Raw genomic sequence first — 1,153,433 nt, 5'->3', positions numbered from 1 at the left:
ACTGGCCCCACCCTTCACCGGCAAAGCACTTCACCACAAGCATGCTATTAACTCTGCGTGGGAAATGGTTTTCCCATCCAGTGAGATTTTCCCAGCCAAGAATTTTTCCCATTCCCAGATCAGGACAAACACTCAAAAAAAAAAAATCTCAAAACTTTTCACAAACTGAAAACCTGAAAAAACCCTACAATCATTGCTAGAGACAAGGATTAAGCAGCTTCTTTGTGCTGAATAGAGAGCCAGGCCCCTTGGATCATCCACTCCAGATGCTGCTCCTAGATACAGGGACAGAACCCCAAACAGCTTAATCCTCCATCCCTCACTAGGAGAAGACAGACTAGGATCTATTCCTTGTGAATGCAACTGTGAAACTGCAGGCAGCGTTGTATGTACCCAGACGGATTAGACTGTGAGCAGCCTTTCCCCTTCTTGAAAGGAGAAGAAGTGTTCATTGTTGTAAGGCCCAACTCACCCACCCAAACCTAAGGTACAATCTGGTGACACATATTATAGTATCTTTCTTTCTTTTCTTTTCTTTTTTTTGGGGGCGTGGGGGGCAGGGGGGGATTATGGCATAAAGGATGGGAATGTAAACTCTCCCTAGGAGCAGATGAGTGCTCAGTTACTTTCCTTCGCTCAGTGACTGTATCAGGCCAGATCCTCAGCAGGTGTAAAGCAGTGGACCATCATTAATTGACTTCATTAGAGCGACGCAGACATGCCAATACTAAAATATCTGGTTCTTATATTTTCGTTAGCAGATCTTAAAGCACTTCAGTCTTTAGTGTACATCAACTGAGACTGACTCAGTCACAATAAAACAGACCCCAGTTTATTCCAACCACTCAAGATCATCTAAGAAGATAAAGGACTGGTTATAGACTGTTTATGTAGAAGACTGCCCTCTGGTTTCCTCAAACTCATTTGCAGAGGGTGGGGAAGACACCCATCCCTTTCTCTGCTTTGTGTCTCCCTCATTTGCCCTTCAATTCCTTCCTTTTTCTAACCCACCTAGTCCTCTAATCTTACTTGATGTACAAGCAATTCCATTTGTGTTCCACAGTTTACTTTCCTTTATGGAGTTTGCTCCAATGTGGCTAAGGTTAGGGACAAGGACAAAAAATGAGAGCTCTGGAAAATAAATGATTCATTTACATGTGGGCAGCTTAAGAATAATGTTTCATGATGGTACAATATGTCATCTACAGAGCTGCAAGGATGGTTATTACTGCTGTTTGTATTGCATTACACTATGCATTTGAATTAATGAAATACAGGCCTGTGCAAATCCACCTTCAGCACTAATACTTTGATCAATATGTTGAAAAAGCAATCCTCCAAAAGACAAGAAAGCAAAGGATCCAAATGAATCTGTGCTTCTCTGTGACATTCACTGAAATAGATAACAAATGACCAGATATAGCTTCAGGGCACATCTTAGCTAAACCACCTTTAAAAACAAGAAGGGATTTGGTTTACATTTAGAATCAGCTCTGAGGCCTCTAGCCATTCATATCTGAGAACGAACAATCAAATTCAATCGCAGGCAATTTCTTGATATTTTTTGCTTGTGTTACCAGTTAAGTGAACCTACCATTGCAAACAGCCAGATGGATGCAAACAGCCTAGTTAGAAAGGAGAGGTATAAATCACCAGGCCAGTTTAAGGCCATGGTTCAGCAAACCTCCCTGGTCAGCACAGCACGTAAACACAAGTAAAGCTAAGTGTATGCTTAAATGCTTTGTTGAATAGTGATGGACTTAAGCAGGTTTGCAAGTGTTTTGTGGAATGGGGCCCTGGCTTGGTGAAATCTATAATTAAATAGTTTCTGCTGTTTAATCAATCTAAAATACATCTGAAACTTTCATGCTAACAACTCTGATCTTGATTTTTTTACTTCAAGTTTAAGTTTGATTTATAAAAATGTTTGACTAAAAATGTGTGTGTGTCTCTCTCTCAAGAGAGTACTATAAAACTAAGTGAATGCTCAAAATCTAAGTGTTTGTGCTATTACATGTTGTGTGCATATACCCCACTTTCCCCTGACTCCCCCGCCGGTGCTGACTGCTAGACTAGAAGTCCACTGGGTTTGTCTTATGACCCAGTTCTCATTAAGCACTCCATGCCCTTAATAAAACCACAGTAACTCATTCAACTTCAGTTCTTTCACAAAAGCCACAGTCCCAGAAATGGATTTGTTTTGTGTTTCTTCCATAATACCCCTCAGATGGCATTCTGCAGTACTCCATAAAGTTTAATCGGTCAATAATTAGCCTCTACCTCCTCCTGCCATAAATGCTAGCCCGAACAATAGTAGCATTCTCCCATGGAAGTCCCTTGAGATCCTTCAATAATTTCATGCATCAATAATACTTCATTGAAAACAAACAGACTTAAAACAGCTCCAAAGTTTCATGCTCTTTTGTAGCCGGGGAACAGTCAAGGAGCCATACACGTACTGATTTATGGCCAGGCTGCCTAGCGACCCTTCTAATTACATCATTTCATTAGTGTATCCCCAGATGGCCCACATTTCCTTCAGGGTGACAGAGCATATGTGCTCAGCTAGTCCGACTGGAGAGGTGTGACTAAAGGAGGCAATGAAACCTAATGGTGTGGAACCTAGAGACTATAAATAAAGGCTAAGGTTCATTCAAGTGTTTTGGGTCAGAGGCATGGCCATCAGCTTGTGCTTCTGTATGAGGAGAATGGGATTTGTTTTGGTGAGGTTGCTCTGTTGCCTATCTTAGGGGGCTGTAGAGGACCTCTTTGGCTCCCAGTTATGGGCCAGATTCTGCCACTCCCCTTAGACACACTGAACAGTATTTGCCTCAACTGTTTGCTGTGAGTAGATTGTCCATTGTGAAGACAGGCCTCCTATCTGCCATCCTGCTTCCCTCAGGTCTCATGGAGACCATGTACATCTCAGGCAAGAAGAGGGCAAAGACCAGGCAAGCCTGGGGGAAGGGAGTCCAACTATATGTGCTTTGTCTCATCTCTGGCACTGTGAGGGCTACAGAGAAATCACAGACTATCAGGGTTGGAAGGGACCTCAAGAGGTCATCTAGTCCAACCCCCTGCTCAAAGCAGAACCAATCCCCAAATTGACCCCCTCAAGGATTGAACTCACAACTCTCAGTTTAGCAGGCCAATGCTCAAACCACTGAGCTATCCCTCTCCCCTGCTTATATTATCATCTACTGCAAAGTACTCTCTGCAGCTAGAATCCTCAGATTAAAGAAGGAAAGTGGGAATCCCTGGCAATCCAGCTTTTATTAGAGCCAGAGTCCTGAACTGAAATGGATGCATGGGTCTTTCAGGCTCCCCACTTCCCCGGTTCATGGGCAAGTCTTGCAGCTTATTCCTATCCCTCCAAATGGAACAATCTTCAATCTCCCCTGCTTCCCCTACCCTTAGCCTTACTGGTGACACCTCTCCATTGTTCCTAATGTACAAAGGGATAGAGAAAAACTGATACACGTCTCCTGCCTGTGTCGGGGTTATGAGCAGAGCTGTGTGAATAATTGGTTTGTTTGTATTTTTTGGCTGGAGCGGGTGTGTTCAGCCACCGGACCAGAAAAAAGTTGTTTTGGGTCAAATCAAACTGATATTTTATTTTCATTTTGTTGAGGAAAATGAAAATAAAATGTTTCATTCAACCCACAATAAGACATTTATTCTGTTTTCATGTGTTTTTACCTTTAAGTATAGCAAAGTTACATAACATTTTATCGTGAAAAACTTGAAATGTTTTATATTGAAAATGGCAAAATAAAATGTTTCAATTTTCAGAATTTGTTTCTCCTTTATTAGTCATCCAAAACCATTTTTTCCCCAGATTTGACTCAAATTCAGAGACTTTTCTTTAACTGAAAAATTTGTTTCTTCCCAGAAGAAAATCATTCACTTTTCACTTAGGGGGGGAACCACCCAATTATTCACCCAGTTATGAGGCCCTACTGAGTACAAATTGTTGTAGAGTGCATGACAGATCATTAGAATAAGCAAATCATAAACACCAGGCACCCAGCCCAGTGCAGCTTCCCTTAGGCTACAGTTCACTTTGACTTGGGAAAAATGCAGGACAAGCAGCCATTAGTACATGTAAATCTAAAGAATGGCAGCTTCAGGAGTCTAGGTGGACCAGGAACATGCTCAGTGGAGAGGGAGTGCTGAGATATTTTAGCAGCATACCTCTAACAAGTTCTGTTAAACATGTTGAAATGGTGATTCGTTTGTCTTAACATGAGAAAATGAGTATACTTTCACGATGACAGGAAAAAGACCTGACCTCAAGACTTTCCCCTTTCCCAATTTTGATTCCCTACTCCAAAGGGGACTCCAACATGTACACCTTACAACTCTTTAGAAAACTGGTTGGAAAAAGGGGTTAACATTGCAGTCACTTATTGGTTCCTAACTTCATTCTCAAAACAGCTGAACTGTTGTTGCTGAAACCAGAGGCAGAGACTAGGGAAGATTTCAGGCAGAACAGGTAAAATTTAACAAAGTTATAAACAACTGAACCCAGGGTTTATAAACGTGTGGCATCCTTAAATTTAGGTGTTGCCTTCAGTGCCCCATAAAATATAGATCTACACAGAATGTACTCTAGTTTTCCAGTGCACATATCTTAGGTTGTTTTTACATATATATTACACGCATTCCATTCATATGTATTTTGCCTTAAATTCAACTGCAATCATACTACTCAATAATAAAGAAGTTTTCCCGAAGTTTCTCATTAAACAAGAATGCAGAGGATTTTGTTTTTTAATAGCATGCCAAAAGAAACAGAAGAATGATAACATATTCCCATTATGATCCATTCTGCAATCACAGTGTAGACAGAATAGCAATCTTACTTCAAAATTTCTTAAACTGAAATCATTACATCTCATAATTTATTGAATTCTCAAAAACTCCAAATACTGAAATGTATATACTATCTGCAATTGCAAGATGACAAATACCATAAGATATACAAAAACTAAATTACCCGTGAAAACAATTATGCCATCCTTGGGTTGCAGGGGCCTTAGGTATTGGTGGCACCTTGATTTCTCCAATTCTTTGCCTATGGCATGCAGTTTAGTCACCCAAGGATTGAAATGCTTTGTTCTAAAGTCCTTGGGCTCAATACAGGATAAATTTAGTGATCTGTTTATACATGAACTTGTCTGACACTTTAGTCAGGATGATGCAAAAGGCTTAAGTGTATCAAAGAGCAAAGCCCAGCTCTGTGGCACCAGTCATAGGAACTGCCATAATGTAACAGACCTAATATCCACCTGGTCCAGGACTGTCTCCAACAGCAGCACCAGATGCTTCAGAGAAAGCTGCAAGAAATCATGCAATAGGCAGATGTGGGATAATTCACACGCATCCCCATAAAGATCTCATCCTAATTTCAATTAGATATTGGTTTCAACCCTTAAACATGAGGTTCTCTCTTCCCATACCCTTTTTGTTGTTAATTTTAACTCTGGATATGGTTATCCATCCAAATATTCTGTCCTTTGATTCTTGCTAATTTCATGAGGTCAGTGGAAGCCTGTGGCAAAGAGTTCAGCGGGAAAATAGTGTGTTGTGAAAAAGTCTTTGTTTTTATGGATTTTGAAATGTCCACCTTTCAGTTTAATTGAATGTCCCCTTGTGTTATCTGACATAATGCTCCTGATATACCTTCTCTATATCATTTATCATCCTATTTCTTTTTTTCCTTTGACTATAGTGGTTCAGTGAGCAGAGGTCTTCACTAAGTTGTCCATGATGATGCCCAGGTCCCTTTCCTGGGTAGACAGTTTATTTAAGGTAAATAAGTAGTTCAAATGTTTCCTTCCAACATGCACTACTTTGCATTTATCAACACAGAACTTCATATTTTGTTGTTTCAGAGTAGCAGCCGAGCTAGTCTCTATCAGCAAAAAGAACAGGAGGACTTGTGGCACCTTAGAGACGAACACATTTATTAAATAAATAAATAACAAATAAATAAATGTGTTCGTCTCTAAGGTGGCACAAGTACTCCTATATTTTGTTGTGTTGCCCATTCACCTACCTTTGTTAAGTCCCTGTAAAGTTCTTCAGTCTCTCTACATGACTAAGCTTAGTCTCATCTGATTATTTTGCTATCTTATTTCTTACCCCCTTCCTTACCAGACAGTTAATATATATTTTAAACCACACTGCATCTAATACAGGCTTTTGATGCACTCAGCTGTTAACCTTTTGCCATACTGAAAAAAAGAGCCAACCATTTAATCTCATTCTTGTCTTTTAGCGAGATCCCACAATTGGATCAATGCTTGTAGATCCTTGTGCCTGTGCAGAGTCCCATTGGTTTAGAGAGGATTCCATATACGCATAAGCACCAGTATCCAGACCCATACATTAAACTCTTAGGCTCTTGGTCACATGGCTGTGGATGTGAGTGGGCAATGTAAAGAAAAATAAAATTGAAAAGGACAAGTTAACAAAGATGTCCTTACCTTTGTTCCCAATGCAGCTGGGTGAACTGTTAATATTACATTGCAAAATAACTTGCAAATATATGTGTCCAGTTTGGTATGTTACAGGGGTGAGTTTGCTGGCCTGGCCCCATGGAGGCCTGGCCCCATGGAGACCTGTCTCTATTCCCTGCTCTGGCAGTGTGACCCTGAACAAGTGCTTCCACTGCTTGTTATCTTCCCCATCCTTTGCTCTATTTAGATTGTAAGCTTGTCAAGGGAGGACTATGTATTTGTCCAACATTTAGTACAAAGGACCCTGACTTTAGTTTGATCCTCTAGACGCCACTGTAATTAACACAATAAGAAGCAGCATGAATAATGATGGGGGATTGTCAAATAGTTAATTTGAAAAAGACATTGTTAAATGCATCAAGTAAGTTATTCGACTAACTCTAGCTAGTCTTCTGGTGTCTGGCTTTGGATGGCAGAAAGAGTGATAGATGCTGGGTAAGTGATATAGTCATTATCACGGAAAGAAAAGGAGTACTTGTGGCACCTTAGAGACTAACAAATTTATTTGAGCATAAGCTTTCGTGAGCTCACGAAAGCTTATGCTCAAATAAATTTGTTAGTCTCTAAGGTGCCACAAGTACTCCTTTTCTTTTTGCAAATACAGACTAACATGGCTGCTACTCTGAAAATTATCATGGAAGCATCCCCCAGAGGTCAAGCGCATCCATCCACCATCAAGGTGGTAAAGAGGGCAGTCCAGAACCATATGGCATGCTGCTTCTTCTTGAGCGCCATAGGGGGAGGGTGGGGAGCTCCAGAAGCCCAAACAGTAAGGACGTAAGTTAAACTGCCCATGACCACAACGAATCCTGTTGTAACAAAGGCGGCTCTTTCAGTTCAGAACAGCCATATGAGGGGCATGCCAGAGCTGACCCAGAGAGACTAGGAGATGCAGATCTGAGCTGTCTATCTGCCAAGAAGTGAACCATTGATCCAAGATCTAGTCCCACACCACCTGTTGCTGCAGTTCCTTAGAAAAGTCATGCCTGATATACTGAGACACGCAACTATTTCAGAAAAGAGGTGTCTTGACTTTAGTCGGCATTTGATGCTGCTTCAAGATAAAATTGTGAAGTCAGCTGTCTTATGAGTTGGCTGTGCACAGTAGTGTGCCCAGAGCCATGCCTTCATACCTAATCACGGGAAGCAACTGCCTGGCTGGTACTGGTCTAGTTATTGACAACCTTAGATTAACTAAACAGATACATTCATTTAACCATTTCTCGGTTTCCCTCACCTCATGTAGGTCAGTGACATTAGACAAGTCAGTTTAACTTTCTGGCTCTCACACGCTATACTCAGTATTCTATTTGGATATACAACACTGCAGGGGAACTATTCATTGCAATGATTTGCAACTTCATAAGAATATTTCTGTGTTCATATTAAATTTATATATGTTGGGTTTTTATTTCAAAACATAAATTTAGGGCCTAAATGACCTGACAGCCTACCTTAGCATAACTATGGGATTATTTAGTCAGCACCTAACTTGAAAAATTTTAACCCTTATTCAAATACATAAAAATGTAATATAGCATATGTCCAAAAAGAAACAATGCCAGAGCGATTTGCTCCTGTGCCAACCTGTGTATTGGCTGAACACAAGTTCACCTTTCATGCTGTAAAGATCATTGGTCCATGAGAGAAGATCACACCTCTATCAAATGTATGAATAATAATGTCCCCTTCAATGCCATTTCCGAATTGTCAAGACAGAAGTGTTTTCTGAAAGCTCTAAGTCATTCATTTTGCTCTCCAGAAATGTGTTACTTTCAATGATCTGTCTTTGTTTAGTCAGCTTTGCCATTGGCTACAATTCCTAAGACATTCCAGATCCTCAACCCCCTGCCAAGTTTACATGAGCAAATCTAAAGTGCTTCTAGACACTATTTACATATTGGTATATCATAACGGTGCAAGGGGTGCTTAGCATGTGGTTATTGATTGTGCAAAGAGCTCTTTATACTAGCTCTGAACAAAGGAAGCCAGTTGCAGGGCACAACAGCAAGATTTACTGGTCCTACAAGACACAGGAAATCAATGCTACAGTCATATTTATGGGCACCTCCTTTTTAATTCCCAACTCTACCAATGGCCTGCTATGTGACCTTTGGCAAGTCACTCCCCATGCCTGAGCTTATTCCCTCTATAAGATGGGGACAGTGATACCAACCTCTTTTGTAGAGCACTTTTGTATCTTCTGGTGAAAAGCACAAGATAACAGCTAGGGATTTCTGTATTATTACACAGTCATGTCTTGTTAACAAGGATCATGGGGTATAGCATCCAGCCCTTTGAAGAGGGAACTGTGTGCTCTTCTCTAACTTCTTGTGATGGGTTCGGTCACAGAGATCCCCTTGGGACTGTCACCTGATGTGCTGAAATTACCTCTGAGCCCATTTTCCCTGCCAGCTGGGGACTCCAGAACCCTGTCTTGTTGAGCCAGACATGCTAGCCTGCTGCAACACAGACTCAGGGTCTGGACCACGCACCCAAATCTGCAGACTTTAACCAAAAACAGCTCAGCAGGTCACCTCTCCAGCACCTGGACACCCAGTTCCCAATGGGATCCAAACCCCAAATACATTTGTTTTACTCTGTATAAAGCATACACAGGATAAACTCAAATTCTCCACCCTCTATAACACTGATAGAGAGATATGCCCAGCTGTTTGCTCACCTGGTATTAGTCACTTACTCTGGGTTTATTATCATGGAATAGCAGGGTTGGAAGGGACCTCAGGAGATCATCTAGCCCAACCCCCTGCTCAAAGCAGGACCAATCCCCAATTTTTGCCCCGGATCCCTAAATGGCCCCCTCAAGGATTGAGCTCATAACCCTGGGTTTAGCAGGCTAATGCTCAAACCACTGAGCTATCCCTCCCCCCTAACTAAACAAAAGTGATTGTATTAAGTATAAAAAGTAGGATTGAAGCGGTTTCAAGTAATAACAGACAAAACAAAGTAAGTCACCAAGCAAAATGAAGCAAAAACATGCAAGTCTAAGCCTAATACATTAAGAAACTGATTACAGGTAATCTCACCCTCAAAGATGTTCCAATAAGCTTCTTTCACAGACTAGTCTCCTTCCTAGTCTGGGCCCAATCCTTTCCCCTGGTACAATCTTTGTTAGATTCAGCAGACATCTCAGGTGGTAAGCAGGAGTTTTCTCATGACTGGCAGCACCTTTTGTCCTACTCCACCCCCTTTTATAGTTTTGGCAGAAGGCAGGAATCTTTTGTCTCTCTGGGTCCTCACCCGTCCTTCTAAATGGAAAAGTACCAGATTTAAGATGGATTTCATTATCAGGTAACATGATCACTTGTCACTGTAAGACCCCTAGTCTCCATTCCCAATGGGCTGGCCTACACATACACAGGAAGGCTTTCAAATAACTAAGGCCATTTACAACTGATTGTTTCTGGAGCACCCTTAATGGCCTCCACTTAATATGTTTACATCAGTGATACAAATTTATATCTTATTCTCCTAACTCCAGATATCGAATAATACATGCAAATAAATAGGATGAACACACTTAGTAGATCACAAGCTTTCTAATGTCACCATACAAGGGGTATTTAGCATAAAGCATATTCCAGTTATGTCATATTCATAAGCATATTTCCATAAAGCATATGGAGTGCATCATCACACTCCTCCTAATGGAAAGGAAGCTAGCAGATTCTCTCTTGTCTCAGAGCACTGCTGATGACTGCCAGGCTGAAATCAATCTTAAGGCCTGGCTGGACTCCAAAGATTTCAGGAGTTCCAAGAGCATGTTAAGACTCCAATTCTACAGACACTTATGCATATGTAGTGAAGGGTCAGGATTTAACTCCATGTGCTCAGTGTAACCATTCCTCTCGAAAAACCTCAGGATTAAAACTTCAAGCACTCTTGCTGACTGAAAGCTTCCCCCTCACCCCGTACTGCTGAGTTAGCTGGTCCACTGCTCCAGATAAAGTTGGTAAAGCACTGGTGTTAAAAGTTTCACACCAGATGCCAGTTGCAGTGAAAACCAACCAACAAAAACAACTTTAGAGAAATAAGGTGGGTGAGGTAACATTTTATTGGACTGACTTCTGTTGGTGAGAGACAAGCTTTTGAGTCACACAGAGCTCTTCCTTGCATCTACACAGAGGCCTTCAGTTCTGTGTAGCTCGTCTCTCCCCAGTCAGTCCAATTAAAGATATTACCTCACCCGCCTTGTCTCTAATACCCTGGGACCGACAACAACAACTGTATTGAACCTATTGATTTATGAACACCACACCCTATGGGCTAGATTCACAAAAGGACCTGTGGCAATTAGGCACCTAAATCCCAGAATCAGGCCCCTCTGGGATTCACAATGCGCCCACTCACCTGCCACCTAAATTTGCTTGGTGCCTAAATGTTTGCAATAAATGGTCCCTGGTTGCCTGTGTTTCTGCCTCTGCCCATGTGCACTGCAGCCCCGAGCCAGGCATCCAGATAAGCTCCAAAGTAATACATTAACTGAAGAAAGACAGGTATTCTTCCACATAACTTGCCTATGGGGTCTAATCCAGTAGGTAGGATCAGAGCTTGCCCACTGGCTAAGGTCCTCCTCTAGAGAAGCTTACACAGAATGGCCAGGGCAGGAGGAGTTGTCTCTTAGCCCAGCCATTAGGACACTCAGCTGGGATGTGGGAAACCCCCAAGTTTGAGTCCCCCCCTCCACACTGAGGGAGATTGGATTTGAACATGGACCTGCCCTCTGTCCAGTGAGTGCTTCACCACTTGGGCTAAGGGCTATGCTGATGTGGGGCCCCCTCAGTCTCATATCTAAGCTGTTCCATTGTGAAATAAATAATTTTAAAAAGAAGTAATGAGAGCCGAGGGACTTGCATCTGGGTCTCCCACCTCCCAGGTGTGGGCTCTAGCCACCAGGCTAGAGAGCCAGTCTTGTGGTTGCTTACTCTGGCCAATGATTCTTTCATTATTTACCCAAAGTGCAGAGACAGCTCAGTCACCTGATCTCGAGAGAGCGGGTTTGTATCTGACAATCCCAAGCAGAGGGAGGAGGCTCCCTGCAGCCTGGATTTAGGCACCTCTTTCAGAAGGGGGTGGAGTTACCGTACCCCTCGACTTGGCATATCGCATTGGCTACTTTAGGCAAGGAGCTGTTCAGTATGCTGGCTTCTATGAATCCCATTCTGAGTCCCCCAGCTTTCTGCATTCATTGTACCAGGAGCCAAGCTGCCAGGCTCAGGCTGTGTGAATCCCAGTGATTGTTCTTGGTGCCTACATTTGGGCGTGGCTAGACTCAGCATTACCCCCAGCTATTTTTTGTGACTCTAGCCCTGTGTGTCTGTAGATAGCATATTCTTTTAGCCAGCTGTCTACATACACATAGAGTGTTATATACAAGAGATGTCTGTCTCTAACAGTCTCTTTTAAAGGAATGGACAAGTCAGAAAAATCAGTAGTGTTTAAAATAGAAATGTAGGTCATGGTATACTTTTGCAGGTTTTTTACGAAGGGCTGAGATTCCTAGTAAAGAAATTAGATGCTTAAACTGGGGACACCTTTGAAAAAGCAGGCAGTCCAAATTTAGCTCTGATCAATGCTCTGTTCAAGCAATTTGGGTGGCCTATGCATTCAGATCATGAAAGAGGGAAGCAAATAAGAGAAACTTGTTCTCATTGATTCCTGGATAGAGGCTTGTTACCAATTACTGGCAATGAAAAGTGTTCAGAATTAATTCCAAGTAGATTTCTTTGGTGTTGATTTTTTTTCTGAGACTCCATTGTAACGATGCATGGCTGCCTACACCAAAACAGAAAAAACCTAGACACATCACAAGAATTTCCAGTGTTTGGAACAGGGACTTCAAATTGGATCGCAGGAGAGTCACGAGGGGTCTTTTGCTGTTGTCTTAGGACCCCTGCTTCATGTACAGCAGAGACTGGAAGACACGCAGTGAATGAAGTCGAGGGTTGGTACCCCTTACGAGATGGTAAGCAATTGAGTATGGTTCACTGCTTGTATGTTCCTCATTCTCTGGGTGCCCAGGGCATTGAGATACCCGATGTCTCACTTTCAGAAATGCTGCGTATTCACAACTAGAGCTCTGCAGATAACGGTTAGTTTGGTAACAATTCTGGGAACAAAAAATCAGCAACAGGTGGAACTGAACCTGAAAATTAAGAAAAGTTTCAGCAACTGAAATTGAAAAAAATCCATTTGGGGCTAAAAATACATGTCAAACCCAAAACATTTTGTTTTCATATTTTTAAAGGATTAGAGTCACAAAATGGCTGGACAAGGAGATGGTGGAAGAGGTCATGCTGAGTGTCAATACACAGTTATTCGTAATACCAAAGAAAGAGTGAGAACTTTAGCCTGGTGATTAAGGCATTCACCGAGCACATGAGCGTGCCTGGTCTACTACACTACATGCATCCGATGAAGTGAGCTGTAGCTCACAAAAGCTTATTCTCAAATAAATGTGATACTCTCTAAGGTGCCACAAGTCCTCCTTTTCTTTTGTGGTCTGGTTTACTTATAAAGAGTAGAACGGATTCAACATGAGAGAGAGAGAGAGAGAAGCCCAACAGCAGAATACCCAGAGCTGACCCAGGTACTAGTCTGTAATGTGGGAAATTAAAGTTCATCTCTCCTCCTCACCAGGTAAAGGGAAAAATTGAATCCATTCTCCCACATGCCAGAGGAATGCCCTAAGCATTGGGCTAATGATGGAGAGGAAAAGGGGAGAGAACATCCTCCAACCATCTGGTGAATACACATCAAAAGCCCTAAAAAATTGGGGCCACAATAATTTCACAAATTTGTGGAAAATTCAGTTTTGTGTTGACAGAAACTGCTTTTTTTTATAACTAAACTTTCAGAAAAAGATTTCATGTAGCTCTGCTCACCACTGCAAATGAAGATCTCTGGCCTGTGTTATACAGGAGGCCAGACTAGATGATCACAAGAGTCCCACTCATTGAAGCTCTTGAAATTAGTGGCCATGTGTGTCACTTTTGGCCTAAATACCTCCACGCTTCTGTTTCTCACCTATAGAATGGGGATAATACTCAGCCCCCTTGCAGCGGTGTTGTGAAGATAATTCATTAATGTTTGTGAAGAATCAGATGCTATGACACTCTTCATTGTCGTAATGGCCAGAAGGAAATAATAGTCCTTACTCCATGCAGGATTTGAATGGCATGCAGTAAATAAGGCCTGGACCACAGTGAATGAAAAGCATAAAAGGATATTGAATAGCTGTCCATTCAGTGAGCTCACTCCACCCCATTCTCCGCACGTTCCTGTGGAGAAAGTAGTATGTGATCACGTAATTAAAGCCTGTATTGGAAAGCATATGCACAAGGGGGACGCATTATGGATGCATGGGTAACCTTAATGCTAGCATTTCCTGATTTCAGTGCTTGATGTGGCAACTTTAAATTTCTTTTAACATAGCTTTTTGAGAATTGGGTCCTTAATTTATAAAGCACAGTTCTCATTCCTGCTGGCACCAACTGAGGACACTGCCAAAATACTTGGCAATACATTATTGTTAGAGACAGAACAGAAATAACAGGTGATCATCTTTTTTAAAAGCCAATCTATGTATTCAGTGGGTCCACTTAGATGTTCAAGCGAGACTTAGAGTAAGGAGGTCAGGCTAGATCACAAAGCTCCTCTTAAAAATGGGGAGAACGCCTAGGTTTGGCAATACATCTAGAACCAACATTAACTTAAATGGGACCACTGTGCAGAGAATTAAACAGATTTTTCCCCAAAAATCAATAGTGCTATACTGTAAAAATAAATCTTTATAGCATTTTTGGGCGCAGTTATGTTTGTCACTTGTAATCACTTAAGAATTGCATGCAAGCACTTTTCATTGAAGTAGCTAGTCTCTGATGGGGATTAATGTGTCATTTTAATAAAAAAAGAGCCACACCCAATCATAAATGTGTAAGTATATGTCATTGGAGGAGGTGTGGTTTAAAAGTCTGTGGCAGGATATAATGCTTTTGCTTGCTTGGGATATGGCACAGTGAATTACTGACACTGACAGTCCTGCTTCCACAAACCAATGTTCAAATCCTTTAAGGTTTTAAGTGACAAAAGTTAGATTCCTTTTGGGAGGCTCTGATTTATACATGCACAGTAGCTCCCATGCAGAATCCCCTCCTGCGCCACAATGCTAAATTATACAGTCCACTAATAAGACTCCCATTGAGTTCAGTGATAATTCTACATTTCCTTAGCTAGTCTAAACTTCAATGAGGCTTGCCAACTTCAGAGAAGAAATAAAGGCAGGTATATGGAACTCAAGCAAGGAAAAACTTGCCCATACACACACGCATTTGTATAACATAACTGATTCAAGGAAAGAAAAGTTATGGGGAGAATTTTCAAGTGCTCTCAAACTTTGGCCCAGCTCTGCTCGCACTGAGGTAAATGACAGGGTGGTCACCATTGCTTTCAATGGAAGCAGAGTTAAGCCAATGTGGAGCACTTTTGAAAAATCTCACTCTCAGTATATGTAAGAAATACTGTCAAAGCCAAAGACTTCCCTCCACTTCAAAAGGAGGCAGAGTTCTCAGAGGAGGTCTCCTCTCGAGGGTGTGGCCATTCTCTGGAGGATCTATAAATCAAGATTATACTCTGGAGGAAAGGGAGCAGTTTCTGATCCACGTGCCCTTTGGAATACCTACAGCTGTGTTTCTGGCGGTCTCCTAGGATGTGCATATGTAACAACCAGCAGTGTGTCATATGGATAACATGCATCACCAAGGCAAAGATGGAGCACTTTCATGACTTGTGCCCTAAGTGCCATTCAGGGCAGGTTTTGCACACCAGTGGTCTGTTCTTGCTACTGACATCCAGATTCTCTTTGCAGTTCAAGCAGTACTCAAGTAGGAGACAGCATGTGATTTGGAGGAGGTTGTTTGTCCAAAGGCACACATTGGGCTTGCCCAAGCATACTAAATTACTGCACAACACTCAGCAATGCTCATGCTAAGGAGGTCTCTGTAGAGTTTATTTCCCAAGCATAGACCCTGTTTTGCTTACACCAGGAGGCAAGCGGGCACAAACAGAAAGAGCATCAGAAAGGATGAGGTCCCCTTTTATCCTACCAACTATCAATGCCAGCAAGAAAGCAGTTCCTCCCTCAGGCAGGGCTGTTTGGAAAGGATTACTTTTATCCCAAAGCAAACCTGCATGGAACATGTGTTTCAAGGACACTTCTCATTGTCCGAACAGATAGCTCAGCTGTTAGCTCAGCTGAGTAATTCCAGCAGAATGGGGATTACTTTTTAAAAGCTATTTTAGGAGGAAGGATGGGCTTTGGATTCAGGCAACGTGGGTTCAATTCCCAGCTCTGCCACAGAAATCATTTTATCTCTCTGCCTCAGTTCCCCATCTGTAACATAAGACTAAAACTCCTTTCCTCCCCCTTTTTGTCTGACTTAGATTAATGATCTTCAGGGTCGCGATTGTTTATTGCAGCGGTTCTCAAACTTCATTGCATCATGACCCCCTTCTGACAACAAAAATTACTACACAACCCCAGGTGGGGGGACCGAAGACTGAGCCTGCCCGAGCCCCACCCCCAGAGGCCCGGGGCAAAGCTGAAGCCCAAGGGCTTCTGCCTTGGGTGGGGGACAAGTAACCTTAGCCCTGGGGCTTGGGCTTCAGACGAGCTGGGGCCCAGGGCCAACATCAGCCTTGGCAACCTCATTAAATGAGGTTACAACCCACTTTGAGGTCCCAACCTACGGTTTGAGAACCCCTGGTCTAGTGCTCTGGGTATGTATGGCACATAGCACAGGGGGCCTCTGATCACAGCTGGGACTTCCAGGAGCTATGTCATTGCTAATGATATTTTATTGACTTAATGTAGGACACAAGCTTGGCATCCTTACTCATTCCAAACTCCCTTTGGCTTCAGAGAGAGAAGACTGGACCCATTCCCCTCTGTGCAAAGAAAGCTATAAAATTAGAGCCATGACCAAAAGTTTAAGGGCCAGATTTCCAGAAGACCACAGCTTCCATGTAGGCACCTAATGAAATGGCCAGGTTTTCAACAGGGCTCCGCACCCACCAGTCCATAGATTTTAGAGTCAGAAGGGACCACCAGATGATCTAATTGGACCTCCTGCATATCTAGGCTTAGCAGAACTCGATTTTCTTTTCATTAATTCATTGATAATATCAATGTTTACTTTTAAACATTTTCCCCCTATTTTTATCTATTTAAATTTTCACAGTTGCAGGAAAATTATGGGGGCAGGGTCAGAAAAGAATTCAGTGTAGATGTTGAGATTCATAAAGTTAAAGTCTTATAATCGTCAACATCACATGGCAATAAAGAGTCAATATTCCTAAAGCAAACTAATCAGTTCCCAAGCTGCATTTTTCTTATTTTCCCTATCTGTAAACTTTGATCAATGGAAATATTTATCATTGTGTCTGTGTGGGGAAGCCACTATTTACCACTAAAAATCTAATCCTTCCAAGCCTATGCATAGCACAGGGCACACAATTTCATCCAGTTACTCCTATACTGGGCCCCAATAGCTTGTGTTTGACAAATACATCTCTTCCAGAAAGGCATTCAGTCTTGATATGAAAGTTTCGAGAGATGGAGAATTCATCACTTCCCTTGGTACTTTGTTCCAGTGGTTAACCATAACTGTTAGAAATGTGTACCTTATTTCTATCTTGAATTTATCCAACTTTATCTTCAAACACAATGGGATCTTCCAGCTGCTGAGCATATGAAAATCTGGCCACTTCTCATTTCAGTGCCTAAATGAGAGCTCTCGGCTCGTCAGACAGTCTGGCCTAAAGACATGGCAAAGCTAATAGATGCCACATGGTGGGAAACAAAGCAGTCATGGAAAGGAGTCATTTTATAAAAGTAAATAGACAAAAACCTAATATCAAGAATGTGACTATTATTTCAGATCTCTGTAGGATTTGGTTTTATTTCCAAGCATTGCTATTCCAATAAATCCTCCTTCTCTAAAGTTAGAGCATTGTATAGTATAGAAGAAATGACATATAAACAATCTCTGTTGACAAGAAGGCAATTTTGTGTTAGCGTGATATTTCCAGGCAACACTTAATCAGCTAGAAAGTGCGACGAGATGACTGTTTCATTCCCAAGTTTAGGGAGCTCAGTAGGCATGGTGTGAGGGGAAAGTCAAAGAGTAGAACCACCATTCTCCTCAGACTATAAACAAATGCACTGATTTTTTTTAAATTAAATTTTACAAGAAGAAATTAAGTTCCTCTTAAATGGTGCTGAAGGCAGAGGCCTAGAAACCAAAGGTGGGGTTGACAAAAGCATATAGTGTTGTCCAAATGATGCTCTGGAGGTCAAGGAGAGTTAGAGCAGCACTGAATCAGAGGGGAGTTTGTATACCAAGCCCAGCTGTAACACGACTGATGATTCTGCCAACAAACCCAGTGCCAGTGGATATGGTGGTTTCTATGTTGCAGGCACCTGGTCCACTTGGAACTGAGCAGACGTCTTTGATTCATTTTACACAGGCCAAACATTAGATGGTCATGACTTCTGATCATGGACTGGATTCAAAGCAGTGACTATGCTGGTGGCCACTGATGGGTTAGTCTGGAAGGTCTCACCATACCAGGAAGTGGTGCTGACTCACTGCCTGTAGTTAGGTACTTGCCCCTCAAGTCACAAACCAGTACGTGTGCCCTGCTCTCACCTGCCCCACAATGTGATAAGTGACCTCTTCCACAGCCAGATACTAACCTCACCTCCAATTTAAAAATCATTCCCTAACCCTTCCTTCCGCCTTACGCTTACACCTTACTCCAACATGCTTACAAAATCTGGACAAAGGATAACTGCTGGCTTCTTCTCCCTTCAGTAAAAATGCATTGAATATGGTTACAGTATTGTCAATTGTCTATTAGACTAGAGGCTCCATCACAATTCAAGAGCCTATTGTGATGGACCATGAGACAGGATCTGCCTGAGAGAATTTACAGTCATGACCTTAGGCAAGGCTGTCCCTTCTCTGTGCCTGTTTGCCCTCCCACACATTGGCCATCTTGTCTGTACAGAATGGAAACTCTTCAAGGCAGAGACTGTCTCTCACTAGGTGTTTGTATAATGCCCAATATAATGGGCCCTAGTGTTGGTTGGGGCCTGTGGGTGCTACTATCACACAAAAGTAGTATTATTAACCTTGCTTTCTTAAGGGGGAATAGAGGTACAGAGATCAACTGACTCATACTAAGTCATGCAGGAAGTCTATAGCAGAATTGGGGATTGAACCCGGAGCTCCCCATTGGTGCCTTCACCACAAGGCCACCCTTACTCTTTACCATTTGTTCCTGCTCCATTTGTGCCTGAAAATTCTTCAGGGCAAATTCTCCTTTCACTTTTACCCACGTAGACACTACTGACATTAGTTCACTGGTGTATGCAGGAAAAGAGCTTGCTCCTTGCTTTATATGATAATTTGTTAGGTTCTCATTTATGAAATTTGTCTAATATGTTCATTAAACACTGCTGTGGGGCATTTCAGAGCCTGCATTCCTTTTATCTTGCTCAGAACACACCACGATAACATAAATGGGAGGAAGTAAGTAATCTGATTGGTTAATCAGCATTCTCAGCTATGTCTCTAAGTAGCACAGCTCACTAGATCAGATGCATCCGTTTATATCATATTACTTCATCTATGAAAGAGAAAAATAAATTAGCAAGGAAAGATATGTATGCCTTCTCCTCCTCCCCTGTTATTGCATTTGATTCTAAATCATTTTAGAAGCCCTGCTGGGTTCAGGGTCCTGAAGTACCTGCAGCCAATGAGATTAATACCTCTGAGTCCAGCTCTCTATTCTCCTCTCTATTGGCAAGACCCCTTGTTGCTGCCCAGGAAATAGGAAGTACAGCTGTTTCAGAGCATCAGATTCCTCCCCCCATAACTAACTTCATTTTCTGATCACAGTTGATTTTTAAGATACTTTAAAACCCATGCTCCTGGCATCCGCATGTGGCTGCTTTGACATCACCAACACATGTAGCATGATAGAGGCTCAAAGTTCCTTCTCATTCCCCTTGTACAATTTTTTGTAATCTCCTCACTTTATACATAGAATCATAGATTATCAGGGTTGGAAGAGGACTCAGGAAGTCATCTAGCCCAACCCCCTGCTCAAAGCAGGACCAACACCAACTAAATCATCCCAGCCAGGGCTTTGTCAAGCTGGGCCTTAAAAGCCTCTAAGGATGGAGGTTCCACCACCTCCTTAGGTAACCCATTCCAGTGCTTCACCACCCTCCGAGTGAAATAGTGTTTCCTAATATCCAACCTAGACTTCCCCCACTGCAACTTGAGACCATTGCTTCTTGTTCTGTCATCTGCCACCACTGAGAACAGCCTAGCTCCATCCTTTTTGGAACCCCCCCTTCAGGTAGTTGAAGGCTGCTATCAAATCCCCCCTCACTCTTCTCTTCTGCAGACTAAATAACCCCAGTTCCCTCAGCCTCTCCTCATAAGTCATGTGCCCCAGCCCCCAATCATTTCCGTTGCCCTCCGCTGGACTCTCTCCAATTTGTTCACATCCCACCCAAAACTGGATGCAATACTCCAGGTGTGGCCTCACCAGTGCCGAATAGAGGGGAATAATCACTTCCCTAAATCTGCTGGCAATGCTCCTACTAATACAGCCCAATATGCTGTTGGCTTTCTTGGCAACAAGGGCACACTGCTGACTCATCTCCAGCTTCTCGTCCACTGTAATCCCTTGGTCCCTTTCTGCAGAACTGCCACTTAGCCAGTCGGTCCCCAGCCTGTAGCGGTGCATGGGTTTCTTCCTTCCTAAGTGCAGGACTCTGCACTTGTCCTTGTTGAACCTCATCAGATTTCTTTTGGCCCAATCCTCCAATTTGTCTAGGTCACTCTGGACCCTATCCCTACCCTCCAGTGTATCTACCTCTCCCCCCAGCTTAGTGTGATCTGCAAACTTGCTGAGGGTGCAATTCATCCCATCATCCAGATCATTAATAAAGATGTTGAACAAAATCGGCCCCAGGACCTACCCCTCTTTCTCTTTTAGAAGAGGGAAATAAAAACCCACCCAACCTTGACAACACCAGAGATACAGCTCATCTACAGAACAGAACTGCCACATGCTCTAGAGGGACCTAGAAGAGACAGAAGTCCTCTACATGTCTCTTTGGTCGATAGCACAGACCTCTAGTCAATCTATTGGACCACAATCAAGGTGCCTGTGGAAGTTTTTATCTGATCAACTTCAAAATGTGTTCCCATTTTGTGTGTGTGTGTGTTCATCTTGGGTGTCTCTAGTAATTTTTCCATTGGCCTAGAAGATTTGAGGGCTTGTGACCCTTTTAAATATCACTCAGAAGCCATGACAAGGATGGTCTGGCCCAAGGGTCAGAAGCAGAATCAGGAGTCCGGAGAAGGGCTGCAGCAAGAGCAAGAATTATGGAGTCTATCACCACTATCAGGCAGAGGAGAGCTCCAACCCACAAAGTGACATTGAGAAGACTGAGCTGTTGTTTCTTCTGTGAGGCTTATATACCTGCCCTGAGAGTCATCAGACCAGCTCCTGGCTTGCTGGAACCTGGCACGGGAATGACTCATCCCTGCATGTGGCTGAATCAGACTCTAGTTCAAGGATAACTCATCACCTTACCTCACCCTCTGGAACATGGAATGGGTGCTCTCTCCTCCATCTTATGCAGTCTAATTGCCCTTTAGGGGAAGTTAGAGATGTTGAATTAACAGCAGGAAGTCACCCTGTGAGCAGTAAAATCATACTGAGAATTACAAATTAACACAACCCTTTAAAGAGATTGAAAAAATTGGCAATAGAATTCAAACAACACCTATTAGCCACAGTAGCTTATGACAAAATCTAAGCAACTGCAGATCCATATGTGATGTAGGCTTTTAAACACAGGTCTGTGGTTTGCTTGTTGGAAAAACTGTTCTCATTGTTAATGTCCATTCTATTTAAGTTAATTTGCCATGGTCATTATAGTGATATTTGAACCTCTTGGATGAGATTTTTCAAAGCAGCATAAGTGGTTTGGACACCCAGTTCTAATTCATTATAATGGTGCACAAATCACATAGGCAGTGTAGAGTATCTTAGCACCAATGCTTTTAGTGTTCTTAGATGGTGATAATGGACCCAGTGCCACTCTCTGCTTCTGCAGCCTGTAAAATAGCAGTGTTTGATGTATCAGTCCAAAGGGGAGTGCAAACTCCTTTGCAGGCTCTGTCATAATCCACAAATACCCCTAAATGGGGGATCTGAAGGGTTAGGCCTCTGAAGCTTTGGCGGGAGTGAAGAAGACAGGCTAGTCTACAGCATCATTCCCCCCAGCAAGCCCATGGGGCATCCTGGCACACGTTGACATGTTGAGTCAGTAGAGAGACAAGGTTGGTGAGGTAATATATTGTATTGGGCCATCTTCTGTTGGTGAGTGAGGCAAGCTTTCGAGCCAACACAGAGCTCTTCCTCAGGTCTGGGAAAGGTACTCCCAGGGTCACAGCTAAATGCAAGGTGGAACAGCTAGTTTAGCATAAGGAGTTCATGTTGTAAGGGACCATTCAAGGTAGAGTAGCCTGTTAACTCCTCGGCAGTCAGAGGATAAAAAGAGGGAGTTAGTGGGTTACAAAATGTTTTAATCAACCAATAATCCAGGGTACCTGTACAGTCCATAACCAGAGTTATGAATTTAAGCTCCCAGGCTCATCTGTTGAAAGTGTTGTGCAGGTTTCCTTTGAGGATGAGGACTGACAGATCCGATATAGAGTGATTTCACCCACAGGTGACCGGGTGCTTCTGTCTTTTATCATTTTCTTGTGTGAGTTCATTTCAGAGTGTAGCAAATGTCTGGTTTCACCGACAGAGTTGTTGTTGGGCCATTCAGTGCACTGGATGAGGTACACCACATGTTGTGATAGGTATGTGTAGGGCCCATGGATCTTGAAAGCTGTGTTGTGGGGGGTGCTGATCATTGTAGCAGTGGAGATATGTGTGCAGGTTTCACATCTGTTGTTCTGGAAGCATCTAGTACTGCTTTGAGTTGGGGAGCTTGCTTCTGATGAGGAGCTTTGAGAGGGGTGGGGGGTGGGGGGGTATTTGAAGGCCAGAAGAGGGGTTCAGGAAAGATCTAGTTCAGGATGGGATCCCCATCGAGTATGAGTTGTAACTGGTTGATGATACCTGGTATGGGTTCCAGTGTGGGGTGGTAGGTGACAACTAGGGGTATGTGGTCAGAGGGGGTTATTTCAATATCAAAGTAGGTTGTCTCAGGGTATTTGGGTTGCCCATTCCACAATGCAATCTACTTCTGTCAAGGTTCCTTCCCCACTCTGAACGCTAGGGTACAGATGTGGGGACCTGCATGAAAAACCCCCAAGCTTATTTTTACCAGCTTAGGTTAAAACTTCCCCAAGGTACAAACTATTTAACCTTTTGTCCCTGGACTTTATTGCTGCCACCACCAAGCGTCTAACAAATATAACTGGGAAAGACCCCACTTGGAAACATCTTTCCCCCCAAAATCCCCCCAAGCCCTACACCCCCTTTCCTGGGGAAGGCTTGATAAAAATCCTCACCAATTTGCATTGGTGAGCACAGACCCAAACTCTTGGATCTTAAGAACAAGGAAAAAGCAATCAGGTTCTTAAAAGAAGAATTTTAATTAAAGAAAAGGTAAAAGAATCACCTCTGTAAAATCAGGATGGTAAATACCTTACAGGGTAATCAGATTCAAAACATAGAGAATCCCTCTAGGCAAAACCTTAAGTTACAAAAAGACACAAAAACCGGAATATACATTCCATTCAGCACAACTTATTTTATCAGCCATTTAAACAAAACAGAATCTAACACATATCTAACTAGATTGCTTATTAACCCTTTACAGGAGTTCTGACCTACATTCCTGCTCTGGTCCCAGTAAAAACCAACACACACCGACAGAGAGAACCTTTTGTTCCCCTCCCCCACCTCCAGCTTTGAAAGTATCTTGTCTCCTCATTGGTCATTTTGGTCAGGTGCCAGCGAGGTTATCCTAGCTTCTTAACCCTTTACAGGTGAAAGGGTTTTTCCTCTGGCCAGGAGAGATTTAAAGGTGGTTAGTCTTCCCTTTATATTTATGACAACTTCTCTGGTGGAGTGTCCTTGTCTGGTGAGGGTGGTTTCCAGTGTACTAAGTCCTGTATGGCTACAACCATACTGCACACAACAATGGAAGGTATCGAATGTAGCCGACTGAAATGGGACTGACACAGTTTCAGCTACCCCACATACAGCATGTAGTGTCAGTTGTGCAGGCTGCCCTGCGTCAGACTGAATGGAGGGAGGGGAAGCTTTGAGGCAGAGGACCACAGGGAAGAATGACTCACCATTGAAGAGGAAGGATTGTTCAGGGTTTAAGGTGCTTACTTGGGACTCAAAAGACCAGTGTTCAACTCCCTGCTCCACCACAGACTTCTTGTGTGACCTTGGGCAAGTCATTCAGTGTCCTTGTGCCTCAGTTTCCCACCTGTGCAATGGCGATAACAGCGGTGGCCTACCACACAGGGAGGTTGAGAGGAGAAATACATTATTGAGTGTGAGGTGCTCTGACACTTTGGTGATGAGGGCGCCACACAAATACCTCAGTCAGATCGGAAGGAAGTGCTTGAGCACAGAGAAGCCAATCTGATATGTGGGCACCAGAAAGAGATCCAGCAGTTCCAAGCAGGAGAAAGACTGAACCTCCCAGCTCCTCCCATCTAGGGCTCCAAGGCAGGGAGGCCCATGACATCCCTGAACAGGCAGTGTAACCCACATCCACTCAATGTGGTACTGTGTCCCTCTCTAGCAGCGGCTGGGCTACACCCAGCATTGATGATCCTGCTACAGCCTTGCTTTAACAGAGCTGAGGCTTTTGGCTCAGCCCGGAGAGGTTCATACTTTTATAACCAACAGTCCCAGATTCAGTCTTTACCCCCAGCAAACCACTCATGGCCATAGTATTCCAGTAACACTGTAGCGTAAGTGTTTCCATGGTTTCCAATATAGCATGCTTCTATTGTTAAATATGCCACTGGCAACTGAAGCTGCATGAGGAGCTGCTGTGTTCCTCAGAGGATTTCACTCTCATGGCATAACTAGGCCCATAAACCACTTCCCCTCCCATTTGAGCACACGGGAATGCAAAATACTAAACACCGCCATGCACAAAAGGGCATTCATTGCAATTATTGATTGCGTTTTGTCATCTGTCCCGATTAACAGAGCTGCTTCCCTGGTTGTGACGAATACAAAGGGCAAAGCTGATCATCGCTATTATTATGACAACACAGAAAGTCGGCTGTTGTTACTATGACAATACAACGGAAAAATAAAGGAGTGGTGTTCCAACTACGTATAAACCTACAGCCCAAAGGCCTCAATGCACAAAAGGCTTTGGGCACCCCTAACTGCCTGTTTTGGGACCACTATGATGCCCAGAACTTCTGCCAAACTCTGTAGGCATCTAAATTCACTTGGGGCCTACGTTTCTGCAGTACAAAGTTCCCGAGGTGCTTATGTTTCTGCCTGTGGGCATGCATACAGCTGCTCCACTCTAAGTGCCCGGGCACCTGTCTCCCACGGAAGACCCAGAGCTATTCATGAACCAGGGGAAGATTGGAGTTCAGCCACCCAAATCGTGTGCAGGGGTTGCTCAAAGGTTGCCTCCAAGTGAGTTCACACAAAATGTTCTTACCACTAGGCTAGCGGATAATCTGATGTGGGGCTCCCTCAGGAGTAGTGGAACTGAATCCTGGGTCTCCCAAGTGAGTGCTCTAACCACCTGGCTGCAGAGTCATTCTCATGCTCTCTCGCGCGCTCTGTGTGTGTGTGTGTCATTTGGGCCAGAGAGAGACAGAATGACTCTGTAGCTTGGATTTAGGTGCCTATCTCAGAGAGGGTTGGGGCTTAGCACACATCTCTCTCGTTGGCATCTCCCATTGGCTAGCTTAAGCAGCTTCCTGCCTAGCATCCTGGCTTTTGTGAATCCCATTCAAGGGTGCCCCTCTCTCTCCCCATTCACTGCCTGGGAGCTCAGACAGAAACGTCTGTGAATCAGTGATTATCTAAGTGCCTAAAATTCGGCCCAGGGGTGCTCAGCATCGCAAAGGCTAAGTTGCCCAGTTGCCTTACCATTTCTTCTGGTATTTTTTAATTAGCATGCAGCTGTACTCATGATGTCACTTAGGATCACAACTCAAGTCAATGTGACTTATGTTCCTAAATTAGTTAGGCATCTTTGACTATCCCAGCTTATATGTGCATTTGAATGTGGGTCATTTAAAAGCCCCCAGTTGACTGTGTCTTTTTCCTCCCTATTTATAGGTCAAAACCCCAACCTGCTCAGGTAAGATTGTACCCCATCACCATGGACGATGGCCATGTGGGGCCCCAAGACTGGAGAGAATTGGGTGGAGAAAGAAGCCCCTGTGACCTGCCCCATGCCCACTTCATGTCACCAGCTCTCGTAGTTTTATCATGAGTCTCACAGTATTTGATGTTTTATTTAATGCCCAGCTCCTGGAGCCAGGTGTTTGTGAGAGAATCTCACTTTCATTAAAAAAAATAAATTTCTAGCCATCCTAGTTGCAGAGACAATCTTTAAAAACATGGCCTATGTGCACCCAAAAGACTCCAAACCTATATGGCAAAAAAATAGAACTTCCAACTTCCAGCCGTATGACTGTTTTTAAATGCTTGGGATTAGCTCTCTCCTCCCCGCTCCCGGCAGAGCAACACCCCCATGTCCTGAGGCTTGTTACCCTGTCAAAGAAAGCTATCAGATTGGTTTGACACAATTTGTTCTTGACAAATCCATGTTAACTGTTATCACCTTATTATCTTCTAGGTGTTTGCAAATTGATTGCTTAATTATTTGCTCCATTATCCTTCTGGGTACAGAAGTTAAGCTGACTGGTCTGTAATTCTCCTTATTTCCCTTTTTTTAATAGATGGGCACTACGTTTGACCTTTTCCAGTCTGCTGGAATTTCTCCCATCTTCCATGACTTTTCAAAGATAATTGCTAATGGCTCAGATATCTCCTCAGTCAGCTCCTTGAGTATTCTAGAATGCATTTCATCAGGCCCTGGTGATTTCAAGACATCTAACTTGTCTACATAATTTTTTACTTGTTTTTTCCCTATTTTAGACTTTGATCCTATCTCATTTTCACTGGATTTCACTATGTTAGATGTCCAATTGCCACCAATCGTATTGTTGAAAACTGAAACAAAGAAGTCATTCAGCACCTCTGCCATTTCCACATTTTCTGTTATTGTTTTTCCCCCTCATTGAGTAATGGGCCTACTCTGTCCTTGGCTTTCTTCTTGCTTCTAATGTGTTCGTAGAATGTTTTCTTGTTTCCTTTTATGTCTGGAGCTAGTTTGATCTTCTTTTGTGCCTTGGCCTTTCTAATTTTGTCCCTACATTCTTGTGTTAATTGTTTGCATTCATCCTTTGTAATTTGACCTAGTTTCCACTTTTTGTAGGACTCTTTTTTGATTTTTAGATCATTGAAGATCTCCTGGTTAAGCCAGGGTGGTCTCTTGACATACCTCCTATCTTTCCTACAGAGTGGGATAGTTTGCTCTTGTGCCCTTATTAATGTCTTGAAAAATGTCTTTGAAAAACTGCCAACTGTCTTCAATTGTTTTTCCCTTTAGACTTGCTTCCCATGGGATTTTACCTACCAGCTCTTTGAGTTTGCCAAAGTCTGCCTTCTTGAAATCCATTGTCTTTATTGTGCTGTTTTCCCTCCCACCATTCCTTAGAATCATGAACCCTACCATTTCATGACCACTGTCACCAAGCTGCCTTCCACTTCCAAATTCTCAACCAGTTCCTCCCTATTTGTCAAAATCAAATCTAGAACAGCCTCCCCCCAGTAGCTTTCTCCACCTTCTGAAATAAAAAATTGTGTCAATACATTCCAAGAACTTGTTGGATAATCTGTGCCCTGCTGTGTTATTTTCCCAAGAGATGTCTGGGTAGCTGAAGTCCCCCATCGCCACCAAGTCCTGTGCTTTGGATGATTTTGTTAGTTGTTTAAAAAAAGCCTCACCCATGTGAATGTCTACACAGCAAGTAAACAGCCCTTTTGTCCAAGCCCCACAAGCCTGAGTCAGCCTACATGATCCAGCTGTGGGTATCTAATTGCAATGTAGACATATCCAGAGAGTGTTTAGTAGAACAAGAACTTGATCTTAGCTCTTCCACAGGCCCATGCTAGCAGACTAACCATTAAGCCGTCCTTCATCGCATATAGCTCCAGAAAGGGAAGAGGGACCTGGACATCCCTAAGTGTCCTTTAAGGCCCTGTTCCTGCTATTGGACCCATGTGAGGTCCCATTCAGATGAATAGGACTCTGCACAGGGGGTCTCCCCCATGGACCAAGGCCTAACGTTGGCCATTAACTCACTCACTGATGTCAGTAAAGCAATAAATCCAGTTACACATTGAGAGCCCACTCCTGCAACCACCCATACATGTGCCTCACTTTATACACCTGGCATGGCCCAAGTAGGTCCCTGCTTAGCTTTTAGTGCAGATCAGTTTCAGGCTTCTCCTTACTCAGAGTAGACTGCAAGATGACAAAGGAAGTAAGACTAGGGCAGATCTGATAATCACAGCAAAATATCCCCCAATAGCTGGGGCTGGAGCTTGAGAAAGAACCAGTTTATTTGGCCATGTTGTCATAGGGTATGTAAAGAAGGGGAGGTGTAATAGGGTACAGTGACCCACATAGTATTTATATAATGTTGCAGGCTGGAGGGGCACAGAGAGTTCTTTAGAAGGCAGTGTGGTTAAAAAAAAAAGAGAGAGAGATCAAATAGAAATTGATGGGGACAATCTTCTGCTATTCCCAGCACTACGTCCTGCTACACAGCAAAGATGGAAAGCATTGACCAGCATAAAAAGAGATTTAGCAGCTGGAGGAATTTCTGCCTCCTTTCTCTTCCTGGAATAGCACCGAGAAATTTACTTAGGGGAAGGAAAAGAGCCTATTTGTTTTCAGATGTTAATTCAGCCATACAGCTCCTATTGGCGAGCAAAACCGAAATTCTGCTGCAGACAGGCAGGTGAGACATGGGAATTGCCAGACAAAAGTAAATCAAAGGAGGTGTGGAGAAGAGCCAAGCTTCCAGCCATTAACTTGACAAAACACAGGGTTGGCTTGTGCCTGGTGCAGGACTCTTCCCTCACTCGCAGCCCCAACCACTCCTCCCTAGTGCCCTCATGGATGCGAGTCACCCCAAAAGGTGCAGCAGGTGATCTTGCAGGTAGGGCACAGGAGCTGGCATGCAACTCTTATGCACTGGGGAGCTCCAGAAGGGATTACGCCTTCCTATAGCATAACGCCTCCCTGTGGGGGGGTTAGCTCTGCTTTATTCTGTGCTGTGCTGTTAGGCACAACTGAGTCCACAACGTCCTCCATCCTGCAACTGGATGCACATGGACAGAGTCCACCCACATGGGTCCATTTGCAGGCTCAGGGCCTACACCAGTTATTATTAATTAACATTTCTATTTGCAGTACCACCTCGAGGCCTCAACCAGGTTGGCCAAACACAGAGACAAGGAAAGCCCCTACCCCAAAGAGCTCATAACTGTTTCAATATGTTATTTCTTGATGCTTTGAATTCCCTTTGCTTTTTTCTGTGGGCCGTTTTCCCTACTCTTCCCATCCAATTGCCTGACCAGCCCGTACAATTTCCTATTTGTTTGTTTAAAATGAAGCAAGCCTGGGGGATTACTATGTTTCTGCATATTCAGTGATCGCACCGGACACTGAAGTTTCAACTCCCGTCAATGATGTTAGTCTCAGTGGCTGTTCCCAGACCCACAAGAAGAACAGATTCATTTCTTTAAAGTGCTTTGCAAAGGAATTTTTTTTCTGTTCAAGCTTCCTGGGTTATTGTGGGTGTCATAAATATAAAGGGAAGGGTAAACCCCTTTGAAATCCCTCCTGGCCAGGGGAAAGCTCCTCTCACCTGTAAAGGGTTAAGAAGCTAAAGGTAACCTCGCTGGCACCTGACCAAAATGACCAATGAGGAGACAAGATACTTTCAAAAGCTGGGAGGAGGGAGAGAAACAAAGGGTTTGTGTGTCTGTCTGTAGTCGTCTTGGCCGGGGACAGAACAGGAATGGAGTCTTAGAACTTTTAGTAAGTAATCTAGCTAGGTATGTGTTAGATTATGATTTCTTTAAATGGCTGAGAAAAGAGTTGTGCTGAATAGAATAACTATTTCTGTCTGTGTATCTTTTTTGTAACTTAAGGTTTTGCCTAGAGGGGTTCTCTATGTTTTTTAATCTAATTACCCTGTAAGATATATACCATTCTGATTTTACAGGGGGGATTTCTTTATTTCTATTTACTTCTATTTTTTATTAAAAGTCTTCTTGTAAAACACTGAATGCTTTTTCATTGTTCTCAGATCCAAGGGTTTGGGTTTGTGGTCACCTATGCAAATTGGTGAGGCTTTTTATCCAACATTTCCCAGGAAAGGGGGGGTGCAAGTGTTGGGAGGATTGTTCATTGTTCTTAAGATCCAAGGGTCTGGGTCTGTGGTCACCTATGCAAATTGGTGAGGCTTTTTACCAAACCTTGTCCAGGAAGTGGGGTGCAAGGTTTTGGGAAGTATTTTGGGGGGAAGGACGCGTCCAAACAGCTCTTCCCCAGTAACCAGTATTAGTTTGGTGGTGGTAGCGGCCATTCCAAGGATAACGGGGGTAATATTTGTTACCTTGGGGAAGTTTTGACCTAAGCTGGTAAAGATAAGCTTAGGAGGTTTTTCATGCAGGTCCCCACATCTGTACCCTAGAGTTCAGAGTGGGGGAGGAACCTTGACAGTGGGTGAAAAATCCTTCATGGATTCCACAGAAATCTTTAATTACAAGTTTCCATGCTATAGTCAGCCACTGTATTGTACTACCAAGAGAGATGATACAGATTTCAAAGTATTTTGTACAGTTTTCCTATTGATTTAATAGTGTGGCTATAATGTCCTCTTCATGTAGTTTTTTGTATGGAATTTCCTAATGCCTTTTAGTAAAAAGAAATGAAGGAGGGGGAAAAAAGAGAAAATTTAGAAAGAAGAGGCATCCTTGGGTGAGGTCATCTCTGCACCCACCATGTAGGCACAAAAAAGTGGGATATTCTTTGTTCCTTCTCCCCTCCCTTGTAATTGGTGTAGGGCCAGACCCAATCTGGTTTGACCAAAGATTAAACAATAATCCAGCAGCAGAACATAAGAGCAGCCATACTGGGTCAAGCCAAAGGTCCATCTAGCAAGTATCCTGTCTTCTGACAGTGGCCAATGCCAGGTGTCCCAGAGGGAATGAACAGAACAGGTAATCATCAAGTGATCCATCCCCTGTTGCCCACAACTGTGGACTAAGATCCACAACTTGGAAGTAAGACCCAAGGTCTTTAGTCTTTCAGGCCTTTGTTGTAATCAAGAAACTTTCTTGCCTCTTCCAGAAGGATGCTACCACACTTCTGATAGCCATGGCTGGGTGACCAAGTTTTCATATATTGACATTTTTCTCTGCAAGACCTAGGTTGATCCTCCTGAATTTATCTGAGTCCTTTACCATGACTGAATTTTGGCAGTCAACTTCTGCTCCCAATGCAGAAGCTCCTGCATCTGTAACAGCAAACTGTGAGCCCATATCTTCAAGTGTGCCATCCATGGTGGATCATGTGACCTGCTATTGTTCTACTTGTGCTTGGGGGCCCTGTAGCAAAGTAAAAGCAGCAGCCTGGAAAGGATTAAGAGGTCCCAGCCTGCCACATGGCTGGACAGAGTATATAAAGAAGAGGAAGCAGGGTCCAGAAGGTCAGATGCGAAGGGTGTGTCATCCTTCCCTAGGTGCTGGAGGCAGGGAAGAGCCTCTGGGAGCTGTGGTCAGTGTTTTCAGTTGGACGGATTTATTTTGCTTTGAGGTTTTTTGGTGGGTATTATTGTAAACAATAAACAGTGCCCATAGGAAAGTGTCTTTAAGAGGACTTGGGCAGAGAGTTTGCTTCTCTTGTCTGTCTAGGGTAAGAGCCCACCAGCCTCCAGCCCAGACGGGGGCCCCACTGTGCTGGGTGCTGCTCATACACAGTAACATCTGGTCTACACTTAAACTTTTACTGGTAGAGATATGTTGATTTGGGGTGTGTTTTTTTTATTTGGCATCACCATGCCAGTATAAACCCTAGTCGGGATGAAGTTACACCAGCATAAGCACTTTTATACCAGTATAACTCTGCATCCACACTTTTGGTCTACACTAGCAAGTTAGGTCAACCCAGCTACATCGCTTGGAGTTGTGAAAAATATATTCACACCCCAGAGAGAAATAGTTAACCTGACCTAAGCCCTAGTATAGACAGTGCTAAAGCCTCTCAGAGAGGTGGATTTACTGCAGCAATGGAAGATCCCTTTTGTCACTGTAATATGTGTCTACACTACAGGGTTTTGCTGGTTCCACTACATCAGTATGGTTAAACTGGCAAACTGTTTCAGCATAGACAATACCTAAGAAATAGTTTCTACTCCAAAGATTTTAGTGTCTGAACAGAGACTCGCGGGAAACTGAGGCACAAAGAGAGGCAGTGACTTGCCCAAACTCACTGAGCAGATCAGCTGTAAGTAGTGTAGCTGTAGCCATGTTGGTCCCAGGATAGTAAAGAAACAAGGTGGGTGAGGTAATATCTTTTATTGGATTGATATAATCTCACTCGCTTTGTCACAGTGGATCAGCAATAGAACCCAGCGCTCCTGATTCCTATACACCACTGCCCAATATGCTAGCCCATGCTGCCTCCCTGTTATGTCTCTGGCTCTGGATAGATTACATTAACCCACGATACCCCATGCTTTCCCAGCTGTCAGGCAATGCTGTCATATCCACACCAGGGAGGGGGCAGTTTGACTGCAATGTTTGCCGTGTCCGAACACTTCATTTCCCTTTTGACACTGCAGATAAGCGCAGGAAACCAACAATAGCACAGTCACACTATGAAAAATTGTTCAACTGACTTAAAGTTAATCATGATAAAAGCAGCACTAAATGGAGCGGAAGCTCAGTTTATCAGCCCTTTTTCACAGCACAGAAACATCCCCTCCCACTGAAGTAAAAAAACAAGCCCTGTGAGATAAAGGCTAGGGCCGCTAGCTCCCCTTAATCACTTGATCGTAAAGCTTGTAAAGAAAAATGAATCAACAAATCAGAAATACAGCCAGGGCCAGAGACACAAATAACTTTAAATGTCAAGGCAGAATGCTGATAAGTTACTGGTAGCCATTGTAAGGATGCTGAAAGGAGGGGTGAGATAACACGCAAGCCTGATTTGGCTTGCAAGAGGAATGGACAGCCACATTTCGATAGAGAAATGGCAAGGGCGGAATTCAGGGCAGCAGCAGCAAATGAAAACATTATGTACTTCATTAGCATCCCCAGGGCATGCTTAGCACGGACGGGAAGGCTATAGAAGGAACTCTGGGAAAAGCTCCTGCAGGGAAAGCCCAGTCAGGACTGACACCCACTTGGATTTCACTTCTTTTTGGGAGCTCATTAAAATAATGAAGAACTCATGGTCAGAGACAGCTGTAGAGTGGGCAGGATGCCACATTTCATGGTGAGTGCAGGAGGAAGGGCCATGGAGTGGAGTCTGCTGGATGACATGGGAGGGCCATGGTTATCATAGCAACAGAGGCAGGAGGGCCTAGGAGGAGAAGATTGCAAAGCCAACTGCTGGCGAGTCAAGGGACTGGGCAGGAAACAATGGAGGCTGGTGACATCTGAAAGGCAAAAATGGCAGTTGACTTAGCTAGTAGAGATTATACTGAAGCCCTTGGAGGTTGCAGCCACCACATTGGCAGCCAAGGGATTAATTCTGAAGGGCCACCGTGAAAGCCAAATTTTGGAAACGGGAGCCCCCTTTTGGCAAGAGCAATTTGGGGGATGACAAGTCTGTGCCTGGAATTGTGTAGCACATGCAAATCTGAGCAGTCATGCTCCTCCTAATTCCCTGGGTGCAGGTGTAAACTCTGCATCTCGAGGCAGTGTGATCTAGTAGGTCGGTCAGCACATTGGAACTCAGGTGACATGGAATCTATTCTTGGTGCAACCACAGACTTGCTGCATCTCCAGGCAAGTCACTCCACCTTTTCATTTCCCCTTCCACTTTTTGTCTGCCTTCTCTGTTCTGACGGTGAGCTCTTCAGAGCAGGGACTGTCTCTCACTATGTGTTTGTACAGGGCCTCGTGCCATGGGCCTCAGATCTCTGTTGGGATCTTTGGACACGACTCTAACACAACTATTCAGACTTCCGCCATCATTTCTTGAAAAGACTGGCATAACAATACTGATGGGAATTACGCCCCTGTAAGAAAGTCCTTCTAAAAATCCGCTCCATTCATGTTTGTTAAATCTAGCAGCTCCTTGAACTGAATAAATGGATTTCTGCCAGAGGGAGATGTGGACAAGAGTGGTCTAGTTTTATGTGTGTCTTGTTTGTATAGAAATCAACTTTGCAGTCCCAAGCACTTGTAAAACTGAGAATTAAGGGGCCCAGGGCAGGTGTTCAAGAAATGTAAGGGCTGAAAGATTGCCTGAATTACCGTTAGACAGCACTTCAGCTAAAGAAATTAACAATGCAATCTGCAGACTCCTCATGACATCTTTTCCTACCCAGCAAGTCCTCAGCTTCCTTCTGCCAAAAGCCAACAATTGTTAATGGGGGATGGCTGACCTCTGAAAGATTGCAGAGGGATACTACTTGGGCATTCCTTAGACCTACATTGACAGGCAGCTTGAAGGCTTTAAGATAGCTAATTTGCAATCAGTAAAAGATTCTGCTGGTAACAGTAAGCGTGATTCTGATCCTTTTAGCTAAACTGCAGCACAGAGACCCCAGAGGCATTCTATACCTGTCTCATCACAAGGAATAGGGATGAAGTTCTTAATGTTAATGGCCAAAGATATCACACTACCCAGCAGCATGTGTTTGGAGAAATGACCTAATTAGAGAAAGGATTTTGACTGTCTGTAAGAGCAGAGACTAACACAGATTAGCTGTACAGTGGAACAGAAAGCTGCCTGCTTATATATCTGCTGAAAGCAGCTTTTTAGTGAACCCATAGATAAATGTGGGACATTCACTAAACAGACCGCCAAAAGCAGTGTATGTCCAAAAGGTAGCATGGGTGAATGGACATCACAACTTCTGGTTTCTGTTAACAGCCCTGCCATTAATCTGCCATACAACCATAAGCAAGTAATTTAAAGCGGTTAAGGCGAGGGCTCAGTGGACAACACTTTTCAGTTTGTTGGCGATTTCAAAGTTAAAAAGAAATTCATTTCTGATCGAGCTAAACATTTTTTTGACAAAATTGAAACATTTCATTTTGATTTCTAACATTTAACTTTTTTGCATTTCAAAGAAAAAAATAACATACATTTTGAAACAAAAAGTCATTTCACACCAAAAAAATCAAATTGTTTCATTTTGAAAATGCAAAACAAAACATGTTGCTTTGGTCAAAATTTGTCTTGCTCTCAAATGCACAATGTGATGAAACTGGCACAAATTTGTAAAATGTTTTGGTGTTGCCAAGTCTACGTTTTTTTCCAAACAAGTTTCAGATCAAAAGTTTCATCCAGCTCTAGTTAGAGCATTAGACTGCGCCCAGATCAGCTTGGTTTAGTTTGTGTTTCTTCCAGAGGTTTCTTCTATGACCTCAGTAAGTTATATGACTTCTCTGTGCCTCAGGTTCTCTTCTATAAAATGATGTGATAAGATTTGCCTACTACACAGGCATATTGTGAAACTTAGTAAATACTTCTAAAGTACTTTGAGGTCTGCAAATTATTTTGCTTGGTTGTGTCCAGTATATAGCCCAATAAGAATAAAAAATAGGGATCAGGCAATATGGTAGGGAATAAAGATAAAGCAAGTACACCAGGATTCAGAGATCACATTAAAAATAGTATTTCACCAACACTAATTAAAATTAATAACTGAGAGCATCAGTTACATAGTTTTCTGCCAAGGAGTGAAACTGAAACCTGACTCACATGGTAGATATAAAGCACTGAGCTGCTGTACAAACATATCCTCCCTGACAACAACAAAAAATCCCTCACTGAATCTCAGTGTGCTCAGGGACACTAGCTGACTGTGTGGAACACACAGAATTGTCAGTTTGGGAAGGATACACTATTTTTCATGCATAACAAAGTGGTGAGATCTCTGCTTTCAGGACAAAACCAAAAACTCAAGTGTTAGCCACCGCTGGTGCCTTCATACTAAAAGTAACATCTAGGAGGCCCCAAACATACGTCTGAGCACATCAGGATGTGGAGTGGGAGGGAAGGTTCATTTTTCTTCCACCTCCCTTTTATTTAATGATTTTAGTTTTGTGTATGTTGTTTATTTTAAATTATTCATAGATTGATTGATTTTATCTGTATTTATTCATTTTACTCCAGCCATTGACGGTGTCAAGGCTTTCTCCAAAGGGGAGCAGCTACCAGCATCCCTGAATTGCTGTCGGACTCTGGAAAAGGAGCGTTTCACATTCTGGAGTTCATTCTGACTCTGAAAGTCAAAATAAGATACCCGGGGTGTGGACCTGCCTGAATCTCTGTGACATAAAACCAGATTGTCAGACAGCACTGCTAGCCACACAAAATCCACTACACAATATTTTCCGTCACTGCTTTGGCTGGGGGGACGGATAGCTCAGTGGTTTGAGCATTGGCCTGCTAAACCCAGGGTTGTGAGTTCAATCCTTGAGGGGGCCATTTTGGGATCTGGGGCAAAAATTGGGGATTGGTCCTGCTTTGAGCAGGGGGTTGGACTAGATGACCTCCTGCGGTCCCTTCCAAGCCTGATATTCTATGATCTGTGTGGGTGTGAGCCACGTACACAGAGCTAGATATACAGATCAAAACTAGAAATGGTTCTCAGATCCAGTAGGACCACAGGAGCCTGGCCCCTCCTCTGCACTTTGCATACTGTGAAGTTCAGAGATGTTGGTGTAATCCACCATTCAGTGTGTGTTAAGTAAAATTCTTTGGGCCCAATCCAGAGGCTATGGATCTGTTACACGTGCCAGTCTGAAATTCTGTCTCTTTAGCTTGAACTGGGGTTTTCAACTCAGGATGTCCCTGGTTCAAACCCTCGTGATGCCCAAGATAACAGCATTACATTTCGTCTAGGGTCTTGGTTTGGAGCGAGAAGCCAGATCTAAAACCTTCTCCTGGATTCAGATATGAAGTCTCCTTATAAAGTTCAAACCTGAGATTTTTCAAAGTCAGCTGGAGGATTTCAGCTGAACTGAAATCAAGAATTTTGAAGCAAGTCAATCTCTACGGGAAACACCAAGGTAAAATGACTTTTGTTTGTTAGACTCTAGCCTGTAACGTTTAAAGGTGGTGTAATGCTGAACCATGTGCTTTAAGGCCTATCTCTCCATACCTCTAGCTAAAAGATGATGTGTTAAACAACCAAAGTGAGCAAATAATTGTGCCTCTTAAATCAAGAGTGAATGATTTTGATCTCAGGGGGAGCAGTTTGACAATAAATGAAATAGAGAACCTAGTGCCAAATGCTGCAATATTACCATGCGTTTTGAGGTCACAGTGTAACCTCTCTGAGTAATTATTTTCCACTCTTGGCTGGAGGAAAAGTAATTGATTTACCGTACATGATCAATAGGACTCTGCTTCTGCTCTTTCATATTGTAGAATGCTTAGCGAATCCACATGGCAGTCTGTGCCTTTTTGCTAGGCAGCTAAACCATCCCTGCATGTCTTTGCAAAACAGCACAATTATCTTTGAAAGCAGAAGAGAGATGTCATACAAAGCTAGTGAGCAGCTATTAGTTTTATGATTAAAAAAAAATAAAGCTTCCTTTAGCTACTACATTTGATTTTTCAATTAAGATTTGAAATTCCTTGCTGGAAACCTCTGCCCTCAGTGACTCTTTTAATTAGCCAGTAGCCAGGATCCCACCATTTCTGTTTTCTCCACTTTAGTCAGTGCAGCACTGCTTAAAACACTGAGAAATAAAGGACACATTTCCTGGGCAGTTGGTCACAGAATACTCAGAGAAGAGACTGATGACCCCGAGCAGTCAGGCTTCAAGCCCGTATATGGAATGGGTTTGGCACTCATTGTGTTAACAGATGACCTCCTCCTCTCCAGAGATTGGAGGACATCTATACTCATATGAATAGCTCTATTTATCTATTCTATTTAGGTTCTTACACAGGCTTTTAGGATGTGTGGATCTTTCTCCGGCATTCAGTATTGTTCAGCATCTATCTGAAGCCAATGGGGGAGGAAAGTGGAGGGGAACAAGACTTCATAGTCTCAAATGTCAACACTATGCAGGTAGTGCCCAGCTGTGTATCTGACTCACCTGCAGGGCTTAATGGAGTTTGAGCCAACTAGCTCATTGCCCAGCCAAGATCAGTAACTGGCTGAAAAGCTGAAACTGGACTCAGACAAGAAAGAGGCGAAAATAGCAAGGAGGTGGAGATATTTTGAAGAGCTGGCCACTAGCACAGCATCTCCCACTTGTGAGGGAATCTGGCCTGAAGGCTCAAGTCAGTTAATAGCCCCCCTGGCATTTAGTTTTACTTGTAGTCACTTGCTTACGGATTTCCACATTTTACCATCATCATGCACAGGAAGGGCTGCTGATTACTCACCCCTAAGACCAGCTCTTAAGCATGCACAAACCAATTTTTGTAATCTCCTCATTCTTGATTCCTTCCCAGCTACCCAAAATAAGGACACTTGCGACCAGAAGCAGCAGCTCTCTCTAGTTTCCAAAGATCTTAACTCAGTCAGTCCCATGACAACCAAAGAGAACTGGCCCCCAGAACCTGCCGATAAACTGTCTCCTGAGCTGCCAAATGGGCAGAAGAATTGACACTGCCCACGCTGCTCAAGCAGAGTTAGATGCTCAGCAGTTTCCTTTCCTCTGGCTAAGCCATTACATTAACAATGAAAAAAGAACAGGAGGAGTTGTGGCACCTTAGAGACTAACCAATGTATTTGAGCATAAGCTTTCGTGAGCTACGGCCCACTTCATCGGATGCATGCAGTGGAAAATATAGTGGGGAGATTTATAAGAGAACATGAAACAGTGGGTGTTTATATATGTATATAAATCTCCCCACTGTATTTTCCACTGCATGCATCCGATGAAGTGAGCTGTAGCTCACAAAAGCTTATGCCCAAATACATTGGTTAGTCTCTAAGGTGTCACAAGTCCTCCTTTTCTTTTTGCGAATACAGACTAACACGGCTGCTCCTCTGAAACCTGTCATTAAAAATGAAACTTCAGCTGCTGAGTCTCTTGCTGGTATTGAATCCAGACAGTCTGATGCTTCCAGACACACTGTTTCCAGCTCTCTCGACTTTATTGTGAGTCTTCTGCTGTTTGGGGTTTTTCTTAAAGTCCCAGCTCCTGGAATCAGGTGAAGAGATGAGAATCACACCTTTCATTTTTTTTTAAATAGTAAGCTCCGAGCCCTCATGGTTGCAGAGAAAAGCTGGAAAATGTGACCCAAACGCACACTCTAGAAGGTTTAGAGATCAGAAGACAATTAGAAATAACACACAATCAATTATTTTAAAACAATCTGGTGATTTTTTTTTTGTGTGACTCATGAGCTTTGAATGCTCAGGGCTGGCAGTATCACAGACCGTGTTACCAAATTGATGTAAGAAAAGAAAAACTTCACAAATTCAAAATAAAAACAAAAAGATTCAGAGATACTTCCTTCTGACACTTAAAATAATAATCCTGATTTTAGAAATTATGATACCTTCAAATAAAGGGTTTGCAACCAATTCCATAAAGGTTGCATTAGGGGGCATATTTTTAAAGGTATTTAAGTGGCTATGGATGCAGGTAGGTGGAACTGAAGGGTCTGGAGAGTGCTTCCACCAAGAGACAGGGGGCAGTTTCCATTCTTAGAGCTATTATGTCAAGCTGTCTACAGAGCCAGGCAGACATCTCTGTGTTTATTACACTTGGAACACGCTTTCAAGCTTTTCTTCATATCCATGAGAGCTAGAAGTGTACTGTTTTTTAAATGAAAGCTGAGAGTCTGACATAATCACATGACTCCAGGAGCTGAGATTCTGGGTCTGGCCCCTGGGGGTTGAACTTAGGTTTTTCCTCGGCTCTCGTCCACTCAAATGCAGAATTTTCACATGCCGTTTTATAGCAAATTTAGAATTAAGGAAAGCAAAGGGTAAAGGAGAAGATCCATATTTAGCACTGCCCAGCGGGGGAGCTACATTACTGCAGTGTGCAAACTCACTGGCAGTTCTTCAACACAACAGACATACCAGTGCTCCATTACCAGATATGGGACACAACCAAAGGATGACAAATGACACTGGGCAAAGCAACTGGACAAGTCAGACCATATAATGAATTATTACGGACGCAAAAGCCCTTTAAAGTTTTCTTTAAAAAAATCCCAGTTAAAACTAGGCACAATGGTCACTGACCAGATCAAAACTATAGGGATTAGAAGTCCTCGTTTATATCCAGGGATCACAGAAAGTATTAATTGTATATTACGAAGGAATAAGACATTGCTTCGCTCCCACCTTATCTTTTCTTCATATTGGGAGCTACTAAGAAAGAATCTGTGTTGCTCATCCCCCGCCCCCGTAGCTGTTCTTTGTTAAAGAGGCAGCATTCCCTGGATTGATGGTCATTTGCCATTGCGCAGCATGGGTTCACCTCGAGCAAATTAAAAAAAACTGTACACATTTTTACAAAGGTTTTTTGAAAGGTCAACAATTGGACCAACTCAGTGGATGGTCTAACAAAGCAGGGAGGAAATAAATTATTTTTTTTTAAATTTTACCAAGTATTTTTAATTGAAATTGTAATTTTTTAGCAAAAAAAAATCCCCCAAAATTAAAAATGGAAAAAGAGCGAGCTCTAGTTTTGCCATTGTCTCCAAAAAATCCTTAACCATTCCACTCCACAGCTGGGGTATTTCTCTTGACATGTCCGTGATGCTCCCTGGGCTGTGAGGCACTTTGCTCCAACCTGCCCTTAGCATGAGGGAGCCTTGTCTGTGCTTGCTGTGGATCAGCTCCCAGACACCACTGGCTGCTGGCAACACAAGCACGGCCTGCCAGGCCTCCACAGGCCTTACTCTCTCTTTCCTGGTTAACAATAGGCATACTCCAACCTATAAGTCCCACAAGCCTCCCCAGTAGTGTCAGCCCTGCTTCACTGGACAGGCACAGGCCTGCTGTTCCCAGAGAAACAGGACACCATCGTTTACTACTTCCAAAAGCTCAGTGTCTTTACTCAGAAACAGGATCGTCCTGATGGTTTTGTTTTCTTCCTACAGGACCTGCAATCTATTGATTAGCATTTTGCTCCAACTGTAAATGGGCGTCCATTCTGAACCATACAATCCTCAGTTTGCACATTACTGGCCAGCGTGGCGTCTCTCCCTCCACTTCCTAGCAGAAGTATTTGGATCACCTTTTCGTGATCTGTCTTGACTCACAGACCTAGAGAACACAGTTGTGTTCTCCATATGTACATCTCACAATGATTATGATAACCAGTGTGACACAGGCTTACATTAGAGATCTTACATGATATTCTTTGGCAAACTCAGGTGTAGATACCAGACCCAGAGGATCCCTGTAACCCTTATGTCTTCAGGATGTAGGAAATAGAAGGGTTGCTCAAATTGCGAACATCACTAACAGGCTACACTAAGCACTCACAATTCCAGTTGAAGTCAGTGGGAATTATAGGTATTTCTCACCTCTAAAAATCAAACCCTCATGTCAAGAGGAAGTAGATGCTCAGACTCTGGATTTGCCTGCTGTCCTCTGGCAGATGGTTCTGTAGTTGGATCCCCTAGATAGAGAATGCTTTGTCTCCAGCTCACACGTGCTCCATCCTCAGCATTCTGACCTGCTGTTCCAGAGGAGTGCAGCTTCCCCAGGGATTCATGGATTAAAATTTGGTCTCTGAGGTAGCCAGAGCTTGATCCATTAATTGCTTTGACAATTAGACCAAGGCCTTCAACTCGCCTTGGAAGATGACTGGGAGCCAGTGGAACCTAACCACTCCATAAAGCAATCAGATGCTGGTGTTGCAAAGTTTAACAATTCAACATTACAATATATTTTTCACCAGTCAGAAGACAGGTATCCACTCTTTCACTGGGGCACGGGGAGTTCCACAAGATTCTTTGAAAGGGAGAGTTGGGTTGGTTTGTCCTCATCGGTCTCTGCCTGTTTTTTGTTGGGTTTTTTTGTTTGTTTGTTTGTTTTTGCCATTTCCCATAGCCCTAGCAGGTGTATTAGTAGTCATAACAAATTTCAGAGAATTGTAGAAATGCAGGCCTGAAAGGGACCTCAAGATGTCATAAAGTGCAGCCCCCAGTGATGTGGCAGGAGCAAATAAAGCTAGACCATCCCTGACTGGTGTTTGTCCAACACATTCTTGAAAACCTCCAATGATGGGGATTCCACAATTTCCCTCGGAAGCCAGTTCCAGAGCTTAACTACCCTGATAGTTAAAGCGGGTTTCCCAATATCTAACCTAAATCTCCCTTGCTGCAGATTAAGACCATTACTTTTTGTCCTTCCTTCAGTGGACATGGAGAACAACTGCTCCCAGTCCTCTCTAAAACAGCCATTAACATATCTGAAGACTGTTCTCAGGTCCCCCCTTAGTCTTCTTTTCTCAAGACTAAACATGTCCAAGTTTTTTAACCTTTCCTCATAGGTCAGGTTTTCTAAATGTTTTATCCTTTTTTTTTGCTCTCCTCTGGGCTCTCTCCAGTTTGTCTACATCTTTCCTAAAGTGTGTCACTTGGAATTGGACACAGGACTCCAACTGAGGCCTCATCAGTACCAAATAGAGTGGGACAATTACCTCCCATGTGCTACATACAACACTCCTGTTAATACACCCCAGAATGAGATTAGCCTTTTTCACAGCTGCTTCACATTGTTGGCTCATATTCAATTTGTGACCCACTGTACTTCCAGATCTTCCCCAGCAGTACTGCCACCTACCCAGTTATTTCCTATTCTGCAGTTGTGCATTTGATTTTTCCTCCTTCAGTTAAGTACTTTGAACTTGTCTTTATTGAATTTCCTCTTGGTGATCTCAGACCAATTCTCCGATTTGTCAAGGTTTTTTTGAATTCTAACCCTCTCCTCCAAAATGCTTGCAGTCCCTCCCACCTTGGTGTCATCTGCAGTTTTTTAAGCATACTCTCCACTGTGCTACCCAAGTCATTAATGGAAATATTGACTAGTATCTGACCCAGGACTAATCCCATAGGAATCTACTAGATAGACCCTCCCAGTTTGACAGTAAATCATTGATAACTACTCTGAGCATGGTCTTTCAACCAGCTGTGCACTCACCTTGTCGTAATTTTATCGAGAGCGCATCTCCCTAGTTTACTTATGAGAATGTCATGTGGGACTGTGTCAAAAGTCTTACAAAAATCAAGATATATCATGATTATTGCTTCCCCACTATTCACTAGATGGGTAACCCTGTCAAAGAAGGAAATTAGGTTGGTTAGGCATGACTTGTTCTTGACAAATCAATACTGGCTATTCCTTATTAATCTACGGTACTTATAAATGGATTGTTTGTTCCAGTATCTTTCCAGATACCAAAGTTAAACTATAATTTCCTTTTCATTCCCCTTTTTAAAGACAGATACTATGTTTGCCCTTCCCCAGTCCTCTGGGAGCTCAGTCGTCCTCCAGGAGTTCTCAAAGATAATTGCTAACTGTTCCAAGATTGCTTCAGCTAGCTCTTTAAGTACCTTAGAATGAATGTCACCAGGCCCTGCTGACTTGAATACATCTAACTTTTCTAAATATTCTTTACCTGTTCTTTCCTTATTTTGGCTTCCATTAAACACCTCAGTTTTCGATGTCATCAGTTATTCGCTCTCCTTCCCCACAAAGTAGATCTACACTTTCCTTCATCTTTCTCTTGTTGATAATGTATTTAAAGACCTTCTTCTTGCCTCTTATGTCCCTTGCTAGGTGCAAAGCATTTTGTGCCTTAGCCTTTCTGATTTTGTCCCTACATGCTTGTGCTACTGTTTTGTACTCATCTTTAGCAATTTGGCTGTTTCCACATTTTGTAGGATTCCTTTTTGATTTTCAGGGTATTCCAGAGCCATATAGGAATAATAGTAAGAGGTCAATCTTTCCTTCACATTGGGAAGTTTGGTGTTGGGCCTTTAATATTGTCTCCCTTCGAAACTGCCAGCTCTCCTGAACTACTTTTTCCCTTAGATTTTCTTCCCACGGGACCTTACTTACCAGGTCTCAGTCCCTTGTCTTTATTCTGCTGCTCTCACTCCTTCCTTTGCTTAGGAATTATGAAAAAGTGATCATTTCATGATCGCTTTTACCCAAATTGCCTTCCACCTTCAGATTTGTTACCAATTCCTCCCTGTTGATCAGAATCAAGCCTAAAATGGCTGTCCCCCAGTTTACTACCTCCACTTTCTGAAACAGACTGTTGTCCCCAATACGTTCCAAGAACTTATTAGAAATATTGTGTTTTGCTGTATTGCTTTTCCAACAGATGTCTGGGTCTCAGATGTCTGAGAAGTTGTTAAAGTCCCACATCACTAAAAGGTCTTGTGTTTGGGATACATCTGTTATTTCTAGAAATGTCTCATCTTCCACTTCTTCCTTATTTGGTGGTCTATAGTAAACCCTACCATGACATCACCCATATTTTCCCCCCTTTCTTCATCACACACAGACTTTCAACTGATCTGCCCCTCACCTCCTGCTGGACCTCAGAAGAAGTGTGCATGTACAGTGCAACTTCTGAACTCTCTTTCCTGCCAATTGTTCCTGAACATTGTACCAAAATTCCAATCATGAGACTTATCCCACCAAGTCTCTGTGATGCCAGTGAAGTCATAATTTAGTTTATGTACTAATACTTCCAGTTCTTCTTGTTTATTTCCCATACTCCTTGTATTTGCATTGAAACTTGTACAGAACCTTGCATTCAGGAATCTCAAAGATTAATTAAAGGAAGGTTCAGAACACCCATGCCATGCAGGTGTTACTATCCCCACTTGGCAGGTGGTTAAACTGAGATGCAGAAGTTAAGATGTACATTTTCAAAATCATCCACTGATTATGAGTCCCTCAGTTCTTGGGTGCCCACATGCGAGAGATGTTGGTCACCATCACCTGGGCTGTGTATGGGAACACCCTTCCTGCATGTAAAATCTTCATGATACACTAGAGCTAGCTATACATTAGCTATAGTGCTGCTACCAAGCTAATGGGGAGCTCTAATCACCATGCTGAAGGATGTTCTTCAGATGCATAATAGTGCCTGGGAACTGTCTCTGCCTGCTCTTGATCCAGCCGAGCAATAGTCACGGAAATAGATTATTCATCATTAGAGATGGGCTTGAACCATAAAGCGGTTAATGAGACAACCATCAATGCTAGGGATTAAAGTGAGGATCTCTAGAGTTACTGGTATGAGCCATTACAGCTTGAGCTGAACAGCCGGGCTCACACGCTAAGAGCTTTAATAGACCATATCCTCTGTGGACTGGGCAGAGATGTTGACACATAATGCAAACCGAACTGCAGGTTACAACAAACATGTGCGACTCCAATTGAACTAAATTGGGAGTTCTGGGTATTTCTCACCCCTGAAAAGTCAAGCCCTAGTTGTCTCAAGCTGGACACTTGTAAACTACCACACCCAAAACAAGTCGACATTTTGGAAAACTCAGGCCTCAGTGACTTGCTCAGAGTCAGAAATGTGAGTCAGTGGCAGAACCTGGAACAGAATATATAGACGTTTTGACCACCACTTCACTGTTCTAAATGGGACACCAGATTGCCCTCGTGCCTCTCGTCATCTCCATTCAATACAATCCATTTTTATTTCTAGAGCCCATTGTCTGAATTCCTGCTGTGGTGTTTTGCTTTGATTTTATTTTTTTAAATACCCATTGAGGCAAAGAGGACATAAGTGCCTCCCACCCAATCAGCAGGTGTAAATGGGTCACCCTTCATTCAATTTAGGCTGCTCAGTTTGATCACCACCTCATTTACTTCAATGAAATCATCTTCTTGGAATAGGTTTGGCCAGGGCCTTTGAAAAGAAAGCATGATAATGAATGTCAGCCTTTGAATGAGACCTGAAATACACAACTGGAAAGAAAGAAGGCAGTGTAAAACTGAAAGATTTAAACCTCCTCACATGCCTTCTTAAAACTAAAGCGATGGATCCACAAAGGATCTTAGCAAACTTGTAAATACCATTTTATACAGATCTAGAAAAACAACCAATCTGATGCAATAGTTTTTCACAGCAGAAATGGAATTTCATGGGGCTTGTTAGTTTTATGACATCATATGGGCTCCTCGCTGTAAACAGAATAGTGTGGAAAGCTCCCCATTCAGAGCAGGCCACAGCAAACAGATCTACAGTTTATTCAAGGCTTGTATAAATTTACTGCGGTCAAAAGCTCACCAAAAGCTTATAAAAGAGGCACCTGTGGCTTCTAAATTAAGTCTATTTTCTGTAATTAGCATCTTTCTTTTTCACAAGTTTTCTCAGTCTCCCCGCATCTCTGCCCCAGTTCTTTCACACAGCAATGCTGAGAAGGCCATAAAACTCATGCACTTTTACTGGGAAGGGATTTTAGATTTTACAAGCCCAGTGGCAGAGAATTGAGGCCTCTTAGCTCAACCCCAAAATAAGAAAAAGAAACGGGGCATTTTGGTGGACTCAGACATGCTTGCCAGTAACGTAATCCTCATAAATTTGACTGGCATTAATTTCTTTCCATCTGGTTACATTCCTATCAGATTTGTCCTTTCCTTGGAGATTAATTCCCAACACAGTTCAAGATTTGCAAGCAAAATTTCTTTAACTCTTTCCAGCTGATAGAACAAAACCACATTTTTTAAAGAGAATTCTTACTTAAAGCAATGACTACCTAACCATTTTATCAACGCAAAGTAAGTATAAATAGCAGACCTGTTCAAGAACAAGTCTATGGCCGAGAAACTTTTAGCTAGACAATGTGACTGAGGTCATTTTTTTTTATTAGACCAAAAGATATTACCTCACCGACCTTGTCTTTCTAATATCCTGGGACCAACACAGCTACACCTACGCTGTGTACAACAATGGAACTTTTACCTAGTTAGTTGTTCTCATGCTATTTTAACAAATGGATTCTTTGGAGGACTGGATGGCTCTGATTTTTGGGAATGGACTCAAGATCCAATCCCTTCTGCAGTACAGAGCTCGGTTGTGGTTTTTTTAGCCCTATATTGTAGTCAGTGCATAACACCTCAGTTTCATAAAGTGCCCCAAGAATCATGATGCTCCCCACAGGAGTTTCCAGTTACGCAGCCACAGCGTGCCTGCTGATGAATCCTAGACAAGAATGAAGTATCTGACCAGCAGCCCACAGCCCTATTACAACCAGCAGAGCTGCTTGCCAATGCTTCACTCCCTTATTTTCAATGAAAACATTTCAGCCAGCTCTACTGGAAGCCAATGGCAGGCCTGAAGAAGACATGCAGACAAAGGCCTCATCTACACTTAAAATTCAGGTCCACATAACTACAGGGTTCAAGTGCTTGAAAAATCCACACCCCTGAGCACAGTAGCTATGCCAACCTAACCCCAAGTGTCGACCTAGCTACCATCACTCAGAGAGGTGCTGTTCGTACAGACATGGAAAGAAAAACCCTTCTGTTGCAGTAGGCTGCGTCTACACTATAGGGTTTTTCTGGGCTACCTCTGGCAACATAGGTATGCTGCTCTAGTGCTGATAGCATTGACAATGCCCGAGCCAACATGAACAAAGTTGAAGCCAGAGAGAGGCAGCCCCAGTGAGATAGAGACCGAGACAAATGGGAGCATGATTTGCAAAGAAAATTTCTTTCACCCTTGTAAGGGTTGCTTTGTAAGGAGTTGGCCACTTTTCAATTTCCAAACTCAAGGCCCTATGTTTTTTATATACTCCTTATGGTGATGCACTGGCCCAAGGGCCTACACCCATGAAGATTTATCCTGCTTCCAACGGAAATAATATGGTGAGAGGAACTGTCTTTTGTCCTCTTGCCAGACGGAAATGGGAACATGAATGCTCACATTTGCAATTTACATGTGCCATTATTTACACAGAAGTAGGTAAACTTGGCCCACTGGATTGTTCACAGTTGAAGGGCTTGTTTCAGAAGAGCAATAAAGGTACCATGTTCCCAGATATTTAGTCCTGCTTTCTTCTACTGGTAGCAGAGAAGACTAATTCCATCCATGAAATTCCATGGATGACCATAGTGGTCCTTTCTGGCCTTCCAATGAATCAGGCTCTTATTCTGTACTAAGAAACATCTCAGTCACTTCAGCCTTATGGTGCATCTACCACTTCTGTCGTTCCTACAAATGCAAAGAAAATGCCAATGAAAACACGAAGTGTCTTTCAATCAATGAAAACATCATTTAATTTAATACATGATCATCTGAAAATCTATGGTACCCAGTTGCCCATACAGACTATGCCATGGGTGCTATGAAGTCCAGTACGTTTTTTTTGTTTGTTTTTAGCAGAGACTGTTATCATCAAACTATGTTGAATTGTTGATGCTGTGAGATTTGGTTCCTTCACTATTTCTTTGTCATTCGGGAAGTAAGGTCACCTTTTTCCTTCATGCACAGATTTTGAATTATGCCTGCTTCTGAAGCTAATGAGGCTGCTCCTAAAATAATGTAATGAAGCTGCTTACTAGCAATCAATCCCCTCAGATATCTGCAGAAATTAAAAATAAATAAGCTACAAAAATGACAGATCAGCAAGGTTTCGAAATGATCACCTAGTACAGTAGCTGGTAAGTTTAATTTAAATACAGGAGTAGAACCTATCATCTCCTTCCCATCATAGAATTTAGGAGCTTCTGAAGTACTTGTTTATATCAAAAGTGTCACTGGCATATCTATCAGCACTGAAGAAATCAATTTAGCTACAACAAGCTGTGCAAGTTACTTTCAGGGTTTTCCCCCACAAATAACCTTAAGGAATCTAGATTTTTTTTTTTTTTTTTTTTTACATTTTATTTTTATCTTTCCTGCACTTTGGTCTGAAATCCTCTCTTAATTCAGTAGGAGATTTTTCAAAGCACCTAAGAGATTCAGGAGCACAAGTTCCATTGCGGACAAAGCTGGGCTTTGTGCTCTGAGTCACTTAAGTGTTTTTGAAAACCCTACCCACAAACACCATTGACATTCAGTGAGGCTTGTGCTTCTAAGTTCCCTGAAAATCTCCCTCTTTCATGCCACGTATCTCAGCTACCATGTAAGGGACTATAAAAATAGCCTCCACAAATTCCAGTCCTAATAGTGGGCTCAAGTCTGGCCTTGAATATGCATCAATATACTTGTTACAAGATCCTAATAATAGCGTAATGGTCTATCCAGACATTACTATTGTAAAATAAGCAAATCCTCCCTCAACCAGCTGTTCAGAGCCACACACATAGTATTCCCCATGGAAAGAACCCACAAGAGAGATGAAACACCCCTATTAATACACCCAGCTCTCCATTCAGATCACTTCTCATTTTAGAAAAAAAAACTCATTTATTTGGTTCACTTGGTGCTGAGAGGAGGACCAACAGGGCTTTATGGACTCACTACAGCAGAGCTGGAATGATGTGTGAAGTGGAAACAGCCAGCTCGCTGTCCAGAGAATATGGCCAACGAGCTAAATTCAGCTCTGGTGGAACTCCATGTGCTTCAATGGAGTTACAGCAGGGATAGGTTTGGTTCAGCAAACACAGTAGCTTCTTGATGCTGGCAGTACGGTGCGCTGCACAGACAATTCAGCTTTGGAGGATGAAATTCACCCCGGGCAGAGACATAACAAAAGGCCTACCCACCCCTTACATCCTTTTAAATGGGACGTACAGAGAGCTGTGCCAAAAATGCTTTTTTTCATTTCAAGGGGCATCCTGAAAATTGGGAAAGAAATCTTTTCTGGTGGACCAAAACCATATAATTTTTTTTTTCAGGAAACTAAAAAAAAAAAAAAAATCTACTTTGGGTCAGACAAAATGTTGTGTTTTGTTTTCAAGCTTTTTTAACTTTTTAAAAACCTTTTCAATAAAATTGAAGTGTATTTCCAGACAAGAAGTGCTCTTGAATCAACTATCAAAATGTTTTGTGCAAAAAATGCCAGAATAAAACATTTGTAATAATTTGGAATTTTTGGTTTTTAGCTTTTCTGCACCAGAACAGTTCAGCAAATTTGATAGAAGTCTACAAAATATTTTGGATGTGCGGAATCTGCCTTTTTCAGTGAATAAAGGTTCGGGCGAGAAATTTCACCCATCCCTAATTTTAAGTGTAGCATAGGAATCATGGCAGGGTGAATTTCATTCAAAATGAGATCTTACAAAAACAAAAGAATTTTTTTTAAACGTTTCTTCTTTTTAACTTAATTTCTATTAAGGGAAAAGTAATTTTCTCTCACACACAGGCAAATTCTCTCCTCAGGCAGCCATTTACTGTATGGAAAATATGCAAGGAGAAGTAAACCCATCACATGAGGACAAAACTATAGTTATTCCAGAAAACTAAAAAGCCTTTAAAAATCTGATCCATTCACTTCTAACTAATCAGTTAGGAGAACTCAGCCTGCGCGGAGTCCTCGCTCCTACCCCCTCCCTCCTGAATGCCGCAAACCAGCTGATTGCCACAGGAAGGAGGCAGAGGGGAGGAGGGAGAAGGCACTGATCCGCGGAGTCTGCTGGCGGGCGGGAGGCGCTGGGAGGGGGTATAGGGGAGCTGATGGGGGGCTGCCAGCTGTGGTCAAAGCGGGCAGCCAAACCACATTATAGCAGAGCATTGCACAACTTTAAACGAGCATTTCTGTAATGGAGCAGGGACATAAGATTGAAACAACGTTAAGCGAGAGGATGTTAAGTGGGGAGTTACTGTAATAAGTTTCTGAGTCACCTTTGGGGGGAACTGTCATCACAGCCAAGAGAGCATTATTTGTTAACATGGGTTATCAACATTAAGGCTGCATCTACAGTACAGTAGGAAACTCCTTAGCTGTTTCACAGCATCATTACAGATGCACCAGTGCTACCAATGGTGCAAGCTGTCCTGTTGTCTGGGTTCATATTCTTACAAGGATTAGAGAACACAATGACAAAACCACTGAGACGGGAATACTCAGTTTAGATCACTGGTAGTTGCAGTGCAGCTACACAACTGCTGAAAAAGAAGTAAGAAATGTCTTTGTGTAGACAAGGGCAAACAAGTAGGGCTAGTCAAAAAATGTCCATCAAAACTGTTGCTCAACAGAAAATTGGACTTTCAACTAAACAAATATTTCCCACAGAAAGTAACTGCATATCACAGAGATTTTCAATTTTTCATCAAAAAACCAAACACCCAAAAGATAAAATATTTGGGCCTAAATCAGAAATATTTCAGTCTGGCTGTACTGCTGCAGTGCCTCACGGGACCTGCAGTTTGGTTGACTCGTGTCCCTGTTTTCCTCTCTGGGCTGGATTTCCTGTGCAGACTACATCTCCCATGATGCAACTGCTTCCCCTCACCATGAGGTGAGACCATGGTTCATCATGTGAGATGTATTCCCACCAGAGATCTTGGCCTATAGAGGAGAGTGGAAACATGATGCGCACACCTGAACTACAACTCCCATGAATCACTGCACCAGCATTTCTAAATTGAAATATTTCAGGTATTTCAATTTACTCTGAAAAATAAAAATTGTCTCAGAGAAAAAAATCCTTTTTTCAACCAGCTCTAGTATCTGGCTTTGGGAACAGCTGTAAGCATGAAAAGGGTTCAATTTTTAATGAATTTTCCAGAGGGGCAGTTAGATTTTAAAACTGAAATCTAAAAAACAAAGTCTGTTAATTGGATATGTTTTATAATCAATACAGAATGCAATTTACTAGTATAACCCCTTGCTATTGAATCTAAGGAGCATTAGCTTACTAATTTTAAGAATGGGTTCTTCCCATGCTAACTTTTAACTTGGAATGTATTTCTCAAATCAGGACATTTACTTATTCTTAACCAACAACTTATTAATTCACCTAGAACCACATTAATATACAATCAACAGTTCACCACTCAAGTGTAGACACAACCAGTATTCTAGGTTTGTACTACACATACAATACAGTCTTGTAAGCAGTTATCACAGACTGGAGTTGAGGCTTAGCAGTTATATTAAGGAACAATGGAAATTATCAAGATTTTTATTACATTTACTGATGATCATCACTTCTCAATTCTTTAGGACCGAACACCTTTATCAAACTTTCAAGGATGCACTTGTCTTTAAGGCACGTTGAAGAGTGCAGTTAGTACAGTTTGAAAGGATAGGGACAAGTTTAGAATATTAAAAGCAATTGTTTAAAGTTATTGTTTTAAGTCTCTCTCAGGCCAATTTGTTTGGACTTATAAAGGAGTTAAAATCTAAAATAGTGTTACTCGAGGTTACACTAGAGAGTGTAGCCTTAGCAAGATAACCTACAGGTATTTATGTTAAAGAAATAGAAGGGGAAATATAATCTCCTCATTGAAATTTCACCACTTCTCATCCTCTTAACCCTGGGATGGGGGAGATCCCTTTCCACATGGCTGGTCTGGGTGTCGGTTGCACTTAGGATTCTGCAGCTTCTTCTTGGGTTCAGTCAACTTCTCTTGAACACATGGTGACTTCAGTATTGTATGCCTTAGTTTCAGAGCTTCCTATTAGACACATGTGGAGTGAGAGCTCAGATTTCAGCTTGATCCATTTCTCTGCTGCTTCCATCGGTATCCAGTAGATGGCAATAGTGTATACCAAATTTCTTCAATCTTTTTCTTATCGGAGGCTTTTTATGTTTGATTCATGTCAAGGATTGAATTTTGTTAGCCCCTACTAGCAATTGGGATCCGCCCTTTTAAGCAATTTCTCTTAATGTTCCAAAGTCATACGCTGGTTTATATCCTTCAACATTCCTCCTTTCTTGTGCCAGACAATTCCTATTACATCTAGTGTGCCACAATTGTTTACAGTGAAAATTAACAAAATCTCTTATACATTTTCTAAATTTGGAGGACATCCTCCACACATTCTTTGGCTGTACATAAGCATTTTATGTTACTTAGGATTTACAGTAGGACAAGACATTGTCTACATATAGAAGTATGTTGATCTGACTCACAAGGCAAAAACAGGTGCAGCTTCTAATCTGGGGTGGAAAACAAATGATCGCTGGTATATTTGATTTATAAGGAAAACAATGTATAGTTTATAATTTGGGGTGAAAACTTGCGGTTTCGATTTCTTGGGGATTACAGGCAGTTTGCCCAATTTGACCTTCGATCTTACAGCCAGTCATTTCTAGTTTGCTTAATTTGCAGCTTCCCCACCCATCTCTTGATCCACTCCCAATGTACAATGGGCCACTTTGCACATGAAAGCAGGCTGTGACCCTGCTTAGCAACTGGGAGTTCTTTTTAGCTAGGTTGAGAGGGAGAAAGACCTTTTACCCTTATGCAAATTATGATAGATTCTTGCCTAGGTATTTAACAATACTCTCACTTAGCCATTTTAGTTTCTATTCTTAGGGAGAACTCCAGACCCTGGCTGATCTGTGGGTCCTTAGACAAAGTGTCTTACAAGATGTGAACCATTTTCTTATTGTTTTTACTTCTCACATGGATCCTAATATGAGATAAAAAGAAGTAGAGAGCTTTTCTAATATTTGAAGGTCAGAAGGAATCAGTACTTATTAATCCTTATATCCCTTACAGAGCTGTCCCGTACCTAGAAGGGGCTGTATGATGTTTGGTCTTGGTCACATTTAGATAAAGGCAAACTCAAAAGATAATGATGAACTTTCTATCTATCAGAACCCCCATGCTGTAATTGTCTGTTCTTATCTGAAATAAAAAACTCGGACTCAGAAGAACAGTGTTCCATTTTTGATTCAATATCTCCAGACACTTGTGAGGAATAAAATGAACAACCAGAGCAAAAAAATAGTAAGTAATGCTGGCATCACTTTCCTGACAGAGGAGGAGCCAAGGACTCCTTCATTATGACCCTGCCTTGAAGTGTGTAGGCTCCCTGTTGAGAAAGCACTTGATAAATAAATATAAACAACATTTGTTCGGTTGCCGGGCTCCTGGCTTGTGAAAAAATGCTGCTTAATTAAAAAATAAAGGTCCTGTCATTTTCAGGAAGCCCTCAATCTTGGTTCTCTTTTACTCTTTTCCCCCTTTCCCCCTCCACCTCTTTAATAACAGATGAGCATATTGATGTTAATAGTCTCAGCATGCCCCAGCAGAATTCTGAACGGTTCTATTAACATTAGTTGGCAACATTGCCCCGATGGACAAGCTATTATCTTCCTGAGCCTTAGTTGTCTCATTCTGAATACTTATCTTTATCCAGTTGTTAAAGTCACACTCCCCCTCTGTTGTTTTCTCCTGCAGAGGGTGATCTATTTGATAATATGGTTTCAAACACAATTTCTTCCTGAATTATCCTAGCCATTCCATTATTCCCTTTCTATTAGACTGAGACTCCAGATGACTAAGTGAAAAATGAGGTGCCAAATTCACTGGCAGTTCAGAAACTCAGACTGACATCTCTAAGTTCTTTGGCGGAGATTCTGTGATATCCTTCTCTCCTTCCCATTAACTTTAAATGACACAGTCCTGATAAAAAGATCTGGTTGCTGTTATTCTTTGAAATTTCAGGTAAATACCCATGTATACATTTCATCTACATGTATCCATCATTGTTATTGTATTAACATGTCTTTTTATCCACTAAAGGTATTGCTCACTTGATACCCCTGCCTCAAAGATGTATGAAATGTAGCTGTAGCCATGTTGGCCCCAGGAAATTAGAGCGACAAGATGGGGGAGGTGATATCTTTTATGGGACCAACTTTTGTTGGTGAGAGACACGCTTTTGAGCTGTGCAGAGCCTGAGCCCCACAGAGCTGATCTGAAGAAAGAAAACGGCTTCTTGTCTCTCTATTTCCAAAACATTACATGGGACGTGATTAAATAAAGTGAATTGGAGAAGTTATTATCATGTGCTTCAAGGTGCTTTGTTTACAAAGATATGGCAAAACATCTTTATTTATTACTAGGATAGCCAAATCCTTAATGCATTATAGCATTTCAAACCTACATTATTTTGTAGATATTAAAATACCCTGGGAATTGGAAATTCAGTGCAGAGCGATTTCAGTACTTTAACTACCATCAGTCACTTAGATCCAGAATTTATATTCCCTTGTTATGCAGTTGGGCCGTTTCTAATTCAGTTATGTAGGTATTGGAAGCTCCCCTGTAGTTTTCTGTGAACAGAACAATTTTTTTGCACTGTTGTGTTTTTTCCCATTTATTCAAATTCAAATTGCCTTCCCCCCTCATGTTGTCAGTAGAGCCCTACATGGATACAAAATTTGTATCTGTAGCCAATCCATGAGCCGCAAAAAGATCTGAGGATATCGCAGATTTGCAGGGCTTTAAATATAAAATGTGGATCCGCATCCATCCGCAATCTGCAAAAATGGTCCATAGATATTTGCATCTGCAGATGTGGATATCTGTGGATATAAAGCAGATATCTGCAGATTTACAGGGCTCTAGTTGTCAACATTGTCTTCTGTTCAGAGAATGAGGAGTTCTTACCTCTAGTTGTGTATTTTAACTGACAGGCTGTCACTGAGGACATTCAAATGGCAAGGATGGGGGAGCAATCATTGCTCTTTCTCACCTTTGGGATCCTGAATGCAACACGGTCTAGAGACACCCCCCCCCAAAAAAATTGACCGATAAGAAGAACCCCAAAGTGTTCTGATTTTGGCTGGCTGACTTCGTTCATAGTGGCTTATGGTCCACATGCAGAAACGTTACATACTTGGCCTATTTCCCGAAATTTTGCTCAAGACAAGTAAATATAGAATGAGCATAGAGACTGGCAAATTAAGTCATTTAGGATTCATGAAAGTCTCAAAGGTCATCAAAACTAGGGTCCCCACCCCTCCTGCAAATACATAAGAGTAACTTTATAGACTTGAGTAGTCCCATGGAACTCGGTGGAAGCACCAACATGCAGAAAGTTACTCCTGTGTGTAAAGGGATCTTCATAAGGTTTATGAAGTTACTTTAGCCAGGTCCCCTCCTTCAACGTAAATTGCTTCAAGTGGCATGCCAATTTATTAGTCTCACTTGGGCAGTTGGTTTACAATTTATATACACAGGAACGCTCAGGGTAGGTATAGCATCAGTGAGGTGCCTGCTTCTTGCCCACCTTTCTATCTGAGTTGACTTAAAAAAAGGAGGGCAAGTAAACTGACCAAGGTCACACAGCAAGTCAATACCATAGGGTTAGAATGCAGGAAGGCCCAGCTCCTACTCAGCTGGTAGGTCTAACCCCCAGATCTAGAATCTACCACTGCTGGCAATTTGATGAAGTGTAGGAATCCCGTGCAGTTGACTCATCGAGGGTGGTACGTATAGATGCAGAGAACATGCAACTCCCACCAAAGTGAACCTCTCCATGGAAGTTGCTGGTGGCCCACACCTCCCACACCTCTTACCATTTGGCCCATATTTTATGAACAGAGAGTTGGAAAGAGCAGGTTTATTGGCAAGTGTCAATATCCACATACGCTCACAAACCAACAAAAAAAAATTTCCATTGATAATATTGCCTAGCTGCCAATTTCCAAGTAAGAAAAACGCTGCTTGACGACTTATTAGAGTTTGATTTAAGGATATTTACTTTGCATATTTTGACATGTGATGATTTTGTGTTTTAATAGTCTACAAAGCTTTATTTTTTAGAAACGCAGTGTCTACTGTCATTAAATAAATATTACCTGAGCCCCCCCATTGCCTACCCCCCATAATTATCCACAACTGTGCAAATTTTGATCGATAAAAATAAAAGCTTAAAATCCTTAATTTTGTGCAACTGTGAAAATTTAAATCAATAGCAGTTGAACAAAATGCTTAGACTGAACTTCAATATTACCCATCAAAATTATAAAAAAATAAAATAAAAATCAAATTGTGCCAAGCCTACATATAAAGTATTTGGGGAAGCTTTCGCATAAAAAGGAAAATTAAAACATAGCAATATTTGTATGGTCTTGTCGCCCAATATCTTCTCTTATCTAGATAATAATAAACTGTGTAGTATAGTGGTTATGGCACTTGAATATGAGTCAGAAGTTCTACACAAAGTTCGACAACCAACCTGTGTGACCTTATGAAAAAGTCTCTTCACCTCTCTGTACCTTTATTTCTCCTCTTAGCTTTTATTTAGATTCTAAGCAGTTTGGGGCATGGACTGTATCTGGCTATGTGTTTGTACAGCACCTAGCGCAGTGGGACCTGATCTCGACTGGGGCCTCTTTAGGACAATGAATATGTCTTACCTCTGTGCAGAATTATCATTGCTTTGTCAATCTGATAAATAATACAAATATTTACATTTCTATCATTTATGCAAATATGTGCAACCATTCACCCATGACTGAAGTAAGCACAGCTCCATTGACTTCAATGGATACGTCCTTCCCTGTACAGCATCAGCATTCCTCAGGCCCCGGCACACCGATGACTATTTGCGGTTACTCTATGAGATGGAAAGGGTATTCCACTGTCTGTGCTCAGGCAGCATTTGCCTTCAGTGGTTCAGCAGTTTGGACTACTTTACAGGCCAGTCTCCCATTCATTCCAACAAAGGTTGAAGCACAGATGCAAACTCTTCTCCTTATCATGTGTCTGGTTGGGGCCCTGGTGAAACTACTGCACATTTACTCCCATTGGGTACTGGAGGCCCAGCACCTCTCTATCTTCAAGTCATGGCTTCGCCCTTGGATGTCTCCCTGTCCAAACCATGTGGCCTTATAGAAGGCTCTATTAACAGGGATTCTCTATCCTCGTAAGGAGGAGAGGATGGAAGCTGATAAAGCACAGATAGGAACTGAACAGAAAAAGTCAAATACAAAAGAGTCCCAGTCATACATCACATAATGGCAGACAGCTAAAAGATGACAACTTTTACAAGTGCTTGTACACAAGTGCTAGAAGTCTAAATACTAAGATGGGTGAACTTGAGTGCCTGGTATTAAATGAGGATATTGATACAATAGGCATCACAGCAACTTGGTGGAACAATGATAATCAATGGGATACGGTAATACTAGGGTACAAAATATATAGGAATAAAAAGAGTAGGTCATGCTGATGGGAGAGTGGCACTAAATGTGAAAGAAAGCACAGAGTCAGATATGGTAGAAGTCAAATGAATCAAATTGTACCATAGAATCTCTATGGATAGTAATTCCATGTGCTAATAATAAGAATATGGCAGTAGGGATATACTACCAACTCCCTGACCAGGATGGTGATGGTGATTGTGACATGCTCAGGGACATTAGAGAGGCTATAAAATTAGAACACTCAATAATAATGTGGAGAGGTTCAACTATCCCCATATTGACTGAGTACATGTCACCTCAGGGCAGGATGCAGAGATAAAGTTTCCTGACACCATAAATGACTGCTTCTTGGAGCAGCTAGTCCTGAAACCCACAAGGAAAGAGGCAATTCTTGATTTAATCTTAAAAAGGGAGAATAGGACCTGGTCCAAGAAGTAAATAAAGCTGAATTGGTTGATAGTAGTGACCATAGTGTAATTAAATTTAACACCCTCACTCTGGGGAAGGGACACCAAAGAAGCCCATTTAAATTTCAGAAAGGGGAACTATACAAAAATAAGGACGCTAGTTAAATGGAAATTAAAAATGCAAATGCCTGTAAGCTGCATGGTATCTTTTTAAAAACACCATATTAGAGCCTCAAATTAAATATGTACCCCAAATTAGAAAACATAGTAAGAGGACCAGAAAAGTGCCACCATGGCAAAACAACAGAATAAACGAGGTGGTTAGAGGCAAAAAGGCATCCTTTAAAAATTGAAAGTTAAATCCTTGTCAAGGTTCCTTCCCCACTCTGAACTCTAGGGTACAGATGTGGGGACCTGCATTAAAGACCCCCTAAGCTTATTCTGACCAGCTTAGGTTAAAAGCTGCCACCACCAAAGTGTTACACAAAGAACAGGGGAAGCGCCCACTTGGAAACGTTCCCCCCACAAAATATCCCCCCCAAGCACTACACCCCCTTTCCTGGGGAAGGCTTGATAAAAATCCTCACCAATTTGCATAGGTGACCACAGACCCAAACCCTTGGATCTTAAGAACAATGAAAAAAGCAATCAGGTTCTTAAAAGAGGAATTTTAATTAAAGAAAAGGTAAAAAGAATCACCTCTGTAAAATCAGGATGCTAAATACCTTACAGGGTAATCAGATTCAAAACACAGAGAATCCCTCTAGGCAAAAAGTTACAAAAAGACACAAAAACAGGAATATACATTCCATTCAGCACAACTTATTTTATCAGCCATTTAAACAAAACAGAATCTAATGCATATCTAACAGGAGTTCTGACCTGCATTCCTGCTCTGGTCCCAGCAAAAACATCACACAGACAGAGAGGACACTTTGTTTCCCCCCGCTCCCAGCTTTCAAAGTATCTTGTCTCCTCATTGGTCATTTTGGTCAGGTGCCAGCGAGGTTATCTTAGCTTCTTAACCCTTTACAGGTGAAAGGGTTTTTCCTCTGGCCAGGACGGATTTAAAGGTGTTTACCCTTCCCTTTATATTTATGACATGAACATAGACCCAAACCCTTGGATCTTAAGAACAATGAAAAATTAAGCAGGTTCTTAAAAGAAGAATTTTATTTAAAGAAAAGGTAAACGCATTACCTCTGTAAAATCAGGATGGTAAATACTTTACAGGGTAATCAGATTCAAAACATGGAGAATCCCTCTAGGCAAAACCTTAAGTTACAAAAAGACACAAAAACAGGAATACACATTCCCTCCAGCACAGTGAATTTTACAAGCCATTAAACAAAAGAAAATCTAATGCATTTTCTAGCTAGATTACTTACTAATTTAACTAACCGCAATTTTTTTTAAGTACATCAGAAGCAGGAAGCCTGCCAAACAATCAGTGGGGTCACTAGAGGATTGAGATGCTAAAGGAGCACTCAAGGAAGATAAGGCCATTGCAGAGAAGCTAAATTCATTTTTTTGCATCAGTCTTCACTGCAGAGGATGTGACGGAGATCCCTACATATGATTCATTCTTTTTAAACTGACAAATCTGAGGCACTGTCCCAGATTGAGGTGTCAATAGGAGTTGGAATAAATTTGTAAATTAAACAGTAATAAAGTCCCCACAACCAGATGCCATTCACCAGGGCCACCCGGGGCGGGGGGGGGCAAGTGGGGCAATTTTTCCCAGGCCCCGGGCCACCCCCACAAGAGTTTTCAGGGGCCCCCACTAGAGTTTTCAGCAGCAATTCAGCAGCGGGGGGTCTTTCAGCGCCGCCAAACACAACCAGAGTGAAGGATCCGCCACCAATTCTTCCGCTCCAGGTCTTCGGCAGCGGGGGTCCTTCCACTCCATGTCTTCGACAAAGTGCCCCGAAGACCCGGAGCAAAAGTACCCCCACCACCGAAGACCCCAGGCCCCCTGAATCCTCTGGGCGGCCCTGGTATTCACCCAAGAATTCTGAAAGAGCTCAAATGTGAAATTGCAGAAATACTAACTGAGGTATGAAACTTGTCATTTAAATCAGCCTCTGTACCAGATGAGTGGAAGATAGCTAATGTGACAACAATTTTTTTAAAAGGCTCCAGAGGAGATCCTGGTAATTCCAGGCGGGTAAGCCTAACTGCAGTACCATGCAGACTACTTGAAAACAAAGGGTAGGAATAAATGTCCAGTTTTCAGAATGGAGAAAGGTAAACAGTGGTGTCCCCCAGGGATCTGTACTAGGACAAGTGCTGTTCAAGATATTCAAAAATGATCTTGAAAAAAGGGGACCCAGAGAATGAACAAAATCTGCAGATGATACAGAATTACTCAATATAGTTACACCCAGGGATCTCAAAAAATTGGGGGAGTGGGCAACAAAATGGCAGATGAAATTCAATGTTGATAAATGCAAAGTAATGCACATTGGAAAACATAATCCCAATTATACATACAAAATGATGAGGTCTGTATTAGCTGTTACCACTCAAGAAAGAGATCTTGGCGTCATTGCAGGGAGTTCTCTGAAAACATCCGCTCCATATATGGCAGAAGTAAAAAAAAAAAAAAAAAACTAGCGGAATGTTAGGCAAGTATTGGTTGATCATAGGATGACTATGAGCTGCCAATGTGATATGGCTGTAAAAAAAGCTAATGTTGTCTTGGGATGCATCAGGAGAGGTATTTCCAGTAGGGATAAGGAGGTTTTAGTACCGTTATATAAGGCACTGGTGAGACCTCACCTGGAATACTGTGTGCAGTTCTGGTCTCCCATGTTTAAGAAGGATGAATTCAAACTGGAACAGGTACAGAGAAGGGCTACTAGGATGATCCGAGGAATGGAAAACTTGTCTTATGAAAGGAGACTCAGGGAGCTTGGCTTGTTTAGCCTAACTAAAAGAAGGTTGAGGGGAGATATGATTGCTCTCTATAAATATATCAGAGGGATAAATACCAGAGAGGGGGAGGAATTATTTAAACTCAGTACCAATGTGGACACAAGAACAAATGGATATAAACTGGCCACTAGGAAATTCAGATTAGAAATTAGACAAAGGTTTCTAACCATCAGAGGAGTGAAGTTTTGGAATAGCCTTCCGAGGGAAGTAGTGGGGGCAAAAGATCTATCTTGCTTTAAGATTAAACTCGATAAGTTTATGGAGGAGATGGTATGATGGGATAACATGGTTTTGGTAATTAAATATTCATGGTAAATAGGCCTAATGGCCTGTGATGGGTTTTTAGATGGGGTAAGATCCAAGTTACCTGGGAAAGAATTTTCTGTAGTATCTGGCTGATGAATCTTGCCCATATGCTCAGGGTTTAGCTGATCGCCCTATTTGGGGTCGGGAAGGAATTTTCCTCCAGAGCAGATTGGAAGGCCCTGGAGGTTTTTCGCCTTCCTCTGTAGCATGGGGCACGGGTCACTTGCTGGAGGATTCTCTGCTCCTTGAGGTCTTCAAACTACAATTTGAGGACTTCAATAGCACAGATATAGGTGTGAGGTCTTTTTTAGGAGTGGTGGGTGAAATTCTGTGGCCTGCATTGTGCAGGAGGTCGGACTAAATGATCATAATGGTCCCTTCTGACCTAAATATCTATGAATCTATGAATCATGAGGAATGGGATCAATAATCATACAGAAAATATCATAATGCCACTATACAAATACCTGGTACGCTCATTGCTTGAATACTGCATGCAATTCCAGTCACACCATCTCAAAAACGATATATGAGAATTGGAAAGGTACAGAGAAGAGCAACAAAAATTATTAAGGGTACGGAAAGCTTCCGTCTGAGGAGAGATTAAAAAGACTGGGTCTCGTCGTTTGGAAAAGAGACGACTGAGGGGGGGATATGACAGAGGTTTGACTGCTGTGGAGAAAATAAATGAGGAAGTGTTATTTACTCCTTCATATAATACAGGAACTGGGGGGGTGTGTCATGAATGAAATTAACAGGCAGCCAGTTTAAAACAAACAAAATGAAGCACTTCTTCACACAACACAGTCAACCTGTGGAATTCGTTGCCAGAGAAAAGGCCAAAAGTATAAGGGGGTTCAAAAAAGAATTAGGTAAGTTCATGAAGGATAGGTCCATGAATGGCTATTAGCCATGGTCAGGGGCACAACCCCCTGCTCTGAGTGTTCCTAGTCTCTGTTTGCAAGAAGCTGGGAATGGGTGACAGGGGATGGATCCCTTGATCATTGCTTGTTCTGTTCATTCCCTTGGGGGCACCTAGCATTGGCCACTGTCAGAAGACAGGATACAGGTCTAGGTGGACCATTGGTATGACCCATTCTGGTTGGTCTTTTGTTCCTATATTCACTATCCTCACAATTCCTGTTGGTGAGCTGCAAGGAGGTGACTTGAGCCAAGGCAGAGCCCTCTTCATAGGATCTGGTATAGAACAGGTTTGCTTAATTAGGTACCTCTTCTTCCATCCATTGTTTCCAGGCTCACACAAAGCTCTATTAAATGGGATATGGACAGGAGCCAAAGCCACCCTCTTATCCATGAAATTGGGATGATGCCCCTTTGTAAAGTGCTTTGAGATCTGCTGATGAAAAACTCTATATAAAAGCGAGGTGTTGCTATTATTATTCACCATTACCACCACGTTGACTGATGCCATTTTAGACCTGCCCTGGCAAGAGCCAGCACACATCCCGACACTGTACCAGCACTCTCTGACAGGGCCATAGGGGCCAAAAATTGATGCAGGGTACGATTTTTTTAATGCTCTCAGGACTAGTCTAACACTTCTCCCGTTGGACTCAAGGGCACACAAGCATAGTGTGAACATCACACAATGTGAATAGTGAATATCTAAATTACCGGTCATGGCAAAAAGTTCATGGGCAGTCAACAGACTAAAGTATATTCACATGACATATTTGATGACCAACAGTTTTGAAAAATCAACACATTTGGGACAATCAAAATCTGATCTGGAATAAATGACAGGGAGGGGCTAAATTAGTTACATAAATTTCTCCCCATCATCATGGAACTCTGGTTGCATCAAGTTTCACAAAACCACAGGTTAAAATAGACACAGACCTGCATCCAGAGACTCCACCCAATGGGGAGAGAAGCAGTCAAAGCCAGGACTTCTGGACATTGCGGCTATGTCTACATTGCAATTAGACACCCATGGCTGGCCTGTACCAGCGGACTCAGGTTAAGGGGCTGTTTAAATGTTGTGTAGACGTTCTGACTCGGGCTGCACCCCAAGCTCTGGCATCCCCCCACTTCGCAGGGTTGTAGAGCCTGAGCCAGAACATCACTATTGCAATTAAACAGCCCCTTAGTCGGAGTCCCGCAAACCTGATACAGCTGACACAAGCCAGAGTTGGTTTTTAACTGCAGTGTAGACGTACCCTTGGTGCCCTTTCTACAGTTGTGATGGTACTTGCCCCACCCTGGGCTGACTGGCTGTTTGCTCGAACTCTCCCTCTCCCATCACATTCCCAGCTCACAGTGTAGACATGGCCACAATCTCTTCACCTCTGCTTCTCACCCCTCTTCTCTCCGATCTGTCTCCCTCACCCCTCCCCTTTTCTTTCCATTTAGCTGATCCTATCCTAATAAAACCCATCCAAAACCATGGAACTAACTTGCCGTTTGCTGCCATGCCAGTGTGCTTTCTGCTTGTGTATTCCACCCCTTCCTTCACCCAGTGTTTGGTCTATTTGGATTGTAAGCTCTTCAGGGGAGGGACCACCTACAACTCAGTGTTTGTACAGCACCTCGCACAATGGGACGCCATCCTTAATTGGGCTTTAGAGTGCAACTGTAAGAAACCCATTAAATCAATGAAAATATCTATTCACACTGATCAAAAAGCAAGAAAGGCTGTTGGCAGAAAATTTGGAAAATGTAGAAATAGCTGTTGTTCTCTGGGTTTCAAAAAGGAACCATTCTTCTTTGACTTGAAATCTCTCACGACTATTCTAACAAGCGTGCACGACTGGCACTGTGCAGTGGTGTGTTTTAGATAAGGAAATCTACTCCAGCCCACCTCTGGGAGGTTTGCATTCTCCTAGAAACCCCTAATTTGGGGGGGGGGGAATTTTCAAGAGCATTCATCATAACACTGATTCATCTCCCACTGAAGTTGCCAGGAGTTTTATCCTTGAGTCCAACGGGAGAAGTGTTAGACTAGTCCTGAGAGCATTAAAAAAATCGCACCCTGCATCACTTTTTGGCCCCTATGGCGCTCCAGGGAAATGGACCAAATGTGGATTTAATTCAGTTAAAAATATGGCCCAGATATGAACATTTGCCTGCAGTATGTGCACAGATCTGTTCGCAGCATCAGTGCCATTCAGGATTTAGTTCCTCATTGCAAAGTGTTTCACAGTTACTCTTCTTTGCACATAGCATTAGTACTAACGGGACAAAGAATTTATGAGAGGCAGAGTGGTTTAGAGCACAGGACGCAGAGGATGTGGGTTCTAGCCCTTGGCCTGCTGGATGTTTTGCAGCAAGTCAAGTCACTGCACCTCCCTGTTCCTCGGTTTCCCCATCTATAAAATAGGGATAATGATACTGACCCCCACTGTAAAGTGCTTTGAGATCTCCTAATGAAGCGTGCTATATAATATCTATGTGCTATTATTAATAAGACCAAGCCAAGAGGAACTCCCCAGAAGCGCTCCTAGTACAAAGCATTTAGAATACTGAAGACCTTTCAAAGAAAGCATTTTTTCTTCCAAAAAAAAGGGGGGGGGGACAAAAAACCCAAATTTTTCAGGATTTTCCCCCCCATCGCCCACAAATCTCCACAATGAAACATTCAGTTTTCAGTGGCAAAACAAAAGTAAGGAGATAGGAAGAAAAAGTGGGTGGGGTCTGAATAAACCCACCCCACAATTAACATTTTCTATACAAATGTTTGCCAAAAAAAATATCAAATAAATGAAAAATCCTTCTCTTTTAAACCCTGTGGAGTGAAAATTATTTTGGCATTTAAAAAAAAAAACTATAAACCAACTCTACAGTCACTCCTATAGAAATGAGATACTGCACCCTGCAATCAATGATCATATACTCTTTCATCTGAAATCCCCCAAATCCTTTTGTCATGCTGTCATGGGAATTATTGGCCAGAATTGCATGCACAGTCTTTCCACTGGGAACTTTGTCATTCCAGATCATTACTCAATTTGAAGAATCTCATTCAAATTAGAGAGGATTCCTGAAGATATTATTATATAGCATTGTAGCATCATAGCTCAGCCCTGATCTTGCAAACAGTTACTCTCGTGTGTAAGGCTTGGAACTGTCCCCAGTGCACCAAGTTAAGCATGTGTGTAAATATTTGCAGGATTGGGGTGCTAGGTGATTGCAAGACACTCCTCAATGCCCTGCAAATTCAAACCATGGCTTCTGAGCAATATATAAATAACCAATTTTCTGTTTCCTTTGGGGGGGGTGCATTTTTATTAATGTGTATAGATTTAAAATAAACACTAACAAAAACAATACATAAAAGAGGAGCCAAGTGGGAAAGAGAGAAATTAGTGCACAAACCTAGTTTAAAAGCTGACAAAGACTCAAGCAATGTTTTCCCATTTTAATACCGTGCAACCGCTATTTGCAGAGCATAGAGAAAAAAACTAGCTTTATGTTGGGTCTGTGGACCCCTGAGCTTTATCAGTGGAAGGGATTGTGCAGTTGGTACTTTTATTTTCCTGACTTGATTCTGCTTGATCATTTTCAAACAAGTTCTCTGTCTGACTTTCTTTCCTTTTCTGAGCAATGTTTGGTAAAATCCCCAAGACACTCCCCTGCACCTGTTCTGTGTCTTGCATTTCTTCCAGTTCTGGAAATCAATGGCTTTATTTGCTTTCATTCTACATGCACTGTTTTGTATTTTGCTGGGCAACAAGCCATGCTGGCAGTGGTGTTGAATTTGTTTTATTCAGCGATTTCCTTGTCATGCATGTATAAAAGTTATTTTCCCCCCACCTCTCATTCAAACGTATTCCCCTCTGTTTTTCTGCAGTTGTGCAGTTTCTGGGTTTGCTTTATGACCTGCTGCTCAGACTGGGAGCTGGCTGATGTTTGCCTTGGGCTGCTTTCTCATACAAAAGTTATGTTTCTCTTCGCTTCAGCAGAATTGGGATTGTGGGTGTTTTTTTTGTTTGTTTGTTTTAAATAATCGCAGCTTGCACCTGCTTTTGAGTATCTTTTGGTTTTGTAGATACCACTTGGAAATCTCGCTTTACAAAAAAGATCAGTCAGAAACCATGATAAAGAACAAAACCGATCGCAAAAACTATCATGGATAACACAGCAAGTAAAATAATGTAACTATTGTCTGGACGCTTCTGTTCTCTTCCTGAGCACAGGCTTGAGTCGTTCCCCCCCTCCCCCCGCCCCCAACTGAAGGCAATTGGCAGCTGAATTGGATTTCAAAGGAGCTTTAAAGGAAGTAGGTGCCTAATGCTATTGAATTTTGGCTCCTAACTGCCTTAGGCTCCCCCTTAAATCTTACCAAAGAAGGAACTGGGGTTTAAAGTCTCAGTTGCGAGGGCCACCCAGAGTGGTGTCAGAATAGGGCTCATTGGCTGTTTGGCTTGTAACTAAAAGATTTTTGAAAACCCGCCATGCGTTTGTGAGCTCTCCAACGCCTTTACACACCTGTTGTTATCACTCTCTCATCCTCCAGCATGTCCCTTCCTGGCATACAGACACACTGCATCATCCAGCACCCCCTGCAGCAATGGCGACTCATTGGGAGACACAGACCCCTCTGCTTTTTGTACTCGCTATAGGAGGCATTAGTTTCTTTCCACTGTAAAAGAAGACAAGACTTTTGCGGTAGCGGATCACAAGGAGCAGCAGGATTCACTGAGACCCTTCAGCGTGTGCAGCAGGAACGGCCGAGCCGCCTGCGGCTCTTTTACAGTTAAAGGGTGGCTCCCGGAGCGCCCCATGTCCCTGTCCCCACCATTCTCTGCGTACCAGACTGGGAGTGGGGAGCTCAGGGCTCCTGCCCTGAAGCAGGGTGATGGGGCTAGGGGCTTCTGCCAGAGATAACTGGTGCCTGCTGAGAGTGGGGGGGCACAATTTAAAGGTTTGCCCCCCCAACAGCTTGAGTCATGCCCCACCAAGCATGCCCCCCTCTTACCCTCAACCTTCCCCCCCCTGCAGCTCCCAGGCATTAGCGCCACATGGAGAGGCAGCGGCAAACAGCTGGGAGCTGCAGGGAGGGGCCGCTGCTTTACCTCCCTGGGAAGAGGCAGCACCAAAAGAAGCGGCTCTTCCTGCATCTCCCAGATGTTTGCCACTGCCTGTCCCCGGGGCCGCAGCTCCCAGCTGGCTCCAGCAGCTGCTGTGCAGGGAGGGATGACTCCAGATGACTCCAGATGACTGAGCAGCATAGGCGCCGACTCCATGCCTGGGGCACCTATGGAGAAAAATTAGCTGGTGCTTAGCACCCACCGGCAGCCAAGCTCCCCTCCCACCCCTACCCCCACCCCCAGTCCCGCCGGCCCCCACTGATCAACTCTTAACCCCTCCCTCCCAGTGCTTCCTGCAAGCTGCAGAACAGATGTTCCGTGGCATGTAGGAGGTGTTAGGAGGGAGGGGGAGGAGTGGGGACAGGGTGCACTTGGGGGAGGGGACAGAAAGAGGCAGAGTGGGGTGGAGCAGGGCGGGAAGAGGTGGGGCCTTGGGGTAGGGGTGGAGTGAGGGTGTGAAGAGGTGGGGCTTTGGGGGAAGTGGTGGAGTGGGGGTGGGGTCGCGGTTGAAGTGGGGGCGGGAAGAGGTGGGGCAGCAGAGAGAGGCTGGAGGAAGGGGTGGAATGGGTGCAGGGCTTGGGGCTGAGCAGGGGGTTGAGCACCCCCAGAGAAAATTAGAAGCCGGCGCCTGTGCAAAGCAGGGCAAAAATCTGGGGCAGCATGTGCCCCCACGCGCCCCCCCTACGCGTCACCTCTGGTTTCTGCCCAGTAGGGAGAGGAGAGTTGGGGCTTCAGCCCCGGCAGAACTTCTGAAGATGGTTGTATGCGGCTCAGAGGGTCAGTAAGGTTGGCCACCCCTAGTGTATCGCTACACATTTGGTATCTTCCTGCTGACCCATTACGTCTCTAAAGACTCTGGCGTCTGCTATTGTGTGTTCAGCAGAGATGCACACAGCGTGCTCTCTCACAGGCATTTCACTTCGGTCCTTGCTCACCGTGTTTTTCTCTCCATCTGCAAGAAACGTCGCCTCGACTGAAAGTGCGGATCTACACTTGTGAATGGAAAACACAACAGAAGCCAACTGGAGTGGCCTGCCAGAGGTCCAGTCTGCCAGTGCAGGATCCCTGGAGCTTGCTCTGGCTGCCCCCTACCCTGCGGGGCTATGAGCGGGTGGTATAGAGCCAGGTCCCCATGCAAGGGAATCCCTAGCTGACTGAGCCATCTGTCTGTCCCCTTTGCACTGCTGGATTATAAGAATTTGGCCAGTTGTAAGAACCAGAGAGATACATCTACAGCACTGTTCCTCTGCATTTTGAGAGGTCATTAGGGTACATTAGTAGTGCGCTCTGACCGTGGTTCCAGTTCAGGTGGAATCATCTCACTGACCAATCTTTAGTACGGTGGCTGGTGATTGGTCTGTTTCGCATTTTAGCACGACACTGATCAGGACCCCACCATGCTGGGCAATAACAGAACACAGAGACGGTCCCTGCCTCAGAGACCTTCTGCTCTCCACATTCGTTGTGCCACACATCAGGGGGTGAAGCTGAAAGGGGATTTACCTCATGCCTGGTTTGTTTGCCAAGAGCACACAGGATGGAAGCTAGAAGCTAAATTCTGACTCCACAAATAAATGCCCCCATGTCCTAGCCATGCTGCCACTATTGCATGTCCATAGCCCAGCCCCACACTAAACCCTCTCACACAGGCAGATTATCCCTCACAGCAGCATAAGTGATCTGTGGAAGTGGTTGCCCATAGTGACCACTGCTAGGGCGGAGAGCATACCAGCAAAAATATGCAGGCTGCACCATTCATCTGTTCTCCGGCTGGCGAGAGTCCCTCGTTGGCTCTTGTTGCAAAAAGCTTGCAAAATAGCCTCTCTTGCTTTTCAGGTGACCTTGTATGGGGGTGCTGTTTCATTAGCAATTGGTGATGCGACAGGCAGGCGGAGTTGTAGAAAGGAGCACTTTGGAACAAAGGCTGAGTGGCCAGCGCTGGGGCTCCAGTGTTTGAGAGCTAGCAGTCTGGACTCCACTCACATTTAAAAACTCCCTGATATCAATGAAACTAGATCCCTTCTGAAACCTGACCTTTTTTCTCCCAGGACAGGTGGTATGTTTCCTGGACATTCTCTCTTTGCTCTACCTGGGTTCCTCCCAAGCTTTAAAAAAGGGGCATGATCTAGCCGAAAGAGCCCCTGTGCAGTGCCTTAACCGCCTGGGTTCAACTCCGGCTTCTACCACACACTCCCTGACTTTGGGCAAATGGCTTAATCTCTCTGTGCCCTACCTGCAAAATGTGGGTACTCATCTCTGTCTTGCAGGGGCTGTGAGAGACTAAAACTCATGTGTGATGACAACACACTCAGACACAATGGTAAGGAGAAGTCAAAATTGCTATACCACTATTTAAATGTGAAAGTTGAAGCTTCATTTTCTACCAACTTTGCTAAATCTTACCCTGCTCGCCTTCCATTTTTAACGTTACCAGGAAGATTGTCCAGCTACCTATCCTATTCCTCAGGAAATGGCTGCATTATACTATCTCCAAAGGAGAGGCTGCCCACAGAGCTTTCTTGTCAAGTATCCATGCAGTGAAGGGGGAGGGGGAATTCCACTGAGGAAGTTTCAGAAAGGGAAATGGATATTTCTCCAGCAGAATCGGGTTTAAACAAAACTCTGCCCAAGATCACGGTGTTTAAGCTAACAAATTTCAGAGCTTTGTTAAAACTGCTTGTAACATACACTGCGAATAACACTTTGCTTATTCGCAAAAAGAAAAGGAGTACTTGTGGCACCTTAGCGACTAACAAATTTTACTTTGTTTATTAGTATTCATTTCAAGTTTTCAAGGAACAGAAATAATACTCACACTGAGTAGAGGTTTACCCCATGAGTAAGTCTATTGCTTTAATACCAATGCACAGCTATACCTAGCTACATTCCCCCATCTCTTTAAACGTGCATAATTTTCCAGTCTGTTTATGTACAGTATACGATTTGGAGATGATCAGAAGATCACAATTCGGTTTCACTGCAACTTTCAAGGTTTCAAAATTTGGTTTTGTTCTACACTGGCATGAAACCAAAACCTTCCAAGCATTTTTATGAAAATGGAATCACAAAAAATGTCTGGTGCTGGATTGAAACCAGAGCTTTGTATGTAATACCTGTTCATCAAGGCACTGCCTGGGGCATAGAGAACTCTGGTTCAAGTCCCTACGTTGCCTGATTCAGAGACAAGATTTTTTAATCCCAATCACTTTGAATCAGGGAGAGTGGGGACTGGAACCAGGGTCCCCCACCTCCCAGACCAGCATCCTAAACACCAGGCTATAGAGTATGGCTCTTTCCTCTTAAAAAGCCTTCCCGATGAAAATGTCTTCAAACCCAATACTTCTCCATGAAACCTTTCAGTTGCGGCCAAGGAGTCTATTTCAGTGAAATTTCAGTCAAATGGAAATGTTCCAACTAGCTATTGTATTGTTACAGTATTTCATCAGAAGTACTTCTTGCAAGCATCAGGGACCTTGACTGAATTACAGACTAGACTTTGTTAGGGATCCATAAACAAAGGCAGTCACCGCCAGCACAGAATGTGGGGTCCAGAGACTCGGCTGCTTCAACTCACTGTAACTCCATGGATTTATATCAGCTGTGAGTCCACCCCAAGATGTCCAAGTCTTGTTATTGCTTTCTAAGCCAGAAGATGGAACACAGATATGTGCAGAGGTGCTTCTGATATTATGTGCAGCTATCTAAGCATACAAACACATACTCATTTTCTTTTTCTTTTTTTCTTAGGTTATGCATTTGGAAAATTTATGGATGGACCCAATCCTGGGAATTTTGCCTGTGCATGAAATATAAAGAGGGCCCAAACTGTTAGCCAACAGCTATTAAAACAAACAAAAATAAACCAAATCTTGAAGGCTCCTTGGAAGTTATACAAGAGGAGGAAAATATCACAATTTGGTCTTTTAACCTTTCTTTATACTTATAAGACTCTAAAATTCTTATCATGCTGCAAAAGGGAACATGCACTTCAGGGAAAAGCTATTTTGCAAAGTCAGAGTAAATTGGAATGAAAATAGATAAAATCTTCTCATAGTTCAACATTAAAAATAATCACACAGCAATCTGCCATCTCGTCTATAGCGGCATTACAATGAAGGACATGCTCAACCTTTCAAATCGTTCATTTCTGGAGTGGCTTATCACCTCCTACCTCTCAAGCTGATCCTTCTCACTCATTTAACATGCTTTACCGTTGACTTTTCCCTTTCTTTCCTCTCCTCTTTGGAGCGTTTGATTACACTGACTGCTGTAGAACCCTAACATTAAGATCTTGGTCAGTGTGAGAGGGAAAAACTCATTTTCAAAATCTCTTTGCTTTGATGTGTATTATTATACACTGCAGAGAGGGATCAGTTTTGAGCAGCACCCACAATTGGAGCTAGATCCTGAAGAGAGCTCAGCTCCCACGTAAGCACCTGTAGTGGGGTACATCCCCTCCTCATGACCCAGGGTCGCTCTGTTTCGGTTTCCCCTTCCCTCAGGGCTCCTGAATAAACTCCAGCCCAGCTGCCTCATGGCCTGGGTCTGGTTTGATTCCAAACAGTTCAAAACAATCCTCAAAGTCCATCACCAAAAAACAAAAGCTCATACATAGCTCTGGTGCCCTCAGGCAGGCCTGGAGCTCCGCTTCTGACCCAGTCTCCTCCCCGCATCCGCTCCCTGCCCTTCCTAGATGGATTTTGACCTTCTTCATAGATTCATAGATATTTAGGTCAGAAGGGACCATTATGATCATCTAGTCTGACCTCCTGCACAACACAGGCCACAGAATTTCACCCACCACTCCTGCAAAAAACCTCACACCTATATCTGTGCTATTGAAGTCCTCAAATCGTAGTTTAAAGACTTCAAGGAGCAGAGAATCCTCCAGCAAGTGACCCGTGCCCCATGCTACAGAGGAAGGCGAAAAACCTCCAGGGCCTCTTCCAATCTGCCCTGGAGGAAAATTCCTTCCCGACCCCAAATAGGGTGATCAGCTAAACCCTGAGCATATGGGCAAGATTCATCAGCCAGATACTACAGAAAATTCTTTCCTGGGTAACTCGGATCCCACCCCATCTAATATCCCATCACAGGCCATTGGGCCTATTTACCATGAATATTTAATTACCAAAACCATGTTATCCCATCATACCATCTCCTCCATAAACTTATTGAGTTTAATCTTAAAACCAGATAGATCTTTTGCCCCCACTGCTTCCCTTGGAAGGCTATTCCAAAACTTCACTCCTCTGATGGTTAAAAACCTTCGTCTAATTTCTAGTCTAAATTTCCTGGTGGCCAGTTTATATCCATTTGTTCTTGTGTCCACACTGGTACTGAGCTTAAATAATGCCTCTCCCTCTCCAGTATTTATCCCTCTGATATATTTATAGAGAGGAATCATATCTCCCCTCAACCTTCTTTTAGTTAGGCTAAACAAGCCAAGCTCCTTGAGTCTCCTTTCGTAAGACAAGTTTTCCATTCCTCGGATCATCCTAGTAGCCCTTCTCTGTACCTGTTCCAGTTTGAATTCATCCTTCTTAAACATGGGAGACCAGAACTGCACACAGTATTCCAGGTGAGGTCTCACCAGTGCCTTGTATAACAGTACTAAAACCTCCTTATACCTACTGGAAATACCTTTCCTGGTGCATCCCAAGACTGCATTAGCTTTTTTCACGGCCATATCACATTGGCAGCTCATAGTTATCCTATGATCAACCAATACTCCAAGGTCCTTTTCCTCCTCCGTTACTTCTAATTGATGTGTCCCTAGCTTATAACTAAAATTCTTGTTATTAATCCCTAAATGCATGACCTTACACTTCTCACTATTAAATTTCATCCTATTACTATTACTCCAGTTTACAAGGTCATCCAGATCCTCCTGTAGGATATGCCTGTCCTTCTCTAAATTGGCAATACCTCCCAGCTTTGTACCATTCACAAACTTTATTAGCACACTCCCACTTTTTTTGCCAAGGTCAGTAATAAAAAGATTAAATAAGATTGGTCCCAAAACCGATCCTTGAGGAACTCCACTGGTAACCTCCCTCCAGCCTGACAGTTCACCTTTCAGTAGGACCCATTGTAGTCTCCCCTTTAACCAATTCCTTATCCACCTTTCAATTTTCCTATTGATCCCCATCTTATCCAATTTAACTAATAATTCCCCATGTGGCATGGTATCAAACGCCTTACTAAAATCTAGGTAAATTAGATCCACTGCATTTCCTTTGTCTAAAAAAATCTGTTACTTTCTCAAAGAAGGAGATCAGGTTGGTTTGGCATGATCTACCTTTTGTAAAACCATGTTGTATTTTGTCTCATTTACCGTTGACTTCAATGTCCTTAACTACCTTCTCCTTCAAAATTTTTTCCAAGACCTTGCATACTACAGATGTCAAACTAACAGGCCTATAATTACCCTGGTCACTTTTTTTCCCTTTCTTAAAAATAGGAACTATGTTAGCAATTCTCCAATCATACGGTACAACCCCTGAGTTTACAGATTCATTAAAAATTCTTGCTAATGGGCTTGCAATTTCATGTGCCAATTCCTTTAGTATTCTTAGATGAAGATTATCTGGGCCCCCCGATTTAGTATCATTAAGCTGTTTGAGTTTCGCTTCTACCTCAAATATGGTAATGTCTACCTCCATAGCCTCATTCCCATTTGTCATGCTACCATTATCCCTAAGATCCTCTTTAGTCTTATTAAAGACTGAGGCAAAGTATTTGTTTAGATATTGGGCCATGCCTAGATTATCCTTGACCTCCACTCCACCATCCTCAGTGTTTAGTGGTCCCACTTCTTCTTTCTTTGTTTTCTTCTTATTTACATGACTATAGAACCTTTTACTATTGGTTTTAATTCCCTTTGCAAGGTCCAACTCTACTTGACTTTTAGCCTGTCTCACTTTATCCCTACATGTTCTGACCTCAATAAGGTAGCTTTCCTTGCTGATCCCTCCCTTCTTTCACTCCCTGTATGCTTTCTGCTTTTTCTTAATCACCTCTCTGAGATGCTTGCTCATCCAGCTTGGTCTACAACTCCTGCCTATGAATTTTTTCCCCTTTCTTGGGATGCAGGCTTCCGATAGCTTCTGCAGCTTTGATTTAAAATAATCCCAGGCCTCCTCTACCTTTAGATCTATAAATTCTTCAGTCCAATCCACTTCCCTAACTAATTTCCTTAATTTTTGAAAGTCAGCCCTTTTGAAATCAAAAACCCTAGTTGCAGATTTATTTTTGTTAATCCTTCCGTTCAGTTTGAACTGAATTAGCTCATGATCACTTGAGCCAAGACTCTCCCCTACAACCATTTCTTCTATGAGGTCCTCACTACTCACCAAAACCAAATCTAAAATGGCATCCCCTCTAGTCGGTTCAGCAACTACGTGCTGAAGGAATCCATCAGCAATCGCATCTAGGAAAATCTGAGCCCTATTATTATTACTAGCACTCATCCTCCAGTCTATATCTGGGAAGTTAAAGTCTCCCATGATCACACAGTTTCCATTAGTATTTACTTTATTAAAAACATTAAAAAGGGCTCTACCCATATCCAAATTAGATCCCGGCGGTCTATAGCACACCCCAAGCACTATCCCAGGGGAGGCTCTAATAGTTTTCTTCCCCAATGTAATTTTTGCCCAGATGGACTCAGTCATATCCATTTCATTGCTTCTTATTTCTTTACATTCTACCTCATCATTGATATACAATGCTACTCCACCACCTTTACCTTTATTTCATCTCACTTGTACACTCTCAGACTCAGGGAGGTCGGCTGACAAAACCCCCTCTGGTTCATGAGGGTCTCCTGCTCTCTGCAGCCTCTGCCACAGCTTCTTTTAGCAGCACCCTGACCTCCCTGGATTGAGAAAGGTCAGCTTCCTCCTTTGTAAGGCCCAGCTGCCTTCCCATAAACCCAGCAGGACAGCAGTGCACTGGACCCCACTTAAAGCACCGCCTCCAACTGAAACGGCCAAGTTCTCAAAAGGACCCAGCACACAACAGCTGAGACAAATGGGAACCTCTGGGTTTTGAGCTCTTTTGACATCCTGCCCACTCATGTAGCTGCTTAAATAGAACTGTTGGGTTCTGAGTTCTTCTAAAAATCTACCTCTGCTTTAAGGGACTTTTTTTTAAAGTTTACCTTCTACCTCTCCTTTTACAGGCTCATCAGCAGGTACATATTCTGTCAAGTGGTTTTGTTTTTTCCACGTTAGTTTTTGGACCAATTGGTGCAGTGTATTTGTTCCTGGTTTCTTTTAAATAACACCTGGTGTCAGGGACGGCAGCTAACATGGCACAGTCCTAGATTTGATCATTATATCTCACCTCAGCTGCTTGATGATAATGTAATTTGAGAATCAACAGTACATATTCCTGGGCTTTCTTTTCCCTGGTGTTAGGCATTTGCTCCCTTCTTAGGGGTGTTGGAATTCTGTCTCATGGCTCTCATTCCAGCCTGATTTATACAGACACATTGGCTTACGATAAACAGCCGCGGTTTCCATAGGAACCTCCTACAGCTCCTGCGAATGTGATCGAGCGTGATCTGGATTACAGGGAAGATATTAGCTCACTGCTGTGAATATGCAAAACTGATTACATGAAAGCGCATGTGTTGCTAATCTATACACGTGTTCCTGCGTGAGATCTGTAGTATGAACACACAGTGATGGTTCTATGGAAATAGAAACTCAGCCAATCAATGTGTAGGGATGCAGTACTGTGGCGGACCCATAGCAATGCTTAGTTCTCACCGATGCAATTTCCTGCTCTCTGATTGGCTGGAAGTGTTTAGGGGTCAAAGTTAATTCTCAACAATTCCCAGAAAGAGTGGCAGAACTGGGCCCAAAGCAGTCTTGCTAATCTCTCTACTCTGATTGGCGGTAGCCTTTAGGTCACATTACTGGTCAGATGATTGTAATGGTTTCCCCTAATCCTGTTGGGCCCATCTGGGCAGCAGCAGAAGAGAGGGCATGAGAAACCCTTTACGTGCTGCTGCAGCAGCATCACTGCCCTCACTGTGCTGTGAGTGACAGTGCACCTCCCCAAGCTCTCCCTGAGGTGTGGCAGCTACACCTGGCCCCTCTGCAGGGCTGTGGTCTAAAGCCCAGAGCAGATCTCTGAGCTAAAACTGTTCTTTAAACAAGGGTTCTCACTTTGCAAAGCCGTCGGCTGACTCAGGTAGAAATGTGACTGAGAGGTGAAAGGTTTAAGGCTTTAGTAAATAAATGAAGAAGAAATATAAATTTTAAGATAAATTTCACAAGGAGGATGGGGAAGCACTGGAATGCGTTACCTAGGGAGGTGGTGGAATCTCCATCCTTAGAGGTTTTTAAGGTCAGGCTTGACAGAGCCCTGGCTGGGATGATTTAGTTGGGGTTGGGCCTGCTTTGAGCAGGGGGTTGGACTAGATGACCTCCTGAGGTCTCTTCCAACCCTAATCTTCTAGGATTCTATTAAAGAGCAGATGGGCAAAGAACAGGCTTTCTGCGAGAACTTGATTCAGGAAGCATTCTGATTCAGGTAAGCACTTAAGCATATGTTTATGTCCCATTGATGTCAGTGGGGGAGCTTTCCAGAGGTACATGTGAGAGTTGAAAGTGTTTAAATCCTATTCTTTAATTCAATGAGTCTTAAATGCTTTCCTGACTTGGGGCCTAAATGTTCCTGTTTGCAAAACTGGCCACAATCTCTCTGCATGGATTAGTAATAATATCCATATTACATTCATATTGAGCCTATAATAAGCTCCTCCTCAACAGCATGCCGAGGGAGTATGATATGCTCAATTTTTTATTCAAACACTTAGGAAATTATTTTGATTCCAAAACTAATTACCTGGACTGTATCTTAATCATTCCTGGTAGTCTTACACAGACTGTAGACGTGCTATCATATGAGTCCCTAACAGACTGATATATTTCAATTTAAACCTAACTTAATAATTGCTGTGCCAATTAGTTAAAATGTAAGTAGGAAAAAACATTGGATGGAAGCATCTTAATTTAAATATAACCCATTAAGTAAAAACTGCTATTCTGATTAGTGATAATGTAGCACAATTAGGAAATAAAATTTGATTGGTACATAGGAATTTAAACTTAAGTAGTAACTGCTATTCTAATTAGTGGATGCAATACATTTAGTGCAGAGTTTTATCTGGGAGAAGAGATGGCAGTTGAGATGGCAGTACAGGAGGATGCAAGAGAAGAGTTGGACTCTCTGCTGAAGATATCTGATGGCCAAAAGTATAAGGGTAAACTATAGAAGTGTCAGAAATCCATGCCTGAGTTTGTTTTATGGGTTCTGATTTTCTTTCAGCTGGCTGTTGTTAAAAATTTACACCTTATTTCCAGTCTGAATTTGTCTAGCTTCAACTTCCAGCCACTGGAGCATATTAGACCTTTCTCTGCTAGATTAAAGAACCCATTATTGAATATTTGTTCCCTATTTGTTAAAGACTGTAATCAAGTCACCATTTAACCTTGTCTGTGTTAGGCTCAAGGAGCTAAATCTACTGATCTTATCATCATAAAACATGTTTTCTAACCTTTTTATCATTCTCGTGGCTCTTCTCTGAACCCTCTGCAATTTATCAACATCCTTCTTGAACTGTGGACACCAGAACTGGACATAGGATTGCAGCAGCTGTCACACCAGTGTCAAATACAGAGGTAAAATAACCTCTCTACTCTTACTTTAGATTCCCCTGTTTATACACCTAAAGACGGCTTTAGCCCTTTTGGCAACAGTGTCGCAGTAGGAGTTTACTTCCAGCTGATTGTCAACCATGATTCCCCAAATCTTTTTCAGAGTCCCTGCTTCCCAAGATAGAGACTCCCTCCCTGTAAGTACAGCCTATACTCTTTGTTCCTAGGTGTATACATTTAGCCATATTAGAACACATATTGTTTGCTTGCACCCAGCTTACCTACGGATCCAGATCACTCTGTATCAGACACTTGTCCTCTTCATTATTTACCCCTCCCCCAATTTTTGCATCATCTGCAAACTTTATCAGGGATGATTTTGTTTTCTTCTAGATCATTAATAAAAATATGAAATAGCATCTGGCTAAGAATGAAATCCTGTAGGACCCAACTAGAAACACACCCATTGATGATAAACAGGGAATCAATTACATTTGGAGACTTATCAGTCAACCAGATTTTAATCCATTTAATGTGTGCCACGTTAATTTTTTATCTTCCTGGTTATTTAATTAAAATGTTATGTTGCACCAAGTCAAATTCCTTACAGAAGTCTTGTGATCTCTCCAAAAAAGGTATCAAATTAGTTTGACAGTATCTATTTGCCGAAAACCTATGTTGATTGGCATTAATTACATTACCAACTGTAATTCCAAGTTAATCAAGTCACATATGTGCCACTCCATTATCTTGCCCCAGGATCAATGTCAGCTGACTGGCCTATAATCACCTGGGTCATCCCATTTACCCTTTTTTAAATATTAGCACATTAGCTTTCTTCCAGTCTCCTGGAACTTCCCCAGTGTTCCAGACTTATTGAAAATCAACATCAATACCTGTGTTTGTTAAAAAGCCCTCCACTAGCGAAAATGTAGGTGTACGCCATCTTCACCCACCCCTAACTTGAAAGATGAACATGAGAATTGACCTTTTCTAATCCATCCAGCAATAAGCTACTGGTCCACCCTGCACCTCCACCAGCTGGCCAGACCCTCCCCAACCCAGGCTGCTGGCTATCTCTCTAGACACTTAACACATGCGTTTGAGTGCAGCACCTCAGTCCCAAGTACATCAGTCCCCACTCAGCTGGCAAAACTCTCTCCCACCCTGCTGGGACAAGAGTCTTCATCCACCCCTGGCAGGGCATGTCACCCCAAAATGTGCTACAATGAAATCTGCCAGAAGCCACCCAAAAGCATATAACGGAGTTCATCCAGGTTGCAAAATTCCTATTACCAGCCCATGCTTAGAATCGTAGAATCATAGAATCATAGAATATCAGGGTTGGAAGGGACCTCAGGAGGTCATCTAGTCCAACCCCCTGCTCAAAGCAAGACCAATCCCCAATTAAATCATCCCAGCCAGGGCTTTGTCAAGCCTGACCTTAAAAACTTCTAAGGAAGGAGATTCTACCACCTCCCTAGGTAACGCATTCCAGTGTTTCACCACCCTCCTAGTGAAAAAGTTTTTCCTAATATCCAACCTGAACCTCCCCCACTGCAACTTGAGACCATTACTCCTTGTCCTGTCCTCTTCTACCACTGAGAATAGTCTAGAACCATCCTCTCTGGAACCACCTCTCAGGTAGTTGAAAGCAGCTATCAAATCCTCCCTCATTCTTCTCTTCTGCAGACTAAACAATCCCAGTTCCCTCAGCCTCTCCTCATAAGTCATGTGTTCCAGACCCCTCATCATTTTTGTTGCCCTTCGCTGGACTCTCTCCAATTTATCCACATCCTTCTTGTAGTGTGGGGCCCAAAACTGGACACAGTACTCCAGATGAGGCCTCACCAAAGTCGAATAGAGGGGGACGATCACGTCCCTCGATATGCTCGCTATGCCCCTATTTATAATCCCAAAATGCCATTGGCCTTCTTGGCAACAAGGGCGCACTGCTGACTCATATCCAGCTTCTCGTCCACTGTCACCCCTAGGTCCTTTTCCGCAGAACTGCTGCCTAGCCATTCGGTCCCTAGTCTGTAGCTGTGCATTCGGTTCTTCTGTCCTAAGTGCAGGACCCTGCACTTCTCCTTGTTGAACCTCATCAGATTTCTTTTGGCCCAATCCTCCAATTTGTCTAGATCCCTCTGTATCCTATCCCTGCCCTCCAGCATATCTACCACTCCTCCCAGTTTAGTATCATCCGCAAATTTGCTGAGAGTGCAATCCACACCATCCTCCAGATCATTTATGAAGATATTGAACAAAACCGGCCCCAGGACCGACCCTTAGGGCACTCCACTTGACACCGGCTGCCAACTAGACATGGAGCCATTGATCACTACTCGTTGAGCCCGACAATCTGGCCAACTTTCTACCCACCTTATAGTGCGTTCATCCAGCCCATACTTCTTTAACTTGCTGACAAGAATACTGTGGGAGACCGTGTCAAAAGCTTTGCTAAAGTCAAGAAACAATACATCCACTGCTTTCCCTTCATCCACAGAACCAGTAATCTCATCATAGAAGGCGATTAGATTAGTCAGGCATGACCTTCCCTTGGTGAATCCATGCTGACTGTTCCTGATCACTTTCCTCTCATGTAAGTGCTTCAGGATTGATTCTTTGAGGACCTGCTCCATGATTTTTCTGGGGACTGAGGTGAGGCTGACTGGTCTGTAGTTCCCAGGATCCTCCTTCTTCCCTTTTTTTAAAGATTGGCACTACATAAGCCCTTTTCCAGTCATCCGGGACTTCCCCCGTTCGCCACGAGTTTTCAAAGATAATGGCCAATGGCTCTGCAATCAGAGCCGCCAATTCCTTTAGCACCCTCGGATGCAACTCGTCCGGCCCCATGGACTTGTGCACGTCCAGCTTTTCTAAACAGTCCCTAACCACCTCTTTCTCCACAGAGGGCTGGCCATCTATTCCCCATGGTGTGATGCCCAGCGCAGCTGTCTGGGAGCTGACCTTGTTAGTGAAGACAGAGGCAAAAAAAGCATTGAGTACATTAGCTTTTTCCACATCCTCTGTCACTAGGTTGCCTCCCTCATTCATTAAGGGGCCCACACTTTCCTTGGCTTTCTTCTTGTTGCCAACATACCTGAAGAAACCCTTCTTGTTACTCTTGACATCTCTCGCTAGCTAGAGCTCCAGGTACGATTTGGCCCTCCTGATTTCATTCCTACATGCCTGAGCAATATTTTTATACTCTTCCCTGGTCATATGTCCAACCTTCCACTTCTTGTAAGCTTCTTTTTTATGTTTAAGATCCGCTAGGATTTCACCGTTAAGCCAAGCTGGTCGCCTGCCATATTTACTATTCTTTCGACACCTTGTAAGTCACCAGAGCTGGAAGATTCTCTGGGTATGTCTACACTGCAAAGAAAAACCTGCAACACTAAGTCTCAGAGCCCGGGTGAACTATCTTGGGCTGCAGGGCTGAAAATTGGAGTGTGGACATTCAGGCTCAGGCTGGAGCCTGGACTCTGCGACCTTCCCCCTTGCTGGGCTTCAGAGCCTGGACTCCAGCTACAGTCCAAACACTTGCATTGCTATTTTTAGTCGCATGGCCCGAGCCCTACAAGCTTGAGTTAATTGACTTGGATTCTGAGACTTGATGCCACAGGTTTGTTTTTGCAGTGTAGACATCCTCTGCAGCCTGTCTTGCAATACTCATTCAGGTTTGAATGCAGGAAATCACTTAAGCATTTGCTTCAAATCAATCCATCCCTATGCAGCAAAACACTTAAGCACATGTGCTAAAGTCCCATTGACTTCAGTGAGGCTCCAGCATATGCTTAACTTTCAGCACATAAAGTGTTTGGCCAAACAGGGGTGCTTTCTTGAGCCTCACTCAAACAACACCTCGACAACCTGTCCAGTGAACCCAGAGTTCTAAGCTACTAGGCTCTTGCTATTGTGCATGTGGTTTAGAAAATGAATAAAACGCTGATGTCAATGACTGTAATATGGTTTTTAACAACAGTTTTTTGGCCAGTCTTGTGTGCAAGCTGCCCGGTTCCTTCTGCTCCCTTCGTTTTGCAAGAAACAATAATGCCGCTTGCTAAACAAGAAAGTCGCGGACCAGGGGGAGACCTCCTGAGAGAATAAAAGCAACGGCAGCAGGCCATCAGCTGCACAAATTGCTGTTAACAAACTGGAGTTGAGATAGAATCTCAGCCACTCTATTGAAAAGCTCCCCCTGACCTTGGTCTAACATTCCTGGAGCCCCTGGAGCTGTGTGCATCAGATTAAATGCACCTGCAGTTTTAAAAAGCAATTATATAGTTTTAGATTTCCACTGATAAGTTGGCATTAAACAAGGAAGGTAGCCCTACAGTTTATACCTGCTTCCATTTGTTGGTAGAAATAAGAGCAGCCTGTGTGGATAGAGGTTCTCCCCTTGTTCCCCACTTTCATTGCCTGTGACTTCAAAACAAAGCAGGGACTGATCTACATTTGAAATTAGGGGTCTCCCAGTTAGATGTCTGAGTAAAGGCACCCAGATAGCACAATGACAGGCATCGTATAAAAACCTACTAGAAAGCAAGAGATATAGCTGTGGCTGCCCACTGGTAGCCAAATGCTGGGCAAAATTCAGTTCTTTTACGTGCCTTGAGCCGCCATGGAGCTAATTTTGCATTTATATATGAGGCCTTCCATTCCTTCAGAGAGCTTCACAAGCTCTTTGGGACAGAGTCTGTCATTTTGTGCTGTGATTTGTGCTGGGTGCTGTACATAGAGCCCTGTCCAGGACTGGTGCCTGTAGGCATGACCAGAACACAAACTATTGATGATAATTATAATTAATAAATGAATAAGGCTCACAAAAGCCCTCTCTGATTGGTAAGTGTTGCTGTATGAACATCATGAGAAGCCGGAGACAAAGACTTGACTTGCCCAAGGTCACCTCACATAGAATTAGTGCCCAAGCAAAGACTAGGACCCAGCAGTCCTGGACGTTAGTAACACGCCTTCCTTGTGTTCACATACCTACATCCAAGAGCAGAATTTGGCTCCTACAGTGAACTTGAAATTAACATACCACTCACCTTTTTTGGAGTTCTACCATCATGCCTTAATTCTCCAGGGGGCTTTATCTTCTAAACACCTACCTCAGTTATTGATTTTTAAATGGAGCATCACAAAGAGGCCAACAATCAAGGATCAGAGTCTGTCCCCCCCACCCCGCAATGTGCTAGGCATTGTACACACATATAAATTGTTCGTGCCCTAAAGAGTTTACAATCTAAATGAATCTCCCCCCACTTTTAAATGACATTTGTAAATGACATTTTCTGTTCCAATCTCCAGTAAGCCATGGGTCAGTTGCCCCAATTTTAATGAAGCAATTTGGATTGCCTTAGGCATATTTTGTATGGAATGTATGTGATATTTTAATTGGTGCTGTTTGTTTAATTTAAAGGCGTAAATGATGACAAGGTAGGGAAAGGGAAACTTTAAAAATAAAGTTGTTAAATCTTAAAAGTATGCAAGGTGAGACACTGAGTTAAAAAACAGAGATAACAGCACATAAAATTGTCTAAATGTATTACAAAAGTCAAATACTGCTAGTCTTTTCTTTCTCTTATCACCAAAATGTCAAGCAGTAGAATTCATCAATGACTTACGTTTGCTCTTTACTCAGGAATTTTCTTGTGCCTCTAGGTCATACAGCCATCAGTTTAGCAAACATATGCATTGTTGTGGATTCCAGTTTTCCATTTCCTTATTCCACCCTTACAGTTACCACAGTTACCAGCCCAAGGAGGATGTGAGACAGAGCAGTGCTAGAGTTTAGTCTGCTCAGTTGGGAAATGGACAATGTCAGCTTTCTGAAGACAAAAAGAACAGGGAGATGGCAGCAACGTTCCCTATCCGTGACGGTGGAGAAGGTAGCATTGTGGCACGATATTGAGTGTTGATCAAAAACTTTCTCCTTTCAGTCATTTCAGATCTGCTAGCAGCTGTGTTTATGGCTTGTTTTCCCTAAATACTATATATGTATTATGCAAAGCCCATTAATAGGGGGAAAAAACCCACATAGTAGTGTCTGTTATCCAGAATGGTGGCTGTACTGCAAAGCACCTACACAAGAGGATTGGGTCTAGCTCACTTTAGTTCAGATAAACATTTAAACAGATTCATCAAGAAAGGCAGAATGCCCCAGGGAGTGCAAAACACTAAAAAGGAGAACAGAAGAGAAAAGTGAACAAGCTGCATGGGAGCGGGACGCTTCTGAATGTATTGTGCTAAGGAAGAGTTCCAAAACCTGTGTTTTGCTTTTGCACCAAGCAGTGCTTTCATCAGCCTTCACAGGGAAGAATGGGTTCCTCTATCTTTTGCTAGAGTTTCTTGCTCAACTTTAATATTCTCTCCTTGTGGGTATAAGCATAGGAAAGAGACTTGTGATTCAGATGGTTTGCTGCTGCAGGAATAATACACAGAGCCAGATTCAGTTTCCAGTTACACTGGCATAAATCTGGAATTACTCCAATGAAGTTACTCCAGATTTAAATGGTCCTGGAAGTCAGAGGAAATCCTGTGCGAAAATCCTGGTTCCATTCAGATATAGCAACTGCCCCCAGGTGTGGCTCAAGCTTCTTCCCCGTGGCTTGCTCCTTGCAGGGGTATCTCCCCTCTCCTAGCACAGGCTAGGTTCTTTTTTGTGACGCCTGGTGCCTCCACCCAAGGTGATTCCTAGTGTGCCTGGGACACATGGGGTGCTGTCCACAGGGAAAGTGATGAAGGCTACCATTGCTGACATCGTATAAAGGCCAATACTCACAAATCAATAAAGTACTTCAACACAAACTGCAGCAAAGAAGAGACAGACCCCAAAACGTCAGTGAGGGCTTTCTTGGGGGGCAGGAAAATAGGATCTGAGGAAGGAAAGGTTTAGGGTTAACTAGTAAGTACTAAAACATCAATAATTCAACTAATTCCCCACTTGCCAACACTCACAATTCTTCCCAGCCCCCAGCTCTTCCCAGGCATATGGGACACTGAGAATGGGTCCAGAGACAAGTGCTGTAGCACTGTGAATGGTAACCCGTTTAACCAAAATGGGTCCCCTTTCGGGTCTTCACCCCTGGATGGGGCAGAGTCCCCTCCTGGCTTCTTGGTCCAGAGTCCTGTGGAGGACTCAGAGGGCTCTCAGTAGTGGGCACAGGATGGGATCCCTGCCATTCTACAGGGTCGGAACTGCCTGACCCATGCACTAGATCCCACTGCAGTTCTCAGACTCCCTTTGTGGGGAGTGGGAGTTAATCAGGGACTCCCTGAGCTGTTTGGCTTCTCTCTCAGCTCACCATCTAAAAACCAAAACTTAGCACTAGTCTCTTGGGGCTGGTCTAGGCTTCAAAGTTAAATCGGCTTAACTACATCACTCAGGGCAGTGAAAAATGTCATGCCCTGTGCGATGTAATTATGCTGACCCAGTGTAGACGCTGCTGGGTTGATGGAAGAATTCTTCCCTTGACCTAGCTACCATCTCTTGGAGAGGAGGATTAAGTGTCTATGCTACAGTGGCGCAGCTGCAGCTATGCCATTGTTGCATTTCTAGTGTAGACATACTCTGTCTCTGTGTCAAGCTGTCCCCTTCCACTGAGGGGTCAAGCCGCCCTGGTTTATTATTGGCCCAGGAAACTGCTTGTCCACATCATCCCATGCAGAAACTCCCCATTAGCCACAGCAGGGGTTTCTAGTCCATTATGTGGCCACCCCTGACTCCAAGCATGCTGGGAAATGGGTCCAGGGGGCTCAGGTGGGCATTATTAGTGTCATGCATGAGGTAGGACCCCGCTAGAGGCACAGCCCAGAGTACCAGAAGCTGACAAACACAAGTGTGTGTTAAATATCAAAACTCCTTCTGACTTCAACAGAGACAGAGTTTCACCCCTTGCTTCCAGGCCTGGCTCTGCCATTGAGTTACTGTGTAACCCTGGGCAAGCCACTGCCTGTATTTGTGTGTCTGCTTCTCCACCCACCCACTGTCTGCCCTGCCTCTCTAGGCAGTGAGCTCTTCGGGATAGAGGCTGTCTCTTACTAGATGGTGACCCTTGACAAAGGGTCCCCTGTTCTTTGCAAACAACTCTCTCCTCAGACCTGACAAACTCACTATACCAAATGTGTCTTTCAGGATATTTATCCAGAAAGAGTAACACGTAAGGTATCTAAAGACAGCTTGTAACTTTGTCAAGACTCATAATCATTGTGAGATGCATGTCCAGCTAATATTTAAGGAATAATGTATCTATATTGAAAGTATGCTTTAGGGGCATGGTGTAAAACGTAACTATTAGTCACCAGGACATCTCCATAATGGCCCGTTCGGGCTAGGGGAAGTTGTCACCCTGCCCTGCTTGGCCAATGATGCAATGCCATGCTCCACTGTTCAGTCTTGACCAATATTAAGACTTTCAGTGGGAATCCATCAGAGGCAACGAGAAACAGGCAAAGCCACTTAAAGGTGAAAAAGAAACTTTACAAGACAGAGGTTTGCCCTATCTGTGAATAGAATCAAAAGGCTGTTTCAGTATTACACAGAGGACAAAGAAGCTCGCTCACCATTCACTGTGGGGACATCTTAAGGAATCTTTTGTGAATATTTGGATCCCTGATTCTTGTGAACCAGCCAGCTGTGCAATAGACTGAACTTTAGGGGGACCCTACTTTGGGACAGGAAAGGTGACTCTTGATAAGTGTAGACCCAGGTTCACGGCTTATGACTTTGTGTTGTAGCCAGTTATTTCCGCTGGTTTCTCTCACTTCTAGTTTAATCTTAATTCTTTCTTAAATAAACTTACTCCTGTCTGTGTTTTACAAGAGTGGCGGTTTAAGGTAAAATGGGGTACACTGCACCTTTGAGTGCAGAGGATCTGGGATTTCTCTGAGAAACCATCAGGGGCTGCATAGCACCAGGGAATGCTTCAGAAGGTCTTGGGTCATGCTTATTGTTAACCTGAAAGGCGGCATGGGGCTGGCATAACCTAAAGGAGAGGCTGGTGTCATAGAATCATAGAATATCAGGGTTGGAACGGACCTCAGGAGGTCATCTAGTCCAAACCCCTGCTCAAAGCAGGACCAATCCCCAATTAATTCATCCCAGCCAGGGCTTTGTCAAGCCTGACCTTAAAAAAGAAAGCTGTTAGGAAGCTGATAGGAAGGACGTGTTAGGAAGCTGATACCCAGACAGGTACAAGCAAGACTTTCTTGCCCTGGAGGCAGGGGTTAACAAGGTGACTCTCAGTCATGGATGTCCTGAGAACCATCAAATATGTGTCTCTATAGCACCTAGCACAAGAGGAACCTTATCTTGGTTGAGGTCTGTAGGTGCTACTTGAATATAAGAAACCAAAGAGCTATCCTGTGGTGGTGTTTAGCAAATAAAACTAGGAGGAGCTAGAATATCCTGCATGGCATAGAAAGGAGCTATCCAAGACTGGGTCTTTAAATTCTAGGTGGTTATTTTAGCGACGGATGAATGTTTTAAAAGTTTGGCTGGGCTTAAGTGCATAACCAAAGGCAGCTTATCCAAACTAAACCTGCCACTCTCATCTGCAGAACTGGGTGGAATGTCGGTGGCAGTGTGGGTATGCACACTTCCACCAGGAGATACCGCAGGAGCAGATTTTCCTCACATTGTCTCGGCCCTTTTGCTTCAAGAAAGGTTGTGAAAGGGACAAGGTGGCTGAGGAAAGATATTCTGTTGGCGGAAGAGACAAGCTTCACAGAGCTCTTCTTCAGGTCTGGGAAAGGTAACTAGAGTGTCACAGCTAAATATAAGGTGAGACAGCTTGTTACGCATAAGGGGTTAACACAGGTTGCAAGAAATCACGTAAAATGAAGTGAGCAATTAACATTTCCTCAGTCATAGGACAAAGGGTCCATAGGTTACAAATTGATATAATGAGCCGTGTGGTCTGCTAGAATCGTGATTTTTAGTGTCTAGAAGAATTTATGAATTTAAATGCCCAGACTCAACTTTTCAAGGTGTTGTGCAGGCTTCCTTTGAGGACAAGGACTGATATTTCTGATATGAACCGATAGCTCTATGAAAAGCATTTGCCCCCAGGTGATGGAGTGTTTTTGTCTTTAATCATGTTAAGGACAGGTTGTGTGGTTTGGGACTTGAGAGATCCCTTTTCTGCTATTGACTCACCGAGAGACCTTGAGCAAGTCATTTTGCTTTTCCGTGCCTCAGTTTCCTCATGTGAAATTGAGATAATATCTGTCTCACAGGAGCAGTATGAGGCAAAATGAACTAATATAACAAGGACTGTAAAGCTGGGGGAATTCATACATCTATATTTTAGACTCTCAAAAGAGGTTCATCATTGTGAGCATGGGTATAAAAATATGTGAACGTGGGGGGATTTGCTTTAGCTCAACTAGAATGTTAAGAGCCTTCCTGTTTCTTTCCATTTGCGTTTAGGTTGTTTACTCCAACTATTCATTTGTTTGCTTTGCTGCATTTCCACTCTCTGCATCTGTTCATTTGTTTAAGTAACATTCTCTTAGTTTTCCGCTTCTGTTTCCTCTCATTACAGTGCAGCAGCTTAGCTTAGCTTAGTTTAGCACTTTAAAAAAAATCAATTAAAAATAAAATCCTGATCCTATATTGAAGAGAAAAGTTTCTGAGAGTTTGGCTACAGAACGTTAGTGTTTGCATATTTCATTCATTATTACTTATTCAGGTGCCGGTCTGATGCAGTCTCCACTCCCAAGAATGCCCATCTGAAGCAGGGGGTGCCCTTAGTATACATTTTAAAAGAGAAGAAGATGGTAGATTCAAGGCCGGGGAGGGAGAAATCCACCTGCACATCAACACTTCTTCGCATCCTTCTAGCACCAGTCATGGGAGCAATATAGATTACAAAGCCCCATAGTTCTTTCCCACTGGACAGAAATCCAAAAAGAAAAGGCCTTCAGCCAATTATTTCTTTACATTCTGCACAGGGCTGAATTTCGCCCATTCAAACAGCCAGTGCAAGGTCTGGGCATCACAGTGGCTTTAAGTGGAACTTCACCGACACAGACTTTGTGGGACTTCAGTGGCGTATTTTTCACCCTGTATTGGAACAGCTGGCTGGAATCCCGCGAGGTTCAGAGCAGAGAGGGGTTCGGGCCACAACATTCCCCTCAGAGGCTGACTTTCTGCATAATCTGAGGATTGTGATTTTGGCCCAGCCCTAGTTCAAAGCTTTCGGTCACCTCAACAGGCCAAAATCTTGATTCTTTGGCGCAGTTGATCTAAAGTAGATGAACGTTTTCAGGCCTTGCCCCCATTTCTGTCAACCCTTGCACCTCACCATTACCCTCTAAAAGCTCGCTATCCCTTTTCTTGATCCCTGCCAACCCAAAATACAGAGCCTAGCTCACTATCCTCCTGTCTCAGACCTCCCTTTATACTACCCCCCACCTTTGATGAACTGGTCATTGTGGCCTTCCCCAGCTCCTGGAGGAATCATGGCTCTTCAGGACAACCTGGGGATGAGCCCCTGACAAAGGAAGAAAGGAGAGAGAAAGCCATGAATGTGTCTCTGCCGCTGAATATTAGGGACAGACACATATTCCTCTCCCTTCCGCAACTCTGAATGGAACAAATGGGTCTGTCCCCCCAGCCAGGTAGCAGGGTTTTACAATGGGAAGCCACCCACCCCTCTTCTACCATTCGGGGACAGGAATCTTCAGAGGAAACATCCTCACCAGCCACTTCCCAGGAGCTCTCATGGATTGTTCACAAAGATTAATCTCAGTCTGACCATGGGACATTTAGAGGAAAATGTTTTGCTGATTAAAGAAAAATTGAGGATCGGGTAAAAGTATATGGGGAGCACGTGAGAAGGACCCACAATGCCCTCTCCCAGCTAACCAATCTGGGCTAGAACCATTCGCTGCTGTAATCAGGTCAAGTGAAATGTCCGAGTTGCATTCAGCAGGCCGGCTTGGGTGATTACACTGAGTGGCAGAGAACAGCTCAACCGCATCTATCACCACGGGCTCCTGCTCCTCCAATAACCAGCCTTGCTGGCTCCCGGAGGGGAAATCATCATCATTTGGGTTGCAATTTCCCCCGATCACATTTAAGAAAATGTCCCCATTGTCGACACTCAATCACGGCTCCAGATTGTGCTTCTGTCTCTCACCCGTGTCCTCTCCTGCCGGCTCTGACCCTTCCCACTTACCACTTGAGTTCTGTATCTGCTGCTTTCAAGGTGTTCTGACAGCATCCCTCATTAGAGCTCCTTTAGCATAAGGATCCTGAGTTATTAAAGGCCACACAAATGAGGCTTCTAAAATACTTACTCTGCCCTGCCTGCACACAGAATCTGTTCACACTTTGTATTAACGTTCCATACATGAGTGGTTTATAATGGGTTAATATATGATTGATAGGCACCTTGCAGACTTGAGCACTATAATATCTAGGTGTTATAGATGACTGGAAACATAGTGGCAGCATGTGTTCCAGATGATTATAAGCCAGAGTTGCAAGCAACCTACTGACCTATTGATTAACGTTAACTGTCTATTAAAACATCTGTTCAACATGTATTAATTCTCTTTAAATGGAAGCTTAATACAAAGTGTGACTGAGGATCCATTAGTTGCCTGTAATAAGCTTACACTCCATACTGTGTCACTTCTGAACACACAGGGGAACACAGAGATTGCCAGACTGGGTTGGACCCACGGGCCACCCAGTGCAGCATCGGGTTGCCAAGAGCCGCCAGAACCAGTTGGGTCAGAGCAATGTGCAAAGCACCCTGTGGCAGATACCCTGCTCTTAAAAGAAGTCAGCTAAACAGGCTCAGCTGTTTCCATCGGAGCCCATTTTTAAGGCTAAATAAAGCAGTCCAACCACCGGAGAAGAACAGTGGAAAATTGCCTGCCCACTCCCGCCAACACACGCACACACACACCACTCTTCCATTTTGCAACCTCATGTTTTCTAAACAACCTTCACGAGAACGGTATTGCTATTTTTCAAGGACAGAATAAGGAATGACTCGTTGGCTCAGTTCAAAAGTAGGGGAAGTCATTCTCACAGCCCTCTGCTCCTAGACTTGCCACACTTGCTTCTGTTCATTTGGCCTTTTTTTTTTTTTTTTGGACACTCTCACACCATGGAAGAGGGAGAAGGGAGTTGCAGATTTTAACTGATACTTTGAGTTCACTGAAAAAGCATGCTGCAGCCATACCAAGGGCTTGTCTACATGGAAACGTTATACCAGTAGTAGCTAAATTATTAATTTAAACGGCTATAATTATACCTGCCTAACTCGCCATGTGGACACTTACTCTGGTATCAGAGTGCATTTTTCTGGTTTAGCTTATGTTGCGTAGATGATTGAAGATAAACTGAAAAAAGCCACTCTCTACTGGAATAAGTATGTCCACATGGGAGTTATATAGGTATAATGAGAGTGGTTTAACTATACCCTGTATAATTTAACCAGGGTAACTGGTTAAGTTTTGTCACGTACACAAACCCTCAAACATGGGCATACATCCTCATGAAAGGGTGGGATTTCTTTACTTCTTGGCAAGACTAGTGTGCTACGGCTGCAGTCCAAACAAACTGCCTTGGCATTCCCCAGATCCTGGGATCCCTGGCATGGAGTGGCCTCCGTGTTAGAGACAGGACAAGAACTCCGTCCTATGCACAGACCATTAGACCGAACCTCTCTCACTGAAAACTGGAGACCAAGACCAGCTGCTAGAGGAACACAACGGGACCTTGGTCTAGACAACCTGACATGGTGTTTTGGCAGGGAGCGCCCATGTCTGCGCAGCTCGTGGCACGGGACGTCACAGCGCTGCTGGGAAGTGACACCCACAGCTGCTGTGCACTGCTGAGCATTTCCGGAGCCCTCCAGCGCCGGCATTCAGGGCCAGCCCAGAACGCCTACAGCAACCCCCCTAGCTGGCGATGCAATGTGCTGGCAGCGGGGACTCTGGTTACACCAGCCTGTTCAGACGTGTCACCTACAGTGGAGTCCCTGGCTCCATCGCTCCGTGTTGCAACAGGCACCATCTACTGCACCCCGTGGCCTACACAGTGCTGCCACACCATCCACTGCCCACTCTGGGCTGATGGCATCAGTTGGCTCGCTACTGGCAAGGGAGAGGCCCCTGAGCATGGCTGTATCCTGCTGGCATCACCCAGGAGTCAAGGGGATCCTGGCAAGTACAAGAAAGGAAGAGATGCGACGGCAGTTCTGACACCGCTCCTCATCTGCGACTGGACATAACCACTCCCACTGGGCCAGAGCACAGAGCTAGGAGGGTGACAGAGCATGCATATGTAAGGGGACTGTTGCCCCCTTACTAACATTCAGTGAGGGTCTTTTGGTTGGCTAACTCCCAGTACTAAAAGGGGAAGGGTCTATGGGAAACCAGGACCCTGAGACTGATAGTCCCCAGGAACAATGGGGAGAGGCCAATGCTCCAGGTCAGCCTGAATGACAGGGTGGGCAGGCTAATCATGGAGTCAGGAGGCCAGGGAGGTCCCGTCCTCCATGTGAGCTGGATTTGCCTGGGTCAGACAGCGTGGGGCAGAGCTAAGGAGAAAGCAGGGGCTCAAGCTGAGCTGGGGAGCAGAGCTGGGCCAGATCCAGAGAGAGCAGACCCTGTCCTGGGAACAGAGCTGCAGCCCCAAAGCCAGAGGCACAGCCCAGAGAGAGCAGACTTGCCCTGGGAGCAGAGCTGCAGCAACCAGAGCCAGAGGGGCCAGAAAAGCAGCCCACGAAGCAGGTCAGCGCTGGGAGCAGAGTCACAGAAGCAGCCTGCAGAGCAGACCTGTCCTGGATGCAGAGTGCAGCAGCCAGAGGCAGAGGGGCCAGAAAAACAGCCCAGGGAGCTGGAGAAAGAGCAGCAGTGGTGCAGAGACCAAGTGGTGGAGCTGGGGCTGGAGCAGTCCGGAGCAGTGAGTAGCTGTGAGTGGTGAGCAGCGGTGGGGCTGGAGCAGTCAGCAGCAGTGAGCAGCTGGGGAGAGCGAGGGGGACCCTGGGCAGCAGGCCCAGCACAGGGAGACGCCTCAGCCAAGGGGCTCTGCAGGCCAGGCTTGGATCATAACCCCGACAGGGTCGGGGCAACACTGGGAAGAAGCGTCCTACCACTTAGAGCCTGAGAGCGTGTGGCCACCACCAGAGCAAATGTCCGACCCACAGCATCCCTGCAACACAGCCAGGGCCGGAGCAGGAGGTCTGGGACCTACAAGGAACAGACTGTGAACTGTCCGGACATTCCCGAGACGCTGTTTGTCATGTTCCCTGCCACAGAGCGGGGTGATGTGTTTCCTTTAACCTTTCCCATTTTTCCTTATTCTTTTTAAAATTAATTGTGGATTAAATAACTTGCATTTGCTTTAACTTGTATGTAGCGGTCAGTGGGTCAGAGAAGTGCCCATTGCAGAGAGAGTACCCCGTAGTGGGGACACCCTAGCCCCTGCCTCAGGTGACCGCAGCAGGGTTGGGGGTCGAGCCCCCCAGGAATCCTGGGCCCAGCCTTGTTGGGGTTACGAGGACTCTGCCAGACAGGAGAGTGGACGGGGAGTCCTCAAGGGCAGGGAGGCCACTGGGTAAAGGAAGTGGGAGCGAGGACTCAGATCTTTTCGCTAGCCCACTTCACCGGGGTAATGCAGAAGCCAGGAAAGTTCTCCACAATAGCGGGACTATTCCCCCGCTTACACATAGCACTCTCCAGCTTTTGGGTGCGTTTCTCCCCCCATCAGCCCAGCTCAGGAAGTGAGGGGTTGTGGCTTGTGCTCTCACTGTGATGGGGGTGCTGGGGTCCATCCGGGACCACACTGCTGGTTATGGCACTCCTGAGGCCTGCTCTAACTCACACACCGCATTGCTACACTCCTATGGGACCTGTGGCAGTGAGGAAATGCCAGGGCACAGAACCAGCCTGGCTGCACCTGCTCCCACCCTATCCAGCACTGATACTCCCCACCCCTCCTGCAAGCTTGTCCCTGTCCTGGAGGCTACTGGGAGGAGCAGCGCACCAGTGAGTGTCACCAGGGTGGCATTAGACCTTCCCACAACTCCTTTGTAGCAGCACAGCTTGTGCAGTGGTGCCTGACAGGGTACACAGACCCCACACCAGGCCTGAAGGGGGTGGGAGGCAATACTGGGCCCAGGTACCCCGTGCCTCCAGGTGTGCTTAGCGTGCTCTGGCTGGAGGAGTGGGTTAGAAGGGGCTCAGAAGCCCAGGCTGCAAGATGGAGGATCTCTTCTTCAGGAGGCCATACAGCCTGAGAGGGGACCACCAAGCAGGTAAGACCCACAGGCAACTCCTTCTCCAACCACCATTCTCTTTGAGCACCAGCAGATCCTGCAGGGCCCTGATCCTTTGGACGCTTTTTGTTAAGCGAATGACCGTTTGGACACAGAGGCCATGGCCCAAACTGAAGGGACATATAGATAGGAAGTAGCCCAGAACAGCGCATTTAGACTCTCTGCAGGAACGGTCTGCCCGTTGCTTCCCATAGAGCCCTGGGCTGGGAGAGGGAGAGCCCAGGTCTTCCTACCAGATCCCCTTAAGGGCCGAAGCCGAGAGGCAGCTGGAGGCCAGAACATTGCTAGCCTAGGATAAGGAATGAGGCACCTATACTGCTCAGACAGAGAGGCAAGGGGCCAGAGGCCAGGTGCATTAACCACTAGGCTGCCTGGCCCTCCAAACACCCTATCATGTGGTGCCACTGCGTAACATCGCACCGAGCCCTCAGCACTATTTTTTGTGCCTATCTTGTTCCTTGAGGGCTTTTTTACATGAAAGAGGATGATCTTGGCCCTCTTTGAAATTTACTAGCTTGTGCTTTCCAGCACAATGGCTCATCCATTGGATTATTCTGTCCTGTTCTGTAGTCCATGTGTAATCTGCCACTCATATGCTAGAAAACGTGTTCAATCATAGCTCCGCTATGCTTCAACAATCCAAAGGAGGATAGTAAGAGAGAAAAAATCTAGGCTCCATCGTGGGATGAACCTCTGCCTCATGAATAAAAAGACCCATTTGAGCATCTGTACTTATTCTAAGCTGTTTATTTAAACATTTCTTCCTCCATTAGCCTCTCTTCTTTTCCTTCCCCGAAATAAAACAGGAATTACGTTCTACAGTGTTAGATAATACTTCCTACATAAAAGTGTTGTTTCTCTAATTAGCTGAAATATTCAAAACAATGGGGGAGGGCGGGTGGAGGCTTTTTCATTCTGCGATAAGCATAGGATATCATTCACAACATCACTTAATTAAATACGAGAAATGAGCTCTCATGGAAATGAGGACATTTTGGAAATGAATAATTCTTTCCTTAAACAATTCTTCCCTATGTTCAAATTTTGGCAAGAGAAATTTAGCTTTGTCACCGTGATCTGGTATTTAATTGATTTTTTTCATTTTTGATTCAATATTAAAAGCATGAACTTTTGATGAAAAGGGAATGAATTCATTGGACCATTGGAAATGAATAATTGTTCAGTACGTTACCGAAGTAAAACCCCAACCTCCAGAAGTCCTTGTAATGTTTGATCTGCACTCCCCAATCTCAGCATCCCTTGTAAAGCGGACTCTGGAGGCATTTCTTTCACAAGATAGCATCAAGGGGAGGATTTTCAAAAGCACTCAGTGTGGCTCAAATTCTGCTCCCCCTGAAATCAATGGGAAATTGCCACATTCAAAGGGAGCAGAGTTAGACCAATGCTAATCACGTCTGAATATGTCACAGTCAGTCAATAAACGGCCAGTTTGTACAATTTATGTCAGTATATACAGGAGCACAGAATTCAATAACATCCTTACTTTAGTTCTTTTATGCAGCACATTAGGGCCCAGTCCTAAGCCTATTTAGAGCTGAGTGAATAATGGATTTTTTAGGAAAAAAAAAAAGAAAGAAAAAGAAATCTGGTTTCAACTAAGCTGATTTTGTTTCATGCCAAGATGAAAACCAAGCGGGGGTGAGGGATGAAACATGTTGGACCCAAAATGAAGTATTTTGTTTTTTTGTTTTGTTTTGGTCGGGGTATTTTTTTTGTGGGGTGCGGGAGTTATACTTTTAACATTCACTTCAAAATTTAGCTAAAAAACAGTTCTAAACAAAAAAGTCGAGATGTTTCATTTAGACATTGTCAAAATGAAACAGACGTGTTTTTTTTTGGGGGGGGGGGGTCACTTTTTTTTTCCAGGCAAAACTATTTGCCAGATTCAACCCACATTCACAAATAGTTTTGGTGACTTCAAAAATGCATTTGTCGGTAAATGTACTCTTTATCAATACACATTCACTCAGCTCTCCTCCCACTGCTATTCCCAATGGGAAATAGGCCCTTATTCACCTGATTGTGTACATTTTCTGTTGCAGAAAAACAGGAGCATGTAGTAGGAAGGAGGAGTGAAAATAGGGACAGTGAAGGAGCAGGGGAGCAAGAGAGATGAACCAAGGTGAGTGTTGTGCGTATTGATGATGGATTACAGCATGCAAAGCCTTATATACCTGGTAGCCAGCTGGACCTACTTGCTGAATAAAAGTCTCTGGATTCAGCAATGCATACTGGAAACTCAGTTTCACACAGTAAGAATACACCTTTTTCCGTAGTGAAGACAAGGAAAGGAGAGTCACATGAAAAGAAAATCACTCATTGGATGCTGGGTTTTGATAATCCGAAGCCTGTATTTCAGTCTATTATCGCTAAATAAAAGCCATTTTGCTTTGTCTTTCAGTACATAAAACACTTGCAGGTCCTTCGCTGCAGCATCTGTTTTAGCCTGTTAAATTCAGACATTAAATGTTTACTATTTCTGATCACTCCCTTAGGAAACTCTACCAATCATGTCTTCTATTTATTAAACAAATGGAAAGTTTGTAACCTATATCTGGTTTATTTTATCCATCTTATGATTTATTTGAATTGCAGCAGTGACTAGGAGTGCCAGCCATAGACCAGGAGCCCATTGTACTCGGTTCTGTATGACCACAGAACAAATAATGGTATTAATTATATAGCATTTTTCATCCACAGATCTCAAAGCATTTTACAAAGGAGGTTTCTTTACATTATTCCCATTTACTGATAAGGCAACTGAGACAGGAAGTGATTTGCCCCCCAATCACACAGTAGGCCGCTGGCTGAGCTGGGACTAGAACTCCTGAAACCCAGCCTAGTGCTTTTCCACTAAGCCACACGAGATAGTTTTTCCCTACTGCTAGGATAATCTGAGAAGAATTAATGTGGTACATCTGAACGGGAGCGCAAGGAAAGGAGGAGAGACTATTGGTCCGCATGATAGCTTTTTAGACGGCACCTGTCCCCCTAGTACCTAACAGCGAGGTACACTACACATGCCTAATTTTAAGCACACAAGTTGCATTGAGACTCCTCGTGTCACAAGCTTGACACCTTGCTGAGTTGGTGCTAAGGAGATTTTCAAATGCTGTTGGGCACATAATTGCTACTTGTGCCTTTGAAAATCAACCCCTAAATACTGAGCTTCTCACTCAATATACCTACCGACTCTTCCTCTCCTCTCCTTCGGCAGATTACATTAGATTAGTGACTTCAGAGTAGGCCCTGTCAAGACCAGTTCAGTGGTGAACTTAACTGATGACCGTCAGCTCTTTGTTCAGTTGTCCACATGGAATGAGTTCTTCCTCTCAGTCTAGGCCCTAGCACTCATAATTGGGAGTCTCCCTAGGAAACCCAAAGGATTAGGACCTCAGCCTGCTAAGTGCCAACTATTTGAAATTGTTGGTGAATCAAAGAGTGGGGTTTTTTTTAAATGTGTTTTAGGTGGAATGAAACAGTTTGTTCCACCCAAAATTAAACCTCTTGGTTCAGTTCCAATCATTTTTTTTTAAAGCTTGACTTTTTAAACAGGAGAAAAATTAAAGAAAGTTTTGAAATTAAAAAAAAATTGCTTTGAACTGAAAACTGAAATGTTTTGATTTTTAGGTGTTACTTGTTTTGTTTTGACTGAAACAATTCGGTGAAACCTACATGAATCCATGAAACGTTTCGGTACTGCCGAATCTGCATGTTTTGCCAAAAAAAGTTTCAGATGAAAAACTTCACCCAGCTGCAGTCTGAATAGCTAGAGCATAGGCAGGGGCACACAAAACACAGTACTATAGAAGTAGTGCACAAAACACAGTACTATAGAAGTAGTGGACAGGGGGGCCCTTGTATTTTCTGTGGCGCTGCAATTTCCCAGCAGACCCCAAATGCTGTGACAGAAACAACCTCAAAAGGACTTTGGCAACATCCTTTTAAGGCTTGGTTCTCACAGCAGTCGGCTAGGTGGACAGGGTAGTGTTCAGTGCTTAAAGTGCTTGCAGGAACTCTGCTTTATTTGATGTCTGGCTCCAACTGGCTGCGCACAGTAAGAGCTTCACCAGGCCCTGTCCAGACTCTTTGTCTGGGAAGCTCAGTCCTTAAAGGCACAGCCCCTGCCACCAAAGATACCAAAGATGCCTCCTGTGAAGGCGACTTTCTCTTCTTTATCTGCCAACAATAATACTATTGAACTTCATAGGTTCATCTGAAAAATGAACAGCCAACTGCTTCGCATTATGCCAGTTAAAGAAGAGCTAAAAATCAAAAGACCCTCCCTCAGCATGTGAAATCAGAGCAATGACCTACAGCTGCAATGTCTTCACAGGAATGGGTGTGGAATGGTCTATGGGCAGTCTGGCTTCATAACAGGTTAACATTGATACCAACAGAACAAGAGACGGCAGGACAGCAAGTCTCATTGGCCCCTTGCCTGAGACAGCTTTGCAGGGCCATATCCCTCAGCCATTCGGTCTGTATACATTTTCCCCACTCCTCTTGCATTTACCCTGGCCCTTTTTCTGAGCCTCACTGTTTCCAGTTATCAGAGTAGCAGCCGTGCTTATCCACAAAAAGAAAAGGAGGACTTGTGGCACCTTAGAGACTAACAATTTATTTGAGCATAAGCTTTCGTGAGCTACGGCTCACTTCATCAGATGCATGCAGTGGAAAAATACAGTGGGGAGATTTATATACATAGAGAACATGAAACAATGGGTGTTACCATACACACTGTAATGAGAGTGATCAGGTAAGGTGAGTTATTCTCACTCTCTCCCTAATACTCCCCATTACTGATTTCAACTTCCTCTGGGCTCCCTATATAAGGCATTCCTGTACTCCCAGCTTCTGCTGTCACTTCCCAGGGAAGTTTATCTGCAGGACTATGGAGAGATACTCAGTTCACTGCTGAAGCTATGTCAGACAGCATGCCATGGTACAGTGTGCCCACCTTGCTGGACAACAGATGGGAGTTGTGTTTGGGGAGGTTTTCAAAAAGTTTGGTTTTGAAAGGACAGTTCAGCTGCAAACAGCAGCAGTATTGTGCTTGCATTGTGCCCTTCAGCTGGCCAAAAGAAGCACTCTTAATGGCAGAGGACTGGGAATCCACCCTCTTGGATACACTCAGCTCTTCCACTTGGTGTGCAATCTTGGGTGATTGCCTCACTCCGTGCCTCAGTTTCCTCCTTTGTGCACTGAGTGTAAAAATAATGCTTCCCTCTCGCCTACGGCTATGGTGAGATTTCATTCATACCTGTGAAACCCTCCACCCCTCCTGTTCACTGGCCCAGTATTAGGTTCTGCAAGACAGGGTAAGTCTGCCTTGGGGCTTTTTTTTTACAGAGCTTTGAAAAACTGGGCCCCTCAAAGTGCTCTGCATTGCATGTCAGAGTGTGTTTCCCTCAGACCAGACCCACTCACACACTCCACCAGGAACAAGGTTGTATTCTGTAAGGAAACAGACCAGGATGACAGTCCAGCAGCCTCCTCCTATCAGCTGGCTTGCCCCATGCTCCTAGCTTCAGTCATTGCCGAAACCTCCAAGTGGGAGGGCAGAAGGGACCTGCTGGCAGGACCCCCAGGAAGTTCTCCCAGTGTACAGCAGTTTGGAGTACAGAACATGTAGTTCCCACTGCTGGAACACACTGGACCTTGGGCTATGCGTAAAGCACTGGGATCCATGGATAAAAGGTGAAACCTAGCTGCAAAGTATGTGTTTTAGTCTAAAAGAATTATAATTCTCCTACCCTCGCGTAAGCCCACACACCAGTAACACTGTTAGAGCCATCTGAGATATTAACAACCACAAAAACTGTGACGACCTAACTTGTTTCCATAATGATGCAAACACACACCAACAAAACATGAGATGGGTTCAGAGTCCAAATTTCTCATAATAGATGCAGCTCTTCACCTGTAATGAATAATCAGATCCTCCTGTTTTTCTGTTTTCAGAATTAACAAGGAGGCAGGGGGTGGGGGTGGGGAGGAGGCAGAAGAGAGACAAGGAGCTGGCTTGGCACCATGGTTAAAAGATTTTTTTTTAAAAATCACACATGCACACAGAGCAGGGAAATGCAGAAATGCCAAATGTAGAGTAAACAAGCTGTAGTGACCTTCTTGGGCTTTATCAAATATTCATGGGGAGTAGACTTGTGGGGATACAGAACTAATAATAATGAACTCATAGGCATTCTGGAGGCTCCAGTTCCCTGGCATTCCCCATGCACAGAGTGGCATCTCCATGTTACACTCACAGATGCCTCTTAGCAAACTAACTTGGGTTAGAACAATATTCGGGCTGAGGGCCGAATGCAGCCTTTTGTTTCTAACAAGCTAAAGCAAAGAAGGCAGGCAAATTGCTCGACGGGATTTTGTTGCATCTGCGCTTTGTTATCGGAGAGAAGTCTGGGACAGCGAATGATCCTGTGGACGAGTGACACTCAACCTTTAACAGTGAAAGAGCCGCTCTGCAATTGCACAGAGCAGCAGAGAGCCGCAAGGGAATTCAACGTATGTAGCATGTGAAAATGCACGTGACCGTCATCACAGCAGTTAAATAAAGTTTACAGTATGAGGACACATAGTTTAAGAACTCAAAGCTTCACCATTTTTGAAAAGTCAGCTTGACTATACATATAATGATACAGCACCATCTGGTGAAGACTCTCTATGCCGATGGGAGAGAGCTTGCGCATGGGCATGATAAAATCACCTCCGCGAGCAGCAGCAGCTGTGTTGGTGGGAGAATCTCTCCCGCCAACGTAACGATGTCCACACCAGCACTTAACTTATATCGCTCGGAGTGGGGTGGGGGCGGTATTCACACCTCTGAGCAACATATGTTATGCCAACATGAGCTGTAGTGTTGATATAGCTTCTGACTCTCTCTTCATTAGAGAAGCTCCTCAAGTGTTAGAAGCAAAGCAGCCAGGTAAAGGTCCCCGAGTTGTAAATCACTTAACTCCCTCCCCAAGATGGCTGTGGGCAATCAGAGATTGTTCCAGAACAAGCAACATATTCAAAAACCTTTTAGGAAAAGCAGCAGGAGCAACACCTTCGACTGTGTGTACCCCAGAGCCGAGATCACCTCACAACCCAACTGCCAATAGTGTCTGGAAGTGATCCCCAAAGGTTTACGAGTGAGATTCAGGCAGCTTTTGTCAGGGCCAGGATTAGACACTCTAGAACCTAGGCTCCAGCTACCTAGTGGAGGTCAACCTTTAAAGGGCCAGCTCTCCCCCTCCCGTCCCCACATTTGTTCCAATGGGTGTCCAAAATAAAGCCGCACCAGAGTCAGTGAATAAAAGTCCCAGAGCTCTCCTCTCATACCTTTCATTATAAGGATCTCCTTGATGTTGGCAACATGGATCTCATCACCCTTTTCAAGACCACTGGGGAGGTCTTGCCATCTCTGAACTGCGCATGACAGAATCATTGATGCAGAGAATCATTGAGGAAGATCCACAATGGCATAAGTAGTGTGTCAAGGCTGAGAACCTGAAAACATCGGCGGGAAATCTTTTAAGACTCATAATTTGAACTAGGGCCTTAGTTCCCCTGCTTCTGTGGAACGTGACCCCACTGGGCACCAGTTGGACCCAAGAGCAGCTAAGCTCTATGTTGGCCAAATTTCTGGCCTTTGACAAGAAAAACCCATCATAGGCCCATGGGCTGTTGTAGCAGGGAAAAAGGAGAGAGAAGAGAGGAGAAAAGGAGAGGTAGAGAGAATCAAATTAGTATCTTAGATGTCTGTATACTAATGCGAGAAGTATGGGGAATAAGCAGGAAGAACTCAAAATGCTAGTAAATAAACATAACTATAACACAGTTGGCATCGCAGAGACCTGGTGGGATAATACACATGACTGGAATATTGGTATAGAATGGTACAGCTCACTCAGGAAGGACAGGCAGGGGAAAAAGGGAGGAGGTGTTGCCTTATATATTAAAAATGTATACACTTGGACTGAGGTTGAGATGGAAATAGGAGACAGACTTGTTGAAAGTCTCTGGGTAAGGATAAAAGGGGTAAACAACAAGGGTGATGTCCTGGTAGGGGTCTACTACAGACCACCAAACCAGGAAGAAGAGGCGGATGAGGCTTTTTTAAACAACAAAATCATCCAAAGCGTGGGACTTGGTGGCGATGGGGGACTTCAACTACCCAGACATCGGTTGGGAAAATAACTCAGCAGGGCACAGATTATCCAACAACTTCTTGGAATGTATTGGACACAATTTTTTTTTATTTCAGAAGGTGGAGAAAGCTAGTAGGGGAGAGGCTGTTCTAAATTTGGAGTATTGTGTCCAGTTCTGGGTGCCACATCTCAGGAAAGATGTGGACAAATTGGAGAGAATCCAGAGAAGAGTAACAAAAATGATTAAAGGTCTAGAAAACATGACCTAGGAGGGAAGATTGAAAAAATTGGGTTTGTTAAGTCTGGAAAAAAGACTGAGGGGGCGATAACAGTTTTCAAGTACATAAAAAGTTGTTAAGGAGGAGGGAGAAAAATTGTTTTTTTTAATCTCTGAGGATAAGACAAGAAACAATGGGCTTAAATTGCAACAAGGGAGGTTTAGGTTGGATATTAGGAAAAACTTCCTAACTCTTAGGGTGGTTAAACCCTGGAATAAATTGCCTAGGGAGGTGGTGGAATCTCCATCACTGGAGATTTTTAAGAGCAGGTTGGACAAACACCTGTCAGGGATGGTCTAGACAATACTTAGTCCTGCCATGAGTGCAGGGGACTGGATTAGATGACCTCTCGAGGTCCCTTCCAATCCTATGATTCTATCATCTTGGAAAGCTCAAATTCAACAATAGCAAGATGCATTTCTTCCAAAGCTTCCGCCCTTAACTTCCATGCTATCAAGCATTTTCGGAAGGAGAACTTAGCTCAGAGATCATCTATGCACCTAAACTCACCATCCACTGGAGGAACGAGAAACTTTTCTTTACCATCCCAGCTGAGATGACTTTTGCAATGGACAATGATGTACCTGAAAGCAACACCGGAACGCTGAGAGGGAATGAGAAGAATTATATCAATGAGACTATTTTGTGAAGTCGAACAGGTGAACATGTCTTTGGAAAATTCAGGGCTTTGGCTTGGATCTCTTATGAAAAGTAGCAGTGCTGTAATTGCTTGCAAGGTACATGTAGTATCTTGATTTCCATATTCTTTGCCTTTTTTTAACTGCCTTTCTTTCTCCTACATATTTAAAATACCTATATTTAGCGAAAGGGGAGGTGGAAAGGAGAGAAGCAAAAAACAGGCAAAGACAAAGCAGTAGAAATAACCATAGAGAACATACAAAAAGCACCTGGTCTTCTAACTGAAAGGTCTTCAAACTTGTTAAAAAACATCCCAAATGGTGGAGTAAACAGCTTAGGAAAATTGCAGAAATAATCAGAAGCTCAATATTAAAAGCCATTTGTGATTTGTTGTTGGCTGAATACCATTTTTGCAGTGACCTAGGGCTTGATCCAAGCCCAGTGAATTCAATGGGAGTTTTTCCCATTGATTTCAATGGGCTTTCGATCAGGCTCCTTAATGAGTGAAATTCATTCCTCAAATTCCAAACGGCATTCTCAAAACATCACTTGCAGTATATTGGGGTAAGTGATATCCCCATTAGTTTCATTGCTCCTAATAAACAACACAATTGAAAGTTTGTGCTGCTTGCATATTGGAATCTTTCCAATGATTTAATCAGATCTTGAATATTAAAGAGTACGTCTCCTTCTGGGCAGACTCCTGTGGTGCCCGGCAGCTCAGCATATGCCCCTCTGATGTGGTTAGTCAGCTTCTGTAACTGTTCTCTTTCATTGCCGCAACAATTGCTGGTTAACCCCCAAGACGCCATCAGAGTCCTCTGATTTCCACTGTGTGATCCATGCTTGTGCTTCACTAATTGAACTTCTCCCCTTCAGAGGCAGTAATGAATCAATGCCCCCAAACAGAGTTGAGGGATATTGCTCGATGTGTGGAGTGAAATTACATGATAAACTGCAGAGCCATAGAATAAGCTGCATGTCTCATGCATCTTTAGCCACCAAAGCTGCACTCTGCCCATTAATTCAGTTCCCCTGGGACTATTTCTAATATTCCAAACCTCTGAACAGCGGCAGCTGACATTAAAAGAAGAAATAAAAGCCAGCTCGAATACACCAGATAAATATTGCGTTCTACCCTCCCCAAATGTGGCATTTCTGCCACAAAAGTCACACCAGCACGTTTTGTTTCTGAAAACCAAGTGACAAGATGTTTTTCTAAACAAGAGGAGTTGCATTCATTTTACAGGCTGAATTGCACTTCACATGATTTCATTGAAATCAGAGCAAAATTCAGCCCTTCAACTACAACAGATTTAAGGGGGGGGGGAACCTTTTAGTGGAAAAAGACAAAATGGGAGGGGGGGGAGTGAAAGAAGCGGAAGGTCCAGGGGGTGCTAGAGACAGACAAAACAACACAAGGGAAAAAATGTGCTGTGTGATCACAGTTACACAATCACATACCGTACGTGACACCACTTGTTGAGCTCATTAACTGGAGGATGGTGTGGATTGCACTCTCAGCAAATTTGCGGATGATACTAAACTGGGAGGAGTGGTAGATACGCTAGAGGGGAGGGATAGGATAGAGAAGGACCTAGACAAATTGGAGGATTGGGTCAAAAGAAATCTGATGAGGTTCAATAAGGATAAGTGCAGGGTCCTGCACTTAAGACGGAAGAACCCAATGCACAGCTACAGACTAGGGACCGAATGGCTAGGCAGCAGTTCTGCGGAAAAGGACCTAGGGGTGACAGTGGACGAGAAGCTGGATATGAGTCAGCAGTGTGCCCTTGTTGCCAAGAAGGCCAATGGCATTTTGGGATGTATAAGTAGGGGCATAGCGAGCATATCGAGGGACGTGATCGTTCCCCTCTATTCGACATTGGTGAGGCCTCATCTGGAGTACTGTGTCCAGTTTTGGGCCCCACACTTCAAGAAGGATGTGGATAAATTGGAGAGAGTCCAGCGAAGGGCAACAAAAATGATTAGGGGTCTGGAACACATGAGTTATGAGGAGAGGCTGAGGGAGCTGGGATTGTTTAGCCTGCAGAAGAGAAGAATGAGGGGGAATTTGATATCTGCTTTCAACTACCTGAAAGGGGGTTCCAAAGGGGATGGCTCTAAACTGTTCTCAATGGTAGTAGATGACAGAACGAGGAGTAATGGTCTCAAGTTGCAGTGGGGGAGATTTAGATTGGATATTAGGAAAAACTTTTTCACTAAGAGGGTGGTGAAACACTGGAATGCGTTACCTAGGGAGGTGGTAGAATCTCCTTCCTTAGAGGTTTTTAAGGTCAGGCTTGACAAAGCCCTGGCTGGGATGATTTAACTGGGAATTGGTCCTGCTTCGAGCAGGGGGTTGGACTAGATGACCTTCTGGGGTCCCTTCCAACCCTGATATTCTATGATTCTATGATTCTATGAACTCGGTTATCCCCCAAGTGAAGTTAGCATGTACACATGCACACCTTCTCTTTTGTATTAATGACATGCACGAGCTCTAAACCAACTACATCAGGGGTTCTCAAACTGGGAGTCAGGACCGCTCAGGGGGTTGCGAGGTTATTACATAGGGGGTCCCAAGCTGCCAGCCTCCACCCCAAACCCCGCTTCGCCTCCAGCATTATAGTGGTGTTAAATAGATCAGAAAGTGTTTTTAATTCATAATGGGGGGGGGTCGCACTCAGAGGCTTGCAGTACCAAAGTTTGAGAACCACTGAACTACATCGACCTCCTCAGAAGTAGCCTGTGACTTTCTGTGACCCCCATTTGTGACCCAAGGCCCAGGTGAAAAACAAATTTCAAACAGCTGCACAGAAACGAAGGCCCTTGGGGTATGTCTACATGGCAAAAAGCCACGAACTCACAGCAGCCAGTCTCAGATCCTGGGTCAACTGACTTGGACTCCTGTGGCTCTCTTGCCAAAAACACCAGGGCAGACATTCAGGCTCAGGCTAGAACCCACATTTCAAACCCCTCCGCCTTGCCAGGTTTCAGAGCCCGGGCTCCAGCCTGAGCCAGAGTGTCTGCACTGCTATTTGTAGCCCTGCAGCACAAGCCAGAGTCAGTGGAAACCTCTGAGAGGTTGGTGCCACAGGGGTTTTTTTTGCTCCTAGAAGCCAGAGACAACCTGTGGCTGCCAATAGTGGGGGGGAGAGGAGGACAGAGTGAGGGCAGCCGGCTTCAGCAGTTTTACTGAGCATGCTCAGTCCATGTGATCATGCTCAGTACAAGCCGAACAAGAAATCAGTAAGGGAGGGGCACATAACCCCCCCCCCCCCCATGCGTTGCCTCTGCTAGAAGCTGTGGCCACTTCTGAAAATGCTGGTCTTAATCTCTATATATTTGTTCTTTCCAATTCCAGTCCCCCAAACTCCCCCACCCCCTACAGGCAACTAATAAACGGAAAGGACCTGCAGTAATTCCATGACACTTCTGCCTCCTGTTCATCGTAATATCACAAAAGAAGCTGTATTGTAGCCACTCCCCCTATCCGATTGCTTCCTTAGGCTTGGGGGATGCTATTGTTTGTTTTGATGCAGCATTTATAGTGTGTCATGAGTAGGGAAAGGGGTGGTCTATTAGGCCTTGGAACATAATGCTATAATTCCTTATTTGTTCACACCAACACCCTTCTCTGGTTGCAACAATGGGTCCTAAACACTGTTCCGTATACCATCTGGCCTCTGGAAGTACTATATGCCTTAGTTTTAATTCAAGTTGCCCTTCCCTTCTCTTTGGTATTCTTTGTTCAAAGTCACAGCAAGAACAGATTCCTGATTGCCTCTCTACATGTTTATAATTAATCTATCTCAAGAGAATTAGAGCCAATATTACCACCAATGCATTTTCTAAGTATTGAATCAACAGCGGTTCCAAATATATATATATATATATGATTTATTCCCCCCCACCCCCCAGGAGCAGTCATTTGTAAGAAGCAGATTACAGACATTCTGTAGCTGGCAAGAAAAACATATTAGCAATTAATACAGTATTTTGAAAGGAATCTTGACAACTGTAGAAATCTCTTAATGGCAGGAATGGAATAATATTACAGCATTGTGAAATATGCTGCAGTGATCAAGATAATAAGCAAGACTAGGACTAGACATTTTGATTGCAAACTCTTTGGAGCAGAGCCCATTTTTTGTTCTTTGTACCTCATCTAGCACGGTAGGGTCCTAGTTCATGATTAGGGCTCTTGGCACTATGGCAATACAAATGATAATGCATAATAGATGCGTGAAGATGTTTGTTATTTTCAGATGGTTAGAAAGTGGTAAGTAGTTGATGTCAAATTCTGTGAAAAAAATATTTTTCAGCTTTTTCAAAATCTTTCATGGGATTTTTAGGGTGGGGGGCTCAGAGAAACTGTTGGTGCATTGCTTTTGAGTTTTGAACATTTTTCTTCAGGTTTTTCTTTTTGCAATCAAAAAATACAATGTGTCTAAGCAATACACATTTTCTGTAACAAATTCTTCTTTAGAAAAAGGCTATTTTTCTTTTTTTTTTTAAATCCCTAATTCCAAAGGAATAGTTTTGACCAGCTGTAGAAATGATAACGCAAATGGCCACAGACCGATCTAGTGGACCATATGAATCAGTAAACTCAGAATTATACGTAGGGCCCAAACCTTTACCCAACGCAGTTGAGTACTAGGGCTAGACTGTGCCTTTGCCTCACTTAGCCAAGCCAGGTGGTAAAGGGACATGGAGTCCTGCACCCACTTCTTGATCTTCCATCTAGGTCTGATGTGTCCTTGCTTCTCTAGATACCCTCCCCCTGGGAGCAAGTTGCCCTTGGCTCTATCCCTCCAGCCCACCTGCCACAGTTGCTAACCAGGTTTGAGGTGAGGGAGAAAGCTACACCCTTTCAATCCCTTGATTGTGGGACAAATTAAGTGAGACATTGCTAAGACAGCAGAGAAATAATTGATAGGGCTAGGGTGTCCTTTGCTAATGCGCTCTCTATCAGTTACTAAGCAGGCTGGAGATGGGTAAAGATTGCGTTAGTGGGTGATTTCAGGAGTCCATTAACCTCTATTTGCCCATCTGTAAAACTGGCATTATAGCCCTTACACACCTCACGAGGGGCTGGAAGAGTTAATTAATGAAGGTCTGTAAAGTCCTTCGAGAGCCTAGATGCAAGATATAAACAAATTACACACTATAAGTAAAGTATTATTTATTATTGTTATGATGAGACTCTTGCAGCTTTACAGATATTTCAAAAGGTCATACCCAGGCACCACAACAATCTGCAACTGCGAAAAGTCTGCAAATTCTGAGAAATTAGGGTCTCCCCAGGGATTTCCTGCTTTCTACAACCTCTAAGCTTTCCCTTAAGAAAACACTTTCTGGCTGTGAAGATAACTATCTAGTGTAAATTGCTGACTTTCTGAGTCTGCAGGGAGGTTGAAATAATCACACCAAGAGAAAAGAACAACCTTCCCCCTCCCGCTACCAGAGAGGTCTGCAAGATTTTCATACTTAATTATGAACATTTAAGGGGCAACACTCTTAACCTTTTCAGTACCAACCACTGCACCAAAACAGCCAGGTACTGTGCTGCTTTAGCCTGCATGGGTGTGAATCCTTGGATAAAGGATGGCCTGTTACAATTCACCCCACACGTCCGGACTACGAAAATAGCATTTGGGTTGTGGTGATGAATGAGGAGTTTGCTTCTCTCTTGAAAATTAGAATAAAAGGAAGGATTACCAGGATGCCAGCTTAAAAAAAAAACACACACAAAATGTTACTCTCATCCCTCATCCAAAGCCAATCAAAGTTAATGGGAGTCTTTCCGTCGACTTTAATGGGCTTTGAGTTGAGCCAACAGTAAAGTTTGCATAAAAGTTTCTCTCAAACTTGTGCATTAGCTAAGGCAATTCACTTTAATAAGCCAATTACTATTTTTCAATTATTCTGCTTGTCTCATATGGTATTACCTAGCATTAAAATATGAATAAAGGCAAATAGAATAGAAAATGAAAAGCATCATCCCTGCTTTAGGAAGCCTACAGATTTGGGGGTTGTGGAAATCCCTCCAGATTTTGCCAGAGTGCTTTGCAGATGTCTGTTGCTCTTGGTTTAATTAACTTAATGTATTTCCCAAATCATAACAGCTTGGTTTAGGCCATGTATGATCACTTTGTTCTGCACAAATATGGCTGTAGCATACAGACATAAATGAAAAGTTTCTTATATAGAGGATTTTATACAATCTATGGAGCAGAAGTTACTGAAGACTCCACAGTGCAATTAGAACAGTCACAAAATTTGTTTATTAACAGCTAAGTTCAACTGCTTAGTTGAAATTACTAGCAAGCTGAGTTAGTTGTTTTGTGGAGCAAGATGGAACAGGGGGCTTATATATAATTTGTTTGATTTTTCAGGAATTTGGTGTTTTTCATTTTATCTACGTGGGGGTGGAGATACCAGGTCTGGAAGGGAGGGGAGGACCACATGAGGAGTGTTGCAGAGCATACCTGCCTTGCAGTCACCTTGCAGCAGCAGCTCCTGTCCTGTGGGGCTGGGCTCAGCTCTCCACTCTGGGGATGGAGGGGCAGCCAAGCCAAATGGGAGTGAATGGCGCTGCAATGCTTTGCGGCAGGAAACATGGGAGAGGAGCTGCCACTGTTGGGCGATTGTGGGGCCAGGCCCCTGGTGGAAGAATATGCAGCTAACACCAAAGAGAGAAGCAGATTCTCCTTTTACTTACCCTGGTCTACATCAGGAGCAGCTGCCCTGAAGTCAAGGGAGCAAAACAGCTGGTGTCAAACTAGCCTAAACAAGTGGAGAATCAAGCACTGGGCATCAGGCATAACTGTCGCTCCCCTGGCTTTCCAGTTGGTTTGTGTATCCTACAGGCTCTGTCGGACTTGATTGCAGGCTGCATCCAGTCCAAGATCTGGCCTCTGCAAGTGGCCTATCCTTGGTGCTTCTGAGGGAAGGAAAAGCTCCCCACCAACTATCATAGTGGCTATCAACAATATATCTAAGCCCTCAACTGTCTGGAGCTGTATGTGATGTCATAGCCTGACTGATACACATCTCCAAGGCAACCTAGAGGAATGTTCTGGGTACCTTTCTCTGGGGAATGCTTGACCCTGAGCTGGGCACAGGTGTGCCCCTCAAGTTCAGTAAGAGGGCTGGCTCTAGCTCACTGGCTCCTGAAAGGGGCTGAGACTGCCTGGAATGCCTTGTGCAATGGCTGGAGTCCTCCACCAATGCCTCCTCTCAACCCAAGCAAGAGAGAAGGGAGGGGAAAATGGAAGGTTTTCCTGTTTCAGCTGGTGATGACATGCAGAAGAGAACTTCTGAGAGAGACATGCTGTGAGTTGCAGCTGGCACTCTGCTTGGTTTAGCTATCAGGTTTAAAGAACAGTACAAATATTTGTGTTAGGAGAGGCAGGAGGTGCAGTGCTTCATGGCTTTGGCAGGTCAGTAATAATGAGAGTTGCCACCTGAAGGTGCATTCAAAATGTTAACACTTGCATGAAAAAAAAAAAAACAGCAGCATTTCTCAGTCCTCCAAACAGGTTCAAGTCTGAGTTTTGAACAACAGCTGGAGTCAATTGTCATTTGAGCCAGACCAGTTTGCTCCTCCCAAACATAGACTTGATCCCACAATTTACTGACCTATAAATCAGAGCGATGGCCAAGGAGCCATGCTGACATGCCATCAAGGGCACCCCTGTGGTCTCCATTACTGTAGTGTCGGAGAACCTCGGTTGTTAACATGCTTATTCTCAAAACACCACTGTGAGGAAGGGAAGTGCTATTACCCCCATGTTACAGGTGGGCAACTGAGGCACAGACAGAACAAGACCCAGATCCTGGAAAGTACTTAGGAGCCTAACTTCTCCTGATTTCAAAGGGAGTTAAGTACCCAAATCTGTTTGAGGATCTGGCCTAAGCGACTTGCCCAAGCTCACACAAGAAGTCTATGGTCAAGCAAGGAATTGTTGACTCCTGAGTTCCAGCCTCGCCCCCAACAAACTAGACCAGCGACCACCCTTTTTCCCCAGCTAGGAGCACCGCATACAAAACATTGATCTTTACTAGGCAATAAGAACACATGCCGAGCAACAGTGACCTCTGAGTAGTTCACAGTCCCAGTTGCTTGCAATAATTCCTGCTGCCTTATTTCATCTCCAAAGTATGAATTCAAAGGATTAGCTCTTATCCCTCTTATCCCTTATAGCCCTGTCGTGCTGCTCTGGTGGACCAAAGAGGACATAAAGCTGGCTTAACCAGTTAACCAGGAATTCCTTCTGCATAAGGTGAGTCCTCACATAGCATAGCGCCAGCATCTTACCATACTGCCTTGCAGTTCCTAGGTAGAGTGCCACCGTTCCCAAAGTGGCTGCTTGGGGTCATAGGAAGCATGGCACAACCTAGAAGAATGGCTCTTACCTCCCTTAGTTGGGCCAGGATTCGGGTGGATATAAAAGTGGTCCTAGATTTGAGGGGTGGTCCACATCACGGGGTCCTTCCTTAGCCTTTTGCAGCGTGACATACTTGGGTATATCATAACCTGATTCTGAGACAGCTCTGGATCATTTGTATTCCCACAGTCCCACCTTTTCATTCAGTAACTAGTCAGAGTTTGGGCCACAAAGGATCACTCTAGCACTCAGGAACAGTCAGCATGGATTCACCAGGGGAAAGTCATGCCTGACTAATCTAATTGCCTTCTATGATGAGATAACTGGTTCTGTGGATGAAGGGAAAGCAGTGGACGTGTTATTCCTCGACTTTAGCAAAGCTTTTGACACGGTCTCCCACAGTATTCTTGTCAGCAAGTTAAAGAAGTATGGGCTGGATGGATGCACTACAAGGTGGGTAGAAAGTTGGCTAGATTATCGGGCTCAACGGGTAGCGATCAATGGCTCCATGTCTAATTGGCAGCCGGTATCTAGCGGAGTGCCCCAAGGGTTGGTCCTGGGGCCGATTTTGTTCAAGATCTTCATTAATGATCTGGAGGATGGTGTGGATTGCACCCTCAGCAAGTTTGCAGATGACACTAAACTGGGAGGAGTGGTAGATACGCTGGAGGGTAGGGATAGGATACAGAGGGACGTAGACAAACTGGAGGATTGGGCCAAAAGAAATCTGATGAGGTTCAACAAGGACAAGTGCAGAGTCCAGCACTTAGGATGGAAGAATCCAATGCACCGCTACAGACTAGGGACCGAATGGCTAGGCAGCAGTTCTGCAGAGAAGGACCTAGGGGTGACAGTGGATGAGAAGCTGGATATGAGTCAACAGTGTGCCCTTGTTGCCAAGAAGGCCAATGGCATTTTGGGGTGTATAAGTAGGGGCATTGCCAGCAGATCGAGGGACATGATCGTTCCCCTCTATTCGACTTTGGTGAGGCCTCATCTGGAGTACTGTGTCCAGTTTTGGGCCCCACACTACAAGAAGGATGTGGAGAAATTGGAGAGAGTCCAGCGAAGGGCAACAAAAATTATTAGGCGTCTGGAACACATGACTTATGAAGAGACGCTGAGGGAACTGGGATTGTTTAGTCTACGGAAGAGAAGAATGAGGGGGGATTTGAGAGCTGCTTTTAACTACCTGAAAGGTGGATCCAAAGAATCATAGAATCATAGAATATCAGGGTTGGAAGGGACCCCTGAAGGTCATCTAGTCCAACCCCCTGCTCAAAGCAGGACCAATTCCCAGTTAAATCATCCCAGCCAGGGCTTTGTCAAGCCTGACCTTAAAAACCTCTAAGGAAGGAGATTCTACCACCTCCCTAGGTAACGCATTCCAGTGTTTCACCACCCTCTTAGTGAAAAAGTTTTTCCTAATATCCAATCTAAACCTCCCCCACTGCAACTTGAGACCATTACTCCTCGTTCTGTCATCTGCTACCATTGAGAACAGTCTAGAGCCATCCTCTTTGGAACCCCTTTTCAGGTAGTTGAAAGCAGCTATCAAATCCAAAGAGGATGGATCTAGACTATTCTCAGTGATAGCAGATGACAGGACAAGAAGTAATGGTCTCAAGTTGCAGTGGGAGAGACTTAGGTTGGATATTAGGAAAAACTTTTTCACTAGGAGGGTGGTGAAACACTGGAATGCATTACCTAGGGAGGTGGTGGAATCCCCTTCCTTGGAAGTTTTTAAGGTCAGGCTTGACAAAGCCCTGGCTGGGATGATTTAGTTGGGGATTCGTCCTGCTTTGAGCAGGGGGTTGGACTAGATGACCTCTTGAGGTCCCTTCCAACTCTGTTATTCTATGATTCTAACACCTGCACACTAAACCCAACAACTGGAATGAGACTAAAATATTACATCACACACGAGACTAGACTTAGTATGTGCCACAGACAGAGAATAGAAGGGACCAAGGTGAACCAGCACCTGAGGTCCCCGTAATTGCAGGGAAGCGATTAACAATTGTTGCACTGCTTTCGAGTAGTTTCTTAAAACATTGTGATTAACATATGCACATGTCTCATGTTGGCTCAGTGTAATAAAGTCAATGGCAGTTAATATCATCCTGAAAGATTACTGCTAAAAGTTTCTCTCTAGGCATATTTTAAGAGGAGAAAACTTGGTAACAATTTTGGAGTTCTGCTGTAAAATAATCATGCCTTTTGTATCATGTCTCTTTTTCTTGTATTGATCTTCCAAACACCAGTTCTATCTAACTCCAAAGAGCCAGGTCACAGTCTGCAAGCCAGCGGCAATCTTAGATTGTGAAGGACATCAGTAGTCTTCGGTCAAAAAATATATTCTTAGAGAAGGCTGGGACAGGTTCCCTTCATCACAAGTGTTCATAGAAGTTACCTAGTAAATCAAAGCTCTTCTGCACATCAGTCTATGTCGCTGCTGGTTTCTCTATGTGAATAACTGTTTCCTGTTAATTTGTTATCTCCAGTATGCCTTTTAAAAAAAAATCTTCCTTTAGCATCCATCTACTTCTTGGTCAGTTATTTCAAAAGAGCTATTTCAAAATGGATGATGCTCTCTTTCAAGGTTCTGCGACACAGCCTCTTTTAAAGGGACAATATGGGGGTTGGGGGGGGGAAGGGGAAGAGGACCACTAAGCCCAGTTAGAAATATAAAGGGAACAACTACTAAAAACAGCAAGCAAGGGGGAAAAGCTGGTCATACAGTTTGTTCATTTCATACCTAGCTGCCTCTATTCCAATAAGCAATCATCCAGTGCTAGAGGCTAGCATAGACTACATAACTGTCCGAGAAAATAAAAAAGTATTTGTAAGAAGATGATTCCTAAGCAGCTGCAAGGCAGTGCAAGCAACATGGCTGAATGCACATGTAGAAATCTTTGCAGAAATGTTTTTTCCTAAATGAATTGGAGGCTAGTTTGATTAATCCCAGCTGCAGGACCTGTCTCTCTCTCCCTCCCTGCCTGCACGGGTTTTTTTTAATAGTTTCTTTTCCTCATCTGTTCACTTGGAAAGGATAGTAATCCATTGGACATGCCGCACTTCAGCAAGAACAAAGGTGCTTTAGAAAATGGTTTTCATACATCTGGGATATTTCATCTTTCCCCGTTTTGCACGTTTGTTTGCAATTGTTGGAAGCAGCAGAAAGCAGAGGGCTGCATTTGTGTCTTATTTTTAATCTTATTTCCATGGATCATAAAGGAAGGCAGCTCATCTAGTTCTGCTTACTGATGTACAAGCATTTTAAAGTATTTTGCATAAGAACCTCGACATTCTCACTTTGAATTGTGCTGTTCGTCAGATCTCACAAGCCAAATAAAGTGGGTCTCAGTCTGAGGGGTGTACCTAGAATACTACAGAAAGTCACGCTGCAGCCATAGGAAGTGGCAGTCTCTCTCTCTGTGTCAGGCTGTGTCTATACTGTGGAGATTATACAGGTGTAGCTATGTCAGCATAGTTATACCAGCATCACCCCATACTATAGGTACAGCCTTCACTGACGGAAGGGGTTTTTCCATCGGTATAGGAACATCACCTACTTGAACAAAGTTAGCTACATTCAATGGAGTGTTCTTCCATCAACAGAACTGTGTCTACACAGAGGTTAAGGCAGCATAGTCATGGGTGTTTCCCTGACCACCACCACCCTCCAGACCGACCTAGCACCATTGACCGAATTTAAGTGAAGAGCATGCCTCACTGTTGAATAAGTGCTCCAGCATAATGGGAGGGGAACTGTGTGGCAAGGGGGTGCTGCCTCCCATAAGAAAGGTAAAACCAAGTCCCTTTCCACTTACATTTGTTAAGGAGCACTTAGCAACTTTTGCAGGAGAGGGGATGCTAGCCTTTGTTTCCTGGCCAAATTCCACCTTGAGTAGTTGCCTTGCGACGACCTCAAATACCCCCTCCACTTTCAACTGGAGATGGCATTCCTCTTCATTGCCTGTCCCCAAATGCATGCTGTTGAGACAGCTACCACATTTCACCCATAAGGTAGCTGCAACTAAGTTCTGGATGCTGTTTTATATTTTCCGCTGACTGGAGTGACTCCTCGTTTGCACGGGTGTGAAGGGGAGAGAAACAGGCTCATGCTTTGAAAAGCACTTTGGAACCCTTCCGAACGAAAAGGTGCTGTGACAAACATGAGACATCTTAGAAACCCTAGTCACACAAATATAACCAGCTTCCAATTAAGTGGCTATTTTAGTATGTTTTTGCCCACCTAGATATATGCCATATAATCAGGAAAGCGATCAACTGAATTGCAGGTACGGAGGCATCAACTTGTTATTTATATGCACTGCATGACATTTAGATGGGAAACGGTAACTACCTGCATCACCTGAAGCCTCTTTCAGCTACAGCCTAGCAGCAGAGGAAAATTCTCCCACTGAAAATAATGTGCAAGAATCCACATTACCCATTACCACAATGTGCTGCATAGTTTCCTCCCCGTGCCTGGATCCTCTGCTCCTGGGGAAGGAGCACTTATCATCGGCAGTCATTGGATTTAACAGTGAGTGGACTATTGTGCGTTTCCCTCTTGCTTGTTTCTACCTCTTTCTTCCCCATTCTGTAGGTCTTTTTCCTTGGGTTGATTCCTTTTATTTGCTTGCCATAACTCCCACTGAAAATGCCACTACCCCGAAGCCACAAAAAGCTTCCCCTCCCCAGAAGAGAGGGGCAGATTGCTTTAATTTAATAATAAAATAAAGCCATTGTCCTGAGGTGAGGATGTATAATGTACTCGTATCTGGAGCACAGGGCAGCAAGAACAGCCTATAATTTCCTATGATCTTTCTCTGGTCAAGTCCCAAAAGAAAATCCTTTTAATCTTGAGATTCTGATTATAACAAGAGACCGAGCACTGGTGTATAACCCCTGATCAAAGAGTATGCAGCCCTCGTCTACAGAGCTCCTTACAGAAGCAGAAATCCTATTGACTTCTATTGGAGTTATACCTGTTCAAGTAGTAAGACCCCAGGTTGCGATTCTCAAAGCTAATGAAATTTACCCAGACAGCTCCCATGCTGTTCACTGAGCTATTTCCTCTAGTCAGCTTTGAGGCAAATCATTGATCTCCAGCCTCCTTTGACAGGGGAAAGGACTGAAAACCCAGCCAATTCCAAACCCCAGGGGAACCAAGGCACAAAATGAGGAATGTTTCTTTTGTGGCCTTGTTCTTCTGATCCAGGCCCTACAGAAGACCCTTTGTGGCTATGTGGGAATTGGGAAGGGTGGATGGCATCTTTACCCAGACAGCTCCACTGTTATTGCCTGGCTAAGATTAGCTTGAACACTTTTCCCCGTCTGTACTGTAGGTTGCAGGGAGATGGCTTCAGGGCCATCTGCTGGGTGGGGATTTCCTGCCAGAGAGCTGGGGCAGATGGGAGGGTGCACAGATGGCCAATGCTTTGCAGAGACCATTCTGGTGTCTGGGAGCTCCTTCACATGGAGTTGGCAGGCCAGGCCATCTCAGCCTTCCACACAGCAGAGGTAGTCCTTCCCTTGTGAGTGATGGGGTACAAACTATTGCTGAATTGAATTTCAGACAAATAGTTTATTTCCCAAAAAAGTGCAGTTTGGGTCAACCGGAAACTATTGGTGCATTTGACACGAAGTCACAATCATTTTGGCCAGAAAAAGAGGTCAGTGGCTGGAGGAAGAGGGGATACTGCCTCTTATAACCTTTAGCCCCATGGGCAGAGCACTCACCTGGGATATAGAAGAAACAGATTCAGTTCTCCCCTCTGCCTGGCAGGGAGACAGGATTTGAAATTGAGTCTCCTACCTCAGAGCAGCATGCCCTAACCACCAGACTATTGGCTATCCTTAACTGATGCTTGCTCTCACTCTCTCTCTCCCCCCTGTTGAAGCTGCTCTACGGGATTTAAAACATTTGAATAGTCAGTGGACCAGAGTGAGCAAATGCAAGAATAACTCTGCAGCCTGGTCTTTCTGTCATTCACATGAGAGCAGGGAGAGCCAAGTTGAACTCTGTTCTCCACATCAGGCAGAGAAGAGAACACAAGCCAGGTCTTCCGCAGCCCAGCTGAATGCTCTAATGTCTGGGCCCCTGGCTGAAGTTCCACCTTGTCTGGTTCCTTTGGCAGCCTAGCCCTTTGCTTTTATTTTAAAAATGCCCAGAAGCAAAGTCAACGAGGAGTCCTTGTGGACCTTAGAAACTAACAAATTTATTTAGGCATAAGCTTTCATGGGCTAGAACCCACTTCATCAGATGCATGGAGTGGAAAATACAGTAGCAGATATAAATACACAGCACATGAAAAGATGGGAGTTGCCTTACCAAGTGGGAGGTAGTCTAACGAGACAATTCAATTAATAGTAGGATACTAAGGGAGGAAAAATCACTTTTGTAGTGGTAATGAAAGTGGCCCATTTCAAACAGTTGACAAGAAGGTGGGAGTAACAGTAGGGGAAAATTAGTTTGCTGATACAGACTAACACAGCTACCACTCTGAAACCAGAAGCAAAGTGATTCTTTTGACCAAAACAAGTTGTGTCAACTTTTTCAATTCACCGACTTCTTTGGAATTTTCCACTGTGATTGAACCAAGTCCCAAATACGTTTTGTTTTTCAGAACTGCCAGCAAAACAACCAAAGTAGCTATTGACCCAGCTGTAGGAATGACCCAGTGAAAACACTGCAAGGTTCCCCTTGCAGAAACTCTCCCCCATACAGATTTCCCTCATGCAGGGGGTTAATCTTGCCATACATTAGTTTAGGGTCAGGCCTGCACTCACCAGCCAGGTTCAAGTGGTAGACTGTCACTTTAATCTCCCTCCAGGTATCTAGTAGCTGCCGTTAGGCTAAGGGAGAGGTCCTATACATTGAGGAGAGTTCAGAATAAAGATCTTTGTTCTGTTGTCCTCTAGCTACAAAAGGACAGGGTGACTGCAGTTTTAATTTAAGGCACAAGGATTGGAAGTGGCAGATGTGTCAAACTCTAGGCATCTGAAGAACATGTGGTGTTAGCAGGTCATGTTACCAGCTAGATCTTAGTGATTGAGACAGGCAGTAGCACCAGATTTCATTTCCGTATGTTTGAACAGGCCATATGTTTGAACAGGAAGTCTAGTTTCATCTTCTATTATCCCAGTTACCTGTCCAGCAAACAAGTCCCTGAGAAACCTGTGAGTTTCAGAGAGCTCTCGCATAACACATTCCACGCTAGTATCAAGCTGTGTTTTGGTTTTCTGTTCAGCATTTCAGACAAGCACAACAGTTACCCAGCTGCTGCAGCTCCTACGTCACAGCTCGGGGTGGCACAATGCCTGTATGATGTCAGTGCAGGACAGTGGCACTGAGCCACCTCTGAGGACACAATGTGCCATGCCACTGCTAGATTAACTTCTTACAAGGCATCCCTGCAGTATTTTCAGTAAGCCTCTTCAAAACACCTTGTTTTTCCCTGGGGAAAATTATCCCTCCTCCATTCCTGCAGCCCTTACACATCCAAAGCTAGCCCCAACCAGCCTGTCAAGGTTCTGCCTGGGATTCTGGAAGATGCCTATGGAAGTTGAGTGCCCAACTTCCTCGTAGTTCCAATGAGTTGGGTGCCTAACTCCCTTAGACTCCTTTGAAAATCCCACCCCTCACCTTTTTGCTAAACTCTCACTCTCATAAAAAAGATTCTAGCCAAGATTTTCAAAGATAGACCTTCCTCCACCAACAAGGCCACCTTTGGCTTCCCTTTTATTCCCTTTTCCCACTCATATCTACACCATCTTCCACACTCACCCTCCCTATGGAGCCCACGAGACTGATCTTCTCTGCAAGTCCCACTGTGTCCTGCATAGCATCGAGTGCTTAACTATTAAACAATAAATAATTCTGATAATGAAACACTTGTGAAAATCCCTAATAATGCCCCCAGATTACCCCATGCTCCTCTTAATAGCTTGTTTCATTGAGTTCTCCTAATATTGTCCTACTGGAGCTTGAAGTCTGCCCCCAGAAAAGCAGCATGGTGTACAGTCACTGTTCTGACAGGGCTTGGGGAGGAATGATACACATACCTCTAGCCTGCCGCCTCCCAACTCTTCCCTACACATGAATTGCTGGACCCATGGAATGGCCAGGGATAAAGCTAGTGGAAGAATGCTGCAGAGAGGACAATATGGCACTTGGCTGTCAGTGCTTCATTTGCTAGAAAGTTGTTTAGCTGGCACAGAAACTCCATCTCATAGGTCTTCCAGCTGGTTTCTCTAGGGCACAATTTATGTCCCATTCCCTCTGTATATGCCCTGATCTTTCCCTAGCCCTTGGGCTTAGAAACCACCCACAAGTTTCTTTTCAACTAATAAAGCATATGATAAGAGGCAGTGTGATCCAATGACTCCTGCACAGTCTGTCAGGCAGGAGTCAGTCTAGGACTCTGCTTCTGACCTGCTGTGTGACCTTTGGCAGGTCACTTCATCTTCATTTTCCCCTCCCAGGCTTTGTCTGTCTTGTCTATTGTGATTGGAAACTCTGCAGGAGAAAGATGGTCTCCTACTTTGTGCTTGTACAATGTCTGATGAAGTCCCAATCTCAGCTGAGGTTTCTGGGTACTCCTGTTACAGCCTGCTTGGGGATTATTTCTAGCTAGTGAAGGGTGGGGGTGTATGAACCTCACACTGACAAGGGTTAAGGGAAGCCAGTGAGCACAGTTAGTGTCCCTGATGGCACCTGGAGGCTGTGTATCAGGTTTAATTAAGGATGAAACCCAGATGAGAAGAGGGGGAGGCTGATTTAAGGCAGGGAGCTGAGGGAGGGAGTTGATACCCTGGGATTGGCCTTGACTGGAGAAGGTGACTCTTGAAGCACTGAGAATATAGGCTGCAGGGCAGGAGCCTGAGGAGCACTGGGCCTCCAGGGAGAAAGCCCTAGGAAATAGCCCACTGTATTAGAGCGGGAAAGAACGCTGCAGAGCATGGGATGGTGGCAGTTTGCTAAGGACTGGGGGCAGGAAGGGTGGAAGAGTGTGTGTCCCTTTGCATTAAGTTTGGACTTTGGGTAACTCAGAAGGGGTAGGACAGAATGTGACCAGGCCAGTGGCCCAAGTCACAGGACAAAGTGGAGCACTAGCAGGCCTGAATGGTGTTTGGTGGAGGCAATGGAGAAGGCCCTGCAAAAAACACATGCCTTAACAAAGAGAAGGTTAAGGGGTGACTTGATGAGTCTAAATATCTACATGGGGAACAGATATTTAGCAATGGGCTCTCCGGTCTAGCAGAGAAAGGTCTAACATGATCCAATGGCTGGAAGTTGAAGCTAGACAAATTCAGAGTGGAAAACAAGGTGCAACTTATTAAACTGGGAGAGTAATTAACCATTGGAACAACTTATTGAGGGTTGTGGTGGATTCTCCATCCTGGGCAATTTTTAAGTCCAGATTGGATGTTCTTCCAAGAGAATTATTTTGGAGAAGTTCTTTGCCCTGTGCAATTCAGGAGGTCAGACTAGATGATCAAAAGAATGGTCCCTTCTGTCCTTGGAATATATTGATGCTGTGCCTGGCCACATGGGGTGCTTTAGCTACTGAGCTGCTTTTCTAGAATTTAATAATCAAAGCAATCACTGTTTAAATTAGAGATAGACAAGCATAAGACAAAGATCTGCAGGAAAACTAAGTCACATGCTTGGTTTGTATCTTGCCCCATAAGCCTGCCCTTCTGGAGAAGGTTCCAGTATGTTCCTCAGGAGACGCAGTAGTGAAATAAAAAAATAGATATCAGAGAGATGCTTTTCATTCATGTTTGAGCATTTTCACTTGGTAAAACACAGTTATATCTCCCGTGCACTGAATATTCTCGACCTGAATCTGCTTTCACCGAGTCATGCTGCAAGTGGAAATGAGCCAGCATGCGAGTCAGCTATTTTTTTCCCTTATCCAGTCACTTTCTAAATATTCCAAAGTGTACCCTAAGGGGAGAATGCCAAGACACAGGTTGGGAACCCTATAGAGGTGGAGAGGGAAAGAGTAGAGAAGAGAGGATCTGAAATCACTCTCACACATACTGCACACTTCCAAAATTCAAAAAGGCTTGATCCAGTTCATTTCAAGTTGTTTAAGGGCCAGTATTAGGACTAATAATACTGAGAGGTCCCTACCAAGATCAGGGACTGATTGTGTGCTAGGCATTGTACATACAGAGATGCTGCCTGCCCCAAAGGGTTTACAGTCTAAATATACAAGACAGACAGCAGGTAGGAGAAGGGAAGAATTATCCCAGTTTTACAGATGGGGAACTGAGGCACAGAAGACTACACCCCTTGAAGTCAATAGAAAGGGTCCCATTGACTTCACTGGGCTTGGGACCAGGCCTAATGTCAGAGAGGTTCTTCTGTATAGGCCATCTGTTAATGAGTCAGATCCTGCAAGGGACAAAGCACCTGCTGAAGTTTGCTGTACACTTTCAGCTTCCACTGAAGTCAATGGGCCTGATTCCCACCCCTGTGTAGTCATTTAGGGATGGATCCAGAGCCCACTGAAGTCAAGGGGAGCCCTTCCACTGGGCTTTGGGATCAGGCCCACACACCAGTCTCGATTTCAGGGCATCTTCCACCCACTTTCCACTGGGGTAAGAGACTGCACACGGGCAAGGCAGTGGCGAATCAGACCCCAAGGTGGGAACTGAGAGCACAGAGTCACTTATCCCATTGATAGATTATAGGCCCTATGACGGAGTCCAGCCGGCCTTTTCATGGCTGAAAGTCTTCTCAGCAAGAGGCGGCTTTAATATTTACATAGCAAAGCTGGAGAAGAGATTTATGACACAATAAAATCCCAATTTCATAGTACATTTCATTACTAATAATTAATCACTTAGCTTAACATTTCATATTACGAGTCTTCCAGCCACCACTTCCCATCATCCCCTCCTCCAAGGCTGGCATAAGACAGTCCTGGCACTCTCCTTTTACTTGCTTGCACTCCACTATGTTTATTCCCATTTAAACTAAGAATAATTAAAAATGTGTCATTGCAAGAGCAGATAAAAAGCACTTCAAAGTCAATCCAGAGCTCATACCAGCTCAATAAAATCCTTTCATTTAGGCCATTTTTCAAATTCAGTCAACCAATTTTCCTAGGATATATTGGATATATTCCTACGGTTTCTGGGTTTTAAAAATCCATTGACGGCTCCTAGGGGTTTGTTAGCCTAAAGGAGGATGTTTTTGCTTTGGGTTAATGATATTCTATATTGGTTATGCATCGCGATCCATGGAACGGTTTTGCTTTCGGTGCACTGCACCGTTAAGACTCTGCTGGAGAAACTGCTGTTATATAAAACTGAATGACACAGCTTGGTACAGAGGAGACACCGGGCTTGTTCTCTTGCATGTACGTGTACTTTACTTTTGTTCTTTCTTGCTTGGTTTTATTTTCTGACTCTGAACTAAAAGTCTATCAATTTGGAAGTACACAGTTGCTCTTTGCAGATGGATAAACACAGCAATGCTCACTAACTTTTTTCAGCAAGAATTTGGGGAGGGTTGAGGTGATTGCTGGTGAGGGTTACGCAGGGAACTTGAGTGGGGAGGGAATTTTGACTTGTAACATGTTTGCTGCTTGGTGGTTGTGTGCATAGAGGAGAGGGATGGGTGTACAAATGCTATGCCATTTTGATTCGGTGTAGCAATTGTAGGCCTGTATTTTTAATTGAGGGTAAAAGCATCTAGGGCCTGGGATCAGGGTTGTTCTGGCTGTTTAGAGCCAAGTGAAGAATGGTGGGATTTTCAAAGATGCGTAAGGTCCAGACATTTAACAGGACTTGTGCTCCTAAACCCCGTAGTGTTTTGAAAACCATAAGGTATGGGCTTGATGCAGGAGTCACTGGGTAGAATTCTCTGGCCCGCCTCATGCGAGAGGTCAGACTAGATCATTATAATTGTCCCTTCCGGCGCTACAATCAAGGAAAAGCTTCTTCTAAGTCCATACATTTATGTCAATCCAGCCTCTCATTTAAAAACAAAAAAGATCTGTCTCAAATCCAGATCTTTCTTTGTCTCTAATTGGACAGAGCAAACAGTTTGCTTCCCATTTAGGGGACTGTTATCCTGTGTCCCTGAGACTAGATATACTACATAAATGCTTCATCAAGATGTTTTCACTACATGCCATACATACCCTGTAGGGCACAAGGCAGCTTATCGTAAACGCTCAATGTCTGCTTTGAATCAGCATACGCCAAGTTCCAATTTAAGAGAAAATATATCTTGCTTTAAAGATGACATAATTCCCCATTATACAGAGAACAGGCAGCAAAATAAATCAATAAATAAGTTGGGATAAGAAAAAAAATTTTCGGAATGGCATAAAACTGCAATAACTGCTACGGTAACTGTTTTAAAGATCTATACAGCCTGAAACGTTAGATGGATTTCAGATGGCTTTTCTTGATTTACTGAAAATGTTTAAGAGATTGCTAAATGCATATTTACTGAGCTGGCAAGCTTAAATTCATCATGCATAAGATTTCAGAATCTTCAGGCCATACTACATATGCCTAGTTAGTTATATTGCTACCCCTTGTAGCCCAGAGATATAGTTAACCAGTCGAGAACAGAAGATTTCTAGGTATAGAATCATAGAAGATTAGGGTTGGAAGAGACCTCCGGAGGTCATCTAGCCCAACCCCCTGCTCAAAGCAGGACCAACCCCAACTAAATCATTCAAGCTGGGCCTTAAAAACCTCTAAGGATTAAGATTCCACCACGTCTGTAGGTAACCCATTCCAGTGCTTCACCACCCTCTTAGTGAAAAAGTTTTTCCTAATATACAACCTAGACCTCTCCAACTGCAACTTGAGACCATTGTTTCTTGTTCTGTCATCTGCCACCACTGACAACAGCCTAGCTCCATTCTCTTTGTAACCCCGTTTCAGGTAGTTGAACGCTGCTGTCAAATCCCCCCCTCACTCTTCTCCTCTGCCTTTTTCCAGTTCCCTCAGCCTCTCCTCGTAAGTCATGTGCCCCAGCCCCGTGATCATTTTTGTTGCCCTCTGCTGGACTCTCTCCAATTTCTCCACATCCTTTCTGTAGTGGGGGGCCCCAAATAGCAAACAGTACTCCAGATGCCAAATAGAGGGTAATAATCACTTCCCTCTATCTGCTGGAAATGCTCCTACTAATGCAGCTCAATATGCCATTAACCTTCTTGGCAACAAGGGCACGCTGTTGACTCATATCCAGCTTCTTCTTCACTGTAATCCCCAGCTCCTTTTCTGCAGAACTGCTGCTTAGCCAATCGGTCCCCAGCCTGTAGCAGTGCATGGGAGTCTTCCTTCCTGAGTGGGAAACTCTGCACTTGTCCTTCTTGAACCTCATCAGATTTCTTTTGGCCCAATCCTCCAATTTGTCTAGGTCACTCTGGACCCTATCCCTGCCCTCCAGCGTATCTACCACTCCTCCCAGTTTAGTGTCATCTGCAAACTTGCGGAGGGTGCAATCCACACCATCCTCCAGATCATTTATGAAGATATTGAACAAAACCAGCCCGAGGACTGACCCTTGGGGCACTCCACTTGATACCGGCTGCCAACTAGACATGGAGCTATTGATCACTACCCATTGAGACTGACAATCTAGCCAACTTTCTATCCAACTTATAGTCCATTCATCCAGCCCATACTACTTTAACTTGCTGGCAAGAATACTGTGGGAGACCGTGTCAAAAGCTTTGCTAAAGTCAAGGAACAACACGTCCACTGCTTTCCCCTCATCCACAGAGCCAGTTATCTCATCATAGAAGGCAATTAGATTAGTCAGGCATGACTTGCCCTTGGTGAATCCATGCTGACTGTTCCTGATCACTTTCCTCTCCTCTAAGTGCTTCAGAATTGATTCCTTGAGGACCTGCTCCACGATTTTTCCAGGGACTGAGGTGAGGCTGATTGGCCTGTAGTTCCCAGGATCCTCCTTCTTCCCTATTTTAAAGATGGGGTCTACATTAGCCTTTATTCAGTCGTCCGGGACTTCCCCCGATCACCATGAGTTTTCAAAGATAATGGCCAGTGGCTCTGCAATCACATCCACCAACTCCTTTAGCACTCTCGGATGCAGTGCATCCGGCCCCATAGACTTGTGCTCGTCCAGCTTTTCTAAATAGTCCCGAACCACTTCTTTCTCCACAGAGGGCTGGTCACCTCCTCCCCATGCTGTGCTGCCCAGTGCAGTAGTCTGGGAGCTGACCTTGTTCGTGAAGACAGAGGCAAAAAAAGCATTGAGTACATTAGCTTTTTCCACATCCTCGGTCACTAGGTTGCCTCCCTCATTCAGTAAGGGTCCCATACTTTCCCTGACCACCTTCTTGTTGCTAATACACCTGTAGAAATCCTTCTTGTTACTCTTAACATCTTCTTGCTAGCTGCAACTCCAGGTGTGATTTGGCCTTCCTGATTTCACTCCTCCATGCCTGAGCAATATTTTTATACTCCTCCCTGGTCATTTCTCCAATCTTTCACTTCTTGGAAGCTTCTTTTTTGTGTTTAAGATCAGCAAGGATTTCATTGTTAAGTCAAGCTGGTCTCCTGCCATATTTACTATTCTTTCTACACATCGGGATGGTTTCTCCCTGTAACCTCAATAAGGATTCTTTAAGATACAGTCAGCTCTCCTGGACTCCTTTCCCCCTCATGTTATTCTCCCAGGGGATCATGCCCATCAGTTCCCTGAGGGAGTCAAACTCTTCTTTTCTGAAGTCCAGGGTCCGTATTCTGCTGCTCTCTTTTCTTCCCTGTGTCAGGATCCTGAACTCGACCATCTCATGGTCACTGCCTCCCAGGTTCCCATCCACTTTTGCTTCCCCTATTAATTCTTCCCGGTTTGTGAGCAGCAGGTCAAGATGAGCTCTGCCCCTAGTTGGTTCCTCCAGCACTAGCACCAGGAAATTGTCCACTACACTTTCCAAAAACTTCCTGGATTGTCTGTGCACCGCTGTATTGCTCTACCAGCAGATATCAGGGTGATTGAAGTCTCTCATGAGAACCAGGGCCTGCGATCTAGTAACTTCTGTGAGTTGCCGGAAGAAAGCCTTGTCCACCTCATCCCCCTGGTCTGGTGGTCTATAACAGACTCCCACCACGACATCACCCTTGTTGCTCACACTTCTAAACTTAATCAAGAGACACCCAGGTTTTTCTGCAGTTTCATACCGGAGCTCTGAGCAGTCATACTGCTCCCTTACATACAGTGCTACTCCCCCACCTTTTCTGCCCTCCCTGTCCTTCCTGAACAGTTTATATCCATCCATGACAGTACTCCAGTCATGTGAGTTATCCCACCAAGTCTCTGTTATTCCAATTACATCATAATTCCTTGATTGTGCCAGGACTTCCAGTTCTCCCTGCTTGTTTCCCAGGCTTCTTATCATGTTCTTTCTTCCCCCTTGGCTTTGCCTACCGCCACTTCAGAGTCAGGTGAGCATTACCTCATCGTAGTCCCAAATTGACCAAGGGAAGGGGGGTGCCTCACTCGAGAGTCCAACAGATCCTTTGTTGCTGCCTCGGCCAGTGTCCTTTGTTCCTGTGAGGCTGGGCTAGGTTTGTCCCATACATTCCCTGATGAGGTATGAGCTGCCCCTTTGCTTCTGGAGAGTTTTGCCTTGGCTTGTTTTAAGCCATGAGGACACATTTTCAGCCTCATAACTATATACATGAAATTACAACCTATAATATTACTATAACAACAATACTCAGTGCATCATGAGCCTTCTGAAGACACCTGACATGACAAACTTTGCATTGGATATCACACAATAATATAAGGATGAACACGGGTGTGCAGGGTGTCACACCCAGGTTCAAACGATAGCTCTGTCTGAAATGGTGCACCCATTCTGGTCAGGGCCTCTGATCTGAATCAGGTGGCAATGGGAGCTGAACCTCCTACATCCCAAGTAAGTGCCTTAGCTGAAGGGCTATTGCCCCCTGTGAAGTGGGTGGATATTTTGGGTGGGGAGTGAAAAATTGAAATGTTTCCATTTCATGACAATACAGAACAAACAAAAAACTCAAAGTTTGTTGTGAAACAGAATATTTTTTCTAGACCATCCCACTAATGACAAACAACTCTGATGGCCTTAGGCATGGCCTACACTACAAACTTCTCTCCGTGTTACTGTCACTCAGGGGTGTGGAAAATCCACAGTCCTGGGTGACATAGTTATACCAACTTAATCACCCTGGTGTACACAGCACTACATCAATGGAAGGGCTTGTCCTGCCCACATAGCTACCACCTCTTGGGGAGGTGGAGTACCGATGCTGTTGGGAGAAGCTGTCCCATCAGCATAGGTAGAGTCTTCACTAAGTGCTACAATGGTGCAGCTGCACCTGGGCATGGCTGTAAGTGTAGACAAGCCCTAAGCAATCTCTGATTTGCTGCACTAATGACTTAGCTATCTTAAGCTCGGCTCCTGCAATGGAATCAACCTTTGTAAACAGTGAATGAGGCTGTGGCCAGGCACCAAGGATCAACCTGTGCAGATCCAGTTCCAAGTTCAGGACCTAACTGATCCTCGTTTTCATTTAAGAACTATCCCACCCCAAAAAAAATGTAAGTTAGAACCTCCCCTGTTAAAGAAATTTCTCTATGGCTTCAGAAAAGAAGTCATATGATCCTGCACAAAATTTCCAAATACTGGTACATGAGGACAATGGAAGATGTAGGGCTTGACTTTTCTAAGATCTAACAGATGCTTGGCAGACTTCAGTGAATAAATTGCATTTGTTCTTTTAAAAATGTAGTTCTGTGAACAAATAGCACTGGGGTTAATGACTGCACTGCTGTCCTTGTAGAAAGCCTGCATTATTTATCTATAGGGGAATTTTAATGTACAGTGGGAATGGCTGTATTTGTTTTTTAAAATTTAACAACTCTATCATTAACTTTTTGATGGATCCACTCCGGAGTTGCACCATCAGCCTGGACACAGGGGTCCCCACTCCACTGAGGTTCAGAATTAGGGCCAAGACAAAGCAAGAAACGGAGTGTGCATGGAACTTTGAGTCAGGAGAGCTAGGTTCTAATCCCGGCAATGCTACTGCCCTGGCGCGTGACTTCGGGTGAATCATTTCACTTCTATGTTTCCCCTACTACTCCTTTGTCTGTTTGGGCTGTAAGCACATTGAGGCAGAGACGGTCTCTCACTATGTGTATGTAATTGTACCGAGCCCAATGGAGCCTTGATTTTGGTCAGGGCCTCCTCTTAGCATCACTGCAATACCAATAATGGGAATTGGTGCCAGTTCTGACTCACTTTCGTTTCGGCCATGTTCATAGCCCCTTTGTTTTCTAGGAGTGAGCCTTTGTTCACCTAACTCTGGGATATTCATTATTCATGCCAAAATCACTCATCCCTGTTTATAAAGCCAACCAGAACTGAGAGTAGAAACATCTGGGAGAAACAGAACAGAGGGGAAGGGGAGATATAATGAATGGCACAGAGAAGATACATGGAAAGCTCCTATTTACCCCTCTCAGTGCAAGAGCAACAGGCTGCTCAATGAAACCCGAGTCAGATTGGCTAGCAGAGTCTGGTAGTTAGCTATACACATTCACTTGACAGCTGATGGATGTGACTTCCTGTCCAAAAGATCCAGATATATACCTCCTTCTCCTCTGGAGTAGAGTGAGGACAGACTGCTTTGACCTCATATGGGCTACAGAGACAATGAGATTTCCTGGAGACTGGGTGTGCATCACTATCCTCTAATACCTTCTGCAGGATCTGCTAAATGTCTTGGAAGAGGATGGTTCAGAAGCAGGGAATTGATCCTTTGCTCTTTGCAGAATGCTCTTGTTAATGGGAAGAGCCCGCCTGCCTGGACTGGAGAATATCAAAAGGCAGTGGGATTTCTCCCTTGCCCCTGACAATTTCCAAATGCATCTGGTTAGGCATCTGCGCTGGCTTATTTACATATGAGAGCAGACACCCATACAGTTCACCACAGGATTTTGTTAAGTCACTTGCATTTGCTGTTGTGTTAGACAATGTCACTTTAGATTGGCTCCAGCCGTTTCTGTCTGTCTGAGTCTCTAAAGGGTGTGATCTCCCTTGTGGTGTTCTGAAAGGCTCTCAAAGTGTCTTCGAGGCTCCTACAGGATTTTCCAAGGTAACCTGGACACCCACATGCCGCTGACACACCAGTTTTATGGCTTGTCCTCAGCACACCTGACTGCTGCGGCACGTTGGATTTCTTGTGCCTAGCTGAGAGGGAGACTTAAATGAGAGGGAGATGGCTGAAGATGAAAGAAAAGGCACTAGGCTAGGGAGAGGCTCCTGAGAGTGCGGCAGGTCACTCTTTCCCCACTTCTGTGGGTGCTTGCTAAAGGGTTTGGCAGTAAAGTTTCTCTTGACTCTCTCTAGCTTCTGGCATCAGCCAAGGAGCAACAGGGTCCAAGCTGCCTTTATTCATCTGCACCACAGCTGAGCCCTTGGAGCAATGTCCCCCAGATTGAGAACTCAACACAGCAATCCCTGCCTCCGGGTAACCTCCAAACCAGACCGTGCCTTGCCCATGATGTACTCTTACTTGGGACTCCATTTGCAGAGAGTTTGGAAGTGGCAGCCCATGCAGCTGTCTGCCTGCTAGACGGTGTTGGGCAATGGGAAGATATAGTAATTCCTCAGTCACTGTACCGGGTTCCTAGTCAATTCCAATTGCAATTCAGTGTGTTGATTTGAGCTACACAGCTCTACTGGACTTTGGCCCCGGCTGCTTGGGAGGCAAAGTCTCTCCCTTTGATGATGTGATGACAACCAAGATCAGCTGAGACATTTAAATAAAAATCCCCAGATTTAAACATGAGGGGGATGATGACAGAGCCAATCTTGGTGGTGGAGTCTTACCTGCAGAACTCACTCTCCCTGGTGGCCTGAAGGAATCCCAGTTTATTGACCTTCCAGGGCCAGGGAATAGGCCAACTCCATTCTCAGACATTTGCTGAGAGATACAAGGGAGTGGAGCTGGCTCTTTGTAGGACATGGCTCTTTTTGCAGAGGTACACCATTTTGTCCATGTCCCCAAAGCTTTATGGAAGGGAGCAATAGAAACAGATCTGAAAAACAAAGAGGTTTCCTCTTTCTCTCAGTGTCTGCCTGCTGTTTTGCAAGAACCTGACCTTCCTTTAGCTGCTTGGAACTGATTCTTTATACGCCCTGGCTGTCCTAGAAATGTTCTGGGGGATAGTAACACCACTGACAAGCAGCCAGCCTTTATTTTTGGTTTTAGGTTGAATACGGCAGAAGTGCCCTGCTTCTGCAATGTGCACTGTCTACAATATTCATGTGTCAGCTGGACAGGAAATCAAGCCTTGCACATCTCCCAGGGAATCTTGAAAAAACAAGCTAGAAGCTATAGGCACCAGTCCTGTTATTAGGAAAAACCTGATAATAGTCACACTTGCCCTGAAGCTTCCGTCTCATCCTTCAGCTTGGCTTTTTTCTCTCTGCCTCTATTCAGTCAACTTCTGCACGGAGCCTTTTGAATCATTCCCGCAGAGAGCATATGCAGTACATTAGGGCCTTTCAACAGGCTGCCCATACCCTGGGAGACAAGAAGCAACATGAACCGTGGCACAACTCTTGGGGTCAGACTTGTGGAAGTGATGGGCTTGCTTCTCACCTGGAGAGGACTAAAAATGTGGAGATATTCCGCCTGCCCTCCCACTCAGCAAACAAATGCCTCCATTTGCCACGGTCTGACAGTTATTATAGGCTCCACAGCCTCCTACTAAGTAGCTCCCTGTCTTACTACTTGTTTCCTTCCAGGTTATGTTCAGCTTATTCCCCAGTGTCAGTTCAGAAAAGCACCTCCCAGGCATACAAACCCACAGCCATTGGGGACCAGTTTTCAGACTGGAGTGCTTAAATTCAGGCACCTAAATACAGATCTGGCTAAACACCTAAGACTGGTATTTAGCCAGATCTGTATTTAGGTGCCTGAATTTAGTCAGGCACCTTTAAAGTCAACATGTAGATGCTTAATTACTGAGTTAAGGGCCTAATTTTAGGCATCCAAAGTTGAATATTGCGATTCAGTCCCTGTGCTCTTAAAGCCACTTGATATATAAAAAAAACAAACAAAAATTTTTTCCTGTTAAGCTAATCTCTTATCATTCCAGACATGTAACACCTCTTCCCCTACATCTTTTTAAATATAGATTTCTACTACTGAAGCTATTTATGGGGCCAAATTCAGTTTCTATTTCCACCCATGAAGCACCATGGACTAAAACCCTGACTGCTCTGACTGTATTCCATCCTCCATTCAAACTGGACCCTGGGATAAGAGGGCTGCCTAAAGGCTGCTATAGCTTACACCACATGAAGCTGTCCCATAGGGACTGCTCTGCCCACTCCTGACCCTCCTTGCCTACACACAGGTTGGCAGAGTGGGCGACACTAAGCCAATGAGATCAGCTTCACATCACCCAAGGTGATTCCTGTACAGTGGGGAAATCCCTGGTTGACACTTTAGGAGAGTTTTCTGGTAAAATAAAACCAATTTATTAAAACATCCATAGGATTAAGTAAGTTGAAGCGTAAGGAATGAAGATAGACCCGTGTTTGGTTTTGTTTTACTTTTTCTAAAAGTCTGAAACTTGATCTGGCAAGGTACAGGCTTTGTTCAAGACAGTTTCTTTCACCAAGCTTCCTTTTGCCCAGCCACAGCAGACTTCCATTCAGTCAGGACATTCCAGACAAGTGCAAAGGGCTGGTTTCCCTTAGTGAAAGATCTTTGCCTAAGAAGGTTTCTCACCCTAGATTCAGTTTCCAGAGATGCCAACCTCCAGGTTTCTCAGCTTGAGAAAGCTTTGTTCCCTTGTGTCCGTCTAGTGATGAGTGCCAAAGATGGCTTCTGTCTTTGCTTAGATATCCTAAACTTCAATGACCTTGTTTCAAGAAGCAGAATGCTGCTTTTCCTTTCCTGTGGGCTTTCCATCCCACCATATGCAAATAGGGCTTTCATAGTTTTGATTACACCGTGCTTAATTTACATAGGAGACAAGTAAATAGCTTTGATGTTTCCTCCTTTCTGGGAGACCAGTTCCTCTTTCTGATCAGACTGTAAAGCATGATATTAATAAGTGTTCCTAATTCCTTATATAGTATTAGCATACATTTTATGCTATTATATTAATTGCAGTGTGTCAGAGGCTTTCATAAAACACATCTATACATATTTATAGAGCAATATTGTACACACCAAGTTGATTCAATAAAAACAAAACAGTAGTCATCACCAGGACCAGATGGCATTCATCCAAGAGTTCTGAAGGAATCCAAATACGAAATTACAGAACTACTAACTGTGGCAAGTAATCTTCCATTTAAATCGGCCTCTGTACCAGATAACTGGAGGATAGCTAATGTGACACCAATTTTTTAAAAAGGCTCCAGAGGCGATCCTGGCAATTACAGGGCAGTAAGCCCAGCTGCAGTACCAGACAAATTGGTTAAAACTATCGTAAAGAACAGAATTATCAGACACACAGATGTACACAATATGTTGGGGAAGAGTCAACATGTTTTTTGTAAAGGGAAATCCCGCCTCACCAATCTACTAGAGTTCTCTGAGGAAATCAACAAACATGTGGACAAGAGTAATTCAGTGGATATAGAGTACTTAGATTTTCAGAAAGCTTTTGACAAGCTCCCACACCAAAGGCTCTTCAGCAAAGTAAGCAGTCCTGGGATAAGAGTGACTCATTAAAAGACAGGAAACAAAGAATAGGAATAAACGGTCAGTTTTCAGGAAGGAAAGAGGTGAATAGTGGTCTAGACCCCGAGGGGTCTGTACTGGAACCACGGCTCTTCAACATATTCATAAATGATCTGGAAAAGGGGGAAACAGTGAGGTGGCAAAATCTGCAGATGATGCAAAATTACTCAAGATAGTTAACTCCAACGCAGACTGTGAAGAGTTACAAAAGGCTCTCACAAAACTGGGTGAGTGGGCAACAAAATAGCAGATGTAATTCAATACAGATAAATGCAAAGTAATGCATATTGGAAAACAATCTCAACTATACCTACAAAATGACGGTGTCTAAATTAGCTGTTACCACTCAAGACAGATCTTGAAGACATGGTAGGTATTTCTCTGAAAACGTCTGCTCAGTGTGCAGCAGCCAGGGCCGGCTCTAGGACTTTTGCCACCCCAAGCAAAAAAAATTTTGCCCGCTCCCACTTTTTTTCATGCTCCCCTGCCCCCCGGCTCCACCCCAACTCCACCCCTTCCCAACCCCTTCCCCAAATCCCCAGCCCCGCCTCCTGCCCGGGGTGTGCCGCATTTACCCCCCCCCACCATTGCTTCCTGTGGCTCCCCGCCCCCTACAGCCCCCCGCCTTAGCTCACCTCTGCTACGTCTGCTCCCCTGAACATGCCGCCGCTCCACTTCTGCCCCCTCCCTCCCAGGCTTGCCGCGCAAAACAGCTATCTCGCACACGGCAAGCCTGGAAGGAAGGGAGGGAGAAGCGGAGAGGTGGTGGCACGCTCAGGGGAGCTGGCGGAGCGGAGGGGAGCTGGGGCGGCGGGGGCACATTTCCAGGGGCAGCATGGCCAGCGCCAGAATGCCACCCCTAGAAATGTGCCACCCCAAGCACCTGCTTGTTTTGCTGGTGCCTAGAGCCGGCCCTAGCAGCAGCAGTCGAAAAAGCGAACAAAATATTAGGAACCATCAATAAAGGAATAGATAAGACAGAAAACATCATAATGCCACTATATAAATCTATGGCATGCCCATTCCTTGAATACTGCATGCAGTTCTGTTCGCCCCATCTCAAAAAAAGATACTTTAGAAATGGAAAAAAGTATAGAGAAGGGCAACAAAAGTGATTCAGGGTATAGAACAGCTTCCATAGGAGGAGCGATTAAAAAGACTAGGACTTTTCAGCTTGGAAAAGAGATGACAGGGATATGATAGAAGTCTATAAAAATCAAAAAGGAAACGTCATTTACTCCTTTACACAAGACAAGAAACAGAGGCACCCAATGAAATTACTAGGCAGCGGAGAAGTACATCATATAATGCACAGTCAACCTGTGGAATCCTTTGCCAGGGGATGTCATGAAGGCCAAAACTATAATGGTGTTCAAAAGAGAATGTGATAAGTTCATGGAGGATAGGTCCGTCAACAACTATTAGCCAATTCAGTGAGAGATGCAAACTCATGCTCTGGGTGTCCCTAGTCTTCGCCAGTAACTGGGAGTGGATGAATCACTTGATTACCGGTTCTGTTCATTCCCTCTGAAGCACCTGGCATTGGCCACTGTTGGAAGACAGGATACTAGGCTAAATGGACCATTGGTCTGAGTCATTATGGCCGTTCTTATGTAATTGCTTATCACTTGAGGTTTACACACACATTCCATCTTTATTGTCCAGCAGACATTTGCATGGTGTTCCTTGAAAAGTCAAGACCAGACCAAGCTTCTCTCTTCTGCTTGGGCAAAGGTGTTATGCTATCTCCTCCCCCAGTTAGTAGTTTAATAGCTTTGCTTACACAATATATAGAAGGACCTAACTCAGGGTTTATGCCATGATAAATACCCTATTTCATTATGCTCATAACACATGAAACCTGCAGGATCCATCTTACACACATTTGTACAAAAGAGGTTGACCACAAAACACCAACCCTCTACACCTCTTGATCGATTTATTCATCATAAACTGAGCTTCTATAGAAGGAAACTGACATCACACTCCATATTCTTCATAGAAATATTGCTATGATATGAATATGGCATAACTAAGATATATTTTATGGAAGAAGGGTCGTGTGAGGTATCATTGAAAAAAGTTATGATTTGCTGAATGTGATTATCCAATTTGTAGGCATGTATCATTTCTGTATCTGAGGTTAGGAATATTGCCTATGTAACAATTACAACTGCCTATGTATTTGGGGGAACGCCCACCAGACATTAGGCAATCACCCTGAATGAGCCATTTAAGAAGGACAATAGAACTTTGAAGATACTAATCTTCCACCCTCCTGAGGAGCTTCCTGGGTTGTTCCTGTGACACTGCAGGGTCATCTGATGATGTCACCTGGTACAGAGTACCACCTTGGATACTGCTGATATTTCTCCATTGTAAACAAAGAGTTCCTGCCTTATGTAAATTCTATTTATGGCTGGGGATTAAATCAATCAGCCTCTTCTCTATTGCCTAAGAAGGAGATTGCTAAAAACACCTGAAGGGAAAGGCAGAGGGTGAGTCCAGGCTGAGACAGGGGTCCAGTCTCTAAAGAGAAATAACTGGAACTCTAAGCTACAGAAACTCTGCAACTTTTCTAAAACATTTACGTGGTGAAATTATATTTTGTAACCTGTTTCTTGAGTGTATTAAGCTTTGTTTGCATGTTTTGTTTTATTTGCTCAGTAATCTGCTTTGTTCTGTTTTCTATCCCTTATAATCACTTAAAATTTACCTTTCGTAGTTAAATATTTTTTGTTTATTTCAAAACCCACATTGTGCAATTCATATGAGGACGGGGGGAAGCTGTGCATCTCTCTCTCTCCACATTGAGGGAGAGAGTGAATTTTTATGAGCTTGCGCTGTGCAGATCTTTCTATATAGTGCAAGACAATATTATTTTGAGTTTATACCCCAAAGGAGATGTGCACGTGAGTGCTGGACAGATCCAAGCTGACCCCCGCCCCCCGAGCTGATCTCAGTGTCTCTGTGTCCATTTGAAGCTGTGTGTGTGTGTGTGTGTGTGTACACTGGAGAAGGCTTGTGGGCCTAGCACAGCTAGGTCAGGGTGAGGAAACCCAGGCTGGTGGAATGGGTAGAATCAGTGGGAACTCAGCACATCAGGTAGCATCCTGGATGGGGAGATCCAACCCATCACAGAAACTTTTTTTTTAAATGGAAACTTGGAAAATATTTTCCAGCTGCCTTGACCTTTAAAAAACAAAAAAAGGAGAAAGTGCTACAAAAGAGTGAGGCTCTGGGTGGATAAGGGGGGCTTAGTTAGACAGGAGTTAACATGGTGAGCAACAGACAAGAGATATAAATAGCCAAACGTTTGAATAATGTCTCTTGCGAAGACTGAGGAGAGTGTTTCATATGCTCCTTCACCAGAAAGAGTCAGAATAGTTTTTTCTGACATTGTGTAAGAACATGTATCAGGGAAAAGAATGTCAGAAACATGAATTCAAATGTCAGAGGACTCAGACTCTCTGCAAATACCTGTTGGACTTGGGCAGGGACTCTGCCTAGCACAATGAGCTTGATCTTGGTTGGAGCCTCTAGAGTCTAGGTGCTACCATAAACATAATGCCTGAAAACTAGGGAGTTATCTATAGAACAGGCAGAACATGGGGAGCGGCAATAAGTGTTTCCCCACTGCTCACTGCAATTGGGCCACAACATCTTCTCCTCCAGGGACCAACTCTCAGCCTTAGAGTAAGTTGGTCTCTCCATGCCCACTCAGTGCCTGACCTCTGCTGGCTGAGAAGGTGTCATGTGTTGCCAGCCGCTAGTCTATGAGCAGCTGTATTAGGACTATCAATTCATTTCTCTCAGGCTAATGAATTGTTATGGGATATTTATTGGGAATGGCTGAGCATGAAAAGCTTTGGATTTCATATATTTTGGACTCCTACTCAAACCATATCCAAATTAGCCAAACCCTGTATTTTTAAGCCCTTAATCTTGTTGGCCCTAGCTATCTGAAATCTGTTTATCCAAAGGCCCAGAGTAACAAAGCACTTAAGCACACACTTGAATTTAAACATGTGAGTAGTCACATTAAGCTCATGGATAGGCCCACTGAAATCACAGTTAGGCACATGCTTAAATGCTTTGCTGAACAATGTATGTATTTATAGTTAAGCATGTGCTTAAATGTTTTGTTGTATCAAGGCCTTGTACTGCACTCATATCTGAGCATGTAACAAAATCTCAGAAATCTAAGATATTACAGCAAAACAGGAGACCAAACTCTGATCTCAACTACCTCTGTTTCATTATTTGGATTATGGTGGCATCTCGGCGTCCCAGTCACAGACTAGGACCCCTTTCTACTGGCGCTATACAAACAGAACAGAGACAGTCCCTGCCCCAAAGAGCTCAGTAAAGCTGGCGTGGCTTTGGTGAACTTACTTCAGATTTACCCAGGAGTGAACGAGATCAAACTCTAGCCTATGGTTTCATTTTTTCCCTTCTTGATAGCAAGTTTGATGGTTCCGTGAGCACCGTACTGACAGATACTTCACACCACACCTGACGTCAGCAGACATGACATTCACCTAATGTCTTCTCACTCTGCTTAAATCTTTTATTCACCTTAAAGGGGTTTTTTTAGACTGACCCAACTGGACCTATATTGATTCCCTTCACATCTCCCTTTTATATTGGGCTCCCTCCTTATTTTTATCAGCTTGCATTCTAAGATGGTGGCATTTGATGCAGTTTGAACCATGCTGTATTTAATGGCAAGGAGTGTTATTATGGAAACTTCCCAACAGCCCTTGCAACCTCCCCCAGTTGAGTTTTCCCATTCACTCAATACCCCCATGATAGGAGTATCTCTATATACAAGCTTGTCTCTCCAACTGACTACTGCTCACACCATCTGCTCATTTCTTCTCACACTGAAATGGAGGTCTCGTGGTTGGGCCAGAATGAAAAGTCCTTGAGAAGGCTCATGAGCAATGCCTTCTACACAAGCTGTACTTATTCTGTGGATAGAGAGAGGACTTAAGTCTCTGCGACCAGGTCTACATCCAGATTTCTTACCAGTATAGCTACTTTGGTTAAGGGTGTGATCTTTACCCAAATTGTTACAGTACAGCCTCTAATGGGGAGGCAGTTATACCAGTGTCAAAATGCTATATATCACTGTAGCTTATTCCCCTTCCCATATGGTAATAAGCTATAGTGATAAGCACATTTATATCTGGAACACTGTATTTCCACTAGGCATGGTTGTCCTGCTTTAACTAGAGCGATATATATGAAACCAGTACAACTTGTGTGTTTAGACAAGGCCACATGCTCTCATTCCATGAAGCTAAATTCACACCTCTTTTTAAAGAAAGCCCACAATTCCCTCCTCCCCCACACACAAGTTTTCTACAGCAATGCCTGCCCTTGGTAATATCTGAGCTTGGTGAAAATGTTTGCATATGTTTCCCAAATAAATAATGGTAACAAGACAGATGGAGGCCTTGTCTACACTACGGGGGGAGATCAATCTAAATTATGAAACTTCAGCTACGTGAATAACATAGCTGAAGTCGACGTACTTAGATCTACTTACTGCTAAGTCCACACTACACGATGTCGACAGAAGACGCTCTCCCGTAGACTCGCCTGGCACTTCTCATTCAGGTGGAGTACAGAAGTTGACGGGAGAGTGATCTGTGGTCAATTTAGCGGGTCTTCACTAGATACTCTAAATTGATCGCCGATGCATCGATTGCTGTGCATCAAAGCCCCGGTAAGTGTAGATAAGCCCTTAGTGTTTGCACATTACATTTCCAAATCTCTTGACTAATATATTAGTATTATTAATAACCAGAATATAAACATTACTAAACATGTATTCCAGTACTACCAAGTATAGAAATTATTCTGTTACACTTGATTTATTGCTACTTGCATCCTAGCAATGAGCTATAGAACAGATCATTGCTGTAAGTAACTCACACTTACTGTACAGTATTTCTTGCAGAGATTTAGCTCTAATCTGAGCTAAACTTTTCACAGAGTCCCCAAGCACAGTACTCCTGTCTATTACTTTTATTCCAACCACCAGATATACATCTCTCAGATCAGTTCACTGCAGACTCAAACAGTGAGGAATTCAACCGTCTAGGTCCTCTGGCAATTTGAAGTGTTGTCAGAGCACTGGGAAAGCCATGGCTAGATCTGAATTTGGTAAGGGATTTGATATCAAGCTTGAATGAAATAAATCAAATGGAAAAAACAATGGAATCAAATGCACAAGGCAAAGATCACAGGGGGTTAATTGGCAGCCTTTTTGTTTGATCATTGTCCAAGCATCATTGAAAGTAAAACCAAATGTTTGCTCCCCGAAAAAGGGGCAACTGGCCAGCTTAGACATTAAGAAAATAATTCATGATTTAAAAAAAATACATAAGAATGTTTACAACTTTCCATGCAAAAAGCCTTCCTAGAGGCCTTGAAATAAAGCGAGTTTGAGAGATTTTGCAGGAGCAACTTAATGGATCATTTGGATCCCGTAAAGGTTTTGTTCTATTTAAATTTGTCTTTAAAGCTTCAGAGGGATTGACTGCCTTTTCATTGGGTTTCTTTTCTCACCTTATAAATGGCTTTTACTGTTCCTCAGTAGAACAGTCAGTAAAGCACATGGCTAATTATGCACTCAGTACGGGTTTCTGGGAAGAAATAGTTTATTGTGTAGTGTCAGCAACATTTCTATGCATCATTCAGATTTGTGCAATGTACATTATTTTAAGTGATTCTCACATCACTTATTTATGTCCCCCCGTTTTTATTCTTGATAGACAGTTTAGTCATTTTATAATGTAATGTAAGTCATCACACTAAACATTTAGGATAGTAGGATAGGATCTAAATTACTGCTGCACATACAATCATATCTAATCCAATTAACTGAAATGCAGTGAAGCAGTATATGAGAGGTGTATCAGGCAACCAGCTTTGCTTTTTGAAATCTCTCTGAGAAGAAGCAGCTAAACAAGTTTGTCAGGCTAAATATAGGCAGATCAACACTCTTCTGCTTTTAATTTTAGATCCACAAATACTGTGCTTGCAGTGACGCTCCTGCAAGATTAGGCACTTCTTTTGTGGAAGTGCTTTTTGATTTTTACTTCCTTCCCCTCGTCCTATTACAACATGTGTACCTGTAACCGCTTGCTTGTGTCAGTTATAGTTTTCTTACCTACAGTGATGTCATTAATCAATGCAGTGGCAGCATACACCCGACACAGAGGACTTGTTAGCTTACAATTAAGGTCACTCTCTTCCAATCATTAAAAAGCAGGGAAATTGCCAGTGATGCCGAAATTTATGCCCCCATGTACCTTAATTCACATCTTACTACGCAAACATTTAAAGAAAATGCCCAAAGGTCCCTAGAATTCATAACAAATTCCCTTTCCATTCCAAAGTGTAACCCAGCACGCCGTACCTATCCAGTCCTCAGAATCATATTGCAAAGCAAATGTACCCTGCAAAGCTTTTCTGATCTTGGTCCCTTTTCCAACATGCAAGCCTCCACGTCAGCCATTTCTCCCCTCCTCCCACCAAACCCATTTTGTTATTTTTATAGACAAGGGTGCTTCTGAATGCCCTTCTCATGGAAAAACCCAAGAGAGTGTATCCCACCTACTGCTGACAATGCAGTGCAGATAAGGTCAGGGAGGTCAAAGCGGGGGCAGAGCCTGACCCAGGTGAGCAGCAGGAATCTGCTGAAGAGTGAGAAAGCTCATAGGGATTCCAGAAGGTGCTTCATTTGTGATCCCAGTTTGGGCACATTCCTCATTTCCCAAGTGCTGCTGGTCCCTTCTTACCCCACCCTCACCCCAAGACCTTGCTGGACCCCCTGCTCAACTGCCAAGCTGTGAAGAGTGGAGGAGAGAAGAGAAGAAACATCCTCTCCCTACAAACAAGGGAAGGAGGAAGGACAAACCAGTCCCAAGAGCTACAGGCCTAGGTCAGTATGTATGATGAGAGGCCTCTGCTACAGGGAGGATATGGTGTTGCTGCGTAAGGAGTTGTTTGTCTCAGCTGCCTGTTTGAATGTTAACGCCTCAGCTCTCCATTGTACCTCAGCAACATGACCATTGTGTTAATGGTAACGGTGCTAAGCTGTGGCTACCATGCTTGGTGTTAAAGGGTGGGTCTCAGGTCACGTTAACTTACTTCACTTTTAAAAGCTTCATTTTTCCAAGTCTAGGCAGAGCCTGAGAAGGGGGGAGGGCCTGACATCTGTCCCTGCCCCTAAGAGGTAAGGTGATGTAGAGTCAGAGGTGACTCTACTTCAACTATGGAAGCCAAAAAAAATGAGATTTAATCAACACCATTTTTAAAAGTGAATGATTTGTAATTGTTTTCTCGTGAAAACTTAGTTATGGATTTATCCCCAATGTGTCAAGGGAAATTCAATTATCCTCTGAACAGTAATTTCGTTACATTTCTAGACTAAATTCACTGAAGTGTGAAATAGAGGAATTTTAATCCTGCTTTTAGTGAAAGGCTCAATTCAGCCTCAGCTATGAAGTCACCAGCTTCAATGCTAGCTCGTCTCTTCTGCAGGGCTGCTTACTCCAGAGGAAAAATTCAGTCAATACCCTGAGAATTCAAAAGGTAATGTTTTTCAACAATCTTTTGCATGTTCGTTTGTTTAGAGATGTGGTGTAGACAACAGAACTAAATTCCTTATCTAGATATGGGTAAAATAGTTCTGATAAAAATAGAATGATAAACCCTTATTGTCCCTCCTCACCCTAAAAATAAACAAAGTCACCCAAACTTTTGGGGAGTTTGGAAATTGTTTAACTTGGGGTGGTAGGTCATTTAAAAATGCCATGCCCCTTTGCACTTCCAAGCTCCAGACAGACTCAAAGATCCCTAAACAGGGCCAAGGAGGCTGTTCTTAATGTAGATTCAGACAATTTGTCATGCTTGGATAAGGAGCTGAGCGTTTGGATGCTTGACTGAACCGAAGCTCCAAGCCCTTTGAAGTTTTCTCATCAGTAAATTATTTTAGTGTCTATGTTAATTGCCCACACAATGCATGCAAGTGATAGTATACCAAGTCAGCCTGGCTGTTCTGCATACTGCTATCGGGGCACATGTACTGGAGCCTTCTTATTACCATTCTCATCAGTCCAGAAATGAAAAAAGTGCAGTAATTTATTTTTAAACATGTCTGTTATGGGTATAAGTCAAATCAGATAGCTCCCAACAAGAGAGACAGTGGACTCAGACAACATCATGATAGAAATCCACAGGCACCATTTCTTCTTGTTAATTACTAGCTTCAAAAGAAACTCAGTGACATTATTACAAGCATAGAGGGGAGGCACAATACCTTCAGACAAGCGCTCTCCGCAGGAACCAATTTGCAAAATTTATACAAACTGGAGACAAAAACTAACACCTCTAAAACAAAAGTCTACTAAAACAAAGACAGTAACACTCTTCCTTCCATCCAAAGAAAATAAATGTATTAAAAATGAATCATGCCAAAAGTTGTTCAAACTAAGAAACTGACTAAGTCCAGCTGCTAATTATAAGCTAACCTAATGTGCAACATTTCTAGAATTATAGTTATAGAATCATGTAACCTTAAATGCCCCACTTTAAATGAGAAGCCAGCTTCGGGGTCTGCAAATTATTTTACAATCAAAATGGGGTTCCTTGGGTTGCTAAAGATTGAGAACTGCTGAAGTAGACCATCCCTGACAGGTGTTTGTCCAACCTGTTCTTAAAACCTCCAATGATGGAGATTCCACAACCTCTCTAGGGAATTTGTTCCAGTGCTTACCCAACCTGACAGTTAGGAAGCTTTTCCCAATGTCCAATCTAAACTTCCCTTGCTGCAATTTAAGCCCATTGCTTCTTGTCCTATCCCCAGAGGTTAATTAACCACCCTACTCCTTGTAACAACCTTTTATGTATTTTTAAACAGTTATGTTCTCTCCTCAGGCTTCCCTTCTCCAGACTAAACAAATTCATCCCGCCCCTCCGCCAAATCTTTCCTCATAGATCATGTTTCCTACAACTTTCATCATTTTTCTTGCTCTCCTCTGGACTTTCCCCAGTGTGTTAACATCTTGCCTGAACTGTGGCACCCAGAACTGGAGACAGTACTGCAGCTGAGGCCTAGTCAGTATGGAGTAGAGTGGAAGAATTACTTCTCGTGTCTTGCTTAAAACACTCCAGCTAATTCATTCCAGAATCATTGCTCTTTTTGCAACAGCGTTACACTGTGGATATATTTAGCTTGTGATCCACTATGACCCCCAGATCCCTTTCTGCAGTACTCCTTCCTAGGCAATCATTTCCCATTTCGCATGCGTGCAACTGATTGTTCCTTCCTAAGTGGAGTATTTTGCATTTGCCCTTATTGAATTTCATACTATTTACTTCAGACCATTTCTCCAGTTTGTCCAGATCATTTTGAATTTTAATCCTATCTTCCAAAGCACTTGCAAGCCCTCCCAGCTTGGTTTTGTCCACAAACTTTAAGTGTACTCTCTATGCCATTATCTAAATCATTGATGAAGATATTAAACTGGACACCAGGACCAATCTCTGTGGGACCCTACTCGATATGCCCTTCCAGCTTGACTGTGAACCATGGATAATTACTCTCTGGGAATGGTTTTCCAACCTGTTATGCACCCACCTTATATAATAGCTCCATCTAGGCTATATTTCCCCAATTTGTTTTAGAGAAGGTTATGCAAGACAGTATCAAAAACCTTACTCAAGTCAAGATATACCTCATCTACCACTTCCCCCCATCCAGAATGCTTGTTACCTTGTCAAAGAATGTACACATCACTTAAATATTCAGAATCCTACATACATTACACATCCTGATCATTGATGGTAAAACTATATACTAAGCAATATGCATTTGTAACCCACTGGGTGGTTTGTCCTATGTGTCTGCATCCATGTCCGATCCACAGAGGATATGGGTCTGTTACAGCTTTTGGCACAAGACCCCATCTGTGTGACTCAAGCTGTAAAGGCTTCTGCTTCCAACCCTGGAAGTCTCGAGTTCAGTGCCTCGTGTCAGCCGTATAAATTGAGATTTGAACTGCTGTGGGCCTCAGCTGCTTAGGGGGAACATTTTCTGTCGAACAGTCTTACGTAAACTACTGACCACTACATTATATGCCTTTGTCTGTAGCTGACCACAGGGGAGGTGAGCACAACAGCGTGTGACCCTTCAGCTCAAGTGGTAGAGACGCTTCCTTTTAGCTCTGGAAGCCCCTGGTTCAATCCCCAGTGTTGGTAGCTCTTACACCACTTTCATCCAACACAAATACACAGCCATATCCCATCAGGCATGGAGCACCTGCTTGTCAGCCACACATCTCACTGGATCAAGTCTTCAGGTCCTTCTACAGTCAATAGGAGTTTGTCTGAGTAATGAAAGGAGTGAAAAATGTAAGAAAGAAGTCATGATTTGGCCTATTTTCTTCAAGAGGCGCTGCAGATATTTGGCACTTCTCAGGTTTTAGCCCGCTATGAATAAAGATCTTAAAACTGCTTACACAAGATGATTCAAAAGACTAACGGAGGGAGGAGCCCAAGACCCACTGATTTTCACTGAAGGTCAATGGGACTTGGATGCCTAAATCCTTAAGACATACTTGAAATCTCCTCCAGAATCCACAGCAGGAGTATAAAGCTATCCTACCTGCCTGTCCTAGGAGACCAGAGCTCCATGACGGTGGGGACTACTGCTGAGAATTTACAAAATCTTCCCACGCTCCTGTGTTACTTAGCATACAGTATCTGATCCAACAACCCCTGAAGTCAATGGAAAGTCTCTGGGTGCCTTCAGTTCTCATTGCATCCGATCCACTAAGACTGAATTTCTGTAGCCTGTTGAAAGGAAGTCTGGTCAAGCAATAGTAAATATACCAGGAACATATCAGAGATCCCATTGTTCTATAGGCAGCCCTCTGTTTCATTGCTGCAAACAATTTTTATTGATGCTTCTTCTTGGGTTTGGCTTTATTGGTAATTCCTACAGTAATCACAGGACTACCTCAGACTCTGCTTTCTCTCCTGGGTCTTCCTAGGGTTCCATGCAGGATCTCCCTGTCTCTGCCCCTCCAATTGCCTCCGTTGAAAGGGAAATGTTCATCTCTCTCATACCCTTGTGCTGGGTAACAAGCCACACATGCCAGCACAATTAACTTAGCAGCTTTAAGCAGAGTTCTTCCTTGTGCTAACAGCAGGTGGGTCAGAGATGCCCTGCCTTCCTACGAGGTCCTCAGCCTTGATCTGAAGGATCACCCACAAGAAATGGTTCATTTACTGTGTCCAGCTGATCTTAGACCTCTGGTTGATAGTTTCAGCAGAGAGGTCAAGGTGGCAGTGGTTTTATGATGCAACTCCGAGTAAGTGGTCCAAGGCCACCATCTTATTTCAAATAGAGTAAGCCACCAGTCATCAGGCAGCAGTAATCCTATTTGGTTACCACTGGCGTAATTGGGCCAGATCGAACCAATACCCTAAAGTCACCAAAGCTCATTCAGAATTCCCATCTCCCCCAGTTGTCTAGTCCTCCCCTCCATTCTGTTTTGATATGCGCTACTTGGCAAATGCCAAATGCAGCGGAGTGGTGCTCTCACAATTTAATCCTAAAAGGCTTCCAAGAGACCTACAGATTAGCCTCCGATAATAGGAGGGTACACAATATGCATCCCACAAACACAGACAAAATAAGGTTCTGGTTACTCTAATGTCAGACAGATCTTACCATGATTGGCCATCCTCAGTTCTACATTGTAATTTATGAAGCTACCTTCTCCCACATCCATCATCATAATATGCAAGTACCTACCAGAGTTACTGATTGAATTTCGGGGGATAGCCCCATATTTAGATATATCCTAAAGGAACATTATTTCATTCCTTGGTGAAGGTTTTACTGATAGCTTTTGTCTTGTATTGGCTTTGGGTGTTAACACTACAATGCTGCTTAATTCTTCTGCCAACTATAATATGCTTCTTCTTGGCAGCAAACAAAGCGGGTGCTAATTTGACATGTTTACACTTGCTTCAGCGCCTGTACAGTATTTATATCACCCAAAGTCTAAGTCACAGTGTGGTTCCAGTTTCTCTCTCGTCCTTCGTTATGCATACACCTTTCACGAGCAACACACTAACAAATCAAAACCATAGCTATGCTGGAAGGCATACTTGGGCACGTTGGGTAGAACACACTTGTGTTCAGTTTCCTCAAAGGTTTGCACAACAGATTAGCACCTTCCATTCAACTCTGAAAAGGAATCAAAGTATTTTTAACCTACTCCTAGCTCTCCACAATTCAGCTCATTGGCTGGGATGTGAGTTTTGGTTTGCGCAGTGGTTGCTGACTCCGAGATACATTTGTTTGATTTCCCTCCCTCCACACCACACACAAAATGTGTGTGGGTGTGTAAGCAGTTCCACTGGCTGTCACGGCACCCCCTACTGTCAGAATGTGGCATTGCAGAGATATTTGTCTGTAGAGCCCTTGTCGACCATTTTTTGCCCCACGGTGGCCTGTCTCTGTCTACATCTTCCATGGCTCAGCCCTCTGTCCAGGTCACCTTTTAAGTTCAGTCTCTTCCGGAGGTACCAGAAGTCCAGACAGACAGACAGATAGACAGACAGTCTTTCTGACCTCCAAATTTCTCTGCTCTACACTCCTGCTCCCAAGCCCTGCAGAGCTTTTCTATGCTCCGCTGGCTGAACATTGCCTCCCAAGGCTTCTCCCCAGCAGGTGTCCAGTACCTCCTCTCAACAAGGACTCTGGCTATTTCTCCCAGGGACCTCCCTGCTTCTTGCTGGCCCTCCCACAGGAGCCTAGCCTACTTCATGTGGCCCCTTTTCAGCCTGCTTTCACGCAGTCCTTCCCAGAGAGGGCTATTCCCTTGCTCCTTTCTCCTGGGTCACCTTGCTCTGACGGAGGCCGAGATGCTCATAAAGTATTTAGGCTCCAAACTTCAGTTGATTTCACTGGACGTTAGGAGCCTAAATACTTTTGAGGATCTGGGCCCAAGTTTTCTTCCCTCTCCATGTAGTCCATCCTAGCCCTTCCACAGCTGGGATCAATAGCTGCGATTAAGTCACCAGAGCCAGATCAGCTGGGGGATAATTTCTACTTCACAGGAAAGGCTGAGTTCACTCTCTTGAAAGGGCCAGCCAACCTATGACAGGGTGCAGTGCAACATATTGCCTGTATGGATGACTCTAGGGCAGCAGTTCTCAAACTGGGGTCCGCGAGGGTACTCCAGTGGGTCTGCAAGCCATGTGCGGATCCAGGAGATCTGTGAGTCATGTCCAGGGCCACTGGCCCTGCTGATCAACCCCTCCCCCTCCCTCCCAGTGCCTCCTGCACGCCACGGACCAGCTGTTCAGTGGCATGCCGGAGGCACTGGGAGGGCAGGGGAGAAGTGGGAATGGGGCACACTCATAGGAGCAGGCAGAAAGAGGTGGGGAAGTGGTGGGGTGGGGGCAGGGCCTGTGGCTGAGCAGGGGTTGAGCACTCCCAGGGAAAATTAGAAGCTGGCTTGAGGGTCCACAAAAATTTTTACATCAAAATGGGGGTCCTCAGGTTGCTAACGTTTCAGAACCGCTGCTCTACAGTACAGTGATTATTCATTGTGCAGGATAGAGAGTAGGTACAAACTCACCTTCTTTTATGAGACAATGGCAAAGGCTATATTCCTTTGTTAGTTAAATTTGCATTAGGGTAGCACCTGGAAACCCATGCCCAAGCCCAGGGCCATCCCTAGGGGGGTGCGGGGCCTGGGGAGGAAGTGACAAATTCATCACTTCTGGGACTGACCCATCACTTCCAGGACCAACCACGCTGGCCAATCGCGCCAGCATCTGGGGCCTCCCAAAGTGCCAGGCCCAGAGTGGCCACCCTGATTCACCATATACTAGGGACAGCTCTGCCCAAGCCCCGCTGTGCTCGGCATCATACACGCACCTAGTAAGAAACAGTCCCTGCCCCAAAGGGCTTACAGCCTATGGGGCAGGTTGTGGGCCCATTGCTCACGTTAATTGAGGAATTAGACCCAACGAAGCCAGAGCGAGTCTCATCACATGAAGAACCACAACCAAGGTGAAGGCAGGCATTCATAACCTGGTCCTGAACAGCCAACAGCCAGAAGAGGAAACTGGTGAAGTGACTGCCCAGCATCACAGCCCAGCCCAGCAGCAGAGCTACGAGTAAGTCCCAGTCCAGGGCCCTACTCACTGGTCCCTTCTGCCTCTCTGGTTTGTACCAATAAGCCTGTACTGCCAACTGCAATCACAAGCGCCTCTGTACGCTCGGCAAAAGGTCTGATCTGGTCAATAAATCTAGTGGTGGATATGCCCCAGTCATATGAGAGTGAGAGATTCTGATGATTTTCAAATCATTCTTAATTCCTTGTATTATAGTAGCACCTAAAGGTGCCAAACAAAACTCAGGGCTTCCTTGTGTTAAGTGCTGTCCAGACACTCTGTAAGAGACAGCGCTGGCCACAGAGAGCTTAGAGGCTGAAATGACAGAACTGACACAGGGTGGGAGGGGAAGGGAGCACAGAGAGGTGACGTGACTTCCCTAAGGTCACACAGCAAGTCAGTGGAAGAGCCAGAGCCAGAAAGAGAACTCAGGTCTACACCACACTGCTTCTCAGCATGAGGAAATCTTCACAGGCCTGTTCATTTTGTCTGCTTCATTATGCCACAACAGTCCCACGCCATGTGCGGTGCCATGCAGAGAGAAGTGGCTTAGACCAACTCGACTCCTCTGCAGCGTAGCCCGGAATATACATCCGATCGGCTTCCTCAGCAGTGACTGCTGGGCTGTGGCGTGGTTAGGAGAACAGTTTACACTCCCGGGGCTATTACAGCAGCGATCTTCAGCTACACTGACACTGCAGCAGTGAGGACCAGCATGGTAGAGGGCATCCCATCGGTTAACCATGCTTGATGTCAGTCTAAAAGAGAGTGGTTGTAATCCCAGGCATTGTGTGAAAAGCACGTGTGTGTGTGTGTGTGTGTGTGTGTGTGTAGGCACAGGCATAACAAGAGGGACCACATGAGGGTGAGCATGCCATGTTGCTTTAGGATCAAGCCTCTGCATCTAGCCAGTAGACCACATTGCTTCTTCTGCAGTGGTCCAGCCCATCTTCTCAATTGCAAGGATGCGCTGATACCATATCAGCTGCATCACCCCCAAATGATCAGCTTCCCAACATTGTCTATTTACCACCCGATACAAGAACACTCTGGAGCCTCCCCTTTCCTGTTCTCTTCCAATTGCCTTTCATCTCTGTCTTCATCTGTACATCAGTGCATATCAGTTCAGTCTGTCAGCTTTCTTTCCTTCCCCTTTAGGGAGGACAGAGGCTCAAGAGCAGCCTCATTACACACCTGGGGTCCCACTGGGCAATGCTCTTTTAACACAGTTAAAATATTGCGTCTGAAAAGAAGTGGCGGGGCGGGAAATGACTAGCTTGGAGCACTCCTGCCAAACTGAGCAGGATGCAAAGATGCTGCATTTATGTGGCCTGGGAGATTTCATACGGAGATGTTCTTTCCTTCCTTCACACTCTACCGTCCCAGGGAAAAAAAACAGCTATCAGAGGATGCTCTTGTACTTTTTGCAGTGTCTTGACAGCTGGTTGATATCTTGATTTTGAACTCAAAGACTGTACTGAGCAGGACCTGAAGGTTTATATCATCATGAGCACATTTATTTTGAAGAAACTTGTGCAAATATACTGCAACCCTTGGACTAACACAGATTGTCCATGAGCGCTGCATTCATGTGTCTTGCTCTTACCCACCCGTCTAACACCGTTCCTTTGCTTCTCTCTTCTGTTAGGACTTCTTTTGCTGTGCTCAAATCATCCTCTTCCCTCCTGTGCCCACACTGGCACTGAAAGGGTCAAGGGGAGCGGGAGACCTCAATTAGGGTACCTGGTGGCCACTACAGAGTGTGTGTCAGGCCCAGTGATGGATGAGTCCCAGCTGAGGGAGGAACTGGGTGGTGCTAGAAAGAGGAAGCCCAGCATTGATGGGGTTGCAAGGAGAGTCTTGCAGTCCCTTTTTGGTTTTAGAGCTGTCTGCAGGGACAGGGAAGGAAATCAGCACAGCAAAGAGGAAGCCCATGGAAAAGTAGGTCTTGGGATCCTCCCCTGAGTTCAGAACGCTGACTTGGAAAAAGTCACTGGGGTGGAGGCTTTGGTGCTGAGCCTGGATCTGACCTTCCAAGAAAGAAGTCCAGGGAGGCATTCAGTTGAGCAATGGAGCACAGGGGAAACTTACAAGAGATGAAAGTTTCTGCCTGAGGAGGGCAGAAGTAGTTTACATTTACATTTTCAGCTGGGATTTGGCTGACATTGAGTGCTTTTGAAAGTATCACCCAAGGTCACAGCAGGTTCAGTACCACCCAAGGTCACAGGTGGTAGACCAGGACCAGAGTCTTAGTCAAGGGCCCAATCCATTAGACCACACTCCTTCATTTGAGGGGGAGACTCAAGAGATTGGACTGAATCAAATCTCTCAGATGAGCATCTAAATGTTCAAGGGACAGAGCTGCAGTGGGTGTAAGTCAGCACTGCTCTGCTGAAGTCACTGGGGCTATGCTGATTTACACCATTGATGATTTGGCCTCAGTTGTTTAGCCACAACTTTTCTAAGCTGTTCAGCCCTCACATCTGCAAACCCGGGGAGGAAGTTGCACGAGAACAGGATCTCTCCGGAGGTAGCTGGCACTTCTGCATCTGGTCATGGAGAGAATGGAGGTGAACAACGGCACCTAAGATACTTCAGTTCACCAAAAATACTTCATTCAACCTTTGATTAGGGTTGTCAACTTCCTAATTGCACAAAACTGAACACTCCTGCCCTGCTCCCTGCCCCACCCCTTCCCTGAGGCCACGCCCTTTCTCCAAGGCCCCACCCCCATTCGCTCTATCCCCCCTCCCTCCATCACTCACTCTCCCCCACCCTCACTTACTTTCACTGGGCTGGGGCAGGGGTGCAGGAGGGGGGTGAGGGCTCCTGCTGGGGTGCGGGCTCTGGCGTGGGGCCGGGGCTGAGATGTTTGGGGTGCAGGAGGGGGCTCTGGGTCAGGGGTGCAGGCTCCAGGTGGGGCCAGAAATGAGGGGTTCAGGGAGCAGGAGAGGGCTCTGAGCTGGGGCAGCACGTTGGTGTGGGGGTGAGGGCTCCAACTGGGGATGTGGGCCCTGGGGTGGGGCAGGGAATGCGGGGCTTGGGGTGTGGGATCCGGGAGGGAGTTTGGGTGTGGGAGGGGACTCTGGGCTGGGGAAAGGGGTTGGGGTGCAGGAGAGGGTGCGGGGTCTCAGCGATGCTTATCACGGCTCACAGGAAGTGGCCGATAGGTCCCTGCGGTCCCTAGGTGCATGGGCGGCCAGTGAGGCTCCCCACGCTGCCCTCGCATCTGCAGGTGCCACCCCCACAGCTCCCACTGGTCGTGGTTCTGCTTTCTGCAGACATTTAAATTGAATTACCAGTGTCACTGCTGTGGTAAGACTCCTCCTGCTGGGCATTGACCAGGCTACTGTGGCTGGGTCCCACATTAGGGCCCCTGTGCTTTCAAGCTACGTTTCAGCCTGAGTCTCTCTTTGGCACACTTCTAGGCCCCCAGGACTAGGGCACACATGAACTCTCTCTCTCTCACACTTCTTTAATCACACGCTTTCCCAGAGAGCCAGACTTGTGGGCACTCAATTAGAGTGTTTGCTTCTCCAGAGACATGTGAGACTTGGAGCACATAAGCAGAGTCTGCAAAAGGTTCCAGAACCAAACACTTTTTGCTTTAGATGGCAGAAGAAATGCACAGATCTCGGCAAAATAGTGAAACAAATACTCTTTCCTGCCTCAGTTTCCTCACCACTCAAGCAGCATATGCTATTAGAATCATATCAGGGTTGGAAGGGACCTCAGGAGGTCATCTAGTCCAAACCCCTGCTCAAAGCAGGACCAATCCCCAACTAAATCACCCCAGCCAGGGCTTTGTAAAGCCCGACCTTAAAAACCTCAAAGGAAGAAGATTCCACCACCTCCCAAGGTAACACATTCCAGTGTTTCACCACCCTCCTAGTGAAAAAGTTTTTCCTAAATCCAACCTGAACCTCCCTCACATTACTCCTTGTTCTATCATCTGGCACCACTGAGAACAGACTAGATCCATCCTCTTTGGAACCCCCTTTCAGGTAGTTCAAAGCAGCTATCAAATCCCCCCTCATTCTTCTCTTCCACAGACTAAACAATCCCAGTTCCCTCAGCCTCTCCTCATAAGTCATGTGTTCCAGTCCCCTAATCATTTTTCTTGCCCTCTGCTGAATGCTTTCCAATTTTTCCACATCCTTCTTGTCGTGTGGGGCCGAAACTGGACACAGTACTCCAGATGAGGCCTCACCGATGTCAAATAGAGGGGAACGATCACGTCCTTCAATCTGCTGGCAATGCCCCTACTAATACATCCCAAAATGCCATTGGCCTTCTTGGCAACAAGGGCACACAGTTGACTCATATCCAGCTTCTCGTCCACTGTCACCCCTAAGTCTTTTCTGCAGAACTGCTGCCTACCCATTCGATCCATAGTCTGTCACGGTGCATGGGATTCTTCCATCCTAAGTGCAGGACTCTGCACTTGTCCTTGTTGAACCTCATCAGATTTCTTTTGGCCCAATCCTCTAATTGGTCTAGGTCCCTCAGTATCCTATCTCTACCCTCCAGCATATCTACCACTCCTCCCAGTTGAGTGTCACCTACAAACTTGCTGAGGGTGCAGTCCATGCCATCCTCCAGATCATTTATGAAGATCTTGAACAAAACCGGCCCCAGGACAGACCCTTGGGGCACTCCGCTTGATACCGGCTGCCAACTAGACATGGAGCCATTGATCACTGTCCATTGAGCCTGACGATCTAGCCAGCTTTCTATGCACCTTATAGTCCATTCATCCAGCCCATAGTTCTTTAACTTGCTGGCAAGAATACTGTGGGAGATCATAACGGAAGCTTTGCTAAAGTCAAGGAATAACACGTCCACTGCTTTCCCCTCATCCACAGAGCCAGTTATCTCGTCATAGAAGGCAATTAGATTAGTCAGGCATGACTTGCCCTTGGTGAATCCATGCTGACTGTTCCTGATCACTTTCCTCTCTTCTAAGTGCTTCAGAATTGATTCCTTGAGGACCTGCTCCATGATTTTTCCAGGGACTGAGGTGAGGCTGACTGGTCTGGAGTTCCCTGGACCCTCCTTCTTCCCTTTTTTTAAAAATGTGCACTACATTTGCCTTTTTCCAGTCGTCCGGGACCTCCCCCGATCACCATGAGTTTTCAAAGATAATGGTCAATGGCTCTGCAATCACATCCACCAACTCCTTTAGCACTCTTGGATGCAGCACATCCGTCCCCATGGACTTGTGCTTTTCCAGCTTTTCTAAATAGTCCCGAACCACTTCTGTCTCCACAGAGGGCTGGTCACCTCCTCCCCATGCTGTGCTACCCAGTGCAGTAGTCTGGGAGCTGACCTTGTTCGTGAAGACAGAGGCAAAAAAAGCATTCAGTACATTAGCTTTTTCCACATCCTCTGTCACTTGGTTGCCTCCCTCATTCATTAAGGAACTTTCCTTGACTTTCTTCTTGTTGCTAACATAGCTGAACAAACCCTTCTTGTTACTCTTAACTTCTCTTGCTAGCTGCAATTCCAAGTGTTATTTGGCCTTCCTGATTTCATTCCTGCATGCCTGAGCAATATTTTTATACTCCTCCCTGGTCAGTTGTCCAATCTTCCACTTCTTGTAAGCTTCTTTTTTGTGTTTAAGATCAGGGTCCTCTAGGTGGTCCAGGATACTTCCTCTCTCCTGCTCACGGCTTCTCCTCCAGAACATAGACTCTCTTCTCACGCTTTCTGGTAGCTGTGATTAGACCATTTCTTTTGTTGCCCTCAGTCCACTTTCTCATGTGACTCCCAGTCTCATCAGGTGATCAGAGATCCCTCCAACTGATGATACATTGCTCAGTTACCACTCCCTGTGGCTCAGCCTTGAAGAGCTGATTTACCTTGGGAAGTAGTCATTTCCTCATCCAAAGGTGCTCCACTTAAGTGGGTGACTGAAGTTTTAGGACCCTCCTGTGATAACTGTGCCAGGTGCAATAATCATCCCATGGGTCTTAGCTCAACAGGGAGGCAAAAAAATAGAAAGCAAACAAGCCCTATATTAAAAATGGAGTCTGCCATCTGACAGATTGATACAGAGTACCCCGTATCAAACAAAACCATTCATAAGCTGCACAGAGATCCCCCCAACTCAAAATTGTTACAACCAGCATAAAGGCTTGTGGAAAGTGAATTGAGTTTGCATGTACAAATATCCCCCCTGGAAGTGTTGGTGTGTTCACCGAACCAGGAAACAGAAAAAATAATGTTATGCCATGGTGCACAATATTAACCGGTGATCCAGTGTGCAAGGCACTGAACTAGAACTCCGCTCCCTCAAGTTCTCTTCCTGGAAGCTTGATCTGCGCCCTGGGGCAAGTTGTGTCCCCTCTCTGTGCTCCTTCCTACCCTTTGTCTGTCTTGTCTATTTAGATTTCAAGTCAGGGCAGGGATAGTCTTACTGTTTGTGTGTACAGCACCGAGCATAATGGGGCCAACCTCAGCTGGGGCCTTGTCAGCATTTCTTCTGTGCTGAAATACAGAAGAAATAAAGGTAGTGTGAATTTGGGTTTAAAAAACCCAGCCTCTGGCCATCATAGCCCATTAATGTGAAGGGTTAGCTCAGAATGAAGTCACAGTCCAAGATACACAGATGCGAAGTGGTCTCATTGCACCAACTGATCTCTGCCCAATGTTTGGCAACGAATTGTGAAGTCTCTCTCCCTTCACATAATTGAGTACAAGAAAGGCATCTTTATCCGGTCCTTTGGAAAGTGAAGATAGTCCTCTGCCCTCTCCGGTTTCATTTTAATCATTTACACTCATGGCTGCCGAATTCAAAAGGCCGCATTAGCCTCAACTGAGTAACTTTTATCATCACTTAGCCTCATCTGGTCATTCAGCAGATGAAAATTTCCTTCAGAGCAACAGAGCTTTGCAAGTTTTTGTAATGCACAAAGCAACTCCAAATAAGGAAGTTGGAACAGGTCTTTAAAAATCCACCAGAATCTGATTCAGGAAAGAGTGATGGTCCATTTACATTTACAACCGCATTTGCTCCAACCCCTCAGACAGAGACAAACACCTAAAAGATCTCTATCAAGCATTCTTACAACTACAATACCCACCTGCTCACGTGAAGAAACAGATTGACAGAGCCAGAAGAGTACCGAGAAGTTACCTACTACAGGACAGGCCCAAAGAAAATAACACAACGCCACTAGCCATCACCTTCAGCCCCCAACTAAAACCTCTCCAGCTCATCATCAAGGATCTACAACCTATCCTGAAGGACAACCCATCACTCTCACAGATCTTGGGAGACAGGCCAGGCCTTGCCTACAGACAGCCCCCCAACCTGAAGCAAATACTCACCAGCAACCACACACCACACAACAGAACCACTAACCCAGGAACCTATCCTTGCAACAAAGCCCGTTGCCAACTGTGTCCACATATCTATTCAGGGGACACCATCATAGGGCCTAATCACATCAGACACACTATCAGAGGCTCGTTCACCTACACATCTACCTATGTGATATATGCTATCATGTGCCAGCAATGCTCTTCTGGCATGTACATTGGCCAAACCGGACAGTCTCTACGTAAAAGAATAAATGGACGCAAATCAGACATCAAGAATTAGAACATTCAAAAACCAGTCGGAGAACACTTCAATCTCTCTGGTCACTCGATTACAGACCTAAAAGGGGCAATTCTTCAACAAAAAAACTTCAAAAACAGACTCCAATGAGAGACTGCTGATTTGGAATTAATTTGCAAACTGGACACCATTAAATTAGGCTTGAATAAAGACTGGGAGTGGATGTGTCATTACACAAAATAAAACTATTCCACCATGTTTATTCCACCCCCCACTGTTCCTCACACGTTCTTGTCAACTGCTGGAAATGGCCCACCTTGATTATCACTATAAAAGTTTTTTTTTTCCTCTCCTGCTGGTAATAGTTCACCTTACCTGATCACTCTCGTTACAGTGTGTATGGTAACACCCATTGTTTCATGTTCTCTGTGTATATAAAATCTCCCCACTGTATTTTCCACTTTTATGCATCCGATGAAGTGAGCTGTAGCTCATGAAAGCTTATGCTCAAATAAATTTGTTAGTCTCTAAGGTGCCACAAGTACTCCTTTTCCATTTACATCATACAAGCCATGGAGACAACAGACCTAAAGGGCTTGCAGAACCTTCCTGGTTATCCTGCACTTGCTCCCATGTAAAGTGCAGATGTGGGACAGCAAGAACAGTTGTTCTATAAACAATCCCCTCAGTGACTTTCATTCCCCCCTCCCCCCATCTCAACACCACCGTTATAACTCAGCTGTTCCCTAATGCCCCTCTTTCACATCTTTTCCTGTGGACTATTTCCCATGGCTCTGGTTGGTTATGTAAACAATACTCTAAGAAAAATCCAGAGTATCCTATGCTACTTTGGCATATCTTTGGTCAGATCTCTCCTCTCCTATTTTATGTCCTCTGCTGTGCCCTTTTTGCTAATCATAGAATCATAGAATCATAGAATATCAGGGTTGGAAGGGACCCCAGAAGGTCATCTAGTCCAACCCCCTGCTCAAAGCAGGACCAATTCCCAGTTAAATCATCCCAGCCAGGGCTTTGTCAAGCCTGACCTTAAAAACCTCTAAGGAAGGAGATTCTACCACCTCCCTAGGTAACGCATTCCAGTGTTTCACCACCCTCTTAGTGAAAAAGTTTTTCCTAATATCCAATCTAAACCTCCCCTAATCAGATAACATTAGGGTAATGTAGCTGTCAGGGTTCCTTCCTCACTCTGAACTCTAGGGTACAGATGTGGGGACCCACATGAAAGACCCCCTAAGCTTATTTCTACCAGCTTAGGTTAAAACTTCCCCAAGGCACAAAGTCTTTGCCCTTGGATTAAGTAAACACTGCCACCACCAAGTGATTTAACAAACAACCAGGGAAAGGACCACTTGGAGTTCCTATTCCCCCAAAATATCTCCCCATGCCCTTACACCCCCTTTCCTGGGGAGGCTTGAGAATAAACAAGATGAGCACAGACCAGCCTTGGATTTTTAAGACCCAACAAACCCAATCAGATTCTTAAAAAACAGAACTTTATTAGAAGAACAAAAAAAGACAAGAGAACAACTCTGTAAGCTCAGAATGGAAGATAATCTTACAGACAGTCAGATTCAAAACATAGAGAATCCCTCTAGGCAAAACCTTAAGTTACAAAAAGACACAAAAACAGGAATACACATTCCCTCCAGCACAGTGAATTTTACAAGCCATTAAACAAAAGAAAATCTAACGTATTTTCTAGCTAGATTACTTACTAACTTTACAGGAGTTAGAGGGCTTGCATCCTTGATCTGTTCCTGGCAAGGGTATCACCCAGACAGACAAAAGCCTTCCCCCCCCCCACCCCGCTCCCAGATTTGAAAGTATCTTGTCCCCTCATTGGTCATTTTGGGTCAGGTGCCAGCCGGGTTATTTGAGCTTCTTAACCCTTTACAGGTAAAAGGACTTTGCCTCTGGCCAGGAAGGATTTTATAGCACTGTATACAGAAAGGTGGTTACCCTTCTTCCCTTTAGATTTATGAGAGTAACACTGCTGCCTGGCAACATTTTTGAAGCCAAATGGTCGATGACTAAAAGCTCAGCCCTGTTCTCTAATGTTTTGGGTGACAGACACAGGCAGAAATAGATTTACAGTTAACTATGTGTGATCTTTTGGACAAGATCTTAAAGGAAGTCCCCTCTGCCTGTCCTGAAAAACTAGGATCCAGATTTTCAGGAAAGAGCTTGATGCCCACAAGAGAAGCCAGATTTTCAGAGTTACTCAGCTCCCAGTTCAGTGCTTCCTTACTGTACGAACCACATTTTCAGAAAGGTCCTGGTGCCCAGCACCACCCACTGAGACAAATGGAGATGGTTGGTTTCTGAACTCTTGATTCCATGGCACTTTTCATAGGCCAAAATATCCCCTTCCCACACTGTAACGCAGCGTGCTCCTGTCATCCCTCCATCCACTTCAGTTGTGTGTCTGATGCTTGCTGTAATGTTGTAAAAGATCGTCCTGGAGCAGAACCCCAAAGCTGAACCCCACTGGGGGAGGGATAGCTCAGTGTTTGAGCATTGGCCTGCTAAATCCAGGGTTGTGAGTTCAACCCTTGTGGGGGCCATTTAGGGATCTGGGGCAAAAATTGGGGATTGGCCCTGCTTTGAGCAGGGGGTTGGACAAGATGACCTCCTGAGGTCCCTTCCAACCCTGATATTCTATGAATTTGGGGAAAGTTCTGTCTGGATCTGACCTTGACAGTTTAAGCCCATCTCTTTGTATTACCCTTCAGCAGAGGGAAGAGGAAATCAGACAAAGAGTTTGTGTGTGAAACGGACATAGTTTTATGCCCCAACTACCAAAACTTCAAGACAAAGAGAGGGAATTAAAGCCATTAGAGGTCCCCCTGCTACAGACCTCCCCCCCCCCACATAGTTCAAATTCTCATGCCTACATTCAGGAAGGTCTTTGCCAACAGAACCATAGAGTTTGGAAGGCACTCTGAGATCTTGTTGGGTGAAAGATGCTATACAAGTGCAAGTTACATTAATCCTTATGTAAGTCACACCAGCATGGTGTGGTGTTTGTCCCCCTCTGGTGGTGGCTAGGACACATAGGTTCAGGTTGATGAGCCTGCTGCAGGCTCAGCTATCAGAGCTGGCTCTCTTAGCTCGGACAGTAGACTAATGCTTTTAGATCTAGAGATGCCAGGTTTGAGCCCCAACGTTGATGACCCACCGAGGGGTGTAGCATTACAATTATGTAAATTCTAGTAGGTGTCTAGCTGCATCTTTAGGCACCTAAATGCCTTTAAACATCTGGCTGTAAAGGCTTTGTCTGATGCCCACTGAAATCTATAGAAAGACACCGATTGATTTCAGTGAGCACTGGCTTGGGCACTAAATTGACAGATAAATTGTTCGCTAATACTTAATCCAGCTCTAGTCCCAAAGTATATATCTAAATATTGAGAAAAGCAAATCGAATAAGGCATTCACATCACTTATTTTATTCCTCAAAGCAATTTTTTTTCCTGGCAGTATGTTGCATTTGGGGAATTATGTAAAGTAAGAGAAGTGGCATGGTAAATCTATGCTTGTATAAAATAAAAAAAATACAGCCAAATTGTGGTTACTGAACTGAAATATAGCTTTCCTATCAATGGTGTAAAGAAAAAGTACATCAATAGGTTTTAAACAATATTATAGTTCTTATACTGTGACTAGCTTTCCTGACATTTACTGCAGTTTTAAATCGACAGACCATAGCTGGAGCATAGTATTGTTGAAACTTTTATTCTAACTGTCACAGTTCAAATGATAGAAACTATAATTTTACTGTTGGATAAAATTTTTGTGGAATAAATAAAAATATCTTCTAAATTTCAGTTTTATCTGCAATTCCACTTAGAACATCACAAATTCACAACTGGTGGGCACAAGGGTCCAAGTTTTCAGATATTCCTGCAACAGGAAATTACATTGCTGTGTGTTTCGCCCCCCTCTTCCACTGCAGTTGTGGTGTGAGAGAGACGGGGAGAACGGAAAGCTAGATCAAGCGTTCTTTTTGGAGGTGGTGCTGTCTACTGCCCCCTACTGGGGAGTCTGAGAATGTTGGGTGGGATCTGGCTGCATATGTTATGTCACCGTACGGTCTAATTGTGGTGAGTAGCACAAACAGGCAGAGACCCTGGGTCCTAACCCTGGCTCTGCTCTGTGAGCTTCGGTAAGTTACGTACTCTTTGTTTCCCTCTCACTGTATTTGTCTAGCTCACCTAGTCAGATTGTGAGTTCTTCAGTGCAGGGAGTGCTGCTTACTCTGAATCTGGACAGTGCCTAACACAACAGGGCCCTGATCTCAGTTGGGGGCTCTGGATCCTACCATAATACAGATAATAAATGCTCTTTTAGATGCCATAATAAAGAATTGCTTTAAACTGTATAGGTGAAATCTGCTACTGCTGCAAAATGCCCAAATACTTGGTCTTTATATGTGTCCGTGCTATAGAAGGGATCAATCCAGGCACAGGATGCATGGCTGCAGCAAAGCCATTATTCTGGCCTATGAGCTGCAAATGTGGTCCCTGCCCCTATGTGAGGGCTCCTAGATGAAAGATCCATATAAAGATCCCTTCTGCATCCTGTCCCTAGGCCAGCCCTTCATGCCAGCAAATTCAGAGCCATCTCAGCGTGTGACACAACAGGATTCCAAAGGCCTTGCTCGGGATTGTTAACTCACGATTTTATCATGTCTCACAATACTACGTGTTTTTTTTCTTAAAGCGCCATTCATGTGATTAGGTGAGGATCTGAGGATCTCAGCTTTCATTTAAAAGAGAAAAAGTAAGTTCCTAGCTCCCATGGTAGTGGAGAAAGCCTTGAAAATGTGACCCCTGCAGTATTCAGTGCCAGAAAGCAAATAAGAAAACTCAAAAATAATTTTTTATCTCAGTCTCATGATCTTTGGTGGGGTGCCTGCCTCATGATAAAACCACACAGTTTGACAACTCTGCAATGTGACATGCTGTCCTCTGTATTGAATATTGACCTGTGTGATGCAGACCCAACTTCCTCTCAGCACAGTGTTTGTAGTTAACACAGCCTGAGAGTGGATTAAAATAATTTCCCAGCACACACTGGAAGTTTGCTCAAGTGGACATTTTTCATTAGAGGTTTTGTCACGGTCGCTTTCTTCAGCCTTTATTTTTTCCTTTTCTGCTATTGGGATTTCTTATCTTATATCCTGAGGCAAACCTGGAAGTGGTGGCTTTGCCACAGTCCATGCAATTCAGAACTTGGAGAACACAAGACACTGCAACCTTCATTTCACCACTGAAATGACCAGATAGAAAAACTTAGTGTTAGCTTTTTCTTGGCCACAATGCCTGGGTCTAGTATTATGATGCTGAGGTGTTCTGTAAGACTCCCAGTAGCTAGCATTACAACAGGCAGATTGAGGTCTTTGGAGCTTATATCATGGTTCATGTGCCAGATCTATTTTGCACCCAGCAAACTAGCTAAAACCATTCGTTCCAGCTCTCTTTGTTTTGCGACGTTTGAGGCCAACATCTTCCAAAGTGAGCAATTATTTTGGGTGCCTGGGTCCAATCTGGGACACTGTAAAGGAGCCAAGTTTTCTGAACACATTAAGCACCCACCCTCTGAAAAATCACGCTGTGTCATAAATATAAAGGGACGGGTAAACACCTTTAAAATCCCTCCTGGCCAAAGGAAAAACCCTTTCACTTGTAAAGGGTTAAGAAGCTAGGATAACCTTGCTCGCACCTGACCAAAATGACCAATGAGGAGACAAGATACTTTCAAAGCTGGAGCGGGAGAAAAACAAAGGTTCTCTCTGTGTGTTGTTTTTGCCAGGAACAGAAAAGGAACCAAAATTAAGGCACTCCAAATCACTAGTCGCTTTTGAAAATCACCGATCCATGATGAGTTTAGAGATCTTGCTTTGATTTTTTTTTTATCAGATTCAACTTCTCTGTTTTTAAAAAAAAATGTTAATAGAATTTGCTAGCCAATATTTCAAGGTTTGCCGAGAAAAAAAGATTTTTCTTTGTACCGCAGCTCTGAAGTCTATTACTTTGTCTTCATTTTTTATCCCTTCCAAGAATCTTCAGGTTATTATCTCAAACCTTTGCTGACAGAAATAAATTTATTATTAGATTCAGAAGGTCTCTTCATTATAACCTTCTTGGTTCCTAATGCACAAATCCAGCAATGAGCTTGTACTCTGTGCATAAGTTAATATAGACACTTATCAGTCTATCTAGCCATTTGTCTATCCATATGTCCTATATATCAGTGCAGAGTGGAGAAAAAGTTATGTCAAATCTCCCTTGCTTACACAAAAGTTCATACTGAATTTGATGTTTCAAATCACACTCTTGACAATTTTATTGTTGTCAGTGCTAAGGGAAAAGCTTGGATGAAACAAATGTCCTTTGCTGTCAGAGACAAGGGTATCTCCTGTCTCGAATGCCATCACAGGCAGGAAATTGCCTGGGCTGGTTTCAAAGACAGAAGAAGAAAGGAATGACTTCTTGACAAACTGCACCTTTTGAAAATTGTCTGTCGATCAGAGAAAATAAGCGTAGATTAGACTTTAACTCTTTAAGGATACCAGCCTAGATCAAGAGCTGTAGATGCAGAATGCTTAATTGTGTCCCTTACAACACTGGCTCTCAATATTTTTGGCCAATTATCTCAGTTTACTACTTGACTGTATCAGCCAGCATCATCACCTCTCTCTCATCTGCATTAGTTCCCACCGGCAGTGTATATTGGGCTGTGGGTTAGAACATACACAGGTGACTGGAGTTCAGAACCCACCAGGGAAATAAGGAACTGTCATGCACAGGGTCCCAAAGTTATTAAGGAAAGGAGGAGCCTAAGTCTGCTGTTCCAGTGACTTCCTGTGCAACAGTGGTTTTTACTCACTGCCAGAATACTTGACCTTATTACCACAATATACTAATCCAGTTGGAATCTACCAGAAGGAAAGAATGGGGACGATATATGTTTTTGCTAGAAATTAAAAAAAAAAGAATTCATTGAGTATGAATGATCCCAGAGGGAAATCAGAGATGTATTAAGAAGGCAAATTCAGCAGCACAAGAAGGCAAGAGAACTAGCCTGTTCACTCAGCTGCACAGAACCAGTTCAGACTAGTGTTTTACAGAACTCTAGTTCTTTAGCGGAAAAATAGTTCCAGCACTCAGTGAGGAGTCAGGTGATCTAGGTTTAATTTCTGGTGCTGCCAGAGGGAACTCCCTGTGACCTTGGGCTAGTCAGTGAAGGCAAGACTTTCAAAGTGTGTATCTCCCCCTCAGAACAACAGGAAACCTTTGGAAAATCCAGCCTTTAATTTCTCTCTGCTGCCTCAGTTTCCCATCTGCAACATGGGGATCACAACACTTCCTTTATGCCATCTTTTGTCTGGCCTGTCCATTTACACTAATTTTTGGGGGGCGGAGGGGGAAGCAGCTGTCTCTTGCTATGTGTTTGTACAGTACCTAGCACAATAGCGCTTGTGATCTCAGTTGGGGTGAAGGGGCCTCTGGCCACTGCTAATGGAATACAAAATAAATAATATCAACACATTTTTCCTTTCCCCCTTGTCCATCACGAATGCTAACATTTTCACATATTGCCAGTGCTATAAATTCTGGAGCTTATGCAAACAGAATGTGATAAATGGGGAAGCTCTTCCTTATTGACTGTAAAGCAATTCTTGAGTTGTAGATGGTAGGTATACTTGTATTGCAATGGGGCAGACAGGCCCCAGAGTGGCAAGAAGAGGGTTAATGAGAACCTGTGGACCCAAATGGCCCCATCACTAGACCCGCTTGTTGGTTGGGCGAGCCTCTGGGTGGAAGGGATAGCCAGACCCTGGGTCAAAGTACAGGTGATTGGCCGAAGGGTCCTGAAGAGAAGGTTTGTTGGATGACTCTGTTCTTAGTGTGGTTTTGCCTGATTTGGGGGACTTTAACACCCTGGAGGGGTGAGACTGAACTGTGCCTTGGCTGGAAGGCTAAAGCACTGCTACCGTTGGACCGCAGGAGAGGCAGAGGCCAACCAGCGAAGACCCTATTCCTGGGTAAGTTGTATCCTCATGGACCAGAAGGGGGTGCTGAAGAAGCAAGGTTGGTCAAAGGCAAACTGCTCAATTTATGATATTCTTGCAAAACCATAAAAAGCTAAGTTCATTCAATCAGGTCATGAGCTTTCTTGGTTCTCAATGACAGCAGGACTTCCTTGTTAGGCAGAAATGACTGGATTACATAGTCACGTATCAAACATTATTGAGGAGGAGCCAGCAACAGTCTTGTCATTGTATGGTGCCTCTCATAACCTGCACCAGCCCAGAATTTTCTGAGCTGAGGTCAGCTGGGAGATTTGGTGATCGGAAGTACAACTGTCAGGGGGTTCTAATTGCAGTCAATGGTCAAGAGACAGTAGATCAGGAGCTTCTTGTCTCCCTGTCTCACAAAAAGAACAAAGGGACAGTCAATGAAATTGAAAGGTGGCAAATTCCAAACCCCACACAAAGGGACTTGGGACACTTTAAACTATGGGGTGATTCAGTATGTGAGCGAGGAGTGCCAGCCCTGTGGAGACCAGCGATCAGGGGGGCAGAGAATCAACCTGGTCAACCAAGACCTCCCCAGAACTCCAGGCCAGGGAGCCAAGAGGGGACCCCACCCCAGTCCAAGGTGAATACACCGTACGGGAACCTCTCTCTTTCTGTGGAAGCCAGCCAACTTTCATAGTACTGTAGTACTCATCACAGGACTTATCCTCAGCATACCATCTGCCTGGAAAGATGCTAGTGAGGGTGCTGGAGGGGGCGGGGGGTGCATGTCTTGAGGAATGCAGGAAGATAGGGAATTTGTTATATTGTTGATCTTTTAGTATTTTAGTTAATTGTAATCCTTTCCTTCCCTAAAGCCTTTGTTTCCTGTCCTCAGTAAAGTTCCCTATGTTATATTGTTAGTTCTGAGTGTGGCATTTCATTTGTAGGGGTTTGTGACAGTGTATTTTATTGTTTGTGTGCTACATCTTACTCCTTGTTAACAGAAAGTAGTAGGATTAGTTATTTCCCCCAAAGACAGCGCCCCTTGTGTCCCAGGCACAGAGAGGAGTCTATCTAAAAATAGAGGCACCTGCTGCTGAAATAAGGAATCCAGCACTCAACACATGTGAGATTGGGGGAGAAGCCACTCCAATTAGCAAGCACCAGGGAGGAGGCATAAGTCACACATAGAGGAGGGGCTACTAGGGCGACCAGATGTCCCGATTTTATAGGGACAGTCCTGATATTTGGGGCGTTTTCCTTTTTCAGGTGCCAATTACCCCCCACCCCTGTCCTGATTTTTCACACTTGCTATCTGGTCACCCTAAGGGCTACACACGGCTCTGTTATCGCCAGGCATCAAAATGCCCCATTTCCATGATGGATAATCAAATTATCCATTACACTGCTCGATCTTGCACCCAGTCCAGCACACAGGCTAAAGCCCTCGTCATGTGAAACACACCCATAAAGCTGGAGAACCAAATGTGTTCCTCACTGAGACTATATTTCCTCTTGGGGGAAATGTAGGGTGAGAGGAGCTAAGCACGCAACTACTCTGACTTTCAAAATGTTGACAATCCCACTCTGAAATATTTATAAGTCATAGTCATACTGTAAAAGGGGCCTCATTAATAAATGAACAAAATCCACATGACTGTGTTGTATATCACAGCAGCGCCCCTGTCCTCAATCAGAGTCAAGGCCCTATTGTGCTAGGTGCTGTAACAGGCACCCAGAAGGGCCCACTCCTAAATTTCAAATGAAGGATTAGCTTGAAAAATACAGGGGTGAACACACGTTTCTACGACGGAGAAAGTGTACATATAATCTGTGTTGCAAGGCATGTCTGTATAAAGTTGGAATCCAATAACATGTAAGCCAAAAAAAAAACATAGGCTAACAGATCAACACGCTTTTAGAGGAAGAAATAGGGTGCCTAAATCCTTTGGGCTCTTTTGCAAATGCCAGCCAAATCATGATGGATTGGACACAGTGGTGACGCATCTGCGTCCTAATCCCTTTTGTTCTTTGCCATTAAGTCCATTAAGGATTCCCAGAAGAAGCCATGAGTGTGGGATTCTGCTAGCAATGTCTACAAAGTGAAGGCCTGCCAAGCATGATTCTGACAACTTTAAGAGCCAGAGGTCAACCTTTACGATAAAGGAATGATAACATAAAAACACCCAAAGATGTCCTTGGAAGTACAAAGCGATGAGGGTTCCCCCCCCCCTGTTCCTGCTTATTCTCTGTGGAGCTCTTTCATGTGCTTTGTAGAAGTACTGTACTTTGAGGGTTGCCTTTGTGAGTTTGGAGAGGGAAGGGCTTTCGTTCTAAACTGCAGCTGGCTACTGTTAAATATTGCAGGTGATGGCCCCAGAGTCACCTCCCTGACTTCAAGGCCCCAGGGCGGTAGCTCTCCTGTCCCAAATAATAGTGAGCAGGAGACGATACATGACCCGTTTGGAATTGGAAGTGTTGGGACAAAAGAGAAGTGCAAAAAGCAGTTGTAGACAAACCAGGCAATAACAGTGTAGGTGCCATTTGACACAGCCTGTCAGGAAGTGGAAAGCTTATCATTTTGTGGAAGGTAATGACTGAAAAGCATTATAATAATAATATATAATAAACAGTATTACAAGCTTCCTCACATTCCTAGCAGCAGATAGAGGGATGCTTCTCAATCAGCCATGGAAAGCACCCGAACCTTTTAAACTCTCTATCCCGCAGTGTTATCCACTGGGGCGTTACATACTGGCTAACAAAGAGACGACGTATTTAAAGCTGTTACTGAACTGGAAACAATATTGTCACTAATGGAAGACAAGGCAGAGGCTTAATGTGTTCCATCTTACGCAAGAGTCAGCCGGGCAAGAAATATAGGGCCAAAGTGAGACATTTAGCTACAGGCCTGAATAATGGAAAGTGCTGAGATACTCTGCCCATGGGGAGTTCAGGGAAGGACTGTAATCCAGATTATTAGAATTACATGAGCATCGAAGGTATGCCTACACTGTAAAGGAAGAGGTGATTGTAGTACAGGTAGGCATACCCATGCCCGCTTTAATCTAGCTAGCATGGGTAACAACAACAGTGTAGACATGGTGGCACAGACTAGCCATCCGCGTACATACCCATAGTCTGTGGCAGGCTTGTTACACTGCTGCTGTTACCTGTCCCAGTTCGAGATGGGAAAATATTTTGAACTCTTAAAAATATTTGCAAGATGGGAAAACCATTTCCCACACAGCTCAAGGATCTTTAAAAGGTGATGGTAGGGTTGCCAACTTTCTAATCACACAAAACCGAACACCCTAGCTCCACCCCTTCCCTGAGTCACCGTCCCAGCCCCACCCCTTCCCTGAGACCCCGCAGCCCACTCACTACATTCCCCCTCCCTCAAAGACATGCTCTCCCCCACCCTCACTCACTTTCACTGGGCTGGGGCTTGGGGTTGGGCTGTGGGAGGGGGTGAGGGCTCTAACTGGGGGTACGGGCACCAAGATGGGGCCAGAAATGAGGGGTTCAGGATGTGGGAGGGGGCTCTGGGCTGGGGTAGGAGGTTGGGGTGCAGGGGGGATGAGGGTTCTGGCTGGGGGTGCAGGCTCTGAGATGGGGCTGGGGATGAGGGGTTTGGGCGATAGGAGAGGGCTCTGGGTTGTGGGGGGGCTCAGGGCTGGGGCAGGGGGTTGGGGCAGCTCCTGGTCAGCAGCACAGCGGAGCTAAGGCAGGCTCCCTGCATATCCTTGCACTATGCTGTGCCCCAGAAGCAGCCAGCAGGTCTGGCTTCTAGACGTGGGCCCAGGAGGCTCCGCGCGCTGCTCTCACCCACAGGCACCGCACACACACACCCCCAAACACACACACACACCACCCCGCTCCCATTGGCTGCAGTTCCCGGCCAATGGGTGTGCGGAACTAGGTACCAGTCCTGCTGTCCTCTTCCAGGAAAGGTAGGGACCAGCCTGCCTTAGACCCACAGTACTGCCGACCAGACTTTTAACGGTCCTCTCAGTGGTGCTGCCCAGAGCTGCCAGGGTCCCTTTTCAACCGGGCGTTCTGGTCGAAAACCGGACGCCTCGCAACCCTTGGTGAGGGAAGAGGGTAGAGCCCTGATGGAGAGTCACAATCAGAAGAGACAGAAGCCTGGCTGGCTGTCAGAGAGGACTATCTAAGGATTGTGGAGAGAGCTGAAGAGATAGACCAGTTTCAGTTGGTTGGCGGAAAGGTCATGAAAAGGAAGGCAGGGGAATACGTGGAGCTGATATTGTTATGTAAAGATGTGGGGTGCGGCTGCAGAAACCAGATGTCAGCCTCCAGTTTGGAAGACTGGGTTCTGGACTGCAGGGGCAGAAAAGACAGTGGTTAGCTGAATCTTCTTGCTGCTGCGTTACATAATGTTTTAATAAAAATAATGTTGTTGTTAAATGCAAGCTCTCCATACCTTAACAACACAGCACAAGGCCTGACTGAGGAAGATGGCTTCCCAAATGAAGCAATCCTGAACCTAAAAATAGATTCAGTCTGGAGAAAGGGCTGAAATTTGAGCCAGTTACACTGCATGTAAAAATAATCAAAAACAAAATAGTTTCCCCATCTCCGGTTGAATCCATGAAAATGATCAAAGAGATGCAATGCAAACATCTCAATCATGATCAAAACCTTGCAAATGAATTTAATGAGAAGGTACGCAGAAATGCTCCATGAACCCAGAAATTCTGATGAGCCCATCCATCTCTGCTTTTGATGCTATGATATGCTGGATGGCATCTTAGCCTTTAGGAGTAGGAAAATAGATTTTTTTCCCCCCACCCAGGAGCAAAAGGTAAATCTCTTTTGAATTCAAACCACATTGCCAGCTAAACTACCACATGCAGTTTGGATGGACTAATCTACCTGTTTCTAATACTCGCTGTCCAATTCTCTCTCAGCCCAGGCTCTTATACAATAGTCTTCATCATTACGCTTTGAAAGTAAACAGTGCCTGTGTTTGTATTTCCTGTTTTACCAGAGCCCTTACCTATCACTGCTGGATACGATCGTGCTTTCATACAGGCAGGTGACTAAACCAGATACCATTGAAGCTGACATGCTCTCGTCCTGGATTGACCAGTAGAGGGGGTGCTAAGAGTAGCATGACTCCAATCTCTCCCTGAGCAGATTAGCATAGAACACCCATTACCCTCAGCACTATTTCTTGCAACCATTAACACTGAATGAACCATTTATACTTAATAGAAAATGGTGACTTCACCTTGCCATTGTGCTTGTTATTGTTTCCTTGTTACTACAGAATACAGAGAGAATTATTATTTCTTGAAAGCTTTTTCATACTCCAAGAAGTATTAAATTGGTAACAATGGATTCCTCTTGTCTAAATTGTTTCCCATATCAAGGTAAATTCTATACTTAGCTTTCCTCTAACTTACTCATTTCACTAAGCTTTAACAGATTGATTCCACCTTGCCAGCCAATTTTGCCCAATGTAACTTAAAGCCATCATCCATCAAGAGGTGCGGGCTTACATTTATTTATCAGAATCAGGAATGCTATAGATAATGGGTCATTAAGAACTATGCCTTCCAAGCCACAAGATATCATGAGCCTGACTGCCGAAGAATGAGCTTTGAGATAAGAAGGAACTCTTAAGAGGGTCAATTAGGTTGTAATTGGTTTGGATAGTTGCCCTATCATACACTGGTTTTATTAAAACCCTACAGTGGGAGACAATTGCTTATCTTTGCTTCAGCACAATTATTTTAAATTGGGGCTGCACAATTCTAGGATTGCTGACACATGATATATATTACTGACGAAACCCCAGATTAGCAAACCTCAGAGACTATCGGATTACAAAGCTAAAGTTCACCTCAGAGAGACGATTGCAGGGACAAAAGCTCTCTTCTTTGCAAAACTGAGCTCAAGCCTCTGCTAAATGTGACTGACTTCTAAAATAGGAGACCATTCCCCTCAGCAGAGTGAACATGCCAGGTATTACATGAGCTCTATAACTGAGATGTTCCTCCTGGAATTCAGATGAGGTTTCCACAGCCTGAAAATGCTAAATCAACTCAGAGAGCTGCTCTGAAATATTCTCTATGTGTCAAGGGTTAAAAAAAAAGACCAAACCCCTAGCTTTTTGGAATCTCTCTCAGCATTGTCTCTGGACATTTATTTAAGAGCTAATGAAAGAAAAAAGAGGCTCTGTAATGAAATAGCCCAGTTAGTAAAAAAAGCCCTTTTGCCACTGATGTTGTATGTCATCGTCGCCCCCCCCCCTCCCCCCGCAGACTCAAATTGTATTTCTCTGGCTGGACCTTCAGAATTGAGTTTCCTGGTCCATTTCCTAGGGCTAATCCTCTAGTTTCTGCAGCTACAGGAAGCTTGATCTGGGCTACCTACTCAAACAACTTGATGACTACAAATAAAAATTGACCAAATAAGAGTGATATAAACGTTAAAAAATAAATTTCCACCATAGCTATAGAGCTAGTACAATGCTACATAATCTGTGTTCAAGAACATTGTTTTATACTCTTATTGTGACATTGCTCATATAGCAAATTCCCTGAATGGCACAACTGGTCTCACTTGGACTTGTGCCCAAATTCACAAAAGGATTTAGCTGCATAACTCCCTGAGAGGGGCAGGGCTTCAGACCCACCCTTCTCCTTGGCATCTGTTATTGGCTATCTGAGGGGGCTTCCTGCCTAGTGTACTGTCTTTGTGGATCCTATTCTCCAGGATATGTGGATTCCATTGGGTGGCTCAGCCTCCATGCTGCAGAGGGGTCTAGAGAAAGAAGGACACGATTGGGGCTCAGGGACACTGTCTCGTCACAATCCTGTCTCTGCTACTGCCTTGCTGCATGACCTTGCGCAAGTTGCATCTCTGTAAACTGGGGCTAATTTTACTTATCTACACACTTCCCAGGAGTATTGTGAGGATAATCAGATCATGGCTGTAAATGGTTTAGAAGTGTAAAATCCTATATAATATCACATCCAGGACAATAATTATTATAAGGTAAACCAGCCCCACACCTTGGTCTTCACAACAGTGACAGAGCTTCTAACCAATCCAATATATATCCAGAAACGATACACACAGTGGTGGTTTGAGATAAGATTGAATGGATCACCGAGCTGAGGCCACCTTTCCACAGGACTCCCAAATTGTAAAGCACTTATAGAAGCCGAGTGGATTTGGGGGCGTTTTTTTTTTATCATCAGTCCAGGCCATATTTACCCCTGAATTACCCCAGGACCCATTTCAAGAATTCTGCCTCACCAGCCACACTTCTAGTCAATAGCGAACCCCCTTGACAAGAATTTCTTCTTTTGCAATTCTTTCTTCAATTGACAAAGGCATAACTAGACCAAATGGCTGGAAGTTGAAGTTAGAAACATTCAGCTTGGAAGTAAAGGTGTGGCTTTTTAACAGTTTGGGATATTGACCATTGGAATAGCTTACCAGGTAAATGTGTAACCACTTGGATGCTCTAAATCTAGATGGCAAATGTTTCACTGACACGCTAAGTACTGACCCTTAGTCTGTAAGACCCTGATTCATCAGAATGCTTAAGCATATGATCAACTTCATGCATATGAGTGGTCCCATTGACTTTAATTTGATTGCTTAAGTGTTTTGATGAATCAGGGCCTAAACCTCATGATAATATCCTTCCTCATGCTATTTTAGCACTTACAGTTCTTACCAGAATCCAAGGCACATGGATTGCAACCTTTTATTGCTTTTCCTTGAGGAGGGACAATTTTTATGATTTTCCCCTTGACTGTAGTCAAGATTCACCTCTGGCATTGAAATCAATGGAGTTGTGTCCATGTACAACACTGGTTAAGTTATCCCCTTTGCTGTATTTTTCTCCCACACATCTTCCATTCATATCCTTTCTTTCTTTTTTAATATTATGGATAATTATTCTATTATTTCTCTTCCTTTTAAATAATCTTAAGATATTTGATCATTTTGAGCCACAAAATGGTACAAGTCAGTTCTTATTTTCTCTCAGCTATTTCATCCATCCCTTACCTGTCGTGTATGTGACAACACTCAAAATAATGCAAAATTGGCCATCCTCCATTGATAGATGCTTGTAGGCTAAGCAGTCAATTTAGCCAACAAATGTATATTGAATTTAAAAAATGTTTTTAATAAGCAATCATGCCCATTTTCTATATAAAAAAGAAAAGGAGTACTTGTGGCACCTTAGAGACTGACAAATTTATTTGAGCATAAGTTTTCGTGAGCTACAGCTCACTTCATCGGATGCATTTCTATATGTTATATAACCTGCCAACTCCACTTTCCCTATATGAGCAATAGGCGTGCATTTAAATATAGAGGAACTGCATGAATTTTTTACCCGTGTTTGGCCTGAAGTGGATTCACAATTTATTACCTCAGTTTGCTGCTGCTTTGATTGAATGCTGGAGTAATGGAAGCCTCTAAGCAAGGATCATGGGAATAAAAAAGGAATTGGCACTTGCAAGGAGCTGAGAATGTCTCACGCTTGTGGCCTCATTTTGACTCATATCAATGCCAAGTGTAAAATAATAGTCTGACTCAGAGCTAAATGTCATCTAGATTTCCCACCGAGTCTATTAATTTTCTTTTTTATTGTTGCAGGAAGTATTAAATACCATACTCTAGAATCAGTTTCAAGCAGGATCCATATCTCAATTAAACAACTTTCCTTCCCAATTGTTAATACAAACCCTCTGCTCTCTTTTTTTTTAAAATCACATTTTTAATGAAAATGGACAAGTCACTCTCATTTTAGCCAAATGGCAGATGGCAGAATTTGTCACAAGCCCCCAGGTGTCAGAATCAGCCCTTTTGCGAGGGAAGTGGCGAGGTTACAAAGGGATATTTGTACACATTGACTTTATTATGTCTGATTAGATCATGTCGCTGCAATCTTTGGAATTCACAGTCGATTCTCATCTTCAAACTGACACCTGTCAGAGACGGACCAGATAATTATTCACAGGCTTCTCTGCTTCTGCAGGAGTTCTGGCAATGGGCGTGTAATGACTTGGGGCTGTGTTTCCACAAGAAAGCACATCTAGGTACTATATAAACTACTTTTTCCATCCAGCACAACTGAGATTTGCCTCTCTAGCACCAGGAAGGTGATATGAAACAGCTGTTCCACCGGTCTTATTCCAAAGCCACTTCTGCCAGTGACCAGCAGACTTAAATAATGTCTAAAGCTCTAATCCTAAACACCAGGGCTGAACTCTGTAATGGAGACTGAGCACATAGATCATGGTCTTGAACTCCCGGTTCCTCATACACAAGGGAACAGCTGGCGATATTCTGGGTGGAAATATTTAGCAGGAGCCAATGCCATTCATTGTTTAAAAAGGACAGTGGCAAATGATGGTTTATAGTTTAATTATTTTGCATACTTTGTGGGAATCAGTCACTTGGAAATATTAGAAATGAATTCCCATTGAGGGGCTTTTATTTTTCTTTTCACTTGGCAAACGCAGGGGAGCAGGGTTTATTTGTATTTGAAAGAAGGATGGAATGAAAATGGCTGTTTTGGCTTAAATGCCAAGCAACCTAACACCCTGTCAGTGATGGGAAAACATCTTTGGACATGAGCCTTGTCCGTGCACATCAACCTAGGTCTGGGAGCATTGGGGCTGATTCTCAACTATGCTAAGGCTTTTTTATACCATTCTGGCAGCATAAAGAGAGTGATATCCCTCCCCCACCCCATGGGATAGAGCTGGCTTACGGGCCCTACGTTGGCCCAGTCCAAGCCTATCAACTAGAGCTGGCTGAAAAATCTTCTGCAGGAATGTTTTTCCTTCTGAAAATGCCAATTCATGGAAATGGAAACGTTCGGCAGCACTGTCTCAATTCTCATGAAATTGCATTTAAAGAAAATGAAACAAAGCCTTTTGGTGAGGAAGAAAAGACTCAGCATCTTGAAGAGTGGAGTCAGCAGTCTGCCCTAAATCAATTGGCATATATTTCAGTAAAAAGTGGACAGTGCACTGTGCTGTTTCTGCAGAGGAGGGTACCAAACCGGCAGAATTTCTCGAAAGAGCATCCACAAGTAAATTATGTCTTCCTTTGAAATGCATGAAATCAAAGTCATATTACTGCAACTGAATAATCCACTCCTGCAGCCTCATATTCAGCAGATTAATAGCTTTATAATAGATGCCCAGAATAGGCAAGGGACCCACTTCTGAGGTGAAATGTCTTCTCACTCAGTAGAACTTGAAGCGTACAATGACAGAACTCATTGCCAAGAACTCTAGCTCTACCTTGGAATATGTCACTTCCTTCGGGGTGAGTGGACAGGATGCAAATATAATCGGCCATCTCTCCTGGAGCAGAACTGTGCCAGACCCCAATTGCCCATGTCAGTCTGAATTGCTACAGGATTCCATGGATCAAAGCATGGGACTGGATCCAACAAAGGGCTTGACACAGGGTTTCAAAAGCCTGCTTTCCTTCTTTAGTCCAGACCAACTGTCCCTCCCCCTGAGTTACATCCGACAATGGCTTGGCAAGGGTACTAAAATGGGACAGGGCACAGCCACCTATATGTTGAGCTAGGCCAAGGAACAAACAAGACCACTACAATTTGTGGGTAAACTTGCAAAGCAACACCTTGTAGCCTTTCACGTGTCGATTTCACCCCATTGGCCAACAGAGAATGCCCTGACAACTCTGCAGCATCTTTTTGCAAAACAGTACTTGGCTGCATTCAACTTTATGCCAGCCTGTTGCAGTCGGGTTAGCAACTGGTCCAGAATAGCATTATGCTTAGTAAGGGTCTTAGCAAAGACCAGAATGTCACCCAAATAGCAACATGCACCCTGGATATTATCCAAGAGTTGCAAGATCACTTTCTGAAATATCTTAGGAGCAGAGACTACACCAAAAGGGAGTCATTGATACGGTACCCAAATGGTGTGCTGACAGTCAATAAAAGCTGAAAACTGATTTAGTTGGGGATCGGTCCTGCTTTGAGCAGGGGGTTGGACTAGATGACCTCCTGAAGTCCCTTCCAACCCTGAGATTCTATGAAACTTTCAGCCACACAAATCTGCCAACAAACAGATCGGTAATCCACCAAAGAGAAAATCCGGGATCCACTTACACAGAAAATCACTTCCTCAAAGGTTGGCAAATGAAACTGCTCATGTTTTACATACTTATTAAGAGTAATAAAACCTGTGCTTACCCCCCTTTTCTTTTCTTTTCTTTTCTTTTCTTTTCTTTTGTGTTTGGGGTGGGGGAGCAACAACAAACCTTATTGCTGTAATTACAGCTGCTGTTTCTACTTGCTCTGAGTTGATATGGAAATATTCCCAGACAAGGTGGCAGTAGAGGGTCTTAGAATCATAGAATATCAGGGTTGGAAGGGACTTTAGGAGGTCATCTAGTCCAACCCCCTGCTCAAAGCAGGACCAACCCCCAGTTTTTGCCCCAGATCCCTAAATGGCCCCCTCAAGGATTGAACTCACATCCCTGCATTTAGCAGGCCAATGCTCAAACCACTATCCCTACCTCCCAATCTTGAGTGACAGCAAACAATTGTTATTTCAGCACAGTAGAGAGAGGAAAACATTGTGAACCATGCTCAGTAGAGGTTTTGAAGCCAGTGTGGAAGGCTTCATTCGCAGCAAACATTCCTGCCTGTACACACACAGCCCCATCATTAGAAGCTGGAACCTCCCGGCCAATCATAGTGAGTTCGGTCAAAGGTACAAAGCTGATAGCCATTTTGAGCATCAATCAGATCCAACCCAGCCCTGCTGGAGAGGGTAGCATGGCCAGAGGTAACCCAGACTGAATCTGTGGTCTGGATCTCAATACAGTTTCCTGTAGTTTTACAGAAGTCAGTGGGATTGAGATAGGGAAAACACCATAAAGGAGGAATCGCAGACTGGAGGTCAAATGTCTTTGTGAGAGGTATTACAGCAGTGAACCAAAAACAGCGTGTGAGCCTAACACCTACAATAATTGCCAGTTTTTTCTTATTTGAAATTGTGGGAGTGCTCAGTATTGTGGATGCTGAAACTACTGGTTATGTGGTATAGTCAAATGTTTTGTCTATTTATCAATATAATACTCAGGGTAAGTCTACGTGAAAGCAGAAGTTCTCCAATTGTCAGAATTCCCAATCCCTGTATTCATTTGATAAGATATAAAGGTATATTTTAGGTCCTGTGTTACGTTATTCATTTTAAAGGAAAATACCAAATCTCTAGTTAGTGATGTTAGTCTAGCTAGGGTGCCTGGGAACAGCTGTGCTGTAATGGTTTATCTTTGGAGTTTTATTCAGATTAAAAAAATGTAAATTGTTAAGTGTCTGTGTGTCTTATGGTAAAGACTGATACTGGATTCCTAAGAAGAGAAACAAAGTGAATCCTATTATAAATTTCCCCTTTTAGTATTTAGAGGATTTCTATAGGAAATCCAACTATAGTCTCTCGCAAGGATATGAATTCATGGTCTGTGCATCTATTTTAAGTCAGGTAGAGGAGTTCTGTAGCACAGAATTCATAAGTAAATCAAATTACCTCCCCTCCCCATAGGTTATATGTGCACAGTCAAATATTGCCATTCTTTTTGTATACAATCATAGTGGATGAGTTGCAGTCTATAGGCCCTTCCACTTCTCAGATGATAGCATTATCTTCCATGTGCTGCAGTTCTGCTCAGATCTTGTCCACAAGTGTTGGAGGTTACATGATATGCAGGCACTGCAAAGGGCATGGCATTCAAATCCAACCACAGAGAGTATGCATATCCCAAGGGCAGAGCACTGACACTGTTAAATAAATCATGGTGTTTCTGAATGACACTTTGGGTATCCCCTTCTATTCTAGCTGGCATAACCCCACCTGAGGTGTCCTCTGTGAGTTTATGCATAATATATAGCTGTACACCCAGGTCATAGGACCAATGATGGAAAAGCATTTGCAGCTACACCTTTAATAATGCAAAACTTTGCAGTCAAGACTCTGCTTTTGTAGAGCACAGAGCTTCACCTACTCTTTGCAAGGCGTACAAATTCCAGGCTTTTATAACCCCTGTAGTCGGACAAATGTCCAGACTGTGAACTAACCCAGAGAGGAGAATATTAACCTGAGCTCCTGTATCCACCGTGCACTTCAGTGGTGTGCCAGGAATTTCCACAACACAGAAGCCCAGCTCCAGCTTCTTGCCGCATGAGAAGATCATACTAAAGGAAATATCAGGTCCCTGGTAAAGGTGGGCTCATGCAGCTCCATATTCACAGTATGCACTTCAGGTCTCTCTGCTTTGTGAACTGTTGCACTACGGCACGCTAACTTAAAGTGCTCTTCATTCTCCCAAGCCCAGCATAAGAACATAAGAATGGCCATATTGAGTCAGACCAAAGGTCCATCTAGCCCAGTATCCTGTCTTCTGACAGTGGCCAATGCCAGGTGCTTCAGAGGGAATGAACAGAACAGGTAATCATCAAGTGATCCATCCTGTTGCTCATTCCCAGCTTCTGGCAAACAGGCTAGGGACACCATCCCTGACCATCCTGGCTAATAGCCATTGATGGACCAATCCTCCATGAACTTATCTAGTTCTCTAACACCACATAGCAGTTCTAGCTGAGCAGGCAGAGGAATCGCCCAAGTGATGTGTACTGCTACAGTGGAAACAGTGAGGAGCGGGCACCTTTGGCTGCTGTGGCCATGGAGCAGGAATAAGTAAAAAGAAAAGGAGGACTTGTGGCACCTTAGAGACTAACAAATTTATCTGAGCATAAGCTTTCGTGAGCTACAGCTCACTTCATCAGATGCATGTAGTGGAAAATACAGTGGGGAGATTTTATATACACAGAGAACATGAACAATGGGTGTTACCATACACACTGTAACGAGAGTGATCAGGTAAGGTGAGCTATTACCAGCAAGAGGGGGGGAACCTTTTGTAGTGAGAATGAAGGTGGGCCATTTCCAGCAGTTGATTATCACTACAAAATGTCATCCCCCATCCCTCCTCCTCCCCCCACCCTGTCCTGCTGGTAATAGCTCACCTTTCCTGTTCACTCTCATTACAGTGTGTATGGTAACACCCATTGTTTCATGTTCTCTGTGTATATAAATCTCCCCACTGTATTTTCCACTGCATGCATCCGATGAAGTGAGCTGAGGCTCACGGAAAGCTTATGCTCAAATAATTTTGTCAGTCTCTAAGGTGCCACAAGTCCTCTTTTCTTTTTGCGGATACAGACTAACACGGCTGCTACTCTGAAACCAGGAATAAGTAGTGTCATATGGGTGACAGAAGTAGGAGACACAGCTGACAGTTTAAGTGTAGACACAAAGGTAGCAGCAGTCTGAGACCCAGAACCTCTTTCAGCCCGAGCCCTCTCTCATGCCTCATACTTAGCCACCGCGGCATCAAAAGTTAGCGTTCTATCATCTTCAGCCAGTAACAGTTCATCCAGTCAGTCATCGGCTACACCAATCATAAAAACATCCCTGAGCACTATTATCATAACATCCCCAAATTCACAGTCCTGAGCCCCCTTAGATTCTGGGGTAGCCCCCCCAGCCGGCGGGAAGGGCCAGGGTAGGAAGAAGGGGAAGGGCCCTGCCAAAAAGTCCAGGCCCTCCATGGCAGGGACTGCCCTCACTGCCGCGGCCCCGCCACCGGCCGCGGCCTCCCACCCCGCTGCTCCCCCCACCAGCTCTGTGAGTGTCCCTCCCCCGGCCCCCAGGGCCTACGCCCAGGTGGCGGCAGCCCCCCCGCCTACCGCTACGTCATCTCTCCCGCCCAACGCCTCCATTACCAGCTATAGCGGCCGGGGCCCCTTTCCCACCATGACCAGGAAGCACGGCATCCGTTGCCTCCTGGTGCCCGCCTCGCCCCAGGTGGAGACGTGCTGGCATTGGCGAGGGTGGTGGGGCCCATGGCCATTGTGGCGGCCTCCAAAATGTACGGGAACGTGGTCTTCTTCCTGGCATCGGAGGTCGCCGCCCAGGAGGCGGTGGAGAAGGGCCTGGCGGTGTGGGACGTGTTCGTCCCCCTGGAGCCGCTGGACGACCTGGGCGTCCACCTGGTCCTGACTTCCGTCCCTCCCTTCCTTCCCAATGCCGCCCTGTTACCCGCCCTCTCTACCTTGGGGAAGCCCATCTCTGTCCTGAGCCCTCTCTCACTGGGCCGCCAGGACCCCGCCCTCCGTCACGTCCTCTCGTTCCACCGGCAAGTGCAGCTGCAACTGCCGCCGGCGGCACGTGACAGAGAGGCACTTGAGGGGTCCTTTTTGATCCCCTACCAGGGGGCCCATTACCGGGTGCATTATTCCACGGGGGAGGCCCGGTGTTACCTCTGCCAGGCGATGGGGCACGTCCAGAGGGAGTGCCCCTTGGCCCGGCACGAAGAGGCATCCGGGACCCCCGAGCCCCAGCAGGGCGCCGGCCCCATCATCGCTGACACCCCTGGCTGCCCGACGCCCGAAGCCACCCCTCCTCCTACTCAGTCCATCACTGCTACCGCTCGGGCCCAAGGGGCGCTCCCCCCAGCACACCCAGATGAGCGGGAGAGCCCTGCCTCTGCTGCCTACAATCCAGCGGGGCCCCTGGAGTAGGGTGCGGCAGGGATACCACTGAGCATGGGAGAGGGCCTGCCCCAGGGGGACTCTTCCCTCCCTTATTCTGCCCCACCGCTGCCTCTCACGGTCCCTGAGCCTTCGTCCTTGCCCCCCGACCCAATCCCTGTTAGCCACCCCCCCCGATGATGCCATGGAGGGCTGGGCCCTAGTCCAGGGGAAGCGGGGCAAGCGGAGGGCTCGAGCTCCACTCCTTTCCACCGGCTCAGGGAAGATCAGAAAGGGGGGCGCCAATGCCGAGCCCTCTGCCTTGCCCGTGGGCGTGTGCCACCCCCTGGTGCCGGCTGGGGAAAACGTGGCAGCACGGGAGGGCAGTACCATCCCTCCATTGGTGTCCCTCCCCTCCAAGGCCCCAGATGGAACCCCACCTGCCCTGTTACCATCCGGAACCCCTGTGAGCCCCGGGGCGAGCGTCGCTTCGGGCACTGGTGGGGAGACCTCCGGGGTGGTGGAAGGAGAGCTCCCCTCCATTTATGAGGAGATCGAGGCCCTGGGTCTGACCCCAGTCTCCCAGGGGGAGGACAACCCTCTGCTAGCGGGCCTCGATCTGAGCGACCTCACCCCGGCCCCGCCTTCCCCATGCTCCTTTCCCCTAACCGCTGTTTCTGCTCCTGTCTCTGAGGGTTTCCTGGGCTTCTCCATCTGCCTGTCCGTGGGTGGCACCCTGCTGTTGGCCGCCGAGCACACCGAGGCGACTGCTGGTGGCATGCGGCTGGTACCCGAGCCCTACAGGCTGCCCCTCGAGGGCGTGCGGCGACCGACCTCCCTCCCGGGCGGTGACCCCACTGACAATGCTGTAGCTACTCCGCCGGCCGTGGTGCCGGAGCCCAGCATTATGGAAGGCCCCCTGCCCCACCCACAGCTCCCTGAGCCGGATCAAGAGGGGCCATTTCCCAACGGCCTGGCTCCTGGGGCCCAGGATCCTGCCTTTGCCCCTCTCCCTGGCTCTGCAACCAACCCCAGCCTTGTCCCTACTCTGGATTCCTGCCCTGCCCCTGATGTCAACCCCGCCCCTGTCCCCCCGACCTCCCGTGCTATCATTGCCGCCCCTGGGGCTGTCATCTCCTCGTTCCTGGAGGATAGCCCCCAGGGAGCGGCTTCTGTATTTCCCAGTCCCGACTCACTAGGGGCTGCTACCTTCCCTCCGCCACCCCCTATCGAGCCAGGGTTTGAGGGGGCTGCGTGGCACCAGCCCATCGGGCGCCACATCGGGGGTCTGCCCCTTACCTGCCTGTTTCGGTGGGCCATGAGGCTGTGTCAGTGGTCCCTCCAGAGGACAGCCGGGGGCTAGTGACCCCGGCCCCCCATATGCTGCAAGAGGAGCTGCGGGAGTTACTTGAGGACATCCAGGGCTCCCGTAATAAGGGGCAGCTCACCCTGCAGCAATGGGGGGATTTCCATTTAATCCTCCGGACTGTGAGGGCCCTCATGGCAGAGGGTAAAAGGACCAGAAAGCAGGCCGCCGCGGCCTACCAGCGGGTCCGCCTCCTCCGTGACTCCCTACTTACCTATGGGGTAGGTCACGGACTGTTGCGCAGCCCGTTGGGAACTGCGAGCGTCCCTGCCGGCGAGGATCCCCCCCAGCCCTCCTCATGACACCTCTCACCATCACCACATTAAACACCTGAGGCTGTAGGATGGGAGCAGATGCCAGGTGCTCCCCTTCCTTCGGGAGGGGGGGTACTCTGTAATTTTTCTACAGGAGACCAATACGGATCCGGCCGCCGAAGCTAGCTGGCGGCTGGAATGGGGAGACAGGGTCTACTTTAGCCATCTCATAGTTGGTATGGCTGGAGTGGCGACCCTGTTCTCCCCCGACCTACGGCCCGAGGTGCTGGGGGTCGCCGAGGCTGTGCCGGGCCACCTGCTGCACCTCCGGGTCCGTTTGGAGGGGCTCGTGGTCAATCTTGTCAACATCTATGCCCCGACATTGGGCCCAGAGCGGCTGCGTTTCTTTCAGCAGGCGTCCGCCTTCCTCGGCACTTTGGATCCTCACAAGTGCCTGGTCGTGGGCGGGGACTTTAATACGACCCTTGAGGAGCGGGACCGCTCAGGGACCGAGCAGTGCCCGGCCGCCGCAGATGTCCTCCTGGAGATAGTCGACCATCACTCCCTGGTGGACGTCTGGTGTGACCACCACCCGGACGACGTCACGATGTTCACTTTTGTCCAGGTGGAGGCCCATCGGTCGCGCCACTCCTGGTTGGACTGCAACTATTTATCATGTTTCCATCTTTCACAGGCCCACTCCTCCAGCATCCGGCCAGCCCCATTCTCCGATCATCACTTGGCCACCGTGATGGTCTCTCTCTGCGCAGAGAGGCCGGGGCCAGCCTATTGGCATTTTAATAACAGCTTGTTGGAGGATGTGGGCTTCGTGACGTCCTTCCGGGAGTTTTGGCTGGCCTGGCGAGGGCAGCGGCATGCCTTTCCCTCGGCACGGTGGTGGTAGGACCTGGGGAAGGTGCGCGTCCGGCTCTTCTGCCGTGACTACACCCGGGGCGCCAGCCGACGGAGGGATGCAGCGATAGGGCAGTTGGAATGGGTGGTCTTAGAGCTGGAGAGGCATCTGGCCACCAGCCCCGAGGATCCATCCCTCTGCGGGGCATGCCGGGAGAAGCGGGAGGAGCTCCGGGCCCTCGAGGACCATCGGGCCCGAGGTGCTTTTGTTTGATCCCGCATCTGCCTCCTTCGGGAGATGGATCGCGGCTCCCGCTTCTTCTATGCCCTGGAGAAAAAGAGGGGGGCCAAGAAGCATGTCACCTGCCTCCTCGCAGAGGATGGCACCCCCCTCACGGATCTGGCGGAGATGTGTGGGAGGGTCAGGGCCTTCTATGCAGGCCTTTTCTCCCCGGATCCGACCAATCCTAACGCTTGCAGAGTGCTCTGGGACGAACTCCCAATGGTCACCACGGGTGACCGAGACCGGCTAGAGCTGCCTCTCACTCTGGCCAAGTTCTCGGAAGCCCTCCGCCACATGCCCACCAATAAATCTCCAGGCATGGATGGGCTGACCGTGGAGTTCTACCGTGTGTTTTGGGATATCCTCGGCCCAGACCTAGTCACCGTCTGGGCCGAGTCTTTGCAGAGTGGGGAACTCCCTCTTTCGCGCAGGTGAGCCATGCTCGCCTTATTGCCAAAGAAGGGGGACCTCTGCGATTTACAAAATTGGCATCCCGTCTTGCTCCTCAGCACGGACTACAAGATCGTAGCAAAAGCCATCTCGCTGCGGCTAGGGTCCGTGCTGGCGGACGTGACCCAACCAGACCTACACCGTCCCGGGCCGCATCATCTTTAACAACCTGTATCTGGTCCGGGACCTCTTGGAACTCGGGTGTAGGGATGGTCTGTCGTTCACCCTCCTGTCCCTGGATCAGGAGAAGGCATTCGACAGGGTGGATCACGGGTATCTCCTGAGACTCTGCGAGCGTTTGGCTTCGGACCCCAGTTTGTGGGTTTTCTCCAGGTGCTGTACGCCTCCACAGAGTGTCTGGTCAGGCTCAACTGGACCCTGACCGAACCGGTCAGCTTCGGGCGAGGAGTACGGCAGGGGTGCCCCCTCTTGGGCCAGCTGTACGCTCTGGCGATTGAGCCCTTCCTCTGTCTCCTCCGCAGGAGGTTGACAGGGTTGGTGCTGCAGGAGCCGGAGCTGCGGCTGGTCCTGTCAGCGTATGCCGACGATGTGCTCCTTGTGGTCCAGGACCCAGGCGACTTGGTGCGGGTGGAGGCTTGCCAGGCCATTTACTCGGCAGCCTCCTCCGCCCTGGTCAACTGGGTCAAGAGCTCTGGCTTGGTGGTAGGGGACTGGCGGCAGGCGAGCTCCCTCCCACCCGTGCTTCAGGCCATCCGGTGGAGCATGGGTCCACTGCTCTATCTGGGCATTCACCTTTCTGCCACGCATCCGTCTGTGCCGGAGAACTGGCACTGTTTAGAGGGCAGGGTGGTAGAGCGGCTCCGGAGATGGACAGGACTGCTCCGGTGTCTGTCTCTTCAAGGGCGGGCACTGGTGTTCAATCAACTAGTCCTGTCCATGCTCTGGTACCGGCTCAACACCCTGGTTCCAGCCCCGGATTTCCTGGCCAACCTCCGGAAGTTGATTCTGGAGTTCTTCTGGTCAGGACTGCACTGGGTCTCTGCAGGGGTTCTCAATCCTCCCCTGGAGGAGGGAGGGCAGGGCCTGAAGAGTCTCCGCACTCAGGTCCATGTCTTCCGCCTCCAGGCCCTGAAGAGGCTCCTTTATGGTGCAGGTAGTCTGGCATGGAGTGTACTGGCGCACGCCTTCCTGCACCCCTTCCAAGGGCTCCGATATGACCGGCAGCTCCTTTATCTCCACTCAAGAGGTCTTCCGCAAGACCTCTCCGGGCTGCCGGTCTTCTACCAGGACCTCCTCCGGACCTGGAAACTGTTCAGTGACCAGGTCCGTGGCAGTCTCCATGGGAGAAGATCTCCTCGCAGAGCCCCTGCTACACAACCCCCAGCTCCGTGTGCAGGTGGCGGAGTCCCACTCGGTGCGCCAGAGGTTGGTCCTGGCAGAAGTTACCAGAGTCAGAGACCTCCTGGACTATGACCGGGGAGATTGGCTGGATCCCCTGACGCTCGCTCAGCGCATGGGGCTCTCCAGACCTCATACTCCCCTGCGCGTACTCCAGGAGGTGAGGGCCACTTTGCCACCCGCTGCTCGGGTTTACCTCGCCCGGATCCTGCGAGAGGGTGTGCCCCACCCACCCTCCACCGCAGGCCCTTCAGACCTTTTCATCGGGCCCCTGCCCCATGGACCCGACCGACCCCCCTATCCCCCCGCCCCTTCACCATGAGCCGGCTACACGAGCTGCAGCCGGTCCAGTTCCAGACCGCGTCAAAGAAACATCTCTACACGCTCATGCTCCACGCCCTTCACATCCTCACCCTCGCGTCCCGCCCTGACACAAAGTGGTGAGACCTCCTGCCACCTCTAGAGGGTGAGGAGCCCCGGTGGGCCAGCCTGTATTCCACCTTAGTCCCGAGGCCCGCCGGGGATATCAGTTGGCGGCTCCTTCATGGGGCCGTGAGCACGGGCGTGTACTTGGCGCAGTTCACCCCAATCCCTGACACCTGCCCCTTTTGCGGCGTGAGGGAAACCCTGGCGCACGTCTACCTGGAGTGCACCAGGTTGAAGCCCCTATTCCGGCTCCTCACTAATATTAAGGTTTTGGTTGCACTTTTCCCCTCACCTCCTTATCTACGCACTCTGTCCGTGGCCCCACTATGTCATGGGACCTCCTATTCAACCTCCTCCTGGCCCTGGCTAACGTGGCCATCTATAAAACCAGGGTGAGGAGGTTGGCCGATGGAATCTCCTGCAACTGTGGGGCCTATTTCCACTCCTCTGTCCGTTCACGCCTCCGGCAGAGTTCCTCTGGGCGGCATCCACTGACTCCCTTGACACCTTTGAGGAGCAGTGGGCACTGTCCGGGGTTCTCTGCTCGGTGTCCCTGTCAGGTTCCCTTCGTTTAACCCTTTGACCACACTCCTGTCCCTGTTGTTCATTAGTTGTCCCCCACAATTAATTGGTTTTCCAGGTCCTGTGGACCCCCCCTTAAGCTGGGGGGATCCTTTAGCAGTGGGCGGGCTTTGCCCTCCCACTTCCTGGATCCCAATAAGGCTACTCTGCTGTACCCAACTGGCCTGAGTCTATCACAAAATATATATAGAGAGAGAGAGAGAGAGAGTGTGTGTATGTTAACTAAATGTATTATGTTCTTCCCACAATTCTGTTCAGCCATGTCAAGTATCCCACAACACTTTGCAAAACTGTCCCAGTTTCATCCAGTCCCAGTTTCAAGTAATCAATCTTAAGGACACCCAGAACATGATGTTGCATCCCTGACCATCTTGGCTAATAGCTATTGCTAGACCCATCCTCCATGAGCTTATCTAGTTTTTTTAACTCAGTTATACCTTTGTCCTTCAAAACATCCCCTGGCAACAAGTTCCACAGGTTGACCGTGCATTGTGTGAAGTACTTTTTTGTTTCTTTCCAACCCGCTGCCTATTAATTTCATTGGGTGACCCCTGGTTCTTGTGTTACGTGAAAGGGTAAATAAAACTTATGTAGTCACTTTTTCCACACCATTCTGTGCACTAATATCAAAGCAGGTTACATTATACATATATCAGGACACCAAGGCTCTGTTCCAGCTGTCACATGATGCAGCGGCAATTCGCGTTAGACCTGGTCATTTTAAATCTGTTTTAGGTGGATAAAAGGGAATAATTGAATTGTAGGTATTGAAATGAAAAGGATTAATCCCTTAATTTTGCATGTGGTAGCAAAGAATTCCAAGGGTTAAAAAGTAGAAGAGAATGTTGGAGATTAAAAGTCATTAAAAAGAAAAGGAGTACTTGTGGCACCTTAGAGACTAACCAAGCAGCCTCTTGTTCATATTCCGACCTGTTCATGACGACGACAGCACCTCCTTTGTCAGCCTTTTTGATTATGATGTCAGAGGTGTTTCTGAGGCTGTTTCAAGCATTCTTACAACTACAATACCCACCTGCTGAAGTGAAGAAACAAATTGACAGAGCCAGAAGAGTACCCAGAAGTCACCTAATACAAGACAAGCCCCACAAAGATAATAACAGAACGCCACTAGCCATCACCTTCAGCCCCCAACTAAAACCTCTGCAACGCATCATCAGGGATCTACAACCTATCTGAAGGATGACCCATCACTCTCACAGATCTTGGGAGACAGGCCAGTCCTTGCCTACAGACAGTCCCCCAACCTGAAGCAAATACTCACCAGGAACCACACAACAGAACCACTAACCCAGGAACCTATCCGTGCAACAAAGCCCATTGCCAACTGTGTCCACATATCTATTCAGGGGACACCATCACAGGACCTAATCACATCAGCCACACTATCAGAGGCTCATTCACCTGCAGATCTACCAATGTGATATATGCCATCATGTGCCAGCAATGCCCCTCTGCCATGTACATTGGTCAAACTGGACAGTCTCTATGTAAAAGAATAAATGGACACAAATCAGATGTCAAGAATTATAACATTCATAAACCAGTCGAACACTTCAATCTCTCTGGTCACTCGATTACAGACCTAAAGGTCACAATATTACAACAAAAAGACTTCAAAAACAGACTCCAATGAGAGACTGCTGAATTGGAATTAATTTGCAAACTGGATACAATTAACTTAAGCTTGAATAGAGACTGGGAGTGGATGTGTCATTACACAAAGTAAAACTATTTCCCCATGTTTATTTCCCCCCCCGCCCCCGGCCACTGTTCCTCAGAAGTTCCTGTTAACTGCTGGAAATGGCCCACCTTGATTATCACTACAAAAGGTTTTCTCACACACACACCCCACGCTCTCCTGCTGGTAATAGCTCATCTTAAGTGATCACTCTCCTTACAGTGTGTATGATAACACCCATTGTTTCATGTTCTCTGTGTATATAAATCTCCTCACTGTATTTTCCACTGAATGCATCCGATGAAGTGAGCTGTAGGTCACAAAAGCTTATGCTCAAATAAATTGGTTAGTCTCTAAGTTGCCACACGTACTCCTTTTCTTTTTGCGAATACAGACTAACACGGCTGCTACTCTAAAAAAAGTCATTAAGAGGCTAAACCTGCCCCCTCCACAGTAGCAGCTCCAAGAGGCAGCTGAACCCAATCTGAATGCTGATGTGGCTTTATAGGTTTTGCGGTGTTAGGCAAACCAGACAATACACACACTCTTACCCTCACCCTAAAATTTTGCTACCCAGTGGATTGTTGTGCGTGTCCTTTATTGTGAAGCTGGATCTGCCAGGGGGCTATGGCACCTGATACATAGATGCTCTGAGCAGATCCCCGTGCAAAGAAGTGCACATAGCATGCTTGGACAGTGACAGGGATTCAGAGAGAGGCGGTCAATCGGGGAGTGGATTTCTGCAGTGGAGAAAAATGTAACTTACTAGACCTGGCTGGGAATTTTCCACTGAAACGTTTTTGACAGAAAATGAAGCTTCTGCAAAATCAATATTTTCCTTGGGAATATTTTGATTTTGCCCATTTATTTCCCCTCCCCGAGTTTCCCACTGGGAAAATGCAAACTAATTATTTTGTCTCAGGTTGGGCCTATCCAACTTGAAACACTTTGGTATGTTGGACTGAATAGAAATGTTTCTTTTGGAGTCTCCTCAATATTAATCTGGGTCTGTCTTAGCTGCTACCATGCTCCAGGGATCACAGTACGCTCCTCTCCTAGCCTTTCCTCCCAAGCCTTTGGTGTCCACTCCCCAACGTGAGCTGAACAAAGGAGATACACCAGGTCCCAGGAGAGGGGTAGGGATGGTGAGCAGCTCTCCTCTGCCCTGCATTCTCCCGAGATGCAGTTCCACCCAATATTTGTCAATTAGCTCTGATTAGCTAAGAACAGGGGATGATCTGAGTCTAAACCTTTTCTGCTGGGTATTAATTCCCACCCATATCGATGGGAGCTGCTGAGGGCTCATTATGTTTGAAAACCAGGCCTCTTATTTAGGTGCCTATATATTGGCTGGGGAGCTTCACTTTAGGTACCTGGGGCTCTAGTCAGAAAGGTGAGGTAACACTCAACAGCCCCATGTCTACCTTTTAGGTGCCTCGACAGTCACTGGGATTCACAAGGCTTGAGTGCGGCACCTCGGCTCCCTGTACAGTGAATGCGGAGAGACAGGTGCCGCAGAATGGGATTCACAAACACCAGGACGCTAGGCAGGTCCTCACCTAAAACAGCCCCTGGGAGATGCCAAGCCGAAAGGTGTGTGCTAAGCTCCACCCCCTCTGCAGGGAGGCACCTCCCTCCAATTGGGATTTTCAGCTGAGGGCCCTCCCTTGGTATGAGTGGGGGAACTCCCTTATAACTTTACCCCACCAGTTAGGGTACTTGTCTGGTATGTGGGAGACACCTAGTTCCCTCTACCACCTCAGAGAGAGAAGGGATTTGAACTGGGCATTGCTACCTCTCAGGTGAGTGCCCAGCTACGGGCTATTCTGAGGCAGGGCTCCCTCATCTCTCCTATTGAAACGTTTCCACTGTGGATAAATAATTAAAAAGAGTTATTGGAGCAGAGGGACAGGATCCTGGGTCTCCTACCATGGGAACCACCAGGTTGCAGAGTCATGTGCATGGCCACGCCCTTTCTCTCCTAGCCCAAGATTCTGGGATTTAGGTGCCTAAAGTGGCAATTAGGTACTTAAATCTTGTTGTAAATACAGCCCCTGGTTTTGAAAACCTTGACCATCATTTTTAGGTAATTCACAGTAAACAGAAGGGGGGAAAGTAATTATTTTATTACATACCAATCATTAAAACGTCCTAAGTAATTTGGCTACAATAAGTAATTCTCAGTAATCACTCGTAAATCAAGAGTAATTATTTTCCTTGGTATTAGTAATTTAAAACTGCTAAGTAATTTCTAACAAGAATTCTAAAGAGTTTTAATAATTCTGGGCCAGGTCCTCAAGCTATTGTAAATTGGCTTAACTCTATTGTCTTCAACAAAGTTCTGCCAGGTTCCACCACCTGAGGATCTGATCTTCTAAGTTATCACTAGTAATTGAGAGGGAATTACTATTATGCTTGTTTTCAATAACCTGAAATTACTAATTATGTTGAGGACTTTTTGTCTCTGAGTTCATGAATGGACCAGGGCAGATATGTGCTCTGTGAATTTCTGATGTAGTGGGAGGGTGTTACTTTCTAAAAGATCAAGTTCCAGTTCATATACAAATCTCTGCACACCTGCTAAGCAAATAACAGATTTTTCAGCTCATTGGCAATTTTCAAAAGTTAAAAAAAAATTGTTTTAGGTCAGACTAACCCAAACATTTACAAAATTTTCAATTACTTGAAAAATTGAAAAAATAATAATTGTGAGTCAAGCAAAATACTTAGATTTTGACCATTTTAATATGTTTGAAAATTTCCTTTATTTTTTTTTAATTCAAATTGAAAACCATTTTAAACATAAAACAATGAGAAGAATTCATTTCAAAATGTCAAAACAAAACTTTGGAGGGTTTGGAATTTTTTTTTTTTAATTAACAATTCAATTGTAAAGAAGTCACAAAATATCATGTAGTCGCAACATATTTTGGTGTTGCCTGATCTGCATTCTTCCCTGGAAAAAACAATGCTGCCAAAAATTTCAGCCAGATCCACTCTCAACCCTTCCTTCAGCTGAAATAAAAAATCCAGCAAAGTCAGTTCACCAGCAGGCGATGTTCCTGGGACTGAGACTTGAAAGAAAGGAAATATGATGCATATTTCACTCTTTTTGAAAGGAAGGTTGGGATTATCACAGATGTAGACAATTCCACAGGTGTAGTCTAGTCGAATCATCGTGTATTGGGTAAAACCATAGCTATGGCACTATTTTATAATGTGCTGGGCTTTTTAAAAGGCTTTGCACATTTGGTACAATAAAAGAAAAGTTCCACAAGTGTAATGAGACAGACTGCTTAAGGGGAATTCTGCTATTAATTATCTGAGCTGTGTTCTGTATATCATTTGGCAACAAGTATATCTTTTAGTTTAGCTTTCATTGAGTGTGACTGATTATTTGTCTGATTCATTGTTTACTTAGCGATGTGTAGCAGCATAAGGTAACATATCCAAGGGCCTTGTGTTGTCTGAAATATTTTCTTTCCATACTGTAAAAATAGCATTTTATTTCTGTATGAATATGAATTTTCTAGGCCTAATCTTTATAAGATATTACTATAAAATGCTGTTATTACAAAGGAATGAGCAAATTTAATACTGATATGGATTGAAGCTATTAATTACCCGTACGGTATTTCTTTGACAGTGTCAGTGGCATGCCACAGCATTGCTGGATTTTAGGCCAAGCGTTTCAAAAATGGCTAGTTATTTGGGGTGCCTGTGAGGGGATGTATAAACCCCACATGGACCAGCAAAGGGTTAACAGAAGCCTAAGAGCCCAATTAGCTCACCTGGTTGCACCTACAATTCAGTATCAGGCCAAGTTGGGGAGGAGGTGGGCGGTTGCCATAAAGGAAGGGGTTCAGAGGGGTTCTGAGAAGAGAGTCAGTGGAGAGAAGATCCTGGGTGGAGAGTCTAGAGAAGGACCCAGACCTAAGGGGGAAGAGAGGCGTAAAGCTGCAGAATCCAGAATTAGCCTCTGAGGTCAGCTGGTAGGGAGGGGGCAGGACTGAGGGAAACAGCCCCACAGATCAGTGTTCTGACAATAGGACAGATGACACGGGAATCAGGAGACTGAAATCCCAAATCCGTTGGCTATTGTTTTGTTTGACATCGCTCTGTGAAGGGACAGGAGTTGAAGGAAGACCCCAGATCAGACAGAAGGACACTCTTTAGCATGGTAAGAACATTGATGACATGAAAGGGGCAGGACTCCAGAGGGACCTGGTGGGGTGGGGGGCAATGACCTCACTACGTGAGACTGACAATGCCACAAGAGGGAGCTCTGAGGCATCATGCGATGACAACAATACACAGTTGGTGAGGCTGTTACTGTTACTCCCCTTGAAACACCTTCCAGTTGCCTGGACTTTCAGAAAGGCAGGTCCCTTTAACCGTGTCTTGAGCTGCATACTCACAATGGAAAAATCCAAAGTCACTAGTCACTGCTTGAGAACATTGATCTTGGTATTTTGGGGCTCCCACTGCTAACACCATGCAATAGTTGGGACACATTGGCATGCAGGCCAGTTGCTGAGAGAGATGTCTCTTGCACGCACACATTTAATTCTTGGAGCTAACGATTCTATTATCACTGTTTCTTGGGGATGGGGAAGGGAGGGAAAGGTCATTAGCACACACAGGGAGGGAAGCCTTCCAGGTGACTTGGTCACTCTCATAGAAGGTTTAAATTATGGGGATCAAAACCTGGAATTAGCCTGGTCTTCAACAGGGAGACTGGGGTAACAGGCTCTCAGCAGTCTGGCCTGCTGTGTTCTGAACCAACGGTCGCTTTTCTCACACTGGTGGTTTCTTACTTCAGTTCAGAGAGTTGCAACAATCAAGCCTGGATGCAATGAATGCCTAGAATCACTAAGTCCGAATCCTACGGGGCATCATCTCTCTGCCAGGCATAAATGCTCAAGGATGTTTAATGTGGTCCTGGCTACAGCCTTTGATTCTGAACGACTTGAAGAGAACAGTTATTGAATGTCGTTACCGATTCAGTGGATTAGTGGTACGTGCATTTTACTCTCCCTATGCACACATGGCTGGTATTGACTCTAACAGAAGCTACAAGCACCTTGGCAGGGGGCAATAGACCTTGAGGGTCAGATTTTGAAGGGTGCATGCCTAAGCTAGCTACTGGTAACTGTGTTACATGACCTCGTCTCTGCTGCCCCCAAGATGATATGAGTTGCTGTAGCCTCTCGCTACAGAAGCTTGGATCCTTAGCCCAAGCTGTAGCAGCTTGTGCTTTTTAGCTGTGGAGGTGCCCGGTCCAATTCCCTGGGTGTGAGCCAAGAGAGCAGCCAACACACATTTCTGAGAGTATGTGTCCACAATGGCTGGAGTCCCCAAAGAGCAAATCTGGATTCATATATACGTGTTGTTATGAACACCTCAGAAACCAATTACCCCAGTTCAGGAAAGCATTTGAGCATGTGGTTAACTTTAAATATGTACTTAAGCTCCATTGGTTTCAATGGGAGATGCTTAAATGTAGTCCTGAATCAGGGCCACCGTTCACGTACATGCAAGTCAAACACATGCAGAAGCGTGCATGCACTTTGAAAAATCTGGATCAAAGAGCAGAGGAAAGTGAGATTATAGATTTTGGCCCCTGTGGCTAAAACGTACTTACTCTCCTGTAGTATCACTCCTTAAATAAATGCCAAGAAGTGTTACAGTCTGTGCTAAACAACAATGTTATTGGGAGAGAACAAACCCGATTAGAAAGATATGAAAATAATGTCTGACATGTAAAAGCATTTGTGCAAAACAATTTTTTCCTGTGACATTTCCCGTGTTCATAGCTGTAAAACATAGTGTGAGAGTAAAAAGAACTAGTTAGGGCAAAGTTTTCAGAGCTAAAATATGTCCATGAAATGCACATGCAGAGTGCAAATAAGCCATCATGCTCACAAAACATGGAGTTCCCGGCAAGTACCTCTTTAGGGCTTTAAGGACCATCTTTATATTCAGTATTTAAAAAACAAAGGTGTCAATTCTGCCCACAGATGTGCACATGCCTAGCTCCTATTCACTTATATGGATGTTCCATTGGCATATTTGTGACCATCACTGGCCTCAGCAGATCACCAATTCCTATCGTCCAGATTCTGATATCCTTACTCAATTTGAGTAGCACCTTGTTCCACCAGTAGGCCCATTGAACTCCATGGGGCTGTTCCTAGAGGTAGGGATTATTCAGAGTAAGGGTCTCAGAAGGGTCTCTCTATAATTTCTTGCAAAGAATTATGTGATCTCCTGCAATCAGGCACAGTGCTTTCAATTATCATTAATGCAGCTATTATTTTAGGACAAACGTTGTTCAGCTTTTTAAATGTACCAAATGTCACCCAGAGCACAACTAATGCACACTGATAGCTCTTGTGGCCCTGCCAGTGATGTGATAACAGACATGATAGTATTACCTTCAAGAATAACTTACTATTTCCTCCTCAATCTTTTCATCTCTCTTCTCTTTGTTTTGGTTAAAGAAGCAATATAAAACTGGGGGTGGGGAGACAACACTTTTCATGACTTAGTTAGGGAATAGATAACTGCTTTGGGGAAAAATATTTCTTACCACTCTTATTTGTATTCAATAACTGGTTTTCCTTTCTACATACATATATACAGTGCTAGAATAATTTCTCCTTTGTTTAGGATAGGGTTTTTATTTTAAAATAATCATTATCTAGGCATTTCATTTTAAACCGAGGTCATGTAGGAACTATAAAAGATGATGGGGTTTCTTTCCTTGTGATCTTAAAAACAAAAGTAAAATGTTCTGCTCTTGAGTTTCATTTTATGTGGAATGCAAACAAAAATAAATGATATTTTCTTTAAGAAGCAAAGGAACAGGGGATTAGAGGGAGTGAAGCAGCATGGAAAGTTTTGCTTTTAAAAAGCAAAACAATGGTTTTTTTTTTCTTTTTATAAAGATATCAGTGTGTTCCATCTACCTCAGTCAATTTCCCAGCACTCCTTCCAATTCTCTTCTGACTGTCCTATAATTTCACAGTGGTGACTTAGGTGAAGGGAGCTTCACTAAGTGTCATTTATTTTGTTCAGAAGGAATAAACTAAAATAAGTTTTGGAGGAATGTTTGGGGATTGTGTGTGTGGAGATTGAATCACTTTTTCTTTACAATCTTGCAGACCAAAAATAAATTTCAATTCTGGTTGGCTCAAGCTCTGTTTCACTGAGAAGACAAGAGGTCTGCTTTTCTCTCTGAGCTCTGAAGGGCAAGATTCTCAAATGTGGAAGCCTAACTTTAGGCCCCCAGGCCTTATCCAAAGCCCAGTGAAGTCAATAAGATCTTTCCATTGATTTTAATGGGCTTTGGACCAGATCCATAAGTAAGTGGCCTTATTGTCAACCATGCTGAGCATCCAGAAACTCCCACTGAAGCTTGATTGAATTTGGTGGCAGCTGCTGGATGCTCAACACTTTGAAATTATGGTCACATATTTAGATCCCTAAATACAAGTTAAGCAATTGAACTTTAGGCTTCTGTTTTTCAAAATGTTGGATGCAGTTTTAAGTTCAGCAGCATTTTAAGTCCAAAATGTTCATTTCCATGGTGCCCTGGTCAGGATAAACAGCCATTGGACCTGATTCTCCTCACACCAGCTTTACACTGGGATAACCCCATTGACTTGAGTGGAGCTGTTCCTATTTATCCTAGTGTAAGTGTGTATCCATGTAAGTGGTAATCCTCCCTGTCAGATTATGCCCACACAGTGCAGACATGGGAGGCAGGAGGGAAATATTAAATACATTGGGAAACAAAAGTTACAACCACCAGTTTTGAATTCAATAGTAGGGTTTTGTAACACCCATCTTCACTCCCCTCCTGTGCTACCAAGCTTGTATGTCCTTATTCACACAGTACGGCTGAGCCCTCCTCTCCTTTCTAACACTGTTTGCAGTGGAAGGTTCGCGGTGAGGAATTTATCCCTAAGAAAATGACTGGATCCCATTCTCTCACCTTATTGTTCTGTCCCCCAAAGTCATATCAGCCGGAGATTACACACGGCAGCCCCTGGACTGCTCAAAAAAGAGGTTACATACAGCTCGCCTGGTGGCCAATCTCTGTCTCTTCAGAATGACAATACTTACTGATGCTGTGCTTGCTCCATTTCTTTCTTTTAAGTGTTTCTCCAATTGCACTTCATCTCAGGAACTTTGGAAACTAAAGTCACGAAGCAGGTATTGATTTGTGCCAGTTGATTCTCCACTGCTGTAAATCCACAAAGCTCCACTGATTCCAAGTGATTTATACCAGCTGTGGATGCAGCCAGTAAAGCTGAATTCCTGGCTCTACTGTGCCTAACCACGTTTGGGTGTGTAAGGGGGAAGGGGGACTGGTCCCATCCCTGCTTGGCATCCAGTCACAGTCCTGGTCTCTGTGCTTCTGGGGCTCAGTGAATCTCCCACTGGGAACTTTTTCCATTGTCTTCAAAAGGGAACAATTGGATCTTTGGTGCACAAAGTCCAGGGAGTCTAGCAATGGTATGTTACATTCCCCAGCATGGTGGATGATGAGACCATAATGTCCCCATCATAGAATCATAGAATATTAGGGTTGGAAGAGACCTCAGGAGGTCATCTAGTCCCACCCTCTGGTCAAAGCAGGACCAACACCAAGTAAGTCATCTGGTGGAACTGAGCTGGCACGAGGGAAGCACTGAAATTCCCTCTGTAAAATGTTGCACCCGCTGTTATTGCTTCACGCACTCTTCCCATGCTCTTGGAAGTGAAGAAAGGTCTCAGGCATCAGGTGTCTTGGAGGCCCCCTTCCCTCCTCAAATTCAGTCAGTGGCTCAATGACGCAACCCTGCCCTCAGTACTGGGAAAGAATATGAGCAGGCCAGCATGACAATGTACCCACAATAGCTGCTCTGTGAGTATTATCTGAATGAAAAGAAGAAAGAAGGGTCAGACAAATGAAAATGATCTAATTCTCCAAGCAACTGTATGCTAATCAGCCATTCATGATGCTAAAAATGCCTTGTCCATGCTGTTTTAAAAAAAAATGAAATGAATTAGGTAATGGTGACAGAACGGGGGACTGGAGTGGCATGCAAATGTGGGTATCTTCAGGGCTGTGAGGCTGGTCCTCTGCAGGGAATAATTCAGTTGGAGATTTCGGGAGGAAATGGCAAATGATATTTGAGTTTATGGCCTTCCTGCCACTGGGAGGCATTGACTTGAACCAAGCAAGGCCAGGCTAGCCTTGACAGAGCCCTGAATGACATCTAGTGATATTCTCATCAGGCTCACCAAGACCCAGACCTGCCAAGGTATTTAGGCTCCAAACTTCCCTGGATCTGGGCCCTAGAGCTTGCTCACTTCCTAGAGAAGCCAATGGCACTGGCTGGCATATAATAAGGTGCTTGAAAAAGGAACCAGTCACAATTACTTACGCCAGTGTTGGGAACTGTGGAGGGGACCAATTTGGAGCATGGTGCCCAGCCAGAATCTCAGGGCTTCACAGATGCACAAAGTGGGCTGGACGTAAGGACTCACTCCCCAAGGGCACCAAATGGCTGCAGAGCCACTTTGAAGAGGGCACTCCAGGCAGACCATGTGCTCCCTACACGCCCTCCATCTCATCAAGCTGGGGGTGGGGGGTGGTGGTGAGACAATCTGTAGCTCTGAAGAGTAGTTTGGCCTCACTCCTCCCACCAGCCTACGAGGAAGCCCTCATAGAGAGAAGACTCTGAGTCCTCTCTTATACACTCACACACACATGCTGAATTACAGTATAGGACTATGGCCTAGAGCTGGTCCATCTCTAAGATGGAGAGAACTTGAGTCTTATCTCAGTCCAGTCCCACACCAACATAACTCCATTGCCTTCACCCAGAAATGGAGGCACCCAAAATTAGAGGTCACTATCAGAAATAGAAAAGGAGCACTTGTGGCACCTTAGAGACTAACAAATTTATTTGAGCATAAGCTTTCGTGAGCTACAGCTCACTTCATCGGAAAATGTGGACCTTAATTTCAGTGTACTCCAATTTCCTCATTTGCCACACAGGAACAACCACGACCTACCTCACAGGGGTAAAGTAATTCATGTTGGTGAAGTGGTGAGAGAGAAGGTTCCCTTGGAGAGAAGGTTACTTAACTGTTTTATAAAATTTTTCATACCTAGGCCTTTATCAGTATGATTATTTCCATTGTGGTAGCACCTAGGAGCCTTAGTCATGGATCATGACCCCATCATGTTAGGTGCTGTACAAATTCTCCGTAACAGCCAGCTCTCCTCCTACAGTTTCCTCCACAAAATGCTACTAAACAGTAGAAAACTGAACGTTTTCTATGAACACAGATTCTTTTAACAAAATTAAAATTTCCATTTAATTGAAAAGCCACTTTCTGTTGGAAATATATTTGGATGGAAAATTTTCCAGGAGCTCCATTGAGTTGCATCTCCATGTGCATCCATTGCGTAGCTGAGAACTGTGTTCTGGCACAGAATGGTTTGCACAACATTCCAAACTGTATCTACCCTGGGTCACTGAACCCCTCTCACACTCATAGCAAAATAAATCTGATCTAAAAAATACAAAATCTAGATTCTCTGTTTAGCTTCGAACATTCTCCTCTCATTTATATCTTAAGAGCCAGATAATAAGAACTGTACAGTTATATTGAAATGTATAATAAAGTAAAAACCTGTTTGGCCCTCCCTGAGTACAGTTATGTTGAAAATTGACAGTAGAAATCCATGATTCCAATTCCCTTTAATGTAAAATTCCCTTTTATATGAACCTGGTATGTTTTCTGGCATGGTGGATCACCAACCCAAGTACTCTCTCAATGATCCAGACCCCTTTTTCCCAAACAATTCAAGTAAAGGGGGCTCTGCATGAAAAGTACAGACATTAGAAAAGTATGCTTCCTTAAAAGATGTTCACTGTGGTTTTGCTAATATACCAAATGTTGACCAGGGTGTTTTCCCAGTCTGTGAAGTGATGAAGTAAGAGTTCATTCATTGAGGCTGGAGTGGAGCTGGGGTGACTGGGTTTTCCTGGCCTTCAAGGAGCACCTACCATATCAACCAGCCAGTGCCCCGCTCTTGGGGACAGAGCTCTTGGACAGGGTGCAGAGCGAGGGTGACAATATAAAATTTCCAAACCTAAAGCTTGGTGGTGGCCGCAGGTAACCAAGTTAGGGAGTAGGAAGCCTTGGGTCATGACACTCCTTTAGGGCAGCTTTCCAGCGGTTTTGTATGGCTGCCACATGCAGCCCAAAGCAGCTGGAGCCAGGGCCAAGGTGCTGGCCCAATGTGATTCAAGCCAGAAGAATTTTGCCACCATTTTGTGCAGGGCGGTTTCTCAGGCTGGGACTCTGTTAGGGCAGATTACAAGACACTGTCTCTTTTACAAGAAGGCAGGATAAGAACAGCCACCTGGAATGGTAGCTGGGGGGGGAGGGAGCGATTACCATGTGAGTTGCTGGAAGGATGAAGCAGAGAAACGAGCACAGCTGCAGCCAGCAAAGCTGTTTCAAGTGCCCATCTTGGAGGATTAACTCAGTTCAGTTTTCCCTGTCTGTGGAGCCTTTCCAAAGGCCTTGTCCCCCTCTCTGCCTGCCCCAACAAACAGTCCCAGGAAGCCAACACCCCTCCCCCAGCAACTCCAGGCACTCCATTGCTGCCCCACTACCCACCCACCCCAGACAGACACCAACTTTCCCCAATCCACCACTGCCAGGTTTTGTAGAGGTCCGTGCCCTATCTCCAGCACTGCTTGGGCTACGGTGTGTTGACTGTAAGCTGGTTTGTGTATGCAAATTTATAAATATGCAAATTATGCCATTAAGCAATTTGCATACACGATACACAAAAGTTGGCTGCTGGGTTTAAGCCTCTGAGTGCTCCTGTTGAAAGCAAGGGGACTACTCACAGGCTTAGAGTTAAGCCAACACTTAAGTGGTTTGCTGGATCAGATCCAGGGAGCAAGAGAGGACTGACTCTTGCTTTCGGTAGTTACAATCATCTCAGTCCCGTAACATCCCTGAAGGCCACACGCTCAGTTAAATCACACAGCACTGGTGGGAGTTTCAGAAACATGCAGTGGTGACCTACCTCCATTCATGCTGAAGTCAGGGGGAATTTGACCATTAACAACACTGGGGAAAGAGTTAGGCCACTCAAAATCCCACTCCATGCCACTGGGCACTAAGTTTAGGGGAAAATCCTGTTTGTCTTATTGGCACAAATGGTCCCACTGATTTCAAAGGGACTATTCAACACTTGTGTAAGAAGGGCGAGGGGTTGGCCCTGCATGCCTATTAAGAATTGGTATAACCTTTAAATCCAAGCAACAGGGCTAAGATGAATTGCAAAATGGCCAGCCCTGCTTAATTTGCTTCTATTGTACCCTGCTTCCCTTTCCCAGCACTCATGGCATTCAGAAAGAACGGAGCAAACTCTACCTTCCTGGCTCTCTTGCGTCAGTCACAGAGCTGCAAGTTCTCATGGCCGCTGCCCAATCCATCTAATGATCCTGGCACCCAGCCTCCTCTTAGCTACAGTGGCCTCTTTTGTCAGTTGTCAGCTAATTATGCCTAGCAGGCCCATTACCATCATGCACAGACAGCAAGGCCTAGAACACAATTATAGATTTTATTTTAAAAAGGCACCAGATGCTGCCTGCCTTTTGTCTTTATGGCGTACTTGGGGGCACCCCAACACAGCGGCATCTGCGAGCTTCCAAGCAGAAGGATTTTGTTAATTGTTTAATAGGCTCTGTTTGTATTCATCTCCCATATTTTACACTTTTCTCTTGGTACAACAGTGCATGGTAGGGTTGGATTTTCCTTGCACACCACTCGTCCTGCGTTTCAGAATATGCTGGGAATCTGACTGCTTAGCAAGGCTTTGGCGTAGAAATGACACACCTCTAAGTGGTCAAAAAGAATGATGCTATGGAATAGCTTGACGGATCTGTGCCCGTCAAGGAGTGAGGCCTCTAAATGAGTTCACTTGCACCTGCAAAAGTGGAGGCTAGTTTGAAACCTAGCTCAAAAGTAGGGTCTTGAAATCTGAAAAAGATATAGTGAGGTTTTTTTGGAAAGGGGGAAAGAGAGTGTACAAAATCCATTGCAGTACCATGATCTGTAGTCCAGATCATTTTCATGGCAGTCTATCTATCATGGTAAATTATTATCCATTAGTATTCAACAAGAGTAAATAATCAACAGAAGACAAAAAAAATTACATCTGATGGCAAAGCATAGTTATTACACAAACGAGCTATAATTTACCCGGCAACCAAGGAATTTAAAAGCGGCACCATGGAGATTTTCCCACTAGCTTAGCTATGCAGTAAACCCCAGACTCTCAGAGGGTACAATCTATGAGTGAAACACATTCACTTGGTTTTCAGGTATAGCCAGCCGGTCCTGAAATGAATCTAGTAACATGCATGTAGAATAACCAAGTGGCTATAGTCTTGACATTTTTTAAAAGAAAACACCTCACAAGAAGTCACTCACTCACATGTGCCTTGTTCTGTAGTCCATGGGGACAGGTGAGTTTTGACAGCATTTTCTCAGATTGTTGAAGACATATACATTATACACACATCCCGCCCCTTTCAAATTTGTCAACGGAGGGGTAAATCTAAGTTTGTTTAGGTGATCGCTATGCTGGGCCACCAGTTGTAATTTATTTGGAGTGACTCTTTTCCAGTCTCACAATGGGGCTCCCAAAGAAGTTTCCTGGGAATTTTCATGCCAGCTGCAGCAAAGGAGCAATTGCCCGTATAACAATGGCACGCGTTGCAGGTAGGATTTAACAAGTGGTTTTTTTTCTTAAAATAAAATGTGAGAGTTACTCATTCTGGTTCCACAGCATTTCAGCATCTGACCTGGTCTCTGCGCTCCCCCAACCTGAGTATTCCGGTCATCCCAACCACCTCGCCGAGCCTTGTTGCCGTGACTAATGGGGTGAGACTGTCTGCAGTTACCACTGTGTACATCTGCTAAGAATGTGACACTCTTTATTACAATGAGCCATAAACTGCCCAGTGACTGGACCCAGAGGTCTACTCCTGTGACTTGCAACAGAATCTATGCTCTGATTTTCAAAAGCACTCAGCATTGGTGTCAGTCTGCTCCCACTGCTGGCGCAATGAGAACATCCAGTGGCTTCAATGGGAGCTTTTGAAAATCCCACCTACACCTGGATGCAACTCGAAGGAGGTGGCTCAAGGCAGAACTCAGAGAAGCTGCTGTGAAGCACCGATACCTCAGTGTGACGGGGTGGCAGTTTCTCAAGTCATTGATTTCAGCGGGGCTGCGGCTGTGAGCAGCCGCTGACCAGCGTGAGCCTGTCAGGGGTGGACCGTGCAGAACTAAAGATAGTTTAACTCTGACTCCAATTAAACACCTCCCTCTGCAATTAGCCCCATTGAAAGGAGTGGGAGGGAATGCATAGTAAGCTACTAACTCGAAACAAGTACGGGCTGGCAGAATCTTTCCTCTAGATTAAACACAGTGGGTTAATTTTCCCCTCTCTATGATAATACCAATTTCTGCCAGGAGAAAAGAGCTACACAGTTACTTTGCGCATAACAAACTCAATCTGGGTCACAAACCCAAGGTGCTTGGGCTGCCAATATGTTGGGTGACAGGCAAAACTACCCTGCACGAGTTTGACGTTTCCCCAAGGTACTTTACTGAGATTAGGAATGTGTTGCTATTTGCCATCGACACAGCTGCGGCAGCCTGTGAGAAAGAGCTGCAGGTGGCTCTCCAGTCCAAATTCAGATGATTTAAGAAGTTCAACAAGCACCACCAGTGGGCATTACAAACATTAATGGCTCCTTTTCATGACACCGATTAGAATGAGAACGGAAAGTGGCACGGCATGGACTCACTCCCATTGCTCGATTAAGGCATACACTAACTAAGCTACAGTTCAAGGCCTCGCAATATGAGGGAGCCTCTAAAAAAGAAAAAAAACTGACTCCATTTCAAACTTTATCAAAATTTTGGGGGGAGGGATAGCTCAGTGGTTTGAGCATTGGCCTGCTAAACCCAGTGTTGTGAGTTCAATCCTTTTAATGATCAGGGCCATTTAGGGATCTGGGGCAAAAATTGGGGATTGGTCCTGCTTCAAGCAGGGGGTTGGACTAGATGACCTCCTGAGGTCCCTTCCAATCCTGATATTCTATGATTCTATGAAATAAAGGAGATATGGGAAAAAGAAGATTCTTTCTAAATATAGACATTTTTGTTCAAGTATGACAAAAATATACACATCAGGCTACACAAATACCTTTACCCTACCCTTTTACCACTCACAGATTGTTCATTATTGACAGGTGGGAGGCTAGGGCTCAGGGGAAAAAAAGATAATCGCTCTTCTAAAATGAGTATTTCTATGAGTAAGTCTGCTATCAGTCTCCTAAGGCAGGGTTTTGTTGGCCAGCTGATACTGGTAAAATTCTGACCATGCCTTCAGAACTTACTGAAATAAATAATTAATCTCACTGCTAATAAAAAAAATTGGGGAAAATGTGAGATCAGAGGCGGCCGTGTCGTGAAGCCATCCGGCCACGCTCCTACTCGTAGGGGACACCTCCTAGGAGTGACGTCATGTATAGCGTCCCCCTTGTCTGGTAATAGCCGGATAGCCACCATCTTTTGTTTATGGTCCAGCATGTTCAGTCATATAGTGCCTTCGCTCCCGTTTTTCTTTGTTTGCTTAAGTGTTGGTGGGGCCTTTCTTCTTTTGATCCGTTCAGACGTACAGCTGTGTATTTTAGTGTGCACGCCGCTTTCTGCTTCTTGTGATATCCCTGCTTCACATGATTGAGTTTGCAGGCGATCATCTTTTGGACTTGTGTTGGGTGGATCTTCAGGAGGATACATTTGTTTTGCCTTCCCTCTGTCAGTTTCGGGAACCTTCACAGTAAATAGCAGAGAATGCTGACAGAAGGATAAATAGAGGGTTTTGAGAGAAGTGAAGGAAGATATACATATATATATATGTATCAAAATATTCTGAGTACTTGGTGAGCAAGTTATTTCAAACTATATGCATATATGATTTATTGTCTATTAAAGCCTATAATATTCATTATATTTGCTTGAATATAGGCTAGTTTTTCTCACTTTCGCAATGCCTGTCTAGAGAGTACCAGTCTTTTTTCTGGTAAATTCTTTCTTTCTTTCTCTTTTACACATATAACTTGTTGTCACTCTGTGTGTCCGAGGTGTTTACTCAAGATTAATTAGTGGCCCTGGGGAAGACAGAGGATAGAGAGTGAATGCAAAGAGAGATGTCTGCTTAGAAAATGCTGCAAGAAAAGCTATCTGCCCTAAGCATTCTGTGCATCCAAAGTGACAAACTCCATATCTTATCATTTGAGGACATCATCAATGACTTTGCTCTCCAAAAATCACAAAAGAAAATGTTTTAAATTTTAGTGTTAAAATTAATGTGATGTGCAAACAGACATACTGCAGGTTGTCCTGCTTTCATTAAGTAAGCTGGTCTGTGTAACTGTAACTGCTTTTGTGTTGCTGTAGATATAAAGTTTCCATAACTACTAATTAAGAAATCAGACGAAAATATGTTAATTTGAAATGATTTTATAATGCAAACAGGCATGTTGCAAGACATGTTTTAGTTAGATCATTATTCCATTTTTACAACTTTGCTTTGTATATATGCAAATATAAAGCTTTCATGTTTAAATGTTAAATGGCCTTTCTGTGAAAATAATCAGTTGCTTTGTTTTTTATGGTAGGGGGGCCTCTTACACTTGGCATAGTTCAGGGCCTCCGAATGTCACAATCCAGCTCTGTGCACATTATAAAATTATCATTTTATATTAGAGTTAATCTGGAAGTATAGTTAATCTGGAACTAAACCATCTGGAAATAGTTAATCGGTTCATCTATGTGACATCACCAAGGGAGAGGAAGAGGCATATCAAGATGACCCACAGATCTATTGTACAGCTGATTGTTTCAGAACCATGACAAAGACAGATACTCTTGACCTCAACAGTAATTTAATATAGGTGAAAAAGATCAAGTAGTAGCTTCAGTAGAAACCTTACAAATATATATAGCACACATATGTAATAAGGAAACATGTTGCTAATCCCTAGTCCACATAATAGCAAGTTTACAGTAAATATAGTCTTCCTTCCCCCTTTTCCCCATTCCCCGTACATCATGAGAGCTGTCAGGATGGATTAGATTGACGAGGAGCAGCAGGAGAGAGCTGGATCTGGTAGCTTCCTTGAAATGGTCAAGAAATATGCATGTAAGATCAAAGAAATATGTAAATATGCACAACAAGACAGAGCTAAGTGGGTTACAGTTACAGAAAGAGATACAGTCAAGCTAAGAGAGTTCAATTTATAGGTTACTAGAACGAATCATAGAATCATAGAATATCAGGGTTGGAAGGGACCTCAGGAGGTCATCTAGTCCAACCCCCGGCTCAAAGCAGGACCAATCCCCAACTAAATCATCCCAGCCAGGGCTTTTTCAAGCCCGACCTTAAAAACTTCTAAGGAAGGAGATTCCACCACCTCCCTAGGTAATGCAATCCAGTGTTTCACCACCCCCTTAGTGAAAAAGTTTTTCCTAATATCCAACCTAAACCTCCCCCACTGCAACTTGAGACCATTACTCCTTCTTCTGTCATCAACTACCACTGAGAACAGTCTAGATCCATCCTCTTTGGCACCCCCTTTCAGGTAGTTGAAAGCAGCTATCAAATCCCCCCTCATTCTTCTCTTCTGCAGACTAAACAATCCCAGTTCCCTCAGCCTCTCCTCATAAGTCATGTGTTCCAGTCCCCTTATCTTTTTTGTTGCCCTCCGCTGGACGTTTTCCAATTTTTCCACCTCCTTCTTGTAGTGTGGGGCCCAAAACTGGACACAGTACTCCAGATGAGGCCTCACCAACGTTGAATAGAGGTGAACGATCACGTCCCTCAATCTGCTGGCAATGCCCCTACTTATACATCCCAAAATGCCCTTGGCCTTCTTGGCAACAAGGGCACACTGTTGACTCATATCCAGCTTTTTGTCCACTGTAATCCCCTAGGTCCTTTTCTGCAGAACTGCTGCTGAGCCATTCAGTCCCTAGTCTGTAGCAGTGCATGGGATTCTTCCATCCTAAGTGCAGGATTCTGCATTTGTCCTTGTTGAACCTCATCAGATTTCTTTTGGCCCAATCCTCTAATTTGTCTAGGGCACTCGGTATCCTATCCCTACCCTCCAGCGTATCTACCTCTCCTCCCAGTTTAGTGTCATCTGCAAACTTGCTAAGGGTGCAATCCACACCATCCTGCAGATCATTAATGAAGATATTGAACAAAACCGGCCCCAGGACCGACCCTTGGGGCACTCCACTTGATACAGGCTGCCAACTAGACATGGAGCCATTGATCACTGTCCGTTGAGCCTGACGATCTAGCCAGCTTTCTATGCACCTTACAGTCCATTCATCCAGCCCATACTTCTTTAACTTGCTGGCAAGAATACTGTGGGAGACCTTGTCAAAAGTCAAGGAACAACACGTCCACCGCTTTCCCCTCATCCACAGAGCCAGTTATCTCATCATAGAAGGCAATTAGATTAGTCAGGCATGACTTTTCTTTGGTGAATCCATGCTGACTGTTCCTGATCACTTTCCTCTCCACTAAGTGCTTCAGAATTGATTCCTTGAGGACCAGCTCTATGATTTTTCCAGGGACTGAGGTGAGGCTGACTGGCCTGTAGTTCCCAGGATCCTCCTTCTTCCCTTTTTTAAAGATGGGCGCTATATTAGCCTTTGTCCAGTCGTCCGGGACTTCCTCCGATCTCCATGAGTTTTCAAGGATAATGGCCAATGGCTCTGCAATCACATCCGCCAACTCCTTTAGCGCTCTCGGATGCAGCACATCCGGCCCCATGGACTTGTGCTCGTCCAGCTTTTCTAAATAGTCCTGAACCACTTCTTTCTCCACAGAGGGCTGGTCACCTCCTCCCCATGCTGTGCAGCCCAGTGCAGTAGTCTGGGAGCTGACCTTGTTCGTGAACACAGAGGCAAAAAAAAGCATTGAGTACATTAGCTTTTTCCACATCCTCTGTCACTAGGTTGCCTCCCTCATTCAGTAAGGGGCCCGCACTTTCCTTGACTTTCTTCTTGTTGCTAACATACCTGAAGAAACCCTTCTTGTTACTCTTAACATCTCTTGCTAGCTGCAACTCCAGGTGTGATTTGGCCTTCCTGATTTCACTCCTGCATGCCGGAGCAATATTTTTATACTCTTCCCTGGTCATTTGTCCAATCTTCCACTACTTGTAAGCTTCTTTTTTGTGTTTAAGATCAGCAAGGATTTCACTGTTAAGCCAAGCTGGTCGCCTGCCATATTTACTATTCTTTCTACACATTGGGATGGTTTGTCCCTGTAACCTCAATAAGGATTCTTTAAAATACAGCCAGCTCTCCTGGACTCTTTTCCCCCTCATGTTATTCTCCCAGGGGATCCTGCCCATCAGTTCCCTGAGGGAGTCAAAGTCTGCTTTTCTGAAGTCCAGATAGTGGCTTTCCTATGAGTTTACATTTTGGATTTAGCAGCCATTGTTCCCTCCAAACAGATTCATTTGGTAAAAATGAACTCGGCTGTGGGGAAGTTACTTCTTGTCCTGCTCACAGGTTTTGCCTGGTGTATTTGCTGCTTTGTGCACCTCACTTTGTTCATCTCCATGGTAAAAATAAAATGGTCCTTGAGAGGTAGAGTCCTCAATGTGCACTCCACCATTTTGTACTTTAACATGAAATAAGCTATACATTTGGAAAATCAGATCTTATGCCCAGTTCTGTGGCCAGTGGCAAAATTCCCTTTGAGCTCAGTGTGGACAGGGTTGAGATGTGCTTCTACAATAGCAAAATGTTATAAAAAAATTTAACGGGTCCAGCTTTCAAAGTTAGGAGCATAAATACCCATTTGCTGAGCCAAAGGACTGATTTTGGTGCCTGAATCAGAGCTTAGGTCCCTGCAATGGATATGTTGCTGCCTAAAGATGGATTTACGTGCTGAACTTTCAGCCCCCCAGTTTCAAGGCTGAGCCCTTTGTTTAGATGAATACTAATGCTGAAATGGTTCAGGAATCTTTTTTCTGAAACAGATGGGATGGAGGCACAGTGAAGGTGCCCTGCAGTGTGTGAGAGCCTCAAGGAAGGACATATGTCAAAGTGACCCTTTTTATGTTCCATCCATGTCACTGCCTCTTCCCTTTTCCACTGTCTGCCCAATGTTATCAGCCCAGCCATGAGCTCACTTTGCACACCTAGAGATAAGTCCTGTTCAGAAGACGATCACAACAGTCTCTCCTGCAGTGTTGCATCAGCTCCCGTTGTATGGGGAGACTTTGGCAAACCAGTAAAGTGCCTGAAACCACTATGGCTTATTGCTAAAAGCAGCTAAGTCAGCAGGCTGTAAATTGGCCATTTAGCAGACTCAGTTTAACCAAGGCGGGGGTGGGGGGGTTAGGTGCCACAGAGAGGACAGCTTGACCCCTCATCCTTCCTGATAAGAATTGTGTTGAAGTTGCTGATACGTGCATCTTAGAAGAGCAGGATTCAGGGGAGGGATAGCTCAGTGGTTTCAGCATTGGCCTGCTAAACCCAGTGTTGTGAGTTCAATCCTTGAGGGGGCCATTTAGGGATCTGGGGCAAAAATTGGGGATTGGTCCTGCTTCAAGCAGGGGGTTGGACTAGATGACCTCCTGAGGTCCCTTCCAACCCTGGTATTCTATGATTCTATGATTGGCCCCAGGAATGTCTATTGGGGCCTCAAGGCTGCAAACTCTGGAAAAACCCACACCTTGTTAATCGATAATCAGAAGGAACCTCTCGCTTGACCATTGAAACTGCTTATTTAACAAGTTTGCTTTAAGGGACATGTCATTCTATTACTAATGTATAAATAAGGGGGAAAGGTTTGAGGTGGGGGAACTCTTCAGGCCTGGACTCTCCCTCTGGATGCATCTTGTGTTCCCCACCGGCAGTGTCTGCCACTGTGCCACTCAAGAGCCATACTCAGCTTTGGTAATTATCAAGGGTTGGGGGTGTTTTACTTACCTGTTGCGGACGTGCGTATAAGTGCTTGAGACTAAGTAAAGTTTAGCTTTAAGTGGAAGCACTCTTGTGTTGTCCTGTTTTTGCCAGCCATCTATCGGTCGGACGGCCGTGTCTCCCCTGATAAATTTCCTGACACCACCTCGCACAGAATAAAAGTTACCAAGAGCTTTGGTTTGGAAGAACCCCAGGTAACACTGTTACTAACAAACCACCTCCATTAGACAACACACAGCAAGGGGCGTTGCAAAGGCTGGTTACTGTACGTTCAAACTAGAATTGACCAAGGTTTGTAAAGACCCTGTAGGAAGTTCTTTTCCACCCCTTCTGCTAGCAAAAGAAGATTGAATGCTATTTCTTTAATGGGGTCAAGGGAGTGCAGGGAATCAATGCCAACAGCTTGTTACTTATAAGCAACCCTACAGTAACAAACTGATGTAATTGGGGGAGGGATGGGACATTCACTAAGGACAAAATTCCAGCTCCGCTCTGCACATCAGGTTTCAGTTCCATTGGAGGGTAGGGATAGGGTTCAGAAGGACCTAGACAAATTGGAGGATTGGGCCAAAAGAAATCTGATGAGGTTCAACAAGGACAAGTGCAGAGTCCTGCACTTAGGATGGAAGAATCCCATGCACCACTACAGGCGGGGGACTGACTGGCTAAGCAGCAGTTCTACAAAAATGGACCTGGGGATTACAGTGGATGAGAAGCTGGATATGAGTCAGCAGTGTGCCCTTGTTGCCAAGAAGGCCAACGGCATATTGGGCTGTATTAGTGGAAGCATTGCCAGCAGATTGAGGGAAATGATCATTCCCCTCTATTCGGCACTGGTGAGGCCACACCTGGCGTATTGCATCCAGTTTTGGAGAGAGTCCAGTGGAGGGCAACAAAAATGATCAGTGGGCTGGGGCACATGACTTCCGAGGAGAGACTGAGGGAACTGGGGTTGTTTAGTCTGCAGAAGAGAAGAATGAGGGGGGATTTGATAGCAGCCTTCAACTACCTGAAGGGTAGGTTCCAAAGAGGATGGAGCTCAGCTGTTCTCAGTGGTGGCAGATGACAGAACAAGGAGCAATGGTCTAGGTTGCAGTGGGGGAGGTTTAGGTTGTATATTAGGAAAACTTATTTCACTAGGAGGATGGTGAAGCACTGGAATGGGTTACTTAGGGAAGTGGTGGAATATCCATCCTTAGAGGTTTTTAAGGCCCAGCATGACAAAGCCCTGGCTGGGATGATTTAGTTGGGGATTGGTCCTGCTTAGAGCAGGGGCTTGGACTAGATGACCTCCTGAGGTCTCTTCCAACCCTGATATTCTATGATTCTATGCTCGGCTCCCAGTATTCTGTTATTATTTGCACCTTACATGGTCAGTGGAGATAAAGGCCCCATTTTACTAAGTTCTGTACAGACATTCAGTGAGACAGTGCCTGCCCCAAAGAGATTACAGTCTAAGTGGACGAGATGTTTATATATTATTATTATTTGTATTACGGAAGTGCCTAAGGAGCCCCAGTCATGGACCAGGGCCCCATTGTGTGAGGCACTGTACAGACAGGCACAGAGAGGTGAAGTTACTTTCACACAAGTGACCAGGCAGAGCAAGCCGGGTCTCCTGAGCCCCACTCCAGAATTCTGAGCTATGGACCATGCTGCTTGCCACCGATTGCTGAGGCACAGTCCTGTCTACGGGGAAATCTGGGAGGACCTGAGAGGAGAATGGTAGGATTACATTTAATTTTGTGTAACTAATTTAAACCTCTGGGCAAAAAAAAAAAAACCAACCAACTCAAAAACCAAAGCCAAACAAGTTCATGGCCAAATCTCCATGGCTGTTGTGAATGTATCAGTAGAGCAGTGCAGTCAAGTGGAGATCTACCGAGTGGATCTAAGACCAGGATTTTGCCGTGAGGAAATACTTCAATTTCATGTTTCCAAATGGGTATTACCAGAGGAGAGCAGGAAAAATGGATTTTAAAAAACAATAAATATCATGACATGGTCCTTTTAATGAGGTGTGAGGAGCTAGCTCGCTAGACCCTGCCCCATAGGGCAAAAATGTTTTCCTGAGCTTTAGTGCTAACAACTTTTGCTTTGTTTCATTTTGGCTCCTGGAGGCATTTTCAAGAGCTGTTATGTAATCCAAGAGAGGGAGGAGAAGCCATCCAGGGAGGGACAGAGACCCTGATGTCACTTGCATACCTGGTTAACGTCACCAGAAATTGTCATTAGTAAAATATCTGCTGAATTTCCATAATCTTTTAGAGCTTTAGTATCATCTCAACAGGAAGGAAGCAGCTGCAGGCAGGGCCAATCAGAGCAGGGGGCAGGAGGGCCCTTTGGCCTGGAGCTCAAGCTCAAAGGGGGCCTCAAATTTAGACACTTGTTAATTTTTTGGCATTTGATAAGTTTTGCAACTTGTTTTTATGTACATCCATATCAGACCAAAATGTGATGCACACTCTCAGCTTAGAGCTGCACAGTTTAGAAAATAAGCGATGTGATTTGGTAAAAGACATAATTTTTTTGTTAACTGTGTAGCAGGGCAGTTGTCCTGCTCCTGAAAAAGGTAAGCTGATTGGGTGTGGCTGCAGCTGTGGCCACTTCACCAATCAGACCACAGCTGGCCCTGACAAAAGGACCGAGCGCAGAGCTGGGTCAGATTCTCTCTCTCTGGAGAGAGAGGGGCCTAGCCGCCTGAAGGAGCCAGGGTACCTGAGGCTGAGCAGTGCTCAGGAAGGGCAAAGGAGCTGGGGAGCTCCAGCCTGGCAACTCCCCAGGCTGAGGCCTTGGTTAAGGCCAAAGCAGGCACTGGGGTTGCAGAGCTGCAGCCAGGGGATCCGCAGAGGCAGCTGGTCCAGCCCCTTTGCCAGTGATGAGTGGCTATTATGGACTGCAGTTTGCCCCAGTAAGAGGGGACTAGATGATGACTGGCAGTAATCACTGAGGCAAGGTGGGGATAGATGGTTGGGGGCTCCCTGGGGACGGGAGGCCCAGAGCGGGGGTACTGTGCCGGGAGGGACTCGGAGGCCCTAAGGCAGGCGAGACACTGGCCTGTAGACGGTGCTCTGGGCTGGACAAGAGCTAATTCACAAGACGACCTGCAGGAGGTGCCGTGCTGGTGAGTCTTTGTGGCTACACATGGTGGAGAATGTGGGAATAGATACAAGGAGCAGGGCAAGGATTGTGGGACTATTGCCAGACAGAGTAAGGGGATGATAGATCCCGGCTACACTAGGGTTTTCTTGGCGGAGGCCCCAGTTGCCATCCCTGGTTGGGCCCTGGTGTCAGCACCCCAGCGGAAGGGGGCAGATGACCTGCAAAGGATCTGGGAGACTCAAGAGGGACTATGGGAGGTGCAGTGGGCCCTCCACAAACAGTTGGGAAAGTGGGCAAGGGAGCAGCGAGCCCCGGTACAACTCCTTCGGAGGAAATTCCAGTGGAGCCGCCAAGAGCATGAAGGAAAACCGAGCTCCAGGGCCAGGAGGCCTGGGGCAGAGTGCAGGGCTTGTTATGCCTGTGGGCAGTGGGGACATTTGAGAGGGGACTGTCCCTACTGGGTTGGGGGCAAGAAGCCTCACCCAGGACAGGGGAAGGGATAAGACCCTAGGAAGGCCCATTGCGTGAAAAAACTCAAGAGGGGACTGACATGTTGGACCTGTGGGCAGCGAGGGTACCTATGGAGGGATTGCCCAGGTCCAGGGAGGGCTAGACCCACGAAGGAGTGAAAAAGGCCCAAGGCAGCGAGGAGGTGGGGAGCCTGCTGGGGCTGCCAGAAACTGGGCCACATTAAGAGGCACTGCCCCCTCAAGGGAAGAGAGGGGCTGAAGACGACAGGCCACCAATGGTGGAGGCAGTAATGAGGACGGAGGGGACCCAGCGGGAGGTTGGGACCCAGGCCATCTCTGGGCATGTCTTGACCACAGGGACCCAGACAGAGTGAGGCCTGCAAGAGGCCAGGACCCAGGTGGTCATGGGACAGGCCACAAAATGAACTCAGACCCTGAGGGTGGAGGGTCTGGGAGATATGGACCTTCAGGCATGGCTGGAGGCCATGAAGCAGGCCCACTGGAAGGCGGAGGCACACACGTGGGAGATGGCCAGAGGCTGGGAGGCTTCAGAGATGAAGTGGGTGGGCCTGGAGGGGCAGCCCTGGAGGGGTGGCCTGGGGGAGCCCAGGCCAAGAGTCCCCCATACCCCCAGGGGTGAGGATTTTCAGTGGGGGAGGGTGTAGTGGGGCAGTTGCCCTGCTCCTGAAAAAGGTAGGCTGATTTGGTGTGGCTGCAGCTGTGGCCGCTTCACCAATCAGCTCACAGCTGGCCCTGATAAAAGGTCTGAGCACTGAGCTGGGTCAGATGAGAGAGAGAGAGAGAGAGAGAGAGAGAGAAGGGCCTAGCTGCCTGAAGGAGCCAGGGTACCTGAGGCTGAGCAGTGCTCAGGAATGGCAAAGGCATGTCTAGTTGGCAGCCGGTGTCAAGTGGAGTGCCCCAGGGGTCGCTCCTGGGGCCGGTTTTGTTCAATATCTTCATAAATGATCTGGAGGATGGTGTGGATTGCACTCTCAGCAAATTTGCGGATGATACTAAACTGGGAGAGTGGTAGACACGCTGGAGGGGAGTGATAGGATACAGAAGGACCTAGACAAATTGGAGGATTGGGCCAAAAGAAATCTGATGAGGTTCAATAAGGAGAAGTGCAGGGTCCTGCACTTAGGACGGAAGAACCCAATGCACAGCTACAAACTAGGGACCGAATGGCTAGGCAGCAGTTCTGCGGAAAAGGACCTAGGGGTGACAGTGGACGAAAAGCTGGATATGAGTCAGCAGTGTGCCCTTGTTGCCAAGAAGGCCAATGGCATTTTGGGATGTATAAGTAGGGGCATAGCGAGCAGATCGAGGGACGTGATCGTTCCCCTCTATTCGACATTGGTGAGGCCTCATCTGGAGTACTGTGTCCAGTTTTGGGCCCCACACTACAAGAAGGATGTGGAGAAATTGGAAAGAGTCCAGCGAAGGGCAACAAAAATGATTAGGGGTCTGGAACACATGACTTATGAGGAGAGGCTGAGGGAACTGGGATTGTTTAGTCTGAGGAAGAGAAGAATGAGGGGGGATTTGATAGCTGCTTTCAACTACCTGAGAGGTGGTTCCAGAGAGGATTAGACTATTCTAGACTATTCTCAGTGGTGGAAGAGGACAGGACAAGGAGTAATGGTCTCAAGTTGCAGTGGGGGAGGTTTAGGTTGGATATTAGGAAAAACTTTTTCACTAGGAGGGTGGTGAAACACTGGAATGCGTTGCCTAGGGAGGTGGTGGAATCTCCTTCCTTAGAAGTTTTTAAGGACAGGCTTGACAAAGCCCTGGCTGGGATGATTTAATTGGGGATGGGTCCTGCTTTTGAGCAGGGGGTTGGACTAGATGACCTCCTGAGGTCCCTTCCAACCCTGATATTCTATGATTCTAAGGAGCTGGGGAGCTCCAGCCTGGCAATTCCCCAGGCTGAAGCCTTGGTTAAGGCCAAAGCAGGCACTGGGGTTGCAGATGGGCAGTCCGGGGACAGGCAGAGGCAGCTGCTCCAACCCCCTTGCCAATGATGAGTGGCCATTACGGACTGAAGTTTGCCCCAGTGAGAGGGGGCTAGATGATGACTGGCAGTAGCCAATAAGGAAAGGTGGGGATAGAGGGTTAGGGGTTCCCTGTGGAGGGGAGACCCAGCAATGCCCCTCTGCCATGTACATTGGCCAAACCAGGCAGTCTCTATGCAAAAGAATAAATGGACACAAATCTGACATCAGGAATCATAACATTCAAAAACCGGGAGGAGAACACTTCAACCTATCTGGCCACTCCGTAACAGATTTAAAGGTGGCAATTTTGCAACAGAAAAGCTTCAAAAACAGACTCCGACGAGAAATTGCTGAGCTTGAATTAATATGCAAACTAGATACCATTAACTTGGGTTTGAATAGAGACTGGGAGTGGCTGGGTCATTACACATATTGAATCTGTTTCCCCATGTTAAGTATCCTCACACCTTCTTGTCAACTGTGTAAATGGGCCATCTTGATTATCACTACACAAGTTTTTTTTCTCCTGCTGATAATAGCTCATCTTAATTAATTAGCCTCTCGTTCCACCTTTTCATGTTCTCTGTATGTATGTATATATATATATACACAATCTTCTTACTATATGTTCCATTCTATACATCTGATGAAGTGAGCTCTAGCCCACGAAAGCTTATGTTCAGATAAATTTGTTAGTCTCTAAGGTGCCACAAGTACTCCTGTTCTTTTATCCCTCTGTCTGTATCCATGTCTGTGTTTGCTGTATATATGTCATCCCTTTATCTTCAGCTCAGCCTATTATATTATAACTGGTGTGCTTGAGTTTTGATTCAGTGAAAAGGCTAATAACCTGTCTGACTGTTTCATTTTGTATTCTTAATTAGTATTCCTTAGTTTTAAATCTTTTCAGCATTTGTGTACATGTTTACAGTAGAAGATTTCAAATGTAGATAAGCTACTTATTTACAGCAGAATATTTCAAGTGTATTCAGTATTCAGCAGAATATTTCAGATAGATCACTATGAAGAGGAGATTAGAAAGTGGTGCAAGCAAGAGACAGCGAAAACAACTGAGTGAAGCAGCAGCTAAGAGCTCAAAGCCAATAACTTCATTTCTCAAACCACTGGAAAACACACCTTACCCAACAAAAAATACAACAGATAATGAAAACTCCGCAACTGCAACAGGTGATATTTCAATGCCAATACCTGAACATGAGGACAGTAGTCAAGAAGGAGATGTGCCAATAGTAAAAGATGCAGCAGAAGATCCTTTGTACGATCAAGAAACTCAACAGCAACAGGAAGATGTAGATCTTACACAGCAAGAGCAATTCATGAATACCACATGACCGTGACTGATATTGGAATTATTGACAAGAACCATGCTGCCCAAATGCAATCTTTTCTTCAAATTAGTTGTTTTGAAATTCCAAGTAACATTCTATGAGATGCTGTTAATAATGCTTTCCTTACTCGTCTGCTGACAAAAACGCTTTCAAATGGTGAGACCTGCACAAGAGACTGGTTGCTGGAGTACGGAAAAATAATCTCTCTACTGTGCACCCTGCTTTATTTTGAACAAAAACAATGTGGAGTCTGGTGGCACCTTAAAGACTAACAGATTTATTTGGGTATAAAGAAGAAGTGGGTTTTTTACCCAGGAAAGCTTATGCCCAAATAACTCTGGCAGTCTTTAAGGTGCCACCAGACTCCTCATTGTTTTTGTGGATACAGACTAACAAGGGCTACCCCCTGATTTTGAACAAAAGTGCTGCAAATGCATCAGTTCTCTCTGATCAATCAGGATAGAACATAAACAGAGGTTGGAGGAAGTTGAAAGACTGAATACCATCACACGAGAGTTCAACGTCACACAAAGAAAATGATGTTGCTTGGAAATCAGCCAGTAGGACAGCATCAGCTGAAAGTTCAGTTGAGAATTTACTCTTGACTGAACTCTCTATAGAAACTAATAACTGGAAAAAACTTCTTGAGTGCATCCTGAATGTCATCCTTTCTCCTTCTGAGTGGGAATTGGCTTTCTTTGGTTCCAGTCAATGTATTGGTGATCGTGCAAATGGAAACTTTCTAGGCATAGTTGAGCTCCTCAGCAAATATGACCTACTTTTATCAGAGCATGTTAAATGTGATTGAGAACCGCAAGAGAGTCAAAAGTGCATTCATGCGAGTCCATTATCTCTCCACACGCATACAAAACGAGTTTATTGAGTTATGTGGGTCATTCGTACAAACAACAATTCTTGATGAGATTTGAAATGCCAAGTATTTTTCAATCATTGCTGATGCTACTCCAGATTGTTCTCACAAGGAACAGACTACTCTGGTTATTTGATATGTTAAGATTGTAGACAGCTCAAAATTTTCAATTGAAGAAAGGTTTATTTTCTTTGATAATTTCACAAGAAAAACTGGAAAAGAAATTGCTGCTCGAGTACTAGCAATTCTAGAAGGTTTAAAGTTAGATTTTCAAGTTTGCATTGGTCAAGCCTGTGACAAGGTATCTAACATGGCTGGGAAGTACAAAGGTGTACAAGCAGTTCTAACTGAGCATAATTCAAACTGTATTTTCTCCAGCTGTCGAAACCACGCACTAAACCTTGTAGGTGTTGGCTGTGCTGAATCATACAAGGAGGCAATTACTTACTTTGGAACTGTTCAGCAAATGTACAATCTCTTCAGTAGCAGTCCAAAAAGGTGGGAAATTCTGAAGAAATATCTTCCTGTTTCACTGCATGGGATGTCCAAAACTAAATAATCTGCATGGATTGATGGTGTTCAACCAGTTGCACAGCATTTGAATTCCATGAGAGAAGCTATAAATGAGCTTGAATCTCTCAATCTCACTGGACGGGCTTGAACTGAACTTCAGTCTGTTCAGAAGCACATGTCCAAATTTGAATGCATTCTGATGTCTTCTTTGTGGATGACGCTACTTACAATGATCCACCAAACTAATCTGGTAATTGAAGCATGTAATGCTACACTTGATGTGGAGAGGGATAACACTGAAGGTTTTATCAATGATCTTCAACATGTGTGTGAACCATGGGATGCGATCCTGACTGAGACCAAATTAGTAACACAGAATATTGGCGTTTCAACTGAGTTCTTCACCAACTGCAACTTACCTACTGAATCTGATGCCAAGCAGCATTATAGGGTCAGTGTCTCCCTTGTCATCATTGACTCCATTCAATCAGGTCTTACACATCGATCTGAGTCACTGTGACTAATTTGTACCCTTTTTGGGTTTCTTTGGCAGTTCAGCAGACTGAGTAATGAAGACATACTTTCTGCAGCTGAACAATTTCAGCAACAGACCAAAGAAATCTCAAAAGATCTCAGTGACGAGGTCATCTTCCTCAAACGAATATATTCCAAGAACTTTAAATTGGATTGCAAGCCAAAGGAATTGCTTCAAGAAATACTCGAACTTGGACTCTCTGGGGTGTTTCCTAATATCACAATTGCATTGCATATTTTTGTCAGTTTGCCTGCATCAGTGGGCTCAGGTGAACAGAGCTTCAATGTGTTGAAGCAGGTAAAGAACTATCACTGTTCAACTATGGGACAAGAGCATTTGAACGGGCTCGCCATGCTTAATATCAACTGTGACATTGCATGAAAGCTAGATTTTTTCCTCAATAATTAGTACACTTACACAGAAAAAGGCTAGAAAAGCATTTATTAAATAAAAAAATATTCAAATTATCTCTCACTCTTTTTTTGGTGCCTTATTTTGTTTTCATGTGCCATCCTATTTTATTTTTATTATGGCTCGGGGCCTCAAAAGCTGGAAGTCGCCCGGGCCTCTCTGGACCTCTGAGAGAGCGTGGCTGCGGGGAAGCCACCCACCTGGCCAGAGCAACTGTGACCCCTGGATGAGCAGGAGAGAGGCTGAAACTGGTGCTTTCACATGCTTCCCAGCTGGCTCTCCTGGTCTGAAAGCAATGAGTGGGGAGAGGAGCAAATATTAGGAGGGGACTTCTCAGAAACTCATGGGGAGCAGGGCCAGATCTTTATCCCCAACCCAACTTTGTGGGCACAATCACCTTCCTCTTGGAGGTTTTTACCCACATCAATTTCACTCTGAGGGCAGATGTCCCTGATACAAATGCTGCCTCTTCCTCTGATTGAATCAATCCAATCCCCCCATGTTAAGATCCCAACTCTAGTCCAGTGTTTTTGCTTTTAATAATTGTCACCTGTTGTATTTATGAACATATAAGTTACTTAACATGGTCTTAGTACAATGACGTCTAAATCCCTATGGACATTTATGGAGCAATCTTTATTTTAAAACCGCCATCAAGATGTAGAATAGGACTGTGAGGTTGCAGCTTCCCCTTTGTATGCATACGAAAAACAGCAAGAGTGCCTGCCGGAAATCTTTGTTAAATCGGGTTACACTGCAATTGTAGCAGTGGAGAGTTGGGCTGCAGAAACAGGTTATGAGCCCACTGTAAACTCCAACAGAAGAGGTTTTATTTTAAGATGCCATAAAAGGCACGTTATTAATCTGACTTGCAGAGTTCCAGTAAAAAGATCATCTCTTCATAAACTCCAGCTTTAATGGCAAGTCAGCATCTGATTGATTCCTTAATGCTTCAGTATAACAGGTCTAGATTGACCTCCTGGCCATTGGAAATGAGTTTTGTAACCTCTTTGCCTACCCCTTGTAAATGTTAGATAATTGGAGTCCTCCATCTGACGTTCCTGACTACCTCCCTGCTCCCCCTTTCTGGGTGTGTAGTTTTTCATTGTTATATGGAAAATTCAAAGCTTTCCACCTCACTTCCTCTGCCCAGAAGAAAGTAAAGGGCCCACCACCAGCAAACCAACTGTGTAACAAAGGAACCAGGATGAGAACCAACCAACGCCCCTGTCAAGCACTACCAGTTTCCCACTCTTCAATGGGAAGCTGCTGGGCACAGAGCTGTGCAAGTAACTGACTTTACCAACAACAACAAAAAAAATGGTTTTGCGGTTGACCTGAAACAAATTTTTCAACATTTTCAGGAAAAAACAGTGGAAAAAAATATCAAGGCAAACACCACATTTCATTCAGCACAAACCAAAACATTCCATTTCGGCTTTGAGGTCTTTTGAAAATATTTTTAAATTAAGTAAAATTTCAAAACTCAATGTTTTGTTTTGAAAATGTGGAAACACAGCTGGGATTTTTTTTTATTGAAACGATTCAGCGAATTGGACAGCAATTTCACAAAACGTTTCAGTCAGCCTCATTCTGTATTTTTCAGCCAAAAAATGTCACCTTTGCAATGCCACTTTCCTAACACAAGATGATGCTTTTAAAGGTATAAATAGCAGCACTGACAAGTTCCACCTAAGTTCATTTGACTAAAATGGAGTCCAGCAGCCTCCAGTTCTGTGGGTTTCTTGGTTCCAGATAAAACTCTGGCAAAAATATTGCATTGAGGTAGGAATGCTCCTCCCTAAGAGCAAGGCAATTAGAAGCCAACTCTGCAGTGCGCACCCTGCAATTGGATTTGCCGTCTGTATCTTCCCTTTGAGAATTTGCTCAGGAAAAGGTTAATTTAATAAGGGATTTTATAACTCCAATAGAGTTGTTTAATACCATTAACACTCCTTAAAAAAAAAAAACCAAAAAAAAAAAACCCTTTAATAGAACTAGCTCTTGGACTTCCAACATTGCCTATGGCAGCTTTTTCCATCACAAACTGTCTAATGTCACTGCAGTTTCCCTTTACAGTTTATTCCTTAGCTATATAGAGATTTTGTTAGTTGCAATTTGTCATGCAGCCTTCACATTGTTCTCAATGAGTGCTGAGCCCCTTTTGAAAATCTGGCTTTTAAGGACCTAAATGGAAGCTGAGCTCTATTGAAAAATCTGGCTTGTAAGGCAGATTTTGCTTTGTGGGTTTCTTTACATTTATGTTAAAAGTAATTTTAGTGGAAAGCCGTATTTATATAAGGGTGTCATTGCAGCCTTTAACTTTATTAGAGGGTATACAGAGCAAGTAATGGAATTAGAATTCATAAAAAAATGTATTCCATGTTGTGAAAAAAAAATTACCGCATGTTAGTCAATGAGATTAGCTCCCAGTATGGAATCAGCACTAATTTGGGGCCTGTCACACCAATTTTTACGCAGCCATTACTGAAGTAGAGAGAGTCTGGTGTCAGGCCAATAAAAAGAACAGAGTCAGGCCCTCTAATTTTACAGGACCCCAAATCCTTCTGAATTCTATATGCAAGGTAAAGTAGCAGGAAAATCCAACCTTTTGTTAGACACCAGATCATCCTTCCTTTTCTTATGTCTGAGTGGGAACAGATCCTTCAAAAAAAAAAAAAACATAACAAAGCACAAGCCAACAAGCAGTGCACCCCAAAAAGTAGGTCATGGGTGATTGAAATGGAAATTACTGCTTGGCCCTTAGAGGTGAAACAAATATTAAAAAATAAGAATGACGCTGCATCAAGAAAAGTGATACTTGCTTAACCCAGGTAAAGCCTGAATAATGGGTGTGGAAAGGCATCATGGGAGGGGAGTATGCACCCCAAGAGAAAAGACCCAGGAACTGAGTCTCATCTGAGGCTGTTTTTCTTTACCTTTGCCCCCCTCCCCAAGAAAACAAAAGAGCAAATGTGGGACGTAAATGACCTGGGTGGCCTAGTGCGTGCTTTCTGCATTAGGGAGCATATCACATAAAAGTAGGGCTGGAAGGGGCCTCAAGAGGACATGTTGTTCTTCTCACACTTGGGCAAGACTAAGTAAACCTAGACCATCTGGGACAGGTGGTTGTCTACCTGGTGACAGGATTCCACAACCTCCCTAGGTAACTTTTTCCAGTACCATAACAAAATCCAAACGAGCACATTGTGAAACTCCATTCCTCTCTTGGACTGAGTCCTGGCTTCTTTGTGTGACCCCTGGAAGAGTGGATGACATCTCCTCTGAATAAAGTTAGGCCGTGCCTATTCTAAAAAGCTCTTGACTGTCTGAGCACAGCAGCCAGCAATGGAATTGGATGACCTGCTGCTAAGCACAGTTTAACCGCTAGTGTCTAAGGGGACAAATCATGTCTCCTAATTTGATTCCTTAGAGCAGTGTGGAGACGAGGCAGCATTTTGTAATGCAGAACAGACTGAAGGGGGCAGGCTATGACGGTTTGAATTTCTAGCAATGCTGCCAATTGCTGCAGGTGAAACACAGCGCTGCAATCTCAGGTCTCGGTGAATCAAAATCCTTTCAACTCTTCTTCACTTTTGCCCAGCGTTGATATGATGTGCCACTAGCAAGTATACTTGAAAATCTAATTGTGGCCACAGAAGCTTTAAAATACACCATTTTGCTTTGCCTATAGGTAGGGTTGTTAGCATTTCTGTGGTGTGGTGTGTAGTTGCTGGTGAGTATTTGGGGGGCTGTCTGTAAGCGAGGACTGGCCGGCCTCCCAAGGTCTGTGAGAGTGAGGGATCATTTTCCAGGATAGGTTGTAGATCGTTGATGATGTGCTGGAGAGGTTTTAGCTGGGGGCTGTACGTGATGACCAGTGGTGTTCTGTTACTTTCCTTGTTGGGCCTGTCCTGTAGTAGATGATTTCTGGGTACCCATCTCGCTCTGTCAATCTGTTTCCTCACTTCCCCAGGTGGATATTGTAGTTTTAAGAATGCTTGATAAAGATCTTGTAGGTGTTCGTCTCTGTCTGAGGGATTGGAGCAAATTCGGTTGTATCTTAGGGCTTGGCTGTAGACAATGGATTGTGTGATGTGTCCTAGATGGAAGCTGTCGGTATGTAGGTAAGTATAGCGATCAGTAGGTTTCCGGTATAGGGTGGTGTTTATGTGACCATCACTTATTATCACCGTAGTGTCCGGGAAGTGGATCTCTTGAGTTGACTGGTCCAGGCTGAGGTTGACGGTGGGGTGGAAATTGTTGAAATCCAGGTAGAATTCTTCAAGGGCCTCCTTTCCGTGGGTCATTATGATGAAGATGTCAACAATGTAGCACAAGTAGAGGAGGGGTGCTAGGGGACGAGAGCTGAGGAAGCGTTGTTCTAAGTCAGCCATAAAAATGTTGGCATACTGTGGGGCCATGCGGGTACCCATAGCAGTGCCACTGACTTGAAGGTATAAGTCATCCCCAAATCTGAAATGGTTGTGAGTGAGGACAAAGTCACAAAGCTCAGCCACCAGGTGTGCCGTGGCCTCATCAGGGATACTGTTCTTGACAGCTTGTAGTCCATTCTCATGTGGAATCTCGGTGTAAAGAGCTCCTACATCCATGGTGGCTAGGATGGTGTTTTCTGGAAGATCATCAATGCATTGTAGTTTCCTCAGGAAGTCAGTGATGTCTCGAAGGTAGCTGGGAGTGCTGGTAGCATAGGGTCTGAGGAGAGAGTCCAAATAGCCAGATAATCCTGCTGTTAGAGTGCTGATGCCTGAGATGATGGGGCATCCAGGGTTTCCAGGTTTATGGGTCTTGGGTAGCAGATAGAATACCGCTAGTCGGGGCTCTGGGGGTGTGTCCATGTAGATTTGTTCCCATACTGTAGCAGAAAGTTTCTTGAGCAGATGGTGTCATTTATTTTGGTACTCCTCAGTGGGGTCAGAGGATTGTGGCCTGTATAATGTGGTGTTGGAGAGTTTCCTGGCAGCCTCCTGTTCATAATCTGACCTGTTCATGATGACTAGAGCACCTCCTTTGTCAGCCCCTTTGATTATAATATCAGAGTTGTTTCTGAGGCTGTGGATAGTGTTGCTTTCTGTATGGCTGAGTTTATGGGGCAAGTGATACTGTTTGTTCACAATTTCAGCCTGTGCACGTCTGCGGAAGCACTCTATGTTGAAGTCCAGTCTGTCATTTTGACCATCAGGAGTCCACGCATAATTCTTCTTTTTGTAGTGTTGGTAGGAGGTTTCCTGTGGGTCAGTGCACTGGTCAGTGGTGTGTTGAAAATATTCCTTGAGTCGGAGACGACGAAATTAGGCTTCCAGATCACTGCAGAACTGTATCGTGTTCATGGGGGCAGAGAGTCCCTGAGATAGGACAGACTCTTCCGCCAGGCTAAGTGTGTGGTTGGACAGATTAACAATATTGCTAGGTTAGTTGAGGTTACCACTGTTGTAGCCCCCTGTGGCATGTAAGAGTTTAGATAGTTTACTGTCCTTTTTCCTCTGTAGAGAAGTGAAGTGTGCGTTGTAAATGGCTTGTCTCATTTTTGTAAAGTCCAGCCATGTGGAAGTTTGTGTGGAAGGTTGGTTTTGTATGAGTGTCTCCAGTTTTGAGAGCTCATTCTTGATCTTCTCCTTTCTGCTGTACAGGATGCTGATCAGGTGGTTCCTCAGTTTCTTTGAGAGTGTGTGGCACAGTCTCTCACCATAGTCAGTGTAGTATGTCGATTGCAATGGATTTTTTACCTTCAGTCCATTTGGGATGATGTCCCTCTGTCTGCAGTTGTTTGCACTTCTAAAATCCAGGCACCACAGGGGAGGTGTACTTGTCATGAGCCAAACAGTGCATGACGGCACTTCATGATACCCCAGCAGGGCAGCAGTTATAAAGATAAGTGGAATGGTAAGGAGTGGGATTACCCATTGGTTCTTTGTTCATTTGAAATGATTGATAGCAATGCAGTTCACAAGTGGCTCCACTTAGAGTTGCCAAAGTGGGTTATATATTCATCCCAAACGTGTGGAAATTATTCCACTCTACTGCTCAGTGAACTGCTTTATGTACAACATTGAGATGTAGCAATGTTGCATTATAAGACCCTGTAGCTAGCTGCATGTGCATTGGTAGATCATTGTTAGTTTGTTTGTATGATAAAAAATGATGCCTATCGAAGGCTCTAGAGGCTAGATTTTTAACACATTTAGCAGCTAGATTTTTAGGTATCTAGGTGTGAAAAGATGCAGGTAGGTGCCTAGGGGGAATTTCAAAGGCACTAGGGGCTATTTTGCAAAGGGAGTTAGGAATCTAACTGCCACTTTAAGCATCTAAATCCCCAAATCAGGCCCCACTGGGATTCATAGAAACACCACTCAGCGGCCACCAAAACCTACAGATGCCTAGACTCACTTGGTGCCGAAATTTTTGCAGTAAAAATTGCTGGGTGCCTATGTTTCTGCCTCTGATCCCGTGCCGTGCAGCCCCAAGCCAAGCACCCAGGGTCCAAAGCCCCAGAGCGATGAACAGACCTGGAGAAGACAGGGGTTTGTCTGCCTGGTGTGGCTCAACCTGCACAGCTCACCTACTGGACCAGGCCTGTTAGGCGTGATAGTGCCAATGTAAGATCCAGGCCTATATTTTTGCCTGAGACAGTATTTTGAGTTTTCCCGCCTGTTTCATTTTATATATCTAGTTGGCAGCCGGTGTCAAGTGGAGTGCCCCAGGGGTCAGTCCTGGGGCCGGTTTTGTTCAATATCTTCATAAATGATCTGGAGGATGGTGTGGATTGCACTCTCAGCAAATTTGCGGATGATACTAAACTGGGAGGAGTGATAGATACGCTGGAGGGGAGGGATAGGATACAGAGGGACCTAGACAAATTGGAGGATTGGGCCAAAAGAAATCTGATGAGGTTCAATAAGGAGAAGTGCAGGGTCTTGCACTTAGGACGGAAGAACCCAATGCACCGCTACAGACTAGGGACCGAATGGCTAGGCAGCAGTTCTGCGGAAAAGGACCTAGGGGTGACAGTGGACGAGAAGCTGGATATGAGTCAGCAGTGTGCCCTTGTTGCCAAGAAGGCCAATGGCATTTTGGGATGTATAAGTAGGGGCATAGCGAGCAGATCGAGGGACGTGATCATTCCCCTCTATTCGACATTGGTGAGGCCTCATTGGGAGTACTGTGTCCAGTTTTGGGCCCCACACTACAAGAAGGATGTGGAGAAATTGGAAAGAGTCCAGCGAAGGGCAACAAAAATGATTAGGGGACTGGAACACATGACTTATGAGGAGAGGCTGAGGGAACTGGGATTGTTTAGTCTGCAGAAAAGAAGAATGAGGGGGGATTTGATAGCTGCTTTCAACTACCTGAGAGGTGGTTCCAGAGAGGATGGTTCTAGACTATTCTCAGTGGTAGAAGAGGACAGGACAAGGAGTAATGGTCTCAAGTTGCAGTGGGGGAGGTTTAGGTTGGATATTAGGAAAAACTTTTTCACTAGGAGGGTGGTGAAACACTGGAATGCGTTGCCTAGGGAGGTGGTGGAATCTCCCTCCTTAGAAGTTTTTAAGGTCAGGCTTGACAAAGCCCTGGCTGGGATGATTTAATTGGGGATTGGTCCTGCTTTTGAGCAGGGGGTTGGACTAGATGACCTCCTGAGGTCCCTTCCAACCCTGATATTCTATGATTCTATGATATATATATATATATACACACACACACATTTTCGACTAATATGGGTGAACAAAGGGATCCTTACTAAGAACAAAGACAGACACTGTGTATGTTGCTTTTGCCTAAGCCAAGTGGGTTTGTTAGTACATTGGGAACAAATAAGAGCAGTTAAAGTGTTACAGGGTATGGTGGGAGTGTAATATATGAGCATGCATTGGAAGGCTGCCTGGCTCCTCTTTCAAACCAAGGTTAAGCAACCAGTTGGGAGGGGCAAGGGGGCATGGGCGGGGGGAAGCATAAGAAACGCTAAAAGCCAAAGAAAGGCCTGGCTCTGGCCAGAACACAACCTCACTGCTTACCCCTCCCAATGGGGTACAAAAGAGGTGGGACAAAGACCCTAGATTCACAGCTCCCCAAAACGGAACATGACCATAAGTTGTGTGGGGTGGGACTGAAGGCGTGCACTTCAGGTATATTTGGGCCTGCTAAGGAGGAGGAGGAGGTGAGAAATGGGAATGGGGAGAGGGAAATGGGAACACAGGCAAGGCTCTGCGGCGTCAGAGCTGGGAAGGGGAACGCGGGGTAAATGCTTTGCGGCGTCAGAGCTGGGAAGGGAGACATGGGGTAAAGGCTCTGTGGTGTCAGAGCTGGGAATGGAACACTGGGAAACAGACTCGGCCGGGGTGCAGAGCTATGGACATGTTTGCTTGGAACTAACCCCAGTACACATCACATTACCTGCACTTTGGACTTCTGGTCTTCTGCTTTCTGTCTGCGTGACAAGAACCAGGAGAGAAGGTGAAGGGAAAGCCCTCTAACAAGGCCTTATAGAGAAGCTTAAATAAAACATTGTGGGGTGGCTGGAAGAAGGGGCCTTCCCTCCGAACTGTTAGTCCAGCAGTCGGGGCACTCACCTGAGATGTGGGAGACCCCCCAGCAGAAGTCCCCCTCTGCCTCAGAAAAAGAGATTTGAAATGGAGTCTGCCACCCCTCCAGTGAGCACTCTAACAGCTGGTCTATGGGCTAGGCTGATATGGGGCACCTTCAGTCTCTGGCGCTGAAGCTGCTCCGTTGTGGGTAAATGACTAACAAGCCATTGGAGCAAGTGACTTGGACTCTGGGTCACCCCCATCCCAGCTAAGTGCTCTAACTCCCATGCTGCAGTCAGAATGCACAACCGTGGGAATATCTCCCCTCCTCACCCCCAGTGATTATTTACCCACAGCCGAACAGCTTCAGCACCAGGCCCGAGAGAGACACAAATATCCATGGTTCAGAGGGGTAGCTGTGTTAGTCTGTATCAGCAAAAACAATGAGAAGTCCTTGTGGCACTTTAGAGATTAACAAATTTATTTGGGCATAAGCTTTCGTAGACTAAATCTGTAAGTCTCTAAGGTGCCACAAGTACTCCTCGATGATGCCAATGCCTGCTATAGTCGAGGTTGTCTAAGCATTTCCCATTCAACCCCATGCTCTGTTCCTCAGAACATTCCAAAGCTCTCAGCAATGGTGGGAGATTTTTGCCCCCGTACCCAGAGTGGAAGACCCTGCCTCTGTACGCTCCAAAAAGGTCAGGACTTGCTTTAATAAAGTTATCTTTCCAGAAAGCATGTCCCATTCTCAAAGGTGTGCCATTGCCACTTATGGGGAAGACATTGCTGATGGAGCTGCAGAACCTTTTCCTTTGAAATCCTGCCCGCTCAGTAAGGGTGGAAAGGTTGGTCCCATTTAATGGAAGTGTTGTAGTCTCTATAGGAAATGAATGTGGTGAGTCCCAGTTACATCTTCCACAACTGAAACCGACCACCGTGGTTTTTACTAGATTCTAAAAGGTTACGGTGAGGTTCACACAGTGCCTATGACAGTGGAGTGTACAAGATCAGTTGGTTCATCGATCCTTACTACAGAACTGTGACATTTGCAAGACTAATCGTCACATGCACACTGGGCATGAGCAGGGAGAGGTTAAAAAAAAACAGCAGACAGACCAATAACCACAATTTAGGCGTTAGCTCAAAAATCATGAGTTTGTTGTTTAAATCTCATGACAGTTTAGGGTCTGACGCATGATTTCTGAATTTTGGGGGCTGGCAATAATGTAGATACATTTCTTGTAAAATTTAAACAGCCAAACAGACTGGGGGCAGAATGTTGAAACTGACAACAGAAAAAGCTCTCATCGGGCAGAAGGGCCGTTGACTGTTCCAGTGAAGACGGGGCTGGATTGGGCTGCTGTCGAGCTGCTGCAGGTATCGGCTGTGCAGTAACTTCACTGACAAGAACGGTACTTTGAAAGACACATGCTGAGTGAATGCATGCTGTGCGGCTCACGAATGTGTAGCCAACTTTTAGCCAAGTTCGGCCACCCTTGCTGACACCGAGGGTTACCTTACTCGGTGTGTAGCGTCACGGAAATCAATGGGGGTTACTCATGTAGTCACAAAGTTTTCAACCCAATTAAGTTTAGCTCAGTCCGGCCCCTCACTACAAGCACAAACCTTAGATAATGGTGAGTGCCTTCCGCTCTGCAGCCCAGAAGACTGACGTGATGATGTGCTGTGTGACTGCCACTGCGGCCTACTAGATAGGCGGGGGTGCGGCAGGTTCTCTTCCTCTGTGACATCCGCCTTTTCCCCCCCACCATAGCTCCGCCGTGCGGTGGTGTGTCCCTTTTTTTGCAACTCAGCCCTCTAGCTGGGCTACATGTGCTACTCCACTCCTTTCAGAGTACGCACAAAGACATCCAATAATGGGGAAGTCTTGAGGCACCTTCCAGGGCTTTCTTGTAGGTCAGGGACTTGGAGCCTGGGCCCTTGTATGTTCAGGGCCTTCACCAACAAGGTCCCTGCCGAGGAATAGGCTCCTATTATTGTCCTCTCTTTAGGGGTTGGTGCGGAGTCTATGCCCACCATCTCCACCAAGCTCCAATCCAGGGCCCAATTGTAGGCAGCTAAGTCCTGCACCTAGGGGTGCTATGCGGATACCTTCCCAGATCACTTCTTCCAGAATCCCCTTTTCCTCACAGGGCAAATTAAAGAACCAAACACAAAATGAAGTTTCTGACCTTCACAATCAATCATCAGTCCCTCCTTTGCAGGCTTGGTCAGGTCAGTCTTGCCAGGCCTCAGGCAGTAAGAGCTCTTGGATACACCTTCCTATGAGCACAGGTCCGCTCCCTTCCAGTGTCTCCCTCCCTCTGAGCTGCTTGGCTTCCCTTTTTAAGCTCCTCCTCCAGCTTGTTCAGGCTTTACAGGTGTGGCCGGGCAGGGCCCGCCTGGGCCCAGAGCTGCTCCTTAAGCTCTTCTTCATTGTGGGGTTGTACTCTCCATCACACAGGCATATTGATAACAAGCTTCAAATGTGTCTACTAAGATCTTCCGTGGCTACATGAGTCTCCTGTGGAGCATGCACACTGATTACATACAATGAATGAGCGAGACTCCAGAGGATGCATCGCATGATGTATACGAACAAGTGAATGAGGTTCAGCTTTTGCAGCCTTACCTTTGGCAGTTCCACACTGTTAAGTGCTTTCCCATGCAAATCTAACAGTGTGATTTTTTAGGTGGATTACATGTTTGCATGTGGGTGCCTATATTCGTAAAATAGAGATGGAGGATTTAAACCAAACTTAACTGAAAAAAAAATGTGTTAGTGAGATATCTATATGTCTCCTGCATTGACCAGTAGTTAGTTCAAAGGCAGGTGCAAGAAACCCCATAATGAACAAAACCACACTAAGATATCAGCAGGGAATGTTTCTTCCTAACACTAGGCAGCTATTAGCCGCTTTAGGCCCTGAAGCAAGAGAGTGTACATGTACATTGACACTTTTATCCTAAAAAGAAAAGGAGTACTTGTGGCACCTTAGAGACTAACCAATTTATTTGAGCATGAGCTTTCGTGAGCTACAGCTCACTTCATCAGATGTTTACCGTGGAAACTCTAGTTACCCATAGAAATATGAGTTTTTTAAAAAAAATCTTACTAAATACTACCTCATTGGTGTCTTGTGGCAGTGAATTCCCTGGGTTAATTATGTGCTGGGTAAAAATGTATTTGCCTTAACGGCTTTTCTACTTGCTGCCTTTTCATTTCACTGAGTACCCTCATCTCTTGTATTATCCCAGTCGGTGTATTGGAGCATTCAATTCACCTGTTCTATGTCATTTGTTGTTTTGTGTACTTCTGTCATGTTACCCCTTGTCTGCACATTAAACTTCTCCTGATACAGGTGTCTTTTCATCCATTTAATCGTGTCCTTTGCCCTTCTCATTCCTGTATCATTTTTGGGACAGGAGGACCAGAATTTAATACAGCACCCAAAGTGAAGTTGTATCATCAATTTAGATTATGACTCAATCATATTTTGAGTCTTGTTCTTCTAAAACAGCCCAACATCCATTTGGTTTTTGACCTCTGCTGCACGATGAGCAAATGTTTTTGCTGAGCTCTTCAAAATGATGTCCAGGTCTCTCTTGAGTTGCTGCAGCTAATGTAAAATGCACAATCAGTCTATAGCTGATTGGAACAAAAAAAAAATTGACCTGTGTACATTGCCTTGTTATATGGAATTGGGTAGTGTCCCTTTTAATAGTTTGAGACCCTTCTAGCGGAAGTTAGTTAATTCGGCCTGTGCATTTATTTTTAATATTTTCAATATGATCCTCCACGTGAGCTTGTTATCAACTATCACACCTAAGACTCTAATTCTTCCCTACATTTAGCTGTTGGTCACCTAGATATAATTCAGATCTTTTTGGATTCTCCTTGACGTGAAGATTATTCCCTTTGTTTTTTCTGTGGAGAATTTGAAGCCCCATCTGTGTCCTCATTCTGCACTCCTTTTAAGTGCATTATTGATTCTTTTGGCAGCACTTTCCAGGTTTCTGCTTTTGGTCTACAAGGCACAGTCATCAGCAAATCGTGTAATATCTATTCCTGTGCTCATCTACTTACCGAGGTCATTTATCATGATGTTAAAGAGGATTGGGATAATTACATTCCTCCCCACCCAGTGGAGTTCCATTTGCAACTGAATATACATTGGAAAAAGCAGTCCCTATTTGGACTTGTATAGTTCTTTTGCTTAAGAAGTCCCTTATCCATTTGTACATTTGTCCTCTAATACCCATGCAGGCTACCTTATGAAGTAGTCCCTCTCTCCATAACACATTGTAGGCTTTTTCTGTGTCCAGGAAGGTTACTGTGGATATGGGGAAAGTGGTGGATGTGATATATCTTGACTTTAGTAAAGCTTTTGATACGGACTCCCACAGTATTCTTGCTCGTAAGTTAAAGACGTATGGGCTGGATGAATGGACTATAAGGTGGATAGAAAGTTGGCTAGATTGTCGGGCTCAACGGGTAGTGATCAATGGCTCCATGTCTAGTTGGCAGCCGGTATCAAGTGGAGTGCCCCAAGGGTCGGTCCTGGGGCCGGTTTTGTTTAATATCTTCATAAATGATCTGGAGGATGGTGTGGATTGCACCCTCAGCAAGTTTGCAGATAACACTAAACTGGGAGGAGAGGTAGATACGCTGGAGGGTAGAGATAGGATACAGAAAGACCTAAACAAATTAGAGGATTGGGCCAAAAGAAATCTGCTGAGTTTCAACAAGGACAAGTGCAGAGTCCTGCACTTAGGACGGAAGAACCCCATGCACCGCTACAGACTAGGGACCGAATGGCTCGGCGGCAGTCCTGCAGAAAAGGACCTAGGGGTTATAGTGGATGAGAAGCTGGATATGAGTCAACAGTGTGCCCTTGTTTCCAAAAAGGCCAATGGCATTTTGGGATGTATACATAGAGACATTGCCAGCAGATCGAGGGACGTGATCGTTCCCCTCTGTTCAACATTGGTGAGGCCTCATCTGGAGTACTGTGTCCAGTTTTGGGCCCCACACTACAAGAAGGATGTGGAAAAATTGGAAAACGTCCAGCGGAGGGCAACAAAAATGATTAGGGGACTGGAACACATGACTTATGAGGAGAGGCTGAGGAAAATGGGATTGTTTAGTCTACGGAAGAGAAGAATGAGGGGGGATTTGATAGCTGCTTTCAACTACCTGAAAGGAGGTTCCAAAGAGGATGGCTCTAGACTGTTCTCAGTGGTAGCAGATGACAGAACGAGGAGCAATGGTCTCAAGTTGCAGTGGGGGAGGTTTAGGTTGGATATTAGGAAAAACTTTTTCAGTAGGAGGGTGGTGAAACACTGGAATGCGTTACCTAGGGAGGTGGTGGAATCGCCTTCCTTAAGTATTTTTAAGGTCAGGCTTGACAAAGCCTTGGCTGGGATGATTTAGTTGGGGATTGGTCCTGCTTGGGCAGGGGGTTGGACTAGATGACCTCCTGAGGTCCCTTCCAACCCCGATATTCTATGATGATTCTCTGATCAATCGCTTAATGTCTAGTTGGCAGCCGGTATCAAGTGGAGTGCCCCAAGGGTCAGTCTTGGGACCGGTTTTTTCCAAAGTCTTTATTAATGATCTGGATGAAGGGATGAATTACACCCTCAGCAAGTTTGCAGATGACACTAAGCTGAGGGGAGAGGTAGATATGCTGGAGGGTAGGGATAGGGTCCAGCGTGACCTAGACAAATTGGAGGATTGGGCCAAAAGAAATCTGATGAGGTTCAACAAGGACAAGTGCAGAGTCCTGCACTTAGGAAGGAAGAATCCGATGCACCGCTACAGGCTGAGGACCGACTGGCTAAGCAGCAGTTCTTCAGAAAGGACCTGGAGATTACAGTGGATGAGAAGCTGGATATGAGTCAACAGTGTGCCCTTGTTCCCAAGAAGGCCAACGGCATATTGGGCTGTATTAGCAGGAGCGTTGCCAGCAGATCGAGGGAAGTAATTATTCCCCTTTATTCAGCACTGATAAGGCCAAACTTGAAGGACTGTGTCCAGTTTTGGTCCCCCCCCCCTCTACAGAAGGGATGTGGACAAATTGGAGAGAGTCCAGCGGAGGGCAAAGAAAATGATTAGGGGGCTGGGGCACATGACTTACGAGGAGAGGCTGAGGGAACTGGGGTTATTTAGTCTGCAGAAGAGAAGAGTGTGGGGGGGGGGATTTGAGAGCTGCTTTCAACTACCTGAAGGGTAGGTTCCAAAGAGGATGGAGCTCGGCTGTTCTCAGTGGTGGCAGATGACAGAACAAGGAGCAACGGTCCCAAGTTGCAGTGGGGGAGATCTAGGTTGGATATTAGAAAACACTGTTTCAGTAGGAGGGTGGTGAAGCACTGGAATGGGTTACCTCGGCAGGTGGTGGAATCTCCATCCTTAGAGGTTTTTAAGGCCTGGCTTGACAAAGCCCTGGCTGGGGTGATTTAGTTCAGGGGTGGCCAACCTGTGGCTCCAAAGCTGCATGCGGCTCTTCAGAGGTTAACATGCAGCTGTTTGCATAGGCGCTGACTCTGAGGCTGGAGCTACAGATGCTAACTTTCCAATGTGCTGTGGGGTGCTCACTGCTCAATCCCCTGCTCTGCCCCAGGTCCTGCCACCACTCCACCCCTTCCCCCAAGGCCTCTTCCCCTTTTCCCTGAGCATGCAATGCCCTCGCTCCTCCCCCCTCCCCACCAGAGCCTCCTGCGCACTGCAAAACAGCTGATTGCAGTGGGTGAGAGGCATGGGGAGGGAGGGGGAGGTGCTGATTGGCAGGGGTCCCAGTGGGCGGGAGGTGCTGGAGGCTGAAGTGGGGTAGCGGATGTGGGGGCTGCTGACATATTACTGTGGCTCTTTGGCAATGTACACTGGTCAATTCTGGCTCCTTCTCAGGCTCATGTTGGCCACCCCTGTCTTAGTTGGTGTTGGTCCTGCTTTGAGCAGGGGATTGGACTAGATGAAATTCTGAGGTCTCTTCCAGCCCTAATATTCTATGATTCTATCATGAATTCATTGGTGCTCATGGTTTGAGTGTTTTTGTTTCTTTTTGTACTTTTTTGCTCTATCCTTACAGTGTGGTCAATCACATTCCTACAGATTCTGAATCCACTTCACATTCCATCTATGAACCTATTTCTGTCTAGGTGAGCTACTAATCTCCCCATTATCAGTCTCTCCATGGTTTTACCTAAACATGCTGTGAAGGCAATTGGTCTGGATGCCTCAGGCCTCGAGTGCAACTTACTGGGTTTCCTCACTGCAACAATAATCACATGTTTCCAGTCCTTAGGTATTTCACCTTTTTGCCATATGTCATTATACAATTTTAGTATCATGCTCAAGCTTCCTTCACTTAGGTGTTTAAGTATTTCAAAGGTTATTTTGTTCTTGCCTGGTGCGGTGCTTTTGCTCCTTATTAGCCCTTTCTGGAGTTCTCTCAGACTAATGTTTAAACTTAAAACAATAACCACATCCTCCTCCCACCTTCTCAGCACCTCATAATTATCCTTAATGAATGTTTTCTTCCTCTTCCTAATTTCTGTCCTCTGATTCTCATCATTACTGATATTTTGAAACATGGAGGCCAAAATTTCCGCTTTTTCTTCGTTGGAGCTTGTCACTCCATTCCCTGCAATGTCAAGACTTGGCATTATGTGGTTCTTACTTGTTATTTCATTCATTTTCCTAATTTGTGTATATGCCTCTGCTATATTGTTAGCTTTATCTACTTTCCCGCAGTATGTTCTCCAGCTTTCTCTTTTTGCTCTTTTTATAGACCTTTGTGCAATGGCCTTGCCTTTTTTATGTTTAAGTCCTCGCTATTTAAGGAATCTTTTGCTGTCTTATACACCTTATTCCTTTCCCTAATTACCATTTCACATTCCTTGCTCCACCAGGGAACACTTTTCCTATCTTTAAGTAGTGTTGGTATCCTAGGAATAGCTAGGCTGGATGCCTTTATGATTTCCTTGGTAACATGATTACAGAATTCCAATATCTTCATTTACACATTGCTCATTCATATGTTCCTCATTTTTGCTTCTAAAGAGTTTCCAATTTGTTTTTGTTTTTTTTTAAATTCCAAGTGGGGAATCTTATCTTCGTCTTCAGTATTTCTTTTTCCTTGATATGTAATTAATGTGGGGAAGTGGTCCCCATGCATTCCCTGTTCTTTGTAAATTTCCCAGCTGCATTTACTTGCTATGATGCTAGAAGCTATTCCAGATCTAGGCATGTGAAGTTTCCATCAGCGATATTGAACCTGGCAGGTGCTCCATCATTTAATATTACTAAATTATTCTCACCAAAGAATTGCTCGAAACATTTTCCACTGTAATATTTTTCTTACTTCCCCACAATCTGTTGTTACTATTGAGATCACTGTAGATAATGAATGGGCATGCGACATCCACAATTAATGCTTTCTGGTCCATAGCCTCCAGTTTCTTGCATGGGTTATAGCCATTATAAGTCTTAGAAATGCAGAATTCCTTTGTACTGCTATCTCAATAGTATTATATTCAATATTTAGCTTTTTAACCTCTACGTCAAGGCAGTTCAGGTTCTCCATAATAAAGGTGCAGACCCCTCTGCACTCTCTTATTTCTCTATCATGTCTATATAAGATATGCACTATAAGGTAGGTAGAAAGCTGGCTAGATTGTCGGGCTCAACGGGTAGTGATCAATGGCTCCATGTCTTGTTGGCAGCCGGTATCAAGTGGAGTGCCCCAAGGGTCGGTCCTGGGGCCGGTTTTCTTCAATATCTTCATAAATGATCTGGAGAATGGTGTGGATTGCACTCTCAGCAAATTTGCGGATGATACTAAACTGGGAGGAGTGGTAGATACACTGGAGGGGAGGGATAGGATACAGAAGGACCTAGACCAATTGGAAGATTGGGCCAAAAGGAATCTGATGAGGTTCAATAAGGATAAGTGCAGGGTCCTGCACTTAGGACGGAAGAACCCAATGCACAGCTACAGACTAGGGACCGAATGGCTAGGCAGCAGTTCTGCGGAAAAGGACCTAGGGGTGACAGTGGACGAGAAGCTGGATATGAGTCAGCAGTGTGCCCTTGTTGCCAAGAAGGCCAATGGCATTTTGGGATGTATAAGTAGGGGCATAGCGAGCAGATCGAGGGACGTGATCGTTCCCCTCTATTCGACATTGGTGAGGCCTCATCTGGAATACTGTGTCCAGTTTTGGGCCCCACACTTCAAGAAGGATGTGGATAAATTGGAGAGAGTCCAGAGAAGGGCAACAAAAATGATTAGGGGACTGGAACACATGAGTTATGAGGAGAAGCTGAGGGAGCTGGGATTGTTTAGCCTGCAGAAGAGAAGAATGAGGGGGGATTTGATAGCTGCTTTCAACTACCTGAAAGGGGGTTCCAAAGAGGATGGCTCTAGACTGTTCTCAATGGTAGCAGATGACAGAACGAGGAGTAATGGTCTCAAGTTGCAGTGGGGGAGGTTTAGATTGGATATTAGGAAAAACTTTTTCACTAAGAGGGTGGTGAAACACTGGAATGCGTTACCTAGGGAGGTGGTAGAATCTCCTTCCTTAGAGGTTTTTAAGGTCAGGCTTGACAAAGCCCTGGCTGGGATGATTTAACTGGGAATTGGTCCTGCTTTGAGCAGGGGGTTGGACTAGATGACCTTCTGGGGTCCCTTCCAACCCTGATATTCTATGATTCTATGATTCTAAGCCATATGCCGGGATTTTATAGTCTACTTTTTCTATTAACCCAGTCTCTAGTATGCATATTATATCAGGCTTTGTTGTCATGTCAGTAATATTTTTCTTTCATTCCTGCCCATGCTCATTGGGCTATGGGCATTTCAGCTTTAAAGAGTCACCACCATTCTTTTAACCGTCAGTATTTCCTTCACTTAGGAAAGTATGAAGTGGCTTCACTGGCAGGATGCTGGCCCGTGGGTACTTAGCAGTAGCTTTAATTATAATTCTCATTTTCTCTGTTTTCTTTCCTGTTTGAGATGTACAATTGATTACTTCAATCACAAATGCAATGAATCCCACCATTTCTGTAAGTAATATGTCAGCTCCTTGTATTCCAGTGTCACTCACTAGTTCCTTCCCATTCATTTGTTGCTGGTTATTCCCTTTCTCCATATCCGCTTTCCTTCCCCGCCCCCCACCTTTTTTTTTAGATCCCTCCTCGCAGTTTCTGCATGTGAGATGTTATTGGTAATTTCCTTTTTTTTTTTTATTTCCCTAGCTGGCTTTGCCTCAGGTCTGGTCTACACTACAAACTTACATTGGTAGAGCTGTCTCTCGGAGGGGTGTGAAAAATCCGTGCCCCTCAGAGCTGTAGCTATACCAAACTAACTTCTTAGTGTCGACAATGCTAGGTCAAGGGAAGCATTTTCCTGTTGATCTTGCTGCCACCTCTCAGGAAGGTGGGTTACCTTTGCCAACAGGAGAAGCCCTCGCACTGGCACCGGTAGTGCCTACACTGAAGCACTACTGTGTTTTAAGTGTTTTCGTCCACAATTGCCAGGTGCTGCCAGGTATGTTAATTGGCTCCTCAGGCCCACATGAGCCTCTTCAGTTCCTGTGGGAGTTGCACAGCCCATCACATACCCACCCCCTCAAGACTATGGGAAGAGACGCCTTCTGCCACAGAGCTGGGCCCGCAGATTGTCTCACTCCTCTTCAAGCTCACCCTCCATGTTCGGCAGTCAGCCTTCTCTTCGGCAGTGTCCAGGTGCCTCTCTCACAGAAACTCTTGGTGCTGCAAAGCGACATGCCGGGCCTGCTCTGCAACCTTTACCTTCTCCTGAAGCCTTATGGTTTCTGCCTCTGCATCCTGTGAGTCAGGGTCTGCAGACCCACTGTGGTCTGCTTAGCTTCTGCGTTCATCCCTGTATCCATCCAGTTTCCCTTTCCGGGAGCCTTCCTCCCCTCTAGTTCCTTCCAACCCACTGCCAAACAGGTCTGTTGAGTAGGTGCCCCCATCATTACTGCCACCTGAGGTCCTCCTGCAGCCACTGTGCTCTACGCCACATGACACCTGGTCCTTCCGCCCCCCCGCCAAGTCCATCAACAGTTTATTAAGCAAAACAGAGTCAAAAAGCCCCAAACCCCCACAACATAGTCCGTCTGAACCCCGTGCATGTAGTCTTTAAAACTCAGCTCCGTTCTCTCCATTCTGGTGTTTTCCACCACACCTGGACTTGTCAGCAGGCCTCATCTAGCCCTTCCCTGGGACAGCCACCCCAGCCCGTCAGTGTGGGGCACAGCCCCACTCTTCCCAGTGGGAACGCTCTCATCTAGGAGCCGTTCATGGGACCCAGCTCTCCAGCAAGGTGACACCAGCAGGTAAGGCCTCTGCTGCTCCACTTCCTTCCACAACTTTCTGGCCCTGGGCTCTGGCTCTGGCTCAGGGCCAGCAGGCATCCTCCTCCGCTGCTGCTCCTCCTGCCTTCAGCCCTCTCCAGCCTTGGCTCTGCCGGCAAGCGAAACCCTTGCTGCTCTCCGGTCTGCAGGCCCCTCCCAGAAACCATCTTCTCTGTGTGACACCTCGCATCTCCTGCTCTCTCTCCCCAGCAGCCCCTTCTCACCAGGCCTCTTAGGGTATGTCGACACAGCAACTAAGACACTCGTGGCTGGCCCGTGCCAGCTGACTCAGGCTCACGGGGCTTGGGCTGTTTCACTGCTGTGTAGACATCTGGGCTCAGGCTGGAGCCCGGGCTCTAGGACTCTGCAAGGTGATTTTTCTTTGCTGTGTAGACGTACCCTTATAGCTCCCAGGTGCTGCCCCACCCTCTTAATTACATGTAACACTATCACAATGCAAAGACTAATAAGAATAGTGACTAGGATTCTTTTTCACAGAAGCCAGGCTGGGTTGTTTTTTTTTTAATCATATTTTGTTCCTCTGTACATAAGTATTATAAAATTCTGCCTTTAGCTATTGTATTCATCATAATACCAAACCTGACAGACTGGCGTCTATAGTAGCACTTCCGAGATCTATAACACAGACATTGACCTATGCACACATTCAGATCTCCTGTATTAGGGTTACATTTTTTATATGACGTATTGCAGAAGCTAACTGCTGTTCCCAGAAAGCATACACAAGAGAGCTTGCTGATTGCTGGTAGACAAAGGCACCTTGGACATCTTGACTTGTGCTATAGAGAAAAGTCAAAGAAAAACGCATTACCACTTATAATTTCTGTTCTCTAACAAATTTATCTAGACAAAAATCGGAGTCTGGTTAAGTAAACATTTATACATAAATTAGAGATGATCTCTTCAGTGATTGGTATGCAGACAGGTCAGTCTCTTGTAAATAATACAATGATGAATTCTATTGTTACAGTGCAAGATAAACCTTCCTACCCTAAACTCTTAAGCAAACTAATCCATACGCGTGAAACCAATCTGTTCATTTTTGTCATATGAGCATTACAGCAATGCCAGTAAAATCAATGCCTGAAAGAAATAACAGATTAATAACATTCTCATGCAGTGCATCTAACTGGGATAGAAACATACAGTATATAACTTCATACTGAACACAACTATACAAATAGTTTGAATAACTCACTTTAATAGAGAACTCAAAGGCAGGCCTATAATGAGCAGCATGTAAGAGAAAATCTAGTACATTATTAATTTCAGGCAATACCAAGTTTTTTCTTATAATTTACATTTTATTAATACTCTCTGTGATAGCTTTTCAGAGCATTGCATCAATTGGAGTACAGTAATTACAATGTATTAAGATTCACTCCATGCCTGAGGAGTGTGGAAGTTCAGCTAAAATGGTTTAAGTAAATGAAACGTAAATCACTATTGACTTGGAGCTGGATTAAATAAGAATTCTGCCCTGCGGGGACTGGATGGCTCAGGGATTCACTAATGGGATACAGAGCCTTTTGCCAATTAAAATTTTGGATCAGTTCAGTATTGGCTGGGTGTCTTGATTGTCTGAAGGCTGTGCTGATTGCCCTGGTGCAATGAAGTGGCAGTCTTCAGTCAATTTTCCAGTGGATAATATCTGCTTGAGTAACACTATCTCTGCACTGGGCACATGAAGCAGGCTCAACAAATAGGTAAAGGCATGAGAACAGATCTGAACTGGAGACTTCAGGTCCGGGCCTTCAGTCAGATCCACGGGAGTAGACTCTGGTGCCCACACTGATCCAAGAGCAGGATCGAGGCCTTCAGGCTGAAAGGTATCTGCTCCCATTGACTTACAAGGGCCAGGTTTTTGAAAGTGCTCAATACTCAATAATTCCAACTGTTCTCCATGGGGGCTGCTGGGAACTGCACTCGTTTGAAAGTCTCGGCCAGTGACCATTTGCTAGCTACTACACGTGTACACACACATGATATAAGGTATGAAAGGGTTTATCAGCATGTTTTTAAGACGACTTCATTATTTGTGAGTATGGAAGCCATGCATGGGTTATGCAGGTCTCCCCAAATGAGTGCTGAAACTGCACGACCCCATCATGTAACCTGTGCATGTCACGTATTCAACACACATGCACTGGATAGGACTTACACTTTTTATCAGGAATCTTTGGTTTGTCTTTAAAGCAGGCACCCTCAGTTACCATGCAGCCAGTTCTACAGGGCTGAATGAAGAGCATTATAAAGAATAAATTGTAAATGTCTGAAACAATAACTCTTCTAGACATAACATTCAGAGCTCAAGGGTCAAATATGATGGGAAGTTCCAGCACTAGAAACAAATGCTGTGTGTTGCAATGAAAAACTGGGACTGTCTGCTTTCCAGTGGAATAATGCTCCCATTTATACCCCTGCTGTTTCATCAGATATCAGACCTTAAACCTATCACTGGTCCATGACTAATTAACGCCTGTGTATGGTGTTCACTACTGCCAACCTCATGGATCCAAAATCATGAGTCAGGCCTGCAAAATTCAAAAGATTATTAAAAAAAAGAACATATTTGGGGTTGTTTGTATTTACCATCTGGTTTTTGAGCCTTTCGGGTAAAACTGGGGGTATGTTTTTTAACCTTTCTGCACAACCAGGAGGAGCAGAAGCTCTTTGTTATTTCCTAATTAAAGCTGAGATGTTCATGTAATCATACAGCCCCAGGAATTGCACCTTGCGGGAAAGCATCTAACATTGCGAAACTTGCGAAAAAACCATGAGAATTGGCAACACTGGAAGGAGGCAGGGACATCCATATACAGTGGGTAATAGGAAACATTTTCTGTTGGAATTGGATTATTAAGTGGCGGTTTTGAAGTCCAAAAGTTAGAATTGTTCCTGCAGAGATAGATTAGGGAGCAGGTAAGGCACTTGGAGAAATGATAAATAAATTCATCATATGGCTCTGCAGTTTGTCACTTGGATATCACCTTCTAGCATTTTAAATGTCTGAGCAGCTTCAGACAATGGCCAGTTTCAGTTAATCAACCTGTCCGAGAAATGTTTCCTTCTTTTTCCACAGGTAGGACTTAACTCCAAAAACTACACTAACCCAACGCTCAGCATGGGCAACACCTCATGGCACATCAGAGCTAGAAATGGCAACTTTATACCTCTGGAAAAAGGAGATTTCTGGTTTTCCAGTGGGGCCCACAGAACATGCTTTGTGCTCATGCTGAGATTCCAGGCTTTAAAACTGAGCTATTTTCATATATAGGAAAAGTTATTCTAGATAATTTAATTTTCTTCTTCCGCAAGAGTCTGTTCAGTGGGACTCACAGTTAATAAGGAAGTCTGGCTTTAATTAGGAAAGAATAATTAAAAAGAAAAAAGTTAATTAATGCTCTGTGGCCCCAGTCCTGCAAACCCTTATGCTTGAATGCAACCTCTGCTCAGTTAAGTATGTGCATAGTTGCAGGATTGGGGTCGAAATAATTTTGAATTATTTTTGTTGTTAAATATGTGGCATATGTAGAATATATGATGATGTGGTGTGGAGCAAAGATTTCCTTCGTTTGCATTCGTTAGTTGCATGCAGAGCTCGCTGGTGACTTTCCGTCTTAGTAGTATGGCAATCATTCCAAACTTATGCTGACCGAAACTTGATTCCACATCATTACATATGCTCTCTCTGTTATTATATATAGAGAGGTGAGTATAATATATAGTCCTATTCTCTCTCAGATGAGTCTTTCTCTCTCCCTTTCACACACACACGCAGGGGCATGTCTCTGTCTATCCATCTAGCCAGAGTTGGCTAAACACAAATGGAGAGCTGTGAGGTTTATTTAGATGACATTTGTCTTTCCTTCTTCACAGAGAATTCTGCCTTACCTGTGTGAATGTCATAGGCCAGAAGCTCAGAGGGTGAACATACAAACATAAGAATGACCATACTGGGTCAGACCAAAGATCCATCCAGCCCAGTATCCTGTCTGCCAACAGTGGCCAATGCCAGGTGCCCCAGAGGGAGTGAACCTAACAGGGTAATGATCTCTCCTGCCATCCATCTCCACCCTCTGAAAAACAGAGGCTAGGGACACCATTCCTTACCCATCCTGGCTAACAGCCATTAATGGACTTAACCTCCATGAATTTATCCAGTTCTCTTTTAAACCCTGTTATAGTCCTAGCCTTCACAACCTCCTCAGGCAAGGAGTTCCACAGGTTGACTGTGCGCTGTGTGAAGAAGAACTTCCTTTTATTTGTTTTAAACCTGCTACCCATTAATTTCATTTGGTGGCCCCTAGTTCTTATATTATGGGAACAAGTAAATAACTTTTCCTTATTCACTTTCTCCATACCACTCATGATTTTATATACCTCTATCATATCTCCCCTTAGTCTCCTAAGGGCCTTTTGTCTATGCAGGCTCTTTCACCGTTCACAGTAATTGCTGCAGGTTCATATAAGCTCTTTGTGGGGAAGCTCAGCCACATGATGCTTACGTGGACTTGGAGTCTGAGAAACCCCATGTGGCCATATGAAGGGGCCCGGATAATTAATGGGGTTCCAGGTTCATTTCACAACACTAAATGGAAAGAGGCAGCAGTACTCAAAGTGGGTTACTAATAGATTTTTCACTTCATTGGCCATTTTGAAAAGTAACAGAACAATTGTTTCGGTGTCACTGAATCTGCATTTTTTCCACCAGAAGAAGTTTTGGCTAAAACATTTCACACAGCTGTAATCATTGCCCTCAAGAGAATGAGGCTCACTCTAAAAAGAAAAACCAAAAAACCAGAAAAAAACCCAGCTGTATTTACACAGGAAAAGGAAATCTGATCAGCTTTCACTCAGAAGTGCTCTGTTTACAGAGCTGTCAGAGAAGTTGATGTTAAATGTTTTCTATTTACAAATGACAATTACACACTAAAGTACTGTGGTGACAGTTTAGCTCATTTTGGAATGATAAGGTATATTTCTTTCTCCCCCTGCCCCTCCCCCCCATATTAGATCTTTTTACACAGTGACCAATATTTACAGTAGCAACCAGTGACGCTGTGTGCCCCAATTTTATTGTGCCCAACTGGAGACTCCTTAATGAGCCCTAACTTTCAGAGGTGGGTGTTTCTACAAGTCAAGCCCATTTAAGGCATCTCAAGTTGGGAACCCAAATCTCAGGCCACCCAAAATCTCTAGCCACTCTTGAAAACGTAATCCATTAGCTGCCACTAAAAAAATAACTTCCCAGGGATGTGTTGTACGTCATGGTTCTGCTGGGCTAGAGAGCTCATACAACAAAGCCTTTCTAAAAATACTTCTCAGCCGAGCTACGCAGAGACTCCAGGATCCACAAGTGCTTTGCAGACATTAATTGACTGGGCCTCACAATACTTCCTGCACACTACAATTTACTATCTCATTTAGAGATGGGCAAACTGAGGCACAGAGAGGCTAACTCTGAGCAAATGTGTAAGCAAGCCAGGCAGTGCTTAATTTCTGCCAGGGCTTGCAAGGGTTTGCCAGGGCTGAATCCCGGCACCTCTAGGCTTGGCATTTGATAGCCAGGGCACCTCTGGGCTTGCAGCGTCAGTTATGAAAGTAAAAATATTGCTTGAGGCCCGGCACCTCTTTCATTACAAATTAAGCAGTGAAGCCAGGTATAGAACCCGGGAGTCCTGGGGCACTTCCTGTTGTTGCTAGATGACACTGTCTTCCATTGAGACTCTTCTAAAGCGTGGCTCCTGCTCTCGTGTTCCTCCACCTTCTGCTAAAAACAAGATCAGAGAAAGTAAACCAAGACCAAATAAAACCAACAGCCCTAAGGGCTAGCAGAGCCACCACCTGCCTCCTCCCACAATCCTGCTTTGTTAGGGTGTGTGGACCACCTGCAGTCTCGCTCCCCCAGCAGAATCGAATCAGGATTTTCCACAGCATGGTCAAGTGCCCTAGTCACTGGGCTACAAGTGAGACCCAACTTCCTTTGTGGATTTGGACCTATGTCCGTCTGGTGACTGCTGCGCTAAGTCTTCACAGCGGAGTTAACTCAGCGGGTCTACACTCCAAGTTACTCCTCTCGAGTGAGAGTGGCCACACCGTGAAATAGCACTCTATCTGCTGTGTCCGCATTGGCACTGCACTCACCCGTGGTGCGGTGCTAAGTCTTCCAGGGACACATCCCATAGTTCTTTGTGCCCCTGTGTACTGAGCCACTCTGGGAATTCCTTCCCCGTGAATTCTGGGAGAACTTGTCTGTCCTCTCTGGATATGAGGGGGATTGTGGGATGGCATTAGAGGACTAGCAGCATTGAAGTGGCGATAGCTTGCCTCTACATGAGAGGGTGGTTGTGTTAGCAGCTGACAAGCTGCACTCAGTAGGACTTGAGTTACGGAAGACAAGCCCTAAGAGGTGAAAAGCAATAGCGTTATAAGGTCTAAGTAGTACTAAGGTTCCACTTAAGCCCAATTTTAGAGAGTTTAAGTGGTGCATAGGCCTCTGCACCGAGGTGAAGTTTGCCCAGAGAGCCTAGTATCACAGCTTCATAGAGATTAAAGCCAGATCATCCAGTCTGACCTGTTGCACATCATAGGCCACCTCAACACCAAGTCCAACAACTGCAATTAGATCAAAGCATTACAGCCTGTAGGAAACTAAACTGTGACATGCTACAGACAGAGAACAGGAGGGACTGAGGTGCACCAATGTCCGAGATGCCTGCAAAGGCAGAGAAATGAGAATTAAGTTAGACATGATCCAGGTTATAAAGGGGAGGTGTGTACCTTGTGCACACACGATATTTCTCCTGCACACGGAGTCAGGAATACGTCCAGATGCTTCGTGCCAATGTTTTCAGCCACCCCAGGATGGACAGAATGGGCGTACCACTCCATAGACACTGATGCTGATTTTAATTGACACAATAATTCCTTTGTGCTTTAATTACGTCCTCTATCTGTCATTTGAGCTCCAGCTTTCTTCTCCATTGGGAAACCCCTATAATGCTTAACTGGATGAACATGCTTTACTTTCACCTCTGTTTATTTTACTATGGAACACTTCCCAGTAAGACTGTCATGCATGGTTTACTATCCCCATCTAATCTGGAGTTTGTTTAAGCAAGTTTTATTATAAATAGACCATTTGTATAAATCATTGCAAACTAAACAGATTTGTTTTGATATCAGGTATTAACTGAAGGGCGCTTCACAGACTTTTCTCTAAGTGCTGGATTTTACAGCTGTTTTTATAATAATTGCAACCTTGAGAGGAAAGCATCTCTTTTTATAGATGCAGTTTGGGAACTAGGGAGTCATGGTGTGTTAGTGGCAAAATGATATATGTAGGTTTCTTTATGAATAATATGGCACTCAAGAGGAGATTAGGAAAGGAAGAACTAGGTCAGGGAGAATTAGACTGTCATGGAGACATTCTTAAGGTTTACATTAGTTAACTTAATTTCCCCACATCCCTACAGGCCAGAGGACCTGTTTTACCGTCCATCACTGGATAGGAAATAGCACAAGGAAAACTATTCTCATGCTGTCTCCCACCTGGCCAAAATGAGGAAGCCAAGTGAAAGGAGTGATGTAGGTCATATTATGTGATAACATTCTTCCCATTCCCCTCGTATCTCAGGAGGACATTAAGCAAAAGCTACTAGAAGGTCCAGAAGGGATCATCTCAAACAAGAAATCACATACACGCATACTGGAAGGGAAAATATCAGGAAACCTACCAGGAGAGCATACAAGAAACCCAAAACAACTATTCTAAAAACTTGACGACAGCCAGTCAACAGAAAAAAACAAAAAGTGGAACCAACTACAACAACTCCACAGCCCATGGCACACCACCTTCGGGAGAAACCAGGGTGCCAGGACCCACCAGGTGGTCACTACACGACACACTAACATCATCAATTTACCAAGACTACCCCTCACTGGAGCTGAATATCTGTACTCTCCCAGGGTCTGGACTTCTGCCCTACCACAGAACCCAACACCATACTGACTTGTGGAGAACTGAAAAATTCTTTTGCTGACTCTGCCTCAAAGAATCTTTTCAGGACAATGACGAGACCACCCACAACTACCACATCCCCACCAACAGTCATACGGAAAAGGTGTCATCAGACTGGATACCCCACAGTGGACAAAACCACACTCTTGAAACATTACATTGATTGCTTCAGGAAAATAATTGACTGTGAAATTGTTAACAAATGTAACATCCATCACAATCTCATTGCCACCAAGAGGACACTTATACAGTCCCTGAAATCAAACCACCAGATAGTGATCAAAGCAACAGATAAGCGAGTGCGGGGGGGGGGCACAATAGTTTTCAACTGTGATGACTATGCCAGCAAGGCCAACTGACAACTCTTTGACAGCACCTATATAAAGAACTCAAAGAAGACCACACACCACAATTCACCCAGGAATTTAAGGATATCATGAAATCATTCCCCAGCCAACTCCAAGAGAAACTCAACAACCTCATCCCCCACGAACCCACCTCGGGGACCTTCTACATCTTTCCCAAGATATGCAAACAAGGGAACCCAGGCAGACCCATCATATCTGGCAATGGCACTGTAAGTGAAGGAATATCAGGACTCATGGAAACCATCCTCAAACCACTCACCACACAAAGGGCCAATTTCATCTGGGACTCAACCAACTTCCTCCAGAAACTCTGCAACATTAACAACTTCTCTCAGAACACCACCCTTTCCACCTTGGATATCACCTCCCTATACATCAAAATCCCTCACAAAGGCAGCATTGCTGCCTGCCTCAAATATCTACAAGACAATGGACAACACTCAGATACCCACCACAAACACATCACCAAAGTCATCCATTTGATCCTCACCCATAACAATTCTATATTCAACAATGAACACTTTTTTCAAACCATCGGAACAGCCATAGGTACCAGGCTGGCTCCCCAGTATGCCATTCTATTAATCGGCCATCTCAAGGAAGCATTTCTGGACAAATGCACCATGAAACTAGTGATATACCTGAGCTACATCGATAATATGTTCATGCTCTGGACAGATGAGCTAAATTCCCTCACAGATTTCCACCACAACTGCAACAGTCACCACCCATCCATTCAAACTCTCTCTAAAACACTCCCACACCTGCATCAACTTCCTGGACACCACAATCAGCTTCAGAAATGGACCCCTCCAGACAACTATGTACAAGAAACCCACAGATCACCACATTTACCTTCACAGATCCGGTAACCACCACAGACATACTAGGAAATCTGTTATCTACAGCCAGACACTCAGCTACCACAAAGTATGCTCTGAGGAGAAAGTCCAGGATGTACACCTTAATACCACCTTTACAAAACTAGGACGCTCCACCAGAAAGATAGATTGCATCATGAAACAGGCCACCCAAATGCCCAGATAGAACCTGCTTCAATACAGGAAAAAAACAACCCTTCAACCGCACACATCTGGTTGTCACCTACCATCCCATACAGGGAATCATTAAATAACTACAACCCATTGTGACATTCTATACCTTGGGGGATTGTGCTATAACCCCCATATTCCTCATTTTCATATAATCATGATCTTAGGTATAAAGCAAGCCTTCTAAGATATCGGGGAAAGGGTATGATCTGCTGAAAGTCATTTCTCTATCCACAGATGTGCATCATTAATGCATATGAGGTTATGAGAATTGTGTCGTATGGTTGTCACTAAAACATGCTGTAAATTGGGGGAATCAGCCAGATATTAGCTCCCCAGAGGCAACAGTAAGGAAAGTAACCAGTGTCGGGGCAGGATGTCAAACAACCCATCAACAAAATGAAAAAGTGAGCTGTAGCTCACAAAAGCTTATGCTCAAATAAATTGGTTAGTCTCTAAGGTGCCACTAGTACTCCTTTTCTTTTTGCAAATACAGACTAACATGGCTGCTACTCTGAAACCCATCAACAGTCATTGTCCAGCAAGGGAGCTACAATGCAATGACTCACCTGCATGAGGCCCCACCAGGGGAATTGCTCAGCTTTGCCTGGAGAGACTCAGAAATGCCCCCCAGACATGCCTGGACTTGTGCTCCCCTAGCACATAGACTGAGAGTATAAAACAGACAGAGTGGACACATACTGAGCCCTTTTCCTGCCCCCACCTATGCTGCAAGCAACCAAGACACTAAGAAGAAGACAAGACTCCAACACAGGAGGCTGGCCCATGTTTAAGGAACAAACCTGTATATTAAGGACTGCAATATCCAGTGGAGTGAGAAAAACTGCTTAATCTAGTTGCTGCCTAGTCTCACAGGTTTGAGAGTTTAGACTGCGTGCTTTTCTTTTCTTTTCTTTTGGTAACCACTCCAGCTTCTTATGCTTTGACTTATAATCACTTAAAATCTATCTTTATAGTTAATAAAGCTGTTTGTTTATTCTACCTGAAGCAGTGTGTTTGGTTTGAAGCATGTCAGACACTCTCCTTGAGATAACAAGCCTGGTACATATAAATTTCTTTGTTAAATTGACGAACTCATATAAGCTTGCAGTGTCCAGCAGGCATAATTGGACACTGCAAGATGGAGGTTCCTAGGGTTGTGTCTGGGACTGGAGATATTGGCTAGTGTCATTCAGTTGCAAGTAGCTGGGAGCAGCTTACATGCCAGAGGCTGTGTGTGAACAGTCCAGGAGAGGGGGTTCTCACAGCAGGTTAAGGCTGGCTCCTAGAGTCAAGGATTGGAGTGATCTAGCAGATCATCGGTCCATACAACACCAGAAAGGAACGTCAAACCCATATCAATGGGGACACCAAACTGAAAGAAATCTTTCCCAACCTCCCCACTTCTGCCTTTCAAACAACCCCCGATCTCACCAAGTCCATCATCAGAAGCAAGCTCCCCACAAACCAGGACACACCAACTCAAAGCAGCATCAAACCCTGCTAGAACAACAGATGCAAAATCTGAAGACATATCTCTATTGCTACAATGATCAATACACCCTCACAACACACCTTTCAAGATCCATGAGTCCTACACACGCCTAGCACAACATTTGGTGTACCTATCCAGTGCACTAAATCCCCCAATAAAAACTATGTGGGTGAAACCAGACAATCACTACATTCTTGAATGAATTCACACAGAAAAATAATAAAAGACAAAAATACCCTGTCACCTGTGGGCAAACACTTTTCACAACATAATCACTGCATAACTGACCCTCAGTCCTTGTCCTCAAAGGAAACTTGCACAAATACCTTCAAAAGGCAAGCTTAAATTCATATCCTTGCTAGACACTGAAAAACATGATCTTAATAAAGACACTGGATTTATGGCTTTTTACAACAATCTGTAAACTACTAACCCCTGCCCTCTTTTGGCCTATGACTGCAGAGGTGTTAACGAGCTACTTCACCTTGACTGGTCTCTTAGACTATGTGCTAACTACTTATGCTAAACAATCTGTTCCACCTTGTGTTTAGCTGTGACACTCTGAATACCTTTCCAGGCCAGAAGAAGAGCTCTGTGTATCTCAAAAGCTTGTTTCTTTCACCAGCAGAAGTTGGTCCAATAAAAGATATTACCTCACCCCTCTAGTCTTGCTAAGCAGCCACTAAGCAGACATTTTTATATCAGCAAGTGTGGACAACGTGCATCCAAGAGTTTTAAAAGAGTTAGCTGAGGAGCTTGCTGGACCATGAATGATGATTTTTCAATATGTCTTGAAGCACTGGGAAAATTTCACAAGCCTGGAAGAAAGCTTATGTTGTGCCAATATTTAAAAAGGGTACACAGGCTGACCCACGTAATTATAGGCCTGTTTGACATCAATTCTGGACAAGATAATGGAGCGGCTTATATGAGATGTAATATACGGGAATAAAGAATTAAACTAATTGGATGTATTTTCTGTGATTAGATTACAAGTTTGGTTGATAAAGGTACTAATGTTGATGTAATAGACTTCTGTAAGGCATTTGACTTGGTACTGCATGACATTTTGTTTAGAAAACTAGAAAGCTGTAAAGTTAACATGGCACACATTAAAAAGGATTAAAAGCTGGTTACGTGGCATTGTAAATGGGGAAACGTCAATGAGCAGGTGTGTTTTCAGTGATCTTCTTCAAGGATCAGTTCCTGGCCACACATTAGTTAACCTTTTTATTAATGACCTGGAGGAAAAAATAAAATTATCCCTGATGAAGTTTGCAGATGACACATAAATTGGAGGGTGGCAAAGAATGAAGAGGACAGGTCACTGAATCTGGATCACTTGGTAAGATGGGCACAAGCAAACAGTATGTGTTTTACCATGGTTAATAGAAAAATGTATACCTCTAGGAACAAAGAATGCAGGCCGTACTTACAGGATGGAGGATTGATCCTGAGAAGCAGTGACTCTGAAAAAGATTTGGGAGGGGGATCATGGCGGATAATCAGCTGAACATGAGCCCCCACTATGACACTGTGGCCAAAAGAGCTTGTAGCCCAGTGGGCTAGCTTGCCTTTATTATATTTACTGCTCTGCATTATATTCAGCAGTAACGCAAGAAACCTACAGGTCTGTATTCTGTAAGACATTAGCTTCATAGAATATCAGGGTTGGAAGGGACCTCAGGAGGTCATCTAATCCAACCCCCTGCTCAAAGCAGGACCAATCCCCAACTAAATCATCCCAGCCAGGGCTTTCTCAAGCCTGACTTTAAAAACTTCTAAGGAAGGAGATTCCACCACCTCCCTAGGTAACGCATTCCAGTGCTTCACCACCCTCCTAGTGAAATCCTAATATCCAACCTAAACCTCCCCCACTGCAATTTGAGACCATTACTCCTCATTCCGTCATCTGCTACCACTGAGAACAGTCTAGATCCATCCTCTTTGGAACCCCCTTTCAGGTAGTTGAAAGCAGCTATCAAATCCCCTCTCATTCTTCTCTTATGCAGACTAAACAATCCCAGTTCCCTCAGCCTCTCCTCATAAATCATGTGTTCCAGTCCCCTAATCATTTTTGTTGCCCTCCGCTGGGTGCTTTCCAATTTTTGCACATCCTTTTTGTAGTGTGGGGCCCAAAACTGGACACAGTACTCCAGATGAGGCCTCACAAATGTCAAATAGAGGGGAACGATTACGTCCCTCCATCTGCAAATGCCCCTACTTATACAGCCCAAAATGCCTTTAGCCTTCTTGGCAACAAAGGCACACTGTTGACTCATATCCAGTTTCTCGTCCACTGTAACCCCTAAGTCCTTTTCTGCAGAACTGCTACCCATTCGATCCCTAGTCTGTCGTGGTGAATGGGATTCTTCCGTCCTAAGTTGAACCTCATCAGATTTCTTTTGGCCCAATCCTCTAATTTGTCTAGTCCCTCTGTATCCCATCCCTACCCTCCAGTGTATCTACCACTCCTCCCAGTTTAGTGTCATCTGCAAACTTGCTGAGGGTGCAATCCACACCATCCTCCAGATCATTTATGAAGATATTGAACAAAACCGGCCAGCTTTCTATCCACCTTATAGTCCATTCATCCAGCCCATAGTTCTTTAACTTGCTGGCAAGGATACTGTGAGAGACCGTGTCAAAAGCTCTGCTATGATTCAATATCAGGCCCTGATATGATTCTATATCTATCATTCTACATCAGGCCCTGATCCTCAAAGGTGTTTAGGCACCTAACTCCCACTGATGGTGCTTAAATACCTGTGAGTATTTGGACCTCTGCTTACAGCCTCCTCTTCCCTCTATGTCTGTTCTTCTCCCTCCCGCAACACCCTGTGCCTCTCCCTCCCCTCCCCTGACACCCTGTGTCACTCCCGCCTCCACCCAACTCCCCTCCCCCCGACACCCTGTGCCTCTCCCTCCCCTCCCCAGCTCCCCTTGAGTAGGCCCATTGAGTTCAGTGGGATTGCCTGTAGGGGAAGATGCTATTCTCTATCAGCAAAAGTGGATGGGAACCTGGGAGGCAGTGAGCATGAGATGGTCGAGTTCAGGATCCTGATACAGGGAAGAAAGGAGAGCAGCAGAATACGGACCCTGGACTTCAGAAAAGCAGACTTTGATTCCCTCCGGGAACTGATGGGCAGGATCCCCTGGGAGAATAGCACGAGGGGGAAAGGAATCCAGGAGAGCTGGCTGTATTTTAAAGAATCCTTATTGAGGTTACAAGGACAAACCATCCCGATGTGTAGAAAGAATAGTAAATATGGCAGGCGACCAGCTTGGCTTAACAGTGAAATCCTTGCTGATCTTAAACACAGAAAAGGAGCTTACAAGAAGTGGAAGATTGGACAAATGACCAGGGAGGAGTATAAAAATATTGCTCAGGTATGCAGGAGTGAAATCAGGAAGGCCAAATCACACCTGGAGTTGCAGCTAGCAAGAGATGTTAAGAGTAACAAGAAGGGTTTCTTCAGGTATGTTGGCAACAAGAAGAAAGTCAAGGAAAGTGTGGGCCCCTTACTGAATGAGGGAGGCAACCTAGTGACAGAGGGTGTGGAAAAAACTAATGTACTCAATGCTTTTTTTGCCTCTGTCTTCATGACCAAGGTCATGTACTCGAAGGGGGATCAGAGCTGGGCAGTGGGTTGCGGCGCAGGAGGAGGTCAGGGATGCAGGCTCCAGGCTGCGTTTACCTCAGGCAGCTCCTGGAAGCAGCAGTGCGTCGCCCCTCCGGATCCTACGCAGAGGAGAGGCCAGGCAGCATGGTGAGCTGCCCTGTCCACAGGCGCTGTCCCCGCAGCTCCCATTGGCCACTGCAGAGCTGGGCGCTTGGGGCGGGGGCAGCACACGGAGCCCCTTGGCTGCCCCTACATGCAGAAGCTGGAGGGGGACATGCCACTGCTTCCGGGAGCCGTGCAGAGCCAAGGCAGGCAGGTAGCCTTCCTTAGCCCCTCTGTGCCACTGACTGGACTTTTAAAGGCTCGGTCAGCAGTGCTGACCGGAACCACCAGGGTCCATTTTTAACCGGGCGTTCTGGTAAAAAAAAACAGACACCTGGCAACCCTATGGGAGAGGCACAGGGTGTTGGGGGAGGGGAGTTGGGTGGAGGCGGGAGAGACACAGGGTGTTGGGGGGAGAGGAGTAGGGTGGAGGCGGGAGAGACACAGGGTGTTGGGGGAGGGGAGGGAGAGGCACAGGGTGTTGCGGGGAGGGGAGGGAGAGGCACAGGGCATAGAGGGAAGAGGAGGTTGTAAGCAGTATTGTAATGATTCAGTGCCCTTGCAAGACAAGACAGTTGGTAAATGACTGGAATTTAGTATATAGACCAAAACAGGGCTACTTTGGGCTCACTGGGTGCCTGACCTGAAACCCTAGGGTGTGAACTCTGCCCCTCTAGGAATGGGAGGTATGGGAGAAGTGATAAAAGACAGGGGGACCATTGCAATGATTTCACAGGAGGAAGGAGGAGAATGGGCTTGAGGCAAGGGAAGAGAGGGAGACGGAGGATGAGGGAGGGGGTGTTTGTGAAGTGAGGGGTGGGGTAGGAGAGGGCAGGATGAGGGGTTTGTGGGACAAGGGAGCAGTGTTTGGGGAGGGTGGGTTGAGCTTTACAGTGGTAGGAGGGAACTTACACTGTTCAAGGTCTTCAATGGGCTAGTGGTATTTCAAGAGAGAGTCTTTGTTGCCTGTCTAATGACTCCTTCAATGGCAGAGTGTCTCCAGTGGGGGTCACATTGCCTGAAGCTGAGGTGAGTGGCACATGTCCTTCATCCCTTCAGCTCTGCATCTGGCAGAGCCCCCCCAGATCCATCCAGATCTTGGCGCATCCCCAGGCTTTGGGGAAAGGACTGACCCCCTTTTCCTTTCCCTCCTTCCAAGCCTTCCCTGAGGTTTCCTCAGAGTTCTGCATGGCAGAAAACCTCAGTAACGTATCTGACTTCCTCAGGGGCATGAGAACAGAACTAGGCAAGAGACACATAAAAATCACTGCACACAACACACTAACTCCTCTCCCACCCTCCGGCTGCTGGCAAACCCAGAGCTCTAAGAGAGTCAAACATCCAGCCGGTTAAGGGTATCGCACCTTGGTTTAGGAAGCTAGATGTCACCTTGTTGCTACCTGTGGAGCCATGCTTCCCCATTTAGCTGCACCTGCATTCTTGGGATTTCTTTTTATAACAGGGGAATGCATTTTCTCATTTATTTCCCTCTCCCCTAGCACTGCAGGTTGCATTGTTCCCCCTTGTAGTGCTGTGCTTGTCAAGGCCAACTATAGCCCTGAACTGTTGTCAGCTAAAATGCCTAGGTGCAAAATGTCAATGCTGTTCAGTATGACACATTGTCTCCAGCTGGTATCAACAGCCACTTACAGAATGACCCTTTTATATAAATATATGAATTGTAGCAATGTGCCTCCATTGGGCCACACTTGCAGCTATTTTACATTGCAGTAGTCACTGCGCATCCTGATAAAGAAACAGTATGATTGCTACCCTTTTATCTTCCAGGGAAAATAGTTTTGTTCAATACCACTGATGGCCTCACTGGCTTTAATTATTTTTTCATGCTATTATGCAGCCTTTGAGATATGCTTGCTTCAGAATTTGAAATGCTAACTACTTAAGCAGTATTGTAATGATTCAGACTGCAAGCCAAGACAGTAGTTAAATGACTGAAATTTAGGATATAGCTCTGAAAACTGGGCTAGTTTGGGCTCAGTGAGTGCTTGACGTGAACCCCTAGGTAGTGAACTCTGTCCCTTCACTGAACAAAACTGTGACTGAAACAGAATGATCAAGCATTATGGGAAGTCACATGCTGAAAACCTTTCTATAATGCTAGAATACGAAAGACTATATTTTAATTCTAAGGTACTACGGTTTTACTTTGATCTAGTTGATTTCACTCAAAAGGGGTAAATCTCATTAGCTGAACTGGAGCAGCCAATATATTTTACATATTTTAATGTCTTCACAGAGAAATGCTGGTTGGTATTGAAGCCAGTGATTATGACTGATAATTAGGCAGCAAAAAAAAAAAAAGGCCAATTAATAACGCCAGGTGGGCCAACATTTTGTGGACGCTGATGTTCATAAACCATCCAAAATTTAGACAAATAAGTGTAAGAGCATATGCAGAAATACGTTTGCTCGAAAATGCACGTACTATGCAATATATGTGCACTAAGAAGTAAAAGCAATACATTTGGGAAGAATTTTTGAGATCTGTCATGTGGCAAGCATGTGGGACAAGGTAAGGGTTATTATAGCCCCATGATGCCTGCGCAATCGCCCTTTCGTCTCAGGGTAGTGTAGCCTAGGGGCCAAAGTCAATGTGGCTGCCCTCTCTCAGGGCTGTGTGGTCCAATGGCCAGTGTCAAATATAGCTGCCCTTTCTCTGCAGGTGGCCAGAGTTGATAAGGCTGCCCTCTTTCCGAGGGCTGTGTGGCCTAGTGGCCAATCAGGGTCGACGAAGTAGGGGGACCTGGGCCCTCCCTACTTCACCAGGTCCCAGCCCAGGGCCTTGTCAGTGGCAAGTGTGCTCACCACTAAGTCCCTGGGGATCTGACCGAAACACACTGACTTAATGCCTGGTTCTATAATTGGTCCACTGTCTAGTTCCCCTGGGCCACTTCCTACTGCATCTCCGGGTTCTTTGGCCTGTGCCGCTGCCAGTGGCTCTGACCTCTCTCGGGTGTCTACAGGTACCTGGATATCCACTGGTGTCTCCTAGCCTTTGGCTCCTGTGGTCTGGGGCTTCAGCAGCTCCCTGCAATGTATGTCCTACCTCCTTGGTGGTCAGTCTGAACTGAGCCCAGCTGTTCCCTTTTATACTTGGTTTGCAGCCGGAGCATGCCCAGCAGGGCCGGGTGGGTGTGGCCTCCTCGGCCCATAAGGTGGAGTTAACCCCTGCAGGATCAGTGAGGGGCAAGCATGCCCTGTCACAAGGCCAAACAAAAATGCTACTTACCTGGAATCTCTTCTCACTTTGACAGATGAATGTTCAGCTAGTGCTGACTTGACTTCTGGGTTTATTTGTTTTTATAGTTTCTCATATGAGAAGGGAGTTGGATCCTGGATGCAAAACACTACTAGGACCAAGATTTTCACAAATGGGTACCCAGAAGTAGGCTTCTATGGCCACATTTCAGCACCTAAATAAGTGGCCTGTTTTTTTTCCAGATGCACACCCAGCAGCTCCCTTTGAAGCCAATGGGAGCTGCTGGGGGCTCAGCACTTTTGAAAATCAGCCCATTTAAGTGCCTCAGTGTGGACTTAGAAGCCTAACTTTAGGCACCGAGTCTTGAGATTCTTCACCTAGATGACTCAGAACAGCTAAGTGTTCAACACTTTGACCCAGCTTCCACTTTGTTTTTTATCACACACATCCAAAGGAACTCCAGTGGAGTTATTCTAGATTTACACTAGTGTCACTGAAAGGTGATTGTTTTTCCTGTCTAGTTTTATTTATTTTTTCAATTCCTAGGAAAGAGTACACATGACTCACGCCATATGTCAGCAGTCTTCATGGCCAGCATTTCCAATGGCATAGGTTAGGACCCCATGCAGTCACATGTCCTAGACAATCTTCCCTCTGGGAAGCAGTGCCTTTTTGTCATCAGTGAGTCTACCGAAATGGACAGGAAGACCAATGGCAGTAAAGGTAGTATTGAAGCTGACAGAAGTGGTTAATAAGCTAGATCTACTATTAAATAGAAGAGAGGGAGGGAACACGAGAAAGGAAGTGATATAATTCTCTGATAACTTGCTGTCTTAAGCAAAGAAGAGGGAGAGCCCCGCAATAAATCACTTGTGATGTGGAACCAATGAAAATAAATGTATTTTTTTTAGAAAGAGAATACAGGTGTTGTCTAGAATCAGACTGGGGAGGCAACTGGAAACCTGAGAAGCTGCATGTTTGGCTCACACAGAAAACTGAATGATGATCCTTCAAACCATTGGTCATTCAGGAAGTCCTTACTTACTTCAGTATCTCATTGACATCAATGGCATTGCATACATGCATATGGTTTTGCAGATTGGGCCACAAATCTTATGAAGAATAATGCCAGGATTCTGTCCAACCAGGCTGGAAAGCTTGATGCTACCAAATGCTCCAAAACTCAAAGGAAGTCTTTTGATCCAGCAAGGTGTATTGAGGATTGTATTGGAATTGCAAGTTATCACTTTAAGAGCAGGGATTCCTGGTCCCTCACGCAGACTAAGGGACGTTGTAGTGAAGGGTACATTCAGTGGCAGTCTAGAAACAGCCAGGCTAACACAAGGTGTAGTGACTTGGGCTCTCTGCCTTAGGGAGCAGCCTGCTTTGTCTCTCTCTGTGTTTTGCTGACTGAGTATTTTAATTCTGAATTCTAAGAATATAAGCAGTGTTCTGGTGCAACCTTCCAACAAGAGTACTTGATGTTTTAATCTAACTTCTCTCTGTGTATAGCATGAACATAACAAAGGTGAATTCCCAGGTAAAGCTGACTGTAGACTAAGCTACCTGGATGGCTAGGTACAGGACATTGTTGTGGGTTCCTAAAACGCTGCTGTCCTCTTGCTGATGTTCACTAAATGAAATGTCTCTTTAGCACTCAGGAGGTATTGGGAGTGCTGCTTTAGTGAATCCATAATTCCTTCCATCTGCAAGCATCAAGATAAGAATTGATATAGCGATTCTCCATTTGATAAATATTTTATTGATTTCTTTCATTTTTATCCTGTTTAATTATAGGACAGTCATTAGAAAATCAGAAATAAGCATTCTAATAAGTCACTGGGTCATCCTCTTTAACAGTACTGAAGTATTAATTGAGCTTTCCATCTTTGGCAGGGTAAAAGGGGAACATGAGGGAATTACAGGCCAGTATGTTTAATTTCTATGCCCAGTCAATTGCTAGAGCAATTAGCAAAGCAGACATTTTGAAATTATTTAGAGCAAAAAGAGATAACCGGTAACATGGGAAGAAGGGGAAATTACCAGGGGAAAGAGGAGGATGTATAAGAAGATATTAAGGACCTGTAGGAGCAAAGGCAGTAAAAGGGAACAAGGACGTGTACAGGTACATGAGAGGCTGTGGAGATGACTAAACAAAATGTAGTTGTGTATTTAACAGGCAGGAAGAGCAAACAACAGATGTCAGGGAGACAGATGAAATGGCTCATAGCTACTTTGCTGCAGACTTCACTTAAGAAGCAACTCACAGCTTAATGCAATCGTAGTTAATGAGGAAACAGAGAGGTTACCAGGCAGCAAATAGGCTAAAGACGAACTACTGGAAAATATTCAGCTCATCAGACAGCCAGTGAAGTTCAGCCTAGAGTGCTAAAGCGCCCAACAGAATGAATATGGAAACACTGGCTCTCATAGGGGAGAGATGAGGTCCACAGAAGGCTGGAAAAGGGAAAACACGGAGCCTTTTTTTGAGAGAGAGAGAGAGAGAGAGAGAGAGGAAGCACAGAACGAGTGAACTGCACTCATTTCTGCTTAGCATCTGTCATAAATATAAAGGGAAGGGTAAACCCCTTTGAAATCCCTCCTGGCCAGGGGAAAGCTCCTCTCACCTGTAAAGGGTTAAGAAGCTAAAGGTAACCTCACTGGCACCTGACCAAAATGACCAATGAGGAGACAAGATACTTTCAAAAGCTGGGAGGAGGGAGAGAAACAAAGGGTCTGTGTGTCTGTCTATATGCTGGTTTCTGCCAGGAATGGAGTCTTAGAACTTTTAGTAAGTAATCTAGCTAGGTATGTGTTAGATTATGATTTCTTTAAATGGCTGAGAAAAGAATTGTGCTGAATAGAATAACTATTTCTGTCTGTGTATCTTTTTTGTAACTTAAGGTTTTGCCTAGAGGGGTTCTCTATGTTTTTTAATCTAATTACCCTGTAAGATATTTACCATCCTGATTTTACAGGGGGGATTTCTTTATTTCTATTTACTTCTATTTTTATTAAAAGTCTTCTTGTAAGAAAACTGAATGCTTTTTTCATTGATCTCAGATCCAAGGGTTTGGGTCTGTGGTCACCTATGCAAATTGGTGAGGCTTTTTATCCAACATTTCCCAGGAAAGGGGGGGTGCAAGTGTTGGGAGGATTGTTCATTGTTCTTAAGATCCAAGGGTCTGGGTCTGTAGTCACCTAGGCAAATTGGTGAGGCTTTTTACCAAACCTTGTCCAGGAAGTGGGGTGCAAGGTTTAGGGAAGTATTTTGGAGGGAAAGACGCATCCAAACAGCTCTTCCCCAATAACCAGTATTAGTTTGGTGGTGGTAGCGGCAAGGACAAAGGGTGGAATATTTTGTACCTTGGGGAAGTTTTGACCTAAGCTGGTAAAAGTAAGCTTAGGAGGTTTTTCATGCAGGTCCCCACATCTGTACCCTAGAGTTCAGAGTGGGGGAGGAACCTTGACAGCATCAATACTCAGTACACTTCTAGCACAATTAGAGCCTAATCCAACACCCACAGGTGCAACTGAGTCATTCCATTGAAGGCAGCGCTGCGGTATTGGGTCCTTAACACAGAAGTCGCATTGTAAGCATCCATGGGACAAGAAGGTGACGTAATCGATGAAATGGGTTTGCCAATAACAAATTATGGTGATTTAACCTGAATTATTTTTCTTCGCTAGGATAATAAGCTGAATGGATCAAGGAAATGCAGTGGGCCTAGTATATCATTATGACATTTCATTTAGTTCCTTGAGGCATTCTCTTAGGGAAACTACAGAAACACAGATTAGCTAGATCGCTTGTAATATGGATACAAAAACAGGTCAGAGATTAGATATTCAGTATCTGAATCTAAAGCTATTCAGCATACAGGCTTCACTAATTAACTTATGTGGAACCACTTTACCTTTGTCCTTATAAGAATCTCATTTGGTAAGTTTCAGATCATTTCTGCAGGCAATCAAGTCCATACTTTATATACTGCAAGTCTCCAAAAGAAAGCAGTATGGGTTTGCATAGCTGGGGATAGTCTGACCTGTATAAAAGGAGATTCAGTAAGGACCAAGATGATGGAGTAATCAAAGGCACAAATACAGAGCTGAGAACACATGTTGGGAAGTTGAACCCCAAAGGATGGTCTGGGGAATTTGAATGCAAACTGATTGGTTCAGCAGTGTGACATTGTCCCATACATACCCTACTCAGTACTGGCTAGGACTCCATTGGGATTCAGTTGTGGACATCCCCAACCTAAAAAGAGACAATTGGAGAAGCCAAAAGCTGGTAGGATGATGACCTCTGGGAACAGATGAAGTGAGCGCAGCATACTCAGGCCCAAGGAAGAACGTGCCTTTCATCAGTCCGCACTGTAGTAGCACAGGCATGTCACTGAAGAGTTATTGGGTTTCAAAGAGAGTCCCATTAGATATCCTTGGCCAAAGGGGCAAGGACAGTGCATCATAGATCTTTCTGGACATGGGGAAAATTTCTCATTGTTCTCAATAATGGTGTTGGACTCTTTTGAAAATCAGATCTAACTGATCCATTATCAGTAAAACTAACAAGGAGGGTGCACTGGTCTAGTGGTTATGGCACAGGACTCCTGAATCTGCCGTTGACATGCTTTGAACTTGGGAAGGTCACAACTTTCAGTGCATCAGTTTCCTGAGGGAATGCTGAATTCCTGAACATATGTAAAGTGTTTGGAGTTCATTGGGGAAAGGTTTTATGTAAGTGTCAATATTTGTATAAAATTTTTGACACATAAAGAACTGTGTGTGAATTCAACTAAGAATTCACTATGGTCACTAGGCTTCATTTAATTTACGTTTCTTTGTTACCCATTTAAAAATCTCAGCATCTGATAAGTGTTTCCACAGTACAGGCTCTGAGAGCACACAGTTATTTCCTAGTCCAACCATATGGGAATGCTGTGTGGCAACACGTGTTGGCAGTCGCAACCCTATAATAATTTCGCAATGGAGCGTGGAAACTGGAAGGGAAAAGCTAACAGCAGTTTTCTTTTTAGCTGCTTACCTCCTTTTTACAAGTATATCTCCATACAGAACATGCATTTGGGACCTGTATTCCCTGCTACAGTGGGACCTCCCTTTATGGAGGGGGAATCCTTCAAATGTCTAGGCTCACCACAGATTTCATTGCCCACTTTATTACGGTAAGAGCATCCAACATGTGGAACAAATAGCACTGTGAGAGTTGAGCAAATAATTGTGGGGTTTTTTTTGTTTGGGTGGGGCAGGACACAAAATCTGGGAAAAGAATTTAAAAATTCAAACTGAAATTGAATTTTTGGGGGTTTTCTCACCAAAATGAAAAACAAAACATATTTTTTGTTTTAGATCAAATAAAATGTTTTGTTTAACCCAAAAACATTTTTTGCTTCATGTTTGGATTTTTTTAACCATTTTTCTTTGATAAATAAATGTAGCTAAATTTCAAAACAAAATATCATTTTGAAACATGGTCAAAATGAACCACTTTGACTTTAAAAAAATCTTTCTTTTTTGGCTGAAACTATTCACTTAATTCAATTTAATTCACTCGATTCGTGATTAGTTTCAGTGGCTCCAAAATGCATTTTTCAGCCACTTTACTATTTGCTAAAAATAATTCACCGAGCCCTAGTCCCTCACTTTTTTCTCCCCAGAGAACTCATGTGCATGGACTCCAGCAGAAAGAAGCTGGGCCACTATTCTCCTGCTGCAAAGGTGGTGGAAAGCAGGGTGCTAGAGTCCTTATCCCATCCCATTTTATTTAAAATGAAGATTTGAGTTCGGTGCTGGCTCATAAAGCCTTATCTTGTTAATTCTCTCAGGCTAGCCTCTAGTGTGCACTCACTTCTTTATAGCTGGCCATTGAATGTGATGGAAAGGGCCGTGAAACTGAAGGCACCAGCAACAATGTTCTTGGCACATTCTAGCCAGACAAAGTAATAAGCGCAGCAAGAATCAGCTACAGTCAAGGGACTTATTTTCCCCCTACTCCTAGAAGAGGGAAAAAACCCTAAGTTTTAATTGATGTGCCAGGATTATTATTATTAACGTGTAAGGGATTTGTTCAAAATTCCCATTAGTCTTTTGTTGGATCAATTGATGAATGGTCTGGTTGTTATCTCTTGATGCTCTCCCCAAAAGCTTTCTCCAGTGAAACCAATGGTGTTTCACAGCCATCGAAGTAGGTGAGATCTTTGTTGTAACCATTATACAAGGCCTTCAGAGCATGTTAACATCTTGCTGCATTTGGAAGCAGACATTTAGATTTTCTGCCACTGGGATCCAAATTAAATGCTGAAGTAAATGCCTCAAAGGTAAGTGGCGGGAGACAGGTTGAAAACAGCTTTATTACAGCCATCATTTACCCATGGAGTGTCCTGCTGCTGGTAACAACCTTTTCAGAGTTGTAGGGTAACATGCAGTTGATTACAACTGGCATATGACGATATTGAGTAATCTATATATGTGATGGGCAGCATAATGTTACTCTCTTGGCATTCCTTAGCTTTTCTCGCAGCCATAGAACTGCATATAATAATACATTACCCCCACTGGACACGGACGTGAAGAAAGCTAGTGTTACCACCACCACATATTGGATCACAGAGAGACAACATAAATGCTGCACAGCATGAGGACAAAAATCCTGTCTCTTCCACTCTGCTTAGCAGGGAAAGCTTATTTGTAGGGGGGGACTTCAATTAGACCAAGTAGCAGATCATCAAGCAAAGGCAGATTATCTTGTGTTGGGGAAATAATAGGCCTTTTAACTAGTGACTTGGCTTTTAAGAAGTATGTTGTCAGCCAGATCTGTAACTCAGTGATTTGAATGGGCCTATTCAGATTTACACCAGCTGAGGAGTTAGCCTGCATATCAATTGAGCATGATGGTTGCTTCGTGAGTTTTCTGTTTTCTTTTTTAAAAAGCTCTGTCAAAATATCAACCCTTTGCTTCCAGCTCATAATAACTGCACTGTCCTACTGCTTCATCTTTATGGAGTTTTTTTATTGAGGTTTTTAGCTTGGGTGTTTTACATGTGATTGTACAGAGCATTTAAGGAATAGACACAAAAAAGAATATACACAGAGGAAAAGGAAACCAAGCAAACTGCTAGTAGTTAAGAAAATGTTTTGTTGGCAAGTTTTTGGGTAAGAATATCACCAGCTGAAATGTGTACATGAATTATATGACTGATAAGTAGCAGGCACCTGTAACAGCTATTTCAGTTTGGAAACAGAAGGTTTCCAAATTAAAACTAACTTGGCTAGTCTACAATGTTTCCATGTTAAATAGAATATGTCTCCTAGGACAGCGTATACATATTGTTTCATTTATCATCCATATGTTCTTACGACTGGCCAAAAATGAATAGCTTCTATAGATACCTTTTCCTTCCTGTTTTCTGTCTCAGTCTCCAGTGGTGGAGAAACCCATAAGATTTTGTTACATAAAAGCAGGAAGTTCTGACTCTTGATTAGTTAAAGACATTCGCTTGGCAAGTCTGTAGATCCAGCTGTTTGCCTGACCAGAGATCAGCAGTTTGGAAGTAACGTTAACCAAGAAGACTGTATATATAAGTTAGTTTATATCGACTCATTCCAACTGAGTAGTGAAAACAATTATTCACTTCTGATGAACCAATTAGAAGGCAGATGCAAAGTTCCTTCTGATTGGCTCCTCCTCAGAGGTGACTTGATGGTTCTTTTTTCTGAACTTCAGTCATCGTTTCCTGGTTAGTGCAGATGTTTGAAAGAAAAGCCATTTCACTTTATTAACCCATGGCTATTGTGCAACATTTTCCAACCTTGAAATTTCTGAGGAGAATGCTCCGAATGTACATAACAACACACACACTGGGTTCACGTTTTGTTGACTGATCCTCAAACTGTTTATTGTTCCTCCTCAGGGGACTAAATTTCCATGGACGTCTGCAACTGGCACCAGGGGCTGTTCAGACACCAGTACCAAACCTTCAGCTGAATAGGGCAGCCCATTGGATGGCCTAGTACAGCTAGAGTGATGGTTACTGTTCAGACACCAGCGCTGCACTGCAAGGCATATGAGCTGCTTTGTACTGACTGAGGCCTCTGGGTTTGTAACTCAAACCCTCTGGGGACCATGTGGTCTCCCCTTTGTCACAGCACCACCTGGGACAAATCATGGGTCCTCCTCTTCCTTTTCAACAGGTGAATATTATCCACTGTACCCCTAGCTACTCCCCAAACACACACACATGCATCACCCATTCTCTCCCTGTCCACCCCCACAGAGCTGGCATCACAGAGCAATTGAGGGCGGTGAGGAGGAGATAATTACCTCCCTTGTTGCCAGGCTGTGGGAGGAAGTCAATGGCTTTGGAAGAGGTCTCAGATGTGTTTGAACCAGCCCTAACAGCTGTTTATTGTGGCATTGGCTCTGTCCAGACGCTTTGTGCAACATCTTCTGAGTTGTGTACATTACACGTGTTATTCTACACTTACGTTGTATTCTCACTTGGGTTTGGCTTCTAGCTGGCTAGCTACTTTCTGGTCTACAATTGGGTCGAAGACAAGATGAAGACTATAGATGCATGCTGCTCTATCGGGCTATATTGGAAAGAAGAACCAAATGAACGATGACAAGACATGCAGGGAAACAAATACTGTTTTAAACTCCTCAGCTGATATTGGTGGGAGGGAGGAAAAAGGGAGAGGAGGAGAATGGAAAGTAAAATATTTATAAAAGCTCTTGACAGTGTGCTTTTAATTTTTTTCTCTATCATTCCAGATTTTCCTTATCCTACAAATAAAATGTTATATACAGGGAGTGATGCTTGGGTCTGACAGCTTAGAAGAGCACCTTTCCTGACCATGCTAGGAAGCTGTTTTCAGTGATTTTTACCCTTTTCCATATGACACACAATTACACAAAGCCATTTGAGAGTACTGCCTCTGATTCCAATCCTGTAATGACTGCACCCCAGAGCTCCTGAGTAGGTCACAGGGATATCCACATGTGTAGTGACTACTGTACCAGAAGGCCTACAGTGTACTCAGAGTGCATCACATTTTGTCCAAATCTTTGGAGTGGAGCAGTTTTGAAATAGATAACCAGCTAGTGTCAATCAATGGGACCTACATTGATTTCAGCAGTGTTAGGCTGACATATATCAGCTAGGGATCTGGCTCACTGACTGCTGCGGGAGTTTGCAAAACTCTGGTTGTTTTGATCCCAGACCAACTGCTCCTACAGATGAAAATACTATAAACTGACCTAACTTCAATGACGTATTAGGAATGGTCAACAGCTTCCCTGATCACAGAGCTATTGTTAATTTTGTCTCTGCTGATCTCCACTTCAAAGACTCAAAACAACAGTACAGAGGAAATAAAACTGAGTGCTTCACAAAACAAGGGAAGATTATCTGATTTCAATTTTGTGCCACGGGATGTTCAGAATTCTACACCACAAAGAAGACCCCGAGACTGCATTACACTTCTATGCTTATTAATATCTCATAACATTTCATCCCTGCAATAGTCACTAACCAAAATCAGCATTAAGTGAGGTTAAATAGCTAAAAGCAAATATGAGCTTGCCCCCTTTTCAGTTATTTTTCACGGAGGAGGGACACTAGCAGTGATCGCAGTTCAAGCTTGTGTGCTCTTAGGGTCTCCATAGCCAGTTTTTAGTACGGTAAGATATCTTTTCAGTCCTGTTGCTTGTGGAAGTCTGCAGGGTCTTCTGTTTTGTGTATGCTGTTCTGCGCAGGTGTGTGTGATGCAAAAACACGGTTTGACTGCTACGTTAAGGATGCACTATTACAATTGCAAAGCTTGGCAGTTGCAATTCAGTTTCCAGTAACAGTACATAGCGGTGCTATTTTTACATAAGCATCTGTACATTACATTATTTAGGGCCAGATCCTGGCCCCCAGCCCTCCTGCTTTGGACAGTTTAGGCAGCCGCCTGGGGTTTGGCCTGGTGGCATAGGCCCAGCACAGTAAATTCTACACCTCTGCCCCTTCCTGGCTGCAGTTTAGGGGTGCTCTGACAGGAAGAGGGGATGGAGCCATACTACTGCTGCATACTGCTGATCCCCAGCTGCAGAAGAGACATTTAGAAGCCAGTGCTGCCGGATGCTTTTTAGAGACAGCCCTGACAGAGAGGAGGAGAACAGACAGTAAAATATTTATAAAAGCTCTTGACAGCCTCTTTTAATTTTTCCTCTAGAGTTCCAGATTTTCACAATCTCTCTAATGCAAACTGTCCCTGCAGCAGCCTTGATGCCGAACAGGCCGGACAGAGACAATCTGCAGTCAGCCTATAGACAGAAGGGCTTCATAAAACTGCTGAAATCTTAGTGAGTGCCAGCGAGCTGTCACTGCAATTACCTATAGCTTAGCTGGCAACATGCCCACACAAAGAAGTACGTGGAAGTCATTGCTGTCTACACATTGCTTCCCTATCAGAGAAGTTTGGTTGGGAGGGATGGGAAATGGGTGGAGTCTTGGTTCAGTCCTCTAGCATGCAGCCTAGTAGAAAATTACAGGGAGCAAAGGAAACACTGGATCTTTGCGTCACAGCACCTCCTAGGCTATTCCTGGGGAATGCAGCTTACCCACTGCCTGTTGCAAGGGCTGTCTAAAATCACAAAGTAGACATCATATCATGCTTTTCATTCTTCCTCCATTCCAGGCAAAGTAAGCACTCCAGGGAAGGATTGTGAACAAGATTTTTCCAAAAAGGATGTCTGAAGTTAGGCACCTAAATAAGAGGTCTAGTTTCCAAAAGGTGCAGAGCCATCAGCAGCACCACTGAATTCAGCTACCGTTGAAAATCAGGCCACTTATTCAGATACCTAAAAGTGGATTTAGGAACCTAACTTCAGACCAAAATTTTCAAAAAGTGGAAGCGTCCATCCATTTATCCATTTTTTGTTGAAGCCTGAGCCCCTCCTTTTTTTCCTCTTTAAGTGTGATCAAGATATTTTTAGGTGGGAAAGATGTATTTATTTTTTCATTTCCCCGTAAATCAAAAAGGCAGATGACATATTTCAGAGCCTTGGGGAACAAAATTCCTTCCAGTATAGGCAAAGCATACACATTTCAGCCCTCAAAGCTTTCTGTTTTGGAAAGTTCTGAGCATGTTAAAATATAAACGAATTTATAGCTGTAACTATAGCATTCACTGCTGCTGACTGTGCTGTCTCTCTCATAGGCATGCTTGTGTGCACACCCCGCCCTAAACACACACTTCAGTTATTCTTATCTGCTGTGCTTTCCAGATGTTTTTTGTTTTCGAAATATTCTGATAAGCTTTGACTTTCTCACTGCTACATGCAGAAAATTTCAGACTTCAAGGACTAAATTCATGAACTTCAGAGTTCAATTTTATGTACTGCAGATTATGCAGATGACATCAATACATTGTAGCTCAGTTAAAATCGGTACTCATTGACACAGTAGAATCCACTGTCTTGCAACTACAGGTCAGCATACAGTAGCCTTCACCATGCCAGTGTCCAGATGGTTGACACAACATGGGACCATGCCTTAAAGTAAAGGGCGAGAAATAAAACCAAGCAACAAAGGCTTAAAACTGGGCACGTTCAGTCCTGAGAAAAGAAGTCTGAGGGGGGACCTCCTAACAGTTGTCAACTATATTAAGGGCTGTTACAAAGAGGATGGTGATCAGTTGTTCTCCATGATCACTGGAGGTAGGATTGGATGTAACGGGCTTAATCTGCAGCATGAGAGATACAGGTTAGATATTAGGAAAAACTTGCTAACTCTCAGGGTAGTTCAGCTCTGGAACAGGCTTCCAAGGGAGGTTGTGGAATCCCCATCAATGGAGGTTTTTAAGAACAGTTTGGACAAACACCCATCAGGGATGGTCTTGGTTTACTTAGTCCTGCCTAAGTGGTGGGGGAATGAAGGTCCCCTTCCAGCCTAAGTTTCTGTGATTCTGTGAAAACTACATTGGATTAATTTCATTAACATAAATAGCATTTTTATCCCCTCGGTTTTGTGAGTCAACCTTTTTGATGTCTGTATGTTGCAATAAGAATGGATATTGTAATGCAGGATTGGCATGGGATGAAAATAGACAGGTGTAAAATGAAGCGTCTCCTGCACCCAGAGAGTTCAGAAGTGAGGGAAGTTGGAGGAGAGAGCATGGATTGAGAAATGTAGGGAAAATAAGAGAGGTGAGGGGAAGGAAGCCTGTTGACTCCTCAATAAATGGGCAGTGGAATGGATAAGGTAGGGAGACCATGACCGTGCCAACACCACAAGGATAACTTTCACTAGGATACATTGATTCACCAATGTATCAACCATAAAAGAGCTCTTGTTCTACATCAGGCACACCGGTAAACGCCACCTTTATCAGTCACTGGCCTTTTATTATGACAACATTCACTGTGAAAGAACTTACCCTCTGTCTGGATTTAATTCTGCCATGTCCCTCTACAAGCATTTTGGGAGTCTACTGCTGTTGAAGGTTTTGTCCTTCTCAACAATATATATAATTAAAGTATAGTAGAACATCAGCAGTGTCCACTTGACTCGCTGCACTGAAGTTATGTCCATAGAGAATCTGAAATTGTCTTTGCTTTGCATGCGTAAATCTACAGCATGCCATTTGTCTCAATCACACTGACCCCATAATAATAAAAAGGGCAGGAAGTTTTAGGGCATCAGGCTGACAGCATCAAGACCAAGAGTTACAACCAAGGGTTGTAAGTGTTTCTCACAGTGCTACAAAGACAACTTGTTCCCAATGGCTAGGCATTGAAGTAGAATGCTGCGCGTTCTTGAGTGTAAAATCTAGCATCTGCAGCCAGCTCTCTGTGGCTACCTCCTACATTCAAAAATGGGGTTCCCTTCAACACATATTTCCAGTCTGAATAAGTGGCTAGCAGAATTCATCCAGATAACTAGCAGTGTGTGGTGTTCCGTTGTTTGTGATTTCTCGGGGCCAGATTCTAATACCCTTAAATGTTGATTAGTACTTTATTTCAGGAGTAATGCCACTGAAGTCAGGATGGCTGCCTGCAGAATAAAGTACCACTCAAGGTGAGTAACAGATAACAGAATGTGGCCTAAAGTCAATAACTGTGTAGCCAACGTATTTTGTTCTTCAAACGGGGAAAGCATGCAATAATAGAGACATCACCTACCCACCCCAAATCCTTCTTCTCTAACTAAAGTTAGTTGGAGTTTTGCCACTGACTTGCACGGAAGCAGGACCAGACCTTGACAGACCGAGGCACAAAGGCTCTATGAGAATTAGCATCTAAGTCACTTTATATCAGTATTGAGTGTGCCCTGAGGCACTTATTTTTGTTGTCAATCTTCCTGTTCTATTTTGTTGATTTTTCTAAACTGCACATTTTATCTCTGGGAAAGTTATATAATTGTGCTCTAGTAAAAAATGAACTTCAAGGAGAGTTTGGTATGGCAAACAACACATATAAAGGAGACACCCCAGATTAGGAAAGTAATTTATGTATGTCTTCCCGGTTAAATACTCGGAGGAACCATCAAGCTCCTGTTAGAAACTGGAGGTCTCTGTAAAGTGGCTTGAAATTGACCATGGAATAGTTGGGATGATCCAGTGGTTCTTTTTTAGACAACTTGTTTCTCACTGGTCCACACCATTAAAATATAAAGACCACAAATGGTGGCTAGGGAGACCTAATGTGGACTTGTTTTGCTCTTTGCCACGCTACCAATGGATTGTAACATCAGAAGAACTGAAGTACCAAAAAGATATAATGGATATTACAGTGCTAAAAAGGTACAACACATGAAATACTGCACTTAAATTATCTTCATGTCATAGGCTAGTTTATACAGTAGAAACCCACTAGACCTATGCAGTGACCTTCTAAAAAGCAAGTTCACTTCATTTCATCCCTACCCCAAGACAAAGTACACCTAGTTTGATTTTCTATATCCTTCCAGTCAGCCATAGCTATATAATTTTTGTGCTTAAGTTATCCATCTAAGGCTCCCTTCCTTGGCCCCTGCTCACCCGTGGCCTAAAGGAATCAAAACTCTTGCACTGAAGACAGGAAGGGAGAGAAAAATGAAGAGAAAGATTAGTCGTACAGTACATACAGTATCTTCTAAATCTTAATCAGTTGTTTATTGGTTGGCAAACAAGTTTCACTTTTACAACAAATATTAGTAATGAGGTCATTCAACTTTGAGACCATACAAAATGGATCATAAATTAAAAAAAAATTATAATCTGTGCTGCTAATTTACCTCCGGAAAGCCTACATTACTTCAAATCCTGTCAAATAAATAAATTCCCTGTTAGGAAAATAACGAACAGAGGATTTTTTTAATCACTTCAAAATAGTTGGTTTTCAAATTCTTGTTAAAAGACAGTCAAATTTCTTTTTTTTAACCACTGCAGTACAAGTGCCTAGATCGGGAACCAGACTGAGGCCTGAAGACTCTTAACTCCTACAGGGATATTGTTTTCACATGCAGAAGCCCAGCTATAACTATAAGAGATCTCTTGGCTTCTAGTACCGTGCCTACTGCCTGGGTGAGGGACGGCTTGCCAAATATGCTTCATATTATTATTATTATTATTATCAGTTGTGCACTGTAAACATAAAGTTTGCCCTGCTCTAATCTGCAAAATTTCTGTTGGCAATACACCGACTGAAGAAAGAGAAAGCATGAGAAAAGAAAATTCCATCGGTTGGAAAGAATTTGTGATCGTATTACTAGAATACGAGCCTTAGAGAGTGACTTTTTTTGTGTTTTTTTTTTTTTTTGCCCAGTGACATTTTTAAAGAATAAAATGGCAAAAAAGGATTTATGAAAAACCTTGCTCCTACTGGTAGACAAATTTGCAAGACCAGCACAACAGAAAAAGTTTTTTTTTTTCTTCCACTACATTAACAGGGACGCAAGTTCTGGAGGAACAAAAAGCAGACTATATGTGCAATGCTAGTATCTGTACATTACATAGAAATTGTTCAATTTTTTTTCTGCCATTAGTTTTTTTTATCAGTTAATACAGCAAAACATAAAATATGCGTGTAGCATATATAATTCTAGAATTCCCTTCCATTTCATTAGATTTTGTTTTGTTTGCTCCCACAGCTAAGCGCGCTGCAGTTAAATCAAGTTGTGAGTGACCAAAAACCATTATGTGATACAGATTCATAATAAACAGGTTTGCTATTTTTTGTTGTTGTTTGTTCTTTGTGCAGCACTCCCACCGAGATGCGTCATGACTACTAGTTTCAAATGCACGTTTTGGCCTTTTCTTTTTTTTTAAATCAGGTCCTCAGTAATAATAGCAACAGAGCATCAAGGATGTTTAAACAAACACAGCATAACTTGAGAAGGCCACGAAGTGTGCCATTATCTGTTGTATCTCTTTCATTAACATAATGAAGTCTGTCTGAGAGAGGGAGGGGAGGAAAGGGGTGGAATTTCATGAGTTATTCTTCTCCCCGGGCTGGCCTAAAAATTCCAGTAAAAAAAAAAGTCTGACCGTTTGTTTGTTTTTTAGAACAGCACGAAGATTTAGGAGTACACACAATATTACCACTGCTTGTATTAACTCAGAACAGTAAACCAGGTGTTAGGGACAAGAGGGAGGGGATGTTGGTTGTTTTACATTTTTGCTTAATCTTCTATAGACTAGTGACCAAGTGAGCAGGTCCTTTGGAACTCCCTTCAGGGGAAGTCCCGTCTTTGCTCGGTGGGACTATAAAACCATCACTGCTCCCTCGCCCCAGCTGGTAGTAAGTGTGTAGCTGATGGACGTGGTTCCTGGAGCCTAGATTTGGCATGCTTTTGTAGTACACATCGTCGGCATCACCAGTTTTGGCCGTGGGGGGGTCGGTCTGGGTGCTGGTGGTAACGCTTTCTGTGACGGGCATGCCAGCCAGTGCAGGCATGCTGGTATACAGAGAATCCCTGTTGGGTGACTGGTGGTCTTCTGTGTGCTCGTTGGTTAGCAAGGGGAAAAAGCTCTCACTGTTGTCTTGCGGGATCCGTCTCCTGGTATAGTGGTGCGGCTGGTGGTTCTCGGCGGAATAAACCCTTGGCGGCAGCAAGGGGGCGTCGGACTCTTCGTGGATGAGTTCCAGGCCCAGGCTCTCCTCGTGGTTGAAGGAGGTGGCGTCGTCGAGGACGATGGCGTTGTCCTCGGTCGCGCTGCCGATGTTGTTGACGAGTTTGTTCACCAGGTTCCTGTTCTGTTCGCTGGAGCGCTCGTGGTTGTTCAGATAGGAAGGGATGTAGTTGGAGGTGAGTTCCTTCAGGATCTTTTTCTCTAGGGCAGTCTCGGTGTGGTTATTATACCCACGGTCAATGATTTGCACACAGTTGCTCAGGTACTCGCCGCTGGCGATGCTGTAGCTGTTGCCGTGGTTACCATTCAGTGGTAGAGTATCCATGACACTTGTATCCCTGGCATTGTTCAGAAGCCCCTCTGAAAAACATCACACAAGAGAGGGTGACTTGGGCAAAACAGGACATTCGCGCAGGATTCGCACAAACATCACATTTTCTTAATCAATCAATGCTGTGCTGTGTTGCTACATTAACACAGCAGCTGTGTAAAAATAGATATCAAACAAAATCAAAAGTTAGATTGGGTTTGATAACAATCGTAGCGTTATGGAATAAACAAAAAAGCTTAATAATCTTTTACACGGGAACAAGAGCGCTAGCTAATAAGATTAAGGTTTTTCCACTGAAAATGATGTCTGGTATCAGGTATTGCACTTGATTTGTCAGTAGCTTATAAGAAGGAACAGCCCCTCTCCAAATAGCTCCTGTTCATATCACACATAGCTGCTCCCAAATGCTATCTCAGTTTCTTTTATATGTTCCTTAAAACTCAGGTGACCAGACAGCAACTGTGAAAAAACGGGACAAGGTGTGTGTGTGTGGGGAGGAAGGGGGGGGGGGAGGGGGAAATAGGCACCTATATAAGAAAAAGTCTCCAAAAATGGGACTGTCCCTTTAAAAATGGGACACAGGGTCACCCTACTTAAAACTAAGAAATCTATGGGGCAGATGTTCAACTGGTATAAATTGTCCTAGCCCCACTGATTTCATAATAGGAGGACCTGTATTTACAGTGTAGCTATCCCATTCCCAAATCATGGTTTAGGAAACCGATTGCATACATGAGCTCTTGGGGGGATATTCTTATCTTCCTTACACCTATGTGACTCCTCTTGATGCAATGGGGTTGTATGGATATAATTTATAATTTTTGCTTCATGGTGACTAGCTTGTGTATCGGTGTTTGATTTTTTATATCAGTTTCTATCTTTGAGACATGTTTGCAAAGAAATTATACATCACATCCCTTCTGTAACAAGGGCATGGCCAAAATTATTTGCATGATGCTGTGCTGTGAATTTTATATCATAGTCATATGCTAGGGATTACAGTTCTGTGAGTGTTGTTATTGCTAAGCTCCATATACTATATTCTTTCAAAAGCTGCTTCTGAGTTTCACTTTTTCATTAGGTAGCTTTGTTCAATAGCAGGGACAGTGCATGCTGTAGGGATTATGGGCACTGTAGATTTGATGGGGTGCATTTTCATCAAGGCTGCTTGGGTATTTAGTCACGTTTGCATGAGTCAGCCAGTTATAAGCTTGCCTGCCATTTTGAAAATGTATCCCTCTAATGTTAGGAATTCTGACCTACAACAGGAAAAAATACATATATAACTGCAGAAACGAGGCCAGTGCCTTCTAGGAATGAGCTGGTTTTGTTGAAACTATTTAATTAACAATACAAATTTTCATAAACCTACTAACACTGTAAAAAAAACCCAGGGGCTTGAATCTTCACTCACTTACACCAGCGTAGATAAAGAGTAACTGCTTTGAAGCCAGTGGAGTAAATCCAATTTCAGTGAGAGGAGAATCAGGTCCTGGCATGTTAAGCTATCATGCTAATGACTATTGTGGTCACTAGAATGAACACCCAATATGAGACTGTATGAAACTTTCCATGTGTTTTTTTAGTTAGTGCATTCAGATGCTGCCAAAAATCCCAGACAACACTGAACCAGCAGTGGTGGGTTAGAGCAGCTCTGTGTTGACAACAAAGATTAACGGTCATTCACATCAGCAAGAAAAACTCTTAATACACTGCTAGTCTACCTTCTGAAAATATCGGGTTCAGTCTATATCTGTGATGCAGTACTTACAATATAGTTATCTAAGACTGGAAAGTGCTACTGCAGACTGTGTTCTTTTTTTGAGTGAAATGTCCTGAATATGTCATCCCTATTTTGGATTTCTGGTGCATACGGTATATTGTTGTATCATGTATTTCCAAACAAACAAGGAAAGTTATGCATAAAATAAACTAGCCATCACAGACATAGAACAAAGCCATTTATTTTCATGTTAGAAGGTCTCCGTAAATGATCCACAACGTTTAAGGAAAATAAAAAGCAAATATTTTTAAAGGACTGTATGTAATGAGTGATTGTTACTACAGTGTCTCTTGATGGTCATGGCTGAGTAACTTATGCATTGAGACACTGCTTGTTATTTCTGCTGCCAATGCATAGAATTGGAGGCTGGAAGATTCTGTAGGAAAATAACATGGATGCATTGCATTTGAAATAGAGTAAGTTTCATAATGAAATATGCCATATAAACTGATAAAAGGTTTATGACTTTGCAAATAAAAATGTTTAATTTAAAACAATGTAACACACATGTAGTTACATGAGACTTAGAACCTATGTTGGGTAAATGACACAAAAAAGGAAATAGACAACAAAAGCATCTAATCTGTATCAATATATATAATATCTATATATATTAATCCATATGGTTTTAATTCTTTTGTTTTCAGAATTGTGAGAGATGAACTGTTTTTAAATAACTACATCATCTATATGTGATGCAATAAAAGTGAACTAAAAAAATTACATTTGATATGCAATGTTTAGCTTTACTCCCATACTTGTCTCTCTGTAGGGCTCTAAACGACAGCATGAAGAAAAGGAAAGAAAAAACAACAAGTAAGCTTACAGCGACAGTAGGAGAAACATGAGTAAAAAGCAAATTGATGATATGCAGAAAAAAGAGTTAACAGAAATAATTTCCACTGCCCAGAATACATGAATCTGTTACATGGTTTATTTCAGGTTAAAATACTGACATTTTAGACAAAAAAGAATGTTTTAAGCACAATAATAAACACGTTACTTTTAAAAAAGATCTCTTTTTGATTTTTTTTTATCTCAGTTTACATTTTTAGGGTGCAACACAAATCAAGAATAAACATCTGGAAATGTAAAGTTTAAACTGGCAATCCCAACTCAGAAAGGCAGACACCTTTAGTGTCATTAGAATGAATGTCTTTACTTACTGTTAGTTATAACCACCCCAGCAGTTAACACTGAAACCCATTTCCTTGTTAAACTGTTGTGTCTTCCATCTTTTGCACACTGTTTTGTTACTGTGGGGGTTTTGCTCAACCAAGGGGTGCTGGCATTTTAAAATCTTTTGCAATGAAGCATTTATTTATTTATTTGCTTTTGTTTTTAAACCAAACACACCAAAGATGAGGATGAAGTGTTAACTTTCAATTTCCCATTTTGTATTGGTTTGTGGCACACCTCATTTATGTTATCTTATTTCCTTCTTCTATTAAAATAATCTTTCACGAAAGCTGTTGTAAAACACCCATCATTTATCCAAGACTTGAATTGATTTCAGCCTATCCAGTGAAAACACCTCCTCTCTCAGGTCCAAATTGTGGCAACCTCTATGGTTCAGCAAACCCCACAATTTCTCAACTACTACCTTATTCACTCCTTATTGGCCAAACCCATCCCATCAAAGGAATCAAGCGTGTCACCACTGACTTCTAAGGCCTGACCTGAAGGGTCTTTCCATTGGTTTCAATGGGCTTTGGATCCTAATGGCAAACACCTGTTCTCAGACAAAACTGCCACAGTACAGAGCGCAAGTTGGGACCCTCAGGGCATGTGGTCTGCAAGTGGGCTATACACAGCTCCCCCTGAAGTCAAATAATTATGAAAACAGATTTCCACAAACAGTGCTGAATTCTGCTTTTGCAAGGGAGAGCAGCTGCAGAGATTCCCTGCCCAGAAATAGCAGATCCAAAGGGCTTATCTTAATTAAGATTTAGTGACATTTGGTTAGAATGTTTTAGCTAGCACATTATAAAAGTCTAGAGCAGAGAAGGTATCTTCAACCTGAACAGCGCTAACATACACTGGAACACAGAAATTGCTGCCCTGGATCGGACCCCAGGTCCGTTCAGCCCCAGGACCTTGTCTCTGACAATGGCCAATACCAGACATTTCAGAGGGAGGTGCAAGAAACCACTGCCTTGTCTACATTAGAGTTTTAGAACATGTTAGATAGAAGATGTTCTCTAGCGTGCTGTAACCATTAAATCCCAGTCAAGACAAACCCAAATGTGGTGACAATTCGTAGTGCGTGGGAAGCGCACAGAAGCCATGCTTAAGTGGCACCAAGTGTATATTTATAAAATGTGTTAATGACTCAATAGATTATCACAATGGCTCCGTTAGTTTGGCTATTGGGTCAGTATGCATGAATCCCAGGAGATTCATAAGGCCTTTTGTGGAATGTGTATTTACTAACTTGAGGCTGCAATATGGACTTCTGTAAAATTCATAGGGTCGTACGTCAAACAGTACGAAGAAACTCCTGCCCAGAGACAATCACCTAGTTTTGAAGGCAATACGTATTACATTTCTTACTTCCCAGGATATATGTATGATTAGCAATAAACTCGTAGTCTCCCAGAAATACTGACTCCAATTCTGCTCCCACTGAAGTCAATGGCAAATATCCAGTGGGTTAATTGGCATCAGTACTCGCGGAGTTCTCTTTAATTTCTATTGACTGAACCCTGAACAGATCTGCTTTTAGCATACTTATAACCTCTCTGGCCCCAGTTCTGCTCCCTTGTATTGAGTAGCACCTTAAAATGAAAGGGACTATTTGTGGCATGAGGTTCTACTCAGTGCAAATAACAGAATTAGCAGCTGGGCCTTAAAATTAGATGAACATTTTTTTTTAAATGCACTTTCTAGAAGAAACTTTTTGTCATATTTCAGCCCTGAGCACATTTGTAGAGCTGAGACACACAACCAGGAAAATTGGGGATTACAATAAGCCAAATGCTGACTCAACATTACCTGCTGCCATCCAGAAAGTACCTCTATAACCCAGTTTAAAACTTCCCCTGGCTAGTTTTGAAAGCAGATATAAAATGATGTTAATCTTAAAGCATAGCATCTTTTTAACAGTAACAACCTTAACACTTCTCCAGCAAGAAAATATAAATATTTACATGCCAAAACTGTACAGATTATCAAAACTTGCTTCAACAGTTGTGATATAACAAACTTAAAATTCAGAGCAATTCACGCTTAATGTTCATTCCTTTAACAAGAATTAGTGCAATCTAATTTATTGTGAAAAGTCAGTATGGTTCAAGAAATTTATGAACAGAAAAAAGGTCAAATGCATATGCTTTCCCCCTTGTTGTTGGAAATAAAAGACCCTAGTGATACAATTCAATATATAATTTTATCATAAACAATGCTGCATCTTACAACATATCTTTATTGCTTGCACTGTTGCTGTTATTTATTTACTTCCTATGAGACCCTTTACTGCAAAGGGACACCTAATTAGAAGAGGAGCAAATAAAGAGAGCTGACATTTTGGAAAGTATTTGTGTTTGAAAGCAGAGTTACTCTCCAATGATTCAGTTGCCTATGGGGGGGGAAAAAAAGGATAAAAGACTGAACTATTGAACTTAACAGATGCAACCTGATCAAGTGTCCAAATACCAGATTTATTCCCCAAATCATTTGTAAATAGACCTATCCATAACAAAAAGCATTGTGACATTCATTTACAAACATAGTCTACTCATGCAACCAGAGCAAATACAGAAGACAAATATATAGGTCACAAGGGAATGATTTTTTGCAGTAGAATCTTATAGAGCAGGTCCAGCTGACTCTTTGCAGCTATTTGATTCCCATGTACTAGAACAAGGTTACAAGAAGAGTTTCTAGTTTCCTGGAGCTCTTATTTGGTCTCTTTAGAGCACATGTAGTTTGTATTTATTTACATGACAATACATATATTACTCCACTCTAAAATCTGCTCTCTTTGGAATCGGTTTACATTTCTGCTTCCATATCCCTCTTAGAGCTCAAGGGTGTGGGTTTTTTTAATGCATAATCTCTGACAGACACATTGATGAGCTATTGACAATTTATTTTTCTATCTGCTATTTCAAAAGCAATAGTAACTTTGGTATCAAAGGCCATTTTGACCTCACTTACCTTGAAAGGTGCTCCTCTTTCTAAAATGAATGACAAAGAAACGAACTGACAACAAAGCGATAAATGGATACAGCAGACAAAACACACACTGATGACTAAAACAATACAAAACCAAAAGAATCAAAACCACCACACATATTTGAATGGATCTGATGAGCGGCTATCAAACTGAGGTCAGTCGTTTGGTAGGGCTAGTGAGAAAAAACCTAAGGAAAATGGAAAAATGTACTGAGATGAGACGAGAGATTATTTATACCCAGTTCCAAAAAAACAGGGAAGGGGGGAAAACAAAGGGAAAAAAGAAAAAATGGCCCTATATAAGCCACATAAAATGGGACTCTCACTAGAAAAATTAGAGAGAAACTCCTGCACACCTTGTGTGTTGTACATGCTGACAGAAGGGTTGTTATAGACCGCCGATTCCCCGAGCAATGTATTATAAGGGTTGTTAGTGCCATGAGGACGAAGCAGAGCATTGGTTATAAGATGATTAGCCATGGCTCCTGGAGCAGCCCGATAGAAAGACAGAGAAAAAAAAGGTCAATCAGGCAAACGTGGTATAAAAAAAAAAGGAAAAAAGAACATTCAGCATGACAACAGTTGAAATAGTCCTGATTACAAGCAGCCAGCTAATTAGACTTGAAAACTATATGCCACTAAAGCAGCACAGATGTTTCTGACAATGCACAAATCCAAGTCGATGCGAAAGAAAATGGATTGGAATGCTGATAAGCCACATTTATGGCGGTTTCCCTAGTTGCTCAAAGTATAAGCAAGGGTACGACAAAAGGTGACAGTCTACACAATGGGGGGGAGGAGGGGACCCTGTCCAGAAAGTGCCAAATGAACCAAACAATAACAATGACTCACATGAAAATACATTCACCTCTCACTGTTGACTCAGGTTTATTTACTGGTCGCTCGGAACATATATAAAAAAGTAAGGATGGAAAATGTTGGCTGCCTTAAGATTCTGGGCACTTATGAGAGAGCTCTTATTCAGGGAGCAGCTATTTACGTGCAATAGGGCAGGTACAATTCTATCCACTGTGCTTTAAATCCACTCAGTTAACACCCTAATGTGCAGCAGCAATGTGCCCTTACAAGCGTGAGCATCATCATTCTTTCAAGAGTTCCTACAGACAGGACGAGTGCAGCCCAAAGAGGTCTTGCTATTCCAAGGCTGTACGTTGCCTTTGCAAATACAATTGTTCACTCACGTCCTCGTTGGCTGTCGTTTTGGAAATTACAACCTAGAGGAAGCTGAGGGGACACAACTCCAGCCTGTTCTTTATGCTAAATTTCGGGAGGATGAGCTGCTGGATTCTTGCTCTTCAGCATGTGATCAGAGACACCTACCTTGTTGTCTAAGGGAAGGAAGTTGGCATGCATGGCGATGACTTCCCTCCCCTGCCTTAGCCAATTTGCAGCAGGCCAAAAGCCCCTTTTGAAGCGGAGGTATGGTATGATGGAGGTGGCTGGTAGGTCTGTGTGTGTGGAGAGCACCAGTGGCAAGGTGGAGAGTGGAGAAAGGGAGGATCCCAGCAGAAACACACACCCACGCAAAGGGATAGTTGAAAATCTGACAAGGATCACAGCATCGTTACCAAAGACCAACCTGCAGACTAGGAGCAGGGAGAAGGGACATTCCCTCAGTCACTGGCCAGAAGAGTCAAGCGCATACATATTCTTTACTACCTGGCCTAACCTGGTCTCTCACACTTCCCTGCCAGGTCAGCAGGCCCTGCCGGGGCAAGAGGTGCTACAGCGGGCAAGAGGGGGCTTGCAGGACAGTGGAGAAGAGAGTAGGGCTGAAGAAAACAGAATGACACCTCTGCTTCAACAACCTGCTGCAAATGGGCAGCCTTGGGTGTAGATGGCTCTTCAAAAGGCACCAACCTGCCCTCCCTGCTTCCACTGCAGTACCCAACACAGGCCGGCACCTCCGCTCCAGAGGTGCTCAGCTCATCTGTGGGGCATGCTAGGGGACACCCCCAGTCACAACAATATGCAGGCCTGCAGTGAGGGCGGGAGGCATGGGGAGTTGGGAGGGCAGGGGAGAGGAAGCAGAACATGACTTAGCAACAAAAGGGGAACAATGACAGAACAGAAGGGGTTTCAAAGAACATGTACGAGAGAGGGAGAGGACAGCAGCCATTTTGGGCCACGGCTTACGCAGACCCAGCACAGAAGGGTCTGTGTGTCACATGGGGCTGTTGTCCCAGGAGGTGGCTGCATGTCATTACCTGCCCAGATCATTTGTATCTTTCACTCTGTTACAAAGAGCTGGAAACTGCCCTGTGGTTATCTACTGAAACTCCTGCTTCCTGCTTAGCACGGGCTCTTCCAATGGTCCCCTGTCTGTACAGCACGCGCTGCCATGCCCTGGAGGCCCAGCCCTGGGCTTGGTGCAGTGCAGAGCTCTGCCACCCCACGGGAGGAGGAATTCTGCTCTTCAGGAGGTGTAATGTTACCTCCTTTGCTGGTTGGGGGGCAGGGAAGCCCATGGCTCTGGCCTTGCCCCTTGGGGGGCATCTTGCCTAGAGGGAGCAGTCTGCATGTCCCTGAGGACAGGGACTGTAGCTATGAGGTGTGAAGAGTGTGGGGTGCTTTCCTTGGGCACCAGAATGACAGCCAGGCACACACACATATATACATATTCTCATCTGGATTTACTGCTGATGGAAGGGGCTAGTTTGAGGAACCTGGAGACTCTCCCTCTCTCTATCTTAGAGCACTTCAGAGGCAGTGCACGTCTTACCTCACCACCAATGCACCTCACCAACCCCAGAAGGGTTGACAAGTACAATCAGCCTCTATGGGCTGGCCTCTCTGTTGAGATGTAATGGTGATTTTGTGACGCTGACACCTGCCCACCGGGGACTGGACTGAACCCCACCCCCACATTTCACATAGGATACACAGCCGCTGATAAAAACCTTGGGACTCTACCATGGAGGTGGATTTCCTGAAAAACTAAGTGAACTACCAGGCTGTGTACGTTAGGGCCTGCTACAGCATTTCATTTAAACGAACACCCGACCTCTGATGGGAAACTTAAAAAAAAAATACATAGTTGGTCAGACTTTGCAATTCTGACTCTTAATGAATAATATCTCTCCAGTACGACAAGGACAGAAACTGGCCTCACACAGACTGCGTATAAATATACTGAACAAGAATAACAGCCCCTTATTTTCTGTCTGTCTCTTTCTTACTCAGGTCAATTCCATTAAAATTATTTCATTGCATGGCTGGGGCCAAATTCTGCTCTTGGTTACAGCAGTGCCAATCTGGAGTAACTCACTCCGCTGAAGTCAGAGGGTTTAATCTGGATTTATAAAGTAACTGAGCACAGAATTTGGCCCTGCTTGTTTCCCCGCTGTAAAAGGCGGCTGGGATCATGGACCTTGCTTCTTTCAAAAATGGGACGGTCAAAGCAAATAGGACCTTGGTCTTTACAAGAAAATAATACATAATGTTATTATTAAAGAGTTTGGATCCAGCCCCTAATTTTGCCTTCAAGACCCTCCCTTCTGCTTACTGGTCTCTTTTGTAAAGCACTTTCAAGCCTGTGGATGAAAAGTGCTATGTAAGAGACAGATATAATTATGAATCAATCTCAGAAGCACAATCTTCCCAGCTCCAGTGACTGCTGCGGGGTGGGGGGAGGGGGAGCTCCAAATGACTGATCATTAAAGCTTTAATTAAAAAAATAATATTAAAAAATGACGGAGCTCTCTTTTCAAAAGGGAAGGTCAGTAATAAAAAAATCCAAACCCCTGACACTAGCTAGCCACACTTCTGACTTTCCATCCGGCTTTCTTTGTTAGACTTCAACATCACCATGGCAACCACCAGGGCTACTAGAAGGAGAGGATTAGGACTTCAGATGAGGAATGAACATCGGGGGCAGGTGAACTCACAAACAACCCTCCTGTTTGCATGAAAATGTCCTTGGTAATAAATAATGAGCAAAGCCAAATATAGGAGACATGTGATCCGAGCAGCAGGGTTTCTAAAAATATCAAAGGTTTCTATAAGACTCCAGCTCCTCTGTAACAAGTGGCTGGGAAGAAAAAGGAGTGAGAGAGAAGCGAATTATTTCCCCAAAGAAACAGCGTGCCAGACAAACTAGAGCACTTAGCAACAGAGCCTGTGGGAGATGTTACGGCAACAGAGTGCAGACTGCGATGATAGGGAAGTGTGTGGAATGGGGTGACAGGTTGGAAAGGAAAGGTGCTTTGAAAGTTGCTAGTGAAGGCCGGGGCACGTGAGTTTCAAAGTAGAAGGAAGCAGGCTGTGTATGTGAACTGACTGTTTGGATTCCACTCAGTGTGAGGAGCTTTTCTTGCTATGTGCTGTCTGACTTATCCCTGGCTGTCTGCCCAATATCCTCAGCCAGAAGCATCTGGTTCATAGTTTGTATTTTCTTATTTATTCACTTATAGCTGGATCCTAAGCTCCATTGCTTTCAATGGAGGAATGCCAATTTACACAAGCTGAGGATATGCCCCCAATATCTTCTTCATGTAGCTAGCATTTAATGATAGCCTTCCTTGCATAAAACCTCTCTGCTCAGTTTCTCATGGCACTTGCATATTGTGCGTATTCGGCAAACACATAATTTATTTGTTTAGTTACATGTGACTGGTTGTCAGCTTCTGTGAGTGGAAATTCCCGGGGTTCTGTAAGTTGAAGAGATGTTATCGATAGCACCTTAATTTTGCTTTCCAAAACATCGTTACACTCTACATGCTTGTAAGCGTGTGGCCATGGAGTCGGAAAGAATCGAGGATCATCCCAGACACATATCTTGGGGTTGCTCGTCTAATGAGAGGAGCCAACCAAAAACGGAGCCAGTAGCCAAAGGTGAGTAACCATAGCATACAAGGATCAGAAGTTGTAACTCTGAACAAAATAATACAAAGAGACAGCAACACTCAGGTTTCTGTTTCAACAACGCAAAAGTTCTGATCTAGGATTTGGTTCAATCCAACATATAGCTAAAAAGCAGCTGTGCAATTCAGATCTAGATCCTGGTTGAGATTCTAAGCACCTTCAAAGTTCATAGATACTCAGTTACAGGTTGCTGGTATGGGATTATCTCCAATAAAGCGTTTAAACACTATGATTATAAACAGAGATTTACTATGTGAGAATGGCACTCTCTTACTCAACATCAGAGTTGCTTGAGTAATTCGTAGCAAATAATTTTTTCAACTCATTTCGCCACTTTTTCTGTTCATGAGTTTTCAGCAGACAGATCACAATTTTCTCAGATTTGTTATTCAGAATTACTAGTTGGATATATTCAGTGACTTATTCTTGGTCTGTGAGAGAGTTTGATATTTTATAGATGAACTTTTTTGATTTGTCACAAGATCTCTTTTTGTTGAAGGACTGGATGAGTGTCACTTGTAAGGCCAGATTCTGATACCCTTACTTACGGTGAGTAGTCCTTTGCTTGGGGAGTAGTCCCACTGATTTCAGTGGGATCACTTCAGAGGCAAGTTTATTATTTAATGTGAGCAACTGTCATCTGCAACTGGTCCTTAGAATCAGATTTCCTCAATGAAAAGTCAACATGATGAATCTGAAATCTGCATTTCACAAATATTCTGCTTACATTTTCTGTTTTGGCAAAAGTTCCTGTTAGGAAAGTCATCTGCTAGAATATACACCAAAAACAAATAAAAAAAAAGGTGCAAACACAGTCCAAATGAATTATCCTATAATCCAAATAGTTGTGTGCCCTCCCCCCCCCTTTTTATTTTATTTAATTTATTTGCAATACTCACTCAGCTGTACTCAACATACCAACTCTGTGGGCATCTTCAAGTCATAGCTGCTTATTTTACTGACGAAGCCAACTTGAACTGTTGTTGACAATGCAGAACCAACACAGTTACTAAAGAGGGAACCAAGTTCTAGTTTTCTCCACGCATGGTTTTTACTAAGCTAAGTTCTGAACACAGAATCTTTATTATTGGTGGAGGTTTAAGAGGCATAATTTTTATATCCCAGGCAGCCGGGCTGTCAGTTCGAAAAATCATCTTTTGAACTGTAAACTCTGCAAATCCAATATAGAAGCCGAGGGAGAACAAATGACAAACACCATGATGTCAGTTTTTACAGTCACTCTTCTGACTATAACTGCACATAAAGGCTTTAAATTGTTAATTTATCTACTCTGTGTGTATATGAAAGTAGATACCATTTTTACTATAGCGTGCAATGTGAATTGTACCTTATTTCCCACTTTGTTAGACAGAAATTCACGTCCTTGATGCAGGAGGATATTGAATGAAGAAATAATTTTGGAAGAGTTCAATGTGATGCATTTAATAGAGAACTGCACATCCATTAATAGGTATGCTTTTAAACATTCAATGAAAGCAAAGAATGAAAGGGAAGATGACAGGTGGATGTCACTCGAGTCTAGACTATATCATTCAGGACCACAATTCAAATAACTTCTTGCTGACAGCTGGCTGACAAAGCAGTGTGGAAGGCCTTTAAATGAACTTGAATCGTCTGACTGGTCTACCCAGTAAACACCATAAAGGAAATGCATTCACGTGCTTCTTCAGACTTGGTGAAAAAGCATTACCTTTCAAAAGCAATTAACAAAGTTACTCAAGAGATGTGCCTTTCTCTAGGATCACATGCCTGTGCAATTAATACCATGCTCACATACCCAGTTTGAGGGAAACGGACCCAGTCTGTTATGCCTGGCTTCAACCTTTCTCCATTCCAGTCTAAAATTGTCCAGGCCTTAGCCAGCGTGCCCTTCAAAAAGAAGAAACCTCAACCCCTTTTCCACCCCAGTATGCTATAGTATTGTACAATTAAGTATCTACTCCCTGCAGCAGCTGGCACTGGCCAGTGTATCGTTCTATGATAATTATGTGGCCTACATGACCACAGTATCTCTGAGCCTCACAGTCTTAAATATATTTATCTTCACAACACCCCTGGGAGGTAGGAAGTACCACTGTACAGCTGCAGAACTCGGACCCAGACTAAAGGCAAGATCCACGAAGGGGATTTAGGGTTACAGTTGCAACACCTAGCGTTAGGCCCCCCTGCTGCCCAGTAAAATCCACAGCCCCTACTTAGGCACCAAGGTTCCCCATTGCAGTGCAGGGGGAGAATTAGGCACCTAAGACTCCGATTCACAGAAACCAGCATGCTGAGCAGGGAGCTGCCTAAACTAGCCAATACGAAATGCTGAGTGGAGGCTTAGGCACCTAACTCCGGGAGAGGGTTCAAAGGGACTTAGGAACCCGACTCTGGGCCTTTCTCTGCTCAGGATTCTCAGCCGTGAATCCTCCACTGGAGTGAGGCTCCTAAGTCAAGTCAGCCTTTTCTCGCCAAAAAAAAAAAACCCTGGAGGAGAAGGTGGCAGTGCCTGGCCCCCACCCCCCCCCGCCCAATAGCCCAGATGTTAGAGTTCTCGCTGAGATGTGGGAGACCTCACCCAGTCTGATTCGGAGCTGGAACCCAGCTCTCCAACCTCGGTACCCTGACCGCTGCGCTATGGAGGGTTCTGGGGTGAATCTCCATCTCTCCTGTTGAAGCTGTTCCGCTTGACATGAAAGACTTTAATAGCTGTTGGGCCAGACAAAGAGAGAGAGAGAATGACTATATAGCCTGGCGGCTAGCACGCTCTCCTGGAAGACCTGGGTTCAAGTTCCTCCCTCAAATCAGGCAACTCAGGGACTTTGCTTGCAGACAGTGAGATGCCTAGCGACTCCAGAGGCCTACAGCTGAGTGGGGATTTTAGGATCTAAATTTCGGATTTGGGTACCTGAAGTGGCAGTTAGGCACCTAAATCCTAGATCCTTTGTGGATCTAACCCCAGGTGGCTTGCATGAGGTGACAAAAGAAATTTGAGTCAGAGCAGGGAATACAGTCTGGTACCCTGACCACGGGATCATCCTTTCTTCAGCCGGGGTCAATGATATTGAACTAGACCGGGTCATGAGTCTCTTGTTGAAAGATTTCACTCGCTAACATTATTGGAGCATGGCTTTGAGGCAGGAAATTCTCATTCATTTTTGGAGACTGGTGAATGAGTCGAGAAACACAGGTTCACAGTACAAATGACTGATTTGAGAGGATTTCTTATTCCACATTCCTAAGGCTAAACTCTAGAAGAGAATTCAACTCTCTAATTCTGCTGGTACTGAAACAGCTGGGCTATGCTGATTGAAGTGTGTGAATTCTAGCCAGTTTTTATTAATTCTGGTATAAATGTATTTATTTGCATTCTCTGCAAATTGTCTGAAATTAAACATTCTTCATTTGCCTACATACAAAGCAGGAAAGAAAGCTTGTCTGAGCCAGACCTGGGGCTTTCCTTATCAGCGTTCAGTAATGTCCTTCACAGGCAGACTTTCCAAGTCCGTAAATGATTCTCTTATTCAAGTTCTCATTCTCATTTACTCAAACTGTTAATGCAATGATGAAGAGTCAAATGAGACATGTTCATTGGGCGAGGTGTGTGTATGTGTGTGGGGCGGGGACGACAAGTATTCCAGTATTTTGCTGGTACCCACAAACAAACGCTTGGACATTTAGATTTATCAAAAAAAGAAAAGGAGGACTTGTGGCACCTTAGAGACTAACCAATTTATTTGAGCATAAGCTTTCGTGAGCTACTTCTCACTTCTTCGGATGCATGAAAGCTTATGCTCAAATAAATTGGTTAGTCTCTAAGGTGCCACAAGTCCTCCTTTTCTTTTTGCAAATACAGACTAACATGGCTGCTACTCTGAAACCTTAGATTTATCAGGCTCTGTTCTTCTAATAGCCAACAAGATTGAGCTAATAAACTTCAATAAACTGGCCTATTAAATTTCTCTCAAATAGGTTTGTTGTCACTTGCAGCATCTAATCTATTCATTGAGAAGCTATTAATACTGACTGCAGTGAAACAGAGTTTCAACAAATGAGGTTCTAAAGCTCTGGGCCATCTTTGTCTGAAATTAAACATTCCATGCTTTAATGCAGAAATAAGAGATATATATGCATGCACGCACATATTTGCATTTGATATATTGAGACCAGAGTCCTGTGCAGGATTGTAACTTGCAGTTCATATTTCAATCATTTGGCCGTTTGAGTTTAACTGGCAAACACTGGAGCTTCCACCATTGCAATCTGGACTTTCCTCTGATATTCAGGAAGTACCCGAATAAACCTACATGTTTATTGTTTATATTTCCTTTTCCTTATACCTGCTGAGATCCCAGTGTCTGGGACTCCCTTTAACTGAAGCTCTGTGACTGGATCGGAAGACACACAGAGAGTCAGATTTTCAAAACTGCTCAGCACCCCCATCTGGAGACAGACTTCCACGGGCCCATCGGCCAGTCAGGCACCAAAGTGAGCGGCCAACTTTGCAAAACAGCTCAGTATGTTGAATGAGGAGCCCTTTGAAAATGTTCCAAAAATGGGTGCTGAGCCGTTGGAAAATGGGCCCTGAAAGCTTTTGAAAACCTGCCCCATGAAGTCTATATGCGGCATGTGACATTATTCACATGGTGCTCTCCAGCTTCTCGCCCAGCATGTGCTGAACTCTGCCAAACCTGGGAAGGGTTCTGGTGGGATGGTCTTCTCTTTGTTTCTTCCACAGTTCTGGCTGGGACCCTGGAGGGTTAAGGGGAAGGGTGTGTGTGTTCCCAAGACACAGCAATACCTCTTTCTACCATCATCATGCCTTCCTGCATGTGTACACCCTTCATATACTGGTACTGTGTGCTTTCATGTCATCTCAGATCCCTTCTAGTTGCATTTATTTCTTAAGGACACAGCTCCCCACTCCCCTCACAGGCTCTGAGTGCAGAACAGTGGGGTCGTTCTGCCATGCAGGGTGCCTTCCACCCTCTGTGTGTCTCCAAGCACAGTTGTAGGAGCGGGTGTCCCTGCGCCCTGCTTTGGAGGCATGCTCGGAGCAGGTCAGATCCCACTGCACGGGGTTGGGTTTTTTCCAGAGATACCAAGGCCAGAAGAGACCTTTGTGAGCATCTTGTCTAACTCCCTGTACAACAGAGGCCAGAGAACTGCCCCCAAAATAATTCCTACAGCAGATCTCTTAGAAAAACATCCAATCTTGATTTAAAAATTGCCAGTGACGGAGAATACACCACGATCCTGGGTAAATTGTTCCAGTGGTTAATTACTCTCGCCGTTAAAAAGTTATGCCTTGTTTCCAATCTGTTCTTGTTCTCGACTACTCCCCTGGGTCTGCAGTAGTCTCCATGGAGAAGCTCTCCTACTCTTCTAGGCTATGGAAAAAGATTCCATCCCCCTGACATCTGCAGATCTCCCTGGTGCACAGCCAGATTACTCAGTTTGTTCATTCCTCCTCCAAAGTCACTACCTTCAGACTGCTCTGCAGTAATACAGCACTGGGTCTAATACTCCCCAAAGCTTGCTCTGCTTTCAGAAACTGCCTTGCCCTCCATTTTCTTCTTTAAATTTGATCCACCTAATGACCGACTTCCAATTATACGTCTGTCAATCCTAAAATCACAGCAGCCTCGAGGATCTCCCAAAGGTAGGATGCCACATCATTGAAATGTCTGCAACAAATCTTGGCTAACATAGCTTCAGGCAGCAGAGAGGTCAAATAAACTAGAAGACAATCGGCACTGGGATTCATTTTGCACATCACTAGAAAAATGAGTAACTGTAAATTCCCCAAGTCTTTACCCTCGATGCTAGAAATCATAATTTTTCTGGCATGAAAGTATGTCTGGTAAAAAGTGCAGAGGCAATTGTTAGTGCAAAGGGGAATCTACATTTTACAAAGTGAAAATAAACTGGTAACAACCTATTTTGTCCCATCTACCAGAATTCTTTCCTACCATGTATTACAGGAATACACGGTTAAAATGTAAGCCCTTCATTGTCAAGTCAGCAGCTGAAATTCAGCCCATGTGCACAGACAATCCAGGAAGTTTTTGGAAAGGGTAGGGGACAATTTTGTGGTGCAAGTGCTGGAGGAACCAACTAGGGGTGGAGCTCTTCTTGACCTGCTGCTCACAGACCAGGAAGAATTAGTAGGGGAAGCTAAAGTGGATGGGAACCTGGGAGGCAGTGACCATGAGATGGTCGAGTTCAGCTTCCTGACACAAGAAAGAAAGGAGAGCAGCAGAATACGGACCCTGGACTTCAGAAAAGCAGACTTTAACTCCCTCAGGAAACTGATGGGCAGGATCCCCTGGGAGAATAACATGAGTGGGAAAGGAGTCCAGGAGAGCTGCCTGTATTTTAAAGAATCCTTATTGAGGTTACAGGGACAAACCGTCCCAATGTGTAGAAAGGATAGTAAATTCAGCAGGCGACCAGCTTGGCTAAACAGTGAAATCCTTGCTGACCTTAAACACGAAAAAGAAGCTTAAAAGAAAGGGAAGATTGGACAAATGACTAGGAAGGAGTATAAAAATATTGCTCAGGCATGCAGGAGTGAAATCAGGAAGGCCAAATCACACTTGGAGTTGCAGCTAGCAAGAGATGTTAAGAGTAACAAGAAGGGTTTCTTCAGGTATGTTAGCAACAAGAAGAAAGTTAAGGAAAATGTGGGCCCCTTACTGAATGAGGGAGGCAACCTAGTGAGAGAGGATGTGGAAAAAGCTAATGTACTCAATAGTTTTTTTGCCCCTGTCTTCACGAACAAGGTCAGCTCCCAGACTACGGCACTGGGCAGCACAGCATGGGGAGGAGATGACCAGCCCTCTGTGGAGAAAGAAGTGGTTCAGGACTATTTAGAAAAGCTGGACGAGCACAAGTCCATGGGGCCGGATGCGCTGAATCCAAGAGTGCTAAAGGAGTTGGCGGATGTGATTGCAGAGCCATTGGCCAGTATCTTTGAAAACTCATGGCAATCGGGGGAGGTCCCGGAGGACTGGAAAAAGGCTAATGTAGACCCCATCTTTAAAAAAAGGGAAGAAGGAGGATCCGGGGAACTATAGGACAGTCAGCCTCACCTCAGTCCCTGGAAAAATCATGGAGCAGGTCCTCAAGGAATCAATTCTGAAACACTTAGAGAGGAAAATGATCAGGAACAGTCAGCGTGGATTCACCAAGGGCAAGTAATGTCTGTCTAACCTAATTGCCTTCTATGATGAGATAACTGGCTATGTGGATGAGGGGAAAGCAGTGGATGTGTTATTCCTTGACTTTAGCAAAGCTTCTGATACTGTCTCCAACAGTATTCTTGCCAGCAAGTTAAAGAAGTATGGGCTGGATGAACAGACTATAAGGTGGATAGAAAGCTGGCTAGATCGTTGGGCTCATCAGGTAGTGATCAATGGCTCCATGTCTAGTTGGCAGCCGGTATCAAGCGGAGTGCCCCAAGGGGCCGGTTTTGTTCAATATCTTCATTAATGATCTGCAGGATGCTGTGGATTGCACCCTCAGCAAGTTTGCAGATGACACTAAACTGGGAGGAGTGGTAGATACACTGGGGGATAGGGATAGGATACAGAGGGCCCTAGACAAATTGGAGGATTGGGCCAAAAGAAATCTGATAAGGTTCAACAAGGACAAGTGCAGAGCCCGGCACTTAGGATGGAAGAATCCCATGAACTGCTACAGACTAGGGACCGAATGGCTAGGCAGCAGTTCTGCAGAAAAGGACCTAAAGATTACAGTGGATGAGAAGCTGGATATGAGTTAACAGTGTGCCCTTGTTGCCAAGAAGGCCAATGGCATTTTGGGATGTATAAGTAGGGGCACTGCCAGCAGATCGAGGGACATGATCGTTCCCCTCTATTCGACATTGGTGAGGCCTCATCTGGAGTACTGTGTCCAGTTTTGGGCCCCACACTACAAGGAGGTGGAAAAATTGGAAAGCATTCAGCAGAGGGCAACAAAAATGATTAGGGGACTGGAACACATGACTTATGAGGAGAGGCTGAAAGAACTGGGATTGTTTAGTCTACGTAAGAGAAGAATGAGGGGGGATTTGATAGCTGCTTTCAACCACCTGAAAGGGGGTTCCAGAGAGGATGGCTCTAGACTGTTCTCAGTGGTAGCAGATGACAGAACGAGGAGTAATGGTCTCAAGTTGCAGTGGGGGAGGTTTAGGTTGGATATTAGGAAAAACTTTTTCACTAGGAGGGTGGTGAAGCACTGGAATGTGTTACCTAGGGAGATGGTGGAATCTCCTTCCTTTGAGGTTTTTGAGGTCAGGCTTGACAAAGCCGTCGCTGGGATGATTTAGTTGGGGATTGGTCCTGCTTTGAGCAGGGGGTTGGACTAGATGACCTCCTGAGGTCCCTTCCAACCCTGATATTCTATGATTCTATGACAGCACCACCTGATGGCTGTTCCATAATTTATATGGGTTGCAGCGATATGGGCTTCATATCACAGAGCTTGGAAATGATAACCCCTTCTTAGGGAGTCCGATGTGACTACATCTGGAATAGTGCATCGAGTATTCCATGCCATTTGTGGTGAGGAGCTACTAGACAGATGTAGAGGAAATGGAGGGAGTCTGGAGAAGCGCTGCTAAAAGATCAGGGAGCTGGATGCATTTATGCAGCAGGAAAGATATATATATATTTACACACACACACATTGGCTAAGTGGAAAGGGAGAAAGGAAGTGAATTAGTGGGATGTTACTGGGAGTTTTGGCAATGAACTGAGAAATTAAAAAGCCAGTCTGCTTTATCAGGAAATATTGACTGGCAGTGTGATGAACAGGTCTGAGAAGTAATCCCCCAAGGGAAGGGCTAGAAGCCCCACTGCTTGTGATGTATAATCCTGTGCTGCACAAGATGCTAGAAAATATACCATAGCATTCAATTCTGAGCTGGCAGAGAGAAGGCATGGGGTGACCCACTAAGTCATTGCCAACTCTTACATCTATGGTTCCATCAGGGGACAGGTGCCCACTTCAGAATTCCCCTCCCCCGAGAAGGACTGGAGGCCAAACACACCTCTGACAGTCTAGAGACTGTCCCTTCAGGGCAGGCATGCTAGCAAGGCAGCAAGGGGGAAGCTTGTACTGCTGTGGAAACCCACCTCTTCCTCGGTCTGAGGACTAATAGAAGGCTTCAGTCTAAGATGATGTGCCCCTTTCGCAAGCATTGAACTTCCAGGGTCTTAAACTTAAAGGGTCTGTGTCTTCCTCTGTGTTTGTACAGCACTGAAGCATACTTTGGGCATGAAGAGCACTGAGGGATAGAGTACAGCAGCTTGGAATAGGCACAACAGCTTTCTTGCAGGGCTGTCAATCTCTTTTTGTGCAGGGGGGTTACATTAACCCTTAATAATGTCTCCTGGAACGAGGCTACACATTTCCAGTGACTTATCACTGCCCTTGATCCAGAACAGGCCCACTACTCCTAAGAATGGGAGGTTTGCACACAGACTGAGGGCAGCATTGAGGCCATTGTATAATAACAAAGCAGTATGTTTGCAGTATGTTCACAAATTCTGCATGCCCAATTTGAGATACCTGGGCCCACATTCTCAATGGTACAGTGCATTTAGGCACCTCCCACTGAAATCAATATTCAATGGGAGTTAAGGACCTAAATATCTTTGAGGATCAGGGGCTTTGTGCTTGATTTTCAGAGGTCCTGAGCATCTGTAGCTCCCCTACCAGAAGGACTCAGCACCTCTGAAAACTGGATACAAGGGATCTCAAGTGGGGTGCACAAATTCACTGAAAACTCCTGAAATATTTGGCTGGAAGCTCCCTAGTCCTTCAGTGGGATTACTCACATGCACAGAGGTAAGTGTCTGTAAAACCAAGTCCTTTCTTTGTAATGTTATTCCTATATTCATCATCATTAAATAAAAAAAAAATTGCAAGGCTTTTTTACTGCAACCAGTGTTCCTGCCACTTCTCTTTGGCTATTTGTGTGTGCAGTTATGAACAGGAATTTGACATGTAACTGTGTGTTCTTAGCATGTGTATTCTGGAAGTCTAATTTAGGAAAGCTAGCCTTTCAAATGCCATCATTAGGTTCCAGAGTCAAAGGGGCATCATCAGCTTGAAATATGGTCAGTTTAAAAATTTGAGTTAGAAGTGAATTCAGGATTACAACTGCCACTCAGTCTGTCTGCCTTTTTTTTTTTTTTCGGTCTCACAATCATATTTTCCGATTAAAAATTTGTTCTCAACTGTTGCTTGCTGTGTGGAAGGGTCACAATGGAGGAATCTGATGACCTAACTGGCTGTTCCAGGAGAAACAGTGATGATATTGTTTGCTGAAAATTGTACATGGGAAACAAATTGAAAAAAACCTGTGAAAATATTTTTTCTCTGATATTTTTTCAGCCACAAGAATACCCTTTGGTACCACTTGTAAAGCAGGTAAAAACACATTCAGACAGACTTGTGATATTTAAGTTGATGGTGTCCTTTCAACGCCCTATTGAGAGGAGTGGATCAGTTCACACCTCTCTCAGAACTGCACTATTATTTTTAAAAAAATACAAGGTGAATTCAGAAGAATCTCAGGTTGGCATGGTGGCCAGACAAATATATCCAGTGGGATACAATTTAGGAACTTGATACATCCCCATAGTAGCACTTAAAAGGGCCAGAGCTGCAAATGAACTCAGCTCCATTTAGGCAGCACCCATCAATTCCCATTAAGAATGAAGAACTCCTGGAAAATCTGTTCCCATATGTCTGTGAGAGGTGGTGTTATTTGATTTGGAATCCCCTGGGATCCCAAGAATACTGGATCTTAGACTTGGCTAGTGTCAAAATGATTTTCTTTTTTAACTCTCTATTTTCTGCCCTCCACTGTGTTTTTTTTTTTTAAACTCTCTTGATTTCTTCTTGTTCTGATAATTTATTATTGGTATTTTAGTAATGCCCAGGAGCCGAAGACACGGACCACAAACCCATTGTGCTGTACCAACTCTCCAGAACTGCCAGCCCCGCTCCTGCAGCTTCCTCCACAAAATGCCACTAAAAATTCCTGTGCATGCTCCTTCACCATGTGAAATGTCACGTCTGACTCTCCTGTAGCACTTCAAGAATGCTCACGATAGACATACCAGGAGACTGGCTCTCACGAGCTATTTCTAGTTTGTAGGGCTGGAAATACTAGGAAAATGGCAGCCCTGCTCCTCTATTCCTGTTGATTCTTACTTAGTCCATCTCTCCAGCATTTTTCAGAATGTACAGAACCAGTATTCATTTCTGTGCCCATTTACTGTTTTATACAACAAAGTACAAACTCTGGCTAATTATATTTGGACCTGAATGCCAAAAACTGATTACAACATGACATTAAACATCTTAATTTCTGGAAACTTGAGGAGGACATGTGCAATGTTGACTGTCTAACATCACAACAGACCCAGTCCACTTGCAGGAGTGCATATGACTAGCTGGATGCTTCAGATTACCAAATTTAGTTTAAGGCACTCTCATCCTCTGCACTCTGTTTAGTGGCTTTGTAAGCCAAACCATAAGGTCTCACGGGTTGTTGGAAATAATTTTCTTAATAAGATCATCAAGATTCACCATGTGTCAGTTTCCCCACACACATTCCTTTATTAGTCTCAAAGGCCACTAGCTGTTGGTTACATCCGAAACACAAATATAAATGTATACACCTATACGCTATACCCTAGCAACAATACAGTTAGAAGCATTGGCCAAAATACTTACAACAGGATCAGGTCCAGGAGACACCTTCCCGTCATGGCATGACTCCAGAGGGGTAAGGAAAAGCTCTGTCAAAGAACCCCTAGAATACACTATAACAAACGAGTGATGTCATTGCTGGTTATTAGACCTTAGCTAAAGCCCGATGAAACAGTTAATGGCTGAACAGTGTTAGGATATAGATATTCAGGCCTGTCTGCAAAGGCCTGTACTCTAAGAATTTAGGTGTATTCTTATCGCTTGGCTAGTGATAGAGGTATAAAAGAAAGAATCAAGATCACTGTCTGCTGGTGTAAGGGCCTTCTCTTACTGTGACAGTCTGAGGCCCTGTTCTTAGGCTAAGGCCTTTGGCTAAGCAGCAGAGGCAGCCATAAGCTGGGAAGCGACCGGTCACATCCTCACATTCCAAACTAGTCACATGGAAATAAGGTGCTATTGGGCTGTTAGGCAGTATCAGGACAGGATTGTATTCCTATCACCTCCAGAGAAAGGGAAGTGCCTAGAAAATTTAAAAGGAAACTTAGTTTGATAGCATCCTGTCTGGCAAGAACTCACTTATCAATAGCTGGGATGTGAAATCCTCACTTCTGTATTGGTTTGTCATTATAGTTCCCACTTTGCTGTTGTTTGTCTGTATAATCTCTGTCTGGTTCTGTGATTGTTCCTGTCTGCTGTATAATTAATTTTGCTGGGTGTAAACTAATTGAGGTGGTGGGATATAATTGGTTACATAATCATGTTACAATATGTTAGGATTGGTTAGTTAAATTTCAGGAAAATGATTGGTTAAGGTATAGCTAAGCAGAACTCAAGTTTTACTATATAATCTGTAGTCAATGAGGAAGTGACGGGGTGTGGGTGGGGGTGGGCATGTGGGTGTGTGAGATGGGAACAGGGAATGGGGGTAAGAAAATTGGAATCATGTTTTGCTAAAGGGGGAAATGGGAACAGGGAATGGGAGTAAGGAAGTTGGAATCATGTTTGGCTAAGGGCAGGAATGGGAACAGGGACACAGGTGTAAGGCTTTGTGGTGTTAGAGCTGGGAAGGAGGATACTAAGGAAGGAAACTGGAATCATGCTTGCTGGAAGTTCACCCCAATAAACATCGAATTGTTTGCACCTTTGGACTTCGGGTATTGTTGCTCTCTGTTCATGCGAGAAGGACCAGGGAAGTAAGTGGGTGAAGGAATAAGCCCCCTAACATACACTATAACAAACGAGTGATGTCATTGCTGGTTATTAGACCTTAGCTAAAGCCCGATGAAACAGTTAATGGCTGAACTCTCTTCAAAGTTGTCTTCTTATCTCACCTTGCTGTATTTTTTTCCCAAGCCATGGACTAAACACTCCTTTCTAAACAAACTTTTATAACTAATTATTTACTGGTACCCAACTAACCATGTTTTCTTCATTTCTATTATATATCTCAAACCTTAAATAAGGTAACACTGGTTTTCAACGGTCACTACAATTTGAACACAAACAATTCCTCTTTTTCATGATCGTACTCTTTTTGGTCACATGCTTTGGGCCTATTGCTCATGCTAATATCCAAACTCAATTTGAACCCATAGTTCACTCAGGCCTAATATGGGCCTATATTCCTATACATGTCTGGGAGTGGCTTTCTACTGCCCAGTGTCTGTCTGGCTTTGGTGCTCTGTGTTTACATGGCTCTCAGGCTGTATCACCTCACAACCCTCGCCGTAAGACAGGGAAGTGCTATCATCCTCATTTTACAGATGGGAAACTGAGGCATAAAAGGTTTTGTGCTTACATCAAGCCATTTTCCTTCTGAAGAAGTTTGAAAGCTCATTTCTCTCCCTGACAAAAGTTGGTCCAGTACATTAATTTCAGTGGAAGTCAGGAGCATAAATACCTTTGTGGATCTGGACCCAATTGACTTGCCCACGGTCACAAATGAAGTCTAGTTGCAGAGGAAGGATTTGAACCCAGGTTTCCTACGTCTTAGTCCAGTGACCCAACCATCAGACCATCCTTCCTGCCTACTGTAGTTTTTCCCCTTTCTTCATTTTTCTGTTTGGTTTTTCTTGGCCGGATTGGTGTGTTTTTTCCATCACTGGTAACGGTTTCATTTAATGAACTGATTTATTAATGTTGGTGTTGCTAACTATTTCTGAAAAGGGTGGAGTTTTTGTTTCATGGAGAGGGTTTTTCTTTCAACTGCTTAAGATAAAATGGAGAAGGGTCATCAGCCCTCATGCTTCAGAGTATTCATTGTTCACCTACTGGCCTCAGACAATAAATCCCCTCCCCTCATGGAGCAGTGCACAAATAGGACCACTCTGAGTCCTTCCTCTGAGGTATCAAGCATTGAGCACTGTCTGAAACAGATAACCAGACTAGCTGAACCATGACACGACCAGTTCCTGCACCGTCTTACAGAGTTCTGCAAAAAGAGTCACCTTGCTTGACAAAACACCATAGCAACAAGGAAGGTGAGGTAATATCTTTTATACTGGGACCTGCATGGCTACAACAACACAGCAAACAAAACACTATTAAGAAATTCATAATAGTGGAAAATCCTTCAGCACCTGCAATCCATTTTGAGAGAGTTGCAAGCCTTATCTCTTTGCCCAGGCTGTGCAGTAATTGTTGAGAAATTAAACACTGGGCACTTAGCTGACTGGACAGGTATTTCTAATGCTGGGGACTGAAGGGAAGTCTAGTGGGTTTGCTTCTCTTAACTGGAAATGTTAATGACCCAGCTTTGACTAGCACCCACATAACCACAAATAAATACATACCCAACTTCTCAAGAAAGACTCAAAGGAAAAGGCCAAAATGAGGAAGACCAAAGAACAAACACTAAAGAGAAACTGGAAAACTCATTTGATCCCTTGCCCAGGTCAACAAGATCTTCAAAGACCCAACTAATCAAGGGATACTGTGGCCTTTGCACTTGAAAGTCCTTGAAAGGTGTGGGAGGTATAAAAACAAGTGGAGGGCACATCTAAGGTGAAGTGCGAGGTGCAGTCCTCCTTACTGAGCAATATCCAGATCATGTCCCCAGTGCCTCGACTTCGCTAGTGGTGAACATGCCCGACAAAAAAGGGGCATTTGAAAACTATTCCGTGCAGGACCTATCTTGTACTCTGTTTGCACCGCGCCTGCACAACTGGGGTCTCGATCTTAGTTGAGCAATCCTGGAATAACAATAATCATCACCGAATCATAAAAAAGTACGGCTGGAAGCAAATCCAGCCTGATGGTCTGCAGCTGGACCAAATGAACTTAGACCATCTCTGAAAGGTGTTTGTCCAACCTGTTCTTTAAAATCTCCAAGGCTGGGGATTCCAGTGCTTAGCTACCCTGACAGCTAGAAAGCTTTCCTAATACCTAACCTAAATCTCCCTTGCTGACGAGTAAGCCCATTGCTTCATGCTCTACCTTCAGTGGACGTGCAAAACAACTGATCACTGTCTTCTTTATAACGTCCTTTAACAGACTTGACGTCTTCAGTCTTCTTTTCTCAAGACCAAACATGGTCTCACAGAATGGGTGGGTCTGATGGGACGTCAGCTGAAGTGCAAGCATTGTCATGCAAATGAGGTACTTAGTCATGGATTTCTTCTCAGGCCTCACAACTGCTGGCAGCTGCACAGTAACTCATTCAGACAGCTCGGGTTCCCTGGCACCCTGTCTTGCTCATTACTTTCCCCCCTGGATTTACACATGCAAGGCCCAGCACCCCTACTGCACAGGAACCCACCAGACACCCACTTCCAGGTCACGGTGGGAGGTGTTGCCCAGCACAAAGCCGTCAGTTGGGAAATCCGCTAATACATCCGCCTCGCCAGATGACACTTGCAATGCACATGCCCTTTAATGTCCAGTCCTTCAGAGCTACATGGTGCCATGCAGCCCTTATGTTAATCCTATTATTATTATTAATATTATTATTGCAGACTTAATCCCTGAACCAACAAAACTCTTAAACACTTTGTGCACAAGTAACCCCGCTGTGCCAGCTGGTGTCAATCAGCAAAGCGCTTTGATTGGAAGACTGATGCTGATCTATACCAGCTGAGAATCTGGCCCAGTGACTGCAATGGGCCTCCTCACTTGCTTAAGTGCTTTGCTATACAGAGGCTTTAATTCTCATCATTTGCAGTTTGCTTTCCTGTTTACATTACTTTCCCTTTGGCCTGCTCTTTGGGTTTTAATGCATTTGAAAACACTATGCTGTTTATAGCAAGGAAGCGAAGAGCCACAAGTTGGTGCCACCTACTTAGCAAAAACAGTTGACTTGTGGTTTCTGAAAGGTCTTGTAGAGACAGATGGAAGCTATATTAATTCTGTTCTGGTTATGAGTCACTGCAGTTAGGCCACAGATGAATGTGCAAATCATTTTTATTTGAGATGTTCTATTCTACTGATACTGTGCTTTGGAAAATTGCAACCCCTTTTATGAGAATGCTTTTAACAGCTTATATAAGGCTGAGTTCTGAAAGGTGGAGCATTCCCTTACGCTACACTGAGTACCCGCTAGCTCCCATTTTAGTTATTGGGAGTTGGGGATGCAGCCTGGAAACCCCATTAGAGATGAAAGCCAGAACTGGTTCAGATCTTGCCTGGAATTTACACACGCTATAAGCTTAGAAAGATACGTGCCAGACTGAGGCATTTCTGGAGTTCTTCTTATTTACCTTTGATAAAGTGATGACAGGCAGTCATTTCATAGACGCTACTCGAGATGGATGAAGCAGTTCAGTAATAATGGAGCCAGCTCAATCACTCCACAGGTCCTGAACTGAACTCAAGCATTTATTCAGGTCCAAAAAAAGTTCAAAAAAGGTTGAGATCCTCCTACCGTCCTCATTTCTCCTTTACTCCCTTTACTTCTCTATGGATCGGCAACAGTTCCTGGGTTCTTATTCCCTGCCAAAGGGACTCTATGTCCTCTCCTTTGCCAGCAGGCACCCAAGTGGCCCCCTGGCACCTCCTTTGAAGAACAGAAGATTCAGTAGCTCAGCCAGCCTTGGTTCTGTGCCCTGAGTCGTACTGAAATCAAAGCTTGGGCCCATAGCAGCGGGTGCACAGTGCCTGAGGACGTGAAATATGAAAGCAGCAGCAGCCACTGCTCACTGTAGGTGCTAGGCCACACCACAAACTCTCCCAAGGCAGAGGGGTAACTGTGCAGAAGAACACTTCACTGGAGAATCCAGGGCTGGGCAATACCATGGCAAGGCCTGCTCAAAGGTTGGAAGGAGACAGCCAGGATGCTACTAGAGTACAGCTCTGAGGTCTTACAGCAGGGTTACCGGCCCCTCCAGAAGTTCACATATGGGTATACATTTCTGGACGCAGAATGGGAACTTCCATTTAACACATAAGCTCTTGCTAGACTTATCATGAATTCTGATATACTGTGTTAACACTGTTTTGCTTGAGGGAGGAATGTGATATTATCACACAATGTCATGAGAAATCTTACATGATCTCACAGTAATTCCAAAGATGCCTACATACTGTGCATTGCCGGCACAATGCTTTTTAATGGTTGTGGCAAATGCATGATAAACCAACCCATACAGCTTAGTTTTATTGATCTGTTTACATGACTTTGTTTTACTCGCAGGTAAACTTTTGAGAAGTAACTCACCTTTCTGTATACTCTGAAGCACATTTCCTTGTTTAATAAATAATTGGTTAGAAAGCTATTTAATTCTATCCCAGTAAGTTTAATAATTATTGTAAATTACACTGAATATCAACAGTGTGATTAGATGTTTATAGCTTGTGTGTGACTAGTCTGTGTATGGACTATAAGAGTCAGTTAATCATCTTTTCAATTTTCAATTTTATTCACTCCGATTATATTACTAAGTATAATGGTTAGAATTTGTATAAAATCTTTTGCTGGAGCTATTAAGTAGCATTTTTAAGAGAGATGAATCAAAACAGAAATTCTTGAATTTGAACCCCTTAAAATTTAGGGTGCAGAAGTTGGATTTGAATACTAGACCCACTTTCACACTTGGTTCCAGGTCACATCCAAAGGGTATGTGTGGTGGGTGTAGGTTTATTTTGTGGTTTGGATGCCATCCAAACCTCATGAGAACCTACTCAAGGGAGCAGAAAATCTCACAAGATCATCTGATCATCAGCTGGCAATATTTCAGTGTTGCTAAATCCAAATCCTAGCCTTCCTTCCGCCTCAAACATGAATCCAGTCCCAGCCTAAACCAAATACAGAGCTGATCACTGCAATGTTGGCTAATCTCTGCTTTTCAGTTTAGCAGTGGAAATTCCCACAAGGCCATGCACTTCCACCACCATGCCTACGGGCAAAAAATGAATGACTGGGATGCCTTTTGGAGCCAGCCAAAGCTACTCTTTTATTTGACAAAAGTATGTTAAATAGAGAGCATTAGGGTTACATTTCAATTAATATGGCCAATTTCACAAAGCTGAAAATGGGGTAGGAATAAATGGTCAGTTTTCACAATGGAGAGAGGCAAATAGCAAGGTTCTCTAAGACTCTGCATTGGGACTTGTGCTGTTCAAAATGTTCATTAATGATCTGAAAAAGGAAGTGAACAGGGAAGTGGCAAAGTTTGCAGATGATACAAAATAATTCAAAATATTTAAGTCCAAAGCTGACTGCAAAGAATTTCAGGGGGATCTTACAAACTGGGTGATGGGGCAGCAAAATGGCAGATGAAATTCAGCATTGATAAATGCAAAGTAATGCACACTGGAAAAAATAATCTCATCTAAAACGATATAGTTACATAGATACATAGATATTAAGGTCAGAAGGGACCGTTATGATCATCTAGTCTGACCTCCTGCACAACGCAGGCCACAGAATCTCACCCACCCACTCCTGCAATAAACCTCTCACCTATGTCTGAGCTTACTGAAGTTCTCAAATCGTGGTTTAAAGACTTCAAGGAGCAGAGAATCCTCCAGCAAGTGACCCGTGCCCCATGCTACAGAGGAAGGCGAAAAACCTCCAGGGCCTCTTCCAATCTGCCCTGGAGGAAAATTCTTTCCTGACCGCAAATATGGCGATCAGCTGAAGACTGAGCATATGGGCAAGATTCACCAGCCAGATACCCAGGAAAGAATTCTCTGTAGTAACTCAGATCCCACCCCACCTAACATCCCATCACAGGCCATTGGGCCTATTTACCATGAATATTTAGAGATCAATTAATTGCCAAAATCATGTTATCCCATCATACCATCTTCTCCATAAACTTATCAAGTTTAATCTTAAAGCCAGATAGGTCATTTGCCCCCACTGCTTCCCTTGGAAGGCTATACCAAAACTTCACTCTGATGGTTAGAAACCTTCATCTAATTTCAAGTCTAAACTTCCTGATGACCAGTTTATATCCATTTGTTCTTGTGTCCACATTGGTACTAAGCTTAAATAATTCCTCTCCCTCTCCAGTATTTATCCCTCTGATATATTTATAGAGATGGGTTTCAGAGTAGTAGCCGTGTTAGTCTGTATTCGCAAAAAGAAAAGGAGTACTTGGGGCACCTTAGAGACTAACCAATTTATTTGAGCATAAGCTTTCGTGAGCTACAGCTCACTTCATCGGATGCATTCAGTGGAAAATAGTGATGGATTCTAAATTAGCTATTATCTCTGGATAGTTCTCTGAAAACTTCAGCTTAGCACACAGCAGTGGTCAAAAAGGCTAAGAAACTGTTAAGAACTATTAGTAAAGGGATAGAAAATAAGACAAAATATCATAATGCCACTATATAAATCCATGGTGTGCTGACACCTTGAAATTGCATCTTGTTTTGACCATCCCATCTCAAAAAAGATTGGAATTGGAAAGGTTCAGAGACAGGCAACAAAGACGAACCAGGATATGAAACAGCTTCCACGTGAGGAGAGACTAAAAAAATTAGGGCTGGTCCAGTTTCGAAAAGGGATGTGAGGGAGAGCTATAAAAATCATGGATGGTGTGGAACGGAACAGAGAAATATTATCTACCTTTTCCACAATACAAAACATCAGGAGTGACCCAGTTAAATTTATAGTCAGCAGGTTTAATACAAACACAAGAAAGTATTTTCCACACAACACACCATTAAACTGTGGAACTCATTGCCCTCCGATGTTGTGATGGCCAAAAGTATAACTTGGTCTGAAAAAGAACTAGATAAGTTCATGGAGGATAGATCCATCAACGGCTGCTGTTCTGTACACTTCCCCTGATGTTCTGGTACTGGACACAGTCAGAGACAGGATACTGGGCTAGACGGATCACAGGTCTGACCCATTATGGCAGTTCTCATGTTCTTAAAGGTCATAGGATAGTTGTTGGAGTGTTGGATCCCACATTAATTTTGAGACTGAGCCTTGAGAAATTCTGATTCAGTAAAGATGTGTTCCAAGAACATTCGTATTATTATCTCTATTAATTCAACAGAGAGGTTTGTTGGTGGGTCACATCAGACACTTCCAGTGATTGGGCATGCTGTCTCCACAGCAATCGCAGCCTCTGTCAGCCTGGGGAGAAGAGAGATGGGGACACAAAGTAGGTTCACCTGCATGACAGTGGTGTGAGGCTACTCCAAGGGCCTTCCCGCTCAGCGTACTTTAATGCCTCCCCCACTCCTTTAGAATTCCGCTCCTTCTCCGTCCCTTGTGCACCATCACTGCTCTGCGCTAAGTCTTCTAAAGTGCTGCTCGTTTCTTCGTCTTGCATACATAAGAAGCAGGTAAAAATGGAAAGAGCTATCCCTGCTTACATTGTGAAACAACATGGCTGCCACTGAATGGTCTGCATATTTCAGGGTGCAGAAGCAGGTATCTTCTTGGACCTGCCTGAATCTTGCAGAAAGCACCAGTTTGATGGCTATTTATTATTTGTATTACGGTAGCGTCAAGGATCAGGGTCCCACCACACCAGGCCCCAAAGAAACCACTTCAAGTTGGAGTCTTGCGTTGCTTTCCTGTGACATCTTGCAGCTGCCGCTGTGTGTGTGTGACATCCGTGGGTGGGTGGGCGTGCACCTGAGTTCAGGTGAAATGAAGACGCAAGCTGAAGCTTTGCTGAGAATCTGAACAGAACCCATCTCTGTCCTTGATACGTGCTTGGAAATTCTGGTTATGGCAAGCACTGGAAGTAGCAATATTTGGAGTACCAGGAATGTAACAGTGCCCCCTTACTGCCACCTAGGGCACTGGTGGAAGCACTGACAGAGGGGGCAAAGTCCCACATCAGACTTCTGCCGCATGGAATTTCAATGCGTTTTCTGAAAGCCTGCTGCCTAAAAATTCAGCATAACATGGCCACCTGGACCGAATGTTCAATTCCACCCACCCGCCTCGACATCCACTGAGAGCAGTCCCCGCTGAGTTCACTGCCCAGATACTGTTTCAGAATGGAAATCAGAATTTAATTATATTTTGGGGTGGGTGGGAGGGATTTGACAGGAGATTTCGTTCTGAGAACCATCAGGTCTCACTTGGGTTAGAAATCAGGATATTAATGTTACTTATTTTAATTTTCTCTCGGAGTCAGATTCCCACTGTTTGAGTTTGAGCTCAGTTTGTTCTGTTCATTATGATGGAATCGGCATGAATTTGACATTAAACTGATTATCTCGGAAAACAGTAGCAATCATTCCCCCTTCTCCTGTGTACACTTGAGATTATATCTTTGTGGCTGACATAAAAAATACAGAGCAGGAATAATAAGGCAGAGAGAAACAAAACATTTATTTCAAATGTTATGGATGGGGTTCTTAAGAAACGGGCAAATTCTGCCCTCGTTTACATGGGTACAAACCATACTTCAGTAGTTTTACATGGGGTGACTGGGGATTGAATGTGGCTCTGTGGTTTCTAACTAGGAAGAGAGTCTTTCCTTTCCAATCACAATCACCAACAACTTGGCATCCTGCGGCCTCTGGACTTCACAATGATCATAGTTTAATATGAGGCAATTCTGGCCCTAACTCTTGACCTGTCCTCCATGTACATGACCACACATACGCATCTCTGCACAGTCTCCCACACTCGCATGCCTCCTTGCTTGTCCATATTTAAACATTCCCTACTTCACACCAGCTCTCTGCCCCTAACAATTGCCGCTTCTGTCCCCTCACACAGCACCCCTACACATTTCTGCAACTGCAACTGGTTTGGATAGATGCCCATGTCTGGCACTTTTATATAAATGGCACTTTGGGGGTTTGTTGCCTAAAATTCAGACTTTGCCTAGGTTGTGAGAGGTCCTGGGTTCAATACCTGCCCAAGTCCTCTCGGAGAATGTGAAAATGAGGATTCCTTTATGTCCTCCTAAAAATGTGCTGTAGTTCAACTGGAAGTTATGATGCAGGCACCAGGGAATGAAATTCTCTGGCCGTTGTTATGGGGGAGGTCAGACAAGATTATCATAACGGTCCCTTCTGGCCTTAAAGTCTATGAAGTCCCAAAGATCTCGGACTGTCATAAGGGCACATACCTGCATGGATCCAATGGCAGGATTGGGGCCTGACATGGATTTGCAAGTCAGCTCACATATACAGGGAGTCAGACAAGAAGAGACTTTCTATGGTAATGAAATAATAACTTTTCTGCAGCATTCTTATGCCAACCATAGAATTCTAGAGTTGGGATATAGTTCTCTATTCAACTTGACAGGCTTTAAAGTTCATTTCTTTAGACCCCTGTTTAAATTCTGTAGAACTCTATTGGTATCATCTCTACCCCATTATTTTCCAAAAAGATAAAATATATTAAGACATGATTAACATTTGCAATCAGTGAATTGATAGTGAATTGACATCTCTTATGGACACACGCAGCACCTTCGCTGCACTTCGTGTTAAAAAATAGCATCTGATGACGACAACAAACTGTACTGCACAAGCCCTTTTCTCGGTGACTAAGAAAGAAGGAACATTAATATGTATAAACCATCAACAGCAGACAACCCCCATTTACATTTTTCCACTTGCATTTTCCTCCAAAACTATATTAAAAAAACCCCATCCCTAAAATATGGTTGGAAACCTGAATGCAAATAAGGTGCTGTACGATTTATTACAGAATTTCTTCTACTCTGACAGTCTGGTACCCTGAGAGAGACAATAATGGCTCTGACAAGATATGAGTGAAAAATGGATTGGAGTCACATCACTGCTTTGCTACATGACTGGTTATTGAGGGAGGCTGTCTGAACTGCACCAGCATTCTCATGGAGAGCTCTCTCAAAGACTGCATGGGACACCAGAAAAATTGAAAGGGCAGGGATGTTCAGATTAGTCATTGCTAGGTGGGAATAAACAGGGAAAGGCAACATGGCTCTCTCTGTGCCACATCACTAATCTGTAAGGGAGGAAGAGGAGAGAAATCTCTTCTGCACTTTGATTGCAGCACAAGGAAGGTTCAAATTTCTCTAAGCAAGTCCCCTGTTACTCTACACTGATCGTTCTGGATCTACTCAAAAGTTTTCTGCAGAACCATCAGACCCACACATGAGGTCTCTGTCACGCTGGCAATTTGCAAAGCATAAATCAATAACTGCTACTTTCAAGCAATCTAACTCAAAGCTGAGATGGAGATTGGAAGGTCTTTGCAGCAGGGCCCGTTTGCACAGAGCCTAGCACATTGGGGTGCTGAGCCGTCACTGTGGCCCCTAGGTCTTACTGCAATACAAATAATAATTAATAGCAACGTTAGCTTCCCTAGTCCTGTACCATGTGACATGCTATTACAAGAGAGCCGCTACTAAAAGGGTTCCTGCTCTACAATCCCCATGCCTGAGACAACCACACTGCAGAGCTCTTCCCCTCGCAATTCTTCCATACCTCCCACAGTTCAGCCTTCCAGAAGAAGAGGGGCTCCCAGATGTCAGTACTTCCCTCTGCATCCCATGACTGAAGGTCAGTTGCAGTTTATGAATAACACACACTTCAAATACAGCTGTGTCAGCGGGCTAAAAGGGGACACATACACAAGAGGGGGCTGACTTGGGAGACTGTTCAGTCAAAGGGGTGGCAGTGGGAAGGGGACCCAAGCAGGTGGTTACACTTCGATTTCGCAGTCCATGTAACACACCCGCTATTGCACGCTGTGACACTCTACCTTGCACTTGTATGCACATGCCCCAATGTGCCTTTGGTACAATTATCACCGAAAAAGATGCTTTACATGCTAGCCCTTCGTAACCCCCACACCTCCTGGGTGTGGTGTTTTGTCCCATTTAGTGGCACTGAGACCACTCTGCTCTACAGCCTTAGTTAAGGGCCTTGTGGCTTTTGGCTCATGCAGTAGAGGCTCATGCACTAAGCTCCAGAGGTCCCAGATTTGATCCTGTCTGCCGATGACCAGGGTCTGTCAGTGTTACACCTGTAAATCAAGAACTTTAGACCCTCTTGCCCCATGAACGTCATACAGACAAAGAGAGACTCGTTCCTCAACCCATGCTCTTACTAAGGACATTTTTTTCAGTTTGACTCTCATCGTTGTCACCTCTCAGATCTGGGACAGTGCAGCCCGCTATATGCAAAGGCATCTACTCCACGATAGCACTGATTGCAAGGCAGAGGAGGAGTACAACACAATACACTCCACAGCACCTTTCACAGAGAATGCTCCAGGGCAGATTAAAGCTCACTCCTGGATGATAGAGGTAAAGTACTGTGTGCAAGTTACTCTGTGTCACGCAAGAGAGATGTTACAGAGCAGGAATGCACAAGGAAGAGATGACAAGACTAGAGAAGAGGCATCATTATGGGGAGTTTGAAAGGCTCCAGAACTAAGATCTGATGCTTTTACTGCACAGAGCATTGGTGTTACAGGCAAGACAGGTTTGAAACTGCGACCTGGAAACAGTCACTTCACTAAGAGGTTTGATTGCTGGACGGAGAATCTCAGAGTGGAGAGAGAAGAATGGGGGACAGAAAGAGAAGAAGTCAGACTTGTGGAAGGAAAAGGGGAGAGAAAGATGTGGAGATTGAATACTAGAAAGACGCTGTCAACTTGGATCCTGAAACAAGCAGAGGGTCCATAGGGATTTCTGATTATGACAGTTATGTGCTCTTGCTTTTGGGAATGGAGGAGAACACAATAGATCAGATTCTCCACTCACTTCCTCCTGAGTTACAATGGTACAGTGCCACAGTAACCCCCACTGGAGTAAAGCAGGCATAAGTGAAAGGAGAACCAGGCCTGGTGTATTTTGGACTAATCTATAACTAAGTTGCCACCAAGAAATGACCAGTATGATTCTTAATGTCAATGCAATTTTGGAGGGGAAAGTCAGCACATTTTCAGTTAGCAAATGTGGCACAGAGAGAGGCCAGAGAGGAAGTTTGGGCCAAGCCTTAAGTTCTTGACAGGATAAATAGACTAGAGTAACACAGGAGGTGAAGGGGTGACGTTATAGTTGACAGGGCTCTTTCCCCAGTGAGTGGAATATCAGTTTGGATACACGGAGCTGAAAGAAGTAATGACAGAGCAAGTATTTCACGGCAGAAAACGAAGACCTGGTTATATCTGCAGAGGGGGATGCATTAGCGCAGATGGGATGCCTCAGGCTGATCCCAAACCAGAGACCCCCAGGAAGACAGAAGAGAGAAAAGAAGGGGACTAACAAGACTGGCAGGTGGACAACTCAGATGGTGGGCTGTTGTCCTCTGCAAATCACAATAGAGGGACAAGCATGGAGACAGAATTGAAACTGAGTGAGCAAGGTGCCTGGTTTGAGAAGGATGTGATGCGATGATTGGCAGCAGAACTGAGATTAAAGAGAGAATTATTTAATGATAGTAAGCCCCGAGATTCAAAAAATTAAAACTTTATAACCATTAATACACAAGTTGTCAACTTCACATGTCAAAATACACAATGTAAATATCCTTAAATCAAACTCTATTAAGTTCTCAAGCAGACTTTACTTACTTTGCCTATTGGTAAATTTCGATTATTACTGATCAAAATAATTTTCATCAGTTTGTGTGTGTATGGTGAAATCATTTATTGACATTTACAGATAAAAATCCAATCCTTCCAAGCCTAACGATAATCAAACGAGAGAGGTGATCCTCTGACAACAGAAGCAGCACTATGACGAGGGCCAATCCCAGACTGCAGATTGGCAAGGGGCTGTTTTGGCTGAGACAGATAAACACCTAAGAATAGGGTGACCATATTTCCCGATGCTGAATACAGGACAGCTGATAAAATTACTCGGATTCAAGCGAGTTCAATGGCAAATAATCAGAACTATGCAGTACAAACGTTAAAATTGACATCAAGTTGACGGGGCCCCCTTTAAAAAGAAATGCTATGTAGTTGGATTCTTTTTATTTACCTCCTTATCTTTCAGGCTTTAGGGTTCACACAGGGAGGGGTGACACACACACCCCTGCCCCCCCCCACATGGGGGAGGTGACACACACACAAGTACACCTCTCTCATATGGGGGGGGGGGGTGGGTGACCGACCAACCGACCCGACCCTCCCTGCACTCTCTGCCCTCCATGCCTGGCTGGGCCCCTGGGATGGACCCGCCTCTCCTGGTACCTGGCAAGCAGCAGCCTTTTGGCACTGTGCGAGAGGAAAGGGACAGGAGCTGCTTCCAGCTGCAGGGCTGGAGGTGGGGAGGGATGACCTGGCCCGTGTCTTTGCAGAGCTCATCTCTTCTTTTCCCTCCTCCCCTCTCTGTGGCTACAAGCAGCTGGTCCCTTCCTGCTCGCACAGTGTCGAAATGCAGCTAATACCTCCAGGGTGCTGCTGGACACCGACATAACCCAGCCGCCTCCTGTCCCCTGCCTACAGCGCAGGCAGGAAGGGATTAAGCCCTAGGGATGCATTGTGCACCAGGGCCCAGGAACCTGACTGCAGGGGCTTCAGTGAACCCGGCCAGAGAGGTGGCTCAGCAGGGAAGGGGGCTTAGGGGATTGAGCAGCCCCACGCTCCCTGGGGGCAGGACCCAGGGCTGAGGGGGTGAAGAGGTTGCTAAACCCCTGCCCTAGGGGCTGCTGTGGAGTCTTCAGGTTTGGGGCATGAATAGACTGGAAATCGCTTCCCCCCCCCTCACCACTCCAGAGCTCAGCTGAGGGACGGAGAGGCTTCCCCGTGCTAATGCTGTGCAGGGCTTTGGCACATGCAGGACTAGGCTCCTGGGCAGCGCCCTGGGCTGGAGGGTCATGGGCTTTCCCGGGGCACCAGCCCAGCCAGAGGCAGGGGGGAAAGGAAGGAGCCTGCTGGCCAGGCTGTTGGTGAGCTGAGCGCTCTGACCAGGGGTTGGTTCTCCACACAGCGCTGGGAGAGGGATGCGCCCTGCCGGCGGGGATATGGAGGAGCAGCGGGGCTAGGGTGGGTGAAGGGGCAAAGCAGGGTTGGTTTAGTGCGGGATCGGTCCTGCTTTGAGCAGGGGGTTGGACTAGATGACCTCCTGAGGTCTCTTCCAACCCTGATCTTCTATGATTCTATGAAAGTGACGGGGAGCCCGTAAAGGGCTGATAGGTGGCCAACAGAGGCAACATGTCACTGGCCACTGCCTGGCGCCAGCCTGCATTCACCAGTCACCGCAGCTTGCGGCGTGCAGCCAGCGCTGGCCGGAAATGGGACGGGGGGCAGGGCCCTGCTGGCCAAGAGCTAGCATGCAGCAGGAGCTGTGCTGACGGACCAGCTGGGGGAGCTGCAGCTTTGCCTTGCACACCCACCCCCATCATTGGCCACTGGACCCCCCCTACTCACTGCTGATGACAGGGCAGCTGGTGAACAGGGATCTGGCCAGCAGCAGGAGCTGCCGGTACTGATGGTGGGGACGGACAGAAAATATGGGACAGTTTGCCCGTTTTTAAGAAAAAATCAGGATACCTGCAGGAGGGCTTAAAAACAGGATGTCTGGTCACCCTACATAAAAAGATGGTTAAAAGGGGAACCGTGGAGGCAAGATAGTAGCCTGGGGGGGAGAGAGATTCTGGTGTGGGGAGAGTCTTTCTTTTTTTTTTTTTTTTTTTTTAAGAAAAGTGGTGAATGTGGCAAGCTGCTTGGAGGCTATGGGAAAGGACACCAATGAACAGAATGTGGTTAATTAGAAAGGAAACACAATGTATACAAATAGAGTTAAACAACATTGCTAAGACTTGGTCAAAAAATGTGAGAGGGGACATCCCTTCCAAATCCACAGGAATGAAGTTTCAGTCAATGAGTACTTTTTATAAACAGGTTTCAGAGTAACAGCCGTGTTAGTCTGTATTCGCAAAAAGAAAAGGAGTACTTGTGGCGCCTTAGAGACTAACCAATTTATTTGAGCATAAGCTTTCGTGAGCTACAGCTCACTTCATCGGACAGTATGCATCCGATGAAGTGAGCTGTAGCTCACGAAAGCTTATGCTCAAATAAATTGGTTAGTCTCTAAGGTGCCACAAGTACTCCTTTTCTTTTTATAAACAGGCTGCCTAATAATGAACTTACAGACGGGCTCAAGGAGTTGTGTTAATTTCAGACACGGTGTTCTTTCCTAGCGCCCTTTGTAACAAGAGGTCACGTGCTTCTTCAAAGGTGTTAACTCCCAAAGTGGTTTTATAGTCCCCATTTGTACAGATACTTTTGTCAGTAGAAAAGAAAATGTGGAATATGATATCCACCTCCACGGGTAGGTGCTAACCAAAGGCAGCACAATCAGGGCTGCGCAATCAGGACGTAATAATACGGCAGAGGTGGGCATCTCTCAACGTTGTCCTGGCAGACTTGGGAGGAAGCTGCAGAAGGTGACCACTTTGGAGCCATATCCCGATGTTCTCAGTTTAAGAAGCCATTTTCATCCTGGAACAAAACTGACTGAGCTGACAGAGGAAAGATGCCCTTCCTCCCTTCATGAACGTAAGACATTCTGCTTGCAAAAGCATTGTTTGCACTCTACTTGGATGTGAGGGCAAGTCAACCGCTGCATTATCTGAAGGGATTCACAGCTCATGCACTGGAGAGAGAACAGCTGAGACTGGGTGGTGGGGCAGGTTGGTTCTGGCTGCAAACTCCCTCATGCTGCAAAGCAAAACCCCCCTAATTAGCCCCACAAAAGCCATACTTCCCCTCTCCGCTCTGTGTTAGGGATAGAAAGAGGTGTAAATGGCAATCAGCTTGGACAAAACAAATTTAAAGGAAGTTTCTGTGATGGGGGTGCCCTTTATAAGACTGCATCTACCCTTTGCTTCAATTACTTAACTGCAAACAATTATATTAACAAGTCAAAACAACTGATGACAAGGGGGTGTAATGGGACAGCAACACACACTCATGTTTACTAACCTGCTCTCTTCTTCAAAAGGTTGTGGGGAATGTATCTGAAGAGTAAGGGAACTCAATCCAACCTTCTTGATCCCCAAAGCACTGTAGTGACCCATCACTAATTAGAGATTCAAAATCTTCACGCCCTCCCCACCTGGTCTTACTCAGGCAAAACTCAAAGTGAAGTCAATGGAAATTTTGCCTGAATAAGGACCGAGTAAGAACCAAAGCTCCGATTCTCCTCTCACGTTATCTTTACACGGAAGCAACTCTGTGGATTTTATTGGGATTACTTCTGACTTACATTGGTGTAAATGAGCGGTGAATCAGACCCTAAGGGCCGAATTCTGTCCTCTGTTTACACCAGTATTTATCTGGTTGATTTTTGTCTGTAAAACAAGGAGCAGAATTTGGCACCAAGTACAACCCTCAGGATTCGGAGTACAGCTCTTAGGATTCGGCCCACAGTTAGTTACCCACTCAAGGCAAACCATCAAAATAATTTAACTAGAGGTGAAACAGGGCAGCTTGTGAGGCTTAGTAGACCCAAAAATTCCATACGATCTTTTTTCCTGGAAAAAGCTCAACGGGAAACCTTTTTAAAAGGAGCCAAGATTTCACACTGCAATAGGTGCTGTATTTTGTTTAGCATTACTCCATTGCTACACGCTTCCGATAACGTTTCCCTCCCAGAGCTCTGAACAGCTCACATAAGTCAGGCACTCATTCTAGATATTAAGATCACTCTCAATTATTTTGTTCCAAGTGCACAGGTTTGTCTGAAGTGTGTGTTCTGCAGTATCTTGTTACTTCCACAGACACTATGAAATTGCTTTATATCTGGGACAGTGTGGCTTAACAGACTACACAGCCACATAACTGCCCATTTTTACTCCTAGCAATGAGGCCTGATGGCTCACCAGCTGATGGCTCTAGCTGTCGACAGTAGGACAAAAGTTTTTTTTTAAATTTCCTAACTTTTTCAGAAATTATATTCTTGAAAATGCAGGTGTAAAAATATGGAAAAAAAACCCAACCAATCAAACAACCCTTCCCCAACAATAAAAAACCCTTCCCAGTTAATGAACACTGGAATACACTGCATTCCAACTGCATTTCATTCTGTGATGTAACGTTCTTATCACAGGGAATAAGGTCGGAAACAATTTGAAGTTTGAGGAGAAGGAAGGGGGAATACATTTCAGACTACTTAAAAATAATCATAAAAGTTATAGATAAGAAAAACAGTTTATAATTACCTCTGTTGAGTGAAGCTGAACTGTTTATATCTCCGGTAATAAAGGAAGACTCGGACTGCTTTCGAACTGTGTCATTCCACATTCTACGGATCCGGCTCTGAAGAGGGATTGAACCACACAGGTAATGAATTTTTAGCAGCTGCAGATACATTTCTTTCTGCCTCACTAAAGCTGGCTTACTGGCATGTCTAGAGGATGATGCGTCTTCCTATCCAGTTGTAAGTAAGCAGTTTCTGATTGGCTATCACCCGCCTATTGCATACCAGACACTCGCTGCCTGGCTTCAGAACTTGAATTTCTATCTCAAATAAGAAGTGCATCATGGGATACCATATAGCTTCTAAATATTAATAAACAAGCAGAACAGACCATGCACAAAATAACCTCCATGCAAGATATTGTTCCAGCCGTGTAGTGTTGAATCACTAAAACTAACTCACAGAAAATAGCACGAATGCTTCTAAAATTCCCTTGTGGTATATTGATTTGTATCTGTTTTTTCAAGTATACTGGAATAGTTGTTTCATGTCTAGGCCTCTCTTTGGATGTGCTCAAGTTTTCTACAGGTTTATTATCCACTGTGGGGAATGTGAGAAATAAATAGAACCAGGAAACAAGAGAAGTTATATTCCCCTAATGAAAAACGGTGAAGATTTTGACATTTATGGTAGAGCATTTACTGAAGAGGTCTTGCTGTGTTATCCTGGATTTAGTGGTCTTCTCTGTTTTGTCTTTCAGATGGGTCATGGGCATTTACCTGTGTCACTCTCACCACACCACCTCCTCCCCAAGTCTGTGCTTTGGAAAATCTACTGACAGATTTCCAACAAGCTAGCAGCTGCAAGCAGGGGCAGTTTTTCAGAACAACTCATCTCCGAGTAGCGCCTGTGGTTCCTTGAAAATCTGGTCATTTCTTTTAGGTGCCTGAAGCTGAGAGCTGATCCCCTTTGGAAAACCCAGTCACTTATTTAGATGCCTAAATGGGAGGCGTTGGGTGCTGAGCTCTTTTGAAAATCTGGCTCCTGCTTGCTGGTTGGTTTTCTCCCCATTATTTGGAGGAAGGGTCCAAAGAGACATATTCCCCAGCTGCATTGCTGAATGTCACGATGAGAGGTGGCCAAGTGAACTTGCTGCAATGCTGTACAACTGGGACTGTCGTGGGCCTGCATACATGATCCGCCTTTGCTATGGGGAAACCCACTCTGGGGTTGTGGCTTCCGTCATCCCTCCTTGTCTCCTGATACAGGGAGAATGATTCAAGATGCACTAGCTGCAAGCTATGGTATAAAAATGCTATTACACTAATAATAAGGGGCCTGAATCACGCCTGCCCAGCTTCAGCACGAGGCTGGTGTTATTCCACTGGTTTCAGAGGAGTTACACCAGCATCACATTGGGGTATATGGCAGTGGGAGAATGAGGTACGAGGTACACATGGCTTGCACTGGAGTGTCGCCACGGGCAGCCTCATCTATCCTAGCTTGTGTGTCAAAGAGTCGGTGCTCCTCAGTGCATGGGAGCAAAGCCCCGGGAGAATTCCCAGAGCAGTAAGCATTATGCTTTTCCATGTAGCCAAACATGGAAGGTGTTCTTCACTTTGACGAGTTTGGACAGACCCAGCAGAGCAGGCTCAGAGAACAGCCACACACAAGGAGTTTGGGACGTGATAACCCCCGCCTGACGAGACAGGTTAGGCAGGGAAATGTGTGCAGTGTTGGCATATATGTGTGGCTATGCTTCACGCCTGCAAACTGCTGTGCTGAGCTACTTATCCCCAGATGCTGGCAGTGAATGGAAAGCAGATAGTTTTATTACCTGCCTCAATTTTTAACAGAGTCCTACCCCAGCAAAAGTATTCCTCCGGTACAGAGATTGTAAGGCCAACTCTCCTTTTCCCCAATGCAGAATGTCATTGGGGCTAATGGGGAGTACTGAACCTCAGCATGGCAGAGCTTTGGAAGTGCAGCCAAAATAAAGATAACTTAAGTGAGGCTAGCGTCACCTGTGCGACACTGCGAGTCAATAATTCTGCCACATGGGGGAAAATATCCATGTACCTCCAAGGACACTGAGAAACCCAGGGAGGAGCACAAGGGAGACACCTGCTCAGCCCTCCCTGGTGTCATGGGTAAGATGGCATCAGAGAGAAGCAGCGTTGTTCTGCACTATGGAAATGTGAACCGTGGAACTTCCAAGGCATTTTAAAGGAGTTAGGCAGGTGTCCACCACCCTTAGGGTTCTTGAAAATCCTAGCTGAAACCTCGACAATAACCCATTTTGGTCACACTTTATATTAAGTTTCCATCTATAAATGGTTTATAAAGCGTTAATAGACGTCATAAGCAGGTCACAGACACAAGCAGTGTGTGTTATAGTTGTAAATGTTTCAGCAGAAGGTGCAACAGATGGTTTGAGGAGAGCGGGTTGGGAATTTTCCAGCTAAATATTTTTTCATTGGAAAATGCCAATTTGTGGGGAAAACAAGAAGCTGTTCGCAAAACAGTGTTGGTTTTTATGAAACATGTGACTCAAAACATTTTTGGTTAATAAAGTTTTGAGATTGTTGAACAGGAAAGTTTCAGTGTTTTGAATAAAACAGACTTCTTGTTTCGAAATGTTTGTACGTGTACACTAAGAAAAGGTTAAAAAAACCCTGAAATGGAAACAAAATATTTCGGAATGATCAAAATGCAATTATTCGATTGAACTGAACTGATTTTTTTAATAAATTGATTTTTGGTTTTTGAAAATTTGTGAGATTTAGATCAGAAAAAAAATCAAATTCTCATGGGAAAACTGTTTCCCACTCCTATATATGAGTCACAGTGTAAATATCCATTGGACTCTATGACAATTGATTTACTCAGTATTAAATCATCTATTAATCACTTATTAATCTTTATAAACATTTTTATGAATGGAACTTTAATGTAAAGTGTGACCTTTTTAATATTTAATTATTAATGATGGAAAAGCTTGTTGAATGTCTTTGGCGTAATTGTGCCTGATCATTAATTATGATGTTTTGGAGTATCTTTACAGGGAAAAATATTTTATGTGGTTTATCTTTGCCTGCAGCTTGTATTTTGCTATTAAATAATAGAATGCTTCCAAGCAAATCCATGTCATTTCTCTGTAAAAGACTCCAAGACAATGCATCACAAATATTAAATAAATGGCATTAGATACTCTCTATAACTCAGCAGGATCATCGTCCATTTTCTGCTGTAATTTTATTTCTGTGTTGTACTCCTCGTGAAAAGTGCCCGATGGCCAGCCTCAGAGACTGGAGTCCTCTATTGACACAGAAAACAAGCACAGCACAGGAAGGTGTAGTAGAATCTTCCAAGCACAAACCTGCCAAAGTGTCTCAACCTTAATCTGGGGGGACAGCTAGAAGGTTATGTCCACACTGCAAAATTAACCTGGGTGATTGGCACCTAGTTCTGAACACCTGAGTTAACCTAGCCTGGGTGCAAGAATGAAATTCATTATAGGCTTCTTAAGGAACTAGCTGAAGCAATCTCAAAACCATTAGCAATGATCTTTGAGAACTCCTGGAGAACGGGTGAGATCCCGGAGGACTGGAGAAGGGCAAACATAGTATCTATCTTTAAAAAGGGCAAGAAAAAGAACCCAGGGAATTATAGACCAGTCAGCCTAACTTCAATACCTGGAAAGATACTGGAACAAATGATTAAACAATCAATGTGTAAGAACCTAGAGGCTAATAAGGAATAGTCAGCATAGATTTGTCAAAAAAAAATCATGCCAAACCACCGTAATTTCCTCCTTTGACAGGGGTTACTGGTCTAGTGAATGGGGGGAAGCAGTAGACATGATACATCTTGATTTTACTAAGGCTTTTGATACAGTCCCATATGATATTTGCATAAGTAAAGTAGGGAAATGTAGTCTAGATGAAATTAATATAAGGTGAGTGCACAACTGGTTGAAAGACCGTACTCAAAGAGAGCTATCAATGGTTTGCTGTCAAACTGAGAGACTGTATCAAGCAGAGGTCTTGCCTTGCACAATGGAGTGTTGAGTATGCTTATAAAATTTGTGGATGACACCAAGCTGGGAGAAGTTGCTAGCACTTTGGAGAACAGGATTAGAATTCAAAACAACCTTGACAAACTGGAGAATTAATCTGAAATCAACAAGATGAAATTCAATAAAGATAAGTGGTAAATACTACGCTTAAGAAGGAAAAATCAAATGCACAGCTGAAAAAAGGGATCAATTGGCTAGATGGTACTAATTCTGGAAAAGCTCTGAGAATTATAGTGCATCATATTGAATATGAGTCAACAATGTGAAGCAGTTGTGAAAAAGGTAAATATAATTCTGGGGTGTATTAACGGGAGTGTTGGGACACGCTAGATTGGGGTAGTCAATAGGCAGACCACTGGCCAAATCTGGACCACCAGACACTTTTGACCAAGAGGTGCAAGGCTCCATGTTCCATTGCCATATGTGCTGTGTGTGTGTAGTCCCTTGCAGATGTCAGAATGCAACTCTTGCATGACACCTTGGAAAAGTTAAAATAAATAACAATTTGCTTCCAAGACAACATAAATCATAAATTATGTTTTCCTGACAGGTTATAAACTGTTATTTCCTCATGTTTCTTTCATAATTTAATAGGTGAATTAGCAAATATAATTAGATCCTTCAGTAAAGTAGAATAAGTGTGTGTTTGGTTTCTCTTGATTAAGGAGTCAGCTACTTCATTTTATATGAACTGCTCTTCATAAATCAGCATCCTTACACAAGTTAGGGAGTAAAATACCAAACTCTCAAACAAAATAAAAATTAATTTTTTGGTTGACCAGAGCATAATAAAGTTTAGAAAATAAATAATATTATTTGAATCTCAGTTGATTCTTTCCAGAGATCCATAAACTATGGAAACTGAGTAAACCAACAAACAGATTAAAACAACTACTGCCAGAGAATGATAGGCCTCTGCACCCAGCCCATGCAAGATTTTTAGCTGCTGTTGGTTTTTTTAATCAGCAAAATATTTTGTTCGGATAGCACAGTAACCTTGTCATATAAAACACACATTTCTTAGCCTTCGGGAAAAACACCTTTGCTTTCATCTCAATTCATTTAAGGACTGCTTAAGGGATGCTAATGGTAATTACAACCTAAGGTCAACAAAGTATGCTCAATTCAGGGCTGTCACATCTGAAAGCATGGGGTCAAATTCTGTTTTGCATGACACTGGCATAATTCTGAAGCAGCTCCTTTGACTTCTAATGGAACTGCTACAGTTTACACTCCTATAACAAAGAGCAGAGTGTGCCCCATGATGTTCAGAAGTGAAAGAATGACAACAAACAGGAAGTCTTTGAGCTACCCATTTATCAGATCAGTTTTATCAGCAGTTTATTCCCCCATCAGTTTTACAAGCCTCCTCGACTGATGGATTGTTGCTGCACAAAGTGATGTACCTGTTCGAGAGGATGTCTCATTTCCAGAAATGAATCCTTTGCCTACAGATCACCCGATGCAAAGAACGATATTAGCAGGGAGGTAAGAAGCATTCCATGCCAGTGAACACACATGGCTTACCTGTGAGCCTGTGGAATACCGTCCTGGAGTCCGTGACCCAGATGTTTTTCCTGAGCCGATGGAGCTCTCTGTACTTTTCCCACTACAGCAATGTGTGCGCAGGCATTTTCCATATTCTTTACGTACCTAGCCAATTAAACAGTAATTTCCATTAGTGGGCAACTCCCTCTCCAGCCTGAGACTTAAGATTTCCAACAGTTTTTTTTCCTCCTCTGTGATTCATTAAAATTATAGCTGTTTCTGTGCATTTAGAAGAATTCCATTACAACTTTCAACAGTGTTCTCCTAACACATTAGCTCTACATTTATGATGTCATAAGGGACTGCTTTTATGTAGGAAAGCGGTTCACTGATATCAGTAGAATTTAGCTACCTCTGAGGCACATCAAAGCACTATGAGAGAAACTAAAGACATTCTATTTATGCCCAAAAATTAATATCTTCATAGATTTGATATGAACTGGCATATTGGCTCATCATGGTGCTACAAGTTATTGCTTCTGGCAGGGGACAAGGAAGAAAATTACAAAAAAAGTAACATGTAAGAGGAATTGATTTCATATATATATATTCAAACTCCAGAAAACTGTGAAACTGACAGTCTTTGAAATGAAGTCTTCTGTGTGCAGAACTGGTGGAAACGGTGCAAATGTCCCCCTAAAGCCCTATAATATAACAGACAAGACTGAGAAGGAGTTAATGGGGTAATTTCTCTAGCACAAAAAGTGAGCCAGATCCTCAGCTGGCAGAAATTGATGTTGTTCTCCTGACTTCAATGGAACTACACTGACATACCCCAACTGAGGCTCAAGGCACTGCAAAAGTTTGGAGTATATGTATAATTTAACCTGCGCATACATGGAGACCAGGGAGAAGCCAGAGTGAAAATGGGTCATCTGCTGAGCTGGGTGATCTCAGGCTGTGCCACAAATGTGAAAAAAAGGCCACTTTACTTCTCCACGTGAAATGTAAATGCAGTAGGAAACCAGCAGAGGTTAGTCTGCAAGCACATTGTGCTCACTGCTCTCTGATTAAATCTCTCTCCAGTCCTTCTATGGGCATTTCAGAAACCTATCTGTGAAACGATTATTTAAATAGCAGATTACAGGGTTTTTTTTTTTATTAGGCCTTTCCATAAACGCTTGAGACAAACACAATACCATGAGTGCCCAATGTGCTCTCGAGTGCCTAATCAGTCCTTTGCTGAGAGAAAATAATTCAATTCCTTTAATTAGCCACCGACTGCTTCCCACTGCAGCTATGTGCTGATTTCCCAGTCCATGACAGACAGAAAACGTTTTTTTTCCCTCTCCCAACCCCTTGGTTCAGGGAAAGAGATTCCCAAGATCCAGAGACTGGACTGGATTCTCCTCTCTCCTACCTTGGCGTAAATCAGGAGTAACCCCACTGAAATGAACGACAGCACACTGTCGTCAAACTGGCATGAGAGAGGAGAGATTCTGGCCAAAGCGTGTAAAATAGGCATCCAGAGCTGGAATGGTCACAATGCTATAATGCCATTAAGCAGTGCTCTGCTAGAAAACAAACATTTGCAAGAGGGCTGAGAGTTAGAGCAACGGGGTGTACAGGAAACACAGACTAGAAAGAAATCCAACTTCTTCATAAAAGGAAACACTGACTAGAATCATTAAAGAGTCAGAGAGCACAGCAAACCCAAAAGACTGAGAGCTGAAACGGGAAATGGAGAGCTGAAATGGAGAAATAAAGCCCCCATCTCCACAGAAATATACGAACACCGAAAGAGCACAACCCACACCTCAGCAGCCTCTGCTGAAATTAGCATTTAAGGGGCCAGATTCTGATATGGGCCTTCTGCTGAATACAGTACAGGCAGATCCACTGAAGTCAATGGCACTATGCATGGGATAAGTGCTACTGGACTGGGGTAAGAGCATCAGAATCTCCAGAGTAAGCAATGGGATGCCTAGGCTCACAAAAGAATCCCTCTTTAGGACAGCACATAAAGCTGTCAATGGCTACATCTACACTACCAAGCCTGGGCTCTGACTCAGGTTTGGAGGTTGGATCCAAGCCAAGTCCTGCTGAGACTCGGGTCAAAGCCCCGTCGTTTTGCAGTGTGGATGCAGCTCAAGCTGCGGACTTGAGTCAGGTCTCTCTACTGCAGTATGGCTGCATTAGCACTGCTCTGAGACCTGGGCAGGGGTGCTGGAACAATTTTTTAGCAACGGCGCTGATGATGGTAGCCATGGAAACCATGTATTTGGTGTTTGTTGTTGCTACTTCAAGCCAGGGGGTGTGGCAGAACCCACAGCACCCTTAATTCCAGCACTGTTGAACCTGGGTCCAGCAACTGTAACTCCGATTTATAATGCATGTGGATACCGAGGCATGGGCTTGGAAACGCCAAGTCCACAAGCCTGGGTCCCACAGATCCGGGTTTACAAGGCAGTGTAGACACACCCCATGGGACCTGAGCACGTGTTTAAGTGCTTTCCTTCTTTCCCAATCTGTGGTATATATAGACTAGTAAAGGCTCAGACAATTGTTAGAAATATAGAGCAGCGGTAACACACAACAAGATTTGCACTTCTATCAGATGCCCTCTCGTAGTCAGTGCTGGAAAGGCAGGCAGGCCTTTGACCTCAGGAGGCACTGAAGGTGTATAGGTACTCGGGGTATAACTGCATGCTTTTGTCGTCGTTATACAGCTTAGAGGATACTACAAACAACACTGAAACAGATGCACAGATCCAATGCCAATGCTTTTGAACAGGACAGCAGAGAATTGTTACAAGGGCATGGTCATGCCATCCCTGTTTGCTCTTTTTGACTGAGATTAGCAGGATTCCTTTCTATTTTATGGATTATGTATATAGATGGTAGAATTTACAAAGCCTAATATGCGACAGGCTGATTCCCCTTACTCAGGCTGAGTAGTGCCTGATGCCCCACGACAAAGCGACTGCCTGTGGAGTAAGGTGCTACGCAATGTGAATAAGGGAATTGCAATCTCGCCCTTAATGATTCATTTATTAAAAGGTCAAATGAACATTTCCCCACACATGCTGTAATAAAGAAGAATTGGCTCTCCTTAAGGCTCAGAAGCTCTGTAATTTTCTCCACATTTCAGTGAAAATGCCGTTGGTTCATTTCAGCCCATTTACAAGCAGAGTTTTCTTTTCTCCTCTAAACCCCAGTGGATTTGGTGGAGAATGTTGGTGTTTTTTGTTTTGTTTTTTAAACCTGGGTTGTAGCAATATGGCTGCTTAAAAGTGACTAAGTAACTACATTGCTCTTACTGAGTATACACCAGCAAAGCATTTAGGCATGCGCTTAACTTTAAGCATATAAATAATCCTCATCATGGAGCTACTCATGTACTTAAAATAAGGTATGTGCTGACGTGTTTTGCTGAATTGGGTCATTATCATTAAAACAGTAACAACACATCATGCGCCCGATGCCTGTACAGCCGAAGCATCAGTAAATGCTTGGCGTATGAATATACATACATATATAGGTCTGCTTAGTTTCTTACCTTCATGAAATGCTTGAAACCAATCTACACTGTGCAGTCCATGATGCTGCATTATGCTACCTGAGATGCTAAATAGCAGCTCTAAACTTTTAGGTCAAGATTTTCATAAACAGTAGCCTAAAGTTAGGTGGCAATCTCCAGAACATTTATGGCTCCTCAGCCAACTGCAGATACTGTAGGTGCCTTAAGATGTTTCTGACAGTATGTGCTCTGTTCAGCTGACCTGTCTCCTTAAGGTAGTCAGCATCTTCCTACGTTTTTATTATTATGCATGAAAGTTAAAAAGTTTTAGAATCATTATCACAAATTTGGATTTTAACTAAAGCATTCAAGTCTGTTATGATGATTGCTCTTGAGATGAAATGACATGGAACAAAAATCTGACTCCAAGTTTCTTTCTCCAGTTTTAAAGCACGATGATTTAGCACAGCTGGTTCTCAAACTGCTTCCAAACAGCTTGATGGCCAAGGCTTTACTTGTCAATCTACCAGTTGCAGTGCAGTGCACTGAGGGTCATCAAGGGCTTGTTCCTGTTCTCATTCAAGTCAATGGGAGGGTACCCATTCACTCGAATGGTGCAAGGTCAAGCCCCTACATCCTGGCATACTAAAGTCAATGGGAGTCTTTCAAGTGACTTCAATGGGCTTTGGATGTGGCCGGTAGGTGGAGAACAGGATCAAACTTCAGCAAGATCCCAATCCTACATTGTTATTGTCCAGCCACACAGGTCACGAGGCAGGATTGGAGCCTACATTTACAAGTGCTTACATTCTTTTCTATTTTAAGCTGAAAAGAGAAATTGGCCTTATTATTCCAGAAGTACATTTAACATTGGTAGAAGAAATTAATTTTTTTAAAGAGCTTTCATACTCCTGAATTTCCATGTTGTACAAAATGGATCTTAAAAAACTCTCCATGACTTTTTGGAACAGTTATTATATATATCGCACAATGCCATAGGACCTGTGTGCCTCAAATTTTTGAAAATCTTCCCCTTTAAAAAAATAAGTGAAGCAGTTCCTATTAAAACCAACACCTAATATGTGCATCTATATAGACAGGCAATTCTCAAGAGCTTTCTTCTATTAAATTAAGCCAAGATACATAGCCCCCTTCTTCTCTCATTTATACCCACGCAAATCAGAAGGAAATTCATTGATGTTACTGATGTCTCCATTGATGCCAATGAAGTTGTCTCAGTGAAACACTGGAGTAAGTGAATGGAGAATCAGGCCTCTGAAATCCAAACAACTCTCACGGGTATTACATTCTCCCTCCAAACTACATGCTAGCATTTTATACTGCATTCGATAATGTGATCTCCAACATCCTGATTGTTGATATGCCAGAGCCATGCATCTCATTTAGCATCTCATTCTCATGCATCTCTCCAATATCCAATCTAAATACAGTCCTTATTATGTAAACAGAAACAAGTCTGTTCAAGAAAAATACAAGGCACACTGGTAACATTATAGTGTGGTTTTTAGGCAACAAAATACCCTGCATCACTACCATGTAGCGTGGAATAATCTGTCTTACCTTTTTCTGGAGGACACAATGGAAAATGAATATAAACATTCCCTGCAGGGAATTGAAAATGGTGAAGAGATATGCCATGATGACTGTGCTTTCATTAATATACATAAGTCCAAAGGCCCAGGTCAGTCCTAAGAGGCAGAGTAGGGCTATTGCACCTATAACCCATGACCTGTGGAGAGAAAGAAAACAAATACAGAAAGGAATTGGTCTTTGATACATAGAGGAATTAGCACGTCTACTAGCAGTGATTACATTCCACTATCATTTTAGCAGAAGAAAAAATAATCAGATAGAGTTACAAAGAGGTGTTGGGTTTTTTGTTTATTTTTGACTAAAGCGCTTCTCAAATTCCATGCACTTTACTAATCTTTGAGCTTGAGGAGAGATACAAAAAATGAAAATGTTATGAGGACAGAAATTTCTCTTAACCAAAGCAGATTTGTACCATAAACATTTTTAATGCATTAGCAGTGAATATGCAAATGATATGTAGATGCCGTTTTTGCAAATGGCTGAGAAAAAAAAAAACACTTTTAAGGAGCTGTTTTGTTAGCCTCCACTGCTTTCACTCGTGAAGTTGGATTAGCTTCTTTAAATGCCCCCTATTTAACAGTCACTAAGGCACCTTTATTCCTGTTTTTTCCGCTTGTTTCTGATTTGTTGGTCAACTTTACCGCTGCCAGTTAAAACAAGGTAAAACTACTACACATGGCTGGGCAGGTGAGGGGAAGCTCTCTGTGCTTCTACTTCAGAGTTTCATTCTGAAGTGTAATGGTGGTGGGAGGAACATTCTCAATGTGTGGCTGCTTCCCCTCAAAAATGCATTTCACTTGGGTTGCTAGGATGGGCTGCAGGGGTAAGAAGTGACTCTAGACATCGGTTCACAGGCTTTTCCTTTTTGAGAAACCAAGATTGCTTAGAATCATAGAAGATTAGGGTTGGAAGAGACCCCAGGAGGTCATCTAGTCCAATCCCCTGCTCAAAGCAGGACCAACACCAACTAAATCAACCCAGCCAAGGCTTTGTCAAGCTGGGTGTTAAAAAGCTCTAAGGATGGAGATTCCAGAACCTCCCGAGGTAACCCATTCCAGTGCTTCACCACCCTCCTAGTGAACTAGTGTTTCCTAATATCCAACCTAGACCCCCGCCCCACTGCAACTTGAGTCCTCTGCTTCTTGTTCTGTCATCTACCACCACTGAGAACAGCCGAGCTGCATCCTCTTTGGAACCCCCCTTCAGGTAGTTGAATGCTGCTATCAAATCCCCCCTCACTCTTCTCTTCTACAGACTAAATAACCCCAGTTCCCTCAGCCTCTCCTCATAAGTCATGTGCTCCAGCCCCCTAATCGTTTTTGTTGCCCTTCGCTGGACTCTTTCCAATTTGTCCACATCCCTTCTGTAGTGGGGGGACCAAAACTGGACACAATACTCCAGATGTGGCCTCACCAGTGCCGAATAGAGGGGAATAATCACTTCCCTCGATCTGCAGGCAATGTTCCTACTAATACAGCCCAATATGCATTTGGCCTTCTTGGCAACAAGGGCACACTGCTGACTCATATCCAGCTTTTCATCCACTGTAATCCCCAGGTCCTTTTCTGCAGAACTGCTGCTTAGCCAGTTGGTCTCCAGTCTGTAGCGGTGTGTGGGATTCTTCCTTCCTAAGTGTAGGACTCTGCACTTGTCCTTGTTAAGGAAAGCGCTCTGAGCTTTGGACAAACAGGTCAGCTGGTGTGTTTTACTTTTGTTAACTCAGTGTAAGGAGAGCTGGAACCGCCAACCAGGAAGGGGCAAAGCTATCTTAAGCCACACTGAAACTTTAAATACTAAGTCACATGGAGGGGTTGATACCCTCCTCCATAGGGGTACCCAAAAGCCAAAGCGTGAAGAGCAGGACAGGGAGCAGAAGGGAACCCAGTCCTGACTTAGGCTCTGCTCTAGCACCCACTGAAATGAATGGGAGTCATCACACAAACTTCAGTGAACGCTGGACTGGACCTTAATCAGAGTGCTACTCTGCTGGCACCAATGAACTTCCACCCAGTGGCCAAAGTGGGGAGTGCAGGGCAAGCAGCCGCAGTTGAGGATCACTCTTAAGCCCAAGGTCCAGGTTTCCCTCTCGTTTATGCTGGTGTAAATCAGAAGTAACTCCACCAAAGTGAATGGAATTATAGTATGTAAACCCAGTTTAGGTATGAGGAGACTCAGGCCTAGAAGCCTGCCCAGACATGCTCATTCTCCACTCGCATCTCTCCTCTTTTTAACTCTTCTTCTTTGAGAGAGGCTTTGGATTGACTTCCCCTAAGCATGGAGGCCTACATCGTAACTCTTCACCACATCTGTGCCTCTGTTTACTTCAGACCTGGAGTGCAACAGCTTTGAGCTATCTGCTGGGAACAGCAGAAGGACTTGAAGGATCAAGGTCCTGATAGGGAGGAGTGAGCTTGAATTCTGCTTAATTTTCAACCTGCTCAGACATTGCAGGCTTGAAAAAAACTTGGCTTGAGATAGAATAGAGTTGGGTTTGCATTCTGCTAAGGGAAGGGGAGGAATGGGGGGGCGGGGAGAGAGAGGAGCTGGTGAAAAATCCTGTGAGAAACCCAAAACATTTGCAGCCGGGGATGCCAATCTTGTAGTCATGCTGCTAGGACAACATGTCAGCCTTCACTTTAAGTCCCTGTGCTTTTATAAGGGTTTGTCCTAAACAGAAACACACTCTTGTTGTGTTAATGTTTCTCACTGTTCTTCTTTAAATATTAGAAAGAAAATACAGTATTAGATCTTCCATGCGATTATGTATTATTTATCCATGCGACCAGAAGAGCTCCCCTGAGGTAACTACTTATTTAGACAGTTTTTTTAAAAAAATCCCTATTATCTATCTAGCAAACCAGAACCAACTCCTTTGAAGCATTTCCAGTCAATTCTGTGAATAAATATTTAGCACTATGCAAATTAAAAATGCAGTCTCAAAATCCTTCTGAAAAGCAGTCACTTGATAAAGTTTAATAGCTTGGCTGTTTTAAATATTTTTCCTGCCAAGATTCCACCAGCAAGGAGACCACATTATGATCTTAATTGCAAAATCAAGTCATTTTTACAAAAAAACTAATAATGCAGCAACAAAGATTTTTCCCTTGTGTACTTGTATATTTTGGTCGTTTAAAAATGACCCAAATGGTAATTGAAAATCGCCCTATCTCCAGTTTCAGCCAGTTCTTGAGTCTAAGGAGAGCGCCTCAGATGACAGAGATGCATAGGAAAGAGTGAACCGTTTATATGGTAGTAACAGAAATATGCTACCTTAGCAGCTGAAAGGAATCTTTGGGTTAGAGGAGCCACACAGCAAAAAGTGTGTAATATACAAAGTTCTGATGTAGAAAACAGACTTGGAGGTAAAGAGGGGGTGGAAACTGCATAAAATTGTTCCCTCCCCTACCCTTGAAAAAGGAACTGAAAAATGAAAGAGAATATGACAATGGTACTGGAAAAAATGAACACAAAGGACTCTTCACCAGAAGAACAAACTGAAAGTCTATTGCAAAGTTGTTATGCTTCCGTTATTCTACTTTTTCTCTTTTTTTTTCTTTTTTGGTTGCAGGACAAGAAATGTTGATATAAAGTGCATAATTTGTAAGTTTCTTGCTTCCTTTTGTTTTGAGCTCTTTGTACAGACTTGTGTTTCTGTTACAAGTTTTTCACAGTCTTTTTTTACAATTCAATTCTAAAGAAATGGAAAAACAAAACATAAAATGTTGGCATGATTGAAACCCTGAAATTGACAATTTGTGACAACTGTGCATTCTCATCTTTAAGGAGACATTTTTTCCAAGCCTTGCACAGAGATTTAGCCCCCATTAGCTTCAATAGGAGTTATACTGATTAATACCCATGCATCACTTTGAAAATTTACCGCTAAATTGCATTAGGAATCCCAAGCCAAAGCCCTCCTTACCAACACAACACACTTGATGCACAGAGAGACAGAGCGTAATGAAACAAGAAAGCTGCTATTGGTATAACAAGTCTGTACTACACAAGATTGCTTTAACATTTGCAGTGAATTCGGGTGATGTCCAATCAAGAATTGTGAAGCAGATAAAGTGACAATTGTTTGGCAATGCATATGCAGCATGTTTACTCTGCATAGAAGCTGTATGCCTGGCCATTTTCCTGCAGTTTGCTCTTCTGCCTCAAACGTGAATGACAGAAGCTTTAATGATTTTTCAATATTGATCTGCCAGCTGGTTCATGAGACCACACTGATAAATGGGATTTATCAGCCATTCAGGTCATTCTTACTTGATGAAGGGTCTGTTATCCTCATAGCTAAAGAATGCATAGACAAAGACAAGAACACCAACATTAGAATATAATGCCAGAAAGAATATTTTGTAAGAAATAACCAAAGCTTATTCCCAGCCTACCACAAACAATGCCACAGCCTCCTCCTCAGGTGTATCCCCCAGATACTGACCAGACTGGTTTACTTATCAGAGGATCTAAATTACAACAGCAATCATGGCATCACTTATGAAAGTAGCCATCATTCCCTGAGTTCTGTAGCTCCCCAGCTGCAGTCTTCTGTTGCTTATAAAATTTCAATTGACTTAGAAATCTATTTTTTAAAAAATCATTGCTGTCTATGGAGAACATTAATAGAGGAAATCTAATGTAGTCATCCTGGAAAGCTTTGATATGTTTAGATGGCAAGCTTCACTGTACCTCAGGCATTCTTTGTCCAGTGTATTAAGATGTACTATAGAAGACTTATCTTTTCATTATTAGTTTTTTTCATAATTGTAACTCCCAGGTTCCCTATTTATGAGTCAGACTGCGACATTACCCTCTTTTAAAGATAATGGCATTAGAATCGTCTAAAACTCTCTCCACTGATTGCAAGGAGACAGGAAAATGTTTACCTATTTACTTCCATTTTATGGAGAGCAGGGAGGGGGAACAATGTTGTTCACCAAACAAGATGGAGAAGCAACCTCACTTTAGCCAATTACAAATAATTTAAAACTGCCTGTTCGAAATAAGGTTCTGGAACACACGATTATTTGCAGCCATTTTCCTAGTGGAAGCACTTCAACCTCTTAGGACTAACTCTGCGCTTAGTTGCCCCGGTCTGTATCAGTGTGGCTTCATTGATGCCAACTGAGAGCAAGGCAGGTCCCAGGATTTCCCTCTTCTCCCCTTGGTGCCTTCCACTTTTGATACCATGACCTCTTGCAGCAGCTGGCATTGGTACAAGAGAGGGACCCGGGTTCAGCGTGTTCATCTCATGCCCAGTGACAGCTCTGCAAGTGTGCGTGTGTGCCTGTCCTGATGAGACGTCCCTCCGTTGATGTTGGTATCAGAAATCTGTCATGTCTGAAGGGACCAATTCATAGAATCATAGAAGATTAGGGTTGGAAAAGACCTCAGGAGGTCACTTAGTCCAATCCCCTGCTCAAAGCAGGACCAACACCAACTAAATCATCCCAGCCAAGGTTTTGATATTACCAATTCCATATTACCGGAGCTCAAAAAGAAATATCGCCATATTTCTTATCCTCCCTTATCCTTCCCATAATGGTCATGGTATGCAGCCTTTCAGGGTCAATTTTTGCTCTCATTTATACCCATAACTCCCTCTGGGCATCAATGGGGGTCAGAATTCGGCCCTTAGTGTGGGAATTTAGCCCTGCATTTCATGCAAACTGCTCCGTTCCATTTCTCCTGCACACAATACGTGGCTGAGTTAGTGTAATGTATGCAGAGACAGGGCTTAGTACCATGCCATGGCTGGCTAATGGCAGCTTTGTCCCTGTACTGGGCAGGTGAGCTGTGTTTGCCAGTGTGGGCATCGGGGGTCGCAGGGTGGGGGTGCAGGGAGGACACATAGAGCTAGCTGAGCTGGCCAGGCGCACAATATACGCCACTCCAAAGGGGACCATGCACCCTTCCATCACTGGCAGCCTCCACTCCCCCGTTCTTCTCCCTGTGTCCATTGGGAGTAATTCCAGGAAAGTCACTGGAATACCTGGATGTGAGATCAGGACTAGGCCCCGAGCGAGGTGGGAAAGCTGCCCCCAGTCCCGGTCCAGCAACCCCGCCCAACTCATTAGCCAGGCTGCCTGCGCCCCCGCTCACAGCTCCGCTAACTCCACCACACCCCACCCCACGCCAGAGTCGACTCCCGCCTCCGCACCATCACCAACACCACTGGGCTGGTGGATGCACCCCCCCCCCCCCCCACACACACACAGCTTGAGTGAATGCTCAAGCTGGAGGAGGAGGAGGCGGGGGTATGCCAGCCCAATGGTGATGGTGCTTTGTCATCTCCCCATTGCTTTTCTCTGGCCTCCCTCCACTACAGCCATGCTCTCACCCACGAGAGGATGGCCAGTTTCTCTACACCTGGCCTCTTTGCTGCTTGGCAGCATGCAGGCCCAGGCTGGGGGCAGAAGAAGCCACTGTCGTGGTTACCTGCAGATCTCTGCTGTGTTCGGATGCTTGGGAATAGCTTTTCATCCAGGGGCAAAGCCAATCTAACTGCTTCCCAGGGGGATGACACCTGACTTCATAATATGGACTTTTTTCTAGCAGAGAAGCCTTGGAGGCTGGGAAGGGAGGGCTCGGGGTAAAGGATGAGGGAGGTTTCTGACAGCTGGGACTCCTGGCTGGAGCGAGTCCCACCCTGAATCATCCTCCCAGGCCAGGAAACACCTGTGTCACTCCCCGGCCTATACTCTTGGTGTGGCTCCTCTCCTCACTACTGGGGGAGACGGGTCAAGTCAGGAGCAGAAGCAAAGGGTGAAGAAGGGAAGCAGTGAGCACCAATGCGAGGGTCTCACCACTGAGGTAGGGTGGTGGCTGGGAACTGGCCAGAGAGGAGGAATCAGCCTGAGGGTTGTTGGGTTGGGGCCCATGAGGGAGGCTATTGGTGGGTTGTTTCACTGGGGAAAGGAGTGGGAGTTGGGAATGGGGTAGGATTCCCGTTCGGAGGGCAGAGTAAAGGGAGCTTACCACTGGTACCAACAGTCTACAGAGCAAGCCCCTAGTCTGAGGGCCTGTTGGTTTCTGTCTCCCTCCATGAGCAGGGGCTCTGACTGTAACTTAGGGGAGGGTCTGAATTGGGGTTCCAGGCACTGCACCATCTCTGCCTCAAAGGGGCTGCGAGAGCAGCAGGGCAGCCAGCCAGCCAGCCCCCTCTCAGACCCCTGCTATTGCCTGTTGATGCTACAGCTGGGGACTTCGGTACCCGGGCAGAGGATAGGCAGCCTCCAGCACTGCCCAGCTGACAGCAACCCCTAGTGCAGACCACAGTGTGTCCTAGCAGAGGGCAGGGGGAGGGGAAAGCAGCAGGGAGCACACTTCAGCCAGCTACCCAGGAGGAAGAGCCACAAAAAGTATCACTGCAGAGGCAGTCAAGACAAGAAGGGCAAAAGGGACAGGACCAGTCCTTCTGTGTGGTCTTCTTCAGCAGCTGAGCTCCCTGGGGAAAGGAGAATGTCACTTAATGCAGCTGTTCCTGGCTGCTCCCCTGTCCCCATGGCCACACTGATGGGGCCAGGCAGATATTTTGCAGAAGGTGGAGCAGTGACTAGGTAGAGCAAGACACAATCTTTTCCCTCCACACGTCCCCAGCATGGTGCTGTCTGCAGGTCTGCTTCCCGCCTCGATAAGCCATGGGAAGTGAAGGAGAAGAGTGTGCAGGCTTCGGCCTCATAACCAGTTTTCTGTATTTTGTAAGTCAGTGTGAAGTTGGGTTTTCCCCCACTGCCTCCCCCCTCCAGAGTCTTTTCTCTTAACAGTGAAAGGCTCCGGCAGCGGGGAGCTGCGCCTCCTCCCCGGCCACACCCTTTCACTGACATGTGTAGCTACACAACGCAGTATGGATGCAGCAGGCTTTTCATTGCAGCGTGTAGCTATACATACCCTACACACCGCTGCCCATGGTGTATGGTGTAGACACAGCCTTACTGTCTTAGTTTCAGCTGTCACAGCCTTTTCTAAGTTTTTGAGTGAGTAGCAATGGCCTTTCTCCAAGGTATCTGGAGGGTCTGTTTTATCTTTGTGTAAACAAAATGTGTAATCGTTGGATTTGCCTTTTAGCTTAAAGTTTTCAAAAGCACATAAGGGTAAAATTTTCAAAACACTGAAGTGACTTACAAGCCTAAGACCTATTTTCCAAAGTGACTGAGGCACTTAGGAGCCTAAGTCCTATGGACCAGCTATTGAACGGTATTTAGGTGCCTAAAGATGCCAATAGGCCCTTAGTGGATTTTCAAAAGCACCCGAGAAGGTAAGTGCCTAACTCCAATTGATTTCATACTTCTGGCTCATGTCATGTAGGTTGCTAAGTACACATTTTTATTCTTCATTTTGATTTAAAAACCAAAGTAGCTTTATGAAGATTAGCTCACATGTAAATATCTGAACACCAGAGCAGACCCTGCTTCCTGGTAAAGTTCAGGGTGTTGTATGTTGTTATGATTGCTAGTGTAGCATTACTGCCTGTGTTGAACACAAGAAATTACAGGAAAGGGACTACAGCCTTGGAATGATATATTACCAAATCCTGACTGAGGGAGAATGTAGCTGATAGCTATAACATTTTGGCATGATACTTAGATACGATACAAGGAAGAAAAAATCGACCCCAAGTCTTGGTGAAATGAAATAAGATATCCCCAAAACTGTAACACATGTATAAGGAATCAGTAGAGAGTCCGTATTTAAAATACTGTGAACCCCCATCTGTTTCTTCCTAACCCCTGGCAACTAGTGATTAGCTTATGCCCCGAGACATGAGGATCTAAATCACCACACTTCTTTGCATCCTGTCTGACACCATGGTGGATGGCCTTATTATCCATATAAACAACTAGTCCATTTTTGAATCCAACAAAAGCCTCAACTGTAGCTTGGGGCAATGGATTTTATAGGTTAACTATGTGTTGTGTAAATCTCTTAAAATCCGATTTAAATTACATGTCTTTCAATTTCATTGGGTCCCCTTGTTCTTACATTGCGAGAAAGAAGTGTCCACTTTACCTCCAGTATTCCCTGCAATGTTTGCAGGACCAAACAGTGTCTAAAGTTAGGCTCCTACATCCCCATTTAGGCAGCTAACTAAATGGCCTGGTCTTCAAAGCAGAGAGCATCCAGCAGCTCTCCAGATACAGAAGGGATGGCGAGGGATTAAACAGGCATCTGTTTTTTAAAATCTTGGCCTACACTTCTGTGACTCTAATCCCTCAATGCCAACTGGCAAGGGCGTTACAAGAATATCCTGATTCCGATCTGTACATTCTGGTTCACCAAAGAATGATTTATGTGAGGTCTTAAATGAAAGCCAGGATCACATTGGTCATTGATACCACTGTGAAATATAGGCACAGATACTATGCAAGCAGTTATGTATGTCTACTAAAAACGTTTTTCCCAAAATCTGTATTACGGCACAGTTGACAGACAGGTTTTCTGCCAAACAAAAGATGTTAAGCCAACAAAGTGGAAGCCTCATTTACACACAAAGTCAATGGAGAGGGGAGAGTGAAGTCAACAGGGAGGCAACACACTGGAGAATAAGCTACAGGAGGTTATCCTGACTCTGGGTACAACCACTGAACTTTGGGGGATATAAGGAGAAGGCCAGGAAGACACCCCTTTATCCTTCCCTTAAGAAGTAATCAGGCAGAGCAGTTACGTTCATGGAAACAGGATCACAACCAGGCTTGGTTGAAAATGCTGCAGAAGACGTCTAAGGTGAGATAAATGTCTCTAGACCGAAGGATAGCTTGTTAAGTTTAGTCTCCAGAAATCATGTTATGATTTTGTTTTATATGTAACCTTTTGTTTCTGTTATCCTTTCTCAACATTTCGTGCCTCTTGAACCTTTGCTAATACATTTATTGTTGTTTTCACTGTAAACATATCTCACAGCTGTGAGATTAAGCTAGGTGCTGATCCTGAGTTGAACCGTACAAGCTGGTGTGTACACTCTTCCCTTGGGGACAGTAGACCTGGAATCTCTCTGAGTGTTCAGCAGAGAAGGGGCTGGGTACAGAGGAACACTTCAAAGGGGGTTGGGGACTGGGTCACACCAACTGTTAACTTGCAAGGCAAAGTAAGGGCTGGCATAGCCCAGAGCAGATTGCTTAGGTGGGTAACAGGCTGATAGTGTCAGGGAACTGACACGCAGTTAAGTACAAGCATTTCTGCCACTCACAGAAGGTGGGGGGTAAAAACTTGACTGAGTCATGAGTACCCTGAAAGGCATCACAACTTCTAACATTTCCCCTATTATTAATTATATATTTTTATCACACACACACACACACACACTGTATTACCATAATGCCTAGGACCCCGCCCATGGATGAGGATCCTTTTATTCATCCTCTCCCTTAAATAAACAGTGCCAACCTTTCCGTTCTCTAATTCACTCAGAAATCAACCTATGGTTCTAATCATTTTCATCTCCAGTCTCCTGACCCCTTCTATTTCTGTTCTATGTGGGATTTGCTGAAGCATTTATGTAACTTAGGAGCACAAATCCTATTGACTTAGGCTCTATTTAAAATCCCAATCGGTGTTTTTGGAGACAGAATGACCAGAAATGTGAGAGTGCAAGTGAACAGCACAGTCTTGCACTTCAAAGGGACATCGACAACCTCAAAGTAATATACTGTAGACAAACAGACTTCCTCATGTACGTGCTACTTGCAACCTACATTATTAAAATTTGAACAAACTTTTGAAATTCAATTACTTTAATGATTTATACTGTTTGCTTGCATTTTTTGCAGCTGGGACAAAAACAAATGAAGTAAGTCTGTATTTTAGTTTTTTGTTTTTGTTTTTTTACAAAATCTAACTTTTCAGCCAACTTTGAACGGAAAGCATCCCATTAATGTAAGACATAAATAACCAACAACAGACGCTATGATTTGTGCAGCTCAACACTTGATAGTTTAATCTTAGGTACCTCTACTTAAAAAATACCTATGACATTTCAAAGTGTTTCCCCTTATTCTTGAGACCAATAACAGGTTCAGGCTTGATAAACGTGGACAAAGGGTGCTGATACCAAATCCTTACTCATATGGGTAGTCACTATGAGCATAAATAGTCTGCTGAGCAAATATGGCAGAAATGAGCCCAAAGTGAGTAGGACCTTATTTGGCTTCCATGGGTGATCAATGCTCTGAAAAGCAGAAAGGTTATGCGTGCTCCTCAAAAATGATTTGAAATGATGTGTATAATTCATTTTCACAGCAAGTGATTAAACTGTAGCTTCCCTGAGATGGGAATTCCTGTAGTCAGATACGAGAAGGAACTAAAACAAAATGTGATGTTATTTTCCATTCGTATCTGCCATGGGATATGGTGCGTGTGTTTTTTTCTTCATTTTTTTTACATTTGTAACTGATGCAGTAAGTTATGGCAAGCCCTGGCAAACCCTGGCACTGCATCTGTGGAATAGCTTTTGCTAGATTAACATAGCCAGAATCAGCAGGAAGGCCCAGATGAGAGTTCAAGACCTTACTGCACATAAAAGAAAAAGAGAAACATTAGACTGCCTGCTTTTCGGCGATCCCTCTGGGTGTATTGTGGGGTAATCGGCCCATTCAGCCTTGTTCCCAGAAGATACAGCAGGCTAGCCAGCTGCTCTCAAATAGCTACAATGGTGCCTGCGCTATCTACCCAGTCACTGAAGATGTTTAAATTGGGTAGCAGGCTCCTTGCACTGTGAAGGATTTATTTCAGGTAGAAGGGATGGGTACTTTTGTTGGGGGAAAGGAGGTCAAGGAGCCTGCAAGGGGAAGAGAGAGTGGCCCTAGAAGAGGAGCAAAATAAGCCTTGGATAATTCAGGTAAATGCTGGGCAAGGATCTGGGGCCAGTTCATCACTCCCCTGCACCTGGGGCAGTCACCTATGCCAGTGAAAACTGATTGCCAGGTGGGTGCATGTCATGACCACATCAGAACGGGAGTGCCGTGTCACACTGGTGTCAATGAGGACACAAAGGGTAGGGCAATGGGGAAACACAGCCACAAACAGGATCAAGTCACTAGACAGCGGGATCCTTAAAAGTGCCTGTTGTTATCAGATAATCAATTCCCACTGACTTTCAATGAGAGTAGGACTCCTAACTCTCTTACACAGTCTTGCAAATCTCACCCACTTAATATCCACCACTCTAGGCCACCTTCTTCGGTCATTCAGGCGCAGGATTTGGAATTACTGCACCATTTGCCTGGTTATATCTTATAACATCAGGCCTCTTATTCCCTTTTGTTTCAACAGGAGGTTTTCTGTGATTTGTTCTTAATTATTGTAATTGAAAAGAGCAATTTTGTTAAGCTCATCTAATTTCTGTAAGTAATTAATTGCCCTTAAAATTGCTTACCCTGTTTATTTCCTTCCTTCTAACTTTGCAAAGACGTGCCATAATTATTCAAAACACAGTAAAGTATAACCATGTATCTGATTGTTTCCGCATGATACAGATTCGATAAGGACTTTGGCCACATTTGCATTTTTCAAGCAGGGCTTTGCAGATAAAATACTAAATCTGTGAATTTTTAAAACAATAATCTTGACGAATGGTTTCATAGCAAGACCTTGGGTATTTAATATCTTCCAGGACACTCTCTCAATCAGTAATTATTGATTGGCTTTTATTTTGGAAAGAAGACACCTATCAGTGGAAAGATTAGTGCTTCCTATTGCCATTCAACATTAATGTAGCCATCATGAAAACAATAGCTAAACAAGCAAAAAACCCGATAATCTATTATTAAAAAAACCCCTAAAACTCCGTCCAACAGGAATGGACAAAATATGATGTTGCAATGATGCAAAAAAATATGATGCAAAAATATGATGTTTACCATCTGGACAAAAATGTGCATCAAAATAAATGCAGTCCCAGGTGGTTTTCCATTTCAAAGACATAAAATATTAGCAATTTTCCTTTAAGGTGTTTGCAAACGCTGCACACTATTAAGAATAGAATATGTAGCACATTTGCTTGGTAGGACTCTTGTAAGCACTTAATTTTGTGTATGTGCAGCAGATGAATGTCTTTCTTCTGGTTTTGCATATTAGAAATTTGATCATGCAGGGATGCAGATGTGGGTTGTGTGACAGGAGTACTGACCAATCTATAGGGCTGCTGAGCATGATGCTTTGGTACATAAGATCCAAAAAGGTGTAGTAAACTGACTGCTAAGCTTGTGAGAGCACTGTGCCAACATGCATTAGAAATTATAGGGCCATAAGGAAACGTTATGATCACCCATTCTGACCTCCGGCACAACACAGGCCAGAGACCCTCACCCAGTAACTTCATCCATCTAGCCAAATAGTCTGTGGTTAAACTAAGTGAATAATATCACCCCTGATGTGGGGTAAGTGACATAGGATCTCAGACCCATTTTCAAAAGCACCTAAATCACCTAGGGTACGTCTACATGGCAAAAACCAAGGTGAGTCTCAGAGCCTGAGTCTACAACTTGTGCTTGTGCTATGGCGCTAAAAATAGCGGTTTAGATGTTCCATCTTGGGCTGGAGCTCAAGCTGTGAAACATGCCCCCTCCCCACCCCCCCAGTTCAGACCCCAGGCTCCAGCGCAAGCTGGAACATCTACAGCTACATGGCTACTGAGCCCAAGTCTGTAGATCCAGCCTCTGAGACTCGTTACTGTGGGTGGGTTTGGGTTTTTTTTGCCATGTGGATGTACCCCTAGACACTTGGAAATTTTTCAAGTGAAGCTGGAACTTTCTGTAAAGTTTCCAAGTGACAGAGAATCCCCCATGTCCTTTGGGAAGCTGCTCCACTGGCTATCTGTCCTCACTGTTAAACTTTTACACTTTATTTCCAGTCTGAATTGGTCTAGCTGCAACTTCCAGCCATTGGCTTTTGTTATGTATTTGTTCCTTAGTATGAGATATCTTTTCCCAGTGTAGATTCTCATATGCCTCTATATACTTCGGACGGAAGTACTGGAGGAAGTGAGATTTGAACCTATAGTTTCAAAAAGACTATAATTAGTCCAAACAGGCCAGTTAGACTCTTACATTGTCTGGGAAGGATAGAATTAGAAGCACTGCTGTGTCGTGGCTGGCCCTGCTCTCACTCTTCCTTCTCAATGATGTGCTCGCATAGCCCCTCCTCCTGGTTAGTCGAAGTAAATGGAAATCCTAACCATCACTGTTATTAATACACATTATGATGAATTCATCAGTAGGGCTTTGGGGTACAGGGTAACAGAAATATTCACTTCTACTACTGCAAATAATCATTTGCATTCACTGGCTTGCACATCAACACTTATCCCTGGGTGGTGCCCTGGCTCATCCCCATCGCACCCGCTTCCCGGATATACTCAGGAGGGCTTGGTGTGGGTGCACAAAATCCCCCATTATTTAGCACTGTGCACAGGTCTCGGAATAATGGGCCCGATCCTTAGTGATCATCCTCGCTTCCCCAGTGACAGGAATTGAGGGGTGCCGAATGCCTTGCCGGATTGGGCCTTACAACCAAGCCTTTCGGCTCAGGTGCTGGGCTGAGCAGACTCTGAGCACGAATACGTTTGTACTTTTTCTCCGCAGCCTTCAGCACCCTGTAGGATGAGCCACAGGCGGAAAGTTATACAGCATGATCTCTGCATGTTGATAGGCAACTGTCAGTGCAGAAGTCATGAAGGATTAAAATGTTTCTTTTCTGCAAGATGAGCCCCCATCTGAAGCTGGTACAATATTACTGCCAGAGCCTGCAGCACCACTAACCATTTCCAAGAATTGTGTCTTCAGGTGATCATACAAATTGCTACAGAAATTAACAAAGATTTAATATACAGATATGAAAAGTGATCTCTATTATCTTTGTATTGTCATTTGTTTTCAAAAACACACCTATACTACTGAAAAATTAATCTGGCTTTGGTAAAATGACATTCAACAGAAAAAACATTAAAAAAAATCCTTACCAACATTACTGACCTATTCTCTTATTATTAAAGTGGAAGGAAGCTTAAAAAATTAGAATCTAACTTACTTTTCACTGCCCTGAAAGCAATTTGTTTACTTTATCGCATTTCAATCCGATTGGTATATAAACTGGATCCATCAGTTTCACTTTCTGTTTTGCATGATACTGTGTCTGAGCACAGATTGTATTAAACATTTCTGTAGATTAATATTCATTTTTTCTTTTTAAATTTCATTATTTTTTCTTTTCAATTTCATTTCTATTTATTAAAGGTTTTCTAGGTACTTTTAAAAAACCTAATTTTGGGGCCTGAACTACTCACAACTGTGTCTTTAAATATGGTACATAACGAAAATATGAAAATGCGTTTATACTACCCCTATACCATATATATAATACATCACCGATGAAATGCACCGACTTCAATGGCAGTTACAGGTGCTCAACACATTCCAGGATTTGGGTCACTGTATTTTGGTTGGATCAGTTAATTTCAAAAGAAGTTGTTTCCCATGGCTGTAGTAATATGAACAGATGTGCCATCTACAGACTCATGAGTTAATCATAAGCTGTAGCTGCCTTGGCAATCAATGGAGAACAGGACATGAAAATGGGTAGCATAGTTAGATGGGCACTTTTTCAAAGTGGCTTGTCATTTTTAGTGGCTTCATTTCTGGGTGCCCAAATTTACACACCAGAATGTGATTTTCAGAAGTACAGATTGGTCTATCCCTAATGTTAAAAAATCATAAACCAGACCCAGCAAAAGACATAGGAGTGGCTTTAAAAAAAATCAAGAGATTTTTTAAACAATAAGAAATAGTGATTCTTTTCTTTGCCTCCTATCTTTGAGCCTTTAGGACCCACATTTCCAAGCATATTTTCTGCAAATATAGGAGACTAGAAACTTATTTTTAAATGAACGTTGCAATTCTCACATAAGCACATGACTCCAGAAGCTGGGGCTTTAAGAAAAAGATTAACTATTGCGAGACACTTGATTAAACCACAAGAATTCAACACATCCCAGGAGCTGATAAGAGTGAAAGTTGTAAGGAGCTTCAACTGGAGTTGTGGGTTATCAGCACCTCTGAAAATTAGGCCAGAGTTTTCTAAAATTGGGTGCCAAAAACGAGAGAATATGGGGGCGCAGTTTTCCTTCCCAAGCAATGAGTGCCACAGCTTGGAAAGTTGGCTGCTCTTGGTACCCCCCTATGGAAACAGGCAAACAGCCATTCTCCCTATCCCGCAATCGCATTTTGTGCTGCATTGCTTTATGTGACAGAATCTATTAGCGTGCACTAGGCTACCAGATGTCTCTCTTCAGATGACAATGGTGAGATGAGAAATATGGCTCTTGTTGTGGGACAAATGATTCAAGAGTGTGAAAAATAATTATTGTAGTTGGCTGAGAGAAATTGGTTTCCCTTAAATTAAATTCTGAAAGGACTATTTTTTTGGTCTGTAAAACTTTAGTGCTCGATCCATCCTCAACTCCCGTGGAATTCAATGGGAACTGAGGATGTTCATCATCCCATTGGATGCACTGTTGTATTAATTTAGATGGAATAAATAGGACAAAGGTGTTAACCTAACTCAGTTACTGCTTAACATTAAACAGTGTTAAACAAGGCCTGGGGTTTGGTATATAGAGACTTCAGCCTGCTTAGTACTATGGCAAACATCATTAATGTTTTTTAAAAAATTGTATGAAAGATACAGAAAAGAAGGAAAAACAGTTAAAACATTTGAAATGTAAAGTATTAAATAAGGCTTTCATTTTAACAACTTTTTTGTTTCTTTTCGTTTTAGCTGGAGAGAGTTTTAGAAGGAAAAGCCCTCTGTTTGATCGTCTCTTAGAGGGTATCAAAGGTAGTAACAACTGTCCTTTTGGGGAAGAGAGAAGAAGTTATCTGAGCTGGGATGGAGCTGTGGTTAAAATTCCATTTGATTTGATATTAGGTGGTATTTTGGATTTGGCTGGACTGAGATAGGTGGTGATATTATTCAGGTACCTTTCTTTGGCTTGGTTTGGTTAGGACATTTTTTACAATTAAGATGATGAAGGCCTGAGATCCCAGGAGATGATGTAGGTAGCAGCCATAATGGTGAAGCTTGCTTTACCAATAGCATCCATCTTCTGTTCCCTTTTTTTTAAATTTCATTTCTCCTTCCCTCCAAAAAAGGCTCTTTCTTGAAGGACCCACAAAGGGAATGGTGGGTGGAACAGACTACCCTTCATTATTTTGCCTCCAATTAGGCCTAACATTCAACACGGCAATTTCGATTCCTTAATTTTTTTACAATTATCACAAATTGGCCCAATTATTATAACAGGGCTCACAGTTGTGTGGGATCAGGTCCTCAGGATCTCGATTCAGGGAAGCACCTAAGTGTTGATTTCAATGGGATTTAAGCATATGTTTTCCTGAATTGGGGCCTCAGTAACTAACACCATTCTTTCTCGCTTAGAAAATAGCACAAATGGAATAAATAATGATCCAATGGAACTTGAGTTTGTTAATTCAGTGTTTGTTGTATTGCTAAAGAAAGAGGAATGCTAGAAGGTTGACACAGAGCAAGCAAGCTGCAACAACAATAAAATGTAGGTAAAAGGATTTAATGCTGGGATAAAACTATCTTGAGGTCCCTAATTAATTCTCTCTTTTAAAAAACGGAACTAACCAACAAGTGGAAAGTTTGGGTACCAATAACTAACATAATGGAAAATAAATTCCGAGGAGGATGCTTTTTGTATGTGCCGAGATTTCCTTTGATGGACATTTTCACTGAACACAACTCTCCAGTCCTACTTCTTATTCTTTGTGAAGGCCCACCCTAACTGTGTTTTAAAGGGCCTCCAACTGACTTCAAAGCGAACTTTGAGACGGGTTTTGTATACTATGTCTATAAAATGACAGTGGCACAAAATGCATGGAAAAAGGGAAGGAGAGTTAAAACAAATTGAAAACTCCTGATACACGGCTTCATTTTTTCATGGGTTTGTAACTGCACTTGGCTATAAAGGCATATATTTCACCCTTCCAAAATAGATAAAATAAAACCTCACAGCCACATACTGCACCATGGGAAAATGTCAGTGACAGCAGTTTGGCTAAATGGAATGCTAGCAAATCTAACCACAGATAGAAAGCAGGACAATTAAAAGTGTGGGAGTGGCAGGGGTGGGGGTAAGGGGGAGACAACACACTGAGATTTCAAAGAAAATGTTACCCTGTTTAAAAAATAAAATGCATGACTTATGGGCTCTCGTTTTCTGGAATGATGAAGCATGCTTCAATCCCTCCCCTCCAGCCATTCGGAAGCACATTAAGATTCCTGCATAACTTTAGGTATGGCAGGTGTCCAATATCATTGAGGAATTCTTTCAAACTAATTACAGAATCTGCCTTATATTAATCAAATAATCATTCCATCCCTGGAGCCAATACTTTCATAATAGGATCAGTTTTGGTTACTGTAACGGCCCCAAAATGATGTCATGCATAATTCCCAATGACACTAGACTACAAACAAAGTAATTCAAATGGCAGTAGGATGAGGAAAGCAATCCAAAGGGGAGAACATAAGCACCCTCCTCTTCTAACAGTACTGTGACCAGAATAACCATTATTTAAATATTTCTGATTAAGGAGCATGCCTCTTATCGACCTAATGTAATTGTGTTACAGCCATTGGGGAGGATGGGGGGCGGGGGTTATAGGAAATAACATTCTTTTTCACAAAGAACAGATATTAAACAAATAGGAAAATGTCTGAAAACATGAACAAGCCTTGGCAGGTCACAGTGTTTGCAACGGCCAGCGGAGAAGAGAATGCATCAAGGCCCTAGTGCAGTAAAATACTGACACATGTGGCTAACTCTGCGTGGTTCCATTGAAATCAGTGAGACTACCCCTGTGGTAAAGTACCTTGCTGGATCAGGGCCTAACTGCACAAAGAGATGCGATCCTTTGGTCTATAAGGCATTCTGGATTCATGTGAGTATCAAAAAATACACATGTGTACCAGGCCCCTGAAAATCTGGGCCACATTCTCTCTTGTGCCCAGCATCCAGTGGGCACAATGGGACAACTGCACAGCGACTAACTGTGGCTCCCTGATCCCATGGCTGGCTCTGCACTGGTTCAATCTACTTTAGAGCAGAGTCAGAGCTGTTCTAAAGTGTTCCAGGCAGCAATGCCTCCCTGCCAGGGACCATCTCCCAGCTGGAGATCTCTGGAATGCAATGTTGTTCTATACCATTCTCTCTAATCTCCATGCAAGAGGCTATGGGAGCGTGGCCATGGCATAAGAGGCAGACAGATTGGCTTTTCACCAGCTGGGCACTCCTCATGCTGCCACAATCCCCAGCTTGGAAGATCCATCCATCTACATGTAATACACTCTCCCAGTGAGTTTGGAAGGATAGTGGACAGCACTCATCTATGACGGAGCAGTGTATAACAGCAATACACCATTCCTTTGGTCCCTGAAAGTTAATTTCATTCTCATGCACAAGGTCTATGCACCACTCCAGCCCATTTAAACCCCCAAAATGGGCCCATGGCACAGAGGTGAATTTCGTCCTGACAGAACTAGTCGAGACATTCTCAGCTGGCTTTATCTTTCCTCTGCCTGTTGAGACTTCTTCATACTTTTCAATGGCAGCAATTTTGTGGGTGCAAGTTTATGGCCATGACTATCGAATCTACCCACCGCTCTACCTAATAATTTAGCGATCAGCACCTATAGAACACGTGTTATGGTAGTTCTTACTGGCAACACTGCACATGACTTAAACAACTTAAAGAGTGAGACTGCTGCAGGGAAGAGGGCTAAAACCCATTCCTGGCTAGAATCTCCTGAAGGACAAAGAGATGTGAGACGATTCCAAGATGGAGCCATTTTATTTCTTTATTACATTTCATAATATTCTATTCATTTAAAACCTTCTGAAGCAATCCTAGTTTTCACTGAGACTGAGCCCTAAATATCTGAAAACATAAAGAGGGTTTTTGTTTTGAAACTTACTGAGGAGGGGACGAGAGAGTTAAAACCAGCTTTATCAAAAGACCCCAGTTACAAACTTGTTTGTTATAATTACTTAATACATACATCATGATGGTGCCCAGATGCTCAGCTAGGGCACAGGTTTCAGAGTAACAGCCGTGTTAGTCTGTATTCGCAAAAAGAAAAGGAGTACTTGTGGCACCTTAGAGACTAACCAATTTATTAGAGCATAAGCTTTCGTGAGCTACAGCTCACTTCCTCAGATGCATATCGTGGAAACTGCAGCAGGCTTTATATATACACAGAGAATATGAAACAATACCTATTCCCACCCCACTGTCCTGCTGGTAATAGCTTATCTAAAGTGATTTCCAGCACAAATCCAGGTGAGAAAACCTGGATTTGTGCTGGAAATCACTTTAGATAAGCTATTACCAGCAGGACAGTGGGGTGGGAATAGGTATTGTTTCATATTCTCTGTGTATATATAAAGCCTGCTGCAGTTTCCACGATATGCATCTGAGGAAGTGAGCTGTAGCTCACGAAAGCTTATGCTCTAATAAATTGGTTAGTCTCTAAGCTAGGGCACAGTGTCCTATTGTGCTAGGCATGGTATAAACATAGGGTGAACCCTGGGTCTATGGAAGTCAATGGGAGTTCTGCCATGGACATCAGCAGAGTCAGGATTTCCCACACAGATGTAGACACTGGCCCTGCCCTAAAGTGCTTATGGGTTCTCCATGAAATCATAAATTTTCCCATACAAGATGAAAACTTTTCATTTGGAATTACAAGGCAGATCAAGACTGTCTTAGACCATGGCAAGGCTGCTACCCCTCCATACTAAACTACATGCCTGAAGAGCCAAGACAGAATGCTGGACTTATTTATTATTGGTAGCACGCACTCTGTGCTGGACTCTTTCCCAACACTTAAGGAGCGTGCCCCCTGTTCCAATGAGAACACAGACCAAGGACAAGCAAATGGACAGAGCTCAGGGGAAGGCTTTATACACTGACCTAAAGCTACAAACTAACAGATTATAGATTTATCTTTCTGAAAACTGCTTGTCAAGCTGGAAAAGGTAACATGGGTGAGAATGAGGCGGCTTCTGATCCATCTAAATGTCAAGGTGTTTCCTTGACTCTTTGAGCATAACTCATGGATGCTGAGCGTTAAATGGCTGGACTTTCAGATTCTGCCATGTTAGCCCAATAATAAAGCCACTGTACCTCATGGTTTAAGGCTCAGGATGTTTATTTCTGCAACTCTGCAGAAATCCTTCAGCCATATAGCACCTGGCTCAGATGCTGCCCTTTCAATGGCTCTTCTGTTGGCACAGTAATTCATGGTACCCCAGGGGACATCCCAGGGCTTATCAAGTTGATTCGCTTAAGTGGAGTTATTTGGCTATCCATTTTCTATGTCTCATAATGTATTTCCAACCTTAAAGTGACATAAGCAAGCACCAGATTGCCAAGGTGCTTATTAATTGCCTATTCAAATATTTTACAGCTTTTATTTTTACATCGCCACAGGGATTTGAATATTTTGGAGTTGTCAAGTTGGCTGAGGATTTATGTTGCGAGAACTTTGTCATAGCTTAATGCAGAACAGCAACAGGAAATGAAGTGGGAGAACAAACTTCGATTCAGTTCCCCTAATGCTGTAAAGCTGTCATACAAATATCACAGCCAAGCTCTTCATACAAAAGGCCTTATTTGTTTACAAAAATAAACAAAATAAAAACAATACTCATCAGCGATCTAACATTTTGGAACCACACTAAAGGCTCACAGAGGTCAGCCAAATTTTTTGGCACCTACAAGTTTTTGTTTTCATAGATTTAAGACAAAAAAGGACGATTCTAATTATATTGTTATATAATTCTTATACAATTTAGGCCATAGCATTTCACTTAGTGATTGCGGAATGAAGCACATATCTTGTAGTCGAGCTAGAGCATATCTTTCAGAAAGAAACAAGGAAACTTGATTTAAAGACTTCAAGTGATGGAAAATCTACCACCTCTCTAGATAAGATATTCCAATAGTTAATTACCTCCAGTGCTATAAATCTATATTTATTTCTAGCCTGAATCTAATTTCTAATTCCAGGTAGGTACTTATAGAATGTGATCAAGTAACCTCTTAATCTTTTCTCAGGCAAGTTAAATAGATTGAGTTTCTGTCTTTCACGTATTTTAAAATGAAGAATGTTACTGGTAATGAAGCAACAGGTTTGGAAAGATATCAGTAAGGTGTTTTAAAACATCTTTATTGCTTGTGTTTTCAAAGCATTTTAATTTAGTCAAATCAGGAACAGACATTCATCTGCCAAAGAACCTATAAAATATTTTACAATGACACTGTAATTGACATAACCTGTAACATAAATGCCTGGCATTTTAACAAAGGTACTAGAGATTAGCACAAGTAAAGATAACTCAGTAGATTATTGTTATCTTTGCCTTAATTATTATATTAGTTTATTATTAATTATTATTATTATTTTAATTTAGAAAAGTTCTGAGCTTTCTGGACAGGTGACCTTGAAAAGATTCTTCTCAGACAGCAAGTCTACACAGCTGATATAATATGAGTAGTAAAATTGCTAGTCCCGAGTGTTATTAAATGTATTGTTGATTTAAGATCTGATCCTTAGCTCACTGAAATGAATGGGAAGACTGCCACTGACTTGAGCTTTGGATCATCTACACTCTTAAAGTGGACTGATTGTTCCTAGTACCTAATATAGCCAAGAGTCTGAAATAGTGCTGACGGAAGAGGGGGCATTGTGGTACCTAGCAGCCTGCCACCAGATCAGGAATGGACAGTAATGACACATGGTCAAAGGGGATCACAGCTGAAACACAGAACATAATCATGTTCCCAGGCAGGCGGGGGAGGGAGGAGGGTTGTAACCTGTCACATACCTGAACGGAGTGGCTTTTTCTTACAGTGGCTTTGGCAACACTTGTTGTGGCAGTGAAGTGTCCCAGAACTGAATGGACAGCAGTAAGGGACTGGAAATGGATGTAAAAGATACCACCCGTAAAATCAAACTTTGCAAGCTTCTTTGTCGCGATATCACCTGTACATCCAAGTTCCCCATGCCAGAACACCTCACTTTCCCGGGGCACCATGCACCTTCTGCTTCTGTAAGCAAACAGGAGCCAAAACTGGTGGATCTGGCAGCTCCACAGTCTGCTCCCAACTTCCACCAGTCATTGGGAAATGTCCTGCATTTAGGAGCTCATGAGCAGGGGCTGAAAGGGGGATCTTAGAGAGCTCAGCCATTTCCCTGCACCCACAGCCTCTTCTATGGACAAGTAATTGTTTAGGCTGCCACAGTTTGTCAAAGGAATCTCCCTTTCCAAATAAACTCTTCTCTTATCCCAGAGATTTTCCATCTGCGTTGCAAAGTGGAGGCTGAGAATATGGAAAGAAACAGGCTTTGCTCAAAGAGATCTTTCTAATTGCCCAGGACATCTAAGGAAGCGCCAGCTGTATTAAGAGAAAATGAAATAAACCCAGCAGAGAGACATGTACTGCTGACCCTGAAATGAAAGTTCAGTATGGATAGGTGATCTACAAGAGAGATGGGGCATCATGGGAAAAAACTGAAAGGGAAAAACTACAATAAAAAATACAGTGTGAGGTTGAAGGGATACAAGACCCAACCTATTACTCCCTTGGGGAAGGGAGTTAGTGGAGGGGCAAAAGGGGCAGGGCACGTGGGCTTATTAACTGCACAGAGCCAGACAAAACACAGGGAATCTTAGGTGTAGTCTATGCTACAAAGCTTTGCTGACATAGCTATGTCGGCTAGCAGTGTGAAAAAAATCGCACCCAGTAGCCGCCATAGCTATGCCAGCAAAAGCCCTAGTGTAGGCACAGTTACACCAGAAACAAAATCCTTTTCCTAGAAAGCTGATCTCCTTACACCAGTATAGCTATGCTGGTAAAGCATATGTAGCTCAGACAAGCCCTTAGACTCAACCCCATGGGGCTCAGAGCATCCTAGCAGAATGCCCTCCTCTTCACATGTCAACCTAGGCTCCCCGCTCCCTAGCAGAGATGCCTCATGGCCATGCTGCTTGGTCTATGGTGAAGCACCACTCCGTTCCCCTCCTCTGCGGATTGCATGTTAATGCTTAGAGTCGCTGCTCTGTTGCACCACCTCTGCAGAATTACCGGGAACACCCACATCTCAGGGGTTACACTCAGGGGTCACTGGAGCTTTGTGGGGAAGGATGAGGGGCACTCTGCAAGGCTTTCGCTCCCCTTCTGCAATTTCCAGGGGCTCTCAGCACTGCCCTTCACCATGCCCGCCCCTGCTACAAACAACTGGTCTTTGGAATCGGAAAGCTGGGCTGGGGGTACTGCTGTTGCACGTCAAACCCCTGTCCAGCTTGAGAATTTTCCGGTGAGTTTAAAGGAAAGCACCGTCTGTGAGAGCAGATACAGCTGCAACAACAATAACCTCTTGGAGAAACGTGCTATTCAGTCATTATATAATGAGTTCCCTTCCCGTCCTCTCCCTCCCCCCACCTGTCAAAGAGGGGATGAGAGAGCCCTTTAGTGGAGTCAGATATTGTTCTGTCTTGCTCTCTACACAATGAAGTGCTGATGCCGACCATTTCCTCCCCACAAAGTTCATTAGATGGTCTTATTAATTAGTTGACTCCACATCCTACCACACACTGCCACCTGAAATCTCACTTGCATTTGTAAAGCGTGCAATTAAAGCCATAGGCATTGTCACAGGCAGGCACTGCCGGGCATTAATATTCTATTCAATCAATAGCTAGACAATATGATGCCGTGCCTTGGATGCTCACCAAAGTAAAGGACAATATACGTGCTGTGCAGAGAGCACACAATTTTGATCTTAGGAACTCCAGTGGCGCTCCACTAAAGCCATATGGGTTACTTTACGTTTGGACTGAGGGCAGAATTTGAGCCAATAAATCTACTGCAGAGAAACAAATCAGAAGTAGGCTGTGGCACTCAAAGCAGAGAGAAGTAATAGCAATCCACACTTCCACTCCTTTTCTGCACAGTACTGAAATAATAATTGCCAAATTGTAATTCCATCTGACATTGGCTGCAGTTCCATCTTACTTTAAAGAACCTGGCCGTTGTTCTTTTCAGTGCGGGCACACATAACTGTGCTATGCAAAACTGAATGAAAACGGCCACCACTCGTCTTAAACACACACTAATGCCGGGGCCCTTTACAGACAGGCCTTCATCCTCCTCCACCCGTTCTTGCTCATTATAAACCACTTCTGCAGTCAAAAACAGGATGACATGAGATAAAGACAATGCCTCACCCCTTCTTGTCATTTCTGTCAAGAGGGTTTGTTACAGTATACTCTGTTCAAAGAGTAAGGGAGCTGTAAACAGAGAGAGAACTGGGGGGAAAAGCCACTTACTTGATATTGTCGAGACAGCCGGATTCAGGTTTCAGGATGGCAGTATGATGGAACATTTTATAGAGAGCAATCCCCAGGAAGATTACATTAAGCTGGAATGAAAAAAAAAAAAAGAAAGAAAGAAAGGAAAAGGTTGTGTTACATGGCAGAAGTGGGTGGGGGGGGAGGAAGTGAGTCTTTTCTTTGTAACAGATGAGTTGCTCTGGGAAATTAGTTCTCACTACAGTTTTACAGAGACTAAATCATAGATGATTGCCTAGTATTCTATAAAGGCAAGGCAGCTTGCCGAATGAGAGAACAGCAATACAATAGACACTGGATGAAGCCAGCCCTTACACCAACAGCAGCGTTTCAAGTGATGTTACAGAAAATTAAAAATCTTTGCTGTAACTGCTCTTCTGTGGCTTTGTGGTGCATACTGATGACAAACCATTCCAGGTTTGTTGTTCACCTGCTCCCATGGAAAGGGCCACAAGGCCTGCCTTCATCTGGGGTAGGGGTGAGTATAAATTTTCAAATACAGAGTAACTTGGGAGATGGTGGGCAAGCGACTGTTAGAAAGACACACTGCAATATAATGACCGAGAAAAGGAGCTTGGTCTATGCTGTAAAAGATAGGCTGTGATTCACTAGCTCTATGCTAGAGAGGCTCCCAGTGATTGGAAATGAGTTACCAAAGACCCAGACAAGAGGTGGCAATCACAGAGGGAGAGGCCTTTTATAAATGTATTTAATAAAAATATAGATTAATGGTTCTGTACAGAAACATATAAAATACGCAAGCCACTACATCCTTCAAACGGCACGATCCCCTGATTTGCACACAACTGGGCTGTTTTTGTGTGTGACATATGATAGTCACTACAGATTTAGCAAGTGGCACAGGCCTCAACCTGGACGGCTAATGAAACACTCTGGATTGAAATAAAAACCAACTACAACATCTGCATTGAAATGAGTATGCTCATTCCTTGCTGTGTTGGCTGAACTATTTCATATTTAAAACAAAGCATGATTTATATAAGCCATATTGTAGTGATTTCAGTATGGGCAAACTCCAGCTGTCTCTAAAGTTTGGTTCTTTACCTTGTTGCTATGTTATCTGATATGGTGACAAAGCGTGTTAACTGTGAAATTACACTTATTTTGTTTTAACTTCTAAAGCGAGAGAAAAAAATCTTTTCCGTTTTTGACTTTGCTCCTATTTCAGATTTCCCTTTGTGCATAAACGATGTACTGCTTCATCCTGGAATTCAAAGGGATGAGCATACAGTGGTGTCAAAATAGAGACCAGCGCTTCTAAACGTCTGATAACATCAAACAAGCTTTGCAAGAGACTATTCTGAGCAAGTGTCCACAGCACAAACTCATACTGAAACATACTTTCCTTTCCCCAACAGGTTTTGATCAAGTATTTCAGAATGCACTCTCTTATAATGAGTGTCTAATTGCTTGTGTTAGGTGGGGCCAGATAAGAACATGCTTTTCCCAAATTAATCTATGTAAATTCAAGATACAGAGTGAAAGTTTTATTTCTTGACCTGGGAGATGGAGTAGTTAATTAGGAGTTCTTACCATAATTATCAAGGTCGCTGGTCCTATAAAGCTCCAAATGAAGTAGGTGTCAAGTCTGAGCCAACATCTGTAATGAAACACAAGGGATAGAAGGCATTCAAGGACTGAGCGCAGGACATACATCAAGATTGAGCGAGTGACAGAGAAGAATGTGAGCTGCAAAACATTCCACTGGGAGACAGGAAATATTACATTGCTTGTTCATTTAAATGCTGAATTATGTGCCCAATTTCTGACAGTGCTATTGATGGAGGAAGATAATTACTTCTGGAGGAAGCAGGGGGGAAAAAGGCACAGGGCCTAGTTGCTAAGGCCTTTCGCATCTGTCATAGAAAACCTTATATTAAAAAAAGAGTGGGGGGGTCAGGAGGAACTATGAGCAGCCATTAAATCTCTGCTCTTCTCTCCAATTATAATGCAACACAACCTGCCAGTCAACTGTCAAGCGAGCTGACATTTTTCTGTCAAGAAGATCTGAGCAAATTTGGTGCAAAAAGGAAATAAATTTTGGTACTGGAGAACTGAAGATTAGATTAATTAGATTCAGCAGCCTCACTTTAGAGGTTTTACTGCCCTGAACCTCCCGAGTACCTTGTTGCCCCCAGTGTTTCTAAGGTTGCAAATGATCTTCAGTATCACATAAAGCTGATTCATGACCTAAAACTAAATTATTAATCACTTAATTTCAGCTGCACTTAATACTTCCCCAATTTTTAAGGCCCCTGGGAAATTATATTTCCATTCCTAGTTCATTCAGGATGACAGGAAGATAAAATGGAAGTGACTAGTCACAAGACAGATGAATATAAATTCTGAGGAAGCTACATATGATGTTTAAAATAATGTCTTGTCGTGTTTGTCATGTTACTCATTAAAGATGTGTTTATAAGGGAAAAACTACTAAATTGTAAAAAAATACTTTTACCCTTGAAATTACGTGGATTTCCTAACTAAATAAAGTGACTAGAATTGTGCATATCAGTTTACCCTGAGAGTATATAGCATAAGACAGCAGTTCTGATCCTTGGGTCTGGGTTGGGTCCTAGCCAACTCAGCTGAATTCCACAAGGAATCCAAGAAACGTAGGGCTGCAAGGAACCTCAGGAAGTCATTTTGTCCATCATCTTGCACTGAGGCAGGGCAAAGTAAACCTAGAAAATATCTCTCAGGTGTTTGTCTAACCTGCTCTTAAAATCCTGTTCCACAACTTCGCTTGGCAACCTTTTCCTATACTTTGTTAGTTTCTATAGTTAGCAAGTTTTTTCTTTTATCTAGCCTAAACCTCCCTTCTGCAGATTAAGCCGATGAGCACAGGGGTCTGTGCTAGCAGATCCAGAGAAGGGGTCAAAGCCTGGAATTGAAATGCTACGGTGAAAACAACCCGTCTCTTTGTACACTGAAGAATTTCAGGATTCGCAAAATCAAAAATTAAACCATCAAACTGCAAAATTGTAGAAACAAGGCTTTTGTTCCCAACTTTACCAACCTAGGGCTCATCTATGCTGCTGGCTTCTTTCAGCAGCATGCGGGGTACAAATAGCAGCGCAGACTGCGAGGCACAGCTTAGGTGAGTAAAGACACTCCTGAAGAGGGAGGGTATGTCCCAGAGTACATACTTTATATGGCTCTCTACTCACCCAAGCAGTGCCTCCCTTTCCACACCACTATTCTTGGCAGTGGAGTGTCCTGCTGCCTTTGCTCTGTGGAGCCTTTCCCATCTGCTGGACAAGACTCTGGCACAGGGAAAGAGTCTGGCAGTAGGGAAAGACTCCACCAGCTCCCTGCTGCAGGGAAAGACTCTGGAAGCAGGGAAAGGCTCCGGCAGCCGTCAGATGCTGAAGCCTCTTTCCACGGCTTCCCCCCTGCCACAGCCTTTCATTGGCAGGTGTAGCTACACGACGCAACATGGACGCAGGCCACTTGTCACTGCGGCATGTAGCTACACATACCCTACATACTGCCACCAGCAGTGTGTCGTGCAGACGTAGCCTTAGGGTCTGAATGGCTATAAAAATCTAAACTGGTTATACACCAATATAATGATATTTGCACGGAGCCAAAACAGAAACCGGAGTGCGGAGAGATTAAAAAATATCTGCTACTTAGGATCTAACTCCTGAATTGGAACTGAAGCCGTGCATCAACATCCTAACGTGAGAGACATGCTGAAAAGGGTTTCTTAATGTCAAGACAGGAGTTCTGGATTTCTGCCGCCTTGGTGGACGCTAAAACTGCTTTAGATGTGTCTGGCAGTAGCTAAGCACAATGAGTGATTTCCAACTCTTTCTGTTTTAAAATGTCTTATTACTTGTATTGCAGCAGCTTCCAGAGGCTCTCGCTGAGATCAGGCCCCACCGTGCTAGGTGCTGTATAAACACACAGTCAGACCCAGCTCTGAAGACCTTACAGTAGAAATTGACTAGACAGACAAAGGAAGTATTATTACCCATATTTTACAGATGGAGAACTGAGGCAAAAAGACACAAAACGATTTGCACAAGGTCTCAGAGCAGGTGTGTTGGCAGAGGCAGGAACTGAACTCATGAATCATTGTCTGGTATCTTAACCTCAGGAGCATCCTTCCTTTCAAAGCATGTTTCCCTGGGGTGGGGCAGTGGGAGAGGGAGCAATAGCAAACCTATACAAAAAGTCCTGGGTGCTGATGAAGACCTTGATGAGGTTTTGGATCTTGAACTGTTCCATCCAGTCAGGCTACAATGTATGGCCCCACTGAAGGCGAAGGAGTTAAGCCAGCCAAAGATCTGGCCTTTTGGTCATTTTACTTGATAATTTTTTGGTTGACAGGTAATTATTTGGGGAAGCGTAGAATAACACCGAGACTCTAAATTCACTCAGGAACACGGGATCTGCCAAACCCATCACTGTACCTTATAACAATATTGTCCGTTAAGGATAGGGCATTTTTTGTGATTTTAAAATAAAAATTCTCCAAGTATTTCAAACTGTATCATACATTTAACAGGGAAACCATCTGCCAGCAGGCAAAATGACCACATCTCACTGTCTGCAAATCCTGCTCAGCAGGTTGAGGGAGCATGGTACATTTACAACTGCAAAGCAAATTGTTCCTCCTTGAGTACTTAGGGTTTTTACTAGCTCTTGGCGAGCAGGGTGGCAAAACTCCCCTTTTTTAGCTTAATAGCCATATGGCCACAGCTGCTGGTGCTGTTTTTGGCCACAGACTCTCTCATCATAGGTCTCTGACCCATACACTGTTCCTCAAGGCCAGCATTGTGCCCTTCCCATCCACTGGCAGCCCCGCAAATCATGCGTCTTGCCTGCTTATCTGCCTCACTTGTAAAACTGTGATGCAGTCCCGGAGCCTGATTCTCCACTGGTGTAAATTAGCACAGCTCCATTGACTTAAATGGACTGTGACTAATAATGGATCGTGAACAGTGAGGGGCATGAAGATGGCTGATTCCCACAGCTGATTAGAACCCGAAGGAATGTTTGAGAGTGGTGTTTTGCTGTATGCGCTGAGCTCTAGTTATCAGCACTACCATCACGAAATGAAAACAGGGCCTTCAACTGAATTCTGCAGAATCCAGAAAAGCATGTTGATGAACCATGCATTTCTCCTTCTCTGCTAGACGGCTACACCTGTTTACCTTTCCCACTCTGTCTTACATTACAGGGAAAAACACAACACTGCAAAAGGAGGAAAAGGGTAACTGAACTCAACGGAAGAACAAAGTGAGTGACTTCTTTTGTGAGCAGCCAAGTCATTAGTGGCTCAGACACTCAATGGGGAGTGTGCAGTTTTGAGCTCTTTAGAAAATCTGGCCCATAGATTCCAGAGCACAAATCTTGGTCATGGGGTGGATTCTGTGGCAAATTCTGTGGCTGTGGAATGGCCAAGATCCAAGTGTATTATTTTTTATTATTTGCATTTTGATAACACCTAGCCAAACCATGGCCCCATTGTGCTAGACATATACAAACACAGAGTAGGAGATAGCGCCCACCCTGACATGCTTACACTCCTCACAGACAAGACTGGAGCACGGACTGTCAAGATTAGCAAAGGTTCTTTTTGCATGCAAACCTTAAAGGTTGCATTGCAATTTTGCAGTTGTTCTAATGGAAAGGTCTCTTTCTAAGAAACCAAGTACCGCTCTTTTGAATGACAGATGGAACTCTGCAGTAATATGTCTAATCCATAAGGGGGTAAAAAGTCAGTCTTTTTGTGGTCAATTTATAATGATGTAACTATGAACCCATTTAGTCAGACCTCATTAAAAATGCAAATTAAGAACAAAACATCAAAACTTGGGCATCCTGCCAATTCATTCACAGAGATGTAAATCGCTAATCAGACAAGTACCACACTGAGCTTTTCTTTCCTTAAAAACAAAAGCACAAACCCAATGAGCTGAATAAATGAACTCCTTGAAAGAAGGAAGCAATCAGGCAACTCAGCTCCAAAAGTTGCTAATCTCAGGCTGCGGAACTACTTCTGACCATAGCACACAGCTGCAATCTGAACGCTGACTTGTAATATTGCAAGTTTACATTCCAACAGCCATTAAACAAACGAGATGCTTCTGCTTTTAGCACATGCATATCATATGATCTGACATTCCACGGATGCTGCGTGCACCATACATTTTACAAACAATAAAACCATTCCCTTCTTCTCCAAAGAGATGAACAGACACGTTCAGTGCTGTGCTATTAAGGTGGTGTGTGGCATTGCTTTTCTTCACTTTTTAATTTCCTCCCTCGCACAGTGACAAGTTAGCTATCTTCAACCAACACTTTTTTGCAAGTAATAAAGGCTACAAACGGTTTGCTCTGTTTTTTGCATGAAGAGAAATCAAACACTAAAGTATCCCTAGTGTGCATTAAATGGAACCAATAAACAATCATTAGCTGCCATTGGACCATAACATTTGAAGAGATCTAAGTAAGCGTACTCTTCATGGGAGTTTGGGAGTTTGCTTCATAGAGCTATAGAGCCTCCATCACGGTGTGTGGTAACAGTAATTGGATATGTATGTATAATACATGCCTTTGAAGGGTGGAAAATGCTTTCTCTTTTTACTACATTTCAGTGTTCAGTGTCCATTGCTCCCAAGGGCCTGAACAAGCAAGGAGTGGGCAGTGTAAAAACTGAAGATAAAACAAACATACCGCCCTATCAAAGGCATACCCTTTAGTTAGCAGTTATTTTTCAACAATATGATGCATAAAATATAGGAAGCTGGACACTGAAGTTAGCGGCTGTGACATCATGATAGATTTATCATTGTCAACTGATACCCAGCTTTATCGCATCCCAAAACCAAACCAAAACAAAAGGCAAACAAAGCCCTGGCATGATGCAGAAAGGACTTAGCTCGCCACAGGATGAGTTTACCCACAAGTATGTTGAATAAAAAATACTAAGATGGCCAATGCCTCATTCCTCTTCCGTGAGCTCTTTAATGGGCATCAGTATAGAATACATGAGGGGTTATGGTGATAGGACAGTTTGTTGATATCAGGTTTGGCTAGTCACATTACTTAAGTGAGTTATGCAGGTCGTCCCAAAAGAGAGCCAGTTAAGGCCCTGATCCAACAAAACATTCAAGAATCTTCCTAACTTTAAGCATGTAAGTAATTCCATTGAATTCAACAAGACAACTCACATGCTCAAAGTTAAGCACACACATTAATATTTCGCTGGATGGGGGCCATCATCTAAAATGGGAGCCAATCAAACCTTTCTGCCACACTGCATACCCTCAGGTATTTTGCTCACACTACGTTATAGGGAAAAATTATTGTCAAAGTTTTTTAAAAAACAGTTTAAACATTCCCCCTTCCTTTTGCAGATCCGCCCAGCACACAGCTTGACACTTGGTCTGGGGACTAGAAGGAAGGATTTGGCCATCAGAGAGGCCAAAACAAATGATACAGCATCATCAAACTCAATCTTATTTTGCAGCTAAACTAGAGACCAGTCCCAGGTGGTGATTTGTTTGTTGTTCATGACATTTGCTTTCAATTATCTGTAAGAGCTTCAGTTTTCTCACACTGCTAAGAAGGAGACCTAGACTGCACGAACTGTTCATGACCTAACAAGCCTGTTAGCTCGAGCACTAAAAATAACCATGTGGACGTTGGAACGCTATCACCTTGAGCTTGGGTGACTAGCCTGAGTCCCCACCGGAGCCACAACTTTCACACTGCTTTTTTTTAGCACACTAGCTCAAATCCTGGTAGGGTGAGTCTGGCTACCCATGCTGGGAAGCTCACTGTCTGCTGCAGTGTAGACACACCCACTGTCTGCAATGGGGTTCTATCTATTTCACCTTTACATACGAGACAACACAGAACCAGGGGAGAGATGCACACATTTTTTTGTTAATCTAGGTGCACTGTTAAATATCATGTATTAGGGACGATGGGTAAAAAAAGGCTAAATCCTGCTCAGCTAGCTGTCATGGATAGCCCGTTCAGCTCCAAATGGGGAAATCTTTTAAGGTAATCAACATGCAGCTGCCTAGTTGCAGATCATAAACCAAAGTAATTAGCCCCGCGTCTCATAATCTGGCTGGTGTGAACTACTCCTAAAAAGTCAATGCCAGCCCCTGATGTAATTAAGCTTAAAATAGTATCACTATTGAACAGCTACTACAGGATGTCAATATGAATACCAGAGCATGGGATGCTATGGAAAGCCATAAACAACACATGATGAATAAGGGAATAACACAGGAGCAAATGACCATTTTCTGACAGTATAATCTGGGCGTGTGTTATACTAGCAACAGATTAACAAACTAAGAAACCCCCAAATTCTACATTAGGCATCTAAATTGATCATTCGGAGACATATAATTATTGTGACCAAATGCTAGACAGAAAAAGATATTTTATGAATAATGTTAGAAACTCTATAAACTCTGTTTAAAACATATACAAAAAAGGGGGATACAAGAAATATATTCTGCAGATTGTCTCAGAAATAACCAAGCAACTTCTCACAATTAAATTATGTATGCCTGGCATATAGTTTACCACAAATTCTAATCAGTTCTACCCTTCTAATAACATTATACAGCAAAATACATCATCATCCATCAACCAGATGGAGCATGTTAGTTATACAAAACATCTAGTATGTTTTTATTTTCCACTGTTAGAACGTGATAAAATTGACCACACTGAAATTACAGATTATAAACAAATACTTTATGCTTTATAAGTGTCTGCATAATATTTTATGTGTGTGTGTATTAAATAACGAGAAAAAATTATGGTATAGCAAGGAAAGGAGATTTTTCTGGCTTGAATATACAATGGCTGTATTACTCACAGGTGGAAAATTTATGTAGTTCATCCCAGCTGAGGGTCAATAAAATTTCTGAATGTTCCTCAGATGATACAGAGAAATTACTGTAGGTAGAGGTGGTTGGAAAATGTTTTTCCTGTAGACAAATTTCTACTTTTCAGTGAAAATTTGAACATCAAAATATTTTGGTCCCAAACTGAAATATTTCAATATTGAAATGCCACCATGGTGTATTATGGGAGTTGTCGTTTGGGTGACTCATGCTCCCATTCTTCACTATAGTCCGAACTCCTTTGTTAGACGGTATCTCCTACAACCCGCTATGATATCATCTCATTATGAGGGGGAGATGTTGTCAGGATGATGAACCTAGTCCATTAAGGAGAATGGGGGGAGGGGAAAGAAGTCAACTGAACCACAACTCCCATGAGGCACTGCAGCAGCAGATCCAAATCAAAATATTTCAGGTTTGGGGCATCCAGTTTGTTCATGAAAAACTGAATTTTTTCTGAGCAATCTGTTTTTGTGAAAACATTCATAGAATCATAGAATATCAGAGTTGGAAGGGACCCCAGGAGGTCATCTAGTCCAACCCCCTGCTCGAAGCAGGACCAATTCCCAGTTAAATCATCCCAGCCAGGGCTTTGTCAAGCCTGACCTTAAAAACCTCTAAGGAAGGAGATTCTACCACCTCCCTAGGTAACGCATTCCAGTGTTTCACCACCCTCTTAGTGAAAAAGTTTTTCCTAATATCCAATCTAAACCTCCCCCACTGCAACTTGAGACCATTACTCCTCGTTCTGTCATCTGCTACCATTGAGAACAGTTTAGAGCCATCCTCTTTGGAACCCCCTTTCAGGTAGTTGAAAGCAGCTATCAAATCCCCCCTCATTCTTCTCTTCTGCAGGCTAAACAATCCCAGCTCCCTCAGCCTCTCCTCATAAGTCATGTGTTCCAGACCCCTAATCATTTTTGTTGCCCTTTGCTGGACTCTCTCCAATTTATCCACATCCTTCTTGAAGTGTGGGGCCCAAAACTGGACACAGTACTCCAGATGAGGCCTCACCAATGTTGAATAGAGGGGAACGATCACGTCCCTCGATCTGCTCGCTATGCCCCTACTTATACATCCCAAAATGCCATTGGCCTTCTTGGCAACAAGGGCACACTGCTGACTCATATCCAGCTTCTCGTCCACTGTCACCCCTAGGTCCTTTTCCGCAGAACTGCTGCCTAGCCATTCGGTCCCTAGTCTGTCGCGGTGCATTGGATTCTTCCATCCTAAGTGCAGGACCCTGCACTTATCCTTATTGAACCTCATCAGATTTCTTTTGGCCCAATCCTCCAATTTGTCTAGGTCCTTCTGTATCCTATCCCTCCCCTCCAGCGTATCTACCACTCCTCCCAGTTTAGTATCATCTGCAAATTTGCTGAGAGTGCAATCCACACCATCCTCCAGATCATTTATGAAGATATTGAACAAAACCGGCCCCAGGACCGACCCTTGGGGCACTCCACTTGATACCGGCTGCCAACTAGACATGGAGCCATTGATCACTACCCGTTGAGCCCGACAATCTAGCCAGCTTTCTACCCACCTTATAGTGCATTCATTTTGTCAAAAACCTAATTTTCTAAGGAAAAGCAATTTGGACAGAAAATTTTCAACCAGTCTTCATAAAAGGGTGTTTTCCTTAGTGTGACTGTTGCTATTTTTCATATCATCTCAGCTGTAAAGCCAGACACTATTAGTGCATGTATGGGGGAAAAATCAAAATAACAACTAATACACTTGAGAAAGCTCTCAAATTTTCCACATACAGTACTAAAATGTTACATTTTTAAGCTCTGATATTTCAAGAATCATCAAGGTAATAAGCATGTACTAAAACTGAAGGTGGAAATCAACAGCCAATTTTTCCACCTTTCAGGATTCAAGCAGAGATGGAAGACAATCTAGCTGTGATCTTGGATGGGTGGCATGAGTTTGGAGTGACAGTTTTACTGGATTTTACAAGCTAAATTCTCAGGTGTATACACCAGTGTAAACCTGAAGTAAATCTGCTGAAGCCAATACAAGTATTTCACATTTCTAACAACCTAACAGATTAAAATCTGGCCCTAGTTGTTACAAGTTTCCTAGCCCCTCACTGTTTATGTTTGTTACTGAAGTGTGGTGTAGTAACAATAACAGCTATAACTGGCCTGTACCCAGGTCGTACATGGAATATGTTGCTTTAAAATTCTACCCTGACCGTTTCTATTCTAATCCACGGTTTTTGCAGCTCACAGCTCTGAAATTTTCCAACTGCGGTATCTATACAGAGGTGACTTTTTATTTTGTTTAAAGTTGGAGGAAAATGGGTCAGTCATTCTCAGAGCACCAGAGGACAGGAATTATGACTTTCTGGAACATTATTATTAATTATTTCCATTATTAACAAAGTCCTTGTGATAATCTAAGTGGGTAGAAAGTTAAATTTTGGTGGGCAAATAATTCTCACTGAAGAGGGTCTTGCAATGTTCTGCTGACGTTTCCTTTCGATTCCCTCCAAATGACGACCCTTTGGGAACTGCCCCCCCAATGTGCTCTAAACATTTTGTGACACTTATTGTCTCTTCTATTCTTCAGACCTGAAGGCAGGTCTATGGTGAAACTCCTTTGATTAGGTTGATAGGGAGCTTGGCATCTACATACAAATTCTTGAAAATGTACTCTCCCCTATCTGATACTGTGCGCGCCACTCAAAGTTCCCCAAAATGTAAACCTTCTATAAAAGCCGGTAAGACTTCCACAAGCCCTTCTGTTAGAACAAATATGTTTGAAAAGATTTCTGAATGTTCAAAGAAGAATATTTTCTCAAAACTGAACTCACACCCACTGATGGCACACAAAGCAAATGTTCAGCTGCCATCTAAGTCCATCTCCTGATATTGTAACAGAACATAAGCAGCTCCGCTAGATTACAGAGTCACTCCAGCAAAGAACTAGAAGCATCTATGCTGCTATTATTTTGGGTGGAAATTTTGCAAATGGAACGAATGCGGAATTAGCTGTCACTGCGGCTGTGCCCTGAGCCGCTGCCCTGGAGAGCTCTGGGGCCCCACTGGCTCGCTGTTTTGTCTGCCTTCTCTTTCTGCCTGTATTGTTGCTAAAAAGAATGGGAAAATATAGGCCTCACAAAAGAAATTGAAATGATAATAAAATGCATTGCTACAGTCATTGTAAGGGAGCCTGCAGAGAAAATCAAAGGCTGAAATTTCCTTTTGCTTGCCATTAGACCGTGTTGCATGATAATCTAAAAAGTGCTTTGATACCAGTTTCAGCACTGATGAAAACACTTTAAAATGTTCATAATTATAAATGATGTAGCTGTCCCAACTTGCAAAGAGTCTCATACACTCTCTGGTCACTGCCTATTTTGCTTGACGGCCCTGGTAATTGTACAGAACACAGTTTTTAGACATGCAGCGGTTCATCATTTAAATGAGAAACACTCTTAGAGAAGAGGGACAGACTTGTGACTAAGGTACTGGACCGAGATTCAGGAGACTGGTGCCCTTGAGCAAGTCGCTTTGTCTCTCTCTGCTTCCATTCCTCATCTGCAAAATGAGGATAACAATCCTTCCTTCCCCCACCATTTGTCTGTCTTGACTATGTAGACTGTAAGCTCTTTGGGGCAGGGACTGTCTCTTACTATATGTTTGTACAGCACTTAGCACAATGGGACCTGGGTACAGCTGAGACCTCCAGGTGATAGCCTAATAGATACGAAGATAATAAGAGTGTGAAATGACAGGGTTTCTTCCCAGCTTCCAAGGATAGCCTGCCATGCCCAGTCTCCTTTAAACAGGCTTACCATCCAAATAAAAACAAACAAAACAGTCCCTCAGCTCACCCTGTGTCCTAGGATTTCATGGCTCCCCTTCCCAGGGATCTCTGGTGTCCCTACTTCTTGCAGCTTCCCAGCCCCAGCCAGCTCCCTTATCTTTCTGGAACACCAGAACCAGGCTTCCTCTCTGAGCACCAGGTCCCCTGTTCCAGGGACCCTCCACTCCCCTGTGGTTTCGCTCCCTCCGCACAGTCTGTCCCAGTCACTCCTCCCCTTCCTGCCCTCTGACAGGACTTTAGAGGCCAGGGATAGCCCTGCTCCCTTTAATTGACTCAGTTGGGTCCACCTGCTGTGACACAGGGGCAGTGGTCCTGATCCACTCACGGGGACCAGCTACCCCATGATAATGAGGCTTCATCAATATATCCAGCATGATACATTCATTTAAACTTAAATTTTCCAAAGAGGTGGAAAAACTGGTCATTTGTCCCTAAAACACAGGTCTGAGATTTGGGCGCCATGTTCTTTTTCTCATCTAAATGTGGAGGGGAGCCGGTGCCCCCAGAAAGGGTCGGGGGGAGGCTGCTTCTGTGGCATTCTGCTCTCTTCCTCCTGACTGTGTGAAAACTCCCCACCCTCCAGACACAAGGGAGGCGAGAGCAGGAGAGGCTTGGGGCAGAGGAGCTGGCTGAGCTGCTGTTGAATCTCACTCTCCCAAGCACTGGAAGCAGTGGCTGGAGGCTGCACTCTGTGGTTGGCCGCTCTGAGCTGCAGAACCTCCCTCTCTTTGGAGGGTGGCCAGAGGCAGCCCAAGGCTATAGAGTCATTAGCAGTGCAGCTCCAACGGAGCTCCAACCCGCCTCACACCCTCCTTAACGAAAATATCCCTGTGAATCTCTGCCAAGGGGGACAGCTGCCCTGTATGTCGCTGAGTGACGCGGTGTGGTTGGCAGTGGTCCATGAGACAAGGAGCCCTTTAACAGTTATGGGGCCCAGTCCTGCTATGGGTCATGGCTGCATAGCACCTGCAGACTTATGCCCAGCATATAGGTGAACAGAGGGCTTCAATGACTGTGCAGGGTCCAGAGATAGGTGTGGGAGAAGGGTTACTAGGATGAGCAGAAGAACGGAGAACCTGCCTCATGACAGGAGACTTAAGGAGCTTGGCTTGTTTAGCCTAACCAAATGAAGGCTGAGGGGAGATGGGACTGCTCTCTATGAATACATCAGAGGGACAAACACTAGGAAGGTTTCCCAGCCTGGTTCTCATCAGAGCCACAGGAACTGGTCGGGTCCTTCCCCAGAAAAGTTCCACAAACTCCCATTGCTTCTCTTCCACAGGTCCAAGGGTGGCAGAGTTCAACTCACACTTTATCTGTGCCATAGCTCCTGTAGTCGACGGCCGCTGAGACAGCCACGATGAGCGCGGGCATTCCGTAGCCAACCAGATAGAAGTACTTCCTTCGTGAGTGTTCACTCTCAAACACCTCCACCAGCATGATGTATAGCTGCACCCCCTCCAGGAACATCCAGGTGAATGCCGCCAGGAAAAAGAAGTGCAGGAGGGCAGCAAACACAGCACAGGCAATCTGGGAAAGTCCAAAAAAAAACAAAACAAAAAGAAAACAGGCAGAGGTTTGCTCCCAAACAAAATTATTATAATTATTGTAACAAAACCACTGATATCATTGGTTATTACACACGATATTAATCCTAGACTCTCTCTCTCTCTGTATGTGTATAAATATATATACGTGGCTGTAATTTACCCAAAGAAACTTATGTTCTATGCACATTATCCTAAGCATATCATTGGCTGAAACTCTGGTACCCAGCTCCTACACTCCCACAATATCAAACTGGATTTTTAGTAGGGAACATCTTCAGATTCAAATCATTGAAGCAATTGTTCCCTGTTTCTTACTATCAATATAAAACAGAAATAAGACAAAGAAATATTCTAACACCTTGGTTTAATAAACAGACATTATATGAGAACAAAAACTCAGATAACTTTAAATATTTTTTTAAAAATATATTATATATTTTTGTTGTATATTATTTATAAGTTATATATGTCTATAGTATATACATATGTATTATATACACGTATGTATATATTTATATATATGTGCATGTGTATAATTTTCTATATAATGTAGATTTGTGTAATATATGCCTTATACATGTATTATTATATATAGACACATATATTATTTACACATAGACACACACACATATATGCACATGTTTGGATTTGATGGCGAAGTGCCTCAATACATCAAGGGCTTGTGTTGAGGAATCATAAAGACCATGTTTCTATTTCTGATGCCTCTGTTGACTATTGTTGCGTGAGCAAGTTTCAATATGTTGACCTGCCATGTGAATGCTCTTGGGTGCTGTCAGCAGGGGTGGGCATATGCTGCGGGCTCCATTGCTCAGCAGTTTGGGTGAGGGGCTGAGATAAGAGAATTTAAAAAAAAAAAAAGGCAGGGAAGGGGAATGTGAAAAGACAGAATTCCAATGCAAGACTTTATTTCACACCCATCCACTGAGATCAAACTGGCCCTGAACAGATACAATGCTGGGAACAAGCCTGCACTGACAAAGGGATGGACAACAACATAACCTCAGTGATCTCTGCAGTCTTCAGCTTCTCCCCAGTGCCACGGGGCTCGAGCCCAGGATGTCTGTTGTATTGTACCTGGCCATGTGCTAGAGGTAGCCCATGATCCTACAAAGAGAGTGAGCACACTGGCATGTCACTGAAAAAAACTGTGAAAAGGTGAAAACTCCCTGCTGCAACAGGTTCCCAGTGAAAAAAATGTCAGTCATAATGAGAATACACTAGCCAGGAATGAAGGAGTGCCCCTGCGTTAGGGAAGGATCGCGTGGCTTTGAATATGGAGTATATGCAGTGGCTGTTTGGGGAAAATGAAGACTGGAACTCCGACAAAGCATATTTCTAGAGACACTCACCAAGGGGCGGGGATGCTTTGGCAGATGAGAATATCATTTCTAAATGGAGTTTAAAAACACAAAGAACATGCCATTTGTCTATTTTTACATGGACATGGAATTACTGAAATGATTATCCAAGTAGGGCATTGACACATGACTTGTGCTGCAGCTTTCCAAAGAACCTAAGGGAATAAGGCACCCAAACCATGTTAAAGGTCAATAGGAGTTGGACACCTAACTCCCTTAGGCACCTTGGAAAAGGCTAGAGTCAGGGCACAGTCTTGCTCCTATCGAGGTCAAAATTCATTTTGCCATTGATCAAGAGAGGAAGGTCAGCACTGCCCCTTTTGTACCCTAATGGATGGTTCTGGAGGAGTGAAAGGAAAACCTCCCTCTCCCACTGGCCACACCAGCAGCAGAGCATTGGGAAGCACGGCAGGTGACTGAAACCGTTAGGGCTTTTGGTTCAGCTGCCATCAGGCTTAACCATCCCCTCCTTCTCCACGAGTGGAAGGGACCAAAGGGAGGCAGATTTGGTGTGCGGCGATCTGCCTCCATGGTATTTTTCCCATCCTGTCCCTTATCACGGACAAGCCCCTTGCCCCAGATACACTCTGTGGGCTGGATGTTCCAGGTGGGAGGGGTGAGGTTGGGCTACTCTCCATGACATGGGCCCCTTCAACCCTGCCAGGGATTCCTCACGGCGGACCGAACTGACTGAGTCAGCATCGCCTTATGTGGGCTCCCAAGCCACCGTGTGCATCAAAGGAAGGAGGGAACAGCCGCCAGGGACTGTTTGGCATTGGTGCTGGCAAGCAGGGCATGGCTCCTTGTCCCTGCCCCAGCTCCAGGCAGGAGGGGACAGGAAGAAGTGGTTATGCATTAGGCTGTTGTACAGATGGCTCTGGCCTCCACAGGTTTCCCCAGATTGGAGCATATCTCAGGACATTCACTGGTTTTGGGGCTGAGTGTCCCACCTCTTCCACCAGGGGAGCACAAGACGTCCCAGCCTTCCCTTTCCTTTCTCCCTCCCCCCAAAACCGGACAGAACCTGTCAGGATGAATTTCTGGGAGCCAAAACTCACAATGTTTCCTGTCCATTAGGGCTCTCCTAAATCAGGGTTAGGCCAGCCCATGCCAGTTTTCCCCTCTGCAGTAAAATGTCAAAAAATACACATGTAAACGTGCTGCTTGGACAGTTTAAGAGACACTAGAAAAGTTTTCTTTTGATGTTGCAGTGGCTTAAAGTGAATGGCTGCAGAAGCAGCATAGCCTAGTGGATACAGCACAGGACTAGGACTCAGGAAAGCTAGGTTCTATTAACTGCTCTGCCACTGGCCTGCTGGGTGACCTTGGGCAAGACCCTTTCCTTGGCCTCAGTTTCCTCATGTGTAAAATGGGGAGAATGATACTGACCCTCATCTGTAAAGTTCTCTTAGATCTGCAGATGAAAAGTGCTGTGTAAGTGCTAGGTGATGGTTTGGTAAGTGATTCAGATTCTCCACTTAGCAGATGCGTAAGGGCAGCAACTATTGATACAGTCCCTAATGGCCACAGTTATACCATGCTCCAGCTTTGCTGCCTGCCCACGGTGTGTGGGTGTGAATCCCAAGTCCAACCTCCGTGGAGTACCCAGCACAAAGGTCACTTCCCTGGGCCTTGCGCGGACTGGACTAAAACTTCATGGGCTGTTGGGAACCCACAGCCCCGCCCCCTGCCCTTCCTGCCGGCAACCCACGGCCCTGACCCCTTCCTGCCACCAACCCACAGCCCCACCCCTCTGCCCTTCCTGCCACCAACCCACGGCCCTGACCCCTTCCTGCCACCAACCCACAGCTCAACCCCCCTGCCCTTTCTGCTGCCAACCCACGGCCCTGACCCCTTCCTGCCACCAACCCACAGCCCCGCCCCTCTGCCCTTCCTGCCACCAACACACGGCCCTGATCCCTTCCTGCCACCAACCCACAGCTCAACCCCCCTGCCCTTTCTGCTGCCAACCCACAGCCCTGACCCCTTCCTGCCACCAACCCACAGCCCCACCCCCCTGCCCTTCCTGCCTGCAACCCACGGCACAGAGCCACTGCAATGCAGAGCTCCACAGAGCTAGAGCACCCCCTGGATGGCTTTTCCTGGGTTTGGCTTCAGCAGGAATGCATCATTTCTGCTACATATCAGGCCGCAGCTGCCTATGGAGGGAGGACAGGATCTGTCCCTCCGTGCATTTCTCTGAACAATGGCACATTCAGAAAGGGAGCTGAGGTTCCAGTAATTGCTCTTTGAACTCAATCACTATGCAAGGTGCTGAGCACCCTCCACACCCACTGACTTCATTGGCAGCTGAGGGCAATGCACACATCACTGGGAGCCCAGCAATCAGCAGCATTGAGCCCCAGGAACAGCTGTTGGATTACTATGGCCACATAGGCTCAGCCATTCCGATGAAGGTGCCATCCCGAGTGGGACTGTGGGGATGAAAATGTCAAATGGTGAATGTGTAATCACAGCACTAATATTTCTGTCTGTCTGCAGAACTGCACACAGGTGACTGCTTGTATACGGTGTACGTTTCCCCTGCTATCTAGTGTGTCACAGACATTTATAGAGTCAGTAGAATACGGCAGATCGAACGTGCAGAATTTGTTCATTTCAAAGTTTAGAACCCTGTGATTTGTAAACCAAATTGCTTCACAGACGTCAAAGGTGCTAATCCTTAGTCTTTGCCAAGTTTGAAGGCTTTTTCTCTAAAAAGAGCCATTTTGATGTATGTGAGCACAAACAGAGCACCTGAAATAGTCTTGTGAAAAAGGCCTTTTTTCCCTTTGGATTTTTTTTGCTTAAGTTGAGGTTTTCTCAAAAACAGCCAGATGGAGTTTAACTCACTACTCAGAAACACTGAAGTGAAGAAGAAACAGTAGGAATTTCAGCCCCCAAGGATAATTTGTTCAGGAAATCATATGGGCTTGATTGGAAGCCTATAGGAGTAACTGGAAAGTTTCCTATTGACTTCAATCAGCTTTGGATCAGAAAGGAGGGCTTATAATAGAAAGCATCTTCTTGCGAATTACTGTGCTGTTGCCGGGGAAACATGAAACAACACACACCTTTGGTATATACGTTTTAAACGGACATCCAGGGTGACATCCTGGCCCCACTGATGTCAACGGGGATTTGGCCACTGGGCATAATGGACTAGGATTTCACCCTTGGTTACCAAGTAGGGCCCCAATCCTGCAATGAGATGAGCATGAGTGTAGGGTGTATCCACATTCATCTCAATCCAGGATCACGCCCAGCTACCTCCACTGGAAGGTGGGAGGAGATGCTTCCATATTTCTATGCCAAGTATCTTACTGGCTGATCCGTTCGATTGATCCCGATGAGGAAGAGGAGCTCGGCCACAAAGAGGCTGATGCACAAGTTCTTGTGAATTGTGTTCCTGTCACTCTGGAGTCCGCGGAAAAAGCAAAAGGTGAAGATGCAGATCAGGAGGCAGACGAGTGACAGCAGAATGCCGACCCACGTGATAACATCCAGGAGCAGGTCGTGGACCATGTCGCTGTGCTGGAGACACAACAGAAAAATAATCAGTCACACGCCGCACGTCAGCTAATCAATACTGAAAAAAGCCAGGTTGTTTAAGAACCTTTGATAGACTCCTGTATCCACTTCCCAAGAACTGGCACAAGGGACCAATAGCTAATGAAGGGTATTAGGAGTAAAACTACCCAGAATGGAGTTCTGCATTAATGTGGCCACAACCTGAAAGCCACGCTCTGTTCTCTCCCTCTCTCCTTGCTTGGGTTTGTTTGTGAATACAGCAGTAAGGCAGTGGGGAAGGTACCTGAACAAACTCAAATCCCAAGATTGGGTCCCAGGGACCATTAAGATAATGTATGTCTCAATGCCCAGCATGTGGCAAAAACAGGGATTATTTTCCTTTCTTTTTTTCACAAGGGAAGGCAAAAAATATTGATTTATCAAACCCGGGAGCTGGGAATCCAAAATGAATATTGGAACAATATCCTGGATAAACAGAGACCTTTTATTGATCACATTGTTTTTAAATCCACATTTAACCAGGATTTTAATGTGGCTCAGAAATTGTGTGTTCCCCCTTGTGATGTGGTCTAGTTTCTGCTTACCCAGAAGTAATGTCCACATGGTCACTACTGCAGGGATGTTTCCCTTTCAGGCTACCATATGCCCGAAGAACAGCAGCAGCAAACACTGGTCTAGGGGGTAGGCCATGAGCTCTCACGGTGGAAAGCAGGATGCTGAGGTCCACCAATAAAATGCCACTGGACCTATTCCTGTGTTTGTCCGTGCATTTGCTTCCCAAACCAGGGCACGGACGCTTGGCGCTCTCATCTTGGAAGAGAAAAACAGGGTGTTTTGCTATGGGGAAAAGTCTATGACAGATGGAGTGGAATGCTGATTCATTTACCCTTTTTGTTACCTCCGTGCCAATGACAAAGCTACATCAGTGTCAGGTACTTATTGATATAGACTCCTGCTATGTCAGCACCCATCAAAAACAACTCAAATCCTTTCAGCACTTTGGCTTTATCGGCACGATTGATAGGTATCAAATGAGAATGAAAGATGGTGAGTGAGTTTTTTCTTCCCCCTAGAGGCTGTTTATAAAGAGACTAGACAGAAATTACAGGAGGTTTTATTCCCACAGCACTCCTGCCATTTTTCTTGGGAATCTGGAAGGTTTAAGAGACTCTATGATTGCAGATGTACCACAAGGGCACAGATTTAACATATGCCTATCGCAACAGCAACAAAAATGTCTATTCCATCCCCACTGCACACAGAAGGTGGAAAGGAAGAAAGGGCATATTCTTTTCCTGACGGAGGTGCATTGTTTTATCTCTGGGTAATTCCATACTCATTAACTTTCCTCTTAACTTGGTGCAAAAACGTTAATATAAATCCCGATCCTTGCATTTGCTCTGCTTTGCACGAAGCTGCTTGGAAGCGGTGGATAGCATCTCCCCTAACAGCCCCGCTGTAAAGCAGGCCAGCTCACCTGATTAGAAGGCAGTGCGAGGCACAGCTTCAGCGACCTGCGAGACACAGACACAGGAACAACACAGCTGGCACAGGCAGATAAAGGGGAGAGACAATCAGGTGAACTTCGGAAAGCGTGGATCGATCGCCCAAGGCTATGAGCACAAACGCAGTAACACTCCAGACAAAAAGTCAGCCTTGTACGTGGGGAGCTTTCCGGAGCTCTCCTTCATCTGATAGCAGAGCACCCCAGCTTCAGGGGGAATGAGCAAGAACCCAGCCTGCTCCTTTTACACACTTGGCTCCATGCACACACCAAGCCTGTGTGGAATAAATGAAAGCCACAGATCTCACTTCTCCACTGCTCAGCTGCCTGCAGAGTTATTTACACCTCGGACTGCAAAGTGAGCATGAAAGGCTGTCCAATCAGATCCTTGGGCACACTCCCCACTGCTGCCCTATAGGGAGGAGGAGGTGAAAAAAGGTCCGACAGCTCCCCAGGACCATTCAGGAGAGGAGAAGAGGAGAGGTCAGAGGGATTCTGCCACCAGGGCCATGTATGATGCTGAGATAGGGGGTGGGGGGAAGAGACACCCCTGCTGAGATGATAGGGTGGGAAAGAAGAGATCTCTTATCGTTCACTGGTTCTGGACCACACAGGGGCTGAGCTGAGAAAGGGCTGGGTAGTTTGGAGCAGGAGAAAGAGACAATTCTTCTCTCAGGCAGCTAGCACCTCTGGGAGGATTAGCAAGGAGCTGTGCTGATGATCTCCAGTGCACAGCCCTCGAACAGAGGCATGGCCCCTTGTGCCTGCCAGCCCCCCGCTCTGTGCAAGCCAACAGGAGGTTGGGCACCACAGCCCCCGGAGACCACATTGGTCCAGCTTGCTTTCTATTGACCATCACTCTCACCTTCCAGTGCCCAAGTGCTACCACAGTCAGATCTGCTGTAGGTGACAGGGCAGAGCCACCATCCCACCCAGCAAACACCTAGGGTTGCATGCCCTGGGTTGGGAGCCAGGAGACCAAGGGATCTAGTTTCACTGCTCCTACTGACTGGAGTCGGTATTTCTGTGCCACTGTATAGCACCATAAATATGACACCCTCTTAAGTTAGGATGAGAACCCTGGGATAACGGTAACTGTTGGAATGAATGTATATTGCCAAACATGGAATGTAGAAGTGAGTTGGGATGTTGTGTTAATATCTGTATGATTGTTGTGCGTTTAATGCTGTCATTTTGGTGAATGGAACTGGGTGGGGCAGTTGATGGTAGAAGACTGAGAGCAGGAGGTGGGAGATTTTGCCCTTGTGCCAGGGAGTGGAAGGTTCTGTCTGTGCAGGCTCCAGGAAAGGTCAGAACTTGATTTGATAAATGCATCTTTCCAGGCAACAAGCCTCATTCTCAAAGGCATGACACTGGCACTTCCTGGGGGCCTGGATGCCTCAGTGCATTGCTACAGAGCCTTTCACCTGTAGGCCACTACAAGCTCTTGCCCAACAGAGGCCTGATGGCCCCTATGTGGGATGAGTTTGTGGGTGTTAATTCCAGCTCCCACAGCACAAACTCAGCATCACACTTTTCACTGACAGTCAGACTCAGCAGAGAGGCCAAAAACTGCATGGGCCATGGAGACTGTTACCCCAAGAGAGAACGTCCTCAAAGCCTCCAGCCCAAAGTTCACGCCTGGTGGTAAGGCAGTGTTTGCGGGAAGCTTGTCCAGCTTTTAAACCAGGACTTCACTGACCAGGGCTGTTAAGCTGGCCTTTCAAGAACACTAACCTGCACATTTATTACGCTGAAGTTTATGGTTATATATAAATTATTTTTAAAAACGTAAATTCACTCATTAAATAATTTGCATAAAATATCACACATAGAGCCTGGAACAGGGCAGCCATCCGTGGGCCCCTCCAAAACAGTCTTGGATGTCTCGATTGTCAACACCTCTGTGCGTTTGTACTGATGTGATCTCTGCCAAGCAGCCGTCACAATCCCCGTGCAGCACTTCCACCTGCAGTGTCCTTCAGTCCTCAGCACTTCCTTCAGGGAGAAGGAGAGGAAAAGGAAGCCATCTCACCAGCCAGAGAGCTGGCTGCCCCTGAGCTCCGCTAGCCCTCTCTCCTTCCCTTTGCACATCCTTCCTGAGCGACATTCTCTGGGAGTCTGTGGGGGAGCTAGTTAATGCCTAGCTACGACTACGCTGCAGTGTAAGACCAAGGTTGATAGAACTCTAGTCGAGTTTGTCAACCTAGAGCTTGAGCATCTACACTCATCTCTAACCCCAGGTTAGGAATTGTTGCAACCCAGGTCCCAAACTGGGACTCCAGCAGCTAAACTGCATTTTGCAGGCCGGAGTCCAACCAGACTTCCTAGCACCCTCCCAAAATGGGGCTGCGCTCGCCCTGTGCTTGTGGTGCAATCTGGGAAAACTCGACCATCCAGAGGACAAAGAAAGTCAGCCCCTGGGATACTTCTGGCAGACTCCCAGAGCACGAGTCCAGCAGGGCTGCATCTACACTGAAAAGCAACAGGACTTGAACCCTGGGTCCCAACTTGACTCGGGCTCGGTCCTCCACTCCTGGGTGGTCCTGGGACCCTGGGTAGGAGCCCTGGGTCAGAACAATTTGTGTGTTGGTGGATGGGGTGGGATTAGGCTTGAGGCTGAGTTCAAACCCTGGGTTTACACTGCAGTGTAGACATACCCTAATGTACCCAGCATGCTGGGTCAGTGGCTGGCTTTCAGTGCTCTCTCACCATACGGCTCAAAATCAGGCAGCTGTTCTTTTCTGGGTTCCAAATCTCTAAAAAAGGTGTATTTTACAGAAACAAAGAGCTTGATGAAATTCAGAGAACAAACCAATAAACCCAACAACTTTTGTATTTGTGACAAGTTTTATATCTAGGGTTGGCGTTCGGGGCCAGATCCTCGGCCACGCAAAGACTCCCCTTGACTCCCACAGCTTTTGGATTGGGTTCCGAGTTGCGTCGGTGGGAAGTAGACTGGCTGAAACAGATTGCTGCTTTGAAAACCGTTGTGTGTGTGTCACAGACATGGCTGCCAAGTCCACAGCAGGGTGAGTAGGCAGCCCAGAAATTGCTCAGGCTGTGAAATGTGTAAGAGATGAATGATGGTTCCAGCAGTGCACTGCCTGGGCTCAAGAGCAGAGTTAATAAAAAACAACTCCAGTGAATGTCAGTTTATGACAGAATGGCTTGTCCCTTAAATGAAGGGTCCTTTCTCTTTCCCTGTTAAAAAGCTCAGTAGAGGTAAACGGTGCTGAAACAGAGCTACTGGCTGCGGGGGGTGCTTTTGTTCAGCTAATCTTTGCCTTTAGGAAGGGAGATGGTAACATGCTTGTGGGTGGAGGAATGACACATGGTAACTAAAGAAAGTGTCATTGGCTTGCTGGAATATGGCTGTTGTGCGACCGGTGGGAGCTGGCTTGGAAGGCAGCAGCATGGGTCCAAGTGGGCCAGATTTAAGCCGGCAGTGGTGTATAGTTTACACTGCTCCTGAGATTTGTAGCTGCCCAGAATGGACTGGAATCCCGTTACTCCTTTTAAAACTATTATCAACCATAGTGTGTTATCGAGAGCTCATCGTTCTTATGTCCACGTTGCATTTCCTCACTACAGTATGTTACACTGATAGGGTGAGATCACAGGTGGCTTTAAATCAAGATTTGAGGACTTCACTAACTCAGCCAGAGGCAGGGGCCTATTACAGGAGTGGCTGGGTGAGGTTCTGTGGCCTGCAAAGTACAAGAGGTCAGATTAGATGATTACGGTGGCCCCTTCTGGCCTTAAAGTCTCTGAGTCTATGATACGCTAATAACTGAATCCGAAGAGCCAGAGGAAATGATGGGAAAGCCAGGGACGTGATCTACCGAACCAAACAACATCATTATAAGGAAAACGGGGGAAATCTTGTTGAATGTACAAAACTGCAAGTTTATGCTGAACCCTAAGGATCAACTCCCCCAAATGTGGCTACAATGGCATGCAGCTGGGGGAGGGATTAAGGAGCCTTTCCTCTCCCCCTTGCATAACCCAGGTAAGAACAGGTCAGGACCCCAGTCCTGCACTCAGAGGGAGCTCACGGGTTATTCTGCACCTGCTCCCCCAGGTACATGTGGCACCAGGGACAGGGTGGGAGGCGGACTATGATCTGAAGCTATGGTGTAATGCCACTGACTTTCACGGGATATGTTCTGATTTACAGCAGTTTGAAATCAGCTTCAGGCTCCAAATCTCTTATACACAATGGGAGATGTACCTCAGGGTACCTGGTTCATCCAGCCTCTACTTCCCTGAGACATTTCTTCCTAGCTGGTTTGGTGTCTCCTTATGACACACACTAAAACCTTCACTCCTCTTTATAGAAGGTCACTCAGCAAGTTCTAGCCCCCAAAACGTAGTCTCCCCACAATCCCTCCAGCTGTAGCTGACACACAACCTTCTCCAAGACACACCTGGCTTTTCCCCAGTCATTTTTAAAAACCTGCCAAAAGATGCAAGGACTTGTCACCCCGGAGTTACTGGCAGCAGCCATTGTGAAAAACAAGGGTGTAAGTACCAAAGCAGTTTGGTTGCTAGGTGCCGAATTACAAACCCATTGGCATCACTAATTTCAAGGTCCCAGGGCTCTCGGTAATCTTGATCACTGCAGGGGCCACAGAATACCAGAGACATTTTCCAGTGTCCCAGGTCAGCAAGGTTGTCTTCAGTAGGTCTACTCATGAGCTTAAAGGTAGGCACATGGTCTAGTGCCTTGCTGAACCAGGGCCCTAACTCCTCCTGGTGAGAGGGCCGATGGGATCTGTACCACCTGGTTTGGCTGTTGGGATGGGAGCTTAGGAGGTCTAGTTCACAGTTCACTGAAGTCAATGGAAGCTGAGGGAAGTCAGCACCTTGCCAGACTGGGCAGCTAGTGAGGATACTGGGATGAAAAGCGCTCTTTGGCGCTCTCTGTTAGTGGAGTCAATGTCGGAGCAGTAACAAGAGATACGGAGGGGATTTGCTAGTGTGGAGTTGCCCCGAAATCAGCCCGTCCTGTCCCTTATTATGAACAGCCAAAACACCAAACTGTAGAGAGGATATAAAGTTGTCATCTTCTTCTGTGTTACTAAGTGAAAAGTTGAACTGCAGGTTACCATGGATACAGTGTGTGTGGTGAACGCTATGGGGTCCCATTCTGGTCTCATTTACACAGGTGTCACTTCGCTGCTGTAAAATGAGTGCTACAAGGTGTGAGAGAGAGGTAATTCAGGCCCAGTGATTGCATCTTTCTTGTTCCTTCATTCTGGCTTTGTTTCATCAGTGGAGCGGCTCCGCTTACCCAGGACGAAGAGCTTTCGGCCAAGCGCCATCTCTGTTTTATTTGGAAAGACTAGCTACAGCAGCTGATCTAGCCTCCCACAGCCCTTGTGCTCTGGCCACATTGCTGCCAGCTATTGGGCCCAGCCCTTGGGCACCTATGCAAGATGGCAGGACACCTGACACTGTCTCCGCTTGCCTGCTCTCTATACCTGTCTGAGTTCCAAGGGAGAATCCTGCCCTATGATTTTCTTCAAAATACTCATCTTTTGGGGAAGTTCTCTGGCCTGTGTTACACAGGAGGTCAGGCTAGATAATCACTATGGTCCCTTCTGGCCTTGGAATCTATGAATCCAACTCTTATTAAAATGGTATCTATAACGGACAGCTTATTGCCACTCTGAGAGGTGAAAATAAGTCATGACTGAGAAATTCTGCCTCCATTCTTCTTAGGGACAACAATCTCCCTAGTTTAGTGTCTTTATTTAGTGGAGGGAACAGGATGAAACCGATCTTGGGCACATGGATCAAAGAGATTCCTCAATTACACACAGCAGAACTGCATGTTACAGAGAATACAGAATCTACTCAGAGAGGAAGTCACCCTGAACCTCGTTCTCCCCATGAGGAAGGCGTTGATTGGGAATGTGAAGGTAAGCAATAGGGGGAAGCTTAGTGCTATTTAAATTCCACGGAATAAGGAAGACTTCACAGAACCCAGGAGTACGAAGTGTTCCTACCCCTCTGGCCCCTTCCCATGGCTTTCTTCACAGATAACTGCCTGTAAAAAAGGGCAATGAGCAAACAATCTATTGGGTTTGGGGTAGAGGAAGCAGCTGCAAACAAAATGCTGTCAGAGCTGGTTTAATTTAACATCTACATCCATGCTTAGACTTGGGAGGATTCGATTTTTATTAGTAAATGTTGGTAAATGTTGATTTCACCGTACACCCAAACCAACCAAGAAATATTTCCATCAATAATAATCAAAATCCACTGTTAGGCAAAGTATGAAAAGTGCTGCTTGAGAACTTATTAGAGTTTGAGGTATGGATATTTATGTTGTAGATGTGGACATGAGATGTTGACAATTTGTGTTTGAATGGCTATAAAGCTTTAACTTTTTAAATCACAGAGTCTTTTGTCATTAAATAATTATTGTCTGACCATCCTCCTTCCCTACATAATTTCTCAAAACTGTGAACAGTTATATGGATACAAATAGAAAAAAATGCTTAAAAACAATAGTGTTGTGCAAGTGGGAAAATGTAAATAGATAAAAAATGAAAAAAAATGTAAAATAAACATTGATATTATCCATCATCATTATAAAATATAAAAGCTGAATTCTGCCAAGCCTGTCCATGCGCAAGGACTCTGGGACTAATGTTTCCAGTATTGAAGAGTGCACATAAATAATACAAAGTGACAGAGAGGTTAGAAATATAGAAAGGAAATAACAGCTCTCCCTGGAAAAAATACAAGCGAAGGCATCTGGAGAAACTACACAGAAACAGAGATGAAGTGAGAGGGATATACATGCAAAATAGCTATGCTGAAAAGGACATAGGGGAGAGAGAGTGCCTAGTAAGTAATTAGATATGAGCTTGCAATGTGATATAATAGCACAGAAAAGTCATTGTAATATTAGACAGTACCATTTCACAGGTTGGGGATACACAAGAGGCCTTGCTTGCCTTTGTGCAGCTGCAGTTGGAATAAATAATAATAATCCTACAATTATAAATAAGCAACAACAGCTGTTTCTAGAGCACAGGCAAGAGTGCATCTAGAACACTGCCTCTAGCTCTTTTGGGCACTCTAGTATTCAAAGGACATGGAGTATGCAAACAAGGAGTCCAGAGAAAGGCAACACACACAATGCTGGAGAGATTGATTTATAAAGAAAGATTAAAAGTGGTCAACATCTTCTATAATGGCTGCTGATTTTAGGATGCTGGCTCTATTTTTGGGTGCCCAACATAAGAACGAGCCCTTTGCAGATCTGCTTTTACTTCAGTTGGAATTGTGGGAGCTTAGCACTATTGCAATTCACTCTGGGACATCTTGAAGCACTGTGGTATGCCAACAAAAATAGTTAACAGCATCAAGGCTTTCTATCAATGTGCAGCATGTGAAAGTAAATGCAGGCCTGAGTGAATGGTTCAACACAGACACTTGTGTCCAGTGATGATGTGTTCTCTTCACCTCCACTGTTTGGCATTGCCATTGACTTCATTATGAGACAAAGTGTAGAAGGATACAAAGCAGCCATTGCATAGCTCACAGCAATACACTAACTATAAGGTCTAGATTTTGCTGATGACATAGCTTTTCTAAGTGGCAGCTCAACCAAAGTTCAAGCAAAGACCGAAAAACTATCCAGTACTCCAAAACAGATGGGATTAATAATCAGTCATGAAAAAAACCCCAAATCTAATGAGAAGCCTGGCAGTGCCCAACTCAAGCATTACTTTAGAAGGCAAAGCAGCACAAGAAGTGAGTCAATTCACATAACCTGGCAGTAATGCACAAGCCAATGGGGCTGTCCAGAAGGAAATATTGACACAAACTGGCAAGTTGGCAGCTGCATTCATCAGCTTACACAGGAATTGGTCACCAGAAATCTATAATTTGCAGACCAAACTACGACTCTTCAACTCAAATATTATTTCCATCTTAGCATATGGATGTGAAAACTGGAAATCCACCAAAGGGACAGATGACATCTCAATGCCTGTGACAGCAACTGCTCCAGAACAATACTAGGTATTATACTGAATGAATATATAACAAGTGCCAATACTTGTCAGAGTTCAACACCCTCTTATATCTGAAGTTATCCAGAAAAGAAGATGGAACTATCTGGGAGGTGTGCTAAGAATGAAGCCAGAGCATCTGCCATGCCAGTTGTATTATTGGGCAGCTGAAGGATCATACAAGGGGGCCAACTGAACAAATCCCTCCATTGAACAGTACTCAGAGAAGGAAAACTTATTCATAGATTGCAAGACCAGAAAGGGAGCTTTTGTAATCATCTTTGATGCCCTCCTGTAGAACACAGGCCAGAGAACTTTCCCCAAACAATTCCTAGAGCAGATCTTTTTTTAAAAGCACCCAATAGCTTATGGCTCTTCATAAAGTAGAGGGCATGCAAATAGTGGCCCAGGATATACACTGGGATGGTGGAGCCTTGTTCATACTCTAGGCATTATCTGACAGTATGGGAAGGACTAAGATTCAGAGCCTCTGAAATCAGGCCCAAAGTGTCTCCAGTTGGACACCCAAAAGGTGACTATGTGTGGGGATATGGGGTCTAAATGGTTCAAACACCCAGGAGGAAGAAAGAGGAGATATTTAGAGCAGTCCAATTAGACAGAAGCAGGAATAATAGGAACAAAGAAAAAATTGGGCTGAATATCTGGAAACTGTATGATCTTTCAGACTGAACATCGGGTACCCATGAGAACTGTTACAAGGACTATATCTGGAATGATTTAATGCTCACCTAAACAAAGGTCTCAAGGATATGCTATTGCATACAATTATGTCTTGACGCCGTAGGGATAGATTACATGACAATTTCAGTTTTTCCTGCCACAATTTCTGTGTTTCCATGAAAATGTAGTCAGGAGACTAGGCTGTATTTTCTTAACAATAAGGGTTGGGTAATTTTCCCAAGGGAAGATAGACCAATCACCCCACAATACTCTGTAAGTGACAATTCTTCACTGGCAAAGGAATGTAATGGATTACTGAATATGTCTCTTACATCTCTTAATTTGCTGATTCCATTAAGTTCCCTGGTTCCTGTTCTTGACACACGCTCAAATAGTCTTTTATTTTTCATTTAAAAAACCCAGTGAAGACAAGCTGATTTAATAACTTTTCTGCTTAATTGAAACACTCCTTGTTTAACACATTTTTGAATAAGTCAGCATAATAAAACTCTCTGCAGAGACTTAACCCTTTAGCAGGTGCAAAATCCCTTTGCCCTACTCAACTTATAATACAGCAGCTTTAGAATTTAGCTCGGATATTTTAACACGTTCTAGACCCTGGGCCTAATTCTGCTTTTTGATACTGCCATTCAATCCCACTCATGTTAATGTATGTCTAACTGAGGGATGAGTTTATCCTGTTCTTTAGATCTGAAATTCAGAGTGGTTCTAGGCAATGCACCCATACGTTCCACTTAGACTTTATAAATGTTTGTTCTTTTCTCTCCTCAACTCTCCTCGTTCCTCAATTTCCAAAATAATTGATGATGATGATGTAATTTATGTGTAGCATAGTATAACATTTTAAAGCTTCAGATTAATTGCTGTACTTAAAGCATCTTGTTGGAATAGCGATTTGTAGTGCACAGTAGATGTTGCTCAGCAATATCTGTCTACCTTAAGGTACTCTGACTCAAACAGTTGGGTCTTTTTAAATGGATTTTTCCCACCAGCACTGAACTAGTTTTCTGGTTGCCTGTTTTTCCTACGGTATGTTTAAGCTGCATCTGCTATGGCTATTGTGATGCAAAGTGCTCGCTTTTATGAAAATCAGCTTGTAAATTTTGAAGGATAATTCTTTAGCTGTTACCACACCGGTAGAATGGGTTATGTCCTTTAACCATGTGCTTTCTTCCAGGGCATAAGAAATAATGTAGTCTTATTGCATCTAAGGGTTGTATAAAACCATCCAAAGTTATTTGTAATCTGATGGAAAGGTGTTTCATTTATTTGAAAGTCTGAAGGCATCTAAATGAGAAATGAACATTTTAATTTTCAATGATACATTCTCTGAAAGACAGGAAATATTCCGACTCCATAAGGTAGACTGCACACTGTGTTATGTAGATGGAGAGTACAATAGTTAGATAACCAGGGATGGCAAACATCTTCTTTATACCTGACAAAGATATTATGAATCCGTGGAAGAGGTCTGAATAACAGCAGGCAATGTGGTCCGCAGATAGGGTGCTGGATTGGAACACGACAGACTTGAGCTCTATTCCTGTTCTGCCACTAATGTGCTGTGTGTCTCTGTCTCCCCTCCCAACATGGGCCTGTCTTGTCACTTTAGACTGTACACTCTTTGAGGCTCGGCCTGTCATTTATTGTGTTTGTACAGCACCAAGCACAATGGGGCCCTGATCTCTCAGTGATACTACCATATAAATGATAATTCATAACTAGCACATCATTATTTTGTACTTCTGTGCAGAGACACCACAATATTTCCAACTCTTATGTGACATGGGTTTTGTTTGAATTACAGCATGCATCTCTGGAATAGCCTGTGAATTTCCATTCACATCATGACTTGTCAGTGCATTTGCTGTAGGGGACTGCCTGACATGCCTGTCAAAAGATATCCTGCTGGGAATGAAGTCAGCTTGTGTGATTATCCTTACTCCATGTATTATGTTCCAGAGGCCTGGAGGAGATGGCCGAGCACAGGGTTATTCCTCAGTATTATGTATGGGAGAAAGGGCACCCAACTCAATGCCTTTTAAATTGAGGGGGCATCAGGGGAGACTCTACTGTTCCCAGAGTCCCAGGATCTTGGAAAGTCATGTAAACTTGGCAGGGAGCCCATTGAATTTGAGGAATAAAGCCATAGAATCATAGAATCATAGAATATCAGGGTTGGAAGGGACCCCAGAAGGTCATCTAGTCCAACCCCCTGCTCAAAGCAGGACCAATTCCCAGTTAAATCATCCCAGCCAGGGCTTTGTCAAGCCTGACCTTAAAAACCTCTAAGGAAGGAGATTCTACCACCTCCCTAGGTAACGCATTCCAGTGTTTCACCACCCTCTTAGTGAAAAAGTTTTTCCTAATATCCAATCTAAACCTCCCCCACTGCAACTTGAGACCATTACTCCTCGTTCTGTCATCTGCTACCATTGAGAACAGTCTAGAGCCATCCTCTTTGGAACCCCCTTTCAGGTAGTTGAAAGCAGCTATCAAATCCCCCCTCATTCTTCTCTTCTGCAGGCTAAACAATCCCAGCTCCCTCAGCCTCTCCTCATAACTCATGTGTTCCAGTCCCCTAATCATTTTTGTTGCCCTTCGCTGGACTCTCTCCAATTTATCCACATCCTTCTTGAAGTGTGGGGCCCAAAACTGGACACAGTACTCCAGATGAGGCCTCACCAATGTCGAATAGAGGGGAACGATCACGTCCCTCGATCTGCTCGCTATGCCCCTACTTATACATCCCAAAATGCCATTGGCCTTCTTGGCAACAAGGGCACACTGCTGACTCATATCCAGCTTCTCGTCCACTGTCACCCCTAGGTCCTTTTCTGCAGAACTGCTGCCTAGCCATTCGGTCCCTAGTCTGTAGCTGTGCATTGGGTTCTTCCGTCCTAAGTGCAGGACCCTGCACTTATCCTTATTGAACCTCATCAGATTCCTTTTGGCCCAATCTTCCAATTGGTCTAGGTCCTTCTGTATCCTATCCCTCCCCTCCAGCGTATCTACCACTCCTCCCAGTTTAGTATCATCCGCAAATTTGCTGAGAGTGCAATCCACACCATCCTCCAGATCATTTATGAAGATACTGAATAAAACCGGCCCCAGGACCGACCCTTGGGGCACTCCACTTGATACCGGCTGCCAACTAGACATGGAGCCATTGATCACTACCCGTTGAGCCCGACAATTTAGCCAGCTTTCTACCCACCTTATAGTGCATTCATCCAGCCCATACTTCCTTAACTTGCTGACAAGAATACTATGGGAGACCGTGTCAAAAGCTTTGCTAAAGTCAAGAAACAATACATCCACTGCTTTCCCTTCATCCACAGAACCAGTAATCTCATCATAAAAGGCGATTAGATTAGTCAGGCATGACCTTCCCTTGGTGAATCCATGCTGGCTGTTCCTGATCACTTTCCTCTCATGCAAGTGCTTCAGGATTGATTCTTTGAGGACCTGCTCCATGATTTTTCCAGGGACTGAGGTGAGGCTGACTGGCCTGTAGTTCCCAGGATCTTCCTTCTTCCCTTTTTTAAAGATTGGCACTACATTAGCCTTTTTCCAGTCATCCGGGACTTCCCCGGTTCGCCACGAGTTTTCAAAGATAATGGCCAGTGGCTCTGCAATCACAGCCGCCAATTCCTTCAGCACTCTCGGATGCAACTCGTCCGGCCCCATGGACTTGTGCACGTCCAGCTTTTCTAAATAGTCCCTAACCGCCTCTATCTCCACAGAGGGCTGGCCATCTCTTCCGCATTTTGTGATGCCCAGCGCAGCAGTCTGGGAGCTGACCTTGTTAGTGAAAACAGAGGCAAAAAAAGCATTGAGTACATTAGCTTTTTCCACATCCTCTGTCACTAGGTTGCCTCCCTCATTCAGTAAGGGGCCCACACATTCCTTGGCTTTCTTCTTGTTGCCAACATACCTGAAGAAACCCTTCTTGTTACTCTTGACATCTCTGGCTAGCTGCAGCTCCAGGTGCGATTTGGCCCTCCTGATAACATTCCTACATGCCCGAGCAATATTTTTATACTCTTCCCTGGTCATATGTCCAACCTTCCACTTCTTGTAAGCTTCTTTTTTATGTTTAAGATCCGCTAGGATTTCACCATTAAGCCAAGTTGGTCGCCTGCCATATTTACTATTCTTTCGACTCATCGGGATGGTTTGTCCCTGTAACCTCAACAGGGATTCCTTGAAATACAGCCAGCTCTCCTGGACTCCTTTCCCCTTCAAGTTAGTCCCCCAGGGGATCCTGGCCATCCGTTCCCTGAGGGAGTCGAAGTCTGCTTTCCTGAAGTCCAGGGTCCGTATCCTGCTGCTTACCTTTGTTCCCTGCGTCAGGATCCTGAACTCAACCAACTCATGGTCACTGCCTCCCAGATTCCCATCCACTTTTGCTTCCCCCACTAATTCTACCCGGTTTGTGAGCAGCAGGTCAAGAAAAGCACCCCCCCTAGTTGGCTCCTCTAGCACTTGCGCCAGGAAATTGTCCCCTACGCTTTCCAAAAACTTCCTGGATTGTCTATGCACCGCTGTATTGCTCTCCCAGCAGATATCAGGAAAATTAAAGTCACCCATGAGAATCAGGGCATGCGATCTAGTAGCTTCCGTGAGCTGCCGGAAGAAAGCCTCATCCACCTCATCCCCCTGGTCCGGTGGTCTATAGCAGACTCCCACCACTACATCACTCTTGTTGCACACACTTCTAAACTTAATCCAGAGACACTCAGGTTTTTCTGCAGTTTCGTACCGGAGCTCTGAGCAGTCATACTGCTCCCTTACATACAGTGCTACTCCCCCACCTTTTCTGCCCTGCCTGTCCTTCCTGAACAGTTTATAACCATCCATGACAGTACTCCAGTCATATGAGTTATCCCACCAAGTCTCTGTTATTCCGATCACGTCATAGTTCCTTGACATCACCAGGACCTCCAGTTCTCCCTGCTTGTTTCCAAGGCTTTGTGCATTTGTATATAAGCACTTGAGATAACCTGTTGATCGCCCCTCATTGCCAGTATGAGGCAGGAGCCCTCCCCTCACAGACATTCCTGCCTGTGCTTCCTCCCGGTATCCCGCTTTCCCACTTACCTCAGGGCTTTGGTCTCCTTCCCCCGGTGAACCTAGTTTAAAGCCCTCCTCACTAGGTTAGCCAGCCTGCTGGCAAAGATGCTCTTCCCTCTCTTCGTAAGATGGAGCCCGTCTCTACCCAGCACTCCTCCTTCATGGAACACCATCCCATGGTCAAAGAAACCAAAGCCTTCTCTCCGACACCATCTGCGTAGCCATTCGTTGACTTCCACGATTCGACGCTCCCTACCTAGGCCTTTTCCTTCCACGGGGAGGATGGACGAGAACACCACTTGCGCCTCCAACTCCTTTATTCTTCTTCCTAGAGCCACATAGTCCGCAGTGATCCGCTCAAGGTCATTCTTGGCAGTATCATTGGTGCCCACGTGGAGAAGCAGGAAGGGGCCATCTCCAGGCTCAACTAACTCTAATAGGCAGATAGCATCTTTTTTTAAAAAAAATCTTTCTTCTTAATTGAGTAGAGTCCTGTTAAGCCTGGAATTGATCCCATCAACTCCCAGTCTTAAGACACACAGATAAATCACAGCTCTAATGGTCAGCCATTGATATTTGTTTTTCCTTAAGATACAGACATATAGCTATTACTGAGTAGAGAAGCAGAAGGCTATCAATCATTTGCTGAATAAATCAGAGGCCCTACCTCTCCCCCACCCCAGTATGCTAATAATTAAAGCACAGCCCATAACTCAGGGAATGTCTGCAGAATTCTCCTTTAGAGGAACACACAGCATTACCATCTTACTAAGGAGGGAGCTAATTCATGGCCAGAAGTGACATTTGTCAAATCATAGTTCTGTCAACTTTAAACTAAGAAGAGGGGCTCAGGTGTCTGTTCCCCATGATATGTTGTATTCTCTATCATTAGGTAGGATATTTCAGGTAGCCAGGTGAGGATATAAGGAGTTGTTGATGGTATACTGAAAACTATAAAAATTATAAGCTGCTAATTCAAATCCTAAGGAGTTTCCTGGTCCTGCTTGCCGGGTAGGAGGCTCTCCAGGGAAGTGTGGAATCAGAGGAGTCAGTTTGTCAAAGGCCAGCCTAGAGTAAGGTGGAGTGACTTGTCTCTTTTGGTTTTTAGGGAGCAGCCTGCATTGTCTCTCTCTGGTTTAGGGTTCTTGTGTGTTAACATTCTAAATTCTAAGAAATGAAGCAGTGTTACACTGCAACCTTCCAGCAAGTGCATTTTATTTTTAATCTAACTTTTCTGTGTGTGTGCCATGAACATAACACCTGCCAACCCTAGCTTTCCTCCATAAGGACCAGGCTGAATCTCTGTGCTTCCAGGAGACCTGGGATCTCACTCTTCCTATTACCCTGAGCGCATGCAGTGGGGAAAGGGAGTCACATGTCTCCCTAGTGTTCTGGGTCAGAGTATGGGGAGTAAGCTGCATACAAGGGTACTAGCAGCAGTGTGCGTGCTGCCTGTGAACATTCTGCTGCCCCGAGGCAATGCTCCGTACTGCTCCCTTGCTAGAGGCTGTGCCTTAAAGGCACAGGGTAGCCAGATGGAATCTGGCATTCCCTTCTGATTCACATGTTCTGAAAAGTTATGCGTTGCCCACAAAATTATTCTGCACCAAACGCTCCCTTGTATTTTATCCTGAATCCTATTTAATGCATTGGGCTTGCTTCTCTGGAATCACGTGAAGCCATCAGACCAATTCCCTTTCACACTGCAGGCTAAACTTAGACTGTAATGATCTATGAAGCAGAGAGAGGCCAGCAAGCTGCCCTTCTAGGTTAGAGTCAACAAAATAGAGCTGACTTTACCATGGCAGCAGCGGTGTTTTGGCAGTAGCCAAATAAAAAATGAACAAGACTCTACAGCCATGAAAACAGACTAGTTAACATACAAGAGAGACTAACATGATGTGAATCAGTGCTGCCTAGTGGATAGGGCACTGGACTGGAACTCAGGAGATCTGGATTCTATTCCCAACTTGGCCGCTGGGTGAGTTTGGGCAAATCACTTCCACTCTCTGTGCTTCAGCTTCCCCGTCTGCAACATGTTGATAATGCTACAGATCTCCTTTATAGAGCAGTCTGAGATCTAGTGAAGAAAAGCTCTACATAAGATATTCAGGTATTATTATCTAAGACTCCATTATACTTATATGGCCCCATTATTGGGGTATCTGAGCCCCTTTAATGTATTTACCCTCATAACACCCCTGTGAGGTAATGATCCCCGAGTTACAGATGAGGAATGGAGAGACAGAGTGGGGAAGGGATTTGCCCTTGGCCACATGGGAAGTCTGTGCAGAGCAAGGACCTGAACTCCGGTCTCATGGTCCCATACTAGTGCCTTAATCACTGAGGCATCCTTCTTCCTCAATTAAACTCTAGTAGGATTCATTTTCCTTTTATGCCTGGTATACTTTTCCAGCTCCTGAGGGCCTTACTCTGTTTTTCTTTCGCCCTTATGGTTATTCAGTGAGAGCTGCCCTAGTAAAGACTGAGTGAAAACTGAACAAAGTCCTCAGAACCCATCCCTTTGTTAGTTGACTTATTTGGGGTCAGATATGTACCATACAATAACCACTTCACTGACATCTTTATTAGGAATAGGGCTGGACTCTGCACTTAGCAACACCATGTCAAGGGGCAGAAAAAGTCTAAAATGCTTTTCCCCTCTCAAACTCCTAATTTTGTTCCAAGCTGTTAGCTGCTGTCCAGATCCCCATCCAAGTTATCCACATTTCCCAGACATGACCTCTCACCTCTATGACATGGCATATTTATCATCTCCGGACAGGTGACAACCAGACAAACACACATTCTTTTGGTAAATCCAAACAATTCCAGACCCTCTACAAAAAACTAAACTTGATCAGCAGAACTGTGTTCTTCTGTTAAACATTTGCATTGAATATTCCCATTCTTCAGGCTAAAATCAGACCTTCGATTTGTCTTTAGCTGGCCAATCCCAGGCAGTCACTGAAGTCATGTAAAGCCAAATTCTGCTCTTCATTGCATGGCAGCAAGTCCCATGGAAGCCAATGGGCACTTTATCCATGTATCTGGCAGCACACTCTCCCCCTTTATCCTCAACCTATCCAGTTCTGCCCAGTTGCACTCTGTCACAACAAGTGTGCTACATGAGTGTTAAAAGAGCTGCAGGTCCCTTTTTTCAATTTTGCATGGCTTTTGTCATTCATAAGAGAGCCTTAATGCATATTGGAAGTCAGTGCTTTTAAATTCTCTTTAGAAAAATCATAAAAACGAGAGCAGACAAAGGAGTAATGTTGGAAAAATATTCAGAAGTTCCTGGGATACCATAAGAGCATATGCGGTTACATCTCCGTAGTTACGGCAGCAGCTCTGAACTGTTCTATCGGACTCTCTTGATAGAGTTTGTATGGAGGATGCTGAATGCAAAACAGAGCCCTAGCCCTGCAATTGGACCTGTGTGGACAGAACCCTGCATCCATGCAGAGCTCCACTGAAGCTGATGGGACTCCCTATACATCTAATTGCAGAAACAGGGCCTAATATGCTCAATACAAAATAGCACTGCAATGAGTAGTTAACATAAAAGATACCACCATTGGGGAAAAAAAAGAACAACGTCCAGTGTGATTGCTTGATGTGACAAACTCCTTCAGACCCAATACAATGTCAATGCAGTCATTATGATTCTTACATTACATTGGCAACATACCGGATCCATTAGTCACTTGGACAGTATTCAGTGTCAGAGGAACCAGTGCTATTCGATCATAACATTATCACTATGGGCTGGTGGCTCAATAGACCTGTTGTGAGAAGTAGCTACGGCACATGCACTGTAGTGGACTTGAAAATGAAGCTGAATTGTTTAATAAAGACCTACTAAATGCATCATTGGCCAGCCTACAGCTTGCAGAATGTATGCTTTTAAAAAAAAGTGTGAGCAAATGTTTAGTCACAAGAAGCAAAACAAAGACAAAAACTGGATTTTTCACTAAAACGATCTTTGAACCATGATTCACTTATCCCTAGAGAGAGAGACTATCATGAGGTACTCCCTTTTAAAGAATAATAATTGAAACTGGGCTAATAACTTGTTTTACAATCTCAGCTACAATGTTAGAAATAGCACACCTAGTCCAGTACAGATGGGCAAACCTGTTCAGATAATATAAGAACCAACTCAACCTTTCGCCTGTGTGTGCATCAAACCGAAGCGGACGTCTCCACCTTACAAGCCGTGAGCACACTGAGAAGCAGTTACAGACACAGGTAGTTCTACCATCATCAACGGGATGATTCACGTGAGTAAAAGTCCTTTTGGAGTGAGTAAGGGTTACACCATCTGGCTCAAAGCAAGTGATGCCACTGAAGTCAATGGGGCTAACCATGGACCACTTGGCCCTAACAGGAGTGTGCCATGTGGCAAGGAAGGTGTAAGGAACTTCTCCTTCCTTGCGCAGCCTGAAACAGAGCCAGGCTGAATTCCAAGCAGTGACTTACAGGAGCACCCAGGCTGCCATTGGGGAAGGGAGAGAGGCATAGTTCTGCCCCCATGCACTGGCCAGAGGTGCTGACTGGCTGCACAGGGGGCAGTAAGCCACAGCCCCAAAAGAGCTCTGTCAGCATCACAGGGATCTAGAGAGGCAGAAAGCCCCAGCAAGGCAGATCCCTCCTGCTATTCCCCACCAGCCACACTGCCAAGCTGGGCCTCCAGAGCACAGTCAGACCCCACATGAGCAAAGATGCAGCATCGAGCTCTCTGTCATCATGGGTTTGGATGCAGCATCCACAACCAGCCTTTTGAAGTTCATCGCTCCCTGTTCTTCATCTCATTTGGCAGCTGGTCACACTATGGGCCAGCCACAGCCATGGGATACTCGTGCTCAGCTCCCGCTGAAGTTAATAGGAGTGACACACAAACAACTTGGGCAGAGTTACATGTTCTATGATTGGAATCGCCTTCAGACAGCAACCTCACCGCATGTTTATCTCTTCCCAGCAACAAAGCAATATTGTATTAATCATGCAGCCCAGGGATGAGCAGTGCTTACCTTGACTTCCACATGTGCCATCAAGACTGCAAAGTTGGTGAGGTGATTACAGGAACATGTAGTGTGTGTCTTGTTTGTGGTCAGAAGCCGACACCCTTGCTTTGACCAATACCCTGTCATCGTGTGTTTTGAGTAGTTCCAGAATGAACAGTTAGGGTTGAAAATTTCTTCTGACTGCTGCAGAAAGAAATGAATAAATGCAATAAAAATTCTAATGGCTTCTGAGACTTCTAAATGCACTCTCTTTCCCCAGAGTCACTCTGTAACTCTTACCCTTTAATTTCATATAAACAATCAGCAACGGTTTATATGTCAAGTATTGCACATGCCGGAGAAAGTTAGATTGTTGCTGCTCTCTTTGTTCTGCCAACTTAGTTCTTTGTTCTTGATTAATTTCAACCACAGACTAAATTCAACTCTTCAGAACCAGATTGCTTCATTTGCATTGCAGAGCAGAGAAATTAATTGCTTTAAGCAATCAACTTTTGAAATTACAGTACTTGGCTAATGGAGGGCTCACTGTCCTCTTTCACTGAAATCCTGTTACCTCTAATATCCCCTGCCACCAGGATAAAATAATATTTTGGACTATTTTAATATATTGGTAACTTTTAATTATGGAATGGCATGCATTAGCAATTGAATGATGGGGCTTCTACATAATAGAGACCCTGATTAGGACAATGTAAAAGAGACATTATTTATAAAACATTAGATACAAAGTGACAAACACATAACTCAAAATTTAATCCAAGGCTACTGAGTGCTTGAGGTGCCCAAACTTGAGAACTTTTTCTGTGTTAGCTTCAGAAATAAAATTAAAACCTCTTTAAATTTGTGGTTTCCAGATGCCCCCGCGCTCCAGTACCTTGATGTGCTTGACTGTAAACACCACAGGATCAGCTAGATAAACCTTATTGCTGAACTCTTTGTTTATTGCTGCTGTAATGACGGGGGAGTTGACTATGACAGAGTGATTGGTTGACATGGCCTCTGTTCCCAACTTCATGCTGGCGTTCTCCGTGGAGAGATAGTGACCCAGGTTGTTATACAGCACAAAAGCCACCCTGATTTCACCTACAAAGTGCAGAGAGGAGTTAGAGATCAGACCAGTCCAGCCCAAAAGTTGTGTTAAGAGATAACAACTGTCCCTTCCAAGCAAAATGTTCTGTTAGCTATGACTTCCTCCCTCTTGTCTGCTCTGCCGAAACAAAGAGCTGTGTGCACTTTGGGAACGGTCCAGCCTACGTTGCTAAAGGGATAATGCATCATTGGCTCGCTCTGTGAATGCAACAAAAAGTCAGGAGTTAAAAGCATTGAGGCCTGGCGCAGAAAACTCAGCTTCCACTGTCACTGCAAATACCTGAACTCCATGTGGCCCATCAAGTTGTCCAAGGGTGGGGAGAGCTGCTTATTCGATACTCCTCTCTGTGAGCAAGTGGGCAGGAAGAAGGTGAAGGGAGATGGGGAACTGGAAGGGACTCCAGCTTCTGGCACACGCGGGAATAACCTGCTCCATGGAAAAGAGGTGAAGTAGCTTACTCCTCTCAGAGCAGGGAGGAGCAGGGAGGAGTTGGGTGTCTACAAATGACCCTTTGCTGTCTGCTCTGCTCCTTGGGCAGTGCCACTCCCATCCTTGGGACACACTGTAAAGTGACAAGCTAAGCCACAGGGAGCAACCTAACACTATTTCCATTCAAGACTGTGGGGTGAGGGAGAAGGGGGGTGGGGAGCGGGTCAGAAATTATCCATAAACCATCAGCAACAAAAGAGAAAAAAGAAACAATAGAAACAATTGTGAAATGTTTGTTATCACTAAATACATTTTTCAACCAGGTTTTCTCCCTTTCCATATAATTCCATTGCTAGGGATGTTGCCTAAAACCCACACTACCAGCAAATTGGTTCCTAACTAAAGCGATATACTTTATTGCTTTTTTTCCCCATCATTGCACAGACCCTAAAATAAGACGGCAGTGAGTTAATTTTCCTTTATGATTATTAGTATTATTAAAAACAAAAAAGTCCCTCCACTCCTGGATTGGGCCGTCACGACGGTACATTTCCCAGCTTGCGTGATTTCGAGGCAGACTATCACAATGACCTAATAACATGAGGATGACAATTGCCATGGAGAACAAAGTCTGATTGAAGACTTGAGGGAAAATTCCCCAGTGGGGCAATACTCCTCAGCACTTATACCGCATTTTTCACCAGTAGATCTCAAAGCACTTCACAAAGCAAGTCAGTATCATTATTCCCATTTTAAAGGTCGGGAAGAGCCAAGAATAAAATCCAGGTGCCCTATGCCCCCATCCAGTGATCTGTCCTCTAGGCCATGCAGTAATGACAATGAGGTATTTGCACCTGATTGTGCCAGAGGAGAAGATAGGTAGCCCTGAAATGGCAATATAATATGGTGATCTTATTTGAAGATTATTTATTGTAACTAAAATAAACTTTACAAAAATTGAAATGCCCCTTCTATATTAATTGTCTAGTTATTTTTCCAATGTCCTGTGCTCTGGGGAGACTTCAGGATGAACAGAAGTGCCTAAACATGAGAGAGAGATATTACTGGTTCCAAATGTATTTCATAGCTTTAGGCCAGATCCTCAGCTGGGGTAAACTGAGGCAGTTCCACTGACAACAGCAGGACTATATTGATCGACGGCAGATAAGGATCTAGCCCTTTGGTGAATCCCTTTGTTACCACTTCCAAAGTGGAGCTAACAATCGCAGACAAAATTCTGATATATCTGCCACACGGTAAACCAGCTGGTGGTATCAACTACCCTTCTCAACAGTTATCACTGTCTTCGCAACAGGAAAGCACAGTGCCATTTTGCCTTTTCGGAGCTACTCCTGTCTGCCGGGGGAAAAATTGCCAAGTAGTTTAAAGAGCAAATCTGGTCTTCTGAAAGAATATAAAATGTTCTCACAGTCCTGGGCTGTAACATCTGAGTGCAAGTCTATTCTGGTCACCAGGCTTAGTAGCATGTAATGCGGATTTCTCCTCTGTCTTCCAAAGCTTTTATAAAGAGTTTCTCTTTCCCTACAGAGTTCTAAAGTCCACTCACACATGGTGAAATACTAGCCCTGCTGAAGTCCACTGAAGTTCGGCCATTGACTTCATCAGGCCCAGGATTTCACCCGATTAAATATTCTCTTTTAATCCTACAATTTCGGAGATAATCTAGATGCCATCAAAGTGGCAAAACTCCCACTGATCTCTGCAAGACCAAGACTCAGAGTCTTCAGGATTCTTAATAGTTTAACCTCGGTTACCTAGCTTTATATTATCCTACTGCTTTATATTTTGCTTATTTTGCAATGATTAAAGTACTATAACATTTACAAACACACATGCAGGCTAATGTTTAAAAGCAACCCCCACAGAATACATGCTCATTACAGAACAATAAAATAAATGAGCAGAGTATTTACTTTAATGGATCTCATAAACAGAAATTTGTCAAGCCCTATAGTACAAACAGAGCCTGGCACTTCAAGGTTTGGGTTACGATGGATCTATACAGATAGATCAACAAATGCTTCTGCTCAAATTACTGAAGTAGAAATGAACAACTTGGCAGCTTAAAGACAGTTCCCATCTAACATCATCTTTAATTTATAGCATATCAAGAGGCTCATAAGCTTTAGAGATAGAGACACTGAGGATTTAGATTCATAACTTTTAATCATTTCTTTTTGGTGTGTTGGCTTTTCATGTTGTTATCATTTACTGGGCTTCCCTTTCCCCCATTCCCCCGCCATCTTTCAAATGTTTGTACAGTGCAGTACTTCAAAACAGTTTTTCTATGTAAGTTTCTCACCATAGGCAACAGATGCTAACTACCACTGAGGCGCGGCATCATTCCCCATTGGCTCACCTGCAGCATGATTTACGAAACCAGTGCACATTTACAGACCCTGGACACTTCCAAAGATTGACAGTCACTTGGCAGTAAAAGAGATTTCCAATCAGCTGATTTAGCATGCAGTCAAGGGCATGGGACAGTTCATTAATATTAAATATGTCTGGTGCACAACAGGTTTATAGATGCTCAAAAGTAAAAAAAAAAAAAAAAAAAGAAAGAAAGAAAGAAAGAAAGAAAGAAAGAAAGAAAGAAAGAAAGAAAACTGACTATTAGAGAAGCTCCAATCAAAGTAACAGAAAAGATCTGTAAGGTATTAGGACATCACAGAGTCGGGAAGAAAATGTAGTTACTATTATAACATTAATCCATTTGCACTAAAGCAAGATTTACAAGGCACCTTATGAAAGAACTCCAAGCGACTGACTATCAATATACCCACACAAGTGCAATGCTACTAGACTTGGCCTGGTCGGTTTTCTACAAGAGCCACTCCTGTTTCTGCTGCTGCACAGGGTTTGCCTGCATTGTTTCTAAGCAGAGGAAACAAATCTGAGGGCTGCAGAATGAATCACTAGATCTCGGTTTGCAATTCAAACACATAGATGTAGCGTTGAGTCTCTGGCAATCTGGTAAGGCCTGGCTGGCCACTAAGGAAATATCTATATGGCAGGGAGCAGACCACAGCAGCGATTCTCAGAGCCTTGGTCTACAGACTCGAGTGCTACAGTGTTAAAAATAGCCATTGTAGCTGTTCCGGCTCAGGGTCTGTAGGCTAGGGCAAGGGGTGGGCTTAACGCCCAAGCTCTTGCCTGAGTGTCTACACAGTTATTTTTAGCGCCTATGGTATGAGCCTCACAAGCCGGAGTTTGTAGACCTGGGGTCTGAGACTTGCTGCTGCTTGCTGTGTGAATGTACCCTCAGAAAAATTGCATCTGGCTTTGTAGGTTATTTGCCTTCCTCGGATATTAACAAGAACGAGTCAGGAGAGAAGGGGGATTTAAAAATGTGCACATCAGCGAAATAAGTTAAGGTCACACTTTATATCAAGGGTACATTCATTAAGGGTTTATACAGAGTTAACAAATGCTTAATAGATATTGTAATGAACAGTTAATCACTTGTTATAGAATCCAACAGGCGAATAGGTTACTTCTCACTGTTGCGAGTTTAGTTGATTTATCTGTATTATCAGAATGCCTAAAGTCCTAGTCACGGACCAGGGACTGTACAAATGCAGAGTTTGCTATGCCAAAGAGATTGTTGTAGCTCTACTTACACTACAAACTCTTTGGAGCAGGGACTGTCTTTTAGAACTGGTTTGTACAGTGCCTAGCACCACGGGGTCCTGGTCCATGACTAGGGCTCCTAGGTGCTACTGCAATCATCATCATCAATAACACCTTTTACTGAAATTATAACTATCTATAATACCTTCAGCAGATGTTCTTATAACGACGACAACTTCTACAGCTCATGTCTGCAACATGCTTATAAGAGTTATTCATTACTTATTCACCCTTTACAGGCTACTTTTAAAGGTAACCAAGTGGTGACCCAAATCAAAAGATGTGAAAGGACTCATAATTCAGCACCCACCATTTCGACCATTTTGTTTCAATGTATTTGCCGACAGCTGGATGGCGCTTCCGTGGCCCAAGTTCTGTGGAAATTTCAGGTCTTCCAAATTCCCATCGGTGCTTAGCCTTGCAACTTCCAGTTCTGTTAGCAAGAGAGAAGTGAGCTACTGAATTGTAAAACAGAGAAAAAAATCACAATTTAAAAATAATTATATACAGCTAAGTTACAAAACTGTTTTCCAAATAAAATGCAAACACTAGAATCCATGTACAGTGTTTCATGCTAGACTCTGCTTTGGACTTCTACTTATTTTTGCCCTGAAGAAGGTTTAAACATAATTTTAAAATAGCAAATAAAATGTAGTCTCTGTAGTAGACAAAGACAACCAGTTAATGTAAACAAGCAAACAAGTACCCAAGAATATAAAAGACAACAATTAACATGAAAATCTGAAAGTGTTGGTAGTTTGCCACTGTCTCTTGGTACGTTCTGTAGATTTTATCGACACTCGGCATCTGCATTCAAAGAAATGAAAAGAAAGGCTGTTCTCATTTTACGTGAGCATTGCAGGAGGCCTGGCACTTTCCATCTCACTTGTTTTTTAATTAAAACCAACCGTCAGCTAAATAAAGACAAAAACTTGAATTCAACTGAATATATTTGTATTAAGTAAGATCAAGGATCATAGCCTTGTAAGCTGGTTCCCTCACTGATATAACAGATGTAGATTATGGCTGTGATTTCCAAAAGAGAGGAATGTAAGTGTCCAAGTTCCGCTGAAATGCAATGGGAGTTGTGTGCCTAACTCCTTTAGGCTCTTTTGAAAAAATGTAGTCCATGCTCTTTAGGGCAGGGTCTGTCTCTTTGTTATATGTTTGTACATATACCACAGTGGGCCCCGGCCTGTAGGCACTAGTGAAACACAAATAATAGATAATCATAATACACCTAACCACACACAAGTAGACTCAGCGAAAACGTTTATAAAGTATTTTACCCCCATAGAATAGAGCAACTAGGAGTCAAAACCTGCAGTTCTTACTCAGACCTTAGTCAGCCAAATCTCTAAGATCCTAGGGACTGTCTTTTAATGTTATGCAGTCAACACAGAAGCTTAGCAAATAATGACTCAGAACAATAAAGGGAGTTTTGTTTGGGAAGGACTTGAGGCTTTGGCTGTACAAGAGGGGTTCTGTACCTGCTAAAATGTAATTTCTCCAGGGCAGTGCACTGAATCAGCCGGCAACTTTCATTCTGTTTCACTATAAATCACTAGATAAGAGTTTACTATCGATGGAGTCCTGCTATATGAGAGTTCATGATCAATGGAGCCCTGCTATACCCAAGTTTACTATCAATGGAGCCCTGCTATCTCAGAGTTCACTATCAATGGAGCTCTGCTATACCAGAGATCACTATCAGTGGAGTCTTGCTATTCTCAAATTCACTATCAATGGAGCCCTGCTATACCAGAGTTCACTATCAATGGAGCCCTGCTATACCAGAGTTCACTATCGATGGGTTCCACTGCCGAATCTGTCCATCCAGCTATTGCTCTCCCACTGCTTACAAAACTGACGTCTTTGAATCCTACTGGCTAAAAGGGAAGCCTTGTCTATGGACCATCAATACAGTTACACCCCACAAAAAATTGCAACTAATTTATTCATGGCTGGATCCTCTGATAGGGCCAAATCTTGAGAAAGTGCTGAGTGCCGGCAACTCCTAGATTCTACCATTAGTAAAGAGCGATAGGGAAGAATCCACATTACTGAAGGGAAGGTTTGGAAAGTTGCACTCGAGGGGAAGCAGACACCACCATTCAACCCCCATGTTCTATTCCACAGTTGTTGGTGACAGAGGGACACTCAAACAAGAGAGGAAGAGTCATCTACATAACACGTACGGAGAGAGGTTGAATTTCATTCAGACTAAGTGAGCTGTACTACATTAGAACTAGAGGGTGAAATCCTGGTCCCCCATTGACGTGAATGGGACCAGGGCTTCACTCAGGATTCCAAGCCCGTTTCCATTTCTTTTCCTCTCCCTGGCCACCTTTGGTGTTTCCAGTTGCTCCAGTCACTTACGGATATTGTCAGTGTTCTCCCTGACAATGTCCGACTTCAGGAGGTTATCGGCCAGCACAAAGGCACTTTCCTCCACTGTGTCCAGCAACATGGTGGCTGCGCGCAGCTGGTCGCTTGCGGTCAGGTCTCTCCATGCGTTCAGAGCCTGCGGCTGCAGGAGGTTATTAACTGTCTCGACCATGGCCTGCAAAGAAGAAAAGCAGAGTGAGAAAGGGCTTCAGGAAGTCTGCACGAGCTGTCAAGCTCTCTACAGATTCATCCTACCCAGTAAGTAGAGAACTGTCCCATCTCCTCACCCCTGCGGGCAATCTACAGTAGAGCTGCCCATTATTTCCCCTTTGGCCAGGGAACGTCAGCAAAAAGGTTCTTCTCATCAATAGCTCTGAATTCAGAGCAAGTGAGAATTTTTTTTCTCTGAACACACACAAAGGAAACTACATTTGAAACCACACATCCTTGTGAAGCAGGATGCTGGTAGTTACAGTGTCTACTGAATCCAGAATTAAGAATTAGACCTAGGACAGCAAACAGATCTGTTCCCAATAAGGTGCAAAACCTGCACTGCTTAGCCAACATGAACAGCGTCTAATGCATACCAAGGCTACTGTTTCTAGAAGAACACACCATCACCACCACCACTGTGCTGCTCTCTATGGTAAGGCAGCTAAGCAGTGGGGCCATGGTACCTATAATTCTCAGGTGTGCCTGCATCCAAAGGCACAGCAGATGCTGTCAGAGATTTACATAGGGCATCACATTTCAAATCTCTCCACTCAGTAAACAGTCTTCAATGTAGTAACAACTTATATCCTTCCTGCCACGTAGATTATGCCCTAGGTTGCAAAGTGAAACAGAGCACTCCCATCGTGAACTTCCCAAGGATTAATCTGGATGCATGTTAGGCTGAAAACTAAACCAAGCAATTCTTGTGGTTTATAAATTACAGTTCTCAGACCCTACTGACTGTGAAGATTTCACTTGACTAAAAAGAGCAGCTCAGTTGCTAACCATGGCTAGCCCCAAGGTGTGTGTAGTTAGCACGTTTTTAAATGGGAACCAGCAGTGCACTGGTTAGCAAAATTTACTGCTTGTGGGGAGAAAAAAAACAGCTAATGTTTTCTTCTGCTGGTTAGTGTTTTCATGGTTACTAGTTACTAGCTGCTAAAAAATCCTGCCTCATAATGAAACACCTCCACTGCCAATTAGCACCAGCCTCAGCAACTAATTTGCCTTTTGAGATAAAGTTGGCTTTTTTGATGTTTTTCCATGTGCTGAAAGCCCTGGCATCAAACCCACATCTACTGCTATTCTGTGCTGCAAGGACAACCCTGTGTGACTTTGGCAATTTGCAGCCCCAAGGAGCTCAGCACTCAGAGTAACTGCTGGGTCTTTTCTTTTTTCCCACCCAGGTTTAAAACATGACTTATCAAAGAGATAGAGCACGGTCTGTTTTTTAGGAAGTGATCTAGAGCCCTGGTACTAAAATGACGTGATCAGAAGGATGTGGCGCATGGATTAGAGGCCGGATTCACCACTGCCCTGCCCCTTCTGCAGTCATGCCCACCTGTGCAGGGGTAGGATAAAATACTACCTGATCAAAATTATAGCCTTTCACATCCATTTTGCACTGGTGCAAAAAAAATAGACGATGAAAGGCTATGGTGAATTGCTCCACACACGATTATCTTGCAGTAAAGCCCAGGGAAAAGCAAAGACCTCAGGACGTTCCAGGCCTGGGGACCAAGCAGATTTTATGATTATTATTTATTTATCATATCATGGCCCAGGACCCCAAACTGCTGGGCGCCTTACAAACAGAACAAAAAGAGAGTCCCTGCCCCAAGGAGCTGACAATATAAGCGTAAGACAAGAGACAACAGACGGATACACAGAGAAGGGGGAGTACAAGGAAACAATGAGACACTGCCGGTTAGCATGATAGGCTGTGCTCTCAACACACCTGCTACCTAACTATTGTCACATTTTGTGTAGTATTCACGGCGAAGGAGAGTTTTAAGGAGGGTTTTGAAGGACAATACATCCTAATGACACTTTAAATGAGATAATGCAATTATATTAATAACCACTGCAGGTACATAGTGCATTCTGGTGTCACCGGTCACTTTCATCAGCAGAGGACTGGTTGAAACTTCAGAATTTTCCTTTCACAGAACCCCATTATCCTGCACCCAGCTTTTACAGTACCGATAGAAGTTGCAGAAATTCAGCATTACATAGATACGAACGATGCAAAGATGTTCTCTGACTCTCTCAAAGCAGTCTACGGATCATCTAAATCCAGCACAGCTCCCCTGAAGTTGGCAGATGGCACAGCCCTCATCAAAGACAAGTAGCGAATTATACAGAGATGGGGTGAACACTTAATAGTCCACTCAATAGGCCATTCAAGGTCGATTGGAGTGCCCTTGATCAGTTACCTGAGAAACCCACCAAAGGGGACCTGAACCTCCCTCCATCAGTTGAAGAAATTACGAAAGCCATCAAACAATTGAACTCTGGTGGACCGACTGGAAAGGATGGTATTCCAGCAGAACCGTATAAAGTAGAATCATAGAATATCAGGGTTGGAAGGGACCTCAGGAGGTCATCTAGTCCAACCCCCTGCTCAAAGCAGGACCAATCCCCAACTAAATCATCCCAGACAGGCCTTTGTGAAGCATGACCTTAAAAACTTCTAAGGAAGGAGATTCCACCACCTCCCTAGGTAACGCATTCCAGTGCTTCACTACCCTCCTAGTGAAAAAGTTTTTCCTAATATCCAACCTAAACCTCCCCCACTGCAACTTGAGACCATTACTCCTCGTTCTGTCATCTGCTACCAATGAGAACAGTCTAGATCCACGCTCTTTGAACAGTCTAGATCCATCCTCTTTGGAATCCCCTTTCAGGTAGCTGAAAGCAGCTATCAAATCCCCCCTCATTCTTCTCTTCCGCAGACTAAACAATCCCAGTTCCCTCAGCCTCTCCTCATAAGTCATGTGTTCCAGTCCCCTAATCATTTTTGTTGCCCTTCGCTGGACTCTCTCCAATTTTTCCACATCCTTCTTGTAGTGTGGGGCCCAAAACTGGACACAGTACTCCAGATGAGGCCCCACCAATGTCGAATAGAGGGGAACGATCACATCCCTCGATCTGCTGGCAATGCCCCTACTTATACAGCCCAAAATACCATTGGCCTTCTTGAGGTGTTTCATGACATCTTGAGTAGTATTTGGAAGGAGGAAGAAATGCCAGAATACTTTAAAGATGCTCTTGTTGTATCACTGTTCGAAAACAAAGGCAGCAAAGCTGACTGCACAAATTACAGAGCCTTTGCTCTCCTCTGTATAGCAGGGAAAATATTAGCTCGTACTCTACTGAACAGACTCATTGCAAACATATCTGAGAAGAATCTGCCAGAAGCACAGTGTAGTTTCAGATCAGGTTGTAGCACTATGGACATGATTCTTGTAAGGCAGGTCCAGGAAAAATGTTTAGAGAAGAACATGGACCTGTATGCAGTTTTCATCGACTTGACCACAGCTTTTGATATAGTCAACAAAGAGGGTCTATTCTACCTAAACTGGGCTGCCCAAGAAGGTTCATACAAATCATCCATTTGTTCCATGACCCCATGACAGTGCAAGTGCTCTCCAATGGTGACTCTTCTGATGTGTTCAAAATCTCGAATGGAGTGAAGCAAGGCTGTGTATTTTGCTCCAATGCTGTTCAATTTATTCTTTGCCTTCGTGCTCAGCCATGTCACAAGGGACTTGGATCAGGGGATATAATATCCACTCCCCATTCGATGGCTTCCTCTTGGATCTTTGAAGACTCAATGCAAAGACCAAGACACTGGGGAGACTTTTCTTTCAGGCAATTTTTGCAGATGACTGCACCTTGATGGTCCAAAGACATGACAACCTTCAGGTCATGTTCAATAGGTTTTCTGAAGCATTCCAGCTCTTTGCCCTCACTCTCAGTCTTGGGAAGACAGAGGTCTTATTCCAACCAGCACCTCATTCCAATGCCCCAGTGCCAGCCATCTTACATCCAAGGCACACAGATGAAAAATGTGGATCAGCTCAAATATTTGGGCAGCGCCATCTTGAGCAATGGTTCCCTTGATAAGGAAATTGCCTCCAGAATTAGTAAAGCCAGGCAGGCTCTTGGCCAACTTCAAACAAAAGTCCTTAACCAACACAACATTCGTCTCTCCACCAAATTGAAGATCTACAGTGCAGTGGTCCTAACATCTTTCCTGTATTGATCAGAGACGTGGACTCTTTATAGACAGCACATTAAACAGCCTGAAAAATTTCACATGTACTCCCTCCGCTTAATAATGAGCATTCACTAGCAGGAGAGAGTGACCAATGTTAAGGTCCTTAAGAGAGCGAGCAAACACAGCCAGCATTGAGGAAATGCTATTGAGAGCACATCTTACATGGACCAGACATGTCATCAGAATGAAAGACCACCATCTCCCAAAACAGATCTTGTATGGGGAGCAGAGGCAAGGAAAAGGAAGAGGCGTTGTCCGTATAAGTGCTTCCAAGATAACCTGAAGAGCAGTCTCCAGTGGGCTGGGATGAATCTCCAAGAACTTGAGCAAATGATTCAGAACAGGACTTACTGACCGTCTCTTACAAGATCAGAATGTAACAGATTTGAGAGGGATTGACATAATCATCTCCAGGCTTCATGTGAAAGGCACCACAATGCTGCATCGTCAAACATCATAGATACGGACTTCCCATGCCCAGTGTGGTCAATTCTGTGCGTCAGGGTTTGGACTTCAGAGTCATATGTGTAGCCATTGATGAGAACTGAGACAATAACATCATCATTGTCAGCGATGGACTACCAACAACAGCAGTATGGAGTTCACGAACAGGAAATTTAGCTTCTAGACTTTTAAACTAATTTTTAAAATAAAATTAAATAAAATAATAATACAATAAAATAAAATAATAATAATAATAAAACTTTGAAAGTTTGGCAACTGCATCTAAAGTAAAATGACAAATTTATCAGTCAAAAAGACTCATTAAACTACACAGGGATAGGTATGTTTTCAATATTTTTAAATCTTAAAGTCCAATCTGAATAATGTTTCATACATTTTCGTAGCTTACATTGGTAGCTTTGTCTCCCGAAAGAGCAAAGAGAAGTGTTATTATTTTTGAGTGATCAAAGCCATGCCTATTTTGCTTTGCATGTCTATGCAACATGGCTGTGTTTTTCTTGCAAAGATCCCATATTCAAGGAAAGTAATCAGGCACTCCAGTCAGAAAATGATGATTCCTCACATCCACCCTCAACATTATTATGCAGAACACAATTTGCATTACTTTCATCTAGCTTGCTACTAATGGGCCCTTTAAATCTTTGCTAAAACAACATGTTGGATTTTATTTTTTTAAAATATTTGAATGGTAGAAAGAATTAGTCTTAACTACAGCTCTAGCTCCCGGGTTTGGGTGAGACGGTAATGCCTGCTTGACTAAACTTGAAACATGCTGAAACACTTGCATTAGTAGTAGTGCAACATCTGCTACAAAGATTCTGCTCTTAAAGAACTATTTTTTTTCTCACGTGTATTTGAATTTTTGTGTGCGTGCACATCTGTGAAAGACAGAACATGAACCAGACATTATACAAACTCTCTTGCGGAGTCAGCAGTCAAATCGGTTTGCTACACTGAAGCCAGCACATGTATGTCACCGATGAATTGGGATCTGATTCAAAACTTATTAAAATCAACAGAGAGATTCCCATAGACCTCAATGGGCTTTGAATCAGATTTGAACATACCCAGTAAAACTGCCTGTGCAGGAGTTACACCAGGGTTGAATATGGCCCATTGTTTTCCCCAAAGAAGCATTCCCTGACCCAGTCTAGTGCATTAACCTAACCTTCCCAGCACTTCATTTTTGAGCAAAGCACTTCATTATGGTGTAGCATAGCAGGCAAGGCCAGGGAGATTAAGTGTTAATGAAATGCTTGGGTTTGGAACGTGGACAGAGGTAGGTGTTGAAATGAAACCAAACAGCTGTTAAAGGAACAGCTTCTCCTGAGATAGAGATTGCAGGAAGAGGATAATGGAACAAATACGGACAAACAGGACAATTGACAGTGCTAGTCAAAGAACTGATCCAACAGCTGGGCTCTTAGCTTAACAGCAGAGCTCTGGCCCGTGCACGGATTATACAGATTTGACTCCTGCCCCCATCTGTCTTGCCCTGGTCAGTCAGGGTATGTCTACACAACAGCTGAGTGGTGTCTCCCAACCCTAAGCAGACAGGCTCGCTTTAGCTCTGCTCAAGCTAGTGTGCTAAAAATGGCAGTGTGGATGCTGTGGCAGGAGTGGCAGCCCCAGGTAGCCACCTGAGCAGTACCCAGTGGGTCAGGGAGGACGGTACTCAAGTGGGTAGCCGGGATTTCTGTCCATGCTGCAACATCCACACAGTTATTTTTAGTGATCCAGCTTAAGCAGAGCTTGGACAAGTTCAGTTACCTGGCACACTCCCAGCGGCAGTGTAGACATACCTGAGGGGCAGGGAAACCTGCAGAAACAGAATGCTCCTCCAAACACAGCGAGTGCCTTACAGCTAATCATCACATCCGTGGGGGTGGGGGGGTTAGCACTGCCAAACTCCGGACCCAGACATTCAACTCCTAGCCCTCCTCAGCCAGAAGGCTGAGAGCTGCAACACAGGGACTGAAACATGAAGAATGGGCGCAAGGTGGGTGTGTTTGGCGCGGGGGGAGGGGCTGAGTACCCCAAGAGACACTGATGATACTGATAAAGGTTGGGATTTTCAAAGGTGCCTAAGAGGCATTGTGCCCAACATCCATTAAAAGATTGTGGGTTCCTAACTTCCGTAGGCTCCTTTAAATGAATAAACAAATCAAAACTCCCACTGGTTCATACTATTATTCTGTGAGTTAGACATTTTCCATTTAAATTTCCCTGCCCCCATCCTCTTTTAAGCACTAACCAATACAGCTCATCTGATAAGAACTGTATACAAATGAGCAGGATTGGCCAAATAGCTTTTGTGAGGCCTCATGCAAAACGGAATTTGGGGACCTGGGTGTCTCATCCAGTTCTTCCCACAGCTACGAACAGCCTCCCCCACAATCTTTGCATGCCCACAACACTACACTGAGTACCCTGAGGTTGTGGGGATGTATGTAAGATAATTAATATACCAGGAGTGTAAACAAAGAGAGGGGAGACCTATGACAGCAGGAAACATCTTTTGTGCAAATGAGCAAGCAGTGTTTAGCTAGCCTGTAGCCCCAGGACATGGACAGACAGATAAACAGAGAGAAACATCAGGGTAGATGGGGCCCCAAGATACCAAGAAAGCAGACATTCCTACTGCAGTTCTACTACAGAAGATGTCTATTACCCACAGCCGCCTGGTAGCAAGGGTGTAGGGCCAGGGGTATCTTTATACGTGAGGCCAAGTGCAACAAATATAGATCCTAAATGTAGAAAGAATAGTAAATATGGCAGGCGGCCAGCTTGGCTTAACAGCAAAATCCTTGCTGATCATAAACACAAAAAAGAAGCTTACAAGAAGTGGAAGATTGGACAAATGACCAGGAAGGAGAATAAAAATATTACTCGGGCATGCAGGAGTGAAATCAGGAAGGCCAAATCACACCTGGAGTTGCAGCTAGCAAGAGATGTTAAGAGTAACAAGAAGGGTTTCTTCAGGTATGTTAGCAACAAGAAGAAAGTCAAGGAAAGCGTGGGCCCCTTACTGAATGAGGGAGGCAACCTAGTGACAGAGGATGTGGAAAAAGCTAATGTACTCAATGCTTTTTTTGCCTCTGTCTTCACAAACAAGGTCAGCTCCCAGACTACTGCACTGGGCAGCACAGCATGGGAGGAGGTGTCCAGCCCTCTTTGGAGAAAGAAGTGTTTCAGGACTTATTTAGAAAAGCTGGGCGAGCACAAGTCCATGGGGCCGGACGCGCTGGATCCGAGAGCGCTAAAGGAGTTGGCGGATGTGATTGCAGAGCCATTGGCCATTATCTTTGAAAACCCATGGCGATCGAGGGAAGTCCCAGATGACTGGAAAAAGGCTAATGTAGTGCCAATCTTTAAAAAAGGGAAGAAGGAGGATACTGGGAACTACAGGCCAGTCAGCCTCACCTCAGTCCTTGGAAAAATCATGGAGCAGGTCCTCAAGGAATCCATTCTGAAGCACTTAGAGCAGAGGAAAGTGATCAGGAAAAGTCAGCGTGGATTCACCAAGGGCAAGTCACGCCTGACTAATCTAATTGCCTTCTATGACGAGATAACTGGCTCTGTGGATGAGGTGAAAGCAGTGGACATGTTATTCCTTGACTTTAGCAAAGCTTTTGATACTGTCTCCCACAGTATTCTTGCCAGCAAGTTAAAGAAGTATGGGCTGGATGAATGGACTATAAGGTGGATAGAAAGCTGGCTAGATCGTCGGGCTCAACAGGTAGTGATCCATGGCTCCATGTCTAGTTGGCAGCCGGTATCAAGCGGAGTGCCCCAAGGGTCAGTCCTGGGGCCGGTTTTGTTCAATATCATCATTAATGATCTGGAGGATGGCGTAGACTGCAGCCTCAGCAAGTTTTTGCACATGACACTGAACTGGGAGGAGTGGAAGATATGCTGGAGGGATAGGATACATAGGGACCTAGACAAATTAGAGGATTGGGCCAAAAGAAATCTGATGAGGTTCAACAAGGACAAGTGCAGAGTCCTGCACTTAGGACAGAAGAATCCCATGCACCGCTACAGACTAGGGACTGAATGGCTAGGCAGCAGTTCCGCAGAAAAGGACCTAGGGGTGACAGTGGACGAGAAGCTGGATATGAGTCAACAGTGTGCCCTTGTTGCCAAGAAGGCCAATGGCATTTTGGGATGTATAAGTAGGGGCATTGCCAGCAGATCGAGGGATGTGATCGTTCCTCCTCTATTCGACATTGATGAGGCCTCATCTGGAGTACTGTGTCCAGTTTTGGGCCCCACACTACAAGAAGGATGTGGAAAAATTGGAAAACGTCCAGCGGAAGGCAACAAAAATGATTAGGGGACTGGAACACATGACTTATGAGGAGAGGCTGAGGGAATTGGGATTGTTTAGTCTGCGGAAGAGAAGAATGAGGGGGGATTTGATAGTTGCTTTCAACTACCTGAAAGGGGGTTCCGAAGAGGATGGCTCAAGACTGTTCTCAGTGGTAGCAGATGACAGAACAAGGAGCAATGGTCTCAAGTTGCAGTGGGGGAGGTCTAGGTTGGATATTAGGAAAAACTTTTTCACCAGGAGGGTGGTGAAGCACTGGAATGCGTTACCTAGGGAGGTGGTGGAATCTCCTTCCTTTGAGGTTTTTAAGGTCAGGCTTGACAAAGGCCTGGCTGGGATGATTTACTTGGGGATTGGTCCTGCTTTGAGCAGGGGCTTGGACTAGATGACCTCCAGAGGTCCCTTCCAACCCTGATATTCTATGATTCTATTATCCTGATCCTGCTCCCATAGAAGTTAATGCAGAACCCATTAACTTCAGTAGTGTCGGGTCAAGTTCATAGACGTGTGGTTGGGATTTTGGAAAGTGCCCAGGACAGACAGGTGCAAAGCTGCCACTGAAAATCTCTGTAGCCCAGGTGCCTTTGAAAATATCAGTAACCTTGCAGTCATTCCTGACAGTGACTAATGCAGAGACCAAGAAAATTGTCCCATTTCTTTGTGCTCCCCTCAATGAATCCACCTCTTGTCTCTTGTTGTATGCTTAGATTGTAAACTGCTTGGAGCAGGAACCATCTGTTTGTTCTGAATTTATACAGCACCTAACACAATGGGAGTCCCGGTCTGTAACTCCTAGGCACTGCCAGAATACATATCTTAACAACAACAACAAATGACAGAGGAGAAATCTTTTCCAAACAGGGCAAACACATTGTTCCCTGGCTTTGTCCTGGGATTACAATCAATCAATCCATCCGTCCATCCAAATATAATTCTTCCTTTTCATAAACTACAAATTGATATTAAAATACATTACTGTCAACAGGCAACTAGTCAACTAGTTAGGAGCTTTACAGTAATTATGCATTATTAAAAGATTGTTTTTACATATCCTGTTGATTTCCTTTGTGACAGTTGCTTTGTTCTGTAAAATTGCATTTTGCTTGTGTGTTTATTTTTATCTTCTCGCCTTTTAGAAATGTCTAGTGAGAGTTTCTGGATAAGTGACAGTCATTCAGTTTTAAATCTAGCAGTCTGCATATATATTGGTGCCATAGAAGTCTTGCTATCACTCCACCAAAGCTTTAAACTCTGCATTTTGAAAACAAATGTCTTTTCTACACTCAGAATCCCTGACTTTAACTGGGAATTGACACTGGAAAACACTGATGGCTGTAAAATCCATTCACCCCGGTCCTGATACAGCGCAGTCTGCGAGCAGATTGTGTGTCTTACAGTACCACAACATTTCAACCTTGACCTTAGAAAACTGGTGGCTTTCCTACAATTCTCAGCTCTTTAAACATATACTTTAGCCTCTTGAGAGAAGGCCATCAGCTGAAAAAACTGAAAAAACCAAACACAACTACTAAGGGATGCATCCTTCCTATCTTCCCATCAGTGAATGATGAAACCTTGGTCCAAACCAAAGTGGTGAGTGTCAGAGGGGCTCTACGGGAAAGAGGTCTGAATTCCTCTTTTGACCCTTCCAATTCTACAGGACATTTCAAACTGGCCTCTATTACAGAAGAGCGTATGTTTAAGGTAGACCTGAAAACATCATGCAGATAGCTTCCTATTGTGTTTCAGTCCTAACTTCCTGGGAGTTTTGCATGAGTGTGGACATTGGAACTGGGGCATTAATATACTGCTCTTGTTATGACCCTGCTGGTTAGAAAATATATAAACACAGAACTTTGACTTTTCTAACACACTTTCATGTTATTAGCAATTACATTCCTTGGCTGAACGTGGATTACATCATGCAACTCACATCACAGTATTAACCAATCAGGAACTAGCAATAGTACTGGACACAATGGGAGCAACAAGGCAAACACAACCTAGGATAGCTTCAACAGGTCCTGACACCCCTATAATGCAAGATGATTCCACCAGTCCCCCAGTGTAATGGCCATCTCCAAACGCCACACAAGCCAATGGAAAGATTCCCACAGATTGTTTAATTACAATTTGTTTTGGTTCTTGTTACGTTATTCTAGAGGTCCAAGTACCTTCCCCCAGGGACAAACCCAGAGAACATTTCCCAGTTTGGGCTCAGTCATTACTCAGCTAAATATGCTCAGTGGCTTCAATGGCAGCAGATCAGGCCCCCGCTCAGGCCGGAGGCCCACAGTCAGTACAGCACTTGCTTAACATTAAGGACTGAGCCAGGACTACAGACTCGGCCCTCAGTGCCATGTTCATATATGTAGCTTACCAGCTTTTACAGGGTAAATTTAACTCCCTGTGTCCTGAACAACAAAACCAAGTTCAGCTACAGAAAATTTTATTCTCTAGTTCCAGACAACTCACTGCAAACAAAGACTGATTCACCAAAGTCCACTCATGGACACGTCTGGCCATAGGGACTTTGTGTGTAAGAACACTAGCACACACACACGCAATCTCTCTCTCTGCTCCCCTCCCCACTGAGAGCCAGATTGTGTCTGGCCTCTGTGCTTGGCATGGGCCAGGGTGTCGATGGGCACAAGGAACTCCTAGCCCACCTCTGTGCAGGGGACAGTTGCACTCCTGGGGCTCAGGGAAGTACAGGGAGTGCACCCCAAAGGCACACACCACCCCAGGGTAAGTGAGGAGGAGGCATGGTGTGTTCTTGCCTTACCCTCCTGCACCAGCTGGCAGAGCTTTCCTGCTGCAGTCAGGGGAGTGTGCCGCCCCATCCTGGTTGGTGGTGCCGCATGCATATTCTTCTACACTTGCTGGAACGATTGTACCTGCTGAGCGAGGACCTTTCCCAGGGCTTCCCGTGAGCCTCCGCAGTGCCTACTCAGGGCTGTGACTACACACCACAATCTAGCCTTGCCCACTGCTCCTATGTACATCATCACCACTTTACACCACCACAGATGCATGATGATTAATATCAGGGCAACCTCACTGTATATGGCTTTAGAAATCTTTGTGCAACCCTGGTTATCATACCTGTGGCTCTACAGGGGGCATACAGTGTACTGCACAACACACAACTAAACCTTCACTGCCCTCCTGTTGCATGCAATCCAACTGCTGACTTGATCAGCCAGAAAAGGTGTCCATGCAGACACTGCCATCCTTGTTCGAAGAGACACAGCCCTCTCGGACAAAACGACCGTGCTGTAAAACGATCAGGTGCTTTCTTTAAGCTGCTCAAAACCAGGTCCAGATTCCTCTGGCCACCAGCAGCAGAATCAGCTGCCTGCAGGGCTGCTTCGGATGAAAACCAAATTAAACGGGAAACAGCTGATCGGTTTGTCTTGCAGCAATATTTATTTTAAGTAAATGGCAAGACAAGGGAGGATAATGAATCTCTCGGCTTTCTTGTGCCCGCTGGCTCAAAGAGGAAAGTACACCGCAGCAATGTGGTGACTAATCAGCTTTACAACGTTGTTCAATTATGGTCGGCTGCTCCAACAGCACTTGCCCTTGTTTCTTTGTTTATTAATCGTGAATTTAGAGCATGGTAGTAGCACAGCAGATTTGGGAGACAACATTCTCTCTTCCTCCAGGGATCACCGTCAGCAGAGACGGCAGCGAGGTGAGTTTCTCTGCTCTGTTGGAGGCAGCACAGTCCACTGGCCTGCGATTCAGGAAGCCTGGGTTTTATTCTTGGCTGTGCCTTTGGGAAAGTCACCTCATGTGTGTTTTCACTTCCACTTTTTGTTTGCCTTGTATGTTTCAACGATAAGCGCTTCAGGGCAGGAATGATCTTCCATCACATGTTTGTTGAGGGCCTATCACGGGGCCCTGATCTGATGGGTGCCACTCGGTGTTATTGTGAAGCACACTGGTCATAACGTATTTATTTATTAATTATTATTATTATTATTATTATTAGGAACATGCACATAAATATTAACCCATTTTTTATTTGCAGCTTGATGTTCTGTTGCAAATTGCTGGAAGAAACCACCCCTGAGTTTCACAACATCTAGCAAATACTGGTAATGGAAAAAGTTCCTTCTCCAAAGAAAACCCCCTCAACAAATGAGTATGCTTCATGGAATTCAGAGAGAAGAACAATGCTCTGTGAGTCAAACCCACAACATTTACGCTCTTCTAGTATTCACTGATTAAAGATAAATACCCTTTCCTCAGAGGTCATGTTTTCTAAACCTTTGATCTAAACCATTTTTTGTTGCTCTTCTCTGGACTTTCTCCAAGTAGTGCACAGGTTTCCTCAAGTGTTGTTCCCAGAACCAGACACAGTTACTCAGCTGAGGCCTCACCAGTGCTGAGTAGAGAGGAACAATTACCTCTTGTGTCTTATATATAACACTCCTGTTAATAAACCCCAGAATGCTATTAGCCTTTTTAGTAGCTATATCACATTGCTGACTTATATTCATTTTGTGATCCACGGTCACCCCCAGAACCTTTTCAGCAGTACTTCTGCCTAGCCAGTTATTTCCCATTGTGTAGTTAGTTGTGCATTTGCTTTTTTCTTCCTAAGGGAATTGCTTTGCACTTGTCTTTATTGAATTTCATCTCTTGCTTATGAATTTCCTATTATGTGTTATTTCCAATTATCATTTATATTGCTCTGAAAAACTCAGTGGAAAAATAAATCTTTTCTTAAAACAAAACACATCAGTATTGGCAAGCCCCCCAAACAAAATGAGCAAAAGCTACAACTGTTGAGTCAACAGTGTGCCCTTGTTTGAGTCAACAGTGTGCCCTTGTTGCCAAGAAGGCCAATGGCATTTTGGGGTGTATAAGTAGGGGCACTGCCAGCAGATCGAGGGACGTGATTGTTCCCCTCTATTCGACATTGGTGAGGCCTCATCTGGAGTACTGTGTCCAGTTTTGGGCCCCACACTACAAGAAGGATGTGGAAAAATTGGAGAGAGTCCAGCGAAGGGCAACAAAAATGATTAGGGGACTGGAACACATGACTTATGAGGAGAGGCTGAGGGAACTGGGATTGTTTAGTCTGCGGAAGAGAAGAATGAGGAGGAATTTGATAGCTGCTTTTAACTACCTGAAAGGTGGATCCAAAGAGGATGGATCTAGACTATTCTCAGTGATAGCAGATGACAGGACAAGGAATAATGGTCTCAAGTTGCAGTGGGGGAGGTTTAGGTTGGATATTAGGAAAAACTTTTTCCCTTGGAAGGTGGTGAAACATTGGAATGTGTTACCTAGGGAGGTGGTGGAATCCCCTTCCTGAGAAGTTTTTAAGGTCAGGCTTGACAAAGCCTTGGCTGGGATGATTTAGTTGGAATTGGTCCTGCTCTGGGCAGGGGGTTGGACTAGCTGGCCTCCAGAGGTCCCTTCCAACTCTGTTATTCTACGATTCTATGATTCTATGATCAATGACACTGCCAGAAACTTCTGCTGGAAGTTGTGTGATCATTGCCTCTGGGCATAAAGAGTGCCATCAGTGGAGGAGTACTCCCATTAACTGTAAATGTATGTTGTGCTGCTTGAAGAGACTTCATAGATTGGGGGGGGGGGGGGGGCAAACTGAAAGCTTGGATCTGGGTGCACAAGGAGACATGGGACTGGAAAGGTTAATGCACTGAAATAGACCAGCACAGCAAATGTCTGGCCCCTTTGGAATATCAAATGACGAGAACACTGTAATCTGTATAAAAGGGTCACAAGTCAAACTGAAGCAGTCATCAGCCTATGCTGGGACAGTAGATCTAAAATAGACAAGCATATTATTCTTTTAGCGATTGTTAAACAAGAAAAATGTCATTCTAGTTAAACAATGTTATTAAATTCTGTTTCTTAGGGGGGAGCTGCCTTCAAATGTATCCAATAAGGCTCTTCACTATCACACAACTCCTTTCCTCGTAAATTACTCTTTTAAATCCAGATTAAAACTTTTCTTTAGTCGAAGTTTTACACTAGAGACAATGTCACAAAGGGAGGCCAGACTGATCTCCAAGGCTGTCAATGCACTGTAATATGCGGTAAAATGGCATAACATGCACTTCACTTGAGTTTGGTTGAAGAGTGATTTTCTAAAAAATGCTTAAAATGTAGAAGCTAATTTCTCCCATCACCCTCTACACCTATCTGAAAAGTGCGTCTATGAATGAAGCACTGGTCTTCATTTAGTGCTATAGTAGGTGACTGGTGATTGATGGCATCAACGTTGATCTGAAGTTTGGGTCTAGGGAAAGCGTGTTCTTTCTCGAGGGAAAAACAAATGGAGAACATATCCTGATATTAAAGTGTGATTTTCCTATGGGCCTAATGGGCCCTTAATGACTAAAACTAACATGCTCATATTTAGTCTGGGCACCAAAATCTATAATTTAGGTATTGAAATAGAAGTGGCCTAGATATCAGATGTGCTGAGAGATCCAAGCTCACATTAAACTCAATGGGAGGGCTGAGATGCAATCAGGACACTTGCTGAGGCCCTTAATATGGATTTAAGGGCCTAGCTCTAGGCACCTCAGTTTCATAAGCTTGGCCTTGCACTACAGATAATCTTTTAATGGGAGATCACTAAAAAGTTGGAGACCTAATGCAAGAGAAGGAGGCTATAAATTGGAGACGGTGTTTTTTGCTTTTCACATGCAAAGGAATGTTCTAAGGTCAGCAGGCATTTGTGGGGCTAAAATGAAAGGAATTCACTAGGAAGAAGAAAATAACATATGATCATTTCATCTAATAAGATCTTCCATGTGGAATAGCTTTCTGAGGATTGCCTTTATGAATCACCTATATTTGCTGTTCTTCTGTTTGGGAACTGAGAGTATACAAACAGCAGATAGCTACTCACTTTGGGGAAGTAAGCAAAGCTGCAGAGAGAGAGAAAAATGCTCACATGCAACATGTGTTTCTCTGACAGATTTTCTGTATCCTTCAAGGGGACTCCCAGGGAATTGGAGACGTGCATTCTTCCAACTGTCCAAATAAAAGCAACATCTCCCAGTAGCATCTATGGCAGTTTGTCTTGAGACTTTTCCCAGTGTCAACAGATTTAAGGGCCAACTCCAACCAAAATCCCAGATAATCACACAGCAAGCTCTAAGAATATTTCAGTTTTGCTATAATTACTTGTGGACCTTTCTCCATATGGTATAGTTTAGTTAGAGTTATTTAGGCTATGTGTAACGCCAACAGCTAGGTCTGAGATTCCCAGCTCCCGTGGACTCGTGTTAACTCTCACCTGAGCTAGTGCGCTAAAATGAAGAGCATAGCAGCAGTAGCATGGGCAGTGGCAGCCCGGGTTAGTACAAATCTGCCTAAACCCTGCGGGTACGTACTCAGGGGGGCTAGGCCCTGCTGCCGCCCCTGACTACTGTGACTACACTGCTGTTTTTAGCGTGCTAGCTCTCATGACAAACAACAGGTCTACAGGAGCTGGAGATTACCCCTCTATCCTGCGTGTAGACGTTGCCCTGCTCACAGAAGTATGCACTCATGTTCCTTGTCCATATTTATGCAGATAAGGTTAGACTCCAAAGATAAACTAAAGTCTGTTTCTTTGATCCTGCTCTCTCCTAACAATAGGCTCAGCACAGTAGAAACACGCAGGGTATTTTCTCTCTTCCTGACACAAATCAAGTGCAGGTTGCTCAAGCTGTGAAATATATTAAGTTCACAGAGTTTTAACAAAGGTTACCAAACCACAAAATCCTGCTGCGAATCAAACTACTTTCAGATGTCCTTTTAATTATATTAAATGAAAGTTTGGGCTGCTTTGATGCTTATGGGCAAACATCTAGATCTCTTGAAAAGCTGCTAAAAGTACTCCCTGTTGCTATAGTTAATATACTACATTGTATGCACCCTGCTAGCCAATTTATTCCAGCCACTTTAACAAGGATACCCAACCTGACAGGCCACACAGAACAGCATCAGGAGTCAAGCAAAGCACAAATCATTAGAGGACTCCAAAAGTTGTTTAACACACACTCACCACAGAGCTCTTTGTCATACAGCCAATTAAGTGACCAAATAAGGAACTTGAGAATCTTCATTAATTTGTTTCTCACTCTATAAATGGAGGTTAAAATCTCTCTTGTCACGTGCACTGCAAGTACACAAGTAAATGTGGCATAATTCAATTTACACTCTGTCCTGAAGGTGCAAGATTCTTCTTTGGTTTAGACACAAGCAGGCATCAATAAGAAGTGGGACAGGAAGGATTACGCCACTTTAGATATCAACAGACTCAGTCCCAGATGTATCTTTTATCTGCCAAGAGATATTAGGTTTTCAAAAAAGACCTCTTCCTTTAATCAGTCGTGAACTTAATGCCTTGGATCCGCTGAGAAATGTCGATCATTTTTGCTTACTGCAATGATTCAGACTGCCCATATCTTCAGGGAGAAACACGTGAGAGTGATACCTGAGGATCAGAACTAACGGGACCGCTTTGATCAAAACAATAGCAATCTCCACAGACTGGAGATGTCAAGAACTGAAAGAACACAGGCCAGTATCGTAGCAATGAAGTTATTCGCTTCATGGAAGATCCTGTGTTCTTTACTGCATGGGTAGTACCTTCAGAACACTTTCACTATTGTCGCCGGTAAGGTAAAGGTAAAAGCCTCATCCAGCTTCTAACAGGCGAGAAAATGGCACTTGCAGGAGTGAAAAGCAGATATAGTTTTGGGGTGTGGCAACAGTATGGTTCTGACTTAGAATAAGAGAAGGAGGCTCTTCCAGGCATGCTGAGAGTATGTCTGCACAGCAGATAGGAGGCGTAAATCCCAGCTCAGGTAGACACAAATGTTAGCGCTGCTCAAACTGGTGCCCAAAAACACCTGTGTGGCTATAGTGGCACAGACTAGTGGCCAGAGTACAATCCTGGCCAAGCCCCGGGTACAGCCTTGGGTGGCTAGCCGGAAGTGCTGCCCATGCTCTTAGACTGAGCAGAGCCAACGGGCGTACATCTACCTGAGTTGAGAATGCCACCTCCGCACTGCTCTGCAGATGGACCCTAAGTAAAGAGTGGAGTGCTGGCCAAATTCTCGTAATCTGCGGAAGGAAAATGTCTCAGCTAGAACTGGACAAATACTGAGAAGGCTTGTTTTTCCCACCCAGATTAAAACCATTTGCTTTGGCTATTGTGTTCACATTCTATAAATGTTAAAGAATTAGGATTCACTGGCAAAAACACTTGCGGGAGGCTAAGGTGACACTCTCTCCTTTGAGCATTTGCCCTCCTTGTGGTTAATTTTATACATGAAGGGATCAGTGCGTGGCAAGACAGGGAGTCAGGGCAATGCACACTGTTCACCAGAGCCCTGGCACAAACTGCACAAGCAAGACAAGGATCCGATCTCACCCCTTGTAATGAGGCCCACACTTGCAGTAGAATCCCTGACTACTCACCCACAATATGGAGCAAGCGGTGCCAAGTGCCCCCTGAGTCCCTTGTGCATATTGTCAGTAGCCATGCGGGGGGAGGTGAGAACAGCCCAAGCAGAGCCAGGACTCTGCCTCCTGCACAGGTAGGCAGGGCAGGGCAGTGGCTGGCAGCAATTGGGAAGCAATCTGCCCCAGGGATAGGGCTGAGCAAGACCACGTACACCCTGGAGCAAAAGGGGGATGAATCAGAGACCCCATTGAAACTCTCAGAGTCACAATCCGGTTCCTGCTCTGTTCCGGGGGCGGCGCACCTACAGAGTCTGTTCCTTGGCATATGCAGCCAGGTTACCATTGAGCCCTGATTTTAAACTCTGCACACACTCAATAAAGCTTGCAGGAGACAAACTGTTTTTCAATGTACCTGAACTGCTTATATAGCCCCCTTTACTGTAGTAACTGAATAACTGTAACCTTTAGTGTATTTATGCTCCCCACGCCCACGAGAGACAGGCATGATCAGAATCACTCCCTGTTGTATACATGGGGAATGCAGGCACACAGAGGGTAAGGCCCAGATCCTCTGAGGTATCGAGATGCCTAATGTCCATTGATCTTCCTCGTGTGGATGCTCTCATTCAGAATTAAAGTAACATTAATTCAATTTAGTTGAATTCACCTTGGAGGTCAATCCTTAACTTTTAAACACGCGAGGAGCCCCACTGACTTAAAGGGAAATACTCACATGCTTAAAGTTAAGCATCTGCTTAAGTCTTTGCAGGATACGGGCCTTATTTTGCAACCTCCACTTTTTTTTAAAAGTATGTTAAATCCACTATGCATTATTGGCCACAGGAAAAAATAAAAGCAAATATAAGAGCTTGCTTTTTCTTTTTTACACAGCAAAATCTCGAAGACAGCAAAGAAGAAGAAGAAAACTGTGTTTGGCTACTCTCGCTGAAGAGTACCTAAGAGTACTCAGCCTGAGAAATGGGAAACATTTACTTATCTTTACTGATGAAAGCAAATCAGTGTACCGGTACAGTTAGCTGGGGTAAGGCTAGATACATCTCCCACACACCTCAGGATATCCACACCCAAAGGGATCAGACCGGGTAATGAAGAGGAATGCAATTTTATACACTTTTTACAGTCATAGAAATCCAAGCACTCTCACCCCAAGTGCTCAAGGATGCATTGGCAAAGTAAAGCATATCATAGCATAAAAGGTCATGTTTTGTAGGTGCAAAAACTAGAAATGTACAGATGTGCAGAGGAGACCTTAAACATAAATGTGGGTTTTGTTTTACTGTCTCTGTGAGCATTATATACATATAAATAATGGCAAATCCTGCATTACTGCAACATTAAGATTGCAAAATTAAATGCACAAAAATCAGGAGATTAAAAATAAAATGTTCCTTATTGCAAAGTTAACTCATTCACATTGCATGTACTGCTTTATAAGATTCACTGGATCTATAGTCAAGGTGACAGGACAAATTGTACTATCATCCCGATCCTGCAAGGACTGTGAGTAATAATAATATCTAGTGCTTTTCATCAGTAGATCTCAAAGCTCTTTACATCCCCATTTTACAGATGGAGAAACTGAGGAACATACAACGGGCATGACTTACCCAATGTCTCCCAGCAGGCTCGTGGTAGAGCCAGGAATGGAAGCCCAGTCCAGTACTCTATCCACCAATCACTAAGACAACTAGCAGTGCATAAAGTTAAACTGTCTTGTAAGTCTTTGCAGAATCAGGGCCACAGATTGCAACTGGTCATCACTTTATGACAAATGTCCCCTTTCATCTGAAGTTTTCCATGGTTGGTCTCAGCCACCAGGTGGATTTGGGGGGAAAGTTTGAAGAAAACCCTTTTCTTATTTCTGAGTTATCTGAGGAGCGTAAAATGTAACTGTTCCACTTTAAATGAGAATTCTGAAGATTGGGGGGGGGGGGAGGCGTTGTGTATGGAAACTCCAGATTAGCTGAACTCCCAAGGCACAATTTGGCATATTCTCTGTGCAGAGTCCTACTAAACTCCATGGATGCTCTACATGAGGAGGATTTACAGAGATGGGTTCCACAAAATTGAAACTTCACCTATGGCAAATCCTCCATGACAAATAGGTGCTGTGGGAGTTGGAAAAAAATATTTTTTAAAATTAAGAAAGGATAGACTCATAGAAGTGTAGGACTGAAAGGGACCTCGAGAGGTCATCTTGTCTCAGTCCCTGCACTCAAGGCAGGGCTAACTATTCTAAGTATTATCTAGACCATGCCTGACAAAGGTTTGTCTAACTTGCTCTGAAAAATCTCCCCATGACAAAGATTCTACAACCTCCATACGCAATTTATTCCAGTGCTTAACTACCCTGACAGAAGTTTTTCCTAATGGCCAACCTAAACCACCCTTGCTGCAATTTAAGCCCATTGCTTCCTGTCCTATACAACTTTTCTCCCTCCCCTTTGTAACAACCTTTTATGTACTTGAAAACTTTTTCAGGTCCACTCTGTCTTCTCTTCTCCAGACTAAACAAACCCAATTTTTTAATCTTTACTCATAGGTCACGTTTTCTAGACCTTTTATAATTGTTGTTGCCCTCCTCTGGGCTCTCTCCAATTTGTCCACATCTTTCCTGAAACATGGAGCCCAGAACTGGACACAGAACTCCAAGTGAAGCCTAATCAGCCTGGAATACAGCGGAAGAATTACTTCTCGTGTCTTGGTTACAACTCTCCTGCTAATACATCCCAGAATTATGTTTGCTTTTTTGCAACAGTGTTGCACTGCTGACTCATATTTAGCTTGTGAACCTCATTAAGGAATAATACCAGTGGGTGTAGCTCCTCCCCCATGGTATAGCTTCAACCCTCCCCCTTTTTCTCTTCTGCGTGTTTGCTCTTACCAATATTTGGAGCAGCTTGATTTAAGCAGGCACATTGCATGGTGGGAGAAGCTTCTGAATTGCCTGCTGCACTAGACAGCTGTACTCTATTTCAGGGCACACCACCTCACCTGCGCCATCTGCTTTGGTCAGTTGCCAGGCAGGGAGCTGGGTTTGGAGGAGTCTTGGAGAGATAGGAGGTGGGGATGTGGCTTAGTTATAAACTTTTGGTAATTATTAGTCAATCTTAACCCTTTCTTTCCTCAGCTCCCATCTTCCTGTTCTCAGTAAATCACCCTCCCTTATACTGTTACTTTGGGTACGCCATTCCTTTGCTGGGGTTAAGTTTATTGAATTTTATGGTCCTGGGAACTGGACTATACATTCCTTGCCAGCTTGTAGCATTAGCATTGATTTTCTCAAGGGAGACCACCCCTGGGGATCTGGCCCAGGGAGGAATCCCCTGAGTGGAGGCACCAGGAGCCAGAAATGAACACAAGTCCCAAACCACGAGAGGAGAAGCTGCTCCAAGTATTGGTGAAAGCAAATGCCCAGAAGAGAAAAAGAGGGTGGGCTTAAGCCACACGAAGGGGGACAGGCTACCCTCACATGGGATTATTCCTTAATGAGGATAAGCTGCATGTGACATTCAGTTGTTTTTGAGTGCACGATGTGCAGAGAAGCTTTACCTTCCTTTTCTAAAGTGAAAATACGTGTGCACAGGCAGAACAGATGCAGCCAAAACAGGGACTGCTCCACGTGGAGGAGGGGCTAAAATGGGACCCAGTGCAGCCACCCCTCTCCCAAATCCCACCCCAACCCAGATCTGTGCAAGGTAGACTCCTCACCTGAACTCTGGGGGCACCAGGTGGTGCTTCCCCGCCACCTCTCCATGTGGCCTAAGGAGGAGAACATCAGAGAGGAACTGACTGGAAATTCCAGCCAGTAGGGGCAGGAACAGCCAAAGCAGAGACCTCAGGATGCTCAGAGAACTTCCTAGGGTTCTGATGGGTGATTAGCCTGTGCTGATTGTCTGTTTGCTCCAACCCTCCCATGCCCTCCCAGTGTTCACCATGGCTTCACGTCACACCTGCCCCTCGTACTGTCTTCTCTCCTGCCTGCCATGTGCCCCTACCCCCTTGCCTTTGCATTTAGCTGATGCCCTCCTAATTAAAACCAAGCTCCCCCACCCCGAAAAGTGGAACCAACATGCCAATTGCCATCATCTCTTTATTCATGCTGCTGGTGTACTCCACCCCTACCCTTACTTTGTGTCTCTTGTCTATGTATATCGTAAGCTGTTCAGGGAAGGGACAATCACCTACCCTGAGTTTGTGCAGCACCTTGCACAGTGGGGCACCAGTCTTGGCTGGCCCTTAGGTACTATAGTAATAAACATGATTAATAAATAATAACAATATTAATAGTAATATATACAAAAAACTGCCTTCCCCATTTGGATAACTCAAAAAATGGCTAAAAGAATTTTCTCCAATCTTTCCCCCAATTTTCTAGTGAGTTTCTGCCCCAACCATTCCTGGAAGTTGTAAGCAATGGATTGTAACGTTATCCTGTAGCCCACAAAGGCTAGAGTGATCAGATACACAGACACAAGAACAGCACCAGACATTCAGTCAAACAACTTAACAGATTTATAAAAACACTAGAAATACCTGGACATAGGCCCTGCAAGAGCGCTCCCTTTTCTGAAGCTGAATCCATAAAGACAGCAGATTAAAGACGGAATAGAAAAAACAAGTTAGTGACAGAAGAAAACAAGGGAAAAAAATAAAGAAAACATCTACACAAAAACTATCATTTCTCTGTTGATGAGTTTCTAGGAGAACATGCAAGCTAAGCAGCAGTGGAATGCTGTTAAGTACTGACTCTAAAGACAGTTGGTTAGTTCTTTTCAGGAAAGCACAGGCTGGAAACTCTGCCACAGCAGCTGTTAGTTAGGGCCGCAGACCTTGAGGCAAACTGTAACTATTCTGTAAGCTAAATTTACCTTGCAAATTTGAAATCATACATTGCACATCATGTCAGACAATGCCAGAGATTTCGAGCCTTATTCTTGTTTGCACAAGGCTCCTTTACGTTGCTCTGACAGTGTAAAGGGCCCTTAAAGAGGTGTCAATTACAGTTAAATGAGAATCAGGCTGAATGTTTCAGGCTATTTTATCTTTGGGCTTGCCTACACAGTGCTGGGTGTTGTGAGCTAACTGGGCCATGAAGCTGCTGCTGGCACAAGCTAAAATCTCCCTGGTGTATGTTCACATCGTTAACGTTTTAACAAATGAAAAAGATGCCCCACCATCACCCCACTCCATTTCAATTCATTTTACTTCAACTTGTATGAAAAAAATAAGAGCCCAGGTGACTGGTTTCAGGCCAAGTATTGAGCGAAGTCCTTTCGGTGGACTTGAACGTTTCTCCTAAAGATTAGATGAATATTTGATGGTCGGTGCTTGCTTTCTTTTGCTCTCTCTGACAAAACAGAACAAAACACAAACTCTTTGCTAATTACTTTTTCTTTTCTTTTCAGCGCATTTTTCTTGATCAGCAAAGGGGATAATGGTGCAGTGACTCTGCTGCCTATTGTTTGCCCAATACTACTTCCAGCACTAATCCATGCATTCTTAAATGAACACAGAGCAAAAGAAGTAAGTGGGGAATGAGAGCAAGTAAATTACTGAGCCTGTCATTTGGATCACTGACTCGTATCACTGATTTGCAGGACTCCACACACTCCAGAATTTTAATGTGCAGCACAATTGATTTGTACTAGTTGACTGTGGAAACCTGGGGGGAGGGGGGGGACTGCTAGAGGGGATCACAGGGAGGTAAAGCAGAGTGAGAAACACACTGTCTTGATATGTTCTTTTCCCCTCTCGCTACAAGAAAATTTTCATAGAAATGGAGAAATGTCAGAAGGTGAAATAGACAAGGATTAAAAACATACGCTTTGCAAAGCAAAGGTGACTGGATGCTGTATGTAGCTAAGCAATATTCAAAGTAGCAAGCAAATTAGAATCATGTAACCAGTTAGTATGTGACAGTAATTGCCAGTTTTACACAATGTTGTCAGATATCAACATAATTTCATATCTAAAAGCTTTGCAGTAGGTCTGTAAGACACATTGTTGTGTCCCTGTAACAGTTAATGCCTGCACTGTTATAGGAGAGCGGGAAACAACATTAATTAATAGCATCAAGTTAACCCAGCTGACAGCACATGCAAAGCACAGGATGCACAGGTCTTTAACTCCTAGAGTTGTTTTTTGTTTTAAATATAACAATCCAAAAGATCCTTTGTGCTTAAAACAGCATAAATCAACAATAATAATGTACATCAAAGAGATAACTTTGCTTTTCATAGAATTATGTGGTTTTGCATCCCAAAATACAGTAAACACAGAAAATATCTGGTGTATCTGTGATTCCAACACCCCTCCCACCCCCCCGCACACACACACTCAATCTAACCTTGGAACCAAGTTCTGCTCTTAGTTACACAGATGCCTCTGCCATTAAAGCCAATGGTGTAACTCAGAGCCGAATTTGGGACCTTGTTTTACTAATACGGTCTACATAACTGTGTATGTCAAACTGGGGGATCTATTCTTTATCTTAAGAGCCACTGCAAGGTCTATATGAACCACCACTTTAATTCCATATAGGTCCTATTTTGTGGGCTTAACTGATACTTAAGTGATGTGTAAGCCCTGGGGTGACACTTTAAACAGGAGTGGATTTCACCTTAAAGGAGCACATTTATTTGTATGAACTCCACAGCTAAGAATTCAACTATCAACCGCTTTCTGATTTTTAACATTTAAATTGCCATCTACACCCAGCTCCCAAGATAACAATAATTTTCCATCTAGACATCACAGGAACTATACAGTAATCATATGATACTAAAGGTAGCCCTGGAAAAAGTTATACATAAAAAGAACTGTCCAATGTTAAGTTACCTTGCCAGGTTGTGCTATTTAAAATAAAAGTGTTTTACTAATTAACATTCACTTTGCCATTTCAAATACCTTTCCCCTCCTCCCATCAATGTAAATTCATTGGCTAGGATTTTTATAAACCCAGATCCCTCATTTTGTGGTTTAGAGTGCGAGGGTCGTTTCACAAGTAGATTCAGCAACAGACTCACTGGGCAAAATTCCACTACCAGTCACATAGGTGTAAATCCAGACTATTTCCAATTGCCTCAACAGAGTTTCTCTCGAGCTGCACTCAAGCATTCCAGTGTAGACATTTTCCAACACTACCAGCAAGCTAGGCATTAACAACTGTTCCACGACTCAACAGACTAAAAATACATTGCAAATTAAAAGAGCCATGTGCTCCCATCTACTTAGAAAGAATCACATCCCAACACTGGCAATAGTGAGGCCTTCTAACAGCTCTCTAGACAAAGCACAACTGTTCCTTATCCTCCTCACCCTTCCCAAGGCCTTTGCTTCTTACCTTGTTTAAACTGCGCGCAGCACTGTCTTTCCCACCTGGAGTCAGGTTTCGGAGCTGCACATCCAGCAAGCCCACCAGTTGGTCCATGGCTCGGACTGAATATGTGATGTCTCCGGCGTTCAAGTGATTTTTCGTCTGCTCTGCAAGCTCTCTGGCAATGTTGGCAGCTGTCTCCCCGGACTTCAGCTAGGAGTTAAAGGACAGGAGAAAACAGAAAGATGTTTCACTGTTCCTGGCTAAGTGGTAAAAAGCGTAGAAGGAAAAGGATCCTATTTTCTCCTATTAGATGCATACATAAGGATCATTGTACCATCAGCCTGGATCTTTGTTGTGAATGTAAATATCTTCAATTACCCCAACATTTTAATCTGATTCAGTTTGCAAGTATGCTGACCTAAATTACTCATTTTCTTGTGAAAGACACTGTGTGTCAGAGTGGGCAGAGCAGAAGAATTAAAAGGTGATGCAAACGTTTAACAATTCGATGCATTTTTTCCCTGCAGCAATGCAAGCATTTTGTATTTTATTTTAATCATTCTGCAGTCCCTCCTACGCACAGAAAGTTAAGACAGCAAAGTGTTTTGCAAAAGAAAGGTTCAAGCAGGGAATACACCACAGGAGAGTTCATCATTTAAAATCAGTGGAGCTGAATCTGATTAAACACACACTGCTTTCTTGCCAGTGTGGCGGCATTGACTTCAGTGGAGTTACTTCCCAATTTCCACCAGTGTAGTGAAAGCAGAATCAGGCCCTATAACTGCACAGTACTGGAATCTATCGGGCACGATATTTCTTTGTACTGTAAACTTGCCAGCAATTATTGTAACAAAAATAAAGATGTGGAGGTGGGAAAGTAGGAGCAGCTGCCTTAAGTGGAATTACACAATGGAATTCCTGTTTTCTTCAGCCATACGGTAACATCTCCATACCTTCCCTGGCACAATCAATGTATAAATATGCATGGGCTTATCATCAAAATAACAGCAGCTCTCAAACCCAGCAGATTACTTGATGATGAAGAAAAAGTTACATTTCAGCTACTGGTCTCCACAGCAAAACTGACTTCTCATAAAAAAGAACAAAATGAGACTGCTGTAACCCACATTAACTAGGAAACAAACAGCAATTTTCATAACTTTGATTTAATAATTAGAAGCGTATTCAGCCGTTCAAGGCACTGCTGAAAAGAAGAGCTGTTTAATATGTTGCCCACTGCTGCAATTTGGGAGCCATATTAAACAGTGGGAGTGCTTCACCTCAATCACTTTATTGTTTAATCTTAAAGCTTGAATTTAATGGCTTACTGCATCTTCTGACTGGCAGCATGAAAACACACAAAGTCAATGGGGAAAGAGTGTAAGCTTCAAACAAGGGACAAAGCTTTCCTGTGTCACCACAGAGGAGCCTCCAGTCGGGACCGGCAAATAGGCTATTTGGATTATACTGAAGTTTAGCGATTTTAATATCTGCATCATTAACAGACTCCTGAATCTCAATATCACCGAAACCAAACCTGAACCTGGCATTACCCTGGCATATTTGTTTCCTTTTTGGGCTTTCATGCTGAGCTGTTTTACCTTGCTGGCTTTGTACTTCCTTCCTCTCGGTAGGGGTGAAGGGAAAGTGCACAGAAGCAGGAATAGGCGAAGTAACAAATTCCCTCCAGGGTGAAAGGGTCACTATCAAATTATCGTCCAAGAGATAAAATCAGATATTTCTCTTGTTCCCTCATTTTGGGTGCCTATTTAAACGCTGGATTGTAGAAACATAGAAATAGCAGGGAGAGCTTCTGTATCCATGTACATCAATTAATTGGCTAATAAATGAATAACTACCACCAATTTAACAGCTACAGCTGTCTGATTTAATGAAACCAGAGTGAAGATGCTCATATACTCATCTTCAGAGAATTAAAGAGAGATATAAGCTGGTGTTCTTTCCATTATAGCGATGACAATTTATATTCAAGGATTAAATTATTTCAACCTTATTGTTCATGCATCCCGTACCACCGAGACCAGATTGTACTTTTAAAAGGTGCCTGCCACTCTCTGCGCTGATGAGCAGTCAAAGAGCTATGCATTCTACTATGGTGGCTGACCGCTTGTCCTCCTGAGATACCAACTAATAGCCTGGCAGAATGGTAACAGCTATTCCACACATTCTTCACTTTTGATCTAAAACAATTCATTTTAAACTTTTCTCTTTGATTTCCTCTAAGTCCTAAAATAACTGGTGACCTTCAATGCGTCACTGGGGCTTATAAAATTATTCTTCTGCGACCCGTTTTGCGTGTGCGCACGTGTGCGTGGAGGGAGAGTTGAGCCGAGTGGCAGAAATGCCACTGCTTTTTGCAGTTGTGTTGCTACGGCCATCATATTGTTAATGAGTGAGCCCAGTGGTTCCAGGCCACATGTGTTTGTATCCTTCCAGGTGCCACAGGTCACTGTGGTTAAAGTAGGTCCCTGGGTTGTAATGAAGATGAGTCCGCCAAATACAAAAGTCCTCTTCCTTTGCAGTCAGCATTTTGTTTTATTCCGTTTCAATGCACTGTCCCCAGCAGCCTATGGAATTTTATACAGGCCTGTCACTGGGTTCCTGTTCTGTGTTCTCCCAAATGATAAAAGCATCTGTGCAGCCCAGGAGCTGCTACACCATTCTATAGAATATAACAGAGGCTAACATACACCAAAATGGAGGCGTTGGAAATGATGCCTGTCAAAAGACATTAAAATGCCATCAAGAACTCTCTTGAGTTAGGAACATCTGCCAAAACTAATCTGAGTTTTTTCCAACCACTGCCAGCAGAATGCATCCATGGTCTGTAGGTTCCTCCACTGTTAAGTTGCTCCTCACAGCCACAGGAATGGTGCTGGCTGCACATATGGTAAAAAAGGTGCACAGACTTAAGGCTACTTGCCCTGTTACTGTTAATTTGCCTAAATCCTTTAAACATTTGTCATATATCAGAGTGATACGGCATCTTCCCACTGCAGAAACAGGGCAATGTGTGTTTTTAGGATATTTGCTTGCTGCATAAATTGGCATCTATCAGTCAGAATGTGTCACAATCATACCGGTAACACCTTGATTTCAGTACCTGCATCCACTTTATATGCAATTTCCATTCCCTGGGCTTTAAGGGTAATAGGCCAGTCTTTGCCAATGGCGATTGAGATATGGAATCGCTGTACAGAGTTCCACCATTGAAGTTATCAATGTATTCCTTCAAAGCATTTACATTTTCCTTTTGCCTGCATGGGTTTGCAAACTGGTTACACTCACAACAAATGCTGCTCTTTTGGCCAGATACTAGACAGTCTGTATGTGCATATTCACTTCCCGAATTCCTACACAGCCATCAGCCTGCCTTCTGGTTTTGTGCTCTTCCTTGTGCTGACTGCGTGCCCCATGGGTTTTCTTCTCATGTCTGTCCTTTGTATCCCTCTGAGCAATATCCTCATGTGTGCTTCCTTGACTATCCTCTTCATGGAAAGCTTGCAACTGAGTTTAGCTTGTTCCATTGCTTCGCAGATTTGTATGGCTGTTTTTAGGGTTAGCTCACCATCTCTCAGCAAACTTCCTTCCCCAAAGCTCACTGCCATCCTGTTTCTAATGGGGAAATCTGTCAGTGGAGCCAAAAATAAACATCACACACGTTTCTCTTGAGCTTCCAGTATATAAAACACTTCTCAACCACATCTTTGCTGTTCTCATTCTCATGCAGAAGAGGAGTCTTTTATGACTTACTTTCTTCCAGAGCAAACAACAATCTTCAAGCTGTGCTAGGACTCCATCAAAATTAGAACAATCCACAGGTAAGAACTGGAAACTATTACAACTACATAAGGCCTCTGCACAACATGAAGTTAACATTAGGGTCACTTTCCTGGCATCATTCGGGTCTCCATCCACAGTGGTCAGATATAGTCAAAACCTGTCTTTAAAATGCTTCAGTGAATCCACCTCTGTTTACAACTGTAATCAGCAACTACATTATCTAATGGTTACTTCACATATATCTTAACAGCAGGGAAACCAGAGCTTGCACTTAGGTGCAGCCTGAAACTAGCTACTATGCTGAGCAGTCACAAAGTCCAGCTTCAATGGAAGACAGTCACCTATTGACCACTACTGCCATCTCCCACAGCCTTACACAATAACAATCAGAACAAACAAATAACTTCGTAAGACAAACACCGTTGATCAGAGGTGTCAAACATCTAGCCTGTTTGATACACTCATGTGTCCTACACAAGCTTTCATTTTAAATACATTTCTAGCCCTCATGACCGCGAAGTTAACCTTCCAAATTAGAACCAAGTATTGTCTTCTTGGGTACCTCTGCACAGCAAAGAAAAACCCACGATACCGAGTCTCAGAGCCTAGGTCAACTGAGACAGGCTTGCAGGGCTTGGACTTTGGGGATAAAAATCACAGCACAGACATTCCCACTTCGGGCTGGAGCCCGGGCTCTGAGACCTTTTCCCTTTGCTGGGTTTGAGAGCCTGGGCTCCAGACTGAGTGGAAATGTCTACACTGTTAATTTTAGCTTCATGAGTGCGAGTCAATTGACCCATGCTCTGAGACTGAAAGCCGCAGGTTTTTCCTTGCAGTGCAGAAGTAACCTTGAGTCTGCAGACAGTCAAGTAATAGCTGAGGGAATGCTGACACCCCCACTCCTTGTTCATATAACTGGAGTGTGTGTTGACTCTAAAACCTAATGACAACACTCTCCATGTTATCATGGGAGGAGGGATAGCTCCGTGGTTTGAGCATTGGCTTGCTAAACCCAAGGTTGTGAGTTCAATCCTTGAGGGGACCATTTAGGGATCGGGGCAAAAATTGGGGATTGGTCTTGCTTTGAGCAGGATGAGGTCCCTTCCAACCCTGATATTCTATGATTAACCATTTAATCAGCAATCATTTTATCAGCTGGACCAGGGAACAGGCTGGATGAGAAGCCCATGCAGGTGGGGACTGGGAGCAGTTGCAGGGAAGGAGATGCAGAGAGAAGAAAATTAAGAGAGACAAACAAAGAGAGAGATGAGGGATGGAGACAGAGAAAGGAGGATGGAGAAAGGACAGAAACAGCTGTTGTCTTAAGGTGAGCGAGGCTGAATAGGCCATAACTCCTAATAATGAAGATGATAGTAAAGGTTTAGCTGGGATTTTCCAAACTAGGAACCTAAAGTTGAACTTGGAAATCTTCACTTAGGCTCCTAAGTCAGTAACAACATTTACAAGGTATTGAGCTTCCCACCAACTTTATTCAGAGCCACTGGCTGCTCAGCACTTTGGCCAAGATGCCTGAACATGGACTTAAGAGCCAACTTCAAACTCCTCCATGGCTTTACTTACCACATTAAGCAGGGGATTTTCAAAAGTAGCTAAGGAATTAAAAATTAATATGACATGGGCTCCAGCATCACTTAGGTGAATCTGAAAACCTTCCCCAGGGTCACAAGCTACTCTTTATCTTTGTGAAACCCCCTCTTGATACCTATGGGAGATCCTCTAAGGGTAGCAAAGGTGCCCAAGTTCAGACCTCAGCCCAGGTTACAAAATGGAATTTGGCCTTCTCCAAAAATGAGTTTGAAACCCTGGCATAGATAATGATAGATATGATATACCTACCCACCTACACACACACATGCAAACTGATTGATAGACTGACAAATACCACAGACAGACACTTTAGATTGGCCAGAGGTGAAGGAACAATGAAAATCAAATTGAAATATTTTATTCAAAAAATGTAATGAAATTTGTATAATTATGAAATGTATTGAGTACATTACATGACAAATAAAAATGCCTACCCCCAGTCCCTGCATGATCTCCCTTGCTCAGAAAAGTGCCTCTTTCTTGCTGCATTGGTCCCCTAGGCTTCTGCACTGATGTCACTGTTAAGGTGACACACAAATCTTTGTCTGTCTTCGTGTTTGGCACACAGTAATATGAACAAGCAAGCTGTGTACCGGGGGGGGGGGGGGGGAGGGTTAATTGTATTTAAATGTATTTTATTTATTCATTTTTTTGCTTCCTGCTTGTTTACTTCCCGCTCCTATCTAAGAGGAACGGCCCTGCATATTCTGATGCAAAGGAGGCTGTTTTTTCACAAGTCTAGAAGATGAGATAAGACGACAGTTGTTCTCCCAGGCAGCACCCACAACTAAAACGGCCGCCGGGACATCTTCAGAGAAATCACACACTGGGTGGAAAGGCTGTGACTGATGAAAGCAAGCGGTAAAACAAACAGCGTAAAGCTGATAACATGACCTCAAAATCAGGACAATGCAACGGATCCAAAGATGACCTTTTTGCTGCCTCTTACTACATGTAGCAGTGCATAACTCAATACACTTGGCAAGTTTATTCTCCTGCTGTGTTATGAGGGCACTGTAGGCACCAACAATCGAGTTACAGGAAATGTCAGGAGGCCAATGAATTGCTGAGGTGGATATCCATTCCGAATCCCCATCAAGCACAATGATTGTAATGGCAGCTAATACAGGATTGTAAAACTTTTAATACCATGCTCTGTGTGGGTGAATGGCTGGTGCATAGTAAGAGCAAATGCTCCTAAAAGAAGCATAAGGAGTCAATGATGCTTTTTTATTGTGTGGGTGCCAGCTTATTTTTAGGGACACAAAATTAAGAGTCCTGATCGACTAAAGCCCTTAACGGTTTCACTGAATGCTGTATGGGGGACTCCCGCCCTCTGCCTCTACAGCCCAGATCCTGGAGACAATAGTAGGAGGATCTCTGATGAGACAGGAGCCTGAGGGCTGGGAAGAGGAAGCATGCAGGCAGAGCCCCTCTATGCCAAAGGAGTATCTCTCCCAATGCTGCCACCTCCTCCAAGCAGTGCTGCTCCCCCCACGTCTCTGGCATGAGCAGCAGAGGGGAGAACAGAACTGTGGAGATCCATCTAGGTGAATGTAGGGAGGTGAGCCAGCTGTGCAATATGAAAGTCTCCCTGTCACTGCAGTGGAGTTTGCTTCAGTTCCCGTGGCCTGCTCCTCCCCTTGCCCATATCCCTGGGCTCCTAGAAAGGAGCTTAGACAGCAGCCGTGTTGGAAAGCAGGCAAAGGAAGGCCCTGGGTGGCCTCTGGAGATGAAATGCTCCTTTGCAGATTTGGAGACATGCAGCAGAAAGTTGGCAGTGGCTCCTCCCCATCCGCCCCTCACATCTAGCAAACAGCCCTTCTGGATTTTATCCCTGGAATTCTCTCTCTCTCTCTCTCTCACACACACACACACGCAAGCCATGAATAACTACGGCGAGGTTTATCCAAGAGGCTAAGGCATTCCGAGCAGCAAGGTGGCTGGGCCTTATAGCCAGGTTAGCAAAAGAGCCCAGCAGTGCCCTAAACTTAGACACCTAAACCAGGGCCACAGCCCTTTGGAGTCGATGGCAGTTTTTCCACGGACCGCAGTGGATTTCAGATCAGGGCCCTACATGGCTGGATTTTCAAAAGAGCTCAGCTCCCACTTAGGCACCCAATGAAGTCATCAAGTCTTCCAAAGCGCTAAGCTCCCATGAAGAAGAGTGGAGCTGCTTGGATGCAGGTGGCTTTGGGAAACCCAAGCCCAGTTGTCAGTGCTGAGGGCTTTTGAAAATCTGGCCCTTAATTTTCAGCCTGCTTTGAAAGCGCCTCACAAATGAAACGGAACAACTCTACTGCCCAAATGACATCTGGGGTGTGAAATAAAATAAGCCTAATCTTGAGGGGGATCTCATCAGTACAGGTTATTATTCCCCCCTTGCTAACGGCGAATGGCCCAGCCATCTTCAGCGAGCTGCAAGCGGTCTCCCAGCTGCCGAGATGAATTATGACTAGCATGAGTAATATTAACCCCTCTGGGATAAGTCAGTGGGTAATAAAATAAAAACCGCACAGCTGCTAATGGCAGCAAACAGAGTCTTTATTAATCAGCAAGTCTGATCATATCATGAGAGAGTTACCCAGCCTTCTGTACGGGCCGTGCTGCAATAAAGTCAAGGGGCACCATGCTCCCAATGTTTGCAGTGTACAGAGCAGTTTGGTGCTAATCATTATCCTGCCACGTTTTAAGGAGGGGATACAAATATATACAGCTTATCTGTCATGCCATCTATGGGGGTGGCTGTGTTAATAGTCTGGCCAGGTTACTGAACCTCAAGGTAGTTAAAAAAAGGGGGGTGGGGGGAGAGAGAGAGAGAGAGAGACAGACAGACAAATGCTGTTTCCTGCAGGGTCTCCCCATAGTGTTCATTTGCAAGGCCTACTCGAAAGAGCAACCTTTCAGACACACAGCAGCACAGCTAGTTGTCATACCAGGGCACTTTTACTTAGTCATAAGGAGTGAATAAATTCACATCAATTGCTATAAGAAGGATTCAGCTCGCAGACTCTGTGGTGTAAATGCACGTCTGGTCTCCATTTGTAATGCATTCAGCTGACAGCACCACTGAGCACTGGTAACAAAAAAGTTCGGTGTATTGCAGCCAAAGTGGGCCTGTTCATTTCTGAGTCAGAGAGCTTTTATTGTCACATGTTAATGTGCTTTTAACACTGATAAATGATGAAGAGCTACAAAACATTCAACAAATGACTTTGTCAAAAGATAGGGGTTAGGTTGTCCATTGGCTAATCCAATATACTCCGGTTCCTAGTTCCCTTTTCTCTGGGATGCTGGTTTTACATCCCCATTAACTATTCTCTCTGTAGTTTTCCATGCAGTGGAAAGTCTGATCAAAAGTAACAAAAGCCTTTGTTAGACTGCACTGGGGGCCAAAATGTAAGCACCAGAAACGTTCACAGGGACTAGGCTTTCCATGCTTTAAGAGAAATTAAAAATAGCAAGCCAGTCTACAATATGGAAACCCAATTGTACTGTGCAATTGTGTCATCGGGAAAGATTTCATTACAGGATTATTCTATGGTTACAAAGAACCAGAAAAATCTTTAGGAGACACGAGGGAAAAAGATCCCTTTCTTGATAATCTCATATTTTCAACATTCTTGAATCACTTTTCCCCCTCAAACTCAAGGTCTCTCCTCTCCCCTCCCTTTTCTAATTGGCTGTGTTAGTTTAAATCTTATTTCCAACTCTCTCTGTCTCTCCCCATCCTCCCAGTGCTACAGACACCAGGCCTTTAAAATTCCTGCTCCACCCCATTCCATGGCCCAAGGATGGCTTACATTTGCGCCAGGGCATCACAAGTTGTTGGCGTGGCCGCCACGTCTTTTGGTTATTGTTATGTTTTGGTTTAAGCACTGTTTCCTTTGTCACCTTTGGTATCAGAGGTGCCATATAAATATGATGCAATGTAATTGACAAAACCCCCGCATGCAGGCTCAATGAAGGTTCTTTGGAAGTAGAACTTTACCTTCTGTGTGATGTGGTTGACCCAAGGAGAAGAGCAGTTGCTGAGGTCCGGCCCTTGTGGGTCCCAGATCCCATCAGGAGCGAGACACAGGAAAGTTGAAACACCTAAAAAGACAACACAGGAAGGACAACTCAGGAAGGACAAAAGACAACTCTGTATTATCTGCTACCAAATGCATCAATAAGCCTGGGTCTATTTTCACAGGCTTCAATCATTTCATAATGAGAGAACATGTACCCAACATTTGCAACCCATGTAAGCTATGTTTTGAGGACCTCAATGGGACGATATGCCTGGCCCACATTACTATAGTATCCAAGCACCTCACAATCTTTAATGCATTTATCCTCACAATGCCTCTGGGAAGTAGGGAAGTACCATTATCTCCATTTCACAGATAAGGAACCGAGGCACAGACAGACTACGTGACTTGTCCAAGGTAACACAGGGAGCCTGTGACAGAGAAGGAAAGTGAACCTGGGTCCCACAAGTCCTAGGCTACTGCCCTAACCAACAGACAAGCCTTTATCTTTGCTTTGCACCCCCCCCCCCCGATCAGTCCCTCAGACTCACCATCCCCCTCCCCTGCCATTTTATGAAGATTCTGCTGCACTGTGAAGCCCTGGAACCACATGGATGGAAACACACCAAGTTTAATAGCTACAAATAAGATGCAATACAATTCAAATAAGATGCAATAACTCACACTCCCCCGATCCCCACCACCACACACATAGTGACAAAAGGGACTTTAGGGGAGAAGCTGCTTAGCAAATACTTCCTAAACACTCTCATGAAAAAGACAGCAAAATATACCAGGAGCTTACAGACAAAGAGAAACTCAGTTTCAATGGTTCAGCGAGACAGCTTTAGAAAGCAAGGAAGCAGAGATGTAGATTAAAGAGCCTGCATCCCATAAGGTGCTCTGCACTGAAGAGCCAAACTTTTCAATAGGGAAGTAAATGAGATATGGGGCCTGATGTTACTCCCATTAAAGTCAAAGAGTGTTTTGCTGATGTCTTCAAAGGGAGCAGGAACCAGTGTACTGACAACACATGGCAGCTTTAATGAATCATATGAATCACAGAAATTAGAGCTAGGAAAGGTCTATTGGCCTCTCTGGACCATCTCCTGCCTGCGGGGAATTTTTCCATATTCCAAAATACTTCATCCAATCTAGTTTTCTATAACTCATGCAATGGGGGCATACAGATTCCCTATAAAGACTATTCCACTGCCTCATAGATCTTGTTGTTAGGAAATGGCTCCTGATATTCAGCCTAACTTTTCTTTTGCTTCCTTTCTTTCCTTTATTTTATGACCAGGACTTTATAGATGATTATTGTATTCTCCCCTTGGTCATCATACAGCTGAGCAATGGGCCTGATCCTCCAATGACCTAAACTTTGCGTAATCATTTACATCTGCATAAAGTGCCTCTAAAAGGCACCAGAAGTACTATTTTATACCCGCTCTGCACTCACTGGGTCCAAGTCTCTTCTCACAAACACAGGGTTTATATGTATTTTATGCTATTGACTTCACCTGGTGTGAAAGAAGGCTCAGAAGCAGCGCATACGTATGTAAATGATGACACAAGATGCACGGCACTGGAAAATTAAGACCTAACGTATTTTGCGCCTTTAAATTTTTCTGCACTTCTTCCAAAGCTGTATTAATTTTTTGTTGCTCTTTAGTGAATTCCCTCCACCTTCCTCATATTTTATCGGTATACGGGTTCTCAAAACTGGATACTAGAACCAGTTCCAGATTTACAATGGCACCAAAGGAACTGTGGCGCTGGGGCAATGCTCAGAAGTGGCCCTGTCTACTCGCTCCACCTCCACTCGGCCTCTTCCTTGGTGAGGCCCCGCCTGCCGCTTGCTTCTCTAATAAGAACATAAGAAACGTCATAATGGGTCAGACCAAAGGTCCATCTAGCCCAGTATCTTGTCTTCCAACAGTGGCCAATGCCAGGTGCCCCAGGGGGAATGAACAGAACAGGTAATCATCAAGTGATCCATCCCCTGTTGCTCATTCCCTCCAAAAAAGAGAGTAGCTTTTCACCCCAGACAGGACTTGAACCCACAGTCTCTGGTTACAAGGCTAATGGCTAAAGCATACGGGGTATACTCCCACTCCCACTCCCTCTCTGCCCACTCCCCACTGTGTGAGCAGGGGCAGGGCCTCGAGGCAGAGCACAGGTGGGGTCTTTGGGCAAAGAGGTTGTAAAGGGGCGCGGCCTCAGGGTAGAGCGTGGGCAGGGCCTCGGGTAGGGGTGGGGCCATAGTCCGGGTACCAGGGCCCACAAAAGATTAATCCGGCCCTGACTAGAACTGGCTAAAAACCTCCTGAACATTTTCACCAAAAAACAGACACATTTTTCTTAAACATTTTGGCGGAAAAAAAAATCAAATCCAGTTGTTTGACATGTCGGAGAAAAAAATAATTTTGAATTTTGACTTTTCAAATTTTTCCCCCCATTTTTTGGCCAGCTCTCCTGTATGTATTTGACGGGAGAAATCTGCCTTTCCTTCCCCAGGAACTTCAGCGGGTGCTGGAATTGTGTGGTATTTCTGAAAAATCAGCCACTTCCAGTTAGGTGCCTAGCTATGGATCACGGAGCCCAACTTTCTGCACCCCAATTTGAGAATCTTGGCCACAATCTTTAAAATGATATCAATTGAAACAGCCGAAATCACACCACGGCAAACAATAAGACTTAGGATTAACTTCGAACAACCAAAACCTCGTCAATCAGCCCAGGCACTGCTCATCCATATACAGAACAAAGATAATACAGTGTATTGCATAATGTACTCAACAGGGCATTTCCCTTGGGGCACCAAGGCCTGATATTGCCAGATCCTGGGCAGCCTCCCCTCCCACTCTTTTCACTGGGAGTTGAAGGTGTTCAGAATCTTGCAGGGAGTGCTCGGCATATTCAGGAGCTGGTCCTTCATACAGCTGGGAATTCCTCAGCTGCCTGCCACACTTCCTACATAGCCATTAGCTGATTCCACTGATGCCAGGCCATGTGGGCCTGCCTGCCTGCCAGGAGACAGTGTGTATGTTATAAATGATAGTAGCAAGCAGATCTCTGACCAAGTCACTGAAAGAACCAGACAAATGGAGAAAGAGGCAGAGCGTCATAGAATTAAAGGCCAGAAGGAACCACCAGATAATTGATTATGACTTCCTATATATCACAGGCCAACATCACCACCCAGCATCCGCACATGGCTTGCTCAGGCCAATTCAATGGGGCTCACCTACTGTTCCCATAGGGCAGGGCTGCTTTGCCATCTGTCCTTGCCGGGTCCTAAACCACATGATCTCACGGGCTTCCACAGCATCACAGCTCTCTGCCCCTACAGCGGGGAGCTGGGAGGAGGCAGGTGGAAGGGGTGTAGTCATTTCACTGGGGACATCTACCACCAGGGAGGGCGTGCTTGTGCTCCTGTTCCTTCTGCCTGCGGCTGAGGTGGTGGTGGTGCGCCCGGTGCTTGTGGCAGTGAGGAGAAGAGGGGTGCTGGTGGTGGTGCTTCCCATGCCATGCGCCCCAGATGTCGATACTTCTGAAACCAAGCAAAAGTACATTAAAAAAATGCAATTGCGGATCTCTTTGGCTTTGAGATGTTCTATCATAGAGGACACATAAATATTCCATGATGCACTGTTTACTCTACAAAATTAGCAAGGACCATAGGAAGCGACTACATCAAAACTGTGCCCGAGTACCAAACAACTCATTAATTACAGCTTTGCGAAAGGTAGGCTTTCATAGTCCTTCCCAAAGCATAGCAAAGACACTCTCTTTACAGAGTGCAACTACATTACAAAACACATAAGAGGTGTTCAGCTTCTTCCAATCAAACATTAATTCCTTCTTAAACGTCCGCTGGTGACCACTGTAGGCAAGGAAGAATAGGCCTGGAAGAATTAGATTTTTATTGCTAAATCTCAGCCAATGTCGACTTCACCTACATACACAAACTGATGAAAAAATATTTCCATTGATAATCATTACAATTTATAGATCGGCAAAACAAGAGAAATGCCGCTTGAGAGCTTATTAGTGTCAAAAATCCAGAGATATACAATTTTGAATGAGGCTCATTACAAATGGACTAGCAAATGCATAGTAAAAACAGGCATAATCTGCTGATTTAAAGATATTTACTTTGAATATTTTGACATGTGAGGTTGACAATTTGTGTTTTAATGGTTCACAAAGCTTTAACTATCACAAATCTACTCTCTCTAAATAATTGCCAGACCTCCCCCCGCCCCAAAACCATGAATATTCAAATAGATAAAAATGGGGGGGAAATGCTTAAAACCTATAATTTTGCACAACTGAACATTTAAATTGATAGAAATCTAAAACGATTCTTACAAATAAACATCAATATGATCTGTCAAAATTATCAAGACATAAAAATTGAATTCTACCACACCTATGTATAAGTATGTAAAATTACAATAGAATAGAGTAGATCTTTCAAGCAAGCTCATGTCACTCAGTGGTATTAACTGATGGATGGCTAATTTTGGCTGACCTGGAAAAGCCTTCCCCAGGAACTGCTGCTCAAAGAGATTCCCAGTACCCTGCTCAATGTCAGCCACAGTGCAGAACTGCGCTAATGACTACCACCAATGACTGTGTGAAACATCCTTCCTGTATACATCACCCTCTTGCAGTGCCTGACAAGAGTACTGTCTTATGGAGAGTCATTCCAGCCACAAGTGCACACACAGGGATTAGCCCAGAGATGGTTTATGGAACTAATTCATTCACATTCCATAACAACTCCCGTGCTAATGCCTGATCCTACCAGTAATGCTGGCGCCCTCCCAATGGCGCACGTATGGTGGCCTTAAAGGAACACCTCACAGAAGGCACATTCCTTGATGGTTTAATCATTAAAAGGATGTTCCATTACAACTGTTGCTGACAAGATGGGCCTGGCAGCAGTGAGAGGTTAACTAATTTAAAACCACATTAACCTGCTCTATGTTGCATAATTGCTCTGCTAAGTATTGTGTGTGAAAATATGGAGAGACAGTTCCCCTGTAATTACATTATTTTGTCTGCTATTTAGACCCACATGTTGGCTCTGATTAGGACTTCCGAAAAGCTGACCAAATAGAGCACTCTTATTAGGTACTTCATTACAATGTGCACTTCAGGCTGAGACAGAGCTGTGGGTCCTGGCTCCCTACTGCCTTGTCTCTTGTGCATTCATTTAAAGTGCCTCCATGCTGCACAGAGGGGGAATGAGTACACAATGCACAAGGGTAGAGGAGAACTGGCTTCCTGTTATCGCCACCGTCGAAAAAATGGATGCCTTTTCCACCACCTTTTCCGCACTGAGCAGGGACCCACCCCCATGACAGTATATCATACATTTTTGGTAGGAGACTGAGGCCTTCCGATTTTTCACTTGGCGTAACATTTTGCTTCACTCTTGAAACTAGGGCTTGCCAAAGTGTCCAGTTTGGGGAGAAACAAGAGTCCCACAAGCCCAGTTTCATGGCAGGAGAGTCACTGCAGCCCATGACACTACACAACACCATTTAAAGATATGTTGGCTTTTTCTCCTTAAAAGCAAATATACCCCTTGAGGCCCTGGAGACATACACTTTACTTAGTACTCCCTTGAGTGCAGGGGACTGGACTAGATGACCTCTCGAGGTCCTTTTCCAGTCCTACATTTCTATGAGTCTATGAACGTAGTGTCTGAGCACCTCATAATTGTTAATGTATTGATCCTCACAGCACCTTGCATGGTAGGGATAGGTTATCATCCCCATTACACAGGTGGAAAACTGAGGCAAAGTAACATGGGGAATCCAACCCATGGATTCAAACCCAGATCTCAGACCAGTGCGCTCACCACTGGACAATCTCTCTCTTCTATATTGAGCACTATGACTAGCTAGCTAAATATTCTTGGAAGAATCTTAAGTTTTTAATGGGGAGATTTTTATCGGACTCAACTATCAATTTCTTGCCATTTACATTTTTTTTAAAAAATCACTGTTTCTGTGATAACATTATTAGTTCAATGTACTTGCTTTATGGCTTTCCTCAGTGACAACCATACTGGGCCCAACCCTGTGATCTGTTCATTCAGCATCAGTTGCATGTGTTTTGCCCCTTTTGGGATCAGGCCCTTTATTATTAACCTCCTGACCCTAACTTGCCAGCATTAAACACTGTGGTCTATATGTGTGCATACAAGAACTGGGTTTGTCAGGAGGCGGCTTTGAAAATCAGGGTCGTTTAATCTACCATGGGGCTGCTGATCATATTTTCTAGCATGTTCACACTGACTCACTTTCACTCTGTGTTCTGGGTTTGAATGAATCTCAAAAAAAGGCAAAGCAAAACTTCACAAAAATCACCAGGTTTCACCTTGTTTCTGTTCAAAGCTGCACTAAAACACCAAGCTACATATGCTCTCCATCTGAAGTTACTGCATGGCTAAAAGGTTCTTGAGAACTTCAGCAAATATGGTATAGTCAAATTTCACCTGCTTTTACTTTACAATGTGATTAGAAAGGAAGAAAGAAAGAAAGAAAGAAAATTGCCATAGGATGTTTCCAGTTGCCTTAGGTAACTATACTTTACCTTTAATTTTCAGAATAACATATACTAAGTAGTGTGAATATAGAGATGGTCATGTCTATATTAGTTAAGGCACCTAAGGCAAAACTGACCTGTAATTATGAGTGACCACTCAATTTTTACAAACATTTCTGAGTGTAGGTGGAAAAGACAAATTGTTTTTCAAGAGTCAGTGGAGAACAATACCAGAATTAATGCCCAAGTATACATAGCCAACATTTTAATTAATGGGTGTCAAAAATTAGGGGGTAAGTCCATATTCAGGCAACTCACTAAGTGACCTGGTTTTCAAAATGATGAGTGCTCAGCAGCTCCCATTGACTTGAACAGAAATCTCGGGTTGTTTGAAATGTTGAGCCTGCTTTTTAGAAATAGTTATTGTAAATCTTGGAGTATATTGGTTTTAGGTTGTAGCTCTGTAAGGTTTATTTTATCAGGTATGCATTGGGAATTTACAAATATGTTTCCTTAGTCATAAAATGGCAGTTATTTTATCTGCCTAGACCCCTGGGCATTGATGCAAGAAGCAGTTTCAAGGGTATTTTTCTCTTTCTTTTGTATGTGTGTGTGTGCTTCTCTATTACTGTTACAAATAAATAAATAAAAACAATCTCAGCACTGAATGCAGCTTCACATGAAGGACAAACAATAAGAAAGGATAAAACAACTGGTCTGAAGTCACCGAACAGAATTAGATGGACCGAATTCAGTTCAAAGTTCTAATTATTCAACAAGTCACCATGATAATGAGTTCCAAAAGACAAGACTGCCATATTAACAGCAGTGAGTTTTACAGAACACAGAAAGCTCCCACTGTAGATTTCACTCACACATCCATGTACTTTAAAACCAACTTAATTGGTTAGTTGGAAAAGAATAGATTGGAATCATTTACATATAAATAACTCTTAAATCCAAGTAAAACCACGAATAGACTGCAACTTGTGCAAATTTACTTGAATTTCTACAGTACAGAATACAGATGAGCTACCCAGATTTAGCCACATTGCCAATAAATGGTCAATTTGAAACTTGAAGAAAATCAGTGTTGCATGGGGCCATTTTAATAGAAGACACTACTTCATAATACAATGTTTTCTTACAGAAGAGCAGTAACCTTTAAAAATCATTAACTTTATTATAACTAGAAATGCGGATGTCTGGTTATTTTATTTTTATGGCTTGTTTTATTATGCTTTGCCATTTTGAGAGTTTAAGGTTAGATTTAGGGTAAATTTAGATTTCTATAACAAGCTTTAGATGCAGAACATTTGTGAGTCTCTACACTTGGATTCTATGGAGCATCGTTCTGGTGCTAAATGTAACCCACAGAGCTACTGGGAAAGTCTGAGCCCTGGTTTAGGCAACCGTCCCTTCCCCTAGATAACCTAAAGCAATACTTTATTTTTTCTCCCCATATCCTATACATATACGGAAAGTCTACATCAATAATATAAGACTAGCTTTTCCAGACATGCTCAGACTAGAGTGACAGCTACAAAAGGGCATTTCTAAGGTCCTCAGCAGGATAGCTGCAACTCACTAGGAAATATATAGACCTACCTAATGGGCTGACTGTGTGAGGAAAAGATATGACCCATCTTCCCTGCTCTTTCTATTTCTCAAATTTCACAGAGTTCAAGACTTCAAGATCCATGCTCAGGCAAAACTCCCATTAGGCTCAGTGGGAATTTTGCCAGAGTAACGACCAAGTAAGGACTATGCTCAAAACAAGCAGTGTTTTCAAGAACGTGGAATAACCACATCCTTTATTTTTTACTTCATTGCCTAAAGTGATAGCCCAGCTGTATTCAGTTAGGCTAAGATCACTGTATGGGTTCCTGACACAGGAAGAATCCCATATGTCATCTCATACTCAGTTATATTCACTCCTTTGTGGCATTGTCAGACACCGGATTGTGTTCACCAGTGACCATACACTAGACTCATAGACATTAAGACCAGAAGGGACTATCATGATCATCGAGTCTGGCCTCTTGCACATTGCAGGCCACAGAATCTCACCCGCCCACGTCTGCAATAGGCCCATAACCTCTGGCTGAGTTACTGAAGTCCTCACATCTTGATTTAAAAACTGCAAGACTAATCTTTTTATATTACAATACAAACTGCTTTGATTCTAGGCAAGAGTGCCTGTCATCACCAAATATTCATTTGCTCAGGTAATCTTTTAGCGTGTCTAAACATCAGGAAAATTACCCTGGGTAATTCATCTTTGGAACAACTTACCTAGGGACATGGTGGATTTTCCATCACTTGAGGCCTTTAAATCATTTCTCAAACTGGGGGGCCCGACCCAAAAGCGGGTCACAAGGCTGTTGTAGAGGGGGTCGTGAGATCACAAAAATACTGCCAGGAGGAAGAGGGAGCTGGAGGGGGAGCGGGGATACAGCAGCTGCCTCTCTCTGGCCAGCCAGTTCTGAAGGCAGTATTGCCACCAGCAGCAGTGCAGAAGGAAGGGTGGTGATACCTATGAGTACGTACACTAATTTGCTATCACTATTTGGGGGGGGGGGGAAGAGGGGTCGTCACTGCCTGAAATATTTTCAGAGGGGGGTCCCAGCAAAAAAGTTAAATCAAGGCTGGATATCTTTCTGAAAAGAGGTGATGCAGAAATTGCAGGATGAAGTTCTATGCCCTGCGTTAGGGAGGATGTCAGACTAGATGATCATCAAGATCCCTTCTGACTTTAAAACCTATGAATCTGTGGATCTAAAGGTTTGTTCTAGTATAAAGACACACAAAGAGTCAGTACTTCCTCATTTCAGAGGTGGGTGACGGAGTGCTTGCAGTTTCACAAAGGATGTTGTTAGTCTCTGTTCTTTTTGTGGATACAGACTAACATGGCTGCTACTCTGAAACCAGCTAAATGAAGTGATTCTATAAGGCTCTACAGAAAGCTTGGAGAAAGCATGACATTCTAACAGATGTTGATGGCCAAGAAACCATTCATGTTCATCAGTTTGGATGTTATGAACAGGTCTCCCACTGAAAACACTTGAACAAATATTTAGAATGAAATTGAACAGTTCAACTACCATTGAAATTTTAGAACAATCAAGTTATTTTCTCATACAAATCTTCTGTGTCTGCATTCACAATTATTCACATGTTGAGAAAATACAGCATTGCTAGTTTGTGAAAGGACGTTAGAAGCTCAAAACCTAAAAGTCTTTCTCTGCTGATTTTGTCCTTTTTCTATATGATAAATATTTATTTTGCTTAGATCATTTAATTCCTTTCCTTTCTTTTTCTATCAAACAAAATATATTTATATGCTTAATAGGAAGGTTTAGATACCTCTTGAAAGAAAAAAAAATTCTGGTTTGAAATTTTTTTAAAAATCAAAACAGCTGTTTTTCTCTCTTCCACTGTCTTGTAAACATATCTTGAGTGAATTAGTTTCCTATTGACATTGTTCAACACTTGTCACTGCATTTTTTTTAATCTTAGTAGAAAAAATATTTTTAATTGAAAACCAACCCTATTTCTTTTTCTTTCTTTATGGATTTGATCCAAAGTTCACTGAAATCAATGGGAAGATTCTCATCAACTTCAGTAAGCTTTGGGTCAAGCCTTGCAATGCATACTGGCATTATTAACAATGATATGAGCAAATATCTTGGAATATGACTTGTTGATTAACCACTAGAGTGAAATATCGTCTTTGGTACATGAGGCGAAGGGCAGCACCTTCCTGTGCTGTCCCATGTAATGTGTTTGTGTGTCGAGCTAGCTAGCTATATATCTCTGTACCCATTTGAATATTGTCTCCTGTATTCTACTGTCACATAGTAGCTATGGCATCAAAAATAGATTACCTTCCATTTCAAATAAAGAGAATTAACTATATATAACAGGAATAATTACTTGTGTTTACTAAAGAGGAAGGCCAAGTGTCTCTCATACCAAACCTATGGATTGCTCTCCACTATGCAAGGGCTCTCTTGCCAATCACAGATGAATCTGAACCAGAGACATATAGGAACACAAGAGTAAAATATGATTCTCCTGGACTCTTTCAGTAGCTGGGACTGCTGAAGGGATACATACAGGAAAAAGCCTGGGAGATGGGATTGGATGGAAAAAAGCCCAATGTGTCTCAATAGTCTGCTCAAGGTCTTCTATACCTGAACTCCTTGGAAATATGGGCCCAAACTAAGCCAAGTCAACTTGAAAGACATTCTTTAAGACAAGCTGTTCTTCCATCTCTGCCACAAAATCTAAGATGAGTGGGCAGTTGCTGGAACAAGCTGATTTTGACGTTGGTCCAAACATTCACAAACATTTTGACAAACATGGAAAGAGGTTCACATGGATCCAGACCAAATTTTAGGTGTATTCTGAATGCCAGGACAGGATTTACTGCAGTGGCCCAAACTCTGATGCAAACTCAATAGCTTTACCTGGATTCAACCTGAGGCCAGTTAAAACATTGTGATTTATCCAAACTTCACTTTGAGCTTTTAAAATGTATTTGAAAACCAGAATGAACATAAAATTCAAGGGTGTGAAACCAAAAAAACCACTGTGCTCCACTGCAGGATGCTAGACTCCTTCTCTCCCACGAACCCACATTGCCCCAGTGATTTAATTATTCAGATTCCAAATGCTAAACATGCAGAACCAGACTGTCCAAAGAGCTCAGCGTTACAGCTGGGAACATCTTTTCCCATCAAAACAGTTTCTTTCAATGGAAATTTAGGTTCTTGACTAAACTAAACTTATCACAAAAAAGTTCTGTCTTCCGTGGACATTTTTGAGTTTTTGTCAAAAACCTTCTGGCCAAATCCTGAAAATGTTCTGGTTTGGGCTGAAAATTTTTGGTTTTGGGTTTTTTTTTCCCTTCAATAAAAAGGTGACAATTTTATGTGGGAAAAATACTCATTTTCCAATCTGCATTATTGAGCACCCAGCAGCTCTCTTATCGGGCCCCTTCAATTTTTATCTGAGAAACAGATGTTCATTCTCATTCCAAAATACCCGTCACCTTTGATCTTTTCCAAAAAGTCACAGGACCTGACGTCTCAGTTTAAAATGTAAGCCTGTAGAGAGCCATTCAAAAAAGATGCGTTTCCTGGCCCAACTATGGGGCTACAGCAACCAGATTTAAATATTTAACTGCTGCATATTACATTTAACACAGGGAAATGTGAAGAATTTCCCCGGCTTTGGCACCAGGTAGTTAGGAAAGTGCTATATCACATCTGTGTTTACTATCATCACCCTTCTCAGCTTCTATCAGGCCATGGCTAGATAAAGACCTTACCCAGAATCTTACTTGCTCTCTCTTATTCAATGCCCAGGCTACCTCTGTGAATCTCTCTCACTCTTCAGAAGCCTTCTAGTAAGATCACTCATCACAAGCTTTTACTCTCACCTTTTGCAATTCCTTCTGAACATTTGGACAGAAATTAAAACTGGGCCATCATTCATAGTACAGGGGAAGGTAATGTCTCTTCACTATCATAGAATATCAGGGTTGGGAGGGACCTCAGGAGGTCATCTAGTCCAACCCCCTGCTTGAAGCAGGACCAATCCCCAATTTTTGCCCCAGATCCCTAAATGGCCCCCTCAAGGATTGAACTCACAACCCTGGGTTTAGCAGGCCAATGCTCAAACCACTGAGCTATCCCTCCCCCCCTCATGTCGTAATGCTTTTGGAAATGCAGACTAACTATGCCTATAGAAGCCCTGGTAAACAGGGAAACATTACAGAGGAGCTGATCTAATAGACAGTGCATCAGGATTTATTATAAATGCACTAATCTAACAGATCTGAGAGTTCAGTCGAAGAGCTATTTTTAGGCGATCTAGCTTTAAATCACTCCATTTATGTGCAAACACTGTCATATGTGGCTGCATTATTTTGAATTAACATATTTTAAAATATCAGATAGCCTTTTTTATGTCACATGTTATTTCAAAAAGGAAGATCATATCCCCACACCTTTTTCCATCCCCGGGGTACAACAGCTGCATATTATTACTGAAAGTATGTAGGGAACTTCTAACCTCCTAAACAATCTATGTTACCCAGTGTGATTCACATCCATCAGAGCCTTGGTTGCACGTCTGATACATAGAATCATAGATATTAAGGTCAGAAGGGACCATTATGATCGTCGAGTCTGACCTCTCGCACAACGCAGGCCACAGAATCTCACCCACCCACTCCTGTAACAAACCTCTAACCTATGTCTGAGCTATTGAAGTCCTCAAATTGTGGTTTAAAGACTTCGAGGTGCAGAGAATCCTCCAGCAAGTGCCCCACGCTGCAGAGGAAGATGAAAACCCCCCAGGGCCTCTGCCAATCTGCCCTGGAGGAAAATTCCTTCTCGACCCCAAATATGGCGGTCAGCTAAACCCTGAGCAAGTGGGTAAGACTCCCAAGCCAGTCATCCAGGAAAGAATTCTCTATAGTAACTCAGATCCCACCCCATCTAACATCCCATCACAGGCCACTGGGCATATCTACTGCTAACAGTTGAAGATCAATTAAATGCCAAAATTAGGCTATCCCATCATAGCATCCCTTCCATAAACTTATCAAGTTAGTCTTGAAGCCAGATATGTCTTTTGCCCCCACTGCTCCCCTTGGAAGGCTGTTCCAGAACTTCACTCCTCTGATGGTTTAAAAACCTTATCTAATTTCAAGTTTAAACTTCCTGATGGCCAGTTTATATCCATTTATTCTTGTGTCCACATTGGTACTGAGCTTAAATAATTCCTTTCCCTCCGTGGTGTTTATCCCTCTAATATATTTATAGAGAGCAATCATATCTCCCCTCTGTCTTCTTTTGGTTAGGCTAAACAAGCCAAGCTCTTTGAGTCTCCTTTCATAAGACACGTTTTCCATTCCTCGGATCATCCTAGTAGTCCTTCTCTGTACCTGTTCCAGTTTGATTTCATCTTTCTTAAACATGGGAGACCAGAACTGCACACAGTATTCCAGGTGAGGTCTCACCAGTGCCTTGTATAATGGTACTAACACCTCCATATCACTACTGGAAATACCTCGTCTGATGCATCCCAAGACTGCATTAGCTTTTTTCACGGCCATATCACACTGGCAGCTCATAGTCATCCTGCGATCAACCAATACTCAGAGGTCCTTCCCCTCCTCTGTTACTTTCAAGTGATGCGTTCCCAGCTTATAACAAAAATTCTTGTTATTAATCCTTAAATGTATAACCTTATACTTTCCACTAACCCTAAATTTCATCCTATTACTATTACTCCAGTTTACAAGGTCATCCGGATCTTCCTGTATGATATCCCGGTCGTTCTCTGTATTGGCAATACCTCCCACCCTTGTGTCATCTGCAAACTTTATTAGCACATTCCCGCTTTTTGTGCCAAGGTCAGTAATGAAAAGATTAAATAAGATTGGTCCCAAAACTGATCCCTGAGGAACTCCACTGGTAACCTCCCTCTAGCCTGACTGTTCATCTTTCAGTGTGACCCACTGTAGTCTCCCCTTTAACCAATTCCTTATCCACCTTTCAATTTTCATATTGATCCCCATCTTTTCCAATTTAACTAATAATTCCCCATGTGGCACCATATCAAATGACTTACTGAAATAGAGGTACATTAGATCCACTGTGTTCCCTTTGTCTAAAAAATCTGTTACTTTCTCAAAGAAGGAGATCAGGTTGGTTTGGCACGATCTACCTTTTACCTTTTATAAAGCCATGTTGTATTTGTCCCAATTACCATTGACCTCAATGTCCTTAACTACTTTCTCCTTCCAAATTTTTTCCAAGACCTTGCATACTACAGATGTCAAACTAACAGGCCTGTAGTTACCAGGATCACTTTTTTTCCCTTTCTTAAAAGTAGGAACTATATTAGCAATTCTCCAGTCATATGGTACTATCCCTGACTTTACAGATTCATTAAAAATTCTTACTAATGGGCTTGCAATTTCATGTGCCAGTTCCTTTAATATTCTTGGATGAAGATTATCTGGGCCCCCCGATTTAGTCCCATTAAGCTGTTAAAGTTTGGCTTCTACCTCGGATGTGGTAATATCTACCTCCATAACCTCCTTCCCATTTGTCGTCACACCATTATCCCTAAGCTCTTCATTAACCTCATTAAAGAATGAGGCAAAGTATTTGTTTAGATATTGGGCCATGCCTAGATTATCCTTAACCTCCACTCCATCCTCAGTGTTTCTTCTTTGTCTTCCAACTTGCATACCTCGAACTCCTTTAAAGAGAAAACCAGCAGGAATTCCCTAATACCTCATCGTTGCAGAAATCACTTTTGATTTCAACAACAGATACTGTCAGTTTTCATTCTAGCCACTTTCACGCATGCACACACACACACAAATAGCTTGAATAGATTTACAGGTCAAGATTTTCAGGGGGGGTTCTTGTTTTTTAATTACACTAGCTGTATTACACCCACAAGGGGAAAGATGGTTTTTTGTTTCTTGAGAGAAAGAGCAAATGTAAAAAAAAAAAAAATTGAATGTAGAAAACTATTTTTTCTTGGCAGTTTTGGAGAGAGATCGATGTATTTTTTATTGAGGAACTGTAATTTTATTGCATCTTACCTACGCTTTTTTGTATTTTCCTCTGTATTTTGAATTGCATACTTTATATCTAGTCAGTGCCATAAAATCCTTTTTATTTTCTGCCATTTGACAGCAGTAGTCTGTGTCTGTATTTGTTACCTTTCAGCATATGGAAACATGACCGAGTGCCAAAAAAACTGAAGGGTTATGACCAAGTGGCTTTAGGGGATGATAGTGACTGACCTAATCAATGCAGCCAAAGCTCACAATGAGTCCTTCCATTAGACAAAGATCTCAGCTACAGAATGTCCCCTTGCATTTTGACTACTGGCTACTATATTTGCTTTTTCAATTCAGGCTATAAATATAACTTTACTGAAAAATAACTATTTTTTGAACTTCTCTTCTTATCCTTGTGCGTAAAGTCTTTGATCTGGATTTATTCAATGAGATGGGCTATTGCCCACTGAGAAATGTCTTGGGATCTTTTAAACATATAATAATTTAAACATGGAATGGCTGGATGGTTGCTTTTCAATTTGCGAAATGGCTCAAAGTCTGTAAATAAAACGGAATTGGATGGCTTTCAAAAGCACAGATTATGTTTTTCAATTCTCAGTGACTCAATGCTTCCAAGATGCACTCCAGCAAGTCTCATATTAATATTTAAAAACGGATTGTGTTTTGCTGTTACGCTTGAGAAAGAGAGCGTGCACTACAAAACAAAACAAAAAAATAGCACTGGAACTACAGAGATGTAGCTCTCACCCTTTGCAGTACATGCATGTACAACGTGAGTGGGTGGGATGGAAGCAGGTTGTGGAGGCTTTCTTCCCCGTGCCTGATGATTTAGGAGATGAATATGGTCAAGAACGCTTTTCGCATACAACTTGTTTACTACATATCTGCCATGACAATATTTTCAGATTCTCTTGATTCCCAGGGGCTCGCAGGCTAGGGATTTGAGCAAACGTGCTTTGCCGATGTGTCAGCAAATTGAAATTAAAAAGAGGAGAGGGAGAGGAAAATGTCAGAAAAAGCAAAAGTCACAGGGAGACTGCTTAACCTTTTTTTCCCCCTTCAATCCAAGTGTGGATTAACTACATTAAGATGCAAATCAGACTGCACTACAGTGCACTGGACAAAGGACTGAACGCAGGGCTTCTTGTTTACATATTAGCTGTTGAATGGATACTTTTCTTTTATTATCCCCTAATAACGATTTTGCCTAGTCAAACAGCAGCAAGAATGATAACCCCCCACCTCCAACACACACATTAAAGTTTGTTTTACTTCTCTCATGAAAACCATGCATTTTCCCTAGTGTCGCAGGGCCACTGTTGTTCCAACACAGATAAAAAATTCCCACTGCTAAGGCAAATCTGAATGCTGCTGAGTGCTTTTCTCTAGAGGGCACTGTGCTCTGCCTAGTCTCTGCTTGTAGTGTGTTTTATTTCTTTTACTGTGTACTCCTTCATGAGTTGTCAATAGATTAAATTACAAAGAGAGTTGCTGATTTAAACCTCCAAAAGCAGGGAAATGCAGAGAAAAGGCAGCCTCTCCCCGCCCTCAAAGCTCACTCTCTTGTGCCTAGCTGTGGCAAGTATATGCAATGCTGTCATTGTCCAGAGACTTCTCCCGTAACTCGGCACTACAGAATGAAGAGCGGACAAAGGTTTCAGACTCTGACTCACTTCTGATTCTGAATTTCATTGCTTGGATAATTTCATACCCTTCATGTTACTTCATCAAACCCACCTGTGATTTAACTTCCTCCTTTGGGGACAGGGGGAAAGCAGACAGAAGGGCAGGGAATATGTTTGCATTAAACAAAACAAACCTCTCATGTGAACACATTACATTAACCTGACAAGAGTCTATTATGAGAACATCAATATTCAGATCTTTTTCAAAACAAAGCATGTTCCCTCACAGACCATAAGGCACTCTTTAGATCCCTTCCAGTATGCTTTATTATTTTGCATAGGTATTTAAATATTGTGTAAAGCTTGGTCCAGTATTGTTATCATTCATATTCAGGGATCTGCTTTCATGCCTCTGACTACAGGATTGAGGCCTAAATTGATTTCATGGAGGACTGATATTGTACAAAGGGCTTTCACACCAAATGAGGTATTAACATTGTGCACAAAAGTTGCTACAGTGTGGCAGATTTTTAATATGCACACACACACACACACAGTATATTTTCGATAGATGGATAGAATTAAAAAGCAAACAAAAAAAGACAAAGGGCAATCATTTAAAAAGTGCCCATGGCCCAGATCCTCAAAGGCACTGCACACCTAACTTCCATCCACATCCTCAAAGGTATTTAGATACACTACTAGAGCAGAGCTGAAAGAGGCTCCATACGGCTCCTACCCCAAGTGAAATCTTGGGAACTGGGGAATGTTGGCCAACCAACACCCACCCCACAACCTGGCTGGCCAATGAGTGCCAGAGACTCCAACAGATGGGACACCAGATATCCTTCCGCGAATGTCTCCTTCACTCACTGCTGAGGCCACCATCTTCACCACTGTCCACCACAAGTGTCTCCACCCATTGAGATGCGGGTGACACTTGACGTGGACACAGCAGTGAAATGAAGACAGAGCCATGGATGAATTGTGTCAGGAGGGGTGCTACCTGCCCATCACCCACACTCTCCTATGCCAGGCATTGAATTTGTTCCAGTTCAAGGGCTGCAGGTTTCCGACCATATAACCCATAAATTGCGGTAGACTCTCTTCAGCCTACCTCTCGCTGGGAGTCAGGCACCTAAACACCTTTGAGGCTCTGGGCCTAAGTAATTTATGACCCCAAGTCCCATTTTTTCCCCAAATCTAACCTTGGTGCTTTAAGGGCCTCAGTCTCATTAACTTTCCACGAAACATGCTACGACGTCACATAAGCACTTTTGAACGTGTTACCCAAAATCTTGATTTCAAAACAAATGTTAATAAGAATATGGCGAAAACCACGAATGCTAATTTCTAATCTTAAAACTCAGTACCTAAATTTTACTTTGCCAAAAGTTAATTGAGGCAAACACCTGGCACTGTCCACGGAGTTTAAGCCTGAAACAAATCTTGCAGTAAATGAGAAGATGCTCTGTTGACTTTGCTGGGCTTTGAATCAGGCCCATAAAAAGGAGAGACATCAATATTTGTAATGGGGAAATGAACATCGATATAATGACAAGAAACTGAACGTCAACACAGTTCGAAGAAAACGTAAGATGTTGAAGTAATGTAATCAGGTTAATAAAGTCCTCTGGAGTCATTTTAAAATGTTTAATCTTATTCTCCTTGAGTAACTCTAATAAGAACAAATAGGTTTCAGAGTAGCAGCCGTGTTAGTCTGTATTTGCAAAAAGAAAAGGAGTACTTGTGGCACCTTCATCGGATGAAGTGAGCTGTAGCTCACGAAAGCTTATGCTCAAATAAATTGGTTAGTCTCTAAGGTGGCACAAGTACTCCTTTTCTTTTTAAGAACAAATAGCTGCCAGGTGTATGGAACAAAAGTGACAGCTTAATCGAAAAAGGGGAATGTCTTCTAAACATACACACACAGTAAACTGGTGCATACCCAACTTGTCATTTAAAAAAAATCTATTAGTTGGCTAAACTTGCACACATTTCAAATGTTTTTATTAATGACATAAGATATGAACATCTATTAGAAAGCCAGAAGAAAAAAAAGCAAGAGAAGCATGCAATCTGGATCAGCTTCAAAAAAGGACATCAGAGACTCTTTGTTCAGATTTTAGCATAAGTGCAGGATAAAATTACTGGTTCAATAAATTGCTCAAGAAGCACACTATGTTTCTAACACATAGCCCAAGACTAATTTTATATTTCTTATGATTAAAACAAAACAATGAAATAATAGCAAGCTGTACTTTGATATTCTCCCCTTCAATTTCTAATCTACTAAAATTCATTTGCATTGTAAATATTTGCCAGAGAGATGTTCACCCCATCTGCCATTAATGATTTAGATAATGGCATAGAGTATACACTTATAAAGTTTGTGGATGATACCAAGCTGAGAGGGGTTGCAAGTGATTTGGAGATAGGATTAAAATTCAAAATGATCTGGACAAACCGGAGAAAAGGTCTGAAGTAAATAGGATGCAATTCAATAAGGAAAAATTCCAAGTATACCACTTAGGAAGGAAAAATCAGTTGCACACATACAAAATGGGAAATGACTGCCTAGAAAGGAGTACTGAGGAAAGGGATCTGGGGGTCATAGTGGATCACAAGCTAAATATGAGTCAACAGTGTAATAACGTTGTTGCAAAAAAAACAAACATTATTCTGGGATGTATTAGCAGAAGTGTTGTAAGCAAGACACGAGAAATAATCCTTCCACTCTACTCTGCACTGATTAGGCCTCAACTGGAGCATTGTGTCCAGTTCTGGGCACCACATTTCAAGAAAGATGTGGACAAATTGGAGAAAGTCCAGAAAAGAGCAACCAAAATGATTAATGATCTAGAAAACATGAGGGAAGATTGAAAAAACCTTGAGGGAAGGCTGAAAAAAATGGGTTTGTTTAGTCTGGAAAAGAGAAGACTGAGAGGGGACATGATAACAGTTTTCAAGTACAGAAAAGGTTGTTACAAGGAGGCGGGAGAAAAATTGTTCTCCTTAACCTCTAAGGATAGGACAAGAAGCAATGGGTTTAAATTGCAGCAGGGGAGGTTTAGGTTGGACACTAAGAAAAACTTCCTATCTGTCAGAGTAGTTAAGTGCTGGAATAAATTACCTAGGGAGGTTGTGGATCTCCATCATTAGAGATTTTTAAGAACGGGTTAGACAAACACCTGTCAGGGATGGTCTAGTTAATACAGGGCTGGACTAGATGAACTCTCGGGGTACCTTCCAGTCTTACTATTCTATAACCTGTAATGTTATTAGCTTTGGGCCTTTCACGTTCCATGCATGTGGCAACAGACAAGGAGCCCTTGATAAATTTAGTGGGCGTTAGGCAACCCAGTCTCCCTAAATTTTCTGTATACTAAAATGAAAACAGAGTCTTTGCAATGGTTTCCCTACACTGAACAACCTACCAGTCTCCAGCATATTTACATTACCTACACAGAACTGACATTATGTAATAATGATGACAACACTGTGAAAGCTCAGAACCTGGCTTACTCTGGTTACCAAAAGTGACTCGTCCTCCATTATGTTAAATCTAAGCGAGAAGAAGCACAAGGCTGAAGCTCAAGGGATAGTTTATAAGGAGAGAATGGTCTGCCAGGTCACAGGAGCTACAACATCAAAATCCCCTCAGAAACAAACTTAAATAACAAAATTCGTAGCCCAGCTATTTGGTTTCTTCCTCCAGCTGCTGTTACACTATTGGCAAAGAAACCAATGAACATGCTAGCTCCAAATGACGTTTAGATGAGTTTAAAAAGTGTGATTTCAGAAGCTAAGGCCTTGCGGAGCATTTGTCAAATCAGGCTAATTTTATTGGCCTAACAGCCTCGAACTGTCCTCACAAACAAAGTCTCAAAAATATGAGCATCAGGAAGCCAGGGGTCTGTATTTCGGGTGTTCTTTCATTTTGTACATCTACCATAAAAATTGATTCAATAAAGCAGAAGGTAAATACACATTTACAGTGAGAGGCAGAGGGGTCTGTCGTCTTTGGAAGATCAGGAAATGTCAGATATTAGCAATACAATGGAAGAGGTCAGTTAGGAAACCAGCATTTGCCAACAAATTCCACTGAAAGGTACCTGGGATACTACCCTTTTCTCTTATTCTTGAGACAGGAAATAACAGTAGCCCAGATCTTCAAATTTCCCATGGGAAGATTGAAAGAAGGCAGAGTGTTGCCTCTATGGCAATTAGCCCTCTTTCCCTGGTCAATGGGGATGTTCCACCACTGATCCTTCCCTCTGAAAGGATCCCGCATTGGATCGAGCACACCAGAGGTTGAACAGAGAACGAGCTGTTTTCCACAGCATCATCCCCCTGCTTTGCACCAGGATTTTCATGACTGATCAAAGGGGAAACCTTTTTCGCACAATCAGCAGGTGGAACTCACTGGCAAAAGACATGGAGGCCAAAAGTTTAGAAAAAGATTTAGACATTTACGTGGGCAACCAGAATACTAGAGTTATAATAGTAACTATTAATATGAACAAACAAGAGCTCTACAGGGAATCTAAACCCCATTTCAGGGCATACAACCTCTAAATTAACTGGGGTTCAAAGAAACTCTTCTCCAGGATCAGGTTATTCCATAAATGGTACTGCAGGGTTTTTTCCCCACTCTTCTGAAGCATTTGGTGCTGGCCACTCTGAGAGGCAGGATACTGGGCTAGATGGACCACTGCTCTGATCCATTATGGCAATCCCTATGTTCCTACTATGTATTTTCTCAATACGACCACTTAGTCCTCTTGGCATCAGTCAGTTGCGCAGGGCCAGGCCCTCTGACCTACAAGATACTATGCTGAGTTAAGCTGTTATTTTCCTTTATTAAGCCTCATATTATTTGAAAGCAGGGACACCAATTCACTTACAATCAACACACAGTCTCCAGCTCATTTCCAGGGCACAATACTCAGAAAATTCAGACACTGAGATGCCTGGGAACAGATTCCAAGAGAGCAACATACTAGAAGTAATCGAGAGGCAGCATTTGTTAAGCACTACTGGCTCCAGACAGATAACGGACTGCAATGGGAATTACATTTCCTGGGCCAGATTCTGCCTTTGGTTACATCTATGGAAATTCAGTTACCTCAGCAAGGTTCCAGTGGATAGAACCTGTCACCTCTAAGTCTAGGGATTTGTCTACACTGCAATCTGAGGTGTGGCTGCAGCTCGGGGAGACATTCCCACACTGGCATGGCTAACAATAGCTGTGTAGACACAGTGGCTCAGGCTTCAGCACTGGCTGTGTAAGCACACTGGGGACCGTGGGTACATATTGGTGTTGCCAGCCTGTGCTAAAGCCCATGACCCCACATCTACACTGCTATCTTTAGCCATGCTAGCTTGGGTATGCCTACCCGTGTTGTAACCACGCCTTGGACTGCAGTGTAGCCGTATCTTAAATCAAGGGTATCTACCAGAGCACTATGACCAGCTGTACAGTCCTCCCATGGAGCTTATAGGAGAGAGGTAGTGTCTTTCCTCTGAGTGACTGAATGGAACTTCTCCCACCCAGCAGAGGGTGTAGTCACACAGCCAGGCACAGAGAGTAGAGCCCCAAAAGAAACACACTTAGTTGCCTGACAGGTAAGAGCAGATCCTTCCTGAACTTTTCTTAACACCCTTTGGTGTTTGCCCTGGATGTGGGAATACTCTCTCAGCTAGGGAAAAAGGCAGGGCCATGTAAAAAGTGGAAAGGAGTGTCTCAAAGAAAAAGGGACCTTTTGCTATTCATCAGCTGAGAAAGTGACTCTCTGCTCCCCAGCTGAGAGAACAGAAACCTGTTTTCCTTCACTCTTTCCTAACAGGCGGCTGGGAGTGTCTCTGTGATAAAGGATCAGTGGGAACATTAAACACGCGTGCTGTCTTGTGTCATGCTTTCTTTGGTTTGGAGCGATGGAGCTGGCCTGCACTACTGGTGAAGCTGACCCAGTGCTCTCAGGCATAAAGGTTCACTATCCTCCCACGGAATCTGCAACAAAGGGGACTGGTGCTACTGGAAACTATTTAAAAACCAAACCAAACCACAGGATTTTATTTATATTTCAAAGTGCGCAGTGCTTTTTCGATAGTGCGTTGTCATGATAGCAGGCAGGGAGTTAGAAGGGGTTGAGCAAAGGGGAAAAAATAAAGCGTTGTCAGTTCCAGCAGAGTTTTTAAATGAGAGTGAGGAGGTCAACGAGTACCAAATTTGATGAGCCAGATTTTGCTGAGTGTGTTCTCACGGAAAACAAATGTTAACCACAACGACTACAAGCAAAAAAAAAAAAAAAAAAAAAAAAGGGGGGGGGGAGCAGCATAATCTAAAAATCAAATATTAGATTGTCTCTATTGCAACTATACAAATATTGTCCAAGGATGCTTGACAATCTGGTTGTCAGCTGAAGCATGCAGGGCTCTGCTAATGACATAACAGAACATTGTGTGTCCACTTTTATCTAGCTGAGGTGAGGCTGAGGCACGTCATTTGCTTAACAACCAGGTGGGAAGAATCAGCCCAGCTGGACATAGGAGTATGGTGAATGAGATGTCGATGTGCTGTGAGAGTTGAGACTGGAGACGAGGATAAGTAAAATGAGAACAAAGCAATGTTTAGACAGCACATTAGACTATGACACTTGCTTTCCTTATTCTTTTAACAAACACAAACTTTCCCCTTTCTCAGTTATAATGTTTTTTCTCTTTGTGCATCACATTGGGGGCTTAATATATTAAAACCCAGACTGTGAATATGAAAGCAGCCCAGCCCAGCTTGTGCACTGCCTCATCCAGCAACGAGAGAAAACGTTCTTGGGAGCAGCAACAGCAGCAGACCTGCTCCACAGGGGACCACGACAATCCCCCAGTGGGTAACGCTTGCTGCACGGCCTGCAGCAGCGGCAGAAACTTGGTTTACATTTCAGATCCACCCCCCTGACCAAACTCCCGCTGACCTGACTTCTCCTGTCAACAGAGCTACCTCCTCTCGGGGTACCTACACTGACAGGAGAAGCTCTCCCACCAGCATAGTTAACGTCTTCACTAAGGACTGCATCCGCGCTACTGTAGTGCTATGTGTAGACACACCAGTTCTGACACTTATCCCTAGGGTTCACAAATGACTTTTTGGTTCACTGGCAGTTATAAAAAATTGAAAAAAAGGGGGGGGGCAGGAGGGCTTTGGTCAAATGAGCACCCTCAGCTTTTACGAGTACCTGGGCCACGCTCAAGAAGAGACTCACGTATCCCATCCGAAGAACTTCTGAAGATCCACTAAACAATGCTCAATTGTAACTCAGCTAGGAGCTCAGCTGGCCAGATGTTATGGGGAGGGAGGCCATCCAAGTATCTAGACCTAGGACACACCTCCCACTTCAACTCTGCGATCCCCAGACCCTAGAGATGGGCCTGCCGCCAATAGTAGAGCAGTAACTCACCCCACCTTAGACAAGGATAGGGCAGGAGAGCACAGAGGGAGAATCTCTGCAGGACCCATGAGTTTTGGGCCCCAAGCCATGGCTTCTTGCATTCTGTTTCACTCTCTGCCCTAAACTCCAGTCAGTTCACATCTCCGCTTGTCCTTTGAACTCAGGGGAATTACAGAGGCTCCACTAGTCTGTCAGAGCCATAGGGTTTTTTAAATTACTTTGTTCCCCTTCAGGCGTTTCTGTGCAGGAGGGGAGCATACAGGCCTTTGTCTCTTACATTGCCTAGTCTATCCTCCTAAGTGCCTGCTTTGAGGTTCCCAGCACCCCCTTGTTAGATACTCAGGGTAGGGGGTCTAATGGACTAAAGAGAGCTCACCACACGAGGCATCCTGGTATTGAGATCAGATAAAGCCCACAACATTGCAGGCACTTCTTCATGTTTATCATCTTATTTCTGTCTGAAGAATCCCCCACTGTGGCCTTCTGCACAATAGGATCTAGGAAAAAGATTTCTTCCTGGCTGCTTTTGTCACATCCCAAAGATAATGTTTGTTACGTTTTACCCCTTATTCCTTTTTTGCAGAGACCAAACTACGATGGTGGTGCAAGGCTCAAATTGCAAGGCAGAGACAATGCTTCCACACAACATGTTGTTAGAATTATGAACTGCATGTATCTTCTTTCTTTCTTTTTTCCCCCACAAAACAGAATGCGATTAGAATTAATTGCACCTGATCAAATTGCACATGAAAAATGGTGCAATGGGGGATTGGCACTTGGAACTCCTGGTTTAATATAATTAGTGTCCTTTAAAGGTAGTTCTTTTGTGAGGATACGTTGGCACAAAACCAATATTTGTAAAGCATTATTTTTGTGATTCCAGCCTCCTTCAAATGTTCACTGAGTGTTAGAACTGGGGTTGTGTGACTATCTTTGCCAACAACAAATAAGCACATTAATAAAATTAAATTACAAGATAATCAAATCTGCTAATGACTGAACTTAGACCAAGAGCATCTTTCATTGACTAGAATGTGTTTTGTAAAATAAGGATGTTAAAATAATAATATTAACTAATAATAACAGATTTCACAGGACAATTTTCCAGTGTTGCCTATCTTTCACTATCACACTGCCATCTTCGGTGAGTTTAAACATGAAAAGGAAGCTAACAAGAAGTGGAAACTCAGACAGATGATGAGGGAGGAGTATAAAAATATTGCTCAAGCATGCAGGGGTGTAATCAGAAAGGCCAAAGCACAATTGGAGTTGCAGCTAGCAAGGGTTGTGAAGGTTAACAAGAAGGGTTTCTATAGGTACGTTAGCAACAAGAAGAATGTCAGGGAAAGTGTGGGACCCTTACTGAATGGGGAAGGCAACCTAATGACAGATGATGTGGAAAAAGCTTTTTTTGCCTCGGTCTTCACAGTCAAGGTCAGCTCACAGACTGCTGCACTGGGCAGAACAGTATGGGGAGGAGGTGAGCAGCCCCTGTGAAAGAACAGGTTAAAGACTATTTAGAAAAGCTGGATATGCACAAGTCCATGGGGCCGGATCTAATGCATCCGAGGGTGCTGAGGGAGTTGGCTGATGTGACTGTAGAGCCATTGGCTATTATCTTTGAAAACTTGTGGTGATTGGGGGAGGTCCTGGACGACTGGAAAAAAGCAAATATAGTGCCCATTTTTAAAAAAGGGACAAAGGGGAATCAGAGAAATGATAGACCGGTCAGCCTCACCTCAGTCCCCGGAAAAATCATGGAGCAGGTCCTCAAGGAGTCCATTTTGAAGCACTTGGAGGAGAGGAAGATGATCAGGAACAGTCAACATAGATTCACCAAGGGCAAGTCATGCCTGACCAAACTGATTGACTTCTATGATAAGATAACTGGCTCTGTGGATATGGGGAAAGTGGTGGACATGATATACCTTGACTTTAGCAAAGCTTTTGATACGGTCTCCCACAGTATTCTTGCCACCAAGTTAAAGTATGGATTGGATGAATGGACTATAAGGTGGATAGAAAGCTGGCTAGATCATCGAGCTCAACGCGTAGTGACCAATGGCTTCATGTTTACTTGGTAGCCGGAGTGCCCCAGGGGTCGGTCCAGAGACCGGTTTTGTTCAACATTTTCATTAATGATCTGGAGGATAGTGTGGACTGCACCCTCAGCAAGTTTGCAGATGATACTAAACTGGGAGGAGAGGTAGATACACTGGAGGGTAGGGGGACAGGGTCCAGAGTGACAAAGACAAATTGGAGGATTGAGCCAAAAGAAATCAGATGAGGTTCAACAAGGACAAGTGCAGAGTCCTGCACTTAGGATGGAAGAATCCCATGCCCCTCTACAGTATACGGACCAACTGGCTAAGCGATAGCTCTGCAGAAAAGGACCTGGGGATTACAGTGGACGAGAAGCTGGATATGAGTCAACAGTGTGTCCTTGTTGCTAAGAAGACTAATGGCATTTTGGGCTGTATAAGTAGAAGCACTGCAAGCAGATGGAGGGAAATGATTATTCCCCTCTATTCAGCACTGGTGACGCCACATCTGGAGTAATACATCCAGTTTTGGCCCCCCACTACAGAAAGGATGTGGACAAATTGGAGAGAGTCCAGCAACGGAAATGATTAGGGGGCTGGGGCACATGACTTATGAGGAGAGGCTGAGGGAACTGGGGTTATTTAGTCTGCAGAAGAGAAGAGTGAGGGGGGATTTGATAGCAGCCTTAAATTACCTGAGGGGGGTGGGAAGGTGTTCCAAAGAGAACGTAGCTAGGCTGTTCTCAGTGGTGGCAAAAGACAGAACAAGAAGCAATGGTCTCAAGTTGCAGTGGGGGAGGTCTAGGTTGGATATTAGGAAAAACTATTTCACTAAGAGGGTGATGAATCACTGGAATGGGTTACCTAGGGAGGTGGTGGAATCTCCATCCTTAGAGGTTTTTAAGGCCCAGATTGACAAAGCCCTGGCTGGGATGATTTAGTTGCAGATGGTCCTGCTTTGAGCAGGGGGATGGACTAAATGACCTCCTGAGGTCCCTTCCAACCCTAATCTTCTATGATTCTATGATTCATGTGAAGAGTGGGGATCAGAACTGTAAAGCACAGTTTGAGCCAGACCTGTGGGAAAGTCACCCTCATCTTGGTCTTTCAGACAAATTCATTTCATGTTGTCCTTCTCCATGCGCAAGGTGATGGGCAGTGTATTGCCAAAGAATACTAAGTGCTGTCTGTGACAAATATGGTTCTGTTGTGTGGTGAACCACTAACCCAGGAACCTATCCTTGCAACAAAGCCCGTTGCCAACTGTGCCCACATATCTATTCAGGGGACACCATCATAGGGCCTAATCACATCAGCCACACTATCAGAGGCTCGTTCACCTGCACATCTACCAATGTGACATATGTCATCATGTGCCAGCAATGCCCCTCTGCCATGTACATTGGTCAAACTGGACAGTCTCTACGTAAAAGAATAAATGGACACAAATTAGACGTCCAGAATTATAACATTCATAAACCAGTCGGAGAACACTTCAATCTCTCTGGCCACTTGATTTCTGATCTAAAAGTGACTATTCTTCAACAAAAAAACTTTGAAAACAGACTCCAATGAGAGACTGCTGAATTGGAATTAATTTGCAAATTGTATACAATTAACTTAGCCTTGAATAGAGACTGGGAGTGGTTGAGTCATTATACAAAGTAATGACAGGTTTCAGAGTAACAGCCGTGTTAGTCTGTATTCGCAAAAAGAAAAGGAGTACTTGTGGCACCTTAGAGACTAACCAATTTATTTGAGCATAAGCTTTCGTGAGCTACAGCTCACTTCATCGGGAGAGTGGGGTGGGAGGAGGTATGGTTTCATGGTCTCTGTGTATATAATATCTTCTGCAGTTTCCACAGCATGCAGCCGATGAAGTGAGCTGTAGCTCACAAAAGTTTATGCTCAAATAAATTGGTTAGTCTCTAAGGTGCCACAAGTACTCCTTTTCTTTATACTAAGTAAAACTATTTCCCCTTGTTTATTCCTCTGCCTCCCTCCCTCCCCTCACTGTTCCTCAGAAGTTCTTGTTAACTCCTGGAAATGTACTGGAAATGGCCCACCTTGATTATCACTTCAAAAGGTTTTCTCTCCTCCCACCCCACTCTCCTGCTGGTAACAGCTCATCTTAAGTGATCACTCTCCTTACAATGTGTATGGTAAACATCCATTTTTGCATGGTCTGTGTGTATATAAATCTCCTCACTGTATTTTCCACTTTATGCATCTGATGAAGTGGAATCAAGTGGAGTGCCCCAAGGGTCGGTCCTGGGGCCGGTTTTGTTCAATATCTTCATAAATGATCTGGAGGATGGTGTGGATTGCACTCTCAGCAAATTTGCGGATGATACTAAACTGGGAGGAGTGGTAGATACGCTGGAGGGGAGGGATAGGATACAGAAGAACCTAGACAAATTGGAGGATTGGGCCAAAAGAAATCTGATGAGGTTCAATAAGGATAAGTGCAGGGTCCTGCACTTAGGATGGAAGAATCCAATGCACCGCTACAGACTAGGGACCGAATGGCTAGGCAGCAGTTCTGCGGAAAAGGACCTAGGGGTGACAGTGGACGAGAAGCTGGATATGAGTCAGCAGTGTGCCCTTGTTGCCAAGAAGGCCAATGGCATTTTGGGATGTATAAGTAGGGGCATAGCGAGCAGATCAAGGGACGTGATCGTTCCCCTCTATTCAACATTGGTGAGGCCTCATCTGGAGTACTGTGTCCAGTTTTGGGCCCCACACTACAAGAAGGATGTGGATAAATTGGAGAGAGTCCAGCGAAGAGCAACAAAAATGATTAGGGGTCTAGAACACATGAGTTATGAGGAGAGGCTGAGGGAGCTGGGATTGTTTAGCCTGCAGAAGAGAAGAATGAGGGGGGATTTGATAGCTGCTTTCAACTACCTGAAAGGGGGTTCCAAAGAGGATGGCTCTAGACTGTTCTCAATGGTAGCAGATGACAGAACGAGGAGTAACGGTCTCAAGTTGCAGTGGGGGAGGTTTAGATTGGATATTAGGAAAAACTTTTTCACTAAGAGGGTGGTGAAACACTGGAATGCGTTACCTAGGGAGGTGGTAGAATCTCCTTCCTTAGAGGTTTTTAAGGTCAGGCTTGACAAAGCCCTGGCTGGGATGATTTAACTGGGAATTGGTCCTGCTTCGAGCAGGGGGTTGGACTAGATGACCTTCAGGGGTCCCTTCCAACCCTGATATTCTATGATTCTATGAAGTGAGCTGTAGCTCATGAAAGCTTATGCTCAAATAAATTGGTTAGTCTCTAAGGTGCCACAAGTCCTCCTTTTCTTTTTTCACAAAAAAATGCAGATTTGGGTCAGCTGTAACATTTGGCAAATTCACGTCAATTGCAGAGAATTATTTTCAGTCAAAGGGAAAAAACAGTGAACTGTTGAAAGGAATCATTCTGACATTTCAGAAACAAAAGGAACTTTTTAAACATTTCCACAATGAAGCAGTTTGATTTTTCAGCCTAGATCAGAGCAGGGGCTGACATATGGGAGCCAGTCCTACCACAGTACCTATGTGGAAGATGGTTTAACACCTGGTAAGCTAGATACGCATCTGTTTGATTGTTTTTGAGATGTGTTTTCTCTCAAATGTTTTGTTCTAAATAAATTATACTTTGCTCTAAGGAGGCTGTGTGGTCACTAATTTCCACTGTCGTTGCCGTGCAGGGAACAGATTCCAGGGTCTGGACATAAGTCAGACCTGCTGAGATAAATCAGGGTTGCTACACATGGGACCGCAGCCTGGGGACCGGTCAGAGAGTGAAAGTGTGTGATTCCACCGCCAGGAATAGGTGACAGCTTGAGGTCTGAGACCTATCGATGTTGTCCACCTGGTACCTGTGACACCGTTTGGAAGTCCTACATCCCTATGCCCTGACAACTATATAAACCAGAACCCTGCACAGTTTTATTTCTATTAATTTTAATTAAACATTTTTAATAAAATCAACACAAAACCCAAGACATTTCTGTCCAGATATTAAAAAACAGGAACTTAAAATTAGACTTCCAAATACATGGGTTGATTTCTAGAAGTGCTGAACAATCCCCACTGACTTCAAACTGGGTGCTCAGCCCTTTGGCAAAGCAGGTTACTCAGTTAGGAATCTAAACCTTGTTCTCTCTCAATATTTTGTCTTTAGACAGGAAAGGCTCAGCACAGCATGAGAGCAGTCTACATGAGTTACACAGATGAGGTGGCATTTTCAAAACACCTGAGGGAGTGAGGCACCCAACACCTCTAGACTTCTTTGGAAAATCCCACCGGTACGTTACAGAATGTCGCTGTGATGGAGTGCTGGGCAACAGGTGCTCTCCAGCACGCTGATCACTGCAACTTCAAGTCCCTGCCCCACGCCCATCTGAATACGGGAACTGTGCCAGACTGATAGACTGAGGACAGGCTGGGGAGAGTTAACAGGACCTCGGAAGGCACAAAGGCACATGAAGGATGTTTAAAGAGGGGAGAGAGACAGTGAGAGAGCTGTAGGGTAGAGCCATGGCCCCAGGAGGTCTCTCCCTTCCTGGGCTCAGGAGCTTGCACCACCTGTAAAGGCGGTGGGAACAGCCTTTGAAAATCAATCACTGGCTGTTTTGCCTGAAGGAGGTCTCCGGATAGTTTGTTTGTCTGGACAGAGACAGGGAGCGGAGCATCCCCCCGCCCACAGCTGCTTTTTGTAATCACACCATACGTGTAATACTACTTATTGCTAGATCAGAACCAGTTTAGTGCCTCTACATGACATCACATTTTAGTGTATTTTCCCCATTTTGTCAGCCATATACAATTATTTTCTGTACTAGCTGTGTCCAAGAATCTGACTGCAGTGGAGACGGGTTGGGTTTCCATTTTCTGCATATTACGTGTTTTGTGACATGTAGTGCCCATTTTTTGCTATTCATTGGACAAGGTTAGCAGCATGCTAGCATTTACCATGGTCAGCTAAATCTGCTTAAGTAGGTAGGTATTTCAATACCCAGGAATATCTGCTCAAGACTTGCTCTGGAAAAACTAGAGATGGCATTCTGCCATATTTCTCCCCAATCTTCTGACAAGAAGACATCTAACAGCTTCCACCAACTTTTTGCCTCCCATGTTGCGTTAAAGCATCAAGCCATTTGTCTCTATTGACTGTAAGGTGTCCTTTATGACCAGCTTCGTAACAAAATCCACAAATGGAGACATTTGTTTATTCTTCCAGGTAATAACTGACTGCACTGTGTAACCGGTAATCTGGAGAAAGTGCCACGTAAAATCGGGAGGTGATAGACTTTGCACAAGAATTGCAAGTGTTCTAAAACTTTACAAGATTTGAAGCATCTTTTCAGGAGCTTAGATTTCTTTTCTTTTTTTCCTGGGAGGTATATGGATTAATAAACAATAACAACAATAGCTAACACAACTGGGGCACTAGATCCAGTCAATATCATGACACCCCAGCTTCACTTCAGTGTGAAGTCCGTAATGAAACAAAGCACTTCAATCTATACTTAAAGTTAAGCACAGGCTTAAACGATTTGCAGAGTCAGGTTCTTGTCTTTCAAGCCAAACCTGCAAACACTTATCCACACAAAGGGTGTGTCTACACTGCACACAAACTTGGGCTCTGACTCAGATTTTAGCCCAAGCCAGGGGTGAAAGTAACATTGAAAATTTACCGGTCCGGGGGCCGGCTCCAGCTCCGCTCCCCCCTCCCCGGGAAGGGGCGGGGCCTCGGGCGGAAAGGGCAGGGCTGGGGGGCGGTCAGCGGCCCAGCCAGCCCTTCCACATTGACTGATCCGCGCCGCCCAGGGCTCCAGCAGCGATTTAAAGGGCCTGTGGCTCCGGCCGCTGTTGCCACTACCGCAGTGGCGTCCGGAGCCCCGGACCCTTTAAACCGCCGGCCCCAGGGCAGCGGCTCCTTTTGCTCTATGCCCCCCCCCGTGGGCAGCCTTTAAGCAGGGTCCTTAAATCGTTGCCGCAGCAGCGCTTTAAAGTAAGGTGGTAGGGGCCGGTACCAGTGGCCACTTTTTACCGGCCTGGCCCGCCTCACTTTCACCCCTGGCCCAAGCCCCCCTTCTGTGCACACACAAGTCATTATGAATCAGGTCAGCAAGCACCCAGGACCTTGGTCCTACGACCCTGCTAGGGGGGTTGGTCAGAGCCCTCAAGTCCTGCTGAGTCTCGGGTCCAAGCCCTGTCATTTTGTCGTGTGGACTCAGCTCAAGCCATAGACCCGAGTCAGAAGGTCTGTATAGAGCAGTATGGACTTGTTAGCATCGTGAGATCCAGCAATTGTAAGCCCATGTTTGTACAGTGTGGTGCGGATGCTCAAGCGCAGGCCTGGAAACACAGAGTCCCACAAGCCCTGAGTTTACAATGCAGTGTAGATATACTCACAAAGACAGATAGTCTAGCACCAAAATTAGCAACATAAGGTCATGCAGGTGACACATTCATCCAGTGCCTCTCCTGGACAGCTTCTACCAACAGGGACCCTACTGAGCCCTGGCTGTATTTTAATACTCTCCCCAAGGGCAGATATTCTTGTGGGAGAAGATATATCCAAGACCAAAATATCAATGATCAATGCTGAAATGAGGTAGATCTCCCTCTGTCTGCACTGTCAATAAGTTCAGTCTCACCAAGGAGTGAAGTGAGATTTAATCATCTTTCACACAAACTCCACCAAACAATCTTTTGATAGAAAAAAAAATCAACTTAAGGTTAGATCGTTTTCACACATTCTCCACACCATTACTGGTAAGACAGTAACAGGACAGATATTAAATCATAAAGAAGTTAGGCCTATTTTAAAATACACGTAGAGTTTATACTTGTGAACAGGCTGTCTCATGTTAAACTAAGCTGCAGTAGCAGTTAGAGAGGAAAATAAGTAAGGTAGATATAGGCTAAAAAATAATGATAATCCCATGTGCCGGAATTTCCATTACTGTAGATTCCCATACCCCATCCACATTTTGAAGTACCGGACTCTGCCAGCAGTCCCATTTACAGTGTGTATGGTGAAAAAATGGGTGTTACCATACACACTGTAAGGAGAGTGATCACTTAAGATGAGCTATTACCAGCAGGTTCTGTGTGTACATAAATCTTCTCACTGTATTTTCCACTAAATGCATCCGATGAAGTGAGCTGTAGCTCACGAAAGCTTATGCTCAAATAATTTGGTTAGTCTCTAAGGTGCCACAAGTACTCCTTTTCTTTTTGCGAATACAGACTAACATGGCTGCTACTCTGAAACAAAGATACTGACCTCTCTTTGTAATGAGCTTTGAGATCTACGGATGAAAGGCACCACATAAGAGCTATGAGGTGTTATTTATGAAAAGATAATGGACTTGTCTTCACTGCAAACTTCACTCTGTCACGTTGCAGCAATGTATATTTGAAGCCAATTTTTCTCATATCCTTTTTAACCGGGTAAGAAAGCTTCAGTCAAAGGAGAAGAGAAATGCAAACCAGGCGAAACATGAGTGTTGAACCCTGAAAACCAAACTCACTTTTATTTGCCAGCAGACCAGCTCATATCAGATTCAAATCATCTACCCGATAAAGGTGGTGATTTTTAAAAATAAACTATTAGAGGAAGAATATTTCCCCACTATTCATGCAACACTGATTGCTAGTGTTCTTCGTTCAGAAAGCTGCACATTTGACATATGACATACAGACGATACTACAAATAGACCCAACAGGAGGAACTACAGAGGAAATTCAAAATCTTGCATCTCCGCATCTTTTAAAGCTGATTTTGACGTGTTGTAGAAAACTCTGAAACACATCTTATTTACAAACAATTCTACTGACATGCCATTTTTCATCTTCTTTTTTTCACTACTCCAGGGACAAGAAAAATTAATCTTTGCTACTTAGAAGTCTGTCTGCTCCTGCTGTTTATCCCCTAGTTGTAGCTATGACCCTCTCTTGACAATATAAGAACCAGGTGGTGACAAGGATTACAATGTCATAGATTTCAGAGTAGCAGCCGTGTTAGTCTGTATCCACAAAATGAAAAGGGGTACTTGTGGCATCTTAGAGACTAACAAATGTATTTGAGCATAAGCTTTCGTGAGCTACAGCTCATTTCATCGGATGCAATTCAGTGGAAAATACAGTGGGGAGATTTTATATACACAGAAAACATGAAACTATGGGTTTTACCATACCCACTGTAACAAGAGTGATCAGGTAAGGTGAGCTATTATCAGCTGGGGGGGGGGGGGGGCGGAGGTGGAACCTTTTGCAGTGATAATCAAGGTGGGCCATTTCCAGCAGTTGACAAGAACGTCTGAGGAACAGCCTAAGTTAATTGTATCCAGTTTGCAAATTAATTCCAATTCAGCAGTCTCTCGTTGGAGTCTGTTTTTGAAGTTTTTTTTGTTGAAGAATTGCCACTTTTAGGTCTGTAATCGAGTGACCAAAGAGATTGAAGTGTTCTCCGACTGGTTTCTGAATGTTATAATTCTTGACGTCTGATTTGTGTACGTTGATTCTTTTACGTAGAGACTGTCCAGTTTGGCCAATGTACATGGCAGAGGGGCATTGCTGGCACATGATGGCTTATATCACATTGGTAGATGTGCAGGTGAACAAGCCTCTGATAGTGTGGCTGATGTGATTAGGCCCTATGATGGTGTCCCCTGAATAGATATATGGACACAGTTGGCAACGGGCTTTGTTGCAAGGATAGGTTCCTGGGTTAGTGGTTCTGTTGTGTGATATGTGGTTGCTGGTGAGTATTTGCTTTTGTTTCAGGGGCTGTCTGTAAGCAAGGACTGGCCTGTCTCCCAAGATCTGTGACAATGATGGGTCATCCTTCAGGATAGGTTGTAGATCCTTGATAATGCGTTGGAGAGGTTTTAGTTGGGGGCTGAAGGGATGGCTAGTGGCGTTCTGTTATTTTCTTTGTTGGGTCTGTCCTGTAGTAGGTAACTTCTGGGTACTCTTCTGGCTCTGTCAATCTGTTTCTTCACTTCCGCAGGTGGGTATTGTAGTTGTAAGAACGCTTGATAGAGATCTTGTAGGTGTTTGTCTTTGTCTGAAGGGTTGGAGCAAATGCGGTTGTATCGTAGAGCTTGGCTGTAGACAATGGATCATGTGGTGTGGTCTGGATGAAAGCTGGAGGCATGTAGGTAGTATAGCAGTCAGTAGGTTTCTGGTATAGGGTGGTGTTTATGTGACCGTCGTTTATTAGCACCGTAGTGTCCAGGAAGTGGATCTCTTGTGTGGACTGGTCCAAGCTGAGGTTGATAGTGGGATGGAAATTGTTGAAATCATGGTGGAAGCAAGGGCTTCTTTTCCATGGGTCCAGAGGATGAAGATGTCATCAATATAGCGCAAGTAGAGTAGGGGCATTAGCGGATGAGAGACGAGGAAGCCATAAGTTAGCCATAAAAATGTTGGCATAATGTCATAGAGAACACTGAGGGAATAAGCAGCAGGAGCAAATGATTTTCTAGAGAAGAATGATCCTGCTTTCAAGTAATGAAAACCTAGAACTTATGAGATACAAGACAAGTGCCAAATTGCCTCAGAATAGAATGTTTCTCAAGGTTTCCATGGAGGTATACACGTCCCTGAAGTAAAATACTATAAAAAAACCTAATAATACCATCTCCTGTTTTAACACTTCCATGAACCCGCGACAGACTTTGCATTTCTTAACCTGAACTTGTTTTCCAGGTGTTGGTTGCAATTTCTCAATGTTGTAACTTTTGCTCAGTGAGAAGAGGGTTGTATCCAGTTATTGCTATTTCCAGGTCTTCAATTTTTCTTTCAGCCGCCTACAAATTTTCAGACTTATTATACACTGCAACCCTTGTGGCCTGGATCATCTCCAGCATTTCGCTAACATCAGCTAAATTCCTCTTACACACAACATCGGCTGATGAGTGCTTTCTGATGGTGTGAAACTTAAAGCACGTAACTAGTGGAAACTTGGGAGCAATTAAAATTTAATCAGAACTAAGTTTACTTTCTGGCATTGTGAGTTGTCTCTAGCTTCTAAGTAGCTAATATATACTAACCTCCTCCCCCTTAATAATCAATGGCATCAAGCTGCAGAGGGCAAGAAAAGCAATAGATTCAAAGGCAGCATTTCCCATGAAAACCACCCACCATATAGTCACTTATGTAGCCTTTCCTCCTGACACACCTTTTGTATTTCAAATTGCTCATTCCTGTTTTCAATATGGAACCAAGAGCCAGATATTTATTTATATTAAGATGTCTCTGCAGGGCTCTGGCAGCATAAGGGACATTAAAGTGAATGTGAGTTATGTGCTTTTACACTGATTTAGTTAAGCCCATGCAAAGGGCTGTGGGAACACTCTTAATTCGGTTTAAGAGTGGCTTATTTCAATTAATTTAAGCTGATTAAGAACAGTTTTAAGCTAAACTGCAATAAGCCTCTCTTAAACTGATGTAAAAGTGCCCACACAGGGGTTTGCATTGCTTTAACAGAACCAGTTAACACTAACTTGCACCAGTTTAATTAAACAAGGACTAACTCAGCCTTTGATACGGTGAATATAAATAGGTGTATTTTTTTCTGTAAGGGGCAAAAAGAGGCTAAACCACCCAAGAGTCTCATAGACTCACCTCTGCATTTAGCCCTTAAAATTTCTGCTTCTGTTTGCTATGCTCACTCCTAGCACTGATTCAGTGATCAGAGAATCATAGAAATCATAGTAGGGGACTTGAATGGGAGCAGCATCTAGCCCAATGTCTTTTTATAACATTGCAACAGCAGAGCACTACTGAATATCCCAGCCACCGTCTACTCTTCATTTACACCATGCACAGGTGGGACCATACCCTTAGCTTAGAGTTGTTTCTACCTCTTTAGCTTGTTTTTGCCTTGTTTCTTTCCTTCCTCCGCGAGCCAGCTCTGGTGCACTGGGCCAGCCTTTCCTCTTTCTCCCCAGACCCTTCTCATCACTGACTACCAGTTAACATTGGACTCGCCCTACATAACCCCACCATTTCCCAGGAAGGGTTGACTAATCCTCTCCACCCCCAGTACTCGTAAATATGCAACAGGAGACAGACAATTCCCTATCAAAGAAAACACGCCATTCTTCATGTCTATAAATGATGGATACAATGCTGTGCCCATGAGGCCAGTAAGACACCAACATCTCCCAAGTTCAAAGTTCTTCCACTGCCAAGTTACAGATTTGGTTTATTTTTTTTAGTGCATATTACCAGATCCAGCCACTCCCAAGCCAGTCTTCGCTGAAAATATATTCCACAAAAGGTAACATTTGGGGCTAGTGCTCTGGGTACTGGGAACATAATAGATCACGCAGAGACTGAGCATGAGACTCTTAGTAGAAGCCACATTTTCAGTAAGGAACCTTTGCTGTAAGATAGACGTGTGATCAGCATGGGGTTTCAGAGAAGACACAACATGGCACTAGCTTGACTCTGGGGATCAGGTGGGAAGAGCAGAGAGGGGAGGAGCTGGGTTGTTTTTTTTAAATAACCCAATACCCACAGAGTACACTGCTGTGGGTGTTGGATGATCAGCTGCCCAGAATGGAACACTAAGGCTTCCATTTCACTTGTCGATAACAACATGGAACAACAGAAAATCAGTTGATGTGGAAAAGCCACGTATTTTAAGGATTTAGGGCCCCATACTCTGCTTCCCAGTGCAAAGTAGGGAAGAGTCAGTGTAAATTGCTACTAGATAAGAACAGTGGTGTGAATGACTACAAGTGCTGCAGGGCCAAAAAAATCAGTCCCTTAGCTTATTATTTTTGTTATTATTTATTTGTATTAGAGAAGGAACTCTCTTAGCAACTAGAAAACAACCCCCCAGATTTCATTTGTTATTATCACCAACATTCACAGACCACTGAAGGACATACATCGCTGAAACACAGCCATCTTTGGTGCTGACTATGGCAGCAGTTTAATCACACATGGAAGCAGTAACCAACAGTACTGGGGAGGAAATAAATAATATCATATCCAAAAGAAACTGGAGGGGGAATATAGTCAGGGAAAATGCCATTACAGTACCCACATCAGAGTGTGCTACCGCTCCCTTAGCAAGAAGAAGAGATGTCTTTGGATTATGCAGATTCATAGTTTCTAAGGCCAGGAGGGCGCATTAGATCATCTAGTCTGACCTGCTGTGTACTCTGGTATTGAGCTCAATCACTGGTTTCTGTGTTATTGTGAGACAGTTCTCACAGCAGGACTCCTGATTTTCGGAATCTGCCTGCTAAGAGACAAGTGCTAGAAGAAGAATGAAGATCCACCACGGGTATTATATACAGGTGCAAACTCTGAAGGTTACTACGTTATTTTGCCACCATAATTATAAACATATGAATGCCAACATCTTTAACCAGATTGCTACTGGTTGTCTTAGCAACTAATAATCTTCAGCATGGGCATGCATAGAAAGGAAACTGAAAGTAAGGTACAAACTGGCAAAAATGTTCACCTTTTTGTTAAAAAAAAAACAACAAAAAAGAATATTCAGTTACTTTTTCCAGGTAAAACAAATGTACTTCTAGACTTTGCGCATGGAATGCATTGAGCGCCATGGCAACCAATGAAGAATAATGATGTTCTACTGATTTTTCAAATGGTTGAGAGAATGGTTACAGTACTTAAAGTAAAAGTGCAGCACTCAATGCTGCTCTTTGTGGGCATGCTGGCAGGTGAGCTGAGTTTTATTTCGGGGCTTCGTGAGATATGACAGTAGCATTTCCCAGTCCTTCAAGTCAACTGCATCCAACCCAAGCCCTTCTCTGCACCACCGAACATCCACCACCTCCATCCAAGTGTGAATGCTTTAATCCTTGATGGAGCTTGATCTGCATCGAGCAATGCCTGTGTAACATGCAGTTCAAACACAATAATGCAATGTCTTTTGACTGACCCTCATTATCTTACAGTGCTCTATGGTACTCTTTTCCTCAGAAGTTTTCAGTTATTTATTGAAGACAAACAGCAGAATACTGTACAGTTAAAGCAAAGAAACCAGATTCCCTCAGAACCAATGGAGAATGGGGTGGGGGGAGAGAAAACCTTTTGTAGTGTTAAACACCCATTTTTTCATGCTTTGTGTGTATAAAAAGATCTTCTGTACTTTCCACAGTATGCATCCAATGAAGTGAGCTGTAGCTCACGAAAGCTTATGCTCAAATAAATTGGTTAGTCTCTAAGTTGCCACAAGTACTCCTTTTCTTTTTGCGAATACACACTAACACAGCTGTTACTCTGAAACCAATAGTAAGCAGTAACTTATAGCCACTGCTCTGGAGAGCTTGTAGATTATAACCATTTAAACCCACCTCCTAAATACCACCTAGCAATTTCTACCACTTCCTGTTACCTCACAGTCCAGGGGATAAAAATCCCCCCAAGAATCCATATCAGAGATATGATTTGAAAAGAGGATCATATCACCCTGCTTGGGAATTCCATCGTATTTGCGAACAACAGACATCTTGCTATGGACAAAATTAAGTTCACTCTCACAGAAATCCTCTCTGGCATTACTCAGACATGGCTAAACTCAAATAGAATGGAAAACCGCATGAAAAGCCCATGCACTAAAGTGATTTCATTCCTGTGGGCTGAAAATTCTCCTCTGATTTCTCTTCTCCCTACTCATGAAGGAGGCACTGCAGTGTATTATAATCTGCACTCTGTGTAAAGCTTGGAAGTCTTACTTTCAGCTGCCCTCATCATTTTAAGCAAATGATGTGCTTAACCCCTTCTTCTGTAGAGGTTAAATCCTGTCGCTAGATTATTTTCCCTCTAATAATCCACCTCCCAGCTTTTCGGAATAGCAGCACGTATACATTGGGAATACTGGCTGCCAACAGGAACAGAAGCATAAAACAAGTGTCAGGGTGATTATAGACTCAGGGCAAGCCAAGTCTTGCTCAGTGCCTCCACTGGAAATACCTTTGGTTCCCCTTTATCTTAAACTGCTGCTGTAACAAGGCAAACCACCTGACCCTTAAAGAGCTGCCCTCCATTGTCTACCATTCAGAATACTCTCAGCTATCCAATTAGTAATGTCAGCTTCCCTAAACAGCTCTGCTACACTGTCTTTGTTCCTAAATGGAGAGATCAATGACTCAATCTTTTCTGCAGACATCTCCACAGGGGAGTCCTTGGGAGACCTCCGTTTCCCTGTCTTTGCTCATCCCATCCTCTATAATGTATTACAAAACTCCGGAGTTGTCTCCTGAGGTCACTAGACAGTGGGTTGAGATGTCTTTTCCCTGCTGATCAGATTCTGACCTCTAGTCTCATACTCTGATCCCCTTAACATGTGACAGTGTATGGCGTGCCCATTCAGAACACACCTCAGCTGGCCTGAAACAGCCTTGGGGGAAAAAACCCATATGAAATGTATGCCACTTGTCTTTAAATGCAAGAATCGGGGTTAGGTGTACAATCCACTGCACAGAACATTAAACTTACACCCTGCCTCCTCCTCTTTCCTGTTAGCTAGCAAGGTGTGGAGATGCAATAGCTGCCCTACAACCATGAGGATACAAGGAACACAGGCCACCATACAACTTAAACCTGCTTGCAAATTGCAGTTCGTGTTCCCTTGCTGAGAACAAAGAGAAGATCAAAGCACTGGAGGTGGCTGGATGTTTTGCAGTCCCAGCTGGGGGCATGGCACAGGGGAGCCTGCAGCGGTTACTTGCCAACGTTGTGCTAGGCACTGTACAAACACAGAACAAAAAGATGAAGTCTGGCCCAAGGAGCATACAATCTCAGTACAATACAAGAGAGGGCTACAGACAGTAGGTTCTTCAGGGCAAGGACCATTCGTTCGTGTGTGTGTGTGTCCCTGATCTCTGAACCTCCCATTGACTTCACCACTGAAGTGGTGCTCACCGCCTCGCAGACTGGGACTCAATGTAATGGGCATGTTGGGGGGGGGGAGGGCGAGGAAGGGGACAGTTCAGAAACAGAGGCGCCGACTTTCTAATCTGCCAGGGGGTGCTTGACCCCACGCTCTGCCCCAGGCCCTGCCCTCACTTCGCCCCTTCCCCCATCCTGCCTCTTCCCACCCGTGCCCAGCCCCCTCTTCCAACCCCATTCATCCCCTTCGCCAAGTGCGCCCCATCCTCGCTCCTCCCCTCCCCCCCCCCAGAGCCTCCTGCACGCTGTGGAGCAGCTGATCACGGTGGGCGGGAGGTGCTGGGGGTAGAGATAGGGTTTTTGCCAGCCCTGGACCACCCACGGAGTTGGCGCCTATATTCAGAAAGATGAGTGAATAACACTTCTCCATTCCAGACTGACCGGGTTGGCTGTGGAGAAGGGCCTGAGGCTGTGACTGAATTAAGCCCTTTGCTTGAACGTGCCCTGTTGGACAGAGGCAGCCATGCAGGTTTGCTTCCCAGTGCCCTCCTTCTTCTCTCTCTCCATCCAGGAAGTGTAATATGGTTGCGAAAGTGCCAGGCTGACAGTGCTAGGTGCTGGGATCCTCTATTTATCCATCGGGTCACTTGCTGGAGGATTCTCTGCTCCTTGAAGTCTTTAAACCACGATTTGAGGACTTCAGTAGCTCAGACATAGGTGAGAGGTTTTTCGCAGGAGTGGGTGGGTGAAAGTCTGTGGCCTGCGTTGTGCAGGAGGTCGGACTAGATGCTCATAATGGTCCCTTCTGACCTTAGTATCTATGAATCACAGGAAGCATCCAATACACAGTCCTGCCATTGCACTTCCACCTGAACTGGGGAGTCAGCCTTGGAGTGGGGATGCGAGAGCCTCCAGGAAAAGGAGACAAAAGGGCCCCTGGCCCGGTTGAAAGCCAGTGGTGGTGTAACCCACTGCCGAGCGTGTGTTAACAGGCTCCACTATGCTAATTCACAGAGGATAGGAGTTGTGAGTGGGGTGAGCCTCTTCCCCCTTAAGATAAAGGAGGGATGACAGAATTGCTATCACGGTGTCATGCTGCGATTCTCTCTAGCAGGCCCCAAAGTCTCACTCATTGTTCTGTGGCGGGCCCTGCCCTCCTGCCATTGGCTGCCTCTCATGTTTGAATTTAGTAGGCCACCGTGCGGTGCCTCAGATCACGCCTCATAACATGCAATGCAGCAGCATACTCAATGCAAACACAAGAGGTAACACAGGGAACCTTGGCCAACCTCCCTCCTGCTAACCCCTCTCCCCCTATGCCTAACGGAGAGTTTTCCCTAACCCTCCAGGCATCTACTTTCTGCTGGGCTCCAGACATTCTACCAGGGAGGATTCAGATAGACACGACTGCTCAAAGGTGTCACAGGAGGGAGAGACATTTTCAGGTAGGCCAGTTTGACCCTATGTGTGTCCACTGTCCACTCAAGCCTGTGAATGGTGCAAACTGGGGCGGGGTTCCCTTTATGATGGGAACATTTGTCCATGTTACTAGAACTAACACCACCAAGCAGTTACAGCAGGGAATCAGCTTTCCTGTTAGGAAACATTCAAAGAGATATTTTGAGGGTGGGGGGACCCTACAGTTTTCAGTATATGAATCCACTTCAGCATCTCTGCTGTTTCCTAGATGATAAGGCCAGAAGGGACCGTTGTGATTATCTAGTCTGACCTCCTGTATAACACAGGCCATTGGACTTCCTTGAATTATTTTTTGTTCAAACTAATACATATCTTTCAGATTTTTTTTTTCCAAACTTGAGTTTAAAATTGCCAGTGATGAAGAATCCACCACGACCTTTGGGAAGCTGTTCCTAGACAAATTGGAGGATTGGGCCAAAAGAAATCTGATGAGGTTCAATAAGGATAAGTGCAGGATCCTGCACTTAGGACAGAAGAACCCAATGCACAGCTACAGACTAGGGACCGAATGGCTAGGCAGCAGTTCTGTGGAAAAGGACCTAGGGGTGACAGTGGACGAGAAGCTGGATATGAGTCAGCAGTGTGCCCTTGTTGCCAAGAAGGCCAATGGCATTTTGGGATGTATAAGTAGGGGCATAGTGAGCAGATCGAGGGACGTGATCGTCCCCCTCTATTCGACATTGGTGAGGCCTCATCTGGAGTACTGTGTCCAGTTTTGGGCCCCGCACTACAAGAAGGATGTGGAAAAACTGGAAAACGTCCAGCGGAGGGCAACAAAAATGATTTGGGGTCTGGAACACATGACTTATGAGGAGAGGCTGAGGGAACTGGGATTGTTTAGTCTGCAGAAGAGAAGAATGAGGGGGGATTTGATAGCTGCTTTCAACTACCTGAGAGGTGGTTCCAGAGAGGATGGTTCTAGACTATTCTCAGTGGTAGAAGAGGACAGGACAAGGAGTAATGGTCTCAAGTTGCAGTGGGGGAGGTTTAGGTTGGATATTAGGAAAAACTTTTTCACTAGGAGGGTGGTGAAACATTGGAATGCGTTACCTAGGGAGGTGGTAGAATCTCCTTCCTTAGAAGTTTTTAAGGTCAGGCTTGACAAAGCCCTGGCTGGGATGATTTAATTGGGGATTGGTCCTGCTTTGAGCAGGGGGTTGGACTAGATGACCTCCTGAGGTCCCTTCCAACCCTGATATTCTATGATTCTATGATTCAATAGCAGAACACCACTGCTTCCCTGCTTTTCTCCTTTGTGGCTGAATGGAATCTGCACTATTGAGTGGTTCATGCAACTCTTTGTTTTCCGGTATTTTACTTTTCCTTCCACATTATTCTTCTTTTCTTTTTGTTCTGAATTTCTGCAAGACTTCTACATTGGAGCCAGCTACATAGGCTACTACTGGGGCTGAAATGCTTTTTATTCACATAGTTCCACACCCTTGTATCAGTGTTCTCTAAAACCCCTCTGAGCATATTTTCAGGGTCTAATTTATAACTGCAAATAAGCAGAAGAAATATGCTAATATCTCCAGATATTGACTGCAAAAGCAAATTGCTCATGTGCCATTTTTCTATAGTATTTTTTTCTGAACATACACTCCAACAGGAAGTGCAAAAAAAAAATCTCATTCCTGTGTGTGGATAAATGACAATGGTGCCCAATAAATACAACAAAGGCATTACGTGTCCTATTTCACTGTTATGCATGCAAAATAAAGCATGCCTTTCTAGAAATTGTCTTTCTGTTTTAAAAACTACGACCTACATTTATTATGCTGTGTCAGCAACAAGAGGCCAGCTGAGATGATTAGATCCCCTCCCTCCCGCAACCTTCTAGAGCTTGTAAAGTTCCAACGAGAATATTTCCCATTACCTAGAGAAAGTATGCCAAATAAATAACCAGAAGGTTATAGGGTGCCATAATTGAAAATCACTTACCAAGGAACTTGGACGTATTCATGACAGCATGAAATAACTAATCATGTACCCAGACGAACAAAACAAAATAATAAAATCTGGTCTCTAAATGACAGAGAACAGCTTCTAGTTTATGCCAAATTTTTCCCTTTGTTTTCAAGAAGAGACCTTTTACTAATAACACAAAGTATCTGTAAACGGTTTTGTAGGCAGAGTTGGGAAACCTGGACTGACTTCAATCATATCACGACTACAAATGGCGATGGATGATGTTACTTATAATTTCTTAGGCTTTCTGTTGGCTGTCTGACAAGCTATAACCTCCTAATTTTGCCCACTGTTAATTAAGCCCATTTTCATCTACTAGTAAGGGCAAACTGCACATCCAAGAGAGTAGGGTTGATAATGTACAGAAATGTCTCCTCTTTAATAAACATCTGACTAGTTCACAAGGAAACTGACATTAGAGATGACTGTCATAATATATTACTGTTTGCAGTGTTGGTGTCGGTGTGTTGGCCCCAAGATATTATTAGAGAGACGAAGTTGGGGGAGGTAATATCTTTATTGGTCCAACTTCTGTTAGTGACAGAGACAAGCTTTTGAGCAAGAGAACCTTCTTCAGATCTGGAAAGGTACTCAGAGTCTCACAGCTAAATTCAAGATGAAACAGATGGTTAAGCGTAAGGAGTTAACACATTTTGCAAGAGAAGTGGGCATAATCATGTTTATTAATTATTAATTAATATTCTTATTATTTCAAACTGTTTCCAATCAAGAAGTGGACTTGATTCGGTATTTCTGTAGGTTCCCTTATCCTGGAATTTTACTTGTATTTTCATAGTTTTGATAATTAAGTGCTCCTGAAAGGGGATGGATTTGCAGGATTGGGTCATGAAGCTCTTCACTCCCAGCAGAGGTACAGCATGAATGGAGGAAGCATGCATTCACACCTTTAAAACACTGTACCTCAAACCCACTTTACAGGGACTGTGCTTAAAGACGAGTAGTTCAAACTCCAGGACCCACTGGGTATGTCTATACTGCAGTACAACACTATGTCAGCTGGCTCAGTCTCACGAGACATGGGCTGCAATGCTATAAAATTGCAGTGTAGATGTTGGAGCTCGGGCTGGAGCCCTACAGCTTGAGCCTCGCAAGCCCGAGTCAGCTGACACAGGCCAGTCACAGGTGTTTTATTGCAGTGTAGACATACAAGTCTATTGCCTCTCTGAAAAGACTACAACCCAGGATGACAATCAACAATGACTGTGAGGGCAGTTTTGTGATCTAAATACTTCCATGCCTTTAACAAGTCTGTGACCGACTTATTTCACACGTGCCTCTGAAAAGCACCATGGCTTTCAGTCACCCACTACAGTCCAGCATTTGATTTAGACTTGTGACCTAGAGATGACTGGTTACTAGAGCGGGCGGAAAATTTTTCAAAACAAATTTTTAATGAAAAATGCCATCTTCCTTGAAATAGAAACATTTTTTTTTAAAGAGTGTCAATTACAATAGACTTTCCGGTGGGAAAAAATATATTTCAAAATAAAAAAAAATCATTTGGGAAAATTTTCATTTTGAGGAATTCTGAGAATGTCTTTCAAGTTTTACTTTATGGCATTTTTTCATTTTTTGTATTTTTAAAATTATTTTTACATTATTTCTTAATATTATTTGCATCAAAGTGTCAAACTTTCATTCCAATATAAAGAGAAGACATTTTGGTCTAGAAAACAAGATAGCTTGTCTCATTCAGCAATGAGCAGCAGCTGCCCCTAATGATTTCAAAAGTAAAATAAAAATAATAGACTATTTAAACTATTATATATGTCATTAGTACTGCATATTACTGCTGGCATGACATGCTTTCCCGGAGGAAATGACTCCCTGTCAGCAGCTGTGTTGTTGCATATGTGAAGCCAAGTGGAGGAGAAGTCTGAGGTCAAACTATATTAAAACACCATGTGGTAAGGTAGCCTCTTGAACCGTAACTCAAAAGCAAGAATTCACCTACAAAATTATGCTCAGCGCCTACTGCCCTTCAGCCATGTCTCCATTTATTCCAAAAACATACAATAAATAACTCAAATCTGTAGTCTAAAAAAGGTTTAGTCTGAGAACAAAACAGAAGCTTGATTAAAAAGCTCACTGGAAAAAATAAAACAGGAAAGAGAAAATAAAAACGAAATAAAGTCAATTAATTGGCAAGACACCTGCATAGAATTACCTCTAAATTTCCTACTTGTAGACTATTTCATCCTGTGTTATTTGTTTTCATATACTTGGGGTAAGTTACATCACTACTAATCAAAAGAGGGATTTTTTGTTGTTTTTCACTCACTTGTGCATTTTAAACCCTTTGTATTACAAGCCCTCCAGTGTAGATGTTGGGAGTATGCCATTTCATAGACTTCTCCCCGAGGAGCTTCAGCTACTTAAAACGAATGATTGCAAAATACCTATAGTGTCAACCCTGGTGCTTATAGTCGGGGCATCGACACCAAACTGCAGTTATCCAACCAACAAAATGAAGAGCAACAATGTGTTTCAAAGATAAGAATGAAACTTAGGCCATTAGGGGGCACATGCTTTTAAGAATGAGCCTGAACTTGGTACATCACTGTCTGACTGTGACCTTATGAGTCACCAGGTGTTGTCATCAGGGTCTGCCTTGACAAGGAAGGGGTGAAAATGAAGACTTTGAGGTTGAGTCTTCCCATTATAATTCAATGGATTTAGCTAGGAGGACAATGAGTAATCTGATCTGGGCTTTTGGGATCCTTATTAGTTGTTGGGTGTAGTGTTAAAGTCTTCCCCGGATTGAAACCCTTGATTGTGCAAGGTGGGTAAATGGGGCAAGAAAGGTATTGCACTTCTCTCCATGATATTTAAAAACCCACCCAGAGAATGGACTCAAGGAGTGATGTAAACTTGTCTACAGAGTTGTGCCAGTTTAACTTAAAGTGTGGTTTAATAAACGACTGAGTTAATCCATTGCTGTGTGGAGGCTTTTATGTCAGTTTAAACCAGATTTTATTTCCATTTTAATTTAAGTTGATTGGGACCAGGTTGAAGCTAAACTAAATAAGAGCAAATTTGTGTGTAGCCTTTCTCTAAGCTAACAGGGCTGACTAGGAGTTCATAAAGGCTTCTGGGTCAGAGGTAGCAAAATGATTAATGCAAGAAAATAAAAGCTGCCTAAATGTGAAGGGAAGTTGCCATGCATGGACCAGTGGTAACTTGCTCTGAGTGGGTAATTTTGGTGAGTCAACACTGCTGTACATAGAATCATAGAATATAAGGGTTGTAAGGGACCTCAGGGGGTCATCTAGTTCAACCCCCTGCTCAAAGCAGGACCAATCCCCAACTAAATCATCCCAGCCAGGCCTTTGTCAAGCCTGACTTTAAAAACTTCGAAGGAAGGAGATTCCACCACCTCCCTAGGTAATGCATTCCAGTGTTTCACCACTCTCCTAGTGAAAAAGTTTCTCCTAATATCCAACCTAAACCTCCCCCACTGCAACTTGAGACCATTACTCCTTGTTCTGTCATCAGTTACCACTGAGAACAGTCTAGATCCATCCTCTTTGGAACCCCCTTTCAGGTAGTTGAAAGCAGCTATCAAATCCCCCCTCATTCTTCTCTTCCGCAGACTAAACAATCCCAGTTCCCTCAGCCTCTCCTCATAAGTCATGTGTTCCAGATCCCTAATAATTTTTGTTGCCCTCCGCTGGACGTTTTCCAATTTTTCCACCTCCTTCTTGTAGTGTGGGGCCCAAAACTGGACACAGTACTCCAGATGAGGCCTCACCGATGTCGAATAGAGGGGAACGATCACATCCCTCGATCTGCTGGCAATGCCCCTACTTATAAAGCCCAAAATGCCATTGGCCTTCTTTCAACAGGGGCAAACTGTTGACTCATATCCAGCTTCTCATCCACTGTAACCCCTAGGTCCTTTTCTGCAGAACTGCTGCCGAGCCAGTCGGTCCCTAGTCTGTAGCGGTGCATTGGATCCTTCTGTCCTAAGTGCAGGACTCTGCACTTGTCCTTGTTGAACCTCATTAGATTTCTTTTGGCCCAATCCTCTAATTTGTCTAGGGCCCTCTGTATCCTATCCCTACCCTCCAGCGTATCTACCTCTCCTCCCATATGTGATATTTCTGCAAAACATTTGGTGGCAAACCATGACAGACAGTTTCACTATCACAATTGTCCTCAGCCCGACCCCACCAGTACACGCTGGTATATGGGGATTTACCAACACATCCATTGGACCTTTCTCCTGATCCTGAAAGATGTTCTGACAGCGAGAGGAAACCAGCTGACACCAACGTTCATATAGCAGAGTCTTCAGCAGCTCCTGAGATGGGAAACTGAGGTTTCTTTCTGAATATGTTTATTTCCACGAAATGTCTTTCTCCTCCACCTCTCTCTGTTTCTTCTGTCTAATAAGAGTCTGGCTTAGTCAGCCCGGGCAATTGTAACCTTGCAACAGCCCTCTTCTTGCAGCCTTTTATTACATTTTTTAATGTCTTACTTCAGAATTGTGTATCTCTAGAATCCATCTCTTCCCCAAGTATTAAACCACTGATCCACTGTCACCTCTAACACAGCCACCTCCTCCATGCAGCTCATCTTTCCTGCTGCTCTGAGCCTATTAGTCCCTTCCCAGATTCCTTTAGTAGCTTCCTTTCTTTTCCTTATTAAGTCCAAGCTTCTCATCTCCACACGGTTCCAGTCCACACCTATATATCTGCTCCCGTTTCCTCCCACCCAATCCCCTTTCCTGCGCATGAAGACATTTCCCTCTCCTTTTTTCAATCCCTCCTTCACACCCATTTCTTTCACTTAGCATTTCACTGCTGACACTCATCCAGTTGCCAACTGCTGCTTTTTTCCATCTCATCTCTTCTCATATTGTATTGTTTTTGTCTGAATTAGAGGAAAAACACTCAGGTCAGGGACTGGTCCTTTTAACGCTTTATTAGTCATGTATACACACCCATGGCAGGCTATAAATATTTGTATTATTATCCATTAATATTGCGGTAGTGCTCTAAGGCACCACAAAGGATGAAAGGCCTCATCATACTGGACCCTGCAAAAATACCTATAAAGAGACAAGCCCTGTCCTAGAGAGCCTACAAGTTAAAAGGTAAGAAGACCCTAACAATAACGGAATAGAGTGACCACAAGCTGAAGTTAATGGTAAACAACATTTTACTCAGGTGTAATAGTCCTAAGCTCCTCACTGTTTTTGTGAACTCATCTCCTAACCTAGCGTATGGGAAAATGGAGCTAGTCCTAGTTGGGTAAACTGCTCCTTCAGTCCAGACTGGGGAACAGGTTTAGGAGATGATGCTGGTTGGTTGGTTCTGACCTTTGCTGTTCCAGGTGCTGAACTCAGCTATGGGTTCTTTCAGTTTCTGGCCCTTAGTAGTTACTCTTGGGAGGAACCCTGTTTAAATATAGCAGATTTGAATTTCTGCCCTCAGTGAGTGCCCACTGTTATTGAAGTTCCCAAGATTAGTGATTCTGTGAAATTCCAGGTGCCATGTCATGGCAACTCCTGCTTGTTTGCTAGTAATACTGAGAGTATCACAACCCAGTCAGCTATACAGAACACACATAATGTAACAAGGGATATATTGGATTTTAAGTGAAAGTTATGGCCAGTTCTTATTTTATCTGAATCACTTTCTTCATACCTGTTTGATGCAAAGGCAGTTCTGATACTGAAGACATATTTTAGAATATTCCTTTAAGAAGAATGCCAACATCCTTCCTTATTTATTTAATTTATAGGCATTTCTATAGTGTTTAATCTACACAAAAAAGTTATTTTATTGTAACTTGTTACTGTAACCAACCTAACGTTGAATGATTCAGAGAGCACTTAAAATGCTTTGTAGGTATCATTTGGTCAGGAAACAGCAGAATTAAAGACCAAGGTACTGCTTATATGCTCAACACATCTATTCATGAGAATGCTTAATGAGAGACAAATTCTTTACCTAGAATGTTTGGTAAGTGCTTTTTGTTTGCTCTTGCCAAATTTCTTTGCGAAGCCAATTCCAGATCCCTACTGTTAAGTAAATTTAAAGTGCTGTCAATAAATTCTTTAAATAGTTCTCTTTTCTCACTCTCATTTTCTGTATGGCTTTTTGATTTCAAACTTGCTTTCTCTCTTAAAATATAAGCTGCAGGAGATCAAGTCACCCATAAAAATGGTGCATTAACGTCACCCTTTTTTCCTAAACTTGTCCTGTGTGATAGAACCCAGCTTGCACAGTCATTATTACATAATATTAGCATAATGTCCCTTTTCCTTAGCAACTCTTATGGAGTCTGGACAATCCATAATAATACAGCCTGATAGAGAAGCACCATGAAATATAAATAAGCTTGTTACACTTCAGTGGTGTGTAGGATTTGCTGCTGTGGGCCCTCGTGAATTTAGAAACGATATATGTGTTTTATTCACAAATCAAAACATATGAAGTTTCAAATAACCTGATGATGCTCATTCTCATTTATACCTAAAATGCCACGGTATTGTTTAGTCAGTTACACCAGTGTTTTGCTTCATCTCTGTTAGTGCGTGTGTGTACACATAAGTTTGTAAAAAAATGTTTTCTATGCAAAACAGCACTTAAAATGAAATAAAGATGAAAGCAGGCCTGCAATGGAATTCTGATTGCAAACCCAAGATATGAAACTGCTAGTATCCATAATCAAAGCAATTTTTAATGAACACAGTTTGACCATTTTTCTCCATAAGAACTGGGTGCCATCCTGCCAGGGATCCACTGGTACAAATAAACAAATTCCACAGTCAATCTGGGATTATATAGATAGAGGACTCCCAACACTTTAGTCTATGAATCCCTCAAGAATATTATTTATAAAAGAAACATTTGCTATTGTCTCATTCTTCCTTCCTTCCCATCCTCTAGGAGAAACAATTTGATTCTTTTCTAGGATATGTTTGTCTGTAGCTGCGTGTAAACTCTTGCACATGCCTTTACCCCTGAGTAAGATTAAGGTCTCCAGTAGCTGCCAGCTGTAGAAAGAAAAGGAGTACTTGTGGCACCTTAGAGACTAACAAATTTATTTGAGCATAAGCTTTCGTGAGCTACAGAAAGACTCTTATGTTCTGCCTCTGTCAAAGATAGCCACCAGATGGCAGAATGCTCACTACAAACAGATGGAGTCCCCACGTCACTCCCCAGGCACCAACAATCACACAGTAGGGTCTTGTCCAAAACTTATCGCCCCTAGTTATGGTTTTTGATTCATTCTGCAGCTGTATAAATACAGCACAAAGCCCATATACAGGAAGGGATGCTATGATGGGATAGCCTAATTTTGGCAATTAATTGATCTTCAACTATTAGTGGCAGATATGCCCAATGGTCTGTGATGGGATGTCAGATGGGGTGAGATCTGAGTTACTACAGAGAATTCTTTCCTCGGTGTCTGGCTGGTGAGTCTTGCCCACATGCTCAGGGTTTAGCTCACAGCCATATTTGGGGTCGGGAAGGAATTTTTCTGCAGGGCAGATTGGCAGACGCCCTGGGGGGTTTTTGCCTTCCTTTGCAGCGTGGGACACGGATCACTTGCTGGAGGATTCTCTGCACCTCAAAGTCTTTAAACCACGATTTGAGGACTTCAATAGCTTAGACGTAGGTTAGAGGTTTGCTACAGGAGTGGGTGGGTGAGATTCTGTGGCCTGTGTTGTACAGGAGGTCAGACTAGATGATCATAATGGTCCCTTCTGACCTTAAAGTCTATGATTCCATGATTCTATGAACTGTGCCCTCAGTTCTCCACACACCATAGCCCAAATAGCCTCTTAGGTTGGTTTACTCCAAGGATTTCTCCATGCAGAGCATCCTCCCATTGTTCTTCATACTCCATGGAACTCCGCAACCTAAACTCACACTGTCAGCCACACTCCAACATGCCTACATGCACAGAATCACTACAATCACATTCAACCATTGCTAATACCTCTGTCGAGCAATATACCTGTTTCTTCAAATGCAGCCTTCACACTGGTTTTCAAGCAGATATAACTACATGGCTAATGTGAAGGCACTCACAAGCCATTTCTGAGCAAGAGGGACTCGCATGTCTTCTGAGTAAATACAGTCATTATCAAGCCAAATCAATTTTCCCAGCCAAAATGACAAGAGACGCATATAATAGAACTGTCAGGAATCAGGACTGGCACCTGAGCCTAGGACCAGCTAGCTCCACCTCCCTAGTGAGCAACAGAGGACCCACAGCTGAATCACAGCTGGCTTGCAGCTGAATCACCTGATTGGCCAGACCACCCTGCATGGTCTTAAGCTCAGCAGCAACATTAGGCAAATTAGGTGCTCAACACATAACCGTGTACCTGCAATTGCTCATGTGATGGTCTTGTTCCTAGCCCTGCTCCCCTGATCGGTTCCAGACTTCAGGTTTGGCCCTTGGTTCTAACTCCTAGTTCCTGACTCCAGTTCTGAGCTGTAGGCCTGGCCGCCCACTGCTCTGACCACGAGGCCTGACCACCCATGTCTTGGTCTGTGATGGGAACCAGGTAACAGCCTTAACTATGGAGCCATGACCAAGGTTCCATAACATGGATCAATCTGTGTATCCTTATTGAACAAATATTTATTAAGGATGGGATTTTCAAAAGGGCCTACAGCAGTTAGGCACTCTACTCCCAAAAGGCAATCTCCCCCTGAATCTATTATGCCAAACTGCTAGAATTTCCCTCTCCTCAACAACAGATGAAGGTAAGAGTGAAAACTTCAACAGCCAAAGAGCTGGGCTCAAAGAGGGAACATTTCAGAGGCAACTGTCTCCCTGATGCTCCAGTGAATATCTGTCCTTCTCCTCTCAAATCATTTTTTGATTTGATTCAAGACAAACACCAGCTGCCTGGCTTTAAAGCTCTGTTTACTCACAGATGAAAAGTTAAATCACATGGGGAGGCTCCTTGAGGGGCCACCTAATGAGCACGTTTTCTGTTTCGATGCAGCACAGTACCAGATGACAGCAGTAACAAGAAATGTGTGCCTCACACATTTTCTTGCAAAGGCACATGGGAAGTTGATTTTAATAATTCTTCAGTGTGTGATCACATCACGGCTAAATCTGATGAGCTCCAATTAGAACACATTAAACCAGCTCATCAACCATTAAGATACATCTAAACTGTATGAAGCACAGAAAGACAGATGGACTATGCTAAAGAGTGTCACTGCACTTTATTAACCTCCCTGACATCTCGTCAATGAGGCTTGATACTCACTAACTGGTGACCTAGTTGGCATGACCTAGGCACATGGTAATTCTGAGTCACTTGTTCACTTATTTTTCTACTATTTATACCAGGGAGACATTAGTTCATTAATGCTACTGGGCCAAATTTATCCCTGGACTTCAATGTAATTAGACGAGGGACGAATTTATGATTTATGTTATCATGGTGCCTAGGAATCCCAAGGATGGATCAGGACCCCACTGTGCAAGGCACTGCACAAACACAGAATGAAAAGGCAGTCCCTTTCCTGAAGAGCTTAGCCACTTAAAACTCTCTTTTAGGGGAAGCTGTCTTTACTAGGAAGTGGTCTGCATTAGTAAGGAAGTCTATCGAAAATGAATGTCCTAGCAGCTTTTTCTTGTTACCTAAGTCACACCATACTTGCTGTAACTGAGGAAGGGTACAAACAAAATTTTTCCAGGAGGAGACCCCCAAAACAGAAAGGACTGCAATATTTCTCCTAACGTAAGACCCATATGATGGATTTTGAATGATAAATCAAAGACTCAGGAGGCATTTATATTTCATTAGCTAAATATGTACATCTCAATCATGAGCTAATCCTAAAACCATTTCACAGAGACAGTGGGAAACGTTCATTAACTCTGCTAAAAAGTTAGCTGACTTTGCAAGGCTTGTTAAAGGGCAGCTGACATTACAATCCTTGTTAACTGTAGACTTTTTTCATCCATCAAATAATAATAAAAAAATTAAGATGACTAAAATAACTATTACCCTTATAATCATTATGGCATAAAGAGGGACAAACAGATTTCTTGTTTCCTACAAGGTAAGCTACAACCAACCGCTACATGAATTACCGTGTTAAAAAATAAACCTTGAAAAAGAAGGTTTGCTGTAACTTCGTAACTGCAGGTCACTAATAAGTACAGCAGAAGCTCAAAGATACGAACACCACAGTTACGGACTGACAGGTCAAATGGACACCAGGTGAAACTGGAAGTAACCAATCAGGCAGCAGCAGAGACCAAAAAAAGAAAAAAAAATACTGTACTGTGCCTGTATTGCATCTTAAAGCTGTAGGCGCATCTGAGCTACCTGTCCCCACCCCCACTCACAGGGCAGCCACTTACAGCTAGCTAGGAGGTGAAGGTGCTGGGGCTGCCAGCCCAAGGCAGCCAGAGTCAGCAGAGCAGGACCAGGGCTGGGGTCTGTGCAGCTTTCACTCCTCCCTCCTCCCCTTGCCAGGAGAGGGACGTGCTGGTTTCCTCCCCACCCGTGGGACACACTGTTTTCACACACACACCCTACCTGCCGGGAGGGGGACAAGCTTGCAAACTCATGGCGCGGAGTAAGGCGCTCAGCTGCTGCTGAAACCTGGCCTGGAGTGTCAGCTGCTGGATCTGGAGCCCAAACTATGCTTTGTTCAGAGTTCCGAACATTTAAGAGTTACTGACAACCTCCATTCCCGAGGTGTCCATAACTCTGAGGTTCTACTGTACAACCGTTCTGCCCAGAAACTGGGATCTGGATGCACTCTACCATTAAAGTTCTAACCCAAAGGATAGTCTAGATTCCAGTTTAAAAAAAACTGGGCCCTTAATCTAGATCTTCCTCATTGTTTCATATTTTAGCCACTGTTCCATTAGCAGATATCCATGATCCCTTCCTTTTTCCATGTCCAAGACAGCAAATGGATTTAATTGAGACTGAGGCTAATGCAGTTGTATAAAACAGTCAACAGGTGAGGCTCATACAACAGACAGTCATAAGTAAACCCAGCCTAAAGTAATAGTTATCCCAAGAAACATTGGCCAATGGGTTGCTTACACATTTGTGACTGCCATGTACAGGCTCAAATGAACTGTTAATAAAGTTCTATGTCAAGGTTAAATGCTTATGGGGCTTTGGTTGAATACAAAGAAGAATACAAAGAGATAGCATATGAAAATGTTCTCTCTGACTTTCACTATAGATTGCAAAATCTCCCAAAATACCAAAAGACCAGCCAGTTTTTCTCTGCATGAAAGCAGGACCAGGAGGAGACATCTCCCTCCACAGATGGATGAGTGAGTTCTGAGAAGAAAGGAATGAGTGGAGCACGGCAAAATGAAAGGAGGAACAGCAGAAGAGGAATGGGGACAGAAGTGAGTGACTTATTTACTCATCTGTCTCTCCCCTTTCTTTTCTCTACCCTCATCTCCTGTCTCCTTTCTTCTCCTGTACTCGGTGGTCTCCAAAGGCCCAAATCCTGCAGTCTTTGCTCCAGACTTACTCAAACAAAACTTCCATTGATTTCAAAGAGAATTTTGCCAAAGGATGTTTTCAGTAAGGACAGCAGGATGAGGCCTGCACCTTCTCACTAATATGAAAGTTTCTCTTAGCATCACTGCTGAACATCTGCCACTCTGCAGAGTCCTTTGTCCACCTCTCTTCCCTGTCTCACTGAGAAGAAGACTGCTGCTTGTGATGCTAATTCAACAGACCAGTGGAACAATGGCACAAGCAACTGGAGGGAATTCAGCACTTCAGTTCAACTGGCAAGAAGGAAACAGAACACATGCCTACTCACCACCCTGTTAGAATGCTTTAATGCCAAATTCCTCTGTTCCCCGTCGCCCTCCCTTCCCTACCTGCTGCTGTGAGGATGCCTGTCCTACATTGGACGGTATTGGCTAGTGCATTTTTTAAAGCAGCACAGCCCCATGGAGTAGCCCCCTCTCCCAGGTGATGCTGATTCAGCGCAGCAGAAAGGAAGACCCATTAGAATATAGTGTGTATGTGGGTTCTAAAAATAATCAAGACATGGGACAGGGTCTCGTCTGACAGCACAGGCTATATTCATGGCCCTTTGACTCAACCTGCACCTCCAGACCTTTGCCAAACAACGCTCAGATCACTGCTTGACTGGTCAGATTTCAGAAGAGTTCAGCGTCCAACGGCTTCCATTTAACCCTGAAATAAAATGTAGGGTACACAGCAACTTGACTCCTAAACACTTCACAATCTACAGTCCCTTGTGGGAGGCTGACAGGAGAGAAACCACTGGAGCTACCCACCCATGTGAATACATAATACTTAACACAAGCCAGGCTTGCAAAATCAGGCCCTTAAATGCCTACTAATGGAGCTTGCATGCACATTCAAAGGGATCTTCTAAATGAACAACAACAAAAAGCCCTTAATTTTTCCAGAGTTGACAACATATGTCAACACTCATGTCACTGTGCACTTCTACCAGTAGGTGTAGCCTAACATAATAGAAGCAAAGAAGTAAAATGTGGCTGAAGATTAAAATGGCTGCCATGACAGATGAAGTCTTTCCAGTAGCTAAGCTCTTCTTTGATCACATCAGAAGCCTCCCAAAGGAAGTGTTCACTAACATTCTAAGCCAGGAACCTTTTTAATGTCTCAAAAAGGGGTACAAGGAAGGCCATTTATGCTTCGCCATAAAATTACCACAGACATGTACTATTCTTTTTAAAACAGATGTACGCCATGGAAATCGTTGGACCTGAAATTTGATCTCATGTATGATTTATGTGCCCTCTTCTCTGATTACACAAATATAAATATAACAGGCCTTTTTTGCAGCACTGAATCAGTTCAGAATTAATACCAGATGACAAAATGGACCAGGTACCAGGAGAGAGAAAGTTACGGTAAAAGCTCCTTCCCATTAATGGGGCCATTCATTCATGTGGCCACTATTCCACAAGGGAGCCAGACATAAATTATGTATTTGACATCTAGTTATAGACGATTATTTCTGACATAATGAAGTTATAATGGAAGGAGTTTGCACGTTGTTTGGTTATTAAGTGCCCATTTATTGTCCCTGCACCAGGTGCAACGGTGATAGGCCATACAAATCATCTGGAAAAAATGCCAAAATGGGCTCCTTTACTGATGAAGTACCACACATGTTTATTAATTTAACAGCTTGACTTCTGCCTCCCCCATCTGCTCATTTAAAACAGTTATTTGCCCTATAAATATTCCACAAGAAAGTTTGGCCAAAAAATTAGTCTGGGGGTGGGGGATGTGATAGGATTGTTTGAGAAGGGGCTCATGTTGTATATAGAATGGCATTCTTCTTCCACCGTGGATTAGTTAACAGATTTTTGTTTGTTTGTTTGTTTGTGTTTTTAATAGGACATTCACTTTAGATTAGTGCTGCTTGAGTGTATGTCATCATGAATGGTTCCAATCTCCAGCTGTTGCCAGTGTCAGGTGGGAAAATGAAAAGTTCCATCGATGATGTCACGGTGCACAGTTCAGGAAAGTGTAAAATGAAGCACTCTAGTAAAGAAAATCTCTGGGGTAGAAGTCTATGTCTGTTTTAAGCTTAGCACATAATATTATAGCTCAAGGCAACTTATAAAGAATAAAATTTCTAGGGATCTTAAATTAGACTACGTGCTGATCTCCGAGGGAGAACTCCCTTACAATGTGAAGATTAATTGGTGTAAATATATACAAAAATCCCTTTTTAAGCAAGGACAATAAGAAAATATGTTGTTTAAAAGGAGTTAAAATCTCAAAGTGAAATGATGTTTTTCTTAGTTCATCAATATTTTCAAGTGTAAATGCAGGGTTACACCACTTTCCATCTGCATGCTGGATTTAGCGTGCCTGCTTGATAAAGTCTGTTAGCTCATGCTTTCTGCTAGAGAGAACACTGTTATCTTATAAATAAACAGCAATGCCCTGCGGTGCCCCTCTCAAATGGAAACACATATTCGAAGGAAGTAAGTGCAACAGTTCAACAGCATTTAAAAAAAAAAGTGAAAGGCACGCAACTAACAGTCTGTGACTATGGGTGTAGAGTGGACTGCATTCATTAAAACAAACAGAATCACTGCAGGCTTCCTGAAAAGCTTCCTGGAGATTTGTTTTTACAAGTCCAAGTCACCAATATTCACTTGCTATGCCTATTTTTTAAAATAAATAAAACATTCTGGTATGGGCCAAACTCAGGCAAACTGGTTTCAGTGTGGGCTTGTCAGGTGTCCACCAGGGCAGAAACTGGATCATGCAGCCAGATTTTCATAAAAGCTCAGGACTAGATTTTCAGGTGCTCAGCATCCACACTTGGAGACGGATTTTTCACAAGAGTTCCCCTCCCATTTAGGCACTTACACAAGGGTCAGACTTTTCAAAAGGGCTCAGCACCCAGCAGCACCCTCTGTACCACTTATGACCACATTTTCAGAAGAACTCCGCTTCCAACCAGCTAAGCTTTTGTGAAGAGCTGGCTCTGATTGTGGGTGTGGAGTGCTATAAAAAACACTGGCCACAGCGAAGAAGAGAGAAGTTCAGTAAAACAGCCATCTGACTTGTGAGGATTTTTCCAATCATCTCACTACGCTCACACCAACTGCAAAGCTGGCCTTCCTCACTGGCAGTGAAAGGCTTCTCATTGAACAGCTGTGATAAACGAAGGCAGGGTTAAGCTCCTTTTTATGGACACCAAGCCAGCCAGTTAGCTATAAATCCCTCTTGGTAGTTGTTCTCTACTTGCTTTACCTGTAAAGGGTTAAAAAGTCTCCCCGCATAGGTGAAAGGAAGGGATTGGGCACCTGACCAAAAGGGCCAAGGGGAAGGCTAGAACTTTTTAAAATTGGGAAAAAACTTCCCTTTGTCTGTCTGGTTGTTCTCACGGAGAGCAGAGGCAGGGCTGGAGCTACGCTGTAAAAAGCTTTGGGCCAGGTATGAAAATCACCAGTCATACCTAGAAACCACTCATCTGAAACCCCAGATATGTAAGTAGATCAGGAAATGTCTAGGAAGATGCGATGAGGTTTCTCTCTTTTATTTCTTTATGGCTTGTGGACTCTTCTGTGCTAACCCCAGGTGCTTTTGTTTTGCTTGTAACCTTTGAGCTGGACCTCAAGAAGCTATCTTGATGCTTAATCCTTGTAATTGTTGTTTTTTAAATCTAGCAAAAAGCCTAAGTTCCAAATGTATTTTCTTTCTTTTTGTTTTTAATAAAATTGACCTATTTTTAAGAACAGGATTGGATTTTTGTGTCCTAAGAGGTTTGTGCATATATTGTTTAATTAGCTGGTGGTAACAGCTGATTTCCTGTTTTCTTTCTCAGCTCTTTCCAGGAGGGAGGGTGAAAGGGCTTGAGGGTACCCCACAGGAAGGAATTCCCAAGTGCGCCTTCCTGGGTTCTCAAAGGGGTTTTTGCACTTGGGTGGTGGCAGCACCTACCCATCCAAGGTCAGAGAAAAGCTGTAACCTTGGGAGTTTAATACAAGCCCGGAGTGGCCAGTATTGATTTTCAGAGTCCTTGCAGGCCCCCACCTTCTGCACTCAAAGTGCCAGAGTGGGGAATCAGCCTTGATATGGTGGCAGAGCGGTGGGATCATTCTGAACCAGAAACACAGACCTCAGGATTTTAAAAGGACACATTTTTTTTCCTTTTGGCAGCCTGAAAAGCCAGGGAGGGGTTCTTTTCTTTTCTTTGCTGCCTGTGGGAGAACAAGCATGCAAAGGGTTCAGCATGCAAAGCCAGCGAGTCCAACAAGCAGTTTATTTCTTTTTCTAGCTTCATGGCAACAAAATAGCTAGGCTAGAGCTGTGCATGAGGTTGCGGTCGGGCACTGAAACCCTAGAGAAACCAGTCTTCCCAAAGCAGCACGTCAAGGAGAAAACAGACCCAGATCAAGCCCAGACATCCAGCTCCATGACAGAAATCCAGGGAGGGGGTGGGGGATCACAGACTTCCCAGAAGGGAAGGGTCAGCCCTCCCCCACCCGAGATCCAGGTGCCAGGATGGAGAGATGCCCTTAACCCAGGCCAAGTTCTAACGGTGGAAGAAAGGAATTTCTTCCTAGAGATGAAGCGCTTGGAGGTGGAAGCGGAGGCAAAGCGCTTGGAAATGGAGCTGAAGCGCTTAGAGCTGGAAAAGAATAAGCTGGATCAATCAGGTAGCCCTAACGTCCTTCTCCAGGTACTGCTCCCCATTCCAAGAAATTCCCCATATACAAGGTAAGCATTGATACAGAGGCCTTCTTAGGCAGTCAGTAAGCTATGGCCATAACTAACTAAAGGGAGGCTGGAGGAAAGATAAAGGAAGGGCCTCAGAGAGAAACAAGAGAATAGCCTAAAGAATAAAGAGCACTCTCTGCCAAGGGGGTGGCTATTGTGGTGCAGCTCAATCATGGAAAATGAAAAAACATGGGAAACATGGTTATGATCTGGCTGCCAACAATAAAGCCTGTGGGATTCTCACCAGCATCCCTCCCACAGGGCAATAAATATGGAGTGAGGGTAGAGGAGACACCAGAGAGTGACAGGGGGAGTGAATCTCTCAGCATCTTGTGACCAAAAGTGAATATGTCTAGGGTCGTCATCTGCTGTGGGGCAACGGGGGCCATTGCTCCTCGACCTTGGTTTGCCCCTCCTCCCATACTCTGCAGGTCTATAAGCTCCATTATGTCTTCCACTTTTAAAGAAACAGATTAAGGTTCAAAGAAGAGACCAAGGATCTGACTGGAGATCTAAACTGGATGGCTGCCTGGAGAAATCTTCACAGAAAGAGGGTGAGCCCACAGAATATCCCCTCTATTCAACTTACCTATCATTCCTTTGTAAAACCGGGACTCATAAGTAAGTTTGACTTGTGTATTAATATGTTTTGACACAGTTTCAGGTCAACTTTAACTATCCCCCTGAGCCACCCATCCCCCCACAGCCTTCACCCAAAGGAACATTTTGCAGAACAGTATCTCAGCAATGTAGGTTATTGCCTTTGTCTGTCTAGCTTTAATGCCAGGAATATATTTTATGCTTAAAATAATTCCAAGTATAGAGAAAAATCTGCTTCTATAAAGCTTTATAAATAGCTTTAGTATGTGGATTCGGTGAGTTTAATTCAGTTCATTCATTGTATTTTAGTGCCTGGCGGAATTTTAGTCCAAACGCTACAGTTCAGTTATTGCTATACACATGAATTCTGTAAAACTTCCTTTGAAGCCAGGACACCAGAGTCCTACTTATCTTTGAACTTCTTTACTATCGTCAGAAACAATCAAACCATTTTTGTAATGTAGGTTATAATCCTTAGTTTATGAGATCACAACCTGGAGATCCAGAAAGGGTTTGATGTCACAAATTAGTGATTAACATGTAATGCTCAGAACGAAGGAACTGTCTGAGTGAATGAAAGAGGCTTCTTAAAAATGAAAGGCTAACAGCTATCTCTCGAGGACAGGAACTAAAACTCAAAAGAGTAAACAGAGTTTCCCTTATCTTTACACATGAGCCCTCAGTCCAGACAGTTAACAAGTTCAGGACCATGCATAAAGAATAAGACAAAGCCACAGTTGTTGGAACACTACGTCTGAACCAACAGAACAATGCACTTATTTCTAGCAGTTCTAGGTCTCAGCTATAGAGAAAACTGCCTCAGCTACCTCTGGAATTAATTTGCATATTAACAAATATAAACAATCACATAAAAATAACTGCAACATAGTCCCACTTGTTTTACTAAAGGTAGATGTAAAAATAATGATTACGGGTGCTTCATATATGAAACTAACTGAAAACCATATTTTCTAATTAATGGGGGGTGTGGAAGGAGAAATAACTTTAAAAGTGAATGATGGTCTAGGACCTTATTTTTATTAAATGATTTGCAGTGCCATTACTAAGTTTCTATATAGAGTGGTGGCTCGAGGTAATTACCTTCTAATGTATGGTGACACTAATGTGCTAGTAAACTACTGGAGTTTACACTCTATTCAGTAAAGTGAAGGGTTGGAAAACTTCATTGCATACATCAATAATATAGGTAAACGTCACCAGTGATAAAATAAAAGCAATTAAAAAGATAGTTACAAATAAATCTATCAGCTGAAAGTAGCAATTGAATATAATCACAGCAGCAACCGCATTCAAAACGTACAATTTATTTTTGCTTACATATGCAAAATCAGAAGGATTTTATTTTTGTTGTCCAGCTTTCTTTACTTGCAGTGTGATTAAAGTTAAAACTGCAACCATGCTCTTAATTCTCTAAATGCAATAGCAACCTGTACCCAGTGGTTAATTAAGTGCTGAGATAACATGGAGGTGAAATTAAGGCAGCCAAAACAGTAGCAGGAGGTAAAGCAGCAGAGGCCAAAGAGAATAACAGTGTCAAAGAAACATGGTGTGGTGGGAGCAGGAGGAAGAGGAGGAGAAGAGAGGGAAGTGATAGTGATAATACCCAACCCTTTTTATCAGTAAGTCACAGCAGGTCTCTGGCCTGCGTTACACAGAAGGTCAGACTAGATGATAACAGTGGTCCCTTCTGGCCTTAAAACTTACGATTCTAGGAATCTTCTCAAAGCCTAAGATGCTGACAGAACAAGGAGTAATGGTCTCAAGTTGCAGTGGGGGAGATTTAGATTGGATATTTAGGAAAAACTTTTTCACTAGGAGGGTGGTGAAACACTGGAATGCGTTACCTAGGGAGGTTGTGGAATCTCCTTCCTTAGAAGTTTTTAAGTCAGGCCTGACGAAGCCCTGGCTGGGATGATTTAATTGGGGATTGGTCCTGCTTTGAGCAGGGGGTTGGACTAGATGACCTCCTGAGGTCCCTTCCAACCCTGATATTCTATGATTCTATGCTGCTAGCCTATATTGTGTGGCTGCTGAAGAGGACCACTTCTGGTATGGACCCAGCAAATGTTACTGTAATTGGCCTATGTTCTATTCCACAACTAAATTTCCTGTCGTGATAAATGAAAGGAGTTTATATTTTGTACCAGTTTTGTTTTATAATGTGATTAAAATAAAAGCAAAATTAAAATTACAGGATGTTTTAAAGGCAGAGCAAGTTTATCGTGTGAGATTACATCCAGGTGGCCTATAGCAGAGGAGGTAAACTTGCACCCCATTTTGTACTTTGAGCCTTGCATTAACAGTGATTCAAATGATGACAACAACTGTGGTCTTGGGAATGTGTTGCTGGGTAGTGAACTTAAAAAGAAGAAAGCACAGAAGGACAGGAATATGATGCAAATGAAATGTATGCTAATATAGAAAAGAAAAACATAAGCAGTGCAATGTAGGCCTGGCTTGACATGAATAACTGGAGATGGGTGAGGCCTCGTTTCTTGGAAGGCAGGATGAGAGAGGTCAATGGATCAGCAGGCTGGGAACAGAATGTCTGCACTAGTTAAGAAAAGGGGGGACCCCCATTGAACCATTGCCAATGGACAAGATAACAGTGGATAGGATAAGCCTGGAATGTAAGATTAGATAAAAGTAAGTCGTACATGGACAGTGCATGGGGTGAGCATGCTGCACAGGGATTGGTTCCTACTAAGTGCCCAAGCCAACCCCAAAGCATGTGACACAGTGTATAGTAAATACAATGTGATGTGTAAATGTATAAAAAGGAAGAGGCTTGCTGTGTAACTTTGGACGTGTGGTATACCCTGTATCCGCCCCCCTACGCTTGAGTCTGATCAACTCACCATAACTTAGCTCTCTGCCAAATAAAGGAACTTGAGTCATGAAACTGGAGCCAAACTGAGTTCTTGGGCAACGGAGTGGAAGAGGTCTTGGGGGAACCCCAACAATGGTGACTGAGGGCAGAACCACAGCCTCTTCTTCAGCGGCAAAGAGCCTCACTCCCCATCTGCTTAGCTTCCTACAGTGAGCACATCACCTGGGTTTCTGAGCCCCCTCCCCGTAACAGAATGATACAGAGGAGCCTCACAGACCCCTCTGGACCCCTGCCCTGGACAGCACAACACGAGGTGCAATCATGCCCACTGAATCCCAGCAGCATTAATCACCTATGCAATCCGAGTTACCGGGCAGTTCTATGAGAAGTGCCACACAAGTAAATAATGTACCATGGATCTTTGTGCAAGTATTACTTGAAAATCTTTTTACTGAGGCTCAGGAGAGGCCATGCCAGGGAGGCACGATTATAGCAGTGTGTTGGGTGTGCGCCATTTCCTGCTATTGCCAGTCTCTCAGCTGATCTGATTCTCGTCAGCATGTGGATGTGTCATTCTGGACCTAGCCTAGGGGATGAGTTATGCCCTCCTGAAAGCAAATTGCAGAGCACTATTCTAGGCCCAGGGCTGTTGCACCAGTGGCTAAGCCCATGACAGCACCATCTTTGCCTGCTGCTGACCTAGTCCCTCTTGATCTTCTGCAGCAAGCTATGGCGATGATTTAAGTGCAGCTATTGTATATAAGTTCTGAATCACCACAGCTGACATCAGAGAAAGCAAAGAGAGGCTGGATGTTTCAGTTGCCCAACCTGAGACATCATCTGCCTTGCTGGAGTCCTCTGTTAAAACAGGGCACATGGTTGACAAAAAGATTTTGAGAGAACTTAAAGGTTACAACCACTGTTTGGAGGCAGTGGAGAAACAGCTGAAGATCGAGACTATAAAGATAGTCTGGACTAAAGACAAACTCCGATGGGGAAGTGACAGAGACTGAACCAGGGGTTTAAAGCCATATGACAGCTTTCATAGTAGCAGCCGTGTTAGTCTGTATCCGCAAAAAGAAAAGGAGTACTTGTGGCACCTTAGAGACTAACAAATTTATTTGAGCATAAGCTTTCGTGAGCTACGGCTCACTTCATCAGATGCATGTAGTGGAAAATACAGTGGGGAGATTTTATATACACAGAGAACATGAAACAATGGGTGTTACCATACAGACTGTAACAAGAGTGATCAGGTAAGGTGAGCTATTACCAGCAGGAGAGCGGGGGACAGGGAGGCCGGGTGAAACCTTTTGTAGTGATAATCGAGGTGGGCCATTTCCAGCAGTTGACAAGAACGTGTGAGGAACAGTGGCGGGGCGGGGGAATAACATGGGGAAATAGGTTTACTTTGTGTAATGACACATCCACTCCCAGTCTTTATTCAAGCCTAAGTTTGTACATTGGCCAAACTGGACAGTCTCTACATAAAAGAATAAAAGGACACAAATCAGACGTCATGAATTATAACATTCAAGAACCAGTCGGAGAACACTTCAATCTCTTTGGTAACGCGATTACAGACCTAAAAGTGGCAATTCTTCAACAAAAAAAACTTCAAAAACAGACTCCAACGAGAGACTGCTGAATTGGAATTAATTTGCAAACTGGATACAATTAACTTAGGCTTGAATAAAGACTGGGAGTGGATGTGTCATTAGACAAAGTAAACCTATTTCCCCATGTTATTCCCCCCACCACTGTTCCTCACACGTTCTTGTCAACTGCTGGAAATAGCTCACCTTGAATATCACTACAAAAGGTTTCACACACACACACACACCCCCCCACTCTCCTGCTGGTAATAGCTCACCTTACCCGATCACTCTTGTTACAGTCTGTATGATAACACCCATTGTTTCATGTTCTCTGTGTATATAAAATCTCCCCACTGTATTTTCCGCTACATGCATCCAATGAAGTGAGCTGTAGCTCACGAAAGCTTAAGCTCAAATAAATTTGTTAGTCTCTGAGGTGCCACAAGTCCTCCTTTTCTTAAAGCCTTATGGGATTTTTAATAATCAGCCCACCTGTTTTGGAAGCAGTCCACTTTCTTCCATGAGAAAGATCAGCTTTGGTGAGAGATGTAGAACAGGTCACTGACCATCATGTCCTACCTGTTGGGAATGGAACTGCGTTCTCCAAGCAGGAAAAACGAAGAAACTGCTTACATATATAGTCAGACTCAATCAGTTGTTTGTGATCTTTACTGCTGCACTGCATAAGCATGCACTCACATTCACAGTGGAAGACAGCAGAAGCCTTACATTTTGAAGGTGAAATCCTGGCCCCATTGATATGAATGGCAAAATTCTCATGGACTTCAATGGGGCAGCACTGCACTGCTTGAATTTAGGCTGCAAAGTTCAGGGGTAACTTTTGGGGGCAAGGATATGTTTCAGGGCCCATGCACATGCTGAGACTTTCTCAATCTTCAAAAACTGGGGGCAATGGATGGGTAAGGCAAAAGAAGCCTTTCAAGGTCAGATTCTGATATACTTACTCACACCAAGTAGCACTGATGGGACTACTCACACAGTAAAATACTAATCTGCTGGGGTAAAGGTATCCAAACTTGCCCTATGACTTTACTGAGCTCCCATAGATACTGACGACATTAGGGCACCTCATGGGCCCAGCAGTCCACCCGTGCTGCGTTAGTTGCAGGATCAGAGCCTTAGAGTGTGAGCTTTTGGGGGCAGGGACTGATTTGCCCCCATGTTTTTGAAGCATTGAAAAGACTGTTTAGCACCAACAAATAAGAACAATCTGATAGGGGAAGAAGAAAGTCCCGACGTGATAGTAATCAACGAGCTGAGTCAGTGTAGAGACACAGCAACCGCCTGCCATTTGTGTCTTTCTGCTGAACCATCCCTTTGAATATCTAGCACGCCCCTATGTGCTAATGGAGTGCACTGGCTGAGGCAATTTAGGAACAGGTCCTACCCACATGGTCACATGTTAGCATACTCAACCTTGCACTTGCGTGTTGCATTTTAAACATGGTGCACTCAGAGAAACACACATCTGCATGTGAAATTACACACGTTGTATAGTTATGTGACGGGAATTCCCATACTGGATCAGATCCGAGGTCCTGGTGCCATGCCTTGTCTCAAGCACTCATCAGTACAAATTACTTCTGAGGAAGCTGCAAATTATACTGCAGTAGGTAGTTATGGAATAAGCTGCCTATAAGGAAATTCATCTCCATAAATTTCTTAACTACTCAAATGTATTTAAAGGGATTCCTAAACAATTTTCTAGGTGGCAATTAGTTTCTTAGTTTCTTCTTTCGTCTATAGATCATCATCGCTCGCTCCCTGATCAAATGTTACTCTCCACCCCAAAATGTAGCACCCTACTTTTAAAGTAAATATTCCTATGCATTCCCCTGGCTCAGCAAGAGATTTCTCCATATCCGTCTTTGGTTTTAACTTACAGATCTTACTACGATGCAGCCAAATACAGTTGACTTGGTATCTTAGAGCTCTCATATCTGAACACATACAGACTGAGCCCAAAGAAGCACAGAAAAAATCTAAGAACTCTGCAAACCATCTGAGTACATCTTTTAGGGGCAAATCTGCTTTCCCAAGCCAAGGCCAAAAACGTACTGTACTTTGCAGGAGTTGATGAGATGGGAGGAGAATTCTGCAAATCAAGCTGTGAAATGGAGTCACTCCATATCATTGGTGCAGCCTCACCACCCTTGAGTAGCTGCAGATCCATCAGATCCCCCTGATCCTTTACCACCTCTGCTCGCACCAGAGTGCAGGAAGAGTCCCCACCAAAACTGGCTATGCAGTGGAATCAGGGAGGGAGGTAGTGTTGTGCGAGGATTAAGGGTGACAGTTCTCCAGCACAAATGCATATTGTACTGTGTGGGAGAACGACATGGCCCTGGGATAACACAGTAATCTCAAATCTACACAAGAAATGGAGAGCATGAGCCAAATCTATGGTTGGTGTAACTCTATTTAAGTCAATGGAATTAATTTGCCCCAGTGCGTGCCACTGGATGGCACATCGTAACTCTCTTCATGGAGGCTCTTCTGCATAAACAAATCAAATACATTCATACCTATGGCTATCTGACTGCACAAATAGACACAGATTGTGTCACGGACTCACCCTTCGAAGGCGGTCTCTCCGGGTCTGAATCAAGATGAATTGGTGGAGCAACGTAGGAAACCTGCCCATGGTGGGCCTGTCCTGTGGACAAATCAAGGGTTTCAGTGTCTATTGTTTCACATTCAGATCTGTAAGGATTTTAGTTCAACACGCACATCACACCTCACGCTTAAAACATGACCAAAAAGAGGCGCAAACACATTCTACTTTATCAGGCATTTTTCTCGCACATAGAAATCAATGATGAAGATTAACCTTATGGAGGACATTTGACCTCTTAGTATGTATATCAAAAACAATTTGCTTCCTCCCAACAGATATTATTGTATGTTTAAATTTAGCCATATCTCCCATTGCCACACCACATGCTTGATCATCATCACGTTTCTCCTGGGATCCAATATTGCCTGTTATAGAGAAGGCTAGTTGCAGTTTCATAGTGAATTTTGCATTGCATTCACTTATGGGGCCTCATATCCTGTTTCGTTTGCAGATTCTGTGTTCCAAACTTGAGGGGGGGGGAAGAACATTCATTCTGTTAAGCTGACTCGAAATGGAAAATGAGCAGTTCCAGGTTATAGCAATCTTTGCACTTCATGCCTACAAGAGCTGTTACTGAAAGTATGGTGTAAATCACCACAAACAGTTGTTCGACATTTGGTCTGCAGTAGATGTAAAGTTTGGTGTGCAGAATTACAGTCACTTTCACATGAATGAAAGCTGTTTAATCATCAACCTTACAATGCAGTTCTTTAGTTGTTAAAGACTTCATTCTTCTCCAAAGAATCACTAGGTAGTGTAGATACAAGTCTAATAGGTTATACTGGTAGTAAAATAACCGTGCCTAATAGGGTACAGAATGTGAGTGAGGCCAAACAGCAAAAATTAAGATGTTTGTACACTAATGCAAGGAGCCTAGGTAACAAAATGGAGGAACTAGAGTTACTGGTGCAGGAAGTGAAACCAGATATTATAGGTATAACAGAGACCTGGTGGAATAGTAGTCATGACTGGGCTACAGGTATTGAAGGGTATGTGCTGTTTAGGAAAGACCGAAATAAAGGTAAAGGTGGTGGAGTAGCACTGTATATCAATGATGAGATAGAATGTAAAGAAATAAGAAGCGATGAAATGGATATGACTGAGTCTGTCTGGGCAATAATTAAATTGGGGAAGAAAACTATTAGAGCCTCCCCTAGGATAGTGCTTGGGGTGTGCTATAGACCACCGGGATCTAATTTGGATATGGATAGAGCCCTTTTTAATGTTTTTAATAAAGTAAATACTAATGGAAACTGTGTGATCATGGGAGACTTTAACTTCCCAGATATAGACTGGAGGATGAGTGCTAGTAATAATAATAGGGCTCAGATTTTCCTAGATGCGATAGCTGATGGATTCCTTCAACAAGTAGTTGCTGAACCGACTAGAGGGGATGCCATTTTAGATCTGGTCTTGGCGAGTAATGAGGATCTCATAGAGGAAATGGTTGTAGGGGATAATCTTGGCTCAAGTGATCATGAGCTAATTCAGTTCAAACTGAATGGAAGGATTAACAAAAATAAATCTGCAACTAGGGTTTTTGATTTCAAAAGGGCTGACTTTCAAAAATTAAGGAAATTAGTTAGGGAAGTGGATTGGAATGAAGAATTTATGGGTTTAAAGGTAGAGGAGGCCTGGGATTATTTTAAATTAAAGCTGCAGAAGCTATCGGAAGCCTGCATCCCAAGAAAGGGGAAAAAATTCATAGGCAGGAGTTGTAGACCAAGCTGGATGAGCAAGCATCTTAGAGAGGTAATTAAGAAAAAGCAGAAAGCATATAGGGAGTGGAAGAAGGGAGGGATCAGTAAGGAAAGCTACCTTATTGAGGTCAGAATATGTAGGGATAAAGTGAGACAGGCTAAAAGTCAAGTAGAGTTGGACCTTGCAAAGGGAATTAAAACCAATAGTAAAAGGTTCTATAGTCATATAAATAGGAAAAAAACAAAGAAAGAAGAAGTGGGACCGCTAAAAACTGAGGATGGAGTGGAGGTCAAGGATAATCTAGGCATGGCCCAATATCTAAACAAATACTTTGCCTCAGTCTTTAATAAGACTAAAGAGGATCTTAGGGATAATGGTAGCATGATAAATGGGAATGAGGATATGGAGGTAGACATCACCATATCTGAGGTAGAAGCGAAACTCAAACAGCTTAATGGGGCTAAATCGGGGGGCCCAGATAATCTTCATCCAAGAATATTAAAAGAATTGGCACACGAAATTGCAAGCCCATTAGCAAGAATTTTTAATGAATCTGTAAATTCAGGGGTTGTACCATATGATTGGAGAATTGCTAACATAGTTCCTATTTTTAAGAAAGGGAAAAAAAGTGATCCAAGTAATTATAGGCCTGTTAGTTTGACATCTGTAGTATGCAAGGTCTTGGAAAAAATTTTGAAGGAGAAGGTAGTTAAGGACATTGAAGTCAATGGTAAATGGGACAAAATACAACATGGTTTTACAAAAGGTAGATCGTGCCAAACCAACCTGATTTCCTTCTTTGAGAGAGTAACAGATTTTTTAGATAAAGGAAACGCAGTGGATCTAATTTATTTAGATTTTAGTAAGGCGTTTGATACTGTGCCACATGGGGAATTATTAGTTAAATTGGATAAGATGGGCATCAATAGGAAAATTGAAAGGTGGATAGGGAATTGGTTAAAGGGGAGACTACAACGGGTCCTACTGAAAGGTGAACTGTCAAGTTGGAGGGAGGTTACCAGTGGAGTTCCTCAAGGATCAGTTTTGGGACCAATCTTATTTAATCTTTTTATTACTGACCTGGGCACAAAAAGTGGGAGTGTGCTAATAAAGTTTGCAGATGATACAAAGCTGGGAGGTATTGCTAATTTAGAGAAGGACAGGGATACCCTACAGGAGGATCTGGATGACCTTGTAAACTGGAGTAATAGGAATAGGATGAAATTTAATAGTGAGAAGTGTAAGGTCATGCATTTAGGGATTAATAACAAGAATTTTAGTTATAAGCTAGGGACGCATCAACTAGAAGTAACGGAGGAGGAAAAGGACCTTGGAGTATTGGTTGATCATAGGTTGACTATGAGCTGCCAATGTGATATGGCTGTGAAAAAAGCTTATGTCGTCTTGGGATGCATCAGGAGAGGTATTTCCAGTAGGGATAAGGAGGTTTTAGTACCGTTATATAAGGCACTGGTGAGACCTCACCTGGAATACTGTGTGCAGTTCTGGTCTCCCATGTTTAAGAAGGATGAATTCAAACTGGAACAGGTACAGAGAAGGGCTACTAGGATGATCCGAGGAATGGAAAACTTGTCTTATGAAAGGAGACTCAGGGAGCTTGGCTTGTTTAGCCTAACTAAAAGAAGGTTGAGGGGAGATATGATTGCTCTCTATAAATATATCAGAGGGATAAATACCAGAGAGGGAGAGGAATTATTTAAACTCAATACCAATGTGGACACAAGAACAAATGGATATAAACTGGCCACTAGGAAATTTAGATTAGAAATTAGACGAAGGTTTCTAACCATCAGAGGAGTGAAGTTTTGGAATAGCCTTCCGAGGGAAGTAGTGGGGGCAAAAGATCTATCTTGCTTTAAGATTAAACTCGATAAGTTTATGGAGGAGATGGTATGATGGGATAACATGGTTTTGGTAATTAAATATTCATGGTAAATAGGCCCAATGGCCTGTGATGGGTTTTTAGATGGGGTAAGATCCAAGTTACCCGGGAAAGAATTTTCTGCAGTATCTGGCTGATGAATCTTGCCCATATGCTCAGGGTTTAGCTGATCGCCATATTTGGGGTCGGGAAGGAATTTTCCTCCAGGGCAGATTGGAAGGCCCTGGAGGTTTTTCGCCTTCCTCTGTAGCATGGGGCACGGGTCACTTGCTGGAGGATTCTCTGCTCCTTGAGGTCTTCAAACTACAATTTGAGGACTTCAATAGCACAGATATAGGTGTGAGGTCTTTTTTAGGAGTGGTGGGTGAAATTCTGTGGCCTGCATTGTGCAGGAGGTCAGACTAGATGATCATAATGGTCCCTTCTGACCTAAATATCTATGAATCTATGAATCTAGGTAACTGCTTATATTGAGAAACTTTTATTTATAATAAAAACATGTTATAATTCATCTATTTACTATAACAATTTTCTGGGCTGTTAATCTCTTTTTCTAAACAAGGAAAGTTAATGATACATAGATTATGATAACAGCTAGAATAACCTTCCTGTTTCAAGTAATATTCATGCTGTAATAAAAACAGTTGATTCCTCTTATGAGGCACATTCCAAATAATTAATATGGCTCCCTGTTGACAGTTGCTGTTGTTGCTCCAAGCAGTTCTCAAGCTAGCCTCATAGACAGTGGAGAATTGGTACAGTCTTCGGGGTTCTTCATAACGACATCCAAGAATACGGAGAGTGCACCATGCTGGTGTAAGCAATATACTGAAAACATCTCGTCAGGGGTGTAAAACATTAAATCGAAAAAAAGAGTGCCTGCATGAATGGGATACATTTACTGCTATGCACTGAGACTGACTCAGATAATTTGCGTTATTAGCCACTGCAATAATTGTATATTATTCAGCTTTAAAATCTGTTGGCAAGTCATAAACTCTACATTTGCTTTTAAGTGCTTTATCATGGGAAATGTGCTTCATGCAAATGTATGTTTGATAACACATTAAGAGGCCTTTCACTTCTCATTTGCATGTTCATATCCCATTCAATGTCAACAGTGAACAGAAGTCACCATCTGATAACTGTTCAGTCATGCAATAGACATTAATTCATTGGTCTCCCTACAGTTTGGTGTAGATCCATTGCAGGATCAAAGCCTTAATGACTTAGAGGTATGGCTCTCACTTATGGTGCCAGAGGTCATGGACCCAAACCCCAGGAAAGCACTGGAAGAGGAAGTAAAAATTATAAGAACGTTTAAAAGATCCAATGGCTGGAATTTGAGACAAATTCAGAGTGGTAAAAAGGCCCAATTTTTTAACTGTGAGTGTAATTACTGGAACAATTTATCAAGGATTGTGGTTTTTCCATCACCAGCGAATTTTTAAATCAAGAGTGGATATTTTTCTACAAGATATGCTCTAGTTGAGACAGGAATTATTTCAGGGAAGTCATTTGGCTTGTGTTATGTACCACAGACTCGACGATCACAATGTTTCCTTCTGGCCCTATCAAAGTAAATGGGAGTTTGGGAATTGATTTCATTATAACCAGGATTTCACCCTATGATCCTATGCTAGATTTGAAGGGTGATATATTGTCCCAGTTGAAGTCAGGGGGAGAACTTCCATCACTTTAAACCGGGTCAGGATTCCACTCTGAATTTTAATATCTTGTAATCTATTTTATTCCCTTCATCTTCCATATACCAGTCCAGATCCTCTTCTGATGTGAATTGATGTTGCTTCATGGAACTAAACAGAGTCATGCTGATTTATACCAGTGGAAGATCTGACCCAATCTTTTTTGTAAATGAGTAAAACAGTCCTCTCTCTCTCTCTCTGTGCATATGGTTAAAAGTTAATTCATCAGCTGTTCTCAGCTTTTTTCTCCTTTCAGATCTATGAGGTCTCTGTCAGAAAAAGCTGTCATTTTGTACTCCTGATGTCTTCAATCATGCCATCTTTTTGTTAGTTCAGTCCTCATACAGTGTGGTCAACTTTTGCAATTTTATTGCAAGTACTGTAACTGTGGCAGTATTTGGTGTTTACTTCAAGCAAGTCTCTACTACCTTCATGTGGCACACCCCCGCCCCCATCAGTAGCAAAAAGCAAAACAAAAGTAGATAAAATATGCAATTGGAGCTCAAGTTCTCATGGTCAAAAGAGAAAGACAAATACAGCTGAAAAGAATCATCCTCCAATGTGCTCCCTTTTATGGCCAGCATCAGAAATCCTAGCACTGGGGTCGGCTCTCAAGCTGCTGCCCTCAATAGCATTGGCATCTCAGTGGCCAAGAGGGGTATCCTTCTCTAGTTGATTGTAGAACATGAATCACATGTCATCTTGCTTCAGGAAACACACTCTAATGCTGCCACCTAACTATCAATTCCTGGCTTTGCTGCTGTGTCTCCCCTCCAGCACAGGGTGGCACCCTACATTATGGAGTAATTCCATCACTTTAGTCTCACCTTCAGGATTGCAGCATGGCAAAAGCCATGGAAACTACTGACAGCTCCAAACAGTGTTACCTATAAACCGATAGATAGCCAAATCCTGACGTGGATTAATGAGGGAGTCAATCCCCAGCTGCCTTAAGATCAGACTAGATTCAGGAGGGGACGGTGCACCCAAGATCAGGTACTTTGTCTGACTCAAGAGATAGAAAACACATCTGAGACAGGGAAGAAAGTCGGTGCTGTCCTCATCGCTCTGACAGCAGCCTACAACACCATGTGGCATGTTGGGCAGAGTGCCAAGTTGATGCAAGTTATTCTTGTAGGCTGATGGTACGGTTCATCCACAAAATGATTCGCGATTGAAACGTCATCCTGTGAGTCATGGAAAAATTCAGTCACCTTTTATGACTCCAAAATGGGCTTCCATAAGTGTCAGTTTTCGCCGCCTTTTGTTCAATTTATACACATACAACCATCTAAAAATGCAGGCCAAAGAGTATTGCTATGCTGATATCAGTATTGTTTACACTGGAAACAACTTCCATAGGATTGAAGAGAACCTCAGCCAAGACACGGCTACTTTGACCACTTCCAGCAATGGAGACTAATTCTCAGTGTGACAACTACTTTCTACCTAATCAGTTGTCTTGCCAATTAAACCATCTTGATCCATGTCCAAAGATAGCTACTGCTATTCCATCCAGGTGGCACATACTTGGGAGTAAAACTTAACGATAGCTTGGCTTACCAGCCTCACCTGGAACACCTGAAAATTAAGATCTCTTGCTGGGAAAATTATAGGAACCTTGATAGGAAAATGATTGGCAAACGCCTGGGGAGCAGTCCTCCTGCCGCCTGTATTGGCCCAGGTGTTTACTTCAGCTGAACACTGCTCTGTCGTCAGGAAGCACAGCCGCCACACTGAGCTTGTGACCACAGAGCTGACTTTGGCCACTCATATTATAAGTGGCTGCTTGAATTATACACTAACCTCCAGACAGTGTGTTCTACACTCTCAGCTCCACCAGACATCTGACAAGATGCCATTATTGTAGTCTGCCTGGCTGTGACAAGGTGAGACCAACCTACCACATTTCTGGTTGGCAGATGCCCCATTCTCAGACAGGAAACAACATGCAGAGCCAACTCAAAGGTCTGCTCACATTCGCACACTCCTGCAGACCAGGGACTAGCCTGCCTTAGCCCCAAAGCACCACCGAGGGGACTTTTAATGGCCTGATTGGTGGTGCTGAACAGAGCCACCAGGGTCACTTTTTGACTGGATGTTCTGGTTGAAAACTGGACACCTGGTCACCCTAACCCGCTCCCAGAGCCTGCAACCCCTTCTGCACCCCAAGCCCCTGCCCTGAGCCCCCTCCCACACCCAAACGCTCCCCCAGAGCCCACACCCCTCATCCCTTCCCGCACTCCAACCCCTGCCCCAGGCTCGGCCCGGAGCCCCCAGAGGGAGTGGGGATGGAGTGAGTGGGGGGTGGGGCCTCAGAGAAGGGGTGGGGCATGGGTGGGGCATTGGGAAAGGGGGAGGGGAAGGGTGTTTGGGTTTGTGTGATTAGACATTGGCAGCCCTAGTGGGAACCATGGCTGTGGGAGGCAAACACTGCTTGAGAAGTAAGGCAGACATTTTCCAAAGTATTTTGAGAATTCAAAAAATAGATGAAGCTCTTTAAACAAATGACCCAATTTCTCATTAAAAAAACAAAAAAACAAAAAGTAAAGTCTCTGCTACTGATGGAATACCAGAGGTCAAGATGTCTCTTTTGCTGATGAAAAGTTGGACATGCCTAGAATTATAACAGCTTGCACTGCCCTCTTCAAATCCCATTCTGTCTATAACCATCTGGTGTTTCTGAAGCTGGTTCTCAGGTAAAAATGTAAGCAGCAATCAAATGTAATCATCAGAGGAAACGAATGATAAAGTTGCCAATTTTGTATCTAATCTCTTCATTCGGGTTTCTTTTTCCCTCTCCCTCCCCCTTCATCTCATTTGTCATTGTTCTCCTCCGCCACATTAGCAATGTCTGAGGGAGCATCAAAGCAGCTGCATGCTTCACTTACTCAGGAAATGAAGTCAGTGATTGCGGATCAAAGGTCACTGATGGGCTTCTCCCCACTGACAGCAACAGGAACATGGGGAAAGATTAAAATGAAGGAGGCACACCACCCAACTTTCTTTTGTTTAAGGGTAGCGGTAAAAGTGATGGTCATTGATAGAAGCTGGGAGAATGTAACTCATTAAGCCTAATTGGACTTTATGATGTCAATGAATACTGAGAGTGAATGAGAGGAAAGCTTGAGAGCCAGGATGAATTACAGGCAGGCAGGTGCACAAATGGAGCGTGTGCGTGTGCACGCGTGCTACAGAATACAGGATGTGCCGTTTGTTTTCAGGTCTGACACGTGAAAAATAAACTCAGTGGCTGTGCAGTGAATTTTAGAGACAACACTGTACAAAAACATCAGACCGAAAAACATCCATTTTGTCAAGTGCCACAACAGGCCACCTCCAGACTCTGCTCCGTTGGCTGGTTCATAAAGTACAAAACACTACTGACAATTTTAGGGACCAGCAGAAACTGCAGATACAACAAACATTAATTTATCTAATCTATCTAGTTAAACACAATCTACCTAAAAAAATAATACGAATGGTGTGACAATGCTTATCTCCCACTGTTAGTGTAGCCAACTCCCATGATTCTATCACAGGGCTTGAAATATTTGGCATCCTTTTGGAAAGCCTTGGCTTCTGGAGTCATGTGATTATGAGGGAAACTCAGGAATTTAAAAAAAAAAAAAGATTTTAGCCTGCATGGTTGCAGAGACAAGATGGAAAACAAAGTCTTAAGGATAAAACAACAAAAACAAAACAAAACAGGAGGCAAATAAAGAAAAAAAATTTTTTTTCAAAAAGCTCATAATTCTTAAAGCCAACCTCTTGGTTTTAGAGGGCCTGGCTCATGATTTTTGAATGCTTGGGGTTGACATTATGGTTAGTGTAGCTGAAAGAGAGTGGAGCAAAAAAAATAAAAATATACAGTTCTCTATTTTTGTCCCCTTCGTTCACTCTGGGCATGTGGCATCATTCCATGTACTAGCAGTTTCACTGTTATCCCTGAATGGGCAACTTCTCCCCATCTTGTGTGTGTGACTCTTTCAGAGAGCAACATAAAAAATGTGATTGAAAAAACACACAAAGGGCAGGGAATTTAGGAGCAGGTGTAGTTATTACAGACTACTTTTAACTGTTAAACAAAGAAAACAAAAATTAAATTTCAAGTTGATAGTGTCCCGTTAAATTTTTCAAATGGTGGGAATTCTCTTTGGGGACTGCTTCCCAATCTATCAGTTGTCAGTCAGGAAGACTGTCTGCTCTGTCACTCTTCTCTGAACTCCCTCTAGTTTCTAGAGAAGAGATGGCCAGAACTAAGCTATTTCAGGCGTGTTTTCCTTATGAAATTGTCATCTATCTATCTAAGGTATTTATCTATCCCTCATTACTGTAGTATCTAAGCACCACCAGTCACTAATGGATTCTGTCCTCACAACACCCATGGCAGGTAGGGAAGCATTATTTCCAATTTCAGATAACACAGTAGATTAATTAATGTGGGCAAGGTCACACAGGAAGTTTGTGGTAGAACCAGAAACTGAACACGGGCTTTCAGCCCAAGTCCAGTGTTCTATCCGCTGGACTGGAGAAATTTTATTTCTTATTCTGCTACATGTTGCCTCTATGTATTAGGTGAGCATTGCTATCTGATATAATGTCAACAAAGTGAGGTGCAAACGCTTGTTCAGTTGTATATAGGTCTATTTTTGGCATCATATTTCACCTTCCCACTGGTCACCTGTGGTATTTGTCTCACTTTCTGAGGTATGCTAGCTTGCATTTCTGAAAATGGAATTTTATTTAATTTAATGCTCATATTCCTAACCACTCTTTTGTATTACTTCACTCCCCACTTTCTAACACCTCCCAATTTAGCATCATTTGTGAATTTAATTTAGACTGTTTGCCACCTCTCCCAGATCATTAATAGGAAGTTAAATAGCACTGAATCTAACACTGGTCCCTGCGGCTTTGTTTTCAGCCCATGTGACTAGTTTTCAATCCATGTGACATGCTCCTGGACAAGCCAATTTGAATCAATTGTGAGAAAGATTTTCTGAGACACTATATTAAATGCCAGGTTTCAGAGTAGCAGCCGTGTTAGTCTGTATCCGCAAAAAGAAAAGGAGTACTTGTGGCACCTTAGAGACTAACCAATTTATTTGAGCATAAGCTTTCGTGAGCTACAGCATGCATCCGATGAAGTGAGCTGCAGCTCACGAAAGCTTATGTTCAAATAAATTGGTTAGTCTCTAAGGTGCCACAAGTCCTCCTTTTCTTTTATATTAAATGCTTTACTAAAATCTACTATTGCACTATATTTACCGTGTCTGCTTCATCTTCTAATTTAATCCTTCCACTTCTAAAAGCAATCCAGTTTGTCTGGCATAGTTTGTTCTTTATAAACAAATGTTGGTCTTTGGTCATGGTTTTGTAATTCTTTAGATATTAACCAATTTTGATGTTAATATTTGATCTGTTATTTAACCAGCGATTTAATTTTGCTTTGCGGGATGGTAATTGCCAGGATCATTAGTTTTTCTCTGAAAGTTAGCACCATGTTTCTTTTTTTTACCAGTGATCTGGAAATCACCCAGTTCTTCATGACTTTTCAAGGAAAGGATTACTATCAATGGGCTGTAAATTTGTTAACAAATACGCCTAATGCACCATAGGATAAATTTCATCCAGGTCTGTTCATCTGTCTAGGTTCAAATTCTTCCAAGTACTCCGTGACTGGCTTTTCATCAATGACTATTTTTAAAACACTTCTTTCACTTCCCTATTGGCCAAACCTCTTTTCTTTCGCTTTCTTTTTACAGATACACCTTATAAAGCAGTTAATTAAGTCATGTTTAGAGTTTGCATTGATTTTGTCCACCTCCTCATTTATTAATGCAATTGTTACCAAGTTTATCTTTTTCTTCAGAAAAACAGGCTTTCTTCCCCTTAACTCTTTTGGTTAGCATGAATTCTCAGTTTTTCTCCCCTGGAGCTTATTTTCCCCCTGTAAGTCTTTAATGACTCCTATTAGAGGAAATCCAAGAATATTATCTATCTAAAGAGGGGAGCTAATAGTACAGTACTTCTGTTCTTTTGCTATTTTACTTCTTGCATTTTGTGTGGGGAATGACAGCAAGTATAAAATGTACGCCAGTATGGCTGGAAAGGTACAACATTAGCAACTAAAGCCACCTTGAGGCTATAGAGTTCATGTACATTATGTAGATGATAGACACAGGGCTGAAAGGAAAAGGATACTGTCTACTGCACTCTTCCAGTACAGTCTGATGACCGGATCTGTGATTAGTAATGTTTGCATGTAGTAAGACCCCTGCCCCTCTCCAGACATCTAGTAATGCTGGAATTGTATGAATAGGGTTACAGAAAATGGTTGCCTCAAAGGAACAAGTGTACAGAAAACCCACAGACCATGTTGTCAGGCTTACAGGACAAACTGCGCCTTTGATGCCTTTCAGTCTGTCTTTAGTGTACCCCTCGGGTAACGAGGCCTGGCTTCCCGCACCTCATTCTGAATGGAACCATGCGGGACAACCACGTTGGGACTGGATCTGTGGGATGCAGCCCCACCTCTGCTAATGCAACAGGCCCATATCGGTTTGATAGGTCAGCCCTTTCGCTCAGGGGACCTGTGACCAGCGAGGGTGGCTAATGAGACTCAAAAACAGCTTCTTCGAAACAAAGCACTATTTATTCATTCACCCACAGGTACAAAGCATGCAAAGCAAAGGGTAAAGCATTTCCCTTTCCCTAATCCTTATTCTTCCCTTGCAAGCTTTCATACATTTCAGCCTGACCACTCACCTCTATCACCACACTGTGAGAAGCTCACTGCTGCTGCTGCAGTTTCTATCTGTTTCTTCCTCACAGTGTTCATTGGCAATCCCTGGGCTGCCTTGGGCCACTCACTCAACCTCTCACCCCCTTTACTAGGCCTGGGTTTCTCTACAGTTTAGTATGTGCCTGGAGTCAGGCAGAAGGTATTCCCCAATAAACAGTTTCCCCAAGGACTCTTATCTGTGTCGTCATTTTATCTTTCCTGCTTGGATCCCTTAGCAACCCCTTTTGATCTAACTCCTTCGAAGGTAACCCATCATAACCCAACGCACAGAGTCATCCACCTTATTCACAAGAAATATTACAGGTCTGTTATAGTTCATCTCACATGGGTATACCAAAACTTCCCAGGCTAAAAAAGGCATAGGAAGCTAACATTTCTTATCTATGGCTATTATGCGTATGGCAGAGAGGAACAAAGCTGCAATACTGCACTGAATATGTTGGTTAGCTATATATTACACTTAATGCTGTCATACGCTGAGTATAAGTGAACACATTTGAAGCACAAGGTGTCGTTATTCATAGAAGTCATGTAGATTCCTTGGTTATGGGATCCAGGATGGTAGAGGCTCCTTGTTTCTTTAGGAAGCCAGTCTGATGATCTAGGGAACAGAACTAAGATTGGCTTCAAGCCGTGGCCTCCCAAGCAGATACAGAGTTACTATGATATTGGTCACTATCAGAGCAAGCGGCTGGCTTGGAACATTGCTGGGTGCTAAGGAGGAGCTGGGTCAGAGAAAGAAAGCACAATCATGGAAGGAGGAAGAGACGTGAGAGAGGGAGATAATTAGTTAAGCCTTCATAATGCACGCTTCTTGTTTTTGAAAACTAAATGGAAATATATAACCAGTATCTGGCTGTGGCTGTGTAAACAGACAGCACAATAAAATGAGCTAACCTGCTCTCAGAATGCATCATTCCTATTTTGAATTTCCATTCCACCTTTAGGCCTTGGTCATGCCATCGGATTTGCATGGGTGGACCTTGGCACTCATGCAAAACACCACTGTCTTCCAGGGAGCCCTATGAGGGTGCAGTGGGTCCGACTGTGCAGATCAGATAGCAGGACTGGAGCCTATGTCACCTAAATACGAGAGGCCCCATTTTCAAAACTACTGAGACAAAAATCAGTCTCCACTGACTTTGGTGGGAACAACTGCAGATATATATGTGTGTGTGTGTGTTTACTTATAATAAGAACTTAATATGTAATGCCTCCTATGAGAAAACCCTTCCCCCCATTATTTTAGCAATTAAATCTCAAATGAAAATTATCCTTCTAGATCTTGTGGAGCTGGAATATTTCAGCCTTGTCCTCCTGACCTGAGTCACAGCACCAAGGAATATGCTGCAGTTTGTGGAACAAAGCAGTCTCTTTACATCAGCCTTTCCCCAGACAACTGAGCCAGAGAGCTGACCTGCAGGGCTTTATGTTTTCTAAGTTCTGCTTCCAGAGCTTTCCCAGCATGCTAAAGGAAACATGACACATTAAATTATTCTTTCACTCCCAGACATGCTTGCTATGCTAGGAAATATCACTTCCCAGTCGCTTTAGCTGGGGAAAACAAACAAAGAAAAAAGTGGTACATGCAGAGGAGATGAAGGGAGAGTGGGATTTGGAGAGCAGCAGAAACAATCTGAACCCAGAAGGAGATGAGAACTCGTGAATGAGAACGGCACAGAGTAAGGTCAGCAGTGTGAAAGATAATTTAAGTTCATCTTGCTCTGAGATCTTGTAGCCGGCGGGGCCATGGATTGACAGGTCTAGTGATGGAAGTGAGAGTCTGGCCTGCCGGTTACAACTGGGTCTAGGGTGGGCAGAGTCCAGGAAACAAGCTGAGAGTCCATACCAGAGGGGAAGAAGACAAATGGCAGAGCCGAGGGGGGAGGGTATCCCAGAGTTGTAAGCCTGAGGCAGAGCCGGTGATCGAAACCAGAAGTCTGATGCTGGAGGAGAGCAGGGACTGGAAACAGGAACCTGAAGCAGGCTGGAGCAGGGATTGGACAAGGGTAGGAGCAGCTGCGGGTGTGGTAAGTGTTGAGCAGCCACTGATCTGCTGCAGAGGCCAGGCTTATAAACAGGGTTGCTAAGCCCTGACAGCCAGTCTGGGGCAGTGACCACTCTGTCAGTTCCAAAGCAGCGAGGCTCACTGCTTGCCAAGCAGTGAAGTTAGGACGCAGAGGCCAGCAGCTGGTCCTAGGCCATGTGGTGCCTGACAGATGTTGTCCTCAAAAACTGAACTTAACCTGAAAATCTTGGCACCGTGGCCTGCAGCCCTTTCTCAGGAGAATGGTCTTGATCTAAAAGTCCACTGGGACTCCAATGGGCTGTGGGTCAGGCTCCACTGCGAGTTTTCCTTCAAACAGGACTGTAAGATTGGGTCAGTGCGGGCTAGAGATAGAAAAAAGCCAACACTATTCAATGGCATCCGGTCCATGCAAGACTGTTGCCTTTGGTGCATGTAGTGTTTTGTCCAAACTAAGCTAAAATGTCCAAAATGACTGTTTATCCCTTCCTTCCGTGGGGACACTATACAATAGATCTCATTGTCAGGAAGATTTCCTTAATATTCCACCTGCACTTTTCCTTTCTTAATAAGATCCTATTTCTCCTAGTTACACCTCTGTGTATCAGCCTAAATAAATAATCTCAGTCTCTGCTGCTTACCCCTCAGTAATATTTCCATGCAGTTACAGACGCCCCCTTAACTGTGGCTTATCTCAGCTACACCGTAATCTCACTTTAAAAAACCCACTCTTGCGAGGTCCCCTAACCATTTCTGTTGCTCTTCTTTGAACTGCCTCTATTGATTTAAAACTGCAGTCCAGAATTGCATGCATTATTGTTGGTGTAGTCTCACACTACTCATTGGGCCAGACTCTGATATACCTACCCATTTTGAATAGTAACTTACTCCATGAACAGTCCTATTGCCTTTAACTACTGAGGAAGGGTGGTAGTAATGAGGCATAGAGAGGGGGAACAGTATCACCTCTCTGCTCTGCAATGTTATTCAACCCAAGCCAGTTAGTCTATTGTGCTGCCATATAGCAGTGCACATTCATGACTACTGTTAGGTTGTGACAGTCTGGATCCCTATGTTCACCCCTTTTACAAGACCATGATACATTTTGTACAAAGTATGCCATGTGAGGTATCATTTGAAAACTCATAATCTGCTGGTCATTATTGTCCTGGTAAAATATGTGTGGCAACATTGTACATAAAATTATAACATTCTATTATATTACTTTACTGAGACCTGTTCCCAGTTAAGAAAAACAAGCACAAACCAGTTCCTCAGATACAAAAGGCAACTGACTCGTCAGCCAGGTGTCAACAAAATCAAAGGGATTATCACTTGGTTAAGCGGTCATTCTTTGGCAGGAAAAAGGGTGTGAGAGAGAAATTTACATTTTGGCAAAGGAAGTTCCCATACCAACAGACTTTCTGACCCCTGAACCCCAGCTGGAGATCATTCCCAAAGAGGAGGAAAAGTATAAGAAATGGAAACAGACGCCCCCAAATATTCCTCCCTTTCTCTCGGCTCATGGCCTTAACAACACCTGGAAAAAAGGGACAGCTTTGAACTGGGGGAGGGTTCCCAGCTGAAAGGCATCCAGCCAGCAAGACTGCAAAAGCATGTGATGAGAGAGACACTTTTCTTTGATTTCACTTAGCCTGTTAAGTTAAATATTAGTTGCATTTTACCTTTTGTTTTCTTGTAACAAAATTCCAACTCTTCTGCCTCATTATCTGTAACCACTTAAAATCTTTCTTTCTGTAGTTAATAAACTTGTTTTATTGTTTTATCTAAGCCAGTGTGTTTGGATTGCAGTGTTTGGGGAACTCCATTTGAGATAACAGGATCTATGCATATGATTTTCTATTAATGAAACAACATACTTTCTATGACAGGGGTGGGCAAACTTTTTGGCCCGAGGGCCACATCTGGGAATAGAAATTGTATGGCGGGTCATGAATGCTCATGGAATTGGGGTTGGGGTGCAGGAGGGGTTGAGGGCTCTGGGGTGGGTCCAGAAATGAGTTCAGGGTGCAGGAGGGGGCTCTGGGCTGGGGCGGGAGAGTAGGGTGTGGGGGATGGCTCCGGCTGGGGGTGCAGGCTCTGGATGAGGAGTTTGGGGTGTAGGAGGGTGCTCCGGGCTGAGACCGAGGGGTTCAGAGGGCAGGAAGGGGATCAAGTCTGGGGCAGGGGCATGGGAGGGGGCTCAGGAGTGCAGGCTCTGGGGGGTCATTACCTCAATGGCTCTCAGAAGCAGCGGCATGTCCCTATGCAGAGGCGCAGCCAGGAGGCTCTGCGCACTGCACAGTCTGCAGGCACCGCCCCTTCTGCTCCCATTGGCTGCGGTTCCCAGCCAATGGGAGCTGTGGGGGCAGTGCTTGGGGCGGGGGCAGTGTGCAGAGCAGAGACCCCTGGCTGCCCCTACACGTAGGAGCTGGAGGGGGGCCATGCCATTGCTTCTGGAAGCCGCATAGAGCAGCACCCGACCCTGCTACAGCCACTATAGCTCTTAAGTGAAGACACTCCTATGCCAACAGGAGAGCTTCCTCTGTCAGCGTAGTCAATCCACCTCCCCCCAGACATGGTAGCTATGTCAATGGGAGAGGCCCTCCTGCTGACAAAGCACAGTCAACACCAGGGGTTAGGTCAGTATAACTATGTCACTATGGGGTGTGGATTTATCAAACCCCTGAGCAACCGATACAAATCTGTAGTGTAGACCTGGCATTTGTTTCCATAACACTTAGCCAAATGCATTATTAAAAGCCAGTTGCAGTATATCCACCCATTTCTCTTCTGGGCACTAAAAATCCAGTTCTGTTTACGCCTACCACTGGCCACAGTCCCTTTATTATTAAGGATGTCATTGTCAACACAGATGGAGCAGGTTTTGGGAGGAAAAGATCAGGATGTCAGTTTTGACCATTTTTCAGAGTAGCAGCCGTGTTAGTCTGTATTCGCAAAAAGAAAAGGATTACTTGTGGCACCTTAGAGACTAACCAATTTATTTGAGCATAAGATTTTGTGAGCTACAGCTTATGCTCAAATAAATTCGTTAATCTCTAAGGTGCCACAAGTACTCCTTTAGTTTTGACCATGTTAAGCTTAAATTGCAATGGCAAACCATTCACAAGGGGTTCTCAGTGAGACAGGCTGAGATGCTGTATTGGATGGCTAGACACAGATCACGAGTGGATAGGTGGCTCTGCGAGTCATTAGCACAGAAATGATAATGGAAGAGTCCCATAGTTTCAAACACTGAGATTTGATCCAGGAGTTTGTCATTCTCACTCTCTTTCCAACGTCATGGCCTGTAGCAGATGTCCATTCTAATTTCACTTTTATTTTCCTTTCTATGTGTCTTAACAAACAGGCTTCATTTACAAGCTGTACCTCACTGCCACTGTACATACTTGTGATGTAGAGTGCCCCTCTCCACCACCCCTTCCTTCCCTGTCCCTCCTAGGAAGACTGAACCCATCTGCACTGGCATTCCACTTGGGATATTCATTTTGCCAGTGGACCGTAATTGCAGTCCTTCATGTAACACATCCAGTGCTTCATTCCTTTTCCCAGGCTCTTTGCATTTGTGTACTTGCACTTCTAGCATGTTAACAGTAAAAGGGCTCAACGAAGCAAAGCAGTCACACTTAACAAATCAAGACAACCAGAAGGCACATAAAATTTTTAATGTATATCCACGAAAATGCACGTAAGTGTTCACCCTGAGAAAGCTGGGCAAACATCTGTGCAGTACACTGTTTGTCTCTGGGCAGTTCACACTTTCCATTACAGTGAGCTCATCAAGATTATTGTTGAGATGATGCAATACAAATGGGACTGCCAGATAAGAAGTCAAAGGAGACTTTTTAATTATGGGTATTTCTATGAACTACTCCCATTAAGAAAATGCAAGAAGAAATGTGTAATTTCTTTTCTAATTGGGTCACAGCACCCTCACTTCTTTTAATCAATTCTTTTGATCTTCTCCACAGTCTTGAAGCAGGCAATACAGCATGCCTGACAATACTTTTAGTTAGCTGGGTGAACTTTTCTGTGGTTCAGAGTCCTGGCATAAAGAAAGACACACTTAAGCTTAAAGGATGCAGTCGAGAGAGAGAGAGAAGATATGAACATTACATTTATGCAGTAAAGGTGTCACATGGGATCAGGAATGGGGATGGATGCTTTCTCCATGAACAAAAAAGAATGGTGATTCAAGCCACCTTATCTTTTTTAAGACACTATAAAGTTTGCTTTAGCATGAAGAACGTGGCTGCCTGTAGAGAAATTTTGACAACTCCCCTCTGAGTGCTAAAATGCTGTCTGCTGAAAAACTGCACTGTTTGAACAAACTGATCAAACTCTGACAGACATGCACAACGCATTCATATTTTCTCTCTCAATCAAAAGCCTTCTAAAAAGCCAGAATTTTAGGCTTCATGGGGGCAGGGTGGGGGGAAGAGAAGGAAATCCCATACTAACTAAGCTCTAAGACACTGCTTATCATGGCCTTATCTATATGGACAATTTTTCAAGACATAGAGAGCAAGATTTCAAAGATCCCAGGCTATTTCCTCCTCAGTGTCCCACAAAGGGAGTGAGGATTTGAATAAAAACAGATTCTCCAACCAACAAAGAGGAATAAAGATTATATCGAGAGTATGTTTATCAAGTGGGGTGATTCAACATTTTTGGGAGGAATGTTAAAAAATGCTAGGGGAAGCTTTTATTTCTGAATTTACTGGGGATGCCAATAACAGCGCTCATTAACTGGATCAATTACAGGAGTCTGTTGGACTCCTCTCAAAGGCTGAAAATCATTTCCTTCTCCCACCCCAGAGAAAATGAAATTAAAGCACTGGGTAGGGCAGTTCTTAATTCTTAAAGCTATAAACTCACTGTATCAATGAATAAGTATAACTGTAAAGCTAGAGTATCAATGATTATTATTAGGACAACTAGAAACTTATTGCTTCAATGACAATTTTTTAATATAACTGTTTGATGTTCAGATGCTGAAAGTACCATAAAGATTTATCGCAAGATTAGGCATGCCCATGTCATAACCATTGAGAGGGTTCTGTAGTCCTCCTTATATCATCCAATAATGTGCAGTACAAAGTTTTCCCCACTCCCAATAAGATGAGCAGGTACCAAATAGCTTGAACACGACTTTCAAAGACACTTCAGTATTGCTGAATTGCTTCAGTGCTTTTTTTCACCTGTGGTTTGCAATATACCTTTAAAACCTATCTACCATATTTTCATTTGCTAAACATTGGAGCTTTCTGCAGAGTTTTTCTAACCTGATGGTAGCCAGCATGTTTGTGGCACCTGGCAACAACACTGTCAAATCTCTGGGACTTGTCTTTTTTCCCTTCCTTATAGGCTGCAAAGCCAGCAGGGGGAGCCCACACTCTCCTTGCCAGTATGACCAACATTTCTAAGAACAAGGATCAGCATGGCTTAGTGGCGGATTTAAAAACTCAAAAGAACTTTAATACTCAGAGTGTAACAATTGGGTTTTTGGTGGAGTTGTGGGCTTTAGAAACTTCACAGGGTCCTTTCTCAGTACTTCATTCATCAATGAATAATACAGGAGGTTTTATGATTTGTTCTTTTTTTCTTCAGTTCTGCGCTCTTTCATTTCCATGTGGTACGAGACTGGCAAGAATACACTGGGCCTGATGCTGACTTGATCACACCTGTGCAGCCATCATGAACCCAAAGGAATTACACACCTGTAACTGAGAGCAGAACATAGCCCTTTATATTAAACTTCATCCCACACAGGACTGAATCCATGAATAAGTGAAATATCTAAGATCTTTTCAGGTGACCTGAAGAAGAGCTCTGTTGCAGCTCAAAAGCTTGTCTCTTCCACCAACAGATCTTGGTCCATTAAAATATATCACCTTCCCCCACCTTGTCTCTCTTCTACCCTGGGATCAACACGGCTACAACAACAAAGCAAAGAAATGTCACGGATTGTCAAATGCCATTTCCTAATATCAGAAATTCTCAATTTGGGACCCAAATCTCTTCCAATCTGTATATTTATAAAATAGAAATTCACCATATTACTGTAAACTCTTTGGGGCAGGGACTGTCTTTTTCGTAGTGTGCCTCACACAATGAGTTTATAATTTGTGCCTTCAGATGCTACCATAATAAGAAAAGAAAAGAAGAAGAAGAAGAAGTTGATTTCCTATGCATTGTATCACTCAAATTGCTGTTTGTAATCTGCATGAGGAAGTGCTGGTACTCCAACTGCACTGTTCTTGACAGTCAATATCAGACCGAAGAGGTAGAGGCCATGTCAGCATTCCTGACCCATATGATCCAGAAGGATGGATGCAGGCTGATGAGACCCATTATACTGTACAGCTTGCAGTGTATGTGCCTGGTTCCGAAAAAGATGACAGCAAACACTGAGAACGATGAAAGGCCATGGGGTCTACAAAGTATGCTCCAAATGAGAGTACATTTCAGCCCAATTTATAATTCTTTCAGCTCACTTTGCCTCAGGCTCCTGGTCCTTCCAAGAGAAAGATGTCACAACAAAATTAATACAGAGAGCTTTGGTTCTGAATAGTTTTTCCCTTTGTAGTAGACTTAATATTCAAATTAGCCTCAGTGACATGTTACATGACCTCTGAAACAGAATCAACCAATATTTCCATGCAGGATTAACAGGATTTGTTAAAAGTAAAATCTCATGGTAGTTTTAATTAATATATATATTTACACCTTGGTATGCCAAACACCCCTGCCATATCTTAAGCGATTTTCTCCAGTAGGCTAACCATTGATCTTGCATTCAGATCTCTTCATTATCCTCTTAATCAAAGAGTTAACATTCTCAGGTTTAAATTCTGTGCAAATACACATCTGTTAGTGACAGAAAAGTGGACAGGACCTACCTATACCCCTCCTGGGAATTGAACACAGTAGAACAAAACCCTGTAATCCAGGCTCATTATGGGAGGTGGGGTGAGACTTTATTTAAAACATTTTAAGGGCTAACACCAGTCTGAGGCGCAGCTAATGGCTCTCTCTTGTTCCTGAGGGACTAACCCCTTTGGGGTTTAGAGAGAGCACAGCCCCTTTAAATATGTTTCATGAGGGGGGAAAGTGCTGATTGTTCCAGAAGGAGGAAGTGCTATTGGTGGGAGAGGGAGGAAAGAGAGCAACAGAGAGGGGGTGTGTGTGTGTGTGGGTGTGTCAGAGCATGTTGAGCACTGTGCCAGCTGCCCAGAGCTATGAATACCAGGACTTGTGACTTTGCACTGGGAAGGAGGAGGGAGGCTGTAGCTAGTTAAGTGGGGAGATGGTCGCTCTGTGTGGCTTTGCAGAGCGTGGCAGAAGGCCGCACTGGAGGGGTTTGTTGGGGGAATTTTACTGGCGCCAAAGACGACCAGGAGAACCCAAGACTCACTGCCAGATTGGAACTTTGCCCAGGACTCCTGAACTGTGTGCACACATATTGCTCAGTTCTTTGCCCTGTCAGACTGTGCAACCACTGGACCTGTGAGGCCTTGAGTTGAATGCAACCCTGTTTTACCGCTCCCCTATCTTTCCCCCTGTTGTTTTCCCCCTCTCATCCCACTGTAAATAAACATTTCCATTCCCTATATTCATTGTTCTTTTCCGGTGTGTGTGTTTTCACTTTGGGGGGTTACAACAGGTCCCCCTGGGGTGAAAGGGACTTTCCCTGCTGCCTGCACGTGCCTTCTCTTAGCTAGAGCTGCCGGCAGTGCAGACTCCATCTCGGCCACAAGGGCGCTAAGGTTACATACAGATATAGGTTTCAGAGTAACAGCCGTGTTAGTCTGTATTCGCAAAAAGAAAAGGAGTACTTGTGGCACCTTAGAGACTAACCAATTTATTAGAGCATAAGCTTTCGTGAGCTACAGCTCAAGTGAGCTGTAGCTCACGAAAGCTTATGCTCTAATAAATTGGTTAGTCTCTAAGGTGCCACAAGTACTCCTTTTCTTTATACAGATATAGGCATGTCTTCTGTGGAACAGGAATCTGTCAGAGCAGCAAAAAACCAAGGGCCAAAAATTCACACTTCTCTAGCATAACGGAAAGGAGGGGCACAAAACTGCCATTCAGACCTCAGGACTCAGACCTGCTGGACTTCACCAACTGCACCTCTTCCTTTGCTCCCCCAGGCCCTGTCCATGGGTTCACTCTGCATGGATAGAACTGCAGAAGAGAGAGAGGGATGGTCCTTGTTGATTCACAGTGCAATCTACACCAAAACTTCCCAGTACTGCTAGAGAGGCAGCCAGTCATCCATTGTAAAGGTGATGCATGTGTATGGTAGCCCTGTAACGTCTCTATTTCCCTTTTTCTAATGGGCTGTTCTTGGAAAATGTCACCATGACAGCAGCTAACCAACACTAATATCAAGCAACAGAAAGAAAATACCCCAGTCCCAACAGTAAAGCATTTTTAAGTGATACTATTAAATCCCTCACCACACAAAATACACATTTGTAATGAAGATTCTTTGTGGAAAAAAAAAATATAAGCCCACCACATAAGTTTCCCATGGCCACTGTCAGAAGACAGGATACTGGGCTAGATGGAATCATAGAATCATAGAATATCAGGGTTGGAAGGGACCCCTGAAGGTCATCTAGTCCAACCCCCTGCTCGAACCAGGACCAATTCCCAGTTAAATCATCCCAGCCAGGGCTTTGTCAAGCCTGACCTTAAAAACCTCTAAGGAAGGAGATTCTACCACCTCCCTAGGTAACGCATTCCAGTGTTTCACCACCCTCTTAGTGAAAAAGTTTTTCCTAATATCCAATCTAAACCTCCCCCACTGCAACTTGAGACCATTACTCCTCGTTCTGTCATCTGCTACCATTGAGAACAGTCTAGAGCCATCCTCTTTGGAACCCCCTTTCAGGTAGTTGAAAGCAGCTATCAAACCCCGCCTCATTCTTCTCTTCTGCAGGCTAAACAATCCCAGTTCCCTCAGCCTCTCCTCATAAGTCATGTGTTCCAGACCCCTAATCATTTTTGTTGCCCTTCGCTGGACTCTCTCCAATTTTTCCACCTCCTTCTTGTAGTGTGGGGCCCAAAACTGGACACAGTACTGCAGATGAGGCCTCACCAATGTTGAATAGAGGGGAACGATCACGTCCCTCGATCTGCTCGCTATGCCCCTACTTATACATCCCAAAATGCCATTGGCCTTCTTGGCAACAAGGGCACACTGCTGACTCATATCCAGCTTCTCGTCCACTGTCACCCCTAGGTCCTTTTCCGCAGAACTGCTGCCTAGCCATTCGGTCCCTAGTCTGTAGCTGTGCATTGGGTTCTTCCGTCCTAAGTGCAGGACCCTGCACTTATCCTTATTGAACCTCATCAGATTTCTTTTGGCCCAATCCTCCAATTTGTCTAGGTCCTTCTGTATCCTATCCCTCCCCTCCAGCGTATCTACCACTCCTCCCAGTTTAGTATCATCCGCAAATTTGCTGAGAGTGCAATCCACACCATCCTCCAGATCATTTATGAAGATATTGAACAAAACCGGCCCCAGGACCGACCCTTGGGGCACTCCACTTGATACCGGCTGCCAACTAGACATGGAGCCATTGATCACTACCCGTTGAGCCCGACAATCTAGCCAGCTTTCTACCCACCTTATAGTGCATTCATCCAGCCCATACTTCCTTAACTTGCTGACAAGAATACTGTGGGAGACCGTGTCAAAAGCTTTGCTAAAGTCAAGACCCTTAGTCTGATCCAGTAGGGCCATTCTTATGTTCTTATGCTCTGTTCCAAAGTGAATCACAAACTTGGAAGCTGGCCTCCCGTGACATGCACTACAATGGAGGCTTGGGGACTCTTCTTATCCGGGCAGATTGCTGGGATTGTGTCCTCGTGGCTGATCCCTCCTTCCAGGATAGAGACCTAAGAAAGAGAGGGGGTCTCATACTAATCTTCACCAATAGAAGTGTAGACCACTAGAGGAGTCTTCCAATGGAGAAAGTCTTCTTCAGACTGTCCATTACCACTCTGATCACTGCTTAGATCCTACTGACACATATTCGGGGGGAGGGATAGCTCAGTGGTTTGAGCATTGGCCTGCCAAAGCCAGGGTTGTGAGTTCAATCCTTGAGAGGGCCACTTAGGGATCTGGGGCAAATATTCGGGATTGGTCCTGCTTTGAGCAGGGGGTTGGAGTAGATGACCTCCTGAGGTCCCTTCCAACCCTGATATTCTATGATTCTATGATATTCATCTCTGGGGTAAGTGCAGAGCTAATGGGCTTCAGTGCCATGTAGGGGCAGACGGGGCTTCCTTATTGGCCCCACAGGGTAGATGCATCCCATCTCAGGATTCTCATCAACAGTACTGATCACTATAACTTTGCATTATAAGAATAGCGAGTCCTCAGCTTTGCTCTGTTTTTCAAGGCAGCATCATTTTATTTAGATGCAGCTGGCTGTGGTGGCTATCTCTGCTAGAGGATTTGGAATACAGAGAGGACCCAGAAGAACCTGATATTGTGTGTTCAGAAGTCTACATTAAAAAGTACAGTGCACTTACTGTGAAGAAATTCTTTCAGCTGCATAAGCAGCTTAAGAAAAAAAATAGAGGTAAGAGATAAAAAGCCATTCATGTGGAAGTAATTAGTTGTGAACACACTGTGGCAATAAGTGGCATTCTTTAGAATAACACGCAGTTAGGATCTGCAGAAAACAGGCCTTGCTAAGAATGGTCATTAGTCCTTGGGCAAACATGACAAACCACACAGCGAGTGGTAAGCCAAAGGTCTATCTCATTTATATGCCACTGCTCGAGATGCCTGAAAGTGCCACTTATGTAGCAAGGTTACACTATTCTCTGAGGCAGTCAATCTTTTCCAAGTGTGTTCAAGGCACTCTTCACTGGGGATGTCTTTGTGTACAAGCCAAGCATCATTTGTTTCCTTTCAGACATATCTTAATTAGAAATCGATTTTGCTTTTTAAGAGGAACCATTACATTATCATCATCATCAGGTAAACTGAATATACGCAAGAAAAGAAAAGAAAACCACAGAGGCGATTCTGGGGTTTGGCTTTCATCTGGGGATGAAGGAAAAGCTTTACATCTTCAAGACTGCAGCATGGGGTTTTTGGAACTGGTACTTTCTGTTCAGGGTAAGCAGAGGTTTCAATGAGCACAAAACTCTGTTAGTGCAAGAGACCAGAAAAGGGGAGAGGCCTCAGAGAGGGGGAAATGTGGAAGGCTACAGAACACATGAGCTAGGGATAAATGGCTCAGTCCCTGAGTCAATGGGACTGATATCCATTAATAAGCTTCATGGTTAAAAAAGCCAGAGTTCCACACCAAGTCATTGTGACTGATTAAAATGATTACATATTAATGGGATAAACTTTGGTATCATACAACAACCACAAAAGGCATGTTTAAATGCAGGAGTTCCTGGGAGCCTTGAAGTGACAGTGCTTTGACAGCCAGCCCATAGTAAATTTCACTATTGTCAACTCCAAGCATTTATAAATCATGAATGAGGTCCCCAAAAATCCTGAAATTGACTTAAAAATCATGAACATTTAAAAATAATACTAATAATTGTTGGTTTCTTTTATCTGCTGACTGGTGTTTGAGGCTTTTGGGGTCATATTTTCAAGGTTTTCTCTGGAACCATAAGGATTAGAAACTTAAAAATAAAAACAAACCTGAGGTTCTCACATAATCACAGGATTCCAGGAGCTGAGTCTTTACGAAACACACCAAATACCACAAACCTTACAATACAATCCGAGAGTTGGCAACACTGAGTGGTTTACCTTAAAAGTCCAGAATTCAGAGCTGTTCTCACATTTTTCTCAGGGCTATGAGAACTTTGTGGGGGGAGCAAACATCTGAAGAAAGCCAAGCAGCCTTTCAGATGCCCGATCCTGCAGAATCACACTAGCATGTAGTTTCTTTAGCACAAAAAGGATATGGGGTCAGGAAGAGTGTCTGAGGAAGGGGTACCCTATGCAGCCTCAACTATTGGACAGACAGGTCAGCTGTTGGTACTTGTGATGATTTACTGCAACCTTCCCTTTAAAGGAAACCTCAGCACTGACTGTCCTCTATGTCTTGCTGTGAACCAATCCAAATGCCTGCAAAAGGGGTGCTGTGCTCCTGTTTGGGAGTCACATATTGCAGTGGTGACACAAAAAGGGTGTATGTTAAGCAACATGGTCCTTTAAATCGATTCACAGATTGCAAGGCCAGAAGATACCACTGTGATTATCTAGGTTGAGCTACTGTGTAACCCAGGCCAGAGAACTTCCCAAAAATAATTCCTAGGGCAGATCTTTTAGAAAAAAAACATCCACTCTGGATTTACGCATTGCCAAGGATGGAGAATCCACCACGCCCCTTGGTAAACTGGCCGACTGGTTAATTACCCTCACCAGTAAAAACTTACACCTTATTTCTAGTTTGGATTTGTCTAGCTTCAACTTCTAGCTTTGTGAGACAGTTCTCTGCTAGACTGAAGAATCCATTATCAAATATTTGTTCCCCATATAGGATTTATAAACTACGATCAAGTCACCTCTTAACAGTCTCTTTGTTAAGCTCCTTTGATTGAGCTCCTTGAGTCTACCACTATAAGGAAGGTCTTCTAATCTTTAATCATTTTCATGATTCTTGTTTGAACCCTCACCACTTTGTCAACATCCTTTTTGAATTGTGGGCTACAGAACAGCACACAATATTCCAGCAATGGTCGCACCAGTGCCAAATACAGAGGTAAAATAACCTCTCTACTCCTAGTCAAGATTCCTTTGTTTATGCATACCAGGAGTGCATTAGCACTGGGAGCTCATGTTCAGCTGAGTATCCATCATGACCTCCTAAATCGTTTTCATAGTCACTGCTTCCCAGGATAGAGTTCCCCATCCTTCAGCTATACATGTGTTTGTTCCTAAATTTTGCTGTATTAAAACACATATTGTTTGCTTGCAGCCAGTTTACCAGGTGATCCAGTTCACTCTCCATCAATGACCTGTCCTCTTCATTATTTACCACTCCCACAAACTGTGTCATCTGCAAACTTTGCCACTGATTATGTTATGTTTTATTCCAAGTAATTGTTAAAAATGGTAAAGAACATAGCCAAGAACCAATCCCTGCAGGACCCCACTGGAAACAGACCCGCTTGATGACAATTCCCCATTTACAGTTACATTTTCAGACCTATCAATTAGTCAATTTTTATCCATTTAATGTGTGCCATGTTAATTTTACACCTATATATATACACATACATACAATATATATACATACAATATATATATATATATATATATATATATATATATACACTAGATGCCATTAATATATAAGTTATTAATGGTATACAGTACACATATATTAATGTTGTGACAGTCTGACAGACAGACAGAGAGATTACAGATGATACAAATAAATAGCAAGGGGAGCGTAAAACATGTTGGTATATCATACTCTGATTTAACTGACAATTAGATAAGTGACAAGCAAGTTGCCCTCACAGGGAGGAGATGGCATAGCCCAGTCTGAAAGACAAAGGGCCAGGTACTCAGCTGGTGCAAACAGGTGCAACTTCACTAACTTCTGCTGAGCTGGACCCATTTAACCTAGCTGAGGATCTGCCTTATCAGGCCAGCCTGGGACAAGAACAGCTATATAAACGGTAAAAAGAAAAGGAGTACTTGTGGCACCTTAGAGACTAACCAATTTATTAGAGCATAAGCTTTCGTGAGCTACAGCTCACTTCATCAGATGCATATGATGCATATGATCTGATGAAGTGAGCTGTAGCTCACGAAAGCTTATGCTCTAATAAATTGGTTAGTCTCTAAGGTGCCACAAGTACTCCTTTTCTTTTTGCGAATACAGACTAACACGGCTGTTACTCTGAAACCTATATAAATGGTAATGAACTGTATTCAACTGGGAAGAAACCATTGTGTAGGGAATACATAAATTGACACTTTACAGTGGTTTCTGTAGAGGCTTGCAACACAGTGACTGACTGATTGTAACCATTCACTTTTGTGTTACCATTGACTCAGAATCTTGAAAGTTGGTCCAGTAGTGGATTATGGGGCACTGGGTGAATGGGGAGCTTATAAAGCGCAGGGGAGGAAATCCAAGGGTTAACCTGTGGCCTTTTCATCAGAAGTCAGCAAAGATCAGCAGTCTTATTTTTTTTAAATAGGATTTGATCGATTTAAATACTTTTCTGAGCTAAAATAATAAAACTGTTTAAATTTGTTCACTATGAATCACTGATTACAGAGGGGAAAAGAAATTAGACAATTCTGTCAGTCACCAAAAGGTAACGAGTTGAAACATTTATTAAAAAAATACATTAAATTTCTTCCAGGATGGGCCCCTACTGAATACGAAGTCTCTGACACAGAGAAATGGGTCATCTGAGGTCAGTAGTTCTAACTTATCAAATTTTAGCCAAGTAAACTGTTGTACATGAATGAGTGCACTGGAAGCATCAGTGCTGATATGTATGTCTAACCGAAGGGTAGGCTGCTGTCTAGCAGTAATTGTATCGGAACATTTTGATGTCAGTACACACCTTTTGATCATCTAGTCCTTGTCTCCCAGTTGCAGACCAGGGGTCTGGAATTCAATTTAAAATACAATCAATACAGTAGGAACATGGGCAGAAAGGAGCAGGCGATAAGGTGGAATGAAATAAGAAAAATATCACTGCCCCATGAGGATGCAAAATACGAGATTTTGGCTTGAACGATAATGCAAACGGTTCAGATCTGAACATTAAAATGACACAGCAGCACAACAGAGAAAATTCAGTGACAGTTGGGGAGCTGAGACTGTGATCCCACCAAAGCGCCCCCTTATTTCATTTCAGTGAGAATATTAACAGAGTAAGAGAGGCAGAATTAGACTCAGAGAGAGAAGCTGGAAGGACTGAGACATAACTGTAAGGACTAGTGGGATGCTTACTCAGACACTTTATTAGACTGGATTTTACACTAATTCCCTTTTATCTGTTTTGATTGTCTCTCAATTTTGTAATAAAAATTGCTTTATTATAAGTGGAGTTGGCAGCTCTGCCCATTGTTAAGGTTTCTTGGCACTTCCCATTATAAGACCTTGCTTACATTTGCTTATTAGATTGCCGAAATTTGACCATTTAGGCTGTAATTTTCCATGCTGGATGTTTGACTGAGGCTGACTTTGTCTTGAAAGTTTCGGTCAAAATGGCTTGGCCATTTCTGGGAATGAGGCGAAGGAAAAACACATTCTTTTGCCGTGTTAAAATAATTCTTACAATTGTTTAATTGAGACGTTCTAGCACCCCCATGCTTTGCAGCAGGAATTTGAAATTTGGCAGGATGAAAGCCATTGTTTCATTGATGTGACTTTTGCAGTTCCTGTGAAAATCTACACAAATTTGCCAATGTTATACGCCTTTGAAAAAATCTCAGCTTGCACATGCTCAGTAAATAGCATGGTTGGACCAATTGATGGAGCCAGACAATCATCCAATCAGGGCTCCTGTGGGTGGTGCCTTGGCTGAGGCTGTAGTCCTACTAGCATCTCAGCTCACCAGGTTTTAGCAGACATTGGGTATAGGCCAGGATGCAATGGCTGTCTGGGAAGTCATAGGCCTGGTATCAAGAAGTGGGACATCACATCAGCATCCTGAATGCATACCCCACTGCGTATCTGCTCAAGCTCAGCCTGTGATGGCTAACAGCTCACTGGGCTGACTTCCTGCAGCATTTTGGCTATTTCTTGGAGGTCCTTCCTCCAAACACTGACTAGGTCACAATCTGCTTAGCTTATAATTTATATTTAGCTCCGCTGGCTACCAAGATCTCATGCTTCCTTTCCCAGCATTTGACATATTCAACTGCAGCTTCTCTGATTACGTGTGTGTCGGCTCCCCTTGCTGGTTAATTGCTAGTGTGATGCACCCAGCCATCACAAAACCTGGCACATGATGCGTCTACTGTTAAATGCCAATCTTCCCATATGAGCATGAAGTGAAACGCTTGCCATATGTAGCACGGCTTTAGATTAGGCTGTAAATAAAGTCTGGACAATCACGGTTAGCTAACTCTGTTTCAAGTACGGTCCGAGTGAAACACAAAAGATCTGTTCCCACTACACAGCTAATGGGTTTGTTTTTACATTAATGACATGTGCCTAACACGCCACCTCTGGGCACAAGCACAGCACAAGATTTATAAAAACAGGGATTCCTTCCTTCCATGTCTCCCAGGTTTGGGGGTGGGAGGGTGCGCACCCACCAGTTCACCCTGTGTGCCTGCTTCCCCTTGCCCAAAGTCAAAGCTAGAGAAAAGTGAGGGATCTTGCACTACAGCTTAATGCTCAGCGAACTCAGGCGCTGCTTGATCAGCCGGGAAAGTAAATAGCATAGGGCCACATCCTGCTACCTTTCCTCACGTGGGGTAATACCTCCCACCTGAAACTACCTCACCGAGTGCCATGCTACTCTGCATGGTGCACTGATCTAACTGAGACTGTAACAGCATCACACACAGCACTGAGCAAGGGAAGGGACAGATTTTGGGAGGCCTAACAGGGTAGTACACTCCTTGCACACACAGAGGACTCCCCCCGCATCCCCCACAAGGTGCTATGCAGCACTGTTGCGTTAAGAGTACAGGAAGTGGTTTTACTGTTAGGTAGCTCCACCAGTCACTTGCCCCCCCCCCCCATATTAGAATTCAGGAGCGAAGGGAGCATCTAAAACCTCAAGTTTATGATAGAAGCCACAAAATGGCTCCATAGGCTGGTTGGGGGGTAGGGGGTGGGAAGAAAGTTTTTTGGCACTTGTCCATTTGCGCTAAGTGTACACTGGTTTTAGGATACAGGGCCTGAGTCTCATCTACATCAAGACCATTTTATACCTGTTTGGCAGCATAAAGGGTCCAGAAAATGGGTGTAAATTAGAGCTGGTTGGAAAACAGGAATTTCCGTCCCATGGGAAATTCTGACATTTCAACATTTGTTTTCATTCAGAATTGGAATGAAAAGTCAAAATTAAGTCTGGAAATTCCTGAAAAAAATGATTTAGAACCAACACCACATTCAATTTCAAGAATTACATTACATTACAATATAAAATATTGTAATGGCATTACAATATAAAATATTAAATATAATCTCACCTAACACATACATAAAATATTAAATTTTAATATAAAAGTCAAAACAAAATGATAAAGTTGAAACCAAGCATTTCAACATTATCAAAACTAAACAAGAAAGTCAAAACATTCAGTTTATACCCTTCCCATCCAAAAATGTGTTGAAATGGACACATGCCTGTAAAAACAAAATAGCAATTTTCGATAGAAATCTATGCCATCACATTTTGTTTTCAGTCAGCTCTTGTGTAAATGTAACATGTTCCTGCTTGAAGGTTCATTTAAAGTCCCCGAGCCGTGTAAACGTGCTTAGAAAAAGAGGTTCTACATCCTTAAAGCATGAAGATCATAACAGACTCATTATGTCAAGAGCAGAATGGCTTCTGGGCTCCACTGCAAAATGCAGCAAAAATGCCTGACTAGGACTTGCTTTTTCTGATGTTGCCGCTTCACAGCTGTTCTCAAACTTCATTGCACCACAACCCCCTTCTGACAACAAAAATTAGTTCACGACCCCAGGAGAGGGGACTGAAGCCTGAGCCCGCCCAAGCCCTGCTGCCCCGGGCAGCGAGGCCAAAGCCAAGGCCCAAGCCCCTCCACCATGGGTAGGGGGCCTAAAGCTGACGCCCATGGGCTTCCACCACAGGCAGGAAGCCTGTAACCTGAGCCCACTGCCCAAAGCTGAAGCCCTCAAGCTTACGGCTTCAGCCCCTGGGGGTGGGGCTTGGGCTTTGGCCCCAGGGGGTGGGGCTCTGGCTTCAGCTTCACTCCCGGGCCCCAGCAAGTCTAATGCCAGCCCTAGCAAGCCCATTTGGTGTCCCAACTGACAGTTTGAGAACCGCTGCGCCTAGCAAAAGCTATCCCAATATACTGCTCCTGATTTTCTATATACCTTCTGGGGAAGTCAGGGGATGCTTTCCAGATCTTTATGAGCTAAGAAGCAGCAGCCCAACATCATTCAACAAAGACAATGAACTTTACCTCCCTTCCACAGCTCTACTGTACAATAATCCTGCAAAGGGACCCTACAGAACAAAAAAGACATGGAGCAAGGGGTGGAAATGCATCTATCTCCCATAATATGACTGGAAGGATGCTGGGAAACAAAAAAAAAAATAGCATCAGACCTATCTCAATCTAAACATAGCAGTGGCAGGAAATACAAGGAATGAATAATGTTTGTATATGATATAATAGATACATTGTGCATGAATCTTTCATATATGGAAAAAGAAAATACTGCATCTGTAAAGCTGCCAAGTAGATACTTATCTGCCATAACAATAAATTAAATTGGACCACCATGGGAACTGACCAAACTTGCAAAGTCCATTTTTCCAAATGTATATTTACAGATTAATTCCCACAACTTGTTAGTTGATGGCAGTTCCTCCAATTTTACGAATTGCAGAGTAGTGTCTGATTTAACCTGTTAAAAGATGAGTTATCAGTGCTGAATAGGTCTGCTATTAAACTTTTCAGAGATGGAGTTATACCCTTTTTCTAGCATACAATCCTCTTATGAGCTTCAAGGCTGAGAGGTGATTTGATCACAGTCTATTCATAGGCTTGGTTTTAGATAGATAGATAGATAGATAAATTGAAAATTATGGGGATGGGGTCAGACAGGTATTTAATGAGAGCAGACACAGAGATTCAAAAAGTTAAAACTTAATAACCGGTAAAACAAAAATTGTGAATATCAACATCTCAAAATACACAAAGTAAATATTCTTACATCAAACTCTAATAAGTTGTCAACCAGCATTTTTCTTACATTTCCTATCTGTAAATTTCAATTATCATTGATGGATTTTTAGTTATTTATTTTTTGACTTGTGTGTATATGGTTAAATCAATGCTTACTGGCATTTACTGATAAAAAAATCTAATCCTTCCAAGCCTATCTATAAATATCTACATGGGGAACAGAAATTTAATAACAGAAGGGTCTTCAGTCGAACAGACAAATGTATTAACATGATCAAATGGCTGGAAATTGAAGCTAGTCAAATTCAAACTGGAAATAAAGTACCAATTTTTAACAATGAATCAAGAGGGAATATTTTTTCGCGAAAGATTTAGTTCAGGGAACTCCTGTGGCCTGTGCTATATACATTAGATCAGGGATCAGCAACCTTTGGCAAATGGCCCGTCAGGGAAATCCGCTGGCAGGCCAGGGCGGTTTGTTTACCTGCAGCGTCTGCAGGTTTGGCCAATCACAGCTCCCACTGGCCACAGTTCACCGTTCCAGGCCAATGGGGGCTGCAGGAAGCGGCGTGGGCCAAGGGATGTGCTGACTCCTGCTTCCCTCAGCTCCCATTGGTCAGGAATGGCGAACCGTAGCCAATGGGAGCTGCGATCAGTCAAACCTGCGGACACTGCAGGTAAACAAACTGGCCCAGCCCATCAGTGGTTTTTCCTGATGGGCCGCGTGCCAAAGGTTGCCGATTCCTGCATTAGATGATCACAATGGTCCCCTCTGACATTATAATCTAAGAATTTTTTTACAATAACATTATTTTTATTTAAACAAGGAAACCAGTCCACAACAATGAATTCTTGAGTTAAATGTTAAAAGTGTTCTTGAACTTTTCTCTCAAACTTCATAGGGAATTAAAACAGCCTTCCTGAGCAGAGGTGCTTCCCTGAATCAGGGCTGGTAACTTCAACCGCACCATTAAGATGTTTAAAGAGCATATGTCTCAGGACTTTCATAGACTGGGACTTTAGATCCTGATCCAATATTGACTGACAAGTGTTAGCTAAAAAGAAAAGGAGTACTTGTGGCACCTTAGAGACTAACCAATTTATTTGAGCATAAGCTTTCGTGAGCTACAGCTCACTTCATTGGATGTATACTGTGGAAAGTGTAGAAGATCTTTTTATACACACAGAACATGAAAAAATAGCTCTCTCCACCCCACTCTCCTGCTGGTAATATCTTATCTAAAGTGATCACTCTCCTTACAATGTGTATGATAATCAAGTTGGGCCATTTCCAGCACAAATCCAGGTTTTCTCCCCCCACCCCACACACACAAACCCACTCTCCTGCTGGTAATAGCTCATCCAAACTGACCACTCTCCTTACAATGTGTATGATAATCAAGGTGGGCCATTTCCAGCACAAATCCAGGGTTTAACAAGAACATCGGGGGGTAGGGGGGTAGGAAAAAACAAGGGGAAATAGGTTACCTTGCATAATGACTTAGCCACTCCTAGTCTCTATTCAAGCCTAAGTTAATTGTATCCAATTTGCAAATTAATTCCAATTCAACAGTCTCTCACTGGAGTCTGGATTTGAAGTTTTTTTGTTGCAACATCGCAACTTTCATGTCTGTAATCGCGTGACCAGAGAGATTGAAGTGTTCTCCGACCGGTTTATGAATGTTATAATTCTTGACATCTGATTTGTGTCCATTTATTCTTTTACGTAGAGACTGTCCAGTTTGACCAATGTACATGGCAGAGGGGCATTGCTGGCACATGATGGCATATATCACATTGGTGGATGTGCAGGTGAACGAGCCTCTGATAGTGTGGCTGATGTTATTAGGCCCTGTGATGGTGTCCCCTGAATAGATATGTGGGCACAGTTGGCAATGGGCTTTGTTGCAAGGATAGGTTCCTGGGTTAGTGGTTCTGTTGCGTGGTATGTGGTTGCTGGTGAGTATTTGCTTCAGGTTGGGGGGCTGTCTGTAGGCAAGGATTGGCCTGTCTCCCAGGATTTGTGAGAGTGTTGGGTCATCCTTTGGGATAGGTTGTAGATCTACTCTTGTCTATAATTCAGGAAACTTGAGCACAGCTGAGGTAAATGCTTAAATACTACAAAGCTCAAGTTAAAGAAAAATTGTCCATCTTAAATTTCAACATAAGGGCCACCAGAAATATTCAGGTTTCAGAGTAGCAGCCGTGTTAGTCTGTATTCGCAAAAAGAAAAGGAGGACTTGTGGCACCTTAGAGACTAACCAATTTATTTGAGCATGAGCTTTCGTGAGCTACAGCTCACTTCATCGGATGCATACCGTGGAAACTGCAGCAGACTTTATATACACACAGAGAATATGAAACAATACCTCCTCCCACCCCACTGTCCTGCTGGTAATAGCTTATCTAAAGTGATCATCAAGTTGGGCCATTTCCAGCACAAATCCAGGTTTTCTCACCCTCCACCCCCCCACACAAATTCACTCTCCTGCTGGTGATAGCCCATCCAAAGTGACAACTCTCTACACAATGTGCATGATAATCAAGTTGGGCCATTTCCTGCACAAATCCAGGTTCTCTCACCCCCTCACCCCCCTCCCAAAAACCACACACACAAACTCACTATCCTGCTGGTAATAGCTCATCCAAAGTGACCACTCTCCCTACAATGTGCATGATAATCAAGGTGGGCCATTTCCAGCACAAATCCAGGTTTTCTCACCCCCCCACCCCCCCCCACACACAAACTCACTCTCCTGCTGGTAATAGCTCATCCAAACTGACCACTCTCCAAGTTTAAATCCAAGTTAAACCAGAACATCTGGAGGGGGGGGGGAAACAAGGGGAAATAGGCTACCTTGCATAATGACTTAGCCACTCCTTCTCTGTGTGTATATAAAGTCTGCTGCAGTTTCCACAGTATGCATCCGATGAAGTGAGCTGTAGCTCACGAAAGCTCATGCTCAGAAATATTCAATAACTGAAATTCAATTAATCTTTAACTATTAAAGATGGAAGGACAAGGATCCTTTAGAATACCAGAAGGACAGCTGTGAAATATCTACTAGTTTAACCACATAGACCACTACTGCTGTGAGTTTCATTTCCATTTCCCTTTGACTTCCACAGGTTTTTTTTTAATTATATATATATATATATATATATACACACACACACACACACACATGCTTTTTTCAGAGACTAACTGGCAGAAGTGCTTGTCAAGGTTAAATAATTTAATTTGCACTTTGTGAAGATATTTGGGCAAAAGGGAAAATAATTTAAAATTAATTATGCTTTCTCCCCTTATAATGAAAAACTGGTGCATTCCTTGGAGACTGAGCTCAGAATGGAACATTTTTATTTTTATTCATTTTTATTAAGTACGCAATAACAGAATCAATGGTAAAACTCTTCTGTTAGCAGACTGACATATGCCCAGCACGCAGTAGGTAAAATATATGTTCTCTACTCAGTAAGGGATGAAGTATATTTGGAGATGTAAGGGATAAGCTGGCACATCAATTACCTTGTGTGGACATGTACATGCGTGTGAGAGGGGAGGGCTCCTGCCTCATACTGAGAAAGAGGGGCGATCAGCAGGTTACCTCAAGTGTCTATACACAAATGCACGAAGCCTGGGAAACAAGCAGGGAGAACTGGAAGTCCTGGCACAGTCAAGGAATTATGATGTGATTGAATAACAGAGACTTGGTGGGATAACTCACATGACTGGAGTACTGTCATGGATGGATATAAGCTGTTCAGGACAGGTAGGGCAGAAAAGGTGGGGGAGTTGCACTGTATGTAAGGGAGCAGTATGACTACTCAGAGCTCAAGTATGAAACTGCAGAAAAACCTGAGAGTCTCTGGATTAAGTTTAGAAGTGTGAGCAACAAGGGTGATGTCGTTGTGGGAGTCTACTATAGACCACCAGACCAGGGGGATGAGGTGGACGAGGCTTTCTTCTGGCAACTCGCAGAAGTTACAAGATTGCAGGCCATGATTCTCACGGGAGACTTCAATCACCCTGATATCTGCTGGGAGAGCAATACAGTGGTGCACAGGCAATACAAGAAGTTTTTCAAAAATGTAGGGGACAATTTCCTGGTGCAAGTGCTGGAGGAACCAACGAGGGGAAGAGCTCTTCTTGATCTGCTGCTCACAAACCGGGAAGAATTAGTAGGGGAAGCTAAAGTGGATGGGAACCTGAGAGGCAGTGACCATGAGATGGTCGAGTTCAGGATCCCGACACAGGGAAGAAAGGAGAGCAGCAGAATACGGTCCCCGGACTTCAGAAAAGCAGACTTTGACTCCCTCAGGGAACTGATGGGCAGGATCCCCTGGGAGAATAACATGAGGGGGAAAGGAGTCCAGGAGAGCTGGCTGTATTTTAAAGAATTCTTATTGAGGTTACAGGGACAAACCATCCCGATGTGTAGAACAAATAGTAAATATGGCAGGCGACCAGCTTGGCTTAACAGTGAAATCCTTGCTGCTCTTAAATACAAAAAAAGAAGCTTACAAGAAGTGGAAGATTGGACAAATGACCAGGGATGAGTATAAAAATATTGCTCGGGCTTGCAGGAGTGAAATCAGGAAGGCCAAATCACACCTGGAGTTGCAGTTAGCAAGAGATGTTAAGAGTAACAAGAAGGGTTTCTTCAGCTATGTTAGCAACAAGAAGAAAGTCAAGGAACGTGTGGGCCCCTTACTGAATGAGGGAGGCAACCTTATGACAGAGGATGTGGAAAAAGCTAATGTACTCAATGCTTTTTTTGTCCCTGTCTTCACGAACAAGGTCAGCTACCAGACTACTGCACTGGGCAGCACAGCATAGGGAAGAGGTGACCAGCCCTCTGTGGAGAAAAAGGTGGCTCGGGACTATTTAGAAAAGCTGGACGAGAACAAGTCCATGGGGCCGGATGCGCTGCATCTGAGAGTGCTAAAGGAGTTGGCGGATGTGATTGCAGAGCCATTGGCCATTATCTTTGAAAACTCATGGCAATCGGGGGAGGTCCCAGACGACTGGAAAAATGCTAATGTAGTGCCCATCTTTAAAAAAGGGAAGAAGGAGGATCCTGGGAACTACAGACCAGTCAGCCTCACCTCCATCCCTGGAAAAATCATGGAGCAGGTCCTCAAGGAATCAATTCTGAAGCACTTAGAGGAGAGGAAAGGGATCAGGAACAGTCAGCATGGATTCACCAAGGGCAAGTCATGCCTGACTAATCTAATTGCCTTCTATGACGAGATAACTGGCTCTGTGGATGAAGGGAAAGCAGTGGACGTGTTGTTCCTTGACTTTAGCAAAGCTTTTGACACGGTCTCCCACAGCATTCTTGCCAGGAAGTTAAAGAAGTATGGGCTGGATGAATGGACTATAAGGTGGATAGAAAGCTGGCTAGATTGTTGGGCTCAATGGGTAGTGATCAATGGCTCCATGTCTAGTTGGCAGCCGGTATCATGTGGAGTGCCCCAGGGGTCGGTCCTGGGGCCAGTTTTGTTCAATATCTTCATAAATGATGTGGAGGATGGTGTGGATTGCACCCTCAGGAAGTTTGCAGATGATACTAAACTGGGAGGAGTGGTAGATACGCTGGAGGGTAAAAACCACTGTGGAACTAACATACTATTTGCTGCTGTCCCATCAGTCATGTTCTACTTCTGCTGGTGTGTTCTACTTCTTCCCGCATCCTGCATCTGTCTTGTCTATTTAGACTGTAATCTGCCCAGGGCAGGGATACCTATGTTTGTATAGTGCCAAGCACAATGGGACTCCATTCTTGGTTGTCCCATAGACACTACCATAATAAACATGTTAAAATGTTTCAGGAGAAAGGAAAGTACCGATATATTGTTTAATTTATTTTGTCACGTTGTGGTGTACTTTCTACATTTCTAAGTATTATTTAATATTGTAATTGTATTACATATATTTATATTAAATCTTATATTGTGACATGCTGTATTCTTATTTTCACCCTTTTTACAAAAGCATGATAAATTCTGTACAAAGTAGGTCTCATTTGAATACTCATAATCTGCTGAACGTTATTGTCCTGGTAAAATATGTGTGGTAATATTATATGTAAAGTTATAATAGTCTACTGAATAGCATTACTAAATTTAGAAAAACGGGCACAGAACAGTTCTTCGGACACGAACGGCTAGCCAAAACCTCTGCCTGGCATCGACAAAGTTAAATGGACTTTCACCTAGTTAAGTGGCCATTCTTTGGCAGAAAGAAGGATGTAAGTGACATTGGCAATGGAACAGCTGGGGGCTCCCATGTAAACAGACTGGGTGTCACCTGAACCCCACCTGGAGATGACCCTCAAAGAGGGTAGAAAGATATAAAAATAGAGAAAACAAATTACCTCTCTCCTCCACTCCTCTCTGCTCACTGCAGCAATGCTGCATGAACAAACACTGAACTGGGGGAGGGGTCCTGGCCAGGAGGCTTCCAGCCAATAATTGATGACAACAACCCCTCATCAGTATACCCCCCTGTCAGAGGGTTATGGAGCACGGGCAGTGGGAAGACTAGCACATTCTAGACTTGCTCTCAGAAACCTCCATGGAAAGTGCCAGGTTGTATCCTTGTACCCTTTGGAATGGAAGAGTTCTAGAACAGAAGGAGGGGCTAGGGAGAGGGTTAAAATAGCAGAGGGGCAGGCTGACTGCTCGGCTCGGGTTTGCTACAAGACTGGAGCTCTAGGAAAAGGAGGATTGCGATAGGTGCACTTTCTGTCAAACACTCCTTGGGAAGAAGAAGTTTGAAAGCCTGGGATAGCTGTAACAAAGATACATACTACTAAAGATATATGCAAGACAGAGGGTCTGTCTACACTGCAATGTAAGCCAAGGGTTAGTGGGTCTCGACTCAGCTGACCCCTGTTAGGGAGTCCTGGGCCTGAGCATTTACATTGTATTTAAAGACTATGTTAATACTTTTCTAACCCATGCTCACAGCTAGGGCTCTGGCGTCCACACTACAGTGCATAGACCTGAGTCAAAGTAACCGTATCCCAGAGTCCCAAGAAATGTGGCCGCTCTAGCCCTAGGACCATGGTGCACTGTGGGAAAACTTTATTGCCTACCCTGCATGCTACCAGGAAGCAGCTTGCTTTGCAAAAGGCATGATCTGTTCGGGCTCCACTGCAAACCCAGGAGGCTCTCTGACAGTGTGCTTGCAGTGTGGTGATCAGAACAGAATGGGTTTACACTGACCTGAGCTGCTGCCATTTGCCAATGTGGGGAGGGGGCTTCCGTTTTCAATAGAATGGATTGCAGATTGCTGGGCTACAGAGGACCAAGGAGGTTGTCCTGTGGAATCGTCTGTAGATTTGACTGATCTAGTATTGATTTCTATATTTCTATTCATTCGCTTACAAAAGACTGGAACCCATATGTAAATGTGGGTGTAAACAATGCTCTTTTGTTTCATGTGACCCAGCTGGAGCATTAGGTGTAAGTACTTTGTCTGAAAGGAAACTCTGCTTGACAAATCATTTAGGAGGTCACTTGCCAGTCGATTTGTCCTGCTTGCCATCAGTGATGGAACTGTGCTCAGAGCCTGGTGAGGAGGACAGTTGACACATACACACATTGTGGCAGACAAAGAGAGGGATTATTCACTGCAGGGGTTCTGTTGGAGGACCCCAGGTTGTGGGTGCCAGTGACAGAAAATCTGTCTGTGACAACATACACTGTCTGCGTTTCCCACCCAAAGGTCTTGGAGCCAGCTGGGGCAAGACAGGACTAGCAGAGATATGACTGGACCAGGGCACCTGGTTGATACGCTGGTTCTTTACTCTCTCTTCTACAAAACATCTTTTAAATGAGCCAGTCTGAAATTCCTGCTTCTTGTGTGACTCAGAAATGAAACGCCTCTAACATAGCAGCTCGTGGGCCTTGAGCATTCTTCTGATTTGTCTGGTGCTCATTGTGTTCGTTCTGGGGATGAATACTTTTGAATGAATTAATATTTTTAACACTACTTATTAAAACTCATCTCTCGAAATCTTGTTCAATCTTGTTAATTAACATCTTCATTACCACCGGCATTCTGCAGCACTGCACCACAGATTTGCAAGCTTTTTTTTTTTTTAAACTAATGAACAAAGTTGAGAAGTATAAACATCTGATGCAGCTGGTTGTTGGTTAAAGAGCTCAGCGGATTAGTGAGCACTTCGGGCTGAGTCAGCGATCAGCACTCCTTCCCGGGAATGAAACACAAGGACTGTAGATAATTAGGTTGGGATAACGCTCTCTTTTGGGTAAAGCAGGGCACAGAAGTCAGCCTCCTGAATACTATTCCTGACTCTGCCAGTGACCTGCAGTCTGAGCTTAGGCAAGTCAATGTCTTTATACCTCAGATACCCCATCTGTAAAATGGGAATAATGCTACTTTACTAACTTTGCAGGGCTGCTGCAGAACTTCATTCACATTTGCAAAAGACATTCAAATCCCCAGAAGAAAGGTACCCCTCCAAGGCACCAGCTCCCAACGGATGCAGAGCTGCTTTGGAGATAAAACAGAGTCCAGAGGTCCCTTCCAACTCTGTTATTCTATGATTCTATGATTCTCAGTTTCTGATTTCACAGGAGAAGGGGTCCCAGGTCTCCACTTGCTATCTTCTGAGGACACCTGACTTGAATCCAGGCTCCAGGATTGATCTGAATAGCGTCTGGAATAGGCTTAGGACTTCATGCTCTATTGCCAACAGGTCACCATCTACAGCAAGTGATCCAACACTCATCCTACTTATCCTAACCATGCGAGAGAGTCAGTACCATACTCCTCATCCTAGGGATGCACCTCTTCCACTGCTCAGTCTAAGTAGTGACCTCCCAAGTGACAGACAAAGAGGAAGATGCAAGGAGGTATAGAAAAGCTCTGATCACATAAAAACTGCCCCTTCAACTTCTGCCTCTCCAAGTGTCCACGACTGCTGATTCCTCCTCCTCTACTGACAACTTTAAAGCCTTCCGAGAGAGGTGGGACCACGTAGCAAAGGATCTTGAAATGCCAAAGACCCCATAAGCTGTTTGAAAGGGAAAGACTGCCCTTCCTTTCAACATGGCAACCTAAAATGCACCTTCCTAATCTATTTGGCATGGCAGCTATGTGAAAACAAAGAACTTGGGATGTGAAATAACACTGGTAAAACATTGTTATAATGTGTTCATGCATATTGGAGGGTTGGTCTGTTGGCTGTGCATGTATGCAAACTGATAAAGTGAAATACTCTTACAGGACCAAAGCTTGAAGTCTTTGCACCATTTCCATTCAGCACTTACTCAGGCAAACTTTCTGAAGCCAGTGGAAGTTTTGCCTGATCACTTCAGGACTGAGTCCATGGTGAATTTCTGTTTGCTACAAAGCACATTTAATTTCATCGAAGGACAATCTAAGACATCAGAAAAGCAAAACATGATGCTACATGCTGGAATGGATAGCAAATATCCATACAAATTCAAATCACTTGCAATATCTGTCCTGCTTTTTTATGTTGAAATGACTTGTGTATTTGTGATTAAGGGGCAACACAGATGACAAAGGCTTAGTTAAAAGGGTTGTGTCCATTAAAACAACCCAGTGATTGCTCATAACAGGATTTCTTCACTATAACAGGATTTTTGCTGGATTAAAATACACCGAATGGAAATGAGACTTAAGGACAATTTCACTAACATGGGATTCAATATAAACAGACTTGCACTGTACAAGCAAACCGGGTATTTCATTTTAGGGAGTCACTTTTTTTCTGTATCCTCACAAAGCTATCAGCTGTTTGTGACTCAAAAGGGAAGAAGCACCAGACCTGAAAACCACAGAAACTAGGCAGAGGCCTTGACACAAGATGGGCAAGTCACCTGCCTTCATGCCCATTGGTGTTGGCATAGTAGGGTGCCATTCATGCGTGCCTTGAATAGGTGGAATAAATTAACACAGTCGGTGGAGCAAGTGGGCTTTAGGCAGCTATACAGGACTGAACAAGAGCTTTTCATCTGCTTATGTTTCGGGAAGACACTGAAAACAGACCAAGGAATGATGTGACCATTTGCTCCTGACTGAGCAGCTGTAATAGATTTAGCAAAAAAACAACCACCACCAAACAATGAACCTGTGAAGCAACAATCAGTGTCTCCCCTAATCAGGCCTGGGATGCGAGAATCTGTTCTTCACTTAAAATAATGGATTTCATAAGGTACAATGAGAGAAATTAAAAAGGACAAAGATTGTAGATATGCTAGGAGAAGAGCAAAGCCTCTATGAGCTTTTCACTCCCTGGGAAGTTATAAAAGTCTACTCTCAGTGTCTTTCCCAAACACCAGTTGATGATGAGCTGTTCTGAAGCAGTGTATAGCTAACTACCATTCAATTGCCCATCTAATAGTGTAAGTCAACTACAACTATTCAAGGCTCTCTAGTTTGCCAGGGCTGATCGGCTAGAATGCAGGTGACATGCCCACTCTGTGTCTGACCACTGTACCTTTGAGTCAAGCAACTAGCCCGTATCTTTGTGAGAACACAGGGCTGTGCGATTTCATAAGGGAAAAGCTGGAAGAGGTAAGTGGTGCCAAGGAGAAAAAAGCCGGAGTGTGGCTTGTGGGGGAAAGATAATACAATGTGTCTAGCTGGCTGGAGTGTGCCTAAACTCAGGATGAACAGTGACTAATGGCTATAGAAAAAAGGGACATATCTGGCTTGTCCTCTTACACTTTCTCTTTCCCCACTGAATAATATGAATAACTGCCAAATATTCGCTTGTTACAAGAGTGAGAGTTAGTTACACGTAAGTGACCTCACTGACTCTTTACCTAACTTTGACTGTTCATCTGAGGGATATTCTTGGAGCGACTGGATCAGAACCACCAAGGTGAAAGTGATGGACTCTTAAAAGTGAGAGTGACAGTACTACTACCGTCCGGTACCAGAACCCAAAGCTGGCAGAGCACAAGTCCCCAGGAACCAAGTGAGGGCGGAGAGGCAGGTGCTGGGCAGGTTCTGGCACTTTGTTTACGACTCAAAGCCTGGAAAAGGACTTCAGGGATTGAAATGTGTCCTAGAGACATACACAGCCTTGTAGCCTGAAGGAAAAAAATAACTGAACCTCATTCCCACCCCTCCTCCCTTTAGCCACACCCTGGAAGATGAATATTTATTTAATTTAGTGAGGCGCAAGTTCATTCTCCCATCAATAAGTCAGTTCCACCCTACCACCCCTTGCTCTTAACAAGACTCCTGCCACTGCTGCTCCCTCCTTGGCATGTCTAAGGCTCTGAACCTACCAGCTCTACCTCCTGAACCCGCTCCTTGGTTGCAAATTTAACCTCTCACTGAAGTCAATGAAAAAAAGACTCTCTCTGACTTCTGGATCAGGCCTTTAGGTAGCCTGTAAATGTAAATTTCAGCACATCTTCACTTCTACTCTGTGTTGCACACTCAATTAGATTATGTTGAGTGAGAAAAGTTTAATGTGTTCTCTTCATATAAATGACTAATTGCCTCTAGACAGACAAGGTGGGTGAAGCAATCTCCTTTCTTGGACCATTAGTTGGACCTGTTAGTGAAAGAAACCAGTTTTTGAGCTACACACAGCTCTTTTTCTGCCCTGGGAAAAATGCTCATTATGGCACAGAGAGTAGGAAGGACAGTGTACTAAACAGCACACACGGCTCAGTCCTAGATTCTCAGGCCAGAAGGGACCATTAGAACATCTAATCTGGCCTCCTGCATAACACAGGCCATACATTTCATACAGTTCCTTCCTTCCTTCATTCAGCCTACTAACTTGTGTTTTACTGAGGCGCGATGTCCAGAAAGACATCCAGTCTTAATCTGAAGACACCAAGAGATGGAGAATCCATCACTCCCCTGGGTAGTTTGTTCCAGCCCTCCCTGTTAAAAATATATGCCATATTTCTAATCTGAATTTGCTTGGCTCTAACTTCCAGATGTTGGTTCCTGTTCTGCCTTCCTCTGCTAGATTAAAGAGCCCTTTAATACCTAGTATTTTCTCCCTATGTATCTAAGGCTGTTGAAACACAGTATGTACATACAAAGGCATACAATCATGCAAAGACAGACAGTATTATAATGGGGCAAAGCTAAGGATGAGTGTATAACCTTAAATTTGGCATTCCCTGGCTTCAAGGTGCTCAACACTGCATCCTTAGCATCTCCTTAATGGAGGGACTTGGGGGGTGGGGGTTAAATCTAATTAAATACGGCTTTTGAAAGACTGAGCTTTCTTTCACTAAAAAGAGACAATGTGACTGACAGTATTAGTTCAAGGCATCATAGTTGTAACAGATTTTGAAAACATTCAGGGAAAGAAGGCGGGGAGGGAGCACAAACATGATGTTTGATTTGGCTTCTTTGAGCCACACACTGGTTTGAAGGTTACCTTCTGCAGGAGCCTTTGGTTAGTCTACATTTTTTGTTGTGTTTTGAAAAAAATATCAGAAGCTCGTTACTTTGAAAGGGAAATTTCAGAGTACAAAGAAAGGGCATATAATTAACTAGTAATTAAAGAGATATTTCTATACGGATAGAAAAAAAAACACCCTCCATTTTTAGGACATTTACTGTATGCTGAATATTAATGAACAGATTACCTAACCTATGTTTCTTTCTTACTTAGAGTAAACTTTCACTCTGCAAAGTGTACATATTGTTGTTCCCTGACTGGCACTTCTATTTGCATGAATTGCAGTGACATTTAACCCTTCACATTTTAGTTCCAATTTTATTGTTGATGAGAACATCGTTCCAATGCAAAAGACGTAAATCCATTCAAACAGACTCTGTGTTAGATGACAAAAGGTTTGAGTCATCACAGATCAGGGTTTTTTTATTTAGACTCCTGTGATTAAGTTAGGTACAGCAAGGTGAATATATAAATATTATATAAATATATAAAAACACAGTGGATATAAAAAGTTTGGAAGTGACCACTGCAGGACGTCAAGGAACTCATTGTATGAGGGTTCCAAAGCCGTAGCAAACAGATGTATTTTCTGGTGGAAAGGTGCACTAAAAATGCATGTACACAGCTTTGTTCTGCAATGAAAGAGTGCACATTTTCCCTTTAACTTAACACATTTTGTGTCACTTCTGATGCACTTTATTTCCCACCTCTTCCATTATTGCTATTATTTAACATTGGAAGTCGTGACATTAGAGCCCTCAACGAGAAAGGGGCTCCATTGTGCTAGGCACTGTACGAACATAGACAATCATATTGTCTTTTACATTGAGGTCCTTTTCCACTTCTCTGGCACTGTGAAAGTGCCAGACACTGGATGTAAATTTAGGCCCACTTTCAGTCCCCTTTAAAATGCCAGAGCAGCAAAAAGGTCTAAAGTTTTTTTTTCTCCTTTTAGTTCAAAACAATCTTGGTACTACCACTTTAAAATACTTCCCATATAAGTATGGTTGGCACATTTACAGGTGTCTAAGGCAGTTAGGGGCCTAAACCCCATTGATTTAAATGGGGATTTGGTCCCCTAACTCATTTAGGCTCTTGTGAAAACTGCAGCTCCTTGACAGCTGGTGTGTCAGCTACATTTGGAGAAAAATAGTTCTAGATTAGCAAGGCTATTTGCAAATTGTGTAGTGGGCAGTTTGGGGACACAAATCTGCTCCCATTGATGGTAATAGGAGTTCTCTACCATGACTTCAGAAGAAGCAGGGATGCCCATCACCACCCTGATTCACCAAGGCACTTAACGAAGTGCTTAATTGCATTGCTGAATCCTGGACTATCTGTGCATAAGTAAACTGCCATCTCTTGGTTGCTTGAAGCTTGGGGGGAAAAACACAAAAGTTTATTTCTACAACAAACAGAAATCAACCTTTAGGCCCAAGGTTTTTTTTAACCTAAAGGCCTTAAATTTCATAGTTCTGGGCCTTCAAGTGTGTGATACTGTTTTATTCTATATAGTTCATCTCCTCTCTGTAGCTAAAGTTGTGGCTACAGTCCAATTATAAAGAAGATTTTAAGCCCCTTTAGCAACAATAAACAAGTAAATAAATACATGTATTTATATTTTTGAGGGTTAAGTGTCATTGAAAACCAGACTATCTTCTGAAAATTCAGACTCAATCGGGTAAGTACCTCTGGAGATGGAAATATTGGCTCCTTTATGGTATTTTTTGCAAAATGTCTAATATTTCTAGATCTGGCCAACAAAAACCACACTGTGTCACAAAACTTGAAATATAGGTAGCTTTTGGCACTGTCTCATACCAGAGCCAGTTTTCAAGGGCAGCAAGAGTAAAATATTTAAGAAATTTACTCGATTCAACAATTAATCAGGATTCTTTGTCCTCGAAGCCAATGGAGGAAAATATACAGGGAAAAAATATTTTTGCTGTTGGTCTATTTCTCTGCCTACATTCATATAAGACACCTATCACCATTGTTATTTCAAACATAAAGTGCACATTAAAAGATATAGTTCTCTCTTTCTTTCTCTTCACTTTAGGCACCAGAGTTGGCCTCTGTTTATGTTCTTTTTAATTTTTTGGGGTATGTGATTAAATGTAGTGTTACAGTGGGATGCGTAGGTCAAACATGGGTTTTCCTCTGAACCAGCCAGAGCATGAATTGAAACTCAGGGATGACGGGTGAAATCAGAGCTCCCACTGACCTCAATGGAGCTAGGATTTCACCAGTTGTGTATTACTTTATTTCCTGAATTTTCCCCAAAATGCCTCCTCAGCCCAAGAGGGGATGGGCCAAGGAAGGTCCATCTTCTAGATCAGCAAGTGAGAAAGAGAGTTAAGTGACTTCCCAAAGGTCACACAGGCAGGCTGTAACAGAACTGGGAACAGAACCCTGGTCTCCAAGGTGATGGTGGATTTATCCACTATAACACAGTGCCTCTGCCAAAAAGTGTGTTAAATCTCTATCCTTAGGAAGGCAAGTTGTAAAAATGGGAAAATATCAGGGTGGATACAAATCATTTTTTTTAAATTAGGGATATTTTTATTTAAACGAAATATATTTTTCTCCGTAAACCTAAACCCATTCAAAATTAAATTTGGAATGTTGACAATCCATGTTACGGCCTAAACTTACTATGATTTATCAAAGCAATTTAAATTAAACAATAATAAAAAACAAGCAGCAGATGTTTGCTGTCTAAATTTTAAAGAAAGTCAGACCACTGAACTGGTGGAAGTCACTGTCTAAGCACCTGGAACCAGAGTCTGCTGGAGTGCTAAATTGCCTGAAGACAGCAGTAGGTTCTTCTTCAGGAGCAGAGAGAATATTTTCTTCATTTCAATTTATTCACCTAATTGAGTTCAATGACTAGTTCATTCGAAGCTGAGAAACTGAGGCAAAAAGCAGTAAAGCTTGTTTGCTTCTTCCAATCTATGAAAAAAATTAAATGCGGGCAGATGAGATCTAATACTTCTAAAATCTTGAAGGATACGGTGACCAGAAACAATCAGTTCAATTCATAAACTACAGCTAATACTTCCTTTCTTTAATAAATCAGTTAGTTTTAAATGCAAAACATGTTTTGATACATTTACTTTATATAAATATATATATAATCCCAGCACATTTAAGCTAGTTTTGTTTAAGTAATAATAAAATAAAGAATACTTTTAAAAAAGCTGATTTTGTACATTTTAATTTATTTCCAATTTTAATCCAAATGCAGCTTCACACAAATCATATTTAAACAATTAATTGTTGTCTAGTAAATAAGAAATGCATTATTCACCATTTTCCAACAATCAGAAATGTAAAAACAAAGATACAGAAAAAAGTATGTTAAACTATTATAACTGCTTACAGAAATGTGTGTAGATACAGTATATTCTATTGGTTAGCAAACAGAAGCCCCAGATTTAAAGTAAAGACTGTATTTAGTTGCAAGTCAATATTTGAATGGTTACTAGCCAGTGAGAATCAACTCCTCTTTAGGAAAAAAAATTAAAACATATACATAAAAATAAGATTAAAAGTGATTATTTAAATCAAGGTTTCTTGCTTGCTGATTGAAATCATGATTAAAATCTGTGATTTAAATCAAGCCATCCTGGATAACAACACTTATGGCTTGTCTACACTACCGCGCGGGGTCGATCTAAGATACGCAACTTCAGCTATGTGAATAGCATAACTGAAATCGACATACTTAGATCTACTTACCGGGGTGTCTTCACTGCGCTAAGTCGACAGCTGACGCTTTCCTGTCAACTCTGCTTGCGCTTCTTGTTCCGGTGGAGTACCAGAGTAGACGGGAGAGTGCTCAGTGGTTAGAATCATAGAATATCAGGGTTGGAAGGGACCTCAGGAGGTCATCTAGTCCAACCCCCTGCATTCCAGTGTTTCACCACCCTCCTAGTGAAAAAGTTTTTCCTAATATCCAACCTAAACCTCCCACACTGCAACTTGAGACCATTACTCCTTGTCCTGTCCTCTTCTACCACTGAGAATAGTCTAGAACCATCCTCTCTGGAACCACCAGATTTATCGTGTCTAGTATAGATAAATCGACCCTCTCTGGATCAATCACTGCCAGCCGATCTGGTGAGTAGTGTAGACAAGCCCTTAGTGACCATAGTGCTTTGAGCACTAAGGATGAGAAAGCACTATCAAGGTGAAATACAGTATTAGCCACAATCTCTGGAGGAGGCTAACTAGACAGCAAGAGGCTGAGTGACGTAGCTGGGAGGTGCTGCACAATCAAAAGACTTAGGCCTCTCCTTTGACTTCGGAGCCAGAGTGCATACAAATCAATGATTTTTTTAAAAAAAATCGGATTTTTTTTTTAATTTAAATCAGATTGTTTTGATAAAATGCGTTTTAAGGAAAAACCCTATCTAAAGATAGTTTTAATTAAGATACATTATAACTGAAAGATATCTCATCATGGAATAGGGATTATACATTCTAATTCTATAGTATGAGACAATATATTAATGTAATGTTTAAGAAAAGTTTTGTAAATGAGTTACAATAGTTCATGGATTAGGGACCCAATTTTATGGGGTTCCAGGGGCTTCTCTTTAGGTTATTTAGGTTAATCTTTCTATCTACCCTATGGGACTCAGTGCTCAGTCTAGAAGATACCATCGAGAGGCTTAGTTTTGCAGTTCTCAAATTGTGGATTTGTGTCTCCAGAAATAACATGCTTTTTAACAGCAAAATTGTGTTTAAATCAATCATTAATACATAGAGGTGAGAAATAACAGACCTCAACCCTATTGTCCCTCTGCAAATTTGTGTACACAGAGTCAATCCCTAACCTTTCTCTAAAAGTGCAAAATTTCAAAAAGTTCAATGAACAGAAGATTGTTGGGGCAGAATAGATCTAGACAAGGAGAAGAAGTCTGGAGATAAATGTGAGAAGGCAGAGACAGGCAGTAAAAGCAAAAGTGAAACTGTTTGAGCAGCATATTCCAGAAGTCTTGAGGTCTTTCAGAGTGTAGCCTTCATTGATTTGAGATCTACCATACCATTCTCTTATGAGAAGGGAAAACCTATAATGGCAGCAGGCCACAAAAGAGACCCAGTTTGGGAATATTTTAATGAAGTTCCTCTACCTGTGGGTAAGACAGGCATGTGTGCAAAATACAAACAGTTCCCGAATGAAACAACATCATGAGAAGTGTTCCTTCTCAGGAGGAAGCTGCGTTGAAGATGATGAAAGGAACAGGTCTGAAGATGCAGGATCTTCAGGTTGGTAAACTTTTTTTATTTCATACTTCTTTCTTAAGGACTGCCTGTCTTCCTTCTGGACTATTCTTTAATTCTCATGCTTGAGCAAAAAATACAGTTGTTACGCTCTGGTACTATCATTTTAGATGCAGTTGTGATAAAAAATAAATAGCTGAAATAGGCAGATCTTCCTTTTACAATTTCACCTTTAAAGTTGTACTGAGTGTCAGTGAATGCAATGAGTAATACTAAATGAGCAGTATGGTAATAATACTTAAATAACTGCACTGACTTATTTTGTTTAGGAAAATCCACCCTCAACATACAGGATTCTGAAGACTATATACCTTCAAGATCACCATCATTTTCTATAGTTTCAGAGTTATCTGCCAATGACAGTGTTTCAGTCACATTGTGTATGTCACATTGCCACAGTATATCACCTGTAGCAAAAAGAAAAAAAAATCTCCATCATCCAGAAACAACCATAGATAAGTTTGTGATAAAATCCAGCAGATTACAAAAAGAGGTAATTGATGAAAAAATTGCCCGGTTTGTTTATGCAACAAACTCTCCCTTCTGTAGGATTGAGAGCCCACAGTCATTAAGACCGGGATACAGTCCACCCAACGGAACAGATGTCACAGCAAATTGCTGGATAAAGTGTATGAAAGAGAAATTGAGCAGTGTGCAAAAGGTCTAGAGGGTGAAATTGTTAACCTGAGTCTTGATGGCTGAAGCAATGTCCACAATGATCCTGTTGTATGTGCTTGTATGACAACAGAAGAAGGGAATGTATTCCTTACAGTAACAACTGATACATCAGGAAATGCGCACAAAGCAGAATACTTACAAGAAGTAGCAGTAAAAGCTATAACAAACTGTGAAACAAATTGCAAACGTCTAGCATGCAGCTTGGTCACAGACAATGCTGCAAATGTATCCAAGATGAGAAGAAATTATTTAGAAGAGAGTCCCAAGCTAAGAACACACGGTTGCAGTGCTTGTTTGATACACCTCCTAGCCAAAGACTTCAGCGTTCCAGAAATAAAGCCTAAAGTTGTTGAAATTGCAAAATACTTCCACAACAACCACTTTGCAGCAGCTGCTCTGAAAAAAGTGGGAGGAACCAAGCCAACTCTCCCACAAGACGTGCGATGGAACTTGGTAGTGGACTGTTCTGAGCACTGTATCAAGAACTGGCCTAATCGGATGACAGTTTGTGAACAAAATCGTAAAAAAAATAGATGGCCCTGTCACAGCCAAAGTTCTCAGCATTGGGCTTAAGAGAAAGGTTGAACACGTGCTGAGTACCCTGAAGCCTATTTCTGTAGCCTTGAACATAATGCAGGGAAATAGCTGTTTTATTGCTGACGCTGTTGAAATTTGGAAGGAACTGAGTGAGATCTTAAAAAGAGAACTATGCAATGACAGCGTTAAATTACAAGCATTAAAAAAATGAATGGGACAAGCACTATCACAAGCTCATTTTCTTGCAAATGTTCTCAATACTCAGTACCAGGGTCACACCTTAACGGCTGAAGAAGAGGAGTTGGCTAGGACATGGACATTCAGCAATCATCCCTCCATAATCCCAACTATAATAAACTTCAGAGCTCAGGGTGAACCCTTCAAGAAATATGTTGGCTGATGATGTTTTAAAGAAAGTCACACCAGTGTACTGGTGGAAGTCACTGAAGCACTTGGATTCAGAGATTGTTGAAGTGATAATCTCACTTTTAACAGCAGTAGTTTCTTCTGCCAGTGTAGAAAGAATATTTTCTTTCTTTGGACTAATTCATTCCAAATTGCGAAATCATTTGAGATCTGAACAAGCAGGAAAGCTTGTTTGTCTTTTCCAGATTATGAGCAAACAGGAAAATGAAGGTGAAGACGACTGAGTTAGCTGCAGAAGCCAATATTGTAAGTTTCTCATGTTGACCTGCCTGACATAGTCAATTTAATTTTGGTTTTTTTTAAAAAATATTTCGTTTAACTATTTTGGTTAAAAACAATTTTAACAAAAACAAACCTGATTAAAAAAAAATTTGAATGTTTAACTCAATTCAAGTTTCAGAGTAACAGCCGTGTTAGTCTGTATTCGCAAAAAGAAAAGGAGTACTTGTGGCATCTTAGAGACTAACCAATTTATTTGAGCATAAGCTTTTGTGAGCTACAGCTCACTTCATCGGATGCATAAAAGTGGAAAATGCAGTGAGGATGTTTTTATACACACAGACCATGAAAAAATGGGTGTTTATCACTTCAAAAGGTGTTCTCTCCCCCCACCCCAGTCCCCCACTGGCAATAGCCCACCCAACGTGATCACTCTCCTCACAATGTGCACGACAATCAAGGTGGGCCATCCCCAGCACAAATCCAGGCCCACTCTCCCCCCACCCCACTCCCCCGCTGGCAACAGCCCATCCAAAGTGATCACTCTCCTCACAACGTGCATGACAATCAAGGTGGGCCATTTCCAGCACAAATCCAGGGTTTAACAAGAACGTCTGAGGAACGGGGGGGTAGGAAAAAACAAGGGGAAATAGGTTACCTTGCATAATGACTTAGCCGCTCCCAGTCTCTATTCAAGCCTGTGCTGGAAATGCCCCCCCCCCCCCCACACACACACACACACTGCAAGGAGAGCGACCACGACAGATAAGCCACTACCAGCAGGAGAGTGGGGTGAGGGAAGAGAAAACCCGGACCTACGCTGGAAATGGCCCACCCCAACCACCACACACATTGTAAGGAGAGCGATCACTCCAGATAAGCCACCACCAGCAGGAGAGTGGGGTGCAGGTGGGCCATTTCCAGTGCAGGTCCGGGTTTTCTTTCTCCCCACCCCACTCTCCTGCTGGTCGTGGCTTATCAGGGGTGGTCGCTCTCCTTGCAGTGTGTGTGGTGGTCGGGGTGTGGGGGGGGATTTCCAGCACAGGCTTGAATAGAGACTGGGAGTGGCTAAGTCATTATGCAAGGTAACCTATTTCCCCTTGTTCCCCCCCCCCCCCCGTTCCTCAGACGTTCTTGTTAAACCCTGGATTTGTGCTGGAAATGGCCCACCTTGATTGTCATGCACATTGTGAGGAGAGTGATCACTTTGGATGGGCTGTTGCCAGCGGGGGAGTGGGGTGGGGGGAGAGAGGGCCTGGATTTGTGCTGGGGATGGCCCACCTTGATTGTCATACACATTGTGAGGAGAGTGATCACGTTGGGTGGGCTATTGCCAGTGGGGGACTGGGGTGGGGGGAGAGAAAACCTTTTGAAGTGATAAACACCCATTTTTTCATGGTCTGTGTGTATAAAAACATCCTCACTGCATTTTCCACTTTTATGCATCCGATGAAGTGAGCTGTAGCTCACAAAAGCTTATGCTCAAATAAATTGGTTAGTCTCTAAGGTGCCACAAGTACCCCTTTTCTTTTAACTCAATTCAAAAATTCATATGCTTATTTTGTTAAAATATTCTATGTTTGCTGTTGAAGAAAAAATCCAGAATACGTAACGTTGTTTTAGTTAAATAAAACAATTTGAGTGTCTCTCTGGTGATGTTCTCCTCCTAATACAGCATGGCAAGAAAATCCTCCAAATTTTAATGATTAACCTGTTGAATTGGAGATAGTTCACCTCCCAATGACTTCATAAATATCTGCTTCAATTACCTTTGGTAAATGAAATAACCAAACAATCATTCATTTTCTGATATAGCTATAAAACTAATCTGAAAAGTTTTCAAAATAAATCACTTTAAAAATGTATAGTGTGTACCTTCTAAAAATGAAATACATCTATCTCGGAGTTGTGAAAAATATGTATTAAGGTTACAACAACCAACAAGAATGCACTTTTATGTAGAAATCCATGATTAAATTGAGTCTTTCTGACTAGTGATTTAAACCATGATTTAAATCAAATCCACCCTGTTGGGAGCAGGTATGAAAAAGTTATTCTGGGGGGAAATAAATGATCATCAAACCTCAGCCCTCACTAAAAGATACCATACTGCTGAGGTGTAGCATGTAGATATACACAAATGATCATAAGTAACCAGTGAAAGGAAAACACATTTAACTATTTCCTGTTTTTAGATGGTGAATTTACATTTCTTTACAATGGTGTTATTTAAACCCTAGAGAGATACAGCTGGGTCTTCGGAGCAGCAAAATATGTGTCCGGCTCTCTCACTGGCAGGGCTGCTGTGACATTTTCTTCAGGACGATGTGAATACGAGCACAGTGAGAAGAGTAGTGATTGAGGGAACACTATGAACCCTCTATTGTTGGATCACCCCTGCATTTATAAATAAGAAGCAGTGGTAGGCCTTAGTTTGATATACAGCAGAGAGGCTAACAGAGGGAGTTTGCCTGGGAGTTCTCCCGGGGAGAGCCCACTGAGGCTTACATCTTGCCGGCTTCTCTGAGTAGTTACTACAACTCCTGACGAAGCTCATAGAAGGAAAGTAATATGGATTGGGAGTGTTCAGCTGTTGTGACCGTCACTGGATGTGCCATGTTTGTCTTTCTTCCACAGTACAGAAGCGACTTTGTCTGGGGCACAGGTCACTTGCTGGAGGATTCTCTGCTCCTTAAAGTCTTTAAACCACGATTTGAGGACTTCAATAGCTCAGACATAGGTGAGAGGTTTTTCGCAGGAGTGGGTGGGTGACATTCTGTGGCCTGCATTCTGCAGGAGGTCAGACTAGATGCTCATAATGGATCCTTCTGACCTTAGCATCTATGAATCTATGAAAGTGCAAGCTGGTCTCCAAATTGGAAGAGAAGGTTCAAGGTCTGGAGCTACAGGTATCGGCCCTGCATTGCATAAGAGAAACTGAAGATTTCCTGGACAGATGTCAGGATATGCTTCTACGGACACAACGTACTGAAGATTCAGAGTAGGCTGCACTGCGGGGACAGGAGGACGGTGAAGAAATTTGGCAGCATGTGACCTCCAGAAGAAGAAAGGGGAGCGTCCATGTACCAGCAACGCAGACACAGGTAAGTAACTGTTTTCATGTTCTCTCCACAGGTACTAATGCGGAGAGTAGACTAGATGATACTTCTGAGGGAAGGGATCAGAAGGAGACTCCGCCGATTGGAAGGCATGAGATGCACTGTCCTAGGATTGCGGGTTCCACGACCACCGCTCCCAAGAGAAGGAGGCGGGTGGTGGTGTTTGGGGACTCTCTCCTAAGGGGGACTGAGACATCTATCTGCCGCCCTGACCGGGAAAACCAAGAAGTCTGCTGCTTGCCAGGAGCTAGGATTCACGATGTGATGGAGAGACTGCTGAGACTCATCAAGCCCTCGGATCGCCACCCCTCCTGCTTCTCCACGTGGGCACCAATGATACTGCCAAGAATGACCTTAAGTGGATCACTGCAGAGTATGTGGCTCTGGAAAGAAGGATAAAGGAGCTTGAGGTGCAAGTGGTGTTCTTGTCCATCCTCCCTGTTGAAGGAAAAAGCCTAGGTAAAGACCGTCGAATCGTGGAAGTCAACCAATGGCTACGCAGGTGGTGTCGGAGAGAAAGCTTTGGATTCTTTGACCATGGGATGGTGTTCCAAGAAGGAGGAGTGCTCAGCAGAGATGGGCTCCACTGAACGAAGAGAGGGAAGAGCATTTTCGCAAGCAGGCTGGCTAACCTCATGAGGACGGCTTTAAACTAGGTTCAACGGGGGAAGGAGACCAAAGCCCTGAGGTAATTGACGAAGCGGGATACCGGGAGGAAGCACGAGCAGGAGCACGTGAGAGGGGAGGGCTCCTGCCTCATACTGAGAAAGAGGGACAATCAGCGAGTTATCTCAAGTGCCTATACACAAATGCAAGAAGCCTGGGAAACAAGCAAGGAGAACTGAAAGTCCTGGCACAGTCAAGGAATTATGATGTGATTGGAATAACAGAGACCTGGTGGAATAACTCACATGACTGGAGTACTGTCATGGATGGATATAAACTGTTCAGGAAGGACAGGCAGGGCAGAAAAGGTGAGGGAGTTGCATTGTATGTAAGGAAGCAGTATGACTGCTCAGAGCTCAAGTATGAAACTGCAGAAAAACCTGAGAGTCTCTGGATTAAGTTTAGAAGTGTGAGCAACAAGGGTGAGGTCGTGGTGGGAGTCTACTATAGACCACCAGACCAGGGGGATGAGGTGGACGAGGCTTTCTTCCGGCAACTCGCAGAAGTTACTAGATCGCAGGCCCTAGTTCTTATGGGAGACTTCAATCACCCTGATATCTGCTGGTAGAGCAATACAGCGGTGCACAGACAATCCAGGAAGTTTTTGGAAAGTGTAGGGGACAATTTCCTGGTGCTAGTGCTGGAGGAACCAACTAGGGGCAGAGCTCTTCTTGACCTGCTGCTCACAAACTGGGAAGAATTAGTAGGGGAAGCTAAAGTGGATGGGAACCTGGGAGGCAGTGACCATGAGATGGTCGAGTTCAGGATCCTGACACAGGGAGGAAAGGAGAGCAGCAGAATACGGACCCTGGACTTCAGAAAAGCAGACCTTGACTCCCTCATGGAACTGATGGGCAGGATCCCCTGAAAGAATAACATGAGGGGGAAAGGAGTCCAGGATGGCTGGCTGTATTTTAAAGAATCCTTATTGAGGTTACAGGGAAAAACTATCCCGATGTGTAGAAAGAATAGCAAATATGGCAGGCGACCAGCTTGGCTTAACAGTGAAATCCTTGCTGATCTTAAACACAAAAAAGAAGCTTACAAGAAGTGGAAGTTTGGACAAATGACCAGGGAGGAGTATAAAAATATTGCTCGGGCATGCAGGAGTGAAATCAGGAAGGCCAAATCACACCTGGAGTTGCAGTTAGCAAGAGATGTTAAGAGTAACAAGAAGGGTTTCTTCAGGTATGTTAGCAACAAGAAGAAAGTCAAGGAAAGTGTGGGCCCCTTACTGAATGAGGGAGGCAACCTAGTGACAGAGGATATGGAAAAAGCTAACGTAGTCAATGCTTTTTTTGCCCCTCTCTTCGCGAACAAGGTCAGCTCCCAGACTACTGCACTGGACAGCACAGCATGGGGAGGAGGTGACCAGCCCTCTGTGGAGAAAAAAGTGGTTTGGGACTATTTAGAAAAGCTGGACGAGCACAAGTCCATGGGGCCGGATGCGCTGCATCTGAGAGTGCTAAAGGAGTTGGCGGATGTGATTGCAGAGCCATTGGCCATTATCTTTGAAAAATCATGGCGAACGGGGGAAGTCCCGGACAACTGGAAAAAGGCTAATGTAGTGCCCATCTTTAAAAAAGGGAAGGAGGAGGATCCTGGGAACTACAGGCCAGTCAGCCTCACCTCCGTCCCTGGAAAAATCATGGAGCAGGTCCTCAAGGAATCAATTCTGAAGCACTTAGAGGAGAGGAAAGGGATCAGGAACAGTCAGCATGGATTCAGCAAGAGCAAGTCATGCCTGACTAATCCAATTGCCTTCTATGACGATATAACTGGCTCTGTGGATGAGGGGAAATCAGTGGACGTGCTGTTCCTTGACTTTAGCAAAGGTTTTGACACCGTCTCCCACAGTATTCTTGCCAGCAAGTTAAAGAAGTATGGGCTGGATGAATGGACTATAATGATTTAGTTGGGGATTGGTCCTGCTTTGAGCAGGGGGTTGGACTAGATGACCTGAGGTCCCTTCCAACCCTGATATTCTATGATTCTATGATATAGATATATATGTTATAAGGATTTTTTCTTACTTTCTTTCTATCTCATTCTGTCCCTTAACAAACCATATTCCCATTTTGAGCTTACCTCTGTAAGAATTGCAAGGCCAAAGCGCTAATTATCTCAGCCTGTTACGGGGACTGAGTTAAAGTTTGTGTTAGAAAGTGATAAGAATGGCCGTTACAAGACAGAGAGTCTGTACCAAGGCATGGTAAGAACTTTGAGAAAACAATGCTGCTCTTTGAAGCAACACTCTGATACTCTCACCCCTTGGGTGCTTTATCATGTCTATGTAGATTTTTGTATAATGACAGAGGGAAAGGGAATTGGATTAAATTGGTTACACCCTGAAAGTCATGAAATTGCATTTGAAATGGAAGAATGATGAGTGTATGGGAGTGAGTGTTTGAAACAGGTAATTGATTGGTTAGGTGATTGTGCCAGCCTACACCTAAGAATTATAACTCCAGTATCGATGGGCCGAAGAGAATGCAGAGTGGAGATAACCGGATGATCCGTGGCAGGCAAAGCAGAATCCACCTGAGCGTATCAAGGAAGGACAGAAGAACTGAAGGTAACACCCAGCCGTCATGAATGTACCATCTGCTGATTAAACTGATTAATGATCATTTTGAATGCAATGTCAGCATGATGAAGCAACCTCCATAGACTTGTATTGGGCCAAAGACCTATAAAGACAGAACCAAGGGACTGGGTTCTTTGAGTCTGGTTCTGCGACCACCCTCCAGGAGCATCGGCTGCGCATCTGACAACAACTTGGCTCCACCCTTGTGTCCAGGCCACCTGGCCAGTGACTTGGCACGAGCAACCTTTAGGCTGGTAACTATAACAACTTTGCAGAACCTGTGTGAATGTTTGTATGAATGAATAGTGATAGTGATTGCATTTGCTAATTTTCTGTTGTATTTATAATAAATGCGGCATTTTGCCTTATCCCTCTTATAAGATCCTATTGGCATTATTTTATTAGTGTAACATAATCTCCCCTTGGCAAAGCTATTTCCCATTCTGCAGCCCCATTTATAGAAGGATGTTTTTATTTTGGGGGAGCAAGAAGCCACATATCTGTTTTTCCTGGACAGGCCGAGAAGACGCTCACTTTGCGTGAGCCAAGTTCTAGTAAAACGTCTGAGCAGCTCCACAAAAGGAGCATTTGGAATATTGGGGATCTCACCCTTCAGGAATGTGAGCGTTCGCATGAGAAGACAGAACAGAAGAAAGTTCCCATTCCAGCTTTGGTTGCTGAATGGCAGGATGACCATTATAAGATCTTCCTGGATATTCTATAACAGATTTGAAAGTAGCTATACTTGAACAAAAAAAATTCAAAGAGAAACTGCAGAATTAAAATTCATTTGCAAATTTAACACCTTAATTTGGGCTTGAATAGGGACTGGGAGTGGCTGGCTCACTACAAAAGCAGCTTTGCCTCTCCTGGAATTGACACCTCCTCATCAGTTATTGGGAGTGGACAACATCCACACCGACCGAAGTGGCCCTGTCAACACTGGTTCTCCACTTGTGAGGTAACTCCCTTCTCTTCATGTGTCCGTATATAATGCCCGCATCTGTAATTTTCACGCTATGCATCTGAAGAAGTGCTTTTTTACCCAAGTAAGCTTCTGCCCAAATAAATCTGTTAATCTTTAAGGTGCCACCGGACTCCTTGTCATTATAAGAAGAGCTGCCCATAGTACTACCTTATCATTTTTAACAAGCACCATTTTTAATGAGTAAAAGAAGAAGAGAAAAAGACAGATACGCCATAACATCCAACAAATTTATTAACTGGTCTTTGGGCATTATCTCCTTAGTTTGGTCCTTTTAAATAAGTAGCTAGACCAACAAATTACCACTGAGGTACCAGTGTCATTCCAAACACAGTGAATCAGTTGAACTGAATTCTTGACCTTGCCAGGATTGACATACCTTTCTGGCTACACAGCAGAAAGGAACAAGATTTATTTAAAGGGTAACCATCTTCAATTACTGGGACACAGTCACAAAAAGGGAGGTATTAAAGACTATAAGCAAACAATTTAGCTCATCATAAACATCCATGTGACTGCTACTGTAAGCAATAGCTGGGCTTTGTTTTATGATTCCAGCAATAATGTATGAAAGCCAGCAGCCACTGCCACGAGCAGTGAAGAAGAGCTGGAGAGGAGAGCTAGGGATGCTCAGAGGAAAGCAACTGGAAAATAAAAATACAGAATCATCTGCAATTAACAACTAGCAGCCACTGAAATATTGCCCCCATCCAGCATAAGGAGATGTACAGCACCAAGGTTCAGTACGGATTTTGAAATGCAGCGTGGATTAAATTTCAGAGACAGGAAATGTGTCTTATCACATGGGGATCTTGAAACTGTAGCAATTCATATCCTGTACGCAAGCATGATTTAAAATTCTACGGCTCTCTTGATGTATTTCCCTGGCAAAGATGTTTCAAGCTGAACAATGCAGGAAGCCGCTTTCCTGCACCTATTAGCACGTGACTGCTTTGAAAATGTTCAGGATTCTCTGCCCACCATTCACATTACTCAGCTGTCAAAGTAAAGGGCTCAGATGTATGATGTGAAAATTACATTTTAACGAGGTGTCATATGTGTTTAAAGTTCTTATTCATCACTATACTGCCACATCTTTTAACTGAGACGCAAATGCACTTAATTAGCATATTTTAAGGACAGAGGGTTCACCTTATCTACATTGTAAACCTGCTTAAAAAAAGAGGATAAAGAAGAAGCAGAATAATTTACTGAATTAAATGGTTGCCATCATATGTCAAGAGAGCATATTCCAATATTAAACACAAACCTAGGGTATAAAAGTTTAACATGCATTCTGTGATTTTTTAAATGTCAAAGGTAGATACAATAGTTTAGTACCACATTTCATTGCATACCTGGTAAAACACAGTGCTAATATACAATATATAGAAGTCTACAACACACATGTAGACATTATATGAATGCTACCTCTTGCCAGATGGGCAAAACTATTTATTAATTTCACATGTTTGTCAGGTACACAGCACTGTAATGGATGGGCTCCTGGACATAACTTAGATCAAGAGAATAAAACATTTCCTCCAAAACAGGAAGCATATATTTCTAAGCCCACTAAAGCAAGCTAATCAGCTGTCCTGAACAGACCAGAATCAGAGTGGAGGGTTTCCAGCTAGGAAACTGACTGCCAAGGAAATTCCAACACTCACAGTTACTAAAAAAAGGCTGAATGAAAACGTGAATCTTGCATCATGTTCTAAAAATAGATATGCTTAGACTCTGACAGATTTCCAGCAGGAGATAATTCTACATACCAGCCAATCTTGCTCCGGGAGGTTTCCCTCTAAGGAGGGCAGGTTTCAGGTGTCACATCTGGGCTCATGAGTGGTCTCTAAGGTAATTTGGTGCTAGACCATTTAGAGTTTGCAGATAGTAATCAACATCAGAAAAAGGATCTGCAATCAGTTTGGATTAGGCAGTACAGTTGTAACATGCTCTTGGTGGCCTCTGTCCTACCTAAAAGGCAAGGCAGCCCCATTCAATAATAATTCAAGCTGCTTAAGGGCCTTCCGAGTTAGCCTGGCTAGAACACTTCACAGAAGCTTGGCTGTTGACTGACAAAGGTGTGGACCACTGCCATGAGCAAAGGAAGCAATCTCCAACCAACTGTGGGCATTTCCATCCACCTCTGTTTCTTGAAGTGCTAGGAGCAGTGGATGAGTCTAGTAAGAGCTTGAGAAAGCAAAGCATTTTAACACCCAGAGAGCTAATGCCCTCGCAACTAAGAGTGAACCCACAACAACTGACACTTCCTCAAAAGGTTTCCCCTGCCAACAAATGTCACCACCATTGTATCCAGGGTGAGCTTAAGGGCTTGTCTTCATTGAAGAGTTAACTCAAGTGCTGCCCCGAACCCAACTCCCACACACAGGCAAGAATCTTTAGCTGGAGTGTGATAGCACTTTAAATTCAAGCCTGCTGGCCCAGCAGGGATCTAGCAACAGCTTGAGTTAGCACAAATCAGCAACTGCTCCCATCATTCAGTGCAGCTCAAAGAGAGTTATTTTGCAGCCTGGCTGCTGTGACTCAAGCTAGGCTAACTGAAGTGTAGATATCTCAAGTTAACTGCAGTGAAGGCATAGCCTAAACCAACCTGTTTTCAGCTCTGCCAAATTAGAGGTAAGCAGAATATATGTTATATTGTTTTACCTGCCCAGAAAACAGAAACTGTACATGTCTTGAGAAATGGATTAAGAAGTTCATTGGTTTGACTGTAGCGGTTCAAAATTGACACCGTGTCCCGCACAGTGTCATATGTAACTAACTTCCTGCAATAATACGACACCAAGAGCCCTACACTCCTTACTGCAAGAGCATACAGGAGAAACTACATTCCCTCCCCCAACTCTCACTAGTGGCAGAAGTCCATCTGTGTCAAAAAGGACTGCATTGGACTAGACCCTGAACCCTGCATATGTATGTCCCAGCATGAATTACACCTAAAATCCAACAGAAAATTCTTCTCTAGAGGGTGAACATATGTTCATGGACAGCTTGCTCTGGTCAAATCATTCTGCTCCCAGTGACACTGGTGTAAATCCAGAATAACGCTGCTGAAGCCAGTGAGATTACTCTGGATTCCCACTGCGGTAACAGAGTGGAACTTGACGCATGGCCTTGAATCCTGACAAGTAACATTATTATTTCTAATCCCAGCGTTTTGTTATGGGAAGGGCTAGGGCTTAAGGGATCAATTCTGCAGGTCTCAGTCACGCTGAGTAGCATTTACTTACACCAACAGCCTCAAACGTCAGCAGACCAGACGGTAGCTGTCTCTTACAGGGGTACAGAGCAGAGCGAAGGACCCCACGTAATGAGTAGGGGCAATTACAGCTCTGAAGGACTACTCCCCGGTGAGGAGGCAGGGGCAGCTTTGCTGCTGTGGAGAATAAGCAGCCCCACCCCCCGAAGTGGGCGTAACTGTCCAAACACCATCCTTGTTTTACTCCAGCAGTACAGCAGGAGACAAGGGTGGGGTTTTTTTAGATGATTTATGCCAGCTGGGTCACCAGATGGTGGTGATCAGAATAAATAGCTCCGGTTAACGTTAGGATCATAAAAGGTACAGGGAAGGGTCTTCATTTCATGTACACCACTCACAATTTTGTCCTCAGCTCAATTCTGGAGCATGATGTTGCAAGCAGTACACCAGAACATGCACACTATTATTTTAGGTTTCAGAGGAACAGCCGTGTTAGTCTGTATTCGCAAAAAGAAAAGGAGTACTTGTGGCACCTTAGAGACTAACCAATTTATTTGAGCATGAGCTTTCGTGAGCTGATGAAGTGAGCTGTAGCTCACGAAAGCTCATGCTCAAATAAATTGGTTAGTCTCTAAGGTGCCACAAGTACTCCTTTTCTTTTTACTATTATTTTAGTTGACGTTCTTGGAGCATTTGTTATGGAGAATACTGATGGAAGTGCAGAGTCGTTTTCAATGTTACTTCCACCCAACAGGCAAGGAAACAGACTAGCAGAAGATCTTTGTAAGAAGGGACCAATCCACCGACAGGCACCCATGAAGCGAATGGCCCCTTTAGAGACTGAAGAGCAGGAGGGATAGACCATTTCCTTCTATCCGATATAACCTCCTGGAGATATGCGTTAACAATCAGCTTCATAGGTTTTGTGGACCCTAAGCAGACCTTTCTTCAAAAGATTCCTTTACAGTAATTGAACCCAACTCCCAATAAAATAACAAACAGAGGTAACTCCTTAAAAAGCAGCAATTAATTAGCAATTTTTGAGAAAAATCAATATTCGGTTTCACTCTGTAAAAAGCACTGAACCGGCTGTCTCCAGCTCAATTGAATTTAATTTGACTTTGTTACAGATCTAAGATTTCAATGTGCCCCCTTGTCTACTTCATTAAACCACTATAGAGGGCAAGCTGACACATTCCCATGATCCTTTGCCACTGATCCCCTGTAAGGAGTAAAGGCCTATTGTTTCACTTCAGCAATCACATGTACAAAATATTTTTATGGCAATGCTCTCCAGTGTGTATACAAGCTACATTTGGAGATGTACCTTTCAATTAAAGTCCACAAAAAAGTATTAATTGGGGGGGGAAACAAATTGATGCAATTAAATGACTTATTCCTCTAGACTGTTTTAAGAGAAGGTAAAAAGAATTGCTTATCTCAAGGAAAGCAAAGACTCAAACAACTGTTTGTTTGTTTTTATGTTTGTATGTTTGCACATCTCTGGGGACAGATTCTCAGCTCATGACATTCTTTAACATTTCATTGACTTCATTGCAGCCACGCTGATTTAAACCAGCTGAGGGTCTGCCCCATGGTATTTACAATAAGAGCAACATCTGAGCTATGTTTCACAAAAGTAATGTTCTGGCATGGTCATAAAAGCAAAGGGGATTCATGGATAGAATAAATGCAATGGAACAGGCATCTCCACTGTTGATTCTGATGATCTGAACAGGAACTTAGACATCTGGAGATTGGCTCAGGCTTATCACTGACAATTTATTCCCATTTCCATTTATTTTCAAAGTAGGCTATACAGAAAATGTTCTGTAAACAGTAAAATGTCTCTTTGAAGCAGCTAAGCATTAAGCGTGAGGAGAATTAGGCCTTAAGTCATGCACACACACATGCAATCAAAGACAAATATACTTTAACTTCACAGAAAAAACAAACCAGCTTCAGGTTATAGATAATGGAAGCCAAAAGCAAAACTTAGCACAGAACCTTACCTGATCTGCTGTCCAGTGGTCCAAAATCCAAAGAATATTTCACCACATGATAGTTGTTCCATACATAAAGGAGGTTGTCCCTGGGGTTATAATCCACAGCAGCGATGTACTGGTAAGAGTTTGGAAAGGCAACATCCACCAGACTATCCTTGCTTTGGTCAGTATTGTAAATATAGTCTATCTTATTTCCTGTGGCTTCATTGTCGTCATCTTCATACACAGACTTAACCACATATAAAATCCCACAGATCATGAAAGCGTTGGAAGCTGACCTTTTGTCATAGGCTGTATCCCACGTCCCTTCGATCCTTAAGGTGTAAGGGTTTAACTGGCTAATGACAATTTTGCCATTGTTTTGTTCGGTTGCATAGATTACCCATAGCCCGTTCTCATCAACCGCCAGGTCTATGTCAGACTTGCCTCCCCACCTGTAAGGAGAGGTGTCATGGTAATTGGCATTTGCTATGATAGCCTCCCCACTTTTTATTCTTGTCCTCAAGTCAAACTTGACTATATTCCTGGTTCGCTCCTTGTTGAAGAACAAAGCCCCATCGTACACTACAAATCCAGTGCCATCTACCCGGTGAGGGAGTTTATAGGTAGTCGTTGGTCTCCCAGCTATGAAATCATCCTTGGAAGAATACTCCGTCAGGGTGTCCGTTCTGTATGGGGTCCAGGGCATGTAATAAATCTTGTCAGAAGCCTGTAGAGGGTCCTTGCACCAAGCCCCAGACTGATGGTCTGACTCAAATAAATGTTCACTCTGGTATACACCTTTTAGTAGGCCAGGACAAAGAAAAACTGTTGGAGGGGAAGAGAGTTAAACACAAAAAAAGAAAGTTAAAAAGAGCTCTGATGGTTTGGTATTAACTTCTAATAGTTTATAGCTCTGCAGCAGAGTACGATCAGCCCACAACAAATGTAGTCTATTTGCAGATTACCTTCACCACGGGCAGTGTGTGGTCTAGAACAGGACCATATTGATTTTTGCTGCCTTTTGAATTAACATCAGTTCATTTTCTTACTGCCTTTGGAATCTATTTTTACTGGTGTACTTACTTGGACTATTCGCCTTTCTAAACTCTGAAATGAATATGTATTCCCAAAGGGTTTATGGGTTTGTATTTTCAGATTATATTCTACACTATATCTATACCTGCTAAGTGAAGGGGTAAATTTCTGGCGAATTGTTCCACATATTTAGTTTGAACAGTCTGCTGAAGATTGCCCTAGAAATGGAAATTAAAAAAAAGCGCCCATCCTTACAGCCCAGGTGGAATTGAATATTTAAAAGGTACCATGGCAAAGCAGAGGCAAATCCCTCAGCAACTCAAAGGAACACTGAAAGCAAACAGGAAGACAAAAATACCCTTGTATGGGTCATAACTAGCAATAAGATTTTTGAAGCTGCTACAGAACACACAGAACATGCAGTCCACACAATTAAAAATGAACAATGGATGAATACTGAGAGGAGAAAGAAAAGACAGGAAGCGAGGAAGGAAGGAAGAAAGGAAGGAAAAGAATAAAGTTCACTGGAGAGGAACCCAAGATCTAGATTTTAATCAGTTAAAAATGTCCTGTTAAACACAGTAGTATTCAAATTTAAAACATATACCTTCTACGGTTACATGAGAGGAGCATACAGGAACGGTTTGGCTAGCTGTGCTTTGCTGCTCAGACTTCAGAATGGGAATGGAAATGGGACAGGGATCAGCTGGTTCGGTTTGGTTTTAGGGTGATATGTTGCACGGACAGAGGTTAGGAGAAGGCACCGCACATGTGCCTTGCCGATGTAAGAATTAAAGTAACACTTAAATCTGATCTTTGACTGATAAGCTGAAGGAGAACTATGTGCTACAGTCCAGTACACGCAGCGTGGGCCAGAGCACAACCTGGCAAGCAGTGAAACGATTGCAGTATGTGACAGCGAAATACAGTGCAGTCTAGTTTATAATCTCCCTTTGATGCCCAGATTAACTCTTATTCACTGGAGTTATGCATTTGTATTAAGGGAAGAATATACTGCAAATATATGTGTGTTGGCACACTGGGAGTGCTACGGGATATTACAATATAAAAAACAAATTGATGGCGACAAAGTAAATTTCAAGTGCACACCAAGGTCCTAATCCTGCAACTGATCCAGGGGTGGACCCTTGTGCTGATGCAGACTGACATGGAAGAATGACTTAAAGCTACATGAGTTCTGGACACAATACCAAGAGGCAGACTGAACTCTCAGTCAGGTCAATGGGAGTTTTGCCATTGACTTCAATGTGAGTTGGAGGGGGCTCATCACATATTACAATTGAGTCAATGTTCTTGTGTGTGTTATTGCGGTATGAAGATGACCTGAAACACAACAACTGGCCAGGCACAAGTGCCCCATTAGACATTTCTATTAGCATGGGGCTGGTATACGGGGCAGTTGAATTATCACTTCTTGCTTAGAAGTCAACCAATTATTTTCAACAGTGCAGAAGCTGATTAAGCCCCCTGAAAAAAGAGAGAATATGGGAAAAATCACAAATTCAAACGATACACAAAATTTTGGGCCACATCCTCAGCTAGTAGAAACTGATAGAGCTCCGTGGAGCCAATGAAGCTGTGACACTGTTTTACAGTAGCTAATGTACGGGGCACTGTGTCTACAGGGTCTTTTAAAAAAAATAATCATGCTTTTAGAGTAGAAGATTGAGAAAGAAAACTATACCAGTAAATCTTTTCAGCAAAAAATATATATTATCTTGTGAAGTTGAGCAGCAGAGAAACTAAATAAACTTTAACAAAAAAAAAAGTGAGAATTAATGACAAAAGTATTTCAACTAAACGTTAAACTGTTAAATAACTTAGCCTATAAATAAGTAGTATATATAATTTGAAAGGTATTTAATTACCTTTTTGTTCCACTTCTATTGTAGAGAGAGAAGTAAAGAGAGAAAGGAGAAAAGAGAATAGATTAATGGTACTGTATTGGCCAGGTACTTTTCTATACCTCTTCCAAATGAAAGGAAGTATTATTAATTTACTTCAGTTATTGCTATATTTTGTGAATGTTATATATATATATATATAAATATGTAAAACATCTTTTCCTCTGATATACACCAGATAAAATACAGGCACATGACTTAGGTGTACTACAGTCTTAAAAGCAATCAGGGCCTGATCCCAAAGTCCATTGAACTCAATCAGAGATCTTTCCATTGCCTTTGGATCACGCTCACAGCATAAAATAAGAGTTTTATTAATTGAAATAGGGTTGAAACAGATTTCTAGATAGAATAAACTATTCAGGATAGGGTCTGTCTTGATATCCATTGCCCAAATCCTGAAAAATCAAATGAACCTGCACAACTTTATCTAGGGGAGTATTTCCACTGGACGTGAGTGGACTGCTCAGGTGAGTAAAGTCACACAGGTCCCTAAGTGTTCACAGGATTTGGGTCTAGGTCTTGTACAGAACCAAGCACGCCATCAGCACTTATAAAATCATCATCATCAAGATGGCCTTCCTCATTAACAACAAAACAACGGGAAGGATTTAAATACACCGCTATTTTAAAATACAAATGTAAATATTCATGGCTGTTAAAATATTAACATGTTACTAATATTAATGTGCTACCGAAAAGCCCATATCCTGTAACATAGATCTATTCTGTTTATCAGGCACTATAGTGCTTTCAATGAGTTTCATCCTTTTTAGCAGACCTGATTCCCTCAGTGCTGGAACAACCTTATTCAGCACATGTGTACACTACTAAAAGGCTTTGGTGCCATAACCTTACAGCCTATCCCAAGAAGAATTTACGGCCTGAGCCAAAATCCATTGAAGTCAATGGAAAGACTCCCATCAACTCAATCTTCTTTGGATCAGGCCCTTGAAGACATAGGCGGTGGGTATCGTAGGCTGGGGGAGGCTGTGCCTCCCCAAACAGCCTGACATGGCCCTGCCCATGCTCTGCCCCCAGGACTTTCTTGCCTACTTCTAGTTCCCTTCCCGCTCTTCTGGAGCACAGTGGCTGGGGAAGAAAGCCTGGTGCCAGTGCTGACAAGGCCTGGAGCTGGGGGCGCTAGGGCTATGGCCATGCCACGCTGCCTGCCCGGTATTGGGGGTGCTGGGAACACGCCACTCACCCAGCGCTCCGGTGGGGGCCCGGGAGGGGGGTACTCTGGGCTCTGGCGGGGGGGGGGAGGTGGAGGCAGAGGGGGAGGAGCAAGGGGCTAGCTGCCCCCAACAGCTTGTTCACCCGCCACCCATGCCTGCAGAGCAGATATAGACTTTTCACCCAGAAGTCTTGTGTAGAATCTCGGAAGAGATGGATGTCCTACACTTTCTCTTCCACTGCACTGCACTACTCCATTTTATATGCACCATTCCTAAATGTGATGTTGTCTAATTAAAATATAACCATGACAATCATTATTGCTACCACTGTTATATAACTGCAACAAATCTTATACAAAGTATAACACATGACCAGAAAGGCTTAAACAGCTTGCAGGCTAACTAACCCAAAGCCAACCTTTAAAGACATGTTAGAAAGTATGTGAATGGTAATTAGGGCCATTGGATGCTAAATAGGCTAGAACTTTGAAATGCAAACCTGTATTGTTAGAGAATTAGAGGTGATGCTAATTGTATGTGTTTACTTATAGATGCTGGCCATGTAAACAAACAGCTCCTATCTGTCACTATAGCTATTGATTCAGAGATCAAAAGGGGATATTAACATTTAGATGAATCTTGGATGCAATGATGTCATTGTCTATATGTCTCTTTAAAGTTTGTGATAAACTGCTTAATGGATAAATTATCTTATGATAATCCATGCAGTTAATTACCCGTGAGGTTTAGGAAACAGAAGGTTACAGCAAAAGCCTATTGTTCACCCAGGACTCTATGGTCAAGTGGCTGCTAGAAAACTGTATAAAAGACTCTTGGGTCCCAATCCTTTTTATCTCAGATCTACTTAAGCTTCATCAGGGGAAGTTTGAGTCGCAAGATTGAGATCCCAGTCCTAAACTGGAACACCCTGAATATGATATTGGACATTGGACTATAACCTATGGACTAAATTCTAAAAGAACTCTTTGCAACTACAAAGCTCACCATCTCTGCTATGAATCTGAATTTCAAGAGTGTAATCATATCTGTATGTATACTGATCTTTTAACCATACTCTCTCTTTTCTTTTTAAATAAAATTTAGTTTAGTTAATAAGAATTGGCTGTAAGCGTGTACTTGGGTAAGATATGGAATATTCATTAACCTGGGAGGTAATGTGTCCAATTCTTTGGGATTGGTAGAACTTTTTTATATGATGAATAACATTTTCAGTAATCCTCATCATATTTGACTTGGGTGTCTGTGTTACTTTAAGGGAACTATGTTCTAGGCAATCAGTGAGGTAATAAAGAAGCTGTTTTATGCTGGCTTGGTAAATCTACATATTGGAATGTCCACCAGCTTCGGGGAATGCCTGCCCTGTTCTTTGCAGTTCACCCTAATTGAGTGACCTCAGTTGGCTCCCACGGGACTCTGGTCACAGTCACCCTCGCACAGAATCAGCAGATAGCGGGCCCCTTTCCTCTCCTTAAGACCACAATACAGGCAGGGATTTTAACATTCAGCTCTCAAACTGCTGTTGTCACCAGGTAAACTTGATGTTCCTACCGTAGATGAGGCACTGATCTATTTCCTGTCTGCCCTCCTGCTTGTGTCATGAGGTGGCACTGTATTAGGTCACTAGTTGTGCAGTCAATCTGAACCAAGTCACTGGTGCATGGTAATGCAGACTTCAGTGGTGTAGCTTATATAATGCTGCTAGCATGCTTGCGTCTGTTGAAAATCACTCCTTCGTGGGAAGGAAAGGACACAGAAGACAACAAACAGCCCTGATAAAGAACCAACACCTTCTATGGCCCCACCAGCGAAAATCAGAGACACACAAAGTCAGCCGCTGCAGTATCAAAGTTTAAGAAAGAAGTTGTGATCCATCTAACAAAACAGACAACACACCTTAAAACTAATGACAACAGGAGAGGCAAGAGGAACACTGCACAAATTTGCTCTGAATGAGAGCTATAGCTAATTGTGCAGGAATATGCCGTAGTCCAGTCAACAGAAGACACACCCAATGGCTCACCATTAAAAATTCAGCATTTTACAGAGCACCACTGAAAACCTCAGAGACATCCGAAATTAACAGTTCCTCCCTGTACTTAGAATTAGGAGATACCTATGGTAACGGTGTGAGAAGAGTTGGCAAATTATGACGTGTTAATGATTCTGTTGTAGATAATGTGATTTCTGTATTCATAGGTAAAGATGCACCAGTCTTAATCTTGGACATCTGCATTCATGATGAGAAGTAGACTTACAACCTAAATATTGCTGAATGATTTAGTTGGGGATTGGTCCTGCTTTGAGCAGGGGGTTGGACTAGATGACCTCCTGAGGTCCCTTCCAACCCTGATATTCTATGATTCTACTGTTACTGTTAAAAATCTTATTTTATACAGCAATATACATGGTGCTTCACTGAAAAGAAAAATAAGAGTACATCTATCTAGGGTCATAGGGTGGAAATGGTTTACGTGCTACCCAAATTCTGTTCTGCTGGGCTCTTGGTGCCTCATCCACTGGAGGTGGAAGGCACAACAAAACCCATAGAATATCACTGGGGGATATCACAGTAGAAGAGAGAGGGGAGCACATACTGGGGGAATGCAAAGATGGCCGCTCCTCCTCTGGAGACTCTATCTACTCATTGGTCAGCCAGGGTAGGTGCGGGAACTGATTGGTCTCTTGCTCTTCCATTTCATCAATTTAAACCTTAGCCCAGGTTCTTAGGACCCTCCTCTTGCTCCATTTGAGCTCTGCTGAAGAAATGGGCAGTTCTGGAGCAGGGTGTGGTTGCACCAGAGTTTGGTATGCTCTGAAAGGACATAACAGCAATGGGGCTTGTGCTAGCTGTGTGTGTTTGGGTTTGAATATTTAATAACATTCCAGTTTTATAACTGTTTGTGGACTGGAAAAGTAAGATTTTTCCACACGTTCAAACACACAACAGGAGCAAACAACTCAAGGATGAATAGTTTAAGGAGAATACAGTGGGCGGGGGAAGGTTTAAAACTAAAAAATTGTGTTCAGTGCTTTTCCAGCTTTTATAAAAGGTGTCACACCAGATAGTATATTAAGAGAGGATGGCTCCATTCTCCTCTACCCTCAAGAAGAGTTAACAATTTACATCCATCCATCCATCTACCCCTTCGTTTAACTCAAGTTAAAGATTTTATTTAGTGACAAAATACTCTCAAGGACAAATCATCCAGTCTGTGTTTATTCCGTCATGAAAAAGGAGATTTTTTTTTATACATCTAAATGATCAAAGGTCTAGAAACCATAACCTATGAGGAAAGATTGAAAAAAATTAGGTTTGTTTGCTCTGAAGAAGGGAAGACCGAGGGGGGGCATGATAACAGTTTTCAAGTACATAAGAAGTTGTTACAAGGAAGAGGGAGAAAAATTGTTTTTCTTAACCTCTGAAGACAGGACAAGAAGCAATGGACTTAAATTGCAGCAGGGGAGGTTTAGGTTGGACATTAAGAAAAACTTCCTAACTCTCAGGGTGGTTAAGCACTGGAATATATTTCCTAGGGAAGTTGTGAAATCTCCATCATTGGAGATTTTTAAGAGTTGGTTAGACAAACACCTGTCAGGGATGGTCTAGATAATACTTAGTCCTTAGAGTGCAGGGGACTGGACCAGATGACCTCTTGAGGTCCCTTTAAGTCTTACAATTCAGTGATTCTATGTAAAGCTGTTTGAGCTAGGAGTGAAGGACTGCATCAGCCATCCCAATGACTGTTGGTTTATATCCTACACCTCTCTCCATGGTGAATGGTCACCATTGAGATCAGGGGAAGTGCTTGAACTCTGGATATAAACAAGAGGTGACTGGGGGTCCTCAGCTCCAAACCTCGATCCGCCAGAGCCCACATTTGTTAAGGTTCTGGGTGCACTGCAAAGGCACACATTGGGGGTGGGGTGCTTGAGAAAGAGGGTGGGCTGAAAGTTGAAGGAGTTTGTTGGATATTTATTTATATATAAGTAGCCTTGTACACTGGTCTTTGTATTGGTTATTTTAATTAACAGGGTGCCCATAAGCACAGGCCAGGGAACTATAATCTTAGAAATAAATAAATACATAAATCACTCAAGGAAATTAAGAAAGTTAAGAGTGTCGGAGAGGTTGGAATAGCAACAAGATCTTCAGTGAGGCCACTTTCTGTCTTTCAGAAATTCTAATGCATGTAATCAATCGCATCACACCATGTATTATATAAAACTGTTGGATGCTGTGACACAGACATGCCCTGGCAGGAATATTACTTCTGTGACCAACAGGCCACTGGAGGGGGTTATGTGGGATCTCTACCAAAAGCTTAGCACTAGCTGGTTGTCATGGTTATTGCAGGATGTTTACACAGAAAACATTTTTAGAGTTATCTGACATGTAGAATACTGGTTTCCAAAACTAGTGTAGGTGAAACTTGTCACCTGAGGTGGGGTGGGTCTCAGACCTGACTCAGTCCACAGTGAGAACAATTAGAGAGACACGGTGGGTGAAATGATAACTTTTATTGGACCAACGTGCGTAAGCGAGAGAGACAAGCTTCTGAGTTTGCACTGAGCTTTTCCTCTGGTCTGGGAACAATTGACATCCATTGCCTCAGCCCAGCTTTGTGTTTACAGGCTGGGGAAGATGCAGACTTGAGCACTGATAAAGACAAATGTCTGAGGGCAAGTTTACACTACAGTGCTACGTTGGCACAGCTGCAAGTCGGCATAATTACTCCACCTCATTGAGAAGCAGAAGCTTATATTGGCAGGAAACACAATGCCAGTGTGGACAGCACAAAACTTGCGTCGCTGGGGGGCAGTGCAGACTTTTTCACACTCCTGAGAGATGTAAGTTAGATCCACTTAAGCGGTAGTGTAGACCTGCCCCACGACTGAAAAAGGGCATACATATTATCTTTTAAACAGGTAACATTCTACCAGAGAAAAGTCTCATGAAAAGTGGATCCCAACTCTCTGGACCGGACAAGCACTGTACGAACTGACCACTGGGTGAGAAATAACTTATTAGACAAGAAAGTTACTTGTTGTTAGGCTATAGATTGTGTTTCATGTTTTTCTTTTACCTGCATCCTTGTTTCCAATTCCTTGTACTTGCTTTTAGTTGAATCTTGAACTCAAGCTTTGTTAAATAAACTTCCATTTGGTTTTATTATAGACATGTCTAAGTGCCTTCTGCTAAACAGCATGCTGAACTGAGGTGAAGCTGGTAAACCAGGATGAATTACTTCTATGGAGGCAACAGACTGGGGTATGCTGCAGGTGTCCAGAAGACAAGGGGCTGAGCACTTGAGTGCAGAGTGTAAGGAAGTGGGCTGTGCCAATCTCTAGCTTGCAGAGAGAAAGAGCAGGGCAGATGGAGCCCCGAGCAGAGCTCTTGTGCTGCCAGTGGTAAGCAGAGGATTTCTGCCAGCGGGCACAGAGGTGGCTCTGTCACGCTGTAAGCAAGTGTAGCAATTCCCTGGACATCACGGGTAATCCCAAGACGTGTCTCAGATGCACAGTTTGGTTACTGTATTAGACTTCGCCTGTCATGTTAGGTTACTTCCCACATCGGACAATAACAATCCAAACAATGCTGCTAACGTCCTTCGCAAAAAAACACAATTAAATATTTTTTGTGACAAGTCTTCATTTGATGTCAGGGAATGTACTGTCCACTGTATTGATCTGAATGCAATCTTGGGCTCCCATATTAGGCTCTGCTCCAGGCATGTAGGGGAGAAAAAATTAGTTGATCCAGTATCATGCAGAAGTGAAACACTACTATGTCATACATTGTCCTTAGTGCACATAACCTGATCAGCAACTAACGCCAACAACACATGTTCTGTGATGCATACTGGGAAAAGGGATGTGGCTGGTAGTTGAGTAAATTACCCTCGTCTCAGTTGCGTAAGATGCTGCTGCTTAGAGCAACATGGTCCCTATGACCACCATTGAGGTGACACTGTCTCCCCTGCAAGATTGCAGACTTTGTCCATCCAATAGCATCACATCAGCTGGGCTGACAGTGCTTTGGAGAGGATGCTGGAAGGGGTATGGAGTCAGGGCTGCTGCACGAGGATGGCCAGAGACCCAAAGGCTTTTCATTTTCCCATCGATCCCAGGCCTCAGGCGTTCCTCACGCACCATTACATGGCAGCTAAGAATCCACAGCCAACCCCACATCACAAAGAGGCAGGGTGGGAGTATGTGATGAACCTTGCTGTTCCAAATTATTTCCCCCTCCCTTCTGTGGGTTTTTTACATGTAAGGGAAACATATGATGCAGAGTCTGCAAGTGAGTACCAAACGAGCACGTCACACCACAGCACACAGAGGAGCACTGGAGTCTGCACGGAAGGCTGATATTGTTGGATTCTGACGGCGGATGTGAAGAACCAGAACTTCTTCCCCACAGCCCTCAACTCTCTGGCCCAAACAGCAACAAGCCTAGGTGCTTGGCCACTCTGCAGGATTGAGTCCAAAGAAGGTTCAAGTAAGTAAATCATGCATTTAAATCCAAGAGACCAAAGTGTATCCACTAGCCAACACCTTCTGAAAAGTTACCATAGCTAGGAATCAGAGGGGTAGCCGTGTTAGTCTGTATCCACAAAAACAACGAGGAGTCCGGAGACTCCATGCATCTGAAGAAGTGGGGGGTGTACTCATGAAAGCTTATGCCCAAATAAATCTGTTAGTCTTTAAGGTGCCAATACCACCAGAATTCTCGATGTTTTCATAGCTAGGAAGAGTCTTGATAGTGTGGAATAAACCAACAGCTGTATCATTATTAGACTGATGGATCTAGCCACGTCTCTGCTAGTGGCCTGCACCAGGTGCCTAAGAAACCCTGCAGTAGGTTACAGGATATCCTGCCCTCAGGAAAAGGTCTGAGTCTCATTCACACAAAGGGTGTGTCTATATTGCAATCACAGAGTGTGACTGCAGCTTGGGTAGATGTGCCCAAGCCAGCTGAACTACCAGAGCAGTAAAGCTGTGGCAGCGTAGGCTTCCGTGCAGCCTAGCTTTGTGAGTAATTATCCAGGATTACGGGTGGGCTCGGATAGCCCACGCTGTTATGGCTTCACTTCTCCATGACCAGAACTAGACAGAGGAAAGCTAGCTTGGATATGCTAGTCGAGCTGCTGTCACACTCCAGGATTAAGTACAGACATACACTATGACCCCTTTACACAGCTCTGCCAGTAAAAAGGGATTCTAGTGTAGATGAGAATCAGGTGCAAAGATTCTTCCTAACTCTCAACAGAGAGAAGGTGGTGATGGACGTGTGAGTCAACTGTGGGAATGGACAGGCAAAAGACAGGAAGAAGGGCGTGGGGCTAAGACATCCATACAGTACCCTACTCACGACTCCTACTCTGCCCGACCTCACCACCCGGGAAGATCTGGTTAGATATGATCGTTAATACTAATATTGGCCCCAAACCTGTGATGGAACACAGGGGTTTCACAGGGAGGTTTTGAGAGGACTGTGGAGGCTGCAGGGAAGGTAGCACAAGTTCTCCACAGCAGATTTTCAATAAACAGACATAAGCCCTGGTAGTGCACATACTTGATTCCTTCTTATCTGCAGTTAAAAACCACAGAAAGCTTATAAAAAAACCACAGAAAAAGGCAGCAAAGCATATAAACGGCACAAACTATTTTGGCAAACAAACTTGAAATGCTTGAAACCCTCAGTATGTCTGAATCTCTGCTTTGTTGTATTTTTCCAACATATCATTAAAACCACACCGCCAAGGTTAGATCCTGCCCAATCCCGCGCCGATGCAAAAGACCTGGGGGGAAGAAAACCCAAGGAGTTGCTACTTCTGTGTATTCAGCAACACAGGACAGTACACTGCTGGACATGAGTTCTCCAGACAAGGGACCCAGGGGCTCCCCATGCCCTGTAGCTGGAATACAGACACACACCACACTGCAGTCTGCTAGCAATTCTTCTTACATCAGCAGCAAGCTCTAGCTAGCAGCTGGCCAGCGTGCACTTTGCTTCTGGTCATAGTAGTGGCAAAGCAGGGCAGTGTGCTCACAGTTTGGAGGCCTCTGCCCACGGGCCCACTGGGAGGGTCTCCTGCCCATGACCAGACAGACTCCTGTTACAGCGGAGACATTGAGCAGAACCCGGCTCATCCTCCATGTGCTGGCTGCCTCCGCTGAAGGGCAGGATTTCGCTCCGGTTTGTATTTGCCCCAATAAAGCACCCATTGTATGATGTTTTCATAGGCATGGTTCTTTCAAAGAAAAGGACGCAACAGGGCAAGACCTCTTGTGGGGCACATTTAGCTTGAAATGTGCATATTGCCATGAAGATATAAAAGTGCTTCAATAAACAAATACAATCTATATCTCCACCCTCAATATGGTCGTCATTAAAATCTTTATGTATTATACAGCAAAAATGCCTGACAGCCATCTGCTTCTCTGGGCAAATGAAGTGCTGCTAATCCTTCATTTAATAAGAGGCAGGAGTAATCTCAGTGGCTCAGTTTTTAAATTATGGTTTTCAAATAATACCCATGCACCAGTGAACGAAAGTGCCGCTCAAGCACTTCATATTGCAATGGCTTCCTATAATGTGATCCCGAAATTATCACCTCCTAACGAATTTCACTGTGAAGTGGGCAGGCTGAAAACGTCAATAATCCATAAATGCTTTCACCAGCCACATTCTAAATTAAACTCTTAAATGTGGTATCTAAGGATGATGTAGAAACCAATGCTTTTTTCATAGGTGTTTTCTATTAGCTTTTCGTTCATCTGATTGATTTGTAAAATCTCCCACACTATTAATGTGGTCCTTCACATGTAAACAGTGATCTTAGTCTGCTCTTTTGAACATAACACTAAACGTAAGAGTACACAGGTTTTTTTTTTTAGTTAGTAATATCAAAAGTAAACTCAATATAATATTTAGTTAATCAGGAACTAGAATGCCCACTGTTGAGCACTATCTGCTGTCCACTAGAGATTCTTTAGGCCAACACCTGTGTGATAAGAACAGAAACATTTTGCACACAAGTTACTTAGTATGTCTTTTTTATTGTGATTGTGCCTTCACTAGAAATGCTGTAGGAGTGCCGCTGAAGCATTTCAGTCTAGACACTCACTGCAGTGATGGGAAGGGTTCTCCCATCACAATAGTTAATCCACTCCCCAACAGATGAAAGGATTGTTCTGTTGATCTAACGCTATGTACACCGACTACATGGCAGAGCAGTGTGGATTTTTCAAACCTCTAACCAGAGTAGCTGGGTTGACCTAACTTTTTAGTGTAGACCTGACCTTAATTTTAAGCTCTTTGGGGAAGGGGCCATCTTTTTGTCAAATGTTTGTATAACACCCAGCATAACGGGGTCCTAATCCCTGATTGGTGCCTCTTGATTAATACCACAATACAAATAAATAAGTAATGTTTTCCCCTGGTGTTCTATTATTCCATTCAGGCTCATTAAACTATGTACTCAATTGCCAAGCTTTAGGCATACAGAAGTTTCAAAATGGGTCCTTACATTTTATTAGGGAAAAATGTTATTTTGAAGCTCAATTCAAGCTTATGATTCTGAAGGCCTATATTAAAATCAACAACAACAAAAAACAAAAAATACATTACAGGCCCAATTATGCAAGTGCTGAAGATCCAGTACCAACTTCAATGAACAGACAATCCCATTCAGATGGCCACTCTAGAGCGAGAAAAAGACAGTTTTTTCAGTTTGGTGGCCGTTCCGAAATAAATAAATAAATCGGGGGTGGGGAGATTGATTTGGGTGGAACCAAATCTGAAATTTTACAGAATGTTTGGCCAAATGAAAAGGTCAATTTTTCATCCATTGCAAATTTGAAGAGATTTGAAGCTAGATGTGGTACATTGCAGGTGAGTGCCCTAGTCACCTAGCTAAAGCTGTGAGGGTTTTTCGTGTTTGTTTGTTTGGGGCGCGGGAGGGAGCACAGCCGGGGTCCACCATCACCACCTTCTCCAGCCATTTTGGGGAAGGACTGAAACCATGTATGTCAAATTCATGACCAGTTTCAGGTCAACCAAACTGCATTTTTGGTAAATAAATGATTCCTCTGAAAAAAATTGTCCAACTCTAATGGCTCCAAGCAAGGTTCAGGAACGCTATGCTCAGATTTCCCCAAACTCTATTCGTCCAGTAATACATGCTGTAGATTTTTAAAAATAAATTATACCTCTCATCCTAGTCACAGTGAATGTATTTCCTGATGAATATTCCATTAAGCAGATATTGAATTCTGTTGAGCTGAATACCTACATTTAATTTATCCAAGAGGATTGTTTTCCCCTCAGTCAAGATATTTCACTAAAAGGGACAATAAGTGTCAATATCTACCTCAGTGGAAAACAAAACAAAGCAAAGCAAGTAGTGCTATATACTTAGTACATATCTACTAGAATTAGTTGGAAATATTTTCTTATGGCCTTGAATCTCAAAACTGAAGCAGCCCCCCCCTGAATTTAAAGTAACTTTCTGAATAGCAGATGAAGTCTAAAAGCCTATTAATCGCTGAGAAGCCATTCAGGAAAAATATTTCCATATGCTGTCTGATTGGCTCATCAGAAGTGAATAATTTTTACTGAACATAACTGCATCATTTGCACATATGATCTGATTGCGTAAAACAGTCTGCAATGCTATTAGCTCGTGATAAGACAAATAGCAGTAACTTCTTAATCTATAGTGACTATTAAAAATAAGCAGCAAGATGAGTTAATGTAAGACAGTTTAGGGCAGTCTGTTCAGTGCTGTTGGAAACTGAATTATGCGTTCCATTTATCCAGAAACACTTTATTGGCAACTGAATTGTTGTTTCCAACATGGCAGCTGAAGAGTGGGGCCCTATTAGATTGCACCACGATTAAACATAACTCCTCCATAAAAAAGAAAATAAGCTAAATCTTAAAAATACTAAAATATTAAAAGGTGAAAAGCAGTGCTCTCTGAAATTTGCTTGCCCATTTTGAGGATAACTTTATAGAACCCACTTGTAGATGTGCTTCAGTCTTCACTGTATATTCATTGTGGCCGTTCATGAAATTCTGATCCTAACCTATGATTGTGTAATGCAAATATTTTCATCCTAATAACCATATATCCAGAATACATCCTACTCAAGGAATGTCCAACATTCATGGCATTAAAGACTAATCTGGCAACCTTAGCAGGATCCCAAGGACCACACCTAGTTAGACATAATTTGCATATTTGCTTGTATCTTCCTTGCTAGATTGATGTTAATGACTTATTGTTTGAGTTCAAAAGGGATAAAACCCTGATGTTCATTAAAATTTGTCGTCCTCCAGTCATGAGGTGAATTTGGGGATGCCAACAGACTCTCATAGCACTCAGGAAGTATCTCACCCTAAAGAATGAGGTGAAAAAAAGTCTGAAAAATCACAGGAAATGTTGTTGCTTTGGGGGAGAGCTAAATCAAGACTCCATGTGTTCTTATAATATTTCCATCAAGAGGAAGAATGAACTGTTTGTCATACTGCCAGCTAAAAGACTGGCTGTGTAATAGTGGATTGCACAGGTCCAAAAAGAAGCTCATAATCATTGCTCAGACATGTCTTTGCTGAGAGAAGTATGAGTGAAATCTGATTCTCCTCAGAGAAAATATTTTTGAAAAGCTCTCAGCTCTGCAGTAATGTAAGCCTTGGCTGGTATCTCATGTCTTTGTGAGTTAAAGTATCTACCATATTTCTTGTTCGATCACACAGCATGGTGCTGACATCAGCACCTATGGCTGCGTTTCCCTTTAATAATTCTCGGTCGGTCTAACACCACTTTAAAAAGAGCTGAAAAGAGGGGTGTAGCATGATGTGCCCTTCTCAATATTATCTACATTACCCATAACACGATGCAGTAGTGAAGGGCTTTTTTATGATCCACAAAAGGTGTCCACCAAACAAACAAAGAAACAAAAAAGGTCTGTGGGAAACCTTTCTTTCTCTCTTTTTCTCTCTCCTCCCCTCTAACCTGTTGGGGAGACAGCCTAATAAATAGTGAACAGTTGGATGTGAGGGGTTTTTGGTCATGACTCATTTTGGAGATTAAATGAAGTGTAGGGAATGGTGTAACTGGTCTTTTGGGACCAAATTTAACAATCTAACAAATTGTAACGACACACATAAAAGGTGACTGTTCTGAATACAGTTACCACCAAAGCAAAGGTGTGACCTTCTATGTTTTTAATTAAGATAATTAACTGGAAAGCGATATATTTAAGCAACGTGCGACACAAAGGTAATGACACTGATTGAACTTGTTCCCCGGTCCCATTCAGAAAGCACTCCATGAGATCCTGAGGGCTGCCAAATAGAAACGTGTGATCTCATCAGCCATGTGCCAAAGTAACTGTCACAGAAAACTGTTTAAGGAACTTTACTTTATCTTACCACTTATATCAGCTAGCTTTAGCTTTTGAAACGTACAGCCACTAAGTCAGAAAGGAAAGACAATCCAGTGGTTGAGGCACTGGTAGAAGTCCTCAGAGACCTGGGTTTGATTCCCTGCCCCATCACAGGAGATGGGCACTGCCAGGACAAAACCGCCTATTAAAATGTCATGAAAAACAATGCCCCTATGACTGAGTCAGCCATGGGATAGACACAAAGCTGCAGCTGAGAGATGTTTTATAGAAGTATATGAACAGTGGGGATGGTTAAAGGAAAGACCCCATAGCAGTGTCTGTAACACCTATACACAAATGGCTGGATGTGAAGTGGGGTGCACATGTGTAGGATGTAAAGAGTCTTCTCACATAGGCACACCTGCCGGGGGGGGGGGGGGGGGGGGGTGGGTAGCCAAAATGTAACTATTTGCACTCTCTGAGGGCAGCATTACATTCCCCCACCATATCCCCCTTCCCTGATGGGTGGGCACTGGAGGGAGCACATGCTGCCCCTTGTAAAGGGGATAGCAGTTGCCACATATGCATGCGTCTCCCACGATTCTGGTGGCCTCTTCTGCACATCTGTACTCTTAAGAGCAAGAGCAGCTGTGGCCAGCGTGGCCGGTGCGCTGCACCTCACATCCACAGTCATGTGGCTGTGGCTTTAGCAACCAAAACGAATCCCCAATCATTTCCAACACTCCCTTAGGAAGCATGACGCTGGAATATGTTTCCGTACTGAAATGCACACACATTGATTAGTTCATGCCAGACCAGATCTTGAAGCTCTCAATGTTTATGCAGGCCTTATTCTGACTTCAAGGGGAATTTGCTTGTGTAGGGATTAAGTAAAAAAAAAAAAAGCATAGAATTCAGGATTTGTCTCCTTGATTTCATTTTAACTGGGGACAGTGGAGGATTAAATTATGTGTTAGGCTGGTTTATTTTTTAAATGAACTGGTACAAACTATGTCAAAGTGATACACAGTAAGGACTTCTTTGTATTGAACTGGACATTGCCACTTTAAAGAAACATAGAGGAGCACTTTAGCTTGCACTGGTCTATTCAGTGAAGTAAAAAGGATATCCTGCTTGTGAAAACCACAAATTATGAACAACATACATGTAGTTACTGCACAAATATATAGTCTTATTTGCAACGAATTTAACACTATGCATACTAAGACCTACCATCTTCACCATTCATGAAAAAGGACTAATTACATTTCTAATTTAAAATGTATGAGTTCATAAAGGTCCAGAAAAGCCCTTTGTGTGTGCTTGAGTTCAAAATCATGAATGGCATGGACAAAGTGAGTAGGGAAGTGTTATATACTCCTTCACATAACACAAGAACCAGGGGTCAACCAATGAAATTAACAAGCAGCATGTTTAAAAAACCGCAAAAGGAAGTACGTCTTCACACAACGTGCAGTCCTCCTGGCAATGAGTTCCACAGGTTATGTTGTGAAGGCCAAAACTAAAATGGGGTTCAAAAAAGAATTAGAGAAGTTCATGGGGGGATAGGTCCATCAAGGCTAGTAGCCAAGATGGTCAGGGATGCAACCCAATGCTCCGCGTGTCCCTAGCCTCTGACTGCCAGGAGCTGGGAATGGACAACAGGGGATGGATCACTCGATGATTGCCTGTTCTGTTCATTCCCTCTGAAGCACTTGGCATTGGCCACTGTTGGAAGAGAGGCTAGTGGGCTAGATGGACCTTTGGTGTCACCCAGCATGGCTGTTCTTATGTTCTCTACAATGGCTTAACCTACCATATGTTAAGCATTTGAAATCAGGGTAATTAAGCTCTTGCACAGTATTTTCTGCACAATATATATTATGGGAACAGCCAGTGAATAGTGCCTTTTCTCTATGTCATAGCTAACGTAGCATTTTCTCCCTGTCATCAATAGATTAAAACATTCCTTACCGGGGGGTAGGGGGGGCAGGAGGGATTAGTGGGGAGGAAGTATGTGAAAATGGAGGAAACACATTTTGCTATGAGGTAATTCAATAAATATGTCCAGTTTACTGATGCTCACTTTCAACTAAAAGCAGAACACATTTATGTTGTAAAATTAAGTAGGGAAAAGAATTAGGACTTTACTTCAGTTTTTATGTTTGTCCAGTCTCACAGCTGTGTTAGTAATACGAAAGGAAGAGAGAGGTGCACAGAATCTTAAGACCACATTTTCAGAGGAGCAAACTGGCATAGCTCCATTGTCTCCAATGACATTAAGGTGACTTACACTAGCCGATGATTTGGCCCACTGAATTCAATGGTGCTACACTGAGTTATAGCAAGGGAGGACATGGCCCAACATTTCTTAGGCAAGCTAAATCATGTCTTAACTAAGATGAGCACATGGAGCACTGAGGACCTTGAAGTGGTAGTTTTTGTTTCTGTACCACTACAATGCAGTATGTTTGGAGCTGTAATAAATGAATTTGATCTCATTTCTACAGTCTCGGCATCACCTGGGTTCTTTTGTTCGTAAATTACCTTTTGAAACTATGAGAGTGCCTGACTGTATCCCCTGAGAAGCCAAGCCAACCGTATAACTGTGCTGAGAAAAGGCAGTGCTTTTGACAGCAGTCAGACAAAAGCACAGCGAGGAGAATGGGAGAAAATAGTATGGCTGGTGGTGGGAAGAGATGGGGGATGGCTGTGGTGGGGAAGTGCGTGCTATGTTTGTGGAGAAAAATAGATCATTTTCCCACAGTCCAAAGTGAAGAAAAACTGTCGTTTGCAAAATTTACAATTTTGTGGCCATGGGACACCACTTGGCTCAGCAAGCAGCTGTCACAGTTGATGCTTATGGTGAATTCAACCTGCTCTTTCCCCACGCATGTCTCTGTGGTAGAAAATGATTTCTGTAGAGTAACAAAATAGCAAATAAAATAATATAACAAAATACAGGGAGAATCACAGAAACATTGGGCTGGAAGATTCCTTGAGAGGTCATCATGTCCAGCACCCTGCACCAAGATGGGAACAAGTATACCTAGACCAACTCTGAAGGTGTTTGTCCAACCTGTTCCTAAACAACTCCAGTGATGGGGAAATAGAGATATACTTTCCTTCCAGTCCCAGCCTTAAAAATCCCATGTGAAGGGGTTTGTTCTGCAGAGCCCCAATCGTTTGAATCATTAGGCCTATTTGCAGGAGTAAGGATTACTCAGATAGTAAAGGGATTGAGCCCAAGATTCCCATATTGTGACTTGGCAGTATGGAGGGCTATCATAATGCCAGCACCCTGTGCATGTTGTTGTAGATATGTTCCTAACAAATTCAAATTCCTGTGGTCATTTCAGAAAAAAATACATAAAGAGACTCTCTTAACTTAAATTTAAAATGGGAATGGAACACTGGGATTGGGAGGTCTACAGGATCACTGGAAGTGGGGATCAAATATCAGACCTCTGGATCTTAAAGCATGAGCCTCTGAGACTTGAACTAAAACATCCACCTCTGTCAAACAAGGTTGTAGCAGGCTCATCGACCTCTACCCATGGCCCAGCTACCACTAGAGGGTGACAGCACACCAAGATGACTGGGTGTGGATTACACAAATATATTACTTTACCAAAATATGAAATAAGTTAAAACAAAACAGAAAACCTGATGATATTATGACCTTTGTTTGTTTATTTATGTATGCATTTTTCTCAGCTGGGCTAAGGACGCCAGCTTCCTGTTACAGAGGAGGTCAGACCAGATGATCACAATGTCCCTTCTAACCTTATAATCTATTAATCTGGTTTCACTTTGTGGTTATTATTCAATATTTGGGTTGTAAACACAGTTGGAAGATGCTTATTTGTGTTAAAAAAACAGCACTGGAATTGGAAAAATAAATGTGAAAACCTGCCTATTGGCTTTAGCTTTCACAAAAAGCTCATTTATACAAAATGTAACTTTTGAACCAGTTTAAATTGACTGTTTCCCTTTAAAGCTCTCTTGCCTTTGGGCTCTTTTACACTATTCTCATCTTGTTAACATACAAAACGTGGAAATAATAATAAACGAAACAGGAAAGTAATTATTGTTGTTCTCCCCTATGACAAATTTATGAACATGGCAGATCTGATTCACAGCTTTAGAGATTGTTAAAATTGTCCTAGTGATTTTGGGCGCCACTTTCTGAAAACGCAAGTTGTCTCAAGTTGGACACCTGCAAATTGTGCACTCGGCACTTTCAGCACTGTAGGCCTATATTCAGTCTGCCGTGCAGCCAATTAACCACATGTACCTAGACCACATGCGTTAAATATAGACCATATTTCATAATGGAAAATGCGTTCCTTAAAATATAAGGCAGCACCAAAAAATACACCGTTTTCTCAGCCTCATTCTCTTCCATACAGTAATCACATTTTGCATTTGTTCATAAAGTGATAGCATGCTATTATTCTAAACTCACTGGGTCTGGTGGCCCCTCTGTTACACTGGGTTTGCACTGGTATAACTCTTTTAGCCTCAGTGGAGTTTTGCCATCCAGTATAATGGTGCAGAGAATCAGGTCCAACAAGTCGATTTTGGCGTCTGAGCCAACTGCCTTTTTCACCTAGTAGTACGCTGCAACTCCAATGCACTCCCTAATCACCCCAGGTTAAGCTAATGGCTCAAGAAAAAGGAAGGTAGGAGAGAGAGAGAGCTAAAGTTGATAGGTTACGTAGAAAGGCAACATACTGATTTATCTGACAGCAGCAGAAAGAAATACAACCAAAAAGACTCATCACAGCCGGTGCTGCAGAGTCTTGTGTCAAACTGAAGTGGAGGAAGGGAAAAATTCTAAATGGTTGAGCTCATACACTAGGTGTCCATGAACAGCTGAGAAACACAGCTGACATGGGGATGTGTGTCTTGTAGTAGAGGGATCTTTTTGTTTGAATGCAGTTCCACAGGGTGATGCCACTGGCCCAAGCCCGGCTTTCGATGCCCCATCATATGGTTAGGAGTGCAGGTGTGCACATCAGCTGTGGAGTTCCTGCCAGTACAATACACAATTTCTTACACTCATGCTGCTGTCTTTTCCAGGGCAGTTTGGTTTTGAGCCAGCCCTTTCTCCCATCAGTTAATGGACACTGTGGGCCTGAATTGCCACTGCCAAACCAGAAGTACGTCCAAATCAGAATAGAGGTGCTTTATACCCACTCTGCACTGAGGTAAATCACCAGGTCAGGTGCAGGGCAACGGTCAATTTGTCACTATGCCATTAAGGGCTTCTGTGGGGGTGGTGTTCTTACCATTTCAGCACGCCAAACACACACACACACCTGAAAACAGCCAAAATCCCCCCTCTTTTCACCATCAACCTCTGTTCTCCGTCTCTGAGGAGGAAGAGACTTCCAACAACTCAGAGGTTCCTCAAAGCGCCTCACCATCATAGTGGCAAAGGATCCATCAGGCACAAAAGCAACCTAGCGCCTGAGAACGGCACATGTAGACATCAGTCCCTGACCGCAAGCAGAAGAAAGGCTACCAGAAATGACTGCAAATACTGCAGCTCCCTAACTCTGAGCCACATGTAGTATCCATGGCTGAGTGAGGTGTGGACGGAAAGGAATGAGGTTGCACTGTGGACCATGTCACAGATAACATGAACACTGCACAAGATGTCAGGTGGGATACAGAAAGAGGGTGGGAAAAGGTTTGTCTGTGAGAGACACATATGATTTAAAATATATATGTCATAGGAGAGATTAAATTTGAAACCAAAGATATGGGTATAATTGGGAGAACATCTGCTGTCAGAATATGCCAGTGGAATGGAATCTAAAATGTGGCTCAAACCTCTCAGCTTTGTCTCTACAGTCACTTCATTCTAAATTTAAGGGAGGCAAAGAAAAAAATAATTGCGCTCTTTTCTTAGGACATTTTCAAAATCTAACATACTTCAACTGAAAACCAACCGATCAATAAAATCTGACTTTCTGATCATCTTCTGCTCCAGCCCTGTGACATACTATCCGTCTCATCCAAACACATACTTAAATCTATCACCCCGAAGTTGTGCAGCAAATACAGCATACCCCATGACAGCTGTGAAACCTGTAGGTAAAAATCACAGAATCATAGAATATCAGGGTTGGAAGAGACCTCAGGAGGTCATCTAGTCCAACCCCCTGCTCAAAGCAGAACCAATCCCTAATTGAATCATCCCAGCCAGGGCTTTGTCAAGCCTGACCTTAAAAACCTCAAAGGAAGAAGATTCCACCATGTCCACAGGTAACTCATTTCAGTGTTTCACCACCCTCCTAGTGAAAAACCTAAACCTCCCCCACTGCAACTTGAAACCATTACTCTTCATTCTGTAAAGACAGATCTGATCAGTTTACAGGATCCCCTGCTGCTGAGCTGAGCCACTAACCAGTTCATAACCCCAGCAGATGCCTCTGTTTCTAAGCCTCTGGGAACCTTAGGGGCAGGCTGTTGTATCACTCCTGTCATGACAAATGGGTGAGAGCTAAAAACTGGGAACGGATTGCTTCCCTGGTATCCAATCATTGGTGTCAGTTTTCATCAATTTCTTGGGGAGTTTGCAAAATTACACTATTAAGGGACAATTCTTGTACTGTTGTAACACAATGTAGCACTTTGCACATTCAATGCACTGAACATACATTGCCCAAGTAATCCCTCCAAAAATCCTTGCGAGATATGTATCATGCCCATTTTACAGTTGAGGAAACTGTAACACACATTGCTGTGACCTGACCAAAGTGCGAGCATGAGGCCACTGCCCAGCTGGGATTAGAATTCATGAGTAAATCTGGGTCCAGAATGGAATTTTTAGTTCACTGGCTATTTGCAAAATAAAAATAAATTTAAAAAAGGTTTTGGGTTGAACCAAAAATGGCACTTAAAAAAAATCAGTGAATCAGAAACAAACAAAAATTCAAGTTGAAACAAATCAAAATGGCTCAACATTTCCGAGACAAAAAATGTGAGTCCAAACATTTGGGTAATGTTGAAACAAACCATTTAGTCTTTTAGGCGTTTTGACCAAAGCAAAGGATTTATAAAGCGTCCAGAAGAGGGCGCGCCTGTCTTTAAAGCTTTATTCCAGTGGGTCAGGCACTCCCCTGGGATATAGAATTCCCCTCTCTGCCTGATGTGGAAAAATGATCGGAACTCGGGTCTTCCACATTACAAGGAAGTATCCAAACCACTGAGCTCTAGGATATTCCGGTACGGGGCTTTCTCAACCTCACCCCTTGATGCAGTCCTACTCAAGAGCTGTTGGAGCAGGGAGTTGAGGATGGGTCTCCCACACCATACCCGAGTACCCTAAGGACCAGACTGTAGACCAGAGGTGAAAGTAAGCCGGTATGCCCCAGTACGGCGTACCGGTAAGAGCCGGTGCGCCGTACCAGGACCGGCTTTCCCAGAGGGCAATTTAAAGCCCTGGGGTAGCAGCGGCAGGGCTCTGGCGGGGATTTAAAGCGCCCCGGAGCTCCAGCTGCTGCAACTGCCCCGGGGCCCTTTAAATCCCCGCCTGAGTCCCACCGCCGCTACCCCAGGGCTTTGGCAGCAGGGCTCTGGCGGGGATTTAAAGGGCCAGGGCGGTAGCGGCGGCTGGAGCCCCGAGGCCCTTTAAATCCCCAATAGAGCCCGGCCACCGTTACCCCAGGGCTCGGGCAGCAGGGCTCAGGCAGGGATTTAAAGGGCTGGGGCTCCGGCAGCTGCTACCGCAGCGGAGCCCCAGGCCATTTAAAGCTCTGCCAGAGCCCCGGGGTAGCGGTGGCAGCCGGGAGCCCCCAGGGCTCCTCAGTGATTTAAAGGGTCTGGGGCTCTGCTGCGGTAGTGGCAGCTGGAGCCCTGGGCCCTTTAAATAGCCCCCGAACCCTGGGGCTCCCAGCCGCCTCTGGAGCTGGTAGCTCGGGGGTGATTTAAAGGGCCCCAGGCTCCCAGCCACCGCTACCGCAGCTGGAGCCCTGGCCCTTTACATCAAGATTTAAAGGGCCCAGGGATTTAAGGCCCTGCCTCTTCCGGTTGAGGCCATGTCCCCTGCTCAGGACTCCGGCATACGGGTAAGTCCTCTAACTTACTTTCACCCCTGCTGTAGGCTCATTCTCAGTATGTTTCTGCCCAGTGGTTAGCCATGATCATTCACAATGACAGTTCACAGTCACTCATGATGATAATGGATAGTCATTTGGCCAGAGAGAGCAAACACTGAACCAGAGGTGGCGATGACTCCCCTGCTGGACCTTGTAAGGGTGGATGGAGTCACTTCATGGTAATTTTCTTTCAGAGATCCCTGACATGAAGAATGGGTAATTTCATGTCTCCTATAAGTCCCACGGGGTTCAATCCTGGCAGTTCTCTGGTTCAGCACATGCAGTTAACCACTGGGGGACATGATGCAGTGCTGTGGCATCGGGTATTGTCATTCAGCTCTCTGACACCTTTTCTCTGAGTGCAGACAGAGATATCTTCTTGCCTCCCGGTGTCTGGCTGGGACAGGCCTTGGCTGAGAGCTTGCTGGCATGGGCTTGGTCTGGATTAGACTGAGGTAATGCTTGCTGGCAGGGGGAGGCATTTTCAGGTACTGAGGGGTTATCACTTTAGCCTCCACTAGGGAGTTCACCTGCCAATGTGCCTACCTCAACCGGGTCCTGCGGGAGGGCATGTCCCACCCATCCTCCACCCCAGGCCCACCTGACCTTTTCATTGGGCCCGGGCCCTGTCGACCAACCGGCCCCCCAGCCCCTTCACAACTTGCAGCCGGTTCGTTTCCAGACCCGCGCCAAGGAAACATCTATACACGCTCATGCTCCACACCCTTCACTTCCTCACCCTCGCGTCCCGCCCCGACACAAAATGGTGGGACCTCCTGCCACCTTTAGAGGGTGAGGAACCCCGGTGGGCCAGCCTATACTCTACCCTGGTCCTGAGGCCCACCGGGGATATCAGTTTGTGGCTCCTTCACGGGGCCGTGAGCATGGGCATGTATTTGACACGGTTTACCCCTGTCCCGGACATCTGCCCCTTCTGCAGCGTGAGGGAGACCCTGGTGCACATTTACTTGGAGTGCGCCAGGTTGCAGCCCCTATTCCGGCTACTCACAAATATTTTGTTACATTTCTGGCTACTCTTTTCCCCTCACCTCTTTATCTATGCACTCCCTCTCCATGGCCCCACAAAGTCACGGGACTTCCTGGTCAACCTCCTCCAGGCCCTGGCTAAAATGGCCATCTATAAAACCAGGGAGAGGAAGTTGGCCAATGGAGACTCCTGTGACTGTGGGGCCTATTTCTGATCCTCCGTCCATTCACGTATCCGGGTAGAGTTCCTCTGGGCGGTGTCCATTGGCTCCCTTGATGCCTCCAAGGAGCAGTGGGCGCTGTCCAGGGTTCTCTGCTCCGTGTCCCCATCAGGTTCTCTTGTTTGACCCTTTGACCGCACTCCTGTTCCTGTTATTTTATTAGTTGTCCCCCAAAATCACTTGGCTTCCAGGTCCTGTGGATCCCCCCCCCTTAGGCTGGGGGGACAGGGGGGGACCCTTTAGCAGTGGGTGGACTTTTGCCCACCCACTTCCTGGATCCCAACAGGATTAAGGTGGTTTTCAATGTCATAGTCTTTTTTGGACTCGGTGCTGCTAGATTCCCAGAAAGCCACCAGGGTCAGAAACTCCTCCTTCCCTCTTCAGCTTGTCAAGATACCTTGTCTTTTCCCGTCACAGGTGGGCTTTGCCTTGCTTATTGTTACCTTTGTCACTGTAAGACTAGTCTGCTATAATGGGTTAGTGCAAAGAATAGCTGCCCATCATTTAGATCAGGTAGATCAATAGAGAGAGGACCTGCGTTCCATGCTTTGTACAGGCTGCCAATCCAATTCACTTCCCAGTGCAAGTCAGGCCACCAATCACTAAAACACTTGAAATGGCTTAGGAGTGAATCTGTCCTCCGCACCCCATTATCACAGCACTCCTGTTTTCAGGGCACTCCTGGGCAGTCACAACCATCTGGAAATGGCAGAAGAGCAGAGCTGAGAACTGGCCATCACCTCTGGCACTCAGTACTGCTAGGAATCCCTCCAGGCCTAAGCCCAGCATCCTGTAGGAACAATTAGAGAGCGTAAAGGTCTGAGCCAACTGGTGAAGGGGAAGAGGGACACTGCCCAAGCTGCAGTAAGTGCTGCTGGAAGGCATATTTTTGAGAAACATGCCCCGCTGGTGCCAGGTGCTACAGCAGACAGGGCTCTCTGCTCTCCCCCTCCTCCAAAGTCAGCTTCATTATGAACTTCACTTACACGGACACTTCCTCTCCTCCATTCACTGCTACCGCAGACAGCCAGCCCCAATCTGCCCTGTACTTCATCATAGGAAGCATCTCTTTGGTCAGGTTTCCGCTTAACAGGTTATTGAAATCTTCTTGGCAATTAGACTCTTGCCTGGTAATCTCACCAGTCTGCTCCATTTTATGGTGTTGGTCTGGTCACTGTGGGAGAATCCACAGTACATAGTATTGATTTCGGAAAAATGGAGAGTCAGATCCTCAACTTGGGTAAATTGGTAGAGCTTCATTAACGCTGGTTCACATCAGCTGAGGCTCTGGCTCATAGTATTTTCATTCTTAATAACGGAAAGGGCAGTCAGGTACTACAGCAATGGTATCTTAGAAAGACACAGAACCATCACCATTACAAGGTATGAAAAGGCACAATGATAACAGGACATCAGGAACACGGAAGGACAACAAGGTGACAGGGTTCTAGTGTTAGCCCGAGAGAAGAGAAATGAAACAACCAAAAATGTCAGGAAAATACATACTGAAGCACACCAATATAAGCAGAACACAAGGAATTAAGCCCATTATAATGCCCTTAATTCTGCCCTGCTATGCTTACAACAGATACTGCAGCACATATGGTTGTTCTGCCAGGGGTCTCAGAACAAAGAACGGTTTTACAAATTGGAACATGTGCAGGGACATAAACAGAAAGGATCAGCTCAGGAAGCCGTGGAGTCCTGGGCTCTGAATTTCCCAAGGTTGAGTGGTTTGCCAGCTCAGCCTTAACAATGACTGTGACAGTTCAGAATTCTGGGTGATAGAGTTCAATGGTGGAACAAATCTTACAATCCATTTTACTCACACAACCTTTTATTAATTTAAGAGGAGTTTTGCTTGAGTAAGGCTGAATGAAAATTGACTAAGGACCTCAAAATTTGGCCTGCTAGACTATATTTGAGATTATTTTTGCATATTTGTTCTATTAAACCCAAGGTTTAAAAAAACAATAACTGAAAAACAGGTTAACAGCTGAGTAACTAATTCCAGCTGGGAAAGGGTTACGTTCGGTTTGTTGACTCACTGAGGTAGGTGACTCATTACCCCTCACTCACAAGTAAGGGAGATGGGGTGGACTCAGTGGGAAAAGAGGGTCTAGAGTGAACAGCCTTGGAAGTGGCCTTCATGCTGTCTTATTGTTGCTTTCTTTGTTAAGAAAACTGCACTCAAGGAAGAGGGTGAGTTTGGGCTTTACATATAGTCGAGACTACATGGACTGAGCAGGTTGGGAAAGGGTCCTGCTTACACAGCCGATACAGAAAAGTGTTGTTGTCACACACAGTGTTATCATGCTTGGGGTTGGAGTGTGGAGAATGCTGATCTTGTTGACTGCAATCAGAATTTCTGCTCAGTCCTCTAACCTTTAGCCATGTAATGACTACATTACAAGAGGGAAAACGGGAATGGAAATGTTAGCCGACAGTACAGTACGATTCCTTTTGGTCCAGAGGGTGCATGGTAACACAGCGCTTGCAATCATGACCTTGGGCAATTATAGCTTCACTTTCCTGTTAAAATGTTTTAGCCAGCAATGATTTTGCAGTCCCATGAAGCAGTCCTGATTAGATTTTCAACACTGTTACACATCCTGTCTTCTGTACAACATCGTTTCCATACCAAGAGTGCCATTCAGCACTTTTCAGTACACATGTTCTCCAGGACAATAGAATGAAACTGTCAGCATTTCATACACTAAGACTTTGGTCTAAGGTGGGGTACCTAAAACATCAATGGACAGCTTTAAAATCAAGGTGTCTTTATAAATAGCATACTATGTTTTCATTCAGTATAATGTAGAGCCAACCCCCTGACCACCTCTACCTCACACACACACACTGAGGGCTTGTCTACACCACACAGTTAGGTTGACATAAAGCAGTTTACATCAACCTAATTATGTCACTGTCTATACTACAGCTTTCCACCCACTGATGTAAGTGCTCTATTACACTGACATAACTCCACCTCCACAAAAGGCGTAAAGCTTATGTTGGCATAGTTAGGGCGACACAGTGTCTGTATAGACACTGTATAGACACTGTATAGACACTGTGTTACTTATATCCACTGTCTTGTCAATTTCATGGTTCACTGAGCTATGAAATTGACAGGACTGCCCAGTGGGAAGCGGGCAGGGCAAGAAGTTGGGGAAGCTAAACCCCACTCCCTGGGAGGGTAAGAAGCCCCGGGTGTCTTCCCTCCGCTTCCAGAGGAGAATAGGGTGTCCAGAAGCCCTGTGTGGCTTCCCCCCACTCCCGGCAGGGAACGGGGGCCAGAGCGTGGGGCAGCCCATCGGGAGCCTGGGGGGCAGCCAGGCTCCTGACAGGGAGCTGCCAGCAGAGCTGAGAGACCGGTCTCTCCGCTGTCCACTCTGCCCCTCTTAGGTGGTAGAAGCGCTGCTGGTGAGGACGCACACCGGCAACCCAAGGAATGTAGTGTGGACATGTAGCACCCCAGTGATTACTGTAGTGCCTGTAAGTAACCTAATATAGGTCGATTTCAGTTTGTAGTGTAGACATATCCTTAGGGACTGTAAACCTCAGTCCAATTTCCCTGCAGTACCACAATATGTTGTGAACTGATTTCAGAATTAAAGCTAATGCACAGATAATCCACTCAATTTGTCCATAACCAATTCAATTCATTGTGGGAAAAAAACAGCATTTCCTACTGTATATTACCTGAATATTTCAGATTTAAAGACTTATTTTGAGCACATTTTTAGAAAAAAAAATGTAATAAAGCTATTCTGTGGCCAAATGGCACGGAAGCTAGAATTTGTCAACCTTTCTACAATTAATATGCTACGAAAGGAGGAGGTGGAGGGGCAGTTGTTTGTACCTAACCAAGTACACATACATGTAGCTGCAACATAGCACTCGATGGATCACATCCAGATCCCCATTGTGATAACACAGGGAGGCTGGAAAGCCAGTGGATCAGGCCCCATGAGAATCCTCCCTGCATGGAGGAATGTCCAGGAGAAGTGGCAGCAGAGGGGAAGTGGGTTCTGTACTACCTCCCCACCTGAGTCACGGTATATGGCATAGCCAAGGTGTCCCTATGCGCCACTGAATGCCAATATCTGCTAGCCTTATGCACCACCTGGCAGAAAGCTCACACCTTTGGGCAGGACCATGCCAGACTAGCAAGCAACCCCTGCCAGCTACATATCTGCCAGCTCTGCGTTGCCTACCATGTTAACCATTGCTATTTAGGGTATAAATATGTGGGTAGATATTAGGCTTGATTCACCTCCATGATCACAGACTTCACCCCCTTCACACCTGCTATCCACTGTCCTACAGGGGGTTCATCGGGGAGGGCTGCTTTGAACCCTGATTGTGTCTGCATATTGTAGAAGAATCCTGCAGGGGAGCCTCCAAAGATGCCCTGAACTAGTGTATGTCCCACATGCCCTGGCCCCCTGCCAAACCAGCCTACCCTCTTTCTGGGCTGTACCTGCTGCTTCTAAGTCCCCTGATGGAGTAGTCCACTGCTGGCCCTATGGCATTGCTTCAGGCAGATTTTCCACAGCTTGGGACCTGCAGCCTGGGGCCTGCCATCAGAAGCCGGAGGAACCCAGGGAATGAACTCATCCCAGTGGCTCTACAGTAACATTCATGAATTAGAGTAATAGTCTGATTTCCAGAAATGCTGATCCCATTCATTTCAATGAGGGATGCAAGTGCCATCAGTGTCTTCATGTCACCAATGGTAACTGCTAGCTTTTGCAAAACAAACAAAAACCCATACCAATGGTGAAAAATAAAGATAAACCAGGGAACTACAGTGATAAGATTCCTTTGTTTTATCTATTTTTCTTACTACCACTACAATTCTCAAAAAGAAATTTATAGAAAGAAGCTGGGAATCTGCCTACAAGTTTATAGGCTTATGATAAAAGATACATGAACCCGTAGTCAATGGACTCTATTTATTATTATTATTATTATTTTATTTGGTCAATTTTCTTAAAGACAATTAAATCCTTACTTCAATACTGCTGGCAAAATTCCATCTTAAGTAAATAGAAATGACATTTTTAAATGTCACTCTTCTAACAGAGAGATTGTATTAGAGCTTCGGGCCAAGGAGAAAGGGAATCCAAGAATTTTAAATAAAGATGATGCTTTACTTTATGAAAGAAGATTACTTTATCTCTGATTTCACTTGTAAAGTTCTCCTGTCAAGCTCACTGTTTTTCTCACTTATACTTTTACAATTAGTCAGCTCCCTGTGCAGCCAGGAATAGAACAGACAATACGAGATGTCCACTGCAAAGCACCCTTAGCATGATAACCATCAAACAAGGATACATCAGTCATCACTTGTAATTTAACACCAGCAAACTTGAAAAATACCTTATTTTACCCTGCAAGACTGTCTCAAAATGTTCTAAACTTTTTAATTCAGACCTACACTGGGGATAGTCAACATGGAATTCACCTGCCTATAGCCCTTCTTGAAATACTTTATCCCGATGTGGAAAAGAGCGGCAGCCAGTAGATTAATAAAGCCTTGTTTCAATTTCCTAGATACAAATATATAGCTCTGTGATGGTAATGTATAGGGTATCTGTGAAAATTATGGGCTTGGATTGGCAGACATTGGGCCTGATTCAAAACTGAAGTCAGTGGGGGTCTTTCCAGTAAACTTCACATGTAAAAGGCCCGGAGAGGCATAGAGAGGCCCTAAAAGCCCCTTTTGCAGCTGGGTGACAATTGCCCTAGTGCTGGCACTGTGGTAGGAAGAGTGAGGCAGGGGCAGGGTGACAGCATGCAGTGCTGTGGAGACTCCAGGCAGCAGGGGAATCCCAAGAAGCTGCTATAACTTAGACAGCCCCCCAGTGCTGTTTAAATTATGCCAGGGGGCCTCTCCAGCCCAGGATTGGGAAGTTGCAAAGCTGGCTTAAAGTCACTCTAGTCCCTTCCCTCCTCCTGGGCTGCAAGTTCTCTTAGATGCACAGCACAAAATGTCAGCCCAGGCTTGAAGTATCCACTATGCTCCCTATTTATATACTAGACATTTCACAGTTGTCTATCTGGCTGCTTTCCTTTACCCTAATATGATCAAAATTCAGTGGCAGGTGAAGCAATTTCTCTTTTTAATTTTATATGCAAATACTCATAAGCATATGCACAAACACACTTGTGTGTGTGTGTGTGTGTCTGTGTGTATACATATAGCCTACGCACACCACCTGCCTCTCAGGATTACTTCTAACATTTCAAACCTCTAAGCAGCTTCAAAAAGCAGCCTTTTCCCCCCCGTTTAAATCACCCTGCTGGAAAAATGTGTCTTTGCTGTTCCCTCTAACCTTAAACTAGCCTAAGGCCCAGGATGGGAAACATCCAGTCCAGATTTAAGGTCAATATATCATCGCCCTTCAGAACTAGAAGCAGAAGTTTTACAATCGTATGGCATATTCTTCACTTATTGTCCTAAATGGCTACATACCTTTGCTGTGCACACTTATACAGATACCGCTTTGAACCTCAACAATGTCTTCATTTCAGTAGCAGGTGAAATCTGGCTTATGCACCTACCCCACAGCAGAATGTTGTTAGACTTAATTAATTAATGTGTGTGAAAGAAATTAGGGATCCGCAAACGAAATGTGCTACCGAAAGACACAGTATTAGTATTTCTGTTAAACAGGGCTAAACTCTCAGCCCTCCACTTGCTATGAAAACGGCAACCAACGAAAGTTTTATTATAAAACATTAATTTTCATGTTGTGCCTTCAATTTAAATTTTCTGGTAAATATCACTCTTTGGAACGTCAATGCCTACTTTTGAATTGACTGAAAACAATCAGTACTATTTCATTTGAAAGAAAACCCTCTTCAGGCTCTGAAAGAAAGATCTAATTGACTTCTTTGTTTTCTGAAATAATGTGTCACTGAATACTTAATATAATACACAGAACTTCCATGCTGCTGGTTATCCTAATGAGTTTTGAGAATACCAAGCTGGATAGACCACTTAGCTAAAGAGCTTGCATGATGTGGCTAAGACTGGTGATTGCAATACAAATGTCAGTTTGAAGAGGAAGTACCATTTTAGGCTTCTGCATCTGTCTTCCCAGGCCTCAGTCTCCACTCTCTCATGCTGGTGTGCATCAGGAGTGACATAACCAAAGTCCCAGGAGTCACGTCAGCATAGAAATAAGCTCTTCATCACTGCACAGGATTTTTCCTTATGAAAATGGAATCACTTGACACCTACCAATGTATTGTTAGTCTTACATGAAGCATGCTTCTCCTTCTCCTTGGAACCGCTGCATATACACAATTCAGGTGGGGAAGGTTTGAAACTCAGCTTTGAGCCCACTACGTAGAACATAAGTTCTTCTCATTTTGAGGCTCTCTTACTGACCATTCGCTACCATGCAGCTGGCAAAGAAATTGGATCTCATTGTCTTGTAAATTGGATAAACACATAACTAGGTCATGTTATTGCTCCGTATTGTCTTCAGCCACTTTTACAGGATGTAATTTAATATCCATTTGTAGAAGAGCTGATGCTACCACTCCATGCTTGATCAATATTGGAAAATTTAATTGGATACCTATTTTACTTCAGGCAAACACCAATGAAAACCAGATAAACTTTAAACCCCTTGACCTTATTGACTGATCAAACTAAAACAGAATACCAATACCCTAGCAGCCATGCACGCATCAAGCAGGGTTTAACTCTGCACCTCTGAGGCTGTGTAGCTTTTCAGGCCTGTTCACAAGGGCGAGTGGCAAGAAACAACTTGTAGAACTTCTGAGCTGACTGATAAATTGCAGATCCACCATCCTACAAATGGAAAGGCTGACATTACTCCAGAATCTGGTTTTCCATGAGGGGCTTTGCTACTTATGGGGGAGGGCGGATTTAAAAAATGACATTTGGAGTTAAACTTTTCAACATATTTAAGCCATCACCCACAGGATTTACTTCTTTGTGGCAGGACAGTGGAGAAACAAAAGAGCAAAGGAAAATAAGAATAGAAGGGCAAGAAGAGAGAGATGAGGTCTTAATGAACCCTTCCTGCCTCTGGTCAGAGGGAGAGAAGTGGGAAATCTGGCCTTCAGGTAGACCTCTTACATGGAATACTTCAGTGCTGTAAGATGCTCAGATACCATACAGGTGGGCATGATCTAAACACGGGTGTTGGAGCCTTCCCAAAAGTGGGGACAGGCAGGGGCCCCTTCCGCCTCCGTGGCCCCTTCCACCCAAGCTGGAAGCCGGAGCGGGTCAGGACCCGTGGACCCTCCACCTGCCCAGTGAGGGGGGCAAAGAGCAGCCCACAGCCCATGTCCCTGCCCCACAGGCCCCCCACCTAGGGAAGGTGTCAGGCCCACAGCTCCCAACAGCTGCTGGTGCAGCTCTGCGGGGACAGGGCCTCGGAGTCACAGCCCGGCCATGGTAAGAGTCAAGCGGCTGGGCAGCTGTGGGGATCCATGGCACAGACCCTCCACCTGCTGTGGGCAGGAAGCCTGGGGGACGGGGACATGGGCTGGGGACTACTCTCGGCCCCCCTCCACCCCGGGAAAGCGGAGAGTCTGCGGTGCAGCGCTCCAGCTGCCAGGCTAGCCAGGAGGGTGTGGCCTCAGGGGGAAGAGTGCTGAGTAGTAGGGATAATGCCAGCCTCCAGCGTTGGGTATGTGACCAAGACTGTCTGCTGTCATTTTGAAGCCTATGGAGGAGAGTTTCTTTAGCCTCCACACAAGCTCACTGCACCAAGCTCAGCTATGGTGGCTCTGGGTGAGGAGGGGAAGCTTTAGACTGGGGGAAACCTGTCATAATACGGTAGTAGGACATGTCCTCAAGAGCCTATTATAGCCTCAGTCAGATGGGACTAAGGACAAGCTGCAATAATTCCCCCTCCTCCCGGATAGTAAAGAGTAGTGCAATCCAATTTTATCTGACAAAATTGAAAAGGAAAGAACTTTTCCCCACTAAAATATGTTATCAAATTTAATGCACTTTTCCAAAAAAATAAATCTTGCTCTGTTTACTTTCCAAATTTATTTTGAATTGTTTATTTTCTTTGAATAAGAGAGAGCAGTGTAAACTCTGCAATGTTGGAGGAAAAAGTCCAGCCTTTTGTAAAGGCCTTTTTTTCAAGCATCTTTTGGCATGCTTCCCTGGGTTTTAGATTACTCTGTATGGTGAAGCATTACAGAATAAGATAACACTGTTATCAAGGCACTAAAGAAAGGCTGAGTTCTAAAGAAATTGCCAGAATTTCTTTTCAAGGACAGCAGTTAGTGCATTTTAATAAGGGCTAACTTCAACAAGGGAATAACTAATACGATTGATTTTAAGAAGCAAAAATAATATTTTGCTGTATTATGAATGTTAAGCTTGAATACAGAAAAGCAAAATGAAGTACTTGTGTGCTTTTCAGTCCTGATCTCAGCCAGAAGAGAAAAGAACATGCCATAGAAATGTCACTAATTTACACTTACTACACATTGCAAATTTACTTTACAAGTAAGCAAGCAAGCAAGCAAATCAACATGATTTTGTTTTTTAAAGGCTACTAGTGTATCACAAAATATGTGATCCACTAGTTCATTTATTCTGACCACATGCAGCTTAATGTTATAACGTTTCACATTATAGTAGTTAAGTCCATGCATTATGTTTTGTAAAAGTAATAAAGACTTTGTAACTAGTGTGACTCTTGCTACTGCGTTAGGCCCCTCATCTAGCAAGAAATGGTCAGGCTTGATTGTGATAATTATCGGGCTGCAGATCAGCAAAATAAACATTAATATTCACAAGCCTATTATCTACATCCAATTAAAATAATTGGTTCTACTACCTCCTCCCCCAAAATTATTGTGCATGTATAGGCATTTCTGAAACCTATTTCATAAAAAAAGTAACACTAGTGTTGGGGACACGGGGCATGGCCACTAGGTAACTCCAGGGGATGGAAGACCACGAGTGTCGATGAAGCCCCCTCGCACTAGGCCCAAGTGTCCTTGCCCCCCCCCCCCCCGGCCTGGAGGCACTCGCAGCAGTTATGTTGAGGATCTGCAACAATATGTTTCAGAGTCAGACTGCCTGAAACTAAACAAGGCCAAACAGGGCAGATATGGAAGAACAATGCTGAATAAAGCAGCTTTATGTATGATTTAACAGCTGGTACAGAGAACAAGGGAACTAGCTGGGAACTGGATTGGCTGGCTATATGGATACTTAGGGCAGCTTGCTATTGGATAAGTATGCTGAAGAAAGGCTGTATAAAAGCCTGTGTAACTTCCTGCTCTGTGTGCAGGATTTGAGATTCTAATCTCCCTGTACCTTCTTTGAAGCTTCAAATAAACTTTTCTGCTTCTCCACCCCGTTGTGATTATTGGGTGATGCACACCGGGCAGCGAACCCCCCCACCGCTGTTGCTCACCTCTGGCACTGGGTGCCGGCAACACTATAGAAACATGTTTAGAAGAAAATCAGACTATTTAAGGAATACTATACATTTTTTGTATGTCAATTGTTGGCTAAAGCACTGAGCTAAGCTATTCATTCCCTTCAAGACACATTGTTTAAACTTGTGTATCTCCACAGGCTAAGGCCTCTTGGTAAAACCATGTGCCTGATCAATATTCGTACTAGAAAGGCCAATTGCAGCCCTGGCACAAACAGGTGAAACCCCGAGTGAGCTCAGTGAAAGCTGCATCCTCCTACGTCAAAGTCTACGTTTATCCAGAGTCTCCTACCCTGGTACATTTCCTGATCTCCATCTTAAGGTTATTAAAACAGGATGCTGTCCAATAGGGGGGAAAGTTGGTTCTCTTCAATACATGGTAGCTAAAGCTGTCGAGCAACATGTGTTTTCATTTTACACTTATCACTCATTCTTAAAAACAGTAATACATACCATCTGTCACACAACAGCCATTCATAATTCATGAGATTTGGGCTGAGTTTGACTGTGAAAAGCCATTTAACATGAGTATCAGTGGGTGTCTGATGAAGTGTTGTAAGCAATTCCTGGGAGCTTTTCCTTCCATACGTTATATCATGACAACCAACTGTCTTCTCTCGTGTACATACTGTTCTAGAAGCCTGGTTTATTGAGTCATCGCAGACAGTGTGCTTAACTTAGGTCAGTCTCATCCCCGACAAAACTAATATAATCATTTGGCCCCTTGTCCCATCAGACTGCTAAGAACAAGTGTGCCCCGCTAGATGTTTGTGGCAGTGTGTGGAGTGGCTGACTGGAGGTCAAGGAAGATGCCCAAGTGCAGAAATATACTACACCAGCAGCATTTTCCTCTCCCCTCTTAGTATAAAATAACACACTGAAATGGTTGCTGCTGTTTTCTGAACCTGCTTCTGACACTTTGCTAACTCCATCAACTGTTAATTGTGCCACTTGGAAAAAGAAGACGAGAGAGCAACCAACCTGTAGAAAAACATACACTCTCTCTATATTGGAAGGGGATTTCTCCTTCCAATCTTACCATCGTGCCACAAATCCCGCAATTTATAACTCCAAGAGTGAATCCTGGTCTCATTCAAGTTAACGGCAAAACTCTCACTGACTTCAGTCGGACCTCATGGATAGATTTTACACAAAGAAAATGCTAACCCTAGCAACTAAGGGTTTGATCCACAGCCCTCTGAAGTCAATGGAAAGACTCTCATTGACTTTTGTGGGCTATGTATGGGCTAGTCCTTGAGTCAAAAAGGTAGTGTGAACTCAAATGGAAACATATCTTCAATAAGTCTGATACCCTTTTCAGTCTTAAGACATCATTTAAATTAGACATAACTACAAAATACACCAGGATGTATTTTAATTGATTCCATTTGAAACAATAGATGAGCTATTTTAAACAGAAAAGCTACACGCAGATTATGATACATAGTAAACAACAAATAAACTCGGGAACCTGAACGGTTGCTGACTTTGTCTAGAATACATAGTCATGGCACTTTAGCATTTTGAAACAAGGATATGGCCCTGGTGATCAAATCCATAAGAAAACAAAGACTGTGCTCTTCCTAACTACAAGACAATATTGCCTTAATAAATGTATACAATAAATTCTGTTTGCTTGCATTATTTGCTTATAGTATGTACCAAAGGGAAAAATTTAGGTTTTCATCCAACAAGGTAGCAAGCTTTGCCATATGAGTAATCCCACTGAAGCCGACTAGGGAAAAATAGATGTCACTGTATTTTGAATCCTAACTAACGTATATTCTTTACTGCCTGGAAATAGCCAAACTGAGTGCAAGTACCCAAAGTAGCAATAGAATCTGAATTGTACGCACATTTAAAGTAAGTACTATTCCTGTGTATGATTTTTAAAAGTCACGGTGATAACAATATAATTAGGTCTGGCAATTTTTTTTGTTTGTTTGCTTAGTTTGAAAAAACATTCATGTTTATTTTAAAGGATTTTTTGCAGATTTATAAGTATTTAAGTTTTCAAATTGTGCAAAATTATGAGCTTTAAACATTTTTTAAAATCAATTTAAATTTAAATTATGGGGGTTACACAATAGGAGGGGGAATAATTATTTAATGATGGTAGATGTAGAGATTCTAAAAAGTTGAAGCTTTATAACACTTAAAACACACAAATATCCTTATACCAAACTCTAATAAGTTCTCAAGCAGCTCGTTTCTTACTTTACCTATCTGTAAATTTTGATTACCATCGATTAATCTATTTTTTCATCAATTTCTGTGTGTACAGTGAAATCAATGTTTACTGACATTTACCAATAAAAAACTAATGCTTCCAAGCCTAAATATAATTTTACAAAAAGAAAAGGAGTACTTGTGGCACCTTAGAGACTAACCAATTTATTAGAGCATAAGCATAAGCATCTGAGGAAGTGAGCTGTAGCTCACGAAAGCTTATGCTCTAATAAATTGGTTAGTCTCTAAGGTGCCACAAGTACTCCTTTTCTTTTTGCGAATACAGACTAACACGGCTGTTACTCTGAAACCTATAATTTTACAGTTAGAGAACAACCCAGCCACGCAGATTTCCCTCTTGCTTAGAATATTGAAGCTATTTATCTTCTATTTGAACATTCCGGGACAAATTCAGGAAAAATAGTCTTCAAGATCAACTGTCCATTTTTTCTAGGCAGGTTCCCCACCACCTCTTCCCCCTGAGGGACAGATTGTCAAATCTATGCCCACAATTGCCAGGAACATTTTAAATTTTCCTTTTTTCCCCTTTTCCCCCCAATTTTATTGCAGAGACATGGAATCATCTTTTAGTCCCCTTCTCAAGACAGCATCCCTATTTAGGAGAGAACTTAAAAACATGCTTAAGTCTTACTGAAGTTAATAGGTTTTAACCATATGCTTAAGTGCAATACTGAACAGGGGTTGACAAACATGGGTTTGAGTGCTTTCCTGAACTGGGATCTTACATAGTAGTATAGATGGCTTAAGTCTTTCCAGTTTGTTTTCTAACACGAAAGAACTGATTTTCAGTAGAACTCAGCTCCTGTTTGGGCACCAGATTTTCAAAAGTGCTCAGCACTCAACAGCTCCTATTGCCCTCAATATTAGCCATTGTTTTTACAGATACGGATGCTGCAGGAGCTTTGGAGCTCATATGGATCTTGGTGAGGGCTGCAATTATGGAATACACCTAAGCGGAACACACCGTTGCATCTATTCAAAGAACAAAACTTTGCTTCTGGACAAATTAAAAAAAATGTTTTCCCCCTCTTCTGAAAATCAAGACTACTGCAAATTTTAGCTTAGGGAGTGCTCTTGGTAACATTCCACCCAGCCTGTTTAATCGCTCCGTTATCCATGATTCTCACGAACCTTAAACTAATAATATCGTAATAATTCCAGAATATGTAAAACACCCCCTGGTCGGATTCCACCTCTTCCACTGAACCATTTATTAGTGGTTTTAGCTTGGAAATGCACCTGACCCAAAACCCTGACTACCTCTGAACGGTGAGGATATACAGATCAAAGTCCGGTCTATGTTTGAGCTAAGATGGATCAATATCTATAAATCAGGAAGTCAGTTTAAAGGGCTGGTGATAGTCTTGACAAGTGTCTCTGTTAAAAAAAAAATAAGACATGGCTGGGTTTATAATCCTTCTCCCTGACTCTTCCATAACAAATAGGTTCACTTTACAAGCCATAAGTTTTTTTTTTTCTAAGTGCTAATACATGTCCAACAAGCTGTGTTCTTACTGCCCTCGACACATCACCACTGTGCAATAAAAGCTCTCCAATCAGAGATCAGCTGACAGGCTCATGGAGATTCCAGCTCTCTTTCCCTTATTTCTTTTCTGACGTTTGCAATGGGTGGACCAGGAGGCAGCTAGGTGTGGGATTTTTGCTCAGCACACACTCCCTAAGAACAGCTGTAACCACAACGAGAGAATACTGCCTTGTCCTTACTGCCATGAAACACATGCGGCTCATTTGAGATGGTGTTGCCATTCCTGCAGCTAACCGACAGGGGCATTTAAGAGCAACACATGGGGAGGAAGGAGGGTCCAGTGTCTAGGGCACTAGCTTGGGATTTGGGAGACCTGTGCTCAAATCCCTTACCCACCACAGACTTCCTGTGTGACTTTGAGGCACAGAGAGGCTAACTGATTTGCCCCGTTTCCCATCTGTTAAAGGGAGATAATAGCACTTCCTACTTGAAAGGAGTGTTATGAGGATAAATAGATGAAAGGTTGTGAAGTGCTCAAATACTATGATAAGGGGAACCAAGTAAGTACCTTAGATAGAGAATACAGACTTACCTTCCGTGAAAGAGACTGCCCCAGTCACCTCATCTCTATGAGACCTACTGGGCTGCTTGTTTGGGCAATGCTTAGTGCAGATTGATACACACCAGAAAGAAATTTAAAAAACCACACTGTTTTAATGGGTGTTTGTTAGGAGCACACTGAAAATTACATGGGAAGCTGGTAGCAACCCTAATATTTAGGTTGCATAACAACCCATTACAACAGATCTTTTCAACCACTCTTTTTTGAGAAGCTCTAACACCTCCATTGCTTTCATCACACCTCTGACGTGTGTGTAAAAATTATGCCCACTAACACCTGCTAAAAAGGCTTAGTTCCTTTAAATTGGGCCTTCAAGGTTAAAACCAAACCTAGGAAGGAAAATACCCTTTTTTATTTGTGAATCTGTTTCCCAGAGTGTCTCTGGATATTTCGTTTTAAATTTCAGCCTCCTAAGTTTCTTGATTCATCTAAAATATTTATTCTTCCTGAACACCAGCATCAGTTTTTATTTCATTCTTGAAAACTGTGTGCACGCCTGTGCTGATATCTACACCTGCAGGCTAAGAGACTGCTGATTTGCAAAACTCACATAGTATTATATTATTTCAATCACGGGCACATTTCTGTTGGCACTTGTAAATGTGCACTCGCCCCACCAATAATATAGTGAAAGGAGACTGGTAAGGTAAGTAATGCTTCCTTTGTTTCTGACTCTGAGGAAGAAAAAGAACTAACAAGGGAATCTGGGAATTACAATGAATACAAAACTGATTTTGTTTTGTTTTGATTTCGTTTGTTTGTTTGGCTGCAATTCTTATGAAATTGTATGCCTTGGAAGAAAGGCATTTTGTCAGCAGGATACAAAGTAAAGAGTCTTTGCTCAGAATCAGAAATAACCATAATGGGTGGTTAGGTTAGCATTTCTTATGGTCCCCAGCCCACGCATCAAAGTCATTCATTTAACTAAGTAGAACACGGGAAGCAGGGATGCTTTCATTACCAAACCAGAGTGTACATAGCCATGTTTAACCCCTTAGGAACATTTGTCATTTTCTTTTGGGGGAGAGCATGGACGGATGGCCTGCCCCCTGGGAAGGGAATAACACAGAGGGATGGTATCTGAAGGAACCACAGGACCATTTATGTAAAAATTGGCACCCAGCAATGCATTGCTGTGAGAGCTTGAAAACACTGTTTCTCAGCTGTCAGTGGTTAAGAACTGCAGAAAGGAAACCCCCACAAAGAAAGGCAAGGGAGGTGAGAATACAGGATTCAAAAATGGTATGGCACTCAAAAATAATTAAGAACAGTATTCTTAGGAGAAGTGGTTTCATTAAATTGTTTTCAGGTTGCAATTTTCTCTCATCTTCCCCCCTCCCCCCGCCTCAGCAATCTTAAAGCAATAAAAGTATCAGATTGCTTTCTAGTGCTTGGATTCTCTTAAAACTGTCATTATTCAATTATCTGTCTATTCACTGGCCCTAAGGTCCAGTGAAGCAGATATTGTGAGCTTTCATTTAATGTTTTTAAACGCACTTCTGTCCACTTGTGATACAATAAAACTTTATTGAATTCTGTTCCCACATCACACTTAACATCCTTCACTTTTATTGATATGTAAGCCAGCCCACTCTTCTGTCAGCAATAAAAAGAGTATTTCTAGCAAAGAAATTACCCTTTTTTTCATCAATACCACAACAGGGAAACGTGAATTCAACATCTCTGTTTTTTTTAAACCAGTCTTTAACAAAGAGATGAATAATAGTTAAGTGTTGCTTCTCCCCCGTCCCCCATCACCTTGTCAGCATTTAAAAATATAGGGGACTATTCTAAGCATGAGAGAGAGTTGGTCACCTGTTGATGTCGACTAGCCCTGTTTAGCCAGAGGGGAGAGAAGTCAGGACAATCTATCCCTCATCAGAGGTCAGATCCATTTTGTTTCTAAAAGCAAATAATTCCTAGAGTGAGTGAGGCTGGCGGAAGCAAGGACTAGGGACAGGTAATACACCAGCCATTTTCAAAAGAGAACATGGGCTGGTAAAGTCATAAGAGGCTACATTTTTCAGAAAGAAATGGAGAGGCTTTCGCTGGACAATGCACTGTCACCAGCAAGTCTCCCTGCAACTGATGGAAGTTATGGGAAATTAGAGAAACAGGAGAAAAAACAAAACCAATGCAAGGCAGGATTGGGGAACCAACAGATAGTTTAAAATATTCCGTATGTTTTTCTTTGAGGGAACCGGCACAACCACGTTCTATTGAGCATCAGCGTCCAAGGTCAACTATATTATCACACTACAGCCAGTTCCCAAATGATGCTCTACTGGAACATATACTCAACTTTCCTTTGCTGTTCAGCGAATATTTCCATTAATGCTATGGCAACGTCTATAGCCCATGATTTGAAACCTTATGGCGTAAACCAACACCTTAGACATAGCAGGCCGAGACTACATTCTAATGGAACGTGTGATGAAACATTAATGCCTTAATTACAAAAGCTGATGCACTTCTCCTGCTTTGAGCAGGGGGTTGGACTAGATGACCTTCTGGGGTCCCTTCCAACCCTGATATTCTATGATTCTTTAGGAGAATAGCACATTGCAAAACTTAGTTCAAAAAGGTAACAGGGCACTAGGTTTCCAGCAATAGTAACAGTCTGAATCCAAGCGGTTCCTGAGAATAGCCCCACTACGCCATGGAAGATCTGCAATGGAGGCAGGAAATTGCCCAAAAACCATAGTCCATTTTACCTCAGCAAATAGCCAAGAAGGAATTCAGGTTTACTCAGTGGTACTGTGCAAGTTGCTTTTAACTTGTAAGGCACTCAAACAAAAAACAGCCTAAACCTCACTGTCTAGACCAAACTCAAAGCAGGAGCAGCTAGGTAGGTCTTGTTGGACGAAATTGGAGCATAGCCATGGGTAGAGATAACTTCTGTGTTTGATTGGCCAAAAGATGGCAGATTTCACTGCACACAGCGCGTTGGCACTAATATGGTCTGAAGTCACAGATTCCAGGAAGGGCTTGTCTACGCTACCAGCTAGATTGACGGGCAGCGATCGATCCAGCTGGGGTCGATTTGTCGTGTCTAGTATAGACACAAAAAATCGACCGCTGATCACTCTAGCGTCAGCTCTGATACTCCACCTCAATGAGGAGCACAAGGCGAATCGAAAGGGAGAGCGTCTCCTGTTGACACAGCACAGTGAAGACACCACGGTGAGTAGATCTAAGTACGTTGACTTCAGCTACATTATTCACGTAGCTGAAGTTGCATAACTTAGATCAATCCCCCTCACCCCATAGTGTAGACCAGCGCGAAGAGAGAGGTTCCGCTCAGCCATTCATTTATCACTTGCTCCAGCCGATGAGTGCTGTGAACTGCATGTGCCCAGCATGCCCTACTGATGGCTGTGGCTGCAGGACTGGCCTCACTGTTTCTCCCCAGCTGAGCTGGGGAGCTGTATCTCCGCTAAGGTGACCCAGAGGGTGCTCTCACATGAAGAGAGTGGGTGGTCTGATGATTGGCCTGTTTGCCTTCTCAGAGGATAAATGCCTCCCCCATACACTGCTGCAAGTCATCAAATGAGACTGCTAGTAAATGGTGTGAGAGCTTCACAGTCAGCAAGAAAGCCATGTGGTAGATAATTAGGTCAATAAAGTGTTATCATCCCTATTTCAGAAAAAACGGACACCATGAAACTCACAAAGACTTCCCAGGGGGCAGTGCAGCTCAGTGGGTTAAGCACAAGTTCTGGGGTTCAATCCTGGCCCATTAAAGCCAAAGGCAGCTTTGTCATTGACATCAATGGGGTAGGATTTCACTCCTGGACTGTAATGTTGCTCTTGACACTCTCCTGCTGTGTGAACCACTTTCACTGTGAAAGCCACAGGATGATTGTTCCCTGCCTCATGCAGTGGGGATGTTGTGGGGCATAACTAAATAGTGTTTGCAAACTACTACAGAAGTGTAACACGTTGCCAACGCCAGGCACTGGCGAGAACAGAACAGAGAAATTCTAGTCTGCAAGCCCTGTGCTCAGTTCACTAGACCCTGTTGCCTTTGGGGGGGCGGGGACACATGGACATACCCGCACAATGTGCCAGGTCCTTTGCTGGTGTATGGTGTTGTAGCTCTCTGTAATTAAGGGAGCTATACACCAGCTGAGGATCTGGCCCAAAATGTTAATCACAAATGCTGCAATTTTGCAAATCAGAAGATAAGTTGTCAGAATTCACCACAATTATTATCCCTGCCTCCAGCAGTATATAAAGATTACTCCAGTAGGTATTAAAAAACCCACAGCCATAAAACACCCTAACCTGATTTTAAAGGCATCATTTTTCACATTTGGATCATTAAAAACATTCAATCCCTACTGTACATTTGGTACTGAACAGCCTACCGCAAGAGTTATTTTACATCATGCACATAAGACCGATTAGCACCTCAGGGCATAATATTCACATATTACCTCTCTAACAATGCACCGCTATTCTTCTTTGTTTTCTATGCAACAAAGGCTATTGGTAATGACTAGTTCTTTACCAGAATGATCTCAGGAGGAAATAATACATGCCATGTAAATTGCAAATTGTAAGAAATACGACTTATGGTAAGTACAACCTCCTCACCCCCACTCCCCCCCCACACACTTTTTTTTTTTGGTAATGAAACGAAACACTGCCTTGCTAGGAGGTCACCTGCAAATCAGTAATTTTGAATAAAGCTCTATGGGTCACATCCAAAGCACATTGATACCAATTTTTTCATTGCCTTCAATGGGTTTTGAATCAGCCCCAATGTAAGACATCAGTTGTTGCATTTAGAAGCTTCGTGGTTTTTGTTTTTAATACTCAGACATGGACATAGTCCTAATGTTGAGCCCTGTTTTCCCCAATCGGCGGAGACAGACTAAGGATCCCTTGGCGAAGTAAGTCACTTTTGTTCAGGGACAAGGGCAGTGAGTTCTTTTGTATTAATTGCATCCCTCACTTTTCAGTTCCCAGCCATCTCTCGACAGCCGTATCACCTTACAACCCTTTCAGTTCCCACAGCAGACAGGCAGCCAGCTCCTCGGTGAGAGGTGCATACAGTTTGAGGGACTGTAAGCATGAGCGAGGAAGCTCATAACTTTCCCTGAGGAGATCACGCTTGTCACTTCCAAGACACATTCCTTCTTCTGTGGCTTGACACCAAGCATGAGCATATTTGTTTATGATCCCAGCTATCTTCTTCCATGGGTCAACTTCTGTGCTTCGGAAGAATGAAATGTTTTCTGGCTGGCTCTCACTACTCAATCCCACACATATTAAACTAATAAGGGAAGACCAGGGGTGATTTTAGTTTTGCCTAATTTGTTCCCTGAGGTGTACAATTTGAGAGCTTTAAGAAATCCAGGGTAAGAAACCCAGAAATTATTTAGTTTTGCATGACTTGATTCTTTACTATTGCTAACCAAATATTTATATTCCTCTTTGCGATATACAATTATTTTGACAGCAGAACTATAACTGAGTCCTGCTGCTATGAAAAGCAAATTCTGAGGCATCTTTACTTTTTGGTAATGCTGATTTTGCTCTATTAAAAATATAATACTACAACCACAGATGAAGATTTTTCTAAACCTAGAAAAAAATTAAGGCTTTCAGGACCTGCATGTAACTTCCCTTCACCAATTAAGAAAATTACAGTTTCATAATTCCTACCATCAACATTACACTCTCATCAATTAGCTTCCTATTTGCTTGTCCCTGCAAGGAGATGTAATACGGGACTTAAAAGGTAGCAATAAAATGTCACTAATTAAAATAACGTAGATAGGTCTAAAAAATGTTTGATATACAAATTACAATCAGAAAACTGTATAGTAAGCAATAAAAAAACCTAATTAATAGTAGTGTTTCATTTAACAGGAGTATACTTCACACTGTGTGTGAGATTTTCAAAGCCTTATCCACTGAATCTGGCGTGGTGTATACACTTTTGCCAATTTTGTCAGAGTGGTGGTTTGTTTTTTTCCCCATGGGTTCAAGGCCTAATCTTCAAGCAAATGAGATCTCTATCCATGAGAAGTGAAAACAGATTAATATACATACTGTAGGGGACACATTCATACTGCACTTCCAGGTATTTGTACGTTCCTGGGCAAGGATCTGGAAACACATCAGGGCCCGCTACCACTGCGCACTGTGTACGATTACTGCATCTGAAAGACAAAGACAATGACAGTCAAAATACAGATGGAGATGATGATGGGTAAAATTTTCATAAGTGTCCAAGTTACTTAGGCATCTAAGACCCATTTTCAAAAGTGATTTCCCTGCCTCAGCCTCACTGACTTTTAATGGAGCGTAGCAGTACTTCACTTTTGAAAATGGGGCATAGGATCTTATGTCACTCAAGTGCTTTTTTTACTTATTATTTATAATTTTAGTTCCATCTAAGCTACTGAGAGTGAATAGTTTTAAGTTGTTCGGAATTTCTTTTTTTAAGCTTTGACTTCCTTTTTATTGTTTTTTGTACGACGGTTATACAAGAGAACGTCTGAAGTGTACCCATTCAGTGTACCCAGTACATCAACAGCAAATTTAAACCGTGAAGCATGCAGCTGAAATATCCACTGAGGTTCTGATCCTACAAAGGGATCTATGCAATCAGACTCTCATACCCATAGGGCTCACATTGAAATCAACAAAAACTACTGATATGAATATGAGCCTTGACAGATTAATTTATTTAGGCCCTAATCCTGCAGACACTTTGCACATCTTTTAGTGATTGCAGGATCGGGGCCTTGAATTATACTAAATGGTCACAGATATGTCACTATGGAGACTCTTGTTCAAAAGACAAAGAGACCTGAAGGGGAACAGAAATCTAATGTAACTTTAAGTTGCACTGTTCAAGACAAAGTGCAAAGAGTAAATCAACATGTATCAGATTTAGTATTAGGTGTAACTAAACACAAATATTCTTAAATGAACACAAATATGATTTTCATATCAAGAGTGTCCCTTTAAATAGCGTTCTATACAATAATGATGTATAATTCAAAAAGGTGACTAGAAACAGTGACAAACAGGAAAGAAACAATCAATCATCAAGTAAACTGTCTAAAGAATAGAGCTGTTCTGCTTTAATGCCCAAAGAACGGTATTACACACCCAAATGCACACAGTACATTTACGTTTGTCATACAGAGCTACAATGCACGTGACTCCTCAGGTATTACATATTTCCAAAAGTACGCTTGTTCTCACTGGAGAGCCGATTCTAAAGACACATTGAGGCAAGAGTTACCTTACTCAGGCAAATAGTCTCTTTGATGTTAGCAAGGTTAATCACGTAAGTGAAGTTATTTGCATGTTTCAATGGTTGCAGTATTGAGACCAGAGATACGGCCTCCATTTGACACACATACTTGACCTGAAAAATGTGTGTGCATCCAAAGTTTAAAGTATACATTTGCACTGGGTATGTTCCTAAAGGAGCTATTGGAATATTTTATTAATGTGTTTGGGATACTTAGACAGACTCACTTAGCAAACAGTGGTTCTAAACAGAAAATTCCTGAAGTGTTCGTTCGGGGGGGAAATGACAATATACTCCTTCGTTTTCATCCTTTTCCATGCGGGATATAGAATTCCTCAGGGATAGAGCATTGCAGTTACTTTCACTAAAATGTTTCTTCCTCTGATATGACACTGGACCTCTGACCCCACCTTTCTATTGGCAGAAGCACCGGCATCCAGAGTGGAACTCATTTAGCTCTGGAGTGGAAATGTTTTGTGTTTACCTGAGGCTACAGTTTGTCAGCCTTAATGAGGATTTTATTTTAGCCCAGAAATTAAAACTGATTCATTAGTGAGTGCCTTAAGCTCAATATTTAAAAAAAAATTACAGAAAGATTAATAAAACCTGATAAAACCTACTCATCAGGCAATTTAGCGGGATAACAGATAATCCAGAGGGCTGGAATGTTGTAACGTTTTCCTATTGAGACTTATGCCAGCCGATGGTTGTCACAGAGAAGAGACTACTTTTATCATATAAATGGAGGAATAAATGTATTAACTTGAGGGCTAATTTTGTTGTCCTCACCCTGGTTACTGAGAGACAGGTGGCTTGGCAAGGATATACAGATAGTTAGGACAGTGTGTGCAGGCAGGCTTCCAAGAAGAGTCTTTGAACATAATCCAAAATTTCACTTCTAACAAAAATCTTTTATTGAGCTCAATGTGCCTTTCAAAATGCAATCGTGTTGGACTAATCCATAGTGTCTACAGCTTCACAGACAGTCCCCGCCATGTTACGTAGAATAACAATAATGCATCTTCAAGATATGCTTCAGAATCATGAGTCAGGCTCAAAAAAATCATGAGGTTGGCTTCAAAATCATGAAATATAAATAATTAAATAAATAAATAAATAAAATGTGGGTTCTTTTTATTTATGTTCTGGTTTCTATAACCTTGTGGGATGCACTCGCTTCATATTTTCAAGCTTTTCTCTGCAACCATGCCAGCGAGAAATTTGCTTTTGCACTGTTTTGTAAGTGAAAGCTCAGATTCTCATGTTAGCAAATGAACCAAGGTGCTGATGCTTTCAAAAAAAGCACACCACCAACACCCCTCACAAATATTGTGGGAATCGCAATAAAATCACAAGAGTTGGCAATTCTGGGCACAGCAACTTTCCAAACACACATTCTCAGCATTGGTCCTGAATTCAAGTGTGAATCTTTCACTGTCTTCCAGAACAGTGTGTGTTCCGGGACACCACCAAACAGGCAAAAAGGATCAAGCATTAAGGGAGGGAGGGGTGTGACAGTAGCTTATAAATTACCAGCAATAACTACTAGTTAGTTCCTGAAGTGCAAAGGTTTAGTTCCTGAAGTGCAAAGGTTGGTAGGGAGCACTGGGTCACCCACTAGATTAAGAACATAAAAACAGCCATACTTGGTCAGACCAATTGTCCATCCAGCCCAGCACCAGTGCCAGGTGTTTCAGAGCAAATGAACCGAATAGGTAATCATTAAGTGACCCATCCTCCTGTCACCCATTGCCAGCTTCTGGCAAATAGAGGCTAGGGGCACTTCAGAGCATGGGGTAGCATCCCTGCCCATCTTAGCTAATAGCCACTGATGGACCTATCCTCCATGAATTTATCGAGTTCTTTTTTGAACCCTGTTATAGTCTTGGTATTCACAATATCCTCTGGCAAAGAGTTCCACAGGTTGACTGTTCTGTGTGAAGAAATGCTACTTTTTGTTTGTTTTAAACCTGCTACCTATTAATCTCATTTGGTGACCCCTAGTTCTTGTGTTATGAGACGGAGTAAATAACACTTCCTTACTTACTTTAGCCACACCAGTCATGATTTTATAGACCTCTAACATATCCCCCCTCAGTCATCTCTCTTCCAAGATGAAAAGTCCCGGGCTTATTAATCTCTCCACATATGGCAGCCATTCCATTCCCCTAATCATTTTTTTTTCAGAGAACTATCCACAATGACTCCAAGAGCTCTTTTCTAAGTGCTAACAGCTAATTTAGACCCTATCATTTTATTTAAATGCAAAGTAATGCACATTGGAAAACAAAATCCCAACTATATATAGTTGGGATTATGTTTTCCAATGTGCATTACTTTGCATTTATCAACACTGAGTTTCATTTGCTACTTTGTTCCTCAGTCACGCAGTTTTCTGAGGTCCCTTTGTAAATCTTTGCAGTCTGCTTTGGACTCAACTATCTTGAGTAGTTTTGCATCATCTGCAAATTTTGCCACCCCACTGTTTACCCCTTTTTCCAGATCATTTATGAATATGTTGAATAGTCCTGGTCCCAGTACAGCCCTCTGGGGGACACCACTATTTACCTCTCTCCATTCTGAAAACTGACCATTTTTGTTTCCTATCTTTTAACCAGTTACTGATCCAGGAAAGGACCTTCCCTCTTAACCCATGACAGCTTACTTTGCTTAAGAGCCTTTGGCGAGGGACCTTGTCAAAGGCTTTCTGAGAATCTAATTATATTATATCCACTGAATCACCCTTGTCTACATGCTTGTTGACCCCCCCTCAGAGAATTCTAGTAGATTGGTGAGACATGATTTCCCGTTACAAAAACCATGTTGATTCTTCCCCAACAAATTGTGTTCATCTATCTGTCTGACAATTCTGTTCTTTACGATAGTTTCAACCAATTTGCCTGGTACTGAAGTTAGGCTTACTGGCCAGTAATTGCCAGGATCGTCTCTGGAGCCTTTTTTTTTTAAATTGGTGTCACATTAACTATCCTCCAGTCATCTGGTACAGAGGCTGATTTAAATGATAGGTTACGTGCCACAGGTAGCAGTTCTGCAATTTCACATTTGAGTTCCTTCAGAACTGTTGGGTGAATGCCATCTGGTCCCAGTGACTTGTTACTGTTTAATTTATCAATTTGTTCCAAAACCTCCTCCAATGACACCTCAATCTGGGGGAGTTCCTCAGATTTGTCATCTAAAAAGAATGGCTCAGGTTTGGGAATCTCCCTCCCATCCCCAGCCTCAGTGACTGATGCAAAGAATTTATTTAGCTTCTCTGCAATGGCCTTATCGTCCTTGAGTGCTCCTTTAGCATCTCAGTCATCTAGGGGCCCCACTGGCTGTTTCGCAGCTTCCTGCTTCTGATGTGCTTATTTTTTTTCCCCCCTGTTACATTTTGAGCCTTTTGCTAGCTGGTCTTCAGATTCTTTTTTGGCCTTCCTAACTATATTTTTACACTTCACTTGCCAGAGTTTATGCTCTTTTCTATTTTCTTCAATAGGATTTAACTTCCACTTTCTAAAGGATGCCTTTTTGCCTCTAGCTGCTTTTTTACTTTGTTGTTTAGCCACGGTGGTGCTTTTTTGGTTCTCTTAGTGTTTTTTTAATTTGGGGTATACATTTAAATTGAGCCTCTATTATGGTGTCTTTAAAAAGTTTCCCTGCAGCTTGCGAGGATTTCACTTTTGGCATTGCGCCTTTTAATTTCTGTTTAACTAACTTCCTCATTTTTGTGTAGTCCCCCTTTCTGAAATTAAATGCTACAATGGTGGAATTATTTAGTGCCTCCCTCCTCCCTCCACAGGGATGTGAAATTTTATTATGTTATGGTCACTATTACCAAGCAGTTTGAGTTATATTCATTTCTTGGACCAGGTTCTTTGCTCCACTTAGGTCTAAATCAAAAATTGCCTTCTCTCTTGTGGGTTCCAGGACAAGCTGGTCCAAGAAGCAGTCATTTAAGGTGTCCAGAAACTTTATCTCTGCATCCCGTCCTGAGGTGACATGTACCCAGTCAATATGGGGATAGTTGAAATCCCCCATTATTATTGAAAAAAGAACAGGAGGACTTGTGGCACCTCAGAGACTAACACATTTATTAGAGCATAAGCTTTCGTGGGCTACAGCTCACTTCATCGGATGCATAGAATGGAACATATAGTAAGAAGATATATATATACACATATACATACAGAGAAGGTGGAAGTTGCCATACAAACTGTAAGAGGCTAATTAATTAAGATGAGCTATTATCAGCAGAACAAATCTTTTGTAGTGATAATCAAGATGGCCCATTTAGACAGTTGACAAGAAGGTCTAAGGATACTTAACATGGGGAAATAGATTCAATGTGTGTAATGACCCAGCCAAGAATGAGCAGGGAAGGGGATCAGAGTGGATTTGCGAAGCTGGATAGACAATTTCACTAGAATAGATAAACACCACCCATTTTGTTAGCTGCTAAGTCACAGCATTTTATAAACTGAGTTTGAAGCCTTGTGAGCATCAAAGGAGTACTTAAGGTGCTTTTAGCTTTCTTTATTTCCATTTGCTATGAGATCTGACAGGGAGCTGTAATCTTTTATAAAGTCGTCTTTTTTCCAACCTCCTCCCCTCATATTTCTACCTGCAGTCATTTTTCTCACATGTGAACTCTCTAGGATGAATGGGAGAAGGTGGGGGGAAGGATGGGGGACTTGGCTCACTCAGCAGAGAGAATGCCAATCTCACCCCTTCATTGGGAACACCACACACTTAATCACTGCTGTGATTTAGGACTTTTCTACACATGAAGTTATTCCTGATTAACTAGCCTGGAGTAACTCCATATGGGGACACACTAAATCTGGAATAAAAGGGTCCCAACATGGAGTTACTCAGAGACAGTTAATCCGGAATAACTCCACATGTACACAAGTTCGAAGGGCAGGGAAGTTTCAGGCACCATTACTTTTCCATTTTGCAAGAAATCTAATGCCTGATTCTCCATTGACTTGACCTTGCCCAGTAATTTATATCTGTGCAAAGAGAGGGGAAATGATTCTAGAGGGTTGCAGCCACTTTGCCCAGAGATGAATGCCTACAGAAGAGGTGAGATGGGGAAGTCAGATCCTAGTATCCAGATTCTAGTACAAAAGTTCTCTTCATCAGACCCTAGGAGTCAGTCGTCATAGAATCGATTTGCTCTCTGGTTTTCACCTGAGAGCTGGGAAAGCACAAAGTAAAATCTGAACAGCCTGCATTTGCCAAAGTGGCAACCCAACATGAGACAGCTGGGCCCTGATTTTCAAGGGAGCTGTGCACTCAAAGCTCTTCTGAAAATCAGGCCTTCGGTTCAGCATCCAAACAGTATCCACCCATAATTAATGCATACTTTCAAAAACAGTGAGTCCTTTCCTCAGTTATAAGAAATCCCATTCTTCAGTACCACTTCACTCCAGCTACTCCCTCCAACCCAATCTCTCGATGTATCCATTAATGTTCTTCAAAATGTGGACAAATATTTACCCAAAAGAGTTGTGCCAATCTAACATAACAAATGCACTAACTGTAAACCGTACACCTACCTCTAGAATACATTTCAGTAGAACAAATTCCTTGTTCCATTTCAAAAAGCCTTTCTATGCTGTTAACATGAAACATTGAATATAAATGTGGTGTTTTCTTGTGCTGTAAGCAGTGGGACTGAAGGAAGCATTTCAGTTCAGTCAGATTCCCGAACTAGCTGCAGGGCTCAACTCAGTTTGTGTCCCCTGATTCAGGCTTTAAAAATCACCATCTCCCTTGACTGCATCTGCATGGCTTTTCTTTACGAACATGCTAATGCTTTTTAAGTGACAAGGTCATCTTTTGGTGGGGATAGGGAAGAGACACAGTATTGACATTGTAGACATTAAAAAAAAAGGCTATTCTGCAAGGTAATGTTTATTTTAAGTCTTTGCAGGCATTAGTAGCATTAGTAGCATTAGTAGCATTGGCTCGGCAAGGCATTAGTAGCAAGGCATTAGTAGCAAGGCATTAGTAGCATTGGCTCAGTATCAGTGTGAGGTTAACCAAGTTTGGGGCAATATATTTGTTACTACAGAAATGCAAAGATGGCATAAGATAGATGATCAATCCTAAAGTGCGGCCTTTCAGAAATTAATCATTTTAGTCTCAAAACCACTAAGAGCACTGGTGGCCTGTCCAGCTGAACTGAACCGTCACAATCACTGTAGAAAAGTGGCCATGAAATATATGAAGCAGCAGAGAGTCCTATTGGTTTCCGGAGCTAAAGGCCGCTCCCGCAGCCTAAGGGAAGGCGCCACTGAGCCCAGGACTCAAATAAATACAGGGGACAACAGAAAAAAACAGCAAAGACAAGTGTGAGTGTCAAAGGGTCAAAAATAGGGAACCTGAAGAGGACACTGAGTAGAGAACCCCGGACAGCGCCCACTGCTTCTCAAATGTGTCAAGGGAGCCAGCAGACGCTGCCCAGAGGAACGCTGCCCAGATACATGAATGGAGAGAGGAACGGAGAGAGGCCTCACAGTCGCAGAGAACCCCTCAGCCATCATCCGCTCCCTGGTGGTATACACTCCCACTTTGGCCATCGGTAAGAGTAGGTTGATGAGGATGTCTCACAACTTTGTGGGGCTGCGGACAGAGTGTCCATATACAAGAAGGCGGGGGGAGAAGTGCAGCCAAAAATGCAGAAGTGGGTCCCAGAAGGGGCCGGAAAAGGGGCTGCAACCTGGGGCACTCAAGGTAGGTATGTGCCAGGGTCTCCCTTACACCGCAGAAGGAATAGGCATCAGGGATAGAGGTGAACTGCAACAGGTACATGCCCGTGGTCATGGCTCCATGACAGAGCCGCCAACTAATGTCCCTGGCAGAATACAGGCTGGCCAACCAGGGTGCCTCACCCTCAACAGGTGACAAAAGGTCCTGCCACTTAGTGTCCGGGTGGGACATGAGGAAAGAATCGAGCATGAGTGTGTCCAGATGTGTCCTTGGCACTGTTCAGAAGCAAACTGCCTGCAGGTTGGGCAGCCAGCTCGAGGAGTGCAGGTGGGATGGCTGACGGGGTTTATGGGGCAGGAGACCAGTGGAAAGGTCTGGAGACCCTGGGGTGAGTGGTGGGCGGGGAACACCCTCCCGAGGAAACTGCTTGAGGTAAACCCAAGAGACGGGCGATAAGGCTGCCCTCACTTGCTGAAGTCCTAGGGTTGTCAGGTGTCCGGTTTCCGACCGGAACGCCCAGTCAAAAAGGGAGCTTGGCAGCACTGCTAAAAGTCTGGTTGGTTGTGCAGCACGGCTAAGGCCGGCTCCCAGCCTGCCCTGTCTCTGTGTGGCTCCCGGAAATGGCAATATGTCCAGTGGCTACCAGGCTGCCCCCGCTCCGAGCCCCCCTGCTCCATCCCAAAGCCCTCATCCCAGCCCCACATAAGAACCCACATCCCCAGCCAGAGCCCTCAACCCCCCGCACTTCACCCCCCTGCCCTAGCCGGAAGTCCCCTCCCACAGTCCAAACCCCACATTTCTGGCCCCACCCCGGAGTCCAAACCCCCTCCTACATCCAAACGCTACCCCCTGGCCCAGAGCCCCCTCCTGCACCCCAAACCCCTCATCCCAGGCCCCACCCCAGAGCCTGCACCCCCAGCCAGAGCCCTCATCCCCTCCCACACCCCAACCCCCTGAGCCAGCCCACTGAAAATAAGCACGTGAGTGAGGGTGGGGGAGAGTGAGCGGAGATGGAGTGGGGGGGGCCCTCGGAGAAGGGGCAGGGGCAAGGTAGGGGTGGGGCAAGGGTGTTCATTTTTCTGCTATTAGAACGTTGGCAACCCTATGAAGTACGCACTGGGGAGTTTGAAGAATGGAGAGCCCCATGTGCGGACTGAGCGCCAGGGGATTCACCGGGCCTCCCCAGTCATTGTCCAGGACGACTCTGATAACTCCTGCCAGGACCAACCTCTGGCGCACCAAGTTGGGGACTGTGTAGCAGGGGCTCTGCAAGGAGATATACCCTATTGGCGGCCACCTGGTTGCCGAAACCAACTTCCGGGTCTCGAGGAGGTCCTGGTAAAAGCCTGGCAGCCCAGAGACCTCTCAGATGGAGATAAAGGAGCTGCCAGTGATATCGGAGCCCCCAGAGGCGGCGGAGGAAGGCGTGCACCAACGTGCTCCATACCAGACTACATGCACCATAAAGGACTCTCCACAGGGCCTAGAGGCAGAAGACATGGACCTGAGTGCGAAGGCAAATCAGGCCCTGTCCTCTTTCCTCCAGGGGGAGACTCAAGACCCCGCAGAGACCCAAAAATCCAAAGGAACTCCAGAACTAATTCCTGGAGGTGGGCCAGGAAAACCTGGGGCCGGGATATTGAGCCGGTGCCAGAGCACACACAGGACTAGCTGGTTCAGCACCAGCGCCCTCCCGCGCAGGGAGAGACACCGGAGCAGTCCTGTCCATCTCCACAACCGCTCATCCATCCTGGCCTCCAAATCCTGCCAGTTCTCCAGCGGAGAAGGATGCATGGCAAAAAGGTAAATGCAAAGATAGAGCAGTGGACCCGGGCTCCACCGAATGGCTTGAAGCGCAGCTGGGAGGGAGCTTACCTGCCACCCATCCCCAACCACCAGGCCAGAGCTCTTGACCCCGGTGGAGGAGGCTGCTGAGTACATGGCTTGGTAGGCCTCCACCTACACCAGGTCGCCCGGGTCCTGGACCATGAGGAACACGTCACTGACATACGCCGACAGGACCAGCCGCAACTCTGGGTCACAGAGCACCAAACCCACCAACTTCCTGCAGAGGAGACGGAGGAAGGGTTTGGTGACCCGAGCATACAGCTGGCCTGACAGTGGACAGCCTTGATGCACCCCCCACCCAAAGCTGACAGCAGCAGCAGAGGGAGGAAGGCAGGTAAGACAGTACAGCATTCCTTTGTCAGTTAGGTGTGACATGCTGCGGTGTGGACGGCCCGAAAAACATGCCCAGAAATGTATACAGATACTATGCAAAACCCGTTGATTCTGGTGCACGTTATGCATGCATTGCCCCCACCCCTTTCCCTGGAGGTGGGCTCATGGGATCACTCTGACAGTGGTGTGGTCACAAAGTGAGCAAGGAGAGCTATTTATTTTTGAGATGGTATTTTCTGTCAATCTGCACCGAATGTACAGTTTTAAGCTACGGTGACCTAACAGACCTTGGAACCTGCTTGCTTGACCTGCCCTTCCCAGCCCTGGGCCTGGGTGCATGGCGGGAGTCAGACAGCAGGTGGCCAGAGAACAGAGCACTCCAGCAATTCAGAACTGTAGAGAATCCTATGAGCAGCAAGTTAATACTCCTGTAAATTAGAGCAGACTCCAGCAATGGAGCACGCTCAGTGCCTCTGGAGTGTTCAGAGGTTTTCGCCGCAAGTCTCTAGCAAACCCCACTGAATATAGCAATTTCAGAGGTTTATAATTTAGCTGAATCTGGGGGAATTTTCATGGGGGGGGGGACAACAAAAAATTACATGTCCCCACTACCACTCCCCTGCCAAATTTCAAGTTCCTATGCCAAATCCTGGAGATACTAAACTCCTCCAAGAAATTATTGGATTTTTTTTTAACATGGCCAAAAATATATTTTTTCCCCAACTTTGTTCTCCCCTGTAGCTGGACTATTTTTGCTGGATCTTTCAAATTAAAATCGGTCTGAGACACAGACCCAGCATGGAGAATTTCAGCCCAAACAGTTAAAATCCAGCAAAGTTATAAGTGCCTGAAAACAAAGGTTTATACTGGAAAGTGTTTGGCGATTCTAATTACAGATGTCACTACCAGCTCCATTTGTAATTTTGGCTCTCTTCTATTTACAGATGTTTATAACAGGAAACCTCTTTAATGTCTTTTCTTTTTGCGAATACAGACTAACACGCTGTTACTCTGAAACCGGTCTTGAATGTCTGTGTGTGCTGCTCAAGAGAGCACGTCTGCACTCATTATTGCAAATCAAGAAAACAGAAGTATTCTCACCCCCCTCAACTGAAACTCAGAAATGTATTTTACATAGACTTCATATTTCTGCAAAGGCAGGGCAGGCTCCACATGACCAGACACACAAATATAGCTGAGCCATCAATATCCAAGCCTGTTTCTCAAGGCCTATTATACTTTTCTAATGGTTTTACAGTAAGAGACAGACTTAATTCATTATCCTTCCTGGCAATGCTGCAAGATATCCTTTTTCCTCTCTGAAATGCAAAATCTCCTCTCTGGATGGCTGCCTTAGCAAAGAAGCTGTCACAGTAAATAAGTCAGCTAGGAGTGCATTCTTCCCTGTCACTATGTGATATTTCCAAATCAACCCTTTAGGAAGGACCGAAGGGGTGGGAGGGAATAATAGCCTGGAGAAAGTAAATGGGAAACAAAGAGAAATTTCACTCAAAATAGGAGTTTAATTAGAGTTCAAATGATGGCCTGCAAATGCGGGGAGGGTGCATGTTGGGGGACACACAAGTCAGGAGAAAAGTCTTTGGCTCACCACATTTGCTTTCAATAACGTGCTGCGCAAAAGCAAATTTAAAGTTTCTGTTTGTGTTTAGCTTTCAGAAACAAAGAATCCCTATGCAGAAATGGTTTTTTTCCCTCCAAAGGACAATGGGGAAGGGGGTGGTGACAAGGAGATGATATTCTCTATCATTTTCTTCATTATGAATGGTCCTTTTATATTGATCTTTCTCAGTACAGAAAAGCTGACTTTCTAACCTTTCCTGAGGTCTAATGATCAGTGATGTGTAATGTTTGCACAAGAGTCTTGCTACCGGCTGCATTTTATTGTTTTTTATTGACAGGTTGAATTCTCTATCAGAAGGCCTAGAGCTTTTGGATAGCCCTTACTCACAGGATCAAACTGCACGAACTGCAGCCTGTTCAAGGCTCTCTGTAGAAATATGCCAAAAATAAAAAATTCCAGTCCTCATGAAAGAATTACAATGATGCATTATTTTGATTGCATTTAAGTCTCGTTGGGCTTACTTGAGAAAGTTTTTCCTTCATCTACCTTCAGCCCCAGTTTGTTACAAGTGACTTTTTAAAAATAATTAAAAGAGAGAGAGAGAGAACCAGCTCAAGCCACAAGTGATCTGGATCTAACAAAATTCCTCTAGATGAGGTATTTCCATGGGGCCAAACTAAATAGGGCTTGTCTATGCATGGCGTTCCTGATTAACTCCATGTGTGAACACTCTTATTCTGGAATAAGAGTGCCTTGATCCTATTTAGCTTAACCCACTTTCAAAGCACATTTCATCCCATTCATTTAGAAACACAAACAAACTTAAATTTGGTGAGGTATTGCATCATTTTGCATCTACCCTTTCTACTAAGTAAAACATGCTTAATATCCTTTGTCACTGCTGCACTTCTTTCCCCTCTCTCTTTCCATTTCACTCTCTCACCCCCACCTTTCCTCTGCCATGGATCTTCTTATCTCTTTTCCTCTCTCTTTCACAAACTCTTTCCCCCTCAGCATAGTTTTCCTATGTTGTGTAATAATTGTTTTCTCTTTCCTTCTCTTCCCCACAATCTTGTTTTTCCCTCGGTTGCGCTCTCTTCCGCCTTCACTCACACTTTCACTCACCTCTCTCTCCCTCCATCATTCATTTCCATACACTCTGTGATCTCTTAGAATCACAGAATATCAGGTTTGGAAGGGACCTCAGGAGGTCATCTAGTCCAACCCCCTCCTCAAAGCAGGACCAATCCCCGAAGTTTTTTGCTCCAGATTCCTAAATGGCCCGTCAAGGATTGAACTCAACCCTGGGTTTAGCAGGCCAATGCTCAAACCTCTGAGCTATCCCTCCCTCTGCACCTTCATCCTCTCTCTCACACTCTCCTGCCTCCCCCAGCAAAAAACCACACACGCCTCCTTCCCACTGACTCATTCTCTCCTGCCTCAAACCTGACCCCCAACCTCTCACAGGTGCTGTGACAGCATTCCCTCACAATCAAGCCAATGCACAGGTGCATGCTGCTCTCTGTGCTGCAGTTCTGTGCGGAGGAATCCATGGCCACCCAGCCTGACTGCCCTACATGCCATTGGGTGGTAAGAAGCAGAGACTGGGTCAAATTCTCAAGGAGAACATTATGGAGAGATGGCTCTAAAAGGAATGTGAGACCATGATCTTATTAGATGGGGCCCACCAAGTCAGAGACAGGCACATGCCTGACAATTGGAAAGGGGAAGAGGAGAAGATCCCACTCCTAGTGACCTGCCAAATTCCTAGCACAACAGAGGCACCCTGATCCATTCCGTCTCTTTTCCTCCCCCACCCCAGCCACTGGACCTACACAGACCATGGCCTGCTGTGATTTCACAACTGCCCAGCTGGGTGACAGCCAGCACCAGGATCAGTGTTAGGCATTTAGGGGAAAAAGGAATTTATTTCCATGAGCTTGCCACCATCACCCCAAGCAGCTCCAAAACTGCTGCCCCCATGCAAGTTGTCCCCTCTGTTCCACCTTCCTGCAGACCCGAACAACCATCTTCCTGGAGCCCTAGAGCATGGCTGTTTTGTATGGCAGTATAGGGCTATGCCCCCAAGCTCCCCATGCCCAGATAAATTGAGCAGGATTTTGGCACAAGGAAGGTTTATTTGTAAAAAGTGCAAGCAGCACTGGATTTTTCAAAGAAACAGGGCACCATTGTATGAAAGATTTTTGCTCAGTAACCTGCAACAATACTATTCAGTTTGCCTATTTTTGTAAAAGAGCAACACCCTAGCTTTTCACTTATCTATGTATCAAGCTAACTAGCTCTCTCATTCCCACACTGCCAACTTCAGTAGCACCCAGATAAAAAATGTACTTTACACACCTTCACAGTACAGTCCGAGAGCTGAGATAACAAGCCTTTCAGAGCATTGTTTTCCCTACAAAGATTCCTTGTTACTCTCAAACCCCAACCCCACCACTAATATAACTCCCACCATATCTGCTGAGAGGGCAGCAACCTCGAATCTGGAGCTAATGTTGAGCTAAGGTCACTTGATAGAGAGGTACAATAGCATTCATTCTACCCCCGTCCTGAGATAACGAACATGCCACTCACAGCTGGAAAGACCCAGCTTCACAGCTGAGGATTTAAGAACCAAAAGGCTCCACCAGTTGATCCATCTTATATTGACTTCAGTGACAGCAAAGGCACTTCCTAGTGAGAGCCAACCCTGTCTGCAGGGAGCACCTCACATTTGTCTAAGAGCTGGCCATGAATCTAAAATTAAGTAAATACACTGGGAGGAGGGGGCAGCATGGAGCTGAGGTCCACACGAACTTTGCACCTAGTTCAATGGTTCTCTGTCATGGCAACTCAAACATTTTATCTCGAGTTTTCTCATTCCTGAGTTTCCATCCATTTCTTAAGTGTGCTTGTGTGGATAGAAAAGGCTAGTTATGGTAAGCATTCTGCTCTGTCCCTAATGAGGGATAAATAAAGGACATAATTTTCCTTTGTTGTCACTCTCAAGGGAAGCTACTGTGTTTTTTTTTTCTCTCCTCTTTCATCAGTGAAAGTTAATTATACTTTAATTTAATTACAAGTAACAGTGAACGTGAGAATTTCAAAGTATTGTTCATAAAAAGGCAATGTGCTCTCAGTTATATCGTTAACAAAAGGGAGAAAGACTGACACTCTTTCCACTGCATTTCTGTGGATTAATGCGTCACTTTGGGGACCTAAGCGTTAAAAAATAGCCTGGCCACAATTAATTACTGGCAGCTCTGTTGTCATTTTTAATCACTCTGTAGTTGGTCACCAGTCAGGTGTGTCCTCCTTCCAATCAGCAAAGATTGGAAAAGGACAGAGAAACATTAAAGGCACTTCTGGGTTGAAAGCATAGTATCCAAGTGTGCTATGAACATTTGTGAGAGCAGGTTTAATGTACTAGACTTCCACCTCTAGATTGCTCGGTTAAAGTATGCTTTAGACTAAACTCATTTGTATTGAACGCCAGCTCAACCTTGATACAATAACTGAATGAGTAGATGGAATATAAACAAACACAACCTACAGTCCAGAAAGACAAAGCTAGGTAACCCCCTAAGAAATTTAGGCACATAGGGAAGACATCTGTGTGGCACTGTAGTTGTTAAATAAAGAGTGGCCTGTCTCTATGTGGACGTGCACATGAGCCTTCCATCTCAGTTCAGCCATGTCAAAAGATTTGGATAAGTGAAGGGTAGATTATCCTTAACCTTAGCAGAGTTATTTGAAACTATCACTGTCTACTAAGTAATCATCTACTTTGGTGCCCACGGGCAGAATGTTCTGAGCATGCAGGAGGCAGCTCGGGAGCCTCTTTGTCGAGAGCCTCTGCCCAGCAGCAACAAAGCTGCTTTCCGTTGTGGCACTCAATAGAACAGTGGGGGAAGCCAGGCATCACACATGCCTACTGACTGTGACTACCCACCAGAGCGCCTTCCCCTAGTGTGCCTGGACCTAGCATTCCCTGGGCCCTAAGATACCTTCTGGATCATACTTCGATGGCCATCCCCTCACCATACTTGTTCACCCCTCCAGTAAGGGCAGGCTTTTTCCACACAGTGTAACTCTCCGCATAGAGGGTAAAATTATAAATATATATATATATACCCCCACACACACATATACATGCCCTGGATTGAGAACAATCTGATAGATAAGGGGACTTTTGAACTGAACCTTTGTGAGACAACACCAACTAGGAACAATAACACCTTGGAGGGCTTCGGAACCATCAAGGCTGTTTTTCCTTTAGTTGGCTGAGTTTTGCAAAAATATTCTAAATGATTTAGACATAATTAAATACTATCCTATACATGCAAAGTTAAATTGTCCTTGGGAAAATGAAATGTTCAAGTTTACGTTTTCAGAAAAGCTCAACTCCCACAACTGGGCCTGGACTTTCAATAGGGTTCAGCTCACACTCAGGCACCTAAATAAAGTAGCTTTTCAAGAGGGCTCAGTACACAGGAGTTCCTGTATGAGAGCTCCTGGGCAGTCACTGTTTTTTTGTTTTTGTTTTTTTCTGCAAACCTCCTCATTTCATTCAGGTGCCTGAATGGAAACTGAGCTCTTCTGGTAACCCAGCCCTGACATGTTTATGGAAAGAACAAGCTGTCACTGGGTCAGTACTGAAGCTCATCCATCCCCTGAGCCTTAGACAATGTGACTGGGGCAGGAACTGGGAATTCTAAATTGGAGGGGACGAAACATTGCTGTGGCAGGTTGACTTTTGAAAATGGTGACTGGTTGAAGCCTCTCAGGCCTACTAACATGATCCTATGGAGTTGGATTAGAGGGCAAAAGCGCCTGATAAATTAATCACATGACTCCACAAACCATCATCTTTCAAATATGTGCTGTGGTTTTGGTTAAATTTATTTGAAACTATTTGGTGCCTTGGCGCAGTGGGTCCAATATGGAGAGAGAGAGAGAAATTATAATATTCATTTTGGAAACTTTGAAAAATGACTTCTCTAAATGTTATTGTCAAGCATTTTGGAGACCAATTCCTCATACCCATCTACCAGTGCTAGAAGAAAGACCTGTGCCCTGCTAGCAAGTGGGAACTCACAACTCTCCTCCAGTGCTAACAAATTCCTACCTCTGGCCATAAGAGTTTGCAGGACATTGGATCTGAAGCCTGCCACTGGTGCACAACCGAAACTCATCTGTCCTGCCTCACAGACCCTATAATTTTGGGGGGAAATTCCACACTTCAGAGAAAGAAGGAAATATTTTTGAAAAGAATGGTGGGTGCTTGATAGCTAGACTGAGCTCTGGAATATCAGACGCAGTCCTGGTGCAATAGATAGTATTTTACAAAAACCATTAAAGTTTCTGTCTCTAACTTTCACATTTAATGAAAGAGAGCGATAGTAAGAGATCTGGATAATTCTTGTATTACATTAACAGATAATGCCATCCTTTCTGTCAAGCATGCAGTCCTGTGAATCTTACTGACATCACAGCTCCAGCATCAGTCCTGGAGGAAGGAGGGAAATGTACTGTGAAAGATCAGTTTGGCACAGTGTTCACAACAACTTATCAGGGTCCTGTTTTCAGAAATTGTGGGATGTGAGAGAAGAGAAAGTGCAACACATTCCTCTGTCTTTGGAGTTATTCTGCAACAAAAGCAGAGACTTATTACTGAAGAATTGTAATATCTAGCTAGTCAAACAAAACAAGTGATTCCACAAGTGAGCAATTAAAGACCATTGGACATCCAGCACTCACAGAACCTCACTGTTGAGTAACTAGGTTCAAAAGTGGCTATGCTCCTGGAATACTGTTTCCAGTTCTGGTGCCCACAATTCAAGAAGGATGTTGATAAATTGGAGAGGGTTCAGAGAACCACCATGAGAATGATTAAAGGATTAGAAAACCTGCCTTAGAGTGACAGATTCAAGGAGCTCAATCTCTTTAGCTTAAAGAGAAGTTTAAGGGGTGACTTCATCAGAGTCTATAAGTACCTACATGGGAATCAAATATTTAACAATGTGCTCGTTAATCTAGCAGAAAAAGGTATAATACAATCCAATGTCTGGAAGTTGGAGCTAGACAGGAAATAAGTACATTTTTAAGGGTGAGAGTAATTAACCATTAGAACAATTTACCAAGGGCCATGGTTGATTCTCCATCACTGACCATTTTAAAATCAAGATTAGATTTTTTTTTTTCTAAAGAGGTCTGCTCTAGGGATTGTTTTGGGGCAGTTCTCTGGCCTATGTTATTGACAGGGTCAGACTCAATGATCACAGTGGTCCCTTCCAGCCTTGGAATCTATGAAAAAGACCACTTAGCTTTTTTTAGAATCCAGTATTTTTAATTAACACTTGAGCATCAGTTAAACAGCTGCCAACACAATGAAACTATTACTTGGGACTGATCTATATTTGGCCCCACTGCTTTATCACATTCAGATGGAACTTAATTAAGCTTCTGTTATTTAGCAAAAGCAAATAATAAAATAAAATTAAAATCCATGGTTTATGACAGAGATCTGCACTGCTATACTGATGCAAAATTTTGAGGGTTGTTTTAAATCTTCCAGTGGGATCCCCCCCCCCAAAAATGCACTCCCCTCATGTTGCAGATTCCTTCAAATTGCATTAGACTGAAAACAACATACTTGCTCATTTTGCCAGCAACATTATGAGGATGGACACCATGATATGTCCTACCTTGTAAACGCCTTCATCACATGGGTAAGAAGTCATTATTCACCCAGGGCTGCTCAGGGAAGTAAGTGCCTATCAGTGTGAGTAAAGGGTTTACAATCTGGCCCTGCGTAAATGTTATGCTGGTAATGTATCATCTGTGGATGGATAGCTTGATATCAACTGCCTCTCAAGTCAGTGCAATGACTCTCATTGTCTTGAATAGGAGCTGAACCAGGTTGGTATGGAAGATATTACTTGGGTAACCGAAGTATAATTGAGTGTATATTGAAGGGCCCTGATGCTACGAGGAGACCAGCACAGGAGAGTAGTTCACCCTGTGTCTGTCTTGTCTCAATATATGTATTTGTGGCCATCTACTACTCTATGTCTGTACAGCACCCCGCGCTGTGGAGACCTATTCTTAGTTGGTCCTTAGGCACTACCAGAATAAACATGATTAATATAAATAATAGTTTGTGAGATCACTAAAAATCCCTAAATCCATTTCTTGCCTCCTAAAGCCTCTCCTTCCTCTCCTCTCTGCATTGGCATACACAGTGCCACCATCTTTCCTGCCTCACGGTCATTTCCACCCATTTCCAACGCATGTATCCCGGCTCCCTCTACATTCTCTACAACAGATCAAAAACGTACTGCTTCTTCACCATCCCACTGGCTAAAAACCTTGTCCACACCCTTGTTTTCTGCTGCCCACAATGCCATAAATCCCTCCTCTGTGGCCTCCATTTCACTTCAGTGGGGTGAAGGAGCTGGTTTAGGGAAGCAATCCGGTCCTTAGCCTTTCACAAACAATAAAGCTAAGCACCTAAAGTGTTCAAAGCAGCTGCAGACGCACACTTAGAGACAATGGCTTAGATTCACTGGATAGTCCGGTTTCTTCTACTAAACATTCACAAAATCAAGCTGTAAACGTTTCAGTGATGACTACGGGAATTTCTACCCAAAGAGAAGCAAGTCCAAGACGGCAGTCACAAACAGTGTGTGAGGAGCCAGTGCTCTGCAGAACTTTAACAGCTCTCAGGTCCACAATTGAGAATGCCAGGAAACATGGACTTGTGAGAAGTGTGGACTTGAGAGCTGTGGTTTTTTGCTCCAGTGAAATACTGTGCCTCAAATGACATCACAGCCCTCAGCAGACACCACCGCCTTTGGTAGTAGTCACTGGGCTTTTTATCCAATTCCATGTGTGCTTGTTTACATTTATATTTATCAATCCCTTGCTCTCTCAGGCAGGTGAAGGCTGTGGTGCAGAGGTGACAGACAGTCTCCTGGGGCAAGTATAGGGATGACTATTTCCTTCCTAGCATTCCCTGATGTCTAATTATGGAGGTGCACTTGCGTCAGACTGAGGGACACCACTCTCTTACCAGCCCAGCCAGAGGTACATTGCAGAAACCATTAAAACTAAGCAGGTGGCGTCTAAGCAAAAGAAACAAGACATAAAGTCCAGGAAGATTCAGAGAAGCCTCCACTGGCCTTCTCGCTCTTGTTTATTACAAAGGGCTTATCTATATTGGGTTTGATTTGTTTGGGGGGTTTTTTTGCACTGGTGTAGCTACGCTGATGGAAACATATCTGTGTAAACCCTTAGTACACACGTGATGTACCCCTGTTAAATGTGAATTGCAACAGTGAGACAAGCTGGTTTCAAAGTGGGGTAGATTTTTTTTAAATTTGATTTAATTTGATTAGTTTGATATCTTTTCAATTTTTATGGATTTGATTAAAGATACCTGAAGCAGCCCAAACTAATTGTGGCTGATCTGATTAATTAATTTATGTTTGTTTATAGATTTTTCTATATAGTGTTCATTCCAGTAGCAGCTAAACAGCTCATGTACATTAATACATTGATGACTGGTGTTATGATCTGGGTTAAACCTTGTGATGGGTGGAGCTAATAAATAAATGAATAAATAAAATAGACTGCACCAAACGAAATACCAGAGTCCATCATTCGTTTCTGCTTCCCAATGGAAAACCCCCACGGCCCCGAAATGCGATTGGCCACTCAGATCAAAAAGGAACAAGACTATTCACATGCTTAAAGCAAAACATGGGCTAATACGACTTGTTTGATCAGGGCCTCAGAGCTTAGCACGTTGCAGGATTGAGCCCTGTATCCTCACAACACCCCTGTCAGGCAAGGGGAATTATTATCATCTCCATGTTAACAAATGGTGAACTGAGGGACAGCGTAATTAAGGCCAACATTATGAAATGGGGCCACTGATGGGTCTCAGAAGGGGCCTTTATGATCATCTACTCTGACTTCCTACATGTCACAGTGTCTACATTTTCGGGAACCTCAGAGCCTGCTTCTTAGAAGCACTGCATACACACAACTCCAGTCGAAGTCCATGGAAACTGTGAGTGCTGAGGGCACAAGGTGTCTAAAGTGGATACCCAGAAACTGAAGCACATGAAATCGTGGCCACTTACCAAAATTTTGGCTTGGCCTAAGGCCACGGCAAATATCTGCAATGGACCCAGGAGAGCCAGGCCCCAAATCTCCTGTGAACTGGTCCAGTGTGTTAACCCCACACAATCACGTTCCATTGTGGTGCTGTTATTCCAGAACTACACATGCTTGTAAGGAATTCTGGTGGAAATACTTGTGCAGGTGAGTTTGAAGGTGGTTTTCCATGACTACTCATATAAGCAACTTCCTTCATAGATTTTTATTCTTAAAACTTAATTCTCCATGAAATCACAGAAAGCAAACACAAAAAGCCAGCACTCTCCTAAGAAAAACCATGCAAGATTTCAAATTATTGGTAGAATTTTCTTTTGCATTATTCACCCGACCCTGCATCATCCCATTCAGGTTTACATGACTTCAAATATTGCATGAGATATTTAAAACCAAATATGCACAGGAAAAAAATCAGATGGTAAATCATGCCCCCCCCCAAGAAACATACTGGACATATGCACTAAATATAACACACCATTCAGACTTGGTGGACAAGACGGAGTAACTCTAAGGCCCAAGGGCAGTAAAAGGCAAACAAAAACAATGAAGGCATTGTATTTACTCTATTAGTGCAAATAGTGCTTGTCCCATAAGTCAAAGGGGACATTCAGCCACATATAGCACTCAATTAATTCCCGTCCATTTTTCAGCAGTTCCCTGGAAGTTCAACATTGTTCAATTGCTGGGAAGATTAAAACGATTTTTATGCAGTAAATGCTCCTTAAAGCATTGTTCATGTTCCCAAATACTCTATACTTATAAAATCAGTGCCTTTCATTATACTAATTTGGCCAGTATGCACACACGGATGCTGCTTAGAAACACTGTAGTGTAAACATATTCACAGAGAAAGGCTAAAATATTGACCAACTCAAATAATCTCTATAATACAAATGGAAGTACATGTCTGTAAATTCACTTGAACCGGTTGGGAAAGTGGCATACCGTTCCTAATTAAAGGCTGCCGACCCACGAGGCAGTTGCAGAAAAACTGGATTTGGAGAGTTATGGCTAAAACCCAGCCGTGGTGTCCCCAGCCTTCACAAATATTGTGCCATCCTTCTCAAAAGACAGTGAGATCCTTATTCCAACTTCATTGAGTAAATAAATAAATGCTCTTTATCTGTGGCGCACACACTATTTGTCAATTCTGATCTTTCATCGCTCATGCAGTAAAAACTATTCTGAATGTTATTCAAACGTCTCCACTGGTGTGCTAAATGCTCTATTCTCATGACACCATTTTGGCTTCCAGAAACATTGCTATGCTAATACAGGGTTCTGAGCCTCTGGCTGCATTGTGAAGAGGGCTGGAGTGAGGGCTGGGCTGGAAGGGGAGCCAATGCAGGCATTCTGGCTGACTCAGCCACAACTCCACTGGAAGCTCTGAGAGGGCATGTTGGAGTAGCAGCGCGGTCACCCACTGAAAAGGCACATGTGCTCTGTCTTGCACAGCTTTGCTTGGCTGCCCAGTTGGAAGAGGACACATAGCTCTGTTCTCATTGCAGGCCTTTGAGGAGGTCATTGCCAGTGCCAGCTCTAGTCTATCACAGTGCTTGTGATTCCCATCTGAGCCAGGGCACTGTCCCTGCCCCGAGCTCCAGCTCCGCAGCTTCCATTGGCTGGGAACCATGGCGTGGAACCGACCTGGTCGCCCCTCTGCCTAGTGGCCACAGGGACATGCTGGCCACTTCCAGGAGCTGCCTGAGGTAAGCGCTGCCCAGACCCCTCTCCCTGATCTCCTGCCCCAGAGCTGAGCTCCCTCCCAGAGCCCGCACCCCCTCCCACACACCAACCCCCTCAACCCCAGCCCGGAGCCCCTCCTGCACTCCAAACCCCTCATCCCCGGCCCCACACCGAAGCCAGCACTCCCAGCCAGAGCCCTCATTCCCCCCTGCACCTCAACCCCCTGCCCCAGCCTAGAGTCCCCTCCTGCACCTTGGATCCCTCATTTCTGTCCCCATGCTGGAGCCTGCAGCCCCAGCCAGAGTCCTCACCTCCTCCTGCACCCCAACTTCCTGCCCCAGCTCGATGAAAATGAGCGAGTGAGCGAGGGTGAGCGATGGAGGGAGCGGGACTGGAGTGAGTGGGAGCGGGGCCTCAGTGAAGGGGCGGTGCAGGGGAGGGGCCTTGGGGAAAGAGCGGGGCAAGGGGCAGGGCAAGGCTGCTCAGTTTCCTGCAATCAGCAAGTTGGCAACCCTACTGAGCTCCTTTGTAACGTGCTTTAAGATCTACGGATGAAAAGTGCTGCACAAGAGCTAGGTGTTGTTATTACTTACTTACTGACGGCCGGACTTTGATACTCGTACTCATACGGACGAGCTCCTTACTCCATAAATATCCCCAATAACTCCATTTGGACTTTGTTGGAAGCAAGATACTATTCAATATGAGTAAGGCCATCAGAATACGGCCCTCATTTTTTACCTTGCATACACAAGTCAGGAAGACTTGAGTTGTATCCCAGCTACTGCATGCAATGGGACTCACCCAAACATAGAAAAGTGCCCATAAAAATTATCCCTTTTTTGTCATTGTTGTTGTGGGGAGGAAAGGCTGAATTTCCAATACTTGGGCTTCAAGTCTTTAAAAATAGGGGATTAATAAAGAACTATGTAAACAGACATCAGAATCATGTTTATTGCCTGAGCAATAAAGGATTGGAATTGACAAATGGAGAGGGTTTTTTGGAGACACAGATGCTACAATCATTTTAATATAATTTGGATTTCCAAATCAGTAATTACTCTATCACATATTCATAATGTTGTAGACACTACTGGAAATGGTGATGCCTTTTTCTATGCATAGTAATGAGCAACAACAAGGGCTGTTAATATAAAGTCTGTAATGTTTGCATTCATATGTAAATAAGTTGTATAAACGTTGTAGATATTTCTCACTAAAACGCTGAGTTCTGATCTGAATAGCTCTATTCCTAAACTAGAAAATCACATTCTGCATAGAAACTGTTTGCTGGTCTGCCAGCAGAGATGCCAAGGCAATGAACTGAATTTGTGGGTGGATTTCAATCTCTACATTAGCGGGATACCAAGGTCACTGGCACCTTATAAATGCTTAAGGCTGGTCTTACTACTGTAGTGGTTTAAGTGCAAAATAACCTTAGATAAATATGGGAGGAGCTAGCTAGACTATTGCCCGCTTGCAGGCACCCACCCCCAAACACTTGTCAGGGGCCCTTCCTGGAAAATGCCTGTTACGTAAAGGCAATATGGAGGAATCTTAGGTCTCATCTGCACTAATTTAATTAAACTGGGTTTCTTAAACTGGTGCAAACCCATGTGTGGATACTCTTACATCGGTTTATGAGTGGCTCATATCAATTTAGATAAAATTTGTTTCTAATCAACTTAAAATAAACCAAAATAAGTCACCCTTAAGCCAAAATTAGAGTGTCCACACACAGGTTTGTGCTGGTGAAACAAAATGGGTTTAAAACCACGCCTTTAGTTAAACCAGTAGGACTGTCCAGAACATGAAAAAGACCATAGCTTTGCCCTTTTTCCCCATCCCAGGAAACTTCTCCAACCTTTTCCACTGCATGCATCCGATGAAGTGAGCTGTAGCTCACGAAAGCTTATGCTCAAATACATTTGTTAGTCTCTAAGGTGCCACAAGTCCTCCTTTTCTTTTTGCGGATACAGACTAACACGGCTGCTACTCTGAAACTTCTCCAACCTTGTCATAGTTGTCAGGATCCTGGCATTCTACCCCACTCGATACCCTTTTCCTCCAGGCCACATGATCGCCGCTTCCATTTGACCAATCTGGTGCACACAGAACTAGATAGAATGTGCCTCTAAGCCCACAGCCGCAACTTCTCAGTTGGATGGACCAAGGCTATTCAACTGAGGCACCATCCCTTCCATGCATCTGGAACAGCTAGTGCCCCAGAGAATTTGAGACCAAGGTCTCTGTTGCTGTGCTCACTGCAAGGAGGAAGGCAAGGACATGTCATATGTATTTTAACCAGGCCATGACCCAACCAGCCTTGGACAAGCTCCTTCCCACCCCCAAAGCAGTGACTAGCACAACCTGCAGCGAGCAAGATAAGGGAGGGAGGATGGGCCCTAAGGATCCATTGTTCTCCCACAAATTGATATAACTGGAAAAAAGAACCAACTGAAATGGTACAACACTGGTAACAAGGATGCATAACGTCCCGCTGCTGCTCCACCAAAGCTTCTCAAACCAAACTGCATGACGTACTGCTGGGGTATGTCCATGCTGCAATTACACACCTGCGGCAGGCCCGTGTCAACTGACTCAGGCACACAGGGCTGTTTAATTGCAGAGATGACATTCGGCCTCAGATTGGAGTCAGGGCTCTGGGACCCCCGTGAAAGAGGAGGGCTCCAGAGCCTGGGCTCCGGCCTAACCCAAGCATATACACTGCAAATTTACATCCCAGCACCCTGAGCCTGAGACAGCTGACCTGGGCATTTAATTGCAGTGTAGACATAACTTAGAGGTACAGTGATTGAAGTTTCCCCTAGCTGTTCGCTTCTTTACCTGTGCTGGGCCTGCCAACAAAGCTGCCAGCTGTAACTCTGTGCCTTTAACTTTACTCCTTCCCCTGAATTTTTTATTTTTATTTCCTCACTCCACCGTCCCCCCACCCCCCGCATATTTCTCTTTTATCCACTTTCAGAATTGCAGCTGAGTCCTTGGAATCCAACCTGTACTTACATCTAAACAAAGCACGACACATTTAGTTCTCTTTCCTTTTTCAAGCTAATTATGCTGATCTCTTACTTATTATTCCAAACAAGGAGATAAAATATCATCATCCATGCAACAGTAAAGAATTAGTCTGTTCTTCAGCAATGCTCGAAAAAACAAAAAAACACCCACAGCAACTATTCCAAACCAGTTTCATTACTGTGATTTAAGTGGCGACCTAAACTGACGTAAAATGATTTGTGACCAGGCAATTTCTGCTGGAAAACAGGAAGGTTATGCCGGCATATAGACAAGCATTAAGAATGAACTTCTCCAGGGTCAGATTGTGGGTCCACTACTCCCACTGGTGAACAGTTACTCACATGAGTAATTTAATTAGAATCAATGGAACTACTCCATATACATCTGAGTACAATCCAGCCCTCAGTATGTTTCCAGGAAAGGAAATACTGAGCTCAATTCACCTGTGGGTCACTCCAGTTTTACACTGGTATAACTGCACTGATATCAACTGAGTTACCTCAGTGGAAAAGTGGAGTAATGTAGCAGTGAATCAGGCTACTGGTTTATCCTATTTATGATGGAGAGTATTATGATACCCATTGCTAAGAAACATGGGTTTTTTGGAAGGGGTCACTCCTGAGTATGATAAATGGTCAGCCCTTTCACTTGATGATGTAAGAGTAAAACCCAGCTCGTATTTAAAAAAAAAATACACACACACACACGTTAGGAATTAAAGCAATTTTGACTGTCCACCTGGAACTCGTTACACCAAGTGAAATAACAGACACTAACTCATAGCAACGTGACAGCTTTCTTCTTCAGTTTGGTGAAACTTCCGCTATAAGTTTGAGAGGGAAAAAAATAATAGCTCATATGGTACATTTGTTCAGCTGTTCTCATGGTCTGACATCACTATTTTTTAATTATAATACACACACACACAACCAGACTTTGTATTACCTAAACATTTCTTCTGATGAGGATGACGAACATTATTTTAACTACCAGCAAGATCAGGGCCCCACTAGGTTAGGAGCTGTACAAACCCAGAGTAAGAGGTAGCCTCTGATCTGAAGAGCTTACATTCATCTAGGGCTCAGATCCTGCAGTGAGCTCCATGCAGCTGCTGGGTCCACGAGGGAAAAAAATGCAACTGGTGGGTGTAATACACAGATGATGGGCAGGGAGGAGGATGCAAGGGGCAGTGAAAGGAATGGGTGGTTACCCAAAGGAGCTGTGTGCAGACTACAGACATTGAGTGGGTTGGTTGGCTGGCTGTTGATTTTCTGGTGTAAACAGAGAAGGGGTATTAATGAGATCAGTCGTCCCTGTTGGCCACCTGCCTAGCCACTGCATAACAGCAATTAATTAAAACAGAGTTAAAACAAACCCCAAAGTTAAACCTACTTCACATTGAAAACCAACTTAAACTGAAGCCTTCACCTTGATATTGTCCCCATTAAAGGATTTCACTTAGCAGATATCAATATGCATCTCCTTGAACATCGAGATGAGATGACAGAATATTGCTGCAGCACTTGTTTTCCCCAAAGAAGAGAGACTTAGGGCCAGATTCGTAAGAGTATTTATACATGTCAAGATACAGGCCTTGTCTACACTTAAAAGTGTTTGCTGGTACAGATATTCAATAGAGCTATAAGGGAGAAACCCCCAATCCTTCCAACCTAGTGGAGATGCAACCTATAATATCAACAAGAGTCCTTTTGCCGATATAAGCTACCAAATTACCAGTTACCCAAACCAAATAAGCCGTACCAGCAAATTAGCTTGTTTGCTCATGTAGCTGCCCCTACACTAGGACCTTTGCTGGCATAGGTATATCAGTCAGGGGAGTGATTCCCCCCCGCAACACACATACACTCCAAACAGATTTAGCTACACTGCTAAAACTTTCTAATGTAGACAAAGCTGCAGATAGCATCTACTGGGATATTTTCAAAGGTGCCTTGGCATCTACTTCCAATGGGTGTTAGATGCTTAGGCACCTACATGTGTCTTTAGGTGCCTAAATACCTTCAAAACTCTGGTGCTGAAGCCCTGACTGACAATCAGGGTCCAAGCACCCGAAGGGGAGAACATGGGTCTGAACCCCAAAGAGTAAGCAATTGAATCAACTGGGTATATCCAATGTTGTTGTGAATAAATATTACTCCTGGGGGAATTCTGTGCCACTGTGTGCACGCAGAATTCATGTCCCCTGCAGATTTCTTTGGTTGCCTGCAGAAAAATGACTTTCTGACAGGGAAGCAAAGGGAAGCTGCAAGAGCAGTCACACACTGCTCCCTAGCAGCACAGGTACATCGTTTCAGGCACCCTAAACCCCCCACTGAGCTGCCTGCACCCAGATTATCCCACAACGAACTCTCACCCCACACCTGGATCCCCCCACACTGAGCCCCTCCACACTCGGATCCTGCCTGCTTGAGCCTACTTGTCTCACACCTGGTGCAGAGGGGCATTGCCCCACAGTGTTTCTGAGACAGGCCCAGGTCTTGTCCTGTGTCAGGGTCAGGGGGAGCCTCACCACTGAGTCTGTGTCCTGGGGGTGGGAGGGCTGAAGGGTGATCATCCACCTTCATGCAGCCAGTGGCCTGTGCTCCCCGCTACCATGCCGGAGCCTTGGCATTTATTTATTGACAAATAAAACTTGCAGAATTTTAAAATATTGTGCGCAGAATTTTTACTTTTTTGGCACAGAATGCCCTCAGTAGTAAAATATATGTTAAGTAAGGTATTTTAGGAAAGCTTGCAATGTTCTGAACTTGACAGTCATTAGGAGATCTGTATCCAGGTTACTGTTATGAATGTAGGCATATGTACAAAATTGCCATTGTTACTGTGGTGCAACGCAAGCATCACCTCGCAGCACTGTGGGGAAGCAATCTGGCAGGGGCACCTCCCAGGCTAGTTGTTTACTGGAAACTAACTCCAAGCACCTAGCATTGAACAACCAAGGAAAAGACAATGGTGGACTTAATGGGAAAACACTGAAACTGAAAAGAAAACCCCAGTCTCACAGAACTTACAGACCTCTGAGGTGTGTCTCTCTGATTATTTTCTGCCTAACTTGCATGTGTTTGTTTTTTTCTTACTATTTCGTCTTTTAATCTGTGACTTTCCCATTAGATATGTATTTTCTTTATTTTTACCCCAAGCAAGTTTAATCTGGGTGGAGTGGATTTATAACTGGGGGCAGGTTTCACACCTTCAAGGGTGACGAACCAGAAGGGAAAAAGTCCAAATGTCTAACAGCTAAGACATCGGGGGATGGATCTGGGGAGATTCGGGACCAGAAAGGCTGTTGGGGTCACCCTTCAAGGAGTAACTAGGTGGATGGAAGCCAGGGCAAGACCTTTATGCTTATAGACTCGTAGACTTTAAGGTCAGAAGGGACCATTATGATCATCTAGACTGACCTCCTGCACAATGCAGGCCACGGAATCTCACCCACCAACTACTGTAACAAACCCCTAACTTATGTCTGAGCTACTGAAGACCTCAAGTCATGGTTTAAAGACTTCAAAATGCAGAGAATCCTCCAGAAAGTGACCCGTGCCCCACGCTGCAGAGGAAGGCGAAAACGCCCCAGGGCCTCTGCCAATCTGCTCTGGGGGGAAATTCCTTCCCGACCCCAAATATGGTGATCATCTAAACCTTGAGCATGTGGGCAAGACTCATCAGCCAGACCCCCAGGAAAGAATTCTCTGTAGTAACTCAGATCCCACCCCATCTAACATCCCATCACAGGCCATAGGGCATATCTACAGCTAGTAGTCGAAGATCAATTAATTGCCAGAATTAGGCTATCCCATCATATCTTCTCCCCCATAAACTTATCAAGCTTTGTCTTGAAGCCAGATATGTCGTTTGTCCCCAGTGCTTCCCTTGGAAGGCTGTTCCAGAACTTCACTCCTCAGATGGTTAGAAACCTTCGTCTAATTTCAAGTCTAAACTTCCTGATGGCTAGTTTATATCCATTTGTTCTTCTGTCCACGTTGGTACTGAGCTTAAATAATTCTTCTCCCTCCGTGGTATTTATCCTTCTGATATATTTATAGAGAGCAATCACATCTCCTCTCAGCCTTCTTTTAGTTAGGCTAAACAAGCCACGCTCATTGAGTTTCCTTTCATAAGACAGGTTTTCCATTCCTCAGATCATCCTCGTAGGCTGGCTACTGTTGTCAGAGCTCTGAGCCAGAGCAGCATGGCATTAAGACACCCAAAGTTACAACACAAGCAGTGACAGAACCCCTTACTGGTCTGGATGATCCACAAAATGTCACACAGACTCTAGACTGTGTTACTTCAGTTACACCAATGTAACTCCATTAACCCCAATGGAATTACACAGGCAAAAGCCTGAGTCTCCCTAACCATTTGCCTTAAATCCTTTGTCTTTCTAGTTGCTCCTTCTTGTAGACTTTCTCCATGGTAGTCAAATCCTGCTAATAATAATGCAATCAGAACTGTACCCCTTTATCCAAATGGGGCCTCTCTAATGTCATGAGTTTTGTATTCTAAGTAAGTTGAAGGTGATCATTCAGACATTAAATACTTGGGTCTGTACAACCTAGACCCATGGTTCTATTGCTAGTGTTGTTAAGCACTGTTCTGAAGGATTTAATGTAATATCCATCACTGTTTCTCGACTTAAAAATTCCACTTGACTACTAAAGCAACTAAGAATCTTCTCTTCCTTGTCCATCAATTATAGCTGCTACATTTTTAATGAGAAAAAATACTGCTACAAAAGATACGTAGATCAGCACTGCAGCAGCTAACTAGCTGAACTATAGCTTTGGGTGGGAGAGGAAGCAGTAGACAACATTAAATAGTAAATGGTAGCTAATTTTGTACTGCACTTTAGGGGCATGCAAGGAGCATTCTTTATGTTAATAAATATTTGTAACTAAAGAAGGTTAATCATAATGCAGCTCCTGAAACCAAATGCTAATATCGGCAAAAGATAAGAATTGTTAAGCAACTCAAATCACTATCTTAGCTGTCATCTGCCACTGTATACATTATAGAAGTTTGAGAAAATTTTATATGTACTGGATCAGACCCTCAGAGGGGGTAAATCAGTGAAGCTCCATTGATTTATAACAATTGACACCAGCTGAGGATTTGACCCTTCGTCTCTTGGCCTGGTCTATATTCAAAACCGACACAAGTCTCCTTTGTTGTCATGGAATTTGACATGAATCTGCACATGCATCTCTTTCCCATCAATAGAGCTTTGTAGTTTAATACACATACTTACTAGAGCTAGTCAAAAGTTTTCCAGCTGAACATTTTTCTCTCAGAAAATGCCAATTTGTAGAAATTGAAACTTTCTGCAGGTATGTGTTGATTGCAAGGAAATGGTGTGTGTGTAAAAATAAAGTGTTTCCATTTTTCTTGGTGAAATGACTTTGTTAGAAATGCATTTGATTTAATATTACATTTATCTTTTACAATTTAAACATAGTATATTAGAATATGTGTTTTTAAAGTCAACACATTTCTATTTACAAAAAAAATAATCAAACATTCCATTTCTCAGGCAACTTCAAAATTCTTTACATTTGTTCTGATTCAGAATGGGAAAAAAATGTGAAAACTGCAGAATATGCCATAAAATGGAAATTCCAGTTCCCACACGCCTTTTTTGCCTGAATGTCCTAATCTTTCCCCAGTGAGAGTTTTTTTAGCTCTACAATTTCTACCCTACTTGGCCTTTCCCAGTGCATTCTCCTCACTTTGGTCCTCCCTCCCTTGGTCCTAGGGAGATACTTGCTGGCTGGTTACAGTATTTCACAGGGTGGGGAAGTGTCTGAGTGTATATGTAGACATCAGAGACTAAATGAGGTAAATTGATGGCCTGGAGAGAACAGCTGGCTAATAGGGAATGGAGGGGTAAATATGGGGGTGGGGGGAGAGACCCTGTGTCTAGGATGAGGTGTCTCAGTGAGAAGGAAGAAAGTGCTAGTCTGACCCAAGTGCAGGGAAACATGAAAAAACCCTGTCTGATTTGGGGATTTGTTATACAAATTTACACTCAGCTCTGATAATTTCACACTCACTTTAAAAAGGAACTAATGAGCAGAGCCTTTTACACATGCTTTTTCTCTTGAAGACTGCAGAAGTATTGCTGGGCACCCAGTTACAATGCAATACAACCATTGGTTGTCATAGGCAAGAACAAAATGTCTATGCAGGTCTTACAATAGCCAGCCGTGATGTTTGTCAGTATCACATCACCAGGACCTGCCCAAATTCAGTCCATTTTGACCAATTTCATGGCCAGAGGGTTTTTAAATTGGTCAATTTGTAACCGTGGGGTTCCCAACCCAAAGTGGGGTTGTGGGGGGTCGCAAATATGATGAGGGGCGTTGTGGGATGACCACCATCAGTTCTGCGCTCTGAAGGCAGCAGCCATGGAGGTTCCTGCAGCTGGGGAGGTACCCGGAGTGGGTCTGATCTCCCAAGAGCGGCCGTGTAGGGGAAGAGGAAGTCCCGGGCAAAAAGGTAAAAGAGTTCCCTTTTACCTTGTAAAGGAGAGATGAGGGAGTGTGGAAAAGGCCAGGCTGCGGTAGAGAGCTTGGGAAGGAGTAGAAGCTTTCCTTGAAAGAGTCTCCAAAGTGGGTACAAGAGGAAGGGCAAGGGACTGTGGGGAGGGGGCCGAAGGGGGAATCCCTGAGTGATGCTGGCGGGGCTGCTCACAGAGGGGCTTTTCCTGCAGCATCCACAGAAACCAGAAAATGTAAGTAGTAGCCCCGAGGAAGGTACAATATGGACAGGGTTGTTTTGGGAGTGGATAGTCGTTTACAGTCTAGGGCCAGAGGCTGGTGTTGTGGGACATGGAGCTACAGCTCACGAAAGCTTATGCTCAAATAAATTTGTTAGTCTCTTAAGGTGCCACAAGTCCTCCTTTTCTTTCTACTGGACATTGATGGTCAGCTTTTCCATCACTGCCCCAGCACATGGAAATCTTTAACTGCAGGTTGTTTGCAACAATGATACTTTTCTTCCTCCTACTTTTTCCTCTAGTCATCACAGGGAAGTAAAACCTTGTTGCTAAGACCAATTTTTTACTTAATCAATTGCAACAACAATTGAAATTTTTAAACTTGACTAAGCCATGCAATATATTATTTTCACAGACATCCAAGAGCTGCCGTTTTGCAGCCCACCTTGTATATCACGTGGCATCAGTGTCAGGGCAATGCAACAACCACACAATCAAGTTAAAAATCACAACATATTAAACACTCAAGCTACAACTTACTTTCTTCCTAGGTCCAAGTGCTCAGCATCAGATAAATAGAGACATGAATTTTTCCCCTCTTATTTGTTCAAAATATAGTCTACTATATGTTTTTATTTGAGTTGGGAGATGGCTATATAGTGCATTTACTTTTGCAAATGTGAAAGAGGATTTAATCAGTACAAGAATAAAGCTTAAAGAAACAGAAAGCTTCCGAATGCAAATGCAGCTGTGGCTGATAAGGGAGACAATGGGCAGAAATTCTTGACTTGATTAACTTAGTGACCTAGAAAGAGGGATGTGTCTCATTCCAGCAGTGCAGAACAGAGAAACACTCATTAAGTGTTCTATTCATCTGAAAGGATCTGTGAATCTCACTTCCGCACCCAAAGAAGCTATTCACCAGAAACTTGGACACACTATGGAAGCCTTTCTTTCTGTTTCTGGCAGCAGAAAGTCAAACAGAGGTACAGACTTCATATAAATAAGGGTCCCTCTCACTCCTTCTCACCCCCTGCACTGGCTTTTCAGAGGATTCAGCTGGGACTTAAACTACATACAGTAAGAAAGATTATTTCAATACAACTTAATTCGCTTTGATGGTTTTTTTTTCCTGGAAATTTTTATGGGCAGTGTAAGAACTTAACTATTTTATATCTGAGGATACACACACACACAATATAAATACATGCATGTTTTACACACACTCACACACACAGTTTCTTCTAATCCTTTGACTCCAGCTTTATGAACAGCATGCTACATGTTAACTTGGCAAATATTAATTTTTGCCTACTGCCCTTCATACAGTATTACACAATGCGCTAAGGATCATTCATACAGAAAAGAAGGCTTTAAGCTGCGGTGAAATTCATAAAGGGAAAAGTAGCCGTATCTTGAAGTGGGGTGGTCGAGCTGTGACAGTCTGAACTTGAGTGAGATTCAAAATGCCCAGCTAACACATGTGAGAAACCCCTTGATCATAAGAGTGAGATACTTGGAAAAATTGCCTTCAGACTAATCCACATTTAGGAAATCTCCCTCCAGCTGAGGGAAGCTTTGATTTACTCTGGAAGGCAGTAAAGGAGAAAAGAGAGAGTGACACCTAAAGGAGAGGAAAAGTTTGGGAAGCCAAGAATGGGGGAGCAAAATAATTGGGTCCAGGGGTAGGGGGGTGTTAATTCTGACAGGGTGGGTGTAGGAGGTCAGCAAATACAAATCACAGTCAGAGAGGAAGGGAAGAAAGCTGGAAGGATGGAGGTTATCTTAGCAATAACCTTGAATTTTGGCAACAGGAGTTATCCTTACAATTGTAGGTGTTAAACTACCATGCCAAGTCAGAGTTCAAAAAAGATGGAAGCCATCCTAACAATGCTTGCTAGGTTACATATGTCAGCATTGGGCAGCACAGAGCTCAGTGATTGCCAAAATTATGAAATTCTGCGGAAGACTAGGAAAGTTTCTTAGTATAGGTCTCATCCTGGCTTTAGAGTAACAGCCGTGTTCGTCTGTATTCGCAAAAAGAAAAGGAGTACTTGTGGCACCTTAGAGACCAACCAATTTATTTGAGCATAAGCTTTCGTGAGCTACAGCTCACTTCATCGGATGCATCGGACACCATTGGTCCTTGTTCTGTCATCTGCCGCCACTGAGAACAGCCTAGCTCCATCCTTTTTGGAACCATAGGGAAGGCAGGAAAACCTTTTTCAGCTGAAGAGAGAAATACTGCCAAAATAGCTTTGAGAGATACCTGCCTGGAGGAGACAACACCAGTCCAACATCAACTATATTAATGATTTTAAGAAGAAAAAAAAAAGACTATTGTTAAATCCTCCAAAAGTGTGTGTGTGGGGGGGAGTGAGGAGAGATTAGTAGCAAAGGTTCCCTTATTTGTTTTTACTTTTCAAAGGCTATTGTGAGTATAGCCACCAGCTTTTAATGACCACCTGCACATACACAATACAAATCTGCATCAAGACATTACTTAAGAAAAATATGAACGGTAATATTAGAGATAAAGTACAAAATAAAATTGCTCCTAGGAAATCACTTTAAGCTCCCACTGAGACTGGAGAACAAAACTCAATTAGACTAATATTAATAATAGTTGTCTGTACAGCACTTGAAAGCACTGTCCAGACACCTACTAATAAAATTCCACAGCCTACCTGAGCTATCAGGTAAATATGGTTACCCGCATTTTTTAAATGACAGGCTCAAACTCACAGAATGCATCAGCAACAAAGCCAGGATTAGAACTCATGATCACCTGACTCCCAGATCTGCACACTTTCCTCAGAATGACCCTGTTGAACAATATGTATTATGTCAACTGATCACAGAGGACTTTATACAGAATCAGTCAAACACTGACAGCACCCGGCAAGGAAAGACAGGATAAATTGTATGTGGGAAGGAGGGTTAGTGGGCAGCATTTTTTCCAAACTGTGAAATGACTTGCTCAGTTTCTCACCGAAAGGGTGATCTGCCAACTCTCTCACAGCTGCTTGGTATGCAGGAGGAAGAGAGCCCAAGACTGTAGCAGACCTGGCAAAGAAGTCACAAGATCTTATCTCACCAAATCAGTCCCATTTTTCCAAATAAGAGAGGTCTTCATGATTAATTAATACTCACAAAAGAAAGCTTGACCACAAAAGGCAATACTAATTAGCTAATGACAGTCCTGACAGAGTGTTTATAAGTCCAATCCAGCTCCCATCAAATTCAAAGTAAGCAGGGTGCAGGCCCTAAATAAATAAATAAAAGATATTGGAAGATTGTTAGCTAGGGTTAACACATGGATAAAGGGGCAAAAGTGTTTTTTTGGGGTTTTTTTAGCTTTGACATGTGAGACTGTAGGCTTGAAGAATGTCTTTTCAAAAAGATTATAAATACTGCAACAAAATTAAATAAGTTGGTGACTACATATCCATATAGCTTAACCCTTGAAACCTTGATACAGAAATATCAAATATAGCCACTAGAAAATAATTGAGCACTCACCCCTAACAACAACAACATAAATATTTTAAAAACGGATGCCCAAGATGCATGGTGACAAGGAGAACTGTCCTTACACAGAAAAAGAAAAGCAGCCCCAGCGATACTATGAATTATAGGCCAATCACGTGTATACCAACTACTCGGGACCCTCGAACAGCAATTCTGGCAATGGAATGCTGCCTCCTGAGCAAAAAGGCTGCACAACAAACATGAAAGGGACAAAAGACCACCTCAGGCTGAACAAAAGGATCACAGAAGATGCAAAACAATACAAAAGAAGAACAACAACAAATTAGAGATGGTGTGGTGTGACTACCAAACAGCATATGACAGTGTCCCACATTCACAGACTGAGAAACTGAAAATGCATCTTTCAAGGAGATTCCTTATCCCCAGTGTTGTTTGTGGTAGCAATGTTGCCTTTGACACGGATGTTCCGTGAGATAAAGGGTGGTTTTCATATCAGCAAACAACCACCACCAGTTAATCATTTGTTACACATGGATGATCTGAAACTATATGGACAGCCAAAAGATGATTCAGAAACTGATGACATGTGCTGAAAAGTCTGGTGAAGATATAAAACTGTGGGTTGTCTTGGCTAAATGTGCATCTGCATCAGTAAAGGGGAGCAAGCTGGTACAATCAGATGGCATGCAAGGTAACAGTGGTACTGTCCAAGATCTCTCTCAGCACGTCCCTTACAAATAGCTTGGAATCAGGGAACTGTCAGAGTTACAACATAAGGAAGTCAAAGAAGAAGTGAGGAAATAATATTACAAACAAATAGTAAATTCTCTGAGGACAAAACTCAACTCAAAGAATTATGGTTGAAGTGATCAAGTGGGATCAAGAAGAGAAGAAAAAAATTGACATCCAAAACAAGAAAAAACTTCTAATGATGCACACAGCAATGAATATCAATCAAGGCGCGGACAGGACATACATCCAATGATGTGATGGAGGAAAGAGTCTACTATCTGTGAAGGAAACAATTGGCAATGAAAAATATAACATCAAAATGTATGAGTCAGGCAGAGTAAAAGATCATCTGGTTGCAATAATAAGTGATGGGCTGGGATACACGCTCTGCCAAGAAAGCATAAAAGAAAGGAGAAAGCAAATCACCAAAGAAAGACTCAAAAGATCTACACAGAAATCAATGCATAGACAGTGGTGGAGAGAGATAGAACCCATTAGTGATAGAAGATTAACAACATTATGGCTTGCAGAAAAACACCTCAGAAGAGATAGGGAGCCTCATTCTGAGTGCACAGAAGCAGTCCTTATGGCTTAATCACATTCCAAACAAAGCTGACCGACAGAACTGCTCCCTGAACTGCAGAATGTGTTCCGAAAAGGAAGATAATGGAGCATGTGCTGAGTGCCTGCAGGAGCCTGGCTGGTTAAGAACATCGAAACAGACACAATGAGGTCACCAAGTGTCTGCATTGGAGCCTCTGTCACAACTACGGATGTAAAAGCACCATGCAGTATTACGCCCACCAAACTGAAAGCACTCTAGAGACAGAAGAGGCTAAGATTTTATGGGTTCTTGCAATTGTCACAGGCCCAATCGTGAACGCAAACAGGTCGGACACCGCTGTTGCAGAAAAGACGATAAACAAGCCCATGTTAATTGATATTGCCAGAGCAGCAGACAGAAACACCAAAAAGAAACAAGAAAAGATGGTGAAGAGTGAAGACTGAAGAACTCTGCCACAAAGTGGAACGACAATGACAATGGAAAACTAAAACAAAGAAGATTTCAGACATTGTTGGAGCACTTGGAGGGATCCCTACGGGTCTGAATAAGCAGCTCAAGAACACGACAGTGATCTCCAGCAAACAGCACTCTTGGGCACCGGGGGAATTTTAAGGAAAGTAAAGAACGAGTGCATCTGAGCATCTAAAACACAGGAATTCTGCAAAGGGTTTAACACAACTCCTGATTACCCCAACCTGCAGAGTTGGTTCATGGTCAGGATTTATTGGTGACTCTTGGGGATAAATTCTAAACATTATCATTCCTCTTTGTAAGGCTTAAAGATCTTGTATGTTGTGAAGGTTATTTGTTTGAAAACAAACAAAAACATTTCCATGATATAATACTGAGGGATAACAACAATACCTAGCTCTTACGTAGTGCTTTTTGATCAGTAGATCTCAAAGTGCTTTACAAAGGAGGTCAGTATAAGTATCCCCATTTCACAGATGGGGAAACTGTGACACAGATATTTGAAGTCAAGATCAACCAGCAAAACAAGTGGCAAAGACAGGGATTGAACCCACATCTCCCAATTCCCACTCCAGTGTCGTACCTACTAGGCCACACTGCCTGTCTTAATTGTACCAGCATTTTGAATGCATTTTGCTTAAGAATAACTAGGCTTGGCAGAATTCAATTTTTTATTTTCTTATAATTTTGACTGACAATATCAATGTTTATTTTTAAAATTTTTTCAATTTTGATTGATTTTAATTTTCTCAGTTGTGGGGAATTATGGGGGAGGTTAGACAATAACAGGCAACAGACAATTATTTGATGATAATAGCCGCTGAGCTTTAAAATGTTAAAGCTTAATAACCGCTAACATACAAATCGTCAACATCACATGTTAAGATATACAAAGTAAATATCCTCCCATCACTCTCTCAAAGGTCTCAGGTAACACTTTTCTGACTTAGTCTAACTGTAAATTTCAGTTATTACAAACGGAAATATTTTCCATTGGTTTGTGTGTGTACGGTGAAATCAATAAAAAGAAAAGGAGTACTTGTGGCACCTTAGAGACTAACCAATTACAAGTACTCCTTTTCTTTTTGCGAATACAGACTAACACGGCTGTTACTCTGAAACCGGTGAAATCAATGTTTACCAAAATACACTGATGAAAATATAATCTTTCCAAGCACAAAAATAACCTACATATAGGGTGTAACATATGCTATCAGTCGTGCATATAAACAATCACTAACCACCACTACGTAAATCTCCGAATTAAATATATTGTATCTGGTATTAGGATCGCGGGATGGTAAATTACTCTGTAGTTATAACAACCTATGATCACGATGATCACTCTTCCAGCAGTAAGAACATAGTCTGACTGCAGCATTTAAATACAAAGAGTAAGAATTTCAGCTAATCATGGAATTTTGGGGAAGTTCTATGGCCTGTGATATTCATCATAATGGTCGCTTCTGGCCTCAGAATCCATGAATAATCAAAACTGGAACTAACTCATGACTGGAGGAGGATTAGAACAGAGGCAGGATCAAGGTGGGGATGCATTTTGGCAATACCTGTATTGTACAGTGGATGATAGCTTTACAACAATACTACACTTGGTTTGGGATTGGTCCTGCTTTAAGCAGGGGGTTGGACTAGATGACCTCCTGAGGGCCCTTCCAACCCTGATAGTCTATGATTCTATGATTCTACATGAGAAAAGACTTCTGAGAGGTTCAAGTGCTTTGAGGATCTAAGGTAAGACAAAGGCGTCTGGCCTTGTGGGGCAGTGAAGTTAGAATGTCGTCAAATTTTATTCTGAACAAAATGGGTTGGGTTTTTTGGATCACATGGATGTTTTCTCAGAAAGTCCCATTTGTCTTTTTTTTTTCCAGAGAACAAAACATTTTTTGACCAGTTCTAATGTCTGAATTCAACTGAGAGTGAAGTCAGAGACAAATAGGATTCAGAGGAGTAGGACAGGGCTTTTATACACAATAAGAGAAGGACTTTCTTTCTTTGAAGGATTAGGTGGTAGGAAATATAAGATGCCCGTGTGCTGGGAAGCAGATAGGGCTTTGTGAATACATTGGCAGAGATGTACAATTAGGTGTTGTTTCCAGAGAAGTAGAGTCTAAGGCTGAAGGCTAGCAAAGTAACATACTAGAGAGAGGGGATGGAGTGGATTGGGTGTGAGGAGGGGGCAAAGACAGAGTCTTGAAGCAAGAGACTCAAAAGGAAGACGTAAAGCTTCCACCAGAAATGAAAAGGGAACAGTCAGAAAAGTAGGATTCCAAGCAGAAGGAGAGAAAACAAGACATTGACTTGGTCCTCAAGGCGCTCAGAATGCAGAAAGTGATCAATAGTATTGAAAGCTGCAGTAAGAAAAAGGAGGATAGGTAAACAGAGACAACTGTGATCAGAGGGAACAACTAGCTGGTTTGCCCATCAGAGATTAATAACAGCACTACTGTGATAAGGTCAAAAGCCAGATAAAAGAAGTACAGTAGATTGCCCAGGAATGGGTAGGCCAGAAGGACAAGAAAAGACCATATTTTCCTGAATATGGGCTAAGGAAATAAAGGCAGATGAGTAAAGAATGAGCCAGGGTCAAAAATCAGGGTATGAAGAGGCATTGAGAGCAATTTGGAGCCAGATATGGAAAGATCCAGCGGAGATGGAGAGGAGTGGCTGATAACAGTAGTGACAGAGAGCACAAGTAGTGAGCCAAGAAGTGACCAAAAAGGATGGAAGACTGCGTCTAACAAGATGGGAGGGAATCAGTTAGTTATAAATGAAATGAATAAAACTTCCATTTACAAAGCTCACTACTTGATAATACTGCTCTCAAATGGAGTACCACAGGCCTGCCTGTATTAGGCTAGCAAGACAAAGGCCAAACAGACCTCAAATGTTTGTTTTTCTTAAAGGAAAATAAAGTACCTTGGTCTCCTGCTGTGACTGAGTCACAGAATTTCACACCAGTAGAGGGAGACCTGGGTTCTTTTAGATGAATAAAGCCCTAATCGCATGATGCTGGTGGAATCACTTGATTATAATCAATGGAGGCAAAACACACAAAGGTAATAGTTGTTTTAACAGAAATTGCTAAAATTACAACGCAAGAGTGAGAAATGGGGGCAAACGGTGATCAGGACAGAACATGACGTGAGATGCATTTTCTGAAACTGAAAAATGAAGGAAGTGTGGCACTAAGCAGCTAGTTCCAATTAAGAGTGCTCAGATGCTGCACACTCAAACACTACTTAATTCAAAGCAAAATATTCCAGAATTTAATCCGCCATTTTAACCTCACCATCGCTCTCTGACCTTCCGGCCACCATAGCTAATCATTTTCAGTAGGGCATGATAAAAGATTGTATTAACTGCATTAATAAAATCCCTTATTGACTCCAAATCCATACTGGATGATAGAAATCCTTTCCAGGTGGATTTTAATTTCCATTTAATCCTTTACTCTATTGCCAAGTACACAGGCTATCAGAACTGATGGCCTGATGTCACCAGTGTGGTAATGGATGCTCTCTTGAAGGTCTGAGAACACTATATCTCTATGAGACAAGGATAATTTGGGCCCCACTATTCCATAGGGATCTATGTGGGCACACTCCCTGAACCCTGACAAAGCCCAATGAGATCTGCTTGCATGGATGTGATTGCAGTGTCAGAGCCTCCGATTTCAGGGTATGTTGAACATTCAAGTTCATCCCCCACCCTTTATTGTGACCAATCCTGTCTGACTGATGTCAATGTTTGTTTGGGTTGATACATTACTTATTTTGGAAGAACTGTAGCTGTGTGTGTGTATCATGCGTTAACCTGACTGCCACAACAAGGGAGCCATTCAACAATGTTCCTTCCCCGCCTCTCCCCCTCAAAGCAGGCCCACTGAAAAAGAACACCTCTAAAGAGTGAATGAAAGCTCCTTCTAAGATGGTCATTTTGGGGTAAAGAAAGGCGGAAAGAGTAATACAGACTGCACCTTCCATCAGTCATTCTTAAACAATATAGCCTTCTATTGTCACTATGGCTTCCCTGCATTGTCTTGAATGAACAAGCTGTTTAAGGGATTAAAAAGCAACTCTCTCATTCTATGTGACTGTCACATAATAATATATGTGACTACACTATCCGCAAGTAAACCTAATAAACAGTTCTCTTTAAAAATAAAGAGCAGGCGGAGGGGAGAGGGAGAGAGGGAGGTCTCCACTGAAAAATTCATGCCAAAAGAAAAAGGCAATATCTTTACTGAAAATAAAGTAAAATAATAACTTGTCATTTACAAAAGCACGCTTAGAAGTCTCTCTCCCTCCTTGGGTCATACTGTAAAAAGCATCTAAGTGACTTAGCCTAAATTCCAATGAAAGTCTTGGGAATTATGTAACTAAGTCACTAAAGGTCTGTTCCTCACTGGATAATTCACTGGGATGATTGGAACTCAGTTCTGAGTACCCAGGTTAGACTAGACCAGGTGTGAACAGCAATACTGCAAAGCCCTAATCTCATTACTGTGTCCTCACTGTCTCTGCAATTGCCTGGGTGTGTTTGGGGGCATATTCCGCGGTTCTTTGTTCTGACACACACTGGGGTTCTTTCCCAGTCAGTCCGGCCTTTCCTTTTGGGGGAACTCTGGGAAAGCACTGGAGGACTATCAGCACTTGGGTGTTTTAGCCCATGTCCTCAATGCATAATGGGTGCATTCTAAGGCAAATTAAAGGAGAGATCTGGTTCTAACCCATACTCCAAGTCATATAAACAAGTCTGGCCTTAAAGCACCTCCAAACCTAGGTCAGAGGTTTGTGTGGGTGGATGGTAAGGAAATTTGGGCTAAAATCAACAGAAAAGCCTGTTAATTTGTACTGTGTAGACATACCCTTAGGCACTTTTTTTAAAATGTGACCCCTTATCTATTCTAGATAAATTTACCAGCTTAATTAAACCCATTTAAAAACTGATATAGGTAAACTGATGCAAGCCCCTAGATGAGATGCACTGGTACTGCTTTAATTTTTATTCATGTCAGTTTAGCATAAATTGGCTATTTACCATTGCACTTTCTAGTATAGACAAGGCCAAATGGTTTCTACAGCACCTATCAATGTAGAATCCAAATGCTTATTGAGCACTCAGAATTCCTTAGGAACATTAACATTTTGTTAAAAATTACTTAGGCACCAGATTTTTAACCCCAAGGGGAAATCCCTTCCATTCAGACTAATCTAGAGGGAAATTCCCATCTTTTATCTTGGTATAAACTGTTGCAAAACAGTTCCAGTTACATTCATTCACATACTTTTATCCTATTGTATCCACATAGAAGCAAACAACAAATTGTCTCTACTAGCTATTATGAACCAATTGTGGTAAATCAGCTCTGACTCCCTCTTTAATATCTGCTTACTCTAAATGGAACAACTGAAAATAGCATTAGTTTTAAGGGACAAAGAAATACGAATCCTGTAACAATAAATCAGGGTTGTTCTTTTCCTAATTAATGTTCCTATTTCTTTTAATGAGTTATGCTATGTCTATCGACATGGCATTATCAAATCCCCACTGATCAGACATTTTTTTTTCTTTTACCTTCATTCCCATGTAAGTATGTGGGGTGAAATCCTGGCTTCATTAAAAACTCCTGTTGACTTCAACAGGATCGGGATTTCAACCATAACCATCATATGTTGACTTGGAACTTCTCCACACACAGTTTTTGTACTGATTTAACTATATCAACACAGAAATTATACCTCTAACCCCATATCAAAATGGTAAAAAAAAAAACCTGTGTGCAAACCAGGACTTAAAGGGAAAAACATTAAATATTAAACTGGTAGAATTTAAGTACATTTTTACTTATAGTTAATTATTTTTTAAACTAATTTAAAGAAAAAAACCCAGCACCACACTGGACAGAACAAATGAAATAAGAGAGTTTAGTTGTGCTTGAACCTTTCAAACTGTATAAAGATAAAACAAACAATATTAAATCTAGTAGAGTTCAGGTGTAAATTATGGCAGTAATTAATGCAAAGCTAAGATTTGGGGTTCTTTGTTTTGTGATAAAATGTACTTTCTGTAAAAACACTCCAATCCAAAACGCCCTTATGCCTGTGTTTATTAGGGAAACCTCACTATAAACTGAGTGCTAGCACAATCCCCTGGAACTGTAAGAACTGATTGCAAAGCATTTGAAAAGACTGTGTCACAATCAAAAGGTCTATTGTATTGTACAATACCGTAAAAGTTTGAGAAAGACAACAAAGCTCAGAGACCTCAAACATACTTGTACTCTGAAATTACCCATGCTTCACATTCAGTACACACTGGGAAGTTAATATAGTTCTCATTTTGCTCGTCTCCTTTTGGTTGTTCAAATGGAAGTATGGAGTGGCATTTACCCAAAGATTGGCAGAGAGTCTGTCAAAGATTTAGCATAGTAATTGATGGGAAATCTAGTATGTTTCGACAGCATTTGAAATTTGACTAATTTGAAATTAGTCTCTACAGAATACCATGCCAAAACACTGATACAATTAGGACATGTGTCCAATGCAAGTGATCCAACTTTTGGCAACTTGAACTATGCTTGTTTGGATGTGACCAAATCAATTACATCCAAAGTACAGCACATCTATTTACTCTATGAGCTAGTAAGATAGGCACACAGCTCAGTAATATAAAAAAGAATAGTATATCGTTTAACAGAACAAGCATATGAGGCAAGTGACATCACTCTCACCGCGGTGATAATATAAGCCATTGTTCACAATGGACCAACAAGATTATACAGTCAAGAATCAGTTCTCCCCCCACACACAAACCACCAAATAAAAACAACAAAGTAGTTGATACTAATAAAGGCATAACTTTCTGTAGTGCTCTTCAGCTGGAATGAGCCTCAGACTATAACACCTATAGGTAGACTTGGAAGGATTCGATTTTTGTCAGTGTCAGTAAATGTCAATTTTCACCATACACATAGATATCAACAAAATAAATATTTCCATCAATAATAATCAACCTTTACAGATAGTCAAAGAAAGAAAAACTCTGCTTGAGAACTAATGTTTGATGTCAGGATATTTACCTTGTATATTTTGACATGTGATGTTGTCAATTTATGTTTTAATGGTTATAAAGCTTCAACCTTTTTCATCTCAATGCCTACTGTCAGTAAAATTATTGTCTGACCCCCCTACAGTCTGAACCACTCATAATTTTTCACAACACTGAAAAGTTAAATAAACATTAAAAAAATGCTTACAAATAAACATTGATATTATCCATCAAAATATTACAAAATAATCAAATTCTGGCAAATTCTATCTATAGGAATTACTTCACTCATCAGTTAGGGGCATCTCAACCTGGAGAGGAACGTGGCAGGTGCTAAAAAGTGCACAGCAATAATATGTAACAGATTAGGGCAGGAAGTGAAGAACAGTGCTTCCAGCTGAAACTGCAGGGTGAATTTAAACAGACAAAATACAATTGCTTAATTGGCAAAACACGCCAGAGACATTTAAAAGCTCAATGCAGTCAGCACCCATGTTCTACATCTCTTCCAAATACACTTGCCCAGTGCCCTTTAGCACCATGCTGCGGAACTGGCTCAGTAGTGACTCCCAAGAAAATGCGACAGCCTCTATTGAATCACCACCACCACTTTGACTTCCTCTTCCTAGCTAGTAAACAATGCTGAGCTGACTTAGCTGGAGGGATAGGACAGGCTCACAACCATCATGAACTTGCGTTATCAGTAAGCTTTCATGATAAAGGTTATACTTATAACCTAGAAACACCTGAGATAAAAAACTTTAATCCACCAAGTTTACCATAATGAGCTCTTGTGACCTAGTTGTTTAAACAATTGTGTACATGAGAATTGAATTACATATGACTTAGCAAGTTTAAAAAGAACACTGATGTCATCACAACCTTTACATATGAAACTGAACATGTTCTATTTTGTTGTTTTTTGTAGATTTCCCTGGGGAGAAAAATTGGTTCATTACTCCAAGGTCCCCAGAAGGCAATATATAACTGTCATGGGATAAGCCCCCAGGGATCAGATAGAAGAAAAGTCTGTTCCTTTAAATGAGTGCTTGAAGAAAACAATTTTCAACGAATTCTGGCTCACTTTGGCATAGCTTAAAAAAAATCATTTACCACCTTGTTCGGGCATTGTGTAATAGTAATGAGAGTGTAAGCTGTTTGATCACACTGGATACAATTGCAAGATCTGCTGCATTTGCTGAGATTATTACTATACTGTGTCTGGAGGACAAAGAATGATTAATTGCTCAAAGCAAACTGTTAATGGGTTTTCACCCTCCCAGCCCATACCTTAACGTTATATCTTGTAAGAAAACAAAATACATGGCTGCATTCAAATCCATTTTTTAAAACTTTGATCTGTAAGTGGAGGCGTTTAATTGAAAACCTAGATTATATTTATGGCTACAGAGTTTTGCACAACTTTCATGGCTAGTACAACAGTAAAAACCTCCAAAACTATGTGAAATTATAAACTGGATACAAATGTACTTGTTAAAATAGCTATTTTCACAGTGCAATATCTGTGTTTTCTTTAGTACAGTGCTTTATTGCGGAGTAAGACAAATGCATTTCATAATTACTCAACAAGAGGCTTTTTCTTTTCTGTTTGTCATTTTACAGTCCACTGATAATAGCCAATCATGTAAAAACGTCCAGATTCAAAAGTTATCAAACAAACAATGCTGGGCTGAAACAGAGAATGAGATTTGGCTAAAACCTGCTGTTAGTGACAACTTCATAATGTCATAATATCACCGATCCCAAGCATTCCATTTTCATGAGCCAACCACCAACCCCCAATCGTGTGATTTGCTTAACAGCTCTTTTTATTTGCCTTCTGAGTTTTGAGCTTTTAGGGATCACATTTTCAAGCTTTGTACTGCAACAAGGGGAGAGACTTACTTATTTTAAATGCAAGCCGAGTCTCTCACATACAAGAGCTGCCGCTACTACGCCCGAAAACCAGCACTGCTTCTTCTAAACCCTGAGGTTGGAGGCCTGGTTCTAACAACCTTGGTGGCAAATCTCCCACTGATTTCAGTGCGGCTAAGGTTTCATCCTGAAAGCTTCACAAAAGCAAACTATGGTTCCTGATCCAGCAAACATGAATGGATGGAAGTACCTTGCATGTGTCTGCAGGATCAGAGTGCATGAGTTGAAGTGAATAGTGCTTCTCTTTCTCTTCTATTGGTTGAATTAGCTAGATCATCCCAGCTTCCACATGCATGGGTGTAAAACAAGCCGTTGGCAGATATACAAGCAACTTAGATATTCGTATGCTTTGCAAGCTGGGCCTGTAATTTATTGTTAGCAGTTGTGATAACTATTGGGGCAAATGATCACAAATTAAAATTATACAGATGCTTGTGCTCTAAATCAGGACTATCTGGAAACACAGGATAGGCTGCAGTTCAATAATTCAATTAGGCATTGTTTAAAGTAGAGACATCCTTGGAAATGACAAACACGGACAGACTGGCGTAAGGCTGCACAGTCAAACTTCACCAGTAAAGGTGACCCAAAGGCTGCAGATCCAGAGGACGGGATGGGTACAGAAAAGGAGAGGAGGGCTACAAGGGGACAGAGGAGTGCTAATTCTGCAGTATATTGCACTTCCCCCAACCCCAGGGAAGTACCCAAGTAGGAATAAGGCTTTTTAGTGAGGGAAAGGGCGAGATGGGACTGGGTGTATAATGACTGATATACCTGGCACTGTGTCCTCGATCACCAGCACCCTCAACCCCTGGGAATTCCTGACCTAAACTGATGCTGACTCCATCAGCGTTGATTTATACTGTTGCCCTCCACTATAATGTGAACACTACACACACAGAGAGACACACGCACACACCCCAAAGGGTTCAGGCAATAGTGAGAGCTATTGTGATAGCACAACACTTTTGAAAACCTGGCCATTTAGTTAGATACCTCAGTACAGACTAAGAGTCTGTCTACACTGCCATCATGAGGTGTGACTGCAGCTCGAGTAGACACACGTACCCAAGCATACTTTAATGTAGTTGCTCAGGTACCGGAGCAGTAAAGCCATGGCTATACAGGCTTCAGAGCAGACTTGCACATTTCCTGGAACCCGGGGTAATTACTTAGGGGGATAGCCTGCGCTACCATGGCTTCATTGCTCCAGCATCCCAACTAGCTAGATTAAAGCTAGCTCAGGTATGCCTACTCGAGATGCTGTCACACCCTGAGCATGCAGGGCAGACATACCCTTAACGATGGGATTTCCCAAGGTGCTTGAACTATGCTCCCACTCATGTCAATACAAGCAGAGTTAGGCCAACACTAAGGACTTCGCAAAATCCCACCTTAGGAGCTATAAAGTTAGGCTTCCATTTTTTAAAATCTTGCCCTTCGAGCCTAAATATCATACGTGTTTCCTTACAATAGACTCATAGACTTTAAGGCCAGAAGGGACCATCATGATCATCTAGTCTGACCTCCTGAACATTGCAGGCCACAGAACCTCACTCGCTCATTCCCGCAATAGACCCATAACCTCTGGCTGAGTTACTGAAGTCCTCAAATTGTGATGTAAACAGGATTTACACAGAATCCATCATTTATACTTGTTTAAACCTGAAAATTACCCAGGCCCCATACTGCAGAGGAAGGCAAAAAAAAAACCCAGAGTCTCTGCCAATCTGAACTGGGGGAAAATTCCTTCCTGATCCCAAATATGGCAATCAGTTAGACCGTGAGCATGTGGACAAGACTCACCACCCAGACACTTTGGAAAGAATTCTCTGTAGTAACTCAGAGCCCTCCCCTTATAGTGTCCCATCACCAGCTGTTGGAGATATTCTCTGTGAGCAGTCACAGGTCAGCCACATGCCATTGTAGGCAGTCTTATCATACCATCCCCTCCATAAACTTGTCAAGCTCAGTCTTGAAGCCAGATAGGTTTTTTTTGCCCCCACTGTTCCCATTGGAAGGCTGTTCCAGAACTTCACTCCTCTGATGGTTAGAAACCTTCATCTAGTTTCAAGCCCCAACTTGTCGTTCACCAGTTTATATCCATTTGTGTTTGTGTCTACATTGGTGCTTAACTTAAATAACTCCTCTCCCTCCCTACTATTTATCCCTCTGGTGTATTTATAGAGAGCAATCATATCATCCATCAGCCTTTCTTTGGTTAGGCTAAACAAGCCAAGCTCTTCAAGTCTCCTCTCATAAGGCAGGTTTTCCAGTTCTCTGATCAACCTAGTAGCCCTTCTCTGCACCGGTTTCTAGTTTGAATTAATCGTTCTTAAACATGGGAGACCAGAACTGCACACACTATTCCAGACGAGGTCTCACCTCTGCCTTGTATAATGGTATTAACACTTCCCTGTCTCTGCTGGAAATACCACACCTGATGCATCCTAGGATTGCATTAGCCTTTTTCATGGCCACATGACATTGGTGACTCATAGTCATCCTGTGATAAACCAATACATCATTTCTCCTCCATCACTTCCAACTGATACGCCAGCTTATAACAAAAATTCTTGTTGTTAGTTCTTCAGTGCACAATCTTATACTTTGGACTATTACATTTCATCCTAATTCTATTACTCCAGTTTTCAATATTGTCCAGATCCCCTTGTTGCGATATTCTGGTCCTCCTCTGTGTTGGCAATACGTCCTTTGTGTCACCTGCAAATTTTATTTGGACATTCCCACTTTCTGTGGCAAGGTCATTAATAAAAATATTAAATAAGATCAGTCCCAAGACCGATCCCTGAGGAACTCCACTGGTAACCTCCCTGCAGCCTGACAGTTCACCATTCAGCCAAACCCGTTGTAGACTCCCCTTTAACCAGTTCCTTATACATGTTTCAGTTCTCATATTAACCCCATCTACTCCAATTTAACTAATATTTTCCTTGTGGAACTGCATCAACTGCCTTATTGAAATCCAGGTAGATTAGATCTATTGCATTTCCTTTGTCTAAAAAATCAGCTATCTTTTCAAAGAAGAAAATCAAGTTGGTCTGGCATGATCTGCCTTTTGTAAAAACATGTCGTATTTTATCCCAATTACCATTCACCCCTATGTCCTTAACTACTTTCCCTTTCAAAATTTGTTCCAAGACCTTGCACACATTTGAGAGCAAACTAACAGGCCTGTAATTTCCCGGATCACTTTTGTTCCATTTTTTTTTCAATAGGAACTATATTAGCAATTCTCCAGTCATAGGGTATAAGCCCCAAGTTTAAAGATTCACTAAAAATCCTTGCTATTGGAATTACAATTTCATGTGCCAGTTCCTTTAATATTGTTGAATGGAGATTATCCGCCCCTCCCCGATTTAGTCCTATTATGCCGTTTGAGTTTGACTTCCACCTTGGAAGTGGTCATTTCTACCTCCATATCCTCATTCCACTCTGACGCCAACCAGCATCTTTAGTCTCTCTGAAAAGCTGTTGTTGGTTTTCTCACACAGATGATCTGCACACAAACAATTTAGAATATGTGTCATCTCTACCATGTGAGAAATTCTTATAGACAGGTTCCGGTACAAATCTCTCCAGGAAGGTTTATAGCAGGTGACTCAAAAGGCCTTAAAGGCTCCTTGTTTCTGTACTTACACCAGTATTTGAGAAGCTTGTGTCGTGTTTACTGAGTATAGAAATGTATGTATTGACTTTTACATTATTGTCTGCTAACCTGAACACCTTGGCGGTATGTGGATTCCTTCAAAATATGGCCTACAGCCTAGTGCTGGGCACATGCTTAGTTCACTGATCATTGAAACAGTGAGACCCCTTAGCGACTGTTGTTGTGTCAATGCAACCGTTCATACTCCGCGTATTCTAATCAAACATACTGCAAAGATTTAAAGAGCTTACTGTACTAGTCCATGTTATGGACTTACATCCTGCAATATTTTGGTTGTTAAATGAACTACCCTATTTTTGTTTAGCAAGCCATCTAGGGAAGGAATCAACAAACAAACCAAACTGTCATACAACGAGAAAGGCACAAATTGTGTTTGGCTCAAAAACAGCCCAATAACCTATTAAGAGGAAACGCAGATAAAATAAATATCATGAGTTCTGAATGAAAACAAAGTGCTTCTCACAAAGATGTATTAAGTCACCTTATTATTATTTTTATTATGATTATTTTTAATGCATTTATAGTACTAGAAATCCTTAGTTCTGGCATGCAAATGTTATGTTCTCTGCCTGGAATTGTAGCCAGTTTTCTTAGACAAGAGCTTTAGGGCAAATTTGTTTCCATCACTGGAAAGCACTCATACTTGATTCAAAGGGTTAGTGATTTTATACTGTACATCTACTGCCAAATCTCTGTCAATTTACATTCCAACTAATTTAATCCAACTTGAATCTAAAGTGCTTTTTAAATTTTCTCCCCTGTTGATATCACAATGTCGGAGATCAAAGCGTTGTCCCTGTTTTCCATGTTCATGCCACAGTCAAGCAAATCACAGATATGTTATGGAGAATTTACAGCTCTCACCCAAACACAGTCACAAGCAAACAAGGAGATCTTTGAACACAGCGCAAAGTCACAGGAAGTTGTCAGGATGCAGTCAGATAACTGGGCTAATGAATTATGGTAATTTGTCCCTTCCTACATGCTGCCCACAGAACGTAAATTATCCACAAACAAGCTCAAAAACCAATCTCAAAATCTCATGGAGAAAATGGCATGGCCCCTTCCGTTTCTGGGAGGTGGCAGATTTGGTTTAATAAAGCTGGCAAGGAGATTTGTATGGCTTTAGCAGGTTTTCATGGATTTTAACCTATTCTCACTCATGTGAGTAAAGAAAGGTTTATGGAATGCTCAAAAGAAAATAAAGAGCAACTAGCTGGTAAAGACCAGGTCAAGCATTTCTAGCTCACCTCTTTCCTCCTTTCAGGGCAAGCTAATCCTACTTTGGCACTGAAATAAAGAAACACCAACACAAATCCTCTCTCTGTTGGCTGCATGCCTGAACCATAATGTCTGTAAACTTTCAGGAAAGGGATCAGTGAAAGCCACACTGGAGTGAGGACAAATTTGCCACTGCCAGCTGATAGGTACAGTAGGTGGTTCCTTTATAAGAAAACATACACAGCAGCTTGGTTACATGGCTGGGATAACAGAAAATGACACACATATACAGCACATGGAAATGTGTAAGGGAAGTATCTTTGCCCCAAATTTAAATACAAACCCAGAAGCGTAACAGAGCCCTCGGATCTGTGGAACTGCAAGCAGTTAATGCAAGCAGAGAAGAATTTTTGCACTGCAATTTCAAATGTTCTCTCACTCTCTCTCAGAAACACACACACAGCTGCAGTCAAAATAATTAGCTCTGATCTCCCGAAGACAGTAAGTAAAAAATAAATTAGCTGTGTGAAGGGATTAAAGCAAATCAGCGCCACTGAGCTAACACTGGGGCTGCATTGGTGCCTGGAGCCAAGGATATTCTGCAGAGAGTTCTACAGTAACATAAAGAACATTAGAGAGAAGGTGTAAAGAAAAAAAAAAGTCCCTGATGGAGAAAACAAATGCTGCTGTGAGTACCAGAAGACAGAAAGGGTGAAAATATCACCTAAACACTCAAAAAGCTCCAAATCCAATTATCTAAATTAAAAACACAACAGAATCTACAGGTCTGAAGGCTAAGACAACATTCATAGTAAGTGCACCTGATTGACAATTCAACTTCTATGTTGTTGTTTTTTACTTGAATAAAATTAGCATCTCAGAATGATTGCATTCATGCATTTTTTATACCCAAAACAATCCAACAAAAATTTAACAAATATTCTAAATAAACCCCCAAACAAAAAGCCCCAAGATCATATCCGGCAAACGCAATAACCCAGTTTGTTTTCCTTTCACTATGCCCTTTATGCCTCAGTTTACTCAAGTTATTAAAATAGATTATGAATCAAGCACTGTAGAACCTCAGAGTTACAAACACCAGAGATACAAACTGACCAGTCAACCACACACCTCATTTGGAACCGGAAGTACGCAATCAGACAGCAGCAGAGATTAAAAAAAAAATGCAGTACAGTAATGTGTTAAACATAAACTACTAAAAAAATAAAGGGAAACGTTTTTTTAAAAAGATGTACTCGGTATGGAAACTTTCTGTGCTTGTTTCCTTTAAATTAAGATGGTTAAAAGCAGCATTTTTCTTCTGCATAATAAAGTTTCAAAGCTGTATTAAGTCAATCATTAGCCGTAAACTTTTGAAAGAACACAGAATTATTAACTATAAAATTCTTCTCACGCTAAGCAACTGATTTACGGGAATGTGACTATGATGAGTCTGGACTACAGGGAAAAAAATCCAAATGGGATCTGTACTTTTGCCAGCCTTCCACAGAGAGAAACTTGACAGGTTACAACTGCTAAAACAAGAGACAGATTAAGAAATATAAGTAAAAAACATATACCCACTCAGCTGATTTAAATTATGGCACCAGTTTTCTTTTTCTTCCTCTTTCCTTCTTTTCTAATGTTCCTGAACAGGTGGTGGCCAGGGCAGGGATAATGTGAGGAAGAGGGGGGGAAACCAGATTACTATGTTTATGAAATAATTTAATTTACTTCCTTTAGTAAAAGTACATCAGGGGCTTGATATTTATCTCAGTAAATCAACTGAAGATAGCAGAGAAACTGAGAAAAGAAATGGCTGAATATTCCTAGTACCATTTATGACTGATGCACTGACACATTATAAATACATAGATGGACAGATAAGTGCTACAATGTGGAACTTTAAGAAATCCCAAGAAAATGGGCAGAACACCACTCTAAAGTACAGATCTTCAGCTAATGTAAATCAGTGGAGCTATGACCATTTATACCAGGTAACGATCTATCCCAAAGTTTCTTTGGGTCTGTTCCCACTCACATCGTAGCCAAGAGCAAAATTCTCAGTTCAACTGGAGCAGAAACGGGCATTTAGGTTTTCCATCATGTTTCAGGACATGTCATGTGATATACAATGTTATTCAAGTTGTATTCCATTTATGTGATAGGCATGTTGCCTTGAAGTCATATGTGCCTGAGCAAAAGGAGTCTATTGGGAATATAAAGTGTATGTCCATGAAGTATGTCTATAAAGTGGTATCCATATGGACAAATGGCTGTACCCACCTCAACCTGCAAAACAGATCAGTTACAGGTTTCAGAGTAACAGCTGTGTTAGTCTGTATTCGCAAAAAGAAACGGAGTACTTGTGGCACCTTAGAGACTAACCAATTTATTTGAGCATGAGCTTTCGTGAGCTACAGCTCACTTCATCGATCCGATGAAGTGAGCTGTAGCTCACGAAAGCTCATGCTCAAATAAATTGGTTAGTCTCTAAGGTGCCACAAGTACTCCTTTTCTTAGATCAGTTACAGAAATTACTCTTTGCAAAACCCCTGATGCCATGAAGTGGAACTTGTTATTAACATAACTGTGTAATATTATAATTACTAATATTCCCATCCATTCTTGCATACAGACTAGAATTGCTAAAAACCCACCTTAACTTTAAGCACATGTGTATGTCCCATTGACACCAGTGAGATTAAGCATGTGTGTAGGTGTTTTCTGGGACCTTAAGTGTATAAGTGCTCTTCTTGACCTAGGCCTGAGCCTATATGATTAACAGATAATCGTTACTGGTTTTAAGTTCTGCTAAGAGAGAGTTAAAAGGTACTAGCAATATCATTGCAATAGAATTAATAGGTGCTGGAACTGCAGCGGGGGGCAGGCTGCAGCACCCCGACTTGAAGTGGGTTCCATTATAGACAGGGTTTACTGTTTGGTTCAATGGCTCTCAGCACCTGAACTATAAAAATTGTTCCAGCCCCCCGAAAGAATTAGTTACTAACAGATCATTCCATAGTGGAGACTGTGACCCAGATCCTGAAAGGTATTTAGGCTTCTAACTTCCATTTATGTCAGTGGGAGTTAGGTGCCTACATAGCTTTGAGAATCTCGACCTGTCTTCCAACCCACAAGCACACTGTTAACATACACACAACACACAAGAGTTTAACTCTTTTGGAATTCTGCCTTCCCTATGTTGTGAGAACATGCTTTAGTTCCTGCTGATGCTACAGCCAGCCTAGAATTTGTTAAAAGCTCATTTTGGCACTTTATATTTCTCTTTTCTTTTACATCCACATGTGCACATTCCGCAGCATGTAAACTACACACTTTCAAAGCGGCTTTCCTACTAGTCTGCTACACATCAGAGCTGGCTCTATGCCTTTTTGCATTAAACACGAACACAAAGGAAAAGGTAGTTGTACCCACAGCTTCTCAAGCATGCAAGGGAGTTTTCTTTAATCTTGAACGGAGGGTTGTCATCTCTGCAGTTCTACATTAATATGACTTGCGAGACACAGTGAAACTGCAACTCTTGCACTAAGTCCCCATTTCTATTAGCTTTTCTTCAGAGAATTAGAAGTTTTGGATCTAGATAAAATGACACAGAAGATCCTCCTCAAGAATGAAAGTGATTTTCTGGCCTTTGATTGCCTAAAGTGTGCTTGACAAATTGAATGGGAAGGAAAAAAGAGGGTGAGAGAGAACAAGAGATGTTAACAATGGTGCTGTTATGTGAGGAGGATTCAGCTCATGAATTTCCCTTCAGTATGTATCAAATACTGTTAGCAACGTGGAAGGAGCTCCATGATAAGACACGCGTCCTAGAAATTTAATGCTGCCCTTGTCGCTGAATTTACAGCATTTAATTGGCCAAATGGAAAGGTAGAAGGCTCTTATCAACTGGAAAATGGAAGGAGTGACAAAAGAAAAGGCAAGGATAACGAATGCAGAGTGAAGTCATTGGACTGTTTGTAAAGCAGCTCTAATGTCTCAGCCCTGCCTGAATTGAGGCTCTCCAAGAGAATTAAATTACATCTCACCTTATGGGAGCCATCTCATTTTGAACTGTAAAGGTGATAACACAAAAGGCTTGCATCCTCTCCCACAGCCAGGGGAGTTTGAGATTAACTGGGGTAGAGATCCTTCAACAGGTTTGACCTCTCACAAAGAAATAGTTCCTCTCTGCTTAACTCCTATAGACATCCCCCCTTACCTTAATACTGCATGTCTTCCTCCTCCTCAGTTCCTCTCCTCTCCTAAATGTCCCTTCATCCCCAACATCTCACAACCCTCAGGTAGGCAGCCATTATTGTTTTGCTGCCATTTAGATTAATCCTTTGGGCTGTCAGAAACCATAGATCAGAATAAGCTTAATCCTGACCATGCCCAGCGGCCTCAGTGCTGGGCCCACCATGTGCACTGCCCACCTGCTACTACCTTAACTCAGTATGCTACTGCACTATGCATGCTACTGCTCTATGCATCAGGGGCTGAAATCACTGGTCCAATACAATGAAACTCGGTGAAGACAAATGGAAGGTACTACACTGAGGAAGGAAAAATGCAGTGCACAGCTGCAAAATGGGGAATAACTGAACAGGCAGTAGTACTGCTGAAAAGGATCTGGGGGTTGAATACAAGTCAACAATAAAGGGAGGGAGGAGGAAATTTGATTCTGGGATGCATTACAAGGAGCATTGTAAGACACAGGAGGTAACTGTTTCTATTTGCTAAGCACTGGTGAGGCCTCAGCTGGAGTACTGTGCCCAGTTCTGGGAACCACACTTTAAGAAAAGATGTGAACAAATTGGAGAGAGTCCACAGGAGCACAACAAAAGTGATTAAAGGTTTAGAAAACCTGATCTACAAGGTAAGGTTGAAAGAATTGGGCATGTTTACTCTAAAGAAGGCTGAGAGGAACATAACAGTCCTCAAATATGTAAAAGATTGTTTCAAGTGATCAAGTGTTCTTCAAGTCCACTGAGGAAAGTACAAGAATTCATCAGCTTAGTTTGTAACAAGGGAGATTTAGGTTAGATATTAGAGAAGAATTTTTCTAACCCAAAGATAGTTAAATACGGGAAGAACTTACCTCGGGAGGTTGTGGAGTCCCCCTCCAAGAACTGAAGCCCAGTAAATGCTCGAGTGTGATTGCTAGGGAACCACAGAGGATTCCCTCCCTACTGCAGGAGGCCTTCTGAAATGCTGCTTCCCCCCAGGCTTAAGTGCTTTGAGAGTTTCTCTCATCCAAAAGCTCTGTGGGATGGGATTCAAGGTGCTTCCTGTCTACCCTGGGGCCTTGCTGGGGAGGGAGAGGTGGCCCTCCTCGCAGCCACACCAACAAGACATGACATGGAGGAACTGGCGGACAGAACCACTGGAAGGACCAGGGCTGAGCCAACACTGCTCTTCCCCAAAGACAGCGGTTGTGGGATAGAGAATTCCCTGTGAGGGGGGGAAAGGAGGCCAACTGGCTGGCTAAGTGCTGGTCTGCAAGGGGAAAATGCTCACAGTAGCTGGTGTGCCCCAGCTCCTCTGCACTAACTCCCTGTGTGGACACTCCTACTGTGCTCTAAGAATGCCATTGGGCACATTAGCAGAGTACACTCAGGAAGTGTACTAAGCTAACCACCTGAGGACATTCTTAGTGCTCTAACACATGCACGAACCAAGACATTGATGACCATGCCCGTGTAACAGCTAATAACAAGGACAACACTGAAGTACTTTGCATTCTCAAGCACTGTGCTGCAACCCCAACAGCCCGTCTGCAAGGCAACTGAAACACCATTATCCCTATTTCATAGATGGCGACACAGAACCACACACAGGTGAAGTGTGGCAGGCACCTCAGAGCTGGCCAAAATGTTTTTCTCTGGCCAAAGCCCTTACCAAATTTCAAGGGCGAAACACCTTTTACTGAGCAACAGAGTCAAAACTTGAGCTTGGAATCAAAAGCTGGCAATAGAAAGAAAAGTAACTGCTCATTGAACTGCTCAATAGGTTCCACTGTCTAGGGTCAAAAACCTGGTGACCTTAAATTACAGAGAAAGAAGGCTGATTAAACAGGGCATTGGCATCTGTCATACAAACTCACATATGTTTTCAGCAGATTCCTTTCATGATGAGCTTCCATCCCTGAGCTGGTTTCAGTGCTGCCCCGCTGTTTGACCATGAAGCTAAGTCTATCGACTAAACGTACACTATGTACTCCTGAACAGCAGCTGAGTTTTCTATCCAGATAACAGAATTTTCCTCCCCCTCTCCTGCAAGATAGTGCCACAGAAAATGTCAGAATGCTAATATGACAGAGGCAGCAGCTGGACTGTCTCGTTTGATAGGTTGCTGTCGTGCTTTTGTTTGCCTTTTTGGGATGACTTAGTACAATGTTTTCCTCACTCTCTTTGACATCTCTCATCTGGGAAGGGACCTCGTCCTTCCTAGGTGTTCATTTTTTACACCATGTACATGAGCAATAAAATTGGGGCTGCTGAACAAAAGCGTATCAAACCCACCTCCCCAGCCTCCTACTGCACTGAAGTTACCAGCCACTTTCTACCCAACAGAATCACACATTTCTCCTTTTCACCCCCTCTGACACAGTGTTCACAGCCTGGGGACAAGTATGCTGATTACATAGCTACCAAGTATATCAGCTGCCGTTGCATCACAAACAGTCGTGGTTGGATGGCACTGTTTCGTATGATCATTCCATTTCGGAAAATGTCTGTTGCTGTACAGTTTGGAGAGAGACCATCACTGGCCTTGAGGTAAGCACACAGATGGCCATTATCAGGACAGTCTCTGGAATGCTAAATGCCTAAGAGGCTTCGACTATACTTACCAACCACCACTTCTTTGAAGTTTTTGGTTACAAAAACAGGCAGTGATGGTTATTTGTCACACGGCAATGGAGTGTTTTGAATGACTCCAACTCTTATTCCGAGCAGTAGGGCTATTATACATAGCAAAAAAACACACAATGTAGCAACCCCTTAAAAGTTTTCCTTCTTCTTGGTGTAATTTGGGGGCTGAGTCTCCAGGAGCAGCGAGTCTGGAAAGTTCACACTGCTTTGCCCTCTCAGCCTGACATGTTAACAGTGTGTTTGCTTCAGAGCAGGGATCTTAGCTTCTCAACAACTGTAGCCCAGTGGGCTAGTTTGCCTTCATTATATTTACTGTTTTGCATTATATTCTGCTTTGCTTTATATTCAGCAGAAATGCAAGAAATCTACAGGTCTGTATCCTGTAAGACATTAGCTTCAGCAAGTTAGCATAAGGTTTGAGACCTATGATCTTTGAACAGATAGACAGCCCAACAGAAAAAACCCAAGTATTTGGGGAGCTCAAAATAGAGTTTAAGGGGAAGTTCTGACCACAGGTAAATAATTCAGTCACAGAAGTGTCCTGGCAATGAACTGACGTACATAACAGGTACATGAGATATACTTAAGGCTAGCCTGCTTGCTTGTCTATATATATCTTTTCATATAAGTTTCTTATTTTCTTATAGGTTTGACTATTTCTTTTATTATAATAGGTTTATATTAGGGTATATTTTGTCCTAATATAAGGGACCTGAAGGCCACATTCTGTATGGTAAGCTAATACAAAGTTAGCATACATATGTCTGGGACCTTTCACCTAGATAAATGTAGCTGAAGTGTAAGGTCTATGTATGACTGCAACCTTTAACACAGAGGATGCATTAAAGAAGGTTGGCATAGGGGCTTTCCTACGTTCATACCCTTTTAAACTTAACAGGTACACCACAACTTACAACTTGGAAAGAATTGAAATAACCAGTTAGGACAGAAATAACAAATGTGGTATCTAACCACAAAAGGGCTACAGTAATTAATATATTAACCTATAGGAAAAAGACACTCCAACATCAGTGGGATGAGGAAATAAAAATAAGAGAAAGGAAAAATCACCTACTGAATATGAACTGAACATAACTGAGTCAGTGTAACATATTATAAAAGTGGCATCTGAGCCTAGGGGAAGTAGGAGAGAGAGATGTAGTCCTTGGGAGGTGCCAGAATGATGGCCACTGTGATGATGGGGAAGGTGATGGTGCTGAAGAAGATGATGGCTAACATTTCAGGTTGATCTACAGGAGATGTTGAGAGCATATGGGTGTGTAGATGTACATTCTGTAGTATCTCTATCTACCTTACTGAGTTGGGGTGTTTGTGACTGTGCTAAAAGTATTAATAAACTATATTTGTAAATATAAAAGAGTTCCTATATTGTGAAAGGTGCACCTCAGGGTTCCCAACCATATAATAATTTAAATAATACTGGGTCTGATCTTGGGGCAAGAACCTGTCAACCCTCAAAGTGATAACTGGGGATTCTTAAGTAACCAATATAATTAATACATAATCTAAGATCAGGTTACAGATTGGCACCCCAGATAGGACCCTGAGAGGCACACAGGGACAACCTCCCTACCGGGAATAGGAAACTCGAAGTAAAACTCTAAGTTGAAATCCAAATGATCTCTCAGCCAGAATTTGATGCCAGTCAGAAACACCGTACATCTCACCAGGGACTTCCTCTTTTTCCTCAACTGTTTCCTTTCTGGTTTTTTTGCCTGTAGTACATTATTTCTGCTTTTCTTAGCTGATTAATTCTGCAATACAGAGAGGAATATGGCCTCCAGGGAGAAATTGTAGACATAGACACAAAGGAATGCTTGAGGTCTTGACCATCAGACTAATTTGATATGTCTTGTGGGGGAACACCTGCCTCCCACCATTAGGTCTCCATGGATATTGTAATTGTGTAAGGACCCCTCACTGCACTCCGAGGGCATCCTCATTGGGTATTATTAACTAGTCACTGGGGTTTAGAATCTCGCAAGAAGGAGATTCCTTTATACACGTGTTAAGGGGGCTTTGTAAGTTGAACTGTGATAATATTACGGTACCTGAAGTTAAAAATGGCAGTCACACAGAGCTTGGTGACCCATACTCCATGATGGTGGGAAAGTTGATTAATTTATGTATTAATTTCCACCAAGAGGCCACAGTAACTCAGAACTTGTACGGTTCGAGCTACCTTATTTCAGTCCCCTCAGCTCTTCTGGGCTGCAACTAAATCCATCTGCCACCAGCCTCCCCATTGCTGCTCGGTAGGTCCAGACTGGGTAATAACCACTCAATCAACTAAGAGCACATTAGCCATTGAGGGAAGAGAGAGGGAGCTGCCCCTCCTTCCCCTCTGCTGTTTCTTGGGACTTGTTTAAGTCATTGTTGAAACTGGTTAAGGGGTTAATTATTTAAGGAGGGATGCCTCTGTGTATGTATCTCTATACACATATGTATAGCGTGAAGTGTTAATTAGACTAACTAGTAGAATTTAACTGAGCTCATCTGGAGTAGGATTTGAAGGTGAGTGGAGTAAGTTACCCGACATTTCCGGGAACCTAGTTGTGGTCGACCAAAATACAGTATAAAAAATGCATTCAAGATCATGAAGGAGATTTTGTACAAATGCAACATAGCCAGGCTATTTTAATAACCCTAGTCAGTGGGGTTTGATCATATGATCATATGTTTAATATGTGGTATGATATAGTCAGGGAAAGTACAAAAAATTGTACATAGAAATATCACACACAGCTAAGACTTATCAGGGATAATGAAAGTGCAGTTTGTAAGTATGAGCCACACTTCCACCAAAGCAGGGCGCTAACAATCCAGGAAACTAAATTGCATAGGAATGGTTAAATAAAATGTTTAAAAAAAACTTTTACATACCAGAAAGTACCGAAAGCTCAGCACCCCGCAAAACTCTTACCAGTTGTAGAAACCCTAAGCCATATCTTGTTCTCTGTCAGGATAAAGGTCACTGTGCTTTTATTTTATAATTTCCATCCCAACAGGAAACAAAAACACTGAATCTCTGACTAGCAGCTAACAGGTTGCTGTAAAAAAAAAAAAAAAAAAAAAACATAGGGGAAATGCTTCGGAGCTTCTTGGAGAAAAGAGGAAGTGGGAATAGCGAATTGCTTCTGACAGAATAATATTAAAAACCCATAAAACACCTATTTCAGCATCCTTTTAGACTCATTGAACTATGTCTAATGTACATGTACAAGGTAAAGTAAACTCTTGCTAACTACCCCCACACACACACACCTGTAAGTAGGAGGCAGTAGGAAAAGAAGCGAGGGTAACACCCCTTAGGGGAAATTCAAGTATTAATATTGTTTTGTTACTTGCCTATTTATATTAGCCAAATTGCAGTCACAAAACTTTGGGATTTAAATCAGTTGCTGTGCATTATTATTCCAAAAATAGGTATCAAGTTAGTTGCAATTTCAGACATATCCAGCGTGCTAAAAGAAGCCAGCAACATATAATCTTTCTGCTTTACACAGGAAGCATCAAAGCAAAATGCAGCTGTCTTTGCCACCCACAACCTAAATCATAGCTACTGTTACAAGTCTGAATTCACCAAAAGAAAATATTCTGCTTATCTCTTGCAATTTTCCCTTTACATAGCTTAAACAAATAAAGTTAATACTTTAATATATGTTAATATTTTTTCTCTCTTACCCACTTGTGTTTTAATCTAGGGTCTAAAGAAAACATATTTGGCTCCTAACTAAATCATCAGACCTCTTCTATAGGCAAACCAAGCTGTAAACCACGAACGATTAATTATTTCAACTCTTAGGTTTGTTGGACCTGCTCTGAACAATGTTTAATCCATTGGTGGTATGGTTTGTTGCTATGTTGCAATTACTTGTCTGTGAGTTCTAGGTTTTGTGTCACATGACTAAATTATGGTTTTGGGGAGTTTTTGTTGCAACAACAATATTTTTGCACACAAGATTGTGCATAATAGTAATAATCAAACATTTTTCTTTGTGGTATCACACTATTTATAATTATAATTTGGGTTTAACCCTCATGGGTGTGACCTTATAAAACATCAGTGGTGGTTCAATCTTTGCAAAAGTCAAGTCATAAATATAGGTGTTTGTCAATGAGCAATTTAATTGTAACTAATGTTTGTGTGTGTGTGTGTGTGTGTGTGTGTCCTTTACAATATGCCCAATACATATATATGTATACACACACACACACACAATTTTGATTTGAAATTTGTCAGGCAATGTGGCCAGTTGTTTCGCAAAACCCATGTTAAAATTCAGAAGTTCACTGGGCAAACCACCATAATATTAATGTAGAGTTCTACCTTTAATAGCTATATTACAGCTACAGTGTTTTATAGTATATAGTATAGTATACATGTGTGATATAATATACAATATTATATGTGTAATATAATGGTGTATAGTATGGTATAATATATTAATAAGAAATCATAATAATAAATATTGTTTGGTTCTTATAATCAGACTTAATTAAAATATAAAATCCAGATCTAGCTAAAAATAACATGGTGTTGAGATAATCATCAATATTATCCCCGTAACAAAGGGGGGGGGGTGTATATGTCTATACTGGGATAAAGTCTTGTTAAATATTTGATTTTGAATTTGTAGAACTTGTGTCATTCTGAGGTTTCTTTACAAAGAATTAAAGGAATTAAGTTACCAATTCAAAGTTAGTAAAGACTCATAACACCAAGTCCCACAATGTTGTACTAGGAAAGGGACATGTCTTTACAGGTACTCAGCAACAATACAAACAGCCTCAGAGGGGACCCACACTAAGACAGGATCACAGCATCAGGTAGCATTGTTCCTCCTTTGCAGCAGCTGTGATGTCCTAACAGTCAGTTTGGGGAGACACCTAGCCAATTAACCTCCCAAGCTCTAGTACCATGTGAAGGAAGCTGACAAAACTCTGGCGTAAACCTCCAAATGGTGAGCTTTAACTCTGTAGTAGTTGTAGTCGGAAGCCAACGGCAGCAGCCCAGTACAAGGACACCCTTTGGTGTACTGGTGCAAGGACACTCTTTTGTGCACTGGCATCATCTTTGGGGCAATATAATCTCATTCCAGTGAACAGTACACAAAACTTGGGGAGGACTGAACATCGACAGTATGAAGTTTATTGCCTAAACTATTGGTGTCATATATTATATATATATATATATATATATACACACACACACACACACACTGAAACCCTCAGCTATGAGCTAGTGAATGTAACCATGTCACGTTTAGTATCTGGGAAAAGGGTCTATTTCCAAATCAATATCTCCAAAGTGGCTACATCTATACCAGGTGTAGCAATGGGTACAGTGCACACATAAACACCATCCCATAACTTTAGAATTGGAAAAGGTCCCACATTTAATCAAGGATTAGCGATAGCTAAATTGTATTGTTAATTACTGCTTTTAAAACATGAAACAAGAAAACCACATGTTTAACTCTTGTCAAAAGTGCCAGTGGAAGCAATTCAGGTATAGGTCTTTAACACTGCACCCTAATTAATACTTTATTTAACTAAGATTATCATAGCAAAACCTTGTGTGTCCTGTTCACAGCTCTTTTCCTGTGTTCAATCCAGGCGAGAATGTGTTTGATCACTTGGCAGTTATCCACTCAGTAGGTCACCTTGAAGACAACGTCTACAATAAACGCAGCAATGTACCTCCTCCGGCAGTTTATCACCCAAATAGGAAAATTCCACCGATGGCCTGTTGCTCTAAAAAGGGGTATCAGTAGATTGGTGGATACAATGTGTGTGAGGTGTGGCCAGAAGGAACGTAACAAAGCCAACCTTTAACTAATGAGGGTTGGGAGGAAATTCTGATATATGCCATCATGTGCCAGCAATGCCCCTCTGCCATGTACATTGTCAAACTGGACAGTCTCTACGTAAAAGAATAAATGGACACAAATCAGACATCAAGAATTATAACATTCAAAAACCAGTCGGAGAACACTTCAAGCTCTTTGGTCACTCGATTACAGACCTAAAAGTTGCAATTCTTCAACAAAAGAACTTCAAAAACAGACTCCAATGAGACACTGCTGAATTGGAATTAATTTGCAAACTGTATACAATTAACTTAGGCTTGAATAAAGACAGGGAGTGGATGGGTCATTGCACAAAGTAAAACTATTTCCCCATGTTTATTCCCCCCTCCCCCACCCCTCCACTGTTCCTCAGACATTCTTGTCAACTGCTGGAAATGGCCCACCTTGATTATCACTGTAAATGTAAACAAAAGGTTTGCCCCCCTCCCCCCCCCCCACGCTCTCCTGCTGGTAATTTCTCACCTGAAGTGATCACTCTGGTTACAGTGTGTATGGTAACACCCATTGTTTCATGTTCTCTATGTATATAAATCTCCGCACTGTATTTTCCACTGAATGCATCTGATGAAGTGAGCTGTAGCTCACGAAAGCTTATGCTCATATAAATGTTAGTCTCTAAGGTGCCACAAGTCCTCCTTTTCTTTCTGTGAATACAGACTAACACAGCTGCTACTCTGAAATCTCCCAGAGGGGACATTCTCTCATTACTTCCTACTGCAGGGCTTCTTCCACCTTCCTGTGAAACAAGTGGTGCTGGCTGCTGCTGGAGACAGCAGACTACGTGGACCAGTCACCTGATCTAGTATGGCAAACCCTATATTTCTATGTGTCAATGAAGTCAACTGGAGCTACTGGATGCTCAGCACTTTTGAAAATCTTGGCTGCTACCCACAGTTATTAAAAATCGTGGTGCATGACTGTATGTCAGCATGTACTGTGGGTGTAAGAGTAACAGCAAAAATAGTGAATTCACTCTGGCAGGAGTCAGACATAGAGAAAGTTGAGAAGTGGCTTCTCTCCCCAGGTTCCACTCACAACACACAGACTCCAACCACTCTAATTCATATTATGTTGTGCAGATCTTCATAATAGGCTGATCATGCCCCGATCAACTAACAGTGGCTTTTTTTTTTAATAAAAGGGTCCTTTGTTCCCCCACTATAATGCAACCTGAATCTTCCTTTATAGACACCTCAGCTACACTACTAAAGCTCTTGAGGCTGCTTAAAGTAAAGAGCTTTCCCATACATTCATCAGCACTGGCCCCTCAAAGATGTATGTAATTAATATAGTCTGAGATATGCCCATGCAAGATAAGCCCTCTTTTCTTTACGAATGCGTAACACCTTCATTTTACCTACAGACCAGGGTCACAGAATTCAAACCATTTGTTCACTGTAGTTATTGACACTATTATGTACACACTGAAAGCTTCCTGGCTCAAATGCGCTCTCTCTTCCTCTTTCTCTCCATGTAAAAGGGAGGAATCTTAAAATACATTTATAAATGTAGCAAAAATAAGCAATAAAATAATATTTTATAATGATTGTGTGTATGCGTAAGAACATATTGTTTAAATTCTTCCTATCATGGATTTCTCATTTCTTTTTTTTCTCTTAACAAAATCAAAATAAATTGTTATACAATTAAAACAGATGATCCATCAAGAACAACAAAAACAACTTTAATTTAACACCCAAGTGACCGAGCCATCCCTTCTGCCCCTCTTTATCAGATTGTGTTAAACAATTTAAATTGCCTTTGTTTTTTCCTGGCCTTTCTGGACAGCACACCATTTAAAGAGAAGAATCTAAACCAAAGCCACTTCCATTTAAGAGGTTAATGCCTAAACTATGTGATATAACTTGTAACAAATATTAAAACTGTAAGCTCTTCAGGGTGAGAATTATGTTTGTCCAGTGCCTAGTGTAATGGGGCCTCACGTGATTTGGGTGCTACAGCAATATAAATGATAAAAAATAACAACATGCATGTTTCACAATATTTTAAGACCAGTTTACATAGTGCTATTCAACACCTTCCCTTTATGTTTTTTAATTATGTGTTACAGCAGAGACGCATAGGAAGCATAGGAAGAATATCAGCCATTCTTCCAACCTGGATTGAATTGCTGGACTTTCTAGAAGTCTAATTGGATGTGTCCCTAATTTTATCTGTCACCCTTGGCCATTTATGTTGGTCATTTATCAGTAGTCAACTGTTACAATCACCCGCACAAGTGCAATCATTTGTATATTGAAATATGTTTGAAGTAATACATATCACTCTAGAAATACCTTCTCCCATTTGTAACAAATAAATGATTACATTGTTTTAAGTGTTCTAATCTACTGATGCCTGTAGAGGCCTTCATTTTGGCTACTACATTTCAAGAAGCTTTGTTTATCAATTCAATATGGTTACAGTCATAAATCAACTTCCTTCTTCACTGTGCAGAACTAATGAATTTACTACATTATGAAAAGAATCATTTTTAAAGCGAAGAATTCACTTTAAAACTGCCTCTGTTATTGTTTCCCTGCACTTTTATCTTCCTTCTCTCTTTCTTTCCTTCATGGTCTCATGAGATCAGCAGCATGAGACACAAGAAATCAATGGGCCAGATTCTGTAAATACTTACACACAAGAGTAGCTATTTTCACATGAATAATCCCTTTGAGTTCAGTAAAAATACTCCTGTCTAAACCCCTTCTGTCAACATAACTCATGTCATTAGGAAAATGGAGTCCTAGACTGGCAGAAAAACATCTGTTGGCCCACACTGCATCTACACTAGGGAGCTATGCCAGCACAGGCTTTGCAGTGTAGACATAGCTTCGATGTTATTTCTGCTCCAAAGAGTAGTAAACATCTTTACAAAAGTTGACCAGGCTAAAGACTGAGCAGTACTCACAGCCAGTGTATGTAATTGTGTGCCTTGCAACCTGCAATAGAATTTGGCCTGTCCTGCATATCTGGAGCATCAGTGAAGCATGAATGTCCATTTGAAACATAGTTGAAACGGGGGGAGGATCCCATATTCTCAGGGGTATTACTATCCCATAATGCAGTCTGAGGCAGTGTGTGGAAGTATTTAAACATTAGTATAATTTGCATTATAATAGCACCTGGAGATCAGGGCCCATTGTGCTTGGGCATTGTACACATTCATAGTGAGAGACAGTCCCTGTCTTGAAGAGCTAACAATGTACACTGGAAAAGTGCCTGATTAGCAGGCACAACTCAAGGGCTAGTGAGTGTGTCCCAAAGTATCAGGGACCCTACTGAATAGAAAAGAAGGCAGGTCGGTACAAGAGTTGAGATGTAAACACTGTAGGGGGTGTCACATTCTGGAGTGCAATCCAGACCAATGAGGGGTTGTGTCACTCTCTTGCATTAAGATGCTGTTAGGGTTACAGGGGGCTGAATGGCAGAGGCCAATCCTGTGAAGAGGAGACATGCTAAAGGAAGGCACCTAGTCTAGCCAACCCCTAAGAGGCAAACAGATAAAGTGAGAGAAGCTGGGAGCTACTTATAAGAGGGAGGGAGGTGGGTACAAGCACAGCAGAAAGGCCTGTTAACATGTTTTTACAATCACAGTAACTGTCCAGACTCTGAGATGTTTGTCTCAAACCAACTGGATATACAAACCTTTTTCAGTTGACTAATTACTGTTTGTATCACATCTTCTACTGCCTCAAGATGTTCTTCGGTCTCTCTGTCTCTCTCTCATATTTGCCTCAAAGCATATTGCCGGCAGTGCCTTGATGCCAGACTTGGCCATCAGATACGTACCCACAAGTTCCACTGACTTCAAAGAGGTGTCCGTGTGTGCGTGTCTGCTTACATCATGCAGCATTTATGACTTAATTAACTAATCACAGGAATACACTGAAAAAAAGAATCTGCACTAATTACGCCAACTGGTGGCAATATATCTGAGGCTTTCTAGACACAGCAGGCACCTACTATAGTTGCATGAAATCTACAGTTTACAAGGCCAGACCCACAGCTGCTGTAGACCAATGCGGTTTCATTCAAGGCAACGGCGTTAGCGTGATTTGTAGCTGCTGAGGGTGTGGGCACCCTTTTTTCTTTTCTTTTTTTTAAATTATTAAATGTAGCCAATCAAAATATGCCTGTGCTACCCAGCAACTAGATTACAAGGATGTTTCAGCCATTTGGAATTACACAGACAATTTTCTTGGTTTCACAGTTCACAGTGAGATGTGGTGGTTTCCTGGAACTGTTCTAAAAGAAAAGGATTTGGAGGTTAATACCTACGGCACGGCTGGGGAGTCCTCTGCAAAGCAGAGTGGATCTAACATGAAGAGGAAACAGAAAATGTTGAAGCAAAATCTGACGCATTCGCCACCACTTAACAGCAAGTGGGTATTAAAATTAATAGAATAATCTATGAGGTGTACCGGGGGATTTTGGCAGATATAATCCAATGGCTAAATTCTCCTGTGGGATACTGTGGGGCGGGTTCCATTGGCCAAAGAGAGACTGTCATTAACAAATTAACTTGGCTCTTCAAAATTCTCTCTCACTGTTTGCAACAGATGGTTAAGACTCAGAACAGTTTGGAGGTGCTGAGCTCAAGTGTCCATGACACTTATGTGCAAAATAAGAGCAGCAGTATGCAAATGCCTCTTAAAATTAAGTTTTGAAGTAGAACAATTCTAATGAAAATTTGGACTAGTGGAGTTTTCTTTCTTTCACAGTTTGAAAGAAAACCCTATAATCATCACAGTAAAATACGGAAACATGCTAAAAGATGAACAATGTACATAATGTAAAATAAACACATTTTTCAGCTCCTCATGGCACAGCTAGTAAGTAGAGTATTCTCATTTCATTATCATCTTGCTAAGTTTTGGTGCACTGCTGTAGCTTTCTACTCGATATACTCTTTTTTCTTTCGATTTTAGATCTATTCTGCTTGGTGGAGAACTCTCCAAGGATGCAGTAGCTGTTAGCATTGAAGTGCCTTTTTTTAGAAAGCTGTTGAGTATGTAATTTATTTTTATGTATCTTGGTATGCATTTTGCTATACATTTCTCTCTCATATAGATACACCTCCACCCTTATATATTTATGTATACACATTTACTTACAGACTGTATTTATAGAGTTTCCTGGGCATTAGGAGGAAAAAAGATTTTATACAGAGAACTCAAATTCTTAATCAAACTAACCTATAATTTATTTCCTATTGCTCTGTAAATACTGCACAGTAACTGTTACCACAAAAAGCTTAACCTACAGCCTGACGGACACATTAGGAAACCGGCTTTTCACTGACTACTTTTGTCATCCAAGGATGCACCCGAATTATTTCTGAAAAGGACTTAACTGCTAGCCTAGATGGGGCAGACCCATTTTCAGCAGGATTAGACGGGTCATTCTTGACATTTAACTCCATGATGTTTCAAATCACGTTTTCTATCGTGGGATTGAAAATGTTTTAGTTCCATCCACACCAGCAGTTCACAACCATTTTCAAGATCAATTCAGGGCAAACTATTGCTGTTAAAGACCATCATCACAAGGGAGAGATTGGTGGCTTGAGTCTCTGACAACATCTCACACTCCAACACTTTAAAAAAAACCAAAAAAAAAACCCCAGCTCCCTCTTACCATCATCTCAAGTGTGGATTTAAGGGGTTTAACACGAAGTTATTTCAGTTTCAGTTCAGTTCTCACCGACGAATGCCGGAATTGAGCTTTGCTGTTCTGACACGTCCTATTTTTTGTCTATAAAACCTTTAACAACACTTGTTAGGGTAAAATAAGTGACGGATTCTTACCCCACCTTTCTATGCCAGAGTTGCCTTATTCTTCCTGCAGTACTTGTATGAAATTATGCATAAAAACTCGACGGAGAAGTTTCTCTCCTGAAAGAACAAACATGTTCTATATGTTCAGAATTCAAAGAAGAACCGGAAAGGGCCCGAACTGCAGCTCCATGTTATCAATATGTTACACATTTAAAAATCTCACGGCACCTGCCAAATCCCCGGGTGGTCCCTGGGGCAAAGGGATTAAGATGTAACCTCAGGGCAAAACAGGTTACACAATCAGGGTTTCCCATACCGACACCGAGGAAATGAAATTCACGGTGAAGATATTTAGACACTCAACTGCAGAGAAATACTAAAAGAACGAACATGATTAAAAATATGAATTAATTCTTTTAGGGAGAAAAGCCCCCAAATAGACTTGGCAGGACTCTTCCATAAACTCACTTATTTAGTCATTCATTTTAGTGGCCACGTTCCACTTTGTAAATTATTCCTAAATCAAGCAGACATGTGAAGAGTATTCTGTCCCAGCATATGGCTTTTTTAGAGCAGTGAAAATTAACTAATAATGGTCAATATTTGTGTGTGTATATGTATATGTACACATACACAGGCAGACAATGAATGTGAGTGTAAGTAAAACACCTGAAGACATGGGATTTTTTTTAATCTCTTAATTATATTTCTTCACCCTTAGTATATTAATTTGGTAATTATAGGTTTGTCTTCTCACTGAAGACTGACAGACAATACAGCCAATGACTGTCATGGTTTCTGGCACTCCCTCTTTTCTGCTTCATCCTTGCTGCTACTTCCTCCCTCTAATGGTTATTAATTTCACACTCATAGATTAGCTTTAAGTGAAGACTGCTTCAAAACTACACTAAATCACTCTTATTAAAACACGAGTTAAAAACTCAGGGTATCAGTCTTGATCTCAAGCAGGCTGTTCCAAAATGGTGTGTTTAAGATCCAAATTATATCACAGGTAACATGGTCAAAAACATCTAAGTGACTTAGAAGCCAAAGTCCCATTTTCAAAAGTATTTGGATTAAATAATATATGTCTCTGATGTAATTATCTGATTACGGTCGATATCTGAATGGAGATCTCTGCTCAAAGTGCAGCTGTGGTCAGAAAATCAAACAAATATATTCTAATGCGTAAGGAATGGGATGTTGAATATTACAACTACTATAACACCTTTACATAAATAAATGAGGTGGAATAGTATATACAGTTCTGATCAACCCATCTCAAAAAGACACTGCAGAACTAGAAGGGGTTCAGAGAAGAACACCAAGAATGATCAAAGCCTGGAAATAAGTCTCATAGCAGGAGATATTGAAAAGATTGGGACGTTTACCTTACAAAGGAAATGAATAAAAGCATGTCAAAGAATGAATGTCACAAAGATGCTAGATCAGGAGTTTTTGTTCTCCTTGTCTCAAAACCAAGAACCAGGGGACAAGCAATGGAACTAAAGGTAGGAAATTCAAACCTGACAAAAGGAAACACATTTTCACACAGCAAAACTGTGGATCTCATTGCCATAGGTGGTTGTTGAGGCCAAGTATTTAAGGGAATTCAAAAAGGAACTAGATATTTATATGGTTATCAGGAATATTCAGAGTTATCATAATTCATGATCACAAACAATCTGAAAGGGATATGCTTCAGGGTTTCAGCCAATCTCAGACCATTAGAGATCAGGATAAGACTTAATGTGGCAGATTATGCTACCATCTACTACTGCTGGGTTCTTATACCTTCCTCTGAAGCATTTGGTATTGACCACTGCCAGAGACAGGATATTGGCCTCTATGGACCACTAAAGTGATGCTGAGCAATTCTTGTTCCAACACCTTTGCTCCACGTCAACTCTACTTCCTTACACTAAATTCCTTCCCCTAATGTTAGCTTTGTAGTACAGTAAATTTTATATTAGCATATTCTACCCCTTGCACTGTCTGGGCAATAAACTATTCTCTTCTTTCTCACTGGGTCTACACTGAGTAAAATTGTATAATATACTGTGTAATACAAATTGCAATACCCAGTAGCAGACCAAATACTAAGGCCATAATTCAGTCCTAAGTTTCTACTGCTGCTCATAAACTACTTGCTGTCTCCCAGTTTCTGATGTCAGCAGGACTCCTCAGTTGAATTAAACCTTCCACTGTATATAACTAACACCAATGTATTATTCTGTGTATAATGTTTAGAGCCTGGTTCTGATCATAAATCTGCCTCTTTCCAGATCAAAGATTCTGGCAGGCACCTCATGCACACAGCACTCTCTCCACTTACCAATGAATAAAATATTCCTCCCAAATGAGAACAAAAAGTAAACCTTTTCCTTGATCACTGATTTAACGTAAAATCTGTTCATACCGCCCCCTGCCTCCCTGCATTCCCAAGAGACTGAAATAAACAATAATTTAAGTTGCTGGCAAAATTTATCCTATGATTTCAAAATCATGTTGAACTGAGGGTCAAGTAAGATTGCATGTGACATTTATTTTAATTTTTGACATTGGCAAGCAAATGATTTGCAATTCTAGACCCACTGTTACCCTCTTGCATTTTCTCCTCTTCGGCTTTGCCATCACATGGTATTTAGATATCTTGGCAAAAATGTTAAAGTTGAAAAAATATTTAAAACTAGCTGAGTAGTTGCAAAAAAACAAAAGCCAGAAATGGCTGTCGAGCTGCAAGTGTGCATAGCTGTGCGAATACACATATCTATAGATATATTTCCGGGTTTCTATGATATAGACATATAGATCTCTCTCTTTCTATGGACACACATACACACGCACACCCCTCATCCCCCAATGCAGGCATGTCCAGTGTGGATTTCACAAACGGATATACAGTAAAACCCCAATGGTGCAACAAATAACGACGTCATCAAATCCGCTAAATGAAAGCTTTCAAATATCCTGGAGAATGCACTATCCTCTGTGTAAAAAACCTTTTGTGACCTCAGGCACAAACCAACTGAGCTCTTATGTACAAAAGAAAAGTCATTGATACAGAAATACTACTGTCAGTCACAATGGCCCCTTAGAGTATTTGTTAACTGCTTATGCTAAACCATCTGCCCCACCTCGTATTTAGCTGTGACGCTGAGTACCTTTCACAGACCTGCAGAAGAGCTCTGCGTAGCTTGAAAGCTTGTTCCCTTCACCAACAGAAGTTGGTCCAATAGAAGAAGTTACCTCACCCACCTTGTCTCTCCCTTACCTCATGGGACTTTAGTAACTATTTCAAGACAGACAATGAAGTAGAAGGGTAACACAGCACACACATACGCTCACATTCACACACACAAGCGTAGAAATGTAGGGCTACAAGACCAAGTATACCTCCTAGACCATCCCTGACAGGTGTTTGTCCAACATGAACTTAAAAACCTCCAGTGATGGGGATTCCACAATCTCCCTTGGAAGTCTGTTCCAATATTTAACTATCCTGAGAAAGTTTTTCCTCATATCTAACCTAAACATCCCTAACTGCAGATTAAGCTCATTACTTCTTCTCCTTCCTTCAGTGGACCCGGGCCACACCTGATCACAGTCCTCTTCATAACAACTCTTAACATATTTGAAGACTGCTCTCAGGTCCCACCTCACTCTTCTTTTCTCAGGACTAACTATGCCCAGTACATTTCTTTAACCTTCTGTCATAGGTCAGGCTTTCTAAATCTTTTATTATTTTTATTGCTTTCTTCTGGAAAATTTGTCCACATCTTTCTTAAAGTCTGGCATGCAGAACTGGACAGAGTACTCCAGCTGAGGCTTCACCAGTACTTAACAGAGTGGGACTGCTACCTCACGTGTCATACAGGGAGGCTGTGTTGGTGAGTATCTGAGTGTCTGTTGTGGGGACAGTTTGATGGTTTGACCGTGTGCTTGACTGGTTTTTTGAAAAGTGTGAATTGGGAGTGCTTTGTTCCAGGTGAGTCTTGAGTGGGCCAGACTGTTATAAAAAGCCAGTCAGCTGCGAACCAGCTGAGTGGCGAACAGCAGAGAGGCTAACAGAGGGAGTTTGCCTGGGAGTTCTCCCGGGGAGAGCCCACTGAGGCTTACATCTTGCCGGCTTCTCTGAGTAGTTACTATAACTCCTGAGGAAGCTCATAGAAGGAAGGTAATATGGATGGGGAGCGTTCAGCTGTTGTGACCTGCACTGGATGTGCCATGTTTGTCTTTCTTCCACAGGACAGAAGCGACTTTGTCTGTACAAAGTGCAAGCTGGTCTCCATATTGGAAGAGAAGGTTCAAGGTCTGGAGAAACATGCAACGCAGGGTCAACTCTTAACAGAAACTGAAGATGTCCTGGAGAGACGCATCTTCTACGGGCACAATGTTCTGAAGATTCAGACCAGGCCGCACAGCGGGAACAGGAGGATGGTGAAGAAATTTGGCAGCATGTGACCTCCAGAAGAAAAAAGGGGAGCATCCATGTATCAACAGCGCAGATACAGGTAAGCAACTGTTTTCATGTTCTCTCCACAGGCACTAATGCGGAGAGTGGACTAGATGATACTTCTGAGGGAAGGGAACAGAAGGAGACTCCGCCGATTGAAGGGCATGAGATGCACTGTCCTAGGGATGGGGGTTCCACAACCACCGCTCCCAAGAGGAGGCGGCGGCTGGTGGTGGTCGGGGACTCTCTCCTCAGAGGGACTGACTCATCTATCTGCCGCCCTGACTGGGAAAACCGAGAAGTCTGCTGCTTGCCAGGAGCTAGGATTCAAGATGTGACGGAGAGACTGCCGAGACTCATCAAGCCCTCGGATCGCTACCCCTTCCTGTTTCTCCATGTGGGCACCAATGATACTGCCAAGAATGACCTTGAGCAGATCACTGCAGACTACGTGGCTCTGAGAAGAAGGATAAAGGAGTTTCAGGTGCAAGTGGTCTTCTCATCCATCCTCCCTGTGGAAGGAAAAGGCCTAGGTAGAGACCGTCGAATCATGGAGTTAACAGTGTGCCCTTGTTGCCAAGAAGGCCAATGGCATTTTGGGGTGTAAAAGTAGGGGCAGTGCCAGCAGATCGAGGGACGTGATCATTCCCCTCTATTCGACATTGGTGAGGCCTCATCTGGAGTACTGTGTCCAGTTTGGGGCCCCACACTACAAGAAGGATGTGGAGAAATTGGAGAGAGCCAGTGAAGGGCAACAAAAATGATTAGGGGTCTGGAACACATGACTTATGAGGAGAAGCTGAGGGAACTGGGATTGTTTAGTCTGCGGAAGAGAAGAATGAGGGGGGATTTGATAGCTGCTTTTAACTACCTGAAAGGTGGATCCAAAGAGGATGGATCTAGACTATTCTCAATGATAGCAGATGACAAGGAGTAATGGTCTCAAGTTGCAGTGGGGGAGATTTAGGTTGGATATTAGGAAAAACTTCTTCACTAGGAGGGTGGTGAAACACTGGAATGCATTACGTAGGGAGGTGGTGGAATCCCCTTCCTTAGAAGTTTTTAAGGTCAGGCTTCACAAAGCCCTGGATGTGATGATTTAGTTGGGATTGGTCCTGCTCTGGGCAGGGGGTTGGACTAGATGGCCTCCTGAGGTCCCTTCCAACTCTGTTATTCTATGATTCTATGAATGGCTACGCAGGTGGTATCGGAGAGAAGGCTTTGGATTCTTTGACCATGGGATGGTGTTCCAAGGAGGAGTGCTAGGCAGAGATGGGTTCCACCTAACGAAGAGAGGGAAGAACATCTTCGCAAGCAGGCTGGCTAACCTAGTGAGGAGGGCTTTAAACTAGGTTCACCGGGGAAAGAAGACCAAAGCTCTGAGGTAAGTGGGGACATGAGATACCGGGAGGAAGCACGAGCAAGAGAGTGCGAAAGGGGAGGGCTCCTGCCTCATACTAAGAAAGCAGGACAAACAGCAAGTTATCTCAAGTGCCTATACACAAATGCAAGAAGCCTAGGAAACAAGCAGGGAGAACTGGAAGTCCTGGCACAGTCAAGGAATTATGATGTGATTGGAATAACAGACACTTGGTGGGATAACTCACATGACTGGAGTACTGTTATGGATGGATATAAACTGTTCAGGAAGGACAGGGAGGGCAGAAAAGGTGGGGGAGTTGCACTGTATGTGAGGGAGCAGTATGACTGCTCAGAGCTCCAGTATGAAACTGCAGAAAAACCTGAGAGTCTCTGGATTAAGTTTAGAAGTGTGAGCAACAAGGGTGATGTCGTAGTGGGAGTCTGCTATAGACCACCGGACCAGGGGGATGACGTGGGATGAGGCTTTCTTCCGGCAACTCACGGAAGTTACTAGATCGCAGGCCCTGGTTCTCATGGGAGACTTCAATCACCCTGATATCTGCTGGGAGAGCAATACGGCAGTGCACAGACAATCCAGGAAGTTTTTGGAAAGTGTAGAGGACAATTTCCTGGTGCAAGTGCTGGAGGAACCAACGAGGGGAAGAGCTCTTCTTGACCCGCTGCTCACAAACTGGGAAGAATTAGTAGGGGAAGCTAAAGTGGAGGGTAACCTGGGAGGCAGTGACCATGCGATGGTCGAGTTCAAGATCCTGACACAGGGAAGAAAGGAGAGCAGCAGAATACAGACCCTGGACTTCAGAAAAGCAGACTTTGACTCCCTCAGGGAACTGATGGGCAGGATCCCCTGGGAAAATAACATGAGGGGAAAAGGAGTCCAGGAGAGCTGACTCTATTTTAAAGAATCCTTTATTGAGGTTACAGGGACAAACCATCCTGATGTGTAGAAAGAACAGTAAATATGGCAGGCAACCAGCTTGGCTTAACAGTGCAATCCTTGCTGATCTTAAACTCAAAAAAGAAGCTTACAAGAAGTGGAAGATTGAACAAATGATCAGGTAAGAGTATAAAAATATTGCTCGGGCATGCAGGAGTGAAATCAGGAAGGACAAATCACACCTGGAGTTGCAGCTAGCAAGAGATGTTAAGAGTAACAAGAAGGGTTTCTTCAGGTATGTTAGCAACAAGAAGAAAGTCAAGGAAAGTGTGGGCCCCTTACTGAAGGAGGGAGGCAACCTAGTGACAGAGGATGTGGAAAAAGCTAATGTACTCAATGCTTTTTTTGCCTCTGTCTTCATGAACAAAGTCAGCTCCCAAACTACTGCATTGGGCAGAACAGCATGGAGAGGAGGTGACCATCCTCTGTGGAGAAAGAAGTGCTTCAGGATGATTTAGAAAAGCTGGACGAGCACAAGTCCATGGGGCTGGATGTGCTGCATCCGAGAGTACTAAAGGAATTGGCGGATATGATTGCAGAGCCATTGGCCATTATCTTTGAAAACTCATGGCGATCGGGCGAAGTCCGGGACGACTAGGAAAAGGCTAATGTAGTGCCCATCTTTAAAAAAGGGAAGAAGGAGGATCCTGGGAACTACAGGCCAGTCAGCCTCACCTCCGTCCCTGGAAAAATCATGGAGCAGGTCCTCAAGGAATCAATTCTGAAGCACTGAGAGGAGAGGAAAGTGATCAGGAACAGTCAGCATGGATTCACCAAGGGCAAGTCATGCCTGACTAATCTAATTGCCTTCTATGATGAGATAACTGGCTCTGTGGATGAGGGGAAAACAGTGGATGTGTTGCTCCTTGACTTTAGCAAAGCTTTTGACCCGGTCTCCCACAGTATTCTTGCCAGTAAGTTAAAGAGGTATGGGCTGGATGAATGGACGATAAGGTGGATATAAAGTTGGCTAGATTGTCGGGCTCAACGGGTACTGATCAATGGCTCCATGTCTAGTTGGCAGCCGGTATCAAGTGGAGTGCCCCAAGGGTTGGTCCTGGGGCCGGTTTTGTTCAATATCTTCATAAATGATCTGGAGGATAGCGTGGATTGCACCCTCAGCAAGTTTGCAGATGACACTAAATTGGGAGGAGAGGTAGATACGCTAGAGGGTAGGGATAGGATACAGAGGGCCCTAGACAAATTGGAGGATTGGGCCAAAAGAAATCTGATGAGGTTCAACAAGGACAGGTGCAGAGTCCTGCACTTAGGACGGAAGAATCCCATGCACCGCTACAGACTAGGGACCAAATGGCTCGGCAGCAGTTCTGCAGAAAAGGACCTAGGGGTTACAGAGGACGAGAAGCTGGATATGAGTCAACAGTGTGCCCTTGTTGCCAAGAAGGCCAATAGCATTTTGGAATGTATAAGTAGGGGCATTGCCAGCAGATCGAGGGGCGTGATCGTTCCCCTCTATTCGACATTGGTGAGGCCTCATCAGGAGTACTGTGTCCAGTTGTGGGCCCCACACTACAAGAAGCATGTGGAAAAATTGGAAAATATCCAGCGGAGGGCAACAAAAATGATTAGGGGACTGGAACACATGACTTATGAGGAAAGGCAGAGGGAACTGGGATTGTTTAGTCTGCGGAAGAGAAGAAGGAATTTGATAGCTGCTTTCAATTACCTGAAAGGGGGTTCCAAAGAGGATGGATCTAGACTGTTCTCAGTGGTACCAGATGACAGAACGAGGACTAATGGTCTCAAGTTGCAGTGGGGGAGGTTTAGGTTGGATATTAGGAAAAACTTTTTCACTAGGATGATGGTGAAACACTGGAATGCGTTACCTAGGGAGGTGGTGGAATCTCCTTCCTTAGAAGTTTTTAAGGTCTGGCTTGACAAAGCCCTGGCTGGGATGATTTAGTTGGGGATTGGTCCTGCTTTGAGCAGGAGGTAGGACTAGATGACCTCCTGAGGTCCCTTTCAACCCTGATATTCTATGATTCCATACATACATAAAACCTTTTTTTAGCAGCATCACATTGTTGACTCACATTCCATTTGTGACATACTATTACCCCCAGATCCTTTCCAGCAGTATTACTACCTACCCAGTTATTCCCCATTTTGTAGTTGTATATTTGATTTGTTCTTCCTAAATGTAGAAGTTTCCACTTGTCTTTATTGATTGTCATCTTGTAGATTTCAGACCGATTCTCTAATTTGTCAAGGTTTTTCAGAATTCTAATCCTGTCCTCCCAAGTGCTAACAACCTCTCACACCTTGGCGTCATCCACATATTTTATAAGTATGCTCTCCACTCCATTATCCAAGTCATAAAGGAAAATATTGAATACTACAAGACCCAGGACAGACTCCTGCGGGACCCCATCAGACATGTCCTCCCAGTTTGACAGTGAACCATTGATAACTAGTCTGAGTATGGTTTCTCCACCAGCTGTGCCCCCCACCTTACAGTAAAATTTCATCTAGATCACATTTCCTTTCTTTGCTTATGAGAATGTCATGCAAGAATGTGTCAAAAGCTTTAGTAAAGCCAAGATAAACTATAGCTACTGCTTCCCCCCGTCCATCTATGAGGCCATTAACCCTCTCAAAGAAGAAAATTAAGTTGGTTTGGCAGAACTTGTTCTTGATAAATCCATGTTGGCTATTACTTATAACCATATTATCCTCTAGACACTTCCAAGGGTATTATTTCATTGTTTGTTCTAATACCTTTCCAGGTATCAAAATGACGCTGACTTACCTGTAATTCCCCAGGTCTGCTTTTTTCTACTTTCTTTAAAAAAAAAAAAAAAAAAAGGATACTACATTTGCCCTTCTGCCATCTTCTTTGACCTTTCCCATCCTCCATGAGTTATCAAAAATAATAGTTAATGGTTCCGAGGTTGCTTCAGCTAGTTCCTTAAGTACCCTAGAATGAATTCCATCAGTCCCTGCTTGCTGACTTGAATACAGCTAACTTATCTAAATCTTCTTTAACCAGTTCTTTCCCTATTCTGGCTTGTGTTCCTTCCCCCTTGTTGTTAATATTAATAATGTTCAGTATCTGGTCACCATTAACATTTTTACTGAAAACTGAAGAAAAATAGGCATTGAACACCTCACCATCTGTTGTTAGCTTTCCTTCCGACAAAAAAGACCAAGACTTTCTCTAGCTCTTAATGTATTTACAAAACCTATTCTTATTTCCTTTTATGACCTTGCTAGGTATAACTCATTTTATGCCTCAGCTTTTTTGATTTTGCTCCTATTTGCCTTCCTATTGTTTTGTACTCATCCTTAGCAATATATACACACTGGGTTCTTTGTTATTTTTAGAAAATATAAACCAATACAACTCATGTGGGCCTAGCACACAATGCTTCAGATCAATGTATTGCTGACAATCAGAAATCCCACCTTAACTGTTGGGTCACCAGGGATGTGTGTTACATATACTATGGGACATTTAGGGTGGCATTCTGCCCTGGGTGACTGCAGTGGGACAAGGGAAGAGGATGCAGGCCGATCCAATGGAGGCTGCTGGGTGCTCAGACAACTTGCTTACATCTCTTAATATGGATACCTAACTTTATGCTCTTGTTTTTGAAAACCTTAGCCAATGCACTGTAATACAGCATGTATTTCAGAAACTGTGGAGAATAGCTGCAGGGCTGGACTGCAATCCTCATGTTGAGTAATACCATACCCACCAATTTCAGTGGCATTACCCAAAGAATGGCGTACTAGTCAGCATGGGGAAAGGTAGCCAGGACTTAGCTACATGGGTACAAGCAGGAAAATTAATTTCAATTAACAAAAGGTGTGAATTTGAAGTGGATTAATTAAATCACATTAAATCCCTGTGCGGATGCTGTTATTCAAAATTTAAGTGTCCTTTTTAGCTTAATTCAATTTGAAAGTTAATTAAACTAAACCCAGTTAAGGCTACTTTAATTCTGAAAGAGGATTTTCACCCAGGGGTTTAATGTGGTTTAACTAATCCACGTCAAATTCATACCTTTACTTAATTTGGATTAATTTTCCTGGATGTCCCCATATAGACAAACGCCCCCATCTGGCCCTTATTAAGCTAGCTCTCTGTGTTAGTTACATAGATTGCACTGGGACATTTTCCACTGTAAGTAATGGTCAGAAAATCCTACTGTACATTGGGGAGGGGGATCATTTAAGACACTCATGCAGCTCTTCAGAATTAATCTTTTTCATCCCTCATTTGCACTTAATGGAATGCCTGCTCTGTGCTCTTGCACACATATGATCCAAGGTAATAACAAAAATGCAGCACACCTTCTTCAGCTGGCACGCTACAATCTCAGCGATGTTTCCCTCTATGCCAAACTCTTCCTGCACAGGTGCTAATTCGTAGCTGATGCTCCCAAACACTCAGGAGAAAATTATAAGAGGAGCATCTTCCCATCATGTTCCCCCAACACCATTTTTCAAGAATAAACCTCATCCATTCATGAAACAACTCACCATAGAAGTCAAAGTCCCCCCATGCCAATGGCTCATCAGGCTGATACAGTAAAGGCACACCAGATTTCACAGTCAATGGTAGACAAGGGAGTGATGTGGCTGACAACACATCCAACTGCCTTTGACTGCTCTAACCCAATGGATCAGGTACCCATTTTGCAGCTGGATGAACTGAAGGTGGCCTTTCAGCATGAGATGGAGTGAGACTTGAGCCCACAATGTTCAGAATGGTAGTCATGCATCTTGCTCACTCAGCCACCACAGGACAGATTTTCAGGATGCAAAAAGGACATTTCTAGCCCAATCCTGACACGGTAGCATACGAGGTCTCCCAACTGTCCCTCAAACACACATTAACATTTGCCCCCAACAAACTTAGTGTTATTTCACTTATCCCTGGAAGATATCTTCATGTGAAACAATACAGCGGAAAAGGAATGGGAACACATTTTAAAAAAGAAGCACCAAGTCATTTCAAAATCTTCTGTGGTGTCTTTTAACTAATCCATGGGAGGACCATCTCTCTTATTCCATGACTGCTTACTTTGCTTAAGAGCCTTTAGTGAGAGACATTTTCAAAGGCTTTCTGAAAATCTAAGTACACTATATCCACTGGATCATCCTTGTCCACATGTTTGTTGACCCCCTTAAAGAATTCTAATAAATGGGTGAGGCATGATTTCCCTTTACAAAAGCTGTGTTGACTTTTTCCCAACATGTTGAGGTCATCTATGTGTTTGATAATTCTGTTCTTTACTATAGTTTTAACCAATTTGCCTGGTACTGCAGTTAGGCTTACCAACCTGTAATTGCCAGGATCTCCGCTGGAGCCTTTTTAAAAAATCAGAGTCACATTAGCTATCCTCCAGTCATATGGTACAGAAGCTGATTTAAGCAATAGGTTACTTACCACAGTTAATAGTTCTGCAATTTCATTGATGAGTTCCTTCAGAACTCGGGTGAGTACCATCTGGTCCTGCTGAACTATTACCGTTTAATGTATAAGTTTGTTCCCCAACCTTCTCTACTAACACCTCAGTCTGGGACAGTTCCTCAGATCTGCCACCCAAAAAGAATGGCACTGGTTTGGGAATCTCCCTCACAACCTCTGCAATGAAGACCAATGCAAAGATGCATGTAGCTTCTCGACAATAGCCTTGTTTTCGTCAAGTGATGCTTTAGCACTTCAATCGTCCAGTGTCCCCACTGACTGTTAGGCAGGCTTCCTGCGTCTGATGTACTTAAAGAAAATTACTCTTAAGTTTTTGGGGTTTTTTTGCTAGTTGGTCTTCAAATTCTGTTTTGAATTATAATTTTACACTTCACTTGCTAAAGTTTATGTTCCTTTCTATTTTCTTCATTAGGATTTCACTTCAAATTTGTAAAAGATGTCTTTTTGCTTCTAACCACCTTTTTTACTCTGCTGTTTTGGTGCAATTTTTTTCTCTTTTGGTCTTCTTACTGTTTAATTTATTTAGAGAATACATTTAGTTTGAGCTATGGTGTTTTTAAATAACTTCCACACAGCTTGCAGGCTTTTCACCTTTGTGACTGTTCCTTCTAATGTCCATGTAACTAGTTTCCTCATTTTTGTGTAGTTCATCTTTTCACTGTTAAATGGTACTGTGGTGGGTTTCTTTGTTTTTCCCCCCTACACAGAGGTTACATATAATTGCATTGTGGTTGCTATTATGGAGCATTTCAACTATATTCACCTCTTGGACTAGATCCTGTGTGCCACTTAGGACTAAATCAAGAATTGCATCTCCCCATCTGGGTTCTAGGATTAGCTGTTCTCAGAAGCAATCATTAATGGTGTCTAGAAATTTAACCTTTGCATCCCGTCCTGAGGTGATATGCTCCCAGGCAATATGGGGATAGTTGAAATTCCCCATTATTATTGGGTTTTCTGTTTTTGTAGCCTCTCCCTGAGCTTTTCACAATCACCATCACCATCCTGGACAGGTGGTCAGTAGTATATTTCTGTTACTATACTCTTATTATTCAAGCTTGGAATTTCTATCCAGAGAGATTCTATGGTACAGATTGATTCATTTAAGATTTTTACTCTAATTAACTCTGTGCTTTCTTTCACATATAGTGCCCACTCCCCCATCAGCACAACCTACTGTGTCACTCCGATATATTTTGTACCCTGATATTACCGTGTCCCATTGCTTACTCTCATTCCACCAAGATTCTGTGAGATCTATTGTGTCAATATGTCCCATTAACACCAGGCACTCAAGTTCATCCATCTTAGTATTTAGACTTGCAGCATTTGTATACAAGCACTTATACATGTCACTTTTTAGCTGTCTGCCTTCATGTGACGTAATTGAATGGGACTCTTTTTCATTTCTCTTCAGTGCCCACCTGTACTTTATCAACTTCTATCTCTTGCTCTTTACTAGGATATAGAATATACCCTTTAATAAATCCTCCCTCAGGGATGTCTTTGTCCAAACCATGTGTTCCCCGGCACATGTCAACTTTCCCCCAGCCCTTACTTTAAAAACTTCTCTACAACCTCTTCCGTTTTACATGCCAGCAATCTGGTTCTGTTTTGGTTTAGATGGAACCCATCCTTCCTGTATAGGCTCCTCCTTTCCTAAAAGGTTCCCTAGTTCCTAATAAACCTAAATCCCTCCTCCCAACACCACAGTCCCATCCATGCAGTGAGATTCTGCAGTTCTACCTGTCCAACTGGCCCTGTGCATGGAACTGGAAGCATTCCAAAGAATGGAGGTCCTGGACTTTAATCTCTTACCTAGCAGCCTAAATTTGGCCTCCAGGATCTCTCTCTTGTATCTTTCCCTAACTCATTGATACCTACATGTACCACAACCTCAGGCTCTTCCCCAGCACTGCACATAAGTCTATCTGGATGTCTCAAGAGGTCTGCAACCCTCACACCTGTAAGCAATTCACCATGAGGTCCTCTGGGTCATAACAATTCCAACTATCTACATTTCTAATAATCAAATCCCTCTTTACTCTTACCTGTCTCCTCCTAACAACAGGAGTCCTCTCTCCAGGAAGAGTATACTCAGTGCAAGAGGATACCATGACATCATCTTCAAGGAAGGTTGCAACTATGGGATTGTTTACCTGCACTCCTGCTTGATGTTCTCCTTCCCCAAGACTTTCATACTCCTCAACAGCCAGAGACTGTCAGACTGCCGGTGGAACTGCTCTACCGCATCTCCAACAGTCTCATCCATGTACCTCTCTGTCTCCCTTAGCTCTTCCAGTTCAGCCACTCTGATCCCAAGAGCCCATACTCGGTCTCAGAGGAGCATGAACTGCTTGCACGAAATGCACGCATATGCCATCTGACCACAAGGTAATCACACATGCTGCATGCAGTGTGATAAATTGGATAACCCCCACTCTGCTGCTCAACTGCTGCCTGTGTTATTTTTACTCTGGTAGGGGTTGGTTTGTTTGTTCTTTGTGGTTTGGGTTTTTGCTTTGTTTTGGACCATAGTAGCTTCTTGAAAAGAAACAATAGTTGAGCACTTACTCCGCAATCAGTCTTTGGGTATCGCCAACCCCGCCAATAACCACTTATTTTGTCTCTCATCTCAGGGGAATGATCTTTGAGATGGTAGAAGAGGCCACTCCAACACTAGCTTAAGTCCTTATGCTTTTTGGATCTCCATCAACTTGTTTCCAGACCTGGCTCAGAGACTGAGCTGGATCATGGGTGAGAGCTAGCTGGCTAAGGCTCAATTAAGAGAAGACCGAAGGAATGCTTTCAAGCTGGAGAAAGCAATAGTTAGAGTTGGAAGAGATGACACCAGGTCTCTCAAAAGAGGGAGCTTGTCTGACATTTATTACTCAGGATTACAGCCTTGGTGTCATGTTGGATCCTTTTTTATTCCTAGACATTCAGGCAACAGCAGTAGCCAAGATCACTTTTTTTCCATCTCTGCTTCTCAAGAAGGCTGAGAGCTTTTATTTTGGAAGTGGATCGTGTCTGCTGTCTGTGCCTTTGTCACATTAAAACCAGCTCATGGCAAAGAGTTGTGCATGGGGGAGCAACATGTTAAAAGCAGTCAGGAATGCCAGGCAGTGCACTGTGCCTGGCTGGCCTGTTTATTAAGCTGGGTGCTTTCGTCTGCACCGGCTACTAGAGCAGTCTAAGGTATTAATTTTTTATCTATAAAGCTTCACATGGTTTGGAACCTAATTGCAGTACTTTAAAAACCACCCCCTCTACATATCTGTTACCATGGCAGCTGCAAACAGTGGAGGTGCTCAGGCTGACAGCCTGGTACTTGCTCTCTTCCTTGCTGAGAGTATTTTTCTGATATGCTGGAGGGCTGGATTAGGCATGATGATTGGGAAGTTTCATGCATATTGATCCATTAGAATTGTCTATGGATTTTTTGTTTATTACAACATACACATTGCTAGAGCTTGGGACAGAGGCTCCTCAAATGAATACTTTGTGCCTCATTTTAAAGTGTCTTTCTGCAAGTCACAAGTAACAGACTAACCAGAAATCTGGTAAGGTTTTGTTTGAGTTCAAAGATCAGAATCAGGGCAATGTGAATCTCAATATTCTCTATTCTCTCTTGGGTAAAATCTACAATTCCTTCCGATTACTGGAAATGCTGCAGTTATCAATAATAACAGTTTGCCTATCTATACTGCCTTCCATCTGTGGATCATACAGGGGTGCGTAAGCACCAGTGCATTAAGTCTTATGACATCCCTGTGACAGAGGTCTGCAACAACATTTCATTTTGTTTTCTGAGAAATGTGTAATTAATTGTGCAGAGTATGACACAACTGTGCTACAACTTAACTGAAGTCTTCTAATTCAATCCTCATGGAAGCATGGTCTTCTCTTTAAGGCATAAGACAAGGTGTGTGGTGATCTGTGTCCCTTACACACACTTCCCATGGGGCCTAGAGCACATCACTTGATTCAAAGGTGTCAACAGGGCACCCCAAAACAGAGGCATTCCAAATTAGTAGCCACTTGTACAAATTGTTGGCCTTAACCTCACTGCACATCAGTTCCCCCTGTACAATAAAGTGACAATCCTCTTCTATTGCATAAGGGTAGCTTAGTTCATTATCATTTTCATAGATTCCAAGGCCAGAAGGGACCATTATTCCATCTAGTCTGACCTCTTGTAGAACATAGGGCACAAAACTTCCCCGAAGTAATTCCTCTTAGAGCAGATCTTTTATAAGTGGTCATCGAGACGATGAAGAATTCACCAGGACTCTTGGTAAGTTGTACCAAGAGCTGGAAAAGTGTTTTAAAATTCTCAGACAGAACATGCCACAAAATGCACATTGTTTGCATCATCATCACCACCACATTATTTTTAGACTGATTTTTTTCACAAAAACCAACCAAAACATATTAACAATCAAGCCTTCAGGAGGCAGTAAATCCCTGCCATGTCTTTCCAGCTGCACCTGACAGCTTCCTAATTATCTACCCATGCTATAAGGTAATGAGTGCCCTCACCTCCTTCAGGTAACAGGGCAAGATGAGGGCACTTCACATCTCATAGAATCAGACCCTATGCTACAACCAGATGATGTGCCTGGAAGTCAATGCAACATGACAAGACCTACATTTCCATTGATGTGTCTCTTACTCCAAGCTGGTAACACACATACCTCCTGGGTGTGGTGTTCTGTCCCATCTGCAAGGGAGGGAGAGGAGAGAGACAGACAGACAGCTCTACAGCCTTAGCTAAGAGCCATGTGGTAGAGGCTCATGTACTAAGCTCCAGAGGCCCCAGGTTCGATCCCGACAACCAGGGTCTGTCAGTGTTACAAGTGGGGGCTCTTCTGGGATTTCAACTGGGAAGTCTCTGAAGCTCGGGGTGCACTTCCTCAGCTAGGGGAAGTATGTAACCCACACACCACTTGGGTGCAGTGTTCTGTCCCATCTAGGGGCACCAAGACCACTTACAGAGAGAGATTAATCAGTCTGCTCTACAGCCTTATCTATCTGCTCTACAGCCATACAGCTTTTAGCTCATGCACTAAGCTCCAGAGGCTCCAGATTCGATTCTGCCTGCCAACAACTGGGGTCTGTCAGTGTTACACAGTCACTGGGGGCACTACCAGCATTGTAACCAGTGGAAAAAGTGAAAGCACAAGCCACAGAAATGAGTCAAAAATCCAGGAATAACCTACTTCAAACAACTATTCCCCTGCTGGACATCTGGCAGCTACCAACTATGATTCCTGAGTGGCTATTACAAATAGTTCGGATAGCTCCCCATCCCTCTTTGCACAGCTCACGTAGGAACCAGGGAGAACACTACTCAGGGTTCAGTCCCTTTGGTAGCCTAAATACTCCCCTGGGGGGACCCCAAAAAAGTGTGGAAGGGCAGAGGATAGGTGGCTGGCCACCCCATGCAGAATACACTCCATCTCTTAGAGACACAGCAGTTTCTGCACTACCCAGAGGAGAAAGTAGCTCCAGGAGGCACTTTGCCTGCATAGAACAGGATGCCCATAGTATTTCCGCTGGGATTGGGTGCCTTTGCACGGCCCCCAATACAGGGCTTCACGAGCAAGATGCCCTCTAGCCACTCGCAGTTATTTTCATATCCTCAATAATGCTGATGACAAACATTCTCAGCAGGTAAACCACTGCTACGTGATAGCACGACCTGGTGGAGAAGTCCCACAGTAGGATCCTGTGCAAGCCTGTCCCTTTGCAAACAGGGCTCTTTGCAATGTAGGGACGATAAGAGCACTCCCAGACAATGGCTCTCAATATGCTGGGCCTCCAGAAGGCATAAGCAGTTTTGCTTTGATTCTAAAAACAGCTATACAAGCCTATGAACACTTCCTCCTTGATCCTTTGTTCCACCTATTGGTATGGTCTGGTTATAACACAACCCCCACACCACCACATGGCCGTTCGAATGGAGGAGGATCCCAGCGGCCCTGATATTTTGAGAAAAGAGGAAATTATTGAGCTTACCTTTGAAGTTAAAAAAAAAATCAATATTTTTCTGTATTTTCTTAACTTTATTGCTCCTCCTCCTCCCACTCTCTTTGACTAAAAGACACAAGGTTAAAGCCCAATGGAAAGGCTACCACAAGTGAAATGATTTGTTTAAAGTTAAGCATTAAAATATAGGGAGGAAAATCCCACCATATATATAATATGCTCATTCTAGGGTTTTGATATATATGAGCATTTCCTTGGCATACCCTTCTTTCCATTGGCTTTGGTCCAGCAATATACTTAGGCAGTCTCTGGTTCAGTAGCCCCTCTCTATACACCAAAGCACTTAGGAACACCCTTAACATTAAGCACGTGCTTCAGTGCTTTACTGAATAAGGAGAGACATAGCACGTGCTTAAATGCTTTACTGAATTGGTGCCGTAAGCATGTGTGTGACTTCAAGTATCCAAATAGCCTCATTGACTTCAATGGGGGCTACTCACATCCTTAAGGTTAAGCACATGCTTAGATGCATTGCTGGATCTGGGCTCTTCCAGGGACAAAGCACCCAAAGAGGAAACTCAAGAGAAAGAAATCAAAGGAGTTTTCTGCTTTTTTAAAAAAAGTAAAATCATTTGCAATGTTAATGCGATAAAGTCAAAGTCTTTTTTTTTAATGAAAATGTGACACAGCTTTTTCCAATTCTGCCTAACTCTCCCCAGCTGCTTGGATGGATGATATGTTAATTTTGTGGCACAGTTGCTCGAGGGAGAACAGTACAATCTCCCATGGTACACTGCACTCCATTTATAATGGACACGGTTTGGATTCAATCGTTTGTTATATTCCTCAGAAAGTAATTTCTCCAAAGCAAACATTCTATGAAATACAATTTTCTCTAATTATACCAGACAAACTTCAATCCAAAATGGACTTTCTGAGCTTTTAAGGGCATCTGCTGCTTTAATGCTGGAAGGAAGAGCTGGCAAGTGTAGAAACGGAATGGAGAGGCCATAGAGATTTAATTTCCTATAAAATAGCTCCCCATAAGCTGTTTAAACTTTCCTTAGCTAGACCAATTCTCTGAACAGGAGATTCCACAAACACTACCGCAGATTTATGGTGTTCCCTTCCAAAATAACCCCATGTTCCCAGCCACAAAATTAATTTAAACAAACAGAGAAGAAAGGAACAGACTCACTTGGATGGTTTTTGAGTAATTTTTATAATCTACCATAAATCTGATCACACAACCTGTTTCACACACTTACACTTCTGTAACACACACACCCTTGCTTCCACAACCAACCCACAGAAATAACGTAATACATATGAAATTGGGCACACAGAGCTGCTGATTAAGAATCAACTGTGGTCATACAGCTACTAGCAAACCAACAGTGGGACTGTGTATTTATTAATTCAGGTTTCCGAGTAGCAGCCTAGTTAGTCTGTATTCGCAAAGAGAAAAGGAGGACTTGTGGCACCTTAGAGACTAACAAATTTATTTGAGCATAAGCATCATGAGCTACAGCTCACTTCATCGGATGCATTCAGTGTATATAAATCTCCCCACTGTATTTTCCACTGAATGCATCCGATGAAGTGAGCTGTAGCTCACGAAAGCTTTATGCTCAAATAAATTTGTTAGTCTCTAAGGTGCCACAAGTCCTCCTTTTCTTTTTATTAATTCAGTGACTGAGAATGAGATGTGTGTGTCATGTATGTTAATCTCCTTTCCACATGCAGATTGCATTGCACACGATTCACTGTCATGAGGAATTTGGTTTCCAGTCCTTTTGTTATTATTGTTGTTGTTAATATTATTATTACTAGTAAAGCCAAACTCATGGAATTAAAATCTGCATTCATTTGTGAATCCAGCATAAAAACTGCTGAACTGATGAATGTTGCACTTGGGGCACTGGTCATAAGCAATCACCTGTCAACATATAGATGCTTTTTAGGACAAAATGGCAATGTTAGAGCTGCTGCATTTCCCATTCTGTCAGCTCATCTTGTGCAAATCTTATTCTCCGAGGTTCAGCTGTAAACGTGTATTCTGAGCTGAACACTTGTGGACTGTTTGTTCGGTCATGTAATGGTTTTCTTTTAACACTGTTTCAGCTGTTTGAATTAATGGAGATTTTAAAAAATAATAATGGTATAAAAATGCCAACCATTTTTTCTGCTCCTGAAATGAAAACTATGTTTTGGTTATTTTTGTGGAATTCAGAGGTGGCTCGTTAATACTGTGACTTTGCAATTCTTGACAAAAAGTCCATTACAATTGTCCAACAGTTCAAATGGAATAAGTGGCTATACTTTATTGAGTCTCCCATTGTCTTCAATGGGCTTTGGCCAGATCCCATGGACATCGTTATTTAGTAGGGTTCCCTGTATCCATTTTACCTTCCTCACTCTAACCAAAGTACCCTGCCTATAATGACCACATCATCACCTGCACGATTGAGAAGGATAGGGAATCAGCACAAGTCTTCTGCTAACCCAATGAGTTTTTGCTAAGCAACTTGGATCAGGTGGAGGCAACAAGAGCTAGAGATTAGTCATTAAAATAGGGGTTTCTTAAAGCCCACAGACACACCATTATCTCACAAGGTCCTGGCACTGACTCCTATGGCTAACATTTCATTCAGATTTGCAGCATGCTGGGCAGCCACTAGGCCTTCTTCATATACTTTGGGGAAAAGGCTGGCACATGATGGACACCACCAGATACAAAACAAATCTGCTTCTGGCCCTAAGGGGGCAGAATGTTTTTTTTATTCTGCCTGCACTCAGCGGATTAAGGGCTTCTATTTGAAGGCATTAATGTCCTCAACAAGAGAATTATCGTAATTCCACTACAATCCCACCACAACCAAGCAACCGGCTGCTGTGATGTTGTAGCCATTGCTCTTTATTTTAAGAGGCAATGTAATGAACACATTTCCACAGATAGCTCCAACAAAAATCTGCACTTGAGGGTTTGATTTAAACATACAGGAATTCTGAGTCAAAAGGACTTACTTTCTACATGCAACAACAACAGCAGTTGTCCAGAGAGACCACTCAGTTGGTATTTTCAACTTTATACCCCCAACATTGAACCATTCTAAGTAAAGCTAAAAAAATACCACATTAATGTGTCAAATACAAATGTAAACTATTTTTTTCATGTGGCTTAATTCAGTGGAAGAGAAGGACAGAAATGTCTTACAATCAATTATAAAACACTCCACCAAAATATAACGATACCTTAATCATTAAGGGCTACATAAATGTTGTCATGACTTCAATGAGCATTCTTTATCTAAGTTGATATTGTTAATATCACACAATGCTGATTTTATTACATCTTAATCAATAATAAACTGGATTTAATAATTCTGTGTGTAGGTATGAAGGGAAATACATTGAATGTGATTAATTGAACAGGAACAAGCATTTGTGAATCCTTCACAAACATTTTGAGTGCCAGCAAAAATCCTGAAATGTTTAGCAGTTAACAATTGCTTTTCATAACCATGTTGGATTACATTTTTGGACCCAGGTCCTGCAAACAAACTCCTACAATAAACTCCATGTAGGTGGACACCTCCTGGTGAAATTGCACACACTCAGGATTGGCACTTAAAGTTTAGCTGATACAGTACACGTGACTCCTATCTCAGCCCTGGTCTATACTATGAGTTTAGGTCGAATTTAGCAGCATTAGATTGATTTAACCCTGCACCCGTCCACACAACAAAGTCATTTTTGTCAACTTAATGGGCTCTTCAAATTGATATCTGTATTCCTCCCCGACAAGGGGATTAGCACTGAAATTGATATCGCCGGGTCAAATTTGGGTTAGTGTGGATGCAATTCGATGGTATTGGCCTCCGGGAGCTATCCCAGAGTGCTCCACTGTGACCGCTCTGGACAGCACTTTCAACTTAGATGCACTAACTAGGTACACAGGAAAAGCACTATAAACTTTTGAATTTCATTTCCTGTTTGGCCAGTGTGGTGAGTTCATCAGCAGAGGTGACAATGCAGAGCTCATCAGCAGAGGTGACCATGCAGTCCCAGAATCACAAAAGAGCTCCAGCATGGACCGAACATGGAGGTACTGGATCCAATCGCTGTATGGGGAGACGAATCCGTGCTAACAGAACTCCGTTCCAAAAGACGAAATGCCAAAATATTTGAAAAAATCTCCAAGGGCATGAAGGACAGAGGCTATCACAGGGACCTGCAGCAGTGCCACGTGAAACTTAAGGAGCTCAGCAAGCCTACCAAAAAACCACAGAGGCAAACACCCGCTCGGGGTCAGAGCCCCAGCCATGCCGCTTCTATGATGAGCTGCATGCAATTCTAGGGCGTGCCCCTACAACTACCCCACACCTGTACGTGGACTCCTGCAAGGGAGTCTCACGCAACAGGGATGAGGATTTTGGGGACGAGGAAGATGATGAAGAGGAGGCTGAAGATAGCGCACACCAGGCAAGTGAAGAAACCGTTCTCCCCGACAACCACACACTGTTTTTCACCCTGGATCTAGTACCCTCCCAACCTGGGCTCCCGGACCTTGAAGGCAGAGAAGGCACCTCTGGTGAGTGTACCTTTGTATATATAATACACGGTTTAAAAGCAAGCGTGTTTAATGATTAATTTGCCCTGAAGACTTGGGATGCATTCGCAGCCAGTACAGCTACTGGAAAAGTCTGTTAACGTGTCTGGGGATGGAGCGGAAATCCTCCAGGGACATCTCAAGGAAGCTCTCCTGGAGGTACTCCCAAAGCCTTTGCAAAAGGTTTCTGGGGAGGTCAGCCTTATTGCGTCCTCCATAGTAGGACACTTTACCACTGCAGGCCAGTAGCATGTAGTCTGGAATCATTGCATAAGAAAGCATAACAGGGTGTGGTCCCAGTGTTTGCTGGCATTCAAGCAACATCCATCCTTTATCTCTCCGTGTTCTCCTCAGGAGAGTAATATCTTTCATGATCACCTGGTTGTAATAGGGGAATTTTATTAAGGGGACATTCAGAGGTGGCCGTTCCTGCTGGGCTGTTTGCCTGTGGCTGAAAAAAAATCATCCCCGCTGTTAGCCATGCGGTGTGGGGAGGGGTGAAGCGATCACTGCAGAGAATTTTACTGCGGGGGGGGGGGATAGTTGGGTTTGTGCTGCACCCAACCACTCCACCCCAGAGGACTACCCAAGCAACAGAAGGCTGGCATTCAATAAGTTTTGAAGTGCAGTGTGGCCTTGTCCTTCCCTCCTCCCCCACTTCACCTGGTGCTTCCCTCCTCCCCCACCCCTCCCTGGCTACCTTGACAGTTATCCCCCTATTTGTGTGATGAATTGATAAAGAATGCATGAATTTGAAACAACAATGACTTTATTGCCTCTGCAAGCAGTGATCGAAGGGGGGAGGCGAGGATGGTTGGCTTACAGGGAAGTAGAGTGAACCAAGGGGGCAGATTTTCATCAAGGAGAAACAAACAGAACTGTCACACCGTAGCCTGGTCAGCCATGAAACTGGTTTTCAAAGCTTCTCTGATGTGCAGTGTGCCCTCCTGTGCTCTTCTAACCACCCTGGTGTCTGGCTGCGCGTAATCAGCAGCCAGGCGATTTGCCTCAACTTCCCACCCCACCATAAACGGCTCTCCCTTACGCTCACAGATATTGTGGAGCACACAGCAAGCAGTAATAACAATGGGAATATTGGTTTTGCTGAGGTCTGAGTCAGTAAACTGCGCCAGCGTGCTTTTAAACATCCAAATGCACATTCTACCACCATTCTGCACTTGCTCAGCCTGTAGTTGAACAGCTCCTGACTACTGTCCAGGCTGCCTGTGTACGGCTTCATGAGCCATGGCATTAAGGGGTAGGCTGGGTCCCCAAAGATAACTATAGGCATTTCAACATCCCCAATGGTTATTTTCTGGTCTGGAAAGTAAGTCCCTTGCTGCAGCTGTTCATACAGACCAGAGTTCCTGAAGATGCGAGCATCATGTACCTTTCCCGGCCATCCCACGTTGATGTTGGTGAAACTTCCCTTGTGATCCAGCAGTGCTCGCAGCACCATTGAAAAGTACCCCTTTTGGTTTATGTACTGGCTGCCTTGGTGATCCGGTGCCAAGATAGGGATGTGCCTTCCATCTATTGCCCCACCCAGTTAGGGAATCGCACTGCAGCAAAGCCATCCACTATGACCTGCACATTTCCCAGACTCATTACCCTTGATAGCAGCAGCTCAGTGATTATGTTGGCTACTTGGATCACAGCAGCTCCACAGTAGATTTGCCCACTCCAAATTGATTCCTGACTGACTGGTAGCTGTCTGCCATTTCAAGCTTCCAGAGGACTATCACCACTCACTTGTGAACTGTGAGGGCTGCTCTCATCTTGGTACTCTTGCGCTTCAGAGCAGGGGAAAGCAAGTCACAAAGTTCCACGAAAGTGCCCTTACGCATGCAAAAGTTTCTCAGCCACTGGGAATCATCCCAGACCTGCAACACTATGCGGTCCCAACAGTCTGTGCTTGTTTCACAGGCCCAGAATCGGTGTTCAATGGCATGAGCCTGCCCCATTGCCACCAGGATGGCCAAATTGCCGGGACCCATGCATTGAGAGAAGTCTGTGTCCATGTCCTCATCACTCTCATCACCGCGCTGCCATTGCCTCCTCACCTGCTTTTGCAGGTTCTGGTTCTGCATATACTGCATGATAATGCGCGAGGTGTTTACAATGCTCATAACTGCCACGGTGATCTGAGCAGGCTCCATGCTTGCCGCAGCATGGCGTCTACAGGAGAGCAGAGTTGCAGGGGAAGTCGTGGTTAGATGACCAGTTTTGCAGACCTACTGCACCGTAGGCTGCCAGGAAACAGCAGATGAGCGGGCTGCATACTTGCCGTGATACGGTGAGACAAGAGCAGCCGAGCAGAGTTGCAGCGGTAGCGGCCCTGCGAGACCACCAGGAGAGCAGAGTGCCAGCGGAAGTGATGGATGACGAGGGTCATATAGAGGACCTGCGAGGTGGCTTCATAGCATCAGGAGAGCAGAAGAGCAGTGGATGACGACGATGGTTAGCAGTCCTACTGCACCGTCTGCTGAAAGCAGTATGGCGCCTGCACGGAAAAAAGGCACGAAACGAATCTCTGCCGTTGCTTTCGCGGGCGACTGATGACATGTGCCCAAAACCACCTGTGACAATGTTTTTGCCCCATCAGGCATTGGGAGCTTAACCCAGAATTCCAATGGGCCACGGAGACTGTGGGAACTGTGGGATAGCTACCCACAGTGCAACGCTCCGAAAGTCGACGCTAGCCTCAGTACTGTGGAAGCACTCCGCCGACGTAATGCACTTAGTGCATTAGTGTGGGGACACACACAACCGACTGCATAAAATCGCTTTCTAAAAATCCATAAAAGCATAAATCAAGTCATCTTGCATGGGATTTTAGCTTTTGTATCAATCTAATGACCATGGCAAACTGCAAGCAATCAACAGTGTGTATTGATTAAATCAGCTTTACAACCTTTCTGTATGACAACAGCACAAGAGAAGGGAAAGGATTTTTGTTATATAACAAATGTCTCAATATTCATGCATTTTGGACACAAAATCAAGGCACAGGAAGAGACAGAATTAGAGTGACCTACCAATAGTAACAAATATTAGCTGTAGCATGTCTCTTTTTATCCTAGTATACTATGGAACATGCTCATTTCACAGCCTGTGACCATTCCACTGTACCCACACACACAAACTCCCCGTACCTGTATAATCTCTTGCAAACACACAGCAATGCATACATACATATTGGATTAAATCAAACATCCAACAAGCAAAGCATGTTAAATACCATACCTTTGAGTCATAATCTTATAGGCATCTGGCAGATAACAGCGGATATTCTCCATCTGAGCAGGATCAGAGTCACAGATTTTATCATCAGTCCTACCATAGTTGGCACTTTCAATCATGATGACATCTGTTCCCGGGCAGCGAAGTTCTATTGGATAGCTCTCACAGGACAGTTCCCGTCGGACCACGGCCATAGGAACAGGGGCACGACTGAAAGCTAGAGAGGATAAAACAAAGCATTTATCTTTAGCATGGAGAATAGGATTAAAAGCAGGAACACTGCCTTTTTTACTGTTTTTGTACCGTATATTCAGACCTTTTCTAAAGGGTTTGGCTCTGGGTGATACTCACACTTGACTACCCTTGCAGTGTGGATAGAACACTGGACAGGGACTGAGGAGACCTGGGTACTATTCCTGACTCTACCATGGACCTGCTGGGTGACCATGGACAAGTCACTTCATCTCTCTGTACCTCAGTTTCCCCACCTGTAAAAAGGGGTGATGACACTGACTTCCTTTGAGGTCTCCTGATTGAAAAGTGCTACAAAAGAGCTAGATATTATATTATTTCCTTCAGTATTACACCATGGGGATGTTCTGTTTTGTTTTTAAACAAATAGCCTTCACAAGTTACAAGAACTTTAAACATAAAATTATTTTATTATTGCGTTCTATGTGAAAAGCTTCACAGAGTTACCAAGTTCCACATTTCTTTATTGTTCTCGATTAAGGGGGGAAATTATCTTTTGGATGAGACTTCAAATGCCAGGGTTCAGTGTGCTCTGTCTCTCTTGCATAGGGTGACCAGATTGCAACTGTGAAAAATCAGGACGGCGGTGGGAGGTAATAGGTGCCTATATAAGAAAAAGTCCCAAAAAATGGGACCGTCCCTATCAAAATGGGACATCTGGTCATCCTACTCTTGCATGACACTCTTTGTGAGGGCACATGGGTTTGCCAGTGCTCGTGGATAACATTTCCCTAATGACCTCCCTCAGTTTTACCAGTGGCTTCAACGGAAACAGAGTTAGGCCAATGCTGAGTACTTTTCAAAATCACACACCCACACACACCACTCAAAATCAGCCCTGGAACCGCATCTCTGTACACCTGAATTTGGTCCAGGTCCTTCAAACGTTCCTAGAAATCTGAGTAATTTTTATATGTGGATAACTATGAAATGTATGGGAATGCAATTTGCAGTATACTTCATCTTTGATCCTGGTCCATTGGAATACATCACATGACATACCCTTTGTGTCAAGTCACACTGAATTTCTCCTATATTCTTGATCTGACTGAGTTTCTCCCATATGATCAGGAGCCTGCTTAGCAGAAGCCATTTCTTCTGGCTTTAATCAGTAAAAGAAGGGTCCTCTGATCCAGCCATGGAAAATATATTTTCTCCCTGTCCTCGCCCCTGAGTCTGAGTGACTGATTGGCAAGCAGCATCCAAGCAAATTATATTCATTTCTGTATAGTGTTCTATCAGTGCACACTGCCTTGTCATTCATTTGTACTTTGGCTCCAGTAAATATATTCTGGCATTTAGACGTTGGTAAGGATTACCCTGAGATCAGAGTTTTGTTGTTGTATCAGAGCTGTGGTATAATCCTTGTGAACTGCTGAAAGAGGACTATGCACTCCTTCTCTAATTCCCCCACTTAGTATTATTTCATGTTTTCACTCATAAAGTAAATGTATCCCAGTTTTACACAAGGAACATTCTTTCCCAGAGATCAGAATTCTATTGTTTCCTTGATGTCTCTGTTGCACCTATGGTTGCCAACCCTCCAGGATTGTCCTGGAATCTCCAGGAATACAAAATTAATCTTTCATTAAAGATTATATCATGTGTTGAAACCTCCAGGAATACGTCCAACCAAAATTAGCAACCCGAGTTTCACCGAAGAGTTCAACTCAACCATAGAAGGCAGGGGGGACGGGAACCATGTTTGCTCACGTCCTGCCAACCCAGGTGAACTCCTTCTCACACGCAAAAAACTTGCAACTCCATTTTAAAGTACATTTGGAAGGGTTTGCACAGCCCCAATTACAAAGGTAATAGGTCTGAAAGTTCACCCTGCTTTGTGGAACACTGAGCTAAAAAGTGACCAGGGAAGTATTCTTGTTTGCACATATTTTCTTTGGTGTTGGCCCCTTTCAAAGGCAGCCAGCTTTTGGGGAAGAGCGGTGCAAATTCTCACTGAAGCAATTTTTCTACCAATCACTGACTTTCTGAGCAGAATGGTGGCTTTTAGCACAGAGATAGGGCCGACTTCATCCCCTCCTAGTGTCAAGTCCTCAGAGAACTCTTATTAGCTGCCAGAGATAGTGGCAAGATGAAGAGTCCAACCAACGTCTGCTGTTTTTGGCTGAGTTTTGGAGCTTTGTTTGTTGGCTGGCTCCTCTGGCAATCTGGATTTTCTCTTAGGGCAGACAGTAGCCATCTGTGTTTTACACACAACAAAGAGGAAGTCTGCAACAAAGAGGAACTTTTCGGTCATTGTTTGCCCCACTTTGGGGGGTTTTGGCACATACATGGATCTCAACAGCTTGAGAGACATGGTCTAAGTACCTCTTACACCTTGTAGCCGCCTCAATATATATGAGCTCTAAATCTAATACTTTCCGAAGTAGGTTTCTGCTTTTGATTTCTATACTTGATCTGAGTTGTTAGGTTGTTTTATTTATTTAAGCAAATCTACGCCTGCAAATTAATTGGACTTCAAAATGAAGCTGCTAGAGAACACCAAATTTACACAAACAAAAATTAACCACTCTGTTGTTCACTTGTACAAATCTGATGCATTTGTCGAGTGGCAAACTTGAGCATATATTGTTGAACATCATTCATAACACAACTGGTGTAAATTGAAGATTGGTAGTTATTACTAATAATAATGGTTTTGTTAGAATATATATTTAACTGAGGGATTTCAGTCTGACCCGATTGCTCTAATCTCAAATTGACACTACAGAAGTTGACTCTACAGACAGTAACAGTTCAATATTTGGGGTTCATGCTGCAGAATTTGATTTTGCAATTACTGTGAACGTACAGAGGATTAATAAAAGCAGTATGCATGTTTTTCAATGAGGTGTGAGAGTACATTTCAGTTTCTTACCTCTACTGTAAGATACACAAGGAAGATGGAGTCTGTACGCCATTGATCTGCTGAACACTCAAAGTTAATCTCCAAATACAGAGCTTCCAAAGAAACATTTATGGCTTATTTCCCATTAAGGGACAACAAAAGCGCATGCTGTCCTAGCACATGCTGTGCCAGACTCAAACATGAGCAGACATTATTTTCAATGTACTGGAAAACAGTATTCTGACATAGGCTACTCAAACAATAACGTCCCAGGGACATGAGTGCCGGTCCTCAAAAAGACAACGCTAACATAGAGATACCACATGCGCTGCGCAACAATAGTCATGTTCTAAGTCGAGTGTGAGGAAATATCTAAGGCACTGTAGATAATTATTTTCTCTTTATTGAAAAGAAAAGGTAAATATCTCAGATACCACAGTGTGATAACCAAAGGCTGCTGTCTATATTTTATGGAAACCTCTGTTAATTGCCCTTTCCTGCTTCCTCCAAATATTAGTGTAGTGCATATCATGTTCATCTTTCATGATGGCTGCAGTAAATATTTCAAGTGTTTGATATTTTGAGGTCCTTTTAAGCAAATCTATTATTATTATTTAATGTTTTGGTCCTACATAATAACCTCACTTAAGCAATTTCCCTTGATTTCTCTATGAATTGCAAAAATTTCTGCTATGAAATCACACATGTCGAAGTCCAAACATGAAGGATAACACTCATTACAAGCATCCCATAGTTTGATTTATAGAAATGCTTTTTCTTAAAAAAAAAGCTGCCTATCCATATACTATAGGCTCCTTTGATATAACTTTAAAAATATACCCTCGTTGTGCAGCAGTAGTTAGTACAACCTACCACCAGTGAGCCAGGCAATTTCAGAACAAGGCCTCCCCTGCCGCCTTTGAATAACAATCTTTACAATCTCCATCTCACACACAGATCCTTACTGTGGTTCCTAAACAAGTGACCTGGTTGTCCATATGTGGGGCAGACAATTGTCCATTTGCAGGAACCATCCAGGGGCGCACACAGTCTAAGTGGGGTAAAGTGCTTTATTTCAGACAAAGTCAGGAATGACACAGACTCAACATGACTCCTAGATGTTGTGAGAACTTCCAAAAACTCTGAAATGCCTCCTGCCACACTGATTTTCAAAATAGCTCAGTACCCAACTGCTCCTACTGAAATCAAGTGCCTTATTCAGGAGCCTAAATGCAGATGCAGGAATCACTTATTTTTCAAAATCTTGACCTAAAAGATATGAGGTGCAAAAATCAATGGTAAGAGGCTAGTGTCTCTTCACATCCGAATGATAGAGCTATCCTATTATCCTTTGCTTAATGTCAGTAACCTTGCTTATTGGCTAGCACTCCGTAAGAACAGTTGCACGTTGTTTTACTCAAAACTGCTGAAGGCAGATGTGGTGACTATTTTACTTTTGAAACGACATCTAGGACAACCCGCGATGGAACCTCATGCTGCTGAAATTACACAGGGCCAAGCGGTAACTGAGGGTGAGATGGTAACAGGTAATGACAGGATTTATCTAGGCAATTCAGAATTTCTTCTTCTTTGTTAATTTCTAGAGTTGGAAAATTAAACAAGTCATCAGAAGCTTTTGCTTTCCTCCTGACCCCTTCACTTTTGACCTCAAAACATAATTGCCTCTTGTCATGCCTGCAGGGCATCCATCAGCTCATAGTTATTACTGCTGCACTTAATCAAATGCTAAAATATCCTTTAAATTACATGTATTCTTGCTTGCTACAGACTTGTTGAGCTTCATTACAGTTAGAAACATGATGGCAGCAGATGTACTGTTAAAGAAATTGTGGATTGATGTTTTTAATTGGAATTCATGTGTAATTTCCCCTGAAAAAGTATTGCAGTCTAGATTTTCAGAGTGCATTTTAAGTGTTCACATTGGGACAATGATGCAGAAAAATGCACATGCAAAGAAATAATAATTTTCAGTAATTCTAGGCAGGTAAAATATGGGAACTGCCCCATTAAATACCTTACTGCTCCCAATTTCAAGTGCAATGCGTCATTTTGCCCCTACAAATTCAGGGATATGTTTTTGTGTTTGCAATTTCTCACTAGCCAACATCCCCATATTAGGCCTTTATTCAGAAAAAAAAAAAATCTATTCAGGAAGGCTGCTTAAGTATGCGCTTAACTTCAAATCACTGAAGACACTGGGCCTTAAGCACTTACTTAAAGTTAAGCGTAGGCTTAAGTGATTTTCTAAATTGAGGCCTTGCTTAGAATACTTGCCTCTTTCTATTTAAAACAAAGTATTATTAGTGCCCTGATTTGCAGTAGGTAAACACACACCTAAACGCTTCTTTTTCCCCTCTGGCCTTTACCATCAAGAAGAAGAATAGTGCAAAGTGAAAATTCATTTAAAGATATTACTGCAAATGTTTATTTAACTGAAAAGGATTCTCCCCTTTCCAAATCCCCTTTAATTACACATATTCATTCTGGTTCGTCAAACCTCTTTCTCTGAAATGCTTGTTATTTCAAAGTGGCTGAAAAACTAACTCATGACTGGAATATGAGGATAGAAATCTCTCCCTTTGTCTCACTACATAGACTGAAAATATTTAATAGTTAGGAATTGTGCATCCTTTTCTGATTATGTTACTGCTGAGGGATAGGGAAAAAAACAAACTACATTGTTCCCAGAACAGGAAAGGGTTAAAGATCTGTCCTTGAGACAGAGGCTGATCCTGGCCTGCCTCTGTGACACCAATATCATTATCAGGGTCCTTTGCAATGTGGAATTTCTGTATAAAGGCCATGATTCACCATGGCATTAGTCTAATTTAACACTGGTATGCTTCCACTGATGGAGCTATGCTGGCATAAAACCAGAGTAACAAAGTAGTAAATCATGCCCCCTACATTCATCTTTAACTCTAGTAGCCAGCAAGATAGTGCCTGACAGAAGCTCATAGATATTCAAGTTGGAGTCTGTAATGAGATAGTGATCTGAACGATGCATTTCTAAAGTCTGCTGTCTTAGGAGCCACGAGGGCTAGGCATTGACGTTGTATACTACTGGGAAGCCGGGCACGTGTACTAGGGGTGGTTGAATGGTCTTGTGCTGATGGCACTTGATTTCAGCGTGGCCAAAAACCATGAGATTGGCTTAAAAATCATGAGGTTAGAAAACCAAAAGGGTTTTTATTTACTATCTGATTTCTGAAACTCTGTGTTTCACCCAGGTGATATTTTTGGGCTTTTCAGGGCTAGAAAAAAAAATTTTAATTGACACTGAGATTGTCACCAAATCACTTGCCTCCAAGAGCTGGGGATTTAAGTAAAGCACCAAGCAGCAGACAACTCAGGGTAAAATTGCAAAATTCAGCAAGGAGATCTAGGTTTGATTCAAACTCTATCTCAGGTTTCCTGGATGATCTTGGACAAGTCAATTAATCTCTCTGTGCCTCAGTTCCCTTTCTGTAAAATGGAAATTATAATACTTCCTTTTTCCTTCTCTTTGCCTGCCTTGTCTATTTAGGCCCTGACTCAGGAAAGCTCTTAAGGACATGCTTAAGTCCATCCCTTTTCAGAAAATTACTTCAATGGGACATAAGCAGCTTATGGTTAAAGATAAAAGTACTTATATGCTTTCCTGAATTGGGCCCTTAGATTGTAAGTTCTTCTTCTTCCTACGTATATATACAGCAGCCAGCAAAACAGGGCCTCAATATCAGTTAGATCTGGCAGGTGTATTTTAATATAAATAATGGTACTAAAAGGGTTCAAAGTCTGTTCATGAGACAACAGACCTTAGAGTTTTCATTGGCTACTCAGATATCAAAATTTTGTCCAGGAGCGTCTGTGTGCACTGGTCCCATGTCCTGGACTTAGACCAGTGCAATTTTCAGTCCCAGCTGTTACTGGAATGTAAATCATGTGAAACTCAGCTAGTGTTTCTGTGCCCTGCTAAAATGGACCCAGGCTGCTTCCCTGTTAGTGTCAATCAACCACATTCTGTTCTCATTAACTGAGCTGCAGTAGTCTGAGGTGATATTGACTTTCCTGCTGTTCTACTGGAATTAAAAGGAGGTCTCTATTAGAGTCTGGCTGGGGACTCTAACCTAGCCCCGAGAGCCCTACTCTTTTACAGCCCTAACCCTAGTGCCGAGAACCTATCCTTTGCAGCCCTAACCATAACCTGGCCAGTTGGAGCTGCCAGAGGTACGCCAAACAAGAAACAGCTACAAGGACCTTAGTTCTAACAGCAACTTCCATCTAAGTTCCTTTTATATAGACTATGGTGCCATTAGCAGCTTCAGCTATCCCATTAGAAAACTCAAGTGACCCTCACTGGGGATTCACTCCCAGACTATGCAAGTGGGAAATAATAAAGGTCCCTGCATGGCCATGCTGGAGTGTTTGAACTATACAGTTCCCTTATGTTGGAGAAGGGGCACATGAGCAGAGTGCGGTGAACACAACCTGGGGCAGTGGCTGGACTTCAATCAGGCTTCAGAAGCTTGAAACACGCCAGGGATCCAGAGGCTTGAATTCCCCCTACAGCAGTCTTAGTGAGTGGCCACGAAGGGGTGCCTGCTCAGATGCGTGACATAGAAAGAAATTGTTACAGCACACCAGCGACATAGCCGGGGTTGAGTTTTTACAGGCATCATAGCACAGGAAAGGTTCAAGGAAGGATTGGAAGGAGGACAATGAGGTGGCTTTTCAGAAGTTTTTCAGTCACAAAAATTGTGGTTGCAACAATCCAGCCTTAGGCTCAGGTCCAGAAAAGCAATTAAGCACATGCTTAACTGAGTTCCATTTAAATCAACCGCACTGCTCATGTACTTATAGCTAGGCATATGCCTAACTGTTTTGCAAGATCAGGGCCTTAAACATCATTAAAGTCAGAACCAGCTTAGTAGTTCAATCACAAACCAAAGAGACTTTGGATTGAACCCTCAACATACAACTTCAGATTCTACATTTTAGGTCTCAGTTTAGCAAGGTATCTGAGCACGTACTTAACTTTAAGCATAGGAGTGGTCCCACTCACTTACGACAATAGTCAGGAAGTTAAAAGGTCTTTGTGACAGAGAAGTGTTCCTGCAGCATCTGAAAAGATGGCCACACAGCGACACATGGATGCAGATACTACACAATGAGGAAGGTTTCATGCTCCCAAGTTCAATGACAAAGTGTCTGACTTTCTGACTCACATGGTGGTGGAAAGAGTGAATAGAAAAAAGTTGCAAAATGATCAATTCTTAACAAGACAATGGAGTCTTGAAACAGACTTTTCTTTCCTAAGACTGCCTGAAATATCTAAGGTAGAACATTGAAAATTTCCATGAGTCTGAAACGGCACCTAGGAGAGGTCTCCAGAGAGCTTTTTAGAAGCCAGTCCATGCACTGAAGATTTACATCTAGGGTTTATGTACTTTTTCTGAATTGGCAAAGAAGTACAGGGGTAGCTTTTTAAAAATCTATGTGGACCTAACAGACAGCTTGGGGAGAGGGAAGAAATTGTTGAGTGCAAATCAAGGGAGAGATTACAGTCAGAGTTTTGTTTTAGTAATGAGCAATGCTCTGCATAATTCAAAAGATTTTTAATTTGTTGTTGTGTGATATATAGAGAGAATGGCTTTAGCATGTGAATTGTTTTCTCACCCACTGTTTATCACGTACAGTAGCTCTTCCTTATTGAAGATGCAATGAATTCTAAGTGACAGGCACCAATACCGAGGGAAGCTTGTTGAAAGGAAGCCCAGTTTAATCACAGATATTTATCAGTAGTTTTGCTCTCTAATAGGGTTAGCTAATGAGCTACGATAATGCAAAATCTGTTAGCTAACCTCTAAATTGGGTTCGGTTACTTAACCTTTGACGTGAGCCTCGTGCAATATAAAACAAAGGAGAAAATGTGTATAGATTGTCAGATCTGTCCTCTATTCCTCTACCAATCCCTTTCCCTGCCTTCTCTTACCTGTCCTTTCATTTTCCTTGGACTGTAACATCAGAATGAGTACAAAACCAGGCTCATGCACTTGAACACGGAGCCAAGTGAAAGTTATCTAAGGCCTGGATGCCGCAAGCACTTATTGCCATATGTATTGCTCATTACCGTGATTAGTCCACGTAGATAGATTTCACCTTCAGCATGTGTATGTTTGTGGCTTTGCAGCAGGCTCACGTTCTGTTAAGGTTTTGGACTATAAAGGAGTTGTTTCTATTTGCATTTCTATTCACCTTTAAGTTAAAAATAAATGTGTTTAAAGATATCGGTTCTGTATATACACGCTCCCATAGACACACACTGCTTGAAAGACATACTTCATCTTCAATTAGCATGAATCCATACACAGAGTATGCAACCTAAACAAATTTCTATTATGAGTCCTTAATGGATGCATGGTTTGGTTGTTTGTATTACTAATATGTTACTGACTCTCACAATACATTACAACCTCTGGCACCAGGATCTGTTGGAGTCCTAAGATCCAGAATGGAGCTTTAGTCAAAACATCAGCAAAGGCTGATAACCCATTCATTACCAATGTGTACCCTATCCAGAGTTAGCAATTTTAAAATTACAGCTTTACCATTCTAGAAGAGGGACAGCGTGGGTGAGGTAATGTTTTTTGCTGGACCAACCTCTGTTGATTGAAGAGACAAGCATTGCCACTACACAGACCTGAAGAAGAGCTCTATGCAGCTTGAAAGCTTGTTTTTTGCACCAACACAAGTTGGTCCAGTAAAGATATCATCTCACCCACCTTATCTCTCTAATATCCTGGAACCAACATGGCTACAACACTGCAAACATTCTAGTGGATACAGTTGCCTTATAGTGGCATTGATAAGTCATTATTAATGTAAAATTAAACCAGGCTACTTCTTTCACTTTTCTCTAATGCCAAAGTGCTCCAGATCTTGAGAGTCACAACGAATAAGAGCACTCAAAACTAACCTTGTAAATCTCTCATAAGGTGTGGTTCCTCTGAAATCAAAATATATACTTTGGCTCTTTTGCTTTGAATCAATGAACAGGGCTTCATAGCCCTTTGTTCCTCTGCACATCAAGGAGCTGTGATTGATTCCTGCAGTTGCCCATGAGAAAGAGAACCAAACAGCTTGCTTCTAGTAATGCTAGACAGGGAGAAGATGATCAGATTCCTGTGCTGTAAAAGACAAGCAGCTAAGAAGAACCCAGAACATATCACTGCAGTTCAGCAAACGGAGACTTCAGAAGAAGCATAAATCTGTTAATAATATTGTCACACAATCAACTCTGAAATGTTTACTTCGTGTAACAGACACTGTAAGCAATGAGGATTTAGGGATCCAGTGACTCTGGATCAATAATGCTATATAGTTAATGTATAGATTTAGGCAATAAAGACACTGCAGCAGGTCTGTGTCTTGCTGGGATATCATCATGCCTTGGGCAAGTTCGGCATTACGCCAAAAGCTGAGCACAGCAATGTGACAGCCCAAACATCACGCACCCTAGAGCAGCTGAGTGTGATTACTCTACAGCACATTCTAAAACCAGCTACTCTGGATGGATTATTTGATTTGTAACAGTGTAAGAGAGGTCAGAATCTGACTCTTTGAATATGAACTCTTTGAGCAGAGACTGTGGGCCTATGCTATGTATCTAGAATGGGAGTGTTTTACATCCATTTTGCAGAAGAGTAAATGATTACACAAGGTGCATGGCAAGAGAGGATCAGGCCCTTTCACTTCTGTCTGTGAGTTGTCATGTACTCATGTGATGTTCCATAAATAATTATAATTAGAAAATGGCCCTGTGTGAATATTATAGCAATGAAAAAAGGGTTATCAGTCGCTTATGTCCCTTTGTGTGCAAAAGGAGTAGGGCTGCCAAATTTCTAATCACACAGAACTGAACACCCTTTCCCCACCCTTCTGCCGCACCCCTTCTCTGAGGCACCGATCTCACTCACTCCACCCCCCCACACACTTGGCTGGGGCAGGGGGTTGGGGTGCGGGAGGGGTTTCGGGGTGCAGGCTCTGGCTGGCTGCTCCTGGAAGTGGCTGGCATGTCCAGCTCCTAGGAGGAGGCATGGCCAGGGCGTGCGGAGCCCCCGTGGCCACCCCTGCTGCTGCCGACCGGACTTTTAGCTGTGCTGACCAGGGCCACCAGCGTCCCTTTTCGACCAGGCATTCCTGTCAAAAACCGGACGCTTGGCAACCCTCAAAAGGAGTTACATTAGGTTAAAAAGAAAGAACTGACCTAAAATGAAACAAAACGTTTCAAACACAAGCACCTTTTTACACCTTAATCACAGTCATGGAAATGTAGGGCAGAGTGGTATCTCAAGAGGTCGTCTTGTCGACCCCCCTGCTCTGAGGCAAGATTAAGCAGATCCAGACCATTCCTGACAGGAGGTTATCTAACCTGCTGTTAAAAATTTCCAGTAAGGGGGATTCCACAACCCTTCGAGGTATTCTGCTCCAGTGCTGAACTACCCTTATAGTTAGAAAGTTTTTTTCCTACAATCTAACCTGAATCTCCCTTGCTGTGAACGAAGCCAATTACTGCTTGTCCTACCTTCAGTGGACATGGAGAACAATTGATCACTGTCTGCTTTGTAACAGCCTTTAACATATTTGAAGGCAATTAACATGTCCCCCCTCGACCTTCTCTTCTCTTGACTAAACACACTCAAATTCTTTCAACTTTTTCTCACAGGTCAGGTTTTCTAAATATCTAATCATTTTTACTGATCTCCTCTGGACTCTCTCCAATTTGCTCACATCTTTCTAAAAGTGTGGCACCCAAAACTGAACACAGTACTCCAGCTGAAGCCTCACCAGGGCCAAGAAGAGTGGGACAAATACCTCCTATTTCTTACATGTGACACTCCTGTTAATACATCCCAGAATGACATTTGCCTTTCTCACAACTGAATCACATTTCTGACTGATTCAATTTGTGACCCATTATAACCCACAGATCCTTTCATAGAATCAAAGAATCATAGAATATCAGGGTTGGAAGGGACCTCAGGAGGTCATCTAGTCCAACCCCCTGCTCAAAGCAGGACCAATCCCCAACTAAATCATCCCAGATAGGGCTTTGTTAAGCCTGACCTTAAAAACTTCTAAGGAAGGAGATTCCACCACCTCCCTAGGTAACACATTCCAGTGGTTCACCACCATCCTAGTGAAAAAGAGTTTCCTAATATCCAACCTAAACCTCTCCCACTGCAACTTGAGACCATTATTCCTTGTTCTGTCATCAGCTACCACTGAGAACAATCTAGAGCCATCCTCTTTGGAACCCCCTTTCAGGTAGTTGAAAGCACTATCAAATTCCTCCTCATTCTTCTCTTCCGCAGACTAAACAATCCCAGTTCCCTCAGCCTCTCCTCATAAGTCATGTGTTCCAGACCCCTAATCATTTTTGTTGCCCTCCGCTGGACTCTCTCCAATTTTTTCACATCCTTCTTGTAGTGTGGGGCCCAAAACTGGACACAGTACTCCAGATGAGGCCTCACCGATGTCAAATAGAGGGGAATGATCACGTCCCTCGATCTGCTGGGAATGCCCCTACATACACATCCTAAAATGCCATTGGCCTTCTTGGCAACAAGAGCACACTGTTGACTCATATCCAGCTTCTTGTCCACTGTCACCCTTAGGTCCTTTTCTGTAGAACTGGTGCCTAGCCATTTGGTCACTAGTCTGTAGCGGTGCATGGGATTCTTCCATCCTAAGTACAGGACTCTGCACTTGTCCTTGTTGAACCTCATCAGATTTCTTTTGGCCCAATCCTCTTATTTGTCTAGAGCCCTCTGTATCCTATCCCTACCCTCCAGTGTATCTACCTCTCCTCCTAGTTTAGTGTCATCTGCAAACTTACTGAGGGTGCACTCCACACCATCCTCCAGATCATTTATGAAGATATTGAATAAAACCGGCCCGAGGACTGACCCTTGGGGCACTCCACTTGATATCGGCTGCCATCTAGACATGGAGCCATTGATCACTACCCGTTGAGTACCCGACAATCTAACCAACTTTCTATCCACCTTATCATCCATTCATCAAGCCCATACTTCTTTAACTTGCTGGCAAGAATACTGTGGGAGACCGTGTCAAAAGCTTTGCTAAAGTCAAGGAACAACACGTCCACTGCTTTCCCCTCATCCACGGAGCCAGTTATTTCGTCATAGAAGGCAATTAGATTAGTCAGGCATGACTTGCCCTTGGTGAATCCATGCTGACTGTTCCTGATCACTTTCCTCTCCCCTAAGTGCTTCAGAATTGATTCCTTGAGGACCTGCTCCATGATTTTTCCAGGGACAGAGGTGAGGCTGACCGGCCTGTAGTTCCCAGGATCCTCCTTCTTCCCTTTTTTAAAGATGGACACTACATTAGCCTTTTTCCAGTTGTCCGGGACTTGCCCCAATCGCCATGAGTTTTCAAAGATAATGGCCAATGGCTCTGCAATCACATCCACCAACTCCTTTAGCACTCTCAGATGCAGCACATCCGGCCCCATGGACTTGTGCTCGTCCAGCTTTTCTAAATCGTCCTGAAGCACCTCTTTCTCCACAGAGGGCTGGTCACCTCCTCCCCATGCTGTGCTGCCCAGTGCAGTAGTCTGGGAGCTGACCTTGTTCATGAAGATAGAAGCAAAAAAAGCACTGAGTACATTAGCTTTGTCCACATCCTCTGTCACTAGGTTGCCTCCCTCATTCAGTAAGGGGCCCACACTTTCCTTGACTTTCTTCTTGTTGCTAACATACCTGAAGAAACCCTTCTTGTTACTCTTAACATCTCTTGCTAGCTGCAACTCCAGGTGTGATTTGTCCTTCCTGATTTCCCTCCTGCATACCCGAGCAATATTTTTATACTCCTCCCTGGTCATTTGTCCGATCTTCCACTTCTTGTAAGCTTCTTTTTTGTGTTTAAGATCAGCAAGGATTTCACTGTTAAGGCAAGCTGGTTGCCTGCCATATTTACTGTTCATTCTACACATTGGGATGGTTTGTCCCTGTAACCTCAATAAGGATTCTTTAAAATACAGCAAGCTCTCCTGGGCTCCTTTCCCCTTCATGTTATTCTCCCAGGGGATCTTGCCCATCAGTTCCCTGAGGGAGTCAAAGTCTGCTTTTCTGAAGTCCAGGGTCCGTATTCTGCTGCTCTCCTTTCTTCCCTGTATCAAGATCCTGAACTCGACCGTCTCATGGTCACTGCCTCCCAGGTTCCCATCCACTTTAGCTTCCCCTACTAATTCTTCCCGGTTTGTGAGCAGCAGGTCAAGAAGAGCTCTTCCCCTCGTTGGTTCCTCCAGCACTTCCACCAGGAAATTGTCCTCAACACTTTCCAAAAACTTCCTGGATTATCTGTGCACCGCTGTATTGCTCTCCCAGCAGATATCAGGGTGATTGAAGTCTCCTATGAGAACCAGGGCCTGCGATCTAGTAACTTCTGTGAGTTGCTGGAAGAAAGCCTCGTCCACCTCATCCCCCTGGTCCAGTGGTCTATAGCAGACTCCCACCACGACATCACCTTTCCTGCAATACTACTGCCTAGCCACCTAGTCTGCATTTTTTGTTTATGCATTTGATTTTTCCTTCCTAAGTACAATACTTTGCATTTGTCATTATTGAATTTCATTTTTTTATATCAGACCAATTGTCCAATTTATTTAGATCATTTTGAAATCTAATCCTTGTCTCCAAAGTGCTCACACACACACACCAGCTTGATATCATCTGCACGTTTTACAAGCACACTCTCCAGTTCATCATCCCAGTCATTAGTGAACATGTTGAATAGTTTTGGACTCGGCACAGCATTCTACTTGATACATCCTCTCTGTCTGGCAGCAAATATCCCACTTAATTTCTTTTTCCTCTTTCCCACTCCTGATATACTGCCAAGTTCTCACCTCCACACCCGTTCCCCGACCGCACTAAGGCTTTCTACTTCTTTAATTCCCCTCCCACCGACCTCAAACTTATTTTTAAACAATGTTACATGCTGCTGGGACTGACTCAGCTGTAGCATAGCCTCCAGCTCTGCAGCCAAGAGACGCCTGCTCGCGTCTCCTGTGGAGCACCGCTTTGGAGAAGTGCATGGTTGCCGAGTGTTCCCCAGCCCCACGGGTGACAGATGATGCAAAGGAGATGATTTGCCAACAATCCACATATCAGTTTTGAGATAGCCATGCAGGTGTGGTGCTGGTGGGAGGTGTTGGACTGACACCGCCTTTCCCTCCCAGGGCTGGCCTGGGTAAGGGGAGGCAGGCCTGCCTTCCTTCCACACCTCTCAGAACAGATGGGGGTGGGGGATCACATAGGTAGCCAGAGGAGGGGAGCTAATTGAATGCTGAGTTTGTACAGCACCTAACACAATGGGGCCTGGTCCATGCCAGGCTTTGTGATAATGCACACCACCACCAGGGACTGCTGAGGGTGGGGTGTGTGGTTTCTGGGTAGGAGCAAAGCTGGAGGAAGGGTTCCCACAGGTCGCACTGGCCCCTGGGCCCCCCATTCCATTTCCACATTAGCCCCTGCTCCCCACAACAGATCCTGCTCTGTCTGTTCCCCCTTTCTCCCCTGCCCTGCCCTGCCCCACAGGCCTTCACCAACCCTGCCTGCGGGACACTGAGGTTGCCAACCCCCCCCCACACCCTCCCTCTCCATTGTTCCATGTGGCTGGGAACAGCAGGGGAAGTAGCGAATGGCCCGACAGAGTCTAGGCTGACCTGCAGCACAACCCACCCGCCCACTGAGAAGCTAGCTCTGGCTGGGCTGCAGGCACCTGGGAGGGGAGGCTGCATGCAGGAGTGTCGTGCTCAATCCTGGACCCTGCTGTGACCTCCACATGCCACGGAAGGGCCCTCGACAGGCCAGGGAAGAATTCCTTCAGCACAGGGACAACACAAGTGATCGGTCACTTCCTGCACCTCCCTGCAGGCCACACTGCTGGGGCAGGGCTGGAGATGGACCAGGGCAAGAAGGGTGCACCCATAGCGAGCCTGGGCTGCACAAGCCCCTGGCAGTCATGGGGGGCTGCCACAATTCAGAGTGCCCCCAGGGCTGCTCTAACTCACCCCAGGCAGCACTGTGGCCCGTGCAACCATCAACAATCCAGGCAGCACAAAAACAGAACTCTCCCCCCGCCACGCTTTACACCTTCCCATTGGATGTGCCTCTCGGAAGGTCCAGTGCAAACTCTGCCCCGGCTCTGAAGCCACCCTGGGCCATGTCTCTGAGCTTTGCCTGTGAGAGAGTCACTCCACTGGCAGTCCTGTCTGCTTCCCCTCCACCACTCAGTGTGGAATATTAACGTTAGCTAATGAAGGGCAATAACAGAATGCCCTCACATGAGGAAAACACTGTAAACTATTTGCCTTAATTAGTAATAGCCCCCTTCTGGCATTGCTTTGGCCCAAGACTATGGGGTTAGCAGGCCAGTCCCAATCTGTGAAAATATTTATCATCTCTCCCTCCCAGTTACCTACACCCACACGATGGAGAATTCAGTCAGCATGGAGGAAATTGCTCCATAAGAAGGGGAAATGTTCACAAGAAACTCAAAGCACTGAAGAAAAGGGGTGGAAGGAACAAACACAAGAGTAAATTATCCCATGCACAAATAAATGCATTCCTTACAAGTGGCCCAGATTTCCTGCCAATGTCAATGGGATCATTGGGCTCTATCCAGCTGTTTAAGGGTCCCGCTTTTGAGTGAGTGACCCATTAAAACACATGCTCAGGAGCTGCTCTTCCATTCCCTTCAGGGGCTTCTCAGAACACTGGCCAACCAGTGTGAGCAGCACACCAGCTAGGAGTGAAGCAAGAAGTCAGAGGGAACGGTGTGCGCATGTGTGACCAACAGACAGACAACACTGCTGCAAGAAAGATGATTGGCATGGCCATGAAGAAGTCAGTTGGTCCCAGTTAGTAAATCACCTGCTGGGAACTCATGAGGCATTAGTGGGAAAGATTCTGCATTTTGTTCCTTTCATTTTATTGTAAATTCTAACTCACAGACAGGAAAGAGAGAGAACCCAGACTCCACTGAGCAGTATGAAAAAGTGCAACTCCACATACAGAATCCTCAAGCACAGCAAATAGCCTATCACTCAAAAGGCCGCTCTGGGACTCTCCGTATTGGAGTGGAACACTGCAGCAGCCGACTTCCACACACAGAGTGCAGACGAGAAAGAAAGCTAAGCTCCTGGCTACTCTACCTCTGTCCAGACTGTCCCAGAACTCACTCGTCCAAAGATGGCTGTGGTAGCAGCTGGGACACAATAATGGGTGACACACAGGGTGGGGGAAAAAACAAAGCTGTTCTGTGGACACGTCTCAGGGGGGTTTGCTGCAACCTTGTAAAAAGAACTGTGTCACAAACTGGATACAAAAACAGGGTTATACCTGTAGTGAAGATATGGCCTGAACGCTTACCAGCTCCATCTTTTTTCTGTTTGCCCTTTAGGATGAGGGACAAGAAAGAAGGGAATGACATTAGCTTCCCATCCTTCTCCCACTGCCTGTACCACACACCAGGACAATCATTTAATCTCAGATGCAATCTACAAAACTTCCCTGCCACACATGTAATATTCATGACACAAAGTGGGTATAATGGTTAGACAACGAAGGTCAAAATAGCTTGTATTGTCAGAGGGACTGAGAATGCTGTCCATGAACAGCAAATCAGCCAGCCCACTGAGTACTGGCTTTCTCTATCTTCCCCAAGGGGTCTCAAATGATCTTCAAACTGATATAAAATGATAAAAACACAATCCCCTCTCCCCTAACACTGTTGGGATGGGGTGGCACAGGGCCTAAAGGAGACCAGAAACTAACTGCCAATGATTACACAAAATCACAAACCTCCAGTTTCCCAGGTAATCACTTATTTCAACCATTTAAAATAATTGCAGTCCCCCCCCTGCCCCAATTTGCTTTTGCTCCCAATTTCTCCTTTAATATTTGTCCTTTTACCTCAAATAGTAAGACCAAAGGTAACCCTGGGTACGGCCAGACAGGAGGCTTGCATGGTGCCAGCAGAAAGAGAGGTCACACCGAGGACCACAGGCCGAAGACACTCTTACACTGTAGCCCTTGGAGCACATTTTTTTCGAACGCATGTGTCCAGAATTAGGCACTTCAATCAACCATCCACAAGCAGCCTCCTTTCCGGATATGCTGAGCACTTGCAGGTCCCTTTCCATTCTGTGCAGAGTGGGGTGTACCATTACCGACAAGAGAGCCAGGAAGCAAAAGACGCTGTGACTCCAGGTGGTTGCATATTGCCAGATGCTCCCCTCCTTCCCTAAAGAAGTGTCCATCAGCAGCAGCTATCATACAGACAGACAGACAGCAAGGGAACCAGGTGGAAGCGTAATGGGGGAAGTGGGTATCCTGACAGAGATAATTACTAGTGAGGAATTTGTTCTTGTAGTGTATCTTGTCTTCCTTCCAGAGAACTCACGGTGCCTCATAAAGACTGATTTATTCAGACTCTCAACACTCCTGTGAAGTAGACCTCGTAATGTCCTTCTCAGTGTTGGCACAATGAAGGGAAAAAGAAAGACACACACTGTAATTCTAGTCTTCCCACAACATGCCCCAACTCTGCTGCCCGTTTCCTCAATACAAGAACCAAAGTGTGTAATCTGTGCCTCTATCGCTGGTTTCTTCCTTCCCCTTCCACATTGCAGCCCTCACACAACCTGCTGGGTTCACCCTCCGTGACTATCCAACCTGACTCCCAGCTTCTGCTCCCCACTCTATCAGTTAGCCCTGGAACCAGCTGTTGGCAGTAGGGTTGGCTAGAAGCCCATGTGCAAGGGTCAGGGAGGGGTTCTGGCCTAAAAGAAGGTGGCTTTAGGGAACCAGACTCACTCTAGACAAGAGTCCTGCCCTGCCCTTTCTCCCCGCTACTGGACACCCCCCTCCAGCCCATAGATTCACACCAAACTCAACTCCCAGTTCTTAAAGCAGTGAGTTTCTAGTTATCATCCTGGAGGCCTAATTATACAATAACTATTCATCAATTGCAATGCATCCAATAACCGACAGGAAGATGCAGCTGTCAAACAGTTATTCTGATGTGTAAAAAGAATTAATTGGGCTCCGTGGCCCTATTTTAGAATCAAGGCAATTTTACATTTTAACAGTCAAATTAATTTCAAGGTTTCATTTTGTTCTTGCCATTTTAAATCACCATAACAAAGATACAGAGGTTCTGGATGATAATAAAACATTTCCCCATGATCTCAGGCATGGGTTTTATTCATACAAATCACTCAGCTTTTGCTGCTTCCTCTCCAGCAAGGTTCATATGGGATCCACGCAATAATTCAGGCTGGATTCCTTTTTTGTCCCATGCATTGGAGGCACTTACTTATCAAACTTTAATTGAATGTATATGTTGTGTTAACTGTACATGATGTGAGCTCTGTCCACAGAACATTGCAATTATGGGTTTACCAACCACAAGCTAAACCCCCCACTATATAGTTCTTACCATGGTATATGAAACTGCATGAGTGCTGTAACATGAAAGCAGTCACGGACTACAAACACCACTGGAGTGTCATTTCAGAACCAGGCTACAGATTACGTTACATTACAGGGTCACAGAGACTCCACAGCAGCAAACAAATAAGGCCAAAAGGAAAATATTTTTTGTGTAAGGGCATTTACATACTTTGCATGATATAAGCAGCTCTCCAGCTAAAAATCTATATCTATGGATTAATAATACCTGGCCCCTCAATTAGTTCCGTCTTTCTTCCCCACCACCGCCCCGCTGCAAATTATGATGAGTGCTGTAATTACACTGAGATGTTAATGTTTCAGATTGTTTGAGAGAGCTTTCTAAATCATTATATTTTAGGAATTTGAGTAATATATGCTTTATGAACAGTAATACCTGCCTCTAAAGTTAGTTAGGCAAGGGAAAAACAAAAACAAACAAACAGTTAAAAGCCCCACAGAACAAGACAGCATTCTACAAAATTGCAAACCTACAAATGGAACAGTGTGAACACAGCTGATTTACACAGTCTGGCGTGGGAAAGCAAAATATGGCTATAGTGTGTTTTATTTCTATGCCATTGTACTTTACAAATCCTATAACCACCGATTCCCCAATTCATCAAGGCACCTCTGCATGCGCCTAACTTCAAATACACTGACAGTCTCACTGAATTCAGCAGGACATCTTGCATGCTTAACTTAGGTATGTGCTAAAAAACTTGTTGAAATGGTGTCAGGAGCTGAATTCCTTGTGATGGCTGGTTTCATCAGGCAACTTTACAAATCGGAGAACAGATTTTAGTCTGCTTACACATCTGACTCCTCAAGTAACCTCACTGAAATCCATGGGATTATACATATCTCAGTGTGTATAACAGTGGCTGAATCTGACCCAGGGAGTGAAATCCTGGCCACACTGAAGACCACAGAAGTTTTGATGTTGACTTCAGTGCAGGCAGCATTCCATTCAGAGCATTTTGGCTCTGAAGGCTGCAAACTAGTCAGCTGCCCAGACAGTTGTTCCATGGATTATTATAACTGGCAATGTGTGCAGGATGGAGGGTAGCAAAGCGTGTGGAATCAGCTGAATTCTCAGAGACAGTTCCACATATTCAGATTAAGACAAGACATTTTTCTCATAATTATTATAATGGTTTTCTACCGCAGCATTTCACAATATGTTTGATCAAGTGTAGGATGCTGACAATTGAAAACAGTATCTTCACTCACAATAAATGCACATCAGGACTCTATGGGCTGCACTTGTCACTGCAGTCCAGGAAGCACCAGGGCTAGTTTACTGGGAGTCAACATGAAAGATGTCTGCACGCTGGACAACCATCAAACTCGTTTGTATTTTGCTGTACTGATGGAGAAAGAGCAAGACACTGACAAGATCGATAAGAAGATTGGAAATTTACTGACATTAGCAACATCCTGAACACATTTTAACACTGGTTTCCTATAATACTAAAAATAAAATCATGTTCCCAAGGGGCTTTTCCAAGCACTAGTGACCTAAAATATGTATCCTCACACCTCAAACAAAACTTGGTATGTACCTTCTTGCAGATTGTTTACAGCAGTCTCTCAAGAAATCCCCAGTTTAAGTGACTAACAGTGCTTGTTAGGTTAGAACATCCCTTTGTGGACCTGAAGGAAGCAGTCACCTTCCACAGCTGAAAGCTCTTCTGGGTGGGATAACTGATCGGAAGAACAGCTGGTCCTTGAAGATGAAGAATATTCATGCCAGTGACCCACAGCTCTGTATTAGAGAATCTTCACATTTCCTTTGTATTGAACAAGTTACAGACTAATCAGAAATGTCTCCATCTGCAGGACACCTATCTATGGCACTTGCATGGTCCCCCTCACTCGCAGTCTTTAACAGACTATCCTCACTACATCCGCATCAGTCGGGGCATGGCTAATATCCCCATTGCACAGACAAGGCCCTCACACTCAGAGATGCTAAGTGACTTGCCCAAGGTCACACAGGAAGTCTGTGGTAGAGCAAGGAATTGAACCAGAGTCTCCCAATTCCCAGGCTAGCACTCTAGCCACTTGGCCAACCTTGAGAGAGGCAGCATGGCCTCGTGGACAGAGCACTGGACTTGGGAAACCTGGATTCTACTTTCAGCTTCGTGTATGACCGTGGGTAGCTCATCGCACCTTCCTGTGCCTCGGTTTCCCCATCTGTAAAATGGGGGTGATTGTACCAACCTCCTTTGTAAAACATTTTGAAATTTACTGACAGAAGCATGAGAAGAGCTTTATTGTAAGGGGATTATTATAATATCCACCTCTCCTAAAAATTAAGGAAATGGCAGCTTGTGACTTGAAGCCAGGTATATAAAATATGGTTTTCAGATCACACATGCCATTTTTACTCTAATTAACTTGAGAGTTGACTTCAGAAAGCAAAGAAGCCATGGCCCTATTGCCCCGTTATTATTTCAGTTTCAAGTATGATAATAGTTTTTAAAACTAGCAAAACCACATACTTACTTTCTACAGCTCAAGATACATATGAAAATGCCTGCTCAGTAAAACAGTCATTTGTGAAGAGTAACTAAATTTGGCTTGTTGTGAAATTTACCCACCTAACACAACAAACTAATAAGCTGAATTCTTACTAACTAAGGAAACCTAGTTTGCTAGTTCTCTCAGATGTGCTTAATGTACATTTTGGTATTCTCTTTTTATTGGTGTAAAAAGCAGTGTGAGCAATCGGATAGTAAATTAAGATGCACAGGTGCAACACAATACAAATTAATTATAAGAATCTAAATTAGTCTTGAAATATCCCTTCAAACCCTATGATTCTAAGACCATTTCCTGCCCATATCTACTTCTCAGGTAGGGTAATTGTGTTGTTATAGCAGAGGGGCCATGCTCAGTTCCTTTACTAACCAGACTGGCTACATTCTGCCTTTAAATTTCTGTGACAAATAAGAGTTAACGAACAAGAATAATGAATGCAACATAACCTCTTTATATTAAATATATATGATACAATATAAAACAAAACAAAGCTTATCATATGCTTCAGTTCTTACTAAGTGGAATATCATGGGGGTAATAAAAACAGTAAGCTGTTCCAAATGTCTACACCAACCCACGGTCCTTTGGGCTGGCTGGGTAAGTACGAAGAGCTCCCAAAATTTCTAAATCACTAACAGCAGCAAGACAACCCAAAGCCATCCCAGGCAGCGAGTACAGCGGGATACAAGTTGGAGACATCTACAGCAGCAGGACTCATCAGTAAAGCTTCCCTGAGAGCTAACTAGGACTGGTACTTTCACCTCATATGCAGCTCTGAGGAGTTGGAAACAAATGACTTCTTCTCTCTCCACCAGCTGCCACGGAAAGCCGTGTCCCCAACTCTAGGGAGCATACTGGGGTGTGAGTGACCAAGGCCCAAATTCACAAAGATACCCATGTCATTCTGCAACCAAGTGTCCTTTCCCAAGAAGACAGCGTGAGAAGTGAAGGAGATTATACTTCTGGCACACACCTGTGGTGGGTTTGTTGTGGGGGGGAGGGCAGTTTGGTGAAGATTTTTTTCAGATGAATAAAACCTGATGATCTAAATTCTTCTCTCAGTCGATAACTCACTTGAGAAGTACAACCCAATTGTACAGGGAAGACTATAGTTCAGTATTATGAGCGAGTTTAGAAGCTTAGTCAGTTATAAACTTCTCCCAGGAGTATCCAGCAGTACAGCCATCATGCTAATTGGGATCTGACTGAACAGCTGGATTTACAACGGCTGTATTAACAATTTACGGCATTTTTAATACAAGAAAGAGCTACAACTTTATAGGCAGAAGTAACAATGGCTGTTTGAATACTAATTTCTCACAGGGACCCTTGGGGTCAATGCCATCAGAGGAACTATTTCTGAAGAGAGGTACGGTGTGGGAGTGAACTGGTGAGATCAACAATAATGAGCAACTCATGAAGGTCACATCTGTTGAGGAGCTAATTGTAATTTGAGAACCTGAGTCCCAGGTTATTAATGATCCTGATGATAAACTTCCCCCCTCACAGTGATAATCACTTTTGCCATGTCTTTAAAGCATAGTTAGTGTCATTCACACTATGAGTATCATAACCAAGTCATTTTTTAAATGGATGCCTGGTTTATTATCTCCACTGGTGACCTCCATATTAATTCCCTCTGACTCTGAGAATCTACCTTGAAGTGAGGCCAGCAGCTGTGCCAAGTATTTGACTTTTGGCTTGCTGAATTCTCTGACTAGGGACTCTCCTATTTACAGTGGGGAGAAATGACAAAGCAGCAATCCACTCAGGGGAGTGAAACCACCCATTGAGTTAAGCTCTGATTCATGTACTGGAAAGACCCACCTTGCTTTGAAATGGGGTGGGGCCAAAGTTCAGATGCATTGTATCAGTTGTGAGTAGGGTAGAAGAGTAGGGGGAAAAACAACTTGCATTTGCTAATTGTAATAGGTCAAGCAAGTAAGGACTTTAAGAAACAGATTTTATACTTTATTCAAAAGCTACTTGACATGTAGATTTATTGCAGGAGATATGCTGGCCTAGTGGATAAAACACTAGTCTGGGACTCAGGAGGGCTGGGTTAAATTTCCAGCTCAGCTGCCGGATGATATTACACAAATCACTTGCTGCTCTATGCCTCAGTTTCCCCATCTGTAAAACAGGGATAACGATCTCCTGTGTGCTGTGCTTTGAGATCTCCTGATGAAAAGCTCTACATAGGAGCTAGGTATTATCATAATTGTCTTGTATCCTCTTGCTCTTGTTAAACTTCTCAGTAGCTAAAGAAATGGATGGGCACAGTTGGTATGTAGCCTTCCAAGATGGGCGTGCTGCAACACGAAACATCATCACCTTTGTTTCATGACTTACAGATACAACATCTGTGTTTGCATTAATGTTCCTAGCAGCTAATATCAACTGCCAATACATTTCAACATGCTTCTCACTGCTACCCCTCAGTGCACCTATAAAAACGTTAGAATCTCAAATTGAGCCCAAATGCCTACTCAATTAAAGTAGCTGTCATTTATCTCAATGCTTTTGACATTAATGTGGCACAGCCAACAGGATCGGCTCACTTTAAGCAGGGATATGGGGAGAAGCGATTTATGAATTGTTTCATGACCTCAAATCTCCCTTCCCAAAGTGACAGAGTTTGTCAAAACAGTAACAAGGGACAAAGTTTCACAAGGAACAGTTATAAACTCTCAACCCTTCAAGCACAATTTTTCCTCCCAGATCCACTCTGCTATTTTGCTCTCCCTGTTATTATCATTAATGTCTGTAGGGCCAGAAATGTACTTGGCACCTTATCAAGCAAAGAAGATGACCTTAATATCTGACACTGACCAAAACAGAGAACAATAGTCAGGCGTGAGAAGGTGTGCATCCACACTGCGGACAAGTTCAGGCGAGTGAGGAGCTGCAGAAGAAAAAGTTTTTAAGGAGGAGGTGCCTCTGAATGCAGAATGCAGCATGGAAAAAGGTGTGAAGCCATGAATGGGGGGAAAGACGAGGGGAAAGTAAGGAGAAAGGACTGACTGAGATATACATTAGGAGAAACAGCACGGCTATGAAGGTTTGCAGTGTTGTTGTACCCGTGTTGGTCCCAGGATATTAGAGAAACAAGGTGGGCGAGGTAGTATCTTGTATTGGACTGGCTACATTAGATCACATTTCCCGGACCCGAAGAAAAGCTCTGTGTAGCAAAAAAGCTAGTCTCTCCCCCCAAGAGACATGGGTCCAATAAAGTTATTACCTCACCCACCTTGTCTCTCGAATAGCTATGACGGTGCAGTTGCCCAGCTTGAACGTGATGCAGAAAGAGACAGGAAAGTCAGTGAAGGGATTCATGGGAGTGAGCAAGTGCTGTAATCAGTGGGACTACAATGTAATGGATGGACTGGGGAGAGCTAGGGAGTCAGCAGGAGGACACAGAGAAAGCTGTAAGAAATGTGGCTCAAGGCACGAACACAGATTTAGGCAGTAAGTGATGGAACAGAAAGGACACATTCTGCCCCTCACAATAGAACGCACGTGAAAGAAACCCCTTGAATGCAAACTTGCGGAGCTTACCCAAACCACTAGCTATTTTTGGAGAGCCCCTTTCCTTTTCAGCTCCCCGCACAATGAATTTATGACAGTTTGGAAGATTAAACACTTGTTGCAGGGTCCATGAGCTCTGTACATTTAAAAGACAATTACGATCTTTCACTGGAACCATGCAATTTAAATGTATTGTTTTGCCTCTCTGCTTATTAATTCCATGCCCCCTTCCTGAAGCTCTTCGCTTTTCAAATTATTTACTAAATACATTAACACAAATGACACCAGCAGATGTATTCTTCATTTAAAAAGGAGATATAAACACACAGTTAATATTACCCATGCCTTCCATGCCTTCATTAAAAAATAAATTTTAAAATTCACCTGTAGTAGCTATTATAATAAAACTTTTTTTCATTAACTTAGTGGAACTCCTTTCACATTCCTTTTATTATGAGAATGAGATGTAAAAACAGACCTAATTTTTCTAAACTAGAGACTTCCTCCAATAAGGAAGCAAAACTACTAAATTATCCGCCTGCCATGTTCAGTAACAGTGAAAGAAAAATTAAAGATGCATATGGAAATCATTAGCCTTCCTCAGGAAAGAAAAAAATTGGTCATATGTCATCTGATATTTGCCTCCATACCTAGGAATGCTGCACTAATACAGTCCAAAAAACACCCAGTAAAATTATTATGGGAATAAATGGTATCTTACACGTATTTTAAAGTTAACTCTATATATCCTATATGGCTCCCAGTACCCGAGTATTGCCAGTAAGTGAGCACCTCATAATTTTTAATACACATCCTTGTGAGACCGAATCATACAACTGTAGGACTGGAAGGGACCTTGAGAGGTCATCTAGTCCAGTCCTCTGCACTACTGCCAGGACTAAGTTTTATTCTAGACCATCCCTGACAAGGGTTTGTCTAACCTGCTCTTAAAAACCTCCAATGACGGAGATTCCACAACCTCCCTAGGCAATTTAGTCCAGTGCTTAACCAGTGCTTCCTGACAGTTAGGAAGTTTTTCTTAATGTCCAAACCACCCATGCTGCAATTTAAGACCATTGCTCCTTGTTCTATCCTCAGAGGTTAAAGGGAACAATTTTTTCTCCCTCCTCCTTGTAACAACATTTTATCAACTTGAAAACTGTTATCACGTCCCCTCTCAATCTTCTAAACAAACCCATTTTTTTCATTCTTTCACAGATCATGTTTTCTAGACCTTCAATCATTTTTGTTGTTCTTCTCTGGACTTTCCCCAATTTGTCCCAATCTTTCCTCAAATGTGGCGCCCAGAACTGGACACAATATTCCAGCTGAGGCCTATCAGCGCAGAGTAGAGCAGAAAAATTATTTCTCGTGTCTTGCTTACAACTCCTGCTTATACATCCCAGAATGACGTTTGCTTTTTTTGCATTATCCCCATTTACAGATGAGTAGTTTCAGTACAGAGAAACTAAGGTCTGGTCTACACCTAAAATTTAGGTCAGCCTAGCTACATCACTCAGGGCTGTGAAAAACATTTTTTTTCACAAAGCCTTTAGATCGACATAACCCCCCTTCTCAACAGTACTCACATCTAGATAGGCAGAAAAATTCCTCAATCGATCTAGTCACTGCATCTCAGAGAGCTGGATTAATTACATCAATGGAAACAAAAGACCCTCCATCTACGGAGGATGCATCTCCACTACACAACCGATCAGGGAACTGAATCTGTGTCTGAGGTCCAAGACTAGCACCCTAATCATTGGATCATCCTTTCCATGGAAGGACATTCCCCAGTGGATACAAGCACAAACAGTCATGGCCCAAAGTGACATATCACATAATTAGGGCTTTCTGGAAGACAACAAGGCGCTCAGATACCATGGTGACGAGAGCACTTAGAAGCGCCTGATCCAAATTCCCACTGCAGTCAATGGGAGTCTTTCCACTGACTTCTATGAAGCTGACTGGGGTCCTAAATTGCTAGATTAGAGACAGGTGTCCGAACAGGCGTCTTTCTTCTGTGTATGAATCTTTAAGACGAGGAAGGAATGCAGAGGCTCACCTGCTGACAAGGCTCGTTTCCGGCATAAATTAGAACAACGGAAGCAGACAGACAGAAAATTGGACACTGCTACATGCCCACTGTATACACAATTCTTAGAATATACAGCAGGCCAGAACCTCAGCTAGTGCTAACTGGCATAGCTCCAAAATGGATTTACCCCAGTGGAGGGTTTAGCCCAGTACTGCAATCTGTGGATAACTGGACCAAATACTCTAAATAGAGAGAAAAGACACCAGAAACCTGTGTGAAATGTGTCTCATTCTGGCTTTTCTCTAGCTCCACAACATTCTTTTGCCAGTGAAAAAAGGGTTCCAGGTAACCAACAACCACGCTCAGCATGTGGCAAAGCACCAAAATGATATGGACAATTCATTTTTCACCACCGTGAGGCCCAAAGAAATTGTATACTTGAAGAGTATATTTTCCAATTCTCCCGACTTTCCATTAATGGGCCAGATGCACAATGGGTCTCAGCAACTATTTACACTCATTCAAAGTGTGCCTCAGTATCTAAACTTACAGAACAATTCAGTCTAGACTAGGGCAGTCAATTAATCGCAGTTAACTAATGCGATTAACTCAAAATATTTAATTGCGATTAAAAAATGTATTGCAGTTTTAATCGCACTGTTAAACAATCAAATACCAATTGAAATTTATTAAATATTTTGCATATTTTTCTACATTTTCAAATATATTGATTTCAGTTACAACATAGAATACAAAATGTGCAGTGCTCAGTTTATATTATTTTTATTATAAATATTTGTACTGCAAAAATGATAAACAAAAGAAACAGTATTTTTCAATTCACCTCATACAAGTACCGCACTGCAATGTCTTTGTGAAAGTGCAACTTACAATGTAGATTTTTTTTGTTACATAACTGCACTCAGAAACAAAACAATGTAAAACTTTCGACCCTACAAGTCCACTCAGTCCTACTTCTTGTTCAGCCAATCACCAAGACAAACAAGTTTGTTTACATTTACGGGAGATAATGCTGCCTACTTCTTATTTACAATGTCACCTGAAAGTGAGAACAGATGTTCACAAGGCACTTTTGTAGCCAGCACTGCAAGGTATTTACGTGCCAGAAATGCTAAACATTTGTATGTCCCTTCATGCTTCGGCCACCATTCCAGAGGCATGCTTCCTTCATGCTTCGGCCACCATTCCAGAGGACATGATTCCATGCTGATGATGCTCATTAAAAAAATAATATGTTAATTAAATTTGTGACTGAACTCCTTGTGGGGGGGAACTGTATATCTCCTGCTCTGTTTTACCACATTCTGACATATATTTCATATTATAGCAGTCTTGGATGATGACCCAGCACACGTTGTTCATTTTAAGAACACTTTCACTGCAGATTTGACAAAATGCAAAGAAGGTACCAATGTGAGTTGTCTAAAGATAGCTACAACAGTCAACCCAAGGTTTAAGAATTTGAAGTGCCTTCCAAAGTCTGAGAGAGATGAGGTAGGGAGCATACTTTCAGAAGTCTTAAAAGAGCAACACTCTTATGTGGAAACTACAGAACCTGAACCACCAAAAATGAAAATCAGCTGGTAGCATCTGATTCAGGTGATGAAAGTGAACATGCATTGGTCTGCACTGCTTTCGATCTTTATCAGGAAGAACCCCATATTAGCATGGACACATGTCCTCTATAATGGTGACCGAAGCATGAAGGGACATATGAATCATAAACACATCTGGCATGTAAATATCTTGCAACACCGGCTACAGAAGTGCCATGTGAACACCCGTTCCCACTTTCAGGTGACACTGGAAACAAGAAGTGGGCAGCATTTTCTCCTGCAAATGTAAACAAACTTGTCTGACTGACTGACTGAACAAGAAGTAGGACTGAATGGACTTGTAGGCGCTAAAGTTTTACATTGTTTTGTTTTTGAATGCAGTTATTTTTTGTACATAATTCTACATTTGTAAATTCAACTATCATGATAAAAAGACAGTATTACAGTACTTGTATTAGGTGAACTGAAAAATACTATTTCTTTTGTTTTTTATAGCACAAATATTTGTAATCAAAAATAAAGTGAGCACTGTACACTTTGTGGTCTGTGTTGTAATTGAAATCAATATATTTGAAAATGTAGAAAACACCCAAAAATATTTAAATAAATGGTGTTCTATAATGCTTTAACAGTGCAATTAATCATGCGACTAATCATGATTAAATTTTTTTGATCGTGCAATTAATCATGATTAATTTTTTTACTCGCTTGACCACCCTCGTCTAGACCTGTGTGCCAATCTGACATCTCATGCAAAAAAGCATAGTTAAGCTACAATTCATAGTGGAAATCTAAGCAGAATCAATAAGATTTTCTCTGCAAGAACAGTGAGTAGCTAAGACAAATGGATACATACACTGTAGACACATTTATGAGGCATTATTTTATTTCAGATGTAAAATAGAGTGACACAACATTTATTTCAAGAACACTGATTTCAAAACAAGCAAAATTAAACATTCAGTTTACCTTGATATCTGTTTCTGTCATTTCTGGAATTTAAGCACACTGGATTAAAACCTACTTTGCAAGGTAGAAAGACGTGAAAAAAGGCAGTTGATGTCTCTATGAAAATATTTTACCACTAGTATTTTACAACGTGCTCAATATTCTTACACAATCACATCAAATGATAGCAGCTGATATTTAATAGTGACATTACAAGCTTTAAACCAGTCCCTCAGCAAATCTCCCCTGCTACACGTCCAGGTTTTGAAGTCTATGGGAGTTGCACCCCATAAATGAGAGCAGACTTGGGCTGCCAGACCTAGACTGTCATCTTCCGCAAGTGAAAGAGACTGAAATCCTGTGAGTCTCTCAGAGGGAGTACAAACCTCAAGGTCCTTCCCAGGAAACTAGCTGATTTTTTGTTTTTTGGGGGTAGTGAAGCTCAGGGGACCAGCCACTGGAAACATTTTGGACACCGAGCCCTCTAACACTTTGCAGCACACATTTCAGCATTTGCACTGTTAACTGTTTTGTTATAAGACAGAGGTTTGGCTACTCGTCTTGGCCATTAGTAGTATCCTTTTCAGCTCATTTCTGCCCCCTTCCCAAAGGACACACTCTACCTCCTGGTCATGTACAGGTAACGTGACCAGAAACAGTACATAGACTCAGCTCCCATATAAGCCAATGGGCCGGGAAGGAACTCAGCACATGGCAAAGGGTCTTCCACCGCATCTCACAGGGTGATCTATCTTGAATATAAACCACATTGTGTGGCTTGTCCAAATCGCTCACCAAAAATATAATATGAAATCAAACCCAACTTAAGCACCATTAATACGACAGCAGAACACAACCCTTAATCTAGAGTAATGCTATAGTGCCACATAAAAGCAGGAGAGCTCACACAGCATTTTAAAGGGCATATTGCATTATACTGGAACAAGACAGGCTGCATTCACGTGATTGAAGGCTCTGTCTTGCAAGCTCCTGTGAGGTGCTATGGGGCGGAACGCACACACACACAGGATGAGGTAGGAAATCTCTGCAAGCTTTATTCTCTTTGCAGACTCTCCTCTTGAATCATTCGGTCAAGAACCAGCCGTCAAACACGCAAATCCTTGGGGGATCTGCAGCTTGCTTGGGTTATCTGAATGCACTGGCTTTGCCCCCCATTGCAGCCTCTAACAGACTGACTCCTATGCCCCATGACCCGCTCTGAAAAATGGGTTCCACACCACAGAGAGAGAGTGAGTTATGGGAATATAATAGAGGATGTAATCCATTTTTGCCTTGAGATTCATGGGACCAGCTGGGAGGGACATGCATCCATTCCTTCCTGACCTGCCTACTTATCCTCACAGACTCAGAAAAAGAGCTGTGCAAATAAATGATTTTTCCGATCACTGGCAATTCTGAAAAATTGGAAAACCAATTAATTTCAGGTTGACCCAAAACCAGAGGGTTTTTTTAATTCAAACACATTTCATTTCAGGATGACCACAGTTTGTTTAGATTGAGTGTTCCCCGTCCCATAAAACCAAAGGAAATCTTCTTTTTAAAAAGTCAAATGTCTAATTTTTTTTTAAAATTACAATATTTTGTTTGCTTGTTGACAAGAGCAGTTTGGCAGAAGCAACAAAAATTTGCAAAATGTTTCAGGGTCACTGAATTTGCATTCTCCCCCCTAAAAAATGTTTAGGCTCAAAACATTCACCCAGTTTTACTTCTAGTTCCCTGGAGAGCTCACCATACAGTCCATGGAGTGAAAGCAGTGTTGTAGAAAAGGGGTAAGATCTGCATACAGTGTGTTTCCTTGATGTGCAGATCTCCCTTGCAACTGCCAGCATCTCAGCTCAGCAGGAGGCACCCTGCAAGGTGGAGCCCTCCTGAGTCTGCAAAGCAAATCATACAGCTGATCCTGCACTGTGATAGCATGAACATCTCCATACCTTTGGTAGAAGCACTGAACAGTACACACATAGAAACACTATTTAGAGCAAAAAGCAACAAAAGCAAGAATACATTTTAAAACAGCCCTAGCAAAAGCGTGAATATGAATAACACAGGAGAAGCAGGAGAAATACCAGAACAACATTTTTGTTCAATTATTTTGCACCACAGGTTGCATCTGAGAAAATATAAGCCAATCAATTTTCCAATACTGCAGGATCAAGGCCTAAGGTCATGACTTGCTGAACATTAATACTCGTTTGGGTCTTTTTAGCAAGTTTGTGCAATCTTCTTCAATAAAGTAATATTCACCACCAGCTGGGGCGTTGGTGCTAATTACTGGAGTTTGAATTCACAGTGTAATGAGTTACAGTGATACCATTCTTTATTTAGACTGTATAACCCTGAACATTTAACATTATTTGGTTTATTTAAAAAAATCACTTTAGCAGAGTCATCTTATGGGACTTGTATGTTTTAATCATCAGTTTTAATTAGACTAAAAAGTAGAGTATAAATCAAGGCGCTTTTTTGAGGCACTCTCAAAAGACACAAATAAAGGTTGCATTTTTTATTTGACTACAGTGTGCATTATGCTAAAGTGTTAATGAGAGCAAATGAGAGTAACTGAAATCAGTCTCCTGCTAATTTTCATAATTTGTAGTGGAATATTTCTCTAATTAATGATAGAGTTCTGGAGACAGCTATGTTGACAAATACAAATTCATAACCTTTACTTTACATTTCTGGTACCGCCATTCATTACCGATGCACCACAAAGGTATAATATATGACCTTTCCTTCCCAATTGAAGGAATTGGCAATGGCCCATGGCACCAGAAGTGTGTTAAAACTTCTCATTGAACTACATCTTCTTGTGTGTTGGGTAGAATGGTATAATTTTGCATTCCTAACCAGCCATACATTTAAAATGCATCACAACAGACAGTCTAATGTAATACGTATTGAACAAAGTAAAAAATAAGAATTCAAATAAATGAATCTTTAGAGATCCACACCTCTCCATTCTCACAGACTTTCCACTAACTTTTTACTTACAAATCAGTGGCTGCTAAAAAATACATGTGTCAAGGTTCCTTCCCCACTCTGAACTCTAGGGTACAGATGTGGGGACCTGCATGAAAGACCCCATAAGCTTATTCTTACCAGCTTAGGTTAAAAACCTCCCCAAGGTACAAATTTTGCCTTGTCCTTGAATCGTATGCTGTCACCACCAAGCGTTTTAAACAAAGAACAGGGAAAGAGACCACTTGGAAACGTCTTCCCCCAAAATATCCCCCCAAGCTCTACACCTCCTCTCCTGGGGAAGGCTGGATAATAATCCTCACCAATTGGTACAGGTGAACACAGACCCAAACCCTTGGATCTTAAGAACAATGAAAAATCAATCAGGTTCTAAAAAGAAGAATTTTAATTAAAGAAAAGGTAAAAGAATCACCTCTGTAAAATCAGGATGGTAAATACCTTACAGGGTAATCAGATTCAAAACATAGAGAATCCCTCTAGGCAAAACCATAAGTTACAAAAAGACACATAAACAGGAGTACACATTCCCTCCAGCACAGCTTACTTTACCAGCCATTAAACAAAACAAAATCTAATGCATTTTCTAGCTAGATTACTTACTAACTTAACAGGAGTTGGAAGGCTTGCATTTCTGATTTGTTCCCAGCAAAAGCATCACACAGACAGACCGAACCCTTTGCCCCCCACCCCAATTTGAAAGTATCTTGTCCCCTCATTGGTCATTTTGGATCAGATGCCAGAGAGGTTATCTTAGCTTCTTAACCATTTACAGGTGAATGGGTTTTGCCCCTGGCCAGGAGGGATTTTATAGTATACAGAAAGGTGATTACCCTTCCCTTTATATGCTTGACCCAACTAAAGTAAAGTAATAATGAAGGGAGCAATGTGGTATAATCAAAGAATGTACACACCCAAGATCTTGCACACTGCAGATCAGAAAATCGATTTGAGGACTCACTCTATTCCCTATTAGTTCATACCACAAAGCCACTATTAGCAAGGTTGGCTTACAAAAGACACAAGATAGGGATAACATGAGAACTGCAAGTGAACAAGATATGTTAAATCTCCTAAAATGTGAAGCACTACACATTTAGGTTGACTTTATGTAAGTCGACACTGAGCCTCTGATTCAAGCAAGTCGATCTGGAGTGTCCACACTATGCTCATTGTGTCGGCAGAGCACATCCTCACTAGCAGGGTTTGCATCAAGGCATGCAGCGCTGCACGGTGGGTAGCTATCCCACAGTGAACGCAGACGAGTGGAATTTTGGGTGGGGCTTGCAATGTCTTATGGGACCAAAACATTGGAGTGGGTGCTTATAGGAACATGGCATTAGTCTCCCATGATGCACTTACCTCCCTCACTCCCTCCCTGAAATCAACAGCAAACAAACCAAGCCTTTTTTCGTAAGCCTGGGTTACCACACAGACGCCATACCATGGTAAGTATGGATCCCGCTCAGCTGTACACTGTTGTTGTGAGCATTACAAACACCTCACCCCTTAGTATTTAGACAGCCAATACAGGAGCTGCCTCGCGGAACATTGTGATGCCACGCAAGCAGCCCTGCTGGAAGACATAGAGCGGAGCTGTTGCTGGTGACAGTCACGCATCACCTTGACACGGTTGAGTGCTGCTTCTGGTCCCAGGAAACAAGCACTAACTGGTGGGGCCGCATCGTTATGCAGCTATGGGACGATAAGCAGTGGATGCAGAACTTTTGAATGCATAAGGCCACTATAGGATTCATATTGCTGTGGGGCATGCCTTTTCTTTGGATCCCAGAGAATTGCCACACACTAACAGGAACAAATTGCATCAAAATGACAGTGTCACTTAACACAACTACCTCACAATGTCAAACCAACCACACTTATTCTTCAGAGTCATCACCTGTGTCAGCAGGACTTGAATTTTTCAAGAGTTAGAAGATATATGCAAAATTAGGTAGCGGCATTTCAGTTTGGTGTGTTTTAATTCCCGGTCATCTCTCTCCCGGGACTGTTTTTTATTCTTTGTTACTTTTATTTGTGATTTGCTGATGGGCTTCAGCTCAGCTTCTTCTCCTTCCCTCAACTGCTCAGACTCTCCCCCGCCCCGCAAATAGCGCTCTCTGTCATTACTGATCTTACATATACATTTAGTCAATGTTGCTACTCTTTCTTTTATGCTTAAGTCTTAAGCCCTGATGCTACAAAGACATATGGATGTGCTTAATTGTACGTACCATGAGCAGTCCCCATTGAAGTCAGTGTGTGTGAAGTTAAGCACAGAAGTAAATCTTCACAGAACGAAGGCCATATGTATAGCCCTCTCCCCTTCCCTTACAATTGTCTCGTTTCACTCTGTATGTTATTTAGACTCTTTACTTAGACTGCAAGAGAATGGCACCAACCCTTTGTGCCTTTGTAAATCTCCCCATATAAACTCTTCAAGGCAAAAATAGTCATTTTCTTATATGCAGCTACAGTGTCTAGCATGGGGGGGTGGGAGGCTTAAGGCCTGCAGGCATTATTGCAATACAAATACATAATATATATTTTTAAGAAACCACAGTGAAATCCTGGCCTTACTGAAGTCAATGGCAAAATTCCCATTGACTTCAATAGTATTGTATCACCTTAAGTTTTGGGTTTTTTGTTGTTGTTTCCACAACCAAATGAAGAAAAAGATATTTAACTGCAAAGGCCCCGAATGTACTATTATAAACAACATCCATAGATGCAGGTACCCTGCAGCCAGAGGTCTACAGAAGGAAGTGACTGAACAAGCTCATTTCTATAACTACACTACCTGTGCATGATACATGGCACAAAATCTCTGTGTATTGTTCTGGGGACTGCCCTACATCAGCTGCTCTGCTATTGGACCTTTCTTCATGCTACTGTGTTGTCTGATTTCCTTCACTGATATTCCCCTTACATAACCTCCCCACAGCGTATGTCTGTGTGCCAGCACCTATGCCAGGTAATGGGGAGCTATGACTGGGTTACGGGTCTTACTGGAATCCACATGGCTTTTTGGCTGGGGCTGAAGGAATGGATATGTACTTCTTCTCCATCACTGATGAGGTTGTGTGTTTCCAGGGCTGGTTACTATCCTAGGCCATTTTAGGTTTGCTTTTGCAGAATATAAACCAAACAAGCCACATGGCACTCAAGGATAGTGGGAGAACTGGGTGGCCCCATGATTTCTCTGCTTATTTTCCATGCTGTGTACAGGACGTTCTGCCCTCTCTTTTGAGTCTACAGTTTGACCCTTTTCCCTTGCTTGAAACTTTTCTTGCACTCAGTTAAGAGCATAAGTACTGGGTAATGAATTCAGAAGACCTCTTCAAATGGTAACAATATCACTTACCCAAAGCATGTGAAAATCATGAGCCCCCAAAAATCAAAAGACCGGCTTAAAAATCATGAGACTTTTAAAAATAATATAGGTCGGGTTCTTTGTTATTTGCCTGTTGGTGTTGAGGGTATGTCTACACTATAGCTGCAGGTGTAATTTCCAGCTCAGACACACCCATGCTAGCTCTGACTGAGCTAGTGTGCTATAAATAGGAGCGTGGCCACATCAGCACCAGCAGCAGGAAGGACTAGCTGACCTGAATATGTACCTAAGATCTCAGATAGGATCATACTCGGGATGGCTATCCCCTCCTGCCGCTCACACCCTCCATGGCTACAGTCCTATTTTTGGCACCCTACCTCTGATCGAGCTATCACTGGTATATTTTCTCAAGCTGAGGTGCAAGTTACACCTCCAACTACTGTGTAGACATATCCTGAGCTTTTAGGGGTCGTGCTTCCAAGCTTTTCTTCACAGACCTAGGGACCAGAAGCTAATATTATTTTTAAATAAAAGTGAGATTCTCATTTAGTCACCTGCCTCCAGGAGCTGGGGCTTTAACCAAATACTCCGAGATTTGTGATAAAAATCACAAGAGTTGTCTAAGCCCCTCCTTCCAACAGGCCAGCAAGAGGTAATGATGCTTAATGGGTCTTCAGGAATAGTAAGCAAGATAAAGATTTGACCCCACCAGCACATACTGTATGGTTCCAGCCAGACTCATCTGACATCTGGCTCTGATGCAGCAGAAGGAAAATACCAACACTTTAAATAGGAAAACTTTTTTTTTTCTAAACCTCATGAATCCAATTAACTGTTCCCTCTGTGTATGTTCCCAGCATTTCCATGGGACATAGCTCTTGATATTAAAGGCACAAGCTATTTGCATCACAGTAAGGTTAGACGTTGCATAGAAATCATCAGTGCAGGCACTGTATCTAATGCAATGATGCTGCCCCAGATTGCTATCAATATAGGCAGTCCAGAAAAGATATAGTGTTAAACTCCCGGTCATCGGTTACCAAAAAGAAAGCTTCTCTATAATCATATTTTGTTGGGCTTTGTAAATGATGGGAGTAGGGGGAGTGAGCAATAACAGCAAGGAGAGGTCAAGAGGAGAGGGGAGTGACTGAAAGGCCATGGCAGAAAGAAGGGAGAAAATGCAATGAAGGAGAAGGAAGGAAACAAAAATGGACAAAGGGAGATACTAGACATGCAACAGAAAGGATGGAAAGATGGGGTGAAAGAACAGGAAAGGAAGAGAAGGGAAAACAAAAGCAGCACGTAGAGGAAGTGAAATATTTATAGCTATTCAAGAGAAAGTCACACACTGAAGGAGCCAGAAGGATGAAGGTAAAGATGGTCATGCACAGGGGTCACATGGGTGCGCAGTGGGTGCACGGAGGACATTTCTCTGCCTTTGGTGGAAGTCACCCTTCATCCAGTCCCTGCCTCCACTGACGCTTATCCCTAGAGCTTTAGTACTCTTGGAAAGCGACTTAGAACCAGATTTTCAAAAAGCAACAGCTCCCAACAGCTCCCATTGCTATAAGTGGGGCAGAAGTAGTGGGGAATTCGCCATTGTTCTCAACAGGAGCTGCTGGGTGCTGAGCACTTCTAAAATCTGGCCTTAAAAATATAAAGCTTTAGAATACAAAACCAGGGTACAGCAAATAATAGGGTGGGTAGCATTTCTGGTTCTTTTGGTTTTTCTTTTCCCCCTAAACACAGTTGCTGGGGGAGAATATCCCAGCTACCCCCATTTCCCTGCTCCCACCCCCCACCACACACACAAAGGGCAGTTGTTATTTCCTTTTTGGAGTATGGCCAAAAGGGATCGCCTGGGGCACCTCAGAACTCACCAAAGTCTAAAAACAAGCTCTGGCAGAACCCCGTGATCAATTCAGCACCAGACAATGACTGATGGGGAGATAGGGCAGGGAACCCATTTTGATTAAAAATCATTAAAATTAGGGCTGTCAAGCGATTAAAAAAATGAATTACGATTTGTAAGTTACACTTGCACGATAAAAAGATTGCACTACAGTACTTGTATGAGGTGAACTGAAAAATACAATTTATTTTGTTTATCATTTTTACAATGCATATATCTGTAATCAAAACTAATAATATAAACTGAGCACTGTGCACTTTGTATTCTGTTTTGTAATCAAAATCAATGTTGAAAATGTACAAAAAAATCCAAAAATATTTAATAAATTTCAGTTGGTATTCTAATGTTATAAGTGCGATTAATCACGATTAATTTTTGTAATCGTGATTACTTTTTTGAGTTAATCGCGTGAGTTAACTGCGATTACTTGACAGTCCTAATTAAAATGTATGACTTGTGGGGGAGTAGGGAATGGTAAGAGCTCACCATGACTGTTACGGTAGCACCTAGAGTTCAGGGCTGCATTGTCCTAGATGCTGTTCAAACATAAAAAGAGAGAGAGCGCGCCCCTGCCCCAAAGAGTTTACAATGGAAGTGTGAGGATGACAGATTTCCATTCATTAACAGGTGCAACATGGCCCACTTAGCCTTCATGTTGGAAGCTGGACTTTTACATTTCTTGATCTCTGATTACTTACTCCGCAGACTCAATGCTGCGTTAATAATGGGATTTTAAATTTCATATATAATTTAAATACATATAATATTTAGCATAGCCATTCTGTACTAGGCACATCCAGACAGTATATACTATAGATCAACATTGATCTGTTCTACTTATATAGAATCTAATGGCACTCAAGATGATCTGTTTGGTGCACAAAAGTAGTCTCATTCAATATTATTGTATTTTTATTTAATACATGGTTTTGTTCAGTTGTGCCAGTTACTCAGTGCAAAGTCTTATTCAAACTCCTGAACAGGAAAATGGATTCCCTGCTCTGAAAAAATACTTTTTGTGTAAACACACAATGACATAGAGAAAAGCAGACAATCAAAACCCATGAAGAATTAATTTCTATATACAGCAGAACTTAAGTATCAGTTTACTGCTAATTCACTGTCCTACAAACTCCTGCCAAATCAAAATAAACACTGTTTGGTTTAGGAAGTTAAAATAGTCTTTTCAGGCTAAAACCAATAAAAATTATCTGTCAAATTTGCAATGTGCAGATGAAAAGCATTTGAAAGTTAAATCTGAAACCTTGACTGAAGTAACACTGTGCTTTAAACACCTTATAATGCATGGTTATTACTACCTTCTCTACTCAAAGGGTAATTTAAGTGCCATTTTAATATTCTGTATGAACAAAGAGGTGTCACATTAAGGAGACTGGTGCGAAGTCCAGAAAATTTGTGAAAATCAAGCCCCGTCTCTAATTGTGCCCTATAGCATTTCATTTCAATGGCAGTATCACGTATCCTCATTGGCATCATAACATTTGCATTACACCCACCCCTGCCTCTATGTAAATACTGTACCACATCTTTACGTTGGTTACCTGTGAGAATATAGGGGTTGTTCTCTTCATATAATTGCTCTGCAGGCCAACAGGCAGTTGAGTCAGCACCAGCATGTGAGAATGCCGGTGTTCGACTACAGCAAGCACCCGTGTCCTTCCAGGACATTGTGAGGATTGACACTAAAGACTTAGCAGCTTCCTTAACTGTCTTTGCCTTTACACATCAACGGTTATATCTGCTAATAAAACTTATTGTTGCCATGTATCCAGTTCTGCCTGGAAGAGTTCCAACTTTGATGGGGCATTATGAAGGGTCCAGCCAGTATGGAAATACCTTCAAGGCATATGCCACACAGGGACCTGACTTGATAAGGCAGTGGCATTTGTCACACAGGCCAAACTTTAAAGGGTTAATACCCCTGACGAGATCTCAAACATGAAGCGACACTGGATACATAGTAGTATCTAATTATATAGACTGCTAGAATATTCAACTGTCATCAGTCAATAAGAGCTATGGTTGAGGTTTTTTGTTGGTTTAACTGTCCTTTTTATTGGCTATTGCATGGTACACCCCTTCCCCACAGCATATGAGACAATTAAGTTGTATTAGCATTAAAGGTGTATAGTTCTCAGGTATATGTGTGAGCTTGTTTATTTTTATTCTTTTTTGGGGGGGCCTCCAAATTTAGTGTTGAATTCTAGATTTGGATAAAGTCAAACACTAGAGGAAAGCCACCCCGATGGCAGAATATATAAGAAACCACCAAGATTTGTCCAGTTCAGGGATGAAACCATGCAAAAAACAATAAATTAATGAGTTGAAAATAGTTTACAACTACAATTGCACACAGATGCTTACTAGCAAACTTCAATCAAGCTTTTAGTGAAGTTCAGGGTTTGTAGGACTGGTCAAAACATGGCAGTATCCGTGCCACGCTGGCTCAGCGTGCTCTCTTTGCTGTGCACAGAAACAAGCAACTAGAGCTTATTTATTTTTACGGCTGTCTGATATTATAATATATGACCTCCAAGCACTTCTGTCAGTGGTGCTTGCAGGCTGCCGGGTGTCTACTGATTTTTTAAATTTATTATGTATTTGGCTTCTGAGCAACAGGCCAATTTCTTTTTTCAATCAAATGAAGTAAAACAACCAAACATTATTAATTTTGAGTCCCCGGAATCCCTCACAATGATTACTAATAGTAAAAATTTTAATTAAACATGCCTGTAAGATCACAGACGACAATGACAGGACAGGTTTCAATTCATGTCAGTGAAATGGAAGTGTTAAAAACAGAACCCTTCCATTATTCACATTTTACACAGGTGACTCATCTGTGTAAAAGTCTAGATTTTTGCTTGGTTTTTAATATTCAGTGACCTGGATTTGGATGGAAGATGGGATTCAGCTATTAAAAAAAGAGCTTTCTCACATGAAACATACTGCCAATTACACACTGCTATGTGGGCAAATAAGTTGGCAAAACATTATTTCAGTGATAAACAGGTTTGGCAATAAATCCATCTTGTTATTTTAATGGCCGACTTCTGTCTTGCAAAGCAAAACTGTGTCTCAGCCTGTGGAATAACAGGACTTCTTCCCACATGAGATTTTGTCAGCCTTAATGTCTGAATCCTCCTTCCTAACAGAGGGGGCCACACATTGAAAGGAACAGAGATGATAAGTTGGGTGATATACACCCTGTGTGATTATTATCAGGCTTCTATTTTTTATAAGGACACACTCGTTTTATCTGCCTGTAGAGATTCTGCCATACAGCAAGGTTCACAGCAGCCTGTAATTTACAAAGCTGCTGAGCCACCAGGGCCATTCCGACTGTTCTGCACTATTGTGGCCAATCTAAAGGCCCTGCTTCTAAACCACTTCATAGCATTCTCCTGAGAGAGTGTACCACGCAAGACAGGCTGCACTGAGGTGTATTTGTGAGCCACCCTCATTACTAAATCATGCCCTTTGCAACCTCCAGGGTTTAGAATAATAAAATTAAACATTAATAAAAGACCATCACCAATTTTTATGCTGTAATAAGAGAAGAACAATCCCAACCTAATTGGAGCAGTATCTATGGTTGCTACTTACTGCTAGGACACTTTGAAGGTGAGCAGCAATGCACAATAGAGCGGCAAATACATTATCCTCACCAATCGTGGGCTGAATTTCTTCTTCTCATCCCCATGCGATGAGTTGGGCTCCAAAAAAGCAAATGATTGAAGGCAAGATGTGCTCGTTTCTGAGAAGGGGCAAGGCAAGTACCCCACATGAGCAAGGGCTGGGCACACAGGGCTTCGTTTGCTCCCTGAGCAATGAGTGCCACCACGAGCGCTGGACTCTCCACATGAGCAGGCGGGAGGATGACGACAGAGCTCTCCAGGCTCAGAGAGGAGCGAGTACTGCACCCTTTCAGAAACACCACCCTAGCAGAGGCTGAAGGTAGGAGCCAAGGCTGCTATAAGTTAGACATGCCATTGGGACAATCTAAATGATGCCAGGGAGCGTCCCTCCAGATCAGGAGGGCACACAGGTGGCTCAGAGCCACCACCCATCCCCATCCAATGCGGTGCCACACAGAATCTCATTGCTCAGCATGTTCCCAGAAGTCATTGCACTTTCAAATGTCATTTCTTTTATGGATGCTACTGCCACCTTTTGAAGATTAGCTTTAGAATATGCAGTAATAATAACAGTGATATGACAAACTATTAGACAAGGCCACTGCTCAGACAGTTATGGCTCAATTCTGCTATATAGGCAAAGCATAATAGTAAGGCCAGTGTGGAGCGCAGCATCCCAGGTGGACCTGATGGGATTCAGAGAGGAACTGGAAGACAAATGTCCTCTTAGTTCACAAGCATGAAGATGGGGGTGCAGCCTACTCCTCCCTCCCCTTGCTGTACCAATCTCCCTCAGCATGGCTCCAACCCCTTCGGAACGCCATGCATGCCCAGAGAGTCAGGTAACACACAGTGCCTGTATTTCCCATGTGCACTGACTGCAATTAAGCCAGACCTTATGCAGGCTGCACTTGTTGGGACGAAGCTCCTCATGTCATTCTATGCAGCTGGGCAAGGGCCAGGCTAGCCACTAATGGGTCACCTTCCTTCAACTACACATTTCAGTATTAAGAGCATTTTAAGAAAGAAAGACAGTATAAATACTTTAACAAATCCAGAAAGGAATACCTTAGAAGGGAGGGAAAGAAGAGGAATTAATAGGGATACCTCTTTCATAAAGGTAAACATCTACAGTTATTATGAGTTATGAGGAGAGGCTGAGGGAACTGGGATTGTTTAGTCTGCGGAAGAGAAGAATGAGGGGGAATTTGATAGCTGCTTTCAACTACCTGAAAGGAGGTTCCAAAGAGGATGGATCTAGACGGTTCTCAGTGGGAGCTGATGACAGAACAACAAGTAATGGTCTCAAGTTGCAGTGGCGGAGGTCTAGGTTGGATATTAGAAAAAACTTTTTCACTGGGAGGGTGGTGAAGCACTGGAATGCATTACCTAGGGAGGTGGTAGAATCTCCTTCCTTAGAAGTTTTTACGGTCAGGCTTGACAAAGCCCTGGCTGGGATGATTTAGTTGGGGATTGGTCCTGCTTTGAGCAGGGGGTTGGACTAGATAACCTCCTGAGGTCCCTTCCAACCCTGATATTCTATGATTCTATGATTATCCATTATTTTTATTATTGTAGTACCTAGGAACCTAATTGAGGATCAGGGCATCAGTGTGCCAGATGCCATACAAACAAGAAGCAAAGAAAACAGTTCTGCACTCCGGGAGCTCACAATCTGTAGACATAGTGAATAAAATATCAAACATGCAATGGCTTCTTGTTAACTTTATTTAAAAAGACACTGAGAAAAGTGGGTTATAACAGGAAGATTTAGGCAACCTTAGCTACAGGTGCTCCAACTATAACTGACAAAAATGTTGATGTTGTTTGAAGGGCAGATGAATTACTCTACAATAAAATGGTGTTCTGTAATTTCATGGCGTTTCAGGCCAGGTGGGACCCTTAGATCACAGACTCTGATACCCTGTGTATCACAGGTTTGTTTGATTTTAAAAAACTTATCTACATGGCTATGAGCATGTGACGCAGTGATGTTAGCAACCCATGACTACCTGTCCCAGAAAGGATTTATTGACCTACAGAATGAATTCCAATGAACAACACTGTATTCTTATCATTAAGACAACCCTTTCCTGCAGAACAGAACAGATTTTAGACATAAGGTTTTAAGGCATTTTCCCATCATTTTCTCCCAGCATTTTTGTGCCAATGTTTAGAGTCTGTTTTTAGGACATGTGACATGAGCTGCAGCAGATCAAACTTACCAGCAGCAGCATCACCCGAGTGCCAATTTGCTCCAGACAGTGCAGTCTCTATGATTATTCAACCTTCGCTGAGACTGGTAACAAGGGTGCCATCTGTGATGATGATTTTTGTTGTGGGGGTGTGTCTGTCTACTTCATAAACTAGACAGACATTGAATGGCTCAGAAGACTGGCCCTGGGCTAAGGTCTCCAGATCACATCAAGATCAGGTAATACGTAACTAAAAATAAATTACCCTACAGAATGACTGTTTGATAGCCTATGTGAAATGAGTTGCTGATCCCAGTGCAGTTTTTGGCAGACAGGTGTCCACATCACAAAACTCATTTAGTGGCTAGGGTGAATAAATGCATCTAAAACAACTACTGAGACCTTAGGACCCAGCAAAATTCCTATCTTTCTCTCCTGCTGTCCTGTTCGCGAAAGTGTGTTACACTTCTCAATGCTATATTTTGGGGCATTTTATAACTTATTAAAGAAAAAATTAAAACAAAAACATTTTAAAATTACAGTCAAATGTGATGGGGAGTAAATTATGGTATAATAATTCACACTTAGATGCACAAAGGTCATTTGGCCTTCATCCTTTGTGCCTAAATGCTTTGGGGGTGAATTACCACACTGTAATTCACATGCTGTCATATTGTATGGCTTAATTAACACTATGAACTCAGAGCACACACACTTAGTTGACTGCCAGGGCTCAGACACCAGGCTTCCCATGAAACAGCTATAAGCTGGTCACATATCATAGGTAGTAGCATACGGATTATTCACTAAGAATCCCACTTTCCTTCTATAATAGTGAGAGCAAGTCGATTAATCTAAATCAGTGTTGTACAATGGTTTGGTCCAGAACAAAAAATCCCATGTGTTCTGGATCTATGTAACATACATATTTGAAAAGCAAAGGGAGGTGGCAACCCCTTGATATGTTTATTTGCATGTTCATACCCAGAATGGTTTGCCAACTCATAGCTACTATCTAGTTTTCCAGGTGAGAGAGATCTGGGAAATTCATGAAAAATTTGCATGTGCCTAGCAAACACTGTGGATTGCAAGTAAAAGAAGATTTTGCTTGCTTTTAGCCTCCATAATGCATTGGTGTGGATGAACTCTTTGAGCAGGCACAGTTGCAGAATACTGAAGAAGTATAAAAAAAAATCCAGAAATCCCCCTATTTACTCTGTGTGAAATTCACCCCTGTGTAGAGAGGGCCCTGCACACTGCCCTTTGCACCACTTAATGGCTTAAGTGAGAATTAAGTGGTGCACAGGACCTTTGCGGGGTTGAATTTCACCCTCTACCAGCTTATAGATAGACCGCCATCAGCTGGAGAATTTAATACTCCTGAATTTAGTACTGTGCTGCTAATAAAAACACTGTGGTATACATCTGTGGTCAGCCCTTTTACCAGGAAAAGCTTTTCTTTCATCACCTCCTCTCCTATAAAAATGGTGGCTCTGTGGCAGTAATACCAACTGCCTAGCCGAGCAAATACTATGAATATTTCAAGGATGATTAATCTTTTAAAACAATGAAGTTAGGCAGAAGCCTGGATGTCAGCTTGGCTATTTCACAACTAATAAAACATGTCTCTTGTATTTCATTGTGACTATATAAAGAGTAGCATACAAAAAGGCAATTACCCACCGTTCGTTCACAAGCTAACATAACACTTGTCCAAGTATAAAAGAAACATAGTATGTATTTTAAAAGGTGACACCGCTTCCACTGTTTTCCAAAAGTAAGAAGGCAAACGTTCAGCTCACATTAAGCAGCTCTCTATCACCAAGGACCGGCTTGCTAGCATCATACACTTCCCCAAGAAAGATAACGCTGATTGCTTTAACAGAATCGTTGTCACCAGACAACTGCCAGTGCTGATGGGCAATAAATATTTCCAAGGCTCCCACCAAAAACAACACAGAACCTGGCCCTGTACCCTGACCTGCTAATGGAGTGAGAAATCAGCTTGCCCTGTGAATGCCATCTCCTTACAAATAAGAGACCATCTCCCCCCCGCACCACCACAGCTGCCCACCAAAAATGTCAGTAAAATGGTACAAAGGCCTTAGGAAGGCTGGGAACAGAACAGTAGGTGGGACTCTCTCCTCCCAGCAGCTGCAATGCCTGACTGGACAGGATTGCAAATTGCTTTTCCGCTTGGCAAACAACAGTTACAGTACTTCAGCTCCAGCTTAGACTAGTTCTCTGAATCAGAAAGGCAAGATAGCCCATGTCCTAAATATACAGAGGTCACTTGAAAATGATTTTGCTAGATCTGCCTGGAGTACAAATCCTCTTGGGCATCCTGGTTTCTGGAAATCCAAAATAGGACCAAAAATAATCATGTGACAAGACATTACATAGATCTCTCGGGGCTGCAGAGGTTTGCATCACTGTTTCAAAGTTATTAAGATGTTCAAAGTAAGAGATCATTATTTGGTTAGAGATCAGTGTAATTTCAGACCACACACACCTGTGTTGCACCTCTGTGTTGCTGGTTAGTGATATAGAAGACTGAATTTTGTTTTGATACAATGCACTGAGAAGCTTTACATCTAAACACACCTTTAACAATACTTTGTGTTTAAATAAGATGCCAGGTCAGCCTAGGGTTTTGCTGCCCATCATCAGTGTCTGAGTGTTTTCCACATTAGATTGGCATTAGAGCAAATGGAGTTCATGGAGTCTCTGTCTGATCACCCATTTTAAGACAGAAAGAAATCCACCTGGTTGGGGGAGGGAGGGCAGGTTACTTGGTGGCGTTGGGAGAGGAGGGGCCGTCACATCTGAGAAGGTCATTCTCCATCTATGATAAACATGCTTGTTCCAGAACAGGCTAAGGGACTTCTCTCAAGTGGCTTGCTCAGGTGCACATTGGGGCAAGTGAGCAAAGACAATGCTCCTTGGAAGTCCTGTTCAAAGGCCAGACACAAGTCTGGACCTTGTGTTCCCTGGACAATGAATGGATTTTCTTCAAAGGGGACCAGCAATGGTGGGAGCAGGGCCATGGCCTTACACTCCCTTCCCCACTCGCCATCTTTCAAAGAGTGGCAGATCCAGCTGTGTGCCACAGAGCCCCCAAAAGGAATTGCAGCAGACCCCTTGTCATCCCCTCCCCAAATGCAGTGTGGAGCCAATGGCTGTGGGCTGCAGTCTGTCCTGAAATGTGCATCTACCACAGATACTGCCTGGCTCCTGTGAACCCTAGCAAGCTCAGCAGCAAATTCCCGTCATTCAAGAGCCCTCCAAAGTTAGTTTTTCTTTTAATGCTGTTGTTTTCCACTTCAACTAACTCTAGAACTTTGTGTACCAGGTGCAGCTAACACAGCAAAGGGTCAACTCCTGGGTTGACAAGCTTCATTTGGGTGGCAGCAGCACCTTTCAAACGGGTCTGCAGTGGGGGGAGTTTCCTACAAAGTAAAATAGCAGGTTATGGTCTTGCCTAGAGGTACAGAGGGCCAGCACAAGTCCTGTGCATCACTTCAGTCCCACTACAGCCCAAAGAGGGACACAAACCTACAGACAGGGAGAATTTCACTGGTCTGCGAGGCATGAAGCAGCACTGGACAAAACTGGAGGTCTGTCTCTCGCTGTTTATGGTGCAGCAACCATGACAATATCACCAAGGAAATGCAACGATTGAGGCTTTTTCCCTGCATCATTTCTGCTGAACAGCAACACAGAATCCTAGAATACCAGGGTTGGAAGGGTCCTCAGGAGGTCAAATAGTCCAACCCCCTGCTCAAAGCAGGACCAAGCCCCAATTTTTTTGCCCCAGATCCCTAAATGGCCTCCTCAAGGATTGAGCTCACAACCCTGGGTTTAGCAGGCCAATGAAAGCATCCCACTCAGGCAGCATCTCCAGGGGCTTGTTTTCATCTCACACAGCAGTGCAGTCATGCGTCCTCTGACCCCACACCTGACATCACAACCTGAGGCACACAACATGCACCCAGAAGTGGAATGCCTGGCCCATCTTCTGACACAACTCTGTCACTTTGAACTTTACACATTTATCGGAGGTGGGAAAACATAGCCACAAAAACAAATGTGTGGCAGCACTGGCCATGCCTAAATTAAAAAAAAAAACAAAAAGCAGTGACCCTTCCATTGTCCCAACATACAAGAACAAATTGTAACTTACAAGCTGCAGATGGAAGAAGTAGGGGGGATCACAGTACCCTAAAAACAATACTCAAAAACCCCCAATACAAATAAAACCCCACCAGTTAATACACATCCCTGCAATTATCCTGATCACCAGATACCTTCACAGTTTGTAACAATAGAATCCAAAACATTAAATCTTGGTACGGTCTTAGAAGACAACTTTCCAGGCAAACCTTCTGTATACATTACAGAGATCTCTTAGCAAACAAGAATGAGAAGGTCTTAGCCGGACTAATTTCATATTTAGCAAACGGCTGAATTCTGGCTGCTGTGTGCACTTACACAAACTCTCCGGAATTATCCTCAAGCTGGACAGCGGAAAATTCCACACTGAATCTGCTTGCCCACACCACTCATGGAGATACTGTTGTGCAGGTGCAGGATAGGGCCAGAAAGGGCAGCAGGTATTGAGCTTTGTAGATTTTGAGACCCAAAGGAACCATTAGATCAACTACTCTGACCTTCTGTGTAACTCATATTTTAGTGGGTGCACCCCTTCCTCTACATGAGGCCAAATGCATGCTCACAAATTACTCCTATTACCCTCCTCCTCGCAGAAACACTATGAACTGCACTGAGGCCAGGCTCTGGTGGGATGGCTGCTGTCTTGGCCACCAGCAGGGGCTGAACCAGAGCTCTCCAGAGCTCCTACTGCTTGAGCCAAAAAGCCAGGTACTGTAGCTGTAACAGACGCTTCACCTCTGTGGATCAGCCACACAGGAGGACATGTAACACACACTGACTGGTGAGTTACAAAGGGTCATAGCTAACACCGAGGGGCCTGATTTCCCACTGTGGTGCCCCTTGTGGAGTCACAGACACCTGCCAGGCTTTCCACTCAGTTTGCGTGGGAGTCAATGACTCTCCAAGGAGCTTATCTGTGGGAAAAATCAGGCCCTCCATTTTTGCATCTTCAGTGTCTGCTCATTGGTGGGGCAACGTGGCTCCTAGTATTCTTCTGGCATTTTCATTCAGCAAAACTAGCAAGCGACCTCTCAGACTACACTGGCATTCTGACTAAAACCAAAACTGCCTGAGAGGCATTTAAATTGTTAATTGCTTTAACTGTTAATATTGTTTAATTATAAAGATTTGCAAAACAACATTTACCATTTAACTTCGTCTGAGTAGAACCGACAGCTCCTTCCATAATAGCTTGGGTTTTTTTCCGACCACCATTTTTTGACACCATTTAATTATAAATTAAAATCTTGAAATCAGTGGGGAAATTTGCTTCAACAGTTGAGAGAGAGCGAGCGTGCTATAGGGCATAAAGGTGGTAAAAGCAATGCCAGTAGACTTGATGCACTCTGTATTTTTGTTGCTGTTTTTCCTTCCCCACTAAAAGTTTAACCCTAAAGCCTTAGCTCTCGGAAATTACCCCATGCACAGAGTGGATGTGGAATTCTCGCCAAGATTTTCAAAAATAGGAGCCTACAGTCTACACCTTAGTCAATGGTTTGGATTGTCTAGGGCAGCGGTTCCCAAACTTGTTCCTCCTCTTGTGCAGAGAAAGGCCCTTGCAGGTCGGGCCGGTTTGTTTACCTGCCGCGTCCGCAGGTTTGGCTGATCGCGGCTCCCAGTGGCTGCGGTTTGCTCCTTCAGGCCAATGGGAGCTGCTGGAAGCGGCGCAGGCCGAGGGACGTACTGGCCACTGCTTCCAACAGCTCCCATTGGCCTGGAGCAGAAAACCGTGGCCACTGGGAGCAGCGATCAACCAAACCTGCGGACGCAGAAGATAAACAAACCAGCCTGGCCCGCCAGGGGCTTTTCTTGCACAAGTGGTGGAACAAGTTTGGGAACCACTGGTCTAGGGCCACTAAGGCCGGAATTTCAAAAGAGCTCAGTTCCCCTTAAAGCCCCCAAATGGAGTTGCCAGATTTTCAAAAATGCTGGCCCCGCCCCAGCACCAGCTTCTTCTAGGCATTCAGCAATTTAGAAATCAGGCCAATTATTTTAGGAGCTTAACTTTGGGTTCCTATTGTTAAAAACGTTGCCTTATAAGCCCTGTCGACATAGTGAGATGGATCCATTTTCACTTTTCCTTGATCTGTGATGAAGAATAGATTGTAATTACTTGCTTAAGACAATACAAAATATGATGGCCACCGTGACACATTAATATGTGTGCTAACAGCATCAGTGATGATAATTTAGTGAGATCCCATCCTCTCTGTAGCTGTGGTTAAAGTCGGGTTACGCTGTACAATGCTTCTCAGAGATATCTATTCACACAGAGTTTGAAATTCAACCCCCACGCACAGGGCCAATACAAGGTGTGACTTAAGTGGTGCCTACCCTGTGCACTGGTCCTGAACACGGGGCAGCAGCTCAGCTATAAATGTACTGGACAGACTGTCTAATGTAAGTCTCTCAAGTGACCTCGCACACATCAAGCGGTTTCGTTCATAAACAGCTTTTTACTTAAGGCCAGATGATGGTTCTTTATTGCAGGCCTATTTTGTAATAATGGAGGTTGGGCTTTTCAAAGAGGTGTAAAGGAGTTTGGTGCCCAACTTGACTGAGCTTCAATAGGATTTGGCCTCCTCACTGCCATAAATCCCCTTGGCCCTAGAAAAACCAAACTCACACAGATTATATAGGCAAAAAACCGAAAGCACCCCACCATTTCCCTCCACATTTCTCTTACCATGCACTGCTGGTGCTAAGAGCATTGTGAAGAACAGCAGCTGTGATGACCACATGACTGTGGAATATGACTTGAAGGTACCGCGGCAATGAGTGTTTCCAAATAAAATGAAGACAGCGTCCTCCTGTTCCCTCGTCCAGCACTCCTCCGTAGGTCTTCAGTTCACATCCACAAGGGAAGAGGAAAAAAGCCAATCAAAAATAATCATAAATTTTTTTTTAAAAAAACCACAACCAATATCCAGACTCGAGACCTGCAAACAAAAGAGAGACAGAGCACGGTCAGTAAGAAAACCAGGTGATTAATGCACGGCAATCAAGACAGCAGGTTTAAGTACAACCAGGGGCTCCCTTAATGCGGTGGCTCTCAATCTGTGATCCGCGGACTATGTCTAAAGGGTCTGCGAAAGACAGACAGAAAACTGACTGAACAGAATTCAGCTACATACACAGACAACAGACTTCCAAAGGCGTCCGCACCTCCGTTCGAGATATTTTAGGGGTCCGCAAATGAAAAAGGTTGAGAACCACTCCCCTCACAGGCCTTTCTTAGCCGTTCGGAGGGAACACACAATGTACCCCTGTGCAGAGGGCCAGCACTCCAGCCTGCGCATCACTTATGTCCCACTTACTCTTTCAAAGAAGGGCTTCACTGGCTGTAGGTGGTGGCCAGACCTCATGGGGGCCTTCTGCACAGTGGTGAATTTTAACCCCAATAACCCACTTTCCTGATCCAATGCCTGACATACAGGAGAGCCTGCACTTGAGATTGTAGGTGCACCTCAAGTGACTGCACATGCGAGACTCCAGACTTGACCATGCCTTTAAGCACAGCCTTGAGCAAGAGGCAGCGCGTAAGCTGCCCTCTCCCAAGAGTAGCCCCTGTAGGTGCTGTGACTCAGACACTTCTCTGAGGCACCATACCCTCTCTGCTTCCCCCTTTGCTCCGAGTGGGGAGGAACTTCCTGCTGTCCCACAGCAGCGGCAAATCACCACACACCCAATGCCAGTTCAGCTTTGCAGGACAGGGAACGGGGGTATGGCGCCCTGGCTTAGGAGTAAGGGGAGTTCTTCCTTCCCCTTACTCTCCCATGTGGACACACAGTCCTAGCCACAGGCCAACGCTTAGCCATGTGTGAGTACATCAGCCGGAGCAGCTCCACGCAGGGTCCCTTGCAGGTGTGCCCTTGCACATACATCATACGCCTCCTTTTTGAGATATCTGGCTTGCAAAGGTTTTTTTTATGGGGGATGGGTGGGTTTGTCTATTTCTCCTTGTGACACAAGCCAATGGGACAGCCCCGGACACTGGCATTCTCCATACAGCCACGCCCAATACAGGGGGAAGCAGCGCAAGGTTCTGCAGGCACCCCCACACAGAGCCACAATCATTACCTTCAGGAACCTTTTAATTTGTCCTGTGGCCTCTCTTTTGCAACTGCCTCCGAGGGTCGTCTACACTGCAATTAGAAATCTGTCACTGGCTTGGGCTTGGGCAAAGGGGCTGTTTTATTGTGGTGTAGACATACCCCGGGTGGCCAGTCAGTACCAATGGTGCTGGGGTTGTGTGATATGTGGGCTAGAAACTGGCTTGAGACCTTCTACTCAGGCCTTCAGAACAGATATCAGATGGAATAAGCGTTGGGTCTCTGACTTCAAACCAGGCCAGCTTTTGACCCAATAGCCATGGAATGAAAGGTACCATATCTCCTTTCCAACCCCCTATCACAGTGCCCTCCAACACCTCGTTCAACCAATTTTAGTTCAGCCCTGCAATTATTCATTTTGGGACCTAATGAAATGGTCTTATCCATCCTACTCTCTTATATAGGGAAATGTAGGGAAACTGGAAACTGTATGCTTGCATGGAAATAGTCGCCTGCTTAATTGCAATAAAGATTCTAACTAGCCACCATTTTTTGTCCTCAGAGGAGGATTGAAGGATATAGTGAACCAAACATTGAAGAAAACAATAACTATTGAGTTAAATTATGCCATCAGTTTTAAGCTTAAATTCCCTGTTGACTGCAGTGGTGATTTCTGCTTAAAACCAATTTGTGATCAATTGTAAAATATTTTTCAGCTCTGTTTTGAAGTCCCAAGACTTAGTAGCCTTCACAGCACTGGCCTAATTAAAAATCTCTCCAAAATCTGTAATCAGGGTAGGCTATTCTTGTCTGAGCAATGCTTGCTGTTTTTGCCAACTTTGGTTCTTACACAAAACCCAGTGTGAGCCAAAAAAACATATGAAAAAGCTTGTTGCATGCCACTGCTATCTGGGTATATTTCTGAAGCTTGGAAATAACGTTTCCTTTGTTTTGCCCTTCAGTCCTTGCTAAATCAAACCCCGCATTGTTCTGATTTATACTCTGTATAACCAAGTATCATTGCTTCCAACAAAAAAATATTTGCTTGGATCACAGTTTAGTCTGAGCTATTTTTCCCCCCCGCTCTCATTTGCTCACTCAGCTGAATGGTGGCCCTTGTTTTTCAAAGCTTTTACCCAGCTTTGCAGCTGGAATGACTGGAAGCCCAAGTTTAGTAAGTAGTCAAGTGACTTGTTTATGGTCACACTGCTAGAGATGATCTCTGTTCACATCAGATTTCAGCATCATGCAAGTTTTCAGGGCTTTGCTATTCTAACCATGAGTCATCACATCCACTTACAACATTTTAAGCATAATTTCTAAAATGCAACAAAATTATTGAATATTTTAAATTATAGCTCCTAAATACAGTGTACATCTGTAGGGTAAAAATGAAATTGTTATGGGTCAAGCCTTTTGATGGTGGGGACCAGGGATTAGAGGAACACACACACAAAAAGAAGCAGAAAGAGGCTTGCAAAATAAAACAAATTCCATCTCGTGGGTTCTCTGGAGGTAATATTTGGCCAAAGACAAAGAGAGAGCAGCTCTGAATTGTTCAGCATAGAACATTTCATTTATTGATGGCAAGCAAGGGACACACCTCCAATGCAAACAAATTAAAAGTTACATTTGACCTACATGGTATGCATCCGATGAAGTGAGCTGCAGCCCACGAAAGCTTATGCTCAAATAAATTGGTTAGTCTCTAAGGTGCCTCAAGTACTCCTTTTCTTTTTGCGAATACAGACTAACACGGCTGATACTCTGAAATTTGACCTACAGGGGACTGGATTTGAACCACCAAGCAAAGGCATGCGGCATTAAAATACAAGAAGGTTCTGCTGAACTCTGACCTTTCTGGCTGCAGTGATGCCATCATGAGCATCACATCTTGATCCGCTGTCAAGTATCCTGCTAAAGGGATTTACACACTAGCAGCTAAGCAAAACTCTTCAGAACAGAACTGACGGAAAAGCAGAGAGCCAAAGGAAACGAAGACATTAGGAACTAAAAATGTACTGTGTAATACTTGTTCAAGATGATCATTCTTTGAAAGGCATTATGGATATACTGATGGATACAACACCTAACAAGTCCATTCTTCAGTGCTTTATATCAACCAGCACACCAAGGAGTCCTTGTGTTAGTTTAATGACATTAGTCTAAGGGAGGGAAAAGAAATAAGGAATTTGACAAGATCTAGTCAATGGCTAGATGTGCGGACTTCAAAGCGGGACTACACCAGCACAAATAAAATGTGTTCAAACTGTATTGAGCCTCTGGATGTGCCAATGCCTTGAACCATGTGTGATGATTTACAGTGGTTGAAAGAGGGTGTAAAATACGAGCACTCTGATTGGCATTGTTACATAACCAAGCAGGCATTCATAGTGCACATGGGTAAAAGACCACACGAAGTGCAAGCATCAGCCCCATTATTAATCACTATTTTTTTTAAAAAAGTAAATTTAATATCCAATTTAACATAGCTGTGATTTTTATTCCTGTTAAGTATGCATGAATATAATTTAATAGCTATGGAAAAAACATACTGAAATTAAGCACAAGAGCAAACAGCTTTGGAAGGACCCAATAATAACTTTGTTTGTTAGTTTTTTCTTTAGATCTTCAGAAGCACTAAAGCTAGTCAGCCAGACAGCCAGCAAGACACTACTTGCCTAAAAGTTTTAAACAAACAAAGCATCACAGCTTTGTATTCTTTAATAGCAAAACAGCACTGCATTCCTTATCTCTGTCTTTTGTAAAAGTTGCTTACTTAGTGGGAAATAAGCTGAATGCTTTACACAGATATTGATTAAATTCACTGTTTGCAAGAGAAAAATGCCTGCAAGTAATTAACCCTTTGATGCTAGTGATTATGGGAAAATGTAGCCCCATGATGAATGCAGGTCTCCATTCTCAGCATCTGTCGTTTAACAAGAAGCTGCTTCAGGAAATGTTTTCATAATTTCACTCAGTGTGGGGGACAGATAGGAGGGGTAATGCAGCAAAATGGAAAAAAATATACCTTCTGAAAAAATGCCTAAATTACCAACAATATTAAAGTAAAAAGAACTGTTCAAGTTAAAAAAATTACCTGTCTTACTAACACAACTTTAGATTGTTAAAAACAGAAAGAATTGTAAACACTTGGTTTTTTTTCTCTCTCTGCATGTTTTATGCATTTCTTTCAGCTCCAACAAGGAAAAGAAAGTGTCTCTCCCCTCTGCCCCCCACCCACCAGTTTCGAATCATTTTCACTTTCACGCTTCTGTACACTAACACCACACTGCAATGTGTAGACTGTAAAGACTGCAGGGACACAGTTATTTCTTCAAAACTCTTTCCACTGGAATATTTAAATAATCATGCAAACATTTCTGAGGCATTGTAAAGGCAGATTTGTCTGAAAACTTAGATTTGGTGCTGAGGTTGACCTGACATTGTCCCTCTTGAAGTTTCACTGCAAACCACACAAGCAAGGAAATTCAGAGGTTTCACAAAAATTGTCTCCATTTTTCAAACAGAAAAATTTCAGAATTTGAAATGTTTCCACCTGCTCAACTAGACAGTTCCCCTTTTGTACTGTGGACCCCAATTCTGCTCCCTTGGGCCTGTAAGCACAACAGTTGCCAGCTTAACCCTTTCATTATTCATTCACTAACCCTCAAGACAGTTTGGACTGCTCCAAACCCCAGCTTCTATGCTGCAAGAACAGGGTTTAAAACAGCTGTGGGCCGCCCTACACAGCACATTAGTGTAGGGAAGCGCACCACAAGCAGGGTGTGACTACAGTGCATTCGCTTGCTACACAGGAACGTCCCACATGAACACCCCTATAGCACACTAAAACTTCTACAGCACCCTTTTGATGTCCTTTCATTTCAACAGCAGAACATCAAAGTGCACTACAATACTTATACTGTCCTTGAAAAGTGTCCACATAGGACGCTACTGCATGACAAGCTAGGGCGCTGTACATTCACACCCTGGCTTACGGTGCACTAATGCCCCATGTACACATGCCCTGATTGTCCACTGCATGTTCACACCTACATCCCTAAATGGGAGGCAGCAAACGTTGGCTGGCATAGCCCAGGTCTTCCTCCAGTGAAGCAGCAGAGTTGCTCAGAAAGTTTGGGTATAGTACGTTATTTAAATGCACTAAATCCATTCCTTTATTCCTTCTCTATGTATTACGCTGCTTCTCTTGATAAATATTTTTAAAGGTGTACAGTAAGCAAAAATAGTGGCAACATCTCACAAATAGCAGTTTATCAGAGCTTCTCAAATATCACTACAATGCTATTTACATTCCCCTGAGATGAGTAGCCCAAACAGCTTGGGACTGTCGAATCAAATATAGTCCCATGAACCACCTGTTTAACGTATAATTTAAAACAACAACAAATCCTTTGGATGTAGTAATAGCTTTATAGCAAAACAACTCACAAGGTCACTATCAAATGTTAGCAGAGTTAATTCATTTCAGATTTAGCAAGCCCTTGACAAGCAAACACAAACGCAGACCAGTCAAGTCTACTGTTTTTTCCCCTGTAGGCGACATAGTTTTTTGGCCCTTTCTTAAGGTCAAAGGGAAACTTAAGCAATCTACAGTTTCTTTATTCCCTGAATCCAGGTTCACGACTCAGAGCAGGGTGGTTTCATATACAATTAGAGAGTGGGCCGTGTGCATTAAAAACTGTTTTGGCTCTAAGTGTACGTCTACACTGCTGAGCTGGGAAGTGTAGTTTCCCACACACATACTAGCTCTGCTCAAGTCGTGCACTGGAAGTAGCAGTGTGGTTCAGCAGCTTGGGCTGGCTGCCCCAGTCTGTAACCAGAAGGTCGGGTGGGACTGTACTGGGGTGGCTGGCCTGAGCTGCCACACAAGCTGCTGTTGCTGCACTGCTATTGGTCAGTGCCAGGCTGAGTAGAGGTAACACTTATGTCTACCCGAGCCGGGAATCACACCTCAAGCTGCTGTGTAGACTTACCCAACATGATACAGAGACATTTTCCATTTCCCTGAGTTCTCTCAGGTTAGGCTGGAGTCTGGATTTGGCCACAGACTTCACCATATAAGCAATCACCACAATATTTCTTTTTTCTTTTATTTTTAAATCAAATATTTCTCTTATTCTCTCTCTCTCTCCTTTTTTTTTTTTTTTTAAGTTCACATTTCCCCTCTCATCAGTCTCAGGATGAAATATACCATGAGAACTTCCTAGAGTGGAATTTTTATAAATTGTTTTCTGATATCAGAAAGGAAACACTTGTCGATTTGTAGGAGGTGTTGCCAGGGGGCGGGGCACAAGATGAGAATGATTTTGACTTTCCCATGAATGATCTTAAGATATTGTACCCAGTATTTCTAGAAATACCAGTTTGAAATACATTATCAATGGCTGGACGGTCTCCATTTCCTTTTGATATTTTTGAGGTTCAATTGATAACTAAACTAGGTATGGTCCTATCAGCTACTTTTCCATCTACATCGTCTTGCAACTTTATTTCAATTTGCTGGAGAGGGTTAGTTAGAGGATGTTGTAAGGGATGAAAATATTTATATTACATTACTGCATTTGGATAAGCTGGAATTGCAAAAATTGAGTAGAGGGTCTCCCAGTTGTTAGGAAATAAATTCAAAGTAATTAAGCAAATTGGACATGGTCAACCAATTAAAGTTCAAGGAAATATACAACTGGCGAACAGGGTACAGTTCTGGATCAGAAGTTTCACAGCACCCCAGGCCTCAAGCTGTCTGGAACAATCCCATTTCAGCATAATATGGAACAGCTCGCACAGTCATGTTCTAAACTAGGTTATGTTTGGGTTTACAGATACTATCTCTATCACTGATTCTAAAGTATTACAAAACTTCTAGGACCTATCCAGTTGTAGTTTTTCTACTTTATAAAGAGAAAATATCACAGTTCTCTAGCACTACACCAGTGTTGCCAAATCTCACGACTGTATTGTAAGTTTCATGATATTGGCTATTTCCTGGAATCATGAGAATCTCAACTTTCATTTTTTTTAAAAAGGAAGTTTCTAGCCTTCATGCTTACAAGGAAAAGCAGGAAAATGTGACCCAAATGTAACCTAGAGAGGCTCAAGAAACAGAAGGCAAATAATATACAACCCCAAATGTATGTTTGTTTATAAATCTTGTGACTTTTAGGGCTGTCGATTAATCACAGTTAACTCAAGCGATTAACTCATAACAATTAACTCGATTAAAAAAATTAATTGTGATTAATCACATTTTTAATCACACTGACATACAACAACAGAATACCAATTTTAATTTATTATAAATGTTTTGGATGTTTTTCTACATTTTCAAATATATTGATTTCAATTGCAACACAGAATACAGTGTGCAGTGCTCACTTTATTTTTTTATTACAAATATTTGCACTGTAAAAAAGATAAACAAAAGAAACAGTATTTTGTAAATTCATCTCATACAAGTACTGTAGTGCAGTCTCTTTATCATGTAAGTGCAACTTACAAATGTAGATTTTTTTTTAACCGAACTAAACTAAAAAACAAAACAATGTCAAACTTTAGCACCTACAAGTCCACCCAGTCCTACTTCTTGTTCAGCCAATTGCTAAGACAAACAAGTTTGTTTACATTTATCAGAGATAATGCTGCCTGCTACTTATTCACAATGTCACCTGAAAGTGAGAAGAGTTGTTTGCATGTCACTATTGTAGCCAGTGTTGCAAGGTATTTGTGTGTCAGATATGCTAATCATTCGTATGCCTCTTCATGCTTTGACCTACAGATTGCACTTTTGTTTATCTTTTTTTTACAGTGCAAATATTTGTAATCAAAAGTAATAACATAAAGTGAGCACTCTACACTGTAGAGTAGAAAAACATCCACAAATAAATTTAAATTAGTATTCTGTTATTGTTTAATCATGATTAATTTTTAATTGTTTGACAGCCCTACTTGTAAACCAATCTCATGATTCTTTGGGGCCCGGCTCATGATATTTAAACACTTGGGGTTGGCAATACTGCTTATTCGCACATATATGCACAGCATCCCTTACAACTGTTTTGTGAAAAACTAAATGTACTTGTGTGGGTAGATGCACACATGCACATGTCTACAAAGAGATATGCTCCAAAAGTGCCATTCTAACTTCCTTAAGCTAGCATTGTCAATCTCTCTCACACAGGTCCACTTTGTTCTCCCTAAACTCAAGTGTTTTGTCAGAGGTATAACTATGATATATGAGATTCTGCATTAGGTCTCACTTTCAATTCAGAAATAAAGAGAGAGACTCTGTTGGAGTAAGTATGCTAAGGAAAATTATGGGGAACAAATGAAAGATCAAGTTGCTGTCTCTAAGTTTGATAGTTAGGAAAATGTCTTCAACTAAGTGCCTCTAGGCTGACTGATTAAATGAAATGGTTTTAATTCGTTTAAATCATTCCGTAGCATCATTTCTTTCACCTTGATCTCCTTTTCCTTCTTGCCTGCCCTCTCAGCCCTGTCTCCCTCAACCTCTCCCTCATTATAACGGTGTATCTTAACCCATGCTGACCAAAGGCTGCCGATGTGAGAATGGAGAGCAGAGTTGAGCACCGTTGACTGTCCTCAGCTTCATTTCTGCAGCTAGCCCCAAGTTCCACACGTACAGAATCACAGAAAGCTAGGGGCCTTGGAACAAACACAGGGATCAACTAAGCAATTTGCAGTTAACTTGTGTATGGGGTGGGGCCGAGCCACACTGCACCAAGAGGACTGTTTGTCTTGCACAGGTGCATGAGCATACACTGTGCCATTCATTAGGATGGTACAGATTGCTCCCCTCAGCCCATCTGCCCAGGTCTGCCAGCGAGATGGAGTGAGGGGGTCTATGGCACAGTCTCTTCCCTACCCCTTTCTGAGCTATTACTTCCCCAAAGGGAGGAAGCATCAAGGAGACTGCTCACAGGAAAATATTGTGATCAACCTTTCCGTGCATCATGCTGGATGGGGGGTACTTACTTACTTACCCACTTACCCATCCCCATACCCAACACAACAGGCATGGGCCGGACACAGTGTGCTCTTAGTATATTAATGATAGGCTATAAAAAAATGAAATAAATTAATAGCTGAGGATGCCAGGCAATCTGGACCTCCCTCAGTGTGCACTTCAGACACTGCAGTCTATACGATCATTAGGTTCGGGGGCCCAATGGCTCTAGCCCTCTGAAAGACAGTCACAGGTGAATTACAATACTTTGGATATAATGGCATTCGCCATGACTAGAAGGTTATCTTAATTCTGGATTTCCTTACCTGGCTGTGACCTCAGTTCAGACTTGCCTAATTATTTTGTATCTCCATTTATTCCCTTCATAAATACTTTTCTGTTAGTTTTACAGTAACAGAACCTGGCGGATCAGTTGCACTGACCTTTTGTGTACATGCAGGACACGAGTCACATCAGCGCATTTTTAAGCTGTACTCATGGTCACTATTTCCTTCTCAAATTGACAACAAATAACCCAGATACTTGTTTCTTCGAACCAAGAGAATGTAAGTGTGCCCGTTCTTTATTTTTCTGCTTTATAATTAAATAGTTTACCCAAGATTAATTGGTTTTGATTTTAAAAAAATGCTGACAATCAGATCAACGATCAAACAATTTTAAACTACTGAAAATGTGTGTGGGTGTGTGAGCAAGCGCGCATGATCATCTGTATATAAACTTTACTGGCAAATGAGATAGCAACAAACTCCATGTGGGTAACAATTTTTAAGGATAAAGTTCTATATGAAAAAGGTAAGTTTAATTGCCTTTCCAATCTGTTGTGATATAACCAATGTCTATTAATGTTTAGTAGCAAATTGGGTTTTAATGATCATTGCTATTTTTGGCTGGAAGGTGACATGTAGTTTAAGTCTCAAACAGATTTATGTTTTACACTAGGATGATTTTCTTGCAAACTCTCCTTGAGTTAACTTCTTCACACCCCACAAGACATTTAATATAATTTTATTTCTAATAGACTGCAAGCCAATAGGACCATGTTTGCCATCACTGATGTTTTCAGTGAGAAATAATATCAATTAGGTCTATGCTGAAGATAAGCATAAGTGATTACTTAAGTGTAACTGGCTTGGAAAACATTCGGAGGGTTATATTATTCAACTAAATGATACAAATTAAGAACAGTATTGATAGGAATCAAACTCAGAACATTCCTGACCTTGCCTGGTTGAGGGTATCTTATCAGCTCTTTTGTGGATGTTCTCAAAAACCAGGGATTAATAAGTGAGAAATACCAAGTTTTAGAAATCTGAGTTCATTTCTTAACACAAGTGCTCAGGATGAATGTTCTCCATATTAGAAGGATGACTCATCTCAGGTCCTTGACATGCAATCCCCAAAGTCAGTGGACCAGCCCAAGAGGAGGGCATGTGTGGTAGGGAAGGGAACTGTGAGAAAAATATAAAAAACATTTTGATGCAGTCTGACTTGGAGGAGCAGCTGAGTAAAGCAAAGTCACTACAGAATTAAATAAAGAGATAAGGGCCATAATGCAGGAAGAAATTTCTGGGTCAGGGAAAAAATATAAATATGGAGACCAATAACTATTAAATCTAAATATCAGATGTGACAGGTCCACAAAATTAAATAAGCAGTAGAAATAAGAATAAGAAATAGGGCAAAGGTGGCTTCCACAAATACACACACATAGCTCCCTAAAGCAAAAACAAGTGTGGTACTAAAAAAAATAAAATAAAAGGTTATTTTCCACATTGAACACACTATTTTCCTCATGTTATAATTTAAATGAAGTATGGTTCCTTTGATTTTGGAAACAACAAATATTTACCTATTGCATTTTTTTTCTGTGTAGGCACGTTTATTATTTGCATCCCCGTAGTGTCTAGAGGCCACAGCCCAGCCCAAGACCCCATGGAGCTAGGTGCTGTACGTATCCATAGTAAGAAAGAGTTCCTGTCCCTTAAAGCTTACAGTGCAAATGGACAAGATAGGCAAAGGGTGGTGAAAATTCATTTTACCCCTATTTTGCAGAACGGGAACAGTGGTTCAGCGAGATTAAGGCTATGATTTTCAAACTCGGGTGTTTAAAGTTAATCTTGAAATTTAGGCACTTTCAAGTGTGCTGCTTTTCAGCTGGCCTCAGTGAGAGTGGCTGGGTGGCTCAGCCCTATCGAAAATCAGCCCATTTATTTCAGTACCTAAATATGGGCTGAGAAGCCCAACTTTAGTGACTTTTGTTCTTCAGTGACTTCCTCAAAGCCACACAGGAACGGTTTGCACCAAGGATGAGAACTGAATTCCCACTTCATTCCCTTACACACAAGACCATCTTTCCTCTCCTAGGTACTGATCCGTTTTCTTTACAATTATTGTAAGAAACCGTGGTTATGTTTAAAGAGACTGTGACAGGGCAGGGTTCTCTGGATCCTCATTGCAAATAGTGCAGTCCTTAACGCACACCAATGGCAAGGTCAACACCCAGTGTTTTATTTACAATGTGCTTTACAAATGTTTCTTCCCCCCCAGCATAACGCTGTTCCACCAGGCTTTTCCTACTACCAAGGCACAGGACATAAGGGAGCTAAGATCTCACCTTTCTGAGCTGTTGGACTCCTCCAGCCCTTACTTCTGGGCTTCCCCCGCCCACCTGTCTCTCTTTTAAGTTTCAGAGTAACAGCCGTCTTAGTCTGTATTCACAAAAAGAAAAGGAGTACTTGTGGCACCTTAGAGACTAACCAATTTATTTGAGCATAAGCTTTCATGAGCTACAGCTCACTTCATCGGATGCATACTGTGGAAAGTTTAGAAGATCTTATTATATACACACAAAGCATGAAAAAATACCTCCTCCCACCCCACTCTCCAGCTGGTAATAGCTTATCTAAAGTGATCACTCTCCTTACAATGTGTATGATAATCAAGGTGAGCCATTTCCAGCACAAATCCAGGGTTTAATAAGAACGTCGGGGGGGGGGGGGAGGGGGGTGTAGGAAAAAACAAGGGGAAATAGGCTATCTTGCATAATGACTAAGCCACTCCCAGTCTCTATTCAAGCCTAAGTTAATTGTATCCAATTTGCAAATGAATTCCAATTCAGCAGTTTCTCGCTGGAGTCTGGATTTGAAGTTTTTTTGTTGTAAAATAGCGACTTTCATGTCTGTAATCGCGTGACCAGAGAGATTGAAGTGTTCTCCGACTGGTTTATGAATGTTATAATTCTTGACATCTGATTTGTGTCCATTTACTCTTTTACGTAGAGACTGTCCAGTTTGACCAATGTACATGGCAGAGGGGCATTGCTGGCACATGAGGGCATATATCACATTGGTGGATGTGCAGGTGAACGAGCCTCTGATAGTGTGGCTGATGTGATTAGGCCCTGTGATGGTGTCCCCTGAATAGATATGTGGGCACAGTTGGCAACGGGCTTTGTTGCAAGGATAGGTTCCTGGGTTAGTGGTTCTGTTGTGTGGTATGTGGTTGCTGGTGAGTATTTGCTTCAGGTTGGGGGGCTGTCTGTAGGCAAGGACTGGCCTGTCTCCCAAGATTTGCGAGAGTGTTGGGTCATCCTTCAGGATAGGTTGTAGATCCTTAATAATGCGTTGGAGGGGTTTTAGTTGGGGGCTGAAGGTGACGGCTAGTGGCGTTCTGTTATTTTCTTTGTTAGGCCTGTCCTGTAGTAGGTGACTTCTGGGAACTCTTCTGGCTCTGTCAGTCTGTTTGTTCACTTCCGCAGGTGGGTATTGTAGTTGTAAGAATGCTTGATAGAGATCTTGTAGGTGTTTGTCTCTGTCTGAGGGGTTGGAGCAAATGCGGTTGTATCGCAGAGCTTGGCTGTAGACGATGGATCGTGTGGTGTGGTCAGGGTGAAAGCTGGAGGCATGTAGGTAGGAATAGCGGACAGTAGGTTTCCGGTATAGGGTGGTGTTTATGTGACCATCGTTTATTAGCACTGTAGTGTCCTCCTTCTGCCCCTCCACCCCCACGAACATGATACAGTTCTGTGGTGACCTAGAATCGTATTTTCGACGTCTCCGACTCAAGGAATATTTCCAACATACCTCTGAACAACATACTAATCCACAGAGACCTCCCTACCAACACTACAAAAAGAAGGATTCTAGGTGGACTCCTCCTGAAGGTCGAAACAGCAGACTGGACTTCTACACAGAGTGCTTCCGCCAACGTGCACAGGCTGAAATTGTGGAAAAGCAGCATCACTTGCCCCATAACCTCAGCCGTGCGGAACACAATGCCATCCACAGCCTCAGAAACAACTCTGACATCATAATCAAAAAGGCTGATAAAGGAGGTGCTGTTGTCATCATGAATAGGTCGGAATATGAACAAGAGGCTGCTTGGCAGCTCTCCAGCACCACTTTCTACAAGCCATTACCCTATGATCCCACTGAGAGTTACCAAAAGAAACTACAGCATTTGCTCAAGAAACTTCCTGAAAAAGCACAAGATCAAATCCGCACAGACACACCCCTGGAACCCCAACCTGGGATATTCTATCTACTACCCAAGATCCATAAAATTGGAAATCCTGGGCGCCCCATCATCTCAGGCATTGGCACCCTGACAGCAGGATTGTCTGGCTATGTAGACTCCCTCCTCAGGCCCTACGCTACCAGCACTCCCAGCTACCTTCGAGACACCACTGACTTCCTGAGGAAACTACAAGCCATCGGTGATCTTCCTGATAACACCATCCTGGCCACTATGGATGTAGAAGCCCTCTACACCAACATTCCACACAAAGATGGACTACAAGCCGTCAAGAACACTATCCATGATAATGTCACGGCTAACCTGGTGGCTGAACTCTGTGACTTTGTCCTTACCCATAACTATTTTACATTTGGGGACAATGTATACCTTCAGATCAGCGGCACTGCTATGGGTACCCGCATGGCCCCACAGTATGCCAACATTTTTATGGCTGATTTAGAACAACGCTTCCTCAGCTCTCGTCTCCTAACGCCCCTAATCTACTTGCGCTATACTGATGACATCTTCATCACTTTTCATTTTTCACTAAGAGGGTGGTGAAACACTGGAATGCGTTACCTAGGGAGGTGGTAGAATCTCCTTCCTTAGAGGTTTTTAAGGTCAGGCTTGACAAAGCCCTGGCTGGGATGATTTAACTGGGAATTGGTCCTGCTTTGAGCAGGGGGTTGGACTAGATGACCTTCTGGGGTCCCTTCCAACCCTGATATTCTATGATTCTATGATCATCTGGACCCATGAAAAAGAAGCCCTTGAGGAATTCCACCATGATTTCAACAATTTCCATCCCACCATCAACCTCAGCCTGGACCAGTCCACACAAGAGATCCACTTCCTGGACACTACAGTGCTCATAAACAATGGTCACATAAACACCACCCTATACTGGAAACCTACTGACCGCTATTCCTACCTACATGCCTCCAGCTTTCACCCTGACCACACCACACGATCCATCGTCTACAGCCAAGCTCTGCAAAACAACCGCATTTGCTCCAACCCTTCAGACAGAGACAAACACCTACAAGATCTCTATCAAGCATTCTTACAACTACAATACCCACCTGCGGAAGTGAAGAAACAGATTGATAGAGCCAGAAGAGTTCCCAGAAGTCAACTACTACAGGACAGGCCTAACAAAGAAAATAACAGAACGCCACTAGCCGTCACCTTCAGCCCCCAACTAAAACCCCTCCAACGCATTATTAAGGATCTACAACCTATCCTGAAGGATGACCCAACACTCTCACAAATCTTGGGAGACAGGCCAGTCCTTGCCTACAGACAGCCCCCCAACCTGAAGCAAATACTCACCAGCCACACAACAGAACCACTAACCCAGGAACCTATCCTTGCAACAAAGCCCGTTGCCAACTGTGCCCACATATCTATTCAGGGGACACCATCACAGGGCCTAATCACATCAGCCACACTATCAGAGGCTCGTTCACCTGCACATCCACCAATGTGATATATGCCCTCATGTGCCAGCAATGCCCCTCTGCCATGTACATTGGTCAAACTGGACAGTCTCTACGTAAAAGAGTAAATGGACACAAATCAGATGTCAAGAATTATAACATTCATAAACCAGTCGGAGAACACTTCAATCTCTCTGGTCACGCGATTACAGACATGAAAGTCGCTATTTTACAACAAAAAAACTTCAAATCCAGACTCCAGCGAGAAACTGCTGAATTGGAATTCATTTGCAAATTGGATACAATTAACTTAGGCTTGAATAGAGACTGGGAGTGGCTTAGTCATTATGCAAGATAGCCTATTTCCCCTTGTTTTTTCCTACACCCCTCCCCCCGACGTTCTTGTTAAACCCTGGATTTGTGCTGGAAATGGCTCACCTTGATTATCATACACATTGTAAGGAGAGTGGTCACTTTGGATAAGCTATTACCAGCAGGAGAGAGAGTTTGTGTGTGGGGGGGGGGGGGGGGAAGGGGGTGAGAAAACCTGGATTTGTGCTGGAAATGGCCCAACTTGATTATCATACACATTGTAAGGAGAGTGATCACTTTAGATAAGCTATTACCAGCTGGAGAGTGGGGTGGGAGGAGGTATTTTTTCATGCTTTGTGTGTATATAATAAGATCTTCTAAACTTTCCACAGTATGCATCCGATGAAGTGAGCTGTAGCTCACGAAAGCTTATGCTCAAATAAATTGGTTAGTCTCTAAGGTGCCACAAGTACTCCTTCTCTTGTAAGTGTTTCCATCTGAATTGGCCAGCCAATTAATCAATCACTTGGTACTTAAACTATTACCTCATCAATCTACCCCACGTGGGGGCACTTCCAAGTACACACAGTGGTGTATCAGCTTTAGCTACTCACACTCTGTCACGGAGACCCAACAGCTATAGCTAGCAAGAGAGCTCCAAGTTATCACTCCCCTAAAACTCTTCCAAGATTACCACCACAGGGCTGAATTACATAGGTCAATCCGGATGCCACTGAACCCATTGGCAATGCTCCTACCGAGTCCTTCAGATGCAAGACAGACTCTTCCGTCCTTACTCCGCCACCTTCCCATCGCCTTCAGTAGCTAGAAGGACACTAGAGAATGTGGCTAACACTGCACAACCAGCATTTGAGCAATATGCCCATATGACTACTTTGGTGCCAGTTTCTGAGATGTTACACTGGTATAAATCCAGGATCAGTCCACTGGTCTCAAGATCAGAATGTAGCTCACCAACTACACCTTCTTTGCCATTAATAAAGAAAACCTTATAATTCTATGGTACTTTCATTGGGAAGAATGCCAAAGCACTTGACAGTCCTTGGAATCACTGCCCCACAATTAAATAGCTGCTCTTCTCTGGGTGTAACAAGACAGACATTATGTACCAGAAATACTACTCTTAAAAAAAAAAGTAAGTAAAGTCCAGTATTTCCAACTGAAACTACAAGGGTGAATTTAGATACACAGAACTCATTAACCAACTGGAATTTCACCAGAAACTCTAGGTTAAAACCCCTATTCCTGCAAAACATGAAATGGCATTTTTAACAAACATAAGCTAGGGCTTTAGGTGAATGATTAACCCTGCAAACTCTGATTTTTAAATAGAAAGCACCTTTTCTTTCAAATTAAAACAAACCATTTTAAGCAAGTGTCCATTTTAAAGGGTACTATAACATTTCTCAACAATAAAACGTTTGGGTGGGCGAAAGGCTAAAATATAATTAATTCCTTGAGTGCTTTCTTGCAGAAATTAATTACTAGGACAATCAGGACAAGTATGCTTTTAAAGAAGAGAACTGGTTTTGGTTGGCTGAATAAGGAATGTGATATACTTTCCCTATTTTTCATGCCTCGTAGACAGAGTACAGGCATTAAGCAGCCAAAAGAGAAAATACACCTATTTTGAAATTAGCCAATCTAAGATGTGCTTGCCTGGATAAGCCTCAAATTAAACACATTCCTTAATGGCCCATTATAGAGTATCAGTCACTGAAAGATCCAAGGGGAATTGAAGGCTGTCCCTACCAAGGGAGGTTATCTAAGGTTCCAAGCAGCTGATGCAACGTTTCTGCTCTAACATTTTAAAGAGATACTTTACAGAAGACAAAACAAGTATATTTTTCTTCCACACTTTCTATTTATTTAGCTTCCATATGTATTCTGGATAGTTCTGCTGACTACATATATGAAGAGAGCCAGATTTCCTGGACACCATGAACCCCAAGATCATGTTTTCTTTTTATATTTTTCTTTGTTTTTTTAAAGCAAAGTTGGAATGTTTTCAGCATAAACTTTTCCAGTGCTGAGTTTTCAAAAATGTATATGTTTATAAAAATAATTATTTAATATGCTATTCTCACCATCCTTTATTGGTCTTCTGTACAGTGTGGGCCTGCAAAAAATAAGCGTGTGCATACATTTGTGCACTGAGATTTGTCCCACTGAAATCAATGGGATGAATCATAAACTTGGATTTTCAAAGGAGCTTATGGGAGTTAGCCATCCATCGCCCACTGAAATTCACAGTGCATGAAATGAAGCAAGTATGCAAGTCCTTGTCACATGGGGGCCATTGTGAGTGATTTTACTCACATCAGGAGTCTCAACTGCAGTTTACAAAATTGAAGGAATTTTATAAAAGTATGAAACTTTTCAGTGACGTTTTGCAACTTTTTTAAAAAAATAATATGACAATATCTATGAAAATAAACACGTTATATATACACACACACACATATATAAAGTCAAATTTCAAAATAGCAGATAGTCAGGCATCTAATGCAAAGATATCATTCAATTAGACTCTGGTAATAACACAAAGTATGAGAATGAAATGAAGTGCATAGCTAGAATAGCTCTTTAGAAGGCTTTTTGGATATTTTGCCCTTCCACTAATAGGACTTTTTATCTTCTGCCTTAATATATTCATAGAATTACTAGATTATGTGGATTATTACAAGGAAAACCAAGCTTCTGATTTTATCCACAGTCCAGTGGCATAATCAAGCAGAGGTAAAATGTCACACTGGTCTGGAAAAAATGGTTACTTTTGGATACTATGTTTCATTCTAGGGAAGTAAATAAGCATCTGTGTCACCTGTACAGTAAGATAATTTGTCTGGTGCATGGAAGTGTCAGCTGCTGTGTTTTGCAAGACAGCTCTGAAGTGAGCCAAATTTTGTTCCACATATAAGACCGTTGTGTGAGATCAATGGGTAGGAGGGGGAATCACCTTTTATGGAGAACAACACAGTAAGTTCACGTTTCAGACACCCCACAGGTGGAAATTTCGAAAACACTCAGTACTGGCCTATCTCTGCTCCCGTCAATTGTAAAACTCCCATTGATCAATGAGCAGAGTTAGGACAACACTTCGTCCTTTTCAAAATCTCACCCTAAGTATAGTGGGCATGAAGCTAAATCTCTGTACTTTATGATCAGGGCTGCAAAAGGAATGATTATAAAAGTAATATTTCACCCAATAATTTGAAAAGCCATTCAGGACAGACAATATATGATAACTGTTGTAACTACTATGAGTTTCTATTTAAAAAAAAAACAAAGAAAAAAGGATTCTAATGTTTTGTTAAAGCCATCACTCCTTTGTCTGCATTCTTCCCTTTAGAAGGGAGATTCATGTAGAGCACCGGGCTTCAAAAGTAACCACAGTTGGCAAATTGTGCAGAAAGATATATCATGTCATTGTTTAGCACTTGGCTCCAGCCAGGAATTGAGCAAGAGAGAACACAGATAGGCTGTGATGGGAAATCTATCAGATGTAACAGAGCCAACTGATGGCTAAAAATCTGACATCGCAGCCCTTTCCCCCAACGCTTACCTTACATTTATAGCAGTCTCTCTCTCTCTAGCATGATGATACATGAAGAGACCCCAAACAAGTGATAAATACACCGAGGAAGAGTCTATTTCAATTAAAGCAAGGTCGAGATCTCCAGCTGATTTACATTTGCCAACAACCAAAGAAAAGACGATTCCTAACATTCATTTCCTATCAAGGAATATTCTCCGGTTCAGCTTGCCCACCCCTTCTTCCGGTTATAGTCACTCATTCAGAAGGGCTATTATTTTTTTGGTTCTATCTCTCTCCCAATATAATTGTCCATTACTACCTTCCATACTCAGTGCTCCCTCTCTCTCAGTCTTTATTTCCATTGGGAAAACAGGATTCGGATGCATGATTATACCGTGAATCAGGATGCATGATTATACCATGAATCAGGATGGCAAAAACCCAGCCAAAGACTGCCTTCTAATTGGACAAAAACAGCAGCAAGCCTTTATAGATTGGATTCAAGCGCCACGAGCAGCCTGTCATTTTGGTGACAAATGCTTAGACAAATGCAGCAATGTAAAGTCAATGCACTAAATCTCAGCGGATCTCAATTCTGGGGGTCTGAAGTCCCAAGTTGGATCTTGGGGGTGGGATGGGAGAGGGTGTGGAGGGTCAGCAACATGTTGCCCATATTGTAACAAGGAGTTTCCAGAGTCATTTGTCTTATGAGTCTGTGACAAAAAAAAAAATCTATGCTTTACTCAGAAGGGACCCAGCACCTTTAGTTTAAATCATAATATCAGCATCCCACTTAGCAACATGACTTTATCCAATTTCAGATGGAATGTCACTCAGACTGGTTTACCCCATCTAATGAAGCCAGTGCCATATGTATAGTTTCACAGAACAAGCACAGTACGCTACAATATTGTATTGGAATTGAGCTTTCCTTATCGCCACTTACATTTTCTGTATGTCTCCTAGGTGTGATTTAAATTGATGTAGTTTATATAAAATACAGTGGCCACCCTTAAAGAAATTCCACTGTCATTGTAACTAATGTTAACACAGTATAGGGACAAATAGGGAACATCATAAATAACCACGATCACGTTTTCTAGTTATCAAAGACAAAATTGAAAAGTCTTTAAGGATGACCAGTGTAGCAAGAGCTCATCTGTACAAATCCAACAATTCTGCACACAGGTCTTTGCAATTCCAAGGGAAATCCATTTGAAAATCACTGTGGATTGAAGACATATGAATTCTATCTCCTTGGTATAAAGCAGACCTATGTTATAGTGATAGAGAAAAGCAAAATCAATATTGTTCAGCACCAATATTGATAAACCTCTAATCAAGGGAACTGTGATGTAAAAATCTACTCATTCTGTACCAGTTGTAACCCATTCTTACTTCTCTATTATATCTCCACCTTATTCTCTCCATCTTCTGAAAGAGTTTTTTCCTCTTGTAAAAAAAATTGAAGTGGAGACGAACACTACTAGTATTAATAACACTGAAATCATGTATCACTTAGAAAACTGCACAGAAACCTCACCTGAACATTGCTGCTTGTCATGTCCGTCAAAATACTGTATTTTGAGAATAAAACAGGTTTTAATTGATTCTTCTACAGCATTATCAGGATGAAAACTTAATTATGACAATCTGAGATAACAGAACAAGGGGATGTTTATCAGTGTACTGGTATGCCCTGACTTTGATTGGCAGAAAATTGTTCTTATTGACAACATGGTAGCGTATACAAAACAAAATATCAAAACATGTCTTAAACAACATTTAAATCAAGGCATCAATGCATTCATCAAACATCAGTAATTAAGGTTTGATTTTCTGAACTCTGCTGGACTGTTCTCCTGTTTACTAATGTAGCTTTTGCTTATCCAGTCAACAGAAAAATACATCTCCAGCTTATTTCAGAACAGGTTTTTAACCCCAAAATATCAAAAAAATTTAGTCCCAAAAGCTACGGGATGGTAACCTTAATCTGTAAATTACCATAGATACATTCAGAATATATTAGATAGCTAGAATTGTGCAGAATTGTGCACAATGACACTGAGAGGTCAGATTTTTAAACACTTTAGGTCCACACAAGGAGATATAAACAAGCATTAGCTGACCACAGAAGACCCCAGTAAGGGGCTGTACACCTCTCAGCCATTTTGGTCTTCTCGTCTCCAGTGAGCTCAGCCATTTTTGAAGCTGTGCTGACCCGCCCCCCCCCACACACACACACACACACCCATCTTTGATGGTTGCATGCATTAAAACCAGGCTTGTGGTGAGAAAAAGACTAGGCTATAAAGCACATTGCTAAAATAATAAATACCAGCTACATAACTACCAAGGTCAGAAAAGACTGAGCAAAAAAATCAGCACAGAACTGCAGAATTTGTTGGCTGGTGTAAGCAGATTCTGTTACTTCTGAACTATGAACATGAGTTCCAGGAGGCTAATAGAAAGGACTAGAATGTGAAGGATGATTGTAGAGAGTAATATATTGATTCTCCACCAGCTTGGACTGAGACTCTGAGCAGTGCACAGCAGGTGTACAATGCCACCATTATGATCGGGCAGTGTTTCACACTGGGAATGGCAAAAAGTTTTGTTTCTTTTTGACAAAAAATGCCTTTTTGTACTATTCAAACATTGTCACCATTGTCACCAGAAATCTGATGAGGTTCAATAAGGATAAGTGCAGGGTCCTGCACTTAGGACGGAAGAACCCAATGCACAGCTACAGACTAGGGACCGAATGGCTAGGCAGCAGTTCTGCGGAAAAGGACCTAGGGGTGACAGTGGACGAGAAGCTGGATATGAGTCAGCAGCGTGCCCTTGTTGCCAAGAAGGCCAATGGCATTTTGGGATGTATAAGTAGGGGCATAGCGAGCAGATCGAGGGACGTGATCGTTCCCCTCTATTCGACATTGGTGAGGCCTCATCTGGAGTACTGTGTCCAGTTTTGGGCCCTGCACTACAAGAAGGATGTGGATAAATTGGAGAGAGTCCAGCGAAGGGCAACAAAAATGATTAGGGGTCTGGAACACATGACTTATGAGGAGAGGCTGAGGGAGCTGGGATTGTTTAGTCTGCAGAAGAGAAGAATGAGAGGGGATTTGATAGCTGCTTTCAACTACCTGAGAGGTGGTTCCAGAGAGGATGGTTCTAGACTATTCTCAGTGGTAGAAGAGGACAGGACAAGGAGTAATGGTCTCAAGTTGCAGTGGGGGAGGTTTAGGTTGGATATTAGGAAAAACTTCTTCACTAGGAGGGTGGTGAAACACTGGAATGCGTTACCTAGGGAGGTGGTAGAATCTCCTTCCTTAGAAGTTTTTAAGGTGAGGCTTGACAAAGCCCTGGCTGGGATGATTTAATTGAGGATTGGTCCTGCTTTGAGCAGGGGGTTGGACTAGATGACCTCCTGAGGTCCCTTCCAACCCTGATATTCTATGATATTCTATGATTTTTCAGATCGCTCAAAATTTTCCATTTTTTTTAAATGAAAAATTTTCAGTTACCATCAAGTAGAATCAGAACAAGATATTTATTTAGTTTCCCCTCCCCTGTCCAGGAGGGAAAAAAATAAAAGCATAGTGATGGCGGTGGGACCAACATTTTGTTTTGAGCCCATTGTGGCAGAGTGCTGGGCATTAGCAGCTGAGCCAGCACTCTGGTCACTGCAGCTCTCATTAATTGATCTAGAGAAGGCCTGACTCAGAGGAGCTGTCACTCGTTGATGGATTGGGATGGGCTGAGAATAACTAGGAGGCTAATTAGCCTATTAGTCAGAAGTGGAAAAGACCCAGGAAGGAAGTGCAAAGACAAGACAGAGAAAGAGAGGGAGTATTTCAGAGCGAGAGCACAGGGGGATCTTCCCCCTCCTTGGCCAGAGGAGCTAAGGAGTATATGTTATTGTAAACACAAGGCTGGATGCCTCCCTAAAAGTGGTGGGGAACACACTGAAATGAACCACACAAGGTGCTTACCAGAAGAACTTCGAGCTGTTTGTAACTTGAAAAGAGACAAGAGCAGGACCCCAATCTGCAACATCCATTTTTGAAGAAAAGAAAGCCTTGTTGTTCATCCACTTTTCCCAAGAATATACAGCTACACAAGGTCCTAATCCTGTCTCTTCTCTCATCACACTGGCTTTACACTCATGTAATTGCATTTAAATCAACGGAGATGCTCCTGTTTTACACTGGTATGAGTGAGAGGAGAATTAGGGCCTCTGTGTTCTTTTATATCTAGTTATATGAGGTATTAAATACACCTCAAAAATGACAACATCACACCTATCCCTTTTAGCACAGGAAGTCCTGTATGTGCAGGAAGGTTACAATAATGGTAAACATAAGCCTCATTGCTCCAGATTTAATATCTTAGAGTTGTCTGAGACTTAAATCGCTGAACGGTCCAAAGACACCAGCATCATCAGAAGAGTTTGCAATTTGGCCGGCATTTTTCACCAAATGAAGACGACCTAGGTTGTGGGTTTTATGCATTTTAATGGACACCTCTGGCACACTATGCAGACATCATTCATCATTTAAAAAAGAAAGTGGTTTAGGACTTGCTAACTTTTTTTCCCAAAAAAATTCAAATGTTAAAGGTATCCTTTACAGAAACTGTCTTGCCATTAACACTAATTGTTTCTTATATGCATCAGGAAAGATGTAGTGCCACAAGGACTAAATGGGACTTACCGAAAAGAAGCCATAAATCTTTGTCAGCCTCTTAGAAATCAACATTTAATACAACTAGCTTGGAGTACTTCACTTCTCTCTCTCAGTTGAGGTACCAATTATAAAGTACTTCTGCGATAAATTTTAATCATTGTTGTTAATGGCTCCCCCAATTTATTTTATCCCCTTTCTGCACAAATGATCTGTGCTTAAAATCCCATGATTCAAATAAATTTCTTCATGAGCAGAATACAGCAATCTTTTGGACCATGACCCATAATAAATGCTGCAGCCCTACTCAATGACATATGAAGGAACACCAGACATGCCTTGGTGTACGGCAAACTCTGTCAGAATTTGCAATTACAGAGCAGCCACAGGATGTTTACTTCATGGGGGATGGGGGGGAGGCGTTCTGTTTTCTAGAATCCTTTATAATCTTTCTCAGGATATAAATATTTTCTTTTCTTACTGTAAGAATTGTAAAAAAAATACATGTTTAGAGTCACAAATGTTGCATTGCCTGATTGGTCAGTTAAGATTTAATGGGCATTTAGCCAGCAGTTTGTTAATTTAACAAGCAATTTTATATTCCTCAAGGGTGGGGGAGGGGATGACAGAAATGAAGAAGATCACACTGCTTGCAGAAAATAGAAGTAAGAGTGAAATCTATTTATCCCATAGCCCCAAAAGGGAGCCAATAATTAATAACTGTCAAAGCATGAGTAAGTTATAGGTGCCTTTTCTAATATGCGAAATGTAGTGCTGGAGCACATAGCTCATTGAAAACTCTTGGAACAAACAGTGCATTTAAAACAACGTTTAAAGGGGTGATAAAAGCATATGAAATAGAGAATGGTATAGAGAAGGTAGAAGTGGAACTGTTAGTCATACTGTCTTAAGAAAAGATCAAGGGGGCATACAATGAATTTTGAACAGAGTAAATTCAAAACTGCTAAAAGGAATTACTTTTCTCAGACAAATCACAATTAGACTGTGGAACTCATTGTCACAAGACTTCTACAAGGCCAAGAGCATCACAATATTTTAAAATTTATAAATGTGTCTAAATAAATTAGACATTTATAGCAGAAGCTGAGACATGGAGAGGAAACATCCTCTGGGGGCAGGTAATCCCGTATCAGCCCAATGCTGGGCTTCTTTCTCTGATGCTGGGGGTGCTGGTCACTGTTTGAGGGAGGACTTTGGACAAAATGGACCAGTGGCATGACCCAGTCTAGCAATTGCTATATTTTTAAAGATCTAACAGAACAGGATAAACTACAGCGCAAGACATAATCAGAAGGACTTGCATATTTGTGTCACCCTAGCACACTGATAAAACATGAGCCAACTACACCCTTAGCACTTTTCTCTGTCTCACATAGGGTTTGGGGTAGAACTGGTCAAAAATGTTCAAAAAAAGTGACTCTTTTTATCAGAATAGCTAGAAATTTGGAGAAACATTTTACTAAAAATCTGTTTCTTTCTAGCCAGCTGTAGTTTTTTATACTTCCTTCTTGTTGCTGTGGCTAGTTCTGTTCAATAGAACTTGGGAGTCTAAAAACAAAAACAGTACCTTACAGTGTCCTGCTTTTGTAGGTGGGGCAAGCTGGAGGAGTAGCAATCATGTCGGTCTTTGGACTCTCTGGCTGTCTAAACTCAGAAATACATGGAAAAGACATTGATGGATATCTGTAATACGAAGTCTACGTTCTGGCTGTTACCTATATCCCCAGTTGATTCCAACCATCTGGGTTTTTCTATGGGTGGTAAATTTCCCTACGAACAAAGCTGTGCTCACTGACTGCTCCATCCCCTGCACAGACTTGGACCTTGCTGTGATACCAGATACCTTCTGGGCTCTTAGCCTGTGACAGTTTTTTGTATGATGAAGTGTTCCATCACTCTAAGCACAAGGAGGCCAATTTCAGGGTTTTATCATGGCAATGATTAGGCAGAGCATGGACCCATCAAACAAAGCAATACATTTCATGGGGGATTTCCTCTTCACTTTCAGCATACAAACGATAAGCCATATGGACAGTTGGCTGAGGAGAGAGGACAGATGTCTGGAGACATTATAGTTACTCTGCTAACTGCTTGTGAGTTTGTTCATCAAGATTTGATTATCTTTTGTTCCCTTCAGTGTTTATTTTTACTTTCTTTGCAGCTTTTAGAGTGGGAGGGACATGTCTAATAATTCTTTATTATACAGCTCTCAAAACGCACATGCTGCTTTCCTTGCAGAGAAAAGGTCCTTAGCTGGATATAGCTAAGATTAGACATGGCACACAAGGAGGAAGAGAACAAGGAGAAGATGTGGGGATAACGGAAGAGAAGATGAAGTTTACGCACCAGGCACATGTGGTTGCTCTGTTTGGCTGGGAATCTAGCACAAGGGTATGATTGGACAAAATGTAATGCCAAGAGGATACAAGTGAAACTACCCCTCTGTTTTTCAGAGACTGAGGAATGGGAAGTGTGAATTCTGGTGCAGCTGGCCAGCCCCTGGTTTACATACTCACCCTCAGATGTCAGGCTCTACACCATACAAAGAGGATGAACAGCTCATCACAAGGTATCATTTCTCCATGGTGTTCAAACAGCTAGAGTTTCCTTTCGATTCCCCACCAATCAGTTTGGAACCCATTCCTGTTGGATTCGGGTGACAATGTTAAGTGGCTAGGGGAGTTTGGGAGACACAAATGGTGTGTGGGGGGGTGGTTCTGTGCATCTTCTGAGGAGCTCCTTGTTCACTCTGTTTCGTGCCATGTATCTGGTTTTGCCCTGGCATCATTATCCCTTCCCAGGAGTCAGGTGGCCACTAGCAACGTGGAGCTGCAGCCTGAGAATTGTGCCTGGAGCCGGGAAGAGAGAGTCCAAGTGGGACTGCAGCTTTCAGCTGGGCGTGGAGCCCAAAAAGCCTGTCACTGGAAAGGCACTGGCCTCATCCAGCTCCATTTAGCTTACAGTACAAAGGAGGCCGGCCAGATTCCACTATATCGTAAGGGAGGTAAACTCTTCATGAATCAAACAGAGATAGAATTACTGAGGTCTGGGAGGAGCTATAAAGTATTTTTTCCATGGCCAGCAGCTATTCCTGGCTGGGTTTGAAGGGAAGCTCTCAATGCCTTTTGCAACAGCGAGATCTCAGAAACTGGGTCAGACAGAGATGTGGCAAGTGGTGACACTGCTTGTGACATTTTTGGAAGAATGGGAGAATCACCTATCATTGCCCCACTGGGAATGCACCTATCCAACATTTTCCACACACTCATGTTTTGATAGCAACAGATCTCTCTGCAGGCCAGGTAGGCTGGTAGGGAGAGGATGTGACCCTTTGAGTCCTCTTCCTAGCAAATCATTTTTTTCTTAAGTGCCAATAGTGTGTTTGAAACTGAGCAAGTCACAGAAGAAAGCAGAGCCCTTTCTCTGCAGAGTTTAGCATCATTTCCTGATGTACTGGTGTAGTACCACCTGCAAATTGTGTATAATGTTAGGAGGACGAGAGGCTCCGTAGGTCTCAGAATATAACACGGATTACATGCCTATGCCATCTTATTGTTCTGGTGTCTGACAAAAATGCTGGCCTGTGTTCCACCAAAACTCATCTCTCCACCTCTCTTTCTTAATACCATGGCAGAACTGCAAACGCACATTGCAGGCTGTCAAACATGACTGCAACACAGGCCAAGCACGCAAAACCTTATTTTGGCACAGAATCGCTCTTTATTCCCACCACAATGCAAAACCCAGTAGTGCAGGTGGAAGGGAGGTATAAGTGAGCAAATACACCTCTCTCATTTCTCTGCAACTAACAGGATTCTCTAATGTGCAAAGAGTTGCAAGGGTGACCTGTGTTTGTACAGAGGGAGGTAATCTTCCTTTAACATGGAAATCCAACTCTATAAATAGTGAAATAAATATGTCCGCTGACATGTGGGCTAACTTTGTAAAATGCCTGCACCTTTCTATCATCCCCTGACTGCAAGCCTGCCAAGCCAGTAAACAAGCACAGGGATATAGTCCCAAGTTCTTGACACAAGAGTGATTTAAAATAGTTGCTTTTCAGAGGCTAAGAGGATGTTAACAGCAAAACAGATGAGTTGATAATTAGCTGCTTGCAAGAGCTTTATCTCCACAAGGAATAGATCTGTTGGTTTTAAATTCTCTGCCAGCAGATAATGATGAAACTTATCACCCATGGGTGGACTGACCAACAGTAAACAGTGTTGCTGGGTTGTTGTTGGTGGGGGGGGGAGGTTTAAGTTATATCGTTTCTAACAGAACCCTACTAAACCACCAACATAGTTCATGAATATCTGGATTGAACCATACACCTCTCCTGTCTTAATTATGGTAACAACCTTAAAGCCATGGATAAAGGAGTGAGTTTAATAACTAGCTTCCCTGATTATTTTGGAAAGGTGTTATATTTCACAATATATCTCAGTCAATCATTTATTTGGTTTTAATTTTTCAGAATAGAATAGAAGATGCACACAAAACAGAAACACACAAAATTTGGAATAATTATGGGTCCAGTTCTCAGGTCCAGCCTTTTGCACCTAATGCAGATTAGGAAGAAGTAGTGCAAAGGTGGCTTTATGCCAACTTCACTCTCCTCCTGTCCCTGGTCTCTGAGCCACACCCCACCGTATAATGTAGAGCAGCCTGAAAGCTGCTCTCAGTATTCTCAAACCCAAGTGTTCAAAAATTACTAGTCTGGCCTGAAAAATCATTAGATTTTAAAAATAATAATAATACATTCTGGGATGTTTGTCTTTAATGTGTGTGTGCATGTGTGTATTTTAAGTGGAGATTCTCATGTAATCACCTGATTCCAGAAGTTGGGGCTTTAAGGAAAACACCACATATCACAAGACTTGTGATACAACTGCAGGAGTAGGCAACACTTCAGTCCACTTTGCACCTGTTGCCCTGAGCCTCCAAGGAGTTGCTCCAGCATCTAGCCATGCAACTGTACCACCAGCCCTAGCCACAGCATCTGAAAAGAAGAGGGAAGTATCCTGGGAGATGCTACAGTGTTCCCTCAGCACCAGAGGAATCCCCCGCTCCAGGGAGGTCCTGCTAGGAGTCTTGAAACCGGGCTGAGGGCTGATTTGCACTGCCAAAGCAACACATAGAGGGTATTGCTCCCAGCTGCAGCGTAGACAAGCCTCGCAGCTGCGTCAATAGACTTGTGCTACCTTCGCTTGAGCAGGCACATTGAAAATAGGAGTATGGCTGTTGTGGCTCCAGCAGAGACTCAGGGCAGCCCCCAGAGATCAATCCAAGGGGGCTGGCTGGGTATTAGAGCCTGAGCTGCTGCCCGAGCTGCACCCTCCACTCTGCTCCTTTGAGTGCACTCGCTCAAACTAGCACGAGTCTGTCTACCCATAATAATAGTGACCCTGCCACCGACATAGCACTTTATCATTTCAAAGCATCCTAGGAGGGCCCGCTCCAGAGCCCACTGAAGTCAATGGTAAGTCCCAAGTCCTACTTCCATCCACGTTAATGGCAGAACTCTCACGGATTTCAAGGCGAGCAGGCTTCAGCCCTAATTAATTAAAGCTTAAGTAATGGGATGAATTATCAAATGCTGTACAGGATAGCTAACTATTTAATTATGCCAAAGTAGTATAAAGCTGCAGAGATATTTTAATCACAGAATAAAAATATCAATATACAATCAATATATGTGGAAGCAATCCCTAGATGTGCAAATTAAAAACATTAATTTTGTATGGAATAAAGTAAAAAGCTTTTAATCATAAAGCTAAATTTTAACAAAAGACTGATTTTCAGAGCTGCTGAACTCCTCAATGCCTCTGGACCTATTGAGCACCTATAGTTGGTTCTAAATATCTGTCTCCCCCTTCTCCTTTTCTTATTTTAAAAATCAGAACAGTTTCCATTAAAAAAACATAGTTCCTAAGGCTAGACATATATTTAATTCTAACTGAGGAAGCATTTGCTTTCCTAGGTCTTACCCTCCTCCTTAACCTGCCGAGCACACAATTAAATGCGAACACCTTACAAACATAAATGAGAAGGCCTGGACAACAACAGGATTTTGGGTGATCATCAACTCAGAACTAGACATATCTAGTGTCCAAAATACTTACCCTTTCTGTGCCGTAGCTCTCCCAATGTACTGTTGGGAGCAATGTTCCCTCAAATTCTTGACAGGCCATGTGCGCAAAAAAATTGTTCTGTGCAAATGTTTGTGCATCTGTGCAAATGTTTGTGCCCGCGGCGTTTCACCATGTGCACAGGGTTTAGGATCTGTGTGCGCACGCACGCACACAGCTTAGAGGGAACAGTGGTTGGGAGTGACTATGCTACCAAGGTGTGTCCTTTCACCAGTTACTCTTTACTCTTCAAATAAAGGCACTACCATCCTGACAGCTTGAGTTGAGCTTCATGGCACATGTCTGCACTATACCAGTTTCACACACCACCCACTCAGTATGTGGTCTGCATGCACTGAGCTCAAGGTAGACCCCGGGGTGGCTTTTGTGGCAGCAAACTCTTCTTTTGTTATCTTGAAGTCCTGATCTAGAATCCAGAGGGGCTGTCCCAAGACATTACACAAAGATCCTAGGTTTCAGTGTTGACTACATGGTTCTGCTACATACAATATCTCTTTGCCCCTCTGTGTTCATTTTGATTGAGAAGCAGAGCTTGTAAGAGCACAAGTGGAGAAGAGGCAAAGGCAGGAAACAATTACATTTAATATAGCCGGTGAAGAGTTCAAACTGTCTTGGTTTACAAGAAAGACTTGGGATGCAGGGTCAGGAGAGCCAAATATTTATGTCACAGCTCCAGGAAACTGCACCTGTATTTCCCATCCATGGTTCACCAACAGCACCCACTCTAGGCTTCTGGCTGCTCAGCCATCACCTCTCAATCCTGTATTTAGCTGTGACACTCTGAATACCTTTCCCAGACCTGAAGAAGAGCTCTGCGTAGCTCAAAAGTTCATCTCTTTCACCAACAGAAGTTGATCCAATAAACAATATTACCTCCCCCACCTTGTCTCTCTAATAACCTCTCTTAGGCAAAGACCCATGTCTCTCTCCACCCTGACCGGAGATTTTCCAGGCTGCACAGTTCCCTGCTTACACTGTGACATTCCCAGCAAGCCAGACTGACTAAACAGGCCAGCCTCTGCGCTTCGCTTCCTCTTTCTGGAAACAGCTGTAATTGCCAGCAGCTGCATGTTACCTCACAACTCATTATAAGCAAGAGCATGTATTGTTAAGGTGAAAGCCTCACAGAGAAAACACATTAAAACAATAAATAAACCTACTCACATGTTAATAAGTTTACCAGAGATCAACCCCAACCCCAACAAGAGTCAGTAGGCATCAGTCCTTCAAATCCCACCCAAGCTTTTTTCTGTGGTTACAAATTCATAACAGCCCCAGCTCAGAATAAGCACACCCATGCTAGTTAGTCTTTCCTTTACACAGTGTGGCCCTTTGAGCTTCAGATTCTGGAAAGGGGTAAACCATCCTCAGGACATAGCTCCAAGATGCTGAGTCTTTGCATAACCCAAACTGGTGCATTCACCTCCCACTAGAGATTCCCCAAGCAAACCACTTGTCCAAAAGTCCCTTCTTGTCAGCCATTTTTCAGTACAACCCTTTGAAGTTCATAACATCTCCCAGAGCCCACAATAACACATGAAAATTGTAACTTCTCTCTGAAGCACCTGGCATTGGCACCTGGCACTGTCAGAAGACAGGATACTGGGCTAGATGAAGCTTTGGTCTGACCCAGTACGGCTGTTTTTATTTAATGGACTCCAAAGATCCTTGAATCTAATTCAATTAGATTTTCCAAGGTTATTAAAGGAAATTGCCCTGTCATCCCCCTCCCCAAAGCACCACTCTGTCGGGAATATCAGGTTCTGGGGTCCTCCCCATCACAGAGCTAACTGGGGAAGTAGATGACAGTGGTGAGGACCAGGCAGAGCATAAAGACTGAGACTAGCACTGAGAACTAGCATAACGTTTCGTATTGCGGCGACAAATGAAACCTTTTAAACTTACAGCAAACCTGGATGTTGTGCTAGGCGTACAAAAAAGGTGATTTTCAGGGCAGGGACTATGTTAAAGACAGACACTGAGAAAGTAGATTTAGACTATTGGAGTGTTGTGACCACAACTAATTACACTACTTATTATAATCTCACTCTTTGCTTGTATGCCCCTTGCCCATAAATTGTATCCACTTGCTGTCCCATGTCGTATACTTTGATTCTAACCTCTTCGGGGCAGGGATTATCATTCGCTATGTATGTGTACAGCACCTAGCACAATGGGGACCAAATCCCTGATTGGGGACCTCATGATGCTATCATGACACAAAGATTAAGATGATTTATGTTTCCTAGGATTGGTTATAATATTGATAATAACCATAATAATTAACAATAATAAATATTTAGCATTTCTGTTGAACATCTTTCAAACACACGTTACTGGGCTCAAAACAGAAGCAGCTGGATGAAATTCTCCAGCCTATATCATCCAGGAGCACAGACTAGATAATCTAGTGGTCTTGTCTGGCCTTAGACTCTGAGTCTCTATAGTGCTGTACAAACATTTTTCAGCCAAGTCATTCTCCCAACTGCCCTGTAATGTACGTAATTATACTTATTTTAAAGGTGGGGAAATGGAGGCATAGAGAAGTTAAGAAATATACACAAGGCTGCCCAGGAAATCAGTGTCAGTGCTTGGATTTGAATTCAGGAGTTCTTGGCTCCCAGTTAATCCACTAACGTACAGCAGCTTTTTCCAGTGGTCACCTTCCTTTCAGCTTTGGTCCAATGAGACTCCACTTTCATTATGTCTACCATGCACCTGTACTACCTCAGGGCTAAGTTCTGCCACACCCCAACTATCTTACAATGGAAGTAGCCCCTATTGATTATGATGGAACCCGTCATGGAACAAGGTACTACTCAACGAGAGCAATGTTGGCAGAATCCAGACCTAAACTCAGGGGAAGACTAGGACAGCAAAGGTGGCAGAAGTCTCCAAAAGAAAGGAGAAAAAATCATTAACTCCCATTGATTTCTTTCTTCATCTTGTTATAAGTGCTGGCTATATCTGTGCAACATCATAAAGGTCCCTCTGGGAGAAAGACAGATCAACAGGATCATTTAATTAGCACTGGCTAGTTATGAAAAAGAGTGACGCTGTTGAGTTTGGCTCATTTCTGGGGGTTGGGTTACTGTCACTATTTATTCCAGCCCTCAGGAGAGCTCTACAGTCCAAAATGAAAATTAAAGGATTATAAATAGTTGTGTGTGTTTTTGTTACAAACACTGAAATTGCACAAAACTGACCTGCTTTCAGGATTCACTAAAATCTAAAACTCAACCACTGCTTCTTGCTTCCAGGTGTTTCCCAGTGTCTCTTTGGGCGGGGAGGCAGAGGAGAAGCTTGATGATGTCACTCTCCTGCCTTATATAGCTTTTGTGTATGGTGGGAACCCTTTGTCTTCCAGTGGAAAAACCCTAGCATTCCAGGGGGTGGGGTCCAGTACCAGGTAACTCAGACCCATGTCTCTGCAGGGTCGTAGCACCTATTACTCGCAAGCTGTTTGGAGCATCCACAGGAAGACTAAGCTCTTTCACAGTCCATTGTCTTTGCTAATGGCCCATTTGCTCTGTCTCGCTTTTCCACTGTTGTACTTGAAAGGCTAATTGTGGGCAACACCCAAAGTAGTACACTTGAAATACAGATACATGGTCAGTATGCCTAACTTCAGATACCAAAATGATACAGGCATACAAATTGGATAATCACATTCAGTAAATCATAACCTTTCCAGTGATCTCTCACATGAGCCCTCTTGCGTAAAGCATATCTCACTTATGCCATATCCACATCAAACTATATTTCCATAGAGAATATGGAATGTAATGTCCAGAGGGTCCCTGACTGAAAGGTTCAGCAGTAAGACTGCTAAAACATGTGGTGAGGGAGATCTTTACTTTAAATTCACTCTGGCTTGGTAAGTTAGGCCTTAGCTGTCATTTACTTTTATTTTCTTGTAACCAGTTCTGACTTTTATGCCTCATTACTTGTAATCACGTAAAATCCATCTTTTTTTAATTAGTAAACTTCTTTTATTGTTTTATCTAGACAAGTGTGTTTGGATTGAATTGTTTGGAAAACTCCATTTGGGTGAACAGGTTTGTGCGTATCATTTTCTATTAATAAAATCAGCTTGTATTGTCCAGGAGAGTGCTGGGCAGTACAGGACGCACATGGCTGGGGGAAAAGTCTGAGACTGGGCATTTTCTGGTGTTGCTCTGCAGTGTAATTCGAGGATGGATGGTTGTAGCACTCTGGGTGTAAATTACATTCTGGAGGCTGTGTGTGAGCAGACCAGGAGTGGTTGCTCTCACAGCAAAGCAGTGTAAAAGGCACCCCAGGTTGGAGAAGTGAGGGGACACAGCTGTTCATGGGTCCAGATTGTATCCTGGATAATGTCACACTGAGGTTCTCACATCTCTCAAGCGAGGGCCATAAACTCAGACTGCCCTTGCTTCCTCATCAGTGCCAAGGTGGGATCATCGAAAAGTAGGGATGGAAGGGACGTCAGCAAGTCATTCCCCACACCACCCCCATGCTGAGAAAGGATTAAGTATCCCTAGATCATCCCTGACAGCTGTTTGTCTAATCCATTCTTAAAAACCTCCCGTGACGGAAAATCCACAACCTCCCTAGTAACCTGTTCCATTACTGACCTATCCTAATAGGTAGAAAGTTTTTCCTGATCTCTAACCTAAATCACCCTTACTGCAAACCATGTGTCCTACTTCTATGATTCTATTATTTTTGTCCTACCCTTGGTGGTCATGGAGAACAACTGACCCCTGTCCTCTTTATAACAATATTTTACACATTTGAAAACTTGTCAGCTCCCACCTCAACATTCTCTTCTCTAGACTAAACATGCCCATTTCTTTCACCCTTTCCTCATAGATCAGGTCTTCTAAATCTCTGCTCATTTGCATTACTCTCCTTTGTATTCTTTCCAATTTTTCCACATTATTCTTAAAGTGGGGTGCCCAGAACTGAACACAGTACTTCAGCTGAGGCCTCACCAGTGCTGAGTAGAGCAGGGCAATTACCTCCCGTCTCTTACATATAACATTCCTGTTAATACAGCCCAGAATGATATCCGCATTTTTTTGGAACTGTATCACATTGTTGACTTATTCAGTTTGTGATCGATTATAACACCCAGATCCTTTTCAGCATTACTACCACTTAGCCAGTTATTCCCCAGGTTGTAGCTGTGCATTTGATTTTTCATTCCTAAGTGTAGTACTTTACACTTGTCTCTACTGAATTTCATCTTGTTGATTTCACACCAATTCCCCAATTTGTCAAGGTCATTTTGAATTCTAATCATTCTCCTCCTGCAATCACTCCCAGCTTGGTGTCACCTACAAATATTATAAGCATGCTCAATATTCCATTAGCCAAGTCATTAATGACAATATTGAATAGTACTGTACCCAGGACTGACCCTTGCAGGACCCCACTACATACATCCTCCCAGTTTGACAGCAAACCATTGATAACTACACTAATGGTCTTTCAACCAATTTTGCAACCACCTTATAATAATTTTATCTAGACCACATTTCCCTAGTTGCCTCTGAGACTGTCATGTGGGACTGTGTCAAAAGCCTTTCTAAAATAAAGGTATATCACATGTACTGCTTATCCCATGTCCACTTGGCAATTAACCCTGTCAAAGAAGGAAATTAGGTTAATTTGGCATGATTCGTTCTTTGCAACAGCATCACACCGCTGGCTCATATTCAATTTGCCATACAGTATAACCTACGAGATCCTTTTCTGGGTTTATAGCTTTGACTTGAAACCACATGTAAATGGACAATTTTGTATGGGGTCAACCTGAAATCTTAGTTTCACTTTACATTTTCAGATTTGAATCTAAGAATACAAGATGATCCTTAAGGGGGCGAGGGGACTCCAAACTCCCTCCAATACAAGTTACGCTATATTTCAAATCCTACTCCTGGTCTAATTCCCCAAAGGTGCAAGGGTTCTTCTTACCTAATGCATTATTTTGTTTTGTGATGACGAACCGGTTCATTTCTGGTTCTGATGAGGGAAAAAAAGAACAAGGACTGGACCAGCATAAAACATTCCTCCTACCAACCAATGCCAGCATCATGTCACTTTCAAGGCAAGGCACAATGCTAAATTGACCCCATTGTGCAATTTGCCAAACCAGGTGAGAGGGGTCGCCTCTCTCGATCTTCCCCTTCAAAGTTTATGCAGAAGAGCTGTGAAAGTGACTGGTTCAAACAAAGGGATCCTTCACAATTATCAGGAAACCTTTAGAAAAGCCTGATGTTAAATGTCATGTTTTATACGGTTATCTCCCAAGCCTGAGAAAGAATGAATCTGATGTCATACCCAGTGTTTGTTTCTCCTTCTGCGCAGAGATATATTCAGTGCTGACGACTCCTTTCAGAAAGATGCATTTGTTGAGAGAGATTATATGAAAAAATAATGCCTTGAAACTATTTTTTCCCTTTTAATTACAAAGTTTTAATACAGCACACAAGATAATGAGACCAGATTCTGCCACCCACTCACACTCACTGAATGGTGCATATCATAGAATAGTTCCCAATGAAGTCCACAGGGCTGCTTGAAGTAGTAAGAGCTTCTTAAGGCAACTAAGGGTTGCAGAATCTGGCCCAAAATGTCCCTGAAGCAATAATACGTGTTCATCTGTATGGTGCTCAGATATTTTATTTTTAATTAAAAAACTCATGGACCCCCTTCCTTAAGACTGTTGGGGGTGGGGGATTACATTAATAGATAGGATTGGAAATGAGTTGTCATTCTGAAAGGGACTTTGGGCCCAATACAGCAAAACACTCCAATACATGTTTAATGTTAAGATTGTGCTTAAGTCCCACTGATTTAAAGTTAAGTGTTTTGCTGAATCAGAGCCTTAGTGTGGAAGTAGCTGACAGTCTGTAGACATCTTCTAGAGACCTCCCTGTCATACTACCCACTAACCAGTCACTTTCCTCATCTTGATGCTGAATTTGGGGCCTACCAGTGTCTCTACTGAGCCTTAATATGACATCACTCACTAAAATGCCACCATGTATCGTATGAATTCTAATCCTTTAGACTCCAGTTCTTTGCTAAATGGATTGGAGAGTTGTTCATTGTCTGGTGGTTCTGCAGGTACCTCTGAAATGCATGGTTGCCAAAATGTTCTTTTGAATCCTCTTAGAGCAACGCTCCCCGTGATTGCCTCTCTCCTCTTACAGCTACCCGCAAGGGCCTACTGAATCTCCTGAAATCCACAACTCCTCGTTTTGTTTTTTTAAATATGTATTATGATCATTCTGAATATTTTTGTTACCCATATAAATGTCTAAGCTCGTGGCCTCAGAGAGATCAGCTGGCAGAACACCTCAAGAGTGTTGAAAGTAGTACTTTTCTAAGACAGAATAAGCTACGATGCATTTGGTTTCTTTGTAATTCATTCTCCTCTGCATCAATTTACAAAGTAAATTGTAAAACCAAGTACAGAGTAACATAAAAGACCCCGCAAGGATGAGGCACATCTACAACACCTCCACTACACCCTGATCTCACTGTGGAGTAAATGTAGAAAGGCAGCAGGACAAAGGGGGTTGCGAAACAAGTTAAGCGAATGGTGGGTAGACTTAACTGAGTAGCTTGCCTAGCAGTGCAAAATTACATTTCTTCTGGGGAGGCACATAGGCACCTCATGGCTCTCAGAGCTGCCTGCAGTTTTGTGCCAAAGAACGCATGCCAGATCAGAGCCCGATGAGTGGGAAAGTGACTGTGGCTGAACAAAAGGTGTGACACATGCCTTGGACACACATCATGGCCACTCAGAGTTGTCAAAATATATTTAACTGGAGAATACGTAGCACATTATGTGCTGACAGTAGCCTCACATCATGGGATGAACCGAACCACAGATCCGTTAGCCTGACATAAATGACATGCACTGTGCTCTCATTTGAAGCATATGGCCTGCTAAAGGGCTATAATCCAATACATGTATATTTGGTACAGCATCTCTCATACAAACTGTATCCCCAGTGCACTGTGATGAGTGAAGTAGCACAATTACAGAAAAAAAACACCAAACAGCAAAGGAAGGGGGAAATTAAGAGGTAGGGGCCAGGGAGAAGAGACAGGAGAATTTGAGAAGCACAGGAATGCGGCCCCAGCTGTTCCAGCAGTGAGAAGATTGGGTGGAAGGAGAAAAGGAAGGCGCACACAACGGGGAGTGGTGGAGACAGAGATAAAGTCTGTGAGGTGCCTACCGTGAGGTGGGACAAGTCCCACGCACAATGTTTAAAACAAGGAAGGCAATGCTAACTTTTATAGAGAAGTAAATAGCATAATGAACAAGAGCTATTAAATGCATGTGAACACAGGCCAGGATGAAAAGCCATAACACCGTATAGGCTTTTAGGCTTCTGTAATGACCTTTTCCAATCCCAAATGAGGGACTCAGACCTGCTCCCATTGAAGTCAGCAAGTGTAGTATTGGGCTCATGCATTGGAATAACAGTCAGTTTCATCAGCTTGTAAAGAAAAATATGTACATCTCTTAATTGTTTCATTTCCTAGACTCTGAGTAATATTTTCAAAAGCACCCAAGGGACTTAGGAGCTTAAGTCCCATTGACTTTCAAGTGCCTACATCGTTTCTGAAAAGGGAACTTAAGCTCCTAAGTCACTTAGGGCTTGTCTACATGAACATTTATGACAAGCTGGGGTGTGAATCTACCCCACACTAGCCTGCCACACACTAACTGCGCGTATGGACCCTGCTGACATGCATTAACGGTTCATCTATGGGTTTTGATGTGGCCCTCTACATCAAAGCGCACTAATGAGTTAATGAGCAACAGCACGGTCACATGGACGTCAGACTGTCCTGCCTGTAAACAAGCCCGGAGACACTTCCGAAAATGTGACCCTGAATCTCTGTTCTCTCTCCAGGCTGCACCAGCAGCCCTGCTTCAGGAACTCTGATAACATGATATAATTTGTTACTTACATATTTTCTGCTAATATACCCATCTGTCTTTTTCGAGACGATTTTCAAAAGTGCTCACCCCTGTTCCCCCAGAAGTCAGTGGTAAAACTCCCACTGGTGCAGAGTTAGAGCAACACCGAGTGCTTTGGAACCCCCCTCCCAGCCCCACCCCTTTATCTCTGCTCACACCTGCAACACCGCACCTCCTGCTGCCCTGCCCCATCCAAACCACCACCTTTTAGAAGCTACTTAGAAGTTTTGATGTTGGCAGCCTTTGAGATTCAGCCAGGCGGCAAAGATTAATTGGATAATCTTAATTTTCATGATTAATTATCTTCTGATAATCAGCTTTTTCTTTTTTTTTTATAAAAGTGTAATTATTGCTCATCCCTCCCCCCCAATCCATCATACTGAATCTGGTCCCTCTGATGAGCTGGTTTTATGTCACGAGTGCGAGTCGCTTTCCATTGCATTACTTAAGCTTGGGGCTCAAGAGCAGTCCAGACTGAGACCTTGGCATGAAATTAAGTTTGGAATCAGCCAGTTACCTTAGCAAGGCTTCTACAGCTAAATGCAGGGTGTCATAAATATAAAGGGAAGGGTAAAATACCCTTTAAAATACCTCCTGGCCAGAGGAAAAATCCTCTCACCTAAAGGGTTAAGAAGTTAAAGGTAACCTCGCTGGCACCGAACCAAAATGACCAATGAGGAGACAAGATACTTTCAAAAGCTGGGAGGAGGGAGAAAAGCAAAGGGTCTGTGTCTGTCTGTATGCTGCTTTTGCTGGGGACAGAACAGGAATGGAGTCTTAGAACTTTTAGTAAGCAATCTAGCTAGGTATGTGTTAGACTATGGTTTCTTTAAATGGCTGAGAAAAGAGCTGTGCTGAATAGAATGACTATCCCTGTCTGTGTGTCTTTTTTGTAACTTAAGGTTTTGCCTAGAGGGATTCTCTATGTTTTGAATCTAATTACCCGGTAAGGTATCTACCATCTGATTTTACAGAGGTGATTCCTTTACTTCTATTAAAAGTCTTCTTGTAAGAAAACTGAATGCTTTTTCATTGTTCTAAGATCCAAGGGTTTGGGTCTGTGGTCACCTATGCAAATTGGTGAGGATTTTTACCAAACCTTCCCCAGGAAGTGGGGTGCAAGGGTTGGGAGGATTTGGGGGGGGGAAGACGTGTCCAAACTACGTTTCCCAGTAAACCCAGTTAAAGTTTGGTGGTGGCAGTGGAAATTCCAAGGGCAAAGGGTAAAATTAATTTGTACCTTGGGGAAGTTTTAACCTAAGCTGGTAAAAGTAAGCTTAGGAGGTTTTCATGCAGGTCCCCACATCTGTACCCTAGGGTTCAGAATGGGGAAGGAACCTTGACATAGGGGCACTCAAATCTAACGATCTGTCTGATGAGCAGGTTGTTCTTGGCCCTTTCCAAGGTACCATGATGGGCCAAGGCTGTGAAAGGACCAAGTACCACTGCCATCCCTCTGTGCAGCCCTGGGGGCATCCAGGACTCCAAAGGGAGCCATGGTCCTGACCCCTTCCACCACTCATTGCACCAGACCACAGAGTGCAACTAGTGTATCATGGCAGTAAAGTCATGCAACAGCAGGCTCCCTCTGCGCAGCAAAGGACATGGGAGGCATCCTGTGTCCCCGAGACAGTGCTGCCCTCCGCACTACTCTCACCAGAGGGTTGTGACCTCAAGGCACAACTCAACCATCTGCAGGAACTGTATATTTGCAATAAAAGCAGACGAGGACAATGTCTTTATCCAGTGTCTGCTGCCCACACCCATTGTCCTGAAAGAAAGAGCCCGTTTACTGGTTCCAAATCAGGAAGCTCTGCACTGCTACTAAGAAAGCCAAATGAAAAGAAAAATCAGCATATGTTAATAAATTTGGGAATAATAACTAAGGCCTCTATTCTATTTCCGTACTCAGCTCTGTGGAGAGGTGAGCACCAAAGCAATGGCCAATAAGTGACAGAATTCTTTGGAAATGGGGTGGGATACTCTGGAGAAACATGGCCCTTTGTTGCCCTTCTGTGGCTGCAGAGTATGAACTGAGCTCCCAAAAAGGATGACAGGCCCACCCAGTGGGATGAATGGGAATAGTCCGTCTAAGAGGCCTGGTCTCTCTTTCAGGGGAACATTCCGTATGATGAAAATGCTCCATAGTAAGTTACTGCTGGAACTCTCCTCTGGCTTGGAGACCCCACAGAGGAGATACTGCATGTGTGGTAGGCAGGCCAGTAGCAAAGAGAGCCTGAAAACTGGCAGCCACACATCCTTGGCTGTTCTGCTTCACTGGCAGGGGAATCTCCAGTGGAGACGATGCAGGGGAAAGTGGCCATTGCTTGTAGACCTCTGCACCCTTTCCAAGAGGTCACCTTCTGCAGGTTGTTATACAGAAAGGGGAAGCAACCGGCCTGGGTGGCTCAAACTTTTAATCACGAAGGCTACATTATAAATGTTGGTTCTCAAATAAAGCTTTGGGAAAATGTTCAGCTCTGAAATTAGAATGAAACACATTTCAACTCTGCTGACTGTCTGCTGTTCTCCAGCAGCCACTTGGAGAGGATTTTCTCTGACAGAGCTGATGGGAGTTCCAGCGTTGCTGAAGAGATTTGGTTTTGATATCTTTCAGATGTAGCTGGCATGCAGCACTTTCAAAGGCATTCCACGCACACTACCACCTGCATTCTCTGCTCTGGGAATTAAGTGCACATTTTTCATTACAAACACTGACTGTAGTTCATTGATGTCTCATATTTTCTATTCTGCATTTGTTCAACTTCATTTCATTTATTTTAAGATAGAATAAAGATGGCTCATTAGATGTGCTCTTCGCAGACTGCTTTAAATATAGACTAGCCTACATACAGTTTCATCTGTCTATATCTTATAGCTGTAACTTGAGTTCTGTTTCTTTAGTAGCTAGTCACAAATCAAAAAAAGTAAGCAATACCATACAGTAAATTATGAATCACCATTTAAGGCACTTCTGCATGTTCATTAATTCTAAATTGCTAATCCTAAAATATCCACAATATAAGAAACTGAGCAACCCACACATCAGGATTTATTTCACTGCTGCCTTTGGAAATGAAGTCGTTTTTCGGGTGTATAGAGTGTTCTATACACTGCCCCTCTGACCTAATGATCAAGCAATTGGCCAGTTGGCGGACTCAGCTTAAAGAGAGAAGGGAAAATAGCTTAAGGGGTTTAGGAGCACAAGTCCGATTGAGGAGCTCTGTGCTCATACATCTCTTAGGTGTATTTGAAACTCTCCTCGTTGTTAAAATATACTCTTGTTTTAAAGCAGCTATACCTTTATATTATTGTTGGGGGGGGAGAGATCAAAAAAGCGTGATGCTGTGCCTTTGAGTTTATAACTAAGACATGGCGGGCCAGATTTTCACAAGCACTCGTCCCATTCAGTGCTCTCAAAGGGGGCTGAACTCTTCTGAAACTCAGGCTCAGCATAAATAAGATTCTCTAAGATGTTTTTTTCAAAATTTACAAGAATTATTGAAAGGTGATTAAACTCATCCACATACTCTATTCTTTTCCCTTCAGGGAATAAGCTGCCATGCCATATAACTCTCAGGGCTTCAGTAAGAGTTTTGAGAACATGCAGCCCCAAGTCTCCCTGGCAGTAGGCTTGGTTATGCCCTTCCGGCAGCAGGAGGCTGATGGAAAGCTGGCTTAACAGGCTACTTGGGCCTTCCCTTGTAAATCAGCAGAGCACTTCCACCCCTTAACTCTTACAGCAAATTCCCTCTCTGTATCTTGCGCTGCTTTGAGTTTCACCCTTTCAGGACTCAGTTAATGTCTCTGAGGCCTCAATCCTGTATCCAAGCATGGTTGAGGGCTCTGTCTGGTTAGAATATCTCAGCTTCAGAGTGACATAGACAGAGTGACAATCCTGGAAGTTTTGTGTTGATTTGTGTAGGTGGTGATTGAGGAGTGTGCACTGCAGTGAGGGGTTGTGTGTGTTTGGGGTTATTGTGTGTGCTGGTTGTGTTGTTGCCTGGATGGTTCTGAAGACCTCTGGCAGTTGGGCCAAGAAATCCACCATATGTGCAGTCTCCCTCATGCAACCAATGAAATTGTTACATGCAAAGTAGCTGCAGAATAAGAATGGTGATTGGTTGAGTTACCTCTGCTATCACAGTGTCCAAGAATCATGGTATGGCACAGTGTTGAGCGGAACACTGCATCGGTGTAATTCATAATGTCAAAATGACTAAAACCTTAAAAATTGGATGGTAGCAGACCATGAAACCATGATTTTCTGAACAAAATGAGCTCTCCACCACGTTTGTAGAGGCTGCCATTGCTTCGTGCTGACTCAGTAGACATTCTAGGCTTCAGAGTGACACACAGAGTGACCGTCCTGGAATCTTACTGTATACTTGTGTTTGCAGGATATTATATTATATATAGACACGTTTGCCTTAAAGCTGTGGTGCGCAGGGGCTGAGGACACCAATCAGCACCAGCTGGAGGCATTATGCCCTGTAATACAAAGGCAGGCATCATGCCCCCATGCAGGCCTTGGGGAAGCGAGCTCATCAGTGGCCACAGATGCACTTTTTTCCAAAGGGCACAGTGCACACTCCTCCCAGTGCCAACCTTCTGCAGCTAGCTTTCGTGCAGGGTTCTGGGCCACCCACAAGCCACTAGGTGTGAGGGGCTGGCATCAAAAGGTGCCCTCCTTTTCAGCTCAAGGAGCACAGGCAGCTACATTATGACAGCCTGCTTTGTGGGCTACAACAGCACAGGGAAGGAGCTCCCTGCCCCTTCTTCCCTAACCTCACTGCAACTGGGCAGTGGCCGGTATCATTTCCCTCTCCACCTTTTCAGCTCAGAATGCAGGAGAAGCACGGCTATTCCTCTGGCTTTGCAGGGTGGTGGTGGCTGTCATCCATGGAATTTCCAGATTAGCTTGTGTCCCTTTTGCGGCCTCTCACTGATCCAGAGGGCAGCCCGCATGTCCTGTGCCTTGCCTTAATATTAAAGAAGAACCATCTGCATGGAGAGCACAAGCCCTTCCAGGAGAAGGGCACCATTGCATTTCACTGCATCTGCTGCATATTTGACCACCACCTAAATCCAGTCTCAGGCCTGCAAGCCCAAATCATCTAGCGGCCCTATGAGGAAGGTTATGATGCAGTAGATTAATAGTCAAGGAAGAAAAAAACATTTTCAACGGGGTGCACGTCTCCTGCGAGCGTAGGCGGGAGGAAGAGACGTGCTGTACTAGAAAGGTTTTACTGCAGAAGCAGCACAATAAAAAGGGCAATTGTAATGATCAGAGAAATTGTACTAAAGAACCTAACTACTTCCGATTCCCAGCCCCTCCCCTTTCAAATGTTTCAAATACTGGCTAAGCATCACTCCGCCCAACCAGTGTTTTGGCATCAAACAGGCATTCTACCCACCATTGCGCGCGCTGCCCTTAGTTTAAATCAGTTTTACAGCCAGTTCGCCAATGAATAAATACAGACACATGACTGGAGAAAGGAATTAGCATTTGTAATCCTGAGATTACATAAATCCCTTGGGGCAATCAGTTATTAATGGCTGTTATATTTATTGGGGTTTATAGCAGGCCTGCAAACCTGAGCCATCACGAGGAAGCAGGGAGAAACAGTGAAAAACGTATTTGTTTAGCATGGCTCCTCCCGGGAAGTGTTGATAGAATATAAATTTGGCTCTCCTTCCTTGTAGTGTGTCTGTTAATGAGCATGCCAATTAACAGCTGAACTAAAGACCTTGAAGGGAAAGTTGTCAAGAAGGTGAACTCTCTTGCCTGCTGGAAATGGATGCGGAGCTTTTGATATAGTACGTCTCTACTGCTTCTTTCCAATATCACCTCTGACCTCTTTTCTTTCCACACTTTGTTCATTTCACCCAGGATATACAAACTCTGGTAAAATACAGATGTGAATTCCAGCGTGAAGACACTTAAAATAAATGTGTTCCAAAGAATAATAAAACGTGCATTACTCTTCCATCATTACAGAGAACTAGGGATGACTACTCCCCCGTGTCAAATACTTAACATGTTAGGAGATTTCACAGGGTTAGAAATAATAACTTGGTTTGATGAGTCTTTCTAACTCCATGGCCTCTTTTGAAAATCCCATCTTTATAGCCTTAATTTTTCCAACAGCCAACAACCATTTTCTTAATGAAATTTAGGAGAGAAAACATTGTAAAAGGAAATACCAAGGGAGGAGTAAACACAACCGGTCAAATTCTCTGGGGATGTAAAGAGTGTTGTAAGTCATACACTTGGTTTAAATTGGTCAGACAATGTGTATGAGCAGGACAGTAGTACAACTTGCACCAATCTGGGCGTGCGAGGAGTGTGACATCAGGCAGGATGGCTGCCTCATCTGACTTCCTCCTCTTAGCTGCTGTTCCTACTATCCCGCATTCCTCCGCCTTGGCATGTAAATTACACTCGTTTCTCACACCTAATGAATTCCAGATCAAAGCTACTCCATCACACACACCTTTTTTCTGATATGTCATTCAACGGGTAACTAACACCAGCATTTCCGTCACCAAAGAACGTGACTCCTCCAGAAACCACACCTGCTCACTGTATGGAGAGTCTAAATTCTATCACGACATTCAAGTCCATGGAATCTCATGGGATGTAACTCAACACAGAACTGGACCCCGGTCTGAATTTTACCTAGCATGTGTAAGTCCCACTTTATCTCGCCATGAAATGCCAAGATTCTCTGGAGTCACCCTATGAAAAAAATCTCTATCAAAAAGTTCTGTACCAAAGTAGAGTAATGCTGTAATTTCTTTAAGAGCAGATTCTTCTGCTGAAACTAATTATGAGAAAGCTGTTGCCTAATGAAAGCTTGCTTTAATATGACTTTTGTTATTCATAAGTTTGCTTTGAAGAGTGGCCAGGCTATTAAAATAAAATATTAGCAGTCTGTTACCTTATCAAACAAACCTGAATATGTCAAGTTAATATTTTTAATAGTTTTTCTCTCTCTCCACATTCAGTTTTGTTCTTAATTGACTTGCTTGTTTTCTTTAAAGCCAGTAAACTCAAAGGTCTAAGTAAAGGAGAGGATTTCACACTTTAACGGTTTAGGAGTTTACACTTTGTCTGGATGATTGATGGATCAAATGTGTGCTGGAGAATGCTGCAATGTTTCTTTCATCATTGTTGTTCCTCATGGGATATGACAACTGGGCTGCCTCAAACTCATTTTTTGCTGCCAGCAACAATAGTCAAATTATTACCAATTTTAAAGTATTTACTTTTCTTCAGGGATGTTATTAAATGTGTGTTATTGTGTGAGCATTGGCAAAGGCATAAATGAAAGCCTACTGGCTGAATATTGGTGAACATCTGAGTCCAAATGTACTACTTTAGCTCTCAAGCCTGGTGTAGCGTATTGGCTGTTCAGACTCTCTGCTATTTGTTATGAGACTGAAATTGCCCGATGAATGAGTTACAGGGCAGATGCACAGATATTAAGGTGTTGGGCACTTTTGAAATGCACGTAATAACAGAATAAAAAGGTACCATTCAGAGATGGATAGTAGAGAAATGTGGAGGTTTGGCATAAAAGTCAAGGATTATGCATCAGACAGACACTAAATGTAGATTGCGATCATTTATTAAAGAAACAGTAATGATTTTCAAGTGCTTTCCAATCATATTCTGTTTATTTTCACTGCTTACTAGTCAAAAGGAGAGTAACTTTACTGGCTTACAGATCAGTGTTGAAAATTAGAAAGGGCTTTTGAAGTGCATGCACATTCTCCAAAGTGACTAAAAATCGCTGTGTATATTTTCATGTTTATATCAAATGTCCTCAATTTACTAGTACATTTACTAGTATTTCTACCCGCCAGTCCTGCAACTGGATATGAAAGTCAGGCAAGTACCTTCTAGTACTGACATCACAAGTGATGAAGATTTTATATATGAAACAGTATTGGCTCTGCTCTTCTAATCAGAGCAAAGAAGGGAGTACGAATTTACTTCAGTCAGTAAAGCGAGCAGCATGGAACAAACCTATTAATAAGGCGGCGCCAGGCTGATGCCCAGCACCCAAAGCTGGCAATGGATTTTTCAGTAGAGCTCAGCTGCCATTTCAGCACCTAACAAAACAAAATGGCTCAGCGCTCAGCAGCTCCCATTCTTCTCTGAAAATTAGGCCATGTCATTGACCTGCCTCAATGGGAGCTGTTGGGCGCTGTACTCTATGAAAATCCAGCCCCGAGTTTCAAACAAACGTGTTCTCATTACAGAGCATGGCTCTAGCTCTTGGTTTGTTTTTCACGTGACAGAGAGAAAAGAAGATGTACTGTTTTCAAATATGACTCTTCCTCCAGTGGGGCACTATGTTACATATCTGCAGACGGGTGGATGCTTATAATCTAGTTGGGTTTTTCCAGTCTCTGATATGTAAGATCTCATCCTGTAATTAATATGTTTGCATCAACATTTCATGAATGATTCCACAACTTGGCCTCTGTCTAAAAATTAACTAAAAGTCATCCTGTGCAGTAGTCAAAGGATGCCCATGAATCGCTAATGGGAATACCTGATTAGCATCCCCTTAAGTCAAATGAATAGGGAAAGGAAGCAATATCAGCAGTTGTATTTTAAGGTACTGCCATATCTGAAAGCAGGAACAAATAAATAGGTTCAAGATTTCACTCCAGATTTGCTCAAGGGAAAAGAGATAAATCCCACTGCATTGCACCGAAGAGAAGCAACCTCATGACGGATGTCCCAGGCAGCAAGAGTAAACAAGGAGGAGGGTATGAGGAACACTTTCCTGGCTGGTTATACTCAGAGCAGGTTATGGGGGAGTTGCACAGCACAGTCATATTTCCTCTTCCTCTTCTACTTGTCTTCCTATGCTCTTGGTGTTTCTTTTCCCCCTTTTTGTTTTCTGGCACGGAATCCTGATGAGACAATACTTTATCCACCCTCAGGCACTTATTTTCAGACAATTAAATTAGCCCCAGAGAAGCACTTAACAGCCCTCACTTTCCAGTCTGGGAGAAAACGGTCTAAGAAGTCAGGTGGGGCAGTAAATTATTGCCAAAAGGGTGTAAAACAAACCAACCAACAAACAACCCTCAAAGCACTGTTTTGACAGAGGGCCGCTGCTACTCTTTAACCAAAGTTGGGAGGGGATAAAATGAGCCAACACCATAACTAGAGCAATTGTTAGCATTCCTCTAATACCAACCAGTCTGTGCCCCCAGCCTATAATTGCTACACTTTGCCATTAGAGGGTGGGTAGGTTTTTTTTGTGACATCCTTATTAAAAGTTACTGATTTATCCTTCAAAAATGACTGAAGTACCCTCTCTCTCTCAGTATATTGCGCTCGTTACCTTAATACTCCTATGGCCTTCCAATCATTAATGCACTGTATTGTCACCCCACCCTCGGAAGCAGGCAAATTCTCACCCTCTTTAAAGGTAAGGAATTGAGGCTAAGCCAGGAATTAAACCTAAGTCTCTGGAGCCCATATAAGCTACTCTACCCACTAGAGCACGGGTGGGCAAACTTTTTGGCCCGAGGGCCACATCTGGCTGGGGAAATTGCTTGCAGGGCCTGGGGTTGGCGTGCAGAGTGTGGGGGCGGAGCGTATGGGGGGCTCACGGAAGGGGGTTAGGGTGCAAGAGGGGTGTGGCGTGCAGGAGGGGGCTCAGGGCAGGGGGTTGGGGTGCAGAAGGGGTGCGGGATGGGCAGGGGGCTCAGGGCAGGGAGTTGGGGGGGCAGGGTGCAGGAGGGGTTCAGGCTCCGGTCTGGCGCCACTTACCTAGAGCAGCTCCGGGGTGGCAGCAGCGCACACCGGGGCCAGGGCAAACTCCCTGCATGCCTGTCCCGGCCCCAGCCCCATGCCGTGCCACTCCGGGAAGCGGCCTGCACCACATCCCTGTGTGGCCCCTGGTGGTAGGGTGGGGGCGCAGAGGGCTCCATGTGTTTCCCTCGCCTGTGGATACCTCCCCCGAAGCTTTCATTGGCCGCGGTACCCCATTCCTGGCCAATGGGAACTTTGGGGGAGGTACCCACAGACAAGAGCAGTGTGCGGAGCTCTCTGCCGCCCTGTCCCCACCCCCAGGGGCTGCAGGGACGTGGCGTGAACGCTTCCCAGAGCAGCGCAGAGCCTGCAGTGGTGGCAATCCTGAGGGCTGGATCCAAAGTCCTGAGGGGCCGGATCTGGCCCATGGGCCGTAGTTTGCCCACCCCTGCACTAGAGCAACCTTCCTACCTTTGGCTGGAAGATCAAGTATATTATCAACAATTGTTGTGTCTAATTTCTCTCTCGCTTTAAATACTCCATTGCCTTTATGCTCTTCCTAGCTTTGTAAACCCTCTCCCTCCAGATCAAAGCTAAAAGATATTACCTCTCCCACTTTGTCATTCTTAACTTTCATTCATTTCCTCCACTAATTTACACACATGCTACATTTCAGGCATATGAGGAGTCTCACTGACTATTTCCTTTGTCTATTTAATACAAACACTTAATTCAATTGAAGGAGAAGCAACCCATGGAAATGGCTGGCATGTGGACAGACAAGACTGTCTGCAGGTTGTTCTGACACATGGCATCATTCATTTAGTGGGCACTGCCTTTACCTAGCACACCCTGGCACTAATTCTCATTTCCTCACTGGGGCTCTGCATTAGTGTTTTTATGAGAATATGGAGACATTTTTAAAGATCTGAGGCTACAATTACAGAAAATACCAGCCCTCCAATTCGTAGGATCTGAATTATGGCCACAGTGGGAAGGCAAACGAATTTTAGGGGATCCTCAAAAGGTATTTAGGCACCTAACTCCCACTGACTTCAGTGGGAGCTATGCACTTAAATACTTGTGAAGATAGGGGCCTGAATGCCTTTGGGTGAATCTTAGTGAATTCACTGTAATCACAGTCCTGCAGAGTGATATGCATACCCAACGTTTGCTGCAGTAACATCCTATGTCCTGCTTTCCCACCAGTTCTTTAACATTAGAGCTTCTCTGTGTTCAAGTTTTGTCTGAAGGCAATTTATCGTGCCGGTCACTGCTACTACTTCCTCACCTTATATCTGTACTAATGTTGGCATTGATTAATGACTCAGAGTTGGAGCCATAGTGCAGTGGTCACGCATACATGGGGAACTGGGCTGCTGGCAAATACAAAAAAAAGAAAAGGAAAGAAGTCTATTCTTCTCAATTTCAGTAATTTTGAAATTAAAATGTTTCTTTTTGGCCTCTCAGAATGATGTTAACTCTGTGTATAAAAAGCTGGGGATGAATAAAGAAAAACAGGCTGCTTGCTTAGCTTGCTCTCCATGGTCTTGCACCAAATACAGAAAAAATCAAACCTGCAGCAAGCCTAATGTTGTAACTTGTGACTTATTCCCATTAACTATTCAGGGCTATAAATTAAGCTCTCCATGCTCTAATACCCTGTACATCACAGCTTTCAAACAATAACATCCTAACTACACCCCCCCACACACAATAAATCTCTCCCTCAAAGTAAAATGTAAAACTGAAAAATATTTTGTCTGTGTTGTATGTTATCTGAGCAATGTCCTAAAAAGAGAGTTTAAGGGAATCAACATGCAAGAAGTTAGGCAGTAGCTTTAGGAATTATGGGCCCAACCCAGTTTAACTCCACTGGATGCAATGGGGCTGCGCCCATTTACACCAAGCAAAGATCTGGCCCTATGACTTTAAAAAGCAATTAATGCTGAGGGATAAACACTGAGCTCAGGATACAGCCTGAGTTACAGGTTATGTACTGGGTAGATGCACGAGGAACAGCAAGCCACACCACCTGTGCACTGCAGCACAGAGTGCTTCTTACAGCAGATCTCTGCAGCACGCATCGTGCATGAATCAGTGTGTGTTCTCCTCTTGTGCTGGAACTGCACCAGTTCTGCTGCCAGGGGAGCCTCCATGACTACAGGGGCAGGGGCAGATCTTATCCCTTGTTCCTTAACAGCTTGGCAGGTAAATGAAATGTATTTGCCACGCTGAACTTCTTCTCTATACCTCATGTTCTCCATTCATCTCACTGGGCATACCCAGATATTCCAGCAGTGATCGCATCTAGAAAAAGAAAACGCCACCTCCTACTAGCAGATGCCACTTATTCATCCAACCAGACCCTGACTTAACCACTGCTGTGCTTCTCCAGACAAGCCACTCCATCCCCAAACTTTTATCAACATCTAACCCTTTCATAAAGCACTACCCCAGCTGTGAAAATATTCTCTGACACTTCATTCATACCAAATAGGGCCCACAAGCATGAGATGTGCAGGTTGTGTTAAGAAAACCAGAGATTTAAAAGGGGTCCTTTTACATTTAATGCTGGTGGTAATTTGCAAGGTGAGTTTCTGAAGATACACAAAGTGTCAGAGAAGTCAACATGTCTCTTATGTATAAAGAATCCAGGCCCCAATGTGACTCTAGACTCTTCCAGCAGTAGTCAAAATAAGAGCGTATTCTGACTGATCCTAATTAAATCCTTTATCTGAGATTTTCATCACAGTAGAGATTTGTTCGTAATAAATATCCACCGTTCCAGTGTTGTTCGAGCACTGGCATTATGAAACAAACAAAACAAAATGAAAGTGAGGAAAATTCTTATTCAACTCTACCCCAATGGCTCCAGCCAGCCTTCGTCTACAGACAGAGCTCTCACATACTCATGAACCCTACCTCATATTCAGCAAAGCACTTCAGAACTGTTTCAGTCCTAGAAAGGGGGCCAATCTATATACTCACATGCTCCCCTCACAAAATACACACCCACCCTAACTCCCAACGTCTCTTGTGGTCAAGAAACCACAGCATATTGTACTTCCTTGTCCACCTCCAGTCTAGAAACCACACCGTGCTCTGTCCCCCTAGGCTCAGAAAGCCAAACCTTCCTCCTCACTCTACCCACTCCACTTGGGCTGGAAATCCCAACTATATTTTTCATATTCACTTACGTCCGTCTTAAACGCCACCTACCAGACAAAGACACACCTTTAGCCCATCCACACAAAACATACAGCTGCAGATTAGGCCACTTATTTACCACGAAGGAGAAAGGCAAGTCAACCCATCTGTACAATATATTACATTGTAACTTGCAGTCAGTGTCTTCAAAATTATCTGTTTGTAGGTGGGAGCTGGCTGGTCTCAAAGTGGAAGAGTGCCACTCGCAGACAGAAAATCCACAGCAATGAAGAGTGGGGGAGAGTTACGAACAGTTGTGAGTTTCCCCATGGAACTGGTAAACTTCAAGAGTCCTAAAAGGATGGATTCAGGGCTGTTATAAATCTTAATGGAGCCCCAGAAGAAACTGGGTAATAGGTGACTTTAGCCCACTAGTTTACCTGAGAATTTGACAACTCTGCAAACCCTTTCATGGAATGAACCCATACAAATTATAACGGCCATCAGCTCGCTGTTGGAGTTTTTAAAATCTCTGGACCAGAAAGGAAAGATTCAGACTTTACGAGTACTTCTGGTCGGCCTGACGGTCTTTTAAATTTCATGAGCCCTGAAATGAATGACTAACTCACGGAGATTACATAACGTATCATTTTGCCAGAGGAGTTTGTCAGCTCAATAAAACCTGAAATGAAGGGCTCAGGGAGCATTTTAATTTGCACTAGAGGTGATGCCTGCAGAGATTATAAGGTGCATAGATGCAGTCAGGCCATCACAGTCTCTGAAGTGCTTGTCTTGCAAATGTTGCAAGGGGTTTCCAGTAATCAGAACAGAATTTAAAGCCTGCATATCTTATATCAGCAGCAGGAAAAACCTATTAAATTTGTAAGCTCAATAGGCAATGCCTGTGGACCTTACAAGCTCCTTAGACGTATATGTTGGAGTCTGTGGCTTTATGTTTATTAGTAAGTCCTGCCTTAAGTGCAGTGGACTGGACTAGATGACCTATTGAGGTCCCTTCCAGTTCTACACTTCTGTGATTCTATGTCAAGTCTATAAATTCCGTATGTGCTGCCCTATGAACCAGATAAAGAACAAACTGCACTCAAACAACTTGTAATCTTCATGGTCAATACCTGAAGACAGTCATGGTTAGATTTTCAAAAAAGCTCAGCTCCCTTTGTTCTTCTTAGGAGCTGCTGAGCTCATTGGAAAATCTGCCCCCCCCCCACCCATTTTCTAAAAACAGTGCTGTGCACTAGTTCTCACTGAGGACAAATGAATGAGGACTTATGTGGAGTTTCTAGACTGAGCCATCTTTGAGGAAGAATGTTCCAATAAACATTAAAAGACTTTTTTCAAATAATAACAAACCTGTTAGCACACTTTTATATCTCTAGACATTGTGTCAGATTAATATCATCCTTTCCCCAAGTATTTCCTCCTCTTCTTTTTAAGCCCCCTCACCCCAATATCAGGAATTAAATGTTAATGGTGGCAATCTGTCATTGACATGTTCTTGCAAAGCCATGAGATAAGAGTGCAGGTTCAGCTTAACTTGGAATTTCTTAGCATTAATGTATGTTTGCTACTTCTCCTTTCCTCCTTTTAACCAACTTGATTACCACATCCTGAAAGCCTACTTTACAAATCCTGAAAAAAACTTGCAAGGACTCTGAAGCACTACATTCATATACCATGCATTGGAATTACATCAGCAATTGCAATGTAACATCATGACACTGCATTGCACCATGAAGATAGACTGTCATGACACAACAGTTTCTCCCACTGAGCAAACTCTCACCCCAAGCTCTCCTAACGTTTATACAGAATTTGGAGAGTTGCTCTACTTATTGCACAAATTTTGCCTCTTAAGAAAAAAGTAACTTTGGCCTGAATGTACAAAAGGAGTTAGAGGCACCTAAGTCCCAGTTTCGGGACCACTGCGATGCATAAAACTCCCACTGAACCCTTATAGGCACCTAAACTCACTCGGCACCTAAGATTGCAGGGTAAAAGTTCCCTAGGTACTTATGTTTCTGCCTCTGAGCAGGTGCAATGCTTCCAGCCTCTAAGCCTATCTCCCGCTTAAGCCCCAGAGCGATTCACAAACTAGGGGAAAATCGGGATTTGTCCACCTAAGTCACATGGGGAGCCCCATCAGGTAGACATGCTCAGAGGCCACCTACCAGACTGGGCCATATTCAAAATCCAGACAGAAAAAGAGGAGGTGGTTGCGCTGCCCGCCTTATAACCCCCCTAAGAGGGGGAGACCTCCTGTTCAAATCTTCTCCCCCGGTCTGGCAGAGGGAGGGAGGGGGACTTAACCTGGGCCTCCTCCAACCCGACAAGTGTTTTTATTGCTGTGCACTGGGCTATTGTGCTGTGGGGGCTACCTCAGTCATAGAATCATAGAATCATAGAATATCAGGGTTGGAAGGGACCCCAGAAGGTCATCTAGTCCAACCCCCTGCTCAAAGCAGGACCAATTCCCAGTTAAATCATCCCAGCCAGGGCTTTGTCAAGCCTGACCTTAAAAACCTCTAAGGAAGGAGATTCTACCACCTCCCTAGGTAACGCATTCCAGTGTTTCACCACCCTCTTAGTGAAAAAGTTTTTCCTAATATCCAATCTAAACCTCCCCCACTGCAACTTGAGACCATTACTCCTCGTTCTGTCATCTGCTACCATTGAGAACAGTCTAGAGCCATCCTCTTTGGAACCCCCTTTCAGGTAGTTGAAAGCAGCTATCAAATCCCCCCTCATTCTTCTCTTCTGCAGGCTAAACAATCCCAGCTCCCTCAGCCTCTCCTCATAACTCATGTGTTCCAGTCCCCTAATCATTTTTGTTGCCCTTCGCTGGACTCTCTCCAATTTATCCACATCCTTCTTGAAGTGTGGGGCCCAAAACTGGACACAGTACTCCAGATGAGGCCTCACCAATGTCGAATAGAGGGGAACGATCACGTCCCTCGATCTGCTCGCTATGCCCCTACTTATACATCCCAAAATGCCATTGGCCTTCTTGGCAACAAGGGCACACTGCTGACTCATATCCAGCTTCTCGTCCACTGTCACCCCTAGGTCCTTTTCTGCAGAACTGCTGCCTAGCCATTCGGTCCCTAGTCTGTAGCTGTGCATTGGGTTCTTCCGTCCTAAGTGCAGGACCCTGCACTTATCCTTATTGAACCTCATCAGATTCCTTTTGGCCCAATCTTCCAATTGGTCTAGGTCCTTCTGTATCCTATCCCTCCCCTCCAGCGTATCTACCACTCCTCCCAGTTTAGTATCATCCGCAAATTTGCTGAGAGTGCAATCCACACCATCCTCCAGATCATTTATGAAGATATTGAATAAAACCGCTTTTGAATAAAAAAGCTTCACTCCTGTTGAAGCTGTCCCACTGTTGATAACCGATGAAAGAGTGGTTGGACCTGGCTGGAGCCTTAGGCATAACTAAAAGTGTGAAACAAAGGCTGTGAACCTGAGTAGGCCTGGCCTTGGCTCAACAGCAACACACCAGGTATTAGTTAATAATACCAAGTAAGCACATTCCTGATCTGAGAAGATGGTATAAGAACACCCAGAGTTCTCAAGTGATGGCATAAACACATTCATAGGAGACAGAACAGGAACACAATAAGACTGGTGTGATGGGGTGACTACCCCACACTCAGCCTATAGGGTTTAAAAGAGGCCAGATGGGCCAAATAATCAATTAAGCTGCTAATTAAGGAGGCTCAGCTGGGCAGGAATGGGGGGGGCTATAAACCCCAGGAGCAGGTGTACAGCCGAGACGAGTGACTATGCAGGAACCACAGACGGGGAGGGTGTTGGCCTGGAGCTAATCCCCAGAGTACCAGGAGGAGGCGCCAGTTCAGCGGTGCACCCCGTGACAGATGGGATGGCAGGATAAGGGGTAAGGACATTTTGCTCGTACTAGCAGGTTCAAGGATGAGAGCGATAAACAACACCTGGCGCGCAATGAGTACCTTGTTTGAATCAATGTATAAAATGAGAAGTACTCGCCAAGGGGACAGCATCTTGGTGTGCTGACTGAGTGGGTACCTTGTCACGGACACATGTGTTCATAGAATCATAGAATATCAGGGTTGGAAGGGACCTCAGAAGATCATCTAGTCCAACCCCCTGCTCAAAGCAGGACCAATCCCCAACTAAATCATCCCAGCCAGGGCTTTGTCAAGCCTGACCTTAAAAACTTCTAAGGAAGGAGATTCTACCACCTCCCTAGGTAATGCATTCCAGTGTTTCACCACCCTCCTAGTGAAAAGGTTTTTCCTAATATCCAACCTAAACCTCCCCCACTGCAACTTGAGACCATTACTCCTTGTCCTGTCCTCTTCTACCACTGAGAATAGTCTAGAACCATCCTCTCTGGAACCACCTTGGTAAGATCCAACTTGGTAAGATCCAAGTTACCGGGAAAGAATTTTCTGTAGTATCTGGCTGATGAATCCTGCCCATATGCTCAGGGTTTAGCTGATCGCCATATTTGGGGTCGGGAAGGAATTTTCCTCCAGGGCAGATTGGAAGGCCCTGGAGGTTTTTCGCCTTCCTCTGTAGCATGGGGCACGGGTCACTTGCTGGAGGATTCTCTGCTCCTTGAGGTCTTCAAACTACAATTTGAGGACTTCAATAGCACAGATATAGGTGTGAGGTCTTTTTTAGGAGTGGTGGGTGAAATTCTGTGGCCTGCATTGTGCAGGAGGTCAGACTAGATGATCATAATGGTCCCTTCTGGCCTAAATATCTATGAATCTATGAATCACCTCTCAGGTAGTTGAAAGCAGCTATCAAATCCCCCCTCATTCTTCTCTTCCGCAGACTAAACAATCCCAGTTCCCTCAGCCTCTCCTCATAAGTCATGTGTTCCAGACCCCTAATCATTTTTGTTGCCCTTCGCTGGACTCTCTCCAATTTATCCACATCCTTCTTGTAGTGTGGGGCCCAAAACTGGACACAGTACTCCAGATGAGGCCTCACCAATGTCCAATAGAGGGGAACGATCACATCCCTTGATCTGCTCGCTATGCCCCTACTTATACATCCCAAAATGCCACTGGCCTTCTTGGCAACAAGGGCACGCTGCTGACTCATATCCAGCTTCTCGTCCACTGTCACCCCTACGTCCTTTTCCGCAGAACTGCTGCCTAGCCATTCGGTCCCTAGTCTGTAGCTGTGCATTGGGTTCTTCCGTCCTAAGTGCAGGACCCTGCACTTATCCTTATTGAACCTCATCAGATTTCTTTTGGTCCAATCCTCCAATTTGTCTAGGTCCCTCTGTATTCTATCCCTGCCCTCCAGCGTATCAACCACTCCTCCCAGTTTAGTATCATCCGCAAATTTGCTGAGAGTGCAATCCACACCATCCTCCAGATCCTTTATGAAGATAAGTGAGTGAGTAGGTGTTAGCGTACTGTACCCAGGGAGCCAGAGCGCTGGTACTGTGCTTTGTGGACAATAAACCTGGCCACGTGCCTGTGGTTTCTCGGTCTGAACAACATCCAGGTCTGCTGAATGGGCAAGCTGCTCTCTTTGCTAGCGCAGCTGACGTCAGCACTCCGAGAACAGCAGCACGGAGCAGCATTGCCACATCATCGACAACAGGACCCAGAGTGTCTCAACCTCCCAGACAGGTGCCCCAACCACTCGACTCGCGGCATTCCCACACTCTGTCTCTCTGCCCCAGTGACTGTTCCATAGTGAATAAATATTGAAACAGTCATTAGTCCTCCTCCGGCTGAAAAAGCACAGGCGCCTAACTCCAAGAGAGGCGAGATCCACAAGCAGATAGGTGTCTAGGTCCGTGAGAAGGGTGAGACTTAGCACCAACTCTCAAGCTGGCACCTCCCATTGGCTAGCTTAGGTGGGAAGCCGCCTAGCGTGCTGGCTTTTGTGAATCCTGTTCTTCTGCATATCTCTCATCCTATTCATTGCACAGGGAGCCTAAGAGCCAGGCTCAGGCTTTGTGAATTGCAGTGATTTTCTAAGCTCCTAAAAATTAGGCATTATGAGTGTTAAAACACCCAACTCCTTTTGTGCACTCAGGCCCTAGTAACTAATTGGAGACATTCCTGGCGAATGGAGGGAAGGGTGAATTAGAACATTCATAAAACTTCTGTTCCTGTAGCGTTTGAAACTTTTATTTAAAAATTAAACTCAGAGCGCTAGAACGGAAGGTCCAAAGCTGAATCTTGCCAAGTTGAGTGGTAGAATTGGTCAGAGAGAAAGAGCTCTTGTTTGGTGAAGAGATGAACACAGGACTTTTCAGAAGATGAAATAATTGAGCCAGACATCTTTGTACAACACACAGCAGGAGGTCTCTCTTATTTTAGCATTAACTTCTTCATAAATGAGGTAAAATGGTGATGATGCATGGAAAATAGTGACCATTCACAGCTGTATTTTGCTCAAGTCTAGTAATGGTTTCTGCAATAATTAATATTACAACATGCAGTCTTACTGTACATATTGACATTTGCGATACCTATGGGCTCAGCCTTTTTTAGGCCCCAGTCCCACAAATCTGTGGACACAGTTTCAGGATTGAGGCCAAAATATTTATCACTTATAGAGATACGTATTCATCTGAATATCTCAAAGCACTTTACAAAACTGGGTAACTGTTATAATCCCCATTTTACAGTTGAGAAAATTTAGCACACAAAGGGTAAGTCTATACTACATAAGCCTGAGCTCAGACTCAGGTTTGAGCCAAAGTGCCCCCTTTCAGCCACACACAAATCAGTCTGAGTCTGGTCAGTAAGCGCTCAGGACCCAGGATCCTCCTAGGAAGGTGGTCATAGCCTGACTCCTGCTAAGAGACTCAGGTCCAAGCCCTGTCATTTTGCAGTTTGGACACAGCTCAAGCTGCAGACCTGAATCAGAAAGTCTGCGACATTCTGAGAGAGCTAGGCCCAGGAATTGTAAACCCAGGTTTAAACTGCAGTGTGGATGCTCAAGCGTGAGCTTGGAAAAAACACTAAATTCAGAAGCCCAGGTCCCACAGACCCAGGTGGCAATGCAGTGGAGATATATTCTAAGTGACTTGCCCAAGATCAAGCAGGTAACTCAATCACTGGCAGAATCTAGGAAACCTGGCTCCCAGACTCCTTGCTCTAAAGGTTCTACAGAGCATGCCCACCACTGGCAATGCTAAAGAAACTATGTAATTATTTGTTTGGTTATAGCCATATGCACAGTGATTTAATTAAGAAGGGGCCATTCCTAAACACTTGATTTCTAGAGAGTGAAGTGAAAGTCAGGAATAGGATCTATTGCATTTAAAGTGATTTCAGTTACATATGGACATTTAACCACCAAAGAGCTGCATCTTGATTATTCTCAGCTTCTCTCCACTTCCATGCTGATTATCAAGATTTAGCAATAGCACATACAATCCTTTGTTTTCCTCTATGTCATTAGCTTTTCCTTCTGTGTTTTCTTATATATTGTTTTAAAATAAAACAGCAATTCTAGCCATACAAATGTAATTCCCCTCCCCCTTAGACAATTATCAGATTAAAAGTAATACCTACACACACGTTTCGTTTTGCATAGGTGGGTGGGTGTACCTAGTTTGCTCTTATTTACAAAGATGTAAAAGAAGAGAGACTCCATTGATTTCTATGCATGCACAACTGGTGCAACTAACAAAGTCAGGCATGTTACAGTATTTGCCATCACTCTATTAGATTCTGGAATAGTCATCCATGGGAAGGGATGGAAAATCACCTGAGTCAGTTAAAATTGAACTGATCAGAACAGTAAATATACACATTATACTAGAGAAAGTGTATGGAGTGGACTAGATAATCTAATAAGTTTCTTCCATCTTTAATGCTTTGTTTTTTAGCTCTATATCCATCGTGGTTTGCCTACAGTCAATTTCAAAAATCTCCCCATCTTCATTTAAAGATTCATTCCCGGGAGCTCTCTCTTTCCCAAGCTTGGCCAACAACATCTGTATGAAAGTAATACCAGCATATTCTGTCAAAGTCCGCATGTAGCTTAGCCCTATGCATGATCAGTGCAGATGCACTCATTTCGCAAATGGCAGACGTTAAACTCATTAAAGATTTCCTTCCATACTGTGTCATATGAGAAAGACTGGGAAAAATAAGAATCCCAGGATGAACATCATTCAGATTATTTTACTCACAGCAGATGCATCTTGATCTCTAACTGAAAAATTACCAAGAAGTAAAATGTTATCTTTATGGAGATCCAAAAGCTCACCACAATAAGGGCATTGTGGTGGTTTTGATACAGAAAGGAAAATGGAAAAGGTGTCCAAAATATTAGCCCTTATTTTCTTTTGAATATAGCTCAGAACTAAGCTGCCTGACCCAAGCAGTGTATCTTGATGGCAGTAATAGTAGAAATCTTCTCTTCCTGCAGTAACACTTTACCTTAGACTAATGAGCAGCATACAGAAAAGGAAAGTTTTTTTATTAGACTTGCTATAAAACTAAAGACTAAGAGCCTGCAAAAAACACTGCCCAAACCTCTGACTGCCAGTCACTCTTTTGAAGAATAGATCCCATTGTTGTTTCACCAGTGCCTTGGTGATGTATTTTGATTGCATAGGTCACTGCCCCAAAGACCTTCCAGCCAAAAGGACTATTTACACTGCCCCACAGTTTGGACTACAGTGGCGGGAACAGCAGTGCACATCAAAGTGCTGTGCGGTAACTCCCCCGTGCGGATGCTGCAGGCACTAACTTAAAGTCCGCAATTCACACTAATATAGTCCTGTTTGAAGAAGACATGTACTAAGTAATTCTCCAAGACAGCTCCCACTGTCTGCAGCATTTGACCATCTTCTGAAAGTAAATGTGCAGTTGGAGAAAAAAGCTCTGGGAACTCCCTCCACCGCCAGCCAGTATCAATATCAATATATCAGCTACCATGTAAAACGTTCAGATTCATCCTTGTAAAGTACCCGGGGACAGAATCCCCTCCCCTCCGGCACGGAGACTCAAAATGATACCATAAGCGTCACTGGCATATTCTACATTTTCCATTCTCCTCTACAGAAAGAGATTTGCTCCAGTAACAGCATGAAGTTGGCCTGTATTTCGTGCTCACTTAGCTACATTTCCCAGCTTCTCCGTGCTCATTTCAGAAAAGAAAACTGGAGGGCAAAACAATTGACAAAGACGGACTCATTGAAATTGGATAAATCCTGACTGGTCCTTCAGCCTGATCAAAAGGAGCAAAAGCAGAAGATATCCAAATTGATGGCATCTAATGAAAAAGAAGGAGTCAATAGATCCTAGCTTTAAACCAGAACACTGTCAAATTAGGCTGCAAATAGCATATTGTAGCTAATGCTTGACTAAAGTATTATTCTTTTTATTGTCCCCCACCCCGCATTAAGCCACTCTAACCATTTTATAGAGAAAAAATGAATTTAAAGGAAACCGATGGCATGAGGGTATGTTAACCATTCCACATGTGTGTGCAACTCCTGGCAATTACGTTTTGGCTGAACAAATGTGGTGTAACAGACATGATCAGTGGCCTACAGTTCCAGTATCCTAGGGACTACACCCCATAGGCATTCAGAATTGCAGTCCAACCCCAGGGCTCTCCTCCATTTCTTTTAATGGAGTATAGCTTGCACCCGAGGATCTACACTTAGGATTGGAAATGGGACAAGCACCACTTCATGGCATGACTGTTCCATCAGCTTGAAGCTTCACAGTGTTGCAGGAGGCAGGAAGGAAGGGCAGGCTGGGCACAGAAGGAAGAGGAGCCGGGCAAGTTGCACATGATTCTTCCCTCTCCCCACAAAAGCAAGGGAAGGCAGCATATGTCATGACACACAAAGGGCCAGAATTTCTGCTGCACAGCAGCTGGTTTATGCTTGCACAGAGAGTGCAAAAGTGCTACCATTCTGATTTGTTTGCATTTTACATCAATTTTTACATGCGTTTTGCACAAGTGCAAAGAACTGCTAGTTGTAGTAGAGAATCAGGCTCAGATTCTCCCCCAATTTATAAGGGTTCCCACTCTGGGAAGGCTTCTCTTCACTAGGATAAAAGATGTGTTTTTAACATATGCTAACTAACAAACCCTAGTGTAGACAGGGAAGTTCACGTTTTAGCATGTGTTGGCTCATAGGGATTGATCCAATCCCTACCTTATTGCACATGTGCCAACAGACATTCTCCTGACTACACTGGGATCACAACACTGGCTAGCTGGCATGTGTTATAAACACATCTCCTATCCCAGAGAAGATGGAAACCACCATGTTTTAGAACTGCAGTTTTCTTCTATGCCTATTCAACATGCCATTTTCAAACACAAATAAGTTATCATGAGCTATCTAGGCTGCGTACACATTGTTTCCTGAATGCTAGACAGAACAGTATTGAAAGTGACAGTAAATCCTTTCTACACTGCAGGACTTTGAAATTACTGCCTCCATTGTCTGTCTGAGCCCCAGAAACCAAATAAGTTCAATATAACTATTTTCCCTATTTCTTATCTCCGTCTTTCAGCAAAAATGTTCCTAGAAATATAGACAAGGTTCTAATCTTTATCCATTGTGAGAGCGTGTAATGAATTCAGCAGGCAGACTAAGCAGGGGGAATGTACTCATATAACAGTGCTTAGCCTCCATAACATGTGAGGTTCTCCCTTAATGGCTTCTCTTATTTAATATTAGAAACTATTACTGTCGTGGATGGGAAGCTCTCATCTGTTTCTCCGTTGCAAAATGCCATCTTCGGAACTACCTCAGCCAGACTCATGATCAAGCCTTCAGAAAAGTGAAAGGAGAAACTGCCCTCAGGAAAACCCACCCCAATTTTTTCACTGACCTTAGTGAACAGAGACAAGATGCTGAGAGTTCGCTCAGCACTGTATGAACATTTATCATCTCTGCACTTCATGATTAAAGCATTTTGGGCCAACTTCTGATCTCCATTGCACATTTTCACTTCTAAGTCAACACAGGACCTCAGACACGATGGTGAGGAGCATGAGGTACAGAGATTACAGCAGGGCTGTAGCAACACTTAAGGCTCAGGTCAGTTTATTGTTTATCATCTGATTTTTCTAAGTGTTCTGACATCCACATGCTGCACCAGACTGCCCTGAAAATTGCTGTTCATCACTCAGGGCTGGAGCAGGGTTTGTGCACCAAATGTACAGTAATTTGAGCAAGGGGTTCCTCAGATACAAGTCCCCTGAGATATCGAGACATCCAAATTTTACAGTTTATAACACAGATTTTTGGGCTCACCTTGGGCTCAGCCAATAGTTCTGCTTTGCCTCAATCTGATATTATCCATTTGGGATTGATCACAGCTAGTGCCCGGCCCCCACTGCCACTTTGGGAAGTCGTGTTTAAAAACTTATTCGGTTATTAGAGAATAACGGCACCCATGTCACTCAGAACAGAATTTAACCCATAGTTTCATACCTCACTATTGTTTCTTATTACTTTGATTAAAGAACTCTTGTTAACCAGGGACATAAAGATTTACAAAACCCAGAAGAATGAAAGACCTGTCTAGCCATTTTAGGAACCAGTATGCTTCTCCCCAATAGTCCTTAGTCTGGTCTTGACTTCCGTGGGACTACTCATGGGATGAAAGTTGAACAGAAGCCCTAGTGCTTTCAGGGCTATGGTTTTAAAGACAAATACTGATTAGACATAACCCACTAGAAAACCTCAAAAAAGGGAAGCAATCTTGGCGAAATCCATTAACTTGCAAAAAAATTAAGTCACTCCTTGTGGACATTGCACAAGACTTGAGAAGGTGGCAGTGGCTTGTCATCCCAGGATTGGGACACACTCCCATCCATAAGGGGTGGGTAGACTATGATTTAAGAATGTATAAACCCAAGTCTAATATGGGCGTTGTCACAAAGATGTCAGTTTCTTGTTGCTTTGAGTTTCCTCTGGTCTGTATGTGTTTCTCATTCTCTTTATTAATATCTCCATTATCTGGAATGCCAGCTCTGCTGTGTAGTGGTCTGATGCTCTGGCTTGTAAATCACCACACAGTTACAAATGTGGACTACACAAAGCTCACAGTGGCCCAGGGCTCCTCCAGTAAATTTGGCTGATGATACTTGAGATATATGATGGTGCAATTACTCACTTTAATGAACACCAAGTTGGAAAAAGTCTCATATTCCATGGATTTCACAGTGATGTTTTTAACAGCTAGCAAAGAAAATGTAAAAAATGGCATTGAAACAAGGATCATTTAAAAAAACAATAAAACAGAGCCTGATTCTCCACTCCATTAAACTGGTGTCACTCTGCTACATCAATGGTGTTATACTGGCAGAAAATCAGCGTAACAGAAGAGAAACAGGCCCACAAAGTTTAGTTTTTCTGTTAACAGCTTTTTTCCAGACCGCACTTCAGCATTACAGCCCCAGTTCAGGAAAATATCCCTCTTCATGAAAGCATTTAAGCTAGAACTGATCAAGAATTTTTCAACACAACAGTTTTTCATTGGACAATGCCAATTCATCCAAACCAAAACTTTTCATAGGAAAGGGTCAGATTCCACTAAACTCGTGTTGTTAAGGGTTCTCTAGTCGAAGGCTGAATTACTAGTCAAAACTTGAGAGAGAACAATCCATTCCAGACTAGCCAATAGACTGGAGATTAGGGGATCCCCACCGAGTATGGGGAAGACTTGAGTTCATGTCTGTATTCCAAACCAGGCAGGGCAGAGATTTGAACCCATGTCTCCTACACTCCAGATAAGTGAGCTGATCACCAGGTGTTTGGCTAGTGAGGGGAGGGTGTAATGCTTTTTTTGCCCCTGTTTTCATGAACAAGGTCAGCTCCCAGACTTCTGCACTGGGCAGCACAGCATGGGGAGGAGGTGACCAGCCCTCTGTGGAGAAAGAAGTGGTTCGGGACTATTTAGAAAAGCTGGACGAGCACAAGTCCATGGGGCCGGATGCGCTAAAGGATTTTAAAGGAGTGCTAAAGGAGTTGGCGGACGTGATTGCAGAGCCATTGGCCATTATCTTTGAAAACTCATGGCAATCCGGGGAAGTCCCGGACGACTGGAAAAAGGCTAATGTAGTGCCCATCTTTAAGAAAGGGAAGGAGGAGGATCCTGTGAACTACAGGCCAGTCAGCCTCACCTCAGTCCCTGGAAAAATCATGGAGCAGGTCCTCAAGGAATCAATTCTGAAGCACTTAGAGGAGAGGAAATTGATCAGGAACAGTCAGCATGGATTCACCAAGGGCAAGTCATGCCTGACTAATCTAATTGCCTTCTATGATGAGATAACTGGCTCTGTGGATGACGGGAAACCAGTGGACGTGTTGTTTCTTGACTTTAGCAAAGCTTTTGACACGGTTTCCCACAGTACTCTTGCCAGCAAGTTAAAGAAGTATGGGCTGGATGAATGGACTATAATAAGGTGGATAGAAAATTGGCTAGATTGTCAGGCTCAATGGGTAGTGATCAATAGCTCCATGTCTAGATGGCAGCCGATATCAAGTGGAGTGCCCCAAGGGTCAGTCCTCGGGCCAGTTTTGTTCAATATCTTCATAAATGATCTGGAGGATGGTGTGGATTGCACCCTCAGCAAGTTTGTAGATGACGCTAAACTGGGAGGAGAAGTAGATATGCTGGAGGGTAGGGATAGGATATAGAGGGCCCTAGACAAATTAGAGGATTGGGTCAAAAGAAATCTGGTGAGGTTCAACAAGGACAGGTGCAGAGTCCTGCACTTAGGATGGTAGAATCCCATGCACCGCTACAGACTAGGGACCGAATGGCTCGGCAGCAGTTCCGCAGAAAAGAACCTAGGGGTTACAGTGGACAAGAAGCTGGATATGAACCAACAGTGTGCCCTTGTTGCCAAGGCGGCCAATGGCATTTTGGGATGTATATGTAGGGGCATTGCCAGCAGATCAAGGGACATGATCGTTCCCCTCTATTCGACATTGGTGAGGCCTCATCTGGAGTACTGTGCCCAGTTTTGGGCCTCGCATTACAAAAAGGATGTGGAAAAATTGGAGAGAGTCCAGCAGAGGGCAACAAAAATGATTAGGGGACTGGAACACATGACTTATGAGGAGAGGCTGAGGGAACTGGGATTGTTTAGTCTGCGGAAGAGAAGAATGAGGGGGGATTTGATAGCTGCTTTCAACTACCTGAAAGGGGGTTCCAAAGAGGATGGATCTAGACTGTTCTCAGTGGTAGCAGACGACAGAATGAGGAGTAATGGTCTCAAGTTGCAGTGGGGGACGTTTAGATTGGATATTAGGAAAAACTTTTTCACCAGGAGGGTGGTGAAGCACTGGAATGCGTTACCTAGGGAGGTGGTGGAATCTCCTTCCTTAGAAGTTTTTAAGGTCAGGCTTGACAAAGCCCTGGCTGGGATGATTTAGTTGGATTGGTCCTGCTTTGAGCAGGGGGTTGGATTAGATGACCTCCTGAGGTCCCTTCCAATCCTGATATTCTATGATTCTATGATTCTGTCTTGTTTTTCATTAAAAGCTTCAGAAGGACTTGTGTTCATCCCAGTGCAGAAAGGGAACATTTCTGAAATCTCATAAAACAGTTTCCCTCCCAGCTCTAATTGAAGCATTTGCTTAACTTTAAGCACGTGTTTAAAGTTCCGAAGCCAAAGGGATTTAAAAGCATGTGCTTAAATTTAAACAAGTGCTTAAGTGCTTTCTTGAATCAGTGCCTAAAACAGGATGCTGTCTCTCAACATACTAAAGTGAAGTGCCTTCAAAGTTAATTTTATGTCTTCGACATTTGCCTCACTTAGCTGAAATCTGTTTGGCAAAACAATCGTGCTGTCCAGCTCATTTCTTTGACGTAAGAATTTAATACCTTGTCATATTACAGTCATACCCTTTCCCCCTCTCATTTTACACAATATTAACTACAGATAATCTCCAGTGATTTGCTTCTGATGAAGTGACCTACATACGTTGCCAATGTATATTATATAGTAACATGAAGAAATAAAAATGCTTGACTCACTACGTAGGAATGCCACATTTAAAACATCTAGGGAGGTTTCTTTTCTCATCTCTCTCTCTCAGCTGCACAATCACAAACAGACAAGCTTTAGGGTCTCACCTCCTATCAATGTGGGAGTTCTTTTTTTCATATTAACAGATGAACAGACACCTTCGTTTAATGTTCTCTCTATACAGAACAGTATTTCTCAAGAAACATTATAGGTTTTATTTATTTTACTTTGCAAAATGCATTGCCTCAACTATCATATAGCGTAAGTCCCACATAAACTTAAGTACAAACTGTGACAGATTTTCCATTTTATTTCTCCACATGGGACTGCTCGCATGTGTAAACTAATATACGTATATAAGTCTTTGCCGAAGTGGGGCCTTAAAAATTTCTAGCCTGCCTCAGTTGCTCATTTGTACAATAAGGAAAATAATCCTTCCCTTTTCCCACCCTTTGTCTGTCTTGTCTATATAGAGTGTACATTTTGCAGGACAGGGACTGTCTGTCTATGCAGCTTGCACAGGGGGGGCCCTAAGGACTACTCTAATAGAAATAATATACAAACAGATATACAAATATACATCAGATGAAAAAATCAGAAATAAATACATATCTATCCTCAATTAAAAGAAAAAAGTTTCACTACAGAATGTATATTAAATAAGGGGGGAAAATCTCAAAAGGGGTTTGTCTTCTTTGGGAAATTACACTGTGTTACAACAATGACCCTGAGGAGCCATGGTAACTCACATGATATTATGCACCCAAGACAGATCCATGGTTGGTGTAAATTGGCATAGCTCCATTGACTTTGATGGAGCAGCACTGATTTGCACAAGGAGGATCTGGCCCTCAGCCCATCCAAGGGAATGTCATGTTTTAAATCATGGTTACCCTTAGGATCTATTTTCAGAGGGTAGCCCTCATGTTATTACACCGGACCCTCGCTAGAACGCGGGAGTTGGGATCCATGCGCGGTACCACGTTAACGCGGGGACCGTGTTAAAATGAAATGCAATTAAAGTAATTAAATTCAGGATCCATGGCCGCGACCGCGTTATATGCAAATTCGTGCTATATAGATGCGCGTTCTAGCGAGGGTCCGGTGTATTTGGGACAGTTTCAAAATAAATTACAAAAAAAAAAAAAAAATCAGATCAGACTGGAGAGTTTTCCCAGGAAGAACATGAAATAATTTTAAAACACTTTGCCAAATCTAATGTATAGCCAATATAAGCCAATTAATATAAATTGCTTTGTGCTATCGCTGTGTGAGTGCTGGGGTTGTGAAAAGAAGGTTCTATAGAAAAATGTTCTTCAGTTCATATAGCAAAACAGAGCCTGCTTATACGGAGTTTATCAAGTGACCAGCTAATAGGGTGGAAGTCACTCATGGAGTATGTGTTGTAGAAAGCCCCAATGCAGCATAATCATAAGACCATAAGAACTGCCGTACTGGGTCAGACCAATGTTCTATCTAGCCCAGTATCCTGTTTCCAACAGTGACCACCAGTACCAGAGCTTCAGGGCAACCAAACTACACCACAGGGCAACTTTGGAGAGATCCACCCCTGTGTGCTCCTCCCAGTTTTTGGCAGTCAGAAGTTTAGGGTTCCCCTGAGCATGGGGGTCCATCCCTGACCATCTTGACAAATAGCCACCAATGTACCTGTCCTCCATGAACTTATCTAGTTCTGTTGTGAACCCAGTTGTACTTTTGTTGCCCATCTCTGAACCACTTCCAGTTCCCCTATATTCTTTCTGAGATGGGGCAACCAGAACTGGACACAATATTCAAGGTGTGGGCATACTACGGACAGTGACATGATATTTTCTGTCTTATTTTCCATCATTTTCCTAATAGTTCCTAACATTCCATTAGCCTTTTTGACTGCTGCTGCACATCGAGCAGTTTTCAGGGAACTATCCACAATGACTATCCACAATGACTCCTTCTTGAGTGGTAGCAGCTAATTTAGACTCCATCATTATATATGTGTGGCTAGGATTATGTTTTCCAATGTAGGTTACTTTGCAATTAACATGCGGCTGGTGAATCTTGCCCATATGCTCAGGGTTTAGCTGATCGCCATATTTCGTCAGGAAGGAATTTTCCTTCAGGGCAGATTGGAAGAGGCCCTGGAGGTTTTTCGCCATCCTCTGTAGCATGGGGCACGGGTCACTTGCTGGAGGATTCTCTGCTCCTTGAAGTCTTTAAACCATGATTTGAGGACTTCAATAGCACAGACATAGGTGAGAGGTTTATCGCAGGAGTGGGTGGGTGAGATTCCATGGCCTGCGTTGTGCAGGAGGTCAGACTAGATGATCATAATGGTCCCTTCTGACCTTAATATCTATGAGTCTATGAATTTAATCTGCCATTTTGTTGACCAGTCACCCAGTTTTGTGAGATCCCCCTGTAACTCTCTGCAGTCAGCTTCGGACTGTCTTGAATAATTTTGTATCATCTGTAAATTTTGCTACTTCACCTTTCACTTCCTTTTCCAGATCATTAATCACTGTGCAGTCTCATTCTGCCATGGGCTCTCTCAGGAGGCCTCTACATTTCACTGCACTGTTGCTGGTGGTGCTGATCTCAGGGATGACATTGTGCGAGGTCTTTACTCCACCACTACATAACCCCACCATTCTACCCTATTCCACCCTCCTTGGGCTCTGACATAAGGTGAGTTGGAGACAGTCAGGGGAAACGGAGGGGGGGAGGGGCTATTAGGTTTGAGATACAGCTGGTCTATTTTTTTGTAGGGAATTCTGAAAAAAAAACAGCGCTAAATTTCCTGTGAAAGTCTTGCAGTCTTTCAGTGAAAAACATTTTTTAAACCAAAACCCAAACATTTTTTCTGTTAAAAAAAAAAAAGTTCAGTTTTGTTTCACAAGTGTTTGTTTTTTGTTTGTTTGTTTTTAAAAAAAAAAAAAACCAAAACAAAAAAAACCCCAACATTTTCCTGGGGAAATTTTCTTTTAGGAATAAAACTATTTTCTGTCAAGAAAAAAGGCCAGCTGCGTTTTTAGTTACATGGAATCAGTGGTCATAAAGCCAATATAACTGATGCATGGCTTTCATGACATCTCTTCCAGCCACAGGGCAGAACCGAGGTCATAGAAGGTCTGTTGTGGACTACTTATAAATCAGGGATTAATGAATTCTTCCCCCCCCCCCTCCCCCACATACACAGTCTCCACATTGCTCCTCAGCCAAACCCGTTCACTGTAAGCGAGTAGGAGGAACAGCCCCTGCAGATGTCTGGGCTAGAAAGGGATAGTGGATGTCGTTTTCTCCCTCGGTGACGCTGTTTCAATATGTATTTAATTGGATGGAGTATATAGTTACAGAAAAAATAATTCTGGTCCTTTGCTGCTACTTTAGAAAACAAAATATTCAGAAGGATATCCCGGCAAACAAAGCTTCACAACAATGCAGCCTAGTCTCTGTTTCTGAACTGCTGTAACTCAACTGTGTTAAATTTGTGCCATATTTAATCTACGTGCAGGAGGTCTACATTTGCTTTTAATAACAGGAGGAAAGTAATGAGATGTCAAGGAACAGTTTCCTTAGGCCAGAGACTTCAAAGGTGAGTCTGTAAGCTTGTCCTGCCCTTTTTGTTTGAATCAGCCTTAACCTTTTTAAGAGTAACTGCCCATTTTAAATAATTATCATTAGCAATTTGAAACCGTGCTGCATGTGGATCTGTGATAGAACACTTATGCCATCATCTGATGTTCAGTGCCAGCTCTACATCAGAAAACAACTGAATCCAGATGCTGGATTAAAACAATAAATAAAAACTGCAAGTGGGCATATAGTTCTTTCAGCTTATGTGACATGCTCATGCGGCATAATGCTGCGGTTTGGTTAAACGAGAGTTATGGACTGTATTAACTCATTGTTGAAGTCTCATACATTTCCTTTGATTGTCAGGGCTGTAAACTATCTTTCCTGGAGAAATACCAAGGGCAGGTATGGATTCCACTGCAGACTTCTTTTGTATGCCTGTTGGCCACACAAGATTCTTTTTTCCCTTAACTACTATGAACACCTCCCGTGCAGTCCAATGTATACACCTCAGTATAGGCAAGAAGCAAGAGAGACCTTTTTCTTTCCTTTGCAAAAAACGTGTCTGATTTCCTTATTTGTGCCATCCCTATGCACCCCTCCCCAACACATTTCTTGGTTTGCAGACACTTGCGTGCCTATAAAACCACAATGCTAGTTTCAGGCCTTCTCTTGCTCTTTTTGAACTCAACATTACTTTTGTAGTGGACTCAGGCTATTAGATGGAAAAGACATGTGGGTGGCGAATGCACTTAGAACGCCTGTTTGTGTGGCATTGCATATGAAAATCTGTCTGAGCAGGATTTTCGCATTGTTCTGTCAGGCAAATGTTATTTATAAGCACAAATGTGAGTGGGATTCTGAAAAGCACTCAGCACGGGCCTAGTTCTAGGCCTATTGAAGCCAATGGCAGTTTCAGCATTAACAGAGTCAGGCCAATGATGAGTGCTTTTGAAAATCCCACTGTCGGAATTTTCAGGCTCTTTGTTACTTCACCTTCACTCGGGTGTCGCTGAGAGCAGACACTGGCCCGCATAGAGCAATGACACCTGAAATGATCACAAGTTGTATGAAATGATTTTGCCTTTGCACAAAAAGATTCTAAATCTGTAAGTGCTGTCACATCATGAAAGAGATAATGTGTTCATTTCAGCTGGCAACACACGTATGTAGAGTATACGCACACATTTCAATGCAATGGGATTACCGCTTGCAATTTAGACACTATGAATATCATAGCCCCATCTCATTGCTTAATTTGCACTTGTGGAGTCTTGCTGCTGGCATCACTTGTTTATTTTTCCATTGTATGACGTATGGCTTATTGATGTACAGTCATAACAGACGCTGGTGTCAGGCAGGAGAAGGAACAATTGGAGCTGCTAACAAGGAATATCAGGATCAGCTCTGTGCATGCATTCTGAGACAGTTAAAATTAACATAAATTGACTCAATTTGTGTGAGAGACAAGGTAGGGGAAAAATATCTTTTATTGGACCAACTTCTGATGGTGAGAAAGACAAGCTTTCAAGCTACAGCGAGCTGTTCTTCAGGTCTGAAGATACTACCTCCCTCACCTTGTCTCTAATATCCTGGGACCAACATGACTACAACACTACTGCATCCAATAGCGTGTAGCAGACCTGACCTCCAAACTGAAAGGTATATCTACTTAAAAAATACACCCGCTTTATTGTTTTATCATCTTTTAGCACACACTGAGTCAGCAGATAGAAACAAATATATTTGGGCAGTGTTTAAAATGACACCTTTTACAAATGGAACTACCTAAATCTGATGTGAGAGAATTTATGAGCTTCTCATGTAAATCACACATAATTTACAGTAGAATTTGTCCTTGTGCCAACAGGCACTCACTTGCACTGCATAGTAATGAAAAAAGGGGGTTGGAGATGTAAAGCTATCTGCAACCTCGTGGTTTCTTGCCTCTGCTTCTGCCTGGGTAGTCAAACCATTTCAAAGAGCAGCATGATTATTTGCTGCACAATGTTACCTTCATCTTCCATTTCTTGTTCCACACTCAGACTCAATGACATTACTGAGGACATCAGGGATCATTAATTTTAAATATTAGCAACATATTTGGGGCGCAACTGTGACCTGCATAACACACCTGCACCAAGAGGCACAAGGGTACCTGTATGACTGCTAGCAGGATGGGGGAACAACAGCTTCCATGCGACTGTACTTCCCCTCCTCTGCCGGACATGATTGTAGCTCCCAGCATGCCAGTCAGCTCAGATGGGCAAGTATGGAGGATGTAGAAATCTACCCCGGTATACCACTGGTGGAAATTACTTGCTCCGTGGGGCAAGTAAGGAACCAGTGGCCATATTCCAACTAAGTTACAATACGGTCCCTGGAGTGCTTCACAGCTGCTTTGCTCCTTATTCAGGGCTCGTGGGAGAACCACAATCTGGTTTTGGGTTACCAGAAAACACACTCCAATCAAACAAAGATCCCTCAGGATCTCACAGAACCAACACTCTGCAGTGCTGTGTAACGGCAGCTATAAGGTACTGGATCTCATCCCATCTATCCCAGCGGGAGGCACATCAACCTTTTAACCTTTCCCATAAGAGAAGCTGTTGAGCGTTCTCAGAACCTTTCTATTCTCAGACACAGCACACGCCCAGCATTCCACGGCCACAACAACTGGGGGTGTTCAAAGAATTGTCTTCTTCTTCTTTAGCCTTGAGTATAAATATATTTGCTTTCAAATCATGTATTTACAAGAGTTCCCCCATTTGTCTCTTTCTGTTATTATAACATGTTATTTGCTGTCTGGCAATTCAAAAAACCACTCGTCTGTGTTTCCTGGTACTCGGTACAGCCCAAACAACAGGTAAAAGTTCATTAATAAAAATCAAAGAGACAGAGGCAAAGAAGCTAATATCACAAAGCCGAGAATCATCACACCACTGTACTAGTCCATGCACACGCTCGACTCATATTATCACAAACAGTGTGAAGGCAGTAAGTTCTAGTATCTACAACAGTCTTGGGAGACAGCAGGGTCTAGTGACTGGAACATGGGACTGGTAATGAGAACTCTTATTCCCAGTTCTTCCACTCACTGTATCACTAATCTCTCCTCGACTCAGTATTCCCATCTGTAAGAACAGGGCTACAGATAGTTACTCATCTTTGGGAAGAGATTGGATAGGTTGGGGGTGAAAAGTGCTACATATGCATTATTATTACTGGATGGTAAGAACCAGGTGGCCTACAAAAATGATATCAATTTTCAGAAAATTCACAGCTACCCAGAAGTTTTCTTTGGCTTGTACTTTTGTTGCTAAAGATTCTGTGCTCTACCCCTGCCGCCTGATGTAGTTATTCATTTCTTTGACAGTAGTGCCTAGAGTATCCAACCGTGTTTAAGGCCCCATGCTGCTAGGCACCAGGCAGACGCATAACTAGGCAAGAAGCACAAAGGATGGAAAGGGAAAGAGAGCTGCCCAAGGTCAGTGACAGACCTGGGAATAGAAACTGGCTCCTCCTGATTTCCAGGCTAGTACCTTGTCCCCTGGACCACCCCTCAACATGCATGAGGTATGGCTGCTGCTGCTTCTTTCTATGTGTGTGGGCTGCCACAGGATTTACTACTCTGTTTCCATAATGGTTATTACAGGCAAAAATGCAGCTCTTCACTGATGTGCTGTCACCTCAATGATTTGCTTTGGAAACAGAACCTTTGAGTCTCCCATAGAGCAATGCAACGTGCCCTCCAACCAATGAGCTGATACACATTGTCATTTAAAGCCAAAGCTAGGAAACTGATTCTTGCATCTAGATAAAATAAATAAATCCTTCGACCAAACTTTAAAAAATATGTGAACCTTTAGCATGGCCAGCACAGTAAATAGCTTAAACAGTATCCTGTGACCAAAACCAGTTTTTTTTTCACAATCATACTCCTAGCTGTCCAATAGTTTTTCTTAGCATAAATCATGAAGGATCTAGCCTTGAGACAAGCTCACATGGCCCTGTGACCTACAGTTCAGAACCCCTCAACATAAGAAGTGAAATCCTGGGCCCACTGAAGCCGATGGCAAAACTTCCATTAACTTCAGTTGAACCAGGTCTGTGCTTAGGCAGCTCAGTGTCCAGCAACTTTCCTTATTTGAGACATCATAATTTGTGCCCATAATGCTGCACTAAGCATGGGGTATTTCTTAACTTTGATGCTTTTTGTCAAACACTGCAGAATACAAAAATATTAAGAAAAATTACAAAAATAGCAGGAAGAATATCCTCAAAAGACCTCAAGAGTTGTCCCCAACTACATGTAAGAAAGATTTAAATTTGAAAGTGAATATGAAGAACAGAAATTGTTAAAGTTCAAAATATGTTTCCCTTTATTTATCCAAACTCATCATCCTTATTGTTACAACTACAGCTCTGCCATTGGTGAGGGTCACAAGATCTTAGTTTAAATGAACTAAGTTCATAAATCTCAACCCAGCTGCAGCTAATTTAGGCCAAATGACCCTGGAATAGGTTATTGTGCTCTCACTTACATTAATTTACACAGGTGCAACTACAAGGACCTCAGTGGAGTTACTCCAGATTTAAACCTGAGAGAGAGCAGAGTCAGGGTCCATTATTGTCAAAGAAAACAGATGGGAGCTTTTAGCCGATCGTTTCCCCCACTGCTCTTTGGTTTGAAAATATGATCTTGAGTGGGCATTATATTATGCATAATAAATTTTATCTAAATGTCTCCATGGGGCAGATTCTGCCATCATTATTCAGTTCACTAGTACCTTCTTCTAAATAATCCCACTGAAATCAGCAAGTCTATTTGGGCAGTAAGGCACTAGTCAATGTGACTAAAAGTGGCAGAACTGTCCCTGATTTTGCACAGCAAATAAGTGTAAGCGGTTGCGTATCTGAAGTTTAACTGATACTATGTGACATCTTCCCAATGTCAAACATCCTGGAAAACTAAAGAAAACCTCAGTGGATGCCAAGGAATGACTGCAACTGCACATACAAAGATTGTGCCAAGTTCTGCTCTCATTTATACTAGCACGAATCCTGAGCAACTCTCCTGCCTCTTACAGAGATCCTGATTCACAGCAGGGTCTCTCAGAGCAGAAAGGGGCCATTAGCATCTATGAGGCTGATACACAAATACATTTCTCAACTGTGTTTCAAAGACTGTATTAAAATCAATAGGAATTACAACTGAGCAGGGATCCTGGAAATCTGTTTGCTGCAGAAAAATGTGGAATTTGTGGTTTTACAGAGAATCTTTATTTTTTACATTTTGTGAAAAAATAAAAACATACAGTAGAACCCCATTTATCCGAGCCTCCATTATCCATCTCTCCATATTAGCCAAACTGGGGCTCCCGCTGAAGCCCAAACCCTGCCACTTAGGGCTGAAGCTCTCTGGATTAACCAGTTTTGATTATCCAATCTGGCTCCAGTCCCAATTAGATCAGATAAATGGGGTTCCGCCTTATCAATAAAACATTGTGTTCAGCTGATACCTATATATATTATGGCGACTGAAACTAAAGTTCAGCATTTCATTTTAAACATGGAAATCCACAAATCTATGTTTTTTATGGGAGAATTTTGGGGGGTTTATCACAGAAAACTAGAATCCCTGAAGCTGAGTAACTGAAAGCAGAATTGAGCAATGAAGATTACAGATTAAAAACTGCTAAAGTAAACATGACCATAACCTTTGAACTGCTACAGCTGAGCCTTCCCATTTCAGAAGAGGACAAAATAACCGTTTGAGTCTGTGGTGAGCAAAATCTACTTTGACCATTCCCTATTCATCCGTGGTGTCATCTCCTCCTTTCACTTGCACTTCTTAGTTTTGTAACAAGTCCCTCTGTGTCACTCAATCTCAACAATAACTTTCCCCCTAACTAAACAGAGTCCACGGCTAGCTGTCGTGTCACAGCAACACCTGGAGTCAGCAGATGGTGCTTCCCAGATAGACTCTCTGAATCACCCGTTTTATCAGCTGTAGGAAGTGTCATGGCCTTCAGCTTTCCAATGCCCAAGTTCTTTTAACAGTATAAAGTCCCCTTGTTTCTCTAGCTAAACTATCACTCTAAATAGTCCCATTTATTGGTATTGTACATTACAAATCATGTCAACAGACAGAATATCTGTTTCACTTATACATGATTTGAGAGTAATTTATATCTTAAAAAATACATAGGAGGACATTTCCAGAAAAACCAAAGGCAATTTGGCACCCAACTTCCACTGAAAGTCAGTAGGATTTGGGCATCTAATTCCTAGGCTCCTTTGAAAATCCAGTCATAGTAGTCATATGATTGTGTAAATATGGAGTGAAATCTTTGCCCTACTGAAGTCAATGGGAGTTTTGCCATTGACCTCAACAGGGCCAAGATTTCACCCCTGATGTGTACGGGTTCCAACGATACAAGAAAACTAAACAATGGTCAAAGGAGAATTTTATTCAGAGGTAAATATACTGTTTATGTTTATGAATCCCTAGAATAATCTGTTGAATACTATATCATTAACAACTCCCACAGGGTTTTGGTTCCATGGAATATGCACAGAACATGTCAGCAACATTATGAGGTTAGCCACACTGGTTTATTTCTACAGCCTCATACAGTGTCTTCTGGTCAACACAGCAGTGAACTCATTTCAATTTGTTGTTGTATTATGCAATGGAAAACAAGTTTCTCCTGTGCTTCTGATTAGCTGTTTATGTACAGTGATTTGAGGAGATGTAACAAAGCGCCAACAGTGGCCCAATGAGGAGCTATGCTGGAAACATGCTTGCAATAGTCTGTTTCCCTTCTTTGATTACCCCTTTGGTGTCCTAACCTCTAGGAAAGGAGGGAGTCTTTCCTCTTTATGCCCTCCCCTGGCTGCTTTAAGGGATCTCCCATTATTCTTTCATTTTCTCATCTCTTAGCCTGGCTGCTGCAAAGGATGGAGTATTTTCCCCCCACCCCTCCCTATGTCTTAGCAGGTATGAGGAAAGAGTATTCTCCCCTTACTAACTTTAACTGGCTGCTGAGAGACCTATAGGGTGACCAAGCAATTCCCACACCCATGGTGAACATGCTCATACAGGAAACATTCTGCATACTCCCCACAGGTCAGTGAATGAAGCACTGTCAGATCCACAAACTCTGTGAAAGCCACTTACGGGTTGACAGGTTTCAGAGTAGCAGCCATGTTAGTCTGTATCCGCAAAAAGAAAAGGAGTACTTGTGGCACCTTAGAAACTAACAAATGCATCCGATGAAGTGAGCTGTACCTCACGAAATCTTATGGGTTGAGTATCACTGAGTCGTTTAAACTAAGGCTGGAGCTTGTTCCCACTGAAATCAATGGGAGCAAGATTGGGTCCCTAGCTTCCTACATTTAGGATTATATTACGTCTATTTTTCACCTGCTCTTCCTCTTTTGTTTCAAAACTATGACCCAGCCATGGCAGCAATCCAACAGAGCATGTGTATCCTTTTAAGATGTGAGCAGACCCACTGATTTTAACGGTACAACTCACCTCATAGTGTCATTGACTTTACAGCCAGCAGGACTCACCAGAACATCCAGTCTGACCCACGGTGCATGACAGGCCACAAACACCACCCAGCACCCACACGCTAAACCTGACAACCAGAATCAGATCGAAATATTCCAGCCCTCAGGAGGTTAGCTATTGTATGCCTCAGGCAGAGAACAGATAAGCACCTATTTAAGTACTTGGCAAGACTGCCATACACATTCTGCCCTCAGTTACATCGGTGCAACCTTAGTGATGTCAGTGGGGCTGAATGAGTATCACTGGGGCAGATCTGGGCTCACTCTTGGCCCTACAGGCTGGGAAGTGGTCTCCCTAATTTCTCAGGCAGCAGTTTATGAAATTTGATATTGTTATTACCAGGTCTGTTTATATTTTCACAGCAAACTCCATTGACTTCAATGCAGCTATTCCTGATTTACATCACCCAACATCATAGGAGAATCAAATACTCAAAGTACAAAATAAAACTGACTCATGTATTTTAACATATCAGGGAACCACAAACAACAAAATAGACCAAGATTCTCAAAATGGAAAATTAGACCTCCTAGACCCATACTTAATCCCCAAAGTGTCCTGACTTTCCAAATCACCTAAGCAGCTCCCATTGGTTTCAACAGGAGCCAAGTTAGACCAGCTCTAATCACTTTCAAAAACTCCTACCCACTGTCCTTAGAGTGACCGCCCACCTCGCTGAATGGCTGCTTAATGATCTCTCATCATTTCCCATCAAGAGCTGGGATTTTTCTACATTTTTTGGTGCTGTTACAAAGAAAACACAGACTGGATGTACAATGTGATTACAATCCACCAACCTGTGCAGTCCATTTTGTACTCATCTGAAATATCCATTAAAAAACCTCCACAGAAATAATGATCCCTCTGTCTATATTTCTTTGATGGTCAGGCAATAACTAGTTAAAGCATTAAGCACCCCTAGCTTCTCATTAGCCTACGTCAGTGATCATTAATTGGTCATTACTGGCACAGATGCAGGCCAGTAATGGTTACCTATAACTCAATGTATTGCTACACTTGGCCACCTCGTGGGCACAATTACATAGCAATTCATGATAAGTGAGAGAAGTTTAGTCTCATGAAATATATTCACAGATATGCAACACATTAAAAAAACAGAAAAGGAAGATAATGCGGATGAGATGCCATACCACATACACAATCGCAACAAAAGCCCTTGTGGTGCCTCACGTTCTTTATTCGGTGCCTGTCAGCTCTGAGCGTTGATTATATGTAAGTAAAATTAATTCTCATTGTGATATTCCTCTTAATGAAATTTCTCCGAGCAGCCCAGAACTACAAACATTTACATACTAATTTACTCCGTAGAACCAATTAGGCATTCTTAAAAAGACTTTTCACTAGCAAATCTCAGCATTGTGTCAGACACGTTCTATTTGGGTCTGATTTTCACATCACCTTTGCTCTCATTGCTTGGGTCTCTGAGGAAGCTTCATTAGAGTTTCACATAGCACAAAATGGATCTAAATATTCCTGAAAAGCATGGGAGAAATTAGTCAGAAGGAACTGTGATTTACTGCATGTTGGCGTATACACTATATATTTCCTGATGCAGGAACTAGATGGAATTCTGTGGCCTATACCAGGGGTGTCCAAACTTTTTGGATCACGCACCCCCAGGGCCAGCTCTAGGGAAGCAAAAAAAAAAAAATAAGGAAGACGACCTGCCAGCGAGGACGGGGAGAGCCGAGAGCTGCTGCCAGGGCGCGCCAGCGAGGACAGAGGACGGGGAGAGCCGAGAGCTGCCGCCAGGGCGCGCCAGCAAGGACGGAGGACGGGGAGAGCCGAGAGCTGCCGCCAGGGCGCGCCAGCGAGGACGGAGGACGGGGAGAGCCGAGAGCTGCCGTCGGCGTGCCTCCGAAGAATCAAAGGTCCAGGAGCATTGCTGCCGCGCACCCCAGGGATGGTCTTGCGCACCCCCTGGAGTGCGCGCGCCCCACTTTGGAGACCACTGGCCTATATTATGCAAGAAGTCAGACTAGTCCGTCTGAATTGTCCCTTTCAGCCTTAAAAAACTAAATATATGAAATCATGAGTACAACCACCACCCAAGAAATATCATTACCTTGGAGTTAAGGTTGAACAGAAGTTCCATCAGTCCTTTTACAAAAAGCCTTAAAAGCAGTTTTTTAAAAACTTAGACACCAACTTTTAAGGTGCTATTTATAAAACCAACTAAGGCAGTTAAGTGCCCATCTTCTACTGATTTTCAATGGGAGTTGGCCATGTAACTCCTTCAGGAGCTTTTGAAAAACCCACTCTCAACCAACAAGTTAAGGTTTCACTTAACAACAAAAATAACAAAGAGGAAAAAATATGAACCACGATAAGCCACAAGTGAGGGCTCCGAACAACCTTAACATGGCCACAGAAAAAGAGATACTCTGTGACACAATTGTCTGTCGCAAAGATTCGTTGCACCAGTGATCAGATGAAGCATAATACCTTTCTCCATACTCAGGCAGCCCCATTCTGTGACTCCCCCTACAGCTGAGAGGCACTTTACAATGGCAGTAATCCCATTGTGAGAGAGGCAGAGCTACCCAAGGAGCAGTGTACAATTCCCTCCCTTTTTCCTCTTGCTGTAATAATTTGCTGTTGGCCCATGCCAGAAGCAAACTGCCATTCCTTATGTGCTGGCTCTACCCACCTCCCCAGGGCAGAATGGCAGGCATGCAGCACCCAATTACTTCTGAACAACCAGAAATAATGTCCAGGAAGGCTACACAGGTGTTTAAGGGGGATTCCTACCCACCCCCTTTTTGCCCCTGCATGCCTGCACATCCCAAGGGACATTCAAGCCCATGGAAATCAATAGGACTATTTGAAAGGTAAGGTTACACTGTCTGCGTGAGATTCAAGGCCTCTGGTACCTGTTAAGTCCCATCACTAAGATACAGTCTTTCCTCACCATTCATGCAGCTAAGACGCTCATCCAGGTTCTCACCATCTCGGCCAATGCAACATTCTCCTCTTGCCCCATGCTCACCAATGCACAATGCTATTGCAAAGATCCTTTTTCTAGTGCGTTGTTTGACCGTGTCACCCCTCTTTTTATCTCTTCACTGGCTCCCCCTTCTCTTTCTTTCTCTCTCTCTCTGGTATGGCAACACACACAAACTTGCTGTCTTCACCTTTAAGGCCCTTCAAAGCCTATCCCCACGCTACCTGTCTTCTCTTCTGTGCTACAGAGATGTCCCCCACCCCTCGCTTCCGCCCTGTCATAAATGCTGCCCTTCTTCACCTGTTTCAAACAAGGTATTTGCTGTTTCAAACAAGTGTCTTCGTGCTTTCTCCCATGCTGCACCTCACCTATTCCAGGCGCTCACCACAGGCAATCACACAACCTCCTCAACATTCTCCTTCGCTATTGCGCCTACAAAACACTCGACAACAGTGGGTCACAGTTAGGGCCAGAATATTAAATTGCCTAAAGACACAGATAGGTGCCTCGTGGGATTTTCAAAAGCGTCTAGGCCCCTAACTCCATTGAAATCAATCACTGATTATGCAGGCTATGGACATGGTGGGTGATGAAGTGACAGCAGAATTAGGATGAGGGCTGATGGGCCTCTCACCCCACTCCCATCAGCTGTCCCAGCCAGCTCTCTCACCCCCAACTTTGGCCAGCCTCCCTCAGCCCTCCCACTAGCTGGATCCCTTGCTATTGATGTTGGTGAAAATCAGAAAACAGAAAAAGCTTGATATTAGTGGAGGGACCTGGCTGGAGTGGGGTGGGGGCCCACTAACCCTCTCCTTCTCTCTGTACCCCTGGATCCAGAGTGACTGGTCCCCTGCCACAGGCTTTGTTGAGATCGTTGCCTTACTCAGTACCTACGTGACCGAGTGGTGATTTTGTGGACATCAGGCTTTTCTGGTTTTCTGAGTTTCACCAGAATCAGTGGGGTTCTGCCCACTGATGACTAGGATGTTACTGAAATTTTGGAACTGATCAGATGCAGCATTCAAAAGCATTGCAGAACATTCAGACCAATGCTATTGAGGCTGGGGTAGGCCCTTGCTTCACTCAGCCAATAACTTAAGACCTTGAAACAAGAACAAAATGGGATGTACGTGTAAAGCTTTGAGCTGGCCCTCTGCATGTTCATACCAACATGAACAAAAATGGTTGAACTGGGCACAAAGTGATTGCAGTCCACAGGAAAAAACCTGCACGCTTTAATGAAAATGTTTAATGCCCTTTAAAGAACAGCATAGTGAAGCAATAATTTCCTACTACTCACAAAGATTTCATGGGCCACTACTTAGACAAGTGTTTTTAGACACTGAGGAAATAGGTGTACATTTTCAAACTCTTAAGCTGAGATGATGATGTTATGGCACTTACACAGAAAACCCAAAGCTCATTGTGATGATAAAACATCAAACTTAGTATCAGAGGCACATCTGTCTGAAACCATTTCTAAAATTGGTCCCCCATAGGTCACATCTTCCATAATCCGCCCACACACCATACAACTTGAGTATCTTCTCCAGATTTCGAGTTACAATCTAAGACAGAAGTGCGACAGTCCTAGGGGGCCAGAATTAAAGTTGTTTGAGTGACCTTACTTGTGGTCCTGTAAGATTTACAATGGCCTAGTTTTGTGTGCTGGGTTGGTTAGTTTGTTTTTTAAAATGGAACCTAAACCTTTTTAAGGGTTTTTCTAAAAAGAATGGTAATATGTCAATTCAAGCATAATCACTAGTTTAAAATTAGAGCTCGTCAAAAAATGGGGTTTTCCCCAGCAGAAAATAGCTATTTGGGGCAGAAATTCAAAACACATTTTGGCCCAAAAGGGGGAAGTGCATATATGTTTTCATTATTTTTCTAAAACTTGCATCTTGACTGTTCAGTGGCAGATGTTTGGAACTGCAAATCTTTTGTCCACAAAGAGTATAAACAAAGGTGAATTGCAATTCAACCTCCTGACAAGTCTCTGTTGATACTACTATCTTATCTAAAAGCTCTTCTCCAGCTGCAGTTTGTAGACCATCACTGGTCCATGGAGGAAAGGTAGCTAATGTGAAGCTCTGTTATGGAGTAGTCCAGAGAATGAAAAGTCTGCTATTTATCATAGAGGAGTTTGAGCTGTAATTTTTGACTGATGAGTTCTGAAGTCTGGTCTGTGTACATCAGGTTAGACTGCTTTGTCTCTTTAAAAATGGAGTGATAAGTATTAACAATAGCAAAACACACTCGTATATATTAGGGCTCCTTGTTAATACAGATACAAGGGAAATCCCTTGTAATTCTTTCATACCTTTGCCAAGTCACTCATCTCTAAACTCCACCAATTAGCATAGCTGAACATTAATCTTTAGTGAAGCTGGTTAAAGCAAGCTCACTATTGATTGCAGCACAATGAACTGACTACTGAAAAATGTTGCTGAGGAACAGACATGGAAATAGACAAGTAGTTACTGCTTCCATGGGGTATAATTGTGGTGGTGGGTCTTACAAGAATCTCATCCTTGCATGTCACTTCAATGTAAATTTGAAGTGAATTGAAGCAAGACACTTCCCCTCCCCGCCTCTTCTTCTTTCTTCAAAAAGATTTATGCCAAAACACTCATGCCTTTATTTCACTAGCATCCCCAAATCTTAAAGAGCAGTTTTAACAGCATGAGTTTTTGTTTGCTTTAACAGCAAGGGCTCAGAAACAGAGCCCTTAAAGGTCCTCGACACCACAAAGGTAGTGAATGGAGGCCAGAGATTTGGCTGAGCTATGCTGCTGCGCAGGAGGGTTGTGATCTCTACCCAAACGGTTCTCTCTGTGTGGTCATCAGGGATGCAGGATGGGCCCACTGGAACATAACTGCAGTTTCTGCAACACAAGCACAACTACAGCACATCTCCTCAGGAACTCTGTAGACCTGCTGTCCATGACCTACACTGGCTTTCCACAGAAGAGTGAAGCACGTTCTTGGTCCCTATCTTCAAAGTGCTCAATGGCCTGGCACTAGGCTACCAAAAAAGAGCCTGAAGCTCTTTGTTAAAGACCATGGCCAACAACTCTGCTCCTGTGGCACAATGGAACCCTCTACAAGAAGGGTAAAGCTTGTCTGTGCAAAACACTCCACAGCACTACTTCTCCCCATGGGGAGGGGATGAGGGAACAACATGGCGCCGACATTAGTCACGTTATTTAATGCACTATTGAGAGGCACTCAAGTACTACAGTGATGAGCACTGCATAAGACTAGAACTCAAAGAGAAGCAGTCACACATAAAAACACAGCACATCTGACCCAACCCAATTCAATAAGCATAATTCTGTTCGTCTGTGTTCAGTTTAAACTGCCCATGTTCAGACATGTTTATCTGTGGGCGGGTCTATGTAACCGCATAATAAAAAACCTTATGATAGTGTACACATACAAAGAAGATGGAATGTTGTTGCGGAAACATTGTTTATAAAATTTCCTGACTTCTCTACAGTTAAACCTCTGCTTTAATATCAAATGTGTTTTGCTTTTTTTTTTTTTTTTTTTTTCAAAGCCAAAAAAGGAGAAATGAAAGGAAAACAAGAAATAATGGATTAAAACAAGCCCCAAACAACATACCTAAGGGGGGCCTCATTCCTGCAAACATTTCCACACATTCTTGCTTTGAACACCTGAGCAGTGCTGCTGAAGTCAATAGGACGACTCAGGTATCTACGGTTAAAGCCTCGGAGTCCGGTTGTGATCCCACTGATGTTAATGTCAAAGTTCCCATTGACTTCATAAGCTCAGAATCGAGGTCTTCATGGGAATGTCCAATCCTCAACCAGGGCTGGGTGGAATTTCTGCTCACTCCTCCAGAAAAACAAATTCACAGATGAGACCAGATCTGAGAAATTTCGCTCCCCAAACTAACAGTTTGTGAAAGTTATAAATCCCTGAAAATAGGGACTGGGAATGAAAGCTCCATCTGAATCACAACAGCTAATGCAAAAGTGCATTCTGGAAAGAAACATAAACCTGCAATGCCTTATGTGAATTCTGCAGAATACAAGGTGGTCACCAACTGAGTAAACATAAATGAAGGCTTATCCTTATTTATGAGGAAGCCATTCCAGCAAGAAATTGAATCGGGGACTTTGGTATCCAAAAGCAACATGTCTATCTATTGAGCTGAAAGAGAATCTGCTCTCTCTATCAATAATGGTCCTATCTGAGATCTGTACACATCAGTCTGATGCACAAAAAGAGACATGTTCCTGACTCCCTTTTCCTTTGGATACCTCCAGTGTAAGTATGGACATCATCCAGCCCTGATTATCTGTTAAAGCCAGATGAGACCAGGCACAATATTTCAAAAATACAGATTTTGCTCCTTCAATTGCAACTTTCTATGACTTCATGACTTATTTATCTTAGGATGCACTCAAACATCTACTATATCGCTGTGATCCCTACAGAGCATCCTATTAGCCTAAAATTTTATAAGCCACTATGTACTTGACAAGTTAACAAGGGTTAAAATGTGGGCGGGGGGAGAACTTACTGAGATCAGATCAACCCAACCCCAAAATCCTAAGCATTTTAGAAAGTGCAATGCAAAGGTTTATATTAAAACGGAAGAACTTATCCTTATTGACTTTATTGCAATAAGTGTCAATATTTTCCTATTCCTGAACTGTTATCAATGTGATAAGATCAATGCTTCCTTTTTAATGAAAATCATATTTACCTTACACACACTGGCTGTAAAATACCAAATAGGCTCTCCACCTGATGAATAAAGAACACATCATCCCTCTTTCCCAAACAGCTTTTCAATTAAAATTGTATGTGTGGAGTCTGAGCGCACATCACTCATAAGGATATATACAAGAAGTTAAGGAAAACAACCTCGGGCCTGATCCCAAACCCACTGAAGTCAAGGAAAGGGCTGTGGATCAGGCCCTTACACTGTGAATGTTCAGTAAGCAATATGAAATCTACTGTAAAACAGTCCTTTCTTCCTCTCACGGTCAATCCTCATTCAGGACAGCACACATGCCAAGTGTGTGACTTTAAACAACGGATGGGTTCAAGTTATCCTAATGCAATTTTTTTCTTTTTTGGGGGGGGGGAGCGGGGGAGGGGGGGAACGACAGGAAATGGAGTTCAAGAGAGAGGAACAGCCACTGCCTGGCCTAGTCCCCCATCCCATGGAACCAGCCCAGCCCCACACCCTCGCTAGCTAGCTCCGTACTCAGTTCCAGTTGAGACCACTGCAGCTGCTGTTTGTCCAGCAGCAATGGTGGGGTGGTGCTGAGAACACAGAGATTAGGGCCCACAGGCTGACCTGCCATACAGTGGCCCCACAGGCCTCAGAGAGACACCCCAGCATAGAATAGGCCACCAAATCCTGCTAAATTCTTCCCTTCAGTTATGTCAGGTACTAACAGCATATTGGGCTGCATTAGTAGGAGCATTGCCAGCAGATCAAACCAAGTGATTATTCCCCTCTATTTGACACTGGTGAGGCCACATCTGGAGTACTGTGTCCAGTTTTGGGGCCCCCACTACAGAAAGGATATGGACAATTTGGAGAGAGTCAGCGGAGGGCAACAAAAATGATTAGGGGGGCTGGAGCACATGACTTATGAGGAGAGGCTGAGGGATCTGGGATTGTTTAGTCTGCGGAAGAGAAGAAGGAGGGGGGATTTGATAGCTGCTTTCAACTACCTGAAAGGGGGTTCCAAAGAGGATGGAGCTCGGCTGCTCTCAGTGGTGGCAGATGACAGAACAAGGAGCAATGGTCTCAAGTTGTAGTGGGGGAGGTCTAGGTTGGATATTAGGAAACACTATTGCACTAGGAGGGTGGTGAAGCACTGGAATGAGTTACACTAGGGAGGTGGCAGAATCTCCATCCTTAGAGGTTCATAGAATATCAGGGTTGGAAGGGACCTCAGGAGGTCATCTAGTCCAACCCCCTGCTCAAAGCAGGACCAATCCCCAATTTTTGCCCCAGATCCCTAAATGGCCCCCTCAAGGATTGAACTCACAACCCTGGGTTTAGCAGGCCAATGCTCAAACCACTGACCTATCCCTCCCCAACACTTGACAAAGCCCTGGCTGGGATAACTTAGTTGGGTCCTGCTTTGAGCAGGAGGTTGCACTAGATGACCTCCTGAGGTCCCTTCCAACCCTAATCTTCTATGATTCTATGGTGATGTGTGGTGTACAGGAATCTCTGCAAAACAGAACAGTCTTGTGGCAATGAATTCCACAGGCTCAGGCTCTGTCTACACTACAGATCTTACAGCGGCACAGTTGTACTGCTGCAGCTGCACCGCTGTAAGGTCTCCCTTGTAGCCGCTCTACATCGACAGGAGAGAGCTCTCCTGTCGGCATAAGTAAAGTATGATTGGAAGATGATTGGAAGTAGGTATGTCAGCGGGAGAGCATCTCTCACCAACACAGCACTGCCCACACCAGCGCTTTTGTTGGTACAACTTACGTCATTCAGGGGTGTGTTTTTTTCCCCCACACTCCTGCCAAAGGTGTTAGTGTACACACAGCCCAATTGTGCGTTGGGGGAATATTTGTAACTTTTTTACAATTGAGAAGTTTCTTCATAGAGATGAAGCACCAGAAAACTCATCACAAAAGACAGCCGGGGTGAGGAGGGTTGAGAGTCTGTTGACTTTGTGGTTCTCATATTAAAATCAGTAAAATAACATTATACACAGAGAAACAACCGGGCTCCCTCTGGCAGAAGTAATGCGGGCACTTGAGACTGACAGGACATCAAGGGATTGGGCAACTTCTACATGACAGCAGCTCCACTGGAACTTAGTCCTTGGGGGCGGGGGAGAGATAGGGGATCCATTGCCAGAACTCTCCAATATCAGGGTCACGTTTTGGACATCAAGCACTACATGGACACCAAGTCAAAGTGGCATCTGGAGCAGCACCATAGCACCCTGAAAGAGGAAGATCTGTTCCTCTGGTTCCTTGTGGAGATACCCAGCAAAAAGCTTAATCTTTGTGCTGCATGCTGAATCCCTGGATCTGGCCCTTTCATTTTCTGCTTTAAAAAATGAAGGGAAAATAGCGGACACAGGTAGGCTGAGATATTCACAGCCACATACAGGGTTGGGATGCCCAATTCCTCTTAGATGTAATGGTGTCATAATCCCTTAGGCGGTTTTGAAAAGGTCACCTGTACTGCACAAACCTAAAACAGGTCAAGACAAACCCACCTCAATGATTTGCTGATCACCACATCAAGTTTTAACCAAATTAAAAACTACTTTTCACATCATTAAACAGTTCAAAACAGCTTAATATTTCCATTGCCTGGTCACTGTATTTCTTCATGGTACCACTAACAACTCTATGTTACTTTCATACCAAACTGAACCAAAGTGCTATCTACTTAAAGCAGGAAACTACGTGTGCACTGCAACTGAATATCTGATTAACACTTCCAAAAGAACCTGAGTGCCATGGAAATTTCCCACTGTACCATACAGCACGACACTTTTATTTTACAAATGCAAATTGAATTGAAGCTGCATTTCCAAAGTCCATTTTGTTAAGAAAATCCAAGAGTGATGTTATAGGCACTTTGTTTCATCCCTCTGTACATTATCAAGGGTGATCTCAAATCTGTGTGATTTGATATATATTATATCAGGCTTAGTAGCAAACTTTGCAACTTCGCTGGATCAATGAAAAGTTTGGTTCATTTTCAAGATCACTTGGTGAACAATGAACATGGAGACTATTAAAAACTGCTGCAGAGGAGTGTTCTTGAAGCACTGATATTACAAACTCAAACAGTAGCACAATTTAGAAAAGCCAGTGGGATTCACAGTAATAATAAAGCTTGCCATGATGAGAAGACTGAAAGAAACTACTCTGTGTGTGTCCATTATCCCCTTATTCTCTATTATAGAAACAAAACCTGAGAATCAGACTGTCAGCCTTTTTCATCGCTGGTGGGTTCCTATGGACTTGGAAAAGAAAAATATTGTAGATTCTTTTAAGGATAATTAAACATTTTCAAAGTGAAAAATATGTACAGTAGACTATGTTCAGAAGGAAGCAACTAGCAAGTGGCAAACAGCCCAACATTTGGATTCACAAGATGTTTGTATTCAGACTTCCAAATATAAATGTGTATCTGACCTAACCCCTCTCTGGACAGAGACTTTTTTGCGGGAGGTGGGGAAATCTGCCCTCTCTCCCACCCTTCCTGAACTGAATGACTGACAGTGCAGGCTCATTCCAGCGCACATACACTTCTATACTTGCAAGGGTCTTTAATTGCAACTCCCTCAGGCCCATTCAAGTCTTTGGGGGGCGTACAGTAAACCAGTGAACTCTGGGGTGTCTCTATGGCCCCAAGGTTCAGGGGACCTGAAGGAGAAGCAGGAGCGATGTGTTGGCCACGGCTTCTGTAGAATGGAGCAGACAAGATGGCTTTGGTAGAGGAAGTAGGTCTACATTCCTGGTCCCTAAAAACACAGGATGCAGCAGCAGGCCAGGCGTCCATTATATGAAAATCTGAGTGGAAGAAATGGCTCAGGCGTCACCCTTGTGAAGCTCTACTTAGAGTGGGGGAAGCCACTGAATATAAGAAAGTGAGGGTGTGGGGAGCCTGACAAGATGTCTGTTCTCCCTCCTGACTCAAACTAGGGGAGTGGGTTTATCAGGATTTCTCTCTCCCCTCCCTCCCCCTCTGGTTTTATGCAGCTCAGAGCAAAGGGCCGGTGTTCAGGACTTGCAGCTGCACCTGGGTCGCCAGTGGGTATGTTACCAGCTTCACGGGTCCTGGTCATGTTGCATAGGGATTAGTATTTGTTAGTCAAATATTTAGCTTGTCTAATAGCACGCATGCGTGCACACACAAATTTTCTACTTATTTACCCACCCACCTTAGAACATTGACTGTGCACAAGTACTTCTGGCAAGACAGCTCAATAAAGAGAAGAATCTTATCGCAACACTAGCTTCTTAAAATTCTGCATCAAAAATACTTTAATTTTTGCATATATTGTGACATTTTACACCTTTTCCAGACAATGCTACCACTAGCTCTTATCTCCTCTCTGTCAGTTTCATATCCAGACAGATGTTTAAGTCCAATTCTTTCCAGTGTTAAAATGTTATGGACTTTAAGTCAGGTGGTTGCTCGGAAAATGTTAAAATGCATATAGCATTGCATTTTCAAATGCTAATAGGGTAAAAAACTCTTGAGGCAGATGGAAACAAAGAACTTAGTAAGGAACTTAATAAAGCTAATCGGAGTTACATGCATAAATCTCTAGGCTACAGAATAGGAATATATTCCCCAAACTCCCTAAAGTGACGTCTACTGCAATAATTTAACCTAGCGATGTGGATTCTTTTAATCTCTATCCCCCACCACTCTTCTAAAAATGAGCTTCTTGTAAATCAATGTTCCCTTGTGGAATGATGTTCCTTATGCATCTGCCCAGCCATCTCAACAGCCAGTCTGGTGTCACACAAACTTATATCATAAATCTGTCATCATTTGACTCCTTCCAAATTCCATTCAGAATCATCGAGTCACATCACGGGGTTTTTCTAAATTTAATTATTTATAAAGAACTTCAATGGCAATTGACAGGCAAAAATGTACTTGGTTCTTTAAATCTATATTTGTTAAAACATCTTCAGTCATCCCTGCTTCAGATTTGCTAGAGTACTATAGAAAACATACGTCTTCATTTTCCTCTTCTAAATAAGAGCACAGTTGCTATTTTATTTTGTATTATTAATTAATATTATTATTAATTATTATTATTATTAGAAAGACAAAAGATTCAGTCAGGCCCCTCTTGAAGTAGTCAATAGGCCTATCATTACCGAGGACTACCCCAGCCAATATACAGATAAAATCATTAATCACTTCAATTCTACAAGTCATGATTTCTAATTGAAAACTAACATATAAATACCTATTTTATTGCGAGGACTGTGTAGTAAATAAATTCTAGTGGTCAGTAAAATATTCACAAGGGAAATTACCATTAAAAATGACTTTTCATTTCCAAGCGTATCTTCCTAATTAAAATGGCTGCTTCCCATACATATCCCAGAAGTGCAGTCTGCAATAATTGAAGAGTCTTTGAAAGCACAATTCTCATCACAATAATTACAATAACTTCATGCCATCATCTTCTGACTGCTCAATGGAAACTATAGCCTTTTAATATATACCATGCTCCTCAATGTTGACAACGTTATCGCGTCTTTATCTCTCCACTAGATCACAAGGAATTTAAATGCAGAGTAAAAGGCAGACAAGGTGGGTGAGGGAATATCTTTTATTGGACCAACTTGTGTTGGTGAGAGAGACAATCCTGAACAACCAGTTGCTACATTAAAAGATATTCCCTGACCCACCTTGTGACTCTAATATCCTGGTACCAATACGGCTACAACAACATTGAGTAAAAGAAAACACGTCAAATGTTCAAATGCCTATATGTGCAACCTCCTAAGTAAGGGTTAAATTCCCCCCAGTGTAGAGGAGGAGCACAAGGTCCTCCATCTACCATTTAAGTCCTACAGTGAAAGGCAAATCCAGATCCCATTACCCAACTCAAAGATTCCACCATGGCAGAGTAAGTGAGAAGAATGCTTTCCACATGGCCACAGAGTGGCAACTAAGCTGCTTGAAAGAGACTACTCCAACTGGAGCCCTGTGTAGACAAAGACGATCTCTGTTTGGGATGAGGTGTAATTAAACACCAGTTGGCATCTAGTGCAGACAAAGGCAGTGGTGTTTAAAACCACATTTGCGGGTCATGGGCAATGCTGCAGTAATCTTCTCAGCCCTAGCAAGCCCAATGGAGGGTGCACGTCCCATGGGGAAGAGTGCAGAGTATCTATGAAACATCCAATTTCCTCCTCCACTTCTACTCCAATCTCCCCCCACCTCTGCCCCCAGCACTGTCTTAACTGGTGCATTGGGCCTTATGGCCTTTTGCATCTGGATTAATTTGAATTATTCTGTGCAACAATAACATTTCTGAACATAACAAATAGTACCAATGTTTGTATTAAAAGTTTTTCCTCTTTGTTGCTTTGTGCTTGTGTGTAAGAATCTTATCTATTATTCTGATACACTGCCTATAAAAATCACAGATCATAGAAGAGTTAGGGTCATTATTTCAAGATCGCTCAGCTCACATTTAGGCACCCATGTGAACTGGCCAGATTTTCAGAGGGCTCCACACCCAACACCTCCTACTGAGAACAGGAACTGCTGGAGCCCCAATTCCACAGACTGCTTAAGCACATAGAATCATAGAATCATAGAATCATAGAATATCAGGGTTGGAAGGGACCCCAGAAGGTCATCTAGTCCAACCCCCTGCTCAAAGCAGGACCAATTCCCAGTTAAATCATCCCAGCCAGGGCTTTGTCAAGCCTGACCTTAAAAACCTCTAAGGAAGGAGATTCTACCACCTCCCTAGGTAACGCATTCCAGTGTTTCACCACCCTCTTAGTGAAAAAGTTTTTCCTAATATCCAATCTAAACCTCCCCCACTGCAACTTGAGACCATTACTCCTCGTTCTGTCATCTGCTACCATTGAGAACAGTCTAGAGCCATCCTCTTTGGAACCCCCTTTCAGGTAGTTGAAAGCAGCTATCAAATCCCCCCTCATTCTTCTCTTCTGCAGGCTAAACAATCCCAGCTCCCTCAGCCTCTCCTCATAACTCATGTGTTCCAGTCCCCTAATCATTTTTGTTGCCCTTCGCTGGACTCTCTCCAATTTATCCACATCCTTCTTGAAGTGTGGGGCCCAAAACTGGACACAGTACTCCAGATGAGGCCTCACCAATGTCGAATAGAGGGGAACGATCACGTCCCTCGATCTGCTCGCTATGCCCCTACTTATACATCCCAAAATGCCATTGGCCTTCTTGGCAACAAGGGCACACTGCTGACTCATATCCAGCTTCTCGTCCACTGTCACCCCTAGGTCCTTTTCTGCAGAACTGCTGCCTAGCCATTCGGTCCCTAGTCTGTAGCTGTGCATTGGGTTCTTCCGTCCTAAGTGCAGGACCCTGCACTTATCCTTATTGAACCTCATCAGATTCCTTTTGGCCCAATCTTCCAATTGGTCTAGGTCCTTCTGTATCCTATCCCTCCCCTCCAGCGTATCTACCACTCCTCCCAGTTTAGTATCATCCGCAAATTTGCTGAGAGTGCAATCCACACCATCCTCCAGATCATTTATGAAGATATTGAATAAAACCGGCCCCAGGACCGACCCTTGGGGCACTCCACTTGATACCGGCTGCCAACTAGACATGGAGCCATTGATCACTACCCGTTGAGCCCGACAATTTAGCCAGCTTTCTACCCACCTTATAGTGCATTCATCCAGCCCATACTTCCTTAACTTGCTGACAAGAATACTATGGGAGACCGTGTCAAAAGCTTTGCTAAAGTCAAGAAACAATACATCCACTGCTTTCCCTTCATCCACAGAACCAGTAATCTCATCATAAAAGGCGATTAGATTAGTCAGGCATGACCTTCCCTTGGTGAATCCATGCTGGCTGTTCCTGATCACTTTCCTCTCATGCAAGTGCTTCAGGATTGATTCTTTGAGGACCTGCTCCATGATTTTTCCAGGGACTGAGGTGAGGCTGACTGGCCTGTAGTTCCCAGGATCTTCCTTCTTCCCTTTTTTAAAGATTGGCACTACATTAGCCTTTTTCCAGTCATCCGGGACTTCCCCGGTTCGCCACGAGTTTTCAAAGATAATGGCCAGTGGCTCTGCAATCACAGCCGCCAATTCCTTCAGCACTCTCACATGCCCAATTGGAGCCTCCGTGCTGTGACCTTCCCAAAATCAGGCCAATTTGTTTAGGTGTCTCAATGGGCATTAAATACCTTTGCAAATCTCTCTGTAGATTGACAGAACAAAGCTGCTGATTGTGCCTAAATCTCTTCTATTAAAAATAATAATAATTCGGAAAATCTCAAGTTGCTGTTTTAAATCCTGCACAAGCAGAGTTTATCTGAAACATTTATAACAAGCCTTATGTATTGCTAGTTATTTATTCTTTAGTATAAACACTTAAAAAGTTAATTACACGCTCTGTCAGAGCTATCTAATATATGGGCAATCTTACCTATAAACCACCATTCTGCTCTCCCCGCTAACCTCTCCCACTCTTTGAAATTACCTTCAGATATTTATTAGGAAACACTAGTGCCTGTGAAATCTATCAACAGATAGAGGTAAAGTGTGTCACTCAGTCCAGGGCCACAGACTTAATTATTGTGTCGTCAACTGCTGGCCACTAATTTAATTCTTAAATGCTGATACGATTTTATGGAACTTTTCCTGAGGCAAGTTCTTGTAGCTTTTCCAATTTTGGGGGTGGTGGGGGGAGACTTTTATAATTATTATATCACTAGCTGTAATCCTCCAACTCAACTAGTTTTACAAAGGTGCTCTGAATGCTTGCGTTAATTGCACTTCTAGGGGAGAGTTATTCAATTAAAAATCACAGGTGACTATAGTTTAGAAAATAATCCTCCATCTGTCTGAGTGCACAGAGCCCACTGTTTAGCAGGACTACCTCCGGCAAACTTGTCTGCAACATCACTTAGATTTAGCTGGGAAGGTTTACTGGAAACTAACTGGCAGAAAAGTGCTAAAGCTATGCACAAAGCAACACCAGACAAAGGACATTAGAGAACTGACTAGCATATTTATGTTTGAACTCAAAGAGAGAAACACAAGCAAGAATATGGTTGAAATTTACCATCTGCCCTTTCTTGCACTGTTGCTATTATTGGCCAATGTAGAATATGATCTCTACATACTGGAAATTATGCAGGAGGAATTGAAGACAATGCATTTAGCAAGAGGTGTTTTCCCTGTTTCATGAACTGCAGGGTGATTACCAATTAGTTGTGAAAGTTATGAAAGCAATTTGTAACTTTATGCATCTGATGGCATTTATGCTGCAGGGAGTTGGCAACAGTAGCACATAATGCAGCCTCTAGTGCTGGGGTGGGGTTTATTTAATAAATCAGAAGTGAATTACAGCTGTACTTTCAATGTATCGCATCAGAATCCTGCCCGCAGTCTGCGCTATTAATTTGCACATTTTAAACTGACTGAAACTATCCTAAACTAAACTAATCACCATCCTGGGGACAGCTGTAAACCAAAAAAGAATGAGGCTTCATGGCAAGCCTCGAAGGAAGATTAGGACGTAGTCGCCACACTTGTGTTTCATCACAGCCAGGGTGCTTTGACTGAAATCATAAAGACATCACAGTAATGAAGTGGCAATGCATCACAGTTCTATGACATAGTTCCTCAAGCCCTGATCTCACTTTTTAGATAGGAAGCAGAAAACTCACATAACACACCTTAAAATGAGAGTTCACTTTAAAATGAACAGAACATCTCTTTTACTTAAAACAACATATAAAAGGAACATCGTACACACTGTAGATTGATGAAAAACTGCTTTGACAAGGTACGTCCTAAATCGCAGCTTGCTTTAGGTCTCATGCGATGCAGAGTTGCTATGGTAAATATGCAAGCTTTACTCCTGAACAAAATAAATGAGTCCATGTAACCAAGAGAACACTTCTTGTATTCATCAGCAACAGGAATATTTTCAAGCTAACTGCATCAGTTTTAAGTCACAGACCAGGTCTTCACTGTGCTAGACACTGTACACACACAGAACAAAGAGACAGAGAGCTTCCCATAGTACTGTACAAACTGCAAACAGTAGTGGGGGGGGGGAGAATTGATTTTTTAAAAAACACTTTGTATTAATTGTTGCAAGGGCAAATTGGTTTTTACAAGTAATTTCAAATATGAAAGAGTGAAGATACCTTGAAGATGGAGGCATTAATAGTCTTGTGTCGACCTGATGAAAGTAGACCCCAGTGTAAGTAAAAGGGAATTTCCCCCAGCAATTCAGCCAGGGTATCTATTCCTCTCTAATATGGGGATAATACTTGCTTATCCCCAGCAATGGGATATTGTGAACATTAACTAGTTAACATTGTTCAAGTGCATGGAGGCTGAAATCACTATGTAACTGCTGGCTAATTATTAAAAGTCTCCACTGAATAACTAAAGCAGCTTTGTTCCCCAAAAGAATATGGTTGGGTGTATCAACAGCATTGTAGAGCAGGGATGAGGCCGAGGAATATCAAATCGAGTGGAATAGGAGAGAGAAAGAGAGAACTCAACGTTTTCCAGACTCCAAGACATGCCTAGGTTCCATCTCCCAAGTTTTGCTCTTTAGCCAGTAGGCCAAAATGGGAAAATAAGTGAGAGAACTGACTGTCTATTACAGGCCATGCAGCAATGGCAGAAAGACCAGAACAAAGATAACCCCTTTACAAAGGTGGGGAAGGAGTGTAAAGGTAACAGAATCAACTGTGTGATGGACGCCAACTCAATTATTAACGTGTATCCAGTACATTATTCTAGAGATGAATGCAGGTCACCAGGCATATAAGAAATCCCTGATGAAACTGAGTTTGGGGCCAAAAGAAGATGATCAGTGGAAGCATCTCTCGGACACAAACACAGCTGCAGTCAGGACTCAAAGGGAAGAGGCACAGTGACTTTGATTTCAAAGGGATCCAGAAGGTCTGACCTATCCCTCTACCCCTAAGAGCATTTTAGTGCAAACTGGAGATTTCACCAGCAGCTGGTCATTTGTGGCTCATCCTGGACGTTCCAGACAGAATGGTATCATTGTTCAGCAGTTCAAAGGGTTTAGCTGGCTCCCTGCCTCCATTGGCTTCCCCTTCAACTTCCCAGTGATGTATTCTGGGAGTAAGACCCCAGAAACAACAGGCAGAACAGGACAGGCTGGAGCTGCACACATTTTTAACAAAATCTTCCCATTTTGTTTTGCCATGTTTGCTCTCCTGTAACCTGGTTGGTCACCGTTTATTACACACCGTAACATCCCGTCCAGTTCTCTAGACAAAACTTTAGCAATGATTTCAAACTCATTATTTAAGAGAGAGATTACTTTATATGAGACCATGTCTGACAGGTCAACTTGAATAGCAGTTAGGTGGCATTTTCGCTAAGAGATTTGGGGAAATTTTATTAAAGTTTCTTAAGCAGTAATAAAACTGTAATACGCTCTTCTAAAGAAGACCATCAGGTAAAAAAAACTGCAGCCAGGTAAAGAGTGCAAAATTATTATCCATGAAAATTTCTTTGAATTTTTAAATAAATTCACTTCAGCCATCTCCATGGCCCTTTTTGCATTTGCTTTTGATGTACATCTAAGAGACTGAGTTTTACTAGCAGAAACCTTAATGGAAAATGAAATTCAAAGTCACACACGCAAATGTTTGTGGAAAGAGTATCTTATATTTATGCCAGATAAGCTTGTCCATATACCCGCTTAGAGACAAGAAACAATCCCACGTGACTTACCCAAGCAATCGTAACCAACCAATCCAGCCTCAAGAGTGCACACTGAACACTTGCCTAGAATTGTCCATGATCAATCATCCATAAGGTTAAATCAAAGTTGTTGAATAACAAATTCAAGAGCAGAAAGTAGGCTAAATGTGTTAACTTGGGCAAGGCGTACACTTAGAAGGCTTTGCCGGTAGAGCAGAGGTGAGCATACTATGGCCCGTGAGCCACATCTAGCTCCCAGCCAGGGAGGCTAGCCCCCGGCTCCTCCCCTGCTGTCCCCCCTCCCCTGCAGCCTCAGCTCACCATGCCGCCAGCGCTCTGGGCAGTGAGCTTCTGCCGGGCAGTGCAGCGCTGTGGCATGACTGCCAGTCCTGGTGCTCTGAGTGGCATGGCAGGGGGGTTGGATAAGGGGCAGAGGGTCCCAGGGGGCAGCTAGGAGACAGGGGGCAGTTGAATAGGCGTGGGAGTCCCGGGGGGGCTGTCAGAGGGCAGGGGTGTGGATAGAGGGCAGGGCAGTCAGGGGACAGGAAGCGGGGGAGTTGGCTAGGGGGTGGAGGTTCTGTGGGGCGGCAGTTGGGATGCGGGGTCCCCAGGAGGGGGTGGTCAGGGGACAAGAAGCAGGGGGGGTTGGATGGGGCGGAGATTCTGGGGGTGGATAGTCAGGGGATGGGGGGGGTTGGATAAGGAGCAGGGGGTCGGATAAGGAGCAGGGGGTCCCGGGGGGCAGCCAGGGGACAAGGAGCAGGGGGGGTTGGATAGGCATGGGAGTCCTGGGGAGCCTATCAGAGGGCGTGGGCATGGATAGGAGTCGGGGCAGTCGGGGGTGGGGGTTTGGAAAGGGGGTGGGGTCCCGGGGGGGCGGTTACGGACAGGGGGTCCCAGAGGGAGCTGTCAGGGGACAAGGAGCAGGGGGGGCTGGATGGGTGAGGGGTTCTCAGGGGGCAGGAAGTGGGAGGGGGCAGAGGCCAGGCTGTTTGGGGGGGCACCGCCTTCCCTATCCAGCCCTCCATACAGTTTCGGAACCCCGATGTGGCCCTTAGGCCAAAAAGTTTGCCCACCCCTACAGTAGAGTTATATTGGCAAAGCACCCCTAGCGTATAACAGTGTATACCAGCAAAACTTCATTTTTGTCAGCATAGCCTATTCCGGCCCCTCGAGTAAAGTTAGCTATGCAAGCAAAATGGACTTTGCCAGCGTAGCTGCATCTACAATTGGGGCTTTTGTCAGTGCAGTTTTAGTTGCAAAACACACCTCACTACACCTGACCAAAATAGCGATGATGGCAAAATCTGCAGTGTAGAGCTGGCTTAAATTATTCATTACGAACTATTCGCTCAGCTCTAACTAAAGCCAAATGTGATCTCAGCTGGAACCCCACTGGAGAGAAATAACTGAAATCCCCATTTGAATATACTCTTGGCTTTTGAATTGTTACTGTAACGACAATTAAATAGCATGAATACAGACACGTGTTAGAAATAATATGATGTATTCATATCACTGAAAAAGCCCTGGTAACTTTTATACTGTACTAAGACATTATTGCCTTATTATAACCCTGATTTCTAAAACCCTTTTTTCTGGGTCTGGTACTAGTTCTGTATTCCTCTCTTCATTTTAAATAGACACCAACTGTTTTCAGTGGTAGACTACCACGATTGCATGCCTTAATTTTCTGACATTAAGTACTTTTGCATTTCTAAAGGAAGAACTTTTTTGAAAGTGCCAATCAATTTGGCACGGCCTCAAACATCCTTTGCAGAATTGTGTGCAGACCCAGATCTTTCATAGGAACTCAGCTGCCATTTAGACATATAAGTAAGAGCCCATATTTAAAAAAAAAAAAAAAAAAAAGCTCCCCACCAGGAAGCCTATGTTAAAACAAACGGGAGCTGCAGTGCACTGATCTCTTGAAAAATCTGTCCTTCAGTCTCCAGTTCCTCAGCATTCACTCACAGAAACAGAGCCCGAACTGCACATTATTGTTTGTGAAGACAGAATATTAATTATAACAAGACACTGGCAGAACTTGCTCTGCTTCGGCTCCATTGGGGCTTTTATTGTAGCTGCCTGTTTTCTCATGCTCAGAACCTTCCGAAAAAGTCCCCTTGTGGACAGAAAGTTTCCATGTTTGGTCTTAGCCCAGAGGCAAACTGTTCTGGACAATGTGAACAAAATTTCTTCAGGAGTTTTCGAATGACATGCAAATGAAAAATAATTATTTTCCTTTGGGCAGAAAAATGTTAAGATGATGTTTTAGCTCACATGTAACTCAAAACTCACTGAACTTTAAACATTAACATTTTCAGGTTGCACAATCCTCTCAGAGATCCTTGCATTACTGGATAAAATAAAGATGACAGAAAGGATTTAGAAGCATTTCAAATATTGGCTCACGCCTAAAATAAAAACCACACGAGGAGGAGGAAATTTCTGTGAGATTACGGTTCCCCCAGCATGGTGAAATTGCAAATAATGTATAGGAGGTTGTGCTTTTTTTTCTTTTTAAATATGTACTTTAACGCCTGGCTTAAACTACCTAGGATCGGCACCACGGCAGAGCTGGCACATTTTAACTTTGTCATTACTCTTAAAGTATGTCTGCCTGGGCAAAGGGATCCTTGCTCTTTAGTTTTGCAGCATCACATGTATACCCTGCAAACACAAATCTTGCCCTTACCACACATATCCACCTACGGGTGTGAGTAAATGCAGCGGGAACAGCTTCGCTTTGGATTGAGCCAGCCTGACAGAGCAGGTCAGCTCAGAGTATGATGGTTTATTCTGTGAGTGCATGGGGGGGAGGGGGGTGCACTAGGGAGCACAGCTTACTGCTTCTCCAAAAAAAATAAAAATTAAAAAAAAAATCCGTTGTCACTCCCCTCTAGGGCATGCCATTGCTACAGCATACACAGAGCGTGTTCTGGATGGCCAAACTTGCAGACCAGAGCAGCACTAGGTATAGAGGTACCTGAGGTGAGATATTAGCAAGTTTCTTGGTTAATGATCCGTGGATGATTACGGCTACCATCCTGCACCCACTGAAGTTGCTGAGAATTTTGTCCTTCGTTCAATGGATGAAGGATTTAGCATCACATCCCAGTGCTGTTCCTCGTTCCCCCTCTTGCAAACCTACACAGCAGAGGGCTCATCTTTGCCCATAATTTGTGAAGTCTAGACAACAGTTCACGGTCCAATAAATTAATTAATGTAACAATTTAACATTCTTATGTTACCAACAAGTTATTGAAATGTGCTCCATTCCATTATGCTATATTACACACACATATATACACAAATACATATATATGTGTACACACCTGCGAATGCAGATAAGTAAATTGTATTTTGGAACAAAAATAACCAAAGAAGTTACTTATCCTGCACATAACGATTTCTTATAAAAAAAATGGATAGTTGCTTTAAAGCAAACGTTATGTAATTGTGAAGCATTAGAAGACGTGTAATGAACAGGAGAGATAAATGTTTAAGGTATGTCATGCCATGTAACCAACAGAACCTCAGTTTGCATTTGGATTTGTTATTGGCTTACCTAAGACTGTTCCAATGCCATCTTGTATTACTAAATAGTATTACTTAAAAGAAGTGTCATAAAGTTCAGGGCTGGAGCCTTAAAGTTCCAACCCTACCACAATGGATCCCTTGCCCCGGGGGGTCAATTCCATTAATATCACAGAGTTCCTGTAAAAAATAAAACCACACTCTATTCCTACAAGGCACCTGGAAATTTAAGGCTCCAGCACTGTAGTTCCTTGTTACGCATAGTGCCAATCTTTAAAAAAGGGAAGAAGGAAGATCCTGGGAACTACAGGCCAGTCAGCCTCACCTCAGTCCCTGGAAAAATCATGGAGCAGGTCCTCAAAGAATCAATCCTGAAGCACTTGCATGAGAGGAAAGTGATCAGGAACAGCCAGCATGGATTCACCAAGGGAAGGTCATGCCTGACTAATCTAATCGCCTTTTATGATGAGATTACTGGTTCTGTGGATGAAGGGAAAGCAGTGGATGTATTGTTTCTTGACTTTAGCAAAGCTTTTGACACGGTCTCCCATAGTATTCTTGTCAGCAAGTTAAGGAAGTATGGGCTGGATGAATGCACAATAAGGTGGGTAGAAAGCTGGCTAAATTGTCGGGCTCAACGGGTAGTGATCAATGGCTCCATGTCTAGTTGGCAGCCGGTATCAAGTGGAGTGCCCCAGGGGTCGGTCCTGGGGCCGGTTTTATTCAATATCTTCATAAATGATCTGGAGGATGGTGTGGATTGCACTCTCAGCAAATTTGCGGATGATACTAAACTGGGAGGAGTGGTAGATACGCTGGAGGGGAGGGATAGGATACAGAAGGACCTAGACCAATTGGAAGATTGGGCCAAAAGGAATCTGATGAGGTTCAATAAGGATAAGTGCAGGGTCCTGCACTTAGGACGGAAGAACCCAATGCACAGCTACAGACTAGGGACCGAATGGCTAGGCAGCAGTTCTGCAGAAAAGGACCTAGGGGTGACAGTGGACGAGAAGCTGGATATGAGTCAGCAGTGTGCCCTTGTTGCCAGGAAGGCCAATGGCATTTTGGGATGTATAAGTAGGGGCATAGCGAGCAGATCGAGGGACGTGATCGTTCCCCTCTATTCGACATTGGTGAGGCCTCATCTGGAGTACTGTGTCCAGTTTTGGGCCCCACACTTCAAGAAGGATGTGGATAAATTGGAGAGAGTCCAGCGAAGGGCAACAAAAATGATTAGGGGACTGGAACACATGAGTTATGAGGAGAGGCTGAGGGAGCTGGGATTGTTTAGCCTGCAGAAGAGAAGAATGAGGGGGGATTTGATAGCTGCTTTCAACTACCTGAAAGGGGGTTCCAAAGAGGATGGCTCTAGACTGTTCTCAATGGTAGCAGATGACAGAACGAGGAGTAATGGTCTCAAGTTGCAGTGGGGGAGGTTTAGATTGGATATTAGGAAAAACTTTTTCACTAAGAGGGTGGTGAAACACTGGAATGCGTTACCTAGGGAGGTGGTAGAATCTCCTTCCTTAGAGGTTTTTAAGGTCAGGCTTGACAAAGCCCTGGCTGGGATGATTTAACTGGGAATTGGTCCTGCTTTGAGCAGGGGGTTGGACTAGATGACCTTCTGGGGTCCCTTCCAACCCTGATATTCTATGATTCTATGATTCTATGATTCTATAACAGAAGCTGTTCCCAGGACATGAGAGGATGGCAGGCAAAGAAAGCAACCAGGTATAGGTATTAAAACTATATTGATACACTGGTTTAATGGGGAGGATAAATGGACAAGTAGGCATACATCAAATGCTTGGGATTTAGCCAATTTAGCTTCATTTAAAATAGTCTGCATCATGGGTGTTTTGAGCACCAGGCAGCATAAATCAGATGTAGACAGTCAGGTAAGAACAGATCGGACTTGGCTTTGCCATCATTAGCTATCTGGAAAGTCTGGAAGGAAAGATCTTCAGCTGAATTGCAGCAGCACAGTTAATGACATACATACATATATTTACACAGCTATATTAGGGTTTGAAAACAGATCACTGTTATAAGTACTGTATACAATTTTGGTTATCTAGTGGTTTTCATTTGGATAAAAGCTGAACAATGTGCACAAACAAAAATATTACCAGCACAAACTGAGGAATAATTCATCAATTTAAAAGAACTGCTCATGTAAACATGTACAAGTATTCCTGGAGAACAATGTGGAAGCTGCAAGTCTTCTGTTTTGGCTATTTCCTCGACCTTGCAGAACTCTTACTATACTGTGCAGTCGTTTTTCAATTGTTGAGTAAGTCCCTTACTTATCAATAGTAGTAACAGCTACATATTTCTGTTCAAGGAACAGTAACAATTTCAAACTCCTTACCTTTACAGGCAAGTTACAAACATGTCTGAAGCACAAGAGGAGTAGAGGGATGGAGTAAACCTGTTAACCAATACGAAATATATTCTGAGGGAGAAAACAGTCATACAGATGAGTTATTCAAACCAGTTATTCAAACTTCCTCATTCAAAGTACCATCTCTTTTTCCCCCCATCAGTGCATGGAAAAAAGCTAATTAAATACTACAAGGTGGAAACGCAAGGCAAAATAGTTCTCATGCAGACTACACTTGACCTTTCCTCTCTTAAGGTGACAAACGAACAACATGCTAATTATTGTCTCCTCTTCAATTTGCACTTAAAAACACGTCAAGTTCTGCCTAGTAGAGGGGGTGGGGGCAGTGAATTTATAGAAACTATACAACTTGGCTTAATTGTGTTTTGCTTTTGATGTCAAAGAACCATTTATTCAAAGATCCCTTTGCCCAGTTGTATGGTTTAAGCAAAGCTGCTAATGTGGACATCAAACAGCTGTCATCTCCATTCTGACACGCTGAATTGGACATCACTTGGTACAAAATTTAATATGAATAAGATCAGGCTTATGGAATAGCTGCCTTGTCCAAGATAACTTTGATCATATATGATAAAACTGGACTTCTGTCACCACAAAAGGAAAAATAAAGAAATGAGCTCATTAAAGTTGATTAAAACAGGCTCTATCATGCTACTTCCCCTCTGGGTTTTTATGTAGTATATAGGAACAACACACTTTGGCCAATTATAGCTCACCACTTCCTGAATCTGGGATTCCCTAATGTTCTAAATGGTCACTATTTTGTAAACAGGAAGCCATCATCCTCACAGTGCAGAAAATCCTGTCATTTTCCATCCACATCTACACAGCGGGGACTAACAAGTCTCATATACTGTGTGGTGGGAAATACTATTACTAAATTTGGGCAGCAATTGATACAAATCTATTAAAGAACAGGGCTCCTACAAATACACACATGCACCACTTTACTGATATGTCCCTACTCACACAAGTAAAGTGATACCTGTGCACAGGTGTTTGCAGAATTAGACCCTTGATGGTCACATAAGTAATGTTTCTAGTAAGCATCCTGCTCAGAACCACCCACCCATCCCCCAAAGATAGCCAAAAAACATAGATAACCTCCTTGAAGAAGCACCACAGCCCATATGGCAGAATTTGGATTAAGCACTCAGGATGCCTGCAATCAGCAGTATCGGAGTCCTCTGCAGTGAAAGATGCAGCCCAAACACACTCAAGGTTTGCAGATGGCCCTGTGTGCTTTCATCCCAGTCCAAGGTGTGGCTTTCTGCCAATAGCAAGTTGCTGTTGGACAGAGAAGCAACAACTTGCTTTGTATTTTCAGTAGTAAGTTACCCTAGAAAGAGAGAAGAAATACAGTGTAATGTGTCTTTTCCCTGACTACACTCATGCCTCCACAGCTCATACCCCCATTTATGCTTTTTGCTGAACTTTTCAGTATCTATTCCATGGGACTCTTTTGGAATTGTCAGGAGGGATGACTTCATACCAAGTAGGAGGTTTTGGCTCAGACTTTTGAGGCTGCCTTTGTAGGAAGTTTTTATTCACTCAGTGACCTTAAACTGTATCAGGGCGCATGGCCCCTTTAATCCTATTCAGTGAAATCCTTGGCGATTTAAGCCAATGGCAAGACACCCACTGACATCAATAGGGCTGAGATTTCACCCTTGGAGGACCAGACAGAATTTTTCAAAAATGACTTTCAATGGAACTTGTGCTCCTGAATCCTTTAGTTGCTTTTCAAAAGTCACCTATTACTTTTTTATTTTATTTTCCACAGCCAAGACCTTCAATAACAGAAGTCTAAAGTTAGGCTCCAAGGGCAAAATTTTCAGAAGTGACTGGATAATCAAACAGACTCAGGTCCACATCCTCAAAAGGTATTTACGTACCTATCTCCTATTGAAATTAGTGGAAGCTAAGTGCCTAAATCCTTCAAGGATCTGGGTCTAATTCTCACTAAACCCCAATAGGGCCAGAGTCGCCTAAGTCACTTAGGTACCTCTGAAAATTTTACATAAGCAATCTGATTTTCTAAAATTTCTGAGTGCCTAACATCTCATACAGAAGCCAACAGGAGCTTCCAGGTGCTTAGCCCTTTTAAAAACCAAGTTTCTTATTTTACACATCTGTTCTTGAAAAATCTTGGCTATGAACATAAGATGGAGTTAAAATGACTAATCTTTTGTTTTATTTTCTCTGGAACATCAGAAACATCTTGGAAATAGAGCCATTGATTCAAAAGCCCATTAGCTAATGCTAGAGAAGAACACCGAACTTGCAATTATTTTAAAAGGCTAATATCCAAAAGGAAAACAGTTACTTTATGGTGCATAAAACATTAAAATTCTCTTGGACCACTGAAAGACAGGAAATTCAGACCAAAAAAATGAAAGTATGCCCTTAATGAAACCTTGTTAAACCCAGATATTGATGTATATGTGGTACAAATCAGCAGTCACTGTCCTGAGATACTTTAATATTAGAAGCAGAAGAAAAAGAACAGGTCAAGAAACCACAAGAAACACCTGGGAAGGAAAAGCAAACAAAAAAAAATCTATTAAAAGAAATCAATGTCACAAACATAGCTGAAACTATCTGTACGTTAGGGAGAGTCGAAGGCTGTTTGCTTGCAGTTATAGAAGTTCACTGGTGAGCCACATTTTATAAAAGTAAGCCAGGGTTCAGGAGACTATTTACAAAAGTCAAGCTTAGGGTCAGGAAATGCCTTGGCAAAATAAAAGCCATCAGATGCAGACCAAACAATGTTTTTAAAATAATAAAAATGTATATTATAGTTTATCAAAATGAAAACAAGCTTTCACTGGTTAAATAATTTTTTCTCTTGATCTATGTGCAGTTATGTAAACGGGAATGAAAATAGTTCTGAGAGTCTTTAAATATTTTATTGTTTGGATCAAAATGCTTCTTTTATGCCAAAAATGGATAAAGATATATTTTTTTAAGTGGGCTCAGCCACAAATCTTTTAGAAATCTTTTATCAACATTCCACTTTGAAACCTCCGGGCTGTAACTTTTACACTGAAGTATTCATTACATAATTGTATGTAGCTCTAACCAAACTATATCAGCGTGCTGAAAATCTCAACATAATTTGTGCTTCATGTATAAGTTATACACAGACACAACAAGCAAACTTAGCACAAAGTGCATACTGGATGACAGACTACCCTGTTCCCAAACTTTTCTGAATATAGACACAATAAGAGCATTTTAAAATGCATAGTAAATATGAATAAGCTCTTTTGAGTTTTCTCTGCATTAGTAAATCGTGTAATTTATATGCAAATTTCATATATACGAGCCCAGATGGTAGGTTGTCAAGACAATTAAAAAATAGAAGCTAGAAATAAACTGGGGTTTTGGTTTTTTTTAACCAGGTGTCACAGTTCAGGGCCACTGCACCTCTATTCCCCCTCTATGGTCCAGCCAGGGCAACCACTCCCTGGCTCCTGGCTCCCCAGCCATTACCGCTCTTAGGAAGAGACAAGCATCTCACTCCCTCCACACTGGGGTTTTCAAGCTATACAGTTTCCTGCCTTCACTATGGATCCTCCGATAATACAGACTTCTTCAGCAGGCCTGCTTTGCTTTCTCCTCAGAGGCTACAAACAATTAATTAACAAATAATTACCCACAGTTAAGGTACCACAGAGTTTTCTAAGCAAGCACATTTATTCTTAAGGTAAAAGCACTACAGAGAAAATATAAAAAATAAGAGAACCTACACACATGCTAGTAAGCTCATCAGAGCTCACCTCCTGATTCCAATAAAGGTGTTTTCAAGCCGCACCAAGGGGTGTTTCTGTGGTCACAAGTTCATAACAGCTCTTAGCTCAGAACAAGCATACTCATGAATCTGAGATTCACTCTTTTATCCAGTTTGGGCCCCAGGTCTGGTCCTCATTTAACAGGTGATCAGCAGACAACGGGTTTCTCCTCAGGGCACAACTCCAAAGGTATGGTCTGGAGGTGAGAAGTTGCCTTCCTCTCCTCCCAAGAATTTCCTAGAAATCCCGCTTAACTTTGTCTAGCACATTGTTTCAAAGGGACTTTGATGATTTAACTGGGAATTGGTCCTGCTTTGAGCAGGGGGTTGGACTAGATGACCTTCTGGGGTCCCTTCCAACCCTGATATTCTATGATTCTATGATTCTATGACTTTTGAAGCTCATCACACTTCCCAAAGTTTACATTAGTCATGGATCCTAGAAAAGTTACATACAATCCCACAATAACACACAAACATTTGCATTTATAATACAATGAGCTCTTAAGACACTTAAACTTAATTCATTAAGGTTTGCCCAGGATATTGCATGAAATTGCATTTCTATCAACAGGTATGTTCCAAGATTCATTAGTAATATTTCTTTCCAGCAGAGCTGGGTATTGCTTTACTTGGGTTAAGATCGAATCATTTGGGGATAAATTTTCAAAGGGATTCTGAGCCCCACTATAGGGCCTGGATTTTCCAAGTTCTCAGCACCTAGCGACTCCCATTGAGAACATCCCTCAGAATAATGGGAGTTACTGGATGCTGATACCCTTCAAAAATCCGGCCTTAATCTTCAAGGCACAAATCATCCCATCAAGAGGGGTACGAATGCATATGGATCCCTTGCCAGGAAGGGCCAGTGCTGGCTCTGTGGCATCACTCCCCATCTCTGACCGTGGTCTACCTAAGGTCAGGAATAGACCTGGTCAGAAAATAGGAATGTATAGGACGGTTTCCCCAGAAAATTTCTGGGGAAGAAAAAAACAAACAAACATTTGCATCAAAAATTTTCCACAGAAAATTTCAACTTGTTATCAATTCCCTCCTGGGAAAAAAAAAAAAAAAAAACCAACAACAACAACAACAACAGTAAAAAGTTGTCCAAAAACCCAAAGTTTCCGGTCCGAAAATCTAAATGAATGATTGCATTTTGGGAAGCTTCCGCCTGAATAAAAGCATTTCATAAAAAAAACAACAAATCTAAACATTATGTTTTGGAGCAGTTTGACATTAATGTGTGTCTACCTGTGCTGCACGATGCCTCATGGAGCTCGTAGTTTTGACACTTCATGGCCCTATTTTCCCCTATGGGCCAGGCTCCCTAGCTGGATTACATCTCCCACGTTGCACCATGGTCCCCCCTCTTGCTGACCCCTTAAGGGTGCATCACTGGAGTTACACAGCTCTGATGCATCATGGGAAATGTAGTTCAGAACTATATGTTTTTGGGTTTGGGGTGTTGCTATTTTGGACAAAAAAGTTGAATTTTTTTAAAGAGAGACTTTTCGTAAAAAATAATTTGTTTTATCAAAACCCCAATTTTACACTAGAAAACAATTCAATAGGAATAATTGCTGACCAACCCTACTCAGGAACCTGTTTGTGGGAAGGAAACAGGTTGGGGGAAAAAATTCACCTTCCCCTGTAGGAAATCCTCAACTCCTGACATTGTATTAACTCTTGCTTGAAGTCTGTCTGTACCAAGGAACCCTGCAAAGGGGAATGAAAGGTTTTCATGGGTAGCGTGGTTCATTTTGGTCAAACTACAAAGTGAGTCCAAAAACAAAAAATGAGCTAACCCAGAAGGACAAGTTTACTCAGCAAGAAATAATTATGATTTGTTTTACTGTAGCATGTATGAGCTTTAGTCATCGACCCCACTGTGGCACATGCCATATGGACACAGAACAAAAAGACAGTCCCTCCCTCCAGGGGTTTATAATCTACTGTAAGAAACGCTGAAAAAATTCTAAGGTGCCACAAGTACTCCTTTTCTTTTTTCTGAAAAACAGGTTTCAGAGTGGTAGCCGTGTTAGTCTATATCAGCAAAAAGAATAAGGAGTCCTTGTGGCACCTTAGAGACTAACAAATTTATTTCTGAAAAAACAGGTGAAGGGGCTCTTAAGTCAGCAAGCAATAACCACAAAAGTCTCACTCACCTAAAAGCAGTGGGCAGAAACAGCGGCTAGAAAACTTTTAAACTTTTTTTTTCCCCCAAAATATTGCTATCAATCATACCTGTGAGCCTGGAAGAGGGAGAACACGTTAGCAGCTTCCTCACAATCCCTTAGAGACATTCCTAGCTCCTTTCCTTCCATCTCCCAGTCAGCTTCTTATCCCACAGGCTGGTACAGCCTATGGCTGCTGAGTGAGTAAGCAGGGCCCTAAATCCGCACAGCTCCTCATCCCCCACTATGTGCCAAGGCAGGCTAATTTGCACTGCAGCCACCACCAGGTGGAGGAAGTGGGGAAGAGAAGGGACAGTGGAGAAGAGAAGGGGAGAGGGACAGAAGCCATTCCCAGGAAGGAGAACTGGGAAGGAGAAAAGAGACTCTTTCAAACAGAGAAGATAAGTATGTGGTGGATACCAAGCGAAAAGGGAAGGGAGGTGGAAAAGGAATAAAAATATAGGAAGCTATTAACTTAAACAAAAATAAATTGCAGATACACACTGCTTTTAATCTATGATTTCATGGTGGCTCCACCATGAAAAAAATTAGTATAAAAAAACAGTATTAAAAAATCCCCTCCAAATCCCAAAACACAATAGACGTTGGTCACATTACTGGAAAGCACTCAGATAGGATGCTGATGACACTGTTGTATGAACCTCTGTAGAACAGAACAGCAGAACAGAAACCTTGGGTGGGAAGGAAAGAAGAAGGGGGTGATGGCTGGGCTAGTTACAACACTATATACCTATCACCTGCAGTTTCATTGGGAGGCGCTGACAAGTATGTTTTAATATTTTAGGAATTCATTTCTAAGTGTTCTTATGGGGCCTCGACCAATGCTGGCTCTAACCCAATCAGTGGTGGATCCTGCACTAGAAGAATAAAGATATTCACTGTAATTTTCTTAGTGTGATAGCATCAAGTTCCTTTTACCCACACCACCTTTTAGCTTGACCTTCCAAATTAACTCACAGGTGGTGGCTGAATACTGTTCCTAGAAAGGATATTTCTACAGCATATCAAGAATCAGATCTTGAGTGTAGCATAAGTCTGACTCCTGCTACAGTCCCTTAAGTGTCTTCAAAATAATTCAGTTTATTTTATTGGTCTGACTGGGACCTCCTGCCACAAACCACTTCCGCTGTATTGCTTAGGCAAACAGAGATACCAGTGGGACTGAAAAATGAGCACTGCTGTAACTAAAATGATGATCTGTGTCTGCAGAGATAAAAGTTGGAGGGAGGGATTCAATGTTTATTGAGCTTCTTGGCATAATCAGTGGGATAGAGCATTTAGAATGAGCCAGCAAAAAGCCCAGACTGCCAAAAGGAAGTTAGGATTTCACATGGCCACACTTTACTACCTTGAACTGGAACATACTGCTTACCAAAAGGGATTCACTTCTGCCTAGAAAAAGTGAGCTTCCATTTAAAACACACAGCTTATACTGTATACAATATGAAATACGTATGACTAAAAGCATCCTTATACTTTGATTACAAGACAGGACAGGCGAACGAGGGAACAAAGCAGCAAGATGCTCCCAGTCCCATGGCAAAGAATGCTATTGTCATTTGCTACAAAAAGGCACCATTGTTCTGAATGACATGACAGACTTTAGGTGGAAGGAATAACAAAGGAACTGTCATATCATAAGAACAAAAAGCAACGGTCTATTCACTATGAAAAAACACCACCTTTTCTTTTCTGCTGATCTGTGTCTGCAGCTTATTGCAACTTTCTCAGGAAACAGTGCAAGCTGCATCTTGATTTTGCAGCACCTAGTAATGCCATGCACATATTTTGGCATCTGATGTATTCTTTGTATTTCATTGGCAATCAAAGATAATAAACAAATAACAGGTTCAGGGTTAGTCTGTTTGTTTTTCATTTCAGTAGCTTAGTTATAGTGTCTAAAAATGTATGTGATGATTCTTACAGGAATGGTAATTGCAATACAGTCTGTTTTATTTGTGCTTTTATTTAGGGAAAACACAGTTTCAAAGCAAAACTTTTCCTTCACACATCTATACAAAGTCCCTTACAATCCTCTCATTCTAATTCCCTTCCCTTTGGAGGCAACATGTCACAGATAAAATCCTTGCATCTAAGGAGAGGCATTTTCAATTCCTCTTCCAATTTCAATTTCACATTCTACCAATGGAATCAGAAAAATATTCAGTGTTCCCACAGAAAAGCATTTCTTATCCATATCACACAGATAGAAGGATCTGTTCTAGTAACTACCTAAAACTTGCAAGATTTTTGACGTTATTCAGTATTGCCAGATGCATTTTTGATAGTAAATGTCTGTGACGTAGTCTGCTTTTTCTTGGGGTATTGAACTCAGACAGCCAAATGGTCAGTTGGCATTTCAAGGGGTCAGGGTGAGCAATGGGTTCCTGGTTCAGCAAGTCTTCCCAGGTTGGCAGGCTTTAAATGTAGTCAAGGGAAGGAGAGAAGACAAATCTAGTCAAGGAAAAAATCTAGGAATATACTTCCAGACTTTCACCCCTGGCCTAAGTCCATTGGGCGAGAGAAGTATGAATTTGAAGAGCTGAAAGCAGAAAGGCAAATGATGAACAAGAAGCTAGAAGAGAAAGAGGACACAGACATGGCAAGAAAGTCATGATTTTTGGTGAATCAGTCCTGATCATCAGAACTTCTCCTCATATCCCTCAGCCTTCAAACTGGCCAGTGGTAAGACACATGACAAATGGCCAAGGCATGGCACATGGATACTTAGTCTGGCATCTCACCAGATTTACAGATAATGGATTTTTAAAAAAAGTTTTGTAAATGATAATGTCTGTTTTAAGGCGGTTTCCTTACTGTGAGTAAAATACACCAGTTTTATCAATGACGGGGGAAATGGGGGAGTACCAGGATGCTTGGAGACTGTGAGGTTTGCTCAGAGAACCCTGTTTTTCTCATGGGGCACTTGTGAGGCCCTTCCCAGGGGTTCCCAGGGTTGTGAGGCACCTCACCATCACTTGCCCTTAGCGTGAGGGAGCCTGGTCTGGACTTGCTGGGGATCAGTTCCCTGCCTCTGGCAACACAAGCCCGGCCTGCCAGGCCCCCGCAGGCCCCGCTCTCTCAGTGCAGGTTAATGATACGCTCTCACCAACCCCAGCGCCCTCCGAGCGTCCCTCTGGAGCACCCGCCTCCTGATCCACTCAGCTCACTGCACTCTGATTCTCTGCTCCCAAAGGAACAGCGCACACCAACTTCCTAGATCCAACTCAGGATCCCCACCCCGCTTCACACACAGAACTTAGATGTTCTTGTTTTCACTACAAATGCAAGCTTATTATCCCAGAACAGAGATTCAAATGAGAGTAAGTAAGGCCATTGGAAACACATGGTTACACATAAAAGAGAACCATAACATGCTTTCTAGAGCCCAAACTTAACTCACAAGATGTTCCCCTGTCTCCTACAGAATAGCTACACCAAGTCTTTCTCCCAGTGTTTTCAACCAGGATGGCTGAGATTCCTCTTTCATAAGATCAAGCCTATGAACAGCTTGTCTTCCCAGACCAAAGGATGCCCGGGCATCTCTCTGCACCCCCAGATATCCCAGACCAATGCCCCCACCTACTGGCTGTTTACTTCTTCCTATTCATTTCCTTCTGAAGACTCCACCAGCTCTTCATTAGCATTTGCCTTAGTGTGGGAACAGACTTCTATTGTCAGACACACAATGGTCCACCAGGGAGATAAGTGGAGAAGTTTGTCTCAAGACACACTACTTCTGAGTGCCTGCCTTTCACTACAAGACCTAGAGAACATAATTTCCAGCACATAGACATAACTCCGCATTATGAAGACTAGTGTGAAACAGGCTTTCAGTAGAGACCTTACCTGACATTCTTTTGGTGAACCCAGGGAATCCCTGTACCCTTGGGTAACAACTAGAAGGAAGGGGGCTTGGTCCTTCAGCCCCAGTGCAGTTTATCTAAGGATCCCTCCCTCACACCCCATAATTAATTCATCCCACCCTTCCCCCCATATGCTTAACGAAGGCCTGGCTCTACTCCTCTGCAGGGCTCCACTCCTGCTCTGGTTCCCGGCTGCTCTCTCCTACCAGCTCTGATTTCCAGAGGGGAGAGCAGCAGGCTGGGCTTGTGTATTTCTCACAAGGGGAAGGAAGGACCAGCCTGTGCAGAGACCAGTGATTCATGGTCTGCTACACTCTCTCCTCCTCACGAATAATGTAACCACCCAGCTTGCTCCTCCTCTATCCAAAACACTCGCACCCCTTCCCTGGGAGCCTGTCTCTGCTCTTGGGTACCAGGACTCCTCCACTCACTGCTCCAGGACACCATGGTAGCATGTAGCACAAGTCTAACAAGTCACAGGGATTGAGAGCATGAGTCACTGCACCTTGAGCTTAGGAGCCAGAGTGGCGTTGTAACAATCCCATAAACTCTGTGGATTGGTGTGACACGGTGTATTAGGCCCAGTGTCCCCTGGCTGGAGGCCTCAGGGTCCTACCACACCTTGTCCTAGGAAGGAGCAGTAGAGAAGTCCTCCAAGCTCCCTAGAGTGGCTGCAGGGGAAGCAGCCAATGAGAGAAACGGCAAGGAGCAGCCAATCAGGGCCCAGGAGGACCATATAAAAGAAGCGAGCAAGAGACAGTCAGTTGATGCCTAGAGCTGAAGGAGTGAGAACTGTGTTCCTTGTGGCTGAAGGAGCGGCAGGACCACTGACAGATCAGTTGCTGGAAGAGACCGGAGGCACAAAAAGGAGCTGCTGGAGTGCTGCTGGCACTGAACCGAAGGCAGTTGCTGGGAGGGACCAGGGGATCAAGAAGGAGCACTTGGCTGGCTACTGGGACTCAGTAAGACTTGTGCCCTAGGATAAGGGTGAAGCATTTGCAAAGGTGCTGGGGCCCTGAGAAAGTGGCCTGTGAACTGCAGCAGCACAGTGACTAGTTAAAGGGGGCACAGCATCATGTGGTTGCTATTCATAAGGTCCCTAGGCTGGGACTCTGAGTAGTGGGTGGACCTGGGTCCCTCCCCCTGCCCATTAGCCACTAGGGAAGTAGCATTAGCCCCAAAGAAGGGGAATTTACGTAAGCCCAGGAAAAGGGCTGAAGACCCGGAAGAGGGTCAGCCTTTGACTCACAGAAGATTAGTGTTGGAAGAGACCTCAGGAGGCCATCTAGTCCAACCCCCTGCTCACAGCAGGACCAACCCCAACTTTGGTGCTTTGATACCTCCAGAAAGGAATGGGATGGTTTAATGGCCCAGGTGGGATCAGAAAGGCCCAGAGCAGGTGAAGACAGTGTCTCCAGGCAGAAAGCCCTGAGGGTACAGCCCCATACCAGGGCTGGGACTATTTAAAGACTTAGCCATAGAGATACCAATGGAGGGGCACTGGGATAGGCCCCTGTTAAACTGTTTACCTAATAAGGGATTTGTTTGTTTCACATACAGACTGTGTGTGACTCGGCCGGAGGGCTGTGTCGTTGAAAACCTGCCAGAGAAACTACCGACAGAGGTCACTTCAGACTAAGAGTGCAGGCACACACACCTGGTCAGGGGGCACTCCCGAGAGGGAAGTGTGACCCCATTACAATCGGGCACAGAGGGGGAATCTGTAATACACTGAGCCATGGGTTCCACAAGCAGATCAGGGAGAGAATCAACCCTGATGGGTAACTATGGTTGTGATGTCTGCTCCACTCACATCTAGAAAGATCCCAGAGTTGCTGGACTGTGGCAAGACAATGATCCAGAAGCTCACTTGACTACATGCAAGAGGACAGGCCACTCAATCTGGATATTACAGGAACCATAAACTTGTTCCACACTGAACTGGAAAGGCCCTGTGAAATAGAGCAACAGTAAGTGCAACCACCAAAGCACCTTCCTTTATGACTTCTTGGTCCCCACTAATTCTCTGCAGTGCAGGGTTGCCATCTTCTAGGAACTACCCCACTCTCCATCATGTCTATCTGAAATTGGCCCTTTATATTTGGGAGACAAAACTACAGCTGCATTCCTTAAAGGTCCATGTTATAACTACCAGCTGCTGTTTGCTGCATCTCTCTTCCTATTGTGTTTTCCCTTTCTGGAAAGTTGTGATGCATCTGGGGCAGACAGAGACTCAGGAAGTTTTGGTACAGAAAGGACAAGGTAAAAGATTGCTTCTGTAAATGGACAAAACCAAAAATCTGACCCACAACACAGAGAAGGAGAGTTGTTTTTCTTAGGACAGTCGCTGTCCAAGCTGAATTACGAAAATGGATGCTGGAAATAGGAACACTAGCTTGAGATACTTTGGGAGGGTAAGGGGAAAGAGAGATGTCTCTTTGGCAGAAATCACCACCATGACTTGGAAGGAAACAGACCTAACAGGCCCACGCTGAGATACATTCCTGTTACACTTCAGGAGTGGAAAGCAGATGGTTAAATATTCAAAAGCTTCCAATTTCTTATTTAGAAGCACCGGGAATAATTTATACTAGAAATTAGGTCCTTACAAATAAATGTGGAATTACAGTGACCTACTGCTAACACCTCAGAACAGCTTGACTCACAGCATTTCAAACCTGCCAATTCAATGCAAGGCACTCAGATCATATTCAAGTAATTTTTCTGTTAAAGATCAGTTTTGTTGCTTTCAATCTCAGTTGTAATATAAAACCTTATAGTATATTTCTATGACTGCTGATTTCAAGGAATGATTTGTGCATCATGTTTTGCAGTTATTAGCCTAAGGAAATACCAGTGACATCATTTTGCAATTACAGCAGATAAGCTCACCTATTAAAGAACAATGCTAGCAGTGTTTTTTCTTTCTCTTTTTAATATTAATCCCACACATTTTGTTCAGTAATTCATGGTTACTTAAACTTTTACAATTCTAGAAATACTTTGTAGCCTGAACAAGATGCTAATCTTCATTTTTAAAAAAATGTTCATAAGCACAACAATGAGATAACTTCAGTGATTAATGACCCAAATTTTCCATCATGTCATTTTTGAAAGATCGTTAAGGAAAACTCCCTAGTGAAATGTACTTTTAAAACATTACTTGAGATCTGGATTTTTTTATTTTCCTCTTTAGTGTTTCTAGTCCAGAAAAAAATATCATTCTATCCTTAAAAAATTAAACATAAGAAAGCTTATAATTTACAAGAATAAAACGACCAAACTTCACCAGCAAAGCAGAAATGAGTTTTCTGAACCTTGAAAATTTTGGTACTGACCACAAAAGGAGTAAACAGAAATCTGTGCAGAACTCATGTTAAGAAGTATACCATATATCATTTACTCTTGCATGACAACTACTCAAAATCGATAAGATAGAAACCCTCTCTTCAATAGCTGTAGAGTGGTAAATTGTTTTTTGCCCTAGACGAATCAAAAATCACAGGGAGGGCAGCCCCTAACAAAACAATGCTAAACATTTTGACACTTTGGTTGATTTCCAGTGTAATACAAAATGAATAGCTAATATCACTGCACTCCGCATAAATACTGAGGCCCCGATTCTCATTGGGAGATAGGTCCCACACCGGAAAATGAAGGGTTAAAGCAGCCCTCCCAGGGGCTGCGCACACCCAACCAATGGGAGGAGGGCTTGTACGGAGCCCATCAGGGGAAGGTTTGTTGGATCAGCCAATCAGGGCCAGGGAGGGTCATATAAGAAGAGCAGTTCAACAAAGCAGAAGCAGTATCTCCCTAGAGTGCAAGGGAGAAGTACTGGCTGCCTTAGAAGAGTACCTTAGATAGAGCGGGGCAGAGGAGCAATAGGGAGCTCTAGCCCGAGGGCTGCCAGACTGAAGTCCCTGATACAAAGGGCTGGGAAGGGGTTAGGTCTACGGGGAAGTGGTCCAGGGAAATAGGCGGTGGGAGTTAGAGGAACAGCAGCATCATGGCCGCTGGCTATAGGGTCCCTGGGTTGACCCCCCCCCCCCCCCCGTCCTTGCCACAGAGGGAATGGCCAGTATTCGGACTGCAGTTTATACCTTGAGGTTAGGGACTAGATCAAGGGCTGCAGTAAGCCATAGCGGCAAGTGGATGGATAAGAGACAACCGGTTCCCCCTGAACGGGGTAGAAGGCAGAGTGGGACACAGCCAGAGGGCCGTGCCCAGAAGAGGACGCCGCAGTTAAGAGAGTGATGCGGGTCTTAGAGGTGGAGGAGAGAAGTGAAGGCGGTGAGACACCACTAGAGAAAGACACACTGGCAACCAAGAGCTAACTCCCAGCACGAGGCCGTGGTGGTGAGCCCTGCCTCGTCACAGCTCCTAAATACTTTCTAGGATCTGGCCTAGAGCCTTGCATTTTGATGTATGCAACACCAACCCCTTCAGCTGATCTGTAGTCATATCTCCCCTTCACTTTGAACGGAGTTCTGCCAGAAGTATGAAATATATGATTTGGCCAATGGTATATGAATTTACACTCAGAAATTTGACACTCACTGTTGAATTACTCTCCCTTTAGAGCCCCCTTCATAATTTCTGCTAAACCTTAATAAATGAAGCATTTGCCATAAATTTATACTGAAAAAAGCATACAAATCCCATGGAGAAGTAGCTAGCTGTGATCTACAGCTGTTTCCGCAATGGGATAATCAATACCATCTAAACACATCTGATTCTTTGCTTGGTCTACATTTATTATGTGAAAATGGAGTATAATTAAAGGCTGCATTTTAAAATGTTGCAGAAAGGAGCATTTTTTAGATTGCATGAGGTTCAGATTATTATATTAGTGATTATTTCTCTTGGAAATTCTCTCTCCTAGTAAATCATCTTTTCTATCTTCACTTAGGAAAGTTTACATACAGCTTCCTAGGATGTCAGTGAAGTGTGAGCAAACTATTTACATTTCTGCCATATGTCTACTGATATCCTGCAGCTGTCTATATAATTTACAATTATATACTAAACTTCTGCCTGCGTAATCATTTGCATACTCTACTAATTGCATGTTTTTAACGCGACTTAAGTAGATTAAATAATTTTTTAAAATTAGACGTTGGATTCCCCCCCGTTAATCAGGTCTGTACACATACTGCTGATTTTAAGCTTTCTCCATGGGACATTTAAAGAACACCTCTATTGTAAGGGATGAGTTATTTTACTGAGTCTGAATGGATCCGTGCAGTTCCCCCCCCGCCCCAAACCTTATGTTCAGTCAGATTGTGGCTTGCCCTTGTTCCTTGCTTGTGCCCCTGTACTTTCTCCTACTGTTGCCCTCCCTGCCCAGGGACCTAAGAACGGCCATAGCAGGTCAGACCAATGACTGATCTAGCCCAGTAACCTGTCTTCCAGCAGTGGCTGGTGCCAGGTACAACTGTAGCCCCCATTCATTTCTGAGCTGGAGTCCATTAGGGAATAAGTGATCCAAAAAGAAAGGGCAAGGAGAAGGCAGGATCATGTCATCCCCTACCTCTTCTGCACTGCCCAGCTGCAAAGACAGCATGCAGAGCACTCTCCTAAAGGGTGGTGCAGCGAGCAGGCTCACACAGCATTCTGCAAGGTCTGACGTTATGGATCTGATTCAGCTAAGTATTTATGCACATGCTGAACTTTAAGTATGGAAGTTCTCCTGCTGACTTCAGTGGGACTGCTGTAATACTTAAAGCTACACACACGCTTAGGAGCTTTGCTGCACTGCCTGTGAGTCACTGCTTCCCCAAGCTCCCCCTGGGCTGTGTGGGCTCCACACTGTAAGGGCACAATCTGGCCCTGATGATGTTTTGTGTGGATGATCACAGTTCTAACCTACACAGCACAGAAGTGACCAAAATCTGCTACAGCTCAAACTTGAGATGAAACTGAGCCAAAATATAGACTCCAGGAGTTGCCTCTCCAGTAATCCACTCAAGAACATATTATGCAAATTTCTTATTTAAATAAAGTGACTTTTCACAGGCCAGAAGCAGAATTTCCATGTTTAGCCAAGATAATGTTTTACTGTCAAATAAGTTAATCTGCATAAAGCTCACAAACAAACAAAGCTCTCAGAGTAATTTGCATAGCCAGCAGGCCACTAGCTTTCACACAGTAAGCCAAGGCAACGCAACACGCAAACAGATAGTAATAAAAGGTGGCATCACAACTGGGGCAAGGAACTATGGGAGGCTTTTCAGATTCAAACAAGCAATCAGCTTGAGGATGGATTTAAGGCACAGCTATCAGTATTTAGTGGGAATGCACAATGACTAGACAATAGAAACCAATCATCATTAATCAGCAGTCTGAAATGAAGTTCCTCCCTTTCAGTATTTTGGTTGATTTTTCCACAAGCATTTCAGTGCTTACAATCCTTGGTAATTTCTGAAGTGACACTCTAGGCAGTGCTTCGCTTGGTACGCTGTGCGCGGCCCATTGAAAGGCAGAGAGAGCATGCCGACACTGCAGCTGGCAGCAAGCCTCCCAGCTGGGAGACAAACTCACACTGGCAGGGCTCAAGCTAGTGTGCTAAAAATAGTGTGGACCCTGGAGCTTGGAATCTCACACATAGGAGTTCAGGTGGCTCGCCCAAGCTGCAAACATCCGCACTGCTATTTTTAGTTCACTAGCTCAAACCCCACTAGCACTAGTCTGCAGTGTAGACATACCCTGAGAGGGCCTGGTTGCTAGGTGTAGACTGCAAATCCCAAGGCAGCCCATGAGCTAATTCAGTGGTAACCTTGCAGAAGTAAGGGTGGGGGTGAGGGAAGATGGGATGTTCATCACCCCCGCTCTGCACACTATACAGCAGGTAACTTCTTTCTGGGAAAGATTATTAATAGAATCATAGAATATCAGGGTTGGAAGAGACCTCAGGAGGTCATCTAGTCCAACCCCCTGCTCAAAGCAGGACCAATCCCCAATTAAATCATCCCAGCCAGGGCTTTGTCAAGCTTGACCTTAAAAACTTCTAAGGAAGGAGATTCTACCACCTCCCTAGGTAATGCATTCCAGTGTTTCAACACCCTCCTAGTGAAGAAGTTTTTCCTAATATCCAACCTAAACCTCCCCCACTGCAACTTGAGACCATTACTCCTTGTCCTGTCAACTTCTACCACTGAGAATAGTCTAGAACCATCCTCTTTGGAACCACCTCTCAGGTAGTTGAAAGCAGCTATCAAATCCCCCCTCATTCTTCTCTTCTGCAGACTAAACAATCCCAGTTCCCTCAGCCTCTCCTCATAAGACATGTGTTCCAGACCCCTAATCATTTTTGTTGCCCTTCGCTGGACTCTCTCCAATTTATCCACATCCTTCTTGAAGTGTGGGGCCCAAAACTGGACACAGTACTCCAGGTGAGGCCTCACCAATGTCCAATAGAGGGGGACGATCACATCCCTCGATCTGCTCGCTATGCCCCTACTTATACATCCCAAAATGCCACTGGCCTTCTTGGCAACAAGGGCACACTGCTGACTCATATCCAGCTTCTCGTCCACTGTCACCCCTTGGTCCTTTTCCGCAGATTCCTGACACTCTGATCCATCTGTACTGACAGACTGATTTCTCACCCTACACTTGGTTGTGAGACAAAGGCAGGAAATAAGAGCATTTTGGGGAGCCCATTCCGGCTGCCTCCAGTTGAGTTCTTCCCAAGATAAGCAAAACACTGCACTAGGAAGGTGAAATCCTCTGGTAACTTCTATTTGAAGGAAGTATATGTATACTTCAGAATATGTAGGGATAAAGTGAGACAGGCTAAAAGTCAAGTAGAGTTGGACCTTGCAAAGGGAATTAAAACCAATAGTAAAAGGTTCTATAGTCATATAAATAGGAAGAAAACAAAGAAAGAAGAAGTGGGACCGCTAAAAACTGAGGATGGAGTGGAGGTCAAGGATAATCTAGGCATGGCCCAATATCTAAACAAATACTTTGCCTCAGTCTTTAATAAGACTAAAGAGGATCTTAGGGATAATGGTAGCATGATAAATGGGAATGAGGATATGGAGGTAGACATCACCATATCTGAGGTAGAAGCGAAACTCAAACAGCTTAATGGGACTAAATCGGGGGGCCCAGATAATCTTCATCCAAGAATATTAAAAGAATTGGCACAAGAAATTGCAAGCCCATTAGCAAGAATTTTTAATGAATCTGTAAACTCAGGGGTTGTACCGTATGATTGGAGAATTGCTAACATAGTTCCCATTTTTAAGAAAGGGAAAAAAAGTGATCCAAGTAATTATAGGCCCGTTAGTTTGACATCTGTAGTATGCAAGGTCTTGGAAAAAATTTTGAAGGAGAAGGTAGTTAAGGACATTGAAGTCAATGGTAAATGGGACAAAATACAACATGGTTTTACAAAAGGTAGATCGTGCCAAACCAACCTGATCTCCTTCTTTGAGAGAGTAACAGATTTTTTAGATAAAGGAAACGCAGTGGATCTAATTTACTTAGATTTTAGTAAGGCGTTTGATACTGTGCCACATGGGGAATTATTAGTTAAATTGGATAAGATGGGCATCAATAGGAAAATTGAAAGGTGGATAGGGAATTGGTTAAAGGGGAGACTACAACGGGTCCTACTGAAAGGTGAACTGTCAAGTTGGAGGGAGGTTACCAGTGGAGTTCCTCAAGGATCAGTTTTGGGACCAATCTTATTTAATCTTTTTATTACTGACCTGGGCACAAAAAGTGGGAGTGTGCTAATAAAGTTTGCAGATGATACAAAGCTGGGAGGTATTGCTAATTTAGAGAAGGACAGGGATACCCTACAGGAGGATCTGGATGACCTTGTAAACTGGAGTAATAGGAATAGGATGAAATTTAATAGTGAGAAGTGTAAGGTCATGCATTTAGGGATTAATAACAAGAATTTTAGTTATAAGCTAGGGACGCATCAACTAGAAGTAACGGAGGAGGAAAAGGACCTTGGAGTATTGGTTGATCATAGGATGACTATGAGCTGCCAATGTGATATGGCTGTGAAAAAAGCTAATGTCGTCTTGGGGTGCATCAGGAGAGGTATTTCCAGTAGGGATAAGGAGGTTTTAGTACCGTTATATAAGGCACTGGTGAGACCTCACCTGGAATACTGTGTGCAGTTCTGGTCTCCCATGTTTAAGAAGGATGAATTCAAACTGGAACAGGTACAGAGAAGGGCTACTAGGATGATCCGAGGAATGGAAAACTTGTCTTATGAAAGGAGACTCAGGGAGCTTGGCTTGTTTAGCCTAACTAAAAGAAGGTTGAGGGGAGATATGATTACTCTCTATAAATATATCAGAGGGATAAATACCAGAGAGGGAGAGGAATTATTTAAACTCAGTACCAATGTGGACACAAGAACAAATGGATATAAACTGGCCACTAGGAAATTTAGATTAGAAATTAGACGAAGGTTTCTAACCATCAGAGGAGTGAAGTTTTGGAATAGCCTTCCGAGGGAAGTAGTGGGGGCAAAAGATCTATCTTGCTTTAAGATTAAACTCGATAAGTTTATGGAGGAGATGGTATGATGGGATAACATGGTTTTGGTAATTAAATATTCATGGTAAATAGGCCCAATAGACTGTGATGGGTTTTTAGATGGGGTAAGATCCAAGTTACCCGGGAAAGAATTTTCTGTAGTATCTGGCTGATGAATCTTGCCCATATGCTCAGGGTTTAGCTGATCGCCATATTTGGGGTCGGGAAGGAATTTTCCTCCAGGGCAGATTGGAAGGCCCTGGAGGTTTTTCGCCTTCCTCTGTAGCATGGGGCACGGGTCACTTGCTGGAGGATTCTCTGCTCCTTGAGGTCTTCAAACTACAATTTGAGGACTTCAATAGCACAGATATAGGTGTGAGGTCTTTTTTAGGAGTGGTGGGTGAAATTCTGTGGCCTGCATTGTGCAGGAGGTCAGACTAGATGATCATAATGGTCCCTTCTGACCTAAATATCTATGAATCTATGAATCTATAAGTAGCCTGGGCACTGAAACAGTGAGCAGAAAATCGGGGCTGAGCACCTAACTGCTTTCAGAGGTCCAAGGTCAGGCCTTCTGGGAGGAGTAGCATCTCATTGGGGCCTTCCCCATGTTCTGCTGGCTTGGGGCAGCCAAACCTTCCATCGTTTCTGAACAGTGGGGAATCACACAAAGCAAACACAGCATAGGGGAACGTGCTAAGTTTTCTATCCTTTACATGAGAACAAGTAAGGTTTAATCAGCAGCCTTAAATCATTAGTATGGTCTCCACAATATAGGCTCACATGACTCTCACAAAGGGGATGGATTTTTTCAGGGTTTTATGCTACTCAGACCAACTTGTTTCTCCACTCAGGTGGAGAAGCCACTAACCAGGTTTTTCCCAGAATTTCTGGGTGTACTGGGGAGGTTCTGGCCATTGGATAGTTATCTGAAGGAGAAGTTGTTCTCTGATCCTGGATATATGACCACATATTATACTGAAACCAGCTGGAGACTAAATTTCCAACTCCCGTTAAGGACCCTCTTCATGAATCATCAGGCCATTTGTTCAATATTTAATACAACTCTTAGCGATACTAAAATTATTTAACAAGAGGGGCCTATAAAATTCAAAACATGCAACTAAGATCAACAAACCCTCTCTCTGCTTTGGGATTGCAACACAAATCCACTTGATCTAGGCCCATTAAGTTTATTTTTTCACTCTTGAGATGGCAAGAAGTGACGGAACACTAAAATTTAATATACACATATCTGATTACAGCCTCAAGAGAGCCTAACATCACCCATTTGAAAACCTAGCAATGGCACTGTCTTGAGGCTAGAAAGACAGATTCAGGGATTCAGAAGTCATATAAAGGGTGGGAAATTAAAAGCGGGGAAAACAGCAGTCTTGGTTTTTTTTATATGTACAGAACAATATAAATGGTGTTACATAAACTCTTACGATCTCTTACAAAATAATGTAATTAGTGTGCACTTTACAAATAAAATTCAGAAGACAGATGTTTTAAATCTGTATGCAAAACATTTCAATACACTGTACCAGAGCCAGGATCTTTCCAGTAAGACGCCTCTCTGAATAAGACTAAAAATATGCTGTTGTAAATGCATTTGCTCTTTTTTATTTTAAGTAGTTCTGATGATTCTAACTACTACTGAACTTGACATATGCAAGGAGTTTCATCAGCTTCCATGGGACTACTTGTGACGCAGTGGGGAGGGGGGAGTGTTGACCTGGGAATGTGGCGGGGGAGTTTCACTGAAGATGGGAGACCTGAGAGCCTGTAACCTGAGCCAGGAGGGGGATGGAGAAGGTAACACCTCTGCCCGGGAAACTGGACAAAGGCTGCAGGAGAGAGCCTGCAGGGGAGGGGGGTTCAGTTTGGTGCCGGGTGGTGGAACGCAGGGAACCCCAGGGCTGGGGTCTAAGCTCCCTGCCCCCCAGAAGGACTTGACTGGGGGTCCTGGTTGTACCCACAAGCTCTGTTTTAGACCTTCTGTTGTACTGGCTGGCTGAGAGTCACAGTGAATCCCAGGAAGAGGGGTGCAGGCGCTGGACTCCCCCACACTCCGTGACACTACTCATCTGAATATGGTCTGCAGAGTCAGGCCCAAATCCATTTAATGTGCTGTGGGCTTGATTCTGTGTGGTGCTGTCTTCCATTCCCACACAAGCCAACTTAGAAGTCCTAGGGTATTTCTCCAAACAAATTATATTAATATAATGCATCTGATGAAGTGAGCTGTAGCTCACAAAAGCTTATGCTCAAATAAATTGCTTAGTCTCTAAGGTGCCACAAGTACTCCTTTTCTTTTTGCAGATACAGACTAACATGGCTGCTACTCTGAAACCTATTAATGTAACTGTTGATACACTGGCTTTATCTGCCACATCAGAGTAATCTCCACTGAGTATGTCAGGGGCATGGGGTGGGAGAGGATATATTAAAATCCAATTTTATAAAGCATCTTGAAGAGAGTTTTCAGGCCAAAGCAGGGATTAGGATTCAATCTATTGCAGATTTCCAACCAGAGGAATCTCTTTACAGTCTCACTACTCTGAAATGAAGCTCTCCCATGTCTTTTCACTCACATACTTTTTCCAAATCTAAGATTTACAATACCAAAAAGTTGCATGAGAAGAGGGGAACAACACTGAAGGGAACACCACTAGCAGCTCTCTCTGTGTTTGGACATGTCAAGAAAATGAGAACCCTTGCCAGTTTCACTGCAAGGGATTATAAAAGCTTCTCAGGACAGCTTTCAGAGTGGTAGCCGTATTAGTCTATATCAGCAAAAAACAACGAGAAGTCCTTGTGGCACCTGAGAGACTAACAAATTTATTTGGGCATAAGCTTTCTGATGAAGTGGGGTCTAGCCCACAAAAGCTTATGCCCAAATAAATGCGTTAGTCTCTCAGGTGCCACAAGGACTTCTCGTTGTTTTCTCAGAACAGCGTCACCCTGACATAAATTATGTCAGCAGAACCAATGGCTCCTGGCTACACAGGTATTATTACAGAGCAGCCTGAGTGACCCCCACCTCCCAACCAGTAGATTAGGAGGCATGGCAAGTGAATATTAATAAACATGAGTTCTGGAAGGGATATAAGTCCATAACAAGCCAACTAATGGGGTTTAAAACAAAACTTGCCTGGGACAGGATATTCCACAGTTACGTCCTGCAGAAATTGCATCTTCCTCAAACAACTGGTGCTGGTCACTGTCAGTGACAGAATACTGGGAAAGATGGACTGTGGATCTGATCCAATTTGGCAATTCCTATGTCTCTAGCTAGGAATCTCCCCTGTGCCCTGGAGAGTCCTAGCTAGTGATGCCTCTTGTGGCCATTGGCAGAACATTGCAAGCAACCTTCACAAGAGGGACTGCTGGGGCAGAGCAGTGCCAGGGTTGGGGGAAATGCAAAGGGCACCGAATGGTCCTCAGCAATAGTTGAGGGGGGTCCAACTCTGCTCCTGCTGAAGCCAATTGCAAAACTCCCATTTGCTTCACTGGAAGCAGGAGCAGGGCCAACAACAGCATCTTAGTAGTCTTTGAAATTCTGTAATCCTGAATGCAACAAAACTCTGCTTCACTTCCTAACACACAGCAAAGATGGGGGAGCTCAGCAAGTAGAGAGTCCACCCCAGCCTCAAGCTGACTGATACAACTTCATCAAATTACACCAACGTTTCACAGTTAACTAGTAATTATTTCACAGTTACTTGTCATCTTCCAAAGGTTCTTTTTAAAAATACAATCACTGATTCAGCTGATGTGGTATTATATATCTAATATAAACACAGTGGATATAACACATTTCTCAAATGAGAAGCAATGTTCCAGAGCATCCCTACAAGGCCTCAATGTTCACATTCAATAGGTTGTATTTAGCACTTTGTCTGGTGTTCCACAGCAACACAAATAAAGTAAACCATGAAATAATTATAACTACTTTTATTTCTTGACTCATGATCAACATACGTAATAAACTGCCATGATATTTTAATAGTAAAAGGCCAAATCCTGCCAATCCTGATGCACTATCACAATTTTACTCCATCACTATTTCCACGAGCAAAGAAACTTAGGCGTGTTGAGACTGGTCGTTTCAGCGCCTAACTTTTAGGCTCCTGGAAAATCACCGGGATTTACAAAACCTGCTTCCGGCACCTTGGACTCTTATACAATGAATGGGGAGAGAAGGGCACCTGCGAATGGGATTCACAAAGTCAGCATGCTCAATCGCTCCTCACCTAAGCTAGCCCAGGGAGATGCCAAGACAAGGGGTAAGCCCTGCCCCTCTCATGGAGAGATGCGCCTACATCTCGGCTGCAGGGAGGAGCCTCTTTCTGCTTGGGATTCTCTGCACTCTCTTGGGGTTAGGTGCCCATGGCATTTTTGCAAGAAGGCAGCTCTCCTGATAACTTTAACCCAGTCACCAGGGTTCCCACTCCAGCTGAGGGGGAGAAGGACTTTGAAAGAGACTCCAGCACCTATCAGGTGAGTGCCGTGGGCTATGGGATATTCTGATGTGTGTGGGGCAGCAGACGGGGTCTCTCAGTCTCACCTACTGAAGCTGTTCCAATTTCGATAAGTAATGAAAGATTAATGGGGCCAGAAGGAGAACAGGCATGGGAGTGACTCCGTATCCTGGTGATTAAAGCATTCACCTGGGCAGTGGGAGACCCAGGGTCCAGTCCTCCTGCTCCAATGACTTTTATGAACTATTTGTCCACAGTGGAACAGCTTCAACAGGAGAGATGAGGAAGCCCCATCCCAGAATATCATATAACCCAGTGGCTCGTGGACTCACAAATGATATGGTAGATCCTGGTTCAAATCCCTACTTCCCCTCAGGCAAACATTTAGGCGCCAAGGAAATGTAGGCACCTACAGGGCTTGGGGGCAGCTGTGCTAGGCTTTGTGAATCCCTGTGGGGTCTGATCCTGGGGTTTTGAGGTGCCTAAGGTGGCAGTTAGATGCATAAGTCCTTTTGGTTTTTTGTGAATCTAGCCCATGGTCTCTGGGCTGCCAGCAGCCAGGGAAATCCCAGTAGCCTGGTTCCACCAGAGGCAACTGGCACGGTGGCAGAGTTCACACCCTATTCCTTGAAAAGCAACACCTACCCACCCGATGAATGCCCAACTACTGGCCTTGCTAGCAAGAAAACATTGCCCTTGCCATCTCGCTTGCTCTCCCCTGTTTCTTAACCTGCAAGATCATTATAATAATACTTACTTGTATACTCCCCAGCAGGTTTAATTAGCTAATGTTTGGAAGCACTCTGAAGATGAAAATTCCTGACTGAGTGCTAAATGCTGGGCCAGATCCTCAGCTGGTGTAAATTGGCATAGTTCTGCTTATAGCAGAGGATATGGCCCATTATTACTTTGCCTTACTATTAAGATTATGTATAAATAAATAAACACAGGGTTCTATTAAAGTAATAACCTTCATGCTTTCTCCTGTGTGCCCCCTTATGCATGGGAAAAGCTGCAGAACCATGACAGTAGTGTATTCTCCTTCAAACCTCTCCTTAAAACTCACCTCTGCTGTGATGCCTACAAATCACTTGGCAATGACTAGGCAGCTGGTTTGCTGTGATCAGTGCATGGTACGCTTACCATCATCATCTCACTCATGCTTTGTGCTGCCTGATCTGTTCATTTGTTGTCTCTCATCTTACGCTTGGATTGTAAGGTGTTTGGGGACAGGGACTGTCTTTTCATTACATGTATGTACAGCGACGAGCACCCAAATACATACCACAGAAATAATGACCTTTGTTCTTCAGCAGAGTCTGTATAAGGTTACAGCTACAATACTCTGAAGTCGAATACCAAGACTGATTCCCAGGTTAAATATTATGAAGACACTTGTTAATTACATGTATATACTAGACCTACTTGGTGGGTGTGGGGGTGTACGTAAAACTCAGAAGCATATAAAGCAATTGAAGAGGTTTAACCTGCGCACGCTAATGTGGTACACATGCACTTATAAAAGAGATTGTGCTTTTGCAGTTTTTTTTTTTTTTTTTTTTTTTTTAAGAACAAACAATGTTTATGCAGGATTTTTTAAAAGCTTAAAATTGCAAACGTATGGCTTAAAAGAAAGTTTCCTCAGCAAATCAGTCTATCACTTGACTAAACTGTAGTAGTTATAAGGAGACACAAAGTGACTCTTTAAATATTATAGAGACTGGCAGGCTTGCCTCCCTCAGGGGGCTTACAATAACACAGCTGCTCCTGGAAAGAGAAGAGACACAAGCAGCTTGCATACATCTCACACCAGGAAGCCCTGGCTTACAGAAGGAGAAGCACCTTCATCCTCTGAACATATGCCAAAGAGGTTCTTCAGCAGCATAAAGTGCCTTCCAATTAGGTTGTTTTTTTTTCTCTTGGATAAGCCTGGCATGCAAAGAGAGAAGGAGAATCAGAGACCATGGAGCTACAGTTGTGCATGCTTATGATAAAGGGAAACACGTTATCATGCTAAACTGCAAACACTGTCGCTTCCTAGTGCATTTATTCCTTCGTAGTAAGTGGAATGATTTTCTAATTAACTGCTTCTAGATAGTGGGCCTGATCTAGTCTCCCTGTTAGCAGTGTAAAGTCAGGAGTAAATGCATCAAAGTCAGTGAGGTTATGCCAAGTTAAAGCCTATGTCAGTGAGGTAAGGATCAGGCCCATTGCGTAAGCATTAAGGAACAGTTCCTTACCCAACTGTAACTGAAGATCTTCAAATTGTTGTAGTCAGTGAGAACCCCACTGGCGGGGCGCATGCGCGCTTTGCATGAGACTTGGGATTTTTTTTTTTAAAGCAGTGTCAGTCCGGGCCACACACACAACCCATGCCTCCTCGTGCTCACAGGCAAAGGCATAAACCCTCCCCAGTTTCCTCAAAATTTGCATCCTGTGGCAGCTGAGGACTCCTAAACTCAGGGATGGACTCGAGGGTGGGTTGTGGGATCCACGCTGAGCACATCTCGAAGAACCACGGTTACTGTAGGGTAGGTAACTGTTCTCTCTGCTCGCTGCAGGGGAATGGCAAGCAGTATCTCCTCAGGGTAGTGGGAGTGAGTGAGGAGTTCCAGCTGCATCAGTTGAACAGTGATTGTAATGCTCATCTCCAGAACTGGGCATCCAACCTAGTGGTCAAGTCGTAGACAGAGTTCTCGACAAAGATCAGTGGGTTTCTCCATGTCACCACCCTGTAGGTCTGATCATCTCCTTGTGTTAGCAGTTGGATGTAACTGTGTGATGTATTTCAATATCCATGAGGCGGCTCAACTTTGCAACAACCATCTATAGCCAGAAACACAGGGGGCAACAGTCTGAACAATTTAATTTTGTCAATGTAATAAAGCAGAGTCCCTGATACACCTAGCATGTGCTAATTCTTTTCTCCCAGCGCTGAGTGTGTTTTTAGGAAGAAAACGGGTAAATTGATGTATTGGTTCAGATAAAATTCTACAATCCTCTTGGGGTTGAATTTTGGGCGAGGTCTAAGTACCACATTGTCCCTTTGCAATGTCATATAGGGAGGCTTGGCCATAAGCACCTGAAACTCACTGCTGAGCGTAACACTCTGTATCTCAAAGCAGCCCCCTGGAACCCCATATTCACCACCACCATCTGATTAGGATATGTTTTGTAGAAAGTATGCCATGTGAGGTATCATTTCAAAAGTCTTCATCTGCTGAACATTAATATCCTGTTGGATTGTGTGTGCTTTCATTGTATGTGAAGTTATGAAGTATTGCTATATGTGTTAATAAAATGTGTTGTGAGGTTGGGAAACACCCGCAGCCACCTTTCGGAGGGACAAAGGAGCAGCCATCAATGGCCAGGCAGGCGTTATTGGCTCATTAAGAGGAATCCACTATCCCAAGGGCTTCTCAGAGAAGGCACATAAGCAATGGGGTTGACTAACCCATGTCACAACAAGGATCTTTCTAGGAGCTGGAAGAAAGTATAAAAAAGGGGAGTGTTGTGAAGAATCCCAATGGCAGCATCTTGTACATAGAGTGATTTACCCCACTGGGAAAAGCAGGCAATTCCTGTGGGCTGGGTGCATGGGGACTGGATTAGATGACCTTCTGAGCTCCCTCCCAGTCCTACATTTCTATGACCCTATAATTCTATAGCAACATGGAAGTGCACGTCCTACAAGTCAAGAGCCCTGGACCAGTCCTGAGCCTGGAGGGAAGAGGATGATAGAGGCAGCATCACCATCCTGAATCTGAGGTGGCATATGTATCTGTTCAGTCTCCTTGAGAATAGGATAAGACAAAGATCTTATTTCTTCTTCGGGATAAGGAAATACTGTAAGTAGAAAAACCCATTGCCACTCATGTCTCTGCTGGGTCACTGCCCTGGAGCGGAGGTCTCCTGTACCAACTCAAAAGCCACTTCCAAAGCATAGCGCAGAGGCATCCCCGCTTGACACCAATGAGACTGTGTGATCGAGCAGTGGTGATGAAGAGAAATATTCCAAGAGTGGTGGTGCTGAGGGGTGATGTTCTCAACTCTGGACTCACTGCCGCATAAGGACCAAGGACATCCCTGGAGGGGGTTCCAACAGTTCGGTGTGGGTGTGTGCACCTCAGGCCCGTAATTGGTCCCAGTGCCTTTGCTGGTACCAGTGCTGGCAGCGTCAGCTAGCTTAACTCCACTCCTCTGGCAGCGCACTTAGATGCCTTATCCCCGGAGCAATGATGTCTTTGTTCCTTTCTACGGGCAGCGTCTCTCTGCGTTTGGAGCCACAGCTGGTCTCCACTTCATCCTACCTCTCAGGAGGGCTTCACTGCTGCCGAGGTCAGCGCTAGATCTGTTGGTTCCAGAACCGAGGGGTTGTCGGCTGCCTCAACATCCCCACTGCCAGAACAATTGGCGTTGATGAGCCCCATGCCAATTTTGATAGGGTTTTCCTCCCTGTCTTCTGCTCGATGCTGGACCAGAGTGCAGTGCCCGCTCAGAGAGAGGCACTTGCTGAGGTGGATGTCTTTGCCAGGTCTGAGGCAACATGTGGCGATCGCTTGAGCAGGTAAAGTTATAGCCACATGCCCCTCAACAAAAAGGATTTATGCCGCAAGGTGATGGGCCTTCCCTCAGATGGCAAAGATATCGTCTGTACCCACAAACCAGGGGGATGAGTCTGCCACAGGTCAGGCAGGGATTAAACCCTGAAGGTTTAGAGTCCACCATGGTGGTTGGCCCACTGTACAGGAAGCAATGTCCTGTGGGTATACTGTAGGCCTTTTATTTATATTTAAATGGCCACCTAAAAATAAACAAATTAGAAACGTGAAGAAGGATTTCTTCACAAAATATAGTCTAGAAGTTAAACTGAAGAGAGTTGTGCGTCAGACCCTCACCAGCTTCCATCTCTCTGCCACAGCTGCTCTGCCCTGTACTTCCATGCATGGGAGCATGAGGAGACACAGGGCGCATGCATGGCCTGAACAGACATGGCTATTCCAAAAAATATCTGATCCAATACCTTGGGCACACATGCACTGTGGTGGGACACACACTGAGCACATACTCAAATAATACTAGACACTCTTATAGTGTCTTAACACTGCATACTGAAATGGATTTTTCTGCCTGAAGGAATTATCATACAACAGACAGGGCATCTCATTCACTCCTACCTTATTTTTCCTCTACAAGTTGCCAATATATGTAGATGAATATTGCAAGCCACATTTGTAGCATACAAGAAAACTGCAGACATGAGCCCCAACTCTGCAGAAACAAACACATACACTTAACTTTATGCATATGATTAGACCTACGAAAGTCAACAGGGCGACTCATACGTCTTATGCATAACCGTGTTGGCTGGACTGAGGCCATGAAAAAAGCTGCTTTTATAAAAAGTTTAGATAAACCATTCTCATGAGTGCTCACCATATAGAAGACCACGAGTGACCTTCAGTCTTTCCGGCCATTTTTGAGAGAGAGAGAGAGAGAGAGAGAGGGAGAGACTCTCAAGTTGTTCAGCAGCACATGGCCCATGCTGCACATTTTAAATAGCAAATGGAAATTAGGAAATCGGTTCCCAGTGTCAGAGATTTCAATGACTCCAAGCACCACAGAATTTTTTCACACCCTTGTTCCAGAGAAGTCAAAACCAAAGAGAATTTATGGCTGTCAATCTGAAGGCTCTGACCTGAAGTCCTGGCACGTGGAGTGATGCTGCTGCACTTCAGATATGACGGCATCACCATAATGTAGTAACACTGCTGTCTAAAAGATAGGGTGCCCACTGTTACAAAACAGTCTTGCACGATGCTGAAAAGCTGAATGCACAGTTGAACCTGTTAACTTTAGGGCACCAGACTTTCGGTTTGGGAGACTGGACAAAGCTGGATATTTGTTAATGTGGGTGCAGATCTTCCTCCTCCAGTTTGTTTCCTATTCTGTGTCTCATTGAAACTTCTCTATTTAGAAAAATATATCCCTTCTTCTTTCCCTGGAGGGTGTGGCATAACCAGATGGAGCTTTGCATTAGGGATCTTCATCCCTAGAAATCCAGGGTCAGATTTTCTAAAGCACTTAGAGCTGGCCTATCTCTGCTCCCAATCAATTAGACTATATTATGTTGACCAAAATACACACCGCAAATATTCTAGTTCTAAATATACCCTGAAGCACTCATTCAATTTCAAAATGAGATTTGTAGACTCCTAACTCTACATTTACACTCCTAAATAATGGACCTGATTTACAAAAGTAGTGAGCACACATCAGCTCCCATCCAAGTCAGTGGGCTGGCTACACAGCACTTTTCAAAATCAGGTAATTTAGGATTTGATCCTGTTCCCATTGACTTCAATGGTGCCGGAATAAGGCCTTATGAGGAGCCTACAACCCCAGTTCTGCAAAGATTTACACATGCGCTTAACTTTATGTGCTATGACTAGTGTTACTGAAGCCCATTGTACTGCTTACAACGTGGAAAGAGGAGCAGGAGTGTAAGTTTTTCCAGGAGCAGGACTTAAATATGGATTTAGGAGCCTAACTTTAGGCCTTCAACTTTGAAAATCCTGGTCAAAGGGTTTTTTTGCATATACTTCTAATTGGCATAACAGCTCTTGCCTTCTACACAGAGGCTCCGGAGAATCCTCTCAGACGTCAAGCCAACAATCTATAGTGATGAGGCTCAATGCAACATTAGAATTGTGGCCATAAGCTTATAAAACACGGTGATGATTGGTCCTGTCTCAGGTCTTTTTTCCCCATTCATGTACTATACTTTATTCCACTGTAATTTTTTTCTTTTAAAACTTAAAAAAACCAAACCTGAATCCATAATTGGTCTATCTAAATGATAGACAGCATATGTGAAGGAACAGCCTGTTAGTCCTGACTGCTGGAGTAATGAATAGAGAATCTGACATGTTAAATTCCTTCACCTCCAATTGGAATAATAAATTATACACTTTCATATCATCATAATACTAAACTCCTCTTAAAATAGAATTATTCCTTTGGGGTATATTTATAGTAAAAAAAAAATGTATCCAAAGCTATTACATTTAAAATATCTTTATATTCATATAATCAGATTCAATCTTTTCTCTCGCATTTTTAGGGACCTAGAAGTAGGGCCTGTGAATCTGGAGCCTACGTTTTCAGATGAGTCCCTTCATTTTGGCTTGCCTTTAGTTGGGCACCCAAAAATTTGGGCCAGTCCGCTCTCTTCTGCAGTAAAGAAACATGCACTCGGTCATGGCACTTTGCTATGCTGCAAGGGATGCCACTGCTCAGAGGAATTTTTGCCCCTTCTCACTTAGGGCATGTCAACACCACCCCGCAGTTCGGACCACCTGGATGAGCACTGCAGCGCCCGCGGTGCTGCACCGTACCTGTCCGATGGGGACGCTGTGGCATGAACAAAAAGATTATTAAGTTCGTATTCACGTAGTTCCCTTCAAACAGGACGACATTAATGCAAAGTGGAAACCTTTTACTTCGTGCCCCCGGCATCCACACAGGGGAGTTACACTGTAGCGCTTTGGTGGGCATTACTGTTCACTCTCCCATAGTACAAACTGCAAGGGCAGCATATACGCGCCTTTAATCAATTCAGTCTTTCTATTGACTTTGACGGGAGCAGGATCAGACCCTTGCAGTTCCACAGGCACTGCCATTTCTACACTGTACTAGACCCTTCCAACTTCATCCTCAGGCCATACAACTTCTGTGACACAAATCATCAGGTCAATTCAGTTTGTTTCACAAAGTACACAGCCTAAATATAAAAGTACAGTCATAAACCGCAGGGAAATGACTAAGCCAAACTGAGTGCATTTAAACCCTTCAATTTAGTTTGCAAGGAAGGACACACAGTTTTAAGACTTTCTGATTTATACTTTAATCAAATAGCTACATTCTGAGACCTTAAGGCTCAGCTGTGAATGGTGTTCTGCACCCACGAAGGACTCAGGAGAGATAAAGCACCCCCTAACTCCCTTGCACAGACTACCTGGGCCACAGGGGGCAAGAGAAGATTTAACATCTGCGTGTGGGTGGGAAGTAGGCCAACAGGGTCGGGGAGCTGTCCCCCAGCTCCATGCATCAGCCAGTGCAGCTGAGTTGACACACCGAGGGAAGTAACTGGGCCAGCCGTAGGGCTGGAAAAGATAAATCCCCCTCCATCACCTCACCCCAGAATAAGGCAGGGAACCAGGAACCAGACTGAGTCACAATACATCCCCCAGGGCTGGGGCAGGACGACAAAATTGCTGCCCTTCCTTGCGGCAAAGCCACAATTGAGCCCTTGGCTGCAGGCAGAGATGGGAATATAGGGAAATGTTGCACTTCCACTCACCTAGCCTTCCTGCCAAGTGACTGTAGGTGACCCAGTCAGCCATGGCGTTTCCTAATGAATATTGCATGCCATGTGGAAAACTAAACCTCAAGCCACCCACACTGAGAATTCCACCCCCTTTTATTTCAATCAGAACACAAACGTAAGAACATAGGTCCTTTCTTGTCTTCAGTTATAGTTTTGTATCTTGATCTGATCAGGTATCTTCTCTTTCAAGAACAATTTTCACACTTGGGGGGCAGGGGAGGGCAAAGATTTAAGTAAAATCTAAGACAAGGGAGGATTTCCACCCCCTCAGGAGAAATCTTCTTACATCCCAAATAAATGCACCTTATTCATTTATAGGGCCATCCTCATAATAATGCAATTACCTGTCATGGGAGAAAGACCCACGTATTGTCTGGGGAACGTGAGCTGTGTGTGATCTACATATTCCCAGAAGACTACTTGCAAGTTAGAACAGAAAGCATTGGTCATTTTCAATATTTAAAATAAAAAAGGAATGTTTTAAAAAATGTTGAACTGGGATCAAATCCCAAAGGTCTTCCCAGGAAATTCCTAATGGGACACTGGTTGTTTGCCTGGACAAGCAGTGTGTGAAAAGGGAGGTTCTGATCATACCTCTCAGCATTAACACACCGATAACCCAGATCTAGCACAGCACTTAAGAAAACCTTTAGGTCCCAGTGAAGTCAAGTGCGTTGCTGAATCAGGGCCAGTGTCAGGGTCCTCTTATGGCATTCCCTCCACCTTCTATTAGGGAGATAGGGTTTGTCTCCCCCCTTCCCTTCCACAACCTGTGAGAAAAATCAAGGGTCAGACTCACAAACCCGGTGGCTATCCTAAGAGGTGTCTTGTACTGGGGGATCTGGTAGGGAGCAAAAAGGCTCGCTGTATTAGCTTTCTAGGGAAGTCTCACCTGGATGTGAACTTGTGGGACAGAGAAAGAAGGAAAACAGGACATAGAATCATAGAATCATAGAATATCAGGGTTGGAAGGGACCCCAGAAGGTCATCTAGTCCAACCCCCTGCTCGAAGCAGGACCAATTCCCAGTTAAATCATCCCAGCCAGGGCTTTGTCAAGCCTGACCTTAAAAACCTCTAAGGAAGGAGATTCTACCACCTCCCTAGGTAACGCATTCCAGTGTTTCACCACCCTCTTAGTGAAAAAGTTTTTCCTAATATCCAATCTAAACCTCCCCCACTGCAACTTGAGACCATTACTCCTCGTTCTGTCATCTGCTACCATTGAGAACAGTCTAGAGCCATCCTCTTTGGAACCCCCTTTCAGGTAGTTGAAAGCAGCTATCAAATCCCCCCTCATTCTTCTCTTCTGCAGGCTAAACAATCCCAGCTCCCTCAGCCTCTCCTCATAACTCATGTGTTCCAGACCCCTAATCATTTTTGTTGCCCTTCGCTGGACTCTCTCCAATTTATCCACATCCTTCTTGAAGTGTGGGGCCCAAAACTGCACACAGTACTCCAGATGAGGCCTCACCAATGTCGAATAGAGGGGAACGATCACGTCCCTCGATCTGCTCGCTATGCCCCTACTTATACATCCCAAAATGCCATTGGCCTTCTTGGCAACAAGGGCACACTGCTGACTCATATCCAGCTTCTCGTCCACTGTCACCCCTAGGTCCTTTTCTGCAGAACTGCTGCCTAGCCATTCGGTCCCTAGTCTGTAGCTGTGCATTGGGTTCTTCCGTCCTAAGTGCAGGACCCTGCACTTATCCTTATTGAACCTCATCAGATTCCTTTTGGCCCAATCTTCCAATTGGTCTATTATCTGCATCTTTAGACACCTAAAGACCTTTAAAAACCAAGCCCCATGTGTCCTGCCTGGAACCACCCCAGTTCACTCACTCTTCCATTAGTCCATCTCTCCCCGACATGAATTCCTGGACTCAGGGAGCACCCTCTGCAGTGTCCCAGGAAAGGGAAAATGTTGCTGGGGAACAGGTTGCCCCCGCTTTCCAAATGCCGAGGGGGAAATGAGATCCACACACCAAGAGGACCCTCCATGAGGTGATCAAAAGACCCAAGTGGGACCTTTGTAATGGCTGAGAGAGTTGGTCCATAACTGAACCATCTCTGCCAAACCTCCCCCCGCCCCAGCTAAACTGTTGGGAATTAATACTTTATTATTATCTGTCATACAGTAGCCCCTTGGGGCATCACCTGATATTGGGACCCCACTGTGGTAGGCACTGTAGAAACAGAAAGTAGGAGACAGTCCCTGCTCCAAAGCACTGAAGTGGACAAGATAGACAAAAGGTGTGAGGCGAAACAGACAGAGAGGTGAAGTGACTTGCCCAGGGTCACACAGCACATCAGTGGCAGAGTCAGGAACAGAACCCAGGTCGTCTGAAACTCAGTCCAGTGCCCTGCCAACTAAACATGCTGGCTCCAGGAGCTGAATATGGCCCAATAAGTATGGATTCCAGCACATGCAACAACAGCACTGTACTTTCAACCATCTTTTACACTGCTATTACATTCCATGCATTTTCCACTTCGACATTACATTGCAGCACTGCTGTGGAGCCTCACACCTCCTGCCATTATGTGAATTAGAGCAGTGTTTCTCAACTACCAGTCCGTAGACCGACGCTGGTCTCTGAGATCTCCCTGACACAATTTAGGAAGGCAGCAAACCAGTTCCTGGTATCCAAAATACTGAGAATCATTGAATCAGACAACCAAAGCCACATGTTATTCCAATTGCTGTGGGTCTGATAAATTGTAGCCCAAACTCCATCAAGAGCATGGTCTTTATTAGCCCATTCTCCTTCATTCAACATGGGGGGAGGGATAGCTCAGTGGTTTGAGCATTGGCCTGCTAAACCCAGGGTTGTGAGTTCAATCCTTGAGGGGGCCATTTAGGGATCTGGGGCAAAAATTGGGGATTGGTCCTGCTTTGAGCAGGGGGTTGGACTAGATGATCTCCTGAGGTCCCTTCCAACCCTGATATTCTATGATTCTATGTCTATAAACTATTGCCAAACAGATTATAAACAGTTATTCCATTTATATCCTGCAATCAGTAAGTAGGGAGCAAATTATATTATTCTGGTAACTATTTAATGTTTGCCAGCAGACATTCAAGCCCATGAAATGCTTACTTCCCCAATAAGCCCAAAACACACTATTCATCTGAATGGAAGCCACAAAAAATAGCTGCGAAGAAATCTGTGCTCTAGCCTACAGTAAGAAGAAAATGAGCTGATAAATACTGACACAATGCTTCTGAGCACACAAAGTAACATTTTAGTAAAGCTTGAAGTTAATATGTGCCATTTTGTTGTTATCGATGCACACTCAAAATGCCTTATCCTTTCCACACCACAAACTACGCTTACAGGGTGAGATCAAAATCAATATTCAGAACCATGAAAATTAAAAGCAACATGAACTATTTTAGTTTTGCCTACAACATTTTCTTATCTGTTATTTTCCCTCTTCTCTCTGGCCTAACTATAATCTTTCAACTACATGACAGACTTGTGAGATAAAAAGATTTCCTAACTTCCAAGTTACAGTAGAATCTCAGAGTTACAAACACGATGGGAATGGAGGTTTGTTCATAAATCTGTTCAAAACGTTATGGGTATTCTTTCAAAAGTTTACAACCGAACACTGACTTAATACAGCTTTGAAACTTTACTATGCAGAAGAAAAATGCTGTTTTTAACCATCTTAATTTAAATGAAACAAGCACAGAAAGTTTCCTTACTATGTCAAATTAGTTTTTTAAACTTTCCCTTTTTTTTTTTTAGTAGTGTACGTTTAACATAGTACTGTACTGTATTTTTTTTTTCTTCTTCCCCTGTCTCTGCTACTGCCTGATTGTGTACTTCCAGTTCCAAATAGGTGTGTGATTGACCGGTCAATTCGTAACTCTGATGTTCGTACCTCCGAGGTTCTACTGTAATACCCTGACATTGGTGAGGCCTCACCTGGAGTACTGTGTCCAGTTTTGGGCCCCACACTACAAGAAGGAGGTGGAAAAATTGGAAAACGTCCAGCAGAGGGCAACAAAAATGACTAGGGGACAGGAACACGTGACTTTTGAGGAGAAGCTGAGGGAAGAGGGATTGTTTAGTCTGCGGAAGAAAAGAATGAGGGGGGATTTGATAGCTGCTCTCAACTACCTGAAGGGGGGTTCCAAAGAGGATGGATCTAGACTGTTCTCAGTGGTAGCAGATGACAGAATGAGGAGTAATGGTCTCAAGTTGCAGTCGGGGGGGTTTAGGTTGGATATTAGGAAAAACTTTTTCACTAGGAGGGTGGTGAAACACTGGAATGCATTACCTAGGGAGGTGGTGGAATCTCCTTCCTTAGAAGTTTTTAAGGTCTGGCTTGACAAAGCCCTGGCTGGGATGATTTAGTTGGGGATTGGTCCTGCTTTGAGCAGGGGGTTGGACTAGATGACCTCCTGAGGTCCCTTCCAACCCTGATATTCTATGATTCTATGAACACCTTTGAGAATCTAGGTCTAAGCACTGAATAAACCTGTGGGACCAGCTTGTGCCTTTTCAATCAGTGGTCTGTTCCTGGAGATTGTGCAGAGGTGCACTGCCCCAGCAAGTAGGTACAACGACTCCAGGTGAAATGCAGCAGCTGCAATGCTTTTAGAAAGCTGTTCATCTTCACGGAGCAACTTATGCTCTGATGCTTCCCTTGGGATAGCTTCCAACCCCTGACAGTTCCAAAACTCAGGGAAGAGCCCAGTGACCCAGTTGTATCCCACATGTCCTTTCCTTCAGGCTCTGGTATCTTGCTGGTCCCTGTGATGAATGAGCCCCTCCCTAATTCTGTACTTTGGGTCTTAGGAAGAGGGACATCTTTCCAACCTCTTTGCTATTCCCCTCCCTGATTCCTGCAAGAGTCTCGGATGCTTAGCAAAGCATATGATTCTCCCTGCCTCCATGTAGGGCTCTGGGGAAAGAGGGAAATCCCCCATCACCGCCAGCCTCTCTGCAATCTATCAATTTACTATTTAGAAATAAGTGTATTAATCTCACTTACGGAGTGTCAGGCTCAGCCCAACTCTGAAAGCTCTGCAGCTCCACCCAGAATAATGCAGGAGTGTGATCTCATTATTATGCTAGTGGAATTGCCCATCCACACAGAAGTACAATGGACTTTCTACAGAGTGCTGTCAAATGACCACGGTAAACAAATTGAAGGGGTGTGTGGGGAAGCAGTTCTAGTTACCTTGAGTGTCACTTATGACAACAGCATATTGAGTATACAGTCTTTAAAATACTGAGTCATGAAAAGGATGAGTTAAGGTCTACACTTCCGAAAGTGGACAGTGATTCTGGATGCCTCTCATTTTGGCTGCCCAATTTGAGACACCTTAAAGGCATCTGATTTTTAGAAATGCTAAGCACCCACCTTCTGCAAAATCCAGTTCCTTTATGGTGTGTCAAGCTGGACACCCACAAAAACAAGACATCCAGAATCACCAGTCACTTTAGAAAACATAGCCAAAGAGTGGAGCTTGCAAAAGCACCTAAGTGGCTTAGAAGCACAAGTAGTCCCATTTACTTTCAATGGGATCTGTGCTCCTAAGTAACTCAGATGGTTTTGAAAATGCAGTCCTAAACTTTAGACTTTCTAGTCCAGTAAGGCCTCCTGTTTCCAATTACAGCAAACAATACAGGCCTCTGCACTACCGTTGTGTGCAAAACACAAATCCATTCCTTGCAAGGACTTTGGCACTGTGAGACTAAGACACCTGATGTTCTGGATCATCCTTTAAGGATTGAAGATCAAATCCAGTAAGAATTGTGATGTGAGAGAAATTAGAAAAATTAATCCTTAAAGCTGTTGTTGGAATAATTTTACAAGTCAAAAGGTTCGTGCATTTACTTTTGGAGACAGTGAAGGGGCATGTAGCCACACAGTCTGTCTACAGAGTTGATATTCTTTAGTTTTATTTAGATATATAATAGATCAGTTAAACACTCCATTGTACATGTGTTACAACCAAGCTTTACAAAATCTGTCAAATTACAATCCTTGGAAAGCACGCCAGCCAAACAACTGTAACAGGCAATTTGAGAAGATACTCCCTAGGAATTAAAATTTTGTAAACATACATTTCAGCTAATTGCATTCTTGTTCTCGATACACTGAAGGCACCATTTAGCCAAAGCATTTGTCGACAGAGTTTAGTTCCTTTATTTTAATGAACACTGAGCCTGTGTTAGGCTCAACTGGTATATGGTCAGGATCAACGTGCAATGCTAATGGAGAAAGGATGTCTAATATCATTTCAAGCGTTTAAGTTACAACCAAGTCTATTTGGCAAAACTATTTTATCCGTTTTGCTCAGGCAAACAGTCAGACAGGTTTGAAAGAGTTTCCGTGGGAAGAATTGATTCTTAAATGGTCACATAGATCAGAGAATTAAATTTCCACTATTAATTATAACTAGCATGTCCAAACCTGCAGCTGGAAGTGGTCATTTTGCCAACAAGTTATATCATTAGTAACATCAATACAGTACTGCTTCTGTCATGAACCACCTCACTTTTTAAAAGCAATATGGCTGCCCCCAACAACAGGCTTCGACAGGACAATGCCAGCTGTAGTTCAGAACAGAACCTCTCACTGCCAATGCAGTCAGTGTCAAAACTTCATTTCAGGAGGACTGGCCCCGTATTTGCAGTTACATTTCACCACTCGGGTGGATTATCCATTATACGAAATCTTTGCATCAAGAATGTTTGTGTTTCTAAAAGTCATGTTCTAGCCCAGTCACAAGCTATCAGGCAGGATGCAGGAATCACTGGTAGAATTCTCTGGTCTGTGCAATGCTAGAGGTCACTAGATGATCATAATGCTCTCTTAAAATCTATTAAGTCACGGGAAGAAAAGCATCTTAGTTTTCAAACTTTCACGCTTCTAAGCTGAATCACATGGGGTAACGTTCTGCTTAAAACGATGGCAGTGACTGGGAAAAAGCAGAAAGGTATGCATTTGGTGGGAAAACTGCTCTACTTACTAACAGTCATCTGAATACAGTAGTTGTGTCTGTTCCAGTCAAGGTAATTTCCCAGGGAACTATCTGTGGAATCCATGTACTGTGCACTTAGGGGATTTCAGCGAAACAAGAAGAGAGGTTGAATATTTTCTAAAAGATATTGGTCTTCATCTGTTCAGAGAAAAATACATTCAAACATGCATAGCGTTTTAGAGTAATACTGTTCAATTACTTTCCAATGATTAGGACATGGCTAACCTCTTTGAGAAGTTAGTTATTCCTTCCAGAGGTTCCTGCTATACAGTCAGTTTTGACTGGAAACTCAAAATGTTGTTTAAGGCACTAGCAGTAGCCAGACAGTTCACGTTTTCCTCATTTCACTGGCAGCTATCGTTCCAAATGCTAAAGTTATCTTCATGCAGATTTCAAAAGGCCAGTGTTTATGCATGTAGATTCTGAAGGGCATTTGCTGGATGGCTGACACACACTGACAGCAAGCACATCTCCAGGAATGGAATGAGCAGGAAAGACTGCCTGAATAATTGATGTGCTTTTACTCTGCCCGATGGCCCAGTTATTACATTGTTCACTCTCTTCAACTGCCTGTGGTTTCTAAATTAATTAGAAATCTTAATGTCATGGCCAACCAGTTAAAAAAAGGCACTGAATACAAAATGAGATGGGAGTGGTATTAATGCCCTTGAGCCCTGGAAACTCTTACTTTGGCCTGGTCATGCAGAGAATAAAACATAGCTGGGTTTCTTGAATTCAGTATCTCTGAGTAACCCTGGTTTCTGAGGTTATAAGGGACCCTTATGCCAGATGTATGAAGCCTCAAGAGTAAGACTGCTATTTTATATGGGTGGGGGTTCAGCCCAAGTGGTCCATCATGACAGCTGCAGAAAAAACTACTCTTGAAGAACTCATGTACAGCAGTTGGGATTTGCTCAACCTGATGGAGAACAATGTAAATATACAAAACATACTTCAACCAGAGCTGCCGGTATCTCGTGCCATATTGCACAAAATGTGAAAAGCCCTGTTAAACCTAGTAGCTACTGTATGCAAAGTTACTGTATGTACAGCCTGTAGTTTATCCAGCCAAACGACTAGCCAGGAACCCTTCCACAGCTAACATGAACTGCTGACTACTTACTGCCTGATCTCAGAAAGAATGAGAGAGGCTAATAAATGTTACATATGCATCAAACAGACAAATATGACAATAAATTACTATTTGTTTGCACCATGCATAGACTTATTTACTTACAATACTGTGCTGGTCCTGCTTAAATTCTATATCAATAGTGTCTACAGCATTTCAGAAAACCAATGGGAATAATTCAGATGTTTGAGGATCTACAGTCACATCCCATTAAAGCATAGAGTCTTTCCAAGTCCTTGGAAAGCATTTAGCCATGCCGTATTTTGGGGGCATTTTTTAGTTTCTTATTTATCTGAAAACAGCAATAGAGTTTAAAATCTGATTTACAACAACTGTAAGCATTCCAAAAACATAATATCCAAAAACATAATAAATAAAAATGAATGGTTTCACTGACATTAATTTAAATTTCTCAGCTAAGTTAGGGACTGTGACATTATTGACAGGAACTGGGACCGTATAGATCACTGTTGCAACCAAAGTCCTGTAGTTGCACCAAATCTTGTATAAAGGGGGTCAAATAGGGTGTCTAAGACAAGGTTATGGTTATGCTATCTGTCTACGTGTATCATTTTTGTAGTTGAAGTTATGAATATTAGTTCTATACTGTCTGTATTTCAAACTTATGCTATGCTTCTGGGTGACACCCCAGACAAGTTTGGTGTCAGCTCTGCCTAGCTTGCTTGATGGCCCATTAAGGACCATCAGATATACAACTGAGCCATTGAGAGAAGGCAGATACACCTTGTGACTCAACAAGGTATGCAGGGACCTGCCTATGGACAGAATTCTAAGGTTTCTGCTGCTATGTGCCCCAATGCTTGTCTTTGGAACAAAGAAAGAGACACCACATGACAAAAGACTATAAAAGACTGCTGCAGCTCCTCCATCTTGTCTTCAATCCTGCTTCTTACTTCTGGAGGGACTTTGCTACAAACAGAAGCTCTACACAAAGGCCTGATGACCCATCCCAGCTGTGGATGTACCTAGAGATTTGATTTGAACCTGCAGTTTATTCCACCACTGCTACAAGCCTCAACCAAGAACTTTGCCAGCACTGTATGTAATTGATTCCATTTAACCAATTCTAGCTCTCGTCTATATCTTTTCGCTTTTATGAATAAACCTTTAGATTTTAGATTCTGAAGGACTGGCAACAGCGTGATTTGTGGGTAAGATCTGATTTGTATATTGACCTGGGTCTGGGGCTTCGTCCTTTGGGATCAAGAGAATCTTTTTCTCTTTTACTGGAGTATTGGTTTTCATAACCATTTGTCCCCATAACGAGTGGCACTGGTGGTGATACTGGGAAACTGGAGCGTCTAAGAGAATTGCTTGTGTGACTTGTGGTTAGCCAGTGGGGTAAAACCCAAGTCCTCTCTGTCTTGCTGGTTTGGCTTGCCTTAGAGGTACAAAAACCCCAACCTTGGACTGTAACTGCCCTGCTTTAAGCAATTTGTCCTGAACTGGCACTCTCAGCTGTGTCCCACCAAAGCCAGCATCGTTACAGGGACAAATATTTCACTTTCCTATAAAGGAGCACCAAGTAATCAAAATGTCAAGTAAAATACAATAGTGCAGCATAATCTCTCTCTTTGCCAACACACAGCACGTTATTGTAACCTGCAGGGTATCTAGAATATAATTCTACAGGAGCCATTAATACCTTTCTATTGTTCCCTTTTTTAAAACTTCAGGGGCTTACACGATTTTAGAAAAATCAGATTGTGATTCTCCCTTTTTGACTTGCATGATACAGCATGCACTCAGAACAGTGAGTGTTCAACCCCTAATAGACAACTATCCCCAATTACCATTTACAGATAACTAGTCTCCAAATTATCATCTCGGGTGGAGAGAAAAAAGCAAGCTAGGCTGGATGACAGGGAGATCTCAAAGACAGAAGTTCTCATGAAGCTTTAAACAGCATTATAATTCCTAATGCAATTACTTGCTAAAAGAATTTCACCCATCATTATTACCAAGACAATAGAAATCTGTAAGAGCAGAAACTACAGAGGGTCATATTTCTGTGAAAAGATCAATACAGTTATATTTAAGCACCTTCTGGAGGCTAAACATTTGGTCTGTACATTTTCCCTGCATGTTTTCTTGCCAGGTATATATTTGATATTAAATGGCAAACACTGTACAGCACTATAAAAGCCAATCACAGGACCTGAATCAGCCATTTGTGTCATAGACTCAGATTTTAGATGATCATGATGGTCACTTCTGGCCTTAGTCTGACCTCCCACACATTGCAGGCCACAGAACCTCACCCACCCACTCCTGTAATAGACCCCTAACCTCTGGCTGAGTTACTGAAGTCCTCAAATCATAACTTAAAGACTTCAAGTTACAGACAATCCACCATTTACTCTAGTTTAAACCTGCAAGCAACCTGTGACCCATGCCGCAGAGGAAGGCAACCCCCCTCCCCACCCACCCTCAGGTTCTCAGCCAATCTGACCTCGGAAAAAAAATCCGTCCTGATCCAAATATGATGATCAGGTGGACCCTGACCACAAGCCCCGCCAGCAAGACGTATAAGAAAGAATTATCTGCAGTAACTCAGAGCCCTCCCCGTCTAGTGTCCCGCCACCAGCTGTTGGAGATATTTGCTACCAGCAGTCACAGGTGGGTCACATGCCATTGTAGCCCGTTTCTTCATACCACCCCCCTCCATTAATTTATCAAGCTCAGTGTTGAAGCCAATCAGGTTGTTTGCCCCCACTTCTTCCCTTGGAAGGCTCTTCCAAACCTTCATATAATTTCAATCCTAAACTTGTTGATGGCCAGTTTATATCCGTTTGTGCCTGTGTCCACATTGGTCCCTAGCTTAAATAACTAATCTCCCTCCCTGGTATTCATCCCTCTGGTATATGTATAGAGAACGATCATATCTCCCCTCAGCCTTCATTTGGTTAGGCTAAACAAGCCAAGCTCTTTGAGTCTTCTCTCTTAAGGGAGGTTTTCCATTCCTCTGATCATCCTAGTAGCTCTTCTCTGCACCTGTTCTAGTTGGAATTAATCTTTCTTAAACACGGAAGATGAAAATTGCACACAATATTCTAGATGAGGTCTCACCAGTTCCTTGTATAATGGTACTAACACTTCCCTGTCTCTACAATAAATAGCTTGCCTGATGTATCCAAGGATTGCATTAGCCTGTTTCATGGCCATATCACATCGGCGGCTCATAGTCGTCCTGTGATCAACCAATACACCCAGGTCCTTCTCTTCCTCTGTCACTTCCAACTGATACATCCCCAGGTTTTGGCAAAAATTCTTGTTAGCCATTAAGTGCATGACCTTGCACTGTTACATTTCATCCCATTTCTATTACTCCAGTTTTCAAGGTCGTCAAGATCTTCTTGTATTGACATTCCAGTCCTCCTCCATATTGTCAACACCTCCCAACTTTGTGTCACCACTGATTTTATTAGCACACTCCCACTTACTGTGCCAAAGTAAGTACTGAAAATGATGACTGGTCCCAAGACTGATCCCTGAGGAACTCCACTAGTAACCTCCCTGCAGCCTGACAGTTCTCCTTTCAGTGTGACCCGTTGTAGTCTCCCCTTTAACCAGTTCCTTATCCACCTTTCAATTCTCATATTAATCCTCACCTTCTAAATTAGCTAATAATTCCCTATGTGGAAATGTATCAAATGCCTTATTGAAATCCAGGTAGATTAGATCTACTGCATTTCTATTGTCTACAAATATTAGTTATTCTTCTCAAAAAAAGATGAAGTTGGTCTGGTATGATCTACCTTTCGACAAACCATGCTATATTTTATCCCAATTACCACTTACCTCTATGTCCCTAACTACTTTCTCTTTCAAAATTTGTTCCATAACCTTCTATACAACTGAGGTCAAACTAACAGGCCTGCAGCTCCCTGGATTACTTTTTTGCCTTTTCTTAAAAATTCTTGCTATTGGGCTTGCAATTTCATATGCTGGTTCCTTTAATATTCTTGGATGGAGATTATCCAGGTCCCCCAATTTGGTCCCCTTAAAATGCTTCAGTTTGACTTCCAGGTCAGATTTGGTAATTTCCATATCCTCATTTCCATTAGCCATCCTGCCACTACCTCTACCTTCTTCATCGCCTATATTAAAACCTGAGACAAAGTATTAATTTAGGTGTTGAGACATGCCTACATTATCTTTACTCTCCACCCCATCCTCAATGCTTAACGGTCCCACTTCTTCTTTCCTTGTGTTCTCTTTATTCATATAGCTGTAGAAACTTTTACTATTGGTTTTAAATTCCTCTGAAAGGTCCAACTCTGCTTCGCTTTTGGCAGTTCTCACTTCTCCCCTACACTTTCTGACCTCCAAGAGATATCTTCCTTGCTGATCCATCCCATTTTCCATTCCTGCTTTCTCTTAACAACCTGTTTGAGATGCTACGATGGAATATGCCCCTGTTTTCACACCCTACATACTATGAAAATAATCTTTTCACAAAGTATGCCTTATAAGGTACCATTTGAAAAATCCTAATATGTTGGATCAATAACATCATGGCAAAGTGCACATAGCACCATAATATGTGAAGTTATAAACAAACTGAGATCATGACTAAAAGTATGTTTTCCAAGTAAGTCTGGGGACTGGTGAAACCAGTTCCTTGAATATAAAGCTCAAGACGCCTCAGCCAGGTGTAAACAAGGCTGATGGACCATTAGCTGCTAAGTGGTCATTCTTTGGCAGGAAAAAGGGGGCAGGGCAAAAATCTACATCTTAGCAAAGAAACAGCATGGAGTTTCCTTCCACACAGACGTTCTGTCGCCTTGCTCCCAGCTGGAAATGTTTTTCAAGAGGGGGACAAACTATAAAAAGCAGGGGGAAACACTCCAAGGCACCACCCCCTCTCTCTCCTTGCCCCATCACATTCACTCCACCTGAACAGACAAGGGAAGCAGCCGTTGGACTCTGGAGGAGGGGTCCTGATCTAAAGAATTTGGTCAGTAAGACTGCTGAAAGCATGGGGTAAGAAAAATTTGTTTGAATCTAATGTAGTCTGTTAGGCAGCAGTAAGTGTTTTCTCTTTGTTTTCCTTGTAACCATTTCTGACTTTTATGCCTCATTACTTGTATTCACTTAAAATCTCTCTCTCTCTCTAGCTAATAAAGTTGTTTTCTCTAATCCAGTGTGCTCAAGCTAAAGTGTCTGGTAACTAACTCCATGTGGGATAACATGTTCTGTGCATGTTATTCCATTAAAGTAATAACACACTCAGTGTATTTGCACTATCCAGGAGAGGACTGGGCAGTACAGGACATATGTTTCTGGGGGAACATGTGGGACTGGGAGTTTGCTGGGGTCACCCTGTGGCAATCTGTAAGGCTGGTGAGAGCCAAGGTGTGGCTGACTGGCTGCAGCACACACACAGACATAGCTGGAAGTGACTTGCATGCTGGAGGCTGTTTGTGAGCAGCAAGGCATTGTAAAGGGATCCCCAAGCTACAGGGCAGGCGTGACACAGCTACTCAGTAGTCTGGATTATGCCCTGGTATGTCACAGATGCTTGCTCATCCAGGCTGGTCTGCAACCCTCCCCGATGAATTCCTCTCCTGTCCCCCCCTTTGCTTGGGATGCAGGCTTCAGAAACTCTGACAAAGTAATTTCAAACCTCCTCCACACTCAGATCCTTGAGTTCTTCAGTTCAATCCACTCCCTAATTCCCTGATTTTTTGTTTGCCCTTTTCAAATCAAAGACGCTGGTTGCAGACTTATTTTTGTTTATCCTTCCATTTAGTTTAGACTGAACTAGCTCATGATCACGTGAACCAAGGTTGTCCTACCTGTTAGCATTATCGGTACTGGCACTACCTTTCTTCTTAATGTCCGTTCTCATACCCTCTGCTTTTCCTTTCTCCATTGATGCACCCTCTCTTTCTTGATCTCCTATCTGTCTCCCCTGAACTCCTAGTTTAAATTTCTTTTAATCAGTTATGCCAACCTCCATCCCAGAAGTCTACCAGAACAGTCCTCTGACCGTGAATGCCTCCCAGCGGTCAAACATCCCAAAGCCCTCCTGATAGCACCACTGCCTTAGCCGTCTGTTGATCGTCATCATTTTGTCTCACCTTCATTCTCCTCCTCTGGGGACAGGTAAATTTCCACTGAAGATCACCTGGAGCTCCAATTCCTTAAGCATCTTCCCCAGCCTAGCACAGTCTCCCCTGATGCCTTCCAGCAGGAATCTAGCAGTACCATGTGTTCCTATGTGAAGGGCAATAATTGGATTCCTTCCTGCTATCATTAGGATCTGCTTCAGACTCAGGTCCACGTCCTGTATCTTAGCTCCCAGCAGACAGCACACCCTTCTGTTATCCAGATCAGCTCTGGTGATCGGCCTGTCCGTTCTTCTTAGTAGGGAGTCCCCAGTGATGTAGACTTGCCACTTCCTGGTGTTTGTGTGATTCTCTGGCCTTCCTCCTCCTGTTCTTTCTGGCTCCAAGTCCTCTTCTCTTTTTGTTCTTCCTTGCAATCTTCTAAGAGTTATCCTCTATCCTCCAGGGGCTCCAAACTTTGGCTATCTCCATTGCTTCATCCCCTCTTCTTGTAGGACTGTCCACTCTTCTCTTCTTCCTTGCCCTCCCACCTCTGTGACTACCTGCTGCACGCCTTCATTATCCAACTCAAAAACCGGTAACTGAGCTCTATTTCTCCTTCACTAGCCGGTCTTGACCTCTGCCTGGTTCTTCCAGACACATGCTTCCATTGGCCACATTCCCCTGACAGTTCTCCAGTCCATAGTTTCCACCTGCATCTCCAGATTTCGGATATTCTCTTCCATAAGCTCCATCAGTCAGCACTTCATACAAACAAACAAAGCTATTTTCGGATCCCTGCTCCAGGATAATGTACATCCCACAGCTTCCACATCCGGTTATCTTCATTGTCTCTTCCATTCCTTGGGTCACAACCACTGCTGCCTCTGTATCTGTCATAGTTTTCCCACCTAAACTCCTGGCAAGAGAAAAACCAATCCACACACAAAACAAAACCACACCACCACACACCCCCTTCCCCAAACTCCCCTTACAAACTCCCTCTCAAACTCTCCTGTTTTCAGATCTGTTTACTAGCTGGCTTCTTTATGGGTGCCCTTATCAAGGAAGCCCCACTATTCAGGGCTCTGCTGTGATCAAAGGCTCCACTTCTCTCACAGCACACTGCCCTCTACCAGCCTTTCCTGATGAATGAGGAGCTAGATCTAATTCTAGACAAGAAATATATACATTTCTAAAGCATGCACATGCCTACATAACAAAAGATATCCTTGTAATATTGTAGTCTATTTATTTGAGCTGTCTTTGTTTATTCATCACTATTGAAGTGCATTGTGCTAATTTATCAAGGATGCAGCAACGCAGATGTAGAGAATTCATCACTCCACTGCATTTTTCAAAAAAGAGCAGTGAAATAGTATCCTGTAAGAATCCCTTAAATGTTTCTGCAGGCTCTTTCCTGATCTTCATGTACATTTCCTCTCCTTAGGTTCTTTGCATTTTGGTTACATATTCTGGCGGGTTAGTTCTTAAAGTTTGTTTATTTATATTAAAAACATCCCACATGTACAATCTATGTATTTCCTTTCACTTTAAACTCTGTGGCATCTCTGATTTCTCCCCACTTTGAAACTATAATTTGACAAATGAGTTTAACAATCTAAGTGAAAGACTGGGCCCAGCACTGTACAAATCCAATCGAATTACCAGACTGTACTAATGCATTATCCCCTTCATACACACATGCTGTAAGAATGTTCTATGTACCCTGGTATATAACACATACTTCCAAACTTTGGGACCCATTCCCTCCCCTACATCCTGGCACAGAGGGAAGTCTGCACTCCTGGTTCCAGGCCTTGGAATCACAAGAGGGAGGAATGCCTTCCCCATCCAATGGAAGCCAGCCATGGGTGACTTGACCTCCGCAGAGCGGTGAGGTAAGGTGAGGTAAGGTGAGGAAGCCAATCAGGTGAGGAAACCCTCCCAATCTTGCAGAGCAGCTTGGCAAAGAAACTAGAGATGAAGGCTATAGTGACGTACATGGGTTCCCCTTCTACTCTTTGCAATCCCTTCATTCAGGAGCTGCCCTGAGCAGTACGGCTCATGCAAGCGGGATGACCACCATTTTGTTAGATGCTGGAGATTGAACCAGGGACCTCCACACTTGCCCAAAGCTATACAAGTATACGGAATAGCTATACCAGGTGAACAAAGCACAAGTAGATGATTGTGCAGCCCTTTTCATTGGCGCATATGAGCAGTTTTTCTCTTTCACTTCTTTAACCCATATGCATGCTGCATCATTCCACAGTGTGATAGTCTGCAGCTTTTTATTTCATCCACATCTTGCTTTGTTACTTTTATTCCCATATTGCTCTTATGGAAAGGAGCACTATAAAGAAATATGACTGTGCCTGTGAAATGAAATTATCTAATACCATAAGCAATGACAGTGCTGCTAGAGATTTGCACAGTCTGATACATTGAACAGTTATCTATACCACTGCTTCCGAGGCTTTGCAACAGCTAACAAACAAGGCGAGACTCTATGAACTAATAATTACCTTATCTTGTTCTTCAGTTGCTAAAAATCCATACGCTATTTTTTGCAAATTACTGAAATCAGCATTTCTGGAAGAAGAAAAAAAAGAAGAAAAAAATTAGGCTCATTTACTCTTGCCTCTGAGGACTTTATTACACAGCGAAGAAAATGCTTTTCTGACACATGTTCACAACATACACCAACGAGCGCAGGGTTCCCAGGATACAGAGATCTGGTTTATTAAGGACTATGTGCATTTATAATGTGACTATTTACACAGCGCGTCTTTTTACAGGAAAGCAACAATGGTGCATACCTCCCCCAGATTAAAGAAAATACTGACAGCTCTCAGTGCTGATTAGAAAGAAAAGAACACTGGCAAAGAAAGGCCTACATACTCACCTTACATATCAGAAATATTTTTGTATTTATATCGTTCTAAGGTGCAAGCCTGCTTCCATTTTATATCAGCTGTTCCATTCAAGAGGTGCAGGAACAAGTTCTTATGCCTCAGTTTTCTTTCCTAATTTATTTACACATCTGTTACATTTCGATAATGTACAGGGGAGGGGACAATGACTTATTTAATTTATGAGTCACATATTAAAATGACAAAAACAAATTAAAACCGTTAAGTCCCAGTAAGATGGAATCCAGTGTTAATGAAGTTGAAGTCATTGCCAAGGACTAAAAAGCAGCAGTTCTCTAAATCTTTCATAATATGAACTATTTCATTGGAAAGAGATTTCTTCTGAGTCATCTCCTCTACCAGACTCCAAGTTCTCTGCTAGGTGCTTATCAAGAAATTTCATTCTACAGACTGTCGGATCTGCAAACCGGAGATGGTCCAAGCAGACGTGGATTAAGGTTTCCTGGGGCCCTGAGCCAGAGCAAGTGGGGGGCCCGTCCCCACCCCTTCCACCTGTGGTTCTGCCCCTCTGCATGTGACCCCGCCCATGGCTCCACCCTTTTCTGCCCCTTCCCCTTAGCCCCGCCCCAGTCGCACCCAAGGCCCCCCTCTCCCCCGCACTGCAGCCCCAAGACCAGAGAGTGCTCTGTCCCTCCGCCACATCCCCTGGCCGCAGCGGGAGTGACAGCTCCCCAGCACTGAGGCTGCGGCAGATAGCAAGAGCACCTCCGTTCCCAGGGCCGCAGCAGGAGTCTCGGTGCTGGGGCTTTCCCTGCCGCCTACCAGCTTCTGCCAGGGACACGGTGGGAGTGCTGGGGGCTTCCCTTGTGGCCAGCCGGCTTCTGTAAGGGTCAGGAGGAATGGGGGGCTTCCCCCACCCACTGGTGGGGAGCAGGGTTGGGTGTGCAGGGGATTTCCCCTGCCCGACCACCAGGGAACAGGGTCGGGGGCGCGGGGGTTCCCCTCGCTGCTGCTGTCTGGAAGTTGAGTCAGGATGCGAGGGCTTCCCCAGCCCATCCGGGACTCCAGGAGGCCCGAGTTGGCCAGGGGCACAGGCCCCGTAGCTAATCCACCACTGGGTCCAAGGACCATGGGTTCAGAACTATCAACCAATGGACCAGTGGAATTTTGGCTCCCTGGGTCCAGATTTCACCACTGGAGTGAGACATATCCAGGAACTAGAGGCTCTTTGCCTTTGAAATGATGCCCAATGAGCCTTATTCTGAATAGGGATATCCGTCCACAAATGAGGACCCCACTGAATAAAATGATAGCAACAATGCTGAATCTTGGTCAGTTAATGGAGCTATATAAGGTGGCACTGGTGAAATCCTGGCCCGACTGAAGCCAATGGGAGTTGTGTCCTTGACTTTAGCAAAGCCAGGATTTCAATCCAACTCTTCATATGCCTCTGCTCCTTTGGCCCTGTGAAAGGTGGGTCTTGCAATTAGCCTAGGACTCTGGCTTACTTGGTTAGATGTACAGAAAGGCTAAAGAGCAGTCAGTCATAGCTGAAGATGCTCAGCACTTTTGAAAATCAGGCAAATTTATCTAGGAACCTAAGTGTGGACTTAGCCTCACAGACTATCAGGGTGGGAAGGGACCTCAGGAGGTCATCTAGCCAACAAGAAAGAATTGTGTACTTGGGCTCAAGGTAAAGTTAGCTGTCATTTTACCCTGCACATGAAAGAACCAGATGCTAATTGCTTCTGGTCTTGGAATTTGATTCAAAGTGGATGATTTTGAGAAGGAAATATGGTTTTACAAGTGCAAAATAGACTATGCAACACCTCAAGAGGAACATCTTTTCTAGAAAAAGTGTGATTTAGTTGGACTATGGCAGTTATATATTATAGTAGCCACTACACTATGCTTCAAAAAAACACTGGAGAATAACTTATCTGACTGCAGCACTATATGGCAGAAACAATGGTTTGCCATAATAGTCTCAAGAAGTCAATATTAGTTTGCCTCCCAATTACCTGGCAACAATTTTTCAAATAAAATTCAAACAACAGGCTCTTAATTTCATTTACAACACCCCTGATTTCACACTTCCCTGTATATAAAATTGTACAGGTAGCACAATGTACAGGGTTTTATGTTGTGTCTGTTGTGTCAGTTTCCCATTCAGTGCATGTTTCCCCTCACCCCCACGCATCTTCTTTTATAACACGAGAGTGTTGGCTTCAGAATATTCTTCCCCACAAATTCCAGATCCATAACCTTGAGCTGGCCTTTGCACAGTATTCACATGCTGATTTCATATGTAGTTTGGGGATTCCTTTTGTTATTTTAATCACAGAAGGAACCAATGAAATGGATGTGTGCTGGACATACTTTGCAAAGTATTTGGCAGAGGAACTGCTAGGGCATCAGATGACTCTGAATCCAAACTCATGGAAAGTATGTTATATCCCATCCTGTTCTCCCCAGGATACAGTTTAAATACAGCAGGTGTAGTTTTAACGCTGACTCTCGTTAACATTAAGAGGAGTTACGTTTAATTCCCCACACAGACCGGAAGTTCCCTCTCACCCCATCCTACTCAAGCTAGCCACTCCCTAAATCTTAGTCCCCCATCTCATCACTTGACCAATGTGTTCTCAGAAACCATTTGTTGTTTCTAACTCAGTTGTTTGCAGCCTGACAACAGATTCCAAGTGCATCTTGGAACTTTGACAAGCAGCATCACCCAGGACTCTTTGATGAAGAGCCATGTTAAGTGGGGAATCTTGTCTCTCTCACTCCATCCCACATTGCACAGTGCGGGAACAATCTAAATAATCTACACTCAGGCACAACTGCAAAGATTAATGCTAAATGGATAGCACAGCTGCATCAACGCAGTCAACTCCTGCTAATGGTCTTGCTGGTTCTCTAAAGGTTCATGTCTCCATATTCTCTGCTAATGCATTTGTGTAAATGGAGCAAGGGCACCACTCAACCTCTACTTGTGCCAAGATGAAGATAATTAATCTAAAACTATTGTGGCTTCCTAACTTTCACACCACCCCAGACGGTATGATTAGAAGAAGCAATGATAAATGTCATCTACTCTACCAATTTAACAAGATATAGATGATGTCAGCATAGGTTGTTTTACTCCACCAATGCTGCAAAACAGAAGACTGCTGAACATTCACACGAATGCTGGGAGACCCACTGGCCTAAACTTCCAAAAGTGAGTCTCAATTTTGGGTGCCCAACTTCAGACACCTTAAAGGTGCCAAGCACCCAATCTCTAATAATGAAAGCCTTTAATGTGCCTCAAATTAGATGCCCGAGAAAAAAATCACACTTCAAAATTGAGGTTGTTGTGAGTTTTGTAAATTAATAAGTGAACTCAGTGAATGAGGCGCACGATGCTAATGTTCTACAAAATGCATTTCATAGAATCATAGAATATCAGGGTTGGAAGGGACCTCAGGAGGTCATCTAGTCCAACCCCCTGCTCAAAAGCAGGACCCATCCCCAATTAAATTATCCCAGCCAGGGCTTTGTCAAGCCTGACCTTAAAAACTTCTAAGGAAGGAGATTTGGTTCAGTTTATCTGGTGTGTTCAGTTTAGTTTTAACTGGCGAGATGTTACAAATATTCAGTGTTGGTCCTACATATGGTAGATTGCTGCCCACAACACAAAAACCACCACCCTTATCACTAAGTCTCAGCCGAAAGAAACGAACAGCCACTCAATCTCAAGAACTCCTAGATCCAGGTCATGGCGAAAACCAATCATGGGATAGTGTAGGGAAGTTTCCATTGTCATTTCCCTTGCTGTACCAGTCCTGTGGATCACGATATGAACTTCAGCCTGCTTGAATTACATTAACAAACATGCTTTTCAAACCACAAATATTACCATCCTCCACTATGGAACTATTTTGATGACCGCTATTAAAGTTAACAATTATTAGCAGCATTACAGTAGCCCCTAGAAGGTTCAACAGAGATCAGAGCTTTTTTGGTCTCAAAAAACAAACAAACAAAAAACCCAACCAACCAACCAACAAAAAACCTCAAGGAGCTTACAATCTAGATAGAATCTCAGGGTTGGAAGGAGGTCATCTAGTCCAACCCCCTGCTCAAAGCAGGACCAATCCCCAATTTTTTGCCCAGATCCCTAAATGGCCCCCTCAAGGATTGAACTCACAACCCTGGGTTTAGCAGGCCAATGCTCAAACCACTGAACTATCCCTCCCATCCCTAAATAGATAAGATGTGCAAAAGGTGGGAGGGGAAATAAATGCATGGAGAGGGGGGTTGCACTTGCTAAAGCTCACACAGCAGGTCTACAGCAGACTCAGGAATAAAATCCAGCTCTCCTATCTCCCAGTGCAGCTTCCTAGCCACTAGGTCATGCTGCATCTCCAGTAATAAGGCTGGTCAACTACTAATCAACGTGACTGATCAAATGCAAAGTGAAGATCAAACAATTCATACTGTACCTAGCTCTCATATGCAGCAACATGAATGAAACATGGTTAATACAGTTACACCAAGGGTAAAATTTTCAAGAGTGCTCAGCTGCCATGCATGTGAAGCTCAACTTACACCAGAGCTCAGCTCCCATTTAGGTGGGACAAGCACGGGTCCCCACATAGGGTGGGTGTAGGGCCACAGATGTCCTCAATTCAGCCCTGCCAATACAAGGTGGGTCAAGCGCTAAAACAGGATGCTGTGATGGCGTCAGTAAGTCTACTTCTCACACTTACTATGCATGAATTTCTGCAACACTCCTGTAAAGAAAAAACGACTCCTCTCACCACACGGACGCTGCTACCCCTGCCCTTTTCTTTTATCTTCCAAAGGAACGGTTTCACACTTGCTGGGTATATTAGAGACACATCTATCTCCTTAGCTCTTTCTTCTTCAATTGCCACTTTCCACAGAGAGGCTGATTGCTCATACATTCTTCTCAGCCTCATGTTTACAACTTTAAAGAAATGGTCCAGCTAGATATGCACAAATATCAAGGTAAATCGGCCATTTTATCTAATGCTCTTAAATTTTAATAGGATTATGTACTGTAAATCTACAGTAACATTTGCAAGTCAGAAACTCAAGTCCCTCATATGTATGTGTTTAGATACTTAAAATATTAATATGTAACCAGTGATATTACAAAAGGTTACATTTCTAACTATCTTTCTCCTGAAAATCTATCATACTAATGTCAAAATAAATGTGATATATTTTCTGCAGATTACTAGCAAAGTCTTTCAAACACAGTGTAGCTGGAATTTTATTAAACTTCCTTCTATACAATTAATCTGAAAAGGAGAAAGAATTTCGTGTTTCACAAAAAAAGGATGGATAAAGGTAAAAGTGTGCAAAATGAATAAAGCTTTTAGCCTTCACGAACAATGTTAGCACATAAAATATTAATAGCAATGCTAAATTAATCTTTGGCAAGAATTAGAGGCAACTGGCTGCAACTCATATTATGGATTACTTTGGTTTACCATTTAAAAAATGTTAGAGCCTACCACTATGACTGCGTATCACAGCGCTGTACATTATCCTCTGTAACATGGTGCATTACAGTAACACCAATCCTGCTCTCAATTAAATGAATGGTAAACTCGCATTAACTTCACCTGGAACAGACACAGGCCCATAGTGGCCAAATGAGGATTCAGTCTAGCAATCTAAATACAGCACAGACATAACAGATTAATGATTCGAAGCAGAGGGGCTGCTGGCTCTCATTTTAACACTTCTGCGGGTAAAGAACAGAGCAGCTCATTCCCCAACCGAAGGATAACTTGGTATGTTTCCCGAACAATTTCCTCTTCAGCAATTTTTGCTTTCTGTCTCTCTCTCTCTCTCTCTCTCTCTGTGTCGCTCTCCTCCTTGCTCTAATGCCTAATGATTTTCAAACTCACTATGTGAACGTACTGCAAGCTTAGAACCTATCCATGACACATCCCTTTGGGTCCACTGCAGATCAAATTTTGTTCTGCTAGAGTTAGCAGGAAATATTTACAATTTCTACAGTTTAAGAAAATTACACATTTTTAAAAAGATCAAATTACAGGGCAGAATTTTCACCTCCGGCGCACACAGCAGTTTTTTCTTCCCATGGCAAGACTCTTTGTTGTATATTATAAAACACAGAAAGCCAACCAGAGGAAAAGGCACACCATCCCTGTAAGCAGCTTAGATTCCAAAGTGAAATTCTGCCCTCTGAAAAATATATGCAGTGCATACTAACATCAATGGGGCCAGGATTTCACCCTAGACTGAGCCCTACTGCAGCTCATAGGGATTGTTCATACATGTAGGAGAGCAGTATTTGACCCACAGTTTGGAACTATGCAATATTTACAGCTAAGTTAACAGCGATTTCCCAGCAATATCTTTTAACAGCTCTTCTTCAAGCACTGGGTATTATGTTGGCACAACACTCTCCAAACTCTTCTGCTTCGTGTAAATTCCTGGTGAAGTATTTAGGAGATAAAAATGATTAATCCTAATTAAAATGAAAATCAAGAAAATGATACAGTCTGTTGCATCTACTTGATGACTCAAAAGCCTCTCTCATTTCAGTGTTAATTGTCTCTTTATACAAATGTGCAGTACGCTAATACACACAGAATAATGTTTTTGTATTTTTCTACACTTGCAATATTAAGGGCCAGATGTTCGAAAGTGCTCAGCATCCATCTAGACACCTAAACAAGGGCCAGATTTGCTCAAGTGCCAAAATGGATGCTGAACATTATCTAACATCTGACACTAGGGGCTCATTTGGTATCTTAAAACCAAATTGGATAGCAGGGAACAGCACAGAGGCACCCACCATCCCAGAGAGTGCTGCTTTGGGCACTGACTTTAAAGGGGTCACTGTCTTTACATTAGGCAGACTGCCCTTGGGCTGCTCCTCCAAGTCAATATTGCGTTACATCTAGTAATTTTCTGCAAAACCTGTTTCCCTAGCGGCTGCCTCCATTTTGAAGTGCAGCAAAGGAAGGAATGTACCAAAATCCATAGGCTGGAGAGCATGTGACTGCATCTCAAAGGGAGGCTTTTCCAGTGACTCTGGGAGATACAGGGAAGCCTGACCACATTTGGCCAGCAATGAGGCAACATGACCTGATCAGTGAACTGCCGCCTTACTGTCTTCCACCCGAGAAACACAAACCAAGAAACACCAGGAATATCATCAGCAACACACACCCCCAGAGCAACGATTCCCCTGAAAAACATCAACCCTACAAAGCTAACCAGCTGCAGAAGAGAGGCAGGCGGGACAGGAGGGCGAAGCTAACAAGCAAAGCAAAGGAGGGCTGTCTCTCTCACAGTGGGGTAGAGAGGAAGAAGAGTAGGGTATGTCTCTACCAACGGGCCAGGGGCAGGGCAGGGCAGGTTGACTCCTAGGTGCAGCAAAATCCTGTTTGGGAGGTGAGGCATTCTCTCAGTGGGAAACAGAGAGCAGACTATGGTTCAGGAGAGGCTGTTGTCTATGGATTAGTGCGGGACAGGGGAAAAGGGCAAGGTTTACAGAGGTACATAGGCAGATTGGGTATGGCTTCTGCGTGCAGCACTCAGGGCCGGTGCAAGGATGTTTTGCTCCCTGCTGCCCCCTCCCTCGGCCCGGGGAGCCACGTGCGGCAGCTCCCCTCTGCTCTGCCTCCTCCCCAAGCACACCACCGCTTCTCCCGTCTCCCAGGCTTGCGGCGCCAATCAGCTGTTTGGCACGCAAGCCTGGGAGGGAGAGAAGCAGAGCAGGGTGGTGCTCAGGGGAGGAGGTGGAGCAGAAGTGAGCCGGGGCAGGGAGCGGTTCCCCTATGCGTCGCCTCTCCCCCCATTACTTGCTGCAGGCGGCCCTCCCCGCGCCCCCCTGCCCCAGCTCACCTCCGCTCCACTGCCTCCCCAGAGTGCGCTTTTGGCCGCCCCCAACCACTTGACACCCTGGGCGACCGCCTAGTTCGCCTAGTGGTTGCACTGGGCCTGGCAGCACTGCCTCCTGGCCAGTGACCCAACTAGTCTAACTTTGCCTCAAACCCATTCGAGGCAGCACAAGCACTGAGGGGGAAAGGAAACTGGCACTTTAGACTGATGATGTAAAATGTAAGTAGCGAAGTCTGGAAAGTGGAAAACAGTCCATATTCCTAGTGGCAGGTTTCAGAGTAGCAGCCGTGTTAGTCTGTATTCGCAAAAAGAAAAGGAGTACTTGTGGCACCTTAGAGACTAACCAATATATTTGAGCATAAGCTTTTGTGAGCTACAGCTCACTTCATCGTGGCGTCACTGGAACAGTAACACTCGAGGAGTGAAATGTAACCAAGACTTCACCAAAGCCCAGTCTCTATATTCATTTGCATGGTGTTGTCTAGTCCACACGAGCTGGGGGACATATGCAATTTCTTCTCGCTGCCGAAGAAAACCCTTAACCTATTTCTCGTAGCAAGGCTATCCAAGTGCCACTGTCGGGACATGTGGCACAGGCATTAAAGTTCTAGAGTAGGCATTACGACAGAAATGCAGGGCAGAGACCGTGGATTTAGTCTGTAAATGAAAACATGGAGGGACGAATCTATCGCCTGTCTCACTCCAGGGACTCTACCTACGGTGGATAAGGGATCGATCTGGCTTGGTATCAGTCTCCTCCTCCGCTATCTACCGCATTAAAAAGAAATCCAAATGCAAACCATATCCAGTCAGAACCTTTAGAATACATAGCTGCTTAAAGGAAAAACTTGAACTAAGTTAAGTGATGAAGACAAACTGGATACAAGCCAGAATCTGCCGTTATTTGCTTAGACACCATTTAGTATGGTTACATTTTATTATACAGTAGTAAAAAATTACAAGGCAACATCCTGTGTTATTTCCCACTGGGATAAATGATACAGATGGACTATTAAGTCTCAACACCAGAACCAGCATGCCAGAGTACATTCCATTTGTGCCTTTATAACGTGTCAATAGCCTGACATTTATGCCTGTTGATGGCAGAGCTATTTATATTATAGACATTTAAATGTGCCATAAAATAAAGTAGCAGGCTAAAAATCTAGAACCCTCACAATTCCTTCAAAAAACAGTAAACCTACCACACAACACCAAACAAGCACCTGGACCCTAAACGAAAAATACCACCTCTGTTTCCTCATGCCTGCCTAGTGTTTTTTTAAATGCTACTGTCCTCAGCACAGATAATTACTACAAACACTGTCCTGTACTTGTCCTTCAGTAAGAAGTCATGTTTATCTATTTATTTCTCTGTTTGCTCTTTCACACACACTGGGCATCTTTATGATTTAGATCTCAAGCTTTTACATCATCTTTGAGCCCAACTGCGTATTAGCAAAAGACGAACTGTGAAAACGAGGTGTCTCAAGGGTTTGGTAAAGAAAGAGCCCTGCCCAGTTTAATTGATGGTTCCAATTTAACCTTGGTTAGCAGTGACCAGAAATTGTACTTGGACAGCTGTTCAGTCACATGGGTGACTGAGATCACTAACGTCAATTGCAAATAATGAGTTGCAACAGGGTTTCAGGACCAGGTTTCTAAGAGTATTTAGGCACCTCACTGCCATTGATTTCATTAGGAATACAATGCCAAAATACCCTTGAGGTGATGGGCTTAAGTGCCTAATTCCCACTGACCCCTTTGAAAATCCCACCTTAGTTACACAGGATTTCAAATCACAAAAAAGCACCCACACAACTTATATTAACTAACATTCTTCTTGGAAGAGTGAGCACCCAGGCCAAAGACTGAACAACTAAGGCACAGTGGAAGTGATGCCTGGGAATGTTCAGAGGGCTGCTACCCAGTTTTATTGACCAAAGAATCCACTCCTCAGTGCTGTCACCCCAGCACCTTTCACAGGCATCAAGCTCACTGATCCTATAACAGGAAACTGGACAGGCGTTGCGGTGCACTGAGAAATATGCAACCTAAGAGGGTCACCTGTTCTAGTTCATATTTCCTAGCTGGGGTAAGGAAAAGTTACCGACATGCAAAGTCAAGGGGCTCATGCAGGGATCATGTCTCAAAACAACTTTGAAATAAACAAGTCTCTGAAGCTGCCAGTGCTCCTCAACAATCCAGTTAAAGTGAAATCACAAGAAGGAAGAAAAGCTGGTTTGTTCATAATGCCGCCCATCTTCAGGGCTAACATATCAGCGGCATGGGGGCAAAACGTACCTCCCGTGTTGCCCCACGACTCTGTTACAGCCCTGTTTAAGAGTCTGACCCAAAGCCCATTGATGTCAGTAGCTGTCTTTCCATTGACTTCCACGGGCATTTGACCAGGGATACAAGTGCTGATGTTCACTTAGAAGAGTGCCACCATGGGCCATTGCATTACAGTGGCTACAGCGGAGAAAGTCAGAAAGTGGTTAACTACACTTAGTCAAGGATTCCACACTGGTGACAAGATTGCACTATATGAAAACTCATCTCCTAATTTATGTTTAGCTCTGATTCTCTACACAGTATTCACCTCAGGATAGGTCTGTCATATTTTTTTATTACTAACGTGACACCAATATGTTTAACTGAAATTTATGCCACCTGAGCGGACTTCTGAAAATGTAGTTTATCATTAAAAATTAGCATCAAATGTGACTGAAATGTAAAATTATCTTGACCTTTTATTCCTCATGCTCTAGCAGTCACAATTCTTCCTTCATGTGAGCAGCCATGTTTGTGTCATTAGCAAACTCAGCAAGTGCTGAGTCGGGGATACATAAATATCCTACTGAAGGACAGATTTTCCCCTTGTAACAGACTGATTCAATCACACGCACTAAAGAGAGGTGCCCAAATCTGATTATCAGCTAACAAAAGAAAACAGTTGTTACATCTCAAAACAACGTAGCCCGGCCTGGATCTACCAGCAGGCCCGTATTTTCATGTGTGCCATGACCCACCCCTTTTAAAAAAAAAAAAAAAAAAAAAAAAAAAAAACAGAGGATGCCCCAGACTTTGCAATGTATTTAAGAAATCATGCATTCCTGAGATGATGGAGGGTCACCGTGACAAGTGGAAAAGTAGGATTACTGAAAGCACATGCATCAGAAATTCTGCCCTATAGCATGGATTAAGGGTCTGAGAATTTTCAATAATTTCAAAGTATTATGTGGAATTCAAGCTTTTTATGAGAAAACAACCATTTTCTATTTTTTGCGAAGATACCTTGACAATCACAACCCACAAAAATGCTGTATATTCCTCAATTTTCAGATAACCTGAAGAGCCCATTTCCCCATTCATCTGAACAAAATGGGAACTCTGAAACCTCCTGATAACAAAGCAATTATCAACATTAACTGTTTTAATGGTATCTGTAATGGGACTCAGGGTTCCAAAGCCAGTGTGGAGACACAAAGATTCTGTGCAGAGGTCCTGTGCCTTCACGGATCCCCTGAAATCCCTGAAGCTCTTGGGGGAACTGAGAGCCTTGGGGACTAGAACTCCTGCTTCTTCCATGCTGGGGAACCTCTGCTTAAAGAATTCAGAGGAAACTTGGTAAAGGAAATTGAACAGTGTCCACCTAACCATCATCTGCTCCCCTGGGGTTTTCGTGGGAGCAGGCAAACCCACAAGCTTTTAAAGCTGTGTAAAACTAATTTTAAAGCCATTTAAAAGTCACTTTAGTTGTAAAAATTCAACCAGAGGAAACTATTGGAAATACTTCCCATAGTCGGAATGTACATCACACTAATATACAGGAGCAGTGAGCAATCATTTTATTCTGACCTGTGAATTATAAAAGAACACTGAAATACATGATATACACATAAAGACATCTCTGGGTACAGGTGTCATGAAAGTCACTTAAATCATCCTGGATTTGATCACTTGTGTGATGTGATGTCATTAGAAGCCTTTTATTGTTTTCACCTTTTTTTTCCAGTTACTCTTAAATTATTGTGTGTGTTATTTCTTTATTTCTACCGCTATATGATGAACAGCAGTACCATAAGCTAAATTGCATTCAGTTTGCATATTTAACCTCCTCACTTGAATTCAGCCTGCTAATCCATCTCAGCTGGAACTATTTCTAATACGCCATATGTCCAAGTAACTTTCAAACAGCTGTAGCTTTTTGATATGTCTTTTAAACAAAAAGATTTTCTTCACCCCCGCCCTCACCCCAAAAAGTGACAGCAAAGACTAAAAACAAAACTCAATACACACAGCTCGAAACTAGTGAGAACTCGGAAGATCTAAATTTCTAACTTACAGGTCCCAAAACACACAGCTCTTTTATCTCATTTCAGAACGGGGGCTGCATGCTTCCCAGCTACCCATATAACACTGGTACAGTGTGAAGCCCTTGTGCTTCATGAGATGTTACACCTCAAGGTGCAAACTGTCTGATTTACGGGAAAATTACTGCAGCACCTGCCCGTACTGCTGGTAGCTCTACACTGAAGTGTCATATGTATCTTAACCACAAGGGAGCAAGCACTCTTAAAAGAGCTTGGCCAACCTTTTTGAATGTGGGTGCCTCAGCATTAGGCACCTAAATCTACAGTGAGGCATCTACATAAAAGTTGCCTGACTTTTATAGCTGCTGAAGGCCCACAACTCTCATTAAAGCCAGTGGCAGCTACAGGTGCTCAAGACGCCTGGAAATTGGGCTATTTGTGTTTGTACAGCACCTGGCACAATGGGGCCCTAGTCGTTGATGGGGTCTCCTAGGCGCTATGGTAGTACAAATATATCAGAACATAATAAATAACAAGTATTATCGTATGCCTTAATATGGATTTGGACATCTAAGGATCAAAGTTTTGGCCTTGACCTGTATCATCCCACTGTAGTGTGGAATCCCATATGGACGGGTCTACTGTGATTGGTGTAAGCCAATAACAAAATAGACAACTTATCAGTGTGCTAATAATGCACTGAACAAAAAGCTAAACACACTGAATATTCCCTGGGGCTTTTAGAGTAAAGCTGCTGCTTTTTCTGGAGGGGAAAAAAGGCAAAAAACCTCAGATAAAAAGCCACCAAGAAGCAAATCAATTCCATTTCTCATTCCAGAGAAATCAACTATACTCTAATTACCACCTGTATTGGTACACAGAAGTGGATCATAAACCATTCCAGCTAACACACATTTTCTCTGTGTATTTGACAAGGTCACTGCTTCTAAACAGCCTAAGTGTTTGCCTTTTAAATTTCTTTGCTTGGTTTCATCCTAAATTTAAAAATAAATAAATAAATGATAAAGTTTTGCTTGCAGTTAGTCAGCATAAACAAAGCATCTTGCAAATCTTTACCATACTTTTTCAGGGAAAGGACAAGAGTAAGTGTTATAATAACTTGCTTAAATATCCGTGACAGAAGAGTTCTGCGGTTGGGAGCTGCAGTTTTCATTAGACACACCTGACCAAATAACAAAAATCCAGCTTTCCTTTTCTCTTTGCATTTCAGATAGGATGGGTTATCACCTCAAGCCAGTGGCGAACACTCATTTGTCATTCAATTTACAGATGCATTTACCACTTAAGGGAATTCAGGAAACCACTTAAACACGTGTTTAACTTTAAGCATGTGCTTAAATCCTACTGAATTCAGTGGGACCTAAGCCTATGCTTAAGTGTCATCCTGAACCAGGGCTTAAAACACAGCATTAAGTCCCCTCAAGTAAATCTCTTAGGCACACATCTAACTTTAAGCGCGTGAGTAGTCTCACTGGCTGCAGTTATACTAGTGACATGCTTAAAGTTAAGAATGTGCTTTGCTAGTCTGGGATCTAAATGTATTTTTTTTACAACCAAATTCTGGTCACATTAGATGCACAAACATAACTGGATTAACCAATTAGATCTGCATTTGTTACAAATCCTTTAATCTAATATTCATTTAATTATGTATTATCATTAGTAGCCTGGCATATCTGTAAGAAAACAAGCATAAGCAAGTAAAACTACATGTTCTTACACATTTGCTTCAGGTAATAATTTAGCTCCTTTTCATCCACTTCTAAATATATATACTAAATTACACACATATTTACATTCTATAAACACTCTGGATGGAATGATTGGAATCTACATAGTACTTGTTATCAGTAGATCTCAGAGAGCTTTATAATCTTTAATTTATTTATCCTCACAACATCCCTGTAAAGTAGGGCAGTGCTATTATTTCCCTTTAACAGATGGGGAACTGAGGCAGAGAGAGCCTAAGTGACTTGTCTAAGGTCATGCAGGAAATACATAGCAAAGCAAGGAATCAAACCGGGATCTTCCAAACCCTAGACTAGTGCCCTAACCACTGGACAAGCCTTCCTCTCCCAAAAACTAGATTGGTTTCAGTTTTAGATTTGATCTTGACAGATTCTATAATCACAAATAGCTACATATATCTTCACTTCTGGTGATGAAAAATATTTTGCACAAAGCCAACTCGACACCAGAACAGGAGTGAGGCAGAGATTCTGCCCCATAGTCTAGTATAACATGTGTAGTAGTGCATACTCTAGATAAGGCTGAATTTCTGCACCCATTATAAGCTCACATTTCCTGCAGCTTCTAAATTTCAGGAAATCCAATTCATTTGCAGCTGATATTTTCCATACCTGGCCATCTCCTAAACGTAGGGTTCTTAGTTTTATTGCTGTTTTGAGAAAGTTAGGCAAACTGAATCAGCCATGGTTGAACTCAGCATGCTCCAAAAAAAGTTCACTTTACAGATATGTTCCTATTAGAAATTTCGCATAAGCATATCTCAGTAGCTGCAGTGATGTTATTCAGCCTGGGCTCATTTTTTAGATTTCTGTAGGAAAAAAATATCAAGCCAAGTTTGATTTTAAAAATAATTTTCATTGTTTTAAGTATGAGCATTTTCAAAGTTTTTCATACATTGGTTAAGCAACTCTCACCCAACATCTTTCCGGAACTATGGGTTACACCCAATAGTAGAGAAACATTCATCTCTAGATATAAATAAACAAACAAACAGTCTTTTGCTTTTAGTTATGGGATTGTCCCATTAGGTGCAGACATTAAGGCTTGACAGAATGTACGGTTTGATTCACAGCCTACCTAAATGAATGGAAAGACTCCCATTTACTTCAAGGGTTTTAGAAGAGGAAAAGGAGTAGAAAGGAAAAATAATGAAAAAAAGCAAAATGACGGTGATGCTGAAACTTGAAATGAGGAGGCAGAAGACAGACTAGGGAAGAACGTGCAAACATCATGAAAGGAGTCAAGAAATGCCCAAACGGTAGTTGGTTGGCCATTGAGATGTCTTGCTATCTAGGGATGAGTCTAAGTCACACACTAGTACTGCACTCTGAATATGCAAAACCGAGGTACACTGCTAATGAAATATATATAAACAAACCGTTAAAAAAGTGTTTAGGAGTAAAAATCGAAGACACTGCTGCCTGACAAACTCTCTGTGCCAAGTTCTAAAAGCTGTACAATTGTAGCAAGGAGCCAGAGTCAGCGTCTTCAACGACGGAAAGAAAAGTGGTCCTCCTTCAGGTAGGTGAAATAAGCTCATGACCCTTAAGGCAGGTGAAATGCAAGGGTTCTACAGATGCAACATTATGGCTGGGCTACCGCAAAGATGAGGGAACTACAAGTGCTTCCAAGAGGTACTCCAAATGGGACACCAGCTGGTGACAGAACACTGTTGGATCATATTAAAGAAGTTCTGTATTAAAATCACAAATGAGTTTGATTCCCCATAGTTCAAATTCCAGAGTATTACTAATTAAGAGGTCTCTTGGTTTTTGGTACTGTTTCTCTCCCTCTATGTGTGAAACTTGCAAGCTGCTAACTGTGTTAGTACATTCTAAGACAGAGTCTGTTCTCAAAGCAATTCACAAGAGAGAGAGACTCAAAGCAATACTCTAACAACAGAAACAGCACCCAGAGACTCCCCGCCCTTTTGTTGTATTAACAATTGTGATTAAAATAGAGGTAGAGGATGTATGTGGATGGATGCTTGGTGTGGATAATAACTGAATGATCAGGGAGGTGCCAGCCTAAGAATCCAGTGTCCATCGGCTGAAGAAGGCGTCAAGTGGAAATAACCAGAGGACCCCCCGGAGGGCAGACTGGAATCCACCCAACAGCTTCAAGGATGGGAGAACCAAAGAACAAGATAACATCTTGGAGCCGTCAGGAATGTGCTATCTGCTGATTGATTCAGCAACAGCATGATGAAGCAATTCCCATAGACTGGCATAGGAAGAAATTCCTATAAAAATAGACTCTAAAAAGTGAGAACTTTGGGGTCTGATTCTGCAAACCAACTTCCAGGAGCATCAGATGAGCATCTGACAAGGCCCTGCTCCCTCCTCATGTCCAGGCCACCTGGCCAGTGACTTGGCATGAGCAACTCTAAGGCTGGTAACTATGATAACAACCTTGCAGAACCTGTGTGTGTGTGTGTGTGTATGTTTGTATGAATGAATGTGAGAATAAATTTGAGATTGAATGGAATGTTATAACTATAACTAACTGCTTACTATGATTCTTTCTGTATTCACAATAAATGTGGTATTTTGCCTTTTTCCCTTTAATAAGATCCTGCTGGTTTTTATTTTATTGGTACAACAACACTACTATTTATCGTTTGTATTGCAGTAGTACCCCCAGTCATGAACCAGGACCCTACTGTGCTCGACGCTGTACAGACAGAACAAAAGACAGTCCCCTGCCCCAAACTGCTTACAGACTAAGTATAAAGCTTTAAAATGACTGTGGAGGAAGAAGCAGAGGTAACCTCTGAGCATTTTCCTCTGCCTAAACACGCATTCTGCCTGCTTCTATGCTCCACAGGATGAATGCTTCTGGGACTGGGCGTGGTGCCTGCCAGCTCCTAGAATGCAAGACGCCTTAAGAGATGAAACACAAACAGACCAAAACTTAATCCAGAAAGTAATCAAGAGGCAGCAGGTCTTGTCTTACTTGGGGTAAGAGTTCCAGAGCTTTACGGATTACAGCAAGAAAATACCAGAAAAATGAAAGGGCTATTAAACTGTGTGATATGCATACAAAACTGCTACCCATGCTGGGCAGTACCTTTGTTCCTGAGTGGCCCCAGGTGATGCCAAGGAGTAGGCACTACTCAATATCACTATGGGAGGAAGATGTGGGACCACTGGAAGGCCAAGAAAATAAATTCGTTTCATGGATAATCTGACCCGAAATAAGAAAATAAAACCTCTGGCAATTGATTCTGAAGAAAAGCAAACAGCTCTGTTTTCCCTCTTATTCTCATGACTCATTACAGACATAGTTTAGCCAAAATGTGTCAACTGTGGTACAGAATGGAGAAATCTCTGCTCAGAGCCATTCACACTAGTACTTCTCCACAGACATTCAAAACATTTTACCAGAGAAAGAATGTTGGCTGAAAAAACATCAGACGACTGAAAAGGAAGAACATGATCCTTTAAACAGCATGAAAAAACAGCGGTAGTCATTTAACAGAATATTGGGTGGCAATATGTTCTCATCAAGTATTTTGTATTATCAGCAACATTTCTACTGTGGATAAAGCCTTTTATCTGGTTTTATGTAGAATTATGCACACAAAAAAAATAAAACCCTAAAAAAGTTATTTTCATGCGTATTATGTATCAACGGCTCAAATTTTCAGCCATTACTATGGAGCAGATCATATGCAAATTTAGAATAGCAGTCACACAGTTTACACACAGGTCTGCAATCAGTAAAAATTAGGACAGTAGCATCAGTCTGCACTATAGCACATCTTAATCCCCATAAAAGCTTTCAATTCCATAGCCTGTGCATAGCCACCGGATGAAACGAACATAAAAAAGGAACTGTCTGGCAAGCTTGTAAAGATCCTGCCCCAACTACAATCAACAGTAAAATGCTGACTTCAGTGACAGCAAGATGGAGACTTCATTCCCAACCCTAGAATACTATCAGCCTTCACAGATCAAACAGCTGTGAAGAGGCCATTCTAGCTGAAACATCTCTAAAGCCACGTGGAGTGCAAAGTTGGACAGCATTCTCCATCATTGATACTGTACAATACCACTAAACTTTGACCAACTGGATTCAAGTAAATCAGGGTCTTTTAAAATTGTTTTTAAAGAAACCCACCACTATTTCCATGTTAATACCAAGTGACTTTGCTAAGCACTCAAAAAAGTAGTACTGAGCTAAATCATGACAGTGCACGGTCTCAATGGCGCTTAGATCAACCTGTTTATATACATGAAAAACATGGCATGGTTAAAGTTACTCTGACCAGCAAAATGGGGCATTAAAATTAGATTACAGGGTTTTAAATTAGACTGCACTGCAATGAAAGCCCACCCTATAATGTCCCAGAGTTTCCCATTTAAACACATCACATTAATGCAGGACCCATCACCAAATGCATTTCAACTCTACCATTAAAATATATGTTAATGAGACACAAGCCAAATTCTGATCTCTGTTGCACTGGTATACATTTTTACTGGAGCCACTCTGAATGCAAATTGGTCCCTGGAAGCCCTGGAATTTTAATTACAAAACCTCAGCACTCCCCACAGTCTACTAGTCTACACAGTATACCGCTTCCGTGCCCACAGTCAACAAGGCTTGGCCCTCACATGCACTCACATAGCTCGTCTCCTCTTCCATCACCGCCAAGACAATATTCCTCATATGGAACCAGTGGAGAGGGAATGGCAAAAAGAAATTGAGCTGGAGTAATCAACAAAATGTGGAATATAAATGAAGTTGCATGGAAGGCACATTTTTGCTGAGCCATATCAGAGAAATAAATTATAAAGAAATGTAACCACTGCCTATTAAGAGACAGATTTATATGATAGCTAAAGCTTTCACAGTTTATGAAACAATGTCCAATAAAATGGCACAGCAATGATTTAGTATGGTATTTAAATTCACTGTTACATATATTTTATATTTCAGACTGGTCTTCTCTGGTTGGTCATACATCTGCTTTGCCTGATATACACATTTGCTTTTGCATATTTAATACGCTTATCAACTTCCAGTGGAAACGACAATTTAAGACATCTCTTCACTGAAGGTTTGCTCTTAAATATACCAGATGACTCATATTCTCTGTTTTAATATATGCTTGGGATTGAAAAGGTGAAAAACATTAACAGCTGATATTCAGTGCTGCACTGCCTGGGGACAAAGCACCGAGATTGCAGCCCCTGGACTGGAGGCGGGGAGGGGAACAGGTGGCTTAAAGCCACATTTATGGTCTCCCAATTCCTGGCTTACCCCAGAAGATGGAAAGGCCCCCATATAAGTTAGGATGCCCAGAGCAGGCTAGTCTAAGTTACAACAACCTGGCCTGGGCTTTCTGTCAGTAGCAGTGCAGCCTAAAATGTCCCTAGCACTGACCAACCATGACAACCTTCTTCCTGCCCCCTTACAAAGTTAAACACCCCAGATGGCACCCTGTACCAGGCAGGGGGTGGAATTCTTCCCCAGTCCCCACAGGGCTTTTACAACCAGTGTACAGGGAGAGTAGCAGGGACGACAGTCTCACCCAAGAATTTTTAGAGGAACAAAGCCCTCCTTGCATATCGTTTCAGCACTGTATGTTCATAAAGGCTCCGGTGTTACAACCCTGGATCAGATGAGTAGTCTATACTAATTGAAAACAACAGAGCTACCTGTCTAAATAAGGCACATTCACATGAGCTTTGCAGCAACAGGGCCAAAGATGTTCCGGGAGAAAGGAAAATGGAGGCTTATTTGCAGCACTTTGACACCAATCCCTATAAATATTAAAGCATCAGGTAAGTGGTCAATAAAGGCCAGATTCTGCCACCCAATACTGGAATACTCCCCTGTTCTACATATCATCCTATTGATATCATGACTATCTGAGAAACTCACTTCTGGGGGGGAAAAGGCCTGGATAAACAGATTAGATCAGTGGTTCTCAACCCACGGCCCAATTAGCACACAGCTGTGACCCATGTGACATCCTCAAGGCCATACAGGTAATATATTTATTGTGTGGATGCAACCCACATAACACAGAGAGCTGAAAGTGCAGCCCACAATGGTAAATAGATAGAGAACCACTGGATTAGATTAATAGATTCTAGGGCCAGAAGGGACCATTAAACATGTAGTCTGATGTCATCTATAACACAGGTGCTTCTGCACTGAGCTCAGTAACTGGGGACAGACCCAACTAACGGACAACCAGAGGCCACCTGCACCATCACAAGTATCCTTACATTCAGAAGGACATACACCTGCTAGGATCATTCTCCCTTTCTATCCTGGAGACATACACACAATTTACTGCAGTCATAGGGAACAAGGAATGGTGACAGGTGGCGTGGCCCCAATGGGGGAAATGAAAAGATCCAGAATACAGAGCTGTGATCAAATTATGATAAATATCGTAACTTGTCAAAAAATGCCAATTGTGTTTTGCTGGGAAATATTTTTAAATTTCCCCCATATGTTTTCCACAATTTTTCAAGTTGACAAAACAGTAAAAATTGCAACCAAAATTGTTTGTTCTCAGTGTAAAGTCTTTTTTTGTCAAAAAGAAAATGTTTGAACACTAGCTCTACTAAATAGGAATGTAAAGCTTTGCATTTATATAGTGCTCTTCATCTTCAAAGCATAAATACAAGCTAATGAATTACTTGTGGTGCTGCATCCACGGGAAGTCTGTGGTTCCCTAACTCCTGCAAATCTGCAGAACACTCATTTTTTCTTACAGGTTTTTTTATTATGAGTTATTATTAGTAATTATTATTATTATTAGGTTTGATGTTTCAACCTGATTTGTGACCTCAACCAATATCTGAGGTCTGAAAGGCTGAGACTATTTAAAGATGGAGAGAGCCATAGGCATTGTGCAAAAATTCAGTATAGTCAGGGGACTGTACAGCCTCAAAATACCTCAGTAAAAAGGTGAGAGAGATGCAAGTGAGCTGACAGCTGAGGAGCCAGGAGTCTAGAGCAGGTGTCCTTGCTGGACAGAGAGGGGCTATACAGAGGTAGTTGCCCTGAACTGTAACATCACCCTTCTGCACCTTCAGCACACTCCTAGCAGCAGGGGCCTTTGCGGCAGGTGATATAGAAGAGTGCTACATCAGCTCTATGCCCACAAGCAACTGCCCTGGTGCCAGGTGCATCCCTAGTAGTAGTGTTCAGGTGTTTTCCACTCCCTTTGCATTGCCTGAGTGGTGCAAAGGGAGCAGAACAAGATAGAGAATCTGCCTTGAAGATCCCTAGTCCTGTTTAAAATAACCTGTTTGGCCAAAAGCTAAACAGCCTGACACCCATATCCTTTGCGGGGAAGAATAAAAGGTATTTTTCCCATTATGCAGGACAAACATCTATGCTCCACTGTACATTTTATGTCAGACTCTGCTTTGAAACAACACTCTGAGACCCTACCTTACCAAAATACACATACTACACCTTGTCCTGGCTCCCCTAGGGATTAGCTCGCCATGCTCAAACGCCCCTCCCTATGGTTCCTCAGCCCGGTGTCTCAATCTCACTCTCCAGGACTCAGGGCAGTCGTCTTCTTTGTGGCTTTGGCGGTCCAGCTTTGTGACTTGGCCCTCTGGCCAGCTCGGTATAGTCGCCCCCTTCCAGGGTCTGTGAATGTCTCTCTGAACAAGCTGTCCCCCTGCCGTTCCAGGCAGTCTTACGCCCAAGGCTATGTCACTTCCACAGGGGCTGATCGGGGAATCCAGGCCCGCCCACCCACCCTCTGCTCTGCTTTCCAGCTCAGGGACCCTGTGCTCCAGAACTATGGTCTACTTACTCCCAGACCTGATTGCTGCTTCCCTGGGCTCTGTCCTATTTCCTCCTCCTATCCTCTGGCACCTCTAGGATTACCATCTGTCCAAGCTCCCTCCACTCCCCGTGGCTGCTTCCCCTTTTGGGTACCTGCCAGACCCTGTAATCTCCAAAACACCTCCTTCCTATCAGGGAGTGGTAGACTGTTTGCCCCTGTAGCCCCCTTCTGTTCTCAGCCTCTTAGCTTTAGAGAAGCCTTGCCTGTTCCTCCCCAGATAAGCTTCATCCTTCATTAAGTACTGTTGAGCCCTGGCTCTCCTCCAGGTACAGCTTGTGTGGTTAATTGGCCCATCCAGCGCCCTTAACCCCTTCAGGAATGGTGTGGAGTGAATGCTGCCACACTGCTTATATGATCAGATATTTTTGTTTGCCACTGGCATACCCTTTGCTAAAACACAGACTCTGCAAGAGGACACATTGGCAGTTTGTTTCTTTCTCTCATAGTTTTACAGTATAACAGCCAGCATAAACATACACACATCCTGGCGGTGGTACGCCCTTCAACCATCCAAGCATGGTTTTTCCTCAGACCAGCAGCCAATCTAACAAAGGATGTCCTGATGATCCCAACCCTGCTATTTGAGAAACAGGTATCCTCATTTTCCTCTCCTTGCTGAATTCTGCTGCCTTCTGCCCAGATGCATCTGAGCTTCCTTCTCAGAGAAGGAGTCAGCTGGTAGGAAGTCCTCATGCTGAAATCCACAAACCCAGGCAGCAAGAGAGCCAGGACTGGTCTCAAAAGTCTCCTATATTTCATCATGCATAACTGCTGCCAATCTAGATGGCCAGCTTTGCCAGCTAATTATATACGCACACTGGTAGCACCAATGGGCAGCGTTAATTCTGGCATTTCCAAAATGTTGAGTGCTTGATTTTTACCATAGTTTTTGTAGGTGTAACATCAATGCACACTGCATGTGTGTTAGTTACAGGGCTGGGCATGTGCTTGTGCCACCTGAAATAAAAGATGTCTGTTTGCTAAAGGGGAAAGGTTAGGAAACAGAACTGACTTCTCAGAGACGAGGCACAGTTTACCATTCTCAGCTTAAAGAAAAAGATTTCAAGCTTCTTCAGCTAGCCTGTACTGCGACTGTCAGTACACTATATTGCTTGCTATGGAAAACGTAAGGAAGGTTAGAATACCTTAGAAATACAGTCACCTAGATGTTTCTGGACACGTCCAAATCAGTCATAGCAGCCAGTTTCTCAGAAGGGCAGGAAACTGTGTGGTGTTTATTGCTGTCAGAACAAACCAACCTTAGGCAACCAGGGGTGTTGGTTATCTGAAGCCGTGTATCATGAAGGACCAGATTATCCCCTCTGGCTCCAGGCATGAACAAGGGACGAGATCTAGCTGGAGAGACTTCAGAAGAAGGGAGCACCAACTATGCAGCACCATTCCACATCCCCCCTAGAACCTCAAGCAAGTTCCAACATCCAAGCTTCAGAGGGTCACAGCTATGTGAGATTTTGGACTGGACTAGTTTGCAGCTAGCAAGTTGCCCTTTCCTCAGGTTGGTCATCTCATCAATAATTTCCACTTCGAAAGGAACAAACATCAACCCTTACTGAGCATGCTCCAATGCTAACTCTCCACTGACGGGGAAGGGAAAGGAAGATGTATGTCACAGAGAGCTCATCCACCACAACAGAGAGGAGTGAGCAGCACAGCACAGATGATCTCCTACACCAAGTTGCATCTATTCTGACATTGGATCAATGGCTCCATTCAGTACTTTCCACCTCCTAAGCTAGTGCATCAGAGCCCCCTTTCCGGGCCCCAAGATGTTTGACAACGCAAAGAAAAGCCTTGGCCCATTTGTTTGTAGCTGTCCCTCAGGCTATTTTCATCACCTCTCTCTACCCCCACGGTGAGCCAGAGCCAGACGTGAACAACAGAACACGGCACAGGAGGTGGCCCACCAAGCCACAGACAAGCTTTTCACCCTTTCTGCTCAGAGTGTTTTAGGGTGAAGGACCCTATAGGATTGCTCTGAGGTGTGGGTGCCCTAACAGGGTCTGTAAGGAAGAACTAGCTTACTGCCTAAAAGGAAAAAAAGAGATGACAGCCAAGAGACATCTGTCTGTCATGCTTATCAGCCCCCCATTACTGACATACGTATCTGAGCACCTCACAATCTCTAATGGGGTTCTCACTACAGCACTCCTGTGAGGTAGGGCAATGTCGTTATCCCGATTATATGTGGGGAGAGATAAGGCACAGAGTGTGCAAGTGACTTGCCCAACAAAATCACACAGGAAGTCTGTGACAAAGCAGAGAATTGAATCTGGGTCTCCTAAGCTCTAACCATTAGACCCTCCTTCCTCTCAGACTGCTGCAGGAAATTTCCTGCTGTCTCTAATGGGGAATTTTACCTGATTATGGGCTTTGAACTTTGCCCTGAGTGGCTATATTAGCTTGTTCACCCCACCTCTGCACAAAATGGCCAGGGGGAAATGTAGGGTCACAACTGAGCCCTGGTACCAGCACAGTGCCAACCAAGCATTATTCATGGAACAAAGTAGATCTGCTGAGACAATAATCCCTTGAAAGCTACGCCTTCCTAAGCGTGCAATAAGAAAAAGGACCAGACTACATCTCCATCCTTAGCAACGGGGGCATAAAAAAGGAAAGACAAGGGGAGCACCCACCCCCAAAGGAATTTGAAAACATTATCCCTGTGTGTTTATTTTCCACTTCTATGCCCCCCCCCTTTTTTCCTGTCTCGCCTGTGCATAATGAAGGACCTCGTGTTCCATACTCATGAATGACAGCTAAGTGAGTACACACTGTGCAGCTGTCAGGAAAGTCAGCAGATCACTTTACAAAGATCAAATAGTGCCACAGAGGTGCCTGGCATGTTTACAAGAGAGCAAGAAATGAGCAAAGAGGTACAGTACACCTTAGCTCCGTGATGTGATCACAAGTTAAGGACCTTATAAATAGTTTATTCAAATTTTGTAGTGGTTGTATATATAAATAGCACACCTGGCATCCAATTGGCTTAGGACCTGGATACATAATTCATGCTTAAAGGGACATGACCAACTTGAAAGCTATTCTAATTTAAAAATAAAAATAAAAAAAATGAGTTAGATAGTTTCAGGAACTACACATTTGCCAGTTTTGCCAGTTTACTGTCATTTTCCTATTTCTAAAAATGTTCTTTTCTTCCCTGTTCCTGTGTGAAAAACGCACACAAAAACAATGGTGGAAACTATAACTAAATATAGAGGAGAAACAGAGAAAATGACTCTTTGCAGAGTGCCACAAAACTGTGAAGTGAAGAAACTGAACAGAAGAAGAAACATTTTTTCCTCTCTCAATCATAGTTATTTCAGGTGTCACTTGTAACAGCAGGTTAAAAGAAGTTAGGCAGGTAGGTGATTTTAAAGTTGATGGTGTTCCGTTTACAGAGCACAGATCCTCTTTCTAAGAGCTGTTTTTATAACGCTGAGGGTGTGGGTGACAGCACAGGAATGAGGGACACTGTGCATAATCAGCACTCTCTCTAAACTATGTTTTTTCTGTATTATTTGCAAAGGTGTAAAATGCCTAAAGGTCTCCACCAGATTCATTTGCCATCTCACTGTATTTAAGGCTGGAACATGAAACTTTTTAAAATTGGTACCTCTATACTCTGACAGCATGACAATGTCTTGTACTGCCTAAGGCAAGGATATACTTAGCATGCTATGAAAAATAAACTCCAAAGTATTATCTCATAGCTAACCAACCATTTCATAGGGTAGATTTTTCTATCCTGGTCTTCATGAAAAGGACACCAGATAAGAATTGAGATTAGTGTGGTCCATCTTATCCTAGCGTAGGGGGAAGTCCAGAGAATAATAGAACAATAATAGTAATGATGACAGATACTTATATTGCAACTTTCGGCCAAGGATTCCCTAAAGCGTTTTACAGATTTTATAAGATCATTTTGCCCATCACTCAAAAGCAGCCACCTCAGCAATAAGGCCCTAGTTCAACTAGGCACATGAACAGATAATTAAAGGTAGGCAGGTACTTAACTATTTTGTTGAATCAAAGTCTAAACAGCAACATTATATAAGAGTTCTGAGTGGGAAGTGAATTAGAACGCCATAGTGAGTCAGAACTGTAGGGAAATTTTGAGGAAATAGAAAGTAATTACTCAGTGGAATCTGGACAGGATACTGGGACTAAGTTAGCCACTCTGCCATAAAGTGCTTTGTGATGTGGATGTATGCATATATGTATGCATATAAGATATGGATTCATACACATATGGATCCATACTTAGGAAACTTAAGTTACGGTTGCTCAAGAAAGAGATTTTCAAAAGAACCTGGGATTTGTGGTACTAAATCTCTTGGGCCCTTTTGAAAATCTCCCCCCAAAATCTAGGAAATCACCAGTCAAACCTATGTTTACATGCAGCCCAACATAATATACTTCTCCTGCCACTTCACAGTCAATACAAAACACTCTCTGATGCCTCAGTTTCCCCAAACAACTTTCATTACATTCTACATCCAACCACATACACACCAGCATCACCTGATATTCACAAACACACAGCCCTAACCCAGCTGGATCAAGATACTGTTGTTTGTACATGAGTATTGCAACACAGCTACAGATGTGCATTTGAGGCCTTATCCATAATCCACTGAGGTCAATGGGAAAACGTCCACTAACTTGAATTGACTTTGAATCAGGCCTTTGAATGCGGATTATGAGGAACAGAATGCTGTTGTGGAACCTCGTTAGTGGATGAGCAAGCTCCATTGCTCAGGGAGCCGTGGCTGGATTGCCCTCCTCTTTCTGTCACTTCTTGATAATATGGGCTTGGACATGGGTAGGAGAGGAGAGGGAACAAGATAAAGCTGAAGCCAAAGCAACTGGAGGAGCCAAGCCTGCAGCTCTACTTGGAAGGAATCTTGTCAGCCTGGTGAACCTCCTGTAGCTTGCTAGAGAGCAGCCTTCAAAGTGACATCGGAATGGCGATTCCCTTGGTAAAAGAGAGTCCTGTCCCATGGAGGATGCAAAGGGGGGCATGGATGTTGTTGAGGAGAAAGAGGTAGGGCTAGAAAGAGCCTGGCTAGGGTGGTAGTGAGGAGCCAGGGAGGAAGACAAGGTGGGAAGGCCAGAAAATGTAACCACTTAGGAAAGAGACCTGGTGGGCATCAGTGTGTACACCTGAGCAGAGACCCTTGATCTCCAGGCAGGTGTGGCGATCAACAGGCAACTCAGATCTGTCTTAGGTACTTACCTGGCCCCATTGCCGCAGGATCTGAGCATGACACCATTTTTAATGTATTATCCTCCCAACACCCTTGTGAAGCAGGGAAGCGCTCTTACCCATTGCACAGACAGGGACCAAAGAGACTACGGCCCAAATCCACAAATCTATTTAGGTTCCTAATGTCCACTGATTTCAGATCACATCATTTGAAATCAATGGAAGTTAGAAGCCTAAATAGCTTTGTGCATCTGGGCCAAAGCAACTAGCTGCAGGTCAGACAGGAAGCCCATGGTAAAATAGGGAACTCAACTCTGGTTTCTAGAGCCCCAGGCTAGTACCCTAACCACTGGACTATCCTTCCTCACTCATAATAAGATGCATAAGGAATGGGATAGAGAATGAGATAGATACTTTTGTAATCCCCTCGCGTCAGTGGAATTCTGGTCACAGTTGGGGGTTCAGAGACTGCTCACCTGAAGAGACTTCTGGATGAAGAGAGACTAAAAATATTGCGACAGCTTAGCACAGAGTGAATAGAAATAAAACGGTACACAAGAGAGGTACGCAAAATAATTAATAGTATTCAGATGGTAAAAGAGGCGCGCCAATCTATCCTTTATCAAATAAAAGACTAAGGGAACATTCAGTGAAATAAAAAGGTAGCAAACATGGGACTGACTAGAGGGGATTGTTTTGTTTGCACACACACACACCCCATGGCACAGCACAATTATCTTACGGAACTCAGTGTCACAAGACATTGCTGGGGTCAAGGGCTTAGTAGGCTTCATAAAATGGTTAGACATTTGTATGGATAATGAGAGCATCCACAAGTGCATTCAATAGGATGTTAAGCCACTCTTAGAAAGGATAGAAACCTTACTGTTTCAGGACACAAGACAGCCACTTCTCCGTTCCCACTGGTCAGGGAGATAGCACTGGAGAAGAGACATTACTAGTGGATCTGGGCATTTCTTTTGACTTTTCTGTACAGAGCTAAATCCAGTTATATAATAGGAAGAATTGTCTGTGTTCTTTGTGTGTGCGAGAGAGAGAAGTTTAGAGTTTGATGGGATTGCTACAAGGATGCAAAATGAATCAGACTCTTGGGGAACATTTTTTTAAAATGGTATTTCAAGGTTTGCTCTGCGAAAGCTAGTATATAGCCTAACAATCAAACACTGCAGAAAATCCAATTGTGCCCTTAAGAGTTATTGTGCTAAATTTGGAGGCTAAATTCAATTATTAAAGCATGAAATAGAGAGACATCCATTTGTTGCCTTTTTCATCAGTCAAGCTGCTGTTCCATCTCTGTTTCTGTCCCTTATATAAGTTGCAAGTGCTCCTTGCAGCCAAAAGTGGAAGGGACATGCAAGTCCAAAATGTACACCCTTCAACATTTTGGCATGTAGATTCATAAGTAAACTTTAGAACATAAAAATCATTGCTGAATGATAAATTTGCCCTGAGTAACCATACATTTTCTCATGCATTTATAATCACTCTAGAAAATAAATAAATAAAGCATGAAGTGGAACCATTTAAAAATTCATGTTGTGATTCTTCATTACTGGAATAAACTTAATCAGTAGTGACAAAGACCTGCTTAATTCCAAAAGAATTAAGGAGTTACAACATAATGATGGCACAGAAGATCATTGGTATAAAAACTTTGCAGTTGCCTGTCACAACTGAAATATGACTATTCCCAGTATCTTGAGCAGAAGAATTTCAGCATTATGTGCTAAGTATTAAGTTTCCTAAGAATGCTGCTCTGTGTCCCAGCCCTTCCATTGAACTTGTCAAGTTAACTACTCAATAGCTGTTGAAGAGCAGTCCAGAAATACCAGTATGCTCAATTTTACAATAGAGTGAGACTCCCCTGTGCATCTAAAATATACACACTTTTTTATTGCCAAACTATTTTAACATGGATGTATATTTTGCCTATCAAAAGAAAATTCTGCTGACTCTACCGCTATACTTTTGAAGTGATAAATTCTTGCGACTAATTCTAGCCCATTTTGGTTATTAATGATGACTCCTCTTCAAAAAAGAATTCTCCGAATCAGTAAAATTTGCTTTAAAAAATGGGTCACTTGGATAATATGTTTTATAACTTTGAATGTGGTTCTTTAAGTACACATTTGTAAGAACAAAACGAAGCCAGAAAACAAATTTAAGGCTGTTCTCCATTAAGGCTAAATAGAGATCTTAGAACAAGCACTCAAGGTTTTTATTCAGTAACTCAAGCAATGATGTGATCAACTTTACAAAAATTTCAACAGCAATTCTTTATTCTAGTACAGCACCCTGCACACCTGAAGGGCTTTTGCACGTCAGTTTTATTCTCTTCAGCCTGCCTTGCTGGAACTATGCTGCACCACTAAACTGATTAAATGAAAATATAAAAAGCTTCAGCAGTTAATGAGATTATACAGATTGGGATATCCAGAACTGGCACGAAAAGAAACCTGTGAAAGCTTGGCTGTCTGGACAATCTACATATCACCTATTAATTGCTACACTGACTCATGATTGCCTGAGACCAATTTGCCACTGATATGGTAGCCTTTTAGGCACAAGATGTTACACTGGTTATGAGAGATAACAACACGTACCATGGTTTCCTCCAATGTTCCCTCTAATTTTTTTCCATCCATGTGCAGAATGAATTTTGTTATGTGCACCAAATTATTGAGGTAATGTGTGGATGTGCGCCCCCAGTAGAAACAAAAAACCTAGATATAACACATATATTTTAAAAGTTACCAAAGTGATAATTACTCCAGCCAGGACAGGTTAAGCATTTTAGAACTCACTACTCAAGGAATTAAATTTAAGTATAAGAGAAATAAAAATTATGAAATGAATAGACCAGTCAAAAAACTCAAACAGCAGCAATTTGAAAGAATAAAATTACAGAGAACGTGTGTGCATTGCAGGAAGTACCAAGAAGTAACAACAACAAAAGTATGTGTTGGGAGGTAAGTGTGAAAGAGAGCGGGAGCAAGAGAGAGAGAGAGACACACACACACACAGTGTGAGTGTGTGAGAGCAAGAGACACACACAGTGTGAGTGTGTGAGAGAGACAGAGACACATGTTGCCCCTTTAAGTATGTTGCCCTTATAAGTAAATTGGCACTCAAAGCAGACAGCAGCAGCCACCAGCAAGCTGTCTCTGTCCCACTCCTGAGCTCTGTCACATCCCATCCCCCCGCTCTGCAGAGATGGGGTACAGGGAGGCGGGGAGGGGTTGGGGGTGTGAGACACCCTGATACCAGCGCCTGCCCTCCCCTCTCCACTCTGCATAGCAAGTGGGAGACTCCCAAGAGCAGCTCGAAGGCAGAAGCAGCGCGGCAGTGGGGGGAGGGGCATCAAAGTGCACGCGGCTAGAGGGAACTTAGGTTTCCTCCCATTTATTGTTTGTATTATGGTAGCAGTTAGGAACCCCAATCAAGATCAGGGCCCCATTGTACTGTACATAGAATCAGTACAAGATCATCTCTGAACAGAAGGGTACACAATCTAGACTGTTCAGAGCTATATACTCATGTCAGGGGACACTGGACTTTGTCAATACATATATTGTCAGCCCAGCTGAAATCCGTATACCAGTGGAAGGGGAGAGAGTAAAAAATTGCCAGGGTCTTATGTGTTTAGGGTCTCCAATGGTCCTGTGTAAGGGTTGAGAAAAAGAGGGCAAATTTATGGGCACGTAAGAAAAAAAAGTATTTAAATATGAGCAACACATGGCGCCATTTCACAGCAAACACACTAATGGGCCCTTTACTAGGCTGGCACAAAACTTCCTGCTGGCCGTTTCATACTACATGATTAGCGTATCTCCAAGTGTGGTCACATGCTGTAGCTGGGGTGTAGAAGGATTTGGCTTTTGCTTTGCACTGTCCATAGACTGAAAACTGTTCCTAATCATTCCTGTTGCCCTGGGAGCAGTTTAGGGCTCCCATGTATTTACTCAAGGCCAGACTGATAGGCTCCTACGTAACACAGTTCTGCAATGGCACAGGAGGGAACAGACACACACATACACATCCCATTTCTGGTCCACAGTTGAGCAAAGCAGAATCATAGCCCTTGCATTCAGGGCAGCTCAGGAACAGCTGCTGAGTTCTTCCTCCCTGGGAGCAACTATCGAAAAAGAGGTTTCAGAGTGACAGCCATGTTAGTCTGTATCAGCAAAAAGAACGAGGAGTCCTTATGGCACCTTAGAGTCTAACAAATTTATTTGGGCATAAGCTTTCATGGTCTAAAACCCACTTCATTGAATGCAATCAGTGGAAAATACAGTAGGAAAATATATATAGACACAGAGAACATGAAAAAATGGGTGTTGCCATACCAACTCTAATGAGATTAATCAATTAAGGTGGACTATTATCAGCAGAAGAAAAAAAACTTTTGTAGTGATAATCGGGATGGCCCATTTCCAACAGCTGACAAGAAGGTCTGAGTAACAGTAGGGGAAAAAATTAGCATGGGGAAATAGTTTTTTAGCTTGTGTAATGACCCATCTACTCCCAGTCTTTATTCAAGCCTAATTTAATGGTGTCCAGTTTGCAAATTAATTCCAGTTCTGCAGTTTCTCATTGGAGTCTGTTTTTGAAGTTTTTTTTGTTGAAGAATTGCGACTTTTAGGTCTGTAACTGAGTGACCAGGGAGGCTGAAGTGTTCTCCGACTGGTTTTTGAACGTTATGATTCTTAACGTCTGATTTGTGTCCCATGTATTCTTTTGCACAGAGACTGTTTGGTTTGGCCAATGTACATGGTAGAGGGGCATTGCTGGCACATGATGGCATATATCACATTGGTAAATGTGCATGTGAATGAGCTTCAAATATTGGCTTCAAACACTCACCAGCAACCACACACCACACAAGAAAAACACTAACCCAGGAACCTATCCTTGCAACAAAGCCTGTTGCCAACTCTGTCCACATATCTATTCAATGGACACCATCAAAGGACCTAATCACATCAGCCACACTATCAGAGGCTCGTTCACCTGGAGTTTAGCTTGTGTCTTTAATATACAGATGGGAGTGAAAGTAGTAGACCAAGTTTGATACCGATACAAAAGTGTGTTCAGGCCGGCTTAACTAAATTGGTTTTGAAAGTAATTTTAGTTTATCAGTTTCAGAGTAACAGCCGTGTTAGTCTGTATTCGCAAAAAGAAAAGGAGTACTTGTGGCACCTTAGAGACTAACCAATTTATTTGAGCATAAGCTTTCGTGAGCATACGATGAAGTGAACTGTAGCTCACGAAAGCTTATGCTCAAATAAATTGGTTAGTCTCTAAGGTGCCACAAGTACTCCTTTTCTTTTTAGTTTATCAGTGCAACTCCTGCACGTAAAAATGGCCTGAAAGGCATGATCTAGCCCCAAATAGGTAAATAAACTCCTCTGTGGACTTAGCATCATCTGAAATGAGATTTCTTAAAAAAATAAAAATAAAAAGTTCATATAGAAATCCTTGTGTGTGTGCCGAAATTAACTTGAACCAGGATCAGAGAAAGCTGCACATGTACTAGAGCAGTGTTACTCAAATGCTTGGGACACAGGAGCTAAGATTGCATCTGCCCCGGCTCTATCCAGTTGTGGGGAGAAAAAAAAATAAATCAGTAAAGCACCAGCACTTCATGTCTGCTCAATTTAGCCCTTTCTGTGAGCACAGATAATTTCTGATGGCAAACATCCAAAGTGTCCAAATTTCAGAGAGCCGGATAGCCTTTTCAATCAGGTCAACCCTAACAAAGACAATAATCAGGCCTCCCCCGATGAGTTTCATTCACAGAGTGAGGTTGATTATGGAGTGGGTCGAATCCTTGCCCAGTATTGACTGGAGATCAATTTTCAGCTTGAGGTACTGTGGAGAACATTGAGCACACAGTGAAGCTGAGGCAGGAGCAGGATTCAATAGCCTACCCAACCATGTCAAATAAAAGCCTACACACAAAGAGACCACTGTTTTGTTTTGTTTTTTAATCCCAGAACATGTTTTTTAAATGTGGGTTCTATAATGAAAATACCCCCTACATTTTAAAGCATGTACTAAATCATTCTTTTTTGCTGTATCATTCAAGCTATCCAACTGAAGTTAGATTTCCCTCCTCTCCCTATTTCTTTAGGGCAGTGTTTCCCAAACTTTGGATGCCACTTGTTCAGGGAAAGCCCCTGGCAGGCCAGGCCGGTTTGTTTACCTGCTGCGTCCGCAGGTTCGGCCGATCGCGGCTCCCACTGGCCGCGGTTCACCGCTCCAGGCCAATGGGGGCTGCAGGAAGCAGCGACCAGCACATCCCTCGTCCCGCGCCGCTTCCCGCAGCCCCCATTGGCCTGCAGCGGTGAACCACGATCGGCCGAACTTGCGCACGCAACACGTAAACAAACCGGCCCGGCCCACCAGGGGCTTTCCCTGAACAAGTGGCATCCAAAGTTTGGGAAACACTGCTTTAAGGGAAAGAGCTTTGTATTAAAGAGAGACTTTGCATGAATTGCTGATCCTATGCTCCCATCTTCCAATAATTAAAATCTCTGATTTGCTCCTTATGCATATAACTTCTTTCCCCCCATATATTTCACAGCTTCTGGCTCTCACAACACAATACAAGCCCATGCTGGTGCTACCATTGTAAAAGGGAAATGACTAGTGATGGCATGTACTTTGTAGACCTGCCACTTGCCACTATATGTTACTATTTACTTCTAGCCATTCTGACTCTTAGGAGGAAACAGCTTTAGTATAATGGAATAAAACATACATTTGAAATCAAAACCATTTAAAGTAGGACCAGAATGTGGCCTTTATCAAATTAAAGCAATGCTTAGGCAAATGAAAGACAAAACAAAGTGCCCAGTTGTCAGACATGGGCACCTAAGATAGGACACTTGGTTCCACAGTCCTGCATGTTGCTCTCCACTTGCAGCGTGCCACGTACCGACCTGTAAGAGAAGTGGAGGGAAGCCAAAGTGGCATGACAACAAGGGCATTCTCCATTGTTCCCCCCAGATACTCTGGAATTCAGTGGCAGGGAGGGTGGGTTCTGGAATGGTGGACAAGAGAGTCACAGGTGAACTGCCTCTCTGCATGGGCTGCTTCCCTCTGGTCTAGCACAATTCTGGTCAGAAAGCCAACCCGGAATTACTGCTGCTCGGACCAGCAGTGACTTTCCAAACATGACTGCAAACACCCCTTGATCTCCCCGAGAGGGAGGTGTTGATTCGGCACAGCACACCGCAGGACGAGGGGTGGAGTGTATGGAGACCATGTGCTCATGCACTTGTGCTCACGGCCCTCTTCAGGTGTCCTCTGTTTGGCTCAGATCTACGGGGGAGTTGAGTCCCCAAGTTTGGAAACTAGGCATGGATTTGGACTAACCTGCCTTACACTGAGAGATACTCAAAGCACTTCACAAAACACGCAGAACAGTTTTAACACATGCACAGGACCCAGGCTCTATTCTTATCAGAGCGGCTTCTGTTGAGCAGAGTGCGCAAAGTGAAATGTATCCGCTTTCTCTCCCCCATACTGTGTAAGAGCTGCCACACAAATGACAGAATCTGTACGCTGCAGAGCACTAATTTGGAGACCTATAACACTGCTGTCTTCTCTGTCTGCTGAGTAAACGTTTTCAAATCTGCCTATGTATTTATACCACAGACTACAATAGTGCTGGTTTAGCATCTAGTCTAAAAACTATGGACGCATTAGGGGGTACATTTTCAACACAGAGAGTGTGGGGATTTAGCCAAGAGATTCCCATTAAGGCCAATAAGAGTTGCATGGCTCAATCACAACACATACTGTGCTGAAAATTTACACCCATGAGACTAAGTGAATCCTCCAAAAGCAAGGAAATATGGTAGAAGATATTCCCATTCCTAACTCACTCCCTGTGGGTCGAGATATTACTGAATGTATATGCTGTACTGATGGCCTTTCTTGTTCAGATTCCCTGCACAGTGTCTGCACAGACCAGGGCACTAGTTCCAACTGCTGGTGCTATGTACCAGGAGAGGCTTTTAATGTGGTTGCAGTACTTGTCAGCCAGTGGCACACCATCCTTCTTGAGCGATGCTGTTGTTGAATCCAAGTGCCAGTTGGGATGTAGGCGATACAGCCTCCCCCTTGAACAAGATTATGTCAACCCACCACCCCATGCCAACAGAGACGGAATCAGGAAAAGCATGCTGACTCAATGTGAAATCTGCTGATTGCCCCGTTTGAGCATGGCATCAGGCTTGGGAATAGGTGTCCGGCAATTTGGACACTCAGGGACCGATTCCCCTTGACATCAGTTGAATTGCCCGGCACTAAGTGAGACGAGGAACAGGAGCTCATTGTTATATGAGCTCTGAAACGAGGGTCGGGACAGTGCAGGTCTAGCATGTCCTCACCCACTGTCAGATGATGCCAGGTGTTACCCTGATAAATTCAGAACAATAAGGTCGTGACAGCTGGGCCATCTCATGTGGTTAAATGCCAAGTGTTCCTCTTTGGTCCCTGGCCTCAGCAATGGGTCAGGTTCAGAGCCAGATTCTGCTCCCAGACAAGTTAATGGCAGTCCTAGCAGGTGAAGACAATGGATCCTTGAGTCAGACACCGTACCAAAGGCCGCACCCCATGTCCCAGTACAGTAGGCCAGTACATCTTAACAGGTATACGACTGCCAGCTCCAAATCAAATGACCACAGAGCCCACTATAGGGAATCCTCTGCAGACAAGGAGGGGCTGCCTGCATCTCCTCAAAAGGTCTTTCAGCATGCCTACAAGCGATCAGCCAGCTAATTAACAAAGGAAGGAAGGTTTAGGCAGAGCCAGATGTACATGAAGTGCATTATTTAATTATTTATTTTAAAAGTCCAGATTCCCAGCTGCTGTAAATCAGCCATAGTGCCCCGGAGTCAAGGGAGCCAGAGACCCAGCTGCTGTACGTCAGCGCAGTTCCACTCAGGTCAATGGAACAATGTCAGTTTAACTGCAGGTGTGGCCCACAGTGGACCACCCATTGACTCTTCTTCGCATTGCTCCTGTACCACGAAGCAGACACACAATTGGTTTAAGTGGCCTTGCACAGTGGAATCCTGTAGACCCAACATGCATAAAATACTTACACAGTTTCATTTCTCACCAAGTAACCTGCACCCCCTCAGGGCAGTGCTCCTTCCCTCGTAGTGGTGGCTGGGACACACAAAAGCTGATGAGCTTGCTAAAGCCTTGACTGAGAGATGGGTCTTTCAGCCTAAACAGCAGGGCTCTGGGTTTTATATCCAGAGGTCCCAGGTTCAATCCACAATGCAGACAACCCACCCACAGGCATGGCATTATTCTAGTACTTCCACATCAGCCGTTCCTGAGGTTTCCCTGAAGTTCCTGAGTTGTCTCTAAGACTATGACTTGGCTCCCCCGGCTTTCACAAGTATTATGTATGTTACTTGTGGCTTTCAGGAGGTGATCCAGAAGCTTGTTTTAAGCATCACTTTTTCTGACCAGAGATATTTTTAAAATATGTCTAATGGGGAGAAAACCTGTTACTGAGGCTGACTTCCAAAGAGATCCAACCCACATCTTTCACTCTCTGACACTGATCCCACCAGCTAGAAATGCCCTTTGCAATATTCATTTGGATTTTAGGTGCCTTGGCAGTCTCTCCAACACTCAAGAAGAGGTGAAAGTCACACAAGGTCCAATTCATTTTGACTTCGAAATCCTGGGCTGTCCCCAGGCGTTTTTCCTGGCAGGATGGATAGAGTTTTCAGTGCTCCCAGGAGCACGCGCACACACACACACACACACAAAAAGCCTGACCAGTCAGTGGAGCAAAAGGAAAAAGCAGCCAGTTCAGCACCCGCTGGAAGTTGGCACCCAGAGCAACCGCTCTGCCTGCCCATCCCTAGAACCAGCCCTGTATAAATCACTAGCTGCGTGATCATTAAAAGCATCCAAGCACCTCCCAGTCTTTAATCCTTAGAACATCCCTGTGAAGCAGAGAAGTACTATTGTCCACATTTTACAGAAGGGAAACTGAGGCACAGAGCAACTTTGTGACTTACCCCATTTCACAAAGGAAAGGAAGGCCTTGAACCCACTTCTTCCAGATCCTAGGTTACTGTCCTAACTACGGGACCATCCTGCCTCTCAGAACATATAAAGTTCAACAGCAACCTTAGAGCTCGCTTTACAGTAACTACTCACGGCAATGCTTCACAGCTGAGCAGCTAATAGCACCACTTCCAATGGTGACTTTTCATTCGCAATTTTTGGGTGCCCAAATTTAGACACCTTAATAACATGTTCAGCAAAGATTTTTGTACGTTGTATACAATAAAGAAAAAGGACACAAGACAGTTTTCACAAAACACATTTAGCATTTCCCACAGAGTTTAAACAGCGAGAGTAAAATGTTTCACTACAAACCAGTCCCAGACACTGGCTCTAGAGCTGATCATTACTATTCTATTTTTACTTCTAGCTCAGCTAAAATGAAACATACTTATAGTGAACGCTGACAAAGTGCACCTCATCTTACCGGGAAGTAGAACAACATTCCTAGTTGGTTCCCATGACTGCAGTATGGCAAGAAACTAGAGATTGCCCAACACTTGCCTCCCCATCTCACGCACTAACTGTTCTACCATATTAACAAACAATAATCAAGGTGTCCACAAAAAGTATTCGGTATATTAGGTCAAATACTGACTCCACTGAAATCAATGGAAGTTTTGCCATAGTCTTCAGTGGGGGCCAGGATTTCTTCTACTGTATTTGCATATAAACTACACCAATTTATAAAGAGGTATATGGAGGGATATGCTTGAATCTTTAACGTTTTTCTATTTCTCTTTATTTGCTTTAACTAGTTCTATTGGTTTTTATTCCTGAATTCCTTCTGCTTATAGACCTGTTGAGTGCTATCCTTTATAATCTCTTCTTCCAACTGCAACTGTCCTTTTCTCACTCTCCCTCACTCTCTCTCATTTTCTGCATCTCATGCATCAAAAAGATCACATGGGAGTCAGTTGGAAGGTAACAGTAAAAGCAGCAAAGCTTTGGAATCCAGGAAACTACAATAAGCAAAATGACCCTGCACAAACCTGACAGCAAGCACGAGACCTACTAACAGCATTTAAAAATGCAAGTTGCAGAGCATGCCATTTTCATGCTGCCGCTTATCTTTCAACCTGCTAAAAAGCAAGTATAGGACAAAGTCCCAGAATAAAATAAGCAAGGTAAAATTAGCAATGAAAGCTTAACATGGGAGGGTAAATTCTTCAGTCTAAACATCATCTACAAACACTGAAGTGAGATAATAACCAGACTCAGTAAGGCAAAAATTCATCTTGGTTTAAAACAAGGGATGGCTCCTGAGTGAGAACCAGTTGATAGAAATTACTGCTGAGTGGCAGAGTCAGTAAAGTTTCAATGTACTGATTAAAAAAAGTAAGAGTCATTAGAAAAATGCTAGCTGCCACGCAGCCGCCCTGTGAGCATACGTTCAAGTGGACCACAGGTTCCCCTTTTATTAGTGTGCTAACGTATGCAGGTGGGGAAAGTACACCAAATGAATTAAGTAACTTCAGAGTGGCTTAGAAGTAGAAATAATTTCAATTTAAAAAATAGCCAGAGGTTTACAAAGCACAAAAATCCTATTTAGCACCGAAGGTATTAAATTCTTATCGTTAGGCCTCTGCAGCCTTTTACTCCAAAGCAGAACAGATGAGCTGCTCCTCCTTTCTCAACTGATAGCAACAGTCTGTTTCTAGCTCTCCACTCACAATCCCCAACAAAAAGAAAAGGAGGACTTGTGGTACCTTAGAGACTCACAAATTTATTTGAGCATAAGCTTTCATGAGCTACAGCTCACTTCATCGGATGCAACACCACCACCACATCCCTGTATTTTTCCTATGGCCACCACAGTATTGTAATATACTGCAAATTACAATTCTTTGGAACTTCTAACCAATACCTGGTTATTTAATCCCCATAACTAGAGGGGAATAAATGCAGAAGTACAATTAGGAAGTATGGCCAAGATTTTCAAAGGAGACTAGCAATTCTGGTGTACAACTCACAACTCCCACAAGGACTTGATTGTCAGAGGGAACTAAGCATTCACCCTTTGAGAATCAGGTCTCTTTAAAGAGTTTCAAGTTGGGCTCCAATAACTCCGGCACCCAAAATCACTTGTCACTTGAAAGTCTTGGCCACACTTCCTAACTTTACTGAATTGTCTCTTAGCTTCTGGAAGGGTCGTCCTGAGCTTGTGTTGCAGAATTGAGAAATAAAATTAACAGGTGAAAATTCTCATTTCTGCAGCATCACTGCTGCATTTGTTCACTGAATGGACCTACTTCTTAACCCCACAAACTGTGATATTCAAGTGAAAAGGGGCAGGAGAGGAGGACTGACTCAGGAAGGAGACTTCTTTTTGACACTTATTTCCTTTGGTGGAATGAAAGGATTCATAGATTCATAGATTCATAGATATTTAGGTCAGAAGGGACCATTATGATCATCTAGTCTGACCTCCTGCACAATGCAGGCCACAGAATTTCACCCACCACTCCTAAAAAAGACCTCACACCTATATCTGTGCTATTGAAGTCCTCAAATTGTAGTTTGAAGACCTCAAGGAGCAGAGAATCCTCCAGCAAGTGACCCGTGCCCCATGCTACAGAGGAAGGCGAAAAACCTCCAGGGCCTTCCAATCTGCCCTGGAGGAAAATTCCTTCCCGACCCCAAATATGGCGATCAGCTAAACCCTGAGCATATGGGCAAGATTCATCAGCCAGATACTACAGAAAATTCTTTCCCGGGTAACTTGGATCTTACCCCATCTAAAAACCCATCACAGGCCATTGGGCCTATTTACCATGAATATTTAATTACCAAAACCATGTTATCCCATCATACCATCTCCTCCATAAACTTATCGAGTTTAATCTTAAAGCAAGATAGATCTTTTGCCCCCACTACTTCCCTCGGAAGGCTATTCCAAAACTTCACTCCTCTGATGGTTAGAAACCTTCGTCTAATTTCTAATCTAAATTTCCTAGTGGCCAGTTTATATCCATTTGTTCTTGTGTCCACATTGGTATTGAGTTTAAATAATTCCTCTCCCTCTCTGGTATTTATCCCTCTGATATATTTATAGAGAGCAATCATATCTCCCCTCAACCTTCTTTTAGTTAGGCTAAACAAGCCAAGCTCCCTGAGTCTCCTTTCATAAGACAAGTTTTCCATTCCTCGGATCATCCTAGTAGCCCTTCTCTGTACCTGTTCCAGTTTGAATTCATCCTTCTTAAACATGGGAGACCAGAACTGCACACAGTATTCCAGGTGAGGTCTCACCAGTGCCTTATATAACGGTACTAAAACCTCCTTATCCCTACTGGAAATACCTCTCCTGATGCATCCCAAGACGACATTAGCTTTTTTCACAGCCATATCACATTGGCAGCTCATAGTCAACCTATGATCAACCAATACTCCAAGGTCCTTTTCCTCCTCCGTTACTTCTAGTTGATGCGTCCCTAGCTTATAACTAAAATTCTTGTTATTAATCCCTAAATGCATGACCTTACACTTCTCACTATTAAATTTCATCCTATTCCTATTACTCCAGTTTACAAGGTCATCCAGATCCTCCTGTAGGGTATCCCTGTCCTTCTCTAAATTAGCAATACCTCCCAGCTTTGTATCATCTGCAAACTTTATTAGCACACTCCCACTTTTTGTGCCCAGGTCAGTAATAAAAAGATTAAATAAGATTGGTCCCAAAACTGATCCTTGAGGAACTCCACTGGTAACCTCCCTCCAACTTGACAGTTCACCTTTCAGTAGGACCCGTTGTAGTCTCCCCTTTAACCAATTCCCTATCCACCTTTCAATTTTCCTATTGATGCCCATCTTATCCAATTTAACTAATAATTCCCCATGTGGCACAGTATCAAACGCCTTACTAAAATCTAAATAAATTAGATCCACTGCGTTTCCTTTATCTAAAAAATCTGTTACTCTCTCAAAGAAGGAAATCAGGTTGGTTTGGCACGATCTACCTTTTGTAAAACCATGTTGTATTTTGTCCCATTTACCATTGACTTCAATGTCCTTAACTACCTTCTCCTTCAAAATTTTTTCCAAGACCTTGCATACTACAGATGTCAAACTAACAGGCCTATAATTACTTGGATCACTTTTTTTCCCTTTCTTAAAAATAGGAACTATGTTAGCAATTCTCCAATCATATGGTACAACCCCTGAATTTACAGATTCATTAAAAATTCTTGCTAATGGGCTTGCAATTTCTTGTGCCAATTCTTTTAATATTCTTGGATGAAGATTATCTGGGCCCCCCGATTTAGCCCCATTAAGCTGTTTGAGTTTTGCTTCTACCTCAGATATGGTGATGTCTACCTCCATATCCTCATTCCCATTTATCATGCTACCATTATCCCTAAGATCCTCTTTAGTCTTATTAAAGACTGAGGCAAAGTATTTGTTTAGATATTGGGCCATGCCTAGATTATCCTTGACCTCCACTCCATCCTCAGTTTTTAGCGGTCCCACTTCTTCTTTCTTTGTTTTTTTCCTATTTATATGACTATAGAACCTTTTACTATTGGTTTTAATTCCCTTTGCAAGGTCCAACTCTACTTGACTTTTAGCCTGTCTCACTTTATCCCTACATATTCTGACCTCAATAAGGTAGCTTTCCTTACTGATCCCTCCCTTCTTCCACTCCCTATATGCTTTCTGCTTTTTCTTAATTACCTCTCTAAGATGCTTGCTCATCCAGCTTGGTCTACAACTCCTGCCTATGAATTTTTTCCCCTTTCTTGGGATGCAGGCTTCCGATAGCTTCTGCAGCTTTAATTTAAAATAATCCCAGGCCTCCTCTACCTTTAAACCCATAAATTCTTCAGTCCAATCCACTTCCCTAACTAATTTCCTTAATTTTTGAAAGTCAGCCCTTTTGAAATCAAAAACCCTAGTTGCAGATTTATTTTTGTTAATCCTTCCATTCAATTTGAACTGAATTAGCTCATGATCACTTGAGCCAAGATTATCCCCTACAACCATTTCCTCTATGAGATCCTCATTACTCGCCAAGACCAGATCTAAAATGGCATCCCCTCTAGTCGGTTCAGCAACTACTTGTTGAAGGAATCCATCAGCTATCGCATCTAGGAAAATCTGAGCCCTATTATTATTACTAGCACTCATCCTCCAGTCTATATCTGGGAAGTTAAAGTCTCCCATGATCACACAGTTTCCATTAGTATTTACTTTATTAAAAACATTAAAAAGGGCTCTATCCATATCCAAATTAGATCCCGGTGGTCTATAGCACACCCCAAGCACTATCCTAGGGGAGGCTCTAATAGTTTTCTTCCCCAATTTAATTATTGCCCAGACAGACTCAGTCATATCCATTTCATCGCTTCTTATTTCTTTACATTCTATCTCATCATTGATATACAGTGCTACTCCACCACCTTTACCTTTATTTCGGTCTTTCCTAAACAGCACATACCCTTCAATACCTGTAGCCCAATCATGACTACTATTCCACCAGGTCTCTGTTATACCTATAATATCTGGTTTCACTTCCTGCACCAGTAACTCTAGTTCCTCCATTTTGTTACCTAGGCTCCTTGCATTAGTGTACAAACATCTTAATTTTTGCTGTTTGGCCTCACTCACATTCTGTACCCTATTAGGCACGGTTATTTTACTACCAGTATAACCTATTAGACTTGTATCTACACTGCCCTTCCTCCTACCTACAGCTGTATCCACTCTTACTTCATTTTCTTTCCACTCTATGCTAAATTCTGGCGTGGAGATTACCTGGACATCTCCCAACCATCTCCCCCAATTTCCTAGTTTAAAGCTCTCTTAATCAGTTGTGCCAGCCTCCATCCTAGAAGTCTATTTCCTTCCCTACTCAGATGAAGTCCATCCCGAGAGAACTGTCCTCTATCCATGAATGCCTCCCAATGGCCATACATCCCAAAGCCCTCCTTATAGCACCACTGCCTAAGCCATCTATTGATAGTCATAATCTTGTCACACCTTTGTTGCCCTTCTCTAGGAACAGGCAAAATCCCACTAAAGATCACCTGAGCCTCAATTTCCTTAAGCGTCCTCCCCAGCCTAACATAGTCTCCCTTAATACTTTCCAGTGAGAATCTAGCCGTATCATTTGTTCCCACATGAAGGATAATTAGGGGATTCTTTCCCGCTCCCTTTAGAATCCTTTTTAACCTCAGGTCTACATCCCGTATCTTAGCACCTGGAAGACAGCACACCCTCCTATTTTCTGGATCAGCTCTGGTTACAGGCCTATCTATTCTTCTCAATAAAGAGTCCCCAATCACATAGACCTGCCTTTTCCTAGTGACGGTGCTATTCTCCAGTCTATCCCCTGTTCCCTCTGGCTGCAAGTTTTTTCCATTCCCATTCTCCCTTGTAATCCTTTTTAACCCATCCTGTATCCTCCTGGGGCTCATATTTGGTGTAATCTCCATTAACTCTTCCCCTTTTCCTATAGGACTAACCGCTCTTCTCTTCTTCCTTGCCCTGTCACCTTCAGTGACTACCTGCTGAGCCCCTTCTTCATTTTCCAACTCTGCAAACCTATTCTGAAGCTCTATTTCTCCTTCACTAGCCCGTCTTTTCCTCTGCCTAGTTCTTTTAGTCACATGCTTCCACTGACCACTTTCCTCACCCAGTCTCCCCTCAAAATTCCCTAGTCCTGCTTCCATCTGCAAGTCTGAGCTTTTCCCTTCAGATACCTCATGTCTTTGCTCCATAATCTGCTCAAACCCCTTCCTAAACTCTACCAGACTTTCCACCTGCATCTCCAAACCTCTGATCTTTTCCTCCATCAGCTCTATCAGACGGCATTTCATGCAGACAAAACTCTTACCAGGTGCCCCCTCCAGGATCATGTACATACCACAGCTTCCACATCCAGTCATCTTCATTGTGTCATCTGCTGCATGGGTCACTCCCACTGCCACCTCTGAATCTGTCATAGCCTTCCCACCTAAATCCTGTTAATCTGGGAAACACAAACCACACCAAAACACCACCACCCACAGCAAAACCAAACCCCACACAAGCACCACAAGACAAACTCCGCTTTCAAACTCCCACTCAAACTCCCCTGTTTACAGCTCTGTTTGCTAGCTCCTGTGCTGCTGCAGCTGTCTGTGCTGCTGCCTGACTGGCTGCTACCTTTATAGGACCCCTAGTCAGTGAAGCCCCGCCCCCTAATCAGGGCTCAGCTTCTCTTCCAGCACAAAGCCCCTACAAGCCTCTACACATACAAATACTACCAATACAAAGCCAAACAATCACAAATACCTTCTCCTCCAACAGAACTCCCACTCAAACTCCCCTGTTTACAGCTCTGTTTGCTAGCTCCTGTGCTGCTGCAGCTGTCTGTGCTGCTGCCTGACTGGCTGCTACCTTTATAGGACCCCTAGTCAGTGAAGCCCCGCCCCCTAATCAGGGCTCAGCTTCTCTTCCAGCACAAAGCCCCTACAAGCCTCTACACATACAAATACTACCAATACAAAGCCAAACAATCACAAATACCTTCTCCTCCAACAGAACTCCCACTCAAACTCCCCTGTTTACAGCTCTGTTTGCTAGCTCCTGTGCTGCTGCAGCTGTCTGTGCTGCTGCCTGACTGGCTGCTACCTTTATAGGACCCCTAGTCAGTGAAGCCCCGCCCCCTAATCAGGGCTCAGCTTCTCTTCCAGCACAAAGCCCCTACAAGCCTCTACACATACAAATACTACCAATACAAAGCCAAACAATCACAAATACCTTCTCCTCCAACAGAACTCCCACTCAAACTCCCCTGTTTACAGCTCTGTTTGCTAGCTCCTGTGCTGCTGCAGCTGTCTGTGCTGCTGCCTGACTGGCTGCTACCTTTATAGGACCCCTAGTCAGTGAAGCCCCGCCCCCTAATCAGGGCTCAGCTTCTCTTCCAGCACAAAGCCCCTACAAGCCTCTACACATACAAATACTACCAATACAAAGCCAAACAATCACAAATACCTTCTCCTCCAACAGAACTCCCACTCAAACTCCCCTGTTTACAGCTCTGTTTGCTAGCTCCTGTGCTGCTGCAGCTGTCTGTGCTGCTGCCTGACTGGCTGCTACCTTTATAGGACCCCTAGTCAGTGAAGCCCCGCCCCCTAATCAGGGCTCAGCTTCTCTTCCAGCACAAAGCCCCTACAAGCCTCTACACATACAAATACTACCAATACAAAGCCAAACAATCACAAATACCTTCTCCTCCAACAGAACTCCCACTCAAACTCCCCTGTTTACAGCTCTGTTTGCTAGCTCCTGTGCTGCTGCAGCTGATCCAGCAGACAGTGGCATAAGTATACTCCCTTCATTGGGCACTTCTAATTATGAGAAGGACCTCAGATAACTTAAGATGTAGAATTCTAGCAGACTCATGAACAGCTTTGCAGTTCCAGCCACGCCACTACATGCTTTATGCCAAAATGATCAAACCCAGTTGGCTAAGGTTAGGTATCTGAATCCACATTTAAAAACCTAAATCATTTGCCTTGACTTTCAGGTGGCTGAGCACCTCTGGAAACCAGGAGAAATTAGTTAAGAGCTTAAATGCAGATTTAGGTACCCGCATTTGAAAATGTTGCCCTAACATTTTACTGATCAAAGCCTGTCAATACTTTTCTGAAAAAGATTTCTCTTTCTGCAACACAAGAGCTTATATTAAATAACTTGTTTTGATTACTAACATGTGTCCTCACTTATATTTTATTTCATGGTGAAATTTAGATGCAGTTATGATTTCAAGTTTTAAAACACTGTAACAGCCGATTTGAGTGGATAAACAGACTAAGCATAGTTGAGAGTCCCACTGGGAAATCTTAAAAAGATGAATTTATTCATACGCAAACATTTGCATGTCACTCAACTCAGAAAAACTCCAGTTATGTTGAGACCACGGGAAAAAAGCCAGCTACATGAAGAAAATCTGATACTAGAGAAGCCCAAAGATTGTAAGAAAATCTATGAAGAGTAGTTATGTTTTGAAATGTTATCCTACACAAAAGTTAGTTCCCTTTCATACATATTGTTAATAGATTTTCCTAGGTGGAAGGAAAGTTTAAATTATTAAAATCTCATTCTGTTATGACTGACTTCTTTGTGCTTTAACCAAATAGTTAAAAGTCATTTTGGATATTTGAATGCAAATAGCCTGTTATCCTCTTCCATGCAATAAACAGCACAAGTAAAACACAGATTTTCTCACCCGGATACACAGTTACAATGTAAGAGTTCTATTATAACAGTGCTACGTCAACTATTTAGAAAATAATAAATAAGCCGAGGAAATAATTGTCTACCTAATATGCTTACTTCCAAAGCGTGTCTCGTATGTAAAAGGACACCTGAGGATCAAACACAAAAGACGTGTGTTAATATAACATTATAGGATAGGGGTAGGATTTGCAATAGAAGCCACTGCTGGCCTAACTCTGCCCCCACTAGGCTCAGCAGCACAGCTCTCATCACTGGATGAAATCCTGGCTCTGCTCAACTCAATGGATGTTTTGCCACAGACTTCAGTGGGGCCGGGATTTCATGCATATTCTTTAATGAGAGCAGAGTTAGGCCACCAGCAAGTCCTTTAGAAAACCCCACCCTGTCGTTTTCAATATTCAGAAGTCAAAGAATGAAAAAGTTGTGGCTCTCAGACACATTAATTCCGCCACATTGCACATCCCGTTTCTTTCATGGTGCACATTCAACACATAGCCCCATCCTGGCTTGACCACACCCCAGGGTTTCATCCCCAAAGCACCACTTAAAAACCTAAGGCCTTGTCAACAATAAAGGGAAAAAATGATCTAAGCTACGCAATTTGAGTTTCATGAATAGCGTAACTCAAAACAACATAGCTTAGACCTACTTACCGCAGGGTCCACACTATGCGATGTCGACAGGAGAAACTCTCCCATCAACTCCCCCCTTTGCTTCTCGATCCAGTGGAGTACAGGAGTCGACGGGAGAGCGATCTGCGGTCGATTTAGAGGGTCTTCACTAGACCCGCTAAATCGACCACTGATGCATCAATCGCCGCACATCGACCCTCCAGTAAGTGTAGACAATGTAACTGAAAAGAAGTTCCTTGTTAGTAATTGTACAATGCTTCGGTGGTTGCTAATGTCTGCTCCCTGCCCTTGTTATTACATTAAGGTAATATTTAATACATACAAACCCTGATCAAACAAAGAGTTGCCAACCAAATCTGCAGGTTAAAGGGAAGTGGGTTAAATTCCCTGGATTCCAAGAACAGGGTTAATCCCTTTGGAGCTGCTAAACCAACCTTCCACCCCCCCACCCCCCAAAAAAAACACTTTAAAAGAAAAAGAAAAAAGGCTAAACAGGTACATTTTTCTATTTCTATGAAAGGATTCTGCTTCTACTTGTACATGTGGGCCCAGGTAGGTAAAGGACTTCAGGGTCACAATTACGGCTGTCGATTAATCACAGTTAAGTCACGCAATTAACTCAAAAAATTAATCACAGTTTCAATTGCACTGTTAAACAATAGAATACCAATTGAAACTTATTAAATATTTTGGATGTTTTCCTATATTTTCAAATAAATGGATTTCAATTATAGCACAGAATACAAAGTGTACAGTGATCGCTTTATATTATTTTTATTACAAATATTTGCACTGTAAAAATGATAAACAAAAGAAATAGTATTTTTGAATTCACCTCTTACAAGTACTGTAGTGCAATCTCTAATGTGAAAATGCAATTTACAAATATAGACTTTTTTGTTACATAACTGTGCTCAAAAACAAAACAAACGTAAAACTTTAGAGCCTACAAGTCCACTCAGTTCTACTTCTTGTTCAGCCAATCACTAAGACAAACAAGTTTGTTTACATTTACAGGAGATAATGCTGCCGGCTTCTTATTTACAATGTAACCTGAAAGTGAGAACAGCCATTCATGTGGCAATGTTGTAGCCTTCATGCTTCGGCCACCATTCTAGAGGACATGCTTCTATGCTGATGACACTTGTTAAACAAAATGCGTTAATTAAATTTCATTGTGGGAGGACTATATGTCTCCTGCTCTGTTTTACCTGCATTCTGCCATATATTTCATGTTATAGCAGTCTTGGATGATGACCCAGCACATGTTGTTCGCTTTAAGAACACCTTCATCACAGATATGACAAAACGCAAAGAAGGTACCAACGTAAGATTTCTAAAGATAGCTTCAGCACTTGACCAAAGATTTAAGAATCTGAAGTGCCTTCCAAAATCTAAAAAGGACAAGGTTTGGCACATGCTTTCAGAAATCTTAAAAGAGCAACACTCCAATGTGGAAACTACAGAACTCAAACCACCAAAAAAGAAAATCAACCTTCAGCTGGTGGCATCTTACTCAGATGATGAAAATGAACATGTCGGTCTGCCCTGCTTTGGATTGTTATCGAGCAAAACGCATCATCGGCATGAACACCTGACCTCTGCAATTGTGGCTGAAGCATGAAAAGACATATGAATCTTTGAAAAGATTTGAAAAGACATCTGGCACGTAAATATCTCATGATGCTGGCTACAATAGTGCCATTTGAATGCCTATTCTCACTTTTAGGTGACACTGTAAGAAGCAGGCACCATTATCTCCTGCAAATCTAAACAAACTTGTTTTTCTGCGCGGTTGGCTGAACAAGAAGTAGGACTGAATGGACTTGTAGGTTCTAAAGTTTTCCATTGTTTTATTTTTGAATGCAGTTATTTTTTGTACATAATTCTACATTTGTAAGTTCAACTTTCATGATAAAGAGATTGCACTGCAGTACTTATATTAGGTGAATTGAAAAATACTATTTCTTTTGTTTTTACAGTGCAAATATTTGTAATAAAACATTAATATAAAGTGAGCACTATACACTTTGTATTCTGTATTGTAATTGAAATCAATATATCTGAAAATGTAGAAAACATCTAAAATATTTAAATAAATTGTATTCTATTATTGTTTAACAGAGCAATTAATAGTGCAATTAATGTTTTTAATCGCTTGTCAACTCTTTTCGCATAGTATGACAAGTAGATGAACAACTTTTCTGGGAAAGAAGAGCTTCTATAGAAGGGATAGATTCCACCTTAACCAAAGTGGAAACAGGCTGCTGGCAGAGAACATTGACATAGTTTGGGGGATTATTTGAACTAAGTAACAGGAAAACCAACAGTTCTGAAGAACACTCAGTTCAGAGAAAGACATTTGCTAGGGGTATAGGTAGCTGGAGGTAGGACAGGTTGACTTGAGGTTTGCATTCTACAAACATAACAGGGTGTCAGACAAAAAAGTTTAATAAAAAGAGCATCTAGACAAAAATAAATGATCATACACCAATTGTGAGAAGTTTAACAACACAAGGAGTTGAACTGGAATGCCGGGCAATAGAAGAGGGCCTTGACATAACAGGTACTTCTGAAAGATGATGGAATCACAAAACTCAACAGCATCCCAATAGCTACAAATTTTACAGGATGGACAGGACAGGTTGCAGGTGTGAGATAGTAGCACTATATCTAAAAGGATTCCATAGATTATGCAACCAAATCATAGAATCATAGCATCATAGAGTATCAGGGTTGGAAGGAACCTCAGAAGGTCATCTAGTCCAACCCCCTGCTCAAAGCAGGACCAATCCCCAACTAAATCATCCCAGCCAGGGCTTTGTCAAGTCTTAAGAAAAGACATATAATTAGGGCTGGCTGAAAAATGAAAAAAAAAAAATCTCTAACAAAATCAAAGCTATTTTCTTTTCATGGAGTTTGAAGTAGACTAGCAATTTTCTATGATATTTACAGATTTTATTTTAATTCTTTTTTAATCAAAGAGGTCACCAAAACTTAACTTATTGAAACTCCCAGTATTTAATAACTGAAAGTTTTCTGCACCGCTCTGAAAAACATTTCAACAACATTTTAAAAATTGTGAAACAGTTTGTGCTTAATGAAAAATATCTACAATGCTGACGATTTTTAACAAAATGTTTGATTTCAAAATGAGGCCATTTTTCAATGAAAATACCCCTTTCATCTGAAAAATTTCCATCAGCTCAAACATAATCTTCTGAACAGGAAAAATATATTGAATGTACAATATGAAGAATCAAAGACTCTGAAAAACAGTAATAATAGGTGACTTCAAATACCTGTATCTAAATGGATCAAACGCCCAACTGATATGTGATTTAGAGGAGTAATTTACTGATAGCTTAAAGGACTGCTTCTTGTAAATAGCTAGCTCCAGGACACATACAATGACAGACTATTCTCAACTTAACCCAAAGTAACTATAACTGAGACACTTGTAATAGTGACTACAGTATCATTACCCTCAATATCCTCGAGAAAGGAAAGTTACCATAAACAGTTGCACTACAATTAAAAAAAGGTTTGTTTTTTTTTCCCCAAACAGTGAGGAAGAAAAAACAAGGAAACTGAACTCCATACACCCAGAATGGAGGCTCCTTAAGCATGCCACAATTGACTCTCAGAAGGTATTCATACCTCTAAAGTAAAAACAGAAGCAGGAAGGCAAGGGGGAAAAAACACATTAGGAGAGGTAAGAGAACCTGCAGAACCAACAGCTGAAGACACAAAAATATATGCCACAATTTTTTCTAAGTATATCAGAAGCAGGGAGAATCAGAGAGAACTGGGAATCAGCTGGACTACCAGGTTGTTAAAGGAGCAATTAAAAAGGATAAGGACACTGCACAGAAGGTCGTCTGGAATATGATGTTCAGTTCTGCTAACCCTGTCTGAAAAAAGTTACAGCAGAAATAGAAGGGGTCCAGAGACAGAGAAAAAGAATGATCAGAAATGCCTGGAAAAGCTTTAGTAGGAGGAATGATTGAACGGATGTTTAATTAGAGAAGGAAGATAACTGAAGCATACAATATAATAAATAGTATAGAGAAGGTCAGCTGGGGGCGATGAACATAAGAATGGCCATACTGGGTCAGACCAAAGGTCCATCTAGCCCAGTCTCCTGTCTTCTGACAGTGGCCAATGCCAGGTGCCCCAGAAGGAATGAACAGAACATGTAATCTTCAAGTGATCCATCCCCTGTCACCCATTCCCAGCTTCTGGCAAACAGAGATGAGACTATATGATACTACAATCCTGGAGTGGTTTGCCGTGCATAAACTTTCACTTTGTTCATGGAATAACTTACATTTTTAGGATGTTTTAAGAGTCATAGAAAAGTAGAACATTAAAGACAAGTGGAAAGGACAGCTAACTGAGTTATGTCTACCTCCCATGCTGCATCCACCCTACTACTATAAAAATGTATCAAAAGAATTTATTAAAAGAAAAAATTGTGATTGACCACAAATACAATGTCTCTTTGATACTATAAAAAGAAAGCATCCCTAGTCCAGCCTTCCACTTTAATGAATTGTGACTGAGGCCTGGGGCTCTGCTTTCTTTGACTAAGCCACAAGCACCAGTATCCAGTGTCAGAGGAACTGGAGGCAGGCTTCTCACCATCTGACTTGATTCATCCACCAGATTGTCTGGGGCCCCATCATTTTCTTTGCCTGCAGGAGAAACTTTCAACCCCTCCCTTCTGGGGTTTGGTACACTCATGGCTTTGCTAACGCTTTCTACTTTGTTAGCAGCAGCTACACTGTTTAGAATTTGGAATGTAGTAATCTAGAAAGGTGAGGAAGAAGAGCCATGAATCCCAGTGCAAAAACTCCTATTCCAAATGCGGTGAGCAAAACCCCCGTTTAAGAACCTCAACCAAAACACTTTCCCCTCCTTCCCAAAAATGAATTACTGCTGAAAAGGATTTAATTTTAGAAAGAGGCAAACAGACAAAACCCAATAAACATTCCAGGGCTAGAAATGCATTTAACTGTTCCCGTTAAAGCACCACATCTCAAATGACAGGCAAAGCGCTAGTTTACATCGCGCATTGTGACTAATTTGGTGCTTGTTTTTCCTGCAGCACAACCTGCGTTACTGGGTGTGGCATTAATCGCTGTCTCAGAGGTAGCAACAACAAAAAGCAAATGGACTGCACTGTACCCAGGCCTGTCAGAGAGAATATTTCACAAAGTGCCAGAAGTATTCCCTGGAGAGCTACACCTCTATTTGATTAAAATAAAATACACATATACATAGATGCGCATTACTACCCCGTTCCTTCACCTCCCCAAGAACCCCAGCAACAAACAAGGAAACACTCTTTAGAAGGAAGCAACTTTCACCACCAGGTTTTCTACAAAACAAAATAGGAGGGATCCTGCACAAATATTCTACAATTAACAGCAGCTGCTCGTCAAACGACACTGCATCTCTCATTTACCTGGAGTGTTTTTTCACATCTGTGCACAGCAGACACAGCTGCTACCTTCGTCAGGAAAAGATGCTCTCACCCTTGAAAAACACGATATACATTACAAGCAACTCCTACACAAAATTCAACCATATGTACAGCAGCTTCCAATTTACAGTAATGTAGCCAATTACCAGTGTTTCATTCATTATAACAGAATTTTAATACTTTAATACCTTTTAAAAATATATTTTATGCATTCCCATGGCCTATTCATTGTAATAACAGCAGATACACTAGTTGGTTGCTCTACTCACAGTAAATTTAAAAGGACCAAGTAGGGTTTCTAATAATTTAACATACATGCTTTTAAAGCCATTCATAAAGCTAGTTAACTGCCTGTTACTCCATGTAAAAACTACTGCAGCCCAGCACTATATGCCAGTTCTGATACACCATGTATCTGATGCCTATAAGGCTTCACATCATCTGCCAATAGCATCGCCAGAGATTTAAATCCTCATCGCCTAACGGTGCAACACCTGCCCTCAAAATGTGTGACAGAGACTCAAGCTAATGGATAGAAATGCAGAGGAATCTGTGTGTGTTATAAGGCTCAGATCTGTCAGAGAATTCACTAATCACGGTTTCATGATGTGACATTTTGATGTCAGTAAATTACAGCAGTAAAAAGGTCAGTTCATAGCAAATCCACTGGGGTAGAAGTAAATATTTGTCTCAAATGAGAGGCCTCTTTCCTTACAGAGACCTGAGAGCAATGAGGACACTCCACGCTCTTGAACTGAACATCCTCCAGGCATTAATCTCTGGTCAAATCCTACAGGTGACATTTCCGTCAAAGTCAAGGCTAAGCCAAGATTGCAGGATCTGGCCCACAGTCACAGAAAGAACATCAATTCCAGAACTCAAAAAGACAGCTATCAGGGTGTCCCAGGAACAATAAATTAGTAGTCCACAGTCCCAGGATGATTTCAGCTTTAAACTGACACCACATCAGCAAAAAACAGCTACATTTTTGTTAACAGAGCTGGATCTTAAAGCTCAGGTATTGGAGGCACCTGCATTAACATCCAGAAGTCCCAGGTTCAATCCCTGCTGCTGACAAGCCACACAGGTGAATCAGTGTTTCATTGAGGAGATGTTTCATCAATAACTTGTGGAGGGGAATAAAGCCTTCTCTAATCTGCGATTCTTCCCCTTTCCATCTTCCCCACCCCATGGGTCAGAATCACTAGGAAACGATTTGCCCACCAACTGTGCTCCATTAAAGCCTTGATAAACATGACTTTTCAAGACTAAAAAATTATAACAGGTCACCACACATGCCTGATGTTAGAGAAAAATCATTCTTGTGCGTCGTGTGTTAGAACAATTTTTTCACCAAGAATACTAATTTCATCCACAGGTACCTAGCCTTGCAACACTGTCACAGATAAGGGAGTCTAACAAACGTGATCTGTACACTCAGCATAGTTTCCATTCTCGTTCCATCTTTTTCATTCTTTATTATATTTTGACTTAAGCACACATGGCCTCTTCCATGCATCTCAGGCAGAGAGTGGCATGTATTGACCTGTACAACTCTGTAGTTTATGCAGATGAAGAACATAGAAAACGTACACTGTGTAACCTGCTTATAAACACACTGTGAGCTGATACACCATTAGTTTGGTCCAAAGTCCTAGGTCCTAATCATTCACTGCATTCTGGTCCTGAGCCAGCATCATGCTTAGAAATATGTGCAACTTTAAGCGCAGAAGCTGTCCTGTTGAAGCTATGCATGTGCTTTACAAAATCAGGGCCTTAGATTGCAACTATTATTTCTGTTGCAATAGGCTCTCCACTCAGAGTAAGGACCCCCATGGATAACTTGCTATACAAGCAGAAAAGAAAGATATGGCATCAGCTACAAACAAACAGTTTACAATCTTAACATGTAGACACCTGAAAGCATGCAGACCATACATAAAATAATACAATTTGAGAGCAAATCACTATTTCAATGTGATTTAAAAGCAATGCATTCTGATTTTCAAACGCAAGCTAGAAAAAAGAAAGTTAACATGTCAGAAGGTAAAAATTAACAGCATCCACTGTGTGGAGAAGCTGTAATTATTATGTAATGCTGGAGGTGTGGCTGCAAAGCCCAAAGGTCACCTTGCATTATGGAAGGCAGAGCTCCTGTCCGGCCTATTCAGTCAGGAGACATTGTAAACCATCTACATAGGCTGCAATTCCCACCCACTCTTGCAGATGAAAGGATACCAACGCAGAGCTCCTGCCTGCAGGGGGCAGGACAGACTGTGTCAGGTGGCTGTTGTAGCCATGTTATGCAATGTTTAAATAAAATAATTTAATTGTTATATACACAGTCTCCATGCCTTACTCAAAAGAATAAGCCAAAAATACAATTAAGTTACATTTTCTTTTTTTCCTCCCAATAAGTTAACAGGACCAAGTATGGGTTAGATTAGAAAGCCTCATATGGACCACATGTGCAGGTTTAAGCAGAAGAGTAATCAAGATTGTTCAGAATTGGGTTGCTCCTGCATTAAAATATAGAGTTAAAAATGGTAACATACCTTCTCAGGGTGAACAAATGCAAAACCACCCTCTAGAATGTAAGACATTCCCCTGCTGTTATGAGAAACAAAGGAGAAATCAAAGACCTTTTAACATTATTTCTATCACTTCTTGGCTGATGCATCCAAATCCATCTGTGACTAAAAAGCAAACTGCAGGTTTACCTTGTTCATTTGCACCAGTGTTTAAATCCCATTTTTATCTGGATTAATGAGGTGATGGCACAGGAATGGTGTAACACTGGCTATCACTTAAGACTTTTGGATAGCAAGACATCTGGATCAATCTAGTTGGGATTAGTCAAATACTGTGCAGATTACAGCAACCATAACTTGGACTCAACTTCTGTTTCACATGTACATAAATCTGTACAGGAGGCCACTACAAACTGGAAAGAATAATCCTGCTTCACTTTGAAAATTACATTCTTCATTATGACTAAGGAGGAGGAGGGAAGCATCACGCTAACATTACGATGTTGTCTTAGTTAGCTTTGCACTGCTTCCAACACATACTTAAGAAAAATAAAAAACCAAATCATATAAAGCCAGATCAGTGACTTTTTACCCATTTACAATCCTTGGTATGAACCAAGCATCATCATATTCCTTGATGGGATGTATTAAATACATACCCCAAACATACACTAACATATCAGTAATAGAGCTGCATATAGTATAACATGTGAGCAAGCTAAAATACGTAAGAACTTTCATGAAGTTATGCCAGTGTAAAATAAAGTTTTTCGAATACATCCAGAAATTGGGTAGAACTCCAACTCCCGCTGACACTAAGAGGGTGTTTTGCCTAAGTCAGAACTGCAGAATGAGTCTTATCATTTGTTTGGAAAGCAAAGCCTTTAGAAGCTTTTGCATAACTGAAGCATCGTTCAGACAAACTCAGTTCACTTCCCGAAATGAACAGATTTACTTAAACATACGCATAAAACAGAGTGAGGGGGTGTGCTGCAAACATATAACTGACTTTTCGGCAAAGATGTGTCAAAAAGCAAAAGACAGCAATATGGCTCTGTGCATGTAAGGACCTTATTCTATTAATCATTTACTTATATATTTATTAAGAATTATTTATTATTATTAAATGCAGAAGTGGTTTTCCTGATGCTTATTATTTGGCTGAATGAGCTGAAGTGAGACTCCCCGGGCAGCTGCTGACATAATGACTGATTGTGTGGTAGAGCTGAGAATGTGAATGATGATGAATTTTGAAAGGCTCTGGAATTTGTGAATAACAAAAGTAACTACAGTTCCGAAAATCTCACCATTTGTTCTCAGCAACAAAGGAAGACTCAAAGGCCTTTGTTTAACAAAATGATTCAAAAACCGGATAGGAGAGGAATTAAGGGTTATCTCTACTGGCATAATACAGCAAGCAGATTGTGTCCCTAAGCAGAAAGAATTGTGAATGTATTCTGGTTAACATATTGTAAGCAGAATTACTATGCTTCTGTTGCTTTTATTCCAATTCTGATACTCTTACAGGATTTCCCATGTAAGTAATTCTCAAGGTCCAGAGGGGTCTCAGACAAAATTCAGCCCTGGTGTAAAAGGGGGCACTTGACTATAAGGCAGGGGCGGGCAAACTTTTTAGCCTGAGGGCCGCATCCTGTTTCAGAAATCATATGGAGGGCCAGTTAGGGGAGGCTCTGCCTCCACAAACAGCCAGGTGTGGCCTGGCCTCCGCCCCTTATCTTCCCTCCCATCCCCTGCTTCTTGCCCCCTGATGCCCCCGCCCCCCACCCCCTGTCCTGACCGCCCCTGGAACCCACACCTTCCCATCCAAACCCTCCTCTCATTCCTGACTGCTACCCCCAGGACCCCTGTCCCATCCAACTACCCCTTCTCCCTGACAGCCCCTGGAACCCCTGTCCCTGACTGCCCCTTGCCGCCCCATCCAACCTCCCCTCCTTCCTGACTGCCCCCATTCGACCCCCCTGTTCCCTACCCTCTGACTGCCCCAGCCCCTGTCCACACCCCCACCCCCTGACCACCCTCCCCCCGAACTCCCCTGACCTCTATCTAACCCTCCCGCTCCCTGCCCCCTTACCGCGCTGCCTGGAGCACCGGTGGCTGGCAGCGCGACAGCCGTGCCGCCCGGCTGGAGCCAGACACGCCACCGGGCTCTGCAGCTGCGCTGCCCGGCAAGAGCTCACAGCCCCACCGCCCAGAGCATTGCACCAGTGGCGCGGCGAGCAGAGGCTGAGGGGGAACAGCAGGAGAGAGGCCTGGGATTAGCCTCCCAGGCCAGGAGCTCAGGGGCCGGGCAGAAGGGTCCCGCAGGCAGTTTGCCCACCTCTGCTATAAGGGGAGTCATGTCTGCTTACTCACAAGGGGGAATTTGGTCCTTCATGAAAAAATAATATATATGGAAGTGAACATTTAAACATCTTCCCATAGGTAAGGACACTGGCTTGATTAGATTCTTCTGGAACATAATTAAAATGCAGTTATTTTTCTCCTTAAAAATTAATTGAGATTTAACATTAAACAAATTGCTTTTAAACACACTGTGATCAATAACATGTTTTGGGTTTATTGCAACAGCACCTGTCATGGACTACAGCCCATTGTGCTAGGTGCTGTGTACACACACACACCAGCTGGCATTTGGCCATGACAAGAAACAAGCACTTTTCTTTCAGCCACTTACTGCAGGAGTACGTATTAACTCAGCAAAAGATGTAAACCAGCTGCAGGATCATACCCTACTGGCAACTGCTACCCAAATAAACCGAAACTCAAATTAAAAGACTCTGTTGTGTGAGTAAAAAGAAAAGGAGGACTTGTGGCACCTTAGAGACTAACAAATTTATTTGAGCATAAGCTTTCGTGAGCTATAGCTCACTTCATCGGATGCATGTAGTGGAAAATACAGTGGGGAGATTTTATATACACAGAGAACATGAAACAATGGGTTTTACCATACACACTGTAACCAGAGTGATCAGGTAAGGTGAACATGTGAGGAACGGGGGGTGAGGGGGATGTACATTGGTCAAACTGGACAGTCTCTACATAAAAGAATAAATGGACAAAAATCAGACGTCAAGAATTATAACATTCAAAGAACAGTCGGAGAACACTTCAATCTCTTTGGTCACTCGATTACAGACCTAAAAGTTGCAATTCTTCAACAAAAAAAGTCAAAAACAGACTCCAACGAGAGACTGCTGAAGTGGAATTAATTTGCAAACTGGATACAATTAACTTAGGCTTGAATAGAGACTGGGAGTGGTTGGGTCATTATACAAAGTAAAACTATTTCCCCATGTTTATTCCCCCCCACTACCACCCTCTGTTCCTCAGATGTTCTTGTCAACTGCTGGAAATGGCCCACCTTGATTATCACTACAAAAGGTCCCGTGTCCCCGTCCCCGTCCCCCCCCCCGGCTTCCTGCTGGTAATAGCTCACCTTACCTGATCACTCTTGTTACAGTCTGTATGGTAACACCCATGGTTTCATGTTCTCTGTGTATATAAAATCTCCCCACTGTATTTTTCACTACATGCATCTGATGAAGTGAGCTGTAGCTCACGAAAGCTTATGCTCAAATAAACTGGTTAGTCTCTAAGGTGCCACAAGTACTCCTTTTCTTTTTGCGAATGTCTACACTGCAATTTTAGAGCCCCGCAGAGTCTGCGGGCACAGGCCAGCTATGGGGTTCTTTACTGCAGTGTAGACTTACCCACAGACTTCAGAGCCAGCACAATCACCTAGTCTGCACATCACCCAGCCACTCCTGCAAGAGGACTGTACCCTCTGGCTGAGTTACTGCAGGCCTCAGCTCTTGATTTAAAGCTCAGCTCTCCTGCCATGCCATTAAGGCACCTAAGGGAAATGACTGTGTTTTCAAAAGGACTCAGCACCCAGCAGATTCCATTGTTCTCAAAATGACCCTCCTCGGAAACCCTGGCTTCATTGTGGGTGCTGAGCGCTTTTGACCCAGCATGGCGTGTCTCCTACAGTTATGCCTGAAACAATTATACTGCATTATCTTCTGTAGCACAGAAGATTAGTTTGAAAACTTGGAGGTGTTTTGTGGATTCAGACCTAGCTATATTCCCCTCTAGGCTTTAGAAACAAATCTTTATATAAGAAGAAAGCAACCTGTCTCATGATGCTCTATGCTAAGAGCCTGCTCCAAAGCCCATTGAACACAATGGGAAGGCTCCCACTGATTTCAACTGGCTTTGTATCAGGACTTAACAGGGAAAATACAGGCAAAATGTTTCAAAACCATGTAGGTATCATGTGCTCCCTACTGCAATAAGCAACAGCTGAGGCCCATATTTGCCATGATACAGAAAACTCATTAGCTGCATATGCTGCAAAAGTCAACTGGGCTCTTTGCCATTCACTTCAAAAGGGCCAGGATTTCTTGGGGCATGATTCAGCCTTGGTGTAAGAAAGTTCAATTCCCCTAACTTCAAAGTGAGCCTCATCGATTTATGCTAGACTTGATCCTATATCCTGGAGATAATTATTAATTTCCTCTAACAAAACAGAGGAGTAGAAGGATGAGTCACAACAGATAATGTTGCTCAAAATGTGCAGCATTACCTAGGCAAAAGGCAACTTTAGATCCACCCTTGTGTTCCCCATACACCAAAATCCCTCACTACAGCAAGGAAAGATGTGCCAACAAGCCCTAAGAATAACAGCACCATGAGGGGTTTCAGAGGAACAGCCGTGTTAGTCTGTATTCGCAAAAAGAAAAGGAGTACTTGTGGCACCTTAGAGACTAACCAATTTATTGGTGATTTGCCAGGGTATCCTCATTAGTCCTTTGATGGGCTACCTGGGTTTGTGTACCCTGACTACTCTGTAGAAGGTATGTCTAATTCTGCATGCAATAGTCCATATCCCACTCTCAGACACACATGCTCCACCTCCCTGGATTGCAATGGGAAAGACAGAAGCAGAAATCAGAATTGCCAACCCCAAAAATGTCCAAATATCACAAGTTTGCCCCTCCTCAAAATCAGGAGATTGGCTTGAAAATCAGGAGGCTTTGGGTTTTTTTTTAAATAAAGGTTGGATTATTTTTATTGATCTCCTGGCTCTTGAGCCTTAGGGTACACTCACTTCACATTTTCAAAGTTTTTCTCTGCAGTTATGAGGACAAGAAACTTATTCTTTTTGTTTTTTTAAATGAAAGTGGAGATTCTCCTTGGAAGCCCATGATTCCAGCAGCTGGAGCTTTAAGAAAAACACTAAAAATGACAAAAATCACAAGAGTTGGCAACACTGAGAATTTGCCCAAAGGGTAATAGATTCAGAAGCTGGGTATCAAATAGTCATACAGAGCATAGAGAAAAGGCATGTAAAACAACAGAGGTTTGGACAGTTTAAAAAAATACACTTTCCAGTTGTAATGTCTTTGAAATGCAGTTTAACACCTGTTTTTAATTCTGCTGCATGGCATGTCTGTTTGAACGCTTACTTTTCTAGCCTTAGTTATAATCACACAATATCATGTCTGATACGGATATTAAACTATGGAAACACCACAGTCATAGTTCACCAACCCTACGGTTTCAAAGCGAAGTCTTCTGTTATTTACGTTTGCTCAGCACTTTGTATTTTGACATGCAGTAATCTTAGTTTACTCTTTAAAAGAAAACTCTTAATTCCAGTCCAAGACCTATTATCCCCACTGCCAACCCCATTTTATCCTTTCGTCTACAGCAATAGTAATTTATGTTTCAAAATATAAGGCATGGCAGTGTCTGTAGTCTAGCTGTTGATTTCCATTTCTCGTGTGTATTGAAATCTGCTGGCCTGCTGAAAGGCATATGGAGTTCTGAAAGGTTTCCTTACTCCTACATTTGCAAGATATTTACTCAGCACAAGTAAAGCATTTGCTTTTGTTCCTCTCTCCTGACATTCCATCAACCTGAAAGACCTGTTCTTCAGCAAAGGAATCATTCTACCTTCTGTTTCATTTCCTGTGCCTCTCAGCTAGTAGTGATCTGGTTCTGATTTTTCATCACTGCTTTCCAACACAATGCTAAGTTGTGTTACCCCCTCACATGCGGCCTCCCAAAGCTGAAAAAGAACTAAAATATTTGCATTGAACCCAAACCTATTTATTTTTATTGGAGCAGGGTGAATCTTGTTATACTTGATTATATTTTGGGTGTAAAAGTGAAAAATACATATAAACACATACACATTATATATATAAAATAAGCATTTAGTTTCAGAGAATAAAAAATGTTCAACTTGTACTTCTAATATTTAGGATCTGAGTCTCCTCTCCCATCAGAGTTAGGAATAACAGCGCTGAAGTGGCATTACAGGAATTAATTCAGGGTTGTTCTATGACCTGTGTTAAACAGGAGGTCAAGCTAGATGATCACAATGGTCCCTTCTGGCCTTACGATATCAATCTGACACATCACACCCATTTTACACTGGTGTGAGAGGAAAATCTGGCACTTTGCATTTATATAGTGCTTTCCATTTTCAAAGCACTTTACAAATATTAACTAATTAATCTTCCAATGCCACTGTGAGGTGGGTAAGGAAATAAATCCTCCTTGCACAGACAAGAAACAGAGACTCTAAAGCAGTGGTTCCCAAACTTTTTCTACCGCTTGTGTAGGGAAAGCCCCTGGCGGGCCGGGACAGTTTGTTTACCTGCCACATCCGCAGGTTCGGCTGATCACGGCTCCCAGTGTCTCTGGGACTGCGGGAAGTGACGGCCAATACGTCCCTCGGCCTACACCACCTCCAGCAGCTCCCATTGGCCTGGAGCAGCAAACCGCGGCCACTGGGACCGCGATCGGCCGAACCTGAGGATGCGGCAGGTAAACAAACCAGCCCGACCTGCCCGGGGCTTTCCCTGCACAAGTGGCGGAACAAGTTTGGGAAACACTGCTCTAAAGGTACGTCTCCACTGGAATAAAAGACATTCGGCATGACTGCGGCTGGCCTAAATTGGCTGACTCAGTCTGACAAGGCTAAAAACTGCAGTGTAGATGTTCAGGCTTGTGCTGAAGCCTGGTCTCTGGGTCCCTCCCCTCTCCTGGAGTCCCAGAGCCCAGGCCCCTTGCCCAAGCCTGAATATCTACACTGCAATTAAGCAGCCCCTGAGCCCGAGCCCCGTGAGCCCAAGTCAGTTGACACAAACCGGCCATGGGTGTTTAATTGCAGTAGGATAGTGAGGTGACTTAAGCACACAGAACCATGTCCCTGAAAATGTGGATTTTTGCTCCCTGCTTTGCTACACTTTGCCATGACACTTTGGGCAAATCACCACACTTTTCTATACCCCTCAGGGTCTATCTATGCAAAGGATTTTTGTTCTGGTGTAGCTTAGCCTCAGGGTTAAATTGTACCCACCACTACAATCCCTGCTTTGTACTGATGCACCACATCTATACTCGGGTTTTGCATGGCCTAACTATATCACAGCAGCCACATCAGTGCAAAAATCCCTCATGTAGACAATCCCTGAATCCCTCCACCTATAAAAATTATAACAATACTACTTCAGCTATCAGGGGATGTTGTGAACTTTAATTCATTAATGATTATAGAGCAACTTGAGATCTTCAAATGGGAAGTGCTATGTAAGTGCAAAGTATTATAAAGTGACTTGTCCAAGGCCAAAGAATAAATGAGTGGCACAGCTGGGATTGGAATAGAGGAATATCTAGCTCTCATACCCATGGTAAAACTAGTGGTATGTCCACACTGCACACCACTGGCGGCAAAGGCTCTGGAAGGGAGAAAGCAGTGGGGAAAGACTCCAGCAGCAATGAGCCTTTCCCCACTGACTCCCCATTGCCAGAGCCTTGCACTGCAGCTAAGAAAGGCTCTGGCAGCAGAACATTACACAGCTAAAAAAAGCAGTGTAGACGGGGGAGGTACTGCTTGGGTGAGTAGAGAGCCATGCAAGGTACATGGGCTGGCATGTCCTTACTCACCTAAGCAGAACCTCACTGTCTACACTACTATTTATATTTGTGCTAGCAGGGCTAGTTACATGGGTTATCTCCATGAGGCCCTAAGATTTGTGCCGTGTAGACATACCCTACAAGACACCTTGCTTCTTCAGGTCAGCCTGTGCTGCCAGCCAGTGTGGGAAGCTGCCAATGTAAAAATGAGACTATTATATTTACCAAGCCTGTTTGGAGTGAGACAAAACAGCGAGTTATACACCAGTAATGTGTTTTGTACCATGTTAAGAAACAAGATCATATCAGCCAGAGCAGGTGCTGAGAAGATGCAATGCAATGCTGTCCAGCTAGAAAGAACACTTACATTTTCATCTTTAGCATAATACTTTTGGAACCTCAGGGACTAGACACAAAGATTCCAATACTGCCATCTACTTCCATTGCAATCAGTGACAGGACGTTCAACCATGAGCCGATTATGACAGAGCGACATGGTTCAAGTCAGGAAACGGCTGCTGACCTAGCCGTCTATATCCCCAACTGCTGCCTGGCTAGGGAGACGTGGTGAGGGCAAATGGCAGATAACCTACGGTCAATATGGTCTACGGATGGAACCTGACTGTCACATAAGGCCTCCCTCCCAACCAGATCCCATAGCCTTCCCTCAGGGACAAATCCCCTACAGGGCCAATATTTTGGTTCAGGGACAGGCAATTCGGCCTGTCAGCAGGAGGAACCAAGCCCATGATTTTGTGAAAAGGGTGGGGAGGGACATCTATTCGGTTACCCAGGGGCAAACCCAGGGTAGTTCCACTGGCTTTAGTAGAGTCACTCTGCATTTACCCAGGTGGATTTGAGAAGAAGAATTTGGCCCTGTGTTTTTCCAACTGCCTCTGATCTCAATGGGCATTAATGTGCAGACCGACACAATAGGCCTAACCAGCATGTCCCTATGCCCTCTAAATGACCTTTAATCAGCACCAAGACACAATGGAACAGAATTGCCGATTCAAGCCATTCCTGTCTACCATGTCTATTCGTATTTACTCTTAATAATCTATAACAGCTGCTTCCTGCTCAGCCTCTGGTTTCACACACAAAAGTTACAATTCTATTTGTCAGTGCTCTGTTGGAGGACGTACACTTTTTTTTTTTTTTTTTTTAAGCAAGGCTCAGTTTAATCTGCATAGTACGCTGCACAAACAGTGCCCTCCGGGAGCAGGCACTGGCGGAAATATAGATGTCTGTCATAAAGAAACAAGCTGGCAGCTTGACTATTATTTTCAAAACACCCAGAGATGATATTTTACCTGATGTGCTAACAACCAATTAAACTTTGTGCTGCTAACTAGAACTCTACGCTGCAAACTAGAACGCTACGCAGACTTTTCAGGGGCACTAAATGGAGTGGGGGAGGGAAGTCTCAATTTTTTCTCTCCACCCGCCCCCCGGTAAAATGTTACAGCTGAATTATAAGCCAGCCACTGAATCCCTCCCACATATACGCTACCTGCTCCCTGCAAAATTACATACCCATTACTGCACTTCCCTCTCCCCAATCAAACCAGACACACATGCACACTGCTCCCTCCCCACAAATCTCCTTGCCCTGTCCAAGTCTATTCACACACACTGGAATTTGTTTTTGTTTTTTTCCCATGCACACTCTTAGTTTATCATTCTCCCTCAGTGTTCAAGGTAGGAAGCAGGTTTTGAAGCGGGAGGAACTATTCCAGCATCTTGCTTCCTCCCCCTGGAGGCTCAGCAGGGAGTGGCAGGAGGAGAAGGGGAGACAGACAAAGGTTTGGTCAGGAGGACACTGGCTAGGGGGGGCTAGCAGCAGCAGATGGGAGGGTTCCAGAGGAGAAAGAGAAGCGCCTTTTCATTTTTGCCTATACAAGTACTTATGTCACACAGGAGTCAGAGTCCATCCGTCTGATTTCACAAGGGATCAGCTGGAAGTCAATCACAGCAGATGGCCCTCAAGCCTGGCTTAACCTTTCTGTGACTTTTTTTTCTTTAATTTTCATACTTTTTCACCCAACCTGTTCAAGGATTATTGACCCAGATCCAGTTCTCTTTACTTAGACAAACCCCAGTTTGGCTTCAAAGTAAGCAGAGGCAAGATCAAGTTCTGCGACCACTTTGAGTTCCAAATGTCAGTTTTAGCTAGTAAGGAGGCAGGGAAGAAGAATGGTCCATTGGTTAGGGCAGCAGCCTTTGACTCAAGAGACTGGGCTTCAGGTCTCTGCTCTGCCTTATGGAAGTCACTTGTGCCTCACTTTCCCCATCTGTGCAATGGGGATAATAGCACTGGCCTACCTCACAGGGTGCTGGAAAGATAAATGCATTACAGACTGTGAGGTGCCCAGATACTGTGGTGATGGGGGCCAGATAAGTACCTACATGCTAGCTCATGAGTGGGTACCTGCTCCCACCTCACTCGCCTGCAAGGAGTGGCCCACTGTGTGACCCAATTCATCACCTAGTCAGCAGAGGTCCCCATGATGTCTGGTGAGGTGGAAAAGGCCACCGCACCTGGAAGGCAAAGGGGGAGCGGGCACTGGGAAAGAGCCAGGAGCAGCAGGCACAGCCTAGAGCTGGCTGCACAGGGGATGTTTGGGTAGCCGGCAGCAGGGATGGGTGACAGACCAGGAGCAGAGCGCTGGGACGCAGCTGTGGCAGCAGACTCCTCACTGAAACAAGAAAGAGGGGGCAAACAAATAGAGGGAGGATGAGACGAGACAACAGGAAGAATCTTGGCCGATGATAATTAGCTGTTCTCTAATTCAGGAAAGGATCCCAGGCACTGGGTCAGAAGAGCCTCCTGGGACAAGCCTAGCTGTGCATCACCCTACTGGGGTGCTCCTAGAAAACAGGATAGGAATGAATCCAACAGTTTATTGTAAGTGTCTATGAAGCCACTATCCCTACGGCATTTGCACCCTCCCCTGCCTGCCAGCTCCAGCAATTAAACCTTTCCTTTGAGCCACAAGGGCAAGTGCTCCTTGGGAGTTCCCCAGAGAGAAACCCCACTGAACCTAGAGGCAAAAATGTCATCAGCCATAGCCTGGCACAACTGGCTATCTGGGAAGGGTTAGGGTTAGAGTTCCCAGGGATTTGGTCAACCAGTTTTTATTAAAATAAATGGAAACTGGGCATGCAAACCTCTAGGAAGTGGTAAAACTCTGATTAGCCCCCAGCAGCAGAGAGGAACAAGTGCAAACAAACTAACGAGTCCCTCTTTTCTCTTCTTGTACTTCTGCTTTCTCATTTAATGGGAGAGGAGATTTACAGCTTTAGACCATGGAACTTACCACTAGACTGTAATTTACACAAGAGTACAGTAGTTTACTCACCTCATGTTATGATCATGGCACATACACAGAAGTTGGATAAAAACATAAAATACTCTTTCTGGGAGGCTGCAACATAACACTACTTTATTTCTTAGAATCCAGAACCCCAACACACACAAAACAAAATCAGAGACATAACAAGCAGGCTGCTCCCTCAGGCAGAGGGGCACAACTCACCCCCAACCTCACTTAAGCTAGCTCTCTCCCTACTAACTGTTCCCAGATCCAGATCACAGGAAAGGCCCAGGACCCGAAAACCTGCAACTCCTGCAAGCCCAGGACCCGAAAACCCCTTGCAACTCATAGTGATAGCTTATAACTTTAAAGAGTTTAAAATAACCCATACCATGCATGCTCTCACCACAGTATATCCCATTCATTGGCAGCACTTTCCCATAGGACACACTGGTAATTATAGCAATGACTGCATTTTAAATTCTGCCATCTCTTGCATTGCAGCTTCTTAAAAGGTGTTTCATTGTTTAAGGTAGTATGATCTTCCGAGGTGGAGCACTGTTCCCAAAAGGCTCTGACTGCATCTCCAAACTAGCTTAATAAAGATTTAAATTCAGGTGCTAAGAGGTGGGCCAAGCATAATGTAGACTCAGCTTCTTGTGACTATGTCTCCTTTAAAAGAGCCATAACTTAAATTAATAAAAAGGAATGATGTTCCCCATGGGTAGAGCGGCATCTTTTCCTCACAGCCTGATCGCCATTTTATTAGGTTGGTTACAGAGAACATTCCAAGGTTTATACAGGCTCTGAGAAACTGCAACATTTGTTCAAGCATAAAACTTTCCTAGAAGTAATACTACCCTAAATTACCTATCATTTCTTCAAGTGGGCTGCTTTCCTTTTCCCATGATGATTTTTATGCTTGTGGTATGCATTAAAGGTAGACTTACCAGACAGGTATAGTGCACTAAAATGGTAATGTCAATATAGTGAAATGGAATGTATCACATTTAACAAGATCATTACATATAATTATACCGCAGAAGGCAATGACCACAAGATGCAATATGATTGTAACCTTACCTGTATATTACTAAAAACTTCTCCTCTAGCTGGCCCAGTGACACGCGAGCACACAGTGTGATGTTTATTACTATCAATTGGAACAACCACTTTTCAAGAGCTATTAAGGGCTCAAGAAAAGTAGACTCTGGAAATAGCTAATTTGGCTTTTTGTATTGATATTGGGAGTAAGAAATCTGCATTATCCTTTGCTAATCAACTCAAAGAACAGTAAGTGGTTTAGTGACCACAAGCACAATCTACAATTCTCCAGAAGATGAAAAGGGATGAAGCATTTAAAAAAAAAAATTTCCCTAGAGGGGAAAAAATAAATAAATAAAAAGATTCCAATGGAAGCCTCTCTGACCTGGCAGGGGAAACAATTAAATTCCATTTGCATGTCAGAAGTAGACATGCCAAATTCCTGTAAATGGTATGTCTTATTCTACAGTACAATGTTCTTTTCAGAACAGCTAGCCATGATCTACTGAGAAATTTTAAATCTGTGCATGTGACTAGACTGAGTTCATTCTAAACTGAAAGTGGCACATGCCTCATTCACTGCCAGTCAAACTGAAGGTGACATTCAAAGTCCTCCTCTTGAATGGGCTAGGGCCCAATGACCTCAGGAATCAGCTTTTGCTATGCAGCCCACCTCATGGACCACCGTGACTCTTTGCCTGTTGGACCCCAGGTGTCATTTTGCAGTGCTCCCTCCAAGAATTCTCTTGGTACAAAACACATTGGAGAGGGAGCTCATATCTCACTTCCTGCAAAGCATCCTGCTAGACACACCTGTTTAAACAAGGTTATCCATCAACAACTATGTCAGAGGGACATCCAGTGCAAAAGGAATCAATCAACATCACTCTTTCTTTAGGAAGAAAGTGCTATCTTTCATACAAACTGTAATGCATTTATCATTATTGGGAGGTGGTCAGTTCACATGTGTTTGAGTTACACACTTAGGAAAAGTACACAGTTTTTGCACATGGTCTGCCCATGTACAGCTCAAAACCAGAGGTAGAAGCTATAAGCCAGGCTTGTTCAGTGGAGGTCACGAGACTTTAGAAAACCTTTAAGGAAATTAATTCAGTAGTTTAAAACTTTGGAGCATTTAATGTGGTAATGTAGGAGGCTGACAATTCCTCTGTCCAGTTTTGTGAAACACTCTTAGGATTCACTTGTTAAGGATGTCTCAGGTAAGGACACATATGCTGAATTTAAAGCATCATACCTTTACGCTACCCAGATATAACGCGGTCCTCAGGAGACAAAAAAAATCTCACTGCGTTATATCGAACTTGCTTTGGCCCACCCGTTCCTTGTTCCCTGACTGCCCCCTCCGGAGACCCCTGTCCCTAAATCACCCCCAGGACCCCAACCCCCCTGCTCACTGTCCCCTGACTGCTCCGCCCCCCTGATAGGCACTCACCGGCAGCGGCAGGAAGCAGAGCAACACGGACTCAGCCCACTCCACTCCGCCACCTCCCAGCCACGGCACTCAGTTTCTAGGGTAACCAGACGTCCCAATATTATCGGGACAGTCCCTATTTTAGATGATTTGTCCTGCGTCCCGACCTTACATCAATCAGGACGCCTTTTGTCCCGATATCAGGACCATCCGGACCGCAGCTGATAGATATGGGATAGCTCAGTGGTTTGAGCATTGGCCTGCTAAACCCAGGGTTGAAAGTTCAATCCTTGACGGGGCCATTTAAGGATCTGGGGCAAAAACTGGGGATTGGTCCTGCTTTGAGCAGGGGGTTGGACTAGATGATCTCCTGAGGTCCCTTCCAACCCTGACAGTCTATGATTCAATGGGAGGTGTGTGGAGAATGCTGGGTAGCGGGGGAGGTTTGTGTGTTTTGGCGTGCTAGGCAGTGGGGGCCTGTTGGGGGTTGCTGGGCAGTGGGGGGAGACGTGTGTGTCAGGGCACTGGAGGTCTGTGTGGGACATTGTGTAGTTCTGGTGGTGGGGCTGTGGGGAAGGGAAGGAGGGGAAATCTGTGTGTATTGGGAAACTAGCAAGTGGGCGGTTCTGTGTGGGGTGCTGGACAGGGGTGTGTGTGCACAGCACTGTGCATTTGTGGTGGAAGGGTTGTGGGGGGGCTCTGGGCATAGTGAATCCAGGGGGTGCTGGGCAGGGGAGCTGTGTGGTGCAGCATGGGCCCATCCCCATGTGCCCCCTCTCATGGCTCCCTCTCATGGCTCCGGTCGGGGCTGTGCACCTGTGTCTGTCTCTCCCCCACCCAATGTGTCCTGATATTTCACTCTTGCGATTTGGTCACCCTATCCTCTTCCCGCCGCCGGTAAGTGCGGGGAGGTTGGGGAAAGGACGCCCCCCGTACTCACTGGAGGTGGGAAGCAGAGTGCCATGGCTGGGAGCTGGCAGAGTGTAGCGGGCTAGGACCGGGCTGCTCCACTTCTGCCGGTGAGTGTGTGGGGGATCCCTTCCCCCAAGTCCCCTCCCCCAAGTGACACAGCTGGGACCGGGGCGAGGGAAGTGGAGCAGGCTGCTCCCAGCTCCCCGCTAATCCCCCGTGCCACTCTGGGACTGCGGGGCCCCCAAAAGTGCCCCCCCACAGCTCCTGCCTCCCAGACCTTGGGGGGGAGCCCCTGACCGCCCCCGAGACCCTCTGCCCCTTATCCAACCCCTCAGCCCCAGCCCGGCCCAGCGCCCTTAACACGCTGCTCAGAGCAGCGTGTTAGAGCTTTACCGCGTTGTATGCGAACCCGGGTTATATCAGAGTAGAGGTATACACCAAACCACTGTTTCTCAGCTTTGGTTTTCTTTCATAGATCTTTTTCAGAATAAGAAAAAAAAACCAAGCCATATTTGAGATATAATGATTCAGTACTTTACAGTTAGGAACGTTTGAAGCCAGCACATTGAAACATTATTTGAATTTGCAGATCTATTCAAAGCTGTAGCAGTTTGAAACATCATGAGGCTCTGAGAAGCTTTAGACGTGAACTGGTGAACAGTAACTGCAGCTAAGTTGGCCACAGGGGAAGAGCCCAGATCCACAAAAGGATTTGGGCATTGCAGTGTTCAGAGCCAGGGGGTTGGCACCTAGCTCCCTATACAATGCATGGGGAGAGACAGATGCCTGAGAACAGAATCTACCAAAGTCAATATGCCAGGTAGATAGTCACCGAAGGTAGACAACAGAAGATGTCAGCGAGAGGGGTATGTGCTAAGTCCTGCTCCCCTCTGGAAATTGAGCACCTCAGTCCAGCCCAGAGGAGGGAGCCTATCCTGGCTTGCAATCCACAGCTGGGAACCTCTCTCCAAGAGCCAGGTGCTTATGCCATTTCTTGCGAGACCGGGGTGTGGCACACCTGACTCCACATAAACGTCCAAGAGAGGTGAGGAGGCGGCAGCTGCCTACCTTATAACCTTTAACCCAGCGGTTAGGGATCTCACCTAGGATCTGGGAGACCCAAGTTAAATCCCCCCTCCCACATCTGATGAGGAGAAGGGAGTTGAACAGGTGTTTCACGCCTCTTGGGTGAGCGCCCTAACCACTGGACCAGAGTCATTCTTAAAAGTTAAGTATGTGCTTAAGTGCGTTCCTGACTAGGGATGTGTGTAAGTGTGCCCTTAAATGTTTTGCTGAATTGGGGCCTGGCTGAGGACATTTCTCGCAATTAGACTAAAGTTTCTGCAGACAGGAAGAATTTAGTTCTGAAGTTTGAAGAGCCGGTATCTGTCATTAGTGACTCAAGCATTATCTAGCGAGATTGCATCTGACCTTTCAAACAATTTTCCTGGTTGTCATTAACTTGTCCTAGTGGACTGAGGAAATAATGGCCCTGTCACTTCACCAACCATACTTCGTTCTCTGTATGGACATGATCAGATATTTGCCCAAACTGCCTTTTCAATTCCATCTTTCATCTTTATTTGCACTCTGCTCAACTCCCTTCACTCATATGCTGATACAGTAAATCTTTGCGTAAGTCTATAGTTTTCTAAAACATGTGTACAATGCATCATCAATTTTGTGTTTGAGTAATCTATAAAAGAGTGCTTACACTGTGTGTAAGCATTTCTTATTAATCTGAACCATAAAATACAGTGTAATATTTTCATATGTTTTGCACTGAGGCGAACTCTCTTAATGGTCAAATAACTCAATGGCTTATATAATTATTTGTCATTATAAAATATTATAGCACTTTGGTTCAAATATAGTCATCAGCTAAAAGTGATCAAGGTGGTTGTGTTTTATTACCATACGCTGTTTGACTTCTAAAAGAAACAGACACATTACTTTGTTGAATGCCTTCATTCTTAGGTGCCCAGCGGGACACATCTCAAAGAGGGCTGGTTTTGGCAGGCCAGTGCCAGCAGTCTCTGAAATCAGGCCCCTTTCAAGTACCTCAAGTTACCCATGAACCGAGGTACCCAGAATCATTCATCATTTTTTACAGTTTTGGCCAATATCAATAAATATTTAGTTATGGACATTTCTATGGGGTTATCACCATAGTATTTGAATTTTGTTCTCATCTTCTCTACATATTCTCTTCTGGGCAGAGATCACCCAGAAAAAAAATACATTGAGTATTTAAGTATATTATAAGCAATGAAAAACATTACTGTAAAGTGGAAGCTGAAATCCACCCCTAACTAGAAGAGGTGCTACTTCCACCTATATATGGTACTTTTCCGGCCCCATCACTGTTTTATCTGAGCCTCTCACGATACAGATATATGACATTTACTCGCACAACACCCCTGTGAACTGGGACAGTGCTATTACAGATGGTGAACTATGGTAGAGAGAGAGAAAAAGTGACTTGCCCAAGGCCAGAGAGGGAGACTGTGGGAGAGAAGTAGCACCACCGTTCCTATACCCACTATAGTACTACTGATAGATCATGACATTTCAGAATTAGCTAATGCAATAATAATAATATTGGACAATGTGGTTACAGAATTATACAATACAACTATATGCAGTCCACAACATAGTTAGCTTAGCAGAGAGAAACAGAAATTAAGCAGCCCAGAGTCGATAAGGGCTGATGGTAGTTTGTCTTGCAATTTTGCTGACAACTTTGCGGTACATGAAAAATTCCCTCAGCTAAGCTGTTCATGGCTAACACATCAGCTAAAAGATCTCCAAACCATTCTTACAGCTCAGCCAATTGACAGGGGAGAGATCCCGCTGCAGGTGGAATCAGACACTAACAGCCACCAACACCGGACAAGGTCAGCAAACATAACTGGGGCTAAAATGTAACTGTACCAATTACTGAAAAATGTTCTCGTCAAAGGTCCCCCTGAGGACTTACAGTCCTAGAAAAGAAATCAAAGGGAAAGAGTCCACCCGTCTGCAGCTCTTGAAGGATCAATAGAATACTTACAGCTCCTGTCCTCTTCCCCACACCTGTTAACGACGAAGCCTCTTAGCTACATGCAGCTCAGCTAATGCAACTGAAAAGTTCTCATTTTAGACATCTGGACACAGTTGTATGTGAGTGAAGTTTAACTTCCTAATTAAATATTATGCCTTCTGGTGCAAGTCATTTTCCTCCTTTCTTTTTTACACCAAGGTCAGAAGAAAGACTCTGTTTTTGTAGAATGGATTTTTTTATTGCTCATGAAAGCTAGTGAATAATGGCACTGGCTACAGCCAAGCATCAGTTTCAAAGTCCCCATCTGCTTCTCTCTCCAGAGAAGATGTACCTCTATGATAGGACCATTTTTTGTTCTCTGTGAGCTACTGCATTCCAACAGCCAATGAGATAGTCAATAGCTTGCTGAGATTTTACAACTCTCAGGTTCTCCAGGAAAAGCGGAAAGTGCTGAAGGGATGAGAGGTGGTGAGCTCTCCAATGAAACACAGAATGCTGTGCTGACCGGATAAGTGGACTCCCCCCAGACATATCACCTGGAGAGTGGACCAGATGATATGTCTGGGGGGAGAAAGCAGAAGGAGACTCCGCTGGTTGGAAGGCATGAGATGCACTGTCCTGAGATGGGGGGTTCCACGACCACCACTCCCAAGAGAAGGAGGCGGCTGGTGGTGGTCGGGGACTCTCTCCTCAGGGGGACTGACTCATCTATCTGCTGCCTGCCCTGACCGGGAAAACCGAAAAGTCTGCTGCTTGCTAGGGGTTAAGATTCGCAATGTGACGGAAAGACTGCCGAGACTCATCAAGCCCTCGGATCACTACCCCTTCCTGCTTCTCCACATGAGCACCAATGATACTGCCAAGAATGACCTTGAGTGGATCACTGCGGACTACATGGCTCTGGGAAGAAGGAAAAAGGAGTCTGAGGCACAAGTGGTGTTCTCGTCCATCCTCCCCATGGAAGGAAAAGGCCGGGTCAGGGACCGTCGAATCATGAAAGTCAACGAATGGCTACGCAGGTGGTGTTGGAGAGAAGGCTTTGGATTCTTTGACCCTGGGATGGTGTTCCATGAAGGAGGAGTGCTGGGCAGATACGGGCTCCATCTTACGAAGAGAGGGAAGAGCATCTTTGCGAGCAGGCTGGCTAACCTAGTGAGGAGGGCTTTAAACTAGGTTCACCGGGGGAAGGAGACCAAAGCCCTGAGGTAAGTGGGAAACCGGGATACCGGGTGGAAGCACAGGTAGGAACGTCTGGGAGGGGAGGGCTCCTGCCTCATACTGAGAATGAGGGGCGATCAGCAGGTTATCTCAAGTGCTTATATACGAATGCACAAAGCCTTGGAAACAAGCAGGGAGAACTGGAGGTCCTGGTGATGTCAAGGAATTATGACATGATTGGAATAACAGAGACTTGGTGGGATAACTCACATGACTGGAGTACTGTCATGGATGGTTATAAACTGTTCAGGAAGGACAGGCAGGGCAGAAAAGGTGGGGGAGTAGCACTGTACGTAAGGGAGCAGTATGACTGCTCAAAGCTTCGGTACGAAACTGCAGAAAAACCTGAGAGTCTCTGGATTACGTTTAGAAGTGTGAGCAACAAGAGTGATGTAGTGGTGGGAGTCTGCTATAGACCACCGGACCAGGGGGATGAGGTGGATGAGGCTTTCTTCCGGCAACTCGCAGAAGCTACTAGATCGCACGCCCTGGTTCTCATGGGTGACTTTAATCTTCCTGATATCTGCTGGGAGAGCAATACAGCGGTGCATAGACAATCTAGGAAGTTTTTGGAAAGCATAGGGGACAATTTCCTGGTGCAAGTGCTAGAGGAGCCAACTGGGGGGGAGCTTTTCTTGACCTGCTGCTCACAAACAGAGAAGAATTAGTGGGGGAAGCAAAAGTGGATGGGAATCTGGGAGGCAGTGACCATGAGTTGGTTGAGTTCAGGATCCTGACACAGGAAAGAAAAGTAAGCAGCAGGATACGGACCCTGGACTTCAGGAAAGCAGACTTCGACTCCCTCAGAGAACGGATGGGTAGGATCCCCTGGGGGACTAACATGAAGGGGAAAGGAGTCCAGGAGATCTGGCTGTATTTCAAGGAATCCCTGTTGAGGTTACAGGGACAAACCATCCCGATGAGTCGAAAGAATAGTAAATATGGCAGGCGACCAGCTTGGCTTAACGGTGAAATCCTAGCGGATCTTAAACATAAAAAAGAAGCTCACAAGAAGTGGAAGGTTGGACATATGACCAGGGAAGAGTATAAAAATATTGCTCGGGCATGTAGGAATGAAATCAGGAGGGCCAAATCGCACCTGGAGCTGCAGCTGGCAAGAGATGTCAAGAGTAACAAGAAGGGTTTCTTCAGGTATGTTGGCAACAAGAAGAAAGCCAAGGAAAGTGTGGGCCCCTTAATGAATGAGGGAGGCAACCTAGTGACAGAGGATGTGGAAAAAGCTAATGTGCTCAATGCTTTTTTTGCCTCTGTCTTCACTAACAAGGACAGCTCCCAGACTGCTGCGCTGGGCATCACAACATGGGGAGTAGATGGCCAGCCCTCTGTGGAGAAAGAGGTGGTTAGGGACCATTTAGAAAAGCTGGATGTGCACAAATCCATGGGGCCGGACGAGTTGCATCCGAGAGTGCTTAAGGAATTGGCGGTTGTGATTGCAGAGCCATTGGCCATTATCTTTGAAAACTCGTGGCGAACGGGGGAAGTCCCAGATGACTGGAAAAAGGCTAATGTAGTGCCAATCTTTAAAAAAGGGAAGAAGGAGGATCCTGGGAACTACAGGCCAGTCAAACCTCACTTCAGTCCCCGGAAAAATCATGGAGCAGGTCTTCAGGGAATCAATCCTGAAGCACTTACATGAGAGGAAAGTGATCAGGAACAGTCAGCATGGATTCACCAAGGGAACGTCATGCCTGACTAATCTAATCGCCTTCTATGATGAGATTACTGGTTCTGTGGATGAAGGGAAAGCAGTGGATGTATTGTTTCTTGACTTGAGCAAAACTTTTGACATGGTCTCCCACAGTATTCTTGTCAGCAAGTTAAAGAAGTATGGGCTGGATGAATGCACTGTAAGGTGGGTAGAAAGTTGGCTAGATTGTCGGGCTCAACGGGTAGTGATCAATGGCTCCATGTCTAGTTGGCAGCCGGTGTCAAGTGGAGTGCCCCAGGGGTCGGTCCTGGGGCCGGTTTTATTCAATATCTTCATAAATGATCTGGAGGATGGTGTGGATTGCACTCTCAGCAAATTTGCGGATGATAGTAAACTGGAAGGAGTGGCTGATATGCTGGAGGGCAGGGATAGGATACAGAGGGACCTAGACAAATTAGAGGATTGGGCCAAAAGGAATCTGATGAGGTTCAATAAGGATAAGTGCAGGGTCCTGCACTTAGGACGGAAGAACCCAATGCACAGCTACAGACTAGGGACCGAATGGCTAGGCAGCAGTTCTGCGGAAAAGGACCTAGGGGTGACAGTGGACGAGAAGCTGGATATGAGCCAGCAGTGTGCCCTTGTTGCCAAGAAGGCCAATGGCATTTTGGGATGTATAAGTAGGGGCATAGCGAGCAGATCAAGGGACGTGATCGTTCCCCTCTATTGGACATTGGTGAGGCCTCATCTGGAGTACTGTGTCCAGTTTTGGGCCCCACACTACAAGAAGGATGTGGATAAATTGGAGAGAGTCCAGCGAAGGGCAACAAAAATGATTAGGGGTCTGGAACACATGACTTATGAGGAGAGGCTGAGGGAACTGGGATTGTTTAGTCTGCAGAAGAGAAGAATGAGAGGGGATTTGATAGCTGCTTTCAACTACCTGAGAGGTGGTTCCAGAGAGGATGGTTCTAGACTATTCTCAGTGGTAGAAGAGGACAGGACAAGGAGTAATGGTCTCAAGTTGCAGTGGGGGAGGTTTAGGTTGGATATTAGGAAAAACTTCTTCACTAGGAGGGTGGTGAAACACTGGAATGCATTACCTAGGGAGGTGGTAGAATCTCCTTCCTTAGAAGTTTTTAAGGTCAGGCTTGACAAAGCCCTGGCTGGGATGATTTAATTGGGGATTGGTCCTGCTTTGAGCAGGGGGTTGGACTAGATGACCTCCTGAGGTCCCTTCCAACCCTGATATTCTATGATTCTATGACCCTCCTAACAGAGCCTTTAAGCATCTTCTCTCTCCCCTGCCACTAGAACAGCTTCTTGAAGCTGTTTTAAAGAATTTACCAAACTACGCTGTATGCTGGGAGACAACTCCTCCATGACTATACGGTCAATTGTCCTCAACAACTAACAATGCTCCATACTGGTTGCTGAGCCAGGAACTGCAGTTACCAGAGATTCAGGGGCAAGGTTTCAACTCAGAATATGGCTGCAGGAAGTATGTGCTTTTCTGCTGTTCCCCACAAGAGTCCTCCAACTCTCCAACACTACCAGAGAGAGAGAACTAGGGGCAAGAGGAGAACAAAGAGGAGAGCTTGAACTGGACAGGTGCAGAGAAGGGGAGAGGAAAGCGGAGCATGAAGATGTGGATGGGGAAGTGTTGTGGGGGGATGAAAGGGAGGGAACGGAGATTTTCAGAAATTGGAACCTGCTCCTGTCCTCTCAATCTGAAAGAGCATGTGCAGGAAATCCTCATGCTCCAAAGCAGTGACCGTGAAAGGTCTATGGCCCCAACCCTGCAAACACTTACACAAATGAGAAACTTCATGCACACGAGTAGCCCACTGACCTTAGTGTGATGACTTGTGTAAGGTTATTCATGTGTATTTGCAAGACTGGGAGGAATATCATGGAAACAGTTTCCTTGACATTACCTTAACACTTAGCTTCTGGTCCTGACTAGATCTGGATGGTGCAGAGTGACCAAGGAAAGAAATTTTGTTTTAATAGTTTAGCGCAGCCTCTGGCCCTTCAGAAACACTTTCACAGTTCAAGGCAGTTCTGATTTTATCTGAACTTGTTCACTCAACCCTAACTTTGAGCCAGTTTGTGGATTTAAAAAGGAATATCTAGAGATGTAATGGAAATCTGACCAGAAAATGAGTCGATTCTGTAATGAACTGGCTTCTTGGTAATACATCCACATTGCAGAAAATAGTTTAACACAGTGTGGTGGAGCAGGGTCTTATAGAGCTATGGAAGAAGCGGAACCATCTAAAGATTATAGTTACATGCAAGGGGTGAAATCCTGGCCTTGCTGATGTCAGTTGAAGTCTTCACATTAATGTCAGTGGGGGCAGGATTTTACCTAAGGTGTTTAAAAGGGATTTGTGTACATGTTTAGCAAAATAATTATTCTAAAAATTCTAGGCTCTGCTGCATAAAAGATCTTCACATTTGACTGTCTAATTTTTCAGCAGAAGTCTATACAGGAAGATAATAGACTGCAAAGATAGATTTTTAGGTCATGAGGTTTGTCAAACTTTAATTGGGGTGCATTGCACTAAAGGATCAGAGCCCACAAGACATTTATAACTTATTAACTCAAAGCTTCACATGGAAACTACAAGCAAACCTTCTCACACTGTATTATAGGAGATCCTTGTTTTGGACACTTGTCTACCTGAATCAAACACGACATGCACTTTAAAACTTTCACTTTGGTCCTATGAAGAGAAAAATGATACATGAACATTCAGTGTAACAAAAAATGGAGCAAGCTTTGAGGATTTATTATAGCCGAGCTCCTGTTAGAATATATATCTGCCTTGTTTTCAAAACTCATGATGTAATTTAGCCTTCCACAATACAGCTTACATTCCTGTTGAAGTCAAACACAGTTTGCTGCTTTGAAATACATTTGTAATATCACTCATGAATTCTCTGCAGTCAAACTGATGAAAAGAAAGAGCTTGGAAGAGAAACCAGAAGTGCAGTGAAAATTGCTCATTGAACATTTATTTAAAATTTCTAAATGGTTAAAGAGAGAATGACGCTATCCGTAATGAGTGAAGTGCCAGCACAGAGGCACAAAATCCAACCTCTAAACAGAAACCAGTGTGCTAGGACCAAACAGCCGCTACTCAGAGCCTATGGACTGGAATAATACCAACACACCACTTATGCAGGGCAATACACATCCAGTGGGACCTTGCCAACTAGCTACATGCTCACCCCATGCTGACCTGTGTAGGGCAGGCAGAGATCCACTGCCACTCCAGCAGGGGCTGCTGGGGTTCCTTCCATTTACTGTATTATCGCATGGTGAAGCAGGCACTTTGGGTTTCTTTTCACCAGTAGTCCACAGACTCCCACACCAGGCTGACATATTCTCGTAAAATCTGGGCTTTGCGCCATACGTTTCTGTCTTTATAAATATTTTTTTTAAAGTATTTACTTACTTCTGTAGTTTTTCTTTGAAGAAGCCTGAGGTAGGAACAATAGAGATCTAAAAATTTCTGGAAGCTGTGTCGGTGAATGGGAAATGGGGTTCTATTATTTTTCTATGTGGTCCTATTCTTCTATGTTAAGACTTGCTATCGCCATAAGAGTGCCATTCAGAAGCACAAGAGAGATGATTAAAATGAAATGATTGTACAGATGCAGGGTTAAATGTGATAGATAAATAATTACGCTGCCCTACAAGAATCCAAAACTTTTTAGCCAACAGCAGTACACAGCAAACAACATTTTTTACCCCAAATTTAAGGACATTAACAAGTGCCTTAATTATCCTAATAACCAAAGAGTCTCCGGAGCTAAGCATTATGTTTGCATTGTTTTCAAGCTTACATAATTATTTAGTGTGTAACATTCTTTTAATGCAAAACATCAGGAAGTTCCAAACATACATCTGTGAACATTATGAGTAAACCCACTGGCTGGATCTCACTGGTATAAAATCTTAGTATTCAAATGGTCATAAATTTTAATATTACCATCAACTTGAGCTAGGATTCAGAAAGGTATTTAACCAGAACTTAAAGCTAGCCATGGGCTTAAGTCTCTTGTTGAACCTGGACCTAAGATTATTGAAGTTAAAAAGTGAGAGCAGAAAGTTGAAAACTGTTCCCTCCCCACGTACTTGTAGCTAACACTAATTCGGTTGTATTTTCAAAAGTGCTCGCCCTAAGGGCCAGATTTTCAAAACAGCTCAGCTCCCATTTAGGCATAAGGAAAAACAGAAACCTCTGGGTACTGAGTGCTTTTGAAAATCTGGCTTTAATTGTTTTTGGTGATGATCCTTTTAGATTTCATAAAGTTTGCATCTCACTTTATTGTATCTTACATATGTGATTAATGGAGAAGGTTGGTGGAGTCACCTCTTCTCTGGACTCTCCTCTTTCATTCTATCACACTATCTGGTACTTGGGAACCAGCCAAATTGTAAAGGTTAATAAAAAAACAAAATTAAGAGAAAAAAAATCTGTGTTAAATTCCCAACTCATCAGAAACCAGAGATTTTTTTTTGCTCATATGGGGCCTTTTCCACAGACCCAGGCCTTGCCTCGCAGCTCCAACAATATCAACTGCACATTTTAATAGCAGAATTAGCAAGTTGTGAAAGCCCTGCAGAAGCTCAGTGGACTCTTTTTCAGATCAGCGTGGCCAGCAGCAAGCTCATGTATTTCCCTCTGTGCAGCTCAATTTCCCCTCAGTATTTCCCTATGTGCAGCTCAATCTTAGATCCATTTGCCTGTAAATTTATTTTGCAAAAACATAAGAATTGATTTCTCAGCTTATCGAAGGAGCAATAATACATTCCATATTAACAGGACAAATGCTTCTCTTTTCCTAAATCTCCATAATTAAAATGTTGACATTACTTTAGGGAAAAGTAGCTTCTCGTCCCCCCGCCAATGCTCGCACACGAACAGTTGGGCAGCATCGACTTTCTGAATGAAAGACGATGGGCAGATATGGTGAAGAATGATCTTTGGTCACAGAGAGGTCAGTCTGGTTTCAGTCAAGGAAATAAGCTCACAATCATTTTGGGGTAGACTGTCAAGTGCTTAAGGGACTTTGAGGCACAAATCCCAGTGGCTTTTAGTGGGACTTGCACTCCTAAACATCTTAGATAACATTTTTCACAAGCACTGTATTGACTTCAGTGTCTAAATTCCACTGACTCTCAATGAGTCTTAGAGCTTGTCTACACTATGCACTAGTCCACACTAAAGTGGTGTAAATTCTACTGCACACAGGGTGTTGCACACTGACTGGCCCATGGGTAACCTCCTGGCATTCACTCTCAGTTCCCTAGAGTACATTAATGTAGTCCCTTTCAAACAGTATTACATTAATGTGCACAGGGGGCCAATTAGTAACACGCTAGTGAGCACTAGAATTTACACCTCTAGTGTGGACTGACACACAGTGTAGGGAAGTGTTTAGACTCCTTAGGCCCAGGCACATAAATACTTTTGTGGATCCAACTCCCATTGACATTAATGGGGCTTGGGTGCCTAAATTCCTTCAAAGACCTGGGCCTAAGTCACTTTTGAAAGTGTGTACTCAGGTGCCTAAGTCACTGAAGTGGTTTTCAAAATGTCCCTCTCCATACGCCTCACGGCAAATATTGATCATTTTACCTCCTATCACTTAGTAGTGGGGGGAATATTTTTCCATGTGTCTAGAAACAATTCCCTTTGGGTGACTGATTTTCATAACAACACTGAAAACAACATGATGTCAGAAGTTAAATAAGGACTGTCATAATAACGAAAGCAGCTCATTATGATTCTGTGTCAAATATCTAATTTTATTACTTTCTGTCACATTTTTCGCTTACACATTCTTGGCTGTTTCTCACTCAGAAGCAAGACATCTCATTAAGAGATAGAGCAGTTGCGGAAAGAATCCGGTTGAAACATCCTGCTTCATTACCATGAATGAAAGAATGTTCACCTTCACTTGTTAAAGGTGTTTTCATCTTTAAGATTATATTATGATTTAAAAGAGAGAGATGGGCACTAACAATTCAGCATATAATACCCTTGCTCAAAGTGTCTATAAGCCCTCTGTAGCCCGTGCAACACAACATATGCTTTAGGGTTAGGATTCCCAGCACTGTTGAAATTAGCATGTAGAGCTGGGTATCTTTTTTTCAGTAAATAGTAAATTCACCAAAGAAATGCTTTTTTGGTTACCCAAACTATTAATAAATTCAGCAAATCATTCCAGAAAGAAGCGATTGTCCGAAAATGAAAACATATTTTTCTGAACATTTTCAAAATTTTAACTGAAAATGTTCAAAATTGACCTTTTTCCAATTTGGGGGTTTCAATAGTTTTGTCATCATTAACAATTGCACCAAAATGTTATCAAAATTTAAAATTTTCATATAAAAATTCGAAAAAAAATGAAAATAGGTGCAATTTTATTTTGCAATGTCAGCAATTTTTATTGAAAAATTTTGATTTTGTAAAAAAGGCCATTTTACAACAAACACCTTTGTATTCAGAAAAGCTCTACTAGAAATACAGGCTAAGCAATTATCCTGTGTTTCTCATTATTTCTTTCAATGTTGAATAATTATTATTTTTAGAATAAAATATGTGATACAATGTTGAAAAGTACTGCTTTTAAAATACAGCACGAAGTAGTAAAATCATCTCAGATCAAAAAGACTTCACCCACAGCCCAAAAATCTAATTCTCTCTGAACACTGAATTTGATTGTAGCCACAGTATATTTTTAGTGTATCTAAGGTCATGTCTACACCACAGCGGCTACAGACTCATAGCTCCCATCAGCTATGCCACTGTAATGCTATCATATAGTACAGAAGTGTCTTACATCATCGGAAGGGGTTTTTTGGGTTTCCAACCCTCCAGGATTGTCCTGGAGTCTCCAGGAAAATAAAGATCAATCTATAATTAAAAATTATGTCATGTAATGAAATCTCCAGGAAAGCGTACAGCCAAAATTGGCAGCTCTAGGTTTTTTCCCTTTCAATTCAATTCTCCAAGATGCCATAACTAGGTTGGTGGAAAAATTCTTCCATCAACCTTGCCGCATCTACCTTAAGGATTAGGTTGACTAAGGTGCAAAATTCTTCACAGCCCTGAGCAATCCAGTTGGGCTGATCTAATATTTAGGTGTAGACCAAGCCTTAGTAGTGTAATGTAAAATTATCTAAGTTCTGCAAGCATCAAACAGAATAATCACTTTGGTAGATTTAGAATGGAGTCAGAAACCGAGCACGTTTTGCTGTTAAAATGAAGACGAAGAAAATATTTCGTAAGAGAAAAATCTACCACTCAACCCCTGTTGCCTAAGATCAAATGTCATTGCTTTACTAACATTTTCTACTTTCCACTCATGTTTTACTTTTAGAGGAGGAGCTGCTATTCTTTGTAGTTTTACTGATCTTCTACCAAGCGTAGACTTTTCTAATCTCTTTTCAGCTTCAAACCATGACCTAAATGGAAACACACAGCAAACCACAAACAGCTGTTCAAGGTTGGTCAAGATTTTTAAATTTTGTTTTGTACCGTGCACGACAGCTTTGTTCAGTGCATTTTAGGGCTGTATCACAGTCACATCTTTCTTATGCATGCTCTAGCCATTCCCTCTTACTGATAACAAGCTAAGTGCCTACTGTGCCTTCTCCCAGATTGAGAGCTCACCAGTATCAGCCTCTGCAAATAACTGACCAGTGACAACATTTCCATTCATTCACCCATAGATTATTGTTGCATAAGCAATGCAGAGAACTCTCTGTTCGAAACCTCTCTCTTGGAAAGGAGAGTGTATTGTATAGAACCACTGCTTTAAAGTCACCTCTGTTTTGCATAAACCACAGCTGGTTTGCAAAAAACAATGCTTATCTGCCCTTAGGACAGGCAACACATGAACTTCTGGACTGATAAGTATGCATGGCACAACAGCTTGATGGGTAACACCTTACATTCTCCTAGGCAGCATTTAGAGAAAAACAGCATACCTTATTCTAACTATAGAGCTGGGCACGCTGCAGAAAGCATTCCACTAAACCTCCACTGGAGTCTACTGATTTTCTAACCCCCACAATCTAGATCTACTAAAAGGGGATTTGCTGCAGTGCAACTACCAATACTTAGGGGATGTGGAAGTTGGGTTTAGTGGGCAAATTCCTGACTTCGAACGCTCCTGAACCACTGGAGATAGAGTATGTTCAACTGCGGCAAAAATGTGGCCCACTGGGAAGAAGGTTGAAGCATGGTTATATCTCCCCACATCGGCACTGTGTTCCTATCCAAAGTCAAAGTACTGGGCATGGAGAAGGAAATCTTCCCCATGGCCCGGAGTAGAAAGATGGGCATGCACAGCAAAATTACTGTCCCCAAACAGAAAAATCTGACCATCCCACATTAATTTAGTCAGCACAGATTACACAACAATCCTACAGCAAAGCTAACTGAATGCTCCATGAAAGCCACTAGGGCTGAGCTGATCATCAAGAAAATTATATTGACTGATCTCTTCACATTTGGATTAAAATGCAGTCACATTGACAAGCTCATGAGGTAGAAGATCTCATTTCCTGAAAGTCTTAGGAGACAGCCGGAACAGAAATATAACATACAGCCGTCTCAGTCAACAAAATGATTGCAAAATTACTTCACAGCAGACTTTCACTACTGCAAATCCAGTTATTTTGAGTAATTTTGGTCTTTTTAAAAAGATATCAACTACTTGAGATTGAACAAACATAACAAGGTTGATAAGTGATCAGGACAATTTTCCCTACTTGTAAAATAACGTTCACACGCAATGGCTTTGATACCCCTCAATTTGAGAGGCACTCTTCAAGTACAGCCCACCCATCAGTCAGGAGCAAAAGATTTATTTGCTGCCAAGCCAAACGTATCTTCCAGCCTCGACACACTGACTTCTTCAGATTTAAAACATTAAATCCAGTGAGGCAGCTCAGGAGTTCAAGAGAGAAAAAGCAAAAGGGGAAAACACAATTACCTCTGTCAGAAGCCCTGAATACTGAGAACCCCCACATACAGCCTCAGGAAAACAGCTCCCTTCTTAGCTGCCAACATGCATCCATGGAATGCAGAAGGCTCACTGGGGCAGGGGCCACCTTTTTGTTCTGTGTTTGTACAGTGCCTAGCACACTGCGGGTCTGGTCCATGACTGAGACTGCTAGGTGATTTCAAAATACAATTAATAAATCATCACAGAAAGAATCCGGTGTAAGGGAGAGAAATTTAAATACACAAACAAACCCAAATGAGCAAAAGTTATTAAATAATGCATGAAGGACGCAAAAGCTGGCAACAGCATCCATTGCAGTAACATGTCACATGTCATGTCCAAAAGCCATGCTGCACTAGTTTGGGCTCTATCTGCCCAAGGGGCCTCGTTGATCTCAGAATCCCAGGAAAATCCTGCTGAAATTCATAGGGTTCCATCAACTTTAGGTTTCCCCCACCTGGGAACAGTTGCTTTATATCCCAGATTATGATTTCCACACAGTACAAATAAGACATATAATTTCCTGAAACTCTCAGTCCTGCTCCAGTAATATTTAATTGCCTGTTTGACATCAAAGGTGTACAGCTGGACCTCTTCAAGGTGACATGGACCAAGATAAAATGAGGAGAACGAGGCTTTGATTCTAACAAAAGACAAAATCGATTTTCAGACCTGGCTCTGCTGCTGCTCATAAAAACACCCTGACAGTGATTCTAGGAAGGGGCTTTGGGATGGCCCACCTTCCCCATGCACTTATACTCCTGGAAGATGGAACAAGCAACTGTGTATAAAAGTGGCTTTTCTAGAAGTTAGGAAATCTGCCAAGCACCCAAACCGGGGTTTAGAAAGAGCTTCTAGGACCATCTTGCAAAACACTATTCTGCTAAGCCAGCGTGGTACTGTTAAAAAAAAAAAAAAGAAAAACACAAACTGGTACAGGGAGTGATCCGATTGTTACTAGGATCACAATTACAGCAGCACTCAGAAGCCTCACTCATAATAGCATCCCATTCTGTTAATAAGCAGTATTCCAACATAGCCTCTAACCCTGCAGAGACTTACAGTGAGTGAAGCTGAACAGTATCATTGCTTTCAATGGGATTATTCCTAGGGAGCAAAGCTAGCACATGCAAAAGCCTGGGCAGAATTGGTCTTCTTTTAAAAAAAGAAAAAAAAAGTCCCCAGCCCCCACAAACTTACAATCTAATTTTATGACAAGACGCAACAAGTGGGCATAACAGACACAAAGGGGAACGACCACAGTTACAGAGGCGAGATCATGGGTTGCTAAAGCACAAGTTGTATATGACCCACAGAAGAACGGTCCAGTTATGGGACGTTGCAAACCTGGGTTCCTTTCCCTGTTCCACCACAGACTTCCCGCATGACCATCAGCGAATCAGCTGGTCTCTCTGTGCCTCGGTTCCCAGACTGTATCAGGGGGATAATCAAAGAGTGTTGTGGGGATAAACTGGTTAAACAGACTGTGGTAATGGCAGCCATGTGAGCAGAAGCCTATTTCAATTTTTCCTCATTTTAACCTCTTTTCTTTTTTTGAAAAATAACCCCCTGCTTTTCCTAGTTTTATTAATTTATTCCGCTGGCCCTCTCCTCACCCACCCCCACCTACTTTTGTCTAATTCCAATTCCTTTTAAATCTTCGCCTCCTTCTGTGGTGTGTGGTGGGATGGCCATTCGTGGACTTTTTGTTTGTTTGTTTGTTTGGGTTTTTTAATAAACCCCTGACTTTGTTTAACCCCAAATTTTATATATTATATAAATATAAACCCTTTTCTAGTCACCCTTTTTATTTCATAACTTCAAAAAAATAAAATCCAAACAATCCTAATAGACTCAGACGTCTGTTAGTTACTTTTTCTACCGCTTTTGCTCTCCTCGGTCCAGTCACCGCCATTTTCTCCCCAGGAAGTCAAGTCCCCTTTAAACTAAACCATCCACAGTCAGTCACTGGGGATGAACCACAAGTACCTGCCACCACTCAGCTCCTTTTGCCTTCTAGAGAGATCTGGGACCTTTCTGAGGGATGGGCAGGGAGGGATACAGCTCTATCTATCCCTAATGGCAGGAGTAACTCAGACCACACCTCCCTCATCAGCGTCTCTCTCCAAGGGCAGAGCGTGTGTATGAGGCGGAGAGATGTCCTTCGTAGTTCTTGCCCGTCCCCTGCTGCTGTTTGCTCGAGCAGTACAACTGAGGCCTTTCACAGACTGATCCTTGGCCAAGGAGATCGCTGCTGACCCATTTGGGTGGAAAATGGCGGGGAAAGTGGGTACTTGGGCCTTGCCACCTCAGTCTCCCTCCCCCAAAGGGTTCAGTAGGGGCTGCTCTGACTACCTCTTGCTACTGCCAGTTAATGCAGGACTGCCAAGCCCAAGTGTTCAGAAATCATAAGTCAAGCCCCCAAAAGTGAGACTGGTTTAAAAAACACAGATGTTTTGGAGTCTTCCTATTGGCCTTCTACCTGTTGAGCTGTTAGGGGTCAGATTTTCAAGGTTTTCTCCACAAACAACAGAACTAGAAAATTGGGCAGCAGGGCGGGGGGTGGGGAATGAAAGCTGAGCTTCTCCTGGGATTCCAGAAAGGGGCTTTAAGAAAAAGCACTTAATCTTGCAAAACTCACAATAAAATCATGAGAGTTGGCAACACTGAGTCTAGTTTCCCACTGAAACGCTAACAGAGATCTTATGTTAACCTTAAAAAGAAAAGGAGGACTTGTGGCACCTTAGAGACGAACAAATTTATTTGAGCATAAGCTATCGTGAGCTGCAGCAAGTCCTCCTTTTCTTTTTGTGGATACAGACTAACAAGGCTGCTACTCTGAAACTTGTGTTAACCTTGTGAATCAAATCCTAGGTTCCTGATAGCAAAGTCATCCACCTGCTATTTTAATTGGTGTGAGAGAAATCTATTGCCACAAGCAGCCTGCTAGCCCATACAAGCCTAGGAAACCACATTTGCTGGAAATTCCTTCCTAAGAATCTATGGCACATCAGACAGAACTACACACAGTACTGTCCTGATGTGAAATATAACCCGCATTAATTAGGAACCAAATAATTAGGCAAAATTTGTAAAATTATCAAAGGACATCTAATATCTGAAGTGTACAAGATGTTACAATAACGGCAATATTTGCATAATCTGTCAGGGGCGATACAAATACTGAACATTTTTCTTATTAACTGTGAAATAATATTTAAACCTATTACTATCAGTTTGGCCTCAGACCCAGGGAGGAGAAAGGTAGTCTGTAGCGTGTATGCTGACTGTAAGAAAGAGGAATCTAGCCATGCTTCTGGATACAGTGTTCCAAACAGTCAGCAGGCTCTGAAGAAAAAAAAAAAAAAACCAAAAAACCAACCACCACCCCACACATTACTGCTTGATTGTACAGGACTGGAGATCAAAAGAGAAAGAAGAAACAAGCAAAAAAACCAACCACCATTTTCTTTTATACTTTTATAAGATTTAAAGAAAAAAACAAACAAAACACACACAAAATAAATGTAATTAAGTTAAGATCAACCTATAAATTAAGGAAGAAGTTGGCCAAAAAAAAAAAAAAGGCAAACATATTCCAATTAAAGACTATCACCTGCCCAGAACAGATACTATGCCACCATGCTAAAAGGTAATGTACACAATACTGAAAACCAGACCCAATGTAAAAACATGCAAGACACATACACCTCTCTAAAATCAGGGCTATAGTTACCAATTGCTATTTTTGCACAACCAGAATAACAGTTCATGAAGCAAATAATTTGGGATGGAATAACACTGCATTAGGGAGTTTCAACTGCACATAGATTTTGTTTAAAAAACGAACACACACACAGGCTCACGGAACCGAGCTTGAGCCTGCAAGCAGGAAGCCCCTGGACCAAACGACAAGCCACAGAAGTAGGGCAGGGATGATCGTCAGTGTAAGCCACTGGAGGCTAAAATCTAGACCTGTGGTATTGAGTATTTGCCCTAGAGTATCAATAAAGATCCATTTTTCTGACTGAACAAGTAATTTAGATTGAAAAGTTACTCTCTGAATAGCACAGGACACACCTCATTTCTCAAGTATAGATACCCACTTAATGCATAGAATATCAGATCAGTTCTGTAAATGCCAGATCTTGATCAATGACCAACACCAGTGGAACAGGTGGCAGGATGGCTCCAATGGCTGAGGCCTGACCCCGCTGTCAATACTGACTCTGCAGCACACTGTTAGAAAAAGGTAAGCCATTAAAGCGTCCGTTCTTCAGACAAGTTACACCAAGGTGACTTCTCTCTCGGAGCTAAAGCTCTATTTCAGGAAAGTTTGCTTGAGAATGCTGCCAATATTCTACCTGCCAGTAAAACATCCTGATGCCTAAAGCAGCATGTAAGTTATACCTGATTCCAAGCCTGCACCTGGGTGTTCATAAGACTATAAGGGGGAAAAAAACAAAAAACTTAATTAGGTCTGATCCAAGAAGGAAAGTATGGCTTCATTATTGCGGCTTCTATTTCATGCAGACATAGAGATTATTGTTTTACAAGATATGAGATGGGGAACGGAAAAAAAGGCCTTGGGAGTGAATGCAGCCACAAAATCCCAAATGTAACCTAAGAAACACAAGCCAGACTTCAAAAATGTTAGCTCTTCGGGAAAATTCTTTACAGGAATTGACAGTACTACTGCCTCTGCATCCCAGCAGCAGGCAACATGCTCAGGAGCTCCAGCGTGCAAAGTGCTTTGCACCTCGCTCAGGCTAAAACAGTGGAAGATTCTATCCCCATAAAGGCTGAAAAGTGGGTATATTAGGTGGGGGGACGTCAGGGCAGTGGCTCTGCATGCTGTGGGGGTCCAAAGAGCTGTGTATTAAGCCTATCACAGTGATGGAGTGTTCCAGCATTACAGCTGAAGTAACAGTCACTACACAACAGAAGCACTGATACAGCTGAAGTATTCCAATTACGAAGTACTGTTTCAGTGCAACAGAGGGATACAAGGATGTAGAAGGCTGCAGCTCATTGCATACATGCTCTACACGGATCAGATGCACATTTTTGTTTGCAGCATTGTTTTGACAACTTACACGTGATTGCCTGAGCTATCCAGGTTCATCTGGGAGCTGGGGTTTTGGATTTCCTCTGAACAGCATCACAGCAACTGGTAGCCAATTCCAGCCTCTGGTCTGTGGCTGGATAGGGAGGGAGTGAGAAATGGATCCTGCACACAGTAACAGGCCCATATTTTGTAAAACTGGACCCTTAAAGGCTCATTTTCCCTCTATATGAGCAGATTCTCCAGATAAACTTCAAGTGATTTAGAAGGGATTAAAAAGTTATTTCTATTTGGCTGGTCCATATGTATTTTTAACCTATGGTAGCTTGGATATGAAAAAGGGTTGATGGATTTTCAGAACATGAGCTAGGCAACCACTTATTTTTAGTTAAGTTTTAATAATCAGCTTTCCTGATCATTGTTAGTATCATTCCCAGGTTTCCTACTTTAATAGAATGTTTACCACTTCATGTTCTGAAGATTCCCTGGTATATAATTAAGACCAGAGAAATACTGCAGTCAGCAGTTGCATTAATATGATACAGTGATATACAATATCTAGCATATAGGTTATGTAGCTTGTGTATATCTAATCTTCATTCCTTCATGCACCAGCCCCTTCTATCCATACTATGCTATTTATAGTTGTGGACTTCACAGCACTATATTTCTAAAAGCATTGTTTATATATCACTTTGCATGTTTGTTTACACTGCATATTTGTAATTAGCTATGTGGGACATTTCTTTTGTGATTGTGTTGAAAAAAATACTATAAAATGAAGCTAAACACAATTCTGCAATTGGCCTGCATATTTTGTGGCCTGTTAAAAGGTTGGTTACAAATTAGTTGGGAAGTGGAGTAGGGAAGACAGGAATACGCCATTTATTAGTGCTCTGATATCACACCACCCCTCTTTTGAATCTCTGCTCTGCCTAACAATCTTGCTTTTGAAAAAAGACGAGAATAACTGTATAACTTCAGAGGGTGAAATCTTGGCTTCATAGAAGTCAATTGCAACACTCCAAATGACTCCAATGAGACCAGAATTTCACGCAAAGTCTGTTCAGGAAAATATAAGATTCCTGCCAAGTGTAAATATGGTTATGTTGGTTATGCAAGATCCTGGACATAGTCAGCTGTATTCTGCGTACCAATTTATACAAGAACTCACCATTATGAGTTTACAGAAAAGTTACTTTGCAAAGGTCCTTCATATACTATGCTATTAATTATACTGAAAAGAATGAAACCTGCACTCCTTATGATTACTTATTGGAGTCAGCTGAGTTGATTCATCTGATTAAAAAAATATAATATGAAGACAGAGCTGAAATGTCAGCCTCCACCTCATACCTAATCCATGGATTTAAAGAACAGAATATTAAAAAAAGGACTATGAAAATTTACTTGTCTACACTTGATGTGGGCATGGCAGGAAGGGTAAAAGTTCTAATCCAAAATTACTGCATTCATCATTTTCTCCACAAGTTTTTATACCAAGTTGTTGTTGTTTAAAACAAGGCACCACATCTACCCGTACAACCAAAATGGACTCATCGTCTTGCAAATAGAAAATAATCCTACTCCTACTGAACTCACTGATAATATTTTCATTGGTTCGCTGAAAGCAGGAGAAAGGCTAAAATATTTAAACTTCCACTCTCCTTAGGCCATGTCTTCACCACCAAAAGTGCAGTGTTTTACAGCTGGATAGCAGACGCACACTAGCTGTAGCTCACTGTAAAAACCCTAGTGCAGACAAGGCTTTGTAGTTCTTGTTGTGGTGCAGCTAAGAGAGGTCGCCCCAGGCAGGGGGGATAGAGAGGATTTAGCCAAGCAACTTTGCGATAAAAACTACAGGTTCATTGTCTCTACCAGGATTTTGCAGCAAGAGAGAGCCATAGCATGCATTAGCTATCCCCTATATAAAACCCCTGTTTTGGCAGTGAAGACAGCCTCAGAGCTTACTCCTTCAGAGCAATAGGGATCACACATGTTGTCTTTGATCTCTGCTCTATGCTTCCTTCTGAAGGCTGGACCTTCTCAGTTCCAGGACCCCATCTTTCCCCAAGTAGGATTCTGACGCTGACCCAGTGAAGTCAAGGAGAATTCCACCACTGATTTCAATGAAGGACACTCAGGCTAAGTTGCAAAAGATCTAGAGAGCTCAGCACAAGGCTCTTCTATTTAGGCTGGATGTCTATATCCCTTTTAACCATCCTTTTGTCTCCAGCCCTCCATTTTGAATTCCTACCACCCCTGCCTTGCCCAGTTCTGTTGGTCTGTTGTCTGTGCTGGCCGCACAACTTTCTTTTAAATATCTGGTACTGCATTCCAGATAATCCATCAGGGGATGGACACTTTAAGAAATAATAAATACATCGAATAATAAATCTTATTTAACTTTGTAATAAAGTGCTGCAGGCCAAAAGTCTGTCTTAGACCGAAAGTAGTTTCTCATGTCGTCTTATTCACTGTCACTATCCTCCATTTACTGGAAACTGACTTTCCTCTGCGATGAGCTATATTTCCTTGTTCAAAAGCCCACGGTATCCAGTATATTTAGTAATTTATCATTTGAGTCACATATAGTTCACAAACTGGAGCTTTTAATTTAAACTCTCATTTTACCCAACAGACAAAATAAAGTTCCCAAGAAAGTATTTAGAAGAGCAATGCAACCACTTAAATAATTACCCTTCTTTTGCAGTTCATTGTGATTGGCCAAAGTAAGAGAGCAAAAATCAAGATGAAAGAGAAATTTGCTGTCCTGCCCAAATTCACATTACAGTCTTTCTCTGAATTCATTGTAGCCAATAGCTTATAGGGAATTCAGTACTGCCAACCTGATATATTCAAAAATCATGAGAATGGCTTTAAAGTCATGATATTTTTTAAAACAACAACTTTGGGGATCTTTTTATTGGTGTCATAGTCTATACTGGGGTGGGCAAACTTTTTGGCCCTAGGGCTACATCGGGTACAGAAATTGTATGGAGGGCCAGGTAGGGAAGGCTATGCCTCCCCAAAGAGCAAGGCATGGCCTGGCCCCTGCCCCCTATCTAGCCCACCAGAACTCCCATCCCCATCCAACCCCCTCCCCCGCTCCCCACCTCTGACTGCCCCCTGGGACTCCCACATCCTATCCAAACACCCCTGTTCCCTGCCCCCTGACCATCCCGCTGCTCCCCACGCCCCGGGACCCTCACCCCTATCCAATCTCCCCTGCTCCCTACCCCCTGACTGCCCCCTTGTGGCCCCCCGCCCCCTATCCAACCCTCCCCGCTCTCCCCACCCCATGTTACTGGAGGGGGGTGGGAGAAGGGGGGGGGGGCTCAGTCCTTTCCCTGTGTGTTTCCCCTGCTTGTTTGGCTGCTCTCCCTGGTCGTCAGGCAGGGCTCACTCCCTGTCTGGGCTTGGCTGCTGGGGGTGTAGAGGGCCCTGGCTTGCTCTGCCCCTGTCCCTGGCAGCAGGGCCCAGGCTCCTTGACCGCCCCCCTGCAACCCTCCCTGCTCCTCACCCCCCCCCCCAAGAACTCCCCCAACCGCACCACCCTGGAGCACCAGGTCTGGCAGAGCTATAGCCATGCCGCCTGGCCGGAGCTGCAGCCACACTGCCCAGGCGCTGGGGGAACTGTGACTGCAAGGGCAGCAGGGAGGGAGGGGAGCAGAAGGGGTGGGGCCAGGGGCTAGGCTCCGCCCCATTCACTGCACTGCCCAGGAATTGGGCTGGCTCCTCCGCAAGCCTGTCCTGACCCCGCTCCCTGGCAGGAGCTTGGGGGCCGGAGGGAAAGGTCCTGCAGGTTGGATGTGGCCCGCGGGCTGTAGTTTGCCCCCCCCTCTGATCTATACGGTTCGTATTTTCAAACTTTTCTCTGCAACTATGAGGGCTAGAAACTTACATTTTAAATGAAAGCAGAGTTTCTCTCGTAACACACATGAATCCAGGAGCTGGGGGTTTAAGAAAAACACCAAATATTGAAAGCTTACAACAGAAATTCAGAGAGCTGGGAACACTGGAAATTTCACCTGGATCAGCAGTGCAGGTCGAAGCCTTTATTTGTAGCCTGTAGCGTCATTCACACACTCTATCCCGGAGTTACACAGAATTAAAAAAATGCAGCTACCCAGTAAAAGTTTGTAAGCTTTTCAGAGAGCTTTTCTTTTACCATGTATCCGCAGGGAGCCCTGATCCTGGCTGGAAGGACTTGGAACAACTGTAGTACAAATAAATAACAGTCCTGTAGATGAAAGATGTGCTTGTAACATACTAGCGCAGAGAAGGCTGGTTAAGTCAATTAACTATAACGAGCACCATTCACAATACTATCTTTAAGGGTTAGCATTCCCTTTGATAATGCAAAGCTCTGTTGGCTGTCTGAAAGGAGGGAAAAGCTGATCTTTAATTTTTATTGTGCTTGTAACTGTGTCAGAGGCGCCTAGCACTTAGGATAGGTGTGTCTATTTATTTTTATATAAATCCTAAACAAACAATAAAACAGATCCCAGTTTATAGCACTTTTACAATTTGCACAGAAACTTAGGGCACATGGGGCTGATTCTCAGTTACCCAGTAGTCAAATCACGTCTGAGAAGCAGGTATAAAAAGCTACCAGAGTGGAATGTTAGTGCTTCTCACCCATGTGAGTCACCGTGCAAGATGCTGGAGAAAAGCATCTGTCCCAAAGCCTCAACCTGGAGGCAATGGTTTTAAAAGCAATACTTACACAGAACTCTGTTTGTCACTTGCAACAAAACAATAAAATGCTTTTTCGGGGACTGATTCAAAGCTTATGAAAGTCAGGTGAAAGTTTCCTGCTGACATTAATGGGTTTAGAACTCGGCCCTCTGAGCGTACTTTTCTATTTTTTATTTTTTTTTGGAGGGAGGAGGAGGTTTTTTAATTTTGTAAAAGTAATAATTTAACTGGATGCGTGCACTAAATCTAGCAGAGTGGTTTCACCTGCAATTTTCAGGTGTCCACGTGGATGTGTGATGCTCTGGTCAGTGATTCAAAAAGGGTAAAGTCTCCCATGAGAGATTTTACAATTTACCTTTGAAGCCATTACTATGTGATGCTGCTTTCAGTAACACTTCCTAAAATTACACATTTACCAATCATATCATTAGGGCTGTATGGTCTCCTCCTCTAGAAAAAGGAATGAGATGGTGTGAGCAGAGTGACCAAAAACCAGGAGAGCAACTTGAAATGCAGCAGGCCATTGTTCATGCACAAGTGTACATGTCAGATGGGTGGGGCACAGGGAGACAAACACTGGAGAAACGCCCTCCAGCCCAGGCCTGGGCAATACTCTGCCCTGCTGCTTTTTGTAACACTGATACAGACCCACTGCCCAACTCCACACACAGACAGACACCACTATATGGAATCTGTGGAAGCCAGGAAAAATGACCCTCAATATCTCCTTGGGCCTAGCATCTCCCTCGGCAGTAAATGACCTTTCCTAATACTGTACTTGGTAAACTGTCAGCAGCTAGTGGGAATTGTTAGAATAAATTGGCTGTCAACTATCTAGGTTGCCAGCACACCACAAGTTGCACCTCTGGCAACAATAACTTTCAGTGCCTTTAGCTTGGGAAGCATTCATTGCAGATGGCTTCCCAGCTGACCCCAGATCCCCAAAAGTAGGTAGAAGCCTAACTTCGTGCCTAAATATCTTCGAGAATCTGGGCCTTTATCTCTGCATAGGAACATTTAAGGCTCCATTGATTATATCTTGCAACACACTCCCTCACTTGGTGTGCACAAGTCAAGGGACCCACCTTGCCCCATAGTTTATATGGCATACACTTCTGAAACAGGTTTCAGAGTAGCAGCCGTGTTAGTCTGTATCCGCAAAAAGAAAAGGAGGACTTGTGGCACCTTAGAGACTAACAAAGTCTCTAAGATGCCACAAGTCCTACTTCTGAAACAGTCTCTGTTATTTATCAATCAACAGAAGGACTCAGATTTAAGGGGGGTTCGAATTTTTCTTAAATCTTGGAGTGAATTAAAAATAAAAGCTATGTCTACACTTGCAGCACCGTGTAGGGTACTGACGCCGCACAAGCGCACACACACACACCATCACGGGTATAAACAGCCGAGTAGCAGTACTTAGGAGAGCAGAGTGGAAATTCCTTACACCACTGAACCCGCAAGGTATACAGCATCCATGGTTCTCTGCATGCCCAAGCAGTGCCTCCCCTGTCTACGCTGCTCTTCTCGGCAATGTAGCATCCCACTACCTCCCTGCTGCCAGAGCCTCTCTCTGCTGGGGGCAGCCACACACAACAGAGACAACTGTGGACATAGCTTGCCTTTCATTGCAGGGCGTAGTTACACATGTAGTGCCTCTGTCTACACGCTGCCATAAGAGCAGACAGAGACTAAATCATGAAGTAAATGCCCAACACAAATATATTCTAATGACAGTCTAAGGTACTTAGATCAGGAACAGCCAGCATGGATTCACCAAGGGAAGGTCATGCCTGACTAATCTAATCGCCTTTTATGATGAGATTACTGGTTCTGTGGATGAAGGGAAAGCAGTGGATGTATTGTTTCTAGACTTTAGCAAAGCTTTTGACACGGTCTCCCACAGCATTCTTGTCAGCAAGTTAAGGAAGTATGGGCTGGATGAATGGACTATAAGGTGGATAGAAAGTTGGCTAGATTGTCGGGCTCAACAGGTAGTGATCAATGGCTCCATGTCTAGTTGGCAGCCGGTATCAAGTGGAGTGTCCCAAGGGTTGGTCCTGGGGCCGGTTTTATTCAATATCTTCATAAATGATCTGGAGGATGGTGTGGATTGCACCCTCAGCAAGTTTGCAGATGACACTAAACTGGGAGGAGAGGTAGATACGCTGAAGGGTAGGGATAGGATACAGAGGGCCCTAGACAAATTAGAGAATTGGGCCAAAAGAAATCTGATGAGGTTCAACAAGGACAAGTGCAAAGTCCTGCACTTAGGACGGAAGAATCCCATGCACCGCTACAGACTAGGGACCGAATGGCTCGACAGCAGTTCTGCAGTAAAGGACCTAGGGGTTACAGTGGACGAGAAGCTGGATATGAGTCAACAGTGTGCCCTTGTTGCCAAGAAGGCCAATGGCATTTTGGGATGTATAAGTAGGGCCATTGCCAGCAGATCGAGGGACGTGATCGTTCCCCTCTATTCGACATTGGTGAGGCCTCATCTGGAGTACTGTGTCCAGTTTTGGGCCCCACACTTCAAGAAGGATGTGGATAAATTGGAGAGAGTCCAGCGAAGGGCAACAAAAATGATTAGGGGACTGGAACACATGAGTTATGAGGAGAGGCTGAGGGAGCTGGGATTGTTTAGCCTGCAGAAGAGAAGAATGAGGGGGGATTTGATAGCTGCTTTCAACTACCTGAAAGGGGGTTCCAAAGAGGATGGTTCTAGACTGTTCTCAATGGTAGCAGATGACAGAACGAGGAGTAATGGTCTCAAGTTGCAGTGGGGGAGGTTTAGATTGGATATTAGGAAAAACTTTTTCACTAAGAGGGTGGTGAAACACTGGAATGCGTTACCTAGGGAGGTGGTAGAATCTCCTTCCTTAGAGGTTTTTAAGGTCAGGCTTGACAAAGCCCTGGCTGGGATGATTTAACTGGGAATTGGTCCTGCTTTGAGCAGGGGGTTGGACTAGATGACCTTCTGGGGTCCCTTCCAACCCTGATATTCTATGATTCTATGACCCCACCCCCTCGATTAATATAGTCTCTGAGCACCTCACAATCTTTAATGAATTCATCTTCACAATACCTGTCTGAGGCATGGAATTGCTGTTATCCCCATGTTACAGATGGGGAACGGAGGCTCAAAGAGGCCAAGTGACTTGCCCAAGGTCACACAGGAAGTCTGTGGCATAGCATGGAATTCAATCTGTTTCCCAAATCCCAGGCTATTATTATTTACTGTTTGTATTATCATAGCAGCTAGGAGTCCTGTCACGGACCAGGGCCCCATTGTACAAACACAGCTCTCTCCTCCCTCTGACCACTGGGCCATCCTCTTGGGGTACAAGCTTTGAAAATAAATAATATTCCTTTTATTTCCACCTTAATTTGACACGGAGATCTGATCCTTGGTGGATGTGACAAATGAAATGATAAGACCGACCCATTGCACCCACAGTGCTGCAAACCCTCACCATTTTATCATGGGCAGGTCTTGCAATATCAGCTGTTTTTGTTAAAGCCCTACTTGTGGTGCTCTCTCTCTTTTTTTTTTTTTTTTAAAGGGGAAGTCTCTAGCCCTCATCACTGCAGTGAAAAGCTTGTATGCATGACCCCTCAAGGCAAACAGCTCAGACGGCAAATAAAAAGAACCCAACATTTATTGTTTCTTTAAAATCTCATGCCAGTTATGCCAATCTCATGACTTTGGGGGACCTGACTCAGGATTTTTGAAGGCTTGGAGTTGGCACCACCGACAGAAGCCCAGTTCACTTTGTAAGCTGGCCCCCTGCACACGACTGGCCATGGCTGTGCTCCTTGGGCCCATGTGACCTCAAGGAGATGCAGGGTCAGGGTCAAACTGAGTCAGGATACCAAGGAGTCAGAGTCAGGCACCAGGTTACAGACACAAGGCAAGCAGCAGAGTGTGGGACGAACCAGGGTCAGAAGCTGGAGTCTAGGGTCCATGGAAAAGCAAGGTCTCGAGCGGACGCAAGCAGTCTGTATCACTGCTCTGACAGCTCCGCATGCTGGCTTCCTGGTTCATCTACCAGCATGACCCAAGCAGTCAGCTGTGGGGGGCCATCACTCAGGCCCCGCTGGGCAGTACGGCGTGCAGCATCTAGCTTCACAGGGTCCTCCAGCAAAAACCCAGCCTGAGCTTCCACTTGCGATGCAGAGGTGTCGGCAGCCTAGAACCACCACAGTCCTGGATTCTAGTCCTGCAGCTCCTTACAAAGGAGTGGGGAGGAGACAAGACTGTGGCTTCTCCCTCCACCAGCCTGCTGAGCTGGTTGGCCACAGAGGGAAGCGTGTGCTGACCCTCTGACACCACCACATCATTTATGCTGGAGAGTTCCAGGAGGAAATTACTACCCCGGAGTCACACCTACATAACCCAACTGAGCCCTTAGTTAGAACAGACGTATCTCTGTAGGGGCCATACCCTCAACTGCCCTGTGCAGCCATTTACACTGGTGCAAGCATAGTGTGCTACCCAATGTAGAGCTGTAGTCACATGCAACAGACAGCACAACCCTTTGCACCTGTGCAGCAGGATCACAACACTCCCATTCTGCTGCGGCTAAGAGACCACGCTCCCTTTTCATGAGCGCAAGGCAAAGGAGAAGTAGAGCTCTTGGTTGAGGGGAGGGGAAATAAAGCAAAAGCTTTTTTGGTGGGTTTTCTGGGCTGTAGCAATTGCTGTTTAATTCCTCTAAAATCCAGTCTACTAGAATTATTGGCTTTGTCCCAAGCAGTTCTCTAAAAAGCTTACCACCAGCTTAACAGAATGAAATCAGAGTCTGCAACCGTTAACAATTCTCCAGAGTAGTACTTGTCACTAGACTGAATAAATTCAGAGTTAGCAACCAGCTACCATTGCCTATGCTGCAGTAATCTTCAACACTTGCCATCTTGTGTCTGAATCCACATAGTTATGCCCTCTCAGGCAGGTCCTCATTTCCCCACTCCTCACCATCCCCCCGGCCCCCCAAACATCAGAAAGCCTTTTCTCTAGAGCGTACAGATTTTTTATTGTAAGACAAAAAGCCAAGCAATTAACCTGGGCCAAATTTGCTCTAATTGGTTCTAAATAAAGAAACACCAGCCTGTTTGCAAGTACAATAGCTTTGCTGTCCATTCATAATTTAGCATGTGCTACTTCACTCCTAGGAACACCTTGGTATTCAGCAACTTCCCTTTCACTGGCAGCCCACACCCTGACCTTTTTATTTTAGAAACTGAATGGCCATTGTTAGTGTCCCCGCAGCTGGAACTGACACAGTAACACAGCGCAATACTCTCCCCGCGTTTAACGACAACTTTTATTAGATGCTAGCGGCATACCAGGCTCTTTCTGGTGCCCTTATCTCAGAAATACATTTGCCGTCGCCCAGCCAGTGAGTACAAAAGCATTTACTCCTCATATTAGAACATGCTCCAGCCCTGTGTGAAATGGGGTCAGGTATTTATTATTCATTACCATTGCAGGCATTTTTAGGACATTCATCGCCATTGCACAAGGATGCATTTTACATGGTTTAAAGTTGGGCCTGTCCATTCTCTCCAATAAAATGGAGCAGGTATGCTGCTAACCACATTTCTCTTTGGTCCCTAAACACATGCGTAAGTCTTTCATTACTACAGAGTAAGTATGCTGCATACTGTTGGATTTTTACATATCCACCCTGGGGCAGAAAAACTCAGAAGTGACTCAGAAAACAGTGATGCCATGGAGCTGCTGAGGCATCATGCTACAAGGGGGACAATCTCACATTGGCCTTCTCATGGGGCAAGGGACATGGCCCTCCAATCCCACTGGAATTTCCCAGTGTATACATCTAGGATATCTGCATGGAGAGGGGCCCCTCTGCACCAGCCTTCTCCCCACATGGCAGCATAACTTTGTTTGGAGCAGTGTTCTCACCCAAGCCGGTGCTACATGAGCCCCTTCTGAGGGTAGAGCGTAGAGAGCAGGCTGTTACATATGTTCATGCTGACAGCTTCAGCATTAGTGCCTATGGAAAATTCCACTAAGCCCTCCTTAGGAGAATGATGCCATGTAGAATAGCCATGCCCCTGTTATACCTACCATCCTCCATCCTGAAATATGGTATGTTCCCACCCTGTTCTCAGAACAGGTAGTTAAGGGAGACTATCGCCATGCACACCTGAGCCTTCTCAGTTCTAAACTTCTTGTCCCTGAAAGAAGAAACCTTCCAAACTGACTGATTCTCTGCCCTCTCCCCACCCCAAATGTACACTACTGATGTACAAAGGTTTCCCAGGTTCAGGTGGGGTAATGATGTCATGGAGTCTCCTCTCCCTACTTCCACCCTGATGGGCCAATTCTGGATGGCATTGGTCTGTGCCCATTTCATAATACCCACCTTGAAAAGCAGAAAGGGCCCTCTGTGCCTTACCGTACAAACACTGGGTACAGTCACAAATCTAGTCAAACATTAGTTCATTCTTTCTGCCTTGGCATTGTCCTCACCTCGCACAAAGGTGACAGACTTTATCAAATGTAATGCTTACCCTAACAGATAGTATTGTGACTGGCACTCACTTCAATCACTGACTTGAAAGCCTTTCGTGCCTTGATGTATAAATCCTACATAAATAAGCACAATAAAATAAATCCCATTTTATAGCATTTTACAACTTTGGGCAGATGAAGCCCAATTCTTGGTTACCCAGTACATTATGTGGTCAGAAACATACCTTTCCTAGCAGTGAAGGCCAGAGCTGAATAGCAGCGGTAACCTCAACATGAAGCAAAGAGATTCATCACAACCTAGGTCAACTTTTCACAAAGGTAGGTAATTCTATCTTTACACAGTTGTTCCTCAGCACTACTAAAGCACTTCCATCAGCACTGTTAACAGAAGCTGCTTTAAAAGGCAGGTCTCAGCTCTTTAGAACTACAGACTTCCATGAAAACAGTCATTTTTCACCCAGGTTTGATATCCAAAGGATTCTCTTTCAGAGATGTTCTCCTCTTGTAGATGCATGTTTCCAAGCCACCCTTTTGGTAAATGGGGAAAAAAATGGTCCCAGTCAGGAGAAGGGGCAGAAGATTCATAGCATCAGGGCAACCAAGCAGCTCTTCTAGTTGTGTTCTGATCTTGATCATCTAGGTTCTGATATCTTTCTCCATCTAAGAGATGCTATTTTGGAAGGCCATTTATCTGCAGTCAGTAAAAAGGCCTTCACAATGGTGAAATAGAAACCAGAGCCTGAAAAAGGTCATTGTATTTCATGTTCAGGCTGCCAGAAGCTTGCTCTGTCCACATTTAGTTCCAATTTGTCAGTAAGACGTGGTTTTAACTTTCCAGATATCAATTTACTTTTTAAAATGTGGTAGACATCACTTAAAAAAAAGATCAGACTCAATCCAGTGTTCCCATCCACAAGACACCTACAAGCTCGGGTTAAAACCCAATTGTCCTGAAGTCACTTCTACATGAGTTGTAAGTTTCAAACATAACCAAATGGCCCAACATTTTCATGAAAAGTAAAGCCATGGGCACAAGTAAGAAATGAGGGGTCTGTCTACCCCGATATTTGCTCAATATTTTTGCCCTAGAACCCAATTTTTGAACTGGGCTGCATAAAGCTAGGCATCTAGTCACCTGTTGAAACTGCCTAAATGCAAACAGGTGCCTAAGGCCTTGTCTACATGAGAAAGTTTCACTGGTTTAGATAACAGTGTGATTTTAAACCAATTTAGCAAACAAGAACACACTCTGTGCAGACACTTTGCTTTAAGGATGGCTTATTTGGGTTTTGCTTCAGTCGCTTAGGAAGAGGCTTAAGCTAAACCAAAACAACCCACTATTTACCCAAAATAAAAGCGTCCACGTGGGGTATGGCAGTGGTTTAGCTAAACAGTTTTAAAAACCAATTTTAGTGAAACCGATGCAGCTTTCTCGTGCAGACAAGGCCTAATGGTAACAACCAACTCTCCAAAATGAGCCTCACGTTACCGGAGAAAACTTTGATCCGACTTCAACCGCAAAATTACCTGCTTTTCTTTAAAAGACCCCTGGAAGCAGAAAAAAATGAACAATGTACAGATAACTGATTGGCATGGCCACTAGGTCTGAAAATAGCAAGGACTGTGGAATAGGGCTGTTCCAGAACCTGGTGTGAAACTGGGGTGTTCGTCTGTCCACTAATTTTGATTGTACGGTTTCATGTGTTTGGTATGCACTAAGAACTGAATGCTTTGCACCAGCTCTAACAGAAAGCTTGGAGAACTTAGCAAAAGCACTGAAATGAATGAATGAGACAGTGCTGAGTGGAGAAATGGAAGGTCTAGGTGCCATTTAATGAACAGATGATCAAAGTGCTATAAAAGGGTAAGTGGTATCCCTCTGTGGTGTGCTGCAGCAGACTGTAAACCAGGGATGGACAGGCAATGAACTGCAGCTCTTGCCTTCTGTAGATTCCAAAACATGCATGCACTGCAGCTTCCCCACTTGGGAATTGTGCACAACAATCCCCCCTCTATGTGGGGTTGAAGAGATACCATATATTTACAGTGTTTTCAGACTTGGAGTGAGCCAGCCTTGTTCAACTTCCCCATCTCATGCAAGAAAGTGTGCAGTGACTTTTGCCAACAAGGAGCACCAAAAAACACAGCTTGAAAGGAATGTTGTTAAAACAATTCTGAGCTGCCCATATGCAGCAATGAGAGCTCTCGGAATGGAACCACACCACAGACACAACTGGCTTCTCCATTCTTTTTTTTAAGAGATTTCCTTAGGCATCATACAAGATGCATATGAGAAATGAACTGCCATCTATACTCTGTTATGGAGACTGTGTGCCTGGCAGGAACTCAAAAGGGTAAAGGCTTCTTAGTCTTAGAACCATGATAAAAACATAGGAATTGCCAGACTGGATTACACCCGTGGTCCATTTAGTTCTGTATCCCAACTCAGACAGTAGCCAGCACCAGATGCTTTAGAGGAAGGTGCAAGGATCCTGGTAATGAACAATGATGGGATAACCGATCCCCTATCAGTTCGTGTTTGACTCTGACCCCAATTATCTGCACAGAGGAGGACAAAACACTGGCAGATATGAACGACAGTGAAGACACGTTTCCTTCCCCATGCATGGCAGGCATTTTGAGAGAGACCACAGCAAAGGTGACCATATTTTAATGGCAAAAGAAAGCATCTCGGACGACTGGCACAGGAAATTTCCCAACCTTTTCTATTGAGAGATTTCAACTATTTCTTCTGGGGTCTATTTTAAGATTATTTCAGTGACATTCCTTAACGGGGATTACATTGTTTTTCAATTAATTTTGTACAACATTATAATTAATCGTTTGGTGCTACCCTGGAAAAAATGCTAACCTGTTAACAGAGCTCATCAGTTTGCACCACGTATGAACTATAACCGAGGTGGAAGAAACCAGTTAAAAAACATTTGGCATTTCCTTTCAGGGCAGAGGGAGGCAGTCTGTTTGGACAGTTTCCGCTTGAAGGAGCAACAGGTTACAGAGGGCCCAGGGGCTAAATACCAATAAAGTCTCCCTTAACTAACTGGTACAAGAGGCTCAGGGTAGGAATATACCCTGGCATTCTGAATTATACTTATGCCAATGCATGCATACAATACTCGGGGCTTGAAAATTTACCCAGACACATTCTCAAGCAAGTATTAGCCTTAGCCCCAGGCACAAATAGCTGAATCACCAACCCTGCACACCTCCATACGGGCCCTTTTAATTTATAGTAGCAAAGATTCACGTCCGCCACTATAAAAATCTAATTGTAGCCCTTCCTGTGGGTCCCCTCCAGCCCCCCAACATACATTAATTCTCCCGCTCCCCCACTCACTTTGATAACCTGCCCAAACAAGTAATTCCCCACTCTGACCACCACCTCTGGCCAGGACTTCTTTCTGCTGCCTTCCTGGGTAGGCAAAAGGCCCCCTGGCCCCAACTTTGCTCCTTCACTCAGTTCTACCCTCCCCTCCTCTTAAAGAAAGAGCACCTGATCTGCTTTGCATCTTTGCTCTGCTCCCTATCTCCACCCTTTCTAGCCAGAGAAGGAGCCAACTTCCAGGCACACTGGTTTTTCAGTGCCCAGATACTTATACCAATAAAGAAAGGAGCAGCCTAATCCAGCCCTCACTTAAGTCAATGGAAGTCCTGTTGCTTTCAGTGAGAGATGATTGGGCCCATAGAGGGATCCACTCTCTGATTATCTCCAACTGAAAACAGATTCCCTTAGCTATTCAGCAAGATCTCAAGCATTCGAGTGTACGACAGATCCCATGGAACTGTGCAGAATGCCAACAGTGCATTCACTGAATGGCATGGTTCTGTGCAATATGAACTGAAGCCAAAAACTGGATTGATTACAAAAGGGTGGGCTTTCAATTTTATTAATAGGTTTCAGAGTAGCAGCCGTGTTAGTCTGTATTCACAAAAAGAAAAGGAGGACTTGTGGCACCTTAGAGACTAACCAATTTATTTGAGCATAAGCTTTTGTGAGCTACAGCTCACTTCATCGGATGCATTCCGATGAAGTGAGCTGTAGCTCACGAAAGCTTATGCTCAAATAAATTTGTTAGTCTTTAAGGTGCCACAAGTCCTCCTTTTCTTTTTATTAATGAGACTCAGTTTTCTACCACTTTAATAGGCCACACTATGACAAGACTGCTTGAGAAAACTCTAGGGGAACTTAGATACAGACTGTCCTGTAATCTTGCTTATTCCGCAACTTGACTGACTGTCAAGGTCAAGCAGACATGATCGAATCAACACCTCCTTTTAAAATCTAAACCTAATAACAAAAACACAAGTCTTTCTAAAACTTTGAACAATGTGACAGCAAGTAACTCATGCTCCAGGAAACTCAGTTAACGTCCAGCACAGAAGTGAACGTGTGTATTAATCATCAGTAACTTTGTAATGAATTAAGGCTCAGCCAGTAGGACTCTGCAAAGTGATGTGCTACCAGCAATTCCAAAAACAGCTCCTGCAGAAATGATCTTCTTTAGTTTGTGATAAAGCTTCTGTCTTAGGAGTGCTTACAGAGTACAGGGAAGAAGGAATCTATTTTTTCCTCCCATTCAAACAAACCCAGTTTCTTCAAGCCACGAGCGAGGAAACAAGCAATACCAACAAGTGTGGTTCACTGGTTATGTTTACAGCCCATTCCTGAAACAATATATAGAGTCTATTGATAACATAGAGTGGACTTCAACATGTGACTTTTGAAATGGATTGTGGGTAAAACACTGTAGTGGGGAGAGGGTGAGTCAGATACCTTTCCCTAGGAATTTACTTTGGAAATATCTGACTTGATGCAATCTGGAGTATTTCCATTGCAAAAATATTGTGCACCATCCTCAGCAGGTGTAAACCAGCACAGATGTGTTAAACTCAATGGGCCAGATACTCAGCTGGTGTAAATCATCATAACCCTGTTTACTTCAAGGGAGCTGCACTGATATACTCCAGCCAAGGATCTGGCCCATTGTCCTGAAGTATTTTTATGAGCTCCAGGGCTCACTCCTCTCTGATAGGAATGTCTGAACAGTATCCACGGCAGCAGGGAAGGCACCACAGCCTTCCCTTCCATTTGATGATGGAGTTTTAACTAACAGCTCCTGGAAACCACCGAGAGCTTTTAGCACATCACCAATTCTGTAGTGTATTTATGCTACTACATTTCATAAGGTACCTTGACAAAGTATCAACCTTTGCTCCTTAGAGAAAACAATTTAATGCCCTTACACCAGACATCAAAAATTTTCTACTTCTGTTCTTTAAAACAACACATATATGTTGTGTTCTCGTAAGTTAATCAGATATTCACGCATTTTCTCATTTAAAAAGAAGCTTTCATTTGCTACCAGAACATTTGCTACTGGTATAAATCAGTACAGCTCCACCAACTTCAATGGCGCTGCATCAGTTTACACCATCATCATTTCAAAGTGCTTTTATCTGCAACTGTTTAACTTTAAAACTGAGATTTAGGATTTATAAAGAGCAAGTAGCAGAAAATATGAATTTGTGATGATAGCCTTATTTTTACAGTGACAGAATGTGAAATCATAATTTCTGTTTCAAAACAGCCTCATCAGAAATGTAATTAACAACTAGACTCAGGTTTGCACGTCTGCTCTTTGAAGTGGGTGACAAACTTACACAAACTGTCTGTTCTAAACCCATTTTCAATCACTATTAATGTTCCAAAATATTCACCTTTCAGGATGAAATTCTCCAGGCTAGCGCTCTTCCCAAAGGTCACTTTTTAGAAGTGTGTCAGCAAATGCTGTTAAGTCACTAGCACTAGAAAAAGTATGGAAAGGGGGAGGACCCACTTCCTCCATTATATAAAATATTCTTGTGACTTTTTTTGAAGCTAGGCTTGTGTGGAAAAGGGTTAGAGGAGAGATGAAATTTGATATGGACATATCGCTCATTGAAAAGCATCTGACTCCAGTGAAAACTGGTTTTTATTCAACCCAGTTATGGGCCTTTGGGGGAAAAAATAATCCACATTTTGTGCATGCCTGGTATGATTTCTCAGCAATATAATAAGAGAAAGTAGACTTTGATGCATTTACATGTGTGGCTGTTAGCCATGCATTAGACTCTGCCTCTGAACTATTCTGAGTCAACCAGGAGCCATTTCCAAATGTTTCTGGAAAATGCTGGATCTGGTGAAAGGAATTTTCCTTCTCCAGGAACATACACAGGACTGAGAGCTATACAGAAGCCCCATGCTAATCTCAGGAATCTGTAGGTTTCAGAAGGGTAGAACCTCTGGCTTCTTTCCTACCCACCTCCTCAATGAGAATGCCAGAGAAACTCAGACCTAAAACTCATGAACTTCTAACTCCCAGATGCAGGTGAGCAAGTATGCAGAAGAGGATCCTTTACAACGTAAGTTGCCACACATGGAGCAAACAAGTTACAGTAGAACCAATCTCTATACCAGTCTTACAAATGACCAGTCATATGAGCCATTTTCTCAGTGGAAGAGTATCACATAATGGAAGTGATGTCAACAAAGAACAGATAAACTGCCCTTCACATTCAAATGCCTTCTGTGCTTGTGAAATCACTCTGCAAGGGTTTGAAGGACAAGAAGAAAGTGACTCAGTGAACCACTCCGCAACTTATGTGCCATACTGGCTGTGATTCTGAGATGTTCAATTTTATGAGCTTTTTGATTTTACTAACTCAATCTCCAATGAGTTTGTAAAATACAGCACGTACTGTATGCATATAATTTCCAGTACACGACAGGTCACATTTTCCAAGGGGCTGAGAGCTGTCCTCTCTTTTTTCATCTACAAAATCAGCCCTTTCACTTTTTCCAACTTGCAATGGAATTGTGGGTGCAAATCTAACACCTAACTATCTGTATGTGCAAGTCCTACAAAACACGTTTATGCAGCCTGTATGCCTGCTGATCAGCGCTCAAACAAGCTGTACTACTGATGTGCATAGTTAAGTGTTCAAGTATTCTAATCTGCAGGTGCAAAAACAGTCTTTGGAAAATGTACCCCATATATCCCTGTTTGGTTTGAAGTTTAATAAAGTTACTGTTCAAACTATACAGTTCTGCCTGGCTCATATGATAAAAATATAGAAAAGGTCTGCCGGGAGAAAGATATTTGGGATCGAATGAGAACGGCTACAGCTGGTTGATTATAAGCTATATTCGCTACACGTTGGGTACAACCAACCAAGGAACTCTCCCTATTATTTACGGAGTGACAGATAAAGGAAAATGAGGTATAGCCTGATGAACAAGCTCTCTCATAAAGCAGATTTAGACACTATTCATTCCCTGCTTTTTAGGGCACAGTCCTCCTTAGCTGGAATTATAAAATAAATTCCAGCACTCAGAACATTTCAAGGCGGAATCATTTTTACCATTGGCTCTGGCTTTATTTTTTCCTCACTTTGAAATTGATTAGATGTGCTGCTGAAAGAAAAATTGGCTTGTGTCTAAGAATATAAAAGCATTTTAGAAAAACGCAAGGAATCTAATTTTAAATTCATTAAAGATTTTGTCCACATGCTTTTGGTTATTAACTATTTCATCACCGCCATATTGCACATGTTATGAAACAAATCTTGGAACACATGTTCACTCAGAAGAGGTAAAACTTAATAGACCAGGTCAAAGATTTAAAGCCAGCTTCATATGTTTAATGCAGCTCATTTATCCTGAGTACAATGGCTCAGCAAAATGCCTGCTGCAATCAAGTTATACAAAAGTAAAAGGAGCCACAGTGTATACAATAGATCTGCTACAAAAGGGAATGAAAAAAAATCTGTATATTTTATATTGCTCATAGTTAAAAGCTGAGAAAGTCAGGGGTGAGATTTTTCAAAAGCTCTCAGAGAGGTCTAACTGTGCCAGTGAGGTCTGTGGGAGCTGGGTTAGTACAATGCTGAGTGCTTTCGAAAGTCCAACCTTAGCTCTACCACTTTGATGAAAGCATTAGATAAACAGCCATTATGACTTCATCCATCTAATTGAAAATAACCATAGTTACATGGAACTCTGTGAATTAAGAAGCATTTCACTAGTAATGCAAGAAGAGAGAGAAGCCTTTGCTTTGAAATCTATACATCTATAGAAAAGTGACCTTATGGGCAAAAACTGCACCCTTAGGATCAGGAAGGCAAGGCCTGAAAAGCAGCAGAAGTGCTGCAGCTTCATGGAGGTGTGAGGAGGACAATAGGTGCAAGAGAGACATGGAATATGTACACTGCTCGCATGGCAGAAAACAGGGGTTCACAGCAATGAGGGGTATGGGAGGTGGGATCACTGGAGCCATGACTGCATGGCGGGGGGTAGAAATAATAAAAGTTTTTTTCTGTGTGATAAAGTGTGTCAAAAAAAAAAAACCACCTAAATGTTTTGCAAACTTGTGTCAACATTATCAACATTTTCCTTTAAAAAAAAACCAAAAACATTTTTTAATAGAAAGGTTTACCCAAATCATTAGAGATTTTTCCATTTATCAAAAACTGCACTGGATTCCTGTGAAGAATGCATTTTGACATGCAAAAAAATTCCATTAAAATCACGGAAGAGTGTGGGAGAGGGGAGAATGGGTCCATTTCAAAGCTTGTGAATCAAAAGTAACTTTGAAAGATGTCCCCCTAGCCTTTCCCCTGTTCTGGCCCGCTCTGCTGGGGAGGACTGCAGGAGGCCTGGAAGTGACCCCAGTCCTTGAGAGCGGAGCTCAGCTCTGCTGCTTCACACCCTGCAGCTGGACTGTGAGGGAGGATTCCATCCCCCAGCCTGCACACAGGCCCCCTGTGCAAACCTTGTTTTCCTGGGCTTACTGCAGGAGGCCAACATCTGACCCTAAACTGACCTTTTGTCTCTTTGCATAGGTGCGAACTTTGCTTAGCACCCACTGGCAGCCAGCTCCCCGCATCCCCTCCTGTGCCTCCCGTCCGCCAGTGGCCCTGCCAATCAACTCCTCCCCCTCGCTCCCAGCGCCTCCCAACCACCGTGATCCACAGTTCTGCGGCATGCAGGAGGCGCTGGGGGGAGGGGGAGGAGCAGGAACGGGGAGCGCTCAGGGGAGGGGGGAACTGGGCAGGAAGAGGCAGGGCAGGGTGGGGCCTGGGGGGGGAAGGGGTGGAGTGGAGCGGGGCCTTGTTTGAAGGGGTGGAATGGGAGTAGAGTCTGGGGCTGAGCACCACCAGGGGGTTGAGCACCACCAGGCAAAGGAAAAAGCCAGCACCTGTGTCTATTTGCTAGAGCAGCAGAAAGATTGAACTGAAGTATGTCCTTCAGTTTTGTAAGTCAGTTTAGCTTTACAAGTGCACAGCACCACTTCCTTTCCTGGTTTCCAGGTGGTTCCCCGCCCCACTCTACACCGAGTCCCCAAATGTGAGTGGGATGTAAAGAATCCTTAGGAAACAACCAATGGATCCGTTGTGCCTTGGAGAGGTTTCACATATTGTAAGAGAGCACTAGTATTCAAGATTGTCTAGGCACTGGCCTCCCTCTGTGTGTCACCATGAGCAAGCAGAGCTGGTGTCCTTTTTCATTCAGTTATGATCCCTCTATAGCTTGTTAAGGGGTGGTGATAACTGAATAAACATATCGCCTCATCTAATCATGAGACACAGCGATGATGGCCTTAATCTAGGGTCTTCCTGGAAGTGTGGTAAAAATAGGGAGGAAAGGGCACTTTAGCCTCCCAGGACTGGATTATTTCTCCCCCGCACCCCGGTGGGGAACATACTGAAATAAGAAAAGGAGTACTTGTGGCACCTTAGAGACTAACCAATTTATTTGAGCATGAGCTTTCGTGAGCTACAGCTCACTTCATCAGATGTTTACCGTGGAAACTGCAGCAGACTTTATATACACACAGAAATCATGAAACAATACCTCCTCCCACCCCACTGTCCTGCTGGTAATAGCTTATCTAAAGTGATCAACAGGTGGGCCATTTCCAGCACAAATCCAGGTTTTCTCACCCTCCACCCCCCCACACAAATTCACTCTCCTGCTGGTGCTCGCCCATCCAAAGTGACAACTCTTTACATAATCAAGTCGGGCTATTTCCTGCATAGATCAAGGTTTTCTCACATCCCCCCCACCCCCATACACACACAAACTCACTCTCCTGCTGGTAATAGCTCATCTAAACTGACCATTCTCCAGGTTTAAATCCAAGTTAAACCAGAACATCTGGGGGGGGGGGGTAGGAAAAAACAAGAGGAAACAGGCTACCTTGCATAATGACTTAGCCACTCCCAGTCTCTATTTAAGCCTAAATTAATAGTATCCAATTTGCAAATGAATTCCAATTCAGCAGTTTCTCGCTGGAGTCTGGATTTGAAGTTTTTTTGTTTTAAGATAGCGACCTTCATGTCTGTGATTGCGTGACCAGAGAGATTGAAGTGTTCTCCGACTGGTTTATGAATGTTATAATTCTTGACATCTGATTTGTGTCCATTTATTCTTTTACGTAGAGACTGTCCAGTTTGACCAATGTACATGGCAGAGGGGCATTGCTGGCACATGATGGCATAGATCACATTGGTGGATGTGCAGGTGAACGAGCCTCTGATAGTGTGGCTGATGTTATTAGGCCCTGTGATGGTGTCCCCTGAATAGATATGTGGGCACAATTGGCAACGGGCTTTGTTGCAAGGATAAGTTCCTGGGTTAGTGGTTCTGTTGTGTGGTATGTGGTTGTTGGTGAGTATTTGCTTCAGGTTGCGGGGCTGTCTGTAGGCAAGGACTGGCCTGTCTCCCAAGACTTGTGAGAGTGTTGGGTCATCCTTTAGGATAGGTTGTAGATCCTTAATAATGCGTTGGAGGGGTTTTAGTTGGGGGCTGAAGGTGACGGCTAGTGGCGTTCTGTTATTTTCTTTGTTAGGCCTGTCCTGTAGTAGGTAACTTCTGGGAACTCTTCTGGCTCTATCAATCTGTTTCTTTACTTCTGCAGGTGGGTATTGTAGTTGTAAGAAAGCTTGACAGAGATCTTGTAGGTGTTTGTCTCTGTCTGAGGGGTTGGAGCAAATGCGGTTGTATCGCAGAGCTTGGCTGTAGACGATGGATCGTGTGGTGTGGTCAGGGTGAAAGCTGGAGGCATGCAGGTAGGAATAGCGGTCAGTAGGTTTATGGTATAGGGTGGTGTTTATGTGGCCATTGTTTATTAGCACTGTAGTGTCCAGGAAGTGGATCTCTTGTGTGGACTGGACCAGGCTGAGGTTGGTGGTGGGATGGAAATTGTTGAAATCATGGTGGAATTCCTCAAGGGCTTCTTTTCCATGGGTCCAGATGATGAAGATGTCATCAATATAGCGCAAGTAGAGTAGGGGCTTTAGGGGACGAGAGCTGAGGAAGCGTTGTTCTAAATCAGCCATAAAAATGTTGGCATACTGTGGGGCCATGCGGGTACCCATAGCAGTGCCGCTGATCTGAAGGTATACATTGTCCCCAAATGTGAAATAGTTATGGGTAAGGACAAAGTCACAAAGTTCAGCCACCAGGTTAGCCGTGACATTATCGGGGATAGTGTTCTTGACGGCTTGTAGTCCATCTTTGTGTGGAATGTTGGTGTAGAGGGCTTCTACATCCATAGTAGCCAGGATGGTGTTATCAGGAAGATCACCGATGGATTGAAGTTTCCTCAGGAAGTCAGTGGTGTCTCGAAGGTAGCTGGGAGTGCTGGTAGCGTAGGGCCTGAGGAGGGAGTCTACATAGCCAGACAATCCTGCTGTCAGGGTGCCAATGCCTGAGATGATGGGGCGCCCAGGATTTCTGAATTGGAATTCATTTGCAAATTGGATACTATTAATTTAGGCTTAAATAGAGACTGGGAGTGGCTAAGTCATTATGCAAGGTAGCCTGTTTCCTCTTGTTTTTTCCTACCCCCCCCCCCCAGATGTTCTGGTTTAACTTGGATTTAAACCTGGAGAATGGTCAGTTTAGATGAGCTATTACCAGCAGGAGAGTGAGTTTGTGTGTGTATGGGGGTGGGGGGGATGTGAGAAAACCTTGATCTATGCAGGAAATAGCCCGACTTGATTATGTAAAGAGTTGTCACTTTGGATGGGCGAGCACCAGCAGGAGAGTGAATTTGTGTGGGGGGGTGGAGGGTGAGAAAACCTGGATTTGTGCTGGAAATGTCCCACCTGTTGATCACTTTAGATAAGCTATTACCAGCAGGACAGTGGGGTGGGAGGAGGTATTGTTTCATGATTTCTGTGTGTATATAAAGTCTGCTGCAGTTTCCACGGTAAACATCTGATGAAGTGAGCTGTAGCTCACGAAAGCTCATGCTCAAATAAATTGGTTAGTCTCTAAGGTGCCACAAGTACTCCTTTTCTTTTTGCGAATACAGACTAACACGGCTGTTCCTCTGAAATACTGAAATAAGTCTTCACTCCACTGCACACACTTTTCCATTTGGGGAGAGGATGAGAGAACAAACACCACTGGACAAATGTTAGTTATGCTGCTTAATGCACTACTGGAAGGTGCTTAATTACTATGGTAAGGAGCACAGAATAAGAGACAATATACAAAGATAAGTAGAGTATATATTTTCATATCTCCCCATGTGAAATGTTCTACTCCATAGCTTCCCAGAGTTTAAATGACCTTTTGGAACTAGCCTGGAAAGTTAGTGCTCTGTATAAGACTGTCCTGAGGTACAACAATTAGCATTTTAAAAGGACAACACTATCTTACAATTCACAAAACACCATGCAAGCTCTTATTTACTTGCATGCTGACTACATATGTTGTACTTAGATGTCACTGCAGATAACGTACTAATTACACTTGGGAATACACAAGTAATTACCAGAGAATCTTCCCTTTGGTTCAGAAGAGCATTCACTTTTATATGACAAAATATCATGCCTACAACAAGCAACTAGTTCAAACAAAAAGTATTTGTGGAATCTGGCCAAGTGTAATTAAGTGATCAATTGTTAACGTGCAATACCTGAAACACATGCAATATAAAAGAGAATACTATCAAAAGTTAAAAGCTTACACCAATCAGGCCAACTGTACAAAAGCAAGCCCTTCCCCAAGCTTGTATCGAATATTTCAGACTGATAACCTTTTTTCTTCTTCTGAATGCAGAAAACCATATTACCAGAGCTGATATTCATCAGAATATTTTGAACTGAATATTTGAACTGCTTTAACTGAATTTAAATCGATAACCCCACTACTGTGGTTAGCTTTATTGAATTGCACATTGAAATAATATCATTTCAATTATATTATTATCACAGTATGAAACTACTATAGGTTTTATTTTTTCAGCTGGAAGGAAAGATGTGCTGCTACTTTATTTGAAAATCAGATACATGACCGCTTTTAATGTTATTTTATTGAATGATCTCTCAGGGTTTACACTACTAAAAAGTGTAACATGACCTTTCCAAGAAAGGTCAATAACTTGAAAGGATTTGGTCTTTGAAACCATTTCTTTTTACTTTCCAAAACAGCCAAATAGGGAAGTCAAAAATGTGTTTTAAAAAGGGTCTTGTTGGAGAAATTAAACAAAACTTAAAAAGATTAATTTTCTTTCCCTTCTACATGAGGCAATTTATACCACTTTTAACTTGGCATATCTTGAAATTCATCTATTCTCATTGGACCAGTTGACTATGACTAAGACACACGTCTTTTAAACATCTCAGGGACGTATAACATATCTGTAAATGGCTAAGTGTTAACCTCAGAAGACAAAAATTACATGCACAGTACTATATTTACACAACAGAAAGGAAAATCTTCCTAAACAATTTTGGACAAACTACATGCTAACATAGCCTTGAGGCATTAATAATAACTTGTGCACTGGGAATTCCTATGCATATTCTGCATTACTGGCTGTGCTATTCATGAAAAATGTATGCCGGCTGCAAAAACCACTGATCTACAAAGAGCTCATGTTATTCAGGCTTTTAAAATACAGTCCAGACACCGCATTTAATTCCAGAAAGGTAACTTTTACTGACCTTTGATTCCATTTCACAAAGTCAACAGTATGTTACAAAAGTGAGGAGGTGGCAGAAAGGGAAGGATTAGGCCAAGTGAACTGAAAATTGGGCTAAACAAGGAGGAACAGTTTAAAGTGAAGCATATGCTTATGTGTTTTGATGAGTCACTGCTAATACCCCCATTCTACAGACCAGCAAACTGAGGAGAGAGTTGTGAAGCTTTGCCTACAACCTCAAAGTCTGTGACAGAGCTGGGAACAGACTCCCAGCCTTTGGATTGCCAAACCCTTGCTCTCACTTTCAGACCATATTAGCAGCTTAGGGAAAGGGATGTTTCTTAATGCTTCCCTGAATCCACAGGCCATCTTCCTTGCAAATAAGCAACAGTATCAAATGTACAAGAAAGCATTTCTAAGTCAGGTCCATGCTGTCCTCTTTCTTCTTAGCAGCTCCATCCAAAAAGACATGCTGGGTCCATAACATGGACTGTTCCTTCATATAAGGATAAGCAAGAAGCAAATTGAAGGGGAATGAATTGCTCAAATGATCTAGTTCAGAACCAATACTAATCCCTAGCTCTTACCTAGTGTTTTTCATCAGCAGATCTCAAAGCACTTTACTCAGGAAGTCAGTAGCATTAGCCCCATTTTGCAGTTGGGGAAACTGAGGCACAGAGCAGGGATGTGACTTGCCCCAGGTCACCCATCAAACCAGTGGCAGAGCTGACACTAGAACCCAGGTCTCTCTCTCTCTCTCTCTCTCACACACACACACAAAATGTAAAAAAAAACCTGTTTCAGTTGCTTTTTGCCCCTTAGTATTTAAACTTAGATGCACTGAAGTGAATTATACTTGTTAGACAAATATTCACTAAAATCACCACTGGCTTCAATTACACTGATCGAATTACATGGATAAAACACTATTTGATATGCCTTCCCCCCACTATCTCAATGACAAACAGCTCTTACTTCCAACATCAAGCATTTATGTCTACTTTCCATCTATTTTGAATTAAACTGGTTTATCAGCACCATTGGAGGAAAAGCCTGCTTTCCATTCCCATTCAGATTCCAATACCTTCTATATTAGAATCCTTATAAACCTCTCAGAGTATCTCAGAAGAGTGATAAGTGTTCAGTCCTGTTCCAAACCTCTTGCTTGCTTGAGTGGAACTAGCTGGCATCACCAGCAGACACAATATACTGTAAAGTGGGGATGATCTCTCTCTACCTCACACAGCTGTTGTGAGGATAAATACATTAAAAATTGCAAAGTTCTCTGATATTTACTGATGAAAAATACTGTACAAGAGTTAGATATTATTGCTCTCCAGTAGGAATTGATCTCCAATTGTGGGTAAATTACGCATTGAGCTTGAAGGTGTGCATAGGTTTATTACAATGTTTTTGGGGTTGGGGGGTGGAGGGGGATGGATTTAAGAGGGCAATACAGTGCTCAAGGGCCCAGATGCCAGTATGTAGTGAAGTGTTTTGGACACTCAAGTTACATACCACCCATGCAGTGAAATGTTAACTGCAAAGATAATCTCAGATGAGAAACGTGCAGTGTGAGATCATGCTTTTCACAACAATGACTTGAAGCTGAATCAAAATAGGATTATAACAACCTAGAGATGCACCCTATTTTCACATTCGGAAACATGAATCTGTATGCATGGGCCCGAGCAGATCTAGCCAAGAAACTATTGCCACTGCAATGCCTTAAGCTTAAAACTTTCAGTGTGTGACAATTAGCTATATTAATTTCCAATAGGCCCATAAAAGTGATTATTTAACATGCATAACACATACCAATTATTTGTATGTAATTCTTCTGTTGGAAATTAATCCACTAGAATTCACATGCTGCCCACCATAACACTTGTGTACTGTGCTTTTCTCCCCAAACTTACAGGCGCAGGGCTGGGAAGAGCCAAGTTAGAGCACTACCTATAATTTTATTCTTCTTGCTGACAAGCTTAGCCTGGGTCTTTTGCTATGTACAAATGCTAATTACAACTCAAACACTAATGCTAATCCTGACATGTGCTAAATAAAAGATCACATCTTCTGCTGAATCAGCATCACTTTTCAAATGAAAGCATTAATCAGTTTGCAAAATTCAAAAAAACAATATGAATCCACTAAAAGTAGGAATTTAGCCCTTGGTTCAATGAATAGTAAAGTGCAACATTGAGAGTGCGCAAGAACAAATGTCGGCATTTGTATGGTTTTGCAAATATGTGATCGTTTCAGTGAAACAAAAGATTTTTCAGCAGTGCATTATTTTGTCTGTTCTCAGGGACCCATGTTAACTTTTTCTTCTCATCCCACTTGTTTCTTCTTTAGCCTCCCTCTCTCTTTGGAATTGCAACACTACTGATATGCAAAAAGAACCTTCCCTTAAAATATGTCAGGGTATTGCAAACATAGGTCCCAGTCCTGCAAACACTTACAGAACATGCTTCATTTTAACCCTCAGAGTAACCCCATTTAAATCAATGGGACTATTTACATGCTAAAAAGTTAAGCACACACAAGTGTTTGCAGGATTTGGGCCAAGGCTGGTAATTGTAACAACTGAGTTTACATTCTATCACCTAACTGCTTGCAGTAAATGGTGATCCAGAATCTCTGCAGGTTTAGCCAGGTGCATTACACACACAGAAGAGAGAGCTGTGGTAGAATGTGAAGAATGATGTAAAGAAACTATCAGTGAGTTTAATGCAAGTGGAAATTGTTAGACAGACGGCAGTTCTAGAGCAGGGGTTGTCAGGCTTTTCCCGTAGTGCGACCACCTCTTAAAAGAGGTGCCTCCACAACTGTGTAACAGCCTGGTAGCAAATTCTTACACATGAAGTGGGTGAGCATTTTCAGCACTTTTCATTATGAAAAGTGTAGGGGAGGGAGGAGTTACACCTTTTGGAAAAAACATTAATCTCACTTTCTTCTTTTGCTCTTCATTCATCTGCCCTCCCATCTACAGCACCCCTTCTTCCCCCACAGCAACACAATCGTCTGGTCCTGGTCCTATCCCTGCCCTGCCCTGCATGTGATTTCCTGCCCCAGGGTTCTTCCTCCCCACTCCTGCCCCAAACATCCTGCTGAGCTGCCTGGTGTCCCTCTGCCCTGGACACACTGCTCCTGCTCGCAGCTCCAATCCCAGAGGGGCTCCTGCCCTGTTTGGCAGGAAGAATAAAATCAGATCAGTTGCCATGAAAATTGTAAACCTTTAAATGTTTATTCCCACTCTCAGGGCCACGCTTAATCTGTGAGGCCACAGCCCTCCCCAGGCAAGACACTTAACCCCTCCGTTTCTCAGCTTCTCCCGCAGTAACATTACACTGCCTGAACCACAGAAGCTCCATTGTCCGAGGCTGCAAATCCTAGAGGCAGAGAGGGACTAATCACCCTCCTCTGTCACCCTCCTCAGTTCTGCACATGGTAGTGCCACGCCGGATGGAATGTATGGACACCGCGCACACACAGAGCAGCATTGTGCTGGATACCAGAGCAGCACCAATGCCCGCCCTGGGGCATAGCGGTCCCTGCAGGTGCTGGGGGACTGCAACCAGTAAACCCTGCACCAGCAGGGTGGGTGAACGAAGCCTAGACAGGCGAAGCAAATTGGCCATTTCTACCTGTCTGGGTTTCCCAGAGCGCTGCGATATTATGGTCGTGGGTGTTTCACAGATCAGCGAGGGCTGTACAGACTTGAGCAGTGTTTAGCACTGTACCGTCTTGGGAAGGAGAGGGTTCTACATGCATATCTCTCTGGCTCTCTCCCTTATTACTTTGGCTATGGTGGTAATGTCTTGTTAAAGAAGGAGTTCCCACAGCATGCCCTGAAAGCAGCCAGAACCCTCTGGAATCTAATTTAATAGCCAGACCTATTCAGCTGAGAACAATGTCTCTGGTTCTCCTGGATTATGAAATGCACTACCCTGGAGGAACAAGTTGTCTTGGCAGGTCAAGGAGAAGATGCAGTTGCTGGGGTAGCTGTGCCTTGACCCTACTGGCAGCCTTGAAGCTCAGGCCTAAGGCCAAAAGAGCTTTGGGGATCTGGACCTAAGGCCTTGAACTCACCCTGCAAATAGGCTAAGAGGCAATGGAAGGATGGTTGGAGATGGGACGATATTTAACAGAATATCTTCATCCACTGTTGGCTTTTTGGGGACCAGATGGACTATTGTGCTGTTCAAGGAGGTTGGCAGGTTTGATCCTCTGAAGAAATTGCCCATGACTGGAAATTGGAAGTTCTGACTGCAGTGAATATGGAACCCTATGGTATGCCATAACACCTACTGTATGCCAGAAGAATATCTATTGATGGAATATGGGACATGGGAAGTAGTCACCTATCAAATAATGTCCCATTTTCTTATCTCCCCTCACGAAGCATAAGAAACCCATACTGAAAATAGCAAAATTTAAAATTCATGTTAGGACAGTAATAAAAAAAGGTACTTAAATTATTTAGTACTGAGCTAGCTTAAAATGCTTCCTGTGTGTTGCTTTACTACCCTTGCCTTGGGCGTGCCGGTTTATATTTGTATTTCTAGGAAATCACAAGCCATGCATACTGCATTTTTCTCCATGTTAATATTAAAATGTTCTTTTCACGTGTGGTGTATTTCTTATCTTCATCTACCATATGTATCTCTATACTCTATAGGGATACCCCTGGACACTCTTCTAAAGAAACTGTCATCATACAAGCACTTTACAATTTCTATTTTGGGAAAAGTGGTACTCTACAATACATCTACAGCTAATAATACACTGAAACCAGTTACGAATTAGTCATATTGATAAAAGGTGTAACAAAATTACCAGTGTAATTTTGTAATGGACAAGCAATACTACCAAAGCCTGATTTAAATTGAATAGGCAATTCAATCAGGAAAAATGAGAAAGAGGCTTCCAGCTGAAAAAAAAAGTCTTAAATATTAATGAGGCTAAGTTTTTTAATGTATGCAAATTAAATTATATCTGCATATTTCACTGTACTAAAGTCTGTGTGCATACTTTACTTGGGAAACAGTCCTGTGATGAGACAAGGAAGAAATGGCGACAATTTTTATCTTTTTTTATTACTTTGATTTGTAAAGAGTTCACATAACTTACACTCTCTTTGTGAAAGATACAAAATCTATCAGCAAAGCCCAGCTCTTCAGGAGGTATAAATAGGCCATGGCTCTGTTTAAGTTAGTGGATGCTATGTTCAAGTATATCAATTTGACCTTAGTTTGTACAAAACTAACATCAGACTAGTTTACATCAGTAACTTGCTGCAACAGCTAACTTTTGCCAACAAAAATAGGAGAAAAAATGAAATTTGATTAAATATTATTTTACTGACATTTCTGCTGTAACCCAAAAAAAAAAAAGCTGAGGTGTAAGTCAGAGATGAACACCTTCTTGGATTGGATCAGTGTTTGTATGACACTGAATAACACCCATATGTTACCTCATATGTCTAATCCAATGGGATTTAGGACATGAAAATCCAGGTAGTCAATAGACTCCTTAGAAATAGCAGGCCCAGCATCCCTTGGTCTTCCAGAAACAATCGTTTCACCCCAGTGCACCACTACATAGCATCAATAATGACCACATAAAATTGCTACAATGAAAGTATCAAAGATCAGTGCAGTGCAAGATATTCCAGGTATCTCACTTTATATTCCATAGAATCATATGACTGGAAGTGACCTCAAGAAGTCATCTAGTCCAGTTCCCTTCACTCATGGCAAGACTACGTATTATCTAGACCATCCCTGACAGGTGTTTGTCTAGCCTGCTCTGAAAAATCTCCAATGACGGAGATTCCACAATCTCCCTAGGCAATTTATTCCAGTGCTTAACCACCCTGACAGGAAGTTTTTGCTAATGTCCAACCTAAACCACCCTTGCTGCAATTTAAGCCCATTTCTTCTTGTTCTATTCTCAGAGGTTAATGAGAACAATTTTTCTCCCTTCTCCTTGTAACAACCTTTTATGTACTTGAAAACAGTTATGTCCCCTCTCGGTCTTCTCTTTTCCAGACTAAACAAACCCAATTTTTCAATCTTCCCTCAAAGGTCATGTTTTCTAGACCTGTAATCATTTTTGTTGCTTTTCTCTGCACTTTCTCCAATTTGTCCACATCTTTCCTGAAATGTGGTGCCCAGAACCGGATGCAATACTCCAGTGGAGGACTAATTAGTGTGGAGTAGAGCAGAAGAATTACTTCTTGTGTCTTGCATACAATACTCCTGCTAATACATCCCAGAATGATGTTTGTTTTTTTTGCAGTGTTACACTGTTGACTCATATTTATCTTGTGATCCACTATGACCCCCAGATCCCTTTCCGAAGTACTCCTTCTTAGGCAGTCATTTCCCATTTTGTATGTGTGCAACTGATTGCTCCTTCCTAAGTGGAGTAGTTTGCATTTGTCCACCCTGAAACAGAATTTACTAGTCTCTTATTCAATAGTTTTAAAAGTTCATTTCACATAAAACAGGAGAAATACCTTCAGTAAATGTCTGAGTTTGTTAAGAAGGGATGCAATCTAAAGCAACCTTAAACCAAATCAAAGCTGTCTGACTTTCTTTACTACTTGCAAGCAGAGATGGTTAATTGGTGACCCCGTTGAACTTCTACTTTGCTCAACATGTAATATTCACCAGTTCCTCCTGCTGTATTTGGACCCACTATTGCAATGCAACAAGAAGAAAGCCAAGGAAAGTGTGGGCCCCTTAATGAATGAGGGAGGCAACCTAGTGACAGAGGATGTGGAAAAAGCTAATGTACTCAATGCTTTTTTTGCCTCTGTTTTCACTAACAAGGTCAGCTCCCAGACTGCTGCGCTGGGCATCGCAAAATGGGGAAGAGATAGGCAGCCCTCTGTGGAGATGGAGGTGGTTAGGGACCATTTAGAAAAGCTGGATGTGCACAAGTCCATGGGGCCGGACGAGTTGCATCCGAGAGTGCTGAAGGAATTGGCGGCTGTGATTGCAGAGCCATTGGCCATTATCTTTGAAAACTCGTGGCGAACTGGGGAAGTCCCGGATGACTGGAAAAAGGCTAATGTAGTGCCAATCTTTAAAAAAGGGAAGAAGGAGGATCCTGGGAACTACAGGCCAGTCAGCCTCACCTCAGTCCCTGGAAAAATCATGGAGCAGGTCCTCAAAGAATCAATCCTGATGCACTTGCATGAGAGGAAGGTGATCAGAAACAGCCAGCATGGATTCACCAAGGGAAGGTCATGCCTGACTAATCTAATCGCCTTTTATGATGAGATTACTGGTTCTGTGGATGAAGGGAAAGCAGTGGATGTATTGTTTCTTGACTTTAGCAAAGCTTTTGACACGGTCTCCCACAGTATTCTTGTCAGCAAGTTAAGGAAGTATGGGCTGGATGAATGCACTATAAGGTGGGTAGAAAGCTGGCTAGATTGTCGGGCTCAACGGGTAGTGATCAATGGCTCCATGTCTAGTTGGCAGCCGGTATCAAGTGGAGTGCCCCAAAGGTCGGTCCAGGGGCCGGTTTTGTTCAATATCTTCATAAATGATCTGGAGGATGGTGTGGATTGCACTCTCAGCAAATTTGCGGATGATACTAAACTGGGAGGAGTGGTAGATACGCTGGAGGGGAGGGATAGGATACAGAAGGACCTAGACAAATTGGAGGATTGGGCCAAAAGAAATCTGATGAGGTTCAATAAGGATAAGTGCAGGGTCCTGCACTTAGGATGGAAGAATCCAATGCACCGCTACAGACTAGGGACCGAATGGCTAGGCAGCAGTTCTGCGGAAAAGGACCTAGGGGTGACAGTGGACGAGAAGCTGGATATGAGTCAGCAGTGTGCCCTTGTTGCCAAGAAGGCCAATGGCATTTTGGGATGTATAAGTAGGGGCATAGCGAGCAGATCGAGGGACGTGATCGTTCCCCTCTATTCGACATTGGTGAGGCCTCATCTGGAGTACTGTGTCCAGTTTTGGGCCCCACACTACAAGAAGGATGTGGATAAATTGGAGAGAATCCAGCGAAGGGCAACAAAAATAATTAGGGGTCTAGAACACATGACTTATGAGAAGAGGCTGAGGGAGCTGGGATTGTTTAGCCTGCAGAAGAGAAGAATGAGGGGGGATTTGATAGCTGCTTTCAACTACCTGAAAGGGGGTTCCAAAGAGGATGGCTCTAGACTGTTCTCAATGGTAGCAGATGACAGAACGAGGAGTAATGGTCTCAAGTTGCAGTGGGGGAGGTTTAGATTGGATATTAGGAAAAACTTTTTCACTAAGAGGGTGGTGAAACACTGGAATGCGTTACCTAGGGAGGTGGTAGAATCTCCTTCCTTAGAGGTTTTTAAGGTCAGGCTTGACAAAGCCCTGGCTGGGATGATTTAACTGGGAATTGGTCCTGCTTCGAGCAGAGGGTTGGACTAGATGACCTTCTGGGGTCCCTTCCAACCCTGATATTCTATGATTCTATGAATGCACTGAGTGCCTCCTATGTGGTGCTGAGCCACCTCAACTTGAAATCAAAGTCCATGTCTTGCAGCGTCAGACTCTTGGGCTCGATTCAGCAAAACATTTTACCTCACACTCATACTTTAAGGGCAAGTTTAAATCACATTAGCACGCATGCTTAAATGCTTTGCTGGACCCTACTTTAGTTTCTCTCCAGTCAACCAGCAGATCACACAATACCCAGTGACCAATGAAAAGAACAAATCCTACAGCATTTGTAATTCTGGCTTCCAAACACCTCTAATGTTGATTGAGCATAACAATTACAGCTTATTAATCTTCAATTTTCTTTTAAACACAATAGAGTGATTACATGAAGACGATAACTAAATGTCATTCACTAAATGTCAATACACTTATTTTATTATTTACAAAAAATGTAAGCTGCAGCAACATCGGGAATTGAGCTAAAATGACAAACATTCTTTCAAGTTATGTACCAAACATTTCACGTGAATAAAAGCGCTACTATTAGAGAAAGCCTACCAGAAAAAAACATTACCTTATAATGAGATCACTTTTCCCCTAGCAACGAGTCATGCAGAAAAAATATTAAACCTCGAAAGGTGTTTGACAAATGTTACCATTATGGATATTGTTTGAGATACATACCTTCTCTCAACTGAAGATCTAAAATAGCCACACAAGAAACAATCCAGAAGCATGCACTCACTGCCTTCCGTTGGAAACAAACTGCAGAAGGCAAAGCAAATTAGTTCAGCCTGCTGAAGAGGATCCTACATTTTAAGAAAGGCCCTTCATGAAGGAGAGTTGTTCAACAACTTAAACAAGTTGTCATCTAAATGGGGCTATTTCCCAGGCTCCACAACTCTTTATCCCAAGGCAGGTCCCCCTTTCCATTGCTAAGGGACATGTTCTTTGGATAGTCACTGCCTCAAGAAATGCCACTCTAGCGCTGTGAAAAATGTCAAATAGTCAGGAAAGGTATGGGATCTGAAAGCTTGACGGTAAGAGGGTATGTCCCAGCCACCCCTCCTACCTTTTCATACCACAGAGAAAGAGTCTGCCTGCCTGCCTCCTGTGAAAGAGGCGGAATAAACAGTACCTGAATTCCTAATAAAGATCTACGGTCCAGCAAGTTTCCTGATCCTTCACCTATCTCCAAGGAACAGGTCTCTTCAATGATTAAGGGCAGGCTGAGGGGAGAGAGACATGGAAAATACTACCCACGTGAACTACTGGGCTCCTATTTTACCTAATTTATGATTTAGATGGGAAAAATCCACACACAGATAAAACTTGCCAGCTTGGTTAACTGCTACATCTTCCGAGTAATACACAGTAACTTTTTGCTACCTTTGGAATTTCCTCCAAAGGCTCTACATATACTTGCAGCCTTGATTGTCTTTTACACCGACAGCTAAAAATTATAGTTGTCATTTGACTCTCCAGTTTTTACACATCACTTAAACGTAAGGAGCAGCAGGGTGGCACTGATTAACTGAAAGCAATCTACACTTATTAAACATTCTGGATTTTAAAAAAAAAAATCACATTATGTGTTCCTTTTAACTTCTCGCTGCTCAGAAGCTTGAAAATAAGTTTGTTCTTCGCAACTGTTGTCCTTTTACATATGTATGTCAAGCATTTCCCCATGCCCCAATTTTTCTAATGGAGCTTGAAATTAACATTAAAAAAAAACCTTGAAAAATCAACCTCACAGAAGTCAGCACAGTTCTAGGAACAGTATGTGTTAACAGCTGCTGCAAAACCAGAGGGAACAAAAGCCCACATTAAAATAATTAATATTTAAGTTTCTCACAACAAGAGTAGCAAATATGCAAAAATGAAGATTGAGATTGAGAATCCAGGAGGGAAATGCTCCCTACATTACAGGTTTAAGAAAGATCAGATTTTAGCTGACACTATTCAACTGTGTCCTTCACTTAAACCCAGTGTTACTGTGCTGCTCCCAATTCAACCAATTTATTTTTTAGGTACAAACATTAAAGCTCTATAAACCTGGCTCCTGGATGTACCTTCAGGATCCAACTGGAAGTATTTTCTTTATAAAATTTGTTTATATTTTATTGATTTTTTTTCTTTCAGAATTTGAAAAATTTGAAAAAATAAAGAACATATTCTAGAGAAGATAGATATAATAAAGATTGATGCTTAAATTTAAGCATGTGTTTAAATCCCATGGGACTTGACCACATATGTGGGTGCTGTCCTGAAAACGGATGGATAGTAAACTCATGCATAAGTGCCTTCCCAAATCACGGCCTCTCTGTTACACGTTTCAAACTGTATGCACTTTTTTCTATGGGTTTTTGTTTAATCCAAGCAGGCAGATCTTTGCATAGCATTATGTTTGGCTACAAGAGACTGGGGATAATACCAACTTTGCTAAGTAATAGACACAACATTTTAACCCAAAACAGAACACCTAAATGTGGGTATATCACATTTAACACCCATGTTGATAAGAACCATGTAGAGTGTCACTGAATCAAAACAATTGCAATGAAGTATATACATTGAATCATAATGTTATGGGGAGGTATAGGGCAAGATATATATTTATTGTCTGTTTCAGTGATTTTATTTTGAAACATGGTTGGCAAAATGAGGAAGCCAAAGGCCTAATTAGTAATAACAGAATATAGTAAAACATTTGCATTATAACTACTTATTTTCAACAACAAATCTAAAAAATTAAACGTGGTATTTTTTCCTCTTTTCCTTGCATTTGATTCATTGTTCTGATAGGACATTTACAACTATATGTAAAATGAAAAAGTGAATGTTTAATCTACAATTCAGTGAAAACTCAATGACATTTTCAGTTAAAAATGATCTGGAACACAAGGAGTTTTAAACATTCCTTCATAACTATCAGATATGCTGTATTTAACTGCTTCTGTTTATTTTCCTTTTAGTCACAGACAAAGATGTACATAATGTTACACAAGCTTATTTTGTGTAAGTCACATTGAAGCAGAACGCTTAAACAATAGCATTACACAAAACATACTGTCAGTTTACATATGATTTTCTTTTCTTGGCAAAGCCTAAAAAATGCAACATCTCAATAGCAGAAGGCGGCTTACAAATGTATCTGCTTTACATACTATAATTTAGAATACTGAGGTCACTAGCTCTTAGCTCTTGGGGAGGGATAGCTCAGTGGTTTGAGCATTGGCCTGCTAAACCCAGGGTTGTGAGGGGGGCCATTTAGGGATCTGGGGCAAAAATTGGGGATTGGTCCTGCTTTGAGCAGGGGGTTGGACTAGATGACCTCCTGAGGTCCCTTCTAATCCTGATATTCTAGGATTCTATGATTCTAACTGAATGCAACAGCCACCAGAGAATTCACAAATACTGATATCACATTGACCAAGTACCTTTGAAGTACAAGGATCTCACAAGTCAAATAAAAGGAGCAGAGTGTGTTCCTTTCTTCGCTTATTCTTCTGTAGCAAGTATTTTTATGTTAGTCCAAATAAATTTTTCCATATAAGCATACTCCTATGTCTAATTCAAGAGAAATGGCAATTTAAGAATGTAGTCACCTGCTTAAAAAATAAAACCAACAGCCTAGGCAGAAAACTAGCATTAAGTAGCTAGAAACTGGGACAGTATGTTTAGCACATTACGTTTGCAATACCAATAGGGTTGTGGTATAAGCTGTGTATACGAAGAACTCTGTCTAAGGCACTGGAACTATAGTTTTCCCTCATATTAATTCTCAAATTTCTGCAGTTCTGCGCGTGTTTCAAAATGATTCTACACAAATGAAGGAAAAAATGTTGTCCTGTCTTATATGAGTATGCCAGAATTGGGAAGAAGGAACATAACCTTGCAGAAGCAGGGCAAGATATATTGATCTAGCACTCTCTGGAGCGCTAGGCACAGAGCCCAACTAACATGGCAAAGGTCTGATTTTCAAAGGGGATAGTCACCCAGTTCCCACTAGAATGAGGGTGGACCTGGGAGCCCTCAGAAAACCAGGTCAGTGGGATCTCTCCATTGATCACAGAGTCATAGAGATAGGCCCAACCCTCATGTACCTATTCTGTCATCCACAGCAGATATTATGGAGGGGAACATGTTCTGCTCCTTTTGGAAGCAGCACAAAAGGGCCATGTAGACCCTGAGTGCCCGTTGCAGGCCCCCAGCCTTCATCTTCATCAAGAAGCATGTTGATAGATTGGATATGGTTCAGAGAAGAGCCACAAGAATGATTAAAGGATTAGAAAACCTGCCTTATAGTGACAGACTCTAGGAGCTCAATGTACTTAGCTCAACAGTGAGGAGGTTAAAAGATGGCTTGATCACAGTCTATTAACACCTATACAGGGAACAAACATTTAATAATGGGCTCTGCAATCTAGCAGAGAAAGGTCTAACATGATCCAATGGCTGGACATTGAAGCTAGACAAATTCAGACTGGAAATAAGGTGTACATTTTTTAACAGTGAGAGTAAATAACCACTGGAACAATTTACCAACAGTCATGGTGGATACTCCATCACTGACAATTTCTAAATCAAGGTGGGATGTTTTTCTGAGAGATCTGCTCTAGGAGTAGATCTGGGCAAGTCCTCTGGCCTGTGTTATACAGGAGGTCAGACTAGATGATCACAATGGTCCCTTCTAACATGAGAATCTATGAATCTTTACTACGGGCTGACTGACCCAAGGAACCATTGCTGTTCAGCTGCCTCTGTTCTTCTCTCCTCACACACCAATCCCCAAGACATAGTTTTGCCCTAAGTTTACAACCTTTGTAAAGAAAAAGACGTTGATAAGGCCTCCAGATTGCAGCATACACATACCCACTATGTGTTTGCACAAAGGGAACCTGACCTCAGCTGGAACTACTGATATACAAATAATAATGGTAACTCCCACTGAAGTCAATGAATATCTGAACGCAGATATATCCCCCCGATGTATTAACTAAACCTTTGCCTTTTAAACATCTCTTTAGAATTGCTTTCAATTACATTTTCAGTCTTTATGACCGGTGGTAGAGTGTCTCTACATGGAAAGATTACTAGGAAAAATGAAAAGGAGAGTGAGTGAGTGAGTAGCAAAAACACATAACAGGGTGTCACAAGCTGTATATTCACAATCTGTAGAGCACAGATGAATTCTTGACAAGTGGCTAAAAACAACAGAGGGAAAACTGCCAGTCATTCAGATTCCATTGTGCATTTATTTATTTTCTGCAGCATTCAAGGTACGTGCCTTGTGCGAATTCAACATCAGCCACCGTTAGGAGTAACGGAGACCTTTTTACAAGGGTCCAGGACCATGTGTTATTTCAATGTATTTGAATAAACTTTCAGCCATTGGCTGGACTGACGTTGTAGCATTAGGTACAAGTTTGCCACACAGATTAAATTGAAAATTGGAAATGAATTTCTAGGCCCTAGAGATTGGTTTTCTACTTTTTCTATTAAAAAAACTCCATTTCTATCACAGAAAATGTGGTTGTCCAATAGAAATACCTACTTAAGGAAATACCTGTGGCATAAATAGACGAGGCAGAAGTATACACGTCCTGTGGATCAAATTCCAGCATTGCCACAACAGCCTTTTAAAAATCAATGCGTGCTAACCACTTTCATGTTCTACAGACCATCAGTCGTCACAAATGAACCTCATCCCTTGGCTCTGTCTGTATGTGGCTCTTCAGGGCCCTAGCCATGGCACTTCTGGGCTCCATTAGTCTAACTGGCATTGCAGTTGGTACTTGTGACATAGTCCATTTTAGTAGGGTGTAGTGGAACCAGAGGATGCAGGAGGATGCCCAAGCTAGGTTCTCTTATTGATTGGTACTCCGATTCCTTAGCCTGCATACCAGGCAAAGTACACAGACCACTGGTTCCTGGAAAGCTTTCCAAGTTCCTTGAAAGTCTCAAACAAAGACCTCTGTTCAGTAATTTAAGGGTTAAGCAAAAAAACAAACAGGCAAGCTTACAAGACCACTGCAACCATCAAAAAGCAACCACTGGAAGCCCAGGAAATTCAGAGTAATGGTAAATGTAAAAAAAACCCAAGCATTTGTAAGTATGGAAATACACAGATAAGGCATCGAAATAACATAACTCTACCCCTTCATTAACATCATCCTCTCAACTTCCCTTCCTTCTTCCTTTCTTGTCCAGTATGTAAGAGATGTTATTTTTGGATCCAAGAACTCTTCTAAGGTCTTCAGAAATCAGCAGCCATTGGCCCATTGTGCACTTCATACGATTCGGGAAGCCACTTTACGAATCCGTCTTTTAGGTGGAGAATCAAAATGTGATTAAATAATTGGCTTCATGCACAAACCTCCCCAAAAGCAAGTGTAATTCATGAAATAACAAAAGGTTATTTTCAAGGTGGGTTGATTTAAATCAAAGCAACTTAAATCAGCAAGCAGAAAACCTTGATTTAAATAATCAATTTTAATTGTGTTTTGCATTTGTACTTTTTATCTATTTTCCTAAAGAAAGGTTGATTCTCATTAGTTAGCAGCCCTTAAAACATGTTGGTTTGCAAAAAAAATACAGCCTTTACACTAAATTTTGTGTTTCTTTATGCTAACCAGAAGGACAAACTATAGCTATACTTATTTATGTAAGCAATTACATAGCTTAACATTTATTCAGATTCTTATTTATTTTTATGTTAGAAAATGGCAAAGGATGTGCTTGTTATTTACAAGATGTTTTTTTTTTTATTTGTGATGTATGTCAAGCTCCATTTGGATGGAAATTCAAATTCAATTAAAAATGCACACAAACAGCATTTTTAATTAAATAAACCTACCTTGGAAGTGCTTGACACAAAAGTTTATCAATCCATGTTTTGCATTTAAACTAACTGATTTATTTAACAGTTAGTGTGCTGTGGTTAGTGAACTGAACTGGTTGTTTCTGGTCATCATGTCTTCAAGATTTTAGAACTAGCAGATTTCACACCCTCTCACACCTAGTTTTTATTGACTGAGTGGAAGGAAAAAACAAGCTTTACTGCTTTTTCAACTCCCACTTGGTTTATTAACTTTTAATAAACTACTTATTGAACTGAACAAATTGAATACATTTGAAATGAAGAAAATATTCTCTCTGTATCTGCAGAAGAGGCTACTGCTGACTGAAGCTGTTCTAACACGGCAATAAACTCTGGTTCCAGCTGCTTAGCCAGTGACTTCCACCAGTTCAGTGAATTGATTTTCTTTAAAATTTGACAGCAAACATGCACTGCTTAATATTATCTTTTGCATTTAATTAATTTAAATATATTGTAGTAAGTTTAGGCCTTCATGTAGGTTGTCAATTTCAAATTTAATTTTAATATGTTTAGTTAATAAACCTGTATTTAATTTAAATTTTAAATAACCTGATTTAAATAAAAAAATCTGATAAAAATCCAATACATTTTATTTTTAATGTCACTGACTTTTATCCACCCTGGTTAGCACGCAGACAAAGCATGTAGATTAGTTTCATAATCTGGTGTAGGTAGTTCGTGTATATTTACTCCTGGGGGAATTCTGTGACAAAAAATAAAAAATTCAGTGGACGATATTTTAAAATTCTGCAAAATCCTGAAAATTTTATTTGTCAAACATAACACTACACAATCACGCCAATTTCAATTATTTTGGTAATTTATTTCAAAATACCTGTCAGCAAGTATGTCTGTAACAATTCAGACACACACACACACACACACGTCCCCCCAGAAGTAGAGAGTTAAAGCAACTCCTATCACAGCCCAGTTCCTATTTCTCTACCCCTCCCCCCCGAGACTAGCTGGGGGGCCAAACACCCACAAGCCCTCCCCTCCAGAGCCAAGCTGCACCCCCCAGCCATTACACCCAAATTCCCTACCCCCAAGAGCCTAGTCACAGCCCCCTCCACAGCCCAGATACCTGCACCCCTCCCCCCTGCCAAGAGCTCAGCTAGGTGGCCCCGCAGCCCAGATGCCCCACCCCCACCCCTCAGAGCCCAGGGATCCAGAGGAAAAAAAAGCCTGATGCTCAATCCCAGACTTGTGTGGATTTTTCTTTGCTCCACCCCTCCTTCCTTCCCCTTTGCAGTGTCTTCTATGTGTGAGCTGGGCTCTACCTGGTCCAGCAGCCCCTACTGGCAGCCAGCAGCACTGCAGCCCAATTCTGTGAGGGAAAAAGAAATGCTGCGCAAAAAACATTAATTTCTGAAAAATTCTGTGTTGTGCAGTGGCACAGAATTCCCCCAGGAGTACATATTTAACTGTGTCCAATGACACTTGTATAAGTGTTGCCACTTGGAATCTTAATTAACTCCTCAGATCTCAGAAATAACTTCACAATACAGTCAACTCAGTGGAACTTCATTACCCCAGGAAGGAATGAGGGGAATCTGTGCTGGATTACATATATATTCTCCTTATTACGCAGTCCTTTTTGGTAGGGTGCAGTGGGGGCACAGGATGCCAGAAGTAGGTTCCTGAGTTAGGTGCTCTTGCTGCTTGTAGAGACGAATTAATAATTCGTAACTAATAATTCATCAAAGTATTTTCGCCTCTTCTTCCATTCATGGAGGATCAGTGAGCAGATAAACATCTCCAGTTCACAACCATTCAACAGATTCTTCTGCAAATGTTTTAAATTCTATGACTTGACTCAGAACTTTTCTCTGTGAGTATGCTCGCTATTTGATTGAAACATAATACTGTTTCTGGTCCCTGAGCAGACAAGTAGGCAAACAATTTCCACACAAATACTCACAGTGCAACTTTGAAATTTGCTTTCCATAAACAATACACACCAGCAAAATGTGATCATTCAAATATTCACAAAAAGCAAACAAAACAGGAGTGTAAACACGGCTAAAGTAAATTCATGTAAAAGTTCAACTGAATATCCACAGAACATTTTTGCACTATTCACTAGCAAGAGTACAAACCATGACGGGGGCTGGGATGAGTTGACTCTGGGGTTTTGTTTGGGTTTTCTTTACATATTCATAGTTTTCTAAGGCCAGAAGGAACCATTATGATCATCTAATTTCAGCTCCAGCACAGGATACAGAATTTCACCCAGTGATTCGTGCATGAAACTCAACTTCTTAACTAGCACATTCGTTTTAGAATTTTCGGTTTAAAGATTCCAACAGATGGAGCATTTACCACTTCCCTTGGTAATCAGTTCCAATAGTTAATTACCCGCTTTAAAAAATTGTGTCTTATTTCCAGTTTTGAACTTTGCTGACTTCAGTCTGCAGCAAATATCCCAGGTGTACATTTGAACGGTGTCTGTTCGGAAAATGGCTAGAGGACACATTCTGAAAAATGAAAGCATAGAAGCCCAGCATTCCACAGACTATTCTAACATTCACCACGGAAGTATTTCTCAAGTATGCCCATAATCAATTCAAAATTGAATGCACTAGATCAACTTCAAATGAAGTTTCTAGGCAAAGCCAGTTTTGAGATAAGATGTTGTGCGTGAGGGGACTAGAATTCTCTAAACTTAATTAAGACCTATTTTGCTAAGTCCAAACTCCATCTTAAAAATTACTCATCTGAATCACTGCAAAATTTTGGCAAAAAATATTCTCTGCTGGCTAGAGACCAAACATGCAAAATATTAAGTGGAAAGGACCTTTTTGAGGATTTAGAGAAACAGCGAAAATCAGGAGTATAAGGGAAAGCAGGTTTCACCTTAATTAGAGAAAGGAAACTGTCTCTCCATAATACATGAGTAAGAAGCACCAAGCAAATAGACCTAGCAATAGGAAAGATAGCGGGATCCATTTCCCAGTGATGACTTCTACCAAAATATAAATGAACAGGGACCTATATTCAGGGAAATAGATAAAAAGAAAACAAGGATTGCCCCCTTCACAATAGTCATAAAATGGAAAGAGGTGCAAGGATGTTCATTTATCTTTTCGCATCAATCCATGCTGATGTCTTGTTGCATGGTTGCAACATCACCCCATATTGCTGAACAGCACAACACAAATATTGCAAGACATCATGATGTGAAACAGCAAGACATCGTGATGTGATTAATTTGTGGCTCCCAGCATCTCCATCAAATGATGAAGTGCCTCTCCAGATGCTGAAGGCTGGTTACACAAAGTGGCACTCCTACTGATTGTTATTCTATGTGCCCCTATTGATGAAAGATGTCCTCTTCCTTAATTTAAATATTTTCACCACATTACAGTGGTATAAGTCTTTATATATCACCTTTTCATACTCTGGATCTCAAAAAGCACTTTGTATAAAGAGTTAGAGAATGGTGGTGCAGGGATTGTAAGAAAACAGAGCAGTCATTGCATGCCTGGAGATAGGAAAAGGCATTTTGGAAGTTCAAACCTGTTTTATTGAAAGGGGAACACTGGCCAGGACACAGTTTTTGAGACCAATGGGATCTTCAATTTCCCTCCCCAATCACTAACAAGACACTAGGCAAGGAGGGTACAGTGTTTAACATGGAAGCAGCTCAACTGTCAATACCTACCCTGGAAACATGCACATCTTTAACTGCTCCCATTCTACCAAGAGACAAAAAAAAGTTAGAAACATGCAGGAGTAGGGCCATAAATACCAAGTTGATAGATGTCTTAGAAATAGTTGATTAAACAGAGGCTAGACTGCCTCTCCTGTCAACCATAGATAGGAGCCCAAAGTCTATAGAGAATGTATTTAATAAATGACAACAGGTGCCTAATTTGCACCCTAGGCAGCTATGCTATCTTAAGAAACAATAATTCAACATAACCAATACGCACATAAATCAAGCAGCAACCTCACAAAACAGGGTAAGCAAATAGCCAAGCTGCACAAGCTTAATAAATTACTTAGTTTGTTCTCACTGCAGGGCAGGTACCATCCCTCTCGTTTATGTTTTGTACAGGGCTACTGCAATGGGGCCTGGCCTCTAGGGGCTACCGCAATATTAGAAATAAATAATAATAAATTCCTCACTTTTCCTGCCTGTCATACTTCGTGTAGCACTGACTTCCTCCACAGCTCTAACAGAAGGAGAGCTTTGCAGGAGTGCTCACTGAAAGTCAACAGCTTGGAGATATTGTGCACAAGATGCCTGGGGGGGGAAGAGAGCATTCCACAAGAAAAGGGGCCCCCACAAAGAACTTCCTGACAGCAGCCTTCTGAGATTGGGTGGGTGGGTGTGGGGGGGGAGGGGGGAAGCATGTCAAGATCTGCACAGGCACTCAAACTAAACTGCAGCACTATAGGATAGGGAGAGAGGCAGTATCTCGCAGGTATGCAGGCCCTTGGTCATTTAGCCCCAGATCCTCAAATGTATTTAGGCTACTAACTTCCACTGATTTCAAACGAAGTAAGGAGCCTAATTAGCTTTGGGGACCTGGACCTTAGGGCTTTATACATCAATACCAACCCTTTTCTCTGCACTCAGAACCCCATAAGCAGATCACAAAGCACCGGTCGAACACGCTCGCAGCAAGGTGCTCCACTTATCAAGCGTGCTTCTGTATTCTGCACTAGCTTTTACTGTAGTACAGGGACCATGACTCTTTCACCTTGCACTGGAGCGGGCTGATGAAACAAAACCTTTAAAGAGGCTCTGCCAGAGTCAGAATCCTCAGCTTCAGTCTTACGGCCTTAAAACAAAGGAGGTGGCTTGTCGGCTGAAGATCCAGCCCATGGTCTTTTTTCGAACAGACTTTCACCAATTATTCAGCTGTTTGGGGAGTTGGGTTGGGGGGAGGGTTTGGTTTGGTTTGGTTGTTTGTTTTTTGCAAACGCCTGCGAAAGCAGAGGCCGTACTGGCATGACATTCAGGTATCATTAACACACACCAACACGCTGACCTCCTGCACGCACAAGGCTCCAGCAGCCTGCATATACTCCTCTCCTAGTACCTTGTAACAGAAGCACAGTGACACAGACAGGACTCTGCAAGGCCTTCCAAAGTGAACGACTGTCCAAAAATGTGTGGGCCTGACTCTGCTGCCCTTACACTGAGTAGCATCTTAGTCTGTGAGCAGCCTCACTAGAATCAACAAGACTTCTCGTCAAGTGCTATTCAGCCTCAGAAAGGGTGGCAGAACCTGACCCTGTGCTATTTAGTAGTCTGTGCTGTGAGCGCTCACTAAGGGCTAGACTCTGAATCCCTGATTTGTGCTGACCAATACTTAACTCCATCAGTAGCCCTCAGTGAAGTCAATGGGTCCACATCTGGAAAAAGGGGCAGCTCACAGTAAGGGTGTCAAAATCTGTCCCTATTATTAATTATTATTATTATTGCATGAATTTAGTGGCAGTGCAAGGTGCGGAACCAAACTGAAGTCCCAGTCTTCACTACCCAGTGGGCATCCCAATGCCACCACAGCCAGTCCCCTTCTTAAATCCAGGTCCCTTTGTCTAAAGAACAGGAGTACTTTGTCTGATCACCTCGCCCTGCCCAAGAGGAGAAGCAGCCATCCCACCCTTCACCCAGCACAAGACAGATAAGGAGTGCAGCCTAGGTATCTGCCTCAGCTAGCATGAGAGACACAGAGCAACAAGCAGCCACAGCAACCAATTCTCTGACAGCACTGGAAAAGGGGAAGGGGCAGCTGCAGTACAATCTGCAGTCTCCAGCTGCTAGCCTGGACTTGCACATGCATACATCCTTACACCACAGGCATGTAAGCCAATCACCACCCTGCTGCACTCTTCCTTTTTAATTAAAACTTAACTTCCATTAAACTTCAATGGCTGCCAGATAAAATTGACTCTTTTTTTTTTTTAAGCCACTCTTGAAATTTGTCTGCAGTGGACCTTTTAACTTTACAATCCTTTTAGTAGCTACAATGTTAAGTATTAATACTTCTTTTTAATGTTGCTGTTCTGAAGTGTCTCACCTAAAGAGGAAAAATGAAGATGTGCATTTTATTTCAAATGACCATTAAAATTTCAGAAACACATTACCAGGATTTTTACAGAGGCTCAGCTTTGCAATTTTCCTATTGGGCCACTATCTGAGAACCTAATTAGGCCGTGTATTTCTAGAGAAAATTAAATGATAAATAGGGTTTAATCTGGCCAAGTTTCCAACTTCATTTTATCTACTGACTTCCAACTTCAATAGTAGAGAAAGGAACTGGACCATAAACTTCTCCTGAAGGTGAGGAAATGGCTCTAAGGTAAAAATACATGGATATGCAGGGTCTCTCCTTAGGCCTACGCCTCAGACAGGTGAGTGGAGAGGACAGAAGATTCCTTGCCCTTGCCCCTGCCCCTTACATAGTGCATGTAACAGACAGGCCCGTCTGCAGCCTCTGCACTCCAATGAGAACAGGAACTGCTCCTTCCATCCTCTCCCATGGGTGCACAGGGCCCCTTCCAGTGCCCAGTGGAGGGAATGAAAGTGGGCATTTGACCAGGGAAAACAAACGCCAACTTTCTGATTTCCCTGGGGCTGCTCCACCCCAGGCCCCACCCCCATTCCACGCCTTCCCCGAAGGCCCCACCCCTGCCCCACCTCTTCCCGCCCCGTTCCACCCCCTCCACCGAGCACGCTCCACCCTCGCTCTGCCTCTTTTCTCCCCGCCAGCACCTCCTCTCCGCCACTGAACTACTGTTCAGCAGGAGGCGCTGGGGGAAGGAGGAGGAGCTGATCAGCGAGGCCCCATTCTTTTTTTTTTTTCCCCGTGGGTGCTCCAGCCCCGGAGCACCCATGGAATCAGCGCCTATGCCAGGGGAAGTAAGCTGTGCCCTGGAAAGAGCTGTATTAGTGGCCATGTTCCTGCAGAGCAAAAAGGTGGAATCCTTTCCTGAGCTCGCTCAACAAGGCACAGCTCCGCCCATCAGCACTGGACTACGCCCAAATGATGCCATCCAGGAATTCAGGGATGATGATTTTTGACGGTCCTTGTTATTCTATAAAATTAGCTATTTGAGATTATATGAGTCGAGAGCTCATTCTGGTGTTCCCCATTTCTAACTCCCACACTCTACCTACACTGGAAAAACTGCTCCTATGAGATCTAGTTGTAGATTTGTGGACAAGCACCTCAAAACCTGGCTCGGGGAAAGCTTCCTATATGCCACATACTTATCGATGACTCTCTTTCCCGTACACTAGGAGATAATGCAACTCACTGTCCCAGTAGCCTGATAGCAAGAAGTAATCTCCTAGCTAGGCCAATCAAAAGTCACAGCAGAATGCACAGGGCTCCCAGACGCACAAATTCCTGTATTTTACATTAAACCTACTGAGTCTCCAGGAAAATATTTCACATCCATTGGGATTAGTTAGGCTGAGAAAGGAAGCATTTCTGTGTGATTGGAAGTGACAAAGGTCCAGATCCACAAAGGGACTTAGGTGCTGGGATGCTCACACAACACGTAACTTTTAGAAAGTGACAGGAATAATGTGATCCCCAAAGCCTGAATTAGGCACCTAGGCTCCCAATCCAATGCATGGGGAAAGCTAGGTGCCGTAGAATGCAGCACCTAAAACCCTATATGTTAGGTGGGAAGCCATCTAAACTAGCCAACAGGAGAGGCTGACAAGAGGGATGTGTGCTAAGCCCAGCCCTACTTCAGAGATAGGTGCCTAAATCCAAGCTCTAGCGAAGCACCTGTCTCTGTTTGTGATCCACAGCCAGGAGAACCCCTGCTGGAGTCAGGCAGTTTGCACACCTACGTTGTTCCTTGTGAGAACGAGTTAGGTCCCTACCTCACTCCACACACAACAGCGGGAGGAGTAGCCGCCCACCTTCAGCCCAGTGGTTGGAGCACTCACCAGGGATGTGACAGACCGAAGTTCAATGCCTCCACCTTGCCAAAGGAGGAGAAAGGATTTGAAGAGGCGTCTCCCACACCTCTCAGGAGAGTGCTCTAAGCACTGGACTATGGGATACTCTGATGTCGGGCTGCCTCAGTTTCTCCTGCCAAAGCTGCTCCATTGTGTATTAAATAACTGGTGAGATAGAGAACTGCTGGATTACCTGGTGGTAAAGGCAACCATTTGGGAGACCCTGGGGCTAGTCGCCCTGCTCCCATCACTCTTTCATTATTTATATGCAGTGGAATGGCTTCAAGTGACTTTAGGTGCCTATTGGGTGAGGTGGCAGCCGAGCAGGAATTTTGTGGATTGCAGTGGCACCTGAGTACCTTCATGGATCTGGGCCACACAGCTTAATATAGCTTTACAGAAAACATACTAATCAGAGAGCACAGAACATGAGCAGCTGGAGCATCAAATGCTAGTGGACTCAAAAGGCCACACCTTGCCATATCATGAAAGCAATGAACTCACATCCTTGACTGGCTCATACAGGAAGTGGCTTGGTTTTATCTCTAGGAGGAAAAACCACTTAATCACCACTCTGCTCTGAAATAAAAGAGTATATACAGCTGCAGCTCAGTGCAGGGGAAAACCACGTTGGAACAGAATGCAGTTGTACAGCAGAGGTGCTCCAGGGCGTCCTTCCTTCAAGACCAAACTTTCTTTGGGGGGGGGGGGGAAGTCTTCTTTTTACAGGGAAAGCATAAGTTGCTCTAAAAGTCACATTTCTCGCCTTCAGAGCTCAGCAGCGTGTGTGTTTATATTGCAACTATGTAAAAATACTTCCAGGTATTTTATGTTCATTCTCAGCCCCACATACAAGGAAAAGTAAGGAACATAACCATGTGTCAGCAGCTGGAAATCCTATGCACTCCACACACTCAATGAAATCTCATCCCTGTGAGCCTAGGAGTTACATAGAAAATTACAATGAAGTGTGTTGCTGGGAAAAAAACCATGTGTTGCATGCATCAGATAACATACCACGGACTACTTTACAGGAATGAGTATATTTACCATACTTAGACTGGAAGTGCCATAGTAACTGATTTCATAAGGAAGCACTGTGATTATATATTCCTGGAATCTACAAGACCTGAAAAAGTTGGAGAACATTTATCTAGAGTCCATATTTAAGCAACATCAGATCTAACATAACATGTAAATACAGATTCTGTCACCCATACCAGTACCCTACTCCACAAGTGGTTCTGATGGGTCTACCCATAAAGTATTACTCATTGTGAGCAATGGTGGCTGAATCTGGCCCCAGGCTGTAAATGTCAATTAAGCAAAAATGTTTATTATATACAACCAAATAGGTGTGCAAAGGATTACATATGCTTCAAGATAGACTGACATACGGTCCATAAAATTAAGCACATATATAACTCTACAGGATCAGGTCCTAAGAGGTAAACAACAACCTTTGTAAGGGTTCACATTTCTGCTACAAAGTATGGTAGACTGATTTTCCCGTGCATACAGCCTGTTCTCTCTTGTGCACTTGTGTTATCTGTTCATTCTCTCTCTCTCATCACCCTCTCTATGCAGGAAAAAAAACCCATCGTTGCACAGCTATCTTACTGTCATCTATTATTCAAGAAAGGTCTCATTGAATAAATGTCTGTTCAGAGGCTCTAAACAAATTTCATTTCTGAACACCAGTGTCTGCAGCCCAGCGGGCTATTTCAGCAAGATAAGATCACACATTTAATCAAACGCTTCAAAAAAGAAATACACACCAAGTTTGCTTAATAACGTCAAATAATAAAAGTGCAGTGTTGACGGCATACTAATTTTTTAGTGTTCTTTCTTCTTTGAGGGTTGACTCAATAGCCAAGGTCAAGCGTACATGGGATTTCTACTAATTAGGGTTTCTGGTAAGTGCTGGCTACTCTCTGGAGCTGTCTTCTCAAGCCACTTAACCATAGTTTTGCCCAAAACTGTGGCAGTCCCTCTTCATTTTAATGAAACAGCTGCACACATTCTATCCAAGTATGACTGCCATAAAGGCCTAACACAATGGAGTCCTAGTCCAGGATTGACGCTCTTAGGCATTGTGATATAATTAATTTGTGTTAACAACACCATTGCTAAATCAATATATTGTGTGTAGATTGATGACAGAATTAACAACCTTAGTAGTTAATAAGGAACCACCAACATCAATGGCTGCATAGCTGTTATTACATGTAGGTAAGTTACAAAAAAGAGCTCTCCTTTCTCAATCGCCCACTCATTATTTGGCTACAGCTTCTGTTGAGGTAAGCTGGAGCTTTGGTTAAGTAAGGAATCGTGGCCAGAACACACAATGTGAGCTTTGCCATTTATTTTGACTAAAGCAAGACTATCCCCTAAGAACAGCAGGAATCAGCCCAGCAATTCTGGACTTTATGATCTGCACCAGTCAGGCCAGATTTCCATTATGTGGTGTGATGGGGTGGAGGGATAGCTCAGTGGTTTGAGCACTGGCCTGCTAAACTCAGCGTTGTAAGTTCAATCCTTAAGGGGGCCATTTGGGATCTGGGGCAAAAATTGGGGAGTGGTCCTGCTTTGAGCAGGGGGTTGGACTAGCTGACCTCCTGAAGTCCCTTCCAACCCTGGTATTCTATGATTCTATGGAGATAAAGTAGTCACCAATAGAAGTCTGCATGATATACAGGCTAAGTCTATGATCTAATTTTTCATGTTTCCAGCAATGCTAGAGACAGACACTGTGATCTGCTTTGCCTCAAAACTACATGAGTTTTGGAGCAAATCTGGAGATCCTTACTCTGGGCCAAATTGCAACCCCTACATCTGTGGGATTCTCTACACCCAGAGCTCTCCCTCCCCCACAAATTTCTCAGGAGGGTGTTCTATGGATACTGAGATCCACATGGTGGAAGGGGCTGAGTAGGTGGGGCCAGATTTATGGGGGGAAAACAAACTGACTCCTTCCAAAGATCAGGATGGAAGAATAATACAGACTCAAACTGTATTATCTTCCACTGCAACAGGGAGCCCCCTTAACGGTGTACTCAGGGCCATGAGGTGTCTGCTGCAGGAACCCTGTCACACATTCTCCAAGGGAACCATACTGCAACAGGGCACTCACTGGAGACCCAGGTTTTCCCACAGGAAGGGACCATCAGACCCTCTGGTCTGACTCAGGTAAACTGCTCATAAAGTCATTAGAGCTGTGCCTAATAAGGCCAGAGTAAAAACTGAGGGCCAGATCCTGTCTCACACCAAGTACTACCTTACTCCTCAAGTATACTCCTGCTGAAATCAATGGGATTTCTCACAGAGTAAGGTGTTCTACTCAGCTTCAGGGGAACAGAGTCTGACTCTGAAGAAAGAACAGCAGGATTGAGCCTTTGACAGATAGGGGATGTATATCTGCATTTCTTGGCAAATTAGGAGTGCTAGAACACTACTCTTGTTTTGTGTGTGAAGTCCAAGGTTCCAAAATTAACACTGTTCTACGTGGAAGGGCCATCTTCCACACGGTGTTTGTTATACATACTATCTACAGGCAAGTCCTGATGGGTCAATCCATTTCTAATGATCCACCAAGTACACTACAGTACTAACTGATTATTACAATTTACCTCTCCATAAAGCAAGCTGAGAGCTATTTAAAACACCTCTCAGACTGAATTTGGCATAAGAATGCATACATCACTTTGGAACCAAGGTTTAAAAAACAATATTTAATTTTTAATATTTCTTCCCCCCCCCAAAAAAAGAAAATTTATATCCATTAAAGATAATAGAAATGACCTCCCACTGCAGCAGCTTTACACTATGAAACATCAATGATGTATCACGCACACACTATTCACTTCCTCTGGAAGAAAACAGAGTACAGACTGTATTCTAATGACTCAAGGCCCAGATTGTGACATCTTCACTCACACTGAGTATAACCTTACATCACAAACTGTCCTATCAATGGGGCTACATGAGGAGTAAGGTACTACTCAATGTCAGTAAATACATCAAAGCCAAGCCTAACACAGCTATCCATTTGGCATAGTCTCCAATACCCTATTATTATTGAAAAATACAGATGCAACTAAATAAAATACATACAATAGGAACCAAGGGTTTCATGTTATATGGCAGACATTTTTGGTACAAAAAATGTAGTATTTAGGGCTCATTGAAAAGAAAGAAAGAAAAAAAAAAGGATAGCCATCCTCCGTGAAGTAATTGATAGGAATTTGCAGCATTTTGAACTGACAAAGTGTCAGACAGTGACACAAATACTGGCAAAAACGCTGTGAAAGCAAAAGAGTTAAACATAATCTTTGAAACCCTCTTCAGTTCTACCCAGCGGTGAAATCTATTCACAAAAATGACTATGAGGACTCTCCCCCCTTTTGCCCCCACCAGCCTTTGGAATAGCTTTGAGGGAAGGAAGGTGAAAAAAAACAGGGAGCCATTGAAAAATCTCCTTACGGGGTCAGCTGTCAATGGAATGCATTTTAGTATTCAGGATACCCACCCATGCAGAACATCAAAAACTGGGCTTTGGTCCCTCCCCTATTCTCACAGGCTTAAGCTAATGCTCAGTTTCTGGAGCTGTACTGAATAGCAACACACACTGCCTCTGCGGGACTTGTAAACAGCAATACAAGCCAATCAAACAGAATGGGGGTGTAGTTTCTACTTCATGTTTCCCTTTTCTTGTGGCATACTCTAGCACAACAAATTTGGTACATTAAAAAAGGTCAACTGCTCCAAAGCTCCGTGTGTTACAGCCTTTCCCTCATCCCAGTGGGCAAGCAGACCTATACATATATGGATATAGCCGTTTAATTTAAATGTTTTATCCCCAGCTTTTAAAAACATGTTATTCATTTCTGCATAAAAAGAGAAATTTGCTTATTTCAGATTTAAACCTGTATAACTCTGGAACTCCTGTAGTACCTTTCTGATTTAAATCCTCTTTGAAATCTGAGATGCAAGGTCTCATCTTGATTTACAACAGTGATGTAAGCAAACTTTTTTGGGGTAAGAGTGCCATCCACTGAAGGAATCCCTCAAATCTTTTTTTTTTTATTTTTTTTTCTGCCGATTTCCAATTAACTTCAGTAGTACAAAGCTTAAAAAGCTGGTGATAAACTTGAAAGCAAAACATGGTTTGTACACAAAAGTCCTGGTACTGTCAAAATGATGTGTCACTGTCCGTTTTTTAAATCGTTTTTTTCCCCCAAAGTTTTCCGTAAGATTCATGGCTCTTTGCAATGTATCCCTCAGCTGAAGTCAATCCTGGGATGCCACCATTAGTAGCTGTGAAATTTACATTCATGATGAGATTACAGTTCCAATCGCATTCCAGTTGAAGCTAGCTGAAAAATTCCCATTGACCACAATGGAAGATGGACTGGGTCCAATCACTCCCGAGTGGAAAGAGGCTGCAGGAGTATATAAACAAGGGCCAACACAGACTTCAAGGAAATCTGTGGCTCCTCAGTGCTTCGGAAAATTGCGCCACTTTTAAAATCAGTGCTTAAATTTGGATGAATAACTTCACTCAGCCATGTTTGAGCATTTTGACCCAAGATTTTCTTTTCTTCATACCTACATCTTTAACACATAAGGGAAGGGACAAAGGAAAAAATAAAAAGCAAGACATTTTCTCTCCACACAATTCTCTCCATGAAGCACTGAAAGCATCTTAAAAACAGAAAACAGAGAGCTATAGCTTCTCCACTAGCAGCAATTTGTTTCCATTTTCAATAGTCAGAATGAAAAATAACGTTACCTCATGTCTAACAGAAATCACTGGATTAGCCCAGCGTTCCTATCCCTCTAACAGAGGGTCCCCTTCAAAAGTTCAAACAGCAGATTTACATCTGTAATTAGCTACTTGGCTGGTGAGTGGGGGGGATGGGTGGAAGGGTCATTCGGGAGAAGACTGATATCTTTTAAAACACATACTACATAATGTTTTTAAAATCATTATACACACACACACACACACGTAGTTTACGGGAGATTTACAAATTGCTCAGAGGTTCACCTCCTTTAGGACAGTCTTCAGAACAGGAGAAATCAGCTTTTGGGGCACTGGAATCAAACATTTCAACTCCTTAGGAGGGACCTAATTATAACAGAGCCACTTATATTCACACACTTTAAATCAGTAATCATCCAAAGACCTTCATGCCAATATACTGTCCCAGTGACTTCAGTGTGACTCCGCATGGTCATAAAATCACAATCATGGAGATTCCTTTATAGAATCAGGCCCTTTAGTCTTGATGCTTGACTTAAGTTTCAGAAACATTCAATTCCCATAGCTGTGTTCAGATACAGTGGGTCAGATTCTCAGATGGTGTAATCAGCATATGCCAATTTATACCAGTTGAGGATCTGGCTTAATCTGCTCAAAGCAAATGCAGTGAGAAAAATTAAACCAAGGGCCCAACCTTGTATCCATTGAAGTCAAAGTTTTGCTATTGACTACAATGGAAGTTAGATTTGAAGTATTCAGTTTATAATTACTAGAATTCCTCCTGCTTAATCACTGAAATGTTGACTGTGTTATTTTTACCAAATAAAAGGTATCATTTCATAAAATTGACATTGTTATGCAATATCTTAACAGATGCTATGTAAACTTAATGACAATTAGGCATTTAAGTTACATGTGTAATTTAATATCGGACTCACTGCTTCTAAATACAGCTTTACTCTCCTCCGAGCAACATTCCTTTCATGACCCATGAAATGCAACCTATCTTGATTTTCATTTATATGTTCTCACTATAGTTTTAAAAATACACAGATCAGACTTCAAGGTCTCAATTATTTACACTGGTTCATTAAGACTGAAATATTGCTTCTTACAAGGATATTATATCAACTCCTAGAACAGAGATGCTGAAAATATATAGAAATACATTTGAAACAATACTGTAGCTAGGTTTCAGAGTAACAGCCGTGTTAGTCTGTATTCGCAAAAAGAAAAGGAGTACTTGTGGCACCTTAGAGACTAACCAATTTATCTGAGCATAAGCTTTCGTGAGCTACAGCTCACTTCATCGGATCCGATGAAGTGAGCTGTAGCTCACAAAAGCTTATGCTCAGATAAATTGGTTAGTCTCTAAGGTGCCACAAGTACTCCTTTTCTTTTTACTGTAGCTAGGTCTCCTTTTAGTGTCAGTCCTTTTCAATTTTGATCAATAGATATTCTTTTCTCCATCTTGACTGTTCATTCTAAGTGGTTCCAAAAAACCAGAAACTGAAGACTTGATCTGTGTTAGGTTTCCTAGCTGAATTTGTTTCAATTGCACACAATATATTCTACAGACTATGCTGTCAGATGTTGGGCACTTCTGTACTGAAGTGTTTAACTACAGATGATGTAGTAGAAGAAGTCACAATATTTTCCAACAGCTCAAGTTTTCAACAAAATGATCTGTTGGTTTATATGTTCAAATATATACTCATGCGCATACATATATATTATACACACACGCACCCACCTTCCAACCCCCAAGGTCCAATCCAACTCTTGCTGAACTCAACAGTATTCCCTTAGAAGAGTGTGCAAATTGTTTGAAGTATAAATGAAAAAACGTGGCAATGAAATTCTGATTAACTGGTGGCAGAACTGCAATATTGTATTCTATTAATTTGTACCATACCATGATCCGCAACAAAGACATTTAAAAATGTGTTTTGTTTTAGTCTATGTACACCAAGTTATCCCAGTCTCTCCTAGAGGAAATGAATGGTGGTTTCAATCAGTTAGGATAAATCCCATTGGACAGTGCTGTTGTACAATCAAAAAGGTAGTCCAGAAAAGAGAAACTTAACTTTTGATTGCTTGCCAAGCAAGATTCTACCCTACCATAAACAAACCTTTGGTGTGCTAATTGACCAACACATCCATCCTGCAGCTGAAATTGGAAGCTGGCTTCGTGCTTCAAGTTCCTCATATACACCACTGAATGGAGGAACTCACAATTTGCACAATGGGCCCATCAATTTATCAAATTTCTTTTCTGCCTCACATCTCCCAGTTGGCCCCATACTGCCATAGATACTTAATTACAGGCTCTAACCTCGCATTAAATTCAATAAAAGTTTTGCCACTGGTGACTTTAGAGGGAGCAAGAACACATTTACATATGCACTCTACACAAAGCGTAGTCTGGAATGAAACTGCTTCTTGCTGACATTAATGAAGAATTTGTAGCTAGAAGCCAGTATTCATTGGGGACAACAAAACTTAAAATCAAGTTGGTCCCTGCACAAGCCAACTTTAAAGCACCATGGCCAGCATACAGAAATATGACAAATGACAAGTGTTTTAAACTAGGTATCTTGTGCATTACTCCAACTACAGCTAACTCAGAGCTACAGTACGGACAATGGAATACAATTTTAGGCTGTGAGGAATCACATCAAAGATTTGAGTATAAGTCAGTTTCTCTATAGATAAATAGCCAAGACTTTAAAAGTGGGTGCCTATGGTCAGGCTCCTACAGCTCTGTTTAGGCACCTAAAGTAGGTGGCCTGATTTTCAGATGTACTGAGCACACAGAAGCTCTGAGTGTCTTCAAAAATCAGTGGTTACCGCTGGATGCTCAACGCCTGTGAAAATTAGCAAAAAGAAAAGGAGTACTTGTGGCACCTTAGAGACTAACCAATTTATTTGAGCATAAGCTTTCGTGAGCTACAGCTCACTTCATCGGATGCATACCGTGGATGCATACCACAAGTACTCCTTTTCTTTTTGCGAATACAGACTAACACGGCTGTTACTCTGAAACCTGTGAAAATTAGAAAACTTGCAAAGGTGTCTACATAAGGAGTTAGGAGCTGTAACTTGAAAAGCTTGCCAAACACCAGTTGTGAAAACTTTGTATCAGAGGCTGGCATAGCCATACTTAAGGATGACAAAGAATGTTCCAGTGTTCTACAAATATCCCATAGGAGAGTAAATGGCTACAAACAAAGCCTAGAACATGGTTCTTCACACTGTAAACATTTAAATTTTTATATATAGATATGGATAGAGTGCATTTTCAGTATTCTTGCTATAGCTACTGGGCAGCTGTAGGAGGAAAAAGACATCAGCAGAGAACAGCTAGAAGTTCAAGGAACTGGAGTGAGGTCATTTGAGTTCTTACACATGTAGTAAGTGCCTCTTAATCCCACTACAACAACCAGCCCAACCAATGACAACAGCAAAAGAAAAGGAATACTTGTGGCACCTTAGAGACTAACAAATTTAGAAACAGCAAAAGAGTGGCAGGTCTCTGTGCGTCTCTATGCTATTCAACAGCCCCAGAATTCTCCCCAATAAGCTACTAAGATTATGAGACCCAGCACTCAGCATGACCTAAGCATCTCTGAGATCAAATTTTTAGTATTATTTCTGGATTTTCCCTAGATAGAGCATACCAAGAGAATGAGTTTTCTAGCCAGAATCACCCTAGATCCTAGCATCGACCCTCTCACATCTACTGAGCAAATTAATTTTTTCAAAGAAAAATACAGAGCCAGCACTCATGTGAAAAACTTAAATGAACTGACTGCACTCCAGGTAACGTTTCTGGCCAAAAATCCACACTACACACCCTGTCTCTTCCTATAAGCCCTTTCTGCTGTCTCAGTCCCACCTCCCTCACCTGTCTTTGCACCTTATTTCAGGTATGGACAGTGTAAAATAAACCTCTAATAATGCACACCAGCCCTCCCGCTTCTCCCCACATGCACTTAGACCATATTGTTCATGAAATGTCCCCAGTTCTAGCAAGCATTCCCGTTCCAATGACCACACTCTTCTCTATACCTCATACTTGTTTTTATTGGCACTGTACTTATTCATGCTTCCAACGTGAAAAATCCTCAGGGCAGGGAATATATTTTTGGTTGGACACACTGACTAAGTGTATAAGTCAGGCACGCTATACAAACGTCAAATACTAATACAGTTTGCCCATCCTTAATTCTTAATTGTTTCGTAGATTAGTCACTTCCATAAATCCTAAATGAATTAGAAAATAATGGAAACAAATCTATTTTAATGTTCTTCAATCTTCTCAGATCAACAGAAATTATTTTTAATAAAATAACAGTGTTGGCTAAAGAGGTCCATGCCACACCTTTATAAACTCAACAAAAAGGAGACTGAACAAAGCACACACCTCCAAAAAAACCCATTAAATGTAAGAGGCCACATCTAGCACAAGTATTTTTAAAGATCTTCCAATTTAGGCTTCATGGAAAGAATAATCTGGTTTCTCTCACAAGGCTGTGAAATACCTTGAGAAGCTTTGTAATTTACTATGTTGTAACACGTGCAAAATGTACCACTGTCCAGTCAGTAGATTCAATGGGAGGTCTCACATCTTCACCTAAACTCTGCTCACATTTTACATGTACCTAAGGAAGCAATCACTTCTTTTATCGTCTGCAGACAATAGAACCAACTGTATCTCAGGGAAGCAACAGGGTGTGTGCTGTATTCTTTAATTAACAAGATCAGTTGGGGAACAAAACTCAAGCACTCCTACCACATCACCTTCGGCTAAACCCTACAACAGAGATGGACACAACCCAGATGACATCACAACCTGTGGAATGTATGAATACTATGGAACACATGCTGCTAGGAAACAAAGGACATTGATGATACCAAATCTTCAAATGTACAGCCTTGGACACACTTAGGATAAATTTTCTAGATTGAGAAACAAATCATTCCATGTTCCCTCAACAACCAACTCCTATCTTGAGCAGAAAAACAGCAGAAGGGAGAATTGGTAACCTTACGCTTGCTAAACAGTATTAAATTGCTTATATATTCAAAAATTATAGCTCACTGTTTTTCTGCGGCTAACCTGCCTTGCAATTAAACACGCTTTATACTAATATTAAATGTTTTGTCTCCCCCATGCATTCCAAAAGATAAACTATATCTTAATTAATCTGAGTGAGGGGTGAGTCAAAATTCAATATTTTCCTTTTAAGAACCTCAGAACATGTGGAAATCGATATGCAAAGGATTTGCATCTGTGTTCATTTTGTTGTTGTTTTGGTTTGGTGTAGTAACAGGAGACAATACAGTTACCTTTAGTACTTTATGCTAAATAAGGAAAACAGACTTATAACAAACACCAAAACAGCAGCAGTTTGAATCACAACAAAGGGATTGTATCACCACTATTAATATTGTGGCTAATGAAATTTGAGGTGAGTTGTTCTACCTTAAGAAAAACAAATCATAATAGAGCACTAACCTTAAGTTTGTAACCAAACACTGACACTGATACATGGAATTTTCTCTCTTCTTGCTGTTAAATAAGTACAGGGTAGATTTTTCTCTTTTTTGGAGAGCGGTCCCTTTAAATCGTACACCTTATATAGCCCATAAAACTGTAGAACAATTTTTCCAAAATGAATACACAGTGGAAGCATTTTTGTACCCCGAACCCTGGAAATTATGATATATTGGCTCCACAAAACACACACTATTTCTCAATATCAAACAGCTAGTATTGGCTACGCTCTCTTACTAGATAGCGTTTCAAAATGATAACGGAGAAGCCTCCAAAAGACTTCACTGAAGAATGATTTTTTTTCTTGGCTTGGTTTTGAAAATCTTGATCTAATGCTTTGGAATAATCCGTGCAAAAATACAGAAAGCAATCATAAACTAGCAGGCTGCCTATCTGCCTTATAGCAAGACACAGAAGGCATTTTCCCCCTTTCCCTGTCTCTTCCCATCTCCACATTTCCTAAGCAACTGACTGCATGGAATCCAAACCGGGAGTGCAAGAATTCTAATACTTCCTCACCAGTAATGTGAATGGGAAAGTAAATACAACAGACATCAGTTGTTTTGCCTGTAGCTACGATTGTTACAGAGATACACAGCAATTCCTTTTTTCGGCTGTTTACAAATTGTTTTAACTACCACAGAGAAAAATCACACATGAAGCCTACCCGAGAGGTTCCTTTTATACCTACCTCCTAATCTCTCTCGCAAAATATAAACATCTGTGCATCTGGGGGTGGGGGGGTGTGAACAAAACAACCTATCCCGGGCTATACTGTTGCCATTGGCGACATTGTACTTAAGTCTGTTAATGAGATCCAGCCCTCGAAGACAAAATCCCAGGGACACAGTGCAGATTTTGGGGCACTGCACCTAACATCTTCACGAGCACTAAATGCGCCGAGCTTTGTTAGACTAGAATATGCGGACGGGTTCCTCTACCGGGCTCACCGCCTGTACTAATCAGCAGCCGTGCAACCAGATTTCCAAGTTAAACAGTCACAGGATGATTGCAAGGGAACAGCAAATAAACAATTAAATGGGCAAATAAAACGAGCGCTCAAGAAAGGGATGCAATTTTCATCCTCCACCCTTCTGTGCCGGCCCCTCTTGCTCACATCCCTCGCTCTGCTGTACGCCAGTCCTGCTCCCGTAGCCGGTAAAAGGGGCTGCTTCAAAATCCAGATCTCCAAGGGAGGAGGGGGGACAGGCTTTGATGGCTCTTAAAATCCTTAAGACACCTCAGCCGTGTCTCTCTCCCAGTGCCGGGTGAGGAGGTGCCCGGAAAGGCTGGGAAAGGTAGGATGGAAACCCCTCTTCCCCCACCCCTCAGCTCAGCAGCATGCACGAATATCCCCGCTCGCCGCCCGGGAAAGCGGTGGCTTACTGGGGCCACCCTTCCTCGCATCCCTCCCTGCCTCCAGCCACGGATGGGTTTGCACAGCCGGCATTTCGCAGGAGAACACCGACCAACCCAGCGGCCAGGCGCGGTGCCTTGCCTCGGAAGCCGGAAAAGGGGAGGCGGGGGGAGGAAAAAATAAAATAAAAACCCATCGCCCCCCCCCCCCAGTGTGCGCCGCCCCTCCCTGTCGCCCCATCACCTGCACAGCTCCCAGCCGGCCGGGCGCCCAGGCACTGCCCGCGGCGCAGCACCGCCCGCCGGCGCCCCGAGATGCGCACAGCGCTATTTCCAGGACAACCCACGCTCCGGGCGAAAACTACCCTGGGGGACCCACGCCGTGCAGCGCCCCCCGGGGGGGTGGGGGGGGAGGCGGGACTCCTGCGCTCCGCCGGGGGCCGAGGCAGGAGAAGGCGACGGGGGGGGGGAGCATTTAGGGGCAGTTACCTTCAGTCCTCGCCCGGTCCTGGGCGCTCCGTCCCCATCCGCTCCTCAGCAACCTGCAGCGGCGGCGAGCTGCCTCCACCAGCCGGCCATGGGAGCCGGGCGGCCGCTGGGTCCCAGCCCCCCGCACGCAGCACCGGGGTGGGGGGGGCTAAGCACGGAAACGTGGAGGGGGAGGAGGGGGGAATAACCCCAAGTCGCTCCCTCGCCTGCTGGCCCCTGCGAGGGGCGGGCGCTGCCGGGGAGCCCGGCGCCCTCCTGGCCTCCCCGCTCCGCGGCTGGCCCCCCTTCGGGGCGAGGTTACGGCCGCGGCCGGCGGCCCCGCGCACCCCCCGGAGCAGAGCAGCGGCTGGGCTGCGGCAGAGTCATGCCCCGGGCGGCCGCCGCTCGCGGAGAAAAGACGCCGCCGCCGCGGAGAGACCACGGGGAAAAACCATCCCCCCGCCCCCTTCCCCCGCCGGGCTCAGAGCCCCCGTCCCCGCCGCGCGGCCGCCGCGCTCCGCATGGGGCCGCCGGGGGCCCCCCGCCTGCCTGCCGCCCCTTCCCCCGCAGAGCCCACCCCTGCCTGGGCGGCGTGCGCCGAGGGGGGCTCGGCTTAGCGAGCCGGGCAGCTGCGGGCGGGCGGGAGCCGCCGCCGCCGCCTCCTCATCGCCGGGCAACCAGCCGCCGCCTGCAGCCCCGCAGCGAGCGAGCGAGCGAGCGCGCGAGCCGGGCTGGGGACGCGGGAGGGCGGCGCGGAGCCGAGAGCCAGCCGGCGGCCGCACGCAAAACCCGGCTCCGGAGCTCGTGCTGGCTGCGCGGACGCGGGCTCCACCTACCGCGCGGCACGCGCACTGAGGGGGGCGCCCCCCCCCGCCCCAAGTTCCTTCGATGGGGCAGGAGTCGGGCTAGGGCTCCGGGGGCAGCCTGAATCCGGGCTTAGGGTCTGAGGTCCTGGCGTGTAGCACCTTGGAGCCCCGCGGTGCTAGGCGCTGTACATGCCTAGACCCAGAGCCAGGCCCTGCCCCACAGAGCTTACCAGTTTATCCCGCGAAGCACACAAAGGGGGGCAGGGTAAACTGAGGCACAGACAGGGGGAGTCGCTTGCCTGTGGCCACCCAGCAGGTGAAGTTGTAAGGCCTTTGAGGAAGGGACTGTTGATTACCGTGTGTACCTACAGCACCTAGTAGAACTGGACCCTGTTCTCAGCAGGGGCTCTAATACAAAGAATACACACATATTTATTATTATTAAAGAGAAAGGAAAGCCCCCCTCCCTATCCCGCACAACAGCGCAATGCCCCCCACGTGCCTCCGCCCAGGAGCAGTTGTTTCCCACTCTTCCTCCCTCTCCACCCAAGCACTTCAGCGCTGCCCTTTGGCCATGCTCCTGGAGCAGCACGCCCATGCACCTCCAGGTTTCCTCAGCTGCAATCCGTACCTGATGCCCATGCTCTCCAGCATCCCTTTCTCTTACTCTCTCCTGGAGAACAAGGAGGTTTTGGATGATAGGTGCAATGGAGATTGCACCTATCATCCAAAACCTCCTTGTTCTCCACACTTCTTTCCTGGTACCCTGACCACAGCTCTAGTTGCCTCTCTTACCCCTCCATGCAACCTCTCAGCTTCCCTTCACTTCCCTCTCCCTCTGCACACAAGGGCTCTCAAATTTCACCCTCCTCCCTCTCTGAGACCCTACTGCACTCTCATTTCCTCCCCCACCCCAGCCTGCATATTCCCCTCTCCTCTCCCTGTCCTGCCTCTCTTTTGACTTCCCCTCCCATCCTTCCAGCTCTTTTTGCAGGAGGGTGATTACACTGCTACTGCCAGTTCTGGCAAGTAACTAGATCTTAGCCCCCCAGGGAACCAATCTGAGAAACTCCCACTCAGGTGGGATGTTCAGCCATGCTCAAGAGGAAACACCCCTCTAATTGGCTGGCTTCCCTGCTGCCCTGCCTCCTAAGAGAAGAGCAGCCAATCAGGATGGCTGGAGGAGGCAGGCAAAACACTGCCCCCTCCCCTATCCCAAAAAAACTCTGGAGAGAGAGCAGAAAGCACCCAGCTAGTCATATAATGAGTCAGTCAGTTCTCTCTCCCCTCTCCATACAAAATTACTTACTGTGAAAAGCCACAAAAGGATCTCACAAAACTGGGTGACTGGGCAACAAAATGGCAGATGAAATTCAATGTTGATAAATGCAAAGTCATGCACACTGGAAAACATAATCCCAACGATACATACAAAATGATGGGGTCTGAATTAGCTGTTACCACTCAAGAAGGAGATCTTGGAGTCATTCTCTCTGACAACACCCACTCAATGTACAGCGGCAATCAAAAAAGCGAATAGAATGTTACGAACCATTAGGAAAGGGATAGATAAGAAGTCAGAAAACATCATAATGCCTCTATATAAATCCATGGTTCGTCCGCACCTTGAATACTGCATGTTATCTGGTCACCCCATCTCAATAAAGATATATTAGAATTAGAAAAGGTACAGAGATAGGGTGACCATATTTCCCAAAGGGAAAACGGGACACTGTGTTGGGCTAGCCAGCAGGAGGTGGGAGCTGGCATCGCTGCTTGCTAGAGCCCTGCCTGCCCCCCACCCAAGCCCTGCCTCCCCCTCTGTGCAGGACTGGCATCGCCACTCGCTCCCCCCACATGTTCCTCCACACCCCACTTTTTCACAAAAGTGGGCATTTGTCCCGTTTGCTCTTGCCAACTGATGAAGTTGGCAAGAGCAAATGGGCCAAACGCTCACTTTTGCAAAAAAGTCGGGACCGCACTTTAAAAAGGGACTATCCTGGCCAAAACGGAACGTATGGTCACCCTCTACAGAGAAGGGCAACAAAAATTATTAGGGGTATTCAAATAGCTTTCGTATGAGGAAAGAGTAAAAAGACTGAGACTCTTCAGCTTGGAAAAGAGAGCACCAAGATAGCTAGAGATCTATAAAATCATGTATGGTGTGCAGAAAGTGAATAAGGAAGTGTTATTTACTCCTCCACATAATGAACCAGTGGCCACTCAATGAAATTAATAGGCAAACAAAAGGAAGTACTTCACACACCACACAATCAACCTGTGGATCTTGTTGCCAGGGGATGTTGTGAAGGCTAAAACTATAATGGGGTTCAGAAAAGAACTAGATATGTTCATGGAGGATAGGTCCATCGATGGCTATTATCCAAAGATGGTCAGGGACGCAACCCCATGCTCTGGGTGTCCCTAAACCTCTGACTGCCAGAAGCTGGGAATGGACGACAGGAGATAGATCACTTGATGATTACCTGTTCTGTTCATTCCCTCTGGGGCACCTGGCATTGGCCACTGTCAGAAGACAGGAGACTGGGCTAGACGGACCTTTGGTCTGACCCAGTCTGGCCGCTCTTATGTTCCTGCAGTGCCAGGACTGGTAGGGAGAGGAGGGTGAAGAACTTCTGTAGCTGCTGGAGGAGCAGAGGTGGGGGGCAATACTGAGGGTGCTGCATATTTACTTGATGGGCGAGGGGGTGGGTAGATGTAGGGATGGGGGGAACACACATTTAAATAGATTTTGGGGGAAACGCTGGGAATGCCACACTACCAGACGGCCAGTAGCGGGGGCCAGCACCACTGGGAGCATTTGGGAGCACTGGCAACACTAAGTCATACACGCGCACACATGGTGGACAAGGGGAGTTCAAAAATCAAGACAGACCAAAAACCACAGTACATCTGTGTGGGCTTTTTTAAACAAACCTCATGCCTTGGGGGCCAATCTCAGGACTTTTGGGGGGGTCTGATGCCCGGGTTTTGAATGGGGGGGGTTAGCAACACTGTAAAGATGCTGGATGGCGTCAGGACCCCCAGCAATAAGTCGCTTTCAAACCATTCCCGCAGCTCACACCATTTTAAGAGCTTTGCAATCTGGGAGCTATTTGCAGTGTACAACAACACTAACTTCATTGATATGACAAATTAATAAACAATGGAACATATATTTGTATGCCAGCAAATGATGCACTTTCTGTTAACTCCCAGCATAACTCACCTATCTGCATCTATACTCATACAAAAAATCCTCCAGTAACACCTCCTAACTCCTCCAGCTTTCTGTTTCTTTCCATTGCTTCTTCTTCCTGACTGCTCTCCTCTTTCTGCTTTGGCTGCCTCCCTACAGCTTTGCACCAAATCCCCATCTTCACCTGAGTTCCCCACCCCTCTGCCTTACCTCATGGGTTCCTCCCCGTGTCATCCTTGCCTGTGCTTCCCCTGGGCTTCCAACCTTGTACCTAACTTCTCCCCCAGTGCCCACCTGCATCCCGTTCAGTCCCTGCCTAACCCCATTTTCCATCCCTTCCCCCTACTCAACTTTCATCCTCCCTATGTCCCTCTTCCACTCCCATATTTTCTGCTTCCCCACCTCCACCCTATCCCCCTAGGTCTGCCTTCTGTCCCCTCCAATATCTGCCTTCCAGGAGATCCCCCTGCAGTCCTCGCAGGAGAGGAAGCAGCTTAAATAGCAGACTGGCAGTGCATGTGAGAAGGGTGTGTGGGTTAGCTAGCTTCGAGTTGGGAGAACTGCATAGGCGGTGAGTTAAATGGGCCCCTGGTGCCCGTGCTCCACCAATATTCAGGAACGTGGACCCAGCTCCACCAATGGTTGGACTTATATTTTCAGAGCTGTCCCATCCTTAGGACAGACTGGGGCAACTTCCTCGGGCCCTGCAATTTGGGGGCCCTGCACTTCAGGGGGACGTGGGGTCCAGGGCAGCCTGGAAGGTTAGCGGGGGGCCTGGTGCTGGCAGCAGCGAGTGACCCGGCCCCAGCCTGTGCCACCCCATCCTGCCTCTTCCCGCCCCTTCTCCGCCCTCACTCCACCCCTTCCCCCAAGCCCCTGTCCCGCCCCGCCTCTTCCCGCCCCTGCTTCACCCTTCCCTGCCCCCATTCCACCCCTTCCCCCAAGCACCTGCCCCTCCTCTTTCTAGCTTCTGCTCCCTCTCCCCGAGCGACACTGGGAGCCGGTGGGACAGAGAGGGGCAGGCTGGGGCTGGGTTGCTCGCTGCTGCCGGCGCCAGGCCCCCTGCTAACCCCCCAGGCCGCCCTGGACCCCACGTCCCCCTGAAGCTCAGGGCCCCACAAAGTGCGGGGCCTGGGGAGGTTGCCCTGGTCCGTCCTATGGACGGGATATCTCTGCTTGGACCTGTTCTGGGCACCACCAAAAATTATACAAACCTGGTGCCCTTGGGGAGAAAGACTAAAGAACAGCCGTCTCCTCTCCAGGTTGAAAGCTTAAGGTGGGGGGGACTGTCTGCCTCCTCCCTTCTGGTAATTATAACTATGCAGCTGTAAGTAATAATAGACAGCTTAATCTTGTTGTTGTTATATTATACTTCATTATATTTTAGATGTTTGTAAAGGGCCTCTGGGCTGGAAAGGGCTGGCTGAAATTATTAATATTTTTCTTAAGGATTTTTTGTTTGTTTTGCGCGAATGATGTAAAATTGAAATGTTTTCTGTAAAAGAAAGGCAGAAGAAATATACAGAAGCAAACTTTTCACATGTATAGAAGGCAAGTGCTTCTGGGGTGTTTTTAAAAAGTAGTAAACTTGATTCTACAAAGCACCCAGGGCTACATCTTTGCAGTCTTTCCTCACCCAAGATCCCCAGTGACTTCGTGAAGTGCAGGGTAAGCATCCCTTAGTCAGCAGACTCCCCTCTAGAGAACTAAATCATGAATATAAGGTACATAGCACCCACTGTACATGTTAATATATGAATGTGGTATAGTGAGGACTGTGTTAGGATTGCAAGCTATCACTTTAAGAGTGGGGTTTCCTGGTCCTGCTTGCAGGCCAGGGGGCTCTGTAGGGAAGCATGGGAGCAACAGGAGCCAGTCCATAGCCAGACAGCTTAGAGTAAGGTGGGATGAGTTGTGTTTGTGTTTTAGGGAGCAGCCTGTTTTCTCTCTGTTTTTTTGGTTCTTGTGTGTTCTTGCTCTAAATTCTAATAAATTAAGTAGTGTTTCCTTGCAACCTTCCAGCAAGATCATTTTATATTTCTATCTAACTTCTCTTTCTGTATGCCATTAATATAACAATGAACAGTATACCAAATTATACCAGTCATCAGACACATCTGCATAGTCCTTGTACTCCCAATATTGTTTTTGGGACAATGGGATAAATGCTGCTTGCCAAACTTGATCCCTGATTCAGAAAAGCACTTAATCATATACTTAAGTACTTAAATACTTAAGTACTTAAATACTTAACTCTATTGCTCCTCAGGACAGCACTTAAGCTTGTGCTTAAAGTTAAGCACATGCTAAAATATTATCCTGAGTACAGATGTTTTCCTGTACTTACAGTTCACCCCAGTTAGACTACTTTGATAAATCAGGGTCCTCAAATAATTATGAGTGTGCTACGAGGAGGAAAGAGGAGCGAACGCACAAAAAAGAACAAATTAATGCTTTGCTTTCTTGGTAATATTATCGGTGCCTATATTCTAGCACCTGCAAGAGCAAAACAGAAGTATTTGAACCAAGGAACAACACAAATTTCAGTAGGGAAACAAAACTAGATTTTATGAGTTATAAAAGATCTATCCTGAGAGTTTCCTTTTCAAATAAAACTCTGCTATGCAATATTAAGGAACACCTCGACGTGTGATTAAAGCAAATGTTAAAAAATTATATAATACATAGGTAAAGAAAAGAGTGTCTGTGCATCTGGATATAGTGCTTAGATTATCCACAAATACATATAAAGAGATATTGTTCTTTGGTACTAACTGATGTGGTGCTCCCCACTCACACTGACAAGTTTTAAAAATGGCCTGGCACCAAAACAGATCTATAATTTCATGACTATTCAGATTCTTTTACTACACTCATTGTCCTAGCATCCGGATGTTTTTGTCTACACGGGTACTTGAATCCTGAGCCTTCAGATTAAAAATTCAGTACTTTACTGAACAAACTATACAGGCATGTCAGTCCAAGTGCTTTTTCAGCATTATTGCTTGCCAGAATTCTCTCTCCCACAGCAAATCAGTGCTTCAGATTATGTTCTCCAAATGCTTTATTTGAATCGGCTTTTGTTGTTTTCTGCTCATATTTCTAATTTCTTGAGGGATTTTTGTGTTATTTCTCTTTCCACTTGAGTGTTTGTAACACCCACCCATTTTAGTATCCTCTGCAAATGAAATTAACATTCCTTTTACACATTCCTTCAAGATCATTAAGGAAGATCTTAAATAAGATACACATCACTGCAGTACTCCACAAGTAGATATCCTTAGGTATGAATGCTGCCTCATGGATAGCAACCAGTTCCTGATCCATGTGACAGTTTTTATACCCAAGCCAATCTGAGCTAATTGTTAGAGTCAGGTTTCATTCCACAAGAGGTTATCACATGCTTTACTAAAATCCAGATCTAGCAAGCATGTCAAGTTTCCTTCATCCACTAATTTTGTAATTCTGTCAAACAAAGCAATCAAGCTTGTCTGGCACCACTGGCTCTCTGTCTGTCTAACTGTGACACACCTCACCATGGCAGCTGAGTGCCTGTAAAAACACAGTCTGTTTTTCGCTTATTTCCTCTAGGTAGGTACCTGTAGATCTTTAATAATCGCTCCATTAATTTACTATGGATTAAAATTAGATTTAGCAGACTGTAACTGCCCAGATTACTGTGTTTTTCTTTTCTGAAGATTGGTACCACATTTGCTTTCTGCCATTCTCTAGTACCTCCTGATACTATTGTGATGTTTCAGAAATATTTGTTGCTGTAAGGCTCAGCTACCATCTACCTGACATTGTGATACGCATCACCTGGATCAGTTGATTGGTATAGGTTCACATTTGCTAAGTATTGCCTCCCCTACTCTTTATGAATAGCTATCTTTCACAAAGTTTTCATTACTTCATCATTGTTCAGAACTCCTTGCCTATATATATATTTTATAGAATTTAACACCTATAAAATGTCAATACTATCAAATGATTTTAGAACTATGTAGTATACATTTCCTTCCAGATCCTGCACAACCTGACCCAGACCTACAACATGGCTCTCATTTCATATCACATCTCTCCATATCAGCTTCATTACACCAGGGCCTGATCCAAAGCACATTAAAAGACTCCTTTTGATTTTGGGAGCCTGATCCAAAGCCCATTAACGATTTCAGCTTTGGCATCACCTTTATTTCTTTCTCCTACTCTTGTTTTTGGCCCTGATTCAGCAAAGCACTTAAGCACATGCTTACCTTTAAGTTAGAGGGTTGGGGTAGATAATCAGTTGAACATGGTGCAACACTGTGGCCAAAACGATGAATGCAATCCTTGGTTGCATAAAGAGGGGAATCTCACGTAGGAGTAGAGAGATTATTTTACCTGTGGTTTTGGCACCAGTGTGACTGCTGCTCGAATACTTTGTCCAGTTCTGGTGCCCACAATTCAAGAAGGATGTTGATAAATTGGAGAGGGGTCAGAAAAGATCCACAAGAATAATTAAAAACATGTCTAATAGTGATAGACTCAAGGAACTCAGTATCAGAGGGGTAGCCGTGTTAGTCTGTATCCACAAAAACAACACCCTAAAAGTGCCACCAGACTCCTCGTTGTTTTCAAGGAGCTCAGTCTATTTAGCTTAACAAAGGGAAGGTTATAGGGTGGCTTGTGTACAGTCTGTAGGTACTTACATGGGGAGCAAATATTTAATAATTGCTTCTTCAATCTAGCAGAGACAGTGATAAAATGATCTAATGGCTGGAAGATGAAAGGAGACAAATCCAGACTGGAAATAAAACCTAAATTTTTAATGGTGGGAGTAACCACGGGAACAGCTTACCAAGGTTTATAGTGGATCCTCTATGACTGGTAATTTTTAAAACAAGATTAGATGTTTTTTCTAAAAGATCTGATCAAGGAATTATTTTGGAGATGCTCTCCGGCCTGTGTTATACAGTTAGTCAGACAAGATGATCACAATGGTCCCTTTTGTCCTTGGAGTCTATAAATCTATGAAGAAATCCATCCTTATTCAATAGAGCGCTAAGCACAATCTTAGCTTTAAGTGCATGCTTAGGTGCTATTACCTTAAGTGGGACTTAAACACATGCTTAAAAACTAAGTGCTTTGCTGAATGAAGGCCCATATGCCTTCTTGCCTGCTGCCTCTATGCACTGAGCCATCACTCAGTCCTAGTACACCAGGCTGAGACTCTGTCTTGTGCCTTTAAGTCACCTTTGCACTCTTCTCCTGACTCAGGTCTGCCCCAGCCATAATTTAGACCAGGGGTGGGCAAACTACAGCCCGCGGGCCAGATCTGGCCCCTTGGGGCTTTGGATCCGGCCCGCAGGATTGCCACCACCGCGGGCTCCGCGCCACTCCGGGAAGCAGCCACCCCCCCATCCCTGCAGTGCCTGGGGGTGGGGATGGGGCGGCAGAGAGCTCCGCGGGCGGCTCTTGCCTGCGGGTACCGCCCCCAAAGCTCCCATTGGCCAGGAATGGAGTACTGTGGCCAATGGGAGCTTCGGAGAGGTACCCACAGGTGAGGGAAACACGCGAGCCCTCTGCATCCGCACCCCACCCCAGGGGCTGCGCAGGGATGTGGAGCCGGCCGCTTGCCGGAGTGCTGCTCGGTACGTGTCTCTGCCACTCCGGAGCCGCTCTAGGAAAGCAGCGCCGGGCCAGAGCCTGAACCCCTCCTGCACCCCAAGTCCCTGCCCTGAGCCCTCTCCTGCACCCCAACTCCCTGCCTTGAGCCCCCTGCTACACCCTGGACCCCAACTCCCTGCGCCCCCTCCTGCACATCCTGCACCCCTCCTGCACCCCCTCCTGCATCCAAACCACCTGACTTCAGCCCCCTCCTGCATTCCACAGCCCTCCTGCACCCTAACCCCCTTCCATGAGCCCCCTCATACACTCCACACCCCTCCTCTGCCCCAACCCCTTACCCTGAGCCCATTCCCACACACCACACCCCCTCCCACACCCCACACCCACACCCCAACCCCCTGCCCCGGCCCTGCAAGCAATTTCCCCACCAAGATGTGGCCCTCGGGCTAAAAAGTTTGCCCACCCAGTCCCGGGGGCCTGTCTACATTACAGCAGCCGCGGCACTACCTGAAATCGCAAGAGCACAGCATGCTGCAGCTTCACGCCTGACATGCCCCCTCCTGCACCTGTGCTCATCTCTAGTAAGCCCCCCATGCCAAGTCCTCAGTGCGGGTCACTGAAGCTGTCTCCCTCAGTACCTGCACTGGGGCAATTCCCCCACAATCGGAGCTTTCCACTTACAGAGCTCCTTTGCGCTGCTTTATCCAGGGTACACAGGCCTCTCATCCTAGCTCTCCGCCCTCTTTCTATTTAAATTCCTTTTTAAAGACTAATTTTCCCTGGGACTACCCATAAAACGAGCTCATGTCAGACACATTCCCTCTCTCTCCCCAATTAACTGGGGACAAACAATAAAATTTTGATTCAACCATCTCCTCTGATTCTAGTTCATCCCGTCTTCTCTAGGTCAGTGCTTCAGACTGTAAACTCTTCAGGGCAGGGAATATCTTTGATGAGATTTCCAAAAGGGCTCCCCGTTGCTCCCACTGAATTTAGGTGGAGTTTTACAGTGGACTTCAATGGGAGCAGAATTAGGGCAATGCTTAGCACTTTTGAACCCCCCTGCTTTTATGTGTGTGTCTACAGAGCCACGCATGTGATAAGCCCTTAAGAAATGAAATAAATACTAGCTAATACATAGTAACTCTTCAGTGTTTCAAAATCACTATGAATTTTCAGCTGCCCTGTAATGATGCTGAGCAATAACTATACAATTGTGGTTCCATATTTGTTCTCCCCATTCAGACTAAACTATTTTTAAAAGACATGTTAGATTTTTCTAATTTTTCCCCTGTCATGGCATCACTACAGGCCAGAGGTAAGGCTGTTTGAGTACCTTCACTGTGCACTCCTTACATTCACATGTTTGGATCTCCTTCAAGTGTAAACTTAACCCTGAATTTCTTGGGTTTAATAGGCTCTAAAGTATTTAGATTCCTAACTCCCCTTGCAATCATTTGAGTTAAGCACCTACTTACCTTTTGAGGAGCTGAGCCACATTACTTTTTTTTGAGGATAATTATGACATCACTTTAATTTTTTTTACCTGTAATTACCGAAACATACCCTCACCATAACTCCATGTTAACGGAGTTTTTTTGGGGGTAGAGGGTTGGTATGGGAATTTCCTTAGTTTTTAAAAATGTAGTACACAAAGGCTGAACAAGAGACCCAAAGAGGAAGCCGCCATGCACTATTTCTAATAACTGAATATATAGTATATAAACTTTTATTTCTTTTAATTTTAAAGGGCAGACTCAGCCAAAGCACACCGGCCAGGTAACCTGCTTTGCATTGCTAGTTGAGCATTAAGCGGACAAAGTGTACTAGCCCTTAATTTTTGCAACTGACTTATTTGTTCAAACAGCTTATATTAGTGACTCTGGCTATTATATGGAGTGAAGGACAGGGAGAGCCCAGCCCCACAGTCCCAGTGTCTCTGAAGTAAAGGTGCACCCAGTGCACCCCTGCCTCAGTAGGAGGATGTGTTGCTCACAGGGAGCCTTTCAGGCACTGATGACCAAGCTTGTATGCTGTTTTAAAAAACAGGGTCAGGTGGACCAAGCAATCGAACAATCAGAACAATCAGAGCTCTTGATACAGGTGTTCAGATGCTCTCATACCACTGAGCTATTACAGCCAGGAGAAATGTTGCATGTAAATTAGCTAGGGAGGAAAGGCAGTGACTGGTTGAATTACCATTGATCTCACAATGTCCCCACTTCAGAATTAACTGGAGCTGTTAGCTCAAGTCTGTCTATAGTCTACATAATCATAGCAATTAGCAACAACAATCATTAATAACTTTTGTTAATTACAACCTATTTCCTTCAAATGTAGCCCATCCACTAGATTTCAATTAATTGTTAACTATGTGAAATGTGTGAAGTGTCCGCATTGTTCCATTCCTGAGACCATGTGGGACAAAAAAGACTGACCAGATGCTGAACACCTTAACATTGATTAAAAACGGTGTCCTTTAACGAACCAAATCATGGATTTATTTGTCAATTCTCAAAGAGTTCATTCTGTATTTAAACAGATGATGCTGTCAGTTTGGGGAGGATACACTGCCTTGCACATACAAAATAAGGAGGTTGCACTGTATATGTGCGTGCGGCCCTGGAGCTGCCCATCCAGCCTGGGAAGAATGGTTCCCTACTATTAGCGTCCCCAGACCTGCGAGGGGGGTGAAGAACCCCAGGGAGAGCAGAGGTCAGGCTGAGGAGCTGGATAGGATTTGAGACTGGGGGGCACGATTAACTGCTGGGCAGATGTGGGGGTGAGATCCTACAGTGGAGGCCAAAATCCCTTTACCCAATAAGGGAAAGCTCGCAATACTAATTGTCACCCACACACAGGGGATGGGCAGGGGGTGTTCAAAGATCAAAAACAGAGGGGAAAAAATCCACAATGTAATTTGTTTTAGGTAATCTCCTGATTTTGGGGTCCAGCTCATGATTGTGCATCTCTTGATCAGGACAGTGTGTACATTCTTTTTAAATAAACAGGGTTGCACCAGTGACTTGGTATCATCAATTTCTCCCCCTAACAGGAACAACTCTGGGAGGACCTATATGTTGGCCAGCTTCTTAGATCAGAAGAGGCAACTGTAAAAATATACATCAAGAGTCTGGAGCAACCCTTAATGAATATATTAGAGGCTGCTCCGGGCTCTCAAGACTCATAAAATCAAAGTATATGCCTTGGTCTTCAAGCTGTGTATGGTATAGTTAACCATCCCATCGAAGAATACCCATTTCTAGAGGATTAGGAACTTTTACATGTTATGATAAACTCCAAAATATTAGCTGAAGGAAGGGAGGAAATCTCCCAGGCATATGTTGCAGAATTAACATACAGTATGCATTATGCTGATGTCCAGAAGAAGTTTCCAGTTCAGATTGCATGCTAGGCTTGAATGAAAGCTGAGCTCATGGAAGAAATATTGCATTACCCTTTAGGGAATGTGGACACACTGCTTTTGCAGTATCCTTAGCTAGCAGGATTTACAATACTAGCATCAGCTGTAACCACTTATCTTACCTATCTCCCCATAAGCAACAGTAAGACCAGAAAAATAGGAAAAGTGGTAGTCTTACACTGACACCATTTGGAGGTTTTAAGCCATTTGTGAAACAAGAGTTGCAAATTACCAAGGGAAAGAAATCAACATTATAAACTGTACTCCACAAGGATTTTAACCATGATGATACAAATTGAGTATGTTCAGTATTAATTCTAAACTTAATAGGAAATTAACTTCCTTTCTGAAGGTCACACTGTGATGTTAAATTGATTCTGATCATTTTAAGGACTAAATGCCATAGTTATGGGTGAATTAGGACAGATGGATGGATGTAAGGAAGAAACCCACACCACCAATCAGAATGACATTCTGCTTTTTTCCCTGTCCTTTACAGATTGCACACATTCACCTGGAGCAAAGTACATGCTGCAAGGCATACGGGTTTGCAAATAATAAAATTGAGTAGACTTGCTTGTACCAAATGAGGAGACTCCATTGAAAGAAACTCAGATAAAGGGAGATCTCAGCCAGATTAGTGGTGCATGCAATTTAACGTGAAGAAACATAAATCAAATAAGACTGGGTCAAAATATAGCCAAAGGGATAATGCTAAAAATCATGGCTTTAAACAATGGATTGTTGTCTACAGACATGTAGTCTATCTTCTGAATCCTTTGTGACATCTTTCTACCTCTGGGGCTTCATTTCAGAAATCAGTGAAATTATTAAAAAAAAAGTTAGCTTTTGTTTTCCTTGTGCTCCTCATATTATACCAGTTCTCAAAGGAATATTGTACCCCTTTCTGTAATGGACCGGCACACTTTTGTCTCACATTCATTTCGTAAATCTTTTCAAACCCCCTCCCCTTTGCCTCCCCCCCGGAAGGTTCTCAGGAAAAGGATCTGAGATTGATGGGAGATGTAATCTTAAAATAGTCAGCACAATGTCTGGCAGCAATAAAGAAAGTAAACAAAACCCTGAGATGTATCAGAGGCACAGAACAAATCAGAAGAGATTACAGAAATATAAAAAGGGCTCCAGAAACCCTCACACCTGAAGGACTGTGGAAAATGCTGGGTGCCATATTACAGGCTATTGACAAAATGACAGATGTGCAAAGACGGCAGCTGGAATGCGGGATAGTCTTAAATGTTTATAAAGAAGGCTATAGGTTAACCCAGTTAGTTCTGTACTCAGAAAAAAAGGGGGATTAAGAATAGATCTCTAATATATAAGGGGAATACAATTCGGTACGGTAAAGAAAAATAAGCAGGATGTAGCTAAAAATGTTACATAAAGGAAAACAAGATGATGTATAAAGTGTTAGCAACCAACACAAAGACATATTAACCATTTAGAATACTAGCTTATACCAGGCTGCCAGCCAAATGAGCGACTGATGCTGATCTATAGCTGGGGAAGAGTTTCAGGAGCCCCTATGGGATTTCTGGAGTATAAATCCCATTGAAAGTCAATGGGAACTGTGCTCCTAAATCCCTTCAGCACTTTGGAAAACCTTCTCCATTTATCTCTATTCTTATGCCTATAGCTTCTATGCATATTAAGTGAAACAACTGGCATGTAGCATGTGTCGCAGATTGACCAACCGTAACACACATACATTTGTGCATTTCTGGCATGTCTTTGAGCTTGCACTTATGTGCTAACCAGTGGTCTGATTTGTGTAAAGGAATTCACTGACAGTTTCATTTTTTACAAATCCATCACACTCAAATCATCCCTACCTAGTATCTTCTTCTGAGGTATGAAAAGATAAATGGCTCAGCTCTGTATTCCAGGAAGTTTTCTAGATTAAGCCAGATTCCTCTGTGTGTGTCACATGTACCATAAGGTGCATCTGAGTATACACTAAGCAGTGGAAAAGATCAGGAAGAGGCTAGAAAAGTGACTTTTGTCAATCAGAATACGAATTTTTCCCAGGAGGTAGATAGAGGAACGTTCTGCAGATGCAGGACAGTTGTGAATATCCAACAAGTGGTCACAGACCAACTGGTGGCATCTCTCAGCATGGCATGATGTGGTAGCTGGTGGTGTAAATTGCCACATCGGCCCTATGACGAGGACATCAAAGTGAATAAAAACTGTCTTAAAATAAGTCTTGATGTGGCAGGTGGAGTTCAGTAGCCTCAGCTGGCAGCTCATGGAGGAGAAGGGAAACTCCAATTGCAAACCAAGGGGGTTAGGCTTGAACACCCGACCTGTAAAGCTTGCCTACTGGATATGCTTATGTGAACTGGTGTCCCTGTCAAGTGTACCTCAGAGGGCTAGAGTGTTCCCCACAAGTGACATATAATAGCCTGGCCTGATTGTTGTAACTGGGGAAGGGCTGCTAAAGTTAAAGAAGCAAGTGAGTAAGTGGAGTAAGCTAAGATACGCAAGACGGAACATAAGAATGCTGAAGGGAAGAAGCCTGGAGCTATGTTAGATCTTAAAGAGGGGAAGAGTAAATGTGGCATGTGTACAAGAGACTAGATGGAAAGGTTATAAAGCTAAGATGCTAGTTGAGGGTTACAAAAATCTGCTATACAGGGATTTCAACCTCCTGAAATAGTATTGGAGTTATTCTGGATGAAACCAGGCAGAGGTACGTAATAGAGGTTACCAAAAGTTCAGACCAACTGACGAGAATTAAACTGTGTTGGGAAGAGGTAACTATCCGTATAGTAAAGGGGTATGCATCACAGTTAGGAGAGGATCAAAGGTAAAAAAAGGAGTTTTTTTATGAGTTGTTGTGCCTTAATTGGAAACATACCACCCAGTGAGAAGATAATTATCAGAGCAGATCTAAATGCACACGTTGGAACTGCAAAGACTGGATATGAAACAGTCCATGGAGAGCTCAGCCTTGGAACCAGAAATTCGGAGGAGGAAATGGCCCTACAGACTTGTCTGGCACTGGTGACTGCAAACACACACTTTCAGAAGAGGGAAAATCACCTCATAACCTATGCCAGTGGAGGACACAAGTCCCAAATCAATTTCTTTTTAACAAGAAGTGATCATGAATAATCAATTGTAAAGTAATACCCAGCAACTACATTGTGAGATAATGCAGACTTCTTATGGACGTCAGAATGGAGAGAACCTTGGAAACAGCTGAATCCCAAGGCATCAGAAAGGCCTAAGTGGTAGAAACTTAAAGATGGGAATGAAAAAAATCTTTAAACAAGAAGTAATGCGTCGATTTCCTGACTACACACAGGGATATGTGGAGGACAACTGGTACAAACTAAAGTTAATGTAGCTGGAAATGACATATGAAGTCTTAGGACTGATGAAACTGAAAAGGATACAAAGGAATACTTGGTGGAGGAATCCTCAAGTTAAAGAATCCATTGAGAAGAAAAAGGTAACTTAAAAAATGGCAGGCCAGTGGCTTGAGCAGTGATAAGATGGAATATACGGAGGCAAAAAAGGAGGTCAAAAGAAATGTTGCGACAGCTAAACATTTGGCCTGTGATGAGCTATACAATCAGTTAGGAGGATATGATGGAGAAAAGCCCATCTACAAACTTGCAAAGGCAAGAGAGAAAATGAAGAGGGATGCAAACGAGTTTGCTTATATTAGAAAACGAATATACTGAAAATGAATGGTGAATCAATCAATGAAGTCGGGAGTGATTTTATTGAAGAGTGATGAATGAGGAGAATCCAAGGCAGGCACAAAGAACATGTAAGCTGAACCAGACATAACAGATTGCATACAGGAGAAAGAGGTTGTAGAAGTACATGGGACTTAGGCTTGATGAGGTACCAGTGGATGTGCTAACAAATCTGGGAAGGGAAAATGTCGCATATTTTATAAGTCTGTTCAATGATATTAAGAAAGAGAAAATTCTAGATGAATGGCATAAAAGTTCTTTGGTGCCCATTTTTAAACATGAAGGAGATATTACACTGTGTGCTAATTATCACCCAGATAAGCTGATGTCACATGCAACGAAAGTACGGGTGAAGATTGTTGAGTAGCATCTTCATGGAACAGTTGAAATTTAGAACGGTCAGCATGGATTTATACCAGGATGGAGTACAATTGATACCGTATTTGCTCTACAAATCCTCATGGAGAAGTTCAGAGAAAAGAGATGGCAACTGGGTATGGTCTTTGTGGGCATGGAGAAGGGGTGTGATCATGTACCAAAAGAATTAGTTTGGTGGAGTTTGCAATGGAGAGGAGTGCCAGAAGAATATGTCCGTCTAATCCAGGTTATGCATGATGGAGTGACTACCATAGTCAAAGCCAAATGCAGCTACATCAGAGAATGTCCAATAAACAGTGGCCTGCATCAGGAGGCAGCACTGAGCCAATGCAGCTACATCAGAGAATGTCCAATAAACAGTGGCCTGCATCAGGAGGCAGCACTGAGCCGTTTTTTGTTTGCAAGTGTCATATGTTGGAATTATTATTATTTCTGCAGTTTATACCAGAATGCTAATTTAACCATAAATTCCTCTTTTAAATCCAAAGACCAAATGGTTTTTATACAATTACTCTAAACATGCCTAAAAATCCTAAATAAGAAGCCATTTACTATATCCAAACAGCAACAAAACATTTATAAGCATTAGATCATGATATTTACAAACGGGTTAATCCCAGAGGTGCTTAGACCCATATTAGTTGGCTTGATTGTGGTCAGGCAGGTATTAGCAATGAATTCTTTAAGAGTTTACTTTTCATACTTGTGAACAAACAAGTGATGTTATTGCCAGTTACTGACTTCAGCTAAAAATCTATTTGAGACAGTTCACCCTTATTTCCAGTCTTCATCCAGGTAAGATTTACAACCTCATTTCTCCCCAGGGCCTTTCCTCCCTGTCTCTTCCCCTCCTTCTTGCTGACCAACAACTTTTCTTTACATCTGGGTTCATGTAGGCCCTAATTTTTGAGAGAACATTTCCATGTGGTCTCTTTTTAAGATATATTATCTTTGTCTTATTTAAAACCATCTGCAGTCACCCCTGATGGTCAGAGGCCTTCTTTCTATAGACTTCCCCTTATCTCATTAGTTATTCTGTGAGCCAGACATCCTCCCTACATCATTCCTTCTGGCCATATCACTCATCACTTTCAGGGATTTTCTTTTTACAACACCTATTTCAGTAAGCAAACGTAAGCTAACTTTAATTCTCTAATTTTATATTTATTCTACATCAGGGGTGTGATAAGTGAGAATATATGAAAGGCGCCCTCTTAGAATATGCTGTTAGCTGAAAACTTAGTGATGTGTGCAGAAGATTGTGAGATCCTGCAAACCAGGTCAACGCAGTTTTGAGCAGGCAGGACTTATTATAGTGAACATTGCTAAGACTGGAGCTTTGATAACTGAGGGAAGAGGACCCACTATGAAGGATATTACAGGCAGAGAGCTTAGAAGACCAAAATAATTTAAATACCAATGATCTAATGGTTGCTGACAATGGTGCCTGCCTGAGTGATGCGCGGTCTTGTACCAAAGCTGATTGGTGCAAATGGTGGGAGCTGATCCCAGTTCTCTCTGATAAAAGGATGTCAATAAAGTTAAATGATAGAGTGTATAAAACTGTAATTCAAGCCATCCTAATGTACAGAACAGAGACTTGGACAGCCACAAGAAAAGAAATCAGGATGCTCTCAACCACAGAAATGGAGAAGTTGAGATTGTCAAATGATTGGACGCTGTGATAAGAAAGAAAATGAGGTTGTGAGGGGCCTAATCCAGGTTGCCCCAATTTAAAAAAAGTAGAGGAAATCTTAGCTACATTGGTATGACCATGTCCAGTGGAGACCTTAGAGTTATATTAGTGGGATGACCCTTGCAATCATCATGGATGGAAAACAACCAATGGGAAAGCCAAAGACTCTGCACACGGACTGGACATTAGTGGACCTTAGAAAGACCAATTTGCATGACAGCCAGGCATACAATCATGAGTTTTGGAAGAAGGCTATAAAAGTTACTGACTTCAAATAGGAAAGTGGCAAGAAAGAGGAAGAACACTTATATGTTGAATATATCAGTAGTGTGATGGACAGAGAATTAGGACCAAGATTTTCCAAAGCATATGAAATACTTTTCAAAACTGTTTTGTTGCTGAGTTTAAAATACCTTAAAAGGGGCTAATATTCAAAGGGTATAGATGGTCAGCATTTTCTGAACAAGCCCTTTTAAGCTGTCTCAAGTTTACCCATGAACTGAGGCATTCAAAATCCCTAGACACTTTTGTGTCAACACCCACAACTTCTATTAACACTAATGGAAGCTTCAAGTCTGATTCCCCAAACATAGTGCTATTCATCTTTTGTGTTCTTCGATATTCCGGATAAGGTTGAATTATATTGTACCTGAAAACTTGAATAAGGGGAAGGTCTTTGAATTCAGCCTTTGTGTTTCAGTATCTATCCAATGGTTTAGATCTATATGAGGAGGAGATAGTGTTAATTTTGACTGTGACATATGAATCAAGCATTTGCCGTTGGCTTGTTCTTTCCTTTCAAACATCCCACCAGTGTTAGGATGCAAGGACAGATCGGCAGCTGAGTTTCCCTCCCAGAAATAATGCCACAATGGGACAGATTCTCAGCTGGTGTCTATTGGAATAGCTCTACTGACTTCAGTTGGGATATGCTGAATTATACCCACGAAGAATGTGGCCATTTGCCTCCAACACATGCCACAATTCCAAATTGCTACTACAAGCTATGCATGAGCTGCAGTATGGCCATTTCCCCACAATGTTTACTACACAGTACTACATGTTTGCTAATGACATTTGAAAGGAGCTGGATACCACAGAGTTGGCAGGCAAACTTTGTCAAATATGCTGCGATTGGCACAAATTCTACCTTTTTAATCACTCATCCAAGTATCTTGGATGTTGAGCATAAGCTTCCTCTTGATCATGCCCTACTCTTCTGTGCAAAGCTTCCTAACGCTGTAGAACAGCCTTCTTCTTTGAAAAAGAATACAGAAAAGTGTGTGTGTTTCTGTGAGTATGCATATGTGCATGTGGGTGGCATGTGTCTGTGTGTGAAAGGGGAGTGAGGACTCAGCTGCAACCAAGAGATTTATGAACGATTGGATGGCAACATCATTCCACTGAGCTCTGTAATGTTTCTATTCCAAGTCTGTAAATATGACTGAATTCCAACATGCTTTTTTTATGCCACCATTTCCTGCGTTGTCAGCTGTGTTGCATACCAGCCATTCACACCAGTGTTACAGAAGGTCCATTAGTTCTTTTATCTATTAGAAAAGGCTTGGGCTGGTGGGATTCTACTAGCACTAAGCATATATAGAATAGGTGACCCACTAATGGCCTCGTTCTCTTAGCCACCCAAGGCCTGGTTTTTGCCTTTTTCCAAGAGAGTGGAAGTTTTCTTGTTAAGAGATTTTAAAGCCCTCATGCCTCCAGATGTTTGCTGCCTTTCCATTGGCGGACATGCATGCAGCAGATGTTGCAAATAGGATCAGTGGATAAACACCTGTAGAATGCTGACTCATCTTGTTATGACTTGGAGCAGGGGTCGGCAACCTTTCAGAAGTGGTGTGCCAAGTCTTCATTTATTCACTCTAATTTAAGGTTTCGCGTGCCAGTAATACAGTTTAACGTTTTTAGAAGGTCTCTTTCTATAAGTCTACAATATATAACTAAACTATTGTTGTATGTAAAGTAAATAAGGTTTTTAAAATGTTTAAGAAGCTTCATTTAAAATTAAATTAAAATGCAGAGCCCCCCAGACTGGTGACCAGGACCCGGGCAGTGTGAGTTCCACTGAAAATCAGCTCGCATGCTGCCTTTGGCGCGCGTGCCATAAGTTGCCTACCCCTGACTTGAAGCATCCATGGCTACCTAGACCCTGAGGTACTTTTTCTGTCCTAAAGCAAAGTATATTTATATCTTACACCTGGTGTGGAATAGAATATCCATGCATATAGAAAGAAAGCTCCCAAATCTAATTTGTTGTGAACAGAAGCTCACCTCATAATGTTACCATCCCAATTGCCACCTTTGCTGGTAGTTTTAGCAGAGGGCTGAATGGGCGTGATTGCACGTGATCTTGGATTAAATGGCCATGGATATTGAATTGTGTTTTCATTTCTAGAGGTGATCCTGCCAGAATACTGTTGAGGGAAGGTAGAGGGGTGAGAGAGGGTAAGACAGATGCTTGCACTGCTGCTGCCCACGTTGTATCTGTAATTTGTTTAGACACTACTCAATGCTTTAACATATAAGACACTATATAAATGCTATGCATTACTCTATATGTGTATAAATATGTATTAATAATAGCCACAGATAATGATTTATTGCAGATTCCAGGGCTGGAAATCTGACACCTTTCACAAGAGCCACATTCAGCTGAAGCAAACACCCAATGAAGTCCAAAATTTGATGATAATTTTAAGGAATAACTAACAGCAGGGGAGGTGTTCAGCACAACCTACTAGATGTAGAGTCTCATTGCCCATTAATTTGCAGTTCTGAGCTGATTGTTATCAGGAGGATATGATGAGAATGTCCACAGACTTGGGGCTTGATCTTGGGATGTGCTGAGTAGAACTGAATGGATAATAGAATATTCAGTTAAAAAAATCTGGCTGGATTTGAACCAAAAAACATTCTTTTTGTCAAAACAAAATTTTTTTAAAAAAATTATATTTAATTGACTGAAACATTTCAGGTTGATTCAAAATGACTTTTTGTTTGTTTGTTTTTCAATTAGTTTTGAACTGACCAAAATGTTTTGGTCAACTAAAAAATTATTATTTTTTTTAGTTTTTCATTTCAATCTGCTGTTCTCTGGAGTTTTCACCCCCTTTTTATTGTGTGAGTGCATGTCTTTGAAATTGGCCAAATTTAAATTTGAGAGAGACAAATGGTACAAGGGTAAGTAACTATTACAACATGTATTAACAACCAGTATCACATATTCACTTTGGCCCCAGTTCAGGAAATACTTAAGGCCATTCCTATTCAGGATTGCAGAAAGACACATGATTAACTGTTCTCCTGATTAGGGATGCTTTCTTGAATCAACGCCTTCGCAAATAGAAAATATTGATGTGTCATCTGTGTTATGACTACATACTGCCTAGACCTAAAGTTAGTTAAAAGATGTTTGCTGTAAATGCCACAGAAGCTCATGCGGAGAACTAAGACAGCTGGTTCAGTGAAAGATTTCTCAGATACCTTCCAAGGCCTATGATATCTGGAAGAATTCCAGATAAACATGTCTGTAACTCTGGTTATTAATCCAGCAAGAAAAAAAAATCTCATTCTCTCACAGGTATAGTAAAATGTGATGCTGACAATATGGAAAAGCACAACTTATTGGAAAAGGAGAACAACCTATAGACTCGGTTAATTCTATGGCTGGAATTAAAAAAGACAAATAAACCAAGGATATGCATTAATTCATGCTATTTAAGCAAAGCCAAAAAGATGTGAATGTTATGTGGTGAAAACTGCCAAAGTGACATCTGAGCTCTTAGCAACAAAATTTCTCAGTACTAGATGTGGAACATGCAATCTGGCAAGTACAGGTGAGTGAGTAAGGCTCTAGTTTATTGACTTATAATAAACATATATATTTCCAATGGTGCAAGGAATACCTTTTGGTATTAGCTCTGCTTCTGAGGTATTTCAAAGAGTAATTTCACAGATTTATGCAGGATTAAAAAGTGCTGATATTATAATGCATGCACCTTAATTTGGGTTAGGCACCTTAAAGAACATCACCATTTACTGTAGGCAAATTTGGAAGAACTTTCACCTCTCTGCATTGTGATGTGGTGAATCTGAATATGCAGCACAAAACTGCACTGGCTTTTTTTTTTTTTTGCTACCTTATCACATTGGAAACTGAGGGCCAGATCCTCAGCTGGTGTACGTGGGCTTATTTGACTCCACTAACTTCTTCACCAACAGTTCAGTTGAGATATTCTGCTTTACATAAACTGAGAATCAACCAATATTGTCTAATTTTCTGTCCATTCTCAGCCTGAGGTCTTTTCCACATTACTGCTTCTTATATTTATCCTTTCTTAAGTATGAATGTAGATAATTTTTCCTTGACATATAATCTTTGAATTTACCAAGTTCAATATCATTGTTATTTTCTGTCCATGTGGTTAGGTTCCTTTGTATTATTCTACTTTCTTTGTGGTGGATGTTCACAATTCCTCCCAATTTAGTATCACTGGCAGATTTCATTAATTTTCTGTTTATTCCTAATTCCAGATCATTAATGAGGATGTTAAGACTGGACCTAGCACTAATGTCTGTTATGCCATCAAGTAACTCCTCTCAATTGTATGTACTGTTGTTCAGCATTACCCCTTTCTCTAGCCTTTTTAACCAGCTTTCAATCCACTTGAGTAGAGATGGTGACTAATTTATGAATGAATTTGGCCCTTTTTTCTTTTCATGAATTATTTACAGGTTTTGCAAAAAATTGAAAATAACAAACCAGTATAATTCAAGGAACACTGTGCAAACATAACTCAGACTGTGGGCTGTTGCTTTGATTATGTCTTTGACCATTCACTATCCATTAGTTCTGGTGTGTGACTGGTCACTTAATCACCTGACATTGTTTCTGCTTCCTGATAGGATGAGTGAAATTTTCTAAACAGAAAGAGGGAACTCAAGGATGTTTAAAGATGTCCCCATGATCACTTTGGCATGACCATTTAGCTGGATATACATTTGCACAACTGCATGATTTCACCCACCTTCCTGCAGTATTTACACAGACCGTCTTTAGATTGTGCCTTCTAAGTTTGTTTACCCTTTTCCTTAAACATATATGATAAGAAACAATAACTGATGCTGCACTAAAATCTAAATATATCACCCCTACACTTTCATCCACTGATTTTTGTAATTCTGTTAAGAAAAGAGAATTAACTTTGTCTGCTAAGATTTCTTTTTTAATAAACCATGTTGCGTAGAGTTCACATTTTTATATCTAGGTGTTCAACTATTCTTCTAATATTTGTTTGTTTCGTAGGAATTTATTTAACTGGGGATGATGATTGCAAGGGTAGCAGATTTTTTTTCTTTTTTGAAAATCAGTACGACATTAATTTCTTTACTCCTGGGGGATTCTGCACCAAAAAATAAAATTTTGCATACAGTATTTTAAAATTCTGCACATGTTATTTGTCAAATAAATGTGGAGGCTCCAGCATGGCATTGGAGAGCACTGGCCGCAGGCTGCACAGAGGTGGGAGATCACTGTGCAGCTCCCCCCTGGGACACAGACTCAGTGGTGAGGCTGCACCCAACCCCGACACAGCACAAGGACCCGGCCTGCTCCAGAAGCACCCCAGGGCCCTGCCCCTCTGTGTGGGCAGCCAGGCTCAGCAAGGCAGGATCCAAGTGTGGAGAGGCTTAATGTGGGGGATCCAGGTGTGGGTTGAGAGGGTTCTGTGTGGGGCAATCTGGGTGCAGGGGGCATCTGGATGCACAGGGGGTTGTTGGGGAGTTCTGGGTGCAACAGTAATGGGACTCTGCGGGGGGGGGGTCCAGGTGAAGGTGGTTGGGGCTCAGCGGGGGGTCAGCACTGTTCCCTCTAAGCTGTGTGTGTGTGTGCGTGCATACAGATCCTAAACCCCGAGCACACGGTGAAACACTGAGTGCACAAAAATTTGCACAGAAGCACAACAATTTGCACAGAAGAAATTTTTTGCGCACACGGCCTGTCAAAAATTTGCACAGAAGAAATTTTTTGTGCACGTGGCCTGTCAAAAATTAGAGGGAACATTGGAGGTCGGGTCTGGGTGTGTGGGGGGGGTAGAGCTTGATGGGGGGTCTGGGTGTGGGGGACTCAGTGGGGGGTAAAGATGCTGTGGGAGAGGCGCTCAGGGACGTGGGGATCCAGGTGCAACTGCTTGGGACTCGGCGGGGTGGGGATCTGGGTGCGGGTGGCTCATTGGGGTGGTCCAGGTACAGGGGGAGTGGGGCTCATGGGGGGGGGGTTCTGAGTGCTGTGGGGTGAGACTTGGCGGGAGTGTCTGGGTATGAGGGGGTCTGGATGCATGGAGGTTAGGTGGATGGGGGAGCAGCTCCCTGTACAAGGATCCCTCCCTCTGCAGCTGAGGAGCGATGCATGCAGGAAGTGGGGGAAGAGGAGGAGAAGTTTGCAGTGCTTCCTGCAGATTGTGGAGAAATATGGGGCTGGGTCTGACCCTGCCCCAGATGCCATGTAGGGGAAGAGGAAGTCCTGTCCTCCCCAGCCCAGCTGTGACTAGCAGTTGAGTGTGGTGCAGGGTAGGAACCACCAACTGGGTCTTCCCCAGTCCCGCCTCCCACAGTGGTTTACCTCTCTGCTGGCTGCCCTGGGCACCTGAAAAAATACTGCTGGGGAGGGTTGCATCACTGCTCTTTTGGCTTCCCTTTGCTTCCCTGTCAGAAAGTCATTTTTCTGCAGGGAAACAAAGAAATCTGTGGGGTACCTAAATTCTGTGCTTATGCAGTGGTACAGAATTCCTCCAGGAGTAAATCTCTTGATAGCTCACAAGTTGTGTGTGAGTTTTCAGAAGTAATCAGTGACACAATAAATAGGGCTGGTTGAAAAACTGTGGTTGAAACTTTTGATGGAAAATTGAGTTTTTGGTGAAATGACAGTTTTCACCGAGTGTCTAGTTTTCTTTATTTTTTTTTTAAATTTTTCATCAAAAACTGATTTTTTCAGTTTCTGGCAAAGTCCAGCCAGAAATTGGGTTTTAGTTGCCAAAAGAAATTGAAATCTTCAGCTAAAAAAATCCTTTTCCCACCAGCTTTAACATTAAATGTTGTAGTTGATTGCATTAATACCCTGAGGTGTGTATCATCCAGACCAAATAATTTGTATATGTTCACATTTTCCAAATATCACACCTTATTCTCTAGGCTTCTTAATCCCCAAGTTTTTATTTCCATGAAATCTTATTTCCTTGTATTGCTGCACTCTGAACTCATGCAGCAGTTCATGCTCTCTGGCTCCAATCTTCCCTTTTTTACTCTATCTCTGTACGTTCCCTACTATTAGAGCAGGCACTTTTCACTCTGAGATCAGACTAGGAGGTTGTAGGCAGTTCTGCTTACTGCTGTAGCACTTCCTGGCATCAGAGCATGGCATTACAGGGGCTTTCACCTCCTTGGCCCTGCAGTGGCTTGTTTCTGTCCACAATTTAGCCCTCGGGCTAAGTCACATCTGGTCCAGACCACTTTGGACAAATGTCCAAACAAACAAAAAGCTCTTTCTCCCCCCTTGGATTCCTCTTCTGCCCACTTTCTCAGCTCCCTTTATGTATCCACTCACTCCCATGCTCTTAGTTTCTCTCTGGCTCGGAGAAACCAACTGTTCTGCTGCTCTGCTGGCCATCCTCTGGTTTCTCACAGTCTGATTCCCAGTCTGATTCCCTGAAGTCCCTTCACATTCTTCAGGGCCTTGCACAGCAGCCCAGCTTGCTCCCTGTGGTTCCACAACCCTGACTAATCTTTCACAGCCCTTTTTGAGGTCTATCGCTAGACCCTGTAGTTCCCCACCCCCTTCAGGCTGGGAATCTGCTAATTAGTTATGCCACAGGTAGAGCTTGTCCCATTTGCCCTAAAAGGGGCCAGGCACCCTGCAACAGAGGTGTCTGAGATCCAGACAACCTGGGATCATTAAAGATCTCACGGAAGTTTTTGCAAGATATGGCATCTTACCAGATGCTTGCACTGATATGCAGTAGAGAAAGCTACACCCATCAGCCACAGGTGGATCCCAGATGCCTTAGAAGAAGATGCAGAGCTACAAGGCAGGATTAATGAACCAGACACCTTCACACACCAAGAGCTGCATTGACATCAGCTGACTTAACATTCTAAAAACTACTGTGAACTGTGGGGAGAGAAGCCAGGAAAAACGAATGGAGGGAGAGTGGCAAAGGAGAAGGTGAACCTCAAAACCAGGCTCCGAGTAGGAGCTAACACATGGGTACGTGGTGAGGGCGTGGGTCAGAAAAGGAAGGAAGGAATATGTATCTAGCAGATTAAAGACAAGGGGAGAAAGTTAAGGACTGAGCAGGATTAAAATTAGGGGGAAATGGGCATGTGCCCCCAAATGTAGTCTTTCCCCCTCTCCTTTGTATGTTGGCTATTTTTATGCTGAGATTTTCAGAGGAGTTGAAGGGAATTGGACACCTGAATGTCATTGAGCTGGGTGCCTTGATCCCGTAGAGGCCTTTGAAAATTCTTGCCTTATATTTGGAACGCTTGAGCCCTGGGACTTGCCTTAGTCTATGTTCTCTAAAGAACACTGCCTGTTTCTCGGAGTTGAATCAATAAAGTAAACTCAATCATCACCACCATCATGAAATGTTCTTAGGCCTTGTCTGTGCACAAATGTTGTACTTGACACTATACTGGGATAGTTAAAATGGTACCCTCTCCCCGCGCCCCTGTGTGGATGTAGTTATATCAGTCTAAAGGTGTTTATATCAGTGTAGTTTATAGCTGTGCTGGAGGGGGGTGGGGGAAACCATAGGACTGGAAATTACAGAACGAAAATGGAGATGGCAAGGACATACATGAAGGACAGACCTGAATAATGAGGCAGGTGTTGGACTGGAACCTTCAGGGCAAGAGGTGAAGAGATAGACCAAGGATAACATGGAAATGCACAATAGAAGTAGAACTGAAAGCTATCAGAATGACAGGAGAAAGAGATAGGACTGCAGCAGGAGACTGGCCAAGTCAGAAGGCAGTGGGGAAGGCTCTGTGTTCTGCATTGTCATCATTCCAGGCTGACCCAGCTCAATCCCTTACAGGCAGGCCCTTAGTTGATTTTCCCCTCACTCAGGGTATCAACAAGTCCGGACAGATTGTTAGATGCTAAAGAACATGCCCTTGTGGAGGGTCTCATTGATTAACAGAAAAGCCAACACAGAATATGAACCAAGCCTTCATCCCAACATCTCAGCCGGGTGACCAGAGTAATTTTTAGTCCATCTGTACCCCACCTGAGTCCAGTGCTTGCTTGAACCAGGCTCTTCCCCAGGGAGCATCTCGGTACTGCTCTCTGCCCCCGCTGATAGGCCTTTTGCCCCTACCAGAGTAGGATCCTTTTCTGGAGTCAGGGGTCCAGGGAGGTCCATCCCCTGCGACTCTGCTCCAAGGACACGGATGATCCTTGCCAGGCTGGGCTTCCAGCCAGTGACTGGGAGACCCTTGGCTGAGACCAGACCCCCTTGGGTGCCTGCCAACAGCAGCCCTCCAGCTAGGAGAGCCTCCTTTCTAGGAGCACCTCTTACAGGCTCCTCGGAAAGCTCCCTCTCTAGGCTCCCTACTCAGTCCTCTGACTCAGGCCTCTTACAAGAGCTCCACTCTACGGGAATTTCCTGCCCCAGTTAGGGGTTCCCCATTAACTGGCCTGTATTAGGCCCAGGTGCTTGTTTACTAATCAGCCCCCGCCACAGTCAATTACCCCAGATGGGGCCTTCATAAGGCAGTCACTGGCAGACTGAGCCTGAACTCCCCATTAACTGCCCTGTGACATACATGGACTAGAAAGGTGTAAGAGTGAGATATGTACCAGTATAACTAACCGTGTTCACATTAGGCATTGTATTGTGGTAACTACATTGGTAAAAAACATCAGCCCCCTAACCAATATAGTTATACAGCTACAAAAACTATGTTTACGTCAGGCATAAATTCCAACTACATTATGTCCTGTCTACTTAGATTACCTCTCTATTTTCAGTTGGATACATTATTTTCTGTTATGGTTCTGTGTTGCTATGTACTGTTATGAAGCTGCTACATGTCACCCCAGCTGCAGTTGCACGTCAGTGGAAGTCATTTCCTTTACTGAAGAGACAGACATATTTGCAAAGAGATGTAGGGTCCTTTGGGATCTGAGTGGCTACATAAATGCCCAGTGTTCTCATTGGGCAGAAGCCGGTTAATTTGATAACCCAGTGTTAGGGAACTGTGTGACCAAGGTGCCGTCCTGTTGCCGTTTCAAGTGAAATGCTTATGAGAGGTCTCCTTGTCATCTCCTGTGGATGGAACTAGTGGCTGCCTAAGAGGTTCTCCACCAATTTCCACTTCAGCATATTATGGAAAACTCAGTGTGGCATTAAAGTGAGGAAATTTCATTTCAGACAACTCAGAAACAGTAATATTTGTGCAAGAGGTCAGCATACAGTGTCAATTACTCTGTGTCACCAGGTCACAGAAGGAGGACATAAAAAAATAAAATAGAACTGGGTTTCCTGCACAATGTTTTACTATAGCAGCATTGGTTCTCTTTCAAGTAGACGTTACAGGAGCTCAGCCACAATAGGCAATGATTTCTTACATTGTTCACAGCAGAAAGTATTTGTACAGTAATGCAAATAGAAGCCAGTGGCCTGCCGGGCTGCTGTTGAAGGAAAATGTTTGCAGAGATATTGGAAGTGACTCAACAAAGTCCTACAGCAGGCCATGCTGGGACTCCATTTGAGGTCGGGATTGCAGGCAAACACTAGTTTCTTGCTGTGAGCAAGATGATGGCTGGGAAGTGAGGCGCTCCAGAGGGACTGAACCTTAGCCTATGTCTGAGCTAGGAGGGTTTTGATAGTATAGTTATACCGGCAAAACCCTGTAAGTAGACATAGTTATATCAGTAGAGTAGTGCTTAGCATTCCCCCAGTCAGTATAAGCTATACTGATATAAGCACAGTTACACTGGCATAACTGCATCTACATTAGAGCTTTACTTGCACAACTGTATGTTGTGGGGGAAAATCAAACCACTCATAACTGACACAAAAATGCTGGTAAACCTTAAGTTCAGATCACACCTCTGCCAAGTGTGTCTCAGGCACAATTGCTTTCAGGAGCTGCTTTTTGGGGGGTGCAGTTATGTGCCACCCATTACATTGCGCTGCATGTGAAAGCTCAGACAAACTCGGAGGATCAGATTCTTAGGGCTTGGCTACCCATAAAAAAGTTAATCCAGAATAAAGTAGGGGGGAATTCGAAGCACATTAACTATTCCTGCCTAACTCCATGTGTGGACACTTATTCCAGAATAAGAGTGCCTTATTCTGGAATAAGAGTGTCCACATATTGAGTTAATCAGGAGTAGCTATTCCAGAATAATTTCTTGAGTAGACAAGCTGCAAAACCCTTCCTTATGTTGTATCCATTCCTTACTACAGTTGTGGCCCTACTGAGTTCAATGGGATTACTCACCGAGTAATCGCAAAAAGAAAAGGAGTACTTGTGGCACCTTAGAGACTAACCAATTTATTTGAGCATGAGCTTTCGTGAGCTACAGCTCACCGAGTAATGTATATTCAACATGAGTAAGGGTATGAGAATCTGGTCCAAAATGAAACAAAACCCCAGAGCTTCATTTATGGGTGAAGAGTGTCACCATGTTTGAATCCTACCACCAGTTCCAGAGCCCATCTTTTCTCCTACTGAAAATGACATGTGGCAGAACACCTCCTTTGGCAGGTGTTCATGTACTTGAGGAAATTGAAAGCAAACAAAAGGCTTTGTAGAATGTCTAGTGAGAAATAAAAGCAGCAAAAGAAAGAAGCCTCTTTGCATTTCTGCTCTGAATAAGAAATTCCAAGACATTATTTTCTTGCGCTATCTTATTTGCTTAAATACACAGACAAGTAACAGGGGAGTCATTTCAGGGTGTGCAGCACATTAGCTGCATTAAAGAATAGCAGGCAGGCTGGCCAGGCCCTGGAGTTAAGATGTATGTTAGCTTTAATTAATAATCTTTAAATTTTGTAATCGTTAGCGGCTTCCTTGCATTCATGGGGAATAGCTAGAGGGGGCCACGCTGGAGGAAAAGAGAGAAAAGTAGACAAAATGTTTTGGAACATTTGCAAGAATTAGAAACTCCAGCCTTTCTGCAGAATGTCTCTGTTCACTGCAGGGAATATTACTGATGAGATCCTCTCAGTGTTAAGAACTATTTCCTCCCCAAACATGAACGGACTTTTCCAGAAACAGGCACCATGCTAGCCCTGCGGTTCCAATACAAATCATGTCTAGCTGCTGTTCCTTCAGTAGAAGAACCCTCAAATGCCTCCACCATCTCCTTTTGTAGTGTATTGGGTAGCATCCCTGTAAATAGTTTGATAGCCCTCTACAAGCCTTCCTGTCTTCTACTGCAAATGTCACAGGAACCTAACTATATACACTGCTGCTCTTATCTAGTAGAGCTGGGGCACAAACCAGATTTTCCATTTTGCAAGAAATTCTGCCATTTCCCCACCTTTTTGTTGTTGTTAAATTTCAAACCAGAACAAAAACAAATTGTTCAGACATCTCACAAAATGAAATTCTGAAAAAAAAAAAAAAAATTCAGGTCAAAGTCTTTTGTACCAATAAAACCTGAACATTTTGTTCTGATTTAGATCTTTTAAAACATTTTTGTAACAAACAAATAAATAAATAAATAAATAAAATTAAAAATAAATCCATTTTGAAAAGTCATTTTGAAAATAAAAATTGAAACGTCTCATTCCAAAAGTGTCAGTACTGGACATTTTGACATTATAAAGATGCTTCATTTTGGAGTTTTTCAAAACAAAAGCTTGTTGAAATTGGCATGTTTTGATTTTGACAAAAAAGGCATTGTTTGTCAAAGTATTTTGACAATGTTTTTCCAACCAGCTCTAGTAGCTAGGCCTTGGATGTTTGTATGGAGTTAGTAAAAACTGTTATTTGAAATCCAACTCTTTCCCGGTTGTTTCCTCATATTCTTAATGTTGCAAAGACACAACAGCACCCACCACTGCTTTGCTGATCCAGTGGATGGATCCTGCACCTTCCTGGCACCCTCTGCTTCCACCAGATATTGAGGGTCATTCCAATACCACTGCTCCCTCCTGCCATATCAGAGATACTGTCTGGGTGAGGGTCATGGTGGGAAAGACTCTGCTTCTCTGGCTCACTGAACCCTCCTATCAGGCTTGGCTCTTGTAGGTGATATAAATGTTCTATGGCTCTTCCTAAAAAATTAGGATTTAGAAATTAAGAAATTAAGTACTTAGGGTTAGATCCTCAACTTGTGTAAAATATCATAGCTCCATGGAAGTCAATGGAGCTGATATTTTTCGCTGGCTGAGGAACTGGCCCATACAACTTCTACAACAAAATGATCCGATAATTAACTGGCAGAGTCCGGCTAACTCCTGAACTGTAAGCAGCTCCCACTAAACCTTCCATGGCCTGTTAGGAAGAGCAAGCGTGTGAGCACCTGTTTCAGCAGTGCACATATTAGACCAGTTTGTTCATGCAGGAGACCAGGAAGTGAAACTGACTATTGACAGATGTAAAACTGACTATACACAAAGTGACAAGATAAAGATCTCAGCACCTATAACTAGGGCCCTAGCAAATTCATGGTCCATTTTGATCAATTTCATGGCCAGAGGGTTTTTTAATTGGTCAATTTCACATTTTCAGCTATTTGCATCTGAAATTTCATGGTGCTATAACCGTGGGGGTTCCAACCCAAAAGGTACCTGAGGTGGGGCTGATCTCCCTACTCCGCAGCAGCCCTGCAGGGGAAGGACAAGTCCTGTCCTTTCTCAGCCCGGTGGTGACTCGCAGCTAGGAGCCCCCCCCAAAGTGGGGTGCTCCCAGCAGCGAGGGAGATTGGACTCACCTTCACAAGCCTCCTCCAGCTACAGGAACATCTGGGGCTGCTGTCCAGCCCCAGGGCTTCCTGCAGCAGGTGGAGGATCTTGGAGGTGGTCTGATCTCCCTCCTCTCATGGCAGTAGCCCAGCGGGGACTTGCAGCTAGGAGTCCCCTGGCTGGGGCACTCCCAGCAGCAAAGGGAGATCAGATTTCACAGGGAAGGGCTAATTTCACGGTTCGTGACACATTTCTCATGGCCGTGAAATTGTTAGGGCCCTACCAATAACTGGGGTCAGATTTCCCAAAGTGCCCCCCACCCAGCAGCATCCCCTGTGATATTCAAATGCTGTCAGATGCATAAAGTGCATGTATGCTGGGGGAACAGACAAGATGTCTTTGCTCTTCTCCTTTGGTTTTAGTTATCCTTAAAGAGTGTTAATATTAGTAAATGAAAAACTTTGAGAGAAATGGCTGTTTTGAATAAACATTCTGAGCAGAATTTTTAAAAGCATATTAGAGATTCAGGAGCACAAATCCCAGTGACGTTGAGTTAGATTTTGATCCTACTCACATAGCTACTTTTGAAAATCCCACTCTGTCCCTTTAAGGGTTTTCTCTGAGTACTTATCTTTTCTAAGGAGCATTGGGCAGCACAGACCAGCTTTCTGAAGAGCTATTAACATTTTATTTTCTCAATTTGGGGATTTAATAAATGCTACTAGAGTTGAAAGGAAAGTATGTGCAGAGAGATCGCCTAAAAGCAAAAGCCTGATGCATCAAAATGGAAGGCTCCTGGAGGAAAACCACAAAGGGATTTAGGTTCTCCAATACTAAGCATCACAGGCCCTAAATTTTAGGCACCTAGAAAATCCAGGAACAGCACTGCAAACTTCAAAGCCAAGGTAGGCACCTAGACTTCCTATACAGTGCCTTGGACAAAGAGGTGCCTACAAATGTGGACCCACAGAAGCCAGCATGCTATGTGGTGATCAATGGGAGATACTGACAAGAGGAGTGTTTAAAGGACCAGAACACAGGGGCTCATGCCTAGTAGCTGAAACAGGAATCAATAGCCAGGAAAGGGAGTCTAAGGTCAGAGACCTGAGCCAAAGTCAGGAAGCAGGGCTGAGGGTCAGAGCAAGCTGTTTCCTTGCTTGTAGGCAAGTATCTCAGCTTTGTCACACTGATGACCTTTCTTTGAAGTCCAAGAAGCTTTTATGGCCCCCTTCACAATAAAAGTAAGAATACAAATGTACTAAGGATCATTATCATCATGTTCCTATTATGTCTCTGGTGTTTAGGGCAGCAACAAAGCTCCTCCACTACTGTCTGTTTCTGACAAGTTTCAATGGTTCCCCAGCTGTGCCCCAGGTTTTTCAGCTTGGCTTCCACAGCTCTTTGCCATTTTGTTTTTGGGCGGCCTCATTTTCACTTGCTTTCAGGTGTCCATCTTATTGCTACTCTGGTAATGGAATCAGTTTCCATCCGAAGCACATGACTGATCCATCTCCGATGCCTCCTGGCAATGATGGTGCTCATATCCTCTTGGCTGCACTGTGTCAATAGATCTTGGATTGAGATCATTCTGGGCCAAAAGATATGGAGGATTTTTCTGAGGCAGGTTGTACGGGATGAAGACAGTTTGGACATGTCAGACTTTCTCATTCCCCAGCATTCTGCACTATAAAGTAGTGTTGAAAGTACGCAGCTCTGATAAATCTTGAGTTTGGTTTTGGTTTTGTATGTTGATGATTTCAAGACTGTGAAGCTCCTGAAGGTGTTCCTGGCTTTATCAATTTTGTTCTGGGTGTCCTGGCATGTTCCACCATCCTGGCTGATGGTGCTGCCCAAATATGTGAATGTTTTTACATTGGTCAGAACATAATCCTCTATCCGTACTGGTGATGGTGAGGCAATATTAAAGGTCATGAGATCTGTCTTATTCTGATTGATTTTCAGTCCAGTTTGCTGACTGAATGCATTGAGTTGAGTTGTTTTTTCTTGTATATGGCGTTGGGTATGTGATAGGAGAGCAAGATCATCTGCGAAGTCCAGGTCTTTAAGGGATGAAAAGGGTTTCCGTTTAATGCCTCTTGGCATGTCTTCTGTTGTACGCTGCATTACCCAGTCAATGGCAATGCTGAAGAGGATTGCAGACATGAGACACCCCTGATGTATTCCTGTTTTGACTTCAAAACTGAGCTGACTGTGGTCAAACCCCCCCCCCCACCCTTGCTGGTAATAGCTCACCTTAAGCGATCACTCTTGTTACAGTGTGTATGGTAAAACCCATTGTTTCATGTTCTCTATGTATATAAATCTCCCCACTGTATTTTCCACTGAATGCATCTGATGAAGTGAGCTGTAGCTCATCAAAGCTTATGCTCAAATAAATTTGTTAGTCTCTCAGGTGCCACAAGTCCTCCTTTTCTTTTTCCTCAGTTGGGGTGTCTATGTTGATATCAAGATCTTCTCCTGCCTCCTGGATGTTTGCTTCCTCTTTAGGTGGCTCCCTGTTCAGCAATTCTTTGAAATGGTCTGTCTAGCGCATTTCTTGTTCTTTTTCGGTTGTTAGTAGGTGTCCTTGTTTGTTCCTGATGAGAGTGTTTGTTGGTGTCTGCCGTTTACCTCTGATAAGCTGCGTCATTTTGTAGACGGTTCCTTGTTCACCATGATAAGGACAAGCGTATATAATTCATGTGTGTGCATGTGTTTTGGGGGTCTGACAGAGTCCTTGACCCTCAAAGGGAAAGGGGGTGTGGGAAATGAGATTCTTTGCTTTACACTGAAATGAAACTTTCAGTGCTTTGCTACTCTCCAATTGACTTTCATGATAATCTCCTCCCCTCCCCAGCTCCGCCCAGGGTGCCGTAGTCCATCAGTTGAGAACCTCTGTTTTAGATAATACCTACCCAAGATTTCCCCCATAAGAAAATGCATAAGACCCTAACACATTATTTCCTTTGTAAGACCTCGGCCATCATGCATAGCAGCTGTAAAACTATCTGAACGCCAGTCCTTAAACATTATTTTGACCAAGCCGAAGCCTCTTTGTGAATGAACAGAAGGCTCCTATCTCTTCCAGTAGAAACACAGGTTTTCTGGGACACTTGTATTTAATGCGTATTGAGAGCTTATTTTGCCCTGCTCATTTACATTTCTGGGTCTACATCCCACTGGCCTAGTCATTTACAGCCATATCCTTGAAATTGGAGCAGGAAAGGAAACTTGGCAAACCTGCTAATGGGCTTTCATTCCTTGATGCTTCAGAGAAAGCCTTTCGTCTGGTGTCTTGAAAATATCGACTCATGTTAATAATACCTGCAATCCCTGGAGTGATGGCTCTTTGTTGACTCGCTCTCATGTCTGAGGCTCCAGCACAAGCATGATTTTGTAAGAACAGCCTTAACAAGTCAATACTTAAAAGCTCCTGGAAAAGACTCCGCTCCATTGAGGTAGTCACTTGTTTTTTAAGGGAAGTCTTTTTTAATGGCTTAGATGTATGTGCTCATCTAGGATTTCCATCTCTCTGAAAGCTCCTAGGATTTTCTGTAACAGGGGGCCTGCAAGTGTTGGCTACGGTGACTTGTTTCAATAAAGTAAAGTAATAAGGAGACCTGATCACCAAAGCTGTACTCCTTTCAACACCTGGATAACACTCTAGCTCAACCAGAAATTATTGGGCATGATGGAGGCATCACTGGCTGAGGTTCTCTGGCCTGTGTTACACAGGAGGTCAGACTGGATGATCATACTAGTCCCTTCTGGCATTGGAATCTATGGAACTCCTGAATTTGGAATCTGTTTCCCTGGCTGTTCTATGAGGACACTTTTATACTGTACGGGCTACAGGAGTCTCTCGTGTATAATTTCAGAGCTGCTTAGGAAATTTAGTTATGAGTGGCAGTATTTCTAGTAATAAACAATGGCCTTTCTTCTGAGCACCTCTTTAGCCCTCCAGTAGGCAACACGTTTTTTTCTATGGAATTTTCTCCCCCCATTTTCATGATCTCTGGAGGGCGATAAGCAACTCCCTAAAAGCTGCACTGCAGAGCTTGTGGAGTTCTAGCTACTGCCTCCTCTAAGGCTGGTGGTTGGCAAACTCGTCCGGTTGGGAAATTTCAGAGAAAATTTTTTTTTCATGTAAAATGGGGTTTTGTTAAAACTTGAGATTTTTCCTTGGGAAAAGATCAGTTTTTGGCAGCATTTTCCACTGGAAAATCAAAACAAGGTCTCTTCATGGGTCAGCATTAGCATCTTGCATCTTCCAGAGCCATTGTGGTATCTCATGGGAGTTGTAGTTCCAAGTCCTCCCATTGGCTTACTCTGCAACAAGGGAGATCAAGGTTAGATATTAGGGAAAACTTTTTAATGATCAAGATAGTTAAGCTCTAGAACAAGCTTCCAAGGTGTGATGTTATTGACATGAACTGTGACCGTATAGATCATTGTTGCAACCAAGGTCATATAGTGGCACCAAATCTTGTACAAAGGAGGTTAAGTAAAGTGTCTATGACAGGGTTATGATTTGCTGGTTAGGATTATGCTGTCTATATGCATCTATCATTTTTGTATTTAAACTTATAAGTATTGGCTCTAGACTGTCTGTATTTCAAACTTGTGCTATGCTTCTGAGTGACACCCCAGACAATTTGGTGTCAGCTCTGCCTAGCCTGCTTGATGGCCCATTAAGGACCATCAGCTATACAGTTGACCCATTGAGAGAAGGCAGATACACCTTGTGACTCAGCAAGGCATGCAGGGACATGCCTATGCACAGAACTCTAAGGTTTTTCCATGCCATGTGCTGGGTAGCTTGTTTTTGGAACAAAGGAAGCACAGGTTGCATGGCAAGAGACTATAAAAGGCAGCTGCATCTTCTCCATTTTGTCTTCAGTCCTGCTTCTTACCTCTGGAGGAACTTTGCTACACTGAAGCTCTGAATAAAGGACTGAATGACCCATCCCAGCTGTGGATGTACTTCGGAGACTTGATTTGAGCCTGTAGTTAATTCTGTCACTGCTAGAAGCCTGAACCAAGAACTTTGCCAGCACTGTATGTAATTGATTCCTTTAACCAGTTTTAGCTCTCATCAATATTTCTTTCTTTTTATGAATAAACCTTTAGATTTTAGATTCTAAAGGACTGGCAACAGCATGATTTGTGGGTAAGATCTAACTGGTATATTGACCTGGGTCTGGGGCATGGTCCTTTGGGATCAGGAGAACTTTTTTTCTTTTACTGGGATATTGGTTTTCATAACCATTCGTCCCCATAAGGAGTGATACAAGGGATACAAGGGAACTGGAATATCTGAGGGAATTGCTTGTATGACTTCTGGTTAGCCAGTGGGGTAAAACTGAAGTCTGCTCTGTTTGGCAGGATTGGTGTGCCTTAATAGTAAAGTAAGTCCAACTCTGGGCTGTAACTGCCCTGCTCTAAGCAATTTGTCCTGAATTAATACTCTCAGTTGTGTCCCACCAGAGGCTGCATTGTTACACAAGGGAGGTTGTGAAATCCCTCTCATTGGATCATCAGAGGTGGTCTAGGTTTACTTAGTCCTAACTCAGCACAGGGAGGCTCCCTGCCAGCCCTACATATATGATTATGTGCCTGCCTTCTCCATTGTGGGCCCTGCTTTCTAGGTGGATTACATCTCCCACAATGCACAGTGGTTTCTCCCTGTTGCTGCACTGCCACAGTGCATCATGGGACTCTGTGAAAAGTTTCAATTTATTGACTTTCCAGCCTGATTTGGGATGAAAACAAATGTTGAAATATTGGCATTTTGTGTGGGGGCAGAAATGCCCTTCTTCAGTCAGAGAGACAAGGTGGGTCAGGTAACATCTTTTACTGGACCAAATTCTGGTGGTGAGAGAGAAGCTTTTGAGCTTATGGAGAGCTCTTCTTCAGGTATTCAGAGATACAGAAAAACGGAATTAACAGAGATTGGGAGCTACTTTGAAAAAGTAGAATGACGAGCAAATTGGGCTATTGAGCTGTGAAATTTTACAGAACGGAGGGCATTCCTCTGAAAGGAGGAAACAAAGTATGGTGGGAAAAGACAGGGTGGGAAGCTATTTACAACAAAAGTTCTTTTAAATATAGAACAGTTTTGCTATTTTAATATTTGAAAGAAAATTACAATGCTATTACCATCCAGCCCTGAAGAATTGCTCTGGGTGAGCTCAAAAGCTTGTCTCACTCACCAACAGAAGTTGGTCCAATAAAGGATATTCACTCATCCTCCTTGTCTCTCTAATATCTTGGGATTGGCACTACTACAACACTGCGTTCCTCAGTCAATTCCATTAGGAGCTCGAAACTGTGAAAGGGGTAAGACCTGCAAGTTCCATATTGGCAGGGTGGGAAGCAGACTTCAACCTAGGAAGCCCCGAGCTATCACTGGGAATAGCTTTCTCCTCCATCCCTAGGAAGCCTTCCCTGCCATTGCTACTCTCCCTATGGCTATGCACCATCCTATTTTTCACCTGAGAGGGCTGTGTTGGGTGACCATGAATGCCGCAGGATTTCCAGCTCATTTCTGTGGGATCCTGAAGAGAATGTCTTGGGACCGGTAACTCTCTGTCAACATTCCTTTCCTGAAATGTGTTCCTCTGGGTTCTTGTGGAGGCACTCTGTATGTTTCCAAGGATGCAGTAAACATGTGGAAGATCTGTTACTCCATGTATACCTAACCATGCTGCTAGCTAGTGCTGCCCTCCACCAGCAAAAGAGGAGGTGCACGCAGGTCAAGAGAGACATGTGGGCAGCAGCTATGAAGCAATCAAACAAATGTAAAAAAAATCAGAGACGCCCATCTGTTAGAAGGTGTTTCTTTTTTTCTTGCCTTATGATTGGGGGGATGGTGGTGTAGGGGACTCCCGATCAGCAGCTACCATTTATTGAGGCTGCAGCCCCTCCCAGTGGCCACAGTGCAGGCAGGGTAGGGGAACCCAGGTCTCTCCTACGCCACCGGCGTCCAACTCAGGGTCCTGTAAGGCTGGTTTGACTGCTCACCTGTCTCTGTAGTGTGTCCGCCTCCAATCAGCTTCCCTGGGCCTCTTCCTACTCTAGCCTGTGTCCCATTTGGCCACCTCCCAACTCTGGTGAACGTTGCCTTCTGGGCTTGCAGCCCTTGTCCAGCAAATGGGTGCTGTGTCTCCCCTGCTCACTGGCTCAATGCAGGCTCAGTGCCAGTCGTCCTGGTGAGCTCCCAGGGTACTTCCTCTTCCTGGCTTGCCAACCACAGACTGAGCTTCCTGGCTGACTTTTAACCTTGGGTGCCTCCAACCTCAACATGCTCAGCAAGGGCATGGGGTGGGGCCTGCTTAGCCCGTAACTGTTCCTTAGCCCCCTCATGGCCAGTGAGGGGTTTATATACCTGGTCACGTGTTCCTACTTACAGTGGGTAGCTCCACACATCTCTACTCCCACAATGATTCCATGAACTCTAAGCCCTCCTTGAATACTTTTGGTAAACAATTAAATATTTATCAGGCTTTTACTACACAAAGAAGGGAAGTGGCTTTAAGTAATTAACCCAATCTCTCTGTTCCTACAGCAGATCATTTGATTCTCTTTTAGGCCTTAGGACAGTTCTATGTCTATTAATACTTATGCAGTTTGATGTTCAGTAGGAATAACCATTGATGGTTAAAATAGAAATTCACATTTTTGTCAGATTTCAATGACAAAAGCAAACAATATTTTGTTTTTCAAGCAACTGTAGCAATAACAAAAAGCTTAATTTTTTTTAGCTAGTTTTATCCCTAAGAATCCAGAACGCTTCACAAAGTTTGTACAGGAATCATTTCATTCACCTGAGAATGTACATCCTCTGGGTTAGAATATTACAACTTTAAACAGTGTACATCTAGATTACAAAACAGGACAGGAAGTGAGCAGAATAATGTATTCATTTAAAACTGCAGGGAGAGTGTATGTCAGCAAAAGACAATTACTTAAACTGGAATTTGGCCAGGGCACTAGGGCTAAAACCCTTACTTGTGCAAAAGAGCAACAGGGGATCTTAATGATGACAAGGTGCCAAGAGCTAAGATTTACGGCCTCGATCCAGCAAACACTTAAGCATTAAAATGCTCATCTCCCTGATCTTAGAATCAGACTCTGAGGCCAGAAAGGATCATCATGATCATCTAGTCTGACCTCCTGCACATTGCAGGCCATAGAACCTCACCCACCCACTCCTGTAATAGACTTCTAACCTCTGGCTGAGCTACTGAAGTCCTCAAATCATGGTTTAAAGACTTCAGGTTACAGACAATCCACCATTTACACTAGTTTAAACCTGCAAGTGACCTGTGCCCCATGATGCAAAGCCCGCCCCGTTTCTCAGCCAATCTGACCGAGGGGAAAATTCCTTCCTGTCTCCAGATATGGCAATCAGTTGCATCCTGAACATGTAGGCAAGACCCACCAGCCAGGCACCTGGGAAAGAGTTTACTGTAGTAACTCAGAACCCTCCCCATCTAGTGTCCCATCACTGGCCATTGGGGATATTTGCAGCAAGTAGTCACACATCGGCTACATGCCATTGTAGGCAGTCTCATCATACTATCCCCTCTATACATTGATCAAACTCAGTCTTGAAGCCAGTAAGGTTTTTTTCTCCCACTGATCTCCTTGGCAGGCTGTACCAGAACTTCACTCCTCTGATGGTTAGAAACCTTCATCTAATTTCAAGCATAAACTTGTTGATGGCCATATAATCATAGAAGATTAGGGTTGGAAGGGACCTCAGGAGGACATCTAGTCCAAGCCCCTGGTCAAAGCAGGACCAACCCCCACTAAATCATCCCAGCCAGGGCTTTGTCAAGCTGAGCCTTAAAAACCTCTAAGGATGGAGATTCAACCACCTTCCTCAGTAACCCATTCCAGTGCTTCACTACCCTCTTAGTGAAATAGTGTTTCCTAATATCCAGCCTAGACCTCCCCCACTGCAACTTGAAACCATTGCTCCTTGTTTTCTCATCTGCCACCACTGAGAACAGCCTTGCTCCATCCTCTTTGGAACCCCCCTTCAGGTGGTTGAAGGCTGCTATCAAATCCCCCCTCACTCTTCAGCAGGTTAATAAGCCCCTTTCCCTCAGCCTCTCCTCATAAGTCATGTGCCCCAGCCCCCTAATAATTTTTGTTGTCCTCCGATGGACTCTCCAATTTGTCCACATCCTTTCTGTAGTGGGGGGCCCAAGACTGGATGCAATACTCTAGATGTGGCCTCATCAGTGCTGAATAGAAGGGAATAATCACTTTCCCAGATCAGCTGGCAATGCTCCTACTAATGCAGCCCAATATGCGATTAGCCTTCTTGGCAACAAGGGCACACTGCTGACTCATATCCAGCTTCTTGTCCACTGTAATCCCCAGGTCCTTTTCTGCAGAACTGCCGCTTAGCCAGTCGATCCCCAGCCTGTAGCTGTGCACGGGATTCTTCTGTCCTAAGTGCAGGACTATGCACTTGTCCTTGTTGAACCTCATCAGATTTTTTTTGCCAAATCCTCCAACTTGTCTAGGTCACTCTGGACCCTCTCTCTACTCTCCATCATATCTACCTCTCCCCCGAGCTTAGTATCATCCATGAACTTGCTGAGGGTGCAATCCACCCCATCATCCAGATTATTAATGAAGATGTTGAACAAAACTGGCCCCAGGACCAACCCCTGGGGCACTCCGCTTGATACAGGCTGCCAACTAGACATCCAGCCATTGATCTCTACCCGTTAAGCCCAACGATCTAGCCAGCTTTCCATCCACCTTATAGTCCATTCATCCAATCCATACTTCTTTAACTTCTTGGTAAGAATACTGTGGGAGACCACGTGAAAAGCTTTGTTAAAGTCAAGGTGTATCATGTCCACTGCTGTCCCCATCTCCACGGAGCCAGTTATCTCATCATAGAAGGCAATCAGGTTGGTCAGGCATGACTTGCCTTGGTGAATCCATGTTGACTGTTCCTGATCACCTTCCGCTCCTCCAAGTGCTTCAAAATGGATTCCTTGAGTACCTGATCCATGATTTTTCCGGGGACTGAGATGAGGCTGTAGTTCCCCGGATTCTCCTTCTTCGCTTTTTTAAAGATGGGCACTATATTTGCCTTTTTCCAATCGTCTGGGTCCTCCCCCAGTCACCACAAATTATTCAAAGATAATGGCCAATGGCTTTGCAATCACATCAGCCAATTCTCTCAGCACCCTTGGATGCATTGCATTCAGCCCCATGGACTTGTGCATGTCCAACTTTTCTAGATAGTCAACCTGTTCTTTTACCACTGAGGGCTGCTCAACTCCTCCCCATACTGTGCTGCCCAGTGCAACAGTCTTGGAGCTGACCTTGTCTGTGAAAACCAAGGCAAAAAAAGCATTGAGAACTTCAGCTTTTTCCACATCATCTGTCACTGTGTTGCCTCCCCCATTCAGTAAGGGTCCCACACTTTCCCTGACCTTCTTGTTGCTAACATACCTGTAGAAACTCTTCTTGTTACCCTTCACGTCCCTTGCTAGCTGCAACTCCAATTGTGCTTTGGCCTTCCTGATTACACCCCTGCATGCTCTAGCAATATTTTTATACTCCTCCCTCATCATCTGTCCAAGCTTACACTTCTTCTAAGCTTCCTTTTTGTGTTAAAGCTCACCGAAGATTTCTCTGTTAAGCCAAGCTGGTCGCCTGCCATATTTACTATTCTTTCTACACATCGGGATGGTTTGTCCCTGTAACCTCAATAAGAATTCTTTAAAATACAGCCAGCTCTCCTGGACTCCTTTCCCCCTCATATTAGCCTCTCAGGGGATCCTGCCCATCAGTTCCCTGAGGGAGTCAAAGTCTACTTTTCTGAAGTCCAGGGTCCGTATTCTGCTACTCTCCTTTCTTCCTTTTGTCAGTATCCTGAACTCGACCATCTCATGGTCACTGCTGCCCAGGTTGCCACCCACTTCTACTTCTCCTACCAATTCTTCCCTGTTTGTGAGAAGCAGGTCAAGAGGAGCATAACCCCTAGTTGCTTCCTCCAGCACTTGCACCAGGAAGGTGTCCCCAACACGCTCCAAAAACTTCCTGGATTGTCTATGCACTGCTGTATTGCTCTTCCAGCAGATGTCATGATGACTGAAGTCCCCCAGGGCCTGTGATCTTGAAACTGCTGTTAGTTGTCCGAAGAAAGCCTCGTCTACCTCATCCTCCTGGTCTGGTGGTCTATAGCGGACGCTCACCATGACACCACCCTTGTTGTTCTTGTCTCTAAACATAACCTGAAGACTCTCAACAGGCTTTTCTCCAGTTTCATACTGGGGCTCTGAGCAATCATACCGCTCTCTTACATATAGTGTAACTCCTCCACCTTTTCTCCCCCACCTGTCCTTCCTGAACAGTTTATACCCATCCATGACAGTGCTCCAGTCATGTGAGTTACCCCACTAAGTCTCTGTTATTCCAATCACATTATAGTTCCTTGACTGTGCCAGGACCTCCAATTCTTCCTGCTTGTTTCCTAGGCTCCGTGTGATTGTGTAGAGACACCTAAGATAACAAGCCGATTGCCCTACTTTCTCAGTATGAATGAGGAGTCCTCCCCTCTTGCACCCTCCTCCTTGTGTTTCCTCCCAATATTCCACTTCTGCACTTACCTCCGGGCTTAGGTCACCATCCCCTCCTCACTAGGTTGCCAAGCCTGCCTGCGAAGATACTCTTCTCTCTCTTCATTAGGTGGATCCCACCTCTTCCTCACAATCCTTCTTTCTGGAACAACATCCCATGGTCAAAGAATCCAAAGCCCTCTCTGACACTACCTGCATAACCACACATTTACTTCCACTATTCAATGGTCCCTACCTGGATCTTTTCCTTCAACAGGGAGGATGGACGAGAACACCACTTGCGCCTCAGACTCCTTTATCCTTCTTCCCAGAGCCACGTAGTCTGCAGTGACCCACTCAAGGTCATTCTTGGCAGTATCGTTGGTGCTCACATGGAGAAGTAGGAAGGGGTAGCGGTCCATGGGCTTGATCAGTCTTGGCAGACACTTTGTCACATCCTGAATTCTAGCTCCAGGTAAGCAGCACACTTCTCGAGTCTCCCGGGTCAGGATGGCAAATGGATGACTCCGTCCCCCTTAGGAAGGAGTCCCCGACCACCAACACCCATCTCCTCCTCTTGGTAGTCATGGCCATGGAACCCCCATCCCTAGGACAATGCATCCCCTGCCTTCCGGCCGATGGGGTCTCCTTCTGATCCCTTCCCTCAGAGGGCTCTTCCAAACCATTCTCCGCCATAGTACCTGTGCACAGAGCCTGAAAATGGTTTCTTACCTCTACCTGGATTAGGGGGTACATGGGTTCTCCTCTTTCAGTTTATATCCATTTGTTCTTGTGCCCACATTGGGACTTAAATAACTGCTCTTCCTCTCTGGTATTTATCCCTGTGATGTATTGATAGAAAGCAATCATATCCCTCAGCCTTCTTTTGGTGAGGCTAAACAAGCCAAGCGCTTTGAGTCTCCTCTCATAAGATAGGTTTTCCATTCCTCTGACCATCCCTAGTAGACACAGGTGCCAACTTTTCCTTTTCCCCAGGGGTGCTCCACCCTTGCACCACCCCGAGGCCTTGCCACACTCTGCGCCTTCCCCCACGGCCCTACCTTTGCTCTGCCTCTTCCTGCCTCTGCTCTGCCCGTTATCAGCTGTTTGGCTGCAGTGCCGCCCCCATCAACTGATGAGCGGGGATGGTGAACAGCTGTGGCTGGTGGATGCTGAGCACCCACTTTTCTTTTCTGTGCGTGCTCCAGCCCCAGAGCACCCACGGAGTCGGCACCTATGCTAGTAGTCCTTCTCTGCACCTGTCCCAGTTTGAATTCATCTTTCTTAAACATGGGAAACCAGAACTGCTTATTTAAGTTGAAGCATGAGAAGTCAAATTGACTTCACTGGGAATGCTCTTGTGCTTGAAATTAAGCTACTGGCTGAGCACGTTGCTGCATTGAGGCCATAGTGAGCCTTGGCTTACAAGGAAAAATGACTTTAAGAGGTTTTTCACTCCACATATTTAGCCAGATTTTCCAGTGAGCTCAGCACCCAGCTGCTCCCACATAGACACCTGGTTAAGCATCTGGATTTTCCAAAGATCTCAGAACTCAGCTGTTACTATTGCTCTTAAGGGAGCTGAGGGGTGCTTCTTTTTGGAAGTCTGGCCACTTCATTTGGGCACCTAATGGAAGCTGAACTCGTTAGCAAGTCTGGTCCCAGGGGTGGCCTGTATTTCGCCAGATGCTGGTGACTGAACAGAAGTTTAATAAAACGTCAGAATATTAATGAAATCAGCTGATAAACACATTGTAGCTCCGAGTCTGGGCTTTGAAGTCGAATAATGAGGCATGCTTTCGGTCCATGCTTTTATTATTAGAGCCCTGCAAATCCATGGGTATCTGCTGCATAGAAGGGCTCAGAATTACAGTGTCTTTGCCCGGAGTAGGGAAGGAGGTATGGGTCGGCAGAGTGGGTGGCAGGGCAGGAGGTCTCTGGGTAGAAGTGGGGCTGGGGGTGGGGGAGGTTGGGGGCTTGACACAGCCCTGCAAATCTGCAGATATCTGCAGACGATTGGATGCGGAGACACCTTTTTGTATCCATGCAGGGCTCTATTGGTTATTTTTTTTATACAGACGTTTAAATTTTTTATGAAGTGATCCTCTATGAGTTGTTGCACACTGCATGTCTCCTGCATCCTTGGGTAGTGGCCTAGATACTCAATCACAGCTAAGGCCACCACCCAAATGAGATGACTTTTCTTAATCTCTAAATAAAACAATCCACTTTAATTAATTTGATGTGCTTAAGAAGCACATGTATTTATTATGGATTGTTGTTTTCATTTATCCGTACAGAATGAATTTATTACAGTTGGGCAATTTAGTACATCCTTGTTTTAAAGTTTAATTCGATTCTTCTTTTAACAGTCTATGCTTAACCCTCAGGCTATCAGGTTTGAAATTCCCTTGTGCAGCATCTTTCATCTTTTTCCATTTTACACCTCCGTGTGCTTCACTTTGCTATGGAAGTTGCAAGCGTAACAGTGTTAAAAGTAACTCATCTTTGCATGTAATAAGACAGCTTATTATTAAAACTAGTCAAATACAAAACTAGTTCCATGACCAATTCTGAATCTTTGCAGTTGTTTTCATGAACAGTAGGCCCATTTTTCTTTTTTTCCCCCAAATAAAATCAATTTTAAAATCAAATGATTTAAAACATTATCAAATGTTCATTTACCAAAACCACTTTGGTAAACAAAAAATGTCACTACTGTTTTGATAACTATTTCGATAAAAATTGAAAATGAAATAAAATAACTAATTTCATTCAATTTTTCAAAACTTGATAGTTTCCTTGTGAAATGGACACACCTTTAGGTTTTTTTGGATTTTGTTTTTGATTTAAAAACAAATAATAGTGCAGCAAAAATATTATTGAAAGCGGTTATCAAAAAAAGTTGTTTACCAAAACTAGGCTTTTCATTAAAGCAAAAATTCAACATTATTTTTTAATTTAAAAAAATCCAAAAAACAGTTCAGAGAAAAATTGACATCAACTATTTTTCATGAAATATTTCATTGTCTTTAAAAACAGCTCTTTTTCATTTAAAAATCTTTTTGTTCAAAATTTTTTTGCCCAGTGGTAGTGACTGATATATTTTAAAATTAAATGCTTCCACTGTTAATATTCCTTCCTGATTGTGCAATCATTGGTGGTCATTTACTGACAAAAATAATTCCACTGAAGTCTCTGTGACGACTCACAATATAGTAAGCGTTGCACAACTGAGCACTATAGGCTTGATCATGCTAGCTGCTGAGCACTCTGGCCTTGATCCAGAAAAATGCTTAAGCATGTGCTTAACTTTAAGCATGTGAGTAGACCTGCTGAAATCAGCAAGACTATTCAGGGAGTAAGGTGCCACTCAGCATGAATAAAGGCATCAGAATCTCTCCAAATCTAGGATCAATTGAATTTTCATGTTGTCATATCAATAATATTTCAACTCCTAACAGTATTTTCCCTAGATATTTTAAAACTCATTTCAAAGTAATTTCACTTAAACTTCTAGAGAATCTGGGATGACATCTGGGATGTTTCTGATGTCTCTAGTGATAACAGGTCTTGTGCACATTTGTGCTTCAATGTGAATTTTAATTTTGTAATTGATTATTTTTGTATTATCCTCTTGATAATAGGAACATAAGAACGCCCATACAGGGTCAGACCAAAGGTCCATCCAGCCCAGTATCATGTCTACCAACAGTGGCCAATGCCAGGTGCCGTGGAGGGAGTGAACCTAACAGGTAACGATCAAGTGATCTCTCTCCTGCCATCCATCTCCACCCTCTGACAAACAGAGGCTAGGGACACAGTTCCTTACCCATCCTGGCTAATAGCCATTAATGGACTTAACCTCCATGAATTTATCCAGTTCTCTTTTAAACCCTGTTATAGTCCTAGCCTTCACAACCTCCTCAGGCAAGGAGTTCCACAGGTTGACTGTGCGCTGAGTGAAGAAGAACTTCCTTTTATTTGTTTTAAACCTGCTATCCATTAATTTTATTTGGTGGCCCCTAGTTCTTATATTATATAACTTTTCCTTATTCACTTTCTCCACACCACTCATGATTTTATATACCTCTATCATATCCCCCCTTAGTCTCCTCTTTTCCAAGCTGAAAAGTCCTAGCCTCTTTAATCTCTCCTCATATGGGACCCATTCCAAACTCCAATCATTTTAGTTGCTCTTTTCTGAACCTTTTCTCATGCCAGTATATCTTTTTTGAGATGAGGAGACCACATCTGTAAGCAGTATTCAAGATGTGGGCGTACCATGGATTTATATAAGGGCAATAAGATATTCTCCGTGTTATTCTCTATCCCTTTTTTAATGATTCCTAACATCCCGTTTGCTTTTTCGACTGCCACTGCACACTGCGTGGACATCTTTAGAGAACTATCCACGATGACTCCAAGATCTTTCTCCTGATTAGTTCTAGTTAAATTACCCCCCATCATATTGTATGTATAGTTGGAGTTATTTTTTCCATTGTGCATTACTATACATTTATTTATACATTTAAATTTCATTTGCCATTTTGTTACCCAATCACTTAGTTTTGTGAGATCTTTCTGAAGTTCTTCACACTCTGCTTTGGTCTTAACTATCTTGAGCAGATTAGTATCATCTGCAAACTTCGCCCCCTCTCTGTTTACCTCTTTCTCCAGATCATTTATGAATAAGTTGAATAGGATTGGTCCTAGGACTAACCCTTGGGGAACACCACTAGTTACTCCTCTTCATTCTGAAAATTTACCATTTATTCCTACCCTTTGTTCCTTGTCTTTTAACCAGTTCTCACTCCATGAAAGGATCTTCCCTCTTATCCCATGACAACTTAATTTACATAAGAGTCTTTGGTGAGGGACCTTGTCAAAGGCTTTCTGGAAATCTGAGTACACTATGTTCAATGGATCCCCCTTGTCCACTTGTTTGTTGACCCCCTTAAAGAACTCTAATAGATTAGTAAAACATGATCTCCCTTTACAGAAACCATGTTGACTATTGTGCAACAATTTATGTTCTTCTATGTGTCTGACAATTTTATTCTTTACTATTGTTTCAACTAATTTGCCCAGTACTGATGTTAGACTTACTGGTCTGTAATTGCCAGGATCACCTCTAGAGCCCTTCTTAAATATTGGCATTACATTAGCTATCTTCCAGTCATTGGGTGCAGTAGCTGATTTAAAGGACAGGTTACAAACCACAGTTAATAGTTCCACAATTTCACATTTGAGTTCTTTCAGAACTCTTGGGTGAATGCCATCTGGTCCCGGTGACTTGTTACTGTTAAGTTTCTTAATTAATTCCAAAACCTCCTCTAGTGACACTTCAATCTGTGACAATTCCTCAGATTTGTCACCTACAAAAGACGGCTCAGGTTTGGGAATCTCCCTAACATCCTCAGCCATGAAGACTGAAGCAGAGAATTAATTTAGTTTCTCTGCAATGACTTTATTGTCTTTAAGTGCTCCTTTTAGAATCATAGTGTTGGATCATATTAAAGAAGTTCTGTATTAAAATCACAAATGAGTTTGATTCCCCAGAGTTTAAATTCCAGGGTATTACTAATTAAGAGGTCTCTTGGTTTTTGGTACTGTTTCTCTCCCTCTATGTGTGAAACTTGCAAGCTGCTAATTGTGTTAGTACATTCTAAGACAGAGTCTGTTCTCAAAGCAATTCACAAAGAGAGAGAGACTCAAAGCAATACTCTAACAACAGAAACAGCACCCAGAGACTCCCCACCCTTTTGTTGTATTAACAATTGTGATTAAAATAGAGATAGAGGATGTATGTGGATGGATGCTTGGTGTGGATAATAACTGAATGATCAGGGAGGTGCCAGCCTAAGAATCCAGTGTCCATCGGCTGAAGAAGGCGTCAATTGGAAATAACCAGAGGACCCCCCCCCCCGGAGGGCAGACTGGAATCCACCCAACAGCCTCAAGGATGGGAGAACCAAAGAACAAGATAACATCTTGGAGCCGTCAGGAATGTGCTATCTGCTGATTGATTCAGCAACAGCATGATGAAGCAATTCCCATAGACTGGCATAGGAAGAAATTCCTATAAAAATAGACTCTAAAAAGTGAGAACTTTGGGGGGTCTGATTCTGCAAACCAACTTCCAGGAGCATCAGATGAGCATCTGACAAGGCCCTGCTCCCTCCTCATGTCCAGGCCACCTGGCCAGTGGCTTGGCATGAGCAACTCTAAGGCTGGTAACTATGATAACAACCTTGCAGAACCTGTGTGTGTGTGTGTGTGTGTTTGTATGAATGAATGTGAGAATAAATTTGAGATTGAATGGAATGTTATAGCTATAACTAACTGCTTACTATGATTCGTTCTGTATTCACAATAAATGTGGTATTTTGCCTTTTTCCCTTTAATAAGATCCTGCTGGTTTTTATTTTATTGGTATAACAATAGAATCATAGAATATCAGGGTTGGAAGGGACCTCAGAAGGTCATCTAGTCCAACCCCCTGCTCAAAAGCAGGACCAATCCCCAATTAAATCATCCCAGCCAGGGCTTTGTCAAGCCTGACCTTAAAAACTTCTAAGGAAGGAGATTCCACCACCTCCCTAGGCAACGCATTCCAGTGTTTCACCACCCTCCTAGTGAAAAAGTTTTTCCTAATATCCAACCTAAACCTCCCTCACTGCAACTTGAGACCATTACTCCTTGTCCTGTCCTCTTCCACCACTGAGAATAGTCTAGAACCATCCTCTCTGGAACCACCTCTCAGGTAGTTGAAAGCAGCTATCAAATCCCCCCTCATTCTTCTCTTCTGCAGACTAAACAATCCCAGTTCCCTCAGCCTCTCCTCATAAGTCATGTGTTCCAGACCCCTAATCATTTTTGTTGCCCTTCGCTGGACTCTTTCCAATTTCTCCACATCCTTCTTGTAGTGTGGGGCCCAAAACTGGACACAGTACTCCAGATGAGGCCTCACCAATGTCGAATAGAGGGGGACGATCACGTCCCTCGATCTGCTCGCTATGCCCCTACTTATACATCCCAAAATCCCAAAATGCCAACAAAACCGGCCCCAGGACCGACCCCTGGGGCACTCCACTTGACACCGGCTGCCAACTAGACATGGAGCCATTGATCACTACCCGTTGAGCCCGACAATCTAGCCAACTTTCTACCCACCTTATAGTGCATTCATCCAGCCCATACTTCTTTAACTTGCTGACAAGAATACTGTGGGAGACCGTGTCAAAAGCTTTGCTAAAGTCAAGATACAATACATCCACTGCTTTCCCTTCATCCACAGTACCAGTAATCTCATCATAGAAGGCGATTAGATTAGTCAGGCATGACCTTCCCTTAGTGAATCCATGCTGACTGTTCCTGATCACTTTCCTCTCATGTAAGTGCTTCAGGATTGATTCTTTGAGGACCTGCTCCATGATTTTTCCGGGGACTGAGGTGAGGCTGACTGGCCTGTAGTTCCCAGGATCCTCCTTCTTCCCTTTTGTATCTCGATTGTCCAGGGGCCCTATTGGTTGTTTAGCAGGCTTCCTGCTTCTGATGTACTTAAAAAATATTTGTTATTACCTTTTGAGTTTTCGGCTAGCTGTTCTTCAAACTCCTTTTTGGCTTTTCTTATTACATTTTTACATTTAATTTGGCAATGTTTGGCAGTTAATTTGGAGCACAGCATATGATGAGGCACTAAAAACATGAGCATTCTTTCAATGCATTACCACTACTCATTGCAAGATTTAAACCTGTGCTTTTAAAGGCAGGCAACCTCTTGGCTTTTCTTTATGTTTAAGCAAGAGACAGTGAAACTACTGAAACTGCTAAGAGTTTAGAAAGTGGCCGGCCTGTTCAACTTAGCGGAATGAATGACATGAAATGCCAATGACAAAGTTAGTGCGGTAGTCCCCCGCCTTGAGGCTCAGAATTTAAATGCATGTAAGCCACAAAAATTGAATGCTAAGGTTCCCATATCGATGTTAACTTGGTCCAACTGCTCAGGTAGCATCCACTGAAGTGGACTCTGAGTTGTAGCTGAATGAACATCTGTACAGTGTGGCCATGTTAGCTTTGGTGTGGAACATCAGCAGCTGGATTGTCCCTTTCACTTTGAGTGGCGGGGACTCTGGGGCAGGACATGGTCATTGTAGAAGACAGGGGGCCATGACTTTGGAATTGTCCCCTTTCACCTAACCCCACAGAAACTCCCGTATGGCTACATCAGGTGGATGGGGCTTTGTTTGTACTGAGGGATGATTGCTTTCAGTGTTGTTTCCCCATCCATACAGTGGGGCAAAACAATGGTAACATTATTATGGACACCACACAATGACTTCCATTCCTGAGGTGGGTTCAAGGGAACTCCTTGGACCACGGATCCTGCAGGAGCTGTATTACCATGGGAGTAGGTTTCAGGAGGCAGTGCAGAAGCCTGGAGGCCTTGGTTTCCCCAGATCTTGGGACAGTGGTGGGTAAGGTGTAAGTGATGCATTGGGAGGAGATAATGGCTGGACTGGGGGAGCTGTGAGGTGGGTGAGCTTTGTTTTGACTGACCTGGTTTATTATACCAGTTTCATGTATATTGCATCAAAGTCTTTTTAAAGGAGCAAACGCAGACAAGAGGCCGGTGCCCTTGCTACAGACTCGAGTATGGAGGCCACTTGGTATTGCCTCTTCCAATACAGAAGGCTCTTCTGGGGTAGCAAGGGCCTGTCTCACTGTTGCTGTCTGAGCCACAGCCAGACACACCCCAGAATCCCCAGCATGGTAACTAGAGAACCGCCTATGGTTCCCTAGCAACCGTCTGCTGGGGAGGAGATGCCTGATAATCCCTCCTAGCTCATGGTTTCTAGGGGCCCTCAGTGCATTTCCTAGCAACAGTGGGGGGGGTATATCTTTGCCCTTTCTCAGCAAGTGAGTTGGCTCCTCAGCTGCCACTCCCCTGGGCTAGCAGGCACTTGCTGTCCCCTCGCAAGAGCCCATTGACTGCTAGGAAAGTGCCCACACTGGGCCCCCATAAGGGACTGTTTGAGGGACTGTTCTGGTGCCCCAAGAAACAAAGAGATAAGGTGACAGCCTCTAGGAGGAGCAGCCGTGGAAGAGACCACCAATCCCCTTGTGGAAAGGCCCTTGCGGATGGTTGGGGGCCATGGCCCTGGAGTTTCACGTCCCCAGTCTCAGCAATGCTGCCCCATCCAACCACTTAATTGGGATCATTTTCTGCTACCTGCACCACGGAGAACATTCCAGATACCGTTTCCCCATCCATGCATGCCAATGAACATACCAAGCAGGAACTATACCCTCATGGACCTCTGCTAGCTCTCCTAGGGTAACAACCACACACTTTTGATTTAAATGATGGGGGCTAACTAAACTCTGCTGTTAATGGAAACTGTGCTGGGAGGCAATTAAAAAGGTAATCCCTGGCCCTCTCTTTGCACCCACAGGGAGAGCTGCCTTGTGTCGTTTTAGGGCCTTATTACTAATAGCACTTTTATCTGGCTTGTAAATGCACAGGTGTATCGGGCCTCGTCATGCATCCATGATGTGACCCAGAAAAGTCTTAAGTAGAGCTGCTCAAAAAAGAGGGGAAGGATGGTCCAGTGGTTAGGTTATTGGCCTAGGATTTGGGAGACTGGGGTTTAATTCTCTGTTCTGCTAAAGACTTTCTGGTGTGATCTTAGGTAAGTTACTTAGCCTCCCTGTCTGGGCTTCCCTACCTTGCAGGGGTGTGGTGGGGGGGCAGATAACAAGAAAGATAACAATAACATGACAGATAAAAAGAAAATTAACCAAGTCTATTTGAATTTCTTACTGCTCCTTCAGAATTTTGCAGTTTTGAAAAAAACAAACACCAAAACATACCCACATTTTTAACTCTCTCCAATACTGACTAGGATGGCTTACATTTAATTTAAAGGTTGCATGGTCATCTATTAGGATTTAGGCATGTACACAGGATTGATTAGATACTGTGGGCCAAATTACACTCTCACTTATATCTGTGCAACCCCACTGATGCCCAAGGAGTTGCACAGCTGTAAATAAAGGCAGAATTTGCTTTTTGTGAAACCTTCATTCCTGGTAATGGTGCAGAAGCAAGGAAGAACCTGATCTCACTGTCAGACCTGGAGGTGAATTGGCAGGGTTTAGGGATATTTACAAACAACACACTTTTTTTTACTTGTAATCTGAACCAATTTGATCTGGAAATCAGTGACATTCAGATCCCACCCTTCCAGAGTCCTTCTTTCCCAGGCATTGCTCTCCCTGGTCTGTGAAAAGGGAATAGTAATTGTCATAAATATAAAGGGAAGGCTAACCACTTTTAAATCCCTCCTGGCCAGAGTAAAAAAACGCTTTCACCTGTAAAGGGTGAAGAAGCTAAAGATAACCTCGCTGGCACCTGACCAAAATGACCAATCAGGAGACAAGATACTTTCAAAGCTGGAGGGGGAGGGGGAACAAAGGGTTCTCTCTGTCTGTGTGTTGTTTTTGCCGGCCCAGAGCAGGAATGCAGGTTAGAACTCCTGTAAAGGGCTAATAAGCAATCTAGCTAGATATGTGTTAGATTCTGTTTTTTTTAAATGGCTGATAAAATAAGTTGTGCTGAATGGAATGGATATTCCTGTTTTTGTGTCTTTTTGTAACTTAAGGTTTTGCCTAGAAGGATTCTCTGTTTTGAATCTGATTACCCTGTAAGGTATTTACCATCCTGCTTTTACAGAGGTGATTCTTTTACTTTTTCTTCAATTAAAATTCTTCCTTTAAGAACCTGTTTGCTTTTTCATTGTTCTTAAGCTCCAAGGGTTTGGGTCTGTGTTCAGCTATGCAAATTGGTGAGGATTTTTATCAAGCTTTCCCTAGGAAAGGGGGTGTAGGGTTTGGGGAGGATTTTGTGGGGGAAACATGTTTCCAAGCGGGCTCTTTCCCTGTTATATATTTGTTAGACGCTTGGTGGTGGCAGCAATAAAATCCAAGGGCAAAAGGTAAAATAGTTTGTACCTTGGGGAAGTTTTAACCTAAGTTGGTAAAAATAAGCTTAGGGGGTTTTCTCCATGCAGGTCCCCACATCTGTACCCTAGAGTTCAGAGTGAGGAAGGAACCTTGACAGTAATGCATGCTTACTTCCTTGGCATGTTATGAGACTAACTCATTCATTGGTGTAAGGCACTTCATGATCCTCCGGGCCAGTTTAATCTTTGCTGTAACTTCTGTTGACTTCAGTGTTGTTACAATAGGGCTGAATTTGATCCATCCTGAGTAGGTGGTTTATTCTTTTGCATTTGCAACCACTAGAGGGCGAATTGATCTCTCTCTTGTCACACCCAGCCACATTTGAACAAGTCTAATATATTCCATTCATTAGAAGGCATTGGCAAATTTATAGGGTGAGATACTTAATTCCCTGCTGGCCCCTTTATGCCATGTTAAAAGGGCTTGAATAGTGTAAAGTGGCCATCAAAGCCCTGTATTCAGCTGGAGGACAGTTCCCTGGTGTAGGCACTGTAGTAGACAGCTGTAAGACTGCCCTCTGAGGACTGCCTCCCAAAACCTGGCACAGGGGACAAGCCGGGCTCAGGGCTGGGGTCTGGAGAGGTGGGCATGCAGCACTGCAAAGATTCTGGCAATGCCATGGCCCATAGGGAAGCCCAAGGGGGCAGCTTTAGCTTAGACAGAAATGGCTTCCTAACGTTGTGGCACCTGTAGACTTCAGAGGTCAGAGTCATCCTGAATGGAGGGCTGCCCCTGTGTGTGGCTCTGCTGGCTGTCCGAGTTAACCCTGCTTCAAGCAACAATGCCCAGTGGGATTTCTGCATGCAATCCCTCAGACTCAATGGGGGACTCTGCTCTGGTCATTCCTCTTCCTTTCACAGCCCCAACATGGATTTCCACCCCCATAGCTGTAGAGGAATGGTCTGGGCTATTGTGTTGCTATAAGGGGCACTCCATGTTTCACACTCTGGACAATCAGTCTGGAGACAAGGTGGAAAATGTTACAGAGGAGGTAGTTCAAGTACCTCCAGTCACTGCCTCGTAAAACAGAGATAAGGGGGATTTCCATTGAAGAAATTGAAAGGCAGGAAATTCATAACTAATAAAAGGAAATACTTGTTCACATAATGCATAATTAGCTTTCGGAACTCATTGCCACAGGATATCATTGAGGCCAAAAGATTCAAAGAGGATTGGATATTTATATGCATAATAAAACCACTTTAAGACCAAAACAATAATCAAAAACTAGAGTTTTGGAAGTGACCTAAATCCTCAAGCTTCAGGGCATAAGCCAACTTCTAACTAATTGGGGTCAGGAAGAACCTTTCTCTGGAGTCAGTCATAACTGGGGGGGGAGGGATAGCTCAGTGGTTTGAGCATTGGCCTGCTAAACTCAGGGTTGTGAGTTCAATCCTTGAGTGGGCCATTTACGGATCTGGGGCAGAAATTGGGGATTGGTCCTGCTTTGAGCAGGGGGTTGGACTAGATGACCTCCTGAGGTCCCTTCCAACCCTGAGATTCTATGATTCTATGATAACTGCAGGGCTTCTTGCACCTTCTTCTGAAGTGCTGACGACTGTTGGAGACTGGATATTGGACTAAATAGATCATTGGTCAGATCAGTTATAGCAATGCTTGTGTTCTTAAGGCTAAAATCTTCTCCTTAGTGTGTCTCATTGCATCTTGGTATTTCTAGGGACAACTGCCATGCACCATGTACGGTTACATGTATGACCCTGTGCCTGGAGGACTTTCAATGCCTGTAGTCCAGCCACACGCTTGAGTTTGGATCAGAATTTCAGTCTTGTATAGAGAACACTTTGAGCATTGGAACAGGGAGAAGAGGAGCTCTTTGAGTGAACTCTACATTGGTTAACTACGGGCTGACAGGAACCTAAGCCCAATTACCTCACTGGGTGGCACCTGGCAGGGTGTTGGACATAACTGGAGATCAAACCCAGCTGTGGAGGAGTTGGTTCTTTGTCATTGAAGGGACACAGGTCAGTGAGAACTCTGCAGCCACTGTGTTGGTGGTAGACAGCAGAGGAACAGAAAGAAGCAGCAGGAGTGGGTACAGAAAAGATTGTGTTGGAACTGGCTAGAGGTGGTATATCCTGCTGGGTGGAAGACTTGTGCAGGGCCCTGAGGTAAAGGGGAAGAACTGGCTCACCCAGGCAGAGGCTGATCCCAGGAGCAGGAAGAGCCCAGCAAGGGTAGGACTCATAGGCAGGAAGGCCTGGGGAGTGGAACCCTGCTTGATGTGAAGGTTGTGGTGGACCCAGAACGCAGCCCTGGGGCATGTAACTCATTACAAGGATCTGACAAGGAGCTGGGGAGAAGGCCTGAAAACAGGGTACAGTAGGAAGGAGTCCAGGGAGGCAGCAGCAAGGAATCTGATGGAGCAGACCTTGGCTACTGGGTGTATGGTCTCAGTGTAGAAGGAGGGCCTTGGTTCCTCTATTGCCACTGGTCAGAGGGTATGTGGCCCCTGAGAAGGGAATAAAGACCACTGAAAGCAGTGAGTGAAGGGGTGTAAAGACCATGAGGCCTGGAGTTGAAGGCCAAAGACCAGATATAAGGATTGGGACTAATATTTGTCAGACCTCCTGTTACTCTGGAAGAGGTGGAACTAAAAGTGATCTGGCCAGAAGACTGAGTTGCAAGAAAGAAGTGACAGTCAGCAGGGGGCGCTAGAGACAAAAGTGTTGTTATGCCCAGACTTGTTAGGGGTGCACCAATGGTGGGTCACCCCATCTAAGTACTTCTGTCCAGAAGCAAGCAAGGCATATGTCAAATGGAGGAATGAACGGATACTTGAGAAAAACGATACCTTTATGAATAAGGCTAAGATTTAGTCACAGGTATTTTTGGTAAAGACATGGACAGGTCAGGGGCAATAAATAAAAAATCATGGCTGGTGACCTGTCCTTGACTTTTACCAAAAATACCCCCAACTAAATCTCTACTTTTGGGACCCTGCTGCTCGGGGGGGCCCTGCTCCAGTGCTCGGGGTTGACTTCCCCAAGCCTCTGCTCCCAGGGACTGCTCTCCAGGCAGTCTCTGGGCGCCCCTGGTGCCACTGCTCCTGCCGCCTGGGACCGCTGCTGCTTGGGCAGTCCCCAGAGCCAGCCACACTGGCCGCTGTTATGGTGGTCCCTGGAGCCAGCTGCCCAGGGCTGCCTGAGCAGCGGCCAGTGCAGCTGGCACGGGGGACTGCCGGAGTAGCTGGCCCCAGGCTGCTCCAGAAGCAGCCAGTGCGGCTGTCCATGGGGTGCCCAAGCAGCTGGCCATGGGGCCAGCTGCTCGGGTGGCCCTGAAGTCAGCTGCACCAGCCTCTGCAGAAGTCACGAAGGTAACGGAAAGTCACGTAATCTGTGACTACCATGACCTCAGCGAAAGAATCGCAGCCTTGTTTATGACGAGCTCATAAAAGCCTGGGAGGTGAGACCCCTTCAGCTTCTTTACTAGTAATTTAAGTATAATTTGAGCAAAGTTCCTTTGTATTATGCAAGGTAGTTCAATAGTGCATTCCCATTAACGTGCTATACATTCAAAAGAAAAACCTAGCAGAAGACAAAAGGTAAAAAGCTTGCTTTCAGAGCTGCAAGTTACATGATTAGCTGCATATACTGAAAAGCTTGTCTGGGTGGCTTGCAGTCCCAGTTGGGCTACAGAGAAATGAAATTCTTCTCTAAAGCACCCCCAAAAAGCTAATTTTGAACAGCTGCTGTGTGTGCGGTTTTTTTCCTCTCATGTGATGTTCATTAAAATTTAAAAATAGAAGCTCTTAAAGATGAGATGACATGTGAGTTTCTTGTGAGTACATTTATTCAAAATGAGTTTCATGAGGACAGGAAACATCAAGCACTACAAAAGCACAGTAAGACAGAAAGCCAAATTCTGTTCTCAGGCGTGGGCTACACTTCTAACTTATACCAGCATAGCTCTGTCGGCTAGTGGTGTGAAAAACCACACCCCCTAACCACACAGTGATGTCGGCAAGCCACCCAGTGTAGATGCAGCTCTACTGCCGGAAGAGTGCTTCTGTCAGCATAGCTAATGTCATTTGGGGAGGTGGCATTCCTGCACCAGCAGAAACGCTTTCTTTCAGTGTAGTGTAGACATAACCTCAGTCCCCCTGGGATAAGTGTGATGCACAGGAGTCAATGAAGTTACTCTGTTCTTACTTTGGTTTAGATAAGAATGGAATTTGGTCCAGATATTGTTAACATGTCCGTAGTGTGGTACTGATGGCTCTCTCCAAGGCAGGATAGGTTGATTATTAAGTGAAAATCCATCTCACCTGACCCTAGTGACAATAATGTTCAACTTGCAATACAAATTATCTGTCTTGTAAGCAATTAAAAATCAGTTACTTACAGGGAAATCTTAGTGGAGAAAGTACAAGAATCACAGTAATGGGATCAGGCAAAGTGTCAGTGGCTCCAACAGGACATGGTCCTGCATCAGGATTTCACAAGATGCTCACTTCCCTCTTCCTTCGACCATTCTTATCCTGCTATAGCTCAGTGGAGTTACTCAGAACTTACAGCAGTGTAGGTGACTGGAGAATGAGGCCTAAGGACTGCAGCATTTGACCCTGTAGTTGTAGCTTAGGTTTAATGGACGAGGAAAAAGGACACATCTGATTGTCTTTTGCATCACTTCAATCTGTAGGTGAAATCCTGGCCCTGCTGAGTCAATGGAGAGATTCCTATTGATTTCAGTCACCTCTGGTTCAAGCCCTGTGGCACAGTCCTGTGGTGGCTAATCCTAGCCATGCTAAGGGCTGGAATGGAGCAGCCTCTTGTGTGCTGAGCAGGCTGACCCAAAACAGATTAGGGCAGTAGGCTGGGCTATGGGAGACCCAGGTTCAATCCCTAGTTTTGCCACAGACTTTCCTACGTGACCTTGGTCAAGTCACTTGTGTCTCAGCTCCATGGCTGTGCAAAGGGGTTAATAGTGCTGTCCTACCTCGCAGGGGTGTGGGGAGGATAAATACATTAAAGACTGTGAGATACTCCGCTCCTATGGTAACAGAGGCCTGATAGTGCTAGATGGGGAATAGCATGTGAGGAAGAGACGGTTTCCCTTCTAATGCACCTGCACAGGACAGAGCAGGAATTTTCTCAACATCTAACAACATATCAGAGCAGATTAGTTTAGAAACTAGGTAGGAATAAATTTTTTAGTCTCTAAGGTGCCACAAGTACTCCTCGTTTTTTTAGGTGGGAAATAGTGGCAGTAGAACAAGCAAATGCCTTTCATCTTACAACCCTGCATCTAAACTCACTGAGGAATGGCAACGTGACTTTCTGTGAGTCTGCAGACGTGAAACGTAAAGGAACTGGGAATACTGCAGAAAATGTGTGACATTAAGAGCATCAAATAATAACTGGTGGGAGGGAGCAGTGCTGGTTAAACACGCATTTGAAAAGCAGTTAAATAATTACCCAGTCGTACTGTAGAACGGTTCTCAGCAATAAGACCTGCAAAATATACTAGCTCTGGGTTTCTGAGCTCTGCTGACTGAATAGTGTGCTGGTGCACAGAAACTAGTGCCCAAGGGAACTTTGTTTTGCAACTGGTTATTTTTCGGCAGTGAGGTCTATGATGTGTCAAAATCCCTAAGCTCTGTTCTCTGCCACTAAATGGGGCAAACCACTCCCTCCCTGGGTGAGATTCACAAGGCAGCCCTAAGTGCCTAAAGCAGAAGCTGGGCCCCTAAGTCCAACATTTAGGCACTGCTGGTGTTCACCACAAACCCCTCCCCTATCTTAGCACCTATGGGTCTCAGGGACCTTAATGGTGGAAAATTCAATTTTGGTGACTGGGTGTGCACGCAGCTGCCTCAGTCCTGACACCACGCAGGAGCTGAACTCCTAAGTCATGGCGGGATTCTCATATGAGGCATTCCCACACCTAACTTGCCTTTGAGGCCCAAGCTGATCGATGTGCTAAGAGAACATCTAATCCCATGCAGAATGGCCAGAGGAGGAGGTAGTGCTTCCCTTCCCCCACTAATAAATCTTAGCCCAGCGGTTAGGGGCACTCACCCAAGATATGGGATACCCAGGTTAAATTTCCCCCTCTGGATGCCTTGGAGAAGGGATTGAATTTGAGTCTCCCCTCTCCTAAGGAGTGCCCTTACCCCTGAGTGATAGGGTACCCTGAGGCAGGGCTGTTTCAATTTCCTCTGTTGAAGCCGTTCCACTGCATATAAATAAGTAATATTCATTGGCGGCAGAGGACTGGTCCCTGGGTCTCCTGCGCCTCAGGTGATTGTGCTACCCACCAGCACATAGAGCCGGTGTCTCTCTCTCTCATATTTATGAAGTTGTACAAAGTGGAAAAGCTTCGACAGGAGAGAGCTCTGCCATAGCCTGGAGGTTAGGGCACCCTCCTAGGAGAGAGAGACCTGAAATCTTTTAACATGGGGAAACTGGTGCGCAAGTGGTAAGCACACAAAACTTGACAGGAGGAAAACCCTGACCCAGTGGCAAGGAGATCCAAGACAATCAGGGGCCTCCCTCCTGCTGCAGCCCCCATCCAGCTTCACAGCCGCGGAGTACTAGAAGGTTGTGTATATACGCCTGATCCACTGTTGTGATCTTCTCGTGGAGAGAGGATGCCCATGTTCAATCCCTTCTGCACATCAGGCAGAGAGGGGAATTGAACCTGGGTCTCCTCCATCCCGAGTGAGTGCGCTAACAAGTGGGCTAAAAGTTACTGGGGTGGGGAGGCACCAGCACCTCAGTTGTTCTGGTTTAGGTGCCTAACTCCAGGAAAGGCATTGTGTCTGGGAATACCAAGCAGAGATAGACACCTGTCTCTCTTGTTCTGGGGTGGGACTTCAGGCCTACCCCTCTCTTTGGCACTTCCTTTTGGCTAGGTTAAATGGCTCCCTGCTCAGATTGCAGGTTTTTGTGAATCCCACTTTTAGGCACCTATCTCTCCCCATGCATTGTATAGGGAGTCTGGATGCCTAACTCCAGATCATGAATCCCATTTGGTGGCAAGGCACTTTGATGGTTCTAGGGGCACCCAGGACTGTGGGTCACATTATTGCACCCTGCTGACAGTGGTGGCTGGTTGTCAGCTCTCTGATGCTGCCAGCCCTTCAGCCACTCAAACTCTTTCCTCTGCCTTGCAGGTTAACAATAGGTGCACTTCCATCCCTTCGAATAATTCCCTCCTGATAGCCAGCCCCTGAATGAGCTACTCTCAGATTACAGCTCCTCTGCCCCCAGAGGTGTAGTGTGCCTCAGTTTTCCAGTTTTACCTTAAACTGCACAGCACTTGTGATCACTTATAATAAAACAAAAGTAGATTTAGTTAACAGAGAATAAAGATTGAGCCAGAAACAAGAGAGAGTGATGAAAACAAATGGTTACAACCAAAAACAAAATCATAAAACATGAACCGGGGTATACACTTATTAATAGTCACATTTTCTATCTAATAAAATAGGTTTCCTGCCCAAAGTTGTCTGTTGCAGAGCTAGCTAGTTTCACAAGAACCAGGATCCAAACATTAATGAAGGACCCCTGCTTCACAAGAGGTTTCCTCACTGAAAGGATAAAGAGTGCTTCTCTCTAGTCTGTCATATTGAAACGGCACTTTGTTTCTATTCACAGATAGGGCAAACCCCCTTCTTAAGTTTCTTCTTTGCCGTTAAGTGGTTTTGATTGTTTTTCATAGCCTCTGATGGTTTCCCATTCAAAGTCTTAGTATTGTGCAAGACTAAACAATAGAGGCCTGCATTGCATCACCAGGCCAAACAGGTTGGGATGACAAGTCTCCCTCTTACCCAGACAGGCCATCACTCAGATATATCATCTCCTGGTGATCAATTTCTACTCCAGGTCCATAAAGTGTACTTTCAGTATAAATACACTATTCCTGTACAAGCGTCTCACCAAGTATATGAATCTTGACAAGGTATGAGCTTCTTGTAGATACCGTGCATGTTACTTTTTATAGATAAATATCCTGCTAGACATGTTTGGTGTAGTGAGTTCCTCAGGTCTGAGGTGAGAAATGTTTGCGAAGAACAGGGGACACTTTGCCAAGGCTGTGTCACAGGCATGTAAAAGTTAAGGACTACAGTGCTCAGCATTGCAACTAGTAAGTCCCCCTTGTGAATTCCATCCTCTGTGCCTCAGTTTACATACCTGTAAAATGGACATAATGATAGCTTCTTCAGAGGTAGTGCTGCAAGCCTGAATTAATCAATGGACAATTGGAACAATTTACCAAAGGTCATTGTGGATTCTCCATCACTAGCAATTTTTCAATCAAGATCTGATGTTTTTTTCTAAAAGATCTGCTCTAGGAATTTTTTGGGGGGAAGTTCTCTAGCCCGTATTATACAGGCGGTGAGACTAGCTGATGGTAACAGTCCCTTCTGGCCTTGGAGTCTGTGAATGATGGTCAAGTTCTCTGAGACGCTCAGCTGAATGGCACTACAGGCTTATTGGTTATAAATATTCTTAAAATAGTGGCCTCCCCATCTAATGTATTCTTCTGTTCTTTATGAAAATCCCAGGGCTGAACTCCCGGCCTCACTGAAGTTACTGGGAGTTTTGCCATTGACTTCTCTGGGGTCAGGATTTCACCCCAGGTGTCTCTGCATTACCATTTTTGACCACTCATTCCGAGAATGCCTTCCTGGAATGTAAAAAGCAGTATTCTGGTTCTCAGAAATATGGAGACAGAAAGAATGGCTGACACTGTAACCCCTGTCATTTAGATTAACTGATAACCCTCAAATGGGATACATTATCTGTGTGTGTGTGTGGGGGGGAAATATCTTTCTCTCCTGGCATCCCTGAGGTAGCACTTGATGTAGGTGGGCTGGAAGAGAGGTAGGTAGTGAAGGCTCAGAATGTAATCCATAACTGTCTCTGCTTCCAGGATTCTTCCTCTTGCAAAGTCTTGATCTAATTAAACTGTCATCACACTGTTACAGTAATGGTTTGAGGGCATTTGATAGAGCTTGACTGAAGTGGAAAAGAGGGAAATGAGGGATTCATTATGTCGATGACGCAATGCATCACAAACCTGGGTGCTGATATCTAATCCTTCAGTTAGGTTAAAAAAGGGTTTATAATGGAGGAGGAGGAAGGGAATGTTTTCAATGCTCTGTCTTCTAGCCTTCTTAACGGGTCACTGTCTAATGTGAGATCCAGGCTTTAAAAATCTTCCGTATGCAACAAGACAGGGCCCTGTTGTCCTTATCTAGAGAGGCACTTGTGTGTGTTTGCTTCTGCTCTGTTGGGAATGGGTCCTATGGGGAGCACGCGGCTCAGCTCCCAGAATACAGCACAGCTCTATTTTCCGCACCCCCAGCTAGCTCCCTGGCAGTGCTATGGAGCGATGGATGAAAAGTGCTACAGAGGAGCTATGTAGTATTATTATCCCACTTTCCCTGGACTCTAGCACCAGCACAGAGGGATGGTGCAGAAGAGTGGATGTCGCTTCTGGCTGCAAATCAGGAAGACAAGGAGAGGGGGACCATGCTCATCTTTTAAGCCCTGTTCTCATGTCTTGCTGGCCGCATCCCCTACCCACTCAGGGAAGGCAGTGCTGTAGCACGGGTACATCCGTGCATGGAATTCACTGGAGTGACCTGGCCCAGTGCTAGCACCCATGGACGCAGATACTGAAATTTGTTTATAGATTGTATTTCTTTTTCTCCATTTATGTCACTTTTTTTTGCCAGAAACAAGGTTTGAATACCCAAATACCCCACCACAGATTGAAGCTGAATTACACCATTTGCCATTTACTTTTCCAGAGCCTTCATTCTTCTGTTTCTTCCTGCTTTGCTTTGTGGTTTTGAAATTTCATTTTGTTTCCAATGCTGAAAGCATAGGCCTCCTGAACTGATTATCATTATGTAATGCCTCCGCAAAGGCTTTTACTACTATGTATATTCTCTGATTCTCTTTGAGATGTCTGTGCTCTACAGTGATTTAGTACTGGTCTGAAGCCACTGTGGGAGGACTGCCTGAGGCTGGGGCTTGGGTTTGGGTGGCTTTTTGCCACAGTTGTTAGGATTTCCCAATTGTGTCAATAACAGGTGTCTGTTGCCACAAGCATGAGAACGTGTTCTCCTAGCGCTTAGGGCCTGCTCCAATGCCCATTGAAATCATCAGGAGCCTGTCTGTTGACTTCAGTGGGCATTGGATTGGCCCTTTAATTGTTTCACTTTGCTATATGTACACCACTGCAGAACTCCCACAGCTGCTGTACCACCTCCAGATACTTGGATTTCACATTGATACTGGCAGATAGTGTAATGGCTGTGACACAACGGGCAGGAAATATTTTTAAGTGTAAGAAAGTTCCCACACCACTGTTATTTTAAAATAGTTGGGGCCCGATTCTGCAAAGACTTACACACGTGCTTAACTTTACACACTGCGAGTAGCCTATCCACTTCAGCGACATTGCATAACCCTGGTGTGAGTCATTGCAGGACTTGGGCCTTCGATTGTGCTATACAAAAGAACTAACATAAATTCTTCTGGTTGGCTCAGTCACCTGCGGTGTTACACTGCAGCCAGCCAGGATAACTATTAATAAGAGCACCGTTTCTGATGCCTCTTGGGGTACCCAGGACTGAGAGGGATTTAAAGAAAAAACAACCATATTTTCAGTGTGTATGTGTGATACTCCTTACTTCGTATCTGTACATATATTTCACAATGATATTAATGGTCATTGTGAAAGTGGTTTTCATTTAAGACTTCACATAGTATTCTTTGAGCTAGAATGTACACACCAGACTCATGAGATTACTGTAACCCCACTGTCAGCATTACAAGGTTCTGATGTCGCATCTTTACAGCATGCTACAGCTGTAGATCTCAAAGTGTTTTACAGAGGTAGGGAAATACTATCCCTGTTTTCCAGATGGAGGAGAGTGAAGTGCACAGAGGACTAAGTGACCTGCTCAGGATCCTGAGTGGATACTAAGCCATGGCAGAACTGTCCTCTGAAATAAATATGTTTAAAAGCTTTAACACGAAAGCAGTTTGTGTCCCCACCTTCTTGACACACCCCACCCCCCCAAAAAATCACGAGGGCAGAGATCTGAAATATAGACAATAGACATTTTATAAAGGGTCTTAGTTTCAAAACACTTCTTTTAATGGTTAAGTTATGGGTCAAATATATAACAAAGGGAATTTATATATATATATATATATATGGGCTGTCAATTAATTGCTGTTAACTCACTCAATTAACTCAAAAAAAGTAATGGCGATTAATCACAGTTTTAATCTATATATAGTGACAGGGTTGGACCAGATGGCTACAGGAGAGTGATCCTATTGGGATCCAGGAAGTGGGCAGGCAGAAGCCCTCCCACAGCTAAAGGACCTCCCCACAGCCTAAGGGGAGGATCCACATGACCTGGAAGCCAAATGATTCCAGGGGACTGATAGAAGGCAGATATATTATCCCCAGGTTAAGCAGGTCCCTTTCCCCTGGGTAAGGTAATGGGGCAGTTCCAGAACAATCAGAAACTTGCTGGAACCAATTAAGGCAGACAGGCTAATTAGGACACCTAGAGTCAATTAAGAAGCTGCTAGAATCAATTAGGACAGGCTGGCTAATCAGGGCACTTGGTTTAAAAAGGACCTCACTTCAGTCAGTGAGGGGCGCGCAAGGAGCGGAGAGTGAGAGGGCGTGCTGCTGGAGGACTGAGGAGTTCAAATGCTATCTGGCATCAGGAGGAAGGTCCTGTGGTGAGGATACAGAAGGTGTTGGGAAGAGGCCATGGGGAAGTAGCCCAGGAAGTTGTAGCTGTCACACAGCTGTTACACGAAACACTGTAGACAGCTGTGATCCACAGGGGCCTGGGCTGGAACCCAGAGTAGAGGGTGGGCCCGGGTTCCTCCCATCCCCCCAACTCCCTATTGTATACAGAAGGAGTTGACCTGGACTTTGGGTCCCACCAGAGGGGAAGGTCCCTGGCCTGTCCCCCGACCCACTAGGTGGACCACCATAGACTGTGGGAATTGTTCTCCTTCCTTTCCCCCATGCTGGACAGTGATGAGGTTAGCTGAGTGAACGGCAGGTTTGAGCCACTAGCAAAAGTGGCCAAACTGAGGGCTGCCGTGAATCTCTGAGGCGAACAAATCTGCCAATAAGCGTAGGACCCACCAAGGCAGAGGAGGAACTTTCTCTCTCTCTCTGGGCTGTCGATTAATTGCAGTTAACTCACGCAATTAACTCAAAAAAAGTAATCATGATTAAAAAAATTAATCGCGATTAATCACAGCTTTAATCGCACTGTTAAACAATAGAATACACACTGAAATTTATTAAATATTTTGGATGTTTTTCTACATTTTCATATATATTGTATTCTGTGTTGTAACTAAAATCAAAGTGTTTATTATTTTTGATTACAAGTATTTGCACTGTAAAAATGATAAATAAAAAATAGTATTTTTCAATTCACCTCATAGAAGTACTGTAGTGTAATCCCTTTGTCGTGAAAGTGCAACTTAGAAATGTACATTTGTTTTTGTTACATAACTGCACTCAAAAACAAAACAATTTAAATCTTCAGAGCTTACAAGTCCACTCAGTCCTACTTCTTGTTCAGCCAATCACTAAAGACAAACAAGCTTGTTTACATTTACAGGAGATAATGCTGCTGTCTTCTTATTTATGTCAACAGAAAGTGAGAACAGGCATTTGCATGACACTTTTGTGGCTGGAATTGCAAGGTATTCACTTGCCAGATATGCTAAACATTCATATGCCCCTTCCTGCTTCGGCCACCGTTCCACAGGACATGCTTCCATGTTGATGACGCTTGTTAAAAGAGCAATGCATTAATTAAATTTGTGACTGAACTCCTTGGGGGGAGAACTGTATGTCCACTGCTCTGTTTTACCCGCATTCTGCCATGTATTTCATGTTATAGCAGTCTCAGATGATGACCCAGCACATATTGTTCATTTTAAGAACACTTTCACTGCAGATTTCACAAAATGCAAACAAGGTACCAATGTGAGATTTCTAAAGATAGCTACCTTGACCCAAGGTATAAGAATCTGAAGTGTCTTCCAAAATCTGAGAGGGATGATGTGTGGAGCATTCTTTCAGAAGTCTTAAAAGGGCAACACTCCGATAGAAAAACTACAGAACCTGAACCACCAAAAAAGAAAATCAACCTTCTGCTGGTGGCATCTGACTCGGATCACGAAAATGAACATGCGTCAGTCCGCGCTGTTTTGGATTGTTATTGAGCAGAACCTGTCATCAGCATGGATGCATGTCCCCTCGAATGGTGGTTGAAGCACGAAGGGACATACGAATCTTTAGCATATCTGGCTCAGAAATATCTTACGACACCGGCTACAACAGTGGCATGAGAACCTATTTGGTATTGGTGAGTACCTCAGTTTTGGGCCCCCCACTGCAGAAAGGATATGGACAATTTGGAGAGAGTCCAGCCAAGGGCAACAAAAATAGTTAGGGGGCTGGAGCACATGACTTATGAGGAGAGGCTGAGGGAACTGGGCTTATTTAGTCTGCAGGAGAGAAGAGTGAGGGGGGATTTGATAGCAGCCTTCAACTACCTGAAAGGGAGTTCCAAATAGGATGTATCTAGGCTGTTCTCAGTGGTACCAGATGACACAACAAGGAGTAATGGTCTCAAGTTGCAGTGGGGGAAATTTAGGTTGGATATTAGGAAAAAATTTTCACTACGAGGGTGGTGAAGCACTGGAATGCGTTACCTAGGGAGGTGGTGGAATCTCCTTCCTTAGAGGTTTTTAAGGTCAGGCTTGACAAAGCCCTGTCTAGGATGATTTAGTTGGGGATTGGTTCTGAAGGGTTAATGTCTAGCTATTCCACCTGGAAGCAGGCGGGGCACACCCTGACTGTTTCCTAGGAGCAATGCACACATTGCTCTATCCAAGGACAAGGGCTAGATATGAACCCTGAGAACTTGATTGTTTGGACAGCAACTGTGGGAGGTTTCTTTAGCCTGGGCTCAAGGCCTGAGAACCAGGATTGTAGTAGATAGAGGATGGTAACTAAGCATATGAATCAACGTCATACATTCCTTTGTGTAGCAGTGTGTAATGCTTAGGGGGAGAAATATAATAAAAGGAGAAGGTGGAAGGCGGGGGGGCAGAACAGCCCATCTCCGCTGACCAGCCTGTTTGCTTGCATAAAGCTGTGTTCTGTCTCATCACTGAACCGCAACAACTGGCGCCCAAACGTGGGGTCCTCAGCACTCACCTCGCCCGGCAAGGGTTTCAGACGCGTCACTCATCCACTTCGTGGATCCCGGTGAGTATTTTTCATTGTGGTAAGTATGGGAAGCTCCCTCTCTGCTTTGCAAGTGCAACACCGCAATGAGCTGCAGTATTTGCTGCGTAAGGCTCAGCATGACTGCCCGGCTCGAGAACTCACTCTCCTGCTACAGGAGGTGCGTGCCAAGTGCCCGTGGTATCCTGAAGCTGGAAGCCTTAAGCTAGCGGACTGGGAGCGATTGGGCCAGACATTGCACAAAGAGCCTCGGGCACCCGTGCAGGCTTTACATGCCTGGCACCTCTGCTGCGACGTGGTACAGCGTGTCGCCTCGGACAGACCCTCCCTCGCAAGGCTGGTGCTCTCGCCGCCCCCGTCCGCCCCTGCAGCCATCCCCCCTCCTGGCGATGCGACACAGCGTGTCGCCTCGGAAAGGCCCTCTTCAGCACCAACAGAGGAGCTGCTGATCCTGCCACCCCCGTCCGCTCCTGCAGCCATCCCTCCCCCTGCTTCGCCCCCAGTGCCTCTATTACCACCGCCTCCCTGGCCTTCCCCACCGGAGCCGGTGTGTGATCACCCTCCCCCCGTGGGGCCCCCCGGAGAGTCATCTGCATCTGCTCAGAAGCTTTCGCTGGTGCAACAAATGGTTCACGCAGCGAAAGCTCGATCAGATCTTACAGCAGAGGAGCTGGCTGATCTGGTCTCCGTTTGCCCGGTGACCTGGCAGAATGATGACCAGGGCAACCCCGTGGGCACCTGGACCACTCTGCCATACTCGGTGGTTAGAGAGGTAAAGAAAGCAATTCGTGAATTTGGCCTGACTAGCACCTTTGTGCGTGGTCTCATTGAAGGGATGGGTACTGGGTACTCCCTAATCCCTGAGGATTGGAAAACGCTGCTGCGCATGATGTTGTCACCCAGTCAGTATGTTATTTGGCTTAGTGAGTATCGGCAGATGGCAGAACGCCAAGCCCAGGTATATAGAGAGCAAGGTATCATTTATGAGCATTTGGCAGGGGAGGGCCAGTTTGCTACTATTGAGATGCAGTCTCAACTCCCTCAGGCCGTCTTCCCCATTATTTCCACCTGTGCCCAGCATGCTTTCAAGAAGGTCCCGGATTCAGGCAAGCCTACCAAAAGCTTTGTCAGTATCCGTCAGGGTGCCTTAGAGTCCTTTTTGGATTTTACCAACAGATTGCAGGAGGCTATCCTCCGACAGGTGGATAACACTGAGGCAGCTCACGAGCTCCTGTTAAAATTGGCAGTTGAAAATGCAAATGAGGATTGCCGCCGTGCTCTCCAGGCAGCACAAGCCTCTGGTATTTTAGAGCTCTCAGACATGCTGCGGGCGTGCCAGAACATTGGCACACAAGCCCACAAGGCTGGAGTTCTGGCTGCCGCCCTCAGAAAAACTGGGAAGGAGGGGAAGCACTGTTACCGCTGTGGTAAGGAGGGTCATTTTCAGCGGGAGTGCCGCTCATCTAAGGCACCAGCCCGACCCTCAAAGAAGTGCCCCAAGTGTGGGAAAGGTTATCACTGGGCTAATCAGTGTCGTAGCGGGTCGGGAAACCGCGCGACGGGTCCCCCCCGAACCCAGGGCCAAACGGGGGTGTTTCCTACTCAGGCAATCGCTCCTCTGCCTTGGAATCTGTAGACTCTATGAGGGCAGCGACTGCTGGAAGTGCAGGGCTTGATTTGATCATGCAGGAGGACACTGACTTTCGGCTGCCAGGGGAGGTCTGTGCCATACCTACACAGGTGATGGGACCTCTCCCTGCCGGCTTTGTAGGTCTTGTTCTCCCTCGCTCACATGCTGGGAAACAGGGCTTTTTTGTCATTCCAGGGGTCATTGATGCTGATTACACTGGCATTATTAAGGTTCAGGTGTGGACTCATCTTCCACAGTCGCTCCCGCGTGCACGGTCAATTGCACAATTGATTTTAGTCCCCTATCAGGTGCCAGCTGTTGAGGATCGAACTCGGGGTGGAGGAGGCTTTGGATCGACGTTGTCTCACTCGCCGTCTCACAGCGCGTCTTCTCCACTTGTTGCTCTGACAATGTCAGTCCGCCCCTCGAAACCTCAGTTAACACTTCTCTTAAATGATGTTCCTTTTACAGGGCTGGTGGACACTGGAGCTGACGTTACAGTGATTCGTGATCTGGAGTGGCCGGTTAGTTGGCCTACGGTTCCTTCTAAAGAGTTGTGGGGGATTGGGGGTAGCAAACCCGGGCGCCAAAGTTTGTCTTGGGTCACGGTCTCTAAACCAGGAGGCCGTGCCCTTGCTACAATCCGCCCTTTTGTGCTCCCTGTCCACCTCAATATTTGGGGCCGTGATTTACTTACAAAGTTAGACACCACCCTCGATATTAACATCTGATGGCCCAAAACCCTCCCTCACCCACCGTGCCCTCCGCCTTGCCCTTGGTATGGCAATCCTTAGAGCCCGTATGGATTGACCAGTGGCCCCTCCCTCTAGAAAAGCTAAAAGCGCTTCATTCACTTGTGCAGCAGCATTTGCAAGCACAGCGATTGGAGAGCTCCACCAGTCCCTGGAACACCCCGGTGTTCGTTATTAAGAAAAAATCAGGTGCTTGGCGGCTGTTACATGATTTAAGGGAAATAAATAAACGCATCCAACCTATGGGCCCCTTGCAATTTGGCTTGCCAAATCCAAATTTAATTCCTCAAACCGATCAACTTTGTGTGTTAGATTTAAAAGATTGTTTTTTTACCATCCCCCTTTGCCCTTAGAATTAGCTGCTGTTATTTTGGCCTTTCAACTTTTTGCTGATTGTCCCTTTAATTTAATTGTGGATACCCATTATGTTTATCAGGTAATTGATCATTTACCCCTTGCCCTCATTACCCCTCAGGTTGATGCAGACCTCCTTCACCTGTTTTTGTCTTTACAGCATCTTCTTGCCACTCGTCATTTCCCTTACTTTGTTGCTCATATTCGCAGTCATACCCCTCTGCCTGGGCCACTCACTGAGGGCAATGCACGCGCCGATCGCGCGTTGCGTGGTCAGGTAAATTCCCTTTTTTCTGACCCCATTGAAAGCCATGCCTTTTTTCATCAGTCTGCCTCTGTTTTGGCCCGGCAGTTTCACATTCCTGCTGATCATGCACGTTCCATTGTTCGTTCCTGCCCCCACTGTGCTGCTGCTGCTCCTACTTTTTCTTATGCCGTTAACCCCCGAGGTACCGCAGCAAATCAGCTGTGGCAAATGGATGTTACTCATGTGCCACAATTCCGCCCCTATTCATTTTTACATGTTTCCGTTGATACTTATTCAGGCTTCCTTTGGGCAACCCCACAACGTGGGGAAGCCACTAACAAAGTTATTCACCATTTGCTGGCCTGCTTTTCTGTTATGGGTCGCCCTTGCCAAATTAAAATAGATAATGCCCCAGCCTACTGCTCTGCAGCCCTCTCCACCTTTTGTGCCCGCTGGGACGTCCGTCTTAAACACGGAATCCCTTATAATTCCACGGGCCAAGCCATTGTTGAATGTGCCAATCGCACACTCAAAACCTTGCTAGATAAACAATTAAAACAAGGGGAGCTGCATCTCCGAACCTTAGGAGACATTCAACAACAAATGTATATCCTCTTGTTTACTTTAAATAATTTAACACTGAATGCAGATCAGCAGACCCCTGCGGATCGGCATTTTCACAAATCTGAGGTACTGGAAAGACCGCGTGTCTTTTACCGTCAGCTGCCCGATCCACAGTGGCTGGGCCCAGCACCTCTAATCACTTGGGGTCGGGGATATGCTGCTGTGTCTCTCCCTGCAGGACCGTTGTGGGTTCCAGCCCGGTGTGTGCGACCAGCACTTAAACAACATGGCATGGCACCAGGGGCTGTCGAATCCCATACCAGAGTTTCAGCTGACCTTGGAGGAGACCGCGTTGCCCCCCGAGTCGACAACGGCGGGACGGACACGGAGGAGGCGTAGCGTCCCAAGCCAGCCCGTGACATGGGGAGCAGTAAAAGCATTGGTCGCCACGGCTCAACGAAAACTGGCAGCAGATCAGCAGCCAGAAACTCCTAAGACTTTGTTTGTGGCGATTCTCGCCCAAATCACTGCTAATTCTGTGATGATTGTGTGCCTTTTGTGCCTGCTATTTCCTGTAGGGGTTGGCTCGGAAGCGCCTCCCCCGTTACAAGCCCGAAGGAGAATAAGATACTGCTCTTTGCTTATGCTAATCTTTTCTCCCAGTACTCTAGCATGGCTAATTGGGGCCCGGCCAACTATACTCTGCCTCGCACGGCTATATCCCTTCACACACCGTACCCGGCCAGGGCTCACAATGTCACCTGTGCGCGAGTAGTTAACTGCACTAGTACAAAGGTGCCATTGGGCTGTCAAAAAATTTCTCAATCCCTTTTAAATTGTTCCCATGCTGTTAATGTTTCATATAATTATGGCCATATCATCCTACCATCAGGATGGGTTTTTACTTGTGGTTCATGCACCTTTAATTATATTCCTGCAAATTTAAGTGATGGCACCCTTTGCTGTCTTAGTAGAATGATACTTATATTGCCTTTTGCTGGTCACAATTGTAGTAAAAGAAGTGTACCCCTTTTAGATGATTATATTGCAGATGTTAAGCTTTTGGTTATTTTGTGTTTGTAATCATTGGGCTTATTTTTTTTGTTGCTGCTGTGTACAATGTATTCCTTCCTTGTTAAGACTTTGTAAAATTTTTGCCCTGGAAAGCTCCCCAGGTTATGTCCTTGTCTGTCTGGGAGTTAAATAGCATGACAAAACAAATTGGCGGCTACCATGAGATGGCCAACTCAATAAACAAAAAAAGGGGAGATGAAGGGTTAATGTCTAGCTATTCCACCTGGAAGCAGGTGGGGCACACCCTGACTGTTTCCTAGGAGCAATGCACACATTGCTCTATCCAAGGACAAGGGCTAGATATGAACCCTGAGAACTTGATTGTTTGGACAGCAACTGTGGGAGGTTTCTTTAGCCTGGGCTCAAGGCCTGAGAACCAGGATTGTAGTAGATAGAGGATGGTAACTAAGCATATGAATCAACGTCATACATTCCTTTGTGTAGCAGTGTGTAATGCTTAGGGGGAGAAATATAATAAAAGGAGAAGGTGGAAGGCGGGGGGGCAGAACAGCCCATCTCCGCTGACCAGCCTGTTTGCTTGCATAAAGCTGTGTTCTGTCTCATCACTGAACCGCAACAGGTTCTGCTTTGAGCAGGGGGTTGGACTAGATGACCCCCGAGGTCCCTTCCAACCCTTATATTCTATGATTCTATGAATGCTTGTTCTCACTTTCAGGTGACATTGTCTGAGCAATTGGCTGAACCTTGAAGTAGGACTGAGTGGACTTGCAGGCTCTAAAATTTTACAAAGATGATTAGGGGTATGGAACGGCTTCCGTATGAGGAGAGATTAATAAGATTGGGAGTTTTCAGCTTGGAAAAGAGTTGACTAAGGGGGTATGATACAGGTCTATATAATCATGACTGGTGTTGAGAAAATAAATAAGGAAGTGTTATTTATTCCTCATAACAAAAGAACTAGGGGCCACTAAATAAAATTAATGGGCAGCAGGTTTAAAACAAACAAAAGGAAGTATTTCTGCACACAATGCACAGTCAACCTGTGGAACTCTTTTCCAGAGGATGTTGTGAGGGCCAAGACTATAACAGGGTTAAAAAAAGAACTAGATAAATTAATGGAGACTAGGTTCATCAATGACTATTAGCCAGGATGGACAGGGATGGTGTTTCTAGCCTCTGTTTGGCAGAAGCTGGTAATCGAAGATAGGGAATGGATCACTTGATGATTCCCTCCTTTGTTCATTCCCTCTGGGGCACCTGACATTGGCCACTGTTGAAAGACAGGATACTGGGCTAGATGGACCTTTGGGCTGACCCAGTATGGCCATTCTTATGTACATAATTATACTATGTAAGTTCAACTTTCATGATAAAGAGATTGCACTACAGTACTTGTATTAGGTGAATTGAAAAATACTATTTATTTTGTTTTTTTATAGTGCAAATCATTGTAATCAAAAATAAATATAAAGTGAGCACTGTACACATTATATCCTGCATTGTAATTTAAATCAATATATTTGAAAATGTAGAAAACACCCAAAAATATCTGAATAAAGGATATTCTAGTATTGTTTAAGAGTGTGATTAATTGCATGATTAATCGCGATTGCTTTTTTTAATCATGCGATTAATCACAGTGGATTTTTTTAATTGCTTGACAGCCCTAATATATATATATATATATATATACACACACACACCTTTTGAGGTTGAGACGACACAACAAACTAACCAAGCTTCATTCATGTAAATCATCAGAACCGCTTTGATGTGTGTATATGAAGCTTTTTAACTTATAGTTGTGCACTATCTCAAAGAGTATGGCGACTGGAAAGGATTTTTATTCCAGTGAGTATTTTTTGCCGAAAAAAGCTGTATATAAAAAGAAATATCAGTGTACAGAGCTAGTCAGAAAACTTCTAATTAAACCTTCTGTGTGAGAAAACAGGGTTTAATTGAAATTGATTTTTTTTGGTGGAAATATCAATTTCAAAGAAATTTTTCAAGCTTTTAATTTTTTTGTTTAGAAAAACATTGGTTAAAAACTCCCTCCAATTGTTAACTTTGAAATGGTAGGTTTACTCCTCTTGGTTACTGTTTTTCAATTTTAATAGTTTATTAGCCCTGTACAAACTATGTACCATTAATATAAAAGGTGACTGAATTATTGATAATTGAAAATAAAAAAACCATGGATTTCTTCTCCTAGACTCATTAGATCTGATTTTCCACTCTCCTCCACTGTCTTGCATCTTATGCAGTCCTTGAGGCCAAGAATTTTCAAAAATGAGAACTTAAAGTTAGTCCATATTTAGCTCTTTAAGTGGCCTGATTTCTAAAAATGCAGAGCCTGCAGCAGCTCCCATTGATGTTAACAGAGTTACTCTGCAATTACACAGGTTATATCTAACACCAGAATTTCTCCCCTTGAGGTCTGATCCAAAGGTTATTGAAGAAAATGGAAGTCTTCCCATCTCTAGTTGCATATTACAGGCGTGGAAATTCTTATTTTATCAAACCAATTTATCATTGAAAAATTTATTTGATGTGAATGAAAGTTTTCCTGGGAAATGTTCATTGTGGTTGAAATTAGTTTTCCAACAACTCCCCCAAAACAATAATAAAAAAATGTTTCTTTATTTCATTGTAAAACTGAAATTCCATGAAACTGAAAATTCAGTTTGCTCAAAAATGGTCAGACAGCATTTTTTTCAACCTACTGTTACATGCCCTTCTGTAGGAGATGCATCTTTGTTTGGATAACTCTCTGAAAATTGCAAAACTCCTGTTAAAGTTCACTAGTTTCGTAACTGTAGTAGTAGTAACTGTAGTAGTTTTAAAATTTTGGTATTAGTGTAACTGGAGCCATTCACTGGACTTGTGTTTGGATGGCCAGGCTGTTTTATAGGAAAGTATTATGCTATCTTTGTTTATCCTATTTAGTGAATGCATGAACTCACATGCAGAATATATATTTAATGGTTTTTATATCTTTTTCTCAAACTAATTCCAGCACAGCTCCTAGACTGGCTTACACAGCCATGACTAAGCTCTTGCAAGGCAAATGTATACTAATTTTAATTAGGAAATGACGTTGCCTGGGAACATGGACATGGACATGGAAGCATACATGGTCAGGAAAGGAATATTTCGTGTCTTCTCATTCAACCTGTATAAGTCACTGATGCATTAACCTGCCAGAGAGGAGTGATTTTTAGTAAATGTTTGGGCTGGTGGGGTCTTCTTCCTAAGTGCTGCAGAGAAAACACATGGTTCACAGATAGAGAATGAATGGGAGAGTGCTCTACACCCTCGACTGGTAAAGACATTCGAACAACTGAAAATAGCCATGCTCTTGGGTCAAAACCTGCCCTTAACACAAGGAAACAACACAACCTTCCACAGCAGTGCTGTAAAGCTCTAATTGAAGGCATGGTTTTGTCCACTATGTGTATTGCTTTCTTCATTTTTAAAGGGTCTTTAGCAAAGTTTTCTAGACACTTTCATTTATACTGGGGGGATAGAAGGGACAATCTTTAGCTTCAGGCAAACTTAGTAATCAGCACATGAAGCTTTGTTCTGAGTTTCCATTATGCAAAATGTGTTCAGGAAGCTCAAGGATTTAAGTTACTGTATCTTATTGGGTGGTTTCACTGTTCCGTAGCAAGGAAGTGGGAAGAATATAATACTAGGTAAAGTGCACTGATATTCTTGTTGGCGAAAATGTTTTCAGAGCTGTGAATTGCATGGGAGGCTGTGTGCTGAGGAGAATAATGGAGTTTATGAACCAAAGTGCTTTCTCAGTGGAAATCTGAAAGAGGGATGGGACAAGGAAGAAGGAAAGGAATACATTTTTTGTTAGTACTCTCTCCTCTGCTGCATTAAGAAACAGGAATTGTGCAAACTTGCTTTTAGAAACTCCAAACAGGTACAGTCAAATTGGGGATGATGGCAATTTTAAAATAGTAGTTCTTTTAAACAGAAGTATAAGGTGGTAGGTAGCCACTTTTAATGCTTCATAAGGGCGTTTTGGTTGGATAATGATATTGCTTAGCACTTACATAGCACATTAGGTCATTCAAAGGGATCTGACAAACATGATCTAATCTGCATAGCATCCCTGTGAGGCAGGCAGCGGCTAACAACCCCATGTTGCAGATGGGACAACTAAGGCAGAGGGATGAAAGTGTAGGTAGTACCTACAGATCAGTGCTTTGTGGAGAAGTGGGTCACTACAGTGAGAGTGTACCCTGGAGCAGAACCACCTCTACTCTTTGAAAGGGTTGAGTTCCACTGGCTGTCTCATTTCAGCTTCATCCTGCTCCTGGGTGGCACGTGGGCCCCCTGTTCGGGGAGGCTAGCTCCCTGCCTCACCTCTTCTGCCTGAGGCCCTGGCCCCCAGCTCTCACCAGCCGGTCCACCAGTGCAGCTCAGAACTCCGGCCGGCACCTGGCGCAGCTCCGAGCCCCAGCCCGGCGGTGCCTGGAGCAGCCCTGAGCCCCGGGCCAGCCAGAGGAACTTTGAGTCCCGCCATGGCCTGGCCCCAGGGCTGTGGCAGGGAGCATTAGCAGAGGTTTCGGGAGGCCCAGCCCCAGCCTCCATTACGCACTGTCCAGGATCCCACTTCCTTTGATTTGCCAGCATGAGCCCAGAGCATACCTTGGCTGACCCTCAGCACAGGATTTGGAAGTTTTTGTGCCTTTACCCCTGCCTACATATGGATCCACAGAAACCAGACATGCTTTGGGCTTGGCATCTTGCCCCAAGCCAAAGAAAGAGTCAGTGCCAGAACTAGGATTAGAACTCAGGACTTCACAATACCCATATCTATACTGAAAACAAGAGAGCAAGAGTTCGTGGTGTGTGTGGTTGTTTAGAGCAGACCATAGCTTAACAGAGAGGACTTCTCATGGACCACTTCCTATACCTAACTCCTCTTCATGATTTCAAAGCTGCCAAAAGCAGCTGGACATACATTGTCTTTAAAATTAGTGGGAATTGGCTTTCCATAGATGGCATTGAAAATCTTGAGCCTAAAACCCAAACTGACCGATTCTGCCATCGTTTCTCAGAATGAGTAACATTTATTCCGAGGAGGCCCTTTGACAGCAGCAGAACTGCTTGCAGAGTGAAGTGCTGCTCAGCACAAGAAAGGACAGAGAAATCTGATCCTTTAATTGTTTTCTTTTATAGAGCTATATACCTATATAATCACAGTGAAATTTATGAACCTAAACCCAATTGCTTTACAGCTGGCAGTGCCTAAAACAATATGGAGATATTGGGATGAAGTGTTTCCATATTGCAACTGGTCAGAAACCATCAAATGCGTACAAACCATTCAGTTAGCCTGCTAATAAATTTCTTGCTGTCTGTTTATATGGCCCCTATTACACCAGTATCTGAGCATCTTAGAATCATAGGGTTAGAAGGGACTGCAAGGGTCCTCTAGTTTAAACTTCTGCCAAGATCTTACAATCTTTAACCTCAGAGCACCACCATGAAGTAGGAAAGTGCTTTTATCCCCATCTTAGAGGGGGGAACTGAGACAAAAGGACTAAGTGACTCGACAAGGTGACACAGGAAGTCTGTGACAGAGCAGGGGCTTGAAACCAGGTCTCCCAAGTCCTAGGAGAGTGCCCTAAACTTAACTCATGAGACATTCTCCTGTCTCAAGAAGGTTAGCTCACCCAAATTGTTTCTCCCAGCATTAAAGAGCCAGCACTGCTGCTTGTCCCCTAGGTGAAGGATACATGGGTGTATCTCTGCACCCCCAGATATAGTTCCCACCATCCGTTGTCCTCACTGGTAAACAGGGTTACCTGTACTGTAAACACTTACTAGCCTGAGTATAGCACACTGTATTTTTGCCTCAGAGTTTCTGGAAGGGCTATAGGAACCTAGTGTTGTACATCCAGTAGTGGATGTCCTTTAACATTATAGTGTAGAAAGCGGTATTCTATTACCAATATTCATGGCTCTGTAAAATTACTATACCCGAGGGCTAACATGAAAGTAACACCAAGGATATTAATTCAGAGTCAAGACAAACAGGCTTGCCCTCACTTACCTTCTTGCTAGAAGATTGTAACACACTGATGGGAGACTCATCTGTGCCTAACAACAGCAGGATTAACTAAGGACAGAGTGAAAACCTTGACTCTAAATTTCCATTTGGGAGTTTAATTCATGCCTTAAGTGCTGCTGCTTTAGCCTTGTATTTAGACGCTGACTCTTATACATACAATGATAATACAAACCAGATTGTATCAGTTTATCATGAGCATGCAAGATGGTGCCAGTGAAGCCCACACCAACTAGTTCTTCAACAGAGACAGTGCCCAATTCATGCTGATGATGGCAACAGCTTCTGTTATAGTATCTGTAGAGCCAGTTCGTGCTCAGAGAGGATCATACAGGTGATCAGCACTCTCATGTTAGCTCTGCACAGGAAGAGCCAAAATATGGAATTAGGAGAGGTACACCCACACGTTGCATGGCTGGGTTCCCAGGGGCAAGAGCGGCCAGCATGGCGGGTAGTGCTAATCTAGCTGCTTTGGGGGCCATTGACCTGCCTCCTTGTGCACCAGACCTTTTGGCTGCAGGCTGGAGAACGGCTCGGAGGAGAGAGTAGCCAGTCTCTGTAGAACAAGGGAAAAGAGGGTCACTGAGGGCTCTCCTGCCAGCATTCTTGAGCACATTATGGTCTCCATGGACATTATGCCCAATCTAGCCCTGCTACTGCATCACTTCTCCTCCTGGCTCCACTTGTAGAGGGCCACATGTTTATTAATGATTATTATTGCTATTATTTCTATTTATTTATTTACTATTAGCAGCAGCAATATAAAGGGTCCAATTGTCTCTACCAAAATAACAATGAAACTTTCCCCAAACAAAACAAAATAAATTAAAAAGGAACAAACTGAAGAGGGAGTTATGGCATGAGAACAGGAGTGGATGTGAATGGCAACAATAGTAATACATGGGGGAAAAAAACCTTTAAAGAGCAGTATTAAGGTTTGTTTGGAGGAGGGCAGACTTGGACTCAGGCGTCTGTCAAACTACATACCCTCCAGCACCAAGGCACGATCACCTGTAAATTTATGATACGACAGTAGGGTCTCTCCAGCCCATGGAGCACAGCTGCAATACTCATGCTGACCAGGTCCACCACCGGCGTGAGCTGCCCCGTGCTGCACTGGCATGTAGCAGCAGGCCATCCTACATATGGCAAAGGAGCAGTTCACGAAGGACTGGGCTGAGAGTCGTGTCCTCAAGGAAAGTTCGCAACCTCTTAGGCCTCCACAGATGAAAACAACATCCAGGATGAGTCACCAAGAGCGGTAGCTAAAGGCTGTGTGCAGATCCCATTAAGACACTCTGCCCATCAATCACAACTGCCATCAGTCCTTCAGACGCCTTCCTTAACATCACCTGCTGTGAGCAGCGATCATCCTGCTGTGTCCGCTATGGATTCATTTCAATGGTTGCCTATGAAGTGGCAGGCTTATTTTAAAGGGCAGCTTTTTAAAGGCAAATTTGGGCTCACAATTAAAGTCAATGGGAGCTGGGCATCTAGCCCCATTGTGTGCCGTGGAAATTCTCCCTCAAAGCACTTAGTGGTATAGGTCCTGGATCCATTAAAGACCTCCCCTGTGACCCTCACCCTGTTGTGCTCATTCACCACCTTCTCCCATTCGGATGAGCTGCTCCAATCGCTTAATTTTTTTTTAAAAAAAATCCCTTTTAATCACTGTGAAGGTTGTGGCACCCTGTGATTATAATTGTCATAAATTGGACATGGATGTCCTAAATATTCTAGGAAATGGGTATATATCTCACAAACAAGATGAAACAAATAATGTTCATAAGCATGTAAATGCTGTCTCCAAATTGCACTCTCTTTCCAGGTGACTCAATGAAGCTCTCTGTCCTACGTACAACACTGGTTAAAGAACGCTTTTCGTATGGCAGGAAGTGACTGAGAGCACAGACGTTGGTAGGACAATTAAAGTGATAGCATGACCTAATTGAGGGTATTATTGTAAGTTTTGCTTCCCTAACCTAAACGTAGGGCAGCTGACCTGTTGCCCCAGCCTGGGAAAGATTAATACCACACCCAGAGGCTTTTCCAGCCCTTCCTGCAGAGCATATTTTTTTCTTTAAACACAATGCAACAGTTCTAGGTAAGTTCCACATTCATATTCTGCCCCCTTTCCTGCTTTTCTGCAGGGGCCCAGGGGTCTTTCCCATTCTTCTTCTCTTCCCCCTGTGCCAGGAGGACCTACCACAGGATCTGATATCTCTCTCTCCAGTGGCTTTTCTTTCCAAGGAGTCTCGGCTGCTTAGTCGTGGCTGCTTAGTCTCGGCTGGGGGGCAAAATCCCTCCTGTGACTCTAACAATATAGCAGAGCCTGGAAACAGTCCACAGCAATAAGTTAACAATAGTTAGAAGTTTGATGAAGCTTTCATATTATGAGCTATTGAACAGATTGGTGCTATTGAGCCTGGGTAGAGAAAACCCCAAGCAGATTTTAATGAGATGTTTAAGTGTCTGAATATTTGTATTGATTTACCATGAACATAAAACAGTGAGAAAGACACACAAATGGATCCGACGAAGTGGGTATTCACCCATGAAAGCTTATGCTCCAATACATCTGTTAGTCTATAAGGTGCCACGGGACTCTTTGCCGCTTTTACAGATGCAGACTGACACATCTACCCCTCTGATACTTGACACAAATGGGAGACACCAAGTAACATTAAAGGAAAGATAAGAGGAAAGAGAATAAGAGATTATATAGTGAAAATAATTGCTAGAACAAAGCAAATCATTCACAACCAAAAACTTATTAGATGTATTTAGTCTCTTTATGCTCGTGAAGTGTCTACAAGGATGATTTCCTCAAACGTATTCATCATGAGAACTCCTCTGATTAAATTTCTGATGGCTTATTTAAAGCTCTGTAGATTGTTCACATGGTTCTGAGTGTTCCATACTTGTGGTTTGAATTATGGTGGGGCTAAGCCTGTGAACATGCCACATGCACTTCCTTTGACTCCAAATGGACTGCATGCAGGAATGGGTGTGTTCAGGATTGTCTACTGGCCTGACTGTGATTGGTTTAGCTGAATCACATTGTGCTGTTTCTGTTCCCTGACTGATAAGCTGACAGCATTCTGGTACATGCAAATGCAAAAATTGTGGTGCTTTTTTCCTTTTTTTTTTTTTTTTTGCAAATACTCATCCATGTAACTTTGTAATTTTATTTTCTGCAAACATTCATGCAAAAGACTGTCTGTACAGCACCTTGCACAATGGGGTCCTCTTCCATGACTCTTAAGTGCAATTGTAGTACAGGTAATAATCAACTGCGCATGGAAAGCAAACACAAATGGGGTGCAAATGTGGTTAAAACACACTTTATTAAAATATTTTCTGTGAATAGTCATTTGAATCTTAAGAATGCTCACTTAGGCCATGTCTACACTACAGAGTTAAGTTAAGTCAACGATCATAAACCACTGTAATTACATCACTTGAATGTTTACACAACGCTCCTTGTGTCAGCAGAATGCATCCACAGTTGGTGCTCTAGTACTGACAGAAAGAGCAGGGCATTGAGGGTAGCTATCCCACTGTGCAAATTGCCACTTTCTCCTGCTAGGAGTTCTGGAAATGGATCACAGTGCATCATGGGGGTGGGATCCCTCTCCATGATGCAGTTTTCTTCATCCCATAATTCCAATGGCTTCTGACTGCATTTCGTGCCATTTTTCAACCAGCCCTGTAAACTTTGCTCCTTCCATCTCTGCCTGAAAGCATGAATCCTGCACTGCTCACCAGTCTTGGGGTGAGCATTATGAACACAATACAGCTGTTCCTGTAGTATTTCATGATCTGAGGATCTGAACAGTAATCTCTGCTGCCTGTCCTGCTGTGTGCCATGGAAAGAAACAATTTAAAATTGATGTTGCATTCATGGAGCAGCTTCACATGGTGGACCATCATGATTGGACTCGGGGAAACAAGCACTGAGTGTGGGATTGGATTGTGATGCAGGTCAGGGACGATGAGGAGTGGCTGCAGATCTTTCGGATGCGCAAAGCAACCTTCCGGGAACTGTGTGTAGAGCTCGCCCCCGCCTTGCGGCACAAGGACACAAAAATGAGAACTGCCCTAACTGTGGAAAAGCAAGAGGAAATTGCTGTGTGGAAGCTGGCAACTCCAGACTGCTACCAGTCAGTTGTGAATCAGTTTGGAGTTGGGAAGTTCACTGCTGAAGTTGCGGTGATGCAAGTATGCAGGGCCATTAATCGCCTCTTGCCAGAAAGGACTGTGACTCTGGGCAATGTATGGGAAATAATGGATGGCTTTGTGGCAATGGAACTCCCTAACTGCAGTGGGATGATAGATGGCACACATATCCCAATTTTGGCCCCAGACCATCTTGCAACAGAGCCACATCAAGAGAAAGGACTACTTCTTTGTGGTATTGCAGGGTTGTTTCACTGACATCAACGCGGGGTGATCAGATAAGATACATAATGCACACATCTTCAGCCTGTATAGAAAGCTGCATTCAGGGACTTTCTTTCCAGACCAGAAGATTCTAACAGGGAATGAGGAAATACCCATAGTGATCCTGGGCGATCAACCCCTTACTCCTGTGGCTCATGAAGCCGTACACTGGAAACATTGACAGCAGCAATGAGCACTTCACCAACAGGCTCAGCAAGTGCAGAATGACTGTAGAATGTGGGTTTGGCAGATTAAAGGGTTGCTGGTGCTGCCTTTTTGGCAGGTTAGACATTAATGAGGAAAGTATTCCCATGGTCATAGCAGTCTGCTGTGCTCTGCAAAACATTTGTGAAGCCAAGGGGGAAAAGTTTTCTCAGGGATTGAACATTGAGATGGATTTCCTGGCGGCTGACTTTGAGCAACCAGACACCAGGGCTATTAGAGAGGCTCAACAGGGGGCTTTTTGAATCAGGGAGGCTCTGAAGCACCATTTTGACAATGAGCCCCAGTAATGCGACTCTCTGTATTGAAGTAAGCCAGGCATTATTTACTTGCCACCTTGAATGACCCCTGTAATGATTCCTGTCTGAGCATTAATTATAATCTGAAAATGTGGTGATTGCCACTGTGGTTGAATTTCTGTTGCCACCATCCTGTGTAGGTCACAAATAAAGAATTGCTGTCTTTATGAGACTCACTTTTTATTAAACAGCAATACACAGATTAACATTTCTTACAAGGAACATGACAGTGAGCTGTACTCTCTGAAGTGAGGATCTCACAGCTGAGTGTAAGTCCAGCTGTCATTATGGAAAATGTCCCTAGGTGTGGATTGCAAGGGGTACTGTAATGGGCCAGGAATGTGAGAGGAATGTGTGTGGGGAGTTTGGGGAGGGCAAGGAAGGAAGTTCTGTGTGGGCTGCAGGGAGAGTTGAGTGCACATATGTTCTACCTGCAGCCCAATCTCTGTTTGGTCCTCCACGAGTTTTGTTATCTGCTCCTGAGCCTGTCTCCTCTCCTGGCTATCCATTTGTAGTTTCTCATTTATTGTCTCTCTCTCCATGCTCTGTGCTCACTATTGGCCTGATCTAATGATTACAGCAGTTCCTGAAACATGTTCTCCTTACTCCTCCTCGTTTGCCTCCTTATCTGACGGAGGTGTGTAGGAGCTGGCCCTCCAGGGCACATCTGTAGAACCAAAAGAAACAATACACAGAGTCAGTATTCTGCATGCACTCACAGTCTTGAATCATAAAAGTCACATATACCTCTCTCTCACTTTCCCTTGGCAAGCACGCAGCATGGCCACTGCACTAAACATGGTGAGTTCAGGCTGGGGAGGGGGAGAAGGTGCAAGATGGGATGAAGAGCCTGGGAGGTTTCAGAAGGATATCAGTATAAATGTGTGGGGACATTATTCTGAATACTGACACCAGTTTCCACAGATGGGGGGTGATCAAATCTGAAATCACACTATTGAGGGTAATCGAAGATGCAAGTGTGCCTCTCCCACATGCGAGCGGCTTCAGACCGGTCCGTATGCTGCTTGCTTGTGTGCTGTTTTGGTTCCTCCAGCAGTAATTGCCGATTGGTGCGGCAAAGTTTCCTACAATGGGGGAAGAAACAAGGCAGCTCTGCCAAGGAACCTTCAGCAGAGAATTGCAGAGTCTCTTCAGGAAAGTTTCCTAGTGATCTCTGTGGAGGATTTCCGGGAGATCTCGGTGTGCATCAACAAAGTTTTGCTCAGGGCCACCACTGTGTAGCTGCACAGGGGAATGTGAAGCAGATGCAAACAGTACCTAGTTGTTAATTTCAATCCCTTCTCCATGTGTACCATGTAACAAACTATAGGACACCTCTACTTCATGTAACTGTGCAGTATCAAAGCAAAATGAGTACTTACCGGAGCGCCCCTCTCTTGGTTCAGGCATGCCAGAGCTGGACTGCTGGGACAGGCTAGACCCCTCTGGTGTCAAAAAGAGGTCCTGGCTTGCCATGCCACTGGATGACCTTGTTGCTTGTCCCACCTCCTCCTCCAATTCGACCTCCTCATTCACCACTTTGTCCTTAGGGTTGACTCAGCTGGCTGCTGCCTCCAGTCCCCCTGAAGTATCCGGGGGCTCTTAGCAGTGAAGGTGGGGTCACTGCTGAGGATGGTGTGCAGCTCCTTGTAGAAGCGGCATGGTTTTGGTGCTGCACCAGAGCAACGGTTGGCCTCCCTTGCCTTCTGGTAGACCTGCCTCAGCTCCTTTATCTTAGCACAGCACTTCTGTGTGTCCCTTTCATGCCCCTTCTTATCCAGGGCATGAACAATCTGCTCGTAGGTATCAAAGTTCCTGTGGCTGGATTGGAGCTGCGACTGCACAGATCCCCATAGATCCAACAGATCCAGAACCTCCTGTGTACTCCACACGGGAGCCTGTTGGCTGCAGAAAGCCGGCATGGTCAGCTGGGAAGATGCAATGTGAGCATCCAAGCCGAGCAAAAATGGAATTTCAAAAATTCCTGGGGCTTTAAAGGAGGGCGTGTGTCTGTGTACTTGGCTGCAGGCCAGCAGAGTTTAAACTGCTGACCAGAACAGTCATGATGGGCGTTGTGGGACACCTCCTGGAAGCTACTTAGGGTGACATAAGCAAGCACAATGTCTACCACTGACACTGTGTTGCTCTAACTTTGTTGCAAAAAGCTCTATGTTGCTTGTTCTGGTGGTTTTATGATGTTGGTGTAGCATGGGAGTTAAATTGGTGGGAGGAGCATTGTTGTGTGTACACCTCTTCTGTTTTGTTGATGAAACCTGACTTTTGTTGACAAAACTGTAGTGTAGACAAGGCCTTAATACTACGGAGACAAGGTGAGTGAGGCAATATCGTTTATTGGACCAACATCGGCTGGTGAAAGACAAGTTTTTGTCGTTACAGAGCTCTTCTTCAGGTCCGGGAAAGGTTCTCAGTGTCACAGCTCAGTGCAAGGTGGAACAGATTGTTTAGCATAAGTAGTTAACACATTTAAAGGGACCATTCAAGGTGAATCGACCCATTCCCATCTCTTCAATCATAGGGGGCGAAAGGGGGCGGGGAAAGAGCTGGTGGCAGGCAAGGGGTGGTTAAATGCATTACAGACTGTTGAAATAAGACATAAATCCAAGTGTGTCTATTCAATCCATGATTTTTAGTGTCTAGCAAAGTTATGAATTTAAACTTCTAGGCTGGTCTCTTGTAGGTGTTGTGCAGGTTTCCTTTCAGGATGAGGACTGAGGTCAGATAGTGGTTGCTTTTTCTCCTTTCCCGCTATGACTGGAGAGGAGTTAACTGACCACTTCACCTTGAATGGTCCCTTGAAAATTGTATTAACTACTTATGCTAAATAATCTGTTCCAATTTGTATTTAGCTCTGAGTACATTTCCCAGACCTGAAGAAGAACTCGGTGGACCTCGAAAGCTTGTCTCTCTCACTAACAGAACCTGGTCCAATAAAAGATTACCTCCCCCATGCTGTCTCTCTAATATCCTGGGACCAACACATCTACAACAACATTGCGTACCTAGTTCTAATACTGACATATCAGACAAAGCTTCTCTTAACTTCAGTGGAAGCTTCACTTGAATAAGAAATACTGAACGAGTCTCCATAATTGGTACAATCTGACATGATAAAATTACAATATAGAGTACATTGGTAGTTATGAAAAAAAGCATTTTTCTTATTATACTGAGAACTGTAACACGAAAAAAAGTGGTATGTTCCTGTTCTAATAATCTAATATTTTTCAAATGAGATGTTTTTATGTTGATAAAATAAATGTCATCTTTGTAGTGTCTGTTTAAATTTGTTAAAACCAAGTGTTTTGATGCCCTTATACGGAAGCACATGGCTAATAGCTTAACAACTCAGCCATGCTATTTCAGAAAACAATGCTTCAGTTTTAAATATGATACTAGTCTTGTGCTATCTTGTTGCTTAGTTAGACCCTAATCTTATCCGACCTGCTGGTTATAGACACCGTGAGCCCATACAGACTGCCTTTGACTTCCTGTGTCCTAGGGGAGCCCTGCTGGTCTGGGTTAACAGATCTAGTTGCAGCATTGGGGCCTTTAGGGCTTGCACAGTAGAGATGGTTGAAAAATGTGGGATTTTTAAAAAAATTTCTGTGGAAAATATGGGTTTTCAGTTAAAAAGCAAAACTGATAGCAGAATAATTTGACCAAAACCCCAAAATGGTACTGAACATTTTTTGGTTTTGTTTTTTGTCAAAAATTTCAAAGATTAAAAAGATATATTTTTTTGTTCAAAAAGCCATTTTTCACTGAAAAAAATATTTCTTTTATAGTAAAGTTAATCATCTCTACCTCAGTCTTGTTTTAAAAGCCCAAATCAAATTGCCATGATATCATTCCTACCCACCAGCGGTCAGGACCTTGGTTATACCTGCCATCCAACAGTGGCTTGCCGGTCAGCACAGTGGTACCTGGTATCACGCGGTGTATTCATACCATAGAATCTTAGGCTATGTTTACATTGCACATCACTGGGAGTTGCGTGTAGGGTATGTGTAGCTACAGTGAGAAGCAGGTGAGAAGCAGGCTGCATCCACACTGTAGTGGGTAGCTACCACCCATCAGTGAAAGGCTCTGCGGAGCACAGGCGCCGACTTTTCATTGTGCTGGGGGGTGCTTGACCCCGGGCCCTGCCTCCAGTCCACCTCACTGCCACATCCCTGCCCCGCCTCTTTCCGCCCCCTTCCCTGAGTGCACTGTGTCCTCGCTCAGCCCCCC

General features: G+C 43.4%; 1 protein-coding gene across 30 annotated transcripts; it reads right to left on the bottom strand.

Annotated features, from left to right (window-relative positions):
* Positions 1 to 242,885: 242,885 nt before the first annotated feature.
* ADGRL3 (adhesion G protein-coupled receptor L3) lies at positions 242,886 to 1,064,312 on the bottom strand. Of its 30 annotated transcripts, none has more exons than XM_073340198.2 (26): positions 1,063,887 to 1,064,312; positions 912,177 to 912,243; positions 759,710 to 759,962; positions 708,472 to 708,685; positions 612,316 to 612,425; positions 565,585 to 566,385; positions 500,329 to 500,409; positions 435,062 to 435,367; positions 431,790 to 431,893; positions 422,411 to 422,596; positions 419,602 to 419,640; positions 396,515 to 396,698; positions 394,446 to 394,568; positions 389,837 to 390,045; positions 388,969 to 389,145; positions 368,414 to 368,623; positions 363,470 to 363,690; positions 350,966 to 351,032; positions 349,391 to 349,482; positions 328,249 to 328,275; positions 323,947 to 324,115; positions 318,885 to 319,010; positions 313,302 to 313,398; positions 278,510 to 278,638; positions 274,736 to 274,753; positions 269,883 to 272,223 (listed from the first exon to the last, which is right to left on the bottom strand). In XM_073340198.2, the coding sequence occupies exons 3-26, from the start codon at positions 759,762 to 759,764 to the stop codon at positions 271,421 to 271,423; spliced, it is 4,548 nt and encodes a 1,515-aa protein (XP_073196299.1). In that variant the 5' UTR covers positions 759,765 to 759,962; positions 912,177 to 912,243; positions 1,063,887 to 1,064,312; the 3' UTR covers positions 269,883 to 271,420. The 30 variants fall into 30 exon arrangements, with proteins under 30 accessions (XP_073196329.1, XP_073196330.1, XP_073196299.1 ...); XM_073340204.2 differs by having other exon boundaries at positions 388,969 to 389,142; XM_073340203.2 differs by having other exon boundaries at positions 435,062 to 435,364.
* Between the last annotated feature and the right edge of the window lie 89,121 nt (positions 1,064,313 to 1,153,433).

This window comes from Lepidochelys kempii, chromosome 4 (assembly GCF_965140285.1).
Source record: "Lepidochelys kempii isolate rLepKem1 chromosome 4, rLepKem1.hap1, whole genome shotgun sequence".
Taxonomy (NCBI): domain Eukaryota; kingdom Metazoa; phylum Chordata; order Testudines; family Cheloniidae; genus Lepidochelys; species Lepidochelys kempii.
This window is presented reverse-complemented; position numbering and strand designations above follow the sequence as displayed.

Excerpts from the sequence above, each read along its gene's own strand:
- ADGRL3 (XM_073340198.2), bottom strand. The coding sequence starts at position 759,764 with ATGTGGTCATCACAGCTGCTGTTCTTCACAATGCTCTTAGCACCAGCA. Across the intron at positions 419,641-422,410 it reads CTGCGCGCAGTTTAAACAAG|CTTCAGAAAAGGGAGCGCTC; the intron begins GTAAGAAGCAAA and ends TTATGGATTCAG. Across the intron at positions 394,569-396,514 it reads GGAGAACACTGACAATATCC|AACTGGAAGTTGCAAGGCTA; the intron begins GTAAGTGACTGG and ends TCTTGCTAACAG.